Source organism: Lontra canadensis, unplaced genomic scaffold (genome assembly GCF_010015895.1).
Source record: "Lontra canadensis isolate GAN:19392208 unplaced genomic scaffold, GSC_riverotter_1.0 scaffold39, whole genome shotgun sequence".
Taxonomy (NCBI): Eukaryota; Metazoa; Chordata; class Mammalia; order Carnivora; family Mustelidae; genus Lontra; species Lontra canadensis.
In genome coordinates, this window is record NW_022631033.1 from 12142400 (window position 1) to 12989613 (window position 847214).

At 38.5% G+C, this 847214-nt stretch overlaps 1 protein-coding gene and 2 long non-coding RNA genes across 6 annotated transcripts in view; 2 read left to right on the forward strand and 1 right to left on the reverse strand.

Moving 5' to 3' along the window:
* Positions 1 to 130733: 130733 nt before the first annotated feature.
* LOC116874855 lies at positions 130734 to 679205 on the forward strand. The gene is made up of 4 exons (XR_004384076.1): positions 130734 to 130799; positions 423695 to 423857; positions 534879 to 534959; positions 679156 to 679205. It is a non-coding gene; the product is annotated as an uncharacterized LOC116874855 (long non-coding RNA).
* Positions 301934 to 323081, reverse strand: LOC116874856. The gene is made up of 3 exons (XR_004384077.1): positions 323000 to 323081; positions 313234 to 313289; positions 301934 to 302001 (listed from the first exon to the last, which is right to left on the reverse strand). It is a non-coding gene; the product is annotated as an uncharacterized LOC116874856 (long non-coding RNA).
* A 94010-nt stretch (positions 679206 to 773215) lies between the features above and the next one.
* TENM3 (teneurin transmembrane protein 3) overlaps positions 773216 to 847214 on the forward strand; it is a 592885-nt gene continuing 518886 nt past the window's right edge. For all 4 annotated transcript variants that reach the window (XM_032869853.1, XM_032869854.1, XM_032869855.1 and 1 more), the window contains exon 1: positions 773216 to 773288. The gene's annotated coding sequence lies outside the window, so the exon portion shown is untranslated. The remainder of the gene's footprint in view (positions 773289 to 847214) is intronic.

Genomic DNA, 847214 nt, shown 5'->3' on the forward strand with positions numbered 1-847214 from the left:
CAACCCTCAGTTTGTTTTGTGAGATGAAGAGTCACTTATGGTTTATCTCCCTCCCAATCCCATCTTGTTTCATTTACTCTTCTCCTACCCCCTTGACCCCCCATGTTGCATCTCCTCTCCCTCATATCAGGGAGATCATATGATAGTTGTCTTTCTCCGATTGACTTATTTCACTAAGCATGATACCCTCTAGTTCCATCCACGTCGTCGCAAATGGCAAGATTTCATTTCTTTTGATGGCTGCATAGTATTCCATTGTGTATATATACCACTTCTTCTTTATCCATTCGTCTGTGGATGGACATCTAGGTTTTTTCCATAGTTTGGCTATTGTAGACATTGCTGCTATAAACATTCGGGTGCACGTGCCCCTTTGGATCACTACGTTTGTATCTTTAGGGTAAATACCCAGCAGTGCAATTGCTGGGTCATAGGGTAGTTCTATTTTCAACACTTTGATGAACCTCCATGCTGTTTTCCAGAGTGGTTGCACCAGCTTTCATTCCTACCAAAAGTGTAGGAGGGTTCCCCTTTCTCCGCATCCTCGCCAGCATCTGTCATTTCCTGACTTGTTAATTTTAGCCATTCTGACTGGTATGAGGTGGTATCTCATTGTAGTTTTGATTTGTATTTCCCTGATGCCGAGTGATATGGAGCACTTTTTCATGTGTCTGTTGGCCATCTGTATGTCTTTTTTGCAGAAATGTCTGTTCATGTCTTCTGCCCATTTCTTGATTGGATTATTTGTTCTTTGGATATTGAGTTTGCTAAGTTCTTTATAGCCCTTTATCTGATATGTCATTTGCAAATATCTTCTCCCATTCTGTCAGTTGTCTTTTGGTTTTGTTAACTGTTTCCTTTGCTGTGCAAAAGCTTTTGATCTTCATAAAATCCCAATAGTTCATTTTTGCCCTTGCTTCCCTTGCCTTTGGCGATGTTCCTAGGAAGATGTTGCTGTGGCTGAGGTCGAAGAGGTTGCTGCCTGTGTTCTCCTCAAGGATGTTGATGGATTCCTTTCTCACATTGAGGTCCTTCATCCATTTTGAGTCTATTTTCGTGTGTGGTGTAAGGAAATGATCCAATTTCATTTTTCTGCATGTGGCTGTCCAATTTTCCCAGCACCATTTATTGAAGAGGCTGTCTTTTTTCCATTGGACATTCTTTCCTGCTTTGTCGAAGATTAGTTGACCATAGAGTTGAGGGTCTATTTCTGGGCTCTCTATTCTGTTCCATTGATCTATGTGTCTGTTTTTGTGCCAGTACCATGCTGTCTTGATGATGACAGCTTTGTAATAGAGCTTGAAGTCCGGAATTGTGATGCCACCAACTTTGGCTTTCTTTTTCAACATTCCTTTGGCTATTCGAGGTCTTTTCTGGTTCCATATAAATTTTAGGATTATTTGTTCCATTTCTTTGAAAAAAATGGATGGTACTTTGATAGGAATTGCATTAAATGTGTAGATTGCTTTAGGTAGCATAGACATTTTCACAATATTTATTCTTCCAATCCAGGAGCATGGAACATTTTTCCATTTCTTTGTGTCTTCCTCAATTTCTTTCATGAGTACTTTATAGTTTTCTGTGTATAGATTCTTAGTCTCTTTGGTTAGTTTTATTCCTAGGTATCTTATAGTTTTGGGTGCAATTGTAAATGGGATTGACTCCTTAATTTCTCTTTCTTCTGTCTTGTGGTTGGTGTAGAGAAATGCGACTGATTTCTGTGCATTGATTTTATATCCTGACACTTTACTGAATTCCTGTACAAGTTCTAGCAGTTTTGGAGTGGAGTCTTTTGGGTTTTCCACATATAGTATCATGTCATCTGCGAAGAGTGATAGTTTGACTTCTTCTTTGCCGATTTGGATGCCTTTAATTTCTTTTTGTTGTCTGATTGCTGAGGCTAGGACTTCTAGTACTATGTTGAATAGCAGTGGTGATAACGGACATCCCTGCGGTGTTCCTGACCTTAGCGGAAAAGCTTTCAGTTTTTCTCCATTGAGAATGATATTTGCGGTGGGTTTTTCATAGATGGCTTTGATAATATTGGGGTATGTGCCCTCTATCCCTACACTTTGAAGAGTTTTGATCAGGAAGGGATGCTGTACTTTGTCAAATGCTTTTTCAGCATCTATGGAGAGTATCATATGGTTCTTGTTCTTTCTTTTATTAATGTGTTGTATCACATTGATTGATTTGCGGATGTTGAACCAACCTTGCAGTCCTGGAATAAATCCCACTTGGTCGTGGTGAATTTAGAAATTTAGAAAATTAAGCTTTTCTTAACCTTTAACTGAACCGATCTATTATCTTAAGAGAGGCATTTAAGGTATCACTCCTTATATTTTTAATTGTCATTCCTGGAAATTTTTAATTTTTGTTTTCTAAATTGTAGCTCAGGAGACAACTGGGGTTTTTGTTCATCAGGTGGTTTTTAGTTCTATCTATATCTGTTCATCCAAACTTAACCACCTTTTCTGAGAGAATAGGGGATCTATCACTTGGGCAAGAGGAGGCTGAGGGCTGCACACCAGTACAAACTGTGTGAGGATGATATTGTGGTCCTTACCGGACCTCAGGAGAAAGCATTACCAGCTTCAAATGGTCTACCTGATGCACACTGGGTTTGTTGGGCTTTCTTTCCCCTACAAGGAAGGAAGGGTATCCCGTAATCAACATTAGCAATTGTTCCCACTTCATATCAGTCTTTTCACATTTCTTAATTAAAACAAAAAAATCTCTTTACAGGTATCCTGACTCCCCTTAGTTATAAAAGATCAGTATATTCAGAGGAGTAGGGTCAAAAAATGAGAATCTGATAGCTAGACACCATGGATTCAAATCCCAGCCAACCACCTTGGATGAGGGATGGAAGCCGTGTCTTGGGGGTTTTCTCATCTGGTGAGGAGGATGATAATCATTTTGGGGAAGAAATGAGTTAATGGGCTAAGAACTACACTGATCCATAGGCAGCCCTCAATGTGTTATGCAGTATCTTTATACTATAGGAGTGGATAGAGGCTGTCTCTAGTTTAATTTCAGGTAGTACCTACCAGTGTGTTTTGAATATGACTAAAACATTTTGCTCATTAGAATATTTTTCTTCAGCCAATTCAAAAATTTTTGTAATGTAATTTTAATTCACTTCTTTTATTTCAGTCTTAGTAAATATATGCATTATTCTTAAAGATCGAATTATTAGGCAATCTTATCTTTAACATAAATATCCTAAACTTCATTAAATGTATTTCCCCTGATACTAATCACAGTGTATTTTTAAAAGATGATTTTTCTGAATGTACCAATTGTACCAAAAACTTTCTTTTATAGAATTCATAAATTGTGCCTTTAATGTTTTCAACCTGATAAACACCTGCCAACTTGGAAATTCATACTCACGGTATCCAAATGAGTTATATTGCATCTTGCTAGAAGCTATGTATCTCTATCAATGTCAAAATACCATGGACAACACAGTCATTATTCCAAGTCAAATTTTTATCCTTAAATCCACACATATATTTTTCAAATAAATGCACTGCTTCAATCTCCAGTAAATATATTTTTGGAGGAAATGAAAGTCAGCTCAATAATACCTCTGGGTACCTAATACCCTTGCATAATCATTCTGACTTGGTGGAGAAAAGTTGTTGCGTGGACATTACCTACCTCATAGGAATGCTGTGCGGATTAGCAAAATATCTGAAAAATGATTTGAGCTTCTTTGGGAAAGATGTTATTAATATGAGATGGTATTTTTATTTGAATGGGTGGGAGATTGAAAGGGGATTATTTCCTAAAGCGGAAGGGAGGCCTAGTGGTGAAGAAATCAAATGCTTCCCCTTAAGTGAGATGGATTACAGTGATGGCCAAAGGACACTCAGCTGGCACAAACCTGAATGACAAAAAAGAGGAAGCAGTTTCTAATCCTTAATCCGGTCAGCTTTGGTTTTTCTGAATAGATTCACTCTTGAGGAGGGTAGGTAGCAATGGAGAAAGTTTGGGATCAGGACAGTCAGGAGCTGGTGAGCTAACCTCATTTATTCTCCCCTGGGTCACTCAAGAGGTGATGTGTTGTCATTTATGTGAAACTTCTCTGGGAGTAGAAATGCCGGCAGTAGTAAATTATGTGCTGGTGCTGGGTGTGTTTAAAGCAAATTTCAGTATGACTGCACTATCGTACCTGGGTGAGAGGCATGGAGACATTGAATCTGGGCATAGGAACCCAACTAGTTGATTTTAGAACAAATAAGACATCCCAAATCAGATGAACTAGCATAAAACTACGTAATGCCTACACTGGATAGCGAAGCATATGGTACATATTAGATTTGAATCTTGTTAATGGGCTTGATCAATTTGGCTATTTCCATCTTATCACTTCCTCCGCTGTTTTCCTGTTTTATTATATTTAATCACCATTTTTTCCCGTATAGAATGCATATTCTAATCCTAACATCTTTACTGCAAAAAAACCACTACCACAGACTATAATGATAGAGAGGACATTTGTTTATAGAATTGACAGTTCAGGGGCACCTGGGTGGCTCAGTGGGTTAAGCCTCTGCCTTCGGCTCAAGTCATGATCTCAGGGTCCTGGGATCGGGCCCTGCATCGGGCTCTCTGCTCATCAGGCCTGCTTCCCCCTCTCTCTCTGCCTGCCTCTCTGCCTACTTGTGATCTCTCTCTCTCTTTGTCAAATAAATAAATAAGTAAATAAAATCTTTAGGGAAAAAAAAAAAAGAATTGAAAGTTCAGTCAATATTGGAAAATAAATAAAACCAATCTGGTCAGTATCAAGTACAACCATGATACAGTGCTCAGAAAATATTTCAAAAATTGTATTACCATTTAATAGCAACTATACTCCGAAAACCTTGATGTATTCCTAGAAGAGAGTTGTAAAAACTTCAGAAAAATCTGAGCTTCCTAAGACTGAAAGAGGAAAGGGGTGGCAAGAAGGCGTCAGGTAGAGTGCTTGGGCACTGGGCCAGGTTCTGAGCTGGTTTTGCGATGTGAAGTAACTCGAACCATCTACATCTCCACTTCTTCATCTGTTAAATGGGAATAATTTAGTATCAACCTTTTATTTCCTTGTGAGGGGTAAACAGATAATACATACAAACACGTATATTTAGGACCTGCTGTACATAATGTACTCAAGATCACCTCTTGTTACTATTGCTACCAAATGTTCCCTAACGTCCCTGAATTTTAAGGTACATAGAGCCTCAGATTTGTAATGTCAGCTCTAATAAATCCGGTGAAGAGTTCAAGGAGGGAAAAACAAAACAGAGGTAGAATATTCTGAAGACACGTTGTAAGAAAATAATTAGGTAATACGCCCAGTATCCAAAAGCCTATCTAAAAGAAAAGACAGGTGTCAAACCCAGTGTTCTCATTCCATCTCTTTGTATCGTTGTGTCTGATGATATGGCTGGGAAAACATAGTACATGCTATGTGAGTCGTGTAAGGCATTAGGACGAAGGGATCAGAAGTCCTGAAAGCCCAAACCAGCTTTGTTTAAAGCAAGGCAGAGTTTAGTCACAACAGAAAGATACCATGAAATTTCGGGCTGGAGAGGCAAAGGGAGAAAGTGGGTGTCCCCCATGTCCTGGAACTGAGGCCATCACTGGGATTTGACATAATAATTGCTTGAGACACACCCATAGCAGTCCTGAGGAGGATGGTGCCTTCCTTGAGTAGGTTTAGTGCTTCTCATTGGCTGCAACTACCCAGAATCCTAGTGGTGAGGGGCCTAGAAAATGCAGTTTGCCTGAGCTCAGCAGCTAAGATAGAGGAAGGCAGTTCTCCTACCTATTTTAGGAAAACCAAAAAGTAATAAAATAGATTACTATCTTAAAGTTTTTATTACCTATTAAAAAAGTACTACAAATCTGAGCAAGTATATTTAGAGAAACTAGAACTCCATTCAACTGTTACTTGGATTGAATTTTATTACACTCAAATTAACCTTTTTGTTTGTTTTGTGGGATTGGGGACATTGTTACATATAATTGACATATCACTATACGATTTGTTGGGTGTGAATTGGACATGCCGTTATCAGTTAAATAATGATACCCAATGTTTCTTGTTTTGAGTTTGAATGCCCAAATCTCTACTTCAGACTCTTAAAAATTCACTTGACCTAAAACTTGACTTTTTAGGGATGAAGAACAAAAAGTAGAAATAATTCATTCTTAAAATAGTCTTACTTTTCACACACTATTTACCCAAGGAAAATTACAACAGCACAAAAAAATAAATAGATACATAGATAAAACAAAAAAAGAAATCAGAGGAAAGGTGTTAAAATGCCTCTTCTGGGGCACCTGGGTGGCTCAGTGGTTTAAAGCCTCTGCCTTCGGCTCAGGTCATGATCCCAGGGTTCTGGGATCGAGCCCCGCGTCGGGGGGGGGGGGTCTCTGCTCAGCAGGGAGCCTGCTTCCTCCTCTCTCTCTGCCTGCCTCTCTGCCTACTTGTGATCTCTGTCTCTCTTGTCAAATAAATAAATAAATAAAATCTTAAATTTTTTTTTTTTTTAAATGCCTCTTCTGATTTGTGACTGGAAGCATGGAGAACAGCCATCTAGAGGTTGTGCAGGTTTTTGCAGTTCTCATGGGGTTTCATCAACCATGCCGACTCACAGCCTGGGGTTCAGGTTGGCCTCTCTAGGTCTTGAATCATCACACTTTTCAGCTATTCTGTTCACTCACTTTCCTGCCCGGCCTCTCAAACCATTTTCACTATAAATTTGGTCCCGTCTTTTGACAAATGCTTTTAGTCACTATGATGGATAATTTGTTTTCTGGTCACTGTTTCAGTATCACGCACCCAATGTATTTGCTATTGTTAGTTAATGGTCTCCTCTGTATACACATACGTATAAAGAGAGTTTATGCCATTTGGATAAAGATAATACAAATAAACACCTGCAAGTTCCACACACATAATGTTTCCATGGACATCCTGAGCTGGCCCCGGGGAAAAGCAAAATCACTGGGGTTAGAGATGGAGGGATTTCTGGCTAGTTAAGGGCTTTTTCTTCACATTCTTTCATGTAATGTACAAAGAACAGAAGCGTGTGCAATGTCCGTGTCTATGCATGTGTAAGTATACAAACCATAAGGAATTTGGGATGGGAAGAGGGGAGTTAGCTGGAAATAAAAAAAAGAAAACACATTCTGGAGTTTGATTTGAGTAAAATAAATTTGGAGGATAGTGTGATTTTTTTTTTTCTTGTTAATGCTTTTTGAGCCTGTCTTAAAGGAAGAAAATATTTCAGATGTTATGAGCATAAATAAATTAAATCTACCTGGCCCCAATACTCAGACAACTTAAACTCATAGCTATGTTTTATTTATTTATTTATTTATTTATTTTTTAAAGATTTATTTGTGAGACAGAAAGGGGAAGAGAGTGAGGGACAAGGCAGAGAGAGGGGGAGAGAGAGAATCCTAAACAGACTCCAGACTCAGCAAAGAGCCTGATGTGGGACTCGATCCCATGACCCAGAGATCATAACCTGAGCCTAAACCAAGAGTCCACTGCTTAACACAATGAGCCATCCAGATGCCTCATAACTACATTAAAAAAAAAAAATATTGATGACTGCTTGTAAACACAAAGAGTCTGGTTTAATTGATGTGGGGTGAGTTATAGACATCAGTACTTTTTAAATACCCCCAGGTACTTCTAATATATAAATAAGGATAATAACCAAGGTTAGTACAGTCAGTCCTTGGCTGATTTCAACATGAATATGAAGCACCAAGGATTCTATCTGAAATGGTATCTCAGATTTCTATTTTTTTTTTCAAGATTTTATTTATTTATCCATTAGAGAGGAGAGGGTGGGGGAGCCAGAAGCAGAACTCCATCCCAGGACCCTGGGATCAGGACCTGAGCCAAAGGTAGATGCTTAACCAACTGAGTGACCCATGTACCCCAAATTTCTTTCTTTCTTTTTTTTTTTTTAAGATTTTATTTAACAGAGATCACAAGTAGGCATAGAGGCAGGCAGAGAGGCGGGGAGGTGGGGGAGGTGGGGAAGCAGGCTCCCTGTTGAGCAGAGAGCCCAATCCAGGGCTTGACCCCAGGACTCTGAGCTGAAGGCAGAGGCTTAACCCACTTAGCCACCCAGGTGCCCCCAGATTTCTATTTTTAACATATTCCCAAGTCATGCTGATATTGTTGGTCTGTAGTCCACACTTTGAGTAGCAAAGAGATAGATGATAATTTAAAAGATGGATAGTGTTTAAGGGAGGAGCTATTGAGGCGAGCTATATACTCTTCATCTGGACTCCAGCATCTCTCTCTTCTAGAGATGTAGGAGCTATTCTATATTGGGTTTCCACTGGAAAGGCCAACGGCAACATGTGATTTACACACCTTTGTTTGGTTTCTGCTGTGGTTAGCATTTAGGTAAAAGAAATAGCTGTTGTAAGAAGTTGCCATAAATCCATTACAACTTTATTCCCAAAACATCAGTCTTTAATTCTTTTTTTTTAAAGCCACACTTTCTCACATTTTCCTCCTCAGGTACTTAACAAAATATCAAATCGAAATATACTGTGATACTTGGAATTTTCCTTTTGTTAAAGATTAAAACACTTATATGGCACAGAATCATTAACAAAGGATGGATTCTAATATGTTTCCAACAGAATGTTATGATCGATCACCTTGTTTCATTTGTTAATGACGTGTGTAATTATGTAGGTACTTACAGAAAATATGTAAGGTGTTAGCGTATCTTCTTATGGTAAACCTTTGATAAAAAGTCCATTATTTTTACAGGAAGTAAAAACAAATCAAGGTAGCCTGTTTTTTTCCCCCATTTCTACAGTTTTTCTCCCCTTTACAATTGAGCAAGTGAGTTTAAAAGTACATGTCAGAATTGCCCCAAAATGTGTTGTAATTCCATTTCACTGTGACAGTACATTTCAGAAGAAACTGTTTCGGAGGTGATCTGCTATAGGTTACAATGCTAATCTCACAGCTGTCTATGTAGCTCTCGGTACTCATAAATCATGGGGTCTGTAATAAGAGAAGTAAGTTTGAGAGGTTAGAAATCTTAAGAAAATTGTGACAGAGGTGATAGATGATATGCAATGACTACATTCTAAAGATGTTATATAAAAGGGAACGTGTTATATTTAAGATAAGTACATTCTGGATTTTTTTATTTTTTAACCAGAAGAATATTAGCAATATAATACATGACATGCTTTAGCAACATCATTTGCTGTGTTTTAAGCATTTGTATATTCAAAGGGTTTATGTATGATGAAGTTTTATCCAAGTTTTCCTGAAATCTTAGAGGCTGTTGTAATTATTTTGGAAGTTTTAAAGATAGCACATATTCTCAGGTGTGTCTTATTCAGTTGTTAAAAGTATTCAATTTCTTTACTGAATCTGAATTCATTAACTGGTCTGAGAAATATTTCAGATACACAGTATATGAAATAGAAACCCTGAAAAAAATAACCACAGGGCTAGAGACCTTTTGATTTCTGTGAGCACATTGGAATGGTCACAGTGAGCAAATAAACCTTGAGTATCATTACATAAACACCAAGAAACTGTGGGCTTTGTAAATGCTTGTAGCACAAACAATGTGGCATTATTTCAATGTTTGATATTACTCCTTTGAGTTGAATTAGAAAACATTCCAATTCTTTTAATAATAGGTAAACTTTGAATTGCCTTAATTGGGCTAAAGTAACACTTTCAAATGCTGCTGTTAAGCAAATTTCTTTTGACTCCCACTATAGTATCTTGAGTTCCTCTGAAAAGCCTGTGAATACATCAAGAGAGTACACATAGAACTAGGAACGACTCACTGAAGAATTCACAACATGAACTTATTTTTATTTATTCTCAGTCCTTTATTTTATGGTAGAATAAAGCTCTTATATATTGCTAATGGTTTAGTCTGTCTTTATGTTCTTTTGAAATGCCTAGACATATCAGAGACTTTTACCAGTGATTTTTAACTTAATCACATGAGTTATAAAATCTAAGGTTTATGGGGTGCCTGGGTGTCTCAGTGGGTTAAGCCTCTGCCTTTGGCTCAGGTCATGATCTCCGGGGTCTTGGGATCAAGCCCTGCGTCAGGCTCTCTGCTCAGCAGGGAGCCTGCTTCCCCCCTCCTCTCTGCCTGCCTCTCTGCCTACTTGTGATCTCTCTCTCTCTCTCAGATAAATAAATAACATCTTTTAAAAAAAAATCTAAGTTTTATAACAAATACAGATAAACTAATGTATGTGAGGTGCTTAAAATATATTTTATTCACAATGACCTTTTCCCATTTTGCTAGAATACTTTAAATAACTGTTTTCTATTAGTACTAAAAATACGAGATTCTCCTATACCCCACACCCAGTTTCTCCTATCATTAACTTTTTGTTACTGTGGTACATTTACCACAATCAATACCCCCACATTGCTACATCATTATCTGTATTCCATCCTTTATTCAGATCTCACTAGTTTTCCTCTGGTGTCCCTATTTCTGCTTCAGGATCCCATCCAGGCCCTCACATTACATCTAGTTGTTACGTCTTCTGAGGCTCTTCTTAGCTCTGACAGTTTCTCAGACTTCCCTTGTTTTTGATGACCTTTACACTTTTGAAGAATACTAGTCAGGTATTTTGTAAAATGTCCTTCAGTTGGGATTTGCCTGATTTCTTCTCATGATTAGACTGGGGTTATGAGATTTTGTGAGCAAGATCACCAAGATAAAATGCCATTCTCATCACCTCTTATCAATGGCGTCTACTATCAGCGTGACTTATCACCATTGATATTAACCTTGATCATCGGGCATGAGGTAGTGTCTGTCAGGCTTCTGGGATCCAAAGTTACTATGTCTTCCCCCTTTTTGTGCTGTTCTATTTGAAAGAAAGTTACTCTGCACAGTTCTCACTTAAGGAGTTGGGAGTGATTGTCTACCTCCTTGAGGTCAGAGTATCCACATAAATTATTTGGAATTCTGCACAGGAGATTTGTCTGTTTTCTACCATCTGTTTATTTGTCCAATCATTTATTTATATCAATATGGGCTAATGGGTATATACTTTATGCCACAGGTTATAATCTAATGCTATTTTATTTATTTTGTGGCTCAAACCGTTCTGGCTTTTGGCTTTGGGAACTTTTTCAGTTGGCTCTGGTGTCCTTTTGACATACCTGGCTGGGCTACAGCTGAGCATAGAGTAGCAATGAATTCTAGCAGTGGACTTGGAGATATTTGTAATTCCAAATTTTCTGGAAGCGTGATTTTTAGAATCTTATTTTGCTAGGGAAGTGAATGGTAAAGAAACTGGTTTAACTTATAATTGTGTGATACACTGTTTGACTTTGAGTGAATTATATAACACTTTCCTTACTGTTATGGCAAGAATATAGTTGACTTTTGAAAAACATGAATTTGAACTGTACAGATCCACTTACACATGGATTTTTGTTCAACATGTGCAGTACAGGACTATAAATGTATTTTCTCTTATGATTTTCTTAATACTTTTCTCTAGCTTACTTTTTTGTAAGCATATAGTATATAATACATGTAACATAAAATATATGTTAATTGTCATTGGCAAGACTTCTGGTTGACTATAGGCTTTTAGTAGTTAACTTGTTGCTGTTTTTTAGATTTTTATTTATTATTTGGCAGACAGAGACACAGCGAGAGAGGAAACACAGCAGGGGGAGTGGGAGAGGGAGAAGCAGGCTTCCTGCTGAGCAGTGAGCCCCAGGTGGGGCTTGATCCTAGGACCCTGGGATCATAACCTGAGCTGAAGGCAAAAGCTTAATGAAGCCCCAGTAGTTGTTTTTGAGAAGTCAAAAGTTACAGGCATTGTTCATAGGTCAACTGTACTTTTAGTTGGAGCCATGTGAAATTGCCAATATTATAAAACTTCTGACCTATGAAGCAGTGATCTCATATGGCTCAAATGTAATTATACCTATCTCTTGAGGTTCTTATAAAGATAGAATGAAATCTTTTTGTACAGATATTAATGCTCTTCTCCTTAGTAAAAGCTGATTTGGCTGCTGATCATGGACATGAAGAACCCATACCCAAAATAAACTGTTGCTCATTATTCCAGGCCAGGAAGACGACACCAGTTGGTCTAAAATGCTAAAACCCACATTTCTCCCAAATCTCTTAATCAGATGAAGGACAGATTTTGGTCATAAAGCTTTCGATATTAAATCTTATTTTTAACTTGTGTCCAAATCTAGGTATTTTTAAAATGAAGGCTTGTGAACTGGTTATCTTATCAGATACTGAAAACAAATTGTTTCCTTAGTACATTGAAATTCCTTACTCTTGAATGGAAAACAAGCCACTGAAATGATTATATTACCTCGGTATAATGAGATACATTAGATGAAGTGACCTCAACCCATTATGCCAAATGGAGGTTCTTTAAATGCAGCAAAACACCTGGTTGCCTAACTGAAGTAGAACGAGTGCGATTACTTCCTCGATTCAAATGAGATGCGCTTTTGCCAGCCCTTGGAAGTTTATTTGGTGGCAATGGCCAAAAAGTTGTTATATTCTTTATGAGATTCTACTCAGGAAGACTTCCTGTGCTTTTCATACATTTATGGCATGAAAATCGGGACCTCGTGCTATAGTTTCTTCTCCTATCACTGGTAAGGTTCTGGAAAAAAACAAAGCAGTGCATGGGACATGTGACTTATTGTATGACAAATGAGAATGATTGGCCATAATAGATATTAGACTTGTCTGTGTATCATGTATCCAAGAAGTTAGGTTTTTTCTTAATTTAATTTAATTTTTTTAATTAATTAATTAATTTTTTTTTTTTTTTGACAGAAAGAGAATGAGAGAGAAAGAACAAACTGAGGGAGAGGCTGACTGTTCACTGAGCAGGGAGCCCGACTCGGGACTTGATCCTAGGATCCCGGGATTACGACCTAAACTGAATGCAGATGCTTTAACTGACCAAGCCACCCAGGCGCCCCTTCTTAATTTTAGATTTAGATAGGTTTTGAGGGAAAAAAAGAACACTGTCCTATATGTTTAAAGCGAAGTCTAGGGGCACTACGGTGGTTCAGTTAGTTGAGCATCCCACTTATGATTTTGTCTAAGCTCGATCTCAGGGTCTTGAGATGGAGCCCCCTTGAGCTCTGCACTCAGCGGGGACACTGCTTGGAATTCTCTTTCTCCCTCTCCCTCTGCCTTCATCCTCTAAAATAAATCTTAAAGAAAAAAAAAAAAAAGGAGGGATGCCTCGGTGGCTCAGTGGGTTGGGCCTCTGCCTTGGGCTCAGGTCGTGGTCTCAGGGTCCTGAGATCGAGCGCCACATTGCGGTTTCTGCTCACCAGGGAGCCTGCTTCCCCCTCTTTTTCTCTGCCTGCCTCTCTGCCTACTTGTGATCTCTCTCTCTGTCATATAAATAAATATAATCTGAAAAAAAAATAAAAGGAAAGTCTAGGTCTTATTATTGATGATTTGCCCAGATATTAAAATATCCCATTCCTATTTTCTCCCTACTACCTTGTGTGGACCTTCCAGAAAGGTTAGTTATGAGGAGATATGAAGTAAATGAGAATGTTATTTTTCATAGAAAAACAATTTGTTTATGCATGTTCATATATCCTTTTTTAGAGATTTTAGTATGAACCGGTAATGGAAAATAATTTGGGAGGAAACTGTTAAAATGTCCTTTGTGCTCTTCCAGCCACGTTTCACCCCATCTGCCATCCACCTTACCAAAGACAAAGCTACTTATATGGTTTTGTTTGACTGATGAGATCAAAAGGCATTAAAAAATACTTCCTCTTCTCCCAGAGTTCCCTGGCATTTCACTATTAGACAGTCACTCTTTAGGATGAGAGTCTCCTGTTTCCATGAATCCCTGGTAAACTGCAGTTACACCTGGAGGGTTAAGGTGTTGAGCTAGAGTCATTTTTGCTATCGTCAGCCAAGGTGTTAATCATAACAGTTTATTTTATTTCTTTCCAAGTCTCATAGAAAAAGCAGATCCCTTTAACCCTTATGCTCTGTTTGGCCATCACAACGCAATTTCATCTCTTCACAAGCTAAATTTCCAGTGGAAGTAATAATTAGCACACAATGTCTCCTGTTTCCCCCTGCCCCCCCCCCCCATTAACCTTTCAACTCTTTGCTCCTTGTCTTCAACCAAAGGACAGTTATTTTGTCAGATTGACTTCCTGTTATTTTACCCAGGGGCATATTTTCTGTTCCAATCCTGCTTGAAATCTTTTGGACCGCTTTTTTTTTTTTTATCCCCCTCCCCACAAAATTCTTTCTTCTCTTAGCTTAAGGAAATGTCTCTCTCTCTTCCTCTCTTTCCCTCCTTCTCTCTTTCCCCACACCATTCCCTCTTCATTACTGAATATTCCTCAGTGTCTGTGATGGTTAGTTTTATGTGTCAACTTTCTAAGCCACAGTACTCAGACAGTGGCCAAGCATTATTCTAGACGTTTCTGTGAAGATATTTTCTTAGATGAGATTCAGATTTACATCAGCAGACTTCGGGTGAAACATTACCTTCCGTAATGTGGGTAGCACTCATCGAATCAGTTGAAGGCCTTAATTCAAAACAAAATGAAACGAACAAACAAAATAGACCTCTCCAGAAGAGAAGGGATTCTGCTAGGAGACTTCGTTGGGCATCAGCTGAAACTCTTTCCCAGGTCTCTAGGCTGCTGGCTTCCCTTGTGAATTTTTGGACTTGCCAGCTCCCATAATAGCATGAGCGAATTCCTTAAAATAAACTATGAGATGTAGGTATATATCACAACCTATATTTTAAGTTGATCTCACTGTATTTATTGTTCTGCTTGTACCTTTTTTTCTTTTTTTGAAAGATTTTATTTATTTATTTGACAGAGATCACAAGTAGGCAGAGAAGCAGGCAGAGAGAGAGAGAGAGGGAAGCAGGCTCCCTGATGACCAAAGAGCCTGATGTGGGGCTCGATCTCAGGACTCTGAGATCATGACCTGAGCTGAAGGCAGAGGCTTAACCCACTGAGCCACCCAGGTGCCCCTGTTCTGCTTGTACCTTAACTATGGCATAACAGAATGGCTAAGTCAAAAGCTTATAGGGCCAATAACCCCAGTGTCATGTTCCTCTGCAGAACTCTGACTAGTATAGAGTTACTTCCCATTTTCCCCTCTTTGCCCACTTCTTAAATAGCTGGAACTTCTCAGGCTTTGTCACAAGCCTGTCTGCATCTCACTCTGCGTAAGAGAATTTGCAGGGTTTCAGTATATGGCAAACACAAGTGCCAGTCCATAACTCTATTTTGAATTCCAAACTTCAACTTCCAGTCTCCAGCCTCCCAACAGGCAGCATCATGTAGGCGTCCCACAAGAATTTTGAAGTCTGCGTGGACAGGGGTAGACACATCTTTTCCATCCTCAGTTGAATTTTATTGAAGATACTTAATGTCTATTAATGAAGTCATTACCACCTGAGCCAGGAGTCCGAGTGATTCTTCAGTTCCTTTGAACCTGATCTTTTCCGCAGTCGCAAATCCATGTCCACACCATCTCCTCCCCCACCCCCAACAAAGCAAGTTATTTGCTGAATCCTAACGCGGCATGTCTCAATGGTTCCCTTTTCTCAGTTTCTACTCTAGGGCCTTATATCAGGCTGTCATTACATATACATCAAATCAAAATACAGTCTCAATCCTGCCTGCCACCCAATCTTCTGGTTTTACTCTCTCCTTCCCACTAGGCTTAAAAATTTGGAACGAGTTACGATTCCCTGAACTTGCTTGTTGTTTGATGCTACTGTGACTTATACCTATAGAGCCCCCCCTTTACTCACGGTTTTGCCTTCCACACTTGAGTCGCATGCAGTCAGCTGAGGACCAGAAGCAGATGCTCCTCCTCCTTTTTTTTTTTTTTAAAGATTTATTTATTTATTTATTTATATAGCAAAAGTGGGAGGGGGGCAGAGGAAGAGGGAGAGAGAATCTCAAGCACAGTCCGTGCTGAGCAGGGAGCCCCACACAGGCTTTGATCTCACGACCCTGAGATCACTACCTGTACCAAAATCAAGAGTCGGACCCCTTAACTGATGCGCCACCCGGGGGTCCCAGATACTCCTCCTTCTAATGTAGCACCCGAAGGTCGGTAGCAGCTTAACATTAGCTCACAACGCCTACGTCATTCACCTTGCTTCATCTCATCATGTGAGTATTTTATCATTTCACAGTGTCACAAGAAAAAGAATAAGTACAGGAAAATAAGATTACGGTATATAGCTCTGCTGTTTTATTATTAGTTATTTTTGTTGCTCTCTCACTGTATCTAATTTATAAATTAAATTTTATCATAGATAAGTATATGTAGGAAAACATAGTACATATAGGATTTGGAACTGTCTGCCCTTTGAGGCATCCACTGAGAGTCTGGGAATCTTTCCTGTGGATACAGGTTGGGAGGCTACCGTAAGTTTCATTGTTCCTAGAATCCCTTTCTCCACTGCTTACAAAGTACCTTCCAATGCTTTCAGATGCTACTTAAACACACTTCTTTTTTTTTTTTTTTTTTTAAGAATTTATTTATTTATTTGACAGAGATCACAAGTAGGCGGAGAGGCAGGCAGAGAGGGAGAGGGGAAGCAGGCTCTCTGCTGAGCAGAGAGCCTGATGCGGGGCTCGATCCCAGGACCCTGAGATCATGACCTGAGCCAAAGGCAGAGGCTTTAACCCACTGAGCCACCCAGGTGCCCCTTAAACACACTTCTTTAATGAAGCCCTAACGGATCTGTCTTTCTGATTCTCGAATTGATTATGCTATATTAAATGTGATGACTGTACCTTTCTGTCTACATCTAATGCTACTATGAATTCTTCTTATTTAAAAAGTTGTTTGTCTGTTTGTATCCTTATTGCTTGATGAGACATTTAAAGATAGAAATTAAGTTTATTCATCATTTCATCCCTTTGTTTAGCAGATAAGACCTCCATAGTATGTGACAGTGGGGTCTGAATGCATGAGTAATTAAGGAGAAAAACTTTAAAAGTCATATGAAAAGGGGCACATGGCTGCCTCAGTCAGAAAGGCATGTGACTCTTGATCTTGGGATCATGAATTAGAACCCCACATTGGGTGAAGAGATTACTTAAATAATTAAAAAAAAATCATAGAAAAAGTTGAACCCTATAAGAAGAAATTGAAATGAAACTTTTTTTGTGTATTTTATAGACAACATTAAAAATAACTTTCATAAATTTTCAGATTAAAAAAAGAGAGGCAGGTGGGACACCTGGGTGGCTAGGTTGGTTAGGCCTCTGACTGTTAATCACAGGATTGTGAGATTGGGAAGAATCAGCCTTTGCACTAAGCATGGAGCCTACTTAAGATTCTCTCTCCCTCTCCCTCTGTTCCCTGTTCTGAAAAAAAAAAAAAAAGGCAGTCAAAATTATAATTAGGCTATCTATATAATTTTTTTTAAAAAGCGAGATATAATCCAACATACCCTGTATATTGGCCATGTGAGTTTGTATTTCAACATGCAGGTATGTGTCATAAGCAGGAGGCACAAATATAAAAAGCCCACATTAAGGTATACAAGAAAACTAGGTGTAATTTCTTTTCCATGTAAGTCTATTTTGAGCTTCTATTCTCTTCCTGTGCCATTTATCATAACTGGAGCCGGTTCAGAGTGTTCTTAATCAATGCAAGGTTCCTCCCGCCAGCCACTCCCCTTTCACCCCTGGATTGCATACAAGCGTTGGAAGGAGGGATGTATTATTATCATCGTCAGAGAAATTATCCTTGTCATAATAGCTAACATGATACATGCCTTTTGAAAGTGCTTTGCATATATTAACTCATTTAATCCTCACAAACGCTGCAACCAAGTAGTCCTGTTACCATCATTTCAGAGATGAGGGGACAGGCACAGAGAAGTTAGGGAGGTCCCTAAAGTTCAAACAGCTAATACGTTCCAAGGCAGGAATTAAATCCCTGGCAGTTTTGCTCCACAGTCCACGTTCTGCTTCATGCTGTGATGCTGAGAAAAGCCACAGCAGATGTAGGACTTTCTTTTCTTGCTTTCTTTCTTTCCTTTATTTAAGCAATATTTTTAAGGATTTTATTTGTGTATTTGAGACAGAGAGATACAGACAGAGAGAGAGAGAGCACAAGCAGGGGGAGAGGCAGAGGGAGAAGCAGACTCCCTGCTGAGCAGAGAGCCCGATGTGGGACTCGATCCCAGGACCCTGGGATCATGACCTGGGCCAAAGGCAGACACTTAACCATCTGAGCCACCCAGGAGCCCTGAAGTAGGGCTTTCTTGCCCCACGCTCACACTGCATCCCAGTTTCTGTGTGTTCCCTTCCACCATGACAGGGCAGTCTTCATGCCAACAGAACATGTGAATTTCCTGTCTAGAGCCAAAGAGCTGGTTAACATGTCTGGACTCAGACATCAAACTGTGCTCCTAGTTTTAGTCTGGGTCCCCTCAGCCTGCCCTCTCTGCCTGTAGAATCTGGTGATCATTCAAGCATTTAGGCAAAGTTGACGTTCAGACTATGTGCGGATTCATAATTCCTTGCATCCGGGAATTTCCTCCTCCATTTCCATCTCTTTCTCCAACCTCTGTCTCTCTCTTCTGACATCTCGACCCAGGAAGGCTTTAGTTTTCTGCCGCAGGAGCCATGCCTGGTTTTGGCAATGCCTTCCTGCCACTCAAAATGCAGAAGATTCATGGAATTTGTCCTGGTGCATCCAAGTCTTTCAGAGAGAACTTTCTGTCTAGGGTCCACCTGCCTCACGCAGGCCCCATGCATGGCACTCAGTAATTGAGCAGAATTTATACTCAGACTGGAGATCAGTTCTCTTTTACGCTCCCTTCCAGAATCTCTCACCCCGCCTCCCCTCAAATCCCTAGCTCCTCTTCCAACACCGTGTTCTCTTTGCTATCTTTAACCACAGTGAGGCTGCATTTTTCTCCTCTCACAGCTGGGCTTTGAGGGAGCGTGCTTGGCCAAGAGAGCTAAAAACTCACAAGTCTTGGCCCTTTCATAGCAGCTTTTCCAAAAGGACTTTGGTTTGGTGACTTCTGCCTGGTTTTAGACTTTTCAGCTGTTTTTCCAGCCCTGAACTTTCTCTGCCACTTCAAGCTGAGATGGTAGCTATGCATGCTTTTCTACCCACCGGGTAATTCTGGGGATTGGGAAGTACAGGGAAGTGTTCTTGGGGAAAAAGAACACTCTCCAGTGTTCTCCAGTGACAGCAGTTTTGTTTTGGTCTTTTTTTTTTTTTTTTAAAGATTATTTATTTATTTGACAGAGAGATCACAAGTAGGCAGAGAGGCAGGCAGAGAGAGAGAGGAGGAAGCAGGCTCCCCACTGAGCAGGGAGCCCGATGCGGGGCTCGATCACAGGACCCTGAGATCATGACCTGAGCCAAAGGCAGAGGCTTAACCCACTGAGCCACCCAGGCACCCCGATGTTTTGGTCTTTTTAAGAATCTATCCAATACTGCATGCTTTCCAAGACCATTTTTAAATTTTTTTTTAAATTATTTTATTAGGTTATGTTAGCCACCATATAGTACATCATTAGTTTTTGATGTCATGTTCCAGGATTAATTGTTTGCATTTAACATCCAGTGCTCCATGCGATATGTGCCCTCCTTAATACCCGTCAGTCTCCCCACTGCCATCCCCACTGCCATGCCCTCTGAAACCTCATGGTCTCCCCGTGTGATTCCCGCCCTCCATTTCTCCTTTTCTTCCTCTAATGTGCTCCATGCCCAAGGCCTTTAAATGCTAGTTAAAATTTTGTCCAGATTTCATCATTGATATCTGTGAAACTGTCTGCATGAACACTTTACTTTGTTGCTATTACGGGAAGTCCCCCACATGGATATTTATATTAATGAAAAGTACATTCCACAAACACATACATATAATAGGTGTCAATCACTGTACTTTAGAAGTGAGGAGATGTGAAAACCTGTCTTACTGTCTGTCCATGTTGGATCTTTTACGAGGCCAGAGGCACTGAGGCGAAACTTGACCGTGTCTTTATGATCCAAGTCCAGATGTCTTATAGCTGCAGTGAACGTAAGTCACAGTTGGCCAGGACAGTCTCCAATCATGCTTGTTATCTGGGTGTAATTATTGACTAAATGCTCTTTAAAGGCCCTTTCTCCAAAAGCGGTTCTATTCTGAAGTTTTGGGATTAGGGCTTCAACCTGTGAATTCAGGCTTATGCAACGCAGCCCGTAACAATGGATAACAGTGTTACCAGAATCGTGACAGTTAACCGCAGAGTGGCGATACTGGTACAATATAGCAGAGTCACTAAAAAATAGCATTTGGTTTAATTCCCAATTATCGAGTGCCTTCTATAAGCCAGATGTTGTTCGTCGTCCCCTTTAATACTAAGCTTCTCTGCATTTGTCAGATTGACATAAGCAGCAACGTTCTCGCAGCATTTCTGCCCCGGTAATTCATACCATACTCTACCGCCAACTCAGCTTCTCCCTTCTTGATGCCTGTGTTTCTCAGACGTGTGGACTGTGGTCGCATAGCACCGGAACCACTTGGAAGACTTGTTAAAAATTCAGAGTCCACACCAGATCACAGAACTAGAAGTGTGGCCGTGCACAGTCCAGGAGTTTTACTTTTTAAAGCTCTGCCGACATTCCTTAGGGCGCACTGCAATTTGAGTGTGTGATTGAGTATAGACTTGTGCATAACCCACCACAACGTCTGTAATGCCAAGTGCGTGGGCCTCGAGGACAATGACAGTAAACGCTTTCAGGCAAAGTGGACCGGTCCCCACATTACCCCCTCAGAAGCTCTGTGCACGATGTGCAGATGTTAGTCCTTTTTTTTTTTTTTCTATTTAAAGGTTTTATTTATTTTTTTGACAGAGAGAGAGAGATCACAAGTAGGCAGAGAGGCAGGCAGAGAGAGAGGGGAAAGCAGGCTCTCTGCTGAGCAGAGAGCCCAATGTGGGACTCGATCCCAGGACCCTGAGATCATGACCTGAGCCAAAGGCAGAGGCTTAACCACTGAGCCACCCAGGCGCCCCTGCAGTTGTTAGTTCTAAGGACAAGCATGATATGTAGCTCAAGCAAAGTAAGAAATTTAACCTTAAGTTAACTCCCTAAGGAGAGAGCTTGAGTTGGTCCCAAGAGAAGCAGTATTATTCTCACAAGTCACATGTGTTTTCCAGAAGTTTTACTTTCTGAGGAAAATTTTACATGCTAAAGATATCTAGATAAATGTTTTTAAAGGCAGATTTTCCAAAACACAATTTGTTTGGAACTTAGAGAATGATACAGATTTTTACACTTATACATCTTGACTTTGAATAAATATGGTTAAGCCTCCCTAAATAACTGTGGCACTAGGGAAATCAGATTACTGTCTGGTAACAAGATAACGGGAATGCAGTAATAACCTCTAAGTAATGGCTGACTTTGAAAATGTTAGCATTTTTCCTTAAGTGAAATTGACCTTGTCGCAAAGCATGTCACAATACTCTCTTATTGCTAAAATGAAATATTACTGTGAGATTATTAACATTTATGTGGAAAGGTAAATGCTTTAAGGCCACTGACTCCATGATACATGCATGAAAGTGTGGTTTGATGTATATTATGGAGATTCAATAATTATTACTGGATTAGGTCAATAAATCTGGAAAGATAGAAAAGGATTACAGAATGAGAGCACTATATATCAAAAAAAAAAAAAAAATGATCTAGTGCCCTCTTTGGCTAATCCATCCATGACAACCAAATTTGGCCCAGAGTTCTACACACACAACTTCCATTGACATCCATAGAATTTGTGCATGAGTTACTGAGGTCAGAATTAAGCCCTAAGGAAATAACTAAAGATTTTTGGTGAGATATACTTGTGTGATTAAATAAAATCATTTTTATGGGCTTCGTTTTCTTGTTTTCAGACTGTTTCTTATGAAGATAAATAGCCTAAGCACATTGAGGTTAATATTGCTTTTAAGCTATTTGTCTCCATTTGGGAACTAAATGCAAAGAAAAATGAATGTTTTACCTTTCAGAAGCTTTCTTCACTTAAATGTTTCACTAAGTCCGGAGTCCAGTAAACTTTATGAATTTCTCAGGAATAGGCATGATTCACCTCCAAATATTTTGGAAAATAGTGGAAAACTTAAATAGACTAAGTTGTTGGTCCCTTTCTTCATTGCCATGACCATAGAAAAACCTGCTTTAGAAAGAAAAATGTCGGCGATATGTGCACCTCTAAAAAAGCACATATTAAAGCTTTAAATCTTGAAAGGCAGCTTTATTTAAAATTTAGAAACAACTAATTTTAAAAACGAACTAAACACGGCTAATATAATGGTTTTCAACTTATTTTTCATGAATGCTCTAAAATGCATGGAATTAAGTGGTATGGGCTAGGCACTATGCTAAGCATTTTATATTTGTAATCCTACTTTATCCACAAAAGCTCAATTTTCGGGCACGTGGGTGGTTCAGACTGTTAAGTGTCTGCCTGTCGCTCAAGTCATGATCCTGAGGTCCTGGGATCCAGACCTGCATCGGGCGGGCTCCCTGCTCAGTAGGGAGCTCCACACCCCCTAATCTCTGCTTGTACTCTCTTGCTCTTCAGTCTCAAATAAATAAAATATATATATTTTTAAATCTCAGTTTACAGGTAAGAAAATTGAAATATGATGAGGTTAAGAAATGAATCAGTTTAGACCCAAGATTCAAGTTCTGGTGATTGCTGTATTTAGTATACATGGACACTTCGAAATTAAATGTAAAAATAAAAAATCAATTCAGAGATACAGTTTCCAAAATTCGGTTTCAGGTAGATTTGGATTTCAAAATGAATCCTGGGGAAACGATTGTAAATAAATGTGAAAATTTCTCAGATCTCCTTAGGGGCAGTGAATTCATCTTCTCTGAAGAGTTACAAAGAAAAATTAGAAATGCATTATCTATTAATAGAAAATATTATAAAAACAATGAGTAGTGCAACCATAGATAAAAACGGATGAAGAAAAATTTGAAATGGTGTCAGGCTTACTTTTTGCTGGGTTCTCTACAGCTTATGATGAGTTTCAAAACTGGTAGCAGAGTTCTAAGTTTCAAGTAAATACATAGGAGATGGATAGTTAACTCTCAAAATATTAAACACAGAAAAATAAACGTTTCTAATAATAAAATACATGTAAATTTAAAAATCTGAGTTGACCTTTCTCATTTATAAAATGAATAAATTCTAGAATTAAAATAGTATGTGGTTATATTTGAGGTGAAATGATATACTCATTTTTTTGTGTTTTTTTTTGTTTTTAATTTTATTTTTTATAAACATATAATATATTTTTATCCCCAGGGGTACAGGTCTGTGAATCTCCAGGTTTACACACTTCACAGCACTCACCATAGCACATACCCTCCCCAATGTCCATAACGCCACCCCCCTCTCCCGGCTCTCCTCCCCCCAGCAACCCTCAGTTTGTTTTGTGAGATTAAGAGTCACTTATGGTTTGTCTCCCTCCCAGTCCTATCTTGTTTCATTTACTCTTCTCCTACCCACTTAACCCCCCATGTTGCATCTCCACTTCCTCATATCAGGGAGATCATAGGACAGTTGTCTCTCTCCGATTGACTTACTTCGCTAAGCAGATATACTCATTTTTTACTGCTATTTCTATCACTTACTGAGTTTATTCAATATAGTTTATCATTAGCTCTTTGTTTAGACACCAATTTCAGAAACAAAATGGACTTCAGTAGATCAATGTTTATTTGTCTTCTATAAAGTAAGTCCTGGGGCAGGTAGTCATGGGCAGGTGTGGAGACTCCACGGTTATAAGGAATTTAGGTTGGTTTGTTTGGTTTTTGCTTGCTTGCTTGTTCTGTTTTGTTATCCTAGTACTTTGATTCTATTCTCAAAAAGAACACCTTGTCTAAAATGGCTGCTGTTGGGGCGCCCAGATGGCTCAGTGGGTTAAGCCCCTGCCCTCGGCTCAGGTCATGATCCCAGGGTCCTGGGATCGAGCCCCTCACTGAGCTCTCTGCAGCAGGGAGCCTGCTTCCTCCTCTCTCTCTCTCTCTCTCTCTCTCTCTCTCTGCCTACTTGTGATCTCTGTCAAACGGATAAATAAAATCTTATAAAATAAAATAAAATAAAATAAAATAAAATAAAATAAAATAAAATGGCTGCTGTAGCTATAGCTATCACTTCTATATTCCAGGCATCTGGAAAGATGATTGTAGGAAAGGAAAAAGGGCAACCTGCCAGCTAGGTCATCTTTTTTTAGGCACCTTTCTTAGAAATCTTGGATAATACTCACTGGTCAGAATTTAACTTCACATGTAGTGCTAGCTACACATAACTTGCCTGGGAGGCTAAGAGATTATCTTCAAGGTAGACTTATGACATGCCAGCTGAAATCTAAATGATGTTTCTTAAGATGGGGGAGAATGGAGAGTTGCTGACAACTCTCAATCCTCCACACTTGTTGAATAAGTATTATATTGAGCATCTCTTAGGCACCCAGCCATGTGGTAGGTCCGGGAGTCCACTAATTAAAAAGCCTGGTCCACAGCCTCAAACAATTCAGAGCTTAGTTGGGACAGAGATACTTAAACATTCATGGTTTATAGAAAAAATACAAAGACATTTATTAATAGCTATTAAATATTTACATATTTCGACCTATTAATTCTCATCTAGGAATGAATCATAAGGAAATAATTCAAAAGGGGAATTGCCTAAACAGGTTTATTGCCCTATTGTTTATGACAACAAAATACTGCCTATAAATTAAATAGCAAACTCCCAAGTAAATTTTGGCAAATCTACTTAAACATTATGCAACCTCAAAAATATTTAAAGCTTTTATAGCTTATCCACAGATTAGAAAAATATTTTCAGGAATATATGGATGACATAAGGCTAGTATATGGTCATTACATTATTAACTGAAGAAGGAAGATATTAGCTGTTTCTATACATTTATGTAACCATCCAAAAATGTGTATATATGATTAAGGACTAGAAAACATCCGGAAAAAGAAAAACAGTTTCATCTGTTGTGGTAGAAATGTTTGGAGTGAGTGATTTTATTTAGACTCTGTTACTCTTAGTGAACCATTGATTTGTACTTTGTAACTCAACATAAAAAGTTCCAAAGATAGAAGCTGAATGCAGAGAAGAGGAATGCCATCTCTCAGGCTCTCCCAACTTTTCTGCTTCCCTCTTTTTTTTCCTTCCTAATTTCTATACTTTTTTATCAATTTGATGTGCACTATTTCATCTCTTTATTGCTAGAGACTTCTCCCATTTGGAATTTCTAATTTCTTTCCCTTCTGATAGGCCAGGTATCTTACTAATAATCTTAGATATATTAACCAATTCTGTATGCTGGATTCTATACTCTCCTAGTTGAGACCCCCGCGGCCCTATCCATTGGAGAAAAGTCTTTTCATCCTTCAAGACAATGTGGGTTTGGCTTTTCTTTTCCACTTCATCTCCCTTTGTCTCCTAGCAGAAGCCATTACTCTTACTTGGACATTAGTTCGGTATTTCTTTCTTTTTCTTAAAGATTATTTATTTATTTGAGAGAGAGAGCAAGAGATGAGTGAGGGAAGGGAGCCTGACATGGGGCTTGATCCCAGAACCCAAAGGCAGACACTTAACCGACTGCCACTCAAGCACCCAGGTCTGCCTATATTTCTTTCTATTACTCTTCCTGTAATATTTTTCAACTGCTAACATAGCTCACCCACCTGGGAGCTCACTGAGAGCAGGAACCATATCCTTTTCCTTCTGCACCCCAGCACCTAGCATGAGACTGGCATGCATTAAGAGCTTGATAAATATTTACGAGGTTCTTAATGAACTTTCTTTGATCCAAGGGGATCATCACAGTTTCAGTCACTGCAGACAGGAAACAAGTTGATTATAATTTGAGATACTGTGAAAAGAGTCAAGTTCTTAAAGGAAAAGAAGAATCACTCATTTTCCTTATTTTTTTTTCCTCTTGAAAAGTATAATCTCTTATCTCTTTCCATATTAATCAGTAATGAGTTTATGCTCAAAATTAGCTGAAGGCCTGATTATCGTTTAAAAATATTTAATAAAAATCAGCAGTACTTAGGTTGTTTATTAGCTATGGCATTCCTAAATAGATTTAGACCTTTGTGGGTTTAAATTAAGACTGTGGGAGAGAGATCTAGAAAAATCCTATGACTCTTTTAATGTATTTAATTGTGCATATATTGCTTTAAAAATGGCATATTGAACATTGTTTGGTTCTTAGGTATATTTCTATTCATGACATAGCTAACTTCTTAAATTATATTGTGACATAGCTTATATATTAAACAACTGTTTAGATACTCTAACTGCTGAACCACATATTCTGAATATCTGGTAAACATAGTTCCAGGAATGTTTGGTAAAAGGATGAAAATGAAAACCTTGAGGATGTCCATCAACAACAGTGTTTTCCGTTTATCAACTTTTGTCCCCCTTTCTTAACCCAGTTTATATTTTTATAAGCCTTTGGAGAGAAAGAGAAGTTTGTTGCTCACTGTATAAACTGGTCCTTAAATAACATTTGATATTGATATCAACTTAAAAGGTTAAGCGGTAATTTATCGGCAAGTCATTCCTCTCTGTGTTGATAATGTTTCCTGACTTATTGGTCTCTGAAGATACTCTGTTGTTGCAGTCCGGGAGCAGGAGAAAAGTGAGCCCCTGCTCCGCCCAGAGAAATTAGCTACAACCACAGCAACCAGAATGTTAGAAACCAGACCTGATCCTTGTCATCACTTTCATCCCGTAATTTCAGATAAGAAATTTCCTTCTCAGAAAAGTTTTCCATCTGTGCTTAGGAAGAGCAATGAAGAATTATGATAATTTTTTTTTCAATATGCCCCTGTATTGTTAGAGATATCTGGCCTAGTCTATTTAACTAAGGCAGAAAGTAATTTTCTAGGACGACTTAATTTGTTGTTTACATTTACTTGGGCCATTGGGATTGATTTGCCTTGTTGTCAAATTTCTAATCATATTCAATATTCATGTCTTTAGAATTTTGGAGGAATAAATACGTTCAGAGGAAAGTTAGTTTCCGTATTGACCAATGTGTTTTCTTTTAACGGGTTATTACAACCCAATCTGAGAGTTAGGAACCCAGTCTGAAGTCTCTATTTTATGTGGAGAATAGAAACATTTTAAAGGTAGATATCATTCAGAGGTGAGTGTGGTAGGGAAGAATTTGTGTGACAGCAGAAATAGCATCATCTTTACCTTTTGAGGCTGATTCGGTATCATTTCCAAGTTCTTACAAGGTCCATTCCTATCTTCAGAAATTTATTTATTTATTTATTTATTTATTTTTTAAATTTTATTTTATTTTATTTTTTGGGCCATCAGCATGTTTATTACAGTTTTTAAACATTTTTTTTTTAAACTGTCACTGTTCAGGGACATTTTGATTACGAATTATGCAATCTTATTTCACGATGAATTGTACTAATGGCCCGAGAGAAGCCGCAAACACGTTTCCTCACAAACTCAGTGTGTCTTCCTGCTGGAACTCTGTCAGCCTTGGTTCCTTGTGTTGATAAGAAGGGGCAGGGTTAGCTGTGGCAGATCACATAATGCCGACATTTTGGTCAGGGCTACTTTATAAGCAGGTAACACCTATTTATTTGTCTCGTCAGAGGACTAAGCATTAGACTTGAATATGACCAAGGGAAATTTCTCTCAAGTGCGAATATTCCTTAGAGGGACTTATATTACAAAATCTCTTTTCAGGACTCTTTATAGAGACAGGAAGAGTTACAAAGAGACTCAAATAGTTTTCCAATGCTTAGGCACAGCTCTGCATACATTCTCAGTCTGGGCCCAGGTCCTGATGGAATTTAAATGCGTTACTGCCCACCGCTTATATGTTTTACCCTTTTAGATTATTTCAGAGTGTTCTCAGGTCTGAAGAATCCCATAACCTCATGCACCTACCTCTCTGGGCCTAGGCTTGCAGGAAATCCGACCTTAGGAAGCATGCTTGTGTGTAGGGCGCCCAGATCTCCATTCAGAGTCGACCTGAATCCCCGCTGCACTCCCAACCTGAGAACTTTTTTTAGTTTTACAAGACTATTGGTCTGATTGTAAAAGGCTTAAATTTCCAAAACATCCCTATTTTTTTCTCGTAAGAAAACTCTTCAGTTATTTTTCTCTGTTATAACATTACATGATAAGTAGAAACAGAATTGTTCTCATTTTGTGATTAAAGAGAAGAGTTGTGTGTACATGTGTGAGATGAGTTTATAGCTTTCAGTGACGAACAGATGACAGATTCCAGGAAAGAATTCAGACTGTCTCCAAGGGTACGTCACCGTACCCTAAATTCCCCCTTTCTCTAATAAACATCCCACTGGCATTAATTTAAATGCTGTGTGAATTCAGACCTCCCTCAGTGTCTTCATAGCCCTACAAGTCAAACACATAGCCAATAACTGGGATTCCTACAATCACGGCCACGTTCTGATGGAAGCAAACATGGGCCAGCGAGTCCACAGGCTTCCCTGAACCCACCCTGTTCTGCTTCCTGCAGGCTTTTCCTCCAAGAGAAGGTGAGGCTCACCTTTGTACTCTGAGTGCCATTCCTTAAATGCCTTGTCTGGAAACGTAGTTTGGCTTCCAGATCTTCTGGCCATCATGTCTTCAATTCTTGCCGCTCCGTCATGATTTGATTCCCTCCCATCAGCCTTCAAACATTCTAAAAATCAATTCTTAATCTAGAGGAGTGCATGAACATCTCCCTCAACTGTCACAGCAGTATCATGAGCTACGCAATGCAGGGGAATAGAGAGAGAGAGAGAATGAAAGTAAAAGTCACACGTTTGCCAAAGATTGCACAGTGACCAAACAGCCGTTAAAAGCAGGACTCAGCCCTTCCCACCTCCTCCCCAAGATTATTCACAAATCAGTTTCTAGTGGTTGGACTGTGGTTCATCAAGTGGTATGATAAACTGCATTTCATGGAAAGTGAAGCAGAGATACGAGACAGACTATCTATCTATCTATCTATCTATCTATATGGAAGGCCACATTCATGGTTGAGACCATTCTGGGACAGACCTGCGCTTGGTGTTGGCTGGACTCTTTATAAAACAGAAAGCAGTATGCAAAATTGCATTTTGCTTTGATTGATAATAACGAGAGTCTTTTCTGGAACACTCGAGGAATGGAAATGCTAAGATCTTACCTCTTTATCTGCCTTTTATCTCTGATATATTTTCAGGAGTGAATCAAAATGAAATAGTCCTTCTGCTTCCCTTACTCCTGGTGACTGCATTACATGTGACTTTTCAAAATGTGAGACTTCTTATATATAACTGAAAAAGCACTATTTGGAAGTGTGAATTGCATGGCTCATGGGGTTGTCTTTTAAAATGTTACCGCCCCTTCTTTAAATTGTGTTCCTTTTAGTCTTTTCTCTCTCTGCTTGATTTTCTTCCCCTTCTTTATTTCATGAAGGGTGGATTTCTCCCCCTTTTTTAGGCTTCCTCTCAGAGTCCCTCACCCCCCATTTTGCAAGCTGGGTCACAGTCTCCTTGATGGGTGTTTTAGGTTGAGTTTGTTTGGAGTGGGGCTATGACGTATTTTTAGATACAACCTTCAGCTGTTGTCTGGATTCTCTGTTCTACTGATTCCTCATTCAGTAATAGTTTTAACCCTAAGACAAACTTATGTATGCAAGTGAATTAGGAAAATGGTGGGAAATTGCTGAATAAAATGGTTAGAGATGTTCTGGAGGAACAGAATCATGGGTTCCTAAAGCATTACCCATGGCAGAGACAGTTTAGATAGCTCATGTTTAGAAAACCAAGACCCAGAGAGGACAGAGACTTTTCCAGGGTTACCCACGGCAGTCCTAGAACAAAGTGTTTACATATTACAACTCCAACTCGGATGGTCTTTCCAGCTCCGTGAGCATCCTGAGGATATTATTCACAAAATAATGGCAACATTTAGATGAGTGGCAGCAATTCCAAGGATATCTTAGACCTATAGCAAAGAAAAATAATTTGCTCACAAAAAAAGAAACAAAACTCCAAAAATCAAAAAGCAAACAATGCCCCCCCCCAAAAGAAGTATGTGGAGAATTGAAATATAACTCTTTATTGAAATTAAAATAGAGTTGGGCACCTGTCTGACTTGGTCAATGGAACATGTGACTTGACCTCGGGATTGTGAGTTCAAGCCCCATGTTGGGTATAGAGATTACTTAAAAATAAACTCTTTAGGGGTGCCTGGGTGGCTCACTTAAGCATCTGCCTTCAGCTCAGGTCATGATCCTGGGGTCCTGGGATAGAGCCCCGCATCAGGCTCCCTGCTCAGCGGAAATTCTGCAAGTCTGCTTCTCCCTCTCCCTCTACCAGTCCCCACTGTTTGTGCTCTCTCTCTCCCTCTCTTTTTTCTCAAATAAATAAGTACAAATAAAAAAACAAACAAACAAAAACAGAAAAGAAGTACTTAAAAAGATAAAATCTTAAAAAAAAAAAAGAAAGAAATTAGACTAATTCTGTATCCATCATTTTGAATGTTGGAATTTAAATGGCTTTCACAGTTTTGACTGGTTTAGCACCAGGGCAGTACTGGAGGCAGTTGGCTTCCCAGTGCTTTAATAACCTCAGTTGCCACAGAGAGCTGGTTTCAGCTGTTCTCAGCAAGACTCTCCTTGGTGGCCACGTACCTAGACAGTGGTCCAGATGCTAAGCTAATGGCAGGTGAACACAGGGGACATTTTCTAAAGAGTAGGGGAGAGGTAACATTAGACTCAGCAAGGAAGTTATTTCTGTTTTCATATATGCTCCTGATCAATTCATCAAAACATTAAAGTTCATGTAGAACAAATTTCTGATCTTTGTGACCACGTAGGCATGCACCTTCTGGCAAGTGGAGTTGAACTCTAACTTTTGAAACTACAGTATGAATGTGGCCAGGAAAGTAAAAAAATGGAGAGAAAACTTGCCTTTCTCAGCCATGGATGACAAAGGATTCCAAGTGGTTTATTCAGCGCTGTCGAAATGATCACTTAGCTAATAGCTGACTCAGGCCTTCCACGGAGACCTGAGGTTTCGGTCAACCATTCACGCTCCCTCTCATCTGTGCTTTTGGCGAGTGGGGCTCCTCTGGTTTGGTTTTTTTTTTCTTTCTTTCTTTCTTTTTTCTTTTTTTTTTTTTTTTTTAGCTTAACACTTCAAGCACCTCACATGAATAAATAAAGGGACATATTGTTCTTACTAATTATTTTACCCAAACGAGACGGTTTACATAGTTGTTGTTTTGCCAAATAATACCTGGATTTGATCATAGTGACAAACTTTTTCTGGCAGATGAGTGCAATTTTGAAGATAACATATTTTAGCATTTATAATAATGGAGCAGAAATGTGGTGGTGTTTTTTTTTTTTTTTCTCTCACTTCAGAATGGTTCAAATGTGAACGGAACTGATAAAATGCAAGATGCTTATAAAGTTCTTGTGCCACGTTAAAACTGAATAGTTTCGAGTGAGGACCTGATGTAAGAAAATTAAAAGAATAGCACAGAACTGTGTTTTACAGAGTTTTAATAAGGGCGTTGAGTTTTGATATTTGAGTAATAATCTCATTGAGGGTTTGTCTCTCCAGAATGGTATTGTTTCTGATCTTCCTTTGGTAAGCACACTGTAGAAATATGAGATGATGCTTACTACTTTGCTAATTAGATTAAATTGGTATATATTTTGTGTGTACATCAATTTAAAAAACAGTGTAGAGACAAAATTCAATATGGCGGATTGCAGTTCTATAAGAACAGTATGTTGATGACAACAAACCGTGTCTGCTAGCATGGTCCACTTACCTATCCATTTAATCTCCATAGTCCTGTGAGGGAGTTGCTGTTGTTTGCCCCATTACACACATAAGAAAACAGAAACATACAGAGGTTCCTCCAGACCGAGATTTTATCCAGGGCAGCTTGGTTCTAGAGACCATGTCCTTTGTCATGCATATAAGGAAAAAGATGGAATACTATACGGATTTAGTATATACCATCCTGGTGGGAATACAGTTGGTCTTATTGGTACATTGTTTATCGTAGGTACAGGCTATTTACAAGTCAAAAAGCATGTTAGGTAGTACCTGTTATAGACTGAATGTTTGTGCCCTACCCCCATATTCATGTGTTGAAACCTCTCCCCATTGTGATGGTCCAAAGCGGTGGGTCCTTTGGGAGGTGACTAGGTCATGAGGATGGAACCATCATGATTGGGATTAGTGCCCATAGAAAGTGAATCCAGAGTGTTTCCTCCTCCTTTCCTCCATGTGAGGACACAGCGAGAAGACTGCTGTCTACAAACCAGGAAGCAGGCCTTCTCCAGACATCTAATAGCTTGGACCTTGATCTTGTCCTTTTCAGCCTCCAGAATTGTGATAAATGTATGTTGTTGAAGATACTCAGTCCATGTTTTTCTGTTATAGCAACCAAAATGAACTAAGAAGTGCATAACTTAAAGATTTATTTTTATCTTCTTGAGGTGGGCAGGGGAGGCACAGGGGGAGAGAATTCTCAAGTAGACTCCTTGCTGAGCCTAGAGCCCAATGCAGGTTTTGATCTCATAGCCTGAGCAGAAACCAAGAGCCCAATGTTCAACTGACTGAACCCTCCAGGTGTCCCAAGATAGTGTCTAACCTAAGAAGACAAAAAATCTCCAGAAATTTCCAACAAAGAAGGTATATTAATTTCCTATGGCTGCTATAATAAATTACCACAAACTGGTTAGCTTAAGACAGCATACATTTATACTCCATCAATTCTGGATGCTGAAGACTGAAATCAAGGTGTTGGCAGAGACATGCTTCCTCTGAAGATTCTGGAGAATTCTTTCTTTCCTCTCCCTAGCTTCTGGTGGTTGTTGGTAATCCTCAGCATTCCTTGGCATGTAGATGTATCACTCTGATCTCTATCTCCATTATCATATAAGGTTCTCCTTACTTGTTTGTCTCTGTGTCCAAATAGCCTGCTTCTTAAAATGATACCAGTTATTGTATGGAGCACCTACTCTAATCCTGTAGACCATATATTAAAGTGATTCTATTTGCAAAGACTTTATTTCCAAATAAAGTCATATTCACAAGGTCCAAGTAGACATGAATTCTAGGGAGACACTGTTAAACCCAGTAGAGGTGAGGATTTAATATAGAGAGTTTCCTAAGCAGATGTTAAGGGACAACTTGCTATCACCAAGGGTAACCTAGCAGTCAGTGCTGAGCTGTGCCCAAGCCAGTTGTGAGCCCTAAGATGGAGTACTGTCTTCAGACACCAGTCAGTCACTTGATGATAGGTTGTTTACACTGGACCCATTCCCTTTGATTTTGTTTGTGGATTTGTCCTTGACCACGGTCCCTCTGCCTGCACCACCAGAAATGGACATAGGAGTACCTTAATCAATATCACTGTATCTTTCACTCTTCATCAGAAACTCTATAGCAATTGAGATTCAGTCAGAAAAACAGAATATACTCCATGTGTTTCACATGGAGAGGAATTTAATACAGGGATTTGTTGTAAAAGCGTTGGAAGAACTAGAGGAGGAAAGGCAGGATGTTGGTGTTCACTAGACAGAAGAGATTGCAGAAAGCAGCTATCTCCATTCTTCAGGCTGGAAAATTGAAAAAGTGGCATTGCTCAGAGCCCAGAAGCCCACCCGTGGCCCTGACCCTGCTGGTGGGGCCACTGCCAACACCATGGCTATTGCTGCCATTGTTTCTGCTGCAACTGATCAGGAATGTGGATCTGGACACCAGCCTTTCTGCATGTACTCCTGAAGCCCACACTGATGCTGCTGCTGCTGTAGCAGCTTTAAAACATAAATTGCCATGGGTGAAGAGCCCATTCGAGTGATGTTGCAGAATTCTTTGACCCTGAGTTATAATTTTCCAATCCTCTCATTCTCTAGCAAAGTATTAAGTTATCACAATCAGTTGGGAAATGCCATTGAATGCCACACCTCTAAATAGTGTGCTTATGTTGAGCCTGATATTTAATAGACATTCTGTTTAACTGATAAATCATTTATCCCTTCATATAATACTAGTTCTCTTATGTATTATGCATCTACTATTATTCACATTGCATTTAGGTATTCAGACCATATAGTTTGCATTGTATATTTAAAAATTATTTTTTTATCAGCTAGTAGATTTTCTTTCAAATCTAAGACTGACAATCTAATAGAGGGATCAGCAAATTTTTCTGTCCAGAGCTAAATAATAAATATTTTTAGCTTTGCTGACCAGATTGTCTTTTTCAGAACCCCTCCATTCTGCTGTTATAGTACAAATGTAGCCATAAACAACATGCTGACAACTTGTGTAATTATGTTCCAATAAAACTTCATTTATAAAACAGGCAGGGGTCTAGATTTGGTCTATGAACATAATCATAGTAGTAGAAATATCTGGTTTGGTATTTATCGTATTATCGTATCTGGTTAATTCTATAGTGAACATTCCTTAATCTGGGGATAAATTAATTAACACTAAACATTACTGGGGCACCTGGGTGGCACAGTTGGTTAAGCTTCTGATGATTGGTTTTGTCTCAGGTCATGATCTCTGTGTCATGAGATCAGGTCCCACCTCAGGTTCTGCATTCAGCGCAGAGTCTGTTTAAGACTGTTTCCCTCTGCCCCCCCTCCTCCTCAAATCAATAAATAAATCTGGAAAACAAAATCCTAACATTATCATAAAACCAAGATTAAAAAAGAAAGTCACTATAATATCACACTGTTGAAAATAATTTACATACCTTATTTTAATTTATTTTTTTCAATTATCTATAAAATCAATATTATGAACTCTATGTCACAGATGAAGAGACCCTATAGAAGTTATGTGAATTTATTTAGGTTCTTTTAATGAGTAAATGATAGGGTTCAAACCTATGTTTATCTCACTCCATATATTTTAATGCTGTACCATGTCTTATAATAATACCCAGACTTCTATACATTTTCCTGCCTTATATTCTATAAGCACCAGAATTTTAATATTATAACCAAACATGATATCATGCCATACTCACATGCACGTGTATGTCCATACACAAATTAATTAGAAGATATTTGGGTCAGGGCACCTGTGTGGACCAGTTGGTTAAGCATCTGCCTTTGGCTCAGGTCATGATCCCAGTTGTGGGATCGAGCCCTGCATCAGGCTCCTTGCTCAGTGGGGAGCCTGCTTCTCCCTCGGCCTGCTGCTCTCCTTGCTTGTGCTCTGTCTCTCAAATAAATAAAATCTTAAAGAAAAAAGAAGAAGAAGAAGAGATTTGGGTCAACTCCGTAAGAAAATCTCTATCTGTCAACCAATACTTATTAGAGAAGGTTGTCTGTGAAACATTGAACATTTTAAAGATTTTATTTTTTATTATTTATTTAACAGAAAGAGATCACAGGTAGGCAGAGAGGCAGGCAGAGAGAGAGGAAGGGAAGCAGGTCCCCCCACTCAGGAGAGAGCCTGAGGCCGGGCTTGATCCCAGGACCCTGAGATCATGACCTGAGCCGAAGGCAGAGGCTTAACACAATGAGCCACCCAGGTGCCCCTACATTGAACATTCTAATTACCTTAGGAAATTATAGAGAGATGAAAGCTTTGGCCATAAAGCAGGGCCACCTCCTTGCTAGTGTTCTGACAAACTTGCCAGACTTCAGTCCCTAGAAGCCTGCACCATTTCCCTGATCACCAGCCTCAGGGTGTTCTGGCCTTATAACCTTCCTCACAATTCAGAATCATTTGACTGTGTGGACAACTATTGCCTTAAAACGCTTGTAGTTTTGCCCTTACCTTGTGAATTTGATTTGATCTGCATATGTTCTTGGGGAATATGCTTTCAGTGAATTATTCTAGCTCCAGACCAGTTTTTTTCCTAACTTACTCCCTCTTCTTTTTCAACCCCATGAAGAGCAGAGAAGCTCTGAGAGAGTCTTTATTCCATCTTCTGGCTTGTCAGCTCTCCCAGGTTATTAATCCTAAGTGCCTTGACTCTGAGCTTCTATCTTTGCCTCTGTCAATAATCTAATTTCTGGGTTCAGACCCTTGGCATCCCCTTGCTTCCTTGGGAAAGCCTTGAGTATCCCTGGCATTAATTTGTCAAAACTCTCTCAAGATTAACACTGGTATTTACTGAGTGCTGATTGTAGGGCATACACTGTTCTAAGTTCATTGTTTCTGATCATTCATTTGGTCCACACAAAAAGCCATGTGAAAGAGATATACCATGGGTCTGACAGCATTCTAGCAGATCCTGCCTGTCTTCTGAGAGCAAAGCAGATGCACTAACAGTATCTTAACATAGTGCAGATTCAAAAGGTCTACACTTCCTGCTCAGTAGTCTGGCCTGGTGGCATAGTGCCACCTAACCAATGAATTCACTACCTTGTAACACAAACCTTGTCCACACAAACTACCTTAGCAGATGCTTGGGTCTTTTTTGTTGTTGTTGTTGTTCTTGTTTTATTTTTCCCACAAAGTCAAAAATCAAGTATGAGAGATTCCCAGACTTTTAATAGTACTCACAACTCCATGAAGACCAACAGGTCTCAAAATCAAAGAGGTTTCTTGAGTTTATGGCCAATTAATAGACTCAGAGTAGACAAGCAAAGTCACAGGAAGACCCATACTGTCATTCCCAGAGCACTTCGCCATGGAACAAGAAGGCAGTTGCCCAAGGCACCCCCATGTTCTACTTCCTTTCGTAGGTTGTGATACAGAATAGAAGCCCATTTGTATTAATCTCAAGAGGCCAAACCATTTTCTTCTGGTCTTGGATTTGAGTTGTCCTGCTGATGGGTTCTCAAGAGGTCAAACATCCCTGAGAAATTCTTCAGCTAAATTTCCGAGTATACCAATCTCGGAAGGGCATCTAGAATTGTGAATTAAGAGGTCTTTAAGCTAGGACCACCAGTAGGACAAAAAAGTGAAGTATCAGGGTAAAAGTCAACACTGAAATCTAAAATATCAAGCTGGGGCAGTAAGTTTACAGTACTTAGGAACCAATGCTAGGCAGTATGATTAGTATTACTGGCTTTGGCTAAATATTGTGTAACTGCTGTGATACACTGAATGGGAGAATCACATTGTTTTTAAAATCTGAGGAAAGTTTGGTGTCATTTAGATGAACTGGTCAACAAATACCATGTTGGGACTTTAATACCCAGGACAGTTAGCTGGAGGACAGCCCAGACTAGACCTTCAATCCTGCATTCAGTAAGTGAATGAAGCTTCTGAGTGCATGAAGTTCAACCATCATGAACTAATTCTGTAGTCTTATGAGGCCACTAGCTAAGAGAATAACTGCAGAATGGGAGAGGAAGCATAGGAGTCTGGTCCAGTCCATATATTTATATATACTTTTTAGTACAAGTCTTATGGAATAGAGAGCAGAGATCTGCCTAAGGTGGTGCTGCCATGTCACCATTCTTCAGGACATTGATTCTGACCATTTCATCTCAGACACTAAGAGAATTCCTATTCAAGACCCTATGGCTCAAGTTCATCTGGTGCCCCCTGACCTACAGGATCACTTTGAAGGCTCTTACTTGTTATGGTGGTTCTTCATTGTATACTGCTGCCCAGATGTCCATATCCACATAAATGGAAGACTGTCCTAAAAAACTTGTCGTAAGAATTTAAAGTATAAATTAGTGCTCTCTAAGCTTCCCACTGCCCAGGTAGTGTCTCTAGGACTTGTGACCAGGGGAAGTCTAATGAACTAGTAGACTAGTGTGGTTATTGTGCTTCTAAATGCATCATGATTTAGTCCCACAACCCCGTCTACAAAGATGGATACTTGACGTATCTGAGTTAACACCGATAGGTAGCCAAAGTGGAGAAATAGAAGAATCTCCCAACATTCCAGGTTCACTTTATCTTCACGTGGAATCCAGTAGGTCATGAACAAGTCAGTAAGGTGATAGAATATTTCAACTGCGTGCAGCATGGAGGACAAGCTCAAGTTTCATGCATTGTGACTTGTTATTTCTTGATTTATGACACTGGCATCTTTTACACTTTTCCTCACTGAACTTCTAAAAAAAGAATGGCTATTTCAGTTAAGGAAACTTTCCAGAGATTGCAATGGCATTTGATTTTGGCTCTGCATGTTTTGCCTGGATGACAACCAACTATTTGCATTTGAAGCAGATTTATTGATTTTGGCTCTTCATAATATCTTTTCATAGGAGGAGCGTAAAGCTGGATCCTGCTTCTGCTTGTGTACGTTTTAAGGAAGTTCTCCCTAATGAAATATATTGGCCCCTCTGAGAGGGGAGAAAATCCTGTATCTCAAGCACAAGTTCGAGGACTGGCATTGTATCAGTTTGGGTCTTCCAGGAAACAGATGCCAGAATGGAATTACGTGTGCAGAATATTCACTGAGGAAAACATCAGTGAAGAGTCAAGGGGAGAGAATGCAGGAAGGCGCAGAGAGCACTGAGGCCATGATGGGCATCTGACAGCCAGGAGCAAGAGAAGGAGAGTGTGGAGACAGAAGGATTGGGTGGGAGGAACTTCTGCATCCTGGAGGCTCTGAGATCATCCCAACCATGTTGACAGAGAGCCACAGGGACCAGTGTGTGCCTTTGAAGCATCCCCAGTGAGTAGAAAGAGCCAGCTTGAACTGATTCCACTGGGGCCAGGCTTAGGCTGTGAGCAGCCCAGGAGAACATGATGTGTGTGTGAGCACTGTGTGAATCCCACAGTTGCAACAGCTTTATGTAGAGACCTCTCTTGGATGGAGATCTAAGTGGTATACCTCCATGGCTGCCATGGGCATGTAAAGTTCTTTTTAGTTCATGTGAAGAGTGTCTTCCACTGAAACTCGTAAAATAGAAATTCTCTCAAATGGGGGAAATAGTTTTAAGTCTAGGTTTCTGAAAGTAATGATATATGTCCTCCATGCAATGCCAGGTATACAAATTGAAATAAAGTTGGTCCAAGGCTAACTGGTAAGTTATTTAAAAAGAGAAACCATCTTTTGCATTCTCCAATGCTTCTCGAAGCCTTTAATACATTCTAGGTGCTTCTTACATTTTCACTGAAATATATTAGAGTCCTAATTCCTGCTCTGTTTTGGAAGGGGTCAGACCATTCAACTCAAAGCAACAGCAATGAAACAATTCCGTCTTCTTTTAAATAACCACCAACCACAGCCCCAACAGCTCCAGCCTTGACAAATATCATACGTTCGGATCAAAGTCAGTTCTAAGTGACAGCAATATGACTGCCGCATATAATTTGAGAACTTTAATGTAACCTTGGCTATAAGTTATGCTGTAATCATCACGATTATGGCTAATCCCTCATCCCTAATACATAGCAAAGCATGTTGCAATGGTAGCTTATTCTGATCAAACTTGTTCCAAACCCAGATGTTAAAAACAAAATGGGACAGGAGAGAGAAGGGTAAATAAATCAAGTGAGATAATTGCTTAGGATCCACTGAATGTTGTACTATGGCTCCAAGATCCAAGTCAATTTCAATTCTGTTTGCTTCTCCCTGAATCCTTTTTCAAAGAAGGTATTTTCACATAATTTAACCTAGAGGGCTATACTTACATTTTACTGCAGTATCAGAAAATGAGATCCCTCTTTGTTCTGATTGAAGAACACACATATCTTAGAGAAGAGCTTCTGGGGAAGTCCTCTGAAATGGGTTAAGGTGTGATGTATCAGCAAGGTCTTCTGAATAGATTACAGTCTTCCTTTAAATAGACATCCAGACATTATGTTTCTTGTTTGATTTTTTTTTTAAGCAGAAAAATAAGCATGTTGTGGTTTTAACATAATCGCATTCTTTAAAATGAAAGGAAAACTCGAAAACCTTTAAATGTATAGTTTCATGTTATAAAAACGAAACTGAAATAAAATGAGAAACAGGAATAACCCAAAGATTATGAAAGAAGATTTGAAATTAGTTTATGTCTTATTAGAATGTTTCAGTTGTTGTCAGTAATTGACCTTGAACAATGGGACAGTAGTTATATTTCTTTAAGAAAATCTTCTTGTTGGGGTGCCTGGGTAGCTCAGTGGGTTAAAGCCTCTGCCTTTGGCTTAGGTCATGATCCCAGGGTCTTGGGATCGAGTCCCACATCGGGCTCTCTACTCAGTGGGGAGCCTGCTTCCTCCTCTCTCTCTCTGCCTGCCTCTCTGCCTACTTGTGACCTCTCTCTTTCTGTTTCAAATAAATAAAATCTTTTAAATTAAAAACAAAAACAAAAACAAAGTCTTCTTGTCTACCTCTAATACTTAATTTGGTTCAATTCCATAGTTGACTTTGTTCAAAACTCAAAATTACAAATATTCGTTGCACAGTTAAAATTGATTTTATGCATTATACACGTTTGTAGAATCATTTACTTGAAATACTCCTCAAGGTGCTTGACTCCATGTTTCCCCTTTGGATTAATATTCTTTTTCGTATTAGACTAAGATAAACCAAAGATATTCTTCCCTCTTTACAAAGCTAGCTTTGGGTCTCCGAACCTATCCACCTGGGTCCTTAAACAGATTTGCTTTTTTCTCCAGGACTTCCACCGCCATTCATCATCTTCTTCTGAGACCTGGTGTCCTTGTTTATCCTCTTCCCATTTTGAATATGTTTAAAAACAAAAACAAAACCTCACTTAATCCCATCGTTTCCTCTATCTACTAAATTATCCTTCTTCCCTTAAAAATAGCCTTCCTTCCCTTAAAAATAACCCAAATGAGTGCAATGTTCCCATTGTCTGCATTTTTAAGAACATTTGCTTGAGAACCCCTTGCAGTCAACTGTTTTCCTCCTTAAGCAAGAAGCCACTCATCAACAGATTCCCCCAGCTTTTTCTTCCTCTGGTTCTCATAACTTTTCAGTATCTCCCAAGACTCACACCCCTTCCTTCTTCACAAACCCACTGGACTTCACAGACCCCATGCTAATTACCCACCACTTCTTGGGCCTCCTCTTACCACTTTATCCCCCTGGCCCCATTCCTCTCATTTGAATGTTTTCTATTTTAAACATCACCTAGTATTTAAACTAAGGAAAAGAAAACCTTGCCACAAAATATACTCTTTTCATATGTTATATCTGCTCTTGGCCATGACATAACTACAATATACTCAGGTTTAAAACATTGACTATTCTCTTGCCTTGATCAACCAACAATCTCTATTTGGGAAGCAGGATGAGTGGTACAAGCAAAGCAAGCTTTTAAAAATCACACACACACGTGCGCGTGTGCTCACATACACCTTCAACCCCCACCCCCCCACCCCCACGCCCTTTAAGGGTAATGACAAAATGTTCATCATCCATTCCCTTTCTGACACCTACCATCAAAGGTTATATTTCAGACACTAGAGAGCGATTAATAACACCAGTGTAAGTACTTTCTTATAAAGATATGGACCAAGGAACACAGGATCTTTTGAAACTTTTCCCCAAGGATGTCACGTAATGCTCCTTCTTAAAAATAATACTTTGACACTTGAAGCTGATAATTCATTCCCATTCTGTTTTTCTAAAAGCAATTAAAATGCTTTTCTCATTTTTGCTAATTAACAAAGGACTTTGAATCTGTCTCTGCATTGGTTATAGTAGTAAGGACGCGTCAATAGGCTACTAGGGGAATTATCAGATTGTTACAATGGCATTGGTGTTAGGAACACACCATGGCGGGGGTGGGCAGAGAATGTACAGTGTGGTGCCTAAAAATGCAAACACAGATTAAACTTCTTTAATTTGTGGGGGGATAGATAAATAATGATTTGCAGCAACCAGGGATCGCTTATGGCTTTGTTCATATTTTAATAGCGTGCGCCTCTTTGCAGTCTGAGTAATTAAGTCTTATGACATTCCAGAAACCATAAATCCTGCTGAGATGTTTAAGTTTAGAACAACCTCTTGATGTACAATCAAAATAATAAAAATAAAAAAGGGACACTTCTCTGGTGCTTATAACAAGCTATTTCGCTTTTACCTTTGAAACACAATTGAATGTAGCCCTCTCAAACTGTTTGGTCTCATTGTTAACTAGAAGTTCCTTTTGAAATTCATTGCCTTCAATTACATTTTTTAAAAGAATTTTAATTGCATGGCTGTAAAGAATAAAGATGCTCTAGGCTCCATTTGTTTATCATGGCGGGGCCTAAAAAATGAGGACAGAGCTTCCCAGCTCATGCAGGGGTTGCAGAGAGAGGGAGATGACTTTTAATTCGACAAGTTCAGAGAGATTTCTTAGTTTGACGCGCTCGGCAGGGGGCCTTTGAGCGCCTGGCAACATTTCAACATTCTGAGCTTTGAAACTCTTTCCCTGCAGCAGAAATTGTATCAAAAGCCAATGATAATATTCCCTGCAAGGTAAAGCACCCTATTGAAGATTTCGAGAGCTGTTTATTTATTCATCACAGTTTTTCTTTTAGGACATATCAGGCATCTAGGTAATAATTCACATAGATGATAGAAAATGCAAAAAAAAAAAAAAAATCCCCCCTCATTAATCTTTCACCTTTTCATTCTTCTGCTTTTCTGTAGGCCACATGTAGATATAAAATGTTCTTTCTGCTTGTCCCAAGCATATATATCTTTATTCCAAATCTCGGTTTCTTCCCTTCTCCTTTGATTTTTAAACAAAATTGTCATTTCAGCCTACCTTCTACCACCAGCTGAGCATATAAGATGTTTATGGACATTTCCTCCTGCTAAATCCTCAAAGTGATTAATTAATTTTACAGAAGTATGTTCAGTTTCTAAGGCTCTTTTTAGATCTTGGTATTTTAAGTATGTTTCAGAAAACTGTTTTCAAAGCAAATGTTAACAATCACATTGATCTTTTGAAGGATATACATATTTTAATATTTTGTATTATACTTTGTATACATGGTAGGGAAAAAAAAATGTTTCCCCCTCTTTCACAGTTTCTAGGGCAGAGCTGGGAATAAGGGATCGTGACAACCTTTCCCTCTTGTAACATCAATGTCTGTTAGGGTTTTGGCAAATTCTGTGAAGACAAAAAAGAGTTGCCTTCATTTTTTTTTTTTCTCCCATCTTCTATGGCATTGAAAGTGACCTTGCCTTGCAAATATTCGTGAGTAACCACAAGGGAAGCACTTTCCATGTAAGAGGAAGTTTTCTTTTTTTTTTTTTTTGTTTGTTTGTTTTGTTTTTTGTTTTTTCTCCAAACTGTGGGAACTTGAGGATAGCACAATGCTTACAGCTGCAGTTTCTTGTTTTTTTGTTTTCTGTTTTTTGTTTTTAATGGAATCCACAAAGGAAAACTATGCCTGCAAAACAAACAAACAAACAAAAACCTTGGGAAAATTCAGTACCTCATCATAGTTAAGTAACTTACACTTTATATAAATCTGGTCATAGACTGTATTTAAATATCAAAAGTGTGAGAGGAAAACGCCAAGCCAACTAATCACTTCACTAGCAAAATATGCAAACAATTGTCTCAGCAAATATCCCCTTCAACCATTAATATTAATTGAACTTCCACAGAATACAAAGCAAGACACAAGACACTTTAAAAATACAAACGTGTCCTTAGAATTGCCAAGTTTATTGTTAGTTCATGATCATTTTCACACACAAAGAAGACTTCAACCAAAAACAGTCCAAAACTGTACAGACTCCAACACTGAACATATTACAAAATGGTCATCCATTATCACTTTTGGGGAAGGGATATATTTTGTCAAAATATTAGTGTACTTTAAACATGATAATTTAATCTTACTATTTAGACCTGGAGCAAGAAGTTTCTGGAAACTTGCTTCTGCCCACCTCTGCTACCATAAAGCCATTATTACCACACACCGGAGCACGATGGTGATAGAACCTGCTTCTTTTTCATGGACTGATATTCATTTTTGCTCTCTCAAACCATCTTTGGGATGGGAGAGTTAGTTGTTCCTGTGTCTCTATATACAAAATGAACATAATTAGTCATACTTGCAAACTGACCAGTTATAATTTGAATAAGCCCTAACTGAAAAGTAAAATAAATTTGATATCTAAATTAAAATATGATATACCAGGCCCCTGGGTGGCTCAGTCCATTAGGTGGTTGGCTTTGGCTGGGGTCATGATCTCAGGGTCCTGGGATGAGTCCCTACTCAGCAGGGAGTCTGCTTCTCCCTGTCCCTCTGCCTACTGTTCCCCCTGCATGTACTCTCTCTCTCTTTGTCAAATAAATAAATAAAATCTTTTATAAAGTGTAACATTGTACCTTTTTAATATTTCATATTTATTTCTCAATGAAATAACTGCTGAGATCTCTTGTGAATTTTGCACTTTTAAACAACCTCTATATGACATTCAGTGAACAGTAGATGTGAATAAGAAGATATTCCAGTATATTATAAAAAGAATAATATCAAACATGAGTATATTGAAAGCACATTTTGCCTCTAATGTTTAAGAAAAGCTTATTGTCTTTTCTTATTTCATCAGAATTTCCAGGATTTCTGTGAGTTTGTCATTCATAAAAGTGGTCCAATGAAAGGATACATAGAAAACCTCATTTTTGCACCTGTCAGGTTACTCAACCTCCTCCCACCTTGCTGATGGAAAATGGTGTCAGCAGTTATTTGTGTAGTACACTCAGATCTCAGTCGATGTGATCTGTTCATTTATATTTTAATTTATTTAAAGCTGCATGATAGCAAGCAGATCATTTACTTGACCTGCAGATGACTGGATTAAAATAGGTAGCTTAAATAATATTCCAAATCATTTAAAAATCTTACACTAAGGGTCTGGGATCAGTAGATAGCTCCATGAATCTTTTCTTTCATTTTCATCAAATGCATGTAAAAGAAAATGTTTTCTCCTGTTACAGAAAGAAAAGATAAAACTTCTTAAGTGGTTGTATTGAAAGCATATCACCCTTTTTCTCTCCGCAATAATGTCAAACGATGACTGGAACACAGAAATCAGCACATAGTTTGTTGGCAAGAGACAGATTTTTATTTAAAACTTGATCTGATTTGAGAGGCTTGTATTTGAGGTTTCTCTTAATTTATGTGCTAGTATCTTTAATGAGTGATCTAAATATTATGGTATTACTGGTATTATTTTGGATCAGGAGAAGTCTTAGGGAATTTGCAAACAGTCTATACACCAAGAGAGTAGAATAAAACAGTAAATCAATTCAATCCAGCGTTGTAAATAAGTTAAGTCTGCTTCATATCCATAGCTGTTAACATCAGGGGGAAAAATCAACCTCAGTTACCTGGGTTATTTGAAAAGTCAACATTTTGGGGAGAGGCATTTTGTTTCATGTAACAAAATTGAAAACTCAATATGTAATGGGATGAAATACAGTCAGTGTACATCTTGGATATGTCTAGGCTTTCTTTCTGCATTATTGACTACAAGTACAAATAATGATTCTTTGTATGAGGACACCAGGGTGCCGTTGAAGGCATTTCCCTAGGTTGGTTATTTCCTCGTGTGCTCAAGAGGAGTCTTTGTCTTTATTTCATTCTTCCTCATTCTAAGGAGGTACTTGTCACATCATTTTGGGGAGCTTTCAGATAGCAGAATCTAGAGGAAAGAGGGGAAGGGTTGAATGATAAGGTAATCAAGCTAGTTAAACTAATCAAGTTGAGTATCTTAAGGCATTAAGAATATCGCAGAGACAAATGGTATGGGAGAGAAACGGGTTTTCAAAAGTATTTCTGTGATTTATCTGTCCTTATTATTTTGTTGAAAAAGGTATATGAAGCAGTTTAGAACCACATTTGGACTATCTCATTGAGTTTCTTTGCAAATGGACCATATGGGTGACTCTTCCCATAACAGTCACATTTTACATTTGCATTATACGTCATCGTGCAAATATATGGCTTGAGCAGTTGTTGCATATCGGTGAACGTGAGGACCAGAACTGACTCCTGGGCCAACAGTAGTGTAATCAAAACTGGTCTTGGCAGAAGCCAACCACAATATTCACTCCTCTTTAACCTTGAGGCCTTTCTATCTCTCCAGAGATGGCACTGCTCACCAAAATAATGGAGCAGTGGGTGGTAGATAGAAATGTAAGACAAAAAGTAGAGATACATGTTTTTGTTTTGTTCTGTTTTGTTTAACTGTCAATGAGAGAAAAGGGTTACAAATGGTATCTCTGGCAAAGCTAGTAAAGACATCAAGGGGCCACCCCAAGAAAACAGGAAGAAATATCATGGGGAAAGGATCAGGAAAAGTCTTAAGAGTTACATCAAAGGAAGTAGGAGGTTTGCCTTGGAGAGAATCGTAGATCTGTACAGAGTTCAAGCAAGTGAATTCTGGCAGTTAGGAAAACAAAGAAACAAAACTGGTTCCCAGTTAAAATGCTTTAGAACCCTCTAGAAAAGAGGATGGGAATTAAATAGCATGGAAAGTTTGAAAATCTACTCCCTATTGATAAGTAACTCACACTTTTCCATCCTTTCCCACCCATATCTCCCCACAAATGACAATATATCACCTTTAAGTTTAATGAGGACCCCCAAGCTTTAGGGCTGGAGGAGGGTGGTGTGTTTAGTGCCATGTCTGAGGGTGCAAAGAATGCATCTCAATATTTCGAGAGTTACTCATTTTGTTTGAGCTCATAAAAGAAAATGAGGAGAGCCACAGACTTATAAAATCCCTCCTGGATGAATGGAAATCTGAGAATTCTCTTAAGAATTTCCACTGTATAAATCTCTTTAAGAAAGGGACCCATTTGTGTTTGTCTTCATATTTTCTGTAAGAAAAGTGGTTATAGAGGGGATAATGGGGACATATTTCTAGAATAAATGCAAACAGAAAATAAGTCATTAACTACAGTAATTTTTGCCCATACTTGAACTGTCCTTAGACATCCCTTTTCCTCATTTCTTGGTTCTTTTCCTTTTTCACATTTTTGGTCTATCTTCACAAACTCTGTTCTTTCACTTTCTGTGTTTTGATTTCTCCTTCACGCTCTCACACTTTTCTCTAACCCCTCATTCCCGCCTCCTCAAAAGAGTAGGGAATGGAAGGTTTCTGGGAGAAAAAGAAAGGTAGGCAATACTAGGTCAAGAGTGGGGCTTCACATAACAGGGAGATAATTCTTTAACTAGATTGAATGAACCATGAATCTGACCAATATGGAAATCCTTGGGTTCTTAAAATTCAGCATCTCATGTGGGGATATTGATTTATAATGGAAAGCCCAGAAAACGGAAGCTTCATTTTCTTAGCCAAAAATAGAGTAGAAAGAAATGTGCAATGAATATATGTTACAAACAGGAAAGGGAGCATGGCATTTATCTGCAGCCCACATTCCAGAAATGAACTTGCAAAAAAGTTTTGTATATTACACATCCAAATGTTGGGCAAAGTGTTTAAAGTCTAAAACCAATTATGAAAATGATGATTTTCAACTTGTTTGGGGGTACACCTTTTTAGAAATTTTTTCACCAACATGTTTGTAGAAATAGGGTTCAAGTCCGCCGTCCATGAGTTTGTATAAAATATATTGGAACAAGAGGGACGAACCCTCATTCGTAACATTATTTCTCACTGAAATCAGCAAACAGATTTGAATGGCACCTTTGCCATTTCCCCAGTACTTGGCTTCAACCTCTTCCACTGCAAGACGGAGAGGATGATTCCACTGTCAGATTTTTTGTGAGGAAATCTTGTCGTCTGGCGCCAAGGTGTTGTATCCTGTGGTAGCTGGTGGTATTCTGCCACAGTCTGCAGAGCAAGGTGGGGTTTCTAATGGATCCTTAAGCTTTTAAATGCAGCTGCAAACCAAAATTGATCACCGCTTGGAGTTAGAATAACTACCCACTTGCTGAAAACATAGAAGCACACTCCATGCATACATATGTTAATTGGCAAGGATATCCATCAGGATGATGGCAGAAAAAGATAAGGAAGTGATATAATACTTATTCTCTGTGTCTTGGGAGAATTACAGCTGCAGGCTGGCATTCTGGAAGGATGACGAGGATGTCCCACTGGTACTCAACAATACGAAATGCCTGATGAGATTCCTTTGGTATAATTTCTTAAAAATATTTATCTTATCCGTATTTCCAGGGGTAAGGAGATGATGTTAAGAGATAAGAGAACAATTGCCAGACTGACCTTTGTTACATGTAGTTAGTGAAGAACTAAAAGTTAGAACCAGCTGTCTAAGCTACATTTTTATAAACAAAATTCCAAAATTCTGTTGTGCTTTATCCTCATTCCCTTCTCTCCAAAAATACCCATTACTACACCTATGTCCCTTTGCAAAACTAATGTCGATTCCCACTCAGTATATTCTATAATTATTTACATTTTTCTTACATTCCATCCTATGTCCCTTTAAATTTCAAACTTATTTTATATTCTAGTTCAACTTCATAGTTGACTTTGATTGTTTTAATTTTTATATTTTATATGGATCTGAATTCAAGAAAGCATCTGAATAGAATCACCATATGCTGAATTCTACTGCTCTGACTCCTGAATCGGTGTATAGACTCTCCAGGCATCTTTGTCCCCGATACGTACAAAAATGGTTGTTTTGTTTCTGTTTTCATTGTTAAAATAAAAGCGATATTCTCGTACTTTCAGGACTTACTTTATCTTCCATTTCATTGTGTGATGTCCTGAGAAGAACAGCTTGCGTTTTGAATGCTCATGATTACCTACAATTTCTCATGGCATTCAGACTAGAAATTTTACTGTATCTCATTTTTGATAAATAATTATAAAAATGCTTTTTCAAGAAAAAAAAGTCGCTTTTAGAATACCAAAGAGTGTAAAAAAAAAAAAAATGTCATTATAAAGCCTCATAACTATGTGGTCATCTTGGAAGCAAAATGGAGAAAAAAAAAAACCAACTCAACTCTAGCCTTTCAAATCACAAGAAGTAGCTCCTCTCTCATCCAGACAATATGTGATGGGTTCTTGTGTCTGATTACCAAAGGAAATCTAAAATGAGTTTTATGCAAATTTTTCTACAATGAACCATTTTATAAGTCATTATACTAAAAGGAACTTTTACAAAGCACTTGCAAAATAAAATCAGCCAATAATTCAGCAACATCGAAAGAAAGTATGATACAATTAAACTTTCTCATGACTTACAAGCCTTCTACTTAGACATTCCGCTATCATTGCAGATATGGAGGCAGATATTTTCCCTTGATTTTCCTTCCTCAATTGCCACTTCCCCACTTAAAAGTGATTTTTAAGGCTATTTTTGGTCTGTTTCCTACCGCTACTGAGACATTTAAGTTGTAGAGCTTGATTTTTATTTTAGGATCGTGAGAAATGGTTTCAACTCGGGGAAGCCCAAACTTCAAATACCTATGGAAGTAAGATTAATGTAGTTTGAATTTTGCAGGAAAATAACTTCAAAGGTGACATTTTTGTTGGAGGTACTGAAATATCTACAGTAATACTTTTAACAAGGGTTAGTCTAGAGCACTGCTCAGAGCAAAGAAATCTAACATATCCTATAACTGTCTAAAGGCAAGCCAGAGATGGATTTATGGTGCATACTTAGCTCTGTCACCTTGAAGTGAAGCTCTTTGAAAGACTGAATGAAGGTGAACCGTCCATCTCTTTGGAGGAACGTCTTGTCATTTATTTTTTATTAGTTTTAAGAGTGATACCATGTTGTGTCATGGGTTGAACAGTGTCCAATAGGAAGATGGACTCCGCTCTGCAAAAAGTGCTTTATTCCCTTCATCCCCCACTGGAGAAGGGCTGGAGCGAAGACAAGAGTCCAGGGGAGTGTGGCATATGTGGTCTCTCGGGGACACTTTGCAAGATGCCAGTCTGCTGAGAGGGTTCCTGCTTCCTTTCCCTCCCACCTACCGCCTCTTTTCTTCTTTTTGTTTTTCCTATCACTCTCTAAGAGCTAGAGAACTAGGTGAATAAGTAGGCTGTGGTTTGAGTAATGGAGGTGAAACATATAGTATCATTTCTCTGTAAAGGCACGTCGGATGGTGCTGGGGCTTAGTAAAAATCAGACCGTCAAAAAGTAACACAAAGCCTAGAAGGTTCTGATGTGCCTTTAAACTGAAAATGGCATCATCTCTTGCAACTAGTAGTACATAATAAGTCAGAGAGCTGAGCCACAGAAGGCTGAATATAGATAGCAGTGTTGTATCATAATCGTCACACTTGCTAAGAGACTAGATACTAACTATCCCAATCACAAAAAAGAAACAATTATGCAATGTGATGGGATAGGTGCCACGTACCGCTGTAATGACAGTTTCATTGCCTAACTATATCCTATCAATATGTCCCCCCCCTTAAATTTATACAATGTTCTATGTCAAATATGTTCTGATTTTTTTTTAGAAAGTATGAGATGGCATAATCACTGCTTAAAATACAAGATGTTGTGTGTCCATCTTGCATAATTGCGCATAATGTGAGGGATAGGGTAGATCAGTCATATTGAAAAAAAATTTATTGAACAAGAAGTTTTTCAAAGTTTGGTCTACTCTACTGCTGATGATAATAACGTTTGTAAGCAAAGCATGATGTAAATTTCAAACAAACATCATCACACAGTCATAATGATTGGACATAACACTTTTCCCAAAGAAGTTAGGATCCATATAGGGAAGCTGATAGACACCATATATCTCAAAAGTCTAAAGCCAATGTAATACAGCAGATAGGGGCAGGGGTCTGCCATCTGGGCGGTCTCACAGGCCCATGTACGTAGAAGGGCCCCATGCTTGGTTGATCTCTTCATGCTGTCTTGTAATTGTGAAAATGTTGAGCTAGGGTCGTCCCATTTTCATTTTGCACTGAGCCCTGCAATTATGTAGCCAGTCCCCGTAGGAAAGCCCAAGGAGGTGGTCACGGAATGAGTGGGAGACCTGCTGTCACATTCTGCACAGAGGAAGATGACCAAGGGCTGCAGTTGTGGGAAATGACTTCCCAGTGAATTCAGAGCTTCGGCTGAGCTGTGGGCGCTGTGGGGAGTTTGGGTGGGGGAAAGGAAGAGAGGAGGGTATTTCAGCTGGGCAGAGCTTGTAAGCAAGTTTCAGAGCCAGGAACGAGGAAAGACTGTTGGGAATCCGATTGCCCAGATCAAAAAGTTTTTGTGCAGCCATTGGGAGCCGTTTCAGGCTCAACCAGGCTGTAGAGAGATACCTTCCACAACTAGGATGAGAAACACGCATTTTATTCCGTAGGATTCTGGCAGAGCATGGATATTGCTTCAGGAAGATAAACCCAGCAGCAGATTTAAATTTTGCACCTTAATAATGGTCACGGAGATCGAAAAGAAGTGGCAGATGCAAAAGATGTATGTGAGAAAAATAGATCGCATGTGGCACCATCTTGGTTACTGGGGCAGTGACGACGTCCCTGTCACCAATAAGAGAGTCATGGCGGGGAGAGCAGAGAGTGGCAGATTGAAGGACTAGCATCATTGTGTATAATTTGAGGATGGAATAGATTAGTTAGCCAACAACTGAGAGCGGTCGCATGGCTTCTAGGAGTTTCTAAAACTGAAACCACTTATTTATTTTGACAGTCCACCAACATTTATGGAACACATTCCATTGGACACGTGCTCTAAATACAAAAACATTTCTGCTTTGTGAAACTGAGCCACAGAAAGTTTTAAATAGGCTAGCTTCCTGGTATTCTCACAAAATATCACAATATTTGAATATCTTTTCAAAGAATTTTGAAGAAAAATCATTTGAATATGTGTACAGCAGACACGCACACTGAGAAAAAAAAATTCTAAATTCCTGTTTTTATGCAGAGGCAAGATGATTACATTCCCCTGCCCCACACAGTTATGAGGAGTTTTGATTTCAGTCACCTCATTCTCACTACGTTGCCTGTGCACAGATGCTGAAATGAAATGTTTATTGTACAACAAAAGTAAACCACCAGCGCGATGCAAATGTGAGGCAAAACTCAACTTTTGCTTTTTTTTTCCTCCTTCCCAAAAGAAAGAATTCCAGGCTAGGTAAACGTGTGCATCAGTGGCTTTCTTCCATTTCCTTCTGATAACGCCTGATGGACACCACTACAGCGTGACTTTTAAAGAAACCAAAATGAATCTAGCAGCCTCAAGTGGTTGGGTCTTAAACCGTGAGTGCATTCTGACCACTGAGGCCTGGCTGATGTCACCAGCCACTGCATAAAACGTTCTCTATCACTCAGAAGAACCAGAGCACGGTGTATAGGTAGATACGGTAAAGTAAAATCAGCAACCAAGGTAGTTCCAAATGTACCTTCCTGCTCACTCTTGGTACTTTTATGTACTTAAAGAGACTATCCTAATGAAAACTGGTGTCCCTGCCTTTCTCGGCGGGGTGTAAGGCCAAATATTGTGATTTTATATTGATTGGGCAAGCGACTCTCAGTTATTCAAGTTGTGATTTACCCGAGACCCTTGATGCCTCTTCATCGTTTCACTAACTTGTGCCCACTTGACCGTCGTTCAAAGGACAGAGAAAAATGGAGAGAAAGAATGCTCCAATCAGTTCATTCTGACACGCTTTAAACAAGAAAAAGGATTCGACCAGTTCGGTTTAAAGGCATGTTCGGGTGCAGAAGATTGCAACTACTAGCTAACGTGGGGCCCTAAATCTAGGTACATTCAAATTATAAGTGCTCTCTCTTTCCTCATGACCACAGAGATCTATAGAGATTTCTATGAATGCAGATATCATACATTTTTTTCCTTCAGTGTTATTATATGATAAATTAATAGGGTGCCAGGTGAATTTACATATTTGGTGATATATAAAAGGATGACAAAATTTCAGAACTCAGAAAATAAATTTACATATATACTTATAAATATATGTAAATGTACGCATGTGTGTGTGTGTACATACTACATACAGATGATACATGTAGACATGAGTTTGTAGTGTAGTATTTTTAGATGGCATGGATTAAAGTTTATTATTTTAAGATTTCATTTATTTATTTGACACAGAGATCACAAGTAGGCAGAGAGGCAGGCAGAGAGAGAGAGGAGGAAGCAGGCTCCCTGCTGAGCAGAGAGCCCGATGCGGGACTCGATCCCAGGACCTGAGATCATGACCTGAGCTGAAGGCAGAGGCTTTAACCCACTGAGCCACCCAGACGCCCCCTAAAGTTTATTATTAAACATGTCCTTGAGCCAGTTTTGGTGGAAGAAACAGGTTGCACTTAGTCGTTATAGGAATATATAGCAATAGACATCAGAGGAACACTGGTGTAAGCAAGGAGAAAGTATCCAGCTAAAAGTAGAGGAGAAAAACGTGTACATAGATTACTCACTAAGCCTGCCTCAAGTTAAAAGGCTTTGTGACTTGTTGGAAAGAAATGATCATAGGGCTACGTCTCTGAAATCTGCCAACACGGTGGTTCCCCATATGTGCATCTCTGGGGAGACACACAGAACACAGGGATGGAGGCAGTGATGATGGATATTTCTACGAAGACATGGCACATCGAACCTGACCCAGGGGGGGATGATGCCTGTGATAACAGCTTTCAGGGTTGAGTATCTTGCCCAGGTGGGAAATGAGAGGAGAGACGTGTAGCCTTTGCTTTACCTCCAGTTATGAAAAAGAAGGAGCGAAGTAAACATATTGCAGACAATGAAGAAAACCAGACTCAACGAAGTAGGAGTCAGGAGCAGAGCTCCGAAGGCATTTTGAGAAACGGGAGATGGTTGAATGTGACAAATGCAGCTAAGAGGTTGAGGAAAGATGAGGTTTGAAAATTGGACTGGCCCTTGGGCTTAGTTGTAATGAGGTCATCAGAGACCTCGCTGAAGGTCATTTCCTCCCCAGCAACAAGGGCACACACTGGACAAGATGAAGTTGAAAAAAAGAGTCTGGTGAGAAAAATTGGGGGCAGTACATACAGGAAAACATAGTTTAGGAATCAATGCATGACGAGGAATTAAGATCTGGGAGTCTACCAGCCAGATAATTTTTGGTGCTTGTGAAAATATAACAGGGCTTTTAGGTTATGCTAAAAAAAAAAAAAAGTCATTGGGCTTGAAATAACTTCATTTGCGCTAGAGATATATTTAGGACATAATTTCCACTGCATTTCTTTTAATTTCTTATTTATCTGCTTATCATTAGGCTAAAAGTACACACACAGCTACCTCTAGGAAATCTCAAACTAGCCTGTATACCTAGAAGAGAGAGAAATTAACGAGAGAGAGAAAGTTAGAGAGGAAGGAGCCGAGGAAATAAGGAGAGAGAAAGAGAGAGAGACTGATGTGTACACACGTAGACGACGGGACGGAACCCACATACGCACAGGTACGCACAGTAGCAAGAAAGGCAGCGGCTACTAAGACCAATCAGTTTGCTGTTCTATAAACTTTGTTTACATCCATGACTACTTTCTAACTAAAAATCCCAAGTTTTAGACTCAGGAATTTGCTGGTAAGTCAGCAGAAACATGTTTAATATTGCTCACTGTATAATTTATGCCATACAATACCATATTTGATAAAAAGCAAGCACTTACACAAAAATAATTATGAAGAGAGGTAATGATTCAGTATGGAGAGAGTGATAGAAAAAGAAAAGGACAATATTCTTTTTAAAAATGTATCAGCAGACATTAAATCTAAAATCCAGCAACTTTCAAATCATTCCTCTGTGCAGACACTATTAAAGGTAAACTTGTTTTCCGACTGGGGTAAGAGACCATTGTGGAACATTCCATCCTGTGTGAAGGCAGAGTTACATCAGGAGGCCTATTATGGTCATGCTAGCACCAGGCATTGATAAGTGTGAAATTATCAGCAACTGAACAGTGGGGAAATACATTTTTGCATCAAAGGTGCCCTTTACCCCTCAACCAGAAAACCAAACTGCTGATTCAAATGAGTAGACCACTTAAAATTAAGCAATTCTTCATCTGAAAACTCCATATGCTGTATTTAACTACCTATTTCTAGAGATTTGCCTTTTTTTTTTTTTTGTAGAAATCACTTTTAATGTCCTAGAGAAATTTTAGTGTTAAAGGTTTATATTAAACAAAAAGCAGCTGTAGGATGTCCATGTTATTTGGAAACTATGTTTAATGCAAATTTACAGAAAGGGTATATGTCACTCTGGGTCACTCCTGAATATTCTTTTTGGGCTTTCTCTGTTGGATATGCAATCTCAGCTAAATGTTTTGAAGAGGAGGAATCAAATAAATTGCCCTATTTTGGGTCTTTCTCATCTGTATACAGTTGTGCAGCTCTACTAGACCTGAAAATTGCCCAGAGACAAACTTTAAAAAAATAGAGTGCTTTTGAGGCAGAAAATTGCTTTTCTGCAGGATGGTCTAAAGGACAGGCAGTGACAAGAAGACAAGAAGTTGTCACCATGCGGTGATATTGTAAAGCATATCCTCCATAACAAAGAAGATAATTTGTTTTTATTTTCTCCCTTATTAGACCACAAAAGGATTCAGCGCAATAACACTGTGGCTTTGACTTAAACTCCCGAAAGCAGATGCACAATTAGATTTTTGAAAGTCCGTCTATAACCCATACCTGGCAGTTAGTTTTTCTGGAAAACAAACAGCTTAATATACTAGATCATTCAGTATTTCCCAATTTCTTCACTAGCGCTAAATGTTTAGGCTTTGGGATGAAATATAAACTTATTGTAGATTGCCTTGGTTTTTGTATATATAAGTCAGCTCCTTAGTAGCATTTCAACAAGGCTTTTGTAGTTTAATATACCAAAAAGAAGTATTTTATGTATTTGGATTGTCCCCTTGATATTTTTGGAAGATTTTTTATGTGGCTTAATTTCCATTTTTATGGTCGTATGAACGAAAAATGGGAGAAAATATGTCTGTGGTGTGTTAAGGGATTTGAAACTCCTTTGGGCCTGTTATCATGTTAATGAGACAGTTGAGAGATATCAGGGTTTTGTGTATTAATCTTAGCAGGCATTTGCACACTAGAACTGCTCATTTAGAGTTTTAATGGCATTAGCTGTGAACTTGCACAAAATTAACAAAAAAATGGCTCCACATTATGGATCCATAATACCAAATGTTTATTAAAGCCTATTTATAGTATATACACAGTGAACCTTATCTAAGGATACAATATTTCAGTTAAGATTTTTTTTTACAGTTTTTAAATATATTGTTTTGACTTCACATAGAGGATTGTCTAAACAGTTTTATACCTGACGAAGAGATCTATTCCAATGTTAATATTCTTTGAGCTCAGTAATTTTTATTTTTATTTCTTTTAAAAGTTTAACAGAAAGACCTATTTTCCTTTTAAGACCTGTTTCTTTAGACTCACACAGATGGGCATGGTGCAGTCCTGCCGGTAGAGTTGACTAAGTGGAAATGAAGACCAGCTAGACACTCCACTTTTCAACTTTTACTAAATTGTTGAACTATAAATTCATAGAGTGAAAGGGACTTGAGAAATCATCTAGGCCTGCACTCTCATTCCCTGTGAAGAATCACTCCCATATAAAGAAAGAGACTTACCTTTCTTCTTTTTTCTCATGCTAAACTCTATTTGATGTACTAAGTACCAGTGATCCCATTTTTTAATTTTTTTCTTTCTTCCAAAATATGTATCATGTAGGCAGTGTACATCTTTTTTGATGAAAGTCATCCTTTTTTTCATTCCACAAATATTTCTTGAACCCCTACAAGAAATAATAGTAGCCATGTGCTACAGAAATCTAGACCCAGCACACTCTCTCGGAGATTGGTCTAGAAGGGCATGAAACCAGAGCTCCTAATGGATAGCTTTGTCCATATTCTTCTCCATAGTAAGCCTGAAGCTGAGATGACCTATAGTCCTTATGTTGGCCGGTCACTCTCCTTGGGGACAATGCTTTGACCTTTCTGTTTCCAGATTTTATCCTGATCCCCCTTCATTTTCCTGTTACAACAAAAAAGATTACTTACGACAAGTATCTTCAAATGGATATAGCTATCCTTATGTCATTTCTGGATTTCAGCTTTCTCTAACCTAGATCCTAGCTCCTTTGTTAGAAATCTGGAAGCCTCTGCGTCTCCACAGTGCCTTGAGAGACCTTGAGAGAGCACTTCAGCAGGCTTGGATGCCTGCTGAGTGAATAACTAATGGTCATGTTTCTATTCCAACTCCTGAAGGAGAGTGCCCAAGAGATCATTCCTTATTGGTGGGACTTTTCTTGGAATGCTCAGTGATTTAGCAATCATTTATAATGAGTCCATATTTTGGATGATAATTGCAATTTTTCCTATACAATTGAACATTTTACATCATTTCCCCTGAAATGTTAACGTGGATCCCCTAAGCAGCTTTTGCGTATGAGTTCCACATGGAATCCATAATTGGTCTCTCCTATAAATGCTACTCCGGAGTTATTGTGAAGAGACATCCCACAGATTGGCCCTGTCTTTATTAGACACGGATGTGCTGAGCTACGCGGTCCCAGTGCTGCGGCAGTCTCGCTGACACATTGTACTGCCTCTGGCCCGCTCACCTTTTTTTCCCACTTGGCCATTGTAGTTGCATCCTCTGCCTCCTTTGGTGCAAAATGCTCCATTATTTTCAATTTGTGCTATGCCCATCTCCTGCCTTGGCCTATTAATCCATACCAACCACAGGGACAAATGGAAGCAGATGATTGCACACTCAGCATCGACGCTGTTGAGTTTCTATCACAGATCCTGAGGACTTGGCCAGAAGCGTACTCGGAAGACTCAAATGGTAGAAGCGGCTCTCGGTTCACAGATGGGACATCTCCCTCCAGGATTTCCGACAGAGCCTGTGTGATAATATCAGAAAAATCACACAATGGCTCTCAGTGATAAGTAACCAAGTAACTTTTATGGAACATTTTAAACTATGAGTTCAAGAATAAGTTAGCTTTTTTTTTTTTTTTTTAAAGGTCTTTCTCTATAGAATGAATTTTTAGAAATCCTCACTTTTTTCTGAATCTGCCTTTAATTATAAGCAAACCAATAGAAAATTCACTTCTCAATAATTTCGTAAAGGTTTATAATTGAATTTTAATCCTGTAAAAGGAAAGGAAAAGCTATGGTTATTGAAAATCTCACCACTTTACCCTCTTCATATTCTGTATGGAGTTTTTTACATAAAGGATAAAATAGTCCCTAGGGTAATGATGCCAATTTAAAAATGACGGTTAAGCATCTGACTCTTGGGTTCGGCTCGGGTCCTGGGGTCCAGGCCTGTGTCGGACTACACGCTCAAGTGGCATCTGCTTGAGATTCTCTCTCTCCCTCCTCTCCTCCCACTCATGCTTGCTCTCTCTCTTTCAAATAAATAAGTAAAATCTTTAAAAAAAAAACAAAAAACAACAATCACAAAAAAATCTTAGAGAAAAATTTGTGTTCCCTCACTTAGAGAGTGGTTCCAAGTTGCTTTCCCAGACCTCCCAGGGAGACACCCATGTGCCTTATCCCAGCCTTGTTCTGGATGTGGTTGTTTTCTTATATTGTATGTGAATGACCCCCTCATAACATTGTGTTTGAGCCAAGCATTCTGCAAAAGTAAAAGTTTGAAATTCAGTGTGGGGTTACAGTACCGATGTCTTTTTCACAAGATGGTATTCCAAAGTACCCTCAAAATCATCCGCAAAATTAAACAAGCACATTTAATAGGAACAATATAATATTAATCTTTGCTGTTATGAATATGATGCTGTAATATAACTATTAGACATTTTAAGCTTCATGTTTTAGCATATAGTATGTGTTTAATATAAAGAAAGTTTCTTGGGAGACAAACCATAAGAGACTCTTAATCTCACAAAACAAACTGAGGGTTGCCGGGGGGAGGGGGTTAGGGAGAGGGCGGTGGGGTTATGGACATGGGGGAGGGTAGGTGCTATGGTGAGTGCTGTGAAGTGTGTAAACCTGGCGATTCACAGACCTGTACCCCTGGGGCTAATAATACATTATATGTTGTTAAAAAATTAAAAAAATAAAAATAATAAAGAAAGTAAAAAATAAAAAATTAAAAAAAATAGTTTCTTTAAACCAAATATCTAGTTGAGCAGATTAATAATTCTGATAAAATGAATTTAAGTCATAGATTAAAACCCCTGTGTCATTTACTTAGAAATAGATCAAAAAGCAATAAAATATGCATATAACTGTCACTTTTATTAATGGTTATTTCAAACTATGTTTTCAAAATTTAGTTTTTAGAAAATGTTTATATAAATTAGATTTTACACATTTTGACAATTTTTCATTTAAAGCCCAGTTCTTCATATTACAAAGTAATTCAAGTACTGTCTCCATGTTGTTTTTTAAATCAGATTACTATAATGTTATCTTATAAATTAATTGATTTGATTTTTATCAATTTATATTAAATTTTTAGAATTTTAGAAAATTCTGAGCAACTTTTCTCAGAAACTTAGATCTTTACTACTTGAATCAGCAGCAATCTATTCATGTCAGATGTTTCAAAATTTTTACACATCTTGTGATCTTGGTGTTAATTATCTAAGGTATTCTTAAGGTGTTTATATGCATGAATCTATAAATGTGGGCAAATGCTTAATTAAGTTGGACAAATACTGTCACAATTGGTATGAACAAGTTTTTAGCTATTATATAAATTTTCCTACCTAAATTTGGTATCCAAAAGATTTAAGTGGGGAAAGGAAAACAGTGTTTCCCATTAGTCAATGACTGAACTTAGGTTGACAAACAAGGACTGGGGACAGTTTGACTGTGTTCTCAGCTGGTCTTTGCCTAAACAGCCAGTGGAATTTTAGACCTATTTTCTTTGGAGGCAGATCATTTTTGTTGGATTTAAATATTTGTGTCTGGTTTTGGAGAATTTCCCACAATCTGTATAAATGTCACATGGTATATAATAATATGCTTCTTTTATTTTTTTAATATTTAAAATGTACCAGAATTGTTCCTTTAGATATTTTTAATCTGTCTGAGAACTAGTCTATAAAATGTGTTTTCTAATTAATATATTAGCCTTATTATTTATCTCAGGCTCCCGGTTCTTCTCTTTGCCTCCCCGTACATGACAAATAACTTGCTCTCCTACTAGAAAGATAAAGGGTCAAAGTGAGATCTTTTAACTTTCTTCTTAATTAATACATGTGCTGTTTCAAAATTACTGCATTTTTAGCCCTCTTCATTTTCCTTCCTTCCCCCCTGCCTCTCTTTCTTCCTCTTTCCTTTCCCCTTCCTTCCCTCCTTCCTTCCTTCCTTCCTTCCTTCCTTCCTCCCTTTTCTTTCTTCCTTCTAGCCACCAAAAGACCATTTGAATTTATATTTTAATTAAAATTAAATAAAATTCAGAATTTCCTACCCCAGATGTACTAAGTACATTTCACATATCCGATAGTACATGAGGCCTGGTGGCTACCATACTGCAAAGTGCAGATTTATAGAACATTTACATTATTGAAGAAAATTCTGCTGGATAGGTTTTCTTTAAACCTGTCTGAACCTCTACTTCCTCTTCTATATTAAGTGATGATAAAAACTGTCTCAGGAAATTGTTAGGTAGGTTATATGAAAGCACATGCTTGAAAACTCATTGCCAACTAATATGTATGCAGTAATGTTTTTATTCTTTTCTCTGCCCCTTCTTAATCTGGAGCCTTTCCCATAATTATGGCTAATCCTTAAGTTGAGGAGCAGATAAGGAAAAAGACTATTGGGATTATATAACAGAATTGCTCTCCTGTTTTTTTAAATTACTTTAATAGATACTTCTTTGATAATTTCAACTATTTTTTAAAGGTTTTTTTATTATTTACTTGAGAGAGAGCATGCATGTAGGGAGAGGAACAGAGGGGGAGGGAGAAGGAGAGGAAGAAAATCTCAAGCAGACTCCACACTGAGCACAGAGACCGAAGTGGGGTATGGGGGAGATCCTTGATCTCATGGCCCTGAGATCACAATCTGAGACCAAACCAAGAGTTGGATGCTTAATTGACTGAGCCAACCAGGTGCCCCATAATCTCAACTATTTTTATCATTTTACTTGCTTACTTTCCTCTATCTCAAGGTGGTAGTCATTTCCCCCTCCCTCCATTCATAAAATGTAGCTGAAAATTCTATAATAAATCATAGGGACTTGATCTTCTTTTTTCTTTTCTTTTCTTTTCTTTTTTTTGGGGAGGGGGACGGCAGGCAGAGGGTAGAGGAGAGAGAATCTTAAGTAGGTTCTATATTCAGTGCAGAACCTGATGCAGGGCTCAATCTCACAACCCTGAGATCTTGACCTGAGCTGAAATCAAGAGTCAGTCACTTAACCTATTGAGCCACCAAGGTGCCCTGAGATCTTGATTTTTCTGAAGTACCTAAAATACTGTTTTTATAGTGCTTGTACTAAAAGCAAAGACATAGATACCTTAGACTATATAGCTATTAAGGTATTAATCTGCAAGCATTATGTGAATGACGACTAAACATTTACTTGTAAGGCCAACTTTATTTCTCCATCTTTGCTTCCATTCTCACTTTTACCATGAATGAAGAGAAGGGATTAATGTTTCAACTTCTTAATCAACACAGAGAAGTCTAACCCAAAGAACCAAAGCCCAACCAAAAACCAACAAGAAAGTCATAACCATTTAACTTTCTATTAAGTCTGTGACTTGAAACTAGTTGAAGACTTTCATAGCTTGACAAGTGACTTCTAAACTACTGAGGCTTGGCTTGGAAATGCTGTCTTTCCACCATCATTATCTGGAATTCTCAGAACAGTATTAAGGAAGGAAAGGGGAGGGAGGAAGAAACAATGGAATGAAGGAAGGAAGAAAGAAAGGAAAACAGAGGGAGGAAGAGGAGAGGGAAAGTATCTATAGTTGTTTCCAAAAGCCTAAACAGGTCTTAGCCAATTTCTGTCTGACCAGGATCAGTCCTAAATTGTCAGGATACACTATGTGGTTCTTCTACTCTCTTCAATCTCTTATTTCCACAGCTTTCTGGGTTAAGCTCTCAGGGTCAAGTACTCAGAGGGGAAGCCAAAAAATTCCTGCAGTCCTTGCCATAAAAGAGCCCAGGAGCCCAATGAGGCAAACACAGCCTAAACTTAGCCTTCCAGGTGCTAAATACCCTATCTTGAGTAGCCGCTTCTTCGAGTAGAAAGCAAACATTGATTAAAGAACCTAATAGAATGTTTTGCCTTCATAATTGCAGAAGCTGTGGGAAAGAATACACATTTTCCAAATCGAACTTGGCTAAATGAGGGTCAGTAGCTTTAAGCTTTTTATAGTAGAAGTTCAGCCCTGCAGTAAGTGAATATTTTAACCACAGGAACACTGAAAATTCAATGATATTTTCATAATTGCAATACAGATAGTCAATATACACTGTAACCTGAAGTAGCTCACTTTGAAGAAAACTCGATTGCCAAGCTAAAAACATTGTACTAACTAATATTAATAAACCTAACTACTGAACTCTGAATATAATAGGGCAATTACCTCCAGGAAACATTAGTATTCATTATACCCAAAACATTAGTTTGTATAGACAGCTGCAGACACAATCCATGTAGCACAATTATAGCGCATCAGAGACGTCCCACAGAATGTTATTTGAAATTTTCTGCACATGTTTGTTATCTGACTCGGTTACTTTCTCTTAATAATGTCTGGGTTGAATAAGAAAAAAATACTTTTAGCTGTCTATATGTGTAGATGAAATATAGATGAGGAAACATAATTATTGAACTCAATAAAATGTGGTAATCTATAGGATAGGAGTTCATGCACATTTTTGTTGCTTTTGTATTGCAAATAAGAAATCTTTTAGAAAAATAACATTGTAAAATAAATGTTAGACATTAAGGGAGCCTTTTACTTGCCACTAAAACTTAGAGTATCTTTTTCAATTATTTGATTTCAGTTTGGGCTATTAGTTACTTAGTTATGTATATTAATTTCAAAACATTACAAAATGACTGAGGAAAAAAAAAGCCATTAGAAACAATCTTCTAGAACACAATGTGTGTAACCTTAGAAAGAAAATTTTGGATTATGCTCAAAAAAGTCGTAAATGCCACCTAAATTCCTCAAGTATGCATATTGCTTTTTAGAAACCCAGTGCTTCCCAGTTTAGAAAGTAACATGCAGAAATGACATCTCTCAAAAGTTCTAAATAATTGATGAAACCACAAAGCAACCCCAGATAAGTAAAGAACTATTTAAAGGGGAAATGAGATAGCAGAGCATATGGAATGAAGATAGTCACCAAAGACAATGACTTTATCAGAAAGATCAAAATTATACAGAGCTCCTCCTAACCTCCTTGATGCTTTGAGCTAAGGTATTGTACCCATGACTGGGCTCTCATGGAAATATCTTGCATTTTGCCAACTGAGGGATTCTAGAGCCCAGAAATTTTTGAAATTCATCTTACAGGCCTTCAGTCAGGCCAGCAGCCCTGATGCAGGAAATAACTGGCATTGAGAATTCAGACAAAGTCAAGTTTACTATTGAGGTTTTTAGGAAGATGTCTATTCACTGTTTTTGTTCTTTGAAAGAGCATGTTTCTGCCAGACATATCTAATTGTGCTTAATTTAAATCAATTCTGCAATTATTTTTATTGGCTTTTAGTTAGCCATTGTCCTTTCAACTATCTCTTTAGCTCAGGAAGGAAAACCACTAGAACATCATGCATTGGGTTTAAAAATAAGATGCGAAATGTGCGTTATCTATCATCGCTATTTCCATAGACAGCTAAAACAAATTGATTGACATTTGTTTTTCATTTTGATTATGAAATACTGAGGCTGATTATAAATGATTTGGAAAATAGAGGAAGGTAAAAGTAAAATTTTTAAATCACTTCAATTCTAGCACCCAAGATAATAATTGTAAATACTTTGATAAAATTTTAAGAACCTTCCTTTAGGCATATGTGTATTTATTTAATTTGTTTATCTAATGTCATATTTTTCTTTGTTTGATTTGCTTACCTAATGTCATATTTTGGCCATTTCTAAAGATATCAAGCATTCCTGAATATTCTATGAGGTGTTATTGACTGCATCATTTATTTAGGCAATATTAGACAATTAGTTCATCTCTAGTTTTTGTTGGTCCAATTCTGCAAAAAGCATGTTATGTATACATTTTTATGCCAATTCAGTTTTTACATTTTCTAATTGTGGTACAATTGGCATATTACATTTGATTTGTTTCAGGTATAAAACAAAATGATTTGGTATTTGTATATATTACAAAATGTTCACCACAATAAGTCTGTCACCATATATAGATATGGATTTCTTTTTTTTTTTGTGATGTGAAGTTTACGGATTTAGTCTCTTAGCAGCTTTCAAATATGCAAGATGGTATTATGAACTGTAGTCACCATGCTGTTCATCACATCCCCAGGACTTATAACTGGAAATTTGTGCCTCGTGACCTCACTGATGTGCACATTCCCAAAGACTAACCTCTCGCAACCACCAGTCTGTTCTCTGTACCTATGATCTTTTTTCTCTCTTTTTAAGATTTCACACATAAGTGAGATCATACAGTATTTGTCTTTGTCTGGCTTATTTCATTTAGCATAATGTCCTCAAGGTCCATCCACATTGTCACAACTGGCAAGATTTCATTTTTTAAGAATAAATATTATTCATATTTTATTTACTTGCAAATAATATAAGAAATACAAATATAAATAATGTAAATTTATTAATTATATGTCTCACATGTTCTTCACCCTTTCATCCACTGATGGACACGTAGGCTGCTTCTATATCTAGGCTATTATAAAAAATGTTGCAATGAACTGGGGATGGAGGGGAGGTGGCAGATATCCTTTCCAGCTAGTGTTAAATTCCCAGAAGTGGAATTGCTAGGTCATAGAGTAGTTCTATTTTTAATTTTTTCAGGAATTTCCACACTGTTTTCCATAGTTGCTTCCCCAATTTGCATTCCCACCAACAATGAACAAAGGCCTCCTTTCCTCCACATCCTCACCAACACTTGTTAGTTCTGGTCTTTTTGATAATAGCCATTCAACAGGTGTAACCTGGTATCCCATAGATTCCTTTAGAAAAATAAAAAACTAGCAGTATTAAATAGACCTCACCATTACTTAAAAATGCACAAATAGAGCCTGTATAGCCTTCGGGATTTTGTACGAGTTAGTAGAAGAGGGGAAATACAACTCAACATATTCAAGGTGACCTTTTAACACCTTTCATTAAAGAATGAAAGTATCAACCCATTGAGCCCATCCCTCATCCTTGTTGTTACATGTAGTTCATTCCTTTATATTTTTGAGCAGTTTTCCATTGTATAGTACAATTTATTTATCCACTTTTATTAAAGAAGATTTATCAGCCAAAATCAGAGTCGGACTCTCAACTCTCAACTGGCTGAGCCAGTGGCCGAGCCACTCAGGAGCCCTTTATTTATCCATTTATCCATTTATCTGTTGCTGAACATTTTGGTTGTTTCCAGTTTTTACCTATTGTGATTAAGGTACCAAGACCATCCTATACCAAGTCTGTTTGTGGACATATGTTTTAGATCTAGGAGTGGAATAGCTTGGTCATGTGATAAGCACACATTTACCTTTATAAGAAATTGTCAAGTAATTTTCAAAAGTGATTGTCTCATTTTACATTCCCACTGAAACGTGTGTGTGTGTGTGTGTGTGTGTGTGTGTGTGTGTATACCCCAAGGGTACTAGATAAGAAGTTAACACAGTCAATGTTTTCAGATGGTTATTACCAGCTGAGAGAGTGTTATTGTCTTTTACACTTTGAAACCTAGGCTAACTACACTGGAAAACTGTTAAGCCCTTTAAAATTAAAATTAAAATTAAAATTAAAATTAAATAATAATAAATAAAAAATAAATAAAAATAAATAAGAAAATAAAATAAAAAGAAATTTATATATAAAATTATGTAATTATATATATATATATATATATATATATAAAATTCCGGATTTCATATTGGTTTGGCTTAAATGAAAGTGACTTCAAAATAATCTTTCCAATGAAGGATCAAGTTGGTTTAGGTAGAGTATTTTTCATCCAATAAGAATTTCACGTGTCTCTGGCTGTCATAAGGAGAGCACTTGAAAGAAAGAGTCTGCATTCTGATAATTTTTCTTTGTGTGGCTTTTTTTTTTTTTTTTTTTTTGAGAGCGAGAGATAGAGCATAGGGGTGAGGAGGGGCAGAGATATAAGGAGAGAAAGACTCTTAAGTAGGCTCCGTGCCCAGTGTAGAGCCCAATGTGGGGCGTGATCTCATGACCCTGAGATCATGACCCAAGGCAAAATCTAGAGTCAGACGCTTAACTGACAGAACCACCCAGTCACCTCCACTGTGTGGCATTTGATTAAATGACATAACTTTTCAGGATTCTGTGTCCCCATTGCTGAACAGTGATGAGGGTCCACCATTTAACCTCTCTGACCTTCTCTTATGCTTATAAGATGAGAACATCCTGTTTGTCTCTAGTTCATACCAAATTCATTATTTTTAATTAACTCTTCATTATTTCTTTACAGAAACAATAGAGATTCAACTAAAGACAACTTGGTAGTCAATTCATACCCCAAGTTAAAAAAAAAAAGTGCAAATGAATGACGGAGTTGAATAATTTTACATTTTTAGTTGCCAAGTTGACAAGGTGAGACAGAAATCATGGCATAAACTTCTCAACAATCCTTCTATTAGGCTTACTATTTTTTCCCAGCAAACTTAAAGCTGTTTTACCTTCTTTCAGTTACTTGGAACTTGTAAGGAGAATGTACACGCTGAAATCTGGCAATCAAACATACACAGAAATTAATCTTCTATGATGTTTGATTTCTGCTATTGTTCAGTTCTTCTGGGCCTAAGAACGGAGATATGAGTAATCTTTTGTATAAATTTGCTGATGGGTTTTATAGTAGCTCCTATGTCTTCATTTACTTTTCTAGAAAATGTCTACATTTCACTTTGGACTCTGAGGACATCATAAACATAATTAATGTGCAGCTACAAAGACACACATAACATAATAACCTATCTCACCACTGTTAAATTAGAAAGTAAATACTAATAGTATAGAAAAGTAGACTAACGACACATTTGCTTAAAAATACTTGAAGATTAAAATGGGTCTCTTACAAATGATATAAACCAGAAGATAAATGTCTTGTTTTATGCATTTTCTGTGTGTATATTCTTATATGTATTCAGAAAAATCACCTGTTCTGTGTTTTAGGTTTCCTAATTATAAATAGGTTTATCACACTTAGTAAATAGAGGTACAGTAATAGTTAAAATGAGATGGTATCATTATAGTATCTTACAAAGCCTTTGGAGTCATTGTGGGAACTACCTAACATTTAGAGCCCATACATTATTGTTTGTGCATCTGATGCAGGAATTCTCTCTCAAAGGGCACCTTCATGTTATATTATCTAAGGTCAAAATACTTCTAGGAAGAAAGAACTCACAGCATCCTGAGGTATAGCTATTTAATTTTAAAATAGCATCTATTAAGCGTTTACTGTATATCTTCAAAGGGATGCAAACAAATTTTAAAGTCTTAATTGTATTTTCAAGTTTCTTACCTTCTGTCTGAGGAGACAAGGTTGACATCCATGAAGGGGGTAAAAGACATGAGTACATAGATGTAACCAGATCTATGTCTGGGGAAATACTAAACATAGAGGGAATTTAAAAGAGAAAGAGAGGACCCATGTGGATCAGTCAGGAGTCTCTGTAATGGTTGTGGGCTTATAGCAAGCTTTAATGGAGCCTTTTCCTACTGAAAGGAAATTCAGAGAGACAGAATTAATAAAGTTTTTTTTTTTTTTTTTAATTTTTACTTGAGAGAGAGAGATAGAACACAAGTAGCCAGAGAAGCAGGCAGAGAGAGAGGCTCTCCACGGAACAGGGAGCCCAGTTCAGGGCTCAATCCCAGGACCCTTGGATCATGACCTGAGTTGAAGGCAGATGCTTAACCAACTGAGCCACCCAGGTGCCCTGAGGCAGAATTAATAAAGTAAATACAGTAGGAAATATCAAGAATACTGACTATATCAGCAAGAAGATAAAAACCAAGATGCATAGTTAGAATGGGGCCAAACTGAGAACCTGGAATGTACATATATTGGAGTGTACTTTCAACCATACAAAGTCCTTCAACCAATGGAAATTTCCAGTCAAATGGAACTTCTTTGGGCTTAATGACACCAAGAAAATTTGTTGAAAAACTCTATCACAAAGTATAACCTTTATTTGTCCTGGGCAACATTCTTCAGAATATTCCTATGAGTGAATATTGACTATTTTCCATAGTGGGTATGAACACTCATCTTTCAAACAACACCCCCCCAATACACACAAAAGATAGCAAACTTAATGCTGTGTTATAATTCATTTATATATACACAGTTGATTGTTTTTTATTAAATGAAACATATTCACAGTTAGCCATTCCAACAAGATTTTATCTAAAATAATGCTTATTGGGTAAAGTAGTGATAAGTCTTAATAAACAAGAACCTCTTTTCTGGATTGTATTAAAGCTCCCAACTTCATTATGGTCAGTTTATTTGACATTCAAGAGGAGCATAAGGTAGCTAGATATCTGGTGTAAAAGAAGAAAGAAATCAAGGTGGTTTTTTTCTTCCTATTTATATACACACACACACACACACACACACATAAACAAACATACATACACATATATAGAAATATATGTATATATATGAAAAATATATATATATATGAATGTACATATATTTCATATACATATGAAGATATGTGTGTGTGTGTGTGTATACACACACACACACACACACACATATATTGGTAACTAACTGGAGATAGAGCCAAACAACCCCAATTAATTCAGCACTCTTTGGCACAATTGGCACTCCCTGCTGAGAGGAGACCCAGATCTGAGCTAAGCAAAAGGCCTGAATTGGCTCTTCATAGTTAGAAAGATGTGCCTCCCCAGATGAATATTACCAACAGCACTTGCACTGCATTCTGGGAACACCTAACACTGCAAGTTACTGGTATCCTACTCAGCTAGCCCATAAAGAAAGACCAATCTGCAACCTTTCCCCCCAGTTTAAGAAGAATCTGGTCATCACAGATCTGAGATTTGTGTATGTGTTTGTGTGTGCATGCATGTTTATGTATGGGGTTTATAAGCTAAGTTGCTGGGTTTGGTAAAAATAATTCCATAAATCTTTAACTTTGCTTTAACACTCTTAATATTTGTAGCCAAGGGCATGCTTTTCCAAAAATCTATTAAGCTTGCCTTCGTATCTCTTAAGGCCTTCCTTCTTTTCTAACTCTTGACAATTCAGTGTCAATTATTTTGGAAGCAAATATATAAAGAATTTTTTAAAAATCAACCTTACTTTTATTCAAGAAAAGTCCTTCTTTCTTTTTTATTTATTTTTTTTAGAAAAGCAAATTTAATAAGAAACTAAGAAATCAGTAAGTCTGGATCATATTTCATGAGAAGGTGGACAGCTCATTTTATTCTTACTATCATATTGAAACAATAATTTGCTGGCATTTATTATAAAAATTGGATTTTCATTAGTAATCAGAATCTAATAGATTGTTCATTGGTCAAGAAGTCAACAGATTTTAAAGCTCTTCATCTTTGTGTTGTTAGAAATGAGCATTTCATTAGCACTGACATTTTTAAGTAATTTAAGAAGTTTTTAAACAAAGAAGTTTTTGGATAAATAGGTTGTATATGTGTGTGTGTGTGTGTGTTTAATACAATTTTTCTTCAAGTTAATTTTGCTAATGATTCATGATTTAATTATCTTAAGAATTATTGTATATCTGAGAAGTATTAGAGTTTTACCTGGAATTATTTTCAGTACTATAAAATGGAGCATTCCCTTTTCCAATTCCTACAACTGTTGGATTGGATTTTTCCTCTGCTTTTCCATAGCCCTCCAGGCAACAGATGTTATTAAACCACAGACAGTCGCCAGGGAGAGCCCTGAGCATGTGGGAAATTAGGGTTCCTAAGTAGAGAGAAGTTGGTAAATCTATAAAAGTGTGGATAATCTCTCTCTGGGGCCATCTCTCTACTTTAAATTATCCCTGTTAACCAAAATAAACTTAAGGAATCATTCCACGGTTAATGCGCTTTGATATATTTTGCTCAATTGTGGTCAGGAGGTCTGTCTTACATTTCTATAACAAATGTTTTCTCTTGGTACTCAATGCTATTGATTTTGTGGGCAAAAAGATGTGATCAATGAAGTGACAGTTGCAGCCTATAAATGATTGGGGTGGGAGATATAGTAATGACGGGCTAACCTCCAAAGGCTTAGCTTTGAGATGCTTATCTGGACCTCTTGCCTTCTCAAAATTGGGAGGGAATCCTGAGAGAGCTACTTTTTGCAAGGATTCTGTTGATACATACTTCATGTCAGGTCAAAAGTACCATAAGAGCATCTTTTCCACTGTATTTTAGCCGAGGGGCTATAAACTCTTAAAGGGCACCATTAAAAAAAACAATAACAACTTATATTCGTTATATAATGGAGAGAGGTGACACCGATAGTTCTTAGTGTCAAGTCCTGCAAAAGGATCAAGTTACATTTCTTACTCATTTTCAAGCATAAATGTGGCCATCCAAAAATTAAATCTTCTCTAGTATAGAAACATTAGCTGAGAAGTATATTTTGCCTGTATTTTCATTGATAGGAAAGTTTTTACAATGTCCATCTTATGTTCATCTAATTCATGACATGTTTACGTTGATAGAATTCTCTTTTGTTTTAGATTTTATTTATTTGCTTGAGAAAGAAGAAGAACAGGAGGGAGGGGCAGAAGGAGAGGCAGAAGCAGACTCCCCACTGAGCTAGGAGCTCTATGCATGGCTCCATTTCAGGACCCTGGGGTCTTGACCTGAGCCAAAGACAGATGCTTGACCAACTGAGCCATTAGGGCATCCCTCACTGAGAGAATTCTTAAAACTGTTTCATTCATAGAGCAGATACTGGAATGCTACCGTGTTAAGTAGGTACCTTGCTAGGTACCAAGGATTAAACAACAACAATTTATATATAATCCTTTGCTGCAAGATACCCCATAGTTTATTTGTCCATACACAAGACATTGTGATGTTCATTAAACAATTTTAATCCATACAAGAAGAGGGAAAACAATTTTATGTCAGTGAAGAAGGCCATTTGGAAAGGTTCTTGAGCAAGTACTATCTGAGATTAGCATGAATATTTGAATAGACTCGTGTTAGACAGACAAAGGGTAAAGACAATACCTACACAGAGGCCCAGAGAAGAGAAATTGCTTGGTGGTTTTGCCATACGGAGCTCAGTCACCCTAGACCATACAGGGTAGTTCGAGAAAGGGAAAAAGGAGAGAGAAAACCGGCTAAAACTGGGCCCAAGTATACTCATGAATGGTGTCCAACGTGCTGCTAAGAAACTCCACCATACCTGCAGGCACAGTCATCAGTAAAGGGTTTTAGGCAAAGAAGAAAGACAGCTAGACGGGTGACCACAGCTGAGCTGGTCTGGGTGTACTTTGAACCAAAGAAGCCCTGATGACTTCTACTGTACATGTCTATCTATACCAGTTTGCCCCCAAATGTTCTTGGGATAGCTCTGAGGACTGGTGCCCCTCTAAGGCAACTGAACCAGTAATAATCTCCCTCCCAGTGATATGTTTGCATTTCTTTGGAAAATCTGAGCAATTTGACAAGTTATATAAATGCCTCCTACATGTGCCCATTGATTAAAAAATGCTGTCATGAAGGAGTTTGTATATTTCTCACACTAATCTTGTTATACTTATTTAAAAAACAGTAGCTATCTATGGGGAACCTGGGTGGCTCTTTTGGTTATACATCTGCCTTCAGCTCAGGTCAGGATCCCGGGGTCCTCAACGGGGAGCCTGCTTCTCCCCCTCCCTCTCCCCGTCCACCCCGGTCATGCTCTCTCTATCCTGTGCCATCTCTCTCTCTCTCACAAATAAATGAATAAAATCTTTAAAAAGTAAAACAAAAATAGAAATAGTAGGCATTTACAATTTATGAGATGGTACTCTCAAGGCATGAAAACAGAGTAACTAGAAGTTTGTTATCAAAATACATGGAACACACTAGAAGGTTGGCTTCTCCTAGACAAATGTACGAATACATGGTATCTGTCTTATAACATGACAAAGCAAAGCAGGAAAGATGTCCTTTTAAAACCTATTTATTTAAAATTAGGAAACGTGTCTTTGGATATGAGCCTAATACATGGGCATTTCTCGTGAATAAGATTTAGGAGTGTATTTTCAAAGCTGACTAGTGGTTAACAGCAACAACAAAACCAACCTCCGTTTATGAGCTGTGTGTTTGATATCCTGTCTTTTCAAGATTAAGGATTTTTTGAGTATTATTTAGATATTTCATTGATATGAAAACTGAACACTTGAGACTCCAGACAGCAGAATACCTTAGGTAACCAAGCATATCAAAATATAGTGCACGGAGAGACTTTTACTATTCCTGCTATTTAAAGACCTATTTTCATGAGCTTATTAGCTACTAGCGATCCCAAAGGAGAAATACAATTAAAACTTAATCATACCAAAACTGGGATTCTTCTGATTCAGCGAACTTGTAATCTATTATATTTAGTAGTTTACTTGTAAATGTCTGAACGCGGAGAATGAGAATCCTATAAACGGGCTTCATTGTGTAGTGGTATATAGCTCCTTTGAACTCACATCACAGAATCCGCCTTTTTGGTGCGCAATTCCCTCTATCCGGCCCCCTCCCCACTTCTTTACACTTTTCTGGGCTTCTAAATTGTGGCATCTCTCTTTCCTTTTGTGAAAGCAGAAGAGCTTCGATTCCCTTTAACTATCATATTATACCATTCCCTAGATCTCAGATATGAAATCAAATCCTTATAAAATAGATGATGCTGAAGAATTTGAGCCCACATTAGCAAGTCAAGTAAAGAGTTTAGAGATATGGAAAAACCACACTCAGATGATCCTGTGTTTGCTCAGGAGCTGGAGGTGAACAGGGAGATTTTATTACTCAGAGGACCCAGAGGACTACACTGTTTCTTCTGCAAATATTGATTCTCATTTATGTCCCTGCTCTACCTCCCTACCCTCACCACTGCCTTTTGTTATGGGTTAGTCTGAGCTGTTTTAAAGCCATGTAAAATGGGAAGAAGCCATGAGATGAAGAGGGGGGATTGGCTTTGCGTTCTGCAGAGAAGTGGTTTCCCCTGTTTTTATTCAGGGGCTGTTCTGCTTTGCTACTGCAGAAGGAAGTCTGGTAAGGATATATTGAGCCTGACAGGAGACCTTGGGCAACCAGAAATTCTGCTGGTCTTGTAGCCACTTTCCCAGTTCACCTCAATGTGTTGCTCTGGGGGGGTATTGACAAGTCAGCTTTGCTGGCAGCTGGTGTCATGGAACTGGTCACTTGATCCAGTAGAGACTCAAGGCCTTCACAAAGGGAAGGAAACTGTGCATGGTCTGCATGGCATTTGGGGACAGAACTTGATCCTCTCAAGGGTACTGCCCATTTCATACCTCTTCTACTTCGAGTTTTCTGGTTTTACCAGACTATTTTAAGATGAAGCTGTGCTTGTGTTTTAACATTGATTTGAATTATAATTATGTTTGTGTTCACTCTTACCTTTCTATCGAGTAAAAGAACAAGGAACACTGGAACAGAGGGTTCTCTCAACCAACTAAAGATTCAGTCTCATAATTTCAAATAAATTAAATGAAAAGACCAAGGTCTGTAGCTGTAAAAGATTATATGTGCCGCATTACTGATAGCTGAAGGAACTCATTAGGACTTGTTTTCTGGAAGGGTCTACCAGTAGTTCTCTTGGAGAGTGAGGAAAAACCTTGCACCATTGAGTCTCTGGGACTCTCTTGCTTTATGCTCCCTCCTTCTAATTTCTACTTTTCCCTTTTGACTTCATCTTTATTCTTTGTCCTCACATTATGCCTCTTCTGTCTTGTGATTTAATGTTAGGAAAGTTTTACCATTCAGTATAGGAAATTCTTGGATCTACCTTGAGGCAACGAAGACAGATTGCCATATATATATACACACATATATATATGTGTCTATACAATATATATTTATTTATTTCGAGTGAGTGGCAACAAAATTACCCAACAGTACTGAAGAGCTCTAATCTCTCCTTCTTGTACAAGAGAACTAGTAGTTTCCCACAGAGGCATCAGTCGCTTGTCTGGTTGTATAGCCCTGATACTCTCCACCACCCACTTTAGGCAAATTGGTTCTGAAAGTGACACAACTGTGCGTCAATATAACTTAAATGTTTAAAGATCAAACTTGCACAAGAGGAAAAAATCTCCATTCGTCCCATGCACGTTGATTACTTATCTACTGTGTGTTTGATGCCCTTCTTGGAACTTGGGAAATTCTTACAAACAAAACAAGCAAAGCTATATGCCATTATGGATCTGACCTTTCTGGCAATGTATAATAAGCCATATATATGTACATATCTATGTATATACATATATATGTTTGTATATGCAGTATATTATAGATTATTATATATACATAAGCTATATTACACTGTGAAATATAATTCTGTGGTAAATGGAAAAATAAGGGTATGGTAAAGAGGACTGAGAATGTTGAGGGCAGAATGGAAGGCAGTTCTGTCTCTTTTCCCAACCTGAAGACAGGCATTCTCTATTCTGAAGGTATAGTTCCCTTCATTTGCCTTTGGCTAAACCTCTTTTCCTCTCTCATGTCTAAGCAGGATCCCCAAAGGTTCAATTTTACTGCCATAAAGGGATGTACGATTCAGGTCTTTTCTCTGTCTTCTGCTTGGGGTCATGTTAGATTAACAAGCATTCTTTGTTGATAGTTCATTGCTTTGGTGCCTGGCCAACAACAGGGCTGGCAGCTGGAGAGTTTGGTCCTTGCCCATGATCATGGGAAAGTAAGCCCCAAGGCTGTACACATTACTTTCTTGTTATTTACCCAAAAAGAATAACCAAGTAAGCAATGGCATGTGTAGAAGTCTTTAATTGTTGCAAACAGAAACCGAGAAGACCAGGTATACACAAATAGTGAAGACTGGCATGTATCTCTTCAGTGATAATTGCAGAGTGCTTATCAGTGACCCGGTGGTGCTCTAAGCACCATGCCCTGCATGAATTCATTTATCACTCGAAATAACTTCTAATAGTTACTACGATCATGTGCATTTTTCAGGTGAAGGGTTTATAAGTAAAGCATTGATGATACCCTACTTATTCTTGATCATTTGATTTATAGAAAAGACTATTTCTATAATCTAAAAGGAAATTAATAGTATTTTCCTCACTTATATATTAAGGATCAAGTAACTTCCTTATTCAAATGGCCCAGTTATTGTCTGAGCCATGATTGTTGTCTCTAAATTTCACTTTTATCCCTTTACCACTTTCTGGAATATTCAGGTTACATGATGGAATTACAGTTTTTTTTTTCTCCCTGTGCTGCATTTATCCCAACATATCTAATTTATCATGCATGTAATGTATTTCAGCTTCTCTTCTTAATTAATGATCTGGGAAGCAATATCTCAATTTATATGAAATATAAAATAAGAGAAAATATTCATACATTTCCTATATTCCTGGTACTGCTCTAAATTCTTTACATATACTCACTCATTTTAACCTTTTTCATAAGAGTAAGTATTAGGTGCCTCCTTTTGTAGACAAAGAAACTGAGGCACGGAAGAGTCAGAGCACTTGGCCACACCCTTGTGTTCTGAATGGAGAGCCGGCTTCCAGTGGAGACATTTGGATCCAGAGTCCGTGCTGCAAGGTACTACCATGCACCTGCTTGCCTTTATTTCTGCCACTAAAAATAAGAGCAGTTTATAAAAGTAAGTTTCATTATGGTGCAGATGCGAAGGTCTGTGCCATGGTTTTGTGGTTTCGTGGTTTTCATGTAGCTAAACAACACCGAGGCTAAGGGCAGTATCAAACTCTGAAAGACCACCCGCTCTTTCTGCCAGTCCAAAACACCAACTGCCCGGCAGTTCTCTCCAGTACCACATTTTAGCCGCATCTCAAGAAGTGCCTTAGAACCTCTCAAGTTTAAAAGGGTCATGGTCATGCAAACATGCTCATCAGCAACAATTCAGCTCTGAGGCCTCCAGACCTAAGGATACATTATAAACTGACTTGGGCACCTGTGTGTGTATTTGTATGTGTTTTGTTTTGTTTTTTTCAGAAATTGAAAATCTGCTGTCTAAATCATATTCTTGGTAGAAACCTTGATCTCAGGTTATTATTTGTGACATACTGTAGGTTTGAAAATTATGCCAAACTGCTCCTGGAAAGAAAGATAATTAAAAAGGCTTGGAAAACCTTTTAAATTTTAGTAACTGTAATCAGGGAAACGTCTCTAGCTGCACATTTTTTTTTTTTTTTTCTTACAAGATGTTTACAAAGGAATTGTACTGGGACCCACCTCATTCAGATTTGTTCTATTTCAGATTTGTTTTTTCTCTTTTAATTCTTTTGAAACAGAATCTTTTCTCTACTAGTGGAAGAAAATCTAACATAAGGCTTTTACAGATATAACTGATTTCCTATTATCTCATTCTGGCCTTCAGGTGTTTAAAAAGGACATAAATATTGAAGATGTCCAAGTGCTTATTTAGACAGCACAACCAGAAACTTACTCTCAGCGGGCACTTCCTGCACTGTATCCCATGTTGGACAAATTCTTGTACTTTAGGCTTGCTGGTAGTCTTAAAGGGGAGGGGAAGAGGCTGGTGCTTTCTCTTTGCTTTATCTTAACTGAGAAGCATAGGGGGCAGGTGATAATGCCGGACACATTATTAATCACCGCAAATATTTTGAAAGATTATTTAATCTAAAAGTATCAACATTGTCTAAAAACAAATTATTGTAAAAAACAGTTGATATTTTCAGCTTCTTGTCATTTTTTTTTTTTCTTTTAGAATCTTTGCTTACAGCTTAGGATGTGCCAGTGGGACAATAACCAGCAGAGTTTTCTTATAATCTCAATGGCCTTTGCTTATCCTTCCTGCCCATCAGTGCTTCTCACTGACCTTGACATCAGATTGAACTAAGGATAGGGTGCTTAGTGGCAATGGGCATAAGAGCTCATATATGTTGAATGCTTAGTATGTGCCAAGCTCAATTTATGTAGTTCACTAATGGGACCTCAGTTAGTACTCTCAACAGTGGTATGAAGGGACTACTATTAATATTCTCATTTTACACGTGAGGAAAATGAGGTCTGGAGAGGTAATTTGCTCAGGGTCACGTGGTAAATGTTACCCCCAAAGACAGTCCTGAAGTACTGGACTGCAGAAGCCAAGACTTAACCTCTGTGCTATTTGGATTAAATGTCTTTAAAGTTACCCATAAGGCTTTGCACATTGAGGTTTCATCTGTAGTACCACTTCATATAATAATATCTGAGAAATCTCCCTATTGTTTTTCCACAGAACATAAAATAAAGGGACCAGCATATTTTTTATTCAGTTGGGGTAAATAATCTTCACGAGATCATAGGTGCTTCCGCGAAGTAATTAGAGGTCTTTGATAGAGTAGGTAGTAAGCTACTTTTATTTATTTATTTTTATTTTTTAATTTTTGTATTTATTTTTTACCTCTGCTCCAATATGAGCTGAGCTATTGTAGACAAGGGCCTACCTGAGAATAACACCCTAAACTGAGCAATGAATTAACATAAACCAGATTTATTTTCTGATTGGTTGTAAGGAGTGGGAGGGAGTGTTAATTTCCTAGAGCCATGACAAATTACTGCATGTTTGGTACCTTAAAACAACAGAAATTCATTCTCTCATGATCCTGGAGGCTAGAAGTCTGGAATCAAGGTGTTGGCAGGGCTGTACTCCCTCCCAGGGCTCTAAGGGAGAACCTTCCCTTGGCTCATCTGGTTTCAGTGGTTCCAAGAATTCCTTGGCTTATGGTCATACAACCTCAGTCTCTGCCTCTATTTCACAGGGACTTCTTCTCCATGTGTTTCTTCTTGGTGTGTCTTTTATAAGGATATTTGTCCATGAATTCAGGACATACTCCAATCATCCAGGATATTCTCCTCTTGAGATCCTTAAATTACTTGCACCTACAAACCCTTTTCCAAATCAAATCACAAACACAAATTCTCAGGGTTAGAAGCTAGACCTATCTTTTGGGGGGACTACGATGTACCCAACCACAGTGGGAAATGAATTATGAAATGGTCTTTAAATTCCTAATCTGTGGATTAGAAGTTAGGTAGGGCTATTAACTGAAGTAAAGAATACAGAAAGGGAGACGTGTGAAGGGAAAAAAGAAAGAAAGTGATGTATTTTATTATAGATCAATTGAGGTTGAGATGCTAGTATTTATGCCAAGAGGTGAATTCACATTTTTGTTTTGGAGCTCAAGCAAGAGGTCAGGACTAAAAATACTGGTTTTCGAAGACTCCTCAGCATATACGAGGTGAAGCCATAGGAGTATTTCAGTTTGGCTACAGGGAGATTATAAATAACCACACTGGGAAGAGAAAGAAGTCAGAAAGAATACTATAGGGCTTGCTTTCCTTCCCTCTGGAAAATAGGTAGAAGAGCTATCAAGAGAGACTAAAAAGGACTGTGACCTTTGTGGCAGTCAATATATTGTGTTACGTACATGAAAGGTATAGGAGAGGAATGTAGGAAATCCAACAGAGGAAAGTGGACACAAGAAGATGCCAAATATAAATTACCTATGTCATATTTGTACTAGAAATTGGGTCTGTATCTTGCTAATAAGAATCACGGCAACATTTCCCTTCTTTACCCCCTTGACTGAATGATAACTTGTCACAATAATGTATGGATTCCATACCTTTTCATTTATCTCTAGCCCTTTGTTTGGTTCCAAGTATGTGGACAATAAGAATCTAGTGTAATTTTACCGTACCGCACACTGGCCAGTATGATAAATAACTGTGCTTGTCACTGTTAGACCTGACCCCTGGTCCCGGCAGACCAGAGGTTCTGAGTGACTGATTTCCCTCTCCCTCTGTGCACATGAGGATAGTTAGTGATTCTGTCTATTAGACTAAGCAAGTAAACAAGCTTGGTCCTCTGGGCCTCAAGGATGACAGTGGCGGTGGGCTCAAGTAGTTTTCCTGTCATTGTGTCGGCTTTTATTTTCCAACTATTGTGTAGTTTTGATGAAAACACAAACTTTGAATTTATAGCTTAAAAAGAGTACTTGTCTATATGAACCTTGCACCTAATCCTCATATTGGTAGCATTTCTCAAATGCATTTCATCGTTGCCCCGCATAAAAAGCTTTTTGGACTTACTTTTCTGATCGCCAACTGTCCGTTAGATTTTAATGCCACAGATGTATTGTATACATATCTGTGTGCTGTGACCTTTGTAGGAATGAAACTGATTGTAATATATAAGTTTTTTTGCAGCCCTCCCCCCACTCTCAAACATTTTTTTTTTGCCTCCTGGGGGCCATATCCTCGTGTTGAGAGTAAGCGGATCTGGGCCTTTGCATTAAAGTTCTCTTTAGCACCTACAGTAGTAACTTAAGCATCTAGTACATGAAGGCAAGCACTTTACTTCAAATTGGTGGTCATTTTATGTCCAGGACAGAACATACTTTACTTGCTTTCTCCCACTGGAGATTTAGGTGTCATTATTAATAAAGCTAGTGAAAATTTAGCTGTATAGCTACTTATTGCTAAAGTTAAATTTTTATCACTATTACTTGGGATTTAAATTTAATCAAGTGCCACACCATAGTGGGTGCCAACATAAGTCCATATCTTGATTCAATGAACTGCTCCTGAATGACCTATGGAAAAGTCATCCGCTCTTCTTAGTCGCATAGAAAGGAAATTCAAAAGCATTCCCACCTAGTATTAATCTTTACTTTTAAAGCTGTAATACTTGAAACTCGCTTCAGTCTATATTCTCAGTACTAATATAGTCTTAATGTACTGATTTTCTACCTCACAAACTTGCTTCTTCAAAAGGATTCAGTAATTGGAAACTACTTTCTTTTTGGTGGCTGTTCAGGCCAAAATCTTTGGCCTTAGCCTTGTCACTTGTCACCTCCAACTCAGTCTACACAGCCTATTGGTCAGCAATCCCTATCAACTCTGCCCTCAATAGGAAGCCCAAATCCAATCACTTCTCACCACCCTTGCCATAGCCTGAATCACAATTGTCTCCCACCTCGATTATTCCAAAGTCTTCCCCACTTGTACCCCTAATTCCACCCTTGCCCTCTACATTCTGCTCTCAGGAGCAGCCAGAGTATCTGTTAAAATAGAATTCAGATCACTTCACTCTTCTGCTTACTACCCACCGCTAATTTCCATCCCCTTGAGTGTAAAAGTCATGCGCCCTCCCTCCCCTGTCCCAGGCCCTGAGGCCACAGTGATGTGATTGCTGTTGTAGCTTCAACTTCCTTTCCTTTGCTCACTGTGCTCTGGCCACACTGGTCACAGTTTCTTGAACAGTCTAGAACATTCCCACCTCAGGGCTTTGCATTGTTCCTTTCACCCAGAACATCCTTTGCTCATAGGTTCTCACGGTTGGTCCCCACTTTCTTCTTCTCTCAGTTCAAGTCCGTGACCATTAGTGAGGTTTTCGCCAGCCACCATGTTTTGAATAGCCAAGATTAAGACAAAATCCTTTGGGCAGTTTCTTGTCCCTTTTACACTGCCTCATTTTTTTTTCTCAGAATTTGCATCAAAACCTTTTTCAGTATTTAGGAAAGATGTGTCTGCCTCCACTGATCATTAAAGTCCCCGTGGGGCAGAAATCTTACCTCCGTGCTCAAGGCTATATGTCTGATGCCCAGCAGACAAGAGGCACTCAAAATATTTTTTTTATTGTGATCTTTCAAAAATGTCCCCATGTATTATTTAAAGATCCTAATATTTAGATTACATCATGTTTTATCTATTTAATGACACCAGTTCAATATTGTTTTTAGTGAACTTCAAAATCATTCCGTCATGTTGCTTCCAGGGCTGTCCCTCCCTCCTCCAACGTAGTCACTTTCACTCAAACCCAAAAAGCTATTTGCCAACAGCTTGTTTTCCAGGAGGTGTTCTAGGGTCAGAGGATATAAAAGTGAGGAAAACAGGCTAGGTCCTTGCTCTATAGCTTTTTGTTTTGTTTTCTTTTGTCCCACACATTTTCTTGAAGCTTAGTTAGTTGAGCAAGCGTCAAAGTATGTATATCTAGTTATTTCATAAAGACTAATATCCCTGGATAAATTTAAATAATATAATTCTCTTAATTATTATGTATCAATTGACTTTAACAATGATTTTATCTTATAATAATGAACCTATATTTTTAATTAATAGAAAATACTGTAAAGTGGTACAAATAGGCATGTGTGTAATTGGGTCAAAACTTGTTAAATCACTCATCGCTAAAAGAACATTCTCAAAATGTAAGTCACTAAGTGGTAAAGACTCAAATGAGATTAATATTTTACCCTCTCCCGCTATTTATTTCTGATACCTAAACACGAAGAATTCATCACCTGAACCTGGGGCTTTCATCAGCAAGGTTTATCAACAAAGAAAGCATGTAGATTCTTCACATCTTCATTAGGTATAGAGATTGATTGTGAATGTACCAGATGTGTCTTAGTTTTCTATTAGTACTATGGTATGAGCATTACCATGAAAACTTTGGTGTTAAGAGAATTCTTTTAAGTCAACTATTTCTGTATAATCATCTGTGAAATCATGAGCCAGTAGGCTGTACATCGAATATGTGCACTAGTAATAGAAAAATTCCAGCTGGCATTCCATTTTCAGAAGTTCAACCATGACCCACCGCACACAGCCCAACTGTCTACACCTTGAATCTTTCAGTGGATACGAATCTAATTCCCAGTGGTGCACGCAATTGCCCATTTTATTTCCACAAAGCAAATGTGGAAAATATAGCATAACTTGCACTGCTTTGAGAGGTACCTGTCCATTACTAGATCTCTCAAACTATAAAAAATTGTTTTTCATATTTGAATTAAATCTCCTCTCCCATATCTTATGCTGATTGTGATGCTTATTTTCCTGTTTATTGTAATCAGATTCCTTCTTGATCTCTTGTTTTACTCTGAAAACAGAGTCAGAGATGAAATAATTAGATATATTTCTGAACAAATGTTATCTCCGTAAAAATCTGAAATAAGGAAGATTTTTAGATTAAAAATTAACTTTTAAAAAATGTTCCACTTGAGAGAAATAGCCTACCAAGAATTCAATAAATATACATATTTTCTGAAAACTTAGACGTGCTAGAGTACAACCATGAGATGATAAAAACATTTACATGGAAACTACTTCATTGATTTCAAAAACCCCAAGCAAGAAAATATAAAAATTAATTAGACTTGCACTAATTCTTTTTTCCTATTGTTTGACATGCACATCTTATTTTGCCCAAGCCAGGTAAATGGAGTGTTTTAATGTTAGAGTCTGGGGGCTAGGAAACCTGAATTCTTCTTCTAAAGATTCTTTTCATGTTGGCAGCGCAGTGCAACCCCACACTAAAGAATTGAAGAGCCTCTTGCTATAATTAATGTAATTAATTTTTAAAGCATTAAAGATTTAAACTGACTCATGAAGAAAAAAAAAAGCCCACAAGAAACGTATTTCCTAATTCCACAGTTAAGTCTTGTCTTTCTCTATTTCTTTATGTAGAATATAGAATTGTTAGATTGACTTTTTAATTACCTCTCCAATGACCACTGATGTGGCTGACCTCAAAGGTAATATTAATTACCTGATCTAATATCTTGCAGGTGCTTATTATTCTGGAAGATATCACTGTGCATTACCTTATCTATGCTGTGGCAAGTATCTTATTTTACTGTGATATTAAGATGAAAATTTTGAAGTTTTAAAATTTGAATATAAGAAAATATTAGTATTGAATAATATTTCATACACTCTCATAAAATATGCACAAATGGCGTGCCTGTTAAATTTCCTAGGGTATCTGATCTCAAACAGCAAGGCAAATAGCTGTGTGTTAGCATCGTAAGACATTTTTGTAATTGATGTACGTGGATTTTACTGACAAATGTCTTTGAGCTGGCTTTAGATTGAGAGAAAATTTGTGTACATCTCTAGATCATGAGGAAAGATTCCAGAAAAAGAGGAATGTGAGTGAGAAAGAAATGTTCAAATATGGAATATAGAGATTATTTCAAACATAAAAAATAATAATTAGAAAATGTAGAACTTTGAAAACAGAATTTTTAGAAATATATTGAAGATAAATTTACCAGCATGATAGATACATATTAGTTAGTGTGGGATTATAAGACAGCTTGAGCAATAAATGAGAGAAAATAAAAATAGTTCAAGTGTTTGTGTGGTTGAGTTTGGGTAACTTTCTTGGCGAACTGTAAAATACACTGAAATAAGTTTGGGGAAATTTTCAAATAATACATATACTTCACCAAAAACATAAGGCTGATTTGTTGAATGTATGAGTATATGCAAATGTACTATGAGTCAGATTATTTGGGGGAAAAATAACAGACTCAAAGAGATGATATCACAATGAGTAAAAACAAATACACAACCAGGATTTGGGGTCCTAGGAGGAACCACCTGGTCAGTATGGGAGGAAGGTGGAAGGATTTATTTCACTCTTCTTTTAGTCTTATTTCAAGTTTATACAAAAAGACATTCGCAATGATACATAGGAGACCACTCTCCTTTACCCTCCTTGAACAGCTTGAAGAGTGACTTCCTGAATCATTCTTAGCAGACTGAGGAGACCAGAGATTATGGGCTCCCTGCACAGTGACCACAAGCTTGGCGGTAGCGCTATCTGCCAGTAAGGGGGAGCAGTGGGTATCCAGGAGCTGATACCCATCGGTTTCTTGGTGCAGATGACCCCACAACCCGCCATGCCGTCTAAGGAAATCCTCCTCAGAGCCCTCAGTCCCAGCTGGGTGCTCTCAGCGTCCATTCATTTCAAATGCTTTCTCTATCAAATGCTCTAAGGAGCCAGCGGTCAAGAGTAGGCCACCTTTAAAGGCCTATTCCCTATTAAAGCATTGGGACATAGATAAAACAATATGTTTCAGATTTACTAAAGCATTCTGAATTCTAGTCCTTGTAATGTTAAGTATCAGAAAGAGTAGCTCACCCAAACTACAAAGCAGACAAAGGGTGAGTAGAAAAGCAATACCTGGGGTTTTAAGTCAAAGAGGGGTCTGAATGGGTAATTGGTACAGGTCTATATTGGTCAATCATCGAGGCAGGATTATACTGTCTAACAGGAGCTGTGGGTACCCCTATCAGGGGTTTGACTTGCCACGTGATTGAGTTACTTTCTGTAGCTTTAGGAATTTGCTAAAATATAGGAATCTGGGGACGCCTGGGTGGCTCAGTCCATTAAGCGTCTGCCTTCGGCTCAGGTCATGATCCCAGGGTCCTGGGATCGAGCCCCAGCTGGGGCTGAATCTGAATGAGGCAATATATTTAGTTCCATTTATTATGATCTTATATTCTTGTTTTCTGGGCTACCAAGTAGTTGCTGCCTCCAAAGAATTACAGTTTGTTAGAGAACAAAATTAATGCAACAATCAGGAGTGAAACTAGACAGCAAATATATGTAAAGTAATGAAAATACCAATATTAAGGGACATGAGATGGGAAGACATTTTAGAAACAGAGAACTTTGAGCTGAGGAGGGAGGCTAGGGGAACAAACAAAAGAAAGTTCTGGAAGCACGTTTGAGTACTCTGAGGAAATAAACCGGATTATAAATGAAGTGAAACAAAGGAGTTTAGATTTGATGACATAACCAAAAATAAGTTTTTTTAAATCAAAAACAAACAAAAAACAAGATGAAACCAGTATTTAAGAAATAGTAGTCTGACAGTAGTGAAGGACTCTGCTCAACAAATATTTGAATGCAAATTATATGCTGAGCACCCTGCCAAGCCCTAAAAATTCAGATGTAAACAAGCAGACACCATTTTCTTACACCATGAAGTCCCAGAATGCAGCAGTGCGAGTCAGATGTAATAAACACTATATTTTTGGGTGACACCTACCCAGTCTGGGAGATAGGGTCAGAGCAGACTTCGAGGAGATATACTGACTTTTATTTTGAAGCTGGAAAGCTGGAATTAGCCAGGAAAGATAAGTGACATGGACAGGATGGTTGGTGGGAAATATTCCAGATAGAAGAACCGGCACTGGGGCACCTGGGTGGCTCAGTGGGTTAAAGCCTCTGCCTTCAGCTCAGGTCATGATCCCGGGGTCCTGGGATGGAGCCCCGCATTGGGCTTTCTGCTTTGCGGGGAGCCTTCCTCCCCCTCTCTCTCTGCCTGCCTCTCTGCCTACTTGTGATCTCTGTCTAATAGATAAAAAATATTTAAAAAAAAAAAAAAAAGAAGAAGAAGAAGGAGGAGGAGGAGGAGAACCAGCATCTGCTAGTGTTCCAAAGAGAAAAGGAAATGAGGTGGGAAGATAGGCTAGGATGTTGGTAAATTATCCAAGCATGGTCTAATCGTCTAGAGCAAGTTGGAAACAATAGAAGGCAAGCTACGATTCAAATATGAGAGTTACTTTTATAATAATAAGTTACAAATGTATATTCAGACAGCTCCAATTTTTTACCATTAAAATTAAAAATTTTGCCATTAAAATTAAGTCATTCTCCATGATTTTGTTATACAAATATGCCAAAGAATTGCATGGAAAATGCTTTTCTTTCTGTCTTTATTTTAATATACACATCAGGATGAATCAAAGATGATAAAATATTTACTTGCCGTCTTGGAGATAAATGACAAATTTTATAATTTAATAACTTACATTTCTTGGGAGTGTTATTTAGGTGAGTTAGTTCATTTTAGTTTTTTCTATATGTTTTGTCTCTTAGGTAATTATTTGAAATCAGTTATTTCATGTTTATTATATTTTGTTTCTCTTACTGAGAAGAAACATTTCTTGTTTCCATATGGCCGATATAATGTAAGTAAATGGACCTTTAAAAATCCATTGCATATTCTGAGTAAAATCTCTTACATTTCATATATATACCTTTTTAAATCTACGTATTGGTTCACTACTGCTTAAATCTGGAAAAAGTTTAGCTCATGATTTTTTTTTTTTTAAGTTCGTTGATGGACTTTTATTGCAGTGAATTCAAAAACAAAGAAGTTAATTTTAAAAGCTCATTTTATTGAGTTAACAGTGAATTAAAAAACCAATGAAATTAATTTTAGAGCCATTTAATTTAGTTCAGAAAAGAGTGAGACTCTTTTATTAACTTAATTATTTTGGAATTCACTGTTTTAAAGTCCAATAAATGTTATGTATTTTATTTCCAATTAACTTCACTGTGCTCTGAGTCATGTTTGCTTTCTCCATGTGGCTAAATCTCACCTCTCCTGTTGCACATCGGCTGACCCATTTACAAAGGGGCTGTTCTCAGCCTTAGGCCATTAGATGTAAGTATATTGCATCTTTAAAAACTTAGCATTTTGGTGACGATCATTTTAATCCCCAGAATTGACTTGTACCTGGATAGCATAAGGATAGAGCAAATCAGCAATTTTCTGACCATGCTTATTGCCAACTCTATAATCTGTTGTCTGGTTATTATCTTTGATATTCTACCTGTCCCATTTGCTGATGTATAGGAATTAGTTTGGAAAAATAAATAAATAATGAACTGGGTTGTATAAAGGAGGTAATATTTCAGGAATGCTTCAGAGTTTTGTTTTGTTTTTTGTTTTTTTTCCTCCATCAGATTTTATGAAACAAAAATCTGAAAAAGGTAAAATAATGTTATCTGTTAAAAAATGTGCTTTATTTTTGCTGTCAATTGTATAGAATCCAAAGGGGAGTAATTTTGTAGTGGGTTAAACGAAACAGCTTAGTTCCTCAGAATGAAGAGAGCTTCCATTTTTCCCACCTCCCTTTCTTTCTTTTCTTTTCTTTTTTTTTAAAGATTTTATTTATTTATTTGACAGACAGAGATCACAAGTAGGCAGAGAGGCAGGCAGAGAGAGAGGAGAAAGCAGGCTCCCTGCTGAGCAGAGAGCCCGATGTGGGGCTCGATCCCAGGACTCTGGGATCATGACCTGAGGTGAAGGCAGAGGCTTAACCCACTGAGCCATCCAGGCCCCCCCGCCACCTCCCTTTCTTAATCCACCACATGAGGCTGGAGAAACAGAATTCTCTATATGATGTCCAGTGAGAAAAGTGATCTGTTAGCTGACATTTACTCAAAGATAAGATAAACCTCAAAAACCCCTTCTCTTCTTCTTCCCCCCCTTCTCCTCTTCCCCTTCTTCTTCCTCTTCAGTCATGCGTTGGGTTGTTCAGGGTGAGCAATCTTGTGAGAAAACTCAGCATCTTTTTATCTGCTGATTTTACTTCTGGGTGAAATGAACAAATAAAACTAGAGCATCTTCCCTCCCTGGTTGAGGCTGAAAATGGAGCTTTCCGACAGGAGGACTGTTTAGGGCAGCAGCCATGTAAAACTTCTCCACTAATTGGCTGACATTCAGAGCTTGAGAATCAGCAGCTGTTGAAGCAAATTTAGTCTGAATATAAGGCAGATTTTTCATTTATTTCAATTAATCACCCCACACATCAAAATCTCTTCTAAAAAAATTCTCCAGTGAATACCTATGAGAAAAAGATTGCTTAGGTGGGCATGGACTTTACTGACTCTTCCACGCTTTGTATATGTAGTCAACTTATTCTTTTTTTTTTCTTCATGGAAGAACTTGTTTGGCCTTTTGCAGAATTATGAAAATAACATACATGTCCATCAAAACCAATTGCGATCTGGTTCCAAGGAGAAATTGCGAATGGTGGCCTGTATGTATTGTAAAGCATATGACGTGTGTGGGCAATTGCATGTGTTTAGTGTATATGTTTCCACATGTGGAAGTAATGCTACTATAAAACAATGGAAATTTGCCATTGCTGCATGCTTATAGTAGCTATAAAGTACACAACATGCATATTGCAATATCGGTGTACTTTACAAAAAATTCTTTATCTGGAAATATTGTAATTCTGTATGATACAGTGCTCTAATTAGAAAAGTGCTTTATTGGACAGAAAAGTAAATAGGCTGCCCCAACCTACATATTGTGATTGGTTACTATAGAATGTGTAATGTGTATTACATAGGCCTAAAATATATATGCTTATTAATTTCACTGTAATATTTTTCTTATATATGAGTTGAAGGTAGTCATTTTTTGTTTGCCTAACAACTGTTTTGAAAGAATAGGAGAGGGACTTGTTTATGCAATAAAATATTATTCATATGTATTTTAGCTTTAAAAGAACGTGAGTACATTGTTACAACAATTAGGTCATTATTTATTGTGGCAATTAGGAAATCAGAATACTTGTCATGTTTTAGACCAGTCCACCCTTGTGGGTTAAATATATATGAAATAGATTTTTATTATGAAGATATGGAGAGAAGGGGCTCCTTGATATATATAAATAAAACACCCATGCTTAGTGTATGTGTTACCACTTATTTTAGGTAAAGAGAAATAGAACACTGAGACATTTACCCAAGCAATCCACCAAATCTTTCTTCTTTGTTTGAATTCCAGAAAAAGCAGTTACTGTGTAGTGAGCTCAAGAACAAATTAGGAAATTGATAATTAAAAACTCTCAAAACCCTCCATAAAACTTTTGACTACAAGCATTAAAATATATTTTTTAAATTTTAATATACTTATTCAGCATTTTAGACATTCCAAAAAAAGTGCAGTGATACACATATGCTTATCACTCCACTTGAAAAAAAAAAAATCAGTTCTCTTCTGAACCCTTCATGTCACTTCTATCCACTACTGGACCAAAGGGGATATTATAACAGTATATGTTATAAATGGCTAAATTCAGTTTTCCCTGCAAAGAATTAACCAATGGCATAAATTAGCTAACAGCCATCTAGACATTTTCAGACACACTAAAGTTGAATGTCTTAGTTTCCAAATGTTTTGCTTATATTCTTACCACTCAATAGAAATCGAACAAAACCCAGCCTGTGGCAATTTCTTACTTGTTTGTGGGTGGTTTGTTTTAAGAAGGGGAGGGGAACATCTCAGGGATTGCCTGAATTACCTGGGAATATGCTTTGGGTTTCCTCCCTTTTAGTCTTCACAGTGGGGTTCTTTCAAGGGTAGTTCTTTGAAACAATGTTTAGCTAATGACTCAAGAGGACTACTCAGAACCATCCAAGAGCACCTCCAAAACAGATGTTAAATGGACTTTTGTCAGGTTCTACTAGTAGAGCCATCAGCAGTACACCAAGTTGGAATAAATTGAATTGAAATCAACAAAGGAGCATGCTGTTTATGGATTGTACCAAATCAACTCTCCCTTCCCATTGGTGTTCAGAGACCGTGTATTGTAGGATAGTGTGGACTTCTGGAAGTCCTGCACATTCTCCAGGCCCAAGGTCGGATATAAGAATTGCATGATTTGGGTTTTCCTCCTTTTAAAATGTTGTTACAGGAGTGCAGTGCAGTTGTCTTAAATGATTAATCTTCATCGTGATTTCATAAGTTGCATTGCCTATATCAATAATTTGTGTTATATTAAACAAATCTATAAACAGAAATGTTTTTATTGTGGGAGGCGGTGAGGAAATGAGCATCTGGCAACCACACCTTGATTCATTTTAGCCCCTAGAGTCTTGGTATGGTGCATTAATTTCTCAGTTTGTAATTTGCCAGCTGCATTTAATGGAACCAATTTTCATTACATCTGTTCTATGGTTCAAAGAGCTCCTTTAGTTGCCAAAGGGGGCCAGCTTCACACAGATTCTGAGAGGGGCTAATACACCGTTTCTTGAAGTATTAGATAACCAAGGGTGATTCCTAGTTTTACAGCAAACAAATTATTTTTACAGAGGCAAGTTTTATATTCATGACTTACCACTGGTAGATTTCAAATTAAAAGTATAGCATGCCCTTTTCCCAGGAATTACATATTGATTTTCATGTCATTTTTTTCATAATACCTACTGATTGCTTGTCTTTGCAATCGGTGGTAGATTTATTGTTTACTAGTTAGTGGAAACGTAATTATGCTTAAGTAAATCCTCTTTGTAAATTGCAGGTTCTTAGAAGATGAGTATTTCTTAGGCAAATACGGAATTTATAAATGGTTTTTAAATTTCTCATAGTAAGCATTATTTATGGACAAGAGAAGGTCATAGCTCTTCATAGTGTATAGTGGGAGCATTTTTAATAGTAGAAATGGTTTTGCTTGGGCAACTTTTCATTCTTGGTGTGTAATTTTAATCTCCATAAAAATATGTCACTGTTGTGTAATACCAAATGTAGGATTCCAGTTGAAAGCAACTTTCAATGCAAAGGGTTTTCTCATGGACAGAAGAGAAATTTGAAATGTTCTACAGTGCTTTGAAGTTCTAAATCTTCAGCTGGGAGAATTATAAAGCATTAAACCTGAAAAGTTTCCACCTGATGGTCATGAAATAGCATGCTTATATGAATCTGACTCCGCTTCACTTCCTCGGGCAATTTTTTTTTTTTCTTTTTCAAGAGTTTCAAAAACATCATGCATCATGTCATTTTGAGAAGATCATCTTAGATTTACCCTGTAAATAAATCATTAAAGTATATAACATTACTGTATTTCTATATGACACATAATAATAGAATTACCTAGAAATCTGTTTGTATTGGGAACCTCACCATAGCTGAAGAAGTCAAGTTTGTACCCAAATTAGAGAGGGCTTTGTATTTTGTAGCCAGGTTCAAATGATCATCTTTGTACTTGCCTCAGAGTAGAAAAGTGAACGGTTCATTGCTAACAGTATTCCAAATTTATATTATAATTTTACCTGAGATCTTTCCTCCCATTTTCACTTGCATCACACTCAGGTCTCACCACATAGTCCAAGTCATAGAGCAAGAAGATGACAGAAATCAAACTCAAGATCTGTGACTCCAAACGCCAAACATCTTGTCTCTAAAGTATTCTATTATATCTCATTATTAGGTCTTAATTTCAGTTTTTTATGTCGAGCGTTGGGAAACATAAGTAAGGAAGCTAGGATAACTTACAGCACAGTAAATAATTTGGCGTAACAGGACAGTTTTCCTTCCATCGAACTGAAACTATAATCACAACAACCAGTATCATTATTTACTGATCGCACCCCCCAAAAAAAAATCCAGCAGGCATTGGTAGGAAGATTGTATAAAACATAATAAAGGAAAAGCCTCTGATCCTCAGGAAACCAGATAAAAATGGGAAATTAAGGGGCAACTCAGTCTGTTGAGTGTCTGTCTTTGGCGGTCATGATCTCGGTGTCTTGGGATCTAGTCTGTTCTGGGAACCCTGCTCAGTGGATAGTCTGCTTCTCCCTCTCCCTCTGCTTCTTGTCCTCACTTGTGCCTTCTCTCTCTCACTCTCAAATAAATAAATAAAATGTTCAAAAAGTGGAAACTCAGCATTAAGTATTATTTCAGTGGTAATCTAATGGCAATTCTTGATATCATATCTGACGTTCCAATGGATACAGAGATGTCCTAAAGTCAAAATCATTTCTTCACCCACAGAAGGACATTTATTACGTTCCTATAGTCACCAGATGCCTCATTTACTGGAGCAAATATTCATGACTAGAACCCAGTGTCTACGACCAGACTGCAGTCTCAGTAAGGATGCTGTCTTAGGTGTGTGACTATCTTGTTGATCAAGTTCAAACAAATAGAAATAGCAAAAACACCCCACCTTGAGATGATTCAATCACTGTCAAATGAGTACAGTTTTAGTGTTTGAACGCTAACACAACAATTTAGAAAAATGTATTGAAGCTCTCTAATGGGTGAGTCCTAGTGCTGAATGATAGACTATATGGCAATCAGTGATAAGGTCCTTGCTTTTAAAAGAGCTTAGATCTACTTGGGAGAATGGAGAGAGCAATTCTCTGACAGGGTAGTAGGACTGTACCATCTCTATGAGGACTAATAGGATAACTACTCTGCTTTTTAAGGTTTATATAGATATTATACCATAAAATGTATCTTTTTTTTTTTTAAAGATTTTATTTATTTATTCAACAGACAGAGATCACAAGTAGGCAGAGCAGCAGGCAGAGAGAGAGGGGGAAGCAGGCTCCCCGCTGAGCAGAGAGCCCGATGTGGGGCTCGATCCCAGGACCCTGGGATCATGACCCGAGCTGAAGGCAGAGGCTTAACCCACTGAGCCACCCAGGTGCCCCCCATAAAATGTATCTTAATAAAGGGCCCCAGAACTCAATAATAACTATACATAAAAATGTATGCTGCATAGATTAAACCCCTAAAATTATTGTCTGTCGTTTTTCTAAGATGTCAATTTCTCACATTCTAGCACATTTTGAAATTTGGATTCAACTTCCAAATGATGGCATCTTCATATTGTGTTTTGGTTTACTCAACATTTATTTTTCTCTTTCCCAGTGGTATATAAAATAATGGTCAATCCTACAATCAATGGTAACTTAGATGTAATAACATGTTGTTATTTTCACTTAAAAAAATATATTTCAGGTCACCTAACTGTGGCATCAGTTTCCAATCTTAATTTAATTTTTTTTAATTTCACATTTTTAAAATTTTTAAATGTTTTTAAAATTTCACATGCAATATTAAAATACAAAGTATTACATTGCCACTGATGAAGAATGACTGCTCTTGTCACTCTGTTACTCGGTTCTTGTCACTCTGCTAGTCCCCCTAAGATGCCATTTTACTTAACTCAGAAAAGTCCTACAAAACAAAACTGCCATTGCTTTGTAGATGTGTGAACTGAGGGCAGAGACCTTAACTTGCCCAAAGTGATAGTGACTTCAGAATTCAAACTCAGGTATATCCAACTCATGCATTTTTGTTCTATTTTAAGTCAAGTCTATTCAATAATCAACCATAATGAGGTGGCTAATTTAATAATTATTTTATTTACCCCTCTTAAAATTTAGAGTTCTTTGGAAATGATTTAGGAAATCTGGGTCTCTTTAAAAAGGATTTTTTAGGTAAACGTAACTTTGTATCTTCTGTGCTTTTTTTCTCAGTGAATTTTCTGTATTAGGCAGGAACCATCAAAATCACTCCACTGACTTCTGAACTCATAAATGTGGGTTATAGTTAGAGCTGTAAGGCTCTTACAAATCATCTACTCAACCACCATTAAACAGCTGATGTCAGAGTGGTCCCATCAAGGTGAAGAGCCAGGTGTGTACAGGCAAGGCAGGAACCTTAGCTGAGTCCCGGGTGCTGTCATTTCCCTCTTGCCTTGATCTCACCCTGAGTGGGTTCTCTGAACTGTCCTTCATAGCAGAAGCGTTCAGCCCCATGCTTGTTGTTAGTGGTGAAAACCATGTCATTACTCTTCATCATAGAAATTTACGTTTCCTGCTACATCCTGATTCTGTATTTCTTTCATCCTCTACTTCCTCCTTAGTCCCTTCAAACCAACAAAGCTGCCTGAGTAATAATAACAATAAGAGGAAACAATAAATGTCTTTTGATTTTATGTATTTCTTTTTCCTTGCCACAAACATGGCTTTTCTTATCACCATGCTCTGTCTTGGATGTCTCCGACATCCAAGCAGACCCCGATGGATTTCCTACATGGAAGAGGCTTAGCCCTTTGACATTCTAGAAACATAGTTCTAAAACGTCTTCCCTGCTCCCCTCATTTTTTTCTATACATCTTCATTTAAAAGGCAAAACTATTCAGGTCAGCTGGGTTTGTTTTTCTTCTACACCAAAACTGGCTCCCCCAACCTATCTTTTTGTTGAGTCGTCATTTTCTGGTTCTACAAAACTCAAAGATACAGGACACACCACTACCACATTATGTCACGTGTCACTTGATAGTTTTTTGACATGCTTTGAGGGTCACCCTTCACTGCAAAGCCAAAAGAATTAGAAGGTTATGAGCACTAACATTTGAACAGAGACTGAGAGGTATGCCCTTCAAAATGAGAGTACCCCGGGAATGGTATGCTGTAGCTTTTTTGGACTTTGAAGCCGCCTGGGGGAATCAGGAAAACCAGATTTACCACAGAGAATGGAAAGGTGTGGGTCTTCACTTGGATAGGCCAACAGAACAGCTCAAGAGTGAGAGAGGAAGTCAGGAACTCCTACACTCATTGCCCTGACCAACATTTCAGTGTTTTGTTTTGTTTTCTTTTTCTTTTCTTTTCCTACTTTCCTCCAGACTTCTCTGATCTCTTTGAATATCAGACTAGTGATCCTTTACTAATTTGCTTTGCTCAAGTAACGCTACCTATATGACTGGAGCCAGAGCAGAAGGCCAGATGCTAGCACACTGCTCGCACCTGTCTCCAGCCAGCCCTGCACATTTATCTGTAAAGAAGACGTGGAAACGTGCGCACACACACACGGACTCGGACCATATGCTTAAATCTGCACAAAGCTCTGTGAAACATTGCTTCTCCTTGTACTAAGCCTCAAGATTTGCTGAAGGACAAAAGAACACAGATATTGGGTCCCCCACCTCCACCCTTAAAAGTATATTCATCGCCCATACTATTCAAAATACTTACGTAAGGGAATTTTTCTAGTCACTGGAAAGTGTTGCTACAATGCACATTTCTTTGCCACTTAAAAAAAAAAAATAAAAAATAACAGATAGAACTTTCTGCCTAGTCTCCAGACAATTTGATTTACCTCCTAAGCAAAACCCAGCAAGATAATTCATCTGATTTTTCTTTAAGTTAGAAGGCGACATAGAACGTTGCCATGAAGTAATTGTGGGAAGGCTAACATGGATAAGTTCTGCTTATGCATTTTCAGTGCTGTGCTGAGAGCCCGGAGATTTTTCCCCAGTACGAGCAAGATCAATCACACGATTGCAAGGTAGACTCCCTCTGGCATTGGATTGGTCACTTTATTTGGAATCAACTGAGGTCCATATTGTGGGCTTTCTAACTTGTCAGCTTTGGATGCTAAAAAGGCAGTTCTTTCTCCCAAATAAGAGGGGGGAAAAATCCAATCCTCGGAGCCTTTTAATCTCTTGTCTTTTTTCATTACATGGAATCAAAAGAAGAAAGGAAGCCTGGCAGTTTCTAAACATTCTTGCAAATAGCAAGACAGTCGCGGGGTGGATTGTTTTCAGATTTTTTATTTATTGTGGGGGTGTCACTTTATATGGTACGTTAATGATCACATTTGCATTTTTTAGAGGTTAAACATTTTATTATGGGGGGAATGGTGTGTTTGTGGTACAGCCTGTAGGAATCAAAACTCTATATTTATCATTGTAAGGTAATGCCACAATAATTTCTCCATTGATTAACAGGGGAAATATCCTCTTAAGCTATCCTTCTGTGGTAATTTTGAACAAGATATAATAACACAAAGAGAAGCAAAGCCTCCAGACTGGTATTCAGGCTTGATAATTCGCTTTGTTTTATTTTAGGGCTCAGAAACACAAACTAAGACAATAGGGTTTTTCAATTGATTTTGAAATGTAAAAGTATCATAAAAGGAACAAATGGAAATGCATAATAAGCAACAAATTGTAGGAGTCTGAAACAGAAACAAAAAGCATCCGTTCTGTGGTTAGTTGGGTAGAAGATGCAATTGTTCCAGGAAACAATGAAATCCTAGAATCACCCTTTTGAAAGTTAACTACGTTGTCTCGCTTAAAGGAATCTTCTTAATACTTTGTAGCCCTCAATGTTGATATTCATTCTCAACCCAGCATCTGCATTCTGCCTCCCAGTAACTTACAATACCTTTATTTTTGTAGTTACTAATGCACAAAATTGAGTTTAGTTGAATAAATGTTTACGTAAATATTGGAAAAATTTCGTCACTATTCTTGAATAATAGAGGGGAAAAAACTATAAGCCTCAGGGCATGACTCATGAGAGATAGTTCTCTTTACATAAGTCTAATCCAGTACATTGACCTTACAATAAGGAGACGTTTTAATTCATTTAACTTCCATCAAACCCAGTATATGCACCATACTATGTTGGGCACTGTAGGTGATTCGAAAGAATGATAAAACATGTTTCCTGTTCTCAAGTCACAGGCAGTGTGGTCACAGGAGAAAAATGATATATGTAGGAAACACTCATTAGCACCATGATAAATCTTAGATTTCCTATGAAATTTTATATATATATATATATATATATATATATACCATTTATTGATAGCCTTCCATGTGCCAGGCACTGTACTAGTATCCTTCATCTTTCTTCTCTTTCTTGACGCATAGTTCATGCATGATGTTACATTAGTTTCAGGTGTACAACATAGTGATTTGGCAAATATCTACATTACGCTGTGCTCACCACGAGTGTAGCTTCCATCTGTCACAGAAAACACCGTTACATCACCTTTGACTGTGTCCTCTATCCTGTACCATTCATCTCCAGGATTTAGTCATTCCATACCTGGAAGCCTGAATTCCCACTCCCTTTCCTTTTTTCTTACCCATCCCCCACTCCCTAAAATTGAAAGCAAAAAGAGAAGACAGAAGTTGCTAGTTCTCACTCTACTACTAATTCTTTGCATAAATTCTCTTGGCCTCAGTAAAATAAAGAAGTTAATGACTTGACTTGTATACAAGTGTCCTTTCACACTGATTTAATTGGGGTGCCTGGGTGGCTCTGTTGGTAAAGCATCTGACTCTCGATTTAAGCTCAGGTCTTGATCTAAGGGTTCTGGGAACAAGCCCCATGGGCAGGTTTTGCACTCAAAGGGGCATCTGCCTTAGATTCTTTCTCCCTGTCTCCCTTTGCCCTTGCCCCCACTTGTGCGTGCTCTAAGTAAACCAATAAAATAATCTTAAAAAAAAAGTTCAGTATTTCAATGTTTGCATAGAGAGGAGAAAGGGAAATTCAAGAAAAGAATTCAAGTTGGGCTGAGTGGCTAAGGAGGACTTCATGGAAGAGTTGACACAGTCTGGCCTCTGGAAAGTAGGGTTCATTCTGATGCTTCCTTTTACACTGAATGTCTACTCAGCAACTTGCAGCAAGCAAAGTAGCTGTTGTGGATGTTCCTAAAAGCTTTAGGAGGAAGTAAATAAAGACGAAAAGACCGCATTTTAAAAAAAATAATGTGTCCATTTTTTTTCTTGTTTTATTTCCATGACATCATCAAAAACATGTATAAAAGTTGAAAGTATTTCATAAAGATAGCCTGAGTAGAAATGCGTTATACTACCAAAACTCATTAATGCTATTACGAAGTATATCCGGGTCTGTGTTCTTTTCCTTAAGCTTATTACGATTTTTATTTAATATTTTGGAATTGGTCATGAGTTCTCCAATGCATATTTTTGCCATTGTATAATTAGGAGAGTTTTGGGAGAGTTCAGTGACAGTTCTACCCATCACAACACTGAAATAAACTACCAACAAAAATGTACAAGGAGTTTTTTATAATAGTAGCCAGATAGGTCTAACGAGAAATGTCCATAAAATAACTGGCTACAGAAAGAATAGCTAAATTTTGGCAAAGCTTGGCTCAAAGACATCAAAGCCACCAAACGCTTCGAGGGCTTCTAGGAGATGTCATAATTTCTTGGGCAAGTCACTCCACCTGAGTTACACCTGCAACACTTGGCAACTTTGTTACTTTTCTCACTGCCCTCCTGGACAATCAATCAGTTGCCTCACTGTCCAGAGAACAAGTTGGAGGAACACCAGAATCAGTTTCGTATCTCTCAAGAATTTGTCATTATCTTACAAATATACCTTCTGACTTTCTTGATTCCCCATTCCTTTATAGTACTAAGTTGCCAAATATTGTCAGGTCCTCTTAGGAAATGTGTCATTGCCTGAAAAAATATTAGATGAAACACGCTTATTTAGAAAATCCAATGGATAGGAAAAAATACAAGCCCTTATACATAGAGTAGACACGCGTTGTCTGCAGGGTTATGTTCCAAGACCCCCAGTGGACACTTGAAACTGCTTAGATAGTAGTGAACTTTATATATACTATATTTCCCCCATACATACCTCTGATAAAGTTTAGTTTATACATTAGGCACATTGGTAGGGTAATATCAGCCAATAATAAAATAGAACAGTTACAAAAATATACTATAATAAAAGTTACATGAATGTGATCTCTCTCCCTCCAAATATCTTTTTGTACTGTACTCGCCCTTCTTATGATGATGTGAGATGACAAAAAGATCATGTGACAGGATGCAGTGGATGGTGTATGCACTGTAGTGTGGCATTAGATGACAACTATCCTTCCGATGACACGTCAGAAGGAGAAACATCTGCTTCCGGACCCTGTGGACCCAGGATGACTAAAACCATGGGGAGCAAAACTGTGAATGAGAGGGGATTGCTGTATATTTAAAAATATGAATAACCATTTCTTTTTTAAAATTTTTAAAAAAGATTTTATTTATTTATTTGACAGAGAGAGAGATCACAAGTAGGCAGAGAGGCAGGCAGAGAGAGAGGAGGAAGCGGGCTCCCCGCTGAGCAGAGAGCCCAATGTGGGCCTTGATCCCAGGACCCTGAGATCATGACCTGAGCCGAAGGCAGAGGCTTAACCCACTGAGCCACCCAGGTGCCCAGTTTTACTGTTTATGGAGAATACTTCAATGTTTTATGTGCCTTTATGTCCTATAGTAACCATCTTTTTTGAACCTTTATTCTCAATACTATGATTTATTTTTGTGAAAAATTTTACTTCATGTTTCTATCAGGTATTCAGATTTACATATTAAATTTATTTCTTCACTCTGCCTCTCCACATAATGAGCTTAAAATTCTTTGTTTTAGAATTTTAAAATTCTAAATTTTAGAATTTAAAATTTAGAATTTTAAAATTCTTTGTTTTAGAATATTATATATTTTTTAAATTTAAAATCAATTAATTAAAATATAGCATATTATTAGTTTTAGAGGTAGAGTTTAGCATTCCATCAGTTGCTTATAATACCCGGTGGCCATTATATCATGTGCCCTCCTTAATGTTCATTACCCAGTTATCCCAACCCTTCCCATCTCCCTCCAGCTATCCTGTTTATTTCCTATAGCTCAGAGTATCTTATGGTTTGTCTCTCTCTCTGATTTCATGTTATACTGTTTTTTCCTCCCTTCCCCTAAGATCCTCTGTTTTGTTTCTTAAATTCCACGTGAATGAAATCCTATGATAATTGTCTTTCTCTGATTGACTTTTTTCAGTTAGCATAGTACCCTCTAGTTCCATCCACATTGATGGAACTAGAATATTATATTTTAATTTTTATATCTATGTAAAATTATTTTACTATATATCAAAATGTTCAAACACTTGGGTTCAGCTTATCACCTCTATTTTTCTGAAGAAATAAACCATTCTTAATGACATATTTATTGAAAAAGTATCTAATTAAATATAGATGTCTGATTAGATGGAGGTATCTACATACTTAAAAAAGGACTCTGAATTTCTGAATTACATTTTAGAGAATAAATTTTTAAAAATCAGTGATAAATATGATAAAACTAACTTCCCATTTTTTAATTAAAAAATATAGAGTTATATAGAGTTACAGGTCTTTCTTTTTCCCTTTAGGATATGGAACTGGCTAGAAAATTTTAAAAACTAATGTCCTAACATTCCATAAAGACACTAGATATGGTATGTAAATAGAAAACTGATATTTTGCATGTGTTCCTTTTGAAAATGCGACATACATAGAGGAATCACTAGGTAAAAGTATCTTGTCCTTAGCTACCTCATATTTGTTTTGTAAAATGAAAAATATAATCCCTGGAATAAACATGTTTCCTTATCACTAAAACCTTAGGAAGATACAACATATCTTGATGATAAATAGTCCTTTTTTAAAAAAATTATAGAAGCCAAGTGCTATATGTTTAGGGCAATAATCTGTATGAAGAAAACAATAGTCAAGAAGGGATGGTACAAATGCCTAATGTGTTTTCTTGTTTGAAAATAACAATACAGTGGGTAATACACTGAACCATATGTAGCTTGTATATTTCAACATTTTGCAAAATCAGCTACTCTTTCCATCCACAAATGTGCTACAGCTGATTTTACAAAATAGGCAGCAGTCCTTACCCAAGTACCTGATTCAGCAGCTGGCTCACGTGTTTTATTATGAAAAATGAGGATTAATTGATGAGAATGTTGACCTTCCTTCTAAAGATTAACACTTTTTAAAAATTTAGCAAATTTGTTTGGGTTGGCAACTGAATATTGTTAGACTTAAAGGTTGGTATTTTTAAGCTAAAAAGTGGACAGGAAAGGTAACAATACATACATGAATTTAACAACAACAAAAAGACCCATGAATCATGTAGTCATTTTTTTACTAGTTTTTAGAGCTTCCGTTCACTGCTCTATTTTCAGCTGTGAATTGAAGAATAATTTGGGCCAACTACAATGTTTGCTTTGAAATTATTTGATCTTATTCCTTTCCCTACACTGATGGAAACCAGATACTTTCTATGTAAAATGATTTGGAAATCTGATGAAATTATTCTATAAGCAAACTCTTGATGTACTGTAAAGCCAATGGTGTGTGCTGGGCACTGAAAAGATGACAGAGATTAATTATGTGTGAATTTCACTTTCAAGGAAATATTGGTCATCAAGAAAAAGACATCTATTCAAATTACTATTGTTTCTGCAAATAACTCGCTTTGTCACTTTAGACAAATGAATTCAGTTCTGTGGTTCTCAGTTTCTCTACTTATGAAATGGTCTAAGTATCCTTCGAGTTTATAAATTCTATGATTCTGTGACTTTTTTAATCTCAGAAATGTAAATACATATAAGAAATATGCTTAGGCTTAACAGAAAAGACAGTTTGACTAAGTTTTTCTAGGTCCAACGTGATTTTTTAACTTTGCATTAAACAGTTTCCAAATATACAGAAAATTAAAGAGGATAAGATAAAATGCCATATACCACATAAGCTAGATTATTATCTATTGTCTGTTTTCCTGAAATGTTTTAGTGTAGATTCCAGACAGCCTGGTATTTCACTCCTGAATACTTCATTACAAATCCATTATCACACCTCCTGAAATTCAGCTGACACCTTAATATCAGCTGACACCAGTCCATGTTTATGGCTTCTTAATTGTTCCTAAATATCTCTTGCAGAAGTCATCAGTGTCCATGAGTTCCATTTTGGTGGTGCATGTCTTTCAGCCTCGACTCTTCCTGTATGTCTCCCACGTTGTTTTCTGGTAGTCCTTGTTTGTTCATGACCCAGACATGCTCAAGTTGTTGGATTCGTTGTTGTCCTATAGGATGCTCCACATTCTGGATTTGTCTTTGGTTTCTTCTCTGTGTGTTTTATTCCTATTCCGTAAACTTAAAGTTAGGCTCACAGGTTCAATTAGATGCAATTTAGACATTTAAAAGATTTCGCTAAGTAGGGCTGTGCATTTCATATTGAGTCACACAGGCTGTTTCACTGTTAGTCGTGATTGATAACTGAGTTGAAGGGTGATAACCTATATTTCTCATTGTAGAGTCTCCACTTGCATGTATGTTTGTGATTATAATTTACTTTTTTTTCCCCCCCTAAAGTTAGTATCTATGATATCTAATTGGCAGCTCTCTAAAAAGTCTGGGTAAATGTGTTATTTTGGTGATGTTATTATAACATTGAAGTAATATGGGCATAATCAGCACATTAACTCTCTGATAATGTCTTGCCTTTTGGGACAGAATGATAAAGAGAATAGAATATCTTGTCATATGAAATAACTCTACTCCTTAAAGTCAGGATCTTTATCTCTATTTTACTTTATTTCCTAGAGGGTGTCATCATCAGGCCCTCGTCATCATACTGTTTTAGGGAAGCAACTTTTTGGAATGTGTGCTAGAAAATAGTATTTAATTAAATTTTTAAAATACTTAAGGAAATATAGTTTTATGATTAGCCAGGGAATATAGTTTTAATGTTGATGTTCATAGGTCTTTATAAGTAAAAAAACTGAACTCAGTGTTATAGTTTAAATTGGAGATACAGTAGGATCTCCCAGTGGGTATGCCCTAAAGTTCTTAAAATATTCCTATTATGGCTTCAGCAATAAATGATTGAAAATTGTACTACAGTGTCTTTTAAATTGTGATTTGATTGGTATCTTCAGTGTATCGAGTCATAGAAATAGAAGCTACTCTTCTGTGCAGTCACCATCCATGCTTAATTTCTACCTCTTCCTAGTACAATTGTAGCAGACCTTTTCCATGTTTTGTCCCATCTCACTGATCATTCAGTACATTGCACAGTTTCCCAGAATTTCCCGCATGTGATTAAACTGTCACCAGCCATTGCGATAGCTGAGGTACTAGAATCCATTTATTGGCAAGCTTCATTTACTTTCGTGTATCATTTCCCCACTTCCTTACCAGTGTTCTCACCATTTCCCAAGTAAACCATTGGGACTCAAATCGTTGTCTCAGGGTTTGCTTTTGGGGAGAAAAAAAAAAAAAACAAAACAAACTAAGACAGCCATCTTTCTTCTGGGCATACCAAACTATACACATTTGAAAGCATAAGAGCTATTTCATCTCCACACTTGTTCATTCATATACAAATCAATGTATAAGCAACGCCATCTTTTCCTCTCTTCTCTCTCTAAGGGACAGATATCCATCTCTATTTTGTACGTTTAGTTTTATTTGTAATAAATTTCGTATATAAAAAGGAGAACCTCATTCTACAAAGCTTGTCAACTTTTAATCTTAAAAAGCATGTTTTTTTCTTTTCTTTTTAGTTTTTTCTTGATATGTTTGTTTCTCCCAATCCTTCACTTTCTCAATATCCTATTTCCTAGAGGCAAGCATTTTCAATGTTTGCAGTGGATTCTTATGGGATGCGCCTCAAAAACTCTTAATCATATGACTGTAATGTTTTATTTTGATTATTAGATTTTCCACATCATATCTTCATTCCCCAAAATGGAAGAGGATCATTTAGCTTTCTTCATAGGCACAATACCACATGGATGCATAAGCATTCCTGCCCACCCCAAGGCCTCTTAATAGGTTTACATGATAATCTAGGTTAAATAAATATTCATTGTTTACATTGAGTAGACTATAAACACTATGGACAGCAAAGCTTTATGATGATTAGTCTTTCTTACTAATTTGGTTTTCCTTATGAACGAATATATAACCCAAGTTTTAAAAATTTTAGTGTACTTAGTTAAAATATTCTGCCCTGTGAAAGGAAACTATTAAAAGAATGAAAACACAAAGTCCTAGTCTGGGCGAAAATACTTTAAATTACATATCTGATTAAAAAACAAAACAAAACAAAACCTCGTAAACTCAGTAATAAGGGAACAACTTAATTTAAAAAGGGGCAAGATATCTGAAAAGACCCCTCATTAAAGAAGATATAAAGATATCAAAAATGCATATAAAATATGCTCAATGTCATATGTCATTAGAAGATTACAAGTTAAAATGATAATATATCACTATAGGCCATCCTGTCAGGATGACTGAAATCCAAAACACTAGTCTGGCCCGTTCACATGGCTCTGTGCATTTTGCTGGTTTAGCTGGAATTTTCACCATAGGTCGACAGACTGGGCCTTTGTGGGAAATTGATGGGGAGCCCATAAACTCAACAGGTTTTTTGTTTCTTTATTTGCTTGTTTTGTTTTTGGTTCTAGTTTTGTTTGTTTGTTTGGTTTTTGCCAGGGCTGACTGGTTCCCCGAAGAAGGATTTTTTTAGTGAATTTTTGTCTGGCTGAGAGTATTCTAAGTCAGGTGGGTTAAAAAGTTAGGAATCTCAAACTTCAGCATATAAATATTTACTTCTAATACATGATCTTGATCTTTAGTCATCCCAGGGTCCTCAGTCTAGAATTTCTCTGTTTTACCACGTCCGGAGATTAAACCTACATGCCTATGCTATCAGAAGTTACTGCCTCGTCATGAGAGAGGGTCTGCAGGTCTGAAGGCTTCTTAGACATCTTTCAAGCAACCCTCCACATACAAACTCCAAGGGTACTTGGTGCAACCAACACCTTCGCCTTTGGACGACTCTGGTACAAATTAGGCTGCTTGTAACCTTCTCACACCTGACATAGGTCTAACCTTCCAGGTCTGCTAAGATAGTTACCAATCTCTACTCATCTATGTGAATGAGACAACAAAAAGTCCACTTTCTTATTTTGGTTATAAATGCCTGTGGTTAATTCTCCACCTTAAATCATAATTGCTTCTACTTAACCTGTTAGAATATTTAATTCACAAAGTCCTCCTGTGAGAAGCATCTCCTGGTCTCTCACCTTTATCCCGGCCTCCTCCATGTGGCTGAGAATCCTCCTGGTTATTCCCGAGTCTATCCTAATGCTTTCCAAATCATTAGTCAACTGTTGATTTTATTGTATTTTATCTGTATCCTCAATCCATACAAAGCCGTGAGATGAAAGCTTCTGTTTTCCATCCTGTGCTTTTGTTTTGCCATTATTCAGCTCAGGGTAGGTCTTCATTATGTTTATAAGACACTGATGAATGAATGAAGTGTGAAGGAATTTAGCAGAAAGCAAAAATAAAAGGGAGGGAGATTAAGTCATATTTTAGCTCTTACAAGTCACTAATTAAATCCCCTTTGCTGTCACAATTTCACTGTAGGTGGATGAAAACAGTGTGGATGAAGGAAAAAGAAATTTAGGTGCTTATTACCTGTTTTATGTTAATAAAAGGAAAAGTGGTATCAGAGCAATTTCTGGATTGTTTTGGGAGACTATAATGTCTGTATCAGGATATCATCATTTTGCTAAATTTTATTTTTTTCTATTCCCCTTCCATCTAAGCAAAAAAAACCAAAAATCCTGAAAGGATCATTGTAAAATTACTATGTATATTTCATAGTTGACTACTCTTCGCGAAAGGTAATATTTATTTGTTTTAACTAAAGTTCCAAGGAAAATGTGCAAAACCTCTAACATATTGCTTGGAGGTTAAAGAATATGTTCACTTCATAACCTTGAATTAATGTTCTGTTTTCCGTGTTCACTCCATCAGAGCAGGAATCTATCTCCTGAACATCTATGAAAGGAAACTCCCCCAGGAAAAATATTTTATAAATATCTGACCACTCTAAACTTGATCTTTGATGTTGAAACTTCAAGGGAGCTGCTTTTGGTTATGAAGGTTTCAAAAGAGCCGTTGTCAGGATTCTTAGATTGCTCATTTGATGTATATTAGCTCACCACTTTTAGGTCTTCATGTAACTGAAGCATCCCACTTTGGGTTTCACTTTTGGGAGGCATCCTTACCTGTTAAGCAGAGATGAAGAGAAAGTAGTCTAGACTTTTCCTTAGGAAGACAACACACTTTTAACCCATTCTCTTCCAGTGGAATGGAGTCAGGATGCAGTTAGTAGAACACCTTTGTCTGGACTGTGAATTTTATCATCACCTATAGTGACGTGGGGAACTGACACAGATTAAGGAGTTATGCTCTGTGACAGACTAGAAAGGGACTCCTAGTCTGGGGACTCTGGAAACAAAAGAATTATCACAGAATAAGCAACAATGTTGGTATAAATTGAGATAAACTGTATAAAGCTTTGCTATGTAGTAAGGTGTCATGTGGGCTAACTCTCATTACTCAGAAGGCCATTGTGTGTATCTGTCCTGAGAGTAACCCAAATCTGGGTTTTTTGCTTAAACTTCTTTGTTTTGTCTTCCCTTATTCCCTGGTACTGGACATCTACTGAGTAGATGCTTGGATTTTTAAGAGTAAAAAGTGGTGCAAAGGTATTTGCTCTCTCTCCAAGGGTCCATGTAACTCCTTTTCCTTTTCTGAATTCTGCCTGGTAAAACATCCCAGTACTACACTGGGCTCCTTCCCATACTGTGTTCTTATTCCTTTTTTCATGAGGTCATTAATTTTATTTTCAAGAGACTTAAAATTTCTAATTGTGATTCAGATTTTCTCTAGGATGAATAATAATAGCAATTAACATTGAAAGAGCACTCATTCTGTGCCAGACTCTGTCAAAGCACTTTACAAACATGATCTTAGGTCACTTCCAAAATAATCCTTCTGTCTAAAGAGGTCATTTCTCATTTTATAAATAAGGAAGAGATGAGCTTCAGCAAGGTTTGGTATCTTTCCCAAGGTCACACAGCTAGAAAATTGTGGAGCTGGGATTTGAACCTAAATCTACGGAACTCTCATGCCCTCGCTCTTAGATATTTATCAGAATAAAAACGTGAAAGACACCTATAATTCTGTTATCTGAGAGAGAAATTGTTTTTATGTATTCTAGGATTTTTTTGCCTTGTTCTTTTGTATATAATAGAGTGTGTGTGTGTGTGTGTGTGTGTGTGTGTATACATAAATTTATACGTACCGACATATCTGTATAAATGTCTTGGTATTTTATTTTAGGTAATAGAATGATTACATATATTTTTTACTTACAACTATTGTAAATACTTTTGTAGGTTATTTTGTAGATTATAGGAAAATAAAAATAATTTAGTTTTATGAAAATAATTTTGTGAAAATAAAATAATATCTAACATTCAGAAATATAATAAATTTACCATTCCTAGGCTGATATTTATGGTTTTATTTCCTAACCTTTCATTATGAAAAAGGTGGGAGTGTACACCTTGTACCGTCAACTGCCTAAATTCACACTTTGGTTTCCTTTTGCTGCATTCCTTCTCATGCCAGACACCTTCATGGTTCTAGCCAAGGTGCCCCGTCCTTCCTCATGTTAATTTCACTGGCCGACTTCTCTTTCTCATGGAACTGCCCCAATGTCATATATTGGGTCTGCTCTAACTCTAATCAATCCTCATAAATGTGTGGAGAGAAAAAGACCAGCTTCACAGCAGAGAGACTGCTCCCCCCAGAACACAAACACACCCCTCTCCCTTCGCCTTCTTTTTCCTTATCCTCATTTCAGCTGGCAAAGCTAGCTGGGGAGGCCTGGGCTTGTCTTACATGTGAGCATATCATTAATCAGGTTGTCACTAACTGATGTGTAAAATGGACTCGAACAGTCCAATGATCGGCGGCTTGGCCCCTGAAATTACTTTTTTCCTGCTGCTTTCTGGAATACCACCCCTTAACAGCACACTCTTCCTATATTCTTACAAAAATTTAGGTTACAACATTAAATCCAGAAATTATGGCTCAGTGCTGACAGATTTAAGTTGTGTCCAAGATACCTGTAAATGCTTTGCTATCTTTAAGATGTAGTCCTTGCCCAAGGAGTAGATTTAGTTACTTCACATAATCTTTGTTTTACTAACTAAGGCATGTGGGAGGGAAAACATTTCTTAAAATGTATATCTAATTCCTTATTCTCATTTTTTATGATACTTAGGTCACTTACAACTTACAAATCTTCAGAAATGTGAACATGTCCACACTTCTGTAAATTGCCTGGTTGCCATTTTTCAGATAGAACTGTGTGAAGTTTTCTGTCTCCCAGAGCTCTTAAGGAACCTTCCAGATTCAGGACATGTCAAAGTTCTCTGGATATTACATACAACTGCCTTATTCCCTATTTAGAATGTTTGCCTACATACTCTTAGCAGTGACGGTAGATAATATCTGTACCTCACCGTCCAGGAATCATTCACTCCCTCTTGCCATAAATTAGTAAGTAAGGTGATGGGTTTGTTAATTAACAAGGTAGCTGAAGGGGAATCCCTTGAAAATATGTACATATATCAAATCCCTGCTACATAGACTTAAAATTTCTTACAACTTTGTCAATTATACTTCGGTAAAGCTGGAAAAAAAAGTATTTTGTCATTTTTTCTGTTTAGATATATTTTAAAAGTGACAGTATGCCCAGCAGTGGACTCCCATTGCTGTAGTTTAGAACTTCATTAATTTGTTAGCATCTGATCCATGTCAACCTCTTGCCTGATAAAAATGGAACTGCCATGTGTATGCTGTTGGGCAAAATGCCATTTATTTTTAACAATACTAGTTATGGTTTGTTGATCACCGAGTGCTGCTCTAAATACTTCACATGCTTATTTTAATCCTCCTAACAGCTCTGCAAAGTTGATGTTATGACTTGATTTTATACATCAGAAAATGAAGTCAGGGGCTGACTATATTGTTCAGTGTCATCTGGTTGGTAAAAGACAAAACTGTGATTTGAACCCTGACTTTGAGGAGTTGATGCTCTTTCCACAATTCTCTTCAGACTGTCTGAAGTGATTTCTGGAAGCTTACATGCAGTCCTCGTGCATGTATCAAAAATACATGGTAGATTTTATTTTTTTTTTAATTTTTTTAAAGATTGTTTAAATTTTTATTTATTTGAGAGAGATCACAAGTAGGCAGAGAGGCAGGCAGAGAGAGGGGGGGAAGCAGGCTCCCTGCTGAGCAGAGAGCCCGATGTGGGGTTCGATCCCAGGACCCTGGGATCATGACCTGAGCCGAAGGCAGAGGCTTAACCCACTGAGCCACCCAGGCACCCCTACATCGTAGATTTTAGTTAAAATTAGTCAGCCTGATGCACAAGTCTCATTGCACAGTTGGAAGCTATTCACCTGCTCCATAGTATTTAGTGAACATCTACTATGAGTCAGGCAATGCGCTGATTACTAAAAAATTTAGCATGGGGAGAACAAAAAGCATGATTTCTAGCCTCATGGGAATAAATGTCTGGTGTATAGATAATATCATTATTCCTACAGTTTCTTTTTTTTTTTTTAAGATTTTACTTATTAATTTGAGAGAGAGAGAGCGCGCGTGAGAGCGAGCACAACAGGGGGATCAGCAGCCAGAGGGAGAAGCAGACTCCCCACTGAGCAGGGAGCACAAGGCAGGACTGGATCCCAGGACCCTGGGATCATGACCTGAGCTGAAGGCAGATGTTTAACCGACTGAGCCACCCAGGGGCAGTCCTTCAGAGTTTCTATGATCTGGGATTTTATAATCTAAGATTGCATTAATAAAGGGAACGTACTTACCAGAAACTGCTGTCCCTTTGCTGTTTGCCATAGTCTCAGCTTCAACCTCATGCTCCCACTGACCTTCTATCCTAGTGGTTCTCATTCCCAGATAAAAATGAAAACTAATCAGGAATATTCTTTAAATAGTCCCCCCCCCCACATTCCCTATCTCACCTAGGTTATGACTTAGTTTTTCTGGGGTGAGATCCAGACTGCTACAAGGAAATGGTTTTCAGGTGCAACAGAGGTTAAGGAGCCTCTTCGAATATCCTTAGTAGACAACTAGGTCATTTAGGGTTTTCCTTCATAAATCTGTAAAAGTTCTGTGGCTGCAGAAGTGGTCTGGTTCAGGGTCAAAGCTCTGTCTGCTACAATGGCCCATCTCTATTGTCCAGATAGGCTGGTTGGTGAGTTGGTTATTTTCCCTACCTTGTCGGGCCATTGATGACTCTTCTGACTTTTCTTCGTGGATTCCAGCTCTGAGCTAGCCTTTCTGACTTGATGTTTTCTAATTCTCTTAAGATTCTGTCTTTGTTAAGTGACCATGATACTGATTTGAGTGTTGGCCTGTGGTCCTTATCTGGGCTGCCCACAGGCCCTGTTCCTTCCATCTTCTTCATTGCTACTCCCCGTGTCAGACCTCAGCAGACTTACATTCTCTGGTCCTGTATCTGGTGAGGAGCCAGGTCAATGAGGAAAGGATTGGAGACACACACACATGATCAGCTCACCACCTTCTATCCCTTCCAAACTGTCACTAAGACCAAAGGGTCGCCAGCTCGTCTATCCACAGCCTTGGTCTGCATTTCTCTTCTAAACCGCCTTTCCTTTTAAAACCAAGACTTGTTATTTACTTTAATTCAATTACTTGTATATCAAGGTGTTATTTTGGTGAAACTTTAGAGTGAGGGCAGAGCAGGGACTATGGAACACCGTGCATTTGGTTTAGGCCCTGCAATCACAAGAAAGTCTTCCCCTTGAATGCTTGGGCTGCTCTGGTTACCACTGCCGTTTGTCAGCTCTAGCCTTCTCTCAGTGTCTCTGAGTCTGACACTAATTCTAAAATACAAGGTTTTAGGGACATAGCTGTATATGATATGTAGAGAAACTTAATCTTGAGTGGGGGGGGGGTAATGTTTTTTCATTGTTTGATAAAGGAAAGGAAATAAGGAAAGAAAACAAAGATAAAAAGAGATTGGTAACAGGACACCTGGCTGGCTGGCGCAGTCTGTGGAGTTTGTGACTCTTGATCAAGCCCCATGTTGGGTGTAGAGATTACTTTTAAAAAATTAATTAATTAATTGATTTAAGAAGAAAGGGTTTAGTGCCAATAGGGGACAATTAAAGAGGCAACATGGTCAAGTGTAGAGAAGACTTTGTAGTCTGACAGACTTGGCCTTGAATCTGCTTCTGCCACATCCTAGCTTTTTGATGTTATGTGTAAAAGGGGTTAGGAAGGTTTTATATGCTCATTTATGAAACCAATTTGACTCTCTTGAGCTAATAAAATGGCTTACATGTGGTAGCAAAGCTCTTGGCTTATAGTAAATGTATTGGGCTCTTATGATGCAAGGAACCTATGGCAAAATGAGGTTCATTTCAGTTAATAGATTGGGTGCAAAGGTTGACCTTATAGGAACGTAAGACTCTTATGAATTCGTAGTGCCCTGTGATCTCTTGGTGTCACATTCCATATCACGGGAAAGTCATTAAAAGGTATCAAAATTCATAGTAAATAAATACTTTGGTATTATTAATTAAATTAAATGAAAGGTATTACTACAATTCTGCTATTGAAATAATTGGACCTGAGTCACTAATATACTATTAGTTATATTTCCTTGGTGACGAGCAAGTTTCAGAGAAAAGAAATCATTAAAAAGTAAGAAAATCTGATGTACAAATTATTTCTAGAGTGAATGAAACTGTTACCAAAAAACAAATTTATCAGCTCTTGTGATGTTTCAAATATATTTTATCAGTTTCACATCTGAATTTTTAAGCTTTTGTTGTTGACGTTGTTTGGTTTTTGTTTCAAAAATCTGTTTTAGGCCAATACAGTCTTACAAGGCCAAGTTTAGGTGTTTCGAATGCCTCATGAGGAATATGACTCAGTCAGTTGCTGGGTCTAGCAGAACTCGGAGCACTGATCAGGGTACACCAAGTCTGGCGGGCTTCTCTCCCTCCCTGCCAAGGTGCCCTGTGCCTGATCCCAGAACCCCACATTTGCAGTGAACAGGCTACTCTGCCTCTTCTTTCATGTCTTATCATGTTAAATAACTCTTTGGTTCTCCATCTCTTAAGGAGAAACTTCCTGCAATGCAGAATCTGATTCATTCCACTGGTCCAGAAAGGAACATTGTGGTAAACTGAGTTCTGTCAACCCCTACTCAGGCTGCTGGTCATCTCCATGGTTGGCTGCCTTCTGGGCATTTGCACACTTCAAGGGTAAGGGTGTCTCATGAGAAAAAGCAAAGAGAATTAAGTGTAAGGAAACCGTTGACAAAAATCTGTGGCAATGACACAAAATTGTGTAGTGGGCAGAAAGTGGCAGATGAATGATGCTATGGTCACACAAGATAATGCATTCAGGTGAAAGAGATAAAAACTATAATTTCAGCATGATGAGTTCTCCCATAAAGCTGTCACTTCTGCTATATAAATTTGTAGTTTCAATATTCAAGGGGTTAATTGTACCAAGCTATTGTCACCACTTAAGCAAAGGATGTGGGAATTATTGCAGACTCCTTCCTAAAGATCTTAACCCAACATGACATTGGTAAGATGACCAAGCAGATAGTAAAGAATATAAGAAAAAGTTTGTCGAGCTACTTAGTATTACATACACATATCAAACAGTGATGGCTGTAGAAGATTTAGGTTACCTTCTAGAAAAATACCTAAGAGGTCTGATAAGAGTTTTAAAAAGAATAATTCCCCTGGTGAAGTAGAAATTAATAAATCAGAGTCCCAGTCTTTGAGGAAATTGCTATTTAGTGAGCAGACAAAAAGTTTGGACAATTAAATTACTGTAAATTATCGTATGAAATATATCAGAGGCATAAAAGATTGCTACGATAGCACGCAGGGTAGAGTAATTAATTTTGTCCTGGGAACGCTGGAGAAGATAACCAGAAGAATGAACATTTGAGTTGAAAATCAAAAGAATGATTTGGAATATTCTGGGTGCAAATGTGTTAAATCTTCCAGGTACAAAGAATATTATCTGCAAGGATGTGGTATCATTAAAAAGCTTGGCACGTTTACCCGATGGCGAATTGATTATTATCTGTCCATGGGGTTCAGGAATGGGGAAGAATAATTACCAAACGGAGCCAAGATTGAGAAGGTAAAGTGAATCATTCACAAGAGGCTAGGTGATGCTATAGTCACTATAGCCCCACATCTCAGTAACTTAAAACAGCAAGGACTCACTGCTTACTCCTACTGTGTGGTGATTATGGTCAGCTCAGCTCTCTGCCTCTCATCTTCCTCCTTCAAGGGTCTGGGCTAACAGGCCTTCCACCATCTGAGTGCTGCCAGACCTATGATATAGACACAAGGCACGTGGTGAGTCATGCACTGGTTATTTAATGACACTCGCTAAAAGTGAAACACCTTTTACTTTTACCTTTCATTAGCCTGAGCAAGCACATGGGCCCAGATAACTTCAAAGGAGCAGGAAAGTGCATCTCTTCTGTGTGCCCAAAGGAAAACTGAAAATATTGGTGGGGTCAGAACTACTGACCACCACATAAACTTTGCTGAAGATACTGGCCTAATCTTCTAGGTAACCAGGGGGTCTGTGCACAGGAGGAATGACACAGTTGGATTTCTTACACAAGGAACCACTGGCCAGAAGAAAAGAGATCAGCTCAAACTCAGCTTTCATCAGAATCTCCTAGAGGACTTGTTCAAAATGCAGATTGCTGATTTACACACCTGGAGTTTCTTCAGGTCTGGGATGGGTCCTGGGACTTTTTTTTTTTTTTTTTAATTGCTAACAAATATGATAGTGATACCTCCCATCCTGGAACCAAATTTTGAGAACCACTGAGAAGGTGGAGTTATTGCAACAGTCTGATGGGAAGATGATGGGTTGGACTAAAGCAGGTGACTGAGTGACAACAGAAGCAATGACAGACCCAAGAGACATTTTGAGGTTGAATTGAATTCAAGGTTTTATGACATTGGATGTTGGGAGTGAGAGTGAGAGGTTTAAAATGACGACAACATCCTACTTTGGGCAGATAATTAAATCAAGATGGAGACTATACAGGATAGGGTCAAGCATGAATGAATGAGGAATGGAAAGCAAGAGAAAGAGTCCAATTTATGACATTTTAGCTTTAAAGTGCCTGAAAGTACCCAGAGTTGATATGTGCAATTGGCCACTGAAATGAAGCTCTGGATCTTGGGAGAGAGCTAATACCTGAAGTTAGTGATTGAGAATCATCACGGGATAATTGATGTAAAGCCACTGGATAAAATGTAAAGCCACTGGGATAGAATACAGAAAGAGTATTTTGCATGAGAATGTCAACCCAGAACAGAATTGTGAAGTGCCTTAATAATTACATAAATAAAAAATATTTGAGAAGCCAGAATAAGATAATAAAAATGAATAATCTGAGGGTAGAAGAATGAGCAGAGAGCTAAGTGCTGGGAGATAAGAAAGGGGACAGATTGAAAGATCAGAGAGTAATCAGTGATGTCAGGTAATTTAGAGAGATCAAACATGACAAGGATGTAAAAGACCACTACAAGAATTAAGTGTCCTTTATTACTTTGTTCATCCAGGCCCCAACCCAACCATTGGGTTCATTGTCAACACAGGTCTTTGGTCCTCATCCTTGAATTGGTCATGAAGACCCTCATAGCCACCAGGTTTATCCATTTAAAGCTGAGGCCGCCCATGAAGAATTAGATTTTTAGGAATCACAGACACCAGAAGGTTATCCTACATGGCGATGGGACTGATGGTGAAAGTGGGATGATTCTAGCCTTAGCAACACCTTAAAGACTGCTAGAAGCTGGCATGTAGAGCATGCTGCCCCTGGGACCTGCAGTTATGTGTGTGCAGGTGATGCCACTGGGTAGGCCATCCTCTTGCTCAGGATTCTGACAATCTTCCCAATCACCTTGTGAGACATCTATATTCCTATTTCTTGTTTCAGGTCCCAGTCGAATCCTAAACTCTAAATTGAGTCTGACTTTTCATCTTTCTTGATTCAGACCTCTATATCTACGTGAGTCTGCATTCCTCCGTAGATAGATCTCTATTGGGTCAACCAGCTGGCCTGACCTGTTCACATGGCTCTTGGATTCAGACTCAGAGGATTGTCTGGGTCAAACCAGGTCACCTGCAAACCACATTCATCCTTCCTACACCTCTCTGGCATCTTTCCCCAGATGATCCAGTCTAAGCCTCACCCCTGCCTCCTCTTTATTCTGACCAGACTGGGCCCATTGTCCTGCTTAGGCAGCTGAGGATACCAAGTATGGATACTATAGCTATGTCATATGGTTTCACGGATGAGAAAAGCCAAAAGAGACCTAAGCAGTGTAGCTAAGTTTCAATGATCATGAATAAGAGAAGTTGTGTCTTTTCTGCTCTGGTTTTCTTTTTTTAAGCACATATGTAGGAAACTCCTTTTTAATCTTCATTTTATTTGAAAGATTTAAAAAATTCTCTTTTGCATCCTTATCAAAATATTACAGTTTAAATTATATCTGTGTGGGTTTTTTTTTTTTTTTTTGGTTTAAAAAAACAAATGATAAGTGAAAAGATACAGACTATTCTGAAACTATTGTAGTCCTTTATCATTTTCAATAAATTATGACACGAATGTAAGAGAAACAGCTTTTCAAATAGTTACTGATTACAAAAGAGCAAAGAAAGAGCATATGATGTTAGCTTCAAGATTCTTGGTCTAAATATCTTAGACACCCTCAGTTGTCTGAATCTTTATTTTCTCATATCCACAGTGGAGGGAAACTTAAGTATGATTATTTCATACTTCTTCTTCAGCCATGTTTTAATTTACAAATGTTCCATAACTAGGGGCGCCTGGGTGGCTCAGTGGGTTAAGCCTCTGCTTTCGGCTCAGGTCATGATCCCAGGTCCTGGGATCGAGCCCCGCATCGGGCTCTCTGCTTAGCAGGGAACCTGCTTCCTCCTCTCTCTCCCTGCCTGCCTCTCTGACTACTTGTGATCTCTATCAAATTAAAAAAAAAAAAAGTTCCATAGCTATTCTATGAAAGAGTGTGTGAAAATAAATTCTGAATTCTTTCTCTATTTTATCTTTGTATCTGATATTAGAGCCTGAATGTGAGCAACACCTGCTCCGTAAATAAGTCACTGACTCATCTGAACAAAAAAAGTTCAGCAAAATAGTTGACTGCTTTATGATACAGATGGCATCTGTCATTTAAATAACATAAGTTATGTTATTTAAATGGAATAGCAAAAATATCTGACAAATCTTTTTGAGACAAATACAGCAAAGAAATCTGGAATAACATCTAAGATATCAGAAGTCATTATTAGACCTTCAAGATTTTCTTTTATTTAGGGGTAAACTATTGGGTCTGTACTTCTCTCCCACTCGTGAATTCCATCTGCTTGTAAGTGTCATTGCTGGAGTATGTAAGGAAACTCTTTTGATTAGCACTAAAAAGGTCTAATGTTTGAGACCTTGAATGTAAAACTTCTGATAAAAATAAACTTCAAGGTCTCAGAATACTCTTATCAGATCAACTGTATGGTCCCAGAGTAGGTTGCTTAAATCTTCTTAGCTAAGCTTGAGAGTGCAAAGCTTAATACCCACAGGCTTGCAATCTTTTTGAATGTGATTATAATTCAGCACCAGCTTTGCATCCTGGATAAAGGTTCCCCTTGAACACAAAGTATGTTACATGCTTGTGTGCTAGTGATCAAAATACTCAGAGGATTATGGCACTTGCTGTTCTTAAACCTCCAAAATGGTGTTAAAATGCTACATCCAATCAGCTAAGCTGTAAATTAAATTTTTGTAGATTGAAGGCATAATTTTATTTCATATGCCAGAAACTCATTTCAACCCTAGCATTTCTGTTAACACGTTGCATCAAGCAGCATAACTCAAGAGGTTTAATGAAAGTTTAAAAACAATCTGTTGCAGATTTTGTGCCTAATTTATTTTTAATTGCAAATTGTACAACACATTATTGCCTGTGAAAATAGAAATTTAATTTCCTTCCTGTTTTTTCTTTCTTTTTTTAATTTTTTTTTTATATAACTCTAATGCAACCTCAGATAGGAAACAGGGTTTATCATGCTGTTTTCTGGATTTTATTTCTTTATTCTTAGATTCTTGATAGGCAGTCTTTAGAAAATATAGCTCACACTGCTTAACATTATCCTTCAAACACACTTTCATGCTTTCAGAACATGCTATTTAGAATTTGTGTAAGAAGTTTGCATTTACAAAATTACTGAAAGCGCACAGAATGCACTGTGGTTACAACTTTGTTCCGTGTGAAAATCCTTCTCCCTAAATCTGCGGCTAACAGTGTTCATAGTCACGTTTAGAGTTATTTTAGATCATGAGGCTTTACTGGGATAGAGTAAAAGCACACACAACAGAACTTTAATTACAAGAATAGCTGGGGATTTTGTAAAAATTAGATCTTCTGTCCCATACTTGCCTCCCGCAGCCCTTTCTCTTTGCTGGGCGTTGTGTCAGCCAAGTGAGCTGCCTTCACAGCCAGTGACAAGAGAAGGGTTGCGTCTTGCTGGAGAGGAATGTGAGTGGATGTTGTGACTAGGACTCCGTCAGTGCCGTTTGCCTCCACAAAGCCCAGTTTCCAGTTGGCTAGATCGATGTGATATCTTGTTTCAGGTTTGCTGTTCTGAGCAGGGACGTTAGACAACATCACAGTCTCTACAAGGAACACTTGTTGTGAGTGAGTGCCTTGACCTCTTATAAGACATTAGAGTTCAAGTTCAGGTGGGACCTGGGGCTGGGATGGGGGCAGATGGACTTAAGCTGTAATATTTAAGCGCTTGAACTGCATTACAGTGAAAATTTAACTAAAACGGAGGCAGGCGATGGGTCAGGACAATATTTTATAAAAACCATTTAAGTACAAAATATAACAAGCCTTTTAAACTGGAGAGACTTGATTATTTTAAAATAGTATACTCACATAGAAAACAACTGATTTGTTTCAAAGTTATCATATATAGTTGTTTTCCCGAGGCATTTGTAGGTTTCCATTTAAAAGTTTTAGAAAATGTAAGCCTCTTATTTTGACTTTTCTCCTATCCAGTACCATACATGCTTAAAGGGAAATACATATTGTTTAAATTTTTATTTCTTCAAGTATTTGCCTGTTTCCAGCTCTGCCACATTGCTTCTGATAATTACAAAGCATTAATGCAAGTTATGCTTAACGAAATGAATAAATATGGAAATTTGAAATAAATAAATGGCATCCCTATTTTATTTAAGAAAAAAAAAACATGTATTTTTTTGTAGCAGAAGTAGAGGTATAGGTAAAAGAGATTTGATGAAACTAGAGACTTCCTAGAAACCTGATTAAAGAATGGGACAGGCATCCCTGAGGAAGTTTGTATGGATGTGGTTAGCCAAATCAATGGGGAGTATGCGAGTGGATAGAATCAGCTCCACAAAGTGCTTGAAATATGGGGGTACACAGGTCAGACTGAGAGAACTGGTACGTACTCAGACAGAAACCATCGTGGCCAAAACCACTCACTGTTAATAAGATAAGCACTTGTACCTGTTGTTGTAAATTCATGCCTGAGAGTGAAGGACAGATTTCCCGAAGGAAAGTGTCTCTCCCCCATATTCTCCTTCCATGGCTGCGTGGGTAAGGCCAGTAATGGGCACGGATCCTTTGGAGAGAAGTTTTGAAGGCAGAGAAGGGTGAAGGCGGCTGGACTTTTCATCAGCCTCCCTCTTTCTAGCTAAATTGTTGCTCTCTGATTCTCCATTATGTGCTCATTAAAGGGATGTGGGTCTCTTTTCTCAATGCACATGCTTAAGTCCGGTGTACCCCTAAATATTGTCATACATGGGACTGCAGGGGCACACGCCTGTATACACGCACATGCAGGCAAACACACACACACACACACACACACACACACGCCATTGGCTCTCGCTGGCTGAAGATTCCGCAACAAAATCCATAAGCTTTGAAGTTTTGGCGATCTGCTGAAGAGGAAGAAATCCTCATTTTAACTGTATTTCTTCAAAATGTGATACATCCTTACTCAGGTGAGAAGATGGGCAAGAATACACCTATCCTTGGGTTTGCGGCTTTAAAAACTTAACCCCTTCCTGGAAGTCTGCCACTAAGTTAAAAAATAACAATAAAATAAATAAGAATTTCCTTCAATTTGCACGAGTCAGTTTATAACAGACTTCATCCCAGCCCAAAGTTGTTTACACTTAATACGCACATATATATACACATAAATATATATCAGTTGAAAATTAAAATGAGGTTTTCAAGTAAAATTTTTTTTTAAAGATTTTTTTTATTTATTTATTTGACAGACTGATCACAAGTAGGCAGAGAGGCAGGCAGAGAGAGACGGGAGGAGGCAGCCTCCCTGCTGAGCAGAGAGCCCGATGTGGGACTCGATCCCAGGACCCTGAGATCATGACCTGAGCCGAAGGCAGAGGCTTCAACCACTGAGCCACCCAGGCGCCCCTCAAGTAAAATTTTTGAACATAAATATAATTTGTATTTAAAAAGTAAAAAAAAAAAAAAAGACTATTGTTTTATTTCCTTCACTAATTTCTTTAACTGTTTTAGAGTTCATGGATTTCTTACATCCAGACTGAACTTAACAGGTAAAGTTGTAGCCACAAAGTGATTAGTTGAGTTTTGATATAATAGTGAGATTTAAACCAAATGGTTTTCATTTGAATAATTTTTTATTTAAGGGTTCTCTGCTTCTATATCAAGTGTATTATGAATATTCAATTCTAACTTGTATTATAACACACACACACACCCCCACACACACATACACATGAAACAAAATTATAGTCCAGAGAAACACCATGAAGAAAAAATAAAGGCAAAATATGAGAGTCCTTTGAAATACTTGAGAATAGCATATGTGTATCACACTGAAGAGTTTTTAAATGTTACTCTTCTCATCTCTCTTACTAAAATGACCTATGCAAAGCAAAACATTTTGGCTTCATTCAGACATGGTGCATGATTCAAATTTATTCTTTGACTAGCAAATGTTGTGCTGAGCAAAATGGTGACTTTATCTTTGTCTGAAACTCTAATGTCAAAATATCCCTTATGGTGCCTTTGTTTGGTGTGAGTTTTGGTGTTGGTTCTGGTTGAAAAATAATCATACAAAAACAAACAAAAAAAGGAGTAACTCAAAAAGTGGGGTAACTTTTCAAAGACCACTTTGGGGGGAAAAGTTATTAACAGCATTATTTGACATAAGGCTTCTACCTCTCATGCAGTCTAATATGTCTCCTGACACAACCTTTGAAGGAATGAGAGATTTCCAGGTTCCTGTGCCACAACTGGAAGCTTCTACCACAGAACATTAGGTCCAGAAGATACCTTGGAGACAGACTAAAATCCTAATTTTATAGATGAGGAAACTGACGCTTACAGAAATTAAATGACTTGGCCAAGGTTATAAACCCAAATGGGACAGAGCTAAATCTCCTTGACTTCTAGTCCTCTGGTATTCCCATTTTCTCTCCTGCTCTAACTGAATTGACTCTTAGAAATGATGGTGTCACAATTTCCTGGGATCAAAGAGGTGAGAACTATCTGACCCAGTAATTCAAGTTAAAGTACCATTGAGCTTGGGTTTGGGTTAGGAGGAGATGGACTCGAATTAAAAATCCTTGAAGGCACAGTGTTTTTTGAGTTCTCAAACAGTATTGAAGCTAAAATATTAGTAGTCAGAAAGTCAAAAAAAGATGATTTGAAAAAGCCATTAAATAAACAATTACAACAAGCTTTCCCACTGAGCAACAAATCAAATTGGCTTGTTGTGAAAAATGGAGTAATTCTAACCATATGTCCTATCTACCGTTGAGGTTTGACTCAAGGGTAATCACTCAGCTGTGATCTGTTCTACACCCTGCAAAATAATTAGAAATGCACACAGGAATTAGATGATGAGGGTGAAAATAAGATTTAAGTAGCAATGCTAGATATGAGAACAGGGCTTAGACTGGAGGTCCAAATTGGGCAACTTACTGCGTTCCCATCCTCCCCATCTAGACTTTTAGAGCCATGGCTGACAATAGTTGCAGTTAGAGTGCTTACCGTTGGCCAGATAGGGCAACGTGAGGCCTGTTCGCAGCACTGGACAGCCCCGCCCTGGTCAGTAAGAGTAGAATTTGCAGCATGCAGAGTCCAAGAGAACACATGAGGCTGGTCTAGCTATGTGCCTAATAGATAGAAGAGTTAGAGAAAGACAAAACTTCCTCCCAAATATTAGCAAGAAGCTGATGGTCCTTTTTAAGAACTAAGACCAGGGGCACCTGGGTGGTGCAGCTGGCTAAGCCTTCGATTTTTTATTTTGGCTGAAGTCCTGACCTCAGATCGTGAGATCGAACCCCGCATTGGGCTTTGCACTCAGCGTGGAGTCTGCTTGAGATTTTCTCGCTCTTTCTGCCGTCTGCCCCTTCTCCTGCTCAGGTTCTCTTTCCTAAATCAATCAATCAGTCAATCAATCAATCAATCAAATCTTGGGGGGTGGGGAGAAGAACTGAGGCAAGAAATAAGAAAGAGTAGAAAATATTCTGTATGTTTCTTACTCTCCTGGATTATAAGCTGGTTTTGAGCAGGGAACGTTTATCAGTGCAGCACATAGCCATTGAGTATCGGGACATGGGTCCAGTGCTCCACCTGGCGCTGGGTATGTAGAGGTGAATGATTCAGATATATTCTATGGTCTCCTGGGATGTAGACTCTTTTGGCCACACACACACACACGCACACATATAATTCATAGCTCATTTCACTGTGTTATTATAGTTATGCTACCTAACATATCATCACTCACTCATTCAATAACATTTATTATTTGCCCATTAACATGCTTTCTTCTGTGATGCATCTGAATTTCATAATTTTTTTTTTCCTCAAAATTGACTTCCCACAAAATCGCAGGATGGGAGAGACAGGAAGAAATGAAATGAAATCCATGAATAAAAAGAATTTGTATTAATACTTTTTTTTTGGAGGGGGGAGGGAGACAGGGATTGGGGTGGGAGGAGAGAGAGAATCCTAAGCAGGTTCCATGTCCACATCCAGCATGGAACCCAACTTGGAGCTCAGTCTTATGACACTGAGATCATGACTTGAGCCGAAATCAAGAATTGGATGCTTAACCAACTGAACCATGCAGGCACCCTTGTTTTATACTTTCAAATTATAATCTGTCATTTATAAATATATTCATGTACACAGACTAAACCAACAATGAAGAAACATCAGGTTTCCTGGCTAATTGACTTTAAGTTGTACCAACCTGTAGATGGTTCCTCTTGTTCTAACTCATCAACATTTTGATAACTTGTTATTCATGTAAGATTTTAAAATTTACATTTATCATTATGACATTCTACTGGCTGCGTACTAAGTAAAAAGTATCCTACAGATTTCATAGGAGTTTTACTTCTATATAGATGACTAAAATAGCAGTTATAAACACTAATTCATACAGAGGTGCTGTGCAAAGAGATGTCCAAAGAGATGGTTAGGGGCTTTACTACCTACCAGTTACAACCTTGGGCAAGGCATTTTAGATACTCTGAGCCTCGGGGGACATAGAGTAACAGTGAGTTCAAATGGTGGCCTTCAAAGTAGCTCATCTAAGTAGGAATGACCCAGGAGTGAATAGGTGTTTCTAAAACTAAAAGTACATGTCCACAACTTCTTGATAGATATGGTTTCTAGGTAAATTCATAAAGGTACAAGCCAGAAAAACCTCCTTTTATTTCCAGACCATACTCAAATCGTGGGTATTTGTATTAAGTTGGTCTTTTAAGCATGGATTAAAAAGTATGTGCTGTGAGTGAGTGAAAGAAAATAGGGGCACCTGGGTGGCCTTCAGCTCAAGTCATGATCCCAGGGTCCTGGGATAGAGCCCCACATTGGGCTCTCTGCTCAGCAGGGAGCCTGCTTTCCTTCCTCTCTCTGCCTGCCTCTCTGCCTACTTGTGATCTCTGTCTGTCAAATAAATAAATGAAATCTTTAAAAAAAATAAAATAAAACATGGTTCTTTCTGTTAACAAAATGAAAGCCCATGTAGAGACACAAGACACAAGCTTATGCATGAGATAGCAAATAGCACAGGGCCATATGTAAGCACTGAACAGCTGTCTGCTAAACTTGAGTTAGAAAGGAGAAGAGGATGGTCTTGATAAGACCATCTAGAAGTCCATCAGGCCTTCTAACCCTGGTCCTAGCCCCTTCTACAAGCCATTCACTAAACTCTAAGGATTCCAATTTTGCCTTCAATACAATGTGGTTAAGTACTCTACACCATAGGGAAGGCATGAGAATTCAGATAAGAGAGTTGATTTTCTTAGGTAGTGGCAAATGGTGACATTGGTTGTCGTCTACAAGAAGAAAGCTATCCTGGTGTCCTTTTAAAATCATGGACTCTATTTGTTCATCCTTAACTTGGCCCCACACAGAAACAAACCAAATAATGACCATGAGTTGATCCCTTTCCCTTTTCTATTTTTAAGCTAGTTAAGTGTAGGTCATGGCTGTGATCTGCCATATTTATTTACTATGTCACTTCTGCAGCTTTTAGAGTGACAGAAATCCAGGCCCTGTCATGAGCTGGCTATGTTAAAACTGTCCCAAACATTGGCAACGCTGTGATAGATGAACATAACCAACAAACACTCCATACTTTGTCACGCAAGGCCAATTTAGAGTGTTGCAAATTAGTGGTATGTGGAAGAGAGACCAGTGTAGCAAAAGTTGGTGATGCGAAACTGTGCGTGAGTCTCCTCTGTGATGTGACACTATTTTCTGAGTGTCTCCTAAGATTTAAGGCGGCTTTGCCTGGGTTTTGCGTCTGCGGTGATCATTTGTAAGCTGGCCAAGAGCAGCGCTGTGAGCAGCATTACGTTTTTGCATGGTATTTGTTCTGGAATATGGATTAGCAATGAGTTTTACAAATAGGCCTTGTCAGAAGGGAACTACAGAGACTTTTGGCTAAATCAAAGATACATTTCTTCACAAAAGATAGACTTATATTCCATAGTTAATGATTTGTCCCAAGATCTGATCAGTAGCCTTCCAACATACAGATGATTTTAAATGAGAGCCGTTGAAAAACACATCTCCATGCCTAAATAATATGTCCATTATGATGAAATCTTTACATGTGTTCTGTACAACGTATTATCTAAAAATATTAGGGAGAAAATGAGTAATTTTAAAAAAAATGAAACTTCAATATTCAATTTGCTCTATATTTTCAAGCAGAATTAGTTTTGAGAATTAGTATTTTAGTTCATTTATTATTGGAAAAGACCTTACTAGCTTATTCAAGCAAGAAAATTACCCCAAAAGCTTGCAAGATTTATAATGCTTAGGGAAAAAAAAAAAAGGCAATTCAAAACCTAATGAGACATTTTAGGCCTCATTTACATCTCTAACCTGACCCATTTTCTGTAAAACGTTTTTGTTGGTAATTTACATACTAAAAGCTAGTTATTTATCCATCCCTAACCAAAAAGTTGATGAGATTACTAATACCATAGTGAAGTTAACATTACCCTAAAAGCTAAATATGGGCACTTCTAGAAGGTAGACTATCAAGTCATTTATTTAGCTGTAATCTCCATTACATGCTGGTGATGCATCCAAATTCTGAGAGGTTGACATGAAAGCCCAAATATGTTTGCCACACTCATTTTATTGGCAGGAATTATTCCAGGATGGCACACTTTGGAAATGAAGCACATTAGGGAGCTCTGTGTATAGACACACGAGTATCTGCCTGGGAAAATAATGCACCAAAATGCATTCTCTGAAACAATGATAAACATGGATATCCATGAAATTATTTAGTTTATAAATATATATAGGTTCATATAAGTTTTATTACAAATATGTTTATATTTTATCAACATATATTTTTCTATTTCATATATTTATATTTGATTTATAGATATTGTTGTATGTTATGTATTTTATTATATGGTATGTAATGTTATGTGGTATATATAATACTACCATCTGTTGATATTTGTTACCTTAATAACTTACTCTAAAAGACTAATGAGTTTATGGTAACTGGGCTAATGTTCATACTATAAGCATCTATGAAATATCAGCGTTGAGAGATGTCTAATTTATGTGGACATCATTTGGGTACAGGTAAAGAGTTACACTCCGGGACACCTGGGTGGCTCAGTGGGTTAAAGCCTCTGCCTTCGGCTCAGATCATGATCCCAGGACTCTGGGATCGAGCCCCACATCGGCTCTCTGCGCAGCGGGGAACCTACTTCCTCCTCTCTCTCTATCTCTCTGCCTGCCTCTCTGCCTACTTGTGATCTCTGTCTGTCAAATAAATAAATAAATAAATCTTAAAGAGTTACACTCCAATTCCTTCAAGACTATCCTGAGGTAACTTGCCTTCCTCCTAGTCTGAACACCTTTCTAAGTGGCATACCCTAAATTCTACCCAAACCCAGAAATTGACAAGTGCTTAATACATCTGTGAGGTTCCTTTTCCAAGGAATTCCTCACCAGCACGCGTCAGGCATCCTTTTACAAGTTCCTGTCCTTTGGAGCAGTGTTCAGCCTGTTTAGTTTGCTCAGTATCTCCAGCAAACCCTCTGGCCTAGATTAGTCCAGCATTTCATGATGATCAGGGCCTGTCTGGTACAAAGAAGGACCCAAACTCTACCCTTCCAGTAGCCTTGGAAAGCCTACAGCCATCTGAGACTTCTGCAGGTCCACACCCTCCCTGGACAAATGTGACTCTTTCCTGTTTTATTTTACTTGGCTTGATAAGTTTTAGATTTGTTTTCGGAAACTCTGTGTGCTGTTGTATTCCCATTCGTGGACGATTTAGAAGAGAATACACAATCCATGATAAGCAGAGAAAACAAACTTCCGTAAATGTAATTACAAGACACCCATCTGTGAAGTACCTTACTGTTCATCAAACCCCATTATCTTATGACATTTTGAAAATCCCGTTTCTGTTTCCTATCTTGAGGCTGTCAAGTGCTGTGGGCACTGCAACCACCGCCTTCATAGCTTGGACCACCATCACAGTCATGGCTACCACTAAAGCTGGCTTGGGAGAAAAACCATGTGAAGGGTTTGATTCTTCAACCGTTGGGAGCTGTTTGAACATGTGGGGCTAGTGGCCCCATTGTTTGCGCACCAGTCCTTCAAAGGCCGAGCTGCAGTACACTGTCCAGATTTCTACTTAGCTACCTGGGATATCTTAGGATATGTCTCTAGTGCTATAAGCAATTGCTAATATTCAATGAATTTTTTTTTTTTTTTTTTTTTTTTTGTGAAAAGTCTTTACTTTGTGTAGATTTCCCCACTACATGCTGGTGGATGATATACACCAGTTTTTTATTACATGTTAACACCATATGCCACAGCAGAGCATTTTGAGGGGTGAAGGGCAGAGAGAGGCTTAGATTTTGAGCAGGGAGGAGCAGGGAGATTCTTAGGTTTGATCTTTGAAGATAATAGCATTTAAATACTATGGTTCTTGTGCCCTCATTTCAAAGATATTTTGTGATGATCTTAAACTATTTTGGAACTTTTAACAATTTTTTATTAACATATATTATATGCTCCAGTGATACAGGTCTGTGAATCATCAGTCTTACACATATCACAGCACTCAACATAGCATATACCCTCCCCAGTGTCCATAATCCAGCCACCCTATCCTTTCCCTCCCCACCCCACAGCAACCCTCACTTTGTTTTTTGAGATTAGGAGTCTCTTATGGTTTGTCTCCCTCCCCAGTCCCATCTTGTTTCATTTTTTCCCTCGCTGCCCTCCACAATTCCCTGCCCTGCCTCTCAAATTCCTCATATCAGAGAGATCATATGATAATCGTCTTTCTCTGATTGACTTATTTTGCTTAGCATAATACCCTCTAGTTCCATCCACGTTGTTGCAAATGGCAAGATTTTTTTTTCTTGATGGCTGGATAGTATTCCATTGTATACATACAACACATCTTCATTATCCATACATCTGTTGATGGACATCTAGGTTCTTTCCATAGTTTGGCTATTATGAATATTGCTGCTATAAACATTCAGGGAGATGTGCCCCTTTGGATCACTATATTTGTGTCTTTAGGATAAATACCCAGTAGTGTGTTTGCTGGGTCATAGGGTAGCTCTATTTTCAATTTTTTTTGAGGAACCTCCATGCTGTTTTACAGAGTGGCTGTACAAGCTTGCATTCCCACCAAGAGTATAGGAGGGTTCCCCTTCCTCTGCATCCTTGCCAACACCTGCGGTTTCCTGACCTGTTAATTTTAGCCATTCTGACAGGTGTGAGGTGGTATCTCACTGTGGTTTTGATTTGTATTTCCCTGATGCTGAGTGATGTTGAGCACTTTTTCATGTGTCCGTTGGCCATTTGGATGTCTTCTTTGCCAAAATGTGTGTTGATGTCTTCTGCCCATTTCTTGATTGGATTATTTGTACTTTGGGTGTTCAGTTTGATAAGTTCTTTATAGATTTTGGATACTAGCCCTTTATTTGGTATGTCGTTTGCAAATATCTTCTCCCATTCTGTCAGTTGTCTTTAGGTTTTGACTGTTTCTTTTTCAGTGCAAATTTTTTATCTTGATGAAGTCCCAATAGTTCATTTTTGCCCTTGCTTCCTTTGCCTTTGGTAAAGTTTCTAGGAAGAATTTGCTGCGGCTGAGGTTGAAGTGGTTGCTGCCTGTATTTTCTTTAAGGATTTTGATGGATTCCTAACTCACATTGAGGTCTTTCATCCATTTTGAGTCTATTTTTATGTGTGGTATAAGGAAATGGTGTAGTTTCATTCTTCTGCATGTGGCTGTCTTATTTTCACAACACCATTTGTTGAAGAGACTGTCTTTCTTTCACTGGAAATTCTTCCCTGCTCTGTTGAAGATTAGTTGACCTAGAGTTGAGGGTCCATTTCTGGGCTCTCTATTCTGTTCCACTGATCTATGTGTCTGGTTTTTTTTGTTGCCAGTACCTTACTGTCTTGATGATGACAGCTTTGTAATAGAGCTTGAAGTCTGGAATTCTGATGCTGCCAACTTTGGTTTCCTTTTCAACATTCCTCTGGCTCTTCAGGGTCTTTTCTGGTTCCATATAAATTTTAGGATTATTTGGTCCATTTCTTTGAAAAAAATTGATGGTATTTTGATAGGGATTGCATGAAATGTGTAGATTGCTTTAGGTAGCATACACCTTTTCACAATGGTCGTTCATCCAATCCATGAACATGGAACATTTTTCCATTTCTTCGTGTCTTTCTCAATTTCTTTCATGAGTACTTTACTATAGTTTTCCGAGTACAGATTCTTTGCTTCTTTGTTTAGATTTATTCCTAGGTGTCTTACAGTTTCAGTGCAGTTGTTATTGGGATTGAGTCCTTAATTTCTCTTTCTTTTGTCTTGTTGGTGTATAAAAATGCAACTGATTTCTGTGTATTGATTTTATATTCTGACACTTTACTGAATTCCTGTATGAGATCTAGCAGTTCTGGAGTGGAGTCTTTTATGTTTTTCACAGAAAGTATCATATTACCTGCAAAGAGTGAGAGGTTGACTTCTTCTTTGCCATATCAGTACTGGCTCTTGTTTTTTGTTTGTTTTTTGAGATGAGTTTTCCATCTTGTCATTTTATCCAGATAAGAATAGATGAATGAGACAACAAAATACTAAAAGGGTAGCAATGACCCCAGAAAAAATATACACTAATCAGATCAGAAGAGACCTGAAACTGGGGGAGAAGAAAGGAGGAAAAAACAATCTATATAGATATAGACATAGATATAGATATAGACACCGATATCTATATCTTTATCTATGTCTATATCTATCTATATAGATACATATATTAGATTGATGACTAGAACAGAGCCACACATTTGATTTTGGGTGTATTTTGGTCTGTTAGAAGAAACTGCATCCCAAATTTTTAAAGAAAGAAAAACTTATACATACAAAAATAAGGGTAAACACGATGAAGGGATGGAATATGACTGTAAAGATGAAAATTTTAAAAGATTCTAAAAAAGGAATTGAAAAGAAGTTGGTTGGAAAAAAAAAAAAGAATGAATGTGATCAGACTGGAGACTAGAACAAAGCCATGCAGTAGATTTAGGGTATGTTTTGATTTGTTAGAAGAAACTGTGTCCCAGAATTTTAAAGAAAGAAAAACCTGTATGTTTTCAAAAAATAAGGTTAAATACAATGAAGGAATAGAATTATGAAAATAACAATGAAAATTTTAAAAGATTTTTTTAAAAAGGCATTGATAAGATAAAATAGTTTTAAAAGATTAAAGGAGGAAAGAGGAATTTAAAAAAAAATAGAATAAGAAAAAAATTTAAAAATTTAATTTGAAAGACTAAATAATCACGGGGAAAAAGTCATGAATTCCATATGCTGTATTCCCATGTATCTGAGGTTTTGCAGCTCGCATTGATCGGTTAACTTGGTCTTGGCTGGATGTTCTTGCTGATCTTCTGCGGGAGGAGCCTGTTGCCCCGATTCTCAGATGTCTTTTCTGGAGGAGGAATTTCACCACCCTTGCCAGGGGCCATGCTAATTAATCTGCTTGGTTAGCTCTTGGAGCTTTTGTTCCCTGAGCACTTTCCGTAGAGCTTTGGAGGATGGGAATGAAGATGGCGGCCGCCCAGTCTCCAGCTGGAGGAGCCAAGAGCTCTGGGCACAGTCCTCAGTGCACCCTTCGAGAAAAGCCGTCTGTCCCTCCCGTCTCCCTGGTCTCTGGCTGCGCTGGTGCTCACCGGCCCGTGATCAAGGATTTCTGTCTCTGGCGCATAGTTGCCCCATTTGGAGTCTCCAAACCCAGCAGATTCCTGCAGCGCACTCCCGCGACACTCCTCCCAGGGAGGAAGCTGAGTCTCCCCGGATTTGCCACTTGTAGGGTCCCTGCTTGAAGAGCAGTGGTCTGACTGTGTCTCAGATCACAATTTAAGGTAACCCCGAGCTGAGAGCTCACTCCTCGGCTCCGTCTCTGCTGCTGGCTTCCCCGCCCTGATACCTGGGAGCTCTGCTGCACTCAGACACCCCCGGTCTTTCTGTGACCCTGCGGGTCCTGAGACCACACTGTCCCCACGAGGGCTCCGCCCCTGCTTAACGGCTGGAGCGATGTCCCTCCATGGAGCCGACTTCTAAAAGTTCGGATTTTGGGCTCTGCTGCTTCCCGGGAGCCAGCCCCTCCCCCGTGGCCTGTCTTCTCCCGTATCTCCTCGGATTCACTTCTCCACACGTCCTACCTTCCAGACAGTGGTCACTTTTCTGTTCCTACAATTGCTGCTGTTCTTCCCCTCGATCTCCTGTTTATGGCCACCATCCCCACCCACTCCTTCTATCCTGGACACTACCCACTCCTGAATAAGCTCACTGAGTATAGGAGCACAGTAAAGAAGATGTGTTTTCTTTCTTTCTTTTTTTTTTTTTTTAAGATTTTATTTATTTATTTGATAGATCACAAGTAAGCAGAGAGGCAGGCAGTGGTTGGGGGAAGCAGGCTCCCCGCTGAGCAGAGAGCCCGATGCGGGGCTCGATCCCAGGGGCCTGGGATCATGACCCAAGCTGAAGGCAGAGGCTTTAACGCGCTGAGCCACCCAGGCACCCCAGAAGATGTGTTTTTTGAGGGGAGGCCAGCTCCCAAGAGAAAGAGATGAGAGTCGTCCTTGTTAAGATCATCCAGATGTTTTCTCAGCTCCGTGATCAGGAAGTCATTTCACCTTCCCTAGAGCAGATGTTGCCTGGACTGCTATACCAGTGGCGTGCCCATAAAATGGAAGGAAATCCTAGGAATGGCAAAGGAGTTATACCTAGCAGTGGTGGTATATCCTTCTTCCTTGTAGAAGTAACAATATATCATTTTACAAAGGTAAATTTTTCCATAAAGTTGAATTTATTTCCACAGCTACCAGCATCCTTAATGTGTGCTATAATATGTGAACAGACTATAAATACCCCATACATGGTCACATCAGACTTAACTACTCTAACTTGAATATCCCAAGAAAATTAAATCCATTGGCTAGAACATCAGGACCAGAATCTTGTTGAGCCTGCTACCTCCACCCTTTTGGGGTTTTGTATATCTTAAGCCAACATTGTATACCTACAAATGCATGACTGTATCAGTTGTGTCTGTCCATTTATTTCTTTTTTCCAGGAATAAAAGAAACGAACAACAACCTTTAAAACTCGTGGAATTTAAATACTGAAACCTAAGAATTACCAATACAAATTGATTTTGTGTGTGTAGATTATTTACGTGCAGTCATAGTGATTTTTTGGTCTCTGTCTAAGGAATGCCCTTTTCTTTCCAGGCCAAGAGCTGTTTCCTGAGAAGTGTCACTTCCTGAGAAGGCTGAGTGGCCACCATTCTCCACGTAGGCAGAGCCGGGAGGCCTGGGCACTGACTTTGCAGCAGTCTGCCCACCTGACGGTCAGGAACAGCTTCCTGGTGGGACTACAGACAATGGTGAGTGCCCGTGTGAGGCCAGGGACTTTGATAGCCCTGTCTCCTGGAGAAACTTGTTTTCTGATTTTCCAGTCAGTCCTGTCATTCTCTGAGACATAACTTCTAAGGAACTGCCAAACATCTACCTTTTCTCTTTACACTTTTTTTTTTTTTTTTTGCACCCTGCCTATAGCCAGCGTACTTCTGTAAATAAATGACATCTTGCGTTTTCTTTGTGCATAAGCATGCAATGCCACATATGCCAACCCAGAAGCAGAAAGAAAGACATCGGGCTATTTTGTAGGTCTTTAATCCCAACATCACATTTCTTTCAACATCAGTTACAAATAAGCTATTATCAAGTGTCCAGCTGCCAGGAGCCTTTGAAATCCAGTAATTATTTATGAGAATTTTATAGAGAAGAGGTAGAAAATATAAAATGGCTTTGGTTCATAAAACAGGAAAGATAAATGTTGCCAGGAAAAAAAAATCTATAACAAGTGTATAGTGAACTATGTGAATAAGAATCTGTTGTACGCTAGTGAGATCGTTAAATGGAAATCAAGGATATTTGCTGTGTTAATGAGCAGACCCTGTGTATCTATATAAAGCGAGTTTATTTCATAAGATATATATATATTATATATACATATATATGTATATATAATGCTTGGTGTTAGGAGACTGTTGGGCCTGCTGATGAGTATATTATAAAGCAAAACTTTTATAAAGCTGCATTTTTTTGTTTTCCTTTTTTGGGTGTTGTTAAGGTTAAAGATTTTGATTGGGGATTTCCAAGTTTTTTTCTAAACAGAATTACAATTTCATTGTCTGCTTTTTGAACAAGAATTATACAAAGCAGAAAAGCATAGAAATTTATTCCTTGTTTTTCCATATGTCCTCTAAGCACTCCACTATTTTATGGTCTCTGACTCTATCCAGAGAGAACTAATACTGGCATATGATGCAGGCAAAGATTGAGAGCAGGAATTCTATAGAACATCTAAATGTCACAGGTGTTATTGGAATGCAAATGTACTTTTCTGTACATTTTCTAGGTATTATATATAGCTAGAGTTGTGTACCATATTTTTACACTTTTCTTTCTGACTTTGTCACCTATTACCTTTTCCCAAATTACTTGAAACTAAAAATACGCTCATGAAATTAAGAGCATGGATGCTTTGGCAAATAAAGACGGTGCAAGTTTTCTGCTATCATTAGAATATAGGCTATATATCATTTTCTGATATTGCTGGTGGGTTGAACTGAACTAATTACACGCTGTGAGAAATCTTCCTGACATGGGACTCCTGTCTGTCAACATGGGATAGATTTTACTTTGGAGATAAGTAATTTGGGTAATCTAATTATTTGAATAAGGAAGGGTGAAATGAGTGATACAATTATAGGAAAATTATATTTCAATAACAGAATTAAAAGCTAGAAAACACATGTAATTAATGAAGGGGTTCCTTTTGTTTGGTATGTTAACCATAAAGTCAAGGTCTTTATATTCTTTCATTGACAGAACTCATCATTAAGTTTTGCAGAAATTGAAATTAAGAAACAATTTCCTTTCAGAGCAAAGTGAGATGGTACCTTTTTTGTTGAAGACATTATATTAAAATGGATGAGAAAACCTGTTACTTATGTCATTCTGCATATTTTTAAGTCACATTGTTCATTGAGCTACTAATTAATATGTAGGAAAAGTATTGTATTTAATTGATATCCTTATTTACTTACAGATATTACTTTAATGGGTAAAAAAAAAAAAAGTATACGGCATTTAACACAGGCATTCTTTAAGTCCTTGAAAGTTGTGAATAGCCTGTATTCTGTCTGATGATATTACCACAGCATCATTTATAGTCAAACGTACATTTTTATAAGTACTGTAAGTTATAAATATGATGGGTTCTATTCCTTATGATAGCATTTTTGGAATTAGTTACCTGAATAATATTCATTGCAAACACTTTCAGAGTAATTTTGCAGAAATAAAACAAGTCTTGAAGGGCTACAACTGCTTGCTTACTAGAGACAGACCTATTTTAAGGAGAAAAAAGCATCTGCTCCTTTTCCCCCTAATGATATTATTGTCTTCTGGATCATGGAAATTTTCTGTGGGAAAAAGTTGTAATTCAGAATTGCTTTGCTTATCTGGGAGTTTGAGCCTCCCATTCAGAATGAGACCTGACTCGTTCAGGTGACACCAGTTTCTCATAGTCTCCTGTTACCATTTACATTTCTGTTTGTGTTTTGACAACATCCTTGAGTGGAAAGCATAGAAAAGACCAAAGTTCACCTCTTGAATCTTCATTTGTAAGTCTGGATGCATTATTCTAGAACTAATGATTCCATAGTATGTGGCATCACTAAGGAGAATGAAAACCTCACCTTGGCTTTGCCCCTGCAATAATTTTCAGTTATAGGCTATAATTAATCTGAATAATGACAACAAAAGAAACACTTAAGAAAAGTAATTTTAGTCTTTAAAGAAGTTTAATGTAAGCAACATTCTTCCAGTTAACAAATATTTACGTGCCAAGAACTTTGTTACAAGGTGTTGGGGATCATGAAACTCACACCTACACTGTGCTATCATTGCAAGTTTTTCTGAGCGATATACAGAATAAAGCACAAAATCGTATCTTGGTTTACATGGAACAGACAGAGCTGCCATTGTCATAGAAGGGAAGGGGGTTGCACTGGGGATTTGCTATTAGAACTGACTTGAGGCCTAAGGTAGTGATGTAAGGAAGAGCAAAGTAGGCAGCAGAAAGAACAGGTACAAGAGTCCTGAGATAGGGCACTGCCTTGTACCCATGTTGAACTGAAAGGTGTCTGCTGTGTGTGGAGCACAGAAAGCAGAGAGGACAGTAGAGATCATACTGCCACAATGAGTGAAGGACCTTGTAGACACTATTTAATAAAATCGCCTTTATTCTAAGGGCCATGAGAAACCATTGGGGAACCTTTGGCAGGAAAGTTATAAGGTTAGATATCTATTAAAAATCATCACTCTGGGGTGCCTGGGTGACTTAGTTGTTAAGCATCTGCCTTTGGCTCAGGTCATGATCCCAGGGTCCTGGGATTGAGGCCCATATCAGGCTCCCCGCTCAGTGGGGAGCCTGCTTCCTCCTCTCCCTCTGCCACTTCTCCTGCTTGTATGCTCTCTCTTTCTATCTCTGTCATATAAATAAATAAATATTTTTAAAAACCATCACTCTGGGGGTGCCTGGGTAGCTCAGGTAGTTAAGCATCTAACTCCTGATTTCAGCTCAGGTCATGACCTCAGGGTTATGAGACTGAACTTGCATCAGGCTCTGCACTGGACACGGAACCTGCCCAAGATTCTCTCTCTCTCTCTCTCCCTTTGCCCCTGCCCTGCCTACTCACTCTCTCATTGTCTCCCTCTCGCTCTCCCTAAAAAAAAAAAAAAAAAAAAAAAAAAAAGTAAAATCATCACTCTGATTTATGTGTGGAAAGAACAGACATAGAAAGGGGAAGATATGGGAAAAACAATTTGGCAGATTTTACACTAGTTTAGGAAGGAAAAAGGGTGAAGTTGTAAGGGTCTGGTTAAAGATGGAGACAAGCACATGGATTTCACAGCTGGTTGGAGAAGAGAGTGCACTGGATGAGTTAGAGATGAGAAGAGAAGAGCCAAAATGATTCATGTGTTTCTGGCTGGGGAAACGTGATGGTCTTTTTAATTTTTGTTATGTTTGGCTTGAACTGGCTACAAAATAATAAAATGGATAGAATATCTATGGTTCTGGAACCCAGAAATCTGGACAAAGATTTAAATTTGGAGTTAGTGGCTTTTACATGGCCACAAATGATAGAGATCATGACAGAGAATGAGATTGTTTGTAAAGAGATCATTGGGAAGTAAAAAAGAAAGTCCTGAACAGAAAAAACCTGAAATCCTCCGAACTTTAGTGATTGGGTAGAGAAGGACAATTGAGAAAGGAGACCAAGAAGAAACAGAGAAGTAAGGAACACATCGAAAGTGAGATCATTTTAGGAACCAAGGGAAGAAGACTGTGTTTTAACAAAGTGCTAAAAGTTCAGTAAGATGAGAATTATGAAGTATCTCCTTGAACTAAACAAGAGTATCACAAGTTGCCTTAGCAACAGAGCATCGATGGAGCAGTGACCCAAAAATCCAAATGAAAGAACATTGTCATAGGAATGATAGAGGAAGAAATAAGAGCAACAAATGCAGAATATTCTTTTCGAATTTGGCTATGAGATTGAGAACATAAATAGGAATACATAAGGGGAAAGATGTGAAATGAACAGGGGAGTTTTTTTTTTTTTTTAAACGGTAACATAAAATTCTGGAGAAAATTGGCAGAGGTAAGGTTCAGCAATCCAGTGTAGAAGATGGTTTTTCAAAAGGAAAGGAGTATCTTTCACATTATATCACAAGAGGGCGAGGAAAGGATGGATGCTAATGCTTAAAGATTTTATTGGTTCGATGATGGGAAATTAAAGTATTTGCTGTAAGAAGGATAATCACATTAAAAATAATGGGCAACAATATAATCATGGGGTAGAGGGGAATAAGGAGGGTTTGAAATAGTCATTATTTTGAATGGTGAAGAATAGCAACTAGAGAAATGCATTGGAAGTACGCAGTATTGCTGAGACTTTGAGGTTGGTGACTATGACTCTTCAGAGGACTACAGGATTTTCTCTAGCCCTCCAGCAGGAAAACTCATGGTGGTATTAATCTAGGATGGAATTTTCCAGCTCATGTAGAAAGAATAAAACAGCATGAGACTGCAAGATGGTGGTAAGAGAATAATTAATTTGCCATTGATACCAAGTAGCATGGGAAATGAAACAAAGACCAGAAAACCAGGTGTAATGATACTGATAGAGTCACGTAAAAGACTGAGTGAAATAACTGAGCCAGTAGTGCAGAGGGAAAGAAGTCTGTGGTGAGACAGAAGGATATTTGTGTTAACATTTCAAAATAGGATTTTAGGTATAGGTATCCCATTTTGTGACACTGAGAGTGAGTGGCTGAGGTGGAAAGTATTAAAAGCTCATTGAAAATGTGAATATCAAGAGACTGAGAGGCCAGGACATGCCATCTAGTAATGATGGGAATTGGGATGTGGAGAGCCAGATCCCAAATCTTAAATTAATGAAGAACCTTATCTAGAAAATTAGCTGTTGAGAGCAGAGAGAAGAGATTAAGGGAGGCATGACTAGGTAAGTGTAGACTCCAAGAGTAGTTTTCCCTCAAGACAATGAAGGGAAATGATGCCTTGTAAATGCTGTGGAGAAAAGAGCAGAAGACTCATCTTTCAAATATAGTACCATCTTATCTTTATTCCACATGTAACTGTCTGTGTTACGTGGTCTGAGAGGACGCAGCGCTCTTCAGTCCAAACACCTACACCATTAGGCCTGTAGTGATGCCTCCAAATTTTATGAGAGTTAAGTCCTTCCCCAATTCCCTTTGGCCAAGACAGGAATGTTCCAAGTCTTAGAAGAATTGCACAAGAGATGTTTCTGGCACAGTGACAAAGGATCCTGGGTTTGAAATAAGGCTCTGCCATTTTGCTACTTTCTAGCTGGTGATTATAGGTAGGCTAATTAATACCTCCATACTACAAATTCCTCATGTGTGAAATGGGAATAAAAATAAAAAGTGCCAAGGTGCCTGGGTCGTGCAGTTAGCTGAGCAACCGACTCAGTTTTGGCTCACGTTGTAATCTCAGGGTTGTGGGATTGGACCCCACATTGGGCTCCATGCTCAGTGCAGAGTGTGCTTGCAAATCTCTCTCCCTCTCTCTCTGTCCATCACATTGTGATCTCTCTCTCTCTCTGAAATGAACAAATCTTTAAAGTAAAAATTGGAAATGTGAGATTATGAAGATTGATGAAAGCAATGTATATGAAACCAGCCAACATTACTTGTCACATACAGACTAATAAGTAGATACTAATGGCATTATTATTATTATCATTAATCTGTCATGCATCCCATTTACTAATATTTAAGCTTTAATAATTTAAAAAGGCTTCTTGGACTAAAATGTGCTCTCTCCTGCCTCCATGACATTACTCATTTTAATTACCCCCAAAGGCACCCCTTACTCTACATCTGACTAGCACATTCAGCTTGAACTGGTGCAAGCCCCAAATTTCTATTTCTTCCCCCTCAAAATGTATTCTGTCATCAAACTCTATATAGTGAACAGCTAATCTCATGTAGTAAATCCTCTGTCCCTGGCATCTGAAATCAAAATTGGATCAAAGTAAATGCTGAACAGTGTTTTAATCTAAAATGGTACCAAAGGGAACTTAAGATAGGTTACTAAAAGATGGGTTATTTGTTTTTCTTCTAGAAGTAGTACCAGGTATAGAAAGCAGGTGCAAGAGGGAAGCGGCCTGTTAATCTAAACTAAGCGAGGAAAGTGAGGATTCTTTTCTTCATCCATTTTAAGCACTATTTTCTGGTGCAGCAGACCAGGAGAATAGGAAATTTGAGTTATCGTAATCAGTCTTAGAAATGATGAACATTCTACCATTCCCCCATCATGCCCACTGAGCAGGGCTCGTAATCTGGCAGTATTTCAAATATGATAGAGAGATGTTTGAATAACATTCTTTAAAGGTTTATAAAAGATTAATGCTATAAAACATATCTAAAAGACCTAGTATTTCAAGGTGTAATAATTGAATTTTGATTTAAATGAAGCACTTTTTAAGATGTCATGCCCAATAGGAAAGCAATCATATGAGCAAAACTTCCATTTCCAAATAATTATTATTAATTAAATAATACCCATTGCTTACATATCCATGCTATTTGTGCTAATCTGATGGAACAAAGCATCAACTGTAAAGAGGTATAACTAGCTTAGTCTTTCAGCATATATTCATTGCAATTTTTAAAAAAGTTAATGGAAAAAAATGCTTATAAGCCTGAAAGTAGTGGATTCAACTTAATTTTTCATATTAGTGACAAGTTGCCCTAACAAGAGAATCAAGTGGAAGAGATTACAGAACAGGCATTCCTAGCAATGGAAATCAGATACAACATGAGTAATTAAACTACTGTTCCTATATTATGATGAAGAAGAGAGAGGCAGCTAGCATTCATTGAGCACTTCTCTGCTGAAAAGTCTTTTGAACCCTAGTTATGACATATCTCATTTAATCTTCATTCACTAACTGTTGTCCCCATTTCCATATTTGGAAAAAAATGATATTAAAAAAGATTGACTTAGTAGAAAGCACAGCTATTAAGTGACAGAGCTAGAGTCTGAATCCTGTCAGATGCCAAAGCTAGTATTCTGATCACTGATGTAAGAACCCTCAATTTATCCCTGGATTGTCTAGAGAGCCTTGGACCATTAACCTATTCATTACAAGTTCTTAGCCAATTTGTTCTGATCTTGACATAACACAGATAAGGCATTAAGAGTTTAAAACCAAGGAATGAACAAATGATTTATGGAGTCTTAGAAAATGCAGCGGAACTGCTAGAACAAATTTTGTCAAAATTTGTCATTTTCTTTCAAAAATTTTTAGGCGGACAAAGCAGGAGTCACAATTCTAAGCTAATATAACAAAGCTCCTGTCATAGTAAACTTACGAGCAAGACGCTGAAAGGGGAGCTAGGTGATAGAACAGATAGGTCATACCTGGGCTGAGAGTTTGTATTATCGAATGATTATATTGACAAATGAAGGTTATAGGTATGGTTATGGAAATTATAGAATAAAAGTGGGGGGTTAAATGTGTAAAACATTATTCAAATTTTTCTGTTTAAAATATTTTATTTTTTTATAGGTTTTATTTATTTATTTGAGAGAGATATTGAAGAGAGAGAGCATAAGCAGGTAGAGGGGCAAAGGGAGAGGGAAAAGCAGACTCCCCGCTGAGCAGGGAGCCTGATGCAGGGCTCGATCCCAGGACCCTGAGACCATGACCTGAGCCAAAGGCAGGTGCTTAACGGACTGAGCCACCTAGGTGCCCCTGTTTAAAATATTTTAGAAAATATTTTCAAAGAATAACGTATTTGGGATTTTTAAGTTTATAAAATAGATTCACAGATTTTAATTGCAAGACTACGTTCTCTGAATAATTGAGAAATTTGACTCAGAACTATCCACAAACTGGTGCAGACATTTTTAAAAGAAGGAATATGAGCTTTCCTCACCTCATCTCTTGCACTGGGATAATTTATTTGTGATTTGAACATTTAGTAGACAAATGATTTCCCCAATAATAGATAACATTAGAACGGGGATATTCTTCCTCTACAGAAAGCCTTTAAAAGTATTTGAGTTCCTCATGAACTTAATTGGTGATCAAACAAAACACAAGAAAAAAGTGGATTAAACCTAATAGGGAGAGTTTATTCAAAGTTTGCATGTTATAATAGAAGAACACTTGAAAAGAGTGATCATGGCATTTTAAAATGATTTCTATTCATTTTTAATTTCTTGATATTGAATAGCATATAGAAAAGTAAATGTCAGTGGTCTCTATAGGAGCTTAAACTCGGTGAAGTAATAATCCTGTTGGTAAGCAGCTTATTATGAGCGATACAAGTCCAAAGAAGGCAGAGCAAACAGAGACATCAATATGTTTTCCTCAAGTTTGGAATTATTATTTATTTTAGAAGTTTGAGTCAATTTCATTATTCTCTCTCCTTCTTGGTAGTCAATTTATTGTTTAGGGCTCTCTCGATTAAACCCTGTCACTTCAGGGGAAGTTCAAGAGAATAGTGCATTATTGATATTACAGAAACAGTTGTTACTGATCAATACAGTTTGAACCACATATGGGTATATCTTTAAGGACATAATTCATCAAAAACAGGCTTACTGGGGCTCTTCATGCTATTTTCATTGATTTTCCCTTTGTAGGAAGACATGGTAGATACTCTATATGTGATATAAGAGTTACATTCCAAATGAAGTCAGTTGCTCAAAAAATGCTCAGTTAGAAAGAAAAAAAATCAAGTGCAAGGATTTTAAAGGAGAAATAAAATTGAGTTTAACTTACTATTTTCACATTTTAATATCCTGTGCCGAAAATGTAATTGAATGGCTTATATATTTTTTAAAAAGATTACACATAAGGAATACCAAATTCAATGTGTGAATACCATTCTTGACTTACTATATGAAATAGAGGTAGAAAATTACTTTTATTTAGTTTTCTTATTGCCACTGCATAGCTTTCTTTTAAATTCAAATTTAAGTATAAACATACATTGCTTTATGCTATGTGTGTTCTACATATTTGTCTGTTAGGACAAAGTTTGAAGGAACAATTGGAATTCACATTGTAAAGTGTCCTAAACGAACCTCCGTGTACAGCAAATAATTGATTTATTAAGAGAATAATAACCTTCTAATCTTGCAAATCTGCATTCTCATATGTAATGTGAGCTTAAAATCAAGATGTCATATTCTTTTCAGTATCCACAGAGAATCTGTAACGAGGGCTAAAGGAAAAGGGGCATATCTTAAACTGTTTTAAGAGAAAAATACTGCTCAGCAGTAGTAGTGGAAAAGAACTGATCTGTAAGTGAGGTTTATTCCCTTTTAAAAAGTGATTTTGTGGGCGCCTGGGTGGTTCAGTGGGTTAACCTCTGCTTTCAGCTCAGGTCATGATCTCAGGGTCCTGGGATCGAGCCCCACATCGGGCCCTCAGCTCAGCAGGGAGCCTGCTTCTCCTCTCTCTCTGCCTGCCTCTCTGCCTACTTGTGATCTCTGTCTGTCAAATAAATAAATAAAATCTTTAACAAAAATAAGTGATTTTGTTTGTTTTCTGAAATCCAGATAGTTTAGTCCACATTTTGCATTTTAACCCCAATATCTGCCCAAATAGTCCATTATTCTATTCTTTTCATTCGATGTGTAATCCACCATCCTTTGTAAAACTACTTGAGTGAAATGTCCTCCAGGATTGCCATAAAGAAATCCTATTTGTGAAGAAACTAGAGATGTATACAAGCTACATGGGACAACTGACTCAAATAGCCAGTGAATGTCCAAACTGCCACTTTATAGGTTTTCTCTCTTCTGGTCCAGCCTTCATTTAGGGCTTTTCTGATCATCTGATCTGCCCACTCATTCCTCCCAACGCCACTTCAGCCCTCTCCTCCTGATGCATTGCTCTAGTGTATTATTTTCCATAAAATTTTCTACTTGTCATGTGTATTAGTAACTCATTACTTTTTATTACTGAGCAGTATTTCATTGAATGGATGTGTTTGATTTATTTATCTACTCACCAGTGGAGGGACATTTAAGTTGTTATTTGTTTATTTTTTGGTTAGCTTGAACAAACATACTACTACTCTTTGAGAACAGGTGTTTTATGGACATACATTTATTTCGTTATTTCCCTTTGGTAACTATCTTGAAGGTGGGATTTCCATGTGAAATATATATTTACTTTTAAGACATTGATAAATGGTTTTCCAAAGTGCTCATAGCATATTGCATTTGCATGATCAATATATGAGACTTTGATTTGTACCATATTTCCATCAAAAGTTGGTCTTGTCAGTCCTTTTAATTTAGGTCACTGTAGGGGTTATGTAGTGGTATCTCGTTGAGGTTTTAATTTGCATATCTCTATTGGCTAGTGACATTGAATATTCGTATGTGCTTATTGGTTGTTGGGACATCTTTTTTTTTAAGGATTTATTTATTTATTTGCGAGGGAAAGAGAGAGAGAAAGAATAGGGGAGGAGCAGCAGAAGAGGGAGGGAGAGACTTAAGCAGACTCTGCTGAGCACAGAACCTGTCATGGGGCTCAGTCTCATGACCCTGAGATCATGACCTGCGTAGAAAGCAAGAGTCCAATGTCTAACCACCTGTGTCACCCAGGTGCTCCTGGGACATCTTCTTTTATAAAATAACTATCTGTTCCAATATTTGTCTATTCAAAAATATAGGTATTTATCTTATTGAGAACTTTGTGTGGTCCACATAAATCTTTTATCAGATATACGTTCTGCAAATATTTTTTTTTTCCCCAGTGCCTGGCTTGCCTTTTCATTTTCTTAATAGTATCTTTGAAGAGCACATGTTTTTTAATTTTAAGTAGAGTTTATCAGTTTTTTTTTTTTATGATTTGGGCTTTCAGTATCCTCTTTCGGAAATGTTTGTTTAATCTAAAGTTATAAGCACTTTTACCTATATTTTCTTTTAGAAACTATGTAATTTTGGTTTTTATATCCAGATTTCTGATTTATTTCTGTTTTTACATATGGACGTCCAATTGTTCCTGTATCATGTGTTCAAAAGTCATCTTTTCCTCACTGAATTACCTAAACTCTGCTAAAATCCAATTGCCTATATAAGAATGGGTCTATTTATAGACTATTCTGTTCTATCAAACTTTATAAGAATAGCAGATAGTGTCTTAATTACTGTAGGAAGTCTTGGAAATCATGTAATACAAATCCTCCAATTTTGTTTTCCTTTTTGAAAATTATTGGGGCGCCTGGATGGCTCAGTGGGTTAAAGCCTCTGCCTTCGGCTCAGGTCATGATCCCAGGTCTTGGGATCGAGCCCCGCATTGGGCTCTCTGCTCAGCGGGGAGCCTGCTTCCTCCTCTCCCTCTGCCTGCTTCTCTGCCTACTTGTGATTTCTGTCTGTCAAATAAATAAATAAAATCTTTAAAAAAAAAAAAGAAAAGAAAATTATTTAGCTACTGTACTTCCCTTACATTGCCATACATACATTACAGCTCTTTAAACTCAAAAACCTATTTGACTTTTGATTGGAATTACATTGAAAATATAAGTCAATCTTCAGAGAACTGAGCCCTTAGCAAGATTGAGTCTCTTCTCCTTATATGTTTGGTTCTTATATTTGCATTATTTTGTTGTTTTCAATATAAAAATGTTAGACATATTTCTTATTTTCTCAGCATATTTTATGATAGTGATACTATTTTAAGTGACATTTATTGTTGCTTGTACCCACAAATGCAATCGATACTTGTATAGTAATACTGTATTCTGTGACATTGCAAAACTCATTTATTAGTTTTAAGAATAATTTTGTGTATTCCATAGTACAATTGAATAATCATTTCATCTGTAAATAAAAGCAGTTTTATTTATTGCTTCCAATTTATGATCTCCAGTACAAATCTGAAAAGAGATGGAGAAGGTAGGCAACAATGCCTTGTTACTGATTTTAGTGATAAAGCGTTCAGGCTTCTACCAGTAATATGATTTATCTGTAGGTTTGTCATAAACAACATATATCTGGGTGTTGCTTTTTTATATTGTCTAGTAGTCTCTGGCTTTTAACTGGAGTCTACTTTTATTTATATATTTATAGTTTAGGAAATATACATTTATATTGATGTCACTATTGAAATGATTTGGCAAAAAATTCCCAATTTGCTTTATATTTCCTTCTGACCAGATGTCGTTTTCATCTTTTTCCCTACCTTAATTTAGATTCAAGGAGTATTTTTAGTATTCCATTTTATCTCTACTGTAGGCTTATTAGCTACCTATAGTTCTTTGTTTCTTTGTATTTTAAGTGGTTGCTTCAGGGCTTACAATATACACCTTAAAGTATCACAGACAACTTTTCAGCGGCATTCTACCACTTGTACCCTGTGAGAAACTTAGAACACTCTACCTTCATTTCCTCTCTCGTAGTTATCGTATGTACTAATGCGATCATGCTTTTCACTTTCATGTGTTATAAACTCCACAATACACCATTACAGTGTTTTATTTTAAAGGGTTAACTATCTTCGAGAGAGATTAAAGAAAAATGTTAAACATGCTAAAATATGCTAAAATACTAAATATGCTAAAATTGCTAAATAATGCTAAATATGCGGAAAAAATTCAAAGTAAAAAAAAAATTCTGGGGTGCCTGGGTGGCTCAGTTGGTTAAGCGACTGCCTTCAGCTCAGGTCATGATCCTGGAATCCCGGGATCGAGCCCCACATCAGGCTCCCAGCTCCACGGGGAGTCTGCTTCTCCCTCTGACCTTCTCCTTGCTCATGCTCTCTCTCACTATCTCTCTCTCTCCCAAATTAAAAAAAAAAAAAAAATTCTACTTACCCAAATATCATTTTCATAGTTCTTCTATTTCTGAACAACCAAATTTATCTTTTACCATTTGCCTTTTGTTTGATAAGCGTCCTTTACTATAGCTTGCAGTGCATAACTGTTGATGATGAATTCTCACAGATTTTGTCTGTCTGACAAAAGGTTTTATTTTATCAGTGTTTAAAAAATACTCTCATTAAATGTAGAACTCTGTGTTGACTTTTTTCTTCTAATTTAGCAATGTTGCTTCTCTTTTGACTATCATTACATTTCCATTATGATAATTACTATGACAGTCTATTCCATTCTTCTTCTATACCTGATGTATCATTTTTCTTCTATCTACTTTTAAGCTTTTTTCTTTTTTTTTCTTTATCATTGTTATGAACATTTTGGCTATTCTGCCCCTTGCTGTGATCTTATTTGCATTATTCTGTTTGAAATTAATTGACCTTTGGTTTGGGGGATTATGACTTTTTTCCAAATTTGGAAAAATATTAGCCATAGTTTCTTCAGTTTTTTTGTGTATCCAGCTTCTCCTTTTCTAGAACTCTCTTACACTTACATAAAATAGTTTAATCTTTTTCCTCTGGTTATCGGTGCTCTGTTGATTTTTTTCCCCTTTCTGTCTTTTTTTTCTTATTTTATTTTGGGTTATTTCTATTGCTATGTTTTTAGGGTCAGTCATCTTTTTCTATAAAAGTGTATTATTTTTCTATTAAACTTATCCAGTTTAACTTTTCACTTCAGATATTTTCTCTTTAGAAGTTCCATTTCAATTTCTTTTTCATGATTTTCATATTTCTCCTCATTTTATTTGTGTTTTTCTCAACATTCTTTAATTTATGGAGCATTTTTATAGTGGCTGCTTTAATACTCATTCTTGCTTACTCCCATCTTCTCTCACCTGAATTTGTTCATTCAGTTGCTGGATTTCTCTCCTAGTTATGATTTTGTGTATATATATATATATATGTATATATGCATATACATATATATGTGTGTATGTGTACGTATATCTATATGTACACACATATATATAGTTATGACTCATATGACTCATAATTTTGGATTGGATGATAGACATTATTACATTTTTTTTAATATGGATCTTGTTTGATTCCTTTACGGTGAAACATTTGGATCTTGTTCTAATATGCAGTTTAAGTTCTTTGACTTATTTTGAACCCTTCTAATTTGAGAAATCTAAAAAAAATTGTCCATATATTATGATGACTTTCCATTCTAGTTGGTGGTGACATAATCTCTTTAACCTGAGTAATGTCTGGGAATTTCCAGTGGTTGTACTGCTTTTTTCCAGTAGTTCTTCCTCCAGCTGTGGGAAGTTTTTTTCTTATACAGACAGATTAAAGATTCCAGGGAGTGGGACCAATCTACAGTTCTCCAGAGTCCTCTCCAGCACTCTGCCCTGTGTGTTTGTGTTATAGCTGCCTTGTACTCTCTAAACTCATGTACCTCCCCTCCTCAGTGAGATGGCTGGGCTCTTTTTGGATTCCTCCTTCTGTGCTGTGGTTTGGAAAGTGCCTCCGGGCAATAAATTGGGACAATCTTGTGACTCGCTTCATTATTTGTCTCAGTGATCAGAATCCTATGCTTCCCATTATGCAGTGTCTGAACACTATTATTTCAACTATTGTGTCTGGTGTTATCATTAAGACAGGATGCTGTATCTGGTTCATGTTACTCAAATATTCTCAGAAGCAGAGTGTTTTCCTTTTTTTCTTTTTCTTTTTTTTCCTCCCCCCCACTTTTTTTTTTCTTCCTTTTTTTGAGACATACTTCATGTGCCATTCTTACCGGGAAACTACCACTGGCATTTTTCGACCTGAGTCAAGTTTCTACAGAGCATATCCATTCACAGTGATTCCCATTAATTATGATATGTATTTTACCTTGCATACTGAGTGCTGGCTTCCTTTTCTGCCTCAAAAAATGGTCACTTTTGAGTATAGGGATTGAGTCTTATTCATTTCCATCCCTTTAGTCAAATGCCTCACCTGTATTGGATTAAATCAAATGTACTTACTACTCCATAACAAACAAACAGCTTGAATTATTCTGTCTTGTTTACCTATTACATACATATCTCAATGTGGTTTTCGAGAGTGACCATAATATGGACTAATCCACTACCATCATCTGACCTTTCTCTACAAGAGCCTCATGGCTTAGCAATGCTGAAGGGCCCAACATTTATTTATGGCCCCAGCCTATTCCTTATGCTATTTCTTTTGAGTAGAATCTCCTCTTCCACCAACCCTACCTATAAAAACCCTGTCCTTCTTTTAACATACACATCAAATTCTACATCTTACTTGATGCTTTTTCTGGTTAACCACCATTTTTAACTCCTTGACAATTTATTCAGACTTTGTCATATTTCCTATTTTTGTCTTCCCTGTTCAGTTCCATTCTATCCATTCTGGTCTATTCCATAGTATTCTATGTGTTTCCTATTTAAGATTATTTCATATTTAATAACATTATTCTATGTCTGCATTAATCTTACATACAACCCAACCTAATTTTCCTATCCTCATTCAACTAGATTTTTTTCTTTTTAGAAGGAAGTAATTTCTTTTCTTATAGCACTGTACTAGAAATAGTTGGCATTCAAGAATTATTTGTTTAATCCAAAATGGAAATAATGAAATATTTTAGTTGTTGTAATGGTCGGTAGCAAATATTTTAACCTAACAGCTTTATCAGGTACAATTTATGTATAAAATTCGTGCTTCTAAAGTGTACAATTCAGTGCTTTTTAGTATGTTCCTATTGCTGTGTAACTATCACCTCGCTAATCTAAAAACATTTTTAACAGCCCATCCCCCTCCAAAAAACCCTCATACTTATTAGCAGTCACTCTTTAACTTTCCTCTCCCTAGTGCCTAGGGGACTTTCTTTCTTTCTTCTTCTTTTTTTTTTTTCTTTTTTTTAAAATTTAATTTTATATTTTCAGTGTTCCAAGATTCATTGTTTATGCACCACACCCAGTGCTCCATGCAATACATGCCCTCCTTAATACCCACCACCAGGCTCACCCAACCCCCCACCCACCTCCCCTCCAAAACCCTCAGTTTGTTTCTTAGAGTCCACAGTCTCTCATGCTTCATCTCCCTCTCTAAACTACCCAAATTCACTTTTCCATTCCTTCTCCTTATGTCCTCCATGTTATTCCTTATGTTCCACAAGTAAGTGAAACCATATAATAATTGACTTTCTCTGCTTGACTTATTTCACTCAGCATAATCTCCTCCAGTCCTGTCCATGTTGCTACAAAAGTTGGGTATTCATCCTTTCTTATGGCCGCGTAATACTCCTTTTTATATATGGACCATATCTTCTTCATCCATTTGTCTGTTGAAGGGTATCTCTGCTCTTTTCACAGTTTGTCTATTGTGGACATTGCTGCTATGAACATTGGGATGCATATGGCTCTTCTTTTCATTACACTTGTATCTTTGGGGGAAATACTCAGTAGTGCAATTGCAGGGTCAAATTGTAGCTGTATTTTTAATTTTTTGAGGAATTGCCACACTGTATTCCAAAGTGGCTGCACCAACTTGCATTCCCTCCAGCAGTGTAAAAGGGTTCCTAGAGGACTTTCTAACTGCTTTCTCGGTCTACTTTCTGACTCTGTATTTGCCTATTTTGTACAGTTCATATAAAGGGAATCATAGAACATGTGGTTTTCTGTGACTGGTTTCTTTCACTTTGGATCATGTTTTCAACGTTTGTCCATGTTGTAGCACATATTTGTTCTTAATTCTTTTTTGTGACTGAATAATATTTCATTGTACGATTATACCCTGGTTTGTTTATTCATTCATAAAGTGATGAACATTTGGATTGCTTATACTTTTTGGCTGCTGTGAACATTGTGTAGAAGTTTTTTGTATGAACATGTTTTCGTTTCTCTTAGGCATATGCTTAGAAGTAGAACTGTTGGATCATGTGGCAACTCATTGTTTAACATTTTAAAAACTATCAGAGTTTTTTAAAAGTAGTTGTTTAATTTTACCATCCATCAGTGTTGTACAAGCATTCCAGTATCTTCACATTTTCACCAACACTTGTTATCATGTGCCTTTTTTATTGTAGCAAATTCTAGTGGCTTTGAAATGGTATCTAATTGTTGGTTTGATTTACATTTCCCTTATGCATATTTAAATTGAGTACTTTCTCACGTGTTTATTGACCAGCTACATATCTCCTTTTGAGAAAAATCTATTCACATTCTTTACCTAATTTTTAATTTATTTTTTTTGTCTCTTCGTTATTGATTTGTAAGAGTTGTTATATATGCTGGATAAAATTTCCTTATCAGATTTATGATTTGCAAGATTTTCTATCATTCTTTGGGTTGTCTTTTCACTTTCTTGAAGCTTTTCTTTGAAGTAGAAATATTTTTAAGTTTTAAAAATTCTAATTATTCTGTCACTTGGATTTTTGGTGTCATAGCTAAGAAACCACTGTCTGTCCCCAGCAAATTTTCTCCTATGTTTTCTTCTAAAAATTTTAGTTTTGACCCTTACATTTGTGACTTTGATTAATTTTGAGTTAATTTTTGTATATGGGTTTGAATAAGGGTTTTTAATTGAATAAGGGTTTAACTTTGTTCTTTAAAGTTAGGTTTGTTAAAGGAAATGCAAAAGTTTGCACCCATCTTTTTTTTAATTATTATTCTGTTATCACGTTCTTTAATAGGATCACCATATACATATCTTGAGAGAAAAAGAAAACTGAACAAAAACTTGTTGAACTCACACATTTATGACAACTTCTGCATTTTTTTAAATTAGATATATTAGACTACATTTCTCGGAGTGATCAACTATGTGTTTTGTTGTCTACAATTGCTTAAAAGCAGAGTATTTCTTAAAAATTAAATTTTTATCAATTTTCCTTTAACTCCATTCCTTTAAAAATGCATCATCCCAAAATGATAGTTGGATGAAGCCAAACCCCCTGAAATTAATAATGTTAGAATTACACACACTTATAGAAATATGCTATGTTTCTTTTCTAGCAGAATTCCAGACTCTATGAAAATTATGCTTGAGAAAATAAGATGTTACAGGCATGTATTTTAAAATACATGACATACCATGTATTTGCCCTGTTGACCTTTTAAAATGCATGACATACCATGGCCTCAGAATAGTTCTGCACTTCCCTCCACCACGTCTGTGAACATTTTCGGGGAGCTCCTGAGATAAAATTTCAGGGAAGGACATGACAGTATGTACACATCACATTACAGAGTGAAGGACTGGGCCACAGGAGAGGGCGTAAGCCCCTTCTGAAATGCCTTATTTTGAATCTCCTCAGTTGACACCATACTTCACCTTCAGACGGTGAATCAGATATAGCCTCCTGCCACGGCTTATTCCAAGCAATCACACTCTTGGCATCCGTGTCACCCTGTGGGAGGATTATGCGCATGCGGAAGAAGGCTCAGTCTCATGGAATTTAAGGGTGGCGTTGCTATAAGGAAACCACATGCCACTGTGTGATGGCTTCATGCCGTGTGAGCCGCCTACACTTTTCAGGAACTGAGTGTGTGTATGCAATTTATTCTTTGAGAATCCATTATTATAACACAAGAAAGGTAGAAGGAAGAACATATCACAGTCAAATTTTAATAACTATTTAGACTATTTTAAATCACTCAGCTTGTTCTATATTAGAAAAACAAGCCCTCTACAATTATGTAGTTTATACATTTTATCTGGCTTTCTGATTTTATACTTGAGACATAACATGTTATTATACATTTTAATATTATTGTTTAGGAAAACGGTTGTTCAAAATGTGAAATATTACCCCCAAACATTTATAGATTGAAGCTAAATATTCCTTTCAAATTTGTTTTTTTTCTTACAAAAATGTTGAGTATGTTAGCACCATACTATTTTATTATTTTATCCAGTCCTTTTTTTTTCTTTAAGATTTATTTATTTATTTGACAGACGGAGATCACAAGTAAGCGAAGAGGCAGGCAGAGAGAGAGGAGGAAGCAGGCTCCCCACTGAACAGAGAGCATGATGCGGGGCTCTATCCCAGGACCCTGAGATCATGACCCGAGCCAAAGGCAGAGGCTTAACCCACTGAGCCACCCAGGCGCACCTTATCTAGTCCTTTTAAGAAATATCCCTGATTCACTCAGTAGTTCTTCCTTGCTACTTCTTTCAAAATTTGTCATTGGCACTCTTTTTAGGGAAGAAAAAAAGATTTCTTTATATTTTAATTAGCTTTTGAAAACTTCATAATTTTTCTCCAATCTATTTTATATAAAAATTCTGATCTTATTCTGTTCTCTGCAACAACTGGAAATTGAGTAATATTTTTACTAATATACATTTACATTATCATCTTAATGAAGGTATAGATTTCTTAGACCATAAAAGCAGTATGATATATACCTAATTATTACACTGATTGTCTCCTTTTCATGGATTGAATAAAAAAATTAAAAGAGTTTGAAAAATAAACTAGGTGAAAAAAAACCCTTCCAAATTGCAAAGTTCATGTAAAAGAAGTAAGTAAGTGTGGATGAGTGAGGGATAAAGGTAATGAGCATAAAATACACAAGAAGATTGTAAATTCGAGATCTGAAACAAAGGAAACAGGGTAGAATAGCAAGAAATAAAAGAAGTTGAAGACATAGGGGCATTGATTAAAAAAATGTAAATGAGACACAGTGATTTTTGCAGGGTTAAAGAAAGAAAATTAGTTATCTCTTTTAGATCTGGATGACAATGACACTTATTTTCAGTACTTTTGTCACATTGAAGGAATGGGACTGATCCTACACTACGTATTTTAAAGATTTTCCAGGATAAATAATTTAGAACTTACAGCCAACAACATTATTTGGCTCTATTTCAAGTTCTATCATCAAACTTATTCAACCGAATATAATGTGAAATTTAAAACACACACACACCAAGGCAAAGTATTTCCTTAGTTAGACCACTGGTTTTCTTTCCATCCCTTATTTCTCATTTCCATCTTACCTCTATTTATCCCAAATACGCTTAAATTTTCAGCATTTTCTTTTACATAGTAAAAGACAAACATTGAGTGGTTTCTATTTCTGTATGCATCATCCCCAGATGGGAATTCCAGTCAACTTAAGCCACAACTGATCATACATGTTTGGCCACCATCTGTATAGTACTCTCTTAAACCCTTTCATCTTCGCTTCCCTTCCTTCCTTTTGCAACCACATTTGTGTAGTATAACACGTTAGTGCTGGAGTTGTTCTCCAGCTAGTATGCCTAGGATCTAGAGCAGAAAAATGAAATCTCAGATCTGTTTCTCACTCTCTGTTGCTGCCAACTCCTTGATGTGGATGCCTATCTTTTATCATTCCAACCTAAATTTCAACTTTTTATAAGTGTTTGAGTTTTGCCAGCATTTTGCCTTTGCACTCACTGATTTAACATGCTTTTCACATGATATCCTCAGCTTTCCTTACAAATACAGCTTTTGGAAATGTCACTGCATTTTACTAACTTCTTTTGATTCCAGTGGACCCATTTGCCTCCTCTATGTAAATTTTGCCTTTTGCTTCCTTTTGGTATGTCAGTTTGTAAATCTAAGATGTCAAGTTGGATGTCAGAATTTTTTTCAGTACAAAAATGAATTAATCGCCATCTTTGTTCGATTGATAAAAATGATCTACTGATGTCAGATCTAAAGATCTAGCATAAAGTGCTAAAAAGTTACTTTTTTTTATCAAGTAGCTCTTAATTGTCATGCAGAAATTTGTGATTGGTTTGCTCTAGGTGTATCATGAATTTTGATTTGGGGAGTACAATGTTATGCTTCTTGACACAGTGGTATAATATAATCTTGCTTATATTCGAATTGAAATATACTACATTACAACCTTATAATCAGATTTACTCAATCCTTTGTATTTTCCTCCTTTTCATCTATAATGTAATTTGTGATTACTTCGATTTTTATAAATTATTATGGCCATTAGGAAACAATGGTTTAATTTTGCCCCAAATATCTTATAGTGTTACATGGAAAGAAATGTAGCTGCTTTTCAGTCACTCAACTTTGAAGGTGTTTCTTCATTCAAATTTTGTCTTGTTCTTAGAAATTGGGTCTAGACATAGTTTCCAATAGCATTAAACTTAAGCAAGTAATAAGCCATGGTTCATGGCCAGAATAGTAAAACTGACAGAAAAATTGTAAGTAATTTCTAAATGTCTATAATCTTGTACAAATGTTACCAAATACCAATTCCAGAAAATTGTTGTGAATAGTTAAGTGAAAAACTAATTTCTCGGTGCTTTTTCTGTTACTTTAAAATAATAATTTATATATTTTCCTTTAATTGTGTTCTCATCCAAAAATGAACAAGTTCATAAAATTAGACTTTATTCAATTGTTATGCTTGGGATTTGCTCTCTTTATACTTATCCTCTCTTAAAGCAGTACTTAATTATAACCCCAGAGTCGTTTTATGCACATATACACTTCAAGAAAACAGCAGAACCTCCGTGATGTCTTATTATTAAGTTCAATTATTATGCACAGCATGCTGTATTACTCTGATAGATCTGATTCATCTCAGAACATAGCACATGGCATAATGAAATGTTTTCCTTCCCAACATGTTACTATGTCTTCTTCCTGCCAATTCATAGTGCAAGATGTACTAATTGAGAAAAAATGAAAGGTAACTTCCACAATGAGAGAACATAAAAATTATTTCAAATGAATTATTTACCAATGTATTAAATAACGTATTTTAATATCAAGCCAGGAATCTTCAACCATATAATAAACTACCTTGGAAGGGAGAAAATATTTTATTTTATTTTTTTTTTTTTAAAGATTTTATTTATTTATTTATTTGATAGAGAGATCACAAGCAGGCAGAGAGGTAGGCAGAGAGAGAGGAGGAAGCAGGCTCCCCGCTGAGCAGAGAGCCCGATGCGGGGCTCGATCCTAGGACTCCGAGATCATGACCTGAGCCGAAGGCAGCGGTTTAACCCACTGAGCCACCCAGGCGCCCCAGGAGAAAATATTTTAAAATATGCTTGGTTATTTTCAGTTTGCTGGGTCTTTCTGGAGAATTAATTTTGTAAGCTCTTTAAAAATTTTTTTCCAGCCTTTATACATATATATATCTATATATCTATATATATAGATATATAGATATATATATGGGAAGTATTTATTTCATATCACATACTATCCGATGGTATCCATTTGTACTATTTTTTTCTGTCACTATGGAAAGAAAGCTGGGATGTTGAAATAGACCTTCAAAGGTTGCTCTGTGAGTCAATGACAAACTTCCAAAACTATGGATTCCCTAAATCATTTCACTCCTAAAGGTCTAAACACACACAATCCCATGGTGATGGGAGCCTCCTGAAGTATTTCTTCCTCTAGATTTCCATTCAATGTTAGATACCAAGTATTTTCTCCATCCAAGAATTTGGATTTAAACCTCTTTAGCCTTGTTCTCTTTAGAAATATCTCAAAATGAATCAGCCTATCGAAATAGGATTTGTTCAAAGTATTTGCTGTTACCACTTTTTGTTCATCTTTAAATGTTTATAATGATTGGCTTAGAAAGCCAAATTCCAGCACCAGCATGTAAATAAAATATGCTTATCAAGTGGCAATGCTGTAGGCCATAAGGTGAAAAATTCTACCAAATACCAGTAATTTGGGGGCACCTGGGTGGCTCAGTCAGTTAAGCGTCTGCCATTGGCTCAGGTTGGGATCCTGGAGTCCCAGGATCAAGGCCCACTTTGGTCTCCATGCCAAGCAGGGAGGCTTCTTCCCCCTCTGCCCCTCACCCTGCTCATGTTCACTCTCTCTCAAATAAATAAAATCTGTAAAACAACAACAACAACAAAACCCCAAATGCTAATAATTTTACCTCTTGGATATGAAATAACTAATTTATTTTCCCCAATTATTAACATGTCTTTTCCTTTTATTTTCATTTATTGCATAATTTGCTTAGTTTTCTGTTTTTTGTTTAAAATGGACATAATTTTAGAAAGATCCAATTAGCACTGCCTACTGAGCACTAAAGCATTATGTGCTGATTTTTCAGCATGTCCATTCATTGACTGGCATGGAAAATTGCCTTCCTAGCTTCTGTGTTGTTAATTTTAAGAGAAAGTTAAGCAACACATTTTTTTCTTAATATTAATAAACATATTATCTAAAAAGAAAAAAAAAACCTGGAATCTATGTTTACCAACTGTAACTGAAGTACAAAAGTTTAGATAATATAGAACACCAGTGGAGATAAGTGGATAATTCAAATCTTAAATCCTACATCCACTTTGTTAGAAATTATCACATTTCTGGATTATTTTATTATTAATTATTAACAACATTATTATATTATTTTTAAGATAAAGCTTTATTTCTCAGCCATCTATACAGAGATTTAGGAACTGTAATCACTCACTCTCCTTTGGCTCTAGAATATGCAGTGGTCGGGGCTGCTGTGTTGGGTATTTCGATACAGCTTGGTGAAATGAAGACAAAGAAACCAGAAAAAAAACAACAAAAAAACAACAAACCAACAAAACTGTGGATTTGGTTTGTAAAAACCTGGGTTCAAGCCTTAGATGCTAGTGTTGTTTAAGTCCCTAATCTCACGCAGCTTCAAATGTATATAGGGGTGGTACCCTCTAAGCCTAAAATGATTTTGGATTTTTGAGGCTGTTGGCTACCTGCCCAGGCATCTGTCCAAAAATTTGATATGAATCAGGGTTGGCTTATTTTTCCTTTGTCATTGATTTATAAGAGGAAGTGAGAGGCTGTTGGACACTGCTTGAGGAAGATGACGGTCAAGATGAGGTGAGAACAAAAGACCTGTAATGGGTTAGTCATATTCTGGTGGAAGGAGAACCAGCCCTTTGGACAGGAAACTCAGGTAACTGGAGAAGCTGGGAGTCTGGGGGAAAAATACAACATGCTTGGAAAGAGGATCTACTCTTGTTCAACCCAGGACATCAAGTCGGTTGGACAGTGTAAAGTTCAGGCAGGGGGGAGCCCCAAAGTGGCCCCTGACACAGAGCCTATTTCCAGGCGCCTCCTTGGATGAGGGGGCCAGAAGAGATGCCAATGAGGGGACAGTTCCTGAGCCCAGGTGAGATGACCTTTGGAGGCTGGGGGAAAGGCCAAGGGATCTTCTGGACATGAATATGGGGCATGAACCTAAGTTCTTGTTCTCGCGAGTTATTTGGAGTAGAGGGGTTATTTTTGTTTCCTTATGTTTTGAGAAGTAGTGAAGCATCATAGTGAAAAGCATGGGCCCTCAATCCTGCCCGCCTGGCTCAAATCTGGGCTCTTCTAGTTACTAAGTATATACATCCTGGGAAGTTACCCATGCTCTGTGCTCCTGGGTAATCGTACTGACTTCCATAGATTTGTTATGAGAATTAGATGAGCTAATACAGTTTAGAACCATGCCTCTACAAATGCTGGTCATAAGAGTAGAGATAGTTTTGAATTTGGCTGATCTAGATATGATTTTGCTTACTCCTCCTTGTAATAGACATGCTTATCTCAGCGGCAAAATGTAACAGACCTGTGCCAAGAATTCAATAATAGACATAAACAATATTTTAATGAAATATTTTTAAAAGCCAAAATTAATGCAAAAAATCAATAATGGACAAAATGTTAAAATTTCAGAAGGCGACAGAATATTAAAATTGAAGGCAAGGATCCGTCGGCTTGTTTATGTAGATGCTCGTCACAGCTACAGATCAGACTGGGATAATCGTATAGCAAAGCCATCATTCTTGAATAATGTTGGACCATAGTGGCTAAGAATCACTAAGAAGAAAAGGCATGCCTATCGGTTACTCATTTTCAACTTACCTCTCTTGCTATTTAGCCATTTAACCCAACTGTAGTTATAGAATTATGTGTATGCGTACACACATGCATGCGCGCACACACACATGCGCACACATACATTTATATCACTAGAATATTGTGATAGGTTCACAGTTCTTTTTAAAATTCAGTTTTAAAATACAGTTCAACTTTTGAAATACAGTGTGTTACATACTGTGATAAGTTCAATTTTTAAAACAATTTTGCCAATTTAATCCTGATGCACCATGAAAGGCCAGAAAGTAATTCTAAGAAACCCACCAAATCGTTTTAATCATCCATCCGGCGAATATATATTGAGTGGTTACTCCTTGCCAGATTCTGAATATGATAATGAAAGTTCTGATCTTTCTGTCCAGTGATTTTTAACTTGCTTCCTTATGTGCAAACCCAGCAGGCAAAGCAGATAAATATTGAGTTGCTCTGGTTGAACTGGACACAGGGTACCCATTGCCCCTTCCCATGATTACATAGCCCCCCACCCAGAGCCTCTGCCTTTGAAGAGACTCTTGACTCCAAGGGTTTAAAACAGTTTTAAACACAGGGTTGTGGGGGCACCTGGGTGGCTCAGTGGGTTAAGCCTCTGCCTTCGGCTCAGGTCATGATCTCAGGGTCCTGGGATCGAGCCCCACATGGGGCTCTCTGCTCAGTGGGGAGCCTGCTTCTCCTTCTCCCTCACTCTGCCTCTCTGCCTACTTGTGATATTTCTCTCTGTGTCAAAAAAATAAATAAATAAAAATTTAAAGAAAACAAACAAAGAAAACCACAGGGTTGTGCAATAAATATCTTAAAATGAGTAACAATGCAGTCCTCAAAAGACAGGGAACATATCCAGTCACCTCAGAAATATTTTGTCAGAGAGTGTAGTGATCATTATAAAAATATACTTTGTGTTGCAAAGGCTAATCTATACTCTGGGAATTTCCCACGGAATGAGGCCCCTGCTCCTATCTGAGTCACTTCTCTTACCCGTGAATTGCAGCTTCTAGCCCCCCACCCCTCGCCCCTCCTTTGGCAGAGCATTTGGGCATTTTGTTTGGTGTCTTTCTTTGGGCCCATGTAGACTGTCAGGTTCTCACATAACAAAGTCATGCAAATGAGTTCTCTGTCTCTGCATTTATTAGCTGGTGCTCTTCCCCGTGAAAACACTGTGAAGAAAGGAACAGAGTTCTGGGGGTTTTATTGAGCAATTGCTGTTAATTGACCAAAAGCGTTAAAATCAAGAATTCCTAAATCTGTCCCGTTGTTCTCTGGAGACAGTGGAGATGTCTCTAGAATATTTTTGCCTCTGTGGCATATTTGAGATGTGAGACACATTAACAATGAGAAGGGTTTCAGGTCAGAATCACTCTGCATCTGAGATGCCATTATCTGCTGATTTAGCGGGGCTGAAAACTGCTGAAAAATAATCCTTTTTTGTGCCCTTGTCAGTGGCTTCAGCCTAGAGTAACAGAAAATCAGCTCTACCTGAGTCAGATAATCATTACAAAATGAATTTTGTTCTTGACTCAATGGAAGTAATTGGGGGAAAATATTTGATAGGCAAGATGGAGATTATCTTCAGTGAAAGCCTTATAGTACAGAAAAAAGTACTAAGTGCCGCTAATAATTGAGCCAGCGCTGGCCTCGGCAAATTATCCTTCAAACTGAATGTAGGTGATCACTTAAAATGTTCTTTCTGCTCCCCAAAGCTTGACATTCTCCTTTCCCTGGACACGGGCAAGGGGCATTTGGTTCCCGCCGTGGCAGCCGAGGTCTCTGCTTGCAGCCAGCGAGAGAGCTGATTACCCCGCGGGGGGTGCGGTTCCTGCGGGGAAAGTCAGGATGGTGCTGACTGTTCCCTGGGGAGGGACATCCTGTAGAAACACCAAGGTTGGGAACTGTCATATTCACAGCAGTAGGTGCATTTTCCTCAGAAATTAATGGAGCAAGCTGGGCAAAAATGTTTTTAAGCTACATCTTCCCTAGAGTAAGATGCAAATTCAAAGCTCTTTTGAAGCCCAGGAATGAAAGTTAAAGATAAGACTTTTTAGTTTTTTGACATTGATAATATGGGCAACCCTAGCATGACGAATATGAAATTGAAATGCTTTAGATGAGTGGGGCAGATGTGATTCAGGCTGGCTCGCATGCAGCCACAACTCAAGCCTCAGCCTATTTGCCTGCGCCACGTTGAATACACAATTATTGGGGGATTTACTGTATACTTTGCCTTCTGGTGAGCTGCAGACAGGCGATTCGATCAGATCATGACTGGTATATTTTTAGGGCGTAATAAATACATGCATTGAGTGCCTTTACCCCTGAAAGTTAACATCTAGAAGAGAAGTGGTAGCAGCATTCTCTTTTCAGTGTTCTGCAGGGGGAGGTGGAAACAGCATCACTTTTCACTGCCCAGCGTGCGATAATCTTAAATTATACATCCCATTCAAGAGAGGGGAGAGAGAATCAGGTGCGAAACTTAAAAGAATGTGCAGCTCATTTTGAAGAACTGTTTGTTACACTTTTTAAAAGAATGTGCCCATAATTGTTTCTAATGAGTTTGTGATGGGCTGGGTAAAGGTTTCTGAGGTTCCAAAATGACCTCTTCGATTCATGTAGTTAAATCGAGGAAAAGCCTAATACAGAAGCCTCATCCACCTTGGATCTTTATGCATAAGGATGGTTCTCTGATTGGAACCTGGGCAGTCATTTCCAAAAAGCAGTACAGTAATCCTAACAGCTTGTACGTAGACAGCACCTTCTGGAAACACACCAGGTACACATGCATCATCACCTTGATCTGAAAAGTCCCAGAGTCGCTTGTTTTTTTGCTTCATTTTACCAGCCAGGAAATTGTGGCTTGCTGAGGTTAGTTAATTTGCCCAAGAGAAAGCAGGAAAACCTAACCAATTTGTTATTTTTTTCATATGTTCATTCATTCACTCATTCACTCGTTGATTGAATTGATTCATTCATCCATCCATCCATCCATTTCGTCACTAACACGATGAATATTTTTCAAGATCCTCTTACATAATGTCAGCTACATTTTTCCTCCCACCACTGACTAGTTTTCTGGCCCTCAGCAAATCCCCAAATTCTTCTTTGATCTAGTTACCTAGATAAGAACTTCAGAGGAGAAAATGCCCTGAAAATTGGAGGCTTGAATAAGGGATCTGTTAAGATGCCTTCTAAGCTGTTTTTGTATTTCCTTTTTTTTTTCTATCGACTTACTAATATTTACACCTCTAAGATCTGTTTCTTACTTTTGTTTATTTTGTACTTGAAAGTACAAGAAAAATTCAGAATACATTAGGCCACTACTTTTGGTATATTTTTTTCTGATAAAATACTTGGATGACACACACAAAACACACACACACACACACACACACACACACGGGATAACTACCGAAGTGATCTTTCCCATTGCCATATAGTCAAGGTCATGCAAAATACGACCTGGCTATTGTTCCCATGTAGAGCCTTTTGTTTCAAAGAGAATTGTCATATATACATAGAATAATTTTATCAGAACCTGAAATTCTCAGTCCCGAAATTGCTACCAGCAACCACAAAATATTCGGGATCCAACTAATTGGAAAGCACTGGAGCATGAGCATCTGGGTATGATTCATTGTCTCTGATGATGTTTCCAATTACTCATATGTATTTATACATTCTGAATCATGTGAGTACTTAACGAGGAGAAAAACAGGAACACGCAGTTTGGGTTTTGTATGTTTCCGTGTGGGTTAAGAGATATTTAAAATGGTCTAACCAATCCTCTGCCCTTTGCAGAAAGACAGGGTAGCCTATTTAAATCATTAATGATGGAATAAGATTTACAGCTTGGTCTTGTACATGAGAAACGAACTAGATTATATTAAAAGTTGTCTCCAAACATTCCATAAAAATTATAATCGTATCAATTAAATGCTAGTGGCAAATATTTCAATTACCCTTAATGGGACAGAGCTTATAAATGAGCATATTGGGAGACTACGGGTATTTTATGTGAAGCCATTCTCTTCAAAAAGCGACAATTAGAGTTTTATTCATGAAAATCAGCCCATAAAATATAAATGCGCTACAAGCTTGGAGTTTATTTTAATGTAACATTATCATACGGTATTGTAATAACCTTACTATTTCCCTCTGAAAAGGCTATAAAAACAAACATTTAAACCCGTACATTAGAATGGTCTTTTATTAAAATCTCATCTCTAAGTGGACTCAGAATTTCTTTTATACTTTTACTGCCTCTCCTTGCTGCCTGATGGATCCAGAAACCTGATTAAGTATCCTTTGTCACGACACGCTGCACTGGCCAACAGCAAAGATCACAGTAGAAATCCTGAACTTCCTTTCTGTCCACTCACTTCTTCAAGCTTCAGGTTAGAATGGGGTTTTTTTGGTTTTTGGTTTTTGTGCCTTTTTTTTTTTTTTTTTATCGTTGCTTTGAAAAATACACTGGCCACTTCCAATCCGTCACTCTCATTGAAGACACAGAAGTGTATTAATTCTCTGAGGAAAAGAGCATTCTTTCTCTTCCACGTACTTTCTTTAAATATATCAAGAGATTTAAATTTAGATATCCGAAGCTCCCACTAGATGACACGTTATTAAAACATCTGCCTTTCCATAAGCCATTCCGTTGTCATTCCACATGTCCTTTTCTACTTCACCAGACAAAATTGCCCAATCTAAATTTCAGCTCAAGGGTTTGATGGTTTTCACGCTGAGCTCAAACTGTTAATGCTTCCCTGAGAGAATAGAATTGAAACGGGATTTAATCTAAAATAACAAAATAGAATAAAGGTTTTACATATAAATAAGTAATGCCCCGCACATTCTTAAGCGAGTTTTTCTTTTCTGGATTTGGAGTGGGGTAGGGTGAGATGACAAATTGCAGAGGTTCAGGAATTGATCCCATTGCAAAGAACACTCAGAATAAATAATACTCTGTGTTCACTGCCGTCCAATTAATGCACTTCGTGGAAGCCAGATTAAAAATTATTTTTAAAAGCTATTCCTAATACTAACTTGCAATTTCATATGGTTATTTTAAACAGCGGCATTTTCAAATATCGTGCTAGGTAACCATTGTGAACATCTTGGAAAATGCTAATTGGTGGATAATACTTTCCGTGGTAGACAGGTCACAAAAGGCTCAGACTCAGGACCGCATTCCCTTGTAGAACCCACGCTTCCATTGACTACGCATCACAAAGCGAATAACAAATTACCTATACATAGCCTGACTGCCAAAACCAGAAGCAGGAGTTTGGAGAGAAACCCTGTGGTCTTTGCCAGAAGGAATTTAAAAATCTGTCTTTTAATAAAGTGATTATAGCACCAGAGCTCTCTGTCTGTCCAGTCCTCCTGTCTTCCTTTCTCTTAAAAAAAAAAAAAAAAAAAAAAGCCTTCCCTTCCAGTCTCACAAGTGTGATCTCTTTCAGTTAAAAAGGGGGAGAAATTGTAGCATGGTATGGAAATATTAAGTAGGAGTTATTTTAACACAAAATCACAATTTGTCCTACTTTGTTGATACTGAAAAGATAAATCTCTTTTGACCTCTTTTCTCTGTGTGTGTATATATATATTTTTTCTTCTTTTATGAACAGACAAAAATTTTACATTTTAGGATGTTAAGTTCAGTTCCTCCAGCTACAGTGTGAGAATAATAAACTGCTTTAACTCACCGCACAGGACAGGTGTGAGGCTAAAAGGGAGATAGAAGATTTTGAAAGTGCTGTGTAAAATTTTAAACTCTGTGCAATAGTACATTTTCAGCTATTACTTCACAATCCTATTCACCAATGGTATATACCTAAGTTTCATTAATATCATTATGTGATCAGATGAATAAAATTAAGTTATAGATAATCCCAATATTCTTAAAGGACCTGCTGGGAGTCTAACCACAGTTATGCTACATAGAAACCTAGATCAGCTCCTTAGCTAAAATGCTAAGAAAACTACTACATTTATTTAAAATGTTTGCTTTTTCCTTTTCTTCTCTGCTATCCATACTAAATAAAGACTTATGTATGTTTCATTCAGATTAACACCTGAATATAGTTGCTCAGGCAGAAGACCACAAAAAGTGTGAGATTGGGAGCCTAAAGCTTGTGTTTATGTGTCAATTTGTCATTATTAGGAAAATATGTGTTTAACAAGCTTGACTTGGGTAAGATTAAAGTCAACCTTAAGTGAGGAGATAGGTTTGTCTTTTTTTTATTATTTTTTATTTTTTTATAAACATATTATGTATTTTTATCCCCAGAGGTACAGGTCTATGAATCGCCAGGTTTACACACTTCACAGCCCTCACCAGGTTCATCTTTTATTGGCATTTTTATTGATACAGTGTTTGATGTTAACCAAACATAAAATCCAGTGTTAATTTAAGCAGACTGGATATTTTCATCCAGGGCATATCATTAATACATTGTATTTATGAATTAATTAAGACATTGTGAATTAATTGGTGATAGCCTTCTGGAATAGATATCCACTATTGATATACTGGCTGTATTATTGAGATGGGAGATGTTTTCATTTCTTTTCTGCCAAAATTAGCATAACTGGATGAAGACAGAGAAGTGTTAAGTTTCAAAAATCAAATGAAAATTGTCTATTTATGTGGTATGGTTCATGGATGTTGGCAGCATTATCCCGAGGATAAAAGGTGAGGGGAAATCACTGTGACTCAAAGCTGAAAGTGACTCTTCAGAGTTGGAGATTTCTCTTCTTCTTTTTTCCCCCTTTTTTTTTTTTCAGTTGGAGATTTTTCCTATCACAGTAGTATCACTATTAGTTCATATCATAATAATATCATCTTTCCTATTATAATAGTTGTTTGTCATGAAACCACTAGAATAAAACTCGCTTTTAAAATTCTCCAGAAGTCAAAATTCAGTAGTTAAAAGAAAGCAAACCTAATTTAGGATGCTGCTTTAAGAATTTTGTATTTAAGATTTTTATGAGAAAAGATAACCTAAAAACAATCTGATTTTGGGGGCTCCTTGGTGGCTCAGTGGGTTAAGTGTCTGCCTTCCACTCAGGTCATGATCCCAGAGTCCTGGAATCAAACCCTCCCCCTCCCCAGTGTGTCTGTTTTCCTGCTCCCTGCTCAGCAGGAAGTCTGCTTCTCCCTTTCCCTCTCCCTCTGCCCCTCCGCCCCACTCATAGGCTCACTTGAGCTTTTTCTCCCCCTCAAATAAATAAGCTCTTTAAAAAAATAAAAACAATCTATAATTTTCATTTCCTGGGCTTTAAAAAAAATGAAACTTCATTGTTTCTATAATAATTATCAAAAGTAATACAATCTACTTGTAATATATTTGCACACTACTGAATTTACCAAATACAAAGTAAAACTTCCCACCATTACCATCTCCTTTCCTCAAAGATAACACCTATAAAAAGTTGAGTGCTCAGTCTTTCAGGCTCTTTTCTTCCTGGGAGCATATAGCTTAAGGTGACTATGCCTTTAGACAAGACACCTTTTTAAAGATCCCATCCTTTCCATTTGTACGTCTGTACCACTGGAAGGTAGCTAAGTTGTTTATAGGTCTTCACTTCTACATGTTTGAGTCAATGCACTCTCTATGTTGAGGGAGGGACTATATAGGTGTAACCTTTTGCTATAGCCCACTCAACTTCAACAATCCTACAAAATGTTTATTATTAACTCAGTTTCCATGGCGAGAGTAAGGCACAGAGAGGTTAACTTGAATAAAGAAGCTGCATAACACGAAAGTTCTGGTTCTCCAATCCATGCTATTAATGAAGGCTGTCTTCCATCAGCTCTACCAGAATCCCAGCTGTGAGGTGTTGGGTTCATTTCTTCTCTCTAAGCCTCAGTTTCTCTGTGTACAAAAGAAGAGACAAATGTTCTATGAGTCTAGCACATGGGAAGGGCTCAATAATATTAGGTATCATTATTCTTATAATGAATTTGATATTTATGTTGATACATTCTTACCGAAATATCTAGAAAACGGATCCCTAGATGCAGTGCGGCTAAGTCACATTGTTTCCAATTCAGGTTTTTATTAGGTTGTTAGCAATTAGCATCAGAGAGCCATCTAGCCCTGCCTGATGCAGAAGAACATCAAAGCAACGAGGAAGTTTTTACTAATAATTATTCTTTCAGAAAGCAAAGTTGACTGCCTTCCCATGAGAGGGAAAAGTTGTGGAGGGTGGCGGGATACCTTCTACAATGCAAGTGAGTTTCCCCTATTCAACATGGAGGCTGAGAATCACTTTACAAATGAATCCTTCCTACTACCACTTGATTCACTAACAGAAATTCCACTTTTGTTCACTTCCATATTCTGTGATTGTTTCTCTGTTCACGCGAGCACGGTGGCTGGCATGTCCGTTCTGTTCATCTTCCTCATGGAAACCATGCAGGAAAGGAGGCTGATGGTTGGAAGTTCCAAATGTGCAGGTATAGACCGTAGATTTGCTGTGGAGAAATGTGTGATTGTTTCAGACTGTGAATTTCTAAATGTGAGTCGTTGGTCTGTTTTCTCTTTTACGTGCATTCACTGAAGATGAAGCATCAAATGGATGCTTTGTTGATGACGGCGGAAAATTCTTCTCTCCTTTCACCCTCCAAAAAAGGCTCTCTTACTAGCATGAAAGATATTCTCGCCTTTGCCTTTTGTTACTTTTTGTTACTTTTGCTTTCACCAAGTAGTTTCTAGAAGATCTATGGGATGTTTTGTGTCTCTGTATTTTACCAGCCTTTTCTTTTATATGTCTGTACAATTTACCATTCTTTAATTATATCCCCATCCATTGACTAAAATCTCAAAGCAGCAGACATAAATAAAAATGGAAGAAAGGCACAGGCCATTCACAGGCAATAGTTCTTCCTGGCATATGATGTTCAAATGCCCAGAGTAAGATATGAACGACCCACCTTTTGTACCATAAAACGGTGGGTATTCCGGATGCTAAAAATAATTGTCACTATTTTTTGTGTATATTATTGACCTTTGCAGGCGAGAGCAGAGATATTTTGCGAAAAGACAGAAATACAACTGTCAGCCCCTAAGTCTGAATTTCTTCTTCAACTCAGTTTAAAGGGAATTTTTGACTCTCCTGGAAGGACTTAATATCAGGTGGCAGGTTGACACTGGTCAGATATTTCTTCGATAGTTTCTGAGGCAATTGCCCATAATCTGTATCTTTCTTGCCACTTAATAATGCTTTTCATAAAGGTATTTTTAATTACTATTTTCAGCCTGAGCCTTCTGTGAGACTTCTCTATGGCAGGAGGTACAATTTTGCTGATTGTTGTCACAAATAGAATCTTCACACTATGATGCTCATTGAGTGAGCCTCATCAGAAAGAAAGGCAGAGACCATCATAATAATTCTGTAGATTAAATCCTTCACTTTAATAAGGTAGAGCTTTCCAACTCACTTATAGGTCTTAGAAATAACACTGAGAGAAAGTTTGCTGAAATATACATTGAGAATTAAAAGATGTGGAATAGACCTCTTATCACCACTATATATATATATATATATATATATGTATATGTATATGTATATATATAATATATATTGTATATATATAATATATGTATATTTTTTAAGACTGATTTGGAGTTTAATCGTGAGCTAATTGCTTTTCTTGTTATAGATATTGTTTCCTTAAATTTTCTTACGTATGTTTTTATTATATTTGTGATTTGGGGATTTTACATTTAATTTGGCTTCTCTTGTGCCCAAGTCAAAATACCAGAGTCCAGGGCCGCCTGGGTGGCTCAGTTGGTTAAGCGGCTGCCTTCAGCTAAGGTCATGATCCCGGCATCCTGGGATTGATTGAGTCCCACATCGGGCTCCTTGCTCAGCGGGGAGCCTGCCTCTCCCTCTGCCTCTGCCTGCCACTCTGTCTGCCTGTGCTCATTCTCTCTGACAAATAAATAAAATCGTAAAAAAAAAAAAAAAAAATACCAGAGTCCATAAAGAAAGGAGATGAAAGTGGGATCAACATAAGTCTCAGCTGTATTATTCATCATATTATAAAAATCCTTCAAACTTCTCTTTCAAAATAGGATGCAAGTTCTCTATCAGCAAGCCTTCCCCCTCCAACCAGTCATCAGTCCTGAGTTCTTTTCTGGGTACTCAGAGAGTATCTTGATCCCTTGATTTTTTTTTTTTTAGCTTATTTCCTGTGCAGAGAATACGTATTTAAAGCAAAGTGAAAGGTTTAGAAACTTTCAAGTATTTTCAATTATTTATATAATTTTTCAATTAGAGATACGTTTTTAGTTTCTTTCTCTCTCTCTCTCTTTCTCTCTCTTTTTTTTTGACTTTAAAGGATCTGCCTTGTGCTTAGAACATGGCTTGTTTTGTATTTCCCAGCTCTCGCGTGTGTGTGCTGGCATGTATTTTATCCCAGCTAGTTATAACCTGATAACCTGACTTCATACTGTGCTTTAACACAACAATACAGTCATCAAACTAAAGCAACACAGTAAGCGGTCACATTAACCATCATTGTGCTTGATCACTCGGGAGAGATTAAATTTATTCATTTTTACTATAGATAATCAAATATTAAAACACGTTAAGGTAAAGAGCGGTAGAACTATTGAGCTGTGACGTGCTCATTGCCATAACAATGTCCTATATGTGATGTGTGACGCTCTTGGCAAGATGTTTGGAGGAAATTTCATCAGGTCTTTCTGCTTCTCATTTGCATTTGGTTTATCTAAAGTGAAATCCATTCAATTTTATTGAACTGTAATTCTAGTAATTTACAATATTTACATGCTGCGGTTAGATTGAAATCAGTCCTTAATTCAAATTCAATCTAAATTTACTGCATAGTAATTAGGGCTTTGTAACTGACACTGGGGGCCTATTGATTTAATGAAAAACTTAACCTTACAGTAAGTGTTTAATTAGTTGCTACAGTAGATTCTGTTCTGTCCTAAATTGTGGACTTTAGAGAATCAGGTACTAATTTAAATTACACAACTATATAAAGATCAGAACTAATTTTTTTTTTTTTTTTTTTTACATGTAGCCTAACAGATGAATTAATTTCTTCCTCTGAAAAGGATAGTGGAAAGAGGCGGTAATGAAAGTAATTTCCTACCCTGCCTAATTTTATGTAAGGCCGGGCTAGCTATCCTGGAAATGATTACCTAGCTCTGTTAAATATTGATATAAAGAGTTATGAAAATTAAAAGTCAATGAGATTTCTTACAGGATTATTTTGTAAATGGAAAACTGAAACAATATACATATCTACTTAGAGAAGAAAGACTCTTAGTAGAGAAAGAAAAATAAAAAGATTACCCAAAATAAAACCAAAGGTGTTTTTCTTCAGATAATGTTAATCGGCAGCCCCAAGTGTCATTTTTAGCAATCACATTAATTTTCTAGATGAGAATTTAAAACATTTAAATCGACCATAGTGATTTTTAAATGGTAGTCACTGATGTTCTCTGTTTAAATAAACCTAAATCAAAACAAACTATTTTAATTGCAGGCAATATTTTTTTTCCTAATTTAAGAACTACTGTGCTGAAATGAGGAAACTTTGAAACTGAATTTTAACTTGTCTATAACCTGTCAGATCTATAACTCATTTCTCTTAGTATACATTTGTGTTCTCGAAGCTAGAAATAGTAATGTTTCTATATAAAACTAAGAGATTAATGCCAAAGGAAAGAAGATTCCTGCTGGCACATTACTCATTACTTGTCTAATTTATATTAGATGTACTAAAGTACAATGAAAGACTTCTTTAAAAAAACCAGTATCTCTTTGACTTTCCATTTCTTGTGAAAAACAGAATTATTTGGCGGTGAAATAGCAAAATATATATATTTTAAAATGAAGACTTTATGTTCTTTATATTTTCAAATAATCAAATAACTATTTAAAGCATTCTAAGTAGACAACATCAGTAACACCACTAAAATATAAATCTGAAGTTGATTACTAATGACAAAGTTAATTCGTTGATGTTACATTGATGCCTAATATCATAGTGAGTCAATCAAGCATTTCAATATTGATCAATACTGAATTAGTTCTAAAACATGTGAGCTCTAACTGCAAGGTAGGTAATATGAAATAAAATCTAGCTTATGCCTCTGAATGATTGGAACATCTATTTCAAATGAGCCAATTCCTACTAAAATTAAAAATGTTTAATTCAAAGATATCTCATTTTAAACACTTCCCTTTTAACATAAAGCTTTGAGTGAAGGATTTCATTATAAAATGTAAAACTCCTGATATAAATAGAGAAATTTGAATGGTACTCAGAAACTTGGGAGGGGGGAAAAAAAACAACCTGTCATACGTGTTTAAGTTTGTCTCAGACTTCATTTTGTGAAAACGCTTTGCAAACACACCTTTCTTTTCTTGACAATCCACCAGATTCAGACCTCATTCCCCCAACACACCTCAGCATGGAGGCAGTACACACCAGGTACAGAAGGTTGAGAACTACGCACTCTCCTCCTTTGAATGCTCGCGCTGATGAATGGCACGCACAGAAGCCATATTGCCCATAGCTCAGAGTGGCCTTCGGCGCCAACACAGCTGAAATCTGGAGGCTTGCCGCATTCACATTGTCAGCTTAAATACCCAGTAAGGACTCAAACTGGGAATAAGACAAAGTACCATTGCATGTTGATCCACTTCACTGGCCCCACCAATTAGCTGTGAAGAATATGGCTCATTTAGAAGTGTATATGATAATACTGGAGCATAACTGAAAATTAGGTATATAAAAAAGGAGGTCATTAGCTTGCACTTGTCTTATCTTCAGCTAAATGAATCGCAGATAAAATCAAATAGGGGAAGTTAAGTCTTCTTAAGCTTTTGAGCCCTTTCTCATGTACTTACATTAGATGGATCTCTATAAAGAAAGTTTATAACATTGCTATTTACAACACCACAGTTAATGTTGTGTTACAGTTTTCATTACCAACCTCTATTTCCAGAGGTGCATAGCTTTAACATAAAAATTTGTTCTCGGTGAAAAAGAAAACCAGTGTGGTAGATTACATCTGGAGAATAAACCAACAGACAGTATCTATGGAATTTTCCAAGTATTAGAATTCCAAGCTAATGCACAGTTACATCGGGACCTGGTATGTGTTAATGAATTCTTAAAGATTAAAAGGATAACCTTCTAATAGAAAATAAAATGCAATTTATCTGAAATCTATACCATCGAGTATTTTTGTTTCTGAGGAAAAAATTGGGAAATGTGACTCATTATTGGTAGGCTTTTAGCCAAATAAAGAAAATAATGAAGTTTGCAATTATTTAAAATCATAATTATGACTTACCTGCAGTTTTATGGATTATGCACTTACCGTAGAAACATTATGAGGACTATAAAGGTGTATCAAGCATTGTCTTTATTCTACCAAAAAAAAAAAAAATGTATTGTCAATTAGAAAATGTAAAACATTTTCAACCAGAAGCTAGACGGGGTCATAGCAGACTTGTGACAGAATTCCAGGGGACACATGCGGTTGGATAGGTTGATAGATTGGTGGTGGATGTTTTTTGTTTGTTTGACTATTTATTTTTCAATTCCTAACACTGGCACTGTTTTGAGCAAGCCTGGAAACCATAGCCTGAAACACCTCTCTATATCTGACCTCCCCCAAATCTAGTATCCCGCCGGTGGAGGCACAGAGTCCAGAAGATCAAATCTTTGAACATCTGTCTAATGTAGTTAGTGCCCATTGTCAGTCCCTGAAGGAGGCTAAAAGAAACGAAATATGGTATCCAGTCTTTGATAAAGACCTCTCTGATGACAGGATTTGCTTCCCAGGGACAACATGGCCACGAAAAGACACCCCACTCTGGTAGTGTGGTTATTCGAGCTCTAGAGGTAAATGATGCTTCTTGAAAGTTGTGAGAGTGTCAGGCTCCAGTCAGACACATAATTGAATTGCCTCTTGGGCTGAGCTACTTGAAGATGATCAGAGACTGTCTCAGGTAGAGCATCTGAAGGGAAGGCTGTGATACAAGCCTGGGCTTTGCGATCACGCAGTCAGTGGGATTTTGGGCTTTGCCACTGAGCCTCTGCTTGACTTCTCAGAGCTCTGTGCCCTCTAAATGGGAAACACGATATTCACCTTGTATAGTAATAGTGAGGACTGAACGAGATTTCATATGCATACCCTATCCTGAGTAATCTATGGATAGAAATGATGGTGATTATTATTATACTCACCGTCAGTACAACTGGTGAGTATTTGGCAACAGACCTTTATGTTTCCCTTAGGTTTACTCCAAGCTTCCCTATCTCTGACCTCCATGAATTCTCATCTGGGTGTGACTTTTAAGGTTACTAAGCAGCAAAGTCAAGTACAAGCCACAGCATGAATATCACCTCTTTCTCTCTAAGGGTTTCATTTTTTTGATTCGGTAAGCCGCAGTGTTAGAAATTTGATTTTGAATTGTAAAAAGAATGTAGGAAATGTTTATCAATTTTACCATGCTTTAGATAGATACCCAAATTTTTTTTTAAGTTGTGTTGACATTTTGCCACCTAAGTGACTACTTAAAATAACAGCCTCCGGGGCACCTGGGTGGCTCAGTGGGTTAAAGCCTGTGCCTTCGGCTCAGGTCATGATCCCAGGGTCGTGGGATCGAGCCCCGTATCGGGCTCTCTGCTCAGTGGGGAGCCTGCTTCCTCCTCTCTCTGCCTGCCCCTCTGCCTACTTGTGATGTGTCTGTCAAATAAATAAATAAAATCTTAAAAAAAAAGAAAAAAAAAGAAAATAACAGCCATCTTTGGCCATCTTGACGATATTGTCAGTTGAACTGGATTTGATACAAATTGGATACAAATTTACTAATAAGTTAGCCAAATGGCTTGACCATTGTCTTATTTACTTGTATGGTATATCTATATCTATCTATATAACATCTATATAATATCTATCTGTGGCATATCTGTATCATATCTATATAGTTACAATCTGTATGATTGTTGTAACATATATATCACAACAACCACACACACACACACACACACACATACACACACACAAATGTAAGCACAATACAAGATTTAGTGTTCTTATTTCTCAGGCTGAACACACACAGTAGATAGTATTTGAGTCACCAAATCACACTGAATGGTAAATGTGTCATAAGAAAATATTTGCCAAATCCCCCAAGGTAATGGCATTTGCCTCCTCAGAAACCTGGCTGAACTTCCTCTCCAGCATTCTGTATGAGGCAAACATCCCCTAGCAGCACCACTTTCTTTCCGTAGCTACTTTTATGGAGATCAAGGTCCTCAAAGCCTTTCAGTAATATCCTGTGAAGAATGCTGCCAGACCCAGTGGCAAGTGACCAGAGGGGACTCTCCTGCAAATTGTCTCGATGCTGAGAAACCCGTTCATTCATCTGCAGGCATTGCATGGCAATTCTGAAAATGCCCCATGTTCCTTCCCAAGGCAGTCTCTGGCCTGAAAACCTCTCTTCTGCTTCAGGAACAATATTGAGTTTTAGGACTTTACTGTCTCTAGAAGAATCGCAGTCGTGCCAGTTCTGGTTCCCTCTTTAGACAGACCTCTCCTTTGCAGTGGCTATCAGAAAGCTCAAGAATCAGCTACCGAAGCAATTCTAAAAATACAGAAACCAGGATGCGCTTTTAAAGTGCTATTGTAAGTGTGCCTCTGTGATGTATGATGTGTGTGTGTGTGTGTGTGTGTGTGTAAGATAGTAAAATTCAGATCAGGCTGAGGCTAAACCATTTAAATCATAATCATGTGGGTTCTTTACCTTCAGTAATTTATTTTCAGTTATATTCCTAATTCAGGAATTTTAACATTTGATCTGGGCACTATTTAAATCATCTGGAAGGTTCCCTGTTTATTTTACAAAGCTATATAAAATATCTAACTGTGCAGTTAGAACAATATAGTAGGAAATACAATCTAATAATATATATGAGTATGTGTGTTTGTATAATTAGAAATTCCAGTTGTAGAAAGCTAAAATATTGAGATTCTCCAAATAGCTAATTTTACCTCTTTTTGTCAATCCTGATTTTAAGCATCACAGGAAAGAAAAGTTCATAGAAAATTTGATTTCCAGCTATTCATAGCATTTAGTAATTATTGTCTGTTTGTAAATTATCCATCAGGATATGTTTCTGGTTCAGTAATGATATTGAAATATTTTCAAATCAGTTGATCTGAGAATAGGATCAATAAAATTCTTCATCTTAAGATAGCTGTTTATATTGTACTCTGCTTACATAGAGCTAAGATCATATTTTGTATTTGGTAACCTATTTTTTGTTTGCATTTTGATGAGGGACTATTTTTCATGTCTACCTGGGGATGACTCAGTATCACCAGATGGTCTTTTACCATCCACAGGTTCCACTTTGCCTGTTTTGCAAGTTTGTGACAGCCCACAGGGACATGCTGAGGCATCCATCCAGTCAATAATGTATCTGGGACAACTTTAATACTGCAGACATCTTTATGAGTTTAAACAGCATCCATTTGTCCTATTCCAATAAAATTGGTTCCTACGATAAGGCATGATATTCCGTCCAGAAAGAATGCATTGTGCTAATTGCCCTGATCTGGGCAAGAGGATGGAATTAATTATTAGCCTTTTCACAGAGTTTTCAACTAAGACTAAAGAAACTCTTGTTTTATGTTGATTCTCAGCACAAGTACAGAAAATCATTTCAGTAAGAATACCCTGCATATTGGTAAGACTTATAATAGCAATGATTGTTATCCATAATAACTTCTGTCATTATTAGCAGTCCTGTTATTTTTAAAAATTAAAATCTATAATGTGATGTGTGCTGCGTAGAACTTTTACCCTTTGATGAGTCTCGAGAGTCTTGTGCTATGGAGCACATAATTTTCCATCTGTCTTTGGATTTTTCAAGTATCATGCTCTCTGATGACTTGAAATTTTCTGGGCTTTTCTTCTCCAATCTTCCAAAAAATGGAATTTTACAGTTTACATAGAAAACAAACACACTACTTAACATATTTTGAAAGTAAGATTATTTTTATTATCTTACAAATTAATTTTGGTTCTGTTTGTAAATTTGTTCTTTAAAATGCCTTCTGAGACGTTATGCTTTTAGGAATATCACTTAGGATCTTTTTGAAAAACATTTGGTTTTTGAATTTTATGGTAAATCTGACACTTACTCACTTCATCAAGAAGGAATGAAAGGTAAATACCCTGCTGAATAGAATCGGTCATATTAAAACCCAAATTTAAATTTTGCTTGGTTATTGATTTTAGGCTTCTTCTTTATAAAATAGAAATAAAAGTTGAATTCACAATGAAAAAACGAAGACATTATTGATGTTCACATTACAAAGTATCAAAGTATAAATGTAAGCATACTATAAAGTGAATATATGTTGATCATTCAAAATAAAATGGGATTTTTATTTTATATATTTTTTCTCGTATATATTTTGTCATATCCTCTGTCTGCTTTTCTTACCTCAAATCTCAGGGAAAGAAAAAAAATATAAAAATAGATAATGAGAGGTAGGTTATTTCTGACATTCCTGGAAAAATAGATATACTTATTTCTATATATTTAAATATAGATCAATATATATATTGATATATTAATATATTAATATATCAATATATATAATAATATATTATTATATATTAATATTAATATATATTTAATGCTTTGGCAAAATAAGAAACAGGTAGTATTTCCCATTAGTGAGATATGTATTTTAGGAATTCTTTAATAAGTAGATACAGAGATAGTCCTGCCAATTAATCACTTTTGAAGGATGTTGAATAGTGCTAAGTAATGATTCTCTTGAAAACTCATTGTTGAAAGTTCGCACAGATGAGTGCTATTAAAGTATATTATTCTAGATGTGATTTCGCTTTAAGCCAGAAAAGTGGACATTAATTTGTAGTTTTCTACATTGGTAATTTATCTACTTATATAAGTCAATTCATTTAATATATTCTGACAGTTTGGTCTTAATGGAGCAAAAGCGAATACCACTTCCTTAACATATTATATGAATTTTTTAAAAATTGAAAATCATATGATAATGTTCTTTTTAGTATTTCTTCTACTGAGTGACGTATTGGGAGCAAAAGTATATGACTGGATAAAACTAAGTAATAGCCTTTCTCTTTTGTGGGACTGGAGAATCTTTATTGTCATTGTACTAGCCCCCAGTTACTATCACACAAATGCAGTGTGACCTTATGGTGTTTAGACAATTATCAATGACATTCTTTTACTGCTGAAGCCTGACCTCTAGGTATATGTGTGTACATGCATATGAGAAGGTCTATCTCACAATTCTTGAAAAAGGCCTCCTTAATTTGAGGATTTTCAAAGATGGGATAAAATTAAGCTTGTACATATCTTTGAGAAAAAGCTAAATACTGCCTCTTTTTTTCCCAAAATACCAAATATTTTAGCAAGTCCCAAAAGAACAGTTTGTAGAAATTCAGTTCATCCCTTTTTAACTAACAGAGTCACTGTGAGAAAGAAATGAAATAATAAAAACATATTGACAGTATAAAAACATAAGCAAAACATAGTTATTAATTTAATGATGAAGATTTTATAAGATGGAAGTGAAATGAGAAAGAATAGGGATCTGGTCCTGGCAAATCTGTTTGTTTGTTTGTTTTCTATTAGCATAAACATGTTTTGTTAAAATGGTAATAAACATCTTTGGCTATGATAGAAATTTTTATTTTTATAGTGAATATTTTCAGTGAGACAGTTGGGCATGGATTCTGTCTTTGTATTACTGATTTTCTATTCTAGCTAGATTATATTGTAAAATATAACACCAGACAAATTCTGCTGTCATCCTAGGCACATTGCTTAATCTGTCTGGGTCCGTTGCTCACATCTGTAATATGAAAGGGCTAGGTTAAATAATCTTTAGTTTACTTGAAACTATGTATTTTAATGTATATCTCTTTAATATATTTTCTCTAGTCAGTTATGGAGATAAACTCTTTTTAACTCAAGGTGAGGTAGGGGGAGAGATCAAATATATTTAATGCAGTAACCAAAAAGAAATGAGCTATAGACACCCATTTGACTACTTCCAAGTTCTTCCCAGTGAAAGTCAAGTAGAAGTAAAAGTAAGTAGGCATTTGGTGCAAAGTGAGACGAATGCCCAAACTCAGAGCAATGGAAGTGATTCATAATGAAGAATAGACACTAGGGAGATTCTGGTCTAAATGTGTAAAAATTATTCTACCTAAATCAGAACTCACACTTCAACACATCCTAGATGAGTTCTACAATGTAAGCATGCCAGAAGATTAAGGTAGTGGGAAGAAGATGGTATTACTGGTGTCTTGGCCTGTGGACCTCTGGAGCCTCTGAAGAGGAAAAGTGGTTTAAAATTATACCAATAAGTTAGATTTTGTATATTTTGATCTATTCCACCCCTAAAACTTTGGTATGCCAATGCTCCAAAATTTGTATATCTGTTCCAGATATTTCTATAGATCTCAGTATCTCTAACAGACAAATAAAAACATTGGTGACAACAATATTAAATACTTTCATAGAGCTTCTAATGTGCTACAAATTATTCAAGGCGCCTCACATATGCCAATCAATTTAATCCTCATGGCAACCCTTTGAGGTAGATACTATTATTTTTCCCATTTAATAAATGAAGAGACTGAGACCCAGAGCACGTAAGTCACTTTCCCAAGGTTACACAGGTCAGAGGAATCAAGATTTGAACTAAACAGTCTGGTTCCAGACTCTTTGCTATTTATGGTTGTGCTGTATTTTCTCTCCGCTATTCGTACATCACTTAATTGCCGTAAACACCAACTAAGAGTTTGACACTAAAAATCTGAAGCTAGAAAAGTCTGTTTCTCCTTTTCTTATTGTCCTGGCAATCACGTTCTGTTCAGTGGTCTTGCACGTAAACATAGCTTATGTTTTCCTTAGCCTCACATCTAATCAGACAGTGAGGAGTTTCCCTCGGAAATAAATTCCTTTATCTGTCTCATCCTCTTTTTTATTGCTTCTCCATTAAAAGCTCTGTGATCTCTCTCCTGAACTAGTAAAATTTGTCTAATTTATCACCAGATACCCACTCAATTCCTTCCAATCTACTTTCCATACACATGTTTCGGGTCAACTTTATAAAATACACATACACTCAGGTCGTTTCTCCAATGAAACTTCTTCGGTGGTTCACCTTCATCTTCAAGATAGTATGGACAATGCATTAGAAGCTTCTGCTTGCCATTCCAAGGGCCATCTTTCCGAATTACCCCCTAATCCCCATCTCCTTCTTCTTCCTCAACCTCACACACCCTCTCTTTCTAACCAGTCATCTTTTATTTTGTTCTTGGGTGCTTAACTCAAATGCCATCTCTCTTCATCCATTTAAAATGACTTATTGAGAGTGTATTAAGTTTCAGAAACTTAGCTAAATTTTAAGAATCCAGGGATACTCAACATGGAGATATGTCTTTTTTCCCCTGAGTTTATGCTTTAGTTAACTATAAAGATGAACAAGTATTTAGAGTAAGTGCTCCAGGGTAGAAGAACCATGTTCTTTAAGCATGAATTTAGGAGGAGAAAATAAAGGCTTCCTGAAGTAAAGAATAATAGAATTGAGTCACAGAGTTGAGAATCTAACCTTCTGGTGTCAAAGAAAATGCCTACAATGTTCTGGAGGCCTTTGGTGTCTCAGAGAAAGGATGAGTGCAAAAGTGAAAACTGTCTAGGAGAAGTTTCCTTGCACTCCCCTCCTCTGTGCTCTGGTGAGATCCCTTATTTCCCTCCATCCCGACAAAGGATCACTACAGGGACTAAATGCTTATCAGCCCAGTAAACCTCAAGCCCTCTAGGACAGGTCCTTTACAAACATTCAGTATGCGTTGCAGAGATACACAGATTGATTTTTAGAGATATTGGGATCTCAGCATTGTTGTATGGTAATGAGGTTTTGTGTGTAAAGTTGATGGAGAATAAAAATAAAACCACAGATTTAAGGAGATTGAGGGGGTATGATCGATTCTGTGTCCCCATGTACAATAACAAAAATAAGAAAATTACCACATAACCATACCATACAAGAAAAATTACCATGAGAGAGAAGCCGAGTGGTGGAGAGAATGTTTCATTTACCATAAATATCTATCACACAAGGAATAGGGAACCAACACCAAGCTAGAAAATGTCTAGCAATATCCCAGCTACTGTGGAAGGATAGAAGGATGGGAAAAGACAAAGAAATCCATGAAACATTGCTCATCCAGTTTACTCGAGGGGCTTACTGTTCATTTTTGGAGACACAATATTCCCCAAATAAATTCAGAGTGGCTATCAGCGAAATATCAGGAATCTGTCAGAGCAAATGACCAGAAAATGACAAACTGTGGGTGTGAAGTCCCAGTCATTAATGAGCAGGCACTGAATATATTTTGTGATCTCTTAGAGCTGCCACAAAAATGAACACCAAGCCTCAGAGAAATCTGAGCGGGCTCAAGGTAAAAAAATAATCAGTAGAAGCCCTGAAACTTGGGGAGCAGAAAAAAAGACTGGCGTTGGCAAACATGGTGTCTGTCGATTTGGTAGGTAGAATTACCTCCTCGACTCTGTGATACATGAGCGCTATTTAATATTCACCCTTTCCTTCCGTGTTGACTGCACTTGTCTGCTCATAATTAAAATCCCTCACTCTCCATACACACATTACTTTACCCTGAACGTTTTGTTCTCGACACGTGTATCTGTTTAAGTGTGCTTCTTTAAAGATAAGTTACCCAGAGGCCACACGTCGTTAAGGATTTAATGAAATAGATATTTTACGATAAAACGATTTCACTCCTCTTTATTTAGACTCTTTCTTGCCATAAAAATAAAATACCAATCTGTAACTTTTCAGTGTATGATTTTAAAAGTTCCTTTTAAACAAATCCTAGTTTATCCGAATTCAAGACATTCGTTAGCACCGATTTACAGTGGAGGGTGTTTGAAAGGGGATGTTATATGCACCTGCCAAATGAATTCATTAAGGCCAGTGTGATTACAGTGAATGCTGCATGAATTAATAATAATGGGACCTCTAAATGTTACTATTACTTTCACAGTGTGTTACTGCTCCTGGACTTATGAGCCCTGAGGATAAATGACACATATTACCCTCATATGTTAATTGCATCTGGATAATCAAAGGTTGTCCTAGCAATCTTGTGGGTAGTAAAAATTCCTAGCCCCCTATATATGGAGAAATTACTATTATTTACAAGTTTCACTGAAGAGTGATTCAGTATTTTAGATTCCAATTATAAATGGCATTCATGTGAGGCCTCCCACACATTCACTGAAATGGTACAGCCTTTAGACATATGTTTTCCATGGCCAGTATTTACAGTGAAGAACTTAAATTGCTGAGGACTTTTTCCGAGAGTTTGTATTTTCATTTGCCTGACAATAAACATCTTATTAGAGATATACATATGTACCTTTATGCTCATTTAATCTGAATTCTAATAGACGTGTTCATACAGGGGTTTACACATGGACAGACACACTCACTGTGGCTCAGTTCCTTGATTTTGGAATAATTTTATCTTTGACAGCATCTCCCTCATCAGCAAAATTATAATCATATACTTTTTAAAAATGAGCTTTGAAACATACAACCATATAGAAGGTGTACAACACCCCTCTTCCCTTCCATTCCTAACCCAGCTTTTCTTTTCTTTCTTTTTTTTTTTTTTAATTCTAGTGACAATTGTTTGAAATTGCAGGTGGTTAAGCTTTGGGATGGATGAAGAAGTAAGGGTTGAAATGAAAGAAAACCCATTTATTGGAGCTACAGCGAGGAATAATGGATTTAATCCATAGATAAAGTTATCATAAAGTCCAGACTTTCAAAAATGGACAAAGAGAAAAATAAGGATCTATGAGAAAAAAAAAATAGGAAACTAGAATATCCTTATTCTTTTGTCTTGAAACATCAGTACCTAATGTCTTTTATAATTCTATAAATAGAAGACTTATTTGCTTTTATAGTTCAATAAATAGAAGACTAATTTAAATGATTGAACATAGTGAATCTGTAGGCTCCTTCCCCACTCCTTTCTTTTTGCTCATTACTCTTCCGTATTTCTTATTGCTAACTAAGAATAAGGACAGTAAATATTACCTCTATTTCAGTGGTAGGTAGTCTTCTAAGAGAAACTGGATGATCTGGAAAACCATCGCTTATAATGTTTTTTCCTTTTTCAAATAGAAAACATTCTAATTTTCAAACAGTCACTTCACAAGCATCCTTGTGCAATGCAACAATTAAGATATGGATACACTTCCACCTGTTCAAAATTTCAGTCACTGCCTTAAATGTCATTAATAGTATGCAGCTCAAGTTTGTAGGTCATAGGAAGCCGTGACAAATAATTTTAATGATGGTAGCATCTAGATTCAAAAAGATTTGCATCAGTTTGAACAATAGGTATATACTTAAATAACAATAGATACTGTCCTAAACTTATATTCATCCCACTCAAAAAGTATTTAAACAAATCTCAGGGAAGAGTCAATGAGGCTTGGCAGAAATATTCATGAAAATTAATTTTAGTTGATGATAAATTCAGTTGATGATAAATTTAGTTGATGATAAATGGTCAATTGTATGGTAAGACTAAAAATATTAATACTTTTGGACCATATTAATAGAAATATAGTAACAAAATTAAGGAGCTGATAATCCCTCTTATACCCTAGTTTGACAGGTCAAATATGAAGGGCTATACTCGGTTCTAAACATCCTATCTCGGGAAGGCATTGCCATACTTGCTCCTTCCAGACAAGAGGTGGAAATGCTTAAGAGGGTTAGGAAAGATGCCATGGGAGAAGTTGCTATAGAAAACTGAGATGATAAAATTCAGTGGGAAAATTACAACGATCATCAAATACTTAAAGGCCAAACATATGAAAGGGGAAAATTTTTAGTTTACAGTGCTCCAAAGATTAGAGCCTCACATAATAGGATACAGATACAGATTTTTGGCTCACTGTAAGAAAAAAACTATTAGAACTGAAAGTAGAGTTACCTGTTATGTGAATAAATGCATTCATTACCTGATAAGAGTCAAGTCCATGTTTAAATACCCCCGCCCCCGTCAGGGGAGGGACACTAAGAGCATTACGTGGTGGAGTAAGGCATTACCTAGGATGGACAAGGTAATGACTTTAATTTTTTTTTTTTAATTTTTTACTGTGACCCACAGTAAGAAAGACATTTTACATTATGAATACTTACACATATAAGTACATATAACTTAAAATGTTTACAAAAATACTATCCTTATTACACAGAATTCATTCATATATTCTCTGTAGTCTTGTTGGGTGAATTTTAATTTTTTTTGAAGATTTTATTTATTCATTTGACAGAGAGAGAGAGAGATCACAAGTAGCCAGAGAGGCAGGCAGAGAGGGGGGGAAGCAAGCTGAATTTTAATTTTTTAGTACCATTAAATTTTGTTAGATTGATTTCACATCCCAATAATGGATCATGTTCCCAGACTTGAAAAACACTGAACTAGATGACCACCCCCAACTCCAAGAGTCTATCATTCTGGTAGATACTATGGAGAGGGCTAAGCATCTGGATGCCCCCTATGTAACTGACAGTTATAGGCAAGTACATATCATTACTATGAATTTTCTGGATCTTCACTCGTGATTTGTTTCAATTTAAATTCGGAAATGTAATAATGAGTAGAATACTTGGACCACTTTGTTACTCATTCACAGCCTATTTTGATTTCATGATCATGCCAGCAATAAGTCTACCACCTAAAGGAACAGGATACAACAAAGTTCTTACCTATTTGGTAATTTCACAGAATTCTATCTAGAATTCTATCTATCTATCTATCTAGCTATTGTTTCACTAACAAAGCAAGTGGGGTACAGTGAGACGGTATGGCTGGTGACAGTGAAGGGTGCAGGTGAACGATAATTAGCGACCATAAACAACTTGTATCTAGAATGAAGGATGACAGATTGGAGAGTAAGAGTTGAAAATCTACCTGTGACTTAGCCTGGCTACCAGCAAGTGTCTATGAGTATAGGATTCAATGACAACAATCCCACAAGGAGAATCTCAATGAGGAGGAGGCTTGCTGAAGCAAAGGGAGTTGTCCAAAGCCATGTAGTCAAATCCTGGTGTAATTGCTGTAGCATTAAGAACATTATAAAAAAAGAGTGGAGGCTTGGATGCATCAGTTATGGGCTTCAGGCCCTCACCCCCCAGCCCCACCCTTGGGATATAGAATAAGTAAAAAACCTCCCACTTTTCAGGTGGGAGATTTTTCAAGATGAGGGGAAAAGAACTAGAGAGGTGATGCAGACTAGAAAGTTGGGAGTCCTCATAGTATTTAAGTACATCTTTCTAAGCACTTTCTATATTTAGTATTCAGGATTTTGAATTATATTTCTTTAAAGAGATCATTTTCACTGAAACATTTGAAGAAACAAAATCCACACCTTATAGGAAAAAAAAAATATGCAGGTTCTCAGATGCAGAAAACTCTTAAAACATACACCCTCCCAAGTCACTGTGTAGCCATGGTTGAGGAGACTGCAAATCTGGACGGGTTGGTCTCTGTGTATAATCAATCAGATGTTCATACACTTGAGATGTTTATACCCTATAAATTTCAGTTGCTTCCATTCTGTAAATCAAATGTTTATTATATATTACTGAGAAACAGGTAGAGAGGAAACATAAAACAGTCATCTCTGCTTTACTTAGTATAATCAAATTTGTGCTCACAGATACCATATTCAGGTATTTATAAACTCTGTCCCTATATGTATTTATTTTTACATATAACAGTAGACAGCTACTCTGCTCAGAAATGCATTTTTTATTCTTTCAGGAAACATTAGAACCGAATTGCTCTGGGTACCTTCCAGAGACTGCTGGTTTGTTCTATGAAGCTCATGCAACCCTGGCAGGGCCTGACCTTTTTTAGTCACTGGGAGATAGATTTATTCTCAGAGACAAACCTAAACGTGTGGGGCTGGCCTGACAGTTCGGACACGGGGAATCCCTGCCCCACCTTTCAGTACCCCCTTATCTCTCGTTGGCACTTTTCACCTGGGGGCCTCACAGCTAATGACCTGTCCAGCTGCCCACACCTGGCTCCTGGCCTACCTCATAGAGTCACCAGCTGCCCTCTCTGGGCCAATCAAAGAAAAGAAATTACTATAGCAGAGAATGACTTCGGGACTTGGCTGAAAGTGGTGACTTAAAGATTTGGCACCATGTTTGGCCCTTGCTGGTGGTGGCAGGTGGTAAGAGAAGGCAGCTGTTTTCAGACCACCCTCAGGGATGACTTTGGGGCCCAGAGGCAGTGAAGAAATGGGAGATGTCCCAAAACCGTGAAAGTAGATTTTCTTGCTCAGGCTCCAAGCCCGAAAACTTTATCTTGGTGACAGGATAGGAATTAATTATACCATCTAGGCATGGGATCGCTCATGATCATAAGCATCTCCGATATTTCCCTCAATATCTGTGAGTTCACAGGGAAAACAGCAACTTAACTCACTGATCAGAAAAGCCAGTCAACTCAATGTGAAAATGAATTGAGCCTGTGATCATGAGCTCAATTATTGCAAGCTGTTGCTAGGGGGTCTGAGGACATGGGCACCTGAGGCTTCAGCTACGGGGCAAGTCGGACATGAGGAAGAAGAGAAAAAAAGCAAGATGAGCAGCAGGTAGGTCCATCTGCAGGCCAAGCTGGTGCCTGATAACTTCAGCAGCTAGAGAAACAGGCCTATTCTTGGTCAGTCCTACAACCCTACTGGAATCCAAGAAGATGAGGGCATATTGGCCAGGATCTTGGGGCATTCTTGATTCTTAGGGGGTGATAGCATTAATATTCCAGGGGGACTCAGTCAGTCTGATGTAAAACCTTATTGGTAGGTGAAGCACAAGGGGTTTTTAGGGAATGAAGCTATTCTGTATAACATAGGGATAGTGGGTGCATAGTGGACGTTTGTCAACAGCCATTGGATGCATGACACCAAGAATGAGACTGTAACTCCAGTTGATAATAATGTGTTGATTTCGGTTCATGGAGTCTAACAGATATACCACACTGGGGCAGGATGTTGATGAAGGTAAGGCTGTATGGGGGCTGTTGGGGGAACCTTCCCTACTTTCTACTCAGACCAGCTGTGGATCTAAAACTGGTCCAGGGGTACCTGGGTGGCCCAGTCAGTTAAGCTTCCAACTGTTGATTGTGGCTCCAGTCATGATCTCAGGCTCATGGGATCGAGCCCCACAATGGACTCTGTGCTCAGCGGGGCACCTCTTTGAGATTCTCCCTCTCCCCATTCTCTCTCTAAAATAAATAAATCTTTAAAAATTGATCTAAAATATAAAGTATAATATTATTAATAATTATTGTTATTTTTAATTATAAAAGGCAAATGCCATACGATTTAACTCATATGTAGAATTTAAGAAACAAAGCAAACCAACAAAGTAAAAAGAAAGACAAAAAACAGACTCTTAACTATTGAGAACAAACTGTTGGTTACCCAGAGGGGAGGTGGGGTGGGGGGTGGGGAAGGTAGGTGAAGGGGATTAAGACTATACTGTGATGAGCACTAAGAAATGTATCGAATAGTAGAACTATGTTGTACCCCTGGAGCTAATATAACACTGTATGTTAATTACCCTGGGATTAAAAGAAAATAATATTAACACAAAAATTTAAAATATAAAATAAAATTATTAAAAAAATAATAATGAATTATTTTCAAAACCTAATTAAGCCATCTAGTCCCTGATGACAGGTACAGAACAGAAGACAGTCTGGGCTATAATCAAGCAGGGCCCTCTTCTTTTTTTTTTTTTTTTAAGATTTTATTTATTTGACAGAGAGATCGTAAGTGGGTGGAGAGGCAAGCAGAGAGAGAGAGAGAGGAGGAAGCAGGCCCCCTGCAGAGCAGAGAGCCAGATGTGGAACTCGATCCCAGTACCCTGAGATCATGACCTGAGCTGAAGGCAGAGGCTTAACCACTGAGCCACCCAGGTGCCCCAGGGCCCTCTTCTTAATGGGAGGGTCTAGAGTAAAATAAGGAAGTCAAGAGGAAGTAGGGATCCAAGTCAGCAGGAGCATCTTATGTTAGGAGGACACCTGCGGGAATTCTCCCCAAATGCACCTCGCATTGCTGACAGATGCCATGTCCCCCTCCTGGAAGAGTGCATTGCCATTGACCAAAATGAGGGCAATTTGATTCTGTCCTCTTCGGGGGCGGATACTGGGTCTCATGGCTCTAAGCCCAGCTCCTAGCACAGGGCGCCTGGCCGAGGAGAAGATAAAGGGAGGCAGGAGTTAGTTCAGTCCACATAGTCAAGTGAGCAGAAGTCCAGCCTGATGGTGGGTTAGGGGGACTGCCACAAGGGAGGCAGGTGGGGGACCGCACAGGCGTGCTGTCTAACAAAGGGTGAGGCAGTGGGGGAGTAGAACCATAGTACACTGCTTCTCACAAAGTAGCATAGGGAGTGTGGTTGGTTAGTTTGGTTTGGTTTCTTTTCCCTTGGCTCTACTTAGTACAGAAAGTACTTACCTTTTGGGGGGCATAAGACCAGGGGTTGGGGGCCCTGGCTGGTCTGGACTGCTCATAGGCTGAGACCACTTACAGCTTCCCCTCTCTGATCTTCAGCTTCTTTGAAATGCGAAGGCCCCTTGGAAACTCTAATGCAAAGATGAATTAAACAGTATCATACATATACTAAGACGTATTTTATAGGTCATGAACATTTTTCTGCTTTTCCCCATTTTGATGTGTAGAATTGCAAAAGCAAATGTGTGAAGTTGCCCTCAGAAAGAGTGATCTGCCAAGAACGAGGGGTCAGGTACCATTTCTAACTAAAGTGGATCGCCTGTGAGGCAAATCATTAGGGCTTTTGTTTTCTTCTTTCAGGAAACTGTACCGACCCAAAGAGAGAGCAGAATTCTCTCTAGTCCAACATGGGGGAGAACATCTGATGTGGGGGCTCCCCTCTTATTTTCTGGTTCACCCGGAAAACTTTCTCCCCTCAAAGGCAGCAACACCCCCCTCCACCTCCCCAAATGGTCTGTCTATACCAGTGGGAACGGAAGTTTTTCCCCTACCAAGAGTTCTCCACTGAGATTTTAGCACTGAAATCTTTTCTGAGGGCAGCTGCTGCGTTTCCTCTGCCATGTCTGCTCAGAAGGAGGCAGTCAGACTCCTGAGAAACCAACCCTTCCTGGGCTGGTCATGTCCCTTCCTGGGCTGGAAATGTCCTCAAGCAGTGGAGGGGACACTGTTTAGACCCTATTCTTGTCTAAGTTCCAACAACATTTCCACTTTTCCTGTTGTTTAATCCAAGCTTTTAGTGACAAAGCAGGCTTCCCCAGAGCACTGGGCCTTCATCTTGCTGTAGGTTACCTGGTAACTTGAGCCACATGGGAGCAGGTGGCGGAAGTGTTCACCGGGCATTTTCATGGTCTGCCCTCGAGGCCCTTGCTGTCAAGTGCAAGGGAACCAGGGTAGCCATTCTGAATACAGACAACCCATTGACCTGGAAGCACCCAATTCAGATTATCCACAACTGGCCCCCCCTTTGCTCCTGATTGCAGAATGCAGGCTCCTCCCCTCTGCGCCTTCCCCTCTCCCCGCCACTCCCAACATGCACACTTAAGTCATACTTACTTATCACCCTTCCCTCCCCTGTTCTGCATTTCTTCCTTTCCTTATCTTCCTTTTCCTTACCTTACTCTTCCAAACTAACTCCCTGGGACAGGCCCCTTCTGAAAGAGTAAGAGACTAATGCAGAAGAAAAAGGGACACTGCTGGTTTGAATCACTTCTTTAAGAAAAGAGGGAAAGGGAAGCCCTGCCCCTCACCTCCTCTCAACTTTCTCCTTCCCTCTCCTCCACTTCTCCCATGTCTTCACCATCTTTCTCTTGCTATGCGACCTCCCCTTCTCAAGACCCAGAATTCAGGATAATTCTGGTAGCAGCACAGTGGACTCAATGGACTCAATGCACCTTGGGGCAACAGCCTAAGAACTGAGCCATTTTTATAAGGTGGTTACATGGGAAATACCCTTTAAGTTGCAGAGAACCCAGTCTGAGGCTGGGGACAGCTTATATGTGTATCTTTAATTTCTTTTTATTGAAGTATAGTCAGCATATATTACTATTAATTTCAGGTGTACAACATCGTGATTCAACAATGTTATGCTATGCTTGCCACGATCAATGTAGTTACCATCTGTCACCATATGCTGTTGTTACAATGTTGAGTTTATTCCCCATATAAGGATTGCTTTTCATCCCTGCAACTTATTTTGTAACTGGAAGTTTGTACCTCTTAATTCCCTTCTCCTGATTTGCCTATCCTCCCAGCGCCTTCCCCTCTGGCAAATATCAGTTTGTTCTGTGTATTTAAAATTCTGTTTCTGTTTTTTGGTTTCCTTGTGTTTTTTGGGTTTGTTTAGATTCTGCAGATGAGTGAAATTGTATGGTATTTGTCTTTCTTTGACTTATTTCACTTAGCATAGTACCCTCTAGGCCATCCACATTAAAACAAAAGACAAAAATCTCACTTTTTGTGGCTGAGTGATATTCCATCATGTACACACACACACACACACACACACACACACACACCATATTTTCTTTATCCATTCATCTATTACTAGACACATGGGTTGCTTTCATTACTTGCCTATTGCGAATAATGCTGCAATAAACATAGAGGTGTGTGTATCTTTTCAAATTAGTGTTTTTGTTTTCTTTGGGAAAATATCCAGTAGTGGAATTGCTGGATCCTATAGTGTTTCTATGTCTAAGTTTTTGAGGAACTTGTATGGTGTTTTCCACGGTTGCTGCACCAATCTACATTCCCACCAGCAGTGTACAAAGATTCCTTCTTGTCTACGTCCTCACCACCATTTATTATTTCTTTTTTTTGGATACTAGCCATTCTGACAACTGTAAGGTGTTACCACACTGTGGTTTGGTTTGCCTTTCCCTGATAATGAGTGACTTTGAGCATCTTTACACATGTCTGTTTGCCATCTGTATGTCTTCTTTGGAAAAATGTCTATTTAGGTCCTCTGCCTGTTTCAATTAGATTTTTTATTTTATTTTGTTTTATTTTATTTTGGCATTGAGTTGTTCAAGTTTGCTTTAATATATTCTGGGTATGAACTCCTTATTAGATGTTTCATTTGGAAATATTATCTCCTATTCATTAGGTTGTCTTTTTGTTTCGTCGATGCTTTTCTTTGTTGTGCTAAAGCTTCTTCTTTCAGTGTAATGCCAATAGTTTATTACTGCTTTTGTATCCCTTGCCTGAGCAGACATCGAGAAAAATGTGATTAAGATTGGTGTCCAAGACATTATAATGTACCTATGTTTTCCTTAAAAAGTTTTATGGTTTTAGGTGTCAAATTTAGATCTTAATCCATTTTGACTTTTTTTTCTTTGTATATGGTATAAAAAAAAAGTGATCTAGTTTCATTCTTTTGCACACAGCTTTCCAAGTTTCCTAGCACCATTTATTGAACAGACTGCCTTTTTGCATTATGTACCATTGACTCCTTTGTCATAGATGACTTAATCTTAGAAGTGTGGGTTTATTTCTGGGTTGTTTATCTTCTTATAGTTTTGTATTATGTTACAGAATCTGGGATTGTGATACCTCCAGTTTTGTTCCTCTTTCACAAGATTGCTTTGGCTCTTTGGGATCTTCTGTAGTTCCATACAAATATTAGGATTATTTGTTCTAGTTCTGTGAAAAATAATACTGGTATTTTGGTAGATAATCCTTTGAATCCTAGGTTGCTTTAAGTAGTATGGGCATTTTAACAATAGTAATTCTTCTAATCCATGAGTATAGAATGTCTTTCCACTTGTCATCTTCAATTTCTTTCTTCAGTGTTTAATAGTTTTCAGAGTACAGATCTTTCCCCTCCTTGGTTAAGTTTATCCCTAGGTATTGTATTCGTTTTGGTACGATTGTAAATGAGATTGATTTCTTAATTTCTCTTTCTGTTACTTTGTTATTAGAGTATAGGAATGTAACAAATTTCTGTATGTTGATTTTGTATCCTATAACTTTACTGAATTAATTTATCCGTACGGGTTATTTTTTTGGTGGAGTCCATAGGGTTTTCTATTATACCATAGCTTCTGCAGAGTGACTTTTTTACTTCTTCCTTTTATTTATTTTTCTTGTCTGATTGCTGTGGTTAGGCCTTCCTATACTATGTTGAATAAAAGTGTCAAGGGGAGACATTCTTCTCCTGTTTCTGATTTCAGAGGAAGAACCCTCAGCATTTCACCATTGAATCATTGAATATGATTTTAGCTGTGGGTTTGTCATCTATGGCCTTTATTATGTTCAGGTATGTTTCCTCTAAAACCACTTTGTTGAGAATTTTTATGAACAGCTGTTACATTTTGCCTTTTTTTTTTTTTTTTTGGTCTACTGACATGATTATATGACTTTTATCCTTTATTTTGTTAATGTGATATGTTATGTGATTGATTTGGAGATTTTGAACCCTCCTTGCATCCCTGGAATAAATCCCACTTGATTTTGGTGAATGGCCCTTTTAGTGTAATGTTGAATTGGTTTGCTAATATTTTGTTGAGGGTTTTTCATTTATATTCACCAGGGATATTGGCCTGTAGTTTACTTTTTTATACTTTCTTTGTTTGGTTTTGTTATCAGAGTAATGTTGACTACATAGAAATCAGAAGCTTTCTGCCCTCTTACATTGTTTGGAATAGTTTGAGGAGAATAAATATTAAATCTTTCTTCTATGTTTGGTAAAATTTACCTGTGAATTTACCACCTGGTCCCAGACTTTGGCTTGGTGGGAATCTTTTGATTAGTGATCCAATTTTGTTACTAGTTAACAGTCTCTTAACATTTTCTATTTCTTTCTGATTCAGTTTTAGAAGATTATATTTTTCTAGGAATTTATCCATTTCTTCTAGGATGTCCAATTTTTTGGCATATAATTTTTTCCTTGTAGTCTCTTATAATCCTTTGTATTTCTGTGGTGTTTGTTGTTGCTTCTCTTTCATTTCTGTTTTAATTGAGTGCTCCTTCTTTTTTCCTTGATGAGTTTGACTAAAGGCAAATCATTTTTATCTCTTCGGAGAATCAGCTCTTGGTTTTGCTAACCTTTTCTTTTCTTGTTTTGTCTCGTCTCTCCTTTCCTTTTCCCTTCCTTCCTTCCTTCTCTACTTCATTTATTTCCCCTCTGATCTTTATTTTTCCTTCCCTCTATTAATTTGGGGTTTTGTTTTCTTTTCTTTTTTAGTTCCTTTAGGTGAAAGGTTAAAATTTTTATTTGAAATTTCTTTGTCACTTGAGTTAGGCCTCTATTGCTACAAATTTCTTAGAATTGCCTTTGTTGTATCACAATGATTTGGGGCCATTGTGTTTTCATTTTCATTTGCCTCCATGTATTTTTTTTTTTTTAATTTCCCTCTTGATTTTGCTGTTGACCCATTGGTTGTTTAGTAGTATATTTTTTAGTCTCCATGTATTTGTATTTTTTAAATTTTTTTTCAGGTGGTTGTTGTTGTAGTGATTGATTTCTAGTTTCATACTGTTGTGTTTCAAAAACATACTCAATAAAGGGCGCCTGGCTTGCTCAGTCAGAGGAAAATGTGACTCTTGACCTCAGGATTGTGAGTTCGGGGCCCTTGTTGGATGTGGAGATTACTAAAAATTGAACAGACTTTTAAAAAAGATGCTTGATAGGATTTCAATCTTCTTCAACTTATTGAGACTTGTTTTATGGCTTAACATGTGACCTATACTCGAAAATGTTCCATGTTCATTTGAAAAGAATGTGTATTCCTTCTGCTGTTCTGGATGGAATGTTTTGCATATATGATTCTAGTCTAATATATCATTCAGAATACTGTTTACTTACTGATTTTCTGCCTGGATGATCTATCCATTCTGTAAGTGGGGTGTTACAGTCCCCTACTATTATTGTATTACTATCAATTTTTCCCTTGTTAATATTTGCTTTATATAATTAGGTGTTCCTATGTTGTTTGTGTAGGTGTTTACAGTTGTTATAATCTCTCGTTGGGTTGTTCCCTTTATTATTAGGTAATGCCCTTCTGTGTTTCTTGGGACAGTCCTTATATTTAAAGTCTATTTTGTCTGATACAAGTCTTGTCACACTGGCTTTTTTTTTTTTTTTGCTTCCCTTTGCATAGAATATCTTTTTTCATCCCTTCTTTTTCAGTCTGTATGTTTCTTTAGGTTTGAGGGGGGTATCTTATAGGAAGCATATAGATGGGTCTTGTTTGTTATTGTTGTTCTTCTATCCATTTATTTGCCTTATGTCTTTTGATTAGAGTTTGTTTGTTCGTTTTTCCATAGAGAGAGGAAGGTTGGTGTGGGGGGAAGAAAATCTTAAGCAGGCTCCATGCCCAGCACAGAGCCTGACATGGAGCTCAATCTCACAACCCTGAGTTCATGACCTGAGCTGAAATCAAGAGTCATATGCTTAATGGACTGAGCCACCCAGGCATTCCATGATTAGTGCATTTAGACCATTTACATTTAAAGTGGTTATTGATAGGTATGTACTTATGACTATTTTGTTAATTTTCTTTTTTCTTTTTTTTTTAAAGATTTTTATTTATTTATTTGGCAGACAGGTCACAAGTAGGCAGAGAGGCAGGCAGAGAGAGGGAGGAGGAAGCAGGCTCCCCACTGAGCAGAAAGCCTGATGCGGTGCTCGATCCCAGGACCCTGGGATTATGACCTGAGCCAAAGGCAGAGGCTCTAACCCACTGAGCCACCCAAGTGCCCCTAATTTTTTTGTTGTTGTTGTTGTTTTTGTAGTTCTCTGTTCCTTTTTCCTCTTGCCCTTTCACTATGATTGTTGACACAGAAATGCTTGTGTTCCTTTCTCTTTATATTTTGTGTACCTTTTATAGGTTTTGGTTCATACATAACATCTTAAATATGTAGGAATCTAAATTAACTTGATGGTCACTTGGATTTCAGCACATTCTAAAAGAACCTTATTTTTAATCCCACTTTTCATGTTTTACAGGTATATTGCCATATTTATGTCCTTTTATTTTATGAGTTCCCTTAATTAATTTCTTAGGTATAATTGATTTTACTACTATTGTCTTTTAACCTTCATTCCAGCTTTATAATGATTGCTCTACTATCTTTATTGTATGTTTGTTTTACTGTAAAATTCTTTCTTTTCATAATTTTCTTACCTCTTGTTATGGCCTTTTCCACTTAAAAGAAGTCCCTTTAACATTACTTTTAAGGCTGGTTTAGTCATGATGAACTTTAACTTTTGTTTGGGAAAATTTTTAATCTCTCCTTAAATTCTGAATAACTTTGCCAGGTAGAGTATTCTTTCTTGTAGTTTGTTGTTATTTTTGTTTCATTTTTTGTTTGTTTTCCTTTTCTTTCAACACTTTAAATATATTATACTACTTTCTTCAGTCTGCAAAGTTTCTGCTAGAAAATCAGCTGGTATCCTTATGAAGTTTCTCTTGTATATAACTAGTTGCTTCTCTCTTGCTGTTTTTAAGATCCTTTTTATCTTTAAATTCTGACATTTTAATTACTGTGTGTCTTACTTGACCTCCTTGCATTCATCTTGTTTGGGGCTATCTATGCTTCCTGTTTCCTTTCCTAGCTTAGGGAAATTTTCAGCTATTATTTCTTTAAATAAATTTTTGATTGCTTTCTCCTCTCATTTTGCACTTCTATAATGTGACTATTGGTATATTTGATGTTCTAGAGGTTCCTTAAACTATCCTCATTTTTTAAATTATTTTTTTTCAGTCAGCTTGTGTGATTTCCATTTCCCTGTTTTCTACATTGCTGATCCATTTTTATGTATCCTAATCTGCTATTGATTCCCTCTAGTGTATTTTTCATTTCAGTTATTTTATTCTTCAACTGTGATTGGTTCTTTTTGATATTTTCTATCTCTTTGTTGAAGTTCTTACTGAATACCTCCAGTCTTCTCTCCAGTCTGGTGAGCATCTTGATGACCATTAATTTAAGCTTTTTATCAAGTAGATTATTTTACTCCATCTTATTTAGCCCTTTTTCTGAGTTGTTTTGTTTTGTTTTGTTTTTTTCCCTTGTTCTTTCTTTTGGACCATATTTGTCCGTCTCCTCATTTTGTATGACTTTCTGTGTTTGTTTCTATTAATGAGGCACCTCAGCTACTTTTTATAAACTTGAGAGAATGGCCTTGTGCACAGATGTCCCCTGTGTAGATGGTGTGTGCCTGACAGCTTTGGCTGGCTGAGTGGAGCTGTAGTGAACTTGGCTGGGGGGTCCCAAGGTACTTTGTGTTGGGGACACCCTAGTGGGATGGCTGGAGCCAACGCAGGAGCTAGGCATGGGAAGTCTTGGGGTGTTCTGTGCATGGCAGGACTTCTGGAGCCAAAGCAGGCACTGGCCAGGAGGTCTCTGGATGCCCTTCACATGGGAGGGCTGTGGCAGGATGGCTGGAGCTGAAGTGGATATGGGTTAGGTAGTCCCCAGGGTATTCAGAACAAGGGGAGCCTCACTAAGTTGTCTAGAGATGAAGACCGTATAAGCCTGGAGTGCTCTTGGCTGTTTTGTAATGGGTTCTATCCAGTGGGTGCCACACAGGGGCTGCCTTAATGGGAAAGCTGCTGAGGTGTGAGCGGGGGAGCTGCCTTTGGAGCATGTCTGGAGGTGGTGTAGGCTAAATCCCAAAGCTCACTGAACCAGCAAGTCAGCTGGGACACCCAGACTGCTCCTGTCTGTGCTATCAAGGTGGAGGGTGAGTATAGACAGTGTCACATACCAGCCCCTTTGCCCTCAGAGAGTGCTCTGTGGCTCCCTCACCATTTGGTAGACCCTCACTGGCTGGCTCCTTTAATTTCCAGTCGGTCTTTTAATCTTTGGTTTGTTTTTGTTTCTGTTTTTACCATGGCTGGGGCAGATGAATCTGTTCCCCATCCCTTAGTACTATTCTGACCTGCCGCAATTTGCAGCCTTGGGGTAGAGGTTCCCTCTGTGACATTGTCTCTGTCTCTCCTACTGTTCTCCATGTGCTCTTTCCACATTTGCTGTTCCTCAGCTATATAGTGAGCCCTCAGCTCTTCAGGAGAAACTGCTCTCTATGTAGGTAAAGACTCAATGTGTACACGGAGGCGCTGAGTTCAGGATCTACCCATGTCACCATCTTGGACCCTCCTTTAATGCTGTGTGTCTTTTGAACTGCTGTCTCCTATAGTTAAGAAGTCAAGGTAATTCCCCGAGTATACTAAAGTATTGGACAGTTGTATATTTTGCTACATCATATTAATCTCTAATAACATCATAAATTTGTTTACTTAGCCTTGCCAGCCCTAGTGATGACAAGCAATTGATCTTTGTCTGACAGAGCCCGAAACACTGGCTCAAGACAACACACGGATGCAACTGCAGAAAAAGCATTTGGGGTTAAACATGCCAGGTGTGGGCCAGGCAGATGGCATAGCAGCGGTGCCTTGTGTTGTCATGCACATAATCTGATTTTCTGAAATGACCTCGAGACACCAATTTGCTCTGCTCGATATCAGGTGTGCTGTGAGGAGCCCAGTCTCTGGGGAAGGCTCGCACCACTTCTCAGCACTTCTCATCTGTGGGCTAATGGACAGCGCTCTCATTGGAAATGGCACTGTTTGCTCTTCGAACAGGAAAAAATTGTTAAAATGCTGGTAGCTTTAGCAGGCAGCAGGTGTGGCAGTAGATCCTAAATAGATAATTGAAAAGATTTTTTTTTTTTTTTTTTAGTTGCAACTTTGGCACCCTGCAGTAAATAAATAATAATACCATTAGGAGTTCCTACAATGCATAAGGATTTAGTTTAATTTTTGTTTGAACAATTATTGATATCCTCCCCTTTCTTTTCTTTTACTTTTCTTTTTCCTTTTCTCTCTTCCCCTCTCTCTTTCTCTTTCTTTCTTTCCTCTCTCTTCTTTTCTTCCATCTTGTTTTCTAAAAGTTGTTTGCTCTTTTTCCATATTAATCCTTGAAAAAATTAAATTGTGCAGTGATATACCACAGCATTATTTTCTGTTCAGTGAATGATAGTAATAATAATGACTTTTGTCTTTATTTCTGGTGAACTTCCTGTGAATTTTAATAGGACAGGTTGTATGAGAAAGATTTCTACTTTTCTTTTACTTCAGAAAACTGAGGGAACCAGATGCTGGAGCTGTCTAAATTTAATGACCCAAAGACAAAGGATTTGCAAAGTACCAGAAATTCACTTAGGAAACCCAGAACAACTTTTCCAATTTGTCTTAAGTACATTTCTATATTTTGCTTAAAAAATCCGATATCATGAAACTTTTAGCCAAAACTATACTTCTGCATCCTAAACCTAGTAGATAGAGAACCTCATTCCCTTCTCTGGATTTATGAGATACTAAAAGCACATTATTTTATTGATTGTCAAACACTTATTTAATAGGTCAAACAGTTACTTTCAGTCCTGGGAATTACTGACATGTTGGTAAAGATTTTAAGTATTTAACAACTTGGCTTGCTAATACGAAGACAAGACTTTATTATTAGTGGAAATTTTCCTTAATCCTAGATCTTAAAGTATAGGATTTTAAACATAAATATATAAATAAGGACGAACTCAATAGTTTTAAATTATTGGCTCTGACAATGGAGGACAGTAGTTCCCCTGAGAGCCCTAGACAACCATATACTTTAGAGATTTCTGGGTGTAGAATATTGTTTTGATTTATCATAAAATCATTCTAATTTCCTAGAAAAAAAATCTACTTTAAATATTTGAGATTTTTTACTTGATGATGTGCGTGGGGAAGCACTGCTTTGCCCACAAGTGGGATATGATGTTCATTTCTATCTCTTAATTTCTCTGTCTTAATTGGGAAATTGACACCTTGGAATATATTCAAAGGAAAAGACTGGGGTCTTGAAAAAGCTGGGAAAAATTATTATCTGAAGAATGCCTGAAGGGCATAGGTATTTAGTATGAAGTCAAGGGCTGGGGGCAATGCAGATAGGCTTTCAGGGATTAAAGGACAAGCCATGAGGAAAAGACGTTAATCTTAGACTGGCCCTGAAAGACAAACTTACCCTAAAGATTAGAATCAAGAGAGACAGTCTTTAATTCAGTAAAATAATGAAGTTAATGATTCTTAGGACCACCACAAGTAGTATGTGCTCTAACACTAAGTAGTCACATTCACTGCTACTGGAATTCCCGAATTCGCGACGGGAGCCATTGATGGAGGGAGTGGGAACCTGGACCAGATCACCCTGAATTCCCTTTTCCAAGTCCAGATTCTGTTCTTCTAGGGGAATCTGTGCACAGCTTTTATCTTTGCATACACTTGGGTTTCGATACCCACTCCCGATACTGTGGCTCCTGGTCCAGTCTTACACTCTTCTAGTAGACACTGCTCTCGACTCCTCTGTCCCCAGAGTTGATTCCATGGACTGATTCATCTCCATCCCATGGAATTATTTATTTCTCCATGCTTCAAGTACGGGGGTGGGAGTGGAGAAAAGCTAAAGTCAACGCTTCTCTAAAAGTGTTCGGGGTGAGAATGTTCCTTTTGAAAAACTGAGACGGTCTTAAGGAGTAGACAAGTTGCACGTGTGTCATCTAAAATTACATCACACCAGCCAATGGCACACTATTAAATGCATCTAAATTCCCTGCCTTCTTTTTCAGAATCTGTTTACAAAATGATTCCTAAACACAGATGGAGCCTTTTCTGCCTGCACATATTAATTTGTGTTTTTATTTAGGCACTTCTGATCTTTGTGATGTTTGGTCCTTTAGCCTGGCACCGAGTCATTTTTTATGCATGTCCTGTGGAAAGGTGGCCGTTGCCCTGCAGTCAGCCTTGCAAATCCCTGACACACATGCATGCATTTTTTATTGTTCTCACATGTTGCTTAACAGCCTGCATGATTACCGCTTTATAGCACGGCAGATGGGGTTCTTGCATAGCGGTGAAACAGATGAGATGCTCAAATCGATTGTTTTATCAACAATCAGTTGCAGATAAAAATCATTTTAATGAGAGAAATTAATGGTGTTTGCAAACATGATGTTAATTAAAGAACATTGCTTAGGCGGGTTTTTTTTTTTTTTCCTGCCTCTGTTTTTTTTTTTCCCTACGCACAATTTTTTGTTACCCATGACATCTTTCATTATTGACTCATGCCCCAAAGAAAAGGCGATTAAAATCTGCTTTTGTTTGATGTAGCTTTTATTGAAGAAAGAAATAGATCTTTCTGAAGCTTCCTGGTGAGATGAAAGTCTAATTATCTCCACAAATGAAAGGAAAAGCTTTAATTAGGCCTGTGCTGAATCCGCGCACTGTGAATTTGTGCATTGTGATGGATGGAGCCCGCATCTCCTCCGTGGCTGCCGCTGATATAATGAAGGAAGAGGAGAGGTAGCCCGCTCCCAGGATTCAGCTGGCAGAGCGGAGTCGGAGGCACACCTGGGTTGTGAGCGAGTGCCCAGAGCAGCTGCCACAGGCCATGTTTCAGTGCAGGGCATTGGGCTGTTTTAAGGTCTCCCTCTGAGCTTTGATCTCTTTTCAGACAGCAGGGGTCCTAACAAATCAAGCTTTTCATGTTTCACTCAGTTTCGCTCTCTTTTGCTTCGCCATTCACTCTGGAACTCCAAAGAGGATGGAGAGAATATTGTCTTTTTCTGAAGCAATTAATGATCAGCAGCTGACATGATTGAAGTGGGTCTTATGCCTTACAAGCAGGATTTTAAGGTGGACTGTAGGGAGGATGCCAGGGAAAGGGATGAATTATTTATGTAACTTTGTCGTCGTTTACTTTGCCGGGTGTGATTTTTGCTCCCCGGTTGGGTCTAACGCTGAAAACGTTGCTACGCTTCGGGAAGGGCGCTGAAATGTCCACTTGGGTATGGTTGGGGGGGGACATTGTGCGTTCTTTTAAACTGCTGGTCGTCCCATGGGGTCATTAGCTAAAAATCCCCAGGACGGTCAGATCCCTTATGTTGTCCCACTTTTCCCCGGGTGAATGCGGTTTCGTCTGTTTTCATGTTGTCCCTCCCGTTGATGCCCGGAAGGTCAAACCCCTACTTGTTCTCTCGTTGCTTGCTCTTAATTTATTCTTTTCAGTGAATCCAAAAGCACTTCTGACATCAAGTGATGATTAGGATTATTTCAAACGCTTTTTTTTTTTTTTCTGGCCACAATTCACAAAGAAGTTAGGAAGGGAGAACTTCTAACAAAATTGAGCAGCATGTATGTGGAATTTGACTTCCCCTTACTGCCCACCCTTCTTGGGTTAGGAATTCCTATTTTGACAGAATGATGAATATGTTTCCAAGGTTAAAAAAAAAATTAAGCTGTCAACCCTAAATCACAGGAAAAAGGAAATTATACGTAGAACATGGTGCTTCCAAAAACTCTACGTGGGAGGGTGAACTGATAGGTAACTTTGGTGATCTAAAGAAAAAAAATAACTACATTAGGCAGTCCTTTTTCTATTTTATAGAGGTCAAAATTGGGCAATAAACTTGTTCAGTGAATGGAATATGGTTGAATTACCAAGGTGGGGTCTGGCTTGTTCTGTGGGATGGAAAATTTGAAAGGAGTGCTTTTTTGACAGAGTTTGTCACTTTCCTAAGATTATGAAGTTTAGTCTCTATGGCCACAGTGTAGTTTTTCTTTAACACTTTTAGTAATTGTTAGATCTCTTTGTAACCGTTTGTACCCCACTCCCTACTTCCTCCTTGTTCCCTGTTTTCCTCCTTTAGAGAAAGCTTGATAGCCTCTGTGTTTTGTCTTAGGGTATGATCGCCTCTGTTTATAGATGTCATCCACAACACTGACCTTCTTGCAGGTGGCTGGTACCCAGCAGGAGGGCCTTATTAAGGTCACAATAAGGAATCAGAGGGCTGGAAACAAAACCTGACAGCTGCCTTGCTCTCATCCCATACTGAAATGATGTCAGTTATGGTCAAAACAGCACAGAGGGAGGAAGGAATTTACAGAGGTGCTAAGGGTGACAGATGATGTGAATTAGGGAAGAGGAGATGAAATCCAACAGTTCATTCCACAGCACACGAGAGTGCCCAGACCGTCCTCCTAAAATCAGATGTGTCTAGGGAAGGGTGGGAACCTTCGTAACTCTGTAATTTACTTCAGTGGAAGAGCGCATCAGAGTTAGATAGTAAAATACAGCTAAAACTGAGAGAACAGATGCAAGCAAATCCCCTAATTAAATGCTCACTTTCCTCCTTTCAAGCTTTATCTGCGTCAACATTCAATTTCAGTCTTTGGAGCTCAGCACATCTCCTCCATATGTGAGTTCAGTACTGATATAAATGTCTTCCGTGGGAGTGTGTACAATGCTTGTTACAGGAAGTGGAAACAGTGACACGGTGGCCTCAAGGAACAACAAAGACTCTCCAAAGTTAGACCATGTTTATTGGTAGTTAACGTTCACAGCAGAAATTATTTTAGGTTGAGTACCCCCCCCCCTTCTGTTTAAAATCAGTGGGATCTTTAAGGTCCTTTAAAGCAAAAGCCATGACATTGATCCTTGAAAAAGGAGGAAGAATAATCCAAGTACAAAAAGGGTGGGGAGAGAAGTTAGCCTTTTGGAGATTTCCCTACTTTTTCCAGAACTAGCTGTAACTTTTTGCTTGGTTCAGCCCTAATTCTCCGGAAAAGTAAAAGTGTCTTGTAATAATAGCCCCCAAATAAATACTTCTTGGGGTGCCTGGGTGGTTCAGTTGTTAAGCATCTGCCTTCGGCTTGGGTCATGATGCCAGGGTCCCTGGGATCGAGCCCGGCGTTGGGCTTCCTGCTCAGCGGGGAGCCTGCTTCTTCCTTTCCACTATCCCTGCTTGTGTTCCCTCTCTCATGATCTCTCTGTCAAATAAATGAAATCTTAAAAAAAAAAAAAAAACACTTCTTATGAAATAAATAAAACCTATTAAAGTTAGGTAAATGATCACTTAGTAAACGAGGTATGAGTTCACTACGCATTGAGTATTCAGATGAGCATTCAATAAATTAATAATCACATTGGAAAAAGGCAAGTAAATAAGTAAGTAAATAAATGTATATGTAAACGGTTCCAGAATTTAAACATATCTGAGTAAAATACCCAAAGGAAGGTTCATATAATACTCTGGAAGTGAGGAGAGAGAATTTCTGTGTTTAGAGAGGTCGTTACAGGGGCAGCTGGGTGACTCAGTTAAGCATCTGACTCTTGATCTCAGCTCAGGTCTTAAACAAAAATAAAATAAATGAAGAGTTTGTTATGAGCCCTCCCCCACCAAAAAAAAAAAAAAAGTCTGATTCACTGGAGGATGAAGGTGAGAGGAGGGAGAGCTTTTGTCTTGGCTTCCACTTGGTGAGCACTTTCTGCCTGGTCCATGCTCTGTCCCAGGGCTTGGCTGTGTTCCAGAGCCCTCGGAGTCTCTAGCTCCCTGGGTCCCATTTGGCAAATTCTCTGTGCCTTTATTTTCTTACCTAGGAAAGGGGAATCCAAAATGCCTGGCATCTATGGTGGCTGCTGTGAGCTTTACGCATAGTAACCACTATTTCCATGTAAGTTTCTGTATGATATTCATAAGAATAGTTGTTGCTCTTGTGACTTACGTAGAGTCGGTGAGGTGGTTCTCCCCTCCCTGTGAAGACTGCTCCCTAAACAGAGGTGCTGCTTTCTCTTTGATTCTGGAATGAGAAGGAACCAGTAAGTATAAGACATCTGCAGAAGGACCAGCCTGGGGACTGTTGCAGGAACGGGGTGCCAGGGGACTCCAAAGCCAAGGAAGGTCAAACATGCCAGGGGTGGTCCCCAGCAGCCGGAGATCGCCAGCGCTGGAAGAGGAGCTCAGCAGGAAAGACAGAGACAGCACTGGCCTGAACACCAAGTGCTGCCCGGCCATGTCCTAAGTACTGATCTGTGTGTCTCCAAGAGTGTGCTTTGGGGTACCAAGTATCACACCCGGTCCAGAACCCTTCAGTGAACTCTCTACCATCTTTGGGGTGGAGTTCAAAGTGTTCAGCACAGCTCTGCATTGTCCTCCTTGAAATCTTGTCTCCTGCTTCCGCACTATTTTTTTTTTTTTTTTAAGATTTTATCCATTTGACAGACAAAGATCCCAAGTAGGCAGAGAGGCAGGCAGAGAGAGAGGGAGAAGCAGGCTCCCCGCCGAGCAGAGAGCCCGACACGGGGATCGATCCCAGGACCCTGAGATCAAGACCTGAGCAGAAGGCAGAGGCTTAACCCACTGAGCCACCCGGGCACCCCTTCCCCACGAATTTTTATGGCTCACTGCTTGCCCTCAGGAGGCCGGTGTCCCAGCTACCCAGCCTCTACTTCAGACACGGCTTGTCCTTCAGGGTTTCCTCCTCCAGGCTGCCAGCCTTCCCCATAATATCTCTGCCATGACCTTATTCTGTATCATTGTCTTCTGTTTGCCTACTGCCTCTCTCCAAGAAGACGTGTTCCCTAAAGCCCTAGGACTGTATCATTTTCCTCTACACTCCCCAGTCATAGTATAATGGCTTGCAGGTGCCAGAAAGAAAAACATAAGCCTTTTTTTCCTTAATAGCACACAGAAGTGAAGAAAGTTGTGGAATTGGTAGATTTTTCTATCACAGAAAGTGTGTATATACGAATTGTTCTAATTCAGACCTTCCTGCTGTCTGTTGGTTGAGTGTGGTTTCTTCCCTTACATTTTGAATATGAAGGTTCGTTTCTTTATAGGAAAAGCTCAGTGCTTATAAACATCTAAATTTGACTTCTTGGCTAACCCATTTATCACCCAGGCTCCCGGACTTCCACCTACATTCAAAATCAGGACATATTTCTGCTGTGGAGCCTACGAACCAGATTGTCTATTGCACTTAAAAGTGTTTTTATAGGAAACAGCCAAACATAAATAATAAATAGAGAAGTACATTTTACTCTTCCATCATGGTATTAATTTGCCCTCCAGTTCCTATGTAATGCACGAGGTGCACAAGTCTAGACTCATTTAGATTAGAAATAGCCCAGAATGTGGATCAGACACATATTTATCATCTTGATTTATTAAGGAGCAGCTGTAGAATGATACTAATTAAGTGTCTTTGCTTTCTTTTTGAGACTATAATTGTTTTTGGAACAAGCAGAAATATAAGGAAACAAATAGGGTTATTTGAATACATTAAGGCTCTGTTGTAAAGATGAGGTTCCCTTACATTTTCCTGAAACTTACATAGTTAAGAAGGATATTCCCATGGTTCCGTAAAAAGTTACATATAGTAGGCACTCTGCTCAAACATTTTTGTGGCATTATTGATACCATTTGTACCATTTTGAATCATTAGATCTTGAGTGTCTCCAACCTGCTAAGCCCTGGGCTTGGTTTGCTGGGCTCCTATTGCCATAATTAGTTTTAATCGAAGTGGTTTAAATATTCACATGCAGGGGGAAGTTACACGTACTGTATGCTTGAAAAATATTGTTGTTCTTTAGACTTTCTGTAGAAATTATATGTTCTGTCTTTACTATCTAGAAGCAGAGCAACAGTAACTTCTTTTTTTTTTTTTTTTTTTCTTAAGAGTAAGCAGAAGCCCTCAGATGTTAAGGTCAGTTTCTCGATTAAGACTGCCTAGAAAACTCAGCTTAAAGTAAATGTATTTCTTTGCATTAGTTATAGCAATAACATACCCATAAAGTGAGAGAAGTCGTTCTAGTAAGTTAATAGTAGGTAAGTCTTATGTAAGAGGGGAAGAATAGGAGAGCTTTTCATTGAAAACTTCTGACCTAATAAAGAAATACAACAAATAACCCCAAATTCCTGCTTCCACATGACCCGCAAAATGATTTCTTTAAAAAGTTTAAATAAAAAAGAAAATTTCACATAACTATAAAATATATAGGCTTTAGTGTATATTCCCTGCATCTTATCCCCTTGATTGCTTGCTTGTTCCTATAATTGTTCCTAATTAAATGTCACGCTGTTTAAACATATCATGAGTACAAGAACCCACAAACTAGCCACATAAGGTGGGCCAGCTCCTGGTAAGTGGACTGTCCAGACCACAGCTTTAGGTAAGTTTTCTTCTTTTATTTCCCCCTCTTTCCTCATAGAGAATATTGCAAAGCTGACTTTAAAAAAAGTGTATTGGAAAATAATTTTCAGCACCAACTGAGAGATTTATATAAATATTTAAAAACAAATGGAATAAAGAAAGTACACCAGCAGTAATCCTGCCAACCTACAGCAAATAATATGTTCTTCAGCTGCAAAATGAACAAAGAAATCACAATTTGGGAAAACAGTAAACAGTATTACTACTTTAGAAACTTGACCCAGATAAGGTTCTTGAAAATGAGGGTTTGACTCTCATTTTCAACTTAGACCTTTCCTGTATGTTCCGGTAAGGGTATAGGATTTGTAATTCCATTTTTGAAGTTGTAGTAGCAGTGATTTTATTTTTTTTAATTTAAAGCTTTGGTTCACTAATTTATTCTGTGCCTCCCTTATTAGCATCATCTTAAAATTTCCAGGTTTAGAGGAAAGGTTGTCATATATTCAGACATTTGACTTCTCTCTTCAGCTCGGGCTAATCTGTACTTTTGTTATAAATTTTCCTATAGAAAAAAACGTGAAATAAAATTAGTAGCAAATGGTTATATTGTTTCCCCTGGTGGGGGGACGTAAGACAAATGTTCTATCTACAGAATAGTTTTACATTAGATTATTTGACTTTGCTGAAATTTGTGAAAAGACAATGTTTTTGAAGTTGTATAAGGTGTAACACTTCTAGACCCGTCAAGGACCTCGTTGAGTCAGGATGAGAGGTGTGTTGGGGATGAGATGGGAGCTTCTGGCCAGATCTGTCCTCTCTGGGTTGTTAGGTATGGCTGCCCTCGGTGGGGAGGGGATCCTCAGTTGTGTCACCATCTGTAGCAAAATCCAGGAAAGCCAAAAAAACAAAACAAACAAACAAAAATCTTCTTAGAAAGGCAAGCCCTGTACTTCACAGTATCGATTGAAGGTGATGTATACTCAGTATTCTGACATTTACTAGCGCAAAGCCTGGGGTCTGGAAGACGCTAGAGAAACATGAGAAATGAATGTTGAATGGACATTCTAGGCAACACACTGGACATTTCCTATACATTATGGGACTACTTTGGAAAGACCTGTCTTGGTTATTCCCATTTTACAGATGAGATAACTGAGGCCAAGAGAAGTGAAGTGAATTTCCCCATGGACACACACCAGAGTTAATAAGTGGCCTAGGCAGGGATGACATCTAAGCCAGCTCTCCCTTAAAACCAACAGTTTTTTTTAAGCATGGCACTTTTATATGCATAACCACATACAAACATCTTTATATAATATTCTCTGGAGCTCAGATGGAAAGTTCCAGTTCTCTTTTACTAAAGTGTGTGAGAATTTTTAGCTGAAAATGAATAGGGACTTGCCTCTCTTCTCTCCTGGCCCGTACTTTTCTACTTCCACAGGCCCCATTCTGCTGGTTTTTTTTTTTTTTTTTTTCTTTTTGCTCTAGTCATTCCAACTGGGTTGGGCTGGGCTGGAACTGTTCTTCTTGTGTGAGAGTTTCTAGCACTGACTGCACACCATTGTCCTTACTTGCTCAGTGCCTACCCTTGAAGTGGAAAGTTTCTATCAAGTGTATTTCTAGGGCTCATCTCCACTATGCTTTGACAAGGTCTATCTGTAACAACCCAAGAATGGTCTCCGTAGACACTCTCTCTTTCCCAGTGCATTGCTGTGTCTGTGTTATGCCCCATTATCAGTAAAGTCCCTCCAGAAATAGTGAAAAGGGGCTTTTTTGCAGGCACTATGCAATCGTGATTAGAGTCGGAAACCGGTATTGCCAATCCGCTCTTTAAAGTATGAAAGGCATGAGACTTCTCCTGTGAGACCGTGAAACAGCCCTTGCAATAACTCCGTGTTTGTGCGCGTCTCTGATTCCCTCTTCTGCTCCGTTTGCAGCTACCATGATAAGAAATTGTCCTAAATCTCGTAAAGGATGCACCGTGATTCAGGGAACGGTTTCAGAGTTCCTTTTCCCTGTTCTTTCTCTGCACCACTGGAGCCCCCCATTCTCCACAAGCAAGGCTGATTATGAGCCGGCAGCTTAAAAAGACAAATTCTGGAAACTGTTCAATGCTACAGTCTCCTGGAGAACACTAATCGGGTCCCAGGGCAAAGACAGAGCAGGTTGGACCCCAGGCAGCCTGAACTTTGGGGTTTCTCCTTTTAGCCTGCAGAAAACCTAGTTGCTCCTGGATGCTAAGGAGACAACCAACCCTCCTTAGATTGAATAGACCATCCCCCCACTTGTCTCTGAGCGTGTCCAGGATTTCCAGGTCTCTTCGCACCCCTGAAGCTCTCTTAAGAGCTTCTGTTTGGAGATTCCATGTCCGGGTAGGACGAGGGTAAAGTGAATGAGGCAGTCAGTCATCCCAGGCACAAAAGGGGCACCCACAAAAGTCAATAATCAGAATAAATGGTATCGGAAGGCGATAGTTTTAAAAGTCAAAATTTGTACAATAACCCGTGGAGAGCAAAGTTGCGAGATTTTAAATGAACCCAGACTCAACATTCCTAATCATTGCTTTGTTTTTCCCAAGGCCCCAATAGGCTGGTAGCCCCACGTTGCTCCACAGCGAGGCAGAACTGGAATTTCATCTCATGGGGACCAAGGATATAGACTGAACAGCCCCTCGCTTGGTCACGAGCCCCTAAGTAAGAATACGGATATGGGCGGGCCTCTTACTGTGGTCCGTCTTGTATGTGTTTCATTGGACACGTTGAAGGAGGTTGTTCTGTGTCCTCGATTTTATATATAAGGAAACTAAGGCCTGGACCCACCAAATAAGAGGCAGGAGGATTCAAATGCCTGCGGCCCGACCCCAGAGGCCCTTCACTTAAGCCCTAGTCTCGTGTGCACCAACTTGCCAATCATTCCTGTCAGCCTCCTAAAATCCCGGGTGTGTCCTCTGCGCTGCACACCGTAGTGTACCCAACAGCCGGCGAGCGGCAGTTATATTATTAACAAATAGAACTGGATGGAAACTAGGAAGTTGGAGAGAATAAAAATGATCTTAGAGCCCATAAGAGAGAGGAAGACAAACTTGATCTTGAACCAGATAATCACACCCTTTCAACTCATGACAAGTTTTTTTTAATTTTTATTTGTTTTTTAATTTTCGAGGGATTCAAATTATTTTGCTCAGTTTTCAGCCTCTGGGATCATGTACACAGTGTCTACGTATTTCTGAATCATGTGTCTTTTCTAAAGTTATCTAAGCTATCAGGAAAGGAGATACCTCCCAGGGTATGTAGAATAGGTGCCCGTATGTCAGTCTGGAAGGCAGGGGCACACAGGGATTGTGTTAAGCATGAAAACAGCATAGAAATTCATGTCAGCCCCTCAAAGCAAGGCCGTCCATGCCCCTGCAAAATGCTTTTGTTACCCATTATTACAGAAATGCTACAGAACTCAGGATGTTAACCACCCCCCCAAAAAAAAAAGTTTTCTTTACACACACATGTCTATTGTAGTGTTTACTCCCCTAGCACATTCCAGTTGCCTGACAATTGGTCTGTTCATTTATTTTCCAATAACCAGAGTGCTTTTTCCACTTCACAACTATTTCATAATAGTGCTGATGTCTAAACCGTAGGGAAAAACCTGAATGGCTTGCCTACGCTATCCTGCATACTAAATTTTCTACCACACGGGGCTTTCTAAGTGATAATGGAATAATTTTCTACTTTTATCAAACGTGTTTTTACATTTTGATTTTCTTTTTCAGTTAGAACAATATTTCAGTGTGGATTTCAGACTTTACCTAAGGAGCAGGCATTGGCTATTTTGCCATTTTTAATTAAGTCCTTTCCAGCACGCTCAGGTGTACTCATTCAAAGCTATCCATCACACCCAAACACATCAGAAGGAGGGTTTAACATGTGTTGAGTAGTAATCTGGCTGTATTTGTGTTCATCTGTTCATCAAGGAAAAAAAAAAAAAACAGTCAATTTAAGGCAACATGGGAGTGGCAATCCTTGTCTTTAAGGCAACTGTTGTATAATTGACCTCCTTTAGCATTTAATTTCTCAAGCCTCTAGGAAGCTTAATTTTGAACATCAAAGAGGTACCTGTAGAAGAAACTGTTCCAGACTGGTGAGTAAACAAATTAGAGTTAATAGGGTCATTAGCTTTTGTGGTAAAAATTTAGACTGGGTCTTCCTCACTAACAGATGCGTAAACTGTCAGCATGTGGGTTTTTTTTTTTTTTTTAAAGCCTTTTAAAATATAATCGGATCTGAAATTTGACAAAATGTTATAGATTCTTTGCTTCATGCATTTTCCTGGTTTAAATTGGGCTTCATTTTTGTAACGTTGAAGTGTTTATGAAAATTCCTTCCCAGCCCCATGTAATCCGTGCTGATAAATGTATTCTGCGTGTCCATGAATTAGAGAGCTCGGTGTTGCCAGCTGCACAGCAAGAGTCAGACTCCACCATCCAGGGTGCCAGCTATGTAACAAAATGCCCGGCTCCTAATTGCCCACAGCACAATATCAACAGTGATCTGTTTAAACACAGTGAGTAATTCATGAAGATACAATGTGTGGGGGGGAGGGGCAGAATTAATAAAACAGTTTGTTTTGCATTAAACCTCAAGACTGGTGAAGGAAAAAAAATAGATGTGTTTAACATAGAGGAAAAGCAAATATTTGCTAGCTTTGACAGAGGAGACTTACAGCATCTATTTAGATGGGAAATCTGCAGCTGGGCAGGCACATCCAGTGGTAAACCACCTCCTTACTGTGAAAACTTATTGTACCAGCAGGATACGTGAAGAGAGAACAACAATGAAAGTGAAAGCTAAAAGTCAGAGAAAAATAGAGTAAGGCAGAGATCATGGGGCACTCTGTGTTTTAAAATGTGTGTTTGGGAGCGACATAATATAACTTAATTATGAATGAAGATTTTTTTTTCAATGCACATTTACTCTTTCCCTTCTGAAAACATAACTCATCAAAGCATTATTGTAGCTTTTCTGATAACTGGTACAAGTCACTTTTACACTAAAATCGGTCTTCTTAATTCCCTTTGGTTCATCTTCTGTTATCTCCATCAAAGGAAAAATGTTTTATTTCCCATTACTGCTCGCATCAAAACAAAACACACATATAAAGATAAGAATAAAAGTGCCATAATTGATATTCAGAGTTTTTAGAGGGACACGACGATTGTGTTGGGTTTTATGCACCACTCAGAGATAATGAGGGTGGGTTTTAATAATTCCGTGCTAATGGGTGATTATGTTACCATCAGTTTTATTCAGTATCAGTTGGTTTTGTAGTTACGGAATGAAGAGAGTTCATTACTTTTAAAGTCATAGAGAGTTGCCTTTTTTTGAATTGTTCTTCCCTTTATGGAGAAGGACTGTAAGCCAATGAATTTCCAAGACTGGTACCTGTAGACCATAAAAGTCTAGCGCAGTAGAGGCCGGTGAGCCGACCTGAGTAAGGGAGATTTAGCAAAGCTTCTAGGACTCGAGCACAGAGTGTCTGTATGAACTCACTCAGAACATGGGAGCTTTAGAATTGTCCAGTCAGAATTTCTGTCTTCATTCCCAATATAGGTAGCAATAAATACCCACCTGGAACTCAGGCCCGTGAGGCTGCCTGGTGACTGACGCTCATTCTAGGTCTGGGTCAGCAAATGAAGCATTAAGCGTTTCTACAATACGGTGCTAAAACCCCAGTTCCTCTACACTTTTCAAGCTTTGCCATCCTTAGGGAGATAAACTCTGAGGCAAAATAAGGGCCTTAAATTTGCCACTTGTAAACAGCCTTGTCATTTCATGTGGGATTGACACTGACTGCGCCGGCAACAGTCAGAACATGCTGATGTGCTTTCTTTACTGGATTTATAGCCTGAAGTTTGGAATATTTCTACCCACACAACCCTGCTGTCACTCCTTCACCTTTGCACCTGTCACAGGGTACCCGGATATATGAGCGTGCACGTAGAAGGAGATGTGCAAGAGAGACTATTCTGTTATAGGATTCAACAAATACCTGTGCATCCACACCCAGCAAAACAAAAACCATCTTTTCTGTAAGAAAACAAACAAACAAAAAAAGGAATTGCTTAAGTGACTGTGTCCAAGAACACCTCAAAGACTGTCCGGAAATAAAAGAATGAGAGAGAGAAAAAAAAATTAATCCCGAGAGAGAAAGGAAAGTACTTCTTTCTTTTAAACAGATGGAGCTTTCTCTTTCAATATCCAACTAATGAAAATTATTTAATGGATAATGTTTGCGGTTCCAAATGCCGGTGGAGACGTCCGTCAGTCCATGTTGAACACTCAACAATTTCACGACCCCTGAAGTTTCAAGCATCTGTGTCTTTTACCTAAATTAATCATGGGGCACAAATTAAAAGTAAATCATCAATCATCATTAATTATCTGTTCAACGGACGTCTGTACTTTCTTACACTTTAATCTTCATTAACATGTAGGAAAGAGAAAGCCCCGGAGGGCAGGCCACATGCCTTTGTGTGTGGTGTGTGTGTCTCTCCAGAACACTCGACCGCGCAGAAAAATTGCTCTCCTCACCCTGGGAACTCCATACCGCCAGGGCTTTTCCTCTGAAGGCTTCCCGCTAAATCAAAAGGCTCACTCTGAGCCGCCACGGGTCAGAGCAGGATGCAGGTCTCGCTGTCTGAGATCGTGGTGTTCCATCCCTGGAGTACCTTCTCCAGCACTTGAACGTGCCCTGCCAGGCTGGTTGCTTGTCCTGGAGGAGCCCTATGGCTTCTTCCTTCCACCTGCCTTTCCCTTCCTCATGAGGAGCTGCTCTCTGCGAGGAGTAAAAACAACTCTTAAAGAATTCCATTAGCTTCTTTTGGTTCACGTTCAATAGACACAGGAGTGCTGTCTGGTGTGTAAAAATGGCTCACAGTTCGGTTCCTTGAAATAGTTTACTTGTAAAGGGAGAGGGAAAATGCAAAGCGGTTTTGATGAGGCAGGTAATGAAGTCCTGGTTTGCTTTGTGTTCTTTCCTCCCCCGAAGGATCTAGATGTTCTTGGCACGGGCCATTATAACTCAGTGACAAAAGATGGGATTGTCTACCACAACATCCGTTAACACGGGAACCACTTTGTCTTACATTAGCCCCGTTGCTGAGCTAGTGTCTCACTGTAAATTAGAAGCCGCCCTCTCAACAGTCCGCTGTGTCCTCTGCAGCCCCCCTCCCTTATGTCATGTCAGTCATTACCAAGCAAGTATGAAATGGCCCATTCGACCCTACATCTGCCCAAGCAACCCAAGGAGCTCACGTGGGAAGAATATATTCCTCAGGCTAACGGCTCTTTCTAAGGGGAACATATCGTTACACTTAAAATACTGGTATTTTATAATTGACATGATTTCACATCAATGAGGGGGTTTCCCAAAAGTCTGAGGAGTAGTATTTAGAGCTTGAAGAAATTTTGTGCTTATATACATAGCCCAAGAACGAGATTACTTTTATTATCTGTTCTCAAGCTTTTAAAATGTTCTGACATGATTAGAGTAATCCTAGGAAAATTATTCAGTTGTACCCTGATTAGTGAAGCTAATCTCCCAGAAAGAGCCTCCAACCTTTTCTCTAAACATTTTTTTTTCTTTTAAAAATGGTAATTAGAAAAACTGTTGCAATGTATCTTTTATTAGTGACAGAAATGTGAACTCAGTATGCCTTGTTGCAGTGAACTCGTATCAGAAAAGCAGCCAATGGGGATAATCAGATAAATTCAGTGTCTGTTCCTCTGGGGGTGTGTAGAGGCTCAAATCACAATGCAGGGATGGTTTCCTGAGCTGTTTTCCAGGGGTATGTGGAGGAGGGAGAGAGTAAAAAGACCAGGAATAGGAACCCATCTCTGATTTGGTTGTAAATGCTGTCTTATTGACAAATCAGTCCGTCTGCGCTCTCAGAAAACAGGATTGTGCATTCTCTGTTAGTTAGTTCTAGAACTTGGTTTAGTTCTCGTTTCTCCTTCAGTTAGTTCTAGAACTTGGTTTACCCGTTCCCAAATGCCTTTGGCCTGCCACATCTATGGCAAATTGGTAAACTAGCATGGAAACGTATTTCCTTAAAGCAAGCTCTAACTGCGAGGAGAGTATGATATTCTTCTCCCAAGGATCGGATGCCTTCACAGAGGTCCCCTATGCACCACAAAGTAGTTTTTACCTTCAAAAGTTCCAGCATCCTTTGGTGTACTGAGAGCAAAGCTACACAGGATCACGTCCTACAGGATTCAAACAGTAGCATCCAAGAGCTCAATCATCTCTGAAGAGCTTTCATTTGACAAAGAGGGAAAAGGAAACAGGTCTTTGTTGGTTTCTCTTTTTTTTAAGAAACAAAAGGCCATTCAATTCTCTTTTCCTTTTCCTCTTCGTATTACACTCCCGGAATTCGACATGGTTTGCTGCTGCTGCAGAAGACAAAGGTGGCCAGCTCCTTTGTCATCCACAAAACGCTCACCTTCTTAAAATCATGCAAAATTGTCTTTAGAAAGATCCACCTGTGAAAATGTGGGTGAACAGTACTTACAGTCATTTCCATGGTCTTGTTGGTTTTAGGAGCATGGAATTTTTTTTTTTTTTCACTTCTGCTTTACAGTAGGAGTCCAGATGGGATGGTGACTCATAGGTTTATCGCAGGACAAGTAGAAACCACGTCATATAAATTAGTGGCTCCTTTCCCTACTGGATTTGTGAGGACAGAGTTCCATTCCAGGAAAACCTCTTCCGCAGACATGGATGCGGTTAGAATAAAGAGGCAAAGTTGACAAAGGAGCAAAACTAAACTCAATATTCTTTCCTCCTTTTGGGGACGAGGTACACATAGTATATGACCTGATTTAACTATGAGTAAAAAGGCTATTTGATTAATCAGTTCCTAGCAGGTGTTATGCATTAAATTTACTTTTACAAAATCCAAAAGTTATTCTTATCCATACCTCTCAGTTTGACTGATTAATTATCTATGGTTCCCCAGCACATACCATGATCACAGTAATGTTCTTTGGAGATATAATCATCAAAGAGCATCCTTGGTTAGTGTGGTACATGAGAAGGGCATAAATAATGAAACAGAACAGGGGCCATTAATGCGTTCTGTTTTGTTTTCAGTGCTTGGAGGTCGGTTTACTAGGTAGGGGGTACGAGTAGATGGGAAGTAGGGGGCAGGAGCTGGCGAATGGGGTTTGTGTATCCGAATTTTGCACTCTGCCTCTCAGCCAGTCCTTCTCTTTGGGCCATGAGCCCTGGAGCTCTGGCAAGCCTTGAGGGCTTAGAAGTTCTTAGTTTGGCTTACCAAGCTTTGGGTACTCCTGAGGCACGGAACTCTCATTTGGGGCTAAATATGTGCTTATTCAACATCAGATGATTAGAAGAAAGTGCTTGGCTATGATTTATGTGGTTTACATTTTAACCCATTGTGTAATGAAGATTTTAAGCAGGATTTTTTTTTTTTTAATTTAAAAAGTTGGCATGCTATTGCTAATTAAGGATAAGAACAGAGGGGAAATCAAAGCTTTTAAAACCTGTATGCCCTTTCTTTTGATGGGTTTGAAGTGCTGTTTGCTGAATTCACTTGGTGCCTCTACCGTTCATCCTTCTTCCCAAATACTCGTGTTATATAACATTTACATCAATAAATTCTGGCAGTTTCATTCTTTGTAATAACCCTTTTCCTATTTACATCTTTTCCCTGTGTGTGTGTGTGTGTGTGTGTTTGTTTTTTTTTTTTTTTCCCAGGACATGAATGTTTCCCCTGTATAGATATTTTAGAACAACATGATGGTTGACCAGTTTATTGAATACTGATCTTTTCTCAAATGCAGTAGTCAAGGGCTGTGGCCTGGCAGGTGTTTTTACTGCCTACTAATGGGAGCAGCTGCGTTAGTGCCCTCGGGCAGAACTGACCATGCACAGGGCCACTCCTCACATCTCCCTGTGGGTAATTAAGTAGTGTAGTGCTTCAGCCTGCTAAGGAAACATCAGCCTTAGTCCCGCGTTGATTTTTTTTTTTTTTTTTCCTGGTGGAGAAGAGAATGGCACAATAAATCTTAACCAAATAATGAAAGTACAGGACATTTGGGAGAGGCATGTTTTCCAAGATCTCTACATTTAGGTTTCCTGAATCTCTGCAATTAGCTTTCTAAACCCAAGTATCCAATTGTAGCATTACTCTAACAAGCCCAGTGAACAAAGTTCAGAGAATGGAATGCTACATTGTTATTTTTCTTTGGCATAATCTTGAATTTAAGTGGTTGGTCCATTTCCCTGGTTGAAGGAAACCATTCTTTCCACCTTCTGGGGATTAAAAAAAGAAAAAAAAAAAAACCCCACAACTATGAAATCTAATCATGTTTGCTTTGTAATTTGAAAATAATTGCAAAGCAAGTAAGGGTGAGGGGAACAAACCAGTTTAAAGAAATTGGTGAGTTGGTCATAAGGACCCCACGGAGTCCAAAGTGTTAGATCTACCAGATCTGACACCATCAAATTCGTATTTGACAGATAAAGCAGAATGTTAGTTTTTGTTTTTTAGTTTTTGTTTGTTGTTGTTGTTTTCAGGTGTAAATTCCACTTCAGTGGACTTACTTAATTTGTAGCTGAAACCAATTGGAGGTTTTACAATGTGATTCCAAAGTAAAGCTCCACTGCCGAATGGGAAATGGGAACAGGTTTTGTCAGATTGCCATTTATTACAGGGCTTTTCTTGTCTATCCCTCTGGAGTACCCCAGGAGTAAAGGCACCCCTTGTTCTTTTGCACTTTGTGCAACAAGTACTTCTTAACAGTGATCTGAGATTTTGGTGGTGATGCTGCTGGTGGTGGTCATGGTGTCTACCGTTGGTGGTTGGGACTTGATTAATTAAAAGATTGGCTGAGAGAAACTGAGCAAGTATTGTGGAGAGAGCAGTTTGTAGATTAACTATAGTTCATTCTCCCCCGTGTTCTTTGGAGACCCTCTTTCATATTTTCTCTCCTGTGCATCTGTCTCTGCTTCTCTCTATATCTCTGTCCTTCGGGCTCTGAGCTGATTTGCCTATCTGCCTCTCTTTTTCAGCAGTAGTAAGAACATACTTGTGTAATGATAATTCGGTGTCGAAATAAGCACTAAAATTAAATCCGTGGTCAGTTGCTGCCTCCTTCGTAATCTGAAGACCCTCCGTGGTGATACTCCTTGCTCAGGAGGCTTAGCTCGGGATTCCCAAATTCACCCTTGCTGCAACTCTCTCCTCTGACCTCCTGCGACAGCCCTGTTTGCCCAGAGAGCTCAGCTGGTGGGGCCACAGTTGCTGGGGGTTCCAGTCTACAAGATGTGTCCCTATTTCCATGAAGGTCTATTTCGTTTGGGAAAAGTGAAATATGATTTTCCAAGTGAAAAATTTTAGAAGCACCTGACCAAACTGTTTTTCTAATGGCTTTGTGTAAATGGATTCGCTGTTAAGTGTTTTGCTTTATCTATCTGCAGATAAAATGGGTTAAAAAGCTGAAATATTCTGTAGCAGGGCTTTTTTTTTTTAATTATAAAAATATAACATTGAACGTTCGCAAAACAGCCATATAGATAGAAATATGTGTGTCTTCAGAAGAAAATAATAATAAAAATATTTTTAATTCTCCCACCAAGAAAATTGCATTATACATTGTGGTACATTTGCTTGCACTCTTTTTTTTTTTTTTTAAATGTAATATATGTATACCTATACTAGGCATTTTCATCTATAAAACTATTTGTAGATCACCTTCCTTTTCATTTAACCTTAGATCATAAATACTTCTACACAAAACTAAACTAATGGCTGAATGATATTCCATTGTGTGACTATACCACAATGTGCTGAGAAATTATTTTTAGACAAAGAGGGTTAAAATGACAAAACTTGTACATAAAGTTTTATATATATATATATATATATATATACACACACATATATGTATATATATATACGAAAAGCTATATTTTTCCTTCCTAATCCTAAAGAAATAGGATTCTTGTCTTTACTAAAAACATATATCATAAGTTCTACCTTGAGAGCTAGAAAAGCTAACTTCCAGCATGGTGCTTGACTTGAGATAAATTTCAAAAAATTTAGTAATAACATCTATGAACTTCTCATATACATGTGGCTCACAAAATATAGGGAACTCTAAATTACTGCCTTTCTTATTATGTAAATTACTGCCTTTCTTATTATGTAACTAATAATAGTTGATACACTGAATTCCTACTAGCATCAGACACTGTTTGAAGTGTTTTATATGTGTTAAATCATTTAATCCTCATAACAATCCTGTGAGGTAGAATGACTTATTCACCCCATTTTACAGATAAGGAAAGTGAAGGTCAGGCAGGTGAAGTAACCCTCCCAGAGATAACCAACAATGCACGGAGGGATGGCGTTCACTCCCAAGTCTAACACAGGGCACCTGCACCCTTCGCCTCTACACAACACTGCCCCCTAGTGTGAGTGTGAGTACACACTGCGAGTGTCCATGCACCCCGGGGCTGCTCATTCAGAAATGACCTTGAAAGGTCTATTTTATAATACAGCAAAGAGCTTATGACCAAACATACACACACACACGTGCGCATATATGTATAAGTACATATGTGTGTATATATTTGATATAATTGCATGTATGTTTGACTATATAAGTAATATAAAAGAAATATTTATATATACACCTATGTATGTATATATATAAATAATATATATACCTATATATGTGTATGTATATATATAAAACATTTACCACATTTAAAGAGTTTTGCTTACATTTTCCTGTCAATGAGGAAGACACAGCAGAGATAACTGAACCCATTTTACAGAGGAGAAAACAGGCTTGGAGAGGTGAAAGTAGCTTACTGCATGCCCTTCTGGGAGGAGAGGCAGAGAGGGGATTCAAACCGGGTAACCGGGTACTCCGACTGTTAGTCTAGCTCTCCTTCTCCCCACTTCATACCAGCAGTGCGTCTCCCCAAGTGTCTGAAGACGTGAGCAGAAACCAATGGGAAATAAGGGCAAGGACGAGAGACCTGCCATTATATAGTCTAGAAAACTCTAGAAGACAGAAGGGAAAGGAGGAGCAGCTCTCTGAAGATGAGAGTGTCATGTTAACAGAGAACAGAAAAGGGAAACCAACTCATTTTTTGCTTGCATTCTCCGCAGTAAGACGGATTAACTTCAAACAGAAAACTGAGGGAAGATAGAGTGAGTGATGTAAATACTAAACGCATAAATCCTTCCGGGAAACAAGAGAGCCTCCAATGACAGCCTCAGATAAATACAATCACATTTGGTTGTGGTGGTGGTGGGAGGATCATTGTTATTAATCTCAGGATAATATAAATAATTTCTAATGGCACCTGTCAGATAACCGGGTGCTGCTCTACTGTGTCCCCTGGAAATGAAGACAGTGCTCACTGACCGGAGGACAGAGGCCACAGCCATCGCATTTACACTGAGTCGCTCACCAGCCTGTTCAGCATCCCTTGTGGTCAGGGACAAACATTTGCGAGACAGGCACTTGGGCCAGAGTTCAGCTGGCGCAGTGCTGTGTACATAGTAGGTGCTTGAAAAATATTTGCTAAACTAAGTAGAATTGGAACCAGGTAGAATTGGAACTCTTTCCTGAGGTAGTTCATGCACAGAAATCCTCTTTCTCTAAAATACCGCCTTCCTACAGGGCCTTAAGAAAAGACCAAAGTCACTCAAAATTTGTCCTAAGCCAAAAAAAACAAAACAAAACGAATAATCCTTACAAAAAGTCACATACAAAACCATTTGGATAGCACAGAGACTTGCTCTTCTCTTAATACTCTGATCTTGGGAAGATAGGATAATAACTGTGTACAACTCCATTTTAATTTATGCTCCAAATGAAAAAGTACTTTTTTAAAAAAAAGTAGCATTTTAAGTGTCAGAGAAAAGGCATATTAAACTATTATTTCTTTCTTGGTGATCATAAAAGCATGCATTCTGAAATCAGGACAGCTGGATGCTTAGAAGCCCTACATATAGGGTAATAAATAAGATGAATGAATAATTGAAATTTTGCATTATGTGGCACCAATAGATTAATTTTTACAAGGGAACTTATTTCCAGTAATGATCTTAGGAAGTGATCTCTCATTAGTAGCTGTCAGAGAATGGAAGAGGTGGCCAGCCTTTACTACATAAAATGAAACAACAGAGCTGAATTCACACAGATTTCTCTCAGAAGAATATTTTATGGGTAACTCATACCCATTCTAACAAGCCAAGCTGATCCTGAGGTACATCTTGCTGACAGAACATAAAAAGCCTTTTTTTTTTCTTTCTCCCTCCCTCCCTCCCTCCCTCCCTCCCTCCCTCCATCCATTTCCTTCTTTCTTTCTTTCTTTCTTTCTTTCTTTCTTTCTTTCTTTCTTTCTTTCTTTCTTTCTTTCTTTCTTTCTTTCTTTCTTTTTCATTGCTACCAAGCATAGAATTTGTGAATTCAAGCAACTGTTAATGAGTTTTAAGGGGACACTTAATGCATAACATGGAAAATAATGCATCTTTTTTTCCAAATTCTGTAAAAATTTAATCCTCAAAACAGACATAACTATAAAAATGAAACTGATCTTTAATGGATGTTGATTCAACAACAAAGATATTGCCTGTTCAGACGTCAGATTCTTTAGAGGAGTAAATTTGTTGTGTGTGTACACACATGAGCCTGTGTGTGTGTGTGTGTGTGTTATGTATTCCTGAAAATGGAACTGGTCTAAGAAGTTATAATTCCTCATAAGATCTACAAATGCCATTCCCATTTGTGTTTTGCGAATGAGAAGTGATTTCTGCTATTCTTCTCTCCCCCTCCCTCCCTCCCTTCTCTCACCCTCCTCCCCTCCCCCCTTCATCTCCTTCCCTCTCCTTCTTTCTCTTCCTTTCCCTCCCTCCCTCCTGCCCTCCCTTCTTCCCTCTCTCCTTTTATGTCAACCTTAATTGTTCAGGTCTTACTCTGGTATCATTCTGATTCTGATACCATGACTTTCAGAGTGTATCATGCCTTTTTATCCATAATGAGTGACTATTAGCATCAATTTTTGTTACATTCAAAACAGCCATCAATTTCTCCTTCAATTACATGTTTAGATGTCATGTGGTTATTTTCTGCCTCATGGATTAGGTAGTAATCAGAACCAAAGTGACTTTAACTTGAACTGACCCATAGAATAAAAGTGGCCTGAATTATAGAGAAAAGAAGTGCGAAAATAAATATTTACAGTGATTGTCTGAGAAGAGACAGAATAGGTGGGTGCAGGAAAGGCTTTTGAAGACGAAAGTGCCAGAGGAAAGCTCTGTCTTCCTCAATTCTTGTCTTAGCCTTGGCACGAAGACAACCATCTACCTGGCAAGTGTCAAGAGACTTATGCATACATGTCCAAGTCTATTTTTGCTGGGTTTTTGGCCCCATGCTCTTTCTGTCATGGGCTCTACCTCTTTCAGAAGGGAGCACATTAAAGGCCCCATGACATTATGTTTTAAATCACGAGTTTACACACAGGCTGTGAACTGTAGCAAATTATTTGAGCACCCACCAGTTCCAGATACTGTTGAAAGCTCTGGGAATACAGCAAACAAGACAGCTGGGATTCTTACTTTATGGGGCCTTCAGTATAATGGGGGAGAAAGACATTAAACAAATAATTGCAAATGTTAAGTGCTGTGGAGGAGAAGCCCAGGCTGTGATGGAAATGGAAGATGGAGGACACTTCCAGGTGTGTGTGAATCAATGTATTGGGCGGGGGGGCGCAGTTGGTGTACAGAAAGCTTCCCAGAGGTACTGTCACTGAAGCAGAAACCTGGGGGAAGCAGAGTTGTTAGTACTGTGCCACTGATGTTCAGTTCTCAACTCCAGAACATGCTATCCACTTAGACCTTGATAGAAGGATAGGGACCACCCCTGTGGTTGCACCTGGCACATTTTGCATGACTGCTCCCTGGTGTCTCTCAGAGTTAGCTAGCTGCCTAGCAGAATCAGATGGGGAGATGTTGATGGGAAAGAAAAATATTATAGAAAGAGGAGTATTAGGTCTTTGAGGTAAAAGAAAAATGTGTCCTAGAAATAGACAATGGCTGGAAAAGAAAGCAAGGACCCAGTGGCTAAAAGGTGCGCCCAATGCTGTGGCTTTATCATTTTGTACTAAAGAACTAGAAAGCCATTGGTATGAAATGCATTGAAAATGTTACTCAGAATTAAGTTCTAATTGTGGGAGGGCAAAACGGGATGTGGAGACTAGGGTTTAGACTTTTCTAGCAGTTACGGTGAGAGCAGACAGTGGCTAGGATTATGACCATGGCAAATTGCAGCCATATTAGGAAGTAGAATGTACTGTACATGGGTATGGGAGGTAAGAAATAGGAAAGTCAAGAATGACATTGAGATTCCTGGCTTGTACCATATCCTGAAATAAGGTGTAATGGGGGTCAGTTTTTGAGATGTTGAGTTTTAGGTGTTGATGGGACAAACAGATGGAAATATTGAAAAGGAAACAATGGCTAGTTCTGGAGGGAAGAAGAGAGATCTTGGTTAGAGATATAGATTTTGGAATAAAATACTGTATTTGAGTCCATTAAAATTATGACTTTCTGAGTATACCTCTATTAGCAAAAGTAAGGGGATTAGAAGCCAGTGCTATTAAAATACTTAAGAGCTTCATGAAGCCCGCATTAGGGGAGAGGAAATTCTATATTCTAGTAGTTGTTTTTTTTTTTTTTTAACCAGAACAATTATGAATGACTATATAGTTTTCTTTTTTTTAAATTTTTTTCAATGTAGTTTTCCACGCGCTACATTTTTTAAACCTGTCCCTTATGTTATAATTTATTCAATTGATAGCCTACATGTTTTCACCCTTTCGTTTTGTATATAAATGTCTGCTTCTTTGGTGATTTCCTTAAAATTATTTTTACGGATGATAACCATTTGTTAAAGACTTTAATGTATTTCCAGAATTCTCTGCATAACCACTTTACTAATTGAAACGACTAACACCATTATATGAGCATGTAAGGCAAAGACTTTTTAGCCCAGGGTTCTAGTGGAGAGGATTTGTGACCAAGGATTTTACTAGAGGTGATCTCTCCTTTTAAAGTTCCTTTGTTCCTGGAGAACTCTATTAATAGGGTAGAACCCTGAGGGGAAGGATCAAATATATGGGGGCTCGCACAGACAATTCCTGTGGGTCTCCCTCCCGCCCAGTATCCTTCCTTTCTTCTCCAACTATCCCAAAATACTAGGCACAAGAGAGTCTTCAACTACTGCCAAACTTACAGTGTATTTCTGAAATACTGTTTGAACAACGTGTTTGCATGTTTACCCCTCTGCCTTTATGAATTTCCTAGGCACAGATAAACCTTCACTCGGACCCATTCTTTCTCGTTTTTTACATCTGTTCCAAACTCTTCCTTTGGGGTCCACTGGCACAGTGGTCCTGGGTTTGCCATTATCACTGACAACTTTAGCCACTGTTGTTATCACAGATAGGGACAAGAACCTGAACATAACCCCAAGCCCTGGGACACAGGGAAGCCAGCTGGATCACAGATGGTCTAGTGAATGCTCCAAAGTCATTCTGAGATTCACACCAAGACTTAGAGTAGAGAATCAACTAGTTAACTTGCATTTAGAAACAAGGTTGTATACATATAACAGACGTGTGAAAATAATTGCATTCAGGATGTTTGTAGTTACAGTTACTGGAAATTGGTATAAATTTTTTTTTAACATAATGTATTATTTGCTTCAGGGCTACAGGTCTGTGATTCATCAGTCTTACACAATTCACAGCACTCACCATAGCTCATACCCTCCCCAGTGTCCATCACCCAGGCACCCTTCAGTTCGAAATTGGTATAAATGTTAAACCAGAGGACTAGAAGTGGCCAAACATATTTTGTTCCTTTAGTGGCCATATGATCTTTGGACCAGGTGGTGACTTCCCCTACAGTCATTTTTCTCCCTGTAATGCCTCTCCTTTCCTGTCTTGGTACCCTTACCTTGGCTGTTCCTGAAATATGCTGTCCTCCCCTTGGCTTGAGCAATGTCTGCTCTATCGTTTGAGTTGAACTGTCAATTTCTCGGGAGAGTTTTCTAAAATGCCCAAAGTGGGAAGGATTTTTTGAGGTATACCCCCCAGAACCCCTGACAGTTCCTTCATCACACTTGCCACGCAGATTAATTTAGACCAGAAACTGTGTGCAAATACTCCCCAAAACACACACAAGCGCGCATGTGCGCGTGCACACACACACACACACACACACACACATACCCTCTCACACTTTTACTGTTTTCCCATCTTGCTCAGTTGAATCTGCCCTCATGGGGATTCAAAAATTATGGGCAGGTCCCATAATTTTTCAGACATTTTGGATACTAAAACTCAGACCAGTCCTTGAAACTTCCAATCCTGGATCTTACTGAAAACTTCCCTCCCTCTCTCCCCTGGGCTCCAGCTGTCTGCTGAAAATGAGGGTCTTCTGTTTGTAGCAGACGGCTTGACCACTCTCCTAGCTGGTGATTTCTGCCTCTCTGACTTACCCTACCCAGCTGCCCATGTCTTTTGATGACCTTATTTCAAGTGTCAACTCTTTCATGGTATATATTTTTGGATGTTGCATCTGGGGACAGCCTCCTAGAGTTGCAGGATATGCCTTCTCTCGTACACCTCTTCTCTCAGCTTAGCAGTCAGTCAGTAGCGAACAGTGTTTCATTGACAGACTCTTGCTTCTGAGGCTTCCTGTGTACCAGACGACCTTCTCAGGAGCTGTGGTGGTGGTGTTCGATATCAACTGAGCTTTGTCATGTCCACGTTAGGGACTCATGTAGTCATGATGCACCACAACATACTGGCCATGCAGCTTGCTCCCTCCCACTGCCCCTCCAATGAGCTTGTCATTGTCTTGACAATGTCTTGTCAATTGCCCGTTCAATGATCTTGTCATTGTCTTTGATCTTTGTCTTGCACAAAGGCTGGTCAACATCATGACCAAGCTGTTACCGCTCTCCTAGACTCTGGCAATAACCTCCAACTGACACCCTTAGCCCTGTAGTCTGTCTTTACCAAATAAGCAAGGTGATACTGTGTTAATGGAAGATAGATCACCCTAGTACTCAAAATCCTTAAACGAGTGTTTTCCATCTCATTCCAACTAGAAGACATACTTTTTACAGGGCTTACAAGGCCAAGTGATTCAGCCTCACCAATTCAACAGCTGAATCCTTCATCACACTGAATCTGCTCCCACTTGGCTCTAACCACATTGGATTGGCTTTCTTGTTGCTCCTCAAACACACCGAGCCAGTCCTGCCTCAGGACCCGTGCACTTTGCTTCCCCATCTGTCCGGATGTTCTCCTACTACCTTCTTGGCTCAACCCCACTTCCTTAGACTCTGCTCAAACATCTCCTTATCCTAAGTACCCTCCAACAACCCACATTAAATGTCAATCCTCTGAGCCTCTCAAGTCCTTTATTTTTTTTTGTAACGGTTATCACCACTTGATATAGTATGTGTTTATTTCCCATCTCTACGACCCACGTCCACAACAACGCATAAACATATAAGTAGGTTAGCTTCATACACGAGGTCAGAGACTTTGCTTTGTTCCTCTTGGTATTCTCGGTGCCTAGAAAAATCTCTAGCAGGTACCTGGTAGATATCTAATATTTAGTTTGAATGAATGAATAAATAAGTCCAGTAATTAAATAATTAGTAAATCTGTTCCCTAAGTAGATATTTGAAACAGAAAATGGAATGCCTGCCTCCCCTTTATGCACAAGTCACACTAATATACACTTGACTTGAGCGAGAAGGACAGCTTGCCCTCTTCCACTGGGGAGCACAGCATTCCCCACAGGCAAAGGATCCCCAACCACCTTCTTGTCTGCCCAGTTCTCTCCTTACATAGAGGGGGATGAGTCAGTAAAACAGGTTTAGCAGCCTTTTATTAAATCCTGGGGGAGGGAGAAGTCTGACTCTAATTGTTGGCTCGTCCTGGAGCTACTTTTTAAATTAAGGGTATTTGTCCCTGTAATTCTCAACTTTGGATATTTAGCTATATTTCCAGAATAAAAAAGAAAAAAAAATCCTACTCAACATCTTATCACAGATTTATAACTACTTGCAGTATGTCCCCTTTAACTTGATTGTGTAGACTGTGAATTAAAACACCGTAGCTGACTTGCTTGTTCCATATCCCCCTCCACACTTGTTTGCATTCGAGGTTTCCCATGTGCCCAGCAGGGGTCCTAGTATGTATTGGGTGCTCCATAAATACAGTCTTCTGAGCCTCCCTACTTCACATCAGTTATCTTTCAACTTCTGCCAAGTAGATGCTCCATCTTTGACCTTGTTTGCTTTGTTTCCATTAAAGTCACTGATGCCTTCTGGTTGGCCTCTGCACTTCTTATTCCTGCATGAGGGGTAATTGGGATGCTTAGCCACTATGAAGGTCGGAAATGATGTATACATCCTGAGCAAACTTCTCCCTCCCTCCTCATCTTAAGTGACAAATTCTGCCAGAGCTCTCTGAGATGACATTACTGCAGTGCCTCCAAGAGAAGAGCTTTTTAGAATTTCATCATGATTGATTTACATTTTCAAAAAATATAGACAGGAGAGTCAGAGATATTGTCACATCAAACAAAAAAAGGCATTCCATCCTATGGCACCATCTACTGCCATTTGAGTGATAGGCAGTTCTGATAAGAAACTGTTAAATTAGAAATAAATCTTCATCTTTCCATTTGAGGAAGTGGTCAATTTCTTTATCTCTGCCATGTCATTAGTTCTTTAGACACTGGGGCCACTGAATAATTTGATTCGTCTGGGACACTCCATAGCATTAGTAGTTAATACATCTTTGAAATAGCTTTCATATTCTGTACTACTGGTAGGTTCTAGTCACAGAATTATTCAATAAAGGATATCTTTACAGAGTAGGCACATGATTTTTTCCCCCCAGTGGATTAAAAAAGGGCAGTGTTTCATGAAAGTACTGAATTAATTTGTGATAAGAAATATGGAACGAGGAAATAGGAAGGGACCCGGTGAACTCTACTCGGTGTTACAGATTGCCTTATAAAACCTTAATCAGACCTTCATCAACTTTCTAACTCCAGATAGGTCAACTGGAAGTAAAACTTCCCTTTAACAAGCAAAGAGAATTGTTTTTAAAGGTAATCAGACTTTATATTTATAATCAGACTTTATATGTGTATATTTGTCTTTCTGAAGTGGGTTCGAAGTCCTTTATAAACCTCACTGTCCTCTAAGAAAGGCAGAGAAAGATGGCCATTTCCCAAAATATGAAGGCACAGCCAGGTTGGGCTTTGCTTAAGAAAGCAGGGTTAGGAATTGCTTTCAAGTTTCCTGACTACTGGTTCAATGGTCAAGTCAGGTTTTATGTTCTGTTATGACTACAGTTTGCCCTGGGAATTTGACCAAGTGTTTTTCGAGAAGAACTTCTACATGAGACATTCTGCCACTACATATGCATTATAATTTACACATGTAAAATGAGCTAGAAGAGAAGAAATTGGCAGAACATTCAGATGCTTGTAAAAATGTGAACAAGTCTGTAAATTTCACTAATTGAGGTCCATTGAGGGAAAGGCCCGTCTGAATTCATAAGACTAAATTCTGAAATCTTATAAGTAAATTGGGTTAAAACTTCAAAGTACACTAAGAGAAAAGAAGGAGCTGAATGAGTCCCTAAGCATAGTGTATATTCCAAGCACTATATTAGCAACTTTGTCTATGAAATTTAGTAACATGTAACCTCCATGTGATGTAAATGTTATCATCTTCATTTTTAAGTTTAGGAAACAAAGGACCAGAGAAGCTAAGTGAGTCCCTTAAGCTCACACAACTAATAAGAGAGGGTGGCTAAGAAAATTTATCTTCTGCTGCCCCATACCATAGCTTTCCTATTTCTGATAACACAAACACTGAAATTAATCAGTGCAGCAAAGACAAAACCCAATCCTTGTCTACATCAATTTACCCACACTAGCACATTTATAATTAGATTTTTATACATAAATGCTTAGTGTAAAACTACTTGGAATGTCCCTTATGTTAGGAACTGGAAATATATTCTTTGTATTTTAAGGGGCTAGAGGCAAGGGAGATTCTGGATTGATAGACCTGGTGAATTTTTTGTTTCAATCCAGTCTATGTTGTAATTAGAAGAATCAAGATTGCAGGGCGTGATATTTTCACTTTTATACTTGCTGGATCTTCTAAGAAATGGGCAAAGATGCAAAAGGGAAAGAGCCCTGATTTCATGAAACCTGATATTTGGACTGTTAAAACTGTTCTTTAACTCTGTGTCTACCATGTTTGTTTTCATTACTGGATTCATTTGGTCTACTCATTCAACAAGGCTGGTGCCTGGCTGAGCAAGCCTGACGTGAATAAGGTCAAATCCTTCATTCCTCCATCCAGTCCATTATGTCTTTAATGAAACACCCATCTAATCAGTTCACTGGCAGGCATTTGAATGAATACAAAGATGAATGAGACAAATACTGGAGTTCATGACGGCCGAGCAGGCAGTGGTTCATAGAGTGAAAGGAAATCAGGATGTAGTGTGAAGGAATCTTCAGGATGAACCTGGAGCAGTTGATGGTTCCAGAAAGTAAGGAGATACTAAAGACAAAGCAAAAGTCTATCACGAGGCTCTATGAAGGCCTTTAGGTGCCAACTAAAAGTGTTCCCGGTAGCCAAAGCTGGAACAATTTGAGCAACAAAATAAAGCAATACAGCAAAGTAATATGGGATAACACCCCGAAGTATAAAGTACATACCCATGAGTCATAAGGATATTGGTAAATGACCAGATAGATAGATTCATTGGTAGATAGATAGAGATAAATCTCCTCTGGAGAAATTGATAACTAGTCTATGTAGTTATCCCCCTTTTAAGGAAGTAAAACACAGTGTCCCACTCTCTAAGTGTGGGCTGCACAGAGACATTTTCAAAAGAAAAAGAATGACTCTGCAATGGGTAACATTAACAAGCCTATGTTAAGCGAGGCAGTCAAGGTTAACATCAATAGTGAGAAGTCATGGTAGCATGTACCCTTGCTAGGATATGAGGAGAATGGCACTTTACCTCTGTGGACTTCTTTCCAAAGTGCATTACCTCAGTCTCCTGATGAAAAAAACAGACAAATCCCAACTGAGGGAGATTCTGCAAAATACCCGACTACTATCCTTAAAATTGTCAAAGTCATCAAAAATAACAAAATTCTGAGAAGCTGTAACAGCCAAGAGAAGCCTAAGGAGATATGATGGCTACATGTAATATGGTGTTCCAGATAGGATCCTGGAACAGGAAAAGGACATATGGGAAAACTGAGGAAATCTAAAAAAAAAAAAAAAAGTTATGGCCTTAAGTTATAAGAAGGCATCATTATTGGCTCATTATAACGTGGGCAAGTGGATATGGGGTATGGAGGAACTCCCTGTAGTATTTTAACAATAATTCTGTAATTCTGAAACTGTTCTAAAAACATGTTTATTTTAAAGTTTGTGTTTGATAATGCTTAAGAGAAGAATCCGTTTAAAATATATGAATTCAAAGTTCAACATCTAGAGCCATCCGACAGCTACTCTTGCTTAAAATTCACTGGTCAAAGACAAATAGAATTAGAAACCTGCTTTTGAGTTTATAGTAATAATCAGCCTCATTGTGTCCCTTTGCTACAGCATATGCGAGAAGGAACAAAATGTCAGATGGCAAGGATGAACCTCCAACCGCTGGTCTGTTTCTCTTGTTCTTTTAGCTACTCTATTTCCAGGAACCGTAACCTCCAGGCTGATAACTAATGGGATGCATATCAGAACATAGTTACTAAATATTCAGAACACAAGCTTTTCCCACCATGCAACATAGTTGCTTGAAGGATTACTTTGGCAAGAGATTATTTTACCATAAGAAATCATTTTAGGACTCTAGCTCTAGGAGAAAAGTCTAGATCCCCTAATTTCTTCTTGTTTGCTGCAGTTTCAGAATAACTATTTGCCTGGGTTCACAAATTAGATGTTTGATACTTAATATTCAAAGATATTAGAAAGACGCCACCTGTCAGTCATTTGTTGAGTATCAATTACATGGCAGGCATTCCTATAGTTGCTGAACAAAGGAGACTTATAAGCCCCTCCCTTAAATTTTGGTGTGGAAAGACAATAATAATGTAAAGCAATAAGACATTTTGTATTATTATGGATGCTTTGAAGGAAATAAAATGGAAAGTAACTTTGAGTAAAGGCCTCAAGAATGGCAAGGAGGCATCCAGATAAGGAACTGGATGAAGAATATTCCAGAGCAAAAACCCAAGGGTCCCTGGGTGGCTCAGTCAGTTAAGCATCTGCCTTCAGTTCAGGTCTTGATCCTGGGGTCCTGGGATCAAGCCCCTTTTCAGGCTCTCTGCTTGGTGGGGATCCTTCCTCTGGCTCTCTCTGTCTTTTTCTCTCTCATGAATAAAAAATAAAATCTTAAAAAAAAAAAAAAAAAAAAAAAAAGAAGTGCAAAAACCCGAAAATGGGGACTCACTTGATATGGAGAGCTGAGATTCAGGGAGATAATTCTGGTCAGCTTGCAGAAGCATCTAAATCCTACATAGAAGGTCCCTTAGGCCATGGTAGATCACTTGGGTTTTACCCTAGGAACAGTCTGAAGCCAGTGGAGGGTTTGAGCAGTAGACCTGATTTATAATTGTGAAGGAATGCTGTCAATTCTGTGAAGAAGAGGTTGTAAGGGAAGACAGGACAGCATTAAGAAGCTATTGAAGTTGCTGTGGAAAGAGATAGTGGAGAGTTAGATTAAGAAAGTGCAAGTGGGATGGAGAGAAGGGATATATTTAGAACTTATAGGATTGCAGTTGGATTAGGTGTGGTAAATGATGGAATAAAGAATAACTCCTAGGTTTTAATTTTACCTGGAAAAATTTAATTAACTGGCTTTGCCTAGATTTGGATGACTGAACCCAGGAATAGCAGAAGAACTGATTCATTTAAGAGCATGTCCAAGGTCTCCAGCCTTTGATCTCCTACTAAAAGTATATTCTCTTTTCATAGCAAATTTCAAATATCTCTGCATGTTAGAGTAAGGTGAAACCATCTGGGTATTATGTTGTGAAAAGCCTTTCATCGCTGAAGAACATCAAGGGGGCCACCATCTTCTACCTCCAGCTACCCATCAAACTGGATCACCCATAGACTCTGTGTCCTGTCTAGCACCCCCCTCCATCCCAGCCAACTCTCAACTGCACTCAAATACATTTGAGGGATTGTGAGTGCAAGCTTCAGAAGACTACCTACTACCAGATTTGGACAAGGCAACTGCAAGATTTGATATATCTGGAGAGTTAGAATACCCAATATTTTTCCTAGATTTGATCACATAAAATATATGCCCCATTCTCTCTGTTTCTGTCTCTTTCTCTTCATGTTTTTCCAGAAATTTCTTCATTAGTATCCACTCAAACTCTAGTCCTCATTTAGCTTGGGATTGGGCATTTAGCTTGAGATTGGGAGTGCAGAGTTTTTGGGATAAGTCTGGGGCTCTCAGAGGATGACAGCCGTCATTGTCCACCTCTTCTCTAAGAGGTAGGAGGGGCCAAAATGGAGGAGAAGAAGGATGGGAAGACAGGGAAGAGCAAAAAGGCTTTAAGATGTGGATTTAGGCATTGTCTCAGCAGCTTTTCATTCAAGGTACTACCAGAAGATTTGATTTCTCAGCCCAAAGCTCTTTCTGACTTGATGTCTGAAGGATTTCTTTCTGCACGATGACCAGCTCTCTCAATTTGCCTTGGACTGTGCTTTTCTGATTCCACTGATGTTCATCCACAGCCTTTGTCCAACGACCCCCTGCTTCCAGCCACCTGCTGTAGGTCAGGCTTGATCTGGACTTGCCTACTGCCAGATCTTCCCATGCAACATGTGGGCGAGAATCGGTTATAAAACGGGAATTGGCACCCCAATTTTCCCAGTCTGGCTCCCAGAGAAACAGAAGATTTTCATAAGGTAGTCTTCAGTGTCTTTTTATTATACTGGCAAAGTACAAGTGATCATGCCCACCATTGTTTGACAGCTACAAATATATATGTTCTTTCTTAACCAAAGTATATCAATAAAGATGTACACAACAGAATATATAAAAATATATTCTGAATATATTAAAATACTTACTGTAATTATACATTCTGCTTAAATAATAAAAAAAAATGTGATCTTCCTGAAGTTCCTGTTTTAGGGTGGCATGAAGGAGTATCAGGTTACGCAGTCAACTGAATATTTAAACACTCTTTAAAAGTGTGGCAAGAACAGAAATGAGGAAAGGCAATAGTCAATGAAGTGACTTAATTTTTTTTAAATAGATCAAGCAAATTAGTTCATTATCGCCTTTGGTTCTAATCCTGATACACTGGGATACCAAACTGGTATCGAAATTGGCTAATAGCTGAACATGGTGAACCATTTCTTCGTCTCATACCAAGATAAAAAAGAGAGATCTATTCTATAATAATAAATTTATAACTATAAATAGCCACTTCCCAGGAGGCTTTCATATATTTTTTCTTCTAAAAATAAACGAATTTCTGATTCATAGCTGATTAGTTAAGTTAAAACGAAAGTCTAGCTTTTACTTCATATTTTAAAATATGGCCTTTTGCATTAATATACTTCAAAAGGATTTTTTTTCCTTCAGGATTAGAAAACTAATATTATATGTGACTACGTCTCAATTACCCACATTTGGAAAACTCACGTTGACAATTCTTCATATAAATGTTTAATCCCAGTCTAGCTTACCCCTGCCTCCCACTTCTGGGTTGCCCCCTACTGCTGTCATTTGGCATGTGCTCAAGGAACGCAAACATATTTTAATATTAGTTCTCGCAAAGCATTAGCAGGGAGGTGAACCTCCCAGGGAAAATTCACATAGCGTATTTGAAAGTCAAATATGAAATGGTTTTGGATTATCAGTACCACCCTGGGTTTCCATTTGGACGTACAATGGAGACTCGCCTGTAGTACTGTGTTCGTAAGCTATGGACCGCACGTGGTTCATGGGGAAAAAAAGAAAAAAAAAAGATTTCTGAAATACAGATTAAAATAAGGAAGCCAGAAAGTGTGATAGAAACAGTGGATCTTCATAAAGAGGGAGCTGGAGCTGACAAATGTTTTTACTTTTTCTTTTGCATGAGAAAATGAAGTTTTAAATGATATGCAGCTAGAAGCAGATGAAATTATAGCTCTCAGACACTTTATAATTCTGAAACAGAGATGTGATTGATTGCAAGGTGGCATCGCTCCTGGCAGTTTTGTCGGCACTTTCTGATGATACAGTTTCTTAGGTGAACTTCAAGTGCATCGGTGACACGCGCTACGCTTCAGACACGTTGAATGATTTTGAAGCTAATAATTTATGAGAGCTTTTGGGCCAAGTTATTAGATTTGAGTCAGGAGGGATTTATTTTGTTTAATCCTAGATTCCTTGCTGTGTATTCTGTTGATCTCCTCTTATTTTGCTGGTAAACAAATCTGTAAAACTTTAATGTAGATGTAGCCCCTCTCTCACAAAGCATCATCCCCCTAAGGAATTTTCCCATTTGGAACACTTCTGCGAGTCAGTGGCTTGGGAGCTGCCGTGTTTCTTGAAAAGCAGGACGGATGGAACGAGGCATCTTAAGTTGGGATTCCATCAAGGGGAAACTGATAGGGAAAAGGAAATTATTTGTCCTTCATTAGGAAATTAAAGGACCGTCTACCACGGAACTGATCATATCCCTGGTATTTCTATTTGAAGTTGAGGATAATAGTAGATTTTAGAAAATGAAAGTAGATTTTAGAAAATAGTAGATTTTAGAAAAAGGTTCTTATGAACCTTTTAGGGAATGTAAATGCCAAATCAATAGGAAATGCTAAAGTGTTATGACACAAGGTCTCAAGCCCTTTTCTTAGAAAGAGTTCTTTGGGCCGTGTGTTCTTTTTCAGAATCTGCTGAATATTCTGTATGTCAAATTTCATTTAAATTAAGGAAAATTTAAATCCTTTTTACATTGCAGCTGGCTTGAAAAGAATTCCAGGGTCTATAAATCTATTTTTGAACTATTTTAAAATCATAATTCTGCTATATTTTTATTGTAGTGTGTGGAAGAAAGAAGTGTAAGTATGTGTTTCTATGTTATTTTTCATGTATCTTTAAGCATTTTTTGTCTAAAAAAACCCATGGAGAAGCAGCTTTATTCTTCAGAAAAAGTGCATGTATGCACAATGCATAAATATGGTGATGGGACATTCCTCTTCACTTGGTCCTCAGAGTACACAAAAGAAGCCTTCACACATGGCCTGTAATTGCCATGGTTTGCCTATCTGACATTTTCTCTCCAGTGACCACTGCAGTGTTCCTGTGTCCTTATGCACTGAGCACTGGTCTTCCTCTCAGACCGTGATGGCGTGCGTGTGAATGGCCCCATGAGGATTCTCCACTCCTTTGGCCCTTACCGGATGCTCACATCTTCTCTCTTCAGAAAACTACTGCAGCTGCCTTTTCCTTCTTTGTGCCCTCTGGTCCATCCAAATGTACTAAACTGTCTGCAAAATGTATGCACAGTAGAGTTGCATAGCCATCATGAAAAACCAGCCTCTGTGTGACTCATTTACTATCAAAGACACTAAGGACTTGAAGGTTATTTTCATGCAGAGCTATTCCAGTGAAATGATACCGCAGACATATTTAGATCATTGTAGACAGAGGTTAGATTCTACATTCTTGCTTTTTTCCCAAGTATCTTCAACCTGCCTTTTAGCAGGTTTTATTTGGGGGTAGGGTTGGGGCAGGGATTGGGAAGAGTTATGCTGTTCTTGTCACTTCTCATTGCTTTTTTCCTGAACATTTTTTGTGGTAGCAATATTCTTTGAGACATTCAGACTTAAAATCGTAATCATCTGTCTGTCCTCCCTCCCCTTTGCCATCCTTACTGATGCACCAAAGGTTGTCAGTTCTTTCCTCAAAAGCCTGTTTTAAATCCTTATTTTCTTTTTATCATCAATAGACTGTCTTGGTTCAAGACATTAAATCTGATGTGGGAGATTTTCATCCTTTATTTTGGTAGATTACAATAACAAGTGTATTTTCAATCACGTGTTTCTCCATTTTGAATCTTACACATACTAAGGAGAAGGGATGCGTTGTCTGTTTTGCTCTGTTTCACAGACAGCAACATTGGAGAGAGGAAAAGCAGAGTCACTAAGGGCAAAAACGATCTGGAACGTAATTCTGATCTTATGTTTCTCATCCGTATACTTTAGCTCAAACTGCCAAATTCAGTAACCAAGTTATATTTATCTGTAAAGATGTTGAGTGAGTTGTTTGAAACAGTCCTTTGAGTTGTTGTGATCTTAAAATAACATCATATTTAAATTAAACACTAATAAAGGGTCGGATGCATAGAAATTGCTTAATAAATGATAATCTTACCACTTGAAAAATTATTTTGTAGGGATATGTCCTGATGGCAACCCTCTCAAATTACAAATATATTTATATTGTATACGTATATATAATATATATTTATATAAAATTTTTAAATACCTTTATCTATGTATGTATCAGACATATTTGTATCATTGCGCTCTTGTCTCTTGCCAAATTATCTCAGAAAAATTCTTTTCCTATGGATTCCTCTTACCATTTGTAAGAAAAGATAAATAGGATTCATATAACAGTACTGTTTTGAAGCACCTGTCCTCAGAAAAAGGCATAATTTCTCAACAGGAGTCTTTAAATACCTGAGCCATGACCCCTATAGATTTCAAAAGAGGCATTCATTTATATGAGTAAGAAGTAGACCTAACAACCAATGAGAAATGCTTTTAAGATGGAAAGCAGATGGAGAGATGGTAATTTGCTTATCAGAACTGAGGAAATTAGAGCAAAAAGTTTGGAGAAGGGGGCGTAATGAGAGAACAAGCCAGTTAAAACCACACAATTCTACAAATGCCTACCGATCTGAAACGCCAGGTTTCCTGGTTGGAAAATCTATGCAAAAATCAGTTAGACCCCTCTCCGCCACGCCCCTCTGCATTCTCCACAGCTGAGTACTTATCCTAGGTCCCTGCATAGGACAGAGAATGTAAACCAGAGTGTCCCTAACCAGGAGACGCCACGCATAGGAGAAAGCACGATTGGGCTCTTGGACTGAAAACTGGGGAAGGGCCTTGTGTTCAAGGCTGTTCTGAATGGTGAACTCGCATCTCTCTCCCTGCTCTGGGCCCCAGCTGTCTTCCAACTCTGGAGCAATCCACTGTGCGAGCCTTGTCTAAGAATGAACAGGCTCACATATCTGTAGGAATCCTCCAACTAAAATCATCTCTGTGACCCTTCAGTCTACGCAGAAACCCGCCAGTCACTAAGCCCTGCCCATGTGCACACAGAGTTTAATTCCTTTTTTTTTCCCCCTAAGATTATTTATTTATTTGTTTTTGCTAGGGAGAGAAAGAGAGAGCATGCGGGGAGCAGAGGGAGAAGCAGACTCCCTGCTGAGCTAGGAGCCTGAGGTGGGACTGGATCCCAGGACCCTGGGATTATGACTGTGCCGAAGGCAGACACTTAAGGAGGGAGCCACCCAGGCGCCCCCAATCCCTACTTTTTATAGCAACTTACTCTTAAACGTAACTAAACAAAGATACCAAGGCATTTTAAGAAAGCCTCTTAATGTGAAAGGCAGAATATAATCCTGACATAAAATAAAATCAGAGAAAAGAAAAAGTACAGGAAGCAGAATACTTCAACATATGATAATATTTTCAGGAACAGAGAAGATAATATTTTACAGAGAGAGAAAGAAATGACCCTTATAAAAAATATCACAAGTTTTAAATGGATTGGTATATTTGGAAGATGGAGTTAAAGAAATCTCTGAGAGAGAGAAGGGAGGAGGAAGGAAGGAAGGAAGGAAGGAAGGAAAAAGAAAGGGAGGGAGGGAGGAAGGAAGGGAAGTAGAATAATCTATGTTATTTGGAGGAGATGAAATGTCAAACTAAATGAAATTCCAAAATGATGAGAAGAGAAGAAAGAATGGAAACTTAAAAAAAAAATGATTAAAAAAAAAAGATACAAAAACATGCAGGAATTGAAGGATACTCCCATGAAGTAAAACTGTTTTTGAATTTCTGTACGCCAGAAGTAAAGAAAATATTCTAAAAGGTTCTAGGGGGTAAAGACCATTAATATGAAAGACAGTGAAACATCATATATTTTCACTTAATACGCTGGACACTAAGAAAGTGGAGGGATTTTTTTTTTTAAACTTCTAATTCAGTATCTCTTTTAAATGTTTATTTTTATTTTATGAAGAAAATACATAGTTTAAAAGCAATTGATGGTAGGTCTCAAAAAATAACTTCCTAAACACCTTTCTTGGAAAGCTTTTTGAGGCTCTGAATTACCCAAACAAGACACTAAACCAACAGAGAAGGATGAATAGATGGTCAGCCTCAAGACAAAAGAGTGATTCCAGCGTATGAGGAAAGAGGAATGAATACAAGATGACTACTAGAAAGGTCAGCATTTAAAAGTAAAAATTTAAATTGGAGATGGAATGAGAGTAAACATGATTTTTGCATCGGTAAAAATATGATGAACGTTTTATAAACAAAGGCACCATACTAAATCATGTGTTGAGAAACAAGCTGTGCTTCAGGAAGTGTGTAATACTGAGTGGAAAGAGAGGTATCAGCTGGTGAATGGTAACATCCTTTCCTGGAACTGGAGCCTGAAGGAGCATGGGTCTCCGTGGCAGCCCCAGAAGGAATCCAGGGAGAGTGGGCATCTATGCGATGGGCCGACGGTAATAGAAGAATGTTCACAAAGTTCCATTCTTCCCACAGTGACACTTAAAATCCTGGAATTTCAGCCTAAATCTTCTTCCATCCTCCCCTGTCCAAGTCCCTTAGGCCACACCCCTCCGCCTAGAGAGGCTCCTCTACCAAAGGTCCCTGAAGAGAACTGGTACCGGAGATGAATCCCGCGAATGACAGGAAGACAGGAGACAAAGGCACGCTGGACCTGTTGCCAGGGGGGACTCGAACCCTCTTAATTCTCCAACTTAAAGATAGGACTATATAAGGGGGTAGTTTTTAATTCATTACTATTTTAATAGTTTGGCTTGCTTGCACCTTACTTCTAGAAACAAGACAGCACTGGGAAGCTAGGCAGGATGAATCAGAAGTTACCCCCCTCTCTCTACACATGTTTATGATTCTTGGAATTGTCACCATGTGCCAGGTTCTGGGCTGAGCCCTTCAAGGCATGTGGATATGGATATATTTGTTTTTGTGCTTGTATGTATTTTTTTTTTTCCTAAATACGGACCATATGGTATAGTCATCTTTTGGATTCTTTAATTTTTTTCCCCATATCTAAAATTCTTTAAAAAGGGCCTGACTTATTTTTGGAAAACACATGCTGGGCTCCAGCTATCCTCAGTCCCTCTAGCAGGTTCTTAGAAACCATACTTTGATTAGTCGAGTTCAAATTATTCCTGATGCTGGGTGGCCAGATTCAGAAATTTATTGGTGTAATCTTGGGCAAAATATTCTTGTCCTGGTTTTCTCAGTCTATGAAATAAGGAAGCTGGACCAGATGCGCTATAAATAGCTTCCCAGCACTGAATTTCTCTGATCCTGGGACACCTAATACCCAAATGTGGTTTTTAGAAATCACACGCTTTTTTTTTTCTTTTAACAACTTAAAGATATAATGCATATAATGTGTCTCGTCAGCATTTCCCATGGTGACAAGAGTGCTTGGGGTTCATTTTGCACTTCTGGTTTTCCAATAAAGTGTTAGGTAGCACTTTCAATTGACTAAGAAATGTGGTAACCTAAACAAAAGAGTTACAGGGTACAGGAGACAGTGTGGTTTAACTGAAGACACAAAGTGTTTTATAAAGTCCCTAGAAGGGCCACAGTAATGTTTATAAAAAATAGGCTCCTCCCCCCACAACATGGGATTTGGATAATAAGAACACTAATCCTCTGAATTGAATTTAAATAATTTTCTTTTGAGGTATCTAAATTCTAGTTCCTGAAAGTTTCTTGATTAGATCATAGCAAATGACTCGTACTATTTATGTGAAGCAAAATGATAATAATGAGTCTCAACTAAAGATGGCATTGAATTGGAACCCAACTTCTGACACTTCCGGGTTTGGTTCCCCTCCAAGGGAATTATTGAAAAGCCTCTCCCCAAAGAACTAAGTGAGAAACTGCTCTGCAACTGTATTTTTGTTATTGAATGCTATACATGATGATGGCGAATTATTGACTCTGTCTCAAATTTATTGCTAATGTCCAGCGCGTGCTCACTCTGATACGCTGATATATACTGGATACAAACAGGGTAGAGAACCCAAAAACGTGAATGTGAAAAATATACCTTAATACCACCAAAGGGGCGCCGAAGGAAGAAGAGAATGGATTTTTAAGAACAGCTTAGTCTATGCCTGAGCCTTTTATATGTTACCAGATAGAGTCCTGAGCGTTTCCCTAAGCAGGTACTCATTACTGCCCCAGTGTCATAGACTAATTCCTGGAATCCAGGAGAGACTAATGGTCTCTGTCTCATGCGAAGGTAGGACAAGCAGTGCTAGGATTTGCATTCAGATCAATCTGCCACAGAAGTCCAGGCTCTCTACAACCTCATATCCCTGTGGTTCTCAAACTGTGTCCCTACTCCTGTGGGTGTGTGGGCTCACCCTTGACCTTTCTAATGACTGTTACTATTAAGAATCCTGGCATACCAAGGTAATACCCAGAGTCACTCTCTCTGTATTGGTCAAACAGATCTCCTTGACTTGACAAGATCACTGGACACGGATGAACAATTTTCCTTTTTTTTCCTGGGAAGCCCATTATGGTGGCATATTTCTATTGCCTCTTGACAGTCCCAGAAACAAATTCTTAACAGTAGGTATTGAGTTCCTTCAACTCAATTATCACCGGACCAAGTAGGGCTGTATTTTGTCTCCACTTTATCTTGAAAACCTAACACAAACTCCCTGGGTGGTGAAGGTGCATCCTTAGAATGAGCGTTTGTTTTCAGAGCTAAAATTAATAAAGGTCTTCCTGGAAATGAACATTACATGGTTTTCCGGGGGTGCACACTCAGAAGCTGAAAGGTCTATGCGGCACGTTCACGTGATAATGTGAACATGGGCTGGTACTTAGGCCTTCCTGGAAACATGTTTTGATCCTTTTTGATCACACTAATAATACACTATGAGGTGTTGCTCTGTGGGATGTAGTTAAAGCTTATTTGAGCTTCGGCGACCACTGGCACTTTCCTGGGGGGAAATATCAGAACATTTTTATTTTTATCTCAATCACTGCAGAAAACTTCATGGAGAATAGTCTCTGTCAGTGATATAGGGCAATTGCTGTCACAAATCTTATTTGAAAAGAGATGGTCTAAATAGCCAATACACTGTGCTGGGAAGGGGTAACTAAAGAGAGTTGGTGGTAAATGTCTAACCTGCCCTTGATCTGGGGCCGCTGGGGGGTGGGGGGTTGTTACTGTTGTTGCTGTTTTTCGAATGAGGCTGTTAATGTATGATTTTGTCCACAGTCTTCCCAGCAAATGTTATTCTAAAAAACTAGGTTCCCCCCCCCCCAAATATTTAAGACATTTTTCCTGACTCTTGGCTCAGATGGTTAGGTCATAAATTATTTGTATGTGTATGTGGGTGTGTGTGAGAGAGAGAGAGAAAGGATGTCCTTGAATGTGAAGAACTTTAATACACACCTTAAGGTATAAAAACAGTACTTTTATTCATTTTGTCAAATAGTGGGGTAATAAAATATATATTCTAGAAAACATGGGAGAAAATGAAGTTTTCCTAAATTTATTTAAGAAAGACATTAGTCATACTAGGTCTTTCAAAGAGTCAAATTGGTAGAGTTGTTCTTTGACAGAAAACTACACTGAATTTCCCCCAGTTGAGAATGGCATGATTAAGTCTACTGAAGAGAACAGATTAAAATTACGGCACACCATCTTATAAGCATTTCCTGTGTCATGATTGCTAGCAGTATCTTTCCAATATCTCTTTCTTTATTGTTTGAAAGCAGGGGCCCACTGGAAAGCTGATTTACTCATGAATGCAAAGGCTCTAATCCCTGATTCAGAGCCATCCTGAGTTCCTCCCCTCAGAGCTTCCTCAAACCACTCACTAAAGTCCTGTCAGAGCTCTTAATGATTTTCTATAAACCAAAAGCTACTATGAGTTATTATTTTGAGAATGTGCCATATCACAGGCTGTAGCTTTAGCTGTGTTATGTTTTCTGAATTCACCGGGGGAAAAAACGGACTTTATTATTGCTTTCTTCTCAATGGTTAAGAAGAGAAAGATTTACTGTAGAAGAGATTGAGGGAGAGAAATCATGGGAGCAAGAGAGAAAAGGACAGCAAAATCACTTCCTTAGAGCAAACTTCAAAGGTACTGAAGTATTTCATTTTCAAATTTGGGCTTCCCCAAACTGGTTTGTTTACAACCAATTTGCTGGTTCATTGGATTTTGGATTTTGAAATTTTGGGAGATCCACCTATGCAGTACCCACAAGTGCACCAGCAATCCCCCCTCCCCCCACCCCCATCTCTCTGGTCTTCCAGGTTGAGAGGCTGCTGTGCGTGGGTGGTGGGCTCCCTCACTTCCCTTCTCTTTCTCTGATGAACAGAAAGATCTCCATGCAAATCATATTTGACTTGTTACTGAAATTTACTTGATTTCAAGCTTTAAGCTTTGGGTTTGTTGTGTCTTTCCTCCTGCAAGACACATTTTTTTTGTTTGTTTGTTCTTAAATGGGTGGTCTTGGGACAACACCCTGGTCTCTGTATCCTAGATCCTAAAGATCTAGAGACCTTTAGAGCATGTTTAAGTTCTTCATTCTGGAAAGTCTGGTTGCTATTTTGGTCATTCTCTCTCCCTCTCGCTCCCCCTCTCTCTTTATATGTGTATGTATACTGAGATCTACGTCTAGGCAGAATACTAGATATGGTTCTTGTCTCCATGAAGTTTAAAATTTAGTGAGGCATGTTGTCAAGGAATTAGGGAAAGAAGAGCTGAACGAAATGAGAAAAATTCATAACCCAGCTGGCTGGCCTGAAGTTCATGGCTTTTCCCTTACATGTGGTCCAGCGTCACACAGCATCCCCACCTCTCACTGATGGCGATTGATTCCATTCTCTCCTCTCTTCCTGCCTCCCCCTTCTCTCCCTTAGCTGATGACCTTGCTTTCCTGTTTCACCTTTGGTCTCTCATGCTGCTCCAACTATGTAGAAACTTGAAACAGTCTAGTAATTGTGTATTTGGGAGAGGAGGAGGATGAGGTGACTGGTACGGCAGAGTGCAAAAACAGCCAGAAGCCAGCCCACAAGAGAAGGTTTAAATTGGTTTTAATTATTAGAGTAGAGTGAAATCTCAATGACCCTGGGATCTTATTGTCGTAGTGTCACTTGGACAGCCATGGGTCCATGGGTACCTGTCTGATATGTCAGTCATGTAGGGGGAAAGAAAAAATGGACAGAATAAGTTTCATAGGGTAGAAGAAGGAACTTGCTTCCTACTCGTAACTTAGTTGAGCTTCTTCTATGCATTGGTTATGTTGCCATGAACAATTGCATGTATAATTGATGAACTTTTAGAATACAAGTGAGGTCCAGAGCCGACCACCAAGAAAGAATTCTTGAAACGCCTTTGGTGCAAAAAGGTGATTTTATTAAAGCACCAGGGCAGGACCCTTGGGCTGAAAGAGCTGGGGTCCTGAGGAGTGGACCATTATCTACCTACAAGTTGGGAGAGGGAGGTAAGGAAAAGGAGGGTTTCAAAAGAACTTTCATATGCTAAAGAGGACCTACCAGATACCAGAGGCCTTGCCATGTCAAGTTCAGGTTGCCCCCTCCCCCCACATAGCTAGGCATTAATATTAAGATAGCTGGGAGATTTGGGAAGAATTTCACACATGACCCACCCTGGAGTGGGGGTGGGGGGGGGTTGCATGGTGTCAGCTTCTGCCTTGTCCTCAGCTTGCCTTCTGTTCCCTCATCATGATGATACTTTGATGAGGAGGAGAATAATCATATGTTGTAGTTATTTATAATGAGAGTACAAGTTGAGAAGATCCAGGGAAGATCTAAGGTTCATCTCTGAACCCAAGAAATGTTCTGCCTAGAATTTCATAAGAATAATGTTGTGTGCATGAAAATATATATAATGTATAATACACAATATATAATCATGCATAATATAATGCAATATTACATACATATATAATATGACTATTACTTCAAACCAGACTTTCTGCCCAGGTCCAAAGCCTACTTTCATTTCTCTCATTGAATACGTTAAATCCCCTATTAAACTAACCTTCCGGATTGTTTTTGAAAAACAGTGTGTCAATGAGAGGTAAAAGCTTGAGGCGTAATAATGAATCTCAGACTTTTAGAGTGGAAGATGTTTTTATTGAAGTTAACAACCTGTTGAATAGTTACTTTGAAGTATTCTCCTGTATGGAACCAAGTTGTGTTTAAAAAAAAAAAAAAAGAAGACCTGCACTTCTAATGTCTAATCTACCTCTCAGGGCTTTATGCCTTTGTATTTCTATCTGTTATAAAACCCGTTATTTTGAATCAGTATTGTGTTTGTTGTCTACCTTAGGCAGATTAAATGTCGTCACTTAAAATGGCTACGACAGACTTCAGTAGTATTTTTATCACTCTCCACGGTAGAAGATCTTTTAAAGTATGAGGCTCTTGTAGTGTGTTAGCTTTTATTAGCCGTAACAGCTCTAAGCACTAACACTTCATGAGTAATTCCTATGTGGCAGGCAGACCAAGTACTTTAAACGCACTGCCACCTTTAATTCTCATAACCATGGAGGCAGGTACTGTTATTTTCCTCACTTTACAGATGAGAAAATTATGATTTGTAGAAGTTTAGAAACTGGTCCAAGGTCACATAGCTATTTACTCCTTGAGCTGGGATACTAATTGAGTTCTCTCTCATTCTAGAATATATTATCTTACCTGCTACAAATTAGTTGCTTCTCATTCTAAGTGGGCAGAAAAGTACCCTACTTAAGATTCTGCTTCAGCTGTCATAATTCCTATGGTTGGTTTATTTAAGGTATAATCAATACACAGACATTTGAAGTTAAATTTGAATAACTCAATAAGAAACCATATTTAATTAATGAAACAAAGTATCCAGTGTAAGCAATTTAGTTTATTTACAGTTTTGTATAGAAAGTGACCCCTAGTTTTAAACTGGGCTTTTTCTTACGTATAATCAGATTAATCTGTCTTTGTAACAAATATCCCTAAACTCGCAACTGGATAAACATAGCAAAGACTCGTTCAAGTTCTGGTTAAAAGCTGCTGCAAATTTAATCCAAACAAATTTTCTGTTCTATGTATTTGTGCCCTTCCCATCTCCTAAGTCTTTGGAAGTCTCCCCTGTATCCTGTGCATTTGGTCAGACATTGGGTGAAAAGAAAGAACGCGGAAGACCAAGCTGGAGAGAGCAGGAATTGGCATACGTAACTTCTGCCTGTGTGCTACTGACCAAAAGTCCGTTACAGTACACCTACCTGTAAGGGAGGAAGGGTGATGTGGTTTGGCAGTGAGTCTGGAAGCAAGCCTGTGAATATTGGTGAATAAGTAGCCAGTGTCTGCCATGCCTTTACAGACTTTAATGTATAATGACTGACAGATTCAGAAAGTATACAGGTCAAAAAACATTCTCAGATTTTCATGTTTACTATTAACTGACAGATGATTGGTCCTTAACATGTTTTCTCTCAGTTATAAATCTGTAGACATTGTAAGGCACATTGCCAGTAGCTGGGCCGATAATAACCAAAGAATATTTAGATTTAAATATAAATTTAAATATAGACTTATTTTGTATTTTTTTCCTTAAAATTACAGAACTTTCCATGTCATTTATCCCTACATGTATCTTTAGTACCTGTCAGAATTTTGTTTTTGTTTTTGTTGTAGTTCTTGTGAGAGCCTGATCTACGGAGTTGAAGTTCAATTACATACCTGATGGCTTACTAATTGGGTGTTCAGTGGCACAAATTTGTGATTTTACATATATATATATATATGATCTTAAAATATATATATTTTAAGATTTTGTAAATTTATTTGAGAGAGAGACAAAAAGTGACACAGACAGCAGGAGAGAGCATAGGTGGGGAGGAGAGGAAGAAGCAGGCTCTCACTGAGCAGGGAGCCTGACCTGAGCTGAAGGCAGCCACCTAACTCACTGAGCCACTCCAGCAACCCTCAGATTTGTGATTTTTTTTTCCAAATTGAATAATGTTTAGTATATCAATTTTACAGCATAACTTTATGAAGATTTGACAGTAATTAATCAATTTTAATTAACATTAATATGCATAAACATGCGCTATCTTAACAGTGAGTTAAGAAACCAGATGTTAAGAACAAAGCTTTTTTCTATTGTTTCAAGACTTAGATTAGTTTTTATTGTACACTGCAGATATTTTTCTGTCATCACCGATTTTTAATATGCATTCATAAAAGACGTTACTCATCATATGAAGGTAGCCAGTGTGAATATGTCTAACCACTTTCTTTATTTCTTTCACCCTCCCTCAATATCTTTACTTTATTCTCATGGATTATTTATTTTGCAGTGTTGATGCAATTTTGATAAAATTAATCTGTTATTCTTTCCTCAATGGGTCATTACCAAGAGACTTCGTAGCATTTTTCATTTGCTCTTCTTTGAAATTTTGCATTGTCTTCATTTATTAAGTTGAGACTTTATAACTTGCAATATCTCAAGTGCATATTATACCACATTTATTATAATGAGAAGACGTAACCTTTTTTACCCTATGAAAGCTCTCCAAAACTCTTTGATTTCAAATAATATTGCGTCTTTCCCCTACAGCCTCAATGTAAAAAATTCTCATTACTAATGATGCTTTAGTCAGAGATATATCTTTGAAATTTGACTCCTTTGTTAAAAATCCTACTTGCTAGCCTCTTTTTTGCATTAACTCTCTTAAAGGAAGTTTAAAATATATGTGGCCAAAAGAATAATATTGGAGAAAGTTCCGTCATGTCCTGCACAGAAACTAATGGGCACAGGAGATCGTTTGCTTAATGGAATGAATAAGAATGAGAAAGTGTTACTCTGTGTGTACTTAATTGTCTCCAATGTGTGTTCAAGAAACAAAGTCAAGGGGCCACAATGTCAGTATTTAGAAGATGGTAGATTGACCTTTGATTTGTCACCAAAGGCCAGTTTCTTCTTTATAGGCTGTAATATATATGCCATCAGGTTGAAATTAGTAGATCTCTTTTTAGCTTTTACATATCAAACTATGCTATATATAAATGGCATACTGAAAATATATAGAATTTTTTGAGTAAGCTAAAATGTCTGAAGGTGCTCCATAGAAACTGAATGTTATGGGGAAAGCTTACAGCCCTCTAAGTATTTAAATTAAAATCAGAATTTGGAAACTATACTTAAAGATTTTCACAGGCTTTGCAGAAGTGAAGACATTGTAAGCAAGTGGGGAATTTTGAGTGTATCGAAGCTGAAGTGCTGGTTTGTTTATTCCTCCAGTGATACTAAAGTTACCACTGTTCTTCACATGACAGGCTGTGAATTTGCTCTGTTTAATGGTTTCCAAAGCAGTTGGAAGATGTGACCCTCCAGAGACTTTGAAGGGATTTGATTTTTGATGCCTAAGTACTGTTGAAAAAAGTTCAGGTATTGAGAGAGTGTATAAGAAAATCTATAGGGGAGATCAATTTCATAAGTACTTTGTAAAAGCATCAGACAAGAGTCTCACTTGACACAGAATATAGAAGTTCTATGCCAAAAATTTGTCAACACACTTGATCTTGCAGACAAAAATATAGATTTGAATTTACAGAGTATGTCCTGTCAAAATGCTGATCACTCCACAACTGAGTTCAGCAATAAATTCCAAGAGGCTTGTGTAACCCATCACTGATAGGATTCCTAAAGATGAATAAACAGTTTGTCCACAGCTCTGCTAAGATGTGAATTTGGATCACGACATGGGTAATAAATTAGTATATGAACTATTCCATACAGGGTTATAAATTATTAGCCAAGCACTTATGAATACTCTCTTTCATAAACCATTCTATAATCCAAGCAGACAGTTCTCTGTCAGTCTAAATGGATGCATTTAGGGCATAATAAGTATGGCTGGGAGGACCCCTCTAGATCAGTAATGGTGGCAGCGATGCCTCTGTTGTGAGGATGTAACATTTATCAATAACCAGTGGTCTGCAAAGAACATGGAAACACCTGGAAATTTTCCAAATGCATAGGAGAGCAGATCTATACAGACAATTACAATGTGGTGTGGGTCAGGCAAAAGACATTTGGTTTAATCAAATTTTATGGTTAATAGATACCTTGCATGCATGGGTAATTTTCAAGGAATCAAAGTACACTGAATCCAATTTATGCCAAAAACATTCTAACTATTGCCTAATAGTTGATCATTTCAAAAGCGTTTTGGGAACTTACAAAGACTTGGGGATGTAACTAGGAACCTCAATGGTTATTTTACTCTAAATATTATGAGGAGCTGATTACTGGAGCTTTCTGGTAGATGGCACACTGGACCATGAAACCCTTGTTTACCTTCTGCCACTGATATTTCAGAAGGTGGAAGTGAAGGCTTTACTAAGGATTTGATTAATTTTTCAAATTAAAGAAATAATCACAATTCCATTGAGTATAGATAGGCGAAGTTCTTCCTAAAGGGCAGTTGTAATTTTTCACAAATGATAAAGAAAGAAGATAATTTCCTCTGGCTCTTGCTGGTAATATACTAAATATGCAATAATTTAATCCCAAGAAAAGGAAAAAAATGTTATTTTCTTAAATAGCCAAATAAAGAAAGTACATATATAGGGATATAGGGACCCAAAATGACAAATTGATCCAATGGGTCTTCTGACTTACTTCAAACCATGGCTTGTATTTTTCTATGAGATTTTACACAGGTACCAGCAGAATAGTGATTAAGAGTGTTTCTAGAGTTGGAAAACCTAGGTTCAAGTCCCAATTCTACCAATTATTATTTTTGTAACTGGGCAATATAATTAAAGTTCTTCCAGTCTCTGCTTCTTCAAAAAGTTGTAGTAACATCTTTTATTTTTGTGGTAATGAAATGAGTTAGTACCACATAAAACAGTGCCTAGGATATACTAAGTATATCATTCAATATATATGTATAATATTCAATATACATTCAATATATAATATATATAATAACATCAATAAATGTTATTATTACTATATTTATGGCTATCATGGTTCTGATTTGTCAGTAGCAACCCATGCCCATGCCATTTTCTTTCATGCCTCTGTGCATTTCCTCTTTCCTTCTCCACCACCGTGAGCTCGTTCTCAATAGTCTACCAGCCAACCTGCTATTTCATCTCAAGATGCGGCTCTGTCAAGTCTTGGTTGAGCTATTTCTAAGTCTACCCAGTGTTATTTCCTATCTCCTTTGTGTCTGTATCCCTGCCTCATCTAATTCTCTATGACTTTAAGAGCAACTTTGCATTTGAAATATTTCTTCACATCTCTCCCACTGGACAGTGAGCTTCTGGTAGACAATGAACCTGGTGTCACGGAGAGGAGGCATTTAATATCCAAATGCTTCTGAAGGAAGGAATGGACAAATGGTATGCTCTCTAATTTCATTAGCTTCAAGATTTTGAATCTTACGACATGAGATTCACATATACAATTTTTAAGTGTTGTGGTCCTCATTTTTAAGGATGACAATGACATCTTTTTTTTTTTTTTTTTTTGTAATGGGTACTGGATTGTCGTTTGCTTTTTAAAATTTATTTTTCAAGTTCTATTGCATTTAGGGGAAATTTAAACACTAAGGATACAGAGTGACGGTAGATGCTTCATCCTCTATGTACCAGCCTCCTATCTCCCTTCCCGGAGATATAATTGCCAAGTTCAAGCACCTGTGTATGGCTGTGTGTGTCTCACACATACCATTTTTATATAAATTTATTCTGTTGTACCATTTTTTGGTGTCTAATAGAAGTAGATTAGAATTTTTTTATATCGACAGTATAATAGTTTTGTCTAGATTGTTTACAGCTGTATAATACTCAATGGGAATTCATTCCACAGAGTGAAGGTTCTCTGATTTAGGAGCCCCAGGGGAAGGCAGTGCCTTTTCTAGTCTGGCTATTTTGCTTGGGGGCATCCATGTAGGTATTAGTTCTTTTTCTACTCAAGGTACCAGGCACAGGAAAGCAAGCACCTCACCCCCCACCCCCACCCCCCACCCCCGCTGCCCACCTACTCAGTCTTAGTAGGAACAGTAATTAGTGGGGGGAGGAAGGATTTGGCTCCCTATAAATTAGTAATTTTTATTCCTCAATAATAAAAAAATTCAAATAATTTTTATGCAATTTGTAAATGTGTAGTTCAAAGAAAGTTTAGCCCCGTGTGTGTGAAGCAAAAACTTTCTTGAGCATTAAACTTGAAATCAGGGCGGCTGTGGCATTCTGTTGGGTAAGCAGATAGATGTTTCTTTTCTGATTATGAAATTGGAACATATGAGAAAGCAAAAGCAAAAAATGATTAAAAAATAGTTAATATGGTCTAAGCAGGGTAACTATTTAACCTTTCACAATTGTTATACATTATTATTTCATAAGTTGGTGCTTCACTTAGTAAAATATCCTAAACGCTCTCGATGACATTCTGTTGTCTTAGCAACATGAATTTTACACTCTGGAAGTGTGCTGTGATTTGCTTACACATTTTACAAATAACCAACTTAAAAACCTACCATTGTACTTTTTATTTCTAGTTCTTTGGCTGTTATTAACAATACTGATATGAGTACGTATCTTTTATTACTCTCAGATAAATTCTTTAAAATTATACTCTAAGAGTAGAATTTCTGGTTTAAAGGATACAAACAACACTGTAAAACTTTTTTTTTTTTTAAGATTTTATTTATTCATTTGACAGAGATCACAAGTAGGCGGAGAGGCAGGCAGAGAGGGAGGAGGAAGCAGGCTCCCTGCTGAGCAGAGAGCCTGATGCGGGGCTCGATCCCAGGATCCTGAGATCATGACCTGAGCTGAAGGCAGAGGCTTTAACCCACTGAGCCACCCAGGCACCCCTGTAAAACTTTTTCGTAGGTAATGTCAAATAACCACCTAGGGAGAGGGTAACAATTTAGTCATCCACTCGGTGCCACTGTTGAAGAAGATACTCATTCTACTCTGCTAATTGTGGATAATTTGTTTTCTTTTTTCAGTTCACCTACTTGAAATGTGGTTCTGAATTTTGTGATGTGTATCACTTTCATAATTTTGTTGCCATGTGGCATGTATGTGGTTTTTGTTGTTGTGGATGAAGAATACTTTATATTGTATAGACACTAACATTTAGCTATCAAACATTGAAAATATTTCCCCTGTTTTATGCTACTTAGTTTCTTTGTTTTGAAATGCAAAATATTGAAAATTGTAGGGAAACCCGTATAGTATGTGTTTTTTCTTTGTTTTTATGTTTAAAAGGACTTCCCATTCATAGATTTTTAGCTTTCATGTATATATCATTCAGATAAATAATAACTTTTAACTTCTTTTAATTTTATTTTACACGTTTATCTTTTTTTAACCCAAGGGAATGGGATGCACTGGTATAACAATGAGCATCCAAATGCAAGAGAAATTACATATTCCTCACATAATACTCTAGATGTAGACTGGTAGTCTAAAACAGGGAAGCAATTCGGCATGTGCAGACTTCCAGGGACCTAGTATTTTCCATCATGTTGCTACTCCATTTCTATTTCATTCATTCATTCATTCATTCATTCATTCATCTATATATTTATTTTGTTGTTTTTAGTAGTATTTTATTATTATTATTATTTGCCCTTATTGACAGAATCAAATGGTCTTACCAGTAAAATAGCTACTTTCCAAATTGTTGGAAAGAGAAAGAAAAACAAGAGGACGAGTACCTTCAATTAAAACATGCACGTGCACGCGCATGCGCGCAGCACCCAGAAGTTGCACATAATACTGTCGCTCCTGTTACTTGAGCTGGGACTTATTTCTAGGACCACAGCTACCTGCAGTGGATCCTGGGTATATTAGTTTGCTAGAGCAGCTACCAGAACAAAGTACTGTGAACCAGGTGGCTTAAACAGCAGAAATTTATTGTCTCACAGGATTGGAGACAAGAAGTCTGAGGTCCCGGCATTAGCAGGCAGGGTTGCTTTCTTCTGACAGCTGAGAGGAAGACCGAGTTCCAAGGCTGTCCTCTACCCTCCGCGGTGCGGGCAGTCTTTTGCATTCTTTGACTTTAGAAGCATCAACCTGACCTCTGCCTTTCTTTTTACAAGTGTTCTTCCTGGGTACATCTCTCTGTACCCCCCTTTTCTTTTCTTCTTATAAGGGCACCAGATATATTGGAATAGAGCCCACCCTTATCTTATCTGATTTTCTCTGGAGTTACGTATTTTCAAATAAGGTCACATCTGAAGTCCTGGGGTTAGGACTTCAATATATGAATTTGAGGGGTTCACAGTTCAACATTTAACCTTGAAAATCCAGTCTTTCCCTTGGTGAAGAGGAAGGTTAGGGGACTGTAGAACTGTAAGCTAATCGTCCCTGGAACCACATCATTGTTGTCCAATGTAACTTTACAATATAGAAACACTATTTTAAATAGTTCAGAATAGACTGAATGTTTCATTGTGATATTAATAAGACACACATTCAGGGTTTGCTAAACTCACAATTAATTTACAAAGTAGACACTCCTTTTTTCTACTTAAAGGATGAGGAGAGTGAGGCATAGACAAGTTGAGTGACTTCCCTAAAGTCAGGGAGTTATTGAACAAGTAGCAGAGCATGGATTGAAATTCAGTGGCCTGTGATTTCAGGACCTGAGCTGTATCTCGCGTCTACTGGACTCAAATATAAAATGAGAGCAATGATATGTATTTAAAGGTTTTCATTAAGCAATGTGTATATAAATGACCACCCAGTATTTTGCATGGATAGGAACCTCAAAAAATAAATAAATAAATAAATAAATAAATAAATAAAAATAAATAAATCATCCTTCTCCACTCTGTCCTTCTCAGTGGTCAGATCAATTCTCTGGTATCAAAGCATAGAATGTTAATGAAAGAGTTCATAGGTAAACCCAGTCAATCGCTATTTCTGACCTCCCATAATTTGCAAAATATTTTTGTATCCTTAATGAAGGCATTGATTTACATAAGCCAGCGTCTCCTGCTGTGGGAGTCATCAGCGTTAGGCAGGTTCACCTTTAAAGTATTAATGAATCTATACTTTTTCCTCTTTAATATCTTTGTGGCTTTTTGATCAAACTGTTCTCTCAGTGGAGGAACTACCAGTGGAATTCATCAATATATGTCTTGTCCAGGGCTCTAGCCTTTCATCCAAGGACCGCCAAATCCTTGGATATGACCACAACTGTATGTATTAAGTAATATCTCAGCTTATTATTTGTGCAGATGTCATTTTATAACAGGAGAATTAACAGCCTGATTATACTATTCATACTATAGTACTCCTTCTAAAGAGGGATTTTTGTTATTAGTCAAATGATTCTCTAACTGGCGTCCTGTTCTTTCTCCCTAAAACTGCCCTGTGATCATCACTGGAGGGCAATCAGGAGATAGGAGACAACTAGGAGGCACACTCTGTCTCCTTTAGTCCGGGTCACTGTGTATAATAATTTCAATCTGTTATTATTGAGCAAAGTTCCACGGGCATATTAATAAACTCAGGCATTATAAAGAGAAGCATGTTTTGAGAATAAATTTTGCTGAATTGTTACCATATATCGGGTATTATACTAAGCCATACTGACCAGCATGAGAATGTTGGACAACAAAAAGCAGACTGTGTAGTGTGGGAAACAGGTGTATACGGTGATAGGCATAATAGGGTCAATATAACGATAGGAGGATACACAGGATATTATAAGGACATGGAGAATGGCACATAATACAGTCATAGTGTGGAGAGTTATTTGAGTGACCTCCTACAGAAAGCAATGACTGAACTAAATCTTAAAGCATATGCTTCCTATGTACACATATTATACAACATTTTATTTTAAATATTATCATTTTTATATTATATATTTAATATCATCATAGCTCATAGTCTACTTGTAGAGTATCGGGGACAATTTCATACTAAAGGATTACACTAAGAAGTAGATTTCAGCTAGTTTGTTTCCTTAGACACAAAAGTCCATCATTTTAACTTACACTAGAAAAGGGAACACTTTACATTTTTTTAGGAAAGATAATTACTGAAACCATTAAAAACTGCCAAGACAGCCAAATAAGACATCCCTGTCCGACCCCCACTTCAGCAGTAACAACCACATGGTCTCCGTCCCTGGACAGAAGTTCAAGTACACTCCTTGAGAAAAGAAAAAATGTTAATTTGGATGCCCTGGAGAGGGTAGAAGGAACAGTTTGACTTTACCCACATCATTCCTCTCCCACATCAGCATAACTCAGTGCTAAGAGGGCCCTTTTTGACCCATGATTTCTCCTTCAGGGGAAGTAAGTCCTCGTGAACAAGTGCCCAGCTTCCCCAGCCGGGGGGACACTGCCAAAGAGGTCCATTTCTCTCTTGCCCATCTTGAGTACTGAGTCATGGACTGCATGACTCAGGGGACAGACAGCATCGGGAGGGTGAGGGGAAGAGGCTGGGAGAGGTGCAGTTAAGGCTGTGAATATATCAAAGGGGTGTGGATCCTACTGACTTTGTCAGGGACTCCACGGGTAGTCCACCGTGAGTCACTGGGACACCTTGCTGATGGGTCCCCCACCTGGCCCACTGGCTCCCCCCCCGTGAGAGTGAGCGCATGGGTACGTGGGCGAGTGAGCACAAGGTGGTCCTTTCACAATATACAAGGCATCAAATCATAAAATGATACAACTTAAAGTTGCTCAGTTTTATGTCAGTTATATCTCAGTCAGGCTGGGTAACAGTGTTCAGGAAGTTCTAAAATTCTATGGTGACGTGTAGCACATAGTAGGAGACCACAAAATGCTGGTTGAATCAGTTACTTTAAAATGAGACAAAAATCTATCACAAGCACACTGTATTAAATTGAAGAGACAGAGATGGAAGTTATATACTATGACTCTTGGGTATAGAGTTGCCAAACTCTTCTGTTGAACACTAGTTCTCTCAAAGGTGTTTATTGATGTTTGGTAAAAATATATATATCTATTAGATATAGGTATCTATATCTATATATATAGTACTGAGATTATATATATATATACACATTAGATATAAGATATAATTATATCTTATTATATATTAGATATATTAGATATAATATATTAGATATATTAGATATAATACATATTAGATATATTATTATATTACATTATATTATATGATATATATAATATAGATTAGATATATAAATATATCAGATATAATAAGATATTATATATATATATTAGATATAGGTATCTATATCTATATACATAGTACTGAGATGATGTGGAGAAGATTCATTGAAAAAAAAGTCATGATCTCAGGGTCCTGGGATCGAGGCCCGCATCGGGCTCTCTGCTCAGCGGGGAGCCTGCTTTCTCTTCTCTCTGTCTATGCCTGCCTCTCTGCCTACTTGTGATCTCTCTCTCTGTTTCAAATAAATAAAATCTTAAAAAAAAAAAAAGAAGAAATAAAAGTGGAAATGCTTTCTTTTTGCAAGATTTTTTAGAACTTTAATATTTTGTAGTATTTCCTGGAATTAATAATCAAAGAAATCGCTGCTTTCTCTGGAACATCTGTGAGTATGCCACAGAACTCATGTTTCACAAAACACTCTTTCAGAATACTAACAGGATGAATGCAAGAAAAATTTTGGAAAAGTAAAGTCCAGAAATGCCAATGGCCCCCAACTTTTCTGGACACATACTTGAAAAAAATGTATACTCTTTTTTTTTTTTTTTTAACTAAATTGAATCTCTGTCCTAGACTTCTATTCCATTCCAGGAGATATTTATTTAGTCCCGTCCAGGTAGACTCAACTTCGGGATATAATGCCATTGGTTTGAGGTTTTCCTCTTCCCCACCCTTCCAAGGGTGGCATCAAGGTGCCAGTGAGCTTACGGGGGATCTTAGCGTTGGACCTGACATCTGGTCCTTGTCTGGTAACTATCTGCACAGAAGCCAGCTGTGGTTTACAGAGTTCCAGCTGGTTCTCTGTTGTTGTTGTTCATCTCTGAAGTGTCTGTCTTTACATCTGGCTTCCCAACCACATGTTTATATCACACCCACTACAAATTACCTTTTTGACTGAAAGCCCCCTTTCATGCTAGCCAGCTCTCTCTGGGCCTTTCTAAAATAATGGAAAATTGAGAAGGCTGCACCATACCATTCTGTATCCTTGGGAAATTTGAAGAGTCCACGTCTGGCCTAAAATTGATCCCATATTAACTAAAACAAGGAACCACCTGTGGAGATGCTGTCTCCCAGGGCTCCAAAATAGGAAGTCTCCAGTCCCAGCATGCACGAATTTACCTGGAGATAAGCCATTCTACCCTCTCAAAGGAAGTCTGGGTATTGGGAGTGGGGATGTGAAGGGTTATTGTGGATTAGCCCACTTCAGAAACCAAACTCTACCTCGCCATCGATTTTCAGCTGAAATATTGTCAGACCCTATGGGCAGGGTAGAGTGTATCTAATAGGGCATCTTTATGCCATCACCTTTAAAAATGAGTGGTAAAAATCAGCACAGTGCAAGCTTTGTGCCCTCTGTGCATTATAAAGATTTAATGTATAGTTTATAAAACAACTTCTCAAAAGATACGTTGGCATTTATTCTATTAGATGACTCTTGCAAATGTGGCAACTAGATCTTGACTTAGATACTTTTAGCAAAAAGGAGGAGACTAATTAATACCAATATAAATTATTCAGTCACCACATTAGGGAGACACTATCAAATGGATAACCTTGTGAATAAGCAGTGTAAGTTTTCCCTAAACACTGAACATTTTTTTAAAAATACGATCTTAAAGCAGAACAAACAGCAAGGCAGGGAGGCATCATATATTTCTCAAACTGCATATCTTTAGTTAGGATTGAGAATAAAGCAGGAACATCACAGTACGTGTATCTTCATGAGCTAGTTGATAGTAACCCATCCAACAAAAAGACACTAACAAGTGTTGGGTGTCTGTGATGTACCAGGCGTTTCCACAAGTAATAATTTAAATAGGCTCTATTATTATTTGTTTATGCATGAGGAGAAGGGGAATAAGACAGATGAAATAACCCGTCCAGGGTTACAAAACTGTAAGCTCTCATGATGAAGCTTATGTCTTCATCTGTTGAAAAGCTCATGGTGCCTTCCTGATGTTGTTAGAGATGTGTGTTGTCCAAGAGAGGAAAAGGAGGATGCATATATCACATTGGAAACTAGGAATTTCTTTGGGTTTGTTAAAACTGGAGTCAAGGTATTATCACACATGCACAGTCTTGTTCATCCCTTTTCACAGTTGATCAGTTTCAAGGCATATGTTTGACCCAGATAAAGGACTAAGGGTGGTTGGGATGCCTAGGAGTGCTTTTCCTTTCCTCATCTCTGAGGGCTCTGAGTATCGTCTTGTCATCCCAGGGCCAGTGTGGTCCGCCCCTCCCCACCCAGCTCCTCAGGAAATTCTGGCACCTCGGGTGTTTTTCTCCCCTCTGGAACTATCTTTTTCTGATCTACTTCTTAGACAGTAGAGCCCTCACAGAAAACCTGCTACTTTATTCAATTCTTTGGAGTAGCTGGCTTAATGAGGTGCCCTTCATTGGAAAATGAACCCTGGTTCTCTGCTCCTTTCCAAGTTACCACAGATCTTAACTATTCCCAAGAGCAGACTTTGTCCCCTGTTTCAAAGACAGCAGCATATCCTTGTCACGGTAAGACATCTGTAGAATTGTAGTCCTTTGGAGAATAGGGGAATATGAGGTCAGCTCCCCGAGGGCAGGGATTTTTGTTTCTTCTGTCCCTTGATGTGTCCTAAGAGCCTAGAACAGTGCCTGACATATACTTGGCACTTAAAAACATCCATTTATCGAATGCATAGTAATAAAAGGGAGAAAGTAATAAAAGTGAGTTTTCCTGCTACCCGGCTCTTTCTCATTTTCCTCTCTGATTTTCCAAGGTAGGAACATGGTATGGCTATAGATCACCACGTCCTTGGCTAAGCCTCTTGTTGAATTCAAGGGCAATATTTGCTCATGGTGAATCTGGGAATTAAAACCTGACTCGTTATCCATTTTCTAAGTTCTAGTGCTGCTACGCTACAACTTACTGAATTTTTTTTCTGTGTTTCAGTGTGTACATTTTTATTTTCGTGGGCGGATGGGATGGGATGTCAGGATGTAGTCTCTGTGATAATAAGATTCAGCCTGCTCTCTAACTTATGTACTGAGCTAGGGTTGGTTGGTCTTTTCTCATTGGATTTCAATACTGCCTGCTAGAATTTACTGGAGTTCTCACTGATGAATACATAACTCGTTAGGTATCTAAAAAGGGTACTAAACCTATAAAAATTTTATATACCCTGAAGAGTAGGCCTTTTGACATTTTCTATTGTTTGGACTTTAGCCAGCCTGTGAAATTACTTCCGGCCTCAGGATAGTTTTTCCATCCTGCCACTAGATGTCAGGAACAATAAGAGTCTGCTTGTATCTACGTTATCAGGAAAGAACCATATTCCAGAACTATGCTCTTCACTCTTTCTCAGAATTGATTTCCGTTTGTTCAATAAATACTTACTGAGCACCTACTACGTGTCAGTTTTAAGCATTCAAGATACATCAGGAAGCAAAACAGAATGTAGCCGACCTCAATGAGAGAAACATGATAGAGCAAGGTGGTGCACACAGATAAGAAGGGGCTGAAACACAGAAAAGGGATGAGAAATAATCAGAAAGAAGCTTCCAGTAGGCAGTGTTCGGTAAAGCAGAGAAGGGTAGCCAGGTCCCTACTGTGACTATCAAAAAGGTTAGTGTTAGCTGGAGTCCTCCCTGAAGCAGACTTCCAGGCAGAATGAGGTCTGCAAGAGATTAACTGGGGGAAACACCCGTAAAAGAAAAAGGTGACCAAGCCAAAGAAGGTGTGGTAAGCCTTTAGCCTGCAATGATTTTCTATTCCTGGGAAGTTGAGGAAAAGGCAGGAGCCCTGGGGAAGGAGCGCCTTACCTTGTAGTGCATCTCTGATGGCCAGACCGAGGGGCCATCCAGCCTAAGATGTTCAACTTAGAGCCGAAGTTGCTCTGTGGAGGAGTCTTGTGTCTCTTAAGAATCCCCCCGCATTGGTAACAGTGATGTGTGGGCTGAGAGCATCCCCAGGATTTCTGTGATCTCGCACAAAGGACATAGTGCATAGAGAGGGGTGGTAGTTGGGGCTGGTCAATTATGTTTGCCGCAGCAGGGTACCAAGTGATGCATTTTCACTGTAGCCTCAGAACCCAAGAAAGCTAAATATTGGAATGCAGAACAGGAGAGACTAGAGAGAAACTGTGTGTGTTCTGAGTCAATGGACGGCATATAGTACACATTCATTAAATGCTGCTGAATTTTTAAATTATTTCATATTTTAGAATTTCTTTGTTATTTATCCTTGGAGAATAGAATTATATATTCTTAAATAGCAATTATAATAATAAAATGAGGGACTCCTGGGTGGCTTAGTCAGTTAAGTGGCTGCCTTCACCTCAGTCATGATCCCGGGGTCCTGGGATCAAGTCCCATATCAGGCTCTCTGCTCAGGGGGGAGTCTGTTTCTCCCTCTCACTCTCTCTCTGTGCTCTCCCCCTCCAGCTCTGTTTTTTTTTTTTTTTTCCCTCTCTCTCTCAAATAAATACAATCTTTTAAAAAATTAAAATAATAAAATGAAACAAAGCAATTCTTCCTTCTAATATCAGTCTCTATTTTATTGGACATAAATTGCAAAGTCTTTTGTTCTGTCCTTTATATCATATGAAACCTTAACTATATTTTTGACCTCATAGACATCGAATAATTCCAGTTTCTCATTGCACATACTACTGTTACCTACCTTTTTCTTTCATAGAAAAAAAGGAGAAAACGAGAATATTTGGCCACCACGATATGAGTCTTTATAGTACTTTTTGGTTCAAATAAGAAGCAGGCACCCTTACGATTGTAGCAGACTTTATCTTATCATATTTTATCCTTAGAGGTGCTATAAGAATTTGTACACCATAGATAAACTATCATTCTGATAAACTCTGAAATATAAACTAGTTTACAAGCATTTTTCTACTGAAACACTTCAGTCAGTTTTAGGGATTTGGCTTAGCAGTTCCCAAAGTTTGAATGCTTGAGTAAAAATTTTCTAAAAACGGAAGTACTGAACAAATGGGCTGAGAGTCTCTTGAGAAGTAAGCTGTCGAAATTTTTAATACTTCCTACAGTAACTCAAGGAGAAAACTCCAACAGGATATGAAGTTTGTTTTTAATGTATTGCTATCTTTTTCTGTTCTTTTTGGGAAAAAAATAGTAAAAATAAGTAGGTATACAATATATGATAAACCAAAGATTATGAAACAAGAGTATGCCTATATTTAGTTAAGAAAAGGAAAAATAGTGTAAAAGTGCGACTGCCTCCCTACTCTGTTAGAAGCAATATATTCCTTAAATACTTTTTGTTAAAGAAATAGGAATCTGCATGTTAATTTATACAGCCAGATGACTAATCATTACCATTTCTAGTGGAAAAATAATTATGTGCTGATAATATGAAACTGTCAATCCTTGCTAATAAGATATGAATTGGTGGAAACATGAAATAGAGAAAATTATTGCTTAAGGAATTGGACCAGGGCAAATTCAAGGCAAATTAAGTGCCACCTGGCAGATTTCACTTCTCTTTTTTCTCTCCCCGCCACCCTCCCCCCTACTTCATATTAAGGCATGAAAGATTTACTGCCAAAATTTGAACCTAGCTAATGTTAAAAAAATAATTCATGGTAGGCACTTATTGGCTGCTTAAAAATATTTTGTTCTATTAAAGTAGTCAAGCATTAAAATTATACCCTTATTTATCCCCTCTTCTTGTCAATTAAGACCCCTCCCTGGAACGAGTATATTGTTCAGAATGAGCCCATCTCGAATATCTCAAATTATAATCTGGTAGAATTCAGAGAAAATGCCTTCAGAAGCAGAAAAAAAAAAAAAAACCCTACAAGATATCATATGGGTATAGTTTGCACACTAAGAAACTTGAAGACGTATTCACAAATCCTACAGAAATTGAGGACTCAGAAAAGAAGCCATTAATAAAATTGAAATTCCCCAAAGATTTAATATTGTGAAATACACAGTGAGTGATTCTACAGCTGTCTCTGATACCTGCTTTTATGCTTCTGTTCAGCTGAGGGAAAACTTCCAAAGTTCCCATCCAATCACTTTTCCTGGGGTCTTGGCTATCAAGGGAACAAATCCTCTTCACCTCCATAGAAATACCCTCTCATTTATTTGGATATGGTGATTGATTCAGAAGTAAATGAGTTCAATGAAGGTCATAGTAGACAAGCTCCACCTGAAAAGATGAAAGGAGAATGAGCTATTACACCACCACAAAAATAAAATTAATTGCTTCCCTTTATTGAAGTGAGAATTATTTTATTTTTAAATATAGCATCATTATGTGGGAGTCATAGGGACTTAGCATTGGAGAAGAAGGACTTAAGGATCACTTAAGTCAAGACCTTCATTTTACAAAAATGAAAATGAACTAGAGAAAGTAACCTGCTAGACTAGATGTCTAGTTGCAACAGAATCGAGAGATAAGATTAGTAATTATGGAGGAGCCAATATATCTGTCATTAAAGTTTCCAGAAGATTCTACATCCAGCTTTGTTTTTCAATCATTTGGAATAATATTACTTTGGAATTTAATGGACTTTTAAAAATATTTTTTTATTATAGAAATAATGCATGCAAATAGATTTTTTTAAAATGCTAGCAATGCAAGGATATATGAAATGTAGAATAAAATTCTTGACCACCTCTAACTCCCCAATCCTCTGATTTCATTTTCCACAGACCATTAAGAATATAAATTGCTAGTTATTTCTGTGGTTATTATTATAATATTTTACCATGTATTTATTTTTTTAATTTATGAAATTTAGAAAGACTCTATTAGTCTCCAATAAAAAAAATTTCAAGAATTCACTTTAACAATTCTACTTTCTGATGTATTCATTATATACTTATTTATATTTACATTATTATTTATTGTTTAATGTTCTGTTGTTTGACCTGAAATAGGACAAACAGCATTTACAATTCTGTGATCATGTCAGTTTGAGGGGGAGGGTTCTAAAACTAAATAGAATAATTCAACTCATAAGATGTGAAGTGTAGTCCTGTCTTTCCAATGATACCAATTAAAAAAGAAGTCACCATGTATCTCAGTATATTGTATCTGCTCTTGCTTTCTTTCTAGCTGCTTCTGAGTCAGCCTCTGTTGCTTCTTACAAACCACGTTGCCTCCTTTCTTGAAATGACGTATTTTTTTTTAAATGGGTGAATTTGAAAAGTAATTTTTTTTCATGTAGGATGAGCGGTGAGTAAACTTTCTGAAGAATCTTTACTCCTTTTGAATTTGATAATGGAGCTATCCATAAAATTTTGAGTTCAAATCCTTTTTTCTTCAGATATGGAAAATACGACCATGATGGCCTCATACCACTGTTCCCTTGTCAGCAGTGGCCTGCGAGACTTTGGCTCTATTGAAATACTTGGAAGGGACATTTCTGCAATTCTTTCTCTCCATTTTCTTTATCAATATCATATCTATTCTACCCTTTCAGAATTCCAATGAGATAAATGGTGGACTTGTTAAAATTTGCCCCCACCTGCCCTTCATCCCTTTGTCTGTTGCTGTACTGAAGATAGACAGATACCTCAGCTTGGTCTTCAAGATCACCAACAAAGTTTAACTGTTGTCTTCTATTATACGCCCTGTCCATTTGGTGAGAGAGAGAGTGTGTGACCACATTGTTAACATCCAGAGCTCTTTCTTTCTACTCTGACCAGTCCATTTTTGTAGCAATTTGATCTATTTTATGTATTTTTATTTTTTTTTTTTATTTTTTTTTTTAAAGATTTTATTTATTTATTTGACAGAGATCACAAGTAGGTAGAGAGGCAGGCAGAGAGAGAGAGGAGGAAGCAGGCTTCCCGCTGAGCAGAGAGCCCGATGTGGGGCTCGATCCCAGGACCCTGGGATCATGACCCGAGCCGAAGGCAGAGGCTTTAACCACTGAGCCACCCAAGCGCCCCTATTTTATGTATTTTTAATGAATATACTCTCTTCTCAGATCTGTTTAAGAATTCTAACTTTAAAAAAAAAATTATCTTCAGTTCCGAGAAATATTGTTTTTCTGTTTTTCTCTAACAGAAGTTTTTCTCTTTATTCATCCTCCATCCTTTCAGTTTTTCTCAAGAGTCTGACCATCCTTCGTTGCTCTTGCATGGTTATCGATGGGCCAATATGCTTGAGTCTTCCGGAGTCTCAAGGTCTGTTTTCTCCACAAGCCTTCTTGGACACAGGAAGCGGGGACAGAGTTCTGGTTAAGTGGGTGGGTCAGTGGCGTGAACCAGCAGGCTTCCATGTTGGGAAGGTGGACAGGAAACAACCAGGAGGGCCAGGGACCCTGTCAGTAGCTAAAATAAGGATGGCGTTCTTAGGTCTATATGACTTTGGGCCACATGCCTTTTGTTTTCTGTCTTCTTCCCTCTCGGCTCAGTGGAAGTCGAGCTCTATCTTTAAGTCAGCACGGCTTTTTGCTCAGGTCCCACACCCTCTGATTAGGCTCCTTTGCTAAGCAGCTCACCCACCTCCTGAGAGACGCGCCCTCGGGCTTCACTGACAGCAGAAACAGCAGCTTTCCAGCCCAGACCTGAGCGTGAGAGAGAAACAGGAGTGGAAAGGGCCTGGCTCCTCTGACCTGAGTCCATGCTGTTCCAGGTGGCCTCTGTCTGCTTTCTCATCGGTCTTTTCAGTCAGCCATGGAGAGACAGTTGTCCCACAGGGGAGAAGGGCATGGTCGCCCCGGGGCCAGCCTGCCAATATGCAGACTGGACTCTGCTACTTACCAAGGATATGACCTTCACAAATGACTCATTTCTGTGAGCTTCAGACTTTACATCTGTGAAGCGAATACCACAGCATCCACGTCAAAGGACTGCAGGGATTTGTACGCTACTTAGTAACAGGTGCTGTGAGTTTGCTAGAGCTGCCATAACAAAATACCACAGACCCAGCTACCTTAAACGATGGAATCTTTTTGTCTTAGAGTTCTGGAGAGTAGATGTCTAAGATTGAGTGTTGCCTTTTTTCTGAGACTTCTCCCCTTGGCTTGTCAAATGGCAGCCTTCTTGCTGTGTCCTCACATGGTTGTGCCTGTGTCCAAGGATCGGGGTCCCAATCTCTTCTTTTTACAAGGAAACCAGTCATGTTGTATTAGGACTCACCCGTATGACTTCATTTTACCTCAGTTATCTTTTTTAAGACCCTATCCCCCAATACAGTCACATTCTGAGGTCTGGGTCTTCGGGCTTCCACATAGGGGTATGAGGAGGATACAGGATATAGTTTGGTCCACAACGCCTGTAAGCCTCTGCACATGATAAGCTCCGCAGAAGTGTGTGATATGATTATTAATAGAAAGAAGCGGATTCTCCTTTCTTTGTGTATACCCTGATCATCTGATTTCTCCGTTCCTGATGCTTTGCTATCAGGCAGTGAGCATCAGTACTGAGGAGCTGAATGTGCCCACCATGACTCACATGGGAGGGGATTCTCCACCTGGAAAAGGGGTTCCCTTATGGGGAACCTTCTATGCGCCCCCCACAGCTGTTTCCCAAGTACTCCCACCACTTCAAAAACTACATAATAGTCTTTTTTTTAAAATTTATTTATTTATTTGAGAGAGAGAGCATAAGCAGAGGGGAGAGGGAGAAGCAGGCTCCCCGAAGAGCAGGGTACTTGACCTGGGGCTCGATCCCAGGACCCTGGGATCATGACCTAAGCCGAAGGCAGATGCTCAACCCACTGAGCCACCCAGGAACCCCTAGCTAATAGTCTTTGTGGAGGTAAGTAGGCAGGCAGGCAGTTGGAAAGGTTGAATGTATTCCTTTTTAAGTTCTGGAGAAACTCTGATAGGAGTTTTTCAGTGAATCCTTATTATTATACCAAATTGGTCACTTGGAATTTTGAAATGTAAATGATCTCTAATCTCTGTAGTAACTTTCAACTCAGCATCTTTTTACAGAAACACACAGATGGCCAGAATAATAGTAGACTTCAGATTTAAGAAATGTTTGAAGCTGAGGGGAATTCCTAAACCAAAATTCCCAAGTAGCTTTTTGCTCCGGGTCACCACCGTGAGGAAGAGCCCAGGTCTGTCAGGAGTGGGAGGGAGTTTTCTTGTTTCCGTTTCCATCTTGGGTTATACTCAGGGTGCTCACAAGGATCCCCATGACTGGGCCCTCTGCTGCAGGAAGAAGAAAATATCTGTAAAGCTGCACCATGGGCTCCTCAGGAGAAACACGCAGAAGCTTAGAGAGCATGGGTGGTGGAGGCTTGTTCTTGTGAAGGCTCACACTCAACCCGCACTTACCCCTTTCACCAGCCCAACCTTCTCGGTGGAGGCCAAATAGATCTTCTCCACACACTCCTTGAGAGAGTTGCTGTGTTAAGTCTTAGTCTTTCACAGAGAGATCTTTAGTAATATATAATGTTTTCAAAATAAAATAATTCCTATAAACAGCTCAGTGGTTATATGCGGGCCCCCCCAGTACCTGACGGTGGTTAGGAGTATCAGAATGTTTTCTCTAGGGGAAAGGAGAAGGAGGAAACATGGGAACCCAAGCCTCCTGGAAGGAGAGAATATTAGGGTTGTATGGGGGAGGGGGAGTAGGGGAACGTGGGGAGAGGGAAGCTTTACTTTCATCATTTGCGAATGCAGTGCCTGAATGTAAAATTAATCAAGCTCAGAATTCACCGGGTAGGAAATGACCCCAACTTGATAATTTCTTTATTTTTTTTTAAATATTTATTTATTTGACAGAAAGAGAGAGAGATCACAAGTAGGCAGAGAGGCAGGCAGAGAGAGGGGGAAGCAGGCTCCCTGCTGAGCAGAGAGCCCGATGCGGGGCTCGATCCCAGGACCCTGAGATCATGACCTGAGCCGAAGGCAGAGGCTTAACCCACTGAGCCACCCAAGCATCCCGATACTTTCTCTTAATAACCTCTAGATTCTTGTCTGAATCTGATGGTCCCCTGTAGTTTCAGAATATCTCCCAGTCAAGGAATGAGGAACCTTGACCATGTCATCTATCAGAGAACAAAAGATGGGCATAAGGTTCAGTTTTGTGCGACAGGGAGAACCACCCAAGTGTCCAAGTTACCTTGTGTTTATTCTATTTTCCTTAAAAAACCCAGGGCATGCAGAGGTCTGCCACCCTTTCTGCCATGCTCCCCAGCTCCAGGCAGACAGGAGAAATAATACATGTAGCAGAGAAGGGAAAGTGTAGCTCCAGGAAAATAATTAGAGGAATGAGGAGCCACCAGCAAGAAAGCCACCGCAGGTTCTAGACATCCCGGTTTCACCATTGCCTTGTTTCGGCAGTCTTTTGTAAGAAACAAAACAGACAGCCACAATTTTCCCTATCTGAAATGCTCAAAACACCACTGCATTTATTAAAAATATAAGAACACACGCCATTGGCTTCTTAGTAAGGTCTGTGGAGAAACACTCTACCTCTTTGGACTGTTGGGAACTTCTTCGTGTCCCTACCTCGTAAGTGACACCATGCCTTAAATTTCCTTTCGTCAAGCAATTAATTCTCAACAAGCCCAGGCTCATGGTGCAAGCCCATATGTTTGCTTTTGAAATAAAGTTGTTAATGGCTAAATGTATTCATTGTTCCCGGTTTCACAAGCTCATGATGGCAGGCACCATAATGTTTTCCAAGTACCGGTGACTGTTTTTCTATGCACGGGGCACTGGCCTGTCTCTCACATTCACAGCTGCGGTACATGCTTTGCATTTAGAAAAAGAAAAGAGAGAAGGAAGGGGGAGAAGAAAGCATTTGTGATTGCTGTGTGAACAAGAGTGAGCTCAGAGTCTCCCACTCTGTCTCTGGAATGAGAATGATGCTTGATTGATATTGATGCACTTGATGAGGTGAGCTGGCGTCCATGCAGGTGCAGGAGAGCTGGGTTAATCAAGACAAAGTTTCTGGGACTTTACACTATAGAAAGAGTCTCCTATGTTCTGGGGAGAGAAACAAAACGCTTTTGCTCTCAGTGGTGAGAAGGATCTCAAAGGAGCAGCCCAGGGGCATTGCACCTGCTGCTTAGGGACGTCCCCGCACCGGTGGCCAACGTCCTCATGGTCGGTGAAGGGAGACTGACAGCTTTTCTAGGGCCGTCCTTGGTCTTAAAGTCAGAAAGATTTTGTTGATTTGGCTTTAAAGGGTGTTTTATAACCTCAGCGTTAACCATTCATTCTAAATATGCTTATTTCTTAAGTGATGGAGACTACATTATTAGATATGCAGTGTTAACTATACAAACATAAATAGACCTATACTACACACACACGCACACACACACTCTTACATATAGGCTTGGATGGGTATTCAAGAAATTGTGAGCAGCAGGACCATGGAAAAGATGAAGGTTTTAATTTTGTTTTTGTTTTTGTTTTATACCCTTCTATACTGTTTAAATGTTTAACTGTTCTGTATTGTTTAAATATTATTATTTTTGTAATAAAAGGCGAATGGTAACAGCCACAAGATTCCCTATCTAATATCTATATATTCTAAAATGATGCACATAGGGACGACTGTGTGGCTCAGTTGGTTAAGCCACTGCCTTTGGCTCAGGTCATGATCCCAGGGTCCTGGGATCAAGTTCCATATCGGGCTCCTTGCTCAGCAGGGAGTCTGCTTCTCTCTCTGCCTCTGTCTGCCACTCTGCCTGCTTGTGTGCATGCGCACACTCTCTCTCTCTCTCTCTCTCTCTGACAAATAAATCAATAAACAAAATCTTTTAAGAAAATAAAATAAAAATAAAATGTTGCATATATATATATTTATGTGCAACATTTTATTTTTATTTTATATATATATATATATATATATATATATATATATTTATATAATGATGCACATGATAAAGTTGTATTTTATCAGAATATTCTAGTCAGGGTTCCACCAAACTATACTATGAAGCACATGCCTTGTGTGTGCAGAGCAGAATGTTTGCTATTTGCTTTTGAACATCATCTCTGCTAGGCAGGGAAGGATAGACAGGGTGGCCACACTTTTCAGTATACACCCTTGTTCCAATGCTTTCATGTGCAAAAGTCCTTGATCCTAGGGTTGTCTGGGTGGCTCAGGCAGTTGAGTGTCAGACTCTTGGTTTTGGCTCAGGTCATGATCTCAAGGTTGTGGGATCGAGCCCCATGTCAGACTCTGCACTGGGCGCAGAGTCTGCTTCAGAATCTCTTCCCCTCCTTTTGTCTCTCAAATAAACAAATAAAATCTTATTTAATTAATAAGATAATAAGCAAATTAATTAATTAAAAATTTTCAAAAGTGTCCTGATCTGGACAATGGACTTTGTGAGCCCTCTCGTTAGGGGCAGTCATGTGGGCTGCTTGTTGTGCCTTTCATCCAGCCTTGAAAATCATACTTCCGGTTGAAAAAAAAAATGAGTCACTGTCACAGCTGCCTTATAGGCATCATTTAATTTCCTCACAAATAGATTTTTGAGGTCGATGAAATTATTTAATGATGAAGAAATAGTTGAGAACATGCCCCTGATTTTGTTTTAAACATTATCCTGTTGATTTTCTTACCCGCCAATTTCACAAACTCAGTCACGTCCTGTCATTGACTGTGTCTGGCCTTTCAAAGCATTCAGATACACACAAACTCCTAATGTCTGTGTAATCCGTCCCATTTACCCCTCGTGTCTTCAAATAAAATCCTACTACAACTCATAGAGTTAACACAGATGTCAGAAATAGACTTTGTCTTTGTTTTCAACTCAAAATCTGTTCTCGTTGGGAAGTCTCCTTGTATCCTTAGCCTGGATCCTGCTCACTTCCTGCACACTCTCAACGCCCCTTTCAAGCCGTTACCAGTTTATAAAGATTTATCTGATGAAGGTGTTTCCCAAATATGCCGAGTTCCTTGCAGGTAGGCAGTACTTTGTTTTGGTCTTTCAATTATTTCTCCACCAAGCATATTGCATTAGTAGTGCTGTCACGTTAATATACACTCAGGAAGTATTTGTTGGGAGGCACCTGGGTGGCTCAGTTCATTAAGCATCTGACTCTTGATTTTGGTTCAGGTCATGATCTCGGGGTCCTAGGATTGAGCCCCACATCGGGCTCCACGCTCAGCAGAGAGTCTGCTGGAGATGCTCTCTCTCGTTGTCTCTCTCTAGCTGCATCCCCGCTCACGCTCTCTCTCCCTAAAATAAATAAATCAATATTTTTAAAAATAATAAGTATCTGTTGGACGACTCATTGGCAAGGTCCCTCTAGAACATCCAGAAGAGAGGCTCTAGCATCTCCTGTGTATTTTGAAGAATCCTGCAGAAACAAGAGATGGTGCCTCTTTTCCTTCAGGGAGCCACACCCAGTACTCCCAGAGCCGGAATACCTCTGGCTTTTGGAAGCAGGTACACATTCCTGCTTCAGAGAAACTGCAGGTTTCCCTCCCGAGAAAGGCTTCATTCTCTCACTTAGCTTTAGCCTAGCAACCTTGCTGGGGAGCTGGACCCCCACTGAGTTCCTTCCTCATTTCTCAGTCCCATTACCAATGCTTACGCTTCATGGCAATGATTTTGTCGTATCATAATTATTTTAATAGTTTGACCACTGTGTGGTTTAGGAATGGCAACCTGGAAACACACACACACTCAAGGCTCCTTTGGGAGAGCAATTATTCGCATTGAATATGGGGTAGGGGTGGGCATGTTAGAGAGCCATCATGAAGTCGTGAAATGCCTCCCACCTGCAAACAGCCCTTTTTAATGTCCATAGTGGTATGAATGTAAGTGGTATTGTTCTTATTCTCACTTTATAGCTGTATAAGTCATCTCACATTGAAATAAAGGGAATGACACAAATTAAATACCCCCAGTGGTTAGAATTTCCCTCTCCTTTGAAATAGCCAACTACCTAAGCAAACATTTTAAATTAATGCAGAAAAATCTAACATTTCTATTTCAGTCAGTCCTGACCCTAAATGAGGGAAGTCTAGATGAGTGTTGCCTCAGGCCCAAAATCCCATCCAAATTTTTCTTCCTCTAATGGTTTTAGACTTATAGTTTTAAAAATAGGATGCTTTCCAAAGCGTAGTTTTTAAACCTAACATTTAAATTTTTAAGATTATAATTACACCTCACTTTTTCATTGTGCATGCAACAGTATGCATAAACATAGGTGCCTAATGAAAATTTTCCTTTCAATTAGATGGTTTTACACTTAGTGGCAGGAAACAAGGGCACATAGCATAGGTTGCTTTTGGCATTGTTATTTGATTGATTAATCCATAAGGATGCTTTAGCTCTAAGGAGTCAGGACTCTCATACAGTTCAGTTAAGGGAGTGATATAAAACAAATATATCCAGTAGCTAAAAATCCCTCCTCCTTTCCATCATCCAATTATTTACTCAGACAAGCATCTCCATTATATATGATTTGGTCATTTCCTACCTTTGCAGCTTTTCCTTGTGGGTAGGAAGAGGGCTGAACTTGGTAACTGGGCATGTATATTTCAAATTTAAAAAAAAAAATTGGTTTTGAAGACACAGAGGACCTTATACTTGATTCACAGATGGAACAAATTAAAAAAATAATAATAATAACATTCTTATTACATACAGTTTTCAACTCATAGAGACAACATTAAGTAGGCAGAGAAAACAAATATAGCCTCTGAATTTAATTCTAGTTGCATTATCTATTGTTCTTATTTGTATGTCACAGCCTGAAGCTTTGACATTATTTCTGTATCCATCTATGTGGCAAAGTGTTTGGGGGAAAGGAATCACAAAGACCCATAAGAAAACTTGTATTCCACAACTGAGACTTGCAGGTTAATTTAATGCAGGGAGAAAACTATTTTAAATGTGATGATACACGGAAAAAACGAGATGATTTAAGCATCGTATTTTCCCTCCAGCAAGGCAAAAGGGCACTTGGTCCTGTGTTTTCATTTCTTTTCTTTTTTAAATTATTATTTAAACAGGACAAAAATAATGTGTTGCAGAACACATGCCATTAACTCCAGAAAACTAGCAAATGAGCCCATTTCAGTCAAATGCCTAGGATTCTTTTAATCAAGTATTTATTGTTAGCGGGCCAGTGCTGTCTGGCCTCTGAAAAGTACCCTGGGCCCATTAGGAACCTCTGTTTTACTTCTCTTGAGATTCTGTTGCTTCTGTTCATTTTTTTTTTTCTTTTTCCTATTAGTGTATATAAGAGAGAACCTGGCTTACTCTCGTGTGTATGTTTCTATTTTTTTGTCCAGTTTTACCACTGAATTGGCAGTTGCCCAGAGAGGTTAAGTAACTAGCCCCAGGCATCTCAGGAGTTGGGCTGGGCAAGAATTAGAACGGAGGAAAGTGTTGGCTCCCAGCTTTTTCCTTATCATGAGAATGAAGGGCTCGGGTGAAGAATGTATCAAAAGAAACTGAAGAGTAACCATGTCTTTGCTTTGAACTATGTGGGGTGGAGGGAAGTGTAACACTTGAACCCACTCGCCGGGGCCAGAATTTCAAGCAGATATATGATCCCTGAAGATGGATTTTTGGATTTTTAAAAGATTTCCCTAGTTGGCAAACACCTGTGGTGAGTGTCCGTTTCACCCACAGCCGAAGACCACAAATCAGAGAAGAAAGTCCTTTAGCACTTAAAGGGTGCATTCAGAGACTTAAGGGAATCCCCAGCTCTCTTCCAATTATGACTGTGACAACGTCGTCATCTGTAAAAGAGAAATACTAATATCTACTTCACGTAACAGTCGTGAGGGCCAGACTAGACAATGCATCAGAGGACGGCGAGAGAACCACAGTAAGGCCCAAGCTCTGGGCGATTCGTGAGTGTGAGTCCAGGAAGTCGTGGTCACTCTGGAACTGCCTCTACTCAAACCCAAGGTCAGATTTTGGAGTTCCTTTAAAAAAGAAGCAAAATCAAACTAACAAAAATTACTTATTTTTCCTTAAAAGAAATTCCTTAAGCATTTTCATAAAGTAATGCTTTAAAATCATGCCGTAGTTTCTCAATAACACAGGAACTAATTCAACCCTACCGCACTTTCCTTTATTCTCCTGATCTGCATTTACTAAGTGGAAACCGCCTTCCCCTGCCCTCTCCCACTATATGTGTTCTTCTTTTCTGTTCAGGCTCCATCCTGCCCATCTAGCAAACCACACCTTTTGACTTAAAAATAGATTTCTAGGCCAACATGATTAGCATCAAATTCTATTTTTCTCGTGTGTCTTTCTTAGCTTCTGTGCCCTCTCCTTACCCCTGTAGCTGAGGGTAAAAATGATAAACCATAACAGATCCTTGCCAATTTAACAAATTCAACCACCATTGACTGAGCTCTGGGTGTGGTGTTAGTGCCAGACACATCTCGCCCTTGACCCATTGTCTCCGTTCGCCTGACCTAACCGCACTCCAACATAGGCTCTGTACATAGCCACTCCTAAACTGGAAAGAGACCCACTCTCTCCTCAATTTCTCCATGGGGTCAAAAAGCCTAGGAAATGTAACCTCAATTTGTTACTGCTTATCCCTAATAAATGAGCACAGCTAACACTTTCTATGCAAACATTGTGCCCAGCATTTAAGCCTCACAGCCATATGTGAAGTCAGTGCTATCCTCATTGTACTGATGAGGAAACTGAAGTAGGGAAGTTGAGTGGCATTCCCAAATCTAACCACTGGTAAGTGATAGAACAAGGAATCAAACTCAGTCATTCTGGCCCTGGGACCCCCTCCATTAACCTGAAGCTATCCTTGGGACCCCCTTCAGTACTGACATGAATCCTGAGAACTTCTTAAATTCTTGTACCTAGCTTTGTTCCCACTTTGTTTCAGTATCATCAGTAACTTCAACGTAGCATCTCCTCTCAGGGTAGAGAGACCCTAATTAGTATTTTTAACACACCTACATTTGCCTTTGCTTCATCGTGAGTGTTTGAACCCTGGCGTCCTGGGGAAAGTTGGAAGGGATCACTCTGGGGGGCCACTACAGTGATTTTGAATGGTGGGATGCAGCACCCTCCCCAGGCAGTCATGAGAGGGAAGGAAGAGTCAAGCAAGTTCATTGCCAGGAGAGGGAAGGTGCACTGCAGGGGGCACTAGTGATGGTCTGACTGGGTGATAAGAAAGCAGAGGGGCATTGGGGTGTTATATACTTTCTAGGTGAGACAAGCCCAGTTGCCCTGAGGCCACTCATTTGCAGCCAGCGGGAGTGAGGGAGCTGCCTTTGGTCACCATCGGAGAGAACGCACTGGTGCGTACTCCGAACTCAGCACTCCGGGAAGGCAATCCCTCGGCTCACATCAAATACATTTCAAGCTCACATACCCTAGGCAGGGATACTCCTTAAGCTGTATCTCCTAACATTTAATCATCTCTAAATCCTTTTGAAAGGGTTTTCTGACACCTAAAAGAAATTTAGGAATAAAAACTTATGCTTAATCATGGCTCCTCAGGAGACGTCCCTCGCTGGAGGTACAGGACTATGAATTGTGAGAGAGAAAATGGGACTTTTTCTTGTTGTCCTTGTTACGCCGAGTCCTAAGTTGAGCAACGGCTTGCTATGGAAAGGGTGAGCCGTCAGCTGGGATCTGTAGCACTATCTGGTTAGGAATGGAATGAGTTATGTAACCACAGCTACGACCGGTTGAGAAATTCTATGGGATAATTAATAGATGGATTTCACAGTTTGCTGCATTTTCTGTTGTAAATAGAAAAGGGAGGGGGAAGAGTAAATTTGGAAGAAAAAGTAGAACCTACAAGTACAAAATCAAGGCAACTGCATTTTTAAGAAGTGAAATCAGTCTACTTTCATTAGTTTAATTTCCAAATGTCCGTAGGATGTTCAGCAGACAATATCCTGTGGAAAGTAAGAATTATAGACTTATAAGGAGGGTAAGAGGTCAGGGATGGAGATGTCAACCCCAGACAGAGCATAATTGAACCATGTGTCTCATTGAAAAATTGTTTAGGTCTCTAGTTCTAGCAGCTGTGAGAGTTAAAATTATCCTCCTTATTCCACTCAGTGTATTTCATTATTTAGACATCATATATTAGACATAAGGAAGAACGTCTTGAGTGTAAGAGTGATTAAACACTGAAACAGACTACCAAAGGAGCTTGTGAAATTATCGACTCTAGAACATTTTAAAAATAGAGGCAGCCATCTGTCTTCAGTGATTTGGGTGGTAATCTATCTTGGAAAAGGAGACTGGACAAAATAAACTTGATAGGAGAATATTAAGTAAATACTTTTCAGGACTTCTTTTTTTAATTTGATGGCCTTCTATCTACATGGGTTTTATTATTTTTTTTAATTGTGAATTGTTCAGACTCATAACTCTATTATTTTTGACAGTGTTGGGTTTTGCGCTACTCTAGGACTTGTCCAAATGAAACTCGCTCTATCTATGTTTTGTTTTGGATCTTATTGTCTCATATCTGAATTTTTCTTAGAGAACATTGCATGTTATGCACAGTGTACAGACTTTCTGGAAATCAGCAGGTTTGTGAAACAATTGTAATACTCAAAGTATGGTAAGATAAGTGCCTGGATTTGGGAGACAAAACTGAAAACACAAAGGAAGCAATGGACAAAATGTTATGACTAAAGAGGAAGTATTTAATCAAATATAATTCTAACCTTGAAGTAGAAAGGGAAGAGACCATCTTGATTTGCATCCCCAAATCTTTTTCTATTTAGCCAACCCCCTTTTCCTCCAGGGCTCTAGACCAAGAAACCATGTACATTAAAAAAAAAAAAAAAAAAAAAAGTGCCAGATGAAAAGGAATAGAAATACCAATTCATGAATAACACTTCGAGAACCTGATTACCCCCAAAAGAGAGCTCCATGGAAAAAACATCAGTGAAAAAGAGAGCTTCAGCCAAAGTCCCACCTCCCCAGAATCTACAGTTCTCAGCCTCCCAGCTGGAGAGAACAAACTCCTGTCTGATTTACCTCCCAGTTACAGATGGTCCTTCTGGAAGAGAAAGTGCATTGCAAATCTGTGCTGGGGGAGAGGGAGAGGCCCTCCCTGCCTTGGGGAATTTCTCTGAAAGGAGCAAGAAAGGACAACTAGGGTATACTGGATGTGGGTACTGCCCTTCGACACACAGTTCCCCTTCCCAATCCAAATGTGAGCTCAGACCTGTTTTGGTCTCTGACCAACCAGATTAAAAACAGTTTCTCCTCCGTTGGGATGAAGAGAGGGGACTCCGTTTTCAATAGATGAGAGCATGAAGGTCTAGAGCAGGGACTCTTAAGTGGAGAATCTGAGCGAGAATTTCACATATAGAACTGGATTTTCAGGAAAACATTTCCATTTATTTCTTTCTGATACTTTGAAGATTTGTTGCAGTGGGGGAAACCACAAAAGAACACCAGCTGTAAAAATTGATCTTGTTCAGTTTTGCTCTTAAGAAATTATTTTACTCCAGACAAGTATAGGGATGCACATGGGATCACCATGCTGTGCTGTCTAAAATATTTTGATAGAAATAAATCCATTGTTGTTGACATTTCTGTTTAGTTTATGTCCAGTCTGGATTATCCAGGCAATTGCAAGGAAAAACTAATATAGTGAATCTTATGCATCTTTAGTTAATCTGCATTGACGAACCCGTTGGAATAGCAATGCTTCCATGTAGCTTACCTAAAAATGTTCTTGCTAATCAACACACAAAACCAAAAACAAAACTATAGTAATCCCACTACACATGTAGTATAGTATCTAAAATCAAAAAGACTCACCATCCCAAGTATTAGCAAGAATGTGGAATAACAGGACCTCTTGTACATGGCTGATGAAAATTTAAAATGGTATATGAACTTTGGGTACAGTTGGCAGTTAAATGAAAACTTGAAAAATATACCTGTGCTATGACCTAGCCATTCTACTAGGAATTTACCCTGGAAGAATGGAAGCAGGTGTTCATATAAAGATGTACACAGCAAAGTTCATGGCAGTTCTGTTAGGGATAGCTAGAAATAACTCAAGTGCCCACCAGTAAATACGGAATCCTACTCAGCAATAGAAAGAAATCACTTACTGATACATACAATACAGGTGAGTCTCAAATGTATGTCAGTTATAACTCAACAAAGTTGTTTACACACACAGCTAACAAAAGCTAAGACCCTTTTATCTGTCCCTCTGTCCGTCCTCAAATAAAATAGCCATGGGGCTTCCTTCCTTCCTTCCTTCCTTCCTTCCTTCCTTCCAACAAGTTTTTAAAGAGACTAAAAAGATTTAATTCGTCTGATATCAAAGGCCTAATCTTGAAATACTGTACAAGGTTGCGTTCCAGAGGACAAATCTTGAAGCCCGTGATTAAACAACAGGCAGAAGTTCTGTTTGTTTTTAGAGAGAAAGAAGCCCTTCTCAGAACAGTCTGACAGGAAGGAGTTTGTTCCTGACGGGGGTATTTGGCTGATATTTTCAGCTATAAGAATGAAGTGAAACTTTTGCTTCAAGTCTCCAAAGTTACTATTTTGGATATTGCTGAAAATCTACCGTCTTTTGTCCCAGCTGCCTCTCTGGAAGGAGAGATTGGAAGTGGAGAAGAATGTAAACTTTTCAGTGTGGAGGAAGCATTTCTGGAGGCTGGTGTAAAAAGTAACCTCGCCTTTCAATTTCTCAGCAGGCAGAAATCTGCAGAACTTTTCTGAAGGTTACTTCTGCTCAGACGGCTTTAAATTGAAACGCAGAACTGTAATCCTTTTGCCGTGAACACAGATGGTCCGAGTGATTCAGCCCTGACCACAAGGTCTTCTTTGACTTGGACACAAAGGAAATGATAGGCTAGGGATCTCGCGGTCCTTGACAACCCACTCCTCGTAGGACAAAGTAAGCCATGGGAGTTTGGATTCTATTTGCTACGGCATTCCTTTGTGAGTATGAATTGTCTTCACTTTTTCTGTCAAAGCCAAAATCCTCCATCCGTTGGCTTTCGAAGATTATTTACGCATCTCCAGTTATGCCACAATCATTTCTTATACAGAACCAAACAATGAGCCTCTCTATTCAAAGTTGTTTTGGGCAGAATTGAAGCATGTTTTGTTTTAGTTGCACAGTTTGGAGCCATTTCCATTTCACGATTAGTAAGTGATCATTATGAAAATCAAGAGAGAACGTGACCTGATGCCTCAGAGGGTTTTATAATCTAGCTACATAGTGGAAACGAGCATGGCGTGGAAGGAAATGAACTTCGAAAATACTTGCACGTGTGTTTATGTGTATTTTTTTAGAGGTCTATAGGCTTCATCAGTTTTTCGAAGAGACACTCAACCCAAAATAGTTTAAGAATCATTGGTCTAAAAGCAACATTGCTTTGTGAGGAAAAACTGATGAGTAGAGTTGTACAAAAGTTGTACTGGAAGTGATGACCAGATTCTAGAATGGAAACAATGCAGTATGCATCCTTGGATTAAAACAATAATAATAATAATAAACATTACTATCAAAAAAGTTTTAAAAGAACATAATATTTGATATATTCTAAGAAATATGGAAAATCAGATAAAAAGGAACTTTCTCACTATTGTGAGATATCTAAAATCAAAGACAATGTATTATTTTGACTTACACTGATGGGAAGGGAACCATAAACTTTTTTTTTTAACCCAGTTTCACCAGTAGGCTATCAAGAGATCATGTGAAAATGGGGAAAGTGATTGGCACTGGGGATAAAGATCTGGCAGGATATATTGATGTGATGATGGAAGCCATGGAAAATATTAAGAGTAAATGATAATTTCTTTCCAATTTCCTTGCTGGTGTTGGTTTAAGTCCTTAAATTCTGATTTAGAGTTCAGTGTGACAGAGCTACCTTCTATTAATCTCAACACAGGGTCATTAAAATAAATAGAAGGGTTGGGGCGCCTGGGCGGCTCAGTGGGTTAAAGCCTCTGCCTTCGGCTTGGGTCATGACCCCAGGGTCCTGGGATCGAGCCCCGCATCGGGCTCTGTGCTCAGCGGGGAGCCTGCTTCCTCCTCTCTCTCCCTCTCCCTGCCTCTCTGCCTACTTGTAGATCTCTGTCAAATAAATAAATAAAATCTTTAAAAATAAATAAATAGATAGATAGATAGGTAGATAGAAGGGTTATAGACAACCCTGCAGGGAATTTTTATTTTTAGGCAATCAAATTGATAGCGGCTGCCTTGATGCCTCCATTTCTCCGTGAATACAGAAGTGATAATCAACCGATATGGGAGCTGCTTCCAGGTGTAGGAGGTATCCTTTTGATTAATTCACTCTAGACTGAGAAACCAGGGAACAATTTGAAAATGGGAAAACTTATTCTTTTTATAAACTGTGAATAAGCATGATGAATGAGATAAAGTATGAATTATCTACATGACCCAATAATTTAACTTTTTCATCATCACCCAGCTGAAATTTTCTAATTAGTCTTTATTTTTTTCTAAAAAATAAAATCCACAATGTGTGTTTAAGAATTAAAGCTAACACATTTTAAGTTATGTTTGAATTGTTGAAAAAATGGGCTGATCTCCTCAAGTCAGTGGTAACTTCTTGTGTTTCCTGTTGCCTAACTTCTCCTCAGGATTAGCCCTCCATTTTACTTCTTGCAATGTTTCCATAGGTGTTCCTATGGTGTCCCATACAAACACCCTCTTACTTTTCTTTCTGCCTCTCTGGTCATTCCTTCCTGTAGCCCTTTTCTGGGTCATTTCTGTCTTCAAGATCTCTTGGTTGGGTGGAGAGAGCCCTGACCTCCCCATTTGGTCATTTTCCCTTCATCATCTCCTTCTCAGTTAAGCAGCCGTATCCCGTCCATGACTTGACATGCCACCGATATGTTGATTCCCAAGTCTAGTTCTTAGTGCTCATCTAACTCTTCAACTAGACTCACATGTGTAACTGCCCAATAGATATCTCCATTTGCTTAACCATTAAACATCTAAACCCTAACGGGACTGAACAGAATTAATGTTCCCATCCCCCACCAAACTTACAAAATACGCTTCTTCCAAAGTTTTCCCATCACGGAGACTGTTACTTAGGCCATACGTGTGCCATACCAAACTTGATTCCTTTCTCCTTTATCTTCCAATTTAGCAGAGACCCCCATTTCTCTGTGTTCAAAATCTATACACTGCATATCCTCTTGAAGTCTGAGTCACCATAATCTCATGTCTGAATGACCAAAATGTCTGTTTTCTCTGCCCATTTACAGGTTCACCCCATATACCTCTTTCGTCTCCATGACTAGAGTTTGATCTAACACCTCACCATTGTCTAAGCTTTGTTCTTCAGAAGGTGCTGTGAGGACCAGCAACATAGGTTTCACCCAGAAGCTTCTTAGAAATGCAGGATTTCAGGCATAATGAACCAAATATTGTTTTCACAAGATTCCCCCAAGACATATGATATGGAAAGCAATAGTTCAAAAGGCCCTATAAGATACAGGCCTGGACTTCCTTTCCAAACTTCTGTGTTCTACTCTTTCTTCTTGTCCCACGATCCCCAGCTGCAATGACATTCCACCTTTCAGTCTAAGAGAACAGGAGTATTCTATCTTGAAGAATTTTTCTTTGCTCATCCTTCTAGTTAGAACTCTGGGCTCCCAAATCTCTACATGACTGAATCCACCTGTCACTCAGGCCTCAGTTCAGATGACATTGCTCAGAGAGTTGTTCTTGGCCACGTTGGCCAGAACGCTCCCATCACATCACTTGAGGCGCACTGCCTATGTTTTCCTGCCCTTACAAAATACTTGAACATTTCTCACTTATTTGTTTGGTTTCATGGCTTTCACTATCACTAGACTATAAACACATTAAAAAAAAAAAAAGATTTACTTATTTGTTTATTTGAGAGAGAGAGAGACAAAGAGAACACACAAGTGGGGGTGGGCTGTAGAGAGAGAAGCAGGCTCCCCACGGAACAGGAAGCCCAACACGGGGCTTGATCCCAGGACCCCAGAATGACACTTAACTGACTGAGCCACCCAGGTGCTCCAAGAATGACAAATTCTTTTTTTTTTTTTTAAGATTTTATTTATTTATTTGTCAGAGAGAGTGAGCACAGGCAGACAGAGTGGCAGGCAGAGGCAAAGGGAGAAGCAGGCTCCCCGCCGAGCAAGGAGCCCAATGTGGGACTCGATCCCAGGACGCTGGGATCATGACCTGAGCTGAAGGCAGCCGCTTAACCAACTGAGCCACCCAGGCGTCCCAAGAATGACAAATTCTTAAACAAACTATTCATTTCTTTTAAGAAAAAAAAGTTAGATCTAATCTTACTATTTAGTGATAGAAGTCACTTAACTTAAAATTCAATTTACTCTTGTAAAGTCTTTCCTGAACTCTGTTTGCAACAGGGCATAAGCATGATGCTAGATTTAATCTTAAGAACGCCTGACAACTCAGGGCTTCTACCTTTGGGAATAGAAGAAGACATCAGCACTCCTCATATTACATTCCTCTTTATCTATTATCTGCTAACATATCTATATATTATCTTTTCTTAAATGTCTGCCTGTTGAGAAAAGATGTTTCTTTTTCCTTTTTTTTTAAGTATTAGCATATCTAGGGCTATATTTTAAGCCTATTTAAATATTCCTTAACAGTTGTTGATAAAATATTTTAGTTTGTCACATACTGCCTAATTGATATACCACTGAGTCTCCCTGGAGAAAGAGCATTGTAAAATAGCTTTCCATTGGTTCCCTCAATAAATCAGTGTTCCTGTTGTGCTGGGAAGAGCTCAAGCTGTAGTTTTGATTAACATAGAGACATCCAAAACGTTTCTCAGTTTTGAATATTTCCATTAATCAATGATTCAGCTCCGGAGTTGCCATAGGAGGTTATAGGAAAATCCTTTTGCTTTCTCAAAATGCCAGACAGTGGGCTGTTCTGGAAAGTCATATTTTTGCCAGGCTGCTTCTAAAATTTGTCACCTTAAGAATAATATTGATAAACTCCAGTGATACATCAGGCGTGACATTGATATCTTTCTATTGGTTGTTCCCCAATGAAGGACTCTTCTCTGGAACCTTCTGGCAGACATATGACATAGTGGGTGCACCAAAATGTTTTGCTAAAGTACTCCCAGAGAGTCTTCTGCTATCATTAAATAGAAGAAATGCTAACGTTCTTCCTCTTTCAAGATTGCTTTTTTTAGGAACATTTTTTAAAAAGGATAAATTTTTGATCATTTTATAGGACACAATGGAAAGATAGGATGACGAAAGTGAACATACGAATTTTAGGCAGAAGATTTCAGATACTAAGTTATATTTATCATCAAAAGGCCAATATTTAACGTATCTTGCTTTATTATTAACGAAGCATAAAGAAGAACAACTAAGAGGCCATCAAAATAGAAGAGATTATATCTTGCAGTCACATAGCCATGAAATTCTGACCAGAATGAAAATATGAGTATAAAGAGAGTAATCATTTGCTTATTAATTCAAGGAACAATTTGCCATTTTCCTAGTATTATGAAAGTAAGAGATTACAGGACTCTGTTTTTAACCATGTGGGTTTTTCAAAGGTATATATAGTAATCTCATTATACCTGTGGTGCAAATTCAGATGAAAAAACATTTTTCTGTCTTCTTTTGCATGCACTGCCCTTAAAAACAAAAACAGAAACATAGTAACCAGTGGATGACTTCACTACCTCAAATCTTTGATTCATCTCTGTTCTCTCAGTGACCATGGTTGAAAGGAACAAGGTAAAAGGTTATGTAAACATAACCTTTTATGTTTGTAGGGGCAAAATAGCTAATTATCCAAATCCTAACAAGCACATAGGAAAACTATTTCTACCAAGTTAAGAGAGAATGAAGGCATCACATTGAGCGGAGATGCCCATGTTCAAAGGCCTCATTACCTCAAGGCCTCCCAGTTGAATGCGTATACTGGCATTCCCTTCATTATGAGTGAATGCCAGAGACGTCATACAACAGAGAAGTTTCCAGTGGTTCACACTATAGTTGTAAGTGCCACATTCAAATGTGGGACAAAAGTGACAGCAGGGTACTGTAAGCTCGGTGGCTAAGGGTGGCAAATAGAGGAACTTGGTCCAAAACCACAACAAAGCCCATGACACAGTCCTTCGTCACAGGCATATTGTGAAGGGACAATGTGGAAGCAGGGCCCAACTTGTCACTAGTAACATAATTTGCGCACATCCTCCTGCCATTGAAATGGTCCTGTTTCCTATGCTACTAGATTTGTATACATAACCAAGAATGCTGGTTGCTTGATGCATAATTTGTCCCAGGATTCATTGTGTAACTAATATAGCGCTTTCACCTTTTTTTTTCTTTTCTTTTTCTTTCTTTTTTTTTACACCTCAATGTTCATTCCATTTGGACAAGACTCTTAGTAAGTTGTGGCGAAAAATACCTACATAAAACCTTCTCCTTCTCCTTTTTCTTCTCTTTCTTTCTCTCTCTCTCTTTTTTTTCCTGTCAAAAATGTCCTCTTTAATCCCCATAATCTATTCCCCCCAAACCCTGCTCAAATCCCCTCTGATAACCATCAGTTTGTTCTCTCTAGCTAAGAGTTTGTTTCTAAAACAAGATCTTCTTCACGAGTGAAGAATTTGAATTATTGGACCATATGTACACAAAATTAGGCAATATTTTATTATACTTTCCTAGCACTTATCTACCTACAAATTTGTTATTTATTACTTGATATACTTATTGATTGCAAAAATATGTTAACTCTCATGAACACACCTCATGATTCCATACCTAGAACATTCAAAGTAACTTGTATCTATCCAGGAATTCCTTCCCCAAGTTAAATCCTCTGCCTTCTGAACCCAAGGAACCCCGCTCATGAATCTTGTATCATCTTCCTCTTTTCTCTACCCCAGAAAAGTGTGTGTTAAAAAATCATACATCTTTAGTTTTGGTTGTTTTATAATATATTGTAGAGTTCTGCTGAATGTAATCTGTCACAACTTTTTTCATTAATTATTTTATTGCTAAGATGAATTCAAGCAGCTCCTTTTTGCCATGATGCAATCATTTTGACTGTTGTATAATACTTTAGTGGGTGAATGTATGCTGTGCAAATTCACCCGTTCTTCTGCTATGGGCCACTAGGTTTCCAAATTTTTGTTGTTGCACATAATGCTGTAATGAACATTCTTATTTACCAGGTCTGCCTCTAAAATGTGAGGCCTCTGGGGTAACAATACACATGAAATGCTATCAACCCAGCTATCCCCCCAGCTTGACTAATGTCCCCACCCAAGGACCCACAGCCTGTTCTTCAGGAATGGATCCCTAATCCAGAGGTCAAAGGAAGTGTTCTGTCCCCTAATCCACCATGCCTTTGTGACCTGAGGGGGCAGACTACACAGAAGTTAAACCTGGGCCAGCAGGCCTGGGAGGTGACAAGACCAACCTGAGCCCAAGTTAGAACAAATGCAGCTTCCCTAGCAGCAAAGGCAAGAAGTCCTTCCTCCAGCTCCTGTATTCTCTGGCTCGAGATTTCCAGATAGTTCTAATCATATCCCAAAACTCTACCATCCTAAGCAGAAGGGAGGTGGTATATAGTTATCTGGGGAACCTGATTGGCAGACCCAGGTGGCTAGGGGTTTGGGGAGACAGCCATTCTTTCTCTAATCTTCCAGGGCTGTGGATGTGAGCCTCCCACTGCCACCACATCCACACACCCACACTCTCCCTCTAACATGCATCCTTGACTAGGGTAAGAACCCCTGGTAGGGTGAGGAACGCCGATGGGCGTGATGGGTCTCTCGCCTCTAATTCCCATCAGGTCAGCTGTCAAGCAAGAAATTTTCTTATGTTATTCAAAAGAGAAAGCAAAACAAAATGAAAACAACAACAACAACAAAACAAAGAACACACAAACACACACAGCTTGTGTTTCCATGTTTGTGATTTGTAGGATCCTCTAAAGGTTGGAGCCCAGGCAGAGGTCCCTCTTGCCTCCATCTAAGAAGAAGACTTCTGGTGTCTATGTGTAAGAATTTCTCTTTGGCATGACACCTACATCAACTTCCTGGGGTTGCTGTAACAAATTATCAGAAACTGGGTGACTCAAAACAATAGAAATTCATTCTCTCACAGCTCTGGAGGCCAGGTGTCTGAAACCTACAAGCTAGAAGGGCCTTATTCCTTCTGGAGGCTCTCAGGGGAATTCCCTCTCATACCCTTTCTTCTAGGTTCTGTTGGTTCTAGCAATCTTTGGTGTGTTCATCTACTTGGGCTGCCACAACAAAACACAGCAGACCTAATAACATGGTGGCCTAAACAAAAGAAATTTATTTTCTCATCGTCCTGGAGGCTGGGATTCCAAGAACTGATGCCTGGCAGGATTGGGTTCTTCTGAGGTCTCTCTCCTTGACTTAGATGTTGGTCTTCTTGCTGTTTCTCCATTAGACTATAGCTTCATATGTGAAGGCCCTTGGTTTCCTTTTTTATGCCCTAACCTCTTCTTCTCCTAAGGGCACAATTCAGATTGGATTAGAACCCATCTTAAAGGCTTCAATTTAACTTAATTACCTCTTTAATGGCACTATCTCCAAATACATTCACATTCTGAGGTGCTCGGTGTTGAGACTAACAAATATTGAAATATTAATTTTGAAGGAACACAATTCAGTCTGTAATACTTGGCTTGTAGAACTGTCTTTCCAGTGTCTGCCTTAACTCATATCACCTTCTTCCCCATGTGACTTTTCTTCTAAGGACATTTATCCTTGGATTTAAGGCCAACCCAAATCTAGGATGATCTCATCTCAAGGGTCTTAACTTAATTACATCTATAAAGATTCTTTTTCCAAATAAGGCCACATTACTCAGGTTCCTGGTAGACATACCTTTCCCAAGCCACAATTCAATCTGCCATAATACCCTTTATATAAAGTGATAAACAACTAAAACTAAACAGTATTTTTTAAATGAATTGCTAAGTAAAAAGATAAATACTCAACTTTACAAGATAAAATGTTTTCCAAAGTAAATGTACCAATTTATATTCCCACAGCAATGTAAGATTCTGTAGCTCCACATTCTATCACTTGCTAAGAAGTGTTCCTTATTGAGTACTTTTGCTAATCAAATGGAGGTAAATGGCATTTTATTGTTGTGTCGATTTGCATTTTCCTGGTTCCTGCTGAGGTGATTGCTTTTGAAGAGATTTTTATTTTCATTGTTGTTAGTATTAGGTATTGCAAATCATCCTTTGCACAAGACTTTTGCCAAGATTTTTTTGAGTCATTAGTGACAAGTTTTATATTAAGTCTAACCTTGAAATGAAAAGTTCTACACCATCAGCAATTGGAATATCCTTAATATTTCCAAAACCATCTTATGAGATGCTAGGCAAGTCATCCACTCTGAAGAACTATTCCTCTCTAAGTTTAAAAAAGGAACAAAAGAGAGAGAGACAGAGAGAGAGAGAGATTGAGAACCAGGTGGAGGGAGGAGGTAGCAGAATTGTAGTTGCTATCCCTTGCATGGTGCTTCTACAATCAGGGCTGCATTTTTTGAAGACCACATTTCAACCTCTCTGGTCAACTTCTGACACATAGATTCCACCATAAGAGCTTGCTTTTAGCCCTGAAGAAAAACTCATGAGACCACATGTCATTGTTATATTTTAGCCCCAGAGTGCATATGCTTTTGATCACCAAGAGCATCTTCTGCATACTAAAGTTAGAAATTTAAAAAAAGAAGAAGGAGAAGGAGAAGAAGAAGAATTGCGAGTGCACAATGGGTCCAATCAGCGGTGGCTCATTCATCATGAAGCCTTCAACTCTGTTGCCTAAAGGAGGATCAGAAACTGCAAATATGAGCAGTGCCACCTGCTGAAATGGCTATTTCCTGCTCCTCTCCAAACGTTTATTAGGGATATAACCAGGCTATCGGGATGACTCAACATGAAACTCCTAGGAAATGAAGAGGCTCTTAATGACAAAATGCCATGGTTGTTGAAATTATAGCAATACTCATTTACTGACTCTATACGGAGCAGTAAAACTTTCTGATTTTCAGTTGAGACAATCAGCTGATCTTGCATCTATCATGATGGGATCATTGAGAGCAGAAAACTCCAAATGAAGATCCTAATACATCAATAATGGTAATGTTGGAGGGTCTACGGAAGTGATGGATATGCAAGAGAATTGTAAACCTTAAAACGTAATTTAAATATTGAATATTTTATTACTAGCCATTTCCATTAGGACTGGTATGTGGGCACCAGAGAAATCTATGCTCACATAGGAAGACGAAAGGCAACAATGCCACCACCACGTTCTGGTCTCTCATAATCCTGAGCAATGGTTAGGTTCAAGAAGGAAAGCAAATACAGCTCCAGTGGGCATGGAAAATTAGTCTCTAAATGCTTCCTCTAAAGTTTCAGTAAAAATGGTATGAAATATCATAGAAATAATGAAATATTAAAGGGCTTCCCATCCAGCTAGCACCTACTGCATGCAAGGAACTGTAGAAGCTGCTTTGATAAGTATAAAGGAGCATAAAGATATAATGCCTGTCTTCAAAAATCCTAAAACCCACTGGAAATAAAATCATAGAGAAAATATGCTTTCAGTACTAGCTTCAGAAGAGAATCTGCCATCGCTAATAAATTGTATGAAAGAAGGCTAGAAATAAAGATGACTTCAACTTGCCTAAAGAAATTTCTATTGTGGTTAGTGCTTTGAGTTGCCTGCTCCTATTAGGGTTGTAGTAAAATGGTAGTCCTCATTGAAAGATGGGAAGGTCTGTGTAGGTATTTGAAATATATATATTTTTTAGGATTTATTTATTGATTTATTGATTTGAGAAAGAGAGATAGTAGGGGGAGAAGGAGAGGGAGAGAGAGAATCCCAAGCAGACTCCCCACTGAGTGCAGAGGCTGACGCAGGGCTCTATCTCAGGACCCCGAGATCATAACCTGAGTAGAAATCAAGGATTGGACACTTAACTGACTAAGCTATCCAGGCACCCTTTGAATGATCTCTAATGGAGTACAGTGATTTCTCAACTAGTGAACAAGCATTCAAAAAGCAGAGGGTGGGGGGAATGGGCTGCCTGGGTGGCTCAGTCGGTTAAGTGTCTGCCTTTTGCTTAAGTCTCAGGGTCCTGGGATTGAGTCCCCCATCAGACTTCCTGCTCAGTGGAGAGTCTGCTTCTCCCTCTACTTTTCTTCCTGCTTATGCTCTCTCTCTCTCTGTCAAATAAATATATAAAATCTTTTAAAAAGGGAGGGGGGACAGTTCATCAGAAATTTCACTGTATATACAGAAAAATATTTAGGAAGCATTATGCTATCTTACAAAATATAAAAATTATCTCCTTATCAGTCCTCAGGAGGGCACCTCAGTAATCCTTACCACCTCCCTTCAGATTGCTTCCTTCTGTGAGCCCCACATGGGAGTTCCTTTAGGCCCCCAGAGACCACATACAGTGGCATATCCAAAGAGTGGCCTCACTCTTAGAAGTCTAGGCCATGTGTCAGCAACCTGACCCGTGCCACTGCCTTCTCCGCTGTCCCATCCTTCACACTAAACATGAAATGGAAAGACAGACGACCTTGTATCCCTACCCTGGCGCTGGCTGATGTTGTTGAAAGGAAGTTTTTCCCTAAGAATTTTTTTAATCAATGTCTTGTAGTGTATGGCATTTTATGATTTTATAATAGGATTTTACATTCTATAATATTATAATGTAATGTTACATATATATGTGTGCACACATACATATGTATACACATACACACATATATATATATTTGCAAATGAAAAGGTAAAAATGATATATGCGTAACATTTCATCATCCTGCATTTTAATCAAAATTCTGGTCACGGTGGTGAGGAGTTGTAGTCCCATGACCTAGGAGGTAACAGAATCAGCCTGTGGCTTCTGGATGCAAACTTCCTGGGTCAAATTTCAGCACTCTGTGACCTTAGAAACTTACTTTACATTTGTGCACCTCAGTACTTCATCTGTAAAATGGACCAATACGACCACCTCGTATTGTTATTGTGGAGGATGATTTAATACATGTTATTGCACAAGGTAATAGGTTTTTTTTATTATGTTCAGTTAGCCAACATATATATAGTACATCATTAGTTTTTGATGTAGTGTTCAATGATTCCTTAGTTGCTATAATACTCAGTGCTCACTACAACACAAAGTGGTTTTTTAAAGCTTTTATTTATTTATTTATTTGAGAGAGGGAGAGAGCGAGCGAGCAAGGGGAGGAGCAGAGGAAGAGGGGGAGAGAATGTCAAGCAAATTCTGTGCTGAGTCTGGAGCATGACGTGGGGCTCGACCCCACAACTCTGAGATCATGACCTGAGCCAAAATCAAGAGTCTGTCCCTTAACTGACTGAGCCACCCAGGCACCCCTGTATAAAGTATTTATTAAATGATGACCTATTATTACCATGGTGTGATAGGGCCATGCAATCTTAGATTCACCATTTGGCTTGGGATCACTTGAGATTAAAAATACCAGACTAGGGTACAATATTACATGAACCTACAAGATTATATGATTAGCAAAAAAATACACAAATGAATAAATAAGAAAACAAGTAAACCAGGATAGGATAATTATAGTGAGATCAACTCATGTTCTTAAGCATTATAGAAAGAATATAAAGCAAGAGTACTAGTGAGTACTAGAATAGAATCAAACTCATCCTAGAAATGGTATTTTTGGAACATTATTATAATCTAATAAGTGGTAGCCTAATTGTCCAAAAACAAGTTAGCAGTTAAAATCTTTTGATAGTATTGGGCCTATGGGATTCAAGCACAAGTTGAATTTTTGACTCAGTGTTTCCTCAGGGCAATTTCTCACTCAAAGAATGTAGAATTCATTTTCAGATTGTGTTTAATTTGGACAGTCCACATTATCTTTTTCATCAAATGACTTGAGGGGTACCGCTCAGTGTCCCATTCACCCTTATTTCTTCCTTCCCCAGTCCTTCATCTTGGTAAATGCTGTGACCACCCACCCAGATGTGGCAACCAAAAAACCTTGATTTCAAGTCCTCTTGATTCTCTCTCCAATTACATCCCACCCCACCTGCCGCCATTATCCCAGCCCAGTCCACCATAGCCTTGCAGCTGGGTTTCCTGACAGAATGCTGTGTGGCCAGTCTCGTCTCCCTCATACTAATGGAGCAGTCCAAGGGATGCCACCTGTCTAAACTGTCACTTAATACTTTCTCATTTCTTGTGAAATGAACCCCAAACTCCCCACCGTGTCTCTGGCCCCTGTGCCACTCCAACCAACCCAGCCCGTAACTCTTCAGCCACACTTCTTTTGTTCTTTCAGTTTGTCAGGCTCTTCCTGCCCCAGGACTGTTGCAGAAGTTCTTTCTGCTGTCAGGAATGTTTTTTTATTTTGTTTTGTTTTGTTTTAATCTACTCGGTACAACCTGGAGGTCTGTTATACACTGTGGGCATGTCTATGTGTGTGTATATATAGTCACTGATGAAGAGACTATTGTGGTCTAAATGGACACAGAGAGAATAATATCAGTTTGGTGACAGTCTGGTTCTGAGCACGCATGGATCCAGTGCCTTACAGGAGGTCTCCAGAAACTGGTCTCTCATCTCCTCTCCTTCTGTTGTCCTCTCTGTAGCCAATAGTCACAGACAGGCCTTTGCGTAGTAAGATCATTTTCAGTCTGAAGCATCTTCTTTGCATCTCCTACCATCATCCTCCCTAGTCTCTCAAGGAAAAGGCCAGAGGGACCTCTAATGAGTTCTGATGGGCTGAACAGTTTTAATCTATTACTGTGGCTTATGAGTTGGGACACTCCAGTGGACCAGACCAGCGCCATTTCTGGGAGCCAGTGGTAGAATGAACCCTACCTATAACTCTTGGCTGAGCAGAGTATAAAGATTGCTGCAAGCAAAAGCAAAGGTGGTTGCTAGTCAGCCAAAGGCAAGAGTCAAATGAAATATATCTGCCTAGGTACACACAACCAAGTGAGCTAAGATGTTCTCATCTTTCCCTTGTGCTTTGTCCTAATGGAAAGGACCCAGTCTCAGCACAAGTAGGAAGAATCACAGATTGATTTTTTATATTTGTCCTACCTGCTTTGGGGCCATTTTCCATGTTTTATATCAATAGGATCTCTGCTTGTAGACTGCCAGCCATCATACGTCTGGAACATCCCATATTCTGGACCATCAGTGTTGCCCAACAGAACTTTCTTCAGTGATGGGGATGTTCCATGTCTGTGCTGTCTGGTGAGGTAGTCACTAGCCACGTGTGACTGTCGGGCATTTAAAATGTGACTAATAGGGGCGCCTGGGTGGCTCAGTGGGTTAAGCCTCTGCCTTCGGCTCAGGTCATGATCTCAGGGTCCTGGGATTGAGCCCCACATTGGGCGCTCTGCTCAGCAGAGAGCCCGCTTCCCTCTCTCTCTCTCTCTCTCTCTCTGCCTGCCTCTCTGCCTACTTGTGATCTCTGTCTGTCAAATAAATAAATAAAATATTTTTTTAAAAATGTGACTAATATGATTGAGGAGATGAGTTTCTAAAACTGCATTTAGTTTTAATTAATGCGTACTGTGGCCGGTCACTGTTGCGCTGGGCTAGTACAGCCCTAGATCTTTCCCGTCGTCTATCCTCCCATCAGAACTTCTCAAGGTAACAGCCAAACTCATCTGCCAAATCAATTCTTTATAATGAATGAAAAATGACTTAATTTATTAATACTTTCAAATTAATTGCTTATATTCTATCAGGAATTTTCAAAGCCTTAAAGGGAAAGAGTGACAAACGGTGGCATTCGGAACATGTTTCTTTGATGTGAGAGTCTTCTTGGTTCCTCTCAAATAATATCAGATGTTTTTGCTGCCTACAAATTATATTCCCAAATTAATGACTGGGTTAGTGCAAGTGGGCATGTAGGTGTGAACACATCTGATAATTTGTCATTGCCCTTGACCGGCAAGTTCTTTAGGTTTTATTAACTCTTTATTTCTTCAAACTTTTGCCTTTATAGTCCGGATTTCTGAGGGGGGAAGGAGAGAGCATGCAAGTTGGAGAATCTCTTTAGAGGAATTTGCAAAGTACCTTTTAAGAGATGAATGGGCACAACATTAAAGTAAACATGCAGGGGCGCCTGAGTGGCTCAGTGGGTTAAAGCCTCTGCCTTTGGATCAGATCATGATCCCAGGGTCCTGGGATGGAGCCCCGCATCGGGCTCTCTGTTCAGCGGGGAGCCTGCTTCGCCCTCTCTCTCTGCCTGCCTCTCTGCCTACTTGTGATCTCTGTCTGTCAAATAAATAAATAAAATCTTAAAAAGTAAACATGCATAATTTGAAAATAATTTGGGGAATTTGCATTGTTTTGACAAATTGAAATCTGCCCCTCTCCGTCAGGTTCCAGGGAGACCAGATGGTAGTGTAGCGTATTGGAGGGGGTCCAGAATTGCTTTTGTGTTAATTGATATAGTGTGCTAAGAAAGGTCTCTGGGGAAAAGTATCCCCAGGTAGTTGATTGCTTTGGAATTCCAGCAGAGATGAACTGTGTCAGATAAGAAGGGAAACATAAGTTATCGAGGACTAATGCCTCAGATTGGACCCGCTAATTTTATCACTGGGAATTCAGGACAATGTTTCAAAAAAATATCAAAAAGATATTTCTAGACAGGAATAGGAATTGGTAAAGAACTGAAGTAAATTAGCAGCATGCAGGCCCAGTTTGACTTCCCTTTGGTGTGCGGAAGATCCTTTAATGTTAGCAAGTGTGTATATAGCTGTGACAAGGGGTTCAAGGGCTTCGTTTTCTAATTTTAAAGTGCTGACCCTAATCAGCTGAGCGAGGAAAGGTAGTGGATGGAGATGGAGCCTGACACCGTAAAGGCTCTTCATAGTGCCTCGGAAGGCACTTGCTATTTAATTGGAACATCCCCACCTGCTAAATAGCAGTTGTTTAAAATGACACCTTGAGAAAGAGATCAACCATTTTGGGGTTTCCAAAGAAGAGGAAAATTCCTGCGCTGCTCAGGCAACTCTGCAATTTTACCTCATGGGAAGTTGGGGTTTTGTTTCCGTCTTAGGGGAGGGAATGCTCATCCTTCAGCCAGCTTTTTTGCAAACCTTAGCAAAAAAAGGAGGAGGGAAGGAGGAGGGTGGGGCTGGTGGTTGGGGGGGCCCGGAGGGCTAGAAATGTGGTGTGAATGAAGTCCTACACAAGAGGGAGGGGAAAGAGGGGACCTTTTTTATGAGCTCTCATTTCTTCTCAGTTGACACTTTTGATGGTTTTCCGCCCATCAGTTTATTTTCTCTTTACTTCTTTTTCCATAAGGTTGGATGGAAATGCTTATAGCTGAAAAGAAAATAAGACACTTTTGTTCCCCTAATAGTCAATGAAGAGGGCTTATTTTTCCCCCTTTTTTTCTGCACATCACTTCACAAGCTGTTTAACGCGATTGCCTAATACACTGCCTAGGATATATTGCAGATTTTTTTGCATTTCTCCTCTAGCAATTTTAAAAGAACAGTCGTCTGACCTTTTTTTCTAGGAGGTTAATAAAGAATGCAGAGCCTCATAAGGCTGATTCAATTTCCTTTATGTGAACATGCTGCATAAGTGACCATAATGGTGTTTGCCTGGTTCGCGGTGCTCCGTCTTGCAGTGACCAGCCTTTCATACGAATGACCACATATGTTGTGCATTTGGCCACATAAGGTGAGAAAAAGCAGAATAGATTTTCCTGAGCATTCAATCAAATTTCCACACAATGGACTCTCTGATGTGGACTTGAAATGTATCTGGTCATATATTATTTAACCGTATTGTATGTTGTGTTTTAAAATTTTCTACCACGTATTGCATTTTAATAAACGCACGAGTAGATGCAGTATTTGAGTTCTCTATCTCCGAAATTCAACACTTTCAACAGATTCTTGTGACTTCAAAGAATTTAATATTAGTATCATAAAAGATCTTTTGAAGAATAATACTGGAACATAAGAAAAATGACTGCCTGAGTGTGCCCTATCATTTTGAAAGTGTTTTATTGCTTTAATTTCCTGTCTTAGTAAAGTAACAAGCGGCATAATAGAAGATATATGGTTACAGAGTTTGCAATTTATTAGAAGGCTCGAGCTAGTTGAAGACTTTATGTGAAGCGAAAAAGAAAACCTCTATTTCGCTGAAAAATGGAGACGCACCGCAATGTCAATGTTGCGGCAGCTTTAAATGGAGTCCTATCTTTGAGTGATAAGTTCTCTCTCCACGCCCTGTATGTTTGCATGAAATAAATCCATGGGCACGAGCTTCTTTCTGCACGGGCTGTGTGTCATTAGGTTCCTAGAAACCTAATGTCATTTCATTGGCGAGGCGTGTGTAAGAGGACGGTTGCTGTTTGGGTTTTACAGCACAAAGGTGCTATTAAAGCAGAAATGACCCATAACATACCTTTTCATTCATTTATTACATTTTTTGCATGCGTGACTGAATTTTAATCCTGGGCTTTGTCAACCTAGTACAGTTATATTAAGCTTTTTAACCTAGTTTCGCGTCCCTCGCTTGGCTGTGTTTTACACAGCAGCGTGAAGAGGAAGCATTTATCCCACGGAAGAACAGAGAGACAATTCCGTCCTGCTTCTGAAATTGTCCAAATGAGGGATGTGACGCTATCACGATCCTGTGAAAATACATCGTAAAATTGTCTCATAAATAACTGCAGGGATGGGAGAACAGGGAGGCGAGCAGATTTCGTTGTGTTTCGTTGTTGTTTGGGGTTTTTTTGCGGGGGGGTGTTAATACCCTGTAAGGACTCGGGTGTATGGACATCAAGCAGCACCCCTGAAGTTTCCCTGGAATGGAAGCAACATGTTCAACAGGGCAAAGCAGGAAATGCAAGAATCAGAAGGACCCCTCAGTCCTGTCACCGTCCCCCACCATCAGGTCACAAAACATCTGTTCCCAAAAAAGATTGTTTGGTTTTTCTGCACCACAAACGGGACTTGGGGTCCTGTGGACAGCTGATTTGAAAGGACCCAAAGGCCAACCGATCTCAAGTTTTGGTCAATGACTGTTATCTTAAATGTGTAGGTCTCGTGAGTCAGGGAGTGGCGTTACTGACCTTGCCCTTACTTTGGACACATCCTACCCATCGCGCTTTGCCGTGTCAATAAGCTGAAATCGCTGGCCCTCGGCGTCCTCACGTGAAGCACTTTTGTGACATGTCGGCTCGTCCACCGATGCCATCCTCACCCACATTTAGGCGGCTGAGCTAGACTACCTCCAGGCTGGAAGAAGAGTACAAGGGCAGGACATTTCTGGTTTCCTCTGTGATCTGTGCTCATCTTGGAAAGAATAATGATTTCCAAGCTTTATTGCTAACTGAAGCACAAAAGATTTCCTCTGGGCTTGCCACAGACAATCCTCAGGCACATTAGACGAGTCGACTAGAGTTAGTTCAAAACGAATTACTTCATTTTAATCATGGTGACTTTACCAGCTCAGTCAATATGTTGTAATGGCACACCGTCAGCTCTTAATTTCACCCCCATCTCTCTCTCTCTTTCTCTCTCTCTCTCTTTTTTTTTTCTTTTTCCTCTCTCTTTAAATGATACTCAGGTCACTTATTTTCAGGCATATTTTTGAGTCTGTTCAAGATTTACAGGTGGAAACACTCTGGAACGACTCATCTTGTTTTACAACATTTGAAGTTTTGTTTGCTAACTCTTTTTCCTCTTCATCCTTGGCTAAAATCTGTTGAGGATTTTTTTTTTTTTTAAACAACCAAATGAGTCCTTAGTAAGAGACATTGCCAATTATAGAGTTATAATGAGTGCAAACTTTAAAATGCAAATAAATAAAACGTTGCACCAAGGATTACTAGTGACTAAATATTTACTTCGTCCTCATTCATTCACAAATAGGAAGCTGGGGTACTCAGTGAGGAGGCACATATGCATATAATCATCATTTAACCAAATACAGGAGAAATTTGATCCTTTGAAATTCACTGTAAAAACTGTATAAAATCATTCTGGAAACCTCTAACTGGGGTGCTCTCTTTAGCCATCAGGCACCCTATGGAATGCATCTTTTTTTTTTTTTCTTACTCAGTTATTTGCTCACTTACTTATTCTTGTCATGAAGGTTAAGGATACGCATGGCTCTGTTACCTGAGGGGGAGGTGGGGGAAAGATTCTTTTCCTGACACTTCTCAGAGACTGGGCATTGTTTTTCTGTTCCTTCTGTACAGAGAACTCATTAGTCCCCAAACCTCCAGCCTCTCCAGCACCAGCGGGGCTCTGTGACATGGTTTCATTCATGATTTCTGAGTGTGAGGACCCCCTCGCCCGGCACACGAAAGCACTATAATTACTTTCATTTCTTGGTTAGCATAGGTCATGGAACTAGTGTTAATAATAATCTTTCCCTCTGGACTTCTCTGTATTTATATATCTCTGATGCAATAACCATGGGGACGATAGAGGTGTATTTTATCTTCATTTCCGTCCTCTTGGTATTGTTTTAGCCCAGGGGGGAAATCAAATGAGGTACAGAACATGGTAAACTCACACAACTCTGAGGTCATTAACACCTAATTAGAAACAGCTTAGAGATCGAAATGATTCTTTGGTTAAGATGTGAGGGAGAAAAAGAGAGATCAGACGGCGGTTAACTTCTTCACTGCCAGTGTGGTCTTCGTCACTCGTGGCCATGTTGTGCCTCATCGTGTTCTTTCAGACTTTAAGAGGGAGTATTTGTGTGTGTGTTTTCTTTTTTCTCTTTCCATTTGCTAGAAGAAGACTTCTGTTAAAATGCTGAATAGCAAGAAGACTTTGCCCAAAGGCCTAACATCCTCATTGATTTTTCCTTAACTGAAAGTCATCATACTCCTTCAGTGTAGGCCTAGATAACGTAAAGATGGGGTGTTTTTTTGTTTGTTTGTTCGTTTGTTTTAATATTGTGTGACAAGAGTCCTATTGGTGAATAAAAAAGACACTCATTTTAGGGAAGTTAAATTACATTTTGTCAAGATCAAGTAAATATTTATTTCGAAAAATATTACAGCCATGTATTTTTATTACATTTCAGATAGATTTTAAGTTTTGCTACAGGGCGACTTTTTTAAAAATTTATCACATCTTATTTTTTATAAAGGTACAGTCATTCTAATTTCTGTCATGCTATTTGGTAGGTTAAAAACCAGTAAAGGAACCCATGTACTCTTGTATGCTGGTCTTTGTTTTCTAGAAAGGATCAATGTTGAAAAGAGAGAAATGAAAGGTGGAAAACGCTCCTGCCATAAGCATAGGTAGTAAGCCAAGAAGAGACCTTTCCGTCTCCTTGTTCTCATATCTACAGCTCAGGGCTTTCAAGAATTCATGGCACGCCTTCTACCAAAGGATTCCTTCACCTCAGGACCTGAAGCCACACTGGCAAGGGTGGGTTGGTCCAGGAGAGGTCCAGGAACAACTGGCTGGGGAGTGTGTGTGTGTGTGTGTGTGTGTGTGTGTGTGTGTGTGTAGGGGGGGCAGTGGTCAGGGACGCCTGGCTGCTCTGTCCCCCTGTCACCTCGCAAGCCCCCTGCTAATGACTTTCACCATCACGGGCACTCTTTTAGTCCTGGAAGGTTTTTGCTGCTTTACTTGAATGGGATTTTCTGTGGAAAGAACATGGCTAATTGCTTGCTCACTGTACAAGGCAGCCAAAGATCCCCAAACTGGAGTGAGTCATCCTTGTTGATAAATTGGATCCCGACTCATCCTATTCTGCCTGAGGGAACTCATAAGGTCTGTCACAGGTGGAGGTTCCTTATATAAGGAGCCATTTGTACTCAGAGGAAGTAGATGTCAAAACCTAAGCCAGTGACTGCAAGCTAAATTTTCATTTTGGATGTCCTGGAAATAGGTCTGCCCCCAGCTTTCTAAATCCAAAGACAGTATAGCATTGGGGTCAAGGTCTAGGTACTCATCTTAGACTATTGGCTGCAAGTCCAGCTGTGACTTCGTGTAATGCCTCTCCATCCATTTACTCACTTCTGAAATAGGAATAATGATAATAATATGTCCTTCCCAGGTTTGTCGTGGGGGATAAATGATATAAGGAACTCAGAACTGTGGTGGCTTATTAATATATGCCATTTGGGGCGCCTGGGTGGCTCAGTCAGTTAAGTGTCTGCCTTCATCTCAGGCTTTGATCCCAGAGTCCTGGGATGGAGCCCTGCATTGGGCTCTCCACTCAGTGGGGAGCCTTCTTCTCCCTCTCCCTCTGTCGCTCTCCCTGCTTGTGCTCTCCCACTATCTCTCTTTCTGTCAAATAAATAAATAAAATCTTTTTTAAAAATGTACACCAACTATTCTCAAACTATGGTGGAGGAGGGGGTCCTCGGGGAGGGTCCTTGAGATCCAGTCAAATCAAAACTATTTTCATGATAATGCTGAGATGTTGTTTGACTTTTCTCTCAGGAGTGGGCTCAGAGTGTACAGAAGCTATGTGATCTATGATGTCACAGGAGGTCAAATGTAGGAGCAGGTTGGAGAATCCAGCCATCTTCTGTGGTGAAAGACAGTAGAAATTTGCCAAACTATAGAGCGATGGCCCCTCTTCTCACTGTATTTGTAGTTTGAAAAATAGAGTTATTTTGCTTTAAAATCTGTTATTTTTGTTAATAGATAAGGGGTCTATTGTTATTTTAATTATATTCATAAATATATGTTAAATTTCTCATCTTAAATTTTTTTTTTAATTTTTAAAAATATTTATTTGGCAGAGAAGGAGAGAGATCACAAGTAGGCAGAGAGGCAGGCAGAGAGAGAGGGGGAAGCAGGCTCCCCACTGAGCAGAGAGCCTGATGTGGGGCTCAATCCCAGGACCCTGGGATCATGACCTAAGCTGAAGGCAGAGGTGTAACCCACTGAGCCATCTAGGCTCCCTGTCATCTTAAATTTCTAAGATGATAAATATTGATAGATAAAACCCACATTAAAAAAAAAAATACTTTTGGAGTCTGTAAGGATTCGTTTGTTTGGTTTGTTTTGTTTTGTTTTGTTTTTTAAATATAAAGGAGTCCTGATACCAAAGTATGTGGGAACCACTGATAAGAGATACTATTTCTGTCAGCTTCTCCCATCCTTATTATTTTGGGTTTTACCCTGTGAACTTGCTAGGGCTTAGTGGAGTGCTATCTTAACAGCTTTCTCTTACAAGAGGAGCTGATCCTTTTGGAGGGGATTTTTTTTTTCTTTCTTTTTTTTTTTTAAATTGCCACACACAACCACTTAAATTTATTTAGAATGCTGATTCCTGGGCTCCACCTCCAGAAATTCTGGTTCCCAAGTGTAGGTGAGACCCCAAAATCTGGATGCTGGATGTCTACCCTCTAAGTAATTCTGAAATGTTGCTACATTTTTAAGGGCAATACTTCCCAAGGAAATCCTTTTTCATTCCCTCAGATTTAACACGGTGTCTGTTCAGCTTTTCCCTTCACAGTATGGGCTTATGACCTTTTGTCAGTGAAGGTCACTTGGACCTTTGGTATTCTCGGGGAAAGATGCAATCATTAGGAGCAATAGGTGTCTCACAGACTTCTCTGGGTGGTTCGTAATTCTGAGGATTGAAGAAAAAAACCTATATACCAGTTTTCTGGGCCTCTGCGTAACTCAGCAGTAACTAACCTTCGGGCCATAAGTAGCTCCTCCAATTCTGACTTTCTAGGGGCTCATTAAGCAGAGGATTCCAGATTCCGGAGGGGAAGGAGAAGCTTTGGGGAGGGGTGGGCTGTGGATAAAGGGCAAGGAAAGGGCGGGCGTGGACTCACAAGCTGGCAGAAGGAGTCAACCATACGGTTGGCCTGAGGTGCTCGCAGTCAGACTTTGGTTTATATTCTGGAGAAGGCATGGGGTAGGAAACACACAATCCAAAGCTTGCTGCTGGATTTTAGTGGCCCCAGGCCTGTCACTGTCGATGGCTTGTGGAGATGTATCCTGATGTCCCCTACATCTCTGCTCTGTGATCCGAGAGTTTCATCTGTAATGCTTATGTTTTCGAGACTTAACCGGAACTGGGAAGTGAGTGTCTATGACTTCAGAATTTTTCCCCAGTCTCATTTTCTAAACAGCAGCTCTCTACTGTACTCCGATTTGTGACTGGTTATGAAGGATTCACAAGAGAAAGATACATTAACCCCAGATAAAACTTACAAAAAGAATCCTGACCACAACTCAATATGGTTCAAAAGAAAAATGTCGTGAAGCCGAAAATCACTTAATGAATACCCCAACCCTCCTCTCCAGCCTCCATGTGCTACCCCCTACCTCCATTCGCTAAAATTTTCTCCGCATCAATCCTTCAGTTATAACCATGTGCCCTTGGATGTATTACCATTTTTATTAAGTATTTTCATGATTCCATTTAGAAGGCAAATGAATTATTTCAGAGGAAAGCAAAACAGAATGGGTACATCAAACATCCAATATAAGTAACTCCCAGCAGCTCAAAATACATTCTAAGGGCTTTATAGACCAGCCATGCTCCCACTAAGGCTTAGAGAGAATTTTTCTCCTCGTTTAAAATATACTATTAATTCTACAAGGTCAGAGACCACCTCATGAACAAAATATGTTAGTTGATTGTGTTCACAGTGATTGTGGCAATGAAAAAGACCTAACAATGTGAAACCTTTGAAAGATCTGCCTGAAGGAAAGATGTTTCACCATCTATGAGGGACTAATACTTATTTTAAGAAAGTCATTTTATTACCCACATAAAGAAGGAAGTTTACTGTGAGAAAATTGAGGTAGGAAATTTTTAAGTAGTTTTCTAGTAACCAATGTAAGTTAACTAAGAGTCCCATTTCCTGTGTTAGTTTTATGATTATTAGAGTAGGTCTTCTTGATTTTGGCTAAGAGAGAGAAGGAGGACTTGTTTTTTGTTTGTTTGTTTGTTTTGTTTGTTTTTTATAACTCTTTCTTTTGGCAATTAAAGGTAAATAACAACATGAATAAGTATCCATAGTGACAATTATTTTCCAACTTGGTTTGGGAATTTAGGTAATTTCTACTATGAGGTGAATTTATATTAAAATGAATATATATACAAGCTTAAGGGTGAATCAGTAGATTTCATTTGTTGATGTTTCTCAAGCCTGAGAAGGTGGTGGAATCTCTGTTTCTTAAAACAGGGACATGTCTTTAGTATCTTCCATATTTCCGTCATCTTGCTACCCACGTGCCCAGGACCACACACATACATGCGAAACAGTGCAAAATAATCCATAGGGAGATGATGGTGAGTCCAGTAGAATTAGATTTAGAGAAATTCATCAACAAATATGTATTTGGTCGGGGGGCACCCGGGTGGCATAGTCGGCTGAGCATCTGACTCTTGGTTTCAGCTCAGGTCATGGTCTCAGGTTCATGAAATCAAGCCCCCAGTCAGCCTTTGCGCTCAGCTCAGAGTCTGCTTGAAACTCTCTCTCCCTCTGCCCCTCCCCTCATCTCTCTTTCTCTCTCTTAAATAAATAAATATATCTTTTTTTTTTTAAGATTTTGTTTATTTATCTGAGAGACAAAAGATCACAAGTAGGCAGAGAGGCAGGCAAGAGAGAGGAAGGGAAGCAGGCTCCCTGATGAACAGAGAGCCTGATGCGGGGCTCGATCCCACGACCCTGGGATCATGAACTGAGCTGAAGGCAGAGGCTTTAACCCACTGAGCCACCCATGTGCTCATAAATAAATATATCTTTAAACAAATATGTATTTGGTACTCTTCTAGGAATGGGTATTCTGTAGGGAACAAAATAGAGGTGGTAGACAAAAACAAATACAATTTTTAAAAGTTCATTTCAATTGTAGTAGATTGTTAAGAAATGAACATACAGGATGACATATTAAGGAGTGACTGGAAGCCAGGGAATTTTCTAGATTAACTCTGAAGAGGTAACACTTCAGAGAGACTGGACCTGGAGAATGAGTCAGGAGGTAGTTTCCTGTGGTGAGAACAGGAAACACAATGGTCCAACGTGGGTCAGAACTGTAGCGGAAGGGCAGACAGCGGGAGGGGAGTCAGATGCAAGACGTAAACTTGGTTCGCCATAATTGTGAGTTGGTGATTTCCTCTCTTTACAATAGAAAGCCTTTGGAAGAAAGCTGGAAGTGACATGATGGTCAGTGAGCTAGGGAACGATAATTAAAAACAGGAAACACCTAATGACAGTTGTACTAATTATCCTGAAAAAGAATCTCTCCTTCTCCCCTGCAGCTTTTTTGTGGGCCTGCAGAACCATCATGAGTAAGTGACATACTCTACAAACCTCCACCGGTTACACCATTGAAAAGAATTCCTACAAAAACATATATATCAACAAATGAGAGCTCATTTGGTGGGGCTGGGGAAATAAGGATTCTGTGGTTCTGCATCTAGTGGCAGCAGCCACCAGGCGAAGGGCAGCGTTTACGAGTGCAGGCTAATTGAATCTGAAGTCCTACAGCAGGGTTTCCAGCTTCCCTACACAATCAGCGGTGTCATCTTTGAAAACCAAGTACAACAACATAAAGCTTGCAGTCACTCGCTTAGGTTTTGACATCTACTTCTTCTGAGTGTAGAGGAGCCTACACCTGTGACAGACCAAGGCCCTTATGAGTTCCCGCAGGCAAAATAGGGTGAGTCGGGAGCCAATTTATCAACATGGATGACTTACTCTGATTCGGGGCCGATCATGGATCTTGGCTGCCTTGTACAGTGAGCAAGCAATTAGCCATGTCCTCTTAGCAGACCATCCCATTCAGGTACCGCAACACAAACCTTCCAAGATCGAAAGAGTTCCACAGAGCTGGGACTCACCAGCAGATATAACCACTCTATTGCCCAGTTGCTTCTGGGAAGCGGTTGCAGGGTGTTGGCCTATCAGCAGCCCAACAGAGGATGACTTAATCCTCTGGCAGTGTCGGTTTTAACTTCCTACAAGTTGCTGATGTCTGCAGCTGCTGCGTTGCGGTGGGAGTCTATCTTTGACCAAAGATTCTGAGGCAATGGTAGTTTTGAAATGCCTAAGGCTTCTAAGCCAATTTGGAAAATTCAGGGGATTTGAATTGAATAAAGTTCTATAGATAGAACTCATTCCACAAATATTTTCATTGCAAAGGGAAGGCTTAAAACCCATTTCAGCTGGGGTTTTCTTGCCTGGAACATGTAACAAGTTATTCATTGGTCTGAGGAGTGTTCATGGAGGATGTTTACATGAGGGATCTCTGCAATCAGAAACTGGTTAGGAGTTTTTGGGTGAACCGGGTTCCCACTTCAGTGTCTTGCTTCTGGAAGATAGGGGAGAAGAACAAGAGGATTGACATCGATGGAAATCAACTCAACACAGAGTCAGAGCAGAGAATTCAAGGCAAGACAAACAACTACTCTTTGTGATAGATGTTTTCTCACCTGCTCCCTCCTTTTCTGCACGCTGCTTGGCGCCCCGGAAGGCTGACCTTTATGGATTCCATCAGTGGGCTCCCTTGATCTCTGGCTTCCAGTTGCATTTAGCCAATGGGAAACTAGCAGGCGATCACAGGGTTGGCATCGTTTTTTCCCAGGCCTCTCCCAAGTGGGCTCTGGGGTAGCACCCTCTGTCTGCTAAGGCCACAGCTCCTTCTATACTTGCAACTACTTTTTCCAGATGCCACTAAGAACCCCTCAATTTTTTTAGGCTTACGATGTGTTTCCCTTAACCCTGCTCATGTCTTGAGAAATAGTCCTTTATCAAATTCCTCAATTACCCTGCATAATTCATTTTCATTTCCTATACATAGAGTAGCTAAACAATCTATGGCTAATATTTACAAAGGAACAATTTTGAACAAGTCACTGTGCAGGTAAACCTCAAATTATACCCCAAAGATGACTGTCAGAATCCTTTGGAGAGTGAGAGGAGTTCCAGACCAGGGCATGTCCATCTTGGCTGTTGCTGGCTCTAAGAGAAGTCATGTTACTTGGACACAGTCATTGTCAACAGCCACGTCCATTGTGTGTTGGTCAGGAAATACAGCTTTAGGTGTAGGACATCCTAACCTGATAGTTTTTTTAACCTATGTCAGCATTTCACTCTTTTTTGGTACCTTTTAGGAACCTGATTGGCAATTTTGATTTGATATATAGCATATCATAAGTTTTATCATTTAAAATAGATAGAAATGGGCTCTTAATGTTTCCATGCAGAAAGTCTGTTTTCCAGGAATAGATTCCTGACATGAGGCAGGTAACACATCCTGAAGAAAAAAGAAACAGTTTGTAGCAATGAAACATCTAAGACTCAGTTTCATCATTAAAATGTGAGTGATGATAACACTTAACTCATAAAATTATGAGAATTAAAAACAAATGTAACACATAACATAACATAAATGTTAGTTGTCATTTATCCTAATTGATTATTTTCCTGATTCCTCAAATGGAAATTCTTTTATTACCATTTATGGAAAACAAAGTGTTTGAGGATGACTTAATAACTTGTGGATAGATGTTGTACCTGTAGAATAAATAGAATTGAACTGTCCTCTTGATTTCTGCAGTTAGTTAACTCGTTTGACATAGACGAAACTTAAGTCATTTTAACCAGGTGTTTTTTTTTTTTTTTAATGTATGTGCAATTAAAGAGATGGAAGGAATAGGAGAGAAGGCAAAACAAAAACGGACCCAGTTTATAATAGTCAAAGAGGTCAACTTGCTAATATAACTAAGATACTATGGTTGAGCTTTCATGTGGATGAAATTAGTAACAAAAGACCCAAATGTCTTTGCATGCAGTGAACTCTTCCATAATCAGAAACCACTGTTTCAAGTAAATTTGCACCTTTCAAAATGCTTATAAAATGAATGGGCAACATTTCTTTTTAGGCTTTACCATACCATTTAGGGAGAAGGCTAAGGTCAAAGTCAAGGAACATATTTAATACCTTCGCCATAAGTACATCTTTATTTGTTTTTGGTTTTGAGACAGAGAAGAACAATTTGACAAGTTAACACATATTCCCCCCTATATTTTAATGCTACAACACAGAGAACAATAACATATCAATTAACTTTAATTGCCCTCCGGCTTGCTTCCTCAGATACCTGCCATCGTGAGCAGTGTGCTTTTATGAATAGCGTCCTGGCGGTGAAAATCTCTCAAGGTCTATAACTTGTTCTACAATGTCTGTCCAGGGTCTCACAAAAAAAATCATTTAATATATTCTGTATGTTGTCTCATTTCTCCAATATTCTCAAAAGTCAGAATCTTACCGTTTATAACTGGATATTAAAGATAGACTCACAGAGTCAAGAATGGAAGAGATCCAGCAACAGTAAAATGAACTCGCCTTGCCCATGCAAGGAACTCTGTGTTTCAATGAATCTTGAGTCTGTGCTTATCTAAAGCAGTCCAAGGTAAGAGGTTCTGTTGTAGGCAGCTGGGAGGCAGGCCTGGAAACCAAGTGAGTTCTTCTTCTGTTCTCGCATTTCAGATGCAATAACCCCCACGTTGATTCATCTAGCATTTGTAGACACACAGTTACAGTAAAATGTGAACAGTCAGTTAAATGTAAATACAGTAAAATGTGAAAAAATATCACATGCTGGGAATTATATCCCCTCCAAGGTGAACTTTGATCAGTGTTAGCCATGGAATCAATTCTCCTCCGTTCCTGCCTCTGATGGGCTTTTCTAGTGTCCTGTGTGGTCAACCAGTTGTCTAGAGATGAGCTGTAAAGCTGTGGTCAGCGTGGCATTGGCACCCAGTGGTGTGCACACACCCCCTCCTTCCTATCTCATTCCCTGTTCCCTCACTCCGGCTGCTCTGGGGTTGCACTTGCCAAGGAAAACACAAGCACTCAGTCGGTCTATAAAATAGCAGGCGTCAACACGTGTTCCTTGAATCCTTCTTCTCACAATAAATACTACAGATAACATGACCTTCATATGATACAGGAAGAGATGTTTTCTTTAAATACAGAATGAGGTCTGAGGTAAAGGAGATATAAATTAGGTTTTCCTTTGATGTCCATCCTCCCACCTCCCCATTCTTTGGTCCTTTCCCATTTTTGTTGAGTCCCTGGCTTTTAGACACCTTGTGACTTCATTCTGCCTCTGACTCTCCCAGAATTCATTTGTAAGTTAGTACACCTAAATAATGCACATCATTTCATGCACTTCAGTAATTCAATGAGTTACCCCTTTTAGTAGCATTACATTTCTTAAGAAGAACTAATAGAAAGGACAAGATTAACCCCAATAGTAAAATTCCAGACACTGTGGTACATGAATCATTGGGGTCATATGTCTGGGTGAAAAGAAAAAATAAAATTTGATGCAACCTAAATAATACCAGGTTGATGAAAAAAAATTCAGGTTCTGGAACTCACCAGACCTGGGTTTGAGTATTGGCTCTGCTCTTTACAGGCTGTGTGACATTAGCCAAATCACTTAACCTCTCTGTGTTTCCTCTATAAGACGATGAAAATAATACCTGCCTCATAGGTTCATGATGTAATTAAGTAAGTCATAACATACAAAGTCCTTGCAGCCTGAAGACTATGTTTATATCCTGGGAAGATCCCACAGTCAAGGGGAGGAACAGGTTGCTTTCCAGAGCAATGTGCTTTCCTAACAGAAGCAGGTGCAGAAGCTAAAGGAACCAGCAACAGGGTTCAGTTAACCATTGCCTGTGTGAAAATCACGTATTTATTTTGCTTCCTATTTAACAAAACTATTCACAAATGATTCCTGTTCTGTTATCAATTTCTAAAACAGACAGTTGTTCACAGGGACCATCAGGGTAATGACTCCTGAAACGTAGCCTCTTTATTAAGACTCCTGATGTGAAAATCATTCTTAACCATCTGCAGAATCATAGTTTAAAATCACCAGCTCTCCTGTTTAGGAGCCACTGCTGAAATTATTCAGCGAGACGGGCTTTCTTATGCTTTGTAAACAGTTATTTGTGATATTCCTTGGAGGTTCAATATAAAGTTACCAGCAAGAAGGTTTCATGTACAAGCAGTAATTTTGATGACTCCAGGATCTAGAAATCTTCATTTAGATGTTCAGCAATTTTATATTTGAGATACAAAGTTAGCTTAAAAGTGAAATATGAGGCAGAGGAAAATGTCTACAGTCTTAATGTTTTGCCCAATATTTTACAGAACAAAGGGATAGAATATCTGAAATTTAGTGTTGCTCTTTTATTCTTTTCAACAGAAGAATTACTCTGGATCTCTTTTGGGAATAATGTTCAAAGAGGAATAAATTTGTCTCTTAAATATTCTCAGCGATTTGGCGAGGGTGGGGGGTGGGCAGTACGAGAGTGCTTTTGGTTAAGTAAGTATCCGCTCCATTCACTATTCTAAAACCTACCACTTGAGCATCTCTATCTGAGAAGATAAGTGAGTTAACAGTCATCACTCCCCAGCTCTCCAGCTGCGTGATCATCTCAGATGAGCTGGGGACTCTGCGGCTTGTCCTCACTCCAGGAGACAGGCTGAGGGAAGAACCACCATCTACAGCATGGCCATCGTAGTATAAAAAGAGAGAAGGGTAAGACGTGTCTGGTGATTCCTGGCTCTTAGGTCTTCCTCCTGAGTTTCAGTGGCGCAAATAAATCCCATGGCCCACCTCACTTTGAAGAAGTAGGGTAGGGTTATTAAACCATGTCCTAGAAGAGAAGAGAGGGAAAACTGGAAAAATTAGAGAATGTCCTCATGAATACAGTGATAACTGCTTTCTTCTCTTTTTATGCCTTGTGCTTGGTTTATGAGCTCATTTTCGCTGATTGGGGCAAAGACATTAACCCATCCAGGATCTTCTCTGTGATGGAAGTGAAGGACACCATGTAAAATGATTACACAGAGAACCTGGGTGGCTCAGTCAGTTAAGTGTCTGCCTTCAGCTCTGGTCATGATCCCAGGGTCCTGGGATCAAGCCCTGCATAGAGCTCCCTGCTGAGCAGGGAGTCTCCTCCTTTCTCTTCCTCTCCCTCTCCCTCTGTGTTGTTTCTCTCCCTCTCAAATAAATAAACAAATCTAAAAAAAATAATAATAATAAAAAAAAGAGATTCCATGAAACTAAGGGGGGAATATCCCATTCAAGGTTCAAAGGTCTTGGTAGTGTCAGATGACATTCATATGTACCTTTCTGTATACTTTTCCCCCAGGCATCTTCTGCTGCCTAATATACTACCCAAAAACATGGTAATTAAAACCAATACCAATGATTTGTTTATATTCTGCACTTTGAATTGGGCTTGGGTCTAAGATGACCTCACTCGTTTTTCTGACCAATGGTCTTAGCTGATTGCTAAGCCTCTGTCTCCAAGAACTTTTCTTGAAATCTAGCGCAGTAGTGCTAGACTGTCATCTGAGGGTAATAGGAGGGGGAGAGGGAAAACTGGAAGCCTTCTTGAGGAGAAGCTAGGAAGGCCTACAACATCACTTTGCCTGCATTCTGTTCACTGGACCACATTGAGGGGAGCAGAGCGACTCTTGATAGAAGGGGTGGGGGAGGGCAGAATCGCATGGTAAAGGAGCATGACCCAAGGGTGGGAGAATATTTGTGTCCTTCTTTATGAGCTATTTCACCACAGCTCTGGGATGAGGGATGACCAGGAGCGTTACGGACTGTCCGGAGAATAGGCACAGAGCCTGGAAAAGATTCTGCAATTTTCCAGAGATTTCTTGGTGGGTTTGTTTCTGTTACAAATGAACTAGAGTCTGGAAAATAAGTGAAAGATGCGGTTTCCATTTGGAGGAAGTGAGGAGCTTTTCACTTGACTGTTTTTCTGTGTCCTGCCAGTCAGAGCACTTCTGCTAACGGCAACTCCATCCGCCATCTAGGGTATCATAAGAGTCATCTGCCCTTGGCCATTTCTCATTCTGGTTTGCTGTTGTAATGCTATCGCATTTTTTTTTTATGCCAAAAAACACTTGAAAATTTTGTCGAAGTAGAGGGTGAACAAAATTCTCTCCACTAATCTATTGGTCAATGTCACCTAGTTCAGAGATTTTTCCTGTGGACATTTCTAAATTCTACATGTATAAACTTTATAACAGTTTTTAGGAGTCTGCCATCTAATCTCTGTGATCAGGTAGGAGTTGGGGAGAAAACAATTTCTAAAATAATCAGGTCATAATAAAATCATAGAGTTTTATAGAATAAGTGAAATCTCTCACTGTTACACAACTCACTTGCTCACTGTGAGGCCTGGCTATGTTCTACATCATAAATATAGACTGTTGTATTCTACACTACTGCTGGAAGCTTCCAAATGGTCTTTGCACATATTAAGTAAAATATTTTTCAATATTCCGATTTGGCTGTACAGAAATATGCAAAAATGGGATAAGCTCTCTATTTCAACAAAAAGTCAGACTCTGTCTTAAAATTGCAGTGGGTAACATGATTTTTAACTGCTCTTCTCCATGGGATTGAGGATAAATCATGCATAGTCATGCACAATCCCTACTTTAACTGATGTTTATCGAGAAGAGTATAAAGTCCTTGGGTTGCCTCATTTGTGGGCTTGACCTCCCAAATTCCCTGACTGGGAAGGGAAGTCAGGTCCCCTCCATTTAAAAGGGAGCAATTTGGGCATGGTGCAATGGTGGGCACTCTTTAGGGAGAGAAATCTTAAACCAAAGCAAACCACCTCAGTAAAATAAGTCTTTTGTAATATTCTTGCAACTGACTAGAATAAGTGTCATTTTGAGATTGTTCTCTTTCTCTAATTTAAAAGTTAACTAAAATGATAAATAACAACCTTAGGTAAAGTTCTCCCTATCGCAAAAAAAATGCCCTCGGTTTCCTGTCTGAAATGCCTCAATCCTTCACAAACTAGACCGTTTCCTTTTCCCAGGGTGGGGAGGACTTCCAAGTCAGTTCATGCCACTCACAGTGCAGTGTTATGACTCTTGTGTGCTTGCTGAAGGCAAGGAGAGGACAGTCATCCCTCTAGGAATTTGCCTCCGCAACGGACGCAACGGCTCACAGCAAATGTTGTTGATTCAATGGTCAGTGTTGTGCCCCAATAATGGGTCTGTGATTAAAGGAGCGAGACTGATACAAAGAAGGTCAAGCAAAGCTTTATTTCGCGCCAAGCATCAAGAATCTAACCGAACGTTTGGGGACCGCACCTCTTACAAGAGAGGGCGACCCTTCTCTGTTTCACAGTCTAGCTTTTAAGGGCACAGGCCATGCGGTCGGGCCTGGCCACGCACAGGTGGCCAATGAGATCGTAACACACACAGGAAACTCCACATGATGCTAGGAGACCAATTGAGTTACAATTTACCCTAGTAGACATTTGACCCAGCCTATTACACCTTGATTGGGATTGGCGCCAAAAAGGGTTCCCAAAGGGTGGGGGCCCCTACTCCTTGGTAGCTAGGGAGACAGTATGCAACCCCCTACTGATCAGATGTCTCCACCTGGCCTGACCCACCCTTGTGTCTGGGCTTTGTTACCTGAAGCTGGTGTTGGGGACTTGTTTTTAAGTGAATCCCCTGGGGGAAGGGAAGCAGGGACAGTTTAACTTTAATGAAAGCCTCTTGCTAAATAGGTCCTTACAGTCAGTATTTAAAAATCCAAGGGTAAGTCATCTGAGGATAGCCACTGGATAAGCTGAATGAGCCTAAACCCCAGACAACAGTTGGGACATTATCATAGTCCAGAGCTAATCCAAAATATACATCCGATTTGGTCCAGGGCCTGAGGTTGTAACTGTTTGGAGGTATTTGGGGGAAAGGAGATTCTACAGACTCAGAACCAATGCCTGAACACCATTTGCATGGACATGGCTAGAGCTGGAGGGGATTGTGCTGAAATCAGTCAAGCAGAGAGAGTCACTTATCATATGGTTTCACTCATATGTGGAACATAAGGAACAGCATGGAGGATATTAGAAGAAGGAAGGGAAAAATGAAAGGGGGAACTCAGAGGGGGAGATGAACCATGAGAGACTATGGACTCCAGGAAGCAAACTGAGGGTTTCAGAGGGGAGGGGGTTGGGGGATGGGTGAGCCCGGTGATGGGTATTAAGGAGGGCACGGACTGCATGGAGCACTGGGTGTTAGACACAAACAATGAATCTTGGAACACGACATCAAAAACTACTGATGTACTGTATGGTGACTTACATAACATAATAAAAAATAAATAAATAAAGGCACTACTGATACCTCAGTTTTCTTAAGAGATTCCAAAGATGCCCTGGAATGGACTTGGAAATTTATACCAGGGGTGCCAAACACATGGAACATAAGTTTGTTTCAGTAACTTTTGTTTCCACCCACAACCGGGCTCAGCAAGCCATGCAGGTGGCAAGTTTGGGACACTAACGTGATTCAAGTCACCTCCAGAAGACACCAAATCCCAACGTTCCTTCTCAGTTCCTTTATGCAAGGTGCTAGTTTATATTTAAGGTCATGCCGACATTTTATCCAGGGAAAGTGAGGAATAGCTTTTTTTTTTTTTTTTTTTAACTTTCTTACCCATTTATGGTTTGGTCTTCAGCCCTTTCTTCTTTAGTTCAGCCGTCCCGATAGCCTCACTCTAACACGCTGACAGTAGGTAGCATTTGGCAGTGATCACATTCAGTGTACAGATACTCTGCCTTGTCACAATTTAGAATGCCTGATGTTTGGAGGAGCTATAAACCTTATTTACATATTTGCCTTTGCCAACTATAAATTTCCCTTTTATCATTCTTGGCCTTATGGGGTTGTAAACATTTGCCATTTGCTCTTTGAAAGTTCACCCTGGATTAGAACTATCGAAGTAACAAATGTATCCTTGTTTCTTCAGTCCTTTGAAGAAAAAAATTCAGTCTCCTCCAAAGCATCCATTTCAACGTCTATGTCTGATATATTTTTTTTAACCCAGTTTTTTTTTTTTTTGCAAAAGTCTTTATTTCCTTTATAGCCATTTATAATTGAGGGGAAAGGTGTGAAATACTTTTTTTCACGCAGCCTACCTTGCTAATGCAAACCATATGTTATCTGTTTTCCTATGTATTTTGTATTGCTAGTACCATATGCCTCCAATGATTGATCTTACCGTTGTGAGGAAGCTAAAGATACATATATTTTAAGTCTCTCTTGTAGGAAATAAGATGTTCCTCTATTGCTCTTTCAGATTAATGTGCTAAAAGCTTCTGCTCATGCCTAATGGATGAACCATAATTTACATCAAAGTTTCAATCACTTTAAATTAATATAGCCATTTTCTTAATGAATCTTGCTACTAGAATCTCTGGTCTTCACAAAACAATCCAGTCCTGGCTGTTTACCATTTTTTTGGTATAGCATAAAATCTGGTATCCAGAGTATTTTCCATTGTAGTTTTTAAAATTAATTAATAAATGACCTGTGCTATTTGATAATATGTGTCTTCCATGCACTTTTGTAAAAAGTATATTATTCATCACTGTTTTCATCTTCTATTGGATTTCATAAGAAGGAAAGGAAAAAAATATATGTATTCTACTAAGAGACATAAACATTGTAAGATTTATCTCTGAAAATAAGTTCTTGGGTTTTGTTTTTTGTTTTTTTCTTGTGTTTTCTTTTTTTCCTTTTGTTTTAGAGGGTTTTTTGTTTGGTTGTTTGTTTTTTGTTTTTTGCTTTTTTCTTGTTGGAGCCCATAAGAAGTTCAAGAATAAGTCACAATAATTCTGATGGGATTTAGCAGTCAGATTTTTTCTCTGCATGAACAGAAAGGTTGTATATGGGCATAGCAAAGGAGAAAGCTGAAAAATGAATCTCTGTGACTTAATTTTTTATTGTAATTGTTACGTAAGTGATATTGCACCTTAATACTACTTCAGCTAACTATGGGTATCAGTATCTGGTACGTGTCCATAGTGAAAATAAACATTGAATTATTAATGTTATCTAACCGCAGGGTGGAAAAACTAACCAGGTTTCATGGGAGAGGTTAGGACTTAATCTACATCAAATGATCAAGTTGAATGTAAGAGGCTATCCCCATGCATGTTGAGATTAAGGTGGAAAACGTGATTCAGGGCTGTTCAGCAGAGTTGGCCTTTGGTGTCCAAGGGTCTTGTCTAAATCAGATGGGTGGGCACCCATAGCTGAACCTCACTGTACTGACTCCCCACCACGCCCATTAGGGGGATGCCTTCTATGCATGGTGGTTTCCAAACTGGGTTCAGAGAGTCCAGGGGCTACCCCTTGGGAAGACTCTGGGGGCTACAAGTTGGAGTGGGTAGGGACAGACCGGACTAAGGCCTAAGAGTTCTGCTTCTCAGCTGAAACAGTTCTTCTCCTTTTACTTGTTTTCCATATTCATCTTCTTTGTGGGACTTTCTCTGAAGAAAGAACTCATGAACATTAAGAAAACTATTGTAAAGCACTGTAACAACATAGTAGCTGGATGAAGTCAGAATGTTCTCAGAGGGATAAAATTGTAAGAGAAGAGTCACAGTCAGAAAGAATGGACGGGGCCATTCTTGTGGGAATTGGGATCAAATCCTATTATACACTTTCTCTCCCTTCATAACAGGTAGACACATATATGAGGTACACACACATACGTGCACACATTTATATACATGCATTAATAGGTATATGTATGTGTGATTATAGATTCTCTGTGTATATATGTACATATGTGAGTATGCACATATATTGTGTCAGGAGTATGCACACATACACATTCATATGTGTGTGTGTGTGTGTGTAGGGCGAGAGAAAGAGAAACCTGGCAACACTTATTGTTAAATATCTATTATATTCCAGGAATATTGCTAAACACTGGACCCTTGTAAAAGAACCGGAAAGACAAGAAAGATCCCTACCCTCACAGGAAGACAAACAAGCGAGTAAACAATAAACAAATGAATGAAACAACGATAGATTCTGAGTGGTAGTGTAAATGAACAGAGGGGTGTATAGAGGACTGAATAGACAGAGGGACTGGTTAGGTACTGGAAGGTATAAAGGAGCATGGCCACTGGAAGAACCAGGGAAAGGGGCCAATTGGAAAGCCCTTGGTTCCAGTCTTATCCTCTGTGGCCCCGGGTGACAAAAGGAGGCTGAGTGAGGCGACTTCTGCCCTAGCAGTGTTAGGGCCATATTTTGGTGTAGTCCATACTGTTTGAACTCATCTAACTAGATCTAACTAATATAGACAGAGAAGTCTTTAAACAACTGAGAAAAAAATGTGGAATTAAGACTTGGCTGGAAGAGTGCCTGTAGAGACACAAATCTTGACATTTCCTGATCTCCTTAACATTTTTCAGTCAAAGTCAGTTGTTCAGATTTCCGTCTAAGAACCAATCTTAGAGATTGGATAAGCAGGTGGGAGTCACGAACTAAATGTCTTCACATTCGGGGCAGGTGTAATGTGATGAACTAGTCAGAGCATAGAGCGGAGTAGCTGCAGAGGCCACGTCCATTCTAAGCACGCAGCGGGTCCTCGTCACGTGGAGAATGCAGGTGCACTGTTGCTGGAGGCTAGGATTGACAAAGAGCTGGAATCCAAGCATTCCTGTGGAAGTCCCACCTTTTTTAATGTTGCCAGCTAATGAAATGATTAACACTGGGAAATATGTTCAGGTTACGGAACTCAAGTTCACACCAATTTGTTCGACAAATTAGTTGCAGAACCCCCTTTCTTATTTTCCAACAAGGAGGAAAAGTACAAAGAAATTGAGGAGCTTCCTTGGGTGCAGACTTCCAGTGAACGGCAGAATTAAGTCTAGATCTTCTCTGAGCTTATCTGGGGCTTGTTTCCCACTTCTTTCCACTATTCATGGCAGATAAGTCTCTAATGCATGATCAGGGAATAAAGTATCTAATCCTCAGTTCAGTAACCATCTCTGACTTTCCAAAAGAGAAAAACAGCAACACACTGCAACCCAGCTGAGCTGAACAGCAAGACACACAGGAAAAAAAAAAATTGTGAAGGAGGGATTTACAGGACTCAGTATCTCACCAAATCATGGGGTGAGGACTGGAAGGAACCAGAATAGTTTTGAGCTTGTTTGTTTTAACTTCAGGGTGGAAAATTTCACACATGTATTGAAGCAGAGAGAATGGCATGATGAACCTGCATGTGGGCAACCCAACTTTAATCATCAGTGATTTGCCAATGTTGTTCCTAAGGAGAATTTTACTTATAAGTACTTACTGGTACCAAGGTTTTAAACTTGGTGAGCCCAGTTTCAGAAAAAGGGCAGCCAGAGAGAGATACATTTTTGTGTGTGACAGTGGGGAACAGAGGGTAGGGGAAACATTGAGGGGGGAAAATACCATGACATTTATTTGGGAATGTGAGTTTGACATAGGAGATGTCTGGATTGGAGCAGAGTAGAGAATTCAGAAGTGAAGATCAAATTTGGGGGTCCCTTCCATAGAGATGATATTTGAAGCTGTGGATATGAGTCAAATGACCAGAATAAAATGTACAGAGGGGTGAGGAGAAAAGAGCAGAGCAGAGGACAGATGAAGAGAGGGGAGAGAGAGAGTGAAACGGGAGGAGGAGGAAGAAGAAGAGCAAGAGAACCCAAGGGCAGTCAAGCGAGGTTGGCAGTTGGTGAGGTGTGAACATTTCTGACACAGCAAGAAGAGAATCCCACCTGCTTCTATCATGATACCAACCACCTGTCTGCACCTGTGCCAGACCTTCCTGTCTCAAGAGGAGAACTGTGGGAATTCCATAGCAAAGCCACCCCCACCACCCCTGCTCAGGATCCCGCCCCTCCCACTGCTGCCTTCAGGACAGCGGACAGTTCCCCACCAGCTTTTCCTCCTCTCCCATGTCATGAATTTGCCTCTTCTTTATCTTACCATTAGGTCATCGACAGGCTGCTGTTTCTTCCACCAGCTACTTCCCCTCCTGTCCCCTTTTTCTGAAAGCAAAACTCTTTTGAAAGAGTTGTCAATATTTGCTTTTTCAAATTCTCCACCTATTCCCTGTTGAACTCACTAAAATCAAGATTTTCCCTCCATCATTCTCGTCCCTAATGTTTTTGTCAGACATGAAAGACCTAAATCCAGTTTTTGATTTTCAGTCCTCAGTCCTTACTTGACCTACCAGCATTATTGGAAACATTGATCATTCCCTTCTTCTAAAAATGCTTCCTTCACTTGGCTTCCAGGAAATCATGCTGCCTTGGTCTCCTTCCCATCTCACTGGCTTTTTCTGGTTAGTTTCTTTTGCTTGCTTCAGCTGTGGCTGGCTTGGTATGAGGGTGTGCACCGCAAGCAGTCATTTTTGGTAGCGAAGATAGAAGTAAGGTGGGAGACCGCCTAAGGGGTGGGTTTATACACATTAACTTTATCTTATTCCCTTTGTCTAGTAATTGACTTTTATTTTTGTGGAACTTCTTAAAAATCTAGGACATGTGCATCATTGTAGTTAGGCTGATTTTTGGTAAGAGAATCTACTCATGCCACACAGCCTAGCACAGTGCCTGTCATGAGAGACCTACACTAGGTAGTGCTTGTGTAAGTTATGAAATCCTGGATAAAGGGGCATCAGGTAGGTTTCCTTCAACATAAACATCGGACTTCCCTCCTCCTCTGTAATTATAGACAAATAAGGCCATTAATGTTTGGAAGCTGCCGTTATATAGAATATGTAATATCTCTCAGTGTTTTGAGATCACCAAATATTTCTTTTAGAATCATAGAAATCATTAATGCCATTTTTTCCATATTCTTGCTGTCACCATTATGACATGTTCCGTTTGTAGGACAGATCTAAATCAGAAGCTGATATTCTGAAATTCAGAGATCATTTGTGTGTCTGCATCTTTTTGCTGTTTTAGAACCTTAAAAAGTTTAGCATGGGACTAGGGCTATTAGCTGTGTTTTGCTATTATACTCCATGTCCCTTTTGGTAAAAATGCAGACTTCCCTGGAAAACATAATAAGTCAACCTTAATTATCTTCATCTAAGACAGTATAGTTTCTAATGTTGCTTCACTAAAAGTCGCCATGTATAAAAAAAATGAAAAGATTTATGCTCCAGAGTGCCCTGAAATCAGCAGAGACACACCTGCGGAGTTTGATCTCATATACAAGAGGAGAGCAATTAGCCCCCAAACTGACACATCCATGTATTAATGACTGACATTCTGTTGTAGCCCAAAGGTTACATTGGAAGATACTGTTCATGCATGAGACTGCAGAACTTAGTCTAATCACACTGTACTGATGGAGTCAGATATGATCTAACTGGCCACATCATTAAATGAAGGAGTGGCTTCCGATTTATTTTGTTTTATACTTACCCACCTGTTTGAAAATACCTCAAGTATATTTGTATTATCACTTAGATTTCTACTGAGACAGTAGAAACCCCTTTTGGACACTTTACTTAGACATTGGGAGCAATAAGTGAAGGAAAATGATGTACTGAAAAACAAAATAGGGCCAACAAAAGGGTAACCAAGCATAGTAATCTAAATGAAATGGTACACATCATCATGGCATATGGCACTTAGAGGTATTTTATTGATGCATTTAGAATTTCCTTTATGGGGAAATTAGGCTCATTGAATCCTATTTATGCCAATGGTCAGTCGGTTGGTGACCATCCAAATACAGCATCAGAGCATTATGTCCTTACCATTCCACAACGGTGTTTTGTTAGGAATATTTCTCCCATGCTCTGGGTGCTACCCTTTCCTTGGCCATTGTGATGCAAACCACTCCTGATTTTGTTTGTGCCTCTTCATCAGTGAGAGCCACCATGACAGACACAATTTCTGCCAATGGAGCTGAAGGCTGCAGAGTCACTGAGTTTGCCATCATGGGTTGCATGGGTATAGTATCATGCATGGTTTGCAATGCAATTTCTCTTTGCCATTTACTTTATGTTGCAGTGGATTTTTTTTTTTTTTGAGGCCCCTGCACCAACAGCATCCACATCACCAGAGAACTTACTAGAAATGCAAATTCTCAGTCCCCGCTCCAGAAGTGCTGAGTCTGAAACTTGGGATGAAACCCAGCAATCTGTGTATTGACAAGCTTTCCAGGTGATTCGGATACATAAAGGATGATGAAGCATTCTGGGGCTAGAAGTAATTAGAAGGTACAAGAGTAAAAAATGCTGAAAGCAAGCCAGGGAGAAATGGAATTGGGGGAAAGGACTCCAGACCAGAGCTATGGCTTTTCATGGAGGATTGCCAAGTGATGGCCTGGCAGAGAGGAAGCCAGGTCTCCTTCTTGTACTGTTCTCCAGTCACCTGCAGGGCCCCCTCATTGGCCAAACCCAATCAGAAATAAGGACCACAGAGCCTAGGTAAGGCAGGGGTCAGATCCGAGTGGGAAAATGATCTCAAGGGGCAAGCAGCAAGTGGTAATGCTGGGCATATTGAAAAGAATGACCAAATTTTCGATGGGATGTTAAAATGGAAGTTTTATGTTCTTTGAGGCAGCTTCAGGCAAGTAGCAGAGAAAATATGAGGAAAAGGTGAGCAAGCAATTAAGTGGAAGCTTGTGGAAAACATCATAGCAATCACCAGAGCCTAGGAGGAATGACGGTCAGTTCTGTGAGTCAAATTTGGGAAAGCTATGGTGAGAGGCATCTCAAGAATTCCATAGAAGCTATGATACGAAGCCCTTGTACAGTGCCAACTTATTTTCCTTTGCAAGAGTGGATTGTTTCAGGAAAAAAAAAAAGACTAGGGTGACAATAATACACAGGTGACTTTCTATTACTAAGAGATTCTTTGTTTTATCAAAATATTGAAACAAGGCTTTCTTTACATGATGTTTCTTGAAGTACTGTAAAATACTCTCTTTTTTCATACTGGTATTGTTAACTGCAAAAAAAAAGGTTTACACATGCAAAGAGTATTATATTTTTTGAATTTGTGGGTGCAAAGATAAGATGGTTGGGAAATTCTGAATATATAGAAGTAAAGTAATTCTTTAAAATAGCTCTATTCTTTAGCATAGTTTTGGTGATGATGATGACGACTAGTGAGTTCCCTCTGTCACCAATAGCATTCTTCTCTTGAAATGCTCCCATCTTAAAAGATTTATGTATATTTTCTTTATTTCTTCTTCTGTCATCTCTTTCATTGATCCATTCTGGTCTGTCTTTGGCCCTCATGACTTCAATAAAACTGCTCTCAACAAAGCTCTGTAAACTTCCTGTTGCCAGATCTAATGGACACTTCCTGGCATTATCTTTTTTAACATTTTATTGCCATATATTTGACAGTGTTAGTCGCTTGCTTTTTCTAGAAGCACACTCTTCCCTGGGCTACTTTGACACTACCTCCTCCAGTTCTTGTCTTCATTTCTTCTTCTGTTCTGGTTCCTCCTTCCTGCTTCCTCCATAGTCTCAAAGCTTTGTCTGAAAACCTATTTAAAAAAAATTTTTTTTTGGTCTCATTTCACAATCTCTGCCTACATAATCTCACCCATGCCAATGGCTTCAATTAGTATCTAAATATTAAATGTTCTCCAGTTCCTATCTCTACTCAGTACCCTTTTGAACAAGACTTGGGTGCCACCAGTATATAAAGAGATGGTAGTAAAAGAACCCCAAAAGGACCCTGTAAAGAAAGAGTCAGAAAATTAGAAGAACCCTAAATGGCCATGTCAAAGAGAATGTAAAAGAAGTGGTCAACAGTATCAAAAAACTGTGAAAAGCATTCATTAGAGGTCATTTTGGAAAGATGCAGTAGTTGATGGGGACAGGAGTCAGCCATCAAAGGTGAATTAAGTTTAGGTAACAAGGGAATGTAGGCTACTTTTTCAAGGATCTGGTCTGTAATGGGGACCAAAAGGTATAGCAAGATGTAGATAGTGACACAGGATCAAAGGATTATATTTTAATTACAGGTGAGACTTAACCATATCTATTAATTATGTGGGGTTGAACTAATTAATAAGAAATTATGGAAAATAAGAAGTAGAGAGCAATCATCAAGCAAACTATGTCTCAGGTCCAGTAGGGAGAAAGAATTTTCCATCAAAAGTTCAAGTTCACTTTCCATAGACCGAGCACTTATCATAATACCAAACATAATTGGCATTCCCCTGTGTTAGTCTATCATATTTTGTTTGGTTGGGTTATCTGTTATTGGGCATTAGATTGTTTTTAATTAGTCATTATGGTCATCATCATCCTTATCCCCACTAACATCTACTGACTGCTTACTGAATGCCAGGCATCAAGCTAACACGATGTGTGCGATTCTCTCTAATTTTTTCAGTAAACATACACTGTAGATGTTTTTATTCTTATCCTACTTTAATAAAAGAGAAAAAATTGGAGCTTGAGAGAGGTTAGAAAATTCTCCCAAATTTATTCAGCTAGTAAATGGAGGAGCAAGGATCAGAATTCAGTGATTTTTGACCCCTGAACCTGAGCTCTTAGCCACAATGATAAACCACCTCAAATTTTTGCTATGATGAATAATGGTGCTTTGAGTATCTTTGTGAAAAGTCCTTTTGAGATGAGGCCCTTAGAAAATTGTGAACCCTGGGCTGCCTTGATTTCCTTTATTACATCTCTCTTCTCAGTTACAACTTAAGATCAATTCAGGATATCTCAGCTCCCCAAGAAGAGCCAAGGTAAGGCCACATCTCAAGTTCCCTGCAAGACTAGGCTTGATTGAGCCTTCTCACTTTCCACTGTTTCACAAATTATCCAGTGCATAAGGGATGTGGTTCGTGGGATTCAGGAGAGCATCCAGTGATGTGGCAGAAAGACCAGTTGGCTGTGGTAGTTGATGGGACTGAGTAGAAACTCTTGATTGGTCCAAGGACCAGGCCCATCAAAACAGAGTAGAGCTGCACAGAGCTGTAGACCAGACTGGAGCCAGAGTCAAGGTTAAATCACTAAAATATTATTAGGATAATTAAGTCATTTAACTTAAGAGCATCTTGTAAGAGAGTGTATATGAAAAAAAAAGGCTTCCTTCCATGAGTTTACAGTTTTATAAGTGAATTGCAGAGATGTCCAGGGTGGGTAAGGCATTCTGGGTAGAGATTCACATGGGGGAGAAAAAAAATAGAGGCTAGAATTCAACAAATTATTTTATCAGTCCATCAGTCCATCACCCCCATAAAAATGCCAAGCAACTAGCCAATACTTATTTGCGAAATAGAGGCCATGATTATTTCTGATTATGAATACAATGAATATCTTCAAAACATATCAGGTCATAAGGAAGGGAGAAGGACAAAGAAGGAAACTGAGGTTATCTCGCAGGTCAGGGTAATGGGAAATATCAGGGGCCCCACATTGCCTGGTCTCCAGATAGAATTGCATTAAAAAAAGTAGAGTCTCTTATCTTACAAAAAAAAAAAAAAAAAAGAAGAAGAAGAAGTAATTACAAGGGCACTTCAAACCTCATTTGAGTCTTGTGAAGATAAAAGGTAATGAAATTCCTAGCTCACCCTCTAGCAACCTCCTCTTTCTCTGAGTGCCTCACTCACCCCCCACACGGTGCCACCAGATTTAAGGAAGCAAGCTATCTAGTGGCTTCTCTGTCTACTCTCCCTCAGATATTCAATGAGTAGTAGATCTAGTCTTTTTAATTATTTCCTTTTCTTTTCCTTTCTCTCTCCCTCCTTCCCTCCTTCCTTCCTCCTTTCTTCCTTCTTCCCTTCCTTCTTTCTTCTCTTTAGCTTCTTACCCAGATTCTCACCCACAAAGGTGAGTTCAGGAATGGACTCCACAAGAAAGTCTCCTTGCAGTCCACTCCATCTAAATCTCTGATTTTATAAGCCATGCAGTATGGCTAAAAGGAAAACAATGTTTGCCTGGAGGTCTACTGAGAAGATCCCTCCAGCAGACAAGTCAAGATCCCTCCTTGTGGAAAGTTTGGAAGAGGAAAAAAATTGGGAGGACTCAGAAGTTTAATGGATGTTGTCCTGGACAGTATACATTATGGGAAAACAAACAAACAAAGAGGCATTCAAATAGTTAATGTTCCAGACACCTCCCGAGGCTGGGACAATTTTGTAGAATGAACTGTTTTCCTAGAAGTGCTTAATAATGTAAAGATTAAAAAGGGTCTGCTTAGAGTTGAAGATTCATAGATGATCAGATTTTTCTAGGGTGAAAAATATTTTTTAGATCGAGAACTCCAGCAGGAAAAGATCTCTAGAAGATTTTGGAAACCCTCTTCCCACAGTCATGATCTTAGGCGTGATTCTTTTTCTTTTTTTTTAAAAGATTTTATTTGTTTATTTGACAGACACAGATCACAAGTAGGCAGAGAGGCAGGCAGAGAGACAGAGGGGGAAGCAGGCTTGCCGCTGAGCAGGGAGCCCGATGCGGGGCTCGATCCCAGGACCCTGAGATCATGACCTGAGCCGAAGGGAGAGGTTTTAACCCACTGAGCCACCCAGGCACCCCTTAGACATGATTCTTCTACCTGGAGCCTGCCCTTCATCATGGACATCTCCTGGCACGATCCTCAGGATTTCGGGAGGATGGCCGCTGCTAAGAGCCCGTGGGCAGGTTGCCTGTGGGCTCAGGGAGCGGAAACTGGACAGGGGCTCCACCAAGTCTCCATTACCCACCGTCTCAGACATTTGGATGGGGAACATTCGGTCCTGGGTCACCCCACCCGTTTAATGGGACAATAATAGTCCAATGTCTCATTTATTCTTAAAATTAGTGCCAAGCTTGGGTTACCCTTTGCTATTGTTGAAGGTGAAATGCTTAACATTGAAGAGGTGAGGGGTGATGGACGAGCTCAAAAACATTACCTTGTAATAAATCATCAGCTGGGTGGAACTGGTCCAAGCGACATGAAGGAGCTATAGAACGGAGTGACTGTGCTACTCAGGAAAATAAGCGATTTATCATGGAAAACAGCCACTGAACTGGAAGACTGGAAGGCTGCCAAGGTGATACCCATCTTTTTAATAGAACTAAAGGTGATCCCAGAAATTATACATCTGTGGACTGCATATTGACGCGAAGAAAAATGTCTTTACAATTAAAATGATCTCCCATATAGCCTTGCACGTAGTTTATAAAAATCACTTGGGCTACAAAATTGTCATTAGGTCTAGAAAATGTGCCTTTGCGCCACCCACGTTATCTCTCCCGGAATCTCCTCCCATGCACACAGCCAGGAGAGGCCCAGGTCCCTGGTTGAGTATACAACCTCTGGGCACACACGTTTGTGAATTAAATAGGCCAATACGTGTTATGCCCTGGGCACAGGGTAGTGTGGTCTGGCACAAAGATGGCATGTAAAGATGTTTGGTGTTGCTGATGTGTTGTTACTGGTCATACACACAAACATTGAAAGGCACATGCATAATTGTGCTGATGTGCCCAGCCGTGCTGCCCATTTTATTTCCTTCTCACTTGTGCCATTATTAGCATTTTCTTCTCCTTCCACCTAAGCTGCGCTGTTCATCTTCACGTCTTATTTATTTTATAACTGCAGGTTTATACCTCTTAATCACCTTTACCTATTTTGCTCTTCCTCCCACTTCCCTCCCCTCTGACAACTATCAATTTGTTCTCTGCGGTTATGAGTCTGTTTCTGTTTGTTCTTTTGTTCATTTTGGTTTGGTTTTGTTTTAGATTCCACGTATAAGTGAATTCATATCCTGTTTGTCTTTCTCTGTCTGACTTATTCCATCTGGGCCCCGCCCTCCCTCCATGTTGTTGCAATTGGTAAAATCCCATTCCTTTTTCTGGCTGAGGAGTATTCCATTGCATACATAAACCACATCTTCTCTGTCCATTCATCTGTGGACGGACACTTGGGTTGCTTCTATACCTTGGGTATTGTAAATGATGCTGCAGTAAACATATGGGTCCATATATATTGTTATGAATTGGTGTTTCCATTTTCTTTGGGTAAATCCCTAGTAGTGGAATTGCTGGATGCTATAGTCGTTCTATTTTTAATTTTCGGAGGAACTGCCATCCTGTTTTCTAGAGTGGCTGCACCAGCTGGCATTGCCACCAACAGTGCATGAGGATTCCCTTTTCTCCCCATCTTCACCAATACTTGTTACTTCTGTTCTCTTTTATTCTAACCATTGTGTGTGGTACATATGATCTCTCATTCTCCTTTTGATTTGTATTTCCCTAACGATGAGTGATATGGAGCATCTTTCCATGTGTCTGTTGGCCGTCTGTATGTCTTTGTTGGAAAAATGTCTGTTCAGGTCTCCTGCCCACTTTTAAAATCAGATTTTTTTCTCTTTTTTTAGCATTGAGTTGTAGAAGTTTTTTTTTTTATATATATTTATATATTTTGGGTATTAACCCCTTATGGGATATATGATTTGCAAATATTTTCTCCCATTCAGTAGGTTGCCTTTTTGTTTTATTGATGGTTTCCTTTGCTGTGCAAAGGCTTTTTTATCTTGGTGTAGCCCCAATAGTTTGTTTTCATTTTTGTTTCCCTTGCCTGAGGAGACATATCCATAAATACACTACTAAGGCCGATGTCCAAGAGATTATTGCCTGTTTTCTTTTAGGAGTTTTATTGTTTCAGGTCTCACATTTAGGTCTTGAATCCATTTTGAGTTTAGCACTTCCGTCTTTCATCCTGCATGGAGGATAAGGACATTTTATCTTAAGGATGAAATACAGCAGTATTTAGGCCTGGTATTATAGTAATCTAGAGACAACAGCTGCCTCACAGGGGTGATGATCTGAAGAAGCAAGAGTGAGTTGGAAGGAAAACCTTTGAACTGTATTATATGAAAAAAAGAGGAATGGAAGCCATCAAAATGATCTCCAGAACGATGAGGCAAGAAATGTTCTTTTGTAATCCACTGTCATTAAATTTACTCAAGCTGAAATCTAAGTAGGGGAGCAACTTCATAAGTGTTGACCTTCAACCGTTGTCCCGTTAATTCTCCTAAAGATCCTGGGAGGAAGAGCATCATCTCTATTTTAAAGATGGTGGACTTGAGATGTCCAAGTGGCTAGCCCAAGGTCACACTAGGCAGTAGCTGGAAAGGATGGGCTCATGCCTTTTGTACCACATCGAACTGCACACTCTAAGTACCTGATGAACACAGTGGCAGTTTCTCCAACACTTTACAAACTTTCTGAGAGCTACGGTAGCAGTGAAGAACTCCCTGCATATAATTTATTTAAACACTGGAAAGTCTCATGATACATTCTCTCAGTAGAACTTGTCAATGAAGCTGAGTCACAGAAGGTAATCAGAAAGTCTGTTGTGGATTAAATGGACAGGGGAAAAAAAACTCATTATTTTTCAATGACAAGTATTTATCAAGGAAGGATCAAGAGGGAAGTGGCCCAAGAATGTAGATTAAGCTTAGTGTATATACACCACCTATATTGATGACTCAGGAGACAAGGGGAATAATAAGTATCAATATTTGCTGATGATCCATTTTTAGGGTAAGTTAGGAAAAGGAAATACGCTGAAAGTTTCCAGCAAACATGAAATGCCAACCTAAAACCAAGGAAGAGCTTGACAGGTAAATTAAATTTTATATAGGCAAGTGCCAAGCAGTATATATACATTGAACATAGGCATGTGCACATATACATTTACTTCATTTGATGAAACATTTAATAGGTCTTTATCCAAGCTGTATACACCTCTCAGGACAAACACAGAAGATTCACTTTTTTAAGAATTGAGTAAAATTAGCTACTTCATAGAAAAAAAAATGGGTCTAGACAACACTTACACTAATAGTAGACCATACAAATTAAGAAGCAGACCCAAATGTTGCACTCTGCCTAATAGCGTCACGTACAGTTTTCTAAATCCGTTGTGTGCTCACATACAGTTTTCTAAATCCGTTGTGTGCTCACATTTTGTTTACATGTTTCCTTTTATCACTCATCTCACAACTGAAACAGCAGCAAGACAAAACAACAACAAAACAGTCCAGGGATGTGTCATGAAATCTGTAGGCACGGCGAGGCAGGGGAGTAACTCCTCCAAGAAGAAAGATAAGAGCCGTGAATATAGATACAGAAGCAAGCAAAAGGACACGCCAGAGAATGTACTGTGGGAAAGAAGGGCTGGTGTTAAGAAAACAAGCTGGATACCCTTATTTTCTTTCCTCAGTTGTGAAGAAACCAAGGAGGGAGCTGGGGAAAACCAAATGGCAGCAAATCTAAAGGGAGAGAGGGCACCCGATTCTCCACATAGCGTGTAATTCCACCGAGAGGCTCGTTTGGTTTCAGCTAGATTCCGACATTTGGGGGAAGATTGAGAAAAGGATTTTCTCAGCTAGAATAGTCCTGGCATCTTATTGCCAAGAACAAAATTGCAAGGACGCTCAACTCCACTGTTTCAGGACACACACGGCTGATCACCAGCTGGGGACTGGGAGGAATGGCCCCCTGTAGTCCCGTGTCACACGATTAGGTGTATTACAGGGGTTTTCCATCTTCAGAACTGTGCAGCGTCGGAGAGAGGGCACCAGACTTCCTGCTTCATTGCGCCTTTCCGGTTTGGTAATGATGATGTCCCCACGCCCATCTTTTAGGTTTTACAAGTTTCGATTCACAAGAGTGCTGCTGAATAGTACAACGTCGGAGCTACGCCTCTCAACCTGTTCCTGCTATGAAGTTCGCATAAACCATTGAGAGAAGTCTGGCTTCCGTCAAAGGGTTTCCCTGCCCTGGGGTACGGTCGCCTGCTTCATTCACTGCGTCCTCTTCTGAGCCACTAAACTGATTCTTGTCCAACCCACCAGCTCTCCTGCACTGCCACTTGCCTTAGCCAAGTCCTTTGACTGACTGACCCGAGAGCAAGTGTTGGTAGAAAGAAAATAAACAACAGCAACAAAAAACATCTTGGCTTTTGTACAATTGAAAGTTGCTACAAAAAGTCTCCTGTCCGTTTCCTTGAATGCGGTCCTACCATTCCTTTGGTTCTTCTTTACGAAAGGATTCTGATTTACCACGTGCTGAGACAGGAAAGTGGATTCTCTCCGTTCCCTTTCTCTCTGATTGGCCACACTGGACTCTTCAGGTGAATTCTGCACTGCCCACCTGTTACCCAAAACCACGCCTGCCTGGTGGTGGGTGTCTAGCCAAAAGCCACCACCGAGCCAGAGAATAGGAAAAGGAAAGGTTTTTAGTTGCACCAAGTTAAGCACACCCGGGATATTTCCCAAAGCAGTGTCTCCCCTCAGGGGTTAGTGCCAGAAGCTTTTCCTCAGTGTGCCAAGGGGGCGGGAGCAGGAGGCTTGCATATGCATTAGGGAAGTCACCCATATCGTATTTCTTAGGCGTCTAGTGTAAGTGTGCCGTGCACGTGCTCTGCATGTTAACATGCTAGTACATATGCTGTATGATTATAAACAACTGGGAAACTGTACTCACATTCCTTAAAACACTTCGTCGTTTGTCAACCTCTCTTCTACATCCTGTGCACGTCAACTTTTTTCTTTCTTTCTTTCTTTCTTTCTCTCTCTCTCTCTCTCTTTCTGTTTTCTCTTTTTATCGGGAGGGGGGTGGGATTCTGATGGTTACTGTGAGCCATTCCAGGCCTTTGCATCTAAGTATCATTTTTATCCCTCTCCACCTCCATTTCTAACCGAGAAGGAATTTTTCAATCTTTGAAAACACATCAGGCTGAGTATTTGAATAAATGGTTAACTGCTGTGTGCAAACAGTTTTCATTGGTTCCCTGTTGCCAGAGTGGAGCCTCTTTCCTGTCAATTATTGGGGCCGGTGATTACAGTGACTAATGCGAAGCCTACAGCCATTCTCCCCCACGCGTCCATCAATACCGGCATGAGGGCATATAAATGGGATCAGGTGGGAAAAGGCAATAAGTCATATTTGATAGAAGCTTCTTGTTTTTTTTTTTTTTCTTCTTTTTTTCCCTCTGAGTTATCTTATAAAAGGCTATTTCTGTGTTGGTCCAGACTGGCAGTATTACACAGGATAAGGACTTGTGGATTGACAAATTTGTATCAGTATTCATATTTCTTGGACCCTTGGCTGAAAGAAACCAGATAAATCTCGAGAGGATTGCTGAACAAAAGTAAAGGACAGTTGGGTACCGTTTTGGGGGAGCCAATTGGGAAGGACAGATACGTTTTTCCTTGCAAAACGTGGATAAAAAAGATCTAAGTGTAATGATTTGTTTGTTTGTTTTATATGAGCACAAGTTGAGTTGAACATGAAAAATGTATTTCAGTACCACTTGGTAAATTTCATTCATTTCCGGTTACCTGGGGATAAATAACATTTGACAGGGCAGGAACCGGGTGATGTTTTATAATAATATCATTGTCTACAGTCCCTGTTCAGTAGAGCTGTTGTGGGGCAGAGATAATGTGTCATCTCAATCAACAGGGATGTGGAGTGGGTTTTAGGTCCTTAAAAAGTTGTACCTGGGAGGAAATAATAGTTGAAATTGATGGCGTTCTGGTAGCAGTGATTATCTTTGGGTGAGGGATTTTGACAGCAGAGACAAACTTTGTTTTGGGGAAGTCACTCATCAGACAAGTCAGGTAAGACTTTTTCAGAGCATGTGGGCTTCTGATTATAAAAATCTGAGCAGGTTTGATAATAGGAAAGGAATACCTGTCACTCCAAGATGACGTACGATAGCCTCGCACTGGCATATCACTTGGGCTGTTTTTAAATTCCCAGGACACTGCATTTCCTGAAAACAGATTTACTAAAAGTTAAATCGGAAACCTACATGAGTCAACAAAGTCTCCTTTGTAATCCCTCCCATTAGAACCTCTACAATTCTGCTTCAGAACTCAAATTAAAGAAGAAAATGTGAGGAAAGCAGGTGGGAAAGCAGTGCACATACTCTTATGGTATTTGTGGTCATTTATTATGTTCCTCCGTTGCAGTGTAGCAATGCGGGTCTTGTTAATCCTTTTCCACTTGCTGAGAAACTTCTCCTTTGGAACGCTCCTTGCCCCAACCTTATCATTTGAAAACTGGATGTTCATTATCCATTTTCGCGCTGACTGTCCCAGTTGTCATGGCTACCGCCACTTTGTTTCCTTATCACCTATAATCCTACAGTTCCCCATTACTAGCAGTTGTAATAGATTGTTCTGGCTTCACATGCAAAAGAAAATATATGGGGACTGAGTAAAGTGTGCAGACCCTGGATGTCACTTAATACCATTAAGGGAGCAACAGAAATCTAGAACTTTCCTTAAGAATTAACATCAACAGAATGAGGGGTAAGACAAGTGTTGGAGAGAAGGATAGCACATTTAATGGTGCTCATGGGCCAAATGTCAAATTCCTATTTTTAAATCAAAATGTTATGTAGTGTTTGGAAAGATAACCAATAGCGGTACTCTTATATTTACTCTGATTCATATTTGAATTATAACATCCATTTGCCAGCGTACAAAAGGGCAATTTATTATTTCATAAACAGCCATGTTAAGAGCCACTGTTCAGTTCTTTGTTCCCACTTGCAATTCCTTAGCATACAGGGGATTTCTCCTGCCTTCTAATGAGGATGTTGTGTGTCTCCCTATCTGGAACCCTGAAGATGACAGTTTAGGAATAAAAAGGATCAAAGTGAAAGAAAATACTAATCTACAGTTAATGAGTACAGAATAAAATTTGAAACTTCTATTGATGGTATTAATTTAAAGATTACAATTAAAGATGGTATTAATTTAAAGATTACAAAGGAACATGGATATCAGAATTTAGATGAAATCAATGGGAACTGTTTTCCAAAACTAACAGAAGTAAGTACATCATTTTAAATAAAAATCCAATGTAGTAAAAAGCAGCAGTGTATGATTTCAACTGACAAAAAACAAAACAAAACAAAAACCACACAAGACAAAACACACACACAAAAAACCTTACACAAATGAGCCCGGTCCTTTTTTTTTTTTTTTAAGATTTTATTTATTTATTTGACAGAGTGAGAGAGAGACCATAAGAGAGGGAACACAAGCAGGGGTAGTGGGAGAGGGAGAAGCAGGCTTCCCACTGAGCAGAAAGCCTGACACGGGGCTCAATCCCAGGACCCTGGGATCATGACCTGAGCCTAAGCCAGATGCTTAACAACTGAGCCACCCAGGCCGCCCAGGCTGGGTCATTTTAATTAGGGTTTTCACTTCAAATATTTTTGTAACTTTTATGTAGAGATTAACTTTATGTAGAGATTAATTTTCCTTTTTACATCTGGATAAAATACTTGTTTGCTATAATAGTTGATATCGTATTATATAAAATCATTATTTAGCATTCACTTGGTTGTGTTGTGCATAGAATCAAATTGTTGCTCGTCTTTTAATCCCATTTTTCCCCCTTTTGGCAAACTATCAGCACTTTGCGGAAAAACAAAAACATGAACCTCAGGATGTTGTGGTCTTCTACAGGACACGGTTGAAGGAAGCCCATAATTCATTCTGACATTTCTTCAAAGGGGAAGGTTTCCAAAGTCATCATTATTGGACCAATAACAATGTTGCACTTCTGCAGAAGTCAGTGGGGCCACCCTAAGATATACAGGCTGCTCTAAACACTTTGACCCTTTTCATCCACATATTTTCCTCTTCATCCCCTGCACTCTCTCTACAAAGGAGCACACATCTCCTGCTTTATTAAGACAAAAGCCAAATGATGTGACCAATGTCATCATTCTTCATTTTTGCCCCCAAATGTCTCTACATCGTATTTATACTTTAATTTCCATTATCTAGCATAATGCTTGGACTTACAGAAGATACTCCGTATTAAATGAATAGCATGGACTCCTGCCATTCCAACATTGTTTTATGAATCACCTTTTCTTCCCCATGAATCTTCAGTGTGTCCAGTGATTTCTGTGTCTTTGTTCAAGCCCCTTGGCCTAGAAACACACCCTAAACTTCCCAATCTTTAAAACATAAACACAAAAACAAAACAAAACAAAAATCCTTACTTTATACTCTGCTAAAATGGAAAAAAAAAATCAGGACTTATGAAAACAAAGTTCTTCCCATCTATCCCAAACAACATTTTGGAATGAATAGTTCCCCAGTTTCTCAAGTCTGAAGACTTGCGTTCTCACTCAATTTTCACTACTCTACTAACGATGGGGTCTTCACCAAGATTTTCAACCTCTCTAAAGTGTTCTCTTTTGTGAAAATAAAAAGAAAGAGTTTCCTTCATTAGATTCTTGTGAGGATGAATTTTTCATGTACCCACAGTAGTGTAGCACACAGCCTAACACATGGTAAGAACTTGGAAATTGGTAGCTCGTATTATGAGTTCACTCTGTAGTTATTTATGAGGTGCTACTCTAAGGCAGGCACTGTACCAGACCGTGGGGGTGCCTCGAGGGATGGCACTGGCTGGGGGCCTGCTTGCCTGGAGCATTTCGTCCTGGCCAGCATTTTCCAGATGTCAGCATGTTTCAGTATCACCTGGAGCACGTGTAAGAACACAGATTGTTGGCCCTGCCCCCAGAGTTTCTCATTCAGTAGATCTGGGATAGGACCCAAGAATTTGCATTTGCATTTCTTCCTTCCTGCCTGCCTGCCTTTCTTTCTTCCCACTATTCCTCCCTCTCTCCTTCTCCCTTTCTTTCCCTCTTTCTTTCTTTCTTTCTTTCTTTCTTTCTTTCTTTCTTTCTTTCTTTCTTTCTTTCTTCAGAGAAGGGGACATTCCTGAGGTTCAGTTGGTTAAAGGACGTCTCTTGAAAAAGAAACTACCAGAATTGAGCTCTGAACAATAATATCTCCTTATAGTTTTCTTGCAAATACTAAGGGAGCTAATCAATTTGAAGGTTTAACACAGTGTCTTAACCATGGAAAACAAACGACAAATTTCTGCTCCCCCTGCTTGTATGCTCTCTCTCTCTCTGTCTCTTTCTCTCTCTCTCTGTCAAATAAATAAATAAAATCTTTAAAATCTTTAAAAAAAACAAAACAAAAAGTTGCACCTCGGTGCCTCAATTGGTTAAGTGTCTGCCTTTGGCTCAGGTCATGATCCTGGGATCGAGCCCCAGGTCACATCCGACTCTCTACTTAGCAGGGGGTCTGCTTCTCCCTCTCCCTCTGCTGCTCCCTGTGTGTGTGCTCTCTCTCTCACTCTTTCTCTGTCAAATAAATAAATAAGATCTTTAAAAAAGACAACCACCAACATATGGTATCTATGAAGACAATGATGAGGGAAGAAAGACGAGAGGGAGAGTGGGTAGATAGAGAGGCTGGTGATTGTCAGTGAGCAGAAGGCATCTAAGCAGACAGTAGATTTTAGGATAAGCAGTGCATGATGGAAGAAAGTTAAAATAGAGGACTCATTCTGAGGGATCAGAAAAACAGAGAGGTCCGTCCATGTGGAGAATAAGGACCTTGAGTGTCAGCCTGCTGCTCTGAGATGACTTTTCTAAAGGCTGTGAGGAGCCATGACACTTGATGGGCTCTCCTTGCAGACTAAGGGGGCTTTAATCTTCTCACCAAGACAGGCACAACGTGTACCTGCATTTCCCCAGCACAACATGGTGCAAAGAAAGATTCAGACAAACAAACAATAATTTGTATCTAAAGTTGTCTATTAAATGGACTGACAGTTTGCCTTTCTAGCAGTTACTTTTTCTCATTTGTTATAATTTGCATTTCTAACAAGCAAAGATGAGCCTCTGTGATACTCCTCCAGGAATAACTCTTTGAGAATCACTGGTCTAGGCTATTATGTTCACTGTTGTTGATGTGGTCTTTATGCCTGCCTCTCTTTTGTTGGCACCACCATATCTCCAAAAATTCAGATGGGAAAACTAAGAGGTATCCCTTAGTCTTACTTTCTTACTGCCTCCTCTTTTTTCTTTCTTTCCTTCCTTCCTTCCTTTTTTTTTTTTTTTTTTTTGTCTTTTAAAAATCTCTTTCTAGGAATGATATGAACTCTTTATAGCTAGTCTTTTAATTTTGCCCTTTTCCCCACATACTGCTTCCAGATTAATATTCTTTTTTTTTTCTTTGAAGATTTTATTTATTTATTTGAGAGAGAATGAGTGAGAGAGAGCATGAGAGAGGAGAAGGTCAGAGGGAGAAGCAGACTTCGCAAGGAGCTGGGAGCCCGATGCGGGACTCGATCCTGGAAATCCTGGATCATGACCTGAGCTGAAGGCAGTCGCTCAACAAACTGAGCCACCCAGGCGCCCTCCAGATTAATATTCTTAAAACAGACTTGAAATATCTCAGTTCTATGCCCCAAAACCTTTTCTGATTCTATCTTGCCTTTAAAAAAAAAAGACCATCTGAATTCATGACCTGAGACATTTCAGACTTCAGCGATCTGGCCTCCGTAATTACTCTGCTAGAGTAAGCAAAACTCCACTGAGTTTTGAGACATTTGAGCTTGATTGGAGGAAAAGAATATTTCCAGGAAATGAAAGGATGTGTGCTCATTGGTGTGAAATGGTCTCATGGATTCATCTGGGTTGCCTCTAGAAGTTTACTTTCGCCAAACCACCATTTCTCAGGGCTCCTCAGATCATTCACTCACATTCCTTACAAATGCAGATTCCTTGGCTGACACCAATTCCAACCTCCCCTCCCCCGTCCTCAGGATTTAACAGTTCTCATTTTTAAACAAGCTCCTTCAGCTCAAGAGTGAGACAACCACTGCTCTAGATCAAGATCAGGAAGGAGATAAATGTAGAAATATCAAGTGAGACCAGGTTTTAAGAGAAATAGATCATTAGCCATTTTCAAGTGTTTGCAATAGAAAGTAGCTAGAGATATGTAACGCTATGAGTGTAATCAGCTGTGATTATTAGGGAGGAAGGGCTGGACCCAGGAAGAGCAGCCTTGGGGAGCGCCAAAGGGAAACAAGTGCCGGAGTAGTCCAGGTAAAGAAGAAAGGTGACAGTGACACCAGGAATCAAAAGCCAAGATTACTTAGGAGGCATTTCAGAGATGTCTTTAAAATAACTTGGGGTCCAATTAGAGGAAGGAGCGAGGAAAAGGACGGCATATGAAGTGAGTCACTACATTTTCTATTTGGGTTTATCTAGAGAGTTTGAATTACCATTAACTAAAACAGAAATCACAAGGGAGAAAACAGTATGAGGCTAAAGAGAGAAGATAACGAACTTGGTTTCATTCAAGCGGAGTCTGAATTGAGTTTGATACAACAAAGACGTGTGGAGGATCTGTGATGGGCCAGATACTATGTGAAGCAGAAGGGAGGAAACAGAGAGATAATGGACCCCTGTGTTGACAAGACCTACCCCCAACACTGGAGATAGTTGAACAAATGATTGAAAAAATGGCAGGTCAGTGCTATGGCTGGTGAAGCACCAGTGGCCTTGGGAGTGCATGGCAGGTGTCCTTGTCACAGTTTGGGAAGGGACAGTCCTTGAGGACTTGTTAGAAGTGGTGTCATTCTACAAAGATCTGAAGGATATACTCAAAGAGAAAGGGAGAAAAGAGGAAATATTAGCCAAAAAGAAAGAACAATGTATGCCAAGTCCAGAAGTGATCAAGTGTGTGGCACTTTGGAGGAACTGAAAGTTTACTGGAGCTGAAGTGAAGGAGTAACGACGCTTAGGGAACAGATTAATCACTGTAGTGTCTACACTTCGATAATGAAAAGGTTACAAAACAAAGTGTGTAAATCTGCCGGGAGCTTCTTTCTCCCTTGTGTCATGGTCCAGAGATGAGCAAATCAGGGGTGATAATGTACATGAGGGGCCTCTGCTCTCCTTGACATGGGACTTTCCATCTCTGGGTCCAAGGCTGATGGTCCAGTTCTTATCATTTTCTTCCAGAAACATTCCAGAAGGGGACCCGTGGGCTCATAGCCAGTCATTTTAGGGACAAGCCATGCAGCAGAACACAACACTTCCGTCATCCCATCAACCAGAACCTAGACATATGCCACAACTAGGTGCAAAAAAGGTGAGCAGATAGACTCCTGCCTAGTAAATACCCCACAGTGTGGGAGAGGCACAATCAGTCATGTGATTCGGCAGCCTGCAGCAGAAGGCCACCAACAAGGGGGCTTAGAAGCAACAGCAAGGCATTCAAACCACATGCTCAGGGAGCTGGAATGGAGAGATTGGCAGGTAGCACTATAAATAAAGGATTTAACGACTAGTCAGGGAGACTGATTAGAATGAAGGAAGAGCAGAACATATGGAGAAAAGCGGGTCTGTTGAATGACCTGGCCATTGCTCAGACACAGCCAGAGAATGGAAGGAGTCAGGGATTGATCTCACATTTCTGGATGGAAATTGAATGGATAACGATGCCATGACTGAGCTCGAGAACACAGAAGGAGAAGCAGAGGTAGATGGCTCCGTGAAAGACTGGGAAGGATCCGAGTTTAGTTTTGAGAACATTTACCCACGTAGTTTTAAATATAAACTGAGAGAGGCAAGGGTAAATATTTAGGAAACAGGGAGTAGCTGATCATTGATTTCTTTTCTGGGTTGTTCATCGAGGGAAAATGTAAAAAGGAAAGAGTAGAAAACTATGAATGGAATACAAGGGTGGGCAAGGAGATAATGGAAGACTGACAAGAATGTGATGCCTGGAGAGATAGACCTCAAGGAAGCTAAGGGAAGAAGGAAGGGCAGGAAAATAACCAAATATTTATTTAGATCTCAGCACAGACAGGTTTGTTTGTTTTTTTTGTTTGTTTGTTTGTTTGTTTTCTAAGCTCCTCACTGGTTTTGCCTTGTAACAATGCCGTGAGGTCACCTTTATCATGACTTCTGCATCATAGTTGAGGAACCCGAGACACGAAGATACTAACAGGGTGTCCAGCTCCATAGCCTGTGCTCTTGGTAACCAGAATAAAAAGGGAGAAGAGATGAAGAAATTGTTGGACTTAAATGCAACTGCAACCGGGATGAGAATGGTTTAGAGCACCAACGTGGCCTTGGTTGTCTCCTCAGAGCATTAGGCAGGTGACGTATAGCTGGAAGAAAATCATTCTATAGTCCAGTGGATTTGGAACACACTGCAAATCCCTTCCCTTCCTGGCAACGTATTACCCACGTTAGTTTAAGAAATACACAAGAAATTGCATAGGGAACAATGAACCTCATACAGCCCAGTGTTTTCCTAACTTATCTGGTCATGCAGCTCCTTTCTTACTACGTGTTAGAATAAGACATCACATGTCGACAAGTATTTGGGAAGATTGGTGGAGTCAGTGAGTAAGTGGTACAGAAGTGAAAAATTGAGACTGAAATAAACCTTAATACATGTGAGCGTTGGCTGAAGCGGAGAGGGCGAGCAGTAGCTGCAGCGTGGGGGACGACCTCGACCGGGAGGGAAAGCTCTGCTGGACTCCTCTGTGACTTCTGTGCTTCCCACCCCAACCCCATCACTAATGACCTCATCCCATTCAGCCTGCCATGACTGGTTGCATCCAACACCTATCTGAAGCTCTCCAAAGATGGAGTTTCGTCATATTGACTCTAGCTTCCATAGCACCGTTGACAAGAGACCATTTATGAAACATTTCCCGGGAGTTGGACACTCTACCTGACGCCATGCTCATGATGTCATTGTGTCTGCAGAGCACGCCCACTGCATCACCGCCCACCCCATGGAGGAGAACACAGAGATTTAGGTGAAAGAAGTTGTCTAAAGCCACAGCTGCTGAGGGATGGAATCGTGAGACTCCATGCCAAATTTGGGTGACTCCTGATCGATCCCCAGAGCCATCGTTTTCGACAGAGTAGGATCACAGAATCACCCGAGTGAGTGAGTGAGTGAACGTCAATAGTTTCGGTGACCTGTGGCCACTTTCCTGAGTGCATGTGCATTAAAATCACAATCTGACCTTGTCCCTTGGAGGTAAACATCAGTGAGTGACATTGTTAAGGTAGACTGACAGCAACCTGTTCCCAGATTGCAGGAAGGCTCTCTGGGAAGAGTGCTGAGATGTTTAGCTAGCCTGAGTTACTAGCCATGATGTTACCTCTGAGCAAGAAGTGTTTTTCACCTGCTGTTGACTACCGGTTGGAAGGTTTCACCTTAGTCCCAGATATTAAGGGAGTCGCAACCCAACAACGCTGTGTTGACTGGGTAAACATATTTCCTTTTTATCACCTTTTTCCCCCAAGTAGCACTGTATTGAGTTACAGCCTTATTCACTGCCTCTTCTCCAGAAAGACACTTTGAAAAATTGGGCCTTTGTAGTAATATTGACAACAAAAGCAGGTGTTGTCACCTCCCATTAGCATTAATTTAATCGGCGATTCACTAAAATAGACAACTAATACCACCCTGAGATGGGCCTTCCTGGGAGAGATGAGGAATAACGGAAATAAACACCATTGCAGAAGAGGTAGCGAGACAACCTTTTTGGGAATATTAAATGTAAGCCGTGTAAATATTTGTTTTCCTTTTATCAGTAATGAAAAGTTCCTAATCCATTCTGTACAGGGAAGACCATCGTGGGGGTATGGCTAATCGGTCTTGAAAGACAGTATCTGTCAGGAGCACATACAACACACACCGGGTTTACAAACAGTCAGTCCCTTTGCCCCCTTTTTCTCTGTTGTTCTGTTTATTGTGCCCAGTTAATGTGCTCTTTTGCCATAATAATCTCCAGCTAAATGGTAATTGCTCTATTGACGGCATTACTGTACATTTTTGACAGATCATTATTCATACTTAACCACTTGACCTGGAATAAATGTTAAAGCAATTACCACGGAGAGCTTTTCTATGAGAAAATTGAGGCAAAGTTTAGAGATAATCAAAATGCAAAGCTGATCATGATAGCAATTGGAAAAATGGCAAATCCTATTAAACAGATTTTTATTAGCCAAGTTGATGCCAGTAGATATTATCTGGTAATTTAGTCTTATTAAAAAGAAAATAAAGCAGCTAATTGTTTACTATTCTGGAACTTATTCCAGCTTGCAATTTGCAACTGAAATTAGGCTTTATGTGGCTCATCTATTTTGTCACATTGAAATATGAAATCGTTTGGTACAAAGCACATCTGCTCGGTGCCTCTTACATTACTGGAAAAATCCCTCATTCAATATGTTTTGTACCTGTTGAGGCATTATGGATGGATTAATTTATAGCAACTAATATAAAAAGCTCATATTCAGTATATTTTTTATTATGTCAAATGTTTTAAAGGTCTGTATTTCTAAAGATTGAATTTTATCCCTGCTCTATCTTACTTTGTACTCAAACATTGGCACAAATGATTCTATTTTCATCTGCTGGGAAGGCAACGAGCTTCTGAAAGCACCACACATGTGTGTTCTAGTCAGTAGAAATGAGAAGTTAGGCATGTACCCCAAATATAAGTCTATCAATGAAAGGAACATGGTAATAAACTTTACAAGCAAAATGCTCTATTAATTATGTGGTGATGAAAATTTTCAGTGACCCGAAATTGATTTTAATATCCATGGTGACAGTTTTTTTTCTTGATCTTATTCCAGCACATTCTTGTGAGCTGGCTCTTTAGGAAAAATAAAAATAATATCCACACCTTCTTATTCCATGATCCAAATGGCTTCTGGAAAAAGCAAACTTGGAAAATGACGATATTCAGAAAGTTGTCTTATAAGTTGAGAAATGGTGTAAGACAAAGCTTGACAGAATCCCTTTTTAATTTCTGCACAGAGCTCCTTTCCTCCCTACTTCTTAAAAGCTGCTGAGGTAAAAGTTTGGTGTGATTCAGTCTTTGCACTAATATCTGGAGCAAAGCTCTAATGAGAGATGTGTACCAAAAGAGAGAGAAATCCTTAGCGTGGAGAATGTAACATTTTACGGGCCCCTACTGAATCATGAGCCCCGTTTGAAAACTATCATTAAAATTCAGAAAACCGATTACTGAGATTACTGATATGCTGATATTGTTATCTTGGGAGATAACAGTTACCAGGGTCTCCTCCTGTTGGTTGCTCTAAGTTTTTGTATTTAATGAAGGGTTTTTGTTGTTGCTGATGTTGTTGTTGTCATTGTTATTTGGGGATTTTTTGTTTGTTTTTGTTTTTCCCAAAGGTTAATAAAAGGAGAGACTTTCTTTTAACAAGTCCATAAAACATTGACTGGATTTTTCCCTCTGTTTTCTGTCAGTTTCTTCTCCCTAAAGAGCCCTTTAGAAAGTCTGAGAAGGACACATTTCAGAGTCAGATAAGGAGTGGACATTTGTAAAGACACTCGTTCTGCCTTGTGGTTCTTGAGCTTGGCTTTATCAAACTGATAGTGTTTGAGATAATGGACTCCAATAGTTTAAAAGTCTTTCCTATAGTAACATCACTTTTTTTTGGAGAGACGTTCCCAGGAGTTTTCTGGATGATGTGAAAGTCTAGTGGCCCGAAGAGCAAAGAATGTGACAGGACTGCAATTCTCCTAATGCTGTGATTTGTTACCTTAAGTTGATTCATGATAGGGCATGTTTATTTCAAAATTCAAATGGACTGTTTATCCACTCTGGCTTATATAGGCTGAATTATTTTATTTTTGATATCGACACAAAGCTAAATAAAGTTGAGATTTTTTTTCCCCCCAACATTTTTATTTAATGCTGAGTTTGCATGATACATTGTGTCAGGGGACTAAAATGACTGAGTTATTTTCATTTGATTTTGAAAACCTGAAAAAAATCCATGGGCCCTCATCCTGGAATGCATGTAGACCGTGAACTGTGTTTACTACCATGATTAATGCCATATGTGTTCTGCAAGCATCGTATTATCTCATCACTTCTTTGTGCAGCTTTTGAACTAACATCCTTGTCCCCTTTCTCTTGGATATTGACATCCCAGGAATCCGAGCGTGGGACTTTCTTTCTGACCTTGGCCTGGGCATAGACCCAGGACTCTATTCTCCTATTAGGGCATCGTGTCATGAATTTAATGTATGCTTCCTACTGAATAATTTTAGTCTTGTGAAGACCCAAAACAATTGAACCATATGTGTCTCATGTCAGCCACATAATGAAAGGGCTAAGTCGCCGAACAATAAACAACTAAGTGCTTTATATTCTTCTCCTTGAAGGGTTTTACACATCGATTCTGCCCAATTTATTCTAAGAGGCCTTTTTGCCCCCTTAGAATTACTCTTTTACCCTGTCCTATTTTCTGTTAACACAGAGTAGAAAAAAGAGAGATGCTCAACTGCTGAGAAATAGTACTGGTTATAAATGGTCAGAGACCAATTACAGATAAAAGATGAAGATGGAAAACTCTCATAGTCTTGGAAAGCAACTGTGTCCTAAGCCTAGAACCCACCCAGTACTGATAACTTGGCCCATAAAGCTTCATTTTCGTCTTCCTTTTTCTGTTATCCTGGACCAATTTCTTATTAGTAGAATTATTTAAAACTTTGTTTTCAACAAGATCCGAAAAAATTATTACTAGCTATTGGTGACCTCTCAAACAAATGTTCTGCTTCATGGACCTTTTCCAGGGGGGTGGATGATGTTCCATGTATAAAGCTTCGTCTCTCAGTCCCTAAAGTGCCTTCAAGTCAACCAGTATTATTCCTAGTTTGACTGTCTCCACAGGCCATTGGCTGGTAGAAATGAGGGTTGGCTTTCTCCTGGGCTCTGCAGATTCCCTTCCCTAACACAGCAGCAACTGCTTGAATTTCTCCAGATGCACATGGGTTTGGGGCAATCATGCATTCTAACATGGTGTTAAAATTCATCAAAATTATAGCATAAATAATTGAAGACTCTCCAATATTTTGCTCAAATTTTTTCTCCCCTTCTCTCCACTCCTTCATCCTTGATCTCTCCTGGCCACCTCATGTCCCTTGTGTCCATTCTCATCAATGAACTTATAGTTTTGCGGGGGGGGATAGTATAAAATAGAGTTTGGGGAACTCAGAGTTGGGAAAGTTAATTCCAACTAGGGGTACTGGGAAAAGTTTTACAGACCATAAATTTATCTTAGTCTCAAAGTGCCATGTGATTTGAGCAAGCAAAGATGGGCAGAATGTCCTTCAAAATTAAGTGACAGCATTTGTAGAGTGAAGTTTGACTCCAGCATTCACCCTGAGGGCAGGGGATGCAGGCTGGAAAGAAATGTGCAAGGGAGGGAGTGTCAGCTCTTTCTTGATCCCCATGATTCACAACTGCCCCAGTCTTTGACAGACTGGCCTGCCCTAGTTTCCAGGATTTGATTTCCTTTCAATTTCATGGAAAACTGAAAATTCAGTTTTCAATGCCATCTTCTGCTTCCCTAGAAATTCTTATCTTTCCTGATAATTTCAGTGTCTCATTCTTTTCCTCCACCATTCTCCTTAATGACTTCAATTTTCAGGGAGATGGCATTTCTCACTCTTTGAATAATACCATAATCCCTTGATATATCTTAGCTAATTTAGGGTGCCGGTTAAGAGAATGATATCTGATGAGTTGAACCACTGGGGCAAGTTTCTTGCTATTTCTGTACCCTGGTTTCTTCATCTTTTAACAGGCATAATAATGGTGCCTACTCTAGAAGACTACTGGGGTGAAGTTTCCATGAACTAAACGTGAAAAGTGCCTAGAGTGATAACCTGTACTAGGTATCACCATTACTGTCATAGATGTCTCTACAGAGACTCAAGTTTACCCCTCAGCTTCTATGCTTGGCCACGCCATGCTAGTACAGGGCTTCAACAGCTCCGGGGCTGAAACTGAGTGTATAACCCCTCATTTTCAGCCTCCCTTCAAGACTCTGTTGCCCGTCACGTCAGTGGTGCTCTCTGGAACTTCTCTTTCCACATGCCGCCTACACATTTACCACCTGCCATCCCCTCTTTTGCTCTCAGCCTCCTACTTCTGCTAGAGAAGCTGAAAGGACCCTGGGGTGATGTAAGTTGCTTACGCTCTAAGCTGTTGGTCTACTTGTAATTCTTATGATGTCCCAAGGACCTTCATTATTATTATTTTTATTTTTTTTAAAGTGAGATAATTCTACTAGTAGGTAACATTGAGAATGCCAGGACCGTTCCACGTATCTGATAGAGGTTAACTCATTTCGTATTTAGGTCCTCTCTGTAGGTAGGTACTGCTCACTCACATTTCCCTGAAGCCCACAGTGCGGCTCAGGTGACACAGCGTCCAGCACGTCCCTACAGCTGGCCAGGTCAAGTTCCAGACTCTCCTGGAGGGAGTCCACAACCTATACTCGTAGGCAGTACAACGTGGTCTCCTTTGTAAACTTCAAAAAACAAATGCCTGGGACATTATAGCCCTTAAATGTTAGTTCATTTTCTCTCAAAAATTAAACTAGTCTTGGAAATGTTACCAAAATAATATATAAACATTGTTTAACATTGAAATAGAAGAGTTGAAAAGCTAGTCTATCCCTGGGGCTCCCAGGTGTTTCAGTTGGTTAAACGTCTGCCTTCCGCTCAGGTCATGATCCCAGAGTCCTGGGATGGAGCCCAGAGGCTCCCCGCTCAGCGGGAAGTCTGCTGCTCCCTCTACCTGCTACTCCCCCTGCTTGTGCGCTCACTCTCTTTCTGTTAAATAAATAAATAAAATCTTTAAAAAATGCAAACAGAACAGAAGATATAAAGTAAAAACTGAAAGTTTGTCTTTTTCTCCTAATTCCATTCCCCAAGAGAAACATATTCTGACACAGTCATCCAAAATGTTTGACATATATTTGAGCATCAATACAAATTCTGTGTGTGCATTTATACATATAATACAAATGTATATATTGCATGCATGTATATTTGTTAATGGTTGAAGTCCATATATATATGCACTTCACTGTAGAGAGACATGCAAACCTAGCACGTTGGACGTCTGAGGATAATTTTTAAACATCCTCCTTTATTTTTGATAATAAACATAAAATTAAAAATAATAGTAATGTCCAAGAAAGAAATACAAGAGGTGAAAATGTATGTTAAACTTTGCATATGTAAACTTCATATACATGTGTGTGTACATATATAAACTATGGTAGTAAAAGTCTAAAAATAAGTATGATGAATACTATGGTACATAAAAGGAAAGTAGTGAATTAATATTTTAACCCCAGATATGTTCTTTAAAAAAAAAAAAAGCTTATACCTACATATTGATCTGTCACAGTAGCAAACAGTTCTATTTCCAGCATTAATTTCTGTGAACTTATCTGCATTGCCAGGTTTCACCAAAAGCAGACTCAGACTTATCAAACTATCGTCACTTCCTGTTGACTGAGGTTCACTTCTTATTACTTTTAATCTTGAAAACGCTCCTTCACATAAGACAATTGATACACAAATTAAGGAAAATCTTAAATCTAGGGGGTCCAGCAGAGATCAAAAAATTCCATTTCATAAAAATTCCAGAATTTGTGATCTTTTCCGTGTCTTCTTTTTTTCTTTTGGGATAGATTTTAGCATCTTTCTACTACATAGGTAGTCAAAAATTTGCCATTAAAATATCCTCACCAGAAAATACATTGTAAATTTTGACTACATTTCGTAAGAACTTTCAAAATCCGTAGTGGTTCTGAATTGTTCAAGCTTTCCCTGAAAGCCATTTGTGCCCCCACTTCCTACACTTAAGCAGTAGATGCAAAATAAACTATGACTGCACAGTGATTGAAAAGATTAAAAAACAGAAGTGAAATCCTTACTCTCACACTGAACCTGCGATGGTGAGCCAGGGGTCAGCTCCATCATTGGAAGTTCTCTGAGTTAATTTCTAAAGAGAACACAAGATTTATTAAGGAGTATGAAATAAAAATGTACTCTTTTGAAGTTTGCATATAGATTATTAAAACTCAACTGTAACTACAGCCATTATTTCAATCTTAGACCAACACAATTTTTTTTTTTTTCAGGGAGAAGTATTTTATCACTGTTGTTTAAGAAATACCAGTGCATAGTGGTAATGAAATGCACACTGGATAGAGTCTCCTTCGTGACTATTTTTGAACAAGTGCAGAGAATGCATTTCCTCACTGCCTGCCCTGGCATGGACCTGCTCCCACTCTCTGCCCTGGCCACACCCATTACTTCCGCACTAGTTCCTTCATGGAGCAATAGAGAGAAATTTCCAGATCAGTACATAAAGGTCTACCTCATTCCTTCTCATGACCACACAATATCCTCCTGAACAGATACAGCCATAATGGCATATTCTGATAGGGGCTGAAATATTTATTGGTACAAAAGAATCATATAATGTACATTTGCACCCACGCATCTTTACACACTTCTGTAGAACAAATTCTGGGAAGTCTATTTCTTCCTAAATCCTACATTCTTCTCCGTAAGTCTTACTACCCAAAATGTCCCATCAAGAAATCACTGTGGCTGTGGCCATCCATTATTATTATTATTATTATTATTATTATTATTATTATTTACTTACTTTCAGCCTCTTATTTTGTCCTTTTCTTTATTTCTTTTCATCCTGTTCCATCCTGCATGTCACCACCAGATGGGTCTTCTAAACTAGTCTTTTCATGAGGTCCCTCCTCTGTTTAAGGATCCACCACCTCTGCTGTTAGTTTATGACAATGGCTCACAGTCAGTCATCTTCAGAGAAAGTTCTACAAATCTGGGAAGAGTCTGAGAAGTTGTCACTGGGGTGCTGAGATGAGAGATATGCAAGCTAAATAGTAACCAACCATCCCCTTTCCACACTCACCACTCACCTCTTCTACAGACCAATTTCACTTTTGTCAGTCTTATATTTCCTATATATTTTATATATATTTTAATATATTCCACTTAATATTTCATCTGAAGAAATATTTTTACTCTGTATGTGTGTGTGCATGCAAACCAGAACATAGGCACCACAAAGACAATTTTTACATATATAATAATTTTGTTTTGGGCCGGATGCATCTCGTGTCTACAGTCATGCCCGGCATATAGATAGTGGGTGTTCAAATAGTTGTTGAATTTGCATGCGCGCGCGCACACACACACACACACACACACACACACAAAGTCCACAGTTCTGTCTCTTTTTTACCCCCTCATCTCTCTGTAGTTGTTTCTAGGCTTACAAGGCTTACTTTTTCCCTAATTCCATTAATCTGAAATTAGATCAATCTTCTGCATGCTCGATCTTTTTTCCTGTATTAGTTTGCTGGGCTGCATAGCTACAGATCACACACTAAGTGGGTTAAACAACAGAACTGTGTTGTTTCACAGTCCTGGAAGTCAGAGTTTCAAGATCAAGGTATCAGCGGAGGAAAGCTCCCTCTGAAGGTGCCTAAGAAGGCTCTACTCCAGGCTCCTGCTAGTAGTTCCTTGGACTGCGGAGGCAGAATTCCAGTCTTCCCATGCCAGTGTCTCTGTGTCCAAATGTCTCCATTTTTTTAAGGACACCAGTTACATTGGATAATGGGCCCACCTACATCAGTATAATCTCATCCTAATTCATTGTATCTCAGCAACTCGATGTGCATGTAAGCTCACATTCTGACATATTAGGGATAATAACTTTGATATATGGATTTTGGGGAACACTTACCAGCCCATAGCAATTCCTACTCCTTGCCATTTCTCTTTCTGTCCCTTCTCCCTCAAATGCCTTGTCTTTCCCCCTACCTATCTGTCACTCAAAGACTTCAACTCTTATACTATCAGAAAATTAAACTCGACTTACACTTGGTAATAGTTCAATATTTTTTTTTCTTTTGTCTCTTCTCCAAGTTAGGAAGGTCTTTAACAGCATAATGGTAGATAGATAGATAGATAGATAGATAAGATAGATAATAGATGGGGGAAGGATATGGAAGAGAGGAAGAAAGAGGAAGGAAGCAAGGAAGGAAGGAAGGAAGGACCCCATTGCCTAAGGAAGTGTTCTGCTCAAAATACCACCAATAATAGCTAAATGATGAGTAATTGGACCTCCTCATGATTTACAGCACATCAACAACGAAGAGGATACCTGGGAAAGATCTTGCCAGTGAAAATCTAGCCCTGTTCAGGCAGCAAAGTCTTAAATCCCTCTAATTGCCAAGGATATTTTATAATAATAATAGCTTAGATTTATTGAAGACCCATCAAATGTTGGACACTGCTCTAAACTCTTCACCTACTAATGAATCTAATCATCACCATAACCCTGAGAGATAATATAATTTTCATCCCCCTTTATTTGATGAAGGGATTCTCAGAGAGGTTAAGTAACTTATTCAAGGTCCTGTGCTACTTAATGATTTCTTGGGAGTTGTCCCAAGGCTGTTTGGCTCCAGAGACCATCCATTCCAATCACTAGTCTAAATTCCCTACTTCTTAAGGAGATCAAAAACATATCTTTAATCCACACACCCTTTGAGGGGTAATAACTTGGAGAGAATTCTCTCAGGAATCATGCGGAGGTGAAATAAATCTTTTTCATTCACTTTTGCCAGTTCCCTCCCATCGTCTGCTTCCCTGTTCCATGTTTCTCCACGTCTCTCTGCTCAGATTTGAGAATCACTCAAGCTGGGTCAGGTATCCTCACCTGCTAACGAGGAACCTCTCTAAGAGCTTGGGCTCCTATTCTGACTCACAAACCCGGAAAAACGTCTGTGCCGTGCGTGGCACGGCTGGATGGTTGTTCAGCGGACTCATCTCGCCTTCACTTTGGAGACCACAGACAAAGCCCACTCCGTCTGAGAATGTTATGACTGTGTTGACATTCTTATTTGATACAAACTCTAGAGGAACTCGAGTCTGCATCTACCTGCCGAAGTCTTTCAACAGAGCCTCATTAAGTTGGAAGCCTGCATTAAAGGGAGTGTTAAAGATGGCTTTATTAGAAAGCTATTAAAAAGAATCATTTCATGAGTATTCTGTGAAGAAGCAGCTTAAAATTTCTGATTTTAGATATGACGTTTGCTTTTCATAGCTTACCAAAAAGTATCTCCTAGCCAAGAAAAACGTAGACGATAAACAGCTTGTAATATGACTTCTAGAAATTGATCTCCACGCTCAAGGTAAATGGATCGCAAATATTGATTAATACTTTGGAATGAATGCCATTTCATAATTTTAATTAACCACGAGGTAATATTTAATGGAAAATGCATAACGTAATATATATGAATTCGAAAAATGGGAAGGTAAAAGCGTCCTGTCCCTAAGTCCCATCGTGGTAGAGAGCAATCGCCAGGAGTGACCAGTTTGTTATCATGTTTTCTTTGGTAATTCTAGCTTATTAATGTCCCAAAGCACAAAGTGATGTTGTTATATTAATTTTCTCTTGGCCTTGATATAATCTATCACACAATTTAAGACCCATGCATTTTGTCGCCACTTAAAATGGATTGTTTTTCACCCCATGAAAGGAAAAAGAAAAAAAAAAGACAAGGAAGATTATGGAACTGGAGAAGAAATTCACTTGTATGTGTTTTCTTTTGGAAACACAAGCAAGACTAAATATGATTAGTTTTGCCATAGTTACCTGGCACCGAAGTAGGAGGCAAAAGATTTATGCTTTCGGTGGCCCATCAGCGTGCAACCGTGGGAGTGGGAACAATAAAGTTACAGTCTTCACATAGAGAATGATTAGAAGTACTGTGTGTGTTGCAGGAAGAGCCCAGAATTTAAATGAACCATTTATGCCTCTGCTGCCCTAGGGCAAGTACAAGGTACATTAATAATGCAGTGTTTATTTGAAATATTTTATTATAACCCACATTTATTACTAAAAAATCTAAACAGAAGGAAAAAAAACATTGCACAGGGTTCAGCATTCTGGACAAGTTATTTTCAAAATAGGATTCTTGGCAAATTATATCATTTCTTTCAATACCTCACCTGTGACACTATAAATAATACATATTTATTTAAGTAGTGGTATTATACACTGTTACTTGTGTTGTACATAATTTATAGAAAATGATCTTCCAACACGGGTGGGTAAGGTTCTCCGTGAAAGTAGGGGGTTGGAACTAAGTTTGGTTCTAAGGTTGCCTAATATTAGCTAGAGTAAGTTAGACTCCTTAACATGTTACTTCATATTTTCCAAAAATTGTAATCACTTTGCCTTTGGTGATAACCATGAGGACAGCTATTACTGGAGTGTGTCATGAGTGAGATGATGCACTTACTAAATACAGAGAAAGTAATGTGAGAACAACGTTCCATGTCCTTCTTCTGAGGTGGCTGTGGCCGAGCTGTATTTCCCAGCACCGAGGGGTGGAGAACCTACGACCGGGTGGGAGGTCAGTCAGGTCTCTTTGCTGAAGATGGAGGCATGTAACCTTGGGACTGAGCTGCCCTCCATAACTGCCGGTGTGAGTGCCTTCCACTTGTATGACTTGGGGCAAGTTTTTTCACCTTTCTGCCTTTCCATTTCTTGCCCGAACAATAATCCCCACCTCACAGAGTCAGCAGAGGAATGCAATAAGGGAAACGATGCAAAACTTACTGCCTGGTGCTCAGCAAACCTGATTTTGTTTCTTGCAATGGCCCTTTGCACAGAGGCAGAGAGTACTTACCGCATGGTAGCTTAGTCCCTGGCTGTCTTGTCTGTCTTTCTCAGCCAGCCGGTTATTCTTAGGAAGGAAACTTTACCTCTTTCATCTTTGCATCCCCCGCAATGAGAAAAGGGACCTCACACCTGGTAGTTCTGGTTCACACATTGATGCGATTCTCTCTGATGTCCTCTCGTCCGCTGGTGTCTTGGACAGAGTCTTTCTTTGGTCTGGCCCAGGGAGGCAGTTCAGATTTGTCTCTGGCACATGTGAAAGATTGTGCCCTAAAATGGAACACATTTTTGGATTTGGGGTTGTTCTTCTTCATAAAAAGATATCCCTTGAAACTTCTTAGGCTTTACTTAAGTTGCAGAATTCCAAAATATATTTCTTTTAAATAATACCTTGGAATTTTTTTATTTTATTTTATTTATTTATTTGACAGGCAGAGATCACAAGTAGGCAGAGAGGCAGGCAGAGAGAGAGGGGGAAGCAGGCTCCCCGCTGAGCAGATAGCCCAATGTGGGGCTCGATCCCAGGACCCCAGGATCATGACCTGAGCTAAAGGCAGAGGCTTTAACCCACTGAGCCACCCAGGTGCCCCTAGGCGCCCTTTCTTGATCATGTCTTTAAACTTAGCTCTGAGCTTTGCTTCCACCCCCTCCCCCGTGAAGTGGAGAAAATAGAAAATCCACTCTGATTTTTAAGTGAGACTGAGTACGTGGTAGGTGCTCTAAAAATGGAAGATTGGCTTTGTTATCTCTATGGATGGTACTAATACCAGTTTCCAAGACAAAAAGAAGGAAGTTAACACTTTTTAGGCACCTTCTGCCAGCCTAGCACTGTACCAAGGATTTTTCAAATATTATCTCATTTAAACCTGCAAGGACTCCTGCAAATGAAGTGATACTAACTCCCTTTATTATCCAAGGAAACTTCTGGGTGAGATTAACCAAGATCGCATGATGAATAAGCAACCAGGCAGGATTCAAATGCAGCTTTCTTCCCCTGTCAAAGTACATAAAAGGCTACTCAGATAAAGGGGAGACTGTTCTAACATCAGGGTGTGTTATCATAATGATTGTTGCTGATTTTATTTTATTTCTAGCTCAGTAAACAAAAGTGCTTTCCCATGTATTATGGGTCCTAGCAATAATTTCCCCTTTTATGTGGCAGGAAATGTGTTAGTTCTTTGCATATAATGTAATCTCTCTTCAAAATAAATTACATGGTAAGTACAATCCTCATTTTATAGAAGTAGAAACTGATCCCGAAATCACTAAGTACTTTGTCCTAGCCACCGGTTCATAAGTGATGGGCTCTTACTCCAACTCAGGTCTGATGGCCATTCTTTCCGAAGCTGCTTCTGACATCTGTGTTAGCTGTGTTGGCTTATTTTGAGCAACATATAAACAAAGGGGTAGATGATAAAGTCTCCATACCACAGAAAAGAACATCGTAGCTCAAGGAAATATCCTAAAAGTGGGGGTGGGGGGGAGGGATAAAAGCTAGAATTAGAAGCCAGGGCACAGTCTTAGATGACACAGAGTGGGCATTAACACATTCTTAGTAGAAATCTGGCATATATGACAAGCTCATGAAATCCCCTTCCTTAAGCTATATATCCCTACTCTCTCAGTGTAAAAGACTGCATCTGTTGTCCACCATGCCATAACCATGTCTCCATTGGGATATGGATCTTTCCATATACTACGATCATTTCTCAGTCCAGTGATCCAAATCACTACCTCAATATATATTATAATATTATAAGAGGACTGTTATTGATTTATAGACCTATATATCTGTTCCACATCATAAGACTGCAAGGACATACAATTAAAACAATAATGATAGACCACGGCGCACCTCTTAAAATGGTCAAAGTCTTGAACACTGATAACATCAAATGCTCATAACTAGTAGGGAGCAACAGGAATTCTCACTCATTACGGGTAGAGTGGTAAAATTACAGCAACTTGGGAGGGCAGTCTGGCCATTGCTTACAAAACTAAACATACTCTCACCATACATGCAGCAATTACTCTCTTTAGTACTGACCCAAAGGGGCTGAAAATTTATGTCTACACAAAACTTTGTGCACAGATACTTACAGAAGCTTTATTCATATTTACCAACACTTGGAAGCAATGAAGATGTTCTTCTGTAGATGAATGGATAAGTCAATCGTGGTACGTCCAGACAAGAGATATTTCAGTGTTAAAAATAAATGGGCCATCAAACCATGAAAAGAGATGGAGGAACCTTAAATACTCATTAGTAAGGTTCCAACCTATGACATTCTGGAGAAGACAAAACTACAGTAAGAAGGTTGGTGGTTACCAGAGGACAGCGGAGAAGAAAGGAAGAGTGCTGAGGATTTTTAGGACAGTGAAACTACCCTGTATGATGCCAACATGTGGACAGATGGCATTATACATTTGTCCAGACCCATAGAATGCACGATGTGAAGAGTGAAGCCTAATGTCGGGGATGGAATTTGGGTGATAACAATGTGTCAGTGTAGATTTAACGATGGTAACATCGTTTTTTTGTGGGGGATCTTGGTAATGGAGAAGGCTGTGCATGTGTAAGGCAGGGAGAATGTGGGAATTCTCTGCACTTTCTGCTTTGCTGTGAACTTAAACTTCTCCAGAAAATAGTCTATTTTATTTTTTTAACCTATATATCTAAGAGTAGAGTAAAATGTCACATAGAAGCAGGCAGTTCAATAAGTATGGATTGTTGTTGACAAGAATTATGGAAATTTCATACAATTTCATCAATGTAGTAATAATGTGTTGAGCATCTGCATTGTACCTAACACAGTATTTAGAGGTGGGGAAAGAGAGTGGTTGCAAAGAAATCAGTGCCTGCAAAGAACTAGCAATGACATCATTTTACAATAAAGACTTCCAGAACATACTATTTCAAGGAAGCAGTTTGCTACTCACAATTCCTTTGAAATGGAAGAAATCAGAAGAAGAGTAAAATGAGTCTATCGTTGCTTTTTATTATGATTTCTCAACATGTATAGCCATTGTCAATCAAGTTCAATCTGGATTCAAAGTCTCCTGGATTACAGGAATTTCTGTAGGGAAATTCTGACCAAAGAGGTGGTAGCCACTTTGGAAAAGGCACGTGGTGTGTGTGTGTGTGTGTGTGTGTGTGTGTGTGCTAGAATTATAGCAAAGGGATCACACATTCACACATTACCTATGATTATGCTTACAGCCTTGTAAATCAAACCTGCACCTGGGGTACCACAGTGTTTACCCAGCACAAAACAGAGATTTCACAATAACAGTAATCATCTTAGCAATGTATCTAGCCACGCTTTTAAAACTGGAGTTCATCCGGATGTTAGTAAATGGCCAATGCAAAAAAAAAACAAAACAAAACAAAACACTGTTCAGTGTTTAATTAAGTTTGGGAAATGCTGAGTTAGACACAATCAGTTGGGTTCCTTTTGTGCAAGACTTCTCAGAAACCTTATTAAGCCACATTGTGAAATTCCAAGAAGATAGTTCAGCAGGCAGCATTTCATAAAATTACGTGAACATGTAACTTTTTGTTCCTCAAGCCTTCTGTTTCGCGTTCCCCAGAACATAATCTTAGAAATGCTGATTTGGAAAAATGGGCAGTTGAGGCCACTGATGATTTTCTTGGACCAGATTTATTCTGAGTAAACATTACGATATTCAGCATGTCAATATGCATGCTTTATTAGTGCTTTTGGACCATGTTTAGAAGAGCATTCTGTTTCCAAAATTTCATGCTTTTGTTAAAATCTGATTACCAGAAATCATATCAAAATATACAAAAGGGACCCTTTATATGTATTTTGTATAGTCATCACATTTTCCCAAATTTTTATCACATACATATATTATTTTTACTCCAAAATTGAATTAAGAACAGATTTGGTGTCTTTCACACTGCCCCATAAATCACCTCCAGCACCTGGTTCAGTGTTTTAGACACGAAATGTGCTCAAATCAAAGCTATTTGATGATAATGACTTATGGTCCTTAAAGACCTCTCATGTGAATTGCCCACCAAAAAGCATGCCTGGGTCTGTCTGTTTGACTACATTGGCCTGAATCAGGCTTTGAATAGGACTTATTTCCCCGAAATATTATCAAATCAACGAGCAGATAGAATGCCCTCTTGGATACATAAGATATAAGACTTATACTTCATATGGAAGACAGAGCTTTTTTAAAAGTCATCATTCATATTTTATAATGTGAACCATTTCCTCGCAGTTTGGAAAATGAGTTATATTGGAAGAATTGTAGCTTCCAGGTGGTAATAAATATGAATGTTTTATATGGCCCCTTCTATTGTTTTAAAACTTAGCAATGTACTTAAATTTTTTCCCCGCTAATATGATTTACAAACTTTTCTTATGATTAGCCCTATCTGTCACAATTTGGAAAATACACGTTCATTAGATAGAAGGCAAGACTGAATTAAAGGGAGTATAGGATTTTAAGGGTGATGATCTATTTTATTATCTTTTTCACAGACTGTGAATTAAGTGTTCACGATGCCAGGCACTTTGATGGGCGTTGCAAAAAGACACGTGGCTCATGCACGTTCCATGTCTTGCAAAGGCCATGAGGATAATATTTCTCTTATGTGTGGCCGTGGACTAGCAAGCCTGATTTTCCTGTGCCCCATGAAAATTGTTATCATCATTTTACAGTTGTAGCAGAGCGGATAAACATTTTTCTCTGAAAATATATTTTTTTTTTTTTTGCATGCACAATGAAGATAGAGTTGGTGAAGAAATACGGTTGACTTCTCCCGCTCAGTGATTTCAGATTCCATATTAACTGCTTCAGCTTGAGTTGGGTTAAATTGGCAGGTTTGATAATAAAAGTCCCTGCGGGAAATAGGGAAATGTCTTATGCAGAAAAATATCTTAGATGTGAGGACATAAACAACAGCAGTGTTACATCATAAATCAAGTTTCTTCCTCATCCATTGACCCATTTTCACTGTGTTCTCTGATAAACCCATCATTAATGAACTCTCCTAAAGTGTTCTGTGAGGCTTGGAGCGGGGAGGGAGGGCATTTTCTTTTTCTACAGTTTAAGTGCTAGGCACTATCTTTTCAAGGTAGTTTCGAGCTTCAAGGCGTGTGTTAAATTGGACTTGCAATTCTGAAGGAATGCGTATTGCAATGAAATGCACGGTGGCCTGCATCACGATGGGCATTGGATCTCTATAAAGACAAATTCACAAACAATATATAACATGAGAGATGAACAGTAGGGAAGGGGAAAAATAACTAATGGTTGCAAAACTGGCCTCTATTTTAGACTCTGTGGATGACCGTAACCTTGGAAGTGTGCCTGGTTCTTTCTTCATCTTGTTTTTTTTTTCCATCTTTAAAATAGGGCTTGGATTAGAACAGATCATGTCTTCCCTTACAAAAATCTGAGAGGCATGTTTTAATATTCATTGCACGGGACCGGTCTTATTGACCCTTCCTTTCTTCCTGAAATGCTTTTTTTTTTTTTTTTTTGCCTTGGATCCAGTAACACAAGCCACTCTCCTGGTTGTATTCCGTTCATAGGTGGTATTAGCATTCTTCCCCTACCGGATAGTCCCTTCGTAAGTGAACCAATCTATGTCCATTGTTTTCTTTACCACCTAACATCCATGATTCACGAACTTCTTCTCCAGTTCTGACTTCTCACTCTCTGACTCGTCTATGCAGCTAACCCCTCTCCATCTCTATGGGGGTATCTCCTATATGTACCTAAAACATAGCTTGTCGCAAACAAACTCTTAGAGTTGAATTTCTTCCGCTCTAATCCTCTTCCAGAGTTAATGTCCAGAGAATGGCAGCTGCCATCCAGCAGTGCAGAGGAGACACTTTTCTTTGAAGAGTCTCCTCCCTCCTTTCACATTATCCATGCTGGTAACTAGTCTGCTTATCTTAAATGCATCTCCTATCACCATGTCCAGTGCTTCTCCCATAGCGTAAGACATCCCTTTCTGTTAGCTAAATGACAAGCTAGCCTTCCAATTGTTCTAGTTTCTTCTACTCATATTCTCTCCAAACTATCAATTTCCATGCTGCACTTGGAGTGCTTCTATAAAAGTTCAAATGGGGTTGTGTTTCTCCCTGTTTAAAACCATTGTCACTTTTCTTTGAGTAATGAAGACACTTAAATGATCAATGAGACGTTTTGTGATCTGGCCCCTGCCTAGTCCTGGGGCCCCACTGCACGCTCCTATCTTCCTTTTTCTGAGATGCAGACTCATTAGTCTTTTTTTAGCACCTTAAACAGACTGTACTTTTTCCCATATAGGAATTTGCACATATGATTTCTTCTGCACTTTTCCCTTCTCCCACTCATTTACTCTGCAGAACAGTCTCAGATTCTCTCAGTCAATTTCCCTTCCATATGGCTCCCTGGCACCAGATTTCTCTGGGAGAATTTATCTCAATCTTAGAGTCATGTTATTTTCAGCATTATTGTATGCATACATCAACACATTTATTGAGCACCTACTATGCGCTAGGTACACTGTAAGATGATAGTAAACACTGGTGAAAAAAACAGACAAATTCTAGGCCCTTATGATTTCTACCCTTATAATCTAATGGGGAAGACAGAAAATAGACAAATATACCAAAACAAATAGAAATCTTGAATTATAATAACTTTTAAAGCAAGAGTTCAGTGAGAGAGAAAAAGGGATTTGTGGCGAGGCCTGCTTTAAGGAATCAGGAAGCACCTTTCTGAGAAAATAGCATTAATGCTGAGATTTTTAAAAAAAAAAAAAAAAAAAAAATTATAAAAAAAAATATATATATATGACTAGGATGAGGGGTTATGTGTTAAAGGGAAAACACATTTATAGCAGAGGTAACAGTACTGAAAGAGTCTCAAGGCAGGAAAGAATTTGGCATACATAAAGACTGTAAAGGAGGCCTTTTTATGCCTGTCTCTCCTTCTAGTCTGTGAGTTCCGAGGAAAGAGCATGTCTGTTTTGCTCTTACTGCAATTCCAGTGCCAAATTCATTGATGGGTATATAGTTACTAAAAGAAAATAGATTCCCAGATATAACTCATTTTACAAAATGACTTGGCCCTGAAACAAAATGCATAATTCAGGTTTCAAATAAAAGTACCATTTAATAATTACTTAATAATTTATTAAGAAAAACATTACCAAAATACTTTTTAAAATTGTTTTATATATACTTGTACTAGAGAATATATCTGCTTAATTGTCTTGATGATACCTATGTCTGTTTTTATCCAAATCACATCTCTTATGCCATTTGGATAACAAACTTCCAAGGAAGGTTTTAAATATAACAAAAAAAAAAAAGAAAACACAATTTGGGTTAGCACTGCCTACCAATAAGAGCTGTAAATCATGGTAATACAATGATAATACAATAATCTCTTTGGTATCACAATACTTCTCAGTAGTAAATTATAAACCTTCCTTCTAACACAATCAGTTTAAAATAAATTTATGTTTACTGTTGCATAGAGATCCTTAAAACAGGCAAATTTCTAAAATCAAATGAGTACAAATGAGTAACACATATGTTTGATAGCCTCTGAAATATTTATATGGTTTGATTTACTGTTCTAGATGGAATTCAATTAAGATGATAGTTTTTCAAGCTATTTTTATCTAGGCTAAATCATTCTGAAAACAACTCATCTTCCTCCTCTATAAATATATGTAAGTATGTAAGATACTGATTTAATTCACTTTAAAACTGGTACAACTTCTTAAAGTATCACAAATTAAAACATTTGATCAAGTATATTATTGGGACTGAATCATACTAAACTGCATATATGTTATAGTAATATAAATAATACATAAGTCGAAGTCTCTATGTTGAAAATAAAATGGGAATTTGTCTAGATAATTTAAACATTCACTTCTGCATTATTTATGTAGTTAGTTCAAAGTAGGGTTCAGGCAGGATAAGACTTGATACACAAATCATTGTCTGAATCTCCCAGCTGGTTTGACTTGGAAGACAGAGTTCTACCCGGCAAATCACTCAGGCATATCATGATCATGTCTAATCAATTTCCTTTCCAAAATTGTATCTCATTGTTCTAAATACTTATGTCTATAAAAAGTGCCAGGTGTAGCTCTCAGCTACACCCACCTACGGCTTACTGCCACGCTATATCATAGATTTAGACATTCTATTTATACCTGTGAAATTAAACCCGTTTCCTCCTAAAATCTTATTTCTAGGCTAATACACTCCAGAAATATATCTCAACTGTATGATCTGTAAATTAACTGCTTTACTCTTCACACACACACACACACACACACTCTTTTTTTCTCTTTCTAAAGAATACAAACTATAAATAATAAATAATTCTAATATAATAATCCCTATGGTACTTTCTCCTGTTTTTATAAAATTTGTTCCAAAGAATATCCAATATTTATCTCTTCTTTCTAAAAAAAAATGTGATACTGTTAATCACTTTTAATTGGTCAAAAACATTTTTTTAACTGAAATTTAACTGGTTCTGTAACTATGCTAAAACAAACCAATCAAACTACAGGTCAGGAGAGGAGAAGCTTCACTAGGGATATCCTTGCCAAAGCAACACGGTAAACCTATGTTGGTCATAGCCCTTAACTACCAGAAGTCAGTGACATTTGTTGGCTTCCTCGTGACACTTTTTTCCTAAAATAAAATCTTATTGGCCCCAAGTATCCAAAGGCGAGTAGTGACTTTTTTTTTTGAAAGAGTATTAAAGATAATTCAGATGCCACATAAACTATTAATAGCTACAATTCATGCTGATGAATTTGACCAAAAGTCATTGATTGACAACTCATCAGGATGTTTTGATGAGAGCATTTTCTTATAGGGAGCAATTACAAAACTTTCAAAATGACACTAATAAAAAATGTAGAGAAAATATTTCTGCCCAAACAACCCTATACAATCGGTGTCTATCATTTGTGTGTTTGTAATCTGTCAGGTTGTTTCTCTGTCTTGCCTCTATCTTTGCAATCTTTACTATGATGTGTTCTACTTTGTAGTTCAAATAACCAGCCAGGGAGTCATAAAAATAGAATAACTCTAGACTGTAAAGATATCATAAGTTGGGATGCCTGGGTGGCTCAATCTGTTAAGATATCATAAGTTATCTTAGTGTTTTTTTTTTTTTTTCTCACTACAAAGTATTGTCATGAAGAAGCAAGGTGTTCTGTAAACTGTAAAGTGCTAGATGGATAGGAGATAGTGCCATTACTCAGGTCAGTCTAAATTGTTCAGTTGTATGGAGGCATCCTTAATCCCAACATTCTGAAATTTTCATTGACTTTGTTTTCTGAAAAGGAGGCTTCACCTTGATTATTCAAGTAATTATGTCAATTGTCCACAAAGAGAAATACTAAATCATGTGCAGAGGGTCTATGGAAATTGGGACATCCTAAAAGCTAAACTGTGAGCTGGAAGATATATTGGATATATCTTTCAATCCCTTTTATTTATTTTTCATGGCAAATGATATATGTGTGTAAGTATACATTCCTTTAGCTTATGGGAGAAGGAACGTAGACTGTGTCCAAGATAAGCACATTCTGGTTAAATGCAAAAAATTCGTGTGTAAAATTTCCTACCCAGATGGAAGAGAGAGAAGGATGATGCATTTGAAAAATGTTTTGCAAGTTAAATTCCATAGTTGGCCGGGACTGAGAAGTGGTCTAACTGAAGAAGAGTGAAGAGAGTATTACATTTTGGCTTTCAGAAAATAATAGAAATAGCACTACTATTTCGAACATTTAACTAGACCTTGATATTTCCTTCTCTCTGAAAGAAACCACGTGAGTGGTCCTATGCAGGTGTAAAGAACACCAGAGACTTTTTCACCCTTGTTCGAAAGGCATTTATCACTAAAATTGCTCAATTCCAGAAAGCCTTAGGGTTCCAGTCAGCCATTACTGCACGAGTACTGTTTTTACTATCCACAACTAGATGGTATTTTTTCCTTTATTGCCCAGATGCAATATCCTTCCTTTATAAGTACCTTTACAATACAGTCAGTCAATGCTTCCTCTGCCCAGAATTTTCCTTCACTCTACCTAGAATATTACTCCCACTTTACGATGATAATGATTAAAGGAATTACTAACTCATGACTATATATCAAGCAAATATTTTCCACTTCTGTGAGAAAGAAATGAATGTGTGAAAGTTGGTTTTAGGCAGACATACTTACCCACACTTCCCGTTACAGATGAAATACAACATAAAGCAGGTTATTTTTCTAAACATTTTAAAATATTTTTTTATTTAATTTTATTTTTTATAAACGTATAATATATTTTTTCCCCAGGGGTACAGGTCTGTGAATCACCAGGTTTACACACTTCACTTTAAAATATTTTAAACAACTTATTTAAAATATGACCAAAGGCTGCATTTTTTTAATTTCCAAAATTATCTGCACACGTGAGGTGTGGCTTGAAGGAACACTCCAATGTGTTGTGTCCTAACTCAGTTAATCTCATCCCAAGTGAAAGTTTGATGACATCTGTGCAACATTTCATTCATAAAGGATCAACCATCCATTTTAACTGAATTTAAGGAAAATATATTGTAACAATATTGCCCCAGTCTTGAAACCTACTAGACGTGGATTATCAGAGACTTACGTATGACTGGTATGGATGGCCCTAACATGGAGCCCAATATAATTCAAATCTACCACAACAATGAACAGAAGGAGAATTCAGTAAGTCATCCAACAAGAAGTCCTTGTGAGTGTCCTGTCATAGCCACAGAAGCTGTTTATATGACTGAACCAGCAACCTCATTAAGCCAGCTAGAGCCTTTACTTTCAATTTCCCTTTTTGTGGAGGTCTTCTGTTCAGTGACAGCCAGTTTTATTCCAAGACATTTTCCCTTTGTTTTTGCCTTCAAGTTCGCATCTGTAGGCCGCTTACCAGTCAGTTCAGTGAAAATTATGAAAAAGCAGTTGTTTCATCAAATTGACTGGTTGATTGTTAAAACAGTTGATCCCATGACCTCTCTCCATGTAGACACTGGCGTTTTGTGTGAACCTTGGACATGACCTCTGTTATTTAAAATAAAAGCAACTGCACTTGCTTTTGGGTCAGATTCAAAATAACATTGCCAAGATGGTGAGAGAAAAAATATATACAGATATATGTGCACTCATACGTAAAGATCGACTCGTACCCCATCTAATACGACCAGGGTGTTTGAATGACCTTGCTGGACTGGAAGAGTAGTCAGAACTAAAAAGTATGAAATTAAATAAGGAAAAAAATGTCTATATAGGGCAATTCACTTGGAGTGTATGGCAGAGGAAGAATGAGCACAAATTCCAAATGAACATGATTAAATGTTGGAGCTAAGGGGGATAAAGAACAAGACTCCCTGAACTTCACCTTAGGGTAGTGTGTATCCAGCGGCGTGCCCCTCCTGAGGTCTCCCAGCTGTGAGGGCAGTGGAGAATCCTGACCTCTCAATGGTGACGTACACAGATTCTTAAAATAGAATGTGTGTGGAAGGTTAGATAATCAAGGTTGCTTATTAGAGAAGAGAAGAGGTCTCTGAAATTTTCAAGGCTTTCTATTTGATCATGTCTTCACCATCATTATTTTACTTGAACTTCATGCCTACTCTTTAGGTAAATAGGACAGCTATGATCATTTATTCCGTTTTTTATAAATGGATCAAGTGTAGTTTGAGAGGTGATTTTCCCAAGGCCCCATGGGGGTGCGGTGGGGCACAGAAATGAGATGAGATCCTAACCTTCTTTTATGTCCAGGCTTCATCTCTATCATGTGTGTGGTGCAAAACCAACACTCACCCTGAGCTTCAGCTTCTCAGCTCAAGTTTTTAAAAACTTACCAAGCAAGTATCTACTCGGTAACGTTAGATAGGACAGATGCAGTGATGAGAAGATATACAACCCAGGGAAAGAAAGCTCAGGGTCTAGAGTAGATGTAGACATGAAACAAAGTATAATATGGCATCAGGAATGTAAAAATAAAAATAAAAGGGTTGGAAATAGCAAAAAAAAAAAAAAAAGGAAGTGATTGATTAGATCTCTTGAGAGAAGAAAGTTCTGGAAGTTTTCCTAGAAGGGGTGATTTCTCTGCTTCGGTTTGGAATGACAAGGAGAAATATTTCTGGTGCAGAGACAAGGCTGGTGAAAGAAGGATAAACATTCGAGATAAAGAAACAGCAGCCCGGAGACAGGAGCTGCACAATGTGGTATGTTTGGAGCAATTCAGGGAATTGGACAATGCTGATATTTAAAGATGGGTGTAGGGAGTGACAAGAAATGAGGTTATAGGAGTAATAATCACAGTAATCACAATAACCCCTGATATGAGCATCCATTATATACCATGTATAAGACTGCAATTAATGAATCTTCACATAAAACCTATGAAATAACTCATCCGCATTTTACAGATGAGAAGAGTGAACATCGGTTGTGACTCAACCCCAGTCTCAGTCATTGGCAGAGCAAAGAGGCCAATCAGGCATTCTGACTCCAAAACTTATACTTCTATCCACTGTCCTCCACACACTCCTAGCTTGCAATAGTCCGCAAATCTCTTGCCGAACTAAAGGTCTCTCAGTCTTCAGTGTGCATCAGAATTGCCTGGAAGACTTACCAGAACACAGATTGCTGGGTCCACTCCCAAATTGTTTTATTCCTTAGTATGTCGGGGGTTGGGGCCAAGAACTTGAGTTTCTCCAAGTTCCCAGGTGAAGCTGATGCTGTTTGATGGTCAGACCACCCTTGGAAACCCTCCACATTAGAAACCAGGGAGCAGGTAAAGAGATTGAATCAAAATGTCAGCTGTGGTCAGATAGTATATCCCGTGAGGCATCCAAGCCAATGGTCTGGCAGAGCTGAAGCAAGTATGATCCCAAGCTGTGGTAGTGGGCGTCGGAGGAGAGTCTCTGTGATGCCAGACCCCACTCAGGCTGTGACACGCGATATAATATGGGGCTTAAGTGCCTGCCTTATGAGTAAGGGAGGGGGTCCACCACCGTAGTAGTCCTTGAGCACACAACTTGACCGAGACTTCCCTTCCCTAAATTGAATTTAAGATCAATGCCTTCTTCATTAGTTTTGTGTGTATGTGTGTGTGTAAAATCAAATAGGTTAAATCTATAAAGAAATTAGCATCATGCCTAGCAGGTAGAAGCATTTAGCAAATATTATTATAGGAGGGAAAAGGAGTCTGGGATAAGTCTAGAGAGTTTCCGGCTTAAAAAATCCAGGTAGTTGCTCAGAGATCCTGGTATACTCCCTGCAGGTTTATACTTCTGGATCTTTGTTTATGCCACTCCCACTTTCCCTGCTTCCCAGGATGCCACGTCTCGCCCCCTCCTCACCTCCTCTGCCCACCCCCCTTCTTTTCACTATTCAAAGGTACCTGCAGCGGAGAAGTGGTCATGACAGACTTGAAACCAGGTTAGGAGCCTGAGTTCAGTCCTCTTACCAACATTGTGCAGATAGAGAGGTGGGTTTCAAAGTCCATTACTTTTAGAGAAATACAGAAGCCTCTTCCTTCTTGCTGTCTTCCTCCTCTCCCATTCCTTCTCCCCTTTTCAACAGATAAAGAAAATAAATCCTGTGACTTAATCTAATGTTTTCACATTTTACTCATTAGCATGGTCTCTCGAGAATCTGTGAAAATGTAAGGAATGTGTTTTTAAAGGAAATGAACGTGACGATGTCAGTGACATCGTACGCAATCCCTAAATGTGTTAAAATACACACTACGTGTCCAGTGCTGTGCACCAAGGGTAATCCGACTCTGCTGCCGGGAGTCAGTGTTCTGTAGGAACGGAGAGGTTTCAGGGATGTTTAAAGATGAAGAAAAAGGAAAAGTGGTGTATGTCATACTCATTCCTCTTTGGGAAATTAAGGACATAAACTAATGCTTACTTTTAAAAAAATAGTCATCTAAAAAAGATGCCAGGAGACAGTTAAATGTATGAAATGGGACTCAAATCATTTTGAGTTTTCACCATTTGGTTGAATTATTTGTCTTCTGATGAAGATTTTTATTTGTTGAAATAGAATTGTTTTGGTTGTCTAGGTCTAACATTACATAATTATATCCCATTAACAGTGTATTTCTGGAGGCAAAAGTTTAAGTGAAACTTCAGATTGGAGATACTCCTAAAAATCGTGTCCACAAGAGCACAAGACCTTATCTCAATTTGTTCAATGAGATACCTTTGCGTTTTAATTGGTGCTGTTGTAAAGTACAAAATGTTGATATTATTTCGTTAACCTCATTGCATTTGTAATGTTTGATTAAAGCCACATCCAATTACTCTAGGCAAGTAAATGAGTTTTTTAAAAAATTTTCTCAGACATATTTAGAAGTGTTACCTCAACAAGACAGTTACATGTTTTCACATTCACTCCCAGAACACCATGTGAGAAGATCACCAAAAGTACAAGACTAATCTAAACTGAGTGATAACATAAAAAGCAAACCAGAATAACGTCAAAGGATGAATGCCCACCCCGCCTCCCCACCCCCACCCCACAAAGGAGCTTCTGACTGCAGATCTGTTGCTAGGAAGGCAGCAGGTAATTAGTGATAAATCGAATTGTATCATAGAGAGGTTTTTCAGAGATCGCCGATGTCAGAATCACCCTGTGAAATCCCTGCAGGTGTTCTCATTCACTAGTGGGTGTTACTAGGAAGCAGGTTTACTTGTAACTTTTAAAATATTGCCCTCAGGCTATCTGTATTATTTGTTTTTGTATGGGAAACAAAATGCAGCCTGACAAATGAAAATCAACCACGTTGAATCAGTCTGCATATGTTTCTGAGTCACCATGCTCTTTGCTGAGCTCCGGCAAACTAGTTTTACTCATCTTTGTAGGCGAAGCACAATAAGCAATGACTCTAACACCCGTGGCTTGGAAGTCAGCAGCTGCACGTTGTAGAATGATTCAAATACCAGTGCCCAATACCCACCACCCTGACAGCATAAATAACAGGGAATGAGATTTTTCCCGTTAAATGTTTCAGGCTCGTTCTCAAGTTCTCAGTAGGACATTTTCCTTGAGATAATTCCTGGTTGCAGAAGGATACTATGCGAATCGGGTTTAGTTTGTTTTTGAAGCAGTGCCCCTTAACTTTTGTGCTCAGAAATATTGTTCTTCTTTTCCCTCAGTGAGAAAAACTAAAATTGCTTTTCCTAGGATAGAACTTAAGATTTCAGACAGTCCGGTTTTAACGTAATTTAGAGGACAAAAGTTCCCCATAGCCTTCTTGTTCAATAAACATTTATTGAGCACGGTTATGTGGAAAGCTCTGTACTAGATGTTATGGAAATTCACAGATAAGTCAGACATGGCTCCTGGTCTTCAAAGATTTGCAACTTAGAAGGCATGCAATGTCGTAGAGATATGTAGAGAAAGAAAGACATGATTTCATAAAATCAGTGCATCTACATTTTTGAAGTAATTGTGTTCATTTAGTTCATTTAGTATCTTTTAGGGAAACCATTTAGTAAGCCCCTTTTTAAAATAACCACTGTAACTTTTTTAAATTTAAAAAAAAAGTAGATGGTTGTTTCTATTTTCTGATCAAGTATAGAACAGAAGATACTGTTCTGAAAATGTTTCCCCATGTAGAACAAACTATATTTCTTTATTCTTCCCCTTTTGAACTTCATTTTTTTTTCTTTTTACATTGTTCCATTCACTAAATGAATAATTGTTTTCTATAAAAAAGTGATCTCTGCTTCACTAAATGCTTATAAGCTGCTACTCTGGGTCTTCTTATTAAAAAAAGAAGAAGAAAACAATGAAAAATAATTTAAAAAAAGAGAGAGAGAGAAGCATAGCGTTTACATATAGAACGAATTTTAGAAATATGCCCTCTATTGCCAAATTAGTGATTTTACAGACCTTCAAAATAAAATTTTATTAAACCATTTAATAGTCATATAATGGAAGAAGAATACCAATTTAAATAAGGCTGACCATTACATGTGTTAGTAGAAAGACATTAGGCTAGCTGTTACTGAAAATGACTATTATTTAGTGGTTATTTTGTTCCTTTTTTGCATTGTAATGAAACTATTTAATCCCACACTCTAATGACTAATCTGTGGGATATATAGTGATTTCCATTTCATCGAAATTAGCTTTGCCATGAAGATCACACAAACTTTTTTAGACCCTTAAAGTAGTTGTTCTCTTTTGTTCTTCCCGTCACAGCTGCAAATTCTTACAAAAAGCTGGCTCTTCGGTTTTTTCCCAAAATATATTCAATAGAAAATTGCAGAGTTCTCCTGAAGACTTGTTTTTTTAAGTATCTGTCCATGCTGCAAGAAAGTCCCCCATTTCCGGACATTGGTCATGAGTTTGAGTGGCTTGTTTATGGGAGCCGTTGTAGACTCTGCCATTCTGGGTGAAGGTCGGGGTACCCATCTTGTTCAGGGCAGTGTTCAGACACCCAACCCTGAATTATTTCATGTCAGAAAGTCCCATGAAGCCGTCACCTCCATGGGATGGAGTTGGGACTTTCTTCTACTCTAATTCCTGAGTTAGTGCTAATGTCTGATCAGAGAAGGCTGTTCCAGGCTATCCTCTAACATTCTGCTGCTCTGAGACCCACCAAGGCAGGCCCTCTGTATTTCATTTAAGTTAGCACTTCATAGTATTTTGAATAATAAAGTCTTTCAATCGGTGACACAAACATTGAACGTCTTCTATAAAGAATCAATCATACTTACAAATACATACTGAATGTTTATTCTGTACTGTTGTGAATTCAGCTGCTGGGAGTGACTAGCATAGACTAACTCAGACACAGAAAATCCAACACTATCATTGTCTATTTTCTTCACTAGCTGAGAACAAACTCCACAGAAATGTCTGACATACGAGTTTGCTAGGATATGGGGCTCGTTGCACTTATCAGCATAATCACCTTCATACAATACTTGCAAAATTGTCGTAGTTTGTACAACCAGAGTTAAAGGTACTCATTAACCCACCATGGAACATGATTGTAAATTTCTTCACTGTGGAAGTTTCTTCACCTGAGTCTAATCCTTCCTTAAAATTTTCATCTCATTCTCCTTATTTCACAAAAGAAATTTTATTTTATTTTTTTTTACATAGATAATAGCTAGGGGGAAAATGAAAAATCAGTACTTCGGGTACAAGTCACGTCTTCACACTCAACAAAGTTAAGTTTTTCTCTGGATAGAAACCAATTCATGTGTCTGTTGTTAAAAAATTGTTTTTGATCTTGTTCAGAGTCCGGGCCCTCAGGGTTTTGCAAGTAGGTGTCATTGTGTCTCACATCCCCTACTGTGAAAATCAACTTGCATTTGAATGTGCAGCTTGACCCATAAATGTCACTGTGGTCCACTGAGCATCTGACTTCAACATTTCCTGTTGCAAAATGGACAATGGGAAACAATTTCTTTTTTTCTTAAAAAAAGAGTGCTGTGACAGAGTATGTGTCTATGTCCGTGAATAAGTGTAGCACAGACGGAAAAAGCTACAACACTCTGGGTTTAAGTGCCTATCTTCAACCATCGAGCAAGATGATACAAGACAACAAAGTTTCTGAAAAATACCAGATTATCGTTTCTGTTTCCAATTCACTTCTCCCTTTCACAGGATTGCATTCACCCTGGTTACCCTTAGTCTCTAGCTTAACACTTGGCCTCAAAGTGAGGATATATCAAATTCGTTCTTCCCGATTCACTTCGCTGCCTTCTCTCTCCTCTCCTAGGTAAACACACAAGCTTTATTTATCTTTGAATCTGCATGTATAGCCCGATGCAGGGACCGGAAGGCTGTGTTGAGGAGCGAAGGAATGAATGAGTGTGCACATGAACAATGCGGGACATACATTATTCTGTGTATGGGTGACTAGCACCTATTTTTACAATTCCACTTCCCAATATTTTTTTAGTAGAGTTTCAGGATTATATGCCACTACTTTATTTTTTTTTAAAGATTTTACTTATTTATTTGACAGACAGAGATCACAAGTAGGCAGAGAGAGAGAGAGAGAGGGAAGCAGGCTCCCTGCTGAGCAGAGACCACGATGCGGGGCTCGATCCCAGGACCCTGGGATCATGACCTGAGCCGAAGGCAGAGGCTTTAACCCACTGAGCTACCCAGGCGCCCCTATATGCCACTACTTTAGATAGAGCAAAAGTCATCTGAATATTCAAGCACATAGCTGTTTTTTTTTTTTTTAATCTGTTTGCTGGAAGTGCTTGCTTTTATCTAACTAAATTTGATATTTGATTGATTGATTGATTGATTGACTGATTGATTGAAATCTGGCAAACTTATGTGACCCAACTAGAATTTTTATTCTACTTTGAGAAGCCATATATGGAAAGATGATTTCCCTTTTTGGTCTTCAGATCTAAAGATACAAGAAAGGAAAGAGAATTAGCATTTATTGAGCCCAGATTCCATACCTAGGTGCTTTTCCTATGTCCGGGATTCTCTTGACAGTATTTATGATTCTAGGAAATTAAGGTGAGGGGAAGCAGGGGGAGTACTGATCAAAGTCTGAGTATTCAGTAGTGGATAATCTAGCTCTTGGTAGAACTGAGGCATGGTCGTCCTCTACTGTATCTAAAAATGGACTGCTTGAGGGCATTCCTCCTTCACCTTTCACTGGAGAAAGGGCAAATTCAGAGTAGGCATATCAAAGTCATGCAATAATCCGTAAGCAGCTTTCACGGTTGAAGGTTTGTTGGACTAAAAGAAAAAAAAAGAAGAAGCTGTCTAAAATGGGTTTTTCTTGGTGGCATACATTCCATGACAACACTAAGGTAAGTTGACTGCTTGCATTAGGGACATCCATGTGAAAAGTCGAGGTAAAATTTTTAGTAAAAGAAGGGAGAACAAATATATGTGGAAAGTGGGTGGTAGGGAGGCAGTGTTAATTGCCTTCGGAAAAATCGCCATGTACATATTGGACATGTCAGTCTAAAATAAAATGTGATTCCCAGGCATCCAATATGGCAACCAAGTCTAGTTGATGGGGCTCATTAAAGCAGTTTAAAACATCTGCTTCCCTGTTTAAAAAACTAAAATTCAGAGACTTTAGTGTTACTCACTGACAGAGCAGGCCTGTTAGCATTTAAGAACCAGCAGGAAAGCACATACACGTGAGTGCGTGCGTGTGCACACACACACACACACACACACACACACTATTTAACACCCTCTCACACAAGGAAAACAGACATCAAGATGTTCTGTGGTCTTAAATCACTCATAGTGGGGCCATCAACTTTGTGAAAAAGCTCTGTGATTGTGTGGTATCACTGCCAATAACCATTGTCACCATGTCTTGTCAAAGCAAAGCCCATTTATTTCTGGAAGAAAAGCCTGGAATACATAACTGAGGTAGACAAGGATTTTTTTTTTAATGGAAATATAAGCCTTTAAATAAATAATTGTCTTTTCTGAGCACATTAAAAAAAAAACATATGTATAAAAAATCATACTGAAAAAATTTATACTCCACGAAATTGTGACACTCACTCATCTAAAAAGCTTTGCTCATTCAAACCAGAGAGATTAATCACAGAAAGGAGATAAAAAATTCCCTGAAAGAGAAGGGAAATAATTTAGCAGTAAATCATAGAGCAAGGCTAACATGAATCACAGAAAAAGGTACCAGCTCTTATGATTTAGGTGACATATAAAAAATAGCCCTTCGTGGATTGACAGTTATAGGTATAAATGATAAAATTATTCAGCAGTGGTATGTTCTCTTCTTGCCATTTGTCATTTTGCATCTGATTACTCCTAAGAATTTAATTAAAGGGGCAAGAGGACCATATAGACCTTTTGCAACTCTAACAATCAGATACCTCTTTAAGCCTTTTTAAAGAAAAATGTATGACTACCCTGTCCTTTTGCTTTGTCTTTACTAAATGCTCCATGAATCTTCATGCGCATTATTTTTTTTCTTTTGTATATCATTTCAGGCTGGCAAGAAAAAATTTATTAGGGAAACACTGAAAATGAGTGGCGAAAGCATCCACTGTTGTTAGTGGAGAAATTAATTTAAATATATACTGAGACAGTGAATAAGAACAGCTGCTTATCTGATGGCTCCAGATTTTATTTTTGAACTAAAAATCAAACATAATTATACTTTTCCTTTCTGTCTTCTCAACTCGGGGTAATGAATATGAGCTCTGGGTGTGTATGTGTGTGTGTGTGTCTGTCCATATGCACGGATGTATACACGCCATACACATACACTCATAAGTCCATGCATTTCACAATATCCTTTTACACATTTTTCTCCAACAGAACCATAAATCAAAAGCTAGTGATTCCTATAGAAGGTGAATGACATCTTTTAAAGGGGGTGTGTCAAAATGCACTTTTCGCTAAGTAGGCCCCTTTCCGGGCGTGGGTGTTTCCTCTTCTCCTATTGTAACGGTGCATCAAGTGGGTTTATGCAAATAAATCCTGCAATAAAATATTCACTGGCGAAATTCTTAGAAAGAAATTAAGTTTCCAGAGCTATCGTGACATTATACAATGTTACCAACCAATGCATCCTTAAGCATACACCTGTGTGTGCCTTGTATTTGCCGTTAAGGACTGTGGATACCGCAAACCCAATTCAGTCATTTCAGAGTTTTGCTTCAAACAACTCCAGTGTCTTAACTGACTAAATTAAGGCTTTTTGTGTTTCCCCCATCTCCCAGAGCAGAAATTAAATCAGTTTTAATTTATTTTATTTGCTAACACTGTGGATATAATTATTGCTGTTGAGTCTTTTTAATTGTTTTCAACTAGGTGCTTGTCTTTAAGTTGCAATAGACTTCTAATTCCGCATTGTTGGTATTCCCTTGTTAATTCTGACAAAGCATCATAAATCCAGGTATTTAGGTTTATTGAATTTTGAAATGAGGTGATTAGTTGGTGCACGGATGAATGAATTGATGCAAAGCAAAATGAATTTTATGATTTACTGTGGTTTACAAGTTCCCTTGGAACCATTATGTGCAAATGGTAAAATGTATTAAGAGGTAAGATATCACATTTATAATCAACTTGGCAAATTTTTGTTCAAGTAAAGATATTCAGGCATTCCGCAGAAGAGTCACTGTTGAGTAAGTGTTTGGCATACACAATTAATTTCTGCTGTGTTGTCTTATGCTCTGTCATTTCGAAGTCTGTAAGATGTCAGAGGCTTTGCTGTCATTGGGGAACACCACACTGTGCCTTGTTTTAAGGTTTTAGGTTGTAGTCTGATGTTCCAAGGTGATTTACCAGATCAAAATTCTACTAAGGTGCATGTAAATGGACATTTCACCTAAAAACAAAAGGTTTGTCACAGACCCCATTCACCGAAGAAGGCCATCATATACGGATTTCGCTCCGATGGCCTGTAATCCATGTGTTAATTTCATATTATAACCATTACGAAAATGGGTGCCCTTGTGTCCATTACCACAGTTAATTGACATGGAAGATATTAACAGCAAACTGTTACAGTAATACCAAAGGTATTAGGCAGGTTAGGATCCACAGCTGGAATGAGTTGGCAAGCATACATTGCCGGATATGAGGGGCATGAAGGGGTCTTTGCTGCTGCTGAAATGCTACTATCAGTAACTCACCTCTTTTTTTTTTTTTTCCTTTTCACTTACTAATATTATTCAGCCCCCTGGGTAAGATATAGCCTCCCGTCAGCTGGCTGAGATCAGTGTCCCAAGAGAGCTGCTTTTGCAATAGAAGTTGGGGAGGGGTGGACGTGGCAACTACTCCAGGAATTCAGTGCTAGAAGAAGCACTGTGAAGGAGAGATCTGGGTAATTAGGGAATCCTTCTCAGGGCCAAGCCAGACGTCAGCAGAGAGAGTAGTGGAAAGGTGTGCATAGCCTGGTCTCTACCCCAGACCTGCTGTGCTGCTAGAAGGTCAGAAGCACCAGACCCTTCCAATCCAAAAAAAAAAAAAAAAAAAAAAAATACACGTTCTTATGTTTGGTGTCATGTAGCATCCTGCCTTTATGTCAACTGAATGTGATGTGTCAAGGACGCGGCAGTTAAGAGTGAACTTGCCATTTGAAATAGCTTTTGGCAAATGTATACGGTTGTGTCTGTTGGATTAAAAATGAAAATATTCGTTTTTCTGTGACTTATCTTAGAGACTTCATAAGCCTTCAGAGGTGACCTGTCAGGTTTATGTGTTTCTAATCAGAGCCATCATCCGTAATTTTTATTTCTTTTGTGTGTTAATTACCACTGACAGTTCATTCCTTAGACACCCAGCGGAGAAGGCCCAGAGCACCTGATATAGTCCCATCATACAGGACTGAAATGTGTAGCCAACCAGGAAGAGTACAGTTAAGTGGTTTCCTGACTTTGACTTTGGAAAAAAAGCAGAGAGCTGAATTACTTTTGTTCTCAGGGAAAGAAAAGGAATCTTCAGGAGTCCTCATTTTTTCAGCTCCAGGAGCTGAGAGTTTGGGAGCTAGAGTATAGCTCCGTAGTGGGAGTCTGGGCAGAATTACTCCACACTCCCTCTGAGAGCTCCCTGTGTTGCCTAGTTCAGCATCAGCGGGCCTCTCCTGGAAATCCTATCTTTAGGCAGCCGGACTTAGATTTTCTAACCCCCTCATGGAATAAAATGAGAATTTTTCACATGTAACAGGCACCAGTGGAAATCCTATTGGCTGATGAGGTCTTCTTAAGCAAACCTACACTGGACAGTGTTGTTTTATTAATTTTTATCCTATTTTTTGGAATGTGATGACATTCTAGATTAATTCAAGTATAGTAATTAAGAGCACAGTGTCTATGGTCAGAATGCCTGGGCATCTTGCATCAATTACTCATTCCTTTTAAGCTTTCATGTCTTTATCTAAAAAGGAGATAATAATATACCTATCTGAAAAGATTATTTAGAGTATTACATGTGATTATGCTATTGTGCCAAACCCCTAGAACAGCACCCAAAATGTGGGAAGATCTCAGTAGAGATCAGCTGCTGTTATTAGGGGAAGAGAAAGAAAAAATAAGTTGCTGGTCTATGCGCACAAGCGCACTCTCTCTCTCTCGCACGCCCATACGCGCACGTAGTCTGGATCAGAGTAAACAGAGATTTTTGTTTCAGGTAGGCTACCGACTGAAGCTGTCCCTATAAAATAGTGAATACATTTATCAATTAAAGTTTTAAAAACTTTATTCAAGTTTAGTGCATAACTATAGCAACACATTCATTTACTGGGTACCCACTCGTGTGCCAGATCTAAGTAGACAGAGGCGAAATAAGGTGGAATCCTTACTTTCAAGGAGCTCACAGGCTAGTTGGAGACATCCACAGGCAAATCAATTGTCAAGATGCAGTGTCGAAGTAAAGGTACGTTTAGGGTGTAGTAGAGATGCTTATGGGACCCAGCCAAAGGGGGAAGAGGACCTTGACAATGGAATAGACCTGGCTTTGCTTTGCAGACAACCGATTTGTTCAACCCAGCCTTCTCTCTTACTCAGTTCTTGTATCTATTTAGAGAAAACAAAATGTTTGTCACTGGCTGTTTTTGTGATTTGAGAGTTTGCCATTCTAGAAGAAGAAAGATTATCCTCACCTTTAGTATTATTCCAAGTGCCAGTCACCTTGACTTCAGAACCAAACTGCTGCAAAGTCAGTATTATGCTGTCTATCTACATTCGGGAACCCAGCCCAAAATTAAGATGTTGTTGCATTAATCTGACATTGATTCTATTGTAAGCACTTTGCTCACTTTATAAAACATGGAAAATATAAAATATGATAAAATGATCATATCTTATTATTCTATTCACTGTAATTAACTAGTTATTCTCAACATCCCAAGAAATGACATTTCCCAAATAAGCAATTTTTCCAATAAATTATTTGTTTAGTTGATAGTGTAATAATTGAATCATCTGAGTCCAAAAATGTCTGGGAAAAATATATAGCTAAAGAAGTGCTCTCGGCTCCTCAGACTCTAACATCGTCTTATAACCCAGAAGTTATCTGAAGATGATTTAGCAATTAGATTCAACTCTTGGGCAACAGACCCAAGGGAGGGGAGCAGTGATGTGAACAATTCAAAACCCAAGTAATCCCCAAATCAATTAAATGTAGCATTCAAATGTGGTTTTATTAGTTACTGTATATTTAAACAAAGTATTTGTAATATTTTGGGATTTCACAGAAGAGCAAGCAAAATAATGAAATCCTGAGATTTTAGTTGATTACTCAACTTTGCTTTCTTTCCTCCCACTGACATATCCCCTCCCACTCCCTACTTTATGTTCAGAGTGGATGGTTTTGTTCCCACGCTGATGCTGAAGATGAAGCTTCCTTATGCATTTGCTCTTTCCTATCAGGACAGGTGGATAATTGTTTTCATTTGAAAGAGTTCTAGCTTCTGAGCCAGAATAGGCAAAAATCCTTTTATGTTAAGAAAGTACTTCAGTAAGCAGAGTAGGTAATTTTGTAGATTTAAATTTTTTTTTTTTTTTTTTTTTTAAGAACTACTTATCTACCCTGTAATGGAGACTTGGCCATAGTCAGTTGCCAGCTTGATCAAGAGAATGGACATTTTATGTCAGCGAGAAGCCAGTGATACCGATTGTATACTTTTTTTTTTTTTTTTAACAAGCTAAGCACTTTCTAGAAGGAAGGTTTTTGTTTTTGTTTGTTTTTTGTTTTGTTTTGTTTTGTTTTGTTTTGTTGTTTTAGTGTAGAGGGTTAAAACAGCACTTAGGTGCAAGTGTGAATATATTTTTACTCTGTTGGAAATTTTATTTGGAATAATAATTGACTGGAAAGCCATGTGTAAATGAACTCCCTTAATCTAGACATGTGTCTGCATTTTCTAAGACTATTATTTTGGCATTTCATGATAATGCCACGAGGCTAACTATGACTGGTGGAATTACCTTACAGGTATCCATGTACATGAAGGACTAATAGAATGAGACGTTTTAGCTGACAGCGTCCTGGTTTTATAGCATGTACAATAGCAACGTGGCCTGGAAAAGCAGGTCCCTAGTAGAGTCAGAGCACACAGCAGAAGACCACTCTGTTTTCCGCTGCTTCCTCGCCCACCTTCTTTCTCATCAATACTTCCCTCACTACCTGACATATATTCCTCAAGGTATTGAACAAAAAAAAAGTTGTCTCCCGAAGGCCATAGTAATAAACCACACCCATGAAGAATATATCTGGAATGTCCTCTTACCTCATCAATAACCAGATTAACCTGAAACGCTGGCTCCTGATAACCCCATGGATTTATGTGCCTATCGTTGTATACCACAGCAGCTCAGAAGGAACCCTTTCGTTTGTCTCTTTCCATGTGTTCCTAAGGAAAATTTGGCAAGGTGGATGCTTCAAGTTAAAGGCCAAGGTTGGCACATTTTTATAGCTTTAATGCCTAGTACAGAGCCTGGTTCCTAATGCCGGACCACACTCAAATGGTAAACCAACCTGAGTTATTATGACTTTCATTTTATGGCAGAAAGGACTGAGGCTCAAAAACTTGGATCCCCAGGGTGACAGGTGCAGGGACAGAGGCTGAACTCAGAACATTTGTCTCTGGCGCTGAGGGCTCTTTGACCGTCAGCACTCTGACTCTGCCAAGGCTCGGGGAAGGGGATGAGTGAACACGCCATCCTCAGGGTGCCAGAGAACAAGGGGACAGTGCCTGTTTCAGACTTAATCTTTTTTTTTTTTTTCTTTCTCTTACAAATTTTTGGGTGTCAACCAACTTGTCTCTTTGTGGATCACATTCCTGGCTCTCCTCTCTCACTAATTAGGATCCCTCGATCAATAATAATTATCCGTCACCTGCTACTGAACTTTTTCGAAATCAGAATGATGACTTCAAGCATCTTCAAACAGGATGAGATATGGGCCCTGGGTAGGCCTGTGCTTCACTCTGGCCCGGACTGACCATTACAAGGGAAGTCTGTGGGTGAGGACATAGCCGACTGACCGAAGCCAGGTTTGGGACCTTTTCCTTCACAACTATGAGATGCATGAAGTCTATCACTATACGGTCATCTTGTCCTTGTCCTATAATGTTATACCACAGGGCAAATCTTACTGCATTTATATTATTGAACATACTTAATGAGATGTATAGAATAATCAGATTTCCCAGCAGATTATGTTCCCTTTAATGCTGATTTCTAAGAGTAAAGAGGAGGAAAGTAACAACTACTGAATGCTTACTATGCAAGACATTCTGTGTCCAAATCTTAAAAAAAAAAAAAAAAAAAAAAAGGCAATAAAGGCCTTAAGATAGAACTTAATATATCTTCCTTTATGAATAAGGACATTGGGGTCAAAGATGTAAATAAGGTGCCCAAGGCCAAAAAAATAGCAAAAGGCTGTTGAAATCTGATTCCAGAAATAGTTGATGCTCTTTATGGTCTAGTCCAGGGCTTAAAGATATTTCTAGTTACATATTTTGTTGCTGAGGAAGTTACCTATACATAAATTTCTGGTAAGTCATGTACTGAGAGGCTGTATTTTAGAAAAACCTATTCTGGCATGCTCTGAATATGGAACTGTACCCCCAAATTGTAGCCATCTTATTCAGCAACCCCATGGCCTTCATAGAATGATATTTTTTGTTTCAGGATCCTGTACTGAAAAGTAGTGTGGAATAAAGAGAAAATACGACCCAGTAATAAAAACTAGCAGATCAAGATTCTGATCTCAAATATGCAAAAACTGGCAGTAAGATCTTGGCAAATCACCCAACTTCTTTGGACCTCAGTTTCCATTCCAATATAATCAAGATGATATTGAAGGTGCTTTCCAGTCCTAGAAGTTATCTATACATTTTAATGATCTCTCATAAAAGAAAAGCAATTTCCAATTATTTATGCAATACACGATTAATTGTATCTTCCTTTAAAAAAGCCCTCAGGGTCATAAATCTGTTGGTTTACATTCCTTTGAATATAATTTACTGATACTAACATAGTAAAAGAATTTAAATGAAAGTTACTTTTATTTAACTCGTTTTGTTTGAGATGCAGGGCTTGGGCAAAACTCTTTTGCTGCATGTTAAGTGATGGGAAAATAAATTTGCCTTTGGTTAGGAGAACAAAGTGGACACCGTTGAGACAGAACTTCCAGGTATCAATTTATGCCCATGGGAGGGACTGAGTGAGTTAGTGAGTCCATCCCAGTATCCATCAAGATTCAGACTTGTAGGCAAGTATGATAAGAAAATACTGAAGTTGTATTATTAACACATCGTTTTACAACATATGGAAAATAATTAGCTGATTATTTTCATGATACATGAAATACATAAATAAAGATGCAAAAACACCCAATTCCTCTAAATTGAGAAGGGAATTTAGACCAAGCTCTGTAAGTATATTTACTTATGCAATTTCCTTTTTAAGAGTGAATGAGAGCTACATCCACCATCGTCTCACATAGACAAACTTTTGTTTCCTTTTTATAATAAAGCAACTCTTCATAGAAACTATTTGAAGTGGAGTCATTGCAGAAAGAAAATTGGATATGCCCTATGAGACAATTAGCACCTAGTAGTTTAACCTCCACAATTAATGAATGGCTGCTTAACTAATATGTACTTAAATTCAGGGGAGGGTTAACAATCAAGTCTTCTGAAGAGGATTTTTTTTTTCTTTGAACAAAAATGATCATTGACAAAGAGTGTAGTATCTTAATGAGGTATGCCTATTTTGTTTTGTTTTAATCTTTCTATGGACTTCAACACACACACACACATATACACACTCCTGAAAAACTTAGAAGTGACCCTCCAGGGCGACTGTTGGGTCATTCACATTCAGAATCAGGATTTCCAATAAAGTAGGCATTGGCTGCATAGAACAATGTAGAACAATGTTGCTACATTGTGGGGATTGCCTGTGGGAAAATAAAATGCTCATGAAAATTGCGTCCTTGAAGTGAATGTCAGCATTTCTAGGTTTGATTTTTATTTTATATCAGAATCATTTTTTTTCCTGCAAGAAAGCATTCCTAGTAGAAGTTAGTGACAAAAAGATGTGTAATTTTTTGCTTCTCAGAAATACATTTATTTCTCAATTTTAATCAAGTTAAAAAGAATCAATTGCTTCTAAATGAAGCTGTAAATATTAACATGCAAAGAAAGAATCACTGTTAAAATTGGTGGGATATGAGGGGAGGAGACAAAATATATTTTGTATGCGATCTCATTATGCCTTGACTTTGACATTGTTTCTTAGTTAATATAGTACCATCAGTTTGTGTCTCATTTCATTGCTACTTGCTTGGTTTTGTGTGTTTGCCAACTGAAACTGAGTCCTTGGGAGAAGCCTAGAAATCTTGATGAAGTTTTTAATCTCATCCAGTGTTATCACCTCCCCCCAGCTCCATTTTCTGTGACCTATTTATACAACCGTGCTATGAAAAAGAGGAACCATTTTGGTCACAGGAAATATATTTTTGCAAAGAAATTTCACTTCGTTTTGTCAGTTTGTCGGTCTGCAGAGCCACACAAGAGTGAAAAAGGATGATATCGGTGCTTCCCATTTGTGGAATGGAATGGGGTAGCATTTTTGATCTGAATTAGGAGAACATGGAGTGGATCACCCGAGCAGTGTGGACAAACTTTAATTTTGCACATGTTCTTCCTTTATTTTGTCGAACAGGGAATAATGGCTTGTCAGATTTCCAAGTTTTATACTTTACACATTTCAACAGAAAACATATCATCTTTTGTTTTGAATCCCACCTTTGCTGCTGAGGTGAAGGCAGTGTCATTCTATTTAATTGGCTACCTGCAGTTCATTAAGGGAGGCAGCATATTGTAGGAGCTAATCTGCCAGGCGCTTAGCATTCCCCTTGACCTTGTTAAAGGTAAAGGGGGCCAGACTTGGGTTCAACAGAGGCACTCTCTCGCCAAGGAGACTGGCATGACAAAGTAATCGGTGTGTGTCACTTTTCATTAATCACACCACTTTCCTTTTCATGAACTACCAGCAGATAATTGTTACTAAATGCGATTTGCAACACTCCATGCAGTGGTTGAAGACCAGAAATAGGCAAACAGATAAAAACATTGTTTAGCTTGCAGGCGGCAAGTGTTTGCTATGCAGAGGTATATCATGCATAAACATTGATTTAGCCATGAGCTGACACAAAGCTTTTGCTGTTTCCAGAAAGCCCTGTGGTCAGGCTAAGTAATAGCCAAGGGCAAGCGCTTTTACCTGGATGGCAAGGTTACAATGAATTTAAATGGCCTGATCTGAAATAAATCAGTTTCCCTAATGTTAGACCTGCTGCAAGAATGCCATAGGTGAGAATCAAGAGCACTAAATAAAATGTTTGCCTTTATAGTGAAAGACTCCTGGAGGGCAGTTTGTTGATTTTGAATAAATATTTCATTAAGTCCGAGCTGCTGCACGTAATTTGGAACCTAAGGATTTATTTAAATCAATGCAGATTTCCAGCTTTCTTTCATAATGGTTTACACTTATGCACAATGGAACAAACTTTTCTTATCAGGGCTTTCGGATTTTTAACTCCTCCAAAGTGACTAAAAGTACCATCAGTCACTTGTAAATGTGCTGGTGGGTTTGGCACTGGACAGCTCCAGACCCTCCCGCCACTCAGCCCCTTCCGGGAAGTAGCGGAGTCCTCTGCTGTCAGCCAGGTTGGTGGTCCTCAGTACAGAACGTATGTGGGCATCGTACCCTGACTTTATGCCATCAATGTTGCCAGACACATGAAGCAAGTAAATAGTGCAGCACGTCTCTCCCCACTGTCTGGTGTTAACCTCAATCAAGCCCGTCTTGAAGCTATGCGGGCAAGTAGAAGAGAGAGGCGTGGCAGGAGCGGGGCACCCCACTCTGGCCAAAGTTTTCACAGGCTCCTCCTCCCTGTCATTTGTCTTTGGTTTTCCTCGCCTTTACCCGTTGAGATTCGACATCAGGTCTAACAGGCACGACCGACCGCCTTCTCTGATGTTAAATACATAAATAAAGTTGAAGCACTCAATCCTAACCCTGGGCGCTCACTACAAAGAGGATTCCTAAGAGAAGGTGAATTAACATCGGATCGTGTTGTTGCTGTTAGAAGGAAAAGTAAAGGGAGAGCTGTTATTGAGCCCAACTTCCCAGCATTTTCTCAGTGGATAATAGGCTTGTCAAATAAAACTGTGATACTCAGTAGAAAGGGGGGGGGGGGGACCATATTTTGGTAGAATAGAAAAAGTGATTTGATCAGATATGTACAGATAATCTTTAAAAAGTTATTTTCTTATATAAAATCTATTTTCCAAATAATTTGATTCTGAGGAAGTGTTTTCACAAAGCCTATTCAAAAAAGCCAACCAATAATGCAGAGCAAAACTCATAAAAACACGTTGTACTCACTGCTAAAATGAATTAGAGTCCCCATTGCCTAAGCAGGTGTAGTATTCTATTTTTATGCATCTCAGTTTCATCGTGGGCTCACATTTCTTCTTACGATAACTTCTAATATCATTCATCTTTATCTTGGTTTTTAGCCATTGCTTACTTTGGAGCATTTAGCATCTGATGAAACTAACACTCTCTGTAAGTGTGAACTCTTCCTAGCCAATATGGGAAAAAAAAAAAAAAAAAAAGCTAGCCCTTATTAAAAGCTAAGTATAGTCCAATTATTCTCCCTATAGTATAAGTTCAGCCTTGCAACACTACATGAGGTAGGCGGTATTATTATCACAAGGACAGGAAGGTGCAGCGGGCTGGGGTATCTTGACTAGGATCCCAGGGTGAGCACCAGAGCTGCATTCAAACCAGAGTCTGCGCACTTAGTCACTGAAAGCCGCCGCCCCCAAGCACTTTCACTTTCACACATTCGAAGTTGACACACCAGATACCAACCAGGTCTCCCTTGATTTGAGATGTGGGAGTCGTGCATATCATAGCCTCTGCATGTCTACTCTTAGAGAGCCTTCTGTTCTCGGCTAAGTGCTCGGGAATTTGAATAATTTACCCTCAGGCTTGCTTTTGTACAGTATAAAACTTTATTTCTAATATCCATGAAGTCAGGTTTCTTAATTTTAACATAAACGGATGCATGCAGATATGAGAGGGGAAATAGTAAAAGACCTAGGGACGGGATGATAGATTTTGTCCTTAACGAGGTGTGATGTTGATGCATGAGAACATTTTTTTTTCCCCCTCTCCCCACGGTGACCTCCCTAATGCTGCCACCCCCCCCCCCCGCCCCAGCCTGGTCTCAGAAACCCTATTCAGGAACACCCTGTTTCCTGCTCTCTACAGCAGAGCGAAAGTGCACAGGCTCTCGTGGGGTTGTTTCATCCTTCTAACAGCTGAGTTGGCGAACTTCACGTTTCCTGTGCAGAGCAGGTGGGAGCAATGTCTGTCTGCCTAGCTAAGCTAATTTTCCTTTTCCTCGCAGCATCCAGGACTTCTCTTCCTTCCTCTTTAATGGATAGACATTCTTTGGGGAGTTTTTGTTTTGTTTTGTTTTCCCCTCCCCCTTCCTTGCATAAGTATAAAGAAAAACAGTATAATGTTTTCTTCAACTTTATTAAATTGCATTTCACCGTTGAAAAATGACCCAGCGGTCCAGTGATTGCTTGGGTGTGAAACATGACAGCATACTCACATGTGTAGGAAGCCTGGTCTCAGGCGTACTTGTCCGGAGCTGAAATCACATGGAAAGATGGAAAGACAGCACTCTCCTTGGTCTTCCCTGGCCATATACCAGCGTCTGCAAGAAGGTAAATGGTTGTGGTCATGCAGCACTATAGAGAACTTAATGCAACTATGAAATGAACATCAAAATAACTCAGATCTTTGCCTCTTATTGCTTGAGGCTACAAAGTTGTCACATCACCGCCCCCCTCCCCTTAGCAACTCCTTTTATGTTCTCGCCATTCACTGCTGCATTTATTACCCTCCCACTCACTCTCCTTAGTCACCACTGGTCCAAGAGGCAAGCCTTCCTTAGCCACAGGCTCTGGTCTGTCTTTCCTCTTCCTCCCCATCCTGCCATGCACAGTCCAAGAATTACATCTGGCCTTGGAGAGTAGATTAAGCATCTGCCTTCAGCTCAGGTCATGATCCCAGGGTCCTAGGGTCCTGGGATCAAGTCCCACATCAGGGTCCCTACTTGGCAGGGGGTCTGTTTCTCCCTCTCCTCTTGCTCCTCTCCCCTGCTCATGCTTTCTCTCTCTCTCGCTCTCCTTGTCAAATAAATAAATAAAATCTTAAAAAAAAAAAATGTCAGTGGCAGAGATGAGCAGATTCAGAGAAAAAAAAAGAAATTCTCTGTAGCAGTGTGGCGAAAGGGAAAAGTGGTCATTCTCATGTGAATACATTTTCTTTCTCACAAGTAGGTGCCCTCTTTTCTCTTCTTTCCTTCCCTCCTCACTGCAGCCCTCAGACAATCTCGTTGAGATCAAATGTTGTTGAGATAAAAATCTTTTTTTTTTCCCCTTCTGGTAGACATGTAAACTTACAAGCTGAAAAGGAAATAATAATTTATAATCATAGAAGAATTCCCCCACTTTGGATGTTATTTATTAAAACTTTCCTTCCGTATAATATGTACATAGAAACTGATTTAATTTTTTTCTATATGTTTCTGCAATGTGCCACACTAGGTGATGGGATTTTAATGATAAAAGAGAGACCCCATCTCTGTCCCGATTGGACATGAGGTGGGTGGGTGGAGGGAGAGTTGTCATCCCATAAATTAACATCGCCATAAGAATTTTATTCAGGTTATTACAAGAACTGTATGAAAAAGTGCAGTCTGCAATGAAAGCTGTAAGGGAGAAGTTTCCCATAAAACTAGGGAGGGGCATGGCGCCTGGGTAGCTCAGTGGGTTGGGTCTCTGCCTTCAGCTGTGGTCGTGGTCTCAGGGTCCTGGGACCGAGCCCCACATCAGGCTCTCTGCTCAGCAGGGAGCCTGCTTCCCCCTCTCTCTCTGCCTGCCTCTCTGCCTACGTGTGATCTCTATCTCTCTCTATCAAATAAATAAATAAGATCTTTAAAGAGAAAAAAAACTAGGGAGGGGGTCAGCATGTTCTAAAAGTTTACTGAACCAACACAAGCAAATAATATATACATTACACAAATGTACACAAATACACATTTGGAGAATTCCCATTTATTGGAAAATCTGAATTACCTTTTTTGTGTTCTCTTTTTGATTCATTGCTTACAGTATAGAACACACCAAAGATACATCTTGAAAGTTGATAACAGGACAAATCTTGTTTAAATTTCAGCTCTCTGCTATTTGAACCATCATCTTCATTGATGAGAAATGGCTGATTGCTTTTTCATTCCTGTCTTTCACTTTGGTTGATAAGTAAAAACAGTGCCATTAAACATCAAAGTCTTCGAGACTTGGTTCTCTCTGTGTTTTCAAGCTTGTTCATGTGTGCCTACCAACAGTCATGTTAAACTGCCTCCTCCGTGAGAGAACAAGTTGGAAACATTGACTAGAACGGCCTTGTTTGGAGAGGAGAGTCACTGTCGTCTCCCAACCTCAGGCTATACTTTATGGGTCTTATTAAATATAAATTTAAGTCATGTTGTTAGTTTCTTAGGGCTGCCCTACTAAACCATCACAGACCGAGTGGCTAAAACAACAGAAATTTATTTTCTCACAATCCCGGAAGCTGGAATTTGAAGATCAAGTTCTTGGGAGGGTAGGTTCCTTCTGAGGCCATGAGGGAAGGGGCTATCCCAGGACTCTCCCCTTGGCTCCCAGACGGCCATCTTCTCTTTGTAACTTCACATGCCTTCCCTCTGTCCCTGTCTGTGTCCGAATTTCCTCTTATTATAATGACACTGCTAATAGTGTGTTACGCTCATCCTCATGGGCTCATTTTAACTCACTTACCTCTCTAATGAGCCTGTCTCCAAGTAGGGTCTTGTTCTGAGTGCTGGGTGTTGGGATTTCAGTTATGAATGGAGAGGGGCACAATTCAGCCATAGCAGCCTTCTTCCTAGAGGGCGACACAGTCTCACTGGGACTAACGTGGCATGGCATATTTCCTCTTTGCAGGAAATTAAAGTCAGCCGTGGCAATGTTACTGAAATCAATACATGACATATGCAATTGTGAGATTTGACTTTTGTCCATTAATGGGTAGTGTTCCTCAGATAAATATTCTTCTGTATCAAAAAGGATGATTATTAAAGTGTTTTTAAGAATATCATCCATAGTAAATGTGATGAACTAGAAATAATTCTGTGTTCATTAACCTCACTGCACTCTGAGAAAAAGGTAAGGATCTATTTTTGAGTTTCTAAGGTCTGGCGACATCATTAGTAGGACCTGCATTATAGGAAGTAATAGAGGGAGAAATGGATAGGCCTAGGTTTCGGACTTGATTTTCCCCCTCTTGAGACCATCGTAGGTGTTCTAATACTTACGGCGCGATTCTTCCCCTTATGGCCATTTCATCTGGCTGCTGATCTCTGGAGTGCAAATACGAGCAGACTCCCCTATCAGTGAGGGTGCCAGCTGCCTTGTCCTGGGAGTTTCCAGATAAGAATGTTCAATGGCTTTTCCCTCTTCATCTCCCACAAGTGAGAATCTGATTGAAGTGGTAGATTGCAGACCATATCAATATATTCTCCAGGAGATAGATCAGAAAGTGCTTCGCAACCGAATGGGTCGTTGCATAGAGTGCTGGGAGAGGGGGACCTGCCTTTTTCTACCTTTCTGGCTGTCAGCTTTGTCTGACCCCAAATGGAATCCCTTGGAGAAGTAACAACATGTGGGGAAATTTAAAAACAAAACAAAATAGATGTGCTGTAATAAATCTGAATGCAGAGGGCCGGTCTCTCACTTCTGTTTTACTGTGTTCAAATAATTATTCTCTGCTGGACCCATCTTTTCATTTTAAATTGAAAAGAATCTGGCATTTCAAGGACAAACAGGAGCTTAACATGTTGATAAAGAAGAAAAACACGATATCCGTGCGATATTCATAAGAAAGTCCTATGTAGCCATAATAATAAGTGGACTGCTGGAATAATGATTCTGGAGTTCTTGGTAAAGTTACTGTCCCTTCGTGGATTTTAGTTTTCTTATCTATAAGATGGGCTTTGGAGAAGTCCATGGCTAAACCTGAAAGAGTAGTATGAAAATGTGTCTTTGGTCATCCCTGCATTATTAATTTTTCTATAGACAGAGTCCATAAATGCCCCATGATGATCAAAGGTGTCAGTAATCAGAAAAGTCTGACAAATATCTGGACTAGTTGCCTTTCAACTAACCTTCAATGATTATAGGTTCTATACAAATCACCTGCTTTGAATCCTTCTCTTAGCCATTGTTGCTAAGAATGCATCAGTCTAAATATTGTTAAGTACAAATTCAATGTTAGCGTGCATAATTAGCACCTCATGGACTTTAATGGATCTAATAGTCTGGTTATAAAAAGATAATGAAAAGATAAATTATAGAAAAAATATGGGATACAGAAGTGGGCAAATACATCATAGCTGTGAGTCTGTTTTGTCTGAGACAAATGATTCAGTCGCAGGACATGGCCTCATTGGTGTCTTCAGAGCTATTTAAAATTCCCAACATGTTAGCTGTGATTTTACTTTCTTTTCATTCTTAAAGTATATTATAGTGAGTGAAAAACAGCGACATTAGGGTCTTTATACTGTCAAACTATTGCTAAGATATTAGGTTAAGAATCTAATAAGGCATTGTATACCATGTAGTAATCCTCATGTATATTTTGCCTAAATAACCTTGTCTAATTATAGCATATACTATTTGTTCTTAAGCCCTCAATGGAATGGTAAAATGAATAGTGAATTGTGGCTCTATTTTCAATATGCCCAGATAAGATACAATTGTGTTTAAGAAAATGGAAGGCTTTTGATATTTTAAATAATATTGTAATGTACAGACATAATTTGGTCTGGCAATATATAGCATGGTATCACATATGTCAGATAAGAAAAGCTGGGACTTTGGGAAGTGCCCATAAATTTTAAGTTTTCTATCACAACAAGATAAGAAAGAACTTAGTTGAATAAATTATATTAAAAACATGAACATGAGTTCAACTTTCAGTTTTTTAAACAAAAAAGTTGGTTGGTTGGTTGGTTTTTTGGTCTCTTATGTAACAGAAGGAGCTCCTTGCATCATCTATTTTTAATTAATACTCGTATGAAAATCTATTTGGTTTCCTGATTTGTTTTCAATTTTGGCTGCCCCTCCAAAAAAAGTACTGATACCTGGATCCTAACACCAAGATTCTAATTTGATAGGTCTGGGATGCAGCCTGAGCACTGGGAGTTTTAAAAGCTCCCCACATGATTTTAAGGCACAGACATGTTTAAGACCCACTCTCTGAAAGAAATTAACATTCTTGAAGAATAGCGGATTCTAGGTTTGCAGCTAGCAACATCAGGATAGATCTAGAACATCTCGTGTGGTTAAAAAAGCAAGAACAGTTTCCAAACTATCTGGGATCAGGCTAAAAGAATGTAGGAAGAATTAAACTTACAGGAATTTTCAAAACTGATGCCATCTGTATATCAAATGGAAAACAAATAGTCAATTGAAATAAATGGAATCTGTGAAAAGTACAAAGTCCATAATAATACAAACGTATGTATAGGAGGGTCATAAATACAAAGCCACTGAAAGAAATATCTATTAAAATAATTTTTATAGAAAGTACTCCATATTCATTAACTCAAATTATTTATTCAAAATTTCCTGGTTTCTTGATTCCTCAAGAATTTGAATATCCATTATGTGTGAGATACCATTCTAGGTGCTAGAGATATGTTGTTAATGTCAGTAAAGTCCTTGACTTCAAGGAGTATATATTCTAGTGGGAAAAAATTGGGGCAACACATAATAACACATCAGTAAATGCTATGAAGAAAAGTCATTCAGGGTAAGAGGATAGAGAGGTAGGACAGAAAAAAACCACTGTATTGATCACTACTGAGAAAGTTTCTAAAATATTAATGTTTGACTAGAGATCTGAATAAAATGAGGGAATGAGATTAAGACTCTCTAAGGGTAGAGAAACACCAAGCACAAAGGCCCTGAGGTATGAACGGTCACCAGGAATGCCAGAAAGACTGAAATAAGAAATTGAGGTCAAAGAGGCAGCCAGGGGCCTGATCCCTTAGGGCTCGAGCATGAGCAGGAGATGGTCTGCTCATAAGTGCATGTGGATTAAAGCAGGAAGCCCTTGAAATGGGATATCAGTTGAGAGTCTAAGAGGGTTTGCAGTGAATAGATGGAAAGTCATTAGATTTAAGATTCATATTAAGTGTGAAATGCATATTAACTATCCCAGTTTAAGGGGGCCAGTGAAATACTTGATTATCAAAGCTCAGGGAACACATTGATGCTGGTAACAGAAATTGGGGAACCATCAGTACGTAGAGGGTAATTGATGCCGTGGTGCCCAAGAAGCAGCTAGCGAGAAATCAGAGAAGTGGTTTGGGGACGGAGTCCTGGGGTCCTAAGACTTAGAGGTCAAGAGGAGTCAGAGAAAGCAAAACAAAAGAACATGGATTGAAGCGCCAATAACGCACAAAGAAAACCAGAAATGTGCTTTCTAGAAGTCAAATCACAATTCTAAGTAGAGTAGTAAACTTCATAAATGCAGCTGAGGGTCTAGTAAGATGTGGACTGAGAATTGAACACTGGATTTGGTCACATAAAAGTTTTCTTGTAAAGATGATCAAAGAAAGGGGGTCATAGCTAAAGGGCAATATGAGATGTCCAGGGAGGGCCCTGGACAACGTCTAAGTTGGCAGTCAGACAAGGGTGCTTGTAAGTGAAATGTATGTTGTCTGCTAAATTTAAGTAAATACAGTTAGTTCTCACTGTTCTCAGCAGTTACACTTTGTATAGTTGCTGCAAAGACTGAATTAATGACTACTGAACCATTGCCCCTGGGAAAAACAGGGTTAGAGTTTCGGGAACCTCTGACCACATTTCTTACGGATAAATCTTAGCAAGTAGGTGAATTCATAAATATGAAATCCACAAATAAGGATCTTTTTGCATATATCAAATAAATGACAATGTCAGGATGGAGATACCTCAACACCAGCCAAAGAGAAATAGACAATCAATGTATCAAAGGTTGAAGAACAATGGGGGTCGTGCTTACACTTGTTAAAGTCATTGACACAAATAATGTTTTTTTATCTTATAAATTGTTAAATGTTTACACATCAGAATGGCTCCGAAGTTATTCATTGTCTGAAGACTCCAAACATTTGAAAATATGTAGAACTGGGGTAGAATGGAACAGTAGAGACTACCTTATCTATATGAGAAAAAGTCTCTACTAACTACCAACTCACATGCTATGGCTCTTATATTCTGTCTGACCAAAGTGGAGGCTACGGTGGGCTAGTCTGTCCAACAAGTTACATATTCACAAGAACTAATATAAATGTTACTGAGCGTATTACAAACAATTAGAATCTCTCAGAAAAGGGGGAAATACTAAAATACCATCATTAGGTCAATATATCATATATTAGTTTAAATGCACTAAATGCCTCCATGAGAACAACATTGTAGGACATAGAAAGACTGTCTCTAAAATTAGAGGGTTTTAGTCAGAACTCCCATGAACCAAGAATATTATGCCTAGACTTAACCATTTGAGAGGGAATAAGATCTGCCTTAGTTCTTAGATCCTCTGAATCTGAATTCAATAGAAGTACCATCCTATTTGAATTTTTCTAAAAATTAATATAAAATGAGAGGTTGCTGTCCTAAAATATTCAACAGTATTACCCGTAAAGGAAATGAATTAATTTTAGACCTTTACCTCGTGATGGACAAACGGTCAAAGTTAAAGGAAACCTAACTTGGCAAACACCCTCTGTGCATTCTTGTTCGCATTAAGTTCAATGTTTCATTAGAAGCCATGTGCAGTGTTGCATGTACAACTAGAGCCATTTGCCCAAGTTCGAATCCCACCCTGGCTACATCTTGGCTGGGTGACCTCAAGTAATCTTTCCCCTCTGCCTTTGTTCATCAGCTGTAGTTCTAGGGGGTAGGTGGAAGGGGTACCTGTCTCACAGGATTGTATGAGGATTCAATGAATGAATAACATGCAGTATGTAATTAGAACAGAGTCTTGCACATGGGAAGCCCTATACATAGGCGTTTACAGAAATCACCATTATTTTTGTTTTGGTGCAGTGATTATGGCACAATCGCTAAACCAATGATCACCAGCTAAATCATGCATCTTTATTTTGCATTAGCAAGTCAAAGGATAAAATATTTCATTGCTACCACTCACACCCAGACTTCCCAACAACTCAGAATTAGAAGCAAATCAACTGGAGGAGCATTGTCTGAGGGCCTTACATCTCATTTCTTTTAGGAATCATAAGGCGCCTGTTATTATATTAGCCCATATTTAATTGTCTCTCTTCCTTGGAAAACAATTAAGTATAGTAGGACTGTAGTTATATGAAAGTATATTATCCAAAGATCTTAGTTTATCTTTTTTATAATTATAGCTTTCTAATGCAAAAAGAGAAAAGAAAAAGAAACAATAATTAGGAATTACAAAAATCTCTCTTCAAGCATTATGCCATTGTCAGTAAGAATGATTTTGGCAAGTAACAGAGGCCTCAAGTAAAAGTGCCATATAAATAAAAAAGAGAGGATTTATTTTTCTCAGAAGAAGACTGAATATAGGGGAACTTCAGAGATGATTAATTTACTTACAATATCATATAGGAAGCAAGTTCTTTCCATCTGGGACCCTGTATCTAATCATAACTATGAACATTGAGAGGTAGAAAAATGAATTATTATTATTTTGTAGGGTATATTCCTATTTTTAACTTTTTTGAGGAACCTCCATACTATTTTTTGTTTTACTTTTTTTTTTTTTTGTTTTTACTTTTTGATGCAGTTGTAAATGGAATTGTTTTCTTTGTTTTTCAGATAGTTTGTCATTAGTGTATAGCAATGCAACGGATTTTGGTATGTCAAGTTTTCGTAATTTTACTGAATTTATTAAATAGTTTTAATAGTTTGTGGGTATGCAATTTTTAGGATTTTCTGTACATAAGATCATGTCAACCACAAACAGTAATTTTCTTTCTTTTTTTAAGGTTTGGATGTTTTTGTTTTGCTTTGTTTTGTTGTTTTTTGTCCAATTGGTCTGGCTAGGACTTCTAGCAATATGTTGAATAAAAGAGGTGATAATGGTCATACTATTTTTCCTTTGTTTGTTTGTTTGTTTTATCTTAGGGAAAAAGTTTTCACCTTTCACCATTCTGTATGCTATCTCTGAGCTTGTTATATATGGCCTACATTATGCTTAGGAACATTTTTCTATACCCAGCTTGTTTAGAGTTTTTTTATCATGAATGGATTTTTGAACTTTAATGCTTTTTCTGCATCTATTGAGATGATTATATGATTTGTAGATTTCATTCTGCTAGGGTGGTATATCACACTTGTTGATTTACATATATTCCTGGAAATCCAGGGATAAATCTCACTTGATCATGTCTGGTCCTTTCAATGTGCTGTTGAACTCAGCTTGCTAGCATTTTATTAAGAACGTTTACATCTATATCCACCAAGGTTATTGGCTGGTAATTTTCTTGTAATGTCTTTTTGGATTTAATATCAAGTTAATGTTAATCTCATGACTTTGGGAGTGTTCCTTTCTCTTCAGTTTTTTGAAAGTGTTTGAGAAGAATTAGCATTAATTCTTGTTTAAATGTTTGGTAGAATTCATCAGTAAAGTCATCTAGTTCTAGACTTTTCTTTGTTGGTAGGTTTTTGATTCAGTCTCCTTACTTGTTACTGGTTTCTTCAGATTTTCTATTTCTTCAGGTTTTAGTCTCAGGAGGTTGTATGTTTCTAACAATGTATTCATTTTTTAAAATTATATATATATATATATAATCTTTTTTTTTTTTTTTGAGAGGGAGAGGCAGAGGTGGGAGGAGGAGCAAAGGGAAAGGATGAGAGAGAGAATCTAAAGCAGACTCCACACTCAGCACAGAGCCCAATCCAGGGCTTGATCGCATGACCCTGAGATCATGACCAGAGCTGAATCAAAATCAGGCACTTAACCAACTAAGCCTCCCAGGTGCTGCAGTTAGGTTGCCCAATTTGTTAATGTGTAACTTTTCATGTTAGTCTCTTATGATTTAATATTTTCTATAGCACTAGTTGTATTCTTTCCTCTTCTATTTATAATTTTATTTATTTGAATTTTCTCTTTTGTTTTTCTTTGTTAGTCTAAAAGTTGGCCAATTTTGCTTTTCTTTTAAAAGAAACAATTCTGGGGGAGGAGTTAAGATGGCAGAAGAGTAGAGAAGCCCTAAATTTGTGTCATACCTTGAATACAGCTAGATAGTTATCAAATCATTGTGATCACCCAAGAGATCAATCAGAGTCCTGAGAGAACAAATACTGCAGGTCTACAAGTGGGAAAATGACCACTTTTTGGAAGTCCTTCCTACCTTTGGAAGGTAGGCAGTATGAAGATGTGAATCTGGTGGGATCTAGCTGTGGATACCACGAAGTATTATAAGTGATAGAGCTCAAAATCAAAACCGTTAGAGGTCTGCTGCAGGGGGACATGTGCCTGGCTTAAAGGTGCTCAGGTGGCAGAGCAGGGCAGAATCCCAGGTGTGACACGGCGAACTCAGGATCCCCATGGTCACAAGTGCGACCTAAGTGCTGCACTGTTCCCAGGCATAGGAGCGTGGAAGCCGGCTGAGAACAATGAGTCAAGGTGCCAGCTTTCTGCTCTGTATTGACATAAACAGTGAACCACTGGGTCAGCAAAAGGCAGAAGCAAGGTGAGACCCTCCCAGGGAAGAAAAGAGTGGTCTGCACTGTGGGAGTCTCTAAAAGTTGGGCATTTTGAAACTCTATTATATGCCTTAGATAGAGGGTCTTGGACACAGGTACAAGGTGAACACAGGGTTCTAATGGAAGCTGGGGAGACAAGAGTGATCCATTGCTCTTCTATAAGGATGAGGGGTATGGGTTTTCAGCTCTGGGGCTAGAGAGCAGGGCGCTGCCATCTTCATCCCGCCCACTAATGCTGAAAACCTTCGGGGAGCAAGGCAGCGCCACCTAGTGGAGCCTGGGACTGATTACACCAAGCCTGGCCTCCCTGCACCCTAGAGGACCTTTTCCCACTAGGGCAAGTCCACCTGAGAGGGCAATAGGCTCCTCCCCCAGAAGACCAGCGCACACCACAGGCCAGCACCAAGCTTAGCTGCAAAGTTTCAGCTCTGAGGGGAAATAGTATTCAGGCTTCTTTGTACTTTTATTCTTTGTTATTATTTTTTAAGTTTACTTTCTTATTTTTCCATTATTTTCTTACTCTTTTTTTAAATTTTTATTTTTATATATATGTTGCATATATATGTATACATATATATATAGTTTCCTTTCATTTTATTATATATCTATATCTTTATCTCTAAATGTATTTGTTTGTTTGTTTATGTCTTCCTTATTTTGGGATCTAGTTTCTTTTAATAAGCCAACCAAAGCACACCCAGGATCTAGTTTGTTGTTGTTGTTGTTGTTTTGCTTTTCTTATTGTTGCTGTTGTTTTTCTTTTTTTGTTTTTTTTTTTTCTTTTTTTCTTTCTTTTTTTTTTTTTTTCTTTTCTGGACTAAATAACAAAGGAGAGAAATTCACCCCAAAAGAAAGAATAGGAGATAATAGTCACAGCCAGGAATTGAATCAATACAAATGTAAATAAGATGTCTGAACTATGATTTAAAATAACAATTATACGGATGCTAGCTGGACTTGAAAAAAGCATAGAAAATCCCTTAATGTAGAGATAAAAGAACTAAAATCTTGCCAGACTGGAAATTAAAAAAATGCTGTAACTGAGATGTAATCCCAAGTGGAGGCCATAAAAGCTAGGATGGACAAAGCAGAAGAGTGAATGAGTGATATAGAAGATTGAAATTGTGGAAAATAAGCTTGAAAAGAAGAAAGGAAAAAAAACCTATCAAATCATGAAGGTAGACTTAGGGAACTCAACAATTCCATGAAGTGAGATAATATCTATATCATAGGGGTCCCAGAAGAAATAGAACAGAAAAAGGGAGCAGAAGTTTTCTTTGAACGAATTGTAGCTGAAAAATTTCCTAATCTGGGGAAGGAAAAAGGCATTATTGTCCAAGAGGCACAGAATTCCCCTCAAAATCAACAAAAATAGGTCAACATTATGACATATCATAGTGAAACTTGCAAAATACAAAGATAAAGAGAGAATTCTAAAGGCATCTTGTGAGATGCCATTAACCTACAAGGGTAGGCACATAAGGCTGGCAGCAGATCTGTCCACAGAGACCTGGCACGCCAGAAAGGACTGGCATGATATATTCAGTGTGCTGAATGGGATTCATCCTAAAGCAGCAGTATACACATTCTTTTCAGGTGCACATGGAACATTATACAGAATAGATCACATACTGGGTCACAATTCAGGACTCAACCAGTACAAAAAAGAATGAGATCATATCATGCATATTTTCAGACCACAATGCAATAAAACTTATGGAAGTCAATGACAGGAAAAAATTTGAAAGGACCACAAATACACGGAGGTTAAAGAACATATTACTAGATGAATGGGTCAACCAGGAAATGAAAGAAGAATTTAAAAAATACATGGAAGCAAATAAAAATGAAAACACAACAGTCCAAAACCTTTGGGGTGCAGCCCAGGCAATCCTAAGAGGGAAGTATATAGCAATGCAAGCCTTCCTCAACAAGCAAGAAAAGTCTCAAATACACAACTTAACCTTATACTTAAAGGAGCTGGAAAAAGAACAGCAAATTGAGCCTAAATAGATTAGGAAAATGGAAATAATAAAGATTAGAACAGAAATAAATAATATAGAAATTTTAAAAAGGCAAAACAGTACTAGAGAGCAATGAAAGTAGAAACTGGAAGTTTTTTGTGTTCTTTTACTTTTGTTGTTGTTGTTAGTTTGTTTTTTAGCCAGTTTTTTTTTTACTACTTTTTTTTATTATTGTGTTCAATTAGCCAGCATATATACATCATTAGTTTTTGATGTAGTGTTCAGCAATTCATTAATTGCTTGTAACACCCAGTGCTCTGCACCACACGTGCCTCCCTTAATACCCATCACCCTATTACCTCATCCCCCCACTCTCTCCCCTCCAAAACCCTCAGTTTGGTTCCTGGAGTCCAGAGTCTTTCATGGTTTGTGTCCCTCTTTGATTTCTCCCTGTTCAGTTTTCCCTTTCTTCCCCTGTGGTCCTCTGCACTATTCCTTATGATCCACATATGAGTGAAACCATATGATAATTGTCTTTCTGTGCTTGACTTATTTCACTTAGCATAACCCCCTCCAGTTCCATCCATGGCGGTGTAAGCAGTAGGTATTCATCCTTTCTGAAGGCTGAGTAATATTCCATTGTGCTTATGAACCACATCTTCTTTAACCATTCATCTATTGAAGAACATCTCAGCTCCTTCCAGAATTTAGCTATTGTGGACATTGATGTTATGAACATTGGGGTGCATGTGCCCCTTTTCACTACATCCGTATCTTTGGGGTAAATACCCAGTAGTGCAGTTGCTGGGTCATAGGGTAGCTCTATTTTTAACGTCTTTTGGAACCTCCATACTGTTTTCCAGAGTGGCTGGCTGCACCAACTTGCATTCCCATCAACAGTGTAAGAGGGTTCACCTTTCTCCATATCCTCACCAACACTTGTGGTTTCCTGTCTTGTTAATTTTGGCCATTCTAACTGGTGTGTAAGGTGGTATCTTATTTTAAAGGAGCTCATTTTTTGAAAGAATTAACAAGATTGATACACCCTTCGACAGACTTATCATAAAGAAAAGAGAAAGGACCCAAATAAAATCGTGAATGAAAGAGGAGAGATCACAACCAACACCACAGAAATACAAACAACTCTAAGAGAATATTATGATCAATTATATACATTTACATATGTTGTGTTTTCATTTTTACTGATTGAAGATTTTTTAAAAATTTCTCTTTTGGGGGCACCTGGGTGCCTCAGTGGGTTAAAGCCTCTGCCTTCAGTTCGGATCATGATCCCGGGGTCCTGGGATAGAGCCCTGCATCAGGCTCTCTGCTCAGCAGGGAGCCTGCTTCCTCCTCTCTCTCTCTCTCTTTCTCTCTGCCTGCCTCTCTGCCTATTTGTGATCTCTATCTGTCAAATAAATAAATAAAATCTTTTTAAAAAATTTCTCTTTTGATTTCTTCTTTGATCCATTTGTTTTTCAGGGATGTGGTGTTTTGTTTTCATGTATTTGTGAATTTCCAAGCTTTCTTTTTGCTCTTGATTTCTAGATTTGTGGTCAGGAAAGATACATGATATCATTTCTTTCTTCTTGAATTTGTAGCCTAACGTATAATCTATCCTAGAAAATGTTCTGTGTATGTTTGAAAAGAATGTTTTCTCCTATTGATGGATAGAATGTTCTGCATATGTCTCTTACAGCCTTTCGGTCTGTAGTATTGTTCAAATCTGCTATTGCTTTATATAATTATATGCCAACAAATTAGGCAATCTGGAAGAAATCAATAAAGTCCTAGAAGTGTATAAACTACTAAAACTGAAACAAGAAGAAATAGAAAATCTGAATAGGCCCATAACCAGCAGAGATATTGAATCAGTAATCAAAAATCTCCCAACAAATAAGAGTCCAGGGCTTCCCAGGGGAATTTTACCAAACATTTAAAGAATTAATACCTATTATTCTGAAACTATTCCAAACAATAGAAATGGAAGGAAAACATCCAACTTATTCTCTGAGGCCAGCATTACCTTGACCCCAAAACCAGACAAAGACTCCACTAAAAAGGATAATTACAGACCAATACCCCTGATGTATATGTAAATGTATAAGATGTAGCAAAAGTAGTTCTGAGAGAAAAGTTTACAGTGGTAAATGCATACATCAAGAAAAAAAGAAACACCTCAAATAAACAAGCTAGCTTTTCACCTCAAGGGACTCAAAGAACAAACTAAACCTGAAAGTAGCAGAAGGAGGGAAATAATAAACATTAATGCAGAAGCAAATGAAATAGAAAATGGGGGAAAAATAGAAAAAATAACAAAACTCAGAACTTCTTTTCATTTTTCCTTATTTTAAAATTTAAGTTCAAGTAGGTTAGCATATAGTGTATTATTAAGTTCAGGGTAGAATGCAGTGATTCATCAGTTGCATGTAACACCCAGTGCTCATTTCATTAAGTTCCCTCCTTGATGCCCTTCACCCAAATACCCCATCCCTCCCCGCCAGCAGCCCTCAGTTTGTTCCCTAGAGTTTAGAGTCTCTTACAGTTTGCCTCTTTATGTGTTTTTAATCTGAGCTTATTTTTTCCTTTCCTTCTGCTATGTTCATTTATTTTGTATCTTAAATTCCTTTCTCTAACCTATTTTGCTTGGCATAATATATTTTAGTTCCATCCATGTTGTTGCAAATGGCAAGATTTCATTTTGATGGCTGAGTAATATTCCATTATATACATACACATATTACATATGTATCTCTCATCTTTATTCATTCATATACCTCTATCTGATCCCCACTGGTTAAGTCCCTCAGGTCCTTCCGGTGTTTCCCATGAGAGAAAGTCCCCAAAGTGGACTTTCCAGGAAATATCCAGCAATACTGGGGAAGCTGGGTTCTGATTGTGGGTTCTCTTTTGCCCTGGAGAAACAATAAGACCAGGGCTCCCTCATGGTGCAGAAATGTGCTGACCTAGGAAATAGGCGCAACAGTCAAAATGTGACTGGTTCTCTTGCCTTTCTAATGCAGCCTCTATCTGCTTCTGCAGTCCAAGTAAGTGCTTCAGCCTCAGTTCAAGGTTCTGGGATTTTTTGCTGTGCTGTCTTGTCTGTGCGTACTTGCTAGCTGGTCTGAACTGAAGGTGGGGAGGGGAGCTTGAAGCTGGCAGGGGGCAGTGAAGGTGGGAACAACCTATATCACCCTCTTGGTGATTTACCTCCTGTCCGTTATGTTGTCCTTATTTAGCTTTCATTTTTAATGAATATTTATTGAGAACTGTGTTTTGAAAATGTAGAACTACCCCTGTTTTGGAAATGTAGAACAAAGACAATAAAACATACTTACCACCTATAAGATTTCTAGTCTGAGTAACAGACTAGAAAAGATATTTGTAAATGACATATCAGATATGTCTTCATAAAGTGTTAAACTTCATAAATGTTTAAAAATTCCATGAAAATATAAATGTTTATTTCTGTTGCAGTCATTAGAGGTGATAAACTCAAAGAAACCAAAAATTCTACAACATTTGAAAAAAATACATTCATGAATAATTTTTTCTTCTTTTTTTAGTTAGCATGTAATGCATTATTCGTTTCAGGGATACAGGTCTGTGAATCATCAGTCTTACACAACGCACAGCACTCACCATAGCATGTGCCCTCCCCAGTGTCCATCAGGCAGGCACCCCATCCCTCCTACCCCCTTCTCCTCCAGCAGCCTTCAGTTTTTTTCACGAGATTCAAAGTCTCTTATGGTTTGTCTCCCATTCTGGTTTCACCTTCATTTTTCCTTTCCTTTCCCTATGATCCTCTGTCTTGTTTCTCAAATTCCTCATATCAGTGAGATCATATGATAATTGTCTTTCTCTAAATGACTTATTTCACATAGCATAATACCCTCTAGTTCTATTCCATGTCATTGCAAATGGCAAGATTTCATTTTTTGATGGCTGCATAATATTCCATTGTAAACATATACCACTTCTTTATCCATTCATCTGTGGACATCTAGATTCTTTCCATAGTTTGGCTATTATGGACATTGCTGCCATAAACATTGGTGTGCACATGCCCCTTCAGATCACTACATTTGTATCTTTAGGGTAAATACCCAATAGTGAAATTGCTGGGTCATAGGGTAGCTCTATTTTCAACTTTTTGAGGAATCTCCATACTGTTTTCCAGAGTGGCTGCACCAACTTGCATTCCCACCAATGGTGTAGGAGGGTTCCCCTTTCTCTGCATCCTCACTTAACACTTTTCATTTCCTGACTAGTTAATTTTAGCCTGATGTGAGGTGGTATCTCACTGTGGTTTTGATTTGGATTTCCCTAATGCCAAGTGATGTTGAGCACTTTTTCATATGTCTGTTGGGCCATTTGGATGTCTTCTGTTTATGTCTTCTGCCCATTTCTTGATTGGATTATTTGTTCTTTGGGTGTTGAGTTTGATAATTTCTTTATAAATTTTGGATAATAGTTCTTTATCTGATATGTCATTTACACATATCTTCTCCCATGCTGTCTGTTGTCTTTTGGTTTTGTTGAGTGTTTCCTTTGCTGTGCAAAAGCTTTTTATCTTGATGAAGTCCCAATAGTTCATTTTTGCCCTTGCTTCCCTTGCCTTTGGTAATGTTTCTAGGAAGAAGTTGCTGTGGCTGAGGTCAAAGAGGTTGCTGCCTGTGTTCTCCTCAAGGATTTTGATGGATTCCTGTCTCACATTGAGGTTTTTCATCCATCTTGAGTCAATATTTGTGTGTGGTGTAAGGAAATGGTCCAGTTTCATTTTTCTGCATGTGTCTACCCAATTTTCTCAACACCATTTGTTGAAGAGACTGTCTTTTTTTTTCTATTGGACATTCTTTCCTGCATTGTTGAAGATTAGTTGACCATAGAGTTGAGGGTCCATTTCTGGGCTCTCTATTCTGTTCCATTGATCTATGTGTCTGCTTTTGTGCCAGTACCATGCTGTCTCGATGATGACAGCTTTGTAATAGAGCTTGAAGTCTGGAATTCTGATGCTGCCAGTTTTGTTCTTCTTTTTCAACATTCCTCTGGCTTTTCTGGATCTTTTCTGGTTGCGTATAAATTTTTAGATCATTTGTTCAATTTCTTTGAAAAAAGTTGACGGTATTTTGATAGGTATTGCATTAAATATGTAGATTGCTCTAGGTAGCATAGATATTTTCATAGTATTTTTCCTTCAACCGATAAACATGGAAAGTTTTTTTTTTTTCCATTTCTTTGTGTTCCTCAATTTCTTTCATGAGTATTCTATAGTTTTCTGAGTACTGATCACTTGCCTCTTTGGTTAGATTTATTCCTAGGTATCTTATGGTTTTCTGTGCAATTGTAAATGGGATTGACTCCTTAATTTCTCCTTCTTCTGTCTTGTTGGTGTATAGAAATGCAACTGATTTCTGTGCATTGATTTTATATCCTGACACTTTACTGAATTCCTATATGAGTTCTAGTGGTTTTGGGGTAGAGTCCTTTGGGTTTCCACATAAAGTATCATATCATCTGCAAAGAATGAGAGTTTGACTTTTTTTTTTTTTGCTGGTTTGGATGCTTCTTATTTCTTGTCTGATTGGTGATGCTAGGACTTATAGTACTATGTTGAATAGAAGTGGAGATAGTGGATATCCCTTCGTGTTCCTGATCTTAGGAGAAAAGCTCTCAGTTCTTCCCCATTGAGAATGTTATTCGCTGTGGGTTTTTCATAAGTGACTTTTATGATATTGAGGTATGTACCCTCTATCCCTACATATGAAGAGTTTTGATCCAGAAAGGATGCTGAACTTTATCAAATGCTTTTATTTTTTTGCAACTTTGAAGAGTATCTTATGGTTCTTGTTCTTTCTTTTATTAATGTATTGTATCACACATATTGATTTGCAGATGTTGAACCAATCTTGAAGCCCAGGAATAAATCCCACTTGCTTGTGGTGAATAATCCTTTTAATGTACTGTTGGATCCTATTGGCTAGTATTTTGGTGAGAATTTTTGCATCCATGTTCATTAGGGATATTGGTCTGCAATTCTTCTTTTTGATGGGGTCTTTGTTTGCTTTTGGGATCAAGGTAATCCTGTCCTCATAAAACACGTTTGGAAGTTTTCCTTCCATTTCTGTTTTGTTTTGTTTTGTTTTGTTTTTTAATAGTTTCAGGGAATATGTATTAATTCTTCTTTAAATGTTTGGTAGAATTCCCCTGGTAAACCATCTGGCCCTGGGTTCTTGTTTGTTGGGAGAGTTATTTATTTATTTATTTATTTTCAAAGATTTTACTTATTTATTTGATAGAGAGAGATCACAAGTAGGCAGAGAGGCAGGCAGAGAGAGAGGGGGAAGCAGGCTCCCTGCCAAGCAGAGAGCCCAATGCGTAGCTTGATCCCAGGACCCTGAGATCATGACTTGGGCCAAAGGCAGAGGCTTAACCCACTGAGCCACCCAGGCCCCCCTGTTGGGAGATTTTTAATGACTGCTTCAATCCCCTAACTGGTTATGGGTCTGTTCAGGTTTTTTATTTTTTCCTGGTTCAGTTTTGGTAGTTATACATCTCTAAGAATGCATCCACTTCTTCCAGATTGTCAAATTTGCTGGCGTATAATTGCTTATAATATGTTCTTATAATTGTTTGTATTTCCTTGGTGTTGGTTTTGATTCTCCCTTTCATTCGTGATTTCATTAATTTGGGTCCTTTCTTTTTTCTTTTTGGTAAGTCTGGCTAGGGGTTTATCAATCTTATTAATTCTTTCAAAGAACTAGCTCCTAGTTCTCTTAATCTGTTCTACTGTTGTTTTGGTTTCTTTTTCATTAATTTCTGCTCTGATGCTTATTATTTCTCTTCTCTTGAGTGTTTAGGCTTTCTTTGCTGTTCTTTCTCCAGCTCCTTTAGGTGTAGGGTTAGATTGTGTTTTTGAGATCTTTCTTGTTTCTTGAGAAAGGCTTGTATTGCTATACACTTTCCTCTCAGGACCATCTTAGCTGTGTCCCAAAGATTTTGAACAGTGTTTTCATTTTCATCTGTTTCCATGAATTTGTTTAATCTTTCTTTAATTTCCTGATTGACTCATTCATTCTTTAGTGGGATGTTCTTTAGTCTCCATGTATTTAAGTTTTTCCAACTTTTCTCTTTTGATTGAGTTCTAGTTTCATAGCATCGTGGTCTGAAAACATGCAGGGAATGATCCCAATCTTTTGCTATGGTTGAGACCTGATTTGTGACCCAGGATGTGATCTCTTCTGGAGAATGTTCCATGTGCACTAGAGAAGAATGTGTATTCTGTTGCTGTGGGACAGAATGTTATGACTATATCTGTGATGCCCATCTGGTCCAGTATGTCATTTAAAGCCTTTATTTCCGTGGCTTGTTTTTTGTTTGTTTGTTTGTTTGTTTGCTTAGATGATCTGTCCATTTCTGTGAAGGGGGTGTTAAAATCCCCTACTATTATTGTATTACTGTTGATATGCTCCTTTGATTTTGTTATTAATTTGTTTATATAATTGGCTGCCCCCCTGTTAGGGGCATATATATTTAAAATTGTTAGATCTTCTTGTTGGGAAGAACATTTAAGTATGATATAGTGTCCTTTCTGGTCTCTTATCATATTCTTATCTTGAAATCTAATTTATTGTATATAAGGATTGCCACTCCAGCTTATTTTTGATGTCCATTAGCATGGTAAATTGTTTTCCACCTCCTCATTTTAAATTAGGAGGTGTCTTTGGGTCTAAAATGAGTCTCTTGAAGACAGCACATCAGTGGATCTTGTTTTTTAATCCATTCTGAGACTGTGTGTCTTTTGGTTGGGTCATTTAGCCCATTTACAAATCAGGGTAACTATTGAAAGCTATGAATTTAGTGTCATTGTATTTCCTGTAAGGTAAACTTACTGTACATTGTTTCTGTTCCTTTCTGGTCTACTACTTCTAGGCTCTCTCTTTGCTTAGAAGACTCCTTTCAATATTTCCTGTAGGGCTGGTTTGGTGTTTGCAAATTCTTTTAGTTTTTGTTTGTTCAGGAAGCTTTTTATTTCTCCTTCTATTTCAATGACAGCCTGGCTAGATATAGTATTCTTGGCTGCATATTTTTCTTGTTTAAAGCTCTGAATATATCATGCCAGTCCTTTCTGGCCTGCCAGGTCTCTGTGGATAGGCCTGCTACCAATCTAATATTTCTACCATTGTATGTTACAGACCTCTTGTCCTGAGCTGCTTTGAGGATTTTCTCTTTGTCTCTGAGACTTGTAAGTTTTACTATTAGATGACAGGGTGTTGACCTATTTTTACTGATTTTTGAGAAGAATTCTCTGTGCCTCCTGGATTTTAATGCCTGTTTCCCTCCCCAAATTAGGGAAAGTCTCTGCTATAATTTGGTCCAATATACCCTCTGCCCCTCTCTCCCTTTCTTCTTCTGGGAGCCCAATTATTCTAATATTGTTTTGTCTTATGGTATCACTTATCTCTCAAATTCTCCCCTCATGGTCCAGTAGTTGTTTAGCTCTCTTTTCCCCAGCTTCTTTATTCTCTGTCATTTACTAATTCTCTCTTCTGGCTCATTTATCTTGGCAGTTAGAGCCTCCATTTTTTTTTTAAGATTTTATTTATTTATTTGACAGACAGAGATTACAAGTAGGCAGAGAGGCAGGCAGAGAGAGAGAGGAGGAAGCAGGCTCCCCGCTGAGCAGAGAGTCTGATGCCGGGCTTGATCCCAGGACCCTGGGATCATGACCTGAGCCGAAGGCAGAGGCTTTAACCCACTGAGCCACCCAGGTGCCCCTAGAGCCTCCATTTTTTATTGTACCTCATGAATAACTTTTTTTAAATTTCACCCTGGTTAAATTTTAGTTCTTTTATTTCTCTAGAGTGGGATTCTCTAGTATCATCTATGCTTTTTTCAAGCTCAGCTAGTACCTTTATAATCATCATTCTGAACTCTAGTTCCAATATCTTACTAATTCCCATATTGATTATGTCCCTAGCATTCAGTACTGCCTCTTGTTCCTTTTTTTGAGGTGAGTTTTTCTGCCTTGCCATTTTGTCCAGAGAAGAATAGATGAATGAGAGAACAGAATGCTAAAAGGGTAACAATGACCCCAGAAAAATATACACTTGAAAAATCAAAACAAACTCGAAACAGAGGCAGAGAAAAGAAAGGGGAGATATATATATATATATTATATATATAATATATATATATATATCAATCAGGATGGTGAATAGAATAGAGCCATACAGTTGATTTTGGGTGTATTTTGGTCTGTTAGAAGAAAGTGACTTACAAACTTTTAAAGAAAGAAAAACTTACATATATATATATATATATATATATACACACAAGAAGAAGGGTAAATACAATAAAAGGATAGACTCTAACTGTAAAGATGAAAATTGCAACAGATTTTTAAAAAAGAATTGATAAGAAGTTGGTTGAAAAAATTGAAAAAAAAAAAAAAAAGGAGAGAATATGATCAGGCAGGAGACTGGAACAAGACCATGCACTAGATTTAGGGTATATTTTGGTCTGTTAGAAGAAACTATACCCCAAAATTTTAAAGAAAAAACTTAAATATATACAAAAAATAAGGTTAGATACAATGAAGTGATAGATTATGACCATAAGAAGGAGAATTTTAAAAATTTCTAAAAAAAGAATTTGATAAGATGTTGGTTAAATTAGGAAAGGAAAATTTTTTAAAAATAGAAAAAGAAAAAATAAAATTTTAAAAATTTAAGTTTGAATGACTGAAGAATCATGGGGGAAAACCCATGAATTTTTTGTGCTGTATTTCCCTAGCACTAGGGTTTTGCAGTTCTCACTGATCCTGAATTTGGTCTTGGCTGGATGGTCTTGCTAATCTTCTTGGGGAGGGATCTGTTGCCGTGATTCTCAAATGTCTTTGCCTGATGTGGAATTGCATCGCCCTTGCCAGGGGCCAGGCTAAGTAATCTGCTCAGGTTTGCTCTCAGAGTTTTTGTTCCCTGAACGCTTTCTGTAGAGCTTTCGAGGAGGAGAATGAAAATAGGGGCCTCCCAATCTCTGCCCAGAGGAGCCGAGAGATCGGGACTCCACTCCTCAGTGCTCACTCAGAGAAAAGCAGTCAATGCCTCCCATTTCCCTGGTCTCCGGCCACGCTCCAAGCTCACCCAGCCTGTGATGGAGCATTTCTTTCTGGCACACGGCCCCATTTGGACTCTCCAAACCCAGCAGATTCCCACCACACTGCTCCTCCTGGAGGAGGAAGCTGAGTCTCCCCAGATCTGCCACTTCTGAGGTCCCTGCCCGAATTGCAGTGGCCCTTCTGTGCCAGAAATCAAGGTTTAAGGTAACCCTGAGCTGAGAGCCACTCCTAGGCTCCATCTCTGCAGCTGGCTTCCCCGCTCCAACAACTGGGAGCTCTGCCACACTCGGACACCCCTGGTCTTTTTGTGACCCCATGTGTCCTGAGACCACTGTGTTGCATGGATCTGTCTTGCTTGCCATTTGTTTCTAGGCCTTTTTGTGGACAGGACTAAGTAACCTTTTTTCCAAGAGGACTTATATCACAGTTGATTGCAATATTGCAAGTTTAAATTTAGAATTACTCTGTTTTAACCTGAGTTGCTTGGTTTTATATTTGTATTTCTTTTCTCTTTTAATGAAATTCTAGATTCCTAATGACATTAGCATAGTTCCTTATTTCCTTGATCCTGTAGTAATATCACTATTCTATAGTTTGAGAATACTAACATCAGTATTACTGGTAGCAAAATTATTACTGCAAGGAATGTAACATATCTTTGTAGTTCTTCTTCTTCCACTTATTTATACCCTAATAGCAATTTATATACCCTAATATGCTTTAAATGACTGGGAGCAATCTATTTTATTAAGCCACCAACTAAATACGGGGTTATTTGTTTTACTTTGTATTAAAAATTATATGTATGTAATATGATACCAAATTCATATCTACAATTCAAAGTATAATCAGAAAGGTCTATCTTCTGTCCATGTCTCTTGTCCCTTGATTCTTCCAAAGTAAACCATTTACTGACTTATTTATTTAATGATTTAACCTTCTATCTTAAAAAAACAAGTAAGCAAATACATATTTATAGTATGATTATATATGTGTGTGTATATATATATTTGTATTACATTCTCTACCCTACCATGAAAAACAGTAGGATAATGTATAGTAAATCTTTCAGACTCAGCTGCAAATGAATCACTGGTGGGAGTGAGCTTGTTAAAACACAGAATTCTGAATCCTACCACAGAGTTTCTATTTCAGTAGGTTGAGGATTGCCCCCAATTATTTGCATTTTTAATAAGCTCCCAGGTGATGGTGATGCTAGTGTGGTCTGGAGACTACACTCTGAGAAGCAGTGCTCTAAGTAGTTACTTTGTACTTCATTTTCCCACTGCAGATTATATTCTGGAGATCACTCCAGCAACATAAAAAAAGTTTTACTTATTTTTGGTAGCTGCATAGTACTCTGCTGGGAAGAGTTAGCATAGTTTCTTCTACTTGTTCCCCAGTGTGCACATTTGAGTTGGTCCTAATATGTGGTACTAAAAATAGTGCTCTAATGAAGAGCCTTAGGTATACTTCTATTAATAAGTTTTCCATTTTTCCCAATCTGTCATTACAATAAATTTCTAGAAGTGGGAATTCTGGGACATAGGGTAAATGTATATGTAAATGTTTTAATTTCCCATTAGCTGGGGATTTAAAATATTCCATCTGTTGTACATTTTTTGAAAACAAAATCCATTATTCCTCAATTTATTTTTCCTTAGGGATGAACATTCAAAATTTTAAGATAATGAGATCCTACTGCAAATGACAAAGTAAATGCTTTCCTATGCTTTCAGTGGAGAATACTGAAATCATTTGGAATAGAATTCCTTTAAAAACAACAACAAATTTATCAATAGGTAGCATTAAAAAAATCTTTAAATTGGATATTTTAAAAGACATTTATATAATTTATATAAATTATAATATGTAATGTATATTATAAAACATAGTTCTATGTAATTTATAAGAAAAATAAGACAATATACTTGTTAGAACATAGATTATAAGATTTTTAAATTTTTGAATCTCAGATGTTGACCTCAAATGATTAAAATACTTATTATTTGAGCCTCAGTCTCCTTATCTATGAAATAGAGTAAAAAAAAAGTACCTACTTCCTAAAGCTTATCATTTTTAAAGATAAAACTAGTTAATGCATATAAAGAATTTAGCTTAACAGTTCTTTCTTACCAGAACAATATGCCCTATCTTACACTAATATTTTATAATGTCCCATTTGCTCTCTGAAAAATAATTTATGCACAATATAACCTAATACATAGATAATTTTATAAATGAAGTAATTCCCTCACTCTAATTTAAAAGAGAAAATAAAAGGAGAGTAATTTATAATAAAGGAATATATATTCAACATTTTAATGATTATGCATGACAAATCTAAATGACACAGGAAATAATCAGATGTTTGCAGTTTACCATCTTTAATATGGCAGATCAGGTAGTATAAATATAGGTGTGCTAAATGTGTCACTCTAATTCCAAGAGCAGTATTGACACCAGGGATGTCATTTCCTAAAATCGCAAATTAATTTTCTGAAGTGGTAATCAAAGTACAGTCTTTCCTTCATTTTCGTGGCAGCTGAATTCCAGGAAAATTTTTTGCATATTCAAAGTGTGCAACAAATATTTTGTGTTTTTACCTAAGACTTTAGGCTGAGCCAATTAGTCTGAGACAATTATGAAATGATGCATCTCTGAGAATATCCAGTGACATTCTTCATTGGGGAGGATTAACCCAAGAGTTCTTATACCACCTGTGTCCTCTGGGGCAACTGAAAATGGGCCAACATTTCCAAAATGTACCAACTCTATGCATGACACTGGCTTTGCCCAAGGCCTGACATATAGTAAGTTCTTAATAGATATTAGCCATATTATGATTTTTTATTAATGGCCCAGCAAATAATAATTGGATCATATTTATTCCTTGTGCTGATGGCCTTGTTCAACTTCAGTATTGATCAGTCATAGGTTTATTGACAACCTATGAAAATGACTCATGTTCCTGTAGTTGGTTCATTGCGTGGTTTTATATGAATATATAGGCTCAATTAATGTTTTTAAGCTTAAAGAGATTATAGTACAATACACATGTAGTAAATTAATAAAATACAAACTAAAATGAAGTCAGTTTCCATGTTTGGGCTAATATTCACTCTGATTTTAAAACCAATATTGCAGGGGCACCCTGGGTGGCTCTGTTGGTTAAGCGTCTGACTCTTGATCTCAGGGTTGTGACTTCAAGCTCCACGTTGGGCTCCACACTGGGAATGGAGCATACTTAAAAAACCAGTTAATTAAAAATAAAACCAATAGGGTCCCTGGGTGGCTCAGTGGGTTAAAGCCTCTGCCTTTGGCTCAGGTCATGATCCCAGGGTTCTGGGATTGAGCCCCGCATCATGCTCTCTGCTCAGCAGGGAGCCTGCTTCCTCCTCTCTCTCTCTGCCTGCCTCTCTGCCTACTTGTGATCTGTCTGTCAATAAATAAATAAAAACTTAAAAAAATAAATAAAACCAATATTGCAGAGTAGTTAAGAGTGTAGACGAGAAAGGCACATGGGTGGCTCAGTTGGTTAAGCATCTGACTCTTGATTTCAGCTCCGTTCATGATCTCAGGGTCCAAGAGATCAAGCCCTGAGTTGGGCTCCTTGGTGGAGCCTCCTTAAGATTCTCTCCCTCCTCTCCCTCTGTCCTCACTCACTCTTTCTCAAAATAAATAAATAAATAAAGAGTCCAGACTAGAGCCAACATAAGAAATAAAATGTTAGTCCTATATGTAATTTTAAATATTCTGGTGTCCACATTAAAAAAGTAAAATGAAACATGTGAAATTAATTTTTTAAAAGATTGTATTTATTTATTTGACAGAGAGAGAGATCACAAGTAGAAAGAGAGGCAGGCAGAGAGATCCGGGAAGCAGGCTCCCCGCTGAGCAGAGAGCCCGATGTGGGACTCGATCCCAGGACCCCGAGATCGTGACCTGAGCTGAAGGCAGAGGCTTAACCCATTGAGCCACCCAGGCACCCTGAAACTTGTGAAATTAATTTTAAGAGTATGTTTTATTTAACCCAATATATCCAAAATATCATTTCAGCCTATAATCAGTACAAAAGTTTCTGATAAGATGTTAAACAGGCAAGATAAGATATTACTATATTCCTTTCCTTACTTCGTGAAGGCCTATGTATATTTCAACATCTCCAGGCAAATCCGCTGTACTATAATTCCTCAGTAGCCCTCTGTGGCTGTGCCTACAGTATTGGCCAGTACAACTCTAGTCCCACCTAAGCCAGTCTTCTGGGCTTCGATCCCAGTTCTACCGCTTACTAGCTCCATGATCTTGGGCTGCTTACCTAACCCCTGTGTGCTCCAGTTTCATCACCTGTAATATCCAGGTCATAAAAATAAAGTCTATTTCAAAAGGCTTTGCGGGAATAAGATGAGTTTATGGGTGTAAAGGACTTAGAACAGACGCAAAGTAAGTTCTCAGTAAAGGTTAATAATAGTCTATGGATTTAAGGTTTTTTTAATACAATAGAAAAATGTCAAAAGCTGGGATAGAAACAAACAAACAAAAAAACGTCATCAGCCTGGTGATGGGTATTAAGGAAGGCACGGATTGCATGGAGCCTGGGTGTTATACACAAACAGTGAATCATGGAACATGACATCAGAAACTAACAACATACCGTACGGTGACTAACGTAACAGAATTAAAAAAAAAAAAACTTCATCAGTAAATATTATGACATATACGGAATCTTTCTCCTCCTCACCAATTCCCCCACCCCTGCCCAGCACGCACACACACACACACACACACACACACACACACCCCTCACAAACAGAAACTGTTTCTGATACCATTTCTTTCCGTCTGGGATTATGAGCACATATTCTTGCCAAATTTGGTGGATAAACAGGAGCACAGGATATACTAGTCTTTTAGCCACTCCTGATACGGAGTCTTAGAGCTTTGATTTGATTTTGATCCTCACCATGTATCATGTGTTAAGGGATGTGTAGATTTGAATCTGGAGGTCGCCTGCTGACTTCTAAGTAAACAGGAATTTATGCAGCCAAGAGGACTCACATAATTATTTCATTGTTGGGCCCCTTGCTGAATCATACATTGGAAGCATGGCAATGACCTCGTATTTGAATGTGGTTGCACAATTATTGACAGGTCACAATGCAATAGGAGTTCTGTTCTTATTATTTTGGCCACAACGAACTTTTTCATGTCAAAGCGACAATTGCAGGAGGTGGCCGTGGGGTGTAAAACGTTCCAGCAGAGATTTTTAAAAATTTCCTTTTATTCTCTACACAACAGACATTCTTCTGTTTTCAACCTGATGGTGCCATTTTCTCTCCCTCATTCTCTCTCTCTCTCCTCTTTTTTTTTTTTTGCAATGGTGATAGACACTGTAAGTAAACCAGATAATAGACTCTTAAAGTTTCTGTGTGCAAATTGAAAGAGCACATGAGAGGGCTGGCCTGTACTCAGGGCTTGCAGCCCAACCAATGTGGTATATAAATACAACACCAGCAGAAGTTATAACAATAGTTTCTGTCAGCCTGTCTGAGATGGTTAGAGCATAGCGGTGGGGAATAGCACAGTAACCCAGAAATGTCCAGATTCTTCTGGCCCCTTTTATTGTGATAAATCTCTTATAAACTTTACAGAGAGGTATTGTTTGGATCTGGTATATCTCTGTCTTGAACGTGGCCGTGTGCACCTAGTCCTTCTTGTGGAGCTATGTAGCACAAAAGCCAATTCGATTGCATGCAAAATAATAACAAAATACTGTGCGGGAAGGGAGTGGAGATAACATATTTGAATAGGATGAATTAACTACTTGCTCTACCTACATCATATGTAATGTAGATTGTGAGAGGTTGGATGTTTAAAAATTTAAGGTTCTCTTGTTAGACCAGAAGAATAACTCTTTTTTTAAATTATTTTTTTAAGATTTTATTTATTTATTTGAGAAAGAGAGAGAGTGAAAATGAGAGAGAGACCATGAGAAGAGGGAGGGTCAGAGGGAGAAGCAGACTCCCTGCCAAGCAGGGAGCCCAATGCGGGACTTGATCCTGGGACTCCAGGATCATGACCTGAGCTGAAAGCAGTCGCTTAACCAACTGAGCCATGCAGGCGCCCCCAGAAGAGTACCTCTTATGGATACTGGTTTATTGCAAGATATGTCAGATAACTTACTACAGACTGAGAATACAGGGGCCGTGCATCCTACATAAAATTGTATTGTGTCTTCCACTCTGTCAGTTGTCTTTTGGTTTTGTTCACTGTTTCCTTTGCTGTGCAAAAGCTTTTGATCTTGATGAAATCCCAATAGTTCATTTTTGCCCCTGCTTCCCTTGCCTTTGGCGATGTTCCTAGGAGGATGTTGCTGCGGCTGAGGTCGAAGAGGTTGCTGCCTGTGTTCTCCTCAAGGATGTTGATGGACTCCTTTCTCACATTGAGGTCCTTCATCCATTTTGAGTCTATTTTCGTGTGTGGTGTAATGAAATGGTCCAATTTCATTTTTCTGCATGTGGCTGTCCAATTTTCCCAACACCATTTATTGAAGAGGCTGTCTTTTTTCCATTGGACATTCTTTCCTGCTTTGTCGAAGATTAGCTGACCATAGAGTTGAGGGTCTATTTCTGGGCTCTCTATTCTGTTCCATTGATCTATGTGTCTGTTTTTGTGCCAGTACCATGCTTCTTGATGATGACAGCTTTGTAATAGAGTTTAAGTCCGGAATTGTGATGCCACCAGCTTTGGCTTTCTTTTTCAATATTCCTTTGGCTATTCGAGGTCTTTTCTGGTTCCATATAAATTTTAGGATTATTTGTTTCATTTCTTTGAAAAAAAATGGATGGTACTTTGATAGGAATTGCATTAAATGTGTAGATTGCTTTAGGTAGCATAGACAATTTCATAATATTTATTCTTCCAATCCAGGAGCATGGAACATTTTTCCATTTCTTTATGTCTTCCTCAATTTCTTTCATGAGTACTTTGTAGTTTTCTGAGTATAGATTCTTAGCCTCTTTGGTTAGGTTTATTCCTAGGTATCTTATAGTTTTGGGTGCAATTGTAAATGGGATTGACTCCTTAATTTCTCTTTCTTCTGTCTTGTTGTTGGTGTAGAGAAATGCAACTGATTTCTGTGCATTGATTTTATATCCTGACACTTTACTGAATTCCTGTACAAGTTCTAGCAGTTTTGGAGTGGAGTCTTTTGGGTTTTCCACATATAGTATCATATCATCTGCGAAGAGTGATTATTTGATTTCTTCTTTGCCGATTTGGATGCCTTTAATTTCCTTTTGTTGTCTGATTGGTGACGCTAGGACTTCTAGTACTATGTTTAATAGCAGTAGTGATAATGGACATCCCTGCCGTGTTCCTGACCTTAGCGGAAAAGCTTTCAGTTTTTCTCCATTGAGAATGATATTTGCGGTGGGTTTCTCATAGATGGCTTTGATAATATTGAGGTATGTGCCCTCTATCCCTACACTTTGAAGAGTTTTGATCAGGAAGGGATGTTGTACTTTGTCAAATGCTTTTTCAGCATCTATGGAGAGTATCATATGGTTCTTGTTCTTTCTTTTATTAATGTGTTGTATCACATTGATTGATTTGTGGATGTTGAACCAACCTTGCAGCCCTGGAATAAATCCCACTTGGTCGTGGTGAATAATCCTTTTAATGTACTGTTGAATCCTATTGGCTAGTATTTTGGTGAGAATTTTCGCATCTGTGTTCATCAAGGATATTGGTCTGTAGTTCTCTTTTTTGATGAGATCCTTGTCTGGTTTGGGGATCAAGGTGATGCTGGCCTCATAAAATGAGTTTGGAAGTTTTCCTTCCATTTCTATTTTTTGGAACAGTTTCAGGAAAATAGGAATTAGTTCTTCTTTAAATGTTGGTAGAATTCCCCCGGGAAGCCATCTGGCCCTGGGCTTTTGTTTGTTTGGAGATTTTTGATGACTGTTTCAATCTCCTTACTGGTTATGGGTCTGTTCAGGTTTTCTATTTCTTCCTGGTTCAGTTGTGGTAGTTTATATGTCTCTAGGAATGCATCCATTTCTTCCAGATTGTCAAATTTGTTGGCATAGAGTTGCTCATAGTATGTTCTTATAATTGTCTGTATTTCTTTGGTGTTAGTTGTGATCTCTCCTCTTTCATTCATGATTTTATTTATTTGGGTCCCTTCTCTTGTCTTTTTGATAAGTCTGGCCAGGGGTTTATCAATCTTATTAATTCTTACAAAGAACCAGCTCCTAGTTTTGTTGATTTGTTCTATTGTTTTGTTTTTGTTTTTGTTTTTGTTTTTGTTTGGTTTCTAGTTCATTGATTTCTGCTCTGATCTTTATGACAGAATGGGAGAAGGTATTTGCAAATGACATATCAGATAAAGGGCTAGTGTCCAAAATCTATAAAGAACTTAGCAAACTCAACACCCAAAGAACAAATAATCCAGTCAAGAAATGGGCAGAAGACATGAACAGACATTTCTGCAAAGAAGATATCCAGATGGCCAACAGACACATGAAAAAGTGCTCCATATCACTCGGCATCAGGGAAATACAAATCAAAACCACAATGAGATACCACTGCACACCAGTCAGAATGGCTAAAATTAATAAGTCAGGAAATGACAGATGCTGGCGAGGATGCGGAGAAAGGGGCACCCTCCTACACTGTTGGTAGGAATGCAAGCTGGTGCAACCACTCTGGAAAACAGCATGGAGGTTCCTCAAAATGTTGAAAATAGAACTACCCTATGACCCAGCAATTGCACTACTGGGTATTTACCCTAAAGATACAAATGTAGTGATCCGAAGGGGCATGTGCACCCGAATGTTTATAGCAGCAATGTCTCCAATAGCCAAACTATGGAAAGAACCTAGATGTCCATCAACAGACGAATGGATAAAGAAGATGTGGTATATATACACAATGGAATACTATGCAGCCATCAAAAGAAATGGAATCTTGCCATTTGAGATGAAGTGGATGGAACTAGAGGGTATCATGCTTAGCGAAATAAGTCAATCGGAGAAAGACAACTATCATATGATCTCCCTGATATGAGGAAGTGGAGATGCAACATGGGGGGTTAACGGAGTAGAAGAATAAATGAAACAAGATGGGATTGGGAGGAAGACAAACCATAAGTGACTCTTAATCTCAAAAAACAAACTGAGGGTTGCTGGGGGGAGGGGGATTGGGAGAGGGGGCTGGGGTTATGGACATTGGGGAGGGTATGTGCTATGGTGAGTGCTGTGAAGTGTGTAAACCTGGTGATTCACAGACATGTACCCCTGGGGATAAAAATATATGTTTATAAAAAATAAATAATAAATTTAAAAAAATTGTATTGTGTTTTAATAGAAGAACTAACAGGAAATAATTATCATAAATACTGGCAAGATATTACATTCAATTAAGTATTTCTAAATTTGTATTTGAAAGAAATTAGGTAGAGTGTAAGAGCATGGATGAGAAGAAGCTTGGAAAGACACTGTCTCGATCTTTCGTGAAATAACATTCAAAGATTTTCTGTGATCTTGGAATTTGATATATTTGCCTTGCTGGCAGGCAACCTCTATGCCTGTCAGCCTTTAGATCACATGCTGTGTATCCTCTCTTCTCTGGGACTCCCTTCATTCCTCAGAGCCAAAATGGCCTCCTCCCGACCAAATATCATCTACCTATTCCTACAGGGCAGCCCAGCTTCTATTTGAGCTGCCTCACCCACCAAGTCTTTTCCAAATTCCCATAGCTCTCAATTATGCCTCCTTTTACTTCTGACAGTGTTTGGCAGACTAATTTGATGAACACCTACTGTATACCTGTGTCACACAGCTAGTAAGAGAAAAAGCCAGGATTTGAATTCAGAATGAATCCAGAGCTTATCTAGGGTTCGTCCTCCATGGGAACTGCCACAAATGTGTGATGGCCATTGCTTATTTCAGAATTTCCAGGCTTCATTGACCCAGCTACGCATTTGATCCCACATTGTTCAGACTTGAATTTGTTTATTTGCTTTTTTTTTTTAAGATTTTATTTATTTCTCAGAAAGAGAGAGAGAGCACAAGCAGAGGGAGAAGTAGACTTATCACCTAAGGAGCCTAATGTGGGTCTCGATCCCAGGACCTTGGGATCATGAGCCAAAGGTAGACGCTCAACCAACTGAGCCCCACAGGTGTCCCTGTTTAGCCTTGTCTTGCTGCATTATTTTATAATAGAAGGTTCCTTGCTGCCCCACTGGACATGTCTGAAGGCAAGGATTGGGTCTTGTTTTTCATCTTTGTACACTCAACAGTAAGAGGTTGTAAGTGTTCAATAAAGTTTTGATGAAATATATACTGACCGTAGTTTCTCCTATATTTCCTATAGTAGATATGTATCTGTATATCTGAGGTATCAAAGTTCTCCTTGGAAAAAGAACACACATATACCAAAAACAAATAAAAAGCCCAAAGTCACACTGAAAAGACTTGGACAATGAGTATTTCCAAGTGTTAAAAAATAACTCATTATATTAAGCAATAGTCTGTGTAACAAATTTAACTTAGAAGCGCAATGATTTCTTAATGCTCATTAAAATGAAGCCAGAAATCGTGATTGTAAAAGTGACTTTGGGTCACTTTACTGATTCACGGCTACCTCCCTTGTTTCATATTTGGTGTTCAGTTCCACAAATACTCCTGACTGCCTACTGCATGCAGCCTGTCATTTGCCTTAGATTCATGCAACGCTTTTACTGTGTGACATTCTCAAAACGCCTTGATGCTTTAATGTGCTGGATGAATACTTCTTAAGGACAACTCTTCCTCAGGCTAGGTAGTATATCTCTTTTAATTTATGCCTCATAGTTCCGTTTTAAAATATTCAAGTATGGGGTGCCTGGGTGGCTCAGATGGTCAAGCGTCCCACTGGTTCAGGTCATGATCCCAAGATCCTGGGATCGAGCCCCACATCGGGCTCCCTGCTCAGTGGGGAGTCTGCTTTCCCCTCTCTCTCCCTCTGCCTGCTGCTCTCCTTGCTTGTGCTCTCACTTTCTCTCTATCAAATAAATAAATAAAATCTTAAAAAAATATTCAAGTACTGAGAAACAATACCTCTAAATCAATATTTCTAAATTATTTCTTTTTTCCTCTTTTCAAGCATAATATTATTCATTGAGAGAAAATGTTAATGACAAATAATAGTTCCATGGGAAGATATTTCTGATATTAATATAACAATCAAAATGTAAAACATGAATTAGACTTCCACGTTAGTATTGCTGTGTCTTTTCCGTTAATAATCTACTCTTTTATTATAATGTTCTCCCAAGATATGCCTATTTGATATCTTTTTTTTATTCCTTGCATTTCCTGATGTGTTTATTTTGATGTGTTATAGTACTGTATTCTGTGTGTGACTTTGCATGCTACATTTCTAATCATTTTTCTTATCCTCTGATTTGCAGCATTTATATATGATATCACTGTCTAAAATTAAGAATTTGCTTAATTTTTCCCATTTAAAAACTATGCTTTATTCACTTGGTGATTTTTATCGAAACATGTGTTGGAAAGCATGCATACACTTAAAACTACAGTTCTACAGTAGTTTGACTATTTTTTTAGCAAACATTCAAGAATTCTTACATCTGATAGAAGTCTTTTGAATATTCTCAGTGGGAAGAAGTATTTGTTCTTTGAAAGCATATTTGAATTTTTTGAAATAGCCAAAAGTTATTCAATGTCAAATCTGTTCAATAATTTTGGTGATCATACTGGGCAATACTACTTCTGAGCAAAAACAAAATTGAACCATAAAGAAAAGTTTTCTTTTGTGACTTATAAACTCATTCTGAAAGAAATCTCTCCAGAGGAGTTCTAATGAGGGAGACGTCATTGAAACAGGGTGGGATTTCCGGTGGGATTAACTTGCAGTGGTTTTGGAAAGCTCTGAAGAGAGGGATATTAAAACCAAGCTTGATGCAAGCACATAGGGATGGCACCTAATCTAGCCTTGGATGAAGGGGAGTCAGGAAGGACTTCTCTAATGGATTCATGAAGATGAATAGCAGATACATAGAGAAGGGTGAGAGGAAAAAGATTATTCTAGAAGGATGGAACATTATCTACAAAGGCAGAAAGGCAAAAGAATATGTAAAATCTAGCTCTTTAAGGCTGGAGTATGAAGTTAGTAGGTGATGATATTGAAGAAAGAGGGAGAGTCAAGTTGGAAAAGAATTGTAAATGCCATGGTGGAAAGTTTAGACCTTATACTGAAGGTAAGAAATGCCACAATTCATCTAAGTAGGCAGCTGACCTAGGTAGGGATAGAGAAAAAGAAGCAATTGCAAAAGTATCAAGAAGGCAAAATCAATAGACCTGGTCGCTAAATGTGAGTGATAAGGAAAAGTAAAAGTAAAAAGTGCAAGATAGCTTTTAACCTCTTAGTTTGGAATCCACATTAGATGGTATGTCCATCACTTAGTTAGAAAATAGAGGGTAGGAAAAACTAAGATTTGTTTTGGTTTAATAATGAGCTAAGTTTGGGATGTGTTGCATCAGTGTTACCTCAGGACTATACATGTGGAATTGTCACTAGGGCTGATCAGTATTTGGTCTGGGGACCTGGGAACAATCTAACAGGTTATCTAAATTTGGAGTCAACAATGGACAGTGAATGAAGCTGTGCGGTGAATACATTCCATGACTTCAAAAATTTGTAAAATGAGTTGGAGAAAGATGATGAAAAGCTTCTGGGGAGCCACAGATTTTCAGTCTATTGTAGAGAAATTCAGAGTATATACAGAAAGAATGAAAGGGGGAGGGAAAGGTGGGTGGAATAGTGAAAGGAGAACTGGAGACCAAGGTGTCATGGAATCCAAAGGAAATGGATATTTTACGAAGGAGGAAGTAGTCAATGGTATAAAAGCCACATAGTAAGCACTCAGTACATATTGGCTAGATAAAACTCCTAGATGAAAGAAGACTGAAGAATATCTACTAGTGATATTTCCAGAGTATATTCTGTACAGTGTATGGGCAGAATCTATTGTGCTATGACATTTAAGAGTGATGGGAGGGTTGGAATTGAAGATGTTGATTGTAGACCACTCCTTCGATATATATAATAATAAAGGGAAAGAAAAGGAAGGCTGTCACTGGAAGTATCATTAGGCTCACAGGAGCTTAATGTTTCTTGTTTCTTGAGTAGATGTGTTTAATATAATTTGCTGATTTTAAAATTAATACTTGTTGATAGTAGTATATAGGAAAATACAGAAAGATGCAATGAATAAAATTAAAGCTATTCATAATAGACTAATATATATCCTTGCATAAATAGTTCCTTGCCTACATATTATACAGTGATCTTGGGCACGTTGTTGAAGTCAGCCCTCAACAATGTCTTAAATCTCTGCAATCCAGACTGATTGTCTACTATGTCTAGCTTGGAGCTGTTTTCCTGAAAGCTCCATTTGTTATCCTTCTTTGAACTCTTGATGTGTTTCTTCTGTGTTGGATTTTCTGTGTCTTGGAACCATTTCTTCATTTTCTAGATTTTTCTCTCTTATTTTGGTAGAATACAGTCTCCAGTAGCTAAAGCAGAAAGGAACATGAGAGGTAAAATTCTTATTACTTTAGATATTTGAAAATATCTTGATTATACTCTCACTTGATTGTTTACTTAGCTGGGGTTAGAAATCTAACTTGGAAATAGTTTTCTTTCAGAATTGTAAAGGCACTGTTCCATCGTCTTTGAGTTTCCAATGTTACAGTTAAGAAGTCAAAAGTCATTATGACATGTATATGATCTGTTTTTATCTCTCTGAAAACTTTAAAAAATTTTGGCATATCCACAAGTTCTGAAGTTTCACAATGATGTGCTCTGGTGAGGGTCTGTTTTCATCAAGTGGACTGAAGAGTAAGTGGGCTCTGGAAATTTTATTGAATTATATCATTAATGATTGTTGAAAGACAATTCTCCATGATTTTGCAAACTTTGGACCTGTACAGTCTGTGAATCCTTAGAAAAGGACATTTTTTACTAATGAGCAGTCTTAGAAACTAGATATAATGTATCTCCCTAGAAAGATTTAAATCGTGCTTCCCCAGAAATGTTTTAGAGTACAGAAAATTAAAGCTTTCTGCTTCTTTCTGGAAGTATTTGCTTAAATTCCAGGATAATGTATAACCTCTTTCATTCTGGGGAGAAAATGACAAGATTATGTCAGCAGCGTATAAAAGCTTCATTTTCTAAAATTTGGGATGTCTCTGCAGTGGTGCACCACATGGTACACAGAAGTAAATCCTCATTGTGTCACACTGTGGGGGTTGGGGCCTAGGGAACCAACACAAAATGCTATTCCTGCTGCTGTTTTTGCTTTGAGTAATAAATGAGTTGCATCTATGATGCAGGCTATTGTGTCTTCTGTCAGCATATGTTTATAAATCTGTGGCAGACTAATGTGAACTTTCAAGGGGAGTAAAATCTTTAACCCATTCACTGTTTTTGACTTAATAACAGTTATTTTTTGTCTATTTTCTTAATTGTTTCTGTCTAGGGATTATACCTCCTGGACTGGTTCTGTAATATTTTATTGCCTGTTTTCCATCTGAGATCATCTCAACTTCATTTTCCAATGTTCTGTCAAATTTTTCATTTCTGCTGTCATGTTTTTAATTTCTAAAAGCTTGTTGTTTTCTAAAGGTAGTTTATTTTTAATAACATTCTATTTTTGTTTTGTGAATGCAGTAACTTTTCTTCTCTCTTTGAGAAAATTGGTGAAATACAAAGCTTCCTTCTGCATAGTAACTGTTTGATTTTTTAAAAAATTTATTTGTTTTGGTCTACATCTTTTATACTAAAAAACATCTTAGATTTCCAGTCACCTTTGGTTGATTGTTCAGATTTAAAAGTTGGGGACTAAATATTAAATAAAGATTCTACTCACTTAAGTAGCACGTGGTGACTTTAAACTTGACTTTAAGGAAATGTTGCCTGTCTTTTATTGTTAAATGGTGTCAGATGTTTTTGTTGTCCCTTATTGGGTCAGTCAGAATCCCCAGAAAATATTCTATTATTGTTCTGTCTTGAGGGTAAAGTCCAGATTGCCAGTTTTCAGGGAATAGAGAAAGGGATGGGGAAGGAAGAGGGAGTCTCAGCATTCAGTAAATACATATTTTTTTCAATTCTCATTTGGTGAATAGTACCTCTGCCAACTGTGTCACTGTCCCCAAGTCTAGAAATCCTGTGTTTTGCTCTCAAGAGAGTAAATCCCTAGACTCACCCTAATGCAGAGTGTTGGACAAAATAAGACTACTTTCCAGTTTTCTTAACTCTCAGCTTAGGTTTTAGCATCCAGAATCCACTAAATTCATTACACTCACCCTTTGCTTTTTAGCCTCTAAAATTCCATTGCTGCTCTTTTATCTCCTATTCTTCCTGTTCTTGTAGGTTTATGCATATATATATATATACACATATATATATGTATATATATATATATATTATAGATGTTGTATGGGGTCTCAGGAAGGCAAAGCATTACATGAATACATGCAAATTGCTATCCTTCCTTGAAAACAGGTTTACTTCTTTATTTGGATTTTTTTGCATTTACCTTTTTAATACATTTGAAATTACAAAATGAAGATCCAGCTTTAATTTGTGGGGGTTTTTCCTCAAATATAGCCAGATTTTCAAAACCATTTTAAGTGATTCTTTGTCCTTTGGCAAGTGGTGACTTGTGATTATTAAAAGCTAAAATCTAGAGCACTTGAGTGGCTCAGTTGGTTAAGCGACTGCCTTCAGCTGAGGTCATGATCTCAGGGTCCTGGGATCAAGTGCAACATGGGGTTCCCTGCTAGGCTGAGAGCCAGTTTCTCCCTCTTCCACTCTCCCTGCTTAGGCTCTCTCTCTCTGTCAAATAAATAAATAAAATCTTTAAAAGAAAAAAAAAAAAAAGCTAAGATCTAGATCAGGACTACCTATTGTATTTCATTCATCAATTAATTCTATTCTGGTACCAGTACCATAGGATTTTAATGATGATACTTCCAGCAGAAAACTTAATATCTTGAATGCCAGGTCTCAAGGGAAGGGTTGCTATTGTTTTTATTTGCCTTTCAAAAAAAAAACGTAAATACTTAACAGTGCCTTAACACTAACAGGAAAGAACAAGAAAGAAAGAAATGATAACGATAAGAGAGAATGAGAGTATAAAATTTTTAAAATATATTTATTCATTCACATATAAAATTATTTATTCAAATTGTATAGTGTAGAAATACAATATATTTTCTAAAATTACCAAATTTTATAAAAATCTACAGAATATATTTATTCATTGAAAAATAAAAAATAGTCATCATTTTTAATAACCCAGTATATGGTAAATAAGGTTTCTGGGAAGGTGAAGTGAATGAAATAATGCCAATTTTCTTTCCCACTGTGTGGAAGTATCAGAAGGCTTTATACGTAATGAATATCCTATAGGTCCTATAATCAGTATTTTCATGCAATTTTTTTACATTACAATCCACTTTTTATATTAATACTGTATGTCAGTATTATTATCCCAGTCTTTTAATATATAGAAACTGTGGCTCAGAGAAGTTAAGTAACTTGCAGAAATTTACTCAGCCATGAAGTATTACTACTGAATGTCAAATTCATGTTCTTCTAGTCTTCCAAGTATAGGAAAAAAATTTTAGGAAAAGAATTTGATGATTTTCTAATGTAATAGTATCTAATTCACATACTCTATTTAAGAATATGGTTTTCTTCAGCCTCAGTGTAAGGTAGCATTTAGAATATTAGAAAGAGAAAATATTTGCCATATTTTATTGTCATATTTAATAGATTATGTTCAAATAAGAGCATTTGAGAATTGAATACATAAATCTATAAGTGTGTTACTAAGCCTATTTGAGACTTTTCTTTCTGGTTCCCAGACTTTTAAGTATTATGAACAAGTCAAAGATGTTTTTCATATTCCCATGTTCTAATTAGACTGCGAGTCAAGAACTAACTCAAAACCCACACATTTGATGGCTAGCCTTAATGTTAACTTCAGAATCAATCAAGAATCTTCTGTGGCTTAATTTGGTAGATGACACATGATTTGATCTTATAAAGCCTAGTAAATAAGATAGGCAGTGAGTAAATATCAGACATGATTTTTAAAATGGCTTATAGATTTTCCCACCAAAATCAGATCAGTCTGATCTTTATGTGATTAACTATATAATGTAGCAAGAGTTTGTAGTAGAGTCATGTTTCTGCCTTTTGAAAATTTTATCTAGGTATCATTGAAAAGAAATGATGTTGTTCAGTTTAAAAGAAAATCACAATTCCCATCTGATATTTAAGTCATTTGGTTGTGTCTAAATTGAATGGCAAGAAAAAAGATATTACCATTATTAATTATTATTATCATTGTCAGGTTGTATGTCTTCTGGGTTAGAGTAGAATTTTTTTTACATCCAAGATACATTATTATATTATTTCTTTAAGCATAATAAGGGTTGTTTTATAATTTAATAAATGAGAATTTACTTACTCTTATTGTCAACATATATTTATGTTGCTTTATGTACATGCAAAATACTGTGCATTCTCTAGTGATTTATACCACTAGAGAATATAAGGATATAAGTTCTTCATTGAGGAAACTTGCCTTTTCATAGAGGCCAAAGTTTATATGTAATTACAGTCAGTCTGGAAAGTCCCCAAGTACAGATAACAATTGTATGAGCATACTTAAAAAGGAAAAATGATTAAACTAGTTGGAAAAGTAAAAATATTATCTCTGAAGAGGTGGCATTTGATCAGGCCTCAAAAGGTAGTTGGGAGCCATGGACATTATCTGAATACTCAAAGGAAAGTGACTAGAACTTCTGTACTTCTCTCTTTCTTCCTGTGAAGAACAAATAAAAGAATGGCGTGGAAAGAAAGCTTCTATTAACAGGAAGTCACTGTAAAAAAAGATGAAAGTTTATAAGGTACTCTTCAGAGGACTGGGAAAATGCCATCAGGTTGTTTTCATTTGCTTTATATTGTAAGAGCAACTTTTCTGACCATATCATTCACAGATAGAGCAGGGTGAAGATTCAGTTAAATTACGAAGAAATGTCCAAGACACCATATCTTAAACAATACAGAATGCAACCTCTTTGACACGGCAGTCAGCTGGTCTAGGCTGCCAAGTTGCCTCTTCTCCACTGGGTCATCCAGGGAAGCCAATGCCTCCATCTTGTTGCTCTGCAAGCCCACAAGGGTGTTATTTTCATCCTTGTAGTGAGAGCAGGGTCACTGTTAGCTCTATCCTCCTGTGACAGTTGTCACTGTCCAGCCAGTGACAAAAGTGGGAAAGCCAATATCCTGGGAAAGATAATGGCTCGCATTCCATTAGCCTGAATTTAAATACATGGCCACAGTACCTCCAAGAGAAGCAGGAACATTATATTCTGGGTAGACAGTTGTGTCCCCAGGAAGAAGGGAGGAAATGGATTTGGAGGAAGGGGGGAAACTAGCTGCCCGTTACAGATTTTTGTTGCTTCGTTTTGTTTTTATAATTTCTCAGGATTCATAGAAAATTTACAATTTAGATAGTTTTTATACCTTTATAGATTAATCTAAATCTTATGAACAATATGGAAGGCCACATTCTATAATTACATGGTTAATTTTTAAGAGACTTCTAGAATAACTTACACATGTGGCTAAGGCAATTCCCAAAATTAAAGTGTGAGATGGAATCTATTCAGACAGCAAAGTAAAAATGTGACTCATCCTCTGTTTATGTGTTTAACAAGATAAGATCTGTGATTCTCATATTTATTTGACTGTTCCTTAACAACAGTGTTCACTGTGCAAAATATGCATTTCTGAAGACAGTCAAAAGCCAGTTCTAGATTATGAGTTGCAGACCACCCAGATAAAAGCATGAATTTGAGGTATGTTAGGATTATTTAAATCACTTTTGTACAAATGTTCAATGACAGAATCACAACTTAGAGTCTTTTCAAGTCTTTAACTCAGATTGTATCCATTTTGTGATAGGGACCAAAAAAACCATATAAGATGTGTTTGAAAAATCAGGCCTGATTAATACTTTTAAAGTTCTATATTATTTTATGAAATAGACAAATAGGCTGTTTATAGGAATCTCTGCTAAGTTTTAATATTAATGAAGATTCCCTTTAATGTGTGAGTAAATGTTTTTATAAGTGAATATTTAAAATACTATTGAAATATTATTTAATAAGGGTATATTTTATCAAGTTCAGTTCAGTCTAACACGTATTTATTGAATACCTATCCTGTGCAAGATAATGTGTGGTTCCCACTTAACATGCTGAATTAGGATGACTTTTGTCACAGGCTTGATTTTTTCTAAGGGTGGCTGATTAAGAGGAAGTGAATGCCCAGTTCTCTTTACTGGGAAGACATATATACAATAAAGTAAAATGATTACCGTCTCCTGTACTATATATCAACAAAGTAGTTAAGAGATGAATGAGCTTTATTATAAATAAACTTTACACTGAAAATGATTGTTCTGGTGGTCTGACCTCCCTGGGCACCAGAGTCAGTTCTATAACTTAAGGGAGTGTATAAGATGAATGGGATATGGCCAGACTGTATTTTATTTATATATCAATCTTTAACTTACATAAAAACCTCAAAGGCAGAAGGAGTCTAAAATTAAATGGGAAAGGAAAAAGAATATGAGGCCAAGAAAAAAAAATTCTCTGCATATATTTTACTTATCAGACACAAAATTAGTTGTCAGATTTCCCCACTTCCTCTTCCAATTTGCTTTAATTATAGCCTGAGGCAGGAAACCCAACAGCAATAGCAATGGGGCTGAGAATTGATTGGATGGGTGGGTGGTGGGAGAAGGGGTTAGGAGAATAGATGAGATATATGGTGGGAAAAAAGCATACCAAGTGACCTTGGCAAGAAATGACCTTGAACTTAGAAATTACCCCCAGAGGAAGAACACACCAAAATAGGATTCTTAAGCTTATAGTAGAAGGACAGTTTCACTCACTCCAATGCATCTAAAGACATCCTCCTCTTCACTTAATTCAGGTTATTTTTGGTTTTATGGTTTTATTTCCTATGACAGTTTCTTAAGTGCAAGAGTACATGACGTCTTCATTTTTTCCCAGGTTTCCAACCAAAAGAAAAAAGATAAAATAAAAACATAATGATTCCTAAGGGGCTAAACAGCCATTGTTTTGAAAATCTACTTACCCACATACCCTTTTTATAAATCAGGTAATTCTTAAGTAGTACAGTTATTATATTTACACAGTTATCAATTGTGTTTCTGTGGGGGAAAAAAAAGGCTTTCCATTTGATATTTGTACCACATTTGCATATGCACTGTTGATGTGTTAGTACCAGTTAATAGAAAACTGAATGGCAAACCAAGAAGAGGGGCAGAAAATAACGAATCTTTGCCTCATTGTGACAGGAACTTGGATTTTGAGGTGGGAGTGGGACAGGGAGGCATGCAGATGAGGGAAGAGATAAGTGTCGTCATAAATGGACTCAAAAATAAAATGGAACACCTGGAGCATCTTAAGAACCACCAACTTACTTTCAAACCATTTGCAGACTATTGTATAGACGCTAATTTATTTCCAGGAGATAATTTTTGTATATTAGAATTAAAAAGTCAGCCAAGACCCATTGTTGCTTTATCCATTATTTATGGAGACGGAAATGAAGGAGGAGAATGGACACAAATTAGAATCGCCTAACTGTTTTGAGAGTACCCTAAAGTGTTGTGATTTTATATGGTCTGAAAATGCAGAGGATGATTGTGAGTCCCATTTCGGTCCTCGGACCTCTGGAATTAAAATCATTATGCAAGCAATTTCTTCCCATTATAGTTATTACCATGGAGAGAAGGTAGAACTTTATTTTTCCTTGACTTCTGAAGATAGATAAATAAATATTGGTAGATGTAAATCAATATAAATGTATAATTAACTCCAATCTTCTGAAACCTATTTGTGTTAAAGTATGACCTTATGATGGGGTTTTTCGTGGAATCTTCTCTATAGGGAATTTAAGTGTATCTTTGAAAGCTTTGGGAAGTTTACGTATCTTCATAACCCCAGCTGTTGCTTATCTCTGTAGACTAGTGTCTTTTTTCTGTGATCATTTTCTCAGGAAAGGGTGATTGAATTCACTGAGTCTTAAGAGAAGTTAATTCATGCATCCTCTTATGGTTTCATTTTTAGCTTTTCATAAAACTTAAGCACTTTGAGGTCTGTGGGTCAACGTCAGTGCTGTCCCTAGATGGTCGTTTCCTTTTGTGGGCATCACGTGTAGTGATTGGGATGTTGTAACCAGATCTGAACTAGTTTGTAAAAGGCAGAAAAAGACTGAGTCTCTTGAGTATCTTATGAGGCAGAGGGGTGAGGAAAGGGGAAGTTCCAAAACTGAGATCAAAGCAATCTTATCTTACCGTTTCAGGCACTTAGAGTTTCTGAAATAGTTATGTTGTTGAGTATTTTCTTCCCACTCTTTGTGTTTTTCAGAATCTTTTGGATTGTACTTGAATAATAATTCAAGACTCCTTACCATGAAATTCTGGCATTATACATTAAAAAAAATGTAAAATCTATTAAACCCTAATAGGCTGTGACTCAGATCTTTGAAAGAAAAAGTTCTTTGTTTGCAGCTTGGAAGCTGCCATTCTATTTTATTATTGCAGAAGTGCCCAGCAGGCATATTCACCCAGATTTAATTATTAAGCCATAAACGTATCTTTGAAAATTTCCTTTTATACAGAATGCCTAGAAGTAATTTAGAATTGCTTTTTCAATCATCTCAGGTGGCAAATCAGACTTCAACACCAAGTATGTTTTCAAATGTGTTTGGAAAGTGAAAATCACCAAATTGATATTGGCATCAGGATGCCATGACTAGATAAAAGAGGAGACAGGATCAATGTATTGAGGTCTTAGGAACAATTCTATCTACACATCTACTGGAAGAGAAGCTCAATGAGTGCAGGGTCTTCATCTAGTTTGCTCATTACTTTATTCTCAGAACACAGAAGAGTCCTGGGCAAGTAGAAGGGGTTAAATAAAAATTCATTGTCTAAATACCTGTGTGAATGAACCAGTTAAGTATCCTTTACATCCCCTACCTCATCACCACTCACACACATTTCTTAGACAAAGGGAGATGTTAAAGGTTTCTACTTGACATTAAACATACATATGCAAATATACATTAAACATACATATGCAAATATCGATCCCCAATTACACACTTGTTGTTTGGGTGGTGTTGAATGTAGGAGACCAATTTTCAAAGTGATTCATATTTTATACAAAACTATAACTGGTTAAATAGGACACTACTATCTCAAGATGTTCTAGATCACTGAAAAAAAGTCTCTTTTTTTTTTCCTTGATTTGTGTTTTTGAGAATATGAAAACAGGAGAAATAAGTCTTTACCGTTGATAGTAGAAATGGGGCATATAATAACTCATAGCTCTTTTAAAAAATACCCTGCATCTAGTTTCTACAGGATTTTAAGGAAATGGCCCACTAAAAGTGAAGTTTTCTGTATACAAACACCGAGTCATTATGTTCTACACCTGATTCTAATATAATGTTACACGTCAATTATACCACAATGAAAGAGTGAAGCTTTTCAAGTATCATGACATTTACAAGCTTATTTGGAAATAGTGCATATTTGTTGAATATTAAAGAGTTCTCCACCCTCTCAATCTTCTTTAAAATAAAATAAAATCATTTAAGTTAATAAAAATGCAATTAACAGGTATGGGTATTGTGTGCTTATATGCCCATATATAAACATGAACACAGAAAGAGGAGAATATATGAAAAAATACACTGTTAAAGAATATAAATGAATGTGGACTTTCCTTACTGTATTTCACCACTGGGATTTCACCTGTAAAGTGTTTGAATAGTTTCACTAACTGCCAAACTTTTCATTATGAGAGACTAATCTTTAATTCCAAGATCACGTTCGAGTATGTTCTTAGTAGAGTAAATTAACTACTACTCCCTTCTATCACTAAACTTGTAGAAGAGTTACAGGAACACAATTTGGTACTTGGAATAGTCAATACAAGTACATATTAGTTGGTGTCACTTACATAACCTAATGCCCACGAAACTGTTGGATGGGGCTCTTCTCCCCCTAATAATTTAGATGTCAAGAAAGTAACTAGAAACTAATTTTCCTAAGTCAGAATTGGAAAGGCTTAAAAAATACGAAGCTTACTACAATCCTGATATCAATAGTGGACTAAATCATCATTTATTTATTATTCTGTCTTATAAACATATCAAAGCAGAAAACCTCTAGGCTCATGTACAATAAAATATTTTAGCATTAAAGCTAAATAATAAAATGTCAAAGATAAAAGAATGATAACCCACTCAGCCATCTCTCCTCTATGGCTTAGGGAAAAATCTATCTAAACAAGTAGATTTTGCAGAACACTTGCCCAGTTTCATTCTCCAAACCCACACATTTTAAGACACTAAGGCTTGCTGTGGCTTTCCTTGGTTGAATTTGTATCTGCAAGGTTTTTTATATGGAATCTCATTAATGGAAATAGGAAAATCTCTGATAATGCACCTAATAATTGCAAATGTGAATTGTAAAATAAACTCAGAGTTGGTGTTTTTGTCCTTTATAGGCTGCTGGAAGTCCCAGCTTATATTTTAATGATATATGTGTTTTTGAATCTAATATTCAATGTCCATATTTTTTCTCACAATACATTACAAAAATGAATTTCTATTCCTTCTAATATAATTTCTCAGAAAAAGTAGAGGAGATCAGACAATAAACCTGTTCTTTCACACTTAATCACCAGTGATAAGACAACATAGAACTGGGTCATTTTATCGACAGTTTCATTACAGTTTGCCTTTGGATACAAGTCCCCTGAGTATAGAAAATGTAGCAAATTAATATATATTAGTTTGACTGATTTCACTGAATGAATTAGCTAAATGTTCAAAAGAATTTACTGGCCCACCTGGTAAAAACTATTCAGTGAGTAAAATGTGCTCTAAGTCTTTGTTTTCTGGACCATGTAGCTTTATGTGACTATAGTCACTCAAATATAATGAACAAAACAACAAATCCAGCTATGCTATTCTTACATAGCAAATGATTTAAAATTTAAGTTGAAACAGATGGAGACTTCATGATGTCACTTCCAGGGCTCACTTTTTTTTTTTTTAATCAACCCCCCAGTTCATCAAATTACACTTTTCAGTGACCTCTGCCAGAAATAGAGGAGGCTCATCAAAACCCTTAGAGAAGAAACAAAGCCATGTATTTTCTTGTCCTGCTGCTGTCATGGCGGCTGCTAAAGGGAAAAGATTAAACGTGTATGGTTGGTAACACAGAATCATTCTCTGAGGATAAGAGAGTTTCGGGAAATGACATGGTGAAGTGACAAAGAATCTGTGAAAATGATGTAATTTCTCACAATAGGGTAGGGCGGAAGATGAACCTGGGTCTTCCATTTCAGCCGCCATTCTCCAAATGCAGACCAGGGCTTCTTCCTTGGAATGTCATCGCACCAAGGCCAGCCATTTCAGAGCAAAGCACAAAGGCTAGTATGGATCCATTGTTCCAGTAACAATAGGAGCTGGTCTTCTGATTTAGCTGATTCGACAGGTGCCATTAGGTGGAGAAAATGGCTTATAGAAAAACAAAGAAATTTCATTTAGGAAAAGGCTTCCTTCTACCTCCAGCAACATAAAGTTGGGTTCTTTCAAAGCTGCAAATTAAGTTGTAGGAAAATCCCAATATTTGGCTAAAAGCACAAAAATTTACTACGTGCTCTGAAGCCTGTTTCTTCCTCCAGGCTCTTAAGAAACAAAACACAGCCCACTGAAACTCACAGGGAAGGTACAACAAAGTTACCATGGTCAGTGTAGTTAAAGGATGCTTTCAGATCACAAAACTATTTGTAACTAATTTGGGGGGGAGGGTGCCAAAAAAAGCTGACAGCTCATGGAAAAAATGCATCATGATATATTTCTTCTTTGAAAACAATTGTACTAAATATTCATTAACTTTAACATGTTCTGTCCTCAGTCTGTCATAAAAGGAATTTAAACATTGTTTGGAAAACAGAGTCCTGAGGTACATAAATTGCACAGTCATAAAACACAAAACTATGTATATGAATATTACCATTTAGACATCCTTTAGTATATACTAAAGACGTAATTTTGCCTAGTAATATAAGCTGGCTTAAGTGCAAATAAAAAGATGCATTGAAGGACACAAAAACGGTACTCAAATGCAGCATGTTGTATTACATAAATTTTTCAGACGCACAAGATTGGTGTAACCAACCAGACTGCCAACTTCTATCTGGGGAGTACTGCTCTATGTACTATGCGATAAACATTATACAGCACAATAAATGAGGCAAAATAGCTAGGAAAATATGTGAGGGGAAAGAGTAGAGAGAGGAGTATAAAATAGCTTTATGAACATTAACATAAATGATGAGTTACAATTTTCCAGCTTTATTCTTTCGACACATTGTCTATACAGTCATGGTTTCCTCATATACTATCATTTACAAACATACCGCATAAACCGTCTGCCTATAAAATCTATAGTTTCTTTTGTCAGGTATGTTACTGTTACTCAGTCCGTGCAAGTACGCTAGTTAGGGGGTAAATTGATAGCATATACGCTAACTGGATTCTCTAAACACCCTCCCTTAGAAAAACGACATGAAATACAAGAGCGATGGGAAAACACTGAGTACAGTTTCTCTTACATTGAGCCGGGGAGCAGAGCTTTCCTTGTGTTTGGAAGCGTCGGCCCCTTGGGCCAGTCATCCCTGTTAGAAGCCGCCTTATAATTATTGCATCATTTATTTTGTGCTCCTTGTGCTTGGGCTCAATTCCACCCCCCCTCGTCTATAACCTTTCTGAAAGCATGAAATTTGCATCCCTACTTTTTCTGGGCTGAACTTTTGGAATATTTCAGTTTGGATAGTGTATTCGTTATATCTGTGACTTATGATGGTGTTTCTATTGTTCTGTTGTTTTCCTTTTGTTCCTGCTATTTGATTTTTTTCTTGACATTGGCAAACTCCTTTGGTTTTGTTCTCCCAAGCATGCATCCTGACCTCCCCACCTTAATTATGATGAGGGAGGGGTTAATAGCTATTAGTAGATATATTTCCCTTCTAGATTCCGAACTAGCTTTTAAAATTTGTTTCCCTCCCTTAATTTATAAATATTTTAATCAATAATGTATCTATTATTTCCCAAGTGAGCCCTAAGGAGGATGTTTGATGGCCTCACACAAGCCATTCCAAAGAGAACAGCCTCTCTCAAGCAGCTGACACCAGTGAGCCCTGCTAGTTTTTACCTCTCTCGAGTCCCTGTATTTTTAGGTCCGTGAACAACGGCACACTCACTCCATCACTGAACCAATGAAATTGATGTGTTGTGCAAGTTCCCTCACTCGGTTTTGCTGAACTTGCATTGTATTGCCCACTGAGTATGCAGTCCAAAGCCAGCCTGGAACAAAAAGCCAGCCATCAGAGAGAAACACTGTCTGTCCTCAATGTTGTTAATTCCACTCGATCAGCATCAGCTCTGCATCAATAATTAGACAGGGGTCCAATAATTATGTTGGCAATAAAACAACACAGTCAAAACTTTAGTTCTTTCCATGAGGTGATTTCTGAGGGCCAAGACCAAGGTTTGAGATGGATGCTTCCCCTCCCACCTTTACTCCTAACATCGCAGGTGATTGAAAATGTGTGCCCTTTGGATTGTTTGGAATACCCCCTTCCAGTTGTTGCTTTGCATACCAGCTAAAGAACTACACTTGCTTTCATATATGACATACTTGCTTTTAAAAATCTAATTAAAACTTTCTTTTTGGTCCTTAGGTAGAAAGATGGCTCTGTTGAGATGAGCTCTTAATTAATGCACTGAGAGCTTACGAGTCCCACCTCTCAACAGGAATGATTGACGTCCAAGGATACATAAATTACACTAATTGAGCTCTGCCTCCATACAGGCTTTCCACAGCCAACTCATCAGAGAAGCTAGGTGAGTAGACCAGCATAAAAAGTTATTTCAATATGTTCTATGCTTTCCCAAAGGGTGGAAGAGAAACTTTCCAGACTGTTGCACATTTATTATCACAGAAGGCAGTTCTTTTCTTCAGTTTTAAGATGTAGGTTTTGCGTTGTAGTTTTTTTTTTAATTATAAAAATTAGCATTTTTAACATAGCCATTTAAATTTAAATCACCGCGTTCTCTTTGCAATTTTCAAGGAGCAAAACTCGCCAGCCAATTACAGTATGCAAAAATCACTTCACATCATTTGTTGATATTAAATTGTGTTGCATAGCAACCAATGCATATGCTATGGAGGGATTGTTTGAAATCAAACCCCGTCTTAGTCCTTGAGTTTGGTTTTCAGAAATGTACCTAATTGTAAGCACACCTAATCCCTTGCCTTACAAAAGACCATACTGAAATGTTTCTTTTATGTTTATTTCATTCTGAGGTTTTCCGTTCATCTAGTTCTTGTATGCTATTATAGGTATTCTGAGGCTCTGACTTTTGTAAAATCTAATAAACCACCTGGTATAACCTAGATGGCTTTTTAGTTCAAAATAAAATTAAGAGGCAGGGCTATTTGATAGAAATGAAGACAATTATACCATATTAAATGTCTCTACTTACATCTTAAATTTTTATGCACAAATTTTTTAAACTGTCTCAACAATTATGAAAAACTCACCATCTTAATTATTTCCAAGGACTATATGAATAATATAGAAAATTTACGATATTGAATTATTTACTCAAAAGCTGTCACTGAAAATATATGTGTCATTCAGACAAAATATAAATAGGGCCTGTGTAAAATTTTAAATGGCAAGGTAAAAAGATGAAGACCAGGAAAAGCCTAGATTGAGAAATTATTAAGCATAAAATGGATACACCAGAATGAGTAGAAGTGGAAAAGCAAACAGTGAGTACAGAAGGGACAGAAAATCCAAATGACAGAAATGCTGAAGTAGATTTTAGAAATAAATAAAGTGCCAAACCTAAACATAGCCCCAAAATCGGTACCGGCAAAAGTAGAAAAAAATAAGTGATAAAAGGAAACGGGACTGGATTCAGAAAATATTTAGGGGGGCCATAGTGTTCTAGTACCAAAAATCAAAAAGAATTCTTCTAAGACTTTGTGTTCCTAAAACATTCAGGAGAACATGTTGGCCCCACACTTTCTCTCTTTCCACTCCAGTGCACTTTGTTGTGCCTACTGTTTGAAATTGTGAAAAATGTGGAGCCCCACTTAAAAAGAAAGTCCTAAGATGGCTACATTTCTATCAAATAGCTATACTATTACCTCGGAGAAAACCTGAAGTGGAGAAAAATTGAGAGAGATCAGAAAATCCTGAGCTTATAATCTCGTAAAAAAAAAAAAAATACAAAATGCTCTTAACATCAAGACTATCTTGCTAAGACTGAAATTGAATAAAAATGGAAGAGCTTCTTGACTGTAAGATCCTTTTATTATTTGGCGGCTAAAAGGACCAAAATATCAAGCATCAAGACCATTGAAGTAGAAGTTATATAATGTTTTCTGATTAAAAAATTATTTCGGTGTGATGAGTGTGAGGCGTGTACTTTAAAAAAATCGAAGTATTTATTTTGATTTTTCTGTAATTACATGTTTATGTCCCATTCTTTCATCATATGATATGTGCTAAGCAAGGTCAGGTACTTAAGGTAGTTTTCTATGAAGCTGTGCTTGAAATAACCTTAATCTATTCCTCTCTCTTGGGAATCTATGTCTTTAATAATCATGAAAAGGCAGTATCTCTGTGTGCTTCATTAGTCTCCTATCTGTAGAAATATTTATTAGTAGAAAAAGTAACCATATGTTCCTCAGTTGGCAGATAGTCCTACTAAAAATTCCCATATTTTTAATGCAGTTCGCAAAAAACTCAACATACTTTAATCCTAACATTAACAATACCTTTGGATTGAAACGAGTAAAATGTGCCAGAATTAGTATCAACGTTTTTCTTCATATATGTTGGGTCATCAAAGTGCTGATGATGCCTGACAGAAAACCGTAAGTCATTACGAAATGGAGCACAGTCAGCACGATGGTGAGCCAGGGCCACCCTGCCTTGAATGGAACCATTAATATAATAGCCTATCACTCAAGCTAATAAAATCAGCTCTTACTCTGTTCTGTTTCCGAACACGGACTGTGAGATCCAAGTTTCCAGTTGCTTTATTGCTTCCCAGTCATACTCTTATTATTTGATACGTGAACGGACGTACCAAGAGACATGTTGTTTACCCTCTACTACTGTACTATGTACAGTAAAATAAAACCTCGGTAAACTCTTCTCTTGTCTTCAAAACGGAACACTTACCATATACTTATTGCTTCAGTAGGTGGATAAACTTCTTAGACTTCGTCCCTCATTTGGAATTCATGCATTCTTTAGATGTGGGACTATTCATTTAGCTGGACAACTCATTATTCTACCATTGTTCGGTCTCTGGGTGAATCACTTGTTTGTAACTGCAACGTTTTTAAAGGTTTTGTGGATTTATGTAAAATAAAATTTGTTAGATTTTTTTGAAAAGTCAGAGTATAAAGAAAAAAATCAACAAATATGCTATAATACCCTGTAATGTCAATGCCAACATAGTTTTGTGTTATAATTTTAGATAGCGAAAACTAACTGTAGGAAAAAAGAGACATTTATAAAAGTCTCTCCCCTCCAATTGCTAGTTATAATGTCTTAATATTTCTTCCACAGAAATACATATCCCTTTAATTATCTGCATATCATTTTTGCATCCACTCTACAAGCTTTTACTCATGGATTTTTAGATACCAAGCACTATTTTTAGTGCTGATGTTGTAACCGCAAGCAAAACAGATTAGGAAAAAAAAAAAAATCCTGGCCCTCATAGGTCATGCATTCTTGTGTGGAATATAGACTGTAAACAGAATAAATGTGTGTGTGTATGGGTGTGTGTGTGAGACAGAGACAGAGAAATAGCGATAAGCACTCTGAAGGAAAATAAATCAGGAAGGATGCTTGGACACTTCCTGTGTGTCACTTGGACACTTTTGTAAATAAGAAGGGTTTTATTGGAAAGTGATACTTGAGCAAAGAGTGGAAGGAGATGAGGGAAAGGCCTCTGCAGGCAGCTGGGGAGAGTTCTGGGCAGAGAAGAACTTGAGCAAAGCTTTGAGAAAGGACACTCCTGGTGGAGGCAAGTGGCATGAAGGGGCTAACAGCAGGAAAGCAGGAGTGTAGGCAGGAGAGGGAGAGCACAGGAGAGTCATAGAGGCAGAGGCTAGAGGTTACTAATTGACTTTAACTTTTAATCTATGTAAGATGTAAAGCTTTTCAAGTATTATTTTTTGTTCTCTGTGTGTGTGTGTGTGTGTGTGCGCGCGCGCCGCTGTGCGCACGTGTTGTGTGTTTGTGCTCTGGATGTGGAATAGTATTGGAAGATTTTGAGGAGGAAGGTGGCATGACCAGATGAATGTTTTACAAGGACAATCCTGGATCCTGTGCTGAGAATAGACAGAAGAGGACAAAGGGCGGCAGCAGGTGCATTCATTAGAAGCTATTAGAATCATCCACGCAAAGATGATGGTGGCTCGGACCAGGATGGAAAAGGAGGCAGTGATGATGTGTGGTTTCACATTCCAAAAACATTCTGGAGGTAACACAGACAGAACTTTCTGATGGGTTTCCTATGAAATGAGAGGTTGAGAAGAGTCAGAGTTGACTACAAAGGTTTTGGTCTGAGCAAGTAGGAGGATGGGATCAAAGTTTATTAAGGTGGGGAAGATTTAGCAGGAAAAAGTTGGTAGGGTTCTGTTTGGGACCCACTTACTTTGGACCCACTTACTTTGAAGTGTCCAGTTGGAAATGCTAGGAGAACAGCATTAATGCAAGAATCTGTTCTTTAGGTCTTGGTTAGAATAGGACTTTAGAAATTTCTAGCATAAAGAAGGGATTTAACTCACCAAACTGGGTGAAGTCACTGAGGGAGCAGTTGTGGGTAGAAGCAGAAAGGAGTGTCAAAGTCTTAGACACGGCACCCCAATGTTTAGAAGTCAAGATTCTGAAGTATAGTCAGTGAAGGGGGAGGGAACCGGAAAAGGATGGTTTCCTGGAAGCCCTGTGGAAGCCATTTGTAAAATGTCATCCTCACATCAAGGAACATGAAGATTAGATGGGATTAGCAATGTTGGGCATTGGTGGTACGGTGGGAGAGAAAATGTAACTGAAGTTAGCTTAAGAGAATGAGAGGAGACAAATTGAAAATAATCTCTATAGACTATGCTGAAGTAATTTTGCTATAAATAAGACCCCCCCCCAAAAAAATCGCATGGTAGCTATAGGCAGAAGATTTTTAACCCAAAAATTTTAGTATCACTTTGCTATATTAAAAACATTGTTGATTTTTAAATTTTTATTGAATTTTTATTAAATTCATAGGTACATTTGAGAAAAATCAATACTTTTGTGCTATGCACTTTTCTTACTCATGTGCATGTTAGGTTATATCATTTGCTTATTCTGAGTTCTTCAGAAGAGTTTTAAGGTTTTCTTATATAAAGCCTACACATTTATTTATTTAAATTTGTTTTACAAGTAAGGGCACATAAGCAGCATTCTTAATGTTTACCAGATCAAAAATAGAATGGAGACAAGAAACTATTATACTCAGAGGCCCTCAAATTCATGCATTAATTTGCTTTATAGCTATCAGACTGTTATTTCAACACCTAAATTACTAATTTCTAACATACAATATTTTGCCCATGTTTTTGCAAGTGGTAATTTGTATGGTAGCCAGAAAGTTAGTAAAGAAACAGATTTTTCATATTTTCAGAAGTAAGTGTACCTGAAATGAGCATCATGTATACATAAAAAGAATAAGTTGTAAAAATAAAATATGCTGGGTTGGATAATCATCTATAATGTTAACAGTCCAATTGCTTGTCATGTAGAGGAAGGTTGTGCTTTAATTAAGCAATAAGACATGACAGGGTGTGAATTATGAAGTAGTAATTCTTGTCTAGTGCATTGTTAGACAAGAGGCCAAGGGCCAGGTGTCACTGCATAGACCAAGCATAAATTATTATACTGTAGTTCAAATCTAGAACTTTGTAGAAGAATTCTAAATTATTTTTCAAATAATTTTGGAAAATAAAATATATATTAAATATATTAAATTCTATGTTAGAGACTATCTGTTGCAATGTGGTTAAATTAAGAAGCTAAAAAAAAAGCATTTATTTCAAGGAGGGATGGAATATAGCAAGGCAATATAGTAAAATTAGCTTCATCATTTGCTACTCTCCACACAATATATTTACAGACATGATTCCTAGAAAATGATACATTAATTTGACAATTCCCCCTATGATTAGAAAACAAATAGTGGGAGCTAAGTGTTGAGAAATTTTAAGAGGGGGCCTTTTTTTTTTTTTTCCCTTTACAAAGCAGTGTTAACTAACAAATAAGTCTAACATAAATTTTCCATGAAAGAAAAAATGAATTTCTCTGAAAGAACTTGACAAGGGGTGGAGCAATTTTATAGAATTTTGGGTCCTTTTAAAGTCAGTGTGATTTGTAATCCTAAGGCTTTCCCCCTTAAGATACCATTTTGAAGGTCCTCTTTTGTAAAGACATTAAAACAGATCTCTTATCACAAGAAAACACATTGTTTGAAACACTGCTTTTTTAAAAAAGAAAATTCATTTCTACCCATTCAAAAGAAAAAATGTTTGAGGGTCAGTATGTAACTGTAATAAAGAGAAAGTCTACTTGCTTTTCATCTGTAGAGCAGTGTTTCAAAAGACTACTTCCTTTTAAAGTTATTATATTTTGTGCTCCTATTGCTAATATTGTATACTTTTATAATAGTTGAGGGGTTAACAAGTTCGACTTCTTTTGTGAGTATTGCAAGATGGATGTTATATTTTACAACCTGAGACCATTAATTTTGTCTCAGGTTTTCCTTTAATTTAACACATTTTATCGCCACATTCGATCTCTATCTGTAAGTGCAATAACCTTAGATGGCTTAATATACAGATCAAATATAAAGTATTTTTGAAGGGTTCTGGAAACACCCATCTGCCCAAAATATATCCCTTAATATCTTATCACAGGACCTTTAATATTTACTCCTCTGGATTCGTGTTTGTGTCTCGGTCTTTTATTAAAATAAAATCCCTTCCAAAGCAATGATGGAGAATCCAGTTATCAGTTATTAATCCCTTAATCTACCCATTTGATAAATTAGTAGATTGTTTATCTATATTTGCTTTAGTCCATGACAGAAAGCAGAGAGGGAAATGAGACACAAGAAAGGAATGTTGTAATAGATATACGACAAGAAAATGTCCAGCATGAAATGTGGGCAAGATACCTACTGGTTGACAGACAGGCCCTTAGGTAATGGAAAGTGGCTTGAGAGCACACTTTTGACATGCTGGGGTAGAAGAACCCTAAGAAAGGGAATAGAATTATGAGTTCTTCAGGCGAGGATGGACCTTGTCTTATTAGGTGCCTAAATGATCAAAGAGGTGGGTAAAGCCAGAAAAACTTTTATATTCAGTACTGAACTACTAGTTGTTCTAGTACTGAAGTGGTAGTAGTACTAGTACTGAAGTAGTAGTAGTACTAGTGCTACACTAGTAGGTCCATAGGTCTATCACAACGGTTAAATAAAACTCATTCTTTTTATGTTTGTTTGTTTGTTTTTGTTTTAACGGAATTAGGCAAGATTGACTTTTCTACTCAATGACTTCAATTGATCCTTTTCTGGAGATCCATCTCAAAAGGATTTTACTTTATAATCTTGAAATGGGAGACCACGGCTTCCTTTCAGCCCTTCTCCAAGGTTACTTGGGTCAGTTTTGGGCAACTCATATAATGGGTGGCTTTTAAAAAGCATAACAGCCATCCTGAGAGTTACCTTTAGGTGACAATACTGGAAAATTATGCCATTAACTTGCAACAAGGGTAAGTGAAGAACACCTATATATTTTTAAGAAAAAGGTAATCAATTAACGTGTTTTAATTTTTATACTGTCATGTCCTTTTACGTAGGCTGTATCTATTTCTACATAGACTTAATTTTTTTAAGATACTTTAGGATGTAATAATTTATGAATATAATCATCCCACTAGTTGGTTGTCATTTAGGCCTACAAGCTTATTCAAACAGGCACCAAATGTATGTTTCTGCTGGCCATACCACTTAGTAGGAGGATCACAATTGTTTCCTATAGTTTTATGTTTATTAGGATCAATTCTTAGTACTTATTTTGTAAGAGGCTCAACGTTAGGGACTCTGCATCATTGTCTCATCAATGTTTACAATAACATTGCAGCATTAGCATTTATTTAGAGACCGAGACACAAGTTCATAGGGTTCCTCTTTAAGTAAGCAATGGATCCAGTCTTTTAAGCCAAGACTATGATTTGAAAACCAGAATTATTTCTAGTGAACCATATTGTCTCCTGCTGAAGTTAGAATGTTGGGCTTGTTTTTTTTGTTTGTTTGTTTGTTTTTTGTTTGTTGGTTTTTAAATTAGATTTAGCCATTACTAAGGTCTTCTAAAGAAAACAAAAACAAAAACAAAAAACCAAACTCATTTGCCCAGTCAGCAATCCAAGACTATTACATTCCTTCCAGTTACCATTCTAGGAACTTTTCTCCTCGCATGTTGCTACATACCCTCTTTCTGCTCCAGAACCCTTACGCATTTTCAGAAGTGCAACAGCAGAAGTAAGTGAAGAATTAACAGGCATGGGCACCAACTTCATTGCGTGAAGAACCAATAGTCAGTTCAACGAAAAGGCCCCATGATTCTAGCCACAGAGCAAGAGAATTCCTTACTCTCACCCACATTTACTTGTGGTCCATTTCGATGAACAGGCATCACCCCTTGTTTGTGCATTGGAGTAGGGGTGAGGGTTTTGATTATTTGGGGCTAAAACAAATACTACCCTCTCCATTAAGTGCAGATAAAAAAAGAAGACACAGAGGCAGGATCAAAGGGTTTTTGCCTGTGTCTGAGCCCACCCCTTCCCACCAGGTATATTTCCATGTTTTTTGTACTTCATCTCCTTGACCCCTATCGTATTTCCTAACACGACTCCACTGCTTTTTGTTTCAATTTTCTTCCCCCAAGTTGCTGTTTCTAAGGTCTTTGACTTAGAAAGCAGCTGCTGGGATTCCCATTCCTTATCGTTCTCATGATAGGCTGTTACTTCTGATACCGACGACCTCAGACTGTACCCACCTTTGATTCCTTCCACCATAATAGCTCAGCGGAAAAGGATGTGAGTCCTCATTTCTGACAAGGTCACTCATTGCGTGAGTTGTCGAGGTTCCTTGTCACTGCATTTGGATTGAAAGTGCGATGTATGTACCAATCAAGACCAAACTAGGAAAAGGAATCCGTACTATCTCGCATTATAATGGTATCATTTTAGATTTTGCCCTGAGAGTTATGACAACATACCCCAACTCTTATTTTCTCAAACCCCTGCTGCATAGCCAGTATGGAACAGAAAGCAAAATTATGAAAAACTAAGGTCAACCGTTGCTAGAAATTTCTATCCCTGCTTCTAAGACAGAAAAAAGAAATCCTATCTTTCAAATTATGGCATACAATATAACCAAGAAAAAAAAAAGTACTAAAAAAAATAAGACCCTAAAAATAGCTCAGTGGCAGTTTAATAACTGACAAGACTTCTTCCATCATCTGGAAAGAGTTTAAAACCTTTACCTGCTGCCACTCACATGATAGAGATTTAGAGTTCATGGCTGAAAGCTAACATCTGATGTGGAAGTATGGGATCACGATTCATCTTGCAGAGGCATTTCTCTGCTTAATAAGTGGGATACTGTGTCTAAAGGAAATAAAAATCCCCAGGTTTTCAAGTGTAAAATAAATAAATAAATAAATAAATAAGACACAAAGGACAGGAGGGAATGAAAATATCTGTGTACAAAAATAACATTAGGACATGTGAAGGTAATCAGATTTGCCCCAATGTTCAGGGAGCTCTAGGTCAGGTGTTCTTCACGCAGGAACACATGGAAAGAGAAGAGGCTGGTTGGAATCCTCTATCGTTAGCCATGGTCAAAGCATAAAAGAGAAAAATCTCTCCCCCATGAAAGCGAGCGCAGAGACAACCTATGCTACTGACACCTTATCTCCTGGATTCCCCTCCCAGCTCTTCGTAATTCAAAGCAGGCAGGCAGCCGGTGCTACAGATGGAGACGCAACAGCCCGAGTCCGCGTGGGGCATTATAGATCTGGCTAGTTGTCTAGTTAACAGTCAGCTATTTTTGGATAGTACCCACAGTTGTTTTACAAAAATGAAAAAAAAAAAGATGGATTTATCCTGTGTTCAGGATATAAAAACATTTGTTCAAGTGGGTACTTGGGCATGCAACGTTGTTCTCATATTAAGACTGTTGGTGGATCACTCACACCATCTTCCGTGACCACTGGCAACAAAGAGACTCTGCGGAAATGATACTGCGGACCGTGTAAGTGGCGTATGACAATACTTTAGGTCCCAAAAGAAATGGTGGAGGAGCTGATTTTTTATTTGCCTGTGGTTTTGTTTGTTTTTGACTTTGCACAAGCAGATGGTAGGGGGGCTTTGAGACTTCTTGGGAAATCATCCCAACACACAGTACTAGGTACAGAAGAGATACTCTGTTAAGTACGTGCTCATCAAAATGATGCCCGGGATTCCTCTATCAGGGGGCGATGTGGGGGAAGGTTCTTCAGTTAATGGGATGTGGGGGTTTGAGGCTTGATTTGTTCATGTAGCGAAACAATGTGGGGAAGGGAAGCGACCACATAAAACTGACCAAGTCTGTTCCCTGTAAAACACTCTTTACAGATGTAGTTACATTGGCAGATATTAAGCTCCTTTTCAAGGTATACATCAGTTTATTAATCACAAGTCTTCAGTCTAGTAACAAGACCAACAATCCCAACAGCATATTTGACAAAAGCAACGTTTAAGTTATCTGTGCTAGTTTTAACCAAAAGGAAGAGATGATAATAATTCATCATTTATTGAATGCCTATTACTCACCGGATTGTGTTGTATATTTCTTGTGATTTGCATATGTGTATGTGTGCATATATAATTATCATATATATTATATATTACATATATATTATTACACACACATACATATAAAATCACACAATCTTTCTTTCTCAAGTTGCTTATAATACAATAGATAAAGATTGATGCAAAGTGAACTGTTTTTGTTGAAGTGCTGATAACATGCTTTAAAAGATCAATAGGGAGAAAAATACTTGGGTGGAGAAATGAGAAAAATTTTTGTGGATTAAAAAGATTGTGAAATCTGCCTTCAGGAGATGGATACCGTTTCAAAGGGTGAAGAGAGGACATTCCAAGAGAAAACAGCATTAAAAAAAGAGTAACCACGTGAATTCACCAAGCTTATTTAATACATAAGGACTAAGCCAGTCTGGTAAAACATGAGGATTGTGGCTGGGAGGTGGTCAGAGCAAAGCTGGAAAAGTAGGCAGCATCAAACCCTGGAGGGCCATGGATGGCTGGCAAGCAGGACCAGAGTCATGATTTATAGTTAAGAACTAGACAATTTTAAGGAGTTGTGTTCTGTTATTTTTCTGGGTTTTGTTTTGTTTTTTAATTTTATTTATTTATTTGTCAGAGAGTGAGTGAGCACAGGTAGGCAGAGCGGCAGGCAGAGGGAGAAGCAGATCCCCTGCTGAGCAAGGAGCCTAATGTGGGACTCCCCAGGACCCTGGGATCATGACCTGAGCTGAAGGTGGACGATTAACTGACTGAACCACCCTGGTTTTTGTTGTTGTTTGTTTGTTGGGTTGGTTGGTTGGTTGGTTGGTTTGAGTAGGCTCCACACTGGGCTTAAATTCACAACCTTGAGTTCAAGACCTGAGCTAAGGTCAAGAGTCAGACACCCAACTGCCTGGAGCCTCCCAGGTGTCCCAAGGGGTTTCTACTGGTCCCATAGCGATTCTTGCCTGACATTTGTATTCCATTATTAGTCAAGATCCTTCATTAATCTAGCCTGCAGCCCCCAGAAAACTAAAATACTAATTATATGGGCCAACAGGCTATATTCTCTAATGTTGATTGTTGTTGCCTTTCCAAAGGCATTATCAAGGTCATGGACTTTGTTAGATTTAGACAGTCAGCTCTCAAATGCAAGCCAGGGTATCTCTTGGTTGCCAGTGAGCACTTCCCAGTTTCTCCTGCTTCAGTTTTCAAGTTCAGCTCAGGGACAGTGTCTTGGACAATTCTCTCACTAAAATGCCAGTAAAGTAGAGTAATGATGTCCTTGGTCGTCCACACATCTCAGACACCAGTTGTTTTTTTAATGCTTTTTACGCTGATACTAATTAAAAGGGGGAAAAAAATGCCTCCTAATCTTATACCTAGTTTTCACAGTTCAGTTATTTGCAGAGTATTCAGTTCATTATTTTTTTTAATTGTGTTCATTTTAAACTTGGGGAGGTATTCATTTCATGAAAACGGTTTCCCTTTTTATAGTCTTACTCTTTTTTTACTCAAAAAATATAAATGAAAAAATATTTTCCAATACAGCACAATTGTAGGGAAAGAACTCAGATTATTCTAGTCATAAATCCATCATACCCTTGAATGCTAAGAAGCCTGAGTCAGCCCATTAAAAAAAAATCGAGTATACCCTGTGTTAGCTGGTTTAAATCTGAACTTAAGAAGTTGAAGTGGCCATTCAGAAATCAGACCAGTTAGTTATAGTTATTGTCTTAAATCAACTTATTGGCCAAAATTGAGCAAAACTGAACCCAAACATGTGGTCCAAAAGAGATCCATGAACACATGGCCAAGTGACATCATTGGGTGAATTCTGTCACTTAACCCCACAGTGATAAGTTCTCTCTGCCCTCCTCATTTTTGTGGATCCTTGTAAGGATAAATAGCAAGCCAGGTTTGTTGGATCTTGATGAGTTCAATACCAGTCCACTAGTAAAGGCAAGGCTGTTTGGATTCCTCTTCCTGTGGAGGGAAAATACTGCCCCTGATTTCCGTCTCTTAATGAGCAGAATAGCAGAGCAGTTGTAATCCCCGGTCTCTGTCACCTCATCAGCGACAGTGGAGAGACCTTTCCTGGGAAATAGGTGATGGCATGCCCAATATCTGACCGGTCCTCCGTGAGCGCCTCTGTGCCCAAGGACTTGGTCCCTGGCCAGAGCGTGGGCCTCTCCTGATCTCACAGACCAGAAAAGCAAGTCCGTGGAGGTGAGGTTAGCCCAGACAAAGGGTGAGTCGGGGCAAAACTGCTAATGTCTTTTCCCAAACGCTCTCTGTAATCAAGAAGTCACCGCTTTTCTTCTGAGGCGTTGTCCTCGTGGAATAGAGGTGTTCCTGCTCTCCTTCTCCGCAGCACAAATAAGGAGACAAGCAGTCACAGTTGGAAGAGGGAGGACAAAGCAGCCTTCTTTTTCCATCTTGGCTTGGTTCCTAATGGATCCATCTCAGCCTATTGCTTTAGCAAAAAAAAATTAATTTCTCTGATTTTTATTTTATCAAAATAACGTAGTTTGCCACTCTGTTGCTAAAAACCCAGTGGACACCTGTGAAGCGAGTGCCTGGGGAGGGTAGGATTGCACGCTGTGTGCGTCAAGGTGGCCCGCGCAGGCAACAGGGTAATAGGAATGATGAAACCCTGTCGGACGAGGTTAGGTTGAAAGCTTTCTTGCCTCATGACAGCCTGTGACAGTCAAGTGGCATTGGAGCAGAACGAACCACAGTGGCAGTTTGCTGTGAGCAAGGCAACTGTCAAAACTTCTGTGCAAAAGCAAATGTTGGGGCTAACCACCAGCAAAGTTTGCAACCTGACGATTCAAATGCTGATGGCCAAGATGTCTTCCCAGTGAACTCCACGTTCTTGTCCCTGTCAAGGGCCTCCCGCAGTTATCATCCTGACTGCCTTCTCTCTCTCAATCTCTCTCTCTGCTCTGGGTATTGTCTACTTACTCTGTTAAAGAAGCCTACCTTCTTTTAGAAAAGTGCTAACTGACCATCACACCACCCATGTGGACATGCTCACAGTCCTCTCCTGATATGTAATTCACATGTAGTTTATCACGTTCTGTGTTCGGAGCCCTGGCATGCAATCCACAAAGAGAAAGCCTGTCCATGTGTGAAGTCTAGTTCCAATTATGTTGTTGTAAGAATAGGTCGCAGCACAGATGTAAACCTGCCATCACAAATAGGGTGAAATACTTCACACCAAAAACAGTGAACTTAGCGTTGCCACCGGTTTCTTGAAAAGTTGGGAAAAAAAATTGCTTTACACCCGTGTGGCTTCACAGGTTTTTATTAGAAGCCACAATAGACACTTTCACCAGCAATAAATGAGAAACCTTTCAACATTGTAATAACATGGGGAGAGTTTCTCAGCCTCGATCATCCTACGGGAATTTGCCCATTGGGTTTCCATAGGTTGAAGGGAAGGAGAAGGTTACCCACGGTCTCTCTGTCAGACACAGGCTCAATTTTAGCCTTGCACTCTGTCATATTTTTCATGTTTAGGGGAGTCCAATAGAGAAGGTGTGATTCAAGGCTGCAGTCTTCAGGGTGCTAGGTGTCTTACCTCTGATGAGGTCGATTAGGCCAGCTGTCACATCAGCTAGGAATTCCCAGATCCGAAGATCCGGCTTTCTCTCTGAGAAGTATGATCGGAGAGCCCCCAAGAGTGCCTCGCTCTAGGCTTTAACAAGCCGGTATGCTCAGCACAGGAACGCTCAGAGTAAGCAAAAAGGTTATACCACTTACAGCTCGTTAGTGAAAGTAATGACTGTGAATTGATCACCCCTCGAAGGAAAAATCATCTCCACGCACTTATGTACCTAAAATAATTCATACGACCTAGGGTTTGGAAGTTTCATCTTCCTCACCTACAGCAGCAGAGGCAAACAGAATCATTCCACTTCTACGGGTGGGAAAGAGAACATATTTTTTTAAAAGGGTAGTAAATTAGCTTGGGCTGGAATATCTGTCTTCCTGCCTTCATCCCTGCCAACTCCCTCTGTTTCCTTTGATCTATGATTTGCAAGCTACCATTATTATTTATGTGTTCTACAATTACGACCAGTGACACCGCCCCTTCTCCAGCCCTCAGCCGCAAATATGAAAGGAATAAATGCTGTTTATTGTGACAGTCTGCCTTTTGTCTGTGGAACAATGACAAACTGCACCACTGACAGCTTGCTACTGTTTTTACTACCGCTCCCCAGCTTACTTCTCTAGTGTTCTCCAGAATGTGGTGAGAGATGGACTTGAATAAAAATGCCTAGTGAGAATCTTTTGCATTCATTTACCTCCCAATGAGCTCCTGTGGGGACACAGAGTGGAGAAAGAACAGAAGGCCCACCAGTATGAGGACATTTTAAAGATTTTGTACATCTTTTGAGGGAGGGCAGGAAGAGACTCCCTAGCTTAACAAGGATCTCTAACCACAATGGACTTAACTTTTTAAATGTATTTAATTTGAAAATCACACAGTCTACAGATAATGTGAAGAGGGAACGCAGATCAGAGTCGTTTATGAATTTCTGGAACGGTTTCCATTTCCTCAGCCTGGGAACTTTGAGCAGAGCCACAGACACAGATTGATTGGAAGAATCAAAATGGGTGAGGTTTTCAGAAGGGCCTGTACTAATTAGCTTTTGAAGCTGTGCTGAAATGTTATGTTTACTGGATAACTGCACTCTGTAAAACAGAATAGATTAATAAGTAAAAGAGCCACAACAATTTTTGTAGGCCCAACTTTGAGCTAAGTGCAGCCTTGTAAATATTCCACAGAAAGCCTTCTGTCCTCGGATGTCATTAGTCTGAGAAGGTGACTAGAAGCCAGCACCTAGCTGTGGTCTCAGAGAGAGTGCGTTTACGGACACGTGGTTCTGTTTCCTCTGGATTTTAGTGGTTTTAAAAAAAATATTCACCACTCCCTGGAGCTCCACTTCTAAAGAAGCCTCCCCTGCCACAAACCTACTGTGCTTCTACCAAATTTCTATTTTTAGGAAAAAACATTAAAAAAAAGAATAACAGTTTTTTCCATTGTTAAAAATGACACTCCTAACGTGAAAAAAAATTTTTAAATGTTTCTTTTCGTTTCATTCTCTGATGTAAAAATCTTCAACCGGCAACTCTTAAATATCTGAAATACAGTTTAACCACTTAAAGTCCACCACCTCGAGAGTCGCCTGGCAGAATTCTCATTTCCTGGGGGAGGTGAATGAAGAATACAAAATGACTTAGAAGAAAGTTGATTAAGCCGGCAGATGTAAGAATGAGGAAAATGAGGAAAGAAAAAGATAACTAAGCCAGGTATAATATCAGTTAGTAGTTTGCAAGGAAGGAATGGAATTAAGTCATCCGTGTAACAGTAACTGGGAGGGTTAAGGTTCCAGTAGAGAGCCAAGACTTTCAGGCTGGGATGAAAGTCAAAATCCAACTGCTTACAAAGAAGACGTCTAAAATATATTTTTTTTAATATTTGGAAATATAATCATAAATAAGATGTGCCTCATAAACGTAGACTAAAAACAAAAGTTGGGGTTGCCTTACTGATACATCTAAAGTGGGATTTCAGGCTCTACTCATTAATCAGAACAATAGTATTGTAGAAGGAAATAGGAAACTTTGTGTTCATAGGCAAATGAAGAATTATAAAACTTTTTTGTACCCTGAAAGGTAGCTGTGACTACATAATACAAAAACTCCTAGAAATACATTTGGATAAAACCAAATGATAATGGAGAATTGATTTGCAAAATTCTGAAAGCATTATAATTAGAGTGAAAACAAACAAGGATCTGAATAATACAATCAGCAGATACTTATGTGTATATGCATGTGAATAGATAGCAGAAGGCTAAACTGTTAGATATTTAATGACTCCTGCTTCTGTGTGCCAGGTACTGTTCCAGAGTTGTATGTATTAATTCCTGTAGTTCTCATAACAGCCTTTTACAGATGAGGAAACTGAGGCACCAACAGGTAGCTTGCTTGGGCTCCCTGGCAGAGAGGAGTTTCATTTATTTTTTTATTTTTATTTTTTTAAAATATTTTATTTATTTATTTATTTACTTACTTACTTACTTTTTTGACAGAGACACAGTGAGAGAGGGAACACAAGCAGGAAGAGTGGGAGAGGGAGAAGCAGGCTTCCCACTGAACAGGGAGCCCTGGGATCATGACCTGAGCCATAGGCTGATGCTTAGGGACTGAACCACCCAGGCATCCCCCGGAGAACATTTTTAAAGCAGGATTTAACCCAGCTGGTCTGGCTCTAGAGTCTGTATGGTCTTAAAGACTCTTAAAACACATCTTGCTGACTACAGAGAATCTATATGTTGTTTTGGTTTTTTGTTTTCTTAGTCCATAAAAAAATGTGAAAACTACTCACGAAATGATCCAAACAAACTTTTACAAATTTCAAATCGTAGAGGTTTACAGATAATATTTTCTGACCATAACCCAGTAAAACCAAAAGTCACCAACAGATCTCCCCTTCCTCCAACAACAATAAAATCTCCATCTATAGATTTTAAAAAACCTAGTGTAATTAATTCCAGGATCAAAAAAGTATCCCAAAACTAAGACTAAAGGTAATTTAGCAATTAAATATGCCACACTCGTTCCTTTTAACACATGACACTTTTCACTCACCATTCTATTGTTTTTAAATTGCTAATAAAATTTCTAAATATTGTCCCTAATTCCCTTTATTTGTACTAATCTAGTCACTTAGATATATCTATGTTGAATTTAATAGACCACAATTGGATAATTTCCCACTGTTAACACAGAATTAATTTTATACCTTTTAAATATATATTATTTGTAATTTAATTTCTCCTAAGTTGGATCTATTAAGGTTATGATAGTTATGATAGTTATGATAGTGTGACGTGTGACCTAAAAATTTTAATCAGTCCAATTCCAGAAGTCATTTTATACCTTCAAGAAAGGAGATGGGACTTCCTAGTCACCACCAAGAAGTTCAATGATAAGTAGGAGACGGCAAATTTAACCAATTAGCTTTTATTTCTTATGATTTACCAGCCCATGATTGTCCATTGTTTGGTTGGTAATTATCTCTTCTAACATTTTCCTACCTTCTTTACCCAAGATTTTGACCCATGTGAGTCGTTATACTTCCTTTCATTTTTTTTCCCTTCCATTAAGTTTTATGTTTCTATATATAGCTAGAGAAATCCATAAATATAAGGTATGTGTGTGGGTGCATGTGTGTATATGTACACACAATGAATAACTTTTTTGGTAAGTCTGGTCTATGAAGAATCATTCATAATTAGTTGAGCTGTCTATATTTTAACCAAATTACTCTAAACATCTCTATGTCATCAATTGCTTAGTCAAGGCAAGAGTTCACAGTTTTATTGATTTTTTTTTTTTTTTTTTTTTTACTATCAATTATACCAAGCTGCTTGGGGAAAAAAAAGCAACAACAACTTCATCATTATCAGTCTTACAGTGTATTATTATTGTCATGGTTATTGATGGCTAAAATAAAAAATGTGTTCATACAAGGGAGATGAATCATCTCTCATAACTGCCATGTAAAGTAAATAGCAGGTTGGAGTGGTGACATTCAGGAGTGAGGTCCAGCATAGACAAATGTGCAGAATCGCATCCGTTGTAAGGTCATTTCACTCGTGCACAGTGGGATAAATTTGTGGATAAATTTGCTGGTAATTTGTGCGCACAGTCCGCTATCAAAACAAAATGGAGGAATCCCGTATTTTCTGTCTTTATCACTAATAATAGAGTAAGAGAAAAAAATGATCCTATTGAAACTTGATTTTAAAGTCGTCTTCTTTCCATAATCATACTCAATTAAATGTATATATCTAAAAATGTATATGGAATTCTAAGATCACATCTAAAAACTGTTTTTTTTAAATACCAAATCCATATTATAATGATTTTATTATATCCCTCACTCACAATTACACTTGAAAAAATCCTCACAGTCTAACTATGATTTACTAAAATGTTTTCAATCACATGTGGCTTCCTGTCAAGTATTCCTAAGCATTGGGTATATATGTTATATTTCTGTATTTGGGAAAGATTAGAGATAATCTTTTTCAAAATGCCTAGTAGATTCTCTGGCACATAGGGTTTAAATTGAAAGCATGAATGCAATTGTCCAATACATTTTGACATTTGGAATATGTCACTCATCATCTTATATATCAATTCAAGAGAATATTTCTAGGATATTGTAATTTTCACTACAGTATCTTCCCTTTCGTTGGTAACAGACAAGTTTTAGTGGACACTTTGTGAGTCTACCTGGGATCATTGGATGATAAGCTCTCGTAAGAAATTCTTGTTTACCAGCACACCTGAGGAACGCAGGAGCCTCCAGTTAGCATCAGAGCTCACTATGCATTTTATCCTACGATCCTGTGAGAGCACCGTTTGAAAATGCCTCCCAGGTCATCCTGTAGTGAAGTGAAAAGTGAAAATCTTCTGGTCTAATGGGTGGAGTTTTCTACAGATGGAGCTGAGATTGTTAATGGTCAAAGTAGACTTCTTGGTCCTAGACCATCTGTTCCTCACTGCCAAGCAGCTAACAGCACAGGATGAATAACACGATGAGACATGGGTCTCATAACATGGATGAGACAAAGGGTCTCAAGGGCACATATATTCTTCTAAATACCATCTGGGCTTCCTCCCATTTCTCCCCTCCACACCCCAAACTGTTTTTTTAGGGGCATTGGTGTTTAATGCATGTCCATTAATGCTTCCCTCCATTAGAAAGGGCCAGTGTGAAGCCAAACGGGATGGTTAGAGACTCCGACATTGGAGCAGTTGGTTTGGGAGGACTATTTTGCCTTAGGCAGCCAGATCAGCTCCATTTTATGCCAACTACAGACATCGCTTCGAGTTTCACGTGAGCTGAAGTCCAGCTTCCCCAGTCCCTGGGTGGGGAGTAGGGAGGGACAAAAAATTCTGCATCTTTCTTCATAGCCTCAAAACTGGTAGGCTGATAGTGCAAAATGACCTAAATGTTCATCCCATGATCAAGACCATTTCCTTACCAGTGACTTTTGCAGCTCGAATCAGCTACCAGTAGAGTACAGCAGCTGAAGAATGGTGTAGCTAAACATGCAACACCAAATTCTCACTTAGTTTTTAGTTCAGTGGCTTTTGAATTAAGGTGGGGAAGGTTGTTATTACTTGGGAGAATTTCAGGTACGATCACAGGTAGATACCAACAGTTCCGCCTTACAGTATGCATTTTAGAGACAATGGTAGCCTAGAAAATTAAATTAATTATGTTCACTAGCAAACTGTATTCGACTTTCAGTGGAAAAGAATTCATCAAATGGAAACAATATAACTGAGAACCTGTGGAACAAATATGACAAATGTAGAATACTTACTGTTGCAAAATCTTGACCAGCCAATGATGATAATTATGAATGATGACATCCATTTATACTTGATATGAAAATAGGAGTGTTGACCACTGTGAAGAATTAAAATGCCATAATAAAAAAGTAAGAAATTTCTATCAAAGGGATCATAGTGTGACGTTGGGAAATTTGACCTCCGTGTTATAAATGGCAAATACATTGGATCTGTCCTAATGTTCATACCAATCGCTTTCTTAGTTGTCACCATCAGTTTACCATTTTCTTTGTCATCATAATCATCCACATAATGTTTATCATATGCTCATAAGATAATTAACGTAACTTCCTAGATAAGGGTCAACAAACTCCAGTCCTTGGGCCAAATCTGGCCCACTGCCTCTTTTTTCATTGTTGTTGCTGATGATTTGAGAATTGTTTTTACATTTTTATATGATTGAAAAAAATTAAAGGAAGAATAATATTTTGTGACTTACGAAAATTATGTGAAATTCAAGTGTCATTGTGCCCACTGTCACTTAGATTACCTACGGCTGCTCCGTTTGCTACACCTTCCGACAGACACAGTGTGTGCCCTGTGAAGCCTGAAATATTTACCGTCTGGCCACTTACAGAAAAAGACTGACAACCTCTGTCTTAGATGATTCATATCCCTTTTAGCAATAACTCAAGTTAATTCAAAACCAGAGTCAAAATTATTTGGCAAAATCAAGTTACTGTTTATTCTGGGAATGTTTTATTTGGGAACTTTAATTTGGGTTCTTATTAAATTGTGGAAGCTTTCATGAACACAGAAAGTATGTTGACGTGCACACTGGCAGAACTGTTATAGATCATTTCGATTATGACTTTCTATAGAGCCAACATTTATTTGTTGCCTAGAGCTGATTTGTCCAACTGAAAAATATAAATGAATAATTGTCATTATTCTTTTTCCTTGCTTATAGAACAGTGTACATGTAGTGGAACAATTTTAATTTAACTCAGGGCTATATTATAACATTCTGCACCTCTAAAAGAAAGATTTTTCAAGTGGAAAATTCAAATTAAGGTTTCATTTGTCATAGCATTTTTTTTTTACCAAAGAAAAAAATTCATATTATATTAACAAATTAAAAATGTTTTAATAATTATAAAACATAGACTAAGAAAGAGAAACATGAGAAGAGAGAACTCTGTCCCTTAATGGATGGCAAAAATGGTAAAATGAGTAACCTCTGAAGTCTTTTTCATTCATTCCCTAGATTTACCTGCTTATACTTAATTGTATGTTACTGCCCCTTTTAAAAACATGACTTAGGGACACAGAATATCCTCTCATGGAACTGTAAGCAATAGCAGTTCTCAGTGGTTTCATTGAACAACAACCAAAGAAGACCATTAATTTCAGAATGTCTAAGCTTTGAGTAGTTGCTTTATTTATTTATTTTTTTAAAGATTTTATTTATTTATTTATTTGACAGAGATCACAAGTAGGCAGAGAGGCAGGCAGAGAGACAGGAAGAAGCAGGCTCCCCGCTGAGCAGAGAGCCCGATGCGGGGCTCGATCCCAGGATCCTGGGATCATGACCTGAGCTGAAGGCAGAGGCTTTAACCCACTGAGCTATCCATGTGCCCCTGAGTAGTTATTTTAGAGCTAATACTTTATCTGGTTATTCCATGGATATGTGGCTGGTAAATCACTGTAATTTATTTATATTCTCTACTTAATTTTAAGAATTATCTTATAGCAACTAAACTATGGGCAGATGGTTATTTCGTATTTATTTACAATTCTTATTAATTATTAGAGAATGAGTATAAATATGTGACTTTTGGACATGACCCAGAATCATCACGCTTCTTAAGAATGGTTTGCCAAGTTAAATTTGCTTAGGTCTTTCTTTTTGAGGAAAAACAGAATGAGCAATTTTTAAATTTATCCTGTCCCATCTGATTCAGAAAGATTGTCTGAGCTTTATGGCCCCCTTGTTCCACAACCTTTTATTTTGTCGTGTTATACTGTCCTTCATTTTCTCTTGACTTTTGCTTTGTTACTTGGTTATGAGGGTTTATCTCTTGGGAAGTGGTTAGTATTTATTTATGTGCAGAGTTGACATGTATAAACATAAAAAGCAACATCTATGATGTAAAGTGCTTCAAGTAGGATAATGAAAAATATGAAATTATTTCTTACTTTATAAAACCATTTCTTTATTTCTCATTTGAAAGAAAAGCATTCAAAAATTACTCCATTGATATTAATGATTACAAGAACAATCTTACACGAATCTCTGACTCCTTGAATGACAGAAAGAGAAGGATTCAGTAGATTGCCACACATAAAATAACATTATTTAAGATGACTTCACAAATGTTGATTCAAAAAGAAGCAAACTGTTTTCAATGACTTTGGGGAAAAAAATAGCTGTCTCTTCTCTAGTCAAGTCATCATAATATATTGTTAAGCTTTTTTCCCCCATCAGTAAAAACTCAGAAGCACATAAATAATGAGATACAATAGATACACACTTACCCTCACTGCGGAGGATGTGAAATTATGTTCAGATTAAACCCCTAAACATCACTGCCAATATGATATACAGCTGTAGTCTTAGAAGGAAAGGATTTAGAAAGGAAAATAGATGCTGTTATTTCTGTTACTATTTGCTATAACATAAAGATGTTGAAGACAGATTAATGTAGTTTCGTGTATATAGATGTAGATTTGGGATATATGAAATGTTAAATTAAGTGACAACTGGAAAAAAATGCAGATCTGTAGAAAGAAGAAGGGGACAGGAAGACTTTGTTAAAAGGGTAGTTTTCCTTCTGAAATAAGATTGACCCACCTAGTTGATATCAGAAAGAAGTGTGGGAAATAGAATCCTGGTGGAAAGGGCCAACATACATAAATAAATTGGTCCTTTTAAGTTTCTTCCCATGTCAGGGACCCCTCATTTTTACCACCAGATGTGCCACCATGCCTGGACTTAGGGAATTATCCTAACTCCTCATGAAACACTGCTCCCCGGGAGGATAGGAGCAGCTGCCTGGCTCTCTGTAAGTCCTCTTTTAAAACAGAGGGAGAGAAAGTGAAAGAAGAAAACAAAACAAAGAGAAGAAAAGGGAAGAAATGAGAAGAAAAAGAAAAAGAAGAAAAAAAATTTGAAAAAGAAAGGAAAAAGAAAAGAAGGGAAAAGAAATTAGGGGGACCTAGACAAAAGTAAGTACCAAATTCCAACAGAGTTTCTGCCATTGCGACAAGCTGGTAGATATGGAGAACGGGGGAGCGCTTAAGTAACTCAACCGGAAAGAGAAGCAGGACAGACAAGATCACTCTCCAGAAAGCCCAATACTAGTTGTCAAAATAGTAAACACAGGTCTGGAACGGGGTAGATCACAGCAACAGTAGTTATAAGGAAGAGGTTTAAGAGTCAGCAGAGCAGAACTACCGACCTTGAAAATGTATTTCTTCTAACACAACAGGAGATGAGTAGGAAAAGAGGTAGTGCCCCTCAGAAGAATGGGAATGATGGAATTCAGAGGGGGAACAAATAATTCCTCAGAAATATAAGTGAAAAGAAAACAAACAAACACTAAACTGTTAGGAGAGGGTGCCCTTGAACTAGGAGCCCTGCCATGAGATACACAGGTATTCAAAGAAAAAAAAAAAAAAAGTAGAATACCACACAAGAATTTAGAGATACTTTTAAAAGTGGAATCAGAAATTCAGAAATTAAAACTAGAAATGGGGAAAAAATGCAGTGAAGGTTGATTAAATTCAGGAAATATATTAAAAATATCTTAAAAATAAGAGAGGATATATCCAAATGAAAATCTAATGAAGGACTTCAAAGGTAGTCAGGAAAATAACCAATAAAATAAAGTTGAAATAAAGAAAAAGAGAGGGAGAGAAAGTAGCTGAAGCAGAAGGTAAGAAAAGAAGTCCAATATATATATAATTGAAGGAGATGAATAAGAAAAATATAATAGTGGAACAGATGATATTTATAACTACAATCTGAGAAAACATCCCTGAAAATTAAAGAAACCTGAACCCTACTATACTGAAACACCTCACTGTATATTCCTGGGAAAATTGCAATGAATTGATCAACTCCAAAACATATTCTAGCATTCTAGACTTTAAAGATTAAAAAAAAAGAAGAAGAAGAAGAAGAAAGAAAGAAAAGAAAAGTCTCCAGATCATCCAGGAAAAAAAAAAAAATCAAATTTATATGGATACAAATATTCATATAGTGCCTTAATTCTCAAGAGCAGCATTTTCAAATAATTCAAAGAAAAGTATGAAAAAGGATTTTTATATCAAGGCAAACTTCCAAGAATATTAATTTCTATATTTTTTCTAGACTATAGAAAAGCAGTCTTAAATTATAAGAACTTCGAGAATACTATACTCATTAACCCTTCCTTACAAACTACTTGAAGATAGGTTTAATACGACCAAGAAGTAACTGGGTAAACATGAACAAAAAATTGATGATGGATTTTTTAAATTTTTTAACATTTTTTTGTATGTTCAGTTAATACATTTAATTGTATTACACAGGCTAAAATGAGTATGGTGACTCTGGTGGGAAATAGTATTGAAACACTGTATACTCCGACATATTATTTAGTCTGTCCATATTCTTGACTTCAGTTTTGTGCCTGCCCTTACTGGATTAAAATTATTCTCTTCCTTTTATTATTTTCACCAGTCTTAGCAAAAAGACTATGTAAGCTATCTGGGTTTTTACAAATTATTGTAGTACACGAGGGTACATTTTTCTAGACTTGGATTAAAGAGGAAAAAGTGGAAAAGCACACTCTCTTCCTATTCCTCAGAGCCACCTAGAAGTTGTTGGGTTTGGGTGTTAGACAGTAATTATCTTCTTGCTCTTTTATTTAAGAGAGATAAATGGAATCACCCCGGCATTAAAATATGTCTTTTAAAAATTTTACGTAAACATTATAATTATAGTTAGCAAAATCAAGTTTGGTGCATAAATATCTGAAATAACTTAAATTGGAAATGTGACATGGAAAGAGAAACTACAGATACTGGGACTTGGCATTCTTGGTTTCTTTGAATTTTCAAATGAGTATTTTTAAATAAAAGGTAATTACTGGTTTAATGTAAGTCAGTTGCATAAATTTTCATAGACAAGCAATTACATTATTGTCCATTGGGGAGCTTAAGCAGATCAGTAGACTTTTAGTTCAAATGTTACCTGACAAGAGTAGCCTTATGTAAGTGAACCAAATGAGAGTTCATCCACCCTGTGCCCAGCAACTCAATAAAAGCTTTGCTGAGCTTTTGCAGTGAACAAAGATAGGCTATATACTGGTGTGGTATCAGAAAGCTAATGCTGGAAAATCCTGCATTCCCTGATGGTGAGGGTTTTTAAGGGCAAACTTTGGGGTAGGGGTCTTCTGCGAAGGTATACACCATTGATTAGAGGCCCATGAGGTCACACTAGTGGGTGTGCTAGTATGACTTTATCTGATCCCTTGAAGATCTTTTCCATCTTAAGAGGCTTGGAATCTGAAAAATATTTCTATTCTTTATATTGGAATATGTTTTTCTTAAGGGGCTTGAACTCACAACCCTGAGATCGAGACCTGAGCTGAGGCCAAGAGTCAGACGCTTTACTGACTGGGCCACCCAGGCACACCTATGTTGGAGATTTTATTAGGAACATTTGATGATTCTAGGATAGTGCTGATTACCTACTTGTTCTGCAAGGCCCTTTGAATGATAATCAAATATCCCTTGAGCCTGGGCCTCTATGTTCCTTGGCTGGTCAAACCATGCCTGGGGTTGATGTGACCTCTAGTGTTTATTCTTCTGTCTCAACCAGCAAGGTGGACACAGGTTTCACTTTCTCAAGGACACCTATCTGAAAATTTGGCAAATTCTGATGAAAGATCTCAAGTGCTTATTATTAATCAACATAAAGTAGCTAAAATATGTTAGAATCAGATTGAGTCCAAAAAAATAGATGCAGTATAATTTTCATTGAATGAATAATTTCAGAAATACATTGCTTGGGTCCCTGGGTGGCTCGGTTGGTTGGGTGTCTGCCTTCAGCTTAGGTAGTGATCCTGGGGTCTTGGGATCGGGTCCTGAATCGGGCTTCTTGTCAGTCACTTGGGGAGCCTGCTTCTCCCCCTGCCTCTTTCTCTCTCTCTCTCTGTCTTTCATGAATAAATAAATAATTTTTAAAAAAGTAAATAAAAAGAAATACGTTGCTTTTCTTGTGTCTGTGGCCTATGTCCGTGACTATTGCATGTGGGTCTTAGTAAGTTAAGTTTCAGAGAACGTCACTCAGTAGATCTGAGGAAAGGACCAATTATCCATAATATTAACAGGCATCTCAGGAAATCCTGAGATAGGTGGTCCATAGATGCTGCTTTTGAGAAACACCAAGATAGGTGTTTGTTTTTCAGAGAAATTGTAATTTTTTTTTTTTTTTGCTAATTCAAATCTGCTTATCTTTAAGGCATATTTTATATAGCCTATCAATTTAGATGAGAAAGGGAAAGTCATATTGACCTAATTAAAAAGATTAAGAGAAATAAGTGCATGTGAAGGTATTTATGATTTAAGAAAAATCTCTGTGTGTAGTGGATTATAAATTTAAATTAATGCATATTGACAAATAGCAGTCTTCCTAAACGTAGACGACAAATGCTCATTCAGTGGGAAACTCTAGAAAAGCTCATTTAATCTTCGGTCCCTTGACCTTCAGACTTGAATATCAAAATCTAGTCACTTTGAAGATTATTTAACAGAGTTTTGGACAGAGAACATAAAGTACAATTATTTGATCTTGTAGGCTTTAAAGCACACCTCAGCCAGGGGGAATTTTGTGCCCTGGGAAATGTTCCCAATGTCTGGAGACATTTTTGATTGTCACAACTGAGATAGGTGTTTTCTGTGTGCTACTGAATCTAGCAAGTAGAGACCAGAAATGATGCTAAATACCCTGTAATTCACAAACAGCTCCTCACATTAAATTATCCATCCAAAACATCAATAGTAAGTTGAGAAACTCTGTTTTACAGTTTTAATTATTATGTGTTTAAATGACCCTTTTTAAAATATTCAGATTCTTTACTCATTAGTTTTTGTAGAAAAATATTTCTGATTCTTTGAAGGTAAAAATGAAATACTTTGGCAGTAAAAAGGATGTACCAAGCACTCGGTAAATTAAGTGTGGTACTTACTATAGAATTTTTTATGTTTTTTTTTTCTACCTCACTTGCATTGTATTATGTTGCAGTATCACTAGCAATTTATAGTAAAAAATACTGTGTCTTTTTTCCATCAAACCAAAAGTTATTCATAAGTGTGCTTTTATTACATTGGTAACACTCCTATCAAAGACACAAATATCAAGTGATTTATTATGATGTGATAGCAGGTGACATAAAATATTTATGGGCATAGATGTTTTCACAATCTTATGGGCAATTAAAACATGAGAACAACATGAAAACATAAAATGTCTAGAGAAGACAAGACCCGTCTTGCCATCCCTCTCATTTACTTTATCTCCATGTCTGTCCTTTTTTTGAATCATGACTTAGAAATTTGGTTTTGTTGTGCATGTTTGAAAGCTTTCAAGGAAATGACCTTCATTATAACTTAGTTCATGTTTTCAAGTGCTTTCTCCTCTTTTAGCAAGGGGTGCTTATCTAAGCTTTTTGATATGGGAATTTCATTATGAAATTGATAATAGTTTGATTGGATTTTATAGAGTAGCCACCATTTTAAGGAGCTCATTTAAGTCAGCTTTACTCATTATCTTTAAAAGATATTAATGCAAACAGTCTAGCTCAACCCTTGTGAAGAATCTCCTGGAGAAAGCATAGAGCTTACAGTCTTGTAACATAAATTAAGCTTTAGTCCATCACTAACAACATATAACCTTAGATATTAAGCCCTCTGGGTTTCAGTTTCTACACACAATGAAGAGATTTTGCTGTTTAAAATTTAGACATGAGAATCACACAGTCTAGGTTTTATCTTGACTAAACCACTTGCTTTAATGTGTGACCCTGGGCACCTCACCTCTCTAAACCTTCATGCTATCGTCCACACAATGAAAATAATAATAGTTTCTCCCTTGTGCAGTTAAATCATGAAGCTTGTTAAGCATTTAGGTTATAGTTAGCATTTAATAAAAATTACTTATAATTATTATTAAAACATTTTGAGTCTAAAATCTGGTAATTGACCAATGGATTAAAATGTTAGCTCCTACATAAACCTACTAGGTATATTCATATCCAGATATAAATAGTTGAATTTGTTTAGATCATTCCTGTATAGCCTCTAATATCTAACTCATTGGATTCCCCCCCCCCCGTCATCAGTCAATTGTTTTGGCAGTGAGATATAATCAAACTGCACTGTTATTCACAGACATAATTACAGGAGGAGTTGGATGTTACTATTCCTTGTCTAATCATCTACTCTACCCCGTTCGGGAAGAGAATAATCATAATTATTGAGTTAATAAACATCGATTAAATTTACAGAGCATAAACTAAGGGAAAACATGACATCTGTGTTTAATATTTAAGAATCTGTGCCTGGAGCATCAGAGCTCTTAAAATTTGCAAATGTAAAGAACGACGTGTTATGGGAATGCCTGGTGGGATGCCACTGATTCTGCTTAGGGAAGGTTTTATGGTGGCAATATACTTTAATGTCTGGCTTTAAAGTTGTGGAGAATTTCCACAGAGGTAGAGAAGGAGAAAGAAACCCCAAAATGGGAAGACAAGGACAAGGCACATAGATGAGAAATACAGAGTGTTTTCAGTGGTCTTTCGAGAATGGAGGGTGATGGAGAATGGGCAGATCTGCACGTTAGCCAAAGTGTAGTATGTGATGCAACTGGAAATGTAACTATTACATACCACATGTTATGATATACACCATACATAGTTTGGGCACTGATTCCCAAGGGATGAACACTAGCAGCCTTGGTTAAATAGGTTCGAAGTGCGTGAGAAGCTCCCAAGTGAGATTTGGGATCACTGGTTGCCAGCATCAATGATAGGAAAACTGTGGATCCCTCCCTCCCATAGAAAAATACAGACCTTCCTTCTCAGAGATACTCTGAGACTCATTCTGCCACGCCCCCCTTCTTGGACTGAAAACCAACCCTCCCCTACTCCTAAGAGTTCCTTATCATGATGCTTCTGAAACTTTAATGTGCATCCCAAGCAACGAGGGGTCTTTTTAAAATGCAGATTCTTTTCAGAAGGTCTGAGATTCTGCATTTCTAACAAGCTCCCGATGACACTCATGATGCCGTTTTTGAGGAACCCATTTGCAAAGCCAGACTTTCAGGTACAGCAGGAAGGACCACATATGAACGGTTCTCTCAAATTGTGAAGATGTTTCCGTCATTTTGGTCAGAACCTGTTCCTCCCCAAGACATCTAGACTCAGGTTCTAAAATAATTTCTCTGTGTTCTTTAAGGCAGAAGAGCATAGCCAAGCGTTCAATTGTAATGGATATTTTTACACAGGCACTGAGATTTCCTTTTAAGATCACATTAGTTAAGTAAATGGCAGAGCATCTACTGTGTAACAGGTATTATGCTAAGAAAGTAATTTACCATATAACTGGACCAAATAATAATTGTGAAAATAGAAAACATTTCAAACTGTGTGGACTTATAGGAAAAAATTCAGTGATGTCACTCTAGCTTCTTCTCAAATATGTGAAGAGGGTGGCTGATATAATACTTTGATCTTTAAAAATGTCTTAATGTGTTATATGAATTAAAATGCAGAAGCAACTCCTTGTACTGTTCACTGAGACATATTTTATCATTATAATCCCTGCTTTTTCAAGTTATGTAAAAATATACTCCATTTTGACCTTTAGGGGAGCAAACCATTTCTCAGATACTAGAATTAGACAATCAGTGTCCTGAAAAATGTTGAGAAACCAAATGAGATCACACCACCATTAGCTAGTCTACCACAAATCTCGGCTCTTTTTCAAGATGGCCCTACTTTGGATTCCATATGTTATCTGAATTTTCACCTTATTCTATGCTAATAGAGTAGGAAATATCAGGAGGTCATCTAGAACGGCACTTATATCTGTCAGAGAACACCCCACAGTTTTTCTTAAAACTTTCAGATAAGTAGATTAGTCAACATTCCCTAGTAACATATTTCATGATCTCAAAGACACTTAGGGATGTAGGGCAGCCCCAAAACAAAACAAAACACCATCACCCACAAAAAAAATTGCTCCCACATTACTCTAAATCCTTTTCTACTGTTCTCTTCTCATTGAACACAAAAAACATCTGCTCACCAGCAGCCGCATGATTTCCTGTGAGTGCCTGATTATCGTCGTGAAGTGGGATCCACACTCCGCTTCTTCAGGTTAAACCTCAGCTCCTTAGCCTTCCCTTAAAAACTCCTTAGCCCAAGGAGTATTTCCTTTAATGCTTCAACATCAGATAGACTCAAAATTATCTGTTTCACTTTACTTAGTGGAGTAATGGAACTCTCAAGGATATAGTCAATACCAGTATAGTGAAAGCTGTTGCTTTATAAAATAGGCTCCTATTTCTACATCCCAGAATCCTATTAGCATTTGCTACAGTTGATATCAAGGGTTTCAGTGATCCTTTAGGACAGACCTATTTATAAATTTATAGAACTGAGACTTTAGATATACCTTAAAGGCCATCTGGTCCAAGTTTCTCACGTGTGCGTGCCATACAAGAGGCCTCAAACTTAAGTTGCCTTCTGTTCTAGATCATAAGGTTTGAGGATATTATGACTAGAACTCTTAACTTTGAATTTTTCTCCACCAAAACTCCATTAAGATCATTTTTAGGAACAATTTCCCCTACCTTACTCTATACAGTTGCTTCTGTGGTTGATTTTTTGTTGCTTTATTGATGATGGGTGTAATTTTTGTGTTGGAGTGGGTGTGTTATCTTCAAGCAGAGGATTTTATATATACGTATCTCAATTAGATTTTATAATATTGGTTACAGCCCCAAAATCTCAAGTGCTTAATATATTTTTCTACAATTTGTGAATTGGCCATGTATTAATTTGATTTAACAATATGGGAAAATTGAGTAAGCATACCAACTATGTTTCCTACAAAGTTATTGATAAACCATCAGATAGGAAGGCCCAAAGGCAAAGGCCATGAACCTGCTGTGAATTCCTCTTTATAAGGGATACAGAACCATCATTCAGTCCTATTTTGGAATTTGGCCATTGTTCACCATCACCCTTTTGTTAAGCCTACCTTTCCTCCATGTTGTCACCAAGATTGCTTTGCAAGGCTTCCCCAGGTGTCTTGATTTTTAACAATTTAATTAATAATTAACTAGTTTGGGGACACTTGGGTGACTTAGTTGGTTAAGCATCTGACTCTTGATTTTGGCTCAGTTCTTGATCTCAGGGTCCTGGGATGGAGCCCCATGTCAGGCTCCACAGGGAATCTGCTTGGGATTCTCTCTCTCTCTCTCTCTCTCTCTCTGCCCCACCCCTTGCTTATGTACTAGCTCCCTCTCTCTCTTCCCCATATCTCTCTAAAATAAAATAAATAAATCTTTAAAAATTGACTAGTGTCTACACCTAGTAACTCCATACTTATTTTGGATAAACATGTGCTGATTCCTATTACTAATTGCTTTGATTTCTTAGAAATCACTGAATGTTATAATACCATATAGAAATTGTTGGATGATTTATGTCAAACTGATATCTATAATTTGAGAAATCCTTCTTCTTCTCACTTTGGAAATCATGACAGTGGTTCCATTCTATACTTCCCCTTGGTCCCTAAAAGACTACCAGTAGCTCATGCATAATCTCCCTAGCAAATTATTCCATACCCTAAAACACAATTCATTTGGGATGAGAGAATTGGCTTAAAAATCATACAGTTAAACTTCTTTTTACTTTCTCTTCACTTATGCTGAAATTAAGCTCTCTCTAAAGCAGTTCTTCTCTACACAGGAGCCAAACCAAAAGAGAGAGAGAAAGCAGGGAGAGGGGAAGGAGAAAAAAAAGCATTTCCCCAACAACATACACTATACTTTATTTTATTATTTTATTTCAGGTACTATTTTGAGAAGTACATTTCATTGTTTTTCATTGAAACAGATAATAAACCCATGAAGAAAATCTATCTTCTTACAACTTGCATGCCCTATTTAGCATAATGTTTTTCTTAATAGTGCTTGTTTATAAAGCTTATCATACAATTTTAAAGTATTTTCACATAAACTACCTAACTCAATGCTGATGAAATTTCTACTACATAGACATTACCCTCTTTACTTACAGATGCATACTGTGAGTCTCCAAGAAATTTAGTGAATTGCTAAAAACCACAGTGCCTCAATGCAGGAAAAGGATAGTGTCCAATCTAACATATCCTTATTTCTTATTCTTAGTTTAAATCGACATTTACTAATGTATTGGCACTTAATGTTACGATTAGTGATTTTGCTGTAAGAAGTGTACAGTGGGTCTTTCTAGTATAACAATTCTATTCGTGAAAGGTTTCCTTCCTTTGGTCTGTTAATCCTTTCAGGGACTCTGAATAGAAAAGCTTGTCAACCCTTTTATCGAAGCAATAAAAATAAAAAGTTCCCCTGCCATTTCTGCCATGCATCTGATCTTGCCCTGTTTCCTTGGCTTGACACGGTGTTTTCATCATGGGATAGCCACTTTCTGCTGGAGTCCCCATTGCTTCCACTCCACTAGGCGGTTTTGACTTGGAAGTCACAATCCAATCCAGAAATAAGTCTTTTCTTCCTCTGCTCAAGCATCCTTAGTGAAGCAAGAAAAACGTTGTCAGAATCTTTGCTTTGAGCCAGATCATAAAGTTTAGCTCACTATTCTCACTGTAAAAAGAAATCCAGTGCATGTAAGCAACATCCATTCTCTGAATAAAATTACCTCTGTTCCTTAACCTTTTCTTTTCTATCCAAGACCTTCTCCCAGAAAGTCTGCCCTTAGGATGTCTTTCCTGAGGGTCTGAGTCCAGGATTCAACCAGGGAAGCAGAACTACCAAGTATTACAGAATAAGGGGTTTTTCTAGGAATGAGGCAGGGGCCATTGGAGGACCAGCCTGCCCCCAAGCAGGCATATCGACTTGCTGGAGTGGGTCTGCTCTACAGGGGAAGAATAGATCTGAGGGGATTTGGATAGAATAAGGACAAGCTGGAACCCACCAGCACATTTGCATCTGTTCTCACTGCCTCTCTGGGATGCACTTTAGAGAGGAAAATCTGCCTTCTCACTTTCACCTTCCAGCTTTTCCCATTTCGCCAATGGTCAGTTTTCCCTTTTAGCCAGTTCGAATAGTTTTCAGGTTTTTTTTTTTTTCTCTGTTGTGTTTTTCTTTTGTAGTTATTCTAGACTCATCAAATGAATTGGAAAGCTGTCCAATTATTTCTGTTTTTTTTCTCTTCCCATAATTTCCTGCTGTGGATTCCTGGGCATCAAATTCATTGTTCTTCGAATTTTCAATCTCTCAACAACAACAACAAAACATTCTTTTTCCTCCTCCTCCTCCTCCTTCTTCTACTTCTTCTTCTTCTTCTTCTTTTTTTTTTTTCTCTAATGGAGAGGATTTTTCCCTGTCCTTATTTTAGATAATCATTTCTTGCTAGTTTCTCATGAAGGCTTTATTATTTGGCCAAGATCATAATCACCCTATTGTGATAATCCATGATTAGAAAGTACATATACTCTATTCTGTTGCTTCATAGCCATTTTTAAGTTTATTCAACTAACACTTACTGCCGAGTGTGTAAGGAGTATCATAATGGGATTTAAGGTGTGGGAGATAAGTTGTTTTATGATAGCATTGAAAGACCTCATCTGGCCTTTAAAAACTTAAAATGTGTTTGGAAAAATGACATGCACTCCTGAAATAATTTAATGAAAGTACAAACAAATGTATTCGTAATATTTCATGATAAAGCATAAAATGAGTATGGAAATGCAGAGAGGATGTGCCCAAGTGGTGAGTGACAAAAGTTAAGAGGAATTAGTCAGAAAACACTTAAGAGGAGAGGTGAGTTCTGAGCTGAATACTGAATTAGGCGATACACATGAAGTGGGAGCTCAGAGAATATTCTGAATAGTAAGCGAAAAGGCAGGAAAACAATAATAAGAAAATCTGTGGACAGATGATAGTATACGTTAGTTTATCTGAAGCTAAGGAAGCATTTTAGAAAGCTTAATAAATGAACCCAGAAAGCGTGTTATGGCAATCCTTTGGTAGGGCCAAGGGTCAAGGTCAGACCCTGCCTGCACCAGCAGGTGACTGATACTTTCAAACTGTCTCCTAATGTTCCACTGGGCTTTGTTCAGGTCCAGCAAGAGGTAAGCCGACTGTGGCATACATACAAAACTTGGTTTATTTATTTTTAAAATTTTAAAAAGATTGTATTTACTCCTTTCAGACAGAGGAGAGAGAGTGAGAGAGAGAGGGGGCACGAGTGGGGGGAGGTCGAGGGGCAGAGGGAGAATCACACCCCCCACTGAGCCAGGACCCAGCTGTGGGGCTCAATCCTAGGACCCTGAGACCATTACCCAAGCTGAAGGCAGACACTTAATGGTCTGGACCACCCAGGTACCCTAAAAGTTGGTTTAAATGTGATCTTGAATGACACATATTATCATAATGAGTATGTAGAAATATATGCACAGATCACACACATGTCCTGTTTCAGAGTCAAGTGGAATAGACTTCCAGTGTCTTATTGTAGGAGTGGGGGAGCAAGTGACCTTAACAAGTATGACTTAAATGTTATCACAAATAAATGAAGCCATGTCTTCATATGAGCTAATACCACAGAGGGTGTGAAGCTCTCATTAGTATAAGGAAAAAAAAAACCAAAACTGTATCTGATATCATTACACCAATCTGTGACCCCATACTTAGGTCAAACCATAAGGAATGGTAATTATTAAGAAAGGAAAGAAAAAAAGAAAATCTTGGATATTCTCATGTCATTTTTGTGATTCCATACTTAGGACAATGATATGCCAGTTGAAATCTCAGAGAAATCCTCTGTCTCAAAGAGAAAAAATCTGATAATAACTGTTTATTTTGGTCCTTCAAAACCTTTACAGACTCACCTGCACCCATGGGGCCTGCCTTGCAAAGTTACGTGGTACCAGTAGCCCACGTGCTTTCTGACAACCATCAATTATCACAAAACTACACACGGATGAGTCTGCTTTCAGCTTTCCATTGACCAAAAAAGGGCTTTCTATGTATTGGGGAATGTTCTCAAAAATAAGCCAGCTACCTTTGCCACACAGGAAGTTCTCATGTCCCCTTTCAATGAAAGAAAGACCCAACAAGGGCATGATGTAGATGTGAATCGGAATCCCGCTTGTCCGCGTATCCTCTTCTGATCTTGGGTGATTATTATGAATAATGTATGTTAAGTACTTAGCACTGGGTAGAGAGTGAGAGCTTCATGAATGGTAAATCTTTTCTTTTCTTCCTCATTATGAGGGGAACCACTTGAAAAGCATTCGCCAAGCACTGATCCAAGCACTTCACACGCATCTCCTTATGTAACCGTCACAACAACCTGATGAGATCAGTGACTATTAATACTCCAACTGGGTGGATGGAAAATTTGCCTAAGGAAACCCAGTTAATAAGGGGAGGAGCTGGGATCAAAACTGAAGCCATCTGGCTCTATCACCACCACTGCCTCGCTGAGTTTCTCGGTATCAAGGTATCACGCTGAAACCGCCTCTGATCTTTTATTTTTGATCAGATCACATCTGCTTAGCATGAGTGGATTGAAGGTACCAGCTCCACACCTGGCAGAATCCAATGGTCCTTAATTCTGGTCTTTAGGTGTCCAGGCAAGGTCTGCACCCTGTTAGAATGCTGGCCATCTGGTATATGAAGTAGCTCACGTTATTCCATGTACAGAGAACAAATTGATTTGCTGAGCATTAAAGGGAAAGTTGCTACTGAGAATATTTTCCTGTAGCGTCTGCAGCGTGGTGCTTTACAGACATAAACTCTAAATGTAATGCGTGCATTGTACATACTATCAGTTAGCACTGCTTGTCACACTTCCCCCATGGCTAAAGCCCAGACGACTGAAGTGACAAAGTATGGCTCCTGTCTTGAAGGATAGGAGAGGAAGCAGAAATAGAAAACTGACTGCCGACGTATAGAGAGAAGCAAGAAATTTCTCAATGGAGAAGTGAATCTATTGGAAGGAAGCTCATCCATTCCCATCACAGACATTTCAATCCAGACTCGGGGGAATGAGGCTTTCTGAGTTCATTCTCAACATTTTTTAGGCAAGGACAGTAAAACAGTCAGAGGCTTCCAAGATCAAGAAGTGGTCCCAGGCTGGACTGTACTTTTCTTACTCTGTGCTCACGGAATGAGGCAACGGAAGCCACCTTCGGTGGTCATGGAGGCTCTTCCTCAGTAAGCATTTCTACTCATTCTTACAGGCAACTGATGCTCTCTTCCTTACTCTGTGTCAGATCCTTTACTCGTATCTGGGACTCAAGTATGAGTAAAACCTGGCTGTTGGCCTCTAGCAACTAAGAGTCTCTTGAACACAAAGATTAAAAGAGGAGTGTGTGGCCACATGATAAATGTGTTCATAGAAGCGTGTCCAGAATACACTGAAAAGCCTAAAAAGTCAGGAAACCAGTTTTCTTGGGCAGTTATTAAAGCTTAGGAGTGAGATAAGCTGCAGAGTGGGCAGATCACCTCGAACCAAAGAGCCGTGTTGGGGCACAGGGATGGCTCAGTTGGTTAAGTGTCTGCTATTGGCTCAGTTTATGATCTCGGGGTCCTGGGATGGAGCCTCGCATGGGGCTCCCTGCTCAGTGGGGAGTCTGTTTCTCCCTCTGCCCCTACCCCACTCATGCCCACATTCTCTCTCTCTCTCTCTCAAATAAATAAAATCTTAAAAAATTAAAAAAAATAAACAAAAGAATGATGTCCCCAGCATAGTTCCTTGTAAGAAACATGGGCCTCTCTCAGCCCCTCAAGCTTCTGCTCTCTTTATATCTGGGTCTTTATTCTTTGTATTGCCACATTTATAAGATACCTTTTACAAATACTTTTAAAAATGTTTCAGAATTTTTCCACACAATGAAATAATGAAAATTAAAATTTTTTTTTCAGTTTTTACCCTGCTTTGATTTGTTCATAATAGCAGAAATGGAATTACAAACCACAAATGATACAAATCATGATTTTTAAAAGTGAAATGTGGCGATCAAGTCAGGCATCCAGGGAGGTATCTGTAGACACCATGTGAACTATTTTACTTTACATGAATTCCGGCCATTTTGATGCTTAAACATAAATCCCAGAAGGGGAAAATAAAAATAAGAGCAGTTAGTAGTCTTGGCCTACCTTTTACCTCTTCACCTCTTTGCCTGCCTCATATGCTGTAGGAAAGAGGAGTAGAAACGGCATTGAACATGAAGGACTTGGTTATCATTGGGAGCTATGTTGAGTGAACGCAATTTTACTCAATTAAGCCTTAAACAACTGATGTTGGCAAATGTGGTCCATGCACTAGAGACCCTTATTATATCTAATATAAAATAGTTAATTGCTTCCAAATGAAGCTCAAATCAGACAGAGAAATGTCTAGTCTGACTAATACTAAAATAAAAGTAGGCAATGGGCATTGTTGTGTTTTTGCTTGACTCTGGATTCTCGAGAATATTCATTTACTTAATAGGCAAAATTAAGGCACAGGTCCTCCAGGGATGGCCACTCTTGGGACATGTGGACAGAAATGCAATTTTCTCTGTAATTTCTTTGATGAATTCAGTAAAGATCTCTATTAGTCTGTATGAGAACAGTGTTTCTGGGCACTGTTGCCTATCGAATTTTGGCTTATATATATTAAACACATTCAGATATGTAACTTTACTATCAAAATAATCTGAAAATATTTCTCTTTATTATATTAAGTGATGTTATCCTTTGAGTTATTGATACATTCTCATGTAATTTTTCTCTTAACATTGTTACAATCAAGGGAATACTCTAAAGATTAACTTTATTAGAAGAAAACTATTTCATCTGCTTATAAATAGGGAAACAAAAAATCCTGGTGTATTTGGGAGCTTTAATTTTGACCAGAAAAAGAAAAAAGGAATTTAAATTGCCATAAAAGTCACAGAATGCCAAAAGGAAATCCTCCCAACAGATTCACAATTTACTGATAATCTCTTCATTGTGAGTTATGTTTACCAACTCTCAAGAGCATTCCAGTGGAAAAGAAGATACAGTCGTAAATAAGTCTAGATTGTGGTGTTAAACTAGATCCTGTCAACACAAATTGAGAGAGGAAAAAAAAATATTTTTTTAGCATATAATTATGTTTGAAAATTTAATTGCTAATGGATTTCTGTATTCCTATCAAGGTCAGATGGGCAATTATTTATGAGAAATCTGAAAACCCTCATAGCCTCTTCCAACAAGTTTTATAGCATCTATTCATGTAGGACATTTTGCCATTTTAAATGTTTCGCTCTTGTTTTTTTTTTTTTTTTTTTTTTTTTTCCCCTTTTCCATAAGAGCAACGCGGTACATTTTGTCAATTTTGCACTTGTTTTCAAAACCCTCCTTTATTTTACTGGAGAGCATGCAATTAACCCACTTCTCCCTATTGAGAAGCATCTTTATAATAACAGCTTTCCTGGCAGAGCTTTTGTGAGGCAGATTTTAAAATCAAGAGCCCATAAAGGTTGGAAAAAATCCAGTCATATTAAAGTTCAGCAAATCTCTTTCAAGGTCATATCCCTTAAAGTTATAGAGGTTTTGTTCCTGTAAAAAGATTGCCAAGTCATTTTCCACATAAAACACACACACACACACACAAAATACACACACAAAAACACACACAGAAAAAGAAGACCAACGGTGTTACCTGTTTTTACCAAATGTTGAGAGAAAAGCTGAGGTTTTACTTCTGTCAATGAATTGACAAGGAAGAGATTTTCTGCTCCCTTTACCACTTTGAAGCTTGGTTGTAGGAAGGGCCGAGACTCTGTAAACTGCCCTTCAGACTCATTCATGCAGCCGGCCCGGCCAGCGATCCCGCTGCATGAAAGAGCTTAATAGTCAAAGGGCATGGTAATTCCCTCCATCTGCCTTTTCTTTCTTCTAAGGCAAAATCTTCACCTGGTGTTTTTGATTCATGTGTCCTAATTATGATGGCTGCCATCAGCAGCCCTGTGGGGGACACCACAGACTCGCTGAGCCCAAAGAGCATACTGAAGCTTGTTAAGAGACCATGTCAGCCTGATTTTAGGGCCCATTTTGCAGCTCTCCACAGGCCTATCTAAAAGCATCAGGAGCCTCAGTCTTGCAGGACAAGTGTATTGTCTTTTTAAATGTCTCTTCCTGATAAGCAAATCCAAATATGGTTCATTCACTGTGGCTTTGAAGGCGCAGTGGGGAACTTGGCTTGCATGGTGGATACAACAAAATGCTTAATATTATCACTTGGTATAGAGCTAAAGAACTCAATTTCCAATTCCAAGATAAAAACCTTTGCTCCCCAGCTATGATCAAGAGTTTGAAATTTAAATCAGGAGTCTTGAAAGCTATTCTAACTCTCAAAAGGGCTGGCTTTCCCATACATACAAAGAAGAAAATGCTGTGCTTGCATTAGTATCTGAATCAGGAGAACGCTCACATCATTTTAGAAAATGTAATCTTGCCTCTTTCAATTGAAATGCTGTTGAGTATTTTCAGTGTTTTCAGTTCATTTGTTTTATTGTATTTCCCATTATTTAGATTATGATTAAGGCTGGTCCCATAGTCCTTTTTTATTACTTTATATGCCTCCTATTGTTTTAGTATTTTCCCACTCGTGATACCTGGCCACATCCAAAAACATTTTGATTTATTTCAATATTAGTACACAGGCAGCATCAAAAAATAAACTTAGAGATATCCTCAGCACCACACAGACCCCTTGCCCACGTATATTACACGTCTTGAGTCAATACTTTTAGTTACTCTCAAAATAAATGCCAAAATGAGAGTTTCTTTGTGCATGTGGTACTTTGATGAATGCTCTAGTTCTGTTTAGGTCGAGTTGGATAAAAGAAATTTCATTCATTTTAGAAAATCACATGGAGAAAATGAAGCCTAAAATCATCCTCAGTGATTTGTTTAAATGGTGATTCAAGGTACCTCAGGAACTTCTCATAGGCTGTCATTCTTATCCCCACCCCAACTCCCAACTTCATTAGTCTGAGGATTCCAAGAAGAGACTCACCCACTTGCAAAATAATTTGGGTTGGCAACCCATCCTATAGTTAACATCTAAATTAACAATAGCGACGATGACTTGTAATTCCTTACATTGTTGGTTATTCTGGAGTTTGGGTAAGTTACTACTACTGTTGCATGCTTGCTATTGGTTCTTTGTCTCTGCTTTTTTGTTTGTTTAAGATTTATTGTTTGTTTAAGATTTATTTATTTCTTTTAGAGAGAGAGAGAAAGGGAGAGCACATGAACGTGTCTGCATGCGTGGGAAGAAAGGCAGAGGAACAGAATCCCAAGCAGATTCCCCCCGCTCCCCCGAGCATGGAGCCTACAGAGGGCTCCAACCCATAACCCATGAGATCATGATCTGAGCCAAAATCACTAGTCAGACCCTTAACCGACTGAGCCACCCCGGTGCCCCTATTTCTTTGTCTTTGAATGCTCACTTTGACCTAAATGAACAGTTTGTGATGTGTTGCATCCAACCAGCTCTCGGGGGGGATGGCTGATGCCATTTGCTGAGCTACTAGACCATCACCAGGTGCTTGATGCAACGGGGTCATATCAGTGGTAAAAAGCAAAGGTGTCCTCAACCGATAGATAACTCAAAAGAAAAATAATACATAAATACACACGTACATGCACACTTCACTTCCCAAATCAATAATTCTTATTAATTTTACCCCTAAATATTTCTCAAAACCACTCCCTTTCTCTTCTCCATCATCACTATTATAATACAGATATTCCTCATTTCTGACCGTGAGGCCGGTGGCCCAGTGGATCTGTCTGCTTTTAGTTTTCCCCTTTGGATTCATCTTCCAAACAGATACCAGATCAATGGGAGTAAAATGCAAATGTACATGTTCCTTCCTGTTCGGAATCCTTTGGTGACCCTTACCTGGCCCCCATCTAACTTTCCAGTCTGAGCTTTCCCTGTCCATCTACCACCACCACACATACCTTAAACTCCAGTAACCCCGGTGGGGCTGGTTTGAGCTATATGAATTTGCTCCGTTTGCTAATTATTTTAGGTTGGTCTTAGTGTTTGCTTGTTCCCCAAAATAAAAGTTATGTTTGGTTGCCACCGTTTAGATAGCTTATATTCATACAATACCATATTAGCTTTCACTCATTCACCAAAACCTCACTGAGCACCTGTTAGGTAAGGTATTGTGTAAAGGCACTTCACTGAGCCTTAGGTATTCAAAGACATAAGCGTATCATCAAAGAGCCCAGTGACAGATTTCTAGGCAGGTAATTATAACAAACAGGATATATGCAGTGATGGATTTGTGTACAGGGAAGTCGTTAAGAGAGGACCTCATGGGAGTCTAAAGTCTTGAGGAATGGAGGAGAGAAGGTATGTAGGAATAGCTTTGTAAAAGCTAAGATTCTTTATAGAAGTTAGCCATATGTAGACCACTTGTAGTCAGGCGCTCAGAACAGGGGAAGGTGTAAGAAGATTGTCAAGGCACAGGGCATCTGGGTGGCTCAGTCGGTTAAGCGTCTACCTTTAGCTCAGGTCATGATCCCAAGGTCCCGGGATTGAGCCCTGCATCTGGCTCCCTGCTCAGGGGTGAGCCTGCTTCTCCCTCTGCCTGCTGCTCCCCCTGCCTGTGCTGTCCCTCTCTCTCTCTCTCTCTCTTTCAAATAAAATCTTTAAAAAAATAAGTAGGCAGTAGTGCATGTGTAAAGAATAGAATTTGGAAATGAATTTGGAGAGGTAGACAAGGTATCTGTCAAAGAGGATACTATATGCCATCTGAAAATAACTTAAGATGGTCAGAAACTATGGGGGAAAAAAAAAAACCTTCACTATGACATGAGTGAGGTTTGTGTTTTTGATAGGTCAGTTTGGTGCCTCTGCAGAGAATGAATTCAATGAGCAAAGCACAGAAGAAGGGGGACCCAGGAGGAGGTCCTCGTATAAGCATGCAAGAGATGATAGAAGCCTGAATATGAGAAGAAAAGGGGATGGGGGATAATTGGACGTATTTGACAATTGACTGGATTTGGGCAGTGAGAGAAGTGGAGGAGTCAGAAATGGTTCCTTGTCCTAATGGATGGCAGAGAGATGCAAAGGCTGCTACAGAGAGAATCAAGAATTAGGACTATGTTAATATTAAAACAGCAATGAGTTCCAATTTCTAATTGTCACTTATGCTCCTTAGGTCAGTAATTTCTTTGATGTGGTCTTTATAGAAATGCATACGTTTCAGGGGGCTTCTGTGTGGCTCAGTCGGTTAAGCATCTGCTTTGGGCTCACGTCATGATTCTGGAGTCCCAGGATCGAGCTCTGCATCAGGCTGCCTGTGCGGTGGGAGTCTGCTTCTCCCTCTCCTTCCGTCTGTGATCTCTTTCTCTTTCTCTCAAATAAACAAATAAAATCTTAAAAAAAAACAAAAAGGATAAATACTTCAGGTAAGACACAGATGAAAATTGGTGGTGTTCAGTGGAAGAATGGTTACTTTCATCTGGGGGTTCAGCAGGAATAATGGATGAGATAATATTAAGAATACCCTTGAAGCTTGTGTAGGACTTAGATTGTAGACATTGCCCTGGAGGGCTTCTGGGCAGCGGGCACCGCACTGATGGCTGTTGTAATAGGTTAGAACAAAGGCAACGAACTCCTGTGCTAGAAAAGTGGGATGACATGAGTAAATCAACAGGATTACTAACTACTTGAGCATGAGGGGGAGGGGAGGGGTTCAAATATGATGCCACCTAGACATATGGTAGGAGCGAGTCCGTAAGTCAAGGACACGACCTGTTTGGAAGTTACCTGGACCAATGACGTGGGGTGGAAACTGACAGCCACAACTGTGATATTTATCCTTTTTCATTCTAAAAGGCCGCTACTCCGCAACCTCTCCAGCTGGTCTTACTCAAAGATATTATGCCACTTTAAAATCGTTTACTTTTTTTTTTAATTTTAAAAAAAATTTTTTTAAAGATTTTATTTATTTATTTGACAGACAGAGATCACAAGTAGGCAGAGAGGCAGGCAGAGAGAGAGGAAGGGAAGCAGGCTCCCTGCTGAGCAGAGAGCCCAATGTGGGGCTCGATCCCAGGACCCTGGGATCATGACCTGAGCCGAAGGCAGAGGCTTTAACCCACTGAGCCACCCAGGCACCCCTAAAATCTCTTACTTTTAATGTGAGTGTAGCAGACACACGGTGTTCATTAGCTTCGGGTACCACATAGTGATTCGAGAAGTTTGTACGTGACACTGCGTTCACAAGTGTAGCTACTATCTGTCACCACGCAACACTGTCACTATCCCATTGACTGTGTTCCCTCTGCTTCTACTTCTACTCTGGGACTTACTCATTCCGCCACCGGAAGCCTGTACCTCCCACTCCCCTTCACCTCGTTTGCCCGTCCCTCTCCCCACTCCCCTCTGACTTGTACATCTTAAGGAACTTGGCCATCCCGTAAGGGCAAGTCTGGAGACAGCCTTTTGTGATTCTGTGAAATGATGTTCAGAAGTTACACTGCTTTCATTCGGGGGTTTCCCGTATTTGAGATGATGGTGCCCGGGGGGCGTTCCACAGCCAGTTCTCCACCCTGGGCCGAGTTGGAGGCCCTGCCCCGCCTGCCGCTGTCTTGCTGTGCCAGCCAGAGTGTGGGCCCTCCCCCTCCGGGCCCCATAGTGCCCAGCCCCGCAGGCTTTTACTGTCTCCAAATGTGTTCCCGCCCCTTCTCTTTGTAAGTCTGTTTTTATCTTTTTTTCCCTTTTTCCTGCTCCCTTCCTCCCAATCCTAAAAGAATTCTATGAAGCTTACCTTGCTACTGATGATGTGACCCCATTGCTCACCATGGTCAACATCCCTTTCAAAGTGTTGAACTGTGGAAAGAAAAGAGTACCTAGCACATAATGGCAAAAGGGGCACCCCAGGAGAACAGAGAAGGGGTCTTGGACTCCTTGCCCTTTGATCCAAACTGACCCACCTTCTGCTTCCTCTCCTTTTCCCTCCGGTTGCTTTTGATTTCTGATTTAGCACGTTAGACTCTATCGGCCTGGCTAATTCAGTCCTTTGGCAAAACATATACATATATGTATATGTGTGTATGGATATAAATAGATGGATTTAGCTCTGACGCCCTCTGCCCGTGTTCCCCCATCACAGGTGTTTCCAACAAACTGTAACCTTGTATTTAGTTCGTGGGCACGCACAAGTAACATTTGCAGAGGTAACTGGGAACAAGAAAGAAGACACACAGTGTCTGAAATGTCTGAATATGTGTTTTCAACTCATCGCCATAGGCTTTTCAGCGATCATTTATTTTTAATGAAGTAGCAATAGGAAGAGCTAGAATGCCAGTGAACACTCTGTCGCCGCCGTACATCATACTGTAACGTGGGGGTTTCTCTCTGGCACAATCATAGGGTCACCTTGATGCTGTTTTGAGAATAGGCAGGACTAAGAGGCATCATCCCCCTCCTGTGTTCTGCGACTTTGGGGGTAAATTGGGAGCCTGCTTTCTCTTTGTATGTTCTCTGGGAGACTTTTACGGTTCACCTGGAAAATAGGAGAAGTATGAGAGAATCTGCATTTTTCGATTCTTTCTTTCCCAGTCTCTTTCCTCTCTGGAAAGGAATATGTTCACGTTTATATTAAAATAGGAGTGCGTATACAGGTTTTTTTTTTTTTTTCTTCGTTTGTTTTCACTCTTAGGTATCAGAATTCTAGAACTTAGGAGCTGATCATAGAAGAGCTAATTCTTTAACCAAGCCTCCCTTCCATCAATGAGGGGACTCAGGCAGAGCCAAGTGATGCGTCTTGAGTCCTAACCACAGCTGAGCCCGAGCTGGAATCCAGCTCTTCCTGACTTCATATGGGCTTCTCCCAGCACAGCTGGAGTAGTGTCACAGTGTTTTGGAAAAGACCATTATGGGTTTGCAGGGAAAAAAAATGCTAAATAAATGTTTACCCTCTCTTCTGAATTCTGAAGTTTTGGAGGTGCGTTCTTTTTCACAAGTAGAAATCAATTCACGCTGATGTAACTGTGTTGTTTCAGGTTGCTACACGTTCCGGCTCCCAAGTAATTGTTTTTATTACTATTATTTTGACTTTCATTTCCCTTCTTTATAGATTTGGGTTAGTGAATATTATGTTGCCTTGTTGGGCTGTTATTATACATCAAGACTGGCACGAATCCAGAGGCAACAAATTAGAAATATTGACTTTTCTGCTGGGCTAATAAAAACAATGGTGTGTGAGTTAACAAATGTAGTTTTAATTTTATAAGAAATGTAACAGTGCCTGCCAGGGAGATCCCTGGAAATACAAGGAAAGAAAATCTTTCTGAATAGTAAGAACTGGAGGAAGAAGCTGTGATGGGTCAGCCTGAGCCTTTTCACGGGGGTAACCCGCTAAAACAAAATTTAGAAAGCCACTTATGCACTGTTTGCAATGGAATCCCTATGTTATATAGAGGAGAGCAGAATAGAATATATAGAAAAACTGGAAACCTCTCTTCTCCCAGTAGCAAATCCAGCATCCTTAGGAATAATAAGTCCACAAGAGAGATAGTGTAAGTGCATTCCTGATTTCTCAGCGTTTGAGCAGCAGCAATTAGATAATCTTGAAACTGGTGGCTATAATCCTCAAGGTTGGATCTGATTAATAAAGCGAGTGATAGCCTGCTGATTCTAAAATAAAAAGCTAAATAAATACATGTTGCCGTTTTCAGCAATAAAGTAATAAGCGGTTTGCAGTAAATGTGATTGGCATAAAACAATGTAGAAAATAATGTCAAATACATTCAGGAAACAGCTATCGCTGTCAAATTTGCAAAATAGGATTCTGCTTCCACAAATGTATCTACAATTTAAAGCTATTGAAATAGGTTGACAGATATGCTAACAAATTATTCATGCCATATTTAAATTGTGTACCTAAGTCCTCAATAGCATATTTATTTAATCAAAGCATGATCATTTCTGACAATTACTTTTATAAACTTTCATAAAATATACCAGAAAATATCCACAGACATGTATTACCTGAGTCATGTAAGCAATAAGAAAGCTGACACAGCTCTTCAAAACAGCACAGGAGTGGGAAGGGTCTGGTACATTAAGACACTACCAAATGCTTCCTTAGCTGGCAAATGCCGAGGATAATAATAGATGAGGACCAAGGACAGCATGGGGAGGTTATTAAATTATATTACTGGGATGTAAGTCTCCAACATGGCATGCTTTGGCTGTGTCTATAGATTTTCCAGAAGATTCACAACACAGTGTGCTCTGTTTGGGTGAACCAAGTTAGCAGCAGCATGTCCTTTAGGAGTTGCAAATTCAAAAGGCTCGGAGTGAGGGAGGTAATGCCAATGAGTAGTGCGGTCTGGGGAGACAGGCAAAATAGAAAGCACTTGCCCAGGAATAGAGGCAGCTGATGTTTGAGCCAATTATCGTTCTGCTAGAACGTAAGTCCAGCAGGATCTTCTGATACTTCAAGAAGAGCCAAGAATTAAGATTTTTTTCTGTGAAAATATATGTAATTATTCAAAACAACAACAAATACAGCAGTGCGGGCTAGATTCAGATGGGAGCCACCTGTCTGCAAACTCAGGCTCCTATAACGATATAACGAGGCTATCTTTATAGTCTACGTAGATGGTACCATGATCGTTAGTTGAACAACTTATGGCCAAAACCACTTTGGAAGCAAGCATATCACACCACCAGCCCAGCCAGAGTAGGCGTTGAGCTTTGGGGAAATAAGAAATTTCTTTGGATGAGAATAACTTAGCTATAGTATGGTGTCGAAGGAAAAATTCAAGTGATCATCATCGATCTTTGCCCCTCGCTTCCCTTTCTGTGAAATGGAAATAATAGTCCCTATGTCTTAGGGTTGCTGTGAAGACTATATGAGTTATTTATACAAAGCACTTAGAACACTACCTAGCATATAGTAGGTGCTCAGTAAGTGTCACCTTTTGTTGCTTTTATCACTGTGACTAAAATGTGAGCATGCTCTTTGAATGTTAAAGACAAGATGGCATAACCAGAATGTGGCAACTCAGTATAGCAACACCTAAAAAAAAAAGCCTCTTAAATGTAACCACAGCCAAGAAGAAAATAACAGCAAGATATCTGAGTAATTGTGTTATGGTGAGTTGGGAAGCAGCTGAGAGGGGAAAAGAAATAGTTGAAGGTTACAGTGAAACGCAGCTTCCAATAGGGCTCTCTTGGACAAGGAGGTAATTATGGTAGATGGGCTGGCTTGGCATGCTGTCATCAAGTAATGTGTGTGTGTATGTCTGGAAGGGAGTGTTCTCAACTTTTTGGTGGGCTTTTGGGAAGAAATCTTTTCTTAAGATTTTTGTTTGTTTTGTTTTCTCAAAGACCCGTTACAAGGCTGAGGAAGATAAACAGTGACAGGTTTTGCGAAGCCAAGAAATTCTGCAGATATGCACAATAAGAAAAGCACTATGGCCTACATTTGTTGCCCAGCCTTGTTTCATGGAGATGGCCCTGGGTGCTGTTTTCAAGCATCGGTGTAAAATTAGAGATACCCCTCCAGATCATCACTCCAGGTGGATGGGGATGGGTGATGTATAGGAGATCAAAAGAGACTTTTATTAAAATTCACCACTGTAAGCATTCATATAAATCAGGGGTCTGCTGATGGCACACAGCCAAGTGGCTGGCCCACGGCCTGTTTTTGAACGCCTGGTTTTTACATTTTTTAAAGGCTTGTGGGTAAAAAAAAAAAAAGAAAAAGAAAAAAATATATGTGACAATGACTATCTATGACCCAGAGAGCCTTAAATATTTACTATCTGTTCCTTTGTCATTTTCATTTACTATTAAAAGGGAAGAGTAGCATCAGTTTTCTCTATAAAATAGACAGTGATAAAATAGAAACAAGTCACCATTCATATTTGGAGTTTTTCCTTGTTCATCTGTTCTTTCTTTCTAACCAGGAGACAGAAAAATGCCCAGATTTTTTTTTTTTAATATAACATCTATTGTACCCTGTTGTCTTAAAGAAAATTTAGTTTAGTTATCCAAGTGACTTTAGTTTTGATGGTATATACATGCTGACTTACCACCAGGATGGCCTGTTCTTGCGTGGTTGCAAAATTATGGCACAAATATTTTTCATTGATCGCAATTTAATAGCCAATCAAGGCACAGCTTCGTCCCCACGATTTCACTGTGCCCTCACAATTGAGAAGAATAGCGGCTATAATGGGTACTATTATGGCCATTGTGTTCCTTTCAGATGAACTCTGAGACAGTGTTGAAGCTGGACAAGTTATATAAATGTCTGCAGCCAGGATGTTACGGAAAGAATTATGTAACCTCACGGGATATAAAGATTTTGCCATAACTTTCCACTTGCCGGAATCTCCTCTAGCCTATAAAATCTGTTGTGTCCATGGAACACGCGTTGTAACACAATACTTCTTATCATGTTCACAGTCTTTGGAGCAAGTAATAGTCTGAGAGGAGAAAAAAAAAAAGAACATACCTTCGGAATAGAAGTTGGAAAGGTTTATTTTGAATAACTAGGTTTGAGTTCGCAAGTAAACTTCAAATGTTCCATGGTCAAACACTCAAAAACGTTTTACCTTTTGATACTGTTTTTGTGTCTCTGTCTTGATGCATTTTTTTCCCCTGGTCTCCACATTGTCAGTGAGGTACTCAAACTTTGTTGATTTTTTTTTTTTAAATCTTACACATTTAATTATCTGTTTATACGTCTGTGAGAAGTCAGATGCTGTAGCTACCTATTTTTATCATTTGAACTCTTAATAGTTCTATTTTTAGAAAACACCGAGTTTCCCGAAGATTCAAAAACACGATTTATAAGCTTTAAATTCTATTTTATGCATGAAGGTGTCAAATTAATTAAAGAAGGAGGCCATTAGACTGAGGTGGTTTTAATCTCTCCACCACCCCCACTGGCGAACCAAAACTTAACTGCAAAACTTCAAGGTTAAGAAATAAAAACATAAAGTCAATTAATCACAAACAGCCAACTAAGTTTTTCCAAAGAAGGCAAACACTTAAGCTACAGCCAATCAAATAATTTCCTTGCTTTGCTTCCATATCTTCCCTGTGATGAAAGTCTTTCCCCCGGGTCCTATCCGTGGAACACTAACCACTTATGGTTTGCTGCTGCTCAAATTCTTAGAAACTAAGCATTTAATATGCCTCAGTTTATCTTTTTAACAGAAAAGGACGCTTAATACACAGGAATGTCAAAGAATTTTTTTTTTAATTCCTCTGTAATTACTCCATTTTAGGGGGTTTTATTTTTACTTTCCTCACCCATCAATGGATGGTGTTAAGTCTGAGTCATTTGGATGAGCATATCATTAGAAGGGAGGTTCTTTTTATAACATTGGAACGCAAGGAATTAAGAATGATACATCCTTGTTTCATGGTTACAGATATGTGTTAGGAAGAATTCCAAACTGTCAAGTCTCCATCACTAAAACCAGTGATTACACACACTTGTAAGATATCCCAGCTCTCAAACAAACACCAGGTATGTAAGCCATGCTAACTCTACTGTAGCAAGTTTTCTACAACACAGTCCCCATCAGGTGGAATCCAGCCCCCTACCTCATGTTTACCACATGTACCCAAAAAGTTCAAAGCAAGCAAGCACTATGCTAATTCAATCAAGAGTTTACCCGGCCTTCTGTTCCTTCCTCACATATATTTATATGCCTTTACACTGGAAATTGAGGTTTAGACTAAGGACACATAGGTCCTATCAGGTTTTGCCTACATGCCTCCCTTCCTCTAGTTAAAGGCACCACCATTAAACGAAGATAATAACCCTGAAGTGATATTTGACAAATTTTCCCTCAGATGACCTAAACAATCAGTCCTCGATTAAGTAACTCAACACACAATTGTTGGTTAAATCCAGTAGGAATTTTAGAGCCAGGATCCCAAATTCAAACACTTGCATCCCAGGCTATTAATGTAAATTAATAGACAATAGGGTATAGTGAGGTGGGAGATCACAAGGCACAAGGGTACTCTAGCTGATTGGTTGAGCCTTTGCTTCTCCAGAGAAGATGAAAACCTGAGTTCTTAGGTGGAACTAATTGGGAAATAATACAAAATTTTCAGCAGCATCAAAATCAGCTACTGGGTGGGGGTGGAGGGGGGGCAGTTGCCTGGGTGGCTCAGTTGATTAAACATCTGCCTTTAGCTTGGGTCATGATCCTAGGGTCCTGGGATCGAGCCCCACATTGGGCTTCCTGTTTAGGGGGGAATCTGCTTTTCTCTCCTTCTGCCTTTCCCCTTGCTTGTGCTATCTCTCTCTCTCTCTCTCTCTCTCTTTCAAATAAATAATAAAAAAAAAAAAGATCAAATACTACCACAGTCCATCTGCAACTGGTTGCAAGCTTTGGCATGGATAACTAAAATATAAGATCTCCTCCATCGGCACTGCAGAGGAGGGAGACAGACACACAAATGATAATACAGGGGGAAATGTGAGGAATATGCAAACAGAGGTATGTGAAACATTAAAGCTGATGTAGACATGATGAGCAAAGGAAGGGAGGAATGACTTCAAATTCAGTAAGATTTCACGGAGAAGTGACAGTGGATCTGGAACTTGGAGAATGGACATCCTGTAGAGATGCAGATACAGAGAAAAGCAATTCCAGGAAGGTCGAAACAAATATCGGAAAGACAGATCCATGGGGAATGGTTCAACAAATTAAGACCATTTGAACTGAACTTTGGGGTGAGAGAAGGATTTGTGTTCCTCCCTTATGGTCCCATAGACTGCCATCCAGCCTCCTAGGCACCCTCAAAAATACATGTTTCTCTCTAATGATGCCGCCATCATATAGCCTAAATCTGGACCTAGAGTGGCCCTCTCTAAAAGACTCCCCTTATATTTATACTTTCTTCACAGAGTTATTTGTAAATAAAAATCTGGTCATATCAACCCCACCCTCCATTAAAACCTTCACTGACTCAATGGCTTTCCACGGCTATTAAGGTAAAGACCCAAATCCTTTCATCCTTCACAACAGCCCCTGCTCCCCACCAACCCCCTCTACTCTCCTTTCAAGAGTATAGTACAGACCTCACTGGCCATTTTTAACCCCCCCTGCCATAGAAGCCTCTTGCCACAGACTTTTACTCTACTCATAGTCCCCTAGCATGGAAGGCTCCTCTGTAGCCCTCCCCCATCACTTTCCTTCCTCTGCCTTCATCCAAATGCCAGCTGAAAGGTCATCTCTTCAGGGAAGAGAGTCCTGGTCCCCAGAGCAGCTTGAGTTCTGAGGTTCTATTCAGAGATTCTGTGTTTTCAATGTTCAACTGTTCCTTACAGACAAACATTTTATCCACCAAGTTCTCTCCACTCTGAGAGCTGAGACCGTAAATATCTCATTGGGCACTTATAATCCATTGGAAGTAGACGCTTGGGGGAGCTCTGCTGTGGAGTGTGGTGGAGTGGGGCTGTATTCCGATGCAATATGGAGTCAGAAGTTTTGTGTGTTTGCGAATTTTGCATTTTGCGCCCTCTCATGGCTTGTTTCCTTTCTCCAAATTACATTGATATGCTTATGTTGATGTAAAATTATCTGAATAATTTCTAACCAACCCCGACCCATCTAGCTTATCTAGATCTTCATCTTTCGAAGCATGGCCTAATCTCTTTATAATCTTTAAGAGTAAAGTTAAGAGTGATTCCCCTAGATTATAACCCAGCCTAAATATCAGATATCCTCTCGTTTTCACAATGCAACTGTTATATACCTGTAGTAGTATTTTAGAGAATTCATTCAACTTTTGAAATCTTACTTCTCTAATCTATAAAATAAGAACATTATGTGTTAAATGAGATAACCCATGTTCAAAACCTGATATAATATATCCTGATATATTGGGGACCAATAATGAGGCATTCACTTTCTCCCTTTTCAGTCCTGCTTTCCAGAACCATAAATTTTTAGGCTGAGTCATGAATGCATGATTCACCGAAGCTCCGGAGAGCCGTGTTTATGGTGATCACGGCAACCACCTTGTACATGTGTTCTGGGACAAAGTGGATCTTAAATCTACCCATCCTTCCTTCCACTTTGCTATCAATCTCTTCTACTTCTGGCTATCCGCACCCAAACTCACCACCACATAATCAGAGAATCCTTAAATTAGGTCCTCTGGTTCTACGTGCTCATCAAACCCTGTGAGTCCTCATAGACTTATTTGTAATTCATCAGTTTTTGTGCTGAGTCTTATCTAAAGTCTTTCTCCCCTGCCAGACTCCCCTCTTGTCCAGCCCTGCCAGACACACAGTGCAGGTACCAACCAGTGACTGCAGTATTCAGTTATGTCATCACCAGTGCCCCTCCTTTTTGAAGCCTTCTGTGATTCCCATTCTTTTTCTGAAGATACTCTATCCCAGAAAACTGGTAGTTCTTTATTTACGACTCTACTAAGCTATTTGCTATTTTCTGCCCTGCAATACAGTTATTTGTAAGCACGTCTCTTTCCTCTTACTAGATAAATTGTAAAGTCCTGGGTAAGAGAAGATGTAAATCCATCACCCTCCCCTCACTGTGACTACATTTCAACAGGAGCATATCCTTAATAATAAGTGTGGATGAATGAGTAAACAAAAATTAAAAACAAATAATTCCTTAAATGTGACAGTTATTTACCTGAGACATGTTGCCAATCTTGGGAACACCTTTATTCTATTTTTCGGCATAGTATTGTTTTCCTCTCATAATCATCAAAATACCATTAGTGAGACTATTGCTTGATGTTAAATTAGTATGTCCCCACTGGAACGGGAGGTAAGGCTACATGATATAAAATTGTATGCTGAATTAAAATAATAATCAAGGGTGAAATAGTAAGTCCCTCTGGCTTCAGTCATGCAGTAAAAGGGTGTTCGGTAACCAGAGGAGAACCATACCCCAGAACCCCCCGGGGAAAGTGACTCTATGAGACAAGTATGCGTCTGTGGCTTACAGAACACAAAGAGCAGATTTTTCACTTCCTAATGTAAACAGGTTCAATCTAGGTATAGTATTTCCCATGGGGGCTCCCTAAATATTTTAACAAGAGGAGAGCATTGAGGACAGAAAATCCACCACTGACTGCCACTGCCTAACCACAGATAAAAAATTGATTACATTTCTGTTGATTTGAGAGGTTTCCAGATAACGATTTTTTATTTCTAAACTGCAGCAGACCATTGGAATCGTGAGCTGATGTAATGCCACCTACATTGCCGTGAAGGACCCTCGCAAAATCAATATCCTCTATCTCTTCATTCACAGTTGTTCATGGATTTGAACATATAGATAATGAAGTTTATTTATTCAAGTATACACTGCTGTCACTCAATAATGGGTCTCAAATAGGTTTGTGCTGACAAATAGTCTGATGACATATGGCATTTTAGGTAGGTCATTATATTCCTGATTATGGAGCAGAGCAATATTTAAATAGTAAAGAAAAATACCTAATAGAAGCATTTAGGTTGGAAGACATGGAGAAGAATATTCCTTTCTATAATCCACCTTGGAAAATAAAACCTCGCTGGTGGTCTGAGAGGTCTAGCCATTTATTTTATCCTGCATCCACAGCAAAGCACATGCTCAAAATATATAAATTTGTTTTCCTAAACAGCTAGATGTCTGCCTACATATTCCCTTCAATTCATAAAGAAATTGCATGTGAAAATGGGATACATGCCAGCAGGCAAGTGAACAGCTCAGAAGCTGAATGTATATTGGTATGAAATTTGAAAACACACATAGATTGGCTCTAAAACACTTCTTTTTCCACGAGCTACAGAATGGAATTCTATTACAATCACATAGTGGATGCACGCAAGGGGGTGTATCTGCTTCTCGAGGCTAATGGCTGTTCATCAGCAATGGGATAATATGTCCCATCATCCTTTTTCACTAACAGGGGAGAGGTGTTCTGGATGAGATGGGTGAGGAATTGGACAAGGTAGTTTATATTATTAGCATCCAAGCAATTTCTGTTTTAGAAAGGGAAAAAAAAATCCATACTGAAGATGTGATATAAACCAGAGAACTATTCAATCTGAAAGTTCCTGTTGATGTGACTGATAAAAACATCTTGACATTTGAGTTTTTTAGCTGCCATTCTATCACAGGAGTGGCTCCAACAGTTAGTTCTCGTGAAGAAGCTAACAAAGAAAGAACTTCAAGAGAGCCTTTTACCATTCAGATGAGTAGGAGACAAAGTTAGAAACACAATACATGTACTTAGAGGAAAAGTGAGCATTCTTGTGCAGAATTTTGACCATAGGGCCTATATTTAAATTAAAAAACAAAACAAAACAAAACAAAAAAACCCACCACAACATAGCAGAATGAATTCAATAACATAAATTTATTTTCTAAAACATAATGGCTATGGAGGTTTTAGACCACTTATATGCCACTACACAAGTAGCATCAACTTGATTTTGAGTTTTGTGGAGTCAGCAGTTCTTGGGTATATATTTCACGATTATCCAGAGTTTAGGTGTTGAGAGAAGAAGAAGTGTCTCTGTTTGTGGCCACTCGCTTGACCATGCTGCTTACAGAGTTGGAAATTCCTAGTTCAACCCCTCTATTGACCAATTAGCTTCCTGCACTATGACACGGAGGAAAGGTCTTATTTTACTAATACACATTTCAATTATAAGGGTGTGGTAAATTGAATAACCCCCAAAGCCGCCCATATGCTAATCCCAGGAATTTGCACATGCTACCTTACATGGATGGCAAAAGGGACTTTGCAGATGTGATTAAATTAAGAATCTTAAAATGGGGAGATTATCCCAGATTATGCAGGTGGCCCAGTGTAATCAGAAGGATTCTTATTAAGAGGGAGGCAGGAAGGTCAAAGGCAGCAGAAGGTCCTGCGTTGGCAAAGCAGTAACTAGAGTGATATGGCCATTATCCTGTGGAAGCCAGAAGAGCCGAAGAGCAGAGTGTCCCCTGGAGCTCCCCAAAGGCATCAGCCTTGCCCACACCTTGGTTTTAGCTCCTTAAAATTCGTTGTGGATTTTGAACCTCCAGAAATATAAAGATAATAAATTGGCGTGGTTTCAGCTATTAAGTTGGTGGTAATTTGTTAGAGCAGCAACCAGTATCCGTTTCAGAGGAAACTGATACAAAGAAGGATGAAGAAGAATTACAGGGACTCCATCACCATGCCTAGGGGAAGACGAGGGGTGGGGAAAGAATGGTTCACGTGAAAAGAAACAAGCACAGGATCCATGGTTGTGGAGTATGGTAGAGAAGCAGTGCCCTTTAAAGCCAAACATAGGCAAGTTCAAAATCTCTTGGTGTATTTACTGGTACCTCGACCTTTGGCATGTGACTTAAACTGTGACCCCCAGTACCTACAAGACGAGGTGGAACTAACAATGACTAAGCAAGATTGTTACCAGACACACATGAAGAGCTGGCACCGAGTGAGTGGGGACAAATCTAAGTCTCCTTCTCCCTCTGTCTTAAAAATCCAAAATTATGGGGCACCTGGGTGGCTCAGTGGGTTAAGCCTCTGCCTTCGGTTCAGGTCATGATCTCAGGGTCCTGGATCGAGCCCCACATCGGGCTCTCTGCTCAGCTGGGAGCCTGCTTCCTCTTCTCTCTCTCTGCCTGCCTCTCTGCCTACTTGTGATCTCTGTCAAATAAATAGATAGAATCTTTAAAAAAAAATAAAAAATTATTAGACATCTCACAGATTCTGGATTTCAGGGGGAATAAAAGTATGTTTGCATCATAATAGGTTTAGAAACAACATATGTTTTGTTGATTGTTATGTTACTTATATAACGTCCTCTACTTAGACTTCGAGTATCAAAAGCTCATTGAGAACCTACCGTTAAACACCGCAGCTCATGATCCCATAAGAGATAGAGGCGTACATGTAAAGTGAGTAAGATGGAGACAAAAAGAGTTATGATACATGAACAAGGGCCCATGAAAGTATGGGGGCAGAATTGTGGAATTTTGATTAGGAAACTCAAAGACACCAAGGCAGGGTCAGTGGCACTGGAAGTAAGTTTTGAAGAGGGAGCAGTATTTGCTCAAATGAAATGTTTTTAGAAAAGTCTCGGTTAAGGAAGAGTGAGTATACACAAAGCCAGGAACTTAGGATGTTCAGGGACAGGCAAGTGGTTCCATGGGACTGGAATTACAGAATGGCGGAAGATGAGGTAGTTTTCCTGCTTTTCCGGTTTGGGTGACTAGATGGGCTTTCAATACATGGAGAGACTGCGAGAGGAAGGGTGAGTTAGGAGGAAAGAGAGGAAGAAAATGTATCCAAATCTGGATGACTTGATTTTGGAAGACTGGCAGAAGCACCATATGGAGATATGCAGCAAGCAGTTAGGAATTTGGAGTAGATTGGATTATTTTGACTCAAGTAATTTGTCTGCCAAACCAAATGTCCTTCCTATAACTATATGAATATGCACCATGGAATATTTTAGAACAGCCTTCAAAAGTGAAAGAATCACTTGACAGGCTATTTTGTTACCCCAAGAGCTGAATACCCTTTTTTCTAATTATTCTTATTTATGTATCTTGTGAATATTTCACACACATTCACTGTTACATTTTTTGTGTATACCTGTTTCAGATAGGATGGAAAAAATGTATCATATAGTTCTTCTCAATTATGCCCCACAGAAGTGATAATTAAGGCTGTATCTTTCTAGATGCACTAGTTCCAACATTTTGGCCAAAAAGTTCTTTGGGAATAAATTTATGTGAAAGTTCTGAAAGTACTTTCAAAGTCAAGAAAATGAGTTATGAGTTAAGTTGGCCTGAAGAATGCTGTGGATTTCATTGTCATAAATATGTGGACTTGGAATTTCTTGTAGAAAACTAGGTAGAGGGTGGTTAAGCATGAATGTTTAATGCTCAAGAAAAATATTGTTTGTTGATGATGGTTGACTTCCCTTCCCTTAAAAATAATGTGTCTCACTGGAGTGAACCCCGTTTTTGTTTGTTTCTCTCTTTCTGTTCATTTTAGCCGCTAGGAACTAAGAGGTCTAGGTCAAAATGACATAACTCAGACTAACCACTTCGGCTAAGTTAAAGTGTCCTGAAAATTTCTCCATAGAGCTGGTGACATTTATTAAGCTTTGAAATATGATGAAAACTATAGAAATACTGACTCCTTTTTCAATATCCTAGAGAATAAATAGGGAATTTCAAGTTACTGTTCTAAGGATGAAAAAACTAACATGAGTAAAATATTATTTTATTAATTTTTTCTACTGCTGCTTTTAACTCTAGGAAAACTTTAACTCATTATTTATATCTACCTGATGCTGTGCCAAAGCTTCTATGGTCAAAATTAGTTGTGCTGGTAATTTATACTTGCACAGAGATCAATACAAACAATAAGTCATTTTGAAAGATCAACCCAAACAAAGTCTTTTTGAAAGAACACATTTGTATATGTCTTCAAAAACATGTAGAGAAGATTCTGGGAGATAGTGTCCTGGCCTTAACAGGCCACTCTCTCTTTACTCTGAAGACCAATTTCTCTGCCTTTCCCATATCCAGCAGATGCTGGGCTTGTGGACACATGGGTATCATAATATTAGCAATTAAGAATCAAGCACAGTAACAAACACAACAATACAAACTGACAGCAAAACAAAACATTAAAACACATATGAAGGTTATGACTTAAAAAAATCCAGTAGGTTGGTTGAAGAGGAGAAACACAGGGACTCCTGGGGGGCTCAGTCAGTTAAGCATCTGATTCTTTGTTTCAGCTCAGGTCATGTTCTTAGGGCCATGATCTCAGGGTCCTAAGATCCAGCCTCCAGTCATGTTCCCTGTCAAGCCCCTCGAAGGGCTCCATGCTCCCTGAGGAGTCTACTTCTCTCCCTCTCTCTCTCCCTCTGCACCTTCCCCTGCCTTCTTGCTCTCTCACTCTAAAGTGAATAAGTCTTTGAAGAAGAGAAAGATAACATTGACACCCAAATTTGTGCACTTAAGGAAAGGTATTTCTTTTCTTTCTTTTCTTTTCTTTTTTTTTTTTTTTAAATCTTAAACCCAGATCCACTGTACAGGAATGAAAATAGGAAGGAAAAGATAAGAGAACAGGAAATGAGATCCAGCAAGATCAAAATGTCCACAAGTGGTATTCCAGAAAAGGAAAAAGGAATCAATGTAGGAAAGAAGTATGAAAAAAAAAAAAAATCCAACAAAACCTACAATTTGGGGGTGTCTCTACTGGGGGGAGAGGACGTTAAGGATGGGAGGAAGGGAGAGGAGATTCTACAAGCTTTATCTCACAGAGGTGGTGAGAGGCGAGGGGAGTAGTTATTGTCTTGTTTTCAAAGAACAGTAGGTAAATACAGGTCTGCATAAGTGTTAGGGAAGGGAAAGCAACTTTAAGGAAACAGAGAATGAGAACTTCCAATTCATAGGGGAAAAACTGGAGAAAAAAATAATAACTTGATGAAACCTGAAAAGCTGAGAAAGAAGAAACACAAAGTGAATATTGAGAATAAATTTCTGCAAAAGTTATTATGTGTATTTATATATTTATGCTAGTATATTATGCAATATACTCGCATCTAGACAAACGGAAAGAACAAAATCGAGTGTCTCAGTTACTGTACCAGATGCGCATAAAGGAACATGTCCCATTAAAATCCAGAGGCTTTAGAGAAGGGTAAGAAAGACAATTCAACTTTATGCTGCTTGTAGGAAACACATTTAGGGGCCCCTGGGTGGCTCAGTCACTTAAGTGTCTGATTCTTAGTTCAGCTCAGGTCTTGATCTCAGGGTCCTGAGATTGAGCCCTGCCTCTGGCTACTCGCTCGCTGGGTGTGGAGACTGCGTAAGATTCTCTCTCACCTTCATCCTTTCCCCTCCCCCCTTAAAGAAAAAAGAAACATTTAAGACAGTGATAAAATAATCTGGAATTAAAGAAAAGGCAATGCACACTAGACATAAAAAAAAAGCAAGAATGGAATTATTAATGATACATGGGGAGCAGGGGACTTCAAGACAGAGAGTGTCATGAAAAGATACAATGTAATATGTAATTTATAAAGACAAAACATAAACTACTGGCCATAAACCAGTATAGACCCAAATCCTTAAGCAGACAGAAAAAAACTTTAGAAATGCAAGCATATCTTGATAAAAACATAAGCTTTGTGAACATTTTAAAATATATATCTTCTGTACTGAAAGATCAAGTTAACAAAAACTGAGCAAAGACACAAGAGTTGAGTAATACTACCAATAAGCTTTATTTAAGAGATACATTCAGAACTCCTCAAATAAAAAGGTATATTTTTAAATACATATGTTCTCATATGTATGTGTGTATATGTTTATATGAAACAATTATAACAATTCATTTTTTATTTGGACAAAACAAACAAAAAAGCCTTAACACATTTTTTCAAAGTAGAGATTAAATGGGTAACTTTTTCTGCTCATAATCAGATAAAATTATAAAACAGTTTACAAAAAGATGACCTCCCCAAAAATATCCCCCCACAAAAAAATATTTTGGCCTTCATCATATAAAACATTTGGGACCTAGCAACATTTGTAATCAGAGGATAAGCAGAAAAGAAAAGAAAAGGGAAGAAAGGAGGGAAGAAAAAAAGGAAAGATGGAAGGAGGGAGGGGGAATTTGAAAAACAGGCAAACTGCAAAAGTATAGGAAAGACGAAAGTACAAAGAAAAAGAACCAAAGAGAAATGTGATGGTGATTAAAAACTGGAGCTAATGAAATTTACCAAAAGACTAGAAAGTATAATTAAATCTTGAAAGACCTATACAAGATGAGAGATATCTGATTAGGAAACTTAAGAAAAGAGAAAGAAGGAAACAAGTCTAATGATGGTTAGGAATTAGAGGTATAACCAGAGATGTAGAAGGGATGAGGTAAAATGGTAAAGGAGTACAACATTCAACTTTGGCCAAAACCTGAAAACATAGCAGACATACATGATAACAGCAACAAAATAGAAATTACCTACTTTACCCCCCAAATGCAGTGAACTGGAACAGTGGAGATCTTAGAAGAATCTGGAAGAGAATTAGAAACACAGTCTGTCTCTTCTCGGAGTTGGGTCTTAGAGTCTTGAAGCTATTGTCCTCCTCGCCAGGAGCAGGAGGTCCTCTGACCACACCCATGCCCGGGAGACCGAAGTTTGTCATTCTCCCAGAAACTAGACGGAATGGGGGGAGAAGGGGGGCAGGGGGTGCTCGAATGAAAATTTCAGGAATTCAGATCCAGAAATTCTGAATTGAAAAAATCAAATTTGTCTCTTTAGTGCACTTTTGAATATGTGTCTCATGTCCAAAACTAAGTCTTCAGAAACATTTCAACTGTGAAAAACAAACCTGTGAACACCCAGGCTTTTCAGAGCTCTTCCTCAGAACGGCATGCCTTACATTGCTATTGGAATGAGATAACATCAATGTTCTAAGATTAAAATGTGTCTCAGTAAATCCGTTCCTAAAAAGTTATGAGTAAATCAAAATTTGCTCATTCATATCTTTCCATTGATTTGCATTATCATTTCGCAGATGACTTATCTTCATTGCAAATTTTTTTTGAATTGGCAATGCGTGCTAATATTTTTTATTCAAGTTGCTCTCATCCCCTTTGTTCATATAGTTAACGATCTGTAAAGCCTTTCCACTCACAGTGTCCTCACCAATCCATGATGACCTCTCCAGGCAGCTTGGCTATATTCATCCCCAGAGCTTTCCTGAATGTTCCACTCTTCCCAAACCTCCACAACCTCTGAGGAGCAGGTGCAACCCCTCACAGACAGAAACCACTAAAATAAACGCGTATCCCTACTTGTTTGCCAATCTCACAGCCAGCATTTTCCTTTCTAACATCTATTATTGAGAGTTGGAATCAAGAAGAATGGCTACCCTCTATGGTCGTCATGGTCTTGAATAATTCACTTAGCCTCTCTGAGCCTCAACTTTTTCATTGAAGGAATATAGGTAATAAAGCCAGTTTGTTTCATCAGATTGTGGTGAGGATCAGAGTTTCAGTGGAATAATAAACATGGAACATTGATATCCCACTGTCTCCATTCATCTGCCCTGAAGGCACCCAAGACATTATGTGTCTGAAACTCATTTCATCATCTTCCCCCACAAACTGGGTCGGTCCTCTTGGTGGATTCCGTATCTCAGTTCATGGTAATGCCACCCTCCTTTATCCACCATAGTCCTCCTTGCTCCCCTTCCCCTCTCCTCCCACCCACCTCTTCCTTCAATGAATCTTGTAGAGTCCAAGAAAGATTTCTAAAGCCAAATCCCTTCTGCATAGTAATAGCATCATTACTTCATATATGGTCTTGACTCTCTTGACTGTGTTATTTCCAAATGTTTTCTTGGGGTAAGAGTAATATTTATCTGGTCATCTCACAAAGTCTTTCAATAACAGGCTGATAAAGGTATTTTCCTCATTTTGTAGATAAGTTTGCTGAGGCTCCAAAAGGTGAAGTGCCTTGCCTGAGGTTCACAGTGGAGGTAGATGTCAGAGTTGGCTTTGAATTTAGGACTCTCTCACTCTGAATTCATGCTTCCTCCACTTTATGCCACATTGCCTCCAGAGAAAACAGAGAGGTGAGGCTACTTCTTTCCTCCTCTTCTTTCTTCTGCATAATCTCCGTAGATAGTCCATAGGCATATAAAAGTTGGGAATTCATTTAGACTGAATATCAAGCACGTTCTGCTTGTATTCATTGTGTTCCAGGGTTTGCAACCTGAGCTTATTGAGGCTGAATTATTCTTTATTGTGGGAGCTAATACCGTGCATTATAGGAATTTTCATCAGCATCCCTGGTCTCTACTTACTACATGTCAGTAGCACACACGTCCCTCAATCTGTCTAACAAAAAATGTCTCCAGATACTGCCAAATGTCCCCTGTGGAGAGGTGGTGACACAAAATTGCCCCTGGTCCAGGTCTACTGCCCCACTCCTAAAGATCTCCTTGCCCCCCTGGATTGTACTTTTTTAAGCCACACCTCCAGATGAAGACTCAGGGACCAAACATTCCCATAGGCTGGAGTTTTATGATGTTTCATGATTTGTAGTGGTTTGTTGCTGGTCTCTTTGGTCTTGATAACAGGTTTTTGACCCTCTGTCTTCATTTTCTAGTTCCAATAACTTTATCCTTCACTCAACAGACTTAGTAAAAGTCACACATTGTTTTAGCCTAGTTGTGCTATTTCTCCAGGAGTAGGGTATCCCACTTTGCTTTTCTCAGTTCTGCAGACATGAATTGTGACTATCATTTTGGGTTGGATTATACTCCCCAGTTATTCATTCATACACTATTCTGGGCATCACTTTGAAGATACTTTGTTAGATGTGATTAAAGTCTATAATCATCTAGTTTAAAAAGTATGGGAGATTATCCAAGATAATCCAGGTGGTACTTATTTGATCAGATGAAAGATTTAAAAATAGAATTGTGACTCTCCAGAACTTTCGCTGGTAGACTGCAGTGTCAGTTTGTGTCTGGCTGTTCCCTTGCTGTGACAGGACTCACTTAGACAACTCTCACAATCACATAAGACTGTTCCTGGAGAGAAATCTCTTAATTTATGTCTCCTGCTGGTTCTGTTTCTCTGGCTGAACCCTCACTGATAGGTGACTCTTCTCCCTAAACTTTTATGTGCATGCTTAGGTCTTCCCTACCTGTTACTAGAATTTACCTCTAATGAGGTAATGAGTCCATTACCTTTTATGAGTCCAGATGACTCTGGACTTCCACTTGCCGATCGCAGTAGCCATTGAAGGACTCACCTGCCTACCTGGCTGTAACTGTTGTCACCTTCTGTGAGATGCCTTCTGATGTTAGTTGCACACCTAGTGGTATTGCATTCTGGAACTACCTTCCAGATCGATCCAAACCACCTCCTCTAAGTGGTGGGTCTGGCCATTCTCAAGTTATTTACATTCCAAATCTGTTCCCATCCAAACTGACATTCAACTACTGGCTTCACATGGGTAAATTAAACAAGCTCATAAGAAGTTCACAGAAAAATGGAAGTCCTCTTACTTAGGCAATATATTTCAGGCCTCAAAAAGGGGAAAGAACATGGGCAAAGAGGAGGCAGTTTTTTGCAATTGTACTTCTCTAGCCACTGAGAAAAGATATGGTATAATTCCATTGACACTCTATTGAGATCATTGGTAAATTTCTCTGGAGAATCACTTTTGCCATCTAGAAATAACTATGTTTCCTGGAACTTGTATCAACAAAAACAGAATTTGGATTAATATTGTATATTCAAAAAAAAAAATCTCAGCCTCTACAAATGGCAACACTGAAAAATATTCATTGATGAATGCAATTTTTGAGCAAGTTAATTTTTATATGAAGCATATTTATGAAAATGGGTTTTACCTATGTTTGTGTCCAGTAGATGTGTGGCTCTCTAGGTGTGTAAAGCTTGCAAGTTGTCCAGCAGGAGTGTGGGGCATCTAGAAAAGAAGGCTAAAGTAGCTTATAACTCGTAACTCTGAGATCACTACCATTGGCTGTGCTTTCAATACAGAATGGGTTTGGGAAGAGTACCTACCATGGGTCAACTGATTTATTTCCCAGAACAATTTGATTTAGTTTTTGACTAATGGGGTAAATAAATGTTAATCTTATTAAATTAAGAAGTAAAAAAAAAAAAAGCCACCATTAGTTTGGGCTATTTTTATTTCAGCAGACACTTTCACAATAGATTAAGTATAAAAACATTTCATATTTCCTTGGTTGCAATGATTAGTGGTAATCAGCACAATTAATGACAAGTGTTCTAAAACAGTCATTTGGGACAAATACATTTACTCTTCAACATCAGCTTTGATTATACCATTTCCTTTACACCATGTGCCTTTGCTCACAAAAGCATAGTAACTTAAATATTTGCAAGGAAACTTATCATCCCGTGGCAAAAACACCACTGCTGTGAATATTTTCATGCTCTAATGGGAACTTTGGGGTGTTGTTCTGTGAAACAATATCTCTTTCTTATGTGCCAGAGCTGGAGAAGAGAACAGGGTGTTTGTGTCTTATTTTTATTTTTATTTTTATTGGTTTAGTATTTTCTTGAATGCCCATGTCAGCATATGCGGTTAAGTGGATCATGTTTTTCCTTTCTGTATTTTATATCATACCTTTTTTTGATTCCTCCCTCCTGTAGGATTTTATACCCTATTCAACACAACCCAGATTCCAAAAATAGATAGAAGTGCATATTTTAAAACGTTAAAAGAAAAAAAATGCAATATAAATAGCCATAGAATCGTCATCTTTGTTTCAAGTTTCCAGGTTGGGCAGTCCTATCAGTCATATAGAATGTTCCCTGAAGAAATTCAGATTGGTCCACACCAGCCACAGATAGATGGCAATGTTTAGAGTGCTATTTGTGGCCATGCCCCCCATAACTTCCCTTCTCTCCTCTCATGCTTGCCAACCTGAATACCCTTTTGTTCTTCAAAAAATTCTGTGCTTTCTTCCTTCAGTGGTTTTACATCTAAACCAGGCAGTATCTAGGAATTCCCTCTCCCTTCCCATCCCTCCCGGCCTGGCTGAAATGCCACCAGCTCCTTAAAGTCCTCCAAGAGTCTGCTAAAAGGAAACCATCTCTTCTTCCTTGGATTCCCTTTAGCATCTTGTCACCGTTCTCATCTTATATCCCACATTATAATTGTTTGTCTATAATTAGATTCCTTGAAGACACAAGTCTGTCTTAATTATTCTTTAAAATGCCACAGCACCTAGCAGAGTACTTAGTACTACTGAACACTGAGTAAATATTTATAAATTGGGTGAATAAATGAATTTGTGGCACAGTTTACCTGTTCATAACAGCCTTGTTCTATTTGCTGAGAAGTGGTTTCCATGTGAGCTATTTAGACAGCTGTTTTACAAAGAGCTTACGTGGAGTAGCATATGTGTGTGTTGAAACAAAAATAACTTACAGAGACTACAATGATAAACCTCTCTAATGAAATTCATCTCTTGAAGGTCTACTATGTCTAAATGACTTAGAAGATTTGGCTGAACACCAATGGATAATGGCAGTATCTCACACGGGTACGGTATCGCAGAGTTTCCACATAAGCACCTATGACATACAAGCCTTTGTTGGTTGAATTCATGCTCATTTACACAGTAGTATCATCAGGAGAATGTTTGAAAGCACAGGATAAGAATAGAAAATGTTTCTACCTTTTCATTGAATTCTCTGCTCAGAATTATTCTTATACATCTCATACAGAAAGATATTTTTGGTTAGAATTATTCTATGTATCCCATTATATAATGAGAGCTGAAAACCAAGAGAGATTGTCTTTGGTAAATAGAGAGGACACTTACAGAAGGTGTACTATTTTGAAACCATAAACTTTATTGTCAGGTTTTTGTGTTGTTGGTTTTTTTGTTTGTTTGTCTGTTTCTTCAGGTCTTTGATATCCTAGAAAATCTTTCACCCTCCACTTCCGGCTGTTTGCCAAAAATTACTTGTCGGTGGAAATTTGCTCACATGGTAAAATAAAAGCCCTAAGCAGATAAAGGAAAAGAGATAAATCGCTTGCCAAGCTAAATGTCTTAATAATAAGTTTATTACCTCTTGTTTATTTTTGATACTTTAAACTCCTCAAACTTTGCAATAGAGACTGTGTAACTGATCGGGGTGTTTCTGGTGAAGTATTTGAAGTTAGAGTCACAAAAATGGGGGATTTTATAGTCTATTATAAGCTTTGAGAGGAAGGGATTTATTTAAAGGAAGACACTGCGTGTCATTAAGATTTGTAATCCCTACATTTTTGTAACTTCAAAACTGTGTATTGGTTGAGTTGAACCCTTACAAAAACTAAGATATAAATAAAGCTTTCATCAAACTAGTCTATTCATTCTCCAGGTTGTTCAGAATGACGGTCTAACATAGTTTTTCACTTTTCCCCTGATGCACCTGAGTTAGGAGATGCAGTTTCCTATCCTGATTATACTGCCTAACATATAAAACTAGGTATGACACTCTCAGGATGTCCTTTGAGGAGAAGGTAATGATTTTCTTTAATGTGCTTTTACATGGAAGACATGTACTGCTGTGGCAATTTTGGAAGACAACTTGAGGTCTTGGGGATTTCCAGATTTTCTGTGCTTAAATTTGGGAAATAAAAGAGGGAGTGCTAGCTCTCCTATGTGATTCAAGAAAATATATTTCCCCTAATTCTGTATAAAATGAATTATTCTATCATTATTTGCTTTAGTTAGAGTTGACATATAATTGCTTGTAAATATTGAAGCAAAAGATATACCATCTAAGAAAAGGTGAAAAAAAAAAAAAAAGAAAAAGAAAAGTCTCAAGAGACAGTAGAGACATTGAATTGAGGTAGGTGAGAAGAAAGCAAGGAGCATTTTGCCTCTTAGAGGTGATATTCAAATGATGAAGTCAAGCAAGATGGCGACTTTGTGCTAAATATTTGGAAGGCGTGAACGAAATCTGGCTATGGAATGAGAGTGTTTGGGAAACAGGTTAGTCAATAGTGATCACTTTCTTTAGCCAGAGCTGGAATAAGTGAAGACACATCAAATGCTTGAGTCTTCTTTTTTCCGGGATGGACCTTAACTAATGTCTTCCCTTCCATCCTTGTCTCCCCACCCACCCCCTACTCCCCTGCCTGGTGTTATTTTGGTGTCTTTTTCTCTCTCTCTCCTCTATAAAGTTGTCATGAAAGAGTTATTGTTGAAGGATGTGAACCATTCATATCGAGACCCTCCTCCCATCCAAAAGAATGGCCTTTTTGAAGTCACTTCAAAACTATTCTATCAATCAGGAATTTGCTTTTTGAGTAGGAGTCACAAAGGCATCAAGAGGAAAATAGCTGCTTAGATCTCTGTTTTGATTGGCTGGACCCCTTTAAATAATTTATATACGACTTGTAATCACAATATTTCTTGCCTGATGAGCTTCTATACTTGAATCAATGATGGGGAAAAAAACCAATACACTATACTAAGTTGTTGATAGTAACTCCTGGGGAAAATATTTCTCTACTAAAACATTCTTACTAAAACTATTGGAAATCTGGAAATGTAACCAAAAAATTGAAATTATGAAACCACTGAAGGAAACTATTGCTTGTAATCGTCCTCTTTCTCACAGCTTGACTCGATGACAGCTTGATGGGTTTATTGCAGTTGGCATTGGATTGCTTTGGCTCACTAAATGGCAGCTATCTCGTATGCCCTTGATTGTGCTCAAATTAATCAAAGGCTTTTGAAGCGATGGCTTTTGTGTATAGGGTGAAACAACATCATTTTAAAGATTGTTGCATTTTGAAAAGATACAGATCTAGGAAGACATTGAAAGACAGAGTTTCTGCTGAGCTTCCTGCTTAGCTTTACAAAGGGCTTCTGTCTGTGGTTTTTTCCTATTTTTCTAATAACATAATCCATTAATAGTGCCGAGAGTATATTAGCCCTATATACACATTGCTAAGAGCAGTCCCTCAGCAAACATCTTTTGAATACGATATAACACGACGTGAAACCATAATCCCAACTCTCTTGATTCTACAACCAGAAAAGTATATGCACTCAAATGCCATTTTTTCCCATTTTTATGTCAGGAGGGGGAAAAGTGAAAAATGGCTAAGTTGTAACAGCATGAGCTGCTGATCAGGCCAAGACTTAATAGTCAAAGCACCTGTAACAATGGGGAAAATCAAAATTAATGGAAAACAATCCCCTATCTCACAGGACTCCATTGTTAGTGGCCTACCCAGGCTCTGACAGGAAGTAGATTGCTTAGGGACAGACGTTAATAATATCAGGGCAGAAGGTTACAATTCATTAAGACCACTGGGCACTCACTGACATTTGAGAATAGCCTTAGTCACTGGGCGTATAGAGTCCATTTAATTGATGGTTATGTGAAGCTATGGGCTACCTGTCACATCTTTTAATTTAATTCTTAGAAATGACTTCAGTGGTCTTAATAGTTCACTTTCCTATATGTAATTAACCTAAGAATCTGTAGTATCTGACTAAAACTATGAAACTCTTATTTTAAAAAATTCAGGGGTATGTGGCTAGCTAAGTCAGTAGAGCATGCAACTCTTGATCTTGGGGTTGTGAGTTCGAGTTCCACTTTGGGTGTATAGATGTTATTTTTAAGTTATTCTTGAATTTAAAACATTAAATAAAATAAAAAATTCAGATGAGTTGTATTAATATCATTTTCTCCAAAAATATGAGGAAATGAAATCAGGTATTTATCCACCATTATATTGGTATATAAATTGACATACAAAGGTTTGGAAAGGGATTCCAGGTTGTTGCATCAAGTGAAGCAGATTGGAAAAGGTATTATCAACTTGGTATTTAGACATTCGGTAAGCTTCTGAAAGGAAATCTAGTTCAGCAAATATAATATCGTATTTTATTGACAGTACTACCTCCAACTATAAAACACAGAGTTAACTTAGTGTTTTCAAAAAGAACAAAAGGATTCATAAACTTCCTTTTTTAGTATAAAGTATGGAAAACATACACTCTACACGTCAAAGAATGTCTTGATTTGGAGTTTCAAGACCCAAAGTAGGCTCTTAATTAAGAGGGCTTGTACAGACTCAATGAAAAATCAAGTCCTCCTTAATGTCTTTGTCTTCTATACTCCTATTTATTTACTTATTTATTTAAGTGATGGGGTCGGGGGGAGAGAAGTGTTGGGGGTGGCAGAAGGAGAGAGAGAATCTCAAGCAGACTCCATGCTGAGTTCAAGACTCCATTCAAGCCTCTGTCTCGGGACCCTAAGATCATGACCTGAGCTGAAATCAAGAGGGAGAGGTTTAACCAGTTGGGCCACCCAGGCGCTCCTTCTTCATGCCTCCTTTCTGATATCTTTCTGATATCTGCATCATAGCATTTCCCTCTCATAAGGAAACATCCATAGCATAAGCCTACGTGTTATCCCAGAACCTAGGACAGAGATTGACACTGTAAGCTTGCTAATTAATGAGTATTTTAAAGAATTCCATAATAAGAGATACAATTAAAGTAACAGAAAGGGAATTTTTCATGTAAATACCCAACACTAATTTGGTGGTAATAGATTAATTATAAAAAAGTAAAAGCATTCCAGTTATATATACATATTCTTATGAAGCTTTAACTTGTAAAGAATGGGATGTGAGCAAAAGCTAATTGCTAAGTTAACCTTGAAATGAATAAAGGTATCTATTATTATTTGGGAAAAAAAATAAGCAGGGGAAAATCAACCACTAGTTATTTAATAAAGAGAAACAATGGTTACATGTTGAGAGCATTATCAATGATACATGTTAATTTTCTGGTCATCAGTAGTAAAACTATTAAGGTAAGGTAATTAAAAGGTGTGAAGGGATCAGGGATGTAATTTATTTAGTCCACAAAGTTTCTGGATTGACAGCTCTCCTGTTACAGATCCAGGCTATAAAAGTATTTCCTTACCATCTCATCTGTCAGTCCACCTTTGGATAAATTTGAATCCCTACTAAGAACCAAGGCCAGGGCCTATCTTCTGAGGCTGTTAGTAAAGTTGCTATTAAGATTTTTTATTACTATACTCCCAGAGTGGTTTGAAATTAGAAAAATGCAATCAGTGTTTTGTGGACTATGACTCCAAAGCAGTGAATGTCATCCTAGCTGCACATGAGTGGCATCTGGGAGCTTTTGAAAAATACAGATGTCTAGGCCCACCCCAGAGATTTGGACTTAATTGGCTTAGGGTAGAGTCCCAGCAAAGGTTTTATTTAGAAGCTCCCAGAAGATTTTACGTGCAAGCAAAGTTGAGAACCACTACTCTACAGGAAGGTCAAATTCACAAATTCCATCGCTCATCTTCACTGAAAATGGAAAATTTGAGCTGCTCTTAGACCGTCCTCTCTTCCCAGGATAGCATGATGTTGTAGAAATGGGACAAAATTTGGAATCTGGAGGCCTGGCTCTGATCCCATCCCTGTCATTTCCCAGCTGGGTAACACTGGACAAGCAGCTCCTATAAAACAGGAATCACAGGAATGCCTCTCTCCCTTACTTTCCAAGGTTTGGGGTAGAATGAAGACAAACAAGGTCATAGATAGGAAGGCCTTGTGGAAATGGCAAAGCTGTGATTAGTCTTCCAGGCTGACTCTGCCTAGGGATAGCAAGTCCCTATCTGCAAACAGAATATCACCTCAATCATGCCAGCACTAACTGACAGGTGTAATAAGACCCTGCGAGACCAGGATAACTTCTTAAAATCAACACTGGTGAGTCTTCAAATACAGGATTTTGTCAGACCTTTTTGTCCTCTCCCTGTTAATTCAGGACATATGTATTTGCAAAGGAGAAATAAGCTGTATAGGGTTCAAGTTTGGCTGCATTCTTCTCACAAGCAGCTGGGAGCCCTCTGCAGAGCTGGAAGCAAGCACTTCCCTCTTGACCACCAGAGGGGTCTCAAAGCAGCTCACACAGAAGCTTTACTTGCACTGGGACACGTTTGCCCCATACAATGCTCACTTAGCACCACCAGTCCTTTGTTGAAGTGTCCTTCCTCCTCTAGGAAGTCTTGTCCAGTTAGAGCAAAGATCTCTGCAGCCCCTGCCTCTACAACAGTGACTGTCTGGAAACAACATCAGCTCTGCAGTGAGGACCCACGGAGGGACCCACACCTCCCCTGACATTGCAGCTGATGAAGGAAGCCCCGTGGCAGAGTGTCTCGCCCCAGGGATGAGAAAAATCTTAATCAGGCAATGAAACAACCCAAATGAAATAACTTGAGAATGGGACAAGGCCAAACCAAGCACTGAAGTCTTTCGTGGAGAGAGCAAGTGTGAGAGCTGTCGCCAAGCAGACCAGCTCTTTGCACGATGACTGTTATCATGCCTGAAAACAAGACAGGAAGACAGGAGAGTTTACTTTTGGAACAGCAATAATAAGCAATTAATTAAAAGAACAAAGAGATCCTTCTTTTTACTTTTCTGTAAGGAATATCAACCGTGGTATTGGTACCCCAACTCAGGCTTCCAGAAGGAAAGAGAATGCTGCTTGCTTGGAAATCAGTTTTCTGGGAGCTTAGATCTGGGCCTTGAACCTTTTCTGGGGGGGAGAGGGGAGGGCAGAGCCATTTTCTCTGACTAAACCAAATTTATTTGCAGTCTCCTGGTTAATGGTTTGGTTTCAAGAGAACAATCTAGGGTAAAGCCCGTCCTGCCATGATATGGTCATTGATACTCTTCCGTAACTGCCAAGGAAGCAGTCCTGTCTACTCTTTCTGATGAATGGACCCTCTGCATGGTCCAGGCAAAGGCTCCTATACGAGGAAAGCTCTTTTGGTTTTCTCTGGTATTCAGAAGATACTGAATGGCATTTCTTCTCATACTAATGATAGCTGTATTGTGTTCCAGGGTTTACAAAGCCCATTACTTGCATGAGTCCTTGACATATCCCAATGAAGTAGCTATTATTAGCCTCTTTGAGTGATGCAGAAATTAAATCTTCAAGAGTTCAAGTGTCTTGCCCAGGTTTATACACTTAATAACTGACAAAACAAAGTTTGAACTTGGGACTTTTAATTTCAAATCCGTTGGTCCTCCTTAGATTCCATCCTGTCCCTGAAGGGGACATCACTACATGGTGGTGATACCATCTGGTCTCTGCACACCCAGAGAGCTGCAGTCGCCCTCCCCAGTTCTTCTTCCTTATTCACCTCATACATTGTTAGGTGAAATAACAGCTTAAATAACACACACACACGCACGCACACACATATGCACATAGGTGCATGTACACGCATTCAAACACAAAACAATCACCTTATCTTATATAGGGTTTTTGAATTCATATCGTAAATTCTTGATTCCCCGTGGATTGTTCTCTATAATCAGATCATTCAGGGTGAATTATTTGCTTCTGAAACTCACGCTGTCCCAACAACCACTCCAGATTCCTCCCAGCTCATAGAGCTCTCAACATGAACCTGTTTCTGGAGTAAGTCATGACACGAAGCCATATGTTTCCATCTAAAATTTCGTGTGTGATGGGTACTGATACATGTGCAGCAACAAAAGAGATACAATTGATGAGGCTGAATACCCAGTAAAGGGGGAATTTCAACCATTGGTTTCAGACAGTTTGTAGGTCAAAATCACAATTGTTTAGGGTTTCGTCCTACACTTTAAATATCTAGAAACTCTATTTTGTCAGTTGGCTAGAGTTGGTTAGGCCACTTTAGCCACATGCACAAATATCGACAGATCAATCAGAATGACAGTCTTGCTCAACGAATGTTCATTGCATACCTACCACACAACTGGCCCCATGCTAAGTGTGGAGGATTTTGTAGCGACCCACCCTATCCCTTCACCCTTACCACTTCAGACACTGGTCTTACCATCCTACCACTTCCAAATGCCAGCAGCTGTGATCCTTATCACACAAGAGCAACCCTCCAACAATTCCCAGTGGAAAGTGGGGGTGGGGTGAGGAGGGGTGGGTTGGGTAATGGACTTGTGTGTTGGGCATTGGCTCCCAGAGGTCCCCCAGCATGAGTATGCTCCAGTCACCTACAATGATAGCTAGTTAGCTAATGCAGCTGTTACTGGTTACAATGCCTTCCTTACTTTCCAGTGGCCGACTCACCTTCCAAGGAAAGGATTTACGTGGAATCATTGTCTTGGGGTGTGTTTCTAGGGCCCATGGGGACCAAGACTTGATCCTTTCCTTCCATGTCCTAATGGAAGAGAGAATATTATGCTGGTAATTCCGACCCTGATGACACCTTCTCACACAAGTGTGAGCAGAGTGTTTCATGGGAAAATGTGGATGAGCATCTTGGTGGTCAAAGAAGGCTGTCTGTACAAACCAGCCAAGAGTTCTGTGCTGGAGTGGTGGGCTTTTTCTGGCGAGAACCACGGCATCTAGCATACATCGCATTCTTTCACCCTCTCTAATCTCAGTTTTCTCATCTATAAATTAGGAAAAATAATATTGCCTCAGAGTAAAAAGATAAGGGTAGAATGAGATCACATTATTATATAAATTGCCTTGCATGGTGCCTACCACATAGGAAGCATGGAACAAATAAATGTTTAATGACTTTGTCTTTCCCAAATGGACTAAAATACCTTAATTCTTTTTTTTTTTTTTGTAGCTTCTTTTTTTTTAATTTAAATTTATTTTTTCAGTGTTCCAAAATTAAAATACCTAAATTCTTAATAGTCCTGGAAAGACTCCTTGGGTGATCTCATCATCCAGGTTTTCCCAGGGAAGGCTGTTCCTGCAGATTTTAAGCTTATCCACATTGATTAGATTTTTTACTTATTTTTTATTTATTTATTTTTTTTTACTATTTTCTGGAATTTCGTGCCTAAATTCTGGGGGATTTTTTTTCCCTATAAATTTTCATTCACTCACAATCCCAATTAGACATTAGTCTAATGGGAATAAAAATTATTCTTAAAAATCTTTCCCCTCTTTTGCCCTAAAAATGCTTATTCATAATCTATAAAAATGTTTTTCTGATTCAATATAAATGATACAAGTTAAGCAGGAAACAACCTTTTTTTAAAAACTCTTGCATATGATTTAAAAATAGATTTATTTTGGGGCACCTGGGTGGCTTAGTGGGTTAAATCCTCCACCTTCGGCTCAGGTCATGATCCCAGGGTCCTGGGATCGAGCCCCACATCGGGCTCTCTGCTCGGCGGGGAGCCTGCTTCCTCCTCTCTCTCTGCCTGCCTCTCTGCCTACTTGTGATTTCTGTCTGTCAAATAAATAAAGTATTTTAAAAAAATAGATTTATGATGACTTAGAGATATTATTCTCATTCTTATCCCTTGCCCACCACACAGTTTAAGCATCTATGATTATATTCTCTACTTTTTCCCAACTTAAGTTTAAAGATTGCAAATTTATGAGGTGATTTTAATCATGTACAGGTCTCTGATGGGTCCATCTTTGATTGTCACAGGATTTTTATTTCTCCAGTTTGGTTTTCTGCTGTAGAAGTTAGAAAATCCAAATGGTTTATCACTGAATATTGTTGCCATCCATTCGTCGACCCTTAAAGTATAAACCTACCTTTTTAATTAATGTGTGCCTAATGTGCCAGTAAAGCTTATTTTTGAGAGTTGTAAAAGGCTAGACAGAAAGGCACATTATCTCTAGTGTCAAAAAATTAAAATAAGATATCCCAGTCTTCAAAGATCACTGGTCTTAATTTCCATATTTTGAAAAATATGGGAAAATATCATAAAAATCTGTTTTCAAGCACATCAGTCACAGGGCATTGGGTAAGGAAGAACAAAGCTTTGTAGAAAACAGATTCAGCTGGGCTGGTTGAACTTATCAAGTGGTATTGCTGGTCCGGAAACCAGCCAATATTTAATCAGTTACACAAAGGATAAAACAGAGAATACCAAGATGATTTTACAGAGAGAGACAAGTTATTTACCAGGAGTGATAAGCCAAGAGTCTAAAACAATCCCAGCATTAACCCAGCATACTCTGTGCTGGGGACACATGGAGCATGGGCAATGTATACAAATGTATACATATATGTACACAAAGGTCATTAAGACCATATATATACACAAAGATGATTAGGACCTGGCTCCTGCTCTTGGGCCATTCATGGTATAGAGGAATTTGAGGAAACTATAGGAAACTATTGACAATACATGGGAGGGAGACTTGGTGTACTTTTTTATACTCTTTGATCATATGATGGCTTAACTTCCCTGCCTAGTTTTCAAGACTTTCATTCAACCTTGTCTCTCTGCCCCCTCCAGGGGGTAGGGACCACTCTAGACAAGTCCAGCTCCCCCAACTGCCTCAAAAATATAACCTGCTTTTGTTTCTCTTTCTCCCTTCACTGAAATACCATCCAGCATCCTACCTGACCAAAATCTACCCAGCATCCCAGGACCAGTCCTTCCACATGGATCCCATCCATCTCTGAGCAGCCATGACTTGACTCATGCCATCTGCAGAGTGTACGGTGCTCAAGACATGTGGCTCTTGTCTTCCAAATGACGTTATGAACTCAGACTAGAAACCATGGCTTTCAACTTTGTTTGTGTTCTCCATAGTGGGTCCCAGAGTGCTGAGTAAAATAAAGTGGATTAAAATAAAGCTGTAAACATTCAGAAGCAATGAAATAGGAGGCTGATAATGGGGTCTTTGTTAAGAAAAAAATTAAGAAAAGGAAGTCTGACATCATCATACAGGACGTAGTAGTATGGTTTCTTCCAGCTGCCTGCTAGAGAACCTAACTGTAACTGGCTTGAGACCCAAGAAAACCAATTGGTTCCCCAAGTAACAGCACAGAAGTAAGGGTGAAGTTCCAGTGTTCCATTAGCCTAGTAGTTCTGGGTGCATCTGTCCACTATCTTCTTAGCTCTCCCTGCCTCCATAAACCAGCTTCTTTCTCAGGACAAGAGTGAACTGGCTATTTCTAGGCTTTGTATCTATGACTTACCTACCTCCATGCCTATGAAGTATCATCCATAAGAACACTAAGAGACTTGTTATTTCTCTCCGAGAAGCCAAGAACTTTCCCAGCTACCCCTAGAAAACCTCATCTGTGATCTTGGACCCTGACCAACCACTGGCCATTGGGATGGGATTACTCTTAGATTAATGGGCCAGCCCACACCGCCCACCCAGGACAGGCTGAGGGCTGGAGGAATCAGGAGGCATTGCCTGAGGCACATGGTTTGCACTGAGGGTTGTCAGTGCCTGAAGAGAGGCAGAGCTGTCCAGTGGGCAATGAGTATCGGTCCCTCTAACATCAGAGTTTTCCCAGTCACAATGATGCAAAAAAGAAAGAAGGTCTTCAAATTAGCTTGAGAGACAATCATTCTAAATTTGACCAGGATATTTGAAAAACCGTTGTGGATATGCAACACGCATTGAGACAGAGAACAAAATGAATTCATTACGCTACCCTAGCTTCGAAGGCATTGAGATTGCATTGTCTAGACAAGAGAAAGTCCAAAACAGATGCAGTAAATGTCTTTGATTATTCAGCCGGTCCTGCTGAGCATGCTGAGTGACTGTATTCTCTTTCTCCAAGGAATTCATCCAAGTCTTAAATGAAATCAAAAGAGGGTACAGTTTGGTGTAGGGATGAACTTTCCAACCGTAGAGGTGACAGCTCCAGGAGAGCCTATCAGAGATTCCAAAAGCTGGCATCGCCCTCCCTCGCCTCCCAGGCCTCAAACGAATGATCACCAGATCGTCTGTTCTAGCTAACAAATCCGTTTCCTCTACCTTCCCTAGTTCTCTTCATCCCGAAGCTCACTGGTTTAACCCAGGCTTCTACTTATTATTGTTTGCCTGGGCTACTGTAGTGACTTCTTCACTGCACTTTGTCTCTATTCTGTTCACATTAGCTGAAAAAATGCAGAGTTACATCATTAAAGGAGAAAAAAAAGCTGACCTTGTCGCTCGGGTGCTCCAAACCTCTGATCAGTTCCTATCTAGCTAGAAGATAAAAATCAAACTCATTTACAAGTTTTCCAGACCCTCCCTGCGTTACTACGGGTCTCCGAAGTCTCTGTTCTTTTTACATTCAAGCATGACACACTCACACTCCTAACAGGAGGGAAAATCTCTGTTTTTACACCTCCATGCCTTTCATTTCGCTCTCCCCGCTGATCTTCTGTGCGGATCTACTCCTTTTGGAACTTTTTCTTGCTCTCTCTGACACAATTAGTGATGTTCTTAACAACTTGCACTGACCCGTGCATTTAATTAGATCGGAATGACTTGGTTATCTGTCTCTTTCTTCCATAGGCTCCTTGCTTCTCAAGGGTTAGGGGGTGTCCTCCTCTCTTTATCTCCCTGACCCCTAACACAGCACCAGGCACCTGCTGGAGAACTTGTTAAACCTTGGTTTAAAAAGTCTGTCTAACTCACGAAGACAACTCCAACTTGGAGAATGTTAAAATATGGGATTTTTTTTTTTAAGTCTGCTTTAGATGTTTTAAGTAAAAGGCCAACTGTATTACCCCCGACGTGCGTTTTAGATTCATACATGCCGCAGGAGGAAGACCAAACTTACAAGTAAATATGCCAGAATAAGTGAGGGCTGGAGGGAAGAGGGTTTGTATTTGCCATTGTGTTCAGCCCTCCCGCCTCACTCCTGGTGTTTCCTCTACAACTTCTTACTGAATCAAACTTTTTAGTCTCCAGCTCAGACATATGGCATTTTCAATAACATATTCCCATGTCGTGTTTGTTTGTTTTAGACTAAAGAGAGATGCCCAACCCTTCGACTAAATCTGTACAGAAGAGTTGTGCTGTGATTTTAAATGCATTGTTTTCCTGTCCTGTCAGTCACAAACCATTTTAAATACGGCCCTAATCACCAGTAGTCTAGGGGGCTCACCATGGAAGGGATATGGGAGGCGGGAAGGCTCAGAATCACAGCAAGTGTGTATCTGGACTCCTAAGCGCCAACTGGCGTGCGAGAAGCGTCCAGCTGGCGTGCACCTGCGCCTGGGATCCCGCCTCCCCAGGACAAACTCAAGTTCCTGCCCTCAGCCTTGGCATGGGGGGGGGTGGCCTCTAAGCCAACCTGTAAGTGATCCTGTCAGGTGCTCATGCATAGGCTGCTTTTTATGAGGTGGGTTTAAAAGTCAGGCAGGTGATTATCCTTTTAGCAGAGAACAAGGGCTGTGTACCATCTCTCAGCTAGCCTGATGGGGACAGATTTGGGGGTTGGCCCAGAAATAGATTCTTTTTTAAAGAAAAACTCTAAAGAAAATGATTTCTTATTCCTGTTATTCATTTCCAAGTGTCATTTTTCAATTCAGATAAAGCAGAATTTTGATGTTTACCTAAACAGAAATCAACATAGAAATCAACACAAAAAGTTCTATATTTTTTTTTTTTAAGTATCTTTTTGACCAAGCATTCTGTTTCAGAAGGACAGACCTTAAACTGTGGAGGAGAAAGGGGACACCCAGCAAGCCAGTAAGATCATTTGAAAAAACACTGGTGATCAGTGGGGTGGCTTGTCAGAACCAGGTCACCCTCAAATTTTAAAATGTGTCAGCATATTAGGTCACCTTTGTGAATTAATTTATTTTGGATCCAAGAAACTGAGCTAGATTTTCCAATTTGATCCATTAGAGAAGAGTTAGACATACTGTGGGTATTCACACCATATGGATTAATTGTATAACTGAATTTAACCAGGGTCACACTATTAGACTATTAGGTTAGACTCACTGGTCATGCACATACCCTACTGATATTGTCATCTTGGTCCTAATTTCTCATTTTTAACAGAATACCAAAGTTTCATTTCCCGTTTTGTATACTGTCCTTTCATAGACACATATTTATGCTTGTTAGTGGATTAATTTCACACATTTAGACTTCAACAGTCATTAGTATCATAATGATTACAGTAATTATATGAATAATGAGGCTCAAGTGATCAAAGAAAGATGACTTCCTCTAGGTGATGAGCAAAGTCAACCACTGTTGGTGACCAGTGTAAGGAGTTTTAGTTTGCTTAGTATGCGTTTCGAGATATTTTTCTGTGATCCAGGAAAGAATACTGTATATTCAACTAAAATCTGGCAGGTCTAATAATCCAATACTACACTGGTTTGATGAAGAGCTGGGTGAGACCTGTGTGTTTATCAAACCTTGTTGTTTTCTAGTTATCAGTACTAAGACCATTAAGGTGCATAATTAAAAGGATTAGAAGGATGGGCTTGTAATTGTTATAAATACTACAAGTTATCTTATTCAGTAGCCAGTAATTACACTCTGTTAATTGTCTGATTAAGAATTCAAAACAATGAATTCATTTTTTTTTTTTCTCAAAAAGGATTCCGTGTGAGGTTTTATTTTCAAGGATCGATTCTAGGTGATTCCAAAACCTCGGACTTTTTGACTTTTTAACTACGTTTGACTATCTCCCCTTCCATGGAGGATGGTGGTGATAAAAGTAGCCAATTAAGTTTCATGGGTAGTATCTGAGGGACTGTGAACCACTTGAGGACAAAACGGATTCTCATATGTCTTCTTCTACCATCGTAATCACTTTTGTTACACTCTGTTTTCATACACATATACCCCATCTTCCCTTTCCCGAACACCCTAAGTAATACTAATTCACGTCGCAATACTCTTAGTCTTAGTGGATGAGTTGACATACTTCCCTGTATTTAAGATAAAATAATAGTCATTTATAATTTCACACCTATATATCACTCCCAACTCCTAACTTCACGTCAAGGCCAGGTATAACGCACCACCACAATTTTAAATATTTATAATAATATATGGCATAAATACATTTATATCTCTCATCAGTCTGGAATTGGATTATGTGTGCTGTATATGGGGGATGGGTCCAATTTATTTTTCACATGAATAAGTTATCATAATACCATGTATTGAAAGGCCGTCCTTCCCTCATTGATTTCCAATACCACCTTGTCATTTGTCAGTTGCTCATCTAAATATGCCTCTATTCTTGGATATTTGGTGCCAGTATTACAATACCTTAATATTCTAGCTTCATGATCTGCTCCAACCCTGTTCTCTTGCAAGTTTTTTGTTTGTTTCTTTGTTTGTTTATTTTAGCTATTGTTAGAACTTTTCACTTCCATATACATTTTAGAATTGGTTTGTCAAGCTATAAAATAAACGTTCTTCTTTGGGAGAGGGGAATTCAAGCTAAATCCATAATTTAATCTGAAGAAAAACTGACATCTTTAAGACACTGATTTTTACTGATCTATAAATGTAGTCTATCTCTACATTCATTTAGGACATTTTCATAAATTTCGATAACATTTTGTATTTTTTCTGTAAGTTTTACATGTATTTTATTATTTTTTCTTAAGAATTATAAGTTTTTGATGTTGTGAAAGGCATATTTTAAATTTAGTTTCTATTTGCCATAATATAAAAAATGCACATAATTTTATATAATAGCTCACCTTCTGGTGACCTGACTAAAACCTCCTGTTTATTCTAATAATTGACATTAGAGGAAATACGATCAATCATATAATTCGTTAATAGGAACAGTTTTGTTTGTTTGTTTTTACAACTTTTAAACTAGTTTTTCTTTCTTGTCTTACTGGGCCATCTATAGCTTCCAATATAATATTGAATGAAAGTGGTTTTGGCAGCCACCCTTAAAGAGTGGGCTTAAAAAGAATATTTTCCATGTTTCATTATTATTTTTTTTTCTTAAAGGTTCTTCTCCAAGTTTTTAGGAATTGTTTGTTTGTTTTGTTTGTTTGTTTTATCATGAATGGTTATTCAATTTTATCACAGACACTTTTTTTTGCATCTGTTAAGTTTATTATTTTTCTTCTTAATCTGAGAATGTGATGAACTACATTAGTAGATTTTCTAATGTTTAATCAGCCATATTGTACCAGTCATTACAGATTAGACTATGCTGCATTAATAAGCATCTCTAAAATCTCAATTAAAACAATGACTGTTACATGTCCAACAGGTTTTAACAAGGGACCTGTGTTGATTTTGGTCTTATTCTAAGCCCTGAGCTGGTGGACAAACCATCTTGACTCATGCTTCCATTATCATCATCGAACAAGAACAGAGCATCAAAAAGTTTCTTTGGCAATTCCGTGCTCTAGCCAAGAAGCAGTTCATGTCACTTCTTCCCACAGCACTTTGCCTAAACTACTTATGTGAGCGTAGGGAAATGAAATTTCTGCTGTGTACCCAAAAAGAAGTGGGGAACCTGGTAAGAGTGAACATTAGAAGCCTCTGCTACATTTGCATTTCTAAAAACAATTCCACTTTGTCATAAGAGGTACGTTTGTCTACATTGCTCGATACCTTTTGCATCTATATTAGTGAGTGGAACTGACCTGATTTTATACTTTAGGGGGCAGGTTTTGGAATCAAGGACCTGTGAGCTTCATAAAATGGGTTTCATAATTTCCCCTCTCTATGTTCTGGAGTAAATTGTACAGAATAGGTATTGTCTGTTATTTGAATGTGTGGTAGAACAAATATATATAAAAGAGTAGGCCTAGGCCTATCACTTTTATTAGTGAGAAGATATTTAAGTGCAGATTACATTTCTTACAAGACAATGTTACTAAGATTTTCTTTTCTTTCTCAGCTTAGTATGATAAGTTATATATTAGGAATTTTTTAATTTCATGAAATGTCAGAATCATTGGCATAATTTATTCAGGTGCATTGAATATTTGTATCTTTCTTATTTTTTAATTTTGTTATTTATTTTCTCTTTCATTTTTTATGCTTAAAAAAACCCTCTGAAGTTTGACAATTTTATTAGTTTTTTTAAGAAAATAATGGGGTCCCTCTCTTTGATTTTTCTTAATTTCATTATTTCTGCCCTTATCTTTATTGAGTTCATTATGTTTTTCTTGTTTCATTGTTCTTTCTATGTCTTCTTAAAAATGCATGTTTGATTCATTAGTTCTTAGTCTTTCTTCTTTTCTAATATAAACATTGAGGACTACCAAGATCTCTCATGCATCTTTCCCAGATTTACTAGCTGTAGCATTTCTCTTTCTCTGTGTGTATGTATGTATATGTGTGTGCAGATACATATGTGAGTATATATACACACATACATGTGTATTTATGAATATATAGCTGTGCATATACATGCATACACACATATACATATACATACAGACATATATAATTATACATGTAATATAAATAATTCACATACTTGTAGAATTACTTTTGTTGAGGTATGCAGATGGTAAACTCATTTTTTGTTTGGAAATCTTTATCTCATCTCAGTTTTTTTAAAAGACTAGAATTTTATTTTACTTTTTATTTTTGAGAGAGAGAGAGAAAGAAGGGGCAGAGGGAGAGGAAGGGAGAGAACCTCAAGCAGACTCCTTGCTGAGCTCAGAGCCCAACATGGGTCTCAATCTGACAACGCTGAGATCAAGACCTGAGCCGATAACAAGAGTTCAATGCTTAAGTGACTGAGCGAACCAGGTGCCCCTAAAAACCTAGAATTTTAAATTGAGAAGCTTTTGTTTCGTTTTGTTTTCCTCTACTCACAGTAAAGATATTATATCACTGTCTAGTGTATTGTTTCTGATGAAAATTCACAGGTTATTCTAACTCTGGTTTCTATGGAGTTTGTCTTTTCTCTCTGGCTATATTTAAGATCTTCTTTTTGTCTTTGGATCTTATAATTTCACATTGGCATGTCTAGATATAGATTTCTTCTTATTAACACTACCGGTTATTCACTGGAATTCTGTAATCAACAGATTGATAGCTTCCTAATAGGTTTGAAAAATTCTCAGCCTTGATTTCTTCAATTCCTGCATTAGCCACCTTCTTTCTTTTCCCCTTCTTCTGAAACATCAAGATGTTAGACCTCCTAACTCTATTCTCAATATCTCTAAACTTCTTTTTCATATTTTCACTGTCTTGTGCCTCAAGGAGGATTCCTATCTAAAAGACAATTATATATACATATAATAATATATATAATAATTATATATATAATATTATATTATTTAGTTCTATTTCCAAGTCACCTATTCTCTCTTTGGTTGTATCTAGACTATTGTTAATCAACTATTTTTTTTTTTTTTAATTTTGGTTATTGCACTCAGTGTTAAGAGTTCTTTTCTTCACTAGTTTTCTATTTGATTTCTTGAGACATTTTAAGCATATGTATTTGGTATTTTGATGCTAGTAATTCTAATATTTGAACATTTTATGGTCTGAATCTTCTGTCTATTACCTTTACTGGCTCTTGCTTGTGGTGTCTTATTTTTCTTTCTTCTGTGTTTCATGCTTTATCTGTTTGTTGTTTTTACTTTTTGGATTGTGAATTTTCTTTTTAAATTTGTAGTTATATTTTGAACATTAAAATAGATTTCTTAAAAAAAAATGTTGGGGGGCCTCGGTGGCTCACTTTTTACGTGTCTGCCTTCAGCTCAGGTCATGGGCCCAGGGTCCTGGAATTGAGCCCTGTATTGGGTTCCCTGCTCAGCGGAAAACCTGCTTCTCCCTCTCCCACTCCCCCTGCTTGTGTTCCCCCTCTCACTGTCTCTCTCTCTCTCTGTGTCAAATAAATTAAAAAAAAAAAAAACAAAACAAAAAACAAAGCACTAGATTTCTCCAAAATGATTGTAATTGCTATTGGAATACTCTAAGTTTGAATCTATTCTAAACTAAATTCTCATTTTGAAGCTTTTGAGTAAGCCTCAAAATTATGAATTATGGATTTTCGGGCTGCAAACATTGGTGAGGTCTGTCTTCTGATTATGAACTACCAGGATAGGTTTCCCACCTTACTCCTACTTAATTCCTAGTTCTCATATACACAGTTTTGCTTCCAGTCTCCTGGGCTGGGGTTATTATTTTTTTTTTTTCCTGATTCTTCAATGAGCCCACAGGATAATTTCCCTTTCTGCTGAAGATATCCAGGTTCATGGATAGAGGAAAATTTACTATTAGAATCTACAGTGTAGGTAAGCCTTAGTCTTAGAACTCCTCTGCTTCTGGAAATTAGATCACAAATCTCAAGGTCACAATTTTGACATAAACTCCCTGAGACAAGAGCATGCTTTAAGGCTTTGCTTACTTTTCTGACTTTCACCATCACTCAGTCCCTAGCTTGGACACTTTCTGGAATGACTATAATTGAGAAGAAGATTTATTTCCTTGTTTGCTATTATTGTTATTTTAATTTTCTTTTCTGAGAATCCATGTTGTCTTAGATAATGCCAATGATTTATAGTTTAATGGGCACTTTAGTTCAATCAGTTTTTATAGTAAATTTAAAGAGTCTCTAAACAAGAGTAGAATTAAAATAGACTCTTCTTATGGTATGTAGATATACTTATCTAAGGGCTGAAGTCTATTTTCACTTGAGAATTTTTGTCTCTGTAATTACCTCCTACTACTTGACACTGCAGGTCTTAAAATGTACAGACTTTTCTTTTTCTTACTAATGATCAAAAACATTGTATATCTTAAAGACAAGTTAAAATTCAGGGGGGAGTAATTTGTAATACCTCTTCTTTGATTGTAGAACTATTCACATTTTAAAAATTGCATTTCTCAAAGTGTATCCAGAAGTCAGCTGGATCTGAGAATCTTGAAGAGGTAACTTAAAGATGCACAGTTCTAAGACCCTCCTCAAATTTGCTGAATCAGAATCCCTTTAGTGATGCCTATATTCTCTATTTCTTTCAAACATTTATTTATTTATTTTAAGAGAGAGAGAGAGAGAGAGAAAGTAGGGGGAAGGGCAGAGGGAGAGAGAGGTATCCTCTAGCAAACTCCCTACTGAGCTGTGGAGCCTGATGCAGCTGGATTCTAGGACCCTGAGAGCATGACCTGAGCCAAAATCAAGAGTCAGCCCCTTAACCAACTGAGCCACCCAGGTACCCCTATAATCTACATTTTTATAAAATAATAGTGTACTTTGTTTCTATATGTCATAAAGTTTGAGGATTTCTTGCCAACATTTGTTTTAGAAATACAGATTTGGTTTTATAAATGTATTTTTCTAGAACATACATGCTTTCCATTCCTTATAGTTTTTTTTAGTGCTTCGGTTATTTTATATTTTTGGCATTTTTAAATACCCTTTAATACTACTTCATTTGAGATGGAGCATTTACGTGCCATAAAGCAGTAATAATATGCTCCAGATATTTTCTTTGTCCATTTATTTTGAAAATACAAAAAAATGAAACATAGAGCTTCATAGATTCATGGACTTCTTGAAAAAGTCAAAAAAATTCTGTCAATGTGTCAGTTAGTTCATGTGCTATTCAACATGAAAAGAAACCAAAAATTGACATTTATAAAATGTTAGCATCAGACTGAGTTTAACTGTTGAAACCTAAGGATCCAAATCAACTGACAGCATTGTTATAGATAAAGTAACCTTCAGTTTCAATGTATTAGGGACATATTTAGTGACATATGTGATTTTTTTCTTCATCTTTCATATCTACACATATGTTTACTAATTTCTATTTATGAAGGTGTTTTTCTGACTTGGAGACTGTTGCTGACATGCAACATTATAAGAATGTCTTTTGGTGATAATATTTTTTAATTTATTACTACATAAATAAATAATTTAGTTAAATGTAATTATTTTTAAACTACAAAAATAATCAAATAATAGCTAAGAAGCATTATAAGATCATCCATGATTTTCCAGAATAGAAAGACTGAAAATTTGAAATATTATTTTTCTTTTGTTATTTGTGAAAATCAAGGGGGAAAGAAGGTACTTTTACCCTTTGCAAATGGCCATATTAAAGTTTCACTTTACTAATAACTATTTTACTCTTAGCTTCTATTCCATCTTAAGCATTTATTTCTAAATCAGGCTGCTTAATTTATTTTCTTGTTTTATTCTTATAACAGCTTTTTAATTAGTATGATTTAAGAGCATAACTAACCAATTCCCCATATATGAGTTTTATAAAAATCTTTTCAAACTTAATATTTGCACCCCATAATAAATATTTCCCTGTAACTCCCTTTTGGCTAATCCATTTACTATTTAATACTCAGGAGTAGCGAATCGTGCACAAAGCAGGTGTTCTCTGACTGAGCATTTCATAGCTGGGTCAATTAGCTTAAGACGTGAAGAGGTCACCAGAGTGTAATCACAATTGTTTTATGATAGACCAAATCCAGGTATCTCTAAGGTGAGTTGCCTCGCAGGTATGAAGTATACTTCAAATTCTCCTTTTCAAGGAAATGTTAACATTGAAATTGTTTGTGTTCATATTATTGATCACTAATGTATCATAGACAGTACGACAGATGGACAAGGAATGCTACTTGCATCTTTTCCTGATTCTTAAATGAGCCCACAGGATCATAATTCAGAAGGAAGCTCATAAATGAACCATTGAGGATAGAATGGAGTGAAGGACAAAACTCTATTTTTACTTATTCTACATCCCCCGAGTGTTCTGTTACAAACAGATTCCATCTTCTCTAAGTTCCTTTGACTAAAATCTTCTCCTCACTTTTAGGGACTATATTCGGTGAACTCGTTATTATATTCCCTGTTGTATTAGCTAAGCTTTTCCTTCAGTAACGCAATTTATTTTTATCTTGAAATTAGTAGCAGCTTTATGACTTTTGACAACTTCATATCACCTTCAAACTCTCATCCTTACACTCACCTTTAGATACAAAATGTTCCAATTCAAACTATATTCTCTTTTGAAATACCAATTAAATTTAGAGGTGATATTAAGGTAAAAAATGGAAGTAGAAAACACTAGAGCTTTACTTAATAATGTTATCATCAATCTCCATGTCTAGGGACCAACTTATGGTTAAAACATAGTCCTAACAAGTTCCTTCTGATTTGTTCAATAACTCACTTCCCTTGGATGGGGTCCAAGGTAGCCCTTGTCATATACCAACTTCCGTATGACATTGACTTGTCAGGATGAGGATCCAGTATACTAAGAATGTTGAGTCTTTTAGGTGTCTTGTTAGCTTTCATCACATTAGGTGCTGTCTGCAGGATGAAGGAGACTTTTTTTTTTTAATTAAAGTGCATAACACTTGAATACCAAAAAGAAATGTGCTATGGAAGAAAACCCCAGATCAAAGGACCATTATTACCATTGATTTTATATAACTGCTTCAAATTAGTTCTACTTTTTTGACTCATAAAACTTGTTATAAAGAGTAAAAGTTATCTAACCAGTGTGAGTTTCAGACACAGATGGAAAATCATGACAATCTCCCAAGATGCTCTTCGGGGTAAGTGGAATCTCCTTGGGAACCACTTCCCAGATCAATCTAGCCTATCCATAAAAACACGTTTAAATTGCCCTCCCTGAGCCTGCTGCTAACAGTTGTACTCTTACATTATGTATGAGTCTCTGCTTGTTGCATGAACAAACTGCACAATGTTCCATTAGTGATTTTCAATTTCATGCTAAGCTTTGCAATTTATTAGTGTTATTTAGGCTAATGTACTATTATTTTGCATATTTTATATCATTTGTTATTCATGCAATGTGATATTTAAGTATTGGGGATCAATATGTCTTCTACATTGTTTATAAATTTGTATACTTAAAGAGTAAATCAATTAAATATACTACTGCATTGAATTTGTTTAGGGAGTTGTTTTCTAGACATAAATGCTGTCCTTTTCTTTTCAGAACTTGGGACTATTTTTTAGTAAACAGCATTTTTAAATATTTTAACATGAGTATTTAATGGCTGTATTGAAGGTATATGGTTATATTTTGCATCTGAATTATGAAATGCTAGTGATGAGTGAGACACTTTGGTCCAATTTTGCTATTAGCCAGTAAATGCATAGAATACTTACACTTTTTTTTTTTTTTTTTTTAGTACTTACCTACCATTATAATGCTTGTGTTAAGTGTTGGAACATAGAATCTGCTAGATATATCTTTGTATTTTTAGACTAAAATGTTAGCGGATGTGGAAGGAAATATGCCTCATAGCTGTTATATGTATATGTACATTTATACAGATACAAAAATACAGATGATGTTGTCAAATTAAGTGTTTGAGAAACCCCCCTACCTAGCACACTTACCTTGCCGTTTTTCTCTATCAAGTGCATGGGTGGGTACATAGGTCCAGGTACAGAATTTGCACTGGCTTTGATCTTAGGACCTCTTGATTGGTAAGACCTGCCTGGGTTCACGTGTTTATTAACGCTCCAGTCCTAAAAACAGGACTTGCAACAGCAAGAAATTCGGTTAGTCCCACCGTGAAGACAAACCATTCCGAGTCTACTGCAAAGCACTGCTCATTCCATCCTGTGTTCCTGGTCCCTAGTCAAGCAGGAAGAGGCCACAAGGGCTTCACTTAGGGAAGGATATTTCAGTGGCTCAAGTTTCTTGCTCTATCCTGCTGGCATATTACACTTCCTTCGGTTCCTTGCTTCCCAATTTTCTGAGTCTCGTCTTTCCTCTTAATGCTAAGGTTTTTCATCATTTCTGAAAAATTCTTACAAACTCTCCTTCTCACATGCATCCTCTCTTTCATCCACTGTGTTGTTCAGTTTTTACATTTAAAGGCATTTTATTTTATTTTATTTTATTTTTTGACTATATTCTAATCTCTTTCTCCTGCTATTCTTACTGCTTTCCTGACTATAGGATTTTCTGTGAATAATTTTAAAATGTCAGAACTGTTTGTTGCCCAAAACTCCCGAATCACCTGAAACTTGCCTATATGTAATTTTTGAACACATATATACAAGTATTATGAATTTTTTAAATGCTGTATTACATTTTTAAACTCTAGCTTTGGAAAAGTACAGAATATTGCTGAGGGTTTAAACTTCTCCACAGGGATGCTACCAAGAGAACTTCTAGAAAGAATTAGATTGTTTAAAAGAATACTTTATGTCTTTGTAAGGTTGTCTCTGGGGTGGATTATTATAAAATAAGTCTAGTTTTCCCATTGATTCAACTTAAAGATTTAGTAAGAATTTCCTTTGAATTATTTGGTTTCAATAATCTTGAAGATTATTAAGAGTAAGATGACAATTTTGCTTGGGGTTTACATTTTTGCTCACTTGGGTTTTTCTCTTTACTAGAGAGTAATGCTTCTTCTTCTTTAGTGTTCATTAATTAATTCTCTGAACGTGTATTTATATGAGCCTGTTTGTGAGGCTCAGGGCTAGAAGCTGGGAAACTACAAGGAGAAACTCCATATCTAATCTCTGCTGTGGTCCTGGGCTTGGAGCCCAGGAATCTGTATTACAGCCACCACCACCGTGTCTCTGATGCTTCTGGAACATGGGCCACACTTTAACCAACTACATTCTAGTGCACCAATGCACTGAAATACAGAACTGGTAAATTGCAGGCTATGTAATTATTATTATTATTTTTCAAAGAACAGTCACATTGTTTCTACCAAAATGAAAGCTGAAACCAAAAAATAAGTTTTGTTTACAACACCAAAAATAGGAACTGCCCTTCCCTCTTGAGGTCCTACAACCCATGGTACAGCAACAGTGGGGTTTGCAGTGTCCTTGCTCTCCTGTGGTGAGACAATGCTGCTTTCAGAACACCAGCAGCTGGAAGCTTCGTGCTACATCAGGAGGAAATTCATGGCTCCAGTATTTCCATATGGATATATTTTAGATATGAAAATCCTATCCATATGGAATGCATTATAACAGGGAATACAGCGAATTAGTAATTTCACAGCTTTTCATACCTAAACCTTTAGCATTAAGGTAATTTTAACTGGTTAAATTAAAAAAAAAAAAGGAAACCTGTCTTGCTACTGAGATACAGTAACTTTCAAGCAAAAATAGATATTGTGCCATAATCAAATGAAAGCTTAAGGGATATATTTAATTTGACTAGGTATCATTTGCACTGATTTCTCTAGTCTGTCCCCAAAACTACCCTACTCATGGGCTTTATATGACCCATATTTTTTCAGAAAAAGCTAAATCTACTTAGTAACCAAAATCTTGCATTTACTTGTTCTTTTTCCCCCACTTTATTGGGTGAAGTAATTGTATTGCTTATGACATATATATGCATACGCTGTATATTAGACAGAAAATGTGCTTATAAATAGGATATATGTATACTGGGATACCTGAATGGCTCAGTTGGTTAAGTGTCTGCCTTCGGCTCAGGTCATAATCCCGGGGTCCAGGGATCAAGTCCCACATCAGGCTCCTTGCTCAGTGGGGAATCTGCTTCTCCCTCTGCCTGCCACTCCCCCTGCTTGTGCTCTCTCTGTCTGTCTGACAAATAAATAAAATCTTAAAAAAAAAAAAGACGTTTGTATATTTATAAATATACAGAATACATAATATATAAACAAGATTGGCATTTTTGATAGATATACTAATATATGTATGTATGCATGTGCATGTATACACACACATACATGATATTAACAAGGACTATTAACTTTCTAAGCCTAAAAATTAGGGCCCCAAAATTCTGCACTGTGTGACAACATGGATGAACCTTGAGGAATTATGTAAAGTAATGCTAGTTAAGTCAGCCATGGAAAGACAAATACTACATGATTCTACCTATAGAGGGTATTTTACATAGTCAAAATGGTGGAATATCTGGGGCAAGGGGAGGGGAGAAAGGAGAACTTTTTTTTTTTTTTAAGATTTATTTATTTATTTGAGATAAAGAGAGAGAGAGAGTGCAAGCAGAAGGGTCAGAAGGAGAGGAAGAGAATCTCAAGCTGACTCTGCATCCAGCACAGAGCCCAACTAGGGGCTTGATCTCACAAACCAAGTTGGAGCCAAAACCGAGAATGGGATGCCAACAAGATTTGATTAGAAGGAGAGCTTTCTAATCAAAGGGCGTGTTATAGTTAGGCAAGATACATAAATCCCAGAGATGTGTTATACAGCGTTGTGCCTGTAATTTATACTACTGTGTTGCACACATAGAATTTTGTCAAGAGGGTAGATCTTCTGTTATGTGTTCTTACCATAATAAAATAAAATTTAAAAATAAAATTATAAGTGAAGAATAAAAAATAAATGAGAGCCCAAAATAAGATTTCCTTCAAAAATTATCATAATTGCTTCCTTCAAAAATTATAAATAAACTTGAAAGAAATCCTATATTAGACTATAATGGTTAAGCCAGAAAGTTCTATTCCAGTGTATGTGTAGTTAGAGAACTTTACTTCCCAAGACTAAAAAAAAAAAAAAAAAACCTTGCAGTTTCAGTCCTTACTTAAAAGTAAATATTGTTTGAACCTAGACTTAGTTGTTTTAGTTTTTTCCAGGCATTGCTAGTCAGATGCACAAAACTATATGGAATATATGAGTGCTTTAAAAATTATGAAGTTATTCCTTCGATTGCCAGGGGACAAATCAATGTATTCCTATTTTTAGAAATTATGCAATTTAGAATCTTACCTTAAAATTGAAGTGAACTAAGAAAGACCACGATCTGCCGATGTCTGTAATGTCCTCCCAGGAAGCCCTAACACTACACTCCAGCATACGGGGCCCATATGGGCTGAACATTTAAGCTGGAAGATTCATAGGCCATTTAGTGACTCTCCCTTCACAAATGAAAAAATGGAGACATGGAGAAACTTGCTGTGAGATGGTTGGGTAATGAAGCCAGAAGTAGAATCAGTCTTTAGATCCTATCAATGAGGCACAGCATAAATGTGATTTCATAGAAAAGTTTACATGCTAATAGTTTTTTGAATAACCTCATTGTAGTACAATATGGAGCATAAGTGGGTACTCGATTTATAACTCAGGTATTATTAATCCCAAAACAGTGTTCTACCTGGCTATGCTAATACTGGGCATCAGTGGAAGGCTGAGTGCTCTACCATGCCCTATGCCAATCATCAAACCAATCCCAACAAGCCTAGCGAGTGGAATACCAGGGTATTTTTTACCAGGATTCTTGGCGATGATAAGAATAATAATATAACAAATATTGGAAATACCCAAATCCAAAAGGATAAATCTGTTTAAGGAGGGAAAAAATAGAGGGACTTAAGAATAGGTTTGCGATGGAAAACAGTGACCTGATAAATTAGTGTCAGCTCTGAATCTCCAAAATTAATTTTGAAATGCAAAACATAGTTTGGGGACCTAGGATAACACGGGAGCCCTGAACCACCTTGATACAGGAATGTTGGTGGAGGGTACAGTCTGCTGTTAGGGGCTGTATGAGCGGATGACACAAGGCGAGTGGAAGACCCCAGATTCCTTTATGAGTCAGCTGATTTACCCATCTAGAACAACCCACACATCCGTTTGTTTTGTGAGCTCCAGATGGATAAGCAGAAAATAACCATGTGGTACTAAAATTTACAGTTCACTCATAAACAGTATGAACAAACATTCATATGTCAGCCACAGTAAGGGAGGGGGTCTTCTATATAATTAAATCAGCACTGAAACTGTCATGAGAAAGATGCTTAATATTTGAGTCTATAACTAATGGGGGGACATCATTCCCCTAATTCATGAATGGGAAAGAAACCAATATAGTTGAAATAGCTGATAAAACAAATTTTTGTTTTAAAAGATAAAGAAATAAAGCCTGAGAAAGAGCTAAGAGTCCCAGGCATCTCAGTTGGATGGTTACTTTCTTATGTAAATTGTGTGAACATAAATAATAAAAATGTGTACAAGCTTTCACAAAATTATATTGTTGCTCCCACTGAAACGTTTTCAGTGGTGATGAACAAAGTCATTTTTCTATTGTTGTCACAATAGTTGTCTTTAAAAAAAAAAATCTCCAGAGAAAATGATTAATTAGATTTCAATTATGCTGCAGGAAAAAAAAATGTACTTTACATACGCATACACTAAAAAGCATTATAGTGTTTCTTTAATGTGTTTAAAAATTCAAAAATGTTTTTAAAAGCCACTTAAAAAGTCAAAGCAAAAGCAAGCTAATGGAATATGGTGTCATGATTCAAGTTGATGTATGCTGAGTTTTCCCAGGTCCTTTAGTATGACATTACACAGACATTGTTGGAATTCTTCTGAATTATCTTTGAACATTCTGAAATACCCATTATGATCTGTTGATAGACACACAGGTAATCTCTCTAGTTTCACCATGACTTGCAGGAAATACTGAAATAAATGTTGCTCCTTCTTAAGAGAAGGGGGTGGTTGGCAAGGCAAAGTTGCTATTTTGGGCTTGTCTGCGTACTGGGATTAGAAGTACCTCCCCCCTACCACCTCTCTTATCATTTCATTAATGAGGGGTGTCTTCTCAAATTTCATTCCCCTTTCTCCTTTCCTTGCTTTTTCCTTCTCTCCTTCTTCTGTCTCCCTCTCCTTCCTCTTCCCTTACGTTCCCATTTTGTCAGTTTAACTTCTTTTTCCCTTCATGCTCTCTTTTCATCTTTATTTTTATTTAATTTTAAGTTTTGACCAAGGTATAATTGATGTACACGATCCTGTTAATTTTAGGTTTGTATCCTAGTTGTTCCATATTTCGATACACTACGAAACAACTGCCACGTAAGTGTAGTTTCCATCTGTGACCGTACAAAGTTCCTACAGTACCGTTGACTACTTCCCCTCTGCTGTGCATTACTATGACTCTTCAGTTTTATGACCAGAGGTTTCGACACTCTTTCTTCCCTTCACCTGTTGTGCCTGTCTCCCCACCCACCTCCCCCTGGCAGCCACCAGTTTGTTCTCCATATGTACAAATCCGTCTCTGTTCTCTTTGTCTCTTTTTGTGTGTTTTAGATTCTATAGGTAAGTGAAATCATTCGGTGTCTTTCTCTGATTTATGTCACGTAGCCTGATGCCTTTCAGGTCCATCCGTGATGTTAGAAATGGCAAGATTTCTTTTTTATTATTTTTAATTCTTTCCACTTCCCTCTTAGCCCTAATTCTCATTTCTTCTTGCTTCTCAGTGTAACCCCTTCCTTGTTTAAGTAAGGATTACAAATATAGTTCTAACAGCTTCAACTGTACTTTGTTTAGTCAATATGGCTTGGTGAACAAGATAAAATTTTAATAGCACAGAATAAATCATCTTATATGCTTTTAATAGAAACTCGATACATTTTTGTATGAAGTGTGTCTAGAAATAAATTTTGGTATTTACTTTTTTCAGATGACATTTAAAGTATTTTTAAGTGGCATTTGTTTGAAAAAGCTATACAGGAAGCTTTATTTCTCAAAACTTGTTTTCAAAGTTTAACAAAAATCCGTATTTCTACAGTGTAGTAATATTTGTTATATTGTGAGTTTTAACATTTTCAGTTATGCTTACAAATCTGCAAACCATGTCATTATAATAAAAACCAGGGTTTGCATGAATACATTTAATCTCCTTAAGTGTTTTTGTTTGTTTGTTTGTTTATTTTTTAAGGTGAGTTGTTGCTTTCAGGGTATGTTCTGTATGTTCTATGTCTTAAGTTTTCATGTCAAAATATTCAAAATATAATTAGCAACATATTTTCCTTAACATTTCCCTATTACCCTAATAGGGCATCCTTGATTTTATTTTTTAAGGTTTTTTTTTAAGCTCAAATTACCTTTCTTTGGAAATAGCTCTTAAGTATACCACCTTATTTTCAGTTTCCTCTTTCATTCCATTCCACACATCCAAAATTATATAGTTTCCAGATTACATTGCCCCTGGAAGGGAAGCAGTTTCTTCTCCTATGGCCCGGTTGCTGTTAAAGGAACATGTGAAGCCAAGAAGCCAAGCCAGGCAGTACCCAGACGTATCAAGAGCTGAGCTCATAGAACCAGAGTGATTATTTTAGACGAGTGAAGATAGAACACCTCAAAAACAAATGGAAGTTTGTAGATAGCAGTCGTGTCTACCTACCTTTTTAGCTTTTAGAAAAACTGAAATTTATGTATTTGATGTCAAGTAACTTTATTGTTTATCTGATCTTTAAATACCGACCTCCTGCCCATGTGTTTGTTATACACCCGATCTCTTCTGAGGAACAGGAACATATATCTCCATGAACTGAGTAGAGTTTTTCAAACAAATATCTAAAATACTCTCTTTTCTGATTCCCACCAAAGAACAGTTTTACACTAACTTACGCTTTGAAGATGTCAAATGAGAACTATTCATAAAATTCTTGAGGTTACGTGGGCTTATGGGTATTTAAACCATGGCCTACAAAATAAATAAATAAAAAATAAGTGTCCCCATAACATTTGCAGTCTAATTGTAATTCACTTCATAACGGCAATCTGAAAACACGTTTGTTAATTTTGTTAATTACATCCCTGTCGTTGACTTTCTCAGCTCGGTTTCACTTTGGTGAAGAGATACTGATGACATTTAGTGTTTTAATGTCATTAGCTGTTGTGGTGGTTGTTGGTTTGTTTTTTTTTTCCCCCTGAGGATGGCAATATTGCTCATTAATTTTGTCTCTTGCCAGAGTAAATGCAGGATATGAACATACATGTTTAGTATGTACATGCTAAAAATCATGCTTGGGAAGAATTAACTGCAGTCGGAGAGGAACGGAAGTCTACTGGGGGAAGGTGGTCCAGGAGGGTTAAGAGAGAGTAGATTGGCAGATTGATCTGCGCAGCATGCTGTAATATCTCTTTCCAAGGCATATTGGCAAACGACACTGAACAATCTTGATAAAGGAGATTTAATTAAAACGCTGTAAGCATAAGATCTCTGTCTCCTTACTATAGAAGGTTTTGTCAAAAGAATTTTATTCCAAACCTAGCAGGGTTTTTTAAATGTTTTATTCACTTTTAACCATCCCACTGATTACAGTTGGAAGGATAACACAACCAGTCCGCTCTTAATAAGGGCTTTTAAAAATCACAGCATGTTCTTCAGTCCCTCCGTGCAGGATGAATGTGGCATCAGGGACACAAATATCATTACCTTGATAAATTACTGACGGCATAATGATTATGGAAATCGTCATCGACTGATCATCAGTCACAATTTATTTCAAATCAATGTCTACAATTTGTAGCCTGGATGGAAGTTTTATCAAAACCCCCTCTGGTAGAGAACAGCTCTTCTAGCTAACTTCCTCCTAAGAGCATTACGGCTTTGTCATGCATCATCTGCTGTTCATGAATGGAACCACTCAATGATTCCATGGCCTCCAGCAATCCAAATTAGTCAAGAGAACATTGGGCTACCACACACTTGTACACAAACTCGTTCAGAAAAGCAGTTTAATTTAAGAACCAGCAAATGTGCCAAACTATAGAATCCCTCCCTAGACACTGAGTTTCGCATTTTTTCCCCTTTCCAATTGGCAATAAATGGTAATGTTGGACTTTACTCTGCTGTTAAATTGCAAGTAAATTGTTGCAGAATCATGACATAATAGGCATTTACATCTTTAAAACCATTCTGTAACAGGAAGCATAATTTGCATGTCTTTGTCTGAGAAGTAGCGTTTCATTACTCTTTTTGCAACACACTCAACACCTCAAGGAATTTTAGGCCTTGAGAAGGGCCCAGTGACTCAATCCCTGTGGTGCTTTTCTGTATCTATCTAATTTTTAAGTTAGTCATCATTTATTAAGTATCACAAGATGGTCATTGTCAATGTTAGCTACTGATGAACTGGTAGAAGGACACTTTGACCCCAGAAGGCCACCTTCTCAGAATAACATTGGAGGTGGTAGGTTGTACTTTAGCTAGGATGGAGATCTGGTGTGAATATAAGCAAGACTGTTTTTTGTTTGGTTTTCTTTGTTTTTGTTTTGTTTTTAAGAGCTGCCTTTTCTACCTTTGCATCTTTACCAGACAAATGAAATAATTTACTGAGTACATACTTCGGTTTGGATAGACGGGTTGGTGTGGAAAATACAATAGAAAATAAACACGGAAGCAATGAGTTCACTTGTGTTTTGTGAGGTAAAACTGATAACAATGTTTTTTGGAGAGAAAAAAATAGTAATATCTGTATAAATTGGCCAGTGCAAGTAAGGTTGAGGTAAAATGTTCTGTTCAAATTGTCACGTCACTCTACACTACATGCTTTCTTTGTCTTCCAGAAAATGTTTCATAGTAGTAATATTACTCCTTAACTTTATAGTTTTACTTTCAAAATATGATGTGCGGGGCACCTGGGTGCCTCAGTGGGTTAAAGCCTCTGCGTTTGGCTCCATGATCCCAGGGTCCTGGGATCGAGCCCTGCATCGTGCTCTCTGCTCAGCGGGGAGCCTGCTTCCTCCCTATGTCTCTCTCTCTGCCTGCCTCTCTGCTTACTTGTGATCTGTCAAATAAATAAATAAAATCTTTAAAAAAAATATGATGTGCAATTAGACACGTAGAGATGATTTCTCATAAAGATAAGATTACTAGTTCAAGTTTAAGAGTGATACATACTTCTCTAAATGGGTAAAGCCAAAACAGGTAGAATCGCAAATGAATGCTATTAAAGATTTATCACTTATTTAGCATCGGTTATGATTCAAGCATCCCACTAAATGTCCCAAGTATGTTATTTTTCTGTAACTCTCACAAGATCCCTGCAGACATTGGGTTATCCTCATTTTTCCAATGAGGAAAGTGAATCGCAAATGCCTGAGGTTACAGAAGTGTAGGAGGTGGGACGGTTTGACTTTAAGGTCATTGTTCTTCCCCTTTGCAAATCTCCTTGGAGTATGGGTTGCAGTGAAGGTACAGAGTCTGGTTAAATTTTGCTTTTGGAATCTTTATGCGTCTGGCATTTATGAATGGTTTCTCATATAAATACTCACATATGAATTGCTATGGAAAAAGAGAAAGGGAGGAAAATGGAAGATAGGAAGGAAGGAAGGGAAGGAGGAAGAGGGAAGGAGGGGAGGAAGAAGGAGCAAAGAAAGACATTGGGAGATGGAGAAGAGAAGTGAGTTGGGGAAAATCGGAGGGGGAGACAAACCATGAGAGACTGTGGACTCAAAACAAACTGAGGGTTTTGGAGGGGAGGGGTGTGGGGGGGTGAGCCTGGTGGTGGGTATTGTGGAGGGCATGTACTGCATGGAGCACTGGGTGTGGTGCATAAACAATGAATTTTGGAACACTGAAAAAAAAATAAAAAAAAAAAAGAAACAAAGAACAAATGGAATTTGCAGACATGGCCTCAGACCTTAAGGAATTAAGTTATCCCTACCTCCGCTTTCTCCTTCCTCCTAAAGAACATGCATTTCCCAATGGGAAATGAGAACATTGGACAAATCTTTCATGAGCACCAAGAGCACGCCGAAACCTGTAAGTCTCCATCAAGGCTGAGGACATTCCCTGGCTTCTTAGCTACACCTCCTCTCCTCTCTCAGTGTCCTAGCTCTGTCAACAACACCGTCATCTTAATGAACCTGTTTTGTGATTTTGTTGTTGTCTTTGGCTATTCCGTCCAATACCTAATGAATGAATGCACAGTGTTGACTTAACTTCTTTAGTGTATTTCAGATGTTTCTACTTTTACCCATTCTCTCCATTCTCCATGCCTTACACATTGAGGATAAACACTAACTTTTTTTTTTTTTAACAAATTTATAAGTAAGTGCCCCCTTAATAGCATACGATAGCCCCTCCAGCTGGCACTGATGACTTCCTAGAGTGTGACGAGGTCTGGGTCACAGTTCTGTCAGAATGTTTGGGCCAGGCTGATCTTCCTGGACAGACAGGCATACTGACTTTCTCTGGTATCCTCAGCTTAAATCTAAGGCCTCTGTGTACAGCAGAGCAAGTTAGCACTCAGCAGTAAGGATGGCAAAGCAGATATTTGTGACAGAGTCAGCACTAGACAGAGTGTGGGGAATGCCCTCTTGGTCAGAGAGATGCACAGACTTGGGTCTCAGCTAGTACCATCACTTAACGAGCTGTATTCCTTCAAGGAAGTTTATTCACTTGACAAATAATAATTCACCATACACCCTGTACCAAGTCATTTTCTGGGGGAAACAATGATGACCAAACAGACATGGCCCTCGACTCAGGAGTATTTGCTTCCAGTGGAAGGCAAAAGATAACAGGCAAGTAAAGAACCAAATAAGATTATTTCAGATACTAGTAGGGGCTATTAAAAGAGAGAGAGAGGGAGGGAAGGAGAGTAGATGAGATACAGAATGTGACAAGGAAATGGGAAACACTAAATTTAGTTTGGTGGTAAGAGAGTCCCAATAGAGGTGGAATGTTTGAGCGTGGCCACAGGGATCTGCCAGGAAAAGATCGAGGAGCACACTGTGTAGGTCAGAGCAGCTGTAAATGCAAAGATGGGGGAACAGAAAGAAGGCCCGTGTGGCTGGAGGGTGGTAGATGAGGGGAGGGTTGGTGAAGGGTGAGATCTCATCTTGTAAGTCATGGAAAAGGATTGGATTCGGACTCAGGCGTGATGGGGAAGCCATTGGCAGGGTTGAAGGAGAGGCATGACATGATGTGATTTTCATTAGAGAAATAAGGCTCTGTGTGCTGTAAGAAGGATGGATGGAAACAATGGGCCCAATCAGGCAGTTGTAACAAGAGTCCTCTCCTCCAGCCCATCTATAGTATCAAGAGCTGAAACAAGCCAATAATTCTGATTGCATGGTGTACTCAACTACTTTGGAATATCTAAAGTATTTATTATTATTTATAAAATAACTCATTAGAAGTGTTTAATTGGGGCATATATTTTAATATGCAATAATTTCTATTTAGATTTTTCATAAAGTCATCCCAAATACTTGGAAAGATTTATGTGCTATATATTCAGCCTTACTCTTACTTTGGAGAAGTTGGAGGAAAACTTGAGAGGGTGGGGATCCTATATTTTGGTCATGAAACTGGCTACTTCTGAAAGACACTGGTGAGACAGATCAGATGCCGTGAAACGCTGTGTGTTTCAGTAGCTACTTATCGAGGGCCCCCATACTTTGCCAGATACTGTACTGAGAATGTGGGAGACATGCAGTCTCTAAAAAGAAGTACACCATCGATGTTTGCTCGCAAGGAGCCTTCAGTCTCCCACAGATGCTGTCTGCAGGGGTTGATCAGGTACCCTGAGCTGACCATGAACGATGTGATCCAAGGCCGTGCTAGAGGACGCAACCAAGTCAAGCTGAGAAATGGGTGAGAGGAGTACCTTAGGCAGTGAACAGCTGAGAAAATAACAGGAAAAGAAGGAAGCATAGCGTCTTTTCAAAGGCAATTGAGTCATCTGGAGCAGAGAATTCACGTGGCCCACCACATTATAAGGGAAGAGTGGGAAATGGGGCCAGAAAAGAAAATTTGAAGCAGATTGTACAGGGGCCCTTAATGCCTGGCCAAGGAATGTGGACTTTGTACTGTTGGTATTGAACAGCTATTGAAGGATTTTGAGCCAAGGAGGGACATGCCAAAAAGGTATTTGGGGAGATTAATGTGACAGTCATCTGCAGGTAGACAGGACGGGAACTGATCAGGAGGCCACTGCTGTAGGCGATCTGGTGAAGAGCGGTGTTTTGCTTTTGTTGGTTCTAGGTTTTCAAAGTAGACTAATTTTATGAGTGTGTCAAAAAACCTCCTGATTTGTGCTTAGACTGTATGAATTCTCGGATGATGTGCTGGTTTTTATCAAAAAATTAAAATGAATATCCCCCTTCTAGAAAAATTATTCACCCTTTTCTCTATTCTTTTCTTGATTAATAGTGACAAGCTAACTAAGAACTGACAAGGAAATAGTAAAAGAGTAGGAAATTATGAAAACAAGTGAATGTTTTGCTAAGGAAATGTTTATTACTGCGGTTCTCATCATTACGAGTTAATTACAGGCTCTCAACAAATATCCCATTGTGAACTCAGAGGTGCAATATGTTTTATTTGAAAAAGTGAAATAGCGATTTCCTTTCCAGTGTTCGGCTGTGTTTCCTGCTATTTTAAGACTAGTCAGTGGTACCAATATACTTTGACAACCAATTATCCCAGCATGTCTTTGCCGGGTATCTTAACTACAATGCTTTTTAAATTCTTAAATTGCAAAAACAGAATTCTGTCTTAATTCATTAGAGGTGCAACTAGAGTTGCCTGAAACACTATTTGTGTAATATCTGAATAACTGAACTGGCTTCCAGAAGCAGAAAAAAACAAACAAGCAAAACAAAACAAAAACACCTGTTAAAATAGAACATACTTCCTTTCAGACTATTAATTACATATCTTCCCCCCGCCCCGCCCCCGCCAGACTTTCTTTTCCCTAGTATCTTGACTCTTGGGGAAAGATGGCACTTTGTCCTTGAGTTCTGGCCGTACTGAGACTATAATGAACCATACTCCGTCTCTGGGAGTTCATACTCTGATTTACTGAGGCCAGTAGCCTTCTGAATCTTTGAGTTACAAGCTTTCCAAACCTTAGACTTTGCCCATATCAACTTATTCTGACTAACTTTGTTCGAAGAATAGCATGGTGCCCATTCTATAAGCAAAAGGTGACTTTACTGAGTAAGAATTCTCCATGTGAATGTTTCACCCGTTCCTGTTAACTACAATTCATTGTTTAAAAGCTGATGTCTGTGATTGATTTAGGCACGGGGCCATTGCTTAATTTACTTTGGTTTGATTTTTTTTTTTCTTCACCTCCCAACTGGCTTCTCCAGGGGAGGAAAGTCAGACAGTAGTTACTGTATTGGAAAGAAAAGATAAGCTGAACACTTTGGAATGCATTTTTCTAACACTCCATCGCCAACTGTTACATGACTGTATCAAATGTCTTTAGATTTTGATAATGAGAAACAGACAATTCCATGGAAAATACAACCAAGAGATTTGCAGTAATAGAGGATTTCAGAAATACATATGGTTCTAAATGACACTAAGATTATGTGCTTTAGAGTTCTGAATCTTTTATTTTCTCCATGTTTGAGTAGGTACTATGGTTGATTATCAGGTTGAAGAAGGGCAGAGGGCCTGCCTGCTGATTTTAAATGTGCATGTGTGTAAAATTTTCACACATAATATAATATTTCAAAGTTATTTTTATGGAGGCTCAGGGGTCCCAGAACTTAAACAAAACTGCTGATTATTGGCTCCAAGAAATACTTAGAAGGAATCATAGCTTTTTTTTTTTTAAACATCACATAGAGTCATTTGCAGACTTTTGGGCTACAGATCACATAATGTTTATTTATTCAGCTGGCTTTGGAGATTTGAGCAATATTTGGAGACACACGAGTCTTTGCCTTGCTTAATAAAAATGATACTCAAAGGTATAGCTCCAGAATTTTTATATGTAAAAGGTCCTCACAAGCACAGGTTGATATTGACAAAAATGTAATTTTAAAATTAAAAAGAAACTAAACACTCCCAGAAAAAAGTGTGCTGTATTGTCTTTCTTTAGCAATCTTTGGCAGACCTTATATCCGGAGATCTTATTCTAATGCTTGAAAATACAAGCATTCTTTCTGTTCTCTCACAAGAACACTGTAAACAATACTTACATTGTTCTACTATGTTCATCTCCAACAAACATGACCTGGTTCACCTTCTAAAAATAATCATTTAACAGAAGATGTGTAATTTTGTTGGTATTAGTAGAGATTTATGTCACAGAGTCAACTCATTCTTTCCTATGAAAGAAAGGGGAATAAATATTTCATAGCTATGGCTTTTGAGGAACATCCCGCCTTTCAATCTTAAGGTAGACTTTCAACATATATGCCAATCAGAAGTCTTTAACAAATGTGAAATGCATCCTGTCTACTTGTCTTTGAAAAATACAAGCATCTCAAGATGCACCTGAAATATTCATTATGTGGACACTATTCCTAGCAGAGCTGCAACTTGCTGAGTGTTTCAGTCACTACTTACTTACTCAGGTTTTCCTTTCTTTTTTTTTTCTTCCATGCTTCTAGTAATTCCTTAATCTATGACTTGTCCAAAAGTCTTTATAATATAGCTACATAACTAACATTATTTTTTTTAAGATTTTATTTATTTATTTGACAAAGATCACAAGTAGGCAGAGAGGCAGACAGAGAGAGAGGGGGAAGCAGGCTCCTCACTGAGCAGAGAGCCTGATGTGGGGCTCGATCCCAGGACCCTGAGATCATGACCTGAGCTGAAGGCAGAGGCTTAACCCACTGAGCCATCCAGGTGCCCCATAACTAACATTATTGACAACACTTCACATCACAGTTTTATTTGGTTAGCTTGACAACTGTTTGTTTAATGGAAGGATATATTTTGTACCATGAGTCATACCTGTTTCTTTTGCTTCTGTTTCTCTTCTTTTTCTTTTAACTACCTGTCCCTATCAGTTAAAGAAAGCAGTGAAATTATCCCTTCTATGAGTTCCTCTCTTAACATCTGATTAATATAGAGGAATTTCATGGATGGAAAGAAGTTTGATTTGCACAGTTTGCCAGTGCGATATTTATACTTTGCTTTGAGCCTCTGTGAAAAACGTGCCCAGAAATTGAATCCATGACCCAGTCTTCTGATGCCAGCTCACCTCTTCAATAGTGCTTTATCTTTGTTTTGGGTGAAAACTATTACATTGTGTGCTAATGTGTAAGAATTTTTCCTAGAAAGTGATGTTATTTGATAAGGTGTTTAAAAGCAAAGTCCCTTAAAAGGATTCCTTAGAGAGAAAGTAGATACTTAATTCAGTATTAAAAGGATCAGGGCACCGTCCTTTAATTACACAAATTCCTTACACACACACTCACACACACAAACACGCATGCGCACGCACACACATACTCACACTCCTCTGTAAATAGTAGACTGGGAAGAACTGCATGTAAAAGAGCTTAGGATCATAGAAGACCACAAGCTAATGTTAGTTTGCAATATACTACTATATTTCTTGTGAAGTACAGTAAAACATTTAAATTTCTAGTGAATCATTTCATTTTTTCTGATAAGGCACTAACAATATTTTTCAATTTCCCTTTTCCATCCTTTTTTTTTTTTTGCCAATACCCATGTTTTCTTTTTGTCACCCCAATCTGAGCCTCTTTCAGACTTGATAAACAGAAATGCCTCCTTGCAGAAAATATCTATGTGTACATACATATGTAAATGCGAAGCTTTGTCATAAACCAAACTGCTCTGAGAAGCAAGTCACAAAGGGGGAAAAATGAAACATTTGGGGGGACCTTATGATATACCAAGCATTATAGCTGATAACTTCTTACACATTTTCTCAAATAAAATGGAATAAAATTGATTTTTTAAAAATTGTTGCTTCATTATATTAGATACCAACAGCATTATTTTTCTTTTATTATTGTTACCTGATTATTTTGATTACTGAATTACCTTTTCCAGTTTGGAACAATAGACCTCTGTTTCCAGAGAAATAAAACATAAGAAACATGAAAAGGAACTTAAATAAATTACATTTGTTTGTAGAGAAGTATGTCTCACAAGAAGAATATCTCAGTTCCCAATCAAGTTATCGTAGAGATAAGTACAGGTACAAACAAAAGAAATTTAGCTCAGACACCAGGAAGAATGTTCATGTGAATAATGTAGTTCGGAAATATGTCATGAAAAATGTTGATAAGTTTTTGATATTTTTATGGAAAACTACATAACTATTTATGGGCTGATTTAGATACATTGTTGCCTAGATGACATTTTTTAGATACTACTTTAACCCTGGTTTCACACTTTTAGAAGCTGAAATGAATGGAGGTCAGGAAAAAATTAATCGTTCAGCTAAAAATATTAATTTCACCAATGCAAAGATGAATTAAATTCCTTCTATGACAGTGTTTGTTCTTTTGTTTGATTGTTTGTCTTTTTCGCTGAGCATTCATACTTCTTCAAAGAACTGTAAGCAATGCATTTTTAACACAATCACAATGACTCTGTTACTTTCATGAAGATTTATTAATACTGACTACAAAATAAAAATGTCAAAGACACAGTAAATATCATGCATAAAAAGCATGAAGAAATGCTACATTGGTTTGAGGACAAATAGGAAACATAATTTACATTCTGAGTAGAAAACGAATTTCTAGTAATGTTAGGCAAAAACAAATTACAGGCAAAATGCTATTGGTCCTCATGATACCTAGATAAGAAGGCAAAATTGAAACAAATTTTGGTTCTCTGTGATGTACAAACAAGGCTGACCCTGGGCAAGACATCAAGTGATCGTCTGCCCTTCACATCGTTCCTCGGGTACCTAGCCCCCTGAGGGTCTCTCCTGGATCCAGGCATCTACAAGTACCTGGTCATGAACAAGAATTGTTATTTTAAGTCCCTGCTCATGAAACATTTTCCACCCTCACTTCCATCCTTTTATGGCGGTGGTGCTCAAAGCTTTTGACCGTGGTTTATTTAAGGATTTATATATCCCAATCTATTTCTACTCTTCCGAGGAAAAAGACCTAATAATAATAATAGTAATAACAGTAATAAATAATAATAATAAATAGTGGAGAAGGGCAAAATAACAGTTAACATATTACTAACATAGCAATTATACAACAAAGCAAATGATGAACAAATATCAAGTTAGTAATGTTACAAATACATTAACTCATATATATTTGTGCGCAATCAAGACCAATTCAAAACAGTAGTATTAACAGTAGTAGTAACCACATGTCCCTTTCCAGATTTCGGGAATTCTAACAATTTTCATGTGAAAATGAATAGCAGGAGCATTGTAAGGCAGTGGGTTGCAGTCCAATGGTTTTGTGGAATACTAATTTAGAGTTCTCCAGTAATTCTGGTAACATCCTCATCTTAGTTTATGAGTAGTACCTTCTAGCAACTCAGCAAATACTAGTGCGTATCTGTTAATCTCTATGATATTGCATATTATTTAACTCTAGAAGTCAAAGATGAGTTTTCTTATCCATTTGAAGTTCCACAGAAGCTCTTAGGGTGTGCTTTGAGCTTTAGGGTCCCAAAATCAACTCACTGGTAGTGAGCTGATAGAATTTGAGGTTTTCCCCGATAGAGATTACATTTTCATCCTTGTTCTCTTGGGGGCTAATGACTATAAAGTTGAAAGCCCCAGGCTACCAAAAAGAAAAAAAAAAAAAGATGGGGTGGGGTGGGGGAGTGAGAAAGAAAGAAAAGAAAAAGAATGAGAAAGAGAGAGAGAGAAAGTTGTATCTTAGTAAGCCACAGAGATATGTCAGACCTTGAAAAAAAATCTTATAATTGGACCCTTATTGGGCCACAAACTGGGGAACCAGTGCAGGGAATGATTAAAGTTAACAGCCATATCGTCACTGTCAAATCAGCCAAGATATTGATCAGGAGCAAATAAAATTGAGGAAGGTCTGATAAGAGGAAGATGTATCAAGACGATTCAAGATGGTGGGTAAACTGCCTTGATAGGTCTGAAGTGTGAGGTCCTAGAGCCCTATATTCCAGATGGGGAATCTCAGTATGCAGATTGCGTAACTGCGGCAACGTGCTCTAATTTATTTAAGTCAGTGTTTTTCAGAAGGCATCATCCTTTTCCCAAGACTTTGAATTGTCAATGCCAAACTATTGGGCTACTTCTTTCATGTATTGTTCTTCCCTTGCTCTACAGTGAGTTGATCCTATGACTCAGTTAGGGCTCTGATGACATCTGTTTGTCTGAACATGTCAAACCATCTGTACAAAGTGATTTAAAGTGTGTTCTAATGTGAAATTACTCTTTTTTTTGTCCCGTTATAATTTCCAATTACATTTACTCAAGTACTACCAGTTTCCATTTACACACATCTTTCATCCTTATGTGGAGCTTACGGTTGGGAATATGACTTCATAGATCTCACCCGAGCTGTATAGGGTAGGCTGTGTTGGTCATTGATGAGCAATGTGTTATTTGGACATCAGCTTGGAGCTTGGGATTTCGATCTTACTTACTGTTGTCAGTGGTTGTTTTATTCTATTGATAAACGTTTAAAGGAAAGATTTGTCTTGAACTTTATAGATTTTATTTCCAGAGAAGCCAAGGACAAATGTTAATATGGTTATTAGTTCTTTTTTCCATCCTTCTTTCCTTCCTTCCTTCCTTCCTTCCTTCCTTCCTTCCTTCCTTCATTCCTTCCTTCTCTATTTTTGTTGTTCCTCATGATGATGGCTTTGAAGGAGACAAGGGGTCAGGAAGACATAAAATGCATTATTTGGAGTAGGTTTTAGACAGTCTAGACGTTCTGATAAAAATTCTAGTTTAGTTGACCCTGAATGCTGTTTGTGTTTGATCTTGGACACCCTGACAGAAACGTCATCCACATGCTTACACTGAAGATGGTAAAAATAAGGGGTTGAAGCCTTGCTAAAGCACTTTCCTCATTGATAAAATTGGCAGTGACCTTAATCAGTGACTCTCTAAGCTTTTTAGCACTGACAGAAATAACCATTTCTTTCCACTCTGTCTATTTTCATCATAGACACTTTTTTCCTGTGATCTTCAGATATGATACATGTCCCTAGGTTTGTAGAGCTTTAGAAATCTGCTTACTTCATTCTTCTTCTGTTTGTATTATGATTCTTATCAGAATCTTCCCAAATAGATATTTAAGGAGACTTGATGGAAAAAACCTCAACATGTAGAAAAATTAAATCATTAACATAGAAATTCATAAATTCAAGGCCATTTAAAATAATCAGTTTGGTTTCCACTGTTTATAAATCTGCACAGGGTATGTATTGCTCTAAGTTATATGTGTTATATCCACTTTTTAAAATCCCTAGATCTTGGTGATCTTCTAAATATTTGTGAGGCATTTAAAATAACCAAAAGCCAAAAATAGTTTTTGCAAGAGTAAAATTAATAGTAAATGATTATTTTAATTCACTTGATATTTGGAAACCATAATCTTGATTACATGGCTAACCTCAGTAGCACCCGTCAGTAATTACTCCCCATAAATTAACATGCTATTTCTATCTTCTGTAATTTTCAAGAAATCGAGGCTGTTAACTATAAACTCTGGATAAGTCACCCACGTCACAGTCAATCTAGAAGTTCCTAACATCCTCATCATTAACTCTATGGTGATCAGGTGTATGTCCATCTAATTCATAATTTGTATGATGGAATAATAACACCAACTGTCCCACTCTTGAGTTATTTATTTTATAGATGCTTCCCTGGGTTGTCTTTTGGCCTATCATTACCCTTAACAAAGATCCTATAATTTTAAGACAATGAGAACTCACCGAAGCTACATATTTGCAATTGATAACTTTAGGAATGATTACTTTTAAATGAATTATGCTGACCTGTGAACTCCAGGAAGATTAAATCCTGAATCATTGCATAATGTTCAAGATCAGCCTGATGAAGAGGCTGCTTTTTAGGAGAGAGAACTATGGTTCAGCAGTGATATTAAGTGCTGGGACTGTATATATTCTCTAAAATTATATAATTATAAGCAATGAAGTATTGATATTCTCAGTATATCAAAGTTAAACAACTACAACCAAAAGCCATCATGTTTACCTTGATATTCATAGGCATCTTAACTGATAATGCTTAGTATGATGTTTGAATAAATGAAAATAACATGTTGAAAAATTCAGTGGTAACCATCGTCAATATTACAATATATATATTTGTATTTTCCAGAAGTTGTAGCAACCACAAATAGTAAAATCTCCTTCAAACATAGTTGGCAAGTATCTCTGACTATCTGTCTATACGGCCACCAAGTGTAAAGAGCCAGTGATACCCTTTGGGCATAATAAAGGAATCTCAATGAACCAGGAAAGTGACACAAGTTACAGACAGTGCGACTGACTAAGGGACACAGTAAGATAGGTACAACGTGGCAAACAATAGCCATCATGGTCTTGGGCAGAAAGCCTATTCCTCAGACTCAACCAAGTTAGGTTTCAAAACTGGGAAAGCATCAGCAGCTTCACAGAACTGTTGTGGGGATGAAGTACATGTCATGTACGCAAACATCTACCCATGCCTGACACAAAACATGTGCCATGTTCTCATGAGTTCATTTCCTTCTCTGCTACCCACTGTTGTCCGTGTGATTGTTCTCCAGTAACAGAAGGTCGGGTGTGGAGAAAAATAGTCAATGGTCGGCTAGAATACTCATGGGATTGGAAAGTGTCTTTGCAGCTGGCGCATTTAGAATTTTGGTTAGGCCAGTCACCATACTTGTTTTTGCTCAGCATCGTATAAACAGTATTTGTCTGATACAGTGCCAGGGACATAGCTGATGTGCAAGAAGTATTTCTTTAACGAACAAATAAATAAGAACCATGGAATTTTCTCAGAGAAATAATCTTAGATGATATGACTGGGTTCTTGTGCCAGATGATAAAATGTACAGAGCCAATAAGATAACTAGAAAAGAGTAATCAGCACGGCTTTAGAACAAGGCCCACACATTTTCATGTGGAAACACATTAAGTTTCTTCAGTTAGAAATCCAAACTGAGGCACCCACAGCTTCTCCAAAATGCAGTGGAACCAAGAGCTTCCTCTCCCAGCCATTTCTGGTAGTCACGTAGGAAGCAGAAAGAGATCCTCCAGTGCCAAGCTACTTGTATGGATTTGTAAAACCCAAAGGTTTGACCACAGAAAGCAAACAGCAGTTTGTGTAATCACAGTTCTCCTATAATTGCAGTCTTTAGAGTCACAAATGACCAATGAATCCCTAGACCTAATTTGGGAATTGGCTTGTCCCCACCCCCACCTTCTGCCATGGCACTATGTACAACCTACTTCACCATCCCAGGGTCTTAGTGGGACATCTGATAGCCAGGAACTGAAGAAACAGAGCATCAGTTACTTAAACTGTGAAGCATAAGCCACGGACCTGAGTGTTCCACAGCATAAAAAACCAATTTTTCATCAAGATAGAGACTATAAGGAAATGTAACAGGAATCTGCGTCTTATATGTTCCAGCTCAGAGTGTGCCAACATGCCCCAGCATGGCACCCTAGTATGGGACTTGGGTCTCAATTGGAGAATTATGTAGAAATCAAGAGAATTAGTGAACAGTAGTTCCAACTCTGACCAGGAGAAAAAGCACTGATCAGCGTTGGCTTTGGGAAGAGTGACCTTTGGCAAATTACCTAAGTCTTCTCATGTTCAGTTACCTCTTCTGTAATATTTGGATAAAAAATAGTTCTTGCTTTATAAGGTTGTTATGGAGATTAAATGAACTAATCAGTGGGGTGCTTGGGTGGTTCAGTGGGTTAAGCTTCTGCCTTCTGCTCAGGTCATGATCTCAGGGTCCAGGGATCGAGCCCCGCATTGAGCTCCCTGCTCAGTGGGGAGTCTGCTTCTCCCTCCTCCTCTGCCTACTGCTCCCCCTGCTTGTACTCTCTCTGTCAAATGAATAAATAAAAAATTAATTAATTAATGCTCATAAAACACTTAGTACTAATATGCTCAATAAAGAGGAACTCATCGCTTTGTGGTTGTCTCTGGGGTTCCATGTCCACACATATCCAAGTTGTGGGGAAGAGTCATCGTGCTGGGGGAGGAAAAAATACCTCAGCCACCTTCAGGGACCCTTATCTATGTATGTAATGAATGTAATCATTTGCAGAGATCCTTGATGTGCTAAGAAAATGTCAGAGTGCCATTTCATAGAAATAACTACCTACCAGAGCAGATCATGCCCTCGTGCAAGGTGATTTGCAAATTTTTAACAACTGGTGTGGCTCAGGCACAAATCAAGATATTCGCTATAAAAATTGGTGCTGATGTTTGTGCACAATGGCCAAATAGCAGGTCAGCTTCCATCGCCCCACAATTTTTGTCATCAACCGTAAATACCTTGCACCTTACCAAGTCAACAAACAAAGGAAATAAACCACTTTTTAGCATTAGTCCAGACTGAATTTCAAAGCACTCTGTTCTTGAGCAGAGTGTCCTCCATTACATTTTTCTCCCTCGTCTTTCCTGATGCCAGACTCCTGTGAGCCTCCTGCTTCCTCTCTGATTGCTTCCTCACTTACCTTTTCCTTTCTGGTAAATGTAACCGAGTCTGTCCCTATCCCCCGCTCTTCAGACTCTAACTCTTGGGGGTGACCGCATCTAACTCCATTATTTTTGTGATCACTTCTCTGAGATTCATAACTGCTTACCCCTGTCTGTTGGACCTCATTGGTTCCTCTGCTACAAACTCCCACTACAGCTACACTACACACTGTAATAATCTTTTGTATTGGCTTGTCCTGATGAGCGGGGAACTTTCTAGGGCCTGGGCTCCCATCATTCTTATTCACAGCCGAATCCCTGAGCCTAGCTAGTGCCTCGGTCACTGCATGTAACAACCTCTAGACCCAGAACTTCACTGATTCCAAATCCTCTGAAAATGTTCCCCAGTGAAACTGAAAGCATTCAGCTCCCCACCCCCTTTTTCAATCATGTTCAATCTCCCTACTTGGTCATTTTGTCTCATTTACCTGGATTGCCCTCCCCAACCTTTTTTCTCTGTTCCAGCTCCTGCCCACCATCTTTAAGAAATCAGATTTTTTCTTGAGGGTCAGCTGAAGCCCCACCCCCTCCAGAAATCTTTACCCATCCTCCCTCTTGGAAGTAACCTCCTGATTCCCATAACATTTGATCTATTCCTCTTTAATGGTATTCACAAGTTTGGCACATTTTTTTGTACTTCTTTGACTAATTTCTCCTGTACCTCCTGGTACATACAAAGATACTTAGCAATTGCTTGTTAACATGAACGGTTACGTGAATCAGTTATCATTTTATAGTTATGAAGGTACATACATTATAGTATGATGTATACAGTGATAGTAAAATAAATATAGTATAGCAATTTTTCTATTTGTACTGTTTCTCCAGGTTTGTAAGACAACCAGCGTCTTTGCTTGGCAACGCTAATGAGTGATCTGATACAAAATTGAAGGAGAATACACCTTTTTGGTAGGTAGCCTTTAAATTTTAAATCTGTAATCAAAAGCTAATGTTGTGCCTCTATTTTGCTTAAAGCCCTCTTTTATAAATTTTTAAAAATATTCTGCTGTATTTTCTTGGAGATTAGAATTGATGAGGAAAGTTTTCAAGAAAATTATTATCTTTTATAGACACTAGCATACAGCCTTTCATTTCTGACACCATGCTGAAGTGATTCCACATAGTTTGGGGAAGAATTGATGTTTTTGTGTAAATTGTATTGAAGTATAACATTCAGAAAAATGTACAGGTTGTTAAGTCCACAGCTCAATGAATTTTCACAACGTGAACACATCCGTAAAACAGGACACAGCTAAGAAACAGTGTTACAAGCAACCCAGTAGATCCCTACAACCCCATGCCCTTTTGAAGATTTCCCGTCTCCCCACCTTCCCCCATCCCCACCCACCACAGTTAATTACCCTCATGACTTCCAACACTGTGAATTAGTTTCCCCTGTTTTTAAATGTTATGTGAATAAAGGGACTATCTTTTTAAATGGCTTAAAAATAAAGAAAAAAATTGAAGAAGTAAGCAGGAAGGCTGAGTGATTTTTCTATTTATGTAACAGCTGTGTTTCCAGATGATTTGACAGCTAATTGGAGTCATATTGCTTTTATTCTTAAACCTAGCAAATATCACCTGTTTTAATTGTGGGTCACTGCTGATTAAGCACTCCACTCGGGTTTTTCCTCGTATGTGTGCTTAATAAATTAGAGCCTGCCCAAGATCAGGAAAGGTATTCATCACGTCAAATGTTTACAGCAACTGTCGCTTATAATTAGAGCAAAAGATTTTCTTTTAGCATTGACTGATTTAAATTGATAATTAATGTATGATGAAGATCTTGCAGTTTCTCAAAGGAACCAAGAAAACAGGTAGAGGTACACTTAGATCAGCTAAAGGCTTAATGTCACATTTGTTAAAGGCATTATTGTATTTAGCATAATAAATGAGAAATGGAATCACATTTATTTCAAGAGAGGTAACTGCCTTTCCGGTTATCTATTCAAGGGAAGTCCTTGCTAAGAGCCTCCTAATCTCTGTTAATTTTGAGGCATCTTCCCAAGAAATAGTAATTAAACCTTAACACTCCAAATGTTTCACTTAATGGCTTAGATAGTAATTTATTGGTCAAGATCCTGGAGACAAAAATATTAGAGTTACTACCTAGCCTACTTTTCCCAAAAAACTCTCACTGCTCGATTTCTTGTATACTGAAATATATAATAATTTATTAATTATTAATATACTAATAAAAATTAATTATTAATATAATATATTAAATGTGGCTTGCCCTACTTAATTTTCATTTTAGGGCAACTGGTGCTGTTTTTAAAAAATGACTTCTATAATTCAAATCATCTTTGTTTTTTACCTTTAGTGTCATTAATTATCTGCATATTTTATCAAATTTTGTCCATTATATGTTATTTATCTTTTATCTGGAGAAACTTCTTGACCTGCTCCTAAATTTTAAAGATACTCTCCAGTTTAGAGAGATCTGTAATCTCCTGTATACCTCTATCACCTCAACCTGTTCTTGAACATGTACTTAATTGTCTTTAATTATGTGCATTTTGCATATAAGAGACACATTTAAAGTAATATTTCCTAACTATCTTATTTAAAACTCTTCAGTGGTTCTATTTATTTTAAAGAATATGTATGTTATAAAGTATTTACAGAGTTGCAAGATTAAAATCAACATCAAAAAATGCAACACAGTAATATCTCAACTTTTTAAAATGTTGGGAATTACAAAAATAGCTACTTGGCATATATTCCATTCAGCTATTAATATGCATTAAGTGTGGAAAACAAGGAGTTCTTTCTGTCATCAAGACAGGGTCAGTCCCTAATCACTCTCCCTCACCAGTAACTTTCTATCTGGATGTGAGTTTTTGCCTACCCTTGAACTTCATTTAAATGTGGTCCTGCAATGTGTGCTTTTCTGCTTCTAGCTTCTTTTATTCAATGTGGTATTTTTGAGTCTCATCGCTGTTGCTTAGTTTAAAAGTAGTTTTAAGTTCAGCCTTTTTTCTTTTACTCTTCAGTAGTATTTCATTAAATTAATATACTGCCATATTTATTTTTATTATTTTCTCATTGGTCATTCGGGTTGTTTCCAGGTTTTACATATTATGAATAAAGCTGTTACAGACATTTCTGTAAGTCTTTTGTGGTCACATGTATTCATTTCTCTTGGAATAATATCAAAGAGTGGATTTCTGGGTCATGGAGCAGGTGTATGTTTAACCTTAGAACAGACTGCTCAAAAATACTTTAGAGTCTTTGTCCCATTTTCCACTCCCACCAGAGATGCATGAGAGCTCCATTTGTCCCAAATCTTAACCAACATTTGATGTTATTAGTCTTCTCTGTTTTCGCTTTTTTGTGATCTCACTGTGGCTTTAATCTGTATTACCTTTGTGATTAGTGGTGTGCGGATATTTTTGTGTTTGTTAGACATCTATATATCTCATTTTCCTTTGAAGGGTCTGTTTGAATTGTTTGCCCATTTGCTGTGTTTGCCTGGTTTGTGGGAGTTTTTAAAATATAATTTGGAGATAAGACTTTCGTTAGATTTTATATACAGTGAATCTTGTCACTCAGTCTGTGGCTTGTCTATCTCCTTAACTATCTCTTTTGATAAATAAGTGTTTTTATTTTGATGAATTAGTCATTTTTTTTTCTTTTATGGTTAGTGCTTTCTGTGTTCTCTCTAAGAAATATTTGCCAACATCAAGTTTGAAATCATTAAAGCTCTGGTTCTTACATTTGGATTTATGATGATATTGAATTAATTTTGGGGCATGGTTTGAGGTAGGGGTTGAGATGCATTCTTTACACATTTTTATTGCAATTATTCCAGCACAATTTATTGAAAAAATATTTCCTTCCCTAATTGAATCTCTTTGACACTTAGTGAAAAGTAATAGATCATATCTGTTTCTGAACTGCTTATTTTATTTTATTGCTCTGTTTTATTATCTCTATACCACTACCATACTATCTTGAACAACATAGTCTTGAAATCAGGTAATGTAAGTCCTCCAACTGTGTTATCCTTTTCAAGATTGTTTTAGCTACTTTAGATCCTTTATATTTCCATTTATATTTTAGAATGAACTAGAAAATTTGTATTTAAAAAAGGGGAAAAGGGAAAGGGGAAAGAAAGAAAGAAAGAAAGAAAGAAAGAAAGAAAGAAAGAAAGAAAGAAAGAAAGAAAGGAAGAAAGAAAGAAAGAAAGGAAGAAAGAAAGAGAGGAGGGAAGGAGGCAGGGAGGGAAGAAGGAAAGAAGGAAGAAAGGAAGGAAGGAAGGAAAAAGTGAAGAGAAAATCAAAAAGTCCTGTTGAGATATTGATTAGATTGCATCAAGTCTATAGTTCAATTTGAAGAGAAATAACTATTTTTAAAATGTTGAGTCCTCCAATACATGAACACAGTAACTCTCTACTTAGATCTCTTTTTTTTAAACACGTTATGCTTTCCACTATAGAGTTTTCACATATTTGTAAAGCTTATTCTTAAATATTTTGCTTTTTATGCTATTATAAACCACATTTAAAATTTCACATTTTCTATTTCATCACTTGCTGCCATCATGCAGAAATACCACTGATATTTTTACTTTATATCCTGCAATCATTCAAATTGCCTTACTACTCCTAGTAATTTTTCTGTAAGCTCCTCTGGATTTTTATGTAAATTGTCACTTTGTCAATGAATAAAGAATTTTATTTCACCTTTTCCAATTTTTATGCCTTTTATGTCTTTCTCTTTGCTATCGTATTAATTTGGGCTACCCGAGCCATATAACATAGAAGGTGAGAAGGTGAGAAGAGACAAATTTGCCTGTTCCTGGCCTCAAAAGGAAAGTTTTCAATCTTTTATCAATAAGTGTGATGTTAACTTTAGGCTTTTTGTAGGTGCTTTTTCAGACTAAAGAAGTTTTATCTGATCCAAGTTTAAGTGTTCTTTATAATGAATAGGTGTTGAATTTTGTCAAATGAATTTCTTCCTGCACATACTGAAATGACTATGTGACCTTTCTTCCTTTTCTGATGATTTGGTGGATTGAATTGATCTTGTAATTCCTAAACCCTTTTTGCATCCCCAGTATAAATCCCCACTTTGTTGTAACGTATGACCATTTTATGTAATCTTGGATTTGACTTGACTGACATTTTGTTCATAGAAGTTATCTAGCTCTATATTCTGGAGGACATTGGTCTCTTCTTTTCTTCAAGTATTTTTGTCAGGTTTTATTATTAGGGTACTGCTGACCTCATTAAATGAGCTAGAAGGTATCTAAGTATTCCCTCCTCTTGTCTTTTCTTATAACTTTTCTAGATTCATTATCCATAAAACTTGATAGAATTCACCAGACAATCCATCTCATCTTGAGGTTTTCTTACTGGGGAAATTTGTAATTACAAATTTAATTCTTTAAAAGACACAGAGCTTTTACATTTTTTCATTTTTATGTTAATTTTGGTAAACTGAATTTTTCAACATATTTATTTCATATAAGCTGTCAGTTTCCCACAAATGTTCATAATATTCCTTTATTATCCTTTAAATTTCTGTATCATTTATAGTCATATTTCTTCTGTCATTCCTGACATTGCTAATTTGTGTGTTTTTTTTAATATTTTTTCTTGATCAGTTCTGCTGAGTTCCATTAAATTTATTAGTCTTTTCAAAGTACCAACTTTTGGATTGTTAATTTTCTGTCTTTTTAAAATGTAATTAATTTTTTTTACTGTTTTTTCTTTTCATTTTAATTTAATCTTCTTTTTCCAAATACTTAAGACAGTAACTTGGATTATATCTTTAATTCATTCTTCTTTTCCTATATAAATGTTATAAAGCTACAAATTTCCCTTGGATCTTTACTTTCACTACATCCCAATTCTTATTCATGATATTTTCATTGTTATTTAGTTGCAAATATCCTCTGGTTTCCTTTATGATTTACTGCAGATTATTTAGAAGGGTGTTGTTTTAATTCTAAATATTTAGAGATTTTTTTAGATCTCTTATTCTAATTTAATCTCTCTCTCTTTAGTTGTATTTTGTGAGATTTCCATCTTTTGAAATTGTTGAGACATTTTATTATGTAGCTGATTACATCATAATGGCTATCTTGGTGAATGTCCTAAGTGCGTTTGAAAGAAATGCATACTATGAAATTGTTGGGTGTTGTGTTATATAAATATAAACTTCTTCAATTTGTTTGGTCATGTGGTTGAAATCCTCTTTATCCTAACATTTTTTTTTTTAAATCTATGCATTCTATAAAATACTGAGAGAGAGGTCCTAACAGTCTCTAACAATGAATATAGACTTATCAGTTTCTCTGTTGTTCTGTCAACATTTTGATTTCATGCATTATTGAAGCTTTGTTGTTACCTGCATACACATATGCCTGTTGTTAAGGTTATTGTAAGTTCATAAAGAATCAAGGCTTCTATTTATGAAATATTCTTTCACTTGCAACATTCTCTATCTTCGTGTCTGCTTTGTCTGATGCAGATAGAGCTCTATCACCTACTTTTGCCTATTCTTTACATGGTGTATCTTTTCCTAGTCTTTTACTTTCAAATCTGTTGGTATCTTGCGACGAAGGTGAATTTCTTGAGATAATATATACTTCTTTCTTGTATTTTTCTGGTATGCCTTATAATTGGAGAGTTCAGCTCATTGTATATAATAAATTGTTGCAATTTAAATCTACAATTTTGCTATTTATTGCATTTCGTTTTTATTCTTCAGTTCCTCATTTCTTTTTTGGGGGATTAATCCAATTTTTTAAGGTTTTTTAATCTTAATTATTTTTTAAGATTTTTAAAAAATTTTTTTAAGATTTTTTAAGATTTATTTATTTATTTGAGAGAGAGAGTCTGAGGGAGAAGGAGAGAGAATCTCAAGCACACTCTGCACTGAGTGTGGAGCTCGAGATGGGCTCAGTCTCGCAACCATGAGATCATGATACGAGCTGAAACCAGAAGTCTGCCATTCACCAAGTGCGCCACTCATGGGCCCCTAATCAAAAAAATTTTTTCAATAGCCACTTTAATTCCTTCATTCAGGCTCTTTAGTTGTACCTAAGATAACTTTTTACGTGTTTACAACATGCAGTCTTATGACAATCTATTTAGTATGCTTTGAAAAACATTTTAAAACACTAGAAAAACAAAATTTCATTTGAACCCTCATTTTTGTACTGTTTTTGGTCATACATTTTAGTTCTACACACATGAAAACACGAAAATTTCATATTATTATTTTTGCCATAAACGGTCTTTTGTTTAGAGAAACTAAGTGTATTAGTTTGGTAGTAGGGTTGCGTAACAAGCTGCAGGCTTAGTGGCTTAAACAAAATCAATGTATTGTCTCCCAGTTCCGTTGGCCAACAAATCCCAGCTCAAGGTGAGAGTAGGGCCGTGCTCCCTGTAGGTCCTGGGGAAGCTCTGTCGCAGGTCTGTCCCCAAGCTTCTGTTAATTCCTGGGCTTGTGGCAACAGAATTCCAGTCTTCACAGGGTATTCTCCTTGTGCCCAGACACATGTCTCTGCATCCTGGTTTCCCCTTTTTGGATGGGCATCAGTCATACTGGAATCAGGTCTTGCCTATTGATCTCATCTAAATGTGATGACAAAACTGCAAAGACCCAATTTCCAAATAAGGTCAAATTCACAGATGCTGGGGTTTAGGACCTCAACATATGAATTTGGGGAGCTTTAGTTCAACCCGTAAGAGAAGGAAAAAAAGAGTGTGTGTTTGTGTGTATATGTGCATATATACATATGTACACATATGCATATATAATTATATGCAATAATATATAATTATTAAAATTATAGCATATAATATGTCAATATATGTATGACATATAATATATATATCTCCCCATATATTTATCATTTTACAAATTCTTCATTCCTTTCCATAGATCAACTTTCCATCTGGTATCATTTCCCTTTAGCCTGAAGATATTTCTGTAGCATTTGTGGCAAGGCAGGTTTGCTAGTGACAAATTTTCTCAGCTTTCAGTTATCTGAAAATCTTTACCCTATTTTAAAAGAATTTTTTTCTTTTCTTTTTTCTTTCTCTTTCCTTTTTTTTTTTAACTGGACATAGAATTCTGGGTTGAGAGACTTTTTTTTTTTTTCCTGTCATTAAAGGTATCATTTAATCATTTTTTGGCTTCCATTGCTTCTGATCTGAAGTTGGCCATCATTCATATTATTATTTCCTTATAACAAGATTTCTCAGGTTAGCTCTTTACATATGGTAAGCCACACAATTCTTTGTTGTGGGTGGCTTCCCTAAGTGTTGTACAATGGTTGACAGCATCTCTGGCTTTACAGAGTTGCCATTAGCACCCTACAACCACTCCTAGCTATAAAAATCAAATATGTCTCCAGAAATGGCCAGATTTCTCCAGGGGCCAAAACTGTCCCCAGTTAAGAACCGTTGCTTTATATGTAATGAGTCTTTTACTCTTTGTACTAATGTCAGGATTTTCTCTTTATCCTTGGTTTTCAGCCCTGATGTGACTAGGTACCTGTTTTCTTATTTCTGTTTTTGTTTTTCTTTTTGTTTGTATTTCCTGCATGGTTTTTGCTGAACTTCTTGGATCTAAAAATTAGAATGTTAGTTTATTAGTGTGTTAAGTATTTTTTCCTTGTCTTCAAATATTTTCTCCTCTCTCTTCTGAACTTCAATGAAATGTATGTTGGATTAATTGATATTTTCCTCTAGGTTACTAAGGGTATGTTCATTTATTTTATATTTTTGACTTTTTAAATTTTGAAATATTATAGATTCACAGAAGGTTTCAAAAAAATGTACGTGGAGGTCTATGAACACTTAATCCAACCTTGCCTGTGTTTGAAGCTTGCATAACTATATTGCAGTATCAAAGCTAGAAAATTGATATCAGTATAATCCACAGAACTTATTCACTAGTTAGGTATGCACTCATTTGTATGTATGTGTGTGTCAGTAGTTCTGTGCAATTTCATCACTTGTATAACTTTGTGTACCTACCACTACAACCAATATACAGAACTGTACTAGCAATTGAAATTACAAGTACTTAAAAATGCAAGGATCCTTCATTTCACCTGTTGACACCTACACCCATCCTTTCCCATTCCTAACCCTTGGCAGTGACTAATCCGTACTTGGTCTCCATAATTTTGTTGTCTAAAGAATTTCATATAGATGGAATCATATAGTATGTGAACTTTGACTTTTTTTCCTACCATAACTCCTTTGAGGTTCATCCAAGTTATTGTATGTATCAAGAATCCTTTCCTTGTATTGCTGAGTGGTATTCCACGTCATGAATGTACCACACTTTGTTTAACCACTTATCCTTTGAAGGACAGTTTCCAGTTTGGAAACTACTAAAGCTTCTATGAACACTAATGTACAAATTTCTCATAAAAATATACTTCTCTGTGATAAAAGCCTAAAAGTGCAGTTGATAGGTTGTCTGGTATATGCATGTTTAATGTTAAAAGAAAATGTCAAACATAGCCACTCTGGAAGAGTATGGAGTTTCCTCAAAAGGTTAAAAATAGGACCTACAACTCAGCAATTGCACTACTGGATGTTTACCCCAAAGATACAGATGTACTGAAAAGAAGGGACACCCGCACCCCAATGTTCATAGCCCCAATGCCCACAATAGCCAAACTGTGGAAGGAGATTAGATGTCTTTCAACAGAGGAGTGGATAAAGAAGATGTGGCCCGTATATACAATGGAATATTGCTCAGCCATCAGAAAGGATCAATACCTACCACTTACATCGACACAGTTGGAACTGGAGGGGATTATGCTAAGTGAAATAAGTCAGTCAGAGAAAAACAATTATCATAGGGTTTCATTCATGTGTGGAATATAAGAAATAGTGCAGAGGATCATGGGGGAGGGGAGGAAAAACCGAATGGGAAGAAATCCGAGAGGGAGACAAACCATGAGAGACACTCGACTCTGGGAAACAAATTAAGGACTGTGGAAGGGGTAGTGGGGGGGTGGGGCAAGTGGGGCTTGGGCATTAAGGAGAGCACATTATATGATGAGCACTGGGTGTTATATGCAACTCATGAATTACTGTACACTATATCTGATATTAATGATGTACTATATGTTGGCTCATTGAATTTAAATTTAAAAAAAGAGAAAATGTCAAGCTATTTTCCAATTTGGTTATAGTATTTTACATTCCCACTAGCAGTGTATGAATGGTACATTTTTTTTTACATCCTTCTCAGCATTTGGCATTATCAATATTTTATTTTAGCCATTCTGATAAGTCTGTAGTGATACCTCATTATGATAGTAATTTGTATTTCCAAAATAGCTAATGATATTAAACATCCATTCATGTGGTTATATTGTAGGCACATTCATCTTTGGTGAAATATTTTTTTTCCTGTCTTTTGCCTATTTACTTATTGGGTTGGTTTGTTTTCTAATGCTGAATTCTGAGAGTAATCAATACATTCTAGATACAAGTCCTTTGTTGATATGTGATTTGCAAATATTTTCTGTAACTCTCCTAAAAGAGTTTTTCATGAGCAAAAGTTTCTCATTTTCATGAGGGCAAAGTTAGCCACTTTTCCTTTTATGGGTAATGCTTTGGGGGTCAAGTGTAAGAATTCTTCACCTAGTTTTAGGTCCCAGACTTTTTCCTATGTTGTTCTTTTTCTTTTTTTTCTAAAAATGTTATGCTTTTATAGTTTACATTTAAATCTCTGATCCATTTTGAGTTATTTTTTGTACAAAGTGTGAGCTTTAGGTTAAGACTGATTTTTAAAAATTGCCCATGGTTATCTATTCATTTATTTTTAATCTTTTTTTTTCCTCTGTGTTCTTGAGATTGGGTAATACTCTTTGATCTCTTTTCAAGTTTACCAACCCTTTATTGTTCAGTCTCCAATATTCTGCTAAGGTTATCCAGTGGATTTTCACTTTAGTTATTTTACTTTTCTCCTTACAAAAGTATTTAGATATTCTGTTCTCTACTGATAGTCCTTCATGTGTTTAATCATTGTGTACCTATTTTCATTTAAGTCATTGAGCATATTTATAATAACTGTTTCAGGTCATTGTCTGCTCACTTTGGTATCTAAGTTTAGATATTTTAGTATCTAAGGATATTAGATACTAAGATTAGATATTTATGGGGTATATTTTGATTGCTTGCTTTCCCTCTTGCTTATGGGTCACATTCTTCTGCTTTTCCACATTTACAGTAATTTTTAATTATACTCTGAACACTACTGGTATTTGTCATAAAGAATTACGGGAGAATCTGGTTTATGTTATCTTCCTTTAAAGGTGTTGAGTTTTGTTCTGATAGACTGCTAAATCAAGATTATTATTTTTTTTTAATTTTTTAAAAGATTTTATTTATTTATTTGACAGAGAGATCACAAGTAGGCAGAGAGGCAGGCAGAGAGAGAGAGAGGAGGAAGCAGGCTCCCCGCTGAGCAGAGAGCCCGATGCAGGGCTCGATCCCAGGACCTTGGGATCATGATCTGATCCAAAGCCAGAGGCTTTAACCCACTGAGCCACCCAGGTGCCCCTAACTCAAGATTATTTTTAAACTGTTAGGATGATTTTACTTTTTGTTAGGGTGGCTGTATCTCCCTTTCATCCTAGGCCTTAGGGCATATCCTTTACTCTAAGTCTTCATCTTTACTCTCAGCTTGTAGCCTGTCTATAATTTCAATTCAGTGCTGTGAAATACTCAGTGTATTCTTATCACTCAGACTCCTTTGGCTCTAACAACTCTCAATCCTGCGTGACCACAGATAAAAGAGATCAACAGAGATATTAGCTCCCAGCCTCACAGGAAAGAGCCCAGTCTGCTCCATCACCTGGAATGTCACGCCCTGTACGTGCAACCCAATCCTTAGCCAAAGACCCCCAGAGAATCTCCACGAAGACTTTCACTCTTTGCTCCTCTTAATCCTACCTGGGAGCATACTCCTTTTTTGTACCCTACCATGCAAGTTTCTAGATGCTTCTGTTGTCCTGAACTCTGACCTCTGCCTACTCTGACTGATGATAGCACAGTGCTCTACTTTGGGTCTACTTCCTTATATGCATTCCGGACACTGCCATAGGGCAGATAGCCACAACAAACACTGAGTTTCCTTTGTGGACTTCCTGTCTCTCAAAGATCACAGTCCTCTGCTACCTGTTGTCCATTGCCTCAAAACAGTTGTTTTATATATTCTGTTCGGTTTCTTTGTTGTTTAGGGTGAAAGAGGATGCCCAGTTCCCATTATTTGGTCATGGCCATGTGTGGAAGTTCTAATAATCCATTATAATTTTCCACAATAGACAAAATAATTGCAATGAATCTGTTTTCACTTGGAGTTTATGGACATCTCATGGTCTTTAACTCCAGCCAAATGAAGTACCCTCCCATCTTTTATAAATAGAGTGAACACATCTCCTGGTTTTCTTCACATTTTCCCAGGTAATGCCCATTACTAATAGTTCCCCACTTGACTCCCCCAAATATTCTAGTCTGAATAATAAATTGGCTACTTTATTTATAAATATTAATAATAATAATGTTTAGAGTGAGAATCCTATATAAGCTAACTTTCTTTATTATATAACCATTTTTATCACGTAGCTTACCTTCCCTGAATTTAATGTTGTTATTTCTTTTAGGATTTTTTTTTTTTTTTTTTTTTTTTTTTTTTACTAATATGTAAGTTTGCATGTGACCTTCCTCTTTCTACTCACTAGTGCTTTGTGATTCAAATTTCAAATGTGGTCAAAATGTGTTTTGAGAAAAAAGCTTCATAACACAAACCGTACTTTTATTAGAATATTTCTTATATAAGCAAAATGTATCCTACTTACTCACAATTTTTTTTTTCTTTTTAGAGGCTTTTTTGTTATTGAAAGATAGAAGGCTGCTCTTACTCACGTGGTTGGTTAGATTAACTCCATGGACCCAGTGTCTAGAGCCCTGGCTTGGTACCAGAATGATAATAGACAGGGACATTGAAATGCTTGAGGGAGGAGGAGTTAAGACTCTTTCTTCTCAAATCTCTCTTCTCAGTTCCTCTAACAGTCGTTTCCACTTTAGCTGTTGTGACCTGGCCTTCTGAAAAACACATAGGAACGGTGCCCAAACACCGTACAGAAAAGAAAGAGAAACAAATTACGCAGAGAAATATGTCCTATATTTACCTTATATTTGGAAAAGAACAAATTACTTGAGTCAAGCAGTATTTGAGAGTAAATGTGATATCTTTCTGGCCATAAATATGATTCCTCTTATTGAAGAGGATCGTGTTCTCTGGACTGCATTTCTGGACATGTAGCCAATGCCTTTATAGCTTAGTAAACATGATGTAAGGCAGGTACTTTTGTTCATTATTTATTTTCTTTGAATACACACCTAGTTAATGCAGACTGACAGTCTGTATAGTCACCTAGTTATTTTTCAATTGCCAAGTTATATATCATACTAAAGATGGTAATAAATGCTGAACTTTCAAGTCTTATGCAAATGTGTTGTATTTCCTCTATCTCCTGTTCAGCAATTTATTATTTTTATGTTTTTATATTGAAAACTCTTCATAACCGATTTAATGTCAGGCCGGTACCTGCGATGATATATGGAAAATGCCTTTTATTAACTAGAAGGTTTTCTTTTACGTTAGTCCTTTCAGAAGATTCAAACTGTTAGTCAGAGGCACTTATTTTGAGAGAGTAGCAGCTTGGGTGCTGTAATACGTTCCCTCTGTTTTAAAACATCCCAAAGAATGCTGTCAGCTCCAAGTTTCTATACCTAGTATCTACTAAATCAGATCAGGCCATTTTTATATAACAGTTGCAAATGTGTTTTTTTGAATGTTAAATCTGTTTCTATTTTTCAATCAATTTAAAATGTGTAGAAAAAGTGTTCTGATTGTATATTATCCAATTTTCATCAGCTGCCGGAAGGAAATGCTGTGAAAATCTGTGATTTAAAACTCTTAAAACTTCTGCTTGAAATGCATGTTTTGTTAAGAACATTAGAGATGCAAAGTATGTTAAACAGAATTTTGATGTCTTTATTAATAGCATTTAAAAGTTTTAGGATTTCAGATATTCATATATTTTGTTCTCCTTGATTTACAAGGTCATGTATTTTAGACCTTTGTTTTTCATCCTTTGGAGACAGCTGGAATTGTGAAGGAAACTGGTGAAATAAATAGTTCCATTATTAAAAATAAGGCTGGCCTTCCTAAGATTTAATGGAAATGATATTTTACATAGGACAGATAAACAACCATATATACCAGTAACATTTAAAACCTACTGTGTATAAATCACTTCCCTGTGAGTCATGTGAAATACTAAGATCTTGTCTTCCTTGAGTTTATAATCTAGTTAATGTTGACATGTCAAAAGAATGATATGTACACCTAAGTGCTGTTTGGGTTTGGAGGAGGAAAAAAGCAATTGTCTTCTAAAACGTCAACATTGAACACCTGGGTGGCTCAGTGGGTTAAGCGTCTGCCTTCAACTCGGATCATGATCCCAGAGTCCTGGGATGGAGTCCCTCATCGGGATAGCTGCTCACTCAGCTTCTCCCTCCACCCCTCCCCCTTGCTCGTGCCTTCTCTTTCTCACAGTGCTCTCTCTCTCTCAAATAAATACATAAAATCTTAAAAAAGATTTTAAAAGTATAACATCAACATAAAATGGGACTTGAGTCAAGGCATGAAAGTCATGCATCATAGTAATTCATGATGAAAATACTATTGAATAGTAACAAATTTAAATGGAATATAATTTTTATTAAAGCCAAGCAATCTACATAGATATGAAAAAAAGGTGAAAAAAAAACTTATTAGAACAGATGCTTTTCTCTTTTATAGTTATATTTGGTTTCATACTAACAGAAAAAAAAGAAGAAGCACTGAAATTCTGTTAATTAGTACTTTATTTAGTTTTTCATGTTTACTTTTACCTACTTTATCAGTATTTTGTTCATGCTCAGGTAAGAGATTGCCAAAAAATTGTGACTTACCTCTCCAGGGATATACTTTTGCACTTATTGTAAGTCCCAGGCTATGGCAGCTTCATGGTGCCATTTGGGTGTTTCATAAGCCTTCACCCTTCTGCCGATGGCGTATTGGATCAGGTCGAAAATGGCAATGGGAGCTCCAGTCATCACATCTTTCTCCCTGGCCTACAATAAGTGGAGGGACAAAGAAAGTTGTCAGTGCTTCCTTTAAGAAGGCTTCAAGGAAGTAAAACACTTTACTTATGTGGTATCTGAGTAACCCAACACTAGTCACATCAACACATCCGCAGCAAACACATCTTTTAGGTGCGAGCGGGATGGCCCAGCCTTAAGTGAGTGCTGGGTTTTTTGTTAAGGAGAGGAAGGAGATCACTGATGCCTAAGGTAAGCATATCACAGTTTTTGTCATTCCTGCTAAACATTTTTAATGTCCATGGTGCAAATTGTGGCACCTGTCAGTCGAAATGAGTCTGGGCTGACTTAGGGTCCTGAGGGAAGGATATCTCTTGTGGGGTTGATCAGTTAGTTCCAGGCACCCAAATTGTCGTGCTGTGCTTTTGGCACCACCCACATTAGTTCCTTGATTTTATGCAGATCATGAAAAAAGTCCTTGAAAATGGTGAAGGAAAAGGGTAGATGTCCGGAACGCATAATTAACCTGTGTGAAGGAGCGTCGGTATATTTGAGTGGATGGATAGATAAGTAAGAGATTGTATAGTTAGGTTAATAGAAAGAAAGAGGAAAGGAGATGAGGGGGCAAAGGGGGAAGAGGAAGAAAACCAAGGAACTGGAGGGAATGCTTAGCAGTCTATTAAGGATAGTCTAGTCTAATCAAAATGTAGATCTCTGTGTTGACCTACTCTGCCGATCATTTATTTTCCCAATGCGACAGGTCATTCTGCTCCGGCATGATTTTCTGTTTGTGATCCTTATTATTATTTGTAGATGATTCTGTTTTTCCACATTTATAGATGCTGTGCGTGTACCTCAAACATAGCCCCAAGGAAACTTTTTTCCCCTAATATTTTATCATATGTTAAATTTCTTATTTACTTCTTAACAAGGGATGAATTTCTCTTCTGAGCGCTTTTCTGAGAATCTGCTTCTGTGTCACCTTCCGTGTTGCTTCTGTCACACTGGTGGAAGGGTGGTGCTAGAGCCTCATCCCTATTAAAAAAAAAAAAAAGATTTATATATAGAGAGAGAGAGAAAGAGAGAGAGAGAGAGAATACGAGTTGGGGAGGGGCAAAGGGAGAGAGAGAGAGAAAGAGAATCTAGAAGACTCCCCTCTGAGCCCCGTGTGGGGCTTGATCTCACAACCCTGAGATCATGACCTGAGCTGAAATCAAGAGTCAGTCCCTTAGCCCACGGAGCCACCCAGGTGCTCCTCTCCTCCCTTTCCACAAGAAGAATCAACTCTCCTCACTTAGTCTTGGATGAAAATTGGTCCCCTGTGTTGGGCAGTTCCATGATACTCTGTGGTTATCCCATTAAAGATCTCTCTGCCATGGGAAAACGGGACTGTTCCCATGTCACTATTACATATACAGAAATATAAGGGCCAGGCCAGGCAGAAATCAACACTGTCTGCTGATCTACATTCAAAAGAATAATGTTCTGTGCAATTTGCACAATGAACTACTGTCTTTGTACATCAGAGGGAAAAAGGAAACAAAAAAGTTCTCTGCAGAATTTTCAGTGAAAGAGATTACCTCCAACCATATTAAAATGTTTTCAGTGACCCTCTTAACTGGTTTGGAGGAAGGTAAATTCCCCATTTCTCTCAGCGATATGGACAATCCATGAGGAGAACTTAGAGAATGTGGAATGGCTGCTGAGTAGAAAACAAAGTGCCAAGTGAAGACACCTCTCGTAATCTATCCCCATGGGAATGCATTTAATATCTGCGGTACCGTTCAAGTTTGTGAAGACGTTATTTTTAAGTTCTCGTGGATGACAATAACAATAGGTAATGAGATATGTTTTGGTTTTTCTTTAAAATCTCTTATTGTCGTCGGATTCGTTTTGTGTTAGAGATCACTACGCAGAAACCCCAGATGTGATTCTTTGATGCTTAGCAGACGCCCCTTAGTCTTAGTCCCTCTTATAAAATTAGTGACACTCTCGTGGCACATAGTTGAGTGCACATTCCAGAGTGATCTGTCAAATATCGGCTCCTGCGAGCATGCCTGTTTGCACATACTGAAGAAAAAATAAGGTTTTTTTTTTTAACATGTTTGGTTTGGATTTTAAAAATAAAATAAGTGAACTTTTTTAGTGTGTCTAAGTAAATTTTTCAAAATTCAACTCTTACAGAGTCAATGGGGATGGGATAAATATTATGGGATTTTAATTTGCATTGCCCTTCCTGTTCTCTGAAATAATTTATTATAATTTTCATGAGACTTCATAATATTATTCATTCACTTCATAATTGAAACGTTGTTAAACGCTGCCTCATGTTGATTCCTGACCTATACCAGCCAAAGGCACCTTCCTCCACTCCTTCTCTCCTTTCCAACTAAAGAAGTTAGCAAATTTGATAGCCAGTGATAAACTACAAGGATGATTCTGGTCTTATTTCTTTATAGAATGGACTTAAAATTCTGGGCTTCTTAGAAAGATATGGGAGGTAAAATGATTTCAAATGTTAGGCAAATATTAATAATTGTTACTAGAAAAAATGTTTAAAGACAAGAAAAGATATTGGGGAATTAAAATGTGATAGTAAATTCATCAATAACAATTAGTTTATCATTCTGACTGGCATAAAAGATGATGTAGAAATAAACAGTGGCAATATATTGTATTCATGTTTATTATCCACCTTTTAGATAGCAGAAGGAAAAGTAATTTTTTTTTAAGGTCAAAGAATGTCAGACAAATTGTCCAAGTACCCTTGCTTCAGTACAATGTTTATATAAACTCACAAAGGGTTTCAGTTAGCGTGGCAAGCCCTTCCTCTCTTGACCAAGTCAGTAAAATCTACAAAGCATTGAGCACATCTCTTTCTCTGGCCAACTTCCAGCGCCAGCCTAAAGGGGTCTAATAAAGACTAGCATCAGATCAAGTCTTCTATCTCTGAAACGTAAGTCATGTTTTGTTTATTTAATTTTGTCATTTTGTTATATTTTACTCAAGCTAATTTGGGTATGTGATGAGATTAACTCATTGAACTAGTTAGTATATGATACAACAGCCTTGAACTAGAAGCTCTAATTCTAGGGGAAATCCCAGATGTCAACATCCTCCCTGCTCTCCCCATTTAAAGATAAGGATAACCCATTTAATGGCTTTACTTTGGCTCCACATTCCCAGGAGGAGTTATGCCTTGACCGCATGTTTAGAAGGGTAGCACAGTGTGGGGTACTGCTTGGGGACATGACGTTTTTAATATCGGTGATGTTAATTCTTACTAGTTTTCTGAACCCAAACACAATAAGGGGAAGAAAACTCAGTAGAAGTCGTTAACAGAAAGAAGTTAAAGAAAACAGGAATGTAGAAAGAGTAAGTTTAAACACATTGGTCTAGGGGTGGCTCAGTGAGTTAGGGCCTCTGCCTTCAATTCAGGTCATGATCCCAAGGTCCTGGGATCGAGCCCTGCATCGGGCTCTCTGCTCAGCAGGGAGCCTGCTCCCCCCTCTCTCTCTCTGCCTGCCTCTCTGCCTACTTGTGATCTCTGTCTGTGAAATAAATAAATAAAATATTTTAAACAAACAAATAAATAAATAAGTCCAGGGGCACCTAGGTGGATCAGTCAGTTAAGTGTCCAACTCTTGATTTCAGCTCAGTCTTGATCTCAGGGTCATGACTTCAAGCCCCACAGCATGTAGCCCACTTAATAATAATAATAATAATAATTAATATATTAGTCCAGAAGACACAAAAGGGTTATGAATAAATATACCAGGGAAAAGTGATATCTGAAGTCAGAAAGAGGGGGTAGTATTTATTGACCACATATTATTTATGAAGCATTATTCTAGATCCTGACATGTATTCACCTGGTCTTAATTTCTGACCCCCTTAGTTTATTTTGCTTTACTTTTACTAGCATTAGTAGCACATATTAAAAGTGGGACAAGTCAATGAAATATAACTAGGTCTAGGTGTGTTTCCTGTGCCTTGTAGAACTGTGCCCATAGAAAACTTACTCATAGATATTACTCATAGATATTAACCCTTGAGTGGCCTGTGTTTTCTGACTCCAGCAGCCAAATGAAATGATTGCAGGAATTCTAACATATAACCGAAATGATTCCTATATTCATCTCCTTGCCAGGCCATGAAATTTCGCCTACATTTTTGGTTCCAGGCTTTGATGACATTCTTCCCAATTCAAATTATCTTCTAAAATTATTCCATATTCGTGTAACTTCTATGGGTTTGTGTACTTTTGATGGATGGGAAATATGTATACAGTTCAGAAAGTCAAAAATTGCAGGGTGAAAAGACTTTAGTGTAATTTTGAGTTAATTCTTGAAGTTCAAGGTTTTACTTGAAAGAACATATGTTTTCAAGGACTTTCGCTGTCCCCCTGTTTGCCTGCAGAATCAAGCGGCAGTACCTTGCCTCTCCAGGCTCTGACTTCATTATGAGGAAAACCCTTTGTAGAGGGCATCTGCTCAATTCTCATAATAAATTTTAAGGGAGGTACAGAATCAAAATGAGAAGCAAATGGATTAATTATTCCTCTACATGGGGCCTGGGAATTCATTCATTACCTTTGTTCCTCATCACTTTGTGTACTCTTGGGTTTCTGCAGAAAAGAAATATGAAATGAGAAATGAAAGGGGTGAGTCTTTATTTCTCGATGTCGGAATTTCAATTTAAGCATTCTAGAATAGAGAAATATCCCTAACACGGGGACCTGTGTATAGTCGCACACTTAGGTCCTCCTGTCAGGACTGGGGTTTGAGGATGCGTAAACGATGGTGCCCATTCTCAGGTACATCGTAGCCCAGCTGGGATGACAAAGGTGAGCAGGAAAAGACCCGGACAGCAATCCTGACCTTGCCCCTAGTGACAGTGATAGCACCTTGGACACTTAATATCAAAGACCTCACTTGTAAGACAAGAGGAGTAGAACCAATTATTTCTGTTCTCCTCTAATTCGAAAATTTTGTATTCCTGTATCATTACAGACTTCTGTTTTAGAAAGGACTTTAGTCATAATTTAATAGTTTGGTCACCCAGTCCAATGCTTTCTTCCAAAGTGGTCCAATAGGTTAGTAAAAGTTGAAAATGGGACTTGTATCTTGAAGCCATGAGCATTAAGGTAATTACTTAAAATACTAGATTGAACCAGCCCTCATAATGTATGATTAAGAGAAACAGGGTATGGAATGATTTCAAAACAAGAACCAAAGTGAAAATGAACAGTGATCCACTCCACACATTACTAATCAACAATTTTTAAGCTTGAAGTCTTTTTAAAAAATTATGCACATCCCTGGAGATTTTGCCCCTATTCAAAGTTATAGCTTGTTTTTGTTGTGTTTTTTTGTTTGTTTGTTTGCTTCATTTGTATGAATAAGCATTTGTGCTTTCCAGTTATTTTTGTTTAACAAGGGCTCTAGTTCATCTAACATTTCAAATAATGAGTAAGAAGGCTGTTTTTCTAACCAGATCGTGAGTTCTCTGAGGGTAGCGCTGAGGAAATGGACACAGAAGGTTGGACCAAGCACCTGTGTTTGTGTGTGTGTGTGCACGTCTGTGCGTGTGTTCCATTGACTTGAAGACAGGTTCACCAACTCATCCAAATCATCCATTTAGGCGTGCTCTGCAAATGTAAGGAGCATGCTCGTAATATTAGATTCCATGCCACGGATCGAACTGCAGTGTTATTTTTTACAACCTGCCTCATTTCACGAAGAATTTGAGACAATATCCAATTTTTTGAAAACCGGCAATGAAATAAGCTATAAATAGGGATAGAAGATTAGTACCAGGGACAAGGAGAATATAAATATGTCAATCATAAGATGAGTCTGGTTGCTGGGCATACTTCGTGTGAGCTTTCTGGTAGCCAGAGGAAACAAATGGAAGCACGTTCAGTGGTAAGTTCTCATTAATGGGTAGGAGGAAGCACACTGGTCCCTCGAGGGAAAGAGCACATGTTGATAAACAGAGTAAATAGTTGTGTTCTGCAGACAAAATCCTGTGGAACTACCTCATTATTTACATTTAATTGTAGATGAATTGATTATTTCTTTATGGCATACTGATCATTTTGTCTACCAATTGGGCATCCTGCAGAAAATCTTGCTTCCCAGGTAACCAATAGTTATTTGGCTAACCCAATTAGTTCAAAGTTGCTTGTCTTGAAAATAGGAATAACAAGATTAACTGACTGTAATTTATAAGAATTCCCCTTTCTTTTAAAAAATTAACTTTTTATTATGGTAAAATATATACAGTATCAAACTTACCATTTTAACTATTTTTAATATATATATTTTTTGTGTTCTGTTAGTCACTATAAACCATTTTAACCATTTTAAGTGTATAATACATTGGCATCAAGTACATTGACAATGTTGTATCACCATCACCACTATTTCCAGAAATTTTTTTTTTAACCATCCCAAACAAAAACTCCATACCCATTAAACAGTAACATTCCATTCCCCCTCTTTCCAGCCAGTAGTAACTGAAACTCAACTTCCTGTCTCAATAAATTTCCCTCTTCCATATACCTCATATAAGTGGGATCATGCAATATTCTGCTTTTGCGACTGGCTTATTACACTTAGCATAATTTTTTCAAGGGTCTTTCATATTGCAAGATGTATCAGAGTTTCGTTTCTTTTTATGGCTGAGTAATATTCCATTGTATCCTTCCTTTTGAAAAATATAAGTTCACCTTTTCAGTCTTAAGGTTTTTCCCTGTTTTTTCCTTGAGTTGTCAAAATACTAGGGAAAGTTGCCAATCTCTTAAGTACCCTTACATTACAAATCATTGTTTCAATTATTTTCGCTTACCCCGAGATTTTGCTTTGATATTATTTCCTTATCTAGTATAATTTGCCTTTAAAGGAAAACACCATTTCTCTACTCGCAATGCTTCTCACACTAAATGTGTGGGTTTTGCACACCAAACAATTCTCCAATTCTCTGTGGACAGCCACTGCGTACCTTACAATGTAATTCATTTCTGACACTATCTACCCAGAGTAGGTGCAGACCCCTCTCTGGTTAAGCATTCGGTCCCATAAGACTCTCCCCCTGCTTGACATGCCAATCACAATTAGTGGGTCCCCAGGTTACCCACGTTTTGTCCAGCTTGCTATGAGGCAGGGTTTCCCATGTCCCTTTCCTCAGATTTGACAATTTGCTGTAACACTTTATTTACTTGACTGGCTTATTATAAAGGATATTATAAAGGATACAGATGAACAGCTAGCTGAAGAGGTATATAGGGTGAGACCCAGAAGGGCCCTTAGGGCAGAAATGTCTGTCCTTGTGGAGTGTGGGGTGCACCACCCTTCTAGTACGTAAATGCAGGCACCGACCTGGAACCTGTCTGAACCCCACTGTTTAGGGTTTTTATCGAGGTTTCATTATGCAGGCATGGTTGATTACATCATTGGCAGTTGGTGATTAGCTCAATTCACAGTCCTTCCCCTCTCCCCAGAGATGAGGGTTTGCAGCATAGAGTGCCAGTCCCCTAATCATACAGTCTGTTCCAACCAGCCTCCATCCTGAAGCTACCTAAAGGCTTTCAGCAACCAGTTATCTCATTAACATCAACTGAGATATGCTTGAAATGGGCTAATTATAAATCACACAAGATGCTCCTCACTCCTATTGCTCAAGAAATTACAAGTGTTTTAGGAGCTCTGTGCCAGGAAGCAGGGACATAAATCAAAGATATATTTCTTATATCACAGTTATCAGACTTAGAACTTGCATTGTAAGCAAGTCTTCCTCTGGCTTCTGTGAACAAAAGTTAAAATTCTATTTTTGTTTGTTTGTTTATTTTTTAAAAATCCCAAACTTTCTCGATCTTGGTATCTAATATGTTTCATGTGACATCCTCCTGAGAACTCCTAATGGATCAATACAATTATCAAATATTTTCATGTTGCCCTTTGTGTAATTTGTAAGCATTGCAAGTTTGTATTTCATTTCCCCTTGATCTGAATAGCTACTTCCTTCCTGAGAATGTCCATGAGCTCTGGATACTGAAATCTTCTGTTAATTCCTACAGTCTCAGAAGAAACTCTACAAAGTATTAAGAGTACGGAGGTTCAAGATTTTTAAACCATGATTAGAATTTAAGCAACATTACCATTTCTTGGGCATGAAAAGAAATCAGTCCTGTATGTCCATTCTACTTGATTCAAGTAAAAACAATGTATAGAAACCATGGCTTGTATCAAATAGCAATGTCTTAAATCAAGTTGAAACTATGAAATACACATTGAATGCTAACTCAAAAATTCAACATTTCAGAAATTACTGTTTATAAAATATTTTTATTAGTTATACCCACTTTATAATCTGCTAACATAATAATAGGACATATCTTTTCACTGAGCCCTTCTTAGAGATAAAATATTTGAAGAACTTAATGAAATTAAGTTTTTTATATTTCTAAATATGGATTTGAAACTATAGTCTTTTATATCTATTTTTGAATCACATCTTCTTTTCTATGAATACTTCAATAGCCAGAACAACGTACAGAGAAATTTCTTCAAACATTGGCTCATACAACTTTTGCTTCATTATGTTTCATTAATAATTTTGGAAGTAGCTAGATATTAAATTAAATACAAATGTATCCTAGTTTTGAAGAAAACCTTTGAAAGAAACATTAGTCTAGTACATGTAAATGCATTAACTAAATGCATTTCAATCATTTAAATTCTTAGAGTTTTTTATCTTAATTCTTGGGTTTTTGGATTTTGGAGAGCATTCTTTAATTCATGGAATTAATAACATATATAATCTGTACATCTAATATATATGATACAAATCAAGCACCTTATGGACATGTACTTAATATGAATAGTGAGCTCTCCATTACCATTGTTAAGGAAAATACCTTAGATAAGTTTTTCTAATTTTTTTTTCTAATTTTCTATTTTTTTCTAATTTCACATGCCTTCATTTCATATTCAGATCAAAACTTCAAAGTAATAAGAAAAATGGTTTAAAAATCTCACATTGTTACCAGTTTGTTTGCTATTACACCTTACTAATAAACTTTTGGTTAATGATCAGTTGTAATTCAGTTTAATTCCATTTTAATTCAGTGATATTTCTAAATTGGGTAATTAATATCTGACATTATTCTTAGTGCCTGACACCTGCTTGAATGTCCTTTACCATGAGGAAAGTTTTCCATTGAGCCAATGTAAATAAAATCTGGAAAGTAGAGAAAATAGCTACCTTGAAGAAATTTGGCACTTAAGAACCCAGCAAATACTTTAAATACTTTCCTGATTTATTTCATGAATTCTTACCCACTACACTTGAAAAGTTTTTCTTCCTGCTTGCTTTTTTTACCCTAAGTGCCAGTCTGATAGACTCAGTTATGGTGGACACTATGAAAATAGACTGTCTATTCTGGACGCCAGACTTGAAATTTCAATTCTGTTTAGATCTACCCAATTTAAATAGGTATTGTTCCAAGTATTTAACTGGCTTTTTTTTTTTTAAAGGACATTTTTCAGCTAGAAAAAGAACTTAACATACACAGGATGGGCTAATAGCTAATTGTGGTTTCGTGGGTTGTTAACATAAGCATAATGGTATACTCAACTAGATACATTGTTTCTAGTGAATATTTCTATTTCTCTTCATTAGGAAATTTGTGATCCTCTTTAACCTAGATGGCTACAGATCTATCCTAGTTCTGTACAGGTTCTCATTTTTCATTTTACTTGTCTTCATTGTCCTTTTTGTGCAATGCCTTTCTATCCAATCTGCACTGGAATGGATGCTTCCTTGAGTCACCCCTTAAATTATGCCTGCTACTGCTTCAAGAATGTCTGAGGACATTTGCTTTCCTTCAATATAATTCGCTAAAAAATTCCAGGTCTGCTGGGCACACACTCTGATCAGCTTCTCAGATTCCACAATGCCCTTGATGGTTTATACCCCTGGGCTTTTTGAAGATAAGATGCAGCTTTGAAATTGGGAACAACCTAGAATAGGCTACTATATAGTACAAAAACCTTGAATTCAGATCACTCTCTTTTCAACTATCAAGCATCCTCCATTGATGGGAGGACCTCAGATATTTGACATTAAGCTAGCTCATGCCTGGGACATACACACGATATATAGGCAGATGTGGGGAAAAAAAGCAAGCTATCGAAGTCACACAACAATCCTAAACAGTTTCCCAGATCAGGCTCAGCTGTGGTTTGTTGTTTCCCAGCCCTGCTGTCTGAGAGCCCAGTTTTAAAGGACAAATTCAAATCAAATCAAATTCACTGTCTTTACATGATATGCATTTGGGACGTTTGTTGGCACACAGTCAATGTTATTTAATCATGGTAGTAGTGATGGTAAAGAAGAGATGTGAACAATTAACTGAATAGGCAATAGTTAGAAATTTATCCTGAAATTAATGATGTTCCTCTTGACCGTGTTTTAAACAACAAAGATATGTAAGGCTATAATTTTTGGAACTATGCTTCCCATTGCAGTATTTTCTGGTTACATTTTGGAAGAGGACTGAGTTCCTTAACTTCCTTCACTGCTAGTGGAATCTATGTACATAAATGTTAAAATTATACTCCAGCATAAAGGTAATTTGCTTTTATTTTTCTTCCTCATTATTTTAATTAATTGGGATTTTCCATATGAACCAAAAATCTGAACTCCACTAGCTCTTAACGAATGATACAGGAAAATATAATTTCTCCGTGAATGTTAGGTTGATTGGAAAATGTCATCCTCTGACCTACTCAGGCTTGCTAATCAAGGGAAATCTTCAGAAAAACTCACAGTTAGATTAAACAGGCTACCATCCATCCGCTACCCCTTTATTTGTTTAAATTACAGTTTTTTGTCAGGTATCAGGTTTAGTGTATCTGAGGAAAGCCACGCCAACATGGTTGAGAGCGTATATGCCATGTCTCCGGTAATTGGATAGTGCGCTGAGTTTCACCTTAAGCTGTTTTGAATTAATGCAAGACAGCCGCTGGCTTTAGGTGGTTTAATTATCAGAATTGTCACATTTTAGTTATCAGCCCAAAGGGTGCATGCTGGGGTTGATTGTGAACATGTGGTCCTACCTGATACAGGTTACCTGATGGCCAGATATGGGTCAGTTCGGGAACAGACTTAATTTAAAGGAGCACTCTCCTGATTTCGAAATATTTATTGATAGGAATCAGATTTTTCAAAGAAAAGAAAGACTACTTAAATACAAGCTGTTCCGTGGGAAGAAGGAAAAGACATCAGTTGTAATCTCAGTGTCTTACATACAAGATTTATGTTGAAAATAAGAGGTACTTAAATATCAAAATTCATTGCGAGTTGTAGTTTTTTTTTTTTTTAATTTTTGCACTTAAGATGATTCAACTCAAGCCATCTATCCTAATGTGTTAGACTAACCCATGGCCCACTCTATTATTACAAAAAAATCAATTCTTATCAGAAGTCTCTGTTATAAACCAGGTAGAATATAGTCCTGCCTTTATTCTTAGTCAAGGGAACCTGGGCCATTTATCTGAGAAATCTTCAGTGTCTGAAGAGTTGGTACAGTTTTCAGTGCTACGTGTTTAACTGCACTTTTGCTGAAATTCTGTAGTGGGAACGCTTCACTGTAGAGCCTAGGATCCCAATGACCACCACGATGCTCTAAATTCTATTGTTTTCCTGGATGCTATCGCTTTCCTGAAGCATCAGTAAAAATAATGGAACTAATTCTTCTGAATCACTGCACTCTTATCCCAGTTCCGTTCTAATAGTATTGACTACAATCTAAGCATTTTTGCTTCACTCAACACAGCTCTTAAAGGGCTTTCCCTTTTGAAGGCATACTCTCTGTGGGTGGTCAATACCCTTATGAAATTGTCAGACTTGAAAGTAAGATGGATTGTTACTGGAACATTAAGTAGGACAGAGAGCAGATGAAATTTAAATACAAAGTTGCAGCTGTTCATAAGCTCAAAAACTTAAATTAGTTCAGCCAAACTGCTACATTCCAGTAAGAAACAGAAATGAGTTGGTTACTCATGCCCTAAGAGGAGGAAAATGCATCTAAAGTATAAATTGAAACCTTGCCATTTTAAGAAACTAACATTTGTGCTAAGTGATCCCTCCTGAATCAGCCCCTTTAATCTAATTTTTTACAACCCCTGTAGAATAAAGACGCTTAAATCCAGATGGCCTCTCCTTATACTCTCCTCCCTCTACCTCTGCAGCTTTGCACAGGTCGATCCTCTCCTTCTTAGCAATCTCTTCCTTACCTTCCCTTAGATCTTCCAATAGCTTTCTTATTTTCTCTTTATTTCCTTCTCTGCTTCTCCTTCTGCTAGATGTCTTTTATAAAATTCCCGGAGTTTCCATTTCTGCGCCCTACTTTTTTTTTTTTGGTCCTTATCCAATTTCTTAGATTGCTAATCCACTCTTAACCCATCTCAATGGCAGGCAACCTAGGTGCCTATTATTAAATTGCAGTTCTTGTTCAAGCCTTTATTCTTAATTTATTTCCAGTTGTTCACAGATCATGTCCAACCAGGTGGCCGTGTTTGTGAAGTCGAGCTCCAGGGTATGCCATCATCAAGAATGCAGCCCTAATCTATCTTGCTGTTCCTATCCATAGCTCCCATGTTACCTGCTTCCTTGAGCTGCATTTCAAGTTCTCTGGATTGTATCTCCCTCACCCCACACCTGGTTAGCCACTATGTCTTAAAGTATGACCTCCATAAAGTTCTAAGTTTGTTTCTTCCTCCCTACTTTTCTAATTTGAATCATCATCACCTTGTTTCTCCTTCTCACTAGCTGATGACCTCGTTTCTGGGGGTTACCACGTTATTTCTTGCTGCCTAACCAGGTTAGCCTAGGGTTCATTTGCATATAGAGCAAATGTAAAATCCACAATCCAGCATTAGGGGTCTGTCTGAACTGACCCCATTGTACCTTTTCAATCTTAACCGTGTTCAACCTGTAGCTTCTTGCTTTTGCGTGACGCTCAGAGACCACTTTGTGCTATGGCGTGCTTACGTTGACCTTTGTTTCTGTTCTTCCCTCGACTCAAAACAATCCTGCACAATTTTTAACACTCACACCATTTGCCTTCCCCACGAACGTTGCCTGAACTAACACTAGCCCACAGTGATTTTTTTTCATCTTCTGAACTGTTTCAGAATGACACATGCAAGCTGAAACTCTCTATAAATTTTATATTTGCTTCCAAATTGTTTTCTAAGTCATCATGAATATATGAATTTCCTCTCAAACAAGATTTAGCATTCCTAAAGAGGAGAAACTGTGAATTGTACCATTTTAAAAGTGTGAATTCTACCATTGAATTTAAAAATAACTATTCCTAGTTTCTGGGATGTTTCCCCAATTCAGTTATTTCTAATCCCTATGTGAATATCAGAGGAACTAGGTCTTTAATGGCATAATCAGATCCCATGTCAAATAAATGACATTAAGAGTGTTATTAATATAATTCCGTATTCCCAGAGATGTTCTGGAAGGTTTATATGTACCCTCATTTATTATAAATACATTGAAGCATGCTTAAATTAAAAAAAGACTGAATAGAAATGAATTTCACATGACAAAAAAAAAAGATGTTCTGTAAATGGAAGAATTAATGTCTACATTCTCACGTAACTCTAGCAAATATAAAGAACTGTGGTCTTGCTCATTAAGCTACACTCTGAACTCATTTCATGTTTTTCTACCCATAAAAATTGCATGTTTTTCTGCCCGTAAAAATTGCATACCTGTAGAGCAGACTTGACCATTATCCCACTGTAATGTAGCTAATGAATTATAGACATCTAGGATGTAGTTGGGAAAATGTGAGGGCAGAACTTAACTTACTTCTCCATTCTTCTCGATACCTATTGGGTATTTTGTGGGCTCCCAATAGTGGGTCAATGAATACAAAGATTTTTGCCTCCTCAGTTTTGTTTATATAAAATTCATTGAAATTTGTATCTGTGGCTTTATGAAACTACCAATCTCAGATGAAGTGCTCTTGAGAACACAAAAGGAAAATGTTTTTGCTAATATTTGGCCCATTTCTACATTTGATTTGCAGTAGGCTTGATAAAGCCTTAATCAGAATAAGAAAGCACAATCGTAGGTTCAAATGTTTCAACAACACAAGATGGTCTAACCCTCCTGATGTGTCACTAAAACTTTTGAAATAATATGTGTTTTCCACACATTTCTAAAATATGTGTCGTAGAGTACTACACATGGAGCAAAGCATTTTTATTGCTCATAAAAATACCAATAAACAAGCATCAGACATAACATGTTATGTTTTATATGTAGGAGGGGAAAAAAAGCAGGCTCATTAATCCTGTATATATCTTACAGAAGTTAAAAAAAATGTGTTTTAACAGATTAGAAAGATAGTTTTTAAATTGGAAAACCTGCAAAGAACATGCCACTGACTATAATTTCTAATGTTTTTGGCTAATGAACTAATCTTAATTAGTTCATTGGATATGACACAATGGTGTTATTACCAAAGTTTCTAATGACATAGTAACATCACCTTTTAAGCCCATATGTGGACTGGTCATCATATTGAGAAGTATTCTTTTACTTTTTTAAAAAAGATTTTGTCTATCAGAGAGAGAGAGAGAGAGAGAGAGCACACAAACAGAGGGAGTGGCAGAGGGAGAAGCAGTCTCCCTACTGAGCAAGGAGCCCCATACGGGACTGGATCCCAGGATCCTGGGATCATGACCTGAGCCAAAGGCAGACACTTAACCGACTGAGCTACCCAGGTATCCAAAGATGTATTACTTTATACCCTAAACATAGGAGGGCTGAGGAGACAGACACAAGCATTAGGATAGTTCTAATTCTGTAGATGTCCATGCCTTGGAGACTCACCTGTCATACTCAGACTCCACACAGGGATGGTCTCATTTATAGGCCTGGCATGACTGGCTTCCCCGAAAAGTTACCCATTATTTGCTGGCAGCCGATAAGCCCATCAAAAGGTAACCAATAAGCAAGAACTTATTTGAAGAGTGACATTATCTTACTACTGTCAGGGAACATGAGCAAAATAGCCATCCGTCTATCATATTTACAAAGAGAAGGGGTGTTTGGAAGTAGAAGTTATTTTTTAAGGTTAGAATCCTTAATCCAGAGCTGCAGAAGAAGATTTGATGTTTTGTAAATAGTTGCTTTTATCAGAGATCTGGTTAGGGGCTTTGCCAAGTAAACTGTCGCCAAGGCAGTGACAGTAAAACACACACACACACACCCCAAAAAAGGAAATTAGAACTTTTCTGAGCTTAAGATGCAATGATATGTCAGAAAACACAGATGCCACGGAGTAGGTATCGAAACATCATTTGCGTCCAATTACTGGCATCTCTCGTTGTTCCGCATGCATATTTAAGCACACGGTGTACAAACGGGCTAATATTCATAAACATAAACATTAATTAGGGCCCTTTGTACAATTCCATTGTCAACTTTAATCATTTGTTTCCACTGATATCTCCTTTAGAAAGCCTGTCTGCAAATACTTCTGTATTTATTCTGCCTGACGTAAATTTGATTTTTTTAAATGTGATTTCTAATAATGCGTTCATTTCATTCTAATAAGCAGGAGGTGAGATTTAACACATTAACACAAACCATTAAATGAATAAATACTTATTAACTCTGTTAGATTTCATTTCCTGTCAGTAGAAATAACATGGTTGCCTTTTACAACCGGGTGACAATTGGCTGCTTTGTGTCTTTTAGTGAGAACCTACCCCAAATTAACATTTTTATAAATTTAAACATTGCAAAAAGGCTTAGGTCACTTTATAATAAATTTCCTTCTGAATCCCTATTAATTTGCTGTTATTATTAATTTACTATTTATTAGCTATTCCATTTACAAATATTGACTCACCAGACACCAGCACGTAACAAAGCCTAAACACATTGATTTACTACACACTCACCTTTGCAGGCATGCAATATTTTGTTTCTATGTATGCAATATTCTCCAACTTTATCTTTGTGTATGTCTTCTCTTTCTCTCTCTCTCTTTTACTATACCCACCTCGAACTTTTTTAAAGTTAGCGAAAGCCTATAACATAGCCTTGCTTTTCTTCGGCTTGTTTAAAGGTAGCTGTACTTCATAAGCTTACGTTGGACTTCCCCTGCCCCACCAATCATTTTACGACTATTATTTGTGTTGTGTTTAAAATGCAGGCACTACTTTTAGTCTCTACTCTTCAATAGGCTTCCTTCCCCCTTCCACTTATGGTCCAGTTCTGGGACACAGGAACATTGGGCATCGGAAGAAAGCAAACCTTGAACTCTGGGAGATGGAGTGAATGATTTGTTAGGAAGTGAGTACAGAAATGGTTTTCTCTCTCTCTCTCTTCCTTTTTTTTTTTTTTTTTTGCACTCAATCTAAAATTTAGAGAATTAGTTCAAGACTTTTTTTTTCCCCATTTTTATGAAAATGACCTAAGGCAAGTCACTTAATCCCTCTAGACTTCGATTTCATTGCCTATAAAATGAAAGAGTTGAATAAGCTCATCATGATCCCTTTTAAAATTAAAATTCGTGTTTCTGAGATATCATGCAAAGAAGTTTTAAAAGAACTGGAAAGTTTTGCTGAAGGAGAGAACAATGTTCTCAAAAACATCCTGATATTTCTAACAATTAAAATCTAGCTTCTGCTTTTCATATTGGAAAACGGCAGCTCCAACATTTTCCCAGATGTATCTCGAAGCCAGATGGCAACATTGAAGTGCGAACATTCTGGAGCCATTGAACATGCTACACACACACACACACGAAGCGTGAAGATTCTTACTGAGGGGCAAAGAGGCTAGGGCTGTTTCTTGAAAAGTGGACAAGTTTATTGGATGGCAGGATGTATTTCATGAACCTGGAGGACTGGGGTTTATGGTTGCCAGCTCCTTCTTCTTTGTTGTCACAGCGGCGGGCTCAGGTTTTCTGAAGGAGTGTTGCCTGTAAATAGACACCAGCTCTCCAGGCCCTTTGCTGGGCTTCTCCCGGATGTTACACCCATTCCCTTTCATGCAGCGGGGTGTTGATTCATCGCAAAGGCTCTGCCTGGTGGTAACAATTTTTGGAGTCACAAGCCTGTTGCAGGATGAGTTCCAACTGGTAAACACCAATATGAGAAAACCCAAGGTCCATCTCCACACAGGGAAACACTCCTCTTGGAATTCATCCTTCAGAAATGCAAACTTCCTGTTCCCTGCCTTGGGCAGCTTTATGATTCCTCACAAGCTAAAAAAGATCTCTCCTTTTCACCCTGATAGCCCCTTCCCCAAAAAATCCCAATTCCAACATCGGGTTTCACTAGGGCTCCTAGTTCCTTCTCTCTTTCAGCCTCCATTTTCAAAGCTGGCTGACTCGATGTTTACGAGTTCTGTCCCCAGATCTATACCCCCGAATTTCCATGTGTGAGCTCCACACTGCAGACTAATTATTTTGCCACACGTGTCATGTTTAAGTGGAATGGTTCTTCCTGGCATACTCCAATGTTCACCCCCTCCTTTACCGATCCCTCATTTACTTCAGCTTTGACACAGATATAAAGACATACTGAAGAGCAGGAAACGTATTTTTGGTCGAAGGAAGAGCGTCTCCATCATTCTTCCTGGCTGTGTATCCAGGAACACATTTGTAAGCAAGTACGTCCAATCAGTCTCTTCTGAACCAGTTTCATAGTAACCCAAAGGTGGTAGCTTCCACCTTTGAACTAGGCATTCCTAGGATACTGACTCTCAATTAAAATTTAGAAGCACCGTGGTTTTCCCACTGGTCCGCTTCTGCTTCGAGAACAAAACTCATAACTTTGATCAAGGACTTTGATTCAAAAAGCTTATTATCTACATCTGGAAATATTGGCGGTCACTGGAAACACTGAGCTTTCTCTTCTTTCAACTTCAAGTGTTTGCAGAATCACTCTTGGGCGAGGAAAACCTCTGTGCTGTCAAAGCTACTGATAGATTTGTTAAAGAACATATTTAATAACTGTATTTAATAACTGTATGGATGGCATCTTCAAATGCTTTCAGCATTATACTGATCATGAAATATACTCAGTCTTTGCCTGCCTTTTCAGTCCTCTTTTCTTCACCTTATTCAATACATATATAATTACGCTTCCATCAAAAATGGGCTTAAAAGACTTGCTTTACCCTCATGGACTCTTTTACCTTCAAAATATTCACCAGCGCTGTCATCATATTCGAGCAACTTAGTAGTCCTATGACTCATCCACAAATCCATCTATAACAACTGCAGTCAGCGACACAGGTGCCATTAGAAAATTCTCACTTCATCTGCCATAGCCTGATAAGATCAAGTGAAACAGCCCTATTGAGTTCCTGCAATCCGACTTCATTGAGAAGAGAAAATGGAAAAGGAACAGTTTATACTAAAAATAGCGTAGTGTTACTTCATCACTTGTTTTTAAATATAATCTTTGGAAAAGTGGTAGTGGATAAGCCAATATGTCTGTGGTTAAACACATGAGCGCACATGCGTACACACACACACACACCATTTGTGAAAGTTTGAGCAACAGATAATAGAACAGTTATCCATTTCTGTGTTTTATTTTAGAGTTTTCACTGTTTTGTTCCACATTTTTGCTCATCACTGCAAATGTCTGTCGATGGTTTATTTGTCCATTGCTTGAATTTCCTCTAATTATTAACATGAAAGGTGAAGGTTGTAAGATCTATCATCTTTGCTTATGCAAGTTTTCGTAACTCCTGCAATATTTTCTAGTCTCACTGAAATCCACTTTGCTGTGTGTTTCTACTCAGCAAAGTCAGTATCTTCCCACTCACTAAGCTTCCTGGCATTCTTCTTTCTTAATTAGGTCACCTAAGGTTTCAATATAACCCAAACGATGTTGGGCCAGATCTCTTCCTAAATATTTGCCTAGGAAATAGCCCTCCCTTCATATTTTTCATCCATCAGGTGTATCCCATTCCAAGTGCCCAAACTTTCAGCTTCAATAATATTGCAAAATAGTCACCCCTAAGTATGTTTTATTTACATTTTTTTCAATAAAAATAGCATTCTGAAGATACTGTCACTCGATAATTTTGTTGTCTACTGGTTCAAAGGAAAGAACACTCAGCTGAAAAGATGAAGCAGTCACTAAATTAGGAGGTGATATTTACTGGATCATTTAACTTTTGTATTATGCTTTAATCAAAAAACATTTTTACCTTACTATATTGATATATTTTAACAGAGATTTTTGTGTTTTACATATTTAAGTATTCATATTGACTATTTCCAAAGATTTGATATTAAAATAACACAAATTATTTGGCTATTTTTTTGTCAGAGAAAATGTTAAGTTTCTGTAAGTTATTTTTTTATAGATCCCTCCTCAGCTCACAAAAACTACTGGGTTTTTTTTTCACTAAAATTACTAGATTTAATAAAAGACGAGTCGTAGGTCCACATGTTATCTGAGAAGCAAAAAACCAAATATTGAGAAATATATTATCTTTGTGTCCTTGGGACTTAGGTAAAGGAACTCTGTTGTGTTGTGTTCTGTTTTTTGTTTGTTTGTTTGTTTTGTATTTGTTTTTTGTAGTTATTTGCTTACAGATGAAAAATAAAGGAGTAGTTAAGAATTGTAGGAATTAGAGAAGCACAGAAAGAAAAATACTTGGTCTCATGTATACAAAAGTAAAATAAAACCAACAAAACTGGTTTAAACAAATTTTTCCAATTCTTTTTTTTTTAAGGATTCTAAAAGAATCTCATCAACTGCCGTGTATGTTTTATTGTTGAAATAGACCTCATTTTTTAAATTTTAGAACAAATTTTCCAACACTTCATTTTATATTGGTTGTAGTACTTATTTCTCTAATTGATTTAGCATACAGATGTGTTCTCAGACACTCATAAGTTCATGAAAACAACAACTTTCATGCTGAATTTTTTGACACTTCATCGTAACCCCAATATGAGTTTATCTTCAAAATTTGAGGAAGACCTTAATTCTTAATGGATTCATGAGAACATCTTAAAGAAGCTTCTATTGCCAATGCCAAAAATATTTTGGCCATTTAGATTAATCTAAACTTAAATATTGCTTAACTTAAACTTCAGTGATAGTAGACAAACTTTTTTCTAGTAACTAACTGAAAAATATGCCATTTTCTATCACTTTACTTGGTTTCCACCTTTCAAAAATTCATGAAAATCTAAAGGAAAATAAATAGCAGCTCAAGATGTATTACAATAGTGTAGACGATTCTTTCACATGACATGAATAAATGGCCCACACTATCTCACGGATGATACCAGATGTCACCAGTTCCAATATGTAGATTTGTTATTTGTTTCCATTCAAGATACATATTTCCAGTTCACGACAGACAAATCCGGAGAAGGAGAAGTTCAGTCTCTACCTGAAACTGACCCTCTTGCAGTGGACCCTTAGAGCCCCCAAATCCCTTGAGTCCTCTCTTCCCTCCAGTGCAAGTCAATACATTCAATTCCACAAGCATTAATTGGGCTTCTGTTGTGTGTAAAGCACTCAGTGTGATGTGCAACAGAGAATAAGCTTTGGTCCTTCTCCGTCATTTCAGTGCAGGAAAGGTGTGCTCCCCGGCTTTCCCCTGGAGAATGAAAGCTTCCAGTAATATTACTGGGAGCAGAAGTAAATATCAGAATATTGCCGGTATCTTTATTCTCAAGTGGCAAATCACCTCACTAAGTGTGCGTCTATTTCTGCCTGAGCTTTTGTGCACCTGCCCGTGTATGCAAACGTACTCGTCTCCATCAGATTCCCCATGGCAAGCAAGCTTTCCTGTTTTTGAATTTCTTTCAAATAATACCCCTCTTATAGGCCACCAGTTATTTCTCATTTCTGTGGTTGTAGAGATTCATTCAAAACACTCTTAACATGTCAGAGATCACAGTAAAAATTACTTGCATTAATTTGGAAAAATAACTAAGCAAACCCTCTCTATCGGATGGCAAGTTGGAAGAAAGTAGAAAGAAGAGTAAAAATTAAAGGCATCAGACTCTGTCAAAGCAACATTAGGGTTGCTATTTTGAGCCTGATCATTAGCCATTTTCTATCTATCATTATTACTCAGGAGAGTGGTAGAAAACCAATCAGAAGAAAATTTACAATGACAATATCGTATTTGCCCATATTTTTCTTTAGCATACATAAATGCACAATGCCATCAGAATAGTTTCTATTTCGGGTAGTAGAGTGCAACTCTGTGGATATCCATTCAAAGTATAAATAGGGTTGGATGTTAATAACATTTCAAAATGGCAGAGAGGTAGCCTGTGATGAGTGCATTGCCTGGTGTGCACTGACACTGGTTCAGAGAGTCATATGCTGACAGGAGAACTGGGTAATAACTCTTGTGGGAGTGCACAATTAAGACTGGAACTCAAATTTGAAGTACAAAGAGGAGACCAGGGATGTTGACTTGCAACATCCCTTCCTAATCATGACAAAAGACAGGAAGAATATGAGACTAAGCTTCCCCCGCCAAATCACAACCCTTTTATAACAAAACAAAACAAACAAACAAACAAAAACCCAACTTGTACTGTTGTGAGGAGTCACATCTATATTCTACCTCTGTGCCAAAAGTATATGCATCTATCTGTAATGATGAATCAAAATTATGGGATGGGATGGGATGGGATGGGATGGGATGGGATACCATGGCCAAAGTGATCTGGTGAGTTTATTCACTGAGTGGCCACGTCTACTGTCTGTGCCACCCTAGTAAGAATCTGGGAACAGATGTTTAAATTCCTTTGCTGCCAAGAAAACAACAACTAAAACAAAAATAAAAATAAAACCCACCTCAAAACAAAACAAAACAAAACAAAAAACAAAACCGACCTCTTCAGCTATTGCCTCTGGGCCCCTGAGAATATGATCTTTTTTTGAGGCTAAATTCAATCCCTGAACTGCCAAGTGAAAGGAAGAGGAATCTGGGTTAGCCGGAAATTCTTTTTTTTTTTTTTTAAGATTTTATTTACTTATTTGACAGAGAGAGAGATCACAAGTAGGCAGAGAGGCTGGCAGAGAGAGAGGGGGAAGCAGGCTCCCCACTGAGCAGAGAGCCTGATGTGGGGCTCGATCCCAGGACCCTGAGATCATGACCTGAGCCAAAGGCAGAGGCTTAACCCACTGAGCCACCCAGGCGCCCTAGCCAGAAATTCTTTAGGTGAGTCTCCCATCTTGTCTGTAAGAATTATTCGTGAGATTTCCCATGGAATCTGCCCATTTGGCCTGAGACTCTATACGCTTTGTGTTCTTTCTCCCAGTGTACATCCTCTCAATGACTTGCAAATATTTACCAAAAATACTCACAGCTGAAAGCTCCTTACACACCCCTCACAGCATCACACGCATTTACACCCTTTCCAGCTGCCCGCTATATTTAAAATCATAGAATTTTACCACGATGTTTTCCCACTTTTGCATCTTATTTTGTGAAAAGTCATGAATTAAAGTATAAAATCCCACCAAAACTACTGGTTATGTAAGAATCATCCAATTATTATTATAAAGTGAATTTTTATGTTTCCATCAAGTTTTCTCATCTTTCACTTCCCTAAAACAAACTGGAAAAGGATTATTATAGCAGTTCTTTTCTTCCTCCTGCTCTAATGGGAATTCTCACTCACGTGATTCAGATAATACATAACAAAGAAGCATGTCACAGGCCTGGATGGTTTGAATCATATTTGAGCCATATAATGCCAGACAGAAACGTTTGGCTTGGCATAAAAATCTGTAAGTCCATATGTTCTAGATAAAGAGGTAACTGTGTTTGTATGTGAGGGAGTATGTAAGTACACACACACACACACACACAATTTGGATATGCTGTCATTTTTCAAAGTCTCAGATGTTTCATTTCTTCCTTTTTGACAATTTAGATCTGTTTGATGTTCAGGGACTAACTTAGATTTTTAAAGTCATTCTCCAATGTGAGAAAGAAAGATTGCCTTTGTGTCAGAATTAAAAATTTAAGGGACTTCAATGTAAAGAGCAACTATGGCCGAAGAAAACAAAACAAATAAATGAAAACAAACAACAACAGGAACAAACCAAATTAATAAATAAATAAAAGGAAAAAAATACACTAAAATACTACAAATGATCCCCAAATATACCGTTTCTGTGAGTGTCATTGGCTTTCAAGCCCAACATCCCTGCTCTGTGATGGGGCCACACGCATATGTAGATTTTCAAAGTATGTGCTCCAGGAGGACAGAGGGATTTTTATGGGATACGGTGTGATAGATTGAAGATAAACGGAAAGAAGTTATTGGTCTTGGAATATTTGAGAAAATTCTGTTTTACAATAGGAATTATTCTCAGCATCACCCGCATGCATATAACTTCTTAATTTGAAATTCTTGGAAAAATCCTTATGTTCTGTCACAGTTTGGTTGTTTTATCCCATTAGTGGTAGGCACTCATCTACTCAGCAAATATTAATTGAATGCCGAATTCTGTGCTAGTGAACCTATTCACTGTACTCCCTTATGGAAGCAACCACGTTGCTTGCTTTAGGGTCTGCTTTATTTCTGATTTTTTAAAAACCTAACTTCTGAATTATTTTTTATGGGAAAACTTATAGTTGCTCTAGATCATTCACCTCTTCTACTGATTAGAAGAGTAAAAATCTTGGAGGAAAGCACATTTATCTTCCTCCTTGGCAGCTGACCCCTGTTTGAATTGTATCATGCTACCGAAATAGCTTCATACAAGGTTGATATGGCTGATCATTGGGAAGGAGTGTTTCTGAGAAAAAGGATCCACATCAGATGCCAGTGATTGTTCCTGGTCCCTCCCCTTCCTGCCCAGAGATGGGAGCGACTGTTAACTATTCCAACTTCACTGTGGGGTACTTGCCTCTGGCCCGGTATTTTATCCCTCCAATTGAAAGCATGATCCCTAATCGACTGAAACCAATTACTACATGACTTTGGGTGATTAACCTTCTCACATCCCAGTCTCAACTTCTACAAAGTACAGGGTCTGCAAAATATTACTGCTAGGGTCCTTTCATATCGAAAATGCTGTTGATCTAAAATTACATGACCAAGGAGGACAAGCTTGCCTTCCTCATGTCTGAGGATATGAACACAATCTGTGGTCCAGCTGATGGCCAAAAACCAGGGTTCCCTCCAGCTACATTGGCCAGCCCTTCTCATCTCGTCTCATGGCTCTTCATTTTAAGCCTGACCACAAACAGCTCAAGTAGCTCAGGGCTCAAGGTTCATGACTCTTCTTTTTCATTTTTTAGTATTTCAACCAGTTCCATGACTTTAAATGCCATCTCTATAAGGTAATGATTTCCAGATTTATATCCATCTCTAGCCCTACAGGAACTCCAGACTTCTAGATAGCTGCCTATCCAACATCTCCTCTCAAGTGTTCTTTGGGCATCTAAAACTTAATGTGTCTAAAATGAACTCTTGATATCCACCCCACCCTCACTTAGAACACTTGGTGCACTTCCAGTGTTCTAGATCTCAATAAATCATATCACCATCCAGCGAGTTTCTTGAGTCAAAAACCCAAGGGGCATCATTTGCTCTTTTCTTTTGCATATAACCCATATTTCCCAGCAAAGGGGCTGCCTTAATAACCCAACCCATCTCACACCCTCCACTGCCACTGTCTCCAGCTCAAGCCACCAGCAGCCCTCACACGGTCTATGGCAACACACTCCTGATTGATCTCATGTTTCCCCACCACCTGTGATCCACACAGCAGGCTTTTAAGACAAAACAGATCTTATAAATTTTGCAGTTGAAATACTCCAGGGTCTTCTGATCATAGTTAGTACCTAAGTGTTCACCTAAGGCCTACAACACAGTATAGCTCCTAGAAAAATCTCCAGCTGTGTTTCACTTACTGATCTCCTTATAATTGATCATAGGGCCCAGCACACTCCACTTTGGGGACTCTGCCCCTGTTGCCAGCAAAGCTCTCCCCTCAAGGGCCTCTGTGACTCTCATCTCCCCGATTCATCTCCCTGCTTGAAACCACCTCTGTAGTCCACTATATGAAAGAGTACTCACCTCCATTTTTTCTTTGCGCCTTTGCCTTGCCTTGCTTTCTACAACATATATTGTTCCTGGCATAATATCACATATTTATTTATTTATTTATTTTAGCATTTATTGTCTCTGCTTCCAGTATGTAAGCTCCATTAGAACAGGGGATAGGTCTGCTTTGTTTACAATATAAATACCAAATGTCTAGAATAATACCAGGTACACAGTCATTGTCTATTAAATATGTATTAAATGAGTGACTCACAGTATTAATTCATGAGTTCCAGCCAGCTGGGCAAATCTCACCTATGCTGCTGGTTAAGATCACTTGTGTGAGAGATCAGTTCAAAAGAATTTCTCAACTTTAAACGTGGTCAGGGGAGTCACAATATTTATCATTTACTGTGTGCTCACTCTGGTGCAGATAATGGGCTAAGTATTTATTTACTTGCCTTATTTAATCCTCAAAGGAAACTACCTGGGATTACTTCCATTTCTGAGATAAGGGACAAGAAGTATAGACTTCACAGTTAATAAGTGATAAAACAGGTATAAAATCCAAAGGCTACCCAGGGCGACACAGACTGTGTACTTCAGTTTTCTACTTTAACACAAAGCCCAGACTCAAATGCCTGCAAAGGCCAATCCATGTTGGAAACCACCGAGTGGCCTTCTTGCTTTCCTTTGTCAGCTCACTTTTGATAGAGATCTGGGTACAGATAAATATTCCTCTGCCATGAGGGCAAAAAAAAAAAACAGTCATGAATTCACGATGATGCTTCAAAGTAGGTTTCAGCAGCGAGCAAGGAAGACAGCACACAGACACGTCCTAAAGAAGGAAGTGGCTTGGCCCTAGCCAATTGTAGCGTGAATGAATCTGCATCCAGAGGTGCCCAATTTCCCACTTTCTCAAAAGAAAGGGGAAATCTCTATTTTTAAATGAAATTTCCCAAAGTGGTGTATGGTCATTGAACATTCTCAAGCCCTTGAGACCGCACAAAGCCTTTCTGTAGGTCATGTCCAGCCCCCAGCCCCCCTAGATGGAAATCCTGCCCAAAGTTCTGTGCTGGGTATTAGAGCTGAGGGGTGAGAGGTGGGGATAGGACTGGGGAAGAGAGGGTACACAGGATGCTGTCACAGACACGTGATAAGGAGGGAAAAGCTGACACAAGGTAACGTCATTGCCATATGAGACCATCAAGTCTCAAAGCTTTAGGAAGGGGCATTACTCCCATCTGGGGAAGGTCAGAGAATCACAGAACAGGTACTATCTGAACAGACCCTGCTTTGTATGGAAAGAGGCTTACATCAGTGTTGCAAGCTTCAGATCACATCTCAGTTACATGTAAAGCTCCAAAACACAGGAGGCATATACACATTTCAAGAATCTTAATTACAAACTGGAACTGGCATCACAGAAAATATTTGAAATGTGCAGAAAATCAAATGCTTGCACAGGATAATTCTGTCACCATCTTTTGAAGATAAAGTGTATTTTTTTAGGTTCTTGATTGCAACTATGTTCTAGGACTAGGGCATTAAGCCCTGCAAGTTCTACTTAAAATTTTTGTATGTTTCTATTTCATACTCCACAGGGTGAGGGGAGGATGCATTTGTTTCATCCCTTCCTCCTTGCACTTATTTACAAGTTTTATGCTAAAAAATTAAGTTGATTCTCATTTTGTTGGTGATGTGGAGACAGCTTTGAAAATTCTTTGGGCCCATTTCTTGAAAGTGACTTCTAGGGATCAGGAACTGATCGGAAATGTCCAGCAGTAATGGTCTCTCCCCGGCTTTCCATGACCGTCTTCTCTTCAGTCCAGTAGCTGAATGTTTCTGGCATGTGGCTTTCAGAGTGATGCTGGGGTACATATTTCTGCACGTGAACAGATCTGTCCACCCACATAGCCTAACGACACTGTGCTCCTGCAATTATAAATTAAATAATAATTTAATTTTAAAATATTTAAATTTAATATTTACATTCCATATTGGACAATATATTTTGAAGACAGCCATTTTCTGATGAATGTTTTTAATTTTAAGGACTCTAATATAAGGAATAATAAAAGTGACATTTTAGACTCTTCTGAATTTAGGAGCATAAATAGGAAATTTCAGGGCCTAGTTTTCAAGAACAGACGTTAACAGGATCAACCAAATTAAACCTGTCACTATGCAAGAAATGCTTTTTCCTCCTGCACGGATTCCAAGATGCATTTTTGAGCTTTGCAGAGAGCTTTGTTTTCCGTTTAGAGTAAAAGGTAGTGTTACCCAGTGTAGGTGATAGATTAGGTCATCACAGTTATTTGCATGACCCTTAAAAGGCGAGGAAACCAATACACCTCAAAAGCAGAGCTATTAACCTTAAAGTGGGTTACAGACTTGATCTGTGGGGAAAGGCAGGCAAGCAGATGTAAAGGATTTTGTTAACACTCCCACTGTTTGGTTACCGGTATTGCAGTATTTGGACATAACGTCTGTGAGCCAGCTCAATAGTGTGTACAGGGAATTTTTATTTGTTTGGTTTTCTGACTTGACTTCTGCGTTTCCTTTCTGGCTTCATTTCTCACTCTCTGACTACTAGTACCTAGAGGAGCTTTTTCTACCACTTTAACAGTACTTCAATTGGCTATGTCCTCTGTACACCTTTTATCCCCACTTACATATCCTTGGTCATATTATTGAGGCCATCAGCAACGAGCGTAGTCAAACTTGGGTTTAAATTCAGTGCTGTTATGTACAAACTGTGTCTCTGTGTAAAGTATTTAATGTCAGAGTTTCTTTATTCATGAAATAAATACCGTATACAATTATCGCAGGGACTAGATCAGGCAGGTAGCTGATCACAATTCCAGATGTGTAGTTCATGCTCAGGAAGGAAGACAGTCACTTTCTTTAATGATGCAACTCAAAATTTAATTTCCCCACTTGAGTGCAGAACTTATTTCGCATAGACAAAGTACTATACTGACATGGGGCAGTCAGAGACATAGACCACGTTCAGCCCATCTTGTTCACCTTGACAAATCATCAAAATTCCCTGGGTCCAACTATCCTATCAAAAAACTCAAGGGGTAGATGTTGAGGCCTCTTTTGGCTTCCAGAATCCTATGACTGGGCTTTATTATTCCAGCTCTTTATGCACTTTTTACCTAGGGAGAATGCTCCCATATTCTGCCCTATTAATTCATGTATTACCTGGTAACCATTTTTTTCAGATTTTAAAAACCAGTATAATTCAATGAACAAGGATGTGCCTTCTGTGCCTAAAAAGTAGGTTTTGAAGGCAAAGGGAAAAAAAAAAAAAAAGGTGCTCAAAAGAAAAAAAAAAAATTAATTACATGAAAATTCTCCCCATGACCCAATCCCAAATAACATTAACCTGTTCGATGCCACGTTTTTACAAGCAACACATCCTCTAGACTTAATTTTTAGAGTCTGCTGCTGAATTTTGATATTATGTGGTAAAACAATCTTTTATGTCACTATAGCCATTGAAATTTTATAAAATTTCTTCCACCTATCTTTAGATAATAAGGATTAGTTTTTAGATAATAGGTATTTTGTTTCTTAAACATATACAGAGGATAAGCAAAAAGTTCCATTTCATATTATTCACACAATAGTCGCTATTTTATAAAGAAAATAAAACACAAGTGGGTAAAAAGGTGTAACGTGTAGTGGTGACACTTCCCTCGCCTCAGTTATTCAACCGCAAATTGGCCATTTTATCAGTTTTCTGTTTTAGTCCAAAATGTCTATGCAAACCCAGCATATGTGCACAGATTTTTCTTTTTACAGTGTATAATATCTACGTAATGTATAGGTCTACATAAGGTCTCTTTCCCTCTGCCTTTCCTTTTTTTACTCTTAGTTCCACTTCTTGGACATATTTCCTGGAAAGCTGTGCAAAACCACACAACTTTTAAAGAGCGGCTCCATGGTGTTCTCATTGTATGGCTTTTCCGCAGTTTCCATCCAAAACCTTTCTAATAAGCCCCGTAGTTCTTTCCAGTTGTTTGTTACTATGAACAATACTGTGGTGAACGTGTTTCACTTGCATCTTGGAAATTTGGGTGAGTGTATCCCAGCTCTGTGACTGGGAACAAAGGATATGCAAACGCATTTGCAATTTATTTTATTTAAAGAGAGGCCTTATAATCATTTTAAATCTCTGATTCTCTCAGAATCAATGTCCATTTTACAGATGAGAAAAAATGGGGAATTCAGTAAAGACACTTGATTAGTAAGCATAGACACAAAATGAGAACATATCCCTCGCTAGGTTCTTCATCTCTTTCTGTCACCTCAAACTGAATTTTCAGTGAATTCCAAAGAAAAGGTCATTTGAAAAATTGGGCATCTTCAACAGATGGATTAAGGTGGTGGCTGGTAGGCCTTTGAAGAAATGCATAGAAAGAGACGCAGAGAAAGACACACTGTGCTTTTTTTCTCCCACACGGACATCTTTGGAGTTACAATAAAGGCAAGCTTTTCTCTTTCCTTGTTTACCAGGTTCCATGAAAGAGAATAGAGGGAAAGATATTCCAGTTGATGAAAATGATGACAGATAAAATGTGTTTGAAGGCTATAAAAGCCTCTTACATCTGGAGCAGCTGGCAGCCTGGGATTGGACTCTAAGGGGAGCTCATAGATATCTAATTTGAGCAATGGTTAAAAGTAAACTTGGGAACAGCTGATTCAGGGCAGTTATCTCTGGCTCTGGGAAGTTTTTGTGATGTTCAGAGACTGGCACATAAAAATCCACATGACACATATTTGCTGAGTCTAATATCCTTATGAAAATGAACAGGAATGATTTACAGGAATATATTAGACACAGCTGTTCTTATATAAACCAGGATATAACATGCTATAGCAGGTAATGAGCCATTAAAATGGGCAGAAAAGACTTGCTAATGTTCCAATAATTATGTATATTAAAATATACAAATAACATACAAATACCAGTCGCACCAAAATCAGATTAGATAAATTGCTAGTCATTCAGCAGATAGTTACGGCCTACCATGAATAAAGCACTTTGCTGAGACCCAAAAAGGACACAGAGTCTTTGTACCTCAACTATATTTCAGAATCACACACCAGAGATGCTGTCTACAAAGCGAAGCAACTTAGTGCTATAATGAGAACAGAGATAGAGGTGGGCCAAGGCCAAGCACCAAGGTCATTTAGTCACAAAAGCGGTCTTTTGGAAAGCTATGACATAAACTATGGTGATTTTGAGCCCCAGAGATATCCGCTCGAGTCCCACAACAGAGCTTTCAAGGATGCACAAAAAGAGGAGAAGTCAAGAGAAAGAGAACACTTGGTTGGAGAAATTTACATGGCAGGATTCTAGCATGATGGGCCTCCAAGCTTTGTTAGGCCATCTGGATCCTAGGGTTGATAAATGCTTTCTTCATGATGCTTCAAATCTAGATATGGATATGATGTACATGCACCAATTTCCCTAATAGGAAGCAAAATGCAACAAAAGTGATGTAGGGCAGTGGACTCAACATTGCCATGCAGATAAAGATGAGAGCAATAGACTTTGCGTGGAAGTGGTCAGAGACAATATCATTGAGAAGTGTACTCCACTGAGCCCTGAAGTATGTTAAGGTTTTCGACAGATATTAATGATGTTGGAAAGGAAGGGTAAAGAAAACATAAGCAAAGTCATAGAAATAAAATAGTACAAAACATATTTGGGAGACAGGAAATAGTCCAAAATGGCTAAAGTGTAAGAAATATAGTAAGAAATCAGACTCTTAAGGGTTTGGGGCTGTCAAGCTAAGGAATTTATATTTTAATTGAGCAGACAGTGAGAGTCATTCAATATTTTGATCAGGGACCAATGTGATTATAAGGGGCACTTTTGGAAGATTACTCTTGTGATGATTACAAAGTGGTTTGGAAAGAGGGCATTCTGGAAGAAGTCTATTAAAATAATCCAGGAAACAAAGTTTGGACCTAGAACAGTAGCAGTGGGGATGGGACAGAATGGAGTGATTAAAGAACTGTTGCTCAGGAAAAGACGACATGAGACTTTAAGGTTAGTGAGGAAGAGAATAAGAAGAAAAATAAGAGGCATAGCTCAAAATATGGTTTTGAACCTCAACTTGATAAATGAGGTGTTAGAGAAGACACAAGGAAATGTGAGTCTGAAGGACATGTACATGTTGAATTTGTAACGTTGGTGGGGCTTCTATGCAGAAATATCCAGCAGACCTATAGAAATATATCAATGGAGCTCAATATCAGTAACATGGCTGGGATTGTATGTTTGGAATTGATTTTTCTCTGCTTAGAAATGATACTTGAACACATGGATGAGGATAGGAGAATATGCAGGTTAACACAGAAAGGCTAAGAAAACAGACCATCTCATTGGGTCAAGAGTAAGAAGCAGCAGCCAGGGAGTCAAGGAATCATAGGAATGTAGGGACAATGAGCCCAGGTAATAACACAGTCGCCAGGACGGAAAGGAAAGGTGAGAACAACTAGATCACTCAAGGTTTAAAATAATCATACACACAGGAGAGATCGAAATCTAAGGAAAGACCATTGAATTCTCTCTGTGGGGTGTGATTGGTTTGAGAAAATGGTGGCAGCAAGAGCAAAGAGCATCTCAACCATGTCTATTGAAATAGCCTTTCAACAGGGCTTCCTACTCCAACCTTTCCCTTATCAACTATCTTTCTTTCTATCCAAAGTTATTTTTCTAATATCCAAATTTAGTGATATCATTACTTGGATGAATATTTTTCAGTGGCTTCCATGGCCTTCAGACTTCGAGGCTCTTCCAACTGGGGCCTCACTAAACTGACACCATTTGCTGAATCAGCTGCATGTTGTTTTCCCTTCTTAAACAGGTGTCAACTTTTTATGCTTCTTACCTTTGCTAATACTGGTGGGGTTTTTTGTTGTTATTGTTTGTTTGTTTGTTTGTTTAATAGAATACCTTCCAATGTCTCCTCGGTCTACCTCGGTCATCTCCTTGCTGAAGCCCTCCAGGCAGAACAGATTCCTCACTTCAGTGCTTTCATAGGCCTTTTCAGGGGTCCCACCTATGCTGTTAGATCACATTTACTGAACAATGATTTGATCACACACCTTGTCTCCTCTACTGTGGTATAGTTAAAAACAGTGTCGTATTCATTCTTAGAGTCTAGAACCTAGCACCGTTAGTTTTCATTGCTTTTGAATGAAGGAAAGAAGGAAGATGTAAGTAGCTACTAAAATGCAGTATGTTTGGGGATAGGAAGAGCTGAACATGTTTGAGAGTAAAGCAGAAGGAGGAGTAGGTAAAGGGAAAGAGAGTGCTGAAGCTAAGAGAGAAAGGAGGAGATAACTAATGGAGCTATGTCCTAAAGAAATCAGGATGTGTCACATAAATAATGAAGATATCCAAGTAACTCTTGGAGAGAGAGAAAGACACCTTTTCACCCAAAGGAGGGGACCATGGGCAGAGGCCCATCAGTGAAATGATGTATCAAATACTGTGATAGGTGCTTTAGTTACCTGTGGTCATCATTTATCATTATAAACCATGTAACCTCTCTATTTACAGATGATAGGACCAACCCAAAGGATTTTAGAACCTGGTCATAATTACAGAGCTAAAATTTGAACCCATGGCTCTTTCCTCCAAGGCTCATGCTATTTCTATACACATACAGAAAAATTGGCCCTGGTTGGGGGCATCATAGGCTATCAGGAGAACAAGACTTCTTAGATTATTAGAAGGCAGACTTAAAATAACCTACAATGAGTCCACACTGGGTTTGTTTGAAGGCAAATGAAACCAGAATGCTACTTGCATGAATATAATCATTTCTTTTACTACATTCACCATTTGAACTAAGAGAAAAAAGGTATCTATTATATTTCGAGGTGTATAGTCATTTTCTGAGTATTTTCAGCAATTTTCCTTAGATTCAGGAAGAAAGCATTGGTTATTTTATAAATATTCATGAAGCACGTGCTACTAGTGTTCAGTATTGTGTATTTCCGATGAAGTACCAAAGCAGAATTAGGTATAGTTCTTAGGGAAAAGATATTTTAATGGTGCTTAGGAATAAAAAAAAAAAAAATCACTATGCCATGCAGTACAATATGCATGCTATGGAGTGATTCAAACATAATTGAAGATAATGCAATAATTGATTTGAGCTTAAAAGTTAGGTGGGACATATGCCATTGAGAAGCATGAGTGTGGAAAAAGTATTCCATAAGAAAGAAGGGAAGAGAAGGAAAGGGGTAGAGAAGAGAGATGAAGAAAGAAAATATGGGACAAAGACTGAGGGGCAGGCAGGTGGTCCTGGGAGCCAGAGCTAGTCCAGTGCGTAGAAGCAGGAAAAGGCTCACATTAATGACAAGGTCCAAGGCGTACGGTTTTTCATTACAGCTAAGGTGTTACTAAGATCTATACTCAGTGGGCAATAGGGAGCCATTGAGGCTTGAAGAAAAGTCCAAGAGTCACTGTGATTTTACAGATTGGATCAAGTTTCTTCACCCAATAAAACCATATGACAGTTTCTCCTTGGTATTAGAGTAATGGTTAAAATCTGCATCTGGACCCTCGATCACATATCATCTGGTTTCCACCTAACACTCCAGGTATAAATCATGATGCTCTACCACTTCCATTTCTCAGAGTTTCAGCATATGTTCCCTCTCTCTCCCTCTCTCTCTCTTTCTCAAATTTCATCTTATCCCTCATGTTCTCAGGAAAAGATTCTTGTCTGAGATTCTAGGCTAGATTAGTTCTCTATTTATACTATTTTCCAATACCAAATTACAATTGTAATTCTATAGATACGTGGGTCATTACTTGTTTAACACCTGTATCCAAAATTAAATTATAAATTCAGCAAAAGCAGGGACTGTGTAAAACCCCAGATCTAACACAGGAAAGAAATACATAAATTGGATCAATTAGATCATTGGAGATGATTTATTTGATGTAAGGTCTAGAGGGGGAAAAAAAACAGGACATTTTTGAAATGTCCAGAAGAAGGGTTATTAGAGATGTGATATACATAGAAAAAGAGACGTATGTTTATGAGGTATTTTAGGATTAGAAGCAATAGAAGTTGGAGATTAATAAAATGGATTATGTCTAAATAATTTCAGGGACCCTCTAGATATATTTAATAATAAATATTTAATATTTTTGTAAAGATTTTATTTATTTGTCAGAGTGAAAGAGAACAAGAATGGGGGAGGTACAGAGAGAAAAGAAGAAGCAGACTCCCCACTAAGCAGAGAGCCAGACACGGGGCTCAATCCCAGGATCCTGAGATCATGACCTGAGCCAAAGGCAGAGGCTTAACTAAGTGAGCCACCCAGGCGTCCCTAAATATTTCATATTTAATATAATATTAACAGTTTATGCTCAATATAATACTTAAGTTCCATTATTTTCCCAACTTGCCTGATTTTGAAGAAATCCTTTCTCAGCTCTACAAAATCTCTGAATAGTCCAATTCTTTTTTTCCTACATATCTTTTCTAGAACTTTGTATAAATATTTATTGAGAATTTATGCCAGGCAGTCTTCTGGGTACTTGAATGTCAGTGAACAAAGCAAAGATCCCTACATTCATGGAGTTTGCCTCATTTTGCAGAAAATAAAGAGTAAACAGTATATATGAGTGTATTATATTATCTCTTTGAAGGCTCTATGTGTGGAACAAGGAAAAGTAGAGTGAGGTAAGGCAGAATCCATACAGGTAGACCAGGGGCATGACACCCATTATCTATAGCACATAAGATATATAAATTTTAGCCTTTCTGTTTTATTGTTTTACTTCCAAATGAAACCCAGAAAGTTTCCAATTATAGGTATTTGATGAAATATAATTGCTCTTTTTCTCATCTATGTCCTGGAGATAATATCCTCAAGAGCAGGAAAGCAGGAGTAGGTAGAACGTCTCCTTCCTGGGCAGCTGGCTGGGGTGAGAGAGAGGAGGGGGGCCCCATACCAGCAACACCACCTGCCCCTCCCCTGCCCTTTGGTAAAGACACTGCTCTCAGCACCTCCCCTTACGTAGCATCTCAGGTTCTAACGCTTTTGGATGATTCTTTTATTTTGCTCTCCTGAAAATAATAAATATTTTCCTTAGGCTACTTTCCTACTTGTCACTTTCATCAGTTCCTTGTCCCTAAAATCTTCCATGGCCTTATTTACTCACATGAAAGCACCAGACAATGTATTTCACATGTAGGTTAATTTTTTTCCAACTAGCTTGTTACATTTAATTTTTCATTCATGAATTATAATTTTTTCATGGCTTTCTGAATAGCATTAATAAAATTTGCATATTCATCATAACAGTAAATAACACAATATAAGATGATAAATATTTAATAGTTTTTTCACAACTTTTAGAGAACAGTTGGAATAATTCAAACTGTTGAGACACTGTTTACTTAGAAACTGACTTTCTTGAAACAGAAGGTAAACATATTTTTTAAATTTGTTCATAGTTTAAACAGTAGGAAAAGAATAAATTAATCCTTTCATTTATCCTCTTTCATGAAAATTTTGTCGTCCTCTGCAATATGCACTCATCGTCCACAAGAAGATTATCTTTTCAGCTGCAAAAATGTGTTAAGTACATCCCATTATTTAAATTAATTGAAGTTTAACCACAACAAGTTTAGAAGTAAAACATTTCTTATTATTTTCCTTATCCCCAATAGTGGACTGATTTTTTTCATAATAAATTAAAAGTACTGATTATTCTTGGCTTTATGCAGACCTGACTTTAAGGTGCCTATATGTTTTCAATTAATGAATCAATCAGTTCCATAAAATTCTAGATTCCTGGCTTTTCTAAAAATAAAAAGTAACCTCAATACCTCTCATTCCCTCATTTCTGGTTGCCTCATTTATTCATATATCTTATCACTCCTCTCTCTCTCTGAAGGCATATAAATTGACAGATTGAATCCACTGATCCAGAAAATAAAGTAAAAGAAGTGTCCCCTCACTTTCTCAAAAAGCTTGCAATATAATAAGAAATAAATAATAATCTATAAAAAAAGTAAAGACCAAAAAAGAAAAGCTTTAACGAGTTAATAAACATATTTCCTCTGCTTATACTGATTAGACATCTCTCCCCCCAAAAAACCCTGAAATCAGTGCTGTACACACGCCGCCCCCTTAAGTGTGTAAGAGAGAAGTTGAAGATTGACCAGATTAGAGAGGGTAAGAATTCCTTTGGGAAGTGGTAAGCTGTGATACCATGATACTCAGGAGGGGAGTGTTTTTCATAAACTGAATCTGCTTGAGTGGAACTTAAAGATAATTACCCAAAAAGTTGAAGTTCTGTCTCCTGGTGCTCAAGGTACCCAAGGACTGAAGTCTGACTTTTTCTAGGAAAGGTCTAAAGATTAAGAGGTTTGGGAATGACCAACCAGGCAGCCAACCCAGACAGAAAATGCTTGAATGGAAAAGTGAACTGTATACCCTTCAACAGGGGCCCTCCCCACAGCAGGGGGCTGGAAGGAGATAAGGTGAGGAAGAGGGAAGGAGCCTTCTAGGCCCCTTACTCCAACTTTAGACCTTCCAATAGTCCCCAAGGGAGTGTGTGTGTGTGCACATGTGCATGTGGGTGTAGTGAAGAATAAGTTAAACAGATTTGAGGTTTTGATTTTACACCAAATTCAACTTTTTAAAGCCTTGCATAAGGGATTATTTATTTGTTATTTTTTATTATTTATTTATTATCTGGGAGTAATCATAAAAGGTAAAAAATTATTTGAAATTTCAGCCCAAGTCCTAGAAATATGGCCTTGCTGAGAGTAGGTTGAAAGGTGACCAGAGAGGGAAATTGTTAACGTTTTCTTTCAGTGCCCCTCCTAGTCCCACTCATCTAGTGAAGTTATACAACATGAGATGTAGCCAAGGCTATTCATCATGGAGTATAGAAAATTATTCCAAAGCAAAAAAATGAGTGTGTATTGCAAAGGGTGACAACATTTTTGTGCAAAAGGATAAAGAATTAGAAGAGAGCTGGACACTGATTACAGATTATTGTAGCCTTTGACATAGAATTCTGTGGGTACACCAAGGTGTGGCCCATTGCCCAAATATTTCAGTAGGTCACTCTGCATAACTAATTAAAAGCTGGAGATTGTCTTTGGATATGAGAATAAAAATGCATTATAGCTTCATGTATTTTGCTTTTTCTTTAAGAAATATGAATATAATGGTCTACCAAGCTCCCTTATCAGCCACCACAATTAAATATACCAAGTAAGTCAATGTGGGAAGAAGCATATCAAACCACTGTTTCAGTAAAAGTAGGATTCTAAAGTTAAATGGTTAAGAGAAGTGAACTGAAACCAGGAGATGAAATGATGTGAGTAGATAGTTTCAGACTAGAAGCCAATCACTTGAACAGTAATAGAGAGAAGAGGTAGATCAAACGGTAGTTCTCCAGGAGTTTCTTGTGTTATTTTGAATGCTATTAAACGCATGGAGGTAACCGTGGTCCTGGGAACAAAATATTGAACTTGAAACCAACGGATGAAGGCTGTCTTTCTACCTAGTTGCCTATCAAGTTCTTGCATATGTCTATACTGACTGTTGATAAAAAGAGTCTTCCAAAGGTCTCTGGGCTCCTACATATCTTACTGACATTGTCAATTAGGCAAAGCCCTGACTGCTCTCTGCCGGGGCCATTTCTCAAGGTCATGTTTACAGACAGCAGTCTTAAGAGATGATGTAATGTCTCCTTCTGAAACCAAGAACAGGTTTGCTTACTGTTGCTATAAAAATAATGCATTCCCCAAGCAGTGTTTTTCAGCTGTGGTGCAAACCCACTGTGTGTAGAGCATTGAACTGGGCCCTTCCACAGCACCCTTATACAAGGATGAGGGAAACCAGCACAAACTTGATGATGCTCTTGCTGCTTTCTGTCCATCCAGTGAAAGAATCACTGACATGGCTGTCTTGTGTCTTCTGCCAGCTTCCATGAAGTGTTAACAGCCAAACTTACTAGCTTGCAAGTAGGGTAAATCATCACTGATGTGTGGTCTCTACTGGCTTTCCCTGGCTGGGTGTATCATTCGAAGGTATTCAAAATATTATATTTGGAATGCTCTTATGTTGCTAACCTAAACTGTCCTTAATTTGGGGGACCCTGTAACTGTTAATGCCTCAAACAAATTCATAACATGTATACCTGGGTAAGTCAAAGTCCTCTTTTTACTTGTTTGTTTCCGTAGTACTCATCCTTTAAATATTCATCTTTAAAGTAAGCCTCAAGATATTCTAAATTCAGATCAGCATGTACTTATCATCTGGACTTTCCAGCTGCTCCCCCTTCCACCAACTTCTGTTAGTTCTTTCTCCTCCAGAAACCTGTTCAGGCACACCCACACAAATACACATGACTTGAGTTAAGGACAGAAAGATGATCTGTTGGTCTCTATTCATCCTGTGACATTGATTGCAACTTGTACATGTCGAGGAGTTACTTCAACATGAACGCAATTTAGAACACAATAAACAGATGCGGCAATACACAACTATTCCTGCAGTCTTATAAGCGGGAGGCTGCTGTAGGATAATTATGAGGATGAATGGCCTTATTAACGTCAGACACGATAGTATTCTCAATAAACTTACAACAAAGCATCTCCTATTCCTTTGCAACCAATATTGAAGACTTGAGGAAATATGAACTTCTTGTCAGATTCATGAGGGCCTAAGAAGAGATAGTGACATAATTATAATTATATTAAGAAACACAGTTGATTGGTTGTCAGCATACTTTACATTTAACAATCCTGGGTGTTTTTACGTGATAATGGCATAATGACAGTAATGAACTTAGAAGTTATTCTTAGCAGAGGATCACAGCAGAGTGCAATCGATTTCTGCATAAGCTGTAACTGCAATCTCCAATCTTATAGGTTATTGTAAATGCAAAGCACAAATTCTCATTCATAACTACTTAATTAAAGAACATTATTGGTTTACCTGTAATTGCTTTAATTTATCACAGTGTTACAATTTATAAGTAATGTGTGTTATTCCTCCGTAGTTTTATTGTAATTACACATAATTTACAATTCACATTACTGGATTTCTAATTAGCCTCTAAATATTCTTGGTTATAAAAATGAAAATACTATTTTAAGGAGAATAGGATAATTAACAATGTATTAAATCTATTGGCTATCAAGCATTTACCAAACAATAAAGTCAACTAATTTAAGCTATTTAGTTGGTGAATTGTAAAATTTTATAAAATGATGGAGTACAGCCTAGTTCCTCCTTGAGTTACTAACATTGATAAGTCTCTGTTTCAATTTAATCTTGGCATTCCGATCTGCATTTTTTTTAGTAATCTCTTTTTGTATTGGGGTGGACGGTACCAGAGAGGGGGGCCAGGATGCATGCTTATCATGATATTCCAAAAGGAGCTTGTCTACTTTTACAGTTTTCAAGTTACTCTACTCTGTAGGTTCAACAGTGAAAAATTCAGTCATTTGAATCTTCTTTGCTCCTGGAAATTGAGAAAGATTGTGTAGTTTTAGTTTAGTACAATCACTATTTTGAATGTTTGTTGCAAGTTTCTTAAAAGCCTTGTTTTGGCATGAAATAACTATAAGCCAAAGTGACATGACTTGGCCACTCTACTTAAAGATGACTAATGAAAGATGCATGACTTGTTCTCAATGTTCCATCGAGTACGCAGTCCACCTGTATGACGTGTTTTGAAAGGTCTTCGAGCTTTAACATCTCCTCTGGAGGTGTTGGACCAACCTGCCATTTCTACTAATGGAAAACAGTGCTTTGGGTTAGGCATTTGCCCAGAGAGTTTCTGTAAATGCAAATATGCCATGTACCATGGTTGAAACATGAATCATTGGTCCTTATTCCTGAATTCAGGGGAATTCATTTTTTAGATGAGCTAGTATCAGGCAGAAAGAGTAAATAAGAGACAGAGAATAAATCCAGTCAGGAAACAAAGAAGAGAAGGATGATAGCAGGGAGTTCTGTGCACAATAACAAAAGGGGCATGTATGCCGGAGGTCTCTAGGAGCCCAGAGGGCCCCACAAAGTCTCTGTGTACTGGGATGGAATAGAAAACTGTTGGGAAGAATGGAGACTGACACCAAAAACAAATGTCCCCTGCATGGTAGTTTAACCTAAGGCCAACTTCAAAACAACCCTGCTAAGATTTTTCTTTCCGTTCCAGCCCTTAAATCTGTAGCACTTCCATATCTTTAGTGAAAATGGAACTTTCCATAATTCAGAATAAAAATAACTGGCTATAATTTTGTAAGTTGAATTGAAGGATAAAATGTTAAAATCGTAAGTGTCATTGACATCTCAAGCCATATCACCAAAATTGCCAATCATCTTCTGAATTCATCGGCATGAAATTCGGTTCTATACTCCAACTACACTCACAGCCGTCGGCAGGTACGAACCATTAATAGGGCAAGTCTATTCTGGGGATTTTTGTCTGTTGATCTTGAAAATACCCATTTCCCCACCTGGCATCATTTTATATTCAGGGACCAAGTCAATGATTCCAAGGACTGGGGTCATTCAAGCACCCAAGGGTTCATAGGTCTGTCTGGGCTCTCCCATGAGCAGTGTCACTGTGATGAAATCAACAAAGCCTTATTCTGAGGACTCTGTGGACTGGCTTGGAAGCATTTGGTGATAATGTGCTCATTGTAACTGGATTTGACCCATGGTTAACTCATAGCAGCGACTAAAAATGCATGCATTTAACCGCACTAAATAGAATTCTAGCCCAAACCAAGCTGTGTGTGTCAGCCTACTGATGTCACAAAATATACTGCGGAATTGATTAGCTTGCTGCATTCAATTGGACTCAATATATTTTTTGTGTATTTTTAGGCAAGAAATGTGCAATTAAGATTTGTGGGCTGTCGGCATTTCCTTCTCTTCCAGACGGTCTATATTCAATATGTTCAAGCGAATTATTAGTTTAGATTATAAATGTGTCTCACTTGCTCCTTGAAACAGGTTGATTGAGTTGATTTTTCAACAGCAAAATCCCCCTTTCTTTCTGAGTCTGTGTATGTGTGGTTTTAAATAATACTTAAACATATTTAGGAATATGAGGTTGGAAATCTGCACTAATCGAAGCAAAGAGTTTAATGGGCCTTATAAAGGGTAAGGACACGCCATACCTCAGTTGATTGCTTCTCAATTAGGACGCAGAATGTACCCCATTCTTCCTTTTGGGTATGACTTGAGTCTGTACAGTGCAGTACATAAATGATTTTCCATGGCTTTTTAAAAGGCGGTGCATATTAATATTTTAAACTGAAGTAATTGCTTCTTGCTCAGCAATGGGTTTCATTTATGAGTGTTTATCCTCAGCAAATGGAAAGTATGGTTAATCTAAGTTAAAAATGGGTTCTTTAAATAGCTCTAATTACAATCTGTTTATATTTGTATGTATTAGACACTTAAGATTTAATCGGTAGCAGTTCTAACAAACCATAATGTTTATTAGCTGGTTTTAAATTATTGTTATGGATGACAGTTGAATGAGAAAATAAATGATTGGTCTACTATAAAACACAGGAAATAAAAGATGGACCAAGATTTAAAAAAATGATTTTCACCATCACTTCAAATCTTAAAATAATTTATCAGTAAGAGGTTATATGAGGTAGATTCTTCCTTTTTCTTTTTTGTTTTTTAATGCTGAAAGATACAGAAGTAAGGTGGCTTCTAATGGTATGAAGTTAGTGGGAGTGTTGTTTTCAAAAATCATTAGGATCTTGGGTGTTCAAGTGTCAGAAGAGAAGGGGCTAAATTTTGCATTTTAATTTATATTTATTTTACTTTGAAGTAGTATAAGCATCAAAAATAATGGGTTGATTTTAAAAATATTAAAAACCCATTTGTTTTAGGTTGATGTGATATTAGATGACATCAATTTAACTTGCTTAAATTCTATATTTTGGTGAAACAGAAAAGGCTTTGTTGGATTCTGCTTCCTTTCTAAGAAATCTATGAAAGGACTTCCCTTATCTTTGGGGAAAACTTCTTAATTGCATATAAGTATTACTCAGTGAATTAGGAGACTCCAAGTCACTTTCTTGACATTTCATTTCCCATTTGTTTTATTGGGATTTTCAAGATGCAAAATGAAGTATAAATCAAAAGACAACTTATTAATAACAACACTGTGACTCTGTGGAATTATAAGGATTTATCATTGTTTTTTTAAATGTGATAGTATTCCCAGAAAAGAAATATGTGGAATTATTCGTGTCATTATAAGAAAGAAGTAACAGAAATATTATGACTTCTCTGCATGGTAGGTAAGTTTAAAACAAACAAACAAAAGAACAAGATAATATGCCACACTTTCTCACTGACAAATGTTTAATTAGAAAGCTGTGTGACCTTGGGCAAGTCACTAAGCCTTTATGTGTTTCGATTTCCCTATCAGTAGGTAAGTAGGGAAGTAGTAAAAGTAGGGATAATAATAGTACCCACGTTAGAGAGATAGTGTGAATTAGAGTAATGTCAGCAAGCACACAGTACAGTGCTTTCATATAAACATTAGGTATTAATATTGCATTCATTTGATCTCTCCCTCTTGCTCTGAGCTCTGTCCCAAGAGCTAGGAGCTACCATAGTCTGCCTTGGAGAATCTCTCTCATTCTTCCTTTCTTTCCCATTCCAGTTGCTTCTTTCTGGAGAGCGCCCTTGATCCCTCATGCCTCTAATGTAAGCCTCTCAAATGCAATGTTGTGTCTCCCTCTCCAGCTCCACTATTGTATTTGTCTCCCAAAGCACCTCCCATCAGGCCACCCTCAACCTCAAACCTGCTAGAAGCTTCCTTTCTCTGCTGAGTACAATCCCACATGCTCATCTCAGCATGCAGGGCACTCCAACATCTGGTGCCTTCGCCTTCCCTTCCAGACTTACAGCCCATGGTCTGCAAAACCCCCATGTCCCAGCCAGCCCTCACTGCCCTGCTCTGGTGGTCCCTCCTCCACGCTGGTACCTTTACATTTCCTTGGATTACACTCTACCTACATCTGACCTTATAGAAACGTTCCCATCCTTTAAGACTGCAACACATGCCATTTCCATGACCATCCCTTTCCGTATCTGCTCTGGGTTCTAAATACATTTGTTTTATGACAGTCATATGCCAGGGACCCTTTTGCCTTTTAGCATAAATGTTCATAAACATGTCTCTTCTCCTTACTATATCTCATTCCTGTTCATATCCTCAGCAGGTATCTTGGGCCTGGCCCATATAGCTAATCAGTATGTGTGTATCAGTAGGTGTTTGTTGCATGACTAAATGTTGCTCGGTGCTAAGTGCTGTATCTTGCATGACTAGGAATCAGGGTGAGAAAGTGGCCATCAATAGTTCACATCTGAATTAATTAGTGGATTAGTAAGTTAGTCAATTCTTTAAAAACATTGTGAAACCCTTTTTTCTCTTCCAACTTCCACACTCTCTCTCATGGACCATTTCTTTCTAATATTCATTTCCTGATTTCTCACTATGTGTCAAGTATGACATTGGTACCCGAGATCTGGGGCTGAACACGTATCACTACCGATAATAATCTTGGAGGATTATCAAGGAGGACAAGCACAGCAATCATGACTGTGAAATGTGGTGAACAATATGGCAGTGACTGTCCAGAGGATTATGGAAACAAAAAACAGGGATCTGACTTAGTCTGGGGTCAGGGAAATGCTCTCTGAAGTGACTTTTAAACCAAAACCCAAGGAAAGCACAGGGTGAGCCCAGCAGAAGGGGAGGGACATGGGCCAAGATAATTCTTGGGGCCCATACCAGGCTCCAGGCACAAAGGTGAAAAGAAGAAAAAAAAAAAAAAGGTTTTTCCCCCCACAGAGGTCATAAGTAATAAAAGAATTTGCAATAAGTACAATGAAGAAAACAAGAAGCAAGCAGTTTGTTGTTATAAGAAGGTAGCATGTCGGGGAATGAAATCTCATTACATAGGGTGGCCTGAATGTCACTTTCGGAACAGTTGCCATTTAAGCTGAGATCTATAGGGTAAGAAAGAGGCAGCCAGGGGAAAAGCAGGCACGAGAGCCTTCTAAGCAGGGGGGCTAGCCTATGCAAAGCTTTGATGGTGGGAGAAAAAAACCTGGACTGTTCAAAGAACAGAAAGAAGGCCAATGTGGCTAGAGAGCAGAGCTGGGCCGGGGTGAGGTTAGGAAGGTAGACTTCACCACACCACGGAGGACCTCATAAGCCAAGAGAATAACTCATTTTGTATCCCTAGCACCCTGGGAAACGATTCATGGTCTTTCCGCCTGAGTGGCATGACCTAGCTTATATTTCAAAGAGTTTGCTTTCTGCTAGATGGGGCGGGAAGACTAGAAGCAGGACACCGGGATGATGGTGACTTAGAAGAGGGTGGGAAGAGTAGAGATCAGAATGGAAGACTCCCACACATGCTTGGGGAGAGCAGTGAGTGGGAGATGGGGATTGGACGGGGGTTTGGCTGGAAGAACACTGAGGAGCTTAAGGGCAGCTGTTATCAGCTCTGAGGGAAGGTCTTTCTGCTAACTCCTCCTCCCTTTGGGCCTCTTTGGTTCTGGGGCTGTTTCTTTGCTCTCTTGGCCCTACGACAAGAGAAGAGAATTTTCTTGGAATTCTCATTATATATTTACCTCTTAAGACCTTAAAACCAGTGCGAAAGAGAAGGATTATGAAATCTGATGTCAAAGTCACCTTCAGTCTTAAACTTGGCTTCTCGCTTGTCCTGGTCACCTTTCTCCCAAAATGGAAGTTGAAACGAGCCTCTTCAGACTGCCTCTGCCCCCCATGAAAAGACCCCGACCTCGTGTAAGATGTGGTTCTCATGTGAGCAGGAAGGGATGCCTTTGAATGATCTCCTCCATATTCTATGCGGGACTCCCGCAGGCCCTTCGTGTGTGGGAAAACCACCACGGGCAGCAGCTGGAGCGCGTGCAAGAGTCTTGCCCCTTGTTAACTTCCAGCTCCTAGCGTGCTTTGACTCTGGTTGTATGAATAAGAAAACGCAAGTGATTCCTGACTTGGATCCAAGCTTGCTCCGCACGAGGCACTGCTTGTATGCTGGACTTGGTAACATCTTACAGGTAGAAGGAGCCTTAGATGCCATGTTACCTAACACCTTCCTTAAATAGGTGGGAAAACTAAGATGCACAAAGTTAAGGTGATTTGGAGGACATCAATTCTTTTCCAGAATAACCTTTGGAACTGGAAATGTCTGGACTCTAACTCTAACCACATCTCCTATTAGCTGGGAAAATTAATCTCTCTACCCTCCTTCAGTGTCCTCATTTTCAAACGGGGTAATAATCCCTACTTTGCAGAATAGTTGACCGGGGCGCAGTTCGTACCAGTGGACTTACAAACACTCAGTAAATACCAACTGTTATTATATGTTCTTGTCCTTCTCTATTACTAAAGTGACCAGGCCACCTGACCAATGCAAGCCTAGAACCCCCATTTCACAAACTCATCCAACTCTCTCTATGCAACCTACAACCAGATAGAAATTTTCATGGGTTCGTGGATTCTTATCAGATCTCTTAGGAATAACAAACAAACGTATCCCCCTTTGTGCACATTTCAAGCCCTTTGAGACTCCTCTGTGCCCTGGAGAATCGGGTACACAATTTGTAATTTTATTCAGCAGTGAAATGCCACTGTGGTAGCAAAGAGGCTAAAGCAATATTTCAACCTGAGAACCGGGTCTGGCACCCAGAATAAAAGACTCTTTTAATAGGAAGAATAATCTATCAATTTTGTGAAAGAGCTGTTGGAAAAGGCTTGAAGTCCTACTGCAATATAAAACATAAATGGTGCATTGTCCTACTTTTTTTTTTCTTTTTTGCTGGAAATTGTATGTTAGCACTAAAGAACAGATTTTTTTTCTTTTGCCTCAGCCTGCATTTTTAGAACATGCTACACAGACAACTCTATTTCCTAGGGGTTAATAAGTGACATAAGAGAAAGAAATGGTACAAAGTAAATGAAGATAACCACAATCATTAGAAAAATAGTCGTGGGCATTTCCACACTTAAAGTGTAAGGCGAAAAAAATCTACATTTCTGCACATGAAAGGAAAACCCTTCTTTCATTGCTGCTGTTTTGTGTACTTTATGGTGTTTTATTATACTAAAGTGTGGCTAGAACCCTCATTCTGCAGAAGGGCCGTCCTGTGTCCCCGGATCAGGGTCCAGGAGGCTCATTTCTGGTATCAGCCACTTGAGTGTGCTCTAGAGTGGGCATGTAGCTTGTGTGTTCCCCAAAAAGCTGGAAGTAGTCCTAGGAAAAGCTCCTGGAGATTATGAAGTCGTATCCTCCATGAGGAATAGGCCAGGAGGATGGAAATAAGAACCCAGAGGAAAAAGCTGTGACTGTGTTCATCTTCCTGTATTTTCTTATAGTCAGGAGTGCCTCTAAGCCAAGGAGAGAGCAAAAATGGTAAGATGAGAAACTCATACTCTAAAAGCAAAATTGTTTTATGCTTCTTATAGGGTACCTATGTATTTCTTCATTTTCTCCCTTGTTTTTAAGCTCCCCAACCTCAGTGGAGCTACGAGGGTAGAGATGTTGTCTATTCTCAGGTGACATATATAAGGGAAGAAAGAGGAAGTACAGAATGTGGCTGGATCCAGGTGACCGGACACTCAGCTTAATTAGGGAACCCAAGGCAGAGAGGTACCAGCAGAACCCTCCATGGTGACTCTTTTAGGGTCTTGGTATTGCTTTAGTAATTTACGAAAGTCAGTGTTCCTCACCAACCAGTATTTCATCTCAGTGCTTCCAGTTATAATCCAAATACTCCTTCCTTTTTCCTTGACCTCAATAATAAACACTTTCAAAATAAACGACAGGCAGTTGACTAAGGAAAGAAGAATTGAAAACTGCAGGAATCTGGGCAGAGCTGCCCATCTCATGTAGATGTTCTTTATGTCCTAGCTTGGATTTCTTGGGGATTTTTGCTGCCCTGTTTTGAAAGGAAGCCATCAATAAAAAATAATGTTAATAATAATTTTGAAATACACTCAGTTAAAATATATGTCCCTGAATACACACGTTGTTTGGTTTTCATAATGTGCAGTTGGTGTGTTCCTTGTAAGAATATAAAGTATTCAGTTCCCCCTTCCTCATGATCTGAACATTAATATTTTTTAACTTATGAAATTTAAATGAGTTTTACTAGTGAAATACTTCAAACATATGGGAAAATACAGATGTCTTCTCAACAACTGGGCTGTATGGCATGCATATATTTAGCTTCTCAGAACTATTGATTCAATCAATCGAGTGTTTACTATGTGTTGAGTACTGTTGTACTGAACAAAACAATTCCTGTCCAGGAACAGACAGAATAGATTACACATTCTGATAGGAGAAGACAGATAATAAATAATGATCATAAATAAATAATGAATTATATAGTATATTGAAATAGGTAAGCCCTCTAAAAATAAAGCCAGGTGTAGGGTATTGGGAACACTGCCGCAGGGCATGCAAGTAGGGCTACAATTCTTTATATATGGTAGCCTCATTGAAAAAGTGACATTTGTGCCAAGTCTTAAAAAAGGTGAAGAAGTGAGCCATGTAGATTTCAGAGGAAAGAGTACAAAGACCCGTCGGTAGCCAGCTTCCAAGGCCAGCATGTAGGAAATGAATAGAGTGAAAGTGACCAAAAAGGAGGTCAGAGAGATAACTGCCTTCAAGGTTATTGAATGGTAATGTAATGACTTAGAGGTCATTGTAGGGCTTTGCTTTTAGTCTGAGGGAAATGGGGAGCCACAAGGGAGTTTTAAGCCTGGGAGTGACATGGTACAACTCTTACTTTTAAAAAATCATTTGGGCTGCTTGTGTTAATAATAAGGCAGAATTAAAGAAATCTATGTGGGGAGTACTACAATAACCCACATAAGAGTTGATGAGGTCTCAAACCAGGGAAGGCAGTAGTGTTGTGTTAGGAAGCAGTCAGACTCTGGATATGTGTTGAAGATGGACCAGTCCAAACGTCCACATGGATTGGATATATATGGGGTGTGAGAAAGAGAGAAATCAGGTATGACTCCACGGCCGTTGGCCTGAATAACCAGAGGAATGGAGTGACCATTGCCCAGGATTCAAAGGACAGTACGATAGGCACTGAGCAGCAGAATCAGAAGCACAGACATAGCAAATAGCCTCTGTAAGGAGCTCGTAAAAACTTACATTCCCATTAGACATGGATGAGCGTGCCTTATGTACATCCCTACATCAGTGCTAATTTCGATAATCTGAGAACTCCTATCTTTAAATTCTGGAATATCCATAACAAATATCACTCAGATACCACCTCTTCCCCATTCTCTACTCTCTTTCCAAACCTTGTATTACAAGTTTCTATATCTGTTATGCTTCTTTCCATATTTTATCACTTCTTGATTTCTCTGCACTGCATTCTGGATGATTTCCTTAAATATATCTTTTAAATGACAGTTCTTTCTACCTGTTGCCTCCTCTGCTGTTAAGCTCATTTACTTTTAATCTCAATGACTATAATTTTAACTTATAAATGTTATATTTGATGTTTTGGATCCATCCATTCTTTTTGTAGATCAATGTGTTCTATTATTTGTTTTATCACTTTAGTTGTTCTAACCAAAATTATTTTCTGTTTTCTTAGCATTCCATTATCTGTTCCTTGAGATGCTCATTTTTCCTTTTCCTTACCTCTGACCACTCTACCTCATCGTGAATGATGTCTTTGACAGTTTCTTTGTTGTCATTGTTCTGAGGTCATCAAGAGCATAGTTGTCCCTGGGACCTGGATGGTGGAAATTATTCTGTAGGTTTGGTTTGACCTTTCTATCACTGAAGGCTTCAGGGGCTTTACACATCTGAAATGAGTCTTTTAGTTCATATCTCATGTATTGGAATTGGAACTTCCAGACCCTGAGTAAATATTTTCAATCTGACCCCCATACCTGCACTTCGAGGAAGATTGGAGTTAAAATTTCTCACAGAAGATTTTTCCACCAGACCACCAGCAAGACAACAGATTGCCTTGCCCCTTATTGGAGAATGGGAAGCATTTTTGCAGACTATTTCACAAAAGGGCAGTCTTTCCAGTGTCCTGCTTTAGGTAGTGATCTTGGTTTCCTTCCCTTTTCAGTGTGAGGACAGTGACCACATAGAAATCGTGACCTTCTGTGGATAGTCCATCTCATTCTCTAAATGCCAATCTGCCAATGTGAGCTTGATATGCCCCCAGAGGACTTTGGTGTCCAGTTAAGGTCCTTTTCTCCTTTTTTAAAAAATAACCTGGAAATTACTTATTCTTTCTTTTGATCTGTATATGGTTTATTTTTTAAAGTTTTGGTTAGCTTTATCCAGAATTCCCACACACTTGGAGTTAGAAGTCACTAAATATAATTCATATTTAAAAGTCTATATGACACAAAATCTTTAGGCCTCTTGAGTCCATAAAACATTAGTGCATCAAGCACTCCATAATTCTGAATTGTAGGGAAGTCTGGGATCCTGAGGGAAGGACCAGGGTGGTGGCCATGTATCAACCAATACCCAAGACTTTCAATATTTTAACCACCAGTACAGTTCACATGCATTTGTATCAACCAAATATCAGACAGCATTAGTGAATTTTCTTATTGTTCTCTACTCATAACTCATATTGTCATTTATTACAATTAGATAAAGAGCTCAAAGGAAAAGCACTACCTCAAGGGGATAAAAGACTTGGAAAAATATTTGGTCATTAAATTATTCAAAACTACACAGAGCTTTCTTAATGTGTATTTAGACTGTTTTGCTCTTGAAAGAAGATTGAATTGGGAAAAAACTATTTTTAAGACTGAAAGTTAATTTCATGTACTCATTCCAATGCAAAATAAAACACACATTGTGAAGGTATTTAGGATTATAGTTGCCTCGTTTTAATTAGTTCCAGGCACTTCAAAATTTAATTACAATAAGAAAATCATTAAATACGTACCTTTGAAAATAGGTTAATAATGTTGATACTGGTGTTTATTTTCTAGAAATTAGGAAGACAGTTTTGGCATGTTCAAAGAATCACATAGATTACAGCTGTAAGAATTGTGATTCCAGTATTTTTGGATATTGGAATCCAAAGATGTCCAAAAACATCTTTTGGATAAATTTTTGTTGGAAGTCAACAAATAAAATCTGTAGATTGAAGTAAGGTTTTTGGTATGCAGGAGATTTTACATCCTGAAAGTGGGAGAGTCCTGGATCTTGAGTAAATTGTAAAACCCTGTGTATTTAAGCATAAAATATTTAAAGATTAATGAGAAGGTTATCAATTATACTGAGAGCTGGCCAATACTGTGTTTGCCTTGTCTTGGAAATTATTTTAAAGGACCTTTCTGTATAAATTTTCAGTTATAAGTTTTGAGGCTCTAATGTATATAGGATGGTGATGATAGCTAATGATACTGTATTGTATACTTGAAATTTGCTGACAGTAGATCCTAAACCTAAAAAAATAACTATGTGAGGTGGTGGATATGTTAATTAATTATGTGAACCATATATATATATATATATATATATATATATGTATATATATATATATATATATATGCACATATATATAATCATCAGGTTGTACACTTTAAATATATAATGTTTTGTCAATTATACCTCAATAAAGCAATAAAGTTGGGGAAAGAAAAAAAAGAGATCTATCCTGGATTGTCCCTACTTGTTAATTATTTCCAGCCCTTACCCAATCAGATTGCAAGTGAAGATTACAGCAAGAGATTGGGTTCATTTGGATAGTCCAAAATGTCAAAAATTGCCTCTGGCTCCAATGATTATTCTTTTAGCATTCATTAGTTATGAAAAGCCTTAGGAAAAAAAATTTACTATGAATTCAGTAATTGTGGTAGTTGAATTTTCATTTCAATGTAAATTCAATATGTATTTGAAAAATAGTGGTGTGTATAAGCCATTATTAATCAAATCTATTTATTTATCTATTTCTTTGGTAGATAAACAGATTCTGGGGATTGCCTTCCCAGAATCTGGAGTTAAATGCCGAAAAATACTGTTTTACACACTGTAGAAGCAAACGAACAAATGCATAAAGGCTTTATAACTGATAGTCAACCTTGGTTCAATTTTATTGTCACCTAATCAGCTGAAATTCTGTAAGAGCCACCACCCCAATTATTCAGTTGTTTAATATAATAAGTTTCTCCAGGGCCCACAGTCTCTGGCTACGGAGGGGATACCAACAACCATAACCACTCAAACTCTCCCTTTCCTCAAGTCCATCACACAGAACCTCAGCCTCCGATAAAATATTCCTCAAATGAGAACGGAAGGTCCCAAGTTGTGTCTCTCTTATGCTCACTAAGAAACCCGGTCCCACAGAACTTTGTCCAGTTCTGTCCATTGCACATGACCCATTTGTTTCAAGGCATTGGGGGATATAAAGTTACCCCTCATTTCTGCCCTGTGATGGCCAGGTGGATGGTTAATGGCATGCTAGAGCCTTCATGTTCCTCTCTGAGGAGGCAGCAGCCCCTTCCTTCCCACTCACTCTGTGCTGCACTGTGTTTTGTGTTCCTGTGACTCAGAGTGACCCTCACATTCATAGCCACTTCACTTTTTCCAAAAGCCTAGCCTTCTAAGCATTTGCAGGTAGAATCTGGGTCCCAGTACAAGACAGATACTGTGCTGTTATTCCTGCCTCCCCTTTCTATCACTTACATTCAAGTGTTGGCTTCTCTTTCTCTTCCATCCAAAACAAAATCCTTACTGAAAAATTCCTCATGGAACCGTCTATTTAAACAGCCCATTTATTTGTCAGGTGACTGAAACATGTTTGCATCTCAGGGAAAACACTGTCATTGATTTGACATAATATATTGTTGGTAAGAGAGTTTTTGCATTTATTCCCCTACTGATAACAACCTTAATGTGATTAAATCAGAGGGAGATTACCATTTATTTCACTTCCAGTTTTGGAAAGCAGTAATTTTGAGAAAGGGAAATTGAATGGCTTATTTAAATAGTGAAAGATAAGCAACTTAGTGTTTTGGGAGGATGTATAAGGTATAGAAGGCAACTAAATTTAAAATTAAGAGTTAAGAACAGGCTGATGGAGCTCACCTCCATAGGCAGTAAATATTCCTCGGAAAAAAAAAAAATGGGCAAACTGCCTGAGACTCACCAGGAAGAGAGAACTAAAATAATTCAGAACAGCATGAAGAACAGTAAACGGAAGATTTCTGTTTTCATCTAAGAAACAAGATGGCGGCTTAGAGCGTTTGGAGACATAGGAATGGGATAATGGTTGGGAAGACTTTTCTTTCCTCATTCACACTGTGAGTTGGCATGAGAGTATTTAAAGGATGAGGGCCTTAACTATAAATGTAACTGAATCATGTCTATAGTCTGGTCCTGCTGTCCCGAGTTTCAGCTCAGACTGCCTGACCGAGACTCCAGGACACGTACAGCTTCTATAATCAGGTAACTTGGTCAAAACTGCTTACCTGTGGGGCAGGAGGCAGAGTGGAATCGAGCAGCTCTGTGAAGATGGCGAAGGTTCTATTCATGCATCGACAGAGCATTGACATTTTAGTTTTTATTTCTTTAATTATCTGCGAAGTACATACATGATATCAGGGAAGAAAACTCCAACAGGTGAAACAGAAGCTCTTGACTTGTTCCCAAAGGAATGTAATCAGTTCGGTTAGTAAGCAGCAAGCAATCTGTCCTACAGTCATCTCTACATCCACGCATGCGTGTGCTTGTACACATGCCATGCAGTCCAGACAACATATGCATATTTTGTCATCGTCGTTTCGTGATGTTTCTGGGTTCTATATATGAATAGGCTCCTTCTTCTACAGCTCAGACTTTCTCCTGTTTGCTTAAAGATAATTTTATGTTGTATATATTCATTCTTTATAATAATACGATTCACTTAACAGTCATTTCTATAGGTGGTTTTTGCATTAAAATATTTTTAAGTTTTTTTAATTTTAAATTTTAAAATATTTGTATTTATATGCCCTCACATACCCATTGGAATATACTTCTAGAATACACTCCAAGGAATGAATTGCTAAGGCAAGGTTGGTATGTATTTTACGTTTTATCAGTGACTGCGAAATTTCTCTCCAAAAGACTCTATCAATTTACCCTCACATCAACTGTGCCTAAAAATGCCCATATAAAAGTACACCCTCATCAAAAATGGATCTTTTTAATCTTTCTATCTTTACCTTCCTTTTTACCTTTTGGCAATGTGAGAGAAAAATTGTCACCACTTCTGTGTTTATCAGAACCTACTTGTCTTTCACAGCCTGGCTTGAACGCCATCGCTTTCGTCAACACCTTCCCTGGCCACCTGGGACTGGCTGGATCACTGCAGCGATATGTCCAACCCCACCTCATTATATGTCACATTCAGTTCTGTATTATAGTTATTATTAGTGTGTATTCTTAACTCTGCCTCTGGGTTGAAAGCAAGGCCAAGTTCTACGTCCAGTTCATCTTTACATCTCCCTTAGGCCCTTGTTTTTGTGGCTTATACATAGCTGAGAGGTAATAAATAAATTAATTAATTAATTAATTTAAATGCACAAACAGTAGAAGAAAAAAGGAAAGAGTGGACCTCTATTCTAAATGCACCATGTTTGGGGGCATCTGGTTAGCTCAGTCAGTAGAGAGTTAGTTCAGCCCTTGACCCCGGGGTTGTGAGTTTGAGCCCCATGTTGGCTGTAGAGATTCCTTGAAAGTAAAATCTTAAAATTTTTTAAAAAATAAATGAATAATGTTTGATAAGGAAATTTTGTTGCATACATTTTTAAAAAAATTTTTATTATATTATGTTAGTACATATGGTACATCATTAGTGTTTTTAAATTTAATTTAATTTTATTTAATTTTATTTTATTTTTTTCAATGTTCCATAATTCATTGTTTATGCATCACACCCAGTGCTCCATGCAATCTGTGCCCTCCTTAATCCCCACCACCAGGCTCACCCAACCCCACATCCCCTCCTCTCCAAAACCCTCAGTTTGTTTCTCAGAGTCCACAGTCTCTCATGGTCTGTTTGCCCCTCCGGTTTCCCCTAACTCATTTCTCCTCTCCATCTCCCCATGTCCTCCGTGTTATTCCTTACGCTCCACAAGTAAGTGAAACCATATAATTGACTCTCTCTGCTTGACTTATTTCACTCAGCGTAATCCCTTCCAGTCCCATCCATGTTGCTACAAAAGTTGGGTATTCATCCTTTCTGATGGAAGCATAATACTCCATTGTATATATGGACCATATCTTCTTTATCCATTCATCTGTTGAAGAGCATCTTGGTTCTTTCCACAATTTGGCGACTGTGGCCATTGCTGCTATGAACATTGGGATACAGGTGGCCCTTCTTTTCACTACATCTGGTTCTTTAGGTAAATACCCAGTAGTGCAATTGCAGGGTCATAGGGAAGCTCTATTTTTAATTTTTTGAGGAATCTCCACACTGTTTTCCAAAGTGGCTGCACCAACTTGCATTCCCACCAACTGTGTAAGAGGGTTCCCCTTTCTCCACATCCTCTCCCACACTTGTTGTTTACTGTCTTGTTAATTTTGGCCATTCTAACTGGTGTAAGGTGGTATCTCAATGTGGTTTTGATTTGAATCTCTGTGACGGCTAATGATGATGAACATTTTGATTTATCCTGAGAAGACCGAGCAAACAGTGAATACAAAAAAGAATCATCAGGTCAGAAGAAACCTCATATTAAATCCATCCCAAGGTTCTTAGGTCTAAATATACCTACATGTTAATTTGCATAGAATGAAATATCTAACTCATAATTCTTTTATTGTATATGAAGTATAGTGAGCACCATAGTTGGCATCAGAAACACTGAGTTCAAATCCTATGTAAGTCACTTACCGTCTTGTGACTTCAGAAAATTCATTACTTGCAAGATGATTATTTGTTTTCACAAGAGGTGTTGACTAGGTGTCTACCGTGAGTCAGGCACAGAGGCAATAAATATGAATACATTGTGGGAATCACAAGATATGTACGTGAACATACTTTTAGAATAATTGATGTCTATGCACAAGGAGGTATTATACAGTTGAGACAAGGTCTGCTCTTCCTTACAAAAAAAAATTGAATACATAGTCTTTTATTGAACATTTTCAATCCCATTAAAAAAGACAAATGTTTATTGTTTTAATAGACAAGTTTTTTGAACCACAAGCTAAATATTTTCCATGAATGTTTTTGGTTCAGAGACCTATGTGAGCACTGGTACTTCTATGATCTGTTTCCCTTATTTCCCCTTACTTATTTTTATTAACTCATTCATATTTTTAAAGGTGGTATACTAAGACAATGAAAATGCTGAATGGTATCACCATTTTCTTCTTTACATACTAAGCATCTCATTGTGTGTTTGGAAAACAGTATTTATAAAACTGCAGCAATGTGAGGTCAGTGAATGGGATAGAAAATAAAGAGGTTTTAGGGATCTTTGCACCTGTTTTGATGGGAATTCTTTGCTCCTAAAGTTCTCGGGAGGGAAAAAAAAAAAAAGGAAAAAAAAAAACCCGCCCTTTTCGCTCTAACATGTTGACCTTTGGGTCTGAATTAGTGCAGTATCAGTGGCAAAATCTGAACTGTAAAATGAATCTGTTAGGATTAAGGGTTTAGCTGTTGCATGGCTAAATGGGTCAAGCTCGCTTAACTGATGGATTTAACCGATGCTACCCAAAAGACGAAAAATTTGGATTCCCACAAACCTGCCAGCTTTCAACATTGCTAGTATATCACACTTTTTCCACGAGACTCACAGCCTCTCAAGTTTTGGGAAGAAAAAAAAAAAACCAAACTTCGCAATCCCAACTTCTTTTCTGAGCCAGCCTTATTAAAGGAAAGTGAGCACTCACCACTCATCCTACCTAACAGCTCAGGGAGGCACAGTTTTACTTGGTAACTGAAGTAATGTAACCAACTCCACTAATCTGCCTTTAAGCCTACAATAATTTATTCCAGCTTCTGTGAATGTTTCAAAATATACTTCAATGGTAAAAAGAATATGAACTTCTCCGTTTGCCAAATTTGATGCACAAGGGGGGAAAAATGTTGAGTACAATGCTTCCATTAATCGGATGCAGAACATTTGAATAGGATAAACGGGTATAAATTGAATTCAGTTTCTTGTAGCCTTAAGAATAAAGAAATGCTTAGACACATTGATCAGCAGATATAGGCAGCTGGTAAATTGTTACCTTAAAACAAAGCGAATCCTTGGGGGTACCTGGGTGGCTCAGTGGGTTAAAGCCTCTGCCTTCGGCTCAGGTCATGATCTCAGGGTCCTGGGATCGAGCCCCGCATCGGGCTCTCTGCTGAGCGGGGAGCCTGCTTCCTCCTCTCTCTCTGCCTGCCTCTCCGCCTACTTGTGATCTCTGTCTGTCAAATAAATAAATAAAATCTTAAAAAAAAAAAAAAAAGCAAATCCTTTATTTCTAGAGCCTACACTAATGCCTCTATCATTCCCGTAGTTGTTTCGTGGATTAGGAATACATCTCACCGGTCTGTTAATTACGAGTGCCAACCTAAGAAGTTGCCCAGGCCTTACTGATATCCCCCTCAATTCTCTATCAATTTGCTGAGAGTCATGAAAATTAGAATTAGATGTAATGGTCACCATCAATTTTTCAAAACAACCATAAGGAAGTGCGCAACTCCGAGTGGACTTGGGAAAACTATAAAAGCTTCCTCTCGAGAGACCTTGACTCTCTGGTGGCTGTGTTGTGCCCCCCACTCTCCTCACCCTAATGCGAGTGAAAGTGTGGATGGATGCAGATTTTTCCATTTAATTTCCACCAAGGGTGCGTTCTCCTGCATGGGTTTATATTGCTGCCTAATGAAATAATCAGCTAGTATGCAGAGGGGGAGTGGTAGCACGAGAGGGGAGGAACCATCCTAAAAGGTCTATTATCCTGTCAATATGTGCACAGAACTCTCATTAATGTTAATTAGATTTACCCGCCAGTACAAAGGGGACGCTAGACCTTAAACAGCAAGTTTGAGAAATCCTATCTAGCAATGCAAAACATAGGGAAAAAAAAAATTAGAAATCCTTCCTGCCTCCAAGCAACCTTAACTTGTGTAAAAGACATTTATGTGGCCATTAACTCAAGCAGAAATTGAACTTGTCAGCATTACATGCAGGATGTATAGAAGGGTAACTGTTCATGAACAATTTCTCCAATGAATTAAATACAAACTGGATTTATTTCTAGTCACTAGATGTACTCTGTCCATCATCTTCTTAATAGAACAACTGTAAGAGATGGAGGCTGCATAGCGCTTTTATTCATGCTTGCCTTTAAGGTGGAAGACGAGGGATCAAAAGACAGAGCTGCTGTTGAAGATCCGGCTTATGAATAAAACCAAAAACCTGGGGTCATCCTCGTCTCCTCTCTTTGTCACGTGACCCATATCTAACCCATCAGCAAGGCCTGTTACTTTCCTTAGAAGAAATGTGAAATCAGACCACTTTGCTTCCGCGGCCCTTCTCCCACCCCGGTTCAAGTCAACGCCTGTCTCACCCTGATTATTGTTAACAGCCATAACTGGGACTGCTCTCTACCACCACGTAAAGGCTACAATATCCCTTTCAATAGTCTGTCATTTTCTCCTTACTGCCTTCACTGGCTGGCTAGCTCATTCAGAGTGAGCGCTGGCACGGTGGTCCTTAAGGTAGACCACACCCCCACCCATAACCTCTGAACTGGCACGCTTCAAATTTCCTTCTCAGTCTATGCCTTTCTGGTACAGTGCCTCTGTGGGGTCCTGCGGGCATGCCAATCCTCTCTGGTCTCGAAGCCTTTTTTTTTTTTTTTTTAAGAATTTATTTATTTATTTATTTGACAGGGAAATCACAAGTAGGCAGAGAGGCAGGCAGAGAGAGAAAGAGAGAGAAGGAAGCAGGCTCCCCGCTGAGCAGAGAGCCTGAAGCAGGACTTGATCCCAGGACCCTGAGATCATGACCTGAGCAGAAGGCAGAGGCTTAACCCACTGAGCCACCCAGGTCTCGAAGCCTTTCTCTGCACTGTTCCCCTGACCTTCCTCCCTGTTTCCTTACTCTGCTTTTCTCTGTGTTATTTGGCTAAATGGTACATAACTTCATAACAAGTACACACTTAACCACTTGTTGGCAACCGTCTGCCCCCAGTAAGATGTATCCTGCATGAGGAGGGTACTCTGTCTGGGTTTCTGCTGTTGACCCAGAACCCTGGACATGGTGCAAATCATAGTAGACACTCAGCAAAACTTTCTGGAAGGAATGAAGTTAAATACTGTAGCAGTTGAGAATACACTGTATTCATTCTCTGTTACTAACAGACACTAACAGTGCACCCATTTTCTTCAGCATCTGGAATTTTCTTCATACTACCTCAAGAGATTATGTAAGAAATATAGCCATAGGTCAGCTTTGGATCCCAGATTTCTTTATTGCTTCCCACGTTGGTTGCTTAAAAATATCTTTTGCACCCAGTTCTCCTTATTTTTAAGTATTTTTCTTACTTGAAGGTCAGGCATTTTTTTTTTTCCATTCCAGATTCATTGAACAAAACCTTGCATAGACATGGTTACATCTTTTTTTGTTGTTGTTGTTAACCCTGGACCTGTCTCAAAATCAGGTTTGCAAAGAGAAAAGACCTAATATCTTCTATAGCATAATCACAAGTGCTAGAAACAGGAGCTTTAGCATGAGTGTACAGACCTGAATTATGCAACCTACCAGTTTTTGTATGTGACATGTTGACAGAGGTTGACACTTCGTGGGTGAGTACCGTGTAGTTGTCAACTGGCATTAAGACTTGCAGTTCATTCTGCAGTCAAAATAAAGGAGGACTGACAAAGTCCATATTTGAAATTTATACTCCAGCACTGTGGCAGCCTAAATAAAGCATTTCTGATCGCTCTGTAGAACCCAGTGTCCCTCTGCTTTGTTAAGCACAGAAATGAATGCGTTTAAGCTTAAACAAGGTGTCTGTTCACCATACACATTTAAGTGCATTTTGCTCATTGTGATAATTAGAAGTACATTTTTCTTAATCACCGAACTTTTATGTCCTTTTGTTAATTACAATAACATGTATTAGAAAATAAGCAAGAGAGAAAACCAGGGAGAGAATGTATCCACAAGAAAAGAAGACGCCTGTTCTGATTTTAATAGTTCAGGAAAAAACTATAATGGGAAGCTGTAAAGCTTTGGTGAAAGAATTCAAGGGGTGGGAAATTTTCTTTATATATTATAGGGTTTTTTTAAATGCTTCTTGCTTCTCTAGTAGGATTTAGTTTTTCATTCCAAGAAATATTTACTGGAAAGTCCACAGTATTACCATATCGTATTGTATGGAATTTTAGTACAGAATCAGACTTTATAAAGAACCGTGGTTTATTCTGTCCCTGTCATAACACCTATCCTGAGTAAAGCAAGCTTTTAAACTCATAAAAGTAATTAGGGATGTGATCTATGGAAATAGTTCTACGTTATTATAAAGCTATTTGTATTGCCTTTCTTTTAGAACTAAATTACCATGTGTTTCTAAATTGGGGTCTTTTTCTTCTTTTTCTTCTTCTAAATCATAGAGGTTGTGCTTTCTTTGTTTGTATAATGAATAAGAGCCTTATCTGAAAATTGTTGCAAAGCCATGTGCCATTTAAGGTAGACCTGAAAATTCAGTTTCTTCTTTCTCCTCCTAAGTGAACAAATAGACGGAGGAAGGCTTCTACCTGCCTGACAGTGGTAATTGAATTACCGCACAACACATTAAGCCAAGAAAATCCAGAGCAGCAGCAATTAAATTATGTTCTCATGTTCCTGGGAGTAGGCTCTCCACAGACAGAGAATGAGGAGACAAAACTGTATAAAATAATGGACACAGAGATCAGGAAGCTAAGGAAGAAGACATTAGGTCTTGAGCTGGGCCATCTTACAAAGGACTAAAAAGAAGGGACTCGGACTTGGTTGAAGTTGTTTCCACTTTGGTTTACTTTCTATTCAGCCAAGATATAGTGCAAAGGATATCTGGGATCAAGATACAAGTTTCTAGAGTTTTTTTTCCTAGAGAAAGACTTCTAGTTTGGGAATCAGTTGTGTTGGCACAAAGTGAACAATCAGCCAGCAGAGCCCTTACTGTCTTAACGTAGACTTCTCAGTTGGGAAACAGACCTCGTGAGCACTGTCAAGTCTCCCTCCTACCTGAAAAGGCTCTTCTGCCCTGGGCCACGATGATATCCATCCCACATTTCCACTCGCCATGGCCCCATGGGGGTCACTAATGCTCGTGATTTCACACAAATAACTTACTTGAATTCATTTGATGCATATAACAACCTTGAAAGGTACGTTTCACTTTAATCTTTTTTTTTTTTTAGATTTTACTTTTATCTTAATGTGACCTATAAAGATACTGAAATATAATGAGTGACATCAAATTAATAAAGGTAGCCGCCACTTTGAATTTTGTATTTACTAATTGTTAGGTATTACCCTAAGTATGCTGTATCTACTATCAAATTTTATCCTCAATATAACCCCATGAGGTGGAGGCTCTTAACAGTATGTGGGGTTTTCTTCTCCTCCTTCTTCTTCTCCTTCTTCTTCTTCTCCATCATCATCATCATCATCATCATCATCATCATCATCATCATCATCTTTGCAATGCCAGGGCACCATAAATAAGCACCCCCAGGGGGATAGATGCAGCAAAATGGCAACAAAACAATACCTTTTCATATTTAGCCCCACATGCCTAAGGTAGAAAATAAGGAATGTGAAGAAATTTTTAAACCACAAATGGCAAAACAAACTCAGGTTTATATTGTCTAAAAATGTTTTATTCAAATTCATGGAGGTATAATTTACATACAATAAAATTCACTCATTTAAGTGTACACTTCAGTGAATTTTGGCACATTTGTACACCATATAACCACTACCACAGTCAAAGTGTAGCACATTTCATCCTCCCCAAAAATGTTTTCATTTGATCCTTCCCGGTGAATACCAGCCTTCTGTCTGTGCAGACAGCCATTTATCTGCCTTCTATCACAATGGATGGTCCTTTTCTAAACTATTATGAAAATGGACTTATACTGTTTATATACTTCTGTGTCCATGGAGTTGTATGTTGGTATCTCATTCCTTTTTATTGCTGAGCATTATTCTACTGAATATATAACACAATTTGTTTACCCTTTTACTGGCTGATGGATAGTCCGTTGTTTCCAGTTTAAACTATCATGAATAGAGCTGCTACGATCCTTTGTGTAGAAGTCTTTGTAAGGACATACATTTTCACTTCTGTATGGTATACCTAGAGCTAGAGTTATTGAGTCATATAGTAAGTCTAAGTCAATTCTATACGAAACTGGTGATTTGTTTTCTGTAGTTGTAACACTTTGCTTTCCCGCCTGCATTCTGTAAGACTTCCAGGTGTTTCACATCTTACCAACACTTGGTACGGTTAGTCTTTCTTTTTGTTAACTTTTTTTTTTTTTTTAGGTATAATAGACCTGTAATATTACATTAGTTTCAAGTACACAACATAATGATTCAAGTATTAGTATATATTCAAAATGGTTGCTACCATAAGTCTCGATGACATCCACCATCATACTTAGCCACAGAATATATTTTTTTCTTGTGAAGACAACTTCTAAGATTTACTCTTTTAGCGACATTCAAATGTGCAATACAATATTATTAACTATAGCTACTATGCTGTGCATCACATCCCCCTGGTTTATTTATGTTATTACCAGAAGTTTGTACCTTTCAACTCCCTTTGCCCACCATTCCCCACCTGAACCTCTGGCAACCACAAATCTCTTCTGTATCCTTGAGCTTAATTTGTTTGTTTGTTTTAGATTTCATATATAAGTGAGATCCTATAGTATTTGTCTTTGGTATTTGGTTAATCTTTTTCATTTTAGCCATTCTAATAATTATCCAGCGGTATTTCATTGTGGCTTTAATTTGTTTCTCTCTGATGACTAATGATATTGAGGGTTTGGGGTTTTTTTTCTTCTGTTCACTGGCTATTTGTATATTTGCAAGTGTCCATTCACATCTTTTGTTCCTTTTTTAAATAATTCTTTGTCTCTTATTAGTAAGTTAAAAGCATTTGTGGGGCACCTGGGTGGCTCAGTTGTTAAGTGTTTGCCTTCAGCTCAGGCCATGATCCCAGGGTCCTGAGATTGAGCCCCGCATTGGGCTCCCTGCTCAGCGGGAAGCCTGCTTCTCCCTCTCCCACTCCCCCTGCTTGTGTTCCCTCTCTCACTGTCTCTCTCTGTCAAATAAATAAATGAAATATTAAAAATAAAAGCATTTGTTATATAGTCTACCGAATACTAGTCCTTGGTTATGGGCTTAACTTTCAATTTTCTTTTTTTTTTTTTTAAGATTTTATTTATTTATTTGACAGATAGAGATCACAAGTAGGCAGAGAGGCAGGCAGAGAGAGGAAGGGAAGCAGGCTCCCCACAGAGCAGAGAGCCTGATGTGGGGCTCGGTCCCAGGACCCTGAGATCATGACCTGAGCCGAAGTCAGAGGCTTAACCCACTGAGCCACCCAGGTGCCCTTAACTTTCAATTTTCTTAATGATTAGTTTTGTTGAATGTTAACTTTGACAAAGTCTAATTTCTTTTCCTTTATGGTTTCTTCCTTTTGTGTCCTAAAAAATATTTACCTATCGCACAGTTGTAAAGATTCTCTATATTTCCTTCCAGAAGTTTTATAGTTTAATTTTTTTTTTAATTTCTATACTCTACTTTGAGTTAATTTTTGCTTATCCATTATGGTTATATATATATATATATATATATATATATACACACATTATATACATATATTTTATATATATGTATATATATATATTTTTTTTTCCATAAGGGTATGCAATTTTTCTAGCACCCTATTGAAAAAAGTATTCTTTCCCCATTGGATGACCTCCACACCTTTGTTGAAAATCAGTTGACCATGTGTGTATAGCTCTGTTTCTTAGGTTGGTATTTTTAGTTTAAACATTACAGATAAATATTGGATGAGACTTTTTTAATCTTCTTAACTGTTAACTGAGATATTTGTCTCACAGATTTTGAGTAGGCCAAACTCAAAAGTCACAGTTTTCTTATCCTAGGATATTAATAAATCCAAGATTTGAAAGAATTCTTATTACTCACATTTCCAGATAAGGAGTTTCTACTGATTATCCCATTGGGCAGGAGAGGGAAGAATTTCATTTCTTTGCACACATTTCTAGTTTCTCTTCTCACCTCCTTCTTGGCCCTTCCCTATCACAGAGATGGTAGCTAATTAAATGGATGTGAGCCTGAGGCCCAAGGCTCTCTGAACAAGTGACATCTGGGCCCACACTTGAAAAGAATGATCTGGGAGAATATCTGTCAGACCGTCTCAAGCAGAAGGATAGCAAGTACAAAGAACCTAAGTCCTCTGATCAGCCAGTGAGGGCTTCTGTGGTAGGATTCCTGGAGGTGGATCTAAGCATGGGGAAAGGAGCTAATGAAAGAAAGGATGGTCTTACTGTTATAGACAATATGATGTGGGAGGTGGAAGGGTTAGAGTTTGGAAAGACCACATGGGTGCAATTATGAAGGGGCATGAATACTAAATTTAGCAGATTAATTTGAATCCCAAGGCAGCCGGCAACCACTTACCTCATGGCTGCCATGATAGGAAGGGTATTTTAAGAAGATTAATTCAGAGCCGTCTTGTGTATAGTCATCACTGAATAATTAACTCTTTAATTAAATTAATTTTCTAAGTGAGTTTGAATCAAGAAAGGGTTAGGTGATACCTGATCAGGAAGCTACTACAATGATGTAGACTAAAACCATTTCCGTGGAGACTAGAATGGAAGGAATCAAAGAAGGAGGAATGATATGTCAAGCAGCAGTATCTCTCAGTAACTAAAATATAAGAACGGTATTTATGTTATTATAATATCCCATAAGTTTCTTCAGTTTCCACTGGACACCCATAAATGAAAAAGTTGCATGCCCATGTCTCATGGTCTATCTATACCTTTGTAATGTATTTTTCATGAAGACAGATGGGTTTTTGTGTTGTTGTTGTTCTTTGTTTGGTTTCTGGTTTGGGTTTTTATTTTCGTTTTTTTTATAATTTGATTCCCTAATATATTCTGAGTATCTAGAAGAGAACCCAGCACATAATAGGTATTCAATACATGTTAGATGAATGGCAAGTGTTCAAAAATTAGCACAGTCATCTTGAATCTGAAAAGGGTACTAAAAAACATAGGATCATCATCACTGTGCCAGGGGCTTACAGGATGTTTCTTTGGTTGATCGCACAAATGTAAAGAAATCTTCATGTGGCATTCTTCAGATTCCCAAAGCTGAAACTTATGTTCTTGGTCTTGGCCAAGAAAAAAAAAATCGACACTGTATAATAGATTTCAGATGCCACAGGCATTTGCTTGATGAATAACCCTGCACATGTATTATATTTACCTGGACTACATAAATTTTAGAACAACAGGCCACACATATTTACTAATTCAAATCTTTCTCTTATTTAGAAAGTAGCCCAATCACTTAAAGAGGAGCTAATGCTCTAGGGTAACATTTAAAACAGCAGAAACAGCTCGTCAGTTTCTTTTCAATGTTAAGCGATAGCATAGCTTTGTAAGTCATTCTTACTGAAAGAGTGATATTTGGAAAGTAACATTTTCCCCTTATTTACTTCACTTGGCATTGCTGGAATGACCTACCTCCCGTGTCACCTGACACGGCAGGACTGGATGCCAGCGCACACACTGCATTATGAATGTTTCAGACCGTTTGCTCTAGTGTAAATCCACGTAGACTGTGTAAAGATGCTGTTCTGCATAGTTTATTTTGTCTCTCGGCCATAGAGCACTAAGCCCAGGACATTACTGCGTACAATGGGTTTTGAATTCCTTGCCCATGGACCACAGCCAGCATTACACACAGAAGTTAATGACCGATTGTTATCTTAGCCCATAGCTTGCATTCCTTTTGATAAGACTATTTCAGCAAGGGGGTGGATCACAAAGTACAGGATTAATTAAGGTCAAATCCCAATGAAACGTGTAATCTATTTTCTCAAGGAAAGAACTTGGAAGAATCACAGGGTGAATTTTATATACCAAAACCCAATTTTTAAAATAATGTTTAATTAAACTTGAAGCTCAATTTCCTTCTCATTTAAAGAGACAGAATTGGCATGCAACGTAATTTAAATGTGCCCTTAGATCAGCAGACGGGAGGCATTTATCATTGCTGTGAACTCTGTCATTTACAATGGTGATCAACCACCCTGAACACCCTAACAATCCAGGCACATCTAAATCATCTGACTATGCTGACATTAGTTTATTAACATCTGACAGTAAAAATTGGTCTCTGGGAAACCACTGAATTGGGGTCCAGCGGTATACTGTTATTTAAAAATGTGGGTTTTGATGGAGAATGATCGACGAAGTCAGCCTTGTGGCTTAATGCACTAATCATGGACGTTTTAATGCATTGCAAAAATGCCAATCCCAACTGGGATTCTAACTCCAGATTGTGCTGAATCTCTGGATCTCTTATAAGGTGTTTTTCTTCTGGGATTGCATTGCCATTTTCTCCTCATTATCTCTGATAATTTTTCCTATCATATTATGAAGTCCTTTAGAAGAAATTAACCCTCTTTGCTGAAGCTCCATAAGGAAGCGCCATTGAGCAAAATTCCTTTGCAAATTTCAGGCTTTCTTTTATGCTATTAGAGAATGAAAGTTATACTTAAAGATTGTACTTAAATAAGAATGTTTAAATGAAAGTTGTCTTCCTTTATTTCTGAATATGGTCACAAACTCCTTCCTGTCCTGATTCTATCTTCCCCAAAACGGGTAGCTTGCTGGGATCGTTAAATCCTCTGGTGGAGAAAGTTGGTATGTGAAAAAGTTCAAAGCTAGATGTTAGGTTTACAGGTCTTTTTGTTTCCTTTTATTTTTGTTTTTAGGACCCTGTCATCAAAAGTAAGAATCTGCCTTTCCAGATGCCTTATAGTTTGTAAAACTACGGAAACTGGAATGTAACTATCAGCCTAAATTAAGATTAGATTAACGATACCAATAAGACAGTTGTGATCTGAGTAAAGAATACTTGATTCCTTCTGTCTCAGATAAAAATGTTTAAATAATTTGAAACTGGGCAAGTCCTCCATCATTCCTGGGCTCCAGTTTCTGCTCCTCTAGAATGAGTCTTTTGGTAACTGCCTCACAGGATGTCTCTCCTCACCTCAAGCCAAGAATGTGTGGGCCTTCCATGTGCTCCAAACCACTCTGAACTTATACCCAAGAGGAAATTTGGCTAATGCACCTCCCTCCCACTTGCGTGTCTCCTAGACTGTACCTTATAGAAGCCAGCAGCAGACTCCCCTTCGGTATCATATTTCCAGAATCCAGAGGAATACATGTTATGACACAGAATAGAAAATCAATATTGATTAGACAAACGACTACCTGTTACCTACTCAATGCACAGGTTTAATGTACAGTTAAGCAGAAGAATGAATATGAAGGTGTTTAGGAAGACTGCTTAGAGAAACAATGCACTAATTCATTATTAAGATTCTACTACCCATGTATAACCATAAAAATCCTTGAGGGTAAGAATCAGAGTTTGCTTTTTTTGTTTTTTGTTTATTTGTTTGTTTGGGTCTGCTTTTTGGCCATTATCAATTTTAACGTTAGAACTCAGCATAGAAACCTGCACATATTATATCCTCAAAAAATTGTTGTTATTGCTGTTTGGTAGTAAGGTACTACACTCAACCATCCTTCCTCAGAGAAGCCCTTCCTTGACTCTTGACCTAAACGGGTTGTCCTGGTCTACTCACTCCTCGCCCCTGCGATTTTCACTCTGACTCTTAACCCCTCTTGTAATTGTAGGACTTTATGAGTATCTATTGACCGTCCATCTTTCTCACTGAATGACGAGATCCCCGAGGTGGGGGAAGCCTCTGTTTTGATAACCCTGTGGCTCCCATGTCTCACACAGTCCCTATTACAACAGGAACTGTTTAGGGTGCTTGAAGGAAGAAGGAAGGGGAGGACAGAATAAGGTAGGGAGCTGGGAGAGAGAGAGAGAAAGGAATAAAATGATATGCTTAAATTTAAATTGTTAGTGAATTTGATAAATCCAGGCTTCCATTAAAGCCACAAAGCCATTGACTTTGTTCGTACATTACCTGTAGATGAGTGCCTTATACCGCATCTGTACTCTTCCCTCTCTTTTCATGGAGGGATGGGGAGGAACTGTATTCCAAGAGAAAGTTGAGAGGGAAAAAAAAATAAATTCAGACCACAAATTTTACATGGTGGATGATATATTCTCAAGTAAAATAGTCCAAATAGAATTTTTTAAAAGCCTTCAGAAGTAGAGCTATATGGAGTTTGGATAGGTAATAGATGTGAGCCACATACAACTTAAATTACTACTTAAATTGTCCATATCAAGGGGGCATTAAGAGAAATGAGTGCCTATACCCTAAAAATGCAAAAACAAAACCAAAACCTAACATTTACATCCTTTAAACTGGAATCTTGGACTTGATATTGCAAAAGCAAATGAGAAATGTCAAATAAAGTTCAAGGGCAAGTAATGCAAATGGAAAATTAATGGCTTTATTTTTCTCTGTGTTAGGCATCATTTCCTAAACATTTGAAGCAAAGTGTATATTTAAACCACATTTAGATTTATCTTTGACATCTTTTTTAAAGAAAAATGGGAATTATAAGGCACTTTGTGTATTTTCTTGCACTTCATACTCTTTCTGTCTATTATAGGATTAATGTAGGGAGAGTTATTCTTTTAGAAAATGTCAAAGTACTCAAAATGGTATGGTTGATTATAAGTAGACAGTTTTGCCTTTACTAATAGAATGAATTCTTTCAATAATAGAATTTTTTTTTTCAATTTTTCAAGACCATTTTCATGATTCACGATCAGAAAACTGAAGGATAAGGAGAAAGTTATCTCAATGTAAAATATTTCAGTGCACTTATATACCAGCTAGCTATTTCTTGAGGGCAACTTTAAATCTAAGTCAAGTCACAAATGGATTGAGACTGGTGATCTCACTCTGTCCTTTGGAAAACTATGTATATCACAAAATCAGTATACATTTTGACATAGGCGGCAACGTTTCCTTAAAATAGGCTCTCAATCAACTGAGCGTGGAAACTCAATTTGCCTGGGGATATACTGGCCTTTAAATAAAGAGGGTTGATACTCTCTGGGTAGAACAATGGAGACATGTCCCAACATCTATAATTTTGTGTACACTATAACTGTAACAGACGGTCTTGGTTCCAAGTCATCAGCTGCTCATAAAATGATTACAGATACTTTTTTGGAACAAAAGTATAATAAATGGGCTTTTAAGCTCACTTGAACACATATTTTTTTAGAGTACTGATTTCATTATAAATTTTCTTTTATTTCTTCCAGAAGATTATTTTTGCGTTATCTCTCCAGCAACCTTGGTCATGCAGAATACCACCTGCTGATCCCAGAGCCCAGTGACAGCCATTGTACATTGCTAATGGTAACACTGCACTCATGAATAGATGAATTTGGATGTCTGATGTAGCCCAGGGGTGCAAAGGGCCTGCTCAGAGTGGGTATGATGAAGCTACTTAGGAACAGTGAGGCCCAAATTAGGAATAAGTAAATGCATAACCAATTATCCATGGGGCACATACTACCTTAAAATAATTGGAGCCACTGTGCACATTGCTTAACGTTGCCTGACGCCATCTCTCACCTTGGATCCTCACTTCTGTGCTAGCGCTGAGCAAAATAAGAGAAGAAAAAGGTAAAGGCACCACGTTTACAAGCCAGACTTCAGGGGGACTATGGAACTATTTCCAATTGTTTTATAGGGTGCCTTTGATTATTCTATCACTTAAAATGACTGTGGATTATTGCACTCAGAAATCTGGGTGGTGAGAAAGAACCTAGTTTTCAGGTTACCAAATATAATTTTTTTAAAGATTTTATTTATATTATTTGGTATATATCTCAATAAAGCTGTCTAAAAAAAAGATTTTATTTATTTATTTGATAGACAGAGATCATTTATTTGATAGGCAGAGAGGCAGGCAGACAGAGAGGGGGAAGCAGGCTCCCTGCTGAGCAGAGAGACCGCTGGGATCATGACCTGAGCTGAAGGCAGAGGCTTAACCCACTGAGCCACCCAGGCACCCCACCAAATATAATTTTAAAATAGATTTTTAAAAGTTTTTTTCAACAAAGTTGAACAGTAAAAGTATATTGTCTCTATAGGATTTCCTATAAAATCTGTTATTTGGGATATTTCAAAAAGTTGGTTCATACAACTTCTGGAAGATTGCTTTGAAAGAGAAAAAATCTTGCTCGCTCTAGGCTTGGCTACCCGCTGGTAAATTTCACTTTTTCTTATGTAATGGTGACCTGTTAACATTGCATTTGGAAAGATAAAATTTAAATTGTAAGCCAAAATCCTTATTCGGCGTAAGTGAAAATGTGAAACCAAAACCGGGGACAGATTGGGGAGATTGGGAATGGGAGGAAGAGAGACACAAAAAGATTAAAGGAATAAAGGAGGAAAAACACTAGTTTGCTGCCATGGTTAGAGAAAGATTTTTACAGTAACTGTGTTACCACTTTGCAAAAGACCGTTTAGAGGTGGGTTCTACTCTACGAGGTAGTACTCCAATCTCTGTGTGCATATAACTGACTGACTAACATAAATTAGGCATAGGCAAGGCACCTAAAATAAAATACTCCTACTGTATTTTAAGTTATTTTAATTGCCTCTTCCATCCTAATTTTAATGCATCCAAATCATTTTTATCATATAAATGAAGCTTGAAAATGTCAGCCAAGATCCAAATTCCAGAATTTTATTAACAGCAAATAGTTGAGTAAAATGTTTGTGAGATGGGTAAGCAGATCTGGTTCCTCTGCCTTTTGTACTGTGACTTAGCATCTGTCCTACCTGTTTCCTGCAATCAAGGTGTCAGTCTGCTGGTGGTAGCAGTTTTCGTATTACTGTATCTGTTGCTTGAAGTAGAGATCATGCAGGAAAGTTTGCTTCCCAGCTGAATGGATTAAGGAAAGGATTGGGTTTTGATTAAACAGGTTGTATCCAAGCCAGACAATATCCAGCTGTACAGCTTAAGAGTCCATTATCTTACATGTGACCAAACTGGCCCAAATCATAGGGCAAGGTGATCGCCTTTAAACATGCACGCGCATGCACTGACACACACATGTGCACACACGCACACACACACAAATTAGCCGCTTGCTCTCCGCCTCCAAAGTAAAGTTTACAGTCACAGCTAATTGTACGTAAGACACTTGAGTGGTGCTTAAAATAAAAGGTACTTTGTTCTTGCCAGGTTTTAGCATCTCAAAGTTCAAATGCCAGCACTCAAATACCAATTTCCTTATCAATACATAGACTCAAGGAAATGAAATAAAACTAAATAAATGGTATGTGAAGATTTTTTAAGTGAACGTACATCTGTCTACTGAGTGATTAGTGATTTTCTTTGATATTGAATTGTTACGGCAACTCAGATGAGCCCGGTTCTACCCCTTTATCCTGGCCCTCGATTTTTAATGTCTCTCAAGACTTTTCCAGACAGCAAAGTTTATTTTATTGAATGCTTTGACGTGGATGGTGAGCTGGTTTCTTTGAATACATTTTAGAATCGATTTCTTCTGAAGATACAGCATATTACCGCTGTAGCAAGAGAAATAATTAGATTTGGTCATACCACTTGTTCGAGAGCTGTCTCAAGCAGATGGGGAGCCCAATCCTTCAATAGCTATAAACAAATAAAATTCAAAACAATGTGATATTTCAGGAAGACAAGTAATATATTAAAATAAATCAATGGCTACTTGAATATAAAGAAGATTCTAAATGCAAATTCTTGTTTTCTAGACTCTACCCACCCCCCACCACCACCCTGATTCTTTCTCTCCCTTCTAGTCTGGAAAGCCAGTGCCTACACACAGCAATATTTCTTTATGTTAAATTTCAAAGCGCAATTTGCCCAGAACAAAGCAAGCTGCTTTTAAACTTTGATCCCTCCATAAGGTTTCCATTCTAGAACGGATATAGACACTGCAGGCCAAATTTGTCCCTGATTCCCTAAGAAAATATAGTAGTTTCAGTTCAGAGAGAAGTGGAATTTTGGGGTTGTGTTGGCGGCATAGCTTCAATCAACAAGCTCTGAACTTGTATGGCCTAAAGTAAGTCCTTCAATGAACTGCACATATGAAATCCAAATTTCCATCTTCAAAGGCTTCTAGCAGTGGATGGAACACAAAGATGAAAGGCTCATGAGAAGAGATAATTAAAACTTAATGGATGCTTGTTGTATAAGCAGGTGCAAAGAAAAATGATCACTTTAGGTATTCACACAGAATTTATAAAGAGTCCTATGTGTTATGAGTAATTAATTTCGGATAGTTAACACTAGGAAGATGACCCTTAAAAGACGTGGGTCAAGGCTAAGTGCCCGACTCTCTCTTCTGTTATGTTTTATGGGGTGTTTTATACTCAATTTAAGAAAAAGACACTAAATCCAAGAAAGCCAGAGAAAAGCTGACCTCTTCTGAAATTTTCTATTGAATTGATTCAGATTAAAGCAATGACCTTTTGATTTTATGAGGTCTCTCCTAAAAAGCCTCCTAAGATTAAAGGGCAAGATACATACCTTGGGGGAAAAAAAATAGACTGATTGGGGCCTCTGACCGGATGGTTTCAGAAAAATAGAAGTATCTCCTGCCTAAGAGGGTTGGCCACAGAGGCATTTGCTCTGACAGGCGCCCAGCCATAGTCTCTCAGGAAATGGCCGGTCCACCAACAAAGTAAGATAGGGACGTGGGGTGTCAGATAGATGCGGAATAATTTTACAAAGCTTTCAGAACTTCAATCTCCAGTAAGCAACTCTATCTGTCTAGTGGTAGCTACTTTTGTTTGCGCGTGTCAGATGGCTCCAGCTTGAATGAGCTTTTCATACACATTCCATTTGAAGCCAAGTCTTGCTGTGTTTGCTTTTGTCATGTATGCGTCTGTATAGTGACATGGCCTCCTCTCAACCCAGCCATCCCTCCTCAACTCTGTTCCTCCTCTCATGTCCCTCAGTTCTCTTTGAAGTTCCTTAATGTCCCCGGAAAACAATAGCCATTCTGATACCCAGTTGTGACTATGTTGATGGAGTTTATCCCCCGCTGTCCCCCTCCAACACACAGTTATATGCTCTGATTTGTGCGCATGGCCCGAGTGTTGTCAACAAAGGACAAGCACCAGCAGGAACTCAGCTCTAAAACATGTATTTGTCACAGGTGGGAGAGTAAACATAGATACAGGGGCAGACACTGAGAAAAACAAACAGGAAAATTAAAACTGAAAGGGAAAGAGAATGGAGAATGAGATTTGCATTGATTTGGGGATTTCAGGATTTTCCATCTGGAACACAAAACACCCCCTTCATGCAAAATGCTCAGTACGGTCTCTGTATCAATGACCTTGATACAGTCAGGTCCTTACGACCTGAAGTCTGTACGCCAGGGAAACCTGTGAATAGTGAGTGGTTCTTCAGGGAGTGAGGGCCAGAACATAAAAGTTAAAAAATAAAATTCTCAAACTTAAAAGTCTTACCTTTTTTTTTATTTCCTGTCAAATGTCTTAAATATTTCCTGATGCAAGTTTCCTCTTGAAAAATCTTAATTATAAAACTATGAAAATTGATCCATTTACATAGGTAAACAGGCCATAATCGGTGCCTGCCATTGGAGGAAAAAGTGACATGTTACTTCTTAGTTTCAAAAAAGCAATCATATGTCCCATTACGAGTACTAGTGCCTTCATCTCCCTGCTTCTCTTTATGGATAAGAGGCCACGGGACTTCTTTTAGGAGTGAGTACTTTGAATAAGACAATGAAAGCCCAGAATGTTTTAGCTTTTATTATGGACATTCTCAAGTAAATACAACAGTAGAGAGTGTATTTTGCAAGTCTCATTTCATTGATTCCCTCCCCATTACTTATTTATTACGTTTTTATTGCCAAAGAACTTTAAAGCAAATCATTTCATTCCCAAATACTTTAACGTGTCCATAAAGACACTTAATTACTACGTTACTCCTTCGTTTTCTAGAATACCACCAGGCCGCTATCACAGCTTACACCAGATCGGTGCCTAGTACCAGCTAACCTTCTGGCCATGTGGACATTTCTCTGACTGTCTCAAAAATGTCTCTTCTCAGTTTGCTTAAATCAGGATCCAAACAGTATATATTTTTTTCATCCTGTATTTTGTTATTCTGTGATAATCTCCTTCCTTGTTAATGTCATTTATTTGCTGCTGACATTCAAGATTTTATTTGTTTGTTTTTTGTTTGTTTTGAAAGGCAAGAAATTCCACACAGGTGGCTTCCCCTGGCGGGATCAGCGGGTTCTGGTGCCTAATGCGTGATCCATCCGTTATCAATGCCCTTGTCTTTTTACCCAGAGTTCCTAGTATCCTTGGTTGATTATTGCCTAGACCCATGATTCCATTGGGTGTTACAAAATAGTGACTTTTAGAATCTGTCATTTTTTTATCAGTTCATTAAAAAACCTGAATCTCAGTTTGACTCTAAACTACCAGCCGTGTCCCTCTTTCCAAAGATAACAAAGACAAAAGGTAACTTTGCCACCAAAGGAAGTCACAGACCTGGTGAGTTATCATGGCACCTCCGAAGGGTTAAGGGGAGTGGGTTAGCGAGGAGATTTCTCCAATGGATATCAAAATGATCTCTGTCTCGTTCAATTTCAGATGGTGGGGATTAAAAAGAAAGAACTCATGCTCCCGTCATGAGTCTGTCCTCTAGCTATGTGGTAAAGGGCCATATGGTGGAGTACTTTTCTTTACCTCCCTTTCTATTATGAAGTTCTTTTCAGGACTCTCCACAGATTTTCTCTATTAGGTTATCTCGGAAGACCACTGCTAATGCTGAGCCTATTTCTCTCTTTATATAAAAGTCCAGCAGGCAGAAGGCTGAGAAATCCACTCAAGATTTTACTTGGTGTTTTCTGTCTTCTCCAAATCAAGCCGATCCAGAAGAATAAAATGGGAGCCGAAATAAGCTGATCTCCCAGAAGGCCCAAGGGCAAATGTAAGGTTCTGGCAAAGAATTAGTAAAGGCTTAGAGAATGAAATAAATGCTTGTTTCAAATACAATTTACGGCATTGTGGACTAACGCCAACCTAATTTCTGAGAGAATAAGAACAAGTCCATCTCTTAAATGGGTGAGGCCCTTTCCACAATAGCTAGCAAATTGACTCCCGGCCCTACGGTGCCACCAGACATAGAAGTAGCAAAACATTATCTTTACCTGACTGATGAAGACTCTTTTTTGACCCACCTGTGCCACATATTAGAGCTTTTAGGAACACAATATTGTTTCTTTGGCCCCCATGGAACTCCCTGTGAAGACAGAATCATATCTCTCTCTCTCTCTCGCTCTGTTGCCACACCAGTCCATATATAGATATGTGGATATTGATAGACTTTTTTTTAAATGCAGCTATTTAAGTAGAAGGTACTATGCGTGAAAAGCTTTCTTCCACTCCTTGCTTATCCAGTATCTACAATTACAGTAATAATTTGTCTATTTGTGAATGCCATGCTTTTCCTGTTTTGCAGTTTCATTTGAGATACGAAAAGCCACGTTACCGATAGGCTCTGCGCACAGAGAGGATGGGGCTTTAATATTAGTCCAGCATGCCCCTGGACTGTCCCGTGACCTTACCCGGTTCCCTCACAATTTTAATTGTGATCATAGTATTTACTTTTCAGTACTGTTGCAGAGTTTGTACGTTACATGTGCAGCGTACCCAGAGCAGTGCCGAGAATGTGGAGGAGACTCAAGAAATGACCCAATAAATGCTCTTTACCACTATTATTTTTAGAGAATATTTCTAAAAGCAATTTAAACTCTATTTTTTATTTAACCATAAAGCAAATCTGGTCTTGAAGCAAGACCTCCCTTTCCCATGCTCACTTTCTATGGGACAGAAGGCATTTCCTTCCTTGTCACCATGTTTCATTGTTGGCATGGACCTTGCTGATGCTGACTTGATGGTGTCTTCCTAGGAGGAATAAGAGAGCCAGGTTAAAATCTCTAACATATTCGCCTGTGGCATAGCACAAACTCGAATTTCAGGGATTTGTAATCAGTGAATAAGGGGCTCAGTGAATAAGGTAAGGCCAGAGTCTTCCTACTCAGAGCTGCTAGCGAGCTGGGGATACTCTGTTCAACCGGCCAGGCCAGCTCAGACCTACAAGATTTAGCCTCTTTGTGCTGCCAGTCTGCCCTGGTCCAAGCACTTCACTTGACATCATTGGAATTCTGCCTTGTTGTAAAGCCCAAACTCATCCTCTCTATAGGCAGGGATGTGCCTTATCCTCCCCAGTCCCCTAATTCTAATCCATTGGTTTGAGCCTTGCTCCATGCTGACAGATTGCCTGCAGTCCTGGTATTATCAGAGGATCACTTTGTTTCCTCTCTCCACCAGTCTGTAAGGATGGATAGAGGGTATCAAACCCCTTCACTCACCTGAGAATCTGTTTGCCTGCTCTGAGATCTCTTGATGCCATACTTTCTGGAGACATCTCCTGGACTAAAGCCTTCTTCATCTCCTGCAGGGGAAAGTGGTTGCCCAGAACCTATAGAACCCTTCTTGGCTGGCAAGTTCCAGGCTTGGTTTTCCCCAATAGATCCTGTCCAGCCATACCTGAGTGAGCCTAAAGGCAGACTATCTAAATGCAGAACTAATATTTGGGACTCATATGTCATTAGCTATTGCTGGGTGGGGGTACCTGCTTTTGATATATAGTGGAGACCTCTGGGTTAGGAATCTCTTAAACCATGATGCCTCCTCTGTCAATGGCAAGAAAATATAGGATCTATTTCTTTCCTTTCTTGGTTTGCATCAAGCATTTTTGCTTGGCTCATTAAAAAAAAAAAAAAAAAAACCTCATTGATGGAAAGCATCTAGAATGCTAATTTTGGAATTAACCAAAAAGAAAACCACAGAGAATACAGCTTATTTTTTTAATGAAAGGAAGAATGGCCAATAATAATAAATGGCCAATACATCACCCACAGGTAATCATAGTTATTAATTCAGCGTATTTTTTTTCAATTTAATAAGTACAAAATTTCAGATATGTAAGATAATAAATTCCAGAGCTCCGCTGTACAACATTGTGTCTGTAGGTATCAATGCTGTATTGTGCACTAAAATTTGGTTAAGGGAGTAGATCTCCTGTTAAGTGTTCTTACTACAATTTAAAAAAATTGGAATCATTACACACATACACACGCACCAAAAGCACAAATACACATTCATATATTTTTGCACATAAATCTTTTGAAAACTTGATATATACATTTTTTAACTTCAAAACAGGGAATGAAAAGTTACAGGATCCAGAAAATCCGACTGAGTGCATTGTTCTGCTGCTAAACGTGTTATAACTGTTTACTAAACTTGGTACCTATTGATAATCAATTGGAAACTTGATTACTAAAAATTGATTAAAGGCATTCATTTTTTTTTTGAGCTTTATTTATTTGTTTTAGAGAGAGAGGGCGAAAGAGTGTGTAGAAGAGGGAAAAAGGGAGAGAATCTCAAGCAGACTCCCTGCTGTGCCCAAAGCTAAACTCAGGGCTTAATCTCATGACCCTGAGATCATGACCTAAGTGGACATCAAGAGTCCATCACTCAACCAACTGAGGCCCACAGGTGTCTCAAGACATTCATGTTTTATTGAGTTGGTGCAAATATTTTGACTTTTTTGAAGATTTTATGGTGAACTAATTGGAAAGTTCTACTTTAACCTCTTTTCCTATCTTGTGATATGCATCAAATTATTTAGCATTTCTGAGTTTCTGGGCCTTCCCTTTTAAAATTAGAAAATCGATACATACTGACCATAAAATATGATAGTATATGAGTCATCAACTTTTCTCAACTTTTTGCCACCATGACATGCATGACTCCTGACATATTTATGGGTATCACATGCCCTGAGTGTTAACCTTATTACCCGTGTTATCTCCCACATGAGGGATTTTTTTTTTTTAAGATTTTTATTTATTTATTTGACAGACAGAAATCACAAGTAGGCAGAGAGAGAGATTGGAGGAAGCAGGCTCCCCGCCAAGCAGAGAGACTGATGCGGGGCTCGATCCGAGGACCCTGGGATCATGACCTGAGCTGAAGGCAGAGGCTTTAACCCACTGAGCCACCCAGGCGCCCCTCCCACATAAGGGATGTTAAGTGCAATGAAGATCAACGAGTTCAGGATACCTCAAATACAAAGTAAGAAGCAATTTGGGGGGGCACCTGGGTGGCTCAGTGGGTTAAGCCTCTGCCTTCGGCTCAGGTAATGGTCTTAGGGTCCTGGGATAGAGCCCTGCGTTGGGCTCTCTGCTCAGCGGGGAGCCTGCTTCCCCCTCCCCCTCTGCCTACTTGTGATATCTATCTATCTCTCTCTCTCTCTCTCTGTCAAATAAATAAATAAATAAAATCTTAAAAAAAAAAAGAAGCATTTTTTTCTAAATTAAATCTACCAGTGTTTCACAACAAAGACACTAAAATCTATAGTGTTAAAATACATAATTAATTGGTCTGCACCAAACCAAGAAAGGTGCTATTATTTCAGTAATTACATTAAAGTGGAAGGTCTTTTTCTCACTATGCAGAAATCTCACTCAGGTGGGTAAATATTTTGCAAGTTTGGATGCCACCTGACAAAAAACAATTAAGAAACTCACTGTTTAATTTGTTAATTTGTTGCCTGATTTAAATTAAAGATAAATTAAGCTGTGTTCTTTAGTTATGAGTGAGATTCAAGTAAACAAGGTTTAGAGAAATAAATAGTATTGAGTTTCTTTGTGCCTGATTTTAATAATGAAATCACTTTCAAAGACAGCCCCTCCTTTGTTCCACTTAGAATAATTCTGAAAACAAATCTCTGAGCCATAATTGATAGCTTTCAGATAACACCTTCATCTCAAATGTTTGCTTATTATAAAAGCTAAATAGTATTCTTCTAGGCATAAATTCTGATTTTATTGATTCATAAAATGAAATTACCGGTAGTCATTTAAATAAGAATGAGCGTTAAAATATGTAAATCAATAATGGCTCTACATGGAATTTCTAATATTTTTAAAACTGAATTATAATTAATGGGAATTCACTGTCAATTTCCATAGCCTATTTACTAAAAGGCTACACAACGATATAATGAAGTTTTTTAAACCGCCCGAAATTATTTTTTATCCTTGCTGACTTTAGACTTTCTGGTAGAAACTTTATCCCAACCATCAAGATAAAAGAAAAAAAAAACCACTCTTTTGTCTATCATCTTAAAACTTTCACTTCCTGTGGTTCAATCCAAAGGATAATGCATCTGCTTAACATCAAGCAGTTTTTAGAACTCTCCTTGAGAATTTTTCCACCATCAGTGATTCATAACCACCTCCTTTATGTGATCGTATGATATATCTTTTAAAGTCTACATTTTTAAGTTATTTCAGGGGCCCACTTAATCAGAGTTACAGAGCCCCGTGGGCTCTCCTTCATCTCCTCTTCACATGCATTCTGTCTCGGCGTTCCTGGGACTTGTCTGCTTCTGGCTGCTCAAACCAGGGTTTGCCAGCACGCCTCTTCAGCCAAAAAAATAACTCTGGGTTTGATCTATAGCGTGCATTTGAGGATTTTCAAGTAAATAAAAATAAACACTATTTTCAGTAAGCTGCAAACGTGTGTCCTATAGTAAATGCCAAAAATATGTGTGTTGGAGGGGAGGGCATAAAAGGTTTGTTTATCCTACAGGTTCCTTATTGGCAATTTTTAAATGATATTCGGGAGATTAAAAAAAAAAAAAAAGAGGTAGAGATTGTCAGAGAATGAGCATTTATTATCCAACACAGCAGGTAATATTTTCAGATAAGGAATGCTATTGGAAAGAAGAAATCAAGCCCCATGAGGACAGGGATTAGAACCGTTCTGTTTCCCACTTTATTCCCTGCACCTGGCGGGGTGCCTGACCTGTAGGAGGCACTCAAAAAATATTTGTTAAAGGAATAAACAAGCAAGGGTCAAGGAAGAGGAGAGAGTGAAAAATAACAACCACAAAATATTATCATGATGCAGACCATCTGGAAAAATTCATGGCTATTTGCATGCAATTATAGTCATAAATATCTAACAGACTTAGCAAAGGTTAACATAAACAGCAGATAGAGTTGTTTTTAAAACAATTAATAATTGCATCATCTCCACGTCCATCGCTTGTCTTATTGACTATTTCCAGCCAACCCTCTCCTTCCTTCGCCCTTTATCTATTCCCCAGGGCAAGACCCAATGCAGAACTCCTGAAACCAAGAAGGAAGAAGTGACTTACTCAGTGTAACCCAGTTAGGAAGTTCAACTGTGGAAGTCACAGGGGTTATCCTGGAGGTACAGACGAGGAAAAGGAAGGAAGCCACCCACAGGGTCCTCCCCAGCAGCCTTCCCCCATTTTCAAAGGAGGGAGAAAATTTACTGAGGGGCTAAGCTCTCCCTTTCACTCCTCTACCAAAAACAAAAACAGTAACTAGTGGAGTAAGTGAGCCATCAGATATGAAAATAAGATGGTTTGGGGAAACTGGCTTAAGACATTTTGAGGCAGGACACCTGGGTGGGTCAGTCGGGTAAGCTGCTGCCTTCAGCTCAGATCATGATCCCAGAGTCCTGGCTCTGGAGTCGGGCTCCTCGCTCAGCAGGGAACCTGCTTCTCCCTCCGCTTCCCCAGCTTCTGCTCTCTCTCTTTCTCTGACAAATAAATAAATAAAATCTTAAAAAAAAAAAAAAAGGAGAGAGAGAGATTCTAAGGCTACTGTCATGGAAGGCAGAAGGCGTTTTCCATGGCTATGACCAGGGCCAGCAAGGCGGGACGTTTGTCCTAATGGAATCTAGTTGTCATAAGTACTTGCAACTGTGTGGCATCTTCTGGCTGGGGTTCCATTGATGCAATTCCTGAGGCGATGGTTTAATTGGGAAGTGATCCCAAAGGGAGGTGGGAAAGTGAGACAAGGAAAGGGGGAAGGCGGATTAAAGAGGAGGTTAACCTGACTACCTTGGGTGTTCTGGATGCGGGGCATGGACCTCTACTTCGGACCTCTAGCTCCACGAGGCTGTGTGTGTCACGAGCTGTCCCACGTGAAGGGCGAGAAAGCCACAGGATTTATCCACCAGTTCCCGTCTGTCATTAACTCCGTGGATTTGTGATCCAGCACGTTTCCCTGCCACACCCCTGCCTCCAGGCAGAACCCTCAGGCTGACAGGTGTGAGCTCAGTAAGATAACCCAGTGCAGGAACTTTGGGCGCCCAAAGGGTGTGGGCGGGGCAGGGGCACTGCCTCTTACTGGCAGCCATGAAACCCTTTCACCTTTTACAGGTAGGCTGGGTTTCTCATCACCTTGACCTAAATCATGAAATCGACCAGTAATAATCACAACAATAACAGCTGCGGCAGCGAACACACGATCCGTATCTTCATGGAGTGAGTCTCCAAAAAAGCTGTCAATGCTTATTATCCCACTCGGGATAATGGGGGGGGAGGGGCGCTCTTTACCTGGCCTCCCAGGCCCTGCCTGCATTGCTACTCATGCAAATCCCCCTTCTTTCCCAATTCATTCTGCTCCTGGTCCCTCATCATCTCCCAGATCCCTTCATGGTCAGGGCTGCTTACCTCCATCTAGTTGATCATAGTCGTCTGTGGGCTCCCCTTCCTGCTTACACCAACCTCTGCACAGCACAGCACTCTCATGGCCGGGATTCACAGAGCTTTTGTTACTGCCTATGAATCAACCCAAACTTCTCTGACTGGCACGCGAGGTCTCTGGTGAGGCACCAGAGTCCCCTCTCTGGCCTGTTCTTCCGTTGCTCCCGCCATGCTGTCTGCTGTGAACCTCCAGCCACTCAGTCTTTCCATCATTCCTCATTCAGAATCCTTTCTCTGTGTCTGCCTCCCCAACCTGTCCGCGATGCTTCCCCCAACTCTTTTCTTTGTACTAGCTGTAGCAAAACTATATCCGTTCTTAAACTGTTTGACTTTTTACATTCTATCAATATTCTTCTATCAAAAAAGGCCTTCTTTCTCCCTTTATCAAGAAGCCAGGGGCGCCTGGGTGGCTCAGTGGGTTAAAGCCTCTGCCTTCGGCTCGGGTCATGATCTTAGGGTCCTGGGATCGAGCCCGCATTGGGCTCTCTGCTCAGTGGGGAGCCTGTTCCCTCTCTCTCTCTGCCTGCTTCTCTGCCTACTTGTGATCTCTGCCTGTCAAATAAATAAATAAAATATTAAAAAAAAAAGAAGAAGAAGAAGAAGCAGCAGCAGCCAGATAAGCCAAGGTTGGGGTCAAGAGACCAGGTCAAGAGCGCGACTGTGCTTGACCAGGTCAAGAGAGCTACTATGAACTAACTTAACAAGACCTGTGGAGAAGAGGACCCCATCCTCTTATCCCTTAATAATGCAGAATGTCCAGGGGCAGGGGAAATGACATAGCTCCTGAGAATCATACGTCTGATATAATTGAGTTAATTTGATCATAGAAAAAAGCAGCCAGGTTCTGTGCTGCCATATTGGTAGGTGACTTCTGGTTCCATCTGGAAAGATTACTTAGCAAAGTAGCATTTTTTTCCTCTCTCTCTATCTTCATGCTATGGAGGAAGTGGAGATAAAAGACAATGGAAACCACTCTCCAGAGACTTAGTAGAGAAGGAAAATAGTATAATCTCTCTGTGATAAAGAGGCATTCCATTGTTAGAAGCAGAATCATTTTCTGAAATGTTAGAAATCTTAGTTGGGGTTCCCCAGAAAGATCCTAGAGAGGGTGGCTGGATGACAGTTTGAATGAGGCTAAACCTTTAGCAATGAATTCCAGTCTCCCTAAAAATTCTCAAACTCTATATCCCATTGACCTGAGACCAAAAAATACCGTGTAAGCCCGGGGATTATTCGAGACTAGAGCCCAGGGATTGCAGGGATCCACTCCAGCACCTTCCTGCATTGTGAGACCCAAGTCCTTAACATGATCTTGACCGAGATGAAGTCTCCTGATCCCAGGAATAACATGTTGAATTCAGAATTAAGTAGATATAGAGAAAATAAGGAAATACAGGGGTTTGTGCTCAACTAAGTCTGTGGATTAAGAGCGTATCAAGTACACATTGTTATACACATTAATTGATTCACCTGCTATTTATAAGAAGAGAAATTAGTTTTGCCACAGAACCATCCCTGACTGGAGGGCAAGTATTAAGCAGACCTTAAGATATGAATTGGCCCTTCCATAGTCCAGGTCGAGTAACATCTTCTGGGCAAAAGTAGAATGAAGAGCTGTAAATAGATTAAAAGAAAGGCAGTCAGCATTGTTACCTGTTAAAATATAGACAGTAATGGTACAACATCAAAATGCCAAGCCTGACATCACAGTTAGATTAGCAACTGGTTTTTAGTTCCTACCTCATATGGTAGAGTTTTAGACATACACACAAATAACCAGGAGATATTCGTTTTAACATTTTTAAAAAATTTATTTATTTATTTTAGAGAAAAAGAGTGGAAGGGAGGAGAAGAGGGGGAGGGAACAAGAATCTTAAGCAGACTCCGTGCTGAGCAGGGAGCCCAATGCAGGGCTCAATCCCACCACCCTGAGATCATGACCTGAGCCAAAAATAAGAGTTGGATGCTGGACTAACTGAGCCACCCAGGCACCCCAGTTTTAACATATTGGTCTCAGAACTGGCCTACATCAGTGAACCAAAGACACCAGAGAGCAGAAAACAAACAATAAACATGATAAACAGGTAAATTATAACACGTGAAAAAGTGACAAGTGAAAAAAAGTGGAACGTAGGACCTGAGCACAAGAAGCCGAGCAGGGAAGATGGAGTCAGAGCAGTGTTTCAGGCAGAGGTCAGCGTAGGCGTCTCTAAGTGAGTGACGTTTCAGCAAAGGTATTACAGAGACGTGGGGTCAGCCCAGCAGGTAACTGGAGGGCAAGCCTTCTGGGGAGGGGAGACGCAGGAAAAGAGGGGGAAGCTCCTGTGAAGAGTAAAGGTGAGGCTAGGCAGGAGGAAGAAGGGAGAACCTTCTCGCCACAGTGCTGCCCTGAAGGAAGGAAGACGGGTTACCAAGAGCGTCAGGGGACACTACAGCTCTGAGGAGTTGCAGTGCCATTAATGGGGAGTCCCCAAGCACACGCTGCTCATGAAAAAGTCACACATGCAGAAGAAATGTCTGGGTCCCAAACTCTGGGCTTGCTCAGTCCCTGGCTAAGTGGGAGCACAGCCTTGACCTGAGCACCACACTCTGGGAGCTGGGAGCCCAGGTCCTCTTCAAGACCTGGCATGTTCAAGTAACAAAACCAAGTCGATGAGGCTAAAGCAGAGTGAGCAAAAGGGAGAGCAGTGGTGAGGTCAGAGAAATAAGGGGGTTGGGGGTCAAATCAACCATGAGACCATGGGCTGTTTACTGAGTGGAATAGCTTAATGCCGGTGACAAACTCTGAGCCATTTTGAGAAATAAGTGACATTACTTTACTTCCATTTTAGGAATATAAATTCTGGGGGCACATGGTGGCTCAGTCATTAAGCATCTGCCTTTGGCTCAAGTCATGATCCCAGGGTCCTGAGATCAAGCCCCGCATCGGGCCCCCTGATCAGCGGGAAGCCTGCTTCTCCCTCTCCTACTCCCCCTGTTTGTGTTCCCTCTCTCGCTGTGTCTCCCTGTCACATAAATAAATAAAATCTTTTCTTAAGAAAAAAAAAGGAATATAAATTCTTGCTACTCTATAGACTGTGAGGGGGACAGGGTAAAAGTGGGGAGACTAGTGGGGAGGCCGTAACATTGATCCAGTGGGATGGGGTTCAGGTAGCAAAGGAAGACATGAGAGGAATTCCAATTGTGGATATAAATGGTAGGTAGAACCAAGGAGGTGAGCTGAAAGTTGTATGTGGAATGCAAGACAGAGAAAGAAATCGAGGCCATATCAGTTTCCTAGGGCTGCCTTGACAGAGTGCTGCAAGATGTGTGTCTCACAGTTCTGGAGGCTGGAAATCTGAGATTCAGGTGTCAGTAGGGTTGATGCCTTCGTAGGTCTCTGAGGGACCATCTGTTCCGAGCTTCTGGTAGCCTCAGGCATTCTGCCTATGGTCCTGTGTCTTCACATTGTCTATAGTTAAGTACACGCCTCTCTGTGTCCAATTCCCCTTTTTGTAAGGCTACAGTCATATTAGAATAGGGCTCACTCCAATCTCATTTTAATGTCATCATCTGCAAAATCCCTACAGTCAGGTAAGGTCCCATCTGCAGATACTGGGGATTAGGACCCCAGCACCTTTGGGGGCGGCGGGCACAATTCTGCCATAATAGAGGATGGATTCAAGAGTTTGGCACCAGCCCACTGAAAGGATGGTGTTGACGTCAACTGACATGCAGAAGGCTGTGGGTGGCACAGGTTTGCCTCGAGTCAGCCTGAGGTGTTACGAGAAATCAAGTGGTGATGGCAGACGGTGATATCAAGGTGGGTAAAGGCTCAAGAGACAAATCTGGGCTGAAGATGAGAATTCCGGTATTGTTAGCGTAGAGATGGAGTAGACTTAAAGTCATGATCCTGGATGAGATAAAACTAAGCTAAGGACCGAGCCCTTGGACACTTCAAAGTCAAAGCAGGAGGGAAGAGAAGGAGCCAGCAGAGGTGACTGAGGAAGAGTGACCAGTAGTAGCAAGAGCAAGGAAGATATTATTTGGGAGCCCATGAAGGAGCAGGCCCAGGGCCACATGTTGGATACGCAGTATCTCTAATTCCTCCAGCACGACTCAGAAAATGTTGTCCTCCTTTGTTCAGATGAGCCCGCGGGCGCTCTAAGGCAGAATGGTATTATGCTTCAGAACATACTCTGGAGGGCCTGCTTTCTCCTCCCTCATTAGCCCCGCTAGCTTGTGCAGGATACTTTACCTCTCTGTTCCTCAGTTTCCTCAACTGTTGAATGGCAACAATATCTACCTTATAGGATTGGTATAACAGTTACATATGTAGATAAATTAAGACTCTTAAGAAATGAATCATTTTTAACGTGCTTTGAACAGTCCTGATATATGGCAAACCCTGTATCATTGTCTGCTAATTAAGAAACCTTGCTGAAAGTCCCACTGCTCCTAAGTAGCAGGGACAGGATTTGAACCTAAGATTTTCTATATTCAGAGCCCATCTCTCTTCTATCATCTCACAGTGAATGTGACTCTTTCCTTAGCATTAACATAGATTAATTAATCTAATTAGGGGAATTGATCATTTGGAAAAAATGGAGACACAGATTTGAAAGGCTGCATTAAAGGTGTTTTACTAAATAGGAAAGGAAGTTTTGAGAGGATAAGTTGTCATGTAAATGTGAAAGCAGTAAAAGGCAGCCCTGGGAGAGCCCGAGGTACCTGGGTGTCATGTGGAAAGGTCAGGTTTAGGAGAGTCAGAAAAATAGAGCACCTGCTGGCGATGTTCCACAGGGCCAAGGACGTAAAGGATTGTATTCCTTCCTATCTCACCTTGAGCTGCCCCCTTGTCTTCCCCACCCCTCCCCCCTTATCATCAGGGGTGGGATCACCAGGAATATCTGTGTAAACGTTCATACTGAAAATGATCATCAGAGAATCAGGAAATGGTTGAAGAGGGTGGAGGTTCAGAACAATCAGCATCAAAGACAATAGCGAAATCCAAGAGAGTGGCTTGGGGAGTCACGTGATGGTGAAGAGGCCAAAGGTCATCCAGGTAAAGTCTCAGGAAAGTGAAACACATCATGTCACTGTCACAAGATTTGAAAGCACGCGTGACAGTAGATGAAGGCTCAAAACCTTATCATGGAGAGCGGAAGTGGATGGAATGAGTCATTTTCAAGTAGCCGGAAGAGAACATTAAGTCAGCGCACATAGAATCCTAAAATATTAGGGCTAGAAGGGGCCTGGGGCATTGTCTACTTGAATGTTTTGTACCTGAAGGGGAACTGAGCCTCCATGAAACCGGTGACTTGCCCACCTTCTCACCAGTATTTCCAGCTGGAGCACCAGCTTGTGGAAAGGCTAGAGGACACGGAAGGATCCATTATGACCGGGAAAGGGACTTTCTGACTGAGGTTTCTTTTCAAATGGCAAGAAAGACTCCAGAGCCTAGAAGGAAGGTTCAGGTAGGAACTAAACAACAAAAGGACACTTCACTACCTGAAACGGTTAAAGTGTCAAATAAGGCACAAGAGGGAATGAGGGAAGCAGGAATCGGGGCCCCTCTTTCTGTTTGAAAGGATCGAGGAAGACCTTGGAGAAGAGGCGTGGTGAGTGTGGGGCTACAAAATTGAGTATTTGGGACTGGGGAGACTTTGAAAACAGTGGATTAATTTGTCAAGTAAAAAAATGTTGATACTTATTTGTACAAGGAGAAATCGTATGTATATTTGTGAGGGGGTTTTTAAGCTTAAAACTCTTCCACATTTTTTGTTGAAAAAGCAAAATATACACTAAATTAAGCCTGATTTTATATATATATAAAAATTCCTTGGATGACTACCATGGTATGGACTAGGGAATTCAGCTCAAAATTTATAGCGCTTATATAGAGTTTTTTTCCTCCATATTTCTTATGTTTGTATTGCAGTAATGAAGAAATATGGAAGCCGTCTGGTGGCCAAATAATATCTGTAAATTCCCATGGATAAAGCTTCCCCTTTATATTTCAAAGTTATTAGGTTCAAGTCCTCTTATGGTTCTACTTTTATTGGTTTTTTCCCCATCAACACAATTACTGATTGATTAATTCTTATTGGCTTTCTAAAGTAGAAAAAAAATTATGGCTCAAGTAAAACACTTCACAGAGTGGAAAAAGTAAAGTACATAGAAGGGGAAAATCTGAGAGGGGTGGTAAAACCTTCATTCTAGCTATGCTGCTCTGGAGACAGACGGGGAACAGGGGGAACATTTGGCCCAGGCATAGGCTGGGAGGGACCAGGGTCGCCTGTTTGGGAATCAGTGTTGTTGTTTGTCAGGCTTTTGGTGAAATCATGGTATTCAGCACTGGCACAGCCCTTGAGCAATGCACAGTGTACAAAGCACTCTTATGTGTCCTCACTCAGCCCAACGGTCTGTGAGACACGAGTGGCAAATTGTGCCTTCTAAGAAAAGGGAGGCTCAGAGAAGTCAAATGATTTGTTGAATATCACACAGCCAGACACGACAGACCCAGATTTAAAACTGAGATGGGTGGTCTCTCATCCTCCCCTTGCAGTCCTTTTTTTTCTTTCTTTTTCTTTTCTTATTCCTGACCCATACCAAATGATGAGTTCCCTGACAGTTATGGCTGGGGTTCTATGGGTCTAGCAGGTCCACCAGTTACAACCAGGATCTGAAAAGGACTTGAGAAATCAGACAGATTGAACCCTTTTTGAAAAAAGTTGCCTTGGCCACAAACAGAAACTAGAAAGCCTCCTTCCTGGATGTCCCAGATCTCTCTTACCAAAGCTTTACCTCAAAGGTGGCAACTTCTTTGGTTTAAAGGACTAAGTCTTTTTTTCTTTTTTTTCTCCTTAAGGTTTTATTTATTTGAGAGAGAGAGAAAAAGAGAGAGAGGGCATGAGCTGTGATGGAGGGAAAGGGTTAGAGGGAGAGGGAGAAACAGACTCCCCACTGGGAAGGGAGCCTGACATGTGGCTTGATCCCAGGACCCCGAGAACATGACCTGAGCCAAAGGCAGAGGCTTAACCAACTGAGCTACCCAGCTGCTCCTACAGGACTAAGTCTTGAGTTTAAAAATAGGGAAGGAGGGGTATCCACTTCTCAATGTTAAATGCAATTTTTTTTTTTTTTTTTTTTTTTTTTTATCCCTAGGATCATCTGGGGTCTAGTGTGTAGGCAGTTATCTCACAGATAAATGGAGTCTCCTCTGAGGGGTAACTCATCTCCTTGTTTGAAAGTTTGTTTTCCACATAACTCATCTTTCCCACACTGGGGACTTCTTCCTCCATGGTCCTATTTCCTCTGGGAAATTGGATTCTGGAAGGAGAGCCCAGACAAGGGTGGAACAAAACTACATCTATAAAATAAATTTCACATCCAAACATGATTATTTAAAGTGTTTAATTTGAACCCTGTGAAATTGCTATTTGGAGATCAAAATGGTTGAACGGTGGCAATCTCATATGCTCAGTCTAATAGTTCCATGTCCCATAATCCCACTTGGAATGCTTACTAAATGGTAGAGTTGGACCAAATCAACTTACTCATGTTAAGTCACAGAATCATAAAAATCACAACTCTTTATCCATATGTTTAATTTTAAACCTAAAATGCCCACTAACTATTGAACAATGACTAGAATAGAAATGAAAATACTTACCTTGAATTAGGTGCGGTAATTCCTTTGCTGGTATATAAGACAACATTTGATTTTGGCTCTCATCTTTATAAAATCTTAAAACTCAGACCTATTGTTTTCTTTCAAAATTGTTTTTACTCTAATGAATTAAATATTCTCCAAAGAAATCTACTGAACTATGCCTTAGATGATATTTCAAGAAACATGGAGAAACAAGGTAAACACGGAAGGGAATTGAATAAGTCCCATCATTGTCTAAGAGGAGGCCCATGGCCCCTGTGGTCTAGTATGTGCCATACTCATTTCTACCATCATGCCTCTCTACCTTGCACTGTTCCTGTCACTGTCAGCACCAATTTTGCCCCTAGGCACACTATGCATTCTATTTTCTTGCATGCTCTATGCACATTTTGGTACTTCTGTTTGCTTTTGGGTCCGTCAAGTAGTGCTGGGCTCATCAGCAGGGAGACTTGATGGCCTATGTAATGAATAATTATTATGAAGATGTAACAGGTGTGATTTCTCTGCTTTAAAAATCAACATAATACAAGCCAGCAGGAGTATCCAAATGTATTGATACCAACACATGAAGGTATCAAAGACAAAGGTTATAGACAGATTACACGAATATTGTGTAAGCTTTTCAATGTATATCTCTGTGTAAAGAAACACATATTTCATCAAAGTAGTTAGAAAAGAAGTATTAAATCACTCCTCTTTAGTCAGGGAGTTGGAATTTGTTTGGCTTTTGGAGAAATGATCATGCAAAATGAGAATTTGTCATCAGGCATGAAAAGGGAGTCAATAAAAAGAGTCGAAAGTGACATTGAATGAGAGAGGAATGGGGGACATTCACAAGAGATCATCATGAGGGTGGGCAAAGAAAAAAAATGTGAGAAAAAGTAACAAGTCCTTGACCAGCTGGCTTTATGAGGCAAGGAAAGGTTTAGTTTTATTTTCAGTGTGGCAACTGCTCTAGGCTTCTGTCAGGTGCCCCGTGGCTGGAGAAGATGAGACATGATGAGTTGATCCATGAGAGAGGCTCCGTGTTTTCATTTTGTGCTGAACCGGTGGTGAGACACCCAATTGAAGATAACCCATAGACTTAAATTGAATTTGAGATGGCATAAAGCAGGACGTGGATGGTTGCCTGGAGGAGCAGATCACACCCACATAAGACCCTGAACTTGGGAGAGATCAATAAAGCCCTGTGGGTAGAGATACCGGGAGGGAGCCAAGCTGGGGTCCATAATAAACATCAGTGGGGATAGAAGAGAAAACAATATGAAAGAAAGACGATAGCTATCAAAGAAGTAATAGGAAAAGCAGTAAGGAATGATTTCAGGGAAGGGAATTTCAGGGAAGCGATTAAGCAGAATGAAATCAACTGTGCCAAAATGACAAAAAGACCACGTTGAACAAGAACTAATAGTTACTGTGATTTTTTTTTTTTTTTAACAGGGAAGGGGGTCAGTGAAAGCCTTTCCAAAAATAAACCTTGTCTCCAATAGGGAAAAAGAAAAAAAAAAAATTCAAGTCCTTAGTATGTATGCTTTGGGGAGGGAACGGATAACATTGAAAATGAAGGTAACTTTATTCTAAAGAATTGTAAAGAATACCTCCTTTTACAAAGAATGATTAGATGCGAGCTCCTTCCATTCAGTCAGATGCTCTCCCTGAGAGGAAGTTGGGCACTTCTAGAGCTACATTAATCTTTTTCGGTCCCTGGAGCCCCATTACGTACAGGCAGTGGTAATTTACTAAATTGCATACTCGAAGGCTGAAAGAGTTAATGCGGCTCCAAAAGTGCCTAACATTTACCCAGGGAGTAATTTACACACTGGAAGCATCTGGCTGAATATGGATTCAATTGTTTACTGTACTGTGGGTCTCACAGAAAGGAGGTCACATGCTTTCTCTTATTGAAAAGTTCTGGGGAACAATTTCTTTCATTTAAAAAATGTGCACCTACTGCCACATTTTCCTTCTGTAATCTGTTTCCGTAGGACTACACGAAAAGATGTTCCAAGAAATCGACTTAGATTTCTAAAGTAGTTGCCAAAGCAAACTACTTTATTTTAATTTTACCTTCGCTCCCCAAAGGTTGGGGGTTTAGAGGGCTGAAGTGATACCGTGAAACCAGTGGATTTGGGAGCAGTCTTTATTTCCGCTCTGGAAGGGGTCATTCTGGAGATGTGTACAAATGTTTGTATTTTGCCTCTCAGCATACCGGAGCACTTTAACACAAGGCTGCTTGAGGAAGAATAGGAGAATCGGAAGACATTCACACATGAATCAATGCCAAGTTATTCTCAGCCAGAGCGCATCAGTGTGCATGTTCAGGAATGCTCAGATGTCAACAGAAGCATCTCAGTAGATATGAATTTTTTTAAAAAATCCCTTATGCCTGTTCTCTGCCCAGCACCATGGACAGTGCATTATAGGAAGAGTGGGAACTCTCACATGGAAAGAACTTGTGACCTAAGGAAAGGGATACACACAAAAGAACAAGATTTGATGGGATACACTTTCCAGATAGCTTTTAACTGCCACGATAATCATATCCTTTCCTAGGATGAGTGAAATCCAAGACTTAGCATGTAATTGCTTGTACATCTCAAGTGGTTATATTCACAATCAACATCTTCCATCTCAGCAACAGAAACGTGTGATCATTTTTACTAGAATTTTGTCCATTTCCTTAAAACATGTAGGGTTGCTAAGTCTTTGAATTTTTGTTTTGTTTTGTTTTTTGTTTTGTTTTGTTTTCATTTTGGCTCCCTGTTGAGGTCAAAGTTTATTTTACCTTTTCAACAGACTTATTAAGGACAGTAGTTACAAACGTACACAGAGGTTGTAATTTAGGAGGGTTCAACTTTTTAAACCATTTCCTGTTATTTATCAAGGATATTTCCTTCATGATATTCTATTTTCACTGACAAGTCTATATCCACTTGGATTGATTTTTTTTTTCAGCTAAAATAATGTTTATTCTTTATACCTACTTGAAAAAAAAATGTTCTACAGGACACAACTGAATTCAGTTTTAATCTAATAAACTCTCAATATCTCAAATCTTTGTGCTCTGTATCTGTGAAGTAAAAAAAAAAAAAAAATTAAAAACCCAATGAGATGTTTTTAAAACATGTGATAAGATGCCCCCTTGTCTTCTACTTCTTAAAAAGAGAAATAATTTTTTTTTCACTCTGATTATGCTAGTATTTGCAAGTATGAATTCTTCCATATATTTTAAGTGTTATTCTGCCTTTTCGGTGATGGAATAATGCTTCCTGTTGCTACACTTATTCTACCCACCCCTGCTTCTCTCTGTCCCTTTTTTCTATGGGTCTCCTAAAGCTTCCTGGAGTTCCTTTAATCCTCTGCGGTTCTTTGCATTTTCCTCTGATCTCAGAACAGTTACACAGCATCATTCCTGACAGCCCTTGGGCCACTGTTTTCTCCTTTGGATTCATTCTACTGCTCATACGTTGTATTTAATACAAATACAAGTAAATAAATGTACGCACCAAATTTATCAGAGTATGTATATGCATGTTTCTTTAACCATGAAATCCAAGGCAATTAACAGGCAAAAACGTACGCCTATAATAGTTCTGTAAAAATAAATGAAGGCAGAAATGGCATTATTTTCTGTTTTCTGGATTTTTAGACATTTGCACAAAGAAAGAAAAATTAACTTTCTTTCTCCTCTCTGGAATTCTTGAGAGTTGTTCCAGCTTGCTTTGAATCATGAATTCTGTGTCATTTGCTCAGTTGGTGTGTATATGTGTTTCATCTCATTGTGTATTTGAAAAAAAAAAAAAAACAAAACCTTTTGCAAAGGATAATAAACCATATAGCTTTGCCAATTAACCTAAAGCCAAAAGGAGCAGAGTAGCATGCTCTAAAGCAAAGTAATCTCTAGTAAATTGTGGAGTAGCAATATTGGGGATTACTGTGACATTTATGCACCAGGGCACAAATTTTAAAAGGAATGCCAAAATCATATAGGAGTTTGTGATTTGCTTTCTGCCTGAAAAGGAGTCAAGGTGTGTGTCCCTTTAAAAGAAATAAATGATTTTGACTCTAAATGTGCATACTACTGTGTGAAAGTAAAAATAATTCACTAGAGAGATGATTAGGGAGAAACCTTATAAACAGGAGAACAGAGAAATAGAATTATGTGGGGGGAAAAATGACCACTTCACAATGGTCGCACTGACCAGCCATGAGTGCCACTAAGGGGGGGTGGGGGGGGGGGACAACACATTGATAGAGACTTTAAGAAAAGAGAAAAGAGATGCTCATTCAGTGGCTCTTTACCTGAACTACAGCTCATTTCTTTCAGAAGTGTAACACAATACGTAAAATGTGCACTTTGCTGCTCTGAAAAATTTCATTAGAGAAGAATAATTTTTTATAATCGCATCATTTTACACAGTAACATTCATGAAAGAAAGGAAAAAAAAAAATCAGACACATTTTAAAATCCCATAGCCCCCAGAACATCACAGGCCCCCTGGAAACATCCCAGGATTTTACTGGAGTAAATCGGCTAAGGTTCCCATGGAGGAAAAACAATGAACTAATACAGGAATCTCGGGACACCTACTTTTTTTATCTGCAAGAAGCTGAGACTGCTGTACTGGTATCAGGTCATTAATCATCACTAGGTAAAATAATCCTCATCTCTGAAACAGGCAGAGATCATTCTATTGGTTTTATGAATGAGGGGAATGGATCGGAGTTTAAACGGCTCGCTGCAAACCACATCCGCAGGCAGAGCCGGCAAAGAAACTGATGATCTAAGTCCTACATCTACACACTACCCATCTTTGCTTTCATTTCTGCATAAGCAGAACAATGGGAGGACACCTCACTTTGGATAATAGGCGTGTCTCGGAAAAAAAAAAAATTGCTTGCCAATTGAATTTTTTGCCAGGCAAACTGTATTTTAAATAAACAATGCGCCAAGGGAGAGAAACAAGGGGCGGTTTTATTTTGTTTTGTTTTTTCTGTAGCATAAAGAATTCTTTTATAATGTGAATAACACTCCATCGTGTATCTATCTTACAACTTTGTGTGTGATACAATGTTTCTGTGTGTGTATTGAAAGCAATTGCAGCGTATTTATCCTTTCCCCCCCCCGCTTTTCCAGTTAAGGTCTCCTCTTCTCTTTCTCCACCTGCCTCTAATTACCTGCTTTCATCTTTCAGGCATTTTTTACATGCCTGAATCTAGGACTGACCCAGGAGTTCTGGCTCTACCCTAGACAGGATTCCCTAGCCAAAATCAAAACGCACTGATTGGACAGGCTACAAATTGACGTCATCCTGTTAGGCCTCTGATTCGCCAAACGATTGTTGGTCTCGCTTTGTGGATTCCCAGACCTGTTTCACGTGGCTCTTCCACTCACCTGTCTGCTAGCCCATAGTAGGTCCGCCCTCTGTTGTACTGACAAGGTGAAGCCAGTAGATTGCCCTCATCTTCCCCTTCTGCACTCCAAATTCCAATATTCATTTCAGCTCACCCCCTCTCCTTCTTTTACCCTTGAGGAACAAAATGTCCCACTGCTTGCTGAACCCAACTTTTATATATGTGCCCTTGACCCCACTCCATGCTGCATTCCACATGATTTTGTTTCATCTTGACCCTATTTTTCCAATATGTTTAGTGTCCTCCGAGTGTCCTGGCTCTGTGGTGTTAAAAAAAAAAAAAAACAAAAAAAAACAAAAAACGTGTTCAGGAGCTCATTTGTTCCCAACCCTCAATGTGACTGTTTTCCAAAAACCATTAGTAACATCCTCACCTCCAAACATGGGAGTGGTTTTCCTCAGCATGGGTCTCCAAGAGCCCTCTAAGATTTCCTAAAGGTTGATCCCAACCTACAGCACTCTGCGGTGTTTGGTCTCCATCTTGCTCCAAGTGTGTCTTCTCCCAGCCCTCCTTCGCAGCTCCTTTTCCTATCACCCATGTTCTCCCTCTGCCTGTTTTCTCCAGGATCATACCTAGAGCTTCAGGACCTCCTTTGGTTTAATGGGGAATATGAGAAGTTACATGCAACCTTTAAATAATACTACAGATACCCATCTAGAGACACCAAAAGGTGTTTACTGCATAGTATTTAATGAGGAAAAATTTTATTAATTGTGTAAAGAAATTCATCAAACTATGAAGAGCAGTCACAGTGCAATGATGGAGAAATGGGTGGGTTTCGTTTTCATCCAAAGCTTTTCCAATGTCCATGACCCCTAAATCCATATCCTAGATGTCCCAACAGAATATCAAAACCGACTTACGGTAAAACAAAATTCATCAAATTCTAACCAGAACCCTTTTCTAATGCTTCCTGTTTTGCCCTTGCCCTCAATCTCCCCATCTGGCCATGCAGCCATCTATTCTCTTACCAAGGTCACGGAGTTAGTAGGTGGCAGAGACAGGATTTGAATCTAGGATGTCCGACTCCAAACCTCCTGCTCTTTCCACCTTCCCAAGCCCCTGGCAATCAGGAAATGCGAACAAAGCCTTGCTTGCAATTGTGTTAGGGCATCCAATAAGAATAAAAACCAACGGAGCCCCTGAGAGAGGGATAAAAGACCATTCCCCTCTTTATCCTGCAGTACACCTGACTGTAAGGCTAAACAATCTTTTTCTCAGTTTGATACAAATTCAAAGGAATCGTGCTCCCCAGTTTCTCTGGTTGACAATCCTTTTACAGAGACTTGAGCGTTATTCACTTGATCCGGTTGGCCACAGGTCACAATTAAAACCTCAAGAACTGGAAACTCGCTCTCTAGACAAGCGTACGGCACCCTCCTCCAGCTCCCACCGAAAATGCAGAACTCTGGCAGAATCACCTTTTGGTTTAGTTCTCTTTCGAAATTTCTGTCGGACAACAGCATAAGGAAAATGTCATAGCCGAGGTACACGTTGCTAGTTCCCTTTGGCTTAACGGTGCTAAGAAAAAAATAATAAATTCTTTTTTTCTCTGGGTGAGTGACAGCATTCGAGCAAACGTAACGAGGGTGGGAGGAGGAGCGCATGGGGTAAGGCACTGACCAACAAACGCAGGAGGAACAGAAAATGGAAAGAAGTGGAAGAGGCTATTGACCTGGGCAAGCAGGAAATGGAAACAGGGGTAGGTCAGTATTAAACGGGGATAGGGGGTTAAACAAGGAAATCGATTTTTTTTTTTTTTTCAAAAAAATGAGAGTCAAAAGAAATTAGAACTCCCAGCCCAATTTCCAAAAGAAATAGGATCTCTCCCTTGCTTCTTGTCCTCATGCCCCGGGTATCTGCAGCCCTCCTATCTCATTTCATCTGACTCCTTCCTTCGCTCTCGTATCTTTTTACTTCTTGAACTTCCTAATGTTCTCTAATTCCGCGTGCTTTATTTTATGTTGCCTGTATCATGTTTCCTGCTGTGCCATTATTATCATAGCTTGGTTCTCCCCTCATAACAGAATAGAGCGGCTTAAATTCTTCCATTTCTAATCATCGTCCTCCACTTGGCGACCCCTTAGCCATCAGTTTTTGCTAACCCTCCAGTAAGCTGGGGTCGTTCACTTCTCCGGGGCTTCCGCTCGGCAATAGCTCTTCCCACACCCGCTGCCTTTGCCTAACGCAAACCTGCAAAAACTCTGCACTCAAATCACAGTCTCCTTCTACAGTTGGTAGTGCAATTACTCCCAGTTTAGGAAGGCGGGAACTTAAATACAAGGATGTTAAGTGACTTGCTCACGGTCACACAACTCTGCTCGTAGTGCTCAAGGTCTGATTATTTATTAGACACCCAAAAGGGAATCTGCTTCTATTTTTATAGTGTCCTCTCTTGGGGACATCGGGACAAGTTTATCGGTACTGAACTGACACGCCAAAGACGCCTTTCCCTGCCAAAGACATATACCAGTATCCTAAGACTACCCAACTCAGCTTTCCTAAATTGAGGGTGCTTCCGAGGTGGTGGAACCCCCTTTAATGATTAGGACATCTCTCGGCCTGTCCTCTCTTTTTTGAAATTCTACTCCTTTTGCACTTGGCCCTGATCTTGATGGCTTGAATAGCAATCCTGCCTAGGCACTCAGATTGGATAGGTGAATAGCACATCTCAGCCAACAGATTTACAGAAACCAGAGCTATGTTACTTTAAACCTAAAAATATTACCTTCCTTGCCTCCGGGCACTTGATGCTACAGGAGTGATGTGGGATCATTCTAAAACCACAGGGAGAACTGTGTACAAAAATCCCCTTGAACTTGCTGTTCCCCATTGGGTTAATGTTGTGTCGTCATACTGGGCATGAAGGAGGCTTCCTCAGTAGATGGTACTGCTTACAACAGCCCCCCCACAGCCTACTCCCTGATGTTTACAACAAAAGGAACATGAAAATTGAAAACTAAGAATAATAAATAAATATCAGAACAGAGCTGTGGTGCTCCTTGCCTCCTACCCTGAGAGCACCAAGTAGACCGTTTGAATAAAAGGAAAAAAAAAAAAAAGGACTAGAAGCAAAATACCTGTGTCGTCGGGTAGCATCATTGATAGGAAACAGGTGAACAAAATATTTACTGAGGGACACAAGCAGACAATAGAGCAGTAGAAAACAATTCCATGCAGTGAGAGCGTGTAGGAATAAAATAAATGAGAAGAATAGTCAGCAAATTGTTAACAATAATTTGTTATCTCTGCACTGGGATTTAAGCGTTTGGGGGAGGCGTTTCTGTATTTTCTGAAACTGCAGCATTAAGCGTGAGTTGCTTCCCTAGTTAGGAAATAATTTTAAGGCAAAAATACATACAAATTAAATGAACCATTCTGCCAAATATTTTCTCATATAAGAAGAAGAAGATCGCCTCTTAATTTCTTCCTAATGAAAAATTGGGAGGGGACTTTCAGTGCTCTCTATCAGAGCTGATTGACACTTTTCCTCTTTCACAGGCAGACAGAAGCAAAAAAAAAAAAAAAAAGGCAAAACAAAATGACAAAACCACTCTCAGCCTCAATATTGACTTGCACTAGCTTGCCTTTTCCATTTCAGTGATCCTGGTGGGCAGAGCAGTGGAAATAAGTTATGTAAAAGGTTTCCGCCTAGTTGTTGTTTTAATTAATCTGGGTCCCCGAATGACACACAAGCTTAATCGGGTGGCATGGAACCTGTCGCCATTAAGTAATTGGTTTGAACCCAAATGCAGGTTGTGATCAAAAGTTGTCACCGTCCAATGGCTACTCATTGGCCCATGTGAAATGGGTTGGTGGTCTCAGTCTAATTCCTTATGGTCTAGTGTCAGTCTCGTGAAAAGCATTACGTAAAGTAGCACTAATTGGTTGACATTCTCAGCATGAAAGAGCGAATAAAGAGATTGAAATCTAAAATAGCCGTCAGAGTTAGGTTGAGGGTAGAAATGGGCAACATCGCACTGAGGGGAGTGACTTCTGGTGCGGGCCATGATGCCAGATAGGAATGGCAGCGCCCATTTCCGGCGATTTTAGCCCAACCCCTCTTTTCATGGGCAGTGGAACCAAACGAACCCAAGGAATCTGAAACTCTTGCAGACTTCTAAAATCCTCTGTCTTACCCCATCACAGTCCTGTCTTTTACTCAGATGTCCCTGGGGAAGTCTGAACAAAGATATTCTACTAAAAGGCAACAGGCTGAAACAAACTTTGCTAAACCTTTAAAAAATTCTCAAAAGGAGACCTGGCTTCATTATGACCAAACAGTGTGTGTTCATCACTTTAATTATAGGAAAAATCGATAGGGCATAGAAAAGTGCATGGCATATTTTACCTGACATTTGTGCTTTTCACTTTATTAAGCATGCCTCTCTGAGCAGAATTAACAGGCTAGAATTTACCAAAAGTCTCGGTATCTAAGGACAAAGATTTCTCTTGCATACTGTTCAGCCCAGGTAGGGTGTCTTTACCATTTAAAATAGCATGTTTTGAATAAACGAACATGAAAACAGATTGAAAAGACAATAATGGATGCTTTCTCCCATTAGTGCAACCAGCCAGATTACTAATTCACAAATATTGAAACTAGCACTGATTGAGATGAATGAATTTTTCATAATTTAATAATGCAAATCCCGCGAACAGCAGAGACCTCCAATAACTAGTGGCCTTGGAGGAATTACTACAAATGCCAACTGAGAGATACAGCATTTATAGGGTTATTTATCTTGTGGCTTTATTCACAATCTTTTGTGCCTCTTTTGATAGTATACACTCTGCGTCGCTTTACCTTTTCTATGTCATAAACGGACTCTTTCCTTCTGAAGATCAGATGCCTGGAATTATGGCAGCTAAATAATACTGTGAGTTCATAATCTCGGGGTTTTATCACATATTTCACCACATGACACATCGGAGAGCCAGCAGCTGCTTTAAATGTGTAGTAAACACCCCTAGAAGCATTTTTCAATAAGTATCTTACAAAAACAACAACAACAACAAACTGGCAACATCACTTTATCAAAACAAAAAAAGTGGGGTAAAGGCAAAACCTGGTTTTAAAGGGGAAAAAAATCCAACGAAATACCTCTATTTCTAGAACTTCTTGACAGATAAAATGTACTATTTAAGACATAGTTTAAGTAGCTCTATAATTCCCAACTTCTACCATGAAGCTTCATTAAAGTATATAAATTAGTACTACTGTTCAGAGATAGCATTAAGTATTCAATAAGAGTAGACTTAATGCAATTAATAGCAATTAAAATTATACTTTTATGATGTCAGCCACCAGCATTGTAAAGACATAATTGCCTGTAAGGACTTTTGTACCATATTTATCCTCTAAAACTGTCCAATTTATATGAAAAATGCCAAAAACATATCCCATATGGGTACCATTATCTTCTCGGATTTTTAGAAGTAATCTGTCTTATCCAGCATGTGCACATTAGGCTAATTTGCTTTAATTAGTTTTTTTCTCATTTTGTTAATAGGCATGTTGATGTTAAGTTTTTATTTCGGAGGTACAGATGCTAACTTCACTCATTATGTTCCTATTAAGGGGTCAGTATACTTTGCGATAAGCTGGACTCACCAACTTAAATAGCATCTTTCTTCGAAATATTAGGTGATGTAGCTTATCAAACATAAAAACTATATTGCTATTGTAGTAATGGTGAGCAACTTGAATTCTTGCTAATTAATTAGTAGTTAAATATGAAAGAACAGCTTCGCTGTTTCTGCTGTAGCAAGGCATTTCTGTATGGATATAATAAATTAGATAAACTAATGAACTGGTTTCAGAAACACAGTCATTTGTGACTCCTCAAAACAGTCATAAGAATTACCATGAACCGATGCCCGTGTTTTGCATTTAAGCCAGAAGGCGTAGAAAATAAGAAACTCTTTTTTTTTTCCCACACCCATTTGTGCCTCATGCCTCAAAATTGAAAGATATTTATTTAAAACTGATCTATGAAAATAATTATATTAGTTCTTATTATTGGTTATCTTATCTGTAAAATTTTTAACACTGAACTCTCATAAAGAAAAATAATTATATATATGCAAAGAGCAAAACATATAATTAAAAATTTTGCCAGTTGGCTCTCTGAGGACAGATTTTATATATATATATGCAAGTAATTTAGAAGATTCAGCAAAGTCCCCTGATGAAACTTGGAGGAAGAAGGGGTAATATTAAGAGTGGTGTGCTTTTTTTCTCTATTTGATGGATATGTTTAACTCTGAGTTTGTATATATGCCTTTACATCATGAAACATTCATTATATTCTTATAGTCATTTTCTGTTTTTAGGCTACTTTTCAGTTCTTTAGTATATCAATTTCTGCTGTCACCACCATCACCATGAAGGAAACTGTATAAAACCACATCCTCTTACAATTGTAAGATGATAATAAAATCATAGAATTTATTTAAAATCAAAAGTGCATTGTTTCACAATAAGCAATAAAATAATTATCGTATTAGTTCAGGTGAGTTTGTTTCAGGAAATTCCCCACATAAAGAGTGTAAGTTGGACAGTTAAATGGATAATCAAAGGAGTAAAAATTAAATTATTCAGATATACTTGATTAGGAAGAAATACAGTAAGATGTTGTTAAAATGCAGAATTATTTAAAATAAGTCACAAAGTATACATGCATTGTTTTATTCTCAACAGAGAGAAACATATTTCTTCAAATATTTGTCAATAAAAAGATAGTCTCGGAATAGTACTACAGAATCATTTAGGAGCTTCCTGAAAAAGCAACCTCTGTTGTTTCTTTGTTTTTGCCTTGTTTTTGTTTTTGGGTTTTTTTTGTGTGTGTGTGTGAACTCAATTTGTTCTCTATAAGCCTTGAATTATTTTCTTGAGGCAGCCGATAGGTGTACTGATAAAAATCTATAAATTAAACATTTTCGTGCAACTAAAAGCAAGAATTAAGAAATCACCGAAACTCAAAAGAAGCAAAAACTCAATTGCGTGCCTCATCCTTTAACTGTTAGTCTCCAAGATTAAAGCAGCGTTCACAAGTTAAGAATGTTTAGCTAACGAGAAACAGAGTAAATAACAGAAAGTAGAATAAATTAGGATGTAATGCTTCTTCGCAGCACTATCACATAAGGCTTTCAGATACAATTTGAATGTAACAAGTTTTTTCTGTATTCCTTTTGTCTCAGTTGGATTATAAAGCACAGTGATGAGTATTCATTGGAATTGAATTGCTCTTGTTTATATTTAGTTTCTTGTTCCTAAGAAAAGTAGAATGAATTACACATCTGCCTTTGTCCCATTGTACAGTGAGCACACACTCCGAGGCAACTGTTCGATAACAATGGATGAGTGCTACAGAAACAGCACGGTGAGGAGGTGAATTCATACAATCAGCTTAGAGACAAAATGTAGCACAGACATTTTTCATTACAAGTAGTTCTCCCCTTGCAACCAGGTTGTATTCCAAAAGGCATTTATATGGAACCTGGTCCTTCAGGTGTATAATTCCCCGTAGAACCTATTTTAAATGGTGGGCTTAAGCTTAATTAACCCTGGATATAATTGAATTCTTAAAAGCAATCATCTGTGTTTTTGTGTGTGGTGGGTGAGTGGGGTAGGAGAGAAGGTGGTTTTTTGGTTTTGTTTTGTGTTTTGGTTTTTGTTCTTTTTTTTTTTAATTGAGCACTTGCTATAGATTAGCCTCTGTTGTCAGTATTTTATTCCCATTTACAGTCCTATGAGATAGATCGTATGGATCTGTCCACTTTATAGATGATAAAATAGTCACCTATTTTAGGATTCAACAGCAGGGCTCCATCCTTAACTCAGGTGTGGCTCAAAATTAAAAATAAGTGGTATTTACAGGTCCCAAATGTCTCTGTAGACTGAGACTGTGCTCGGTCCCCTCAGTGACACCTCTGGCTTTTCCTTTCCTCCCTGAAGGTTCCATACTCAACACTGGACTTCCTTCCTCCTCAGGCAAACTCAGTTACCTAGCGTAGCCAATCACAGCTGAGTATTAAGAGGAAAGCACCATGATAGTGGACCACTGTTTGCAGAGCACTTAAAATACATCAGGCTCCGTTGGAGAAGCCAGGGACACGGTGGTAAATACATGAAATTGCTGCCGTTACCTTCTCCTGTGGTCAGAGAAGTAAGCATAGAAACAAAGGAGCAGACAGGGAATGGTCAGAGCTATGCAGAAAATAAAAGGTAGGATGACTGATGGGGTAGGAGAGCAGGAGGAGAGGGAGGGAAGCCCACTTGCCCTGCTAGAGTTTGAGCTGAGATTGCGTGAAGGAGGCCAACAGCCATCTGAAGGCTTGGGCAAGGGGCTTACCAACAGAAAACACCAGGCAAGATGTGAAAGAGCCTATCACTTTAAGAAACAAAGAGAAAGCCAGTGGGGCTGAAGCAGAGAGTGAATGGGGGCAGGTGGAGGAAACCGAGTGGGGAGAGGAGTCTTGGTCGCCATCGGAGCGGTTTTAGGGAAGAGCTTCTGACCTGGTTTGATTTGCTTTTGCCTCATTGTTCTGTCTGTTCAATGGAGAACGGACTATGAGAAAACAATTCAGAGAAGGATGGAAAATTCAAGCTGAGACAACTGTGACTTAGATCAAGGTCATTCCAGCGGCGCGCAGAAGTGGTCAGCTTTGGGTGTATTTTGAAGAACACACAGAAATTAATAGTACTTGATGACGTACTGGATATGGGATCAAGAATGGCCACTTGGTTTGTGGAGTGGTCTGGAAAATCGTATATAATGGTGGTGTTGACAGAAGACACCTGAAGGTGTAGGTTTGGACTGGATTGTGCTGGGGTAACCCACGATGAAGGGATGACTCATGGTCCTGGAAGTCTTTTTTATAACTGGTAAGTTCTGATGCAAAGACATTATTATTTGATGGAATTTTCACCATTATGATAGTGAAATAAAACACTTTATATATAGATTTGGGGAAGAAGCCAGGGGTAATGATAGATAGAGATATGTTTCACCTACTATGCGCATCATCTCTAATTGTTTTCACTCATTTTACCTCCAGCATCACAAATTGTCAAACATCTCCATTCGATTTCTAAATAATAGGCCTTTATTGGTGCCAGGTGGAGCAAAGCTGGCAGTAGCCATTCTTTCTTGATGGGTTATTTCACAATTCAATCTTTGGTGGGTAAGACAGAGGCTGCCTGTGATGCTTTTCAAGTAAAAAGAAAACCATGAACTACTAAATTGGGTGAGTGGACATGGGCATCTTTATATACGCTTAACATACCTAAAGTGCTGTCCAAGGGAAGGTTTCTGTTTGATATCATGAGATTATTCTTGGCCTCATAGTCTCTAAGGGGGAATATGGATGCCTAGCTGTAGGGCTTTTTGTGGAAGACTGGTTCCTTTGCATGAAAGACCCTATCAAAATGCCAAGAGGAGAGAAAGAGGATAAGGCCATGTTTGCCAAACGCAGGGAAGTCAGGTCAGTGACAGAGCGTCTCCCTGAGGTAATTCACAGCCTGAAGGGTGTCTTGCTGGGAATTTTAGTATAAGCAGTGGTAGAGATGTATTATGTAACACAACAGAATTCATAAGCACTATGTTCCTCAGTTTGTTTATCTGTAAAATGGAGACAATAACATCTACTCCATAGGAACTTACTTTTATGACTAACTAATAAAAAGGAACTGACGAATTTCAGATACACTCACACAGACAAAAATGAAAGCCAAACCACTTTGATTGCTGCAAGAATAAGACTTATGATCTCACTTAAACAGTTAAATGAACTTGCGAGGACATTCTGCTCTTTCATTGGAAAAGCTTTCTAAGATTTCATCAGGGCAAGATGATCTTTACAGATGCTTCTAGTTAAAGGAATAGGTAGGCAAAATAATAACTGGTTTCTACAATAGTTCTTAGAGGAATGTTGCTGTTTGCCACTAAAACTCTTTAAATCACTAAAGAGCTGTAGAACATATCATCAGTTTTTTCTCATGAACATCTGATGAGAGTCATTATCATTTCCACGCTTACGACCCTTTTTAAAATCATGCACAGAATGCAAAAGTTTTTATTAGCTGATGATTGCCTATTGATCCGTGTGTTAACTGGGAGTGATTTGGGCCCTACGATAAAGATTTTGCCAACCCAGGAGGGATCACTTTTACAAGGAGCATTTAGAGGAACATCATCTGCAGAGGCCAACATTAAAAATTGAAAAATAAAAGTATAAAGCTCCAAAAGTTGAGCAATTAGACAATGTCCTCTCCTGTACCTAAATTCATCCCTGACCCCAGGATATCCAAGAGAGAGACATTATTTCCCTAGACCCCAGCTAAGTGTCAACACCAAACAGTACCTAATTAGGCTAACTGGATAACCTTTCTCTTATTCATGATGTATAACTAACTGCCTGGTTCCCTATTCGGTAATTCCTAGACAGCCAAGTTTCTGGAAAACTACTTAAACCAGACCTGCCAACACAACCCCACCTTGGATGATGAGATCAGTTCCTCTATGTGATCTCCGTGAAATAGCTCAGAACTCACAAGGCCCTCAATCATCATTAGCCTACCCTTGTTAGGACCTCCACCATAGTCCAATAATGGTTTTCTTGCTTTTTTTTTTTTTTTTAATTGTCAAAAGCCTTGAGCCTTCTAAAGGTATCTTGAGGGAGCATACCGTACCATTTAGAACATAAACTTTCCGTCAGACTGACCTGATTAGATTCCCAACTCCAACAATTATTAGTCTGTGAGCTTGGAAACAATATTCAACTTCTCTGAACTTCAGTTCTTTCAAAGGTAAGATGATTGTAATAGACCATTCTTCACCCACTTCTGAAAAATTAATACTACTGTGTGGAAAGCATCTAGCAGAGCTCTTGACTCATGGTTAAATGTTAGTCCCTATTCTGATTCTTATACGAAGACTTCATTTTGATCTCCTGAGTCCTTCCCTTGAAGCTGAGGTTTTGAGCCCCTATAACAATTGCCAGATTTTTCTAGCACCAATAATCTTGTGTCTCATCCTAGTAGAGGATATGCTTGATTTCATGTACCGTTCTATATGCCCTCCTACTAAAATCAGACTTTGTGAATGATGAGATGAGCATGAAAAGAAAAAGTCAGAACTTAAAGGCTAGAAAGTGTTCCAGGGCATGAGAACTTTGACAAGGATGTCCAATAAATACAGTTGACCCTTGAGAAATGTAAGAGTTAGGGGCGTCAACCCCCCTCCCATCACCACCAAGCAGTCAGAAACCCATGTATAACTTTTGGATCCCCCAAACCATGCAGATGGTACAAAGGAACCAGGACAGATGAGCAAAATTCCGAGGCTGACCCAAGGTATTTTCTGCTCTGATTCATTTGTGCCATGTACTTTCTGGACATTGCCCCAGAGCCCGCCTTGTTGTTGACTATTTTAAGTGACTTTGCAGAGATGAGAAAGAATATTACACGTATACAAAACTTGTGAAGCAACGAGAATATAGTCCTTGCATAGAATAGAGTCAGCATCAGAGCGTTCCAGAAATAATATGAGTTTCTATTAGCATATGAAAATGACAATATGGCATGAGTTGCTAAATGTCATACAAAACATCAGAAGTAGAATGAGGGGAAAAAACCTCCAATATTCCTCAATATAAAAATAGCCTATATCCCTCTTCAAAACACAACTGATCCATATGTCTACATGACGACAAAGTCTAATAAAGATGTTTTGTGTTATGGAAACACTAATAGGACAGTGCTTTATCCACTATGGGAGTAACGAGGAATTCATTTCAACCTAAACGTAAGTCCTCCAATTCTGACATAAATTCATTATGGAAAGGAGCAGCTGTTCATTAACTCCTAGAAACTTCATGCTTATTAAGTATTTAATGAGTTTAACCTTTATGTTAAATATAAAATACTAGGAAACGATAGCTTCCAAGCCTGCAAAACTCCTAATCCGTAGTCTTTGTAATCTAGGGGATGGCCAGTATCATCTCTGAAGTTCAGAGATTTTAATGTGGTGAAAACTTAGTCTGTCTGTGCTTTTGCTTGGTGTTGTCGATCTCACACCAACACATTGTTTTTCCTCTTTCACTGTGGTCAATTAGATGGGATTATTTCATTTCCAGAGACTGTTTTTACACAGGCTGTGGAGCTGTTCAGTGAAATATAATCCAACTCAGCCCCTTCTGCATTCAATAAAATCATCAGTCAGTGTTGGGGGAGCAATCATTGAAATGATGAAATAGCAGTAGTGCTGAAAATAAGCAATGGAAAATTCTGCAGAAGCTAAAATTATACCACCGGGACTTCCTTGATCACCACAGCCCTTCTCTGGCCGAAAATCAGTTTTCCCTAAGAACTGAGAACCTGTCCTTAGAAAGGAAAAGTGTTCTCGTCTGGTAAAATCACCTTCTAGGGGAACGCTCTCCTTGATGTGCCTGTGTCAGATAATTATAAGGTGATCTCCACTGTCTCTTTCACATTTTCAAGCATTTTCTCTTGCTTGGAGGTGCTACCGTTGTCTGAGGTATTTGGTTCAATGGGTTATTTATTAGGAACCCTCGAGGTCTGGACATTAACACGTGCTTTGTCGTAGGCAACTCTTGGACTGTTTAAACCAGTACAAATGTTACATTAGGATAAATACATGAGAAACAGTATATTTTTAAAAGTCTAAAGAATTTCTTGCTCGCTTTCAGGAAACAAGAGTCTACAGCTGATCTGGGAAGGACAGAAAAGGTATCATTTCCTGGGTTGGAGAAAAGTGTAAAGGAAAATCAGTGATAAGTTAGACTCTGTTAGAGCGATCTATCAAGTCCAAAAGGCCATTATCTTGCCTTGATTAGAAAGAAGATGTCGAAAAGGGGTGACTGATTGCATAATAAGGAAAACCTAAGTTAACAATTTTGAACACGAAAGTTGAAAACAAGAGCAGTGTCAGGAATGCTTTGAAGAATTAATCAAAGTCATCTGAGGACTGGCCAAAGCAGAGAGAGTTTTTTTTTTCTTTTAATTTTTAAAAAAATATTTCCAGCAAAAGAACAAACCAGAAAATCGTATTTGTTCCAAAGCTTTAGAACTACCACCATTACCACAACCCACCACAGTATTTGTATTGAAACCCGTATCTAGAATGTCTCACTTTCATCCTGTTATATAACCTGTTTGTGGTCAACCAGTTCGGCATTAGGTAGTTTAAAGATAAAATATTTCCCCTAGCTTAATGGACCTTGGTGCTTTTGAATATAACTTAAAAAAAAAAAATTACATTGGCTGCATGTTGAGAAAACAAAATAACATAGTTAACGATTATGGGTGGTCCTTTGAAACTATCATTTGTCTTGGCCTCCAAAGAAGCCGTCTCTGTTTCTTGTTCTCTGTTTATGCTGTGAATGCTGAACACGAGTGGACTCCCCGTGTCAGCATCCCCATCTGCCACATGGAACCTGCCTCAGTTTGAATGTGACGTGTCACACCAAGTTACTGGGCAAGAACTAACCAAACGAGACGGGAAATCAGCCCTTTCTCATGTGAAAGCTGTTTCTTTTAAAAGCTGTAAATGACTTGCAGACCAATAGGGTAGAACAGTAAGTTCCAGGCCCATCAACTACTCCCTACTTTCCCCTTTTGAAAAAAATATAATCACCATGGCCACTATGTGAAGAGTAACTCATGTACTTTGAGAATGTAGAGGTATGTCTCTAAAGTGCATAGGGTTTCTTAAAAGAATGTTAGCATATACATATATACTCATTAAAAATTCAGGGAGGGCGCCTGGGTGGCTCAGTGGGTTAAGCCTCTGCCTTCGGCTCAGGTCATGATCTCAGGGTCCTGGGATCGAGTCCCACATGGGGCTCTCTGCTTGGCAGGGAGCCTGCTTCCCCCTCTCTCTCTGCCTGCCTCTCTGCCTACTTGTGATCTCTGTCAAATAAATAAAATCTTTTAAAAAAAATTTTAAAAAATAAAAATTCAGGGAAATAAACAACATATAAAAGTTGGAAAACAGCCTCTTCCCAGCACTACTTAGGTGGGTTTTATTCTATATGCAAGACATAGAGTATGTCTGAAGTGAAGAAGAAAATGCTAGTTAGATTAGACAATTGGCTCAGCATTTGTGACTTTATAAATTCATAGATGATTCAGCATAGAACCCTGAATAAAGTTTATAATAGTATAAAATTCACATACCAATAAAGGGACTTTCTGCAAAGGCTTTAAATAGCACTAATTTTTCCCAAATTCCAATTGAACTTGTCTTGCCTCTCTGGGTTTGGGGCTTCTCAAAGAAAAAAGTTAATAACATTTCTTTTACATTAGGAAAACATAAATGTCTCAAAAAGCAACCTCAACATCCTTCTGCTAGATCCCTGCCAAAAACAAACTCTTTTAAAATAGACCAAGTTTCCATAGAGAGAAAGCACATTGACTTCAACTAATTTTCCATATTTCAATAACTCTGAAGTAGAGGAAGCTGTGCTTGAAGTGCGTTCAAGCTGATGAAGGTTCGGATAATCATGGGAGGTGGAGAGAGAAAGGGCTTCTTCTGTTGGGTAAAACCTCATCACTGACAGCAGTCATGGTCTTTGAATTGGGGCTTTTTGTTCTTCATACCTGTAGGTCATGAGGCCTCTGTCCTTCCTGAGGACTTACCCTCACAACTCAACTCTTGCATGCTTTCCCTGAAAACAACACAATATTTGCTGGCTTTCCTATCATCTCTTAACACCCAGCCTTCTCACAGAAACTCATTTTGGCCTTGACTCTTGACTTTGCCTTTCTTACAACATAGACCATGACATTGAGTCTGACACCGATGTCAACAGACTTTATTTTTTATGTAAACTTTGTCACTGGATCAATTGACATATTATACTTGTTCAAGTAGGATACATTGATTATTTCTTTATAATTGGATGGCCACTGGTGATTTGAATAATGGGTATTTTTGAAATACAAATAGCGGTTGCACAGCATGCTGGTAAGTTAAGTAGCAAATCTACCTGGGAATCAGCAGGTATTCTTGATGACTAAGTACCCACATTCACCTTCTGGTAGTTCAGCATCTCTCTAACTACAATTATATTTCATGTCCATCTTATCAGTGTTCTTGGAAAAGAATACTATGTATCAATTATCGTAAGCAGGTGGGCGACCAACATTTTCCTGTAGTTTAGAAGACTGTGATCTAAGCCCAAGACCAGTGCTTCCTTCCAAATCCCCTGAAATTAGATAACTCAGTATAGGGGTTTGGAAATAAAATTAGACCTAATATATTATACCCATGGGTCACCCATTTAAAACTAACTAAACATACACACATATTAATTATTTTGACAAAATATCTCCTGGTCAATTATAAGAATATATTTTAAGTTAAGTAAAATGAAGATAAGATTGTAGACTTTTCCGTAATGATTTTCTTTTTTGGGTGCAGTAGACACATTACTGTTATGTGCACAATTGACATATTGACTTTGTTTTCTTGTTATTTAGTCATTGTGTACTTGAGGTTGACAAGGGCAATTATATCCCACTAATGTTTATCGGTCACTACATGTGACAATTGCTCCAACTTTTTATAAAGCAATGATTAGATTTATAATCCTACTCCTTTTTATTGCTATGTGTAATTATCTTAAAACTACTTTTAACCTTCTGGATCCTTGAGTTTAAAAAATATTTCCCAGTACACATGTTTGCTGTTAAAATAAGCATTTTAAAGTTAACATATGGTTTTATTTAGTTAATCCATTCATGAATACTGAAAAAAGAAGTCAGACCTTTTAAAACTTAGCTTGTTTTCTTATTCTCATTATTTTAACGTCAATGGAAAAGAACATTCTTTTTTGTAAGTAAAGAGATATGAGGAATATTGGATCTATAACCATATTGTGGTTGGCTTATGTTAAAAATGTTCCAGTCTTGTTAAAATATAGCTCTTTGTAAAAGCATAATGAAGTATTACTCTGTTATTCTCTTCAATTTTGAATCACTAAATTGGATTTCATTCTGAAAAAGATGACGGTCACATTATGCTTACTATTTTCTCTGCATGCATACAAAAATATATATTTGTAAACATACACATATAGATATGCAAGTATATTAAAAATTGACCAACTGGAAGTAGAAATATGTTTTAGAATAAATGTCAGAATATGGTTGAAGAATAAATGTTGACATATGTTGCACCCATCATTACACATATTTCAACATATACAGGAATTTGCAGTTTAAAAATAAACATCTATCAACTGATGTGTTATATAAAGTGTTGTAGGTTCAAATCAAGTAGTGAAAAGCTAACTTTTAAAAGAAAAGATTAGTACTGGTATGGTTAAGTTCCTGAGGAAAGACCTGATACTCAACATTGAAACATTCTCTTACTTTCTGTTGTCTATAATGGAAGACCCTTCACATAGCATAGTATCATATGCTTTATGAAATCCGTACCTTTTTTAGTAATTCCTCTTCTATTTTTAGTGTAAAATATTAAAAAAATTAAAAACAGCAATGAGGGGTGCCTGGGTGGCTCAGTCAGTTAAGCATCTGCCTTCAGCTCAGGTCACGATCCCAGAATCCTGGGATCAAGCCCCACATCGGGCTCCCTGCTCAGTGGGGAGTCTGCTTCTCCCTCTCCCTCTGTTCTCTCTTTCGCACTCTCTCTCTCAAATAAATAAAAATTGTTTAAAAAAATAAAAACAACAAAGTTCTAATTTATTAACCAAGTTTCTGTATCTCTTGCTGAGAAGTTGAACTTGCATCCCAGAGGTCATTAAGTGAGCATGGTTAGAGTGTGCATGATGTGAGCTCTTTCTGCATTACAGACCATCAGCAGTTACCTGCCTCCAGCACTCCCTTCTCTGGCTTCCATGACACTGCTCTGCTCAATTTCCCTCTAGTTTCTTTGCTGTATGTTATAGCTGCTTCACAGAACTATCTTTCCAAATGCAGCTGACCTCCTATACAAAATGTTTACACTCGCCCAAGAAGTCTTCTTCATGCCAGCAGCTACAATTACTTTCTGTACCTTTATGTCTCAAATGCGTATTTTCAGCCCTGGCCTATTTTTGGTAGTCCAGCCCCAAGTATCCCACTTCGCACTCACATGTGTCCGTTCCTCCCTCTCTGAGGCTCAAAACTGAGCTCATGATCTCTCCCTTCAAGCTCAAGTATGTTCTTCCATTTTTCCCTTCCTCCAGGACCGACACCACCATCTTCAGAGTTGCCTACCCCAGATACTAGGAGGCATAGTTTATACCACCCTCTTACTCAAGCATTTCCTTAATCCATTCACTGCTCCTTATATCTTGCCACAGCCCTGGTCCAAACACCCCGGTACCTTGCCTTGTTTGTCCCCAGAGTTTCCTAACTGGGATCCTTGCACCCAATTTTGCTTTTCCCTGATCCATTCTCTACGCTGTAACAGACCATAGTTTGATATTCACGTGCTTTAACTTCCTGATGACTTCGCATGCGCTTTAGAAAAGAAGACCAACATCCTTAATGTCATACACCATATTCTGAACCATCTGACCACTGCCTACCTTTGTAGTAGCTTCCTTTTGAGCCACTTTCCCCGTGGCCCTCTGCACTTCAATTTGCTGCTGCATTGTCTTCCAAAAGTAGCCACCAGACTCTCTCTATACCCAGGCTGTTCTAGAACCTTGCCCTTCTCTGCTCTTCTCCATCAAGATGTAGGGTCTCTTCACTTTTCTTGGAACTTGAGCAGGCTTGTGGCTATTGCAAATAATAGACAAAGGCGGATGTGATGCTGTGTGACCTTCAAAGCTAGGTCATTTTAAAGGACTGCTGCTCCCACCCGGCTCATCCCATCCCATGCTGTGTGATGCAAACACAGCCCCTCCAAAGAGACTTCATGGACAGAGCTAGATGAAGAGGAACTGAGACATGAGGCCAACAGTCAGCATTAACTCCCAAGTACATGAGTCACAGGCCCTCAGGTTATTCTAGTTTCCTTCAGGTCTACCAGCTAAAGCCCCAGAGATCACAGAGCAGAGACAAGCCATCTCTACTGTGTCCTGTCCAAAATTTTGATGCCCAAATTCATGAACATTAACACATGGTTGTTTTATGCCATGAATTTATGGAGTGATTTGTTATGCATTAGATAGTCAAAATGATCACCTTGGTCTTTTTCAGTCCTCCACTCTTAAAATACCATCTTTTCCTCTAGCACGTTCCCTCTCCTGGACTCTTTTACACAAATCCTCAGTAATCACTCAATAATTAATGTTTCCTTATGTTTCAGAAATCAGCTCATGTTTCAGCAAAGGGCAGTATAGTTATGGGGCATAGGAAGAACACATTACCAGAAAGCTATGCATCCTGTACCAAAGGAATAGATGTAAAGAATAATGGAATTATCCGGCATGCCATGGGTATCAGACACAGGCCTCAAGGCATCCTGGAAGCCAAAAATTTTACTAAAACCTAAGAAAAAACAACAGGCAATCAGCTCAAATTTCATGGGCCATGACCAAGAATATGTGCAGATAACATTTTGAGGGACATTTTTAAATTCTCAGTAAAACCCCCTCCCCTCAGGTCAACGTTAGGATAACCCACTGTCAAACAGTGGCCACTGTGGCCCGCTCCCCGTGGTCGAAGGATTATTCTTATAAGGATTGTGGCATGTAAAGGAAGGACCTTTGCTATATTTAGAGACTATTGGGAATAACTGTAAGGAGATATAGGACCGCTTTAATAATTTTTATGACTGATCGAAAAATCTGTCTTGTTTTTTGTGTGTGCTTTTTTTTCATGAGATTTCCCCTAGCACATACACATGGTTTCTTCTTACAGTGGCAGTATATCGTAAAAGCAGTTTCACCTTGTATCTTTAAGGTATTTTAGGCATTTTTTTAGCCTATCAGATAACCCTCCCACCAATTTACTGATCCCTCATATCAAACTACTTCACTTTTCTTTCCTTATAAATGGTGGGTATGCAAAGAGACAAGGGGTTGGTTTGATTTGAAACAGTATCCAAAGAATTGTATCTCAGTCTTGAGCCCAATACTTCGCCTTATCCCAGATTGCTGCTTGTTACTCACATGAAACTTTGGTTTGGTGTGGTTTGGTTTTTCAATGTTTTTCTAATTGACATGTAACATTATATTGGTTTTAGGTATATGACACAAAGATTCAGTGTTTGTATACACTGCAGAATGATCACCAACCGTGAATCTAGTTAACATCCATCACCGTAAACATTTTTTTTTTCTTGTGATGAGAACTTTTAAGATCTACTCGCTGAGCAACTTTCAAGAATGCACTACAGTATTATTAACTAGAGTCACGGTGCTGTACATTGTATTTTAAAATTGAAAGTTTGTACTTTTTGACCCCTTTCATCCATTTCACTCCCCTCCAGCCCCAGGGTCTGGAAATCACCAATCTGCTCTCCGTATCTATGAGCTTGGTTTTCTGTTGCCTTTTGTACTTTTTAGATTCCAAATATAAATGAGGCCTTATAGTATTTGTCTGAATTATTTCACTTAGCATACACCCTCAAGGTCTATCCCTGTTGTCACAGCTGGCAAGATTTCATTGTTTTTATGGCTAAATCATAATCTATTATATAAATAGACTACATTTTCTTTATCCATCCATCCATTAATGGACACCATGTCTAGCCTTTTGTAAGTGATACCACAGTGAACATGGGGGTGCAGATACGTTTTCATTTTCTTCAGATAAATACCCAGAAATGGAATTGCTAGATCATGTTCTATTTTATTGAACCTCCATAATGTTTTTCATAGTTGGCTACCCTAATTTACATTCCCACCAACACCGTACAAGGGTTCCCTTTTCCCCATATCTTCAACAACACTGGTTATTTCCTTTTGGTAAAAGTCATTCTAACAGGTGGGAGGTGATATCTCATTGTGGTTTAGGTTTGCATTTCCCTGATGATGAGTGATGTTGAGCACCTTTTCATGAGTCTGGTGGCCATCTGGATGTCTTTGAAAAATTTCTATTTGGATCTTCTGTCCATTTTTTAAATTGGATTTTTTTCTTTCTTTCTTTTTTTTTTTTTTTTTGCTATTGCATTGTATGAGTTGCTTATATATTTTGGATCTTAATGCCTTCTCAGATATATGATTTGCAAGTTTCTGTTTCTTTTTGAGATAATAAAATCACATTCTTTCTGTTACATGATCCAACTCATGACTGCAATAATAACACGGGTTTTTTTCCCCAGTTTTTTCCCAATAGATATGCTAGAGCTTCTACAGTCAAATAAGTGCCCTCCTCCAGCCTAGTTAGCATGGGCGGCCTTGGTCTTGTCAGTGTTTGTTCAACGCACGTGGCAGTTGCCATCAGAGAGATTGCAATTACAGAGATGTATCAGGGTTTGGGGGTTTTTGTTTTTGTTTTGTTTTGTTTTGTTTTGTTTCAGAGAGAGAAAGAGAGTGTGTACAGGGGGAGGGGAAGGGGGTAGGGAGAGAGAGAACCTTAAGCGGGCTCTGTGTGCTCTCACTGGACTCCATGCCCAGTGCAGAGCTCTGTCCCACAACTCAGAGATCATGACCTATGCCAACATCAAGAGTCAGATGCCCAACTAATGGAGCCACTCAGCTCCATAAAAATAAAATACCAGTTTTACTACTTTGTGTTCATTGAACACTTGTCCTCGTTCTAGTAGATTTTTCTTCTTTTTTGACTCCCATCCCTTGTTCTTCTGGGCCACTTTAGGCCTCCCTCTCCCCTCCGATGCTAACGTCATCAGCTCAAGGACTTCCAGGGACCAGTCGAGAACCCAAAGCAACACCTCTGGGAAGAAAAGCGATGAGGTTCAAGGAGAATCTGTTGGAACATCAACTATGAATAGCATGGATACAATTAACTGAGCACTCTGAATTTGACCAGTCGAAGTCAAATTTTGTCTAAAATTGCATTTTCATTTTAATGATAGACCTAATCTTTCTCTGTGAGTCAAGTATTCTATATATAATTTTGAGAACTCTGGTTACCCTAAAATTAGTAAAATTGGGAGCTAATATGCTAACACACTGCAGCTAGCTGCCATTAACCTCCTTTTCCATCGGAGACACCCAGGGGAGCAAACCCAAGATCTCCATTCTCTACCTACTGGGACATCAATAATCAATCAAAAAACCCTTTCCCAAAAAGCCCCAACTAGATGTCACCATTCTCATCATGGCATCCCAACCCGGCACCTCCAGCCTGGCCCCCCAAAAAAGAAAAAAAAATGGAATTTCTTTGCCATTTCAGAAATAAAGATAAGCCTATTTTCTCCAGAAACTTACTATGGAAATTGAGAGATTTTTATGAGGAAAAGAGGATGCTAGCAGGGAAAGAAAGGACCTAGAGGTGACAAGAGGGCCCCTCCTATGGTTCTCACAGCAGCACATTAGACTAAATTAGATTTATTAAATTAGCTAATTGTCATGTTGGAAGGCACAGGCAGGCTGATCCTGAGATGAGAAACAAAACAAATAGGTTGCAGCCGTGCAGATGAGGCACTGGGGAGGCGTTTAGCCTCACTCGACTCCAGGCAGCCAGGCCTAATGAGGTGCGCCAGGGGCTGCGGGCTCTCTAGAAGTCTCTGAGCTCCAGAGGACAGGCCCTGGGACCCAAGACCCATCTGAAAGGGGTCAGCCTCTCCAACTGACATGTGGAGAGATTAACAAAATGTTTAATTAATGGTAAAGTTCATCAAACCCAACAAGCCAGTCCTGGCTATACTTCTAAGAGTAGTCTGCCAGGAAGCATTTTTTTTTTTTTACAAATAATCAAAATGAGACAGAGGATTTTAATTCAGGGACGCAGGACATACCCCTTTGTGAAAAGGGAATTCAAGGGAATTAAATGCCGCTCTACTTTTTTCTTTCTTCTCTGTCACTATAACCCAGTGTTTGTTCAACGCACGTGGCAGTTGCCATCAGAGAGATTGCAATTACAAGTTCTGTAGGGTCAGCTGAGGTGGGAGCGGTCTCCAGGGGGGCCGTATGGGAGCGCAGGTCTCCCCAGGGACCGCCCCCAACTGCCTCCACTCTCCTGCAAAGGCCATTTAGTTGTCAGCGATGACTGAGAACTCAACTCTACATAATGGCATCCAGGTGGTCTTACAGTCCTTAAACCCCCTTACCTCTTGTTAGAATGTTAATAGCAGTGGAAAAAAGAAAAGTCACCCTTAAAATAGCATCCTGAACATCTTTGTTTTTCTCCATTTGGGCTTCCTACTAGATTCATAAAATGGCAGCTATCACCAAACTTGCGCAGGTGTTCCAAAACCCCCGTCCTTTCTTTGCTGTGCTTTTTTTCGTTCGGAGTCTCACATTTTAAGATGACTGTGTTAATCTTACTTTGCCCCTGATATTGTTAGAGCAAACTTGCATGGTCTTTAAAAACACCGAGTTTGTTCTGTAAAAATCTTGGATGTACCTCAGCATGTGTTGGTAAAAATTTTCATAAATCATTTAGTCTTTAATTGATGATGTTGGGAGGCTGATATTTTCAGCCACTCAAAATACCTGAGAGGTTAAGGATCCCTCCCTGATGATTCCACTTCCTTCGGGGTATGTTTTTTCTTCCCCCCTATTTTAGAGACATTTATACTTCCATGTGATATTACACAGATGACAGAGATAAGTAAGGGACTGTGTAGAAATGCGCTACATGAGACAAAATATTATTACATCCGTTCCTCTGTTTTTCTTTCTCTGTAACAAATTTCTTGAATTTCTCATACTATAATCAAGACACTTGAGGTTTACTGACCCAGGGAAGCTTTACTGGCAGTAAAACTCTTTGCCCTATTTATAAAAAATGTACTTAGTTCTAAATCCTCTCAGAGAAATACGATATTTGCTCTTACTGCCTTGGTTAGCTTGGCATGTTTTTGTTTTTATATTTTTACCTAATACCATATTTTTAAAGGCAGTTTTCACAACTGCTTTGTGTTCAGCCCCATTGATGTCCCGCTCAAAGCTCTTTGGGTCTGGTCTGTGTGGTCTCTGGGAAGACCCTTGACTTCAGGGGATGACTTGAGAGCAATTCCAGCATGGAGGTCTAACTAGAGAGTGTGGTAAGATCCACTGGCCAAGCTTATGACTCCAGCATTCTCCACAGGCAACTTCTACTTGCCTAAAATAGCTTTAGGAATATGTGATTGAGTACCAAGTATATCCATAATATCTTTAAATAATAATATCATCAAGCAAAAACTTTTTTTGCCAAGGAACATAGGTCATTGGCATATAAAAAGATGCTTTATTTCTTTTTAAAAAATTATCTTGCCTTGTAATTAATACATATCCTGAACACAGACAAGTTGAAATGCAAAATTAGGTGGTCTGGGGATTTTAGATCGATTTTAGAGAGCAAGTTTTGGAATTGGCTGCCTTCAGCCAATCTCCCTCATGGACAGTCCTGCTTCCCCAGCTCCTCCCTCCCTGGCCAGTGCCCCCTGCTGCCATCCTCATCCAGTCCCCGAACGTCCCAGCTATGTCAGGCACTAAATGGATAAAGCCCTGCTCTAGCCAGTCCTGCCTAAATACCGTATGAGTACAGCGAGAAGCTTGGTAGATGATGAACTTGGTTAATAGAGAGGTTTGTCTGTCTTTAATCTTCTGTCACACTTGGTGAAAATTAGCTTGCTGGTATGTAAAATAAAGTGGACTTTTTCGGGGATCGCATTCTATACGGCAATGACGATGGGTGTTGTAAAGATCAGTGTTGAAGGAGGTGGGGCTGTTTCTGCTGGGATGCAACATCCAGCCTATTTTGAAAGGAGAATATAATTTCCGAAACTCATTTCTTCACTATAAACTCTTTATTAGGAAGTTTCATTGTAGCTACATATAAAATCCAGATACACACACAACTTACTTAGCTAGGAGTTAAGAAATGCAGCTCCCACAGAATAAAATAATGACGCAAGCTTGTTAAGGCCTTTTTCTTCTAGTCGTTGCATGCTTTGTATGAGGACCATATGAAGGGAGTGGTAGAAGCCCGTAAATTACCATTGTATGAATCTGCATAACAAAATGCCATGAGAGACCCAACTGGAACTTCTTAAGAGACCTGCAGCATTTTCTGAGAGAAGGACTGAGACAATTTTCTCTTGCTCTTTTATGAACTAAAGACCCACTTTATGATTTATTTGTGATGTCCTTAGAGGAAGAGAAAACAGAACGAAGGTCTTAAAGCTTCTGACTAAGGTAAGGAGCTTATGATGTTATATCAAATGATAATGCCTACCACACGAAATTTATGGTGACGCAGGAAAATACGTTGTTTACTTCCCAAGAGCTGGAAATGGCATTATGAACATCTGGGGTTAGAGAACGTCTAATTCCAAATGAGTAGTTATTTGGTTTGTACCCTCAGATAAAGGATCATTTAGTTCTGTTCTGGTAGGATATGATTCTTTTGGTTTTCAATACTAATTAATGCATGTGGTATGAGATCAACCTGTTAGCTTTTCTCCTGGTCACCTCAGAATCCTGAGCCTTCCACCGTCAGTGGCCAGCCACGCTGATGAGCCACGGCCACCATCACACAGACTTGTAGTTGTTTTTGTTTTTGTTTTCCCCTTAACTATTTGTTTAACAAGAAATGTGAGCTGAATGGGAAAAAATGTGCCTGAGTTGTAATCTTTTGAAATGTTTGAAATGATTTGAATGGATGGGGATTTTTTGCCTCAGAGAGCCTTTATCTAGCAGTGTTCGCAGGAGCTAGGAAAGCCAGCATTCCAACCTCAAATTCAGACATTCCTTGAAAAGTTACTTGAGTCCCCAGCATCACTCTGACTTTTGTGTAATGAGGATAATATTTATCTACTTGGATGAAATTTTCTGTTGCCTGGTTCATAATTCCCTTTCAGTTTCTACATGCTTTACAAAGAAGACTGATTGAACAGTTTGGTGTTTCCTATCACATAATTGTATAAACAGTAAACAAACAGAGAAATCACATTTTACCACAGATCTTGAGATCTAATAATAGCTAATATTTGCTCAGCAGCCATCTTATACCATATGGTATATATTATCCCTATGGCCATCCTGTGTGGATTTTGTTCCAATGTTTATCATAAAAGACCAAGAAAGTTCCCCCAGGATGGTCCAAAGAGTAAGTGGCCATGTTCAGATCATGTTGTAAACATCCACAACCTCCCCAAATTGCCAAAAGCCAACAAGGTCAAAGGTGTCTCTTCAGCAAGGACTGTAGGAAAGGAGCTCATGGTATTTGGATCCCATGGTCCCATTTGGATCCCGTGGTCCCTTTGCCCAAGGCAGTTGCCTCATTAATGATAAAAGTGGTCTTTCCTTTTGCACTTCTCAAACTCCTCTCATGCTGTAGTGTTTTGTGGATTTTGGGTGTTTCTTGGTCTGCACAACACCCTATTGTCCTAGTGGTGGCCACCCCCACCCCTGTGGTTTGGAGATCTGCCCCCCTCATTCCAGATTCATATCCAACTGAACAAAGAAATAGCAGATCCCCTCTGAGTCATGTTAACCCTAGGCTGCCAGTGTCCCACAGGCTGCTTCGCCGGTTCCAGTGCCTTTGGCAAGAGCTTCTTCTCTGTGTGCTCATGTCCCACGCAGTGGAGTGAGATGAGGCAGGAGGACGAGCTATACAGTTCACTGCATGGGTACTTCCTCCTCTGCTAAGCACACAGAACCTTCGCTTCACTACACTCCATTGCCACTACCTCTAGTTCAACTAGGTAGACCAGTTGCCACAGTGTTTCTCACTGGAACGTCTTGCTTGCATGTACCGATTCTGTTGTGAAAGGCTACAACAACAAAAGCAAGACTGACAAATTAAATAAAGTAGGCGTTTAGCTTCCAAACCGGAACTGACCTGTAGTCTTGACCTCATTTCTCTTGGAAATATTACAGTAGAAAAAAATATTTAGTTTTTTTGGGTTTTGAGGGGGTGGGGAGTTTGTTTTGGTTTTGGTTTTGGTTTTGGTTCAGTTTTGGTTTTTTTACTTTGTTGTATAAGACCCAGAGGCCTGAAGGGAGCCAACAAATTGGGCTGTTTCTATCATTTCAGAGAACTAAGGCTCTCTGAACAGCTCCATTACAAAAGTATCCGTAGCTTCCGCTCTGCCATGAAACGTCTGGTGAAGTGGAGGGGACAGCTGTGGGGACAGCTCGAACATATGTAACTGTGTTTTAGAAGTAACAGCTTACAGTGATCATTGGAATGGAATCGTGTTTTTACCAGCTTCAAAATCCTCCAGGGGTTTTCCTCACTCCCAGGATGACACACAAATATAATTTTCACAGTGGATCTCGAGGCTCAATGGGGGCGGGCTCCTCCCCCGTGCTCCAGCCTCACCCGGGGCCATGTCCTCCTCCCCAGTCAGTCCTGCCCATTCCGGACCCCAGAGCAGCTTCTGCTCCACGATCTTCGCACAGGCCTGTCCTCTTCCACATTACTGCCCTACTTCCCCACAGCTCTGCTTCACCTTCCTCAGAAAAACTTGAAAATGCACCCAAGATGAGAATAGACCCTCTATTATACCTTCCCATAAAACATCATTCTTTTCCTGGGAAAAAAAAAAATTTACCAAAGTGTGTCATTATCATGGATTTATCTACCGGTTTCATGTTCTTCTAGACTCCTTGGCCTACGAGAGCCTTGCCTTGTTCGCCATTTTATGTCCCTATCACCTAGAGTATCCTGGCAGACAATAGGCGAACAATGAGTATTTGGTGAATGAAATAAATATAAGTGAGAAAATATAATATCCAAAAGAGAAGTGTAGTCAGTCTTTTACTTTCTCCCTTAAATGTTTACTTATTGAAAAGAAAGAACAGGTATCGTCTTCTAACAAGAAAAATTAAAAAGTTCCAAAGGAAAAGAGGGAAAAGCACCACTTACTAAGTTCCTAAACATTGGTCTCCACAGGTGAATACACACACTCTAAAAATATGTTTAGGTTAACAAATTCATATTTTAGTAAATATAAATAAGAACATAATTCCTACCACGCTCGTCCCAATTCATTTTTTTTTCCTTTCTAAGTTTATCTTTTTCACAAAGCATTCCAGAGAAGGAAAACAATGGGACCAGTTTTAAACCACTTCTTAACTATCAAATGCAACATGAGATGTCAAAATTTGGGCTTAGAGTGTGAATCAGAAAATAATTTTCAACATACTTTAAACATGTATAAATGAATAGTAATTCTTCACACAAATTAGTTCAGCAATGCTAACAGCATTTCTGGCACAGCGGATACTAGATGGGGCTTGGGGGGAGGGGGTGGACCACCAGAAAACAAAAAACAAAACCCAAAAAAAACCTCTTCTAGCTTTTTTTTTTTCCCCCAAATATAAAAGCTTGCCCTGAGCAGAGACATTTTTCACAGTGCTGTCAGCAGCAGACCTAATTGCTTTTCATGTAAATTAAGAATATGTACCTTTGTTTAAACAGTAATCTAGGTCAAAATGAGGTGGTTTATTTGTTTTAGGCTATTTGGAGCTTTGAAATGGCACTGAAAGCATGCCACGAAAGTTCCTCCTGACTTGCATTTATTTAAGTAAGAAAATGTTTCTCTCTCTCTCTCTCTCTCTTTTTTTTTTAATATTTCTCTTTTTAACTTTTTTTTTTTTCCTCCAACTTCCACCGACCAATAACTGTGATCTGTTCTATACATCATTGAAAGATCCCCAACAGCTTTGTTATTTGTAAGACTCTGGGTTTGGTGTGGCTGCTATTTATTTTTTAATATTTTATCTTTGTGGAAGCTTGATGAATCCAAGAATGCCCGCAGAGGGGAAATATCGACTTAAGAACATTTGCGTTTTGAGTTTGCCTCGGTAGAATTATGATAGGTTTTTCCTGCCATCCTGGATACAAACACATTTGGGTTTTCTTGTCCAAAGAGATATAGAACTACCCTGATTATCAGAAAAATTTTGAACATAGATTATATCACAGGGAGGAACTTCTGACTGACCCCTTCTGGTTTATGGCACCGATGAATTTAAGTGTGTGCGACCGATCGTTGGCCCCCCTGCGTACAGAAAATTGTCTCTCAGCAGGTTTTTCTACCTGGAATCTGGCAAAAAGGCTTGTTCATTTGTTTGTGTTTGTTTTGAACATTTCATGACCGGGGAGTATTCTGTGGACAGGAGGCCACAAAGGGAGCTTATTTTTAAAGATCAAAGAAATGTTTTCTCACTTACATAATTTCCAGTAGCATAAATTAATATCTGTATCAAAAGTCATTGTCATTGTATCTCTTTGTTGTCATGCTCTTGTCATACACTAATTAAAAAATAACTTAGAAGCGTTCCAGGTCCCATGGAGGTCACAGAACTCCGAGTCTAAAATAGAGCCACTTCCGGGCACCTGGGTGGCTCAGTGGGTTAAAACCTCTGCCTTCGGCCCAGGTCACGATCTCAGGGTCCTGGGATCGAGCCCCGCATCAGGCTCTCTGCTCAGGGGGAGACTGTTTCACACCCCCTGCCCCCGTCTCCCTCTCTGCCTACTTGTGTTCTCTCTCTCTCTGTCAAATAAATTAAAAAAAAAAATCTAAAAATAAAATAAAATAAAATAGAGCCACTTCATATAGAGGGGACCAATTCCTTACTGCTATTGGACTGTCGCATCATTCCACCCACCGTAACAGAGCATTACAATGGTGCTCTCCTATTACACATGTCATTCTTTGAATGTGTGGTTAATACTGAAGGATAAACAGGGAATGTAAACTATAGCTCTGGGGAAAAAAGCAGTCATTCTAAAGATTAACTACTGGTCAGAAAGAAAATGCAGAATCAGGATTCTAAGAGAAATGTTTTTTTAAGAAGCTATGCTTTTTTTTACAAAAAAGAAATCAATAAATAAACCAGATGTTGTTGTATTTTGTATTTGTTTTGCTTACCAGACAGTGAATATTTTTTATGTCTATCCTAAATACTTCCAAGCAGCAGAAGTTTAATAATGGGGGTAGAGAGAAGGAAAGAAAAGTTAAGACACTGTTGCAGTTCAAATATGAAAGAATAGAAATCTTTTCTACCTGTTCTGGGAATGAAGTGTAACTGGATAGTGTTGTTTGTGTTACATTTATGTATGTGGTCTTTATTTATACTCTGCCTTCAAATAAGTGATGTACGGTGTACTTATTTATACTCAGCTTTCTACCAAAAAGGTTTAGGGTAGCTAAATCTTGCTGTCGCTAATTTATAAAATGGACTTCCATTTTTATTCATAAAACTATGAGATGCACGTGGAACACTGCAAAAGTCTTCTTGTTATTCTTGTATTTGTATGAAAAACGAGAGTTGTGAAAGGGAAATATAATGGAGTAGAATATGTTTAACGTCATAAGATTAGAAGAAACTAATACAAGTTTCAAAGATGAGTAATAGAAAATGGAGGTTGAGTTGGATCATCCCTAATCTCCAAGTGCTTGCTTTCTTTATTTTAGATCAATGGTCACTTTGGAGCTGGTTAGCAGTTTCCCTGCATAGTCTAAATGGTAACTTCATTTTCAACAGAAAACATATTTCATACACTCTTCTAACATAGTGAAATATCCTACAATAACATGTTGCAAAGTCTCAAATATCATGAAACCTGAAGATTTGTTTCTATCAGGAATCACTCCAGAGTTGAACTTTTATTTAAATTATTTTTTTTTTGCATACTGAGTTCAAAGTTTCCATTTCATTACTAGTGCATTTCATGGACTTGAAGGCATGGTAAGACAACCGAAATTAGCAGACTGAACTTGTTATCAAAAATATCAGCAAGAGGGGCGCCTGGGTGGCTCAGTGGGTTAAGCCTCTGCCTTTGGCTCGGGTCATGATTCCAGGGTCCTGGGATTGAGCCCCACATCGGGCTCTCTGCTCAGCAGGGAGTCTGCTTCCTCCTCTCTCTCTGCCTACTTGTGATCTCCGTCTGTCAAATAAATAAAAATCTTAAAAAAATATATATCAACAAGATAAACAACATAGCAATGAAGTTGTAACTGAGAAGGAGTCTTATTTTAATCATCAAAATCAATATCATTTTTAAAAAAATCTCACGTGCCATTTTAGTACTAGTATTTATCCTCAGGATGGGCGACAAACTTTAGTTTTTGAAACTTTAGCATTCATGAAATGATGAAATCTGGAAATCACCACACAGAATTAACGACTCTGAAAATTCTGCACATGCACCGGGGTGTGACATTATCTATTGACTGTTGTTAATCTCAATTTCACCTGAATCCTTTTCATGTTTTTCGTCCGTAAGGGTGTCTCTCATTTCCATGATTCTTTTTCTTCTGCTCTAGCTGCTGCAGTGGTTGCCAGTCCTCCAAGCTGTAGCCAGGCTAATACTCTCAAACACAAATAGGACCATGACACCTCCTGCTTACAGCTCTTGGAAAATTCCCATTGGAATCAGGATAAAAACTAAATTCTTACGGTACCCTACCTTGTGCGGTCTGGCCCCTTCGTGGCCCCCAGGCCTCCTGCGGTCCCACCTCAGTCCCCCGACATTGACCTTCTCTCAAGTCTTCATACTAACCCTTCCTTCCATCACAGGGCCTTTGTACAAGTGATTCCTTCTGTCCAGAAGACTCTCCACTCCCATTTCTGACTCTTGCTCCATTGGCTTCAGGTCACTCCTACCAGCTTCCTCATAGAACCCTCTCTGAGCTTCTTAAGTCTTTCTGCCAAGTGGTCCCACAGCACTTACCCTTCCTTGCTGTATGTCTCCAGCTGTAGTTCTGTGATGGTGGAGTTTGTATCCATCTCAGCTGCATGAGGACTGTGGCCGTGTCAGATTTCGTGCATCTTTATGTCGCTAGAACCTAAAGCAGAACTTGGCCATAGACACACCATCATGTCTACCGAGCAAATGAATAAATAAGAGGCTATCATTTCAATTACCTAGTTTTAGCTTCCCAGCATGCAAAGACCACTTGAACCAATTTTTAAAACAATTTTTAGAGGATCTGCCACCCTTGCTTTTTTTTTTCATGTGTTTCTGATATTAAAATGGTGAAAACAAAAAATGCTATTAATTTTGCTGACCAGAAACACATTTCTTCAATACTGCTTGGCCACAGCTTTATTGAGCTAATTTGTTTATCTTGCCGGTATTTTTTATAACAGGCTCACTTTGCTTTTTACAGTGGTTTTGACAGTCAACAGACCTCAGTGTGGTGTTGGCCAGCTGATTTCTCATTGTGCTAAAGATGGCTCAAATCTCCTAAGATGTCCCCTCCTCTTGCGTGTTATGTATTTCATAAACAGTCTTCCAAATGTTTATCTACAGTGATCAGTTAGAAAAAAATGAAAATAAGATGAACAGAGTTCTACATACTTTCATTCTGTTGAATTATAAATACTTCCAACTCTCCCCATCTCCAAATGTCTTTATTAAACATTGTGTAAGTATGGTTTTAAGGGTCTTCTCTGAAATACATTACTGAAGTTTTCTATCCATTGTAGTTTCATAGTAGATAATTGCCTGATATCAGCAGAATAGGGCTTTAGTCATTTCTTTGCAGGAGTGAGATGCCACGTGTAGGACAAGGCAGCCGCTGTCTTTGAATGTTGTTATTTGTCTCTGCATTGGCAGATCTCAATGCTGTTTGCACAGATCTCTTTCCTATGGTGTTCAGCTAATCAATTAATAGAGAAAAAATCTGCCTCTTATTGTTATGCTCATTGTACTTTGTTTCAAGAAAAAAATTGAAGCCTGGTGGGGAGTATAGGGTATATTAACTACATAAGAACACTGAAGATTTAAGAAATGTTTGATCACCTACAAGACGAAACCTAATGACACAAATCGTCATTATACTTTCTCTGTTTTACCTGATTTTGCACGAGCATTCTCCACACAAGTGTTCCATCCTGTATTGTGTGTTTCAGGATGCTCTACACTAATTGAGAAGGTAGTTGGTTCTGGAAGGATACCAGTAGTTTCATTTTGAATCCAATTGATCTCAAATGTTCCTTGATCAACACCTATTGAAATTTTCCCATCACCAATCAAGATTCTGTCTCTAGTCTTAAAAAAACAATCATCTCACGGAAGACAAAACTTATATTTCAATGTAGAGATATAAATAATGATTACAATTTAGAATCTAAAAGTGTCTCAAAGTATTAGCACTCGAAGTGCTTTACAAATATTAACCCTCTTTATCCTCATGACAAAGCCAAGGGAAGGTGTCCTTTTATTCCCATTTTAAAGATGATGCAATTCAAGCACAGAGAAATGGAGTGTCTTGCTTAAGGTCCTCCAGGCTCCGCTGTCACATGGCCAAGCTGAGGCACCTTCACAAGCAGTTTGGTTTCAGAACCGGCATCTTCAGCATTCTGTAGATGTGAGTTGAAGGAAGTAGCACCAAAGAGGTCACCGTTAAGTAGCTGGTGCCATGAGAGCATCAGGTGTCAGCCCCGAAGCTGATGGTCTGAGCCCAGCCGGCAGCGCCCCTGGGCCCCTTACCTGTGGCCTCCTGCCACCCTAGCGACATGGGAAGCATCTGCCCACACTTGGGTTCAAGACCCATGCAGAGCTGTAAACTTCCCAAACAGCTGCAGGAAACTAAAATACATATTTTTTTTTAAATTTTTTTAAGATTTTATTTATTTATTTGACAGAGATCACAGGTAGGCAGAGAGGCAAGCAGAGAGAGAGGAGGAAGCAGGCTCTCTGTGGAGCAGAGAGCCCTATGCAGGACTCGATCCCAGGGTCCTGGGATCATGACCTGAGCTAAAGGCAGAGGTTTTTAACCCACTGAGCCACCCAGGCGCCCCTAAAATACATATTTTGAAAGATGAAGTCCAAATCCGACTTTCGAGAATCCCTAGAAAGTTTCCTCAACATCCTGCTCCTCGGGAGCCCTTTGCAGTCCTCTGAACCACCCAGCGTCCAGTGCTCGCTCCCCCACTCACACTCTCCACACAGCACGGCGGCTCCCACATTAATTCCATCTGATGTGGAATCCTCTTTGCCTGGATAAAAGATGATTTGGGTTTTGTTTTGTTTTGTTTCTTTCAATAAAGGAATACGGATTTTTAGGCATAGATTACCACACAGCAGAACTGATTTATTTTTCTGTGCTCAAAAACCTATTTCCGATTTCAGGATGCCTCCTCACCCCGCACCCCTTGATACTTTACCAAAGTTTCCCTTCGCTTGGGCTCATCTACAGTGGTCATTTGCCCTGCCACAGCGATGCTGCTGTCAAACAGCATCTCACAAACACAGCAGTCTATAGGATACGAAGATTTCGAAATAAAGATACTGAGGACCTATAGTGACACCCACAGTGTGAGAAAAGATGAGACGAATTTACATGAGAGAGAACCCAAACGCGCATAATGCTATTTTATATGTGGATGCTTACACAGACGTATTATACACTTACACTTATGACACACATATACGAGATGAGTGTTGCTGACATGATTATGGTGAAAATGTGCTAAGATGTTATCTCATCCCCCTCTTTCTTATCCGGTGCCTAGCACAATGCCTAAAAGAAAGAAAGGACTCAGTAAGTATCAAAGAGAAAGAAAGACAGACAGAAAGAAGAAAAAAAGAGGAAGGAAGGGGGAAGGAAGGGAGGGAGGGAGGGAGGAGAAAGGAGGAAAGAAGGGAAGGGAGGAAGGCAGGAAGGAAGGGGAAAGAGAAAGAAAGAGGTGAGGGAAGAGAAGGGGAGGGGAGGAAAGAAGGAGAGAGGCAGGGAGGGGAGAGAGGAGGGAGGAAGACAAGAAAGGGCTTGGTTAACTAATTGAAATACCCAGCCCAGTCTCTAAGTCATCCAGTTCTTTACTCTTTTACAGGTTTTGTACAACTCCTTGACTTCCCTGTTGTTTTTGTTTTTGTTTTGTTGTTGTTCTTGTTTTGTTTGTTTTGTTTTGTTTTTCTGTTTTGTCAAGTAGGTCCCCAACCTTGGGTTAGCCTCACCTTTGATTTTCTCAGATGATGCCTCATGCGGTTTCTTGGGAAAATCATGAAAATCTTCCAACGAGATCCAGGATAACCCTATCCTATTTAATCACACTGGATTCCCACTCGAACTTGTTTGTTCGTTTATTTTTAATGCCTAACCATATTGCCCCAGCAGCCTCTCCAGTCCTGTTTCATATTTCACAATTTCTCAAGTCACAAATGACTTTCTCCTTTCTGCCTTAAATCAAATGGCATGACGTCCCTCCCCCTTCACAGCCAGACTTCCTGCCCACACGTGTTCCCAGCTGCTCTCCTTTGCACGCGCACACACCCACCTCACCTTTCTCTAGGTCCTGCAGCCTTTCCTTCATCATTGGTCTCCAGTTCTGTTTCATTAGCATGCCCAGATGATCCCATGCTTTAAGCAGCCCAAAGTAAAATGACCACCAAAGCACCATTTCCATCAACTGTACCATATTTTTTTTTTCCATTCCTGTCATAATCTGGCTTTCCTCCTCATATTAGCTGGCTGTTGTACCCTCTCTCTGACCAAAATACCTGTCTCCTAAGTCACACGTGTTTTTCCAAAATCAACTCCTATCATCTTCAGCCAGTTCTCATCCTTTCAAATCTCCTGTAGTACTTAAAACTGTGGACCAATAACTTCTTCTCAGGACATTTGCTCCATGCCTCCAAGGTGACTCCTTGATCCCGAGTCCCTTCCTCTTTCCAGTTCTCTTGTCCCTTTTATGGCTTATTCTTCATCCCCCCGCCCCCCCCCACACACACACACACACACACACTCCCTAACACTCTGTTAGTAGGTATTTCCCAAGTGTAGACCAACTTTTTCCCACCACTTGAAGAGTTACATCTGTTCCAAGACTCCAACCTTTATAACCTAACTTTTCAGCTAATATATTGACTGGATATTGATCTGGCCCCTCAATATATTTGAACAAACAAACAAATACCAGCTTTCTGTAAAACTAGTTCTATCTCTCCACTTCTCTTTTTCCCATGATTATATCAATTATCTCTTAGTAAACAAGGTTGAAATCCTAAAAATAATCTGTAACTTATCTTTGCCTATCTTAAACCCTCCATGTCTTTTGTTTGTTTAGTTGGTTTTATTATTATTTTTTGTTGTTTAATTTAGGGTGAGAAAAAGGGAAAGAAAGGGAACAGAGAGAATTGGACTGTTTGACACTTGGAAACTACTGCAAGGGACTGTGTAATACTAAAATGAGAAACTCAAGCAATGGATTCATTTTCTCTGTGATTGCTCTTTAAAATGACTAAATAAAGCAAAAACAAGAAACTCATGCATTTTTTTTTCCTTCAGCAGAACCAGAAACAAGTATTTGTAAATTCACACAGTAATAAACGTAATCCTGAGCTCTGGGAATACGATGTGACAAAAACTATCTCCTACTTTTGACATAACTTTCACAACCCTGTAATCAGTACTAGCAGCAGAGACAGAGATGGGAGGGGCTTTAAACAAGATAGAAAGGTGGCAGATCTCAGATAAATTCATAAACATTTCACTCTTTGTCAAGATAAATATGCCATAAATTTCATACTTTTACTACCAAAAAAAAAAGCAAAAGGATTGCATGAATACATGAAATAAACTTTAGCTTAACACACTACTAGGATAGTCACACGTTCTTTTTATGATAACTAATATTGTTTATGTTTAATTATTATAAATCAGCAGCATTTCCTTGTTATGATACATGTCTTAATATTTAAAGAGTTTCAGAACTGAAATTATTTATATAAAACTTCAGATCAAGTTTTCTTTCTGTTTATATATTTTATTTATTTTATTCTAGAATTCCTGCCCTTCTAAGACAAAGGGATTTGGAATTTCTGCACAACCAAGACAACTAAACACCTCTTTAAAGAAGAAGAGAAGGTAAGTCCCAGGCCTACCAAATGAGACAAAAAGGCTTCTTTAAATATACAACTTGTTTGTCTTGTCAAGATACACTTTGGCTATGCTGCACTGTGCCCATTTCTTAAGCTATTAACTTTTGTGAATCAGCTCGAGGGAAATGTTTCTAAGAAATGTAGTTAATCTGATTTTCATATTCTTCCTATAATATGAAAAACAATGACATTTCTACAGTCAGTCTTTTTTTTTTTTCTCATGGAAAATTAGATGAATGAGGACATTCTAAAATACAGAATCTCTACATTTTAACTAGAGGGAATTTTCTACCAAGACGGAACTGACCAGACACAATGGATTATAGAACATGTGTGTGTTTTCCCCATTTTGTAAGTGATGTGTTTGGGAGCTCTCTTGTTCTCAGGAAGTCTTAATCCTTTCTGAGCAGCACTTACATGGCAACCTTAGAGAATTAAACTTGTACCTGTTTTTTTTTTTTTTTCCTCTCTTTTTCTGTCCTTGATATAGCTCAGTGCCTCTTCTCAATGGTAGTCATGGTCTAGTAATTTAAAGCTTTTGAACCTTGCGAACGGATTCATTTAAAACCATATTCTGAGGGGTTTCCACAAAATGAAAAGTGTCTTCTACCAGAAAGCTATAAAAAATTTACAACAGAAAACCTGAGACGTGTCCTGCTCAAGATGTGTGGATAGTAGTGTACCTGTAAGATCTGGTTTCCCAGAGAAAACCTGTCGCCAAGTGACTTTTCTGGCTTAATGGGAGAAGTTCTTTGAGTTTCTTCTCCTTCTTCTGATTGATGTTTTTATTTTTCTTCTTGTAATATAAAATTCAGTGATAAGTTCTCCATGGAGGGAAGGACTTTCAAAGTTGTGAAATAATTATGAAATACAAATATCTGGGGTGCCTGGGTCGCTCAGTGGGTTGGGCCTTTGCCTTCGGCTCGGGTCATGATCCCAGGGTCCTGGGATCAAGCCCCACATCGGGCTCTCTGCTCGGCGGGGAGCCTGCTTCCTCTTCTCTGTCTCTGCCTGCCTCTCTGCCTGCTTGTGATCTCTGTCAGGTGAATAAATAAAATCTTTAAAAAAAAAAAGATAAGAAATACAAATATCTAAGAATGATAACATGTTTACGTCAAAAAAAAAAAAAAAAACCTGACTGAACTGAGCATATATCTTTTTGATGCTCTTCAATCAAAGACAATATTTGGTTCTTTTTTAAGGTAAAAAAAAGAAGTCGTGGCAGAAGTTTAAAGGTTAAGTGCCTACTTCTGAGGGTCTGCCACAGTTGCCGTGATGTGTCGCTCAGGTGATTTTAGATTCAGGTTACCAGATTTGTATTAATTTTATATCTAAAACAAGTTATCTTTTTTTTTTCTTTTCCACATTAAAAGTTGACACACATTCAGTACTTGCAAAAGAGGATTTGGGTCTTCAGCTTGTGGAAGGACAGAGAATGGAGAAGGACGGGTTTTTAAGAACAAAATTGTGGTTTAGTTGTTAACATAGAACAGTAGCAACTACACTTTTCTGGGTAATCCTCTCAGGCTTGGACTTTTTACCTTTCCCCCTAAGGGCATCCCAGGGAAAAGTGACAGGAGAGCCCTTCAAAAAAATTCTCACATGTATACCCATCCTTACAAACTCAGTGGATAATTAGCAGAAACTAAAATATAGCTCTGGAGAGAGTGGCTGTGCTGTGTGCCGTCTCCCGCATGCCGCTATCTCTCTTCCCTTGATCTCAATTTGGGAAATGGTGAGATTTCCGTTAAGATAAAACAGTTTGTACGAAACAGACTTGTCATTTAACCTCAGAAACTTCCTCAGTTTTAAGGAATTTAAAACATCGGATTTTGCACACAGTCTATGGAAACGAAAACCCTAGAAATGTATGTACCTCGTGTATCACCTGGATGAGAAGTGATTTCTCTAAGTTGCTTTGCGGGTATTTTCCCTCAAATCCTCCCCCTGACTTTTCCTTTCGGTCAAATGTGAATCGTGCCAAAGGCACACGCTGTGAAAAGTCTCTCTGTATGGTTTTAGAATAGATGTCAAATAAATTAAATTTTTAGGATAAATTCTCACTAAAGGGTCCTAGGAGTTAGGTGCACAGCTGCTCTTCCTCATGGGGACCACGCCCCTCATTTCAGACACTCTAGGCTGAAAGGTAATCACCTGCGTGTTTTCTCCTGAAAAAAATCTAAGTCCGGGGGCACCTGGGTGGTTCAGTGGGTTAAAGCCTCTGCCTTCGGTTCAGGTCGTGATCCCAGGGTCCTGGGATCGAGCCCTACATCGTGCTCTCTGTTTGGCGGGGAGCCTGCTTCCACCTCTCTCTCTGCCTGCCTCTCTGCCTACTTGTGATCTCTGTCTGTCAAATAAATAAATAAAATCTTAAAAAAAAATCTAAGTCCATATCCAGGGCAAAAGCAAGACTTGGTTCTCTGCAGCCCATTGTTGATGAGGGTCTTGGGCTTTCCAGCATTCCACCTTAGAACAAGCGCTCTCTCTGAATGCTGCTGTAATGAAACACGTCAGCCTCCTCTTGTCTTTTAAGTACCCTCTCTTCGAACTCTTCTCCTGTCAATTCATGAAAAGCACTCTGCCCATACTGGGAGGTTCTCTAGGACAATCATTTAGTCTTTAATAGCTAATACATAAACTTGAATGTTTTAGTGCTCCTCTGAGATAACACAGCGAATGATAGCTTTCGTATGAGATGGTCGCTGCTGGGCAGGTTGCCTGCTGCCTTCCAAACACACCTGTCAGCATATATCCTGACGAAGGAACCACAGTTCACAGACCCCCCCACAAACTCTTTCTCCGTCAGGCAGGACAACATTTTCTGATGCAGGAAAGACATCCCAACAAAAGTAAACAAAGCAAAACAACCCTAAAGGAGTTCTCTCCAAACTCTATTATCTAGGAATATTACCCATTATTGGTCTTCTGTTATCTGTTATCTTTGGGTTGGCCTGGTCTGATTTAGATGAGTTACAGTAAGTGTGCTTTTAGGCCATTCTAGAATTTTTTCAGTGTGATTGTAAATCCGCTGTCGATTTCCTAAGGTGACCCAGACATTTGAAGTCAGCCTAATGAATACTCAGAAACATTCCCTAAATGTAAAAAATTACAAAATAGTGTTTTGAAAAAAAAAAAAAAAAAACAGTCATTGTCTGGGGCTACTTATCCTCCACAGAACCCTGCTGTTGTTTAAAAGAGTCGGGGGGCACCTGGGTGTCTTAGTGTGTTAAGCCTCTGCCTTCGGCTTGGGTCATGATCCCAGGGTCCTGGGATCAAGCCCCACATCAGGCTCTCTGCCAGCGGGGAGCCTGCTTCCTCCTCTCTCTCTGCCTGCCTCTCTGCCTACTTGTGATCTCTCTCTCTCTCTCTGTCAAATAAATAAATAAAATCTTAAAAATAAATAAATAAAAGAGTTGGTAGGAAGAACAGAAAACGTGTAAAATGTTACGCGGTCTGTTTTGAAAGTGGAGAAAGGGAACATCATAAGTAATTGAAGTCCATGGATAAGCCAGAGCTATCGGTTTTAGTCAGCAAACTCCACCCTTTTCCAGGCCTTTGTAAAATTAAACCTAAAATTGCGCAGCCTTTGACTTGTATAAAATTTTTATCCCTTATTTTTTCCTGCCAGGTCCACATTGACCAAAAGGGAAAGGGAAAAGCTAAGGACCCACAAAATCCCCAAACTGAAATGTCCCTCTCTGCCGCCACTGGGATTGGGAGCAGATTATGTTACTATCTGGCAGATAATCAAAGAATTGGGAGAGATGAAAGCAACAGTATAAATTAGCCATGTCTAACAACACTGTAAGCACGTCTGATGATTATAAGTGCCCCTATGTTTGCTGTCTCGTGGATTAAAAACCAGAATGGCTGACTACAGATTTTACTTTTCATCTGGGTGTTTCGGTATTTTGCAAACGCATCGTTTGGTGCAACAGGAAAGTTAGGGTTTTAAATTTGAGACACCGTGGTAATTTTCCATTGTGCTTCTTGGTCCCTTCCTCCTGAATAAGCAAGGTTCTGTCTGAGCCTGGACATACGCTGTGTGGTTCAAGGCCACCTGTTTGGCCTGAGATGTAAAGAAGAATGATGCAGCTTTCTGAGGCTGCCAGTCTGATGGCGGAGTTTGGGGAAGCCTATGCCCAAGGGAATGTAGACCGGTCAGGTGCTTTGACCATTCACGTTTGCATCTGACTTATAGGACAGGGTCTGAAGTATCATGTCCAGGTCTGTGATCCGTCCCAGAGCCAACGTGATACTTTGCCTCAGTTAAAAAGAAAAATTCTAAGGGGCACAAACGGATTTTCTTGCAAAAACATATAACCTACGGGGGAATAAGAACAAAAGACAAGAAGTTTAGGGGAAAAATTCCTCTTTTTAGGTCACTGCTTTTTTAAAATCATGAATTCAAGTTGCAAAGCAATTCACTCTATATATTAAGAAGGTAGTGAGCAAAAGGATTTGTTGGGGCTTTCCCAGGGAAGAAACGGCAGAAATGGCAGAAATGGCTGTTGAATGCAGAGAAGTCATTATGAACTCATTTTAAAACGTGCGAAAGAGTACCACGCTGAAGTTTATTATTTTGATTGAATTTTATATCAGAGGTAAAGCATTGCCCTCACAGAGTTTTAAAGTCAGTAGAGATTTCAAGGCCTTTTAGAAACCACATTGTGATCATGCCTGGACATTGATAGGGACCATACTATAAAATGTTACAAGTAAACAAACGATCTTTAAAATGTCATCACCAGAGAACAGTTAGGAGAGGAGCAAAGCAAGAGGTCCAAAGGGAAATAAGTCTTCTGTTAACTCAAGAATCAGGTAAAATATATCTTCAGGGATTCTATGGACAATTGTGTGTGTGTGTGTGTGTGTGTGTGTGTGTGTGTGTGTGTGTTCTCTAAGTGGTGCTACTTTTTGCCTTCAGTTTTCTAATCAGTAAAAACAAGTAAGTTCAATACTACATGGGGGGAGGGGCTGTTGGATATAATGATGACAGAATGGGCCTTGGAACTGAATAATGTAGATCTAAATTCTTACTGTATCACTTCCTAACCTGGAAAACTAGGCAATACTAATTCATTTCTCACTTCCTCGGTTTCTTAATCAGCAAAATGGGAATAATAAACCTCTCTACCATTATTTTATGAAGACAAAATTTAATTACTATACTAAGATAGCTGTGTATATCAAACTAAGTTTCCTGTATATAATATAATACCCAGTAAGTTGTGCCTGTTGTTACTGGGGGTTAATTATTTCACAAAGACACTATGTTCCATAACAAATGGGTTTCTATTTTGAATGTCCTTTCCCAAGACCCATTCATTAAGGGATAGGGTGCAGATAATTTCAGTGTTCTTGTATTTTATCATATTTTATCGACAGAGCAAGGGTGGAATTCTAAATTGGATGAGTGGAAGAAAACTATGGAAATAGGCACTGCTGAGAATATTTTATTTTATTTTATTCCATTCTATTCTATTTTATTTTATTTTTAGTAGAGCAGCCGCAATTCAAGGAAACTACAGTCTACCTCTCTGATCAGCTACAATGAGAAGATTTAGGGAAGGGCAATGAATGTTGAAAGTTTTACCTCCAGGAAATGTAGCCAATTGCCAGTGTTCTCTTGAAGTCATCCTTCTTGTGAGGTCTGGAATAGAAAGCTCTGCTTTATGGAAGATTACCAGAAGTAAATAAGCCTGATAAATAGGGTGAGAAGGGATAGCAGCAAACTAAGCTTCCATGTGTAGCCTCAGACGACACCGCTACTAAAAAGGCAGCGACTGTTCTGTATGCTGCTCCCTCCCCAGCTCTGCAAGAGTACAATGTCAAGTACGTAGTAAAAGTTCCATAAGTATGTGCTCAATGGAAGAATAAGTGAACCAACCATTTTCCTGGGGAATAATAGACTCGATGGTCTCTTAGAGACAGATTCTAATAACAAAGACTAATATCCTTAACCTTGAGCGGAGGCAACCACTCACAGTTACTTGACCTTGACTGTTTTGGATTTCAGCATTGCATTTGTGCATTGTTGCCCATCCCTCCACTCTGTGTGTCTCCAGACTGAGCCTGATTAGAGAGGACATCCTTTTTCCTTCGTCTTATGTACTTCCTTTACCACTATGGAGTTATTTCTAAGCATAACCCATTTATTTTTGCTTGGTGAGCCCGACCGTGTAAGAAATATCATCCAAAGGAGCCTGGGATCCATGCAGCCAGCAGTGGCCCCAAGGAATGTCCCACATGAGATCGTGGTTGCCATCCAGCTATGACCTAAATAGACATCTTCACCACCCCCTGATAATTCATCAGTGGTTGGTCATATAAGAATTCATGTAATCATTTTAAATGTTATACGCTGAAGGTAATTTTTCCTGTTTCCACCCCCAATTTTAGTGAAGTTCCTTATTGTGCTAATTTAGATATTACAGAATTTAAATGATGATGAATACTAAACTGTGACAAAATGTGGCAGTCCAGGGGCGCCTGGGTGGCTCAGCGGGTTAAAGCCTCTGCCTTCGGCTCAGGTCATGATCCCGGGGTTTTGGGATCTAGCCCTGCATCGGGCTCTCTGCTCAGCAGGGAGCCTGCTTCCTCCTCTCTCTCTGCCTACTTGTGATCTCTGTCTGTCAAATAAATAAAATCTTTTAAAAAAATGTGGCAGTCCAGCAAGGGGTTGTTACATAATAACATAGTGTTTTAAATTTGTTAGTATTACAAGTAGAGGTGAATACTTAAGTAAACAACTGATTTCCTAGATTCCCACCTACTTCTCTTCCTCTTTTTCTCCTTACTCATTCCTCTGAAGACAAAGAGGATTTCTTTAGTTCACAGATATTGGGATTTTTGCTTTAGCCAAACACACAGATATTACCCTCCTTGTTGATTTGTGACATCTAGATGAGACTAACAGTGATAAATTTTGCCACTAGAGCAAATTCTTAGAAGAGTCAAATGTCACAAATTTTTAAAAAATCAACTTTGTAAACATAATAAAACTCAGCTGAATTAGCAAAGGTGACTTCAATCGAATAGCATGTTCAGGGTAAGAGATATATATGTTTTTTGTACCTCTATAAAGGAAACTTTTCTTCTTTTTACACATATATCATTCAAGTGCCAAAAAAAAAATAAATAAATAAACCTCTCCCAGACACTGTTTATTGAAAAAATTTCATAAGAGCCAATCTCACTTTTCCAGCAGAGCAGCAGCCTATCTTTCTAAAAGGGGAGCGGGTGATACTTTTGAAAACACTGCCTGCATGTTGCAAGGCATTTATTCAAAAATACCATTTCTATTCTTCTTCAACACTTAGAGTAAAACCTCATTATAAATGGAATTATCACCAGGAACGCCAAGTTGTTTTCATGCAAGAAGTTCAAACCCTCCTCTGATGTGGTCAGTTAGGGGAGCTTTCTGTAACTCCTTAGGACCAACTTAGTACATTTTGCTGTGATTTTTTTTTTTTTAATATATTTGGGCTCTCACATCCTTCTGACCTGCATAGCATGGGGGGGTCAGTCGTTAGCTGGTATTTCTCCGAGATGCTCAAGGAGAGCTTCTGCAGTGGGGACTGGGCAATTTGTAAGCTGGCTTCTATGTGTGTCTATTTATATGTCCAGCTACAGATCTACCTACCATCCCTTCCCTCTGATCAGTTGCTTACCATTGACACATTTCATGAACAAAAGTTCTTTGGTTTGAGCACATTCTTAGAATAGATTTATACAAAGTGGAATAGGCCTTTATCCAAAGAATGAGATGTGCAAAGAAAGTCCCACATCAGGACTCCCTCTTCTGTATCAGGTTTTGACCTTAAGACCTACCTTGATAGAGTTTGTCACAGGTTTGAAGAGTTCCTTTCCTCTATCCTGGGAAGGGACGGGGGAGGTAGGCAGAGGAGACCCTTAGGCTCTTCCTCTCTGCAGAGCAGACAGCAACCTGGTTCCTCTTGGAATTGCCTCCCATGAGCTCCCACTCCCACTTGAACACCACCCATCAGATTCAGCGGGGAAGTTCAGTGTGCAAAGCATGAGAGTATAATGCATTTGTGTGAACCATATCCCTGTTCCTGATGGATTTTTCAGATCACAATTACATTAAATGCCGAAGTTCAAAATCCAGATGAAATGATACTCAAAAAGAGAATTGATCACTGCTGAGGAGGAAAGTGGCAGAGTGGGGATGGCGGGGGAGGGCGCCTGGATGGCTGAGTCAGCAGAGTATATGATTCTTGATCTTGGGTTGTGAGTTCAAGTCCACGTTGGGCATAGAGATTACTTAAAAGAAGAAAAAAGCTCATTTTCTTAAAAGAAGGGGAAAAAAGAAAATCTAAGAAGAATTTGAGTGCAAATAATAGATGACAGTATCTTAGTTTGCATGTGAGACCTGTGGTTATGCAGAAGTATCTCTTGGGGAGTATCATGTACAAGTCAAGGAACAATGAGGAACTTGATGCTGGTCCTTCCAGACTAGAAGTGTTAAAACTCAGACTTTGGTAAGTGCGGGTTTTGTCTGGTCTGCGTTTGGGGGAAAAAAAAATGACTCAGAACAAAAATTGAGTCCTTAAAGACGGGGCACACCCTTAAATATGTATCTATTTATTTTTGTGTGGCATTGTGCTAGGGCCTTGGAAAGATACAGAAAATGAATCAAACATGTATTTGACCCACAAAGAGCTCCCAGTCTCTTAAAGGAAATAAGCCATAAGCAAAACGCATCAAATAAAGTGATTCATGACACAGAAGTCCACATGACATACCATGGGAATTAAGAGGAAAAGGAAGATTAGTGCAGAATTTCTTAAAGAAAATTCTGTCATGTAAAGCATTTGTCACAGGGATATTCAAATGGTCTCCAGAGATGACAGGCCAGTGAACGTTCTAGTGGCAGGCAGGGGACCCGAAATGCCCACACTCCGTTGTATCCTTAGTTCATGTCTGCCCTTCTGCCACTTAAGAAAGTATTTTCAAAGATGTCTGGGACCAGAGTGAAAAACAAACGAGGCATTTTCCTGTTCTTAAATACTATCATTTACTCACTTAACAAATATTTCCTAAGTGCCTACTTCTGAGGAACAAATGGGGTATGGTATAGACAAACAATGTGTAGTTATAGTAAAGGTTGCTCTGTATAATACAGTTAAATAGTTCAAAATGTTAAGGTTGAAATACTTTTGAGGGCTTAAGATCATTGGAATAATTTCATTAACCTCAGGAGCATGTCATGTTCCAGATAAAGCACTGAGGGTTGATCTAAAGTGTTGTTTTGAATTGTTGGACTAGGTAAGTGTCCTCAGCCCGGGACTGTTTTGCCCCTCATGGTACCATTTTGCAGTATTAGGAGACCTTTTTGCGTGTCACCACTGGGGAGTAGATGCTCCTGGCATCTAATAGGTAGAGGCCAGGGTTGCTGCTAAACACCCAACAATGCACAGGACAGCCCCCCACCCCACCCCCACCCCAAAAATGATGTCAGTACTACCAAGGCAGAGAAAGCCCAGCTGAAGTTCATATCCCTTCTTAAGTCACCTCCAAACAATGAAGGTTCCTCATGGAGATGCCTGATGTTCATCTACCCCTTATGAAGGAACGTGCACCCCAGTTAAATAGAGAATCCAGGTAGATTTTGGTCATGTCATTAGAAGGAAGAGTGAATTGTCAAAGAGATGGAGAAGAGAGAGAGGTAGTAAACCCAGAATGCAGGCTCTGTAGGGCTGGGGAGGTGGGCAGGCTGCGGTTCCAGTCAACAGATGGAGCATGGGTTTCCAGACAATGGTGGCTAGCAGTAGAACTCAATTAAGAGGCCTCATTTCTCAAGGACCAGCTGCGTTGTTGAAGGCTCCCCAGCCATTGCGGCCTGTTTATTGGCAGCAAAGATTCACCTTTTCTTCTTAGGTTCGTAGCTGCCAACCATGCTTCTTTGCCCTTCCGTGCCTCCATTCGGACCTTCACCTCAGAGCTCCTGCTCTGAGATCCTCCCCATTCGCCCTCGCCACAAGAACCCTTGGCACCACATTCCCTCACCCTGCTCAACCTTCCCCATGCTGCGTTCTCTCCTTGTGGGCTCCTGAGTCCCCACATGGTCATGGCAGATGGGAAATGAGGACAGAAGGACCATTGGGAACAATGTGCTTCTGTAAACCAAATATGGGAATATGGACTCATTTCCCCAAATCAATATTTGTACACGTGGTGATCAGACTGGTTCCATTAGGCCATTATAATGCAAATAGATTTTTCTAAGCAACTTGTGTGTTTGTGTATTTCGTTGCTGTTTAGGTCTCAAGGACCTGACTTACTGATGGCATTTCAGAAATATTCCCAGACTTCTTTGGGCAGCTTTGCAAGCTCACCTACCAACTTAAAATAATTCACACTGTACGGGGATTTATGGTTGGAGAATGCATTTCCTATCCATTATGCCATTTGTTTCTCCTATGAGCCCAGGAAAGTTGGGGCTCTTTCAGCACTGTGCTTGGCATTTAGTGGATAGATAGCAAATAGCTGATAAATTAACAAATGCCCGACTTTGACAATGGTAAGGCATGCTGATCGTTAAAACAACTTGCCCAGTGAAACGTGGTTTCTTAGTAACAAATCTAGAGCCCTGGGCAGCTAACTCGTCACTTGGGCTCTTGGATGCCATCTCTTGGGGTCTGTCTGGACCAGGCCAGGCACACGGCCATGGGGACCTACAGTGGGACCAACCTAGTTCCTGGATCCTGGAGTAACCAGGTCACTTTACAGACCGTGCTCTTCAGGGAGGGGTCCTGGGTACCTGAGCTTTGCCTGATTCCCTTTCACACCTTCAAGTGGGGAGGTCACTTAGAGCAATTCCATCAGAGATAGCTCTCTCCTGCTCTTCAAGGCTGGGGAACCCTGCTTTTGATTTATTTTGTATTTCATCACAGGGCTGAGCACACCCTAGAGGCATTTAATCTATTGACTTGAATTGATCTCAGATGCTGGGCTTGGCCTGCTGAACCTTCACACTGTAGGACTCAGCAACTCATTGGAACTCATTTCAGTCTAAATCCAAGACCCCTGACTGCTCCAGCTCACTCTCTCTGAGGTCCATGGGTCTGGCCAAAGGCTCACAGCTTTGACCCCAGATCTACTTAAAGCAAAGAAATGCTGTTCCTTCAAAGTCTGTGGGTTGAGGACCTAAGGTGTTCTAGGGGCAGTAACATCAGCCTCCCACTCAGAAACTATCAGTTACCTGAAGAGGAAAGTACAAAATCTGTATCCCAGCATTCTGATTCCGATTAACCTTTTCAAATTTTCTTTCTCATTATTCATTTTCATCCACCATGTGTTTCAGCCGAGCTGAACCATTTCCCCGAGTCTGTATTAGAAATGCTTACCATTTGCTCTGCCGGGAATGTCCTCTGCCTTCTCCTCACTTCCTCCTACCTCTACGTAACCCAGTCCATCTGATTCATTCACTTTCTCACTCAACAAATATTTCTTATGTGTCTACTAAGTGTCAAACAGTTCAGCACCAGAAATACAGAGGTGACCAAGAGAGGCAAGGTCCCTTGAAGAGTTTAAGTTCATTAGCAATGGCTTTATATAAAACAAATAATGTAATTCAGTATTTCAAAGGAGGGACACTGAGAGGCTCCCATGATAGAAAATAACAGGAGACTCTTACTTAGAAGGAGAAGTCAATGAACATTCTTTTAGAGTCATTCAAGCTGAGAATTGAAACTATGAGAGACTTGTAGGTAGGAGCCTCCCAGGGCAAAGGACAGCAAGCCTTCAAGTCTCTTTCCAGGATGCTTTTTCTCACCACCAATCTGCCCTCTCTGGCCCTTGGAGCTGGAAACAGTTCTTCCTGGAATCCCCATCTTCCCCATCGGTTCCTCTCTTGTGACAGGTCTCATTTTCTGCCTCAGACTAAGGTCATTTGTCTTACCCTTGAGGGCAGCATGCATATCGAATTCACTTTTGAAGACTGCCCCAGCGGAGCAAGGATGACCCTTGCCTCTTTCTGTCCCTTCTTCCATGCCCATCAACATTCCGAAAGGTGGTTGGGCAGAGTGGGCTTTCAACAACCAGCAGGGGCAGGGGAGCTCTCCATACAGGGCTAGCAGGTGACATGCTCCTTCCTCCATCCCTGTAGTCACCACACTAACTACCTGATGGTTTATTCCACCATCTTTGCCAACTAGAGACACAGCCAGACACAGGAATATCTTGTAGAATCGATAAGTGGAAAGTTGTTTGCCACTCTGGTGACCACATGGACATAGGGCTGGGGGATGCATGGGCAGGAGCCATAAACCCATAGGACTTCAGTTGGAAAGCTGGACTGGGACAAGTGTTATACTTGAAATGTAAAATATATGGATTATTAATGTGTTATAAAGTGTGTGTGTGTGTGTGTGTGTGTGTGTGTATATATATATATATACATATGCAACGAGAGCAGAAAGTGTCGAAAACAGAAGGACAACAGAGAAAGGATAGAAGAAAACTCACTCCCAGGATAAGAATGCTGGATTTGGAAAGCAAATCGAAGTCACTGGTAAATAAAAGAGTTAAAAACCAGAGCACGGAAGTTGGTTTCATAAAAGAACAGTGTTCAGCAATTGCCTTGTTATGATATTGAATTCTACTTGAGTAAATTAGGAGTGGTGTTCTCTTGTTTAGCTGTCATTAAAGAACTCAGTGGTAAATGTCACTATCCCCACCAAGATCCCACTGAGTTTTGTGAAATTCTCCAAAAACCTCTCCACCAGGAGAATTTATAAGCTCGGCATGTTCGACCGTCTTAATGTGTGAAACTGACTGAGAGATCTGAGTGACGGTACGGCAGCCCAATTCCAATTTGTTTGTTTTTTAACAATGTCTTTGACATGTTACATTATGACACGTTCCAATTTGATGGAAAATGACTTCCTGTGTCCAACAAGAAATACATTTTAAGAGGCGTGCCAACTACACTGTTATTTTCCTTGCTGTTTTCAATGGCAGGCACTTTGCCACATCTTTCTGCAGAAGATCATTTATCTTCTTAGCGACAGAGTTAGCTCCTGATAAAACAGGCCAGCTTTGGCTGCTGTCCTTCTCGTCTGCCCCAAGTCTTTTGCGTTTTGCACACTATAAGCAACGTTTCAAAAGGCTCCATGACATGAGCTCCTAGACTGGTGGGAGAAAATTTGCAAGGATCCTTCTTAAAAAAGGGAAATTCTCCTTTTCTAAGCTAAATGCAGGTAGCCATGTGCCACACCCTCTCGGAACAGCAAATGTCCTTTAGTTTCTTTTATCTGTGCCATGCCTTGGCGTTAGACACTATTAATGCTTAGCAGCATAGAATGACCCTTTAGGAAGCAAAGACATCCCATTCAGCCCCAGTTGGAGAACTGACAGCGCGCGGAGGGGTGAGGGGTTGGGGGGAAAGGGAGGTAGGGCTGGGAGGAAGAATAGGAATTCTCACAAAAGTTTGGTTAATATCTAAAAGTGAGTTAGGGGTCCTAGTGGGATTCCTCCCCTTTCAACAACAAAGTGCAGAGGGAATGAACAAGCTCAGCTTACTTTGTCTTCCTACCACATTTGATCTGAAAGAACAACCAGACGCAGCTGATTTCTGAGGGCTGCACAGAATAGAGAGATTTCGGACGCCCCCAGTGATGGGCACCGTTGTCAACAGGAGGCACTGCGGGTTCAGATGCCAACACCTGCAAACACTCAGATGCTCAACGCTTTATCTTTCATTGTAAAATCTACTGCTGGGAATTCTCTTTACCCGGCGCATCAGATGGTAAGTGTTTAGAGGAGGAATGATCCTGAAGGAGAATAAAGCCTGAACCTCAGAGGCTGGGAATGGACAGGAGAGGAATCAAATATTTGAAGGCTGAAGTGGAGACGTTGCTTAAGAGGGCGGGGGGTGGGGCGGCTGGGCAGGGGAGACAAGGTGGAGATTGAAAGGAGGTACAGAAAGAAAGAAAATGAAGAGGTTCCATCCAACCGGAACCGAATCTCTCGTGTGACCTCTGGTTGTTGGTGGTTCTCTCCCTACTTGCGCCCGACGAGCCTCATTAGGTGATCAGACAGGTCGGAATGAATTTCACCCTAATGAGCAGGACGATCTCCCCTCGGAGGAACCCAAGACGAGCTGGAAATCCTGTTGGAGGGTTTCTGCCAAGAAACGTGACACCTTTATGTCCCAGGTAAAAGCCTGGAGTTTACAGGGATAGCGCCGATGAATCGTTTTTGTTTGTTTGGTTTTTTTTAATAATGAATCGTTTTTTTTTTTTTTTAAACTCATTTTAAAAGATATGATGTCACCGAATCTATTAAATATTCAAAAGAGCCATCTTACCCAAAGCCCAGGACTGGATCTCATGCATAACAAAGTCATAGAACAGGTTCTAAGGGCTTCGGGCTTTGCTTACTCTTAATTTGGGGAAAAATTGATACCTCTCAAAACTGTGTGGGTCTTTTTAGTGAAAGAATACAATGGGTGTTTTTTGTTTGTCTTTTAGACAAGAATGGAATTCTTGATTTTTGATGCATTTGGTTTTTGTCTCCAAAGAGAGCTAGTTCTAAGGTTATAGATAGTTGTATGGTTACTGATTAATTGCATTCGAAAATCAAGAGATAGGGTCTGTTTCCTTTCTGGAGCTATCTGCTATGTCGGGCCCCATACAAACTACATTTTTTAAAAATCCAAATTTTAGTTTAAGACAGATCAAAAGGTCAATAAGATTTTAGGTCGCATGTTGACCCTGCTTTATTTCATCCAATTTAGTAATTTACTTAATATATTTCATAAAATCCAGGATTGGATTTTAGAATCCAATTTTAGAATCCAAGTAAAAAATGGGGGGGGGAAGATCACCATCTTTTGAATAAGAAAGCAAATTGGCCACTAGTCAGTGTGTTCTTGCACTTTTTAAATAAAGAAATGAAAACTATAATAAAACTGATAAATATGTTCTCCTACCGCTATCTTTATGTATCTGGGATCCAACTCTTCAGTTATATCTCAACCTCTGAGAAATACATCAATCTTTTTACCAAACCAATTTTTAGTTAGTTTTTCATTCCCTAAGAAATGACTTCAAGCTCCTCATTTGCGATTAGTAAAATTTTCCTTTCCGTTTATGAAGGACAACACTTTAATTATCGAAGAAGTAAAATGATTAAGATGCTCTGGGGTATAAGAAAAGCAGATGATAGAAATTTGAAATAGGTTTCCTTTTCCTATTTTTGAAGGAGCTAAAACAATAATTTGGGGGAAGAAATCTTAGCTCTTCAGTGCTTTTTTCTGGGAAACTAGAGCTGGCCAAGTGATCTGAAATAGTATCCAGAATCAGACACTGAGTGTCTGGAGCGGGACTGAAGCAAAAAAAAGGAGAGGTAGGTGGTGTGTGCTGGGATGTGTGTGTAGCACCAGAAACAGTAGCAAAAGTTGAAAACAGAAAACATGGTCCATTTTATAAGCAAATAAATGCAATCTTCATGCTGCAGGTATAAATTTAACCCATATGTCTTCAACGTATGATCCCCTTGATTTTCCAGAACAATAAGCTTTAGTACACTGATTATCATATTGATTTATTTAAGCTTTGCCTTGCCCTTATCAAAGAGATTTGAATTGTTACAGTAGTTGAAGCAAACCCTATCACCTAAAGGAAATCAATGTCGAAATTCCTAACCAGTTTTACCCAAATGCTCAAAGAGAATCACAAATACTTTTTGCTATATTGCTTTTTTTAAATTTTGGTAACATTTCTAAAATAAATATTAAGGTAATTTTATGTAAAATGGGAACACATTTTGGTTCCCTATTGTAAGAGAGCTTCAACTGAAAGTATAAGGGATTATGGATAAAGGCACAGACTCATTTTAAGGAAAATGTTTCCAAAACAAGTGCTATGGCATTTTCTTAGGGATAGTTTGTGAGGTGCCTAAAACAATCACACAAGCACATTTTCTATAGCAAATCCCAAATTATAAAAGTTCAACTTCCTACACACCCACACACACTTAAGATGAATTTTAAAACATTATAAAGTTAAAATCGCTGACATAAGCTAAATGAATGTTTCTGAAAAAAGAAAATTTCTGATGTTCACTTGCTTTGAAATTAAAATCCCCCACCAATGACCTTGAAATATCATATGTCACCTATACTTAAAAATTAAAAAAACATATGTTGTCTAGACAGTATGCACATCGCCTCAGATAATGTGGCACCTTTAATAGTTGACACTGAAATATATTTGTTTGCTGTTAGAGAGCAAATAAATGGGTCATATATCTCGATGTGTCACTTATCTCTGAAATTTCAGGATGTAGCTCAAATTTTGTCTCTCAGGTAAAACTCACCAAAGGAGAGTTCACTTGCATGATTCAATAAAATTGTCATTTTCTACAAAATGCCTACATTTGGGTCGCACTGAACTGCTGACCGGAAGTCCTTTAAGGAAAAAGCCGGGAAATGGTTTGTGATGGGGTTGGAGCTCATTTTTGTCCCTTGACTTATCTTGGCCACCTCTAGTTTCTTGTACAGCCTTCCTGTTGCTACTGATGGGAAAGTGGGCTCCTGACGAAGATCAATAACCTAGGGATGGAGAGCGTTGTCTCAGCTGATGCACAAGACTGGTACAGACCCAGTCCTGGGCAGGTGGGGCTCCCTTCTCTTAGCCACACAATTTCCATCTTGGTACACTTCCACCTTCCATTCACTTAAAAAAACAAAAACAAAAACAAAAACAAAAACAAAAAACACTGTAAAGTTATTTAAAAGACTCCTAAGGTTTTGTATTTTTTTTTCTTTCTGGGATGTCACTGCAGACCTTGTGTGAATCTCACACATCAGTTTTGATTACCCTCAGTACTGTACAAATAAGTCCTAATGCAAGACGTGATGAGAGTCTAATGTGATTATATCCTCCTCCAAATATTTCAGGAAATGTTCCCCGAAGTATCCACATTTGTATGTATTTAGTAATTGCCGCTGGGTTATGCAAAATCGGTCACAGCTAATTTTCTTCTTACTCAGATTTGCTTTTCACGGAAAAAATAAAATGAAAAATGAAGCATTTGATGATCCTGTTGGTCAACAGCACTGCATTATATACTTAAAATCTTGTTAAGAGGGTAGATCTCATGGTACGTGTCCCTACCCCATGGGAAAAAAAATTAAAAACATAAATATCTTTCTTGCTGGGGCTTTTAATATTTTCGCCAATACATATCCTAGGTACATATTTCAGGGGTAACCTTTTCAATCCACTCCACTAGGACTACCAGCATGTGTCTGACTGCATAATCTAAAGTATGCCAGTCTTTTGGGTGAACCTATATTTTCTGGAATACGCGTCCTATAACAGCACTAAGATAGGAGTGTCCAAAACATCTATAAAGAGGACTAACCCAAGTTTTGTACATGAGACTCCTTCACAGTTTGGTATTGGTGTGTACAGGTTAAAGATATAGCCAAAAGCATCCATGTCAAAATAGAACAGTCAAATTTACATATATTTCCCATTTTCACTATAAAATCAGTCAATACATGTCCACGCTGATTCCTTGTGAATGACATTGATTTAAAGACTGTCTTGTTTATTTTTCACATGATGACTGAAATATCTGTTCATAGTATTACTTTTATATGTAAAGTTATACCATGTTGATGGATTTTGTAGTCTTTTTATGACAAGGCAGTATGAAAAAAACCTTTCTTTCCATGACTACTAAAGAAAGCACCCAGGTTAGATGACAGCGTTCCCCTAGCTATTTGTCTGTCACAGAGAACGGTAAATTGCAGCCTGTCGGAAGGTTGGTGTTTAGACACATTCTGAGATTAATGGTTTTGCATAGACACTTTGGACTCCGAGTGATTTTGAGATGAGCTCTATCAAAAATATCCTGTGGTCAAAACTAAGCTGAAGGGCTTTTGGAAGTTTACTATTATGAGCTGTATGTAAATGAAATTTTTTGTTTAGGCCAACAGGCTGCACTGACATTGAAAATTATATAGCTTCCTTCATGTCTTAGGAAAAAAAAAAAAGAGCAAAATGGATCTTTAGCTAAACCCATAGTAACTGGCCTCATTAATGTCTTGCTTTTGTAAATCCAGACCGGAGAATTATTTTATTCTTCTACCGAGCATTTTTCAACAAGCCTGTGCTTTTGTACTCAAAGAAGCAGATGTCCAGCGCAACTTTTGATGTGATAAATGAACAATCACAAAGAAAAAGTGAGTTAAGTAGTATGGGTCGCATGAGAAAACAATTCAGCGAAGAATGTGCTGACTCATTTATTTTCAATAACATTAGTTTATTTTTAGTGTTCCTCTATAATCTGATAAGTATTCTTACAGCTGGTGAATTTGAACATCTTAAAGGTGATGAACTGAATATTGAAATATGCAGAAGTTACACAAAGGAAAAAGTGCATGGTGGTTTATGCTTGCATTTTTTAGCAGTTCTGCTGACTATTTCTGTAAATTAATTTCTCTATATGGACCTATCACAAAACTCATGAGAATAAGAGGTTTAAAGTAACAGATTTACAAAGAGTAATTTCTTTTCCCTTTAGTCTCAATGTTGGTTCAAGTAAGCACTTGGATAAAAAATAAGTTTTAGCACTAAATATTTTAAGCACCTTAGCCATATGTTAAAATTAGGAATATTTTGCTAATGTTCACCCTATTTGTTTAATGCTACCAAAGCATCACCGATTACATTTCGTAGAAGACTGAAGAGAAAAATCCAATTTCATGAAGAAGTTTTAGCAAACAACTCTGTATAAAAAAAAGTTTCTCCTGGCAAGTAATTTATAGGAATCTTTGAACAAATAATTACTGAACTACCGTGAACAAGTTATTGCGCTAGACAAGATCAGAGATACAAGTATTAGACACAGTCCCTTGCCCTCCTTAGTGCAGTCACAGAGTTCATAGTGAGATGCTTGGAACAAAAGAAAGATAAATGCCAGGGAGGCAGAAAACATTTGCATTCCAACGAAGAGAAGACCCTTCTGAGGGAAAGTCGGGGTTATTTGTTGGAGAAAAGCAGGAGAGTGAAGGAAGCCATTCTTGGAGCATTAGGGATACAATGGAGGAGAAGAACTTGAAAAAAAAGAGAGGGGAGGAGAAGAGCACGAGGTAAGGCAAGGCAAGGCTAGGGCAAAATCAAAATGAATACCTAAAACCACAGGATTGGACCCCATGCAGACCTGGGTTCAAATCCTGACTCTGATCTTCACCAGTTACACAACTTTTACTCTCTCTGGGTTCCATTTCCTCTCTTGCGTGATACCTGGCTGGTCCGGCATTACAAAAGTTAAGAGAGATGGGCCTGGCATAAAAGAATGTTATCAGATGTTACCCATTGCCTAATGGTACTATTTGAAGGGAAAATAAAGTAGAAGAGAGTCCGGGGAAATGAGTCTAAAACGTAAAGGACAATGTTGAAAGCCAGACAAAGAAAATTTGACTTCATTGGAGAACTGTCGGGTATCGGGGACCCACTCACAATTTTGGATTTTCTTGGCTAGGAGAGGAGATGTCAAGGGGAGTGTTACTTGGGAAACATAATGACTGGCAGGTTGACGTGGCCTCCCGGAGGAGAGCCGGGGAGAGAGCGACTGGCAGAGTGAATAGATAGGCAGCCACAGGACACCGCGGTGTGGATAGAGCAGGGGAGTCCGGGAAAGCACATGGCGCTTCGTTGATTTGGTTGGAGCCGAATGTCAGTGGGAAGAATACGTCTGAAAAATGGGGGAATTAGTGGCTGCATCACAGGTGTATCATATCGATCAAATATTTCCAAACGTTCTTTTTTAATAGAGGTGAAATTCACATCATATAAAATGAACCGCTTTTTATTATGTTCAGTTAGCCAACATATAGTACATCGTTAGTGTTTGATATCGTGTCCAACGCTTCATTAGTGACTAATTCGACAGCATTTAGGGCATTCACAATGGTGTGTGACCCGCAGTTCTATGTAGTTCCAAAGTATTTTCATTACCCCCTAAAAAAGCCTGTATCCCTTAAGCTTACTCTCCATTGCCCCTTCTCCCCTCAACCCCCAGGACCCCCTCATCTGTTTTCTGTCTCTATGGATTTAGTTCTTCTGAATATTTCATATAAATGGAACCCTACATTATATGACCCTTGTGTATGGCTTCTCTTACTCGGTGCAATATTTCTGAAGTTAAGCCACATTATAAGATATATCTGGATTTTGTTCTTTTTATGGCTAACTAATAATAGTCCATTGAATGTATATACCACATCTTGTTTATCCATTCATGTGTTAAGGAACATTCAGGTTGTCTCTACCATTTTGTTGTTGTGAATAGTGCTGGTGTGAACGTGGGTGTGCAAGCGTTTGTTTCAGTACCTGTTTTTAGTTAGGGGGATGTACCCAGGAGTGAGATTTCTAATTCCATGTTTAACTTCTCAAGAAACAAGGCGACTTACACCATTTTATACTTCAACCGCATGCCCAGAATTCCAGTTTCTCCACATCCACATCAACACTTTTCCCCCCTTTTTTGTGTATAATACCCATATAAGTGGGTGTACGGTGGTTTCTCATTGTGGATTTTAGTTGCGTTTCCCTGGTAACTAATGACGTTGAGCATCTTTTCACATACACTTTGTCCATTTGCGTATCTTCTTTGGAGAAATAATGATCCAACTCAGACGTTATTCTGTGTCCAAAGTACTCAGCCTACTACAAAGAAAACAGCAAGCAGCCTACAAAGAGGACCCAGTTATAACAAGATCAATGATAGTGACAATGACAAGAATAATAAAGAGATTTGGATTCTGGTCTGGGTCCCACTGCAGCCAAGATCTGCAATGTCAGCCAAATCCATTAGGAAATAAATTTAAGAATAAAGACTGTGGAAGTTCTGACTATCTAGGGCTGTTCTAATGTCTCTTTGTTTCTTTTTCGCACGTGTTAAAATAAGGATGATAGTAAAAACACGTGCTTCAATACAGAGGACACGTTAGCAGAGCCAGCCCCATTTTCCAGGGGCTCTTTGATATCCCCTTTCACAAGCGAGGCTCTTCTGGGACCCATGGTGGGTCTCTCTGCCTTGGGGTCCTCCTTATCTCCAATCTGCCCTTTCTGTCTTTCTTCTCTGTCTTCCATCCTCCCTGCACATCTGCAGCTTTTCAGACCTGAAAGGAGGACAGTAAGATTTCAGGGATGACACAGTCTAGCAGCATTCCATCTGGGAGCTTTCGGAGGTATCACCTGATCTGTTGGTCGCTGAGTGACGCTGAGTCACAATGGCAGGAGTTAGATATGACATCTAGCGCAGGGACCCCCCTCACCAGTGGCGAGGCTTCCCTAAGGGACCTGATGGTGGGGGGTGGCAGCAGCCTCCAGCAGCTTACTCGTGGCCAGAAAGAAGTTCGCCCTGTCCCCCAATCCCCAACCGGGGTCTAGTGTATCTCCGCAGAGGGCACGCTTATTTACTGAGCTTGGTGACAAAGCCACTGTGGCGGGCGTTATCATCGACATGTCATGTGCCCGATCAAAACTTTGAAGATACGACCCAAAGTAACAACGAAGAAAAGAATATTCCTGCCTGTGTTAAATCCCAGGAGTTGCAAAGGATAGCGGAAACCCCTAGTGGGCTTTCAAGAGTTCTGAGTTCCCCGGAGAAACCTTATTCTGCCTCCTGAGATGGTACTGACTGTTTGGAGCTGGGATATTGGTGATTTCTCCAAGGCCCTTCCAAGTGGTGAGCCTCCCTCCCACGGCTTAGAGACTCAGCATTTCTGGCCTCTGCAGTGTAGGATGATTTTTAATCTACTTAGTTTTAAATATGTTTTAATTATGTTTAAGGAGTTTGTGTTACCATTAACTGACAGTCTGATTTCTCTATTTAGGACTGCATTTTAGGGTTTGGTTTGGTTTGGATTTTTCCTTCTGGTCCATGACATTACCTTGATCGTTGCTCTCATGATTTACATCGTGTTGGTGGGCTGCCAGGAGAGGAATGAGCACTTTCTGGAGAACCACCTCCAGCAAGAAAATGATTCCTTGAGGTGGGCAGGGACAGTGTCACCACTTTCGCCAGGAGTCGAGGGTCAGAGAGTTTCAGCAGTCGTCAGTGGTGGGTGGCAGAGGAGGGATTTGAATGCACCTCCGTCTAACCCCAAAGCCTCCGTGCATCCCGCCAAACTCTCTGCTTTAGAAGATAAAACACCTTTCTAAAGGACTTGGGGCTGAGGGTGAGCTGGGCAATGACATCCAAACGTTCACCTAAAGGTCACACTTGTACAATTTTGCACTTGTGCAAAACTCAGAGTTTGAGAAAGGCAGTGGGACTTATTTCTCTAGAAATGAGAATAAAAGAAGCTTTATCTTTTAACATAAAAAAAGATTTCTATGTAGAGTTTCATTATGAATCACATTTTTTAAAAACCTAGATTGCTTTCACTAAGCAATAGAAGTCTTTTGGTCCCTAAGATGAGAATGAAGGAAAGTTTTCATTATGCAATTACACCCTCTATATGCAACTGATAAATGAAAAAAAAAAATCAGTAACTATAATATTTTTCCTTATTTGATAAAAACAGGCTCCAGCATTATCTTCTCAAAAGAATATTTAATTAACTTGTGGATAACAGCATAAATTCTACTTCCCTTTTTATTCTAAGTTGTCCTAAAAGACTTTGGTAATAGGTATTTTTTAACCCACACATACACACAAAGATGTTGTAAATAAAAACATATTTCTGGTGATGCATTTTAATGAAGCTTACAAAACATTTGAGTAATAATCTATAAACATGAAGAACTTTGGTAGTTAAAGACGAATAAATGTATTAATGATTTAGATTAAAACTTGATGATATGCATTATCTATGAGTATAAACATTAAAAATGAACATTTTATAGTATACCGAAATCAATGTTGTAAATCAATAGAAATGAATAGGTGTTAGATTTTTATACAAGCCCCCATATGGAAATTAGATTTAAAAATTAAAAGAATATGATAGAAAAAATGAAATAAATCACAAAATGAAATAAAATACAGAATTAGAAAATCTCAACTTATAATCAGCGCAAGAAGAACTTAAAAAACAAAAAAAAACTTCATGAGTGCAGTTAAAAGTAATAAAGCCAAGTAACTAGTTCCATGTCGGTGATGGACCTAGTAATAATAGGCCAAGTAAAAAATGGATTTAAAGAATTTGCAGAGATAACTTTGGGAAAAAAATAGCAAATGAGGCAGCAAAAGTATAATTTGTTTCATAGGGAGCTGAATATTCCAATTTCAGTTATGGCATTGAAATATCAGCATTCCATCACAGAGTATTTTGATATTATATTACACTGTTTTGTATCATAACATCATAAAATGAATTCAACCATTTTCAGTGCCCTCTTTCCCGGGCCTTTATCTTGCTCACTGTAATTGGAGGAGACTCACAGGAAGGACATGATTAGAACCAAATTTCCAGGAATTCCTCCCAGCCCCTCTCTGCCATATATCACTAATGCCTCCTTTGGGGGCCTCGATTTAAATAGGTACCCCATATTTGTTTACCCATCCAGTGTGCAAACTGTTTATATCCAAGGTTTGCCCCTGTGTTATATACAAGGTGAATGTGAGTTGTTTGCTCATACTCCCAAAATCTCAGAAAAATACATCCATGCATGCAGACACATAGTGACAACCCTTCCTCTGCTCCAAATTACGAGAGGCCCCCTACCTCCTTACATACCAGACACTGGGACTGCAGATAAAGGAGGAGTTTCTGCCCCTTATGCTTTAGGGTAAAGATAGCCTGTTAAACAGACCTTTGTCGTGCAAGGCATTGTAACACAGCCCCAGTAAAATTCAGGATCACTGACATCAAACTGGGATGTCAGAGAAAGGCTTCCCAGAGGTCGTACTGAAGGTGAAGTTTAAATCAGAGTTTGTTAAGGCAGGAAGGAAGCGGAGAAGGTTGCTAGGTAGAGGCTTCAAGACTGCGTGGAGATACAGAGGCAGGACAGGACCCGCTCTATCATGAGACTGCAAGAAATTTGGGATGACTGAATCTCAGAGTACAGGCCACCAGGGAAGACAGGAGATAGCTGTGGGCAGGGACTATCCACTGTTCCTGGTTATGCTCCCGTTCCTTCCCCCTTGACTCCAAGCGCTTGAGGCAATAACTACTATTACACCGTATGTTAACTAACCAGAAACTTACGTAAAAACTTTCAGACAAGCACAAATAATATGTAACTGGTGTTCAATTGCTTTCTGAGAAATGATGCTTGTTCCTTTGGATCTTGGTGATGATGGACTGCATCATCTGGAAGGTAGAGTCCAGTCACAGACTCGGAGTCAGGCGTGTCACAGCGTGCTCCCATTCTGTGACCTGAGACAAGCAGGGTTCCTTGTCACTGATCTGTCCATCAGCTCCTGAATCTACTCTTGGTTTCTTGGAGACAAGCCCCCATTGCTTATTTTTCATTGGAGAGTTTTGCTCTCGGCTTTGTCCGAGGACTTGAACCTAGGACCTCTTTTTGCTTTCATTCCAGCCAGTGCTCCAACCTCCTCTTGGTGGTGAACCCAGAAAACTCAGGATCCCCTTTCAAAGCCAGCTACGGGCAACTTCAGTTGGGCAAAGCATGGGTCCCTTTTTCCCAAGAGAAAAAGAAAACGCTGCAAATATAAATTCAGGAAGACCATACTATTCAATGAGTATTGACATATGAATGTAGACAGCTTCTTTACTCTCAAAACGTGTTCTCCTTTTACCCAGTGCCTGACACATTGCTTGGTGCTAATAAATCTACCCTGAAGATCAGGGTTTCTGAGTTATTTCAGGAAAGGCTCAAGGCATCTCCAGATGTAAACAATTGTAATTATTCTAATACCTGGTTAGCCGTCTCCCAGATCCTGACTAATCATGCAGAGTCAGTGTGTGTCTGGACCTTCTTTCTGTCCATTCCCATTATTCTAGACTTAAACAGTGAACACTGCCGATGTCTCTTCTTAATCATTTCTTATTTTGTCCAATTATTAGACTTGAGGACTTTTAAAATGTGATTTTATGGCTACAGAAAGCTAAATCATATTCAAATGATGAGGGTTTTTTGTATTATTTAGAAGCCAGAAGAACCTTAATGTTTGAGCCAGTATCAACACCTTGCAGAAAAATTGTCTTAATTGTTAGGAGTTCATTTCACCAAAAATGATAGATAATATGATCATTGTCTGGTTATCCATACACAGCCTGAAGACATTTCTGGCTCCCCAGTTATCTGACATTAATGCTTTTCTTTCTATGAAGATATTCTTTGCTACTTAACTGCCTTTGGGATAATTTTCACCTATCTGGCCTTTCAAGCTGATCTAGGATCTCTCTCTTAGTCTCTCTTTCTCTCTCTCTCTCTCTCTCTCTCTCTGTGTCTGTAGACAAAGAAAGAAATGTTGACATACTGGCTTTAATTGTTTCCATTACTACTCCTGGAAAACAATAGCATAGCTCTTGTTCCTAAAACCAGGTAGTAGGCCTCAGATGAGCTGATGACTTGGCTACACTCTCCAGTTGGGCGGACAACCATCATTTGGTGCCTGCTAACAGAGTGTTAGCTGTAGAAATAAGAGCTGTCTACTGCAAAGGGATGGGCACCGGACAGCATCCCTCTATGCAATCAATTTTGCTTGGCTTGGAAAAATGATCTAAGTCTAGAAGCTGAATAAATGTCTATTTATTGATAATAAACCAAGAAGACAATGATTTGCAATAACGTTTAAAGAAATAGACACCGTATTATGGGCACAATCAGGTAATTTGCATAGTAAAATTTATTAATTACTGCTTGTTTTTTTGTCTTAAGTATATATGAGGGCGAATGCTTTCTCAAGGGAATATGTCCTTTGGGGTGTGCATGTGCTTCTGGATGGGGTTGTTCAGGGGGCCGGGAAATCTGTCAGGGCCTTTGCAGATGTCACCTCATTTTGCTCTGTCTCATCTCCACAACAACACTCCAAGAGAGGTGTTGAGGACTGAACTGTGTCCCCCAAAATGTCATATGTTGAAGCCTTAACCTTCAAAGTGACTGTGTTTGGAGATAGGACCTTCTGGAACACAACCGAGCTGCAATAAGGTCATAAAGGTGGGGCCCTAATCTCATAGGACTGGTGACCTTAAAAGAAGAAGGAAAGACACCAGACATCTTTCTCCATATATGCATGGAAGGAAGGTGATGTGAGGATGTAGTTGTTGTGAGAAGGTGACCGTCTGCAAGCCAGGAAATAAGGCCTCATCAGAAACCAACCTTGATCTTGGACTACTAGACTCCAGAACTGTGAGAAAGTAAATTCCTGTTATTTAAACCACCCAGCATGTGGTCCTTTGTTTGGGGCAGCCCAAGCAGATTAATGCACTAAGTATCAGACTTATTAGCGGAAGAGGAGACCAAAAGGCAAAGAAATTGAATAAACAACATGAGGCTGAAGAACTCGAATAGGGACCTCAGTGTGTCTGAAGTCAAAGCCTGCATTTTTTTCATCACACAGGCTTTCTGTATAAGCACTCAGTCTTGCCCCATTGAAATCCTTACTCAGGGGAGAAATTGGGGCTTTCAACACCTTTTTGGTCCATGCACTGTGGCTCAGACATCATGAAGACCTAGGCTCCCGGTGGACAGATGCAGCTCCACCACCCATCTCTTCACTCACAGTTGCCACAGAACACCTGAGGATCATCCGTTTTAACCCATTCACTCTGCAGACGAGACAGGGGAAAGTTAAGGTCATGGAATCAGGTCAGTGGCTATTCTTTTCCAACTAGGATGAGACCTTGCCCAAAGTCTTTGGTACTCAACAGCTGAGAAATGCTGTAATATGCATTTTTATAAAACACTAAAAATTAGTTATTAAGTCATCTGGCAGGATCCCAGCTCTGTAACAGCCTGCTTTTGACATAAAATTCTGGCCTAAACTGCTCTACCAGGGCCAAATCATTTTTTCTTGAAACAAAACACATGTGAGAGGATCACAACCAGGCTTTACACGTAGACGTGTGTCTGTAACACTGGCTCAGCAGGATCCAACATGGGATCTGCTACCTAGTTATGAAACAGTGCATCAGTGGTAAGTTCAGTGTCCCAGGGAGGGGTAACAGGGAAGTACCCCAGTCCAGCAAAAGTTCTGATTAACTGCCATTTATAGCATTTCCTTCCCTTGGAATCACATATCACTGAAAGTTATACTGAAATGCACTGTAGCCTAACAGCCAGGCAAAGGGAGAAAACATCATATGAAGGATCCTAAATAACTTTGGGGGGGAACGTGCCACAAGCCACCCTCTTTAAAAAACTTTCTTAGAGGAATAGTTCTTGTTTGAGGATGAATATTTAAAAATTAATGAAACGAGAGAGCTTGTTTAGCAATTTGAGAGTACTGAGAGCAACCCCTCCACCTCTTGCCCAGGTAGGGGAACTGAGACATAGCCCCACCTGATGTAGAGAATGTCTTCTGACCTATGTGACCAGAAGGGCTGGTGAAAGCTGCATAGCACAGCAGTGCTTGAGATGAAAGAAAGGAAGACAGAGCCAAGAGTTTGCAAAGCAAGTCAGTGGCCCTTTTTGACCAAGGAATTTGGGGTGCAGGTCAGCTTGAGTTAAGACAACAAACCAAGAGTTTTACCAGTTTTAGTGCTGCTTTTTTCACTGTGCCTGGGCAGGGCATTTACATCATAGCCATACTTATTGCTAAATACAGCCGTCAGTCTGTTCAACATGGGAACCTAACCCAAGCACAGAGGAAGCTGCATGGCCCAGATGTCAGTGCTATGGATGGTGGTACCTGAACAGAGAACACAGCCTGTGATCCCCCCAGCTGCAGAGCAAAACCAGTGGCCTCACCCAACCAGAGAATCCAGGTTCACAAACAATAAGCCATTCAGGCCCTGAGTCCCATCCTGCTACCTTGCTAAAGTAGAGAAGCTAATTTTTAGCCCCGTTTAGTAGGGAATATAGTCCTCAGTCCCCCGCCTCTAGTAAGCCTGGCAGAGAATCCAATGAACCATGAAGCCCATCCTTCCGCCTCCCTTGGATAGGGAAGCAAGCCAGCGAACCCATCCAATTGCTGTCAGCTAGTAGCATATACCCCTCCCATCTTCAGAGCTCAAAGTTGCCTTACTTCAAAATAGACCATAATGGCAAGTCCCACCTGCCCAAGGATATTACCAACAGACACACCTCAAAACCCAAATGAAGCTGACTCGTGAAGAAATGTCTTTGCCAAGGCAAACCTGTAAAGCCTAGGAGAGGAGCCCCATTACTCAAATGCACAGATACCAGTATAAAGAGTCAAGAATCATGAAAAATCAGGTAAATATGATACCACCAAAGGAACCTAATAAGGCTCCAGTAACTGACCATAAAGAAATGGAGATCTATGGACTGTCAGACAAAGAACTGGGAATAATCCTCTTAAGGAAGGTTAGTGAACTACCAGAAAACAGACAGATAACTCAAGAAATTAAGAAAACAATGCATAAACAAAGTGAGTAGTTCAACAATGAATTAGCAATTGATTAAAAAAAAAAACAAAATCATAGAGTAGAAAATGTAATAACTGAACTGTAAAATTTAACAGAGAGTTTCAAAGGTAGACTCAACTACACAGAAAAATCAGTAACCTGGAGGATAGGACATTAGAAATCACCTGGCCAGAGGAGCAAAAATAGAAAAGAATGAAAAAGAATGAAGGAAGCCTACTGGATTATGAGACACAATGAAAAGGAACAATAGTCACTATGGGAATTCCAGAGGAAGAAAGTATATTTAAAGTAATACTGGTTGAGAATTTCTTGAACCTGGGGAGAGAAAAGGGATATCTAGACCCATGAGTCCCAAAAGATCCCAAATAGGTTGGACCCAAATAGGGCTACACTGAGACATATTGTAATTAAATTGTCAAAGGTCAAAGACAAACAAAGAATTCTAAGAGCACCAAAAGAAAGGGGAGAAGTTATATACATGGGAGCCACCATAAGGCTAATGGTAGATTTCTAAGCAGAAACTTTTCAGTCCAGGAGAAAATGGGATTATATACTCAAAGTATTAGAAGAAAATAACTATCAACAAAGAATTCTATACCTGGTGAAGTTGTCACTGAGAAACAAAGGAAGGATAAAGATTTTTTCAAACAAACAAAAGCTGAGAAAGTTCATTACCCTGAGACCTATCTTATAATAAATATTAAAGGGGACTCTTTAAGGGGAGCCTGGGTGGTTAAGTCAATTAAGCATCTGCCTTTAGCTCAGGTCACGATCCCAGGGTCCTGGGATTGAGCCCTGCATTGGGCTCTCTGCACCATGGGAAACTGACTTCTCCCTCTCCTATTCACCCTGCTTATATTCCTTCTCTTGCTATCTCTTGTTGTCTGTCAAATAAATAAATTAAATATTTTAAAACATTTAAAAAATTTAAAAAATAAAGACAGTTGTTTAAGTGGAAGTAAAATGCTAACTAACATCATAAAAATGAAAAAAGGAACATATATCTTGCTGAAAATGGTAAATAGTCATAGTTAGATTCTGTAATATGATGCAGAACTCACAACTCTAATTTAAAAGATTTTTTAAGGGTATAGCAAAAACAACCATAACTAAAATAATCTGTTATTAATTACACTATATAAAAAATATGTACATTGTAACAACAATAACCTAGGATTTGAGACAGAGGAAAAAAAGGATAAAATGTACTAATTCTATTGAAGTTAACTTATTATCAGCAAAAAGTAGGGTATTATAAGTTCAATATATTTTTGAATTTTGTGGTAATTACAGAAAAGAACATGATAAAGAAGTCAAAGCATGCTGATACCAAAAGACATCAAAAAATGCAAAAAAAAACAAAAAAACAAGGATAAGAAACAATGGGCTTACAAAACAACCAGAAAACAATAAGAAGATGACAATAGCAAGGCCTTATCTTTCAGTAAATGCTTTAAACATAAAAGACTTAAATTCTGTAATCAAAAGACACAGAACTGCATAATGAATAATAAAATAAGAGTCAACATATGGTACCTACAAAAGATTTACTTTAGCTTTAAAGATACATGTAGGCTGAGAGTAAAGGAACAGAAAAAGGTATTTCAAGCAAATGGAGACCAAAAGGAAAAGGAAAAAAAAAAAAAAAAGCAGGAGTATCTCCACTTATACAAAATAGACTTTGAACTAAAAATAGTAAAAGAGACAAAGTCAGTATATAATGATAAAACATCAATACATCAAGGAGATATAATAATTATAAACATTTATGCATGCAGAATCAGAGTATCTAAATATATAAAGCAAAAACTAACAGACTACAAGGAGAAATAAACAGTAATATAATAATAGTTAAATAATTTAATACCCCATTCTCAGCAATGGATAAAAATTCCAGACAGAGAAGTAACAAGGAAACAGTGGATCTGAGCAACACTAATGACCCAACAAACAGATACAAAACATTCTATCCAACAAGAGCAGAATAGACATTCTTCTCAAGAATTCATGGAACATTTTCCAGGGTAGACCTATGTTAGGCTACAGAACAAGACTTAGTAAAATCAGGAAGATAGAAATCAGGACACCTGGGTGCTCAGTGGGTTAAAGCCTCTGCCTTTGGCTCAGGTCATGAGCCCAGGGCCCTGGGATTGAGCCCCACATCAGGCTCTCTGCTCAGCGGGGAGCCTGCTTCCCCCTCTCTTTCTCTCTGTCTGCCTCTCTGCCTGCTTGTGATCTCTGTCTGTCAAATACATGAATAAAATCTTTTTTAAAAAAATAAAAGAAACTTTAAAAAGAAGATAGAAATCATAACAAGTATCTTCTCTGACCACAGTGGCTTAAAACTAGAAATCAATAACAAGAGAAAAGCTGGAAAATTCACAAAAACATGGAAATTAAACAACACTCTTCTGAACAGCAAATAGATCAAAGAAGAAATTAAGGAGAAATAAAAAACTTCCCAGGCACAAACCCAAATAGAAACACAACATAGCAGTGTTTACAGAATACAGCAAAAGCAGCTCTAACAGGAAAATGAAGAGCAATAAATTCCTTCATTAAGAAGCAAGAATGAACCCAAAGAAACAACATAATTCTCTCTTAAGGAACTAGAAAAAGAGGAACAATCTGAGCCCAAAGTTAGCAGAAGAAAGGAAATAATAAAGATTGGAGCAGAAATAAATGAGAGGGGGTGCCTGGGTGGCTCAGTGGGTTAAAGCCTCTGCCTTCAGCTCAGGTCATGATCCTAGGGTCCTGGGATCGAGCCCCATGTTGGGCTCTCTGCTTAGTGGGAGGCCTGCTTCCTCCTTTCTCTCTCTCTCTGCCTGCCTCTCTGCCTACTAGCGATCTCTGTCTGTCAAATAAATAAAATCTTAAAGAAAGAAAGAAAGAAAGAAAGAAAGAAAGAAAGAAGTGAGAGAACAGAAAAATAGAAAAGATTAACAAAACTAGGAACTGGTTCTTTGAAAAGATAAACAAAATGGACAAATTCCTAGTTAGATGAAGAAAAAAAGAGAAAGTACCTAAATCAACAAAATTATATATGAAAAAGAAGACGTTAAAATGTATATCACAGAAATAGAAAGGATCATAAGAGGCTACTATGAACAACTCTATGCCAACAAACTGGACAACCTAGAACTGGAAAAATTCTTAGAAATATACAACATGTCAGGACTGAATCAGGATAAAATAGAAAATCCAAATAGACCAATTATTAATAAGAAGATTGAATCAGTAATCAAAAATCTCCTATGAAGAAAACTCAGGACCAGATTGCTTCACTGATGAAGTTTACAAAATATTTAAAGATGAATTGACATCAATCTTTCTAAACTCTTAAAAAATTGAAGAGGAAACACTTTCAAACTCATTTACAAGGCCAGTATCACCCTGATACCAATACCAGAAAAAGACACAACTAGAAAAGTATACACCAGTATCCCTGATTAATATAGATACGAAAATTCTCAGTAAAATACTAGCAAGCCACATTTAGCAGCACATTCTAAGAATCATTCATCATAATCAAGAGGGATTTACCTCTGGGATGCAAGGATGGTTCGACATACATAAATCAAGCGATGTGATACAGCATATTAATGGAATGAAAGAAAAGAATCATATGATCATCTCGATAGATGCAGAAAAATCTTTTGACAAAATTCAACATTCATGCATGATAAAAACTCTTAACAAATTAGGCACAGAAGGAACATATCTCATTATCTCAAAATAATAAAGGCCATATGACAACCCCATAGTTAACATTACAGTTAGTGGTGAAAGGTTCAAACTTTCCTCTAAGATTAGGAAGAAGACAAGAGTTCCCACTCTCACCACTCCTATTCAGCATAATACTGGAATTCCTAGTTAGAGCAGTCAGGCAAGAAGAAGAAATAAAAGGTATCAAATTTGGAAAGGGAGAAGCAAAAATTCTGTATTTGCAGATGACATGATGTTATATATAGAAAATACTAAACACTCAACCAAAAAATTGTTAGATATAATCAGTGAATGCATTAAAATTGCAAGGTACAAAATTAACATGCAAAAATCAGTAGCATTTCTGTATGCTAACAATGAAATTTCTGAAAAACATATAAATAAATATATCCAATTTATAATAGCTTCAAAAACAATGAATACTTAGGATAAATTTAACTAAGGAGCTCTCTACACTAAAAACTGCAAGATGTTGGTAAAAGAAATAGAAGGTATAGAAAGGTATCCCATGTTCATGGAATTGAAGAATTAATATTGTTAAAATGTTAATACTACCAAAAGCCATTTATAGATTCAACACAATGCCATCGATATTGCAATGGTTTTTTTAACAGAAGTAGAAAAAGTACTACTAAAATTCATATGAAATCTCAAAAGACTTCAAATAACTAAAGAAATCCCCCAAAAAAGAACAAAGCAGGAGGTCTCAGACTTTCTGATTTCAAGCTATACTGTAAACCTGTAATCTTCAAAACAGTAGTACTGGCATAAAAACAAACAAATAGACTAATGGAACAGAATCAATAGCCCAGAAATAAATCCAAGGAGATAAGATATAGATATAGATAGATAGATAGATAGATAGATATTTGGAGATATATATATCTCCAAGCATATATGCAATATCTGACAAGGGGGCCAAGAATACTGAAAGGAGAAAGACAGTTTCTACAATAAATGATGCTGGGATAATTGGATCTTCACATGTAAAAGAATGAAACTAGACCCCTGTCTTACATTTCTCACAACAATTAATTCAAAATGGCTTAAAGAATTAAATGTAAGAGCCAAAAACATAAAATTCCTAAAAGAAAACATATGAACAAATCTCCTTGATATGGGTCTCGGGTATGTGATATTTTGGATATCACACATAAAGCCCTAGCAACAAAGCCAAAAATAAACAACTAAGGCTATATCAAACTAAAGATTTTGGTACAGCAAAAGAAACGATCAAAAAAGTGAAAAGGCAGGGTGCCTGGGTGGCTCAGTTGGTTAAGCCGCCAACTCTTAATTTCAGCTCAGGTCATGATCTCAGGGTCCTGGGATTGAGCTCCATTTCAGGCTTTGTCAGTGCAAGAGTCTACTTGTCTCTCTCCCTCTGCTCTCCCCCCCACTCACACACTCTCTCTCTCTATTCTTAAATAAATAAAACCTTTTTAAAAAAAGTTAAAAGTAACCTACAGAATGAGAAAACCTCATTGAATGAGGCTAGGGGAACTATATACATATATCTGATAAGGGATTAATATGCAAAACATCAAAAAATTCATAAAACTCAACAGCAAAAACAAATAACCAAATTTTAAAAATGGGCAAAGGACCTAAATAGACATTTCTCCAAGGAATATAGTTATATAAAAGGCCCATAGGTACATGAAAAGATGTTCGACATCACTAGTCATTGGGAAGATGCAAATTGAAAACACAATGAAAGACCACCTCACACCTATTAGAAAGGCTGTTGTCAAAAAGACAAGAGATGACCACCACGGAGATGGATGTGTGCTGTAGGTGGGATTATAAACTGGTTCAGCCGGTGTCAAAAACATTATGGAGAATCCTCAAAAAATTAGAAACAGAGCTACCGTGTCATTCAGCAATTCTTCCTCCGGGACTATACACAAAGATAACCCAAAGATCCCCAAAGATGATAAAAACACTAATTCAAAAAGACATCTGCATTCCCATATGCACAGCAACATATTTACAAGAGTCAAGACATGGAAATGATGTAAGTGCCCACTGATGGATAAATGCATAAAGAAGTTGTGGTATATAGGGGCACCTGGGTGGCTCAGTCAGTTAAGTGACCAACTCTTGATTTCAGGTTAATTCATGATCTCAGGGTTATGAGATTGAGCCCCTGACTGGGCTTCGTGCTAAGCAGGGAGTCTGTATGAATTCTCTCTCTCCCTCTCCCTCTACCCTTTGCCCCCCACTCCCTCTCTGTCTCTGAAATGAATAAATAAATAAATCTTAAAAAAGGAAGCGATTGAGAAATACATATATATATATATATATAAATTGATATTGATATATATTTTATATATGTAGATATATATCAATACATATTGATATATTGGAGGACCAGAGGGAGAGAGACAATTTATACACACACACACACACACACACACACACACACACACACATATATCTCCAGTGTGCATATATGCATCAATGGTATATATATAGTACAATATTATTCAATATTATTCCACCATAGGAAATGAAGAAATCCCACCACTTGCGACAAAATGGATGGATCTCAAGGTCATTATGCTAAGTAAAAGATGTCAGACAGAGAAGGACAAATACTGTATGATCTCACTTATACGTGGAATCTAGAACAAATAAACAAACAACTCATAGAAAAAGAGATCAGACTTGTAGTTACCGGAAACGGAGGGTGGTGGTTGGGGGAATTGGAGGAAGGGAGTCAAAAGGTGCAAGTTTTCAGTTTCAAAATAAATATGTGCTAGGGATATAATGTACAGCACGAGGACTACAGCCAGCACCTCCCAGTGATATATGGGAGGATGAGAGAGTAAATCCTGAGGGTTCTCATCAAGAAGATAATTTCTTCCTTTTATTCTTTTCATCTTTCTTTTCTTTTTATTGTACTTACATGAGAGGACAGATGTTGGTGGAACCTGCTGTGGTTATCATTTCACAATATGCAGAAATCAAGCCATCATGCTGTATGCCTTAAATATACACAGTGATTACTTATGCAGTCAATTATTTCTTAGTGAAACTGGAAGAAGGAAATTTAATTAAAAAAAAAAAAAAGAAAAGAAAAAAGCTGTACCAGAAAGCATGAATGAAATTGTTGTGGTTCTTTATGCAAGAAGAAGTTAGTGTATTAGAGGAGTGAGAAAGGGCTCAGAAATCCCCAGCATCTTCCTGAACCTTCAGAAAGCTTCAGGAAGAACAGGCAGTAGATACAAGCTCAGGGCAGAAAGCGAGACGTGAATGTGTTGGCTCTATTCCAGTTAAAGACTTTGTCAAACTTCATGTCAAACTTCACATGGCAAGGACTGACGCCACAAGTCCCAATGCCCACAGGGGTTATGTCACAAGATTAAGTGGGGCTTGCTCCTGCCAGCCCCACCCCACACTGCAGGCCTGGTGTTGCCAGATGTTCCATTATTTTAAGAAACAATAGAAAGCTGCATTTTTTTGTAAAATATCCTTTCAGAGATGTGTACAACTATTTTTTTTTAATGTTCACATGCCATGTGGTCAAAGACCTGTCTGTAGGTGAAATTCACTCTCAGATTTCTAATTTCTTCTGTCCTCCTCTGTGGTCTCCCTGACTCCCTCTCCATCCAAGTCATCAGACTCAGACTCTAAAAATCTATTCTCTTTCCTTCGTATCATTGCCCTAAACAGGAATCCCCTCATTACCTTTATGATGAGTTCTAAATGTTTCAGCCTTACACTCAGTTTTCTCTGTGTAATTCCCCTAGCCTCATTCCATGAAGTTTTCACCCTGCATTTCCCAATGGGAACCTGGGATCCCAACTGGCAGTTTTGTGCATCACCCCCACCAAGTGAGACCTTTGCATTACTGTATTCTTACCTTCGTTCTTAGTGTTTCCTCTTTTTCCTTCTTATTTCTTTATAATCAGTTCCCTACAGATCACCCAATCCTTCAAGGCCTCACTCACACCCTGGGTTCCCTTTCCTGATTAAGCTCTTTCTCTTCAATAACTCTCAACATAGCTCTACTCAGCCCATATCTCATATAATTTTTGGTGTTTTGTGGCTGTCTCTCCCACTCAACCTGGAGATTTTAACTCAGCACTAAGCAAACCTCTTCTGTAAAGAGCCGAATAGTAAATATTTTCTTTTCCATTTTGTGAGCCACGTGATTTCTGTTGCAATACCCAGTTCTGCTGTTGTGTAGGAAAGCAGCCATAGACAAGATGTACGTAAATGGATGTGACTATGTTCCCATAAAACTTTATTTACAAAAACAGGTAGCTGGCTTTGTCCTGAGGTTCACGGTTTGCCAACCCCTAATCTACCTGGGTAAGGACTGTGTCTTAGTCTTGTTGTTATATAATAGATACTTAATAAATGTTTGTTAAAGAGCTGAATCCTTCAAAACTCAATTCGAGTTTACTTCTTTTAAAATCTTTCCTTGCCACTCAAGGACACAGCAATATTTTTCATTTCTGAACCTCTCAAGTACTTGTTACCCAGATACTTCATGTGACTGTCACGATCGCTGTGTGATAGTCACTTAATGCTGCTATGATGAGTGAGGGTTGATCTATATTATTTCTAGGGTCCTTTGTTCTAAAATTCTGAGTCAATCCATCATCTTGCACTGCCACCTACTTGTGTATTTTTGTCTTTTTTTTCTCCCTCACATAAATTATAAGCTTCTAGAGAATAAGACCTTATCCAATTTTTCTTAGGATTGCTAAAATGCCTAATATGGTGCTCTTGTCACTGTTCATTCATTTATTCATTCAACACATATTTTTAGATCAGTATGGTATGTGGTGCAGACACAAAATTAAGCAGAATGGAAAGAGTCCTTGTTCCCCTCGAAGTCGAAGTCTAGCGAACTAATGATTGTGTGATCAAAATGAAGACAAATGCTCCAAAACAAAGTGCCTGGCTTTTTAACAATATTTCCTAAAGAAACTGAGCAAATCCTGGGGTAGAGGCAGAATGAAGGGCAGGGAAGTCTTCCCCGGGGATGTCATCTTGAGTCAGGACTCGCTTACTCAGACAATATTTAATCAGTGCCTATTATGTGTTAGGCACTATTCGAAGCACTTGGAATACAGTAGTGATCTAAACGGACAGAGGTTCCTGCCTTCTTCGAGCTTGTTTTCTAGTGGGGTCTGAAGAATTAATAAAAATTAGAACGGAAAGAAGGTCTGGAAAATATTCCAGAAGGAAGGAACAGCGCAAACTAAGATTCTGGGTTGGAGGGAACATGGCACATCCCAGAAAGTGCTGGGCAGTGCAGCTATAACTCAGAGAGACTCAGCTCCAGATGGAGACAGAGGCCGGCTGGGGTGAGGTCTCAATCTCACTTGATTCCCCGGGGATAACTGATTTGAGGAGGAACTCTATCCCGGTGGGGAGGCAGGTTGCTATGTCACTGCAGAAATCCAAGCCATAGGAGTGTGGCTGGAGCTAGGCACTGAGTAGCCGTGGCAACGGAGAGAAACCAACTCTGTAGGTATTTAGGAGGCAACTTTAACAAGACTTGGTTGATATTCAATATTTGTTGCAGAAACAAAGAGAGGAAAAGGTGATGAGGAGGAACCGGAAGTTTGTATTGGAAAGAGATGTAGGCACTGAGACCTACTCTTGGCATCCATATCTAAGCCCCTAGGGAGTGTGATAACCGCTGATCTTGATGAGTCTGGAGATTGCACTGAGCACCACCACTTCCGTTAGTGATTATTATTAGTGAGAGTATCACTGAGGCTCTGAGACTGGATAGAGCAAAGTGTTCCCATTGGACGTGAGTCCGAATGTGTGGTTTCAGCACAGCTGCAGCCAGAGTTCATGTTCTTTGAAGAAGACGGTAATCTTAGCAGCTTCTGTGGCTCAAGACAAAGACTGAGGAGCAAGGCTAAGGATGTGGAGGGTGGTTTAGTACCGAAGTCAACACCGGGTGCTTGAATGCCCAAGTCAAGAGTAAAATATAATAGAAAATGACAATGGGACTAGCAAATAAGGGAGCAAGAGGAGTGATATACGGACGCATGTTTCAGAGACATTCAGCTGAAGTACTCCACCAAACCTATATTTGGAAGCTTGGTTTAATGCATAATTCAAAAGCCACCTCAACTCGCTGCAGTTTTAAATGAGATGTTAAAATGGTTGTCCGCTAATAGTGCAGAGTGACTCTTCGTGAGTCATTGCTCCAGCCAGCGTGGAGAGAATTCTGTTTAGTTCTCCGAGAGCTTTCAGTCAATCTGATTGCATCTGACCAGGGAGGCCTTGGTAAAGAGGTCACCTCCACCCTGTACCCTCAGGCACAGTCATGGAGGAAAGCCAAAGAAACTTGAGTGACCAAGGCTCTCGATGGAAGGTCAAGAATCCTTTACTCCTTGCTTCCAAGGCTTCATGTTACTTCATTCTTAGCCAATTATTTTAACCAGTTACTGAGGAGTGCGCATTTACAAAACTGTTAAATGTATTATATCCCCTTGTCTTTCCATGCAAAAAAATACTGAGTGAAAAAAATTCTCTATATAACCTTGAATAGTGATTATTTATGTGTGTGTGTGTGTGTGTGTTTGTGTGTGTGTGTGTATGCGCTATACGTGTCCTTGCAATATTCCTCTGATCACCTTGCACCTCTGGGAAACCTCCATTTTAAAACTCTCTTGAAATAAAGAGGTGACAATAGTTCCACCTGAGACCAGATGTGAAATTCAGATTGAGGCCATTAAGTGTTGTACCTTGACTGCTCTCCAGATCAAAATATCCAAGTATACAGCCATTTCAGAAGATGTTAAGAAATAGATTTCAAGACCCTGGATGATGTTCATGATAAATTATCAAATCATATACTAGATAATAAAAGAAAATGCCCAGTATGATTAAATTTTTAGTCTTCACTGGGGCACCTGGGTGGCTCAGACGGTTAAGTGTCTGCCTTCCGCTCAGGTCATGATCCCAGGGTCCTGGGATCCAGCCCTGTGTTGGGCTCCCTGCTCAGTGCAGAGCCTGCTTCTCCCTCTCCCTCTGCCTGCTGCTCCCCTTGCTTGTGCTCTCTGTCAAATAAATAATCTTTTTAAAACATAAATAAAATTTTAGTCTTCTAAGAGGTATAGAGAAGGGACTGAAGACTATAAAGTAAATTCCTAAAAGGAGTCACTGCTGGGTAGTGAAATTAGTCACGATTTTTATTCTCCTCTTTGGGATTACCAGTATCATGTAAATTTCTGACAATCATGCACTACTTGGGTTATAAAAAACATACATCTTAAGATACAGCATTCAGTATGCATATATATATATATATATATATATATATATATACGCATGGGAGCCTCACCATAATGCCATCCAGAAGGTGAAAAGGGATCATTACAAGGCCAAATTAGTGTAATGACTGAGAACCTTGACTCCAAAATTGGACTGCCTGGCATTGCCACCTTGGGTAATTTAATTAATCTCACAGTGCCTCAGGTGTCCCATTTATAAAACAGAGATCCTAATAGTTACTAACTCTAGAGTCCTTACTCAAATAGATGAAAAATGTGCTTATAAATTCTTTGTATATAGGAAGCTCCTAATAAACATTATTAGTTAACCTCACTAGTACCTAAAGTCATATTCATCTTGCATAGGTGTCAGAAAGGCTCTACACCAGTGTGTTACATTTTTTTGGACAAAAAGTAATTTAAAGAAGGCAGGCTCCAGGGAAGACTGATGCCAAGCACATTGTAAAAGCAGTGGTTTATGGGAACCGTTAGCCAGAAGGACTGACATTCCTTGCCCCTTGCATGCAATTATCTCTAAGCCTTCTTGATACTTTTAAGTAGCTCTGGCTGCCTACAGACTCTTGATCCATCCAGTGTAGAAATTCTAGCATTCGACCCGGAAAACATACCTGTTCCCATGCCTGACTCTTCCCAGTCACTCTACACTGAACTGGAGCCTCTATTTTTGGACTGTCCTTGATGACTTCAAGGACCGTCATTGACAAAAACGAAACCTTATTGGCTCTGTCATTTTGTTGGAATGAAAGAGAGTTTGGGGCAAATCTCTATTTGTGGAAACATAATTTCATGCTTTTTTAGGGCTGTGTTCAAAAACAAATATATGCACTGAAAATTTCCAAAGCACAGTTCGATCATTTCCCCCTTTTGTTATCTGACTGGAAAAGTGTGGGAGGTGCATCCGAGTTGAGCTGGTCCGGCAAATCTTGTCTTTGACCTCCAATGAAATCTACAGCAGTTACTGGCCAGTCTCACTACCAAGGGCCACAGAATCAATAGCTGAACATTGACTGCCTCCAAATATACAGCAATTGGATGGGAACATGATCTTCTGTGTGTTTTCAATGCCAAGGACACACAGGAACTTGTATTTTTCAAGAAATCCTAAAGCATAAACAAGCCAATGAATATGCAGTACTCAACCCACCTCATTCTGACTTAAGCTGAATGGATTTTATTAAGGTGAATTTTATGCGGATTTTGTGCAATAGAGAAAAATATGTCTACTTCTTGACAATGTAATATACTAGACCTGTTCTCTTTTTTGAGATGTCAAATATCTAGTTTATTATAGTGAGAAAGTGACAGTCAATTTAAATCAAAATTTATGGAGAACATTAGGAGCTGGAAGGACTTTGGCTAATCACTGTAATGTCCCCAACAAATGGTAAATGAAAGCATAAGGAAATTGAGTTAACACAAGTTAAAAGTTCACATACTTACGGAATTATATTAGAAGACCTACAACTTAATTAAATTATCTGAAACTGCTCATTTAGCATCTATTGTACTAGTGAACATTTATGCAATTTTACTGTTAGATATATATTAAGTAATAAGTTTGGATTGGGTCAAATTGGGAGAACCCTAATGAGGCAGAACAGGAGAAAGTTTAATCCATCATGAAACATCATTCTGAATCTTTATATTGAATATTATTAGGCAGAGATTTCCCTAGTTAGTTGGTTACTCTCTTATATCTATCATTCTGACATTTTGAATAATTGAAAAATCAAACAAGAATTTCGTACATGAAAAAATATAATCTGATGGCGAAGAAATATGTTATTGATTACCCAATCTTTTATTTTTTTTAAGTCTCGTATTTGCTTTATTAACTATAGAAGTTCAAGAAGTGGTGAATGTGTGCAATTTAAAAATTAAAGACATAGTTAACAGATTTTACACCAACGATAATTTGGTGGGATGCCAAAGACAGAACTTTACCTAGAAAATCACATAATTAATATTTGATCCTCAACTTTGAATTCATTTTAGGGTGGTATATTCTTTTGTTGTTGTTTTTAGAAATATTTCTTGGAGTACAGTTGACATAATGTTTCAGGTGTAGGACATAATGATTCAACAACTCTATATGTTTTGCTAGGCTCATCACAAGTGTAGTCGCCATCTGTCACCATCCAACACTGTTATGATTCTTAAATCCAAGGTACTATGCTGTACAATTGTTACTTTCAAGATACTTCTCATACCCAGTACAGGATATTCAATAAGAGAAGAGATGTGGCATTTCTTTCTTACATGGCTACTAACTTAACTTTGTTGAGAAGAGGAGAAAGCCTTCATTACTGAGGTTTACCACAAATTACATGTGTCTGGCTTTCTCTGAGGAGACTTGCAATAAACCCAGAATGCCAAGGCAGCTGGGAAGCTTGTGTGTAATTGAAGAAACGTGACCTTTAATTCATCTTTCATAAACAATTTCGATGGAGAACCATAATTTTTTTTTTTTGAGTCAGAAAACCTTTGGGGAAATTCTGCCATATTTTTTTTCTTTTCTGATGCAACTCTAGGTAAAGAATAAATTAATTGTCATAATACTTGGTAACATATACATGCACACACTAAGAGATGAATAAGAAAAAAATATGGTCTCCCGCCGACTTGTTTCTAGCTGCTTGCTGGGGGAAAAAAATAAGCTGCCTCCTCTCCACTGCATTTAGAGAATTAATTCTCATATGAAATGAAAGGTCCCGTCCAATCCTATTTCACGGTAGCTTTGAGAGCTTGACTGTACCAAAGCAAAGGGCATTATTTGATTGCTCACTGTTGACATCACTTTACACCAGAAGGTGGCAATTGTTTTAATAATCACACTAACAAATCTGCTTTGCCTTCAGATTAGATTTTTAGAGATCAGATTCATTTGGTTCTTGTCAAGAAGATGCCTTTTAAAAGTAGCGTTCGGTCATAAATTTATTTTTTAGGATCGCGGTTCCGCACCCATTGACGGGCTACAAATATTGTACCTCTTTTAGGGCAATAAAAGCTGCAAAATGTCTGCCCCTCTCCTTATTAAGCCTTGCTTTTTTCACCTGGAACAACTGAAAGAATGCCACTCAAGGTGATCACCCTATGATCAAGTTTAAGTATGGAGTAGCATTAATGGACATGAAGAATGCGTTGTATTTCTCACAAGGAAAACTGGTGAGGAATTTCTTCAGTTGACCATGGTATCTGCAACGTGTAGGATACTAATAAGATTTATGTCAATACACAATGAGAAATCGTTCACATATAAATCACATGGCATTTATGTCTAACTTACCTCTCAAGGTGGCAAAATCCCATAAATTCCTCAATTAAAACTGAGTGGAAGATAAAAAGCCTTCTCAAAGCTCAGCGGTTCACAAAGAGCCCATCAGCCCCTTTCCCGGCAGGACAGAAATGCACAGAAGCATCCAAAATACCAATACACGGTAACTGCCTGAGGATTTATCTCCTAAGACAGTTTTCCAAAATCTGTCATCTGAACACTGCTGTCCACAACGAGGGAGGAAGAGGAAGGAGAAGAGAACCGTAGGCTCTGTGAAACCGCAGCATTCCTTCCAGATGGTCTTTTCCCCCAGCTTAGGTTACCTACATGACAAAAGGAGAGGAGGCCAGGGGTGAGCACTCCTTTTTTGTAAAACTGAGAACTCCAGACATTTGTCATCCAGAAAAAATGCCTGCCTCTCAGCAGGATGGATTTTGTAAAATTTTTCTCACTGCCTTTCTCTAATTGGGCTTCCCTCAACTTTTCACACATCCGTTCCCCCACAAGCCCACAAAAGCCAAAGTTCTCCCACACCTAGTCACCAGTGGCAGGCCCATAAATCACGCGGAACTGCAAAGAATTTTTTTCACATTATGCAATTAACGCCTATAATGTAGAAAAACATTTTATAATATGTAACATATTAAGGCAATAGGAAATAGCATGTCAGATTGCTCATTAGTAAATTCTAATAATGGCTAACATAAAAATGTAACTATCTATTAATATTTTTTCCTCAATTTACGTTTAAGAGAAAAATATTGCAATGTCTTTTAGTATCCGTGCAATAACCACGTAGGAATTTATTATACCAAAATGATCCGGCATGCCTAAACTAGCGTGAGCAATATGAAAATTTAAAGATAGCTGAATGCCCATTCTTTAATTTTACTAAAATAATGAAAAACATATATTATTTGAGCTTACAAAACATGTAAATACTAATTCAGATGAAGCATCCATTTCACACATATATATTGCCTTTTTCTACTTAGTATTAAAAACCATTTCTCTTTTTATGCTTTGTGTGCTTTTATCCCCTAAAAGTAAAAAGAAATAAATATGAACCTTGAAAAATCATCCCCCAACCCTTTCTAACCTCCATCACATTTGGCAAACTTTTCTCTTGAACTTCAAGGAATTACTCTAAATTGAAACATGTGATCCAAATAATAGCTTATAAGTTTGAATAGCATAGCAGCTTCTAAATAGTTGTTCCTCCTTTGAAATGGGTTGGCATTAAAGGCTAAGGTGGCTGAGGGGAGCCTGGCTGGCTCAGTCAGTAGATCACGTGACTTCATCTCTGGGTCCTGAGTTCAAACCCCAAACTGGGTGTAGAGCCTACCTAAAAAAAAAAAAAAAAAGTTAAGGTGATTGGGGGTTTTGTGCATTTGGGGAGAAACAATATAGATGTAAGTATTTAACTATTAAAATGAGACCTTGAGCAAGAATTGTCTTTTGTCTGACTCTGACTCAGTCCTCCCAGAGAAGCCTGTTCTGGAGTCACATACAGACTGTGACACACCCAGACAGGACATCTCCCAGACACCACGTGCATACACACACACTCACACACTCACGCACACACCTCCTCAGGGTCCCAACCCTGCAGGACGCTAGGGAAGATGCCATTATGCAAGGACTAACATTTGCAAATTCTAAAAAATCTCTTAACTTTAAAAAGAAAAGAAGAAGGGGAGAGAAAAATTTTCTACCTTTCATGTCTCTTCTTCCTGGTGCACGAGTCTACCTGTGGCCACAGGCAGTCCTTTAATACTGCACGGGACAACCACAAAGCAGCTCTGGCTGAGGAAGAAAACTGGAAAGATCAGTAGTTGTCTTTCAAATTCATTTCATGTGCTTTTTATAGGATGGCGTTTTGTCTTAGTTTCGGTTGTTAGGTTTTTGTTTTATCTTGGGTTTGGTTGGTTAGTTGGTTTGTTCGTTTGTTTTTTTCTAACATCAGCTAGGTTTGAGTGTACTGTTGAATCAGGAAGATTGAGTGGTGGTTTACAGGTAAGGTTTCAGCAACAAACCGCAGTAGGATTAGGTTATAGTTGTGAAAACCTTCTTACTTTCTTCCTTTGTTTTGGGTCTGAGCATGCTCAGAGATAAAATGGGCCTCTAAATCACAAATTACAGCTCTGGGGAATTTAAGAAACATCTTCGAAATACAAAGACTACTGCCCTGAAAGGCAGAAGGTCTTGGAATTTACCAGCTTGGCCACTTACTCCCTGAGTATTTGTGAACAAGTCATACAACCTCTGTGAGCCTTGGTTCTTTATTTCTAAGAGTATTCTAATATTTTGAGTTCTACCAAAGTGCATTTGGCCCAAGGAAGAAATATAACACAACTCTTTCTCTTTAGCTTGTGTTTCACAAAGAAATTCAGGGCAGAATTGTTAACCTGTCGTAGACAGAGTCATGAATCCTCTCAGTCACTCAAACACATTCCAAATTTCCTCATGTCTACAAGACGTTCATGCTCCTGGGCTATAGGATTGTAGCTCCCATGATTGAATTCAAAGAATACAATGAAACTGTACGGATTTTTAAAAATGCTTATTTTATGCTGATTTATGAAATCAGTTCTGTAAACTAAGTCTGTTTTCATTTAAGGATATTGTGGATCAGTACATGAGGAAATCATTTAAGATTTTAAATAAATACCCTTTGGGGAAAACACACAAAACAATGACTGTCACCTACTCTTAACTGAAAGGAAATTCCTCTTCATTGGATAAAAATGAAGGCCATGACACAATATGTGACCATTTAGTGCTTGGTGCCAATGAATATATGATAAGGAAGTTAAGAACTATTTTTCTTGTATTAAGCTTTTAGGCTATGTTGTGCCAACATGCACTGGTTGAAGAAAAGCATTAATATTAATGAAGGATGGAAGTCTGAGATTTAGTGACTCTCCCTTCCCGACCCCCACCTTACTTCCTTTCATGCTAAATCCATTAGTATAGATGGATTACCATTAATAAACAAGAAGAACAAAATAGCTCTCCATTCAGGGACAATTTTACTTGACCCTTGGTCTACATTGCCCATCCATGGCCACAAGATGTTTGACCTCTTCAATGTCATTTATTTATTGATTTATTTATTCTATGTCCTTTAAGCCAATGTTTCCCTAGGTACCTCGCACTTCTTATGCTTAAAAATGTATTAAAAAGTTAAAATCTCTGAAAGGGAATGTTTCAAAAATAAATTGTGGAAGGAGTCTGCCATTCATCTCTGTAACCCTCGGGAGCCTTATATACAGTTTTGCACAGTAGCTTTTGCACAGTAGGTGCTCCATAAATGCTCACCGAATGGAACTGAACTGAATTGCATTGCCAGATTCTGAACCATTTCATACGATCTTATTATCTTCTTTCTATCCCCCTGTAGTTATGGACACATACCTGAAGATATATGTGTATATACACGATCCTAAAAATAATTTTACACCAGCAAATCAGGACAAAATATATATAGTGTATTTTTCTATAATGGGTTGATGCTGAATACTTTAAACCTGATATTTACAAATGACTTTTGTTATGAATATGAAAATGACCGTAGGGTTTTCTGGATCAGATTTAAGCTAAAACTCTAGCTTATCGTTGGAAGGGAACATGTAGATTGTCTGACTTATCAAGTACCTCAAGGACCACCAAGAGGCAAGAAGGCAGATAAAGGGACATGGGCAGCATTTAAGGCACACTCAGGCTCTGTCTACCACTTCAACAGAGAAAGTTCACTTCATTGCATTTGTTATAGTAAAGCACTGGGCTTTTCTGTAAGAGTGCATTTGAATGTCAACATTCACTGCTTTATAAATATTAAAACCTTTAATATAAAGAGAGGGAGGAGGAGACAGAACACCTCTCACAAACAAGTAAGCTTAAGCACAGAGACTTTAGATGGCTTTGTCAAGGTCCTATCACATAGCTATGGAGTATATGACTCATTACCAGAAATCAAGTCTTTTGGCTCCTGGTCCAGTCATAGCTTACTTAGGAATCAAAAATAAATAAATAAATACATACATAAAAATAAAACATAACAAAAAAACCAAACCAAACCAAAACAAAACAAAAAAAACAGGCAAGAGAAAAATAGACATTCACAGATTAGCCTTGGTTACCCAACATGAGTCTCTACAGCTATGACCACAGGAACTAAAAATCAACTGACAGGGGCGCCTGATGGCTCAGTGGGTTAAGCCTCTGCCTTCAGCTCAGGTCACGATCTCGGGGTCCTGGGATCGAGCCCCGAATCAGGTTCTCTGCTCAGAAGAGAACCTGCTTCCCCGCTCAGCAGAGAACCTGCTTCCCCACCCCTCCTGCCTGCCTCTCTGCCTACTTGTGATCTCTGTCTGTCAAATAAATAAATAAAATTTTTAAAAAATCAACTGACAATCAACTAAGACACTCACATTGACCCACATTCCCTGCTAATCACAACAGTGCAAGAGGCTAATGCCTAGTGAGACTTCATTGACTGTTTGAAACCTATGATGCTCTCATACTGCAAAACACAAAATTTTCCTGCTTCTTAACCTAATAGCTACTAAAATATACATATACAATCACTCTGTTACGTCAGGATGCTAGGATATTGGTTTTACTTCATGCCATGGTCTCCAAAATACAAAATTTTGCTTAATTTATAATTATACCCTTCAATTTGATACTACTTATATATGAAGTTTTATTTTCATAAGTCAATATGAAACATTTATTTATCTGGTGTCACACTACTTACTAAGAGTTTTTAGCCAAAGCTACCAAATAGAAACCATATATAGTACTTTTTTTTTAAACATTTTATTTATTTATTTGACAGACATGGATCACAGGTAGGCAGAGAGGCAGGCAGAGAGAGGAAGGGAAGCAGGATCCCCACTGAGCAGAGAGCCCAATGTGGGACTCAATCCCAGGACCCTGGGATCATGACCTGAGCCGAAGGCAGAGGCTTAACCCACTGAGCCACCCAGGCGCCCCTATATAGTACATTTTAAAGCCACATATAATATTAGCTATAAGTACCTTTGAGAAAAAAAGCAGCTTATTACTTCAGAGTACAATTTAATACTTTTAATATGTTATTGTATTTATAAAGGCAATTTTGACTCAGTCTGTCTGATACTGGGTTACAACAAAAAAAGATCATTTTCATTATTAACCAGCTGAGATCTAATTAGTTTAAGATTTTCAGGATCTGAAGAATTATTTATTTGATGATCGAGCTCATGCTTTTAAACTAAGAAATGCTCAGTGATAACAAACTTTAAATTCTTTATATAATATTTAAGGTTAATTCCCTTTTACCTAATGATTGCTCAAGGTGACTGGTCTCTATTTTAAAGACAGTGAAAAAATAATTTTAAATAAAACACTACCCTCATCCCTGGGAATATGTAAGGGTGTGCTTTCGCAATGGACAGCAAAAGCAATAATGTTTAGCAACAGACCACCCCATAGTGGGAACTGCTTTCCAGCCTGCTTTTTGTCAGACCAACAGCTGTTCCATCAGTCAATTAGTGACCAGGGACAAAATGCATTTTTTTAAATCAATTAGCAGCCCCTCCAACTGAATAAAGATCCCTGGGTATGCCTTTCACCAACAAAACAAGAGCTAAGAGTGAATAAAGCTGAGGAGATCATAAATTCTTGGAAGTACAGTCCTAAAACCTGAGAAAGCCATACAGAGGTTGGCAGGTCATACCGTGCCCTTGGCAGGACTCCAATAACTCATCCCAGGCAGACGAGAAATATATGTATTTGTATACACATACACACACATACATACACACACAAATAATATATATACATATGTGTGCATTTATATTTTATGTGTGTGTGCCTTCATTGTGGGAATCAGATCCCCTATTAATTCTAATTAGCTGATTTTATCTGATTTAGCTGATTTCTATTAGCTGATTTTATCAACTTCTTTAAAATAGCATTGCTATCCTAAATCCAATTGTCTTAGCATAATGGTTTGAGTATGTTAAGATGATTTAAGAGTACTGAGTTATAAAATTATAATCTCCCTTTGTAAGAACAGATTTTAGTATTCAGATACCCTCTATAAAAGCTCTCACTAAACACACATCGGTCACCCAAGTATCAGAATGGGGAAAAATGAAGTGCATAAATCCTAGTCAGTGAAAGGCAAGGCATGGAAAGTGTGAAGGACCAGTTTGAGAAAAGCAGCTGGAAAACCAGTAGCTCTTGCAAAACAAGTTCAAATAACCGGTCAAGAGAACAAAGAGTATATTGGGTATTTAGAACTGAAGAAATGCCATACTAGGAATTAGGGGAAGGATGAAAAGAGAAGAAGGGAATACTGGGAGATAACCCGAACAACAGCAACCACTAGAAACAACCATAGTCCCTAGGTCTGGGTTCCTCTGGGCGACAGTAATTGCTCAAAGAAATTTACAGCCCTAAGCTAGGGGACCCAAGAAAAGCAGTGACATTTCTGCAATCTAGCAGCTGAAAGGAGGGGCTCTGCACAGGTGGTGGTCACACCCCTGAGGTAAACGAGTAGAGTGGTGGTTCCACCAGCAAAGAGCAAATGGCTCTGGCAATGATACCTCTGAAGGGCTTGGCATGGCCGATCTGACAGGGCCAAAGAAGCTGGGGGCTGGAGCCTCAGCTTGCTTATTCTACTGGGTTGGTGCTAGCAGGATCTGGAATCAGAGGCCGGTGTTTTGTTTTGTTTTGTTTTGTTTTCTCCTTTCTCCTGCCTTCTAGTTGTCCACCATTTGTGAAACCCTACAGGAAGCCAAGTGCAAGGCATTGTGGGAATTGTAGTTTGTAGACTCCCACACCCGGAGCCACAAAGCAAAAATGCGAAAGGCACTGGAGGCCCGGAGACAAATACCCCGCCGGTAAATACCCAGCATGCATTTGTGATGGAAGCAAGCTGCCCAGTCTTGATTTTGTTCTTTAAAAGACAGGTCGTGGCAGGTTTACAGTTCCACATCAGTCATCTGGCCTGGCAGTGGGCGAATTAAATAGATTACTGCATTTTTTGAACAGGCACAAAACATCAAGAATAAGCTGGCATCTGTGCATTGTGAGAGTTTTTCTGCCCACTGGGTGATTTAGGCAATGACCGTTCCAACTCCCAGGGGTAGAAATGCAATCTTCAGTCAGTACAAAATATTTAGTAATATAATTCACTGCAAGTCAAGGTTAAGGTGGAAGCCCTCTGGGTCTGCATAAAGGCTTTTCAAGTATGTGGGGCACTCCGAAGTCTGGCGGATGATAGGCAAAATTCAAAGTACATGAAGTCCGTCTAGTTAATCCGTGCCTATCCCGAAATCCCCATCCCTTGTCCACTGTGTACCCAGAGGCTGGATCTCTGCCAGATGGCCCAACTTCAGAATTCTCTCTCGTCTCCCCCTTGCCCTCAACTTTTAATGCCACTCTGCGGATAGGAGAGACAAGTTCTCCGAAAACAATTCACTGCACCTGAGGATCTCCCGTAACCATTTCAAAGATCCTTGTGTCTTAAAGTCCGCTAGTTAACTCCGAATCAATCCATATTGTCAGAATTTTAGAAAGGAGGGCGTATTGGAGAGCCATAGAGCCTTCCTCTGGATTTATTGGCGAGTGAGGAGGTTCTTCTCCATTATTGAGTTTGGAAGTTTATTAAAAGCTCTGAGAGAAGGATGGCAGTAGTGGTACAGTTTTCAGTCTGTTTAAATCCACACGTAAAAGCAGGTAGAATAACTAGATAGCAAAACCAAAAATCCCCGGGCATTTACCGCCGAGCTGGCTGATGAGTTATCCCATGCACACCGCAGTACAAGCCGGTGGGGACAAGCCCCCGACAGCCAAAGACCTGCAGCGTCCTAGTCTGCAGAGAAGGCAGCAGAGTGCCCTGACAGGGCAGCATCCGGGGAACCTGAGAACATGGAAACTCCATGATAGCAAATGTGTCAACTTGTACTCACTGGAAAGCATGGCGGACCACTGTGAAAGGAGCAGCTAAAACTGGGAGATTTTAGCATGTTCTGACACCAGGTGACAGGGAGGGGCTCCCATAGACTGCAAGGGGTTGCACTATCTAGTCACTAGGAAGGCTCACCAATGACCCACTGGGGCCCTCTTCCAGTACAAGGCCCCTCCAGGACCAAGTCATCCATCCAGCCAGTAGGCGTTGTGCCAAGGGCTCACTGTCCTTTTAGGGACCCATGGAATGTTTGTATTTCTTTAAGATCAGAAGGGAAAAAAAAATGTGCTTTTAGGTCAAAGAAAATGTCTTAAGATATTTATCTTCATATCAACACAGCTGTAAAATATAATTTTTGGCATTTTTAGTGGAGGAAGGGACCCACTAAGGCCTAGGGCTCACAGAAGGCACAATGCAGCCCTGGTGGCCCCCTTCAGAGTAGAAACACCTATGGTAGGATCCAAGGGGAACAGGAAAGGGACAGAAGGGATGAAGTCAAGGAAATGTCCAGACCCCGGGGCAAGGTGAGAAGAGAGCCAGGACCTCTTAGAAAGCCAGCCACCATACTTTTACAGAAAAGCAACAGAAGAGGGAGCTCTGTGAAATTAGAAAAGCTGCCTTGGATGCAGCCTCCTTCTTGAAGTTCAAGAAAACTAATTTCAGATAGAAATACACGACAGAAATATATCAAGGTTAAATCCCACATAGTGTTATAATGAGAGAGAGAAGAGAACGAGCAGCAGAATAACATCCCAACAGACAAAGGCACACTGGAAGGATGTGTCCTCGAAAACGATCCCAACAGCAAGCTGCTCTTTCAAAATAAGCTAAGAGACATTAAGGAAAGGCTGCAGTATGTGAAGGAACATGACTCAGAACCAGAAAATCTCAGAAAAGAGTTGACAGACTTCAGGCAGGAATGCTAAATTAAAGTGAAAATCATAACAAATGAAGAGTCAACCAAAAGGAACACAAGAGTGTATCAACACAATAGACTGTGTTTCAGGGTAAAACAAAAGGGAAAAGGAGGAATTTTGAAACACCAAAAAGAAATGAAAAGATAGGCAAAAAGGGATTCAGGAGAAGATGATCAATACTGAAGAGAAGAAAAGGAGATCAAGCAAATGGTCAAGAGGAAGTTTCTGAAGAAGCAAACAAGAAAAAAGAATAAATACAGAAAACACTAACCAAGAGCAGTTTCCTAAAATAATAATTTAGAACTGCATCTTGACAATGTCTACTGCATTCCTGAGAATCCAGAATGACCAACATCACCACAGAGTCTAGCAAAATTACTGAACTGTAAATATAAAGAGAAAAATCCTTTGGGCATCTTAGGGAAAAAAAAAATCCTAACTTATAAGGAAAAGAAAATTAGGTTATCATCAGACTTTCAACAGCAATGCTTTATACCAGAAGAAATTAGAGTAGCATATTTAAAATATTCAAGGAAAGAAAGTGTGACCCAAGGATTTGATATCTACCAAAACTGCCTTTCAAGTATGAAGGGCATGGATAACCTGTTATCAACTTGCAAGAACTCAAGGAATATTGTTCCCATGAGCCCTTCCTGAAGAATTGAGTGGAGAGAATGAGCTTATGCCTAGAGAGACATTAACTTAAGGGCTACTGGTAAGCATTAAATATATATTTACCTGGAAAAGTAAGAGGAAATGAGGATTAAAAGGCAGAGAGCATATTGTATAATGGTTATGTGCTCTGACAATGTAGACACGACTATTAAAAAGTGGGGGGAGTATTGGGAGAACATATGCAAAAAAATTTTTGTTTGTTTTTTAATTTTCAGTAATCCCATTAGAGGTGATATATGTGTTGTTATTTTGGGACTGTTGTATATGTGATGAGATAAAAACAGGTGCTTGATTATGGGATTTTCTAATTTTATCATTTCTTCTGTCCTTAAGAAATAAAATTCAAGGTCTTTAAAAAGGGAAATAAGATATCATCAACAGACACCTACAAAAGAAAAGAAGAGACATTGATATAATAAGGAAGCACAAGCTCTGTAATCTCAAGTATGAATTAAGGTATAAATAAGAATTCATAAAATGTTTTATCTTTAAATGTCTATATATGTTTCCTAGTTTTGTGCACGAAAAAGGACTAGAAACAGGGACCAACTCAATAGCAATGAACACCTTGTGGCTTTGAATATCTCTTCTCACTAAAAGAATCTAGAATTTCTGGGACCAATGGCTAGGGAGAAGAAATGTACAAGATAAACCTGGAATATCTTATAATAGGAGACAACCAGAAGCTATCAAAGACTACTATGGTCCTGTCAAAAGGATTCAAGGGCCAGCAAAGAGACCCCACCAGCCAAAGACTGGACAAATTGAACTTCAATAATGATAATCGTTGTGATATATTTAAACTAATATGATTTGTTTAAATTTATGAGTTTGTGATCTTTTTTTTAAAAAAAAAGTGGCTTTCTTCAGAAGATAAGGAATTAACTCATTTATCTTGAAAAATAATATATGAAAGAATCTACTGGGTAGCTAAACAGCAGATGAAGAGAAGTATCTATTTATATAAGTATTCTAACTAATAAATGAAACAAAATGATAGGCTAGCACTATTTTTGCAGCCTTCGTGAATGAATGAGTATATATGGGTATTTGGTATCATTGGCTGCTAAGATCACAAAAAGTGAGAGAACCAGACATTGTGTGCCTCATACGGTCTTGCCAAAAATCATTATGGAAATGATGACTAAACTATAAGGAACACTAGAGTATATAAAGACACCTTTAGTCTTGCCAGAGGGATCGAACCTGGGTCTGATCCAGTCTCTGCATTCAGCTGCCAAATTGTAGGAAATTCAAAAAACAGAGGAACATGTTGAACGCCACCAAGAGTATCAAATCAGCAAAATGCAGACGATGGAAAACTCTACAGGTTAAACAGCCCACGTTTTTCAATAAAGTGTAAGAAAATGAAAGGGAGCTAGGAGAAACCTATAGATTAAAAGTGATTTAAAAGACATATCATTTTCTTTAATGGGGAATTCTAAGCTACAATTTCTAGGAATGCACATGAGCAAGATAAAACTATGAAAAGAAAGCTCCAGGGAGAGATTAGTATTAAAGTCAGGGTAATAGTGACTTATGGTGGAAGAGAGGGTACTATGATTGAAAAGGTTCTCATGGAAGGGTCTTCTAGGGGGCTGTTAGTGTCATTTCTTGACATCGGTGGTGTTCACCTTCAAATGATTTATTGAGTTATGCGTTTGATTTGTGTGTTTTCTGTGTCTCTGTTTCCTTTCATAATGAAAAAATTTAAAACTTAAAAAGTCCTCAGAGCAGCTCTCTGTTTCGCTGTTACTTCTCTTGCTAACACAATTTTAAGTCAACGTCAACAACTCTACCCCTTCCATACCTCCATATGCTCCATTTTCTGAAGTGTTTTTGCCCCTTCCTTATTATATTAGATGATCAATGAATATTAGTCGTGCTCATAGACAGCATGATGGCTTTAGTACTTGTCTGCCCACACACCCCTTCTCAGAGAGCTCTAACCTGGAATGATTTATATGTAGGTCGCTTTGCTTTGTTTCATGGGTCTCTGCTGCCCTGCTCACAGTTGCTAGAAGTAACTCACAGTTGCTAGAAGTTCAACTTACATTTCCCAGGTTCCTAATCATGCAATAGAGCAGTGAAAAACATAGACCAAGGTCTTCCTCTCCTGGGCCTACATTACATAAGTTCATAGGTCGCACCTGTTGGAGAGCCCTGAGAGTCACCACCACCACACCTAATACCTCCTGGGTGTTTACTCTGTGACACCAGCCCACAGAATTAGTGTTAACAGGATCCTCATTTTACATAAGAAAAAAACGAAGCCCAGAAAATTTAAATAACTTGCTTTAGATTGTAGAGCTAAATAAGTGCTAGAATCTGGAATTAAAACTCAAGCAATTCAACATCAGAGCCCAAGACCCTAAACATGATCACTAGTTAAACCAGTGTGTTAAATAGGAATGTGGATTCGAGAAGGATACAGAGCAAGAATAGACAAAGGACAGCCCTCCGGCTGTATCGAGCCACACCATTAGTTTATATTTGGGCCACAAGTTAAGAATGGTTTCTATATAGTTAAATGATTAAAAAGTATATATGAAGGATAATATTTTGTGATATGTTAAACTCACATGCATGAAATTCACATGTCTCTATATAAGTAAAGTTTTATCGGTACACACAGCCTTGCCCATCTGTTGACATGTCATCTGTGGCTTCTTTTGTGCCACCGTGACAGTGGAATGGTTGCAATAGAAACCATGTGGCCCACCAAGTTTAAAATCTATACCTTTTAGCAAAAAAGTTTAGTGGCTCCTGGCCTAGAGGATAGACAGGTGAATTTAAAGAAAAATCCAGAAGCAGTAAGGCAGTGGCATCCTTGAGCGAACAGAAGCTCTGACTTAAAGAGCAGAGCAGAGGCAGGATGGCCTGCCAGCAGGAGGAACAGTGGAAGAGAAAGCAAGAGAAGCTGAGGTTCCATAATTGTAGAGGAGCACACAACACTTCTTACCCTTGTCCCATAAGAGTTACTCTACAGTGGTTGTACAGTAGTTAACCAGGGCAGACAGTTAGTCTTTTGTCTTATTTCTCTTTCCATGTAATAAACTCCAAGTCAACTGGGGATAAGTTAAGAACAGCTCCGTTTCTGGTAACATGGAAAAGTCTAACGTATAACTTGGCTTTAGTTCTCTTCTCTGAGCCTGGATTGCCCTGACTCTTCCACTATGACCACCAATAGTAATGTTTGATTTGAATGCGTGATTGCAGAGGTTGGTAAAATATTCACCAGTTCTCTGAAATTAGGGAGCGTATACCATCTCTTCCTTTCTGTTCCAGTGCTCCCAACCAAGATCTTACAACTTCAGTTTAAATTATCCAAACATGCATTTCTTCAATCAGCTCCCCTACTCCAAATCATCGATGACTATATCCACTGCTTATAGAGTGAAGCCCAAAGTCTGGGCCCTTTTCCATAGAATGCTGCCCTCCCACCATCTGACCTTAACCCAACCCTCCGGACCTTTGTTATGGGAGCCATACATCAACCAGAATAGTTAAGACTGCCATGGGTAGAATCTGGCAGTTGGGGTTGGGTTCACAGATGTACCCTTATACACTGTGACCCAAAGGAAAACTCAAAAGTAGAAGCAACTTGGCAGGTATATCCAGAGCTCAACTCTAAGGCCCAAGCATTCCTGGGTTGGGGAGCTAGTTCTCACAGAGTCTGAGCAGAGGCTAAAAGTGCCTTGGGGTCCAGGCACCCTAGTACAGCACCATACACTCAGGAACAATATCTGACACTCAACAAGGTGGGTATGAACTAAGTGACTATAACCGTCAGTGGGACATAGCGGTGCAGGTGCCCAAGACTTTAAAATCTAGGGAGTGGGCTACGGAAGGAAACCTTGAACTTTCAGCTAGAGAGCATGGGGGCTCTAGAGTTCATTAAAATAGAAGTCGTAAATAATAATATACATAATAGTCATAATAGTATTTAATGAATAAATTTTAAAATAGAAGAGTCATAGCCTGTTGGTGCTCTGGAGAGGTGAAACCAGTTTTGACTGTGGCAATAAGACCACTTGTATTGGGAGTGGTTCTCCTGTGTGTCCTCGTGAGATCGGAAACTCCATGAGAACGATGCAATTGATTTGCTAGACTTGTTTGATTGATCCATCCAACAGTCAATCACCACCACCGATTAGGAGACAAAAATTGCTATCTGAGTGTTTGGAATGACTCGCCTAACATCACGGCCAAGACTCACAATGCCTTTTTAGGAATTTCATCTCATTTTAGCAAATGATACAGGGGAGATCCTTCCTAGAAATTCCTCAGAGTGAGCTAAAATTGTGTCAGAATCACATGTATGTGGTGAATCAATTCTGGGATCCTCCCTCATGCTGTACTGTCTGGAGTCTAAGACCAAGTAGGAAGAGAGTTAAGAGCACAGGCTTGGGTATCAGACTGTCCAGGTTGGGCCTGCCTCGGCCTCTCAGAATTTGTTTGACCTTGGCCAGTTTCTTAGCCTCTGTAAACTGCAAGTCCTGTTATCTGTAAACTGCGATCAGAACTGTGCTTATCTTCGAGGGTTAGTGGGAGGGTTAACTGAGATAAGCTACACCAAGTCCTTTGGAGAACATCTCCCACTCAGTAAGTGCTCAATAAATGTTCCCTATCCTCTCAGGGACATTATCTTTTACCCCAGAAAAACCATATTGGGAGTGGCCATTTAAGGAGACAGTGTTAAAGTGGTATTAGCTTTATGAAAAATTATGACTTTGGGTTTTTTTTTTCAGTTAAAAATAAGGAATTTCCAAAAGAAACCTCCTTTTACAAGTCTAAAAGTTGACATACTTCAAAAACATATTTCACAAGAGACGAGAGGCTAACATAGGATTAGACTCGACTGATGATATTTGTAAAATTTTTATAAATACATATATTAGTCTGAACAATTTGTAAGAAGTAGGCTCACCATCTCAAAAGTCCCTGGTCATATAAATTTGCCTAGTGAGTTCATTCCAGAGAATTAAAATGTAAACCCAAGTAAGACACACATTTAATATTGCCCGAGGCATTGGATAAATATTTTAGATACTAAAATCTGGTAAGAATAAAGGCAGAATCAATTTTTCTTACGTTTGACCTGTAAGATCATAATTAAGCATAAAAAAATTGTACATTTATCTGACAGCATTAGTTTTGAATTCAATCACCCCGATAATGAAATTTCTTAACTCAAACTTATAAATTACAATGAGAGATGAAATAGAATGGAACACCAGTGAACACACAACTCTGGGCTCACTTACATCTTCACTATTAGACAAAACTCAACTCTCAAAGACCTGCCATCCAAGGCTACCCATCACTTATCACATTCTTCCAGGAGGGCCTTTTTTCTGCTGACAGCAAAGCCAAAAGAAAGGAATCCCCTCAATCAACTTCAGAAAAACTCCCCCCTTTGAAATCAAAGCCTGACTGTTAAGGCTCTTTTTAAATGATTATGGCTGTCCCATTATAATAATGGTTATAAGAATACTGAGTGACAAATAATACGTGATATCCAAATGACCCCTTTCAAGTTTTCTGTAATGTCACTCATAAAATTAAGATGAGCTCTGTCTTTCCCAGAGTGACACAGATATGAAAAGGACCTTTATGGCGGCAGGCGTCCTTTCTGTTTGCAGACACTGCACTCTGCATTCTTCTGGAGTCAGATTCCCGGTTTTGAAAATACATCAGGGCTGTCTCACCTGACGCCTGTAGGAGGATGGGAAAATGTCACTGCCTCCCTTTGGCACCAGCCCAGGCTTGCACTGGTGAAGTGCTGGTAAATATTTAATAACCAGTGGGGTTGGGCCTGACTGTGTACAATTTGCCCATTTGTATGGTGTTAATATTCCCACCATGACCACCGTCAACCTTCCATGTGATGTCACTGAACAGGAGATTGGGGAAAGATACGCATCATATGCAAAAGATACACACGCACAATGGGCTCCCAAACATGTCGTGAGCCAGTGCCTGCATGTTCCTGGCTGGAACCCCGATTCTTTCCTGAACCAGTGTGTTCCGGTGGGAAACCAGAAACCCCAGTGAAACCAGGTGTTTATGATTCAGTCTGATCCCTGGAAGCAGGGTCCAGCTCCTTCTATTTTTGCTTAGTGAGTATCTCCCCACTACATGGAGGTCACTGCTTTCCTGGTACCTAGAAAGTGACTGTCCCCCTTTTCTTTGAAAAGCCAGAGTGCAGAGAAAGGAATGAACTCTTTCCTGGAGCCTTTCTACTGGATCACCCAGGGTCATCACTTTTAGCTCTTCTTTTATATGTTGGATTATTTGTTTTACAAGCAGTGACATGACCCAGGAAACTAAACAGGTGAAGATGCTGGGAGTCCCTCTTCCCAGGATTTTCTGGCATCTTCATTGGAGTGGGTCAGGTTAGTTTCTTCTAAGGTTGGGTCCTCACTCTCTAGAACAGTGGCACTCAGCTGCAGAGATACCTGGAAAACTTGCTGATAATGCAGATCCCCAACCAACCCCCTTCTGATTCCGGAGGTTTAAGTAGCAACAGGAAGCTGCATTTTAGACAGTCGTCCCAGGGACTTCTGATCCTGGGCGTTGAATCTGGGCCCACTGGGAAGAGTTTTGATCAATGAGGAAGTTTAAAAGGAACACTGAACACAAGACTACCCTCACTTCTGACACCAATTATCTGTTCAGGGGGTTCCCAAAACCACTGTCACTTTTGATAATTCCCTAGAAGGACTCACAGAACTCACTGGAAACTTTTATACTTGAACAGTAGCAAAAACCCAGTTATGGTTTGCTACAGAGGAAGGATAGTGAGATCAAAATCAGCCAAAGAGTGCATAGGGCAGAGGCTGAGGAAGTACCAAGCAAGGTGCTTTCACGGTCCTCTCCATAGAGTCAGGATTCCCCAGGATTGACATGTGACAGTTCACATGGGTCCTGCCAACCAAGGTAGGTCACCCAAGCCTCATTGTTCAAAGTTTGTATTGGAGCTCGGTTATGTAGGTAATATCGATTACCCCACATGGTTGATCCCAGTCTCCAAGTATACTGACCCAAAACTCTTACGTTAAGTCACCTAGGTGGTCTTTCTGGTTGCCCTAAGGTGTAGTCAGCTCCCAGCTAAATCGGATTGTTACTATCTGCCAGCCCAAGGTCCCCAGGCAAACAAAGATCACCTTCAGGCCAAAAGACAGACTTCGTCTAGGACAAGGCTATACTCTTTACTGCATACTCCTCACCTCCTTTGCAAAACACCCTCAAACAGTAACTGCCACCTTCCCTCCAGAGTTAGACTTTTTTGACTTTGGAAAAACTCTTTGGCTCTCTGAAATAAAGTTCCTGTAGTTGAACCTTTCACTTGAGGTCACTGAGAGGTTTGCTAGGATTTTGTTTCTTCTGTGTGGTGCCAACCCACCAGGCAAGACCTAAAATAGGTTTTTTAGAGTTTTCAGGACTAGTTAATAAAAATATCCAATATCAGAGCCAGATCTCCGCATGTTTGATGCTTGGCACTTAATAAGGTCTTTGTAAAAGTTTGCTGTTGGTAGTATCAGCTGTGGGAAACTGCCAGAGTTGGCTTACTGTGCGCAGGGAGAAAACCAGAACCGTCGTCCAGATCATGGGGCCAGCAAGGGTGAGGCAACATCCCAGGATGAAGACAGAGTCGGTCCAAGGACCCTGCTACAATGTAGCCACAGGGGTTAAGCTGAGGCTTGCTGGTGCAGAGCAGGGACTCAAACCACACTTCTCAGCTCACCCCAATCTTTTGACCCTCTCTGTCTAGTTTGTAGTCATCTGAAATACATTCTACTTGTAAGGACCTTTCCTTACTGAACAAGAAATAGAAATATTGTCCTTTTGGAGTCACACAGATTGTTATTCCAATAAAGGATAAGCCCATCTGAGAAGTCAGTGAAATCACAACCTTAGCTTTTCTTTTCTTTTCTTTTCTTTTCTTTTCTTTTCTTTTCTTTTCTTTCTTTCTTCTTCTTTTTTTTTTTTTCCTCTTTCTATTAATGACATTTTCTGAGTGAGTTGAAGAAAATCTGATAGGAAGTTTCTTGATTTACTGAGTAGGCTTAGATATTCTCCTTATGATGCTTAATTTCAAGATCAGGTTCAGGGAGAATCACAGTATATAACTAAAGGACTTGTTTCCAAATAGTTGTGCAGCCCTTAGAATAATCCAATCGTTACTTTACCCATTTTTTAGATAGGTAAGTGCATCGCAAGGAAATGCTTAGCATTTTCAAGGAGCATAAATCAAACTTATTGAAGTCACTTTGCATTTATTTTGACATTTTCTGTACTTTATCACCATCAGAGAAGCACCTCCTATATAGTACGAGGAAAACAAGTGACCTAGCTTCTGACTCCGTGCATTAACCCCTCCAATCGCTTGACTCTCTTGAGGCCAGGAGCTGAGAGAAAAGCTTCTGGTCTCAGCACTGCAGAGCTGCCATGGGCCCCCTCCACCTTCCACCTCTCACTCCTAACCCACAGGCTGGTCAGAAGTTACAGGAAAGTTTTTACCTGCTGCAAAGATGTCTACGGTTGTGGCGACTCACATTTAGAATCTTTAACACACCTCTCTTATGAAGCTTTTATGGTAAGACTCTCATGAGGGAATGGGAGATAGAGGGAATTTGTCCTTTGTTTCATGGACGCTTTTAGGCCAGAGCAACTGAATCGGGATTGCTGTTGCCTCTATCAGAAGGTAGAATCGAGAAATATAAGCTGGTCTTGTGATTCATCCAAACACGGGTACTTGCAAGGTAATGCAATTCACTCATTCTACAAAAACGCATTAAGCATTTCACCAGTGTAGGCATTTTGCTCAGTCCTGGGTATGAAATGGGTAAGACCGATGCCCTCCCTTCCAAGAGCTTGTAGGCTAATATAGGGAGGGATGGGTAGACCAGAGACCAGAATTCCAAATATGTTGGCCAATTGCTATTCAAAAGGGATTAAAGAGAAAACTAAGAGGTTGTGGTATGGAAATTAGAACTACTAGTATGACTCAAAGTATAACCTCTGAAGTCTTTATGTGTTTTTTATTAAACAACCTAGGAACATCGTTATTAATCATTTTAACTAAGGAATATTCTTACTTTATTTTCATATTAGCATCATGAAATAAAGAATTTATCACCAAAGAAGCATATTAGTAGTTATATATATATTTTTTTAAAGATTTTATTTATTTATTTGAAAGCGAGACAGAGAGAGCATGAGCGAGGAGAAGGTCAGAGGGAGAAGAGACTCCCCGTGGAGCTGGGAGCCTGATGTGGGACTCGATCCCGGGACCCCGGGATCATGACCTGAGCTGAAGGCAGTTGTCCAACCAACTGAGCCACCCAGGCGTCCCTTAGTAGTTATATTTAATTCACCTTATTATACTTAAAGTATTTATTGCCTACTAAGATTTCTCGTAGTAATATTTCATTAACATGCCTGTCTTAGTAGCTTTAGAATCTGAAGTTAATTGATACGTTAGGCCCCAATATATTGGACCCCAGCCTATTAGGCCCAGTTCTACAAGATACCCATTTAGTAAATGGAATATCGAATGATTTTACCAATATTTTGACAAGGAAGCGTTTCATATCAGATTGTTGCAAATATAGTGATTATGCTATAATTTATGTGGCATCAGTGAGGTTTGGACAATGTAGACAAATAAGTACTAATACATTCTTACCACAACAGGAAAAAACATATTAAACCTATCATATGGTTTCACTAATTCACTAAGAAACAGCATGGAGGGCATTAGGAGGAGGAAGGGAAAACAGAAGAGGGGGAAGTCAGAGGGGGAGATGAACCATGAGAGACTATGGACTCTGGGAAACAAACTGAGGGTTTTAGAGGGGTGGAGGGTTGGGTAAGCCCGGTGATAGGTATTAAGGAGGGCACGGATTGCATGGAACCCTCAGTGTTATATGCAAACAATGAATCCTGGAACACGACATCAAGAAACTTATGGTGTACCTTATGGTGACTAACATAACATAAAAAAAAAAATACTAAACTTAACCTTACACACTATAAAAGCAACTGTAATTAATTAGAATTTTAGGGGAAAGAACTGATAAGGAAATCAGTGCATTTCAGCATATAGACAAGGTGAAAAGGGATACACTGTTGCTTCCCTGGTGTGTCTCCAGTAATGTAGCCTAGCACAGGTCCACATCTGCTCCTCTCAGATGCTTGGTTATGTGACAGAAAGTCAGGACACGATACTGAGGTCGGATTTTCTCTCTCCCCGCCCTTGTCCTCAAGACCTTGTTACAGAAAGTGCCCTATACGATGTGTTGATGATTTACAAAGGAAGCCAAATTACAATTAATAACCTTTTCCCCTCAAATAACATAAGTAGGTGAGGCTTGGAACTCACTGTAACTACATCTTCAAGAATAGGAGTTAGCAAACTATCACCCAGAGACCAAATCCAGTGTGCCACCTGTTCTTGTAAAGTCCTTGGGAGAAGAATAGATTTTACATTTTGGAATGGTGGAGATTAAAAAAAAAAAAAACAGGAAAGAAAGAAAGAAAAAGAAAATAAACAATATTTTATGACATGTAAAAATTATCTGAAATTCAATTTTTGGTAACCATGAGTATAATTTTGTTGGAATACAACTATGTTCCCTCATTTATATGTTATCTAGGATGGTTCTCAATTTCTGATGGCAGAATTGACTAGTCACTGTAGAGATCCCATAGCCTGCAAAGACAAAAGTGATTTACTATCTGGCCCTTTATAGAAAAAGTTCGCTTGGGCGCCTGGGTGGCTCAGTGGGTTAAGCCACTGCCTTCGGCTCAGGTCATGATCTCAGGGTCCTGGGATCGAGTCCCGCATGGGGCTCTCTGCTCAGCAGGGAGCCTGCTTCCCTCTGTCTGTCTCTCCCTCTGCCTGCCTCTCTGCCTACTTGTGATCTCTCTCTGTCAAATAAATAAATAAAATCTTAAAAAAAAAAAGAAAAAGAAAAAGTTCGCTGATCTCTGTTCAAGAAGACATAATTTGAGCAGCTCTTCTAGGATCTAGAAAGCCTAATCCAGAATTAAAGAATGGGGCTTTCAATTTTGGCAGGGGGATTAATGGTGATAAGAAAAATCTTCCCATATGTGATGTTAGTATGACGCCTAATGTACTTTGAAACGAAAATAGTGGAATTTGCTAAAGATGTGAAAAGATTGGACAGACACCAGCAATTTGGCCTAATTTAGATTTGGGTTTGCCTGAAGAGACAGGGCTAAATCCAAGGACCGAACAGATGATCCAAACTAGAGCAACGCTAAGACCACTCTAACTTATTTAGAGGAAGCAATTCAGACTATGATTTTTGTGAAAACCTACACTTTCTGGGCTCTTTAACCAACGAAGAAATGAAAGTGATATTGTTAGCATATTGCATTCTTCTATATAATTTTTTGTAGGCATTCTCAACTTCTTGTGATCTAATGTACGTCAACCAATAATGGAATGCAAAAGGTTATGTACAATTTTCCTCATAGTTTCATAGGAAAATTATATAGATATTCATTGAAATTTTTGGAATAAAAGAACCCTATATTTACAAGTTTTCTTTCTTTCTTTCTTTCTTTCTTTCTTTCTTTCTTTCTTTCTTTCTTTAATTAGCATTCTTCCAGAGCCAATTTAGTCTGACAGGTAAATCAGCATTTAGGGATTTTTATCATTCAGGCCATAATGCCAGCTTCTCTTTGTATACTCTGTAGTGCTCAGCTCCCAGAAGCAATAAACCATAATGGTCTCACTCACCAAGGCCTTTTAATTCATGGATCATAGACGTGATAAATCATAAGAACTCCTCTGGTGCCTTTTCGTCTAGAATGGCCAGATTCTTGAAAGCAAACTGCAGAACACCTTTTTAAATGGCATCCACTCAATTGAATAAGGATGTTCATGTTCAAGAACGGAGAGAAAGTGTTTACAGACATCTGTGTGATAGAAAGATAATATGTTTTGAGACAAATGTTGACCCCCCAAATAGCTATGCTTCTATGGATATATGACAAAGAAGCTTTTTCGTAACGTGTCTTTGGGATTCTGCTACCGTTCCCTAAAGCCAGTTTCCCTATTTCAAGGAGGCTGCAATGGATTTGTTCTCTTTTCTTAATGGAAAGTCTTCTATCTGTTTTCAACAGTGAGATATAATTGACGTATAACGTTGTGTAATTTTAAGGTGCATAGTGTGATTTGATATACATAAATATTACAAAATGATGACCACAGTGAGATTAATTGACACATCCATGACCTCCCATAGCAATACTTCTTTTGTGCAGGGAGAACTTTGTTTGCTTAGCAACTTTCAAGTATGTACTATTTGTAACTATAATTACTACGATATACCTTGTATCTCTAGAACTTACTCAACTTATACCTAGACGTTTGTGTCCTTAGATCATCGTCATTCATTTCCCCTCGACCCCCAACCATTGCACCTGGAAACCACTAATCTACTCTCTGTTTCTATGAGTTTAGTTTTTTTAAGATTTCACATTTAAGTGAGATGATACGGATTTGAATTTCTCTGTCTGACTTAATTCACTTGGCCTAATGCCCACAAAGTCCATCCCTGTTTTTGCAAATAGCAAGATTTCCTTCTTTTCTATGGCTAAACGATAATCATATTCATATATATACACACTATAGTTTACTCACCTTTTCATCCATCAGCAGGCAAAGGTTGCTTCCATATCTTGCTACTATAAATAATGCTACAGTGAACATGGGGATGTAGATATCTCCTCCCATTCTGTAGGTTACTCTGTTGTGGTGGTGCTTGTTGATTATTTCTTGAGCTGTGGATAAGTTTGCAGTTAGAGGTATGTAGTTCCACTTACTTATTTTTGTTTTGGTTACTTGCCCTTCTGATATTGTATCTAAAAATCTTTGCCAAGACCAATGTCAAGGACCTTTTTTCCCTAAGTTTTTTTTTCCCGTATCATTTTTCTCCATGTGCATTTCTAGCCTTGAGACACCATTTAAGAAGAACTATCTTTCCCCACTGAGGATTCTTGGCTTCCTTGTCAATTATTGGTTGACCGGATGCCTGGGTGTCTCAGTGGGTTAAGCCTCTGCCTTCGGCTCAGGTCATGGTCTTGGGTTCCTGGGATCGAGACCCCCATTGGGCTCTCTGCTCAGCAGGGAGCCTTCTCCTTCTCTCTCTGCCTGCCTCTCTGCCTACTTGTGATGTCTCTCTCTCTCTGTCAAATAAATAAATAAAAATTATTAGTTGACCGTATACATTTGGGTTTATTTCTGGGCTCCTGACCCTGTTTCATTGGCCTATTTATCTGTTTTATGCCAGCACTTTACTATTTTGTTCACTACAACTTTGCATTATAGTTTGAAATCAGGAAGTGTGTGATGCTTCTAACTTTGTTTTTCATTTTCAAGACTGATTTGGCTATCCAGGGTCTTTTGTGGTTCCATATAAACTTGAGGATTTTTTTTTATTTCTGTAAGAAATGCCTTCAGAATTTTCATAGGGCTTACATTGAATCTACAGGTGGCTTTGAATAGCATGGATATTTTAAAAATATTAATTCTTCCAACCCATGAACATGGGATATATTTCCATTTATTTGCATCTTCTTCAATTTCTTTCACCCATGTCATCATATTTAGTGTACAAAATTTCGCCTTCTTGATTAAGTTTATTCACAAGTATTTTACTATTTTTGATGCTATTGTGAATGTATTTTTTTTTCAGATAGTATGTTGTTAGTACATAGAAGTGCAACTAATCTTTGTACATTAATTTTGTATCAGGCAACTTCAGTGAATTGGCTTACGAATTCTAACACTTTTTTGGCATCTTTAAGGTTTCCTATGTATAAAATCAGGTCATCTGCAAACAGAGACTACTATATTCCTTCCTTTCCAATCTGGATGCTTTATGTCTTTTTGTTCACTGATTTTATTGACTAACTACAACTTCCAGTGCTATGTTGAGTTGGATAGGAATGGTAAGAGTGAACATGCTTAGTTTCCACCCCCCCCAATCTTAGGGGACCATTGAGTGTGATTTAGCTGTGGGCTGGTCATATATGGCTTATGTTATGTTCAGGTGCATTTGAGAGTTTTTATCAATTTGTTGAGAGTTTTTATCATGAAATAATGTTGAATTTTGTCCAATGTTTCTGTGCATCTATTGAGATGGTCATATAGTTCTCATCTTTCATCCTGTTCATGTGACATATTGTATTTTTTGATTTGTGTGTGTTGAACCATCCTTGTATCTCAGGTGTATGATCATGGTGTGTGGTTCTTTTAATGGGTTGTTGAATTCGGAAGCATTTTGTTGAGAATTTTTGCATCTATATTCATCAGGGCCTATAGTTTTCTTTACTTATAGTGTCCCTATCTGACTCTGGTATTAAGATAATGGTGACTTTATAGAATGAGTTTGGGAGAGTCCCTGATAGAAGATATCTTGGCAGAACTCAAGATAGGTCAGAAGATCCAAGTTCACTTTGGTGTAACAGAAAGCTTCAAGAAGGTATAGTAATAGAGGAAAGACCAATTAACATTCTGTGTAAATAGAATCAACATTTAATTCATCTTGTGTCCCAGACCATATAGACCTTAGGCTGAATAAAAAATAACATAGTTTCTCAGTTCTAAAAGTTCTGTCTATAAAGCTAGAAAATTCTATCCATGATATACAATGCCATACCTCTTTTTCTTTCTTCCAGTTTACATCAATAAAATGACTACATTTTTCTCCTTTCTTTTAAATATTTGACTTTCTATTGACATGAGCCCTGATAGAGTTCGAATTCCCTACACAGGAGAGCTGCCTTGCACTCTCTTTGGGAGAGTTTCTTAAAGTACATTCACAGACTTAGCCTCCCCCTTCCCCAACTTGATCACCTGATGGAAAACACAGTTTTGCACATAGTACTCATCTGACTAGGTTCTTCAGATGAATAATAATCTTTTAAAAATTCACCATCACTAACAGTGCTTTAAAATATTCTGACCGTTTGTAGCATCAAAGTTAATGCTAGTTTATAGGATTTCATTGGATCTTCACAAAGAAAATAATCAATGACTATTGACATCCCACAGCACAACAGGTATTAAATAATAGTGTACTTTTCTATGTGTCTGAAAGGATTTTATCTTACTCTTTATTTAAAGAAAATTTTTGAGAGGGGGAAGCTAGTTCTGGTTCCCATTTTCCTCAGTGTTCAGTAATTATCAAACATAAAAACTGCATACAAATTTAAGCATATCTGTTTTACACAATTCTTTCATTTTTGCTTTTATGTTAATCACCATCCCAGAATCTCCACTGAGTGATGTTTTTTAGGATTAGCTATTAAGACCTTGGAGTTTCAGCTCGATATTGATTCCTCGTTGGATAAATGCTGTTCACACTTAGTAAATAGGCCAATATTATTGCTAGTTAAGGAAGGGCTTGAAAGCCTGTTCTAATACTTACAGTCTGGATGACATGTTTGTAAGACTTTGTTAATTCTATTTTAACAATGTTATTAAATAGAGAATTGCTTGTCTTCTTCATCTGCAGATCAAAAAATATATAATGATATTCACGTTCTAAAATTTAACTCTTGTGCTCAAGGTTAAGGCACATCTATGCTTATCTTATAAGAAGCTGGCTTTTAAGATGATTTTATGATTTGCAAAATAGTTGGCAGAGTTTAATAAAGAACAGTCAACTTTTATCTAGAAGTGACCCATACTTCCAGAGACAGTATTTGAAAAATCATCCCACTTTGTTTTCTTTGATAAATCATTAGAGATTTCATTTGTTATCTTCATTTTAGGAAAGGATTTAAGATCATCTTGTACTTTGCTTCTTTTTTCTCTCTTGGGTTGTTTTCCTTAAGGTCATTCTACAATTAAGATGAGTCTACAAAGAAGGGGAAAGGGAAGTATTGCTGTCTTGTAAAGAACTCATAGAGAAGAGATTTGAAAGTTGTGTTTTGGGACTAAGAATAGACTCCATCCGTTCATTCTGTCCTTACTCTCTATTACCAGAGATAATTGAGAGTTGACTGGACTTAAATGAATAATGAATATACACCGAGGCATCTTTTAATATATAAATAAGAATATTAGATTACTTTCAAAGAAGTAAAATCTTATTAAATTTGTATTTTCTTAAATATAAGCCCACCATGTTGGCAAAATTAGTCTGAGACAAGTCAAACATCAAATAAATATTACAAATAAAATAAAATGTGTGTATGTGTATATGTGTGTGTACACATGCGTGTGTAGAAGAGGAAGGAGACATAGAGGGATAGATGGTGAAGGAAAAGGGGAGAATGAGTGAAAGCTAAATTTTTGCACTCTGAAGACATCAAGAAGTGATTCACTCTGACAACTTTTAACTATTTTGATGGGGATTTCTCTAAATGAACTGTTTCCAAATTTCCTAACCAGAATATGCTGAGATGTATACATAATGTACCCTTTTCTTGGGAATGCAGTGCCATCATTATAACTATTGCACAATGGTGCTCTTGTGAGATACTAAAGAATGTCCAGATAGTTGCCTTTTATGTTACCTAAAGTCAGACAACCAGCTTTTTTGAAGAACTGTCTCCTTTTAATATTGTTTTTGATCAGTGTTTTTCTTTTCAATGCCTATAAGTAGACTCTAACTTTCTGTATCTAAACCACTACAGCTTTCAAACCTGAGATGATTCAAAATATATGCAAAGTTAAAGCAGTTACTGAGAAAGAACTTTAAAAGTTCTGAGTGGAATGCATAAAATTTAGCCTGGGAACTTTTGAACCAGTTAAGACAATTCCTTCTCCTCCCTTCCCCCACTCTTTCCTTTCTTTTCCCCTTGATCATAGTGCAAATTGCCATACCATTGAATTCCATATATGAGATTCAGTGTAAATTTGGGGTGGGATTGAGAAAGGGAAAATTGCAATAAGGCGACACTAAAGATTGCTTATGTGATATAGGTATATATAAAATAAGTGATTCTTGGTAAGAAATATACACCTCTAAATAAATGTAATAAATAAATAAATAAATAATAAAAAATAAATAGATAATAAATAATAAAATAAAAACTAACTAAATAAAAGTATATAATTGATGCATAAATAATATACATTCTTATTAAGTAAAATTAGTCTTAATGAGAATGAGAATAAATGAAAGCTCCTGTTGCTCCACATCCTCACCAACATTTGGTATTGTCAGTGTTTTGGATTTTACCATTCTCATAGGTAAGTAGTGGTATATCACTATTGTTTTAATGAGCGATTTTCTTTTCTTTCTTTTTTTTTTTAAGATTTACTTATTTATTTGAGAAACAGTGTGGGTGAGCAAGTGGGGAGAGAAGGAAGGAAAGGGAGAGGGATAAGCAGCCTCTCCACTGAGCATGGAGATCATGACCTAAGCCTAAATCAAGGGTTAGTCACTCAACCTACTGAGCCACCCAGATGCCCCTGAAATTCTCTAAAGATAAATGATGTGGAACATTGTTTCATATGTTTACTTGTCATCTGTACATCTTCTTTCTTGAGGTGTCTGTTCAGGTTTTTTGCCCAGTTTTGAATTTGGTTATTCTCTTATTGTTGAGTTTTAAGAGTTCTTCCTATATTTTGGATAACAGTCTTTTATCAGACTTGTCTTTTGCAAATATTTTCTCCCAGTCTGTGGCTAGACTCCTCACTTACTTGATGTACAGAGTACAGGTTCCCCCCACCCCCCGCAACAGAGCACAAGTTTTTTTTTTTCCCTCATTTTAATGAAGTTTGGCTTACTAATTATTTTATTTATGGACCATGTTTTTGGTGTTATATCTAAAAAGTCACCATTTTTATATGCAAGGTCATTTGGGTTTCTACCATGTTATCTCTTGTACTTACTTCTGTACAAACTTCTGTAATTCTGTGTTTTACATTTAGGTCTATATCCATTTTGAGTCAATTTTTGTGAAAGATGTAGGACTGTATCTAGATTAATCTTTTTGCATGCAGATGTTTAGTTATCCAAGCACCATTTGGTGAAAAAACTATCTTTGCTCCATTTTACTGCTTTTGTTCCTTTGTTGAAGACCAGATAATTATATTTACATGGATTTCTGAACTTTGTATTCTGTTCCCATTGATCTATTTCTCCATTTTAAGACCACACTGTCTTGATTACTATTGCTTTATAATAAATCTTGAAGTTGGGTAGGGTCAGTCCTCCAAGTGTGTTTCTTCTCCTTCAAATATTGTGTTGATTATTCTAGGTCTTTTGTCTTTCCACATAAACTTTATGATCAGTTTGTCAATACCCACAAATCACTTGCTGGGATTTTGATTGGGATTATGTTGAATCAATAGATCTATGCTAATAACCAATTCGCCCAACAAATATGTATTGTGTACCTGCTCTGTCCCAGTCTCCATTCCCAATATTTAGGATACTCTTGTGAAGATAACAAAGATCTCTATCTTCATTGTCCTTATTTTCTTGTGGAGGTGACCTAAAAAAATAAATACATGCATATGATGTGTGGTATATATATATATATATATATATATATATATATATATCACAAATAGACAAGTTATCTGGAATATTATAAAGTAAGAAGGCAATGAAAAGAATATGTACAACAGAGCAGAGTAAGTGAGATCAAAAGTATCAGTGGTTAGGGGAAGAGTGATTTGCGGTTTTAAACAGGGCAGTCAAAGCCTAGTTGAGAAAACGAAATTTGAATAAAGACTTTAAGGAAGTGATAAAAAGAAGTGAGAGTGTCAGTCAAATGGGTTCTGAACAAGTGAAGAGTGCCAAGCATGCCTGGTGAGTTTAAGGAACAGCAAGACTAGGATGTGCGCCGTGGAATGGAAACGAAGGAATGTTCTAGAAGTTGAAATCAGAGAGGTAACGGGTTCAGATCATGCAGGTCCTTGAAGGTCATTATTGGGATGTGGCTTTTGTGCTGAGTAACATGTTGAAGCATCCACAGGACTTTGCACAAAGACATGTTATCTGACATATACTTTCAGAGAGTCACCCTGGCTGCTGGGTTGAGAACTGACAGTAAGCGGCAAGTGTAGATATGAAAGAATAGTGAGGAGGCTATTATAATAACAGACAACAGATTATTGTAGCTCAGGGTAACAGGGGAAGTGTAGATCAAAAACTGGATCTATTTTTAAGGTATAACTACAGATATAACTGTATCTGTTATATATAATATATATATATTATACCTGTATAACTACAGGTATAACTTATAGGCTAGAGGCGGAGGAGAGAGAGAGAGAGAGAGGAGTCCAATATGACTACCAAAGGTTTAGCTAGAGTCACTGAAAGTGTTGGAAGTGCGATTGGCTGAGCTGGGAAAGAAGTAGATTTTATAGTTCAGGAGTTCTGCTTTACACATATTTATTTGAAATTACCTATTTAAGCAACCAACTAAAAATGTTGAGTAGATAATTACATCTATAAATCTGAATTTTAAGGAGGCAGGGGTGGGAAGGGGAGAGAGAGAGGGAGAGAAAGATCTGGACTAGAAATATCCACATGGGACAGGTCAGCATATCAGTTGTACTAAAGCCTTCAGACTGGAGAGTTCCCCAGGATATGAGTCTAGAGCAATAAAGAAAGAGAAAGGAGGACTGGGCCCTGGCATACGCCAAGATTAAAAGGTTGGGAATAAGAATCAGTGAGGGAGCCTGAAGTGAACTGGCCTGGGAAGTAGGAAAAAATCATGAGAAGATGGTATCCTGAAAGAGAAAAATCTGTCGAGGAAGGGGAAGTGGTGTACCGTTTGAAATGCTGCAGGTGGACTCAGCTCAACAAAGACTGAGAATTGACCTTGGGATTCAGTCAGGTGGATATCTTTGGTCACCTGGACTAGATCGGTTTCTTGAAACGGCAAGAATGAAAGCTTGATTGCATTTAAGGAAGATAAAGTAGAAGATTTGGAGACATCAAGTGGGCAATCCCGTAAGGGTTTTTTCCTACAGAGTATTGATGAATTAATTAATTAATTTAATTAAAAAGAGGCAGCAGCTAGCGGGGGAATCAAGATAGGACTTTTGTTGTTGTGGTTTCGATTTTTTTTTAAGATGAAAGAAATAACTACGTTTTTAGGATAATGAACAAATATATGTGATTTGATAATGTTGATGAAAGAGTAAAATTGCTGATAGTGAAATATGATAACATATTTTGGGGGATTTGAAAGACTAGGTCTAAAGAAATTTTTGATTACTAAGTGACACAGTAAGGTCTAGTCTGCAAATTCACCCTTTTTCTTTGCATCCCATTCAAAATTCTGATCCACTTAAGAATGATACCTGTTTAATATTGGTCTCTTATCAGATTAAAGTAAAGAGTACCGAATGTGGACGGCGCTTCGCATACCATCTAAAGTCAATTACATTTTTAAAGATTTGCAATAAAATGCACCTTTAATTGTAAGATAATTTAGAGTGGCATTTTTGACCAATTGAGACATTACTCATTCCATAGTTAGCTTTTCAGAAAGTAAAGTATGTTGAGTCAGCATTGTTACCCTGAGTAAAACCACCCCAAACTCAAACCCAGACCCAGGAGCCAGACACAAAACTTCAAAATGAAAACACGGGTCTATACTCCTGCTGCACACTCAGGGCTGAACTCATCCCATCCTAAGTAACATTGAGTGGATTCTCTCTAGAGTCCAATACGGCACACACACAAAATGTCTATTTGTCCTATGAAGGAATCAGACTGGAAATCAAAGGCAGGTGCTTTAAAACAAAGAATGTCCTACCTTGGGCACGGGTTAGTCTGGTGGATTCAGGAACCTTCTTACTGAACTCTCTTTCAGGGAAGCAAAACATATTCAACCTGAAAGTATATTTATCCTAAAATAAAGTTAATCTTCTTACTTTCCCCATGAAAATCGTTTGGCTGAGCCTGAACCTTTTATGCACATAGATAAAATGGCAGCTTCTTTTTTTTTTTTTCCTTTCCTCTGAAATCACTTTGTTTTAATGTCCATGGACAAAATTAACCATAGAGTTGAATCTGCAAAAAGAATCCCAAACAAAACCTTGCCTGGCTGGCCATACCCATAACCCATAAGGTCAGATCAAAAACTCTACCTATAGACTTGACACCCTGGGGCATAAGGAGGCTGGAGAACTCACCACTCCCATCACATTCTCCATATAGAGGCTTCTAAAGAGAGCTCTCCTGGGCAGAGTCCAGCTAGCATACCACATTTCAGAGCCACAGATAACCAATCCCTCTTCACCAAGGGTGTCTTTCTCAAACAAGGCACAGCATACATACATTTAAATGCGTATGTAGCAATGAACATGTATTAATGAAATCAATGCAAGGGAATTTATTTGAAGATACCCTATACTGCAGTGATGTATAAAATCGTGAAAAATCAGGGACTTCCCATGTACATGATTAAATAAAAATGATTTCAGAAATATTTACCCACATAAGCTGCCTTTCTGTTTCTTAAGAGTGTGTGCCCAAAGGGTTAATAGTATATATAAGGTAGACATTTAATGGATAAATTTAAAAGCAGCTAAGAACATAGCATCCTGTGTATAACTTTCATAATTGTGCGTTCCTCCAGAGATAATGGATATCATTATCAGCGGCGCCTGTCCTAGGAAACTTGGCAAGGTTATGATTGTTTGTTACAGCTTTGGTTATATTAACATACACATTAATATTTATAAATATTTGATGTCATGTTAATTTTTCATATAAGATGATTTATGTAATGTTGTGTGCCCTGTTAGAGGGCATTTGCAATATGCTTCAAAAGGGAGCTGAATTGATGCATGTTCTTTAAGGGAACTTGCCTGTATATCACTGTTCTTACAATGCATTATTCTGAACAAAAGTGTTTCAAAAATAAATTATGTGAATTGTGGATTTACTCCATTAACATTTTAAATAAAACATAAAGGAAAAGATCATGCTGAAACTATTCGCTGCATTTTAAAAAGGAGCTCTGTTCTCCAGAAGCAGGACAAAGTTTACTGAAATATTCTTTTTCAAAAACGAAGTCATCAAGTAAGCAGGGCTTTTGAAATTTGGTTTTAAATATTACATAGTCTATATAGCATGTGAACTAGAATATTCAGAAAAGGATGTTAACTTGGGATGGTAAAAAAAACTGTAATACTCTTGCTTTTCTTAGTTTCCTTTTGCTAAAGTATATCTTCCTGTGACCAAATTTAAATAGTAAGAAAATTGAATACAAAGTAGGTAGGATATGTATGATAAATAAATCAGCTATAAGTTATTAAATGAATATTTGACCTTGGTGAAAAAAATTAATTTGTTTTTAGAAAGTTCAGGCAGCTTTAAGCAGAAAGTTAAGCATATATATATATATATATATACATAAATATATATATACACACATATCCATGTATATATATATCACGGTGACTTGAAACCATTAATATATAATATGAAGAATTATAGGTTTACTTAGTGTTACAGTAATGTTTTATAATATAGTTCATTGGTCTGTATTACCAAGTGGTATTATTAATAATCCTTTAGTTATTTTTTCATTCAGGTCGAAAGTGCCATTGAAGAAAATTGTAGAAAAATTCTCAAAAGCCCTATTATATATGATAATTCTTTTCCCTATTATAATGATTGTTATTTATTTATTGTTTTTCTTCTATGCAGACATTTTTCAGTTACCGACTATAGTTATGCTATTAGCAGAGGGCCATTAATAAAATTTGCATTTTGATGTACTTTTATCTTTTCCAACATCTTTAAATATCTCTTTATTTGTTTCTTCCTGCCTGTTGAGATTCAGGTTTTATTTAATGAGAACAATTCAACATGAACTTATTTTTCTCCTTCTGTGTATCTAGAATGAGACATTACTCTGTGGTATAACAATAGGAATCTATTTAGTAAATTTCAGAATTTTGGAAATCTTGATGTAAAGTATATATATGCCTTGATTTGACTATTCTTCTAAATTTATCATCAGGTAATTGTTACTTTTCAATTCATCTCTCACACTATTTTAAACCTTCAAGAACTGATAAGATCAGCTGGAGAAATTAGGTTTGATTTGAGATTATAAAATTCATTAGCTCTTACCATCCAGTTCACAAAATTAACAATTAATTAGAATTAAGTGTAATCACTTTTCCCCTCATATTTTCATACACAAATTAACTCTGTCATCACAATTATTCACATTACAAAAAAATTGCAACAGGTCCTGTGGTAGAAAAATGCTTTAATTTGAGATTACCCAGAAAGATCTGTGACAACAGATTGTGGAAAAGATGAGAATAAGGGTTATAGTCCCAGGCGGTAGACAGCTAACATTCCACAAAGTATATAACCATCAGTCATTTTGAATTCACATAATAAATACCATGTGAAAAAAAGGTTGCTAAGGTAAATAGTCAAACAAAGCAGTAAGCAGTGGCTATGTTTTGTTAAGCATAAATAATGTGATCTTAGGACATTTATGTTACAAATGTGGAAATCTACTTATATTCCATAATGTGTAATACCAAGAAAAGGTACACGAAGACATAAGTATTTTTAGGGCCCCACAAATCTGTATGGTCAAATATTTACCATAATTCACTTCAGAATTCTTGCTTCTTGAATGAAAAATCATCGAAGTTGAAGAAGTACAATATTGTGTGTGATCAAAAGATTCCAAAATGGGGGGTGCCTGGGTGGCTCAGTGGGTTAAAGCCTCTGCCTTCGGCTCAGGTCATGATCCCAGGGTCCTGGGATCGAGCCCCGCATCAGGTTCTCTGCTCAGCGGGGAGCCTGCTTCCCTTACTCTCTCTGCCTGCCTCTCTGCCTACCTGTGATCTCTGTCTGTCAAATAAATAAATAAAATCTTTAAAAAAAAAAAAAAAGATTCCAAAATGGAGTAACTGAAATGATCAAACACATCAGCAGAACCACCTTGTTCGAAAGAACATAATATATCATCCATCAGGAAAAACCCAGAAATTAAAAACTGTAGATATAAAAGAACAGACGACTGGAAAAGGGTAATCAATGAGTGGATCTCACATAAATGTTAGTATTTTAATTTATATTTGCTGAAAAAAAGTCTTTCAACAATTGAGATCTACAAAGAAATCAGATTGACAATTTTCTATGTTGCCTTGATTCTTTTATACATGCACGTATGTATTAGGGAAATCCCAGAGATTCTTAATTGTAGCATTTTTAAATCATCTTCCTTAAAAGATTAAATGTTGCCAAGAGACTGAGCTAGCTTAGTTTATTTAAAAACAAAGGTTAACTATAAAACTGATCTAGAAATGTACATATAAACATATTATCTATCTATCTATCTATCTATCCTTACACAAAGATAGATACACACATATGGATATTATATGCATATTTGTGGGTATCTCCAAATATTCAAATTTATATTGACTTAGCTAGTATTGGTCCTATAGTAAAATTTCTAATCTAGCCATAATATTTCAAGGAAATAAAACCATAATCAGAATAATTCACCACTGCAATTAGATTGCATTGTTTTTCTAAGTTTAAGCAAAGAAACTTCTTTCTTAAATATACTTCAAAAAGAGAGAGAGGAATGAGAAATCATATTTATAAAAATAATTTTAATAAGTACAATTTTAATAAATACAATTTAATTGGAATTCAGATTTTATATTTGGTGACAAGTTAGTTATCAAAATTAAAGAAATGATGGCTCTTCTAGCTGAAGATTTAGCTGAATTAAAATACTAAACTGCAAAGCAGGTTTTTTTTTTTTTTAAGATTTTATTTATTTATTTGACAGAGAGAGAGACACACAGAGAGAGAGGGAACACAAGCAGTGGGAGTGGGAGAGGGAGAAGCAGGCTTCCCGCTGAGCAGGGAGCCTGATGCGGGGCTTCATCCCAGGACCCCGGGATCATGATCTAAGCCAAAGGCAGACACCTAACAACTGAGCCACCCAGGCGGCCCTGCAAAGCAGTTGTTTAATAAACACGAAAAGAATTCCTTTACTGCTATTCTTACCAAAATTTAACACCAAAAAAGCCCATAGCATAGCAATACCAGTAAGATTAAATGAATCGGAGTCACATACATACAAATCACATTTCTTTTTCTAACTGATTAATACTCAACCATACAGTGTTAACTGTCACCAAAATGCCATACAGGTGTTTGAGTAATAGTGTAATAAATTAAGGCATCCTATGAAATGCTACGTAGGCCACTTTTTGAGAAGCGTACTTCTCTACAAGACACTAAACTCACGCAGGTGGCATATTTTTATCACTAATTAAAAGGAGTTGTGGAATGAGCACAAAGGGTTCATAATGTATTACATAATAACATAATGTATTACAAGAAGAGAGGACCAGTTTATCAATCCCGTATGCTTTGTTTTGCACCTTTAGATCTGTGCACATGGTGTTAAATAAATGTTTAAGACAAAGCTAAGACAGTAGCATCACTTCAAACAAATTACTATAGTAACTCTCTGACTAAAATACTTTATTTTGGTTTTTGTTACATGAGTTGAATGAAAGAAGAATTGCTTAATAAATGAAAGATATTAATAATAAGCTTGAACCCTATAAAACTTAAAATTGCTATTTCATTGGATTCTCATAAAACCTTATGACATCAGCAGAGAGAGAGAGGACTTCCTGTAACTTCCTGTGTGGTCAGTTTAACTCAGGATGAAAGGAAATTGTTATTTGACAAACCATTCAGTGTGTCGGTGATGATAGAAATCGTTGGCATGTCCAGTGGATTTTTTGGCCACGATCCTCTCCATAAACCAGTCTAACCCTTTCACTAGTTCTCTGTTATGTGAAAGTGTTAACAAAAACATAAAATCTAAAGGTGGTGGGGGTTGAGGGAGTGAGAGCACAGAGAGTTATTTTTCTACAGTTTAACTCTGGACATACGGCATGTCCATCACATGTGAAGCTGCTGTGCCCAGTACAATCATATAATAGTTTATCAGTAATTACATATCACAACAAAATATGTTTATCGGTACTAATATGCATCCTTTATGAAGATAATCAAAATTAAAGAGTAAGACAGGCCATGGTTCACTTCTCTTCCAATTAATGTTTGTTCTTTTACTAAGTTCTTTCTAAAACAACTCTCCCATCATATGATATTATATCCATAAAGAAGCAAAGATCATGGGTTTATTTTCTACTCCAATTTTAGTTGTTTACATTAAATTCTGCTTTTAGGAAGTACTGTGGGGAACAATTTGGGGGCTAATCTGTTACTGCATGATGAAATATAAAAGGAAACTGTTTAAAAGTCACAAGAATAAAAACTAACAGAATGCACAAGGGGTCAATAAGGATGTGTATTTTTTCTTTCCACTGTGATCTATTGCTATTCAGAACAATTGATTAGACAGGTTCATTATTGTTTTGCAACCACATATAAACCATTATTATCCACATTTAGTCCCTAAGGTGTTCTCATGGACAGTTTTTCAATGATTTGTAATTTCAAGGAGCAGCAAGCTTACAATTCACTCTGCTTAACTTTCCTGTCCTTTAAAGAGGATTATCAACTTCTGCAAGCAAAAGGCCATTGGAACAGCAACAGCCTTCCTGAAAATGTTGGATCAGAGTCACAAATGTTTATCATCCCAAAACTATATCCACTCCTTAAAGCTGACTTAACTCTATCCTGCATACATGACTGAAGAGAGAACCATCATTTCTGGAACTGAAAACTTTTGCCACTTTAGCCTTAAACCATCATTTTAAAATAATGTGCTGATGGTTGCAATAATTTTATTTAGAGAAATAGGTAGGGGAATTGTGAAAAATGTTCTATTTGGGGCAATTTTATTTTAAATCTGTACAACACATAAAATACAGAAGGTTGAATAATCTTGCTGTAGAACAAGGCCTAAGGATTTGTCGAGTTGAATTTTTTCACATTGTGAAATAAGTAACTTTTCTCAAAAACAGACTCAAACCACAAAAAGACGTCACCTTTGTGAAATTCTCATTAGGGCCATGTTGTGTTTTTTTGAAAGAGGTAATTCTCTTTCATTAAGCTCAAGTTTCTATTTCTGTCATTATATGATTTTATATACGTGTATAAAAGGTAAACTAATTCGGGGCTAAATTGGTTGAACATCTGGCTCTTGATCTCAGGGTCATGAGTTCAAGTCCCACAATGGGCAAGGAGCCTACTTTAAAAAAAAATAAAATAAAATAAAATAAAATAAAATAAAATAAAAGATAAACTGACTTATGATCAGAACTGATTCTATTTCTATTTCTTTTTTCAAGGTTTTATTTATTCATTTGACAGAGAGATCACAAGTAAGCAGAGAGGCAGGCAGAGAGAGAGGGGGAAGCAGGCTCCCTGCTGAGCAGAGAGCCCAATTTGGGGCTCGATCCCAGGACCCTTGGATCATGACCTGAGCCAAAGTCAGAGGCTTTAACCCATGAGCCACCCAGGTGCCCCGTGATTCTATTTCTATTTCTGATAAAGAGGAATTATATTTTGGTATTAAGAGATTGGGGTCTGGAATCAAGCTTATTAATCCCAGCTCTTCCACTTACACTGGAAAAAAATTGCTTACTATTCAATGTTCTCATCTTTAAAATGGGGGGAAAATAGGAACTAGTTTTGAAGTTGCTATGGGGATTATGTGAAATCATGCATCTTACACGCTCAGCACAATGTCTGAATGTTTGCAGGCACAGTGGGTCAGGAGGAGGCAGAGGAGAGAGAGAACCAGGTATACTAGAGATAATTATAGTGAAGACAACATAAAAAGACTTATTTTTAATGTTTTCCCCACTATCTGCGATAAGGACTTTAAATTTGCAATGTAAGAGAGAACAACATCACATCCTTCAAATATTAATAGCACTTCTTCAGAGAAGGAAGTGATGCTGGCAGGATAGAAATAATGATATACATGAAAACGTAAAGAGTTTTGATGGGTGCAATACTTCTGAAAATTATCCTAGAAATAGTGTGGGATGCTAACCTTCAAATGTATAGCTTCCAAATGAAGCTCTTAATTTTTCCACTCAGTTTCCTTGAAAAGTAACCGATGTATATAACAATGTGTGATGTTAAGGTATACAGCATGGTTTGATTTTTTTTTTTTAAAGATTTTATTTATTTGACAGAGATCACAAGTAGGCAGAGAGGCAGGCAGAGAGAGAGAGAGGAGGAAGCAGGCTCCCCGCAGAGCAGAGAGCCCGATGTGGGGCTCAATCCCAGGACCCTGGGATCATGACCTGAGCCGAAGGCAGAGGCTTTAACCCACTGAGCCACCCAGGCGCCCCCAGAATGGTTTGATTTGATCTGCATGTATTCTGAAAGGATTAACACAGTATGTTTAGCCAGCATTCATCTTCTCATATAGATAAAACACAAAGAAAAAAAAAAAAGGAAAAAAGGAATTTTTTCCATGGTGATGAGAACTCTGATGAATTACTCTCTTCACTTTCCCGTACATGTCACATTGCAGTGTTAGCTATAGTCATTATGCTGTACAACCGGTCCCTAGTACTTATTTACCTTAAAACTGGAAGTTTGTACTTTTTGACACCCTTCCTCCAATGTTGGGCACATAAATATTTACAATTCTTATATCCCCTTGATACCATTTTTTAAACATTTTTGAATGTCCTTCTTTGTCTCTTTTTACCATCTTTAGTTTAAAGTCTATTTTGTCAGATATAAGGATGGCTACCCTGGCTTTTTTTTGGTTCCCATTTGCTTGAGGTACATTTTCCCACTTCTTCACAGTCAGTCTGCATGTCTTTAAGGTCAAAGTATCTTGTATATAGCATATTGTTGGATTTTTTTTTAATCTGTTAAGCTACTCTGTGTCTCTTAATTATAGAATTTAATCCATTTGTGGTTAAAGTAATTACTTACTATTGTTATTTTCTTAATTGCTTTCTGGTTGTTTTGTAGATTTGTTCCCTATTTCTTATCCTGCTTTGACTTTTTTGTCAGGGTTTTGTTTGTTTGTTTATTTTTTTGTATAATAACTGTAAGATTTTTCCCTTGGGGTTACCATGAGACTTACATAAAATATCTTGAACTTATAACACCCTACTTTAACTGATAACAACTTTACGACCACAGAAATTATGAATTTCACCCTTTTACTTCTCCCCCTTACATTTTAGGTTATCACTGTTACAATTTAAGGTTATTACTATTTTATACTATGAAACTAATAATAGGTTATAGTAATTATAATTATTTTATTACATTCTTTTTTTTTTTTTTACCTTTTAAACTAGAGTAGTAAGAGATTTATGCACCACTATTACTATATTCCACAATCTATTACGATATATTTATCAATACCTGGGAGATTTACACTACCGTTTTGGGATGCTATGATGTTAATTACAGCATTCTTTTGCTTCCACCCAAAGAATTCTTCTTAGCATTTCTTGTCAGGCAGGACTGGTGATAAGGAACTCTGTCAGCTTTTGTTTGCTTGGGAAAAGTCTTTATCCCTCCTTTGGTTCTGAAGGACAGCTTTGCCAGGTATAGGATTCTTGGTTGACAGCTACTTTCTTTCAGTACTTTGAATACATCATCCCATAATCTCCTGGACTGAAAAGTTTCTGCTTAGAAGTCTATTGGCAGTCTTATGAGGCTCCCTTCTATGTAACTTCTCTCTTTTCTTTTGTTGCTCTTAAAATTCTTTCTTTGCTTTTGACCTTTGACAATTTAATTATAGCATGTCTCAGTGTAGCCCTATTTGGGTTCAATCTACTTGGGGTCTTTAGGGTCTCATGGGTCTGGATGTCCCTTTCCCCAAGTTCAAGAAATTCTCAGCCATTATTTTTTTTAATTTATTTTTTTAAAGATTTTATTTATTTATTTGACAGAGGGAGACACGGCTAGAGAGGGAACACAAGCAGGGGAAGTTGGAGAGGGAGAAGCAGGCTTCCTGCCAACCAGGGAGCCTGATGCAGGGCTTGATGAGGGACTGAATGTGGGGCTTGATCCCAGAACCCTGGGATCATGACCCTAGCCAAAGGCAGACACTTAACGACTGAACCACCCAGGCGTCCCCCATTATTTTAAATATCTCTCCATCCCTTTCTCTTCTTCCTCTGGAATTCCCTTCAAGTGAATACTGTTCCTTTTCATTGCGCCCCATAATCCATATGCTTTCTTCATTCTTTTTCATTCTTTCCTTATTTTGCTCCTCTGATTGGGGAATTTCTAATGCCTTACCCTCCAGGTCACTCTGCATGTTGAGTCTACCGTTAAAACTCACTGTTGAATTTCTCAGCTCAGTTATCATACTTTTCAACTTTAGGATTCCTGTGTGTGTGTGTTTGTGTGTGTGTGTGTGTGTGTGTGTTCTGGATGGTTGCTATTTCCTTGTTGGACTTCTCATTTTATGTGCTGTTCTCCTAACTTCTTTCAATTGTCTCTCTGTATTTTCTTGCAACGCACTAAATGTTTTTGAGAAGATTATTCTGAATTCCTTGTCTGACAATTCGTAGATCTCCATTACTCTAAGGTCAATTATTGGAGCTTTATTAGCTTCCTTTGGTATCTTATTTATCTGATTTTTTAATGATATTAGATTCTTTACATTGGTTATCTATGCATTTGAGTAATGGGGCTCCTCTTCCAGACTTTACAGGTTTTCGCTGACAGGAACAGTCCTTCACCAGTAAGTTCATTTTGGATTTAGGTGTGTTTAGCGGTAATACCCTTGGGCCAGTAGGGCCTGCAGTTATGGTCTATTTTGGGGCAAGAAACTGTGGAAGCTCTGAGGATGGAGTTATGGGGGTGCCACTGGCTGAGGAGAGTTGAACAGGACTGCCATGTGAGTTCCCTACCCAAATGAGGCTGAAGAATGAGCTCCATGGTTTCCTGCATTCTCTGGTCATGCTTATTCGATGGGCTCAGCCTTACCCCCTACTGCCATGCTCTATAATTTACTCAGTGATGTGTTGTTCTAGAGTAGTTGTTAGTTGTTCTTCTTATGAGGGAGTGATCAGGAACAACCTGTGTTGCCATCTGACAATTTTCTCCTTGCTCTTAATTTTTTTTTTAAATTGTATATATTTCTATTTTAAATTTATATTTTAAATTAGTTGAAAGCTACACATGTTGAGTCAGTTCCTATGCCATCTCACACAAAGAATTATTTAATTTCCAGTAATAAATAGAACTAATACATATCTAAAGTTTCATTCAAAATCTATATAAGTTTGGTCTCATACATATGCTATTGAACAATATAGTCAGCAAAAATGTGTACCCAATAATCCAACTACAGAAGAGAATTGAAAATTCTATTTGAATTTACAACTTATTGATTTTACTACTCTTAGAAAGAATGATTCAAGATCTAATTTTGAAGTGTCACTGAATGTTCAGTTGGAATTTCTTCAGACAGATATTCTCACCTTCTTTAATATTGTGAGTTTTGGTTTCTTCCTTAAATGGAAATGTGTCACTTTTGAAAATAATTCAACTACATTTATTTGCAACAACCTCTCTTTAATAGGCTTCTGATAAAAACTGAAATATCTATTTGCTTTATGCAAAATATTGAGCCCAGGGTAATACTTCTCAAACCTCCCTGCAAATAGGAATACTCTGGAAGCCTTGTTAAAATTGCTAATTTAATGATTGCATCCTTAGACATTCTGATTCCATAGAGTTGAGGTAGGACCTGGGAATGTGCATGTTATTAAGAACTCCCAGGTGATTCTGATACAGGTGGTCTAAAGGTTGCAATTAGAACCCTGTTGATCTAGGGCTACCATAGATTTTTGTCACCGTGTTTATTAACAAGATAATCTTCACAGTTTAGTATAGAACCTCTTTATTTTCAAAATCTACTTCAGACTGTAATAAAGTTTGATTTCTAATAATTAAAAAAAAAAGAATATTACTCATACCCTGGCCTGATTTAAATGTAGCTTCTAAGTAACACGATAAACTCTTGTGGCAAGTTTCCAGGACTCACTTATCAGTGTAAATAGACCAGAGGTGAATGCAGAACTCCATTAAACGAGGATCATTATACCAGGACTCTAACCTACGAATCTCATACACACCCTCTCTTCCTTTCAGCATCCTTCTGGTTTATCTTCAGTTTAAGCTGGTTCTCCCTTCTTTCTCCCCTAACTCATATTCTCTCTCTGCCAATTTCCTCCCTCTTTAGAGACTCTTAGCTCATAATCTTCTCATGGCCTATTTCTTTTTTTCCCTCCTAGATATCTTATCCATGGATAAAAGAGGGGAAGGTACATCCAGGCCTTTCATAGATTTTGTGGATTAAAACTGGTGGATTTGGAGGCAAGGGCTAGGAAAAAAGTGTTAGGTAAACAGAGAAATTTGGATGGTCTGATGGCCAGCCTGGACTTTTCTCCCAGTCTGCTTGAAAAATGCCTGGCTCCCTACATTTTTCCCTAAACCAAACCAAATCCCAGAGCTATGTCTTCTTCAGAGAGATGAAAACTCAGATCCTATGACCTGTCAGAACTTGCTTATTCCAGTCTGAGTCCTTTAGACATTTCATGGCCTTAATCTACAGCTCTCCTCTCTTAGGGATTTATCACACCACAGAGCAAACCAGGGGTTGCTGTCTTAATGTAGTGTAAGACAAGTACACTGAACTTTCAGCCAGAAGAATACCTAAAATGTTGCTACGAATACCTTTTTTTGCCCCATTTGGGAAGCTGGTGCTCTGGAAGTAATGTTATCTCGGGTGTCATCTTTAAAACAACCACACCAACAAATCAACAATTTCATTACACATGAAGATGATTGCTTAGCCTTCCAGACACAGACTCATGTGAATTTGATCTAATTTACTTGTGAAATCTGGGTTTATGAATGATCCAGTTGCAGTCTTAGAGAAATCAGTTCTGAGTCAAACACAGACTTGGAGTAAAAATAAAGACAACACAAAATACCAAAATCCTGTGTGTATTTAAATTTTCTGAAGTTTTAAGCAAGCCATGTGTCTCACGATCTCCGTTTCCAGTGGGTACAATGGTCCATGATATGCCTTGCTATTTTGAGAAAAGAGGGTCTTGAACATGAACGGCATCATACGTGGGCCCGTTGAAAGTAGCTGCGGCATCAGTGATGTAAACAGTTTTCCTTCCTGGAGTTTTCAGACAGAAATGGGACTTCTGAAATCAGTCAAACACACACACATATACACACACACACGCAAAAATGTGAGCTTTACCTCTCTGCTTACATGTCTTTAGCTGATATTTCACAGACAAGAAGTTTTGTGAGCCTGAACCCTAAATGATCTGTTAATGATTTGGGATTTTAAACAGTTCCCTCTGAAAGCTGGTTCTTGTAATCAAGTTTGACATGAAAATAGTACTGTCATTAAATTCAAGGAAATGCCATAGTTTAATGCTTAATCACATTACATTTAAGATAATTTGTATGTCACGAAGCTGTATTTTGGAAACATGAATGCGAACTTTCCTACTGAGCTGACCATATACCCACCTAGACTTTTAACCTTGGAGCACTTCTGTATTGGGTTGTAGTTGGAGGAAGGTGGTGTAGAAAAAATACCTATTTATTAATTATACTTAAATGCTTTAGAGAATACATACATGTAATTAAAATACCAGTGATGACAAATAATAGTGCCATGATTAATTTCTTGCAGAGCCAGTGTCTTTCTTTCCAGGGAAAATTCTTGCCCCTTCACCTGCCTGATGAATTCCCAAGAGTCCTCCTCGCCTCCAATTTGAAGCATTTGAATGTTTTTTTTTTTTTTTTTTTCCAAGCACTTCTGATTGTTTGTCTCACGCATTTTTGTGTGTAGATGTTGTCTGGGTGATGGAAGGTGGGGATTAAGCTGGGTTTTTTACGGGGTCAATTTACAGAGTAAATTCAGGAAGGACTGAGCAGCTGATTTACATTTTCAAGCTAAATCACTAAAATTATGGTGAATAATGCATCATATAAGGATATTAACACCCACCTAATAGGTCACCCACACCCACAGCAGAGTTTCAGTACTTCTTAGTAATTCCATTTACTTGACATAAATGGTTTTGTCTGATTGCTCTAACCTATCATGATACCTTGAGCAAAACAACTGATGTCATTCAATAAAGAGTTAGGATCCATTAAAGAGAAGCCCATTATAACATTTTATATAATCTACAATGCAAATGAGAACACTGTTTAAACATAAAAATGGGGAGAAAAGTCTGAAGGAGGCTAAGTATTTTCTAAATCAAAAAAAAAAAAAAGCTTGTCTTTACTCCTGAGATTTTTAAAAATATTCTTCACAATATCAACCCCAAATTGTGGAATACGTCTTTGTTTTCCCAATCTCAGGATTCAAACTTCTCGTAATGCATAGAAAGATCTTCCAGTAAGAACCCCCCTCTACACACAATGTTGTGTTAAACCTCATCCAATTGTTCAGCTAATTCTTATGCTTCTCCAATTTTACTGGATATGATGTTTTTATTGGGGTTCAGGGAAGCATGGCTAATGACATCAGCAAGCTTTGTAATCTCTCATTGCCAGTTTTCTACACAACTTACACTTTTGTCACTCAAACTGCACCAAATTGCTCCAACAATTAATCTTCGGGCACAGGAGAAGGGGGACTTTTAAACGGACCCCTTCTTGGGATTTTGTGTCAAAAACAGAAAAGTTCCCATGAGTGAAGGGGGCCAGTGAGCTTCTCCAGCCTCTGCTCTCCCCCAGGTCTCACTTCTTCTCTGCCACCCCCCAAAAGGGAATGAATTACATTTCTCTTCTTGTCCTTTAAATGAATAGCATAGTTTGGGTGAAATTATCGGGCAATTGCATGCCTTTTATGCAGATAATGCTATTTGATGAAAGCGGTGTTTTGATCTGCTAAGGATAATACAGATCCAGGGTTGGATTCATTGGTGAGAGTAAAGCTGTCTTCTGTGATAACTTCATCTCAGCATGAGGTCAGACGGGGAAAACTGGGATGGGGGATTAAAAAATGACACAGTCGGAGCAGTATTCAGTTTCCTGCTGTGCTCCTGGCTGCACACTATAGCTTATGTTTCTGATCTGTTATGGTATTGTCTGCCTTTCTCTCTCAGAGCAGAAAGAGATTGCTTAAAACTTTTCTTTTTTCAGCTAGAGGGATTAGTTCTGTGCAGCTTTTTTAATTAAAGAAACTGTATCTTTTTCAAGGCAATTTAAAGCTGCAAGGGAAGGACCATCAACATCCATAACTCAGTACTATTATCTGTAACAAAGTGTGAGCTCGAAATTTGATATTCAAAAACAGGAGAAGGAAGCTCTAGAATTCGATTGTGTTTTGAACCTCCCGTGATTGTGCGGATCCCTAAATGAGGAATAGCAAATAAATTATTTTGGATAAGTCCTGAATCTGTTTCCATAAGTAGTAACTTCCAGCCGCTTTGCTTTTTACCATAGCTGAGCTTGCTTAATTAAATCTTCATGACGGTGGCGAAGTGCACTTGAAAATTGTGTAAGAGGAAATCGGTTTGACTATATATCTTTTTCTTTACCCAGAGATCATTTTTAAACATTTCCATTCTACTGAAAGTGATAGCAATAGAAAATGTCCGCTTAATATGGGCAATTTGCATTTAAACAGTGCAAAGTACAACATTAGGGTAGTTTATCACAAGGAACCTCCGCATTTGCGATAAGCGGTCATCATCTTTATTAATCTGAGGGGAGCACGAATTGGATCTATCCGAAGTGATGATGAATTTGTCAGGACATATACATTTGAGTTGAATTTATAGCTCAATTTAACCCAGGTTAATGTCTAAAATCCTCAAATGTTTCAAATAAGGCCCATATGGTTATCACTTTACAAAGCATACAGGCTCTGCGCTTTGGTTGCTACATACACATCACCAACTAAATTCCATGCCAGATCAATTAGAAACAGTCCTCCTGAGCAGACAGGAACAAACACAGATTGTTTCCCCAATACCATCTGAACCCTTGTCTTAAAGAAATGAAAAGCAGTCATCTTAGGCTCTACACTTCTGACCATTAAAAGTCCAAAGGAATTCAGTAAACAATAAGGGTGTCACAGTATCATATTTAATAGGAAATACTTAGAGTATCTGCATTTGATAGGTGCATACTACAAATTTTTCCAAATTTCCGTATATGGCTGGCTACATCTTGCTGAAAAAGAGGAACGCAAAATGTGATCTCTTTGTTTTTCCCCATTATTTTTGTCTTTATTTCAAACTGTGTGGAAAGTCAACCAAGTTCAGGGGTGAACTCAGGTGGCTGGATATCATGGCTAGAATTTTTCAATGATGTGCCATTAAAAAAGTGGATGGGCAGAAAAAGAGAAAGTGTACTTAATAAGTATATCTTCAAAGTCAATTTTATTTATGACTTATCATTTCAAAAAAAAGTCGGAATGACGGAATAGGGTGAAAATATTTTATTCATGCATTCACTCATTCATTCAACAACCACTTAATGAACATCTTCTGGGTGTCAACCCTTTGTGCCAGACCCTGTGGTTTGAAAGAGCAAAAGGCCCATATAATAAAAACAGTGCCATCCTTTACTACATGCAGAAAATACTATGGACGCTCTTCCAAGGGAGGGAAGTACCATTAATGGGTGCGCCAATAAACAAGTGTTCCAGAGGCTGAGAGTACAGGACATCCCAGACTCAGGAGTTGGCAGAGGGAGGACAGAGTAGGAAACTTCCAGGAAATGAGAAGGTGCTCGGTGGGTCTGCAAGTCAAAGTAGTCCCTTGATGCCAAGTGTTTAATCTATGTCTACAAGTGAACTTCTAGATGGGATCCTGAAACATTTAAAGGGCGTCCTATTATAAACAAAATTGTCCTCTGTCCTGAATTTTTATAAACCTTACCAGCAGCTAGTGTCAAACTTAAATACACCAAACACTGTCTATACTGCATACCGTAAGCATAGTATGTATACTGCTTATCAAAAAGCTGTCCATAGAAAATATGACAGGTTTTAAAGGGCGTTCCATGCTAATACTTAACTATAAAGGTTTTTTAATCATTCAGTGCGGAATAATGTGGCACATTCTAAACACATATGCGGACTTAAACCAAAATTGAAAGTCTTCCCCCGACTGCCAGCCTTCAGCCTCTGTTTTAAACTGCTTATTGTTCTCAGTTGAGACAGAACCTCTTTTTGGAAGTATAGGCTATTGGCTTGTCTGATCTTTTCAAAGAGTCAACGTCAAGGTCTAAGTGTCCACACTGCGGCTCCCTCCGTCATTCTTGCCACCACCAGAGAGGTTGGAGCTGGATTTGAGCCCTACATTCAGGCCATCCAGGCCTCAGTTTGCTAGAGCTGATGTAATAAGTCCAAAGAATGCCCATGAAGTGGAGCGGTGCCCACGGGGCTCCTTGGAGAGCCTCCTACCTGCCTGACCCCGTGCCCCCCTTCAGCACGCCTGAAAGCCCCGCCTGTCAAAGGAGGAAGTAGCAGTGGAGACCGGCTGCGCCCCACGGGAGGGAGGCGGGAACAGCTGCCACCCAGCCTCTTTGGCGGCTTCAGGCTGGACCTTGAGGACAGGAGGAGGAAACTGACAGTCCCCCAAACATCAGCCTCCTGGGAAGGCTTCCGTGATGCTGACGAAAATGGATGGGCATCGCCTGCAAGTGGGAAGTGACCCTGGTAACAGGGGAATTGATGGAACCCGGCAGAGCTGGGGCTGTGGGCCCAGCGTCCGCAGCAGGGCAAAGAGCAGGTCCCTTTCCCACCCCACCTCAGTCCCGAGGGCACAACCAGTTTCTTCCTAATCCCAAAGTGGCTCGGTCCATTATCTTCCTCCCTAACGAACTGGAAAGGTTTGCCAGGGCCACTGGGCATGCATTTGCAGGTGTGGGGGCGGAGGCTGCAAGGGGAGCTCGGCAACATTTTTTTTTTTTTCCGGAGAGCTGCGTATCCCTGTGACAAGGGGTCCCCACGGGAGGGCCATGCCGCCAGCTCGGCCCCATGATCCTGGGCACGACCTGCTGCCTTAACGCGGCAAAGTCACCAGCCGCGCCTGGCAGAGTTTGTTGTGAGCGGCCAGAGGTTTGCAAAAACAGACAGCCCCGTCCTGCATTTCTTCTCCCGCTTGAGTTTTCATCGCAGCCCAGGGCACCCTGTGATCTAACCCCCGCCTCCCCGCTCTCCTGCGACAGCAGCTCAGCGAGGCAAAAAGCCTGATGGTCACGTAGCAAGCTGCCTCTCTGCTTTCCAAGGATGCATTCGGAGGAGAAAGCGTCTGGTAGAGTTGGGCACTGTACTACATCAGCTTTTCCTAAGGACCTCAAATGATGGAACTTCTTTGTTAGTGAGGGGAAGGGGGGGAAAAAAACCCGCGGAGCCTCAAACTTAACACACATAAACTGCCTGCCATTTGGGCTGCCATCTGTGCGCGGTTGGTCATTGAGGACACCCAGCACGTTTTGTCCCCCAGTGATGCCTGGCTTAGGGTGCACGGGGCGGTCTGAAGGAGTTCTAGAGTCTTCTGTCTGTATCGCATACAATTAGTGTGAATGTTCAACATCACACACTGAAAAACTTTGAATATCATGTAACAGGGAGCTGGGCTAGAGACAAGCTTCAAGATTTATTACCATTTCTAAATTTTATGAGTTCTATTGTTTCCTATGCTCATTACCAGCTTTAGCTATAATGAGGACTGAAAAGAGAAAAGAGCTGAAAAGAAGAAACATGCCACTCCCCCCACCCCCACCCCGACCCCACCTCCTGCCTGTTCTACTAGCAATTTAGTTCTTCTGTTCTGGCCTCTTTAGGATGTGTCTTATCTCTTTTTTGTGCGTGTGTATTCCTAGATAGTAAGGTACAAAAGAGCAAGGGGGGAGTGTTATATGGACACTTAGGAAAGTTTCGAACACTTAAGATGTTTTTCTGGGAACTGGGCCACAGAGGTAATTGACGAAATATCCTTCAAGTTTCCCTTTGATCAGGGATGCAAATTTTAAGTAGTTAGTGTGCCTGTCATGTAAATCTGAGGTATACCCCCACAATTCAGAAGTTTTCTTAAGACAATGAGGATGGCTGGAATGAGAGGGGAATAATGATTCCTTTGCCTCCACTGCCCTATTATTATTTTTTTTTTCCAAGTGTGAAACACGCAAAGCAGGAAAGAGACTAATCACCCCAGGACGACTCTACATTCTTGCCTCATAAATGTTCCTGTAGTTCTTCGCGTCACTGGCGACCCGGGAGTGGGGTCCTGGTGGTCATGAATTACCGTTATTTCTTAACGAGTAAGTGGACCGCGTCTGGTCATTTAAGAACTTCCGGGAGTCAGATGGTGGGGCTGGGCACACTAATTCAAGTTCAGAGACTCTCCTTCTCCAAAACTTTGGAGAAACTCTATCATGTAGCCTCAGGCTTTCCTAGGGGGCATTGCTCTTGTTTCCAAAGTGCTTAGTCTGTTTCTTGTTCTGCACGTAGTGACAAATACAGGTGTGTTTCCTTCCAGCCCGAGTCCCCGTTAGGTGCAGGGCGCTGGAATCCTCTGCTCTGAAGTTGAAAAGTGTAAGATGGCGTGAGAAGGCTGGGGGCTCGCTAGTTCCTCTGCCACGCTTCCTCGGTCAAGTTTGCCAGCGGCCCGTTAAGGCCTGGGGCACTAATTCAGAGCTACGGGGTGGGGGTGTGCGGTACGCTAGGGCGCCCGGAGAAGAGCCCAGGGGACTGGTCCTTCCCAAGCGCGCACGCCCCAGCCCTCCTGCCTCTGGATGCGAAACAGGTTCCAAAGGGGCGAAGAGCCGGAGAGCGGCTCCGTGAAGGTCGCGGATTGGGCATCCCAAACCGCCGGAGCAGACGGAACTTGAAACTGCCTCGGCTGCCTTCCTTTACTCGGGGCCGGCTGCGGCTTGGGGGTTGGAAACAGGGACGGTGTGGAGGGGAACTTAAGTGAGTACAAAGTAGGCAGCGTTTCGTGGAGAGCAGTAAACTTTTATTTTCTTCCTACAGCAAACCAAGTCGAGGCAGAGGGAGCGTTTGGCTGCTAATCGAGGGGAGAACGGGGGTGGCGGGGGTCGAGAATGCGGGGTGTGGAGGCTGTGGAGGACTGCGGAACCCCCGCCCCCTTCTCGCGGTCCGGCCAGTGCGCGCTTGTTGGGGAGGTCCCGGTGCTTGAACCGGAGGGTGGACACTTGTTCTCCGGCAGCCCCGAACTGGGGCTTGCAAGAAATCTTGGTGTTCAGAGCCCCTTTCCGCGTGCGAAGGTCATTTGCGCTTTTCAGTTTCGGACGAGAGGACACTCTGGAAGGGAAGGTGCAGGTCATTTTCAGAGGCTCTTGGACGGGCCGCCTACCGAGAGTGGAAATCCTTAATTACACCCTTCTGCCTCGGAATCCATCTTCCCGGCAGTGTCCTGCACTCCTACCTCTTCGGGTGACTCAGCTGACCTGAAATGCCCACCCTATGAAAGATCAAGAAAAGTAGTTTTCTAAGAAGGTTAGAGGTTTGATTACACAGAGAAGTGCTTCCACTTTGGTCCAAAGCAATTACCCGCCCTCTCCTCCTGTTCCTCCCCCCTCACCCAGTCCCCCCCAGGCCCGCGACCCAGAGAAGAAAGGGGCAGACCCCCCCACCAGCAAGCACGTACCCCCGCACTTTGTAGGTGCGTGTGAATTTCAAATGGCGCTGTAAGTTCATTAGTGTTTGCAATCAGCGGCGGGCAGACCCCTCATCAGAGCCGAAAGCCGGCAAGAGCCATTCATCAGCGTGAAGTGTTATTCACGGATGACCCTTAAATCACGGCAAGAGTAGTAGATGCGCTGATTGGTCACAGCATGGGAGCCTTGGAGCTTTCCCGTCCCCGACGCGGCCTGGAGGAGGGAAGAAGGGAGGGGCGGCGAACGTGGTTCAGTCCGGCAAATCCCATTTGACAGAAAAAGGCAGTAAACCGGGAATCTCTTTTTTTGAATAAAGAAGAAGAAGAAATAAAGTACCTGTCATCTTGACAAGTGGCGGAGCGGAGGAGTCCGGGATTATAAATGATCACAGCCCGGTCCAGCTCGCCCTGTGATTGGGCTCTCCCGCGATCTGCACTGGGGGAAGCGCATGGTAGGCTCCTCTCCTCTCGCACACACTCGCGCGCGCACACACGCGCACACACACACACACACACGGACACGTGTACGCGCCAGTGTCTCGGGCACACTCGGCCCAGCGCGTGCCCCCGTCACACAATTAAGGTCCTGGATGCTGCTCCCTGGCACGGCGCCCCGCTCGCCTCCTCACCTTTTCCTCCTCCTCTTCCTCCTCCCTCACCGCCGCCGTCCACCGGCGCCCCCGCCGAGAACCGAAAACTCCGGCGCGGCCTCTCGGGCCGAGCGGGAGCCTTAGAGGGGCCGGCGGGAAGGGAGAGGGGGAGAGCGCGGGGGAGAAAAAGAAAGTGAACTCATTGGCGCTCCGGCGCGCGCTGCCCTCCCCTCGACGCGCCCCTCGCCCGCCGCGGCCGGGCGGTGGGCAGGGAAGGAAGTTGTAACACTTGCCGCTCTCGCCCCCTCCCGGCCCCCCTCCCCCGCCCCCCGAGCTCCCACGCTCCGCTCCCTCGGCGGGGCCCCCTCCCCCGCGCCCGGCTCCTTTGAATTTAGCCAAGTGCTGTGTGTGCGCGCTGCTCGGGTGGACGCGGCGGCTGCGGCCGGGGAGCGAGGCGGCGGCGCGGGCGAGCCGAGCGCGGTAAGTGCGGCGCCGCCGCCGGCGCGCCCTCCTTCCTTTCTGGGGTCCTAGTGCCCGGGCCGCGCGGCGCCGGGAGCGGGAGGGCGGGCGGGCGAGCGGGAGCCGGCGCGGACGGCGGCGCGGGAGGCGGCAGCAGGTTGGCCGGCCCGGGGGGCCCGGGAGCATCCGTCTCGTCGGCGCGCGGTCTCCCCGGTCTGGCCTCCGCGCTCCCGGCCTCTCGGTCCCCGCCCCTCCCTCGCGTCTGTCACCTCGGGCTGCCGGCTCAGGTGGGAACTTGGCCCGCGAGGAGCCGGGCGCGGCGCCGCGGTTCCGGGGAGCCCCGGGCTCGCGGGCTCCCCGAGAAAGGCAGCCCGGGGGCTGGGCGCTCAGTGGGGGCAGGGAGTCCAGCCGGCCCGGCTCGGGTCGGGGGGCTCCCCAGTTTGGTGGCGGGGCGCCACGTCCTCTGAGAAGGTGTCTGCGAAGATCCTTCGGGGCTTCCAGCGAGCGGGAAGCCCTGAAATGTCACCACTCTGCGGGGGAGGTGAAAATGGGGCTTCTCCAACTGCCGGGGAGCCGAGTTGGGGGTGAAGGAGGACGGGAAAGGGGCCGCGGTGGCGTGGGGAGTGCTAGAGCTCGTCTGAAACTTCATCTGGAAACTCTGGATGGGGCTGGAAACAAACAAATACCCTGAACAGGGCGTTTGAAAAATGACGGATTTAGGAACCTGCAACTCAGTCTCAGACTGGGTCGTGTTTTACAGCCCATTGGAAGACGCTTCCAGTGTTTTAGGTTGAGGGGGTCCGGGTCTGATCTCTGCCGAACACCTTGGGATGCGGTTTGGATTCCATTCTTACCGCCTCACCTCTAAAGGAGTCCTAATGGGAACCTGCTACTAATTCTTACTGAGGAGGAAGGGTAACAGGTAATTCTGCCGTGCAGGACAGCAGATAGGTTTGCTTTCTGAAGGCGTGATCGTCTAAAGCTAGAGAAAAGTTTCCAGGTACTTTTGGGTAAGTGCTGTGGAAGTGAAAGGGTGAGGGCAGTCCAAGCACTTTTTTTTTTTTTTTTTTTTTTTACAGGGCCCCAGACAGCTGGGATTCCGGAGATCAGGACTGTGTCTTCATAATACTCTGATTTCTTATCTTCTGACAATGTATTTGTCAAACATCTGTAGGCTCTGGCAGAATCCACTGGGTGGTCTTTTCACTAGAAATAGAAATATGTTCAGGCATTACCTTTCCTCTCTGTTGTCAAAAACAAAACAAAACAAAACAAAACAAAACAAAAAGACAGGGCTAGCATCTTTGGAAAGCCTGAAAGGGGACTCGGAAAGGTGGTATAGCAACTGAGCAGAACTTGTGGTTTGATTCTTTTAGTGAATTTGTTTAGAATGCGGTGCATACCCTCCTCCACCTGGGTGCCTACCTGGAAAAGTATTTGTGGTCTATCTAGCATGTTAGGAACAGAGTTTAGAATTAAGAGACTATAACTGAAAACTAATTATAGATTTTAATATTTCAGTTGAAACAAAAATTTTGCAAATACACCAACGGTCTTGCTTTGTACACTCCTTAATACATTCTTCATGATCTAAAACTTCTAGCTTTTATTTCTTAATGTATGAAATTCTTGTAAGAGCCTTGAAACTTTCGATTTGTGATTCCAAATGCAGAGCAAATATTTAATTCTTGCTCTAAGAGTGAGAGGTTAGTTCAGTAATAAGACTTGCTAATCCCACTTCAAAATGTCATGGCATTCACAAATTATTCCTAAATTCTTCAAAGATAAGGTTTTGTAATGAGTTTAAGTTATTCTATTGTGTATTTCAGGATTGAATGTATCTCTCTTCCTGTTGCATTTTCCTTAGCAATTTGCCTTTTTTCTTGTTTGAATTTTAGTATTCTTCTTACTCAAAGATGTCATTTTTGCTAGTGGTCAATATATTATATTTTAGACAATTTAAAAAAGAATATATATTATGAAAGAAAGTAGTTCCTTTAAGCAAAACAGGTATATTTTTACATATACTACACAATTTTCATGAAAATGTATTTATGTACTGATAACTATGCCACTGCTTACATATTTGAAAAATACATTAGTATCCTGTGCCAACGGCATTAATGTTAGCAACTAATTGAATATCGACCCTAGTGAGGATTTCTTAATCATGTAAAATAAAGCAGATAAAATTATAGTAGAATTCTGACTAATTTTTTTTTCCATATTGAGTCATTTTGCATGGCTGAGTTTATTTTCTAGAAGGAAATGTTTTAGGTAAATTATAGAGGCTTTTCTTACTATGATCTTATAGGCGTGTCGTGAGTCTTTTGGTTAGAAAAGAGAACCTGCTTTATTAGGGTGAAGACAAAGAAAGATAAAGATGCTTATCGTTGAATAGAAGAAAGCACCTAAATAGAGTGAAAAGTTTTAAATTTATTCGCAAAGAAAGCCCAGCTAAATAGTAATAATCCAGTTACAAGTTCAAGCTCCTCTTCCTTAGCTTTGCTTCTGAAAGCCAAGAGTTAAAATTATTTCCTTTGTAGAGAGCTAAGCAAATAAGAAACCAGGCAAAAGTGTATGGCTATCGTTGTGAGTGGAATGACCTATCAGGAATACTTGATCAACTTTGAGCTTAATGTACAAAAAACGATGTTTTTCCAATAGCTGTGAAAGCATCTTTGGAAATACTCAAGTTTGTCCTTCCTACAGTGGTAGTGGGAAGTTAGTCCTGAAGATAGTCAGTGTCTAATATAAAAGTGCCATAAAGACAGTTTTATTTGCTTATTAATATTGATCATTTTAATAAACACATTACCTCCTTTTTATTACGCTCTATTTATCCCTTTAAAATTTTATTTCTGGGCAAATGAGGAATGTCATCAAGGTATTATTCTTATGTGAATCAATGTATTCAACGGTGTTAATCACCAGTGTCTGCCCTTTTCCTGAAGATGTGTTGTAGAAACCTGTTAGGCATGTCCATTGACACATTGTTTATCTCCCCAGTGTTTCATTTGATAGCCAAATGTCTATTTTGACCTTCAGAACATACTCTCATCACTTCGATTGAGAATATGAGTAAAGAATACAGTAATTTGCTATTAAACTTTTACTCTGATCCATACTCATTTTATATTCTTTTGAATTTTCAGTTAAAGCCAGTGTCCATATTTGTTTTATACAGTGGAATGATAGTCTGGAGAAGAATTTAACACCCATTCAAAATAAAGAAGTGTACTGAGAAGCTAGCATAATAATGTTATGCTATTTAAAAGTTTTAATAACTGAGTCTTAAAAATTATATCATGTAAGCTTCTTTTAGGACACATTCAAATCCTTATATTTGGATGTTTTAAGAATCCTGATGGACATTTTTAACTAAAAAAAAAAAAAACTTCTAAGTTTCAGAACTGATTAATTGTTGTGTCTTATAAAAACTGATTTATTTCATACTTTTTTATACTAAGCATTACCATTATGAAGCTCTCCTTCTAATTGAGATTAATGTTTCTGAGCAAAGAAGTGGTTTAGAGGGCTGCATTCATTTTGAGTGCTGTTGTAATCAATTTTAGATACAGCATTCCACAGTGGGTCAGTCTGCATCCAAACCTGCCCTATTATGTAGAATTAACTTGTTGGTGATTGATAGTAATACTCCTACATCTTGAGAAGTCATTTGTTTCCAAACAAGTGTGATGGCTTGTATGAGTTTTAAAATATTGCTTCTTATAATTAAAACATCCTTTTGGGGACTTAATTTGAACTTTCTCTAAGAATTCTATAAACCTCGAGGAAGCAATTCATTAATACATATTCAACCGCAATAGCCTTTTTTTCCTCCGAATACAATATGCCTCAGGTGTATTTTCTTGTTCATCAAAGGGCTTTCTGGTCTTTTGGAGTCATGAGTGATAAACATTATACATCGAGGTTATTTCCCTTTTTGTTTATATCAATATTCTAGTTGAGTTTTTCAAGGAATTCTTAGAATTATAGATCTACATCTCACACATGTGTTATAACTTTATTTTAGAAGATGGTAGGTATAATCTTGACAATGAAAGGTATAGGGAGGTAATTCTTTATCCTCTTTGGAAACCTGGAAAGATAGTGAATATTATCATCCCTATGGTGATGTTTGCATTTGTACCTTAGTTGTGTCTGGTCTCAACTTTATCATCATTTTGTTCTCTTCCAAAAGACCACATGAAGATTTTCTTGGACTTTGGCCCATATTGCATGGCTTACTGTGATATATGCTTATAGTCTCAATAAAATAAAATATTAAAAGCACAAAATATAAGATTAATATAGATAAGTCTTCTAATATAGCCACCACCTATAGGATTTTTAAATACAGATGTAACTGCTTTGTAGTGAATGTGAAGTTCCCACAGTGACGTTGTTTTCTGCTTTCAGGGAGAAAAAGACTTGGTAGGAAATATATTTATTATATTTTAATTTTCTTCACTGTAATGTTAGATTATGTACACTGAATTAGTGCTGTTCCAGTTAAGAACATTCATTTAAAACAGTTTAAAATGCCAAAATAATGTACTTAAAAATGCCATTTTCAAAGCATCATCTTAGCCACCCGTTGGAATATAAACTTTCAAAATGCAGAAATATGCTCAAAGATATGTAGGTGTTTCAAACACCTAAACCATATTAGGATTCCGTCACTGGAAGCAATGTAGGTTTGTTTTGTTTTGTTTTTATGATTTCGATTAAACAACTCAGGTGACTGGGCAGTTAGAACAACTCTGTAGAATTCCTGTAGAAGAAAGTAATCTACTGAAACCTGCTTCTTTCTATTTCAGATAAGTCACCGAGCAAATTAACGTCAGTATCTTAGAATGTACTCACAAGCCATATGAATATATGATTGATACCATATCATATAATAATAATTACAGCAATTATTATTATAGCAATAATAAAAAGGAGTCTTTACTACTCCACGGGTACCCTGGCAGTCTAGAGCTGGCTTTGACTTTTCAAACAAGTTTGTGATAGGTGGCAGTCTTAACTGAATTCCAAGACATCAGTAGATGGCTTTAATGTTTCAAGAGCGTCTGTAGAGTAGTACATCACATCCCCAAACTATGGCTGTAGTGTTTCCTGTGAGTTAAGGAGTGGATGATCACTAACGGAGAGATGGCAGTTTTAAAAATCATCTTCCCCACATCTGCAGTCCTCTCTGGCTTCTTGTGGAACATCAAAAAAAAAAAAAAAAGATTATCCCTTTTGAAAATGAAGTGTTTTGAGAAAAACAAGTGCCTATATTCACACTTATATTTTCATGGTCAATTATGTAAAAGTTACCGTGAGATGCTCTTTGATGACAAAGTGATTTCCAGTATGGTGGAAGACTTCTTACTTCAATTACAGAAGTTGGGGAGCAGTGGGCTGCTGTGATTTGGTTTGCCCTGGGGCGGGGTCATATTATTTAATAATAAGCGGCTCTTTTAGAACTGGGTCTCCTGGGTCTCTGCCTCAAAACCAATGGGAGATACAGAGAGAAAAAGAGGGGAAGAGGGAGAAGTGAAGAAGAGGAAGAGGAGAAAATATGAGTATGAAAATCCTTTATAAAGAGTGATAGTTCTTTGAGCATTTTCTGTGTGTAGCAGTGCTTTTGACAGGAAAAGCGATCTATAAGGGGCAAATTTGGTCAGTGCAAGTTAATTGGGTAAGTACAGAAGAAAATTAACTTCTGAATTTTTTCACTTTTAAGTATTTGCATTTTAGATCCAAGAATATGAGCATCATTAGTTCTTTTTTAAATTAATCCAAGAAATTCCAAATATTGTATATGGTTCTTCATATTGACAGAGAAAAGAAAATGTGTTAACAGTTCTATTTGATAAGTATGTTTTCTTTGCATATGGGACTGAACGCCAAATTATAATTTTATAATTCTCAGATTTATAAAGAGACTTAAAAACAAACACTCCAATTACTTTAAGTGATCATTTATGAGGCGACTCCCAAGGTCACTTATCTTTGAAGATAAAGCTCATAATCAATATATTTTAGTCATTCTGTCATTTCTTCGATTATTAGTTACACTTGCCAGAGTCTTGTGATAATTCCTCGTCACATTGCCATGATTTAGAAAGAAATAACAGCTTGGTAATGACTATCTGCCTTCAGCCATAGTCTGAACCACATCTGAAAAGTAGGATGACATGAATTCATGGTTCCTGCTCTTTCCAGGAAAAAAAAGGAAAGAAAGAAAGAAAGAAGGAAAAAAGAAAAGCTATTGTTTTATAAGAATGGATTATTTCATCTCGAGTTCAGTTAAACTCAACTAATATTTTACGATTAGGATTGTGGACCCACCATCATTGTGAGGAAGTGAGGTGTCTTTTTGATTACAGGGGCGTTTCCTAAGAGAGGTCCTTCTGTCCCCCAGGAAGCTCTAGCATCCCTATTGTGGCCAGCATTTGGCTTCCGTGCTAGAGAGCTACCTTAGGAGAGCTAAAATGCTGGGACAGCACGTTGGAAGGTATATTATGCAGAGAGTGATGAGACAGGACCGGAATTAACTTAATTTACAGTGAGGCATGCATGAAGTATATTAACGAGTTTGCGTGAAGCACTTGTAACTATATTAATATTGGGATATGTTTATTTCGGTAATTATGAAAGTGATCCTACTGAGAAGTGTACTTGTTTATTCTCAGTCTACCAAATGCTCTTTTAAAATGTGACATCTATGCTAATACCTTTATCAGAGAATTTGAAATTTGTCAACATGTAGGTGGAAAAAATTGGCAAGGGACTGGTCCTTTTTTGCATAGCTCTTTTCCAAAAAAAAAAAAAAAAAAAAAAAAAAAAGCTGGCACAGGCTTGTCTTTTAAAATAATTATGAAAGCCAGAAGACAGCTGTAAATTTTATTTCTTTCAGAATTTATAATAACTTCCAGCTAAAGAAAGCTGTCAGACCTATAGTTCTTGAAGAGCAAATCTGACTTCTTTTTTCCTCTGAAGAATAACAACAAAAAAGCATCTTAAACAGTGTTATTACCTTTTTCTATATTTACAACCAAAAATGAAATATTTAAAATGTAAACTTTTTCACTTAAATTTTGTGTAGTGATAAGGATAACAACTGTTGACAAAAATACTGCAAGTCGTAATTAATTTAAATAAATATAGAAAAGTGATTCAGTATAATATCAAAAAGGAATAAGAGCTATCATACAACAACCATATTTTGTCTCTTGATTGTCACAAAAATGAGACATTCTTCCTACAGCAATATTGCTGGATTTTATGATACCATCAATACTAGTTTGGAGAATAACTTGACACAATCAAATTAACTAAAATATTAATCCTCTTCATGCTCTCCTTAAGAAACATTTCTAGAGAGTTAGAAAGCTCTCGAAAAGAATCGTACGTTCCAGCAAAAAATGTTTGTTGCCTTACAAAGCTGTCTATGGATTTGGGTTCAGAAAGGGGTGAAGGTCGAGGAGAACTTCTTCCAGAATGTTATCATTCAAATTAAAAGGAAACAGACTTTTTCTATCTGTAATATATTTCTGAGTGGATATTTCGATCTTAATTTTCAACCAGTCTTTCTCTAATGAAGCTGCTAGCATATTTAACATTTAAAATAAGTTTCAATTTAAACAAAAATTAAAGTTGTTTCTCATAGTTCATTTGTGCTGTCAAACCAGGATTAAATCCTCACTTTCAGAGTAATTTTTATGCTGCCCTGTAACTTCTTGCCAAAGAGAAATAGGATAGCCTATTTTGCATTTCCTGTGATTGGAAAATTACCTGAAACAAAATTCTCCCTTACCCGGTTACTTTTGCCCTAGAGTATACAATCTCTGAATGAGAACCTGGCATTACAAAAAATTTTATAAACAATATTGGCATGTTAAGTTAATTTGCCAAAAAGATTTCTTTCTTTGTTGTTAATTTTAAATGTTACATGTGTGGCAGATAAGAAAACTTTTTAAATGTTTTCTCTCTTGTGTTTTGATCGTGGTATAATTTCTTAATTTTTGTTTTAATTTGTATGATATTAGGTGGTATAGTATATGTTTAGTGTTATGATTTTGAAGGAAAATAATGTGGGGTAATAAGGATATAATATAAAAAATAAATGTAAAATTATTCATATAGAATTTGAAGCACAATGCATTATAGTTAAAAATGCAGTGTCAAATGGAAATCTTCATTTTATATATTCAAATTCAAATACTGTTTTGCTGATGATGTAAATAATTAGATCTCAGTAATTAAATTATGTAGTTACTGCTTTTATCTTTTACATGGTTCCACTAATCAGAACTTCATATTTTTATTTAAATGGATATTGTGCTCTATAGTCCACAATTAAGAAATCCAAAAATATTGGTAATCAAAACATACACTAACTCCAATATAAATTTTTTTCCAGTATAAGTTTTTAAAGAACCCAATAGGAATTAAGATGATTAGGTAAATCTAGTGTTCTAGAAATCATAGAAACAGTTTAATGAACATTTAGACAATGTTGCATTGTCTAAACACTGGGAGACTGACTGTTCATTAATATATATGTTTGCAATATCCACACAGATCACCAAAAAGTTACTTATTACAAAACTGAAAGATGAATGATGTATTGATATTATTTTCTTTAAGTCACACAGCAGGAATGCATTTGTAAAATAAAAGTTACATTTTAAGGTACATCATTTATTGGTATTATGGTTTAAAGTGATCTCAATAAAATCCATAGTATCTTGCATTTCATGTAAGTATGATGTTAGCAAGTTGAGTCAGCCCTCAGTCAGTATCTCCATGGCGAAAGTCTAATCTCTTCTACTTCAAGTTTTATGTAAAATCTGCACTTTGCAATGACATACTTCATCCCCACTGTGCAGGTGTTTCTGAGATTTTGACAAAGGAGAGATCTGAAGGAGAGGACTGAGTGCTTGTTTTAAGAGATGCCCTCAGTTAATTCTGCTCATATCATCTGATGAAAGTAGCTTTTAAAACTGTATTATACTTCAGATAGGGATTTTAACATATCAAGTTGGTGAATTTCATATGAAGCTATCAGCAAAGGGTAATTTTGACTTACTTAAAACAAATCATTAATGTATCACGTATTTCATTTAAATGTGATACAAGGTATATGAATTGGTTGTGTAATTACCATTTGAGCTTTGAAAAGACTATAATTCACATAAAAATTTTTAAATGTTGAAAGCAAATTACTAGTAGTTCTCAGTCTTAGAAATTGTTATCAGTGTAAGCCTTCGAGGGACTGCTTCATTTATTCATTTTTTTTTTGTTATCTTGCTTTTACTTTTTTTCAAAAAAAATGTACCTTCTGTGGTATTATCACTTAATTTTAAGTCTAGAACATAAACATTTGACTTGGGAATAGAGGTCAATTATTAGTCTACGTTATGTATTTTTTTTTTCCCCAAAGGAAAGTTTCTCAAGCCTTTCTGGGTGAGGTTCTGATTCTTTTAGGATTAAGAAGCATTGGTATAAATGGCTAATTTTGGTAGAAGAGTGTTACATAGTTTTTAAGTCCTCGTTATTACTTTTAAAAGAATATCCCATCAGGAGTAGGAAGCTTTGTGGATAAGCTGCCACTCTTTGATGAAGGATTATGCATTCTCCCCTAAATCTGTGATCCCAGAATGTGTTACACAATGGTTTTATCAAGTAGCACTGGACTAGCTTGGCCATCATTTCATTTCCTTGAATAAGTTAATTGCTTCCTTTCCTAAATCTAATATTTATGTAGAATTTTAGTCTAAATATACATTTTAGACATTAATAGATCCAACTCCTAAAATCCAGAGGTTAATCATTTGATGCAAGATAATGAAGCCAGATGACAAGTGAATCAAGTGAATTGATTCTTGTGGGGTACCCTGTCATTTAAGTGGTTTGTGTCCTCAGTCCCATCTGCAGAGTCTGGCCTGACTGAAGTTCCTTATGAGCTTTTCTGTGTTCGTGCTATTCAAAGCAAATTGTGACAGAAAAAACAGCATACAAAAATGAAGCCATCGCATATTATTAGTTAATTTTCTCTGAACATGTATGCAAAAAGTGAGCCTATCATAGCATGCTTTGGTCATGGCTTACAAAAAAGAATGAATATTTTGTTATGTGATTATATTCCCATCATAATGAGTAATTGCTAGCAGAGCATTAAGGGTATGATAAAAAAAAATGTGTCATGTTCTAGGGAGATTTTTTTAAATAAAAAAAAACATTAAAAATGGAATGCTCAATTCATCCTACTAAATAATCAATTATCAAATATTGATTAATTAAGACACTTTAACTGCAGGACACAGTGATGCCACATAAAAAAGCATAATTTATTATACAACTAGTTTTCCTTAATAAACAGTTCTTATTTCTGAGCCTACTAACTTTTTAAAGTTAAAAAAAAAAAAAGCAAAGTTTACTATAAAAATTGCAAAGTGCGGAAGTAAGTAAATGGTTTTACAATTTAAATCATTCTAGTTTTTGTATACTTTCACTGAATCGTACTATATAAACTTCAGAAGATGACTCTGTAATGTTACTGTCCTTGTTCTGAGTTATTAGCCTCTTAAACTTTTAGATTCATATGTCTTTCACAATGGGTATACATTGTGAAAGACATATGAATCTAAAAACTTGGTTTTATTTTTAAATATTATGTTGAACAGATTTATGAAAAGCTATTTTAAAATATCACCTTTAATGATCACTTTAATAAAATAATTGATTATGTAAACCTTCATAAAAGATTCTAGGGTTTTATAATTAGTATAAATATGAGGTTAAAAAATAAACCATACTATCTAGAAACTAGCTAGATGTAACAAAGTTTCAAGTACTTTATAAGGGAAGGAAAAAATGAAACAAGAGGGATCCAGAGGGAGACAAACCATAAGTGACTCTTAATCTCGCAAAACAAACTGAGGGTTGCTGGGGGGTGGGGGGATGGGGAGAGGGTGGTGGGGTTATGGACATGGGGGAGGGTATGTGCTGTGGTGAGTGCTGTGAAGTGTGTAAACCTGGCGATTCACAGACCTGTACCCCTGGGGCAAATATACATTATATGTTAATAAAAATAAGAAAAAAAGTAAAAAAGAGATTTTTAGAAGAATTTAATTAAGACCTTAAAATGTTTTATATAATATTTGTCCAAATTTCAAATTTGTTATTTTTAGGAAAACATAGGATTTAACACACTGCAAAATAATTGGTTGAAAAACATTCATCATTATGTTTCCTGTTTTTACTTTTTGGAATATATGTGTTTTAATATCACGTGTAAAAGTAATACAGATTAAGGATTTTGAAGAGCAGAGGCTTTTTTATTTCTCTTTCATCGGCTCTGTAGTTGAACCCTTACAATCTCTTTCTTCATTATTCTAAGCCACTATCAGATTCTAATCTTTGCTGCGTCCACAGCTGTTAGAGGATTTTTTTTTGGCAAGTGTAATTACAAATACATGTGTTTTGTGCACCTCACTTCCTATAAATGCTTATAGAGGAAGATGAAAGGGGAGCAGGACGGGCTGTGTACAGGTGCACGGGTGATTCTGTTTGTTTTCAAATCATTATGTCAGTGGTTACGAGGAAGAATTACAAAAATGAAAACACAGCAACTTTGGCTTCAGTGATGTTCGGCAATAAAAATCACTGAAAATTTAATAATTTCTCGACAACAAGTACCCTTTTATGGAGTTAAGTACCACCGAATTGAGTGGTTTCCACATTTCTTTGGGTCACATGTCTGCAGTGATGGTCATAATTTAAACTCTAAGCAAAATATGATAGTTTTTTTTTCACTTCTTAAAAACCCATTAGAAGATGACATTGTAGAGAGAAATTTATTAATCTCTTGCATTTATTTGAATGTGCCAAGCTGGAGAATGATTGATGTCACATGGGCACTTAACAAATGTACAGTGATATAACCCTGCAGAAATTAGAGTGCTTTCTGGAGAAAATTCAACATATTCGCGTGCATTAATATTATTTATAGAACAACACTGGAAACTAGCTATGTATAAACCCTAAGAAATGTGAAGTGTGTCAACTTTTAAGGACATCCTGTCTTCATTATTTATAATATCTCTCTTTCATACTATCAGAATGTTTCCATCTCTGTAGACAGCGGGATTGGCTATCTCTAGGAATAAGTAAAGGTACTTCCTGTGATTAGAAAAGTGTAGAAGATGACTCAGTTCAATACTTACTACTTTTAGGAAGGTGTCAAAGATGTTGCATAGAAACACAATTATTTTTGTTTTCCTCTCATTTGAGATTCTAGAGAATATCTGTTGCCTGATAAAAATTCTTTGGAGAGCAGGGAGGGGAGGATGGGAAGTGGGATAAATCAGGCTTCATTTGGAAAAGATAGGCCTACACGTGGTTCATTATGTTTTTGCTGCTTTTCATGTAAGCGTCTTGATCAGGGGAGAGGGTCTTCAGAATGTAAAGCCAAAATAGCCACAAGCACTTTAGTTTCCAGAAAGCTTTTGAGAATTGTATAGAGGAGGAAATGTACTGCTTACCCTTCAAAGCTTGAAAATTTTCCCCTTTTATATTTAATGTAATAGAAATTAATAGTGAACCGCTGCCATTGTTCCTATAAAAATTATGAGCCTATATAGATGTATTAGAGCTCTGCTCAGATTTGAACATCCATCTTTCTTTTTAATGTGTGCCTTACTTCCACAGGCATTTTCCCTTTTCATTTAAATCAAACCCCAAGTGTTTCGTCAGTGTTCTGTGTCCAAGTGACTGTGTCCTGGGGAAGATTAGAAGGAACGAGACATGATCTCAGACCCCTAGGAAGTTTTCACTTCTAGGTGAGGCATGATGTAAGAGATAAGAGATAGTTATTAAGGTTATTAAGAAAGCTGAGAGAAGTATTGGAAGAACTACTGCTTTGGTCACATCATACTCTAATAGCCTGTGGGTCTTTGAAATGGCAGAGAACTGAAGGGAACACAGCATCTAAGGCTTTCAGCACACAGCTTGCCTGCAGCCTACAGACATTAGCAGAGCCTTGAAACTCCATGGACGTTGGAAGGGACATGAGGCAGTAACTACTGACAAACAACAGAAGTGCCCTGGGGCTCACAAGTATTTAAAAGGATAGACAGCTGAGTGAATCAGAACACGGGCCTTATACTTCTCCCATGCAGGCATGGCTGTAGACACCCGACAACAAGGGTCATGAAGAGCCAGCGACCTGGAAGAGCAAAGAGTGGCCATTTGCCTCCTTCCCTGTGGAGTAACTCGGCAAAATGTTTGCTGCAAGCTTATCCACAAAAGTGCTGCAAAGGCAGAGGCCCTACTCTCCCATCCTCAGCATAGCTAGTTTCCAGCACAGTGCCTGGCCCATCAGGTAATAAGTGATGTGGGAATGAAATGTTCCTTCACTCCATGTCTGTGGCAGGTGTCCTCACTAAAGAAGAGCTCCTTCCTACAAAAGCTTTGTGGTCTCTAGACTTAGGTCATCCCCTAGGACCACTCAAATTCTCAGAGTATATATTCTGTCATTTTAAGATTGCCTCTGATTCATGTTAAGTCTGGGGTACCCACAATAAGTTGTTGGCATTTAAATGAAAACAGAAGATAGGGCTGAAGACAATAGATCTCTGAAAAAATTAACAGTTGACATGGAGAGGTAAGGGGATTCCAAGACAGGGAAACCAAATGAGCAACAACAATCGGCCACGGCAAGCCAAATTAGCAAACAGGTGAGGACAGCGCCAGCAAGGTAAGGGTGGGGGGGGATGAATGAAATTGTTAGTTTCACATCACGTTTGTGCTTCTACACAGATACACGTTCTTTCCTAGTTCCTAAAATATGTAGTTCTCTTTGTCTTTCATTTTTCCACTTTTGAAAGAGACATGCACACAGAGAACTGTTTCTATACTATTAGAAAAACAGCAGAGCCAGTTTGATAATAAATAACATTAGTGTCATCTTAGAGGCAGAGACCTGGGGTGATGGGAACTGGGCACTGAAGGACACAGGCTTCGTCCAAAAGGAGACTCCACGTCACACCTCTAGACTGGTTGTTGCCATGTGGGGGTGAAACAGTGTTGCCAGATTGCAAGAATTTTCAAGAAATGCCAGAATATGAATTATGTGAGATCTCTAGATTTTTAAATGTTGGCTCATTAAAAAAAAAAAAAAAAAAAAAGGCAACGCACAAAACACACAGATCAAACAAAACACGTCGGCAGGCTGCTTTTGGCAGTTGGGCCACCAGTTTGCAACCTGTGATAGAGATGCAGAGATCTGCAGGATGTCTCCGGGAGATTGTGTGTGAGCGGCAGGAAGGGAGCAGAGGATCCCCCATGGAAAAATCTGTGAGGAGCTTGGAGAGGGAGCTTGGGCCCAGATTGTGGATTATCTTAAATGTCATCCTCTTCTACCCATGTTGAAGGAAAAAAAAAATTGTTTGCAGTGTATAGTACACTTTTTCCGGCTTTAAAACAGAGACTCAGGTTGCCAGCAAGCCTTCTAGAAGCATTATTCATGCTAAGTCAGGAAAGGGTTAAGGGACAGTAGCAGTTAGACCCCGTCCTTCTGACCTTTCCCTCAGATCCTTCTCTCCCTGTCTCCCTCCTCTGCCCGCCAGGGACTGAAGGTACCAGCCTCTTGATACCTCTCATACACCTGTACTTTCGGAAAACTCCAATATGCAAGCTATAGCTTATCTATTTTTCTTTCTTTTTTTTTTAAAGATTTTATTTATTTATTTGACAGATCACGATTGGCAGAGAGACAGGCAGAGAGAGAGAGAGAGAGGAGGAAGCAGGCTTCCTGCTGAGCAGAGAGCCCGATGCGGGGCTCGATCCCAGGACCCCAGGATCATGACCTGAGCCGAAGGCGGAGGCTGTAACCCACTGAGCCATCCGGGCGCCCCGCTAATCTATTTTTCTACCAGCATTTGAATACTCCCTGAATCCAGACACTACGTTCTATAGGAGAGGAAAATCCGAAGTTAAAGAGGACATATTGGATTAGGTCATACCCATTACATTAATTGGATAAAAAAGAACACTTCAGTTCCCTTGGCACGCTGTTTTTCATTGTTTTATGCTGACTGAGTTGGGCTTTGGAACTAGAGAAGGCTGCTCAAATCCCATTTCTGTCATTGATTTCCTGGGTCACCCTGGGTAAACCCACCCTGTCTCTGAGCCTCAGTTCCCTATCTGAACAACAGGATTGGTAATAACGGCTGGTGGCATTGCTGCCTATGGTCAAGAGCCTGGTACCGAGCCCTGCACGCTGAGGATACCACGGTGGCGTGATCATTGTCCCTGGGGTGGCTGTCGCTGACTCCTGATAGTGAATGTGGTGCTCACTAGCTCAGGGCTTCATTTGAGTTTTGGAATCAAATTGGGAGACCCAAATCAAGCCCCATGGGGCCCCTTGGTTCCTTTAATCTTCATCCAAAAACTGGGGTGCTGACATACCCGCTTGCGGGGTTGAGGGGATGTGAATCTGAAAGAACTGAAGCACGGAGAGAGATTACCTAGTAACAGGGGTGTCATGGGACATCCTGTGTGTGCGCGGAGGTGTGTGTGTGGAGAGAGGAGCGCGTGCCATCCGGCAGCCGGACCGCTGCCATCCTAGCTCTCTAAATTAGCGAAGAAGAACCAACAGCAGTCACAGAGCTCCTTCTCTTTACTTGGGCTGTCACCTAGAAGATCTCTCTTAATTAATGGATATTTTTTAACAGCATTGATTCTCTGGCTTGCCAAGTTACTGATTAGAAGTGGCAAATTCAGGGGGAGGAGGAATGGAGATACTGCTCCGGTGGGGGCTGTGGCTAACTAGGAAAGTCACACGTGCAAGGGCTCGGCCAGAGAGCAGCACACACAAGGGCACTGATTCGAGTCCTGAATGCTCATCAGTTTGGTACAGATTCACTTTAAAGAAGGGAGGGCAAAGTCTGTGATATTTTCCAAACATTTACATGAAAAGGATGAAAAGATTTTTGGCATTTCAAGGAGTATAAGATTCATCTCTAAAAGGTATTCAAAGACACGTTCCTTAATGATGTCAGATAACTAGACTATTTTGTAGGAGGGAAAAAAAACCATTTTGACAGGGTCAGCATTTTAAGTATATCCTGGTTCATATTTTTAAAATGAAAATAGTCATTTTTTCCCACATGACTGTTAGAATTACATATGTATACACAAATATACATAGAAGAATAATAAATAGTATGAGTTATATAAATAATAGGCAAATATAACAAAAATAAGCTATATGAATATGTAAATGGTATATATATGCATTATATATTTATAAATTATTTTATATATTATATATGAATTGTAATACTTAGAGATGCTAGGAAAGTTTTCATGAAAATTTTGTGCTCAAATTTAAAACCTACTGATATATTAAGTAGAAATAATTACAAAACAAAGCAGAGCATAATGAAAATGTTTCCATTTAACTAACAGAATTACTTAGCATTTGGATATATCTTGTTTGTTTCTTTCAAATAGATGGGATACAAAACATATCCACTAGCATATTAGTTAGCCCAGTGGATTTCTCAATGTTTTGCTGAAAAGCAAATTTTAAACATTTGTCTGAAATGTTCCTTGGCTGCAACGGAAGGTGGCTGCTGTGTTCTTTTTTGAGCTCTGATGTCTTTATTACATTATCATTTATTAAGCATCTGTTATGAGTCTAACATTGGTTTAGGCTTTGTGAGGAAGGGATACAAAAATGAAGAGGATGTAGATTTCAGAAGCCCTGAAGAAACAGGCACAAATTAGATGGGGGTCCTGAGGACATGGAGCTAGAGTGGAATCTGAAGGCGTCACTTGAGCTGTCCACCCACAGGAACTCAAGGAAGGGAGAGGAGTGTGTAGGGTGGGAGCCGTTCTCCAGCACCTCAACTTCATCATTTCCAGGACAATATTCTTGGTGGCTCCTTCTCTCAGGCTTGAGGACTAACGCTGCCCCTTCTGTGTCTGTGCCATCTTTGAGCACACAAGCTAGAAGTCTAAGAGCCGTCTTCAGGATGGTTCCATTGCTCCCTACTCATGTCTGACCCATCATCAAATCCTGCTGATTCTCGTGCTGTGGAGTTTCAGTGCCGTTGCTCCTTTCCATCCTCACTGCCAATTTCCTTATTTGGGCTCTCATCATACCTCATCTTGATGACGAATGATGTCCTCTAACTGGGCTTCCTGCCACCCAACTCACGTCTCTCCCATCCATTTTTCTAGATTGCCCCTAGGGAATATTCTTCCTGATATCCTGATCTGGTCATGTCCTTGGCTCATGAACTCACAGTGGCCCCCCTTTGTCTGTAGGGCGAAGCCCAAACTCCTTAGTGTGACCGTTGGGGTATATTTCTTCGTGGTCTAGCCCAGACTCTGCAAAGGCCACCTCCCAGTAGGTTTCTTGTGCACAACATGCTTTTACAGGTTGATGTGTTGACTGGCTCCCCGTGCACCAGACAAGCCTTCCCCTCCCTGTGCCAGGTTAAATACTCTCTGTGAAATCATTCTTGATCCTCTTGGTAGAGTTAATTGCTCATCTCTGTCTCTCTCTCTCTCTCTCCCCCTCTCTCCTATACTGTATCATGGTATTTCCCTATTTATCATTTAGCTCATTCTGCACTGTCTTGTAGTTTATTAGAATGAAAATGTTGCAGGAGTAGGAAGGAATTTTAAAGATCATACAGGTGAGGTCCCTGATTTTAAAATGGGACAAGACAGAGGCTGGGAGAAGGAAGGAGCCATACCCAATGTGCACTGCCAGTCGTCCTTGCCTTTGACCTCAGTGGCATCCCCTGAGAAGCTCTAGCTTCCCTTTGCTCTGTGGCATGCTGCTCCCTGCATCTTAGCAAGTCTCTCTTTACTGTGTTAGTGTCTTGTCCTCTTCTGGCTGGTCTGCATATATGGGAGTGTCTCAGAAATTCGCCATTACTCCTTCCGCTGTCCTCATTGTGACCACTCTCCCAGCCCCCTGTGATGTCATAGATTCCCAGGGCTTCAGTGATCACCCGTAGACAGACAGTTGACAGATACTCCACTCTAACCTCTCTTATTAGCTCAAGATCTGCATATCTAGGGTATGGGGGGTTATAATCTGTCATCCAAATAGGGATGCTCGGAGCAAAAGTGGTCACGAAATGTCAGGAAGCCAGGACAACTGGTAGGAACTGTCCTGAGCCAACAGATCCCTAAGGTTTTCCTAGGTACACAGAACCATCTGACATATACTCTTGGTTGTTGCCAGTACCCCTAACAATGACATTGGATGTGAACTTGTGACCTTTCCCTGAAAACCTCAGCTCTGGGTTCAGACTCAGTGAATGACACACTTATCCATCAAGTCATCAAGCCAGAAATCTTGATTACACCCTTGACTGTTTCTTTTATCCCATCCCGTATATCGTAATACCTGGTTTACTTTTTGGTTTGTTTGTTTAGTTTCTGAATACCTCCTTAAAACCATCTACATTTTTTTTTGTCTCCACCACTGCCATGCTAATAATCCAAGTGCCCATGACATTTGGACTGGACTACCACATTAGCTTCTAATTGATCCACTGGCATTCGATCTGGACCTCTCTCCAACTCACTCTCCACATCACAGCCAGAGTGATTTTTTAAGCAGGCAAAAGGATCATATTATTCCTTGTTTAAAACAATGCGTAATACAAAACCCCTTTTACATCTTCCTTTTACACTTCGCAGTAAATCCCTTAAAGCTGGGGACATTGCCGGCTTTGCTCCCCTTCGTTTTATCGGTAATGTACATGATACCTCAGACACAGCCTTTATAAATATCCATTAGTTGAATAAGCAAAATGAATGAAAGATCCAGGATTGTAAAACCTGTCTTCAGCCCACTAATTCTAGAGTCTCTGTATTCTTTTCTCCAAAAGCTTTTAACCATCTGAACGTGGAGGCTATGCCATTCTATTATTTACTATTCTCTTCTTTCTCATGTTGGAAAATAGGATATCCCCATCTACATTTGGTTTATTCAGTACTTTTCCACCACAACCACACTTTAGAATCACCTAGGGGGCTCCCAGAAAATGCCATTGCCAGGATTTCATCCCAGACTAATTAATCCAGAATTTCTGGAGTGAGGGCTTGGTCCTGATCAGTAACTTTAAAAAGACTCCCAGGTGTTTCTAACACATAGTCAGGCTTGAGAAACCACTGCTTTGACTCCGTCAGGTGCCATCTCAAACACCTGCTCCTCCAGGGAAACTCAGACATGGCTCATTTTTGTCTTAGAACTTAGGAGCGTGCAGGGGAGCAGTGATAAGGTCAAGACTTAGTTCATTATTTTAGGATTTCCATTCCAATGTTGTAAGACCCATTAGGGCTGAGATTGTGCATTATATTCAGAAAGTTGCTGAGGCTTGAAAAGTTACTCAATAATACCCTTTTATCTGACTGATGACCACTGGTCACATGGCAAAGACTTTGGGTTAATGAGCCAACACCAGTCTTTTAATCTGTGACTGCCTCTACGATTGGACATACCAGAAAATTTTTCTGATCTGTCCCATCTCACTCCTGCCCCTCTGGTGGGCTGCCTTGAGTCATGTGATCAGCTGAGGCATAGATGCACATGTTCTGTCCTTTTTTTTTTTAAAGATTTTATTTATTTATTTATTTATTTATTTATTTAACAGAGAGAGAAAGAGAGAGTGTGTGTGCAAGCGCGCACCAGAGCACAATCAGGGGGAGTGGCAGAGGGAGAGGGAGAAGCAGGCTCCCTGCAGGGAGCCCAATGTGGGACTCGATCCCAGGATCCTGAGATCATGACCCGAGCTGAAGGCAGACGCTTAACGACTGAGCCACCCAGATGCCCTCACATGCTCTATCCTTAAGTAAAAGGAGCAGGGGAAGCCGATGTTTTCTTAGATGACTTAGAAAACCCAATTTCCATCAGAAGCTCTGAGGCTTTGAGGAAATGTTCTGACCGCTGCCCCGTCTTCCCTAAATGTCACATCCCATTGTAGTAGATGCAGCAAACTGAAAAGAAATGAAAATGCACAGAGTAACTTCCGCTTTCACTCAGTCTGTGGAGTGGGGCTGCAGCAGGTGTACAAGGACTTCTTAAACGTATGCATGTGTTTATTGACCCAGTCCTCCGCTGTCCCCTTGGTAAAGATCACCAAATTTAGTGGAGTTGCTTTGCAAGGTATTTCTCCACAGGCCTGGGAAAACAGCAGGTTCTGAAACACCGTTTCTTCCAGCAGTTGTGGCTGTTCACGGGAAACTAAAAAGGCAGACAACGTCACACGTCCCTTTTTATAAGTTGAGTCCTGGGGGCTTCAGCGCTGATGCTGTAACTAAGGGGAAAGGGAAGGGGCTCCAACCCAGCCCCCTGACCCTGCTTCTGTGCTGACACGGAGGGATGATGACATCCATGATGACATCCCAGAGTCCAGCCTTTTTTGTGAATCTCAGAATATTCTTCTTAGTGGCATCATAGACTGGAAGAGATTTCGCCATCATCTTGTGGCTGCCGGGGGACTCTGTGGCAGTTCACCCCCAAACCACAAAACATTTGGCAGAAATGCCTAGAGTATGGAAGTAATACCTTTGAGTAGTTTTATAATGGACTTGGGAATTGATTTCTAACCAAATTTCTGCTACCCTTTTTTAAAAAATCCAGATATTTTCTCCTGCGTAATTATTTAGCATAATTGTTAAATTCTAGTTTAAGACTGAGAAAATCACATAGAAGTAAAGAGAAAGAGCAAACTATGTTCTAACTTTAGCTAAATTTGTTTTGTGGATGATATTCTATGCTGGAATTAAAATGGGGTCATTAGGGACGCCTGAGTGGCTCAGTCATTAAGCGTCTGCCTTCAGCTCAGGTCGTGATCCCAGGGTCCTGGGATCGAGTCCCACATTGGGCTCCCTGCAGGGAGCCTGCTTCTCCCTCTCCCTCTGCCCCTCTCCCTGCTTGTGCTCTCTCTCTCTGTCAAATAAATACATAAAATCTTTAAAAATAAAATAAAATGGGGATATTAGAGGGAGCTGTCTGTAAGAGGAAACTAGTCAAATGTGGGTTTCAATGTTCTCTATGGCTAACTGGATCCCAAGAAGCCAAGTGTACTTGGAGTTCAGTATTTATGTGAAGCCACTAAGATAACTAATCTCATTCTGCAATCTTTGCTGGGGCCCAAGCTGACTGACTACAATGGCTGGCATTTTCACTGTTCTCACACTTACAAAAATAAAATTAGGAAGCAGGAGAGGATACAGAAAGACATCTGGTAGTACAAAATGAAGACATTTATCAGAAAGGAATGCCTTTTTTCCTTTCAAAAACTAGAAAAAGTTTGTTTCACCCAGTTATGCTTAAAAGTATAAGTTTCACATAATTAGAAAGTCCAATGAGTAGTAGAGTTGAAATAAATATTTTCCTTTGTATTAAATCAGAACTTAGCTTCCTTTTTCTGTTAAGTGTCTCGGCGCAATACATGGCTTACCCTAATGCACAGTCTTAGTATATAAGTAGATTCAGAAAGTGTATCAGTGGTAGAATTTGATCAAGAATGGGAGGGACACCCTGAGGAAAAAAAGAACTCTGGGGTTTACCTATGTCTTTCAAAGAAATGACTTGTTACTTCCCTTGGGCAACCGCTCTTGTTTTATGAGAGAGGACATCAGTCATGGCACTAAGTTTGTATATTATTATAATGGTATGTAGGACAAGAGACAAGCTTGAATTTCCACTGATGCTGTTATACCTCTCAGCTAGAGATTACAGTTAGACTTACAAATTAGACGAGATTCAGAAGCCACACGTGAAGCTAACCACATCCAGCTTTTTTCAGTATCCATGAATGTCTCCGTTGTTAGCATATTGTGACTAACCAAGGAAAAAAAAAGGTCACCTTCATAAAGTCATTATACTGTATGTAAAATGTAACTTTAAATGCAATGTGGATTAAATGGGTAAGCGCTTGCTCTAATTTTGGTAATTTGTGTGGAATTTTCTTCTCTACACTGATTTCTTCTTTCATTGCCACTAATCAGTCAACCTATTTTATCTTTTCCATTTATGTGGGCCACTCTTCATTTACTATGTGTTCAGAAAAAAGAACATACTGTGTATCGTTATTTATTGTATTTTCCCAGTTTTTTCAGAACATTAATTTATATACATATTTATAGGTTTAAAATAATTCATAAAGTCCATAGTGATTAAAGTTTAAAAATGAGAATTATATGGGGGGGATGGGTGTGTGTGTGTGTGTACTTTTGTGTTGATGAATATCATCTCCAAAGATCTGTACATTTGACTGCCATTAATCAACACTTCTTGAAAATTAGATTAGATTAATTCATAAATCAAGTGATTTTGAAGCCTGCAGTCTAGCTAGTTAGGTTGGTTAATTCTGTTCTCTTAGATTAACTGAGCACAAAATTCACAGTGCAGCATGTCAGAAAACCCTGCTGACTTTACCAGCATTTTGGGACAGTTATTGTAAAGATCATTTTAAACTCTAATGGAAGAGACACCGGGATTCTCCCAAAAAGTCAAGTAAAAATCTACACCAGGAAAAAAAAAAATCCTCTTGAGGCAGATTGAATTCTTCTGAAGAGAAAAATATATAATTTACTACCATCTAAAATATTAATGAAGATATATGTGAGGGGCTTTTTAGAGGAGGATTTATCTTATATTATGAGAAAGTACGGTGAATTTAAAATCTTTCTCTTGCCCCAAACAGAATTTCCAGTAATAGTGAAAAACTTAATGATCCTTGATCGTTTTGTTTATCAACTATCTAGCGTGAGCTCTCTCTACTGCAATTACAACTTCCGGTGTAATTTACACGAGCGTTTGTTAACAGCAAAAGACCTTTCCATTGGGGGTTAAGAATATTTAATCCTTTAAAGCTGACATATATAACATGTAGCTATGTCAGCCACAGCTGTTTCTAAACATCAGTAACAAAATTATAGACAGGTTTTGAAGCTTCTGTGGTGGGAATGAATACATCTGAGGATTCAACTTGCTGACAGTGTTTATGTAATTTAATCTTACCATCTGGTAGAAAGTAAACATTTTTTATAAAATTAAAGTTTATAAAGTGAACCTCTTATACTTTCCAATTGTTGCAAATGACAAATTTAAAAGTAGTTTCATGAAAAATAAATGGAGATTCTGTATCCACTATATGGAGATGAATACTGGGTTGCAGTTGGTGTTGCTGCTGAACCCGCACTGGCTCCTTTTACAGTAAACAATTGGGTACTTTCATCTCAACTAAGGATTCTGCACTTCATGCTTCTTGCATTCCTCCACGGTAACAGGCATGTTTTTATTTCTGTCTTACACGAAAGAAACCAAGACCCAGCCGTGTTGTATGTCAGTAATCTCGGAAATGATTAAATAATGTCACAAGTCAAATGCATGTCTGAACTGAACTGCCTTTTTTCCGTGACGTACTAATGTGGATGTATTGTGCATTTAGCTATTGTGTGAATTATTTGGCTTATTCCAGTGTGTTCAATTTGTAGCACCCTTCCCTTTCCTTAGAAGTCCACAAATTAGTACATTTGTGAAACTGACAAATTAGTCTACAAGTCCTGCCAAGTTCAAACTTTATAAATCTGACCTGGACGTTTTACTTGAAATAAATAGGTAGTCTGGTAGACTCCTGTGTTTATCGTTGTGCCCTGTGTTAAATTGGAAGTCTAGGCTCTATGTCGATGTAATACAATTTAATTAGTTGTAAGTCAGGTTTTGGATTAGTGGTAATTAGTTTAGTGTATAATTATTACGTCTAATAGCAATCTGAAATCTGCAAGTATTTTGATCTTTTTCCAAGTTAAGAAAAAAAGTCTGTAAGATTTATAACAGAAATAGCAATAATGAAATCACATTAGCTAATTTCATTAGACAAATTATAGAAAATGTTAAGCGGCAAAGTAAAATTTCAGTGATTATGTCCGTGTATCATGTGGAGCTAGTACATAAAATATCTTAAAGTGTTTTTTTTACTAATTAAATTTAAGGCAATCTAATGAAACTTCTGATGTTTCTTACTTTTAAAAACGCACGATCTACAACTTGCATAACAAAATTTGATGTTATTCGTGTAAAAGCTATAGTAGAATGATCATCAGGCTCAACATGCCCATTATAAATCAAGGCAGCTTTATTAAAAAAAAAACACTTGAAAATTACCTTTAGTTCATTGAGATCTAAAAAGTGTCTAGAAAATTTTACATTTAAGTATTGCCTAGCCTCCTTTCAACAGGATGCAAAGCATTTTTCATCCAATAATACAACTATGCAAAAATATGCTATATAAATAAACCTACACAAACTTTTTAAATCAGTGAACTTAATAAATTTTAAAATGCAATGTCTCTCTGCGTTACATTGTTAATATTCTATTTAAGTAGTCTTTCAGAGTTCTGGACTAAATTTGGGGCTGATGATACTTATTTAGGGCATTTTTCTACTTCTTTCAATCCCTTTTTCTAATGGGAACCTTCTTTCTTGTTATGATCCAAATTCTATCTCATTTCTGGTTTCCAAGTTACGTTAAGCAGCTTTTTTTTTTTTAATTTTCCGCAAAGTTATTGTTACTTTTAACTTAAAATTTACAACCCAGATAGAACTGTTGTAATTCGCAACATGGTTAGTTCAGTACCAACTGCGTTTTCCACACCAGAGATCAAGTTTTCTCTCGTCACTTGTCTGTTTCACTTTAAAACACTTTAAAAAATGAAAAATTTAATAAACAGCATGTATTGTAAATAGTAAAGTCTTAGTAAAAGCATATGAGTTGGTATCACATGGCTATTAAACAGTTTAAGATGAATTTTTGTAGCTTACTGATTTTTATGAGCAGAACTTAGTTTTACTACAAATATACAGAAAATGTTAAAACTTGCTCTTTCTTTGATAATTTTTCTTTGTCATTCTACTTTATTAGCAAAAGGTTTACTTTGACTTCAAAAGAGGCCTTGTGAATTTGGCAAGGAGAATGAAATTATTTGAAATAAAATATTCATGAACAGACATAATTAAAAATATTAACTGAGACATCTAAATTGGCTTTTATAGTATACCATTATAAATATTTATTTAGACCTTTGTGAATGTCTGTCATGATATATATCTTTTACATAGGGTATCATTTCAGTTTTTAAAAAATATGAATTTATATTTATGTTGAATTTGTATTAACATGCTGATTTGGTATAATGCTGAGTATTTATGCAAGAAGTATTTACTACAAACCTAGTAGATACACAGTACAGAACTGAGAGGAGATGGAAAGAAAGCTAAGCGGGAAACCCTCCATCAGTGGACAGTCTTCAGAATGATAAGACATGCCTGTTACAGTTTGCAATACACAGTAATATATAATTAGGTGTCAAATGAGAAAGATTAATAAAATATGAAGTTGGATTGTTGCTTTAGGCTATTTCTGAATGGAGTTACTACCCATTTTTAGTTTGGTAATCAACCTTATAGAAACTGGCTGGATCATTTCCCTGGCTGTGGAAATCAAATGGATAAGATATTGTTTACTAAATGAATGATCAGTTTACTAATTTATATTGGGGAATAACCCGTGTCCAAAAAATTTTTATTGATTACTTTAGGCACTGACAATCAACGAACCTGCAAAAAACAAAACAAAACAAAAAACCTGACAAAATGATAATCATAAAGTTACTAGGTAAATTTAAAAAATCTTCCTAAGTTCATTAAATTACCAAGTCCTACTATGTACAAAGACCCATGTTAGGAACACTGAGAAATGGAAACATACAAGGTGGTGAAGACCTTGTATTAAAATATATAAGCAGAGCCGAAACCCAATGTAATGACTCTAATGTTTTGTTGAATATTTTACCTGAACTGTCTACTAGAACAATCTACCTGAACTATCTACTACATTCTCTACTAGAGAATCTTCACTCCTCTATTATGAAGTGGATTTGCCTGATGGGGCAAATAACTTAATAATTCTGCCCTGAATTTAATATTTGGAATTTAATAATTTATTAAATTATATTTTAATTTAATAATTTAATAATTCTGTCTGGAACATCCACATGAATAAACATGCACAGTTGTCTAGACTTTGTGACCACGTGAATAGGGACAAAAAAGAATCCCAAGAAGATTCATAGATTTTGTCCTAGGTCCTGAAAGTAGGTGTTTTTTGTTTTGTTTTGTTTTGTTTTTTTTAAAGATTTTATTTATTTATTTGACAGAGAGTGATCACAAGCAGGCAGAGAGGCAGCCAGAGAGAGAGGAGGAAGCAGGCTCCCTGTGGAGCAGAGAGGCCGATGTGGGGCTCTATCCCAGGACCTGGGATCATGACCCGAGCCGAAGGCAGAGGCTTTAACCCACTGAGCCACCCAGGTGCCCCTGAAAGTAGGTGTTTAAAAAAAAAAAAAAAAGGTGGATGGAAGGAAAGGAAAAATAAAGAAAAGTTATTTCTATTAGTAATCTGACTCTCAGACTTTCATGGTTCTATCAGATAAACATGGAGAATGATAAGCAGCGTTTAAAATATTCAAATGCGCAGAAGGATTCAGTACCTATGAGACAGCACTTGGAACACTCATGGCTCTGAACCGAACTGTCGAGGCAAACCTGGCTTCTGCCCTCCGGCCTTTGCAGGTGGCCATGGGACATGAGAGTAAAAATCCAGGAAGGTCTGAAAATTCATGACAAGAGTTTGGGCAAAACACATCAGAAGTTTTCATGAAATGCATTTAGAAGTAAGACCCGGTTAAACACTGAGAGTGAACATGTCTCTGGAAAGAGATAAAAACGAGAGCACAGGGGCTAACATTTAAGTAAAGTCTTCAACGAGGGACCCATGAAAAACTGAGGAGCCAGTCTTGGGAATGGAAGTCATGTCTGTAGACTCTGGAAATGCGTCAAGGCCACAGGCACCGACATTGGCCTATGTGACCAGGAAATTTCAAAACAGGAAGATTGAGAGATAATATGGAAAGGCTCTAAAGAAGAAGTTTGGATGAGAGTGTTCCTACTTGATTAGAAGGAAAGAGGTATCTTCTGCCTATGGACTCAAAGACCAGTGGGTGACCATGAGATGTGGAATATGGGAAGTAGGGAAGCATCCTATATACAGCCTGTTACATGAAGTCAACAGTGAAAGCAAGGTGATGGCTTAGCGAGTGGAGTATCTGTGAGGTTTAAAAATAATGTGTGGACAGTTAGTTCTCCTTGGCCATGTCTGGAACACTTATCAAGATTTTTAACATTAGGTCTCATAAATCTTGACTTTCGGATTCTTCTTTGGTAGTTCTAAAAAAAAAAAAAGAAAAAATATATATATGGCTATTTTTATTACCATGTTATAGTTGCTTTTTTGTAAATCATAAAGCATCATTTGAGAAGGAAACCTCATGCAAATTGATAACTCAGAAATAAAGATTAATTTACTCAGAGATTGTGGTCTGTGTATCTAGTTTATCTTAATGACCAAATTATGTTGTCTCAGGAAATGTCCCTTGACCCATTAACTAAATTAACTTTGATGTCAAGGGTAATAATATCTGTAAGAGTAAGAATTGTTTCCTAAATTAATAGGTTTTTGAAAATAAAAGAAAACTTATATGTCATATTAGAAATTTAATTTACATACAGTATAAAATTAGAACTGATTTCTTAATTCCCCTCCATATTCTTTCGGGATTCTTGAAACATATGTAAGTGTATATGGCTGCAGAGCAAAAGTTCTGGATAACTGCCTACTTTCATTCCATAGCTGAAATTCTTTTTGTATTTTTTCTTCTCCTTCTTTGTCTTATGATTTCATCTAAAGAAAGCCTTCGTGGCCACTAAATCTCGTGCGCGCGCACACACACACACACACACACACACACACACACACACACCCTTTATGTCAAAGAGGTTGTAGCCTTCCAATTCAGATTACAGGATTGATCCAAAGTAGTGGAGAGAGTCTGTTAAATACTTTGGGGCAATAAGAGTCAGATTGAGCCCCACCAGGGAGAGGGGGGCAGTAGAACTGAAATTAGGAAGTAGAGAAAATAATTGAAACGGAAGAACTCTAGTCCATTAATCTGGAGGTTCCTTGTATAACCAATGAGCTTTAATATCCAATTTAATGAAAGGTGCTTATTTCACTTTCCAGAGCAGAAAAATTAATTGGTAGCTATAATTTAAGTTTGGTCTCCTTTCTAATTGAAAGAATGTCTAAAGGGAGGGAGAAAAAAAAAAAAAGAAAAACATTTTCATTCTGCTCATTTTCATTTTTTAATTTCTTTTTTTTACAAAAGTTTTATTACAAGTATTGACATTTTCATTATTTCAATTGGATATTCAATTTGTTATACACTATCTGTAAGTAGGAAAAAAAAGAAACCTTTAAAGACAGCAAACAGTGTAACGAGCTTGCAGTCTCTTCTCTGGGTCTGCAAGGTGTGAGAATTCAATTTGTCCAGGAAGAATCTGGCACGTGACAGTGTTTTAGAGAATGCGTTTTAAGGCAGGTAATATGATCATATATGTTTTATCTTTTCTCTAGGTATTAATTTTATGAGTGACTCTTCACAACCCACTATGGTATTTTTTTGAAGGATATCGTGAGCCGCTGGTCAAGCCCTGATGTTGTATTGAGTTACTGATGCTCACACTTTACAGGCATGTTCCTTTTTTACCTTGATTATTTCAGGTCCTGGGTCTGCCTCATTTAAATATATGTATGTGTATATAAATGTGTACATATACATAGACACACACACATATATATATATATTTGCAAACCACAGAAAGTCTATTTGCTAGTGAACATACAGAAATATTTCACACCGTGTCTTTTTTTTTTTTTTTTAATTCTGCACTTTTCTTACTCCACTGCCTAATTCTAAAATCAAGGCAAAAATCCCTCCAAGTGCTTGCACAGAAGTGCCACCAGAAGAAAGAGGCCCACAGGAATGTGGCCTATTTAAAACATCTGAAAATAACTTGAGAGGAGACCCTCCTACTTTTCCTCTGCCAAAGAGACGCTGGCAGCACAGGAAAGCTGTTAGCTGTTTGACTGTCAATTTCTGTCCTGGTGTAAGAACATATGGTGCTAGAACGGTGTGTCCATGCACAGTGATCGCTTCTGTAAGACTTAGCCAAGTCTGTCTTCATGAGGGCAGTGTGGGGAAAGGCAGTGTTTTTGGGTCTGCGGAGCCCCTAGAGTTGAAAATGAGTTAATCATCTTCTAAGTAAATCCAACACGCCTTTGCGTGTCTTAACGCACATAAGTGCACACGGATGCCTGTGGAACTCGGGAGGGATGCCCCCGTGGCTCTGAGAATACGGTTTTGTCTGTACACCTGAAATGACTCCCTGTCCGACAGTTAATGAATTGCTAGATGATTGCTTCAACCTTTGTGTGTTGCACAGTGAATGATTTAGTTTGCCTAAATTAACAACGCCTTAAATGCATTAGATGTTGTAGTTCATGGTTAGGTTTGAGGAAATGCGTAGGATAAGTATCATTCTGTGTGGCCACGTACTATTAGACCAGTGTCGTCACCCACAAAAGACATGATGCTTAGCGTAGAGTCTAGTTTCCAGTAGGCATGTAACACATGGTGAGAGAATGAAGGGTCCTACAAACGACACATGGGAGAGGTAGTACAGCACAGGAGTGAAGAGTGTGGGTATTTGAATTACAGATCTGCCACTTACTGCCTATGTGACTTTGGGCAAATAACATACTTTCTGTAGTTCAATGTCATGTACCTCAGGTGGACATAATAATAGTACCTACCTACCCCAGAGGTTTGTAGTGAGGCTTAATGACTTAATACATGTAAAGAGATTATAATCATGGCTGGCACAGAGTTAATGCTGAATAAGTGTTAACTCTTTTTATTAATATTATAGAAGTGAATACATCAAATGTTTTTCCGTTGGAAAGTGAATATATATTTTTTTTAGAATCACGAGTTTTAAACTGTTACCATTACTTGTTAAAATGGCCTCTGACCTTTGAATAGTGTTTTAGAGTTGGGGGAACTCTTTCCACATGTATATTTTTAAGATAAAATACACCGTTTTATTTAAGCCTGTTGAGATGGGCAGGAGGGATATTCAGATTTTAGAGATGATTACTTCAAAGTTATTTCCCAGAAGAGGGGACCTATGAGAATCAATCATGAGTGACGGTAAGGCCCATGAGAGACATCCCCCTCCGCCCCGCCCCGCCCCACCCCTAGGTCAAGCCAGGAGCAGAGGACCCTCTCCCATGTTCATCCAGCGTGCTGGTGTTCAGGTGGTGCTTAATAAAGGCTCATTGTTTCCTTTGGCCTTGGGTGAGATATTACCATCCCATCATCAGATTAAGGCACTGAGACTCAACGATACAGTTAATTGTTCTTGATGTGCACTTAGGAGGGTCCCAAACTGAGCCAGATGAAGGAGTACTCAACACTTCCCTGTACTCGGTGTGAAAATAGATCTAACAGATTCCTCGGCCCAGCTGACTCTGGCGTTCCCACTCAACATTACACTTGGAGCTGCTCAGAGAATCACGTCTCCAGGCCCCGTTTCCACCCACTATTCTTTTGGTTTCAGCCAAGCTGATGCTTCTAATTCCTTGTGTTTGGGGAAATTTTCTGCTAACACTCTGGAAATTCTCAAATTAGATGATTTCGAATCATGATTGAAATTAGAGATGATTTTTCTTTTGTTAAAATTAAAAAATATTAGGCTTCAATGTTTTCTTTTGTTCTACTCTTTTCTTTAATATTTTATTTATTTATTTGACACAGAGAGAGAGAGAAGGAGGGAACACAAGCAGGGAGAACAGCAGGCAGGGGAGAGGGGGAAGCAGGCTCTCCACCGAGTAAGGAGCCTGATGCGGGGCTCGATCCCAGGACCCTGGGATCATGATCTGAGCTGAAGGCAGATGCTTAACCCACTGAGCCACCCAGGTGCCCCTTATTCTACTCTTATAAATATTTAAGTTGATGTTGCTTATGCAAAGTTTTGAGGTTCAGATGAGCCAACAATTAAACTATTCCAGAGAAGTCATAGGATTTAGTCTATGGGCAAAAGACACAGACTTCTATACAGTATTTTACATACTTGCGCATAAAGTTTTTGCTCTGAGGAGAGTTAGCGCCTGTTAAAACACCTTTTAAGTGCTTTATGTATGCAGAATGGGTGTGTCTTCCTAATAGATTCGGAAGTACTCCGTGGCCACAAATAGTGATTTGTAATTCTCTCTCATCCTACAGAAGAGAACACCATATTTCATCCATACCAGCTACTCAACAAACAGATGATGGGATCACACATCCATACCTTCAACTTCTGTGTCTTTCATAAGCCCAAATGTCTCCAAGATTTGTGGAGGCTGAGAACATTCGGATAACTAAATTGCCCACTTTTATTCTTTTAGATAGATGGCATCAATTTCTACTGTCTCACCAAAAAATTATGCAGGCCAGGGGTAGAACTTTCCTTATAAATTTTACAACCTGCTCCACAGAGGCCAACGGAAGTTCATTACCTTCACGGCACTGTTGATCTTCTCCGTGGCTTTTGTCGTGATTCAAACAATGTGACAGTAGCTCTCCCCCAAGGAAAAGTTTAATAGAATTAAAGAAATATGAACCTACACATAGACATCCTAACTCTGCGTAAAATCCATGTCTTACAAGTTCAGGAACTCTCTTTCTGTAGACCTTCTAATTCCTCATAACACGTGTGCTTCCCTTTTAAATTTAATAACGCTAATTTTGTTAGCTATGGAATATGTTCGTTAAGTGGTTTAAAAACACTAATAAGTTGAGCTCATTACTTGTTTCTCTGAAAAAAAAAATTCATAATCATTTTCCTATAGTATCTGTGAAGCTTTCCACTTTTCCCAAACAATTATGGATACGTATTTTATCCTGGGACCAATTAGACATTCTAATTTTTTTTTTCTAGTTAATTTCCATAGATCAGCTTTTTACACAGGTGATGATACTTCATGTAGACATACCTGTAACTTTTTCATTCCAAATAGTTACAAGTGAAAGTCCGTACTGAAATGAAGGAAATGTACCAGAGTTTGTATTTTATAACAGTAAGTGTAATCATTTGTTCTCAGCCGTGTTCTTGATAGGATTTTAATTCTTAAATATTCACTGACTCAAGAACAGTTTAGTGTCTGCAAGGTGAGAATTTCTGTATTAAGGAACTAGAATAAATCTTTAAAAACGCTGAGCAAAAGCATATCTAAATCTTGCATTTAAGTTAGATTTAATTTCAAACTGCTTTTAAGGACCCCTTTTACTTATTCTCTTGGTGGTCTTTCAAAAGCCAGGTGTCTGGGATTGTCTCCAGCCTGCTCTAAAAGCACCCCAGGCTTTGGATTAATAACGAGGGCTGCCTTTTATTTAGCAATGCTTATTTACATAATGCCTGTTCATTTAAACTCACTTGGAATGTATGGCCAAGATGAACCCAAACCCGAGTGGGTCAGCAGTGCATGCTCTTGTTTGTCCCTTGAATTAATTTTAAAATATCCTTCCGTCCCACAGCTGGAATGAAAGAATGATAATGCAGAGGCACTTCTTAATTCAACTGCTGTGTCCACTCTTCGGGACAAATGCTGTATAATAACAACATGTAATAGAACAGAAATTTTTAAGAATCCATGTCTGCTATTAAACATTTCATTACTATGAAATACAACATGGTAATTTATACAACAGAACAAACAAATGTACTGCAAACCTCAAAGTACTCTCCGCTCTGAAATCATCACTTCCTTCTCACAGAATACATTTACTTAATCCTCTGATTCGACTTTCAAGTTCAAAAAGCGTCTTTGTGCGTCTATGTGTATGTGTGAAATATAAAATTTTTAAATGCGATCTCCGTCTCCTAAATATTGTTTCTTTTTAAAACCCAGTGAGTCACATTGAATATTATGGGATAAAATGTTTCTCTAATTTTAGGCTTTCACTTGAGTTTTGCGTATGTTTGTGGCTTAGTCAGGAAACCTTAACCTTTGTCATTATTTCAGACCTCACATTCAGATCCACTTTTGTGTTCTGCCCCCCCAGAAGGTTAGATAGTCTCAGCTTTGTATTACAGGCAGGAATCCACTTCACTAAATTACAGTTTGTTCTAAGTATTTCCTTAAGTATTTGTGGGACTGGGGTCCTTAATAGTTACAGTTGCACGCATATTAGAAATTTGGATAAAACCTGCTTTCAGGGTAAAAAACAACAAAAAACGAAAACAATGAAGGATTTTCTTCTCGGAATAATGTGAACTTTGAATTAGGAAAATGTGGCTTTGCAAAGTTTGTTTTCGTTTGTAACATTTTAATGCTTGCTTTTTCCTTGGTTTCTACCAAATAACTTGAACTTGAAAATGTTGGCATTTAGTTACACGTTGATGGAGAATGATAATCTCACCCATGCGTCTGCATCGCTTGCCTGTGTTTTTCCCCAAGTGTCGAGTTAATGTGATGTTTATCTGTTGCTATACTTCAGTTATCTGTTTGAGATCCCACTTTGACATCTTTCTTTAGCGTACATTTACGCGGTGATTAAGTCTTCCCGTCTTCCTTTATAGCATCTCCAGATGCTACAGGGTACAGAGAGCTTTTTTTTTATACTTCTTTAAGTTGAATATGTTTCATAAAGTCATTGTATGTGAATAAATGTCCAGGCTTTTTCATCTCAATATGATGCAGTAGGCATGTAACATATAAATTACTTCATATTGTCCTCCTTGATAGCAGGTATTTTTTTCCCACAAGTATTTTTATTAGGAACTTAGACTTGTTAAATTACACTTAATTTCGGTTTCTTTCATTTTAATGAAATCTTGTTGTTCATCTTCATGAAACACATAAATTGTTTTATTTTTATTTTTATTTTATTTTATTTTATTTTCTGCTGTTTTTCCATGTAGGGACTATCATCTAGTCTCAGAAAACTTCTTGAGGAATTTTTTTTAATTTGTGAGAGATAACCTCATTTTTTTTAATCTGCATGGTTATATGAACGAGCCGGCTTTGTGACATTGAAACACATCAAAACCCGGCAACCAGAGAAAGTAACAAAGCAATTAAGATTTTGAAAGAATAAAACAACTTTTCAGGAATTGCAATCAAGTATTCTGTATACATAAACTAATCAGGACTATTTCATTTCTTCCTTTACGATTCCCCTTGAACCTTGAACCTAACAATAAGAAATAATAGAAACCAAAGCCTGCTATGGCTCACTAAACGAACACCCTTAAAAGGCATTTGGCTGGGACTGGATATGAATGGGAATGTTCCCCAAATCTTCTGCTGAAAGATGGGGCCTCCTGTGGGAGTCTTTAATTGTTTTCCTCTTTTTTCTCTGCGGGAGCCACAGAGCTCAACTTCTTAACAAAACCAGTATTAGCAAGGAGATCAAAACCAAACCTCTAATATGGTCAGCATTTGACCACCTCTTTATAAAGTTAATCAAACCTGTTAAGAAAAAAAGTAAAGTAGCAGAATGTAATATTCTGGAAGGAAATTCCAGAATATAATATAAAATTCCAATAGTTTGACCCTGTGGAGGGCGTTTACTTAAAAAGAAATAACTGATTTTCAGCGGAGCCAATAGGTCAGTGTAGTTAAATGGACTCCTTCATTTATGTGCAGACCATCTTTATGAATTTAAGGCAACTGTTTACAATATGGTGGTCAGGTTGTGTCAGATTATTTATGCTCAGCATTGCTTTATTTTCCTATCACCTTTGACAAGTTAAAAATATATACAATGCATACTCAATCACCAATATTATTTCATTAAAAATAAATCAGTTGTAAATGTCCCATTATGATTTTGGCCGATGTTTTTGCTTGTTTGTTTTAATTTGGTTGTTAAAAAAAGAAAATTAGAGATTTAACTGGGTTGCATGTGCTTTGGCTTTAGAATGTAAATCGGGGTCTCATGTCTGTGTGCTCAGATGTAGACAGTTATCTGACGGATTTAAGGAGACCCTAGCAGACGTGTATAAAATGCAATTTCTCCTTTTGAAGAATTATTGCTGATGAAAAATATTGCATTGTACAATTGGGTGTTGGTATACTCCTAGTTCAGCAATGAGAAAGGATATGAAAATTCTAGACTTGGTTCTAACAATAAATGGCTGGGTTTGTTTTTTTTATATGTGATATCATTTGAAGGGCAACTCCTTCCTTTCAGAACCACTTGTTCTGTGATGCCTAAATTATCCCAATAGAATTCCATTCCTATTTTGGGTGAATGAACTACTCCGTATTAAATGTTAATATCTCCTGATCACTTATATGTAATAACTTCCGGTCACTTATTTCTAAGCTTTGAACTGTTAAATATTGAATTTTGTCCTGTGTGACGGAGAGAATAACTTCAGGGTGACACAGTACAGAAAACACGAAGGCACAGGTTTCTAGGAGTCCATGTGGACGTTCCAGGAGGTAGAATAAGGGTTACCAAAGGGGGAAAAGGGACCATCACTAATCATAAGATAATCACTAATCATAGAAAATTTTGTTGTGACAAGTCCTTGGCATAGGAAAGTGTATTCTTAGACTGACAGGATTATTTTTCAGATAATGTGCATCTCTAGTTGATTCAGTTCTTCCAAATGGCAAACAGTATGAGCTCACCTACTTAAGCAGACTGAAACCATGATCTTCAGGAGCACGATTCTGAACAGAGACCCCTGGGTGCGTTCCGAGCTCAGCTGTATTATTTATCTTTGTGTGTTCTTAGGCAGGTAACATCTATGAGCCTGAGTCCCACCTCTGTAAAATACCTACCCGCTAGGATCACTGGAAGACTGAAGTGAGATTGTACATGTGAAAAAATGGTGGAAGGCACATGGTTAGTTATCTTAAATCTGGGTTCTCAGATTATCCAAACATTGCGAACAAACAGGCAGAATAATGTAAACCCAACATATCACTCATCTGTTCCAATGAGCTGAGGAGGACCCAAGCCAAACCCTTTTTCACCCTTGCATACATGTTTCTTTTTAATGGAATTATTTTAATTAGGACAAACCAAAGACTGAACTCCAAAGATAATCAAATAAGCGTGCTCCAGAATGAGATAACTTAAAACTACATATGTTATGATTCGTTACACGGAAATATTAGATTTCATCATACCTGCAGGGACAAACTCGTTGTTTGGAGTCAGACTTCTGGAGGTTTCCCACCAGAGGTTAGCTCATTGGGTGGACTTCATCTGACTTTGGGGCAACTCTTTCAGGATTCTTTGCAGAGATAGCCTCTTTATTCTTCAGTTTTGTCAATTATAATCTCCTAAACATTTTCTTTCAATATTTTTTTACCTACCTAAGTATCATGATTAACATTTTCGAGGGTTTAAATGATTAGCCGAAAGTAAAAAGAAAAGAGGAATCGGTGATATGATCCCATCTCTAAACACGACATGTTTAACTTAAACCCAACTAGAAGCAATTTGCCTCATGGTGTGTGACTTCTTGTTTTCTCCAAAATGTTTTCACTTCGGGAGATTAAGAAAGAAATAATAGCAATCGCTATAGGAAATGCCAAAAAGCTGTGGAATCTGAATTAAATGTTGGGTTGGTTTCTTTTTCTAATCTATAGAAAAATGAGACTGGATGAATGAAAACATGTTTGTAAATTGAGTCTTTCTTCCCGTGAGGAGTTTGATGAGAATATTAGATGGAACTTGAATAGTTAACTTATATTAACCACTGAAATAGTGTGGCATTGCAGAAAATTAAGGGTGAAATCGGTTTTCAAAGATTAGAACTGCAGTTTGGAGGAAACCAGAATTTCCTGAGAAATAGTCAAAAGCTACCTTCATCACCAGAGAACCCATCTAGGAGACACTGCATTGTATTTAACCAGCTCGTTATTTAAAGGATTCAGTGCTTTTGTGCTCAGAAAGGATGGAGCTAGAGGTCCTTGTCTATATTTCTTGCTTGAGGAAAGACTTGATTATAATTCATTAATATGCAGTTGAAGAACCAAGTACTCTGATAGAAATAATTTCTACTCCCCTGAACTCAGGGGAAGTCTCCAAGAATGATAAGAAATGGATTGGCGAAGGATAATTTCCTTCCTTCTTTTCTAGTTATTTCAGCTGAAGTTTAACATACTGAGAGACCAGATAACATATGTCCATTTTTTATCAGCATTTTCATTTCTACCATGTCCTGAACCATGGGCATATTTACAGAACCATCCTGAGTAGAAGCATGCCAAGATTGTAAGTTTGTTTTCTTTTTTTTTAAGCAGCAAATCTTATCTAGATCATAATTACTACAACACGCATTTATTTTAAATATTTGTTTCTTTTTTTTTTTATTCAAGTGGTCTAGTGTACTTGATCTTTTGTGGAGAATAAATAACAAACACCTTAGTATCCTCCAGTATCCAAGTTTGTATTAAAGTTGAAAATATATTCTGTATTAAAACTAAAAATGTAGTTTGCTCCATTTATATAAAAAAACCAATAGTTATAAGTTTTCATCTTGATACAGACTGGTAGTTCTGCCTACTTTATTATTCCAAAATAAATGTTTCATAAATTTTGTAAAATGCTGACCAGCAGTTTGATTCCCCAACTTCAAAAAGTTCAATATTGTAAGAAATGGTTTGAAATTACAAGAGTGCTTTAGGTTAGACAAGCAGAATATTTTTGTACAACAAAGATTTTTAAACAGGCTGTACTAGAAGGTTATTACAAGTGCATTCCCAGTAGATCCCCAGGTTTTTAAGACTGAAATTTCTGGGATAGAAGTTAATCAAATCCTTTTACTGAGTATGCAAATCACTCCACTAGGCCCCTGGGGACTTAACTTGGGCTGTTTCTTTCCTTAAAGAGTTTACAACTGGCTATGGAAGCAAGATAAGATCATACAAAAGCACCAAAAATCCCTAAAAATGACCATTATATCAAAGATGTAAACACTTAAAATACTGGATGATGCTGAAAATAGCATTACGACAATAAAGGGATGTATGGTTGAATATATTTTAGAAAAGGAGTCGATTTCTTATGGCTTTGATGCAGATTTTTAGTGTCTGAGAGATTAAAGTGTATTTGAAGATTTGAACAAACCTTTTCAGAATAAACAGAGCTGGTCTATTTCTCTTATTTGTCTTTCTATTACCCAGTATTCTTTGTCCTCTTTTGGAGGAAGTATAGATTGAACTTCCTGACTAATCCTCGCAGGGAAGAAATGATATGGTCTCAGTGAATGGAAATATTAGTCTCTTTTCTCTCTTGATTTAAAATTAAGTGTGTTATAATCATGTGGAAACTATTCCATTCAGATCTTTGGAAAGACAGAAGCTGTCAAAAGAAGGATCGCAAATATGTCTAGGTCTATCTTCCATCAGTTTTTTTCCTTTCCTTTTCTTTTCCTTTCTTTTTCTTTTTTTAATTTTATGTATTTATTTGACACAGAGAGAGATGTGAGAGAGAAAGAGCACAGCAGGGGGAGCGGCAGGCAGGCAGGCAGAGGGAGAGGGAGAAGCAGGCTCCCTGCTGAGCAAGGAACCCCTCATGGGGCCCAATCCCAAGACCCTGGGATCATGACCTGAGCTGAAGGCAGCCACTTAACTGACTGAGCCACGCAGGTGCCCCCCCCCCTTTTTTTTTTTAAGTAGGCTCCTCGCCCCACACAGAGCCCAGCCCAACCCTCGAACTCACAACCGCAAGATCAAGACCTGGGCTGAGATCAAAAGTCGGACACTCAACTGATTGTGCCACCCAGGGGCCCCGTATCTTCCAGCAGTCTCAATATCATTTAATGTACTCTTTGTTGCATCTATCTGGTCCTCGAAGCAAAATAACTCATTTCCTCACTTCCATGAACTTCACTGCCATCTTTGGCTTCTGATCAGCCCCCAAACAATGTTTTAAGTGGATGGCACGGTCGCAGAAACATAGAGTTCTTTCCCAACACTTAGCCCTGTTAGAACGGAAACTGTTTTACATATATATATATTTTTTTTTTAACAATGATCTGTTATTTAGACATTATTGGGAAGCTGATCAAAGGCTGTGTGAGTCACACTGAATCTTTGGCTTTTCTGAATTTGAGGTCAGCATTTGAGTAAAGAAATCAAGAAGGAAAACAAAACAACCTTCCTTTTCTTACCTAGACAACGAAGGCCTTTTAGCCACTGCAGTCCTGTTAGTCTTTCCTGGGTAGTCTCACCAGACAGAGAGCGAGCTCATCAGGGGCAATTCTGTCCTTAACTCTTTCTAACAGCCCCTCAAGCCTCTTGCTCTGCAAAGTAGCTCTGCAAAGTAGCGCGGGGCAGGGTTGGAACACTCTGCGCGTTTGGTCCCAGCACTCAGGGCGAGAGGCTGAAACCAAATGAGGCCGACGGACTTTAAGGCAATTTCCTTCCCTCCGTGGAAATTTCTGCTTCTCATATTGAATCGATTCACCGAGTGAAACTTGACCTCTTGTTACAGTGTGTACACTTTGCCATGTGCTCGAGTAATTCAAAATGAAACACCAGTTGTATACAGAAAATACAAAACCTGACTAGAGTGCGTCCAGTTACTTTTGAAAAAGGAAATGCCTTTAAAATCTGCTTTTCTATTAAGAGAGCTACATTTACCGTACATTAGATTTTTCTGTTCATTGTAAGATAATTAAAGTAATGGAGTCTAGCCTGAACTATAATTGTAAGCACACAGTTAAGCTTCCTTTATATATGGGAGCTGAAATGGGAAAATGATGCAATTAATTCAAAGAAAAGAAAAACTTTCTTTGTTAGATGGTGCTTCTGACCTCAAGTATTATGATGATCAAATTTCCTGTGTGTGTGTGTGTGTGTGTGTGTGTATAGTTTGTACACTTGTGCTAACTTTCTGTCAGTACGTGTTAAAAGGTAGGCAAAGTTGGTAGGTTTAAGTGCGCAAGGGATAATATTGTGATAAAATTGATTTATTATCACTTTAAAATATGTACATTATTTTGATTGTTCCTTCTACAAATCTGCCTATTTCAAACAATAACTTCTAATATTTACTGATCGATACTGTTGAATCTATGCTGCAGGAAAATGGGTTTATGTTTTAATAATAGGAGATCACTTGCATGTTTTTAATAACAAATTACTTCTCTGGAACTTGTTACATTTATTGCTTATTGCTTATGTAAGTAAAGCTAAACCACACGTACATGCACGGAAGGAGTAGATCTCAATGCGGCCAATTTATAACATCTTGATCGATACTGATCACTACATTTGTGTTAACTGAGTGCTGATTCATGCCAGTGAGATTTTTTTTTTTTAATTCTGTTTATATGAGCTCAGATAGCTTGGGTAGGAAATATACTAATGTAGCTCATAAATATTGTATATATTTATATAGAATTTTACCCTGTTGAATAATTTGTGTTAGGCATCTCGTTTCTCCAGATTTTCTAATATCTAGGCAGTTGGTGTGAGGATGAAGGTAGGAGGTATTGGCAAAGATAGCACTGCTTCTTCAGATCTTTAATAAAATTAATTAGTTGAGTTTTATGCCTTGCCTTTTTTTTCAATAGTGAAGCAATTGCAGTATAAAAAGAGCAGTTGTTTGACTATATTATTTAATTAAACAGATTTTCCTCCCTTATTCTTTAAAAAGAAAAGCAGTTATTCAAAGCATAAAAAGAAAAAAGAGATTAAAAGTAATGGTATGTAAACTTTGCAAAGTACATAAGGAAACCTCATTAATTCTGGATATTTAAACTATAATCTAAAATCTAAAATAAATACGAGAGAATACAAGAATAGAAATCTTCTGAAGAAACGACATTCTAAATTCATTCTAGGTTTTTTTTTAACACTTTAATGAATAATTATAAACAAAAGCAAGGCTATTATCAGAAGTCATATAGTAAATTTATTAATAGCAGATGCTTCCCTGTAGGACGAAGTTTGTGAAGCTGTTAATATTTAAAAATGGTTACATTTCTGTTTCTGAACACTGTGTCCCTCTTTGGAGAGCAGAAGACTTACATATTTCTAGAGGATCATAATAATTTGTCAACTCCCCTCAAATGAGGAGTAACACCTAAATGGTACCCTTCTTAGAAACATTTTTTACCTTCTGTGCCTGCCTTATTTGATTTATTTATTTATTTATTTATTTGAAGAGTAGAGCTCAGAAATGGGCTTGCTCATTTTACGAAGGCATAGCTATGATAGCAGAAGCCATAAAAGGAAAGAATTCTTTGGTTGAACAGAAATTAATTAGGAAAAAATGAGGAAGGAAAGGAAAGCTCTTAAGTCAGGGGCTTAAAAAAAACGTTCCAACAGCTGTAATATGAGAGAACATACTAACACATTTTTTAATATAATTATATGAAAAAGACATTTTTATATTTCCCTCTTCTAGCATAAAAAGAGTTTTTTGTCAAGCAGTAACAATTTATTCCTTATGGAAACTGCTGTATTATTGTCTGATGGCCATTTTAGATCCATAAAACGAAATGGATTAAAGAAAATTAAACAGTATTTTTAAGTGTCTACAGCTTGTGGCATGTTAACAACAACCTATGTGAAACAGCACCAAAAATTAAGCTTGTGTTTCCAAGGCTTTTTTGTACTGTAATGTAATACTTAAATGTTTAACTCTGAAAGTTTGTTTTAAAATATAATTGTAAAAGCCTCGATAAGTTAGGAGAAGTGAAATGAGATACAACCAAATGTAAGCATGTATCATATACATGTTATAAGTCATGCATAATATATATGTGTGGAAAAATATGTTTTTTTCATTCTGCCTCACAGGATTTGTTATAGGTATTTTTTTTTTAAAGATTTTATTTATTTATTTGACAGACAGAGATCACAAGTAGGCAGAGAGGCAGGCAGAGAGAGAGGAGGAAGCAGGCTCCCTACTGAGCAGAGAGACTGATGCGGGGCTCGATCCCAGGACCCTGGGATCATGAGCTGAGCCGAAGGCAGAGGCTTTAACCCACTGAGCCACCCAGGCGCCCCTGTTATAGGTATTTTAAAACTTAGATAAATAAGATGAAGGACTTTTTGAGAGTCAGGAAAACTGCATTCTAACTCAGAATTTGTCACTAAATGTATACTCTTAGCTAAGTTGATTAAACTCACTGGGCCTCAGTTTCCATTTTTGTAGATGAGAGGTTTACATGCCTCTTTGAAAATCTCAGGATACCTCCAGATTTTTATTAGTATTCAGGTCATCTTCCAACATTAAGTTAAAAGCCCAGAAATGGCTCGGTATCTCTTAGGACATTTAATGCCCTAGTAAAATCTTGTGCTTATACCCCAGAGGTGTGTAACCTACTCTAGGTGGGTATCACTTACAAGTTGCAAAGAATGGTTAGGGGTAGCTCTTTTGAACTGGACTGAGTATGACTTTGTGAGCTGCTGTGCTTTTGCATATAACTAGATGAGCGATTATAAAAAGCAAAAGTGACAAGAAATAAAGGGTAATGACTTGACAGTATCAATGGTCAGGGTGTTGAAACTAAGTAATTGCAAAGAGAAAAGCATGATATGGTATATGAGTCCTCTAATGATTAGGGCTTCTCGGGGCAAGCCAGCAGTCTTCTCCAAAACACCGGGTCCCGCTGAGTATTCTAGATGTGCAATGACTATTTGCCGAATGACTATTTGCTGATTGCCTCATGACCGCTTTGCTTGTCACATGTCCATATGTCATGTCCTTGTGAAACTGGAACTTAATTGCTAATCCCTCAGCAGCTTTTCAAAAACTGGATACAATAATTAAGAGAGGATTATGTTCAGTATTAATATGGTAAGGCATATTTAAGGAAAAGTAAGACTGCGAGAATGAAAGTCAGTTGAGCATCTTTTTGTATGAAAAAAAATCAAAAAATTCAAACTGATATAGTTCTGTCACATATGTTTGAAACCCACCAAAATTTATTGTGAGATATAATGCTGTTCAACTTTTTCACATGCTAGACTTTAACAAGTGACTTTGATGTGCAGTTCTTGGTGGCCCTCCTTTTCCATTGTACTGGAGGACTGTTTGCGTCCAGTAAAAAAAAAAAAACAAAAAAAAACTGGTGAGGCTTTTCTGGATTAATGGGTATAATCGTTCACATGTCACCATACTTCAGTGCTTTACATTTTGTCTCATACAGCAACAACAACAAAAAAGTTGTATGATGCATAGACTCCATAATGAGTGGGAGATTTTAACGCGAGACACTACACCCATATTATTACAGCACAACTAGACACACCAAGGTGTAGATTTTTTTAGATATACGTAGATAAGAAAGTCAAAAGTTGAGGGAGAAGACCCACTAGAAAAGAAGACCTGGGGACTTTGCAGCCTGTGACCTGGAGACGAGAAGACCAATTCTGCATGTGGCACCGAAGTCTCGGACTCACCCCAGATTCATTACTGAGGATTTTCTAGGCATAGGTCTGCGTAAACATGGTTTCAGATCGCCCCCCACACGTCTCAGAAGCTGGTGCATTTGGTGGTCTGGAACACTTCCAAAAGAGTGTGAACTGCAGTTTCTGAAGCGGCATCATTAGTCATGCCTGCAATTCGGTTGGAGTGCATGCACACGTGTTGGTATGTGCATGTTGTGTGTGCGCGCACATGCCAGCCTCCGTGGGTATGCTCACGCAGCCCACACGTGAGCTCATCCTTTAGGGGGCCCTACTGAGAACCGAGTGATGCTAAAGTCCTCTCCATCCAGAATTCTGTCCCCTACACAGAGTCAGATTTATGAATCAGGAAGGCGAGTATCTTATCTTCTCAAGTTCACTTTTGGAGAGTTTTACCCTGAGGGTGTTTTCTTTTAAAGATTTTAGTCATTCTTAAAAACTGTTTTGTAGTTTCCTTTAAAAAAAAATCACTAAAAATGACTAATGAGTTGGGAAGATTAACAAATACTATGCTTTGGGTTTTGTATCACATTTTCTTTTTTCTATAAATATAACATTGCATGCATATACACGTCTTAATAAAAATTGAATGTAGTCACAAATTTCAAGAAAAAGAAACTTGTCATTCCCTCACTTGACTCCTTAAATTTTATTTCCCCTAAACATTAATTCTAGACACCTAGAATAGGCTCAACAAATACTTCCCAAATTAATTTGCGCTGACAGTACAGACATTTGTAAGTATTTCTAGTATAGCTCTGGGTGTATCAGTAACTCGGATAAGCACAGAAAACAGTGTCACAAATCAGCAAACAGACATTTGAACAACTTAATGTTGGAAGATGACCTGAATGTCAGGTGTTTTGTACGTACACCTGACCTCTGGAAACTTGCAGTAGGTAATATAGGAACACAACTAAAATTCCTGGCCCCTCATTCAGCAGAGTTATAATCGGACATCCTCTAAAACATGTCATTTCATATGGTTTATTATAGTACAGTGCTCTAAAAAGGTTCACCAGGCAGCTGAAGCCAATAATCCATTTATAACTGTACTCTGATGACAATGAACAGACCAGTGGATATTTGAGAATTAAAGTTACCTGAAGGTGGCAAGTTTAAATGTCAGTTCTGTTTCTAAGCCTAACATTTTTTTTTCACAAGCCACGTCTTACTAAATGAAATTGTTCTTTGAAAGTTAAGAGTGATATCATCAATGAGGTAACCATGGGATAACTTACATTTTGCCTATCCAAATAAATATGTTGAGAATGGGGATTATTTGAGGTTCCAAGATTTTCATATCATATCAAAAGATACATTTCTTTTAGTTTCTCCTGAACTTCAAAATTAGGCTTTATTTCATTTGCCTGACATTGGCATAGATGGGAAAGGTTGTGTAAAATTATTTACCTATTTATTGAGCACCTGCTCTGTGCTGGGCCCTATTCAGAAATCCACCGACACTTCGTTCAACTATTTTAACTGTGTGTTATAAAAGCCAAGTTGATTTTTATTCAGAGCAGTACCAGAAGGATTTTAGAAATAAATGTATGGTGTTAAATTATTTTATGAAAGTTTTCGTTTTGTGATTAGAGTATTACTGAACTTGGGTTATAAAGAAGATTTCAACTCTCCTGAAATTTCATTTGTATAAGAAGAGCTTGAAATTCTTGGCATTCATTTGCATAAAAATTGAGTCCAAACTTTTCCGGGTAGTGTTCAAAGTCCTCTTATTAAAGAATCTATCCTTATTTCTTGCCTATGACCAACTCAGCCTTTGAGGTGCTCTGAGTCTTCCTTGACCCCTCACAACTGTGTGCTCCCCATTCCTTTGCTTTTTCTCAAGCTCCTTCCTCTGCTAAGACTGCCCGTTGTCATCATCTCCATTCAGGAGCATGCCCTTGGTCACCAGACAGTCTCAAGGGCAGCCTCCCTTAAAATACAGGGACAGATCAGCCCACTGGGAATTATCCTTTCCCAGCACATGTTATAACTCAATGGCCAAACTTCGTGCAGTTGGTTTATCTATAATTATTGAAACAAGTATCTGTTTATTCTTTTAGGATGGTTGGAAACCTAGACTGTAGGAACAGTTCCTGTCAGTGTACCTCTACATCATGGTAACCCATAAATGCTTCCCAGTTTCAGTGGAAATCAATATGGATTTCCAGCCTCTTGTGCTAAACTTGAGCCTGAATACTCACACCACACGCCAGGGACCCTGCTATACGCCAAAGAGCCAAAGCCCTTTTTGTATTGGGGTTCTATTTACAGGGTTGCCTCCAGAATAATCGTATTGTCTTCAAAGACATAATGGCCTTTTAGAATAGACTATATTAAATCTACCTTTGCATCCCTCATGGCTTACACTAGCAATGTTATGATTGTATGAGCCAAGAAATCATTATGGTATTACATAATTATTTTAGGGAAATGTTCAGCAAGCAGTGACCCACAGATCAAATCAGGCCCTCCACCTGTTGGGTACGGCCTCTGAGCTAAGGATCAGTTTTCATTTTTAAATAGATGAGAAGAAATCAGAAGAATGATCATATTTTGTGACACAGGAAAATCACACAAAATTCCAATTTTAGCATTCATGACTAATTTTACGGGAACATAACCACCTCCATTTGTGTCCCATGTCAGAGCTGTTATCATTGTGACAGTCCTTGGGATCCACTAAGCCTAACTAATTCTCTGGGTCTTTACCTAGGAAAGGTTTTCCACCCTGCTTTAGAGTCCCCAAAAGACATTTTATTGGATTGTAAACTCTTAGAGGACAAGGGATGTCTTTCTGTCTCCTGCTGCCCCCTTTGAAAGCACGGCTTTTTGGCATTTCCTTAAATATTTATTTATTGATGGGTTGGCTGAAATTTGCTGGAAGTCAAGTCAGAGCCCTGTGGAACAGCAGACAAAGCTATTTACTTCAAGAAGATTTGTGCCTTTCATTACCAACGGGCATACAGCGCAAGTCAGCGGAGACCCAAGTCATTTTTAGCCAGCAATCTGTTGATTATTCTCTGGCTACTTTGGCTACTTTTCTGACATGTCATTCTTCCATGTTTTACAGAAAACACTAATTCTCACTTTGCCATGTGGTTTCCATTTATTCCCAAGGGGGTTTCTGCATTAGTTTTTGATTAATGGAATGTTTTCTCCTCTCCCAAGATAAGTGTGGGGGGATGTAACCTATCTAAATTGCATCTGGGATGTGTATAAGGACAGAGCAACCGCTTTGTGAGCTAAGCACGGTTAAGCCCATGGATTTAGGTTAAAAAAAAATGAGTAAGTAAATGAGTAAAAAGGCCCTGGATCTTTCTTCTGTACGCCAGCTGCCAAGCGTTCCAAAACTTTTCTCCGTCACTAGAAAAACAGAGACAGAATTCCTGTGAAATCTCGTTCTGTTGAAGCATAGGTATGAAACAAAGAATTACTCACCTAATCCTCGTATCATTACCACGTTTTTGTTTGCTTGCTAACTTTAGCACTAGGGTTCCAGTCCTCCTTTGATCACAACGGTAAGGTAAGCAATGTATGTGCCCACAAGTGTGCTGTTCGCCATTAAGTACGCCGTCGCGGGCTTGGAATGTGGGGAACCTAGGAGACTGTTCTTAGAGAAGAGTGTTTCATTGATAAACAAGGTTCTCAAAACTGAATGGGAAGAATATGCCAGCAGTATTTAAAAAAAAAAAAAAAGTGGGTAACCTTCATTAAAGTGTTTGTTAAATAATGTATTCAGACCGACTATGTTTCCCGGCCTCTTCTTTGCCCATTATACGTTCTAGTAAATGAAAGCCCGGAAACCTTTGTCAAAGTTATAATACTGAAACTGACATCTAATTCCCCCAGACAATAGGTACAAGTCTGCAAGCCTCTCTAATTCTTTCCAGTCTTTACATTTATTGATTCTTTTGTAGACCTGTTTCATTCAATCTATTACAAACAGCACTGGTTAAAAGTGTGAAGTTTACCACATTTGACCGGAGGCACATTAAAAACAATAGCATCCTGGCACACATTCTCTTCATCCCAGGGGTGTAGCTCTTAATCTGAACACCATTTTCATCTATAATTACTATATTAGATTTGAAGTGCCGTCTTGATTAAAAAAGATTGACATGTTTATTTTTTGGCTGACCTATTTGGGTAGATGTGGGTTTGATTCTTCTATTGTGTGCGACCCCGTGTTACAAATATTTTATTAGTTGGGCAGGAATCCCGTTTTGTCTCGAAGTCACCGTCTTGTCATAGGTTTCACATCCCCTTGCAATGGTTATGCAAGAAATTGTATGTGTAGAGATTCTCACTTACCTAGACTTTATCAACAAATATATGTTTTAGGATTTTTTTTTTTAGAGTTTAGTATTATTGAGATGGTTACTGAAGCCTTTATAAATACTGCATAAGAAGGCCTCTACAACTTGAGAGCCCATGTTAAGCTTTCACAGAATTAACATAATATACATTTTATTGTACGCCATTCCTCAGGATTATGCCTTTTCTACACATCAGATATTGTAAAACATACTGTGTAAATAATTGATAATAAACAAACAAATTCTACTTTTGCCCAGGAGTACTTCACCAGTTTCAAGACTTTGATGTTCTGTAAATAATTTATGGCACTTATTAGTGAAGGCAAATCAAACGGTATCCTTGATCCGAGAGGGTTTTGTCCTCGTTGTTTCTGAGCAGAATTGTTAAGTGATCCTTCTGATGGGTAACTAAACCTCATGCGGCTGAAAATCACTGCGGCAGGCTTGCTGGTGTATACTGACGTGTGTCAGATTGCCAGGCCATTGGCATTTCCCCTTCTGGAATTGGTGCAGTTACTAGGATATATTTTGACACTGGGATTTGCTCTGTTTTTTGAGAAGGAGAAATAAATGCCTTTCCCCGTGCTTTTGGTTTACCTATGACTCCTTCTGCGGTGCGTGTGAAGGGGAAGATTTTAACTCAATATGCATTCCTTGGCAAAGATACAAGCTTGCTAAAAACATGAACCTAAATATCAAAGGACAGATTATATGATCTTTTTTTAACTCATAAAAGCTTGGGCAATATGCCAGCTAGCCAGACCAAATAATCCACAATTGCACAATAGTCTTGCTTGGGTGTGGAAAATGTAACCATGTGATAATGAGAAGTGAAGTTTCAGAAGTTATGAAAGATTTATGACTGAAACGTTTTTTTTTTTTTCCTCCTCGTGGTCTTCTGTGTTATTTATAATTACATGAATCTAACCAAAGGTTCCATTGATTTCATAATGAATTCAAATAAAGATTTAAGTTCCTGAGTGACCTTTAAAGGTTAGGCTGGTTATGCATGGGTTTTTGTGTTTTTTTTTTTTCTTTTTTTTTTTCCCTAAAAGTTTTCTGTTGTGAGGAAATTTATTTTTTACCCTGGGACGATTCATAATAGATACAGTTACTTTAGACTGTGGTTATAACTGCAAGACAGATGAAAAAAAATGTAACTAATGCGATTACACATTCACAGACGTACTCATATATTTATATATTCAGGACTTCTTTTTAATAGTTGCGCTCAAACAAGGCACATAGGAGAAATTTTGTTTCTTTTTGAGGGGGTCAACATAACATGAGCCATCTCTGATACATTATTTTTTATGGTACATGCTACCTCTTAGAAGGGTTTGATTTGCAAGAAAAACCCCATGGAAATTGTCTCTTCCTGCCCCCTACCGTGTCAGTGATATCTCTCTTCTAGATGGCCAGGCCCTGGTTGTTGGGGAGGGTCATCTGGTCAACCCTTCCTTTCCAATTGGATTGGAGAGAATACACCACACCAAAGTGTGGCTTTTAGAAAATATTTTTAAAATTCTCGAAATAACAGTATAAATACAGTTTCACTGCATTTTGCATATTAATTACTAATCATAACCCTAAATTAATGTGTCACTATGCTGTGTAAAGACATTGTAAAAGAAAGGCAAATGCCAAAAAAATAAAAGATTAGCGTTTGTTGTAAGCATCGACTCACTTAAATTCAAACACTAATTATTACAATTTATGAAGGAAATCATGGTTCTCCTTTATATGCTCAGAAAAATCTCTAACCTTGAAAACCTACCCAAGGCCCTGGCTAGACCTCAACTCCTGCAAGGAGCTTGTAGCTTTGAAATCAATAACCCTTCTGCCAACTTCTTTTCAGGGCCAAGATTAACTGCCCAAGAAAGAGAGCTTATCTTGGATTGAACTCCAGAAAAGAGCTAACAATCCTGTTTGGGCTCTACTTCTCTGGTATCTCCCTGCTTGGAGCCTCCTAAAATTTCTCCCTGAACGGCACTGCTAGGGAACAGTGCGTTCTTTCTCGTGGCATCCCCTAGGAGGAGTGGGTTTACTTGGGCTGTGGTAGGCACCACATCACTATTTCCCCAAGTCTTTCCTGCCTTGAGGCTCAGAGCCAAAGTGAAGGCTTTTTGCACAGAGTTGCTGAAGATCATCTATTTACTAGATGTAACATTCAGGGGCACCTGGGTGGCTCAATCAGTTAAGTGCCTGCCTTTGGCTCAGGTCATGGTCCCAGTCCTGGGATCAAGCCCCGCATCAGGCTCTCTCCTCAGTGTGGAGCCTGCTTCTCCCTCTTCCTCTGCCCCTCTCCCCTGCTCATGCTCTCTCTCTCTCTTTCAAATAAATATATAAAATCTTAAAAAATAAAATAAAATAGGAGTAACATTCAGATACCCCAGGAAGACCTGAAGCAGGTCAGTTGTAGGACAAGTGGATGGTGCGGCATCCAGAAAGTCATGGTAGGATTACCAATTCAGAGGGTCAGGAACTGTCCAGATCTTATCTGGGAGGCAGGAAATAAACCAAATGGGAAGGACGAGCCCCGTCTCAGGGATCAGTATGAGCAAGGGCTGCGGAGGCAGGAGGTAAGCTGGTCCATCTCTGTTTCATTGTCATCGTACTGTCTGGTATGGAAAGTTCCATCTGGACCGGAGTCCCCCAGTACTGAAGTGACTCAAGCTGGAAAAAGAGCAGAGGGCTCATTCCTGCTTCTGCTAAAGATTTCTAGCAGTCCCTTTTTAGCTAAACTGTCACTTTCAAAGGACAATTGTGATCCCTGAAGACTCTTTCATATAGATCATTTCCTACACATTTCAAAGAAACATGCCAGGAAGTTTGTACGACACTCATACCTTGTTAGTCTCATGTCTCTGCACCAAAACAAAAAACCTTTAGCGCATCACTTCTTTAAAACCAAGTATCCTACTTGCCTTGGGCCTTTGTGTTTCCGCTTCTCTCACTGTGAAATGCTGAGTATCAGTTCTGGTCAGCTGTACAGCAGCCAAAGGGACTCCACGCCTGGCTCCTGGAAGTCCGTCTTTCCCTTCTCTACCCTCTGCCACCATTTTTCCATCCTCAGAAGCCCTCGTGCAGTTAGTGCAAACGTATTACAAGTCAGCCGCTTTGATTCCTTCCAGAAGCTTTCTGATTCAGCCTCCTACTGCTTTCCTTGAGAACTATTTCCTATACAAATGGTGAGCCCTGTTTTTCTTATTTTTGTTTTCTATAAACTTTTTAACAGAGTCCCACTGAAGCAGGAGGCTAGGAGGAGTGAATTTATGTGGGCTGTGGTAGGCACCACATCACTATTTCCTCAAGCCTCTTCTGCGCTGAGGCTCAGAGCCAAGTAATTTCTCTAGCCGTGGGTTAAAGACTGTGTCCCATGACCCTCTCCAGCCAGGAGAGGTTGGAATTGGGAGCAGCCAGCTCTGTTCTGGGAGTTAAACTTCCCATTCATACAAGAGCTTTTTACCTCCTAAGAGTTCATGTCATAATATCCCAAAGGATATTATCCAGAGGATAAAGAAGAGTCTCCCAACCACATAGTTACACATAACTATGTAATAAATACTCCATGAATAATTATCTCAACACGGTATGGCAAAGGGAGATAATAAGTTGCAGCTCAGGTATCCCCCTATAAGGTTATGAAGGGTCATCTGTGGGTACTGTGGTAAAAGGAAGTATCTTTTGCATATGGGTGGTTGAAATGGTGACAGTAACCTTAATTTAATTATTTCATCTAACATATTTAGAGCAGCTACATACTTGCGTATAATCTGGGGTGGCCTTTCTCAGCAATGCAGTGCTGGCTTGGTAAAGCCAGTCTCCTATTTGGCAAGGAGATAAAGAATCAGCCAGAAGCCCAGAGTAGATTCCTGATCTCTGAATGTTACCCCATACATTCTATAGGTCAGAGATTCCTTTGTTCTAATCAGTTCCCAAAAAGGACTTCCTGGGCACCTGGGTGGCTCAGTGGGTTAACGCCTCTGTCTTCGGCTCGGGTCATGATCCCAGGGTCCTGGAATCGAGCCCCACATGGGGCTCTCTGCTCAGCAGGGAGTCTGCTTCCCCATCTCTCTCTGCTGCCTCTGCCTACTTGTGATCTCTGTTTGTCAAATAAATAAAATCTTTAAAAAAAAAAAAAAAGGACTTCCTGTAGAGATGGCTTATCAACCTATCAGTCATGTACACCTTAGTGTGAGTTACTTAAATCAGGTGATCAGATTACTTTTACTAAGGGAAAAGGGGCACTGTTGGAGGGCAAGGGGAGGGGAGGCCATATGCGAAGTCAAGGAAATGAGAAGGAAGGGTACCCAGATGGATTGCCAAAGCCAGCCAGGTCAGCAGGAGGCTGGGTTGGCTTTGACCCAACTAGCCCTTTCAGGTGTTGGTGGGAGCTGTGAGGGAGTGTTGCTGACAGCCTGCCCCATTGGTGAGCAAAGGAAGACAAATAGCATGAAATTTAAATGGCTTGTGGTTGCGGGTGAGAGTCAGGGGGAATGAAGCCAGCAGGCAACCCCAAGGACAGTGGGGACGGATGCGAGTGACAGAGGCAGGCAGGTGTCAGGGGTGCAGAGTAGAAGGGAGGATGTTTTCAGTGGCTCAGTTGGGGCCAGGCTGTGAGGACACTGAAGACCCAACAAGGAAAGACAGAGAAAAAGGAAGAAAATGAGTCCTGATAAAAATGTGATTTGAGAGCGGTTGAACATTGTCTGAGATAGAACCTACAGGCACCAGGGGAGGTGGTAAAGAGTTAGACTGAAGGGAAGAGGGGAATCAAATCCAGGAGGAAGAAACCAGAGTCCTAAGTTCCGAAAAGGTACAGGAAGATGGGGGCCCTTGCCTACTTCTGTGTTCATCTCATTTTGAAAACTCTATGAAAGTGCACATTACCAACATTTACATGAAAAATTTAACTGTAGTTCAAGAAGCGTTGGGACATCGAGGAGAAAGCTAGCCCATAAAAACGTCACTGTAAACTTCAGAAACAACCATGTGGTTCATTGATGGTGGTCCATCAGGGATGGAGGAAGAAGGCTGCACATCTCATTATTCAACAACCTGGAAGGAAAAATCATCAATGGTCAGTGGAGAAAATTTACATGTGCCTAGACAAAGCTTTAAATGAGTTGAAAATTGGTGGAAAACTCTGTGTGTTCATGTTTCTGTTTGTTTTGTTGGAAAAAATAACAAATAACAGCTCGGCATCCAAGTTGACTATGAGTGTGAGAATCAAGGTGTGAATCTCAAGTCTCTAGTTGTATATTACTGGTGTGTGTGTGCGTGTACGTAATGTAAACATAGATAGAGGCTTTTATAGAACATCACTACATAGTTTAAGTTATATATACCTTATACTTTGCCTCCGTTTCTCCAGGATGTAATTAGATATTTAGTTTATGAAAATATTATATTAAACAAACAAAGATGTCAAAGGAAGAGCTATACAAGGTCTAGAAATGATGCATGTGGGACAAAACAATGTATGAAAATAACAACATTTCCTGCATGATCAGGCAAAAAGGATCAGGTCAAAAGTCCTTTTTTTTCCCCCCAGAGATAATAGTACAGAAATAGAAACTTGAAGTATTAGCAATAGCATTATTGAACCCAGTTCATCTTTAAAACTTGTCCCACTCACTCAAACACTGAGGATAAAAGGTTTAAAATAAAAGAAAATATATCCAATTCACACTTCAGGAAAATGAAAATACTATAGACCAAGAGAACATTCTTATTGAGCTTTTTTTCAATGCTCTCATTTTAACCAGCTGGAATTATTTTTAAAGTACATCCAATTCAACCTTTTAAAATGACAGATTTGCCTTTTAATGGGAAATATGTATTTCATCAGAAAGATGGAGCACAGTGTCCTTGGCTAAGTTATTCTCTACAGAAGGATGCTCTTTTTTTGTACTAGAAGCTTCGCCTATAAGGAAAAACACATATCATAGAAAATTTGCTCCTGGCATGGTAGATTAGGAGAATACAGACAGACTAATAGAGAAAAATTAAAAATGCGCACTGTTCCTTCCAGTAGCCTGGATTCCATATGTAATGTTAATTTTTATGTAATGAGCAGTGCCTACAAACAGAACCAGCCAAGGAGAATACCCTTAGAAACTGGAGTTCCTTTGTAATGGAAGAAGAGACAACCACAACTTTAAACTGCCAAAGAGTACGGTTGCAAAAGTATCTCACAAGTTCCCTTACTGGGAGACATACCGTCTCACTCACGGAACCTCTTAAATCTATATTCACTACAACTTTTCTTCTGGAGTTAAAGAGCATCTCCAGTTTCTAAGGAAAAACAAACAATTGGCTGATAACAATGAAGCTGGATTAAGCTGTCTCGGTGTTTATGTTAGTAAAACTGACACATTTTCAATTAAGATTGACATTCCTGAGACAGAGGCATGACTAATGTCATTTGACAGAGCAGCATCTGGGAGCGGAGGGTAAATATTCCAGGACTGTGTACAGGGGAGAGGGCTGAGGTCAGCCAGAGATGCTTGTCCCAAATAGGGCATTGGGGCAGGGGTCGTGAGCTGATGATTCAGAGCTGAAATGTGGGGCCAACTGAGGACGGAAGGAAAGGGGCCGGAGGTCCGGGAGCGAGGGCAGCAGCTGGCCGATGTGAGCAACAGGAGGGTGTCCGAGGGAGGGGCTGGCGCCCTGGAGGGGACAGCCGTGTCACCACTGGAAGCACTCCCCCACTCTGGGAAACAAGTGTACAATGCATCTCATCCTAGAGCTCTTTGATAAAAAGTGGATTTATCTCAGAACCTACTGCTTGGGAATTCCAAAACGTGCAATCGGGTCCATTGGTACGAGGCATACTGTCTTACCAATCTAGGCACTATAATTGAGTGAAAACGCCCAAGGGTGCTTTAGGAAATCGAATAATAACTATGCATTTGAAGACATTTGGTGGGAATTTGGTGTGTCTGCCCAGTCTCCAAAACTCATTTCCAGTCTCAGAAAAGGAACGGTGCCTCTACTTACCCTGTGTAAACAGAAACACTTGGTTTGTGGGGAAACATTCATTCATTTGTTCCTCCATCCATTCATTCATCAATGGGAACAACTGTTGCTGTCACACGTGCTAGATTCCAAGGGAAGCCAGACCCGGAGCTGATTCCCGCGGAAGCATCCATCTGAATATGAAAGCTCTGTTTGACAGAAACTTGGGTGTCTGGCAAGGGGGTTGCAAAGGGGAAATTAAAAATTTTTTAAAGGAGTTGGAAGTTCCTGGTGAACTTTGAATGCACAGCTAAGGCGTATGAACTGTACTTTTTTTTTTTTTTTTTTTTAACCTGGGTATTCAGTCCTGCCTTCTCGACTGTGGCCTTGGGCTCTGCTTGGGGTTGGGGCATGGGAGCTGAAGGACAGAGAGAATGCTGATGGGCAGGCCCCCAGGCCGGCAGGCAGACAGGAAGTGTGGGTGGCAGATCCAGAGCGGCTGGGCACGCATGTAGAGCCTAGACAATGAGACGAGAGATCAAGGGGGTTTGAAGAAGAAGAGGGTGGGTGGGAAAACCTACATGACTTTCCTAAGGGAGGTAGTGACGTCATTATGGAATAGGTGCAAATATAATGGCTTATCCCTTCTCACCGCCCCCCAACCTAACCATGAACAACATAAGCCCCCAACTCCCAAGGCCACAGGTAGGTTTGACTAAGTGTGGTTAGAGTGTAGGGCATTGTAGAGAAAGACATTGAGTATTGGGTTCCTTTGCACACATCCCCTCCCAACCTTGCAGGCAGGGAGAAGGGAAGGGAGTGGAAGGAAATCTCCCAAAGAGCACGGGACAACTGCCTCATGGTTTGGGAGCCCTGAGAGCTGCAGAAAGGTCTTCCATAAATGACAACGACAAATTGGGAGACTTGTGCTACTGTTTCTGGGCCAAGAGTTTTAGCCAACAGACTTGGCTTGGAGCAGAGGCTGCTCCTCAGAGCCCACATCCCCCAGCTTTGCTGTGCCTTGGTCCTCCTTCCTTCAGACCTCACCGTGCCCTTAGCCCGAGAGCATGGGCTTCCGTGGCTGCATTGGACGTGTTTGCTGCGGTTCCTGTGCCGTAGAGTGTCTTTGGCAGGTGGCCTCTCACCGCGGGCAGAGCCTCCTAGCCCCTCCGGAAGGACATCTGCTGCTTGATTTCACCATTGCCCGGGCATATGGCCTTAGGCCTCCCTCCCGAATATGGTGGAAGCCCAGAAGACCTCCTGAGGTCATGAGAAGTTTTAGAGCAAGGGGAATGGCAGAAAGAATGAGAAGTGTTTCAAGAGAATTAAACTCATTCAAGGTGCCAAGTGGATTCAAGGAAGGAGGAAGTGCAGAAGCTGTTGCTCTCGTGGTTAAACAATAAGCAAGCATCATCGCACTGATAGAAACGGATAGAGGCAGTGGATTAAAGGAGCTAAATCGAGTGGACTCAGTGACTAGTGGGCTGTGGGGACAAAAGAAAGAAAAGAGTCCAAGAGTCTGGTGAGGTTTTGAGCCTCACTATGATGACGAAAGTAAGGAATACAGAGACAGGGTGTGGGAATAAAAGGGGTTCAGTCTGATACAGGTTTTAGAGGGTGTTGGCTAATGCTAACTGGCAGGGTGTTCTCGTCAGGCTCACATAAGAGTTAAAATATTTTCAGAACGTTTAAGAGCATTATTTTAAGTGTGGGTGATACAACAAGCCAAAAACCTGTGAAAACTGTTACTCCAAACTAATTCATACTCTGCTTATTTTATTTTATTTACTTTTTTTTTTTTGGAAAGAGTGGTAATTCAGAACGAGTTCATCTTGAAAATACACTTGAAGTAAATATATGATCCCGTTTGAGTTTCCTTGCAGGATTTTGTTAGACACTGTGCACACGTCTGTGTCTTAATTCGCCATGTCTTTTTGACTCGGCTTCTCTCAATCATTGTGTCCCAATCTGTTCTGCTTGATGACTCAACGTAATCAACACATTACCATCTTTCCATTCATTCATTGACTTTCCTGGCCATTATTTTAATAAGAGACACATTAAGCGACTCTTGTGGATTCCCAAAAATGTCTTCCTGTAAGGCTTATACAGAAGTCAAGAATTAAATTTGCTTTCATGGAAAATAGTAATTAAATGCAAATTGGAAAGAATCCTACCAAAGAAAAAGAAAAGAAAAGAAAGAAAGAAAGAAAAAAGGCAAAACTCTCTGTTCAGTTAAAATTACAGTTTTACTCTTTCTTCACCCAAATATTTATGTTTGTATTAAATTACCTGGTGAGAGATTTCTCTAAAAAATAAATTCACAGAAGATATTCATGAAAGTTGAGCCCATATTGTTCCCCATTTCCAAGCAAGCTTTGTGACTCTACAGTTTTCAGCAGCTGGGGGTCAGCTGATTCCTAGTCCCATAGGATTCCCACTCTCGCTCATTCTCTTTAGCTCCCCTGGATGTGAAACAAACAAACAACAAAACAAAACAAAACAAAACCTATCCACAGTAAAATACAGTTTGCAAATAATTCTGTAACACTCTTTGGATAACTGAATTCTGACTTATGCAGGGACTCTGAGCACACACTGGCCACGATTTGCAAAACAAATGTAAACTCTCCTCTAGCTTTTCTGCTCCTACTCTCTTGCCAACCATATGCATTTCACAAGGGCTCCTTCCTTTGTGGAATACTGCAGCCCCAACTCGAACAGTTCACATAAGCTAAATGGTCCTTTGCATTCAATTAATAAACCACTGCAACCACTAATCACAGCTGTTTGCCACTAACCTCCCTCATCCAGCCCACCGTGCATCTGATGGGTTCCTTCTCCGTGTGGCGGGTCCCAGGACCCCGGCACCCTGCTCCAAATTCATTGGGACTCTATGTCCTTTGGCCCTGACCTGCACCTCCCCTCCCCACCCCCCCACCCCCCGTTGCAGTGGAGCATTTCAAGGCCTGATCTACACCTAGCCTTCTCCTCTTCTCCTCCCATGTTCCCCTGGGCCTCCCCAAATCACCATGCCACAGCTGGCAACCTAACTTGTTCTAAAGCTTCACTTACGTTCTTTGTGCCCTTGACACATTGTTTTCATGTAGACATGCCATGAACAGTTTGATTTTTTTTTGTTATTTATCTATTTGCAAATTCTTGTCTCATTTGACTGCCCTCGGGCGCCATGTAAATTGTCCCCCTGTAAGCTCTGGGGAGACCCCGCGGAATAGATTTGCGTGCCCTCAGTTCACACCAGGTTCAGAAAGCTCTCTTTGTACCCTTGTGCGAGTTCACGTACGTTAGGTAGAATATTGCCAAGTTAAACAAACTGACAATACTGAGAAGTCAGGCTTCACGTTCGAAACGTGGACCGCCTTGGGTTCATTCTTCTCTGAGGTCGGCCAAAAGACTTAAATCAACTCATTGATTTGGACAATTCATTGAAAGGAGGAATACATAAAATGAAAAAAAAAATGGGCCAAACGAATGTGGGATGTCATAAAAATGGTTGCTTGAATTTTTCGCACATTTAAAATGTCTGCGTTTGTGTTTAAAAACGTTTCCTCAAAAAATAGAGCCCGATTTCATTGTGATATAACATGATGGAATGATTCCCCTAGCTCCTCAGAACAGATTGCCTGGGCTTCTAATGCCGTAGGATTAGAGAGGCCCAGCCCTGCTCCTTGTAAGTTTTGTTTTCCTGTTTTCCTGTTCACTGCCTTCCTCTCTGTGTGCTCTCACTCTTAAAAGGGTAAGGGCTCCTGTCACCCTGGCTCTCCCCACTTCAGAAGCATCATGGACTCACAGGCCTGTGAGAAAAAGCCAGGAGACTGCTTCCATGTGATTCTAGAAAATGTCTCCCTCTTCCAGTGTTCAAGCCTTGAATTCTAGACCCTGGAGAGTGATTCCTTTATGAATGCCTAACCCCCGTCCCTAACCCCTCTTTTCATTGAGAATCCGGCCAACATTCTTTTTGTGGAAGCTGTTTCCCTTATCATAGATGCGGATTCATTCATTCAGCAAATATTTGTGGAGACCCTTTCGAGTTCTGTCCTGGCCGCATGTCAGTTACGAATGTCCCCAAATCTTGTGATTTCTGCTCTTTTCTTCCTTCCCTGGAAGCCAGTTCCAGATTCCTTGCTCGGCTCGGCTTACTTGCTCAAGGAATACAAAATTAGAAGTTCCTGAGGACTCATTTGGGGAACCTCTTTCCAGAAGGAGAATTTGGCGTATCTGCCTAAGTTCCCTCGACCTTAAAATTCTCCATCTCCCTCCTATTTTCTCTTTAAATTCGTCAAACTCCTCTCTCCTATTGTGATCTCTGTCTCCTGCATGTTTTCTCCCCGTTATGCACTCAGCCTAAGTGTGAGACTCTCAGAAATTTGTTTGCTAAATCATCTGGCAAATGGTCTTGTTGATGTCTGCTGGGCTGCTCGGAGCCCACCGTGGTTAAGTACTTATTACGGGAACCCAGCCGGGCAAATTAAGAAAGCTACACGTTTGCTTGTTATTTTAGGACTATTATGCTCCGCTTCTGAGGGGGCTCCGTATTGGACCTTCTGACTTGAAAGGACTTGCTGTTCTTTAGTCAGAGGTTGCTCTGTGGAATCTGAATCTTTGACCTGGCAACAATAAAAGTGATTATCTTCCAGGGGGAGAATGTCCTCTTGTTGCTTTTCATAGTTCAGCCTGCTGGAAAATGCAAAACACTTATTTAAGCAGCTCGAGGTTCACTTGGTATGTCATATTTTATAACTAAGCTGGGAGCTTTTTAGACTTACAAATTAAGTTATTTACTTCCTTTTTTAACGTAAGTGCTTTCTTTATATAAACAGTACTCGGGCATTTATGCTCAAGGTGAGCATCACTGCCCAACCCCCACCCTACCCCCCTCCCTGCCCCGCCCCCGCAGTCCACAGGAAAGGATCTGTAGTGTGGTAGAGCTGTTATGTAAATTATAGCCATGTTCCTGGTCGTTTTCTTGGAAGTACCTATTACAGCTGAAACTGCCATGTAGGTAACTTACACATCGCACAGGGTACGTTCAAAAATAACCAAGGAGTTCTGTTAGGCTTTCGAGGAACCACTGTTAAAGCAGATTTAGGATGTCTGAAAAATTCCGCAGTATGTTAAGGATTGGAAAAATATGATCAGAGGTAATTTCAGTGTGTTAATGAGGGGGGGACCTAAATAGTCTGCTTTTCTGGAAAAAAAGGGGAATTTATTATTGTCACCATTTTCACATTTCCTCTTGTGTATGGCATTGTGTTCTACCCAAAGCTTTGCCTGTGGCCCCTCCTTTCTGCGTAAGAGGCATCGCAGCTGTGCCTGAAATCCCTCCCCAGCAGTTTAAGTGGTTGCTCTTATTTCTAAATGCTCATCTGGTTAAAAATGCTACTTCTGCCACAATTTGCAAGAGAATATCCTTGTAGTGGGATGTCAGTGTGTCTCCCCAAAACAGCCAGGTTCATGAGCTTTAAAAACCTACGCGATGCAAAAGAAGGTTTTTTCCTGTCTACAGTAGGTCTTTTTTAATAATGCAGGCTGCTTAAGCAGTCTAACATGCCTTTTTCCAGCAACAGACTTTGTACTTTATGAATGCTTTATGATGTTAAATATTTGTAAGAAGTGAAAGAACTTGCCTTTTCAAAATAAAAAGCATCACATAATCCCGCAGCAATCACATTATTAAGAAGCCCAATGCCAAATCTGAATGTACCTACCACTTCATTTTCTGTGAATCTACCCATTGTTCATTTTCTGTAAATCTGCCTGTGGTTTCTCTGGTCTCCCGAGTAAAGGTTACTTCTCATCGTGACTGCAAGGCTGTTTTTGAAAAGAGCCACAGTGTAAATATTTTAGGTTTTGTGTGTCAAGATTCCAAATCAAGGAGAGTATGTAGGTACTAAACAAGAGAGAAAATGAAGTTCCACAAATGTTTTTTTTTACAAAATTCAAAATACGGTAATAAAAATAAAGCACGCTCTTTGAAATACAGGTCTACTACTAGGAAGAATGGGGTCTTTTGAGGAGTTAACATTTTGCTTTGGGATTCAAAGATTAGTATACTCCAACCTCAAAACTGTTGCAATGCTTGCTGTAAAAAGCCATCCTTAGCTCAAGGGCCATACAGAAGCAGGCAGCAGGCTGGGTTTGACCCTGAGACAGTAGTGTGTTGACCCCTCTAGGAGGTGGTATTTCCTAAAGCGCAGTCTTGGGACCATTCGGTGACCCATGACTGAATGGGTTTATTAAACGTGCTGGTCCTTGGGTCTCACTGCCTCTTCTCAAGCTCATCTGAGTCTGTTTTTTCTTCTTGCTCTAGCAACCTTGGTTGAGTTGGCAAAGCCTATGCCCTCTCTTTCGGAAATGCAGCTTGCACTTCCCATAGGCTCCTTTCCTTCGGGCTTCAAATTGGCTCAGCTCCCACTTCCCCCTCCTTTTAACTATGCAGTGTTACATTCATTTCGGATACACAGTCTAGTGATTAAATAGTTCTATACATTACTCAGTGTTTATTATGATGAATATGCCCTAATCGTCACCACCCGTTTCACTCTTCACCTCCCCTCTCCCACCACCTCTCCTCTGGTAATCATCAGTTTGCTCTCTATAGTTAAGAATCTGTTTTTTGGTCTGTCCCTTTTTCTTTTTTCTTTTGTCTGTTTGCTTTGTTTCTTAAATTCCACTCATGGATGTAATCAGACGGTATTTGTCGTTCTCCTATGGACTTATTTCACTTAGTCTTATACTCTAGATCCATACATGTTGCTGCAAATGGGAAGATTTTTTACGGGAAGATTTTTATTTTTTATTTTTTTTTATTTTACTTTTTATTTTTTATGACTGAGTAATATTCCATTGTGTCTATATGTCGTTTCTCCTTTATGTATTCATCTATCAATAGACACTCGGTCTGCTTCCATAACTATTGTGAATAATACTACAATAAACATAGGGATGCATATATCTTTTCAAATTAACGTTTTTGTACTCACTGGGTAAATACCCAGTAGTAGAATCACTGGGTCATGTGGTAGTTCTCTTTTTAATTTCTTGAGGAACCTCCATACTGTTTTCACAGTGGCTGCACCAGTTTGCATTCCCACCAATAGTGCACAAGGATTCCTTTTCCTTCACATCCTCACCAGCACTTGCTGTTTCTTGTGTTTTTTATTTTAGCCATTCTGACAGGCGTGAGGTGATAGCTCACTGTGGTTTTGATTTATATTTCCCAGATGATGAGTGATGTTGAGCCTCTTTTCATGTGTCTGTTGGCCATCTGGATGTCTTCTTTGGAGAATGTTCAAGTCTTCTGCTCATTTTAATTGGATTATTGTTTTCTTGGTGTTGAGTCGTGTAAATTCTTTTATATTTTAGATATACTAACCCTTTATCGGATATGCCCTTTGCAAATATCTTCTTGCATTCATTAGGTTGTCTTTTAGTTTTGTTGATTGTTTCCTTTGTTGTGCAGAAGGATTTATTTTAAAAGAGTCTCAATAGTTCATTTTTACTTTTGTTTCCCTTGCCTCAGGAGACACATCTAGAAAAATATTGCTATGATAGCTTCCCCAATTTAAAAAACAAACGTGATTTTGGCCCTACTGTACTCCAGCTACCATCCCATGACCCCCATTCAAAGCTAGACACTGCAAATGTGCTTTCCATGCTCATCGTCTACACCACCAATATGCTTTTCACATCCTTCTACAATGTAGTTCTTGTCCTTACCATTCTAACAAAACTATACCCTAAATTTGCAAATCCTTATCTTTGTTGCCCCAAGCCTCTCCATGTCATTGACACTGGTTGTAAACCCTCCCTCTGTCAATTATCTCCTTTTTGTTAATTCCTGTCATGGTATCCCTGGGTAAGGTCCTTGACAGAAATGTTACCTGATCCTGTAGATGATTTCTTCAGACACTGTTAGTCATTTTGGAAACGTGTCTTACCATTTGAGGGGAATACGAACTGGGCTGAAGATGGTGGGAGATGAACAGATCCCTGATTGGGGCCAGTGTCGAGGGCCCTGAGAGGTAGCTGGACTCTGGAACATTTGCACATATGAACCTATCTGCCCCTGAGTGTCCTAATGTGTATTAAGTACTCAAAAGAACGTGAGGTCCAAGACCAGATCTCTGTTTCTCAGTTGATGACACCTGGGTGAGTAAAGTTCCCCGGGAGCAGGAGGGGCAGAATGAACTAATTCGCATCTCAGTCTGTGACTCCTCTGTGCCCTGGTTACTCGAGACACATAGATTCCCACACAGCTGTCGTCCACCAGCACCCTAGCCTGCCTCCTTCCCTGTCCTCTGTCACAGATCCTTCTGCTTCCTTCAGGTCTCCCCCCTCTCCCACTGTTCCAGGCCCAAAGTACAGTGCTTCCTCCTCCCCACCCCCCCATGTCTCTACTGGCTTCTCCTTCCCACCCCCCACCATGTCTCTACTGGCTTCTCCTCCCCCACCCCCCAGGTCTCTACTGGCTTCTCCTACCTGTGCAACCCTGCCCGCTCTCCTGCCTTTAGTGTTCACCTTGTAGGTCGACTGCATATCTGTAACTTCAGCTCTGCCCCCCTCACCTGCAAAACATCTTATTTTCAGTGGTCTGAGAAGCAAAAACAAACAAAAAACAAAAACAAAACAAAACAAACAAAAAAAAAAACCCCAACTTTACTTGAATTCTGAGCAGTTATCTCTAATTCAGCTTATCAAAACTGGAAAAGAAAGAAAAAAAAGTCCCTTCAACATATGCATCTTCCCACCTAACCTATTCTATTCATTTGCTTTCCTGTGATTTTTTTCATCTCAAAACCCGAAAACTTTATAATTATTCTTCACTCTCCCCCCATTCTGTATTGGGCATCCCAGTCCTTCAAATATTTTATTTGGTTATTTTAATTATTTTATATTTCTTACCTTATGTAATATTGCGATGATGCGTATTTTATATTCATGTTTACTGGGAGTCATCTAATGTCTATGACGTCATGGGTTTGCACACAATTTTTAAAAGAAGTCTTGCTCCATTTTTCTCCCTCTCTATTTTTATTTTATGTATTATTGTCATAGGAGTTGTCTAAAGATCTTTGTTCATCAAGCTTAGTACCTAATAAGGCTCCTTATTACCTGGTTGGTGCCAGAGTCTCTGTTTCTGAACTGATGCCCCACTGGTCCCCAGACCGCACTCATTTTCTTCCAAGCAGATCTCGCTCTTTCCCCCACCTCTACCCCACACTTACACCCATGCTCTTTCCTCATCTAGACATCCCACGCCATAGACTGTGTGGTTCCTAGCAAATAGAATGGCCTGGCCAGGTAGGGAAGGACTGTGGTTTTGTGTAGGGCATCTCGTTTTCCGTGAGAGCTCATCTGTTTGTCTACCCATGACCCTGGAGCACCCACTTGGGGTCTCTAAGCCACCCACTTCCTCAGTGACCACCAGTAAATAGGGTGACATGTGGGGAGTCAGACAGGACCAACCATGGTCAACACTGGCCTTCTACTCTCATGGCTCTTCATTCTCTCTTCTGGATTTATAATCCCATCCTCAGCAACATGCCACCAACACTGAGCACTGGCCAGTGAGCACTGGCCCGCTTGAAGTTAGTTTTTCTGCCTGGGACAAGGACAAGAGCCAGGATTCTTTTTTTTTTTTTTTTTTAAAGATTTATTTTTTTATTTGACAGAGAGACACACAGTGAAAGAGGGAACACAGGCAGGGGGAGTGGGAGAGGGAGAAGCAGGCTTCTGGCTTTCTGGCTGAGCAGAGAGCCCGATGCGGGGCTAGATCCCAGGACTCTGGGATCGTGACCTGAGCCTCCTAGGTGCCCTGAGTCAGGATTCTTTTAAGGGGCAGAGATAATATCCACGAGACCATTGGAACCCATAAAGGAAAGATGTGGCTCTCATTTACAAGGAGTGTAAATACAGCATTGTTTTTATACTTTTGTCTTTTTTTTTTTTTCTGGTGGAAATCAAAGATGGCATTTTTGGGGAGAACGTTAATAAATTAGATTCATATGAGCTTCTATGATTAATTATGCCATAATGAAATATTAACCACCACAGTATGTCTTATATTTATGCAGAGGCTCCCTTTTCTATTTGAAAATTGCTTAATTATATACAGGAATATATCTAGAATATACACTATATTCTGAAACTGAATTTGAAAAAAAAACTTGATGTGTATATGAAGATAAACCCCCTATGTTAGCCACTTTAGACTTGGTAGATTATTCAGAAATTAAATCTACTGCCACTAATTAAAAAAATCATTTTTATCAAATAATTCAGCCCATTAATTTTTCAGAAGATCCAGAATCCTTGCATCAGGAACGTGCACTAAAATTAATTTTTTTGGCAACGCTGAAAACATTTAATTTCCTCATGATGAGGCAGACGCAGTAGATCTCTTGAAGGGCTTTCTAATTTACTGAAGGAAATTCATTTTATTTCAAATACATGTGTTTGTTGTTTTGAATTCTGTGAAAGTTGGTTCTTTATTTATGATGGGATTCTGCACAAATCGCTTCATCCTTGTAGGGCCTCAGTTTACCTACCTGTAAGCTGAAGATAGAACAGGTACCAGGAGGTCAGTTGCTAGGATTAAATGGATTATTATATGTAAAGCTTGCAAGCGTGGACCCCAGTACATACGAATCACGGCAAATGGAAACTCTACCAGACACTTATTAAACTAAAAAGCACAGTTAACTAAACCTCATCCATGTCTCTCCACTGCTATGAATAAATATGTGTTTTCTTAATTCTCATGATTCGACTACTCTAAGACATGGAAGGGGAGATAGAAGCACATGGGGATTCCCTTGTCTCTGTCATTGCAGAACAAAAGTTCTGCACATTTTTCAAGTGAAACCAGACTGATGCTGAGCTGGCTGGGCTCCCTGGGAGCCTGCAGTGATGTGTCCCTTTGCCGTTCAAGTCCGGACTTGACCACCACGTGGCTCCCACACTGCTTCCAGAGACATCTGATACCCGGAGCATCAGGAGGCCAGTGGAACAAACAACATAAAGGAGAGCAGAGCAGCCACAAATATTGCAGGGATAGCAAGTATGCTCCTGGGCACTCCGTAGGAGTCTGGTGGCCCCCTCTGCTCAGGTACCCGGGGCTCTGACTGTCAGCCCTTGGAGGCTGTCTTTATCTCAGCTACTGTTAAAAAAAAAAAAAAAAGGAAAGAAAGAAAGAAAAAAAAACTTATGTCCAGTGAGCACTTTACATGTGGTTCACCCACTTAGCCAATACTCCCTCTGAAGCTGAAATAGATTGCTTACATAAAATGCTCAGAACTGCCTCCACAAAGTCTTCTCGTGCTGCTCACTTCCCTTAAAGCCGTGCTTCCTAATCCTTTGATCCCCATAGCACTGAACTCTTTGAGAGTGTAACAGAAAGGACAGAGTTGAGATTTTCGTGTGACAAGTGGAAGAAAATCAATTTTGACATCCCAAAGATAGAACCAGTGGGGCAAAAGATCGCCAGTCACGAATAGATGTTCTCTCTCATTGTCTTGGGTGACTAAAAATGCCAGAGAGACTCAAGGCAACGTGGACAATAGGGAGGCAATAATCTTTTTCTTTACCCAAAGAATAAAAGAAATGAAGTATGATGTTGAGGTCACATTGTGAGTATCAACACGCTGTCCATTCTACTATCTCTTGTATTTTTGCTTGATGTTACAGATATTAAGCATGCTGGCATTCCACGAGAGGATTTGCACATTGATTAGGAGTTAAAAGCATTTGTCTGTAAGTTGAGTTGGGTAACTATTTCCTATTGTAGGAAAACCAGATCTTCCCTGTAATTGACAGTCCTGTTATAAGTGGATATTCTGTTAAGCTTCTAAAGAACTTCTGAGAACTTATTAAGTAATTGAATAAAGCAGAGTGCATTTAGTCTTATAGTTGTACCATATTTCAGGATATCATATAACCTATGAGTCAGTTCAAATGTTATAGATGAGTGATAAAACATGGGATAAGAAATAATACGGAGAAAAAAAATTGCACAAATTACCATGCCACCCACTAATACGTTCCGTAGCAATGTAGTCATCCTTTTTTTTCTAATTATACGGTAAAAATTTGGTTACAACTATTTTTATCCTCAGAATAAAGCTATTATCCCTGAAAAGGTGTAAAGAAATTAAGATTGGCTTTTCATAATTCATAACAAACACGGTTGTTTTGAATGTGCTTAATTATTATCACGATTCAATTCAATACAATGGTGATTTATTGCCTTTTGAGAGCTGCTTGTGAATGTCTCATTAGGAAGAGCTGCTAAATGATACAGCACAACCCATAGGAAGGCATATTTAATGTCATCTCAGTAATAGAAACACTGCTTCTTAAACTCTATTTGCATGCCCAAAATTCTAAGCAACAACAAACCCCACTACGATAATAGAATTTAAAAATTAGTCTATATTTTTTGGCTATCGTCTAGAGATAGGAAACGCAGCTTTTCTTAAATGAGAGGAAGAAATATGTGCAGTTTAGGGAGCTAGGGTTTAAATCTACATGAAAATGTGAATGTATTAGGGAAGCGTCATACATCACTTGTTGGAAATAAGAGATATAATTCTAGTTTCTTGACCCTAGTGTTTCTTAAATATGCACTTACTTTGTGATCTTCAAGAAAGTGAAATAAATCTCACTGTAACATAACCAGTAGATTGCGTTGGCCTGACACCTGATCTGTAGTGTAGCTGCGTCTTTTGTAAATTTGGGGACGTTGAATGGCTATTGTGGCTTCAAACGCGAAGACTTGGTTACCTTCCCTTCTTGATCAAAAACACATATTGAGTACTACCTTTGTGGATGCCCACAATTAACCTTCTTTTCAGGAGCTGATCTTTTATTTAGCATATTAATTTTTAGAAAACACCCCACATGAAAAAATTCTCCTCAATTTTTATAAGGCTTAGTAGAAATGAGGTAAACAGCACACTGACATTTTTACAGATTTGGGCAGGGGTTATACTGTTCACATAATCACATTTTATGACCAAAGGGTAGTCTTTCTTACAATTAAATTTCATCTGTAGAGCTCGAGTAGACGAGATGTTATCGGTCCATAAAGAACGCATTGTAGATTTTCCTAATTTATCCACATTCTTGGGACCAAAACAAATACGTTCATTTTCTCTTATGCCACCCTTTAACAAAATCATGGTACACAAACGAAATTACAGCCAGAGATAAGGAGGGTGTCTGCCAGACCTTCATCATTTGTCGTGAGTACAGGCGTGAAACACTACAGCCAAAGAACACATCAGAAACTTCTGAAGAAACGCTCCCAGCTAGAGTGTAAGTGAAGAGCAGAGTGCCAGCCCTGTCACCAGGGCAGCCAGATTGTAAATGGTATTTTCAGGAGCTTTAATAGTGGACAAGGACAAGCAGTTAGTCTAGTTGACTCCTTAGAACAAATGTCATTAAAGGCAAAGTGTTGTGCAAGTGACTGACTCAATCTTTATTAATGAAAAAAAAAAAGGAGAGAGAGAGAAAGAAAATATGATGCCTCCAGAATGAGGCAGTTATAGCTGAATTGTGGTGAGCCCCCTCTTCACTGACGAAATGAACTTCACTCTCTAGTTTTGAAAAAAGGATGCACCAAGGTCAGAGAGAGGTGTTCTGTTGTTCTGCTTTAAATGGGGGCTTTTTTCAATTTGAAAAGAAGAAGGAGAAGAGGAAAGTGTTGCCTAGCTTCCTAAAGCCAATCAAAATGTACTGAAAAGATCTTTACATATTCTTTTTTTTTATAAGAGTAGCAGTCATGGACAGAATATTTGAATAATGGTATGCAGATGGTAGGGTCATGGAAATCTGTAGATTCTACAGCCTTGAGGCACAAAAGTGCCAACAGGCTTTTCCTTGAATTTGGGGGGAGACTGCAATCTCAGATTTTGGTATCCATACCTTGACTACATCAACAGAGTAATCTTGGACTGCAAGGATGCTATCCCCCTTACGTTTTCTTCTGACTTGCAATCGGGTCTCAAATTCCACTGATCTCTAGATACCTTTCTAAGATTAGGGCTCTACTGTCTCCATGAATCCCCTATTAAAATTCAGTTTTGCAAATAATAAAACATTAACTGGAAGTGAACATCCAATTGTGACTGAGGGAAGGAAAGCCAGAGCTGGGGAAAGGAACGCTGCTCCATCCCCCTCCACCCCGTGGGTGGTCTCAGAGTCTCTGGAGAATTTCCTGTTCTCTGCTAAAAATCCCCTTTTTTTTTTTTGGTTTGTTTTTGCTTTTTCCAGTTGATTTCTCCAAAGGCTGGTGTACAACGTGCATGCAGTCATTACAAAACAGTGCAAGTTCCCTGTGTATCTGCCCTCGTATTTACCAACCAGAAATGATTGCCAGCACATGGGCCTCAAAACACGAGATTCCCAGCTAAGTCAGGCCACACCACAAAGGAGACAGAAATACTCCAGATGCCACAACCTCCTGGCACTTCGTTTTGGGTTCGAATGACTGCGCATGCGTAAGAAATACCGAGAGGTTACCAGGGGAAAGCACAGTGGCCTTCCAGGTAGTGTGGCCTAATTTCAGCTCATTCCATTCTCACCAGACCTTCCCACTAGTCCTTGCAGGTCTCCTGTCACGGTCAACCAATTCCTGGTCTGATGTGCTGCTGGCCTTGATCCCCGTGGCCATTCTTGGACAGCGTGAATCATCCTGACATCAGTCCCCGTGCAGTGCTTATAGTACCCTGTCCGTTTGGCTACTCTGTCTCCATCATCAGTGGTACCTGAAGAGGAAAAGGAAGGATTTTGTAGATACGGGCCTCATTCTCTTTGAAAGAAGGGGATATTCCTTGCTAGGAACGCTGTTGTAATTTAGACAATATTTGCTGGAAGCTCTCTGAAGGTAGACCGTATCTTTCTTAATTACCATTGAATTCCTAGCTCCTAGCCTCGTGCTGGGCATGGAGTTGGGGTTCAGTATGTGGAACTGAGTGTCGAGCCCTGGTAATAGCATTTAGCCCCGTTTTTCAGGCAATGCTGACGTATTTTGAATCCCATAAATGACTTAGGTCTTTTCTAGAAAAATGGCAGGCTCACATATCATTAAAGAACTCCAGCGACCACTTTTCTAACCCAAGTGTTTATAGAATGAGAATGGGTGTGATTCAAACTGTTTCATGGGTAAATACCAAAATCCAAGTGTGAGTACATTTTTTGTTTGGTTTTGTTTTACCATCATCTCTATTCATGACCTTTCAGCAAAGTGATTATCTGAATAGCACTGTCACAGCAAAGATAGTGGCCTATGTGTGATGCACTATGTGAGATCAGAGTATCCAAAGTACATACTAAATATGATTATGGTGTCTGAGTATTTTTAAAGAAAACCATTTAATGAACACTTGCCTGACTAGTGCCTATGATAAGAATAACTAATATTCATTGAGTGCTTACTGTGTGGTAGCTACTTGCTTTAAACACTTTACTTGTATTAATGCTTTTATTCTCATAATTTTTAAATTATTTTTTGTTTTAATTCCAGTTGGTTAACATACAGTGTAATATTAGTTTCCAGGGTACAATTTAGTGATTCAGCACTTCCATGCAACACCCGGTCCTTTACACAAGAGCCCTCCTGATTGAATCCCATCACCTATTCTTCCTATCCCACCACCTGTGAGAATGGCTAAAATCAAAAACACAAGAACCAAAAAGTGTTGGCGAGGATGTGGAGTAAAAGGAACCCTCGTGCACTACAGACTCATGCCGCCGCTGTGGAAGACAGTATGACGTTCCTCAAAAAGTTAAATAGAATTACCCTACAATCTATTAATCATGCTACTAGGTTTTTATCCCCAAAATACAATAATACTAATTCAAAGGTATATGCACCCCTATATTTATTACAACATTACTTACAATAGCCAAACTATGAAAGCAGCCCAAGTGTCCATCAATAGGTGAGTGGATAAAATACTACATAAAATACCATGTAGTGATGCTTTTAAACCTGGAAACACTCCTGTGATATGGGTGGCACTGTTATACCCATTTAAAGATGGGGACTTGGAGGCACGGAGATAATAAATAATTTACCCAAATCTATAGAACCAAACAAGGTAGAATTGAGACTTGGATAGTATGGCCTTATTTGGGTGCTTTTAACTTATTCACAGTATGACTACTATTATTTTATGATATTATTTGGGATTTCCCTTTTAAATTATTCTTTATATCTTTGGGATAGGGAAAAAAATGACTAATAATGTTACAGGTATTAAAACCCCACGAAGAGAAAGGTATTTTGCCTAAGAAAAATAAAGATTTCAATTAAATATGGAAAGCATGTCAGGAAAGATAAAACTGTTTATTTGGAATTCAGCCACGGATAAAGGACTTGGGTAAGACTGCCATCATAATAATGATCATGAGAACTTAAGTAACGGGTGACGTTCATTTCATACAACATTGCCTACTGCAGAGAAAGTCAGTGCTTTAGGTGTATTTTCTTCTGTGTAATAAGTCCTATTTTTATGAACAACCAAGTTAGTTGCCCCGAGTCACATAGGTTATAAACAGCACAGCAGGATCCCCAGTTCCAATGTATCTGACCCCAGACTTGGATTTTGAACAATCAGTCTGTCCTACTCCGCACAGTGGTGAGAGAAAACAGCCTGAAGGTTTTGTATCATTACAGCTGTATCTTGGGTACGTGGGAGAAAGGATGTTTGCTGTTTTGATGAACCTAGTAATCCTTTAAAGATATTTTCATTGTAATTATGATTGACTGTGTTATATAGGCTACTGTTGCCCTTCTAGTTTTTGTAAGAATTTGTAGTAGCTTACTGGGTGTTAGTCATTGTCCAGATTTCATGCATTATCTCATTTAAATGGCCTAATGACCCTGATGAGTAGGTATCATCCACCCCATCTTACAAGCACGGGAATTGAGGCTTAGAGAGGTCATTCACTGAGTGACTTCAAAGCCCACACCCCTTAAACTGCTTCATACTAACGTTCTGCCCAATGATATTAAGCCATATGAGAGTGCTATTTTGGGAGGTCAAAAAGCATTCAGTTATTGGCAATTTCATATTACACAACCTAATTAAGGAATGGTAATTAACTTAACCCTTCCCTATACTTAACTGCTAAATACGCGGAGGGAGCACCTAATATATTTGCAAACGTAATGCATGAGAAGAAAAGAAGTCATTAAAATTTGGCAGTACCAGCGCCTTGATTAGTGTGAAGGTGTACTGATATTAATAGAAAAGGTGATTCAAGATATGTTAAAATTCATTTCATGAGGGCATATTTCATGTGCGGCATTGTAATTTTTAAAAAACTATGACAAATTTTGAGTAGGAACTAAGTAATTGAAAATGAAGAAAAACAATTCATTTCTATTAGTTTGAATATTGTCCATAAATGCATTTGCTCAAAATCACATATTATGAGTTAAAATCTGAAAACTTCAAGTACTGGCAGTAAAAATCCAATCTAAGAAAACACATATGAGTCTGCTGTTTTAAAACCCGATTTTAAAATATCCGAGGGATGGTTTAAAATAATTGTTTCAGTTTACCTGCAAACTCATGCAAATTGGCATTTATCAAGTTTGGCCGTCAGTCTAATGGTGAAGTCTGCTCAATCTCCTTGAAAAAAGAAAGAAAGGAAGAAATTTCTGATTTGGAAAATGATTTTTTAAATTATTTGTCAAGGGTTATTGTACCGTAGATGGAATCCTTAATATTTCTCTGTATGTACAGCATTTTCTATTTTCTGGAAAACGTTTTGCACAGCTCAAGTTTAAATTTGGCCATATCAAATGAAAACAGGTATGGCCTTTGGTACTTAGAAGCATCTTCCATTTTGGTGACTTACAAAAATTCTGCTTGAGAGAGAAGGGCAGTGACTGGTCTCAGCTCTCTGAATGCTGAATGAACATTGAGGGCCCTGAACATTGAAGGCCCTGACAGCTGGACCTTTTCCTCACCCTTTTACTCTTACTACAATCTCTTCTGGGGTTGTGCAGTGGGCTGCCCTTCCAAGCAGTGTCCAAATGTGGGAGGACAGAACTGGAACCATTGTCCCCACAGATGGATAGTAAACCACTCTGGAGAAGGTCCGTGCCACCTGCTAGCCAGAGATCACTCGACAGGTAGAAAGATTTACTTACCAGTTAAAAGCCTAGGTAAAAATAGCAATTTTATGATTACATGATCTGATCTTTTTTATAATTAGTTAATAGCTGGCAGATGATAGAGCATACATTTTATGAGTTTACCAAGACCATAATTTTTCCTGTTTGGGGATTTTCTTTAGTAACTGGTAATACGAATAGGGTGTGATATAAAATACTAGTGTACAGCTATATGAAGGTCATCATATGGTGAATGTATTTTATTCTTGACAAGTTATTATTATATGTTATAAGTGTTATGTAGAAGAAGTTTGGGATTCTAGCTTAAGAGACTGAGAAAGACCTCTCTTTGCTGATTAGAAAAATGCCTGTGGATTTTTTAAAAATCAACACATAATGTATTATTTGCCCCAGGGGCACAGGTCTGTGAATTATCAGTCTTACACACTTCACAGCACTCACCGTATTGCATAGCCTCCCCAATGTTCATAACGCAACCACCCTCTCCATACCCCTTCCTCCCCCCAGCAACCCTCAGTTTGTTTTGTGAGATTAAGAATCTCTTATGGCTTGTCTCCCTCCCAATCCCATCTCGTTTCATTTTTTCCTTCCTAACCCCCCAGCCCCCTACTCTGCCTCTCAAATTCCTCATATCAGGGAGATCATATGATAATTGTCTTTCTCTAATTGACTTATTTTGCTCAGCATAATACCCTCTAGTTCCTGTCATTGCAAATGGCAAGATTTCATTTCTTTTGATGGCTGCATAGTATTCCAGAGTGTGTGTGTGTGTGTGTGTGTGTGTGTGTGTGTGTGTGTACACACATACCACCTCTTCTTTATTCATTCACCTGTTGATGGACATCAAGATTCTTTCCCTAGTTTGGCTATTGTGGACATTGCTGCTATAAACATTCAGGTGCACGTGCCCCTTTGGATCACTACATTTGTATCTTTAGGGTAAATACCCAGTAGTGCGATTGCTGGGCCATATAGTAGCTCTATTTTCAATTTTCTGAGGAACCTCCATGCTGTTTTCCAGAGTGGCTGCACCAACTTGCATTCCCACCAACAGTGTAAG